The sequence below is a fragment of the Ovis aries genome, chromosome 8 (assembly GCF_016772045.2).
Source record: "Ovis aries strain OAR_USU_Benz2616 breed Rambouillet chromosome 8, ARS-UI_Ramb_v3.0, whole genome shotgun sequence".
Lineage (NCBI taxonomy): Eukaryota > Metazoa > Chordata > Mammalia > Artiodactyla > Bovidae > Ovis > Ovis aries.
In genome coordinates, this window is record NC_056061.1 from 54,318,664 (window position 1) to 55,446,928 (window position 1,128,265).

Sequence of the window (1,128,265 nt, forward strand, 5' to 3'; positions counted from 1 at the left end):
GAAACTTAAAAAAGTAAAAAGTAACAAATTGATCTCAGTTGTAGACCTATTTGCTTGACTTACATATTTAAAAGAGTAGATAGTATGGTTGAGATCTTGGATTATATATTCTCTTGTGGCTCAGCTGGTAAAGAATCCACCTGCAATGTGGGAGACCTAGGTTTGATCCCTGGGTTGGGAAGATCCCCTGACGAAGGGAAAGGCTACCCACTCCAGTTCTGGCTTGGAGAATTCCATGGACTATATAGTCCATGCAATTGCAAAGAGTTGGAGACGACTGAGTGGCTTTCACTTTCAGACCTTGGATTATAGAGATCAGAGGTAATTGTGTCTTATAGCACTACTGCTTCTCTTTCTCCTCCTCTTTTTGTATGGTGATAAAAGGACTTCCCCGATGGCTCAGATGGTAAAGAATCCACCTACAGTGTAGGAGAGGCAAAGTTGATCCCTAATGTGGGAAGATCCCCTGGAGAAGGAAATGGCAACCCACTCCAGTATTCTTGCCTGGGAAATCACATTGACAGAGGAGCCTGGCAGGCTACAATCCATGGGGTCTCAAAAAAGTCAGACACAACTTAGCAACTAAACAAGATATTTAATGGGTCAAATGATAAATCTTTGTAAATGTATTCTGGATGCACAACTAACTTATAATGTTACACGTAGCAGGATCTTCCTTGTTGCCTCTATTTTTTTTATAGTCTCTGTGGTTTTCATTCTTCATCAGGGACGTCATATTGATTTCAGCTATAGAAAGAAAGCTAAAAGCTGCCACAAACTGCCTTACAAGGCAGTTTAATCTCAACAACCAGCTAGCTGAATGGATATCATTCAGGGGCAAAGACACCACCACACAAATTCAAGAGCATTCAAACCCAATTTATTTTTAATCTCTCCCCTGTTGACAATAGGCAAATCTTGGTACTGGGTACTAAAATCTGTAAAGCAAAAGAGAATGATTTTCATGGCTTTTGAACAAAGTCACTGGAGTCACTTTGCCAGTTGTTTCTTTTTGTCTTGAACTGGCTTATTGTTTCAGGCGATGTCCCTCACTCAGAGGTTTTCTTTTGCATATTCTATTGAAGAATTTGAAGCGTGTTTCCTTGGAAACTTGGCCTGTCTGGAACAGTTTTTTACATAAGCAATGTTTTCATCAAAGATAATGTTTCCAAAGGAAGAGGAATATTAATAGTTTACCCCGGATAAAGTAAAACTACAATATTTTTATGCTCTTTCATGATGATTGTCAAAAATTGATTACTTTCATCATCAACATGAAATAATTTAAACAAAACTTTTCAAAGAATGTATGAGGTTACATGTTCTATATGTTGTATAACAGTGTCCCTCAATTCAAGGCTGGTAGTAGAAAGCTGACTGAAATAGTTGTTTTAAGTTGAATATAATAGAAAAAATATATAGATACGTATTTCAACATTCTACTTTAATTGTAAAAGCCAGTTTATATTTATTTGATAACCTGCTGATAGAGATCCAAAACTTTTACTTTGATGGATTGGCTGAGAGAAGTTTTGCTTTTCCCTTCTTATATGAACAGATCGATAATGCACTCTAATTTCTGATTTTGGTTTCCTTAAACTTAGAATGAGAACCCATGCCCTTGCAAAAAATATTGAGTGCAAATTCCTTCTAGATTTGTCTCCTGTCAACTTTTAACAGTTTTCTCATCTATACTTCATACAGCAGAAAATATGTTAGTGACTCACAATTATGAAATCTTTCACAGCATTTAACTTAGTTTACATAGCAAGCCCATCATCAGACACATTTCATCACTTTGCATAAAATTTAATTTAATTACATAATTGTAGTAACAAGTTCAACTGGCATAAACAGTTAGGGAATTCAACTGAATCTTGGTAAGCATACAGTTCTACCAGTGGAAGCATATTCACTTAAAAAAAGATTCAGACTCGGTGAGGAAAACTTGTTTCTGTCCTCTTAAGTTCTGTAGCTGGGCTTGAGAATTAAACAGACATAGATTAGCAGGGAAAAAAACACACATATTTCATTTAATATTTTTACATGTACATGAGACTTTTTAAAAGAAAAATGAAGATTCAAACAAGCCATTAGGTCTAAAAATGTATCTTTTAAAATCTTTTAAAATAAAGAATAATAAATTGTGGGGATAGGACAAGACACAGGGTTTAGGGCTAGGGGCAAGGAGGACAGTGGTGCAGTGATTAAAATGGAAGAAGAGGTTATTTTAGCAGATTTGTTTGTGTAGATCGATTTTGCTGTTGATTCCTAGTCTCTGATGTGATAAGAATGTTTTTCTCTCATCTTTCTCATGGGTAATTTTATGACTTGCTTTTAGGTAGAAAGGTGGAGGTTAGAGAACCCTTCCTCGTATCTGCTGTTTCCCAAGTGCTTTCAGCTCAAAATAATCAATGTGTTAAGGTGGTATGTTCTGAACTCCTTCAGTATTTTAGTGTACCAGGCTCTGTGCTTTGTTCTGGTGGTATGAGAGTGAGTGAAACAGATGAGAATTCCTGCCAGTGTGAAAAGGTAGATTAGAAAATAAGTACATGAATACTTATTAGTAAATAACTATAGTTTCTCTACAAATCAGGAATGTTCTCTACATGAACTCTTCCCGACATTCACAGCACATGCATGGTCCTTTCTCTGTCCCTGACATTCAAGTTAGAAGCTATTACTGCAGACTTTCCCACATTCAGTGCATTCAGAGGATTTTTCACTAGTGTTAATTCTCAGAGGTTGGAAAAGATATGTGATCTGGCTATCTACGTGACTAGCATTTTCACCCACCTGGCCTTTTCATCCACCCACCATGGAGCAAAGCATACTTTGCTGAAGATTTTCTCTAGCATGAGCTCTTTCAGCTGAAGGGTAAGGGCACTTGGGTAATAGTTAGCAGCATTCATGATTCAGTATCTTTATAGTAGAAGTGGAGCTTAGTCTGTTGAGTCAGTCAAGTAGACTGAAAATTCATATATATTTGTTATTACATCATGATTTGGGGCCATAACAATACAGTTAGGTATGTTATTTTTTTCTGATTAGCATGCTAAAAATGTTTTCTTCTGGAAAATACAAATGCTTCTGTTTTTATTGTATTTTGACATGTTAGTTCAATTCAGTTCAGTCATGTCTGACTCTTTGCGACCCCGTGGATGACAGCACACCAGGCTTCCCTGACCATCACCAAATCCTGGAGCTTGCTCAAGCTCATGTCCATTGAGTTGGTGATGCTATCCAACCATCTCATCCTCTGTCATCCCCTTTTACTCCTGCCTTCAATCTTTCCCAACATCAAGGTCTTTTCCAATGAGTTAGTTCCTCGTATCAGGTGGCCAAAGTATTGGAGTTGCAGCTTCAGCATCAGTCCTTCCAATGACTGTTCAGGACTGATTTCCTTTAGGATGGACTGGTTAGCTCTCCTTGCAGTCCCAGGGACTCTCTAGAGTTCTCCAATACCACAGTTCAAAAGCATCAATTCTTTAGCACTCAGCTTTCTTTATAGTCCAACTCTCACATCCATACATGACTACTGGAAAAACCATCACTTTGATTAGATGGACCTTTGTTGGCAAAGTAATGTCTCTGCTTTTTAACATACTGTCTAGGTTGGTCATAGCTTTTCTTCCAAAGAGCAAGCATCTTTTCATTTCATTGCTGCAGTCAGTAACTGCAGTGATTTTGGAGCCAAGAAAATAAAGCCTGTCACCATTTCCATTGTTTCCTCAATCTATTTGATATGTCAGTAATTTGTAATTACTTTATCTAAAAAGTAACATTTGAATGATGAGAAATATGCTTATTAATAACTATTTTTAGTACCACAAACTAACATTCCAAATCTTTTTCTTTTCAATGACTTTCTTATTAAATCTATTCAGTTCTTTTCTCTTATACCATATTATGTCATGTTAGTATTTCAGCAGTGTCATAAGGAAATTTATGTCAGAGGAAAGAGAAGACTACAGTTCTTTTTAAGTAAACATGCTAAATATATATAATGTGATAATGTGTCCATTAGAAATTCCTACTGTGTGGCAAATAGATGGGGAAACAGTGGAAACCGTGGCTGACTTTATTTTTTGGGGCTCCAAAATCACTGCAGATGGTGATTGCAGCCAGGAAATTAAAAGACGCTTACTCCTTGGAAGGAGAGTTATGACCAACCTAGATAGCATGTTGAAAAGCAGAGACATTACTTTGCTAACAAAAGTCCGTCTAGTCAAGGCTATGGTTTTTCCAGTGGTCATGTATGGATGTGAGAGTTGCACTGTGAAGAAAGCTGAGTGCTGAAGAATTGATGCATTTGAACTGTGGTGTTGGAGAAGACTCTTGAGAGTCCCTTGGACTGCAAGGAGATCCAACCAGTCCATCCTCAAGGAGATAGTCCTGGGTGTTCCTTGGAAGGAATGATGCTACAGTTGAAACTCCAGTACTTTGGCCACCTCATGCGAAGAGTTGACTCATTGGAAACGACTGTGATGCTGGGAGGGATTGAGGGCAGGAGGAGAAGGGGACGACAGAGGTTGAGATGGCTGGATGGCATCATCGACTTGATGGACATGAGTTTGGGTGAACTCTGGGAGTTGGTGATGGACAGGGAGGCCTGGCGTGCTGCAATTCATGGGGTCACAAAGAGTCAGACACGACTGAGCGACTGAACTGAACTGAACTGTGTTAAAAAACAAAATACTATTTTTTTCAACTTTGCCTCCTTCTTATTTCTTTACCAAAACAAACTCAATTGTAATTCTCTTTTTGTTGCTATTGTGATTTCTCATGTAACAGTTCTACACAAAGCAGAATCACTTGTATATATGGGAATTAAGTGGTGAAATAAGTTTGGAATCCAAAAGAAATAGTTATCCACCTCCTGTGTGATGTCTTTTGAGTTTTTGGGTGGAGGACGATAGATAATATAGAACAGTTTACAATTTTCTTCTTTTTTGGAAATTAGTTTTGATAATGTTTCTCAGTTGAAGCTGAAAATTTTATTCATTCATTAATGAGGTGTTTACTATAAACACCAAGTGGCTAGAATGAGTCTAAGCATTTGAAATGTATCAGTGAATAAAATAGCCAAGGTTATTACCCTTTCAGAGCTCACACTCTAACAAGAAGAAAAACGCCCAATGGAAAAGGAAGCAGAGGAGGGTAGGCAGATTGGGAGTGTTAAATGCATGGAGTCAGGGTAAGCCCCATTGGGAAGGTGCTCTTGGCAAAAACCTGAAAGAGAAAGAGAGTAAGTTTTGTTGATATGGTGAAGAGGGGAACTACAAGAATCTTTGAAACGACTGTGCCTGTGGTGATGGAGATAGCAGGGGCAGGGGCGGGGGGCAGGAGGCAGGAGTGGCTGAATGACTGAAGTAAATATTAGAAAGCCAAGTGAGAGCGGTAGAGTCATGTGATCCCAAGGCTCACTCTTGTTGCTGTGCTGAGAGGAAAGTATATTTGACCAAAGGACACAGTGGAAAAACTAGTTAGAAGACTGTTAAAACAGACAAGAAATGATGGTGATCCAGACTCTAGAATTTGCATGGTAGGATTCTGGATATATTTTGAAGACAGAGCTTTAAACACACTGTGTTTTTTAAAAAAGTACTCTCTTTTCATGGGCTGGAAATACATATTAGAAAGATTCTATTATTGCTTTGTAACATTTCTAGACATATTTTATTATTTTTCTTTGCCATGAAAAAATTTTGAAAGCTTTTCTTCCTATACTCACACACAAAACCATCATGTTTTTAGTGGGGGTGATAGATGATTGCAGATATATTTCACAGATGGTGCATCAATTGGTTTTTAAAGTGAGCTTGCCTATGTCGTGTCATTTCTCAGTGCCCTGAACATAAACATACCTACTAATTATAGAAATACTGCAATTCATTCTAAATTTTAAATTTAAAATTTATTTTCAAATAGGCACCATAATTTAGAAAAATGTTATATGCATACATATGTCACACATGTATTTTGTCATTTTAAATTGGCCTTCTTCAACTGATAATTACTTTCTTTTCTTTTATAGCCAACTTATTTGAAATGAAGAGACTGACAGTCTGAAATGTTTGCAGATGTATCTCACATTTTATTCCTTTTCTCTAAATGCCAGTTCTGGTCAGAAATTGAAAAACAAATCAAGTATCACCAACCTATTTAACATTGTTGTCAAAATCATTCAACTTCACATATAGCTGCTCTCTAGATCTTTGACTCTCAATTATAAGAAGGTATCTAGTATTTTCTTTTTCAGCATTTTACCCTAATCTCTATTATAACAGCTTATTTTCTTTTCAAACAATTTAAAATTATGTCGTAAGTAGTTTATTGCCTTCTACTGACATGAAGATATATTGAAAATTTTTAGATTGTAAGAAGTGATATGTAATGAAAAAGACAGATGGAAATGATTAAAATGAATACAGAATAGAGGGTGAATGCACCGTGGTGGTAAAATCCAGTCATCTTCCTGGATAGAAATTTGAATGTTCTGTACATCTTTTACATTAGCTTGAGCCTGGGCCTTACTGATGGTTGAAAAATACATGTTGAAAGTTTCAAATTTTCTTCCCTATGAGTACTGATAAAGTCATTTCTTCTGGCAAAACCATTCTTTTTATTGGAATTGAGGCAGTTATCTCAGCTCTATGGACAACATGGCCTTAAAATAATGAAAATGAAAAAAAAACTCACAAAAATATTCTACATTTTCAATTTTATTCCATGCATTTAGGGGTTCTTCATGTTTTATTTCTGTCAATTTCAGTGGTAAAATACCACTCACAAATTTCTCTCTCCAACCAGATCATTCCCTTGAATATCAGACTCTGTATCTACCTGCTTAAAATAAAAAAAAAATAATAAATTAATGAATCCCAAACTAAATTCCAAACTGGCTCCCTCTCCACTACCTGTTCTTTCCAAATTTCATAAAAGTCATCCACATCTTGATTGGTATCACTAAATTGTTTCAATTGTTCTGACCCCCAATTTTGAATTCATTCTTGACTACTCTCTTTTTTCCTTATCCCACATTCTGTCATCCAGAAATCTTGTTTGCAGTAAATTCAAAGTATACATAGCATCTAACTGCTACTCTGTCACCACAGGGAGACAATTTCACTGGACTTCTTCCTACCTCTTGTTTCTTTAAAATTTATTCCCATTATAGGAACCGCGTGATCCATTAAAACACAATTTTCATGTCACTTCTTTGCTGAAAAGCTGCATTGATTCCACATTTTAATGAATGGAAAACCCAAAGTTCATACAATGACGTGTACGTTCCTACATGATATGGCCTGCTGTTAGCTCTCTTACACAAGAATAGTGTTCAAGATCCACCAGGGAAGGAGGCACTAGTAAATATACCTGTATCTTAGCTGAAAACATTGAGGGACTCACCGTAGGAATGAATAAAAATCAGAGGAGTCTTAATAAAACTGTAATCAGACTCTACTTGTCTTAGTCGCTGATTTGATTAAGATGATAGCTACTCCATTCAACTCTATTTTCTAGGCTGAAATAATTAAAAAAAAAAAACTCTTTAGAGGACATCAATGTTATGTGGAGTTACAATTTTTTTTAACACAAAATTTGTGCCATTTCATTAACACTGGGCACATTATGAGATAGAATCATAGGATCAGAATTTAAAGAGAACAAAATTTAAAAAAAGAAGCAGATTCACAGGTAATCTAGTAACCAGAGTTAGCAGATAGGAATATTAACATAACTGTAATTCATATGTTCAAGGAAAATATGTAAAAAGATGAAAAGTAAGAGAGTGTTACTAAAGAATCAGAAATTGAAAAAGAAAAAAAAACCACCTTTATTTTAGGCCAAAAGTAGGAATTCTTTGAAAGATTAGAAACAACAGAGGACTGGATTCAATGGAAAATATCTAGTTTGAATCTGTGAAAGCGAAAGAACATCAGAGGTGCAAAGAAACATGTATATTATCCAGAGTTCTAGAAGGAGAGAGAAAATGTGGCAGAAGCAATATTTGAATAAATAATGGCCAAGAATTACTAAAAGGGATGAAAGATGCAGTAGAATAACTAGAAGTGTGTATGCTACTGTGCTGGAAAACCTTTAGCAGAATATATACAAAAAATTCATACCTGGGTTTATCATAGCAAAACTTTGAGAACCAAAGTCAGATAGGAAACTTTAACAAAAGTGAAAAAAGACACTTCATCTTCATTTCCTGACAGCTAATTACTCAGTGGAAAGATAGAAGTCAGAAATCAATAGAATGATATCTTTAAAAATATTAGAGGAAAAATATGCCTACATTAATTTTATATCAAACAAAATATCCTCCAAAAATGTAGACAAAATAATTATATTTTCAGACAAAAATAGTGAGTAGTAAGCACCTGCAGATCTGAATGAACAGAAATATTTAGGGAATTCTTCAGGCAGGATGACTTCCCTGGTGGCTCAGACAGTAAAAGCATCTGCCTACAATGCAGGAGACCTGGGTTTGATCCCTGGGTTGGGAAGATCCCCTTGAGAAGGAAATGGCAACCCATTCCAGTACGCTTACCTGGAAAATCCCATGGACAGAGGAGCCTGGTAGGCTACAGTGTGAGGGGTCGCAAAGAGTCAGACATGACTGAGCAACTTCACTTTCTTTATTTTCAGGCAGAAGTGAAGTAATTTCATATAGAAATATGGAAATTCAGGAGGTCAAGTGAACATGTGAATAAGGTCAAACTTAGATTGTTCATAAAAACAACACTAATAAGTAATGACTTATTGCCGGGGTCCAGCCCCTGTGGATCCAGGGTGATTCGAAGGTGGGGACGGAGTCGGCGTCCTGGAAAAAGCTTATTTAATTACAGATATAGAGGGAGATTAGAAACAGATAGTGTAGTAGGAGATTAGTGGAGAAAAGAGGCTGAACAACTGGTTTACATGGAATACCAATCACCACCTACATAGGCCACAGGTGTCTTTCCATTCTCCCAAAGGAGAGGAGGCACTGAGGCCTCCCCGGTCTGATCTCAGAAGCCCAGGCAGAATTAGCAGGCTTGGTGAGTACCACATTTCAGATGGTAATTCAGCCAGGAAAGCAGAGAGCAAGAAAGAAACGACACGAGGGAATTAGTCTTTCCAGAAACTGATCCGATTTCTTTATTTTTCAGGTTTGTTTATATACCCTTTTGTTATACATAGGGATGAATACAGAGTCACGCAGGGGTCAGCAGACCTGACCCTTGTCACAATCAGGTGCTTCATATAAAATTATACAAAGGTCTTATGAGTGTCATCATCTTTTAGCCATGAGGTCTGCTGACATTTTATGGCTCTTTCTGATACCGGTCAGTTAACCAGAAAACTTATTTTTCCAGGGGTGATTTTTTCTTAAATCAATCTGGCGCCACCCTCCAAATAAAGTTGCATTCCTATAGGGTGAGGGTGTAGTGAGTTACAATCAAGAAAGGAATTTACTTAACCTAAGGTTTAACATGATTAATCTTAAAGGTTAATACTTATTTCTCCTATATGCTAGTTATATTCATTATAAGGGCAGGAATATGGAGATTTAGCAGCAAATATTGGCTCAACAAATGTAAACCTTTCACCAGTGTTCCCCTTAAGATCTATTTTGTTTTAAGATAGTGATAAAGTTACATTTTTGCATAGCAAGGACACAGTGATTTATAGTGATTTATAACAAAGTACAGTGATCTATAACAAAAGAGAAGATTCATTAACTCAAAAGTCTAGTATTGCTAACATCAAAAAACTACTATATTTCCTTTTCTATATTCCAAATACATTGATTAATATCTTCCCAGGTGCCTAAGGATATGGAGGCCTGATGGCAATCATTGACTCATCAATGAAAAAAGCCCTATGCTAATACTCCAAACTCTCTGTGCTGTTTATGGTTGAGAGGTTGTCACACAAGCTAGTCTGTCAGCAGAGAGGTTTGACCTGAGACATCCTTGTCACACCCAGGGCAGGGAATTAGCAGTAATTACTGGCAGGACAAATGAAAAAACCCTTCACCAATATAATTCCTAATTATCCTACTAACACTATACTAATGATCTTCTAACTTCTCAAAAGAGTCTGTTTTTAGAAAGTTTTAAAACGTCCCATGCCTCTCACAGTTGGGAGGTTGTAAACAATCTCATGCGGCCGGATGAGCCTGATCAGGCAGGCCAGAGAAACTTCAGAGTTCGTAAGTTGAAACACTCTTATCACGCCCAGGAATTTTTATTAACTGGAGCTGCAAGTTAACTCCTTCTCTGAGAGAAATGGTTATGGGGGAGAGCTCCCGTAAAGTACTCTGGTTTTGGGGTAGATGCTCGGGAACAGGGGGTTTCCTAAGGCTTGATCACGCCTTTGCGTATGCCAAGCTTCCTCCTTATGACCTTTGCCATGGGCGGAGTTCCTCACGCTGGCTCCCAACAACTTATGGTGCTTTAAGCTATGTGAAGATTTAAAGTACATGAAAATGCAAAATATGGAGGGGGTAATAACTAATTTTAAGGGCTGATAACCAATCTTAAGGGAGATCAACCCTCAATATTCACTGAAGGACTGATGCTGAAGTTGAAGCCTCAGTATTTTGGTCATCTGATGCCAACAGATGACTCATTGGAAAAGTCCCTCATGCTGGGAAAGATTGAGGGCAGAAGAAGAGGGCATCAGAGGATGAGATGGCTGGATGGCATCACCGATGCAATGAACATGAACTTGTTCAAACTCTGGGAGATGATAAGGGCCAGGGAGGCCTGATGTGCTGCAGTCCATGGGGTTGTAAAGAGTCAGGCATGACTGGGTGACTGAATAACAGCAATAATAACCAATTATTAACATTCCAACTTTTCTAGGCTCTTTTCCTAGAGCTAAATGCTGGGTAAGTTTCAACCTGTTGATGTTTATAGTTTTACCAGATGTTTTACCATGGATAATATCCATGTTTTCCATTTTTAATATCTGTTTCTTTACTGTCCATTGCCTAATCACTAAGCCGATGCTACATTGCAAAATATTTCGTAAAGGAAGTGTCCCATGTCAAATTACTTATGTCTTTATTAATTAAAATAATACTGAATGCTATAAAATTAACAAATAGCACAAAACAAAATTTTGATTTAGGTGACTGAAGATTGTATTTTGCCAAGTAACACCCAATACAACTATTTTTTGATAATTTGCCTCACTGTAAGTAGTTCAGGATCTTGGGTTCCTTCTGTCTTCTGTTTTCACCATCCTTAGGACCCCCACAGTCCCTGCATTTAGTTGGTAAATAAAAAAAGAGAGTGTAAACAAAGTGGGGCTGTTTCTCAGTCTGAGGTGACATCACTTTGACTCACATTATATTGATGTTGCTGCCTAATGGTGGCAGTTAGAGGTTGGATAGGGAGGCTTCCCACAGAAACTCTCATATCAGTGAAGAGAGGTCAGATTTTTTTTTTTGTACTGTTAATCAGTACTGTCACAGAAACTTTTCTGAATGAATAAACTCAGTTCAGTTCAGTTCAGTCACTCGGTTTTGTCTAACTCTTTGCAACCCCAGGGACTGCAGCACACCAGGCTTTCCTGTCCATCACCAACTCCCAGAGCTTGCTCAAAATCATGTTTATTGAGTGAGTGAGGCCATCCAGCCATCTCATCCTCTGTTGTCCCCTTCTCCTCCTGCCTTCAATCTTTCCAGCATCAAGGTATTTTCCAAGAAGTAGTTCTTCGCATCAGGTGGTCAAAGTATCGGAGTTTCAGCTTCAGCATCAGTCCTTCCAGTGAATATTCAGGTATGATTTTGTTTAGGATGGATTGGTTGGATCTCCTTGCAGTCAAAGGGACTCTCAAAGATCTTGTCTTCTCCAACACCACAGTTCAAAAGCATCAATTCTTCAGTGCTCAGCTTTCTTTATAGTTCAACTCTCACATCAATACATGACTACTGGAAAAGCCATAGCTTTGACTAGATGGATCTTTGTTGGCAAAGTGATGTCTCTGCTTTTTAATATGCTGTCAAGGTTGTTCATAGCTTTCCTTCCAAGGAGTAAGTGTCTTTTAATTTCATGGCTGCAATCACTATCTTTAGTGATTTTGGAGCCCCCAAATAAAGTCTGACACTGTTTCCACTGTTTCCCCATCTATTTGCCATGAAGTGATGGGACCAGATGCCATGATCTTAGTTTTCTGAATGTTGAGCTTTAAGCCAACTTTTTCACTCTCCCCTTTCACATTCCTCAAGAGGCTCTTTAGTTCTTCTTCACTTTCTGCCATAAGGATGGTGTCATCTGCAAATCTAAGGTTATTGATATTTCTCCTGGCAATCTTGATTCCAGCTTGTGCTTCCCAAGAAAAAGAAATGCAAAAAAAGCAAAATGGCTTTATGAGGAGGCCTTACAAATAGCTGTGAAAAGAAGAGAACCGAAAAGCAAAGGAGAAAAGGAAAGATATACCCATTTGAATGTAGAGTTCCGAAGAATAGCAAGGAGAGATAAGAAAGCCTTCCTCAGTGATCAATGCAAAGAAATAGAGGAAAACAATAGAATGGAAAAGACTAGAGATCTCTTCAAGAAAATTACAGATACAAAGAGAACATTTTATCAAAGATGGCCTCAATAAAGGGCAGAAATGGTATGGACCTAACAGAAGCAGAAGATATTAAGAAGAGGTGGCAAGAATACACAGAAGAACTGTACAAAAAAGATCTTCACGACCCATATAATCACAATGGTGTGATCACTCACACTCACCTAGAGCAAGACATCCTGGAATGTGAAGTCAAGTGGGCCTTAGAAAGCATCACTACAAACAAAGCTAGTGGAGGTGATGGAATTCCAGTGGAGCTATTTCAAATCCTGAAAGGTGATGCTGTGAAAGTGCTACACTCAATATGCTAGCAAATTTGGAAAACTCAGCAGTGGCCACAGGACTGGAAAAGGTCAGTTTTCATTCCAATCCCAAAGAAAGCAATGCCAAAGAATGCTCAAACTACTGCACAATTGCACTCATCTCACACGCTCGCAAAGTAATGCTCAAAATTCTCCAAGCCAGGCTTCAGCAGTATGTGAACTGAGAACTTCCAGATGTTCAAGTTGGTTTTAGAAAAGGCAGAGAAACCAGAGATCAAACTGGCAACATCCGGTTGATCATCAAAAAAGCAAGAGATTTCCGGAAAAACATCTATTTCTGCTTTATTGACTATGCCAAAGCCTTTGACTGTGTGGATCACAATCAACTGTGGAAAATTCTAACAGAGATGGGAATACCAGAGCACCTGACCTGCCTCTTGAGAAACCTCTATGAAGGTTAGGAAGCAACAGTTAGAACTGGACATGGAACAACAGGCTGGTTCCAAATAGGAAAAGGAGTACGTCAAGGCTGTATATTGTCACCCTGCTTATTTAACTTATATGCAGAGTACATCATGAGAAACGCGGGGCTGGAAGAAGCACAAGTTGGAATCAAGATTGCCCGGAGAATAACTTTATACCCACATTCAAATTTAAATAGACTTGATGAGGTATCCATTGTGTAAAAACTTTCAATTAAATCACTTATCTAGGAATATGTATCATTGTTATACACAAAAGTTGAAAACAATCATGCAAGCACTCTATTATATGATACATATGTTGAAACAATACATTTTACTTGAGAGTAATATTTGTTAATTGTAACCAGTTTACAGTAACTTTAGTTACATTAGTTAAAGACACTAAAAATAAAAAGAAGGTGTTGATGAGAATATTTTATATGTGAATCTTGTATAAATCTTCATTTAATTCTTCCTGCAATAGGTTTAATGTCCTAAAGTCATACAAGCTTTCAAGATTTAGATTAGTCTTTCAAAACTAGCTCCTCTTAAACATGGGAGAGTATAAAACAAATAGAAATGTGCATAATTAAAGATATTGTGCTGATGTGCTTGATTTCTCAAAATAACTCATACTTTTATAGTGGAAAGAATGAATTATAATTATGGTCTTCTCATTTGTGACCATAGACCATACCTCCAGAGAAGAGAGATGACTTACTTTGACAATGTAAATTCAGACTCACAGGCTGTTTGCATATATTTGATACACACTGCAGTATTAAGTCCGATCAATTGAAGAACATATTTTGTGAGATGCAGTAACAATATAATATGTAAAAATGTCATATAATATTAAATCTAAATTAAATTTCTGCTCTTTATTATTTATACCACTCATTTAATATGGAAGCACTACTTTTCAGATTTTAATTTACAAATAACAACATTTAAAACAATTACTTTCATCCATGGATATATTTATTTGCATCTCCGAATCAAGTGAGATGGTTATTTAGAAACTTCTCTATCTTATATAGTGAGCTTATACCTCCTGTAGTTCGCAGAATCCATTTAGGTTTAATGAAAACCTCTCACTGGTTATCTACTTTCAATATCCTTTTTAAATTAGTCCTGAAATATTGTGTCTATAAAGCACTGAGTTCTTCCACTGTAGTTGAATTCCAGTTCAAAAGGCACCTTCCGGTATGACACAATAAAGACACTATTAAAAAGTTTTAAACATATTAAATGCTAATTAGATCTGATCAAATACATATTAAATTTTTATTGTAGTTCATTTTGCCCTTGATTTATATTGAGTAAGGTAGTTGCATTTTTTAAAAACTTTGGAGAAGGCAATGGGAACCCACTCCAGTACTCTTGCCTGGGAAATCCCATGGACGGAGGAGCCTGGTGGGCTACAGTCCATGGGGTCATGAAGAGTCGGACATGACTGAGTGACTTCACTTTCACTTTTCACTTTCATGCATTGGAGAAGGAAATGGCAACCCACTCCAGTGTTCTTGCCTGGAGAATCCCAGGGACAGCGGAGCCTGGTGGGCTGCCGTCTATGGGGTCACACAGAGTCGGACACGACTGACGTTGACTTAGCAGTAGCAGCAGCAGCATTCATTTGGTAGCAAATGAATTGATTTCAACTTTATGATAATCATTGACTGCAACCAACCTGTTGATTTTTTTTCTTGTATGATATAGTTTTTTTGTTGTTGTTTCACAGTTCTTTTTTTAAACAGTTTTTATTTCTTATTGAAGTATATTTGATTTACAATGTTGTAATATATACTCTTTTTCATTTTCTTTTCCATTATGGAGTATTTCAAGATGTTGAATATAATTCCTTGACCTACATAGTATGGCCTTGTTGTTTATCTTTTTTATATTACAGTAGTTTCTATCTACTGATCCCAGACTCGTAATTTACCCTTTGCCCACCCCCTTTTCCAGTTCAGTAAGTGTAAGCTTGTTTTCTTTGTCTGTGAGACTGTTTATGTTTCATATGTAAGTTCATTTGTGTAAGTGACAACATATGGTATTTGTTTTTTTCTTCCTGACTTACTTTACTTAATATGATCATCTCTAGGTCCACAATGGAGCTTTTTAAATAGACAAAGTAGATAAAGACCTACCTGTAGGGAATTTATTTTGCCTTTGGGGCCAATATTGGAAAAATTAATATGTATGTTTCATTGCTAAAATCAGGGAAATTTTGGTCTTCTGTGAATATTATAAATTACTTGAGGGCAACAACTTTGTTTTAGATATGCAGCTAAGTAGTTTTATAGCCTGCAGCTCCACTGAAGGAAGTGAGGGAAGGAGCAGGGAGAGGGAAACAGAATCTCATTCCTCACCAGGACTGGAGAGATGAATGAGAAAGGCCTTGTGGCAGGCAGCCTCTCACAAAATCAGTCTCCTCCATGAACAGAGAATATCCCTCTGTTCGTTTTAATTTCTCTCAAACAACTTTTGTAGTTTTAAGTGTATGGGACAGGTATGTCTTATACTGTAAATTTCTCTCCAAATATTTTGTGTTCTTTTAATGCTTAAACTGTACTTTTCTTTTGAACTTTTTATTTTGAAGTATAGTCGATTAACAATGTTGTGATAGTTTCAGGAGAACAGCGGGAGGGACTCAGTCATACATATACATGTATGCATTCTCCCCCAAACACCTCTCTGCTCTAGGCTGCCACATAACATTAAGGAGAGTTCCATGTGCTGTACTATAGGTCCTTGTTGGTTATCCATGTTAAACATAGCAGTTTAAAAGGTATTTTTTAAAGATTCCCTTCACAGTAGTTTCTTGCTAATACAGAGAAAACTAATTTTTTAAAAATACTGACCTTGTATTCTATGACCTTGCTGAACTCATTTATTCATTCTAGTCATTTGTTTTTATAGATTAGTTAAGTCTACATACAATGATACAATGTGTGAATAAACACAGCTTTACCTCTACCTTTCATATTGTTATTATTTTTTCAAAATAAATGTCTTTTTCTTGCCTTATCGTTCCTCTGAAGACTGCAGTGAAATTTTGGGTAAAAGTGTTGAGAGTGGGCATCTTTGTCTTTTTTAATATATATATGTATATGAAGGGAAAGCGTTTGATGCTTTACTTAAGTACTTATAGATTTATAAGTACTTAATTTGACTGATGATATCTTCTATTTCCAGTAGGTATGGATTTCTATCATGAGTGTTAAGTTTTGTCAAATATTTTTTTCTGCATCTACTGAAATGATTATGTAATTAATTTTGTTAATATGATGGATTACACTGACAGATATTCTGATATTAAACCAACTTTGCATTTCTGTGTTAAACTCCATTCAGTCAAGATATATTGTTTTTATATATTCCTGGATTCAGTTCAGTTCAGTTCAGTCACTCAGTCGTGTTCGACCCTTTGCAAAACCATGAATCGCAGCACGCCAGGCCTCCCTGTCCATCACTAACTCCCGGACTTCACTCAGACTCACGTCCATTGAGTCGGTGATGCCATCCAGCCATCCCATCCTCGGTTGTCCTCTTCTCCTCCTGCCCCCAATCCCTCCCAGCATCAGAGTCTTTTCCAATGAGTCCACTCTTCGCATGAGGTGGCCAAAGTACTGGAGCTTCAGCTTTAGCATCATTCCTTCCAAAAGAAATCCCAGGGCTGATTTCCTTCAGAATGGACTGGTTGGATCTCCTTGTAGTCCAAGGGACTCTCAAGAGTCTTCTCCAACACCACAGTTCAAAAGCATCAATTCTTCGGCGCTCAGCTTTCTTCACAGTCCAGCTCTCGCATCCATACATGACCACTGGAAAAACCATAGCCTTGACTAGACAGACCTTTGTTGGCAAAGTAATATCTCTGCTTTTCAATATTAGGTTTACTTATATTCATGGTAGATATTGTTCTGTAAGTTTTTTCTTTTAATGCCTTTGTCAGGTATGACTCTAAGGATTTATTTCCAGAGGGACTCTGGAAGCCTTGCCCCTCAGAAGGCATAACATTGCACTTTGTTTCATACTCTTCTTTTGTTGTCACTGTTCACCAAAATTCAGGGAGTTTGGGGAGAAAATATGAGGCACATTGATTTGTTTTTTACATCTGGGGCTCTTCCAGATTTTAATTCTCTCTGCCAGTGTGAAAGTTTAAAAAGCTAGGCTGGTTTCTCCTCATTTCTGCAAACCCTTTCTATGACAAGCCCATTTACTGCCCACTTGTACCCAGAAAAGACAAGTGCCCCAGGCATGGAAGCTGTCTTGACTCACTACTTTTCTGTGCGTGGTTTATTTCTTGCTGGATTTAGCTTCTAAAGTTTCCATGAATCCATCAACCTTTGATATTCCCAGAGAATTTCCATAGACTTTGTTAATTGTCATTGTTTCCTGTGGCTACCATGAGAAATATTTATTTTTGCATTTTTCTACATTCTACTCAGAAGCAGAAGCTTTTTCCACTGTCTTATATTGTTCCTTCTGTTCTTAGATATACAGAATTATCCCTATTGTGTGTGTTTGCTGTCAGATCAGTTTTTTCCCTTACTGAACCTTTTAACCTGCATGGGTACAAAGTATAGTTCTGTCCAAGATCTTGTCTCTTACTTCTGTCTGGATCTTAAAATACAAGCCTTTAGTTCAATGGCACCCCACTCCAGTACTCTTGCCTGGAAAATCCCGTGGACGGAGGAGCCTGGTGGGCTGCAGTCCATGGAGTCGCTAAGAGTCAGACACAACTGAGCGACTTCACTTTCACTTTTCACTTTCATGCATTGGAGAAGGAAATGGCAACCCACTCCAGTGTTCTTGCCTGGAGAATCCCAGGGACGGGGGAGCCTGGTGGGCTGCGGTCTATGGGGTCACACAGAGTCGGACACGACTGAAGCGACTTAGCAGCAGTTTATGAAAATCAATAAATGTTTCATGAAGAATCATCCTGAAGTTTTAGCATACTATGCAAGTTGTTATTGCTTTCTCTTTTCTTTCTTCTTTCATTCATTCTTTCAGCAACGATTGGGAATTTCCTCATCCTCAGATGAGATAAAATATGCTTATAAAAGCTTGTTTTCTATATTTTACCTAGCATTTCTAGGTGCTCTGTGGCTGGACAATAACTAGTATGTTATATGACAGGAAACATAAGCCATTTCTAAGGCCTCAAACAATCTGGAAACACTTTTTTTTCCCCTGAAATCTTCCAGTACTTTTCAGTTCTCTGTTTATATATCTATAACATGTTCTCTGCTGTTACTAATCTGCATGCTTGTTCTTGCTGTACTACAAGAGTATAAGTTCACTAAAGAAAGGAATTTTTTACATTCTTTATATCACAGTGCATGCTTGGTGCAATTCATTGTACAATCTATACATTCAATGGAGGAGTTGATATTTGAAGAGTGTAACACTGTGGATGAATTTTGAAAAAGCAAAAGCAAAAATATTTCTGTGAGCAACCTAAATTTTGCAGATTTCCCCCACCCCACCCCGCCCCCCGCCCCGCTCTTTATTTGTAGCTGCAAATAAGAATAAATCCAATGGTGAGAGGAGAATGGACAGTGATCCTTTACTCAAACTACTTACCCAAAGTTGTGTCACCTTCATACTGTGGGTTCTCAACTTACTAAACAATAGCAACAATGACAGTAATGATGGTGATAATAATAATAATCATCCAGTTAAATTTGAATTTTAAATAAATAAGGAATTATTTTAAAACAAAAGTATATTCCAAATTGTAATATTTGCTCAAATTTACCTAGAGGTTTTGTATTGTATCTGGTAACCCTATTCATACTGCAACTAGGATGATTGCCCAGATCCCCACTGTTGAAGATTTTCCAAGTTTAGCTTCATTGCACTGTATCCTATACCCAAGACTTTCTCTCTGAATTCTAGTTCTCTCATGAGGATAATTTCCTCAGCATTCTTCCTTTTTTTCATGATGACAGTTAGCAAATTGACAAAACTTAGCTGTGATGTGTGTGAATAATAATGGGTTAACTCTCCAGTTTTTAATTCACATAACGTGCACAAGGTAATAGTGGTCTTTTGACATGAGTTTCATAATCCAAGAGAAGTGATTCTATTAATGGAAATTTCAAACCAGAAACAAACATATTTCTAAGAAGCAAGAAAGGAGTTTGTTGTCTTCAAAACAGCCCATTAATTTGGCTACTGATGCCACGTGTGTTACAAGGAACACTTCCAGCTTGTTAGGATCATCAGCGTACAGATTTCATGATTATTTAACTATAATTGGTGGTCTTAACAATGACTGAAAATCTTTTTTTGGTGTTGTTACTTAAAGAGCCTGTTGATGAGCGTGAAAAAGGAGAGTGAAAAAGCTGACTTAAAATTCAACATTCAAAAAAACAAAAATCGTGGCATCTAGTCCCATCACTTCATGGCAAATAGATGGGGAAAAAGTGGAAACAGTGACAGATTTTATTTTCTTGGGCTCCAAAATCACTGCAGTGACTGCTGCCATGAAATTAAAAGACACTTGCTTCTTAGAAGAATAGCTATGGTAGACCTCGACAGTGTGTTAAGAAGCAGAGATACCACTTTGCTGACAAAAGTCCATATAGTCAAAGCTATGGTTTTTCCAGTAGTCTTGTATGGATGTGAGAGTTGGACCATAAAGAAGGCTGAGCAACAAAGAATTGATGCTTTTGAATTCTGGTGCTGGAAAAGACTCTTGAGAGTTCCTGGGAGAGCAAGGAGATCAAACCAATCAATCCTAAAGGAGATCAACCCTGAATATTCATTGGAAGGAGTGATGCTTAAGCTCCTATACTTTGGCCACCTAATGTGAAGAGCTGACTCATTGGAAAAGACCCTGATGCTGGGAAAGATTGAGGGCAAGGGAAAAAGGAGGTGACAGAGGATGAGATGGTTGTTGGCGTCACCTACTCAGTTGACGTGAGTTTAAGCAAACTCAGGGAGATAGTGAAAGACAGAGAAGGCTTGCATGCTGCAGGCCATGAGATTTCAGAGTCAGACACAACCTAGTCACTGAACGACAACAACTTAAAAATACTTTAAAGAATGATTTTTTAATTTGAAAAATTTCAAATGATCACTTATGTACTTGGTTTCTAAAAAAATTGGTGAAAAAATCATAAAAATATAAAAAACATATTAAATGCACAAAATTACTCACATCACTGGTATTTTTCCTCTCCAGATCATATATATTTATTGAATATCACAACTTTCCCACTATTAAATTAAGCAGAAAATCAGGAAATAAAATACAATGTAATTGGAATTAAAAAGGAGTTAATTGCTACCTAAGGTATTCATTTAATCAAAAAATGTTTTACATTTAGAACTAATGGAAGCTTTTAAATTTATAATTTACATTTAAGGTTGATTCTCCAGAGAATATTATTATTAGAAGAGAAGATGGAAAAAAGAACTATGAAATGATTTCAAATAAAATAAGAGGATTTTTTTTAGTATTTTAAGTACGTATTTTGTTTCTATGGGATAATAGAAAATTTAAATTATAGCAGAACAGTGGTTACATTGAATATAAGGAAATACGTGTACTTGGAGTGTGTAAACCAGGAAGATAGCCACCAACTTTGGACAATTTTTAAAGGAACCCTTATAATCATCCCTCTAGGATAAGTATCCTGATAATTTTGTACATTCTAAAGACTTACTTGTGGTTTATTTCTGTATAACAAATGAGGTTTTAGAGTTAAAAAGAATTATTTCCCTGTGGTCCTCAACCATTTTTCTCCCTACTCAACACATGATGGAAACAGCCAGCTCCTACACATAACACCTGGAAAGGGTGAAGTTCAGCATCTTGATGAGGAACTGAGAAGCTACAGAAAGACATGGATAGTTTGATAAAATCCTACAAATAATTCTGATATCCTTTCCCTTCCTTTAAAAACTTGTATCTAGTACGTTATTTAACATAGCAACTGAAAGTCAGTTTTGTCCAACACCATCCATAAGAGTATGTGAGGACTTGGAACCCATATCGCCCATTCTTTTTAATCCTTTGTGTTTTACTACATTCCTCGTAAACTCATCTTAGTGTCAGTAATGATTTATCAATTTAATTCACAAATGCACATGGATTCTTTGACATTGATTTTTTTAAAACTGATTTCCCTTAAATATTGTAAAGCAGAGGTTTTGTCAGAGAAATATTCATATATGAATTGCCTGAGTTAGTCTTAGTTTGATGCTTCCTAATAAACTAAAAGCTATCAACACAATTTTACCAGTATTTAAGCAGATTTTGTCTTATTATTTTAGGCTTTAGAACATACTGTTAGAATCTTTAATCTAGGATAAAAAATGTCAGAGCTCTTGACCTAGTGACTAATTTTGATTAACTCATCCAAACCAATCTGGTTTGCATTTCCATACTGTTGTTTCACTAATTTCATAAGTTCAGACAGTACTACAACTAGGAGAATAAAATTAGAGGACAGCAGACAGTGATGGTGAATATTCCTTTTCTGGTGCTAGGGAGAAGTGGGTGAAAAGAGGCATCGTTACACAGCTGGGATCTGTCAGCCCCTGCTTAAGTTACCTGCTTCTTGGGTGACTCTTCAGGAGCATAAATTCAGAAACAGACTAGTCAGATAAAAATAATTCATTGTGTTTTATTCACATACTCACTGTATAAATTCATCATGTCCTTCCACTTAATGTTTGAGCTTTGAAAGATACTCTTATTTTCTGTTGCATCTTGGGCTTTCTTTTTCTCTTAAATACATAGGTGTAAAAACTCTTATCTGGAGTATATTCTTTTAGTAAAGATTCATTCATTTATTTAAAAAGTTCATTAAGTGCCTACTATGTTTCAGACCTTATCCTAGGTCTGATAAGTGCCTTATTATGGGCACAGAGCAATCAATAAAATAAAGTCTTTGCTCTCATGGAATTTATAATCTTGGATCTTACAGTTTTATAGTTTGCTTGGTTAAGTTTTTGTGTATATATATGTACATGTCTCTACATACATACTTACACACATGTATACATACATATGCATGTGTATATATGTGTGTTTGATGAGCATGCTAATATGAGAAATAAAGAAAGGGACAGAGAAATTCAAAGGGGTGCTGTTTTAGCTAGTCAGAAAATGCCTCTCTGATGTAGTAACACTTCAGTTATAGACACAGATTAAGTGGAAGAGTGAGACAGGGCAATATTTGAGGAAAGAACATTTCAGGCTGAGGGAGGAGCTTGCTTTGCATGTTTGTGGAATTGCATAGAATGATGCAGCTGTAACACTGTCAGGAGACCAGTCATGAAGGGCTTGGTGGGCCTTAATAAGGATTTTGGAATTTTTTCTCTATAAAATGGACATACACTAGAGGGTTTAGTTGAGGAAGGGGATAATCTGGTGTGTGTTTTTTAAAAAACATGCTATGTGTGTGGTGTAAAAATAGACTATAGTGGAACTAATGTAGAAGAAGGCAGGGACAGTGGGAGCTATTAGAATAAAACAGGTGAGAAATGGTGATCTTTGGACTGATGCAGGATCTGTAAAAGGGTGAAATTCTCACTTCATTTCAGAAGTAGAACCATCAGACTTTGCTGATGTTTGGATATGGTATGTGAGAAGAAGAAAAGCTAAGATGACTCCATGATTTGGGGAAAATAGACATTACTATTTTTATTGAGAGGGAGGAATAATATTAGATATATAGTGATTTCCAAAGTCTTTCCTAGGACTGTAACAGTTCTCACAAGATATAAGTAAAAATTCCTCAGAAAGACTGAATTGGTCCAGTACCTCTTCATGTTACTTTGTGAGCATTTTTCTCTCTTGCTAATGAAATCTCAGGTTGGCAGCAGAGATAAAAATGATTGGTGGAGCTATTAGGGAAATATTCACAGAGGCTAACAACTATCTTGCTTGACAGGCAGAAACAATGACTGCTTAAGTGGCTTTAGGGACTGGGAGTGGCCTACAAAATCCGCTAGTGTAAAGAAATGTCAATCTTACCATAGAGTCCCTGACTTCACCATCTTTTTGCTGGTGTGAAAGAAATAGAGAAGTTTCCCTGCTATGGTTGGATTTTAAATCAGTACTAAATGTTTAAATGCTAAAAATGAAATAGATTTCATTCTCCTTTATAATTAGCAGGAAAAGATTTGCCTTTTTTTTTTTTTTTTGATCATGAGAGTAGAAAGGAGAACTCTAGGACTGTTTAGTATATTGATACTTTGAAAGTATGATTAGAAAAAAGATACTTAGTAGAAAATTTTTAAGCAGTATATAAAAATAATCCTTCAAATTTGTATAATGGACTGATTTTTTCTTGGTATATGCCTTTTGATATTTGTGTTTATGTTTCATAAAATCCAGTATAACTTATTGCTAGAGGAAACTTTTTTTTTTTAGTTTTCTGAATGTTGAGGTTTTTTTAAAAAAATTCTTTTATTATTATTATTTTACTTTACAATATTGTATTGGTTTTGCCACACATCAACATGACTCCACCACGGGTATACACATGTTCCCAATCCCGAACCCCCCTCCCACCTCCCCCCAACACCATCCCTCCGGGTCATCCCAGTGCACCAGCCCCCAGCATCCTGAACCTGCATCGAACCTAGACTGGCGATTCGTTTTTTATATGACATTATACATGTTTCAATGCCATTCTCCCAAATCATCCCACCCTTTCCCTCTCCCAGAGTCCAAAAGACTATTCTATACATCTGTGTCTCTTTTGCTGTCTTGCATACAGAGTTATCATTACCGTCTTTCTAAATTCCATATATATGCGTTAGTATACTGTATTGGTGGTTTTCTTTCTGGCTTATTTCACTGTGTACAATCGGCTCCAGTTTCATCCACCTCATTAGAACTGATTCAAATGTATTCTTTTTAATGGCTGAGTAATACTCCATTGTGTATATGTACTATGGCTTTCTTATCTATTCATCTGCTGATGGACATCTAGGTTACTTCCATGTCCTGGCTATTATAAACAGTGCTGCGATGAACATTGGGGTACATGTGTCTCTTTCAATTCTGCTTTTAGAGGAAACTATTTTTAAGAAAAAGGTGACAATTTAAAAGTACAATAAAAATATGTATCAGAATGCAAACATTCTCTGATAATGACACATATTTTGTATATTATTTTTAATATACTGCCTTCTGGGATTCTATAAGAAAGTAAGAACCAAAACAAAACTTGCCAGGTTACAAAAAGTGGGAATGTTTCCAGTTTTTTTTAATCTTTATTTTATTTTTTATTTACTTTTTTGGCTGTATGATGTGCCTTGGGGGAATCTTAGTTTTCCAGGGCTATAGTCTCTTCTGGAGACTTAAGGTGAAATTCCGTTTCTTGGCCTTTTCTACCTACTTGCAATTCATGAACCCCATCTTCCATCTTCAAAACTAACAATGGTGGCTGAGTCCTTCTGACATCCCATCATGCTGACCTCTCCTTCCCTTTCTCTCTTCCATTTTTAAGGAACCTTGGGATTATATTGGACTCATTGGAATAATTCAGGGTAATCATCTCAATATCCTTAACTTAATCATATTTGAAAAATCTTTTGCCATCTTAGGTATCATATGCATAGGTTCTGGGGATTATAATGTAGAAAACACTGGTGGGCCGTTACCTGCCTACCCCACCCCTCTGCTGCTGCTAAGTCACTTCAGTCGTATCCAACTCTGTGTGACCCCATAGACGCCAGCCCACCAGGCTCCCCCGTCCCTGGGATTCTCCAGGCAAGAACACTGGAGTGGGTTGCCATTTCCTTCTCCAATGCATGAAAGTGAAAAGTGAAAGTGAAGTCGCTCAGTTGTGTCTGACTCTTCGCGACCCCATGGACTGCAGCCTACCAGGCTCCTCTGTCCATGGGATTTTCCAGGCAAGAGTACTGGAGTGGGGTGCCATCACCTTCTCTGACCCCACCCCTCAAGTACCCTTATTGCCAGTGGACTCATTGCTGGTTATTACTCAGCATCCTTCAGAGTGCCAGTTGCAAAGTCTGAGCAGGGAAGAGACAGCTCATTTACCAAAAAATTGCAAAAACTTTCCCATATATGTTGCAGATGCCTGAGGAACAGATGGAGTGTTTTTTAAGAGTATTAGACCAAGGAGGACTGAATATAGCACTCAGTTCAGTTCAGTTCAGTTCAGTCGCTCAGTCATGTCCGACTCTTTGTGATCCCATGAACTGCAGCACGTCAGGCCTCCCTATCCATTACCAACTTCTGGAGTTTACCCAAACTCATGTCCGTTAAGTCAGTGATGCCATCCAACTATCAACTGAATCAATTTTTGAAATGAGTAAACTTATTAAATATTCTAGATTTTATATATTAACTTGAACAGCTAGAAGTAGCTTTAATAATTTGTTTTGTTGTTGATTGAAACTTAAACTGAAAGAGGTTGGTATTTGGAACTTCTCTGGCCTAATGTAAAGGAAGGGATCTAAAAGTCTGAGGAAGTATGAGTGTTGAAATATTTATCATGTATGATCTGTGCCTTGCTGCTGCTGCTGCTAAGTTGCTTCAGTCGTGTCTGACTCTCTGCGACCCCAGAGACAACAGCCCACCAGGCTCCCCCGTCCCTGGGGTTCTCCAGGCAAGAACACTGGAGTGGGTTGCATTACCTCATCATATATTCTAAAGAGACCCAAAAGATCCTGACTTACATAAGGCATCAACCACCGTGTCCTTAGAAAGCCTAGTAGTGACTGTCTTCTAGTCACTCATTACTGATGACCACAGGAGATGCTGCCAGTGAGATATATTAGGGGTGATGGGGTCCAGAATGGCAGGAGCTAAGTGTCAGTGCTTAAATAGGTTCAGAGACGGTGTAAGTACATTTACAGTAATGGGTAGCAGGAATGAGGTGGTAATTTGATTGTTTTAACCAAAAGGAATCTTCAGAGAAGACTGTTTTTAAAGAATGATATATATGGAAAATGTGTTTAACTCATTATTAATGGAATCAACAAAATGGTAAAGCTGATTTAAAAAAACCTATAAGGTAGATATAAGTATTTATAGCCATGGAAAAAAAAGAATGCTAGATTAAGATTTATAAATTACATATAAAAATTTCAGTGTCCTATAGAATATGTAAGGTTTTCTATGGCATGAAAATAATTTGCCTCTCTATAGGACAAAATTTATCTGCATTGCTACAGAAACAGAATCATCTGCTTCACTGTCTGTCAGTTTTATGCTCACCAACACCTACCCTTATAGAATTGCAAAATACTATAATCAAACGTACATGCCCCTAGGGGTTAGATAATCCTTATTAGACAAATCTGTTACAAAAGGATCTACCAAACACTGAAAGGACAAGCAATCATATAATTGCTTGTTTCGAAGTTTTGGGTTTTTTCCCTTATCAATGCCTCCCTTTAAACACAAATTCTCTTCTCCCTTGGCCAGAGGCAATCACTGATACTTTCTGTCATTATAAATAAGATTTGTCCTGCATAGAGTCATATACAATGTACTGTTTGTGTCTGAATCTTTTGTTAGTATGAAATTATCTAGCTAAATATTTTTTAGTGTCTATCCATGGTTCACTGTTTTGTTGAGATGTATTTGCATTATATGGATATACCAAAATTTGTTTACGTGTTTATCTACTGGTGGACTTCTTGTATTCTTCCTGCTTTTAACTATTTTGAATGAAGTTGCTAAGAATCTTCACATTCAAGTTTTTAATTGAACATATGATATTTCAATTTCAACTGGGTAATTAGCTATGAATGGAATTAATAAGTTGAATGTAATGTGTATAAGGAGGCCTGGCATGCTGCAGTCCATGGGGTTGCAAAGAATTGGACACGACTGAGTGACTGAACTGAACTGGATGTGTATACCATTATAAAAAAGTTGCCACAAAGCTTTGCAAAGTGATGAAATTATTTTACATTCCTACCAGTAATGTATCAGGGTTCCAGGGGCTCCCCATTTTTACAGCACTTAGTATTGCTAGTCTTTTTATTGTAGCCATAATAATGGGAGCATAGAAGGCAATGGCACCCCACTCCAGTACTCTTGCCTGGAAAATCCCATGGACAGAGGAGCCTGGTAGGCTGCAGTCCATGGGGTCGCTAAGGGTAGGACACGACTGAGCGACTTCCCTTTCACTTTTCACTTTCATGCATTGGAGAAGAAAATGGCAACCCACTCCAGTGTTCTTGCCTGGAGAATCCCAGGGACGGGGGAGCCTGGTGGGCTGCCATCTATGGGGTTGCACAGAGTCAGACACGACTGAAGTGACCTAGTAGTAATAGTAGTAGTAGTAGTAGTAGTAGTAGTAGTAGTAGTGTGCCTTAGTTCAAGCTACTGTAACAAAAATACTATAGACTGAGTAAACAACAGACATGTACTTCTCATAGCTCTAGAGGATAGGAAGTCCAAGATCGAAATGCTGAAAGATTTAATGTCTGGTTAGAGCCTGCTTCCTGGTTCACAGATGACTGTGTTCTTGCTGAATGTAACAGAAAGAGAAAAAGAGAACTCTCCTGGGTCTCTTTAATAAGGGAACAAATCTAACTCATGAAGACTTTACTTTCATGACCAATCATTTCCCAAATTCCCCATCTGCATATAACATCTCAGAATTATGTTTCAACATAAGAAATTTCAGTTCAGTTCAGTTCAGTTCAGTCGCTTAGTCGTGTCTGACTCTATGCTACCCCATGGACAGCAACACGCCAGGCTTCCCTGTCTATCAACTCCCGGAGCTTGCTCAAACTCATGTCCATTGAGTTGGTGATGCTATCCAACCGTGTCATCCTCTGTCATCCCCTACTCCATCCACCTTCAGTCTTTCCTAGCATTAGGGGATTTCCCAAGTGTCAGTTCTTCGCATCAGGTGGCCAAAGTATTGGAACTTCAGCTTCACCATCAGTCTTTCCAATGAATATTCAGGACTGATTTGATCTCCTTGCAGTCTAAGGGACTCTCAAGAGTCTTGTCCAAAACCACAGTTCAAAAGTATCAATTCTTCAGCACTCAGATTTCTTTATAGTCCAACTCTCACATCAATACATGACTACTGGAAAAACCATAGCTTTGACTAGAAGGTCTTTTGTTGGCAAAGTAATGTCTCTGCTTTTCAATATGGTGTCTAGGTTGGTCATAGCTTTTCTTCCAAGGAGCAAGTGACTTTTAGTTTCATGGCTGCAGTCGCCATCTTCAGTGATTTGGGAGCCCAAAAAAATAGTCTCTCACTGTTTCCATGGTTTCCCTATCTATTTGCCATGAAGTAATGGGACTAGATGACATAATCTTAGTTTTCTGAATGTTGAGTTTTAAGCAGCTTTTTCACTCTCCTCTTTTATTTTCATCAAGAGACTCTTTCATTTCTCTTTACTTTCTGCCATAAGGGTGCTGTCGTCTGCATATCTGTGGTTATTGATATTTCTCCCAGCAATCTTGATTCCAGCTTGTGCTTCATCCAGCCCGGCATTTCACATGATGTACTCTGCATATAAGGGTTAAATAAACAGGATGACAGTATACAGCCTTGACATATTCCTTTCCCAATTTGGTACCAGTCCATTGTTCCAAGTGTGGTTCTAACTGTTGCTTCTTGACCTGAATGCAGATTTCTCAGGAGGCGGGTAAGGTGGTCTTGAAGAATTTACCACAGTTTGTTTTGATTCACACAGTCAAAGGCTTTGGCATAGTGAATAAAAGAAAAGTAGATGTTTTTCTCAGAGAAGGTGATGTCACCCCACTCCAGTACTCTTGCCTGGAAAATCCCATGTGTGGAGGAGCCTGGTAGGCTGCAGTCCATGGGGCCGGGAAGAGTCGGACACAAATGAGCGACTTCACTTTCACTTTTCACTTTCATTCATTGGAGAAGGAAATGGCAACCCACTCCAGTGTTCTTGCCTGGAGAATCCCAGGGATGGGGGAGCCTGGTGGGCTGCTGTCTGTGGGGTCACACAGAGTCAGACACGACTGAAGCGACTTAGTAGCAGCAGCAAGAGCAGACGTTTTTCTACTTGATAGAATGTGATGCACTGGAGAAGGGAATGGCAAACCACTTCAGTTTTTTTGCCATGAGAACCTCGTGAACAGTAAAGACAAAATGATATGACACTGAAAGAGGAACTCCCCAGGTCAGTAGATGCTCATTATGCTACTGAAGATGAGCTGAGAAATAACTTGAGGAAGAATGAAGAGATGGAGCCAAAGCAAAGAACAATGCCCAGTTGTGGTTGTGACTGGTGATGGAAGTAAAGTTCAATGCTGTAAAGAACAATATCGCCTAGGAAACTGGAATGTAGACCCATGAATAAAGGTAAATAAGAAGTAGTCAAACAGGAGATGACAAGAGAGACCATCAACATTTTAGGAATCAGTGAACTAAAATTGACCAGAATGGGTGAATTTAATTCAAATGACCATTATATCTACTACTGTGGGCAAGAACTCCTTAGAAGAAATGGAGTAGCCCTCATAGTCAACAGAGGAGCCTGAAATGCAGTACTTGGGTGCAGTCTCAAAAATGTCAGAATGATCTTTGTTTCCAAGCAAACCATTCAATATCACAGTAATCTAAGTCTATGCGCCAACCACTAATGCTGAAGAAGATGAAGTTGAACTGTCTATGAGGACCCACAAGGCCTTCTAGAACTAGCACCAAAAGAAGATGTCCTTTTCGTCATAGGGGACTGGAGTGCAAAAGTAGGAAGTCAAGAGATACATGGAGTAACAGGCAAGTTTGGCCTTGGAGTACAAAATGAAGCAGAGCAAAGGCTAACAGAATTTTGCCAAGAGAATGCACTGGTCGTAGCAAACACCCTCTTCCAACAATACAAGAGACAACTCTACACATGGACATCATCAGATGGTCAGTACCAAAATCAGATTGATTTTATTCTTTGTAGCCAAAGACGGGATTTTCCAGGCAAGAATACTGGAGTGGGTTGCCATTTCCTTCTCCAAGAGATCTTCCTGACCCAGGGATTGAACCCAGGTCTCCTGCATTGTAGACAGACGCTTTACCATCTGAGCTGCCAGGAAAGTTCAAAGATGAAGAAGCTCTATGTAGTCAGCAAGAACAAGATTGGGAGCTGACTGTGGCTCAGATCATGAACTTCTTATTGCCAAATTCAGACTTAAATTGAATAAAGAAGGGAAAACCACTAGACCATTCAGGTATGGCCTAAATCAAATCCCTTATGATTATACAGTAGAAGTGACAAATAAATTCAAGGGATTAGATCTGATAGAGTACCTGAAGAACAATGGGCAGAGGTGTGTAACATTGTACAGGAGGCAGTGATCAAGACCATACCCTAGAAAAAAAGATGCAAAAAGGCAAAATGCTTCTCTGAGGAGGCCTTACAAATAACTGAGAAAAGAAGACAAGTGAAAAACAAAGGAAAAAAGGAAAGACACACCCATCTGAATGCAGAGTTCCAAAGAATAGCAACGAGACATAAGAAAGCCTTCCTCAGTGATCAATGCAAACAAATAGAGGAAAACAATAGAATGGGAAAGACTAGAGATCTCTTCAAGAAAATTAGAGATACCAAGGGAACATTCCATGCAAACATGGGCTCAATAAAGGACAGAAATAGTATGGACCTAACAGAAGCAAAAGATATTAAGAGGTGGCAAGAATACACGGAAGAACCATACAAAAAGATCTTCACGACCCAGATAATCACATTGGTGTGATCACTCACCTAGAGCCAGACATCCGGGAATGCGAAGGTAAGTGGCCTTAGGAAGCATCGCCATGAAGAAAGCTAGTGGAGGTGATAGAATTCCAGTTGAGCTATTTCAAATCCTAAAAGATGATGCTGTGAAAGTGCTGCACTCAGTTCAGTTCAGTTCAGTCGCTCGGTAGTGTCCAACTCTTTGTGACCCCGTGAATCACAGCACACCAGGCCTCCCTGTCCATCATATCTCCCAGAGTTCACTCAAACTCACGTCCATTGAGTCGGTGATACCATCCACCCATCTCATCCTATGTCGTCCCCTCTTCCTCCTGCCCCCAATCCCTCCCAGCATCAGAGTCTTTTCCAATGAGTCAACTCTTTGCATGAGGTGGCCACAGTACTGGAGTTTCAGCTTTAGCATCAGTCCTTCCAAAAGAACACCCAGGGCTGATCTCCTTCAGAATGGACTGGTTGGATCTCCTTGCAGTCCAAGGGACTCTCAAGAGTCTTCTACAACACTACCGTTCAAAACCAGCAATTCTTCAGCACTCAGCTTTCTTCACAGTCCAACTCTCACATCCATACATGACCACTGGAAAAACCATAGCCTTGACTAGACGGACTTTTGTTGGCAAAGTAATGTCTCTGCTTTTCAATATGCTGTCTAGGTTGGTCATAATTTTTCTTCCAAGGAGTAAGCGTCTTTTAGTTTCATGGATGCAGTCACCATCTGCAGTGATTTTGGAGCCCCCAAAAATAAAGGCTGACACTGTTTCCACTGTTTCCCCATCTATTTTCCATGAAGTGATGGGACCAGATGCCATGATCTTCGTGTTCTGAATGTTGAGCTTTAAGCCAACTTTTTCACTCTCTTCTTTTACTTTCTTCAAGGGGTTTTTAGTTCCTCTTCACTTTCTGCCATAAAGGTGGTGTCATCTGCATATCTGAGGTTATTGATATTTCTCCCGGCAATCTTGATTCCAGCTTGAGCTTCTTCCAGCCCAGCATTTCTCATGATGTACTCTGCATATAAGTTAAGTAAGCAGGGTGACAATATACAGCTTTGACATGCTCCTTTTCCTATTTGGAACCAGTCTGTTGTTCCATGTCCAGTTCTAACTGTTGTTTCCTGACCTGCATATAGGTTTCTCAAGAGGCAGGTCCGGTGGTCTGGTATTCCCATCTCTTTCAGAATTTTCCACAGTTTATTGTGATCCATACAGTCAAAGGCTTTGGCATAATCAATAATGCAAAAGTAGGAAGTCAAGAAACACCTGGAGTAACAGGAAAATTTGGCCTTGGAATTCGGAATGAAGCAGAACAAAGGCTAATAGAGCTTTGCCAAGAGAACACATTGGTCATAGCAAACACCCTCTTCCAACAACACAAGAGAAGATTCTACACATGGACATCACCAGATGGTCAACACTGAAATCAGATTGATAATATTCTTTGTAGCCAAAGATGGAGAAGCTCTATACAGTCAGCAAAAACAAAACTGGGAGCTGACTGTGGCTCAGAAGTGGCTCAGATCATGATCTTATTGACAAATTCAGACTGAAATTGAAAAAAGTAGGAAAACCACTAGACCATTCAGATATGACCTAAATCAAATCCCTTATGATTATACAGTGGAAGTGAGACAAAAATTTAAGGGACTAGATCTGATAGAGTGCCTGATGATCTATGGACTGAGGTTCATGACATTGTACAGGAGACAGGGATCAAGACCATCCCCATGGAAAAGAAATGCAAAAAGGCAAATGGCCATCTGGGAAGGTCTTAAAAATAGCTGTGAAAAGAAGAGAACCGAAAAGCAAAGGAGAAAAGGAAAGAGATAAGCATCTGAATGCAGAGTTCCAAAGAATAGCAAGAAGAGATAAGAAAGCCTTCCTCAGTGATTAATGCAAAGAAATAGAGGAAAACAGCAGAATCGGAAAGACTAGAGATCTCTTCAAGAAGATTAGAGATACCAAGGGAACATTTCATGCTGCACTCAATATGCCAGCAAATTTGGAAAACTTATCAGTGGCCACAGGAGTGGAAAAGGTCAGTTTTCATTCCAATCCCAAATAAAGGCAATGACAAAGAATGCTCAAACTACTGCAAAATTGCACTCATCTCACACGATAGCAAAGTAATGCTTAAAATTCTCCAAGCCAGGCTTCAACAGGATGTGAACCAAGAACTTCCAGATGTTCAAGATGGATTTAGAAAAGGCAGAACCTGAGGTCAAATTGCTGACATCCATTGGATCATGGAAAAAGCAAGAGAGTTCCAGAAAAACATCTATTTCTTCTTTGTTGACTATGCCAAAGCCTTTGACTCTGTGGATCACAACAAACCATCAAAAATTCTTCAAGAGATGGGAATGCCAGACAACCTAACCTGCCTCCTGAAAATCTGTATGCAGGTCAAGAAGCAGCAGTTAGAACTGAATATGGAACAATGGACTAGGTCCAAATGGGGAGTATGTCCAGGCTCTATATTGTCATCCTGTTTATTTAACTTATATGGAGAGTATGTTGCGCAAAATGCCACACTGGATGAAGCACAAGCTGGAATCAAGATTGCTGGGCAAGATGGAATCAAGATTGCTGATAGCAATATCAATAACCTCAGATATGCAGATGGCACAATATTATAGCAGAAAGCATAGAGGAAGTAAAGAGCCTCTTAATGAAAGTGAAAGAGGAGAGTGAAAAAGCTAGCTTAAACTCAACATTCAGAAAACAAAGATCATGGCATCCAGTCCCATCACTTCATGCAAATAGATGGGGAAACAATGGAAACAGTGAGAGACTTTATTTTCTTGGGCCAAAATCTCTGTGGATGGTGACTGAAGCCATAAAATTAAAAGACACTTGCTCTTTGGAAGAAAAGCTATGAACAGCCTAGAGAGCTTATTAAAAAGCAGAGACATTACTTTGCTGACAAAGGTCCATCTAGTCAAAGCTTGTGTAGTCATGTATGGATGTGATAATTGGACCATAAGGAAGTTAAGCACCAAAGAATTGATGCTTTTGAACTGTGATTTAGGAGAATACTCTTGAGAGTACATTGGACTGCAAGGAGATCAAACCAATGAATCCCCTCCCCCCTTTTTAAATTTATTTATTTTGATTGAAGGCTAATTACTTTACAATATTGTAGTAGGTTTTGCCATCATGAATATGAATCAGCCACGGGCGCACATGTGTTCCCTATGCAGAAACCCCCTCCCACCTCCCACCCCATCCCATCTCCCAGGGTCATCCCAGTGCACAAGCCCTGAGCACCATGTTTCATGCATTGAACCTGGACTGGCAATCCACTTCACATATGAAAATATACATGTTTCAGCGCTATCCTCTCAAATCATCCCACCCTCACCTTCTCCCACAGAGTCCAAAAGACTGTTTTATACATCTGTGTCTCTTTTGCTGTCTCGCATATAGGGTCATCGTTACCATCTTTCTAAATTCCGTATATATGCATTAATATACTCTACTGTTGTTCCTCTTTCTGACTTACTTCACTCTGTATAATAGACTTCAGTTTCACCCACCTCATTAGAACTGATTCAAATGCATTCTTTTTAATGGCTGAGTAATACTCCATTGTGTATATATACCAAAACTTTCTTATCCATTCATCTGCCAATGGCCTCTAGGTTGCTTGCATGTCCTGGCTATTGTAAACATTGCTGCAATGAACATTGGGGTTCACATGTCTCTTTCAATTCTGGTTTCCTTGGTGTGTATGCCCAGCAGAGGGATTGTTGGGTTGTATGGCAGTTCTATTTCCAGGTTTTTAAAGAATTTCCACACTGTTCTCCATACTGGCTGTACTAGCTTGCATTCCCACCAACAGTGTAAGAAGATTCCTTTTTCTCTGTACCCTCTTCAGCATTTATTGCTTATATATTTTTTGATAGCAGCCATTCTGACTGGTGTGAAATGGTACCTCATTGTGGTTTTGATTTGCATTTATCTGATAATGAGTCATGTTGAGCATCTTTTCATGTGTTTGTTAGCTATCTGTATGTCTTCTTTGGAGAAATGTCTGTTTAGTTCTTTGGCCCATTTTTTGGATTGGGTTGTTTATTTCTCTGGAATTGAGCTGCAGGAGTTTCTTGTATATTTTTGAGATTAATTCTTTGTCCGTTGCTTTGTTTGCTCTTATTTTCTCCCATTCTGAAGGCTGTCTTTTCACCTTGCTTATAGTTTCCTTTGTTGTGCAAAAGCTTTTAAGATTAATTAGATCCCATTTGTTTATTTTTGCTTTTGTTTCCATTACTCTGGGAGGTGGGTCATAGAGGATTCTGCTGTGATTTCTGTCAGAGAGTGTTTTGCCTATGTTTTCCTCCAGGAGTTTTATAGTTTCTGGTCTTATGTTTAGATCTTTAATCTATTTTGTGTTTATTTTTGTATATAGTGCTAGAAAGTGATTTAGTTTCATTCTTTTATGAATGAATGACCACCTGGTTGACCAGTTTTTCCAGCACCACTTGTTAAAGAGATTGTCTTTTCTCCATTGTATATTCTTGCCTCCTTTGTCAAAATAAGGTGTCCATTGGAGCATGGATTTATCTCTGGGCTTTCTATTTTGTTCCATTGATGTATATTTCTGTCTCTGTTCCAGTACCATGCTGTCTTGATGACTGTAGCTTTGCAGTATAGTCTGAAGTCGGGCAGGTTGATTCCTCCAGTTCCATTCTTCTTTCTCAAGATTGCTTTGGTTATTTGAGGTTTTTTGTATTTCTATACAAATTGTGAAATGATTTGTTCTAGTTTTTTGAAAAATACCATTGGTGGCTTCATAGGGATTGCATTGAATCTATAGATTGCTCTGGGTAGTATACTCATATTCACTATATTAATTCTTCTGATCCATGAACATGGAATATTTCTTCATGTATTTGTGTGATCTTTGATTTCTTTCTTCAGTGTTTTATAGTTTTCTATATATAGGCCTTTTGTTTCTTTAGGTAGATATATTCCTCAGTATTTTATTATTTTCGTTGCAGTGGTAAATGGAATTTTTTCCTTAATTTTTCCTTCTGTTTTCTCATTTTTAGTATATAGAAATGCAAGGGATTTCTGTGTGTTAATTTTATATCCTACAACTTTACTATATTCATTGCTTAGCTCTAGTAATTTTCTGATAGGTCTTTAGGGTTTTCTATGTAGAGGATCATGTCATCTGCAAACAGTGAGAGTTTTACTTCATTTCCAGTCTGGATTCTTTTTATTTCTTTTTCTTCTCTGATTGCTGTAGCTAAAACTTCTAAAACTATATTGAATAGTAGTGTTGAGAGTGGGCACCCTTGTCTTGTTCCTGACTTTAGGGGAAATGCTTTCAGTTTTTCACCACTGAAGATAATGTTTGCTGTGGGTTTATCATATTTGGCTTTTATTATGTTGAGGTATGTTCCTTCTATTCCTGCTTTCTGGAGGGTTTTTATTATAAATGGATGTTGAATTTTGTCAAAGGCTTTCTCTGCATCTATTGAGATAATCATATGGGTTTGATCTTTCAATTTGTTAATGTGGTGTATTACATTGATTGATCTGTGGATATTAAGGAATCCTTGCATCCCTGGGATAAAGCCCACTTGGTCATGATGTATGATCTTTTTAGTATGTTGTTGGATTCTGTTTGCTAGAATTTTGTTAAGGATTTTTACATCTATGTTCATCAATGATATTGGCCTGTAGTTTTCTTTTTATGTGGCATCTTTGTCTGGTTGTTGTATTAGGGTGATGGTGGCCTCTTAGAATGAGTTTGGAAGTTTACCTTCCTTTGCAATTTTCTGGAAGAGTTTGAGTAGGATAGGCATTAGCTCTTCTCTAAATTTTTGGTAGAATTCAGCTGTGAAGCTGTCTGGTCCTGGGCTTTTATATGCTGGAAGACTTCTGATTATAGTTTTGATTTCTGTGCTTGTGATGAGTCTGTTAAGATTTTATATTTCTTCCTGGTTCAGTTTTAGAAAGTTATACTTTTCTAAGAATTTGTCCATTTCTTCCAAGTTGTCCTTTTTATTGGCATATAGTTGCTGATAGTAGTTTCTTATGATCCCTTGTATTTCTGTGTTGCCTGTTGTAATTTCTCCATTTTCATTTCTAATTTTGTTGTCGACCCCTTCTGCTCCTGCCCCCAATCCCTCCCAGCATCAGAGTCTTTTCCAATGAGTCAACTCTTCGCATGAGGTGGCCAAAGTACTGGAGTTTCAGCTTTAGCATCATTCCTTCCAAAGAAATCCCAGGCCTGATCTCCTTCAGAATGGACTGGTTGGATCTCCTTGCAGTCCAAGGGCCTCTCAAGAGTCTTCTCCAACACCACAGTTCAAAAGCATCAATTCTTCAGTGCTCAGCTTTCGTCACAGTCCAACTCTCACATCCATACATGACCACTGGAAAACCATAGCCTTGACTAGACCTTAGCACTGCTTTTACTGAGTCCCATAGGTTTTTGGTTGTTGTATTTTCATTTTCATTCATTTCTATGCATATTTTTATTTACTTTTTGATTTCTTCTGTGATTTGTTGGTTATTCAGCAGTGTGTTATTTAGCCTCCATATATTGGAATTTTTAATAGTATTTCTTCTGTGGTTGACATCTAATCTTACTGCATTGTGATCAGAAAAGATGCTTGGAATGATTTCCATTTTTTTTAAAAAAATTTCCCAAGGCTAAATTTATGGCCCCAGAATGTGATCTATCCTGGAGAAGATTGATTACATGTGCACTTGAGAAAAAGGTGAAATTCATTGTATTGGGGTGAAATGTCCTATAGATATCAATTAGGTCTAACTGGTCTATTTTATCATTTAAAGTTTGTATTTCCTTGCTAATTTTTTGTTTACTTGATCTATCCATAGGTGTGAGTGGGATATTAAAGTCTCCCACTATTATTGTGTTATTGTTAATTTCCCCTTTCATACTTGTTAGCATTTGCCTTACATATTGTGGTGCTCCTATGTTCAGTGCATATATATTTATAATTGTTATATCTTCTTCTTGGATTGACCCTTTAATCATTGTGTGCTGTCCTTCTTTGTCTCTTTCTACAGCCTTTATTTCAAAGTCTGTTTTATCTGATATGATTATTGCTACTCCTGCTTTCTTTTCATCTCCATTTGCATGAAATATCTTTTTCCATCCCTTCAATTTCAGTCTGTATGTGTCCCTTGTTTTCAGGTGGTTCTCTTGTAGGCAGCAAATATAGGGGTCTTGTTTTTGTACATTCAGCCAGTCTTTGCCTTTTGGTTCGAGCATTAAACTTATTTATATTTAAGGTAATTGTTGATAAGAATGATCCCATTGCCTCTTACTTTGTTGTTTGGGGTTTGAGTTTATAGACCTTTTCTGTGTTTCCTGTCTAGAGAAGATCCTTTAGGATTTGTTGAATAGCTAATTTGGTGGTGCTGAATTCTCTCAGCTTTTGCTTATCTCTAAAGCTTTTGATTTCTCCTTCATATTTGAGTGAGATCCTTGCTGGAAACAGTAATCTGGGTTGTAGGTTTTTCTCTTTAATCACTTTACGTATGCTCAGCCATTCCCTCCTGGCCTGAAGAGTTTCTATTGAAAGATCAGCTGTTATCCTTATGGGAATACCCTAGTGTGTTATTTGTTGTTTTTCCCTTGCTGCTTTTAATATTTGTTCTTTGTGTTTGATCTTTGTTAATTTGATTAATATGTGTCTTGGGGTGTTTCGCCTTGGGTTTATACTATTTGGAACTCTCTGGGTTTCTTGGGCTTGGATGGCTATTTCCTTCCCCATTTTAGGCAAGTTTTCAACTATTATCTCCTCAAGTATTTTCTCATGGCCTTTCTTTTTGTCTTCTTCTTCTGGGACTCCTATGATTCAAATGTTGGGGCATTTGAGATTGTCCCAGAGGTCTCTGAGGTTGTCCTCATTTCTTTTAGTTTTTTTTTTTCTTTTTACCTCTCTGATTCATTTATTTCCACCATTCTATCTTCCACCTCACTTATCCTGTCTTCTGCCTCTGCTATTCTACTGTTGGTTCCCTCCAGAGTGGTTTTGATCTCAGTTATTGCATTATTCATTATTGATTGGCTCTTTTTCATTTCTTCTAGGTCCTTGTTAAACATTTCTTACATCTTCTGAATCCTTGTCTCCAGACTATTTATTTGCAGCTCCATTTGTTTTCAAGATTTTGGATCAATTTTACTATCATTATTCTGAATTCTTTTTCAGGTAGACTCCCTATCTCCTCCTCTTTGGTTTGGTTTGGTGGGCATTTATCTTGTTCCTTTACCTACTGAGTATTTCTCTGCCTTTTAATCTTGTTTAGATTGCTGTGTTTGGGGTGGTCTTTCTGTATGCTGGAAGTTTGTGGTTCATTTTTATTGTGGAGGCTCCTCCCTGTGGGTGGGGTTGGACAAGTTGCTTGTCAAGGTTTCCTGGTCAGGGAAGCTTGCATCAGTGTTTTGGTGGGTGGAGCTGGATCTCTCCTCTCTGGAGTGCAATGAAATGTCCAATAGTGAGTTTTGAGGTGTCTATGGGTTTGGTATAACTTTGGGCAGCCTGTATATTAATGCTCAGTGCTATGTTCCTCTGTTGCTGGAGAATTAGTGTGGTATGTCTTGCTCTGGAACTTGTTGGCTCTTGGGTGGAGCTTGGTTTCAGTGTTGGTATGGAGGCTTTTGGATGAGCTCTTGTCCATTAATGTTCCTTGGAGTTAGGAGTTTTCTGGTGTTCTCAAGTTTTGGATTTAAGCCTCCTGCCTCTCATTTTTAGTCTTATTCTTCCAGTAGCATCAAGACTTCTCTATCCATACTGCACCAATGATAAAACATCTAGGTTAATGGAGAAAAGATTCTCCACAGTGAGGGACACCCAGAGAGGTTCATGGAGTTACATGGAAAAGAGAAGAGGGAAGAGGTAGATAGAGGTGACCAGAAGGAGAAGAGGGGGAATCAAAAGCAGAGAGAGCAATCTAGCCAGTAATCAATTCCCTATATGCTCTCCATAGGCTGAAACACCCAGACAGGTTGACAGAGTTACATAGAGAAGAGAAGAGGGAGGAAGGAGATAGAGGTAACCAGGAGGAGAAGTGAAGTGAAAGTGAAGTCATTCAGTCATGTCTGACTCTTTGCGACCCTGTGGACTGTAGCCGACCAGGCTCCTCTATCCATGGGATTATCCAGGCAAGGATACTGGAGTGGGTTGCCATTTCCTTCTCCAGGGAGAACAGGGGGAATCAAAAGGAGAGAGACAGATCTAACCAGTAATCAGTTCCCTAAGTGTTCTCCACAGCCCAGAATACCCAAAGAGATTCACAGTGTTGGGCAGAGAAGAGACGGGGGAGGGAGGAGATAGAGGTGACCAGGGGGAGAAAAAGGAGAGTCAAAAGGGGGAGTGGGCAATCAAGCCAGTAATCACACTCCTAAGTAAAAATGGGTACTGAAGATTGGATCCTTAAAGGTACAAAGTTGATAACAAATACCAAAAAGCAAAGATTAAAAATCTACTGTAGAGGTTAGTCTCTCAAAAATAAAATATTAAAAAAAAACAATATCATAAAATTATAAAAAATATGTATGAAATTTGCTTTAAAAAGAGTCTTTTTTTTTCAAGGTAATAGTAGGTTATAAAAATGAGAATTAAAAGAGTAATAAAGGGCTTAAAAATTTAAAAAAATTAAAAAATGATAACAGTAAAATATATCTAGGAATTTCTCTGGAGCTGTTGCGGTCAGTGTGTGGTCAGTTCAGTTTCAGATAGTTCCTTGTTCCAGAACTTCTTATACTTCTTCTCGAGGTCTATAGGCCCTTTCAATGTAGTCGGTGCTAACTACAGGGTTTTAATCTGTTGCACCTGTCACTTCCCAAACGGTTCCCTCTGTTTATTTTGGCTTCTTCTGTTTGCAAGTCTCTTCAGTGTCTAATTTCGGCCCTGACACAAGGGGGCAGAGGTGGTCACTTATTTAGGCTCACTTGTTCAGTTGTGCTGTGGGGAGGGAGGAACACTGCAAACAAATATCACTGGCATGTGTGGGGAGTGCTCGTAGTGTCTGGGCCACACCGGGTTTGCCCCTGCTCATGGCGTGTTGCTTTCCTAGTCTACATTGCTCAAGCTCCAGGTTGCTCTGCAGGGGAACTGTTTAAATCGGGCCCTGGGTTTCGTGCACTTCCCAGGTCTAAGCCGCTCAGGTTCAGGTTCTTGGGTACTCCACAAGGGCACCGACTCAGTTGGGCCTGTGTTTTGTGCCCTTCCCAGGTCTGAGCAGCTCAGGCCACCAGGTGCTTGGCAAGTGCACTCTCCCCAGGTGGGGCAGTGCGTCTTGTCACCTCCCTGGTCCCAGCTGCTCGGTTTCCTGGGTGCACAGTGGGAACACCGTCTCAGGTGTGCCATGTGTCTCCTCTGGGGAGCTGATCTCTGACTGTGACCCTCCTGGTGGATGTAAACTGTCTACGATCCCAGGAAGACTTGGTTAGCAACAGGGAGCCTGCTCACAGTTTGGTAGAGGATGCCATCTCTGGGGCCAAGATTGCCCCTCGCTGGCTCTGGCTGCCACCTGCATGCCTCTCTGCCTCTGGATTGGGATGGGCCAGTCCACAGCCGGCTAGCTGTCCTCTGGTATTCGCTCAGTCCTTTGTTCTGTGAGTGGCTCAGCAGTGCCTTAGGTTAGAGCTTTTGGCAGGAAAGTTCTCTCTCTCTCTTTCTCTCTTTTTTGTTTTTCTCTCTTGCTATCCTATAGTTTGGGTTGCTATCTCATGTTAGCTCCCTCAGATTGTCCTCAGGGTATTCAGGCCCGGTCCTTACCCCGAGCAATGCAGCTCGTGTGTCTCCCTGTTCAGCCCCTGCTTGCTGGTGGCGGACGTGAGCATCTGGCCTACTTCTCTGCTGGGAGTTGTGGTTAGGCGCTGTAATCTGTGGGTTTTATTTATTTATTTTTTCCTCCCAGTTATGTTGCCCTTTGAGATTCCAAAACTTCCCACAGACCCGATGGTGAGAGGGTCTCCTGGTGTTTGGAAACTTCTCCTCTTCATGACTCCCTTCCTGGACAGGTCTCCATCCCTAACTCTTTTGCCTCTCTTTTTATCTTTTATATTTTGTCCTACCTCCTTTCGAAGACAATGGGCTGTCTTTCTAGTGCCTGGTGTCCTCCGCCAGCTTTCAGAAGTTGTTTTGTGGCATTTGCTCAGTATTCAAATGATCTTTTGAGATATTTTGGGGGGAGAAAGTGGTCTCCCTGTCCTATTCCTCAGCCATCTTAGAAACCAGTGAATCCTAAAGGAAGTCAGTCATGAATATTCATTGGAAGGACTAATGCTGAAGCTCCAATACTTGGGTCACCTGATGTGAAGAAGTGACTCATTAGAAAAGACCCTGATACTGGGAAAGATTGAAGGCTGGGAGGGGATGACAGAGGATGAGATGGTTGGATGGCTCATCAACTTGATGGACATGAGTTTGAACAAGCTCCAGGAGCTGGTGATGGACAGGGAAGTCTGGTGTGCTGCAGTCCCTGGGATTGCAAACAGTCAGATATGACTGAGCAACTGAACTGAACTGAGATGTTTTTCTAGAAATCTCTTGGTTTTTCTATGATCCAATGGATGTTTGCAATTTGTTCTCTGGTTCCTCTGCCTTTTCTAAATCCACCTTGAGCCTCTGGAAGTTCTTGGTTCATGTACTGTTGAAGCTTCACATGGAGAATTTTGAACATGATTTTGCTAGTGTGTGAGATAAGTGCAATTGTGTGGTAGTTTGAACATTCTTTGAAGGAAATGGCAACCCACTCCAGTATTCTTGCCTGGAAAATCCCATGGACAGCGGAGCCTGGTGGGCTACAGTCCATGGGGTCTCAAAGAGTCATACACAACTGAGTGACTATCACACTCTTTGGGATTGGAATGAAAACTGACCTTTTCCAGGCTGTGGCTGCTGCTGAGTTTTCTAATTTTGCTGGCATATTTGTGCAGTGCTTCCCTTGTGGCTCAGCTGGTAAAGAATCCACCTGCAATGTGGAAGACCTGGGTTTGATCCCTGGGTTGGGAAGATCCCCTGGAGAAGGGAAAGGCTACCTACTCCAGTATTCTGGCCTGGAGAATTCACTGGACTGTATAGTCCATGGGGTTGCAAAGAGTCAGACACGACTGAGCAACTTTCACTTTCACTTCACTTTCCATTTCACAGTATCATCTTTTAGGATTTGAAATAGCTCAGCTGGAATTCCATCACCTCCACTAGCTTTCTTTGTAGTGATGCTACTAAGGCTTACTTGACTTTGCACTCTGGGATGTCTGATCAGTAATCACATTGAATACTTTTCATGTAGTAGTTGGTCATGAGTATGTCTTTTAAGATAGTTAATTAAGTCCTTTTCCTATTTTGGTAGGGAGGTGCTTTTGTCTTCTAAATATTTAGTTGTAAAAGTTCTTTATATGTTGATGATAGAATTGGGTTTTTAGATATATATATTGAGGACATTTTTTCTCAGTCTCTGGATTGTTTTTTTTTTTTTTCTGTTTTCTTAAATGTGTCATTTATAGAGCAGAAGTTTTGAATTTTAATGAAATCCAAAATACTGATTTTTCTAAGATGAATGATGCTTCCCCCCTTATCTTTGCCTAGTCCAGAATCACAAACATTTTTTCCTATGCTTTTTAATAGTTGTCTTATATTTTTAGGTCCGATGGTTATATATATAATCCTCTTTGAGCTCAATTTTTTGTGTGCTCTAGGTTTATGTTTTTCCATATTTATATCTAGTTGTTCTAGCACCATTTATTGAAAAATTTACATTTTTCCCATTAAAATACCTTTGTCTGTATAGAGATCAAGGCATGGATCAAATAACAAAATATACCTACACATGTATGGTTAACTGATTTTTGACAAATTGTCTTGATTTCTTCAGCTTTATTATATGTCTTGCAGTCAAGTAATACATGTTCTTCAACTTTGTTCTTTTTAATAAACTATGGTCATTTGTATTTCTATATACTTTTAGAGTTAACTTACTAGTTATTGCAAAAAGCCTGCTTGTTTGTTGGAATTGTATTAAAACTTTATTTCATTTATGTAGAATTATCTCAACAATTTGAAATCTTCAGAAACATCATCTTATCTTTCCATTTCTTTAGATGTTTTAGTACTTTGTCCAACAGTGTTTCAAAGTCCTTAATATATAAAATAGTCACATACTCAGCCAAATAATTAAATGTATCACTATACTTCTGGAGCTCTTTTTCTGTATAGCACCCTCATCTATAGACTTCACTTTCATGCATTGGAGAAGGAAATGGCAACCCACTCCAGTGTTCTTGCCTGGAGAATCCCAGGGACGGGGGAGCCTGGTGGGCTGCCGTCTATGGGGTCGCACAGAGTCGGACACGACTGAAGCGACTTAGCAGCAGCAGCAGCAGCAGCAGCTATAGACTATTACTTTGTAATTTCCAGCCACCTAAACTTCCCTCAGTCCAGCTTTGCCCTCTTTAACTCAGTGAAATAATTGTTTTCTTTGGAATCTTCTCCATGAACTTAGATGTGGACTGTGCTTCCAGACAGAAATCCAGGGCAATGTAGGTCTCACTGATTTGTTTCCTGTCTCTCAACTGTTTAATGTATTTTTGTCCAATTTTCTCACTGTTGATTTTGAAAGAGCTAGTTGTTTGTTACTCTACCTTGGTCTGAAGCAGAACTCCTAAAAATCACTGTATGTTATGGAATAAGAAAATGATTTAATTTCTTTACTCCTGATTAGTAAGTGAGTTCTCAATGCATTGTTTAAAATCTTTTATTCACTGATTTGAAGTATCAACTTTATCATAAATTACTTCTTAATTATACTTCTATCTCTATCTGGCTGTGCTATTATCTGTCATTCATATGTTTGTTTATACTTAAAAATATATCTAATAGTTTAATAATATGAAGTTTAAAATATATTTTAGTATAGTACGGTACCTTCTAATGATCTTTCATTTCCTGTAATTGATTATGTGTCACATGCTATGGTGAAAATAGGAATATAAGATTTTGTATATTTGTCATTAATCTATAGAATTTTTTTCTTTTATTAAAAATATAATTTAACCTTATTTTCTGGAGAAGGAAATGGCAACTCCCTACCGGATTCTTGCCTGAGGAATCCCATGGATAGAGGAATGTGGTGGGCTACAGTCCCTGGGCTTGCAAAGTCAGACACGACTGAGTGACTGGGCATGAACACATGAACCTTATTTTTGTAAATTATATATTTTCTGAATTTAGTTGTTTAGTATATTTTATGAAGGACAAGAAAATATTGGTCTGAAGAAACTATTCCTTGTTAAAACAGTTTTATTTTCTATATGCTATGTTGTAGATGGATGGATGAACTATATCTGAGCGATTAGTTAAAAAAACTTTTACAAATTCAAAGTAATGTTAATAATTTAAACTTATAAGTGTTAAATGTAATATAAGGATTTAAGAAGAGCAGTCTGCATAAGGAGTTGAGAAGTTGATTTGTTCAGTCTTGTAGCAATAAAAGTATACTTTTGAAGACTGAAAGATACTGAACTGAACTAAGTAAACAAAATTCCAATAGAGTATGAACTTTTAAAAATGAATATTTAGAGATATAAGAAATTCACATGTGAAAGCTACAGTTGAACTTAAGTTTTCAGAAAGAAGCATAAATATTAAAAACCTTATGTCAATGTAGAAGATGTGAAAGAAAAAAATTGTTCATTTGACTCAAGAAAGATTTAACTTTGATCATTCATTAATTTATTCAATCTACAAATATTTATTAAGCTTAGTTAGCATCTGCAGTATAATGTATTGCTATTTGAGAGAATAAAGTGATGTAAGAGTTTCTCTGACTTCAGTGAAGTCGCATGTTCATAAAGATCAATTTAATTTTTATGCAGATGTTAAAAGTGATAATATATATTCTCTTAATGAATATATATATGATTTATTTTATAACATTAATGAAAACCATGCTGATATTAGGAATTATGTTAGCCTCATATCGGTATTTTCCAGCTTTAAAAATATTGCTTGATTTTAGTTGCATATTTTATACCAACAAACAACCTAGCAATCTTAACAACTGAAAAAAATTGTCACAAATGTTGCCACAATTTTGATCAATGAGAAAGAAGATCTATAGTTTGTTACTCTGAATTTGCTTTTTTCCCTTGGGTTTCCCTTCAACCTGAGAAGACAAAAACTTTACTGAGTTCAGTGATTGAGAGAAAGCATTTCCTGGGGGAGCAAGAGATCATGAAAAAGAGACTAATGATAGTTAAACACAAGATTGTATTCTGAAACTATGCCTCTTGTGTGTTTACCTCAAGAGTTCAAAATAGCATTATTATTTTTTATACATTTTTATTGCAGTGTGGTTGACATATAGTATTATAGGTTTCAGGTGTACAATATAGTGATTCACAGATTATATTCCATTTTTAGTTATAAAATATTGTCTATATTTCCTGTGCTATACAATATATCATTGTGGCCTATTTATTTTATACACAGTAGTTTACAAGTATATTTTATTACATCAAAATTAGTTATCTAGGTATTCATGACTACAATGTAGTTTGGGAGGTGTACACTTTAGCTTCCCATTTAGTGCTTAATAATAAATAATGAAAGATGTCATTGACAAAATTTGGGAATAAGTGATATTTCTTTAGGAAGATCTATAGAATATCTAGGACTAAGAATTAATCTTATCTTTGATTTCCTTGGTGGCTCAGATGGTAAAGCGTCTGCCTATAATGCAGGAGACCCAGGTTCGATCCCTGGGTTGGGAAGATCCTCTGGAGAAGGAAATGGCAACCCACTCCAGTATTCTTGCCTGGAAAATCCCATGGATGGAGGAGCGTGGTAGGCTACAGTCCATGGGGTTGCAAAGATTTGGACACAGCTGAGCGACTTCACTTTCACTTTTTCTTTTGTTAATAACAGGATTAATTCCCATAAGGAAAGAAGAAAAAAAAAAGAAAAAGGATTATGACTAAGAGATATCGTAATAGTTAAAAATATGCAGAGATGAAATGTTAACCTCACAACAATCAATAAAATACAAATTAAAAGTCTGAGATACTGTCAAACTGGTACTGTTGCTCACATGACCTCTTTATGGTCTCTTTACCTTTATCTTGTCCTAATCATTCACTTCCCCCTTTATGTTCATATTATTTGTATTTCCTCCTCACTTGAAGTGAGACTTAGGTGTGCCATTCCAGAACCCTTGAGAACACAAAAGCACTGTGCCCCGGTTCTGCACTGCACTCCTTAAAGGTAACTATGAGAAATTCTGACTAATTTTCTGTGACAAATTCTAATTGAGGGTTGCGTGCAACAGAGATCACATTTACAAATTTACACATCCATTCAAGTCTTCACTACAGTACATTTTATGCTTTTCATGAACTCATAAGCGTTGGCAGAAAAAACCAAGCAGGTATCTGTCCTTCTGTCCTAAATTCAGTTCAGTTGAGTTCAGTTGCTCAGTCGTGTCCGACTCTTTGCGACCCCATGAATCGCAGCACGCGATCACCATCCTGTCCATCACCATCTCCCAGAGTTCACCCAAACTCATGTCCATCGAGTCGGTGATGCCATCCAGCCATCTCATCCTCTGTCGTACCCTTCTCCTCCTGCCCCCAATACCTCCCAGCATCAGAATCTTTTCCAATGAGTCAACTCTTCGCATAGGGTGGCCAAAGTACTGGAGTTCCAGCTTTAGCATCAGTCCTTCCAAAGAACACCCAGGGTTGATCTCCTTCAGAATGGACTGGTTGGATCTCCTTGCAGTCCAAGGGACTCTCAAGAGTCTTCTACAACACCACAGTTCAAATGCATCAATTCTTCGGCGCTCAGCTTTTTTCACAGTCCAGCTCTCACATCCATACATGACCACTGGAAAAACCAAAGCCTTGACTAGACAGACCTTTGTTGGCAAAGTAATGTCTCTGCTTTTCAATATGGTATCTCGTTTGGTCATAACTTTCCTTCCAAGGAGTAAGCGTTTTTTAATTTCATGGCTGCAGTCACCATCTGCAGTGATTTTGGAGCCCCCAAAATAAAGTCTGACACTGTTTCCACTGTTTCCCCATCTATTTGCCATGAAGTGATGGGACCAGATGCCATGATCTTCGTTTTCTGAATGTTGAGCTTTAAGCCAACTTTTTCGCTCACCTCTTTCGCTTTTATCAAGAGGCTTTTTAGTTCCTCTTCACTTTCTGCCATAAGGGTGGTGTCATCTGCATATCTGAGGTTATTGATATTTCTCCCGGCAATCTTGATTCCAGCTTGTGCTTCTGTCCTAAATTAGATAGTCACTAATAGCTTGGTACACTGGTTATAAAATTTTAACTTAATCTCATATTTAAATGTGTCACTCTGAAGGAATTTTACTCTCTTCTCTCTCCCAAAGCCCAGCAGTACTACCTTTGTCTTCTGGGATATGGATATCGTGACCCTTCCCTACGTTCTTTCTGGTGCTGAGAGAACTCATTCCAGTCCCATTGATCTTGGAACACTCTCTTTGATCAAATCACAGAATCTTTGTCTCTGAAACAAACAAGTGAATAAATAATTAAACCTCTAAAGCTAGCTTCCTGGAATTTTACCTCTTAATAGTTTTCTATGTCCTGACATATGTATTCTTTATGTGAAAGACATTGTAAAGGCACAGTACTGGTGCCATGTATAAAATTTCTCCACTTTCAAATTTTAGCAATTTAATAAATGGAAGTTGACTCTCAAGAGATAATGAGACTGGTTTTTATGGAATGAATTTTTATACCTTGAGCGGCATGTCCTACAGCAAAACCATAGAATATCCTGTGAAATGATTTATGAAAACACAAAGGTTTTATGGTCTAATACATGGACAATAATAAATATAAACTATTTCTCATCTTATAGATTCAGTAAATATAAACACAATAGTTTCTCTCATTAGTTCTCTCATATGTTCTATTGAAGAAATCTACTTGGCAGTCATTCCCAGATTTATTTGAAAGATGGCTTAGTGCATTGGTTATGAGCTCAAAGAGCATATTCTGACTCTGCCATTTGCCACCTGTGTGGACCAATAATTGGACCAATTATTTGATCTGTTTGTTTATCAGTTTCATCATCTACAGCGTGGTGTTAATAATAATAATAACTGCTTCAAAAGTTTCTTGTGAAGATTGAATCAGTTAATATACGTCAAGTGCTTTGAATCGTGTTGATATAAGTGCTCTCAAAAGATCTATTTTTATAATTTAACTTTGGTATCCATTTAAAAAAAATAGCACATACTAGTAGCTTGTTACTAACAATCTACTTATCATTCACTGACTAATTCACAAATACTGGTCATGTGTGGATTTTTGTCTTAATTGGGGTTGCTCTAACAAAATACTGCAGACTGAATGGCTTAAACGAAAACATTTATTTCTCAAAGTTATGAATCACGGGACTGGCAGATCCCATGTCGGTGAGGGCCCACTTACTGGCTTGTAGATGGCCATATTCTTGTATTTTTACATGGTGCAGAGCAAAGAGTGATGAGGCAAGATTCCAGTTCTCTTTTTATAAGGGCACTAACTGCATTCTTGAGGACTCGACTCTCATGAATTAAATACTCCTCAAAGGTGTATCTCAACATCATCACATTGAGTGTTAGAATTTTAACATAGAACTTTAGGGGAAACACAAACAAATACTCACATGGCAAAATATATCAGGCCTATATTTTTAGTTAAGAGGCACCCATAGGGTAAACTTTGGTTTGTCTGACTCCAAAGCCTATGCCAGCAATGGATGGGCTTAACAGTCTTATTTTATTTATTGCAAATACTTGAACATAACCATTTACTACCAAGAATTCAATTGCAGAGGAATCTATTATGTTCTTGGAACATTTAAGAGTACTGTCTAAAAGGTTTTTCTGTGGCTGATTGCATCAGGGGTAAATTTCTGACCAAAGGATGAATGATCAGTTGCCTGATGAGTTCTGCCAAACAGGGGTAATAGGTCATTAAATTAACAATTCCAGACTTTCTCTTACAGCATTTGAATATCAGGCATACTGAGAGAGTCTTTAATCTCATGAATACTGAATGGAGATCCAGAATGCTACTGACTCATCATAATGGTTAAGTCTTGGGCTCAAAATACTCACTTCTGATAAAACCATATGAGCCAAGTTTGCTAATAATTTTCTACCAGATCTATTACTACTGTATTTAATGTCTGGGAGATCTGGCTTGTTGCTGTTCACATTTTCCCTTTTTCCCATGTATCCTTTTGGTACAGGAAGCTTTTTACTAGCTAAGATGGTACAAAGATGATGCTGACACTTTTCTCTAATGCTACTCACCACAAATATCAGTCCGTATCTGTGAAGTATCTTCCTTCCCTAATTAGAAAAAGAGGGAAGAGTTTTAGTTAGGGTACAGACAGATTTTTGAAGAGCAAGAGGCTAGAGAAACTGGTTATTTAACTTTTGAGCCCATTACCCTTGAAAGGAGAATTAAACTCAACAACGGGGGTTGTAAAGAGATTTAATTTCCTTCATTCCTTGAAGAACCTGTGGTATTCAGACAAGAGATGATAACTGAATTTGACAGAACTATTTGTGTAGATAATGTGCCCCCAGGGGCTCTGGAGAGCAGGGTTTATTCTCACAGGGATTTCTACATCTACAGCATCTTTCTAGTCCTTTAGAGTCCAGCAGCAAGGGGCCTTGGAGTTTTCGTGACTAGAAGCAGGGACTCTTTTCCAAGAACTTCTGTAGTCAGAGAGTATGAACTCACATAAACCCAAAAGGAGGAGCTAAAGAGGAGTATAAACGTGACATGGTGACTGCAGCTGACAGACTGGTTTTTAAGCACAATCAAAACATTTCTTTGAGCACCTCCAGAAAAAAAAAATCTTGGAGAAGTTGAGGAGAACTTATTTCCTGCTTAGACAGGTAGGAGAGAGGTTGATGACTCATAATTAAATATCTCTCCATTAAAAAATTCACAGTCTGTTAAGTCTCAGTAATACTGGTTATAATGAAAATAAATCCCTATCAACTGAAACATCAGCATATCCTAAAATACTTCTTCCAATTTGAAAAAGCTTACCTATCACAATTGTACGGTATGCTGCCTATGAGAAGTGAGTATAGACACTGGCTTTTGGAGGTTTTTTTCCTACTAAATTAAGGTTGGAGAAGACTGACTTATTTTGCTACTTTAATTTTTTTTTCCATTTCAACCACAAAGAGATGCCATCAAAGAAATAAGCAACAAACTAAGAATCACATGGAGGAATTTCTTAGTAATAAATAGTTGAATTAATTTGTACGATTTAACAAATTGTTAGCAATTACTCTTAAAAGTACATGTGTTCCTTTTAATTCAACTTTTCATTTATTTCACTAGAAGTTGTGAAAATAATACAGAGGGAGTCCATGTAATCACCCTCCAGCTTCTGTCAGTAGTGGCATCTTACAAAGTACATTATCCAAACCAGGATATAGGTATTGGCAAATGAGAGTTAACTAGACCCAGTCATCAAATACTGCCAGTCACCAAAACTCAAGATGAAATAGATAATCTGAATTCTTTGGTAAATATTAGAAAAATCAATATTTTATTTGAAAGCTTCTACAAAACACACTCCCCAGTGGTTTCTCTGGAGAATTCCACCAAGTATTTAAAGAATAATTAAGATCAGTTTTACATAATTTCTTCCAGAGAACAAAAGAGAAGGAAACACTTACCAATACTTTGTTTTTGAGGCTGGCATGACCCGATAGATAGATAGATAGATAGATAGATAGATAGATAGATAGATAGGTAGATAGCTGGCTGGCTGTTGGTGCAAACAGGACATAAATGTGAGGAAATTTACCTTAAAGACCACTAACTTTTGGAGGGGAAGACTTTTATATACCAAGGGATACCTGTTTTCAACATCAAAGGACTTAAAAACCTACCTAGTGGTGGTGGTGGTTTAATTGCTAAGCCATGTCCGACTCTTGCAACCCCATGGACTGGAGCCCACCAGGTTCCTTTTTCCTTGGGATTCTCCAGGCAAGAATACTGGAGGGGGTTGCCATTTCCTTCTACAGGGGATCTTCCAGACCCAGGGATGGAAGCTGTGTTTCTTGCATCTCCTGCATTGGCAGGCAGGTTCTTTACCAGGTGAGCCACCAGGGAAGCCTACAAACAGGCCTGTTCCTCCCCAAAGGACAGAAGAAATGTTATAAGGAGAGTCCTGGCATGACTCATCTGTTAGTATTTGCTGTCTGTGGCACAAAATGTTAGACAAATATATTTTAAAGTAGGTATGGAAAGGAAAAGGAATAGAATAGAATAGTCCAAGCAGTTTTGAATAAAGAATAAAGCTAGAGGAATCACACTGCCTAATTTTAATACATTGCAATGTATATATTTTATATGTCTCTACTTTTTAATTGGGTTTCCCAGGTGGCTCAGTGGTAAAGATCCTCCTGCCAATACAGGAGATGTGGGTTCAGTTCCTGGGTTGGGAAGATATCCTGTAGTAGAAAATGGCAACCTGCTCCAGTATTCTTGCCTGGAAAATTCCAATCCATGAGGTTTCAAAGAGTAGGACATGACTGAACACAGCACAGCAACTTTTTAATTAATTAATTTTTCCAGTTTTATTGAGATATAATGGACATACAAAAATTAAATGACTGTCACAATAAGCTTAGTGAATATCCATTATCTCATATAGAAAATTTAAAGACCAAAAAAACTGTGTGATAAGAACTCAGGATTTATTATCTTAACAACTTTTGTATACAACTTACAGAAATGTTAATTATATTTATCATGTTATACATCACAATCCTTAGTACTTATTCATCTTGTAACTGGTAGTTTGTAGTACTTTTTGACTGCCTTCATCCAATGCCCCTTATTGCATCCCTGGAGTCTGGTAACCACAAATCTGACCTTTCCTCTAGTTTCCGAGTTTGTTTGAATGTTGGAAGTATAATTGACTTACAACACTTTGTTAGTTCTTTTTTGAACAACATAGAAAAGGGAATGGCTACTTACTCCAGTATTCTTGCCTGAAGAATCCCATGAAGAGAGTAGCCTGATGGGCTACAGTCTATGGGGTTGCAAGGAGTTGGATATGACTGAACAATCAACATTAACACTTTGAACAGCATAGTGATTTTTCCCATACATTTCAAAATGATCACCGTGATAAGTCTAGTTATGATATGTGACCAAAAATATTATTTAGTTACTGTGTTCTCCACACTGTACATTTCATACCTGTGACTTCTCTATTTTGCAACTGGAAGTTTGTATCTCTTAATCTCCATCTCCTATTTCTTCTCTTCCCCCAATCCCTCTTTGTAACCACCTGTTTGTTCTCTGTATCTATAACTCTGTTTTTGTTTTATTGGGTTTGTTCATTTGTTTGGTTTTTCTAAGATTCCACATAGGTGAAAACATACAGTATTTGTCTTTCTCTAACTTATGTTTCTTAGCATAATGCCCTCTAGGTCATCCATTTGCTGCACATGGCAACATTTCACTCCTTTTTGTGGCTGAGTAATATTCCAGTGTGTGTATATATGTGTTTATATATAACCACATCTTGGTTATTCATTCATCAATTGATGAGTACTTGGGTTGCTCCTATACTTTGGTTATTGTAAATAATGCTGCTATGAACATAGAGGTGCATACATCTTTCTAATTAGTGTTTTTGTTTTCTTTGGATAAATACCCAGGAGTGTAATGGTTGCATCATATGGTAGTTGAATCTTTTTAATTTTTTGAGTAATCTCAATATTGTTTTCCATAGTGCCTGCAACAACTTACATTCCCACCAACAGTGCATGTTAGTTCTCTTTTTGCCACATCCTGGCTGCTGCTGCTAAGTCGCTTCAGTCGCGTCCGACTCTGTGCGACCCCATAGACGGCCTCCCACCAGGCTCCCTGGTCCCTGGGATTCTCCAGGCAAGAACAATGGAGTGGGTTGCCATTTCCTTCTCCAATATATGAAAGTGAAAAGTGAAAGTGAAGCCGCTCAGTCGTGTCTGACTCTTAGCGACCTCATGGACTGCAGCCTACCAGGCTCCTCCATCCATGGAATTCTCCAGGCAAGAATGCTGGAGTGGGTTGCCGTTTCCTTCTCCAACATCCTGGCTAACACGTATTATTTGTGGTCTTTTGGATAATAGCCTTTCTGACAGGTGTGAAATGATATCTCGTTGTGGTTTTGATTTGCATTTCCCAGGTGATTAATGACTTTTAGCATCTTTCTACATGCCTGCTGGTTATCTGCATGTGTTCTTCGGAAAAATTTCTATTCAGATCCTCTGCCCATTTTAAAATCAGTTTGTTTGCTTTTTTCACATTGAATTATATGAGTTCTTTGTATATTTTGGATATTAACTTTTTGTTAGTTATATTTTTTGCAAACATCTTCTCCCGTTCAGTACGTGGTATTTTTGTTTTGGTGATAGTTTCCTTCACTATGCCAAAAGAAGCTTTCTGTTTAATATAGTCCTGTTTATTTTTGCTTTTATTTCTCTTGCCTGAGGAGACTTATCCAAAAAAATATTACTAACACCAATGTCAAAGAGAGTATGGCCTATGTTTGCTTCTAGAAGTTTTATGCTTTCACGTCTTACATGTATGTGTCTTTAATCCATTTTGAATTTATTTTTGTGTATGGTGTGAGAGAGTAGTTCAGTTGCATTCTTTTGTATATGGCTGTTCAGTTTTCCCCACACTATTGTAAAGGTTGTCTTTTCCCCATTGTATTTTCTTGCCTCCTTTATTAATTGCCCGTGTAAGTGTAGGTTCATTGTGCTCTATTCTGTTCCCCTGATCTGTGTGTTTGTTTTTGTGCGAGTACCATACTGCTTTTATTAATGTAGTCTAGTTTGATCAGGTAACATGATACCTCAAGCTTTGTTCTTCTTTCTCAAAGTTGTTTTGATTATATTAAGGGTCTTTTGTGTTTTCAAACAAATTTTAGAATTATTTTTTTCTAGTTCTGTGAAAAATGCCCTTGGTATTTTGATAGGGATTGCATTGAATACATAGATTGCCTTGGGATGTATGGTCGTTTGAACAATATTTAATTCTTCTAGTATGTGAACATGGTATGTCTTTCCATTTGTATTATCTTCAATTTCCTTCATCAGTGTCTTAAATTTTTCTGACTATAGGTCTTTTACTTCCTTAAGCAGGTTTATTTATAAGTATTTTATTCTTTTTGATGTGATGGTGAATGGGATGTTTCCTGAATTTCTTTTTCTGATAGTTCATTGTTATTATACAGAAATGCAATATATTTCTGCATATTTATTTGTATCCTTCAGTTTTACCAAATTCATTGATAAGCTCTAGTAGTTTTTTGAAAGTATCTTTTTTTCTGTATATAGTATCATGTCATCTGCAAATTAACCATTGTACTTTTTTCTTTCCAATTAAGATTCCTTTTATTCATTTTTCTAGTCTGATTGCTCTGGCTTGGACTTCCAGTACTATGTTCAAAAAAATGGTGAGAGTGTGGGCATCCTTGTTTTGTTTCTGATCTTAGAGGAAATGCTTTCAGCTTTTCACTGTTGAGTATGTTAGCTATGGGCTTATCAGATATGGCCTTTATTGTGTTGAAGTACTTTCCCTCTATACCCACTTTGTTGAGAGTTTTTGTTTTTGTTTTTACTGAAAATGGATGCTGAATTGTGTCAAAAGCTTTTTCTTTATCTGTTGAGATGGTCATAGGATTTTTATTCTTCAGTGTGTAAATGTGGTATATAACAATGATTGATTTCCGGATATTAAACTGTCCTTGCATCTCTGGGATAAATTCCACTTGATCATGATGTATGATCTCTCTTTTTTTATGCCTCTACTTAACATGTTCAATTTTTCTAGCTTTTGAATATATAAAAATAATTATAATGATGAACATGTTTTCATGTTCTGTCTGCTCATCCTAACATCTGTTCCAGTTGTGGGTCTCTGGGTCAGTTACAGTTGATTGATTGATTTTTCTAACATAATTGCCTGCTTTTTTAGGGGTGCTTATTGCTATTTTTATAATCAAATGACAAAGAATAGAAATTTTACTTCTTTGGTGCTATACATTTTTGTATTTCTAGAAATATTCTTGATCTTTATTCTCAATGCAAATAAGTTGTTAATATTTGGAAATAGTTTGATTCATTCTGGTCCTGTTTTTAAAATTTGATTTTCAAGACAAGTGCACCATTTAATTTAAGCCTAATTTTACGCCATTACTGACCATTCTGAATACACAGTGCACCTTGAAATATGAAGTTTTTCTAGCCATAATCTGGCTAGTGGGAGCAAACACTGTTTCTGGTTTGGGTGAGCACTAGATAACTTTTCCCTTTATTTACTCACATTAATGCACCAGTGAGTACTGTCTACATCCTAGAGGGGAACCCTCCTTATTTCTCTGGAGTTCAGTCTCTGTGAAGCTCTATTTTAAGTGATAAGCTTTCCTTTGACTCCTTTTACCTTGCTTTTTCTGGATTTGCGGCTCTGTTTTCTCTGCCCAGAGACTCTGTTAGCTTCCTCCATTGTAACTACCCCTCCTGCAGTACAATGCAGGAAATTGTTTTAAGGCATAAGCTTGGATGGCTCAGTTCAGTCACTCAGTCATATCCGATAGTAGTAGATCTAACTCACCTCTTTGAACTTCATATCTCAGGAATTACTGTCTTTCATGTAATATGCTGGAAATGCTGTTTCATATATTTCTTTTCCATTCTTTAGTTGCTTCAAGTAGGAAGGTAAATTCAGTCCCCGCTACACCTTCTTGGCCAGAAGGAGTAGCGCCATTCTATTTTACCTAGTCATCTTTAATGTTTTCTATATCTCTCCCTTCCTTTGCTTTCACTCTCTTCTAATAAATTCCTTTTGCTGTAACCAAAGTAATTCTTCTAAAACACTTAGTTGATTAAGAACTTGGCTAAAACACTTCATGACTTCTCATAGCATTTAGCGTGAAAAATAAAATCTAGTAAAAGCTTAATATTATTTAGAGGCCTTTTGTCTAAATCTGACCCAAACAATTTCAATCCAATATCTTCCATTTCTTCTTTTTATACTCTACACTGCAGCCACACTTTACTCAGAATTCTTCACATGTATGAGATAGTCTTACGTCTTTAGATGTTCACACCTCCTTATACACTTCTCCTAGCTATACTCTGGTCATCCTCTATTTCTTCATTTGAAGTACACTTTCTCCAGGTTTAACTCAAGTACCTAGCACCTAACAGGCACATAATAAATATTTCCTTCAGCATGTTGTTTTTTGAGTTTGCTGTAGGGAGGATATGTTGAAAATAGAGATAAATCCTATACGTCTGTGACATTTTGGTTTTCAAATTAAATTAATTCTAAAAAAATTAAGTTACTAATATTTATGTTCTCAAGATCTTTCCATTTCTACTGAATAGTTATGAGTTTGGCTGTTTTCAACACTTGAGTTTGCAATGGAGTTTATCCACCTGCTCTCTTTCTCATCTTTCCTACTAAGTTGTCTGGCCTTTAACGAGGACTTTCTGCTTAGTGCCCTATTTCACCCAATTCTAGGTTGGCATAATCATTGAATTTTATTCCAGGAAAGGCTCTTCTACTTCTCCTTCAGGCCAGCTGGCATCTTCTTAAATCGTTTGCAATTTTCGTGGCCTATCTCATGTTCCAGTTTCTTCTCGCCTTGGCTTTTTCTCATAACACACCAGATTCTCTAATGAGGCAAAGGCTATTTGTCTTGACTGCTGGTGGGCAGAATTCCTAGTTTTATAACAAACCATCAAGCAGAAGTTATTTGACTAGAAAGAGAAGATGCCATTTAAAATTTTAAAATAATAAAGGGTGAAAATAAAGGGAAAATTTCTGTTTTTCTACTTTAGATAAAGATCTTCCAGATAATATTCTCATAAAAATATATTGTCAATTATTGTCATATACTTTGGAATGTGTTTCAAGGTCTTTTTTCATGTAAGTGATTTTAAAGTGTGTTTACAATGATTTTTTTGGAAAATATTTTTCCCTTTTAATTTTGAGGCCTTCTTGAATATAGACTGGGTTAATATTTGAATCACATTCCATTTGTTATAAAATATTTATTAAGTAGAGCTATGTGCGGAGCGCTGTGCTTGATTTTGGGGGCACATAAGGATCAACAACAGACATGTGGTCTCTGCCCTTATGTACCTATATGTGAATAGATCAGTGGAAGGCAAATTATTGATTCAGAGATGAACTACAAAATTTTAGAACATCTGTAATGCTCAGCTATACTACATATCCATGATGTTTTCTGTACTTTGTAGAAACTTATGTATTGATTAACATTTGTCCTCCTTTGTATCCTAGTGTTTCTGAGGTATTCCAGGAGCATAGACTTAGACTAATATTTGTCTTTATTATACCATTCTTTCTCTTCAGTAGCTCTTGCATATCTTATTTGTTTTCTTATATTAGTGTAGATTAAGAGAAGCAGTGTTACTGATACTAATTAACCTAACAGTCAGTTCAGGAAATAAAACATCTAATGATGTGTTTTTTACAATTTCTGCCCCCAACCTGAGTCTCACCACCTACTAGTTGCTGTTATCTTGGATCATATATGGATATTATGTTGCTTTTAAAGCTATGTCACTGCTAAGATATAAAGAAAGCTGAGCACCGAAGAATTGATGCTTTTGAACAGTTGTGTTGGAGAAGACTCTTGAGAGTCTCTTGGACTGCAAGGAGATCCAACCAGTCCATCCTAAAGGAAATCAGTCCTGAATTTTCATTGGAAGGACTGATGCTGAAGCTGAAACTCCAATTCTTTGGTCACCTGATGCAAAGAACTGACTCATTTGTAAAGACCCTGATGCTGGGGAAGATTGAAGGCAGGAGGAAAAGGGGATGACAGAGGATGAGATGGTTAGATGGCATCACCGACTCGATGGACATGAGTTTGAGCAAGTTCTGGGAGTTGGTGATGGACAGGGAAGCCTGGTGTGCTGCAGTCCATGAGGTCGCAAAGATTCAGACATGACTGAGCGACTGAACTGAATTGGAGACATAGTCAACAGGTAGGTTGTTTTGTTTTCATTTTTTAATTTTATAAAAATGAATTATGCCACATTTTAACTTCTTGAACTTATTTTTCCCACTTATATTTAAATTGTTTATGTTCATTAATGTTGTTGCATGTAACATTTATACATTATTTGACATCATTGCATTTTGTGAATATACAGTAATTTAGTCATCAATTTGATTGTTTACAAATTTGCTATTACAAACACTGTATATATGTAGGGAAAACCACTAGACCATTCAGGTATGACCTAAATCAAATCCCTTATGATTATATAGTGGAAGTGAGAAATAGATTTAAGGGACTAGATCTGATAGATAGAGTGCCTGATGAACTATGGAATGAGGTTCGTGACATTGTACAGGAGACAGGGATCAAGACCATCCCCATGGAAAAGAAATGCAAAAAAGCAAAATGGCTGTCTGGGGAGACCTTACAAATAGCTGTGAAAAGAAGAGAGGCAAAAAGCAAACGAGAAAAGGAAAGATATAAGCATCTGAATGCAGAGTTCCAAAGAATAGCAAGAAGAGATAAGAAAGCCTTCCTCAGCGATCAGTGCAAAGAAATAGAGGAAAAGAACAGAATGGGAAAGACTAGAGATTTCTTCAAGAAAAGTAGAGATACCAAGGGAACATTTCATGCAAAGATGGGCTCGATAAAGGACAGAAATAGTATGGATCTAACAGAAGCAGAAGATATTAGGAAGAGGTGGCAAGAATACATGGAAGAACTGTACAAAAAAGATCTTCACGACCCAGATAATCATGATGATGTGATCACTAATCTAGAGCCAGACATCTTGAATGTGAAGTGAAGTGGGCCTTAGAAAGCATCACTACGAACAAAGCTGGTGGAGCTGATGGAATTCCAGTGGAGCTGTTTCAAATCCTGAAAGATGATGCTGTGAAAGTGCTGCACTCAATATGCCAGCAAATTTGGAAAACTCAACAGTGGCCACAGGACTGGAAAAGGTCAGTTTTCATTCCAATTCCAAAGAAAGGCAATGCCAAAGAATGCTCAAACTATCGCACAATTGCACTCATCTCACATGCTAGTAAAGTAATGCTCAAAATTCTCCAAGCCAGGCTTCAGCAATATGTGAACCGTGAACTCCCTGATGTTCAAGCTGGTTTTAGAAAAGGCAGAGGAACCAGAGATCAAATTGCCAACATCCGCTGGATCATCGAAAATGCAAGAGAGTTCCAGAAAAACATCTATTACTGCTTTATTGACTATGCCAAAGCCTTTGACTGTGTGGATCACAATAAAGTGTGGAAAATTCTGAAAGAGATGGGAATACCAGACCACCTAACCTGCCTCTTGAGAAATATGTATGCAGGTCAGGAAGCAACTGTTAGAACTGGACATGGAACAACAGACTGGTTCCAAATAGGAAAAGGAGTACATCAAGGCTATATATTGTCACCCTGCTTATTTAACTTCTGTGCAGAGTACATCATGAGAAACGCTGGGCTGGAAGAAACACAAGCTGGAATCAAGATTGCCGGGAGAAATATCAATACCCTCAGATATGCAGATGACACCACCCTTATGGCAGAAAGTGAAGAGGAACTAAAAAGCCTCTTGATGAAAGTGTAAGAGGAGAGCGAAAAAGTTGGCTTAAAGCTCAGCATTCAGAACACGAAGATCATGGCATCTGGTCCCATCACTTCATGGAAAATAGATGGGGAAACAATAGAAACAGTATCAGACTTCATTTTTTTGGGCTCCAAAATCACTGCAGATGGTGATTGCAGCCACGAAATTAAAAGATGCTTATTCCTTGGAAGAAAAATTATGACCAACCTAGATAGTATATTCAAAAGCAGAGACATTACTTTGCCAACAAAGGTCTGTCTAGTCAAGGCTATGGTTTTTCCTGTGGTCATGTATGGATGTGAGAGTTCGACTGTGAAGAAGACTGAGCACCGAAGAATTGATGCTTTTGAACTGTGGTGTTGTAGAAGACTCTTGAGAGTCCCTTGGACTGCAAGGAGATCCAACCAGTCCGTTCTGAAGGAGATCAACCCTGGGATTTCTTTGGGAGGAATGATGCTAAAGCTGAAGCTCCAGTACTTTGGCCACCTCATGCGAAGGGTTGACTCATTGGAAAAGACGTTGATGCTGGAAGGGATTGGGGGCAGGAAGAGAAGGGCATGCCCGAGGATGAGTTGGCTGGATGGCATCACGGACTCGATGGACTTGAGTCTGAGTGAACTCTGGGAGATGGTGGTGGACAGGGAGGCCTGGCGTGCCGCGATTCATGCGGTTTCAAAGAGTCGGGTACGACTGAGCGACTTAACTGAACTGAAACACTGTATGCTAAGTCACTTCAGTCTTGTCCAACTCTTTGTGACCCTATGGACTGTAGCCCTCCAGGCTTCTCTGTCTGTGCCATTCTCCAGGCAAGAACACTGACATGAATTGCCATGCCCTTGTCCAGGGGATTTTCCTGACCCAGAGGTCAAACCCTTGTCTCAGGCATATCCTGTATTGGCAAGTGGGTTCTTTACCACTAGGAGACCTGGGAGGCCCCTATTACAAACAAGGACATGCAACGCACCCCAATATTCTTGCCTGGAGAATCCCATGGACAGAGGAGCCTCGTGGGCTATGGTCCATAGGATCGCAGAGAGTTGGACACAACTGAGGCGATTTAGCATGCATGTACACACTGATATAAATATTCTGTATATTGCTTAGTTTACCTTTGCATGAGATTCTTTTTAATATGCAGTTATCTGAGTTAACCACAAGTCTCTTAGGAATTATCAGGAGAAATAGAAATGCTTTAGGCTATATTTTTCTATTATATAAATTTACATATCCCAGACAAATTTTTTTTCATTATGATATCCATATATGTAGAAATGCAATATAATACTTTTGTAGAAAGTTAATTTTTCAGAAATCTCAAACTTGCTGTCTAACTGTAAATATTTTTCTTTGTTGTCTTATTTTCAAAAGTAAATACAGTGCTCTTTTGCTTTTTTATTTTTCAAAGGTAAAAACTATTATATCTCACTTGGTATATCAGTTGATGTGAAGAAAACATCCATTTCTGTCTAGGACAAGACATTCTTGTGTTCAGCTAAAAGAAAAAAAAGTAGGTAAGACTTGTGACTGCTGGTGCTGCTGCTGCTAAGCCGCTCCAGTCGTGTCCGACTCTGTGTGTCCCCGTAGACCCCATAGGGAGCCCACCAGGCTCCCCCGTCCCTAGGATTTTCCAGGCAAGAACAATGGAGTGGGTTGCCATTTCCTTCTCCAATGCATGAAAGTGAAAAGTGAAAGTGAAGTCGCTCAGTCGTGTCCTACTGTTAGCGACCACATGGACTGCAGCCTACCAGGCTCCTCCGTCCATGGGATTTTCCAGGCAAGAGTACTGGAGTGGGGTGCCATTGTGACTATATTTGACAAATTGAAAAACCTAGAAAGCATTGTCCAAACACTATTATTTCTCATATGACAGAACACAGAAGCTTGAATAAGCAGACTGTAGTAAATGAATCCACTGATACTGTTCAGTGTTGATATTATTCAACATTATTTTAAATGGCCTTCTTACAAACTTAATTTGAGATAATCTTTTTGTCTTTTCTTATTCAAATCATTTATCTTGTGTTTCTTTTTCAAAAAACAAAACTTACACTAAACCTTCATTCCCCACACCCCATTTGCCAGATAACACATTGGCTTGTGCTTTCTGAAAGTGCAAAACAGATGACTCACAGTTGCTTCTTTTACATCTGGCTTTATGTTCTGGAATTTTTAAGACTGCATTTGTAACTCATTACTTGACCACAAGGGTGCACTAAGAAGCCCTCATAAACACAAGAATCAGCTATTTAATTTGCTGTAACTCATTTATCCAGAGCAGTAAAATATTTCTATTGGAGTCAAGTGAAAGTGTTCCTATTCAAAGAACCTTCCTACAGTATTAGAGATTCTGTGCATAGAAGCAAAAACTGAATTCCCCTTACAAATAAAATGCAACAGACAAGAATTTATTTGTAAGAAATAACTATTAAGTTTTTAAAATTGTTTTGTAGATTGTTTCAGGCATGAAAGTGAATTTATTCAGGGTTTTTTAAAATTTCTTTGACACTGAAAAAATAGTTTTACTCTCTAAAATGAATTTTAAATTATTTTGGAGAAATAGTGATGGGGTTTTAGCATATATTCTAATTATGAACTTTAAAACTTTAATACATTTTGTTAGATTATATCAATTTTTCTTCATTACTTAGATTAAATAAAACTGTATATTGGGTTTTTGTGATTCTTACATAAATCAAGAAACACTTTATATGCCACTTAACCAACTTGAATTGTTGGAAATGAGTTTTGTTTCATTTCACAAAACAAAGAAAAGATTCACACTGACTATAGTGCTTCAAGCCTATTTGTGTCTGTATCTCCCCTGGTGGCTCAGAGGTAAAGAATCTACCTGTAATGTGGGAGACCTGGGTTCGATCCCTGGGTTGGGAAGACCCTGTGAAGTAGGAAATGGCTGCTGCTGCTGCTGCTGCTGCTGCTGCTAAGTCGCTTCAGTTGTGTCCGACTCTGTGCGACCCCATAGACGGCAGCCCACCAGGCTCCCCCGTCCCTGGGATTCTCCAGGCAAGAACACTGGAGTGGGTTGCCATTTCCTTCTCCAATGCATGAAGGTGAAAAGTCAAAGTGAAGTTGCTCAGTCATGCCCGACTCTTAGCGACCCCATGGACTGCAGCCTACCAGGCTCCTTTGTCCATGGGATTTTCCAAGCAAGAGTACTGGAGTGGGTTGCCATTGGCTACCCACTTCAATATTCTTGCCTGGAGAATTACATGGATAGAGGAGTCTGAAGGGCCATAGTCCGTGGGATTGCAAAGAGTTAAACACGACTGAGCACACACACATGCCTTAGAAATATATCACATCACCTCTTTCATCTTATTGACAAAAAGTGACAATCATTTTGCTTCCAGATGAAGCTTTGCAGTTGTTGACAAGTAGACCTGCCACATCCTTTACTCTCCAGTGCGCATTTATTAACTACCAGTTAGAATAATATAGCAGGTACTGTGATAGATCTGGGGTAATTAAGGTTAACTGATTCCCAAACTAAATCAAGGTTGACAATATCAGATACAAAGGCTCTTTTAAAACATTCATTGTCTATTAGGGTAGCAGAGGAGATGGAGTTATTAAAAAGGTGTGTGAGAAAGCTTTCTTCAGTATTCATTGGAAAGTTTATATTAGCTGCAATCAGGATGAATTTTTTTGAAAGGGACATTATCTTATGTTTTAGAGTTTGTAGTGGAAGAAGTACTGGGTTGGGAGGCAAAAGTTCTGGGTTTTAGTCTTAGCTCAGTCTATTATATTTTGGGAACTTCAAAAGATCCTCTTTCCTTATTTGTAAAATACAAGAGTTAGAGTAAATGATCTTTTGATTAACTTTAAGTTTTAAAATGCTATAATTCTACTTATGTGGTTGTATAATTAAGAGATTTATTCAATGAAGATGCAAAAGAAACTGGATTACAAACTGAACATTTTGTAAATAGGACAATAAATATATTGTGGTCTCTTGATTTTGAATATAAAGACGTTATTCTTTTTATAGTTTAGTTCAGCATTCGGCATCTTGCCAATGTGATAGGCACAAAACGGCCCCTTACATACAAAATAATACTTTGAATAGCATAACATTCCAATCCACTGCTATTCATCACTGTTAAATTTCTTGGTAGGCTAATTGGCTTGGTGATGGAAAAATATGGAATATCATTCCAAGAAATTATATTTTGTAATGAAGATTCAATACTGTGGTGGTTACTGAGGACTTCCTTATTTTCTTGTCTATGAAAATAAGAGAAAGTGTTAGTTGCTTAGTGATGTCTGACTCTTTGCTACCCCATGGACTGCAGCCCACCAAGCTCCTCTGTCCATGGAATTCTCCAGGCAAGAATTCTGGAGTGGGAATCCATTCCCTCTTCTAGGGGATCTTCCCAATCCAGGGAACGAACCCAGACAGATTCTTTACCATCTGAGCCATACAGGGAAGCCCAATTTACTTCAAAAATGTTTATTATGGAAAATGCGAAACATAAATAATGAGAGTGATATAATAAATTTCCACATATGCATCATACAGTTTTAACAATTATCAATCTACAACCAGTCTTCATTACTCTATGCTGTCTACTCCTGATTAATTTCAAGGAAATTCCAGTATCGTATTATGTCATCCATAAATACAATGGCAAAGCAATCCCAATCATTTAAAACAAGCTCAGGCTGTTTCCCGGAGAAGGCAATGGCACCCCACTCCAGTACTCTTGCCTGGAAAGTCCCATGGGTGGAGGAGCCTGGTAGGCTGCAGTCCATGGGGTCGCGAAGAGTCAGACACGACTGAGTGACTTCACTTTCACTTTTCACTTTCATGCGCTGGAGAGGGAAATGGCAACCCACTCCAGTGTTCCTGCCTGGAGAATCCCAGAGACGGGAGCCTAGAGGGCTACTGTCTATGGGGTCACACAGAGTCGGACACTACTAACGTGACTTAGCAGCAGCAGCAGCAGGCTGTTTCCCGTTATTTCATTTGTTTGTATCGTATCTTCCTCCTCTCATATGACCATCAGTGTGAGTTGGGGGAGCAGTGCTAGTCCAAGTATGGCGGGGAATACAGGATTATGGGATGCCTGCTCTAGTGTCTTATTAATGTGCTTTAGGTTTGTTTGAGTTAGAGCCCAGATGTACCACTTCCATGCTACTATGATGGCTGCTGGATCTGTCTGACTTCATGATGAAATGGACCTAATACCAATAGAATACAGCTCATGGTAGGAGGTTCCTTAGGTATACCCATTTGGTGTTCTATTGTCAAGTGTTTCATCTTTACCAGGGTCAATAGTCCACCACGAACTGTTTTACAAAAAGTATGTAATTTTTCACTGTAGATGGCCTGACTTTGTTCCATCGTCCCAACTGCTTGCATTGTGATTCACCTGCTGGGACTTTCACTGAGACTTCTACTTTAATGTAGGGTCTACTAATTTGTAAAGCCTAAGCAGTAGGCTCATTACACCATGCCTGAACCCATCTCATATCCCCCATCTGCTCCAGCTCTAGTCAAAGTTAGCAGCATGTCATGGTATCCAGTATATGAACCATATCAGTATTCCTCAGTGAGAAATGTGTTGCCTCAGTTTGTTTTCTATCCTCAGTTCAGTTCAGTCACTCAGTCATGTCTGACTCTTTGCAGCCCCATGGATCACAGCAAGCCAGGCCTCCCTGTCCATCACCAACTCTTGGAGTTCACTCAGACTCACATCCACCGAGTAGGTGATGCCATCCAGCCATCTCATCCTCTGTCATCCCCTTCTCTTCCTGCCCCCAATCCCTCCCAGCATCAGAGTCTTTTCTATCCTAGGGAGGCAGAAAATTTCCTCTACTCTTCTAGGTTCCTCTGGCTGGTCTAAGAATTAAATTGGCGTAATATAAATTAATAGGAAAAAAAAACAAACAAAATTTTATTAACATGTATAAATGGTAGAGACCAGGAAAACTGAATAACTCACCAAAAAGGACAAAATCCTCATCCCAAATGCCATTCTCAATTGAAGACAAAGATTTTGGAGGTAGTGGTTTGGGGCTACAGAGGAGAGACGACACTTCTATGGAGATGGAAAAGCAAATATTCCTGGGCCATTCAGAGACACGGGGACTCTAGGCCCTGCTGAGTTTCCCCCTTGACACTATGAGTATTAATGAATTTAGTGTATTTGTTTCATAGGGTAACAAACTGCCACAAATTTGTTTCTACTGTAACAAATTACCACAAACTTAGTGGTTTAAAACAGTAAAATTTTATTGTCTCACCGTTCTGGAGGCCAGAAGTCCAAACTCAAATTGTGAGAAGGGCCAAATCCCCTCCAGAGACTTCTAGGGAAGATTTCATTCTTTGCTTTTTCAAGCTTCTGGTGGTGGTTAGCAATCCTTGGCATCACATCAATGCTGCATCACAACTTGCTGTATCACACCAGTGTCTGCATCTATGGCCACATTACTTCCTTGCTCTGTATATTCTCCTCTGTCTGTGTAGGGCACACTTGGATAATCCAAGACGATCTCATCTCAGTCAGTCAGTTCAGTCGCTCAGTCGTGTCTGACTCTTTGCGACCCCATGAATCACAGCACACTAGGCCTCCCTGTCCATCACCAACTCCTGGAGTTCACCCAAACTCATGTGCGTCAAGTCAGTGATGCCATCCAGCCATCTCATCCTCTGTCGTCCCCTTCTCCTCCTGCCCCCAATCCCTCCCAGCATCAGAGTCTTTTCCAAGGAGTCAACTCTTCACATGAGGTGACCAGAGTGTTACAGTTTCAGCTTCAGCATCAGTCCTTCCAATGAATACCCAGGACTGATCTCCTTTAGAATGGACTGGTTGGATCTCCTTGCAGTCCAAGGGACTCTCAAGAGTCTTCTCCAACACCACAGCTCAAAAGCATCAATTCTTCGGTGCTCAGCTTTCTTCACAGACCAACTCTCACAGCCTTACATGACTACTGGAAAAACCATAGCCTTGACTAGACGGACCTTTGTTGGCAAAGTAATATCTCTGCTTTTGAATATGCTGTCTAGGTTGGTCATAACTTTCCTTCCAAGGAGTAAGCGTCTTTTAATTTCATGGCTGCAATCACCATCTTCAGTGATTTTGGAGCCCCCCAAAATAAAGTCTGACACTGTTTCCACTGTTTCCCCATCTATTTCCCATGAAGTGATGGGGCCAGATGCCATGTTGAGCTTTAAGCCAACTTTTTCATTCTCCTCTTTCATTTTCATCAAGAGGCTTTTTAGTTCCTCTTCAGTTTCTGCCATAAGGGTGATGTCATCTGCATATCTGAGGTTATTGATATTTCTCCCGGCAATCTTGATTCCAGCTTGTGCTTCTTCCATCCCAGTGTGTCTCATGATGTACTCTGCAGATAAGTTAAATAAGCAGGGTGACAATATATAGCCTTGATGTACTCCTTTTCCTATTTGGAACCAGTCTGTTGTTCCATGTCCAGTTCTAACTGTTGCTTCCTGACCTGCATATAGATTTCTCGAAAGGCAGGTCCGGTGGTCTGGTATTCCCAGCTCTTTCAGAATTTTCCACAGTTTCTTGTGATCCACACAGTCAAAGGCTTTGGCATAGTCAATAAAGCAGAAATAGATGTTTTTCTGGAACTCTCTTCCTTTTTTGATGATCCAGTGAATGTTGGCAATTTGATCTCTGCCTTTTCTAAAACCAGCTTGAACATCTGAAAGTTCACGGTTCACATATTGCTGAAGCCTGGCTTGGAGAATGATCCTCAATTACATCTGCAAAGATTCTTTTTCTCAGTAGGGTAAAACTTATGGGTTCCAGGGATTTGACATGGAAATCTTTTGGATGCCATTTTTTCATGTTTAAAAAACATTTTATTATGAAATGTGATCTATCACCCAATCATTAATATTTTGCTAAACTTGCTCCATCTATCCTCCAGTTATTTATACTAAAGTATTTCAATCCAAATCGTAGAATTCATGTCATTTCAACCTCTAAGTACATCAGTGTGCATCTCCAAAAAGGGGAGGCATTTTCTTACATAACCAAAGTGCCATTATCACATCTTACGTACTTATAATTTTTATTATGACCTAATTCCCTGGTGACTCAGAATCTGCTTGCAATGCAGGAGACCGGGTTTGACCTCTGGGTTGGGAAGATCCCCTAGAGGAGGGCATGGCAATCCGCTCCAGTATTGTTGCCTGGAGAATCCTCATGGACATAGGAGCCTGGCAAGCTGCAGTCCATGCGGTCGCTAAGAGTTGGACACGGCTGAGCGACTAAGTATAGCACAGCACTATCCTGTTCATAGGGCGTCCATGGTAACTCAGTTGGTAAAGAATCCACCTGCAATTCAGGAGACCCTGGTTTGATTCCTGAGTTGGGAAGTTCCCCTGGAGAAGGGATAGGCTACCCACTCCAGTATTCTTTTGCTTTCCTGGTTGCTCAGATGGTGAAGAATCTGCCTGCAATGTGCGAGACCTGGATTTGATCCCTGGGTTGGGAACATCCCCTGGAGAAGGGCATGGTAACCTGCTGGCGACGGAATGAAACACCAACACCGCAGAGTGGTTTTAATCTTTGTATTTTAACACTTGCTTCTTACAACTGCTTTATTTTATATCCCTTGCACAACAACCTACAGGGCAAGTTGCCAAGCACTATGATTCAGAGACTATACAGTGCGCAGGCGCAGGGCGAGATAACCTTTACCTTGACTTATTTACTGCTGCTAAAACTTTGTTTGGGGGAACTTCCTTATCAACTTAGAATCCGTTTTGTCCCTGGGTCTGTTCCTTTTGCGGAATCAGAGAAACATCTTTGTGTGCAAGAAATGTTCCTTTCCCAAGGGAACAAACAGAGGATTCTTAGCTGAACGTCTCATTTGCAAGAATGTTCAGCCCTGGTTGAGAGTCTCGTTTGCAAGCACTTCTCAACCTTCCTTATACCTAGTTCCCTACACTGGGCAGAACATCTCGTTTGCAAGAATGTTCAGCCCTGGTTGAGAGTCTCGTTTGCAAGCACTTCTCAACCTTCCTTATACCTAGTTCCCTACACTGGGCAGAACATCTCGTTTGCAAGAATGTTCAGCCCTGGTTGAGAGTCTCGTTTGCAAGCACTTCTCAACCTTCCTTATACCTAGTTCCCTACACTGGGCAGAACATCTCGGTTGCAAGAATGTTCAGCCCTGGTTGAGAGTCTCGTTTGCAAGCACTTCTCAACCTTCCTTTTACCTAGTTCCCTACAGTAACCAACTCCAGTATCCTTGCCTGGAGAATTCCCATGGACAGCAGAGCCTGGCAGGGTACAATCCATGGGGTCGCAAAGAATTGGACATGACTGAGCGATGAAGCACACACATGCATCCTTTTCATATTCAAATGTTCCCAAATTCAAAAAAACATCTCTTTGCAGTTGAGTTTGAGTTAGGATAGGATCCAAGCAAGGAATACTCACTATGTTTGCTTATTATGTTTTTTAGATTATTTCTAATGGGGAAATCCCATGGACAGAGGAGCCTGGTGGGCTACAGTCCATGAGGTCTCAATAGAGTCCGACACAATTTTGTGACTAAACAACAATGTTGAATGGTTCTTCTATATAGTTTTTCACGATGTTGACTTGTTGAAAAACCTGAGTCAAGTGTCCTGAGGAATTCTGAATTTGTTACGTTTCTTCCTGTGGTATCATGTAATTTGCTTCTCTATCTGCACTACTACCTTTAGACTCGAATTTATATGCAGAAGCTTAGAAGTAGGTTCAAATTATTTTGAGGTGCCATCTGTTGGACTACCTCATTTAGTATCAGTTTTTACTCCCTAATCCAGTATAAAATAATTATAATGTATCTATACTTTTAGAGGATATAGTTATTTTGACTATACTATTTTCTTTATAACCATCATTTAGTCTTAGTTCTTCAGATAAATATATCCTTACAACTTCTTCCAGAACATCTTGCTGATGGCTCCCAATTTACTTAGGTTGCCTGAAACTTTTATTTTAATTGATTCCTTCAGAATGCTCATGGAAGTAATTCTCTAGGTTCCTGATGCTCCTAATAGTTGGATGCTTTTCAGCTTGACTTGTATGTATGTATGGCAATTTGCCTGAATATAAAAATTACTGGCTTACATTTCCTTTCATCGTGTTTTTCAAATCGGTCTCTTCAGTTATCTTCCGGCATAAAGTACTGTTGTCAGAAAGTCTAACAGCAATCTAATTTTATTTGCCTTTTAGATATCTTGATGTTTTTGCCTAAATGTTCAAACTACCGCCCCCCGCACCTCAGTTTTTCCATTTTCTTCAAAATTCCTTTGTTTTCCCAATTGTGACTGAATATATGCTATTCTAGGTCATTTATCCAAATATACAATATGCCTTGCAATATGTATTTTCAGCTTTTCTTTTTTACAAAAAGTATTTTTGAATTGTGGTTTTAGTATTCTGTTTTATTGCCATAGTTTCCATGTTGGATCTTGCCTATCTTCCAGTGATCTTTATCATTTTCTTTTGAGTTCCCTTTTATTTCTATTTTATTTTTCTGTTTAAACATTAACTCCTCTATATGTTTTCTTTCTCTTAAGCCATTATTCATGCTCGTGTGTGTGTGTGTGTCCCCTCTAGTTTAGTCATCATTTTGGGAGTGATTTTTTTCTTTTATTTAGAACTCTTTCTAAGTTTTTTCATCTATCAAATCATAATTTTTTCTATTCACCACATTTATGAGTTTGTGTAATTCTTAATTAAGCTATTAATATATAATTTGTAACAATTTCTTAACTTTTTTGGACTAATTTTTATTGATTAGGTAACTTTTGTGGGACTCTCTTGTGCACCTTCATTGTCTGTGGAGACATAAACTTTCCTTCAAGTTTTGCTACAATAAGTTTATCTATGATTTGACTGCAGTTCTTTTCACTGTGAATGCTTGAGGTTAGTTTTCTTAGGAGAGATAAGTGGATAAGATTGTACTTCCTAGCTTCATGGTTCTAGACCTCCTTCTTCTGTTAGTGTAGTGGAGTGTTGGAAAAATGTCTTCCTATTCTCTTGAGATTTTATGTCGATTTCCCCTCTCCAAGGTGAGATGACCTTTTTCTTTCTTTGCCCCTGCCCTATTTTCTATTCTACTCTCTAGCAGATTTTGGAAGGAGCTTCGATTATTTTGTTTGTTTTTTAGGGTTCAGAGGATTCAGGCTACTCCAATACCATAATGATCTTACCATGTTTTCCTACATTGTACACCCAAATTGGAACCTGCCAAATCCTTTCCCAAATCAGTTAATGTCCCCGTATTTCCTTCCCAAGCTTTTCAGAACTTGACAATTTGTGGGTTGTCTAGGTCTTATGACTCTAAAAAAATCCATGTGCCTTTCCTCTCCTTCCTCCTGCACAGTCAGGGGACAAGACTATCTGGGTCTTGTTCTCAGGGTATCATTACTTAGTAGCATTTCAAGCTTTGTGGGGATAACTTGTTACTTAGTATTGATGTAGAGATTTTCCTCAGTGTTTGATTTTGTAACTCTGAGTGTTTTCTCTGCTTTTATGGGAACATTAAAGATTCAGAAATGACATATATAAGTTTGCTAAAATGTCCTAACAAAGTGCTACAGGCTGGGTGGCTTAAACAATGGAATGTATTGTCTTATAGTTCTAGAGGCTAAAAGCCCTAGAAATGAGCCCCACAGCCTAGAAAGGAATGTTCATGGCTGTCCAAATTGTCCTGAGAAGATTTAGGAATTACCGTAGACCTCAAGAAGTACTTCGGAAATAATTGAGTCGGGACAATGTGAACAACTTTTGGTGACCTTGATATTCAGGTGGGGGATCTAAACTACCTTAGAAAAAATAATGGAAGCTTGATCAAGGTTTTGAGGCATATTGTGTATTAAAACAAATTTAAAGAGATTAGTCTATTTGCAATATGCTTGATGGATTCAAAACAAAATTAAAATTACTAGATTAATTTACAGTTTACAAAATATGTTTATATCATTTTCTCAGTGCCAGTGGAGGATAGGAAATAAAGGCTTATTTAGACTTGATAATTTCCCAGAAGACTTGCACAACTGTTATCTCATTTACTCCCTGCAAAAACACTTTGATACAGGTGTTAATGTTCATATATTACAAATGATAAACTTAAGGCCAGGGAGTTGAAGTAACTTTTTCAAAAACATGTATTTTATGGGTTGTTAATGTTAATATTTGAATCTAAGTCTTCTGCTTTCAAAGATTACGTTCTTAATACCATAACACTCAGCCTCACATAAACTTGCTCCTCATATTTTAGAGGTATTATAAAATGTGTACTAGAGATTCCACAGTGAGAATAGAGAGGCAGGGATAGACATGATATTTGGGGAAGGGGGATGAGTTATTGAATGAAATGTATTTTATGAGGTAAAGGATTACACGTAGCTCATTTTTGCATCTCTTGTACTCAACATAATGTGGCAACATATTAATCTCATGAAAAATTTTTATGGGAATACAATGCTGAACCTCATTCTTGGTATTATGGCAGTCAAAATAGCATTCTGTAATTTTGTGTTTCCCCTAAATGGTGTAAAGTTAACAGTGTGAATTAATCATTTACAGATTTAATTGTCCTATACACTAAAGGGAAACATTTCTTTGGTCATTTTTCTTGAGTTTGTGGTCAGTTTTTGGTCCTGTGTATTGTGGGTCTAAGATGTCTATTTAATAGTTGAAAGTACCAATAGAAAATTGAGGGAAGGAAAAGGAGTCCAGTAGTCCAGTTAAGTCTCTCTTTGGGGGGAATAGAATTTAGCTTAATAGCAGCTCTTTTCACCTTTACCTTCTCCCAAGGCTGATTTCTGGTCTTTTATGTCTCTGCATGCAGAATGATTTTTGGACCTCTCTTTACACCCAATTATAGCGAATGTAAGGAGGTTACTGTGTTGTCTGTACAAAACAGGCAAAGAAAACTGGCGATGCTAATGAAAATAAACACATGGACAGACTGAGGAGTTTCTTGCATATAATATTTTAAGTTATGCTTTATATGATGTTAAGTTAAACTGTAATATTTTAAGTTATGCTTTATATGATGTTAAGTTAAACTGTTATATTAAAATTATGGAATTATGTTGAAAAATGTATATATATTTGAACACTAATAGTTTCTTGTTATTAGATATGCTTTTTGCTTATATTATAAAATTTAAAACTTCATAAAATTAAACTTTAAACATTAAATATGAATGAATTTATTATTATAATAAATAAAAATTAATATATAGAAATCATGAAAGGGCTTGCACTATGGAAATGTTTTTTAACCAGTAGAACACTGATTAGAGTTTGCATTGTTGTGAGTAATGTTTATCAGACTTTTCCTCCTGTTGATAACTGTTGTAACTCTGGATTTTAAAACAAGTGTTAATGCTATTAAGACCAAAATAACTTTGGACCTAGAGAGCATGCTCAAAAAAAGTGTTTATGAATATCACAATGACCCTGACTGTTGTTCTCTTCCAGAAGAACTCTATGCCATTTCTCTTGGTTAGTCTGGCTTCTAATTTGAGACACAGAGTTACAGTTCTATGACTTTAACATTTCAAAAAAGAAAAAAGTCAAGAAATCATATTACAAAGAAATTCTATAAAAATTTGTGAAATCAACCTTTCTTTTGGCTTAGCATTTATAGACTTCTGTCTAGGTGATGGCTGAAACTAGTCTCTTCTAGTCTTATGATTTATCTTAAATGAAAATGAAAATTAGTCTATTTACTGATTTGCTAACATAGAAGACAAATTCCCTGGGCTCATTTCCAAGACCAACAACTGACTTACTTGTATAAAAAGTACACAATTTTATTTGCAGGCCAGCTTCTCCCTCTTTAAAGTAGCAAACAACTAGTTTCTTCATGATTCTTTAATATGGTTTTTGAGAGGATTGACATCCCTGAAATATTTTAAAATAAAAAATTAGGAAAGTGTTCAGGTTACATTGCAGAAATAAATGCACCAGCAATACTTGGCTGGGTAAAGGAGAGGATATGAAATTATATTTATATCATGTAAAGGATACTATATTTGATATTCAAAGTAAATAAATGAAGTGAAGTTGCTTCAAAGTTAAAATGAAATTTAAAACTAGTGTGCAATGAAGACAACCACATGATAGCGACAAGTCAGATTGATTTGCCCAAGTTTTACTGGTGAAAATTACAAATGGATCTGGAATGCAAATTAGTACTTCAAATTGTTACTTAGTCTAATAATTGAAGAATTTAACCAGGACAGCTGCATTTTGACTGGCACAAGATGGTTCTAATACTAAATGTTCGATAGTTTAGATTAAATACAATAGGAGCAATTGTGAGAAACTAGAAGGTATAGTGAGATGTCTAAACAATGAGAGGATGCTTTTTGAGAAGGAGATAAAGACTCATCTGAGACCTTGGAAAGTAAAAAGGGTATGAAGTTTCAATATGAATTTTTTGAACTTATGTTCATTAATTTTCTGGATATATATTTCTTCTCATATTATTTTCATGTAGCTTCATAAAAATCTTAATATTTGATAGAACTGATTTTTATCAACCTGTACCCATTTTTCTTTTAAAAAATTCCATGGATATTGGGACAATGTACAGTAATGGAAATAATTTAATACTAGAGAGGAAATTATATCCAGACAAATCAATGGATATAAAGTCCATGAAAAGGATTTTCTTTTAATGATAAATGTGGTTGGTGAAATTAGTGATGGGAAAATGGTGTCAATAAAATTAAACATCTTGATAATTATTTGAAAAAAAAATTTGGAATTTCTATTTTATTCCTTGCCCAAAATAGGTTAAATTAGCAAAAAAATTTAAAGATTAAATTGTTAAGGTTTATAAGATAGATGAAATAAGTGTGTGGTTAAAAAGGACTTGCAGAGAAGACCACAAAACTCAAAAGCCATAAATGAAAAGTATTAAAAAATTTGAAAATACTGCATGAATATTTAAACATCTCTGTGTCATAATTCAAAGTTAAAAGACAAAATCGTGAAAAAAATTGCAAAAAAGAAAGTAAAAGAGATATTAGACAGAAAGTGCTTAGTTTTAGTTAAGGAATTATGTCATAATCATGTACCAGAATACAAAAAATAGTAAACATATATTGCAATATAAATGTAGTAAATTGATGAGAAAGAATAGAAAATGACATCAGTTGTGTTGCTCCAGAAAAATAATGCCCTGCAATATATGTATTTTGCATAATACATTTGTCCCTGACCTGTGTGAGAGAAAAGATGGGAACAGAAGCTACTTTAATCTTCCCCACAGAACATTGTTGACTCGGGAGCTGAAGTGACAGCTTAAGTTACAGAAAACTGATGGACACAGAACTCGCTAAATGCAAGTTACTTTTTTCTTCAAAAGTTAAGAGTGTATAAGAAACCGAAGTTTCCAAAGCTTAAAGATCCAAACCTTAGAAGAGAGGTAAACAGAAACTGTTTACTTACAGTGAAAAGTAAAAAAGATACAGAATGAACATGTTTTAGGATTAGTGAAGTTCTGTGTTCTCTCTCAGCCGTTTCCCAGTTTCCAGAGAAAGAGGACAGATGTGTTAGACAGTGGGCAAAACAATGCAAAAGTAAAAACCAAACACCAACTACTCCCCTCTGGACAAAAATTCAACGTACTTATGAAGAACACTTGAGAAGGAGGGCAGAATTGAAGTTAATCAATCAATAAAAAGAAATCATTTATCAAATGGTTTATGATATATGTAATCCTTGAAGTATTTCCAGAGGAAATGTGTCCTTTCCACATATCTTTGATATGTGAAAAGTTCGATTTATTAAACGTGATTCCACCAACATTGACTGATGGCCACGCTCGCTTGGATGTTGAAGAGCAAAACTGTGTTCTGGGTGCTTTGCTAGGCACCAGAGACCATTAGGTAACAGTCCTGGTACTTGCTATTAAACTGCTTATAATATAATGAGAAAGAGACATGGAAACAAAAAAGTACATTGCCATGTAGTTCGGAGAGGTGTGCTTGGTATATACATGAAGTATTGATGAAAAAGCTCTAATCTCTCAAATTCTCAGAATAGATGCTCAATTTGTAAGAGCAGAGAGACCTTACCTGTTTTGTTTGACACTATATTTCCAGTTTCTGGAAGACTGGCATAAACTAGTACTCAGAACTTTTAAAAAAAATTTAAAAATTAAATCTGCCTTGGGGAGTTAGGGTTAATTTTGTGATAGAGGTAATGATACTTTAGAGAAGACAGGCAAACAACGTACCAATATCCCCAGTGGTACACAAGCACCTTGATTGTCTTGATAGTCGACACTCAGTAGTGGCTTCCAATCTTGTAAGAGGAGATGAAGTCTCTACAGTTTGAAGAGCCTGGAATGGTAGACAGCAGTCATCACATTAGATGGATCAGAGTGTGGAGGATTTGGTACAGGTATTTACTGAGATAATGGAAGCAAAATGAAGATGGAGCAAAATGGAGATAATGGATGAAAAACAAATTTCTTCCCTGAAGGAAATAAGCTTCAACACTTTGTTAAGTCTGCTTTAGACAGGGTCTGGATGGTACCTCAATCATGGCAGAGAGACTTCTGAGGCTTGGAGGTGCCAGCAGAGTTTTGAGAGAAGAACATGCAGAGGCAGGCCAGGGTAAACTCCTCCCAGGGCTTGGACTACTCTGTATTGCAGTATATATGTTATTTATTGTTCAGGAATTCTCTTCTATTATCACTTAGTCTTTAGGGAGAGTCATGTCCAAAATTACAACCTGGTCTTGGTTGACTGTGCAATATTGAGACAATACTTAGGGATGCCATCAGGGATGTCTGGAGGATAATATAATAAAACTATTGATACTCAATTTGGTTGTAGTTTAATAAGACAATTAGCACATTGTTTGGGCATAGAAGCCATGCATAAATATTGGTTGCTTTTGTCTCCTCTGCCCTATATCACAGATTACCTCCATCATCTCAAGTATTTGTTTGCCTCTCACTGCTCTGTACCAGTGAACCTCTCATTTAGTGTTTGATCTTTCTCTTTTGTATAGACAATTTTTATTTCTCTTTTCCCTGTGCCCTAAAATGTTTACCCACATTCTCTCCAATAACCATGTTAATCAACTCCATTAGAAATTTGAGGATTATCTTTATTAGGAGGGGCTTCCCTGGTGGCTCAGAGGTTAAAGCGTCTGCCTCCAATGCAGGAGACCCGGGTTCGATCCCTGAGTCAGGAAGATCCCCTGGAGAAGGAAATGGTAACCCACTCCAGTATTCTTGCCTGGAGAATCCCATGGACAGAAGAGCCTGGCAGGCTACAGTCCGTGGGGTCGCAAAAGAGTCAGACACGACTGAGCTACTTCCCTTTCCCTTTATTAGGATACCTAACATTAACCTAACCCTCGATCAGGGCAGATATATGTTTATTTCCAGTGCCTGGAATTGTTCTCCCTTTAGTTTTGCAACATGATGGCCAACACTTAAGTCCCATTACAGACCCTACCTAGTCCATGAAGATAACCCCAGCCCTACTGAGTTTATTTGGATTCAGGCTACTATTTCCTTTAGACAAGTACCACTCATTAGACCTTGATGATTTTTTGTATCTTAGCTACAGCATCAGAAATAGATTGTAAACTCCTTGCTGGTCAAGCCCTGTTGTGTATTTGAATCCCACATAGTGCAAACTCCAAGGTAAGAACATAGCCGATGTTCATTAAGTGCTTGTGCTTACTGACTTAAAAAGAGGCTTCATATGGGTGGAGGAAAGATTCTTGAGTCTCTGGACAATACAAACTGGAATCTTTCCTAATAGGGAATGGTTAGTAGATTATCCAGTGTTCGGAAGCACCTCTTCCACTCCTCTGCCCTGTCAGACATCTTTATGAACTTCCTTTTGTCATTCCACTATTTTCCTTCTGCCATCAAGGATTTTCTCAGCTCTGCATCTCTGGGATCTTTATGATTATAAAATGACATGAGGTAAGCATGGAAAAAATTTGTTGCATATCACTGAAAAAGAGATATTGCACATCACGAGGTAAGGTGATATGGCAGTCCCCTAATCACTGGAATGTTCTGGGTGTATTATTAAACACAACAAAAATGGAAGAGTTACACCATGCACACATGACTTAACAAATTTATTCTCAGAATTGGTGAAGCAATAACCATAAATAGCTGTTGTATTTTGCTCTGTTATGTATAAATGAAAACTAAGTATAGACATCTCCAGTGTCTCTGGGTTTGTTAACTGGTTATCAGATACCCATGGATTTTGCTGTTAAATTAATACAAGATGAAATAGTGTTTGGTTGAACATTTCTTGTATGCTCTACAAAGATAAAAAAATAAACAAGAATGTGGGGACACTTATGAAAAATATAAATATTGCACAAAAAATCAGTATAATAAATTTAGCCTGTATAAAATTGTTATCCTTCTCAATAGCCTTATTACAGAGCTTTCTGAACAATAAATTTCTAAGGTATTCTAAATAGCAAGTGAGAATCATATATACAGTTAATTGGCAATTTGATTAACTGAATTATGGTAGTATTTTCCTAAGGAGTAACTGAGAAAATTAGGAAAGGCAAGAGGATGTATTTTCTGCGTTTGTTGTTCAGACAGAGTTGTGTTTTCACTTTTACTGATCATAAGAGAAGTTTTCTCCCTGAGTTGTGACAGGGAAGGAAAGACAGTCTTTTTTTTTTTTTTTTTCTCTAAGAATATCTGTGATTGTTATTCCCAAGAGAAGTTGCCTAAGGGTCCTCTTCTCCAGTTATAAGCTTTCTCAAAGAGGAAAAAACAGTCTCTCAAAAACCATGGAGACCTGTGAGCAAATGAAACCTTTCCCATGGGCATTGCCACTGTGCTTCAGGTCTAAATGTCTCAGCTCTGCTACCTCAGTACCTTTCAACTGATTCTTATCTTGAAATTGAAGAGGGTTAGAAATTAATACTAGAAAGACCACTTGGAAATACTTGGTGAGATCAATTTAAGAGTGACCAATGTGCAGTTATACGCTTCTTAAGTGCTATTTAAAGTTGATTAAATATGATAAAGTGAAGCAGAACTCTAAAAGGAAAAAGATTGAATAAGATTGACAGATATTGTGGGTTTTTTTTTTTTTCATTTTTAAAATATTTATTTATTTATTTGGCTACATCGAGTCTTTAAGGGCTTCCCTGGTGGCTCAGATGGTAAAGTCTGCCTGCAATGTGGGAGACCTGGGTTCAGTCCCGGGGTTGGGAAGATTCCCTGGAGAATGGCATGGCAACCCACTCCAGTATTCCTGCCTGGAGAATCCCGATGGACAGAGGAGCCTGGCAGGCTACAGTGCATGGGGTTTGCAAAGAGTCAGACATGACTGAGCAACTAAGCACATCAAGTCTTTGTTGTGGCATGTGGAAAATTTTATTGAGGCAACAGGGACTCTCTAGTTGTGCTGTTCAGATTTAGTTGCTCAGGGACATGTGGTTCTCCAACCAGGGATCTAACCCGCATCCCCTGCATTGCAAGGTGGATTCCAAACCACTGGACCACCAGGGAAGTCCCTATAGTACTGGTTTTGATTGTTGTTTTTTTGCAATGACAAGCATGATAGTGTGAAGTTTTGCTATTGTTTTGCTATTGTTTTAGTTGCTAAGTCGTGTCCAACTCTTTTGCAACCCCATGACTTGTAACACTTCAGGATTCTCTATCCATGGGACTTCCCAGGCAAGAATACTGGAGCAGGCTGCCATTTTCCTTCTTCAAGGAATAGTCCAGACCTAGGGATTGAACCCACATCTCCTGCATTGGCAGGTGTGTTCTTTACCATTGGGTCACCAGGGAAGCACAAATATGAAGCTTACGTCTAGATTTTTTTGTGTAGCACTTGCATGTGCTACACTTAACTCTTTAATAGTTTGGATTGATCCTTCTTGTTAATGTACAATCACATCATCTTTCCAATAGCTGTTCAGTTCAGTTTAGTTGTTCAGTCGTGTCCAACTCTTCACGACCCCATGGACCACAGCACGCCAGGCCTCCCTGTCCATCACCAAGTCCTGGAGTCTATTCAAACTCATTTCCATAGAGTCAGTAATGCCATCTAACCATCTCATCCTCTCTTGTCCCCTTCTCCTCCTGCCTTCAATCTTTCCCAGCGTCAGGGTCTTTTCAAATGACACAGCTTTTCGCATCAGGTAGCCAAAATATTGGAGTTTCAGCTTCAACATCAGTCCTTCCAATCAATATTCAGGACTGATTTCCTTTAGGATGGACTAGTTGGATCTCCTTGCAGTCCAAGGGACTCTCAAGAATCTTCTCCAACACCACAGTTGAAAAGCATCAATCCTTTGGCGCTCAGCTTTCTCCACAGTCCAACTCTCACATCCATACGTGACCACTGGAAAAACCATAGCCTTGACGAGATGGACCTTTATTGGCAAAGTAATGTCTCTGCTTTTTAATATGTTGTCTAGGTTGGTCATAACTTCCCTTCCAAGGAGTAAGTGTCTTTTAATTTCATGGCTGCAGTCAACATCTGCAGTGATTTTGGAGCCCCCCAAAATAAGTCAGCCACTGTTTCCACTGTTTCCCCGTCTATTTGCCATGAAGCGATGGGACCATATGCCATGATCTTAATTTTTTTAATGTTGAGCTTTAAGCCAACTTTTTCACTCTCCTCTTTCACTTGTGCTTTAGTTCTTCTTCATCGTCTGCCATAAGGGTGGTGTTATCTGCATATCTGAGGTTATTGATATTTCTCCCAGCAATAGCTGACTTCCTGCTTATGGATTCAAAGAGGCCAGTAAAGAGACTTTTTGAAAGAAAGATCACAGCCTGTGAGAAATACATTGGTGCTGAGAATTTGTTGTTACTTTCTTTGTGTTTCTTCGTCTGTCCTCAGAAATTGTATACTAGCCTCCAGGACAAGCTAAGTCTAGAGCAAGAGTAACAGAGACATCAGTCTGTAAGTCCTCACCTAACATTGTCAGAGAGGCCCTGGCACTCTGCTGGCTCATTTACTTATGTTTTCAGTTTCCCATTCTCTGAAAGCCCTTGTAATATTTTACTGTGGTGATTGTTTCCACTACCATTAAAAAGCTCCTGCAGGACTATTACAAGGAGTCGCCGTTAGATCTCCTTGCTCCGTCTTTATCTTATAGCTTCCTCCTCTTTTCATAAATGCCAGATTTTCATTATTGTGATCTCAAGTCTTTCTCTGCAAGATTCTACCTCATCCAGCTTTGTCTTTTATAGGTATTATAGTTCAGCAAAGCCCTTTATTTCAGAGATGACTTCCCAGGGCACTCAATTGACAGAATATTTTAACTGGTTTGTTTAATGCTTAGAAAATTCGCCATGATTTATAATCTAATTTCCCTTTTACTCTCTTAAGTTCCGCATGAAGCAGAGCTTAAGGCAAGAACTAACGTCCAAGTAGCTTGTTTTGTTAAATCATTCTAGGGAACAAGGATGGGGCAATGGACAGAGTGAAACAGATAATCCAAGGAGAGTTAAGATGATCACTGTAAGCTACTAGGTCTAAGTCCCATTAAAGGAAGAGGCTGTAGAATTGTCTCCTGAAGGAATGGAAAAGAGGGTAACTTTCAACAACCCCAGTCTCTCACTAGTCAAGGAATGCCCTTGGGGTATTAACTCTCTCCCACTGTCAGGTTTGCCTGTGTCTCAGAATGGCTGAATGGATTCTTACCGACAACCCAACTAAGGGACAGCAGAGTATCATCCTCTTAACAGTCCGTGAGAGAGACGAGGACCCGCTGAAGTAAGATGCAAGAGTGAACCTCTGCACAACTGGTGGCTGCAACAACAGCTACAGTAAAAAGGTGGGGCTAGTGGATGCGTGATGTGGAAGGAGGTACCCTCTGTATCTCTCTAAGAACTTAATTTCCCATCAAGTTAGATTCAGTTTCTTTCATCTTAAGGGGTTCTGCCAATTTTTCAATTTTAGGCATTAGTTTATTAAAAAATTCTAAAATCCTCAAAATTACAATTGGTGATGTAATAGAACCCCATGGATCCAGCTTTAAAAACCACCAATATACTGCTACTCCTATTCAGCAATACCTTCTTTTTTCTTTGTGTCTTTTAAAGCAATGCCAAGGTAACATATAATTTTCATCCACTGTAGTTTCACTATATATATATGAGATAAGAATTTTTAAACCTGATCACAATATCATTGTTATACTTAGTAAAATAAACTCAATCTAATACCCTGTCCATGTTCATTTTTACCTGACAGTTTCCTGCATTTTATAATTGATTTATTTGAATTACAATCTTAACTTTACATTTGTTTGAATGTCCCTTAAGCTTAAAAATATCTGTAATATTTGTTTTTTTTTAAATTAAAACCAGAAGTAACTGAATCATATAACCTGTGGAATTTCCCACATTTTGCCTTTGATTGATGATAACTTCATAGTATTGTATACTATTCCTCCACTGTAGAGTTTTTGACCTGTGGGTCCCACCCAGATCCATAAAATTCAAGTATTCTGTGACATGGGTTAAGAAAAAAGATGTCTTCTTCTGGAATTCCTATGATTCAAATGTTGGGGCATTTAACATTGTCCTAGAAGTCTCTGAGATTGTCCTCATTTCTTTTAATTCATTTTTCTTTTTTCCTCTCTGATTCATGTATTTCTACCATTCTATCTTCTACTTCACTAATCCTATCTTCTGCCTTTGTTATTCTACTACTTGTTGTCTCCAGAGTGTTTCTGATCTCATTTATTGCATTATTCATTATACACTGACTCTTTTTTTTATTTCTTCTAGGTCCTTGTTAAACCTTTCTTGCATCTTCTCAATCCTTGTCTCCAGGCTCTTTATCTCTGATTTCATTTTGATTTCAAGATTTTGGATCATTTTTACTATCATTATTCAGAATTCTTTATCAGGTAGATTCCTTATCTCTTCCTCTTTTGTTTGGTTTGGTGGGCATTTCTCCTGTTCCTTTACCTGCTGGGTATTCCTCTGTCTCTTCATCTTGTTTATATTGCTGAGTTTGGGGTGGCCTTTCTGTATTCTGGCAATTGGTGGCTCCTCCTTATTGTGGAGGTTCCTCGCTATGGGTGGAGTTGTACGGGTGGCTTGTCAAGGTTTCCTGTCTAGGGAAGCTTGTGTCAGTGTTCTGGTGGGTGGAGCTGGATTTCTTCTCTCTGGAGTGCAATGAAGTGTCCAGTAATGAGTTATAAGGTGTCAGTGGGTTTGGAGTGACTTTGGGCAGCCTGTATATTGAAGCTCAGGGCTGTGTTCCTGTGTTTCTGGAGAATTTTCATGGTATGTCTTGCTCTGGAACTTGTTGGCCCTTGGGTGGTGCTTGGTTTCAGTGTAGATATGGAGGCATTTGGTCAGCTCCTGTTGATTAATGTCAGGAGTTCCCTGGAGTCAGGAATTCTCTGGTGTTCTCAGGATTTGGACTTAAGCCTCCTACTTCTGGTTTTCAGTCTTATTTTTACAGTAACCTCAAGACTTCTCCGTCTATACAGCACCATTGATAAAGCATCTAGGTTAAAGATGAAAAGTTTCTCCACAGTGAGGGACACCCAGAGAGGTTCACAGAGTTACATGGAGAAGAGAAGAGGGAGGAGGGAGTTAGAGGTGACCCGGATGAGATGGGGTGGAATCAAAAGAGGAGAGAGCAAGCTAGCCAGTAATCAATTCTCTATGTGTGCTCCACGGTCTGGACTGCTTAGAGATGTTCACGGAGTTATACAGAGAAGAGAAGAGGGAGGAAGGAGACAGAAGTGGCCAGGAGGATAAAAGGGGGAAATCAAAAGGAGAGAGACAGATCCAGCCAGTAATCAGCTCTCAAAGTGTTCTCCACAGTCCAGAACACACAAAAAGATTCACAGAGTTGGGTAGAGAAGAGAAGGGGGAGGGAGAAGATAGAGGCAACCTGGTGGAGAAAAAGGAGAGCCCAAAGGGGGAGAGAGCAGTCAAGCCAGTAATCTTGCTCCCAAGTAAAAATGGGTACTGAAGATTAGGTTCTTAAAGGTACAAAATTGATAATACCAAAAAGCAAAGATTAAAAATCTAGAGTAGAGGTTGGATTTTCAAAAATAAATAAGTAATTTTAAAAATTAAAGAAAAGAGAAAAAAACAAAGTCACAAAATTATAAAATATATATATATATGAAGTTTGCTTTAAAAAATAGTGTCTCTTTTTTTTGCAGAGTAATAATAGGTTATAAAAATGAAAATTAAAGGAGTAATAGAGGACTTATATGCAGAGTACATCATGAGACACACTGGGATGGAAGAAGCACAAGCTAGAATCAAGATTTCTGGGAGAAATATCAATAACTTCAGATTTGCAGATGACACCACTGTTGTGGCAGAAAGTGAAGAGGAACTAAAAAGCCTCTTGATGAAAGTGAAAGTGGAGAGTGAAAAAGTTGGCTTAAAGCTCAACATTCAGAAAACTAAGATCAATGGCATCTGGTCCCATCACTTCATGGAAAATAGATGGAGAAACAGTGGAAACAGTGTCAGACTTTATTTTTGAGGGCTCCAAAAATCACTGCAGGTGGTGAGTGCAGCCATGAAATTGAAAGACGCTTACTCCTTGGAAGAAAAGTTATGACTGACCTAGATAGCATATTCAAAAGCAGAAAGATTACTTTGCCAACAAAGGTCCCTCTAGTCAAGGCAATGGTTTTTCCAGTGGTCATGTATGGATGTGAGAGTTGGACTGTGAAGAAAGCTGAGAGCTGAAGAATTGATGCTTTCAAACTGTGGTGTTGGAGAAGACTCTTGAGAGTCCCTTGGACTGCAAGGAAATCCAACCAGTCCATTCTAAAGGAGATCAGTCCTGGGATTTCTTTGCAAGGAATGATGCTAAAGCTGAAACTCCAGTATTTTGGCCACCTTATGCGAAGAATTGTCTCATTGGAAAAGACCCTGATGCTGGGAGGGATTGCGGGTGGGAGGAGAAGGGGACGACTGAGGATGAGATGGCTGGATGGCATCACTGACTCGATGGACATGATTGGGGGTGAACTCCGGGAGTTGGTGGTAGACAGGGAGGCCTGGCGTGCTGCGATTCATGGGGTCGCAAAGAGTCAGACATGACTGAGTGACTGAACTGAACTGAACTGAGAGGACTTAAAAATTAAAGAAAAATTAAGAAAAAAAGAATGATAGTAAAAATAGTAAAAATATATCTAGGACTTTCTCTTGTGTTTTTGTGGGCAGTGTGGGGTCAGTTCATTTTCGGATAGTTCCTTGGTCCGACTTATATTTCTCAAGATCTATAGGCCCCTTCCTATGTAGTTGGTACTAGCTACAGGGTTTTAATCTATTGCACATGTCACTTCCAAGGCAGTTCCCTCTGTTTTAGCTTCTTCTCTTTGCTGGTCTCTTCAGTGTCTGATTTCCGCCCTGACACAAGGGGGCGGTGGTGGACACTTTTTTGGGCTCACTTGTTCAGTAGTGCTGTGGGGGGTGAGGGATGCTGCAAACGAATAACACTGGCATGTGCTCGCAGTGTCTCAGCCACACTGGGCCTGCCCCCACTCACGGCATGTGTGCCCTCCCTGCCCACACTGCTCAGGCTCTAGGTTACTCCGCTAGGAACCATCTGAGGCTGGCCCTGGGCTGCATGCAACTCCCAGGTCTAAGCCGCTCAGGTTCAGGCACTCGGGTAGTCCTCAGAGGTGCACACTGAGGAAACCAGAATTGAAAGAGACACGTGTATCCCAATGTTCATCGCAGCACTGTTTATAATAGCCAGGACATGGAAGCAACCTAGATGTCCATTAGCAGATGAATGGATAAGAAAGCTGTGGTACCCATACACAATGGAGTATTACTCAGCCATTAAAAAGAATACATTTGAATCAGTTCTAATGAGGTGGATGAAACTGGAGCCTATTATACAGAGTGAAGTAAGCCAGAAAGAAAAACACCAATAGGGTATACTAGCGCATATATATGGAATTTAGAAAGATGGTAATAATAACTCTGTATGCGAGACAGCAAAAGAGACACAGATGTCTAGAACAGACATTTGGAGTCTGTGGGAGAGGGAGAGGGTGGGATGATGTGGGAGAATGGCATCAAAATATGTATAATATCATATGTGGAACAAATCGCCAGTCCAGGTTCAATGCATGATACAGGATGCTTGGGGCTGGTGCACTGGGATGACCCAGAGGAAGAGTACAGGGAGGGAGGTGGGAGGGGGGTTCAGGATGGGGAACACATGTACACCTGTGGCAGATTCATGTTGATGTATGGCAAAACCAATACAATATTGTAAAGTAACTAGTCTCCAATTAAAATAAATAAATTTATATTAAAAAAGAAAAAAGATGTGTTTATATTCCCTAATGTTTAACAGAATATAGCATTTCAGTTCAGTTCAGTCGCTCAGTCATGTCTGACTCCTTGCGACCCCATGAATTGCAGCACACCAGGCCTCCCTGTCCACCACCAACTCCCGGAGTTTACCCAAACTCATGTTCATCGAGTTGGTGATGCCATCCAGCCATCTCATCCTCTGTCGTCCCCTTCTCCTCCTGCCCTCAGTACCTCCCAGAATCAGAGTCTTTTCCAATGAGTCAACTCTTCGCGTGACGTGGCCAAAGTACTGGAGTTTCAGCTTTAGCATCAGTCCCTCCAAAGAACACCCAGGACTAATCTCCTTTAGAATGGACTGGTTGGATTTCCTTGCAGTCCAAGGGACTCTCAAGAGTCTTCTCCAACACCACAGTTCAAAAGCATCAATTCTTCGGTTCTCAGCTTTCTTCATAGTCCAACTCTCACATCCATACATGACTAGTGGAAAATAAATAGCCTTGACTAGAGGGACCTTGTTGGCAAAGTAATGTCTCTGCTTTTGAATATGCTATCTAGGTTGGTCATAACTTTCCTTCCACGGAGTAAGCGTCTTTTAATTTCATGGCTGCAGTCACCATCTGCAGTGATTTTGGGAGCCCCAGAAAGGAAAGTCAGCCTCTGTTTCCACTGTTTCTCCATCTATTTTCCATGAAGTGATGGGACCAGATGCCATGATCTTCGTTTTCTGAATGTTGATCTTTAAGCCAAGTTTTCAGTCTCCTCTCTTACTTTTATCAAGAGGCTTTTTTAGTTCCTCTTCACAATCTGGTGAAGAGTAAAGGATGGTGTCATCTGCATATCTGAGGTTATTGATATTTCTCCCAGCATCTTGATTCTAGCTTGTGCTTCTTCCAGCCCAGTGTTTCCTGTAATGTATTCTGCATAGAAGTTAAATAAGCAGGGTGACATTATACAGCCTTGATGTACTCCTTTTCCTATTTGGAAGGAGTCTGTTGTTCCATGTCCAGTTCTAACTGTTGTTTCCTGACCTGCATATAGGTTTCTCAAGAGGCAGGTCAGGTGCTCTGGTATTCCCATCTCTGTCAGAATTTTCCAAAGTTTATTGTGATCCACACAGTCAAAGGCTTTGGCATAGTCAATAAAGCAGAAATAGATGTTTTTCTGGAACTCTGTTGCTTTTTCCATGATTCAGCAGATGTTGGCAGTTTGATCTCTGGTTCCTCTGCCTTTTCTAAAGCCAGCTTGAACATATGGAAGTTCATGGTTCACGTATTGCTGAAGCCTGGCTTGGAGAATTTTGAACATTACTTTACTAGTGTGTGAGATGAGTGCAATTGTGCGGTAGTTTGAGCATTCTTTGGCGTTGCCTTTCTTTGGGATTGGAATGAAAACTAACCTTTTCCAGTCCTGTGGCCACTGCTGAGTTTTCCAAATTTGCTAGCATATTGAATGCAGCACTTTCATATCATTATCTTTCAGAATTTGAAATAGCTCAACAGGAGTTCCAGTACCTCCACTAGCTTTATTCATAGTGATGCTTTCTAAGGCCCACTTGACTTCACATTCCAGGACTTCTGGCTCCAGGTGAGTGATCACACCATCATGATTATCTTGGTCATGAAGGTTCTTTTTATACAGTTCTTCTGTGTATTTTTGCCACCTCTTCTTAATATCTTCTGCTTCTGTTAGGTCCATATCATTTCTGTCCTTTATCGAGCCCATCTTTGCATGAAATATTCCCGTGGTATCTCTAATTTTCTTGAAGAGATCTCTAGTCTTTCCCATTCTGTTGTTTTCCTCTATTTCTTTGCATTAATCAGTGAGGAAGGCTTTCTTATCTCTTCTTGCTATTCTTTGGAACTCTGCATTCAGATGCTTATATCTATCCTTTTCTCCTTTGCTTTTCACTTCTCTTCTTCTCATAGCTATTTGTAAGGCCTCCCCAGACAGCCATTTTGCTTTTTCGCATTTCTTTTCCATGGGGATGGTCTTGATCCCTGTCTCCTGTACAATGTCACAAACCTCCATCCATAGTTCATCATGCACTCTATCCACTCACTTCCACTTCTCACTGTCTCACTTCCACTGTATAATCATAAGGAATTTGATTTAGGTCATACCTGAATGGTCTAGTGGTTTTCCCTACTTTCTTCAATTTCAATCTGAATTTGGCAATAAGAAGTTCATGATCTGAGCCACAGTCAGATCCCGGTCTTGTTTTTGCTGACTGTATAGATCTTCTCCATCTTTGGCTGCCTAGAATATAATCAATCTGATTTTGGTGTTGACCATCTGGTGATATCCATGTGTACAGTCTTCTCTTGTGTTGTTGGAAGAAGGTGTTTGCTATGACCAGTGCATTCTCTTGGCAAAACTCTATTAGCCTTTGCCCTGCTTCATTCCATATTTCAAGGCCAAATTTGCCTGTTACCCCAGGTGTTTGTTGACTTCCTTTTTGCATTCCAGTTCTCTATAATGAAAAGGACATCTTTTTTGGGTGTTAGTTCTTAAAGGCCTTTAGGTCTTCAAAGAACCATTCAACTTCAGCTCCTTCAGTGTTACTGGTTGGGGCATAGACTTGGATTACTATGATATTGAATGGTTTGTCTTGGAAATGAACAGAGATCATTCTGTCATTTTTGACATACATCCAAGTAGAGCCTTTTGGACTCTTTTGTTGATCATGATGGCTACTCCATTTCTTCTAAGGGCTTCCTGCCCGTAGTAGTAGATATAATGGTCATCTGAGTTAAATTCACCCTTTCCAGTCCATCTTAGTTTGCTGATTCCTAGAATGTCGACATTCACTCTTGCCATCTCCTGTTTGACCACTTCCAATTTGCCTTGATTCATGGACCTAACACTCCAGGTTCCAATGCAATATTGCTCTTTATAACATCAGACCTTGCTTCTATCTCCAGACACATCCATAACTGGGTATTGTTTTTGCTTTGGCTCCATCCCTTCATTCTTTCTGGAGTTATTTCTCCACTGGTCTCCAGTAGCATATTGGGCACCTACCAACCCAGGGAGTTCCCCTTTCAGTATCCTATCATTTTGCCTTTTCATACTGTTCATGGGGTTCTCAAGGCAAGAATACTGAAGTGGTTTGCCATTCCCTTCTCCAGTGGACCTCAGTCTGTCAGACCTCTCCACCATGACCCGCCCATCTTGGGTGGCCCCACAGGGCATGGCTTAGTTTCATTGAGTTAGACAAGGCTGTGGTCCTAGTGTGATTAGATTGACTAGTTTTCTTTGAGTATGGTTTCAGTGTGTCTGCCCTCTGATGCCTCTTGCAACACCTACTGTCTTACTTGGGTTTCTCTTACCTTGGACGTGGGGTATCTCTTCATGGCTGCTCCAGCAAAGCGCAGCTGCTGCTCCTTACCTTGGACGAGGGGTATCTCCTCACAGCCACCCCTCCTGACCTTAACGTGGAATAGCTCCTCTCAGTCCTCCTGCACCCACACAGCCATGGCTCCTTGGAGCATTTCATTCACATTGAGTATAAGTATCAAGTCACAAAAGTATTAGCTCTACTGTATAGATTTTTATTTCTACTTGTCATAAATAGAAATTTTAATATTCATATTACCTTGCAGTTGTTAAAGGGACTTTGGAATATTATTTTCCTTCATCATTACTTTAAAATTTTACTTTAGTTACCAAATACTCCACTATACTCCAAGTAATCACAGTCTTCTTGTTCACAAGCCTGGCTGGTTAACTAAGGGTCAAACCTGGGCTAGTAATTACGCAGTGAAAACAGTGACCTTAACAAGCCACATGAAAATTCTCAATTTTCACTTTATGTTACAAAAATACAGTACCCTTTTGTAACATAAATGAATAAAAATGCTATAATTTAAGAGCAAACAAGTTTAAAACATTTTACCATTGAGGTAAATATGATATTTGCTACTTAATGTAATTTATTAGGACTATAAGCAGATTAGATAGTGGATTTTTCACTGGCTCTAAGTTCTGTGAGTAAGAGAATTTTCTTCCTCAGCTCCTTTTAAACACTAGATTATGAAATGAAAACATTCTTAGTCTGAAAAATGAATAGTGATACTTCATTACAGGGAGGCTGTTTACATATGTGGAAGATTCTTAGAAGCGTTCATGTGGAAGTGGATTTAATGTACTTCTTTTGACAAATCTAAGTTAGTTAAAAATCATTGCTCCTAATTTCTGTCATTTTGAGGTGAAGAAAATAAAGAATAGTGAAAAAAAAAAAAACCTTTGTTACAGGTAATTCCTTTATACTACTACATTTGAAGATTCATAAAAGTTCTTAATTTGTTGAAAACCATCCATCAAATTATAGGTGACATGAAAACATTAGGGACTCATTTTTAAAATTAATTAATTAATTTTAATTGGAGGATAATTGCTTTGCAATATTGTGATAGTTGTTTAAATCTCTCCTTTCATGTAATTGTTAAGTGAGTAATATTGGATGAACTAGGACTAGTACTAATGTTAACAAATGCTACTAATGGTCCACTGTATAAGTACGATGTATTACCTTGTGTATTTTTTGAAAGATCATCAAAAATATTTTAAATGTTACTTCAAATTTAGATGTTTAAGAACTTATAATTTATTAATATATTGTCAATATTTAATATTAATGGGTAGTTATTTACAAGATTTGGAATTCAAATAATTAATAAAACACTTTCCATTTTAATAAGCATCAATTGTTATTAAAATAATATGTAGAAGAAATAATTCAATTTGTTTATAAGGAATGCTTTCTCTCCACACACATTTTCAAAATCCATTTGTTGTTGAGACACTTGGATTTACGTGGTGACAAGCAGTGGTTCTTAAACTTTAGTCTACATCAGAATCACTTGAAGGCTTTTAAAACTCAGATAGCAGGGTCCCAGGAGTTTCTGATTCAGTAAGTCTAGAGTTAGATTCAGGATTATGCCTTTCTAAGAAGTTCTTAGGTGACATTAAAGCTGATGGCCCAGGGACCACACTTTAGGAACTACTTCTGTGAAATATAATATGAATTTATTGTTATCAATTCAACCATTCTATAAACATTTGAGTACTTACTATATGGTAAAATCTGGGAATAGAAAGTGGAGAAGTTACATTTTCTTTACTGGAGGGAATTATCCTGAGTGTCCACAGTTTACTTTATGTTGCAAAGTAAATATCAGTGTTTAATTTTACTTGCAGTTTCATGTATCCACATGGTTTTTCCTTCACTTAAATTTTTTTCATAGGGAATAAAACAGTATTTTCTTTAACAACTTAAGATAATTGATTTAAGATAAAATTTGACTGATCTTACCTAAGCCACCTCAGTGAATCTGAAAAGCCAGGTAGCCTTGAAAATCTTATCGTAGTGGACTAAGACACTAATTTCCTGAGGGCTACCATAACCTAATACCAGAGCTTTAACACCAGAAAATTGTTTCTCACAGTTCTGGAGGCTAGAAGTCCAAGATTAAGGTGTTGCCAAGGTTGGTTGTTTTGTGGGACCTCTCCTCTTGGCTTGCAGATGGCCTCCCTGTCACTGTGTCTTCACATGGCCTTTTCTCAGTACCTGAGCATTCCTGGTATTTTTCTCTTCTTATAAAGACATTGATCATGTTGGATAACGGAGAAGGCGATAGCATCCCACTCCAGTGCTCTTGCCTGGAAAATCCCATGGACAGAGGAGCCTGGTAGGCTGCAGTCCATGGGGTCACTAAGAGTCGGACACAACTGAGCAACTTCACTTTCACTTTTCACTTTCATGCTTCGGAGAAGGAAATGGCAACCCATTCCAGTGTTCTTGCCTGGAGAATCCCAGGGACGGGGGAGCCTGGTGGGCTGCCGTCTATGGGGTCACACAGAGTTGGACACGACTGAAGTGACTTAGCAGCAGCAGCATGTTGGATAAGGGTACCACCCTGTCAACCTCATTTCAATGAAACCACTTTTTTGAATGCCTGTCACCTACTATGGTTACATTCTGAGGTACTAGGGATTGGGAATTCAAAATATAAATTTTAAGTGGACATATTTCATTTCATAAAAGATGCTTACAGTTGTTACAAGAAAACATACCTTTGACAATACAACTTTAAAATTGTATCTAAGACATCATCTTTTGTTTTCCCCACAACCAGTCCCCCTAAAATGAAATATTAAGAGGCTGTGTTTCCAGGACTATGGTAGAAGCAAAAGGAATAAAGAAAGCTTATTTGTCTTCAATTTCAAAGGTTGTTTCTACATGTTTAGTTGTAAATTTGTCTCTTTGCAAATTGTTATGCATAGTCTTTAAGAAACAATTATTTTGGCTGAGGATAAATTTCCTAGAAGAACTCAAAAAGTCTATTTAATCTATAATGAAGTTAAACTACTGTATAATTCAAACATAAACTATCTAATTCTAATTTGTACTAAATGTAATTCAGATTTTCTTCATGCAAGTGGTAAAATCAGGATAGTTTTAATCACAGAAGCAAATGTTTTATTTCTTGATCTTTTAGTTGAAACTTCCATCCATTCTTCAACAAACATTTACTGGACTTTGTGCTCAGGTATTTTCTGAGAGCTTAAAATGTAGCATTGAATAAGGACAGATACGCACCTCAGTGGATTTGTGGTCTAGGAGGCCATTGAAAAGTTAAAGTCCAACAGCAGAAGGAAATCAAGCTATCCATAGCAATATTTGAGGAGAACTGTTTTGGTAACCAAATGGTCGTATCAGGAAACAGTTTCACCCCAAATGACTAAAAATGAGGTTTACCTAAAAAGTTCTACTTAGCCATATGTGGGCTAGGTTGAAGAAACAAACAAGTTATATTAAGATTATCAGAGCCTAACCATTACCATCCCTAGATCTGAAGGGTGCAAGTAAGGAATTCCTGGTACTGGAGCCCAGCTGGAAGAGAAATCATGAAGGAAGGGACAAGAGGGACAAGTGGGGACAAGAGGGACAAGTGGGGACAAGAGGGAGAGAAAGCTACTGACAGAAACAGGGCCCAAAGTAAGGAGGTATAGAAGTGGTTAGATTGCTGCTGTTGCTGCTAAGTCACTTCAGTCGTGTCTGACTCTGTGCGACCCCATAGATGACAGCCCACCAGGCTCCCCTGTCCCTGACATTCTCCAGGAAAGAACACTGGAGTGGGTTGCCATTTCCTTCTCCAAAGCATGAATGTGAAAATTGAAAGTGAAGTCGCTCAGTCGTATCCAACTCTTAGCAACCCCATGGAGTGCAGCCTACCAGGCTCCTCTGTCCATGGGATTTTCCAGGCAAGAGTACTGGAGTGGGGTGCCATTGCCTTCTCCAGAGAATTGGTTAGAATAAAATGTCTTAATTTATCTCCTGCTGTCTATTTTGATGGTGCTTTCCTTTGTCCAAATGCTACAAGAAGTCAAGCAGTGAGGGAACTTGAGTGATGTAGTCTACTGTGTTTAGCAGAGAAAGAGAAAAAAAGATAGGAAGAGAAGAGGTCCAAGGGAAAGAGCAAATCACCATCACAGAGGCTTCAGAAGGCCTAAGATTATGGTTAGTAGAGTCATTCTGACACATTATCTACAAGCAAGAATATTTGTATGTCAAGCACTGTTGTTATGAATAGAGTTTATATTTTGCGTTTAAAATCAAATTATGGAGAAGACTAAGGAACATATACAAAAAATCAGAGAGCTATAAATAATAGTGAACAATCATGAGCTAAGTAATTTATTGAAAGTGGAGGCTCGGGCAGAGAGAGAGATCACTGGATGTCACAAACTTACATTTTATAAAAAAATCAATTTTTATCAATTGGCCAGTTCACTTAATTAGGGCCTAGTTATTTTTTCTAAGCTTGTATTCAGTCGTGTTAATTCCATAGCTGATGTATGATATTTTTTCAATCCGTGCAGCAGATATGCCCTATTGAAATATATTTATTTGAGAAGGCTTTGAAGGTTAGGTCTTGGCAGTATCCCTAGGATGACAAAATCTTTCTATCTTTGGAAATAGTTGTACAGTTTCAGAAACTGCTAAGGTGACTGGGTGGTAGTTGGACTCAGCATAATTGGATAGTATTTTTAGGACAGTATGTGAGCATGAAATGTATTAAGTGATAAGGTAGATGAATCTGTGAATCTTGATAGAATGATAGGAAATCACCAAGTGTTTATGAACATAAAACAGCAAAAACTATAAATAGTTTTAAAAATATTAATCATTTATCAAATCACATCATTTATCAAAATAATTGGAACACTTATAAATAATAAATCTTTTATCTGATTACTTTATTCCCATCTCTGCATAGATTTTTGGCTTTCTATAATGCAGTAAATTATGATTAACAAGAAAATTCATACCTTAAATAGTTTCTAAAATCTTATCCCCTCAGACAAATATTTCTAACTTCTCTGTGAACATACAAACCTTGTAACTCTTTATTTCTTTGTGTGTCATTTGCACAAAATGCATCACTATTGAAAATAATCATCTTTAAAAATTTTTAGATTTAATTCTGTTCTTTAATTGCCTATCATGTGTCTCATATATTTTTAGTAATTAAAAATTATTTTACTTTATTTTTTTCTTTATATATATATATATAATTGAAGTATAGTTGACATAATTTTTCAGGTACAAGGCAAGATGATTCAGTTATACACAATACACATGTATTATTTTTGAGATTATCTTCCATTATAGGTAATTACAAGATATTGACTATAGTTCACTGTGCTATACAGTAAACCTTTGTTGCTTGTTGAATATCTATTTTTTAAAATTAGAAATCAAGCATTCTATTCATACTAAGTCAAACAAGTGGAATAAAAATGTCATAAATGTTTAGTTAGGTAGAAATTCATGTTTTCTAAAATATATATATATATATTATACATGGTATTAATATTGTTGTTCAGTCACTCAGTGGTGTTCGACTCTTTGTGACCCTATGGACCACAGCACACTGGGCTACCTGTCCTTTACCATCTCCCAGAGTTTGCTCAAACTCATGTCCATTGAGTCGGTGATGCCATCCAACTATCTCATCCTCTGTTGTTCCCCTCTCTTCCTGCCTTCAATCTTTCCCTGCATCAGGGTCTTTTCTAATGAGTCAGCTCTTTGCATCAGGTGGCCAAAGTATTGGAGCTTCAGCTTCAGCACAGTCCTTCCAATGAATATTTAGGATTGATTTCCTTTAGGATTGACTGGTTTGATCTCCTTGCTGTTCAAGGGACTCTCAAGAGTATTCTCCAACACCACAGTTCAAAAGCATCAATTCTTCAGTGCTCAGCCTTCTTTATGGTCCAACTCTCACATCTATACATGACTTCTGGAAAAACCATAGTTTTGACTGTATGGACCTTTGCTGGCAAAGTAATGTCTCTGCTTTTTAATATGCCATCTAGGTTGGTCATAGCTTTTCTTCCAAGGAGCAAGTGTCATTTAATTTCATGGCTGCAGTCACCATCTGTAGTGATTTTGGAGCCCAAGGAAATAAAGTCTGTCATTGTTTCCATTGTTACCCATTTTTGCCATGAAGTGATGGGACCAGATGCCATCATCACATCATCATCATCACAGATGATCTTTGTTTTTTGAATGTTGAGTTTTAAGCCAGCTTTTTCAGTCTCTTCTTTTACTTTCATCAAGAGGCTCTTTAGTTCTCTTCGCTTTCTGCCATAAAAGTGGTCTACATATCTGAGGTTATTGATATTTCTCCTGGAGTCTTGATTCCAGCTTGTGCTTCATCCAGCCTGGTGTTTCACATCATGTACTATGCATATATGTTAAATATATGTGTTTATATGTATGTATACAAAAGCTTTTCTACTCTGCTTGATAAAGGCTATAGAAAGAACATTAGGAAAAAATGAAGTGATGGAGAAGTTGGAAAACATAAACTCAATGAAATGGGAACACTGAATATGAAATAGAAAAAGTGAAACAAACTAGATAAAAGTAAAAGATCATTGTTCAGTCATTTTTAAACATGGCTGCTTATTAGAAACATGTCTGGAGCTTTGGGGAAAGAAAAGGAATTCTTGGGCATTTGTATTTTTCAAAAAAATTCCAAGATAATTCTGATGTGTATCTGGATTTTAAAAAGTGATTATAGCTTTTTCTAGTAAATAGTTTTGGTGATATAGAATTATATTATTTTTCTGTTGACCAGTCATGATACAATGGTATTAAGTGAGTAATAGTTGCATAATAACAATAGTGAAAGATGTTTATCAGTTATCACAATCAATAGCCAGGCAAAAAATAAATGATAATTACAGTTGCAGGCCATAATGGGAACATGATTAACCTACAATATAAAATAATTACATAAAATTTGGGGGGTCAAGCAGAGAAAGTGGAAGTGTATACATGCACATGTTTTCCTCCACCCAGCCAGTCTGTGTCTTTTGGTTGGTACATTTAATCCATTTACATTCAAGGTAATTATTGATATGTATGATCCTATTACCATCTTCTTGTTTTGGGTTTATTTTCTGTAGGTCTTTTCCTTCTCTTGTGTTTTCCGCCTAGAGAAGTTTCTTTAGCATTTGTTGTAAAGCTGGTTTGGTGGTGCTGAATTCTCTTAACTTTTGCTTGTCTGGAAAGTTTTATTTCTCCATCAAACTGAATGAGAGTCTTTCTGGGTAGAGAATTTTTGGTTGTAAGTTCTTCCTTTTCATCACTTTAAATATATCATGCCAGTCCCTTCTGATTTGTAGAGTTTCTGTTGAGAAATCAGCTGATAGCCTGATAGGAGTTCCTTCTTATGTTATTTGTTGTTTTCCCTGTTGCTTTTTATATTTCATCTTTATCTTTAATTTTTGTCCGTTTTATTACTATGTGTCTTGTTGTGTTCCTCCTTGGGTTTATCTCACCTAGGAATTTATGTGCTTTCTAGACTTGGTTGACTATTTCCTTTACCATATTAGGGAAGTTTTCAGGTATTATCTCTTCAAATATTTTTCAGATCCTTTCTCTCTTTCTTCTCTGGGACCCCTATAATGCAAATGTTGGTGCATTTAATGTCTGCTGTCCCAGAGGTCTCTTAGGCTCTCTTCATTTTTTTTTTTTCATTCTTTTTTCTATATCCTGTTCTGTGGCAGTGATAGCCAGCATCCTGTTCCCTAGGTCATTTATCTATTCTGTTTTTCTGCCTCAGTTATTCTGCTATGGATTCCTTCTAGTGTGCTATTTATCTCTGTTTATTCTTTAGTTCTTCTAGGTTTTTGGTAACCACTTCTTGTATCTTCTCCATTGTTTTCCCAAGAATCTGGATCATCTTCACTATCATTATTCTGGATTCTTTTTCTGGATGGTTGCCTATCTCCACTTCATTTAGTTGTTTTATTGGTGTTTTATCTTGTCCATTCATCTGGGATATAACTTTCTGGTTTTTCATCCTGATGAACTTTCTGTAATGTAGTTTTGGCTCTAGCCACTGTGGGACTGTGGTTCTTCTTGCTTCTTCTGTCTGCCCGCTGATGGAAAAGGCTAAGAGGCTTGTGTAAGCTTCCCAATAGGTGGTGGGAAAAACTGGGTCTTGTTCTTGTGGGCAGGGCCTTGCTCAGTAAAGTTCTAATCCATCTATCTGCTGATGAGTGGGATTATGTTCCCTTCCTGCTAACTGTTTAATCTGACAGCATCCAGCCCCGGGGTTTACCAGGCTCTATGATAGGGTTAATGGCAAACTCCAAGAGTGCTTATGTCAAGGGGGACCTTCTGGGACTGTTGCTGCCAGTGCCTCCATCCCTCTGGTGAGCCCCTGGCAACCCACGCCTCCACAGGCGACTTTCCAACACTAGCAAGTAGTATTGGTTCAGTATGCTGTGGGGTCACTGCTCCTTTCCTCTGTGTCTTGGTACATGCAAGATTTTGTTTGTGCCCTCAAGACTGGAGTCTCTGTTTCCCTCAGTCCTGTGAAAGTCCTGTAATCAAATCCTGCTGGCCTTCAAGGTCATATTCCTACTGTATTGCTGCAGCTTCTTCTTTGTCTTTGGGATATCTTTCTTGGTGGGTTCCATCATTCCTCTGTCAGTGGTTGTTCAACAGCTAGTTGTGATTTTGGTGCTCTTGCAGGAGATGAGCCCATGTCCTTCTACTCTGCAGTCTTGAACTGGAAGCCTCTTATTTTGCTAAATTTTAAATTGAAAAAGTTCTGATATACTGGGGAGAAATATGTGGTGATTAATCCCATAGTCTTGAAGTTGGGATCCATGGATTTGAGCCTTGGGTCTCTATTTGCTAGCCATTTAACTTAACCAAGTTATTCAACTTTTATAACCCTTAGCTTCTTAATTTGTAAACAAGGAATAATAACCTCTAAGAATTATTAGAAGGAATACATGAGACTGCATTCCTGATTAATCACCTATTTAAAAATTTAAGTTATTATTGTTTTTATTCTTTTTAAGCTTTGTTTATGTTTTTATTACTTATGGTTTGGTATTAATGAAACTATTTTATTATTATTGTTTTTAGTCAAAATAGTTCAAATTATAAACATTTAAAATATCTAAATGTTATAAGATTTAAGTGTATATAAGTATCAAACCTCCTGATTTTTATATAATGTAATATTATTCATCATGATACAACATTCTCATACTTTAAAATATGACATGTTTACCTAATTTAATGTATGATCTTTCTAAGGATGAGAGTAAATTAAATATTTTAAAAATTTGATATTTATCTCTTGTAATTACTGATCTCTTAAAATAGTTATTCAATAATAATGTTTTAATATTAAGAAGTTCATCTTTTTATCAAAGGACACAGTAAGTTAGTAATTTGGGTGAGATTTTGGAGGAAAAAATACTTAGGGGTTGCCTCTAATCAAATTCTGAAAGTTTTTAACATATTAACATCTCCATCTGCTCTTTTCATCATTAGTCAAACAGGTGGTACATGTAATCTCTAAGGTAAAGGAAAACTCGTGTGAGCTTTCAACAGCTCTAATGTAAATTTAAAAGAAATTATTACTATTTCCATTTGCAGAAATATTTAAAAAGTGGAAATAAGTAGGTAAGGTAATTGATACTTTATCTTTTATCTATAAAAATGGCAGAAGTTTGTACCTAATGCCATATTTTAAAAGTATAACCTCCAGGGAAAGAAATCTCTAGAGCTCAGCAATTCATTTTCATAGCTAATGTATATCTTGTCTTCTCTGTACTATGCTGTGTGTGTGTGTGTGTGTGTGTGTGTGTGTGTGTGTGTTAGCTGCTCAGTCATGTCTGACTCTATATGACCCCATGGACTGTAGCTCCCCAGGCTTCTTCTCTGTCCATGGAATTCTTCAGGCAAGAATACTACAGTGGGTAGCCATTCCCTTCTCCAGGAGATCTTCTTGACCCAGGAATCAAACCCAGGTCTCCTACGTATACAATAATGTATTTTTATCTTTCCTATAACAACAACAACAAAATAAACCCAGTGAATGTGACATAAATATTAAAGAGGATACATTGGCTTTCATAAATATATAAATCTGGAAACATGCTGAGTTTATTTTGATTCAGCAACTTACAGATACGTTTAAAGACCTCAATTTTTTTCCATTTTTACTTGCATTGTCAAGTTTGTGTTTGAGGTTTCCTCATATTAATAACATAGCTCCAATGCTTCCAATCTTTGTAAACATCTGTTCTCCAGAAATAGAAATGTTTCTTTGATAGGGTTCTAAGCCAGAGTCCTAAAATTTGCTTTTAAAAATTTAGTTTCTAGTTGGATTGACTAAGGTCACATAGAGCTGAACCAGTCATTGTGCAAGAGAACAGAAATCTGCTGATTGCCTTAGATAAATCAAATGCCCCTGTGAAATTTAACTTTCCCCAGAACACATGAGCTGCATGGTGAAATGGTAGATACCCAAACCAAAATTAATAACACTTTTAGGAAGGATAAAAGAGCCAATAGAAGCTGACTAGGTAACCAGCAAGGGGCTTCCTGGGTGGCTCAGACGTTAAAGAATCAGCCTGCAATGCAGAATACAAATGTTCAGTCCCTGGGTCAGGAAGATTCCCTGGAAAAGGGAATAGCAACCCACTCCAGTATTCTTGCCTGGAGAATTCCATGGACAGAGGAGCCTGGCAGGCTATAGTCCATAGGGTCTCAAAGAGTCAGACACACCCGAGAGACTAACACATAACAGTTCAGTTCAGTTCCAGTCACTCAGTTGTGTCTGACTCTGCAACTCCATTGACTGGAGCATGCCAGCCCTCCCTGTCCATCACCAACTCCCGGAGTTTACTCAAACTCAGGTCCATTGAATCAGTGATGCCATCCAACCATCTCATCCTCTGTCATCCTCTTCTCTTCCCGCCTTCAATCTTTCCCAGTGTCAGGGTCTTTTCAAATAAGTCAGCTCTTTGCATCAGGTGACCAAAGTATTGCAGTTCACCTTCAACATCAGTCCTTCCAATCAATATTCAGAACTGATTTCCTTTTGGGTGGACTGGTTGGATCTTCTTTCAATCCAAGAGATTCTCAAGAGTCTTCTCCAACACCACAGTTCAAAACATCACTTCTTCGGCGCTCAGCTTTCTTTCTAGTCTAACTCTCACATCCATACATGACTACAGGGAAAACCATAGCTTTGACTAGATGGACCGTTGTTTGCAAAGTAATGCTCTGCTTTTTAATATGCTGTCTAGGTTAGTCATAACTTTCCTTCCAAGGAGTAAGCGTCTTTTAATTTCATGGCTTTTTAATTTCAGTCACCATCTGCAGTGATTTTGGAGTCCAAAAAGTTAAGTCCGTCAGTGTTTCCACTGTTTCCCCCTCTATTTGCTGTGAAGTGATGGGACTGGATGCCATGATTTTAGTTTTCTGAATGTTGAGCTTTAAGCCAACTTTTTCACCCTTCTCTTTCACTTTCATCAAGAGGCTCTTTAGTTCTTCAATTTTTGTCATAAGGGTGGTGTCATCTCCATATATGAGGTTATTGATATTTCTCCCAGCAATCCTGATTCCAGCTTGTGGTTCATCCAGCCCAGTGTTTCTCATGATGTACTCTACATATAAGTTAAATAAACAGGATGACAATATACAGCCTTGACGTACTTCTTTCCCTATTTGGAACTAGTCTGTATTTCCATGTCCAGTTCTAACTGTTACTTCCTGACCTGCATACAGATTTCTCAAGAAGCAGGTCAGATGGTCTGGTATTCCCATCTCTTTCAGAATTTTCCATAGTTTATTGTGATCCATACAGTCAAAGGCTCTGGCATAGTCAATAAAGCAGAAGTAGATGTTTTCCTGGAACTCCCTTGGTTTTTTTGATAATCCAACAGATGTTGGCAATTTGATCGCCGGTTCCCTTGCCTTTTCTAAAACCAGCTTGAACATCTGGAATTTCTCAGTTCATGGACTGTTGAAGCCTGGCTTGGAGAATTTTGAGCATTACTTTACTAGTGTGAGAGATGAATGCAGTTGTGCCATAGTTTGAGCCTTCTTTGGCATTGCCTTTCTTTGGTATTGGAATGAAAACTGACCTTTTCCAGTCCTGTGCATACTGCTGAGTTTTCCAAATCTGCTAGCATATTGAGTGCAGCACTTTCACAACATCCTCTTTTAGGATTTGAAATAGCTCAACTAGAATTCCATCACCTCCACTAGCTTTGTTTATAGTGATGCTTCCTAAAAAGCACATATAAAGAAACTATCTACAGATATTACAGTAGTTCCTTAATTTTTTTCTTAAATAGAACCTCTATTTCTCAAAATTTTATTTATTCTTCTATGTGGATTTTGTTAAAGTTTATGTATCTGGAGATTCCAAGAGCCTCATCTGGGCCTTTGAGTACTGGAGAATGGTCCCCGCCAAGAGCATTGTCAATTATGAGAATTGTACTCTTGTTTTGAAAATACACCTCCTGGTAACTTAGTGGCATCTGGAAAATACTTGTTATGTGGTTTCATCATGTGAAGCTCAGATACTTTTTCATGTGGAAACATGAGAAATATTGCATTTATTTGTTGTTGTTCAGTCATAGTCATTCAGTCGTATCCTGCTCTGCAACTGATGTGGACTGCAGCACATCAGGCATCCCTGTCCTTCACTATGTCCTGGAGTTTGCTCAAACTCATGTCCATTGAGTCAATGATGTCATCCAGCCATCTCATCCTTTGCCCCCTGTTTATCCTCCATAAATCTGGTTAAATAATGAATGATTTAAAAATGCTAGAGCATAGTACACACCAAAGTTGCAGATGATTTTCTCTCTGCCATTTCTCTGATGCCAACAATAACCACACTGCCTTATTTAAAATTGACCTCCAGAATTGACAACTGTGTCTGAAAATGGAAAAAAAAGGGTTAATGTTCTTTTTTATCTTTTTGGTTTTACCAAATTACTCTGGGTGAGCTGAGGCAAAGCTACAGTTAGAACAAGCTTGAGAACACTAGGTAAATATTGAAGTACAAGTTCAGTGTGGTTTCTGTTAAACGTTGACAGATATTTTAAGTTCTCTAGGGACTGAAAAGGCAATTCTGTTTATACTTGAAGTGAATAAGATATAAGGATTTTCTCCAGACCTTTTAATGTTTTAGAGTCAAAATTCATCATTTTTAAAAAATACATTCTAAACCACATATAACAACTACACAGAACAAATAAACATAGGTTTGTATATGACTGTCTTGGAGAAAAGAATTAGAAGGATTAGGGATATATGAAACACTGTTTAGCAGGGAAAAGATTTCCAGGAAGGCCAGCTCCATAGTGTACTTATCTTCACGCCAAAGCATACTTAAGATTTTCCAGAAAATTATGGTTCTAATATTTCTTAAACTCCTTCACAAAATCAGGCCCAACCAACAATAACCCAGTAGTCAAGATACTGTGTGCTGCTGCTGCTAAGTCGCTTCAGTAGTGTCTGACTCTGTGCGATCCTGTAGACGGCAGCCCACCAGGCTCCCCCGTCCCTGGGATTCTCCAGGCAAGGACACTGGAGTAGGTTGCCATTTCCTTCTCCAATGCATGAAAGAAAAAGTAAAAGTGAAGTTTCTCAGTTGTATCTGACTCTTAGCAACCCCATGGAGTGCAGCCTACCAGGCTCCTCCATCCATGGAATTTTCCAGGCAAGAGTACTGGAGTGAGTTGCCATTTCCCTTCTCCAATGCATGAAAGTGAAAAGTGAAAGTCAAGTACTGTGTACCATATATTAATAGGGTTACTGCTCAGTCAGGACATTCATGAGTTTATTTACATGAAGGAAAAAGGACTTGGTGGTGGTTTGTACTTGGTTGGGGTGGAAGTGTGAAGCAGTGCAGAGATAGACCTGTGGACTCTTCCTGAAACATTCCCTGAACCAAGGGAGGCTCTGGAAAGCATTCTAGTATTTTGGTTTAAAATGTGTCAAAAGAGGCACATTCTACTTGTTCATTTTTTTTTTTTCAGAGCAACACAGTATGAAGCAGACAAAGTGAAGATGAAAGTTAATGAAGTATCATTCTGTTCTCTAGTGGCTTTGTAGCTTTGTAAGCAACAAGATAAGCTACACTTATCCTGAAATAATGTTTTTCATGAAGAGCAGACAGCAGAAGCAAAGTGAAGGCAACCACTCAGAGAGCCTTGGTAGATAGCAAACTTCAGAGAAATGTTGGACTAACCTGAAAATTATTTGTGAGTATATATTTCAGATGACATAAGAGGTTGGCAACTAGTGAGACTGTTGAGTGTTATTCATAGATAAAAGGAATCATAATCCAGTGATATTTAAAAGTATTTCTACTGCTGTTAAGATTATTTCATGCTAGTAAGGGGTGAATAGTAATTGTAGCCCATTTCTTAGCTCTGTGATCTTAGGAAACTAAACAATCAAATGAACAAAGAAAGATGATTAATAAATCTCAAGGCAAAGAATGGCACATTGTATTTACAGTATGTATTTCAAGAGTTGTTTCCATCCCACTTTGTTTTCATTGTAGCTACTTCCAACTTTAGTTGTAATGATGATAGTCAGTTACTTATGTTATGTTTAGAGATTAGTTTGGTCACTTGAAGTATGAAGAATTTGGTCCATAAAAGAATACTCAGAGGTCTTTTTTATAATGTGGGAAGCTAGCATTACATTTGGAAACCTTGAGAAAATAATTCCTCAGATTGCTTAAAGTCAATAGATTGCAGAAGTGTTTATTTATGAGAAAGACATGGAATGTCTTTGATGGGTTGGCATAAATGACTTTTCTACCATTGTCACTGTTCTAATGTTTTTGGATGATTTTAAGTAGAATACTTATGTTATATTTTAAAATGGATTTTTATTGGTGTATAGTTGATTTACAACGTTGTAGTAATTTCTTCTGTACAGCAAAGTGAATCAATTATGCATATAAATATATTCACTCTTTTTTAGATTCTATTCCCATATAGGCCATTATAATGTATTGACTAGAGTTCTGTGTGCAATACAGGAGGTTCTTATTAAGTGTTATCTATTTTATATATAGTGTGTGTATATGTCAATCCTAGTCTCTCAACTTATGCCTCCCTTGCTTTCCCCCTTGGAAACCATGTTTGCATTTACTCCTTATTGCAAAATTCAGACTTAAATTGGAGAAAGTAGGGAAAACCATTAGACCATTCAGGTATGACCTAAATCAAATCCCTAATGATTATATATGGAAGTGACAAATACATTCAAGGGATTAGATCTGATGCACAAAGTGCCTGAAGAACTATGGATGGAAGTTTGTGACATTGTACAGGAGGCAGGGATCAAGACCATCCTCTAGAAAAAGAAATGCAAAAAGGCAAAATGGTTGTCTGAGGAGGCCTTACAAAGAGCTGTGCATAGAAGAGAAGCCAAAAGCAAAGGAGAAAAGGAAAGATACAGCCATTTGAATGCAGAGTTCCAAAGAATAGCAAAGAGAGATAAGAAAGCCTTGCTCAGTGATCAATGCAAAGAAATAGAGGAAAATAATAGAATGGGAAAGACTAGAGATCTCTTCAAGAAAATTAGAGATACCACGGAAACATTTCATGAAAAGATGGGCACAATAAAGGACTGAAATGGTGTGGACCTAACAGAAGCAGAAGATAATAAGAAGAGGTGGCAAGAATAAACAGAACTATACTAAAAAGATCTGCATAATGCAGATAACCATGATGGTGTGATCACTCACCTAAAGCCAGACATCATGGAATGCAAAGTCAAGTGGGCCTTAGGAAGCATCACTACGAACAAAGCTAGTGCAGGCGATGGAATCCCAGTTGATCTATTTCAAATTCTAAAAGATGATGCTTTTTAAAGTGTTGCACTCAACATGTCAGCAAATTTGGAAAACTCAGCAGTGGCTACAGGACTGGAAAATGTCAGTTTTCATTCCAACCCCAAAGAAAGGCAATGCCAAAGATGCTCAAACAACCACACAATTGCACTCATCTCACACGCTAGTAAAGTACTGCTCAAAATTTTCCAAGCCAGGTTTCAACAGTATGTGAACCAAGAACTTCCAGATGTTCAAGCTTGTTTTAGAAAAGGCAAAGATCAAATTGCCAATGTCCATTGGATCATGGAAAAAGCAAGAGAGTTCCAGAAAACATCTATTTCTGCTTTATTAATTCTGCCAAATCCTTTGACTGTGTGGATCACAACAAACTGTGGAAGATTCTCAAACAGATGCGAATACAGACCACCTGACCTACCTCTTGAGAAATCTGTATGCAGATTAAGAAGTAACAGTTAGAACTGGACATGGAACAACAGACTGGTTCCAAATAGGAAAAGGAGTACGTCAAGGCTATATATTGTCACTGTGCTTATTTAACTTATATGCAATGTACATCATGTGAAATGCCAGGCTGGATGAAGCACAATCTGAAATCAAGATTTCTGGGAGAAACATCAATAACCTCAGATATGTGTATGACACCACCCTTATGGCATAAAGCTAAGAACGAAAGAGCTTCTTGATGAAAGTGAAAGAAGAGAGTGAAAATGTTGGCTTAAAACTCAACATTCAGAAAACTAAGATCATAGCCTCCAGTCCCATCACTTCATGGAAAATATATGGGGAAACAATGGAAAAAGTGACAGATTTTATTTCCTTGGCTCCAAAATCACTGCAGTTGGTGACTCCAGCCATGAAATTAAAAGATGCTTGCTCCGTAGAAGAAAAGCTATGACCAACCTAGACAGCATATTAAAAAGAGACATCACTTTGCCGACAAAGTTCTGTCTAGTCAAAGCTATGGTTTTTCCAGTAGTCATGTATGGATGTGAGAGTTGTACTTTAAAGAAAGCTGAGCTCTGAAGAATTGATGCTTTTGAACTGTGGTGTTGGAGAAGACTCTTGAGAGTCCCTTGGACTGAAAGAAGATCCAAACAGTCCATTCTTAAGGAAATCAGTCCTCAATATTCATTGGAAGGACTGATGCTGATGCTGAAGCTCCCATACTCTGGCCACTCATTAGAAAAGACCCTGATGCTAAGAAAGTTTGAAGGCAGGAGAAGAAGTGGACGACAGAGGATGAGATGGCTGGATGGCATCACCTACTCAATGGACATGAGTTTGAGCAACTCCGAGAATTGGTGTTGGACAGGGAAGCCTGTCATGCTGCAGCAGTCCATGGGGTTGCAAAGAGTCAGAGAGGACTCAGCGATTGAACTGAACTGAACTGAGCCATGTTTGTTTTCTACATCTGTTACTCATTTCTGTTTTGTAAATATGTTCATTTGTACCATTTTTTAAGACTCCACATGTAAGCAATATCATATGTTTGTCTTTGTCTGACTTACTTGACTCAGTATGACAGTTTCTATGGCCATCCATGTCAGTGCCGATGGCATATTTCATGCCTTTTAATTCTATTGTGGGGCTCCCCATGTGCTCAGAGGTATGCTTGATAATGCAGGAGACCTTGGGTTGGGAAGATCCCCTGGAGAAGAAAACGGCAACCCAATCCAGTATTCTTTCTGGAGAATCCCATGGACAGAGGAGTCTGGTGGGCTACAGACCATGGGGTTGGATAAGAGCTGAAGATGATTTAGTGACTACAAAAACAACAGCAAATATTCCATTGTATATATGTACTGTATTTTCTTAGGAGAAAAAATTTCATAGTATAAATTTCAAGTATGTAAAAGGCTATGCAATAGCCTCCAATATATTCTTTGTTTTTCTTATAATGTTAATTTCAGGCATTGAACCAAGAACTTGTCTGGAACAACAGACATTGAAGTAAATTGGATCCTGTTTTCTATGTAACTGCTAAAAGGCACATATATCTTTAATGATGTTATTAGAGTATTAAACTAGATGTCAGGATTGGACTGATCTACAGGCTCTGCAATTTTTCTTCTCTCACAGTAAGTACCTCCTTGAACTTAGTTCTAGAACTGGTTTAAGTATAAGGGGAGTAAAAGTAATGATCACTCATTCAGTAGATTGAAACTCAGCATCATCTCCATGACCACCAATCTCTCTCTCACCTTTTCATTTCTGAATTCTGGGATTCTGATTGCCACTGTTAGTAGGATGCATGGATTAATTTAAATAACTCACTGTTTTTATATGGGTGCAACATATTTTTTCAAATTCAGTATCTCAGTAACACCTCTGACATGGATATCCATGTAAGAAAATTTGGAATTGTTCTTAACTCTACCCTCTACTTCATATCTTTAATTTAGTTGTTCCTTAAGTTTATATCCTTTTTATCTCAAAAGTTGGTCTCAGCTATTCATCTGCACTCTTTTTCTTCTAGTCAAAGAATTGCATCATCTTTTGTCTGTTCCTTTCATATTGCCTCTTTAGAGATCCATTGCTGTTGGGCTTCCACTTGTAATTTATCTTTCAAACCATTCCCAGAAAAATTGAAGTTAATATGTGAAGTGGCAAAGATTCTTGACCCAGCTGTCAGACCACTTGAGATAAAATTCTAGTTCTACCTTTGCAGCCTGACCTTGGATAAGTTACTTATCCACTCTGTGCCTGTTTCTTATTCTATCAATTGGGGGAGGAAAGAGGAGGGAGGCGAAGGGAGAATAAGAATAAGAACAAAAATAAGAAAAAGGTGAAAATTGAAATGGAGATGAATGTTGAGAGTTCATGTTAGATGCTCTTTCTTGTTTTAATAAACTATAAGAGGAAATTAACTGTTGAGATAAAGGGACAAGAAAATTTCAAGCTTGAGTGGAATGGAAAAGAGGCTTGGAAAACCAGGTAAGACTAGTGGATAGATAACCAATGATAAGTCAAAGTATTAGCATTCTTCAATTAATAACAATTAAACCTCTAATGTTTCATATCCTATATTGAGCAGGATTGAGACCACTATATATGATAAATAACAAAAATCAATAAACTTATATCAGTCTTTTGATTCTAACCTTTTGATTAAGTTACCTCAAAATATGTGTAAATACTATCTACCTAAAATATAAAAATACTCATAAGCAAAGAAAATACTACATTGAAAAATTGTTGTGAAAGTGTTGCTTTTTACAATATAGTTATTATTAATGTCAGAATGTATTGTTTTGCTATTTAGTTGTCCAGTAAAGAGAAAAGTACCTCTGGCAATATCACTTTCTTTATTGTCTCTGCTGATGTTATCCAGAAAGCAGAATATTGAGTCATTGTCCTAAAGTAGAAAAAAATGTCTGCTGAGGTCTGCTCAGAGGTTTACAATATATTCTAAAGTAAAGTCTAATTTTGTAACTAGGGACTTCTGACCCAATTTCACAATCCTAAGAAATTTTAGGCCCATGGCAAAGTCTTAATCTAATGAGTTGGGTTTTAAATTCAATCACAATCTTATATTCTTCTTCTTTCATATGACATTTCTTTATCTTTTTATCAATTTTCTCCAAAAACTAAGCAATATCATATGTCAAAATTACTATATATTTTTGGACCTTGTGAGAAGTTAATTATGCAGTTTTAAACAGTGTCCATAACAGGTAAGAGCGTGAATTTAGCATTAGATAGACCTGAAATGGAATTTTTTTCCTGTTACTTATTAGCTGTGACTTCAGAGAAGCTATTTAAACTCATTGTACTTTAATTTCCTCTCCAAAATGGAGTAATGTAAGAACAAAATAAACATGTAGAAAGTTCATAACAGCATATGGCGATGATAATAACTTGTTAAATGTTAACAATTTATATTGAATGTTTGCCTTTCTGCTTGTTTGTCTATCATACAATCTTCCTGTGCATAGTGAATTACCCATGTAAAAACCCTTGGGAAGAGAGACAGTCTACTGTCTTATATGGCAAGTATTTATGATGCTTGCATGTCTAGCCTCCTTTGTACTTAGGCTTGGAAACCAAATGCATGTAGCCAGTATTTTCAATTATGAGATAACGATGCAAAGAAACGTACACAGAAGTGAATCATTCTGTAGAAGACCAAGGCAACTGGAGCAGCAACACCCCTTGTCCAGGGCAGTGGCAGGGGCCTGACAATGACCCCAAGAATTGCCAGTGGTGTGTTCTCTGTGGCTTTGAATGTTCAGCAGTGACAATAGCACCACAAGAAGTGGTCAGTTTCTAGGGTACGATTTGGCTGCTTCTCTGGATCTGTGGCCTCTGAAGCTGGCTCTCCAGCCCCCTCGGCGTTTCTTTCAAAACATTCTTTTATCTTGAATCAGCCAGTGTCAATGTTTGCTGCTTTCAGTGAAGATCCCTGACTAATACAAAATTAGGACCAGAAATGTTTGCAGTCAACAAGCTTAAGGGAAAATAGGGGATGGGGTGGGAAAAGAGCTCCTGAGCGTATGTATGTTGACAAGTTTGAGATTTGTTACCTGGCCTAAAGGCAGAAAAATTTTAGCAAATATTAAAGGGTAGAACTCTGATAGCCAATGGCATATGATACCTGAGCCACTAATTAAATTATCCCCTGGGGTCATCTGCTATAACTCAAAGCAAAGCTGTGAGGGACCAGTGGCTGTTATAGTCAAGTATGAAGGGCAATTCAGTGAGTATGAGAGGTTTTTTTTTCCTAAATGCATGGACATCTCAAAAAAAAAAAAAAAGAGAGAGAGAGAGAGAAAGAGAGTATGGTTTGCTCAGTTTCAAAATTCTTGACTTAAGGCATAGACTATAAATAAGAGAATCTTTAGGTCTGCATTAAAAGAAAAAAGAAACTCTATCATCTTTTGTTATTGTTCATTGTTCAGTCACCAAGTCCTGTCTGACTCTTTGTGACCCAAAGAACTGTACCACACCATGCTTCCCTGTCCTTCACTATCTCCCAAAGTTTGCTCACGCTAATGCCTTTGAGTTGGTGATGCCAGCCAACCATCTCAAGCTCTGTTGTCCCCTTCTCCTCCTGCCCTAAATCTTTCCTAGCATCAGGGTCTTTTCCAGTGAGTCAACTCTTCACATCAGGTGGCCAAACTATTGCAACTTCAGCATCAGTCTTCTAATGAATATTCAGGGTTGATTTCCTTCAGGACTGACTAGTTTGATCTCCTTGCTGTCCAAAGGACTCTCAAGAGTCCTCTACAGCACTACCGTTCATAAGCATCAATTCTTAAGCACTCAGCTTTCTCTGTGGTCCAGTTCTCACATCTTTGCAGAGGCAAACAGGGCTGGTTACCATAAAAGGCAGTGGAACTAAGAAATCAGATTGGTCATAAACACAGGTGTTGTGGTGGTGCTTTTGTTGTTGTTTTGAGGTAGCCAATTGACCATGGAATTTCTAGCACTGAAAAAGATGAACAGTTCTTTAAAGCCCTACTTGATTTACTTATACCAACAACTCTGGGTCTGAAGAACAGAGGCCTGATTTGAACTCATAAGACCTAAGTCTATTTACAGTTTCTCAGTCCCTGGATTAAGGGAGGTGAGATCTGCAGAAGGAGGACCTCTTAGTAATAGCACAGTACACAGGATACCATTAATCAGGATAACCGTGCCCTATGGAAAGAGAAATTCCCACAGGAATCAGGATTGGATGATAGCCTGAATGAACACTGGTTTTAGGGGACTAAGTATGCTGATGAGCCACTGGGAAGAGTTAAGACTTAAGGAAGTTAATTGATAAATAAGAGTTCTGACCCATGCATACCTCCCATTAGGCTGAGATAAATCCGTCTGTATTCATTAAGATTATGTACACCTGCAGATAATAGAAAATCCAACTAGTGTGGTTTAAATAATCAAGCATTCATGTTGCAGTTATCCTAGGAGGTGTGGAGGTGACAGATGTCAGTGAGTGGGACAATTCTGTGATATCAGAGGCTATAGCTCTGTTTCCCTTTGACATTCCCTCATGTCAAAGGACAACCCCTGCAATTCCTGCCTCTGCATTTATGTTCAAGGCAAGGTCAAAGTAAGGAAAAAAAAGGCTAATCTTATGCCTATTGCCCTTTTAGGAAACAAACAATTTTCTAAGAAATAACATCAATCTAACACACTCTGTTAAGAGGTGATTTCTAGGATTGTGTTGTATGTGTCCACCCTGACAATAAGAAAGTATAGGAAAAACAGGGAAGGTTTGTTGTGCTGCATTCAGTTGGGCTGAGCACCTTGCTCCCCTGAGTTAGAGTTAGAGTGAGGCTGTTAACAAGGATGATGTGGGGAATGATGTTACCAACCAATAAACTCTGCCTCATCACCCCATGTTTATTTTACCACATCTTGAGTGTATGATTGGAATACACATATTTCATAACTAGTAACAGCTTCTATTTACCCACCTGAACCATGAAATATAAGTTACTATGGTAGGGAGGAGAGTCAAATGAAATGCCCTGGAGCTTTCCTTTCCTAGCAAGATATTAACTTGAAATCAATATCTTCTCCCTGGTGGGTATCAGTACCATTATCAAAGACTTAAAAGAACCACAGAAAGCCCATCAAGTACCATGCTTCGTTTTTAATGTTGGGAGGTCTAAGATACAATGATTTGTCCTGTCCTTTTAAAAGGATCTACCTGCATGTCCCCCAAATTTCACTAATATAGTAGAACCCTGAATTTTTATAGTTTCTTCTCCATTTTGGGAGCTCATTTGTGTTATCAAGACTTCTGATATAGCTGCCTCCTATTGTTTATGTGGCCCTTTTAGGATGATGTCATTGATATATAGGAAAATAATATGCTGTTATTATAGTCCAGATGTTCCAGGTCCCCTCTAGCTATATTGTGATAGAATGTGTGTGAGAGAATGAACACGGACTGGGGACAAGATTGCAAATGTTTATGCCAAGAGTAAGATCTGTATCCTTAAATTTTCTTTAAATTCGATAGCTTGGCTAATCACAGTCCCCATGTGTGTCTGTCTGCTGTGCTTAGTTGCTCAGTCATGTTCTACTCTTTGCAACTGCATGGACTCTAGCCCACCAGGCTCCTCTGTCCTTGGGGATTCTCTAAGCAAGAATACTGGAGTGGGTTGCCATGGCCTCCTCCAGGGAATCTTCCCAACCCAGGGATCGAACCCAGGTCTCCCACACTGCAGGCCGATTCTTTACCATCTGAGCCACCAGGGAAGCCCATGTGGGGTGTGTGTGTGTGTGTGTGTGTGTGTGTGTGTGTGTGTGTGTGTGTGTGTATGATGTACACAAAGACAACCCCAATATATAAGCTGGTTATTTGGACCTTGGATTATTCCTAAATAAATGCATATTTTATTCTTAATCAAGTTGGTTACTAGGTCAGCCCACAAAAGGTAATTTAGTCCTATTAGACTGTAGAGTATATATAGTATGATAGTATGATAGTATGATGTAGATTTTAGATCCCATGAAAAGATAGCCATGAAATGCAGTAGAAGAAAGAAGAGATTCCCCCTTTCATTAGGTCTGAAAACAAAACCAAGACAAAGCAAAATTTCCCATCTTTATTATTGATCCTTTTGTACTTCTACTTCCTTGCCTGAACTTAGGTTGTTAACTTAGTTATTAAAATGTAGCTCTGACCCAACCTTAATACATGATCTAAAGGGATCCATGTTTCAAAACTCAATTTTTAAAAATTAATTTATATTGATATTTATGCCACTGTATTGGCATGCAAAAGTGGGAAAGCATTCAATTCAGGTTGATGAACACCATGTTGGTAGGCTGCTCCATCTGTATGTCTGCTCCCAAGGTTGGTCCTGCAAAGCTGTTCTGCTTTGTATAGGTCCTTCTTTTCTCCATTTCTAAATACATAGATCCCTTAAAATTTTTTTTAAAGTCCTTCTGGAGATTCCTTTTGTGGCACAAGATTGGCTTCTGAGTCTGCAGACAGTGAGTAAAGGTAAGTGGTTACAGTTTGAGATTATTTGTAAATTGAGCTCTAGTAAAACCAAGACCTTAAAATAAACATTATCTTCTCATTAGGCATATATCATCATTAGAGAGTTGTTAGTTTTATTCAGGAATGGATGATGCCCTAGATGTCCAAAAGAGGGGGGAAAAGGGACAAAAATAGAGAACTGTTGAAGGGGCAGGGCTCCAAATCTCTTCCTTCTTCCCTTCAATGGTAACTCCTTCTGCCCAACTCCCTCTGCCCAACTCCCGATTGTGTTCAGGTACTTTGATCTGGTTTTACACATTAGTTAACTTCACTGGTTCTCAGGGTTTGATTTTCATTTCATACTTTATTTAAAGAAAGGATTCCATTGCACAGAGATTTTTGGGAAGCACTAGATAAGATGATGTTTCATGTCTATTCCAAATCTGAAATTCAGTGGTTTGATACTTAAAATCTCATCACTTATAACATCCTACAATATTTGAAATATATGAAGTATTTTGTTTGTATTTTCTGATGGATTTGAGAGAAATTATATAAGATGTTTTTCAAGTTTGATTATAAAAACAAAATTTAAATGTTAATAGTAATACATTAAATTTTAGAGCAAACAAGTTTTTTTATTTCTTGCAAGGTTTGATATTTTAAAACAGCCTTGAAATTCTATTCTATCATTTCCTAGCACTGTGAACTGGATAATTGTCTTGAACTTTTTATTCTTCAATTTCCTTATCTATAAAATCTCCTTAGTAGTTAAGACAAAATGGTAAGACATTTAAAAACTTTAGGAGGCTTACTGGAATATAGTATGACCACAATATAAATTAGTAGTTATTACTGCTTATGTTGAAAATCAACTCTGTGTTACTTGTTTGATCACTGAAAATTTGAGTAACTAATTTATTAAACTATTAAAAAAGAAAGGAGTGAAAGAAAGGAAAATTAGGACGTCTAGAATAGTTTGAAGTAGAAACGCAAAAAAGGAGAACAGATGGGCAATATCCAGAAAGAAAATTTTGCTCTGTACTGCCCATCTGCTGCTCTTTGCCTGCATGCTTTGCAAGTAATATAAATTTTCAAACAGCCAAGCAATATAATCCTCAATCTAGTTTAATTTGTGTTTGCACCTCATTGGCTGCTGGCAAAGGAATGGTTAGATTCAGATTTGATGATAAAGCCACATAGTCCTCATGTTTATCCCATGAGAGGCAAAGCTGTAAAAAGATTAAAATTAGTAGGAAGCAATTATTCTCCTTATTAATCAATTCTAGACACATTTGGCAGCTTTTCTCTGGCAGCAGAGATACCATTCAAATAAAGGTGGTAGAAACCGTTTTAACAGTGTTATTTTAATTGAAAGTTTCAAGCTCTCTTTAGTAGCATAACCTTCTTTGCCCAAGAAAGTGTTAAGATTAGTGTTTCTCATTTGAAAATTACATAATTTTCTAAAAGCACCATTATCATTCATTCTTTTATTAATTTAAACTATGCTTATTCGTAGTAAGAATAAATAGATGTTTGTTTGATTCAGAAATTAGAGAATAATGCAATTTCCTCCTAATGGGAGAAAGTTGGTATTATTTTGTCTTCTTTTCACTCCAGGTCAGTTTTCAGATGACAATATTTTTAAAGGTAGTACTAAAATAAATTTCTGTATTTAGTAAGAAGTTACAAGTTTTTATAGAAATAAAGATGGTAAGGGATTAAGTCTATAGTCTAGACAAAATGACCATTTTAGTCTAGACCAAATGATCATTTTTTCATATAATCAGTCAAGCACTTAAAGATGAATTTTAAAAAGAGTGATTTTTATTTATTTTTAATACAGAAGAGGAAAGTATACTGAAGGCCTTTTTCCTCCCTTCTCTTGGATGATTCTTGGTACCTATAGGGATAGGTATAGTCTAATGCAGTCAACAACAATTCCAAACTTTCAGGGTCTTACAACAGTAAATATTGATGTCTTATACTGCATGTCACTCTAAAACCCAGGCTGATGTTCCTAGCTTACTTGGAGCATTGCTAGTCCTCATGACAGAGTGGAGGAGAAGCATAATGAAGCACAGAATGACAAATATCACATTTTCCCACTTCACCGGCCAAAACAAGTCACACGGCAAGCCTGAGTTCAACACAGTGGGGAGGTGTAATCTCACTGATAGGGTCAATATATTTTTCAGTACTTGTCACAAATAAGCAAAAAGAGTTATTGACAAATTTCTTGTAGACCTTTAAGGCAGGTTAAAAATGTGTAAGAAGAGGAAAATTTTAATTTTGAGTTGGTCATTTCTCTAGAGTGGAAGGGGTGAAAGTGAGTGAAGTCGCTCAGTCATGTCCGACTCTTTGCGACCCCATGGATAGTAGCCTACGAGGCTCCACGGTCCATGGTATTTTCCAGGCAAGAGTACTGGAGTAGGGTGCCAAATGAGAAGTGAGAAAGTTAAAATTGATCTTTTATTGTGAATATCTCTTCTAGCCTTTCCCAAATTACTCTTGAGTGTTTTGAGACTATGTGTCCTGAGAAGAACAGAGTGTTAGAATTTTGTAAGGGCATTTTGCTCAGTGATTTAAAATTAAGAGAGTCTGTCAAATCATTTTCTTTCTGAATACCTCTTTTGATGTGTTCTTTTAGTGGAAAATTTCTGTAGTACTACACTAGTTATAATGAATCTACGAGTACTTTGTTATTCTTCATATGTTCCTTTTTATAATTTTTGCCTTCATGTAGATCATGGAAATATTTTGTTCTCAGTTAAACTATGATACAATGTGGGGCAAATAGGTTGGTAAGACATTGATCCTAAAGAACATTATTAGACATTAACATATAAATTTAAAGCCTATTTTTTCTCCTCAGAGGAGTGCTGATTCAAGGATCATTCTGTATTAAAACTCTGTAAGTCAAGGTTAATGATGCATTTTATATTTCATATAAGATTTTCAAGTTTATCTGCTAGAGAAGTTACATTAAAAGATCTGAAAGGAACAAATTTCCTCTAAAATAGTAGAAACTTTTATAGTATGCTTTATAATTTATATTCATAACTGTGAGTTAATTATTCTTTGAAATATTTCATCTCTTCTCTTAAGAAGAGAGATGGTAATTACACATTTAAATCTCTGCATTTTCTCCTAGTCTCTGTGAGAAGGCGTGGGCCTTCCTTTTACTTGCCTTCTTCTCCAGTGAGAGATGTGGTTTGACATTCCTGTTCTCTGTCTCCTCATTCTCTCTTCTCCATGGGAGGTGGAGTGAACTATCTGGTTGATAAATTGGTGAGTGGGATTCAAGCATGTGAAGCTTAGGCCTTCTGCTCTTGATGTTTACCTGCTCAGGTTCTCAGCCCCATAACAAAGTTTTATTTGGGTGGGCTCCATGGGGGTGCTTGTAATTCCCCAGAGCTGACTGTCAGTAGGTACATAAGTATCTAACTGCCTCTGAGTGGGGGCTTGAGAATTTGCAGCTACACAATTAAGCTACATTCTCCAACAGTACTGTTGTGTTATGTTATACTGATTTCCCACTACTCCTCTGCCTGACTTCCTTGTATAACTTTGAATTGATTCTGAGTTTAGGCAAGGAAAAGCTTGCTGTTCTTCAAACCCTAACCATCTATGCCTCTTTTAACCACTCCACACCTTGCTCACTTCTGTGGATTAGTGGCTCTACAATACCATGTTATACTATCCAACTTTTCTGTTCCTCTTTGCCAGATTGAACTGGAAGATCTGAGGATGGAGTTGGCACCTACATTTTCAGAAAAACACATGTTTTTTATGTGCTCCTAATTTAAGGAGATATTGACTTATGTCAGCTGTATCTGTTGTATATATTTTAAAGTTTGTGCTTATATTCTCATTTTATTTATGATTTTGAGATAAACATGAAATTTACTAAGGTTAGTTGTCCTTTTTCATCTTTTGTTCATTTCTATCCTTTTCTCTCCTAAGAGCTAAGAATTTTCTTGTAGACTTCTAGTATTTGAATTTAAAGTAGGTTATTTAAGATCACTACAAAATTATCCACGAATATATGCATTTTGTTTTTAACAAGCTTTAAATCATATAGAAACATATTTACTAAAACTTGAAAATTCCCCACTAATAAAATTTTCATCCTTACATATAACCATTGAGAATAATCTGGTACTAGTAGATACAGTTTTATATTCCTGATTTTTCATGTTTAGGAATGCATGTAAGAATTAAAGATTTTAAAATTAAAAAAAAATAAAAAATAAAAAAGAAATAAATTAAAAAAAATACATATTGCTTAGAGACATTGTAAACAATGTATCTTGGTGAAATTTCCATGCCTCATTTTGATAATGATATGGGATTCTATAGAAAAGACAGATCATAATTTATCTAACCATTCCCAAATGGAAAGACTAGGGTTCCAATCATGTACCATTGCAATCACTCCTGCTCACTTGTGCAAGAATATGCTTTCTTCTTAATGCTATGTATGAGAACCTAAAAAACCACATGTTCTTCAAAATAGTGCAATTAAAATACCAGAACATAACATAGAGTTGTGGCAGACTATTCAGTACCTCTGCATGTTTGAAACTAGAGCACCACAAAACCAAATTGATACTTAGGGAGATCATGTGGATGGTCTGGGCAAGAGAGCTTTTTGTGCCTGGTGGTTGCACAGTGGAGATTAAAAATGTGCAAAATCACTAAATAATAATATCGATAAGTGTAGGGCTGGTTGTGCTGAAAGCATACAGATTAAGTGGAGCTGTAAACTGGGTGTATGCCACAAAGGCAGCAATACAAATTGCCAAAGATGAAAGCGACAGGAGGCTGAGGGTAAGCCATCATGGGGGAGGCCTGGGCTCAAGCACTTACTTTACTTTCTAAAATAAAGCTGATTGGAGTCCTGAGACTACTGCATCAACCCAGCTAAGGGCTTTTCCCTTTTCTGCTTAAGGTTTTATTTTTCTCTTGCTTTCTCTGCTTCCTTTGCCTGGAAAAATAATGTGTAAATCTACACAGCTTCTGCGTTTCGCATCTTCTCCCTTATGAATCAAATAGGAGTAATTCACATTAGAGAAACAAGGGCTGAGGTTAAACAGACTGTGTTTGTGAAACATACATTTCTGCAAGTGGAATAATTGGGCCAAAGGCAATGTATGTTTCACATGTGTGGATCCTGTCAAACTGTTCCTCAAAAGAATAATAAGATTCATGAACACAGAATATGAGAAAGTCTGTTTTGCTAGGATTATTTTTACCAGCACTAAGTTGAATTAACCTTTAAATTTTGTGATCAATTTATTTCACTTTAAAGTGGAAAAATATTTTACTGTTTACATTTAGATTTCTGAGATAACTGGTTGAACAATTTTTATATTTTTAAAAAACTGAACCTTCTTATGAGTTATTTGTTGATGTTCTTTGCCTACTTTTATATTGGATTGTTTACTTTCTTGTCAGTGGTTCATAGAAACTTAAAAAAAAATGTACATAAACCAAGTACTCACGAATGGTTTGAAAACAATTTCTCACAGTCTTTGAAGAAGAAGCATGTGGCTTCTTACATTTTTATGAGTTCAAGTAATTTTTCTCTTGTGGTTCTGAGCTTTGTGATTTGTTTAGAAAGAACTTTCAAGCCCCATATTATCTACATAATCTCTGATATTTTTGTTTATACTTTTTAAGTGATTTTGTTTTGTTGTAATTTGAATTCATATGGTATTTATTTTTATGTAAGCTATGCAATCATAATCTAATTTAATTTTTTTCTCAACTGATAATCAGTTCTGGGTGCTATCCTTTCTTTGTCTGTTCATGTACATTTATAAATCTAAAAATAAACTTAAATTGACCTGTTTCCCTATTGCTAAAATGTCCCGTGGTTCTTTTTTTCCTCCAGTTTCCAAAAGTTTTATTGGTAAACTAGCTTTAGAGAAGAATGGTCAATCCTAATGCATCTAAGTAAGAAGAGCTGTATCCAGGGACACATTAAGTGGTGCCCAAGGAGGCTGCTGCTTTGTCCACCTCTTTTTCATGGATCCAGTCATAAGCACAAGACATGTCATCAACCAGTTCTTCCAGCTGAAACCATAGGCTGGTTTCTTTTTCAGGACTTTCTACTGAATTACTACCACAAATGATGTTCCTGCCAACTTGAGTGCAGAGGTCCTGAGAATGGTGCCCAACTTAGAGTCTGCTGGGTTGTCTCCCCAAATATCAGCCTTCCCTGACTTAACCATATCCAGGCCCTTCCAGACCGTGGCCACAACTGATCTTGAGTCCATGCACTTCTCTAGCCCTGGGAAGAACGAGCAGTCTTTCAAGGCAACATATTGCTGCTCAAAGTGTTCATTAGAGACCTGAAGGAACATCATGGCCACAATATAGAATCCTTCTTGCTCAAAGACCTTGATGATCTTGCCCATAAGGCCTCAGTGCATACCATCTGATGGCAATGAAGGTGCTCTGGATGTCAGCTAAGGTCCAAGAAGCTAGTGGAATGTGGATGACTCCTGTTCTGCTGTGCCAGAGCTGAACCTGGAGACTATCTTTAAATTAAAATTTTGTTTTGACTAATTGTAAACATTTCTTTTTTCCCCTAAAAGAACTTCAGAGTGACAAAGACACTCTCCTTGACCAAACTGTAGTCAGGTGTTTCTGAGGTCTTTTCTGGACTGTGCCTCAACCTTGGGCTTTAGTCACCATCCTTGTAGAGTCATGTTTAAGCAAGAATCTTCCTGAGTCAGTTTAGAAACATTTCCCCTACACATGCTATCTGATCACCCATGATATATGATCAAAATTCTCATCCCCCATCACTCCCCACCCTCCATATCTCATCACTCTGACTTACCTTCTGCAAAATTAAATGGATATATAGAAAATGTAAATGAATAAATTTTCAAATGAGTTTTTTTGGGTAAGTTTGTAAAGTTTATGCATCAAAGTTTATCAAAGTTATCAAAGTTTAAAGCAGCACCAAGATATTTGGGACGTGTTATCTATTGATTGAATACAATTTGTACAAGATGTCATTCAATATAAATTCTTTAAAGAAAAAGGACATTTCATTGTAAATGAAGGGGAAAGGTTTTATTGGTATTTTATCTTGAAAATAATTAAAAATTAAAGAATAAACATTTTTCTTAATTTTATCAAAATAAGGGATATAATTTTTTGGATCATTAATTTTATTTCATTTTTTAAATTAATTTATTTTTTAATTGAAGGATAATCAATTTACAGAATTTTGTTGTTTTCTATCAAACCGCAAAATGAATAAGCCATAGGTATACAAATATCCCCTCCCTTTTGAAGCTCCCTCCCAACTCCTTCCCCATTCCACCCCTCTAGAATGATACAGAGCCCCTGTTTGAGTTTCCTAAGCTATACAGAAAATTTCCATTGGCTATCTATTTTACATATAGTAATGTAAGTTTCCATGTTACTCTTTCCATACATCTCACCCTCTCCTCCCCTCTCCCCATAAGTCTATAAGTCTATTCTCTATGTCTGTTTCACCATTGCTGCCCTGTAAATAAATTCTTCAGTACCATTTTTCTAGATTCTATATATGTGTTAGAATACAATATTTATCTTTCTCTTTCTGACTTACTTCACTCTTTATAATAGGCTCTAGATTCATCCACCTCATTAGAACTGACTCAAATGTGTTCCTTTTTATGGCTGAGTAATATTCCATTGTGTATATGTACCACAACTTCTTTATCCATTCATTTGTCATTGGAGATCTAGGTTGCTCCCATGTTCTAGCTATTGTAAATAGTGCTGCAGTGAACAATGGGATACATGTGTCTTTTTCAATTTGGTTTCCTCAGGGTATATGCCTAGGAGTGGAATTGCTGGGTCATATGGTGGTTTTATGCCTAGTTTTTTTTTAACAACTCTACATACCATCTTCCATAATGGCTGTATCAATTTACATTCCCACCAATGGTGCAAGAGTATTGCCTTTTCTCCACATCCTCTCCAGCATTTATTGTTTATAGACTTTTTGATGATGACCATTCTGACTGGTGTGAGGAGATATTTCATTGTAGTTTTGATTAGCATTTCTCTAATAATGAGTGATGTTGAGCATCTTTTCATGTGTTTGATAGCCATCTGTATATCTTCTTTGGAGAAATGTCTGTTTAAGTCTTTTTCCTGCTTTTTGATTGGGTTGTTTGTTTTTCTGCTATTGAGTTGTATGAGCTGCTTGTGTATTTTGGAAATGAATCCTTTGTCACTTGTTTCACTTGCTATTATTTTCTCCTATTCTGAGCGTTGTCTTTTCATCTTATAGTTTCCTGTGCTGTGCAAAAGCTTTTAAGTTTAATCAGGTCCCACTTGTTTACTTGTTTTTATTTCCATTACTCTAGGAGGTGGGTCATTGAGGATCCTGCTTTGATTTATGTCATTGAGTATTCTGCCTATGTTTTCCTCTAAGAATTTTATACTTTCTGGTCTTACATTTTGGTCTTTAACCCATTTTCAGTTTACATTTGGGAATGGTGTTAGGGAGTATTCTAATTTCATTCTTTTGCATGTAGCTGTCCAGTTTTTTCAGAACCATTTATTGAAGAAGCTATCTTTGCCCCATTGTATATTCTTGCCTCCTTTGTCAAAAATAAGGTATCCACAAGTGCATGGATTTATTTCTGGGCTTTCTATCTTGTTTAATTCGTCTATATTTCTGTTTTGGTGCCAGTACCATACTGTCTTGATGACGGTAGCTTTGTAGTATAATCTGAAGTCAGGAAGGTTGATTCCTCCAGGTCCATTCTTCTTTATCATGACTGCTTTGGCTATTCAGGATCTTTTGTCTTTCCATATGAACTGTGAAACTTTTTGTTATAGTTCTTTGAAAAATGTCACTGATAATTTGATAGGGATTGCATTGAATCTGTGGATTACATTTGTTAGTCTAGTCATTTTCACGATATTGATTCTTCCTACACAGGAACATGGAATATCTCTCCATCTGTTTATGTCATCTTTGATTTCTTTCATCAGTGTCTTGTAATTTTCTGTACAGTTCTGTACAGTTCTTTACAGTTCTTTTGTCTCCTTCAGTTCAGTTCAGTCGCTCAGTCGTGTCTGACTCTTTGCGACCCCATGAATCACAGCATGCCAGACCTCCCTGTCCATCACCAACTCCTGGAGTTCACTCAAACTCATGTCCATCGAGTCAGTGATGCCATCCAGCCATCTCATCCTCTGGACTGATCTTCCTTAGAATGGACTAGTTGGATCTCCTTGCAGTCCAAAGGACTCTCAAGAGTCTTCTCCAACACCACAGTTCAAAAGCATCAGTTCTTTGGTGCTCAGCTTTCTTCACAGTCCAACTCTCACATCCATACATGACCACTGGAAAAACCATAGCCTTGACTAGACAGACCTTTGTTGGCAAAGTAATGTCTCTGCTTTTGAATATACTATCTAGGTTGGTCATAACTTTCCTTCCAAGGAGTAAGTGTCTGTTAATTTCATGGCTGCAGTCACCATCTGCAGTGATTTTGGAGCCCCCCAAAAATAAAGTCTGACACTGTTTCCACTGTTTCCCTATCTATTTCCCATAAGTGATGGGACCAGATGCCATGATCTTCATTTTCTGAATGTTGAGCTTTAAGCCAACTTTTTCGCTCTCCTCTTTCACTTTCATCAAGAGGCTTTTGAGCTCCTCTTCACTTTCTGCCATAAAGGTGGTGTCATCTGCATATCTGAGGTTATTGATATTTCCAACAGCAATCTTGATTCCAGCTTGTGCTTCTTGCAGCCCAGCGTTTCTCATGATGTACTCTGTATATAAGTTAAATAAGCAGGGTGACAATATACTCCTTTTCCTATTTGGAACCAGTCTGTTCCACATCTAATTCTAACTGTTGCTTCCTGACTGCATATAGGTTTCTTAAGAGGCAGGTCAGGTGGTCTGGTATTCCCATCTCTCTCAGAATTCCCTGCAGTATATTGTGATCCACACAGTCAAAGGCTTTGGCATAGTCAATAAAGCAGAAATAGATGTTTTTCTGGAACTTTCTCACTTTTTCGATGATCCATCAGATGTTGGCAATTTGATCTCTGGTTCCTCTGCCTTTTCTAAAACCAGCTAGAACAATTGGAAGTTCATGGTTCATGTACTGCTGAAGCCTGGATTGGAGAATTTTGAGCATTATTTTACTAGCATGTGAGATGAGTGCAATTGTGTGGTAGTTTGAGCATTCTTTGGCATTGCCTTTCTTTGGAATTGGAATGAAAACTGACCTTTTCCAGTCCCTAGGTAAGTTTATTCTGAGATATTTAATTCTTTTTGTTGCAATGGTGAATGGGATTGATTGCTTCATTTTTTTTTTTCTGATTTTTCATTGTTAGTATATAGAAATGTAAGTGATTTCTGTGTATTGATATTGTATCTTGAAGTTTTGGTAAATTCACTGATTAGCTCTAGTAATTTTCTGATACTATCTTTGGGCTTTTCTATGTACAGTATCATGTCATCTGCAAACGGTGAGAGTTTTACTTATTTTCCAATCTGGATTCCTTTTATTTCTTTTTCTTCTCTGACTGCTGTAGCTAGTACTTCCAGGACTGTGTTGAATAATAGTGGGAAAAGTGGGCACCTTTGTCTTATTCCTGATCTTAGGGGGAATGCTTTTAGTTTTTCACCATTGAGAATAATGTTTGCTGTAGGCTTGTCCTATACGGCCTTTACTATGTTGAAGTAAGTTCATTCTATGCCCATTTTTTGAAGAGTTTTATTCATAAATGTGTGCTGAATTTTGTCAAAGGCTTTTTCTGCATCTATTGAGATTATCATATGGATTTTATCTTTCAACTTATTAATATGGTGTATCACATTGATAGATTTGCGAATATTGAAGAATCCTTGCATCCCTGGAAGAAACCCAACTTGATCATGGTGTATGAGCTTTTTGATGAGTTGCTGAATTCTGTTTGCTAAAATTTTGTTGAGGATTTTTGCATCTATGTTCATCAGTAACAACTGGCCTGTAGTTTTCTTTTTTTGTGTTGTCTTTGTCTGGTTTGGGTATCAGGGTGATGGTGGCCTCATAGAATGAATTTGGAAGTGTTCCTTCCTCTGCAAATTTTTGAAAAAGTTTTAGAAGGATAGGAATTAGCTCTTCTCTAAATGCTTGATAGAATTCTATGAAGCCATCTGGTCCTGGGCTTTTGTTTTTTGAGAGATTTTTGATCACGGCTTCAATTTCAGTGCTTGTAATATAGTTATTCATAATTTCTATTTCTTCCTGGTTCAGTCTTGGAAGATTGACTTTTCTAAGAATCTGTCCATTTCTTTCATGTTATCCATGTTATTGCCATTAGTTGCTCATAATAGACTCTTTTAATCCTTTGTATTTCTGCATTGTCTGTTGTAACCTCTCCTTTTTCATTTCTAATTTTGTTGACTTGATTCTTCTTTTTTTCTTGGTGAGTCTGGCTAAAGGTTTGTCAAATTATCTTCTCAAAGAACCAGCTTTTAGTTTTATTAATCTTTACTACTGTTTATTTCATTTCTTTTTCATTTATTTCTGCTCTGATCTTTATGATTTCTTTCTTTCTACTAATCTTGGGGTGTTTTTGTTCTTCTCTTTCCAGTTGTTTTAGCTGTAAAGTTAGGTTGTTCAATGTTTTTCTTGCTTCTTGAGGTAGGGTTGTATTGCTATAAACTCCCCTCTTAGAACTGCTTTTGCTGCATCCCATAGGTTTTGAGTTGTTGTGTTTTCATTGCCATTTGTTTCTAGAAATTTTTTAATTTCCCTTTTGATTTCTTCAGTAACCTGTTGTTTATTTAGAAACGTATTGTTTAATCTCCATGTGTTTGTGTTTTACATTTTTTTCTTGTAATTGATATCTAGTCTCATAGCTTTGTGGTCGGAGAAGATGCTTGATACGATTTCAATTTTCTTAAATTTACTGAGGTTTGTTTTGTGACCCAAGATGGGGTCTATCCTGGAGAACTTTCCATGTGCACTTGAGAAGAATGTGTATTCTCCTGCATGTGGATGGAATGTCCTGAAGATATCAATGAGATCTCATCTAATGTATCATTTAAGACTTGTGTTTCCTTATTAATTTTCTCTTTTGATGATCTGTCCATTAGTGTGAGTGGGGTGTTAAAGTCTTCTACTATTATTGTGTTACTGTTAATTTCTCCTTTTATGTCTATTACTTTTTGTCTTATGTATTGAGGTGTTCCTATGTTGGGTGCCAAGATATTTACAATTGTTGTGTCTTCTTCTTGGATAATTATGTAGTGTCCTTTCTTATCTCTTGTAATATTCTTTAATTTTGTCTGATATGAGGATTGCCACTCCAGCTTTCTCTTGCTTCCCATTTGCACGGAATATATTTTTCCATCCTCTCACTTTCAGTGTATATGTTTCTTTAGGTCTGAAGTGGGTTTCTTGTAGACAGCATGTATATGGGTCTTGTTTTTGGATCTATTCAGTCAGTGTCTTTCAGTTGGAGCATTTAATCCATTTACAGTTAAAGAATTTATTGATATATATGTTCCTATTGCCATTTTCTTAATTGTTTGGGGTTGATTTTGTAGATCTTTTTTTCTTCTCTTGTATTTCTTGACTATATAAGTCCCTTTAACATTTGTTGTATACCTGGTTTGATGGTACTGAATCCGCTTAACTTTTGCTTGTCTGAAAAGCTTTCTATTTCTCCATCAATTTTGAATGAGATCCTTTCTGAGTACAATAATCTTGGTTGTAGATTTTTCCCTTTCAGTACTTTAAATATATCTTGCCTTTCCTTTCTGTCCTTCAGAGTTTCTGCTGAAAGATCAGCTGTTAAACGAATGGGGTTTCCCTTGTATGTTACTTGTTGCTTTTCCCTTGCTGCTTATAATATTTTTTTCTTTGTGTTTAGTCTTTGCCAGTTTGATTAGTATGTGTCTTGGTGTGTTTCTCCTTAGGTTTATCCTGTATAGGACTCTTTGTGCCTCTTGGACCTGATTGACTATTTCCTTTTCCATGTTGGGGAAAGTTTCAACTATAATCTCTTCTAGAATTATCTCATATCCTTTCTTTTTCTCTTCTTCTTCTGGGACCCCTATAATTTGAATGTTGGTACATTTGATATGGTTCCAGAGGTCTCTGAGACAGTCCTCAGTTCTTTTCATTCTTTTTACTTTATTCTACTCTTCAGAAGTTATTTCCACCATTTTATCTTTCAGCTCACTGATTCATTCTTCTGTTTCAGATATCCACTATCGATTCCTTCTAGAGTATTTTAATTTCAGTAATTGTGTTGTTTATCTCTGTATGTTTATTCTTTAATTCTTCTAGGTCTTTGTTAATTGATTATTGTATTTTCTCCCTTTTGTTTTCAAGGTTTTTGATCATCTTTACTATCATTATTCTGAATTATTTTTCAGGTAGTTTGCCTATTTCCTCCTCATTTATTTGGACTTCTGTGTTTCTAGTTTGTTCCTTCATTTGTGTAGTATTTCTCTGCCTTTTCATTTCTTAAAAAAGACTTATTGTGTTTGAGGTCTTCTTTTCCCAGGCTTCAAGGCTGAATTCTCTCTTTCTTTTGGTTTCTGCTCTCGTAAGGTTGGTCCAGTGGTTTGTGTAAGCTTCATATAGGGTGAGATTTGAGCTGAGTTGTTTTTTTCCCCCTCTGATGGACAAGGCTGAGTGAGTTGGTAATCCTGCTGATTTTTGAGTTTGTATTTTCGTTTTGTTTGTTGTTTAAATGAGGCATCCTGCACAGGGTGCTACTGGTGGTTGGGTGGTGCCAGGTCTTATATTCAAGTGGTTTCCTTTGTGTGAGTTCTCACTATTTGATACTCCCTATGGTTAGTTCTCTGGTAGTCTATGGTCTTGGAGTCAGTGCTCCCACTCCAAAGGCTCAGGGCTTGATCTCTTCATCTAGGACTGATGAGATGAAAACAACCTTTTTATTTTGCAGACCTCCTGTTGTAGTTATTTCCAAAATCTGGTCGACTACATCTTCAGTTTCTCTGCATCCAGCATGCCTCAGGAGCCACGGTTCCTCTATATTGGCAGGGATATCACTTTAATTGCTTTATTTCTTGGCCTTCCCAAAGTATGAATCTAGAGTGTTTTGCTGTAATTTTTTTCTGACAAAATTATATAAAAACACAATATGAAGTAATTTGCTTCATGTCTGACTTTTGCAACAGGGTTCTAAAGCAGGGAGTTTTTGTTAAAATATGCAAGCTCTGTTTGCTAAACGTTTTGATTTTAAAACAATATTGTTTAAAGCATTTTTCTTGTTCCCTTGCTTCATTTTCTTTTCTTTAATTGTTAATTGGACTGATCAAATGGTCTGCTCTGTGACTTGTGTAGTTCCCAGAGTCACTTTTATTGATTTCATGGCATTCTATATTTTTTATGACTTTCATTTTTACATTATAATTAACTTGCACTGTATTTTTATTGTATTATTTGAAGTAATACCTGATAATAAGAGACTGACAAATAATGCAGTATGACATGTAGGAATATATAATTCACTTAGGCTTAGGAACTAATAGTTAAGCTATTCAAATAGGCCACTTTAATACCATAATTAATAATTACTTTATTTTTCCCTATCTAACCTCACAACTGTGTGGACTCAGAACATTTCTACTCAGATAGTCATCACATCCTATTATCATGCGAATGTTGTGTGTTTTTTGGAAATTTCCTTTTTTGGGTAAGTTATATATTGGATATTTTTCCATGTCAGGACCTATGGATATACTTTATTCTTTTACCTGGTATGTATGCTTCAGAGGTTTATCTAGTCTTCTGTTGGTAAAAATTTGTGAAACTTATTTTTCAATAATATAATGAGTATCTTGTATACCCTTTTTAGTGATATGAGAATATTTCTCTAGAATAGCTATTCAGTAGACTTGCTGGGTTGAGATGATAGGTATTTTACATTTTAATGTATTTTATAAGTATGTGCTTTTCAATGCATTGGCCAATTATATACTTCCCTGTACAGCATATGAACACCCCATTATCATGTTTGTCCAATCTGTGAATGTTTCAACGTTTCTTTTTTTTCAACCTGATGGATAAAAACTGACATTTCATGTTTTATTTTGTTTGTTTTTTTTTCCCCTGCTAACCAACAAGGTTGAGTGCTTTTTTGTATATATATTGCTATTGTTTCAATTTTTGTGAATAGTCTTCATGTATATTTTGCCCACTTTTCTGTTGAATTGTTTGCCTTTTTCCTGTAGAATTTATAAGGCTATTTAATATATTCTAAGCACTAAACTCTAATATCTTATATATTACACATATTTTCTACTTGACTTTTGCTTGTCTGTTCATTTTATTTATTTTAATGTTGATCTGTTTATGAATTTTGAATTTTAAAAAGTTATCTTCCCTATTTTTGGCTGTATTTCCTTCTAATGCTTTTTTAAATTTTAGTTTTAACAGTTTTAAAAGCTAGCTTCTTAATCTACTGGAAATTTGAGTTTTTGAGAAGTGTGAAGCAAGGAAATCCTGTGGGCTCTACATTTAAAATATACCCAAACCTGTCACTGCTTTCTACCAAGCTACTCCTCTGGTTCAAAACACCATCACAAGTTCTGGATTTCTGCTTCCCTGATTGTCTTATGTATACTTGCTTCTGAGAGGCTATTTTCAACACAACCAGCAGAGACATCTTTTCAAACAGCAGGATAGCAATAGCTGCCCTTTTTACTAAGAGTGAAACCAGTGTTCTTAAGGTTAAAATGATCTGGCCTTATCTCCTCCTATGTGTCAATGAGGGTAGACCTCTTTGTCTACCCCTGCTTCTGCCCCTCACCATCTTTCACTGTGCCTTGGATTCAGTTTATACACCACCTCAGGCCTGCTCACCTGCCCTGCTTTCAACTTACAGTAGTGACTTGCTGTGTCTCACTGGCCTAGAGCCAGGTTGCTGCTGTGGCAGCTGCTTCTGCTTTAGGCTGACACTCCTACTGTGCCTACTGCCCCTGATACCCCTTTAATACCTGGCTGCAACTTCCTCTTACTTCCTGTTTCTATGTTCCACGTTGCCACTGATTTTCAAGATATGGATTGTAGCTCTCCATTTCACTAAGCACCACACATGTGCAGCTTGGAAGTGTAAGGGGCTAATTCATAAAAGATGGAACTTTGACTGAAGGGGGATGGGAGTGAGTGGATAAATTCTCTCTTCTCCCTCCTTTTAAAGGCAGAATAGCTTTATGTGATCTTTCTAAAGATGTCTTACATGACCCAGGCATCAGTTTACATAAAGCTGTATCCCAATCCATAACACTGTGCCTTATTTTGTCCTATCTCATCGCCTACTAGGGCTTCACTGGTGGTTTAGATGGTAAAGAATCTGCCTCCAGTGTGGGAGACCCGGGTTTGATCCCTGAGTTAGGAAGATCCCCTGGAGAAGGGCATCTTTTGGAGAAGGGCAACCTGCTCCAGTATTCTTGCCTAGATAAACCCCATGGACAGAGGTGCCTGGTGGGTTATAGTCCATGGGGTTGCAGAGTCAGAGACAACTGAGTGACTAACACACACACACACACACACGCGCGCGCGCACACACACACACACACACACATCTCTATTCCATTTTCCCAGTGTTCATGCTTCCCTAGGATTGTATTTCCCAATAAAATGTTAGGAAAAATTTGTTTCCTTCAGAGCCTGCTTTCTAGTGGAACACTTAGTGTAAATATTTATTCTGAATTATTTTGTATGCTTATATTTGTTTCTAGGCTAGCTAGGTCTTCTAGTTATTCCCTTCATACCCTTTCCTCAACGTCATAGAGAAATCTGTTCCCTTGAATATGTGAACTGTTCATGGGAGGACTGTGAAATATGATAAAAGAACTAAAAATAACCAACTGGGCATCTCCAATAGCAGTTACCTCAACAGTTCTAACTCACATCTGACAGTATTTCCTATCTTAGTATTAACACTGCCAGATAGCCAGTTGCTTCAACCTGAAACTTTAGAATAATCCTTAAATCCCCATATCCGGTTTGTTAACAAGTTTTTTTAATGCACTTGCTCAAACATCTCCAAAATATTTTCTCTTCTCCCTAATGACCTTGCATTCATTAGAGTTCTGTGCTCTGTCAGATGTCAGCTTAAGTGTCACCTACTCAGAGCGGCTCTCCTGACACCCTATTTAAAGAGCCTTCACTTTGTAGTTGTGTTGTACCCTGTTTAATTCCTTCACAGTGTTATAGCAAATCGTTAATAACTCATTTAAACCTTTTTAACTAATTTATCATTTGTTTCTTCATTGGAATGTAAGTGCTATGTTTCCTGTAGTAGCCACAGTGTCTATTCTAGTCATAGCAGAGTCTCTATAAAGAGTGGATAACTGAAGAATACAATAGTTTCTTATTAGGGTCATTTGCTTCCACTTTCCTTACTCAGCTGTTCTAATCAACCCTCTACACTAATAGAATTGTTTATCTAAAACAGAGATCTGATCATGTTACTTCCCAATTTAAAATCTTTATTTTCATAAGTACAAGATAGACATCAATTTCTTCAGCCTATAAAAAGAAGCAAAAGTGGATTAAAGACCTAAATGCAAGATTGGATACTATAAAACAGGGGAAAACATAACACAGAATACTCTTTGACATATATCACAGCAGTTTGTTTGGATCCGTCTCCTAGAATAATGGAAATAAAACCAAAAAATAATCAAATGGGATTTAATTAGATTTAAAAGCTTTTGTACAGCACAGGAAACCATCAGCAATACAAAAAGACAACATACTAAATGGGAGAAAATATCTACAAATGCCATGACCAATCAGGTATTAATATCTAACATATATAAACAGCTTGTAAAACTCAAAATCAAAAAGAAAAAAAAAACCTGATTAAAAAATAGAAGAACTGACATTTTTTTCCAAAGAGGAAATGCTGGTGACCAACAGGCATGGGAAATAAAGAAGATGCTCAACAGCACTAATCATCAGGGAGATGCAAATGAAAATCAAAATGAGATATTACCACACACCTATAAGGATGGCTATCATCAAAAAGACCACAAATTGCAAATATTTACAAGTATCCTTGGAAGAAAATTTATGACCAACCGCATATTGAAAAGCAGAGATATTACTTTGCCAACAAAGGTCTGTCTAGTCAAGGCTATGGTTTTTCCAGTGGTCTTGTATGAATGTGAGAGTTGGCCTATGAAGAAGGCTGAGCACCGAAGAATTGATGTTTTTGAACAGTGGTGTTGGAGAAGACTCTTGAGAGTCCTTTGGACTACAAGGAGATCCAACCAGTCCATTCTAAAAGAGATCAGTCCTGGGTGTTCTTTGGAAGGAATGATGCTAAAGCTGAAACTCCAGTACTTTGGCCACCTCATGCAAAGAGTTGACTTATTGGAAAAGACTCTGATGCTGGGAGGGATTGGGGGCAGGAGGAAGGGGAGACGACAGGATGAGATGGCTGGATGGCATCACCGACTCGATGGACCTGAGTTTGAGTGAACCCCGGAAGTTGGTGATGGACAGGGAGGCCTGGCATGCTGTGATTCATGGGGTCACAAAGAATTGGACATGACTGAGCAACTGAACTGAAGTGAACTGATATGTGTGTGAAGAGAAGGGAACCCTTGTATGTTGTTGCAGGGAATGTAAATTGGTACAACCATTGTGGAAAACAGTATGGAGGCTTCTCAAAAAACTGAAACTATATTTTTAAAAAATTTTATTTCTTTATTTTGGCTGTGCAGGGTCTTCACGGCTACACAGGCTTTTCTCTAGTTGCAGCAAGCTGGCACTACTCTTCATTGCAGTGAGTGGGGTTCTCATTGTGGCGGCTTCTCTTGTTGTGGTGCACAGGTTCTAGAGTGTGGGCTTCAGTAGTTGCATCCTGTGGGCTCAGTAGTTGCAGTTCCTCGGCTCAAGGGCACAGGCTCAGTAGTTGTGGTACTTGGGCTTTTGCTCCAAAGCATGTAGGATCTTCCTGGACCAAGGGTCAAACCCATGTCTCTTGCATTGGCAGGCAGATTGTTTACCTCTGAACCACCAGGGAAGCCCTAGAACTACTTTCAATCTACTTTAAATGAGGTTTTAAGTAGAATTGAATGTACAGTACTAGGTCAAAATATTATAATTCATATTTGGTCTCAAATTATTCATTGAAAAAACCTGATCCTCCATAGTTTTGGAATTTAAAAAGCCCATGAGTTTGTCTAGATTATATTTATCCTTTCTCCATAGATGTTTTTGACAAGCTTTTCATAGATTTAAAAAAATTTTTTTCTATTTTTAATGTTTCTTTTATTTGCTATTTTTAAATTTCAATTTTTTTCATATTTCAGAATCTTAACAATTAAACAGTATCATTTTCTAGATAGAGCTATAGAAATTACACACAAAAAATTGTATTTTGTGATTAGTCTGTGGGGTTAATTTCTCTTATGCCATTCTTTCTTCTGCAGATTACATGTTTATGTGTTGCAATTACTAAAAATTTACATTTTAATATATTTTTCTTCAAAAATAATTTTAAAAGCATACATAATTGACATTAAGCTTTTGTATTGGCCATGTAACTGACTTAGTTTTCTGTATTGTATTGGTCCTATAATATTTCAGAAACTTTTTTATTACTGCATTTATTTCCATGCAGGTTTAGAAAATTAATTTTATTTATTTATTCTTGGCTGTGTGGGGTCCTTGCTGCTGCACAGGCTTTTCTCCAGTTGCAGAGAGTGGTGGCCACTCTCTGGTTGTGGTGTGTAGGCTTCTTATTACAGTGGCCTTCTCAATGCTGAGTACTTGTGACTCCCAGGCATAATTGTGCACATGGGCCCAGTTGTGCCAAGGTAAGTGGGATCTCTAGGATCAGGGATTGAACCCGGTGTCTCCTGTGTTGGCAGGTAGACTCATTACCACTGAGTCACCAGGGAAGCCCCTATTTCCATCCAGTTTAATGGCATGATTTAATTAATTCCTCCTAAGTAAAATATAAAATAGTATTTCTAAGTTTTTCTGTTTTCAGAGTGTTTTAACAATTTTGTCTTGAATTATACTTTGTTCCTTTCAGATCTATGCTGTTCTAACATACATTTTTCTTTTTAAGTTAGTCTTTTAAATTACATTGACCTTTGAACAATGTGGGAGTGAGGGCTTCAACCCTCTCTATTCAGTTTTAAAAATCCATGCATACCTTATAACTAACCCTCCATGCTGATGTTTTCTTTACATACATGTTTTCTCAATATCAGCAGTCTGCATTCTCAGATTCAACCAGCCATGGGTCGTGCAGCACCAGAATATTTAGTATTTTTAAAAATCCATGTACAATTGGACCCACACCTGGGTCAGACTTGTATTGTTCAAGGATCATCTGTATATAGATAAAACACACTTTTTCAAAAAAAAGTTTCCTACCTTGTAAATCAACTCTTTAATTTTCTGACCTTTAATACTACTTTGTAGGATAAAATGTTCCCACATTCATTGCCAATAACATATTTAGTGATTAATGATTTAGAGAATACATTTTGAAAGTCTGTAGCTTATTAATAAGTAGTGCTATGACTTCCCCATTATTTATAAAATGGATAAATTCAATAAATAATCTGACATAATTTTATAGATTTGTAAGAAATGTTAACTTTCTTAGCTGAAATTACTTTCCCAATTATTTTCTTGATCTTCTCCTGTTTTCTTAAAGTAGAGTTTGTGAGAAACTATTAATTATAGTTTGAAAAAATTTTAAATGCTGTGAGCCAATTCAAAGATAATATTATCAAATACGAAGAAGTAATAGACTAGGCTGAGGCTGTGATCCTCAAAATTGTTCTGCTCATTGCATTTCTTAAGTTATTGGGATGGATTATGATTACTTGTATTGAATATCTAGTCTTTTTTTAAAAAAATTTAAAAACTGTAACTTTGAGACATTTACTCCTAGACATGAGGAACTAATAGGTGCTGAATTTCCTATATATAAACAACTAGGGAAAAATATGAACAACTGGGGAAAATGGAAACATGCTATTTTAAGACACTAATGTCTTAAGAAAGAAGAAACACACTAGTTGGTGCCAGTGATTGAACCAGCTTTCTGCTGGAGACAGTTTATGAACTGTAGGTCAGGCAGAGAAAACCCTAGCAAAGCACAGCAGTCCACTGAGTTGCAAGATAAATATCAGTTGGGGAGGCAACTTAAATTTGCAAAGCAGAGTACTGGCGAAGAATGATTTTGAGGTATAAACCCCCAGGAATCTATTTCTGGGTCCATTTTTATTTTTGACTGAATATCAAGTTTCTCCAGGAAATTTGAAATTCTATGAAACCACATGAAGAGTTACATGGAAGAATTCTGATATGGAGGAACCGTGTATGTAAATTTGAAGTTGAACGTACAAGATTGGAAGACTGTCAATCTGCTGGCTGTAACTGTCATTTCCAGCCAGTTACAGTGAAGAGGTATTACAGTTCTGTAATCCTACACCTACCTTAGAGGAGTCATGCATTAATAGGAGAGCTAAACTAGACCTACAGTGAAGGCTACTGTATTTAAACCCTTAAAAAAAAATCTTAACAACTAACACTGAAAGGATTATGGTGATCCACAAAACACCTAATCTTAGCCAAAAGGCCAAGAAGTGATTAATATACAAAACAAAAAACATAATATTTGAAACGAAGAAATCAAAGTCCAGACACTCAACAACATAAAATTTATAATACTTCATCATTTTAGCAATCAGTCATTAATTAATGGACACACAAAGAAGTAGAAACATGATATATGGTAGTAAAAAAAAAAAGTCCAATAATAGAAACAGAACCAGAAACAGCAGCGATGTTTGAATAAGCAGATAAACTTCAAAATCTGCACTGTAAACATTTTCAAAGCATTAGAAATTAAATTGGAGAAGGAAATGGCAACCCACTCCAGCGTTCTTGCCTGGAGAATCCCATGGACGGCAGAGCCTGATGGACTGCCGTCTACCGGGTCGCACAGACTCGGACACGACTGAAGCGGCTTAGCAGCAGCAGCAGCAGCAGCAGCAGAAATTGTATATAAATACAAGAACAATAGAAAAGGAAATCATAAAATTAAAACTTATACAATCTAACTAAAAAAATGCAAATGCAATATAAAACATAAAAAATGTACTGTAAAGGGGCTTGAAAACAGATGTTACAAAGAAAAGATAACACATAGTGCTATAGACTGAATGTTTATGTCCTTCCTAAAATAATATGATGGAAAACCTAATTTCTAATGTGATGGAATTTGGAGGTGGTGCCTTTGGGAGGTGACTAAGTCATGAGAATAGAGACCTCACGGGTGAAATTAGTGCTTTTCTAAGAGAGACCCTGGAGAGCTCAATTACACATCTGTCATATGGTCTATGAACCAAGAAGTCAACTCTCACACAGAATCAGCCAACCTCTTGATCTTGGACTTTCTAGCCTCTAGAACTCTGAGAAATTAATTTCTATTGTTTATAAGGCACTAAATATATGATAACTTGTTATAGCAGCCCAAACAAAGACACATAGATACAACAATAGACAATAACCAAAATGAGGCACAAAGAGAAAAAATAATTTTACTTTTTAATTTTTTTACTTTACAATATTGTATTGGTTTTGCCATATATTGCCACGGGTGTACATGTGTTCCCCAACCTGAATTCCCTGCCACCACCCTCCCCATCCCATCCCTCTGGGTCATCCCAGTGCACCAGCCCCAAGCACCCTGTATCATGCATTGAACCTGGACTGGCGATTCATTTCACATATGCTGATACACATGTTTCAATGCCATTCTTCCAAATCATCCCATCCTTGCCATCTCCCACAGAGTCCAAAAGAATATTCTATACATCTGTGTCTCTTTTGCTGTCTCGCATACAGGATATCATTACCATCTTTCTAAATTCCATATATATGCGTTATTATACTGTATTTGGTGTTATTCTTTCTGGCTAACTTCACTCTGTAAAATAAGCTCCAATTTCATCCACCTCATTAGAACTGATTCAAATGTATTCTTTTTAATGGCTGAGTAATATTCCATTGTGTATAGGTACCACAGCTTTCTTATCCATTCATTTGCCAACGGACATCTAGGTTGCTTCCTTGTTCTGGCTATTATAAACAGTGCTGCAATGAACATTGGGGTACACGTGTGTCTTTCAACTCTGGTTTCCTTGGTGTGTATGCCCAGGAGTGGGATTGGTGGGTCATATGGCAGTTCTATTTCCAGATTTTTAAGGAATCTCCACACTGTTCTCCATAGTGGCTGTACTAGTTTGCATTCCCACCAACAGTGTAAGAGGGTTCCCATTTCTCCACACCCTCTCCAGCATTTATTGCTTGTAGACTTTTGGATAGCAGCCATTCTGACTGGCGTGAAATGGTACCTGACTGTGGTTTTGATTTGCGTTTTTCTGATAATCAGTGATGTTGAGCATCTTTTCATGTGTTTGTTAGCCATCTGTATGTCTTCTTTGGAGAAATGTCTGTTTAGTTCTTTGGCCCATTTTTTGACTGGGTAGTTTATTTTTGTGGAATTGAGCTGCAAGAGTTGCTTGTATATTTTTGAGATTAATTCTTTGGCAGTTGCTTTATATGCTATTATTATCACCCATTCTGAAGGCTGTCTTTCACTTTGCTTATAGTTTCCTTTGTTGTGCAGTTCAGTTCAGTCACTCAGTTGTGTCCTACTCTTTGTAACTCCATGAATCACAGCACGCCAGGCCTCCCTGTCCATCACCAACTCCAAGAGTTCACTCAGACTTACATCCATTGAGTCAGTGATGCCATCTAGCCATCTCATCCTCTGTCATCCTCTTCTCCTCCTGCCCCCAATCCCTCCCAGCATCAGTCTTTTCCATTGAGTCAACTCTTCACATGAGGTGGCCAAAGTACTGGAGTTTCAGCTTTAGCATCATTCTTTCCAAAAAAATTCCCAGGACTGATCTTTAGAATGGACTGGTTGAATCTCCGTGCAGTCCAAGGGACTCTCAAGAGTCTTCTCCAACACCACAGTTCAAAAGCATCAATTCTTCGGTGCTCAGCTTTCATCACAAACCAACTCTCACATCCATACATGACAACTGGACAAACCATAGCCTTGACTAGATGGACCTTTGTTGGCAAAGTAATGTCTCTGCTTTTGAATATGCTATCTAGGTTGCTCATAACTTTTCTTCCAAGGAGTAAGCATCTTTTAATTTCATGGCTGCAATCACCATCTGCAGTGAATTTGGAACTGAAAAAAATAAAGTCTGACACTGTTTCCACTGTTTCCCATCTATTTATCATAAAGTGATGGGACCAGATGCCTTATCTTCATTTTTCTGAATGTTAAGCTTTAAGCCAACTTTTTCACTCTCCACTTTCACTTTCTAAAGAGGCTTTTTAGCTCCTCTTCACTTTCTGCCATAAGGGTGATGTCATCTGCATATCTGAGGTCATTGATATTTCTCCAGGCAATCCTGAGTCCAGCTTGTGCTTCTTCCAGCCCAGTGTTTCTCATGATGTACTCTGCATATAAGTGAAATAAGCAGGGTGACAATATACAGCCTTGACATACTCCTTTTCCTATTTGGAACCAGTCTGTTGTTCCATGTCTAGTTCTAACTGTTGTTTCCTGACCTGCATATAGGTTTCTCAAGAGGCAGGTCAAGTGGTATGGTATTCCCACCCTTCTCAGAATTTTCCACAGTTTACTGTGATCCACACAGTCAAAGGCTTTGGCATAGTCAATAAAGCAGTAATAGATGTTTTTCTGGAACTCTCTTGCTTTTTCCATGATCCAGCGGATGGTGGCAATTTGATCTCTGGTTCCTCTGCCTTTTCTAAAACCAGCTTGAACATCTGCAAGTTCACGTATTGCTGAAGCCTGGCTTGGAGAATTTTGAGTATTACTTTACTAGCACATGAGATGAGTGCGGTAGTTTGAGCATTCTTTGGCATTGCCTTTCTTTGGGATTGGAATGAAAACTGACATTTTCCAGTCCTGTGGCCACTGCTGAGTTTTCCAAATTTGCTGGCATATTGAGTGCAGCACTTTCACAGCATCATCTTTCAGGATTTGAAATAGCTCAACTGGAATTCCATCACCTCCGCTAGCTTTGTTTGTAGTGATGCTTTCTAAGGCCCACTTGACTTCACATTCCAGGATGTCTGGCTCTAACTAGGATGCTTTTGAACTGTGGTGTTGAAGACTCTTGAGAGTCCCTTGGACTGCAAGGAGAGCTAACCAGTCCATCCTAAAGAAATCAGTCCTGAATATTCTTTGGAAGGACTGATGCCAAAGCTGAAACTCCATTACTTTGGCCACCTGATGTGAAGAAGTGACTCATTAGAAAAGACCCTGATGCTGGGAAAGATTGAAGGCAGAAGGAGAAGGGGATGAGAGAGGATGAGATTGTTGGATGGCATCACCGACTCAATGGACATGAGTTTGAGTAAACTTCAGGGGTTGGTGATGGACAGGGAGGCCTGGCATGCCGCAGTCCATGGGGTTGCAAAGACACAACTGAGCGACTGATCTGAACTGATATGAACAATAGGAAAATGGATTATAGAAGAAAAATATCACTAGAGATAGAGGCATTTCATGGTAATAAAATATTAGATTTTGAAGAAAACATAATATTAATATGTATACACTGATAATAGTGCTTCATATACAAAGCAGAATCTTATAGGATTTTGGTCATTTTAAAACATACCCACAATTTTTTTATATTCTTCCTTCAAAATGTGGAGGTTAATTCTTTATTCCTTGAGTGTGATCTATACTTACTTATCCTGCTGCTAATGATTAAAATTCCACAAAAGAGATGGTATGTGACTTCTGGAACTAGATAATAAATAATATTGTAGATTCCTCCTTCCTTTCCCCCTCTCAGATCACGTGCTTGAGGGGAAGTAGTTTACATCACATGAGGCAAAAGCTAAAGCCTCCTGCCAAAAACCACTTTAGAAGTGGATCCTTCAGTCCCATTATAGCCTGCTGGTGACTATCCATGCATGCATGCTCAGTGGCTCAGTTGCAATTCCCTGGACTGTAGCCCTCCAGGTTCCTTTTGTCCATGGAATTTTCCCGACAAGAATACTTGAGCAATTTGCTGTTTCCTCCTCCAGGGGATCTTCCCAACCCAGGGATCGAGCCATGTCTCCTGCATTGGCAGGAGGATTCTTTACCACTGAGCCTATAGCCCTGATTAATGTCTTGACTGCAGTCCTATAAGAGACCTACCCAAGTGAAGAAAACACCCAAATAATGGGTTCTGAATTCCTCATCCACAAAAACTTTGAGATAATAAATGTTTATTTTGTATGCTTCTAAATGTGGGGGTAATTTGTTATGAAACAATAAATAACTAATTTTAGACTGGAAAGGTTAAATAGAAATACCATTAATTACAATGGAGATTTAAATATTTATCTCTTAATAATTGATAGATCAAATAAACAACAAATGAATATGCATAAAAACCACTCTATCAACTAATTTGATTTAATTAACCTTTATAGAACTTTCCAACTCAGAGCAGCAGAACACCATTTTCTTCAACTGAATATGGAACATTCACTTAGACAGTGTGCTAGAATAAAGAACAAGTCCTAATAAATTTTAAAGTATTTAAATAAAATATCTAAAAAGACCTCAAAAAATTGGATATTAACAACTGTCTTAATCCATTTCTAGCTGCTATAGCAAAATATCAGACTGGGTAGCTTATAAAGAATGGACATTTATCTCTCTGTTTTGGAGACTGAAAAGCACAAGATTAAGTAAGATGTCAGAAAATTTGGTATGTGGTGAGGACCTGTGTACAAGTCTATTTGTTGTGTCCTCGTATGGTGGAAGGGAACAAGGAAACTTTCAAGTCTATTTTATAAGAGTACTAACCCTATTCATGAATCACCAGCCTCATGGCCACATCATGTCCCAAGGGCCTCACCACCTAATACCATCATTGTAGGCTTTAGAATGTCAACGTATAACACATATGTCTGTATTTGGGGAGATATAGACATTGAGACCACAGCAACAACACGTTTAAAAATAACACATATATCAAAGAAAAAAATCAGAAGAAATTTTTAATAAGATTTTGAATTTAATTTTTCAATGAAAAAAAAGATTTAGAACTAAAAATTTTTTAAATTCCAAATTTGTTAGTTGTAGCTCAGGCTCTGCTTAGAAAATATGCTGAACTTTAAAGTCTTTTAATAAAAATTAACGTAAGGTTATAATAGTGATTCATTATATAAGAAGAGGAGGAGGGCATGGCAACCCACTCCAGTATTCTTGCCTGGAGAATCCCATGGACAGAGGAGCCTGGTTGGCTACAGTCCATAGGGTTGCAAAGAGCTGGACACACTGAAGTGACTTAGGACATATGCACACATTTAAGAGGGCTTCCCAGGTGGTGCCAGTGGTAAAGAATCCACCTGCCAATGCAGGAGGTGCAAGAGATGCAGGTTCAATCCCTGGGTCAGGAAGATCCCTTGGAGTAGGAAATAACAACTTACTCCAGTATTCTTGCCTGGAAAATTGCATGGACAGAGGATCCTAGTGGGCTACAGTCCCTGGGATTGGAGAGTCAGACATGATTGAGCATGCACACACACATATAAGAAATGTCTATAATCAGTGATCTAAGCTTCTACCAAAAGATGCTAAAAAGAACAGTGAAGTAAACTAAAATAAGTAGAAGGAAGGAAAATTTAAAGATACAATGGGAAAGCAATGAAACAGAAAATTGAAAATAAATAAATAAATGAAGCCAAAAGTTGATTCTCTGAAAAAATGAATGAAATTAACAATGCTCTAAAAAAGGCTGATTTTTTTTAATAGAGGATATCAAATTACCAATATTGGGGAAAAATATCATTTACTACAGATGCTGTAGACATGAAAGGATAATAAAAATATTGATAATAACTTTATACCAATAATCTTGACAACTCAGCCAAAAAGATACTTTCCTTGAAAGTTACAAATTATCAAAACTGATACAAGAAAGAAATTTGAGTCATACAAGAAAATTTGAATCATTCTATATCTACTTAAAACAAAAAAATGTGTAACAAAAATATTCCAAAAATATCCCTGAAATGTGGGCCCAGATGATTTTACTAGTATGCTCAATAAAACACTAAGGGAAGAAATTGTATAAATTCTATACAAACACATTCAGGAAGGAGCATAATCCAACTAATTATATAAGGCCAGCATTATTCTGATACCAAAACTAGATATAAATTCTACAAGAAAAATACAATAAAATAATAGCCCTCATGAACATAGACATAAAAATACTTATTGAAATATTTAGTAAATTAAAATCAGCAACATAAAATAGGGATAATCTATAATTAGGGATAATGGAGATAATCTACCATGGCAAATTGAGATTTAATGCCAGTACTGTGAGTTTGATTAACACTGAAAACTCAGTTACTCTAATTCACCAAATAGATAATAACCAAATAGACAAAATGTATATTTATTTAAATAGATGAAGAAAAAGCATTGCCCCAGTTTGATACACTTTTGTCACAAAAACTTCCAGCAGAAGAGTTGAACTTCCTCAACTTTAGAACAAGCACCTGTTGAAAACCAATAGAAAGTGAAAGTGAAAGTCACTCAGTCTTGTCCAACTCTTTACGACCCAATGGACTGTATAGTCCATGGAATTCTCCAGGCCAGAACACTGGAGTCGGTAGCCTTTCATTTCTCCAGGGAATCTTCCCAACCCAGGGACTGAAACTGGATCTCCCACATTGCAGTTGGATTCTTTACCAGTTGAGCCACAAGGGAAGCCCTAAAAACCAGTTCAGTTCAGTTCAGTTGCTCAGTCGTTTCCGACTCTGCGACCCCATGAATCACAGCACGCCAGGCCTCCCTGTCCATCACCAACTCCCGGAGTTCACTCAGACTCATGTCCATCGAGTCCATGATGCCATCCAGCCATCTCATCCTCTGTCATCCCCTTCTCCTCCTGCCCTCAATCCCTCCCAGCATCAGAGTCTTTTCCAATGAGTCAACTCTTCTCATGAGGTGGCCAAAGTACTGGAGTTTCAGCTTTAGCATCATTCCTTCCAAAGAAATCCCAGGGCTGATCTTCAGAATGGACTGGTTGGATCTCCTTGCAGTCCAAGGGACTCTCAAGAGTCTTCTCCAACACCACAGTTCAAAAGCATCAATTGTTCGGCGCTCAGCCTTTTTCACAGTCCAACTCTCACATCCATACATGACAACTGGATAAACCATAGCCTTGACTAGATGGATTGGAAAAGTGCAAAAGCTCAGTAAGTGGGTGTCTCGTGACCTGACCAAAAAAAAAGAAAAAAAAAAAACCCACATCATTTTGAAGTATTCTCTTGTTCTATACAACAACAATGAATCATTTCTTGATTGGACTGTGATATACGATGAAAAGTGGATTTTACACAACTACTGGCAATGACCAGTTCAGTGATTGGACTGAGAAGCTCCAAAGCAGTTCCCAAACTTGTGCCAAGAAAGGTCATGATCACTGTTTGGTGATCTGCTGCTGATCTGATCCACTATGGCTTTCTGAATCCTGGCAAAATCATTACATCTGAGAAGTATGCTTAGCGAATTGATGAGAAGCACCAAAACCTGCAACACCTCCAGCAAGCATTGGTCAACAGAAAGGACCCAATTCTTCTCCACAATAACCAACTGCACACTGTTGTACAACCAGTGTTTCAGAAGTTGATTGAATTGGGCTACAAAGTTTTGTCTCATCCACCATATTCACCTGACCTCTCGCCAACCAACTGCCACTTCTTCAAGCATCTCAACAACTTTTTGCAGTGAAAATGCTTCCAGAACCAGCAGGAGGCAGAAAACGCTTTCCATGAGTTCACTGAATACCAAGGCATGGATTTTTATGCTACAGAAATAAACTTATTTCTCGTTGGCAAAAATGTATTGATTGCAATGGTTCCTACTTTGATTAATAAATATGTGTTTCAGCCTAGTGATAGTGATTTAAAATGCAGAGTCCAAAGCCACAATTCCATTTGCACCAACCCAATAATTGTATGGAAATGCAAAGGACCTAGAAGAGAAAAAAGAGTTTTGTCTGTAAAACAAAATTGTAGGATTCACATTACTTAACTTTGAGGTTACTATAAATCTATAGTAATACAGACTATGATATTGGCAAATTATCAAATTTATTTATATACATATATATGTATATATATTTGGATACATGAAAACAGAGTCCAAAAGTAGACCTACATATTTTCAACTGACTTCTGGAAAAAGGGCCAAGGTAATCAGATGAGAAGATAATAATTCTCTCAACAAATGGTACTAAAATGAATGGAGGTTGGGAACGTGGAGCCGATGGAGTCTATTAAACGGGGTTCCGGACCGGGCTATGGAGCAGGTAAATGAGCTCAAAGAGAAGGGCAACAAGGCCCTGAGTGCTGGCAACATTGACGATGCGCTCCAGTGCTACTCCAAAGCCATTAAATTAGACCCCCAGAACCACGTGCTCTTCAGCAATCGCTCCGCGGCCTATGCCAAGAAAGGAGACTACCGGAAGGCTTACGAGGACAGCTGCAAAACCGTTGACCTGAAGCCTGACTGGGGCAAGGGCTATTCCCGAAAAGCAGCGGCTCTTGAATTCTTAAACCGATTTGAAGAAGCCAAGCAAAACTATGAGGAGGGTTTAAAACATGAAGCAAACAATCCTCAGCTCAAAGAAGGTTTCCAGAATATGGAGGCCCGGTTGGCAGAAAGGAAATTCATGAACCCTTTCAACATGCCTAATCTGTACCAGAAGTTGGAGAGTGATCCCAGGACCAAGACTCTGCTCGCAGATCCTGCCTACCGGGAACTGATTGAGCAGCTGCGGAACAAGCCGTCCGACCTGGGCACGAAACTGCAAGATCCCCAGATCATGACTATTCTTAGCGTCCTGCTCGGAGTTGATCTGGGCAGTATGGATGAAGAGGAGGAGGTTGCAACACCTCCGCCACCACCTCCTCCCAAAAAGGAGACAAAACCAGAGCCAATGGAAGATCTTCCGGAGAATAAGAAGCTGGGGAATGAAGCCTATAAGAAGAAGGACTTTGACACAGCCTTGAAGCACTACGACAGAGCCAAGGACCTGGATCCCACCAACATGACGCACATAACCAACCAAGCAGCCGTGTACTTCGAAACGGGTGACTACGCTCAGTGCCGGGAGCTCTGTGAGAAGGCCATTGAAGGGCGAGAAAACCGAGAAGACTACCGGCAGATTGCCAAAGCTTACGCACGAATTGGAAACTTATTTCAAAGAAGAAAAGTACAAGGATGCCATCCATTTCTACAACAAGTCTCTGGCAGAGCACCGAACCCCAGATGTGCTCAAGAGATGCCAACAGGCGGAGAAAATCTAGAAGGAGCAAGAGCGGCTGGCCTACCTGGCCTTGGAGGAGAAGAACAAAGGCAATGAGTGTTTCCAGAAAGGGGATTACCCCCAGGCCATGAAGCACTACACAGAAGCCATTAAACAGAACCCCAAGATGCCAAGCTGTACAGCAACCGAGCTGCCTGCTACACCAAGCTCCTGGAGTTCCAGCTGGCGCTCAAGGACTGTGAGGAGTGCATCCAGCTGGAGCCGACCTTCATCAAGGGTTATACCCGGAAGGCAGCCGCCCTGGAGACGATGAAGGACTACACAAAAGCCATGGATATCTACCAGAAAGCACTCGACCTGGACTCCAGCTGCAAGGAGGCCGCAGATGGTTACCAGCGCTGCATGATGGCCCAGTACAACCGACATGACAGCCCCGAGGATGTGAAGCGGCGGGCCATGGCCGGCCCAGAGATGCAGCAAATAATGAGTGACCCGGCCATGCGGCTCATCCTGGAGCAGATGCAGAAGGACCTGCAGGCGCTCAGCGAACACTTAAGGAATCCTGTGATAGCACAGAAGATCCAGAAGCTGATGGATGTGGGTCTGATAGCGATCCGGTGATGACTTGCTCATCATCCCCTTCCCTTCGCCTTCCCTTCGCTGGGACCGCGGCACGCAGCATGGAGCAGAGGGAAGAGAAGGGGAGACAAGCGAACAGCATATCTATATATTTATACAGACCTACATGGAAGATTCAGAGACTTATACTCGCGTATTCGTGCAGCTGCTGCCTCTGGGCCCTCCCAGCACACGCATGGTCCTTCCCCTGCCCCCAGTCGCTGTCTCAGCTGCTCTCCCATAGTTGATTATTTTTTATGTGGGGCAGTGGGCTTGTATGGGGAGGGGAGGGTGTTCTTCCCAACCTCAGGTCCCAACTGTCTTCATTCACATTGTCAACTCCACGTCCTCTTCTCCAATAAAACAAGCCAGTCAGGCGTGGTTATACATTGAAAAAAAAAAAGAATGGATATCTGCATTAACGAAAACAGAAAAAAGCCCTTACCTAAGGCCTTTACAGCAAACACCAGTAAATCATAAAACCAAGGTTATAAAATTTCTAGGGAAAAACAGAAGAATATTCACAAATTTGGGGTAAGCAAACATTTCTAAAATGGGATTAAAAAAACAATAAAGCATAAAAGAAAAGGCTTAATAAATGAAATTTAGAATTAAGCATTGCTTCTAAGCAGTTATAGCATTACAAACTTGTCTCAGTACATGGTAACACCCACTCAATCAAGTGGTTGTTTACATTTTTAAACATACCAAGTGGATGTATTTATTTTGTGTAAATTGTATCTCATTAGGTTTATCTGAAAAATACATAGCTCTGATAATACTTTTTTATCTTAATTTTGGTTAAATCATTTTGTATTTCTTTTATCCCTGTGTTGACAAGTTGAAAGATGAGATCAGTCTTATTCTCAAGGTTTAGGCCATTTTCCATTTTGCTTCTACAAAAGAAAAAATGATTTAAAATTTTCCTAGTACTAATATTAGTGAAACTTGGAAACATAGGTAACATTGAAGGATATCCATTCACTTCGGCACCATTTGGCCAGTGTGTGCATAGTCGCTTTAGTCATGTCCAGCTCTGTGTGACATGATGGACTATAGCCTTCCAGGTTCCTCTTCCATGGGATTCTCCAGGCAGGAAACTAGAGTGGGCCGTCATGCCCTCCTTCAGGGAGTCTTCCCAACCCAGGGATCAAATCTGTGTCTCTTATGTCTCCTGCATTGGCAGGCTGGTTCTTTACCTCTAGGACCACCTGGGAAGCATATTTGGCCAAGGGGGTCTCAATCAATCCTATTAGGAACAATATCTCCTTTATTTTATTGACAGGAAATCCAGAGATATTATCACTTAACGTCATAATATTAAATATATATATATATACAAAATCAAGTATAAAATAAAGAGGAAAAAGTTATCTGTATAAAACAACATGTAGTTCAATGTGTAAATGCTTGGGTAAAACTAGCAGGCAAAATGAAACAGAAGCCTGAACCTACTTGGAGTCAATGTCAGTGTGACAGATGGGGTGTAAATATTGTACTGGTATCAATACCACCAGCCGAGGTGTTTTCAGTTATGAGATTTTTCTGGAATAAACAAATCTTGATAAGGTTAGAAAACACAGATATATTCTTTCCTCAATTTATATAGTAGATACATCCGGGGGGAAAAATGATGCAAAAACTTTTGCTTCTGTGCAAAACAGATTTAACTTTGGCTTCAAATATAATGCGAGGGTTTTTATCTAAATGAATGTCCAGTGGCCCTTACAGACCTGCGTTGGGGGGCAATTTAAGGTGTGGGACTGACTCACCCATAGCACTCTAACCTCACTGTGTACTGATGCCAGTAGTCCCCCTCCTCACTGGCTCCACCAAAAAACACCCTGGATGTCTCATAAAAACCCAGTAAGGAGCTGTTCCAAATCTTATGAGAGTCGCAGACCATAAAACACACACACACACACACACACACACACACACACACAAACTAGTAAAGAACTGTCATCTGAACACGGGGTGGCAGAAAACCTTGCAGAAATTCTGCTGAGTTACAGGGAAGAAATGGGGACTGGAAGCAAGACATTTTGAATCTGAAGGGAAACGAAAAGGCTTTTTATCCACTTTGAATGCATGTTACCTGACTGAATGGAAAACCTTAATTTTTACCTTCACATTCGTCATAAACATCGCAGTGGATAAAGGGGGCTTGTTTTGTTTTGCGATCCCCTCCCCCCACCCCCCTTTGCTGCCTAGCCAGCGGTAAATCTCCTGGCCTGACTGCCTCATCCGGTTCACCCTCTGCCTCCTAGTAACCTGGCACGCATCTGGACCTTTGGGACAGTCTTGTCCCCAGCGTGCATCACCTGGATACGCAGTGCTCTCGCACAGCTTTGCCAGGCCTTTCTCAGGAGGTCCATCTTCTTAGCTTCGCTAAAGATCCTAGCTGTGCTGATTTCCCAAAAAATTTAATGCTTTCCACGTGGAGGGATTTTACAGATCACAGAGTGGTCTCTTATCAATGACTTCCTTTAACTTGAAGTTCAGCTAACAGATGAAGCCAGTCTTTTCTCGCAGTGAAGGACCTAGGCTATAGGAAAAGGCCTCTTTCACCGAGGACCCTTTAAGGGCCTGGGCCGGGACGTCTGTGGGGCGAGGGCCAGGGAAAGGGGCGGGTGGGGGAGTGTCTTCTTTCTCCCCCCACCTCCGGCTGCGACCGAGCCTGGGTGGGTGGGGGCTGGCTCCTTCCTTTAGCCCGCAGCTGCTGCACATTCAGCTTATTAGCCGGGGCCAGGAGACCGGGCGGCAGCGACTCCAGCTCCCTAAAAGTGAATCCGCTCAGGGGGCTACCGCAATGCCCCGAGCCTTCGGGGTGCTCCTGGTCCTGCTGCTCAGCGGAGGCCTCGGGGGCGGCCAGGCGCAGCGCCCGGAGCGGCAGCAGCAGCAGCATCGGCGGCAGCCACCCGCGCATCAGCAAAGAGGTACAGTCGAGGCACGGGCTCCAGGTCACAGGCTCTGCTGGGGCCCGCGGACCTTCTCTGGTCCCTTCGTCCTACGCTTGCTGGAGAGGGACCGCTTTCTTGCTTTGCCTTTGGGGAGCGCGCTTTGGGGCGAGAGGGTCTAAGTTTGATGCAAGTTCACTTTTAGCTCCCTGAGTTCACCCACCGTCTGCCTACCTCCCCCTAAAGAAAACGGAGCGTTTTCATCTTCCATGCGTTTCTGAGTCGACTTGCTATCACTGAACATCCTACAAATTAATTTCCTAAGTTTTTCTAAGAGGCAAACTTTCAACCAATTGAAAAACTTTAAAAAGTTTCCCCAAATCCGTTTCCATCCCGGCAGAGAAAGATTTCCCAAGCTGTGGCTTGTCTTGGAGCTTTATGGAGGGCAGCTGATACATCTTTATTTTTAGAGACTTTGTTTCTAACTGTTTGAACAGGGCGTGTAAAGGCGTTTTTGTTGTTCAGTCGGTAAGTCGTTAAGTATGTGGATTTTCTTCTTTCTTGACAGTGGTGCCCCAGAATCATCTTTTTATTTACCGACATCCTATTTTGCGTATGCTATTTTATTATAGTGAAATACCTCCCCTTGCTAAAACACGGATGAAACCTCTATGTCATTTGTGTTTTAATTAAGACCACAGTGCCCAGATAACACTCTTCGCCCGACTTTGGAAAACAGTTATACTTAATGTAACACAAATTACTCTCCTCAGAGTACCTTAATGTTTATATGCATATGATTTCTGAAACTCTGGGGAGACTTTGCAGGGTTAGTTTATGGTCATGAATTTTAAAAGAAGTGCACGTGCAGCATTTAACACAATAATTTATAATACAACATTTGAGCAGACTTTTCTGTAAGTTGGAAAACATGTATCAAAGTAAAAAAAGGTTTAAGAAATATTTAAGGTTTGGTTTCAAACATCAAAATGTTACCCTAAGAGTACAAAATCTGGAGATTAGTAGCTTTTGAAAGTTTTGATGAGACCGAATCTGCCAGAATTTTAAAGAATACTTATCCCTCTTTTAGTTAACTGGAATAAGCTATGTCAACAGTTCTGATAGTTTTTCTGCTTGCAATCTAGCATTTCTAGCATTGCTACTTTATTTTAAAGGGAGAAAAAAAAAATGTACTCTAAGCTCCTAGCTATAATAATAACCCCCTGATTAAAATTCCTAGAATAAAAATGACCTTACATTCACTATTTAATATTTTTTTTCCTTCTATTTTGGCTTTTGCTTTTCTGAGAAGTCAAATGGGATCAATGTGGCTTAATTAATAGACTTTATGAGAATGATTTTGAGAATATCTTTGGCAGCTGATTTAAAAAATACTACTTTTAAATATTAACTTTACTCAGTTATGTGATGTTTTAACAAAACATAATACTTTAATACTCATAGGCAGCTGGGAGTAAAGATACCAAGATCACCAACCGTCTGTTCACTTGAAGCTCAAAGCATGCAGAGTAGGGATCAAGTGGGTTCCTGACAGTTTTCCATGGCATGCCCCCCCTTTTTTCTCTTATTCTCTCTCCTGTCTCCTCCATCTCCCAAGTTTTATTTGAGGCAAAATTAACTCTGATTTCTATGGTCCAGGCACAAGATGAAATGAATTCAGAATAGAGAAATTATACTGCCATTCTGTTGAGACATCTTTTGAGCATTATGCACAATAAGGAATTCTGTGCAAAAGAACTATAACATAGAGTCCACTATACACTGCTATATTTTGCATTCTAGCATCAATTAGTGTGTATTTTATGGATTATTTGCAATATATTTAGAGACTGGCTCATGGATAAATGGTTAAAGCTTGTTAATATTAAAGTCTACATAAAATATATTTCATAATGCCTTAAATTTGTATAGTGCTTTATATTTTAAAAACACCTTATATATGTGAGATTATTTTACCTTCAGTCATTATTTATTGTTGGACAAAGTTAAAACTTGAGGCTTGGAGTAGCTGTGACTTAAGTTCATGCAACTGATAATAACTTAATTCTTAACAACTAAGAGCACTTCTAGTACTGTTTTATGCTCAAGTTCCCATTTTATAGTACAAAAGTTTTTTTTTTTTTCATTTAATTTTTTGAGGCCATGTTTCCTTTTCAATACTGCTCTGTTAAAGCAAGGTCTCAGTGAAGATTATTGGATATGAGTTTGATTGAAGAGGTGTTGTCTTGGCTATCATCAGTTTTCTCTTTTCAATTATACTAGCACTGACCTTCCTGGCCAAGAATTAATTTAGAATGAGTTCTGTTTTCCCTTATAGTATGGTACCAGTTTACTAAGAAAGTTGACATGAAGAAACATTTTTAGATATTGTAACTAAGTTAGAAACTTAATCAGATTTTTTTTCCTTTGAAATCTTGTGTAGTTTCTAGAACACAGTGAATTGTGGTATCAATAGTATTGACTCAGCAGGAAAGATAGTCCAAGGAAATTCCTTAACTAAATTTAAGATTGACAGAATAGGAAAATGATACAAAGTGGATCTGTATTTCAGCAAGGCAGTAAATAAGATCTTATCCTGATATTTGCGTAAATAATGTGTGGAAATGGAAATGTAATAGTAGGTAAATTGCAACAGAGTGAAAATAATTTCTAAAGACTATTGCAGAGTAGATCAAGATCGATCCAGGAAGAAGTCTTTAGGGCTGTGACAGAGGTTTCCTTATGTTCATTTGTCTTGGTAATGGCTTGATGGAAAATATAACATCCACGTTTATGACAACTGCCGGTATTCCAAAATTGATTCAGATGGCTAAGCTGGTGACTATCAGATTCAGGAATCTATAAAGGTCTCTATAGGCTGATCCATGAACAGAACCTACATGAACTTGGTCTTGTTATTTGTATCCATATGTTAAGTAATTTCATGTTTCCCTCTTCTGGACATTTGTTGTGTACTTTACAGGAATGAGTACAAAGACAGGATGAGAAAGGCAGTCTGAACTGCATCCCATTCAATATGAACATATAGTGCGATATGGTGACAGAATAGTTAACTCATAAAAAACTTAGAAGCAGGTTGGTTGGTTGGTTTAGTACACATTTGAGTGCAGCATTGACAAATGGATGCAAATCGAGAGGAGGAAGAGCAGAAAGGTTAGAAGTCTGAAAAGATTTTTAAAGAAGATTATTCCAAGTAAAGACTGTTAATTTGGAGAATGAAAGACTTAAGAAATCATAAGAGATATCTTTGAATTTTTGGAAGGGTTGTTATTGGAAGAGAGACTAAAATATTCTTTCTAAAGCCTGAATTTGAATGCATAGAAGAGTGTGACAAAGAGGAAGGTTTAAGTTAAATAAAATGGGAGGAAACCTCTCCTCCCTCCTCTCTCTTCCGTGTTCTGAGCTGTTCAGAAATAACTGGGTTGTGCTGAAACACCCAGCTTCTGGAAATGTCCATGCAGTGATCAAATGTACGACATGTCAGAGATGATTTAGGATGGAATGCCTCTGCAGAAAGGAAGTTAAGACTCAAGTCTCCAGTCCTTAACCAAGTCCAAGATTCTAGTATTACATTCTGTTGTTTTGAGAATGCATACTTGTATTTGAACTTCTGAATTCTTAAATAGTGTCAAGAAAATATTCAATGAATATAAATGTGTTTTAGATGTCTTCTGAAATTTAAAATAAAAACATGTTTGAGATGATTGTCACTCATGTTTGGCAAGAATACTTAAAAATTTAATATGTAATTTCCACATCACCATAAATTGCACAGTTCTAAAACATCCTGTGCTATAAAATGTGAGAACACTTTATAAATTACCTGAAAACTTTTCAGGGGATTTATTGTGGCTGTAAAGCTGTAATTGATTTTTTTTATGGTATTTCCTTTTGTTACATTTGTAACTTGTTGGCTTGTTCACTACATATTGGCCTACTAGTTTGGTAAAAATGATTTATAACATATAAAGTGTATGAGTAAGAATATGAACATATTCACCATTGAGTGTTATATATAATAGAATTGAATAGAATAGAATTATTAAATGTTAGAATTTATTTAAATAACATACTTTATATATTCTTAAAATCTCACTTATCGGTGTATGTAAATTTCTGATATATCTTATTCCTAAATATTTTTTATTCTAAGATTTCCTGCAAAGTAATGAACTGGATCTGTATCAAGAGTTTTTTGGAATTATGAACACCTTGCACATGCTTTGCTAATTCTCTTTTTAAATTTTTATATTTAACATTTTATTATGTAAACAAGATCTTATTCTAGGTACACTAGGTAATATGCACATAAGAAAGATATAGGACCTTTCTTGCAAAAGTTTGAATAAGTTTTGGTTATCATTCTAGTTAATATTTATTAATACACATCATACTCTTTTTATGATATATTAGCTGGGTTGCTTATTTTTTATTTTAATTTTTTATTTGGAGTATTATTGCTTTACAGTGTTGTGTCAATTTTTGCTGTCCAGTCAAGTGACTCAGCTACATGTAGACATACATGCTCCCTCCCTTGAACATCCCTCTCACCCTCCACATCCCACTCCTCTAGGTCATCTCAGAGCACCGAGCTACGCTCCCTGTGCTAGACAGCAGCTTCTTACTAGCTATCTCTTTTACACATGGTAGTGTCTGTATCTCAGTCATACTCTCCTTGTTCGTCTCACCTTCTTCCCCTTCCCACCTGTGTCCACATATTTGTTCCCTATGTCTGGGTCTCTATTCCTGGCTTGTAAACAGGCTTATCTATACCATTTTTCTATATTCCATGCATACGAGTTAATATACAATGTTTGTTTTTCTCTTTTTGACTTATTTAACTCAGTTTAACAGACTCTAGGAGAAAGCATTGGCACCCCACTCCAGTACTCTTGCCTGGAAAATCCCGTGGACGGAGGAGCCTGGTAGGCTGCAGTCCATGGGGTCGCTAAGAGTCGGACACTTTGACTTTTCACTTTCATGCATTGGAGAAAGAAATGACAACCCACTCCAGTGTTCTTGCCTGGAGAATCCCAGGGATGGGGGAGCCTTGTGGGCTGCCGTCTATGGGGTCTCACAGAGTTGGACACGACTGAAGCAACTTAGCAGCAGCAGGTCCATCCACATCACTATACCTGACCCAGTTTCCTTCCTTTTCATGGCTAAATAATATATTTCATTGTATATATGTTTCACATCTTCTTTATCTGTTCATCTGTTGATGGACATTTATGTTGCTTTTATGTCCTGGCTTTTGTAAATAGTGCTGCAGTGAACATTGGGGTACGTGTGTCTTTTTGAATTATGGTTTTCTCAGAGTATATACCCAGTAGTGGGGATTGCTGGCTCATATGGTAGTTTTATTTTTAGTGATTTAAGGACACTCCATACTGTTCTTAATAATATTTGTATCAAATAGATGGGGAAACAGTGGAAACAGTGTTAGACTTTATTTTTGGGGGGGCTCCAAAATCACTGTAGATGGTGATTGCGGCCATGAAATTAAAAGATGCTTACTCCTTGGAAGAAAAGTTATGACCAACCTAGATAGCATATTGAAAAGCAGAGACATTACTTTGCCAACAAAGGTCCGTCTAGTCAAGGCTATGGTTTTTCCAGTAGTCATGTATGGATGTGAGAGTTGGACTGTGAAGAAAGCTGAGCACCAACGAATTGATGCTTTTAAACTGTGGTGTTGGAAAAGACTGTTGAGAGTCCCTTGGACTGCAAGGAGATCCAACCAGTTCATCCTAAAGGAGATCAGTCCTGGGTGTTCATTGGAAGGACTGTTGCTAAAGCTGAAACTCCAATACTTTGGCCACCTCATGCGAAGAGTTGACTCATTGGAAAAGACCCTAATGCTGGGAGGGATTGGGGGCAGGAGGAGAAGGGGACGACCAAGGATGAGATGGCTTGATGACATCACCGACTCGATGCATATGAATTTGGGTAAACTCTGAGGGTTGGTGATGAATGGAGAGGCCCCGCGTGCTGCGATTCATGGAGTCACAAAGAGTCAGACATGACTGAGCAACTGAACTGACTGACATTCCCACTAACAGTGCAGGAGGGTTTCCCTTTTTCCACGTCCTGTTCAGCATCTATAGTTTGTAGATGTTTTGATGATGACCAATCTGGCTGATATGAGGTAACACCTCATTGTAGTTTTGATTTGCATTTCTCTAACAATAGTGATGTTGAACATTTTTTCATGGATTTGTTGGCCATCTATATGTCTTCTTTGGAGAAATGTCTATTTAGGTCTTCCACTCATTTTTGGATTGTGGTTTTTTTTGGATATTTAGCTGTTTGTATATTTGGAGATTAATCCTTTGTCAGATGCTTGGTTTGCAAATATTTTCTCCCATTCTGAGGATTGTCTTTTTGTCTTATTTATGGTTTCCCTTTGCTGTGCAAAAGCTTTTAAGTTTAATTAGGTTGTTTGTTTATTTTGTCCAATTGTTTTTTAATTCACTTCAGTTACTCTAGCTCCTGAAAGATAAGATGTCACCTCACTGTATTGACTACACTTTTCACCTTCTTTAGATGTAATTATTTAACAACTCAAAAAGATACCTGAAGAGTTCTACCCAGATATGATTGCTTTAAGAAAAACATGGATTCCCTCCCCCCTCCATGGGTGGGTTTTAGTTACATAAGAAGGATTTCTGAAGTAGTAGAATTTGGATTTTTTACACCTTTCAGTTATACTATAATAGCTGCTACTCAAAAAAGTTTCCTTTTTTGGTAGATTTCCCAGTATTTTCTCCAGCTCCATTTATCTAAAGTAGATCATTGCCACTCTTTTTCTATTCATATATTTAATAAATACTGATTATTCATGGAAATGACTAATGTGCTAGACTTTTCAATGTGGACCTCTGAGAATGAATCATTGTTCTTTCTTCTAGTCCAAATAGATTTAGCAGTGACCTATAAAAAGAAATTCATTTAAGCTTTATATGGGGTCTGACATCTCCTTTCATAATCTACTTTAGAATTTTGGAACTACAATGGTAGGCCACAATGGAAGAGGAGGAATCAAGGCCTAGTGGGTCCAGAAGAGGGAATACTAATTTCAGTTTAACCTGTGCATAACAAGATTAGTGGAGTGGTTTTCTGTCCTTATAGAGTCCAAAGGATTTATCAAACGCACACCTGAGTCCAGCCAGCATTAGCTGTCCAGTAGAATTTTATCCTGTGGGTAGAACATGTCTGGAAGAGTTTCCAAGAGAGTACTTAAGTAAAATAGGTGACTACAGGTCATCTGTCCAGTTTGCTTTATGTCCTTATTTAGCATCTGGAGACCCTGTGGAAAAGATGAGGAAAACGTTGTCAGTGGCCAAATTGTCTAGTTTCTAATCTGGAAGACTGGAGTTTAGGAGTCTTAGTCACAACTTTGAAATGGGTAGCTATGCAGAAACTAAGGCAGAAGCCAACTGAGGTGAATGGGAAAAGAAGGTGGGGTTAGAGAAGGACAGCGTTAGATAGGCGCATGATTCTTCAAGACTCATGCCAGGCTCAGTGTATACTGGGCAGCCAGAAAGAAGGTGGATTCTGGGCTGAACCCATGAGTAAAACTGAATTCCAAGGCCAGAATTTGTGCAAGAAATTGGTGGGTTGGGCCTATATGTATTGGAATGTGGTTAAAAAATGATTGTATTCAGTGAGCAAAAGAGCTCCCCACCGCCCCCCCCCCAACAACAACAACAAACTCAACATATCCCCGCTATTATGGAGTTTATATTCTAGTTGAGTCAAATATGATGAATATATAATGAATAAATAATATCATGAATACCTATATTGTGAAGCATGTAGCCAGTGATGGATTTCTGGACAAATACAACAAAGAGGAGTCAGGAGTTCTAAGAATGAAGGATGGTTTCTATTTTTAAATAGTGATAAAGGGATAAAGGTTGACCTCACTGAGAAGGTCATCCTTGAGTGAACACTTGCTGGGGTTGTGGGAATGATTAATACAGATATCAGCTGGAAGAGTACTCTGAGCACAGGGAACAGGCTTACAAAGGTCTAAAGCACAATTTGTAGGGCTAGAGAAGTAATGGGGGCTTGATCACTGTAAAGATTTTGCTTTTTAGTCTAACTCAGGTGGGTGATACTGAAGAGTTTTGAGCAGAATAAAATGAATGAATTGAATAAAATTTTTTTTCATCTCAAGCAAGCTCTAATCCATTGGGCTAGACACATAGGATAAATGTAGGATTATTTTAAATTCATCTCCTGCCCCTAACCTTTCATTTGTAGGGCATGTTTAAGAGAATCCATTCCAGAGTATTACACTTCAACAATCTTACCATCAGGAGGCTCAGAGGCATCTTTGTAAAACATTTTTTTTTTTTCCCCTTTTGGCATCTCACTTCCATTCTACTATTAAAGAATATGAATAGCTCAAAACTACTCAAGTTCAGGGAACTTCTACATATCCTTTTATTTTGTCCCAGTGTTCCTAGAAATATGCCTTAGTTTTCTTGGAGCATTTTGAGCTAATATACTTGTTAAAACAAAAATTATCTATAATCCCACATGGATATGTATGTACCTTGGAGTTCTCTTTTTTTTATCATTCATTTCAGTATCAGAGCTAAGGTTTAGGTACTATTATTAAAAATGACACAGTGATGTATTGATCTGATGACTTCTTTTATGAAAGGAACTTTGAAATGTTATCAATTTTTTTTTACAGTTAGAAGCACTCGATGCTCTACTTCGATTTTTATAACTTCTTTAAGGATCTCTGTAAGTCTTGCAGTAATCTTTGGAATAAAGTAATTCAATTTTGGCCTGACCTAATTTTATCATTTAAAACAAACCATCTTTGTCTTCGTTCTTCCCTCCTCCCTCCCTTCCTTCCCTTTCTCCCTACCTCTGCTTCTTTCCTTCCCTCATCCCCTTCCTCCCTCGTTTCCTTTTTCCTTTAATATCCTGATTCTGAATACAATATGGTTTTCAAAGAGATGATTCTAACAAATTTAACTTTTTAGAAAGTATGAAAGGATAGACTTCACCTATGTGTTTCTTCTTATTAAAATCACAGATAATTATCATCTAAAGATAGTTTTGAGACATAATCTAAAATTAAATTGAGAGTTAAAGCTAGGGGATTGCCTGCTAAAGATGTTTAATATGAATAAAAATATAGTATTTTTGCAGTCATCTTGAATGTGGATTTTAATATGGGAGCTTTATCTGTTTGGCACATGACATTTAGAAGAAGATTGTAGAGGCTAGTCTATTAGTGGTTTATTACTCATAATGCTGGCTTTCTGGAGCAGGCCTAATCTAGTACAAATAGCAAGTTAATCTGTGTAAATTCTGAATGATGAACACCTGAGCAGCTATTTCGTGTCTGGCTCTTGGGAGAGGCACCTTGTAGGAAGTTAACGACATCTCTCCTCTTACGGTCCTGTCAATTGACTACTGGGTTGTGTGATTTCCCAAGGCTGTTTGTTCAACTAGATCTGAGTGCCAGATGCTTTAGATTGGTTTAATAGTATCTAGTGCATTGTGAGTGTTAACACATTAATTTACACAGCAAAAGTTTCCAACAGGTTAATATAATTATCCTCATTTTAGAGAAGGAGAGATTTGTCAAGGACAAACACATGTTCCACTGTTAGTTTTAGACATTAGAATATGTTCCTTTTTTTGGTTTTGTGGACCCTAAGTTGTCATCTCTTTTGGAGCTTTAGGTCCTTTCTGATCTTTTATAAAACACCTTAAAAATCATAATAGCATTTCTGAATTAAGTTAGTAGTCTAGTTTTAAACTGAAGATTCACTAGGTCTTATGGAAGAACAAGAAAAATAGAACATATAGTCTTCAAAACTCATTTTCATTTAAACACACACTACTTAAAACCATGCAGAAATACATAAATTTCAAAGTATCCATCAAATTTTAGTCTTTAAATTTTTAGGATTTGGATTATTGGGTGCTAGACTATAACAAAGAATTAAGTGATTATTTCTGTAAGTCACTTTACAGAAATTACTTCAGTAGGCTAGAAGCAATTGTCTTTATAACAGATTCCTTTAAAAATAGTTACTGTATATGTCTGTGAATGAAAAGAGCAAGAATCAAACGATATGCATAAGAATAAGAGCAGAGTTAATCTCAAAATTCCTTCTGAAAAGTGCATAACCCTGGCATCTTCATAAAAAGATTTAAAGAGTTCTGTTTGAAGCTGAACCTCTCCAGTTAAGATAGAAAATTGTGCAAACATCCTAGATTTTGAGAGGATTTGTATGTGTATCTATGTACCCTGTACAGTTTAATGCTCTCACAGTACTTAATATATTTAATGTATTATTTGATTGTTTAATCCATAGATTTTCAGTTTTAAAAGCAAAAATATAGAATAAAGGAATCTAAAAATTTCCAGGATTCTGAATTTTCCAAAAAAACCTAGTTGCCTTGATAAATGCTTATAGACCACAGAATAAGCTGTAAATGGGATCATTTATAGTTTTCAGTCTGGTAGCTATACTGTTTAAAACTCTAAAGTGTAATTCTTTTTAAGTTGGTTGTAACATATAAGGTCCTATTCTAAAGAGGAAATAAGGTTAGTTGAGTTTGCCACATCAAATATATTTTTTCAAAAGCCTGTAGTAGCTACCCCAGTTTTCTGGCTTATTGCCTGCTATGCCTTTGTCAATTACCGAATGAGGCTGAAAGTGTGAAGAAGAACACAAAGTAGTGCAATTGTCATTTCAGGTAGCTACTTCATCTCATTGGTTTATTGTGAGGAGTATGTAAAACAATGAATATAAAGCATGGTGCACCTATTAGGGACTCAGTAAATGTGAATGTTCAAAGGGCCTCAAGAGAAATGAATTAAGTCTAAAAGTTGTCTTGGTGTCTCTGGCTTGAAGCAGCATTTTTTTCCTCCAGCCCCATGGTGTACCAAATTCAGCTGAGGCTGTTTATGAAAGTATTTGCTCATGTACTTGAAAACACAAATGTATGAATTCAATTTTAATTGGAATTTATGTTATAGTATTTTACTATTGTGAACTTCATACCTTAAGTTATAAAAAAAGGCTCTTATTAACATATACTTTTTTTTTTTAAAGGTATAGTTAATTTACAATGTTGGGTTAATTTCTGCTGTACAGCAAAGTGGTTCAGTTATATACACAGGCATACATTCTTTTTATATTCTTTTCCATTATGGTTTCTCACAGGCTATTGAATATAGCTCCCTGTGTTACATACTAGGACCTTGTTGTTTATCCATTCTGTGTATACTAGTTTGCATCTGCTAATCCCAAACTGCCACTACATCCCTCTCGAACCCTTCTGCCCCTTGGCAACCACAAGTCTGTTCTTTACAACATATATTTCTTTATGTCTTCAATTTTCATATATATTCCTCTGCTTTGGAGATAACTTGGATTAGCAGAAAAAGTATAGACTTGGGAGATGGAAAGAATTGGATTCATAGCCATGTTGCCATTTTTCTTACGGAGACCAAAAACCTGAGTCAACAGAGTTTAAATTTTCCATTTGTAAAACAGAATTATGTTAGATAATATTTGTGAAAATTGTTGTTGTTGTTCAGTCACTAATTCATGTCCATCTCTTTGTGACCCCATGGACTGCAGCATACAAGTCCTCCCTGTCCCTTACCCACTCCTGGAATTCACCCAAGTTTATGTCCACTGAATCAGTGATGCCATCCAACCATCTCATCCTCATTTGTGAAAATACTTGGCAGTTAATCAGTAAATGTTAGCTGGTTTCTTCTTTCTTTTATTACCTGATCACAAAGCTCAAAGTAATATTTTCAGTGCATATAACACCCATTTTGCTTTGTGAAAGTCACTCAGTCATGTCCAACTCTTTGCAACCCTATGGACTATAGCCTGCCAGGCTCCTCTGTCCATGGAATTCTCCAGGCGAGACTACTGGAGTGGGTAGCCATTCCCTTCTCTAGGGAATCTTCCCAACCCAAGGATCGAACCCAGTTCTCCCTCACTGCAGATGGATTCTTTACCATCTGGATTCTTCACCATCTGAGCCACCAGGCAAGCCCCAAGAAACACACCTTGGCTGACCAGTGACTGGTGTTGGGGCCACAGTGGTGAAAGGACCGAATCACAGCCACTAGACCACCAGGACCTTTTGCTATAGAACAGCAAAATATTCTACGAGTAGACCCTAAGAGATTATAGATGACAAACTATTTATGTCACTGCAGAGCAACTGAAGAATTCTATTAAGGTCACCAAGTCAATAATAGAGATAGGAAGGAACACAAAGTCCTATAATTAGCTAATGATTATGCTAGTAGCCCAATATGAGAACTTATTTAAGCAGGGAACAGAATGGAAATTTTAGCAGTACTTTGTGGCTATTTATATTTCAATTATGATATAATAAACTTTTAAAGGAATTTCTCCTTTTTTGACTTGAATTTATTAAGGATTGATAAACTACTTATTAAAGAACTCAATGTATGGCACGTGACAAGTGCTTCATAAAGATTAGTTATTATTTTCAACCTATGAAGCATTTGTCTTCATTAACATCTTCTTGAGTAGAGGTGACAATTCAGCATGTTTGACACACAATGGAAATTAATTTTAGGATGGTCTTCAATGAAAAGTCTAATTGGATTGTTAAAAGTTCTCAATATAGACTCTTGATTTGGACTCTATTTACTAAGGTGAAAAAGCAGTCTGAATAGGGAGGAGTTTTAGTTTGTCTATCTGTGCAGTAAGTCTAACGGTAAATTTCTGAAACAAACAAAAACTACCTCAGGAAATCGTGCAACCCAAACAGATCTCTAGGAAAACCTGCTTTTTTTTAACTTGAGGACATCAGATTTTGAAGAAAGAAAAAAAATCAGAAAGAACACTTCCTAGGACTCGGCCGTAAAGAACCCGCCTGCAATGCAAGAGACCCGGGTTGGATCCCTGGGTCAGGAAGATCCCTTGGAGAAAGAAATGGTAACCTGTTCTGGTATTTTTGCCTGGGAAATCCCACGTACAGAGGAGCCTGGCAGTCTATGATTCAGGGGGCTGTGAAGAGTCAGACACAACTTAGCGACTAAACAACAGACTTGCTATATATAGTCTCCTTCCCTGTTTAAAAAGTTTCAATCATGTTTAACATGTAATGTACAACTAGTTAATTTTTCACTGTGGTAAATTGGAAGAAAAATAACTGGATTTGTAATTGGAACTCCAGAATACGAGTTTTGCCTCTAGTCCTTGCTAAAACTGTGGCCTGAAACAATAGCTTAGATTCATTTAACTATTCTGAAATTCAGTTGCTATCTATTAATAAAAAAAATTGAGAACATAATGCTCAACTCTATTTCATGGGGTTGTTGTAAGGGTTAAATAAAATATGCCATTTAAATAGTATTGTTAATAATACTATGTATTATGATAAATGATAGGTTTGGTCAAAGGCATCGTTGCCATATAAAGTTTTTCTTCACCCTTTCCTTGATTTTTTTCCCCTAGTGATTCTTAATACATTTAATTCTTCTGTATTGAAAACCTTGGCACATCCTCGTTTTATTTTTATTTACTTATTTATTTTTTGCCACGTACCTCCCAGTAGCACAGAAAAAGTAAATTGGTGTGGAAAGGAAAATATTTAAAATGCATATCCTATCTTCATTGGTTTTGCAAATAGTTACAGATACACTCTGTATGTAGACATGATATGTTGAAAAATTCTTCAAAATACTGTTTATTTCTCTTTATGATCTTTCTCAAGTTTATACAAAATATTTTCTAGTCAACTTTCAAGGGCAGATTTTATCCATAGGCTTCCTAGTATGTGTTACCTAAAATGTTCTGAGAAAGCAAAACTGTCCTAAGTTTCCATATTCATCCAGGAGTCCGTAGATTAAGGTCAAAGCGGGCTCCTGTATATAATGAGTCTAACCTGTTTATGATTTTCATTTACGTAATAAGTTGAAAGACAGATCCAATCTTGTACAAACTTCAAGAGCTATTGTTATTTCAGAAAGCTAGAAGGGCGCATAATTAACTAGTTGCTCTTTTAAGATCTTCAGCTGTGTAATGGTTAGAAATTAATATGGTAAGTTTCATAATAATAGGACTTTTAAAATTTACTGCTCTATTCTTTGTCTTTAGACTGGGATATGGTAGGCACACAATAAAAATTGTAAAATGAAGCTACTCTTTTTGGGCAGACTAAAAGAATTGCCTTTAAAAATTCCTGTACATGTACTATATTTCCTAATCTTTTTATCGTTAGAATGAGTATTTTTATAAGATATACCTTTCAAAAAATACTGAAAGCACAGTATGTGCAATTGTGAGGTGTTGTTATCGATGCCACTAATGTATAAATAAAATATTTTAGAATGCTTTTTATACTTTTGAGGCATACTTTCTTTCTTAGGATAGTCCAGTAAGAGCTGAGCAATTTTTAAGCTTTGGATGAGGAATGCATATTTCTTTGTTTAGACAGAACTTTTCTGTGTGTCAGATCTTTTTTGGATGAGGATTATAATACATAAGATTAAAATGTTTGCCAGCTATCATTTAAAATATATATTAGACACTAATATTTCAGATTCTCCACCAGTTTTATCCCTAACCCATCAACATTTTCTAAGCTCATCATTTGGAAAGGATTTTCTTTTCTACCTTTTGCAAATTAATCTGTTTTCACCCATTTTATCCCCAAACGGTAATCCTCACACTCTATGCCTTTACTGAGCTCTTTGAGCCATCAAGAAATCTTTCCTTTTCTTCAGCATGCCCTACTTTTGAACATGCTTCTTTCTCTTGTATTTTTAAGATGGAGTTAAAAGCTCATTTCCTCCAGGTCCTCAGGTGTGAATACACTTCTGATCACTTCTGTAACATTAGCCCCACTTATCGTTATGTACAGTGTAAAAATATTCATCCTATTATATGTGTAAAATTTTCTTAGATTTCTTCATTGATTTCTGTGTTTATGAGCTGAGAGGGTGGGAGGGAGGAGTAGGAACTTCTGTTGCAATTAGCTATGTTTTCTTCATTTTAATACCTGATGGAGCCCTAGTCTACGAGAACTCATCAGGCCATGGCAATATTTTCATTGAGAATTTACTTAAAGGAGATAGAAGACTGACATGCTACTCCAATCTTTATTCTCTTGGTGTGTATTATTCATAGATGAAGAAACAGTAAAGTGATTGAAATGACAATATAAATAAAATAAAAATACTCTTCACTCAACTATTTTTTTTTCAACACTATAGAATTATTAGCATACAGGCAAATTTCTTTCAAGTTAAATATTGCACTATAACTGGGAATGAATATTAAACACTTTTAAAATTTCTGTTCAGCAATTAGTATAAATTTAACAGTTCAGTTCAGTTCAGTCGCTCAGTCGTGTCCAACTATTTGCAACCCCATGAATCGCAGCACACCAGGCCTCCCTGTCCATCACCAACTCCCAGAGTTCACCCAGACTCATGTCCATCGAGTCAGTGATGCCATCCAGCCATCTCATCCTCTGTCGTCCCCTTCTCCTCCTGTCCCCAATCCCTCCCAGCATCACAATCTTTTCCAATGAGTCAACACTTCCATGAGATGGCCAAAGTACTGGAGTTTCAGCTTTAGCATCATTCCTTCCAAAGAAATCCCAGGGTTGATCTCCTTCAGAATGGACTGGTTGGATCGCCTTGCAGTCCAAGGAACTCTCAAGGGTCTTCTCCAACACCACAGTTCAAAAGCATCAATTTTTCAGTGCTCAGCTTTCTTCACAGTCCAACGCTCACATCCATACAAAAAAAAAAAAAAAACCACTGGAAAAACCATAGCCTTGACTAGATGGACCTTTGTTGGCAAAGCTATGTCTCTGCTTTTCAATATGCTATCTAGGTTGGTCATAACTTTTCTTCCAAGGAGTAAGCGTCTTTTAATTTCATGGCTGCAGTCACCATCTGCAGTGATTTTAGAGCCCCAAAAAATAAGCCTGACACTCTTTCCACTCTTTGCCCATCTATTTCCCATGAAGTGATGGGACCAGATGCCATGATCTTCATTTTCTGAATGTTGAGCTTTAAGCCAACTTTTTCACTCTCCTCTTTCACTTTCATCAAGAGGCTTTTTAGTTCCTCTTCACTTCCTGCCGTAAGGGTGGTGTCATCTGCATATCTGAGATTATTGATATTTCTCCTGGCAATCTTGATTTCAGCTTGTGCTTCTTCCATCCCAGCATTTCTCATGATGTACTCTGCATAGAGCAGATCCTAAAAAGTAAATTTAAGTAAGCACATAACATGGTTATCATGATTTCTATAGAGAGGTACAGGTGAGCCGTGGACTGCCACAGGGGCATGGGCTCTGGGTGCAGCAGACCTGGGTATAGCATAAACCCTCTTGAAGGAGGTCTCCATTAACCCTACCATAGAGCTGCCAGAACTTACACAGGACTGGGAAACAAACTCTTGGCGGGCACAAACAGAACCTTGTGCGCACCAGGACCCAGGAGAAAGGAGCAGTGATCCCACAAGAGACTGACCCAGCCTTGCTCGTGAGTGTCCAGGAGTCTCTGGCGGAGGCATGGGTAGGTGGTGGCCAGCTGCAGGGTTGGGGGCACTGAGTGCAGCAGTGCATGCTTGGGGCCTTTTGCAAGAGGTCGCCATTATCTTCATTACCTCCACCATAGTTTGGCTTTGCCAAGAGAACGCACTGGTCATAGCAAACACCCTCTTCCAACAACATGAGAGAAGACTCTGCACTTGCACATCACCAGATGGTCAACACTGAAATCAGATTGATTGTACTCTTTGCAGCCAAAGATGGAGAAGCCCTATACAGTCAGCAAAAACAAGACCTGGAGCTGACTGTGGCTCAGATCATGAACTCCTAATTGGCAATTTCAGACTTAAACTGAAGAAAGTAGGGAAAACCACTAGACCATACAGGTATGACCTAAATCAAATCCCTTTTGATTATACAGTAGAAATGAGAAATAGATTTAAGGGATTTGAACTATGGATGGAGATTTGTGACACTGTACAGGAGACAGGGATCAAGACCATCCCCATGGAAAAGAAATGCAAAAAAGCAAAATGGCTGTCTGGGGAGGCCTTACAAATCGTTGTGAAAAGAAGAGAAGTTAAACGCAAACGAGGAAAGGAAAGATATAAGCATCTGAATGCAGAGTTCCAGAGAATAGCAAGGAGAGATGAGCCTTCTTCAGCGATCAATGCAAAGAAGTAGAGGAAAACAACAGAATGGAAAAGACTAGAGATCTCTTCAAGAAAATTAGAGATACCAAGGGAACATTTCATGCAAAGATGGGCTCGATAAAGGACAGATATGGTATGGACCTAACAGAAGCAGAAGATATTAAGAAGAGGTGACAAGAATACACAGAAGAACTGTACAAAAAAGATTTTCACAATCCAGATAATCACGATGGTGTGAAGACTCACTTAGAGCCAGACATCCTGGAATGTGAAGTCAAGTGGGCCTTAGAAAGCATCACTATGAACAAAGCTAGTAGAGGTGATGGAATTCCAGTAGAGCTGTTTCAAATCCTAAAAGATGATGCTGTGAAAGTGCTGCACTCAATATGTCAGCAAATTTGGAAAACTCAGCAGTGGCCACAGGACTGGAAAAGGTCAGTTTTCATTCCAATCCCAAAGAAAGGTAATGCCAAAGAATGTACAAACTACTGCACAATTGCACTCATCTCACACACTAGCAAAGTAATGCTCAAAATTCTCCAAGCCAGGCTTCAGCAATACATGAACTGTGTACTTCCAGATGTTCAAGCTGGTTTTACAAAAGGCAGAGGAACCAGAGATCAAATTGCCAACATCCACTGGATCATGGAAAAAGCAAGAGAGTTCCAGAAATACATCTATTTCTGCTTTATTGACTATGCCAAAGCCTTTGACTGTGTGGATCACAAAAATCTGTGGGAAATTCTGAAAGAGATGGGAATACAGACCACCTGACCTGCCTCTTGAGAAATCTATATGCAGGTCAGGAAGCAACAGTTAGAACTGGACATGGAACAACAGACTGGTTCCTAATAGGAAAAGGAGTACATCAAGGCTGTATATTGTCACTCTGCTTCTTTAACTCATACTCAGAGAAACGTATACATCGTGAGAAACGCTGGTCTGGAAGAAGCACAAGCTGGAATCAAGATTGCTGTGAGAAATATCAATAACCTCAGATATGCAGATGACACCACCCTGATGGCAGAAATAAAGAAGAACTAAGGAGCCTCTTGATGAAAGTGAAAGAAGAGAGTGAAGAATGTGGCTTACAACTCAACATTCAGAAAACTGAGATCATGGCATCTGATTCCATCACTTCCTGGCAAATAAATGGGAAAACAGAGGAAACTCTGACAGACTTTATTTTGGGGGGCTCCAAAATCACTGCAGATGGTGACTGCAGCCAGGAAATTCAAAGATGCCTGCTCCTTGGAAGAAAAGTTATGACCAACCTAGACAGCATATTAAAAAGTAGAGACATTACTCTGCCAACAAAGATCAGTCTAGTCAAGGCTATGGTTTTTCCAGTAATCATGTATGGATGTGAAAGTTGGAGTATAAAGAAATCTGAGTGCCAAAGAATTGATGATTGTGAACTGTGGTGTTGGAGAAAACTCTTGAGAGTGATGTAGTTTGCAAGGAGATCCAACCAGTCCATCCTAAAGGAAATCAGTCCTGAATATTCATTGGAAGGACTGATGCTGAAGCTATAACTCCAATACTTTGGCCACTTGATGTGAAGAACTCATTCGAAGAGACCCTGATGCTGGGTAAGATTGAAGGCATGAGGAAAAGGGGACGACAGAGCATGATGAGATGGTTGGATGGCATCACCTACTCAATGGACATGAGTTTGAGTCAACTTCGGGAGTTGGCGATGGACATGGAGGCCTGGCGTGCTGTAGTACATGGGGTCACAAAGTGTCAGACACAGCTGAGCAACTGAACTGAACTGACTAATAGAGAAAATCAAATTCTTTCTGATGGACTTAATTACAGCTTCTTGTTCCACCGTGCTGCTCTCTTATGCTTTACATTTGTAAAGCTGTAGCATCTGGTATCTAGGATGTATTATTTTTTCACCACCATGTCTGTGCCTCCACACAAAACTTTCGAGTCTTGTTTGTAGCAGTGTATTCCTAGATTTGGAGTAACATGTGTGTCAGTACTTAAAATGAATGACTTAACTTGATAAAAGTAAGAATGAATAGAAATAGAATCCCAGACTTTCTAAATTCCAGACATGCATTTCAGTTTTATATAAATCTTCTCTCTAATATGGAAAGTAGCAATTTTAGATGAAGAAAGCTAACATAAAGACTGAAGCTTTGTAACAGTTTATGGAGGGTAGGTTTAAACACTGACTCTATAGATCATCTATAAAAAGATTTTTTGATTCAGTCAAAAAAAAATGATGGTTTCTTATGTTTTTCAGAGAGAAACACTCATCAGTTTTTCTGTGTGTTTAAGATAATTTTTACTTCTTCTTTCACTTAATTGTATTGTTTAATTGATTTTTTTAACATTCTATTTGTAAATATGTTCAGATACAGCTTAGGATATATGTGTCAAATTGTTTCATATTAATATACATGCTTTTTTATCTTCCCAGTAGCCTTGTGTATAGTTTCATATATTAAGGAATTATAAACTGAATTTATTATACTTCACTGAGCAAAATACTGATTTTAAAATCTAATGTTATTTTGAATATCCCCATTGAGAGACATTGGAGACTTATAGTGAAGTCATCATTTCACTAAGATCTCTTTCGAATCAGACAGTCACATTACTGGAATTATATTTTATGCATTGCATTCCATTGACATAATTTTAAATTTCCATTCTACTTCATTATAAAGGGAATTTCATTATATGTGACTCCACAATAAGTGGGTTACAGTATCGTTGACATTTAGTAGGATTACAGATCTTCGTGTCTTTGTACACTCTGCATTAAAATGCATTATGTGTGTTTTCAGTTCTGTTTCAAAGAAACTACTCTTGATTTACATAGTTGTTGTATAGAAGAATTCTGTTAAACTCCATTGCTTAATTTCATGGGTTTTTTTTTTTTTTCCTTTCTAAAACCGATTGAAATATTTCTTAGGGTATTTTGCAACTATCAGGTAAAAATGAGATAAAACTTATGGATTATAAATATATTTGTGGGAGTTTTTCTCTAACAGTAGGTCTTTGTAAAGTCTTTGTGGATCTTGAGCTGTAATTGTAGCTTTCTCTTGTTACCTGTCTTTTATTCTATATTTTATTATGAAAGTTCTTGTAGAAAATGAAGTATTTTACATAGTGCTGAGAAAGCCTTTCTTGTCTAAAACATGAAATTAAAATATTTCTTTTGTTTCAAGCTCAGGGGAGAGAGCTTCCTTAGAATAGACTCTTTTATCTGGAGATCTGTTTCAGGGATTTGAAAGCAGAGCTACTGCTGTGGAGGCAGAAGAATGGGTGGGCTAAGGTGACAAAGAAGGTGACAAAGACAATGGACTTTGGCTCTAAGAGGCCTGGTGTTGAGACCTCCTTGTCTGATACCATAGATGATAATCTCAGATGCAGGTATCCAGTTGCAGATAACCCTCCCCAACCCCTTGCCTTCCCTTCAGGAGTGTTAGACTCAAAGGGGAAATTGCCCTTAGAACAGTCTAAAAGCCATTAATTCTAGAACCATTTCCTCAAGGATGTGGGACCCAGGGATGACCAAGGCCTGGGACACATCAACTCAGTCCAGTTTGAGGGGAGGAACATTTTAAATTCAACCAGGTCAAGAACATTTAAAATTCAACTAGGACTCCCTGGTAACTCAGCTGGTAATGAATCGCCTGCAATGCAGGAGGGACTAGTTTGATTCCTTGATTGGGAAGATCCCCTGGAGAAGGGATAGGCTACCCGCCCCAGTATTCTTGGGTTTCCCTGGTGGCTCACACAGTAAAGAATCTGCCTGCAATGCAGGAGACCTGGGTTCGATCTCTGGGTTGGGAAGATCCCCTGGAGGAGGGCATGAAAACCCACTCCAGTATTCTTGCCTGGAGAATCCCCATGGAAGAGGAGCCTGGCAGGCTACAGTTCCATGCGGTCGTAGAGTTGGACATGACTAAACGACTAAGCACATAGGTCAAGATCACCTGCTACAGCTATTTTTAAACTTTCCCACACCTCTTCTTTATACTTTCTCTGTGGGGAGTGTTAGTAACTACCTTGGAAGAGAGCTTTATATTTAATCATTATGCCACCCATAGTCTTAGTTTTCCAGCTTGGTTTGGATGCCTCTGGTTTGTAACTTAAGGTAACAGATTTGGAATAGAGATGCCCATGTTCTTGTTTAGTCACTAACTCATGTCTGACCCTTTGCTACCCCATGGACTGCAATACACCAGGCTTCCCTGTCCTTCCAGAGTTTGCTCGAACTCATGTCCATTGAGTCAGAGATGCCATCCAACCATCTCATCCTCTGCACCCGCATTGCCTCGTTCCCTTAATCTTTCCCAGAATCAGAGTTTTTTCCAATGGGTAGACTCTTCACATCAGGTGGCCAGATTATTGGAGCTTCAGCATCCATTCTTCAAAAGAATATTCAAGGTTGATTTCCTTTAGGATTGACTGGTTTGATCTCCTTGCAGTCCAAGGGACTCTCAAGTGTCTTATCCAGCACCACAGTTCAAAAGCATCAATTCTTTGGTGCTCAGCCTTCTTTATGGTTCAATTCTCACATCTGCACATGACTACTGGAAAAACCACCTCTCTAACTATGCAGACCTTTGTCAGCAAAGTGATGTTTCTGCTTTGAATGCACTGTCTATGTTTGTCATATCTTTCTTTCCAAGGAGCAGGTGTCTTAATTTCATGGCTGCAGTCGCTGTCTGCAGTGATTTTGGAGCTCTGGAAAATAAAATCTGTTCACTTTTCCCATTTTTTTCTCCCACTACTTCCACTTTTTCCCCTTCTATTTGACATGAAGTCATGGGACCAGATGCCATGATCTTATTGTTTTGAATGTTGAGTTTTAAGCCAGCTTTTTTACTCTCCTCTTTCACCCTCATCAGGAGGCAAGATAGTTCCTCTTCACTTTCTCCCATTAGAGTAGTATCATCTCTATATCTGAGGTTGTTGATATTTCCCCTGGCAAACTTGATTCCAGCTTGTGATTCATCTAGCCTGGCATTTCACATGATGTACTCTGCATGGTGGTGGTTTTAGTCACTGAGTTGTGTCCAACTCTTGCGACCTCATGGACTGTAGCCTGCCAGGTTCCTCTGTCCATAGGATTCTTCAGGAAAGAATGGAGTGGGTTGCCATTTCCTTCTCCAGGGGATCTTCCCAACCCAGGAATTGAACCTGTGTCTCCTGTATTGCAGGCAGATTCTTTACCACCTGAACTAGGAGGGAAGCCCCATATAAGTTAAATAAGCAGAGTGACAATGCACAGCCTTGTCATACTGCTTTCCCAATTTTGAACCAGTCTGTTGTTCATGTCTGGTTCTAATTGTTGTCTCTTGATCTGCATACAGGTCTTAAGAGACAGGAAAGGTAGTCTGGTATTCCCATCTCTTTAAGAATTTTCCAGTTTGTGGTGATCCAGACATTCAAAGCTTTAGCATAGTCAATGAAAGAGAAGTAGATGTTTTCTGTAATCCCTTTGCTTTCTCTGTGATCCAGCAAATGTTGACAATTTGATCTCTGGTTCCTCTGCCTTATCTAAATCCAGCTTGCACAACTGGAATTTCTTAGTTCATGTACTGCTGAAACCTGGCTTGAAGGATTTTGGACATATCCTTGCCAGCATGTGAAATGAGTGCAACTGTACAGTATTTTGAACATTCTTTGGCATTGCCCTTCTTTAGGAGTGGAATGAAAATTGTTTTCCAATCCTGTAGTCACTGCTGAGTTTTCCAAATTTGCTAACATATTGAGTGCAACACTTTTAACAGCATCATCTTTTAGGGTTTTAATAGCTCAGCTGGAATTCCACCACCTCCACTAGCTTTGACCATATTAATGCTTTCTAATGCCCACTTGACTTTACACTCCAGGATGTCTGGTTCTAGGTGAGTGACCACACCATCATGGTTATCTGGTTCATTAAGACCTTTTTGTACCGTTATTCTGTGTATTCTTGCCACCTCTTCTTAATTTCTTCTGCTTTTGTTAGGTCCTTCTGATTTCTGTCCTTTGTCATGCCCCTCCTTGCATGAAATGTTCCCTGATGTCTCCAACTTTCTTGAAGCAATTTCTAATCTTTCTCATACCATTGTTTTCCTCTATTTCTTTGCACAGAAAGAGATGCCCTTGATAACATTTTAATGAGCACTTAAAATTTCACCATACAGTAATTCAGAGAATTGTATTCCTTTGTCTCTATCTGCCAAGATAAGAGTGTCTGAAGGCCAGAATTCTAGCTGAGTTCCTTAGCATTATTGCCAGGTCAGAGAGGAGGCCTGTTAACATGAAGCATGTTGTTCTGCATCTGGAAGCCAGAATATAATAAGCATTGTTAATTTAGTTAGGAAAAGACAGCTGTGTAAGTTTAGCCTTGTGTGTATGTGTGTGTGTGTGTGTGTGTGTGAGTTAACAGAATAACATCTCTTTCCCAAGATATGCATGTTTTTCTTTTGCTTATATGCAGATTTAAATGATTGAATTAATGAGCTAAATGAAATAATCAATTAATTGGAAGTTGATTGACAGGTGGTCATCAGAATGATGTTATATAGTTTTAGAAACCATATCACTTCCAGTGGTCATGTATTCTGGTCATGGCTTCCTACAATACAACTATTAAGCCAGATAAAGAGGCTCTATTTCTAGAACCAACCTTCATCATAACCATTATTTGGAAACCTGGCCTAAATTACATCTGTCAGTTAAAACATTGCTGTTTTCTGGTGATGTATTTTGATAATTATCTACATTAAACACATTTATGTAGATGTGTGTAGTGAGATTTCTTTGGAAAATATAGTTTGTATGTTGAGTTTAAACCTGTTTCCATTTAACTTTCATAAGCTTTAACTATTTTCCTGTTCTACAGAAGGGATAGTGCCAATTATATATCAGACATTTTATTCTCTTTGTTTCTACTGTTTCTGAGATCCCTGAGGACTGGTATTATGGTTACCATTCTAAGAGAATGAGGCTGAGAAAACGAAATTCATATGACTAAAATATTTACAGTATGATACAAAGTCACAACCTCTTTTTTTAACTTTTTTTTTGCAGTATAATTTACATAGAAAATAAAATTCACACATAACTATACCTTTTGGGTGACAACTGGCAAATGTACACAGCCTGTGTAACTACCATCCTAGTCAAGAAATAGAATATTCCACTTTCTCAGAAAGGTCCTGCTTGTTCTTTTGCATCTCCTCCCACTCCCCCAAACTCTTAGCTGCTTAGTTTCATCTGTTCTAGAATTTCCTTTATGTGAATCACCAACTATGTTCTTTTTCGTGTCTGCCTTCCTTTGTTCAGTCCAATGTCTGTAAAAGTTGTCCATATTTTTGTGTTCATCAGTATTTGATCCTTTTAATTCCTAAGCATTTACAGTGTATCAGTATATATATCAGTTTAAGATTTAAAACCTGTTGACAACTTTTAGATTTCAGTTTTTAGCTATTATGAATAAATTTGCTATATACACACGCCTGCATGCTCAGTCGCTTCAGGCATGTCTGACTCTTTGTGACCCTTTGGACTGTAGCCCACAAGGCTCCTCTGTCCATGGGATTCTCCAGGCAAGAATACTAAATTGGGTTGCCACGCCCTCCTCCTGGGGATCTTCCGAACCCAGGGATCCAACCTGTGTCTCTTATGTCTCCTGCATTGGCAGGAGAGTTCTTTATCACCAATACCACCTGGGAAGCCCCTGCTATATATGAGTCATGTACAAGTCTTTCTATAGACATATGTTTTCATTTCTCATATTTATCTAGGAGTAGAATTCCTGGGTTGCATGGTCAGTATACATTTAATCTTATAAGAAGTAGGAAAATTGTTTTCCAGAGTGATTGTATTGCTTTACTTTTCCAAAACAAAGACATGGTCTTATTCTAGTGATATTTACTTACATAAAGCAACATAACTGTTTGTTAAGCTAAATTTTGAGATAACGAATGACATGACAATTAATCATTTTTCTCTTTTTTTTTAAAAAAATAAGGATTAAAATCTTGCCTTATTTGGGGAGATCTTATTCTTTAAGTCTTTCTGATAAATTTAAGATTTAAAATTTTATAGGCAGATAAAGCATAATAAATATTCTTTGTTTGACTTTTAAGGTAGTTTATTGTTCATCTTATCTATTTTCCATGTACTATGATCAAGGGTAAAGCAATAATAATATTAATGGGAGAAGAAGAATCCCAATTTATTCATTGAACAAGAATCTATTGAACATGTACTGTAAGTTTCCTATCCTGTAAGATAAGAGAGACATAATCTTTTCCTCTAAGAATTGTCTAAGTAGAAAAAAAAAAAGTAAATGCATATATACAATGATATTAATACAAGCAGTATGTATGTGGAAAGGGATTTACTAAAACTGTTTAAAATGCTTAAAAATTCTTAGTGAAACAAAGATTTTCAGCTCTTAGGTGTAGAAACAGCTTCACAGAGAAGATGGAATTTGACTGAGCCTAACAGAAGAGAAGAATTTTAATGGGCAGATCAGGAAAAGAGCAGTTCAGGAGAGGGAAGGATAGGTCATGGGGGGTGACTGAGCAGAGAGGCAAGTAAGTTACAACATTGTGGAACAGAGAGAACACAGGATGAAGTTTAGACATCATCTTCTAAGGAAAGAGGTTAGTTTGTGAAGCGAGAAAGAGAAGCTCAAAGTGAAATTTTGAAAATGTACTCACTTGGAGAGATTATAAAATCGAACAGTGAGGTCTCCTTCTGTGTTATTGAAATGAAATGCAGAGATACCAGTTGTTGGCTTTGATAATATCTGGGAGGTGTGAGAAAGGTCATCACTATGTCAGCATTTCTAAGTGGCTGGAGACTTAAACTTTCAAATTTCACATTTTGAGTACCTTTTCAAATTTGATTACTCTAACCCACTCCAGTGTTCTTGCCTGGAGAATCCCAGGGATGGGGGACCCTGGTGGGCTGCCGTCTGTGGGGTCGCACGGAGTCGGACATGACTGAAGCGGCTTAGCAGCAGCAGCAACAGCCAAAGAAAAAGCCATGCCATCATTGATTTAACCACTTGTTACAATGGTTTATTTTACTGGCTGGTATACTTTTTCTTTAAATGACACATTCTTATGGAGAAAAAAAAAATCAGTTTTACTCTACTCAGGCTTCTTTTTACTCTGAATAAATAACCACAGGAACCTAAACTGTTTCTTTTATCCAAATTGTTTAGATGCCTTTAATATATGGTTTTTCACTTACTGCTATTAACTAGAGGTATTTTAATAGAAAATTCCTTTAAAAATTGTGTACTTGTAGTTTATTGCAGCATACAGTGTATTTTAAAGCTGCAGTAATAAAGCAATCAGAGTTAAGCTCTCACAGAAGATTAGACATGCTTATTAACAATAAAATATAGTCAGAATATACCAGGCATAAACATATTTTTATGTGGTGGAATTACCTCAGCACATAGTTAATCTAAATTAAATGAGTTTATAATTGAGATCTGTGTGCAGAAAAAGGGAAAATTTATCTGTTCTGTAGACTATATATGTTTTTAATATCACAGCCAAAGTTTTAGGTATCCTTTGAGAGTAAGTGTGGATGCTATTAAATGCAGCTGTGCTCTTTGGCTGTTGGTATGGATATATGGCAAACCTGGAACAAAACTAGAAAAATTAAAAAGGTACTGTGGGGAAATGGGAAACAAAATTAGAAGAGGAAAACTAGCTTTCTCATCCTTTCTTTTCTCAAGGTTACTAGCCCAAATAATTTCCAACCTTAGTTGGAAAAAATAATAATTTTTTAAAAAAATAATTTCCAACCTTAGTTATGGAAAAAATAGAAAAAAAAAACCTATTTTTATTTAGAAAATGGGTCTATATAGCTCGTTTTTTTTCAGTTGTTTAACTGTCACAGTTCCCAAAAGCCACATATTTGGGACACATTATGTTAGATACTTCAAACCAATGGTTTATGCTCATTGCCTTCCTGGTGTAAATAGGGAGATAAATGCTGTTTAAGGAGCCTTTAGGTGCTTTTGATTTTACACTTTAGAAACTATGTGTGTGTTTAAAATTAGAAAGGTAAATGTTGAACTTATCAAACGTGAAGTGAGTGACAAAGAAGTACTACTGATGATAAGAGCTGACCTTTTAAATTTAGCTGTGTAATCCTCCATGACATAAGTATGTAATGCTTGCTTCAGTTCACCATAGCTTCTGGGCCCTGTACATCCTAGTCTGGTCTCAAGTGTGTCTAATTTTGAAATAGCTATGCTCACTTCAAAAAGAAGAACTTGCTTTATTTTTATTTTATTTGTTTTAGCTTTAAAGATGTACCACCTAGCTAGATAACAAAGCCAGCTTTCATGGACACCTCTATTTAGAAGCATCTAGTTCAGTTGCTAAGTCATGTCCAACTCTTCATGACTCCTTGGAGTCATGATTGCAACCCCAAGCATGCCAGGCTTCCCTGTTCTTCACTATCTTCCTGAGTTTGCTCAAACTTGTGTCCATTGAATCGGTGATGCCATCCAACCATCTCATCCTCTGTTGCCCGCTTCTTATCTTGCCCTCAGCCTTTCCCAGCATCAGGGTTTTTTCCAATGAATTGGCTTTTTGCATCAGGTGTCCAAATATTGGAGCTTCAGCTTCAGCATCAGTCCTTCCAATGAATATTCAGGACTGATTTCATGAAGGATGGACTGGTTGGGTCTCCTTGCAGTTCAAGGGACTCTCAAGAGTCTTCTCTAACACCACAGTTCAGAAGCATCAATTCTTCTGCACTAAGCCTTCTTTATGGTCCAACTCTCACATCCATACATGACTACTGGAAAAAACCATAGCTTTGACTATATGGGCATTTGTCAGCAAAATGATTTCTCTGCTTTTTAATATGCTATCTAAGTTAGTTATAGCTTTCCTTCCAAGGAGCAAGCATCTTTTAATTCCATGGTCATAGTCACTGTCTGCAGTGATTTTGGAGCCCAAGAAGATGAAATCTGTCACTGTTCACACTTTTTTTCCTCTGTTAGCCATTAAGTGATGGGACTGGATGCCATAATCTTGGTATTTTGAATGCTGAGTTTTAAACCAGCTTTTTCTCTCTCCTCTTTCACCTTCATCAAAAGGCTGTTTAGTTCCTCTTCATTTTCTGCCGTTAAAGTGGTATCATCTGCATATCTGAGGTTGTTGATATTGCTCCCAGCAATCTTGATTCCAGCTTGTGATTCATCCAGGATGGCATTTTGCGTGATGTACTCTGCATATAAGTTAAATAAGCAGAGTGACAATATACAGCCTTGACATAGTCCTTTCCCAATTTGGAACCAGTCTGTTGTTCCATGTCTGGTTCTGACTGTTGCTTCTTGACCTGTTTTGCATCCAACTTTTTGGAACCCCATGGGCAGTAGCCCACCAGGATCCTTTGTCCATGAGAATTCTCCAGGCAAGAATACTGGAATGGATAGCCATTCCCTTCTCTAGGGGGTCTTCCTGACCCAGGGATTGAACCTGGGTCTCCTGCAATGCAGGCAGATTCTTTACCATCTGAGCCACCAGAGAAGCTGCAAAAGAGTCTTAAGAGAATTCCTTTACCCGAGCCTTAGCGTTAAGGTAGCATATTCTTGAAAACAGACTGATAGTGAACATGAGTTAGTCCTTCTTGAGTCCATTACTACTGAATCTAAGTAAGTTTTAATTTTTAGTATCTAAAATCTGTTCTTAAATTTGGTAGGATATTCTTATAGTTTAGTACTATACAAATTTCCAGATTCAACAAGATATTCGTAATATATGGTACTTTTGGATTTGTTTCTCTTCTACTAATAGTGATAAAAACTTCTGTTAACAGTGATAAAAACATTTCCCCCCAAATGTTTTTATACTTCATATACATTATTGATTTTGTATAATAGTAAAAATACTTAAGGGCTTCCCTGGTGGCTCAGTGGTAAAGAACTCACCTACCAATGCAAGAGATGTGGGTTTGATCCCTGGGTTGTGATGATCCCCCAGAGAAGGAATTGGCAACACACTCCAGTATTCTTGCCTGGGAAATCCCATGGACAGAGGAGCCTGGAGGGCTACGGTCCGCAGAGTCACAGATTTGGACATGACTTAGCAACTGGCATGCATACAAGAACACTTAAAACAAATGGCTAGATCCATTTGTGAATAGTTCTACTTGGAGCAGTTTGTTACTCAACCCTATTAGGTGATAGAGATAAGGTTGAGATGGGAAAAAGTTGATCTAATTCAAAATACTTTGTTTCACATGGAACTTTGCCTGAGTGCCATTGCTATATATTCAATATTTGGCCAACAGCTGAAAATCAATATTTATTTTCCTCTGTCAAAACATAAGCATTCTACTTAGACACTCACATGAAAAATGAAAGAAAGGATAATAGAAAAGTGTAGTTATTTTCTTAGGAAAATGATTACACATGCATACATACTTACATAAATAGTTTCCCCTTTTAATTGCTAATCTGTTTTTCAGAATAGTCTGTGATTGACTTTGAAGAGTTATGGGAGCACAGGGTAAAGAGCTAAGGAAGACATTTTACCGAAACCCTTTCTGTTCCCCTTAGTACTTTGTGGAACAGCATGAGAGATACTTTCCAATTGTGCAGGATAAGTACAGCCCACTGAATACTTCTTAACAGCAGTTTACCACAAGCCAGTTATAATGTCAAAAACATCAGAACCTTTTCTTTTCTTCTGTATTTAAATAACGATAAATGCCTTCATGCTGTGTGAGAACTATTGAAGTGTGTTTCTCAGCAGGTAAACTTGGCAGTGTCTTATATGACTCCACTCAATGGGAGTATTACTTAAACAGTGTGAAATACATTGTCTGACAAGAATTGTCTCTCAATTTGGAGTGATGTTTATGCAAACAGATAGTATGCCAGTTATTTGTAGTTTTAAAAACGAACCTCCGAGGCCACAATATAAAACCCAAGTCTTTATTTGTAGTGAAAACTGTAATTGTTCCTTGTGGGTAAATATTGTAAACTCAATCATTTAGCCATAGTCCATCAAGTACGTGTGATGAGAGAGAACTTCCCTGTTCTTTACTTCTAAAATAAGGTGTATAGTTTGCATTCCCACCAACAGTGTAGGAGGGTTCCCTTTTCTCCACACCCTCTCCAGCATTTATTGCTTGCAGATTTTTGGATCGCAGCCATTCTGACTGGTGTGAAGTGGTACCTCATTGTGGTTTTGATTTGCATTTCTCTAATAATGAGTGATGTTGAGCATCTTTTCATGTGTTTGTTAGCCATCCGTATGTCTTCTTTGGAGAAATGTCTATTTAGTTCTTTGGCCATTTTTTGATTGGGTCGTTTATTTTTCTGGAGTTGAGCTGCATAAGTTGCTTGTATATTTTTGAGATTAGTTGTTTGTCAGTTGCTTCATTTGCTATTATTTTCTCCCATTCAGATGGCTGTCTTTTCACCTTTCTTATATTTTCCTTTGTTGTGCAGAAGCTTTTAATTTTAATTAGATCCCATTTGTTTATTTTTGCTTTTATTTCCAGCATTCTGGGAGGTGGATCATAGAGGATCCTGCTGTGATTTATGTCTGAGAGTGTTTTGCCTATGTTCTCCTCTAGGAGTTTTATAGTTTCTGATCTTACATTTAGATCTTTAATCCATTTTGAGTTTATTTTTGTGTGCGGTGTTAGAAAGTGATCTAGTTTCATTCTTTTACAAGTGGTTGACCAGTTTTCCCAGCACCACTTGTTAAAGAGATTGTCTTTACTCCATTGTATATTCTTGCCTCCTTTGTCAAAGATAAGGTGTCCATATGTGTGTGGATTTATCTCTGGGCTTTCTATTTTGTTCCATTGATCTATATGTCTGTCTTTGTGCCAGTACCATACTGTCTTGATGACTGTGGCTTTGTAGTAGAGCCTGAAGTCAGGCAAGTTGATTCCTCCAGTTCCATTCTTCTTTCTCAAGATTGCTTTGGCTATTCGAGGTTTTTGTATTTCCATACAAAGCTTGAAATTATTTGTTCTAGTTCTGTGAAAAATGTGGCTGGTAGCTTGATAGGGATTGCATTGAATTTGTAAATTGCACTATGGAGAACAGTGTGGAGATTCCTTAAAAAATTGCAAATAGAACTACCTTATGACCCAGCAATCCCACTTCTGGGCATACACACTGAGGAAACCAGAATTGAAAGAGACACATGTACCCCAATGTTCATTGCAGCACTGTTTATAATAGCCAGGACATGGAAACAACCTAGATGTCCATCAGCAGATGAATGGATAAGAAAGCTGTGGTACATATACACAATGGAGTATTACTCAGCCGTTAAAAAGAATTCATTTGAATCAGTTCTGTTGAGATGGATGAAACTGGAGCCGATTATACAGAGTGAAGTAAGCCAGAAAGAAAAACACCAATACAGTATACTAACACATATATATGGAATTTAGGAAGATGGCAATGACGACCCTGTATGCAAGACAGGGAAAGAGACACAGCTGTGTATAATGGACTTTTGGACTCAGAGGGAGAGGGAGAGGGTGGGATGATTTGGGAGAATGACATTCTAACATGTATACTATCATGTGAATTGAATCGCCAGTCTATGTCTGACGCAGGATGCAGCATGCTTGGGGCTGGTGCATGGGGATGACCCAGAAAGATGTTCTGGGGAGGGAGGTGGGAGGGGGTTCATGTTTGGGAATGCATGTAAGAATTAAAGATTTTAAAATTTAAAAAATAAAAAACTAAAAATTAAAAAATAAATAAATAAATAAATAAGGTGTATAATATAATTAATAAGTCACTGTTTTTTTCAAGTGTCTAAATATAATTTTGATGAGATTGAAGCATTTAATTGCATGTGTACCTAATACCTGATTATCTACCTAATACCTGTTTATCTACCTAATACCTGATTATCTACCTTTTGCTTGCTGTTATTTGTGATCTAACTGCTGTGCCATTTTTTGCTGCTGGTTTGTCACCATCCATCTCCCTGGGTGATGATAGTTCTGCTGCTTATAGCAAATTTCAATAGTAATTTCATTGCCCTAGCTGGGCAGAATAATAGCCAGGTAACTAAAAAGTGTGTTTGGCTAGTTGAGATATGAGAATGGAGGCCAAAATTCTCAAAGTCCTTGGCAAATTTTTTGAAAGACTTGAATTCTGTTAATTCATGTTCTATTTATTGAGTCTGTAGGCACTCCAGAATAAATGTAATGATCAGAAAGAGTGCTAAGTGTTGATACCAATTTTAGCAACTGAAATAGTTGGTATCTGAGTCACTGTTTCTGATATATGAATAACTCACTAGTTACGTGACCACTTGTGAAATGGTGTATGCAATGCTTTTATAATTGGGCATGGCAATCGAGCAATATAATCTGAAAAGTCTCATCACTATGATCATGCCTCAGTAAAATAACTAGCACTTTAATTCTTCTTTCCTTGTGATTACTTTCTTTATTCAATGACTACTTTTTATGTTAGAATCTGGTTGCATACAGCTCCAAGATCCATCCCTTATAGGGTGGGGTTACTCCAATAGTGTGAACATTGAGAAGTTTAGGGGGCATCACACAACTCTGAGAAACTGTTGTGTCCTGTCAACAGAGGCTGTGAGGCTAGCCCATGACTTAGGGCTGGAGGTGATGCAAAGTCTTCCCACCCAACTTCTTTCCCATCTGATCGATCAAGTAAAATTGGAAACACGTTGGTTCTCAAGCTGGATATTTTCTCTGTTTTAAAAGAAATGATTTGAGTTAGTCACTGTGTTGGTGATAAGTGGATCTGAAGGGGTGGAGATTTGGGAAGTAGAAAGTTTGAAGCATTAGGTTTAAGACAGGTGAGGAGTGTTGACCACTCCTCCCCTTATCCCATTATCTTTACATTTATGCCTATTTTTCCCCCTTCTCTAGCTTAGCCCACTTCATTCTTGTTCTCTCTTTCATTCCTGTGTTGGATTTCTTTCCATTTCCTCTATATCTTGATATTTCATTGCCTCTCCTTGTGCTCCCCCTTCCACAATAGAACATGAAACTGAATCTCCCTCTTAAAAATAAAAACCTGGTAATAAAAGTAATGTATGATTATTACTTACTCACTACAGTTAGAAACTATAAGCAAAAAGAAAAATTTTCATCTTTCCAAACTAGAAATTAATCAAGCTTTGAAGCATTGTAATTTTATATAGAGAAGTATAATTTACCTTGTTTTCTTAGCTATTTAAAGTTTTATTCTATGTTCACAATTTAAAACTTTATTTTGTCTTTTATTTTGCTTTAATCTTCCTCCTTTTCCATGCTGCAAAAGCTAAATTAAATTTTATTTGCTTTATATAAGGCCTCAGTGGTAAAAAGAAACTCCTCTTGCTTGCTTCAGGATTTATGATTTTGTATTTAGTTTTGGAGGTGAGGAAAATAAAAGGTTGACATCAGCACTAGTTCTTACCCCTGGAATTTTAATTTCACTACAACCCATTTACTGAATGTGTACAATCATGAATTTATTTCATTTTCATACATCTATTTTTCTCTCTGTTTTAGACATCCTTAGATCTGTCTTCCTTTCATCTTAATATCCCTTATCTGTCCTCTTTATTCCCTTCCATTTAACCTCATTGTTATAGAGTGGTATGAGTCAACCTAGTGTGACAGAAAGCTGAGCTTTGTTATTTTCTAACGAATGAAAGGTTGGGAACAAAAGTAATTTCCCAAGATTGATGATGTTTACCAAACTAGCATCATTACTGTATATTTTCTCAAGTTATAATTGTTTAGTGAAGTAGGAATTCTGTACTTGGTTTTGGAAATATTGGAAACATTCACTTTAGGATCTAAATCAGCTTACTAGAATGAAGGTACATATATTTGCATTCCAATCTGATTGTGTTTGAAACTATAAAAATCTATGTAATGCTGAGTTATCTGAAGAGAGGTAGGAGTTAATGAAAAGAAACAGGAATGTTGGAAGTTGAATTTGCACATTGATCATCTTCTACTCTTCTTCCAGCTGTCCTCCACCAAGCACTAGAAAACCACTATCAGCCAAACTCTTGTCCAGCTGGAAACCTTGTAGTCTTCCTAATGTTCACTTTCTTCATCCCCTGCATTATACCCAGCTTTTCCTTGTAACAGGAATAATCTTCATAGTGTTGTGCAAAAAGTGTATGAATACATTTCATGTTTCTAGTATAGAATTTATTTGTAACTCTGAGCTTTCAGGGTGCTTAGGCTAAGCAATTTAATTTAGGTGTTTTTAGGTGATTTCAATCCAAGCTAGTACTTTTGGGGGAGGGGTCACTTTTCAGTTTAAAACTGAGTCTTTACAAGAGTCTGCCTTCTGATAGTTCTCCTGATACAAGATCTAGGTGACCATATATAGCATCCATGGTGTCAGAACAGGGAGGTGTGCATTTTGGATCCTGATTAAATGTATCAACATAGAGAGTATATTGTGGTTGCTTCAACTTGTGGAGACTGGGAATGCCTTCTCTTTTTTTTTTTTCAAATTTATTTACTTTTTAATTGAAGGATAATTGCTTTGGAGAATTTTATTGTTCTCTGTCAAACCTCAGCATGAACCAGGCATAGGTATACATATGTCCCCTCCCTCTTGAACCTCCCTCCTATCTCCTTCCCCATCACACCCTCTGGGTTGATGCAAAGCCCCTGTTTGAGTTCCCTGAGACATACATCAAATTCTCATTGGGTTATCTATTTTACATATGGTAATGTAAGTTTCCATGTTACTCTCCCCGGGTCCGTAAGTCTGTTCTCTATGCCTGTTTCTCCATTGCGGCTCTGCAAATTCTTCGGTGCCATCTTTCTAGATTCCGTACATATGTATTAGTGTATGACATAGATCTTTCTCTTTCTGACTGACTTCACTCTGTATAATAGGCTCTAGGTTCATCCACCTCATTAGAACTCATTCAAAGGTGTTCCTTTTTATGGCTGAGGAATAAGGAGTGCCTTCTCTTATAGTAACTTCACTATTTGCTTCAACCACACATCTCATCTGGCACATGGTTTTCTCCTAAGCTGGTCGCTTTGCACTGCACTCTGGTCGTCTCTAGCAAATGCACTGACTCCCCTCTGTTTCTTCAGTGATTGGCCCACGAGAATGTTAGGAGTTTTCTTCTCCTTCCTGCTTTGAGAACTGTGAAGCACTCGGGGATTGTTGTTTAGATTGGTTCCCTGCTTGTGCCTGTGTATGCGATCAACTGTTCTCCTATTATCTGGGTGTTGTCGGTATCATTGATCCTGATAATACTACTCATACTGCTACTATTACTATTGCAATCATCTAACAATAGTGCAGAGATTAAAATTTGCCATATACTGTTGAAAGTGCTGAAAGCATATTAACTCATTTAATTCTCAAGAGAGTGTAATGATGTAGATAGTATTCTTTTTATTTTGTAGAAGAGAAATTTGGGGCATAAGGTTAAATAACTTACTAAGTGACAGAAGGTAATCTGACAATAAAAGGGTTTGCCCTTTTAATTCCTAAATTTGATGCGGAACGCCCATATGTTTGACTTTTTTTCTCACCTCTGCCAATTATTTTATCCTCAGTGGTTTAGGGGCTGATCTAGCCCGAGGGATGGTGGTGATGGGTTGTGGAGGAACTTGTTCAGGGAAGAGAAAATGTCATTTGCTTTCAACACTACTCCACTAATTCTCACCTGAATTCTGACCTTTTCCATTCAGAAACCAGATTTGAGATCTTTATTTGTTCTTTTCCTCCTCTTACTGCTAGTCTCTGACTCCTCCCAGTAAAAGGATGCCCTTATAGTCTAAGATTCAGCCAGTATTGGTCACATGGGAGAAAACCCAGAAGGTATTAATGCTTCAAATTGTTAATTTGTCTAGCTCACACTCAGCAAAGAAGTCCAATCTATCTGATTTCCTGCAAATCTATTAGTTGAAACATATGAAACTGCCACTTTTGTACATTAAAAATGGTGAGTGGCAGCAATTTCATGTGCTTCAGCCTAATATTACTTCATCAGTTTCCTTACAGGACTCACAGTTATTACAGTGATTCAGGGCACCGTCACCTCATAACTAGATGTATCAGAGCAATCTTTTAATGCATCTTCCTGCTTCTCATTTTACTCTCTCCCATTTGTTTGCTATACTTCAGCTAGAGTAAGATTTATCAAATATATTGAATATTGAGCCACTTCTCTGTATAAAATTCTGTAATGGTGTCTGAAAATCCAAGCTCAGTTAATGTGGCTTATAAGTCATGTAGCCACACATCCCCAGTTAGTCTCTGACAGCCCTGGTTCATCCTCCTGCCCCAGCTTAATTATTACAGGTGCCCCTTTTAGTCTCACACATGGTCTGGTCTGGATGATGAATTATATGATCACCTTATTTATATGGTACCTTATGGCCTCTGCATCTCTTTCCAACCTCATCTCACACTACTTTTTAGATTATAATTTGAGCTGTGGCCATCCTGTACTGCACTGGATTTATAGAACAAGTCATGCCCTCTCTGTTCTGAATGTGGGCCCATGATGGTATTGCTGCCTACAATACCCCTCTGTTAGCCTAATTCGTGGCAATTTGTCACAACTGCATTTATATACTTAACACTAGAAGCACGTCCTGATCTCTAGACCTGCTTGAATTCCTTGGTTTTCTGTACTCATATTTGCTCTGTATACCCAAGTCAAATCTTCCCATTTAACCAGGTTTGTATCTGATTTCTGTGCTTCCTTTCAGAGTGTTAGTTCTGGCATGACAAAGCTCTCAGTTTATTCACTACTGTATCTCCCAGGTTTCAGTTCAGTTCAGTTGCTCAGTCGTGTCGGACTCTTTGCGACCCCATGAACTGCGGCACACCAGGCCTCCCTGTCCATCACCACCTCCCGGAGTCCACCCAAACCCATATCCATGGAGTCGATGATGCCATCCAACCATCTCATCCTCAGTCGTCCCCTTCTCCTCCTGCCCTCAATCTTTCCCAGCATCAAGGTCTTTTCCAGTGAGTCAGCTCTTTGCATCAGGGGGCCAAACTATTGGAGTTTCAGCTTCAACATCAGTCCTTCCCAGGTTGAATAGTGCTTATTATATCATGGTTGTGGTGTAGTGGTGGGTGGTAGATGCTACTAAAAGTATACTTATATATGCTTAATGAATTTATGAGACAAAAACAATTTTAGGGAGCCTTTGTACTTTGACATTTGCTCCTGACACTCTATGTTATGAGAGAGATTTGAGAGACCATACACTATAACAAGGCAGAATAAGAGAAAGGGAGGCCAGGAGAGGGACCAAGTCTTGAATATCAAGAGAAAAACAAATGAAAAAAACTGAGAGGCTTTGACATGACAATTTGGAGGGACACCTATATTCCATTTCTGATCATCTGATCCTGTCTTTGCCCTGCTGCTCCCACTTATCTTAGCAGGGGCACTTAAAAAGCCTGAAACCCATGATATTTTGCCTGCAGCGTGCAGACTTATTAGAGCATCATATATAGTAACATAATTTTCAGTAAGTGCAGAGAAGTAATTATGTTTGAATTTGAGGAAGTATGGAACTCTGATAATTTCTCCTCTTAAAAGTTGGTAACAGTTTATGTCAAACAAAAACAAAACAATTTCTGAAATGGTGACTACAAGTAAGAGCTGTTTAAATCCAATTTATAGCATTCACTTCTAGAAAATGAAAGTGGGAAGCTGTTTGTAAGCTATTGTTGAAAGCTATGGTTTGCAAGCTATTCTTGTGGGTTCAATTGTATCTTCCAAAAAGAAATGGTGAAGCTTTAACCCCCAGCCCCTGGGAATGTGACTGTATTTGGAATTAGGGGCTTTGCAGATGTAATAAACTGAGATAAGAATCATACCGGGTTAGGGTGAGCCCTAATCCTGTATGATTGGTGCCATTATCAGAGGAGGATGAGAGGTACTGAGATACCAGGAGAAGGCCATGTGAAGATGGAGATAGAGATTGGAGTTAGGCACCTACAAGACAACCAATGCCAAAGATTGTTAGCCACCACCCATAGCTAGGAAATAGGCATGGAGTAGATTCCTCTACCTTGATTTCAGATTTCTAGCCTCAAGGACCACAAGAGACACAATTTTTATTGTTTTAAGCCACCTAGTTTGTGGTAATTTGTTATGACAGCACTAGGAAACTAATACAGCTATTTTAAAAAGAAAAGTTTATCCAATATATTTGACATGGAAAAGATGGAGAGAGAAATGGTAGAATGATCAGGGGAATACTTTTTTAGGACTTAAATTATGTCCTATACTTTCTTATTGCTCTCAATCCCACTGCTAATTCTTCAAATAACCAGTTTCAGCATAGTAGTCTGATTAACGTCAGGCCATGCTATGGGAACAACGCCCAAATTGTAATAGCTGAACATGACGGAGGTTTAGTTCTCAGTCATGCAATGTCCAAGGCAGGTCCATCCAATGACTCAGGGCCCCTGTGCTCCTCCTCTTGTGACGTGTCTAACTCAGGCGATGGTTCAGAGGAGAGGATGGGGGACGGGGGAACAAGAACTCCAATTCTTCAGTGCTTCGGCTAAGAAGTCATACATATTTCTCTGGTCCACATTTTAAGAATTAGCAGTGGGATTGAGAGAAATAGTCATATGCTCTCATAACTGCAAGGGGCTGGAGAGTGTAGGGGTTACAAGGAATATTTGGTGAGAAAAACTATCTCTGTTTAATCATAATGGCAAAGGAAAATAGTTTTCAACATCTATGAATATCACACTATCTTCTCAAAGATTCCAGTTACTCCTTAACTTTGGTTTCTTTTTATCCTAGTAAGAATCTTTTAAAAGCTTCTTTTCACATACATACAACTATTACACATCCTTCCATTGCCATCAGTTTTATATTTGTCTATGTTAGGACTACTGACAACATTGATAAAAATTCTTTTCCGTCTAAAATCATTCCTCATTTAATATTCATTAATGTTCAGTTTTAATATGTTTGAAATGTTTTTGCTGGAGGAAGAGGTGGAAGGGAGGAGGAGGAGATGAGAAGTGAAAATAAAGAAGAAAAAGGAAAAGAAGTGAGGGGGAAGAGGAGGTATTCACTAAAAATTTTTAGGGTGAAAGAAACATCCTGATGTTTTACTTGTATTATTTTGTCTATCAACTGAATGATCAATTATCAGAATTTCAGGAAAAAATTCCCTTTATAACAAACTGAAACTTTACCCAGCACTCTTCTTAGACTCATACAAATTTTACATTCCACTGTTAGATTAATGTAAGAATTCAATGTACAGAAGTCTAGGGTTCCCTTAACTCCCCACTAGATTTGTAGGTGCAGTGTATTCCAATGGGTTATTATCCAACATGTAGATGCTTTATCTGACTTCACCACAAGCCAAACCACCCTTTCATATCAAGGTGGTTGCAATGGCTATTTACAGGATTACATCTGTTTTAGGGAAGAAACTCATTTAATGAGTAAACATTAAAAAGCCTTTTACAGAATATATATGCTTATGTCTCTCAGTAAAATTAAGATATGTGCTTGCAAAATTCAAATAGGAATATATTTTGCTTGTAAAAATTCAAATGTAACCTCACACACAGTAGAATGGCTATCTTAAAAAAGTGTTGGTGAGGATGTGGAGAAATTAGGACCTTTGTACACTGTTGATAGGACTATAAAATGGTGCAGCCAATTTGGGGAAAAAAGTATGGCAGTTTCTCAAAAAACTAAAAATAGAACAGTGAAATATTCCATATATAATCCTTTTTTGATTCTAGTATTGTCTTGATTAATAAAATATATTATAGATAATATTTCAAATATTTATGCTCCTTTTAAAAATTGATAATCTTTTTCTAAGTTTGGGAAATTTGACCTTTCTTCTGAACCTCTCACTCCTTTTGAAGTAGATAGAGACTACTTTGGCAGTTAGAAATATTTAGTATAGTAGTAAATTTCAGGGTCAATAAGGTGCTTTAGTATTCAACAGAAATAATGTAGTATTATTGGTGAGACTGTGAAACAAACCCCAGTACACTTAAGCTCTGCTAACAAAGATGAAATGGAGAATGAAGTATGTATATGCTGAATCTGATTAAGGTTGACATCCAGTTTGAATACATTCATTCTCTAAGGTATAGTTTTGGGTATAAATCATCAACCGAGCAGAAAATGGTGAAGTTGAAAGCTGCAGAACACAAAGGCCTGGTGGATTTTAAAAGACTGAGAATATTCTACGGCTGTTGAAGTGTTAGCCAGGGGTGATATTTTCCTGTAACTAATAAGCTGACCAAAGCATTTCCTGATTAACGTAGCGGTCCTTCTCCTTTCTCCTCACTCCAGTAGAGCAGTGGTTTTCAAACTCTTTTCTAGTAAAAACAAAACAAAGAAACATTTAAATTATGACCGGTTTTCTCTAACAGATGTACACATACACATGCATACACAATGAAAAGTTCGTAATGTGTCTTCAAGCAATACTTAGACTTATCAAAGTCAGTGCACTCTAGGATTTTAACTCTATGTTCTTTATTTTAATACTAGTTTTGGCCTACTAACTTGATTTAAATAATCCACTAACAGATCGTAAAGTCAATTTGAGAAATCTTCCCCAGAGTGTTTCATTGTATATATTTGACTTCACTATGAGAGTAATTGAATGTGTATTGACTGAGTAATGGATTGCTTCATATTTACCTGCACAGACAAGTAAAATATTGAGCTGGAGGCTGTGTTCAGGAAATTTGCTTAAAATTCTTTATAAAGGATTTACCTTGTTACTTCTCTACTAAAACCTTACATGCCTGTACATGCTAAGGAAAAGGAAAGGGAAGCCTAATTTTAAAAAGTGTAAAACTGTTACAGTGCCATCCAGAGGATTATCTTAAGTGTGTGCTTATTAATTATCCCAGTGGAGATTAGCAGCCTTCATTTTTATTTGCATGATGACCTTCTAGGAATGAGATATAAAAGCTGTAAGATTATATTAAAGAAAGACTCCTGAAGGATTTGAAATTCATAACTCTTACCAGTTTTATTACTTAAAATAGAAGTATATCTTCCTCCAGAACACCTACAAATTTTTCCTATCTGCATTATTATTTTTTTTATCATTGGTAGTTTATTCTCTCTGGGACTATGAAGTCAGTAAAATAAGATCAACATTCCCTATTGGCTCAAGAATGTAGTAAGGTCAGTCTAACAAAACAAAATTTATAGCCTCATCTGAGCCCATAGATTTAAACATTACACATTATTTCTATGTCATTGAATATAAAATCCTTATTTCCACATTTGAACTCTTTTTTGAACTTCAGTTCCTAATTTTCAACTGTCCTTTGGATATCCTTATTTACATATCCCTGGCAGGGCTTCTAACTTCATGGAGTCTAAACTTAATCACAAGCATCCTCTGTTTGAAGTTCCCCATCCTCTACACCACTCCCCAACCCTCAGATCAACTCTTCTTACTTCCTAATTTCTGCTAAGGACACCGTTAGTCTTCTAGGTTTAAGCCCTTAGAGTCATCTAGATCCCTTTCTTTCCTCCTATATCAGTTAGCAAGGCCTTGATTCTGGTTCTAATTTTACTTTTCTACTTCTTTCGATTCCCACTGCCTACATCCTTATTACCTTTTACCTCAGTTGTTGCAGTTGCCTCTTGATACAGTCACTGGTATTGTTCATGGATATTTCCCGTTCTCCTGGATTCATAGTAGGATTGTATTTGCCCATCCCCTGAAGGTAGGCATAGCCATATGCAATGTGAATTGAAGGGGCATGTGTTGCTCCTAGACTGAGTCCTTTAAAATCCAGTGCACAGTTCACCATACTATAGAGACAAATGATCTTACAAATTGATATGTGAGTGGAGAAGATATGGATAAATGCTACCCACCCCCAACTCCATGGGCCCCCACACATCACATGGAGCAGGAGTAAGGAATAAGTCTCTGTTAATTTAATCCACTGAAATTTGGGAATCTCTGGTTATACAATATCCTAACCTGTCCTGAGAGAGAGGATACCTTAACTGATTTTGCAGTCTCTTCCCCTTCCACTTATTCTCTATCACTGTCAAATTAATCTTTCTAAACTATGTCTAATTATGTAAATTCTTGCTAAAATCTTTCAGTATTTCTTGTTGTCTTCACATCACATATGTGTCTTAACTTCCTTTTAAACAACCCTGCTGCTCTTCTACAGGCCAACACACACTGAACACTTTCTACATCGTTTGCTTTTCTGTTTGTCTGATCCAGGATGCCATCCCCATCTAGTGCTGTCCAAGTGCTACCGATTCTTAAGTAACAATGCAAATGCCATTACTGCCGTGAGGGCTTTTCTGGACTCTTGCAGAAAAAGAACAAGCGATAACGCCCTTGTTTCCCAAAGGACTTTGAATCTCCATTATAGCTATGGCACTTTGTATTTAGTAGGTTTCTAGTTATTTTCAGGCTGGAAATGGTCTTCTATCACTTCCATATTATTGCAGATTCTCTTGCACGACACCAGTAAATATCTTAAAATTGAATATATGAATAAATAGATTAAAGTTAAATTTTAAAACTTCTACTTTGCTCTAAAGAAACTTTGTGGTATTACAAAAATGAGACAAGTGCTACAATGACTATTTCTTAAGTTAGAAAAATACAAATCTCATACTAGTCATTGCCTTTCAAATGATCTTCTTAAAAATTATTTTTTTCCTAAGATCTGCTTTGAAATTTACTCTTTTACCTGACTTATTTGACTTTTAAGCATTTTTTAATGACTCTGGTTTTTAAACAATTTGAGCATACCAGTTATTTCAGAGGACTGTTATTTTCAAGCTGTTACTCTCTAAATAGTGCACTTGGATGATTACTGTAAAATCTGTTCTTATTCATTTTAGATCCATTACTTTGTTTTGAAAAACAGCAGTTGCTCATTATTTATTTATTCTTAACCTGCTTTAAATACATCAACATTTTTTTCTGAGTACTATAATGACCTATGCCAGTGAACAGTCTTCTATTGATACATTGCCCTAATTGTAATTATTAAAAGATAAAAATATAAAAATTTTATTCTATAAAATCATCCTTAAATATGCCTCTGTATTAGACTGTAAAAGTAATCTTCACAGTAATAGACAAAAGAACAAGATTAAGTCATTCTTCATCACAAATTACAAGAGCTTTGCCTCTTCTCTATGAATTCTTTGGTGATGTTTTCACAAGTGGAGATCTGTATCATGGACTGCATATTTGTTAATGTGAATTATTTAGTATGAAAGACCAGGCCTTATGCAAATCTCTCTAGTTGTTTCTTCCAGAAGTGATGCCTTGGAGCCTGACAATCAATCACTCAACAAGTATTCACTGAGAGCTTACTGATACTCAGACCTTAAGCTATCAACAGAGAGAATACCAAGTATGGGATATAATCCCTGCCTTAAGGGCTTATGTTCAATACAAGATTCACATATATTACAGAGAAATGTAGAAGTAAATAATTAAATTCTAAATTGTACTGTACAGCCTATAAGTGGAAAGAACTGAGAAAAATGAGATATCAGTATGGAGCATGAATCATATATGAGAGAAATCCTTCGCAGAGGCCAGGTGTCTGTAGGTGAGCACTTGAGGAAAGCTTATGGGAACAAGCAAGAATCTCCTTAGAACCATGTGGGAACTTTAGAATCTCTTGGAGTTAATATTTCTGACTCCAAAGTATGTTCAAATGTTGGCTTCAGCATCTGCAAACTGTGTAAGATTAATCCAGTCACTAGAACTCTGTGCCTCAATTCCTTTACCTGTTAAAATGGGGATGATTGTAATAATAATAGTAATATGAATACCTATCTCACTAAGTTGTTATGGGAATCAAATGAACTAGTAGGAAGAAGGTAGCTGGAACAGCACACAATATATACTGTTCATTATTAATCCTTACAACTAATGCCTTATTAGCCCCTTACAGTGCTGGGCACTGTTTACATGGGTTATTTCACGTGCTCTCCACCACATTTATATGAAGAAAGTTTTGTTGTCCCATGTTTGTGTTGCAGAAACACTTGGGAAGTTTAGGTCAGTTAGCACATGGAGGAGCTGGCATGCAAACCTCAGGTTTTTTTGTCTAGCACAGGAATTTGAGCGCTTCACCACCTCATCTGCCTCCCCAGAGAAGTATGAGTTTAGTGCCTGAATTCCATGGAAATAAGAAAGGACTAAGGCACTGGGCATTAAAATTTACAACTCAAACTTGGCAGAATATATCATTTTCAGAAGTACTCCTCCTCCTATTTATTTGTGTTTTGTTTGCTTTTGTTGGTTTCTTTATTTGTAAACATCTGTTGGTGCCACGAGATACCACAAGGAGGTCCCTGGGAGTACCAACATTTGAGAGTGAGCAAGAAAGAGCCTGCACAGAGTCTAGAATTCTGTCAGCTTGGCTCCCAAAGCTTTCCATGTCTGGTGGTCTTGCTCTCAGTTAATGACCCCTGGTGCCTGATTCAGAAACCTCAGAAAGACCCTACTCTCTTCTCTCCATCTGCACAGCTTGTTACCTCTTTACAGCCCAGACTTCAGTATTTTCTCCTTGTGCTTTCACTACAGATTTTGAACTCATCTTGCTGCTGTTAGCCTTTTTTTTTTTTTTTTTTTGGAGCAATCCTCTACTCTACCCTAAGTCCACAGTTATTTATTTATTTTTTCTAAAAACCAAAGTTTCTGCAACTTTTAACTTCTCATTTCCCACTCAGATCTTTCACATGCCCATTACCCGGTCAAGAAAGGCCTTCCTCCACAATTATCTTTGGGAAACTCTTTCCTCTTTTATGACTCAACAAAAGTGTTGCTTTTTCATGAAAATGGACACTCTTTTATCCTTTTGATATTTAACAGTTTTCTTTTTTGTTCCTGTCTCTATAACAGCCCTCATCACAATGTGTTACAATATATCTTCCTTATGGCAGGAAAGAAGCCCAAATCAGGTACTGTCTTGTTTTACTTCTGTATCCATATGCTTGGTACATGGTAGCTATTCAATAAATAGGTGTTGAAAGCATGAATCTAATTATAATACCTTCTTCACTTGACTTTGAGTTTTATTAGATCTTGTTCTACTTCTGTATCCATATGCTTGGTACATGGTAGCTATTGAATAAATAGGTGTTGAGTGAAAGCATGACTCTAATTATAATACCTTCTTCACTTGACTTTGAGTTTTATAAGATTTGCAACTGGTTCTAATTCATCTAATTAGAAGAGTATCTGAGACAGTACAAAACTTAAACATATTGAATAAACAAAGGTTAAATCCCCAATTATTCTGGAGGGAGGCAGAAAAGATTTCCATATCCAGGAAGTCCACTCAGAGATGAAAGAGCAGATGGTTGTCATGGTTACCAGTAGGAAAGCAGAGTCCAAAGTGTAGTGTCGTAATCCAAAGGAGAGAGGAGCAGGAAGGTCAAAAGAAAGAAATGATCTATCTGTTTGAGTAGAGACTAAAATATGCACCCCTCCCTTATCTCAGTGACCAGCTCCTACTTCTCGTGAGATCATTAACTCAAGCACACCTCATCTGAGAAATAAGTGTCTCTCCTATGCAGTTGCAGCTGCCCTTCCTGGTTTTCTCTAAAGGCGCTGAGCAAGCCCCCATCATTGCCTTCTATAAAAAGATCCCCCATTCTTGCCGACTTCAGTCTGTTCTCTTCACAGTAGCCAGACTTGTTTGTCACTCCTATGTGTTAGACTTATAGTATCTACCCTTACTGCTGTAAGACACACCAGAAAAGTCTCCGCCATTCTTGCCATAGTGGGTTTTGACATTATTTTTCAAGTTATGCTTGTTCACACTAGACTCTTGACCTCTTAAATATGTTCTGTTCTCTCTGAGTTAGAAAGTCCTTATCTATGAGCCTTCGTACTGCTTCAGATGATCACTCTCACCTACCTTACTGATTTTTCAGACTTCCTTGGAAAGGTCTCTTTAGATTGCCTCCTTCCTCCCAACTAGATTATATTCCTTTATTAGGGGTGCTGTTTTTTTCTATGATTTTCCTTCTTTGCACTTTTCATAGATTTTAATTGTTGACTTTTTTCTTTTAAAATGTATTTATTTTTAATTGGAGGGTAATTGCTTTACAATATTGTGTTGGTTTCTGTCATACATCAACAGGAATCAGCCATGGGTATACACATGTCATTGTTCATCGTTTTGAATAAGTTTATCACTGTCCCTTCTTTCTCTACTAAGAGTTATAAGAGGGAAAGAACTATTTCTCTTTTCCTTACCATCTCTCTCTCTAGCGCTTAGCACATTGTTTGGCACTGGTAGTCACCCAGCAGATATTTGTTGGAATGAATCAACATTGAATGAGATAATAAACAGATAATGCATTCATGAATGCATAAAGAATGTATCACAATTTTGTGCTAAATAATTCACCTCCATGGCTACACCTAAAAGTATCCATATCCTGAAATATGACCTAGAAGCCATGGAAAACACTGGCAGTATCTTAGATATGCAGAATGTTATTTTAAATCTTAATGAGAGCTGTATAGTGTTTATCAAGATGCAGAACAATATATTCCATAAAGGAAGACGTCAAGAGCAGTGGCATGGAATTAAGACTGGGGCTTTTAAGATAAGTTGCCTGAAAGAAGGTTTTCTTTGGGGATGGTGAAGTAAAGCACGTAAGTGGAAAACTTTCAGTCAGGAAGAGAAATTTAGATGGAATGAATTTATCTTAAACTTTCCACAAATACTGACTTAATGTCTACTCATTTCCAGCCATTTAATATTAGATGCTAGCGAAACTGAGAAAAATAGAATGAGGTGGGAGAGATTTATTATAAGCTCTTGAAAAGTAAAGTACATAATCAAAATTTGTGTTAGGAGATTAATCTGAAAGCTTTTGAAAGACAGATCAGGAAGAGGGAGGAAGTTTGTTGAATGAATGAATCAGTAAATCAAATTAAGTAAATAAGTCATTCTTTTCATGAGTATTGTCTGCATCCTCATTTAGTTTAGTTCTCTTTAGTGTAAAATTAGGCTTTGTATTTCACTAATTCTTTGGGTCTCTCTGTTTTAAACAATTTTCAAAATATGGTTTATAAGATACAAAACAACAACAAGTAAATGACATTATGAACAAACAAATCAGCTCAGAACTAAAAGAAAAGTAATCAAATGATAAATATGTAAGTGAGAAACACGATAATGAATTTCATTATCAAGATATGCCATTAAACGTAAACATATTCTCATGTGGATAGTAGTCTTATGCTCTGTGCTCAGTATGCTCTAAACTACTGATGGTGATTTTTCAAATACAGCGTGTAGCTAGGGGTCATCACACAACCTATATATACCTCTGTCACTGAGCAATTTAGAGGTAGAAGATAAAGGGGGACATTCTTGGCCTCTGTTAATCTTAGCTTGAAAAGAGCATCCCTAGAGAATACTGCCCAAACTTAGCTGTGTTTAAAGTTCTCCACCGCAAAAGAGCAGAAAAAACAATCTCATTAAAACAAGCTCGGAAAACAACTCCAAGACGTGTGGTTGAGAGCAAGCCAAACAACTGAAACACAAGTAGTATGGCCTTCCCTTGACTTCTGCTTTCACAGCTCCACTTATTCAAGTTGCATTTTGGACATTAAGCTTTGTTCATAGCCAGAACTTCTGTAGTTATTCACCCATCCCATCTATTATGTTTCCCCTTTGATTTTTACAGAGTTCTTTGAGGAGAAACTTGAAAAAAAAATTTATCAACAAAGGTTTTCACTCAAGTGCTTTTAAAATAACATGTATCTACAGTATCATTTAAAAATGTCTATTCTATTGTCATTTAAGTTACTGCTTATTGAAACTTCTTGGAAGACTAAAGAAATCCTTTACTTTCAGCTCAGTTTAAAAGAAAAAAGTAATAAAAGATGAACAACAGCCAGAAACATTGAATAAATTATTCTCCTTTTTATTTAATTTTTAAAGCTATGCATTGATTCATTTAAATGGGTTCTAAAAGGTTTTTTTTTTTTCTGTATGTGTGTCTGAACACTGTTGTCATGGAGATTAAAATATTTATTTTTCAGTTGTATATACTGAGAATGGCAGACTTCTTCTATTTTTCCACCCAGTGATGGCAGTTTTCTTCTAGTTGATGCTTCTGTGGAATTAAAACAAAAAAAAATGGTGTCTGTAGAATTCTGCAGATTAAACCATCTAGTTGATCATTTATTGAATTTTTAAAAAGCTTGGGCTTCCCAGGTGGTGCAGTGGTAAAGATTCCACCTGCCAATGCGGGAAACATGGATTAGATGCTGGTTGGAAAGATCACCTGTAGTAGGAAATGGCTACCCACTCCTGTATTCTTACCTGGGAAATCCCATGGACAGAGGAGCCTGGCATACTACAGTCCATGGGGTCATCTTAGTTAATGGAGATATGTCAGTGGAATTGTTAACATGTAGTAGTATTTGGTGAAGAAGGCAATGGCAACCCACTCCAGTACTCTTGCCTGGAAAACCCCATGGATGCAGGAGCCTGTTAGGCTGCAGTCAATGGGATCGCACAGAGTTGGACATGACTGAAGCGACTTAGCAGCAGCAGTATTATTTGGAAATGATAACCTTGTATGAGAAACAGCAAAAGAGACACAGATGTATAGAACAGTCTTTTGGACTCTGTGGGAGAGGGAGAGGGTGGGATGATTTGGGAGAATGGCATTGAAACATGTATAATATCATATAAGAAATGAATTGCCAGTCTAGGTTCGATGCAGGATACAGGATGCTTGGGGCTGGTGCACTGGGATGACCCAGAGAGATGCTGTGGGGAGGAAGGTGGGAGGGGGGTTCAGGATGGGGAACACGTGTACACTCGTGGCAGATTCATGTTGATGTATGGCAAAACCAATACAATATTGTAATTAGCCTCCAATTAAAATAAATAAAAATCACGTTTTTATACTGTGTATTATGAAACATATTGAACAAATACCAGTTCCATTGGTAACTGCCTTGGTTGCACTTAAGCCCAAATATTTTTCATAGGGGACCCACTTGGGGTGGCAGGACTGACTGCAGGGTTAGCTGAAAGACTTAGAGACCTGTGGGCAATGTCCTTACTGGCTGGATTCTACACTTGATTAGGAAGAGTGCTATATGTGCAACTCCTTCGTTGGGCTCTCATTGTCCTGAATTTCTACATACTCTAGCATTTTTTTAAAACACAAACTATTTTTAAGACATCTAGTTTTCATTTCAGGGTAATCAGAGAATGTGTCTTGAGCAATTTCTACATCCTGGAAGTAACTATGGTTTTCAATGTGGGCTTGTACAAATTGTATTTTCCCTGGGACTAGGAAACAATGAGAGTTTCATTAAGTTTTTGTTTACTCACTTGCTTATTAGAGAAAAATTAGCGGAAATAACATTAAAAAGAAACCACCTAATACGTCTCATGAATAATGCAGAAGAAAACAGTTCTATGGTATAGATAAAGAAGAGGAGGAGAAACATACCTACCTTGTGAGAGTACCATATGTCAAATGAGAGCTGTTTGGGTAGGAGGCCCTTGTGAAGAAAGAGCCACAATTTAATAGAGATTTAGAGGGGCCACTTATAAAATATATTTATGTGACAAGTTCATTAAGTATGTATGTAATATGATGAAGTCAAGATCTCGGAAGATCATCAAAGGTTAGAGTGAGACATCTATTATGAGGCACTTCTGTAGTACTATGTCAAAGCCTCTGTGACTTGTCCCTCAAGCTGATAGTTTCATATTGCCTGGTAACTCATATTTACAATCTTAGGGGATTTAGTGAACAGGAAGTTCATTAGGTGTTAGTCCTCTAATAGGATGACACAGTAGCTAATGGAATCTTACATGATTTTAAGAGAGAAATTTTCTCAAATAGTGGCTTATGGCTCACCTGAGTCAAAATTGCCAGTGGTTTGAAGATGCACTTTCAAGGGACTCTACCCAGATTGGTGGGTCAAAGGTTAAAGCATCTGCCTGCAATGTGGGAGACCTGGATTCAATCCCTGGGTCGGGAAGATCCCCTGGGGAAGGAAATGGCAACCCACTCCAGTATTCTTGGCTGGAGAATCCCATGGACTGAGGAGCCTGGTGGGCTACAGTCCACCAGGTCGCAAAGAGTCAGACACGACTGAGCTACTTCACCCAGATTAAATAATCATCATCTCCAGTAATTTGCATGGTTACCAAAATTGTTACAGGTACCCCCATTTTGGTTTAAAATAAGGAACATAATAGCTCTGATCTATCTTTGTTTCCTGAGTAAAATCTGGAGGACATAAACTTCAGATACTATACCTCTTAGGAGGCATATAGATGTGGAAATGAAGGGTTGTTTGAGTAATGCTTGGGAAGATGGCCAATATTTAACATATATCAGACAAGGCTCAGGAAAGATAACTGCTGCTGCTGCTGCTGCTAAGTCGCCTCAGTCGTGTCCGACGCTGTGCAACCTCATAGACGGAAGCCCAGCAGGCTCCCCCGTCCCTGAGATTCTCCAGGCAAGAACACTGGAGTGGATTGCCATTTCCTTCTCCAATGCATGAAAGTGAAAGTGAAGTCACTGAGTCATGCCCGACTCTTAGCGACCCCCTGGACTGCAGCCTACCAGGCTCCTCCATCCATGGGATTTTCCAGGCAAGCGTACTGGAGTGTGGTGCCATTTCCTTCTCCGGGAAAGGTAACTAGTTGTCTTCAAACATTCAGGAGAATTGTAGGGGTTTTCCAGTGGATCAGATTGTAAGGAATCCACCTGCAGTGGTAAAGGATATCCTGGAAGAAGACATGACAACGCACTCAAGTATTCTTGCCTGGAGAGTCCCATGGACAGAGGAGCCTGGTGGGCTACAGTCCACGGAGTCTCAAAGAATCAGACAGGACTGAGTGATTGAGCACACATGCAGTAAGGAGAGTATATTCATAGTTCAGTCGCTCAGTCGTGTCCAACTCATTGTGACCCCATGAACTGCAATATGCCAGGCCTCCCTGTCCATCACCAACTCCCGGAGTCCACCCAAACCCATGTCCACTGAGTCAGTGATGCCATCCAACCATCTCATCCTCTGTCATTGCCTTCTCCTCCTGCCCTCAATCTTTCCCAGCATCAGGGTCTTTTCAAATGAGTCAGCTCTTTGCATCAGGTGGCCAAAGTATTGGAGTTTCAGCTTCAACATCAGTCTTTCCAATGAATACCCAAGACCGATCTCCTTTACGATGGACTGGTTGGATCTCCTTGAAGTTCAAGGGACTCTCAAGAGTCTTCTCCCACACCACAGTTCAAAAGCATCAATTCATTGGCACTCAGCTTTCTTTATGGTCCAACTCTCACATCCATACATGACTACAGGAAAAATCATAGTCTTGACTAGACAGACCTTTGTTGACAAAGTAATGTCTCAGCTTTTTAATATGCTGTCTAGGTTGGTCATAACTTTCCTTCCAAGGAGTAAGCATCTTTTAATTTCATGGCTGCAATCACCATCTGCAGTGATTATGGAGCCCCCAAAATAAAGTCAGCCACTGTTTCCCCATCTATTTGCCATGAAGTGACAGGACCGGATGCCATAATCTTAGTTTTCTGAATGTTGAGCTTTAAGCCAACTTTTTTGCTCTCCTCTTTCACTTTCATCAAGAGGCTCTTTAGTTCTTTTTCACTTTCTGCCATAAGGGTGGTGTCATCTGCATATCTGAGGTTATTGATATTTCTCCTGGCAATCTTGATTCCAGTTTGTGCTTCTTCCAGCCCAGTGTTTCTCATGATGTACCCTGCATATAAGTTAAATAAGCAGGGTGACAACATACAGCCTTGATGTACTCCTTTTCCTATTTAGAACCAGTCTATTGTTTCATATCCAGTTCTAACTGTTGCTTCCAGACCTGCATACAGGTTTCTCAAGAGGCAGATCAGGTAGTCTGGTATTCCCATCTCTTTCAGAATTTTCCACAGTTTTTTGTGATCCACAGTCAAAGGCTTTGGCCTAGTCAATAAAGCAGAAATAGATGTTTTTCTGGAACTCTTGCTTTTCCATGATCCAGCGGATGTTGGTATTTGATCTCTGCCTTTTCTAAAACCAGCTTGAACATCTGGAAGTTCATGGTTCACGTATTGCTGAAGTCTGGCTTGGAGAATTTTGAGCCTTACTTTACTAGCGTGTGAGATGAGTGCAATTGTGTGGTAGTTTGAGCATTCTTTGGCATTGCCTTTCTTTGGGATTTGAATGAAAACGGACCATTTCCAGTCCTGTGGCCACTGCTGAGTTTTACAAGTTTGCTGGCATATTGAGTGCAGGATTTTCACAGCATCATCTTTCAGGATTTGAAATAGCTCCACTGGAATTCCATCACCTCCACTAGCTTTGTTCGTAGTGATGCTTTCTAAGGCCCACTTGACTTCACATTCTGGGATGTCTGGCTCTAGATTAGTGATCACACCATTGTGATTATCTGGGTCATGAAAGTCTTTTTGTACAGTTCTTCTGTATATTCTTGACACCTCTTCTTATTATCTTCTGCTTCTGTTAGGTCCATGCCATATCTGTCCTTTATTGAGCCCATCTTTGCATGAAATGTTCCCTTGTATCTCTAATTTTCTTGAAGAGATCTCTAGTCTTTCCCATTCTATTGTTTTCCTCTATTTCTTTGCATTAATCAGTGAGGAAGGCTTTCTTATCTCATCTTGCTATTCTTTGGAACTCTGCATTCAAATGGGTATATCTTTCCTTTTCTCCTTTGCTTTTCACTTTTCTTCTTTTCACAGCTATTTGTAAGGACTCCTCAGACAGCCATTTTGCTTCTTTGCATTTCTTTTTCTTGAGGATGATCTTGATCCCTGTCTCCTGTACAGTGTCACAAAGCTCTGTCCATAGTTCATCAGGCACTCTGTCTATCAAATCTAGTCCCTTATATCTATTTCTCCCTTCCACTGTATAGTCATAAGGGATTTGATTTAGGTCATATCTGAATGGTCTATGGGTTTTCCTCACTTTCTTCAGTTGAAGTCTGAATTTGGCAATAAGAAGTTCATGATCTGAGCCACAGTCAGCTCCTGGTCTTGGTTTTGCTGACTGTATAGAACTTCCCCATCATTTGCTGCAAAGAATATAATCAATCTGATTTTGGTGTCGACCATCTGGTGATGTTCATGTGTTGTTGGAAGAGGGTGTTTGCTATGACCAGTACGTTCTCTTGGTAAAACTCTATTAGCTTCTGGCCTCCTTCATTCTCTACTCCAAGGCCAAATTTGCCTGTTCTCCAGGTGTTTCTTGACTTCCTACTTCTGCATTCCAGTCCCCTATAATGAAAAGGACATCTTTTTTGAGTGTTAGTTCTAAAAGGTCTTGTAGGTTTTCATAGAAACATTCAACTTCCACTTCTTCTGTGTTACTGGTCAGGTCATGGACTTGGGTTACTGCGATATTGAATGGTTTGCCTTGGAAATGAACAGAGATCATTCTGTCATTTTTGAGATTGCATCCAGTGGACCGCATTCTGTCAGACCTCTCTACCATGACCCAGCCATCTTTGGTGGACCCACATCACATGGCTTAGTTTCATTGAGTTAGATAAGGCTGTGGTCCATGTGATCAAACTAGCTAGTTTTCTGTGATTGTGGTTTCAGTCTGTCTGCCCTCTGATGCCCTCTTGCAACACCTACCATCTTACTTGGGTTTCTCTTATCTTGGACATGGGGTATCTCTTCATGGCTGCTCCAGCAAAGCACAGCCACCGCTCTTTACCTTGGATGTGGGGTATCTCCTCACAGCCGCAGCTCCTGACCTTGGACGTGGTGTAGCTCCTCTTGGCCACTCTGCTCCTGTGCCGTGCAGCTGCGCACAGCCACCTGTGCCTCATTTACTTAGAAATTTTTATTAACTGTGAGATGACTCAGAGCCTTAAAAAGTCCTTTTCAACCTGTATCTTTTCATTGAAAACTTTAGGGAGGAGGTATGACTTTATAATGTTTACTCACTATAATGTATTTGTGGTGAAGCTAGGAATGCTCTCAACAAACACTCATGGGATAAAAAAAAATTATTAAAAGTGCTTTTTAGTAGATTGTGCCTTTTCCTTCTAATGACCTGTTTGAATTTTATTTTTTTTATTTTTTTGTGTGTGTTTTTAGCATGCTCTTTTTTTTTTAGTTTTTTATTTTTTAAATTTTAGTATCTTTAATTCTTACATGTGTTCCCAAACATGAACCCCCCTCCCACCTCCCTCCCCATAACATCTCTCTGGGTCATCCCCATGCACCAGCCCCAAGCATGCTGCATCCTGCGTCAGACATAGACTGGCGATTCAATTCTTACATGATAGTATACATGTTAGAATGTCATTCTCCCAAATCATCCCACCCTCTCCCTCTCCCTCTGAGTCCAAAGGTCCGTTATACACGTCTGTGTCTCTTTCCCTGTCTTGCATACAGGGTTGTCATTGCCATCTTCCTAAATTCCATATATATGTGTTAGTATACTGTATTGGTGTTTTTCTTTCTGGCTTACTTCACTCTGTATAATCGGCTCCAGTTTCATCCATCTCATCAGAACTGATTCAAATGTATTCTTTTTAATGGCTGAGTAATACTCCATTGTGTATATGTACCACAGCTTTCTCATCCATTCATCTGCTGATGGGCGTCTAGGTTGTTTCCATGTCCTGGCTATTATAAACAGTGCTGCTATGAACATTGGAGTACACGTGTCTCTTTCAATTCTGGTTTCCTCGGTGTGTATGCCCAGCAGTGGGATTGCTGGGTCATAAGGCAGTTCTATTTGCAATTTTTTAAGGAATCTCCACACTGTTCTCCATAGTGGCTGTACTAGTTTGCATTCCCACCAACAGTGTAGGAGGGTTCCCTTTTCTCCACACCCTCTCCAGCATTTATTGCTTGCAGACTTTTGGATTGCAGCCATTCTGACTGGTGTGAAGTGGTACCTCATTGTGGTTTTGATTTGCATTTCTCTGATAATGAGTGATGTTGAGCATCTTTTCATGTGTTTGTTAGCCATCCGTATGTCTTCTTTGGAGAAATGTCTATTTAGTTCTTTGGCCATTTTTTGATTGGGTCGTTTATTTTTCTGGAATTGAGCTGCATAAGTTGCTTGTATATTTTTGAGATTAGTTGTTTGTCAGTTGCTTCATTTGCTATTATTTTCTCCCATTCAGAAGGCTGTCTTTTCACCTTGCTTATATTTTCCTTTGTTGTGCAGAAGCTTTTAATTTTAATTAGATCCCATTTGTTTATTTTTGCTTTTATTTCCAGAATTCTGGGAGGTGGATCATAGAGGATCCTGCTGTGATTTATGTTGGAGATATGAGAACACACTTTAATATTTAATGCCTCCTGAATTCTAACATAATTGACAACCTATATGATCCATTTCCCAACCTGTAAATATGCCTCTTATTAGGAAAAACACAACAGTTTGTCTGTAGTATATATGCTCGTGTGTATGAATGTGTATGTATATGGGGGTGTGTGTGTGTGAGTATATGTGATGCACTGTGTGTGTGAGGATCAGGGAGAAGAGGGAAAGAGAGCCTGATATTAGCTTATTGAGCTACTGTGATCGTTTTGTTGTATATTTCTTTGTTCTTTTCCAAACTGATAAAAAGACTATTTGGAGAGTGCTGTTTAAAGGAGAGAAATTTGTTCCCGCCCTTTTCTGAGGGCAGTTTTAAAAGAAGTTCATTTCTTAGATGTTTCTAGTCAAAATGACAAACCTACATTTTCATTATTTGGGGTCTATTTTTTTGGCAATATCCTTTAAATGTTGAATCCCAGCTGATTATTCTTGATCTTTAAAAAGTTCAGGGACCAAATTATATCTTGCATATTTTTTTGTTATTATTGTGCTAAATTCCATGTTTCATCCCTTCTGCTTTAGCTCTATGAAATGTTAGGTCAAGATACTTTGAAGGTAGATTTGACCCCTAAAGTTTGTCTGCTAGACAAGTGGATTATTTCCTAATTTCTTAAAATGTAGTCTGCATGTTAAAAAAGATGCTTATTTTGAGTATAAGTGTGTTGTCAGTTTTAGGAGCAGAACACATTTTTCAAAGAAGAAAATATGAACCTCATAATGATGACTTATAATATTACTCTTGAAGGTGGCTCTTATTTTAGCTGTTATAAACAGGAAGTAACATCATGGAACATTAAAATATAATATCTGTAGCCACATTAGCATATCATTAAATAAAGTGAAGACATGAATATTTAAGTTAGGCTATGTTGTTTTATACTATATTATTTCAGGAAGAAATTGCAAGCTCTGGAAATTCTTTGTGTCTGAGTGAAAGAAGATTCTGGTTTTTATAGCCCTTTTAAAGGACTATCTGTATCAGCAAAAGATTACTAACAGTCATCATATTTGATTTTAATATTTCTTAAACACATATAGTTATTTTTTTGAAAGGGGGGTTTGTTTTCATTTTAAATTACCAATTCCTTGATTTAATTTTTACTCTCAGTGCTGACCTGTCATATGAGATAAATCTACACAGCAAAGCTCTGTTGTTCTCAAGTACACTGCCAGATATAACACATTTGAATGAAGAAAATTATAAAATCATAGAAGGAGATCATTTAAGAGCTTTTTCAAACAATCCTTTGGTTTAAAGCAAAGAAGTATTCTACTATCAAACAGTAGACTGTATGAGATGAGTCTGTGTGTGTTCCAACTTAATTTTCTTTATCGTTCTAAGTACTCTCCACATTAATTTAAATTTCAGCAGTATTAATAAGCATTCTCCAGTGTGTCAGAAGAAGATTATGATTTATGAGCTAGATAAACCTGTAAGAAACAGATGGAAGCAAGGAAAGTACTAAAAGTAAGAATTTCTCTTCACAGGGAAATAGTAAATGATAAAGTTATTTAGTAAAACATAAATGAGGCATAATGCTAGTGGAAGGAAAATCCTAGCGGTTTTGGCAAACCCTGACAGCATATTAAGAAGCAAAGACATCACTTTGCCAACAAAGGTCCCTATAGTCAAAGCTATGGTTTATCCAGTAGTCATGTGCGAATGTGAGAGTTGGGCCATGTAAAAAGGCAGAGTGCCAAAGAATTGATGCTTTCAAATTGTGCTGGAGAAGATTCTTGAGAGTCCCCCTGGGCAGCAAGGAGATCAAACAAGTCAATCCTAAAGAAAATCAACTCTGTATTCGTTGGAAGACTGATGCTGGAGCTGAAGCTCCAATACTTTGGCCACCTAATATGAAGAGCCAACTCATTGGAAAAGACCGTGATGGCTGGGAAAGACTGAAGGCAAAAGGAGAAAAGGGCGACAGAGGAAAGGTAAAGAATCTGCCTGCAGTGTGGGAGATCTGGGTTCAGTCCCTTGGTTCAGAAGATCCCATGGAGGAGGGCATGGCAACCTATTCCAGTATTCTTGCCTGGAGAATTCCCATGGACGGAGGAGCCTGGAGGGATACAGTGCATGAGGTCACAAAGAGCGGACACGAATGAGTGACTAAGCACAGCACAGAGTCACATGCAGTTGTATGTAATAACATGTAGAGAGTCTACCCTAACCTGGTGTTCCACAAAGACAATTTTATAATAAAGAGAATGGCACCCAACTCCAGTATTCTTGCCTGGAGAATTCTGTGGACAGAGGAGCCTGGCTGGCTACAGTTCATGGGGTCACAAAGAGTTGTACACAACTGAGTGATTAATACACACAAGCACATATTATTTTAAAAAAATCAAATTGTATGTTTTAAATGAATGCCATTTTTATTTGTTGATTATACCTAATAGAGCTAAAACAATTCCAAATTGATAAAGTTGTTTGAGTGTATTTTGATGTTTTATTTATTCCAAGGTTGCATTATAAAAGCAATATACAAAGAAAAATTATTAAAAAGCTTCACACAATATGTTTTCCACACTTATAGGAACTACTGTCTTTAGAAAGATAAAAAGTTCAATCTGATTATTAATGCAATTATTCTAAGGTAGTGATAAATCTTGTGTTTACAGATGATTTATTAATTTTCTCACTAACTGTGATAAGAAATGTTATTCCTGTTACAGGTGAAGTCATAGAGATAGAGGTTAAACAACTGGGGTGAGGCCACACAGCTATTAAGTGGCAGATCCAGGATTTGGGCACATATAAAAAGGTGGTGTAATCTCAGTTACTTAATCACTAGACTGTTTGAACACAGTAACTGAATTAGAGAAATGACAAGTATTAGCTTTATCAGAGCTCAAAAAATAATGAAATATGTGAAAGCACTCAAAATTGGAAATACATTAACAATAGAGTAAAATGCATAGAAAAAGCCACCTTTAACAGTTTCATTCTTATGTTACTTTTGTTGTTCAGTCACTAAGGTGAGTTCAACTTTTTGTTTCCCCACGCACTGCAGCATGCCAGGCTTCTGTGTCCTCTATCATCTCCCAGAGTTTGCTCAAATTCATGTCCATTGAGTGCTACCTAAACATCTCATCCTCTGTTGCCCTCTTCTCCTTTTACCTTCAGGCTTTCCCAGCATCTGGGTCTTTTCCAATGAGTTAGCTCTTTGCATCAGGTAGCCAAAATATAGGAGCTTCAGCTTCAGCATCAATCCTTCCAATGAATATTCAGGGTTGATTTTCTTTAAGATTGACTAGTTCGATCTCCTTGCTGTCCAAGGGACTCTCAAGAGTCTTCTCTAGTACCGCAACTCAACAGCATTAATTCTTCACCGCTCAGCCTTCTTTATGGTCCAACTCATCAGTACATGACTACTGGAGAAAGCATGGCTTGACTAGACGGACCTTTGTTAGCAAAGTGATGTTTCCACTTCTTAATATGCTGTCTAGTTTTGTCGTAAGCTTTCCTTCCAAAGAGCAACTGTCTTAATTTCATGGGTGCAGTCACTGTTCACAGTGATTTTGGAGTATAAGAAAATAAAACGTCACTACTTCCACTATTTCTCCTTCTGTTTGCTATGAAGTGATGGGACCAGATGCCATGATCGTAGTTTTTTGAATGTTGAGTTTTAAGCGAGCTTTTTCACTCTCCTTTTTCACCTTCATCAGGAGGCTGTTTAGTCCCTCTTCACTTTCTGCCATTAGCATGGTATATTCTGCATATTTGAGGTTGTTATTTCTCCCCGAAATCTTGATTCCAGCTTATGATTTATCCATCTGGCATATATGACTTTTACCATTCCAATTATGAGCATTTGTATCCAGTTTGGATTTCTGTATTTGGTTTTTGTTAAATAAATATGTCATCTACTGATTTATCTCCTTTGGCAAGTTTTGTCTGAGGGGCAAAAATAGAGCTACCCATACAAAGTTTTAACATTAAATAGAGCCATTGATTAATCATTTCAGAAACATTTAAAATGCTTCTATTTCTCATATGAGAGTAGGTAGTGTGGTTGATTCAGTTCAGTTCAGTTGCTCAGTTGTGTCCGACTCTTTGCGACCCCATGAACCACAGCGCACCAGGCCTCTCTAAATAAACTCTAGTGTGTAAAAAATTCAATAAAAAATATTTGGGGCAAAAGGAAAAAATAAAACCTCCTCTGAATAAAATATATGAATTCATTTGAGTTAATAATTCTTATATTATCACAAATTTCACTATCACTTTTAGAGAAAAAAAATTCACACAGTTTGCAATGTGGAGAGGAATAAAAGATACCCATGACTCAGTGATATGCCTTGAGTTCATAAAGCCACAACAATAAGGTGGCACATCTTTTTGGGCCATCGATTTTTTTCAAGGGCAATTTTAAATAATATTTTTGTTTAAAGAAAACACATTATGTAAGAGTAGACCAGAGTTTATTTGAATTTTTGCAAGATCCAGACTCTTCCAAAAAATTTCAGAGTTGTTACTGTTAAATTGGGGCTAAGCCACCAGACCCCAGGGTATATCCAATTTATTTTTTACCTTGAGGGAAATTTTGAAAAAAAAGTTTGAGAAGCACTCAGATAATGCAGCTTTCCATAGTTATTCTGTTTATGGATTGCTAATAAATTTTTGATACTTATTATGAAGCTGAGAATGAAGGTGAAACACAGTGCTGAAAATTTTTATATACCTTGTATGGACTGATCTCTGTTATTCAAATAGGATGGATAGATGAAAAGTTTATTTAGTGAAAGAAAATAAAGAGAAACTCATATAGTAAACACAGATTAAAGTTTTATGATATTTTTATTATATAGAATTGAAAAGCATGTATGTCTGGTAATTTTTTTCACCTTATAATTACTGCTTTTTAAAATATCAATGCGTTTTTACTGTTTTTCTCTGTCTGTAAAGATATCATTTCATTTCATTTGCCATGTCATACAAATTCATGTTCACTTCTCAAATACCACTGTTTTGGAAGACCACAGATAGAACTTTTTTGAAAAGTAAGGGACACTGAAATTGAATGATGGTGTGAATGAATTTTATACATGACTGAGTGTTCGTGGAGTGAAGAGAAATTCAAACTAAAATGCTCTATAGGACACGCTGCATGGAAAGAGCAAAACAGTGCAATTCTTCCATAAATGAAAGGTTATACTTTCACTCAGAAGATAACCTTCTGATGGAGGCCTCTCTTCTGCTTTGACTGTGACACCAAAAGACTTTGCAGGAAGGGAAATGATTTGCCTTCACAGTGTCTGTCTCATCAAATTAGGAATGTTTTCCCAAACATTCATTCAAATTATTGAGTAATTATTAGTTTTTCATTTTATTTTTGGCCGCACTGGGTCTTCATTGCTTCATGGGCTCTCTCCAGTTGTGAAGATCCGGAGGCTAGTCTGTAGTTGCTCCTCGTTCGTGGTGGTTTCTCTTGTTGTGGAGCATGGGCGCCAGGTGCGGGGCTTTAGTATTTACTGCACTTGGCTCAGTAGTTGTCGTGCATGGGCTTAGATGTGGAATCTTCCTGGAAGAGGGATAGAACCTGTTTCCCCTAAATTGGCAGGTGAATTCTTATCCACTGGACAACTGGGGAAATCCAGTAAGTGTCTGTTATGGACAGTGCACCAGGCTAATTGCTGGTTAGATATAAAGGTATTTGTATCTAGTCCTGTTCTCGAGCACATATTTTTTTCTTTGTTGTCATAATATTTTTTTTAATTGAGGTATAATTGACAAGTAAAATTTTGTCAGTTTCAGATTTATGATATAAGGATTTGGTATTTGTATATATTATGAAATGATCAACCACAAATTATATCTAGTTAACATCTTTCATGTTATATAGTTATAAATTTTTTTTCTTGTGATAAGATCCTTAGATCTAGTCTCTTAGCAACTTTAACATATTCCATGCAGTATTGTCAACCCTAGTCACCGAGCTGTACATTACACCCCTAAGACTTATTTATTTTATAATTGGAAGCTTGTACTTTTTGACCTCTTCACCCATTTTTTGGCTTCCCAGGTGGTACTAGTGGTAAAGAACCCGCCTGCCAGTGAAGGAGACATAAGAGACATGGGTTCGATCCCTGGGTCAGGAAGATCCCCTGGAGAAGGAAATGCCAACCCACTCCAGTGTTCTTGCCTGGAAAATCCCATGGACAGAGGAGCCTGGTGGGCTATAGCCCATGATTTAGCTCTTAGCCCATCTATTTTTGATACCCACTCCACACATTGGCAACCATTTGAGGCAATTTTTAGTTAGTGTCAATTTATAAACCACCAAATCCTAGAGATTTGTACTTCGGTTCAGTTCAGTCACTCAGTCATGTCCAACTCTTTGCAACACCATGAATCACAGCACGCCAGGTCTCCCTGTCCATCACCATCTCCTGGAGTTCACTCAGACTCACGTCCATCGAGTCAGTGATGCCATCCAGCCATCTCATCCTTGTCGTCCCCTTTTCCTCCTGCTCCCAATCCACCTCAGCATCAGAATCTTTTCCAATAAGTCAACTCTTCACATGAGGTGGCCAAAGTACTGGAGTTTCAGCTTTAGCATCATTCCTTCCAAAGAATACCCAGGGCTGATCTCCTTTAGAATGGACTGGTTGGATCTCCTTGCAGTCCAAGGGACTCTCAAGAGTCTTCTCCAATACCACAGTTCAAAAGCATCAATTCTTCAGCTCTTAGCTTTCTTCACAGTTCAGCTCTCACATCCATACATGACCACTGGAAAAATCATAGCCTTGACTGACGGACCTTTGTTGGCAAAGTAATGCCTCTGCTTTTCAATATACTATCTAGGTTGTTCATAACTTTTCTTCCAAGGAGTAAGCGTCTTTTAATTTCATGGCTGCAGTCACCATCTGCAGTGATTTTGGAGCCCCCCAAAATAAAGTCTGACACTGTTTCTACTGTTTCCCATCTATTTGCCATGAAGTGATGGGACCAGATGCCATGATCTTCATTTTCTGAATGTTGAGCTATAAGCCAACTTTTTCACTCTCCTCTTTCACTTTCATCAAGAAGCTCTTTAGCTCCTCTTCACTTTCTGCCATAAGGGTGGTGTCATCTGTATATCTGAGGTTATTGATATTTGTCCTGGCTGTCTTGATTCCAGCTTGTGCTTCTTCCAGCCCAGAATTCCTTTTTTTTTTTTTCTTTAGTTTACCTGCCCCACAGTTTAAGGGGTTATTTCAAGTACACCTTGGAGACATGGTGGGTTCAGTTCCAGACCACTTCAATAAAGCAAACATCACAATAGAGCAAGTCACAGGGTTTTCTGTTTCTCGATGCATATAAAAGTTACATTTATACTGTAGTCTGCTAAGTGTGCAATAGCATTATGCCTAAAAAAATCAGCATAATTTAAAATGCTTTACTGCTAAAAAATCTTAGCCATCACCTGAGCCTTAAGTGAGTTGTTTTTTACACTAGTAGCATCAAGGATCCCTGATCACAGTCACCATAACACATAAAGTAAGTAATAATGAAAAAAGTTTGAAATATTATGAGAATTATGAAAATGTGGCACAAACATCAAGTGAACAAATGCTGTTGGAAAAGTGGCGCCAAGACTTACTTGCAGCAGAGTTGCTACAAACCTTCAATTTGTTTTTTTTTTTTTTTTTTTTTTTTAAAGCAAAACAACAAAAAACTATCTACAAAGTGAAAAAAAATTGAACATGCCTGTACACGGCTGGAGTTTGATACACTGTGTCTTTTGTATTTACATCATTGTTTTCTAAAATCTGTTCTGTAGCAACCCCTGGATTGTAATAATTGCTTTTGTCTTTTTTTCTGGGCCTTCCATTAGGTCAGTGTCCTCTCAAATTTGTGGTTACTTATAGATGTGTGTGGAAAAGGCAATGGCACCCCACTCCAGTACTCTTGCCTGGAAAATCCCATGGGTGGAGGAGCCTGGTAAGCTGCAGTCCATGGGGTTGTAAAGAGTCAAATAGGACTGAGCAACTTCACTTTCACTTTCATACCTTGGAGAAGGAAATGGCAACCACTCCAGTGTTCTTGCCTGGAGAATCCCAGGGATGACGGAGCCTGGTAGGCTGCCGTCTATGGTCTATGGGGTCGCACAGAGTTGGACGCAACTGAAGTGACTTAGCAGCAGCAGCAGTATAGATGTGTGAGGGGCACTTTTTGGGGCAACAAATGTAGAATAATAGTTTCCCTTTGGTTTGTAATATCCTTCTTGAGGATGCCCGGTGTTTCATTGATCTTATTGGCTGTCTCAGTGGCTTAGATGTGTTATCTTTGAGCGGCAGTTGACACTGTGTGCATGAGGTCCCTGAGAGCTCAGGGCTCAGCTTTTATTAAGTAGAGTTTGAAGTATTTTTTCTAGGGTGTACTATTTCATACCAATTTTCTGCCTATTTTATTGAGAGTTTTCCCTGAAATGTGTTTTTCTTTTTGTATTTGGCTATCAAGAAAAGCTGTGTCATCTGCAAATATAAGATTTCACTTGAAAATCCTCTTGGCTCATACAGATGATAACTCCGTTCATCTTGAGTTGGTTCTCTTTTTCCCTTTTCTGTTTACTATTGCTAATCTATTTATTGCTTATAAAAATTACCATGTTTTCCTTTTCCTAATGACAAAATATTGCATATTTACATTAAAATTTGGAAAATTCATAAAAGCAGAAATAAGTAATCCCACCAGTCAAAAATAATGTATCCTAGCCTTTAGCATATGTTGTAATATTTCTATTTACAAATATACATTTTGCACATTTGTTATCACCTGTACTTACCTTAAAGGCTTCCCTGGTATTTCAGCAGGTAAATAATCTACCTGCAATGCAGGAGATCCCAGTTTGATTCCTGGGTCAGGAAGATCCCCTGGAGAAGGGATAGGTTGCCCACTCTAGTATTCATAGGCTTCCCTGGGTGGCTCAGATGGTAAAGAATACTTCAATGCAGACCTGGGTTCGATCCCTGGGTTGGGAAGACCCCATGGGGGAGGTCATGGCAACCCACTCCAGTACTCTTGCCTGGAGAATCCCCATGGACAGAGGAGCCTGGAGGGCTACAGTCCATGGGGTCACAAAGAGCAGACATGACTGGGTGACTAAGATATTCCTGAATATCTGGCAACATGTCTGGTGCATGTAGGAATGAAAAGGATATTTGCTGAATGAATGATTTTCTGGTTTTCCACGTTGAAGCTGAGGACTTGCCAGTTTTCCCCATTCCGTATTTGTGATCATATTTTTCCTTCTATAAGTCTTAAGATTATTTATGGATCTCATTGTTCTGCAATTTGATGGTGATAGGTATGAATGTTTTGACACTGGAAACTCATACCTTTTATTCTTGGATTTTAATTTTTATTATTAATTATTTAATGATGTATTATCTATCTTATGGATCTCATAGTTGGATATTGGATTGGTCCTCTAAATTTCTATCTTTTCTCTAATATTTTTATTTCTTTTTACTTTTTTTTTTACTACTTGAGATACTTCCTCATCTTTCTCTTACAAGATTATTTTTTATAACTTTTATTTTTAATAAATCAATTGTACTTTGCCCTTTTAAAAGCGAATGTATCATCCTGTTCTTATTTCACGCACAAAATGTATTTTCCTAGACTGAGCAACTTCACTTTCACTTTGTACTTTCATGCATTGGAGAAGGAAATGGCAACCCACTCTAGTGTTCTTGCCTGGAGAATCCCAGGGGCGGGAGAGCCTGGTGGGCTGACGTCTATGGGGTCACACAGAGTTGGACACGACTGAAGTGACTTAGCAGCAGCAGCAGAGTTCTGATGGTACTGAAGAGTTTTTATAGTTTTTTTTCTTTTGCTTTGTTTTCTGAGTTCCTTTCCTCTTCTCTGTTTTGTTTCTTGTCTTTGGTAAATGTAAAATGTCTGGGGAACTGTGACTGTCCAAAAATATTTGAGACACAAAATTGTTAGATCTGTGGGCATCAGAAACTCTTGTTCACTCACTAAAGTATGATCAAGATGTAATTTAATTGGGAGGCTCCAAAATTCCTTGGGCTTCCCAGGTGGCCAAGTGGGTAAGGAATCTGCCTGCAGTGCAAGAGACACAGCTTTGATCCCTGGGTTGGGAGGGTCCCCTGGAGGAAGGTATGGAAACTCACTCTAGTATTTTTGCCTGGAGAGTCTCATGGACAGAAGAGCCTGGTGGGCTACAGTCCATAGGGTCGCAAGGAGTCAGACACCACTGAAGTGACTGAACACATAAACTTCATCTGAAGCCTCTTTTGTTTTGTACAATTTTTTCCCCCACTTTTCTCTGCTAGCATTCCTGTTGGGAATAGAGTAAGGACTAAGGGTAAGGATGATCACAGTCATACTATTCAGTGTGTTGATTCTTCCGTTTTTTTTTTTTTTTTAAATAATATACATTCTACCTTTATCCCTATCCTCCACTATGTGGGGAATTGAGACTTTCCTGTTTCAGTTTCTCTGGGGACTAAATCCCCTATATCCTGCTGGGTCAGTAATGGGGTGGTAGCTAGACTTTATGGGGTTGGTGAGAGCACCTGGTGGCCTGGCTAGTTTTTAAAGACATATTTGAAACCTCATTTCTTATTGTTATCTTATAAATTATTTGATGCTCCACATTTCAGAGATTTTCAAGGGATCAAGCTATCCTTCTTTCTGTCTCCCTGTCCTGGCAGACACATCCTCACCCCAGCTGTCTCTGCTCTGAGTTAGGACCATTCACTCAGTCCTCTCTATTTCATTCTCTATGAATTTCTCCTCTGCTGTTTTCTTCTGTCTGGTTATCTTAAAGTGGCTGTGTATCTTTTTATTATTATTATTACTTTACTTCTTAATTTAGAAGGTCTTGTAGAGTGTGTGTGTGTGTGTGTGTGTGTGTGTGTGTGTGTTAGTTGCTAAGCTGTGTCTGACTCTTTGCAACCCCATGGACTGTGTAGCCCACCAGGATCCTCTGTCCATAGGATTTCCCAGGCAAGAATACTGGAGTGGATTGCCATCCCCTTCTCCAGGGGATCTTCCTGACCCTGGGATCAAACCTGGGTCTCCTGCATTGCAGGCAGATTCCTTACTGTCTGAGCCACCAAGGAAGCCTCTTACTTTAAATCCTACATGTTTGTGACCATCTTTAACCAAACTCCCAGGTATGGGTTTTTAATGTGAAGCACAGATAGAATAATGCTTTAATAAAGACAGCCCTATTATCCCAGCTTATAAGCTAACTAGACTCATCCCTTTAGTCCTTTCATGTAAGCTTTTCCCATGGCCAAAATTCTGCAAATTACTAATAAACACTGGCAAGGAAAGAGGTTAAAAACAGAGAAACCATTTCATTTTAGCTGAGAAAATATTTATTGAAATGTTATCCATGTGAAGTACTGGGAAATTCATCATCTGAATGGTCTAAATCAAAGTTCCTGAAGAATGTAACCTACTTGGTGAGAAATTTGCCTTCAACATTCTCCTTCTAGGTTAATTTAAACCAACATATAGATGTTTTGTATGCTGCATGTGTGGTATCCCAGAAGGCTGTGGTTTTTCCCTTTGAGTTTTGAATATACTGATCACCTCTTACTAACAGTGCCATTCAATGCACTTAAAAACACAGTCTATCTTTTGATGTAAGTAGTGGGAAAGAACAATCATAGACTGGAGTGTAGAATTGTTGTTGACTGAAAGTGTATCAAGTGAGTCGAATGCCCTGTGTTTCTAAAACGGGAACGGTCTCTCCTGTTATTCAGAGAATCTGCATTTATGTGATACCCAACAAGGAAAAGGAAGCCTTGATGAGTAGCCAATGATGTGGAACTTGCCGTATTTTCCAACTGACTTGTTTTTCCTACGAAGGCGGCATTTTGTGAAATTGTGTTTGTTTTTCTTTCTGATAGGTTCTAATTGAAGTTTGAAGGTTCATTACACAGTGCCTGGGAATATGTTGTCAAATACAATTCAGCTCTTCCATAGTGGATGTTGGCATAACTTTATAGGACAAGGGACTGCAGAGTCTTCTGCTGTCATCATGTTTAGCTCCAATTTTCTTCATCATGGACAGAATTTCTACAGTGTTTAGAATATCTACTTTCAAATGTCAGTACACTGAAGCAAATATTAAAGAACAGATTTGAGTCTGAGTTGATGAACATTGGCATTCAAACAACACTTTGTAGGATAAATCTTATGTCTCTTTTAATTATGTTGAAAAAATACAACCTTGAGTCCCAGATGTATCACCTGAAATTCGAAAAACATGCTACTTCATCAAAGTCATCTTCATTTAAGTTTAATAAGAAAAATAAAAATTAAAATGTTTGCTCTTATCACACATACTTCTCATGTAGCAGAACATTTCTAATTTTATTTGGGAAATTGAATATTTGTTGAGTAGGCTTGGGTTGCTCGGTAAATGAATCTGCTTTAGTGTGAGCACTATTTTTATCAAGAGATTTTATAAACTGGCTTGGTGGTTTCCAGTTCTGTGGCAAGAACAATCTATCATAATAAACCCGTAACATAAATGTACAAGACACAGTCTTGTTTCAAGAGTCTATAAGAGGAAGTCCCCTCATGAACAATTTATATGAGAGGATCATAAAGTGAGGTTCAGCAACAGAACAAGTCAAGTGCATTGACTAGTGCATTGTTAAGGTCCTTTAAATCATGAAAAAATGCATATATACTTTCAAGGATTTATTAATCTTACTACAAGTATATACATTTATTTATATTTTGTAAGTAACAGTTGGAAAGAAGAGTTTATATACTTTCTTAGAAGTACTGAGTGGACCATATATTAGAAAAATAAAGCAGGCAAGGCAGTGATCTCTTGTTTTGAGTGAGATACTTTGCTGTGTTTGACATTTGGGTGTCATACAGCTGTGCCAGTATCATTTTATTTTTCTCTTGTGCAAGTTTGATAAAATTAGTTTATAATTTGGAAAACACAAACTCTGTTATATTTTGAGGAAAATTTGCCTCAAGATATGAATCAGATTTAATAATGTGGTCATCAACCAAACTATTCTATTTATTTAATTATTTGAAATATTAATTAAATAGATAATGCTGTGAAAGAAAGTTGGGATATGTCAAATTTTATTTTCCTCCTATCTTCATTCTTATTTATTTGAATCATCCATTTATTCTTTCAGCTCAGAGGGGCTAAAGGAAATGAGAAGTAATTTAAAGTATATAGGTTTCTGAGTATACATATTGCATACAAACAAACAGTAGCAATGGCATTATTACTTATGGCCAGGACTTCACATTGGGTTCAACCTGGTGTCTGAAATACAAATGTTTTGATTTGCTTTTTTGCTAAATAATGGTCATAGATTGTTCATAGACTTTAGAATGTGACTGTCATATTCTCTGTTAGTACAGTTGACCCTTGAATAACATGGACTTGAACTGCATAGATGCACTTGTACATAGATTTTGTTTTCAATAACTATAGTACTTATATTTTCATTGTACATATCTTTAATTGTAGTAAAATGTTTTCAATTAGAGATCACAATATGTGGAATCCAAACAACTGGAGTTTGAGTCATGGTTCTATTCAAATTGTTTCAGCTTCCTGCCTCTGGGAGTCATTTATCAATTCTTTTGTTTCTGAGGCAGAGACAGCAGTAGGCAGATATTTTACAGTGTAGGGGTCAGTGCCCCTTTGCGCTTTACCCCTGAATTATTCAAGGGCCAGTTGTGTAAGTTTAGACATTAGACACTTGTTTAAGAGCAGCTGATATCTGAGTTAAATTCTTTTTAGAAAATACAGGTCTCCTCTGTAATTTCTACCTTCCACAGACGACTTCTGGAAGTCTCTCCTGTTGTTCCTGGTTAGCACACAGGCCATTCAATTCAGATGCATAAAAACAATGCATGAGAACAAAGACTGAAAATAAAAGAAAACTAATTTGAACTCAAGGGATTTTCTTGGGCAAGGCCTCAGAGAATGTGCCAACTCTTTAAGAAAGGCATTGTATTTAAAGGCCACAGTTAGCTGAATAGATTGAAAAATCCTTATTATTTTGATTAATGGTTCAATTGTTGTCTCAATGGTAAATATTCAGAAAAAGTATCTATTCACTCACATTTTAAAAAGGAGATAAATTAAGGAAAAAGTAGGTCAATGTGCTGAGAAATGAGCTTTTCTTTATCAAATGGTTAATTCTGTGTTCTTTTAAAAGAGCAAAGATCAGTTCGGCAAATAAGGTACTTGGAATAATGAAAGTACTGTACACAGGGAAACTGTCCTTTTGTTTTGAATCTAGAACTGATTAATTAAATTTCATTGTAGAAGCATTGCATAAAACACATTTCACGCCAAAATTTTTCCTCATTACACAAGCTAGTGAAGATCCAAATTTCAATGACTAACTCAAGTGTAGGTGGGAAAATGTGCTCCCAAACTTTATGCAGATTGTTAGAGAAATCTACGTAAGGTCACTGGAAATAGGCACTAGGGATGTAGCTAGGAGTCAGCAGCCTCCATTCACTCTTGATGCTGCAGAGCTTTGAGGGTTAGGCTCTTTGCACTGAGATAGACAGCAGCGTGAGGAAAGCTTTCCTTACCATGTGTGCCCAGTGGGATTTTTGTGACTGTTAATGAGCATAGATTGAAGCTTTCTACCATTCCCCAGAACATACATGATCAAACAGTAATACAAAGGGAAATATTAATGAAATCAGTCTTAAAAGGAAAAGAAAAGAATTGTTTTTAAAGTTATCAAAGAACAACACAAACAATAGTCAATATCTATATTTTTATTCATTGATTGACCCAGATATCTGTATGAGCCAGATATCTGTATTAGAGTGACCTCCGGTGATGTACATGAATACCCACTTGCTATAAGTCAAACTTGGAGACATACTGCTGACTAGTTTTCATGGTACGTGTGACTCCTGTCTGATACTATACTGAGGAGATCAGAAGAATCTATACTGAACAATGCCTGATGAATGTATTTGCCAGGCATTTAAAAAACTCTCCCTCCTGCTCAAGAATGTAGGGGAATCCCTGCCAGTCAAGAGAACAAGGTTTGCAGAGGTTTCTAGGAAGAAGACTCGATTCTCTACCCAGGAAAGCAAACATATTACTGCTCAGTGGATGATGCAAATTTGAGTCTGAACTTTGCATCTCAGGTTGTTTCTAAGTTACTCAGTCTCCAAAGAGCATTAAGAGCCTCAGCCTCAGGTCTAGCATTGCTCAAGGATAAGATTGCAGAGCTTGTTTCTGCATTGTTTTCCTCCAGCCTAAATTGTGAAGATTAGTTTTGCTATTTAAGGATTTACATTAAAGAAATCATTCATTTTATTTTCTTTCTCCAGATGAAATGGGTTTATTAAAAAAAAAAAAAACTATTAAGGAAGGGCTTTTCCTTCAGTCTGGTGAGCAGCTGCCTTGCTGACTACCCTGGGAGGTCTTTACAATGACTGAAATGAAGCTATAGCAGCCCTAGTATCCAGGGCTTACCTGTCTACTCTGGGTGAATATGTATGAATGAACATATTGGGATATAAAGCATATTCATTCATTCCCTAGCTCATTCATTAATTGTTAGTAAATACTTTTGAGCTTATATGCCTGCCACTGTTTTAAGCAGTGAAAAAAGAGGAATGGACAAGTCTTTGGTTTTGTGATGTTTTCAGTTTTGAATGAATAGGGATCAGGGAACAAGTCAAAGAGCAAGGACACAAATCAGTCCACAAAATAATTTTGTAGTGATAAGGAGTGGGAAGAAAATAACACAGGTGTTGTGATAGTTCATGGGGTGGGAGTCAGTTTGGGTGGTCAAGAAAGGCTTTGCTAAAAGAGGCAATAGATTAACTGAAGCTCAATTAAAGGACTTCCCAGCTATGAGAAATCTAAGGTGCAGGTGGTTTTGCATGAACAGAAGATTCAGAGATCCTAAAATGTGAAAGAATGTCTCATGTGGGATGAACAGAAACAAAGCCTTAAAAGCTATAAGACTAAGAGTCAGGGCAAGGGTGGTTAAGAGGTAGAGTCATAAGACATGCAGGGGTCAGATCGATATTGTAGGGTTTTTTAAATGGTGGGGCTTTAAGTCTTGTTATAAGTACATGGGAAACCAATAGGTTTTGAAACTGTACTTGTTTAATACTGTATTACTTTGCCTGCTCTCTGGAAATCATGTTATAGGGAGACAAAAGAGTTAGAAGCAGGCAATGCTGCTGCTGCTGCTGCTGCTGCTAAGTCACGTCAGTTGTGTCCGACCCTGTGCAACCCCACAGACGGCAGCCCACCAGGCTCCTCTGTCCCTGGGATTCTCCAGGCAAGAATACTGGAGTGGGTTGCCATTTCCTTCTCCAGAGATCTTCCCGACTCAGGGATTGAACCCAGGTCTCCTGTATTGTAGTCAAACTCTTTACTGACTGAGCTACAAGGGAAACCTAGTTGAACAGGGTTAATGGAACTATAGGGAAAATGACAAAAGGAGATCTTTTATTTATTAAAAACAAAAGCAAAAAACTTTGTCTTTGGTCTCTACAATATGCAGTAACTTTTTAAAATAATCACACTTGTGCAATTTAACAGAACTTTTGAAATCTTAGTTTATCACTAATATTCCAGTTTCTAAAACCAGTTATTTGAGAATATATTTTAGTTATTACAGCATACTGTGTAGTTTTGAATACTTGGGTTATTATTTTTTATTGTAATGAAAATTAACATTCTGCTTACAGAAGCTGTTGCTACAATGTTATTATTTGCATAGACAAGGAAAATCACAAGTGCTCTGTAAGTGGAAGGTATCACATTGGTGTTGCCACAGAGCTGGGTTCAGGTCTAAAGCTGGATGAAGATCAACGCCAAATACAATTACAACTGGTATGCAGTTATTCTGAGGTCCAGAAAGAGATAATAAACGTTGAGAATCTGCGTAGAGAATTACTGGAAATAATTTTTATTTCAGAATTAAATACCTTGAATGAAATAAAGAATCTGGTATTTTGGGGAAAAGTATAATGCTATTTTCTTTAAAATGTGTAAGTTATAAGCTGCAAATCACTGGTATTATGATTGCAAATTACCAAGTTTAATTCTTAGGAAAATTGAAATAATCTTCTAGTCCCACATCATATTTTAGTCACAATTCTTTTTGTTTTGTTTAATAATCAGTTCTTGAAAGAATGCAAACTTATGGTAACTTTCATTATGCTATAAGTTATTTTTAAAAATTTCCTTCTGGATAGAATATTGAATTCAGGAAGTAAAGGTGGAAATTGAAGTGTGAAGAGCCTTCAAATATACTGTCACTTTAAATAGTTCTCTTCTATGTTGCATGACCGACCAGTGTTAAGAGTCTGTATGAGTTTTTGCAGCTGCATTTGATTTTACCAACCGCCTGTGGGTACAGTTAAGAAGATGGCTTATTTAGGGCTTATAACTGAAATTGGATAAGGTTCAAAGGTTCAATTGATATAAACACACTTTAATTAAGAAAAATAGTATATTAAAAATTATTCAAACAGCTTTTCTCTAAAATTCATTCCTGAACATTAACAAATAAACTTGCATTCATGATAGAAAATTCAGTTGTTAGAAATCATATTCTGTCTTATTCTGATAATTTATTTCTCTTTACTTGTTAGGATACTTGTTCTTAAAATATGATAGATGATTAATGATAATTGTCATCACTAAGTTGATCATTCCATGTGATTTTATCAATACTAACTAGCTATCTTTTGGTGAAATAAATTAAGTTGTAATTTAGAATGACAGTAGCTAGGTGGCTCAGTGGTAAAGAACTCACCTGCCAAAGCAGGAGACACAGGAGATTTGGGTCCAATTCCTTGGTCAGAAAGATCCCCTGAGGGAGGAAATGGCCATCCACTCATGTATTCTTTCCTGGGAAGTTCCATGGACAGAGGAACCTGGTAGACTACAGTCAGTGGGGTCACAAAGAGTCGGACATGACTGAGCACACACAGGCCTACAACTATGAAAACAGGTAGCTAAAGTGTCTCTTGTGAGAGGTGCTAGCTTTCTTTTGCATGTCACTTGAAGCAGGATTCATTTGCTGAAGGGCTGGTTTTATTAATGACTGTGTGGGAAGGTCTGAATAGGAATCCAAATTACTCCTGTCATTTCCTAGCAGTGGTATTCTGTCTTCTAGTCTTCCCATTGACTCAGGACAGTTTGGGTACCCAAGGGTTTTGCAATCAGGAGGAGCCCATTTCCTTTGCCTTCCTTTACCTGGTACTGGAAAAACATAGTGAAGACTAAAAGAAAAAAATACTTAACTTTCTTGTATGGAGAAAGCATTTTACAGCATTTTGTTTCCTGTATATAAGATTCAACATGATACTTTATTGTTAACCTAAAATTCAACACATTATATTTTAGCAGGCACTTATTAACATTTTATGTACTTAAAGTTGTTGTAGGTATAAATGAAGTAGGTTACCTACCCTTAAAGAAAGTGTACATTTGACTCTTGAATGACATGGATTTGAGCTGTATGGGTCCACTTATACTCCCATTTTTTTTTCCAATAAGTACCTGCTATTGTTGATCCTTGAACAATGAGTTGGTGGGGCTAGGGGTACAGATCTCCAAAACAGTTGAAAATCCACATATAACTTACAGTTAGCTCTCCTTATCTGAGGGTCCTCTGCATCATTGGATTCAGCCAACCCATGGACTGTGTAGTACTGTAGTAATTACTGCTGAAAAAGAAACTCCTTCTGTAAGTGGACCCTCACTGATCACACCCCTGTTTTCAAGGATCAGTCATATAGTAGTGCATGATCCTTGGCTGGTTGAATACACAGATGCAGCACTGAAGATAGTTAGGAACTGTGGCTATGGAGGGACAGCTGTAAAGTTATACATGGATTTTTGGTGCCCCTAACTGTGGTGCTGTTCAAAGGTCAGCTGCATAATTATATTATGGATAGGAAAATAATGAGTGTTCACAGGACACTCAGCCTCAGCTTGTCCCATGGTGTGATCTGGAGAGAGAATTGCATCAAGGAATGGGGTGTCAGTGTTCTATACTCATATCAGTCAGCCACTGGGTGCAAGCTAGGGGATGGGGTTAATGCAAGTGATGTACCTCTCTGGGTGTTGCAGGCCAGGTGACTCTAGCCCACAGAGGACAGGTCTCTGGAATGGGCACAGCCTCAAAACACTAGCAGCCAACCCTGGCTGCAGCTAGGAGAGGAGTTCTCAGGCCTGGCTAAGTGTTCTGGGCATGGCATCAATGGAATTTCCCATGCTGGGGAAATTCATGTTGGGAACCTAGAGTATTAGGTGTAAGAGATGAGTCCAGCCTGCTGGGCAGTATCCATTAGTGCAGGTTTGTCAAGGCTTCTAATTGATAATACTATAATACTATATTAAACATTAGTTACTGTACCTTTGTGCATTTTGAAGAAATGAGAGTTTAAAAAGATTTACTTTGTAAAAGATCCATATCATTCCCTTCCTTATAGATTGAATGGCTTATTGATTAAGAACATTTTGCTTAGACCCTGGCTTATCTCTGTATAAATAACATTCTGTATAATATTTATTGCTGTATAAATAACTTTAGGTGAGTCACTGAATTATGCTGAACCTCAGATTCCATCTGTAATGTGTGGGTTATTATGTCTGCCTCCAGTTTGTTGTATTAAAGCAGTAATCCATGTGAAGCATTCAAGAGAATGCCTGGTACATAGTAAATGTTCAATGAATGCCATTTATTACTTTAAGTGAATAAAAACTTTATTCTTTCAATAGTGGGTATTTGGAGCCACTATTGATTCTTTCTGGAGCTTTATTGGCAAAGACTGTGACCAAGGTGAGGCGGATGAGATGCCTTGGGCATCTGCCTTCTTAAATTTTGTGTCATAGGGTACTTCCCTCACCTCATCATTGAAAAGTAAATCTTTATGCTGAATTAGAAAAAATTACACTGACAAGGATGGTTTATTGATATGCTAGAGCGTCCATAAAATTCATTGCAAAGGTAAAAATATTAATAATGAGATGATTTTAGTGATACTTCGAGAATAGCTCTGATTCCAAATGATCTCTGTGCCTCTTGTCTCTCTGTGTCTTTTTTAATGATCTCTTTAGTATTAATATACTTTCATTGCTGAGATACAAAATTTCAACTGAGTACAAGAGTTGAGGATACATAGAAAAATAATGGATACAATGTAATCAACTAGCTTATTAATTTAAAGGTGGTTACTAGTAAGTTACTATATTGCAGTAGAAAAAAAAAATTAAGACTGGTGATTCAAAGATTGCTGCCCTAATAGCTGAAGTCATTTTTATGTGGGGCAATCCTAAATCAAAGTCCTCGTAAGACATTACAGATCTCTTAATAGTTTGGCTCATGTGCTAATGAGCCCAGGACATTAGAGCTCATTTGAGAGCAGGATTCATGATTTCTTTATTGTGCAGTGCTCCTACCTCTGGCTTTGGCTCAAAGACATAGCCGTACAGAGAAGGACAATGATAATAATAGAGCTTGACATTTTTATAATTTTTCTTCTCTCAGCAGCACTTTATAATTCTTGAGTCAAAAATAACAATGAAGTTACTTTAAAAAAATAGAATCCTAATTTGAAATACAGTATTTTGTGCCTTTTTCTTTCTTTCAGAACACCTTTAAAAACTATCCTGGTGACTACAAATATTGAAAGCACAACAGTACTTATGGCATGATTTTAAAATCCTCCATCTCACTATATGCTTCTCTAGCTAAATGATTTAATATTTGCTTAATTGTCTCTAGATAGTATTAATTGTAAGAGTTTGCTGGGTTGCTTCATGGGAATTAGAAGCTGAAGGAGGGAGACAGGAGGTTTGGATGAAGGAAGAATGGAAATGGCCTTTTTGACCCTTGAAAGAAGCTTCAAGTGGCAAGAGCTGAAAGGGTCTCTTAGACAAAGGACCCTTTAATTATAGGGTTGGGGCTTCCCAGGTGGCACTAGTGGGAAAGAACCCTGCCAATGCAAGAGATGTAAGAACTGTGAATTCTATCCCCGAGTGGGGAAGATCCCCTGGAGGAGGGCATGGCAACCCACTCCAGTATTCTTGCCTGGAGAATCCCATGACAGAAGAGCCTGGAGCTCTACCGTCCATAAGGTCGCAAAGAGTCAGACATGACTGAAGCGAATTAGCATGCATGCGTGTTATAAAAAATATATAAAAATTTTTATATTAAGCTATGTTCAAACATATTATGGTATATAATTCTACACTCATATGCAATTCTCAGATAACCCTCCAACTTAATAAATTTTCTGAGGTACTAATTCAGACTCTTCTGCCAATAGTGTTAATGCAGAAACGTTTGAGAAGGGTTGTGCTGAACATCATTGATTTTCAGAGAAATATTTGCAGAGTAAGTCAATTAGACCTGCTAGAAATGAAGCTATGGATTCACTGATTCACTTATTCATCCGTTGTCCATTCCATCCGTCCATCCATCTATCTGTTCATTCACACAGTATATATTTATCAAGTCACTCTATGGGCTAAATCTTTTTCTTATTAACTTAGAATATAAAAATTAATCAAATAGGAATTCTGTCTGCTCCATGATGCAATCTATTGAGAAACAATTTTTAAAGTAAACAGCATATGGTGAGCAAAGTACAGCCATAAATGAAACAAGATGTTGTAGAAACATATGACAGGAGAATAATATGTTTTTAGAAGAGTTAGAGAAGATTTCCCAGAGGAAGTACAACTAATCTGAGATTTTTAAGGGTGAACAGAATTTCAAGTAAGCAGAATTTGCAGTGAGGTTGGGGATGGGAGGATGGGGAAGAATGTTTCAGGCAGATCATTTAGCACTTTATCTTGTGAGGAGATCCCTTAGTGAGAAAGTGTATAACTTTTCCCAGAACAGAGAGTAGTTTGGAATGGGTGAAATTTAAGTGTGGGGACAATGATGGAGACAGAGGAGGAGCAGGGATCAGAGGGAAGAAGTGGAATTATATGAAACAATCTGATCATGAACTACTTTATAAACTCTTGATAAAGAGATTCAGGAAATCCCTCTAATGGTGGTGAGGAAAATGAGTCAGAGGGGTCAGGATGGGACAATCCATTAAGAGGTTATTGAGGTAACTGAAGGAATTGGTGATAGTGATCCAAATTATGATGGTGACGAAGGAGATGGGCAGGCATGGATGGACTGGCAGATTGTTTTTTAGTAGTTTGACTCAAAGAAACTTGGTAACTGATTAGATGTAGAATATGAGGAAGAAGGGGTTAGGCATGACACTCAGATGTCTAAGTTGGTAAAAACACACACACACACACACACACACACACAGAAAGATTTCAAGAGGAAACAAGAGTTTCCACTTGGGATTTCTTTCCTTTTTATTTCCAGTGCCTGATAGATACTCACAGGCAAGTATTTAAGTGTTGGTTGAACAGAGTCAAAGCTCAGGGGAGAACTCTAACTGGTGATAATGATTTGGGAAATTTCAACATATAGTCTTTGGAGCCCAGGGGAATGGGAGATGTTGCCCAGGACAAATTCGTAGGGTGAAAGACGTCGTGATAGGGGCACTGTGAAAGACATCAACATGGAAGAGGAAGATGCTTTCCTTGAGGATATAGTCTGCATCTTGATTTTTCCCTTTGAGAGAAGCATCATCACAAAATAAATTATTTTACTTCCATATTTCAGGCTATTTTACAGCAGTATCTCACTGATGAAGAATGTATAATGTGAATGCTGTTAGCATTCATGAGAAATGTGCTGTGGGGCCTTCAAATCTGTAAATGTCATTTTCGTAGACATGAATCCCAAGAAATTCTAGGTTTTAGGTTCATGGTTGTATTGCAAGATATTCTTCCAATATATAACTTATGAAACTTATCCATACAGTAGCCTGTGATCCAGTGCCAACATGTGGACATAAGTTATTATTTCTATAACCCCAAACTGGGATTCCCAGTATGATAGGTCAAAACTACTATGTGCTACAAAATAGAAGACATAATTTGGTTATTTCTCCTCTTTGGATTTGTTCAGAGATGTATTTTATTCTGGCAGTATCTGTGATGAATGCTGTTTTTTGGCCTATAACCCTTTCCTGTATGATCAGTTTTTGTGAAAAAACTTCACAAGTCTACAGGATCATGTTTCAGCCTCTCTTCTTATTTATTTTTTCATTTTTGAGAGAGAAAGATCCTCAAACTATGTGAACTAAATTTTATTAATACTTATAATAGTCAGTGAGTTATTGGCTTCAATATTACTTTCAGCTTCTGTTGCTTCAGAGGAGTGATTACGTATACTTTACATTTCACCTGATTTAGATTTCCATTGAGACAACCGTTTTCTGTGTCCTCACTTCTCACAATTAATTTATTTTCAACCTCTCTATAGTTTTACCATTATTTAGATAAGTAGTCTTATAGCAGAGGAAAACATATTGAAACAATTTCAAGACTTAAAAAAATTTTTCTTGTTTGCCTCAGATAATATGTTTTATTTACTCCCCCTCCAGACTGGAAATACTGTAAAATCAATGTTTTAATTTTGCATAAATCCCACATGTATCTAGTCTAGTTAAGAAGCTTTACCACTATAGTTGACTTTCTCCTAAGGGGAACTTCTCTTTTAAAAAGAACCCATTAAAATTATTTCCTATTTTACTCTGTAAGGGAAGATGAATATGGAGTAGCAAGTCTGCAATAGAAAAAGTGTCCTGGGTACCAGCAGCTTCACTGACTAGCTAATGAACTCACACATTAACCAAACAATTTTGAGATTCAGAGTAGGGCCTGAGAGGAACTGCCAGTGAATATTTGTAATAGATTATTGGAATTGCTTGTAGATAGTTGAAACTTCAAATAGGTCTGTGTATCCCAAGAATCCAAGTATTCTTTCAGCAGTTACTTTTCGGAGCACCTACTCTGTGTCTTAAGCACAGACATGGAACTAAAACCAGACCTCTTCTTTCTTTAAAGACCTTTGCAGCCTATGGGAGAAACAGGCTATACCCAAGCACTCAAGCTAACAGAAGTATAATTCAACATAAGGTATGATGAGAATTGGGGTTCTCCAGAGTGTGTCACCAAAGAATATGATCTTCAGGACAGGCAACAGAAATGAGTCACTTCTCTGAGAAAGTGACTTTTGAGTGTGAGTAGAAACTAGGGAAGCAAATTGGGACAGCGGGTTGGGGAAGAGACAGTGTTTAGAGAGAGATGTTTTAAAGATTACTTTAAGGATTTCTTTCATTATCCTAATTAAATAACATTGACCATTTAGGTCCGGGTAGACAATGGGGTCGTGAAGAGTCAGACACGACTGAGCGACTTCACTTTCACTTTTCACTTTCATGCACTGGAGAAGGAAATGGCAACCCTCTGCAGTGTTCTTGCCTGGAGAATCCCAGGGATGGGGGAGCCTGGTGGGCTGCCATCTATGGGGTTGCACAGAGTTGGACATGACTGAAGTGACTTAGCAGCAGCAGACAAGCTTACTTTGTGTAGGGTCAGATAATAAACATTGTTGCAGTTATTCAACTTTGTTCTTATAAGGGAAAAGCAGCCATAGACAACAGGTGTGTGAGTTGTGTGGCTGTGTTTCAATAAAACTTCAAGAGTAGTATCTTGCATACTCCCAAACTGGGTAAAGTTCCTGCCTTATTTCCAAGTTTCTCCACTGGAACTGGCCCAGGGATATTTGGGGGGACATTAATAGTGCATAGTCAGCAAGCATAAATGCACTTTATATGTGGAAAATTGGGTTAAGAAAAAAAAGTTGGACTCCTTTGATTTTCCTTTGAACTCATCTTGCAAGAAGAAAGTGACAACCTGATTCATCTGTCAAGAGAAAGAGCATAAGAGACAAAGTGAAATGCCAGAAACTGGATTACTAGAGGGAATGAATACTAAGAAAATGTTAAAAAGTTTTCCTGAAAAGCAAAAATCAGTTGGGAGGTGAACTTGTTCAAAGCATGCATTAACTTGCCTCTCACAAGAACAAACTGTTACCAGGCTGTGCTCCAGCTTGTCTGTTATACAGCACCTATGGTCTCCATAGATAGCAGACTCTGTACTTGAAAAGTATTGAGTTTAGTGCTCATGCTGTAGAGAATGATGTAGTGCTCAGATGAAGTCTGGTAAAACTAAAAAGACTTTTAAAAAGTGAGTTTGAGTTGCCCTTATAATTATAGTACTAATATTTTAGAGTAATTTCACAAAACTTTTTATGCTCAAGCGCCCAGTTCATAAAATGCTTGTCAAAATCACGTAGTATAGTAAAGATATTTTGGAGTTAGGACGCTGGGCACAATGTAGAGTAGACATTTAATACTCTGGATGGCCTAGGTTATGCTGCAAAAACAAACAACCCTAAAATCTCAGTGGCTGTAAGCAACCAAATTTTTTTTTTTGGCTCTCACAATATATGTTCATTGTAGTCAACACGGGGCTCTATTAATCTTAGTCACTCGTGGAGCTGTTACCATCTCAGTGTTGCAGGTGGCCACGGTGAAAGAGCTGACTCTGGAGCAATTAAATGCTTAGCCAGGAAGTGACTCATATTGCTTCTCACAATGCATTGGCCAGAACTAGTTAAATGGCCCCTACTTACCCATAGTGAACCAGGATATACAGCCTTACTATCCATATGCCCAAATAGTTTAAAGCTGGGAATATTTAGCAAACAAGACTCTAGGCCATGGCACAGTTTTATAGTTGCCTGTAGAACTGTTTTATTAATGCTTATCTCTTTAGCTTGATAGGGAATAACATAAGAATAGGGGCTGTAGTTGATTCTGCTCAGTTTTCTCCATGTGATATATTAAAACAGTGCCTGGCACAATAAGGGGCTCAAAAAATAGCCGTTAAGTGGATGAAACTATTTACCTAGTTTAGCCCTTTGATAATAGATCATGCAAGATAATGTGCCCTTTCTTGTCATCAAAGTCTTCAGAAATAGTTCTGTGTAATATTATCCTAAAGTAGATGTAAACTCACTATTGAAAACTATAGCCCTATAGTTTCTCTTCAAAACAGATGTTTTTTAGAAGGAATTGAGGTTAATTTTTAAAAATATCCACCTTTTTCCCATGATAACAAGGGAAACAGTTGAGATGGTGGCACATCATTTGACCTTAGGGGGTTTGCTCATGCTAATCAAGATTATTCTACTATAATAAGCAATCCCTCAATTTTAGTCGCTGAATACAGCAAGGGTTTTATCTCTGTCTCTCTCTCATTACTGGTCCAGCTTGGATTACTAGGGAGCTAGAAAGAGGAGCTCTGCCCAGTATGGCCACATTAGGACTGAAACTAATGGGTGCTCCACTGAATGGACAATTGCTGGACACCTTGACTGGTGTGGGGACACTTGGAGGGTCCCATGCATGTCCTCCTTTCTTGGCCAGGATGACAAGTATCACTTGTACCTGTAGGTCACTGGCCAGAATCCCATCACATGACCTCACCTAATCCAAGGTATTTGAGTGACATGGAAGAACAGATGAGATATTTGGAGAGCACCACTTTTTCTACCACACAGATAATCTCTACAGAGATAGTTGAAAGGTCTAAATATTAACATGTAGATATGTGGAGGATTCCCTTTGTAACTGAGGGGGTTTTATTTTGGATTTGGAATTCCCTAGAAAACAAACACATGTTCAGATCATAAGGGATAGCGTAGCTCAGTCATGGCTTGCAAAAACTTTCAATGTAACTGATATGATAATAAAATATAGGAAGACTTTCAAAGAGGAAATGAATTGGACTTTTAGAGTCATGGTGGGTCCTAATAAATACAGGCTGTTGCTGCTGTTACGGAACAAAACAGTGAAAGGTCTGTCTGCTATTAGGGAACACGTTTTATGAATTGATATCAAATAGTCATTTTTGATGTCATATATTAGAATAGTGCAAGGGAAAATGGTTATTTTTGTTTCCTAGATCGGTGTCATAGACAGTAACGTTTGTTGTACGTTTTAAAATGTTTTGTTGTTTGACCTGTAGATCCACAGACTTCTGCACTGTAGCCTACTTGAAATGACAACACTTCAAGTACATGAATAACACGCCAGGTTCTAGACTTTCATATTGATTAAAGAGGTCCTCTTTGGTATTTCATTTTCTTTGTACCCAAAAAAGTCCATTCACTTTTTTTTTGAGGGACATTTCTCATGGAAGAATGGGTCATATTAGGTTAAGTTTAGGAAATTTGTGTTTATCAAGCTCTCATATCTGTTAAAAGAATTTCACATCTATAAATAAGTAAGCTTATTTTTCCATGGTGCCAGAGAGATGATGGAACTTTTATATAAAAATATTTCTACCAGCTGAAATATCATGATTGTTATTCTGATATTTTCTCCACAAATAGTTAGTGAACTGTGTGTCTGTTTTAGAAAGTTGGAGTAGATATTTTTTTTTCTTGCTGCTTGAAGACTTTCAACAACAACAAAAGCAGATTTAATTTTAATGTGTATATCTTAAGATTTCTTTGGACCAGGACTAATAATGTGGAAACAAATCTGGGATACCAATCATTGAACAAACGTAGGATTGGATAAGAGATAGTATTCAGATAGTCTTAGTTCTTATTCTTCCAGTTTACAGTCGTGATCAACACTTTCCCCAAACCTCAAGCTACATACTTTTTCCCATATTCCATGTTGGTGAAGGAAATTTCATTCATTCAGATGCCTAAGCCAGAGTCTGGCGTCATCTTTTCTTTCTTTCTGCTCCATCCAGTCGCATGTAATTTAGTTCTGTAGTTTTCAGTTCCTAAATACTTCTTGATTCCTCTCCCTTTGCCCTGCTTTTTCTCTGCCAGTACAAGTCATGTTCGGTCTCCCTGCAGTGATCTTTCTATCTTCTACACCTAGTGTTATCATTCCTCTGATTAAATGGCTTTGGCTGCTCTTCATTTGTCAGGATACAGTTCAGATTCCTGACAGCTGGATGTATTTCCTTTCAGGATCTCATCCTTGTTTGTTTTTCTAGCCTCGACTCTCTTTACCTGTCTACACACTATCTGAACCTAAGACATTAAAAATGACTTCTGGTTCCTCTGAAATATCCTGTTCTTTCTTGCAGCCTTTCCTTTGTAAATGCTATTTGTACAGCCTTCAGTGCAGAAACACAACCCCCAGCTCCCAGTTCTTCAACTTCTATTCATCGTATATTTAAATTTATAATGATTCGTCTGGAAGCCATCCTGTAATTCTTGGTCAATTAGATAGCTACCTTCTCTGCTATCACAGCTCCGTCTAGCCCTCTAGCCTAGCATTAGTCACACACTTTCAGAATTGTGCTTTTCCTTGTGTTCTTCACTGCCTTGCTCTTTGAGGATATTAACTGTGTTTTCTTTGTTTATTCATTTTTTATACTGAGAAAATTTAATAGTACAGAAAAAAGAAATACGTTCTTCTTAGAAATAAGAAGTCTTGACGTGTCATGTTTCTTTTTTGCTTACAAAAGGATCAAAACACAAATAACCTCTATCTCTATTATAAATCTGACTCCTTTTCTGCCTCCCTTACAGGAAAGCCCCATCATGAGTTTGTGGAGATTTTCCATTGCACTAAAAATACCTTTACATATATATTATGTAAACATAGTAAATATTGTACATTTATATTTTTACAGTTTTTAAAATGATTTTGTACATTCCACAAGATACCATTTACAATTTTATTTCAATATTATGCACATATATCGTTGTTGTTCAGTCGCTCAGTCATGTCCCACTCTTTGCAACCCCATGGACTGTAGCACTCCAGGCTTCCCTGACCTTCACTATCTCCTGGAGCTTGCTCAGACTCATGGCCATTGAGTCAGTGATGCCATTTAACCATCTCAACCTCTGTCACCCCCTTCTCCTCCTGCCCTCAGTCTTTCCCAACATCAGAGTCGTTTCCAGTGAGTCAGTTCTTTGCATAAGGTGGACTGAATTACTGAAATTACTGAAGCTTCAGCTTCAGCATCAGTCCTTCCAATGAATATTCAGGGTTGATTTCCTTTAGGATTGATTGGATTGATCTTGCTGTCCATGGGACTCTCAAGAGTCTTTTCCAGCACTGCAGTTTGAAAGCATCAATTCTTCGGCGCTCAGCTTTGTGACCTTTATTTAGTATGTACCACTGACAGTTATTTTTCCTTCATTAAACTGAAAATTAGGGTAATCAGACCCTATTAAAGATTGTCCTCTGTTAATCATTTTATATCCAGGGCATAGAAAATGCAGTGCATTTTATATCCAGTGTATAGAAAAAGTATACAATGAAATAATATAATAGACACAGCACAACTACTTGCATTTTGTAAATTGTGGTTATCCTTGCAGGTTCCACCTTTTCCTTTCTTCTCAGTCCTTATTTCCCCATGCTCCAGATATGGGTCAACAAACACATGGTTCTGTTTTGCTTTCTTTCTTTCCTGCTGTGATGCTGGGACAAGTCAGAACTACTAGCAAATTCTCATACTTGGTCTGACATGATCTTTTTCTGTTCATCAGCTGCTCAGGCTCTTGCTGTGCTATAGTTATTATGTATCAGTATAAGCTGTTTGACTAATGCTTCCTCATTCCGGCCAGATGTTTAAAAATATTCATATGTGTTTAAACATGAAGATCATTATAAACAGGTGTCTGGATTTGAACTCTCTTCTGCTTTCCTTTTCTCCAAGCTTCTCATTTTCTCTGTTCAAAACATGGCCATCTTTCAACTTTCTGGATACCTCTAAAGGAAAAATGCTGTGCCTTACAAATTCTCCAGGATCAAATTACAAATTTCTCATGGTGAAAAGCATTTTTCTATGGAAGAAACAAAGTACCTTTGTAGAGATGAAAAAGTTAATGAGTTTTCGCAATAAGAAAGACATTTCTCATGAAACTTACTGGTTTCCCTCTGAATTTCCTGGTAATTTAATCTTGGTAGTCACTTTAGATGACAACAGACATGGCTTAGTTACATTTTATTCGATTCCTTAGTTTTCTGGGGGAGTGCCTGGGCTGTGTTTGTATTGCAAAACAACATAAATTGCCTATATACACCTTGGGCATCACTTGACTGCGTTGAATCGGGATGGAAAATAAAGATTCATGAATATTTCAGAACTTTACTAGAAACCATCATTTTCTTGCTCTTCTGTGTAGATCTTCTACAAATTAATTAGGTCTGAAATTCATGATTTTTATTATGCATTCAAAGACTGTATCACTTTTTATTCATTTGATGTAAATCATAATGTAGTATCTTGTAAGTACAGCTTTTAAAAAAACTCTTGTTCATAGCCTGCTTCATTCCTTTTAGATTTATATCCATGACGTGCATGGTCCTGAATGTGGAATGGGTCTCTCTGAGGAAAAGTGGGTCAGACAGTTGCTTGTGCAGATTGAAGAGAAACTGATAGCTTCCCAGGCTCTTTTGAAGGGCGCTGTTTTATAATATGGATTAGTCAAGGCTTATAGTGCAGTTACCAGCCTGAACACTTCAAACCACTGAGCAATTTTAAACTATTCCATGCTTATGGCAAAATTCTGGCCTTTTGATGTTGGGGAAGGGGTAGATGTTGTATTGGAAAATGAAGCGAAAATAAAGACAAAAACGCTGGGTGGTTTTGGGGAAGGGGATTGACTTTAATAAGAAATTTTGACTCTTAAGATCTTGAAATATCAACAAATGGCACACAAAAGCAAAGAAAAACTTTACTTTTTGCTTTTTGTATCCCACTTGTTGTAGCCCACTGGATAAGCTGATTTAATCCTCCAGTATTTAAAAAATGTTTTATCATGGAAAATTTCAAACATTAAAAATAATGAATGTATATACAGAGCTCCCCAAGTATACACTGTGTTAGTCACTTAGTCATGCCTGATTCTTAATGACCCCATGGCCTGTATCCCACCAGGCTCCTTTGTCCGTAGAATTCTCCACGAAGAAGACTGGAGTGGGTAGCCATTCCCTTCTCCAGGGAGACTTCCTGACCCAGGGATTGAACCCCAAATCTCCTGCATTGTAAGTCGATTCATATAAGTAAACATTCAGTTCAGTTCAGTTGCTCAGTCGTGTCCGACTCTTTACGACCCCGTGAATAGCAGCACGCCAGGCCTCCCTGTCCATCACCAACTCCTGGAGTTCACTCAGACTCGCATCCATCAAGTCAGTGATGCCATCCAGCCATCTCATCCTCGGTCGTCCCCTTCTCCTCCTGCCCCCAATCCCTCCCAGCATCAGAGTCTTTTCCAATGAGTCAACTCTTTACATGAGGTGGCCAAAGTACTAGAGTTTCAGCTTTAGCATCATTCCCTCCAGAGAAATCCCAGGGCTGATCTCCTTCAGAATGGACTGGTTGGATCTCCTTGCAGTCCAAGGAACTCTCAAGAGTCTTCTCCAACACCGCAGTTCAAACGCATCAATTCTTCAGCACTCTGCATTCTTCACAGTCCAACTCTCACATCCATACATGACCACAGGAAAATCCATAGCCTTGACTAAACGGACCTTAGTCAGCAAAGTAATGTCTCTGCTTTTGAATATACTATCTAGGTTGGTCATAACTTTTCTTCCAAGGAGTAAGCGTCTTTTAATTTCATGGCTGCATTCACCATCTGCAGTGATTTTGGAGCCCCCGAAAATAAAGTCAGCCACTGTTTCCCTATCTATTTGCCATGAAGTGATGGGACCGGATGCCATGATCTTCGTTTTCTGAATGTTGAGCTTTAAGCCAACTTTTTCACTCTCCTCTTTCTCTTTCATCTAGAGGCTTTTGAGTTCGTCTTCACTTTCTGCCATAAGGGTAGTATCATCTGCATATCTGAGGTTATTGATATTTCTCCTGGCAATCTTGCTTTCAGCTTGTGATTCTTCCAGTGCAGCGTTTCTCGTGATGTACTCTGCATATAAGTTAAATAAGCAGGGTGACAATATACAGCCTTGACGTACTCCTTTCCCCATTTGGAACCAGTCTGTTTTGTTCTATGTCCAGTTCTAACTGTTGCTTCCTGACCTGCATACAGATTTCTCAAGAGGCAGGTCAGGTGGTCTGGTATTCCCATCTCTTTCAGAATTTTCCACAGTTTATTGTGATCCACACAATCAAAGGCTTTGGCATAGTCAATAAAGCAGAAATAGATGTTTTTCTGGAACTCTCTTGCTTTTTCCATGATCCAGCAGATGTTGGCAATTTGATCTCTGGTTCCTCTGCCTTTTCTAAAACCAGCTTGAACATCAGGAAGTTCACAGATCACGTATTGCTGAAGCCTGGCTTGGAGAATTTTGAGCATTACTTCACTAGCATGTGAGATGAGTGCAATTGTGCAGTAGTTTGAGCATTCTTTGGCATTTCCTTTCTTTGGAATTGGAATGAACGCTGACCTTTTCCAGTCCTGTGGCCACTGCTGAGTTTTCCAAATTTGCTGGCATATTGAGTGCAGAACTTTTACAGCATCATCTTTCAGGATTTGAAACAGCTCCACTGGAATTCCATCACCTCCACTAGCTTTGTTCGTAGTGATGCTTTCTAAGGCCCACTTGACTTCACATTCCAGGATGTCTGGCTCTAGATTAGTGATCACACCATCATGATTATCTGGGTTGTGAAGATCTTTTTTGTACAGTTCTTCTGTGTTTTTCTTGCCACCTGTTCTTAATATCTTCTGCTTCTGTTAGGTCCAGACCATTTCTGTCCTTTATCAAGCCCATCTTTGCATGAAATGTTCCCTTGGTATCTCTAATTTTCTTGAAGAGATCTCTAGTCTTTCCCATTCTGTTCTTTTCCTCTATTTCTTTGCATTGATCGCTGAAGAAGGCTTTCTTATCTCTTCTTGCTGTTCTCTGGAACTCTGCATTCAGATGCTTATATCTTTCCTTTTCTCCTTTGCTTTTCGCCTCTCTTCTTTTCACAGCTATTAGTAAGGCCTCCCCAGAAAGCCATTTTGCTTTTTTGCATCTCTTTTCCATGGGGATGGTCTTGATCCCTGTCTCCTGTACAATGTTACGAACCTCGTTCCATAGTTCATCAGGCACTCTGTCTATCAGATCTAGTCCCTTAAATCTATTTCTCACTTCCACTGTATAATCATAAGGGATTTGATTTAAGTCATACCTGAATGGTCTAGCAGTTTTCCCTACTTTCTTTAATTTGAGTCTGAATTTGGTAAGAAGGAGTTCATGATCCACAGTCAGCTCCTGGTCTAGTTTATGTTGACTGTATAGAGCTTCTCCATCTTTGGCTGCAAAGAATAAAATCAATCTGATTTCAGTGTTGACCATCTGGTGATGCCCATGTGTAGAGTCTTCTCTTGTGTTGTTGGAAGAGGGTGTTTGCTATGACCAGTACATTTTCTTGGCAAAACTCTATCAGTCTTTGCTGTACTTCATTCCACATTCCAAGGCCAAATTTGTCTGTTACTCCAGGTGTTTCTTGAGTTCCTACTTTTGCATTCCAGTCCCCTATAATGAAAAGGACATCTTTTTTGGGTGTTAGTTCTAAAAGGTCTTGTAGGTCTTCATAAAACCGTTCAACTTCAGCTTCTTCAGCATTACTAGTTGGGGCATAGACTTGGATAACTGTGATATTGAATGGTTTGCCTTTGAGACGAACAGAGATCATTCTGGTTTTTTTGAGATTGCATCCAAGTACTGCATTTCAGACTCTTTTGTTGACCATGATGGCTACTCCATTTCTTCTGAGATATTCCTGCCTGCAGTAGTAGATATAATGGTCATCTGACTTAAATTCACCCATTCCAGTCCATTTTAGTTCACTGATTCCTAGAATGTCGATGTTTGCTCTTGCCATCTCTTGTTTGACCACTTCCAATTTGCCTTGATTCATAGACCTGACATTCCATGTTCCTATGCAATATTGCTCTTTATAGCATCGGACCTTGCTTCTATCACCAGTCACATCCACAGCTGGGTATTGTTTTTGCTTTGAATGTGGTCCACTGGAGAAGGGAATGGCAAACCACTTCAGTATTCTTGCTTTGAGAACCCCATGAACAGTATGAAAAGGCAAAATGATAGGATACTGAAAGAGAAACTCCCCAGGTCAGTAGGTACTCAATATGCTACTGGAGATCAGTGGAGAAATAACTCCAAAAAGAATGAAGGGATGGAGCCAAAGCAAAAACAATACCCAGCTGTGGATGTGACTGGTGGTAGAAGTAAATATTAGTCTCTTAAATAAGCACTACTCATCACCTAGTTTTTTTTTTTCAGTCTGAAACCTTACTGACTATCCTCTTTCCTTACTGGATTTTCTTGAAAGAAATCCTGAATAGCATATCATATATAATCTATAATCCGAAAATATGTAAGGATGTCTGTAATCTATAAATATGTAAGAATCCTAAGAAACAAGGGTTATTTTTAAAAATATAATCCCAATATCATTACACACTAAAAAGGAAACAGTGATTATTTTATATCATAAGTAGTCAGTGATCATCTAATGTTCCTTTTTAATGTATTTTGCTGGAATACTTATATTAAAGAAAAAACTTTTCATCAGTAACTATTTACTATACGGTTAGTAATAGTAAACCCTAACCCTAACTGTAATGCTAATAGTAAATAACCCAACCCTAACCCTAATAGTAAATAACCTAACCCTAATATTAACCCTTACTATTAACAGGTGGAGTTCACACAGGAAAACTGATTAAATATTTGATATTTTCTCTTTATTTTCCAAGTTTCTGGAAATATCAGTTAATTGGTTCATTAATAACCTTAAATGGTGGGCAGTTTGTGTTATGTATTTTTTGAAATTTTTTATTGGATCATAGTTGATTTACAGTGTTGTGTTATTTATAGTTTTAGATGTACAGCAAAGTGAATCAGTTATTTATATATATATATATACACACATATGTATTCTCTTTTTCTCATATAGACCATTACAGAGTACTAAGTGGACTTCCCTGTGCTATACATAGGTCCTTGCATGCATGTGTGCTAAGTCGCTTCAACTGTGTCTGGCTTTTCGCCACCCTATGGATGGTAACCCAATAGGCTCCTCTGTCCATGGGGTTCTCTAGGCAAGACTACTGGAGTGGGTTGCCATGCCCTCCTTCAGGGGATCTTCTCGACCCAGGGATTGAACGCATGTCTCTGATGTCTACCTGAATTGGCATATGGGTTCTTTACTACTAAGGCCAGCCTTACTGGCTATCTATTTTATGTTTGGTACTGTATATATGTCAATCCCCTGGTAACCATAAGTTTGTTTTCTGCATCTGTAACTCCATTTCTCTCTTGTAAATATGTTCATTTGTACCCCTGTTTTTAGATTCCACATATCTTTTTGAACTCATGGATTTTGAACATATTTGATGTCTTTCAGTTTATTGTAATTATCCTTTTCAATGTTTAAATTGCCCCTCCCTTGTCTAGTGGGACTTCCCTGGTGGCTCAGAGAGTAAAGCATCTGCCTACAATCCAGGAGACCCGGGTTCAATCCCTGGGTCAGGAAGATCTCCTGGAGAAGGAAATGGCAACCCACTCCAGTATTCTTGCCTGAAAAATCCCATGAATGGAGGAGCCTGGTAGGCAACAGTCCATGGGGTCGCAAAGAGTTGGACGTGACTGAGCGACTTCACTTCCTGTCTAGTGGGAGTGTCTTTGACTTAGCTTTTTAGTCTTTTAAGCTCAATTTCCTTTGCTATTTTCCATGCTTTCTGGCATCTGAAGATGTTGCAGAATTGTCTTACTGATTTCCTGCCCTACTCTTGGAAACAGTCATTTCACTGAGGAACTCTGGTCCTTAGGGAATGATGTTTAGAGGCCACAGCTAGGCCTATGGACCTCCCCACGTGGTGCAGTGGTAAAGAATCCACCTGCCAGGGCAGGAGACATAAAAGATGGGGATTTGAACCCTGGGTCAGGAAGATCCCCTGGAGTGGGAAGTGGCATCCACAACAGTATATTCTTGCCTGGAGAATTCCATGGACAGAAGAGCCTTGTGGGCTATAGTCCAAGGTGTTGCAAAGAGCTGGACACAACTGAGTGACTGGGCATGTGCACGCAGACACTCTGGGCCTGGAGGGCAATTCACTGTTAATATGTTGGTAGGTTTTAGGTCTTGTAGTGGACCATGTGGGAAATATGCAATACATCATGAGTTCATGCTGGTGTGTCCATTTAGGATTATGAGGCTGTATTTAACCTTTTATATTTTATATTGTATTTATTTTCTCATCTACTTAAAGTTTTCATTCCTAATGACTTATTTGCTCTGTCATGCTTTCTGTCTGTATATGTGGTTTCAGAATAATACTAATAATACTGAAATTATTATTTTCATTTCCTAGTCATTATTTTGTATTTTTCAAACATCTAACTAGGCATTTACAGTCAAAGCAAATTTTTTTAAAAAAGATTCACTTGAAAAAATTCTTTTATAGTTAAGCTACCAACTCTATAATCACAGCTTCATTTATTTTATGTAATTTTTTTTCATTAAGGCATTACAATTTTTAAAGTTTTATTTCATAAATATTTTAATAGTTCCAAAGTCAGAGAAATCTCGACTCCATCTCTCTCCATCCATCTTGTTTGTTCCCTCCCTGATGTGTAACCATTTTCTTTAGTTTTAGATTATTTTTCCAGTTTGGGGGGTTATCTCAAAATAGTTATGCAAAGAGTCCACTTAAGGGTATGTTTTCCAGTCTTTTGCTCCTACAAGCAGACTGCAAGCAATGTTTAGTGTATGTCTCGCTCATCTGTTTTTCAGTATCTGTTTAGGTAGATTCCTAAAAATGTGACTAGTCAAAGGATAAATGTGGATATAAATTAGATACTGTCAAATTCCTTTCTATGTGTGTAGGACCATTTTCCAAGGTCAAGATCAGTATGTGATAGTGTACTTTCTCCTGCAGATTATCTAACGAATCGTGTATCTAAACTCTATGTTCCAAAGATTCTCAGAGTATGTCTGATGGTGAGGGAAGAGGAAAAAGGGAAAACTCAAATTTGAAAGGAATAACTTCAAGTTAGAAGACCCAGGTTCAATTCCTGGCCAGTCAATTTTGTTTTCGACCTTAGACGGGTTATCTTTTTTCATTTGCCCCATAGATATGTGGTGAAGAGTGTGCTGACTGAAGAAAAAAAAAAAAGCACAATGTGAGAGCTGTGAGTTAAGTTTTATTTGGGACAAATTAGGACTGTAGCCCAGGGGGTAGCATTTCAGATAGCTCTGAGAAACTGCTCCAGAGAGGCAAGTGGGAAGGTCAGTATATACGTGCTTTTGGTGAATGGGAAGTACACACATTTTTGCAGAAAGTTGCTGTTAATCTCATGAAGACTACTGCTAGTCATAAGAAACAGATGTCACCATAAAGAATTTTAGTGCTTTTCTAGATATGAGGAGATACAAGCAAGAATTGGGCTTATATAATCTTCTCCTGAAAATATCTTGATTGTCTGAGGACTTGTTCTACCAGTTTTCCTCAGAGCACAGAGGGCCTCCTTCCTGACCTCCACCCTGAACTCCTTTCAGGGGGCTGTTTAAGGTCAACAGCTGCAGCAGCTCGTAATTTAATTCTTATAGAGGTAAATGGCAAGTGCCAATTTGTATGTGACAATTGAATGGGCAATATTATCAAATATATGATAGCATACCTTATCCTAGTAGATACTCAGCATGTAGCTTTTAAAATGTAAAGCAACTGAGACTTTTTTTTTTAACTATCTGGAATTTTCCAAAAGTCTTTTGATGAGAACAGGCAAGGTAATGTCTACTACTGACCAGTGATTTTAGAATCACCACTGTCCTGGATGTTATGATAATCTCTAGTGCTGCCTCAAAAGGCCAAAGTCCACGTTGAACAATAATTAAAGTAATTATTTTAAATAAATAAAGGTTAATTATTACTTGTGCATTTTAAAAGTAATACTTGTTTGATTAAAATAATCATAAATATGTGTTACTTGTAAAACTTACACGCCAAACACTTTTCCTGAATTAAAAATTATATAATTATAATTATCACAGAACTCCGTCATATAGAGGGTGTTATTAACCCCATTTGACAGATAGGTAAACTGGGATAAGAAAGGCTTAGTAATTTCACAGATTCATAAAACTACCATGGTTGAATCAGTTTTTGAAATTGACAGTCTGCAAATGTATGTACATGAGTGAGTGAGTGTGTGTGTGTGTGTGTGTGTGTGTGTGTGTGTGTGTGTGTGTGTGTGTGTGTGTTTGGATTTAGGGGAAGAAAAAAGTTCATTTCAACAAATCAAAACCAATTTAGTGCCTTATAAGTAGTATGACTGTTATGTCCTTGTTTGCCCAGGACCATGGCACCCCACTCCAGTACTTTTGCCTGGAAAATCCCATGGACGGAGGAGCCTGGTAGGCTGCAGTCCATGGGGTCGCTAGAGTCGGACACGACTGAGCGACTTCACGTTCACTTTTCACTTTCCTGCATTGGAGAAGGAAATGGCAACCACTCCAGTGTTCTTGCCTGGAGAATCCCAGGGACAGGGAAGTCTGCCGTCTGTGGGGTCGCACAGAGTCAGACACAACTGAAGCGACTTAGCAGCAGCAGCAGCAGCAGCAGCAGCATGCTTGTATAAGCTTGATAACCTATTATACCTGCTAGCAGCACCAGCTCTCATTCTTAGAAATGCCCCTACTTATGTGTGAAAAGAGACTATAACCCTGTAGACAGTTTGTGGTTTAATGTTATAGTTGTTCAAAGTGTTTAGTGGAAGAATCTTCTCTCCTAAATTAAAGGAAGACCTTTGGATACATCACCCTCCTGGTGGGTGGTCTGTTAACTTCTTTATGGTAGCTGGGGGTTAATTCAGCCTGCAACTGTGATAAACATCCCCTTAGAGTTTGGGTCCCTGGTGGGGCTGAGTCTGAAGGAGAGAAGAAACAAAGCAGGCTGCTCTGCATGCTGGTCAATGATTCCTCACATTTTAACAGTTTACATATTCCCAGGGCTTGGATTAGTGCTTGGCACAAACTGATCACTTAATGTTTTTTGAATGAATGAATGAGACTCTTAATTGGTCTCATGATGCTTTGATGGACATGGGCTTGGGTAAACTTCGGGAGTTGGTGATGGACAGGGAGGCCTGGCATGCTGCGGTTCATGGGGTCGCAAAGAGTTGGACACAACTGAGTGACTGAACTGAACTGAACTGCTGCTTGATGAAGATAAAAATTTACTTAACCAGAGTACACACTTAAGTTGAATACTCACCTAAATAGTTACATTCACATCAATTCACCCTCTTCTTTCAGAGAAAAATGTCACCATTTTTACATGTATGTATCAGTTTAGTTCAGTCACTCAGTCGTGTCCGACTCTTTGCGACCCCATGGACTGCAGCACGCCAAGCCTCCCTGTCTATCAACAACTTCCGGAGTTTCCTTAAACTTATGTCCATTGAGTCAGTGATGCCATCCAACCATCTCATCCTCTGTTGTCCCCTTCTCCTCCTGCCTTCAATCTTTCTCAGCAACAGGGTCTTTTCAAATGAGTCAGTTCTTCGCATCAGGTGGCCAAAGTATTGGAGTTTCAGCTCAACATCAGTCCTTCCAATGAATATTCAGGACTGATTGCCTTTAGGATCTACTGCTTGGATCTCCTTGCAGTCCAAGGGACTCTCAAGAGTCTTCTTCAACACCACAGTTCAAAAGCATCAATTCTTCAGTGCTTCAATTTCTTTATAGTCCAACTCTCACAATGATACATGATTCTCTATAGTCCAACTCTCACATCCATACATGACCACTGGAAAAACCATAGCCTTGACTAGATGCACCTTTGTTGACGAAGTAATGTCTCTGCTTTTTAATATGCTGTCTATATATATAACTGGATGCACACACACACAGACACACAAACATACTCTTTTTCATATTCTTTTCCATTCTGTTTTTTCACGGTCTGTTGAAAACAGTTCCCTGTGCTGTGACAGTAGGACCTTGCTGTTTAGTCATAGCTTCATCTTCTTTGTTACTTTTAATTTGTGCAAGTTCTGCTGAACATTTGATCTGGTAATTAACACTTGAAATGTTAGTTTGGAGAGTGCACCATGAAAAGACACATGAAGGAGTTTTAAGAGGGGCATGCCCAATGCAAATTTAGTGGGGAAAAAATAAAATGTTCACTTGTGTAACACCATAGGCTTGCTAATGCCAAACCCATGCATAGGCTATGAAAATGTGATCCTTGCCAAGTAACATTTTATTTTCCCCATCAGATGCATTTTTCAATAAAAAATAAAACACACGATGTAAAGATTACTGATGGACAAATGTTTTAGTTTTTGTTTTTTTAACGAAACCTGCTAGGCCAGCCTAAGACTAAGGCACTAGAATAGCATACATGACATCTGCTGCTGTGGGCACAAAAAGGGCTCAAGAGACCTGAATACCTAAGCGTTGAATACTGAGCCTAAGTCTGAATACTGCCTAAGCATTGCCTGGGCAACTGAGTAGGACTGGTATTTTCACAAGTTATCAGAATTTAAACTCAATTAGAAATTTTTCTTTAAATTTCTGAAATCACAAGACTAAGAGAAATTTGCTTCTCCACATTTATTTTTGATATTAATAGAGAATAAATTTCATCTGAGATGAGCCAAATAAATGAAAACTGAAGCATTTAATTTAGAAAACTCAGAGACTTCTTTAGGCTAAATTTGTCTAAATAATGGCTAAACATTTGTGGCTAAATAATGGCTAAAAGTGTCTAAATATTTGGCTAAGTAATGTCTGTTAGATTCAATTCAAATTATAGGATATAGAATTAAATTATCCTTTCCTAGACAATTAAATGGAAAAAATAAGATAAAATTATTTTATAAAGTAATACATATTTAGTTTCTAGAGCAGAAAGTATTGTCTTCACACACACAAAAGCATTTTATAAAGAATAGCAGTGGTAGTGATATACGGATGAGGCCTGCTGAAGAATAATGATTCTACAGAAGACATTGTGACTATGTTTGAGTCTGGCTTCTTGAATTCTGTAGTATTTAGTTAAACAGCTTTGTTGATACTTTATATTTGTTTTTATTTATTTTAATAGCTGAAATAGGGTCCATCAAAATTCTAACAATTGAATTGTTCAGTTCAGTTGCTCAGTCATGTCCGACTCTTTGTGAACCCATGGACTGCAGTATGCAAGGCTTCCCTGTCCATCAACAACTCCTGGAGCTTGCTCAAACTCATGTCCATTGAGTCAGTGATGCCATCCAACCATCTCATCCTCTGTTGTCCCCCTTTTCCTCCCACCCTCAATCTTTCCCAGCATCAGGGTGTTTTCAAATGAGTCAGTTCTTCGCATCAAGTGGCCAAAATATTGGAGTTTCAGCTTCAACATCAGTCTTTGCAATGAATATTCAGGACTGATTTCCTTCAGAATGGACTGGTTGGATCTCCTTGCAGTCCAAGGGACTCTCAAGAGTCTTCTCCAACACCACAGTTCAAAAGCATCAATTCTTCAACGGTCAGCTTTCTTTACAGTCCAACTCTCACATCCATACATGACTACTGGAAAAACCATAGCCTTGACTAGACGGACCTTTGTTGGCAAAGTAATGTCTCTGTTTTTTAATATGCTGTCTAGGTTGGTCATAACTTTTCTTCCAAGGAGCAGGCATCTTTTAGTTTAATGGCTGTAGTCACCACATGCAGTGACTTTTTAGCCTCCAAAAATAAAGTCTGCCACTTTGAAGTCTGTCTGTTTCCACTGTTTCCCCATCTATTTCCCATGAAGTGATGGGAATGGATGCCATGATCCATTTCTGAATGTTGAGTTTTAAGCCAACTTTTTCACCCTCCTCTTTCACTTTCATCGAGAGGCTCTTTAGTTCATCTTCACTTTCTACCATAGGGTGATCTGCATATCTTAGATAATTGATATTTCTCCCGGCAATCTTGATTCCACCTTGTGCTTCATCCAGCCTAGCATTTCTCATGATGTATTCTGCATATAAGTTAAATAAGCAGGGTGACAACATACAGCCTTGACATACTCCTTTCCTGATTTGGAACCAGTCTGTTGTTCCATGTCCAGTTCTAACTGTTGCTTCCTGACCTGCATACAGATTTCTCAAGAGGCAGGTCAGGTGGTCTGTATTCCCATCTCTTTCAGAACTTTGCACAGTTTGTTGTGATCCACACAGTTAAAGGCTTTGGCATAGTCAATAAAGCAGAAGTTAATGTTTTTCTGTAACTCTCTTGCTTTTTTGATGATCCAGCGGATATTGGCAATTTGATCTCTGGTTCCTCTGCCTTTTCTAAAACCAGCTTGAACATCTGGAAGTTCACGGTTCGCTTGTAGAATTTTGAGGATTACTTTGTCATCTGAGTTAAATTCACCCATTCCAGTCCATTTTAGTTTAGTCCAGTTAAATTGTAGTTAAGAATATACATGTGAAACATTTGTTCTTAATTTACGAATTGTAAAAATTAAATATAAATTATGAGAATGGAGTAATGCAGAGAAAGATCATGTGAATTTTTTTTTGAGTGAATGAAAATCATGTATGATGCTCATATATGCTCAGGTTATAAAATGGCAGTTTACAAAATAGCATTCAATTCGCCTGAATAGGTTATGTAGGCATAGACCTTTGAATTTGTGTTAAAATTTGTGATGTATCTTTCTTAGCTGGGCTACTAGAAAGCAATACACTTTCCTCTCATGCCTCAGGTTCTCTTTCTATGAAATCTCTGCCTCACAGTTCCATCCTAACGATTACAGATAATATATACAAGGACCTGGCACATAGTAAGGGCTTATACAGTATAACTTAACTATATTTCATTTGTTTCCCTTGTGGCTCAGCTGGTAAAGAATCTGCCTGCAATGTGGGAGACCTGGGTTCGATCCCTGGGTTGGGACAATCCCCTGGAGAAGGGAAAGGCTACCCACTCCAGTATTCTGACCTGGAGAATTCCATGGATTGTATAGTCCATGGGGTCATAAAGAGTCAGACATGACTGAGGGACTTTTATTTTATATATATATATATACACACACATATATATATATGTTTCATATATATAATATATTTATACTATAAATATATTATATTAACGTATATTTCATATATATATATATATGTTTCACCTCACATCAACTTCATTGATACTTATAAAGCCAACCTTCCTGATAGTTCACTGAATAGAACTCAAAGTTCTTATAAATATTTATTATTTTTAAATTCTTTCTATTTATTATGGTCCCTGCTAAAATATTACCAAGGTCAAAGTTGCAGCACCAGCCAGGATATCTTATATAACCATGTTTCTGAGGAGTTCTACAGTATAAAATATGTAGGTAGCTTTTTTTAGTTTTCAGCTCCTCCTCAGCCTGTGCTGTTTTGAAAGAAAAAAAAATTCTCTTTTGTATTTCCTATTGGTTCCCTGAAGGGTGCAATTATTGATTATTTATGGTTTAATGGGGGAACATTTTATTGTAACTCATAGGAATGAAACAACAACAAATGAGATGCATGTGAAACATCTCAGAAATGTGTATCCAACAATGAAAACATACATCTTCAAATATGAATATGCATTTAGAGCCTGGCTGGCTGCCCAAGCTCCTAAGTTGTTCTGTGCTTCAACTTCCTATTATAATAGATTCTGCTAATGGAAGCTTTGGGTCTACAGATTGAGGTAATAACACCCGCTAGAGCTTTGTGTTTGGGAATAAGTGGGCTTCTTTGTGGTGAGGTATTAAATATTTATCAGTTTGCCTTAAGCCAAGTACATGGAAAAAGACTAGTTTGTATTTGTGTTTTGTTTTCAAGCAGGCCACTTTCAATCTTATTTATCTTGCTTAATCAGAGAGTTCATTGTTGAACGCTTTAGTCTAAAATACTTTCATTGTGTTGTATGTTTGCTACCTAAAACAAATAGCTAAAAATAGTTTTTAATTGAGCTGTAAGTGAAGGCCTGTCAGTGCATAAACCACACAATATTGTATACTCCTGTATAAGCATAAAGAGGATATTTTAATTAGCATGTGTTCCAATATTTAAAGATGGAAAGAATTACTCTACAGAGCTAAGACTATAGGTGTTAAAAATGCTTTGTAATCATTATAAAAAGAACAATTTCAATATCGTTTCTTTATTATTGGGTAGAAGGTTGTGATTCAATCAGTTTAAACAAGTATAAATATAGAGATGATCATTTAGGTTGAATTTTGATTCACAGAGTAAATTCTTGACATCTGGACTATTGTACAATCTGTCCCATACAAGGGGAAAATCTTTTTTTTTTTTATGAGAGCAGCATCCTGCTGGGAAGCTTATTTTATTCTCCTAGGTTTGCTTCCTTCTGCTTTCCCCCCCTAATAATGATTACTGGTTTGCAAATAGAAATTTGTATAAATTGACACAATCCTTTTTCCTTCTGCTGTCCTCAGATGTGAAACAGTATTGCTATAGTACTCGCCAAAAAGTAAATGGATGAAAATGCTACAGTCTTTCATGGAAGCAAAAATATCTTCATATTTGCTGTACAATTTTTTCAAAGTCAAATACAGTCATGTTTGTATCATCACATAAAATTCATTTTAGAATTCTTCACAATAAATTGATGAAGATAAAGCAATCTGCTTCTTATATTAGTGAAGCAAAAGGCATGATTTTAAAAAACTCTTCTTGTGTGGTCAGGTACAAAAGTCTGTGACAGTTGCTGACTTCAGGAGGCCTTTCAGAAGAATCTTATGGTTGGCAATGAAATTTATTTTAGGACAAAATAAAATGATATTGGAATTACATTTCTAATTAAGTAGTGAAATATTTGAGCAAATTTACCATTTAAGCCTTAATTTTCATAAGTATTTTCTATGTACTCTTGATATTTGTACATGTGTTTAATTTCCAATGAATGCAAAATCCTGGAATTAGGCTTATTTGAGTATTAACTTGAGAAATTAATTCACAGTCTGTAATATTCTTTTATGTCCATATTATTTTAATCACAGCATAAATTTGCCACTGTGTTTTATGTCCAGAGGATATTTATTTGTGAATTATTTAACCCTGTTTATGTTATAGCTTATATTATAGAACAATCAACATAATCAACTTAAAAAGTTTTAATGCAGTGATAGAGCCTTGGCATTTATAGATTTATCCTTTACAGCTGTAAATCTTTTAGTTTCAGATATTTGTGAGAAATCACCATGGTATATAAAACAGTTAGAAATTTTCTAGGACAGTAATTTGTGCTCTGACTTCAGTCCAATGTTAGTGTGGTTGTGAAGTAATTGGCACCTTATATTAACTTTTAAAAAGTAATAAAAACTTTGTTTTATAGCAGGAAGTGATACTGAAAAAGTTCAACTATTAATGATTTAACGTTTTATGTGTTATGAGATTTGTGATCTCAAGATATACCCCTCAAGAATGTTACAGTTTTACTAAAGTTAGTGGTGGTGGTTTAGTTGCTAAGTTGCGTCTGAATCTGTCCATGGAATTCTCCAGGCAAGAATACTGGAGTGGTTGCCATTTCCTTCTCCAGGGTATCTTTCCCACCCAGGAACCGAACCCCAGTTTCCTGAATTGGAGGCAGATTCTTTATCCACTGAGCTACTGGAGTTAAAGACATTTATTATTCTGTGATCAGATTATTTTAGTAATCACATTTTGGAATGTGACAGTGAAAGTGAAGCTGCTCAGTCATGTCCGACTCTTTGTGACCCTGTGGACTGTAGCCCATCAGGCTCCTCCGTCCATGGGATTCTCCAGGCAAGAATACTGGAATAGGTTGCCATTTCCTTTTCCAGGGGATCTTCTTGACCCAGGGATCGAACCCATGTCTCCTGCCTTGCCGGCAGACGCTTAAACCTCTGAGCCACCAGGGAAGTTGAAATGTAGCTCTTCATTAAATTAGAAAACTTGAAAATTAGAAATAGTTTACAACTACAAAGCATTCAAGTACTTATCATCTGTGATAAAAATCTTAGGGTATCTGTATATGAGACCAGGAAATGGCATTTAAGCAGAACCACACACATGCATGGGGTTTCCCTGGTGGCTCAGTAGTAAAGAATCCACCTGAAATGCAGGAGATGCAGGTTTGTGCCCTGGGTTGGGAAGATGCCCTGGAGAATCAAATGGCAACCTAATCCAGTATTCTTGCCTTGGAAATCCCACAGACAGAGGAGCCTGGCAGGCTACAGTCCAGGGAGTCACAAAGAGTCAGACACGACTGAGCAGCTACATGACAACAACATATATGCGTATACACACACATCATGCTTTCACATTGAAATGTAAATAAAATGGCTATATTCTGCAGTATCTAATTACATTTATGTTTAGTGAAGAGAATGATGAGTATAATTCTTGCCTGGCTAGGTTAGGGTAGGAAGAAACCAACTGTATGTTTTGTACAGTAACATTTCAGTGTTTCCTCATGGCCTTTGTCCTTTTTGTCTTCACTTTTTATTGATGGTTTTGTTGTAGGTACTTCATGTACATTATCTCATTGAATCTACTGCTGTGAAGAAAAAGATATAACTAAAGTTGAGACAATGTCATAGTAAGGTCCAACTCTCAGTTATATATAGGGCTATCCAAAAGGAGAATGGATATTTCATTTAGGAGAGCATAATATTTTGTCTTAAGTAAAGATAGTTTGGGTTTCATATGCCAGATACATTGCTGGTACTATTTGATTTCTCTACCTTTCAATGAGAACCATCCCTGAGATAACATTGCAAAATCTTTCTGTGGATGAGATCCCTTAACCCCAGCAGTGAGTGCTGTGGGTTATTTATTTTAAATGACAACAGCCACATGCACATATATTGATCATGCCAAAAACATCTTGACTGGGAAACTGAAAAGAAAATGAAAAAGCACTCTCTTTTCCCTATGAAAACATTACTAGCAGCAGAAACTGAAAGACTATCCACCAAGAATTTAGATTTAATGTAGATAGTTCCTGACTTAACAATGAGTGAATAGTTAACTTCTCACGAATTTCAGTAACATTGTCTTGACAGTGGTTCTGGGTGCCTTCAATGTTCCTAGGCAACTCAAAAGGGGATGGGAAATTTACACTCAAATTTACGTATATATGTTAGATTTTATATATTATTGAGAATATATTACAATATATATTACAATATATATAAATGTACAGGCTAGCTGTACATTTCTATTCTCTTTCCTGTGAGTTTCTCAGGACTTGCATCCTGAGATGCACTCTGACTTGCATCCTTGCTCCCCTCTCTTTGTTTTTGAAAATTAATATAGGCCTAATATATACATTGTTATGGTTGAGTCTCCTGGCTACATGAAAGAAAATGTGTAGACTCTTTTGATGCAGAAAATAATTAAAAAAACATAAACTTTACAGTGTGTTTTTTTGTGTGTGTAATGTGTCTGTGTCTGTGCATACACGAGAGAGAGATTCTTAAACAAGAAATCTATGAAAGAAAGGAGTGGTCTCTTTTATTCCATGCGCTCTTTTCATTTAATTAATGTGATTTATAGATTCAGAAGAAAAATTAATAGAATGTTTAAATCCAGTGAGATATTAAAGGTCCAAATTGTGGATATTTGAATTAAATCCAAAACTAATCAACTTGGATTTTTTGAACAATATTCTTTGGCATTTAGTAAACTGATAGCATAATTTCTAGCAGGAATATTATGCTTGAGAAATACAGCAGTTTTGTGAATCAGATTTTAAGGGTTAATGCTATGTCAATGCTTCGAACTAGATAATTAGATATTTATAACAGTACAGCTTTAAGGGATGATGCATAATGGATTGTGATAGCTGAAACTGCTGAAAATTGATGGTCCCAATCAAAAAGATAGATTAGGAATCTTTGTGGTATGACTACATACCTATAACTCTGTGAGAAATACAAGTGAGAAAAGCAAGGAATATGAAAGATTTTTCTTTGAAGAACTCCCAGGATTTGGGATACTCGTTATTTTATTAGTTTAGTCAGTTTCCCACTAGTTGAATGGTCCGGATTTGTGAATGAAGATGTTTTTATTGTATCACACCAAGGTTATGGAACCATTCCAGGGCCTTAGGCCAGAGTTTGTAATATGAATGCTAAAGGAATACCAAAGGGTTGAATCTGAGCTATTTAGAGTCTGCTACACTTTGAGTTCCTTATGGATAGTTTGAAGCAGTGTTCAGTTGAGTAGTTTTTGTTTATTGATTTGTATTATTCCCATTTGATTGAACCTATGTAGTTTTATCTTTGAAACTGAAGATTAAATTGAATGTAGGTTCTACTGTATATTTTGCCAAGGTTACTTTTATTGATAACACTTATACAAATCCTGATAATGTATACAGTATAATCTTCTACCCTGTAGAAATTTAAAGATAGTTAAAAATTATCATTATAGGAATAGTTTTTTGGCAGAGGAAATGAGCATGTAAATGTTTATCACATTGAATCATATAGAGAGCAAATAGAAATTTGTGAGTGAAAATTCCCATAGATATCATATGTAAGATGACATGTATTTAACATACTTTTATTATACTTAGCATAATATTGTATTTATCTGCGTAGTTGAAGAAGACTTCTGTAGGATAAGTTTGAGAGGTGTTGTTAAGAACCCAGTATTTAATAAAGGAATCCCATGTTTCTTTAGATTTGTGAGTCATAAATGATATATTCAGTTACTTAACATTTGTGAATCTCAGCATTTCATGGAAATATGATTTAGCATATCTATCTTATTTAATAATTTAAATCTGATTCTCGTATAAGTGAATTTCTGATTTCTATTATATATTTTTCATACTTTTGATTTTAGTTTTTAAAAATTAAATTTAGATATCGCTTCCTTATTATATGCTATGAAACAATCCTCATTTGACTGATTTTTCTTTTTTATTAGTGAAATTTTATGTCCATTATAACCAGTTTTTGCATAAAACTACATTTATATGGCTTAATTTATTCTTTATAGTAACCAAAATAAAAGCGTAGTTAGTGGGTTTGGTGTGTATACTAATTTGGGGGGGTATTGATGGGTAAATAAATATTGAACTCTTTTAATTTTTAGTTTTTCTTTCTAAATCAGTTTTTACTTGTTCACTTATTTTTCTTCCAGTTGTATTGAGATTTAATTGATATAAAGCACTGTATAAGTTTAAGGTGTACAGCATAATAATTTGACTCACATACATCATGAAATGATTATAATAACAAGTTTAGTGAATATCCATGAGATAAAAAGTTAAATAAAAAAATTTGTATGTGAAGAGAACTAACAACTTTTACATTTAATATAGTGCCTTGTTAATTATATTTTTCATGTTGCTTACTTTCCTGGTACTTAGCTTATAACTGGAAGTTTTTATTACATTTTGATTGCCTTTATCCAATTTCCTCCCCCCTCCTTTTCTTTCTTTTCTTGTTTTTTTACTAGTTTTAGATTTTTGAGAGGTATATAATAAAACCTTACCCTCATCTTGGTGCTGCTGCTGCTAAGTCGCTTCAGTCGTGTCCAACTCTGTGCGACCCTATAGACAGCAGCCCACCAGGCTCTGCCATCCCTGGGATTCTCCAGGCAAGAGCACTGGAGTGGGGTGCCATTTCCTTCTCCAATGCATGGAAGGGAAAAGTGAAAATGAAGTTGCTCGGTCATGTCTGACTCTTTGCGGACCCCATGGACTACAGCCTACCAGGCTCCTCCATCCATGGGATTTTCCAGGCAAGAGTACTGGAGTGGGGCGCCATTGCCTTCTCCATACCCTCATCTTACTTCCCTTTTATTCATTCTGTTAATTGTATATGAATTTAATATCTGTTAATATGTAGTATTAAAGTGAACAAAATAAGGCCCTTGTCTTTATGGAATTTTTAAGTCAAGTGCAGGAGATAGCCAGTAAGTAATTAAACAATATAGCTATATACTCAGTATGTGCTATGAAGGAAATAAAACAGTGTAATAGAAAATCGTTGTGTCAAGTTATTTTTTATATGAAATGGTTAGAGAAGACTATGTGTAGAGGTGACATTGCAACTGACACAAAAAAGAGTGAGAAAGAGGCTAGCAATTCAAGAGTTAGGGAGATAAGCTCATAAGACAGAATGGTGAAAAAGTGGACAGGCATAATAGTAAGAAAGGGTTTGATGGGTTCCAGAAATGGCCAGTGTGGCTAGAGTAAAGTATTAATAAGTGAGGGGAAGAATAATATGGGCCGAGATTGGAACTGTAGACACAAGCTGGCTATTTGAGAGTCCATACCTATAAAAATATGTTCAGAATTTTCCATGAGTTTTAAGTAAATGAATGAAGTAGATTTCTTAGAAGAGAAATAGAAGTGGGGAGGTTTGTAATGCAGTGATTCTAATGATGGATCTTGGAATCGTTAAGCCACAGGAGGGATGATGACAGGAAGGAGGAGATGGAGAATAGAAAGGAAGGGCTTGTAATGGGGTAGAAGAGTGAGTGAGCGGAAAGGGTGAGGTGGAGTGGTGAATGCCAGGTCTAGGAAGGAGCCCTGAGAAATGGGTACCAGAGATGGATAACAGTAAAACTGTTCGAGGAAGTCAGGGACCTGAATACTGGGTGAGTCACATGTGTGGATTTTGCAGCAGAGGTGGGAAGGAAGGTGAACTGAAAGCTATATCTTTGAAATGCCTGAAAGGGTGGTTTTTTGAAAGCAGATGGGGGACATACTAGGTGGGATAGCTTGATTGTAGAAGATTCAAATAAAGTGAGATTTGTGGAGGGAACGAGAACATTGATTTCGTAGTAGCAGTAAAGAGGAACAAGATGGACATGTAAACTACTGCTAGGTCTTGAAATATCTTTTAGAAAAATCAGTTTCCAAACCAGGGGTATGATGATGATGGTCATTTTCAGTCAAATAAACTTGTGTCTCAGTACTCGCTGATTTATACCCATATGTATTTCTGAACAATTTAGCATGAGGCATTCTGTGAGAGCAGGGATCCTGTTTGTTTTGTGGACTGTTGAATTCTTAGGACCTGACATACTGTCTTTTTAGTAAATACAGTTTGACCTAAATTAATTGACTAAATTATAGACTGTTTCTTGTTTTTCTTATTTGATTTTAATTTGAAAATTAAGAACAATGTACTTTTGCTATTTCCTAGCTTTATTTCTAAATTTTTTGTATCCTATTACAGTATATGCTCATGTTTTGACACATTCTAATTATTGTCAAATTATAAATACTATTACTATCTTTGACAGTTCATAATCTATTATTTGAAATTTAACACATTTCCTACTAAATACATTTGGGGACATACTCATAATTAGTGCTATTGACATAATTTCATTGTGATTTCAGTTTATGTGATCCAAATTTTCAAGTAAAACCTTAAGGGATTATCAAATTCCTCAATAACATTAGAAACTTACATAAAATATCTGCTGAATTTTTAGAAATTTATTTTGGAAAGACAAAATATAATGGAAATAAAATTCTATTTAATGTGGTTTATTTTGGGTAAAAACTTCTGTAAATTATGTATTTATTGTTTTTGTGTGTGTGTGTGTACAAACACTAGAGTTTCTTTCCCAGAGTTTATTCACAGTGTTAATGTTGGCCATTGTGTTTATGTTGATTAGATTTGTATAATGCAGTGAGTTTAAATTCTCCTTCATTTTCCTCTCCCCATCCTTCTTTCTTTGTTTTCTTCCTTCTTCATTAATTTTTAAAGATATACATCTCACATATTTTCCTTGGCGGAGTGGATAGTGACTGCCTCATTCTTGAGTTAGTGAAGTTGCTCAGTCGTGTCCGACTCTGTGATCCCATGGACTGTAGCCTACCAGGCTCCTCTGTCTATGGAATTTTCCAGGCAAGAGTACTGGAGTGGATTGCCATTTCCTTCTCCAGGGGTTCCCGACCCAGGGTTCAAACCCAGGTCTCCCACATTGCAGGCAGATGCTAGGGAAGCCCTCATTCTTAGCCCACTCAAATAGCTCAGCCTTGAAATTAAAAAAAAAAAAATGATTTACTAACGCTATCTATTGTTTTTTTACATAATAACAATATAAAGAAAACTTGCTTTTTTCACATTTTAATACTGGTATTTTACCACATTTTGGGGTAACCGATACCTTGCTGATTTCTCATTACTTTAAAATATTTCCAGTAATAGTAACTATACAATTTTAATTCCAGCTTCTATGCTAAATACACAGAGACTAATAAATTGTTCTTGAAGGAACAGTTGCAATAGTTTCATTCTGGGTAATATTTCCAGTCATTCTAAAGTTTTATAGATTGACACAAAGATGCCTCAATGAAGGGAAAGAGTATATATAAACATATGTGTGTTCAGTCGCTCAGTTGTATTCTGGCTCTTTGCAACCCCCTGGACTATAGCCCACTAGGCTCCTCTGTCCATGGAATTTTCCAGGCAAGAATACTTGAGCTTGTTGCCATTTCCTACTCTACAGGATCTTCCCAACTCAGGAATCGAACTCATGTTTCTTGTCTCCTGCATTGGCAGGCAGATTCTTCACTACTGTGCCTCCTAGGTATTGTGATCTCTTATTTCTTCTTCGGTATTCCTGATGTAGGTGAATGGCCCCATTCACACATCATCCACACCACAAGCCACACCATGGAGCTGGTTTATACAGCTGCCATCCACTCAGCCACCAGATGCTGTGGGTATTGCCTCTAACGTCTTTCTAAAATCCATCTGCTGCTTTTCAGTCCTACAGTCAGTACCTTCATTCAGAATCTAAATATATTTCTTCCTTTGATTTCTGTACAGCCTAAGGTAGTTATCTGCCACCCTCTCTTCCTTCTCCCATTAAAATATCTCTCTTGCTTAGTATTCTTTGGGTATCATGATCTTCAATATAAAATTTACATTTGGACTTTTAATAAGACATGCATCCCCTTTATAATCTGGACCTTTGTTCATCAGCCCAAGCTGATCTTTGACACGCCTCCCATTGACACATTGAGCTCTCATCATGCTGAGCCCTTTGTAGTTATTGTACAGTCAACTTGTGTGTACTTTCTCAAAGGCTGCCCCTTCTGCCTCCCTTCTCCTAAATTTCCTCTTATTTACATTAGTAATGTGTCCTCACCCTTTAAGAATTTCCTGAAATTATCCCCTGACATCCTAATCCCTTACTAGTCATCACTCTGGGCTACAGTGATCTTTGTAGTTATGTCATTTATCCCATGATATTGCCACTGAAAGTTTATGTCTGTTTCCCATCATGGGCTTAAGTGGCTCTGCAGAGGGCTTAGGGGAAGTAATCTGGTGGAAGGATGCCAAGGAGACTTGTCTCTAAGATACATTAGCAGAGCAGTGTTTTATTTAGATCATATTTATTTGAGATGGTTTTAGTGAAGCTCAGAGAGAATACTGGGGAAAGGCAAAGTATGAGGATCCTAAGCAACTCTTGGTACCACTGCTGATGTTTCCTCTACTGTAGATGATTTCCTGGGAAACAGAGACTGTGCCTGTCATCTCTGTGTCCTCTGAGCATTGCATAGTGTTGGGCAAATAGATTGCATGCTTGGTACGTAGTAGGTTCCTAACTGTTAAGTGAATTGGGGATTCTAGATGCTATACATGAAACTTACTCAATTGCTTTCAAAATGTAATTTCCTTGTAGCATTGGAATCTATTGGAAATACATCCTTTTTCCTAATGAAATATCTGATCACCACTGTTTGATTAAGATATGTGGACTCAAACAGGGTTATCAAAGTGTTGCCATATATATGTAAATCACACATGAAAACTAGTACATTCTGTCCACTAATGGAGATTTAGTGAAAGGAATCTCTTTGGCCAGTGCTTTTCTGGTGGAGGAATACATTAAAAACATTAACAACCAGCTCTCTCCATTTTAGACTGCCATTTTTTTCCCTAAGAGCTGCTGCACATCAAGTATACCTAAACTGCCTTTCTGAAAAACGGGAACACGAGAGTATTGTCAGTAAAATGGTCTGTGTTGATTAGTTTGTCTTTGGGGTGCAGTTGATTCATCAGATGATGGAGATGCTGCTGGCATTTCATGCAACCTGCCATGGTGCGCTGGCTTTATTGGCTTCCCAGCAGCGTCGCTGACACAAATTGTCAGATTTTATGGGCAGTTTTAAACCTAATGAAATAGATCCTCTAGAAACTTCCCTTACTGTTTTAGTAGCTGTACTGTTTGAAAGAAAGGAACCAATGTATACACACAGGATAGTTCAGGACTGAAATCATGGAAGATAGTGACAACATGCTTATTTTGTTCATGCACATACTGTCATTAACTGCACGATGGGATGCTGATGTTGCCTTAGAGGCTGGTATTAATCTTTGTGGCAGAGCTTGCAGAAACCCTACATGCCTTCACTGACGTAAGTGTTGCTGTCCATCTTTTTGATCGTAAGATGACTCCTTTAGGATATAAGGTAATATAAGGCTGCCAACCTTTAAAAAAACATTCCAAGTTAGTAAAGGTACAAGACATTCGTTTTCTTCCAGTACTGAAAATTGAGTACAAAGTCATGTAAGAGTTGACATCCATCATCCAATTTCATCATAGCTTTGGGAGAATGGAAATAGTTAGTCCTATTATATCCATGAGAACTATAAGTTTTGCTTGTATTTGATCCTAGGTCTATAAGAATCCAAGATACTGCTTTAATTCATACTATAGGGAGTCTCCTAACAAAGCAGCTGTTTACTAAATTCTTGCTTTTTATTAAACCTAGATACAAAAAAAAAAAAAAGTTCTATTTCCACAAGTAAAGGAATGCTGACAAAACATTCAAAGATAGCTAATCTTTTCATTTTTTTTTTTCCTACCTTTAAAATGTTCCTTAAATAGTGATAGAGTCAAGGTCTGTATATTGCCGGGATCTTTGTCAGGGAATGATTACATTTTGGATAGAATCACATGTAGGAATTTTCCAAATGATTCACACAGAATCAACTTAATCTTCTGGAAAACATGGTAGGGACTACAAATACACATTGTACCCAGAATGTAGAGTGCTTACTGCAGTGTGGTCTGTGAGTTTTCTTTGGCATGCGTAACCCAAAGACTTAGACAGGAATGGCTGATTTTATCACTTCTACTGTAAAACAACTTCCTATAGGAGAATAACTTCATTCTTATTAAACATACCAGTATCTACCACCTACAATTAATTAAGGAAGACATGCCATTGAAATCTCACCTGGTGGTGTTGAGGAAACTATCTTCTCCCTTGGATGTCTTTGGAGAGTATAGATGTTAACTCTTTAGTAAAATAAACACTCATTTAGTATAAAAATTGCTTGTAAAATACTTGAGTCAGTGTAGAAATAAGTTAACTATCTTCCTACCCAGACCAAAATCTCTGAAGTATTAGGAATTCTCTTTTTGCTTCCAAGCACTTTGGAGATAGTGAAAGTTTTTAAACACTAAAAATGAAATTTATTTTTAAAATTAGGGTATAAAAGGATTCTTCACTTGTCAGAAGGATTCATCTTGAGGGTTTTTTTTTAATATTGACTTTTTCCCCCTAATGTGTTCAGAGCTTATAATTTTATTTTTCAAATTTCAGTTCACACAAATTTTTAAGGGTACCACAATTGCAGAAGGTAAAGCATGCTGGTGTTACTTCTGTGTCATAGATAGTAAAAACCGAGTCACCAAGTCTTGCTGAGAATCACAAAAAACTCAATAATAGAGTCCCCCAAATTTTGACTAATATTCCACAATCTCCTCTAATTGGGACAATTATTTTAAAAAGTCACAATGTACTTACTCCAGAAACCCAGGCTGGAGATAGACATTAAAATGAGTCTTCAGAAAAATGAAGAAATTTTTTGAAAAGCAGAGTCATTAATTAAATATTTGACCTTTTGTGGCTTCTCAAATGTCCATTTCAAAAAGGTAGAAGCAGTTAGAAGGAAAAGATATGAAAGTAGATTTGGGGCCAGAGGACAAAAATAGTTTAAATTGCCTTAATATATGTTCACAGATTGCAAATGAGCACTTCGTAAAATTTAAGCCATTGAATATGATATCTCAGGCACTGAGTTTTTTACATATACAATGTGATTCTTACTGCCTTCCAGCTGCATTCTGATTTCAGAAAATGACCTTCCCTCTAAGTTTTATATGTAACTCATAAAATGCATGGCTCTGGAGAACAATTATCAATGACAGGGAGTATGCTTTCTTGATTATACGGTGGGGTCCTGTTCCCTACCTCTGTTTTTAAAGGATATTAAGGTAAGATTAAAAATGCTCCAGTTGTTCTGCTTGCTTTAACAGTGAAGGAGACAAAATTGATTCTAGATTATGGCTCAGTGTTTCAGTGTTATTTGGCTGCACCTGTTGGCCAGCAGCTGTTGGAGATTATTGCAAGTTTCTTTGTAAGGAACAATGTGGCAACAATAATAAATCAGATTTAAACTGGTTACTGAATTGGTTTGTTTAAAAGGTTTAAACATCATTTTATAATTAAAGATGTTAATTCTAAATGGTGAACTCTAATGAACCTGCGTATATCTTGGGACCAAATTATATTTTCTAAATCTGGGTATACAAGTACTAAAGCCCGGACAGTTTTCTCCCAGAAATATAGCAACATTGAAAGTATCCCTATCAAACACTCCTGAAAAGATGGGAAAGGTACAATATTCCTTTAATTTTCTTTTTTTTCATTTTGGTTCAGGTGAAATGGAAGATACAGCTCTGATAATTAGAATTTTTGTATGGCAAATGCTCTCATACATAGTGGATTTGAGGAAATCAATTTTCAGTAATCTAGAAAATTCTCTCAAGAGAGAAGGGATTTAAAAACTTTCATGATCTATTTAAATTCAACATACCTTTCTCCTATTTCGAATAGGGAAATATGACTCTAAGGTCATAATGTGGAATTGACTTCTCCCTTCCTAGTATATTATGACATTTCACATTAAGGCAAAATAGAAGAAACATTCACGGGTGTAGATGGAGGAGACAAATGTTGTTTCTTTATTATTTTTCATGGTGATACAGATTTTATGCAATCCATCATTCCTGGTTCTCTAAATATGTGTCTTCCCTAAGGTAGAGTCTCAAAACTTTTGAAAGATGTTTTAGTAGTTCTGCCGGGAAGGTGAATGATCTAGAGCTGAAGCAAGTGTCATATGACTTTTTATTTAATGTATTTGTTTCCTAGTCTATGACTTTCTCTCTGCATACACGTACATCCATATGCCAAAAATTCGTGTTTTTTTGAATTAAAGATTTTAAAATTTAAAAAATAAAAAAAATAAAAAAATTAAAAAAAAAATATTCAAATTTTATTCGTGAGAAAAGCAGATTTATTCCTAATTCCATTTATCTGTGTGGACAATAGCCCTTACCTGTTTTACTTTGCAAAGCTACTCCCTTTTCTTCTTACCCCTCCTTCTCTTTCTTTTCATTCTTCACTAATAGACCCTTCAGCTTCTAAGGCCAGACATCCAGGACTACTTTCCCAGAAGTAACAAATTAAACACATACATCATTTTGGTGGCAAACTTGGCAGTCACCATTTGTTTATAAAATCAGGTCCCTGATCTTTTGGTAACTGGTGTTAAGAAATGCTTCACCAGCTCCTCCTGTGCAGAAAAAAAGATCTGCTGATTGTTCTGTTTGCAAGACTTAGCCCACCCCTACATCTCTGCACATTTATGAAATTACTGTGAGTTGTCTTTTCAGGTATTTATGCAATTAGGTTAGGCTCCACCTAACAGAGGGAAGTTGCTCTTATTCTCTGCCCAGGTGGTTCATCCATCTCTGTGTCTTTCTGAGCAAGCATCAAAGGTGGCAATAATGTGCCTGGTATCAAGACTGAGCAAAGAAAAGACCTTCATTAAGATATACTCCTGAAATCTGTCCTGAGAACACCTGTTTTTCCTACCATTGTTACTTCAGGACTTTCAGGGTTACGAGGAAAGCCTTTCAACAAATCTGGTTCATTTACAAAACTATTTTTGGTAGTTTTTTTTTTTTTTTAACATGTGCTTGATAATTCATTTTAAATGGTAAAGGGAGGGAGATAATGAGTAGATAGAATTCTAAATACACTGAGGCTCTTTTATCATTCTGGTTTTTTTTTCCTGTAAATTTTATCTAACATTCAAAAGTTGTAAAAGTGAGTAGGTTTAATGTTGAATACAGAAAATTTATTGAACAAGGGCAAGGCAGTACTAAGCTCCTAGACTATGGCTTATGTTTTCCTTTTACTTCCTCCAACCCGGGACCCAACTATAGACTTTCAAGGTTAATTTTAGTCATTTCATGCAATACCATACTGTACCTTGTCTTTCTGCAAAGCAAAGATAATATTGTAGTTCAAAACTCAGCCATCCACAACCCTTACATAATGTGGTTTTTTAATTTCTCAGTAGGTGACATTTAAAATTTCTTTACCTACATTTTGCTCCTATTTGAAATTCTCAAACACAGAATGTAGATGATAAACTTACTGATTTTTGTAACTCATTTACTATTAGTATAGTTATAGCTCTGATTTAAGTACAGTAGCATTATGCACTATTAATTTATTTAAAACTATCTCTCTCAGCAAATAACTCCAGTCTCCAGTACTATTGTCCCCCTTAAATTGTTTCCTTAAAACTGCTATAATTTGGAATTAAAATTATTGAAATTGTTATAATTATTTATGAAGAAAAGAATTTATCCATTTTCCTATTGATAAAATGTATACTTATTTTGGATATTAATAATATTTTGTTCATTTTTGGAATACTTCTTCTTAGCTGTTCACTGGAAATAGTCATCATTTTTACATGTCTCTCAAAATTATTTCAATTTCATTAATGATAATGGGTTTTTGTCTTAGTGAAAGATACTGTGAAAATGATGCATGTTCACTGAAGGACAAGAATAATACTGTATTTTTTTTTCCTGGTTCATCAAGGTGGTGGCTTATAAAGAATAAATAATGTTCCATTGACAATGTTAGTTATGTATTTTAGTTTATTAAATAAATTAAAGCACAATGGAAAGAAGATAATTTTCAAACCTGCTGTGCTTGGCTCAAAAACTAATTATGTTTTTGTCTTTGGGATATAGATTTTAAAGGCTTTATTTAGAGTCAGTGACAAATGCACCACTCATATGTAATAAAATATAAAATGTTTACCTTAAGTAGGAAGGTGCTGTTCTGTCCCCTTCTCCTTCAACATAATCATATTACAAATTTCCATCTCTTCTTGAAGTATTATCTATAGCTATCAGACTATGGTATGAAACTCACTTTTAAAAATGAAGCCAAGTATGTCCAAATATCACTAGTCTTTCAAGCTTTTTGTATGTTCTTAGTTTTATTAAGTTTTTAAATACGTAGACTAATAGGATAACAAATGACCAAATAGTTTTTAAGGTGATCAGGGAAGACCTAGTAAAATAATTACTAGGAAGGAGGAAGTAAAATAATCCATACTTGCAAATTATTGGAACCAGTAGAAAGCTGTTATGACCAGAGCATTGAAGGTATGGGTTAGAGAAATGGAATGTTCCTATTCTGGAAAGAAATGTCCAGAGAAGTCAAGGCTAGAGTACACAGGGCTTTGTAAGCCAGGAGAGACATTTGCACTTTATTCTAAATAGATTATAAGTAGAGATGTATATTATTTCTGACATATTTTAGAAATATTTCTATTGCTACCATATGGTGAACTTATTATTAGGACACAAAAGCTGAAGTAGGGAGACCAGCTAGGACACTGAAGGAGCCCAGATGTGAGGGTGGCTTATATAGGGTGGATTTCTTGGAAATGAGAAAAAACAGGTATGTATGGGATACTTTAGCAGGCAGAATAAACAGTAGTTACTGCTGAATTGGATGTAGGTGATAAGAGGACGGCTATTTAACTTATATGCAGAGTACATCATGAGAAACGCTAGGCTGGAAGAAGCACAAGCTGGAATCAAGATTGCTGGGAAAAATATCAATAACCTCAGATATGCAGATGACACCACCCTTATGGCAGAGAGTGAAGAGGAACTAAAAAGCCTCTTGATGAAAGTGAAAGTGGAGAGTGAAAAAGTTGACTTAAAGCTCAACATTCAGAAAACTAAGATCATGGCATCTGGTCCCATCACTTCATGGGAAATAGATGGGGAAACAGTAGAAACAATGTCAGACTTTATTTGGGGGGGGCTCCAAAAATCACTGCAGATGGTGACTGCAGCCATGAAATTAAAAGACGCTTACTCCTTGGAAGAAAAGTTATGACCAATCTAGACAGCATATTCAAAAGCAGAGATACTACTTTGCCAACAAAGGTCCATCTAGTCAAGGCTATGGTTTTTCCTGTGGTCATGTATGGATGTGAGAGTTGGACTGTGAAGAAGGCTGAGCGCCGAAGAATTGATGCTTTTGAACTGTGGTGTTGGAGAAGACTCTTGAGAGTCCCATGGACTGCAAGGAGATCCAACCAGTCTATCCTAAAGGAGATCAGTCCTGGGCGTTCATTGGAAGGACTGATGCTGAAGCTGAAAGTCCAATACTTTGGCCACCTCATGCGAAGAGTTGACTCATTGGAAAAGACCCTGATGCTGGGAGGGATTGGGGGCAGGAGGAGAAGGGGATGACAGAGGATGAGATGGCTGGATGGCATCACTGACTCGATGCACATGAGTCTGAGTGAACTCTGGGATTTGGTGATGGACAGGGAGGCCTGGCGTGCTGCAGTTCATGGGGTCACAAAGAGTCAGACAGGACTGAGCAACTGAACTGAACTGATAAGAGGAAAAGGATAAAGTTTAATTAAGGTAGTTAGGGAAGGAAAATCAAGGATAGATCCTGATTTTCATCTTGAGCAATTACACAGATAAGGATGCCATTGAAAGTGCTGGGATAGATTGGGAGGAGAGTAAGATTTTATGGAGGGAAGGCTGGGAAATAAAGAGTTGAATTTGAGGCATCTTTTAGACATCAGAATAGAGCAAGATTTCCTTGAGAAAGTGGGAGAGGCTGTAATACAGACTTTATAGACCACATGTGGAGAGGTTGGTCTTTGATAAGAAGAGTATTGTTTCCTCTGTAGCAACAGTGGTATAAACATGGGAGGACTGTTTCATTCCTCCTTATTTCTTGAAGGGATATGAGGCAAGACCAACACTGGAAACTAGGTCAGAGGAAAATGGAGTCTAGAGCACTTGAGGAGAAAGACGTATGGATCCCTCAGCTATGCCTTTTCTGGTCCTCTTACTTTGTAACCAGGGCTTTCCTTGTGGTTCAGCTGGTTAAGAGTCAACCTGGCATGCAGGAGACCTGGGTTTGATCCCTGGGTTGGGAAGATCCCCTGGAGAAGGGAAAGGCTATCCACTCCAGTATTCTGGCCTAGAGAACTCCATCAACTGTATAGTCCTTGGGGTCGCAAAGAGTCAGACACGACTGAACGATTTTCAGTTTCACTTCACTTTGTATCCTATGTACTTCTCACGTTTGTCTGCAGTACCTAGCAAAATCAGGAGCTAGGTGTGTCCGCTCTGCACTTTTACTACTTCAGTGGGCAGGTTTGGTTTTAGATTCTACATCTTTTGGTTCATTATTCATTCATGCACAAACGTGTATTGTTTCAACTTATTGAGTACCAGAAACCACATTTAATCATTCCAACTTCAAGTTTTTCATCATTACATCATCTAGATTTCAGCTGTATCAGAAGAATTCATATAAAATCTGCCTTCAGATGGCTCCTTAGTGTTACTAAGATTCCCTGAAGTTATGTTTTCTGAGTACAAAGCAGAAGAAATACACCATTCATCCTGTGCACACTTTCTCAATATTTGACTATGGCAGAATTATTTAACTTCCCATATTTGAAACAAGGAATATAAAATCTAGCTAATAAGCAGATAACATAAATATGAATGAGTAAGGGCATAGGGATACTATGAAATAATGTGTGTGTGTGTGCTGGGTTGTGTCTGACTCTTTGTGACTCCGTGAACTGTAGCCCACCAGGCTCCTTTGTTCATGGGATTCTCCAGGCAAGGATACTGGGGTGGGTTTCTCATTTCTTTCTCCAATATGAAATAATAAGCATTCAACATTGTCATTAGAGTCTAACCAATAATGAATATATCAGATATTATGTTCTGTCAGGAAGAATTATCAAGCCTTAATGGTTTGAAATGTAACTAAGGGAACTCTTCAAATGATCAATAGAATTTACTCCAAGGTAACTAATTAATGCTTTTGAAAATAGCTGAGAGCACTCTTGTCTGAGATTGAACTCAGTATAGATCATTTATCATTAAAAATGTAAACATAGTAACTAAATGATACCAATTTAGAGGTTAAAATGCATATAATCTTATTTGGAGACACAGGTCAAGTATAGATATTAAGGAGAAGTTATCTTAATTAAGCATATCAAATCTTCAGAGTTTCCCCCCTTTCCCTTAAAAACGTGTGTGTAAGTTTAGGCTGATCAGGATTGTCATTGTCTTTACTATGAGATCATGAATGTCATGTGTAAATGTATGAAGCATTGGTGACAAATGAGAGGCAGAAGGGAGGAGGCTTGTGAACCCCTAAAGAAAAGGAAACACGCAGCGTCTCAGCCACTTTTGCTGCTCCCTACAGTTTATCTTTATTACAGATTGTAAAGATACTTTTAAAAAAGTATTTTGTTTAGTGTAATATTGTTCACAAGTATTTCACCATGAAAAGTACTAAACATTTTAAATGTATAATATGAAATACACCATATTTGATAGTTATTTTTATTGACCATATTCTTGTCAACTCTAACTTTATTAAGAAATTTAATACCCTAACACTCAGAATTTTAAACTTGTTCTAGTTTCTAAAATTTTTGTATGACTAGGAAAGGAAGGTATTTCTTTAAATAAATATACTTCTCCTCATTGTTTCTAATCACTAGATATTTTTTATGTAGCCTGCACAAGAAAATGGAAATGATGCACAAAAATACAGCTTTTTATCTTGCATGTTATTTATGCATCTTGGGTTTGCTTATTTTTGCAATTGTATGCATCTTAAAAGTCACCATTTGTATTTTGTATTCTAGCTTTTGACTGTAGTGGAAATTTGGACTGAAGACAATGGGAACTAGATATACAATATATAAGCTTGCTTCCAACTGAGAAAAACCACCACTCTTGTCTGTACTTCAATCAGCAGGAGATTTTCTTTGTTTAGAAGAACCAGGTCCTGTCATCTGCATAGAATCCAATATTTGACAGGAAAACTTTCTTTTACCCTCTGTGGCTTAAATGCTGAATGCCACAGAAGCTTCTGTCTAGCTGAAGAATAGTTTAAACTATCATCTAAGATGATGGGTAACAATAAAACCAAGTAAAATTTTAAATTACTATGTATAATAGACCAAGAACCATTATCTGAATACCAAACAGAGCCAAAATTTCTCTAAGATTCAGATTAGACATAAAAACATTTTAAAAACAGGTAAGCAGCTATGTAGTATAAGCCATTTTGGAAAACTCACTGGCATTATTTACTGAAGGTAATAAATAATACTCTGTGAAGCTATAATTTAACTTGTAGGTAAGTAATCAAGAGAAATGTGTACTCCAAACATGCATTCTAAGATGCTTATAACAGCGCTATTAATAATGTCTAATGCTAGAGCTAACCAATGATGTAAATATTAGTGTGGGTAAATATTTTTGGCATAATTATCTAAGGAATGCTTCCCTCATGGCTCAGCTGGTAAAGAATCTGCCTGCAATGCGGGAGACCTGGGTTTGATTCCTGGGTTTATTTCCTGGGTTGGGAAGATCCCTTGGAGAAAGGAAAGGCTACTCAATCCAGTTATTCTGGCCTAGAAAATTCCATGGACTATATAGTCCATGGGGTGGCAAAGAGTCAGACATAATTGAGTGACTTTCACTCACACACATGTAAGGAATACAATTCAGTTGAGTTCAGTTGCTCAGGCATGTCTGACTCTTTGCGACCGGATGGACTTCAGCACGCCAGGTCTCCCTGTCCATCACCAACTCCCGGAGTTTACTCAAACTCATATATCTATTGAGTCAGTGATACCATCCAACCATCTCATCCTCTGTCGTCCCCTTCTCCTCCCACCTTCAATCTTTCCCAGCATAAGGGTCTTTTCAAATGAGTCTGTTCTTCATATCAGGTGGCTAAAGTATTGGAGTTTCAACTTCAGCATCTGTCCTTCCATGAATATGCAGGACTGATTTCGTTTAGGATGGACTGGTTGGATCTCCTTGCTGTCCAAGGACTCTCAAGAGTTCTCCAACACCACAGTTCAAAAGCATCAATTCTTCAGTGCTCAGCTTTCTTTATAGTCCAACTCTCACATCCATACAAGACTACTGGAAAAACCATAGCTTTGACTAGACAGGTCAGGTGGTCTGGTATTCCCATCTCTTTCAGAATTTTCCACAGTTTATTGTGATCCACACAGTCAAAGGCTTTGGCGTAGTCAATAAAGCAGAAATAAATGTTTTTCTGGAACTCTCTTGGTTTTTTGATAATCCAGTGGATGTTGGCAGTTTGATCTCTGGTTGCTCTGCCTTTTCTAAAACCAGCTTGAACATCTGGAAGTTCATAGTTCCCATATTGCTGAAGCCTGGCTTAGAGAATTTTGAGCATTACTTTGCTAGCGTGTGAGATGAGTGTAATTGTGCGGTAGTTTGAACATTCTTTGGCATTGTCTCTTTTTGGGATTGGAATGAAAACCGACCTTTTTCAGTCCTGTGGCCACTGCTGAGTTTTCCAAATTTGCTGGCATATTGAGTGCAGCACTTTCACAGCATGATCTTTTAGGATTTGAAATAGCTCATCTGGAATTCCATCCCCTCCACTAGCTTTGTTCGTAGTGATACTTCCTAAGGCCCACTTGACTTCATATTCCAGGATGTCTGGCTTTAAGTGATTGATCACACCATTGTGATTATCTGGGTCGTGAAGATCTTTTTTGTATAGTTCTTCTGTGTATTCTTGCCACCTGTTCTTAATATCTTCTGCTTATATTAGGTCCATACCATTTCTGCCCTTTATCTAGCCCATCTTGGCATGAAATGTTCCGTTGGTATCTCTAATTTTCTTGAAGAGATCTCTAGTCTTTCCTATTCTATTGTTTTCCTCTATTTCTTTGCATTGATCGCTGAGGAAGGCTTTCTTATCTCTCCTTGCTCTTCTTTGGAACTCTGTATTCAAATGGGTGTATCTTTCCTTTTCTCCTTTGCTTTTCACCTCTCTTCGTTTCACAGCTATTTGTAAGGCCTCCTCAGACAGCCATTTTGCTTTTTTGCATTTCTTTTTCTTGGGCATGGTCTTGATCCCTGTCTCCTGTACAATGTCATGAACCTCCATCCATAATTCATCAGGTTTCTCTTGAGAAACCTGTATGCAGGTCAGGAAGCAACAGTTAGAACTGGACATGGAACAACAGACTGGTTCCAAATAGGAAAAGGAATATATCAAGGCTGTATATTGTCACCCTGTTTATTTAACTTATATGCAGAGTACATCATGAGAAACACTGGGCTGGAGGAAGCATAAGCTGGAATCAAGATTGCCGGGACAAACATCAATAACCTCAGATATGCAGATGACACCACCCTTATGGCAGAAAGGGAAGAACTAAAGAGCCTCTTGATGAAAGTGAAAGAGGAGAGGAGAGTGAAAAAGTTGACTTAAAGCTTAACATTCGGAAAACTAAGATCATGGCATCTGGTCCCATCAGTTCATGGCAGATAGATGGGGAAACAGTGGAAATGGTGGCTGACTTTATTTTTGAGGTCTCCAAAATCACTGCAGATGGTGATTGCAGTGATTGCAATTTCATGGATTGATCTGTAAAATTAAAAGCTGCTTACTCCTTGGAAGGAAACTTATGACCAACCTAGATAGCATATTAAAAAGCATAGGCATTACTTTGCCAACAAAGGTCTGTCTAGTCAAGGCTATGGTTTTTCCAGTGGTCATGTATTGATGTGAGAGTTGGACTGTAAAGAAAGCTGAGCACAGAAGAATTGATGGTTTTGAACTGTGGTGTTGGAGAAGACTCTTGAGAGTCCCTTGGATAGCAAGGAGATTCAACCAGTCCATCCTAAAGGAAATCAGTCCTGGGTGTTTATTGGAAGGACTTATGTTGAAGCTGAAACTCCAATCCTTTGGCCGCCTGATGCGAAGAGCTGACTCATTTGAAAAGACCCTGCTGTTGGGACAGATTGAAGGCAGGAGGAGAAGGGGACAACAGTGGATGAGTTGGTTAGATGGCATCACTGACTCAATTGACATGAGTTTGTGTAAAGTCCAGGAGTTGGTGATGGACACGGAGTCCTGTCATGCTGTAGTTCATGGGGTCACAGAGTCTGACATGACTGAGCAACTGAACTGAACTGACTAGAGCTTTGTTAGCAAAGTAATATCTGTGCTTTTTAATATGCTATCTAGGTTGGTCATAACTTTCCTTGGAAGATATACTATAAAGCAGTAGAAATGAAACCATACGTGGCAGCAGGGGTGAATCCTTGAACATAATGTTGAGCAAAATAAATTAGACATAAAAGGGTATATACTGCATGATTCTACTTATGCGACATTTAAAAAACATACAACTGGGCTATCATGTTAGAAATCAGAAGAGTAGTTACATTTAAGGAGGGTGAATATAGGAATTGTGAGGGTAGACTTGTGGGAAATTGTCTTGGCCTGATTAATGGTTATTTAGGTTTTTACTTATGATAGTATATTGATAATATTAGTATGATAACACATTAAGATTTTGCATTTAGATTATGCAAAGATAACACATTTGTACATGTATAATGTTTATACATGTATAATGGGCTTCTCTGGTAGCTCAGACAAAGAATCTTCCTGCAATTCAGGGGATCCAGGTTGAATCCCTGGGTTGGGAAGTTGCCCTGGAGGAGACGGCTACCCACTCCAGTATTCTTGTCTGGAGAATTACATGGAAAGAGGAGCCTGGCGGGCTCTAGTCCATGGTGTTGCAAAGAGTCAGACATGACTGAGAATATATATAAAATGCATAGCGTTTATAATATATAATATGTTGTTGTTGTTGTTCAGTCATTAAGTCATGTCTGACTCTTTACAACCCCATGGATTGCAGCACACAAAAGTTCCCTATCCTTCACTATCTCTGGAGATTTCTCTAACTCAAGTCCATTGAATTGGTGATGCCATCCAATCATCTCATCCTCTATTGTTCCCTTTTCTTCCTATCCTCGATCTTTCCCAGCATCAGGGTCTTTTCCAATGAGTCGACTCTCATTGAAATGTTGTAATGTAGCATGTACCAATTTTAACAATGCTTTAAAAAGAAAAAAAAAATTCAGGATATAAGAAAAATTTCATTTTCTTTTCATTAGAGATAATTCAATTATGTACAAGTTGTGTATATAGTAGGTATATATAGTAGGTGTATATGTGTAAATAAGCAATTCAACAACCCCATTTAGATTTTCTGATGGATCACAAAATAGAACTTAGTTACATTTTTTAATCACTAAAAATTAAAGTAAAAACTGTTTTCTTCTTAAGTCTTCAAGTACTTTAAACAAATTTAACATGATTTAATATTAGTTTAAAAGTTTATAACTCAGAATCTGTTAAATTTATTCCAATTTTCATTAAGTTCAACAATTCACTAAATTTTAACTAAAACATTTTATTTTGCTCCTACTCTCTGTGAAGCACTATGGTTTTTATATAATAAATGTTCCTAGTGTGGCATTCCAGTTAGAAAATTTTGACATAAGAGTACTCTTGATTTCAGCAAGTGAGTATATATATACGTGAATCAATGAATTTGTCACCTACTGTTCAGAAAGTACACTATGAAAAGGAGAAGATCTGTGTAAATGTGCCTGGCATCTGGCAACTGAACTTGGTAACATAAAGTCTAAGAAAATTTTATTATTCAAATGTATAATGTATTACTAAACATACATTCATAATCCCTTGGGGTGCATTATGTAAGAGGATGATAAAGGTGGTCAGTTCAGTTCAGTCATTCAGTCGTGTCCGACTTTTTGTGACCCCATGAACTGCAGCACGCCAGGCCTCCCTGTCCATCACAAACTCCCAGACTTCACCCAAACCCATGTCCATCAAGTCGGTGATGCCATCCAACCATCTCATCCTCTGTCGTCCCCTTCTCCTCCTGCCCTCAATCTTTCCCAGCATCACAGTCTTTTCAAATGAGTCAGCTCTTTGCATGAGGTGGCCAGAGTATTGGAGTTTCAGCTTCAATATCAGTCCTTCCAATAAACACCCAGGACTGATCTCCTTTAGGATGACTGGTTGGGTTTCCTTGCAGTCCAAGGGACCCTCAAGAGTCTTCTCCAAGACCGCAGTTCAAAAGCATCAATTCTTCAGCACTCAGCTTTCTTCACAGTCCAACTCTCACATCCATACATGACCACTGGAAAAACCATAGCCTTGACTAGATGCACCTTTGTTGACAAAGTAATGTCTCTGCTTCTTAATATGCTATCTAGGTTGGTCATAACTTTCCTTCCAAGGAGTAAGTGTCTTTTAATTTCATGGCTGCAGTCACCATCTGCAGTGATTTTGGAGCCCAGAAAAATAGTCAGCCACCATTTCCACTGTTTCCCCATCTATCTGCCATGAACTGATGGGACCAGATGCCATGATCTTAGTTTTCCGAATGTTAAGCTTTAAGTCAACTTTTTCACTCTCCTCTCCTCTTTCACTTTCATCAAGAGGCTCTTTAGTTCTTCCCTTTCTGCCATAAGGGTGGTGTCATCTGCATATCTGAGGTTATTGATGTTTGTCCCGGCAATCTTGATTCCAGCTTATGCTTCCTCCAGCCCAGTGTTTCTCATGATGTACTCTGCATATAAGATAAAGTTGGTACTAAGCTGCTATTTTCTAGGCAGTCATGTGCCAGGAACTTAGTACTGTGGTTGATAATATACATGATACCTATACTTCCAGAGAGAGTTAATTTAAGCAAGGTTTTTTATTTTTTTTTCCTGCTTTCCAAATTTGTCAAGTGGTTTTCCTAAAACCATTATTTCCTTTATTGTTGAAAGAGAAAATTGACCATTTTTAAAGAAGAATGCCATCCTTGGATAGTTATCATCCCTGATCTTTAAAAATTCATTTAAAAAGTTAGCATTAAGGGAGGAGAAAAGCAAATGCAGTTATCTTACCTTAGATCTTATAGATCTAATACATGGACAGAAATACCTAATATCCTGAAACTAGTAGTTTTATTAACTGATAACATCTTTTTCCATTGCATGATTTGAAAATTTAAAGGGATGTTCCTGTCTACTTTGCATGGAAAAAAATAGATTGAGAATATTTCTTTGCCAAATCTATTTGCCTTGGAGCAAGAATGAATGAGTGTGTTGGATACCGTAAAGTGTTTTTGTTATTTCAAGTTAGAGTTGATTGTGAAATAATAGTGTCACACTGAATAACAGATTTTTCTTTTAAGAACCAATAATTATTTTAGAAAAGGACCTACTCAAAGAAAGCACATGATGATCTTTTATGTAGCTTTAAGAAGCATAATTGTTGTTATTATTGTTCAGTAGCTAAATCATGTCCTAATCTTAAAACTTTTCTATCATTTGTCCTGTATTTTTTATAAACTTTTATTCGTATTTTTCAATTTGTCAAGTTTATATCCTATCAATTGATATTCTGTTTTGATAAGTCACAACTTGGCTTTCTTACGGGCTGCCCTGGTACACACCATCTTTCTGGCCCATTTGTTGTTTAGTCACCAAGTTGTTGCTGATTCTGCGATCCCATGGACTGTAGCTAGCCAGGCTTCCTGTCCTTCACTATGTCCTGGTGGTGGTTTCATTGTTAAGTTGTGTCCAGCTCTTGTGACCCCATGGACTGTAGCCCTCCAGGGTCCTTTGTCCATGGAGTTCTGCAGGCAAGAATACTGGAGTAGGTTGTCATGTCCTTCTCCAGGGAATCTTTCTGACCCAGGGATCAAACTCAAGTCTCCTGCATTGCAGGCAGACTCTTTACCCACTGAGCTACAAGGGAAGCCCAGTATCTCCCGGAGTTGGCTCCAGTTCCTGTCCATTGAGTCAGTAATACTGTCTAACCATCTCATCCTCTGCTGCCCCCTTCTTTTGCCTTCAGTCTTTCTCAGCATCAGGGTCTTTTCTAGTGAGTCCTCTCTTCGCATCAGGTGGCCAAATTATTTGAGCTTCAGCTTCAGTCTTTCCAATGAATATTCAGAGTTGATTTCCTTTAAGACTGACTGGTTTGATCTCCTTGCTCTCCCAGGGACTGTCAAGAGTCTTCCCCAGCACCACAATTCAAAAGCATCAATTCTTCGGCACTCAGCCTTCTTTATGGTCCAACTCTCCCATCCATACATAGTTTTGGCTTGGTTGGCAAAGTGATGACTCTCTTTTTAATACACTATGTTTGTCATAGCTTTTCTCCCAAGGAGCAAGCATCTTTTAATTTCATGGCTGCAGTTACCATCCACAGTTACCTCATTATTTTATTTAATATCTTTTTATGACATATCTTAAATAGCTTTTATGATGTAATATGGTTCAGTTAAAAAATATCTATAATTCTGTTTACATGCCTGATCTTGAGAGTTATTTTTTGTTTGTTTGTGTTTCCTGGGTTTCTAATTCTTCTACTTCTTATACTATTTGCAGTTATATTGTTCCATCTCTCAAAAATATGTAATACATTAGTTTGCTTCTAAATATTCCTACTTTTCTTTAGATCTGCTTGCCCAGAGTCCTCTGTATTTTGCCTGAACTTGAATTCATTACTTCCTAGTGTACTGTAATGTTTTCCTATATTGAATCCACTTTGTCTAGGAATTCACACCTTCCTCTTTCTTGGTTTATTTTTTCATTTTGCTTCAAATAGTTTCTGAAGAAATGTTACATGAACACTAAACTTTCTGAGTCCTTCTAATAAATTTTAAATCATTGTATTATATAAAATTTCAAGTTAGAGTAATTTATCTGTTTTTTCTTAATAGAATTTCTTCCATCTAGTTTCTTCATTGTATCTTTTTGAAGTTCCTGTTCTTCAAACTTTACCTTTTTGTATTGATTTTCTATTTCATCTTTATCCTATTTTTTAATTTATTTATTTTAATTGGAGGTTAATTACTTTACAATATTGTATTGGTTTTGCCATATATCAACATGTATCTGCCACAGGTATACATGTTGTTCCCCATCCTGAACCTCCCTCCCTCCTCCCTCCCCATACCATCCCTCTGGGTTGTCCCAGTACACCAGCCCCAAGCATCCAGTATCATGCATCGAACCTGGACTGGCTATTTGTTTCATATATGATATTATACATTTTTCTTTTGTTTTTCTTTTATAGGCAGTGTATTCATATCTGTCTTCAAAAGTTGTATTGAAACTTTATTTTAGACATAATTATAATATTCCTTTTTCACCTTATTCTTTTTCTCCTCTCAAATCTCTCCAGGAATATTAATTAGATGTTTCTTTAAAAAAATAGTATTATCAGTCCTTTGTATAATCCATCTGTCTTCCAGGTTTTTTTCCTGCTTAATCTTGGTTCTTCTTTTCTATGAAGTACTCTTTACTAAAAATTTGCATATCTATATTCCTTATTAATATTTTGCTGAAAGATGATCTGCTTGAGGAGCTAATTGAGAGGGCTGCGGCCCTGGGCTATGAGGGTAGGACATCAGGGTGATTAAACAGGGTATCAGTTCTTCTGCAGGGGGCAGTGTCAAATGCAGGAATATGATTGTTTTCCTGTGGGATTGCATCATTTCCCCAGGAGGTAACCTTCATTCTTTTTCCTGGGGGCAAAGTAGCTACAGTTATTTGGAGCCACAGCTGTTCCTTGGCTGCAAGGAGAAGTGTTCACCTATAGAGAAATGTTTTCATTACATTTGTCCAATTACACCTCTTAATAGAATCAGATCTTATGAATAACTTTTATTTCACATAACTGATTCATCGAAAAACATTTCATAACTTGAATCCCCCAGTAACTCTTTGAAGTGTCTCCCTTTTGGATTCAAACTTCAGTGTGTAGTAGGCTTAAATCTTAGTGTTTGCAAAATATCCGAGTTTTTGAACTATAATCCACTTAATGATGTGGAGCCTTGGTTGCTAAATTATAGTATCTCATGCAGTGAACAAAATATTGAGTTGTGTAGCACATTATATCACTTATTCCAAAATATTTTATCTATAAGTTGACTACTCTTTTATGTTGACTTTTCTTCATACAAAAATTAACAAAGGCAAATTATTCTGAAACTGCTGAAATTGCATTTTCATTGATTTCAAGTAAATTATAAACTGAGAATTATATGCATGCTATATGTAACATAGCTTATTTCTTAAAATTATATGGTAATGCACATAATTCTGGAAATAAAAATGTTTAAGTACTACTTGGTATAAAGGGGTGAAATGGGAGTCCCACTGGAATACCAGCAGCTTTTAACATGGGACCTGTGTTTCCCAGCCTTCCTGTCACTGCTTATCTTTTGGCTAGCTTCCTGTGGTGTTTTCTGTTTCTTTCTTGAGTTTATAAACTGCTTATTAAAGTTATTATAATATACTTTCAGAAAAGCACACGTGTTATAAGTGTATCTTTTGCAAACTGAACACATCCATGGAGCTTGTACTTGGACGAAGAAATAGAATATATAGCAGGACGGCATGGCCCTGGCATCCCCTCAGAATCAATGTTCAAGTGCTAAGATACTCTCTCCTTTTATTTTGTCATTTTTCTTCCATTTGCTACACACACAGACACACACATACATATAGTATATTTAGTTCTGTAGCCATAAGAATTAGCAGCAGTTTGGGAGAGAAAAAGGTGAGAGAAAGAATGCCCTGAGCATCCTTTTGAATAGCTCAGGCAAGAACAGGTGTTATTATCCCAGGAGGAAGCTGGAAGTAACTTTTTTGTAATTGGAAGTGTGTCCTGCCCTGATAAGAACTTGTGGATCAGGAAACAAGAGGCTGGTAAATAGCCAAAGGGAATAAAGCCAGAAGAGCTTGCTGTGTTCCTCCACTTAAATATATGTCATTTCGTTAGAGACTGCAGGTTTTACAAAAAGATAGGGGCTAATTTGGGATGCTACTTACCTCTGTTTCCAAAAGAAAAAGACTCCTCTAAAATATGATTTTAAGTAGGCCATGGACCAAAAGTAGGCCATAAGGCTTGTCAGGCAGCTTTATGAACTTCAAGGTTCTAGGAAATTTCCTCCATTGGAGAGTTCCCTCAATGTTTTAAATAATATTAGAAAGAAAAGCAGAAGTGAAAACTCAGCCATGCGAGTAAAAACCTCTCCCGCAGGAAATTATGGGTGGTAGAATCAAAGTAGTCTCACTGCTGCTTTGTTGTTTAGTTGGTTAGATGGTTTGTTCTGGATATTTGCTTAATTCTTGGCTTGCTAATTTTCCATATTTAAATAAAACTTTGCAAAGCCACCTCTTCTTAATATCTTCTGCTTCTGTTAGGTCCCTACCATTTCTGTCCTTTATTGAGCTGACTTTATTTTTCTGGGCTCCAAGACTGCTGCAAATGGTAATTGTAGCCATGAAAATAAAAGATGGTTATTCTTTGGAAGGAAAGTTATGAACAGCCTAGACAGCATATTAAAAAGCAGAGACATTACTTTGTCAACAAAGGTGCGTCTGGTCAAGGCTATGGTTTTTCCAGTAGTCATGTGTGGGTGTGAGAGTTGGACTATAAAGAAAGCTGAGCACAGAATTGATGCTTTTGAACTGTGGTGTTGGAGAAGACTCTTGAGAGTCCCTTGGACTGCAAGGAAATCCAACCAATCCGTCCTAAAGGAGATCAGTCCTGGGTGTTCATTGGAAGGACTGATGTTGAAGCTGAAACTCCAGTACTTTGGCCACCTGATGCAAAGAGCTGACTCATTATAAGACCATGATCCTGGGAAAGATTGAGGGCAGGAGGAGAAGGGGACAATAGAGGATGAGATGGTTGGATGGCATCATTGACTCGATGGACATGGGTTTGGGTGGACTCTGGGAGCTGGTGATGGACAGGGAGGCCTGGCATGCTACTGTTCATGGGGTCGCAAAGAGTCGGACACAACTGAGCAACTAAACCGAACTTGCAAGGCCAGGAAGCTTTAAGATACCATACATTTTTGACGTTTTTAAGGCTGAGATCCTACTGATATTTTACTTTACCAAAAAAGCCTCTTGATGAAAGTGAAAGTGGAGAGTGAAACGGTTGGCTTAAAGCTCAAAATTCAGAAAACAAAGATCCTGGCATCTGGTCCCATCATTTCATGGGAAATAGATGGGGAAACAGTGGAAACAGTGTCAGACTTTATTTTGGGGGCTCCAAAATCACTGCAGATGGTGACTGCAGCCATGAAATTAAAAAACGCTTACTCCTTGGAAGGAAAGTTATGACCAAACGAGATACCATATTGAAAAGCAGAGACATTACTTTGCCAACAAGGTCCCTCTAGTCAAGGCTATGGTTTTTCCAGTGGTTATGTATGGATGTGAGAGTTGGACTGTGAAGAAGGTTGAGCGCCGAAGAATTGATGCGTTTGAACTGTGGTGTTGGAGAAGACTCTTGAGAGTCCCTTGGACTGCAAGGAGATCCAACCAGTCCATTCTGAAGGAGATCAGCCCTGGGATTTCTTTGGAAGGAATGATGCTAAAGCTGAAACTCCAGTACTTTGGACACCTCATGTGAAGAGTTGACTCATTGGAAAAGACTCTGATGCTGGGAAGGATTGGGGGCAGGAGAAGAAGGGGACGAGAGAGGATGAGATGGTTGGATGGCATCACTGACTCGATGGACGTGACTCTGAGTGAACTCCAGGAGTTGGTGATAGACAGGGAGGCCTGGTGTGCTGCGATTCATGGGGTTGCGAAGAGTCAGACACGACTGAGCGACTGAATTGAACTGAAAAGGAATGTTATAATGCTGCACATTTTCACTTATTCTACATTTTTGCCTATTCTTGAAACTCAGAAGAAATTCTGCCTATTGACAAATTTTCATTGTGTATTAGTCAGGACAAGAAACCTTCATTTATTCTCAAGTGTTCAGTGCTATGCATGTTATAAATTCACTCTCGGTGGCAAAATTTTCTTGGTACTTAAGATATTGTATTATTATCACTTTTAGCCAAAACATTTAGCAAAAATAGTACTTTGACATCAATGTCAGCATGTTCTTAGATTTTGATAAATGCAGACAAAAATTGATAGATGTAAGAAGAGTGTCCATAAAGAAGCATCATACTTCAGAAAACTTTTCCTAGGCTAACTCAACAGTTGTAGACTTTTCCCTTCAGTAATAACAAAAAGTGTTGATAACTAAAACAAACAAACAAACAAACAAAAACACTAACTTCAAAGTACTCTTGTACTTAAAAGTATTGTGAGTTTTAAAATTGTTTAGTGTTTCCAGTTTAGATATTTAGAAACACTATTTGCATCTACATGCCAACATTGAATAACACTTTGGGTTTGAATATTCTCCATAATCTGATCCCATTATTTTTTAAATTCTCTTTTAGTTATACTTTTGATATATTACTCTGTTTTTTTCTTTTCCTTCAACATTTTATTTGTTTAAATGTTTCCCTTTTAAAAGATAAAAAAATTATATGCTATCCCCTGCATCTGTCTCCATATTTGCTCTCCCGTATCCGTCCACTCTTTGACTGATGTAGTCTACATTCTTTCCATCTCTCTATGAAGCAGTTCTCATTAAACTCACCAGTAAGGGCATTGGTATATGAAGAGTGAAATTTTCAATTTTCCCTGAATTCTTTGTGGCATTTAACTTGTCTAAGCACTCCCTCTTTCTTGGAGAACTCGCTTTCATTGACTTCGGAGATGACAGTTTCTTTCACCTCTGTAGGGTCCTCTGTGTAATCCTTACTACAGCTGTTTTTCTGAATTCCATGGTGGTTTTTTGTTGTTGTTGTTGTTCAGTTCCACAGAATTTCTCTGTGTATCTGCAAACATTTTCTTGGCTTCCAGTGCAAGTGTATATTGGAGATTCTCAGGTCTGGACCTCAACCTTATCTGTCATTCTTTCATGGATGCCAGCAAAGAAACTTGGGGATCACCTTTAAGCCCCTTCTCCAGGGGAAGGAAAGGGAATCACTTCTCTTACACCCCTATTTAAGCAATTACCAATTTCATTCATGTTACTTTCTTAATATCTCCTCAATTGTTGGTTTTTTCCCTCAATGTACTATTGTCAGTATCCTTCAGACATGATTATATTCCACCTGCATTGCTAGAATCGCACTCCAGTTTGCTGTCTTGTCCCCAGTCTTGCCAACCCCATTCAGTCTATTGCTTTCATCTCGACCTCTTTTAAAATTTATCATATCACTTATCAATTTTTAGTATATATTTGATTTTACTTATTCACTTATAAGTCATGTTTTTTGTTAGCTTACTAGGTATCAATTTTATATCAATATTATTTTTGTCTTTGTCATTCATTCCATATCATAACACTTGCTATAAGTACTTAAAAATACATTTTTTGGTAAATAGTTAGGTGAATGGAGCTTCCCAGGTGACACAGTAGTAAAGAGTCTGCCTGCCAATGCAGGAATGCAGGAGACACAAGAGATGAGGGTTCGATCCTTGGGTCATGAAGATTTCATGAAGTAGAAAATGACAGCCTGCTCCAGCATTCTTCCCTGGAAAATCCCATGTACAGAGGAGCCTGGTGGGCTACAGTGCATGGGGTCAAAAGAGTCAGACACAACTGAGTGACTGAGCATACACACACACAGAGACAGTGAATAAATACAGTCTCACTGCTCCAAACCTAGTTGATAATGAACATGTAAGTAGTGAGGCATAGATAAGAGCTAGTCACTGAAATTGGAAACATCATTCAGTAGCTGTTTTAGCAAGAATCTGGGAGAAGTTCTTTATCTCTTCCTTGTATCTGTGAAAGTTGACTGTGTTAAAAGTAGGGTTATTCATTATTTAATATAGAACTTAAATATAATTCAATGCTGAATCTACTCAAGTATTTATTATATAGAAAGTATATAAATGAAATCATGTGAAAAAAATTAGGAAGTATGATTATTTTCTAATTTCTAGAATAGTATGCCCAAGGAAGGGGTTCAATCCAATTATTGTATAGATAAATATTTATGTAACTAAATTGACATTATATCATGATGTTAGTGGTATGTCCAAATATCTTTCCATTTCTTGATTAGGCAGAAGTGTGCTTAAAGTCAGTCAAAATAAAAGGTTAAGTGCCACAAGAAATAATTCCTTTTAACTTCAGAAAATTTAAAAATTAATTTAGTACTAAATATTTTGGGCATCACAGTGTAAATATTTTGCAGTGACAAAAATTACATGTAGTATGTTCATATCTGACTGGACCTATTAGTTTGAATCATTGGAAAAAGAGAATTGAGGTATTATAAAATGTAAAAAATTAGATGAAATGTATATATTTCTAATATTTTTGCATATTAGACTTTCTGGTGCCAATTAGGAACACCGCACTCCCCCCCACCCCGCCCCGTAGCTTGTCATCTTTAGCAAGTAAATTTCTGAGAAATGTGCAAATATTCATATACATTTTCTTTACATTTAAAAGAATATGTAGTCAGACAATGCTACCATTTAAAAACTTAAATGCTTAAATCATGAATTTTGTTTTATTAAAGTTTTTTTTAAAAAAATAGTGGTCTGACAATAGTTATTGTTCTTTTATAAAGGTAGAAATATCACATTTAGCTTTAATATAGCCACGGTTACTCTTTTCATCAGTAGCTTTGTTAGTAGGTCAAGGAGAAATCATACTTAAGGAGAAGGGTCCATGGAGTAAAGAGATGAACCATATCAGAATTAAAATTTAAATTGAAAAAATTTAAATCAAGGAAACCATTTTTGCTTCTTTCAAAATGATGTGCAAATTCATGTATTTTAAATGGGAAATGGGAAATTTCATAGCCACTGAGCAGCAGTGATGTTAGAATGTGAGAGAGGGTGCAGTGTACCTGTGGCAGCTTTTGCTCATTTAACAAAATTACATTTGAAACGTGTATGGAGTCACAAGAAACTTTACAGTGATTTCTTTTTAGTGGAACAAAGTACTTGCTCTTTTTAATCTCAGAATCATTTTCCAGTCTTGCTACTCTTAAAGGGGAGTGCAGATTCAGTCATAGATATATTTACTATACACATACCTGCACACACAGTCACGTGTCAAAGTTTACCAACTGTCTATATATTATTCGTGTGTGTCAAATTTAGCCATCAATTCAACCTTATGTTTTAGTTTGAATATTAATTTATCTCATCAGCAAAATGCTCTTCACTTTCTTTCTTTCTAGACTGTCTTATCTAAGATGTATTTGTGATTTTTATTTAATAAAATTTGGAATAGAATGGAAGGTTGTGGGAAATTAAAACCATGGTATCGATTATCTTTCTATCATGCAGAAGGAAATAAGTATTTTGACTAGATATAAAATGTACCTATGACAAATACATTCACACTATAGCAACTGAGTTTGTAGAATATTGATTTCTCTGCTAAGTTATATAACTTTTAACTGGGCTATTTGCAACTTGATAGTGCAAGTATGTCCAGTGGCAAAATTTGCATTAAGACAGCTGCATAAATGTGCACTAAAATTGAATCGAACAGCAAAAATGAGTACAGTGTTGACAAATTTAAAAGAAATCCAAAAATAAAGCTGTTGAGAAGCAATTAGTATATATGTATTTTGTGGTATGTAGTAATTCTTTCAGATGTAAAAATTCTGTTTCCCAAGTGACTCCATTCATGTAAGCGATATGCTTCATGTGAGACAGGTTTCAGCTTCCAGCTGTTTTCTGATATTGGAAAGTAAAGCACTAGGACTTGAAATGGTTCTGGGGACACAGCCTTTCCTGTCAGTGATTCTGGCAGATGCTGATATAATTTAATATTCGTGGAAGACAGAGCAAATATAGAATAGCATCAAATTGATTTTGCAGTTTTCAAGCCAGATGTCCCTTGGCATTTACATGGAAAACGTCTACAGTGTACCAAGTTGCATATTTTTGTGCGCAAGTTCTCACCCATGGTATGTAGCCACTGGTGTTTTGACAGCCATCTGCTCAGGCCCTACTTTCTCTATTCAGCCATAGCTAAAATTGAACATTTAGAAGTGGAAAATTCCAGGTAGTTTTCATTATAAGACAACATAAAACTAGTATTCAATATTAAAAAATAAAAGCAATATATATCTTTTGCCTGGCACTAACCCTTATATTAAGAAGAATGTCATAAATAGCTGTGAAAAATAAACAAGCTCTTTAACAGAGCACTTAACCTCTTATTGATTGAGTTTATTTTAATTGTGAGTAAGACAATATATATCTTTTGTTGACTCATTGGAAAAGACTTTGATGCTGGGAGGGATTGGGGGCAGGAAGAGACGGGATGACAGAGGATGAGATGGCTGGATGGCATCACTGACTCGATGGACGTGACTCTGAGTGAACTCTGGGAGTTGGTGATGGACAGGGAGGCCTGGGCGTGCTGCAGTTCATGAGGTTGCAAAGAGTCGGACACGACTGAGCGATTGAACTGAACCCTTATATTAAGGAGAATGTCATAAATAGCTGTGAAAAATAAACAAGCTCTTTAACAGAGCACTTATCTTCTTATTGATTGAGTTTGTTTTAATTGTGAGTAAGGCTCTACTGCTGCTGCTGCAGCTAAGTCGTTTCAGTCATGTCCGACTCTGTGCGACCCCATAGACGGCAGCCCACCAGGCTCCCCTGTCCCTGGGATTCTCCAGGCAAGAACACTGGAGTGGGTTGCCATTTCCTTCTCCAATGCATGAAAGTGAAAAGTGAAAGGGAAGTCTCTTAGTCATGTCCGACTCTTAGCGACCGCATGGACTATAGCCCACCAGGCTCCTCCGTCCATGGGATTTTCCAGGCAAGAGTACTGGAGTAGAATGCCATTGCCTTCTCTGGAGTAAGGCTTTAGAGAGAGAGTAAGTTTTACAAATGAATAATTCCACAATGATTTAGGCCATGGCCAACCTTGTCTTGTATACAAGACCTCCATAAATATTTGCTGAGTGAATGAATGAATGAACATGTTAGAAACCATATGTAATAACCAGTTTATTTGTAGAAACTCTTACCCAGTAACTTCCAGGTTTTAATATGTGGAGATATATGCCTGCACACTCATACCATGTATGTGTGTGATAAGTATGTTTGTATACTGTAGGTGAATGAGAGAGAATTTAATAAGAACTTTTGAGCACTGTACCTAGGCTAGACATTCTGGTGATTTAAAACAATTATGTAAAATTTTTTGTCTAATTTTATAAGTATATTTTTGTAAAAAGTATAAAATAAAGAACATTTATTTAAAATCATAAATTGTATGGTAAAGATTAATTGTTTCTTTTTTAATTCCAAAAGATTGAGAAAGGATGGATATATTGTTTCAATCAAGATTTTGAAGGAAATGTTAAATTTAGACCCATGGGAAATAAGTCATGTAGGGAAATTAATACAACCTAGGCAAGTAGGTAATGAGATAGTGTTTTCAGAGTAAGATACAGAAATTACTTAAGCATGAAATTTTCATTGAGAATAATAGAAAATTTTAGAAAAATTTGGTAGAGAAAGTGGATTAGAGTAAGATTATGGCAATAGCACCCCACTCCAGTACTCTTGCCTGGAAAATCCCATGGACAGAGGAGCCTGGAAGCCTGCAGTCCATGGGGTTGCTAGGAGTCGGACACGACTGAACGACTTCACTTTCACTTTTCACTTTCCTGCATTGGAGAAGGAAATGGCAACCCACTCCAGTGTTCTTGCCTGGAGAATCCCAGGGACAGCGGAGCCTGGTGGGCTGCCATCTATGAGGTCGCACAGAGTCAGACACGACTGAAGCAACTTAGCAGCAGCAGCAGCAGCAGCAGCAGCATGGAATACTTGACGCCTAGATGAAACAATTTATTTAATCTTAAGAGTCAAGTGAGAGTTATTAAGAGGATCCGAAGTTGAGCAAGAACTTGAATAAAGTGAACTTCTGTGAAGGTTATTTTAACAATAATGCACAGGAATCTGACACATTATTATAGTCTCTGCTTTTAACAAAAATTGGATTTAGGTTGTATCAGTGCAGATGGAGGATAATGTAAATTTTGCTTATATTTTGAAAAATAAGTATAAGACCTGATGATTTAAAGAAAAAGAAGACTTTGTCTTAGATCACTCTAAAACAATGTGAATACATATACACAGTTAAAATTAAATTGTAAACTTAATCTCTCAGATGTAAATTTATCTAATTCACATTGGAAACCAGCCTTTTAGGTTGAATTCATACATTACTTGATTTATTTATCGACTGTTTTTTTGAATATTTTCTTGGGTCCTGCATTACATTAAGCACTTATGTTATTAAACAAGTTTTCAGTTTAGTTCAGAAGGATGGAGGCAGTAAGCAACTATTATTATAAATGTCTAGAAATCTTAAATCCCTAAATCCATCTATCAGTTTCATGAACATGATTTACAAGCCTACTTCATTCCTCACAAGATTGATAAAGTATACATCTCTAAAGAATAACATTTTACCGGGCATGTTTGTTATAGCCAAGCAAATATATAGTATTCTGAAAGTGTTTTTAAATCTCTTGTTTCTACATGTTTAGGACCAGTTAATGTTTACAGTTTTGTGAGTGAATAAATCTATATACTGAAAACATTTCATTCAATAACTTAACCTTCTTGAGTTTTTAATAAATATTGAAGCTCTAAGTTTAATCTTTTTTATGTGTCTGCATTTAATCTCTTTGTATTGCTAACTCTTTATCATTAATATTTTAAGTAAAATAATTACCGTTTGAAATATTTTACTCTGACCAATAACTCCTGCCCATAAGCCAGTCTGGTGGCAATGATGAGATTCAGTATGAACAAGAAAAAATAACCAAAAATGACCAACCCTTGGCTGTCTTGACATGACTGAATCCCGTGATACATATACATACATATATATATATGTATGTATCACTTCTAAAATGATTCAAGACATATTATCTAGATATGGTTTTAGATGATGTATATTATTAATAGTGCAAAAATAGGTTAAAAATATTAAAGATACAAGGAGAGAAGTTAGAGAAATTGGCAGATAGAAATCATACGTTTCTTATATAAAACTGAAGAGCGATTTACTTTAGAAGCAAAAATCTCATGACACTAAAATAAGATGAGGGAGAAATTACTGTGTGTGCAAGTGTGGAGAAAAAAATAGCTTGTGATACCATAGTGATGTGAGAGCTCGTTATACATCAGCAATGAAGAGCTCTAACTACCATGCAATTAAAATACTAGAGAGTATAAATAAGAGTGCATCATGTGTGGTGGCATATAAAAATTCAGAAGTGGATGGAACTTTAGTAGAATGATACTCTTGAAAAGCAAGACTGATTAGGAATATTTAATTAGATAACAGTTACACAGACAACTTCTGTAATATCTTTCAAGCAAGAATGTCTCATTTGGGATATCATACTTATAGTAAGAATGATAAGCCAAAGATGCATCATCCCTGGATGGTGATAGCGATATTCTTGCTCACGGCCAGTAGTGTATATCCTAGACTCCATTAACATCTCTCGGTCACTTGACTGCCAAAGAAGATTGAGAACTGAGTAAGTTTCAACGTGGATAACCGGTAACTGCTGCAAATCATACAGAATCCTATTCCTCTCTTCTCTGTGACCCAAACTCATGGATTCTAGTGGCAATAAAACACTTTTCTAAGATCTTTGAAATACATATAATGGTATTTATTTGGGGGCAGGGGCAGACTCTAAAGAAAATTAAAACATTTAAAGGTGACTGAAGTGAAGTTATTAAAGAACATAAAGTTGGTGAGGATGATGTCTTAATGTCTACTAATAATTGAAGAAAAAAGACATGCTTCCACATAATTGTGAGAAAAACTGAGGAAAAGCCCCCACAAGACCAAAGGCAAGTTTTGAAAATGTTTATAACCTGCAAGACTAAGCTATTTTGGATCATATTTAAACAGTAGCTTTTCAGAAATTTTCAAATTTTGAAAAGGTAAGTGGATTTTTAGGAATGGGATGGTTACTTTTTCCTCAAATTTCTAGAGCAACTAACTGTAGAGCTTTTTTGCCTTTACCCATTGCAAAGGCTCCCTCTTGAGCAAAAAAATACAGTTTTTCCCTTTGAAAGTAGCTGACTCAGAATCAGATGGGCTTCTCTTAAGAGCCGTAGCTTTGATAGCTTCATCGCCAAACTCAGATTTCAAGTCCTTGCCACTTGTCTAAGGTGAAGGTTAACTGACTCTGGATTCTCTGGGCTTGTATCCACTTTTACCTTGGGACACTCTCTAGGCTTGACCTCTTGACCTCTGGCCAGACTTATCTTGAATATCTCTGAAATTCTCTCCTTCCTACCTGTTGTCACCCCCTTCTCCAGTCCTTCATTGATTGTTTCCAAGGTGAAAATTTTTCTAATATAACTTATACAAAAATTCTATTATATAATTCTCTTGTACTAGTCTGAAGCTCTGTGAAGGTGAGAGGGCTGCCTTGTAGTTCATTCTTAAATTAGCTGCCTCGTTGAGTGCCTGGACAGTTGGAGAAATTCAATGAATATGTTACATGTAGTCAAAGAGAAATCGGGATTGGATTTGAAAAATACAAGTTCTATATTTAGGAAATGGTCTATCATTACTGATGTTCTATTATTTTATCTGTATATTCAAGCAAATAATACCTATGCTATCTATTTTATAGTTTTGTTGTGAGAGTTAAGAGATAAAATATTTTGTAAAATTCAGTGCTACACTTTAAAAAAAATTATTTATTTTTGTTGTTTGTGGGAATGTAAATTGATATAGCCACTATGGAGAACAGTATGGAGATTTCTTCAAAACCTAGAAATAGAACTACCATATTACTCAACAATCTGCTACTGGACATATACCCTGAGAAAACCATAATTGAAAGAGACCCATGTACCCCAATGTCCATTGCAGTGCTACGCTTTTATTATGATCAATGAATTACATTACTCAGACAGACATTAACAGTACATACTATGCAACAAAGTTCATGGTTCTTAGTTTTGTTTTTGTTTTAGATCAAACTAGAACAAATATACTTCAAAATTTTAAAAAAGAAATTAGAACTGATATGATGAAATCAATTCACAAATGTCATTCATTAATGAGATTCATTAATATCTGAATCTTAACTGAGCATTTGTTTGATGTCATTTTCACCAGTTGTCTCTGAGAATAGAAAGTTTTGTGAATTATGATCTCGGCCCTCAAGGAACTTAGAGTTTAGTGGTCAAAGAATGCTGGTAAAAAGGCAAAAGCAAAATTGAAAAAAACTCATTATATTTGAGTTTATATGTGCTTGGTAAATGAAAAGTATTATTAGCAACACTATGCTAAATGACTATAAAATGCTGATTTTTTTCACTTCAAGTATTTACAAGAGCAAACAGAATATTTGTGAGTTTTCTTGCATATTTATGTGTGTGTTCAAACAGCTGCTGGAGAACAAAGTGTTTTGCTATAAACACTGTCAAATCTCACTTTGAAAAAAAATTGTCTATAAAACAAGTATTTCCATAGATATACTGAAACTGCATAGAATTTGCTTTTAAAGCATAAAACTGAATTAGATGCTTGAGTCAGCTGTGAAGTGTTTTTTTCATGCAACTCTCATTCTAAATCTTCACCCTATGGATCAGGCTAAGAGCCTGTACAATTTGGAAGGGAGGAGACAGGATAAAGTTCCAGCAAAGAGCATAACTTTGTACTTATTAGAACATTTATATTCTTGTAAAGGGTTTATTTTTGTAGGGAGACTTTTGGAGGAGGATGGACGTGGACTGGGATATTGGGAAATACATCATTCAATAAATCTAACTTCTGATTTATCAACCAAACCAATTGAATCCCAGACAGAATTCACAGTGTCTCACACAAAACACTAAATATAGTTTGTTTATTTTCCAAGACAGAAAATAAGAACCTACCCAGAACTTAGGGACATGGATTTATGAAGATAGTTAACGAATGTTATGAAAATAATGGTTTTAGCCCTGGATGCTAACATTGTTTATCTTTTGAAGTCATTAAAACATTAAAAGAGAGGTATGCATTTTTTGTATGTTGTTTTTGTTGTGTTTTGCTTTTTCCATGTTTTATTCTTATGCATTTTGACCAAAGGAAGTTCTCCACTTCTTCAGAATGTGATTATACCCTAAGTTCTAAGATGAGTCTCCTTCTAGAATATTTTTAGCACCTTTGTGTGTCCTGCCATGGCTGGGCTCAGAGAATATAGTGGCACAAAGTAAACAAAGGAACTTGTTTCTTCCATCATGGAACTTCAGTTCCAGCAAGGGAGATAGACCTTGGGTAAATAATCATTATGTAAAATTACACATGGGGAAAACATGGCATAATTAGGAATTATAATGGGGAGTTATTTAAAAACTGTTAGGAAAGATATCAGAAACTTTAAGGTATAAGGAAGAAAGATTTGTGAAAGGTAGGAAGGTATGAAGAGTGGAGGAAAATTAAGGCACAGGGATTTCTAGGCAAAATCCTGAGGAAAGAAAAAGCAGACCCTTGTTTTAGAAGCCGACTGAAGGCAATATTCTTTGAATATGATGAAAGAATATTATATAAAATAGGATAATTTAAAATTTCAACCTAAATGCCATGGTATTCCCATGAATTTAAGAGGAGTGACTTGATCAGATTTCCATTGTAGGAAAATCCATCTCATTGAAATGGATTGAAGAAAGGCGAAGGGTAATGAAGAGCTATTTAAGAAGCCATTTAAGAAACTATTGCAAAAGTCCAGATGTTACAAATGCCTGTGGCTTGGTATTGACACTAGGGAGAAACATGTGGATCTGAGATTAATTTTGGAGTTAGAATGGTGTTTGGTGATGGAATGCATCAACAATGACTCCTAGCTTCCTGTATGAGACACTGAATGAGTGAAATAAAATGTGTTGAGCTAGTGAGAACTCAGGAATAGCTAACTCAGGATGCTATTAGGGGAATGGTTGTGGTGCTTGGACCCTGGAAATCACAAGCTCTTCTTTGGGTGAATTAAGTTTGAGATGCTAGTGAGAGACGTCTAAGTGGAGGTGTCAAAATGGTATTTGGAAAATTAAACCTGGAACTTTAAAACTTATCTGGCCTGGTGATATAACTTCGGTATTATTGACTATGCACATGGTATGTAAATATCTTAGAAGTAGATGAGATTACTGGGGATGATTTGGAGATTATTTGAGGATGAGAATGAAGTAAGAACAGGATTTAAGATCAAGCCCTGAGGAATTCTAATATTTACTGATAAAAACAAATGAAAAAAGAGCAAAGTAAATGAATATGACTTTTTCTTTTGGCTAGATCTTCTAAGCCAAAGGAAGCCCAGTGTAGAACAATTTTTTTAAAAAACTGTTTCATCATTAGAAATAAGAAATTGTGCAGCAGTTCTTAAAGAGCTGGACCCATGGGGGACTGCATCTTTCCTACTGTAATTATGTGAATCAAACCTTACATGAGTCCCTTCTGATATTTTTGTTTGAGGGACATAAATACAAGCTCATGCTATTTGCATAGCAGTTAATTTAGATATTTGTTATACTTTTATACTTTGGATTGTCAACAGCAGACACAGAGGTTTTTAAATTTGTTTTCTATATTATAAACACTTCTGTTTAGGGGCAATTGCCAATTTAAGGCTCTAAATTTAATTTTCAATGACTTAAAAGTGTTTTTTGCATTTCCTCTCCTTTACCATTTTTACTTCTCATTTTGAATTTGCAGACAGGCCTGCCAAAGAGACATCTAGTTTATAGGCTTGGTTTTGGAAGCCAGGCAGGAGAGAAGAGAGGAGATAATGAACATATGCTCTGATGATATTGATGAAGTGAGGTTGGAGGAAGCAGGGAAACAGTCTATTTCTCCCCAGCTGCCACCTCCTCAGTGGCTATTTTGGGTACCCTTATGTTAGTATATACTAAATAAATGCCCTAGCTGTAATAATTATTTTTATCATGTGATTTTGAAAACCTCTAGGATGATTCCAGATTTTTCTACAAGTGGAACATAAAAAAAAAAAAAAATTAAAGCAGTTTGTGGATACTAATTTTAAATGGATAATGGGTGAGATTTCTATGCAGATTAAAAGGACAAGGAATTCTGTGACCAGGGCAGTGTCCACTAGGTCCTCAAAAAATAATTGAAATGCCAATAGTGAGGACCTGTATTTTGGGGATATAAATTTAAAGTTAGATAAAGAATCTATTCAATCTAGGCCTACAGATGATATTTTGCTGAACAAAGATCATCTAGTCAAAGCTATGGTTTTTCCAGCGGTCATGTATGGATGTGAGAGTTGGACTATAAAGAAAGCTGAGCACCGAAGAATTGATGCTTTTGAGCTATGGTGCTGGAGAAGACTCTTGAGAGCCCCTTGGATAGCAAGGAGACCCAACCAGTCCATCCTAAAGGAGATCAGTCCTGGGTGTTCATTGGAAAGACTGATGCTAAAGCTGGAAATCCAATATTTGGCCACCTGATGTGAAGAATGGACTCATTGGAAAAGACCCTGATGCTGGGAAAGAGTAAAGGCAGGAGAAGAAGGGGACGACAGAGGATGAGATGGGATGGCATCACTGACTCACTGGACATGCGTTTGGGTAAACTCAGGGAGTTGGTGATGGACAGGGAGGCCTGGCATGCTGCAGTACATGGGGTCGTAAAGAGTCGGACATGACTGCGCAACTGAACTGACTGAATGAATATATCCATTTCAAGAAGTCTTTATTGATCAGATGCAATGTGGTCAACTTCAATTTACTGTGTATTCAGTAGTTAGAGATTTGATTTGGAGGCGTTTGAGAAACTTTGAGTACAAATGCCATACTTTGAGTCAAGGTGGTAGAAATGTCATATCCTCCCTGATTTATCTGTTAGTGTACTTAACAGAAATCCATGTCATAGTGGCAGTTATTTTCTTATGTATATTGTTTTAGATTATTGAAAATTGATGATGTATTCCTACCTTAATAAGATCAATGATTATCCTTTGTCTGAAATTCAATAAAATCCTATAGCGCTTGGTTAAAAGGCTAAGATGGCACTTGAGTTCACTCTTGCTCATGGAGTCCTTATTTTAGCAAGTCCTTATTTTATCTGTACACAGAGTTGATATTCTAAAAGCAAAACTTGCTAAAGACCCATTGGAGTATGTGCATTTGCATCTGGTTTATTTTGTTTCCTGTGATATTCAAAATACTTAAATGTTCATCTCAATTTGCTTAGAATGAACAAAGTAAACAATTTTTAACATGAGCGAAGTAGAAAATGTACTTTTTTGATTAAAAAAGTAGAAAAGAGACTAAACCAACCCTTAAGCCCCCAAGAATATCCATTTATTTTTGGAGAACCAAGCTGAAAAGTGGAGAACTAAGCAACAGTATAAGATACATTTGAAAGGCTGGGTAGGACTAGAATAAATGCCCTTCTTTTCTTCTTCTTTTTTTTTTATTCTGAACAACTGGATTTAACATTCTTTTTTCCTCCAGCTTACAAACATTGTTTTGTCTAGATGGCTATTAATTCAAATTGGACTGATTTTCTAGTTCTATAAAACTCTTCATCTGCATCATGGATCAAGAGCATTAAGTTGCTTCCTGCGGTGCACAGCTGGAAACCATTCTCTTCAGCAACATTTTGTTTTGTCCCATTTTTGTTTTATACAAATCTGATCCTACACACCCACATAGCTCAGGATTTCTGTCAAGTATCTTCCTTTTTTCCTTGACAAGTCTTAGAACATTTTAAATTGGCAGGTTCTCTTTTGTCTTTCAAATGCTGAATTACTTGCAAACATCTCTGTTTGCCTGCATGAAATTTTTTAAAAATGCTCCACAGACCTAGAGACTGAAATGAAAAGTTAGAAACATTCAAACAGACAGTTTTCTCTTATTCTTTTGAAAGGAGAAAGATGCTTAGCATAAGCAAGCAAGAGAAATTTGTGAACCAAGACTAGGATGACAGAGGAGGAGAGAGAAGGAGAAATGTGTACTGTGTTGTTGTAAAAAATGTGATGATTTTTAAAAAGTTATTTATAAATTGAATATATTGGAGAGAATTCATTGATTGGATGACTTTCCCATAGGAAACCTTAGGTACTCTTTAATCAGTTACATTAATGATGGCTGTTGTGAGCTGAACTGTGGATGTTGACAAGAAACATTTGAAATTAAAATACAATATATAAATATGTTTATCAATATCTCTGAATGTTAATTAGAAAAATATTGTAATATGCTAGGCACAGGCAGTGAAGACAGCTACTCGACAATATTCATTTAGTTTAGACTGATGAAAACTAGAAAATGTGTTTAGGAATTCTTTTAGCCAAACTACATTAGGAAGATTTTAAGATATGAATTAGATCACTGTCATTTTAAAATGCTGGTTTACCAAACTTCACACAAAGGTAATCAAAATAAAGAGCATGTTGGAAACAAAACAACCTGGAAGGAAACTTTCACCAGGAAACATTTAAAGTGATGCTGTGGCCACTTTTGGAGATGATCATTAATCAGCCTTGGGTCTTTGTGTAAAAGTTAATTGTTTTCACTACTATTGTTTCACACTTTATCCTAAAGATGTTTAGATGAAGTAACTATATTTATGTATATATATTTATTCATACTGTTACTTTTAATAAAGTTATTTTCTCAATTTTCCTATCTTCACTGTATGTGTGTGTGTGTGTGTATGTGTGTGTGTGTGTGTGTGTGTGTGTGTGTGTAGACATCAGTTCAGTTCAGTTCAGTCGCTCAGTCATGTCTGACTCTTTGCAACCCCATGAATCGCAGCACGCCAGGCCTCCCTGTCTATCACCAGCTCCCGGAGTTCACTCAAACTCACATCCACCTAGTCGGTGATGCCATCCCACCATCTCATCCTCTGTCATCCCCTTCTCCTCTTGCCCCCAATCCCTCCCAGCATCAGAGTCTTTTCCAATGAGTCAACTGTTCACATGAGGTGGCCAAAGTGTTGGAGTTTCAGCTTTAGCATCATTCCTTCCAAAGAACACCCAGGACTGATCTCCTTTAGAATGGACTAGTTGGATCTCCTTACAGTCCTTGGGACTCTCAAGAGTTTTCTCCAACACCACAGTTTAAAAGCGTCAATTCTTCGGCACTCAGTTTCTTCACAGTCCAACTCTCACATCCATACATGACCACTGGAAAAACCATAGCCTTGACTAGATGGACCTTTGTTGGCAAAGTCCTGCTTGACAAATGTCTCTGCTTTTGAATATGCTATCGAGGTTGGTCATAACCTTCCTTCCAAGGTTTAAGCATCTTTTAATTTCATGGCTGCAATCACCATCTACAGTGATTTTGGAGCCCCAAAAAATAAAGTCTGACATTGTTTCTACTGTTTCCCCATCTATTTCCCATGAAGTGATGGGACCAGATGCCATGATCTTCATTTTCTGAGTGTTAAGCTTTAAGCCAACTTTTTTACTCTCCACTTTCACTTTCATCAAGAGGCTTTTAGTTCCTCTTCACTCTCTGCCCATAAGGATGGTGTCATCTGCATATCTCAGGTTATTGATATTTCTCCCGGCAATCTTGATTCCAGCTTGTGTTTCTTCCAGTCCAGTGTTTCTCATGATGTACTCTGCATAGAAGTTACATAAGCAGGGTTACAATATACAGCCTTGACGTACTCCTTTTCCTATTTGGAACCAGTCTGTTGTTCCATGTCCAGTTCTACCTGTTGCTTCCTGACCTGCAAGTAGGTTTCTCAAGAGGCAGGTCAGGTGGTCTGGCATTCCCATCTCTTTCAGAATTTTCCACAGTTTATTGTGATCCACACAGTCAAAGGCTTTGGCATAGTCAGTAAAACAGAAATAGATGTTTTTCTGGAACCCTCTTGCTTTTTTGATCATCTTGCAGATGTTGGCAATTTGATCTCTAATATATGAAATTTATATCCCTCTGACTTCATGATTACAAGCCACCGAAATCACTAAAACTGTTTAACTTAAGCAGAAGTGTATTTCATATCTATCATAGAACTGGCACAATTGCTGGAAGGATTTGAAAACCAGGCTTAGGAGATGATGAACCTCAGTGTGATTCCTATTTTTCACTGCTTGAAAAGTCTAGTCAGGGTCCCTTTGTAGACATTCCTGTCATCACTTTCTTTCCTACTCATGCTGGTTCTATTTTCTCTTGCACTATTATGATCTTATTTTCCTTTTCTCCCCAACTCTATGTGTCAGGTGCTCCAGAGTTGGAGCCCAAGGCCAAAATCATGTGCTCAATCTGCCCAAACTGCTAGAGGAAGGGGAAAAGAAAGATCCTTGACTTCCATATCTTGGCAAATGTAGGGTGCTTCATACCTTTTGTACTGAATACAATGCCTGTTAGCTAAGAACAGAAATGGAGGCTGGGTGTTGGACAAATAAGCAGTGATAGAGATCTACTGCATTTTTTTAAAATAGCTTGGGTTTCTTGAATTATTCAAAACAGAGTTCTATATTTTTACTAAATCAAGGATCTGATTAGTTCATTAGTTTTATTTGTCAAATTTCTCTCCAGAAAGATTGTACAAGTGTACAAGCTCATGAATTTATTCTCATTCAATAAATTTAAATTTGAGTGCTATTATATGCTACTAGTGCTATCCCTGTACTCAATAATGTTATAGACTAGAGATCCACTATAAAAGATATTAAAAGTTTCAGTGTGAAAAGGGTTATAATAAAATATAAACTAAGTACTATGTAGACACCAGTAAGGAAATAACAAATTCTGTGTTGGAAAGTTAGGAAACACTTTCACCGAAAAGTGGATATTTGAGCAGGGTCATGCAAGATGCTTTTGAACTGTGGTGTTGGAGGAGACTCTTGAGAGTCCCTTGGACTGCAAGGAGATCCAACTAGTCCATTCTGAAGGAGATCAGCCCTGGGATTTCTTTTGGAGGGAATGATGCTAAAGCTGAAACTCCAGTACTTTGGCCACCTCATGTGAAGAGTAGACTCATTGGAAAAGACTTTGATGCTGGGAGGGATTGGGGGCAGGAGGAGAAGGGGACAACAGAGGATGAGATGGCTAGATGGCATCACTGACTTGATGGACGTGAGTATGAGTGAACTCCAGGAGTTGGTGATGAACAGGGAGGCCTGGCGAGCTGCGATTCATGGGGTCGCAAAGAGTCAGACGTGACTGAGCGACTGAACTGAACTGATGCAAGATGAGCAGATGATCATGTATGCAAAAAAAGGAAAACATTCTATGTAGGATGGACAACATAATGTCATGACAAAGAATTTTCAAAACATCTGATGTATCTTTAAACAGTAAGATGTCAGTACTCTGGACATGTAGGAAGATATTAAAGAAGATGGAAACAGTTGAGTTTCCTAGAGTGGTAGATAGTGGCCTGATTACAAACATTCAGATTATCAAAAAATTTGGCTGCTTATCTTCTTAGGTAACCAGCAACTCACAGAGGTTTATACAAGAAAATGATGTGAGCAGACTTAATTTTAGGAACATAAATTCCCCAGCAGTTCGGTAGATGAATGGAAGTGGAGCATGAAGGAAGACTAGTGTGAGTGATGTTGCATTGGATGTATGGTGAGGTAGTATTAATGGTTATCTGAGAGTAGGGATAGATAGATAACATTAAGTTGCAGACAAAATAATTCATTGGAAGCAGAAATCTTAGAATTAAGATTAGCAGTAAGGCATATTTATCCTTAAACTACCATATTAATATTTTGTGATTTCTATGCAAAAACATTTTATTATGTTCACTTACTTAGTAAGAATGACAGATTTGGAGGACAAGGATTATTGTGAATCAGTTATCAGTGTTTTTGTTGATGGTCTTCATGAAGTCAGTTAACAGGGATGAGCATTTAGAAAAGTTGGATGATTTGACTTTTTAAAAAGTTTTGAGTGACAGTGAGAGGAACCAACTTATAAGCAGTGTTTAGAAGTCAGAAGGAGGCTGTTTTTCCTTTCCCAGTGATTTTAGGGATCCACCAGGGAGATCTATGGAAGTGTGCTTGTCAGAGGAAATCAAGACTTCAATTACAATAAGAAGGTTGAAGGAGTGCTTTCTTAAAATGGAAAATTTGAAATAGAATATGGACTTGTAAAACTGTGATGGAAGTTGGCTTGTGGTATGCATATAGAAGAGAAAAGGAGAACTAGATGATGCAAATCTCAGGAATGACACAGGAGAAAAGGATTTTCATTTAGATCAGGAAGGGGAATGAGACAGGGTGGATCTTTAATGCTGAAATTAGTTCTTATTTGGGTTTGCAATAATTGTGTTTGAAAATCAGCTGTGCGACTTAGTTTCTGGGAATTATTTTCCTCATTTGTAAAATTCACATTTGAAATAGACTTTTTTTTGCCTACTGAATAACTGCATTCTAGATCATCACCTAAAGAAACATTGCCTAAATCCTAAGGAATGAATGAGTCGTGCCACACGATAGGTCACTTACTGATATGTTTAATGCATTTCTCTCTGACTCACTTGTAGTTCTTCAAAAGACAACATGTACATATTAAATATGGTGCTAAGTCAAAGTTCTTCATTTTTATGAAATAAAAGGTGGAAGGACTGGAAAGCTGTATAAGGAAAATAAATTAACCTGCTAATTGCCAGTCAGTAAGTGTCTTGGAGCGACATTCTACTGTTTGGCTAATCCAGTGCTTTCTTTCGCTCAGTTTTTCTGATTCTGAGCAAAACTGAAAAGACTATTTTCCCTTTATACTGTCTAACCAGATTTTCCACATTTGATTTGAGAAGTGTCAAATTGAAATTTTATTGTTACTGGTATTGCTAACTTATAAAACCTAAATAATGACATAAATCATATATACAGAAATGTATATATATGTATATGTGTATATATGGTTATTCACAGATATACACTTATATGTGTGTGTATATATAATATTTTTATACAGTGACAAATTTTAAGAAAAATTTTCCCCGTGTAGAAAAGTTGTAAGAGTCATACAATAAATACCCATATATTTAGCCTCTAGATTCTAAAATTAGTATCTCTCTGTATATGCTTTATCATACTTTTGTCCATTCATATGTAAGTATCTATCTTTATACTTTGATCTGTTGGACACTTTGTGCCAAGCACTTCATCATGAATATCATAAATTAAGTTTAATATTGGTTTACTTTTTTATGGTAGAACTTACACCCAGTAAATGCATAAGTGAGTACAACATTCATTCATCGGTTTTAACACTGTTTTAAAAAATATATATATCTGTATAATACAAACTTAAGAATATTACCATAAGCCCAGAGATTTCTTTTATGCCTTTTCTCTCTCCCCTTAAAGTCAGCCATTTTAAAAATTCTGTTTTATTTTCGCAATATGTTTGCCTGTTCTAAAAGATCACATAAATGAATAACAACATATGAACTGTTTTGTAAACTGTTTTGTCTTTTACTTGGCATAATGCTTTTGGGATTCATCTTGTGGCATATATCAATAGTTTGATCCTTTTTAATGCTGAATAATATTCCATTGTATATCACAGTTTCTGTATGAATTCTCCCATGGATGGAAACCTGAGCTGTTTCTATATTTGGATATTATAATGAAAGCTTTTATGGACATTCTTGTGTAGGGCTTTTCATGGTCATATACCGTTATTTCTCCTGAGTATTTTCTTAGGAGTGGGATTTGGGGGTCATGCGGAAGATCTAGGTTTAGATTTACTTAAAAAGGCCTGTTTTCTAAAGTGGTTGTACTAATTTACACTCCTAACAACAATGGAGTGGAATTCCAGTTGAACCCCAAAACATTTAAACATTTGGTACTGTCAGTCATTTAAATACTGTACTGCTTAATGTAAAGCATAAGAGCCTTACTGATTTGCGTGTCCATTTATTGTGATCCCTCCACCCACCATTGCTTTGCTCTAATTGTCATGTCTTACATTGTACCTCCCATAGGTTCGCAAAGAGTGTAATACAACTGCACAACTGAGCGTGCACATATGCAACATTACAATTTTTCTTAACATTAATGTATGTTTAAACAACTTGGGAAAAATCTGTTAAATTATATTCAAGTTTAGTTATTTGATTCTGACTCTTTTGCTGATCTCATGTAATGATTTTTTATTCTAGATAATGCATTTTTTAGTTTTAGAATGTATATTTGATATTTTTGTAGTGTCTAGTGACTTTTATTTTTTATTATAAGAATTTGTGTGTGTATGTCTGTGATCATAGTTGTGAAAGCTGATTAAAATTGTTTGTATACTAATTTCAACATCTGGTTGATATCAGTGCTGTTTTCCATTCACTGCTTTTCTTCTAAGTATGGGTGGCATTTTGTTCATTGCATGTCTATCTAATATCTCGTTTGTACAGTTGCATTCTGAATGTTATAAACAGTCCATGGTAGAAAACTTGGGATTCTGTTATATTCTTTTGAAGAATAGTCATCAGTCTTTTAGTTTTGTGTTATATTAGTTACTTATCTGGACTCCAATTCCAAACTTTTGGCATGCCTATGGAATGCAGCAACTATGATCACTTGTTCTAATCATTTGTTCATTTATTCCCAACCAGTGAACTTGGAGCCTGCCTAAGGCATATATGTATATCTGGTATTGATAAGAGACTTGGGAAGAATTTATACGCATATTTTGAGGTTCTTGTGGCTTTCTTTTTTCTAGTATTTCTTCTTCACTTTATAGCAGCTGAAATTGTCCTTAGTTCTGTTTCTGGTTCTTTAAGACAGTAAAGTTTAAAAAGACAGTGAAATGTGGGTTTGAGTTTTAGTCACCTTGCATGTGCAGTCTGAGACATCCATTATCTTCCTTCTAAGCATATACATCCCTCCTGGTTTACTTATCTATTTTGCGTTGCTCTTCAGTGTCTTCAAGTATGAAATTTTAAAACACGTATTTTGTTTAGAATTCATAGCTGTTATCTGTGAACAGTTTAATAGTAGCTACTCCATGCTTGGGCTTTCCTGGTAGTTTAGCAGTAAAGAATCCGCCTGTAATGCAGGTGATGCAGGTTTCATCCCTGGGTGGGTCTAGAAGATCCCCTGGAGAAGGATATGGCAACCCACTCCAGAATTCTTGCCTGGAAAATCCCATGGACAGAGGAGCCTGGCAGGCCACTGTATGAGGGGCTGCAAAAGAGTCCGACAGTGAGTGACACAACAACTCCACATTAATAAAGTAGAATCTCCATGTGCAGGTTTTAAAGATGTCTCTGCCATTTGAAACCAAAATGTGGGATTTTAAGTCAGATCATCACGATCATACAAAATTCCATGAATATAGCATAATGTTTGAGCAAGCAAATATAGTCTAAAAACATTCAAATAAAAACAGTGAAAATTTGGCACATTTCTAACTGTTTACCATATGATAGCAGAATTTCTATTTTTCACATTACATAAACTTAGCCTTTTTCTAGATTATTTACTAAATGTATATATTCCAGAACAGAGTATGTTTTTTATTTTCTAGTGTACATATTCTAATCTCTAATGAAATATACAGTATGGTGAAAATAAATATTATTTGTTTTCTGTTTAAACTTGGTTTTTAAAGCTACAAATCCATCTAAATTTATTTAGTCTAGATACTATTCAGAAGAAAAATGTCAGTCATAATTACGTGGGTAATGATGACTGGCTTTTATGTCATTAACATTATATGACCTCAATTTGAATTGAGGTTGTAAGTCAATACTCTATAAAGGTTCACCATCCACTTGTAGTTCATTTACGCTTCAAATGTTTATATAATCTTTAAGTAACCCGTATTGCATATAGCAATAAATATTATTCTGCTGCTTTTGAGTGGAAATAAATAGGTACAGTCTAACAGATTTAACTTATAATGCAGTGGGCTGCATTCTATAATACAACCTGCTGAAGATTCAATAAAAGCTCAGATATTGACTGACTCTTCAAATTGATCATTAGCAACTAATTGGGGATGTTCCTTTACCAATTTTTAAAAATAAACAACAAAGTAGCTAATAAAATTTCAAAAGGCCAACTGTTCCTTGACCACAAAGCAAGGCAAGTAAATTATGAAGAGGTTAATTTCAAGCACATGATCAATAAGTGTAAAAGAAACAAATCAATGGAAAGAACTGAAAGATAGTAAATGTAAATTTTATTGACGTCTTTAGTTTATGATTGGAAAACTCTATGAAACAACAAAGGGGTGGAGGCTGGATAAGTTATTTCTTTTAAGAAGTATGTAAATTGATAAGCTCTGCTAAGAACCAGGTTTTGGCTCTTCTTTAAGTCCCAATGAGAATTAGCCTTCTGAGTTAAAGAGCTAAGTTCAAATCTTAGTTATTGGTCTTGCTAATTCATAACTTGGTGCATATTGTTTGTCTTCTTTGTGCTGCATTTTCTTCACTTATAAAGTGGGACTAATAAAAGTACACATGGGGTCAGTGGGGATTAAATCATATTATTTAATGAATATGAAATAGCTTCTTAATCAATGTTACCTTTATACCCATAATCCTTTCATAACCATGTAATTTTGCTCACATTTATATATTTAATATGTGAGAAATTTAGTATATAATTCAATTCTATATTTTGGAACATAACAATATATAGAAAAATAATTTTTACCAGTCATCTCCTTTTGGCTTCCTCCCATGATTCCTCAGATCTGAAAAACTCCAGGCCTAACCAACTCCAATTAAGCCCCACAGTTCAGTTCAGTCACTCAGTCGTGTCCGACTCTTTGTGACCTGATGGACTGCAGCACGCCAGGCCTCCCTGTCCATCACCAACTCCCAGAGTTTACTCAAACTCATGTCCATTGAGTCAGTGATGCCATCCAGCCATCTCATCGTCTGTCTTCCCCTTCACCTCCTGCCTTCAGTCTTTCCCAGCATTAGGGTCTTTTCAAATGAGTCAGTTCTTCGCATCAGGTGGCCAAGGTATTGGAGTTTCAGCTTCAGCATTAGTCCCACAGGGGTGCACCAAAGCAGGCCATGGAGAGTCTCACCCATACCTTCAAAATAGAATCCAAAGTCGAGGTCAAGGTCAGGACTAGTCAGAAGTGAGGGAGACAAATATCACAAAGTAAAGCTGACAGTATCCTGGGGCAATTTTAGAGGTATTGGCTCCTGCCTGAGATGAATTGTATATAAATAACATTGTTTTGTTTGTAGAAGCTTGCTGTTCAGTTGCTCAGGCATGTCAACTCTTTGCAACCCCATGGACTGCAACACACCAGACTTCCCTGTTCTTCAGTATCTCCTGGAGTTTGCTCAAACGCATGTGCATTGAGTTGGTGATGCCATCCAATCATCTTGTTGTCTGTCTTCCCCTTCTCTTCCTGCCTTCAATCTTTTCCAGCATCAGGGTCTTTTCCAATGACTCAGTTCTCTGCATCAGGTGGCCAAAGTATTGGAGCTTCAGTCTCAGCATAAGTCCCTCCAGTGAATATTCCAGTTTGATTTCCTTTAGGCTTGACTGGTTTGATCTCCTTACTGTCCACGTTACTGTCAAGAGTCTCCTCCAGCACCACAGTTTGAAAGCATCAGTTCTTTGGTACGCAGCCTTCTTTATGGTCCAGCTATCACATCCATACACATGACTTCTGGAAGAACCGTAGCTTTGACTATACAGATCTCTGTTGGCAAAATAATGTCTCTGCTTTTTAATATGCTATCTAGGTTTGTCATAACTTATATGTGTATCTATATCTATGTATGATCACATAATCTAATAGATTAGAATAGTTACAAACTCAGTCCTCTGTCAGTCACTCAGCATCCGCATAAGCTTTCAGAATAAAGTCCATACTCATATAATATTCCCTCTGCCTGGCATGTTTGGTTGTTTTCCCCTTCATCTTCTATACCAAATACATTTCTATTTTTTCGCCAAGATACAGTTCAGGATCACTTCCCACAGTAAGCCCATCTTAATGGTATTTTCATTCTCAAATCTTTTATGGGATCTGATGTAGTGTGTGCTCAACATATATTTTATAAAATAATAATTGTACAGCTAGATGCAAAACTGGAGTCGGAAATGGCAAGCCTCTCTAGTATTCTTGCCTAGGGAATCCCATGGACAGAGAAGCCTGGCAGGCTACAGTCCATGCAATCGCAAATGAGTCAGACACGACTGAGCTACTAAAGCAAACTCAACAGACGTAAAGTAGTGATGAAAGACAGAAGAGAAACCTTGTTTATTTAATCACATGTTATTTACTAGCATAGAGAACTTAGTGTATAAAGGTAGATCGAGTATGTTCTGGGATGAGCTAATTATTTTAAAAATTGTAACCTGACAAATTTCACGAAACAGCTGAAATGCAGGATGGAAATTTCAGTAAGACTTGTGCCGATAACATGAGCAGACTTTTTAAAAGTGTGTTTTAGAGACAGGACTTTCTAATTAAGTAGTAAAGGTTAAAAATTAAGAAGATAGTTTTAGAATTCATATTTAAGACCCAGAAAAAAATGCTAGTTTGATAACACATGCTATTTATGTAGTCTACTTAATTAAGTCAGATATTTAATTATCACTGATTATTCTATTTTCATTTAATGCTTTGGAAAGCATCCTATCTTAATTTCATTTTAAAATGCAATAAAATCATCCCACACACCTTCATTTGTTCATCTTTTTCAGGTTTATTCCCTGCTGTCCTGAATCTTGCTTCCAATGCCCTCATCACCACAAATGCAACATGTGGAGAGAAAGGACCCGAAATGTATTGCAAATTGGTAGAACATGTCCCTGGGCAGCCAGTGAGGAACCCTCAATGTCGGATCTGCAATCAAAACAGCAGCAATCCATACCGTATGTATTTAGGATAACTTGTATGGAACTGGGTGGAAGATATCACTGAGAATGTTGAGACCAAAGTGCATTAAAGTCAAAGGGCTTGTCTTCTCAATTTCTAGATCTTTTCTTCCACTGTGAGCTTTACAGCCCTTCTCTGTCTCTTGACAAACATTAGAATTCCCTACGTGTAGTGTTTATGGTGCTTGCGGAGAGTTTTCTAGCTGAAGACCTGTGGCAGTCATTGACTTTACTGCCTGCAGAAAAGTATCTGAGGGTGTGGTTATTAATAAAGGCTTTAGTAGGTTAGTAGTCACTATGTCCAGGTACTGTACTAGGGATAGCAGGAGTAAGATGTGGTCTCTGGCTCAGTTGAAGAAGTGGCAAGAAGCAGATTATTGCTGTAGAGTGTGTAGGCATTGAGGAAAGAATCAGCATAGGGGCTTCAGAGAGAAGGAGAAGAGTCACGGATTCAGTCCTGGTATAACTGGAGGCTTGCCAGAAGGGCATCTGAACTGAGATCCAAGGGCAAATATGAGCTGAGAATATTAAGAGGTGACAGAGGGAAGAGAAGGAACACCAGGAGGAGGGGCTCAGAATAAGATAGAAAACATACTTGCTGGGAGAACTACAAGTAGTTAGAAATGGTTGCAAATTAAAGTGTCAGAGGGCTGGAACAAGTCTGTATGCTTAAATACCACAGGAATAGTGTTTTAAGGAGAAGTGTCATACAAAGCTATCTTGGTTGGCCTCTAGAAACCGCAGTAATATCTCAGACTCATTCATGCATTTATTCAGCAAGCGTTTGAAGACAGGCTCCTGGTAATGCATTGTTCTGAAGCAGAGTGTTGAATCATACATAGCCCTTGACTTAAAGACTTAGGAACGGAAATAGGGGAGACAAAAAAGTAAATTGAGTGCTAAGGGAATACCTAGGGATTCCTGGGGAAAAAATGACCCATATGCTTAGAAAATAAGGGTTAGTAAGATGAAAATGGGAAAATTAATATATATATATATATAAGAGCATACAGAAATTTGAAGATAGGAAACATCATGATATATTCAGAGAACTATAAGAAATTAGTTTCACTAAGTAAAGAATTTATATGGATAAGGGGAAAATGGTGTGAGATAATTCTAGACATGGGAGTTGATTTGTAGACATACATTGAGAAATCATCAAATATTGGAGATATTAATGCAGTGAATACTTACTATCAGTGAGGCAAATTACAGTTATAATTTTACAATTATATTATTTAAAAATTAGTTTTTCCTCCCTTTTGGTTTAAAGTTGAGATGCTTATAAAGCGAAAAAGCTTTTTCTCAGAATTTATATTTTTTAACTTGAAAGAAAGCTGGGAGGTACCCTGCATTCTTTCTTGGAGCTGGTTAAAGGGAAGATTGCATAGTCCTGTCTCTATTATACAGTTTAGAGATGCTGAAAACTTTAATATTGTTATGTTTGAAGAACTGGGACTTTTGTGAATACAATTGCTGGTCTTATATATCGCAGAATGTTTTCAAAAAACAGTTAAGAAACCAAAGATGCCAAGCTTCAGAAACCTTTCTTACCTTTTAAATGACTCTCATTATTTTCTAAGATGTAGATTGTTATTGGTATAGGAGGGGGAATATTAGAACACATCCTATCTATTTGCTATTCTTATATAGAATAGTATGGGCCAAAGCTGAGGTCAGAGTAAGGGGAGACATCAGGACAAGAAAATTGAGGTAAAGGCTAGAAAATAAATGAATTGATGGACTATGAACTGTAGGTTCATTAGGGAAGAAGATGAAGCTTCATGGGAAGAAAATTGCCTTTGGTGCAAGAATCGGTGGCCTTGATTTCATTGAATGTGAGAAAGCCCAGAGACATGAAATGATTGGGAGGGGATTATAGGGGTGGTTGAGGGTGTTTTGAGGATGGGTCAGGCAGAGAGAGAGTTAAAGTTTGTAAAATCATATATATGTGTATTTGTGTGTGTGCATATATACATGCATGTGTATATATGTAGGACTATCTATACATGTATGTATATAAGTATATACATATATATACTTATATATATGTGTATATTATATATAAGTATTTATAGTTCCTGTAGAATGTTAGGATAAACAGCATTTGGGTATAAAGGGCAATTTAACAAATATTCAGGGGAGTAAACTCAGGTCTATACCTTAGGGTACATGTCATTAATGATATAGAATTTTGAAGAAAGAAAACATCAGTGGGACCTGCGGTAGCAAAAGAGTTCCAAGAAGGTTGTCAGACTCAGAAAGGGTTTAAAAACCTGAATTAGAGGGAAAGGCATTCCAGAAAAGGAGAAACTGAAGGAAATGTGTATACAGATACAGATGAAAGGAAGGTACAAAGATTTAGGTAGACCATAATTGAGTAGACATTTTGTTAGGAAAATGAGTGAGATGTATTCACCAAGTTAAGTCCTTGCGTGAATGTCACTCTGCTCTTCAGAGTTCCATATTCAGGGTCTCTTGTTTCTCAATGGACGACATCTATATTTTGGCAAGACAAAGAGTGAATAATTGTTTTAGCAAAGCAAGACAAATATGAGTTACATTTCCCATTTCCCATTTTATTTACTTGTGGTAAGTTTTTAAAACTTACTACTACTACTACTAAGTCACTTCAGTCGTGTCCGACTCTATGCGACCTCATAGACGGCAGCCCACCAGGCTCCCCCGTCCCCAAGATTCTCCAGGCAAGAACACTGGAGTGGGTTGCCATTTCCCTCTCCAATGCATGAAAGTGAAAAGTGAAAGTGAAGTTGCTCAGTCGTGTCTGACTCTTAGCGACCCCATGGACTGCAGCCCACCAGGCTCCTCCACCCATGGGATTTTCCAGGCAAGAGTACTGGAGTGGGGTGCCATTGCCTTCTCCGTTTTAAAACTTATCACATCCTAAATCTACTTCATGTGACTAATTTTGAATGAAGTGTAATGCTTCATTACATTTCAAAATAATGGTTTTGAAATCAGAAATTTAGAAAGAATCATACACCACAAGAATAAAAAAAAAATTAGCAGTAATCCACATGGATATAGTTTAGTAAAAGTTGGAGCAACAGATGATAAAATTCCACAAACTGACTGAACAGCTAGAATGAATCTGGAAGGTCTGTACTTAATTACCACACAAAGAAAGGGAAATTTGAACCTTCTGGCTATTAATGGATTGTGCTTTCCAATTAAAATAGCAGTTTGAAAGTTTTACTTCATCAACGATTCCCTTGCCAATTTTCAGTTGCAGTTAGCCTTTGGATTGACTTGAGAAACTATGAGAATGTTGTAAGTTTCTATCTCTGTTTAAATAAAGGAAATATGCCAACAATTAATCAGTACTTGCAAATTAATTATGATTAAGCTTTCATAATAGGGATTATGGTTAATTGTTGATTCATCTCCCAGTCTTCCTTTTCATGACTAATTTTCATATCAATTTAACCTGAGGTGGTAGATTTCAAAATTTCCAATTAGATAGCTCCTCTCACAATTACCTACAAGCCACAAGTGTGATTTGGAAATGTGATTGTGTGCATATTTTTCTATCACATGTTAAACCCACAATCTGGAAAGAAGGTTTTGGAGGATGTTTAAGGAACATATGCTGTGATATTTATTTTTCTTCAGAAGCAATGCAAGTAATATTTCATTTATGGTTCTGATTACTAACTGTGCCGATTTCAGCACCCACTCATACCACCAAGGGCATTTATTTGATATTTGGTTATCTTCAGGTATTTGTTGTTATTATAAAGACCTAACATTTTCCCTGTCTTCAGCAGAATAAGTTAACTAGTGCTAAATTATTAAATTTATTCAGCAATTTTGGTTTTCATTAATGAGATAAGCTCTCTCATCTCAGTGGACTGCTATTATAATAAGATGTGGTAGAAAACAAAGTCCATCAAGCTGTTCATTTGAATTAAATAATTTGCCAATATAAATAGATTATTTTTGTCTTGTTCTGTAAAGTCATATTACCATAAGTAAATCAAAGATAAAAACCTTTTATTTTCAGTTAAAGAAGTTATAGCAGACTATGTTAATAAAATTGATATATAAAAAATATGTTGACAGTCTGAAAATGGCAAATTTAATAAATATTCTGTTTTTTTTATAAATTTTTGAAAGATGGTTTTATTTTACCCTCAGATTTCTTTTGCATTGAGGCCTGATTGGTTTTCATTTTAAAAATTTTTATTAAATATAATTTATCCCCAGTAAAGATTCAGAATCCTGCATATTTTGAACAGATACATAATTCATTCTATGTATATGCTCCAGTATTTCTTGGAGAATTCAGTGTACAAAGGAGCCTGGTGGGCTACAGTCCTTGGGGTTGCAGAGAGTCAGATACAGCTAAGTAACTTTCACTTTTCACATATACATAATAATGGTTAGAATATTAATGACTATAATGTTTTTCTGGTGGCTCTGTGAGTTGACAGTTCCCATCCAAAATATTTTTACTGGTCCAGGGCAAAATGAGAAAATGAGAACAAAATTCCAATTTTTTAATGAAGATAAAATGAATACCTGTTGAAGAATTTTCTTTCATTTTAATATTATGATTTTTTTAAACTTTTGTTGTTTTTAAACATCCTCCATTTTATGAAACAAGTGATGATATCTTAAATAGCCGTAGCAGCAACACTAGTCTGGATGCTACTATTACTTGGGGGAAATAAAGAACTGTAACTCTGATTTGAGTTATACCACAAATTGTGATATAACTCCACAATTGGTATATATTTTGGAGTCATATCAATTCCACAAATCTCTTTCACATATATATTTTTTTAACTTTTTCTGAAAGTTAAGATTTTGGAAACTTGTACCATAAATAGAGTTTTATTATCCTCACTTCAATAATGACACAGAGTTTAAGTGACTTGTCCATGGGCAGTTAAATGCTAAATGGTGGATCCAGGTGGACTCTCCAGCTTCTCATTCTCCAGAGCTTCATGATTCAAATCTTACGTGGTTTCATCTCTAATATCTTTAAAACACCTGGGTATATTACTGCATTATGTCCACAGATTGAGAGTCCATGATTGTTACTCATAGTGATATGGTTTGTTTATTATTTGAAATAGTCCTTCAATTTGCAAAAAAGATTATGTTCTAATAAAAGAATATTCTTAAGCCATTCATTTGAAGCAGGCTTCCAAAGGATTAGTGTTATAAAAGTTCTCAGGACTGACACTCCAAATAATTAATCCATATTTACCAGAGAGTAACAGGGAAGCTAACCTCTTCCCGTTTACATTTCTGCACGCAAATAGGCTGACTTCCGAGTGGGATGTTAGGGAGTTAAGAACTCTTACTGCAGCCCTGGGAATAGAAATAGGAACATCCTCAACAGCCTTTCACTCCTGCCTCCTCACCCATTCCTGAGCTGGGTCGGATTAGGAGCAGAACTTGTATAACTTGGGAAATAAGTAGCACAGATAACAAACAAGAACGAATGACTGCAAACCAAAAAGGAACAAGAATTTTGGCATTCCAGAGGCAGTGGTTGCTGTTGTGAGATGCATGGAACTAAGTGGGAGAAGCAAGGAATCCGGGAGTTTTGAGGATTATAAGAAGGAAGGAACTGTAAGAACGGACTGTCAAGGGAGGTGGCAACAATTATCCACACCTCCCCTTTTCTGTCTCCAGTCTTGCTTTACTTCTCACAATAGGTCCTGTTCTCATCTGTTTGGAGTAAAGGCCAGGGAAGACCCATGCTTTATTGTGCTGTCCTATCCTTGTCTTTATTGTCCAGAACCCCACTGTTAATGATTATGGGGATGAATGGGTATCAACCTGAATGGAAGATTTGGAGTATCTTTCATTTTATTTTTAAATAATGGTTTACATACAAAGTTGGCAGATTGAGGACTGACTGCAAAAAGCCTCATAGGATGGATTTGACAGCATTTTATATTAAAACCAGATACATATTGAATTGCCCAAGCCTTGGTAATAATGTATGTGTCAGAAGGGCAAATCTTCAAGTACCTTTCAACCACAATTCAGGATTTTATGTTTCTATTCACAAAGTTGATGGCATACTAGAGCCACCTCAAACAGTAGAGTTTTTGCTTCTGTGAATGACTGACACATCAATTAGATTTCAATATTATTTTTTCACACTTAATTTCTGTAGTTATCTTTAAAGTTGCTCATTTTAGTTGATAGCCAGAGTGCTGAACAGCATCTTCTCATATAGTTTAAGTATTTAACCATTTCATACTACCTTGCAGAGTGCTGTGAAAAAGTCTACATTAAGCCAGTTGCTCTCTGTTTCTATTATTTTAATATTTGACATTCATATGGTGATGGTTTTAACTTAGTTTTGCTTTTTGCTTGTAAAAACAGCTATAAATTCTTTATATGATCTTTTCTTCTTTCATGTTGCTGCTGATTCAATAGAGAGGCACCCGATTACAAATGCTATTGATGGCAAGAACACTTGGTGGCAGAGTCCCAGTATTAAGAATGGAATTGAATACCATTATGTTACAATTACGCTGGATTTACAGCAGGTATAGTGCCTCTTTTTATTTATTGATTTTATTATTTTCTTCTTTGAAATTGTATTTGCATTTACTATTTTGTATACTTACTAGTTCTTGGGTGAAAGGATGCTCTTTTATTACCCTCCATTATTTTCTTGACACAGTGACAAAAGGACTTATTCACTTAGTATATTGTTATTTAAAAATATTTGGCATTTATTTCTAAAGCACAATTAAAATGAATTCACATGAGGAATTTAAAACTGAATTAGGAGCTGACTAATTAACCCTCTAACTAATTAGGATTAATGATAAGAATATTGATCAACAAAATTTCACAAAAAATATAATAGTACCGTTTAGATTTTATTTTTGTTGATCACACCACATGTCTTGTAGAATCTTAGTTCCCCAACCAGGGATGAAACCTGCACCTTCAGCAATGAAAGTGTGGAGTCCTAACCACTGGACCACCAGGGAATTCTCATATTTTAACTTTTAAACTAATAGAGTGCTACTACTCTGTTCATGGTGTATATACTAAAAGATTCTTGGATAACAAGGCTCTTGAGTAAATTGCCTCTCATTACTGAGAGTTAAACAAGCTGTGGCAGTTGATTCTTAAACTTGGGCCAGTAAATGATGTAACAAGCATTGTAGATGTATAAAAGTTGATGTTGGAGTTTGTGTGTTTGTGGCACACAGGTCTAGGTGCCTTCTATGCTTAATTTCTTTCTCCTTTCTGTTCACCATATTCAGCTCAGGTTGAAATGTTTAGTCAAGAATAACCATAAGCCCAAATTATCTAGGGTTGCAAATAGGATGGAAACTGAAAGAACGTTCCTGTATTTTACTGTTATTCCAAATACAAATTTTCTTTGATTGACTGAAGGCTGAGACTGGAAATATTGAGCCTAGAAGGCTTCTTTAAGTCAGCCTATTCCTCCCTCACTCTCTGCTGTCAGCACAAGAAAGACTCTCGCCAATCCTCCCTGACACTGTGGACGCAGAACAGCAGAGGAGTTTGGGGTTAGTGGAGAAGATGTAGTTAAAATAGCTAATGACAGACACTATACACTGTAGAGGTTGTGTTTTCACGTGTGGTCACAGTGGAGGAATGCACCAGCCAATGGGAGTTAGTTACATTCTCAGGAGGCCAGATGGGCCCCAGGCGTCTCCCTAATGGATGCTGTTTGTCATCAATGGGAGTACAAACTGTCCCCCTTAGGTTCAGGGCCCATTATGGCCAGGGTCCCCAGATCCAAGAATCACAAAGAGCTATTTGGTGGGCCTCAAGGCAGACAGTCTTTCCACCTATCTGGAACTCATTTTGACCTGAGCAGCAGGGTAGTAGCAGGGACTCAGTACTGTAGCAATTGCCCACAGGTGTGGATTTGTTTCTACTCATTGTGCTAAGTCGCTTCAGTTGTATCAGACTCTGCAACCCCATGGACTGTAGCCCGCCAGGCTTCTCTGTCCTTGGGATTCTCCAGGCAAGAATAAGGGAGTGGGTTGCCATGCCCTCCTCAAGGGGATCTTCTTGCATCACAGGTGGGTTCTTTACCTCTAGCGCCATCTGGGAAGCCCTTGCTCATTTTCTACTCATATGGGCAACTGAATAGCAGCTTCGAGTTAATAGTATTTGTCAGGAAGTCTCAGAGTACAATCAGGGGAAGGCAGGCAAACTACTACACTGATGAATTATGCTTTAGTGAAATCTTGTACATGAATTCCTTAAAATCCTAGGGTCAAAACGGACTTCATCCCTCTCTGGATAAAGACAGCTTCATCCTTTGCCAGTCACAGCAGTCGTCCCCTGTCATATGGTCACTAAAAGTTGCAGTCTAACTTTCCAGTCAGTAATGAGTCTGCTGTCTATTGTCTTGGTTCATCTCCTGGGATAGAGAATCGATAAATAGTGATGTTTCATTGCTCAGGTTTACTCTCCACCTATGCTTTTAGATCACACATGGAGCAAGACACTCAACTATTAATATAATTTGCTCAGGTCATGTATACTATACTTTGAGCTCAACCACAGTAGTGTTAACAGGCAGAGCTCATTTGATAGTGATTCATTTTATTGTGTTTTGCAGGTATTGCGTTTTTTTTTTTAATTGGAGGATTGTGACAACTCTGTGGCCAACAAGTCTCTTGGCACCATTTCCCCAACTGTCTCTGCTCACTTCATGTCTCTGTGTCATATTTTGGTAATTCTTACAGTATTTCAAACTTTTTCATTATTATTATATTTGATATGTGATCTGTGATCGGTGAGCTTTGATGTTGCTATTACAACTTTTTTTTTTTTTTTTGATGAGTAGAAAATGAGTAAGGGCTTCCCAGATGGCCCTAGTGGTAAAGAACCCACCTGCAGTGAGCTTGTTTAGATGAGGTGTCCTGCACAGGGTGGTTAGGTGCTGCCAGGTCTTTTATTCAAGTGGTTTCCTTTGTGTGAGTTCTCACTGTTTGATACTCCTTGGGGTTAGTTCTCTGGTAGTCTAGGGTCTTGGAGTCCACACTCCCACTCCAAAGGCTCAGGGCTTGATCTCACAAAGGATTTTTTCTCATTCTTGCAACATGATTGTAAGAGTCAGCTGTGGCTTTCCTCTGCATCATCTTCATTCTGTGACTCAGGTGGAGGAAGAAATACCCTTGCACCCCTGGCTTGTGCCAAGTTAAGACTGCCGCCCAGATGATGAGACTTCTCATTCAGTGTCCTTTTCTCCATTCCATTTCCCCAAATGTGGCTGCTTGTAAAGGTGTTTACAAGGTGGCTGGCACTCTGCCCGAGCCAGACGTGGAAGCCTAGCCTCTGGTACCCTAGGGCAGGGGATATGAAGGTGAAGGAAGCTGGCAGCCTTCCTTCCGTGGAACTCACCCTAGGTATGGTGGCAACAGAAGGAATGCTCGCTACCCTAGAGGCAGAGAATATGACAGAGCCTCTGACATGCTCATGACACAATGGTAAGAGGCCTTGTGTTCCAGGTGCCAAAGCCACAGCTCCCCAAAGATGCCAACCTGGTGCTGCAGGTAGTGGGGAGAAAGCTCTTCACCCAGACCCTGTGAGATGAGCTGGGTCAGGTGGGAGGGAGTGGACCAGCAAGGTCTATTACAACTTCCGGGGGTCCATGAACCATGGACCTATATAAGAAGATGAATTTAGTAACTGTTGCATGTGTTTTGACTGCTCACCAGTCGGTCATTTCCTCATCTCTCTTCCTCTCTTTGGGCCTTTTTATTGCCTGAGACATGCAACATTGAAATTACTAACCCTGCAGTTAATAACCTTGCAATAGCTTCTGAGTGTTCAAATGAAAGGAACAGTTGCATATCTCTCACTTTATAATCAAAAGCTAGAATTAAATAAGCTTAGTGAGAAAGGCATGTCAAAAGCCAAGATAGGCAGAAGGCTAGTCCTCTTGCAACAGTTGGTCAAGTTTTGAATGCAAAGGAAAAGTTCTTAAAGGAAACTAAAAGTGCCACTGCAATGAATACACAAATGATTAGGAAGCAAGGTAGCATTATTGCTGACCTGTGAACATTTTATTGATATTGACAGGAGATCAAACTAGCTATAGCCTTCCCTTAACCCAAAGCCTAATCCAGAGCTAGGCCCTCAGTTTAGTTCAGTTCAGTCACTCTGTCGTGTCTGACTCTTTGCAACCCCGTGAGTTGCACCACACCAGGCCTCCCTGTCCATCACCAACTCCCAGAGTTTACCCAAACTCATGTCCATCGAGTTGGTGATGCCATCCAGCCATCTCATCCTCTGTCGTCCCCTTCTCCTCCTGCCCCCAATCCCTCCCAGCATCAGGATCTTTTCCAATGAGTCAACTCTTAGCATCAAGTGGCCAAAGTATTGGAGTTTCAGCTTCAGCATCAGTCCTTCCAATGAACTCACAGGACTGATCTCCTTTAGGATGGACTGGTTGGAGTCTTCTTGCAGTCCAAGGGGCTCTCAAAGTCTTCTCCAACACCGCCCTAGCTCTGTTCAATTGTGCAGAGGTTGAGAGAGGTGAGGAAGCTGCAGAACAAAACTGTGAAGCCAGTAGAGAATGATTTATGAGGTTTAAAGAAAGAAGGCATCCCATAACATATAAGTGTCAAGTAAAGCAACAAGTGCTGATGTAGATGAGATGCAAGCGGCAGCAAGTTATGCAGAGGATAATCATGAAAATGGGGACAACAGATTTTCAATAATCTTCTATTGGAAGAAGATGCCATCTAGGACTTTAATAGCTAGAGACAAGAAGTCAATACATGGCTTTAAAATCTTTAAAGGACAGGCGACTTTCTCTTAGCCTGTAAGGGCTAATGTAGCCGGTGACTTGAAGGTAAGGCCAATGCCCATTTACCAATTCCAGAAATCCCAGGGCCCATGTGAATCATGCATCTGTTAATACTATACCTGTGCTCTATAAACTGAACAACACAGCCTAGATGATCACAAGCTGTTTTCAAGGTGGTTTACTGAATATTTTAAGCCTACTGTTGAGAACTATTGCTAAAAAAACTGTTGAGAACTATTGCTAAAAAAAAAAAAAAAGATTCTTTCATAATATTATTGCTCATTGACAACACATCTAGTCACCCAAGAGTTCTGACAGAGATGTACAGTAAGATTTATGTGGTTTTCATGCTCGCTAACACAGGATCCATTATGCAGTCCACGGATCAAGGAATCATTTCAACTCCTCTGTATTATTATTTAAGAAATATATTTTGTAAGACTACAGCTGTCATAGATAGTGATTCTTCTGATGGATCAGGGCAAAATAAATTGAGAATTTTTGGAAAGGATTCAACATGCTAGATGGCATTAAGAAATTAGTGATGCCTAGGAAGAGCTCAAAATATCAACATTGATAGGAATTTGGAAAAAGTTGATTTTAACCCTAGTGGATGACTTGGAGTAGTTCAAGACTTCAGTAGAGAAAGTACTACAGATGAGGTGGAAATAGCAAGAGAACTGGAATTAGAACTGGAGCTTGAGATATGACTGAATTCCTGCAACCTCATGATTAACAGATGGGGAGTTGCTTCTTATGGATGACCAAGGAAACTGGTTCTCTGACATGGAATCTACTCCTGGTGACAATGTCATAGGAGTGTTGACATGACAAAAGAAGGAATTAGAATATTACATATCTTAGTTGACAAAGTAGCAGCAGTATTTGAAAGGATTGACTCCAATTTTGAAAGCATTTGGGTGAAATGCTATCAAATAGCATTGCATGCTACAGAGAAATTGTTCATGAAAGGAAGAGTAAATCAATGCAGCAATGTTGTCTTATTTTAAGAAATTGCCACAACCACCCAACCTTTAGCAACCACTACCTTGATATTCAGCAGCCATTAATTCCAATCGAGACTCAATACCAGCAAAAAGATGGTGACTCACTGAAGAATCAGCTATATTTGGCATATTTTAGCAATAAAGTATTTTAAAATTGAGATATGATATTTTGTTTTTTTAAGACACAGTACTGTTGCTCCCTTAATAGGCTTCCGTATAATGTAAACTTTTATATGCACTGGGAAACCAAAAAAATTCACATGACTCACTTTATTGAGATATTCACATTGCAGTGGTCTGGAATTGAACCTGCAGCATCTCCAAAGTATGTCTGTATTTGTTATTAAAAATAGCAGCATTTTTCCTTCTAATTCATAACTGAATGATGCCATCATGAGTTTTTACTTAATCATTTTTATTCAACATACTGATCATTATTCTGCAGGTCAAAGTGTGCATCTGAAAACCCATTTTTTTCAGTAAAGTTATTGATATTTTCCCATTTTCTTTGCATCTCCCCTCATACATCCCCACATGGTATCTCAAGAGGTATTGTGGATGTGTTTTCCTGTTCTCTCATTTACCTCTTTCGTTTAATGGCCTTAAGTTGAGTGAATACTCAGACATCTTTTATGGTTCAGTCTTCAAAACAAGTGGCAGAAATAAGTTTATAAGATTGATTTAGCTGTCTGAAATACACCTAGTGGAAGTGGTATAGAGATGTGTCACCATATGGCCTCATAACCCAAGATGGCGCCCACCCATGTCCTTATTCACCTCAGCCCTTCTTACCGCCTGTAAATCCACTCATCATGTGTTCAAGAGAAGGGGAAAGCAATCTACAAAATGAAATAAATCCTTATTTCTGCTTGTTTCAAGGTTTTAATTTAGCCAGTGATTTAATGATATAAAAAGCTGAACAGGTTTTGTTACCAGATTTTGTACGGGCATTCCACAGACAGGCAAGGACTTTAGACCTCTTGTTTGGCTTCAGGCTTTGGAGTAACAAACTGAATAGGTTCTTAGGACCTGTTCACCTAAGGAGCAAAGCTGCAGAAAGGCATATTATAATGCATTGGCAACATAGAAAATGTGAACATCTTTTTTACTTCATTTATTTCTCACAATTAGCCTATAAGGTAGCTAGTATTATCCCTTTTAATAGTTGAAGAATGCTGAGACTTTAAAAAGTTAAGTGAATTCAAAAGTCCGCTCAGAGGGAGAGGGAGAGGGTGGGATGATTTGGGAGAATGACATTCTAACATGTATACTATCATGTGAATTGAATCGCCAGTCTATGTCTGACGCAGGATGCAGCATGCTTGGGGCTGGTGCATGGGGATGACCCAGAAAGATGTTATGGGGAGGGAGGTGGGAGGGGGGGTTCATGTTTGGGAATGCATGTAAGAATTAAAGATTTTAAAATTTAAAAAATAAAAAACTAAAAAAAAAAAATAAAAAAAATAAAAGCCATAATAGATAAATCTAAAAAAAAAAAAAAAAAAGTTAAGTGACTTGACCTTTTAATAAAGCCTGTTACAGGTAGGACTGGAATTTCATCCTGAGTTGTCTGAATTCAGACTCCAAACTATGCCAGTATTTACCAAATTGGTATCTGAAGACCTAATTTAGGGAAAATTTTTGGTATATAGTTTCAAGGGGTCCATACATTGTTTGGGTTCAAGAAATACCAGATTATCCTCTCACTTATATGGGAGAGTATGGCCAACATCTCTTTTGTCATAAAACAGATCTCATTTTCTACTACACTTCAGCATGTCTTCAAAATAGCATAACTTCAGTCTTTTTCACCTACAGCATGAAGGATTAAGAGGTTATTCATCATTATATGGCTATTATTCAGCTGGGAGACAAGGGCATCAGTTTTATAATGAATAGGTAAATATCACTAAATGTTTATTTGCCATTGATTTGGCAAGAGGTTTGACCATTTATTAGTTCTCCTTTTTATTTTGAAATGCATGAATTTCAACAAGTGCCAGTTTTAATTTTTTTGTCATCGATATATAGTTGGCTTCTCTGTGAAATACTTTTAATAAATTGCTATTTTAAATAGCAGTCACCATTACATTTCCTTGATTACATCATTACAGATTACACTGGGGAATTTCTCTGGTGTTTTAACATTCAAGGTAAGTACTAGAAAAATATAATACTTACTGAGAAGAAAGTAGGTACTTATTTTACAAATTGTTTTAAGTTTTTATTACTATGGAATTATTAATTTTTCCCAATTCTACTATTTACTCACATCATATATTGAGCAAATAATTTAATCATGCTGGTACCCTGATTTCTAGATTAGCAAAATAAATATTATAACATCATGGCAAGAAATTGAAATAAGGATAATAGCAATGTAACAACTAAATTCCATCTGACAATTACAGTTATTGTAAACAACCTAGTATCCGCATAAACTTGAAAAAAAAATCCCCAGTATAATGGCAAAGAAAAATATACATCAATTTAAATGATAATAATAGGGAAGTGAAGATTAATAAGATGTCTTATCTAACCAGATTTTCACTACAATATGTGTTAGAATATCTAATCTCATTTTGTGACTTTTTAAAATCTGGCCAGTTTCTTAGACCTGCCCTTTTGTGTTGATTGGCAAGTAGGTTAAAACACAGAGGGGCAGCTTTTTAAAAGACCTTTAAAAAACAGATTTATATTCATTCCTATATAATCCAGGTACGCCACAGAATTAGTTATGTGGGAATCTCCATTATTTCAATAAGTAATTCCCTTCTCTTCCTGGTTTATCCCCCAAAACTAAAAATGCATTTGTCAAGAAAGATTGTCTTCCAACTGCAGAGGTCAACTCTATATCTTATTGACCTGAATATTTTATTCATTGACTGTATAGAACCATATCTAGTGAGAGTGGTTAACAGTTTAAACAGACAGCTATGTTTTAGAGGAGATTGAATTAATATTTGTATACAAATATTACTGTAGTTTTGAAATCTGTGTGAATAGTATGTTGTTGTTTAGTCACTCAGTCATATCTGACTCTTTTGTGACCCCATGGACTGTGGCCTACCAGGCTTCACTCTTCGTGGGATTTCCCAGACAGTAATACTGGAGTGGGTTGCCATTTCCTTCTCCAGGTGATGTTCCTGACTCAGAGATTGGACCCATGTCTCCTGTGTTGGCATTCAGATTCCTTACCACAGAACCATCAGGGACTCTTGTGAATTACATAGAACCATTTTTTCTTGAACTGTTAATGTAATTAATCCCTTATGTAATAGTAAAGCATGAAAAGCATAGGATAGGTACAGTTAACAGGTAGAAAAGGGTTGTAAATTATATTCCTGCATTTAATATCCCATTATATAAATAAAAGGGCTTCTTAGATGGCTCAGTGGTAAAGAATCTTCCTACCAATGCAGGAGATGGAGGAGAAGTGTGTTCAATCCCTGGGCTGAGATCTCCTGAATTAGGAAATGGCAACCCACTCCAGTATTCTGGCCTGGAAAATTCCATGGTCAGAGGAACCTGGCAGGCTACAGTCCATGGGAGCTCAAAGAGGCAGGCGTGACTGAGCACACACGCGTCTATAAATAAGGAAGACACACACGTGATATATTAAAAAGTCAGGCAAAATTTACATAATCCTGTTTGAATATGATTCTCTTCAACAAAGTCTGTTTGATCTGTCTCTTGGAGACCTGCTAGATTGCACATTCTTGAAGACAGAGTTCACAGACTTTCTATCCCTCATGGCACTCAGCATCTGTCAGGAATTCAGCAGATGTGATGAAAGTATGGTTCATGATTGCTCTTCAAATCACTGAATTTTTTTATTGGTATTATTTGTGTCACTGCTAAATTGATGAATATATAACTATAGTGGAGATTATAATCTATACATTCAAAATGTCCTATATATGACATGTCTTATTCAGTATAGCAGAATATAATTAAATTCACAGTTCCTTACTTCAGTGTTTTTTTAAGATCATTGATTCATGTCACAAGTAGGATATGTGGTTAATTAGAAAGCATATTCTCTCTCTAAATGAATTTGTGCTGACCTTTTAATCACTGCTTTCCTGGGTAGCTCAGTTGGTAAAGCATCTCCCTGCAATGTGGGAGACCTGGGTTCAATTCCTGGGTTGGGAAGTCCCCTGGAAAGGGAATGGCAACCCACTCCAGTATTCTTGCCTGGAGAACCCCGTGGACAGAGGAGCCTGGCAGGCTATAGCTTATGGGATCGTAGGAGTCGGACACGACTTGGTGCTATATTTCCTTTCTTTCTTTTTAATCACTAATAAAGGTGGCTACCAGCTTTAGTGTCTGTATTGTGTAGAACATTAGTTCTGGTTGTCTCCCCTTCACTTTACTTTCAACACTGCACTCACATTGATCTTAGCACAAAATCAGATCAGATCTTACAAAATCAGATCAGATCACTCCTTCCACAAAAGCTTTAATGGCACTTGATCGAAAAAGCACAATTACCCACATGGATTTATAGGCTCTTTACCTTACCTGCTTTCATCTCTGGTCTCAATCTCCCCTTTTCAGTTACTCCACTGGCTACTTTACTGGCTCTTGAAATCTCTTGCACTTGCTGTTTCTTCTGTCTGGAATCATTTTCCTCTATTTTCATATAGTCTGTTTCCCTATTTCCTTTGGATTTTTACTCAAATATCCTGTTCTTTGCAGGAATTTCCTTGATTATCTTATTTAAACTTGCAAACCCCTCCCTACTTCCTAACGCATTTCCCTGCTTTATTTTTCTTCATAAAATTCATGGCTGTCTTGTTCATTTGCTCAGTCACGTCCAACTCTTTGTGACCCCAAGGACTGCAGCACGCCAGGCTTCCCTCTCCTTCACTATCTCCCAGAGTTTGCTCAAACTCATGTCCATTGAGTTGGTGATGCCATCCAACCATCTCATCCTCTGTTGCCCTCTTCTCCTCTTGCCCTCAATCTTTCCCCAGCATTAGGATCTTTTCCAGTTGGTCAGTTCTTCACCTCAAGTGGCCAAAGTATTGGAGCCTCAGCTTTCAGTGAATAGCCAGCATTGATTTCCTTTAGGATTGACTGGTTTGATCTCCTTGCTGTCCAAAGAACTCTCAAGAGTCTTCTCCAGCACCACAGTTTGTCAGCATCAATTCCTTGGTACTCAGCCTTCTTTGTGGTCTAACACTTAATCTGTACATGACTACTAGAAAACCATATCTTTGACTATATGTACCTTTGTTGGCAAGGTGCTGTCTCAGCTTTTTAATACACACTCTTGTTTTGTCATAGCTTTTTTTCCAAGGAGCAAGCATCTTTTATTTTACTGGCTGTAGTCACCATCCATAGTGATTTTGGAGCCGAGTAAAATAAAATAGGCCACTGTTTCTACTCACCACCCCCGCCCCCCGCCCATGTATTTGCTATGGAATGATGGCTGTCTAACTTACTAACGTGGCTGCCTAACTTACTGCATATTTTTTTTGCAGCTTTTCCTCAACTGCGATGAGATCACATTTCAATAAACCAATAACAAACTGAAAATATCATAGGCTGAAAATGTGTTTAACACACCTAACTTACCAAACATCATAGCTCAGCTGAGCGTGCCTTAGACATGCTCAGAACACACACTGAAAAAAATCACCTAACACAGGCATTCCTAATAATAAAGTGTTAAATATTTCACCAGTAATTTGTTGAATGCTGTACTGAAAGTGAAGAACAGAATGGTTGTGTGCATACAGAGTGTGGTTATAAGTGTGTCAGTTTCTTACTCTCCTGATCCCATGACTGACTTGTGACTTGCTGTTCCCGGCCCTGTTCAGCATCATAAGAGAGCATCATTCCACTTATCTCAAGGCTGGAAAAGTTCCAAATTCAAAGTCTGAAGTGAAGCATAGTAAGTCTAGGACCATCTGTATTTATGTTGAATGTTGTTTATCTCGCCTTTTAAAATTTTCATAAGAGTGAGATACTTTTCTGTTTTTGAATTGCCACATTCTAAACCCTTGGAGTAGTACTCAACATATGAGATATTCTATAGATTTATATTATATTTAATAGATTTATTTTAAATTAATAAATCATTGAATGAATAAATAGTTAAAACATCAGTTCATAGTATAAGAATTTTATTAAACCTGATACTTGAAGAAATATTCTTACCATGTTTCTTATGATAAAACATGCTATGCATTTTTAAATGTATGCTTTTTCCGTTAAGTCTCAGGTTAAATAGCATGAAGTAAGTTTTCTTACTAATCCTTTTACTAAACAGATTCTAAATTTCAGTCATATTTGTTGTAATCTGTGTGACTTTACCACATTTATAGCTTTATTGGGGTAAAGCATATTTTAATACATTTTAAGTCTTCCTTTGTAACATAGAAGTCTAGAACTGTAATTTTTTAATTGATACTTTAAAATTTTCTAGTGGAAAAATCTATATAAGGGGGAAAATGCCATCAGAGTGCTGTTTAAACAAGATTCTAGACAAAGGATATTTTGTGTTTTGATGTAAATAGCTAATAAACTAAACTCTTGCAACATCATGAAAATGTAAATTTTTTGGAGATGCAAGTCCTCTTTCAAATAGTGTCAAGATGACTGCCCTGGGAAATGATTCTTGAAACCAGGGAGTAACTTAGAGAATTGTTTATTTAGAAATAGAGATAATAATACATGATGAAAAGATCTGTTAAATATCTGTGGGAAACTATCTGTTAAAAATTTTAAATCATACTGATTCTGTTATGGAAAGTCTGAACAGGACTGTCTAAAATAGACTGAACGTGGGCAATATTTCACAACTGTCTGATGACTTCCACACATGAAAGACGACTGTTTCCTCCTGTTGGTGGAATATAGTGTATTCTCCCACTATATTCTTGGTGTCTAGTTTTCACTTACTATAATAATTATATATAGTTATACATTATATGCTGTGCTTAGTCATTCAGTCATGTCCAGCTCTGCGATCCCATGGACTGTAGCCCAGCAAGCTCCTCTGCCCATGGGAATTCTCCAGGCAGGAATACTGGAGTGGGTTGCCATGCCCTTCTACAGGGAATCTTCCCAAGCAACGGATAGAACCCAGGTCTCTGCATTGCAGGTGGATTCTTTGCTATCTGAGCCACCAGCGAAGCCTAGTTATACACCATCAGTCAGTCAGTTCAGTCACTCAGTCATGTCTGACTCTCTGCGACCCCATGAACTGCAGCACACCAGGCCTCCCTGTCCATCACCAACTCTCAGAGTCCACCCAAATCCATGTCCATTGAGTCGGTGATGCCATCCAACCATCTCATCCTCTGTCGTCCCCTTCTCCTGCCTTCAATTTTCCCAGCATCAGGGTTTTTTCCAATGAGTCAGCTCTTCGCATCAGGTGGCCACAGTATTGGAGTTTCAGCTTCAACATCAGTCCTTCCCATGAACACCCAGGACTGGTCTCCTTTAGGATGGATGGGTTGGATCTCCTTGCAGTCCAAGGGACTCTCAAGAGTCTTCTCCAACACCACAGTTCAAAAGCATCAATTCTTCTGTGCTCAGAAAAATTAAAAAAAATTTTTTTAAATCAATTTTATATTAAAAAAAAAGAAAAGAAAGCTGGTTTAACAGTTCAAAAACAGCTTGGGGTATTTGAAGGCTACCTGTAAATTTCACTTGGCATGCAACTTGAAGAAATTATGTCCCCTCCCTCTTGAACCTCCCTTTACCCCCACCCATTGCCATCCCTCTTGGTTGTCACAGTGCACTGGGTTGACCTCCTTGTGTTATACAGCAACTTCCCTGGATAAATAAACAATTCAACCACATACTACTCACAACATATATCCCTTCAATATAAAGACCACAGAATAAACCAAAAAAATTATATTATGTAAACACTAACAAAAAGGAAGCTAGTGAAGCTACAAAAGTGAATCTTCCATATGAGAGCATAGTATTGAAACATATACATTACCATATGGAAGGTTTGCTTTTGTAGCTTCACTGGCTTCCTTTGTTAGTGTTTACACAAACAATATAGATTTTTTGGTTTACTCTGGGGTCTTTATATTTAAGAAGTGTCTCTTGTAAGCAGTATGTAGTTGAATTGTTTATTTAACTAGCCAATCTAGTGGTCACTGCCTTTAAATTGGATATTTAATTATTTGCATTTAATATCAATCACTATTAATATTTGGGTTCAAAATGCCATATTCCCATTTGTTTTCTATTTGTCTTATTTTTGTTATATTTTTCCATCTGACTTTAGTTTTTTTTGGATATTGAAGATTTTTTCCCATTACTCTATTTCTCCTTTCATTAATATGTATCCAATGCAATCTTTTATTACTTGCATTAATTACCATAAATATTACAACATTCATTTTCGATTTCAGAACTTGCTATAAATTGGTATTTTTACCACTTCCCAGACAAGGCAAAAGACCTTATGACATTTTAACTCTATACTCTCCACTCACCCCCTCATTTTCCCTCACTCCAGTTAGATTGTGACCTATAGTTCTGGTGTGTTTAATCCTATGTATATATTAAGCTCCAGAAGTAGTCATTATTACTATTATAAACAGGCCATATTCATTTAATTTTAAGCACATGTTTAACTTTTTCTGTTGCTCTTTGTTAATTCTTTTGTTAGCATACTTTTGTATAAGGTCATTTTCCTCTTTTTACTTTTTAATGATTTGCTGGTGACAGATTCTCTCAATTTTTTTCCCAAAAGTGTTTATTTTCCCTTTAATTTTGATTTATATATTTCATTAGGAATAAAATTATAATTTAGAAGTTTTTGCCAACACTTTTACAATTTTATATCATTGTTGCCTGACTTTGATAATTTCTATGGTGAAGTCAGTAAGCATCTCATTGCTTCTTCTTTGAAAGGAAGGTGTCTTTTTTTTTACTTTGAAAGTTTTATTTCTTTGTCTTTGGTTGTCCAAGTTTTACTACAGTGTGTTTAGGGGTGATTTCATTTGTATAAACTGGTTGGGATTCAAAACCTTCTAGATTCTATGGTGGATGTATTTCTCTGGTTTGTTAATCTCCCAGCCAGTATTTCCTCAAATGGTGTTCCTGTCCACTTTTTCTCTTCTATTTCTGGGACTTTAGATACACATATGTTAAATTTTTCCTAATGTGCATTATATATCTTATAGTTGTCTCTATTTTCTTCTTTTCTCTCTCTCAGGCTTTCTTTATACATTTTTCTGGTGTCCTATTTTTTCAGTATATTAATGCTTTCTTTTGTTTGATCTCATCTTCTATTAAATGCATTTACTGAATTCTTAATTTCAATAAATCTATTTTCCAGTTCTAGAGTTTCCATTTAACACTTTAAAAATAGATTCCAGACTACTTTTTCATTTAGTCATCTGGAACACATTAATTGTAGTTATTTTTAATTACATTTCTGATTACTAACATTTGAAATATGTGTGAGTGTGTTTCTATTTTGTTTTTCTCCCTTCTTGGTTTACTGGTTCATGGAAAGCTTGGTAGTTTTTTTTTTTTTTTTTAATTTTAAGTAATATATATTGTATCTGAAAATTTCTAAAAATTGTCTTAAATGACTTTATTTTCATTCTGGCAAGAGTTAGAGTAGGATCAGATTGCCTTAATTGAATCAGCTATTTAGATTTTTGTGGCTTGATCAGGAATTCTGATGGCTATTTCTGATTTTCACTTATTTCTATGGGTAGAACTTCAGGGTTCATAATTGAAAGGTTTTTCTTTTTTTATTGGCAGACTCTGAGCTTTAACTTTTGTTTTCTCAGCTCTGTGAAACTCACCAAAGATCTGCTTAGCTTTTCACCTCTTGTGAGTTAGTTTTTGCATGGTGTTTATCTTCTGGCTCCTTTACCACTTAACCTGTCAAATCTCTTGAACACAAAAGCTGAGCAGAATGTAAGGTTTATTTCTCTATGGCTCATGTCTCTTCAAATGCTAGCTGACTTCATAACCTTGATCTTCAGGGTTCATCTTTTCATCCTCTGAGACTGAGGAAAGCCCTAGGTGTAACTTTGTAGAGCTTTGAAGATGTAGAGGAAAATGCCCAGCTCATCTTGATTTGTGTCTCTTTAATCAAGTCTGGCTGCTCTGTTTACTCTGTGATACCTTAAAACAGCTGTTTTTAGTATTTTATTCAGCTCTTACACAGAGAAGGCAATGGCACCCCACTCCAGTACTCTTGCCTGGAAAATCCCATGGATGGAGGAGCCTGGTAGGCTGCAGTCCATGGGGTCGCTAAGAGTCGGACATGACTGAGTGACTTCACTTTTCACTTTCATGCACTGGAGAAGGAAATGGCAACCCACTCCAGTGTTCTGGCCTGGAGAATCCCAGGGATGGGGGAGCCTGGTGGGCTTCCGTCTATGGGGTCGCACAGAGTCGGACACGACTGAAGTGACTTAGCAGCAGCAGCAGCAGCTGCAGCTCTTACAGTTTTTCTATTAGAAAGGAAATATGTGTTTGTTTTGTTTATAATTAAAAACCAGAGAATATTATCTGATAATAATTTTTCAGGGTTTTTGGGTGAATTTAGGGGGCAGTTTCAATTATTGCTTCAATATTTAAATATACTAATTATTTGAATATTGTAATGGATTATGAAAAAAGCAAGAAAGCATATTTAAAACAGGGATCATCCTGAAAAATCTTAGAGGCATAAAATTATCATCTGAAGCAATCCTAATCAAAGTAGGGGTATGATCATAGGTAGGAAGCACCATGCCCCCATGGTATCTGCCCTAAATAATACATAAAGAAAATAATTTAACAGTAATACACTTGAAAAATAGTTATTGAGTACTACATGATGGGCACTTTCTAAGCCTGAAAATCTGATTATGAAGGAGACAGAGATTCTTGTTTTCCAAGCTTTTATATTCCAGTTGTAGCAGTTGTTAGGAAGAGGGAAGGGACATGGAAAATTAAATAAATAGTTTACAGTAGTGAAAATGGCATGGAAAAAACAAAACAGGACAGTGTGATAGTAATACGAGTGGCTGATTTATTTGTATGGTCTATCTATGCATTATTTTAAAAAGTGATATTTGAGGTAAGAATTACATAACAGAAAGTGTCAATCATGAAAAATGCCAAGTAAAGTTTACACCATGAAGGGATAAACTTGATAGGCTGAGGAATGAAAAGAAAATCAGTGTGGCTAGAGCATGGTGATGAATAGCAGAAGTTATATGGAATGATATCTGGAAACTAACCAGGTCTACATAAGGTAGGAGAGAGTTGCCCATCATGATAAGGAGGTAGATTTAATTCTAAGTGTAATGAGAGAACCACAGTGGGATTTAAGAAAGAGGTACTATGATTTCATTGACTTTGTTAAAAATATTATTATGCATGCTAAATGGAGAATGTTTATAGTGAAATAGCAGTGAAAACTCAGTGACAGGTAGGAAACCATTGAAATGTTCTAGCCAAGAGGTAATGGTGACTTGGACTGTAGTGGTAGGATCACAAATGGATGGAAGTGGTAGGTTGGGATTTACTGTGGAGGATGATGGGACCAGATCTAATGGTGCAGTGGAGAAAGGAGTGGGGCAAAGATGTTGACTCCTAGGACATTAGCCTGAAGAAATATAACTTACTGAGATAGTTATAGACTCAAAGAGTAACAGGATAGGGATAGTAGGTAGTAAATAAGGGCTCTGTTTTAATGTGTTATGTTTGAAAAGTGTGTTAACCATCCAAGTGGAAACATTAAAGGCATGACTGAAATTATGAACACTGTATTTAACACTAAGGCCCTATTTAAGATTGCCTAAAAAGAAAGTACAGAGTTAAAAGGAGGGATTGGAAATGAATCCTAGGCACTTCAAAGTCAGTGGTGAGTGGAGTAGGGGGAGAGAAAGTCAGAGAAACCAAGATAAAGTCTATCAAGAAAGGCAATGGTCAACTGTGGCAATGTAGCTGCTAAGAGGGATGAGTCCAACCACTCACGTATTGGAAATATCAGAATATAGGGGGAAAAAGTCCCATATTAAATTTCTGTGAGTGACAGCATTTTTTTATTAGATTTAATAAAAGTTGAACGGCTCCAAACACCAAGATTTAATTTGAAAACTTTCACCACAGCTGCTGCTGCTGCTGCTAAGTCGCTTCAGTCACTCTGTGCAACCCCATAGACGGCAGCCCACCCGGCTCCCTGTCCCTGGGATTCTCCAGGCAAGAACACTGGAGTGGGTTGCCATTTCCTTTTCCAATGCGTGAAAGTGAAAAGTGAAAGTGAAGTCGCTCAGTCGTGTCCGACTCTTAGTGACGCCATGGACTGCAGCCCACCAGGCTCCTCACCACAGCAACACCTACCAATGTTCAGTTTATTTAAACACACGTGTTGATTGTCTCATTTTCAAATTAAGGTGATAGCTAATAAGACAGTACAGAAAAAATAGATTACAGCATCCTTTACTTATTAGCCAGCTTGTGTCTAAATATTAAAAGTAATATGTATCCTGTCAAAATACTTCAGTTTTCTTTGTTTTTACAAATATTTTAATGCGATATTTCAGCCAAGTTTGCTGTTAGAAGGTCATGGTAGATTAATCTCAAATTAGCTGAAACAATGAACTCAACTAAAAGAAAAATCAGTACCATAATGTAGTATAACCAAGGAAATCAGTCCCAAACCCTAATGAGCAGTTGCCTCTCTGCATTGGGTCATTATGATTATATTAATTTAACAAGCCAGGTGGGGAAGCACAGATGAATAATCTTCCAAATGCACAGTAAATACTTAATTTATTGCAATCTACCCTCATAGTGTTGACTGTTTCTATAATAAAATCTTGCATTTGAGAGATGGAATATGTCATCTTCTCAGTAATAATACATAGTTTCCATGTTTGCTTCATCATCATCGTCACTGCCACTTTCCTCAGTTAATTCATTTCAGATGATAAGCTTTTCCATCCATCAGTGTTAAGAATGATTTATTTAATGATTCTGGAAGTATAGCACTGTTTATAAAATAAATTAGGAAATGGAGTAAGACATTAAAAATATATTTTCCACTGCTTTTAGAATATACTCAGGAAACTTTGTACCCATTAAATAGTAACACTGCCAGTTCCAGCCCTGGCAACTACTCTTCTACTTTCTGTCTTTATAAATTTAACTATTCGTAATCAGCATATTGAAAAGCAGAGACATTACTTTGTCAACAAAGGTCCGTCTAGTTAAGACTATGGTTTTTCCAGTGGTCATGTATGGATGTGAGAGTTGGACTATAAAGAAAGCTGAGCACTGAAGAATTGATGCTTTTGAACTTTGGAGAAGACTCTTGAGAGTCCCTTGGACTGCAAGGAGATCCAACCAGCCCATCCTAAAGGAGATCAGTCCTGGAAGGTCTGATTGGAAGTCCTTCATTGGAAGGACTGATGTTGAAGCTAAAACTGCAATACTTTGGCTACCTGATGCGAAGAGCTGACTCATTGGAAAAGACCCCGATGCTGGGAAAGATTGAGGGCAGGAGGAGAAGGGGACGACAGAGGATGAGATGGTTGGATGACATCACTGACTCAATGAACATGGGTTTGGGTGAACTCCAGGAGTTGGTGATGGACAGGGAGGCCTGGCGTGCTGTTGTTCATGAGGTTGCAGAGTCCGACACAACTGAGCGACTGAACTGAACTGATTCATATAAGTGGAATTATATAGTATTTGTCTTTTGGGCTTTTTATTTCCTGGCAACCAGTGTTCTACTTTCTGTTCCAATGAATGTGACTATTCTAGGTACATCATATAAGGGGAAATATACAATATTTGCCTTTTGTACTGGTTTATTTCATATAGCATAATGTCCTCGAGGGCCATCCATGTTGTAGCATGTCAGAATTTTCATCCTTTTAAGGCTGGAAAAAGTCCATTGTATGTATAGACCACAATTTGCTTGTCTGTCCGTCCATCTACTCATAAAGACTTTGGTTGCTTCCTTCTTTGGCTATTGCTAATAAAACTGATATAACATAGATGTACAAAAATCTTTTTGAATCCATGCTTTTGTTTCTTTTTTGAGTATATACCCAGAAGTGGAATTACTAGATCATGTGCTAATTCTGTTTTTAACTTTTTGAGGAGCCATCCTAGTTTTCCATAGCAGCTACACCAATTTATATTCCCAACAGTATATGAAGTTTCTCATTTTGCATACCCTTGCCAACCCTTGTTATTTTCTGCATTTTTCTTGAGAGTTGCCGTCCCAATGATGTGAAGTGATAATGGTTCAGATTTTCTTTCACAGTTTTTAATCTTTCTTGTGATAATTCAGAGAGATTTTAGACCATATGCTGTTGGAAAGAATAGCTATAAAGAGTGCCCATGTAAAATTTGAGACTCTTGAAAAATGACAGATAAAAGAGTTTTGTTCATGTTGCTGAAATGTGTCATCAATAAGAGGCCTATGATAAATCTGAGTCAGTTAGGAAATCAACTGTTTTGCTTATCATAATTTATTTGTATAAATTATGCTTTTTATAATATAAATAATTTTATAATATAATATGTAGAGTACCTGTGTTTAGAAATACAGCGGAGGCATTTTTATCTAGGGAGTTACTACTGGTACTTTTTGCAAACCTGTTTGTCCAAGACATGTGGCAAAATGTTTTCCATGGGTCGTCTTCAACTTTATAAGACACTATTACAGATGAGAGATGTAGTAGCTTGATCAAAATTTCACAGTTGGCAAGAATAGAGCCAGAATCCAAACCCAGTTCTGCTTTCAGAGCCTGCCTTCTTTACTCCCAATAGACATTCATGTAACTTAATTCCTTACCTGAATCTTAGAGTAATTAAGAGCATAGAACTTCTCTGTATACCATATATATTTGCATGTAAAATGGCACGTGTATGGCAGTTATTGCATTATTAAATGCTATTCATTGCTCAATTTAAATATGTTTCATTTAAGGAATCATGCAAAGTTCATGGACCTCTATATGTTCATGGGGCAGTTAAAACTGTAATAGACTAAACGCTGTGCTAGAAGATTTGAAAAAGATTATCATTGATTCAGTTTGGTTAAAATGACTTCTAGAAGTTTAAATCCTTATTTCTTCATTTTTAGTGTTATTCATTGATTTTCCCAAGGAAGGGCTTTTAAACTTCTCTCCTGTAATCACAATGAAAGCCTGCCTGAATATTTGCATATCAGCACAGCTTTTAAAGTTCTTAGTGCTTACTTACACCAGGGCTTCCCTGGTGGCTCAGACAGTAAAATAATCTGCCTGCAATGCCTAGAAACTTGGGTTCAATCCCTAGGTTGGGAAGATCCCCTGGAGGAAGGCATGGCAACCCATTCCAGTATTCTTGCCTGGAAAATCCCCATGGACAGAGGTGCCTGGTGGACTTCAGTCCATGGGGTCACAAAGAGCTGAACACGACTAAGTGACTAAGGACATAGCACAGTACTTACGTTAAATAGAATTCCATACTCTGAATTTTACATAAGAAGTATCTCTGAAGGTACATAAAGTATAATTTTTTAAACAGAAAAAATGACATGCTTTGTTGTATCATTGTTAAATATAGAAAATGAAGGTTAATGTGCTAAAACAACTTGCTAGGAAACAATGATCTATTATAAAGGTTTTTGACCTGTATATAAAATAGTTGGGATTTTGAAAAGTCATGCATATCAATCAAAATATTTCTAAAAACATGGTGATACCTTTGACAAATCCCAACAATCTGTGGAAAATGCTTAAAGAGATGGTGTTTAATACCAGACCACCTTACCTGCCTCCTGTGACACCTGTGTGCAGGTCAAGAAGCAACACTTAGAACCAGACATGGAACAGACCAGTTCCAAATTGGGAAAGGAGTACCTCAAGGTTGTATATTGTCACTCTGCTTGTTTACTTATATGCAGAGTACATCATGAGAAGCCCTGGGCTGGATGAAACATAAGCTGGAATCAAGATTGCTAGGAGAAATATCAATAACTTCAGATATGCAGATGACACCACCCTTAGAAGGTGAAGAGAAACTAAAGAGCCTCTTGATGAAGGTGAAAGAGGAGAGTGAAAAAGCTGGCTTAAAATTCAACATTAAAAAAAATGAAGATCATGGCATCTGTTTCCTGTCACTTCATGGCAAATAGATGGGGAAACAATGGAAATAGTGACAGACTTTATTTTCTTGGGCTCCAAAATCACTGCAGGTGGTGACTGCACCCATGAAATTAAAAGATGCTTGCTCCTTGGTAGAAAAGCTATGACAAACGTAGAGAGTGTATTAAAAAGCAAAGACATTTCTTTGCCAACAGAGATCTGTCTAGTCAAAGCTATGGTTATTGCAGTAGTCATGTGTGGATGTGGGAGTTGGAGCATAAAGAAGGTTGAGTGCTGAAGAATTGATGCTTTTGAACTGTGGTGTTGGAGAAGACTCTTTGAGAGTCCCATGGACTGCAAGGAGATCCAACCAGTCCATCCTAAAGGAAATCAGTCCTGAATATTCATTGGAAGGACTGATGCTGAAGCTCCCATACTTTGGCCACCTGAAGCAAAGAGCTGACTCATTGAAAAAGACCCTCATGCTGGGGAAGATTGAGGGCAGGAGGAGAAGGGAGCGAGAGAGAATGAGATGGTTGGATGGCATTACGGATTCAATGGACATGAGTTTGAGCATGCCCTGGGAGTTGATGAAGGGCAAAGAAGCCTGGTGTGCTGCAGTCCATGGGGTTGCAAAGAATTGGATATGACTGAGTGAACAACAACAACCTTTGACAAGATAATATTTTATACTTGAAATAAAATGTATACTGAATGATTGGGTTAAAAGTCATAATTGCATATGATATATTTAAATATAGGAATATGTAAGAGTTTTTGGTAATTCCTTTACAAATTTTCATTACTCTCTAGGATCTGTGGATATTGGTGACTGACAATAATAGTTGCCTAGTAAATAGCTGATGAGTAAACTGATGGCTTTGTTGAATCCTTCGGTTTCTCTGATAACTCAGTTGCTAGGGAATCTGCCTGCAACGCAGAAGACCCCAGTTCGGTTTCTGGGTTGAGAAGTTCTGCTGGAGAAGGGATAGGCTATCCACTCCAGTATTCTCAGGCTTCCCTCGTGGCTCAGCTGGTAAAGAATCGCCTGCAATGCAGGAGACCTGGGTTCTATTTCTGGGTTGGGAAGATCCCCTGGAGAAGGGAAAGGCTACCAATCCAGTGTTCTGGCCTGGAGAATCCCATGGACTGTACAGTCCATGGTTTGCAAAGAGTTGGACATGACTGAGCAACTTTCACTTTCGGTCTCTGAGCTTTCTTCTTTGTGTTGCTATGTTATTACCTTCTATCACTCTTTTATAATAAGATTATATAAATTATTCCTTGCTCGGGAATAACAAATTGCTAAGCCAGCTTCTTAGACTTAACACTGGTTTTCAGTAATTTAAGTGTCTTAAATGCCCAATAAAGTTAGGATATCATGTGTGACTTCTGTAGTAGGTACCTACTCTCAAGTTTCCAAAAAAAGTTCGATTTCAACAAGAAATAATTAAACATTCGTATCTATTGATTATGTAATGTCAGAATTCTGTTTTGGGAACACAAAGTAGATAATATTTTAAATTGTAAAAAATAGGACTCATATACAATCCTTTCTAAATAAGTCTATTTTTAGTTTCCTAGGAATAGCTTTTTTTCTCTGAATACTGACTGTATTGACTATCTTTAATTCTTTTGATTTTCATTAAAACTCTGCACTCCAGATTAATTTGTAAACTACATGACAACATAAAAATATACTTCATCAAACATCTTTTTCTTTACCTCTTCAAAATCATTTCATTTTACTATTTCCAGTATGGTTTAAATGAACAATTTAAATTTTTATTCTTGAAACATTTTCTTTTTTCCATCTCTACTTTCCTGTTGATTGTTTCTCTTTTGTACATATTAGGATTTTTTACCTACGTTTCATAGCAAGCTTGGCTATACTTACAGATGTTTTTTCTCATGAACTAACTTCTTGATGTATATATTCTACTTTATTAATAAGAAAAGTTAATAGCAATAACAGTCAGTTTTATTTTCCTTCAGTTCTCTTCTACACACATGTACATACTCACACATATACCAACACATGTGCACATACAAGTACATATACATTTTAAATTGGTAGCCTGCTATAGATAAGTTTTATCTTCCTTTCAACTATGTGTTTTTTCAACTGGATATTACATTATGGGCATCTTCCTCAATTACATATTCTTGAAAATCTAGGCATTTAAAAATTAAATAGCAAATATATAGTCTCATAAACTACCTTTTTCCAAACTTCCCAGAAGTTGTGGACTCAGTGAAGTACAGGGGTAATATTAGTGTGACAGAACACCTAGCCAGATCACAGGAAAACCGTAGACTTTATGGCACCTGCAGTATCATGGGAGCGAACAATATGACCTTTCAAAACAGGTAATGAATCTCAATAGTAAATCAGTTTAAAGGTGTTCTCTACACATCTGTGTCTCTTTTGCTGTCTCGCATACAGGGTCATCATTATCATCTTTCTAAATTCCATATATATGTGTTAGTATAGAGCAGACTTTTGGACTCTGACGGAGAGGGAGAGGGTGGGATGATTTGGGAGAATGGCATTGAAACGTGTACTATCATGTAAGAAACGAATCGCCAGTCTATGTTCGATGCAGAATATAGGATGCTTGGGGCTGGTTCATGGGGATGATCCAGAGAGATGATATAGAGTGGGAGGTGGGAGGGGGGTTCATGTTTGGGAACTCATGTACACCCATGGTGGATTCATGTCAATGTATGGCAAAACCAATGCAGTATTGTAAAGTAAAATAAAGTAAAAATAAAAATTAAAAAAAAGTGTTCTCTACCTTTGCATTATTTATAATCTCTTTTCTTCATTTTTTATATCTTATAATAGTAAAACAAAAAGTGAAAATGTTAGTCACTCAGTTGTGTCTGACTCTTTGTGATCACATGGATTGTAGCCTGCCAGGCTCCTCTGTCCATGTAAGAATAACCGGAGTGGGTAGCCATTTCCTTCTCCAGGGGATCTTCCTGAACCAAGGATCAAACCTGGGTCTTCTGCATTGCAGGCAGATTCTTTACCATCTGAGCCACCAGGGAAGCCCCTGAATACATACATAGAATACATACATATTCTATGTTTTGGCTAGGAAATGGGTGAAAGTATGGCTACCTAATATTTAATGAGTATATACTATGGGCTGGAGACTGCTGTAAAACTTTATGTGTATTGGACTTTGTAATTTTCAAAATTTTGTGATGGAAATGTACTATTATTCCCACTGTCCATATTTTAAAAAATGAGGCACAAGAAGGATATGAAATTTTCCAGGTGGCAGTAACTCATTTAACACTACTCTGTCTTGCTCTCTCAACCAGTGATTCCACTTGAATCTCCTGTGGAACACCACATATTTTATAGTTCGATACAGAGATCTTGATAATTTACTTTCTCCAAACATATACCTTCTCAGGAATAGCACCCATTTTAATCCTGTTTTTTCAGGCAAATAAATAAATACAAACAAAAACCTTTGGAATTATTTTTGACTATCCCTTTTGCTTCATCCCGCTTATCCATGTTCTGGAAACTCAACCAGTATTGTTCACAATAATCAATATGTGCAAAATATTGCAAAATGTATCCTGAGTTCGGCCACTTCTTATCTGTACCACTACCGCCCTAACCTAAGACACCATAATCTCTCAGTTGGACTGCTAGATCAGTCCCCTAACTAGTCTGCCTGCTTTCCCATTCCCTATTTATAACCTCCTCACCAAGCAGCAGTCACAGTAACCTTTTAAAAATATATGTTGGATGTTATTGTCTCATTGCTCAAAATTCTATAATGATTTTCTGACATACAGAAAACAGAATCCACACTTCTTGCCACATCCTGTAGAACTTGCAAGACCAGGCTCTTGTGTGCTTCTCCAACATCATAGCTGACAAGAATCTGTTGCTGCTATTTTAATCTAGCCGCATTGGCCTTCTTGAGATAAATCAAGTTCATTTCTGCATCAGGCTCTTTATATGTGCTATTTCCTTTGCCTTATATGCTCTTTCCCTGGATCTTGATGTGGCTTCATCTGTCATGTCCCTGGTTTCTGCTCAATTCAAACCTTTTCTCTGATCATCATCTATTATAGAAATCCATACCTAAAATTGCATTATTAATTCATTTATCTTGTTTTTTTTGCAGTGGAGTCCTGGCAGATGTTGAACAGTAGATTCTCTGGGGGTGCAAAAAAGCCTTGATTTGTAGTGTTGGCCAATGTTCATGGTGTAAATATTCACATTGGGACTGATTTCAAGCTACCAACATGATTTCCCTAAACAAGGAATTAGGAAGAGATAAACACAAATGGCTTTTTAAAAATTGGAAGTATATTTGACAGACAATGTTGTGTAAATTTGATATGTACATGTTAATTTCATACGTGTATATTTAATGATATGAGTGACATGGCAATAATTAATATCTCTATCCTACTATATAATATTATTTATTTTGAGTGGTTGTAATAATTCTAGTTTCTTTGTAAGTTTGTTGACTATAATGCTCTATTGTCTGCATTCACCATATTGTATGTTCGATCTGTAGGACTTAATTTGCCACATGATGGAAGTTTGTACCTTAAACCACATCTGTCCTATTCCTTTACTCCCCATCCCCTGGTAACCACCATTTAACTTTCTGTTTTTACTAGTGTGGCTCTTTTAGATTCTATATATAAGTGATATCATATAGGACTTGTCTTTCTCTGTATGACTTTTCTAACTTAGCATAATATATGTACACAAGGTCATCCATGTTGTTGCAAATGGCAGGACGTCCTTCCTTCTCATGGAGAAATAACAGTCCATTGTGTGTTACGTGTATGTATGTGTATATATATAAAATCTTTATGTATTTATCCATCAGTGGACACTTAGGTTGTTTCCATATATTGATTGTTATGAATAATTCTGCAGTAAAGATAGGAGTACATATAGCTCTTCGTTACTCTGTTTTCAGTTCCTTTGGGTATATACTCAGACATGGAATTGCTGGATCATATGCTACATGTGTTTTTAATTTTTGAGGAATCTCCATGCTCTTTATCTGATTTATATTTCCTCCAACAGAGTACAAGAGTTCCCTTTTCTCCACATCTTTACCAAAATTAACTTTTGAAAGTCAGTGCAGGCTGGCTCCAGCAGACTACTGGTGTGTTGTCTGGTTTTCTGAGCCACCAGAGAATCCCCGTATAATCCCCATGAGAGAACAATTTTGCTATCCTCGTTGCTGTATTTCAATTCTTTGGGTGAGGGCTGGCACAATAAATAATGTTTGTCTTAATGATATTTGTAGAATAAATGAATCAGTGAACTAATTTATATATCATTATGTGAGCCTTCAAAATATGTATGGAAGTACAGAATCTTAGAATCCATAATAGGAATCTTGGAACAAAAAGGTGAGAGTAACACTAGCGCAAGTGAATTTGACTGCATTTATAACTGTCTTTCCCATCCTTCCTAATCAAGTCATCCCAGTTCTCGTTTGAATATATTCTTTTAAGCCTCTAAATAGATTACTGAGAATGTGGACATTGAAATGTATTCTGTTTATATTTAAATAATTTCATTTATGTTTAGTCTGCAAAAATTTACCTGAAGTTATTCCAGTATGTTGTGTTCTTTAAGCACTTGATGTATTTTTAAAGTGTTGTCCATGTCAATAATATATACAGGTCAAATCATGACCTTCTTTTGGTTCGTACTTTTATATTAAAGTGACCTAGACACACAAAGGATTAGACTAAATATTGTTAGTGCTCATACAGCTATTCTTCATTTCTTTCACTTCTTGATACTTGATAGTGTGCTATGCTGAAAAGGCAAACAATGGGAAAAGGTCTCCTTCACACACACAACATGGTAAAATCTGCTTTCAATAAGGAACTGTATTTACTTCCTGCTGTTCATGGTCACTATTTGTAATACCATATTTATACTCACTGTAGACATGAAGCCTGGAAAAGAAAAAAGTCCCTCAGTCTTCATACCTCTTATAATGCTTTGCGAATAGCTGCCGTTATTTTGCAGTAATCCACAGTAGAGTGTAATAGTTGCTCAGTCGTGTCGGACTCTGCGACCCCATGGACTGTAGCCTGCCAGTCTCCTCTGTCCATGGAATTCTCCAGAAAGGAGTACTGGAGTGGGTTGCCATGTCCTTCTCCAAATCCACAGTATGTTTAGGTTTAATGGCATCTTGGCTTAGTAATGAAGCACTTCATTAAAGTGTTGTTTATAGTGTCTCTATTCACAGTGTTTCTGTTCCATATATGCTTATGGTAGAATTGTATGGATGTTCTGCTCTCATCCATTCTCTGCTGTTTAGACAGATTCAGTTTATAGTGTCAGATTTTACTCTTGATGATTTTGTAGCTTTATCATTTGACGTTGAATAATTGCAGTCAGTCAAACTGTATAAGAAGCTGTATGGATTCTGTTTTATGCCTTGGGTATCATAAATGAGATAGAGTTTGATTCCATATTGATGAAATACTACTTCTGTTTCTCCAAGATATATTGTTCTTTACAATTTGTTTCTAGACATTGTGATTAAATGTTCTATTGGATAGCAATTTCAGTATCAGAGTACAATGACATTTTGTCGTGCTTTAAATGGAAATGTGTGTAGGCTTTTTCTAGTGAAGGCTTTTATATAAATTAATCATGTTCAGGGCTGATAGAATGTTCACAGCAGGACATGTAGTATTACAGAAAATGTCCAAAGCCATTTGCTCTTTTTCAGGACAACTATAACCATGACTTTTTTGTGACATTCATAATCTGCTTAATTGGATGAATTTCAGTGTCAGAAAATTGTTCTATGTCACTTTTTAAACTTTTTTACCTCCCTCCTGTGCTGAGTTGTAATTTGATTAGACTTGATTTTCCTCAAGGGGGTGAGAGTTTAAAAAAAAAAAAAAAAAACTTTCTACTTTGGTGCAACCAATTAATTAGTCCTGCATGGAGAGGTTTGGAAAAATCAATGAGCAGTCAAACTTGATGACAGAGTAAAACACACGTTCGTGAAGGCAGCATAGAGAAGACAGTGGAATTCCTGAAGTGTTAACTAGGCCCCATGGATTCTTTCTGAGCTTTGGAAATCCAGCTCAGCACTTCATAAATCATTTTTGCCTTGACACCAAAGTTCTATGATGACTTGGTGCATATCTAACTCACTGAAAATCAAGAGCTATCTAATCAAGATTGCGAGGAGAAATATCAATAACCTCAGATATGCAGATGACACCACCCTTATGGTAGAAAGTGAAGAGGAACTAAAAAGCCTCTTGATGAAAGTGAAAGAGGAGACTGAAAAAGTTAGCTTAAAGCTCAACATTCAGAAAACAAAGATCATGGCATCTGGTCCCATCACTTCATGGGAAATAGATGGGAAACAGTGGAAACAGTGTCAGACTTTATTTTGGAGGGCTTCAAAATAACTGCAGATGGTGATTGCAGCCATGAAATTAAAAGACACTTACTCCTTGGAAGGAAAGTTATGACCAACCTAGATAGCATATTGAAAAGCAGAGACACTACTTTGCCAACAAAGTCTAGTCAAGGCTATGTTTTTTCCTGTGGTCATGTATGGATGTGAGAGTTGGACTATGAAGAAAGCTGAGCGCCAAAGAATTGATGCTTTTGAACTGTGTGTTGGAGAAGACTCTTGCAAGTTCCTTGGACTGCAAGGAGGTCCAACCAGTCCATTCTAAAGGAGATCAGTCCTAGGTGTTCATTGGAAGGACTGATGCTGAAGCTGAAACTCCAATACTCAGGCCACCTCATGTGAAGTGTTGACTCATTGGAAAAGACCCTGATGCTGGGAGGGATTGGAGGCAGGAGGAGAAGGGGATGACAGAGGATGAGATAGCTTGATGGCATCACCGACTTGATGGACATGAGTTTGGGTGAACTCTGGGAGTTGGTGAGGGACAGAGAGGCCTGGCGTGCTGCAATTCATGGGGTCGCAAAGAGTCAGACATGACTGAGTGACTGAACTGAAATAAACCGAGGCAGGATAAAAAAAGCAAAGAATTTACAGAGTGGGTTTTGTAAGAACTTTGTCTATGTCCTCTTGGAATGGTACCCTTTCATATATATTTGTCATAACTGTTGGCTTTCAATCTTTAGAAAATGTCCATACAGTTAAATGAGTGGCATCTATCCTTATTTTAAAATCTTAGGCAAAAGGATACCAGGCTCTGCAGATCTCTCATTTTTCATTTCATTTACACTCTTCATACTTCACTGGCAAGTTAAGTCACTTTTTTAAAATCTGGGGTAAAGGCCGCTTGACAAACCTCAACAGAATTCTCTTTTTTGCAGATTTTCATTTCAGAGGGAAAATATGTGAGTTAGACATATATAAGATTGTTATCTTGGTAGCAGTTCCCAAGGAAATTGGGAATGATGAAGGATACTTATTGATATTGAATGGTGCTAGATAAGTTCACTCTTCAGGTGCTTATAGAAATCACTCTTGAGGTTCCTTAAATTATTTCAGAGGTGGCATTCCATTTTTGATCACCCATTCTGTTGAATTTTAAAAATAATTGATAATCTATTATGTGTAAGGCATTAAAAGACATGTGTAAAATATTCTACAGTTTCTACTGTTAGCAGCCTTAGTTTTGATGTTAAAACAAGGGCAAAATTAATTTTTTACAAAGCAAAATTAAGTTGTTATCAAAGATGTTAAGTTTTTAGAAATATAAAATGGGACATGAGAGTGTGGTTAGATTAGAAATTGATATATGGGAGGGGGTTTCAGGATGGGGAACACATGTACACCCATGGCGATTCATGTTGATGTATGGCAAAACCAATACAATATTGTAAAGTAATTAACCTCCAATTAAAATAAATAATTTTATATTAAAAAAGAAGTTAATATATGGGAAATATCTGTGTGAAGGAATTACTTGAAATAGTCATAAACATGGAATGTATTATTGTAGAAAAGCAAAATTTATTATTGTACAAAAACTAGATCTCTAAAATTCATCCATAATTTACTAGTCATGTGAAATGGAACAAGTTACCTAATGTACTGGTACTGGTTTTCCATTGCTGTCATAACCGATTGCACAGATTTAGTGGCTTAACACAAATTTATTATCTTACCTTATAATAGGTTAGAAGTCTGACATGAGCCTCACTGTCCTAAGGTCAGGTGTGGGCAAGGTCATATTCCCTTTTGAAGATTCTAGAAGGAAATTCATTTCCTTGATTTTTCCAACTTCTGAAGATTGCCTATATTCCTTGGCTTGTGTCCTCTTCCTTCATCTTCACCAGAAATGGGTTGGAGGTTTATCATGTTCCATCACTCTGCCCACCTCTTTCACTTCCCTCATTAAGGATCCTTGTGATTATTTTCGGAGAAGGCAATGGCACCCCACTCCAGTACTCTTGCCTGGAAAATCCCATGGATGGAGGAGCCTGGTAGGCTGCAGTCCATGGGGTCTCTGAGAGTCGGACATGACTGAGCGACTTCAATTTCCCTTTTCACTTTCATGCATTGGAGAAGGAAATGGCAACCCACTCCAGTACTCTTGCCTGGGGAATCCCAGGGACGGGGGAGCCTAGTGGGCTGCCGTCTATGGGGTCGCACAGAGTCGGACACGACTGAAGTGACTTAGCAGCAGCAGCAGCAAAAGTGATTATTTTGGGCTCACTCATACAATTCAGAATTATCATTACATCTCAAGGTCTTTAACTAAATCATATCTACAAAAGTCCCTTTGACATATAAAATAATGTATACAAAGGTTCCAAGGATTAAGATATAGACATTGTTGAGGGGTCATTATTCTTTGTACCACACAAATTAGCATTAACTCTCTCATTTCAATTTCTAATCAGTTCCTACCTGCCTGATAGAAATCTTGTTAGCAGAGACGAACTTCTGCAGGCTGAATTGCTTGGCAAAAATTAGGTACTAAATAAAATGCTACTTTCCCCAAGAAAAGATTATTAGGATATAGAATACTGGGATACAACAATAAACTCAAATGAAAATAACCCACAGCAGGCACACCCCCCACAGTGCTCTCTTCTGAATATTCATTTTGTCTTCTCTCTCTCCTCTCCTATTGTTTACTTTCCATTTTGGGAAAAATATCATCTTAGGAAAACAAGTTTTTTTTTTTTTTTAATGCCTGAATTACAAATAAATATCATTTTTCCAAAGATAAAGGGAATTTCAGATAGAGGAGAACAGTATAGTGATTTCAAAGAAGATGAGGATGGAGAAACAAAGCATGTATTTTCTGACCAGGTAACTCTTTTGAAAATAATTCAAGTAGGGTGGTGAGTGGTGCATGCGCGGTAGAGGGTTAAATAGAGAAGAGGTGCTAAGGTGATAAACAGTGGAGGTTACAGAGTACTCTTAAGAAAGTCCCTAGAGAAGGACAAGGAAGCTGGGCAGTATATAAGCATGAAAATAGCTGATGCTATTTCATTTGTAATAGCTAAAATTGAATAAGTGTTAAGTAACTCTGATCTGTTGAAAGAATTCATGAGCTAAGATCAGAAAGTTTCATCTGTCTTTGATTTGTTATTCTCTGCTGTTAACATTATATTTCCAACTCTTCTCATTACTACAAATCTTTGCTATTATTCCCCAAATGCTTTGAACTAGAGTGATTCATTCATGTCTGCAATGTCGTAAATTGAAAAATGCTAGGTTCTTCTTACCCTGGTAACTATAGAAGCACAAAAACAAAGGCAATGCTTGGTATTTCTCCAGGGTGAATAATTTTTAGAAGGGAGGCTTTTAACTGTCACATTTCTGATTGTCTGTGATTCACACCCATATTGAGTTCTGTGATGGCTTCACTGAAAGGACTGTCGTGTTCTATGGGGGACTCAGCCTACCTGCTCTTTTACCAGTGGCTGGTGTGAAAGCCATGCTGTGCCAATGACTTATTCACAGGAGGCAGGTCAATCTTTTGAAACCTTGGATTGTTTCAGATGAGAGAGAAATATGTGAGGAGAGAATAGATGTCAAGGGCAGTGCTGAAAAGAAGGAAAATGCTTGTCTGAGTTTTACCTGCCGCTGACATTGTTAAAAATGATAGCAACTTAATGAAGCACGGAGCACTAAATGCATTAATAAGCTGAGGGAGGACCTTGCTCATTGCAATTTGGATTCTATTTATTCGTGTTCCTAGTTTTCTAAGACAGGACTAAAATTTGGGGCTGGCAATGCCCTTTAGAGTTGATAATTAATTTAAAAGAATTAAGATACATTTCTTAAGCTCTGAATGCAATGTAGTTGTAGTATGAATCAGAATTAATCATTTATCAAGACAGTAAACACATTTTACTGTTACAAACAAATATTTGCTTTTTAAGAGCAAGCACTGAATTACCAATAGTGTAAAATCATTATGTAAGAGAGTCATTTATTTGTTAAAAAGAAATGTATTAGTAATCTTTTTAAAAGCTCTGATATGATAATTTCCCAACATACACAGAAGTATAGAGTAGAATACTCTAGACCCACATAACTGATACCCACCTGTAAAAATTAACTCATGGCCCTTTCTGTTTCAATTCTACATTTGTCCATACCCCATCCCACTCACCAGGTTAAGTGAATGAAGTTAAGTTGCTCACTCGTGTCCAACTCTTTGCGAACCCATGGACTCCTAACAGGCTCCTCTGTCCATGGGATTTTCCAGGCAAGAGTACTGGAGTGGGTTGCCATTTCCTTTTCCAGGGGATCTTCCCAACCCAGGGATCGAACCCAGGTCTCGCTCATTGTAGACAGTCTCTTTACCGTCTGAGCCACCTTATTTGGAAGCAAATCTCACACATATTACATCCTCTACATCCTCTATAATTCAGTATATATTACTGAACTTTACAGCTCTTTTGTAAACAGAATCACTGTCATACCTAAAAATACTATTATTCTTCTTTAATATTAACAGACATTCAGTCAGTATTAAAATACATCACATTTGCCTCCAACCTTTAAAAAGTTGATTGAATCAGGATGTACCTGAAGTCACATACTGCATTTATTTGATATCTCTCTTAAGGTCTCTTAATCTATAACCTCATTATTTTTTAATTGTCTTGCAGTTTATTTTTTGAAGAAGCCATACTTTTTGGGTAGTAAAGGTTCTCACATCCTGAATTTTGTTAATTGTATCCCTGTGGTGCTGTTTTCATGATCCTTAGATACCTTATTTCCTGTAAACTGATAGTTAAATGTAGAGACTCACTCTGATTTTGGGTTCACATTTTTGGCAAATTACTTTATAGATGGTGCTCTATCCTTCCATTACATTGCAGAAAATATCCAGGTGTCTCTCTTTTGGCAACGTTAGTGGCCATTTTGACCGTTAGTGTTCACCACAGATTCATCATTTCAAAAAAGGTCCTCTTAGTAAACCGTGGCATCCTGTATAATTGAGTTTTCTCCAGGTTGATTTTTTTTCATTTAATAGTATATTCCTGCATCCGTTGCTCTTTCTTCTCAGGTTCTCTTGACTATTCTTGCTTGTTAATGTTTTCAAATCAGCTTTTCAATAAACTTATCCAGTTCTAGGGACTAATAATAAAAATTGTATTGATTTAGATTTGTATATTAACTTAGAGCTGAAAAGTAACTCATGTTATTTTTCAGAATGGGAGGTTGAGATTTTCTTTATTACATAATGAAGTGGAACTGTCCTTCAAATATTTTCCCATGGATAGTTAGGCATTGATTAAAACTCTTCTCAAAAAACAAATTCAGCAAATGAACATTTTATCTTCAGAAGATTATCTTTAGTCATCCAGTTAGATTACTATTTCTTAGAAATTAGATAATGATAGAGTAATTCATTTTCAAATGTATAAACTTTATATGAGCTTAATGTGAGTATAAAAAATCTGTTTTAATTGACAGCAAAGTATTTCTGTTTCTCTGAAAACAGAGGAGCCACTTACCCTGAGGTGAAATGGCGCATTTGCTTACCTGCAACTCCTTAAATTCACACTCAGCAACTGTAGTGTACACTGAGGGGAGGGGAATAAATGCCCTGTACATTATAACTGAGTGACAATTACAAGTCATGTCAGTCTTTGAAATTATTGTCAGTAAATTTGTCTGAAGGGACAGGCAGACAAGGGGGTTATCCATATGGACTCCCCACCAATCCTAGGTTTATCAAAATAAACGTAAATTTGCAAGGGACATAAAACTCACCCAAAAAGTAATAAGAAGTCAATTGTAGGTTAATTGCTTTAAGTTTTAAATTTAAAGCATCCTTTAAAAGCTTCTATTGTTTAGTTCAGTTCATTCGTTCAGTTGTGTCCAGCTCTTTGCGACCCCATGAACTGCAGTACGCAAGGCCTCCCTGTCCATTACCAACTCCTGGAGTTTTACTCAAACTCATGTCCATCAAGTAGGTGATGCCATCCAACCATCTCATCCTTTGTAGTCCCCTTCTCCTCCTGCCTTCAATCTTTCCCAGCATCAGGGTCTTTTCCAATGAGCCAGTTCTTCACATCAGGTGGCTAAAGTATTGAAGTTTCAGCTTCAGCATTCCAATGAATATTCGGGACTGATTTCCTTTAGGATAGAATGGTTGGATCACCTTGCAGTCTAAGGGACTGTCAAGATTCTTCTCCAACACCATAGTTCAAAAGCATTGATTCTTTGGTGCTCAACTATCTTTATAGTCCAACTCTCACATCTGTTGTTTAACCTTGATCCAATAGGTCCAACAATAGTATTTTCAAAATGTGTATAGTGATCTCTTCAGGTAATTTTTAAGATTATAGTGAGCCACTTGTTTCCTGTGATTGCTTAAGAAATGTTTGCTGGGAAGTAAAAATTTGGTTAAGCTTCCCAGGTGGCACAAAGGTAGAGAATGTGCCCACCAATGCAAAATACATAGGAGACAGTGGTTCAATCCCTGGGTTGGGAAGATCCCTTGGAGTAGGAAATAGCAACTCTCTCCAATTTTCTTGCCTGGAAAATTTCATAGAAATAGGAGGCTGGTGGGGTCACAGAGAGTCAAACATGATTGAGCATGCATACACACACACACAAAATTGTTTAGGGCAAAATCCCATGGACAGAGAAACCTGGTAGGTTACAGTCCATGGGATCACAAAGAATCGGACACGACTAATCAACTTCACTTTCACTTTCCCTGGTTGCTCTGCCAATGCAGGGAAACACAGGTTTGATCCCTGGAAAAGGAAACAGCACCCTATTCCAGTATTCTTGCCTGGGAAACCCCATGGACAGAGGAGTTTGGCAGTCTACAGTCCATGGGGTTGCAAACAGTTGGACAGGACTTAGTGGCTAAACAACAACAAAAGAATTTGGTTACATGTTTTTTGGTAGGGTGGGTCTTTGAGTGAAGCCTCTATTAAACTCAGACTTAAGATGAATTTCCTGCATTCAGCCCCATTTCTCACCCCTGCTTCTGGTCAGACCTGCTTTTGTGAGTTTCTGCTGGTCTTGACCCAGGGCAACAGCCACTCTGAGTACTTTTGGCCATGACCTCTACTCTCCCTCTACAGCTGACTCCCATGGACCTTCCAGAAAAAATAATGAACCCACCTCATCCTCTTTGTTTGTTTGTTTGTTTTTTAATTTATTTATCCTTCTTTTAGGTCTCAGGTAAAAGATAAGCTAATTATATGAACTATCAACTCAAACACAGAGACGTGTGTGTGCATTTCTGTAAGGCTTTCCAGATTATTCTAGTGGGTACAAAGCTTGAAATTCTTGATTCCAGGGATCCTTTTTGGTTCTGACATTGTATAGTTCTCATTGCTTTCTGAACGTCAACATACCCATATAAATGAATGAGTATTTGACATACATAATGCTAGAACTAATAATACACAGAAGTGTCTAAAACAGAGATGGCATCGAAGTTTGTGGAAATGTTTAAATTCATAACATTGGCAAGAGCAGGCATTAGAATATTGCAGAGCCTCTTTCACAATTAAGCAGTTTTGTTATGTGGACAGCTATTTGCTATAGGGAGTTCACAGACAGCAATAAAGGGATAAAGGCAGAGCTTATCTGTGGCAGAAGTTAGACGGCCATGTGTTTTTCTCTTGACAAATTAGGAAACAGAAATGGAAGAGAGTAATTCAGGTTAAGTTCTGTGAGAAAGATGAAGTACCATCTTCCACAGAGAGTGAAAGTGAAAGTGAAAAAGTTGCTTAGTCGTGTCCGACTCTGTGCCAACATGGCCAACACAGTCCAGGGAATTCTCCAGGCCAGAATGGTGGAGTGGGTAGCCTTTCCCTTCTCCAGGGAATCTTCCCAACCAGGGATCACACACACACATACACACACACACACGAATGACATAAAGCTTGTTTTTCATGTTTAAAAAATGTGGCCATTTCATTCATCATGATGGACCATTTTACAGTTTTCCCTCTCCATGGCTGGTGATAGAAGTTGCAAATAGTGCTGGCCATATATATCCAGTTGTTTGATTATTTTTAGTTTCAGAGATGTGACCAACTCGCTGTCCCATGGACTGTAGCCTGCCAGGCTCCTTTGTCCGTGGGATTCTCCAGGCAAAAATACTGGACTGGCTTGCCATTTCCTCCTCCAGGGAGTGGTTTTCATTTCCTCACACAGAGTGGTTTTCATTAATACTTTTATGTCTTTCATGGGTGTTCAGCCTATAGGAAACTGAGGCCCTCTGTCCTTTGTACGTCTTTGAGGAGTCCTCCTGTGGCCTAGCTCTTTTAACTGTGTTCCAGTGACACTCAAAAGTATCAGTAAAATCTCCAAAACACAATACTATTTGGTAGCATTTTTCTAGATCCATGATTCTCCCGAGGACAAAGGAACTGGGATAAAGTAGGTTCCTGAGAGCCATAACAGAGAGGTTTTTTTTTTTTTTTTTTTTTTTAATGCAGACCCAGCAATGCATGTGCTAGAAATCGATCCTGGAGATCAGACTTACCCAAATGGGTTACGAATGAGCCAATATATATTCTGCCCTAGGACAGTGTGTAGAGTGGCCAACTCTCCTAGGCTGTTCATTCCAGGCTGTGAGGTCTCCTCCAATCATGTGAAAAAGATGGGAAAATCACCATATATGATGGTCATTGTAGGTTGCTTGTTATTTTGGGACTGAAGGATTCTTCAGAAAGACTATTTTCCATTTCCACCTTAAATGAGTTCAAGTTCTTAAACACTCTACTGCTGCTGCTGCTGCTAAGTCACTTCAGTTGTGTCTGATTCTGTGCGATCCCATAGATGGCAGCCCACCAGGCTCCCCCATCCCTGGGATTCTCCAGGCAAGAACACTGCAGTGGGTTGCCATTTCCTTCTCCAATGCATGAAAGTAAAAAGTGAAAGTGAAGTTGCTCAGTCATGTCCGACTCTTAGCGATCCCATGGACTGCAGCCTACCAGGCTCCTCCGTCCATGGAGTTTCCAGGCAAGAGTACTGGAGTGGGGTGCCATTGCCTTCTCTGCTTAAACACTCTAGGAACATCTACTTTAATGCTACATTAGTGACATATGATTGTGATTAATGATATTTTATTATGTGATGCACAAATGGAATGTGAAATAGAAAGTTCTCTATGTTACTGTAAACTGTCAAACATTTGGCCTTATTTCAAAAGTTATTTGGAATTTTTTAGCCACCAATATGTAAAAAGTACCCTCCTACAACAAAAAAAATTGGATGTAGTGTATTGAGATCTATGATTCATAGAAGCCTAGCCGTCTTAGTATTTTTGTGCTTATCATAAGGTATTTGCTTGCCTTGTTGCATCCCATACAGATTTTTTTTCCCACCTAGAAATAAGATTTTATAAGTAGTGATTTTGAAGAGTCTTTATGCTGAAAACACAAGGCAGAATTAATTAATAACATAGGTACACTAGAGAATTATTCTGTTGAAATCATTAAAAATTTGGCATACTTAGAAATTCAGTTAGAATTTTTAGTCTTTTTCTGACACCTTCAAAGAATACTTCTATTCATTGTGTTTTTCAATAATGCTGTCTACCTGCAACTTTACTATATTCATTGATGATCTCTAGTAATTTTCTGGTGGAGTCTTTAGGGTTTTCTATGTAGAGGATCATGTCATCTGCAAACAGTGAGAGTTTTACTTCTTCTTTTCCAATTTGAATTCCTTTTATTTCTTTTTCTGCTCTGATTGCTGTGGCCAAAACTTCCAGAACTATGTTGAATAGTAGCGGTGAAAGTGGACACCCTTGTCTTGTTCCTGACTTTAGGGGAAATGCTTTCAATTTTTCACCATTGAGGATAATGTTTGCTGTGGGTTTGTCATAGATAGCTTTTATTATGTTGAGGTATGTTCCTTCTATTCCTGCTTTCTGGAGAGTTTTTATCATAAATGGATGTTGAATTTTGTCAAAGGCCTTCTCTGCATCTATTGAGATAATCATATGGTTTTTATTTTTCAATTTGTTAATGTGGTGAATTACATTGATTGATTTGCGGATATTGAAGAATCCTTGCATCCCTGGGATAAAGCCCACTTGGTCATGGTGTATGATCTTTTTAATGTGTTGTTGGATTCTGATTGCTAGAATTTTGTTGAGGATTTTTGCATCTATGTTCATCAGAGATATTGGCCTGTAGTTTTCTTTTTTTGTGACATCTTTGTCAGGTTTTGGTATTAGGGTGATGGTGGCCTCATAGAATGAGTTTGGAAGTTTACCTTCCTCTGCAATTTTCTGGAAGAGTTTGAGTAGGATAGGTGTTAGCTCTTCTCGAAATTTTTGGTAGAATTCAGCTGTGAAGCCATCTGGACCTGGGCTTTTGTTTGCTGGAAGATTTCTGATTACAGTATCAATTTCCGTGCTTGTGATGGGTCTGTTAAGATTTTCTATTTCTTCCTGGTTCAGTTTTGGAAGATTGTACTTTTCTAAGAATTTGTCCATTTCTTCCACGTTGTCCATTTTATTGGCATACAACTGCTGATAGTAGTCTCTTATGATCCTTTGTATTTCTGTGTTGTCTGTTGTGATCTCTCCATTTTCATTTCTAATTTTATTGATTTGATTTTTCTCTCTTTGCTTCTTGATGAGTCTGGCTAATGGTTTGTCAATTTTATTTATCCTTTCAAAGAACCAGCTTTTGGCTTTGTTGATTTTTGCTATGGTCTCTTTTGTTTCTTTTGCATTTATTTCTGCCCTAATTTTTAAGATTTCTTTCCTTCTACTCACTCTGGGGTTCTCCAACTCTTCCTTTTCTAGTTGCTTTAGTTGTAGAGTTAGGTTATTTATTTGACTTTTTTCTTGTTTCTTGAGGTATGCCTGTATTGCTATGAACTTTCCTCTTAGCACTGCTTTTATAGTGTCCCACAGGTTTTGGGTTGTTGTGTTTTCATTTTCATTAGTTTCTATGCATATTTTGATTTCTTTTTTGATTTCTTCTGTGATTTGTTGGTTATTCAGAAGTGTGTTGTTCAACCTCCATATGTTGGAATTTTTAATAGTTTTTCTCCTGTAATTGAGATCTAATCTTAATGCATTATGGTCAGAAAAGATGCTTGGAATGATTTCAATTTTTTGAATTTATCAAGTTTAGATTTATGGCCCAGGATGTGATCTATCCTGGAGAAGGTTCCATGAGCACTTGAAAAAAAGGTGAAATTCGTTGTTTTGGGGTGAAATGTCCTATAGATATCAATTAGGTCTAACTGATCTAATGTATCATTTAAAGTTTGCGTTTCTTTGTTAATTTTCTGTTTAGTTGATCTGTCCATAGGTGTGAGTGGGGTATTAAAGTCTCCCACTATTATTGTGTTATTGTTGATTTCCCCTTTCATACTTGTTAGCATTTAAATCCCTTGCATTCCTATACACGAATAATGAGAAAGTAGAAAAAGAAATTAAGGAAACAATTCCATTCACCATTGCAACGAAAAGAATAAAATACTTAGGAATATATCTACCTAAAGAAACTAAAGACCTATATATAGAAAACTATAAAACACTGATGAAAGAAATCAAAGAGGACACTAATAGATGGAGAAATATACCATGTTCATGGATTGGAAGAATCAATATAGTGAAAATGAGTATACTACCAAAAGCAATTTACAAATTCAATGCAATCCCTATCAAGCTACCAGCCACATTTTTCACAGAACTAGAACAAATCATTTCAAGATTTGTATGGAAATACAAAAAACCTCGAATAGCCAAAGCAATCTTGAGAAAGAAGAATGGAACTGGAGGAATCAACTTGCCTGACTTCAGGCTCTACTACAAAGCCACAGTCATCAAGACAGTATGGTACTGGCACAAAGACAGACATATAGATCAATGGAACAAAATAGAAAGCCCAGAGATAAATCCACACACATATGGACACCTTATCTTTGACAAAGGAGGCAAGAATATACAATGGAGTAAAGACAATCTCTTTAACAAGTGGTGCTGGGAAAACTGGTCAACCACTTGTAAAAGAATGAAACTAGATCACTTTCTAACACCGCACACAAAAATAAACTCAAAATGGATTAAAGATCTAAATGTAAGATCAGAAACTATGAAACTCCTAGAGGAGAACATAGGCAAAACACTCTCCGACATAAATCACAGCAGGATACTCTATGATCCACCTCCCAGAATGCTGGAAATAAAAGCAAAAATAAACAAATGGGATCTAATTAAAATTAAAAGCTTCTGCACAACAAAGGAAAATATAAGCAAGGTGAAAAGACAGCCTTCTGAATGGGAGAAAATAATAGCAAATGAAGCAACTGACAAACAACTAATCTCAAAAATATACTAGCAACTTCTGCAGCTCAACTCCAGAAAAATAAACGACCCAATCAAAAAATGGGCCAAAGAACTAAATAGACATTTCTCCAAAGAAGACATACGGATGGCTAACAAACACATGAAAAGATGCTCAACATCACTCATTATTAGAGAAATGCAAATCAAAACCACAATGAGGTACCACTTCACACCAGTCAGAATGGCTGCGATCCAAAAATCTGCAAGCAATAAATGCTGGCGAGGGTGTGGAGAAAAGGGAACCCTCCTACACTGTTGGTGGGAATGCAAACTAGTACAGCCACTATGGAAAACAGTGTGGAGATTCCTTAAAAAATTGCAAATAGAACTACCTTATGACCCAGCAATCCCACTTATGGGCATACACACCGAGGAAACCAGAATTGAAAGAGACACATGTACCCCAATGTTCATCGCAGCACTGTTTATAATAGCCAGGACATGGAAACAACCTAGATGTCCATCAGCAGATGAATGGATAAGAAAGCTGTGGTACATATACACAATGGAGTATTACTCAGCCGTTAAAAAGAATTCATTTGAATCAGTTCTGATGAGATGGATAAAACTGGAGCCGATTATACAGAGTGAAGTAAGCCAGAAAGAAAAACACCAATACACTATACTAACACATATATATGGAATTTAGGAAGATGGCAATGACGACCCTGTATGCAAGACAGGGAAAGAGACACAGATGTGTATAACGGACTTTTGGACTCAGAGGGAGAGGGAGAGGGTGGGATGACTTGGGAGAATGACATTCTAACATGTATACTATCATGTGAATTGAATCGCCAGTCTATGTCTGACGCAGGATGCAGCATGCTTGGGGCTGGTGCATGGGGATGACCCAGAAAGATGTTATGGGGAGGGAGGTGGGAGGGGGGTTCATGTTTGGGAATGCATGTAAGAATTAAAGATTGTAAAATTTAAAAAATAAAAAACTAAAAAAAAAAAATAAAAAAAAAATTAAAAAAAAATAAAAAAAATAATAATGCTGTCTACCACATTTTAAAAAGTTTATTCAAAATAGTACATGCCAACTAATTTAATTAATTTTGCATGAAATGTGAAAGAATCCATAGAAAGTAAATGAAAGAAGGATATTATTTTGAAATGAGGTGACTTTAATATTCTTGAAGGCAATGACTGCTTTTCCATGTCACTTAATGCTGGCTGTTATATTGAATTATAGAAAGAGTCTGTGCAGTTTCTAGTACAACTTCTTTTTTAGAGCCAACACAGAAGCTCTGAAGTCATAAATCCATGTTGTAGCTCCAAGACAATTTGGCCTTCTATATTTGCTTGCTGAGTTGTTTCTAAACAAAGTTCTTTATCCATACATCAGTGTATCTTTATTTTTCTTATTTGTACCTGCGATCTGTAATTATGCTTTGATATTTCTCTTTTGGTTTTCCACTAAAAAAAAAAAGCTCTATGCACTTTTTCCTTTCTGGATGGAAATTTGCTAATTTAAAACATTTATAGAGATTTTTTTTTTACCAAAGAGCACATAGTACTTTATTATCTCTTCCATGGTTCTTACTTTGAAAAAGATACACTATGAAACAGAGGGTAAAAGAGTTTAAGAAATTTTCTCAACTCATAGAGCTATTAATTGAATGAGCATGCAAGAAATGTATGTCTTAGTTCCTGTAAGTGACAAAATATGCTGGTTGACTGGAATTCAAGTTCTAACAAACAGAAAGAATAGTATTAATCTAGTAAAAAGTCATATGGAAGCATGTACACTGGTTTTGATTACTCAATTAAAACTAATAAATGTTATATATACATTATTTCAAAAGAATTTTACTAAAGATTATAGCACCTCTGCCCTTCAGGAGCTCACGATTTAGTTATTTATATTCTTTACTAGTTTACAGATTTTTGTCATGAATAATTTAGAATTACCAGAAATTAGGAGCATTTAATTTAATTTACCAGAAATTAGTGTATCAGATTTTCATAGAAAAAAACTATCTTTCTGTGTTCTATCAGATTACTCAGTAGGGTTTGCCTTTTAGTGAATTCATTTTTAAAGAGGTTCCACGTGTATGTATTGAATACAGAGTGTCTAAGAGAAATAATCCATAATGAATAGCACCTAAAAATGCAGAAATAGCAATTACTCTAGATTATGTTTGGTTGGCTTCTGTACATCTTTTTTCTGCCAACATAACCTGTATTGGGGGCTTCCCACATGGTACAGTGGCGAAGAATCCACCTGCAATGCAGGAGATAGGAGTTCCATCCCTGGGTCTGGGTTGGGAAGATTCCCTGGATGAGGAAATGACACCCTGCTTCAGTATTCTTGCCTGGGAAATCCCATGGACAGAGGAGCCTGGTGGGTTACAGTCCATGAGGTTGCAAAGAGTCAGACATGGCTGAGTGACTGAGCATGCATGTGGGCACATGATTGATAGAGTATGTTGCATCTTACTCCCACTCTTGTCCTTTCTTTGATGTTTATTTTTAAAAATATTTCCTTATTTTAAAAATAATTTTATTAAAAACTGAGACATTTATGTTAATGCAATTAGTATAGCAGGATAGTAGAAGAATTTTAAAGCTCTTTTTCTCTCCTTGACTCCTTATCCCCAAACCCCATAGGTCACATCTTAAATATGTCCATGTCTGCCCTTCCCCAAAATGTCTAAGTGTATTCCAATAATTACAAATTCATATGTATATATACATGTCTGTCTACAGTTATCTGTATACCTCTGTAAACAAAAATTCATAATATTTCCCATATGGAGTGATAGTACATCAAATAGAATGGTCAAAGCCCAGACTAATCAGAGTAGGTGTCTTGGCTGTTCCTTGCAATCCCTAGGTTACCCAGATGTTCTCTGGAAAGAGAAGGCATTTGAGAGTCTTGGACAGCAGTTATTTACCAAGTACAGAAGTATTTCAGTATTTTAACCACCAGTATTTCCTTAACTGTGCATAAGAGGCAAATGGTATCCCTACTTTTGCTCATTAAATGGCTCATGATTTTCCCCTCAGTGCACACAGATAGAAATGCTCACGTTCCAGTAAGGGTCTCAAAAGACCAGCATCTGAGTCACCTCTTTCATCTTAAGTACAAACTTTTTATGTTTTTAAATTCAGTCCCTTAGAGTTTGTCATAGACAGTGTGCATGTATTCCTGAAAGTCTCATGTCAAAACTATGAAGCAGATAAGGTATATTTTCAGAACATTACTTTCAAGCTCCCCTCTAACAGACCCATTAATTATCTTTTAACAGGTTTTTCCTTCAATTGTGTCTTTTCAGTGACCCCAATCACCCAGAATTTAGGGTTGACAAACTCCCCGTGTCTCACTGAATGTACTAAAAAGACCACATACTATTGCTTTCTTACTAGCATACTTTTAATGTATCTCATTATTGCAATTTATTATCAACTCATAGCTGGTGGGACTATACCTTGAAAGAAAGTTGCTCAGTTGTGTCTGACTCTTTGCGATCCCATGGAATGTAGCCTGCCAGGCTCCTCTGTCCATGGAATTCTCCAGGCAAGAATACTAGAGTGAGTTGCCATTTCCTTCTCCAGGGAATCTTCCCGACCCACTAAAGACATATACTATTGCTTTTTTACTAGTGTACTTTTCATATATCTCATTATTGTAATATATTACTAACTCATAGATGGTGGGACTATATAAACTACCTTATATTTATCTTTCTACCAAGGACATGGCAAAAAATGTCACTCGGTAATGTTTATGCATTGTTCTTTTGGGCTTTTGGATTGGATTGGTGAAGATGCACATATGTACCATCACAAAACATCTAGAATATTTATTTTGTATGTGTTCAGATATTATGTAGATTTGAAAGCAGAGGATTGCCATATTCCCCTCAGTGGTCACTCTGTTGACTTGTAGTAACTTGATCCCTTTATTTTCCTTTTCTTTAACACATATTTACCTCTTATACAGAAGGTACAGAAACCCTTCGTTTACTATATTCCAGTTTCAAACAGCTGCTGAGTGTACTAAAATTTCATCTCCATTATTTTCTACTTGGGAATGTGGAGGAATTGACACTTACTGAGTATTTACAGCCAAGTCCTTTGCTAGGTACTTTGCATACATTATTTCATTTAGTCTAAACTGTCTCTCAGTTGTATGCTTAGTGTTCATATTATTGACCCTAATTAACAGAAATGGGAGTGAGAGTTGATGAAGTAAGTCACATGAATGTTGGCATCACAATTTAAATACAGGACTGTGCCTTCAAAGTGCTCTCTTTTGTTTTGTTTTTGTTTTTTTCCTGTACCACAGTAATGCCATCTAAATGGTACTTGTCTGAGGATTAGGTGATACAGGTAACTGTTTTCTAAACTATCAAGCACTATTCACACATGGAATTTCTAACTCATAATCTCCAACAGAGTAATGTGAGTAAATTGGTATGTACCAAATACTGTAAGTGATTGTGATTACAATGGAACTTCAAAAATTAGAGGAAATGATGTTAATGAGTTGTTGGAGAACTAAAATCCAATTTTAACCCATTTCTTTTAAAGTCATGGGTGTCAAAATGGAACATATCATTTTAGTAAAGAGGTATTAAATATAGACATGTAACTGCAAAAATATATTTAGAGGATACAATTTTGTTGTTGTTTAGTTTCTCAGTAGTTTCCGACTCTTTGCAACCTATGGACTGCAGCATGCCAGGCTCCCCTATCTATGGGACTTTCCAGGTAAGAATGCTGGAGGGGGGTGTCATTTCCTTCTCCAGGGAATCTTCCTGACCCAGGGATCAAACTATGTCTTCTGCATTGGCAGGTGGATTCGTTACCACTGAGCCACCTGGAAAGTCCAGAGACTATAATAGGAGCATGGAATAATATCCGAAGTAAAATTATTGTAGCCTTGGGCCTTATATTTGATATGTATTCCATGGGGTCGCAAAGAGTCAGACACAACTGAACAACTTCACTTTCACTTTTCACTTTCATGCACTGGAGAAGGAAATGACAAGCCACTCCAGTGTTCTTGCCTGGAGAATCCCAGGGACGGGGGAGCCTGGTGGGCTGCCGTCTATGGGGTCACACAGAGTTGGACACGACTGAAGCGACTTAGCAGCAGCAGCAACAGCAGTGAGAAACTTTGGAATTCAGAGTTACATGTTGTTGTTGTCACACTTCCCAGGTGTTCCAGATTGCATATGTGATTGTGAAAGCAGCTAACTCCCCTCGGCCTGGAAATTGGATTTTGGAACGCTCACTGGATGATGTTGACTACAAGCCCTGGCAGTATCATGCTGTGACGGACACGGAGTGCCTAACCCTCTACAATATTCATCCCCGTACTGGACCACCGTCATATGCCAAAGATGATGAGGTCATCTGCACTTCCTTTTATTCCAAGATACACCCCTTAGAAAATGGAGAGGTAAGATGAGAAAATTCACCCTCAATACATTTAAGATGGCAAAATAGGCCTGTCAGAAAGACTTGACTATATCAGTCACTGATGTCAGGGAGATTTTAAAATAGGATTTAGCAGAAGTACATTTAAAATAACTTATTAAATAAAAAGGAAAAACTGAAGGGTATTAGAATTTTAACTGCCTTCATCTAGTATGTATCTTGTGTGTCCAATAAAGATCAGAGAAGAGGAAATGGGCTTAAGTTGGAGAGTCAGTGATTAATTTTAAAGAAACTTTTCTGACAGGGAGTCTTGCTAATTATTGAAGGATTGAGACCTTAGAAGAAACCTTAAATCTGTGTGCTCTAGTCTGAAGATAGGGACAAAAGAGATAAATTCTGGAAAACATAATTCACATATGTGAACTCATAATTTATGTGTTTTTCTACTGTTGCTGCATAGGGCTGCAGTGGGCTTTCTTTCCTTTGTTCAAATTTTGCTTATTTTATGCTTAATTCAAATCTGTTCAACTTCTCCATAGCATCTTTTTTTTCTTGTAGTTAAGATTTTAAATTGATTCATTGTTTTTTCAGCCACAGATTCAAACCATGACTTCACCTTTACCAACTGTGTGATCTTGAATCAGTGTCTTAAGTTTCATGCCTCTGTTTCATCTCCCATAAACTAGAAACAATAACAGTAGTTCTTATTTCTTATGATTGTCAAGATTAAATGAAAATGTTTGAAACATTATAATAGTCACTTTGCAGGCATTAATTATTTTTGTTGCTGTTATAATAACAATAACCATTGAGGTCGGTGGTGGTTGTGGTGGTAGTAGCCCCCTCTCAGATACTCAAACCTAGACCTAGAGACCCTCAGATCTCTAGTTTTATTTCCCTAATCAGTCTCTCTTCAGTATATAAGGCCTAGGTCTTTTTGTTCTACTTTCTTATGTCCATTTCTGCATATACTCATGGCTAATATTCTCTCCTCACCAGTTCACATGCTTGAAGCTAGTATCATTTTTTACATTTGTATTTTCAAAAAATCCGTATTCATACACTATCATGCCCACCTCAACTATTCTGAGATTATTTCTTTAAACACTTCTGGGAGTACATTAGATTTTTGACATATATTGATCATACTCTTTTGGCACTATTATTCTATGAATGTCTCCCAGTGTCTCACTATATTTCAATTTCATGTTCAAAAATTTCAGTTTTCGGTGAAGAAAATTCTAAATGGTGCTCTCAGCAGAGATCTCAATCTGCCAAACAATGAGTCAAAAGCAGTGAGTCAAACAGCTGTTCAACCTGCTTGTGCCCAGAGGCATCCACGTCCTGGCCAGACTGGCCTGAGGATATGAGAGTAGGGAGGGAGGGCAAGGAGAATATATTTGAGTTGAATTTATAATTTTTTTCTTGGATCCAGTGTTTACCCAGGATTAATAATTATGTAATGTTTATAAAGCTATTCTTTATCTTTAAAAAATGAGCCAATTCAGAAATTTGTTTAACAATATAAAATGTACCCAGATATGTAACATACAAGTTGCATGCATACCCCAAAGCACGCTCACACTACATAGATGGTGCTTCTCCACTCTTTAGACTTTGTCAACTTACCAGCTTGGAACAGATATTCTATTTGTTTGTGTTTAACTGACTACACTGTTTTAGACACTCACTATAAACTAATCATTACTGTTGACTTTTAAGAACAACTTATTCAACTGTCTCTGTGACATGCTTTTTAAAGTCTATTTCTCTCTCATTGGAAAGTGAATGAGGTGAGGAATGGAAAGTAATTCAAAGTATTTGAAGTAGATTGATAGTATTTAAAAATATGAATGAAACCCAGACCTCTCCTGGAATATCCGTTTTATTTTATATCTTAGTCTGTGAAACATGGTACTTTTTGGAATGGACAGGTTCAGCGAAGGTAGGGGATGGTCTCCCAAGACTGCCAGATTAACTGATGACAAAGTTGAGATAAGAATACAGATCCCCTGAGTCCTACATTAGTGTTTCTTTCATACTCTAATAAAGACTGAAAGTTGATCTTTTTTAAAATCTTGGTAATTGCTAAACTCAGAAATGATTTAGAAGAGATATTGACCTGCTGGATCCATTAAAGTAGAAAGATTTCTGATCCTGAGATATGGTGATATAGAAGAATGGTATTAGAAGACTGGGTTCTGCTTCTGCTACTAGTTTTTATGGAACATTGAACAGGTCAGTTTTCTGAGTTTGAATTTCTTTAATATATGAATGTTTGATATGTAAATTATCCTAAGGCATCTTTCAGTTCTAAAGTAGTACAGTTTCAGATATCACCTACAATATTAACATTGGGAATATTTTACATTTTTTGGATGCTTGTCTCCAATATTTCCCAGACAAGTGATTGTGAAATAAATCTTAGTATCATTAATTTTTAGTTTTAAAAGCATTCACATTTAAGTACCATGTGAAATTTAATTATTAGGTGCTTATATTCAGAACTTCCCAGAGAAGTGCCATTCAAGTAAGAAAAACAAACATATAAACGAGTAAATGCTAAATGATAGTATAAATGCCACGACAGAATTGTTTACAGCAAGTGGTAAAGTTCTCCTGGATGAGTCAAAGGAACCCTGCTGAGAAGATGGAGTCTCAGAGTACAGAACAACATACAAAATTTCTTAGTATCTCCAAAGTTTTGAAGACAATTGCAAATTTATTGCCATTATGCTTTAGACATATAATAGAATTCACTCCATTATTGAAGGGTATTTTTATTTGGTTTGAATTGTAGGCTTGTTATTATTTTAAATGTACATAAATATAAGAGGACAGAGAATCCCTGTATCCCTTTTACCTAGCTCCCACTAAGGATAATATCTTTCATAATCTACATTCATTTGTCAAACTAAGAAATTATTATCATTATTTATAAAGAATAAATTACAAGTATTATTGATACTCTATTACCTAAACCACAGATTTATTCAGATTTTATTCAGATTATCATTAATGACTTTTTTTCTCTTCTGGGATCCAGTTTGGAATAGGACGTTGAGTTTATTGCATCATTGTGTCTCTTAGTCTCCTCTAATGCATGACAGTCTTAATCTTCTTTTGTTTCCCTGACCTTGATCACTTTTTAAAATTGCTCTTTGTTGTAATGTTTCTATTTATTTGACTGCACTATGTCTTCGCTGTAGCCTGTGGAATCTTGAGGTATGGCAGGTGAACTCTAAATCGTAGACTGTGGGGTCTAGTTCCCTGACTAGGGATTAAAACCAGGTCCCCTGCAGTGCGAGCATGGAGTAGCCACTGGACCACCGGAGAGTCCCAAGCCTAATCAGTTTTAAGAGTTCTGGTCAGAGTTTTTGGTAGCATATTACTCATTTTGAGTTTGCCTGCTGTTTTTTAATGATTAGACTGGGCTTCTGGGTTTGGGGGAAAAATACCACAGAGGTGAAACAACTTCCTCATTTCATCATTGCTATTTATTTTTATATCCACATCTCCTGTCTATTACCTTTTTATTGGTTTATTAGTCTTACTGTTTTCTAGATAGGATTTTATTTTAGACAATGCTATCTAGATATTTACCATGATTTGAAATGTATGTTCTTGACAAAGCATCAAATAATCATTTGCTTCCAGATCTTGAAAATACTCTTGAACTATGAATTTAAGTCAGAGAATAAGAGAAATAACAGCAGAGTATTTTTAAGACTTTGGAGACCTGGATTGGGAAGATCTCCTGGAAAAGGGAAAGGCTACCCACTCCAGTATTCTGGCCTGGAGAATTCCATGAACTGTATAGTCCTTGGGGTTGCAAAGAGTCAGACATGACTGAGCGACTTTCGCTTCACTTGACTTCACTTCATTTCACTTCACTTCACTGCGAATAAGGCATTAAGAAATAAACATACATCAGTTATAACACACTAAGCAATAATGTTTGTGTAATAGGTACAGAAAATTAATAGAAAATAGTCTTCTGTGACTAACATCAGATCTGTTGAGTCTAAGGTTTATTACATTGTCACTTGTCTGCAAAATTTTGGAGACATGTGCCAAAACATTTAGAACATTCCAGTATATCATGTTTCAGGTGAAAAGGGCATCATTTTAGAGCCAAACAATACTTTGGGTGAATTCCTTGTCAATATATTAAAGGATATCATAGCTTTGACTTCAGCATCTATATCCAAACTTCAATACTATCTTCTGTCCATATTATCACTGAAGGCTATTTAGTCTTTCCTTATGGCCTCTTGAGTCTTGGCAGCAGCTTATTTCTTCAGTATTGTTTGTTGCTCCAGCCACCCCCACTCTTCTGCCCCCACCCTCTAGCTTGGTCCGTTCTCTGCCCTCTACCTCACATTGCCTGCAAGAGATCAACAAATGTTGATCATGTGGATTCACTGGAAAGGTAGTACAGGGCACATAGTCAGCCTTCTGGACGACTCAGTTCACCTGCATCCAAGAAGAGCGTAGCCCTCCAGGTACCATCCTGGGCTTGCACCCAAAGGGAGAAAAGGAATTCACTGAGTTGTGAGATCATCACATCTCAGGGCTGGCAGAAAAAAAATAATACAAGGCAATGAATTCAATGGTAGACCCAGTATGTTGTTTTCCGGGCTATAAACTGAAAGAGACTTTGAGCAAAAGCCTTTTGAGAGCTTCATTTCAGAAAGGCAGTTTGGTGTCTATCAGTACCGAGAGGGCTCAGCAGGAACCCTGCTTGCCTTGCTTTGTGGGAATGGTCCTGAGCTCCAGAGTAGGAGTTGTGTGGTGTAAAGTAACAGATGGCAGCGGGCCTCCATCACTTTGAGGCCAGCCAAAGGGAAAAACTGTGGTGGGTACAGCTGCATGGACAGGCATCACCAGCAGTGCCATAGGGTGTCAGCTCCATCCAGAGCTGCTATCTGCCTAAGTGCTGCTTCTGCTGAAAGCACTTGCCCCTGCCCCTGGGTGCTATTAAGAACTGTTAACAAGAACTGCTACTTGAAGGCACCACTGTGTCAAATATGATAGCACCCCTCCGTGTGTGCTAAGTTGCTTTAGCCATGTCTGTCTGTTTGCTACCCTATGGACTGTAGCCCACCTGGCTCCTCTGTCCATGGAATTCTCCAGGCAAGAATGCTGCTGCTGCTGCTGCTGCTGCTGTGGCTGCTAAGTTGCTTCAGTCATGTCTGACGCCCTGCGACCCCATAGATGGCAGCCCATCAGGCTCCTCCGTCCCTGGGATTCTCCAGGCAAGAATACTGGGGTGGGTTGCCATTTCCTTCTCCAATGCATACATGAATGCTAAGTCGCTTCAGTTGTATCCAACTCTGTGTGACCCAATGGACAGCAGCCCACCAGGCTCCTCTGTCCACAGGATTCTCTAGGCAAGAATACTGGAGTGGGTTGCCATTTCCTTCTCCACCAGGCAAGAATACTGGAGTGGATTGCTATGCCCTCCTCTAGGGGATCTCCCAGACCCAGGGATAGAACCTGTGACTCTGATGCATCCTGAATCATTGGGGCCATTTCCAAGAGCTATTTCTGGGACCAGGGTTTTTCATTCAGTAGTTTGGGAAAGGCTCAGGAAGCTCTATGTATATGTTAAATAAGTACTCCTGGAGACATTGATCTTCCTTGCCTTAGCTCATTGTTCAGATATTTCTAACTTTCCTGAATCCTGGAGATAATAAATCGTTAATTATTTAGAGAAATAGTATCAGACATGCTGCTGCTGCTGTTGCTAAGTTGCTTCAGTCGTGTCCTACTCTGTGCAACCCCACAGACAGCAGCCCACCAGGCTCCCCCATCCCTGGGGTTCTCAAGGCAAGAACATTGGAATGGGTTGCCATTTCCTTCTCCAATGCATGAAAGTGAAAAGTGAAAGTGAAGTCGCTCAGTGGTATCCGACTCTTTGCGACCCCATGGACCATAGCCCATTAGGCTCCTCCATCCATGGGATTTTCCAGACAAGAGTACTGGAGTGGAGTGCCATTGCCTTCTCCAGACATGCTATCTCCTCCTAACTGAGAAAAAAGACTGATATTTTCCAGCAGGAAACATCATTGGCTTTGGTGGACTGAATCCATGGGTGGGTTTGTGTTGAATAAATCAGCATTGAGCTGTCCCTAAGTTATAGATGATTGAAGGAGCATCTGGGAGAGGATAATCGCATTGATAATACTGACAAGAATGGGTCTGAAGAGATGGGACTACTTTAGGGTTCCTAAAATTAAAATTGTAGTGAATGTGTTTCTGTTATATGAGGCTCCTTTTTCTGTGACTGGGATTATTACTTTTAATTTATTTGGATTGTCACTAGACTGATAACTAAATATTCATGGTTACCATAGTAATTTTTGCTTCGGCTTCCTCATACAGACACCTTTAAGTTATTTACATGTGATTTCCTCTCATTTTTACCACAATCCTTCCCAGCTCTTAGGACTGCAACTCAATTGGAACTTAGATTCGCTTTGATTCTGCTTTTGAAAGATGGCAGGCTTGTATAGAAATTCCCTAGAGAAACCATCATTAATTCTTGAAGATACCTTTTTTCCCTATAAACTGTGTGTAGAGCTTTGATATTATTTTGATTTCATATGTGTCAGAGTTTTATGTATATAGACAGAATATTTTTTCCCCTGTTTTCATTACCTGACATTATGGAGATCCTTAGAATTGCAAATACTGGAGAATGAAGAAACAAACCCAACACTGTGTAAAGAAACTTTTTGTGAGATTCTTTGATGTGATATTGTTCAGGGTATGGCATGATTGCATGGGTGAGTTTTTGTGGAACTGTAGGAATGGAAATGAAGAATCAACTTTTCTCAATTACCTTTGGAGTTGCTTCCTTACGGAGAAGCAGCAGGGTGTTACTAATTTATATTGGTTATGAATAGGGATTGGGGAAATAATAATTGGGGGTTTCAGACTTCCTTCCTCTAAATATAGTTCTTGCATTAACCAACATGGAGTCAATTAGCACCTGGAGCAGCAATGTGAAAGTGCCTCATTACAATGAGTTTACATGGCTTCCTTCAAAACCCCGCTGCATATATACAGAGCACTTGAAATGTTTTGGTATCACAAACACAACTCATTTTAGGTAACTGTACTATATTTCAAAAACACACCTTTGACATTATGATGAAATTAAAAGATTGTATTCCTCCTTTCTATTAGTCAGTTTATAGACTCCTGCCAACAATTCGGTGCCTAGAAAATATCAGTAAATCATTGTTAAATTAATACAGTGTTGCTGAAAAATCAAATCCCAGAGAAATCAAACAAGAATGGTCTCTTGATGAGATAACACCAATTTTTTAAAAACTCTTTATTTTGTATTGGGATATATAGCCTATTAGCAATGTTGTTAGTTTCAGGTGAACAGTGAAGGGACTCAACCATGCATATACATTTATCCATTTATCCCCCAAATCTTGAGGAGATAACACCAATTTTTAAGACCTGATTATCTCAGTGTTGTAAAATAGGATCTTCCACGATTCACTAACATGGAACAGAATAGGCTCATGTTAGGCTGGGTAGGAAAATTCAGGGTTGTGGTGGAAGACACAAAGACACTCTCAGATATAGCTCTGCCACTGATTAACCAGGGGGCTTGGACCGATGAGTCAACAATCCGGTGTGTGCCCCAGCTAGTTCACATGACTATAAAGTGTTAGTTGCTCAGCTGTGTCTGACTCTTTGTGACTCCATGGACTGTAGCCCGCCAGGCTCCTCTGTCCATGGAATTCTCCAGGCAAGAATGCTGGAGTAGGTAGCCATTCCCTTCTTTAGGGGATCTTCCTGATCCAGGGATCAAACCTGAGTCTGCTTCGTTGCAGGCAGATACTGGAGTAGGTAGCCATTCCCTTCACCAGGGGATCTTCCTGACTCAGGGATCTAACCTAGATCTCCTGCATTGCAGGCAGATTCTTTACTATGTGAGCCACCAGGGAAGCCTTCATTATGACTATAGTGAAGATGGTAACACCTCCTTGTAATCTATATAATAGGATAGTAAATTTTACTCCTGCTCGGTAGCTAACGTTGGCTTAAGTCCCCCCTCCCCCAGTGGTGAGACTTCTGGTCAGTCAGTGCTAATATCACTGTTATATAAGGAAATCTGCAAAGGACAAAATAAATTTTAATTCCCTGATGGGTCAGGGCTTCCCCGATGGCTCAGTGGGTAAAGAATCTGCCTGCAATGCAGGAGACACAAGTTTGATCCCTGGGTCAAGAAGATCCTGTGGAGGAGGCAATGGCAACATGCTCCAGTATTCTTGCCTGGAAAACCCCAGGAACAGAGAAGCCTGGCAGGCTACAGTCCAAAGGGTTGCTAAGAGTTGGACATGACCAAGCACACTGGCACATTGATGCAGCTTATACATTTAATAATTTTCTTTCCCACATAAATATTGTAGACACATGTGTACAAGTTTTAAGTTTTGTGAGCACCTTGTAGAGGAATTTAAAGGAAGCTGGGTAACCCAAATTCCACTTGTTGTACTCAATGCAACCTGTAATAGTGAAACCTATGTTAAAGTTCTCTATACTGGAAATTTTATTGTTAGTATTTTGAATTCTAATTCTAAAGCACATTGAAATTATAAAATTATGAAACAGGAATTTGTTTTGTTGTGTACATAAAGAGGAAAAAGAGCTATTAAATGTACAGGACATTATAAGAAGCATCTGAAGCCACTGAACCTTATCTTGGGGCTTTTAAAATCAAGTCTGAAGTCCTGAGCAAACATTCCATAATAGAATGGCAGGTCATACTAGACTTAATGTTGTCATCATTTTTTTTTTTCACATTACCAAGGTAGGGAGTCTTTCAGTTAAAATGTAAATCCCATGGGAAGGAAGAGGATTTGTGGGCACTGTTGTTATTGTTATCAATAATGTTGGCAATGACCATTTGGGGTATGGTGCTTCATCAGTTACAAAGTGCTTGCCATACACTCTTCCGTCTGAACTCTACCAAAGCCTTGAAGACACTTGAAGTCAAAATATTTATCATTCTCTTTTTATTGATGGAAGTTAAATAACTTGTGTGGTCACATGATGATAAAAGTTCAACATTAATCTCTGATCTAGGTCTGGTTCAAATTTTCTGATGGCAAATCTCATAATCTTTCTACTTCATAAACTGAACGCTTTGGTCCCAATCAGCCATCTTCTAAATGTGTGTTTATTTACCCTTTGTCACTAGGGCTGTGTGACATTGTGTGGTATTTAAGTGCCATACCCCATCTCTACTGGGAAAAACCCGAAGACCCGAGTGGGTCAGTTAATTGGTTTCACATAGTAAAAATAATATACTGTTATTTTTATTGCAGAAGTATACTTGAAAATACAACAAAGGGTCTTGAAACTATTAGAATAAACTTCTGATCCTCAGGGAGACTATTTCAATACTAGAGCTATCATCAAAAGTCCTTGAGACAAGTAACCCAGGAATGGAATAGTTATGATAATACTTTACAAGCAAACTTAAAAAGATATCAGGAGCTGCTTTACCAGGTTCCCTGCTATGAAATGAAACTAGAGAAAAATCTAGTGCAAAGCATTTTAGCCTGAGGATGTGTACTGTTTTGCACTGTGATGGACTGATGGCAGTCCAATATTTTCATTGGAAATACCTAAATGAGTAACTGCTGAATTCTGCTACCTGTGAATCACATTAGACATACAATTTAAATTCTAATCATGTGTAGCAAAAATCTTATGATATTCATTTTGCAACAGAGAATGGCAACCCTGGCAAGATTACAAGTTAGAAAATTATATTCCTCTTGTGTAAATTTGTTCTTCAGGTTCATTCAATAATAATTATTTATTTTCATATTCAGCAGATAAGTGCCTTATAAAAGCAAGCTTACTTACAGGTTGAGCCATATGAAATTGCCAATATTTGACTGGTTTTAGCCAATAAATATGTAGTTTCATATGGTTTTAACTAATGTACACTAAAGCATGAATTGAAATGTTTGCAGAGATTTAAAGTGTCCTCAACATAACCTCAGTTGAACACAATATTTTAGCAAAAGCATTAAAAGTAAATCAAGCCCCTTCACCGAAACAATAATTTATAGCAACATATTAGTTATTTTGTGAAAATTTTTTTAAGTGTGTTAGTTATATGGTAAGTAGTAAGCTAAAATGAGCCATACTGCCTTTGTTTCTTGATTTTGAGTGAGGAGGAGAACCGTAGATAGCACTTTGACATGAATAATGAAGGTATCACATCAGGTACCATGGGGAACCATGTGGGAGCTGAAGATATATTGGTTACTAGGAATAGGTTTTTGAGCTGAGTAGTTTTGGCTCATAGAATGTAAAACATGGTTGTGTATATCTGTGTTTCTGCACAAACACATTCCAGTGCCCACATATGTGCAGCATAATCGTGCGAGTCGATGTTAGTTGTGTCAGGAGTGAGAGCTACCACCTTCTCAGAGGCAATTTCAGATATTTTTAAACCTGGCTTCTGTCTTACAGCAGTTACCCACTGTTCTCTTCAGAGCTTCCATGAAGGCTCAGTTGGTAAAGAATCTGCCTGCAGTGTAGCAGATAAGAGTTCAATCCTTGGGTCAGAAAGATACCTAAAGAAGGAAATGACAACCCACTCCAGTATTCTGGCCTGGGAAATCCCATGGACAGAGGAGCCTGGTGGGATAACAGTCCATGGGGTCACAGGAGTCGGACATCACTTTGCCCCTAAACCACTACTTTCCCTTCAGTATGAATTACCCTTATAAGATTATTGGTGACAGTTCTTAAAGATTATGTTGTGGGGGGCCGGGGCGGGGGGGGAGTCATAGCAATAATTCCATTTTACTTTCTTAACTACGTTTGCTCCTTTCTTCAGTGGATGAAAAAACATTTTGTTCTTCCTCCTTATGATTTGTTATGTTGCATCCATTTATCTCATAAAAATAAAATTTGGTATTGAATTAGCTGCAGTAGAGCAGGTTACGAATAAATCACTACAAAGCCAATGCATTACCAAAGATGATAGGACATGAAAAATATGGCCAGGATATAGTTTCAACCACCAAATGATTTGATATTATGAATAAATGCTGCAGGCATATATAGCTTGTGAAGTCCTTAACATTTAGCTTTTTTTTTTTTTTTCAATTAACAAATACTGATCACCAAATATGTTGCAAAAGTCTCTTAGGTTCCGGGGATAAAAGGTATATTTGAGGGGGTAAGATAAGAGATTCAGTAAATCAGGGTGGTAAAGGCATATGTAGCGCAGAAAAAAGTCTTCGTTACAGAGGGGCTGGGGGAAGAAGAATGAATGAGAATGAATGGCAGTGACCTGTCACTCTAGGGAATGAATGGTGCCACATAGAAAGTGTGGGAGGGAGTGATGAAGACAGGGTTATGCTCATAGCAATTGCTTTGACTCACCATGATTACTTCAGCTATGGAATATCTGAATAAATTGAGTAGAGAGACTGTCTATATTGAACTGTAAAACAGTTTCAGAATAAGAAAATTCAATTTTAAAGTTATACCCAGAAAAAAACCCAAACACCTGCCTTGCAGAAACATATCACAGAAACAGATTTTAGGGCAGCAGAATTCTTTCCTGTACAATAATTATGGCTAAGTGCTTGTTAAAAATAAAAAGAAAAGGATGTTTATCAGCCTAAGGAATGAAAGCATTTTACTTTTATAAAATGTATACTGCTTCGTAATTCTTTTCCAATAAGACTCATGTATTGTGGGGTTTACCCTTTAGCACAAGGGACCTTTTCCTCCAGTTGTGATGTCTGAGTCCATTTTTTCTGTGTTTTGATCAGCCTTTTCATCAGGAGGTAACATTTGTATAATTTCCCAAAACAAGTACAGAGTAATTAATCTCCAAGTTACTGCCAGAAATGAAGTAGTCCACTTGGTAAAATATCCATGTACCCCTTGTTAGCAGGGCTCTACACTAAGGAAAGCATCTACATTTTTCTTGAGATGATAGGTAACTGAAAGCATCAGAGAACTGAGAAAAATAGAACTAATACAACTGTAGGAAGAAAAGCCAAAATCAAAATACTACCTTTAGTGTTCCATATGCATGGGCTCCGACTATCCTGTGTCATTTTATAAGGGACTTTAGTATCTGCTAAGATGCTAAGATCATGGCATCCTGTCCCCCCATCACTCTATGGCAAATAGATGGAGAAACAGTGGAAACAGTGACAGACTTTATTTTCTTGGGCTCCAAAATCACTGAAGATGGTGATTTGCAGCCATGAAATTAAAAGACGCTTGCTCTTTGGAAGAAAAACTATGACCAGACTGCTACTGCTACTGCTAAGTCACTTCATTCTTGCCCGACTCTGTGACCCCATAGACGGCAGCCCACCAGGCTCCCCATCCCTGGGATTCTCCAGGCAAGAACACTGGAGTGGGTTGCCATTTCCTTCTCCAATGCATGAAAGTGAAAAGTGAAAGTGTGTCCCACTCAGTTGTGTCCCACTCTTCGCAACCCCATGGACTGCAGCCTACCAGGCTCCTCCACCCATGGGATTTTCCAGGCCAGAGTACTGGAGTGGGTTGCCATTGCCTTCTCCGACCAGCCTAGACAACATATTAAAGAGCAGAGACGTTACTTTGCTGACAAAGATCCGTCTAGTCAAAGCTATGGTTTTTCCAGTAGTCATGTATGGATGTGAGAGCTGGACTATAAAGAATCCTGAATGCCAAAGAATTGATGCCTTTGAATTGTGGTGTTGGAGAAGACTCTTGAGAGTCCCTTGGACTGCAAGGAGATCCAACCAGTTCATCCTAAGGGAAATCAGTCCTGAGTATTCAGTGGAAGGACTGATGCTGAAGCTGAAGTTCTAATATGTTGGCCCCCTGATGCGAAGAACTGACTCATTGAGAAAAATTCTGATACTGGGAACGATTGAAGGCGGGAGGAGAAGGGGACGACAGAGAATGAGATGGTTTGATGACATCACTGACTCGATGGACATGAGGTTGAGCAAGCTCCAGGAGTTGCTGATGAACAGGGAGGCCTGATGTGCTACAGTCCATGGGGTCACAGAGAGTTGAACATGACCGAGCATCTAAACTGAACTGACAGAGCATCTTCAGATTTTGGTAGGTAGTCCTGGAGCCAGTGCCTCGTAGATTTCAGGGATCATTGTTACCCGTTTGTCAGCACTTATATTGTGCTGTCTAGGTGCTGTGACAAAATTTCTTCTAGTTAGTTCCAGGCATCTGATGTGTACTGAACTACTAACACAGCTGGTGTTAAATACAGGCAAACAGACAAATAAAACCACCTCTCTGTGACCACCTAACGAATATCTAAACTTGGACTGAGGATCATGAACAGTGTTCTCAAGAAGCCAGATCATTAGGGCAGTGGCAAAATGAGGGGAAATGGTATCCAGGAAATGCAGTGCTTTATACCCATCTTCTTACCCACAGAGCCATTCTTCTGAAATTGGCCAAGGCTCACCAGTGTCTTCATGGTCCTGAGGGGAGGCGAGCCCAGGATACCAGGCACCCTTAGCCTGGCCCTGATTAAGGCTCTGCATTAGTACTGCGAGGAGAGATGGTTCAGGACATTTTATCTCTATCAGTGGAAAAACAGCACAGTTGGTGCCTCACTTTCATTTCTGAAAATAGCACAGGTGATTTTTCAGCCAAATGAATTTTTATCAAAAGAAGAAACAAAGGCAGAATGTGGAGAGATGCTGATATCAGCTTAAAATATACTAAGAGGTGTTTTAAAATAATAAGAGAAACAGTATCCCCAGGCACTTTAGAGTCTAAAATTGGAGGTAGATCAAATAATGACAAATAGGATATTCATCCTTTAAAAAGAGGAAATGCATAAAGCATAAGGTAAATGCAAATCAGTCAAAAAGATATAAATAATTGGTCAAGAGCAATCAGTAAAATGTATGCCAAACCAAACAATACTTTGATATTCTGGTCTGGAATGAGGACTTGGGGTTATTTTGAAAAATAACGTCACTATGACTCTGTCCAGAACTCAACAGCTGCAGAAACAGAAGTAAACAAGTCATCCTATTAGAAGACAGGAAGGTTAAAAAAACAACCGAAGACTCAAAGCTCAATGAAATTCTTCTTGGTGCTCAGTGATACGGTTACCACGTATTCAATTCCCTATAGGAAAACTGCAAAAGGATGTTTCTAGAGATAGGAATGCAAATACATTTGTTCATCTGTTTGTTTTTAAATCAGATAACAAGAATGAAGATGAGGTAAAAGATGTTTTCTGTATTTGCTTTTAAAAAGTATCTCCATATTTTATATTCCGTCATTTAACAAATTCTTTTCCCACTATCATAGGTCATTAAGTAAATAACGGATACTGCTGTTGTCCAAGCATTGCTAAAAGCTATTGAATTCCACAAGGGAGGGAAATATGACTCATTCCTTTTTGCATTTTCCCATTCCATAGTTTACATCATGTAGACATATGTATAAAGTCTTCCATGCAAACAGCCAAATTGATTTATTTGTGCCTGGGAGTAGAATGTGGAACTTGACTCATCTAGTTTGGCTATCTTGACCAATACACCCGATAACTTTCAAATGTGTAACAGGAAAGTAACACTTCAGAATTTTTTAGTATTTGCATGTTTCGTTCATTTATGTGCTAAAGTGACACTGAACTCCCAGGAAAATCAAGAACAAATTCTTAATTTGAATTTAAACATTCACATAGGAATATTAATATTGGTCACTCAGTCATGTCTGACTCTTTGTGATCTCATGGACTTAGCCTGCCAGGCTCCTCTGTCCATGGAGTTCTCCAGCAAGAATTCTGGATTGGGTAGCCATTCCCTTCTCCAGGGGATCTTCCCAACCTGGGGATCGAACCAAGGTCTTCCACATTGCAGGCGTATTCTTTACTGTATAAGCCACCAGAATAGATAAAATATATTTGTATAACAGTTTTTATTTTGTGTCTCATATCTCTTGCGGGTACCTATACTTTTTGCAGGTACCTATACCTATACTAAGAGACCTATACTTTTTCTATCTGAAAGTAACACATAAGCAAAACGCTACAGAGACCCCAGAATATTATCTTGAAGACTGTGCATTAATTACTCATTAGGAAACTTAATTTTGCAGCCCAATTCTATCATTTAAGAAAATAATTTCTAAAAAAAAAAAAAGAAAATAATTTCTAAAAAGCAGAGAAATACCCAGTCTCCTGTAACTTAGCAAAAAATAAAATTGGTCTCTTCACTTTGATTTCTCTTTTGAAATTAATTTCCACTTAGGTTTTCTTTTGCCTCTAGTGCTCTGGATGATAATTTTGTAGCATCTGGATAATTTTATGTTAACATCTGGAACTGAGAGGGGTTTTTTGGTTTTTTTTTTCACTTATATGCTGCATATAGAATACTTCCATAAGAAATGTTATTTTCCCAGCTTCTGTTTATTCATTTCAAAAGACATGGTTAAGTGACTGTAACAGCCTCTAAAATTCCTGAGGAAACACAAAGCATGTTTAATACAAAGTCCTGCCAGTTGACTGTCTCTCCTACCAGCTTTTCCCATGGCAGAAATGGTTGAGAACTGTAGAGGAGGAGAGTTTTGAAAGGTAACAGGTGGTGTCCTTGAACACATGGGCTTTGAAATCAGGCTTGGTTTGGAATTTTGGTTTGGTGGCCAAGAGCTCTTGTAACCTTGGGCAACTCTTTGAAGTTCAGTTTCCTTATCTCAAAATGGAGAAGTATAAATACATGTCTTCTAATGTTGGTCATATTAAATTAGGCAATTTATATAAATTATCTGGATCAAGGTGGGGACTTAATAGGCAGCAACTGTTGTTAATATTACCATTTAGTTGTGTGCATTATGGAGTGCAACTTAGAATTTCTTCTTTTTCTGACCTCCTAGGGCTTTTATGTGTCTAATCAGCAGTTTGGCAATTTGTACAGGTTTTTGAGAACTGTGATGGAATCTTTTCTTTTAAAAAAAATTGCTCTTTGAATGGAAAGAAAAGGAAGGAATCAAGCTAGGTAAAGGCCTTATTGAGGAAGTCAGAGAACACTTCTTTCTCAGCTTGTGTAGCACAGGCTATGATATGTGCTTGCAAAGGAACTTAAATTTTTAACCAATTATTTAGGATTCACATACCAAAATAAAATCTATTAATTTACTATCTATTGTACTGTGAGGTATAAAAGAGTTTTATATTCATAATCACGAGTGAAATGTTGTTTACAATGTTTTAGAACTCTTATTGGAGTCTATTATTTTATATTGACGACTTCATTATCCACTCTTCAATCTAAATGACATTTCTTCATTCCCCTACCCCTAAATATTCACTTTCAAAGATGGAATTTTGTAATCTTGACTTAGTTTAAAGAATGTACTGATAGTTCCGAACATAGCCCTGAGGAGTTAAAAAGTCTCTTGAGTGCTGTTGGGATATGTGTAGAACAAAGGCAATTAATGTAAAATCTTTCTCGTTCATTTCATTGTAAGATTTTTTGATCTCTTTGTTAAAAAATTAGCAGCTTCATTTTACATTCACAGAAGGCAGTTTTCAAAGGAGCATGAGTTAACAGAGGTTCAGAGAAATGATTTTAATAACATGGGTTTCACACATTGATCTGAAAAACCAATGCTTTTCTTTGATATTACCTTCCTTATGCTCCTATGCTATGGGTTTACAGACTTAATTTTTCATTCTTTCCCAGATACTTAGCAGGGTTGGTGCTCAATAATACTAGGTAATAAAGATGAGTGAATGAATGAAGAGATATGAAACAAATGAATATATTACCATTATTTTTAAAGCCATGTCCCTTTTAATACCTCCACTTATTTCCAAGAAAAGTTTGTTGTGTTATGGCGTACATAACACAACACCACTTTAAACTGATAAAAAGAGAAAATTTAATTGAACAACAAAAATTTCATTCATCCGGAATTTTACTATTTTAGTTTACTATTCATCTGGAATTAGTTATTGCAGCTGAACTCTTAATTTAGAATTTTCAGATAATTAGGGCAAAAAAAAAAAAGAGAAAAATGTTAAATTGTAGAGTTTCCTTGTCTGACAAAGGACAGCTTCCAAATTTTCAAGAACATTTTCTTGGCAATGAATTCTCAGAGAACATTTTAATTCAATCCTTATGTAAAGACTTCAGATAGCAGAAAGTGCAAGATCTTCAAGGATAACTAGTACTATTACTTTTTTGTTTCTTCCACATAAGAAAGGTAAGAATATAGTCTTAAACTTTTCACTCAATAATGATATATGTGTCTCTGAAGAATTAAATTAATATGATTCAATTTCATAGCTTTCTGACATGTGCTCTTGTGCTAAGTTGTGTCCTACTAATTGTGACCCCAAGGACTCTAATCCACCAGGCTCCTCTGACATTTCCCTGGAGTGGGTTGACATTTCCTTCTCCAGGGGATCCTCCCAACCCAGGAATCAAGCCCACATCACCTGTGTCTCCTCCACTGCAGGCAGATTCTTTGCCCGCTGAGCCATTGGTGAAGCCCTTATAACTTTCTGACCGTCTAACTTAACCCAGGAAGAAATTCTGGGGATGGATGGGCGCTGTGTTCATCTTGATGTCACTCTCAAATGTAAAATGCACAAGCAAAGCTTTAGGGTTGAATTACTTGACAGAGACTTAAGCATCCATGTTCTTAATGAATGTTGTTCTGGGCAGTCTTCTCCATGGTTAACATAAAGAAGGAACTCCTAGCCAAGTGGAGAGCCAGCCTCCTACTACCCAGAAGTGCATTGTCAGGTGGCCTGTGGTTAGAACCAATATATTTCCCCAAGGATTACATTTTGAATTAGAGTTGCTAATGTTTATTGATTACTTGGCACGTGCCAGATACCATTCTAAGTGCTTTGCATCTCTTGACTCATAACGCTTCCTTAGTAACCTCATGCCAATGCCATGGACGTTGTCATCACTCCCACTTTATGAATGAGGAAACTGATGGACAGCATCGCCTTGTTCAAGCTTATACTGCTAATGAAGGACAGAGCCAGGATTTGAACCCAGGATGATGTGACAGCCTGGGAGCTTAACCATAGTCATGAACTTAACCTAACTATCTGTGAATCTGTATTAGCATGTAGACTGGACAAAAGAGAGACTTTAGACTCTCATAATATAGAGTAAGGACATGATCAGTGACGGATAAAGGGAGAAATAGCTAAACTTTTCTTTCCTTAACCATGAAAGAACATCACTGTAACTCCTTGGCTAGTATCTGTTTATGAAGAGAATTGTATTATCAGCAGGTTGAGATGAAGAAAGCAAGAAATGTATCCTGAAATAGCCAAATGAATGGATTAACTTATTGCATGGCCTCAGGCTCAAAATAAGTGCTCATCTTATGAAAATGGTTGTGGTCTAATTAACAGTGCATTGGATTTGAAGTAGAAGCTAAATATAAACACTGTTTAATTTCCAGTTCTACCACTCATGGTCTCTTTAATCTCCTAGTCTTTACTTTTTCTGGGGCCTTTGATGTGCCTTCTTAAAAGCTCAATTTTCTTATCTGTAAATTGGATAAAGATTCCTGCTCTTTCTACTCTCAAACTTTGTTGCGACAAAACACTGTATATGCATACCTTTGTGGATTCTAAAGCAATCTACAAGTGCACAACATTCAAACATTCTTACAGTAGGTGAAAGGCATGCATCCAAGTAATCTACAAGCTGTACTAGAATGGCAACCCGTTCCAGTATTCTTGCTTGGAGAATTCATTGCCATGGACAGAGCAGCCTGACAAAGCTACAGTCCATGGGGTCACAAAGAGTCTGACACGACTGAACAACTAACACACACAAAGCAATCTAAAGTGTACAACATTCAAAATACTTATCATAGGTGAAAGGCATGCATCCAAGTAAGGTACAAGCTGTACCAAGTTATTTTAGTTCAGTTAAAAAGACAAGCAGCTTATCTATAGGCCAGTTTCATGGTATTTAAAGTTGGAATTTCATCATTGTAAATTTGTTCTTAACTACTCTGATTCTGTCTTTGAGGAAGCTTTAATGGACTGGAATATATGCTGAGAGAGTATAGAGTCAGAATCTCTCTAAGAATCAAAAGCTGATGAGAAACTTTGCAAAACTGTGGAAAGCATGTTATCATTTGAACTACTTCTCCCAAGAATGGAAGAGAAGCAGGACTAGGAGCCGCTGATATGCTCCTTATAGGTAATGCTTAGGCGTGAGGGATCCAGTCTAAAAATTCCTTTAAAGAGGCAAAAAGTTTTATAGCATGCATCAAGTTTTGTTTTAGTGCTTTTTAAATGCCAATTTAAAAAGCAACAGTACAAAATTATAGAACATAATTATGTGAGGAGAACTGCATTATGATCATTAGGCCAAGACGAGAGGGAGAGTCCTCCCTTCTCCCCCTGCTCTGTCCGCTATAACTGTTAACAGTTTGGTGTGTATCCTCCTAGATATCACTTGTAATGCATATATGGAAATGTATAGAAAATGTATTGCTGTGTTTAGTCTCTTGGTTGTGTCTGACTCTTTGTGACCCCATGGATTGTAGCCCACCAGGCTCCTCTGTCCATGGGATTCTCCAGGCAAGAATACTGGAGTTGGTTGCCATGCCCTCCTCCAGGGGACCTTCCCAACCCACGAACTGAACCCAGGTCTCCAACACTGCAGGCGAATTCTTTACTGTCTGAACCACATGTATTTTTTTTTCCACAAATGGAATTATCCTCTACATGTTATTTATGATTTACTTTTTCACTCATAATGCTATAGACAGTTTTTTTTTTTCATTTCAGCATTGGTAAATTTACATTGTTTATTTTAATTGTGATGCAGTACTTCATTGGAAAATAGGAGCCCTACAATTTATTTAATTATATCCTCATTAATGGTTCTTTATTTCCAACTTTTAATGATTATAAACAATGTGTTAATGGACATCTTGTACAAGTTTGGTTATATTTGTCCATAAATACTTCTCTAAATAAATCTGATAAGATGAATCACTAGACCAAGGATATACACATTTTTATTTTTTTATGCACTGGCTCAGAATTGAGTGAATAAACAATAAAAAGATATTTCTAGGGGAAAAAGAAGTTATAAATTATTATAAATTATCGCTTTTATTAGTTCTAATTATATCTATGATGCGATCAACTTAAACTTTGTGACATTAGTATACAAGTACTGGAAATTGTATTTTAAAGGTGTTCTATTTATAACCAGAGACTTCCAGATCCACAGGAAAATCAAATATGTCAAAAGCCTTTTTAAAGTTGTTGGAGCAGATTACAGGATGTACTAGCCTGAGTCCTTCAGATACATATTTTTGTACATTCAAAATAGTCAAAAGAATTTATTTAAATACCCAAAATTTCATTCTCTCCCTTTTCTCCTTTTTTCTCAAGAATCTCTTTATAAAGTGAGACATTATTGACATGGTAATGTAAAGCTCAAAATAAGTTTTAATGTTTTGGGATTTCTGAACCCAGTTAGCGAAAATCTATAAATGGGCTAGCATTCTTTAAGTTTTAAAAGTTTATTTTCCAAAAACTGAAGAAAAAGTCGAACTCAAATAAAACAATAGGCTTTGTTCTTCGAAACAGCATCACACATAAAAATTGATATTAGACTAATAAAATTTTGAACTGACAAGATTTTATGAGAATCATACTGACTAAAAGTGTGTAATTATTTTGTAAATAATAATTTTAATGATATTTCAGATTAAATCAAGAAAAGTGAAAGAGTTTATTAAAAGATAACGATTACTATACATGGATTTTAGATATGAGTTATATGACATTACAAATCAGACCTTTCTCCACAGATTTCTTTTGTCTCCTAGTGTTGTTTTGTTTAAAGACTTATTTATCCTCCATCAAGTGGTCTTCCTAAGGCTTTTCAGCATGTCTTTTCCAATTGATTGAGAAATCTTCTTCAAGTAAATTAGTATCCTCAGCAGTCTCCATTGTCTTTGGCTATTGTGTTTGCTGCGGCTTAGAACAAAGGCAGAATACAGGGAAATGTGGAAGTGACCACTCTAGAAGAATCCAAACGTACCTAATGTCTTCTCATGCTGCTGCCTTATTGCCTTTAATAAAAAAAAATAGCTTTTGAACTGCAAGGATATTTTTAAGCCCCATGAATCAGTATGCTCCTTTAGCTGGACTTTTCAAGGAGACTTTTAGAATGCTGAAATGATTAACAGTATCTGAAGTGAAATTGCGCAAACTGTGGTGTAGTAATAGTGGATAGGAATACATATGAGCCTAGAGGCCCCTGCTGAGCACAAGACGAAAACCTCCTTCCCCGTTGTCCCTCACCAATGGTGGGCCTGGGATTTCAGAAATAATTACTTACAGAGCACTTATAAAAACAAATGACTCAGCCTCTTCACGGTGCTTGTTCTGTTTGGGGAAGTTTGTCAACTAGGCGGTTAAATTGGGAGATTTACCAGTTTAATAAAAATATTTGGTATCTTTTTGAAGACCTCAGAGTCTCCTGCAAATACAATTTCAGTTTCTTATTACAAACCTCCTTGATACTATTGTTTTCCATATATTTTTACTTACTCTGGATATTTTAATTTAGCATGAGTCATTCCTATAATGACTTTTCATCCTAGCTCTGTCTAGCATTATCTTCTATGTGTTTTCAGCAGTGTGTCTACTATTCCAAAGTTCTTCCTAAACTTTTCATATTAGACCTGCAGAGCCTCATGACACCTGGAGTAAAAGCTGAAAACTCTGGAAGGAGGTGCTAGCAAATAACCTCAATTCTGGAAATAGTATGCTTTAGAAAAATGAAATCCTCTTGTTAGTGAAGTTCTTGATTAAACCTTCTAACAACCAGTGCAAATCAATTTTAAGAAAATTGTACCTGGAACCTCTAAAAACTATAGAAAAGGCTGTGGAGCAAAGAAATTATAAGGCAGTAGCAAATTGTAAATAATATATTTTGAAATTATAATTAAAATTTACTAGGGTTAATTTTCTGAGGCATTGAGCTATTAAAGATTTATAAGTTACCTAAATCTCAAATCTCTGAGGTAATCGCTTCAACTGAGATAAAGGGAAGTTATCTTATTTGCTGCTTCACTGCTTAAAGCAGTATGAAAAAAATCAAATTTATGATTATTACCAATTACTATGTTTATTTGAAAATTATGGTTAACTGTTAACATGAAAAAAAGATTACTAAATGTTATTTTAGTCTTTCATTAAAACTTAGAAACAGAACTTAATAAGTTTCCTATACCACTTAATCTCTACTTGAATATCCTGCTCAGTGTCCTATGAAAACTTTAGGTTTAACTCTATGTAATACTTTCATCGTATCAGATGAAAATTTTAAATAGTTAACAGAATATTGAAGGAAATGTATATTTTTCTTTTCATCACATTTATATAGTCACCATTTATAATACAATATTGAAAAAAATATTGTATCAGAATTGCTTCCCTATTTGTCAAATGTTCCTTCCTGAGATTGCACCGATACAGACAATGGAATTTCATTCTGGAGCACTTCACTAGGAAAATGTGCTCATTATTGGAAACATAGCCTTATTAATACTTGTGGCCCAAAGTGATAATTCAAAGAAATGGGGCTCAGAATGCCTTCGTGCTATTTTTTGCTTCATGCCTTTGGAAATCTTTGGGAGGCCTAGTAGCACTAGACAGAACGTTGGAAAGCAGGATGATATATGAAGTTCACAACCTGATTTTTGTAAATGATGCTTATGTGAACATTTTGCAACTTGTGTTTTTGTGGGGATTGAACAATGTATGGGTTTGTGGGACAGGAGTTGTGCAGAGGAGTCGTCTGTGGCAGGTACATTCCTCTTGGGTTGCCTGCCGCAGCTTACCTGCACAGCTCCACAACACAAACTCACAGCTGGACTGTCCTAATTCTGTCACTTCCAGCTTGTTTACTCTTGGGCAGGTTATTTAACCACTCAGCCTGTTTCCTCATCAGCAAAGATGAGGAACATAGGGAAAGTGAAAATGTTAGTTGATCAGTCGTGTCCAGCTCTTTGTGACCCCATGGACTGACTGTAGGCTGCCAGGATCCTCAGTCCATAGGATTCTCCAGGCAAGAATACTGGAGTGGATTGCCATTTCCTTCTCTGGGGGATCTTCCTCACCCATGGATCGAACCTGGGTCTTCCTCCTTGCAGGCAGATTCTTTACTGTCTGAGCCACAAGGGAAGCCCTCTGAGGTAAAATTAAATGATAAAATTAGTATATAAATACCCATTTTAAAATTGTTACCACTTAAAACCTCTTAATTTGTGTGATATTTTCTTGAAATAATTGTTATATTTTGGTTAATAGTGGAGATTCGAAGCTTACACCTAAATTCAGATGACACACTTTGATAAATTGGTTATAAATTTTGATACCAGAAGCATTGATCTTTGTTTGGGACTGTCTTTTCAAGACTATGTATAGAGTGAACATTCCTAGAAAATAGTAATAATTGTCCCCCTGTGACGTCAAGGGCAGATTTGCTTATAGCCATGGAAGATGTAAGTGGTATCTCCCTCCAGAGTAAAAGATTTGGGTTCCTTCTGCTCAGAATTCTTCACTGTAATAGAACCTGCTGGAGCTCCAGTATCAGCTGGTTCTCATTACATCTTTCTGTGTGGCAAAGTGAGGCTCAGGGACTGGCCTCAAATATGCTGATGCTCATGATAACCTCCTGTACTCAGAGTGATAAAGACCCTTTTCCCGTTGTTGGAGTCTGGTAGGTCCTGCCAGCATCCAGGAAGCTGTGTAAGCCTAACTTGTCATCTTACAGGTAAGGTAAAGTTGGAAAATCTTACCTTAACAGTTTATTTAGATATAATTCACATACCACAAAATTCAGAAATTGAAAGTGTACATGTCGATTATATTTAGTATCTTCACCAAATTGTGCCACCATCATCACAATCTATTTGTAGAACATTCTCCACACCTCAAAAAAAAAAAAAAAAAAAACCCAATACACTTCAACAGTCCTTCCCTTTTCCTGTGCTTCTCGCCCACTCCCTGGCTGTCTTGGGTTGGTTAGCACATAGGTGGGGAGGGTAGAAGCAGGAGAGCAGTTAAGAGACATTTGCAGTACTTCAGGGGTTAGTGATAGTGATTTAGAGCATGGTGGCAGGAGCAAAAGGTGCTAAGAATTGTCTGAATAGAAGATGTATTTTTAAAGTAGTGCCAATAGGATTTCCTGACCAACTGCATCTGCCAGGAGGATTTGCAGATGACTTTTCCATTAGGTGTGTGAGAATGAGATGAGTAAAGAATGAGTCTACAGTTTTTGGCTGGATTGACTGGAAGGATTGAGTTGCATTCAACTTCTTGGGGAGGACTGTGAGTATAGCAAATTTTGATGGGCAAGAACAGGAGTTCAGTTTTGGATATGTTAAACTTGAAATGTCTATTAGGCATTATGGTGAGGTCGAATAGGTGGCATATAGCATTCTAGAGTTCAACTGTAAGATTGCATGAGATCACCCAGGAAGTACATGAAAACCAAGAAGAGAAATAGCCCTAGGACTGAGCCCTGAGGCGTTTCCACCTTTAGAGGTCAAAGAGATGAAGTAGAACTAGCAAAATCAAAGCACAAACACACAGTTTTGGACAGAGAAATTCCTCACAAGAACATTGCAAGCATTACATATTCTGTTTGTTGCAGGATGTGAGAATAATCTTTTGGGAAATGTGCACTCAGACCTTGGTGTGATTTATATAATAAGCAATGGACTATTTGATAATTCCATTTGATTCCTAAGAAAACTAAAATGTTATTTGTTATTAAAAAAAATCAGGGGAAGGGGCTCCAGGCTCATAAACGAGAACTTGATTAGGGTTTTCCAGAAAGGTGTAGAAAGCCCAAATGTTATTATATATATTAAACAAAAGCAAACATATACTGATTTTATGTCCTTCAATCTCCACATTCCAAATTGTTATATCAAGTCTTTTATATCATATATTCAGAGCTGTATCACAATGGTACATTCTTGAAATAAGATCTAAAGGATGAACTCTGAATTTAGAGACTTGCTTTGAAAAACTGTTATGATATAAATAATTTAAGTAATTTTGATCTGGCTCTTGGCTGTATTGGTAAAACTTTGAAAGACATTTATTTTTAAGTGCAGTTTCATTTCTCTATCTTCAAAGCCTTGCCAGTCAAATTTTACACATGAAGAAAAAAATAAAGCACCCATCACATCATTCATATTAGTTTGTCCTCCACCATAAAGTGCCAGAATTTTAAAAAAAAAATTGGTAAAACTAAGTTGGAATCTTCTGTGATGCCTAACATCTGGGTGAAACAGAAAAATATAGTTAGTCATCAATGTTTATTACCATCTTGATATTTTGTGTCATGGAAATGATAAATCATAATTAGCATTTCAATTCGTCAAACAGGTGTTTATTGAAATACAAACACAACCTATTCCAGAAGCTGGAAGGACATTTTAGATGACCCATAATTGTTCTTCTGCTTCTCAAAGTTAAAGAGAAAAATAATATTGACATCATTCATCCAATAATTTGTAAAGATAGGGGAAATTATTTTATAAAATGAGACCATACAATAAAATGGTACTGTGTTGAAATTAGCTCATTGTGTTTTAATGACATTAATGACTGAAAACAGCAGAAAGAATTATATATTACATTTAAGATTCAAGCATAGTGTATATTTTTGTCAGGTTTTCTTCTTTTAACTCTGTTTTTAAATAAGTGACACTGACATAGGAAACCCCTTTCCATCATAAATGATTATTTGTTTTCAATGGGCTAACAAGTATTTGATCTGACAAGTGAAAAGATTTCTCAAGTAAATTCTCTTTGCTTGCCAGTTTCTTTCTTAAATGTTTAATATTTCCCAAAGGCTTTCTGTTGTTGATTCTTTAAGAATACTAAAACTGTAAGGAGTTCTGTAATTCTGGGTAGTGGAGGGGAAATGTAGGCAGGCTTTGCTAGCTGTATCTTTCTCTATTTCCAACTTGAATTTTTTATTTCTATCCTGACCTTTAATTTTTGTGATTCGGTTTTCTTTTCCCCAATAACCTTTGTTTTTGAAGTAGTCATCTTCCTACCACTTAAAGAAAAACTTCAGGAATAGAGAAAAATGCAAGGAGTGTTAAAATGATTAAGGAAGAGACACTATTGTTATAAATAGAATGCTGAAAATAATTATTTTGTAAGAGCAACATTCATTTGGGTATATAAACTCTGTAATGCTTTTTTTTAAAAAAGTTTTCACAAGTTTGTTGACCTACATACATACTGTATTTTTATTTAAAGGAGGAATGGCATTGCTGGTGGTATATGTGTACTTCTGTAGAGATTATAAACTAATGATTTATATAATTCATGATGGTGTTTATAAGAGAATGTTTTCTCTTTGTCAATGCCATTTTTCCTAAGTGGACTACAGGAAGGAAATAGGGATTTACAATTGTGAAGGAAGAGATTTTGGTAAATACAAGGTGGTAATTTAAAATTGAGGGTAATTTTTATTTAAAATATGACATACTTTTGAGTCCCAGTTAAAGGGACTTTAAAGAAGCTGAGGTATAGATGTGGCAGTTGAGAGGAAAGGCTACTTCTGTTTTAGTGAGTTACTGGAAGATGGAAAGGTCATGAGATAAACCAGTGAAACTGCTCAATTATGATAGAGAAGAAAAAGAAGGGGAGAGAAGGTGAATTGTTAGGAAAGAAGGAATGAATATTGATCAGATTTTCAGAAAAATCTATAAATAAACAACAGCCCGTACTAATGCCAGTCATAGGCCTGAGTTTTTTGAAAACTAGTTCTATTTCATTGTGACTAAAGCTGTTCTTTGAAGCATGGCCTTTGTGGTCTCTGGGCCTGGGCTATGGAGTGTGATGACTGGATAAGAGAAGTCTATATGTCACCTTTCCACATTAAGTAATCAGCCTAACAGGGATGCCTATAGATAAGATTTCAGAAATTCTTCTTTGTGTCTCTCAAAAGGCTGCCATAACTAGTCATGTAATACGGAATGACATCTCCTATTAATGAGTCTATGTTTTAATAGGCACCTCATCAGACTTAGAGATACTGAAGATGGCAGGGATGCTGATAGTGGTGGGACATGGAAAACCTAGAGAAAAGATAGAGAGAAGTCTGTGATGAGAGAGAAAAGGTAATTTTGGAATGGAGAGATTGGAAACATTGCATTCTGGTCTTGTGAATATTCACCAGACTTACAGTGTTCTTTTATTTCAAGGAACCAAATTCACAGCTGTTAGAACTACAAAAGCAGCATAATCATGTTACATATCATTAGGTATCTTAGGTATCATTAGGTATCATGTTAGATATCACTAGGTATCTTAGGTATCATAAACTATCTCAAAAAAAAGATTTAATGTTAACTTTTTATTTTGGAAATATATATAATAAGAGGAAAGAAGAAATAGTCTGGTTGCCATTTCTCATTGGAGCCAGTTTAGAAAGAAAACAAACCAAAAAAATTCTTAAGCCCAACAGTGACATTTATAACAATTTTCCTAATTTAACTCCTTTTCTCTTTTGCTAAGGAGGAACAGTTGTATTTTTGTCATTAATAGAAAAGGGAACAGTGCCTAAACAGCCTATTATAAATTCTTCTGGGAAAGCGTATTACAAATAATTGAAAACAAACCTGATTCTGTGAACTTGGCAGCAAATGTGTAACAGAAAGCAATTCAGCCCTGGCCCCTAGATGATTGATTAAATGTTTTATTCCCTGTACCTTTCATTCACGCTGTGTTTGTCAGAGGAAAGAGAAAAGGGAGTGTTGCAAATAAAATCCACTTTAAGGAAATAACTTAGGATAATGATCAATGACCTCCAATCAGCCGTTCATTTTTCTCAAGTTTTAATGTCTCTGAATATTCATTATGTGTGGGCTCCTGCAGAAACTGAGTCCCTGAATTTTAGCACCCTTCCCACCACCCCACCACTCCCCCCCCTACCCTCAGCTAATCAACAGCACAAGCTGTATTTGAGCTTCTTTGAGGGCAAGGCGCTGCAGCTTCCTGTGGTCAGTTATTAGTGTGAGTCCAGCAAAGGAACAAGAACACTGTGTACTCGGTAAATCTGCAGAAAACCTCCTCTTCCGGTTGTGTGGGAGGAGAGGTCCCTTGGTACATTCTGTTTCTTTGAAGGACTAGAGATCTGTTGGTGCTATGCAGATGTCAGGGGTGCTCAGAGCCAACATCTTAACAAACCTAGTAAATAAATGATTGTGATCCAGTTCTGTACAGAATAATGGTAAGAACCTGAACTTAAGCTACTGTTGACATGAATCATATTTGTTCAATAAAGAGTGTGAAATTAATACCAAACCTCTTCAATGAAACATTCCCTTAACACCTTGATATTTTCAAATGATATCTAGTCATCTGTGTATATCACAGTACTGGGTTGCAAACCTGGTGACTCCAGCAAAATTTTAAGTATGATGGCACACTTATACAGTCTCTTCTTGTATCAGATCCTCTTCCTTTTCATCCTGCTTTTCTCAAAAACTACTGCTCAGATGTTGGTAATTCTGCAGCCTCCTCTTCCAATAGCCTTTGTGTTGGCACTTGGTTACCTGCTCTGTCCTCAGCCCCCAAAGCTGTCACATTAGGGGATGGGAACAGCACTGAGCTGGAGGGAGTAGAACCTGCAAAGTCCTGTGATCATTGTTTCTCTTAATTGCTTATCTGAAATTGGTGATGAGCTAGGAGGCAAAACACAGGCAGAGGTCCTGCTCTTTCTTCTTGATGCATAGTTTCCCACTGAAGTTCAATATTCTCAGCACTTGCAGAACCACCTCTCCATTGTGAGTGGGAACTTTATCACTACTACCTCCTTCATCTGAGACTATTCCCAGGCGGCGCTAGTGGTAAAGAAAGCTTGCCAGTGCAGGAGACATAAGACATGCTGGTTCAATCCCTGAGTGGGGAAGATCCCCTGGAGGAGGGCATGGCAACCCACTCCAGTATTCCTGCTAGAAGAATCCATAGACAGAGGAGCCTTGTGGGCTACATACAGTCAATGGGTTTGCAAAGAGTTAGACATGATTGAAGCGACTTAGCCTGCATGCAGATTGCTGATAGGTAACTACTGCAAAGGGCGCAGCACATCCTGCTTAGCAGACACACAACCATTTGTATTATTTTCCGTACTCTTTTGAAAGTAACAACAACTAACTAATTTTTCCTGTGTGCCAGGCATTTTCCATTCAGGTTGCATGAATTATCTTCTTTAATCTAGCAAACAACATAATAAGTAGGTATTATTCTTACATGCCTTTTACAGAGGAAACTGAGGCAGAGAGCGATTAAGTCAATTGCCTAAATTCACATAAGTAGTAAGTGACAGAGCCAGACTTTGAACCTGGCAATCTACCTCAACATATATGATCATCAACTGTGATTAACTGAACAAACAGAACACATGTCCACAGATTCATTCATACAAAGCACCAGAAATGTTATTAGCCCAAATTAAAAAAGCATATATATATATATATATATATATATATATTTATATATACACAAAATCCTTGTAGTCTTACAGGCAGACTCAATGATACTCAGATTTACACTTCCACTGAAATAAAAATCCTTCTGTAATCTAAGTATAAAATTTTGCTCTGTAAGAAAAAACAACTGCTTCTGTTAATTATTTTACTCTTTGTGTAATGAAAAATCTTAGGATTGGAGAGGTGAAATCTGTAGTTTCTTCTCACAAATCTAAGGCTACAGACCATATTTAAAATAATAGAACATGTGACTTCACTTGAAAGCATAGAAACGTGCTCAACTGTAGAAGGACAGTTTCTCTGTAAAGATGAAATAAAATGAAGCAGAGCGAGAATAAGAAGCATGGAAGGTGAGCAGAGAATAAGCAAAGCTATTAAGAAGACATCAAAAAATTAATGATGTGAAGGCAAAAAAAGAAAAAAGAGAGAAAGGTGGCAAAAGAAAAGAATATTCAGAGAATGAGCCTATCTTTGCACTGGTGAGAGGGTGATGTGGGTAGGCAGTCACCCTGGAGTAGGAGGCTAATTTGCATACACAAAGGTTAGGGATGTTAGACATAGGGCTAACCTAGGAGGCGTGCTCAATCTTGAAGACCTTGTGCTATGTTCAGTCCCATCCCATCCCTAAGTATTTCTGTGTTTCTGTCCTTCAAAGTCTCTGACATCTTGTGGTTTAACATCGAAACTTTCTGAACATTAAATTAATTGAAATTGCCAGTGACCATCCCCACGTGCTCTTCTATGTAAGTGGAAAAAAAAAAGTAATGTATCTTTACATACTTCATTTATATACTTGCAACATACACACACACACTTCTTAGAGGAAACCTTGAGCCAGAGAAAGAATGAGAGGCTGCATTTCTTTTTCAAGTACACATCTAGGTTTTGTTCCAATCTGATGACGCAGGATCTGGCTTTGTATCTAGACCTCTTGCTCCAAGATTTTATTTTAATTTTAAGCAAGTGTTCCCACACAGGGACTGAAAACAAAACAGGAAAATGTTGCTTAAGTTTTCCTTTGTGCTGTTATTATATGTCTTTCAAGTGTACTGATTGTTCTGTCCCACTAATGTAGGTCATTGTACTCTCAGTTGCTTTTTTTTTAATATTTGGAACTGTCTCGAACAGTCCTCCACAGTAAGGAATAGCATGTTAGTTTCACAGATATTTAGTTTTGATATTAACATATTATTTTCCCTTTCTCTCTATAACTTGAGATTTTAGTACTCCTGCTGCTAAGTCACTTCAGTTGTGTCCGACTCTGTGCGACCCCATAGACGGCAGCCCACCAGGCTCCCCCGTCCCTGGGATTCTCCAGGCAAGAACACTGGAGTGGGTTGCCATTTCCTTCTCCAATGCATGAAAGTGAAAAGTGAAAGTGAAGTCATTCAGTCATATCCGACTCTCAGCGACCCCATGGACTGCAGCCTACCAGGCTCTTCCATCCATGGGATTTTCCAGGCAAGAGTACTGGAGTGGGGTGCCATTGCCTTCTCCTTAGTACTCCCTACATAGTAGAAATTGCCATGAAGTATAAATTAATTTCTTTTGCATACCAATAAGTGGTTTTTATTTACAAAGATGCTTATACTAAACCTGTCATAATCAATTTCATTTATTATGATGTTAATAAAACCTTAGGTGTTGGTTCTTTGAAGAACAATTAATACTTTAGCCTTCAATTCTTAACAGGCTTTGATTCTGGTTTTATTAATATAGAGCTTTGCTTACATTTACCAGAAGGTTCTCTACTGCTGTGGATCAATGCCAGGAGACCTGATCTGGACCCAGGTCTGGGACTGTCCCTCTGTTTAGTGATCCTCTGTGCTTTATTATACTTCATTCTTGCCGCTTTGCAGGAGCCTAGACATCATCTGACCTGGGAATGGGTCCTGAGTGGTGACCTGGGGCATGGTAAACCATTTACCCAAAGAACTCTAGAATGGATAAAACCAGTAGGATAAACCTGGTTTAACTTCATGAAAAAAAATGAAGTTTTTCACTAGGGAAATGAATTTTTCACTAGGGAAAGTGAACAAGCTAGATAATTCCAAAGGAGGAGGAGCAGGATAATAGAGAGAAAATGAAGTTAAAATCCTGGTGTCAGTCACAGACAGGTTTGGAATGGAAGTGAGACAAATAACTAATGGAGGGAGTGCATGGAGAAGATTGTGTCACCAGCGGTAAGCTTGATGTTGCTGCAAGTCTTCAAATAATGCCTGGATAACTAGCTGTTATTCATTCAACAAACGCTTATTAAACCCCTACTCTGTGAGACAGTGAAATGGTGAGCTGAGGAACTCAGCCGATGAGGTTGGACTAGAATCAGAACACATCTTGGCTATATGAGCTTAGCCGTGCTTGTTAACATTTCCATGTCAGTTTTCTCTTAAAAAAAGAGATCGTAATAACACCAATCTCATGGATTGTTGTAAGCATTAAGTGAGTTAATACTTTATGTGTTAGTACACACAGATCACCTGTGAGAGTCTCTGTGTGTTTAAACCACTTCAGTTGTATCCGACTCTTTGCAACCCCATGGACTGTACCCCACCTGGCTCCTCTGTCCATGGGATTCTCAAGGCAAGAATACTGGATTGGGTGGACATGCCCTCTTCCAGGGGATCTTCTGACCCAGGGATTGAGCCCATGTCTCTTTTATCTCCTCCACTGGCAGGCGGGTTCTTTACAGCTAGCACCATCTGGGAAACCCACTAGAGGGTCTGGTATCCAGTAAATACACAATATAACCACTATTGTTCTCATATCTAAGCTCCTGGATATTGCAGAGCAATTTCTTAAATAGCTATGAGCTGGGAATAGATGCCTAATGATTTATTCTCTCAGTCTATCTTTGGTTGAGGCACACCCAGAACAAAATTTGGAGCAATGCGAATGTTAGAGGAGAGTCAAAGAATTTTTCTTCTTGTGGTTTTCCCTTCATGCTCTTCTCTGAAGCTACTCCTCTTGGATTCTTTCCTTGCTGTGAATTTCAGATGATGTCTCTATCCCTGTATATTCTTAGTTTGACAGCACAAAGATTTAGTAATGACATCTGCACTTGATACAATTTAAATGAGATATTCCCAAAACAGACTAAGGAAATTCATTTCGGCAATTTTTCTTTTGTCCGTTCAAATATTATTTTGTCCATTCAAGTATACTTTAACGGAGAAAGAAAAACACAAATGATAAGTGAAAAGTTTGCAATTTGGAGTACTTATATAAGTTGTTATTTGAAAATATTTATTAATTTTAAAATAAAAGTAAAATGAGCTCATGTGAGTCAAGGTTCTTTTAGAGGAAAAAGGGGTGATATTTACATTTAGTAATTATTTCCTTTTTTTGAAAGCTTCAGGATCTTAAGTGTCATTGTTTCTTTTATACATCATGACCAATGGGATATTTTATTCAATTATGATGGATTACATGTCACCCATCTGGACATGTTCCAGATGTAACTAATCTAAGATCAAAGTACTTAGAATTAAATGCTTTGCTGGATTGTTTGACTTGAACAAAGCAAGAAGACCATCAGAAGCTTTTTGAAGGAAAGACTATACCAATTTTGAAACTTTGAGAAAATTGGAACTCCTAAACTAACTAATAATTTGCTTCTATTTTTGATCTTTCCAAACCATTTACCCTTCTACATGTTAATTCCATAGGAGTTGGAAACTAATACCACATGAAATCTGGTATTGGTATAAAAACAAATAACTCTAAATAACTCTTGATACAGAGAGAGATATAGAGATACATAGAGAGACAGAGAGGCTGAGAGACAGAGAGAGGTGCTTTTCTTTGACCAAGAGAGAAGCTATACAACCTTTAGAGCACAATGTTTTAACTAGCTTCACTAGGATAGGAGAAAAATAAAAACAAGATGATCAATACATTGAAGAAAACTAATTTTCTTAACCTACTGCAGTTTGTTAACAACCATTGCTTTGACAGTGATGAATCTGCGTAAATATTTCTTGGATGGAAAGGAAAAGCTTTCATCCAGAAATAACAATTTCAAGAATTGTAATTCCAAAGAAAAGAAGGAAAGCAATTTAAGTCTCAGGGGCAACTGGAACCAGTTCAGTTCAGTCACTCAGTCATGTCCAGCTCTTTGCAACCTCATGGACTGCAGCACGGCAGACTTACCTGTCCATCACCAACTCCCAGAGTTTGCTCAAACTCATGCCCATTGAGTCTGTGATGCCATCCAAAAACCATCTCATCCTCTGTTGTCCCCTTCTCTTCCCACCATCAGTTTTGCCCAGCATCAGGATCTTTTCAAATGAGTCAGTTCTTCAAATCAGATGGCCAAAGTATTGGAGTTTCAGCTTCCGCATCAGTCCTACCAATGAACACTCAGGACCGATCTCCTTTAGGGTGGACTGGTTGGATCTCCTTGCATTCCAAGGGACTCTCAAGAGTCTTCCCCAACACCACAGTTCAAAAGCATCAATTCTTCCACTCTCAACTTTCTTTGTATTCCAACTCTCACATCCATACCTAATTACTGGAAAAACCATAGCCTTGATTAAATGGACCTTTTTTGGCAAAGTAATGTCTCTGCTTTTGAATATGCTATCTAGGTTGGTCATAACTTTCCTTCCAAGGAATAAACATCTTTTAATTCCATGGCTGCAGTCACCATCTGTAGTGATTTTGGAGCCCCCAAAAATAAAGTCAGCCACTGTTTCCCCATCTATTTGCCATGAAGTGATGGGACCGGATGCCTTAGTTTTCTGAATTTTGAGCTTTAAGCCAAACTTTTCATTTTCCTCTTTCACCTTCATCAAGAGGATCTTTAGTTCTTTGCTTTCTATCATAAGGGTGGTGTCTTCTGCATATCTGAGGTTACTGATATTTCTCCTGGCTTCCAGCACAAGCTGAAATTGGAACAAAGTAGGTGTCAAAAGGCAAATATTTTATGGGAGAGTGAAAGACTGTTAAGACTTAGCTCAGGGTACGTTTGTCAATGATACAGTCATATTTCTTAAATAGTTCATCAAGCTGACATTTCCTTGTATTCTTGGAATAAGTTAGTTAAGGGAGTTAATATGCACAGTCCTCAATATTTCATATGTTAAACTATTACTTTTCCAACATCATAGTAGTTATCAACCTTGGAAGTGTATTTGTTTCTGTTGGGCTTATAAACTTCTAACGATAGTGTGATATTTATTAAGGACTTTTCAAAATAATTCAGTACATTGTGCATGAAAAGAAAATCTTTCCAATTCTGATAAGTAGGAATATTGAGGCACCTAAGCATATACAGGTATATTGCATTATTATACCTGATATATATATTATATAAAAATGTCTCTATTAGTGACTTAAATAATATTTTTGATGATTCATCCAAATGTTTGGGTGACAGGAATCCCTATATAATGTTTTTTAGGTACTTGAATTATTATACCCATAGTGAGATTTATCGAAGAATGGCAAATAAAATATGTACTAGAATTCTTGATGTAAACCCAATAAATCCAATTAAAAAGATCAGTGAATATATACAAAGTCAAAATTTAAATAATATACACAATGCAACATTTGTGAGTGTTTGAAGAGTTAATTCATTGGAAATTATATCACAATATGTAATATTTAGGCACTGATGATTACTCACTCAAATTATTGAATTTATTGTATACTATTCATTAGTTTAATCAGTAAAACTGTACTGTAAATAAGACAAAGTTCCTATTCTTGGCAGACAGAATAAAGTAAATGGGCAGTGATAATAGCAGAGCTTGGAGAATTCATAGGAAAAGTCCTAGACAGCCATGGAACTATGCATGGAAGAAAGAGAATTGACATCTTAGCTGAGACCAGAAGGATGTGTACAGTACATCTGTGCTAATGAGAACAGTAGGGAGACATAAAACATGTTTGACAAAGGCTCAGAAATGAGAGAGATTTCTGACACAGAAGGGAAAGTGAAAATAATTCAGTGACCTGAAATGTGTTAATAGTAAGCATCTAATAAATATTTCTGAATGAATGAGAGACTGACCGACTATATGAATGAGTGAGAAATATTGAAGTATGAAGAGGTAGACCAGAGATAAAGTTTTGTAAGCATGTGTGTTAGGCCTTCAGAGAATTTCATTTTCTGGATATACAAATGAATAGTATTTGAGTGAGTAAAAATAACCATAAAACATTAGTTGGAGGAAATAAAATAAGGGGAAAAGAGAATGAAAAAAGGACTTCAATAAACTGTGCCTAATAGAACTGGAAATAATGGCCTGAAAAATGGTTATAATACCCCATTTTCTCACTAAGATCCTAAAGATTCTCAAAATATTATTTACTTACTTTTGGCTGTCCTGGGTCTTTGTTGCTGCATGGGCTTTTTCTCTAGTTGTAGTGAACAGGGGCTACTCCCCAGCTGCAGTGTGCACACTTCTCACTGGGGTGGCTTCTCTTGTTGCAGAGCATAGGCTTTAAGGCTCTTGGGCTTCAGTAGTTGCAGCACGTAGGTTCAGTAATTGTGGTTTCTGGGCTCTAGAGCACAGGCTCAATAGCTGTGGTCCACAGCCTTTGTTGCTCCATAGCATGTAGGGATCTTCCTGGATGAGGGATCCAACCCATATCACTGATATTGGCAGGTGGATTCTTTACCACTGAGCCACCAGGGAAGCCCCAAGAACCTAATGATTCTTAATAGAGAAATCTCTAGTCTGAAATGTTTAAATATTTTATTAACTGGTTTTATACATGACATTTTGTAAATTGTATTATTTATCCAGTGTATTTTTATTACCCATGCATTAATTTTCATATATTCATATATTTTCATATTTTTAAGACTTTAAAAGTATTGCATTGATTTGGATGAGTTTTAAAAAGAAAGCGCACTGAAACTTCTCTGATGAGATAAGAAAGGTTATTTTTCAATAACTATTTAGTTGTATATAGTAAACATAATGATAACCTATAAAGATAATACATTTACTAATAAAATTTCCTTCTAGAGACAAGGTAGTATGTAACTGTTAATTAACTTTATTGATAGCTATTGCATGTTCATAGGGTTTAAAGAATCTATAGTTTAAATATACTGTTGTGTTTTCATGGACTCTAGTATAACTAAAAGCACATCAATTTATCGTTTGGACTATGAAATAGAATATCAATGGATAGATTTACTTTTCTTGTGCTAAAATTAAGTTGAATAATCCTTAAGTTGAAATACAATGTCTTATGACATGTGTGTCTTTCTTGGCTGAAAATAGCCTGTTGAAATAAAACTTTAAGTTAACTAATGTTTAACTAATATTAGCAAATATAGTAGACCTTGATGTAAGTAAATTACAGATCAAAGCTGTTAATTCCTAATTATCTCTAAATCAACTTAAAATTCTTTGACAGAAAATGATATAAAGGATTACTGACTTTAAATTCATACTATGGAAATACCATACTCAAAGATTTACTCATATGAAAACAGAAAAATTGATTATTCTATGAAATTGTTCTTCAAGTAGGATGCTAGTTAAATATTTAGAATTCATGTTTCTTTATCCAAATATTTTTACTTAGCAATTATTTTTTTTAGGTGCTGTACTGTTTTCTGGGGATATATCAGTTAACAAAGTAGATTAAAAATCTTGAAATGCTTGGGACTTGTGCTCTAGAGAGTGGAGAGAAATAATCAACAAAGAGGTAAATCATATTCATGGTATGTTAAGAGGAAACATACTGTGGAGAAAAATGAAGCAGGTAGAGGAAAATAGTGAGTGCCAGGATGAAGTTTGCATTGTAATTAGATAGTCTTGGAAGGACTCACTGAAAAGGCCTAATCTAAGCAACATTTGAAATGAGAAAGTGAGCATTGCAGTATCTGGGAGAATAACATTCCAGGCTAGGGACCCAAGTTTAAAAGCCCTGAGGTAAGATCCTACCTGGCGTGCCCAAACAAAATTGACAGCCTGGTGGGAGCAGTGTGGATAAGGGAGAAAGTAGGAAAAGAGCTCTAGAAAATCATTGTTTTCTTCTTTGGCAGTTTTAGTGGGTAGGGATGGGACGCTGACATTGCAGATAGTATAGGATCTCTCAGTTCATTGTAAAATTTTGGCTTTTATTGACGATAAAATAGAGAAGCACTGGAAAGTCTTACAGAAAAGCATGATATGACCAGGGTTATAGTTTATAAGGAATATTTAGAGAGCTCCCTGAAACAGATACTGACCTCAACACAATTTGAAAGCCCATTTTTGAGGCACCAAATGATGAGAGAATAAAAGCTTTTGTTCTCATTCAGGAAATAATGACTTTTGGGCAGTTTGATGGTGATGAATGTGGTTATGGCTTGAGCCTTGAGATGAGAAGGGGCCTCTTTTGCAATGGTTTACACCATTTTCATAAAGTTGATGACCAGCTTTTAGCTCTTGCATGAACCTATTGAAGAGGAATTTCTTTGCAGAAGTTATTGAAGATCATCTGGCAAACAGAAGGAAAGAAATCATAGACCAACTTGCAGTGTGAGTAAGAGCTGGCTTTGTTTGGTCTACAGTATTTTAAATTATTCATGCTAAACTTGTGGTTTTTGTTTTTAAGAAATACAGAGAATAAATTGATGGAAACATTTACCAAAAACTGAGGGGAAAAAAAATACAACAAAAGCAAACAAAAAAATGTCTGCTGTGTTGCCAAAAAACTCCTAAGGAGCTAAGAGCAGTAGCAGGGTGACCTGTTCAGATCATGATTGTAGTACACAAGTTCAAGATGATGAAAGCCTGGACCAAGGTGGCTTTAGGGGAGGTGGTGAGAAGTGTTTGAATGCTGGATATGTTTTGAAGGTAAAGTCAGCAAGATTTGCAGAAAAACTGGTTGTAGGAAGAAGGAAAACAAAAGCAGGCAAGCATGACTCCAAGTTGTGAGTCCTGGGTAGTTGTAAGGATAAAATTATTTAATGAGATTGGAAACACCGGGAGATGAAGACTAGAACTCAATTTGAGATACAAGTTTGAGGTACCTATTAGACAGTCACATAAAGGGATTAAGAAGGCAGCTGGATTCTGCATCTGGACCTCAAGAGGAGAGATCAAGCCTGGAGATGTTGAGCATGGGAGGCATCAGTATAGGTGACATTTAGATCTGCAAGCTTTGGTGAAATCACTATGTGGGTAAGTCTGGATTGAACAGAAGATAAGGCCAAGGACTGGGCGCTGTGGGATTCCAATTTTAGAAAGTGAGGGAGGAGAAAATGTAGTAAGTCTTGAGTGGGATTGAGAAGAGGTAGCTGAAGATGTAAGGGGAGAAAAAAGACAGCATAGTGTCCTGGAAATCAGTGGAACAATCAATTTCAAGTATGATGGAGGCTGAAAGCTGATCATTTGGGGATTTCTCTTGACCACCTAGAGCCCGAGTCAGAACCTTTGTTTGCTTGCTTTGTGCTGGAAACACAGTGACACACTGTCACCTTTTCTTAACCTTCATATCGCTCATTCCCTGTCTCCTAAGATATGCTTACTTTCTTTTTTCCCTCCCACTGGATAAAATACAAGTGATTAGGTTCATTTTTCAGAGTTTTTATTGTGATCTTATTCTCCTTCTCTGTACTAATATATTAATTATGATTAGATCTAAGAGGTTCCTCAAGTCTTAGCCACTCATTTACATACACATTCTTTGACCACACCTATAGATAGTTGATCTCATCCTACATATATGAAAATTATTGTTATATCTCCTGATGTCACCTTACTCTCAAACTGTTGTACCAGTTTCTTTGGCACACCTAGAAATTGATGAATCAAAGGGGATTTCAAAATATTCATCAAGTTGTCAGTTTCATCTACTTCCATTTCTCATTTCAAAGAGTCTTATCATTATTAATGATCCTTAAGTAGCCTTCATTCTTTCACCTATCCATTTACTCAACGAACTTGTATCATTGGGAGGGGTATTAGGAGTGCAGCTCTTCCAGTAATCTAAAGCAGATGTAGTAATATAATAGAAAAACATAATAATAATAATATGAACATAATTACCTAGACTAAAAATCAGATTACTTGCTTCATAAATCATTTTAGTTAAATTCTAATCAGTAAGGTAAAAATACCCATAGAGGCCCCCAAATCTTAGCCATCTGCAAGTAAATGTGATTAATATGGCATCTTTATACTAAAAAAAGATAATGGTTTCTATAGGTAGAGTATAATATTAATTTGGTCATTTGGTCATAAAAAGAGATTTTTTTTTTCTTTTTATCTACAAAAACTAATTTCAGAGAAGAGTAACTTTTAAATCTAAGAACCAATTGTTTAATCAGGTTGATATTTTCAGTTGGAATGAATTCCTTTGACAGCTTGAACATATATCCACTGACATGTCTGTAATGGAAATCATTTCAGAAGACGCTAGACTGACACAGACTTCCCATGGCCTCGCAGCAAGACAGTGGTAGTCTTGAGGAATGATACTTTTCATCTTTCTGAAGATAGACACTCTCCAGTTGTCACTCCACAGGAAATCAGGAAGCATGCTAAACTCCAGTGGACTTGGAATTACACAGCCAAGTGCCAGTGGAAATAGCCTATCCAATATTATGATTTATTTTGAAGGAGAGTTAAAAAAAAAAAAAAAAAACGGAAAAGGAAAAAAATGGAAGTAAGCTGCACGCAACATGGCCAAACAGCTGTCTGGTTTTCTGTCTCAGAAACAGCTTGGAACTAACTATTCTCACAAGATCTCTTGGCAGAGTAGCTTGATGAAAATACCAAAGCTGTGAGGAGAAGTGTTCTTTTGCTGAATCCTTTCTGTAGCTATCATATGGTGTATGATATGATTTAGGTGTTCAAATTTATGTGTTCACACCTAAAAAATGGTGCACAAATTTGAACATGTGCACCGTGTTTTTTTTAAAGTTCCTTTATGTTCAAATGAGGCACTTATTAATTCCGTGTACAGAACAAGTGCAGTTCACTGTAGCATTAACACCAAATAAACCTTAATAGTTTTTAGAAACGTTAATCCTAGACATGTTCTGATTTCCTTTTTTCAAATGGCTTTTTTAGAAGCAGTCAAGGAAGAGCTTGATAAGACACATCTAAGTGTGAATTCAAGGACACTGGTGATTTTGGGGGTGCCCAAACTAATCTCTAAGGGGAACTCGTTTTAGCTGCTGTATACATCTATTTATTCATTCTTTAATGGATACCGTCTTAAGTAATAGAGACAACTTGATTTTAAACACATTTCTGGCTCACCTGCTAGATGCCAGAACTGTGAAATATACAAGATCTATGTTACTCTTTAAATGTTCGGTGTCAGAGGGAGGACATTCAGCATTTCGAGATTCATTATTTTAGGAGACCTTGAATTTTATCATCCTCAAATGTTGATTAAGTGAATTTATTTTTTATTAAGTATTCAAAGTGGAGTCAATTAGCTAGGACATTTCATATTTTTATCTCGAGGCATTTTGAGTCTATCCTTTGTGACATCAGAATTAGTTTCTCATCTCAGAGCTTGCTGTGTTTATTCCTCTAGTGACTCAGTAGTTTATTGGCAGTCAGTCTGTAAAATGCTCTCGGGGATTATCTAAATGCAGAATGTTTGGAATGGAAACACATATTACTTCTCCTGTCAAAAAAATGTAATTAACACACATGATATATCATCTTGCAAAAGTGGATGAAAATTCCAGTGGGTGACCTCAAGTCACAGTTTCCAGTGCACTTACAGACTGTCATGTTTCTGAATAGCTCCCCGCCCAGGACTCCTTTCTTCTTATAATCCTGTCTCTTTAGCCTCCTGTATGTGCATACACACAGTATGTGCATGTGTTCAGCCCAAAACCCACCACTCAGTTTCAGTTTCTTTAACAGTTTTGATTTGATTTGGTTTATTGCATAGGTAAGAATGCATTAACAAAGTACAAAAAATTGAATGTACTTTTTCCTATCTGTATTTTGAGAGTTTCCTCATTGTTTTGTGTGGTACACATAATTCACTGTATAGATGTATAATTTATTTAACCCATCTCTTATTGATGAATATTAGGTTCTTTCCAGTCTTTTGCTATTTTCAAAAAATATTATAGAAATTCAGTGCATTTTTACATATCACTAATTACATGTTAATTGTATACACACACACACACATGTTAATAAAACATTTGTGTAGTGTAATTTCCCAGAAGTGGAATTTCTAAGTAAAAAATTCTGTGCATTTGTAATTTTGACAGGTATTGCTAAATTCACCTTTATAAAGATTTATACCATTTTACATTCAACCTGTAAATGTGTAACAATTGCTGTCCCCAGGGAGTATTATTAATATTTTAGGATTCGACAACTTGAAAAAATGGAGAAAGCTTTTAGAGTGGATTTAATTAAGAGTTCTGTTATAAATGAGGTTCACTATCTTATCAGAAGTTTAATAGCCATTTCTATTTCTGTTTTGTTAAATAGTTATATCTTTTGTCTATTTTTGTATGTCATTGGTGTTTTTTCTTATTGATTTATAGAAGTTCTTTAGGCATTATAAAAATAATTCCTTTATCTGTGATAGAAGTACTTCTTATTTTATACAATGGTTTACCTCCCCCCCCCACCCCCATTAGAATTTTCTGCTCTCAAAATCCCTGTGAGAGCATGTGGGCCTCAATTCACCTTTGAAGGATAATCATTTCTCTGATTTTTCATGGAAAATGGTATGGTTAGATTTGATTTCTTCTGGTGTCAATTTTGCAAAATTATTTTCCTAAAGAATATTCCATTCTACTCAAGTTTTAATATATTTTCAAAGGGCATATTTTTCATAGAATGTGTTATAGCCTTGATAAATTTTGCCTTCTTAAGCTATCACTTTCTAAAAAAGTAATAACAAAAGCCACCTTACTGAAATGTCTCACTGTGATTGGAGATGTGTGTAATTTTTCTGGTAATGTGTCGATTTTTACTCTCTTTATATATTTTAAGGCAATATAATTAGATACTTTCAAGCTCAGAATAAAAAGAAATTCGAGTTCCTGATGATTTCTTGTTTTTGTCTGATATTTTGTTTTCTGGTTTCCCACCAGAAAATATATGGCAATATATGCCAGAATCTTAAATAATTTTTGGCTGAAATAATTTTCAGAAAAAGAATGACTGATTTAAGAATTTTTGGAAATCCTAGGAAGTTCAAGTAGATGCACTGACTTGGAACATAGAAATATAATTAATTGCAGTATATAGAAAATGCCTGAAATAGAAACAAATAAATTGCAGGTACATGTACATTCATAATATTTCTCAATTACTTCACTGCATTCTAGTAAATATGAACCTGTATCTGCCTAACTGAGAGACGGGGAGCTTGACTATTTGTCTAAGAAAAGTTAAATAAAACCAGATATGTAAGTCTTGGTAACCTTAATTGTTAAATTATTTCCCAAATTGTGTAGATTCATATTTCTTTGATCAATGGGAGACCGAGTGCTGATGATCCTTCTCCTGAACTGCTGGAATTTACCTCTGCCCGTTATATTCGCCTGAGGTTTCAGAGGATCCGCACCTTGAATGCCGATTTGATGATGTTCGCTCACAAAGACCCAAGAGAAATTGACCCCATTGTCACGCGAAGAGTAAGTTATGAGGAATCATATTGGAATCTGTGAATAATATTGGGCCTGTTGTTTTAATTGTCTGTTAAATAGGTTTTTTTAATTTTGTAAATGATTTTATTCATTTATAGTTGTGCAGGGTCTTCATGCTGCGTGGGCTTTTCTCTAGTTGCCACGAGCAGGGGTTACTCTCTAGTAGCAGGGCGAAGACTTCTCACCACGGTGGCTCCTCTTGTTCCAGAGCACTGGCTCTGGTGCCCACAGACCTCAGTAGTTGCGGCTTCCAGGCTCTAGAGCACTGGCCCAGTGGCTGTGATGCATGAGCTCAGCTGCTCTGCCACGTGGGGTCTTCCCAGACTGGGGATTCTTTACCACTGAGCCGCCAGGAAAGCCATCAGGAGTAATTTAGATTCTAGTTTTGCATGCTTGTATCTGGTGAGAGAGGCCTGGGAGCTGAGAGTCCTCAGACACAGTCTTTGGCTCTGCCATCAGAAACTCTGGGGCCCTGGGGAGCGCCTGTTCCTCCCTCAGTCGTGTCTGACTCTTTGAACCCCGCGGACTGTAGCCCACCAGGCTCCTCTGTCCATGGGATTTCCAAGGCAATAATAATGGACTGGGGTGGCATTTCCTTCTCCATAATAGTCTTTTAAATAGTTTTAAAAAATAGTTTTCAGTGGGGGAATGAAAGACTTTAAAATTTCATGGACCTTCCTTTGTTTAAATCCAACCTCTGGGCCACTTATTAGATGTGTAACAAATATCAAACTTTGTAACATTTCTAAACTTTAGTTTCCTCTTGGTACAGTGGAGCTCATACTGCCTAGTTTATTCTCTTGATTTTGAGGACAAAGTTAGTTTTTTCCACACCTTGGGTTATCTGTAGTACTATTATAATTGGTCATGTGGGCTTGTAACCCACACTAAGAAATGCATTTTATATCATGACTCAGTACGTATACACACACAGGCAGACACTCACACCACATCACATCCTGATAAACTTTAATATGCATGGAATTAACTGGTGATGTTGTAGAAATGCAGATTTGAATTCAGTAGATCTAGGACAGAACTGAGAAACAGCAGTTCTAACAATTTTGCAGATGATATGGATGCCACTGGTCCATGGACCATTTTATCTAAATAAATAATTTAGTTTCATGCTTCTTTAATGAATCACAATGCACTTCTAGCTCAAAAGAATACAGATATTAGGGAAAAACTGATTGTATACACTTTTATTTTCCTTTATGAATTGAATATCAGGGAAAAAATGGTTATAGCATCCTTTCAACATATCAGTGGAAACAGAAGCTAGTAGAGGTGTTATTTTCAATCAGAAATTTGAGAGATTATGACATAGATGATCTGCCCAGGTTCAGGCAGTTCAGTTAAGTTGCCCAGTCTTGTCTGACTCTTTGCGACCCCATGACCTGCACCACTCCAGGCCTCCCTGTCCATCACCAACTCCCAGAGTCCACCCAAACTCATGTCCATTGAGTCTGTGATGTCATCCATCCATCTCATCCTCTGTCATCCCATTCTCCTCCTGCCCTCAATCTTTCCTAGTATCAGGGTCTTTTCCAGTGAGTCAACTCTTCGCATCAGGTGGCCAAAGTATTGGAGTTTCAGCTTTAGCATCAATCCTTCCAAAGAAATCCCAGGGCTGATTTCCTTTAGGATGGACTGGTTGGATCTCCTTGCAGTCCAAGGGACTCTCAAGAGTCTTCTCCAACACCACAGTTCAAAAGCATCAATTCTTCGGCGCTCAGCTTTCTTTATAGCTCAGGTTGCTATGAGTCATAACTATGATTCCTCCTATCCGTGTCCCGCCAGGTTCTCTGGTTTATGTCATCTCCCTTTTATGCATGTATACAACCAAGACAGTATTAGCTAGAGACTCAGTTCAGTAGTAAATCCATAAATCAGATACATGCAAACAGAATATCTACTGTGTGACTAGAAGCAAAGGAGAAAAGAGGATTGTAGGGAGAAACTGAGATTGTGAGGCAAAACATTGTTCCACAATGACCCTACTGGGGTTCAGCTGTTGCCACCAGTTAGCAAAGTGCTGACCCTACAGACTGAGTATTGAAGGGCAGTGCTTTTCACAAATATGTGAGGACTCCTCATACATTTTCTCATTGCTTAACTTCCTCACACCTAACTTCTCCATCATTACAAAATAACTTTTAAAGTCTTATGTCCTCATACAACACGTTGGATGTTTCAGTGCCCTTTCCAAACCTGAAATACTTTTGACTTGTGTTATATTTCAGTCTGTTGCAAATTGTCTTCTGCAAAAGTCATCATTATTTTATAGCAAAGTTTAGATTCTTCACTTATTAAAAAATCACTTTTAATTATAATTTTGCCATGACTTAAAAATACACACCAAGGAAGACTGAATAATTTTGAAGTGAAATTTAATCTTTCCTGACAGTATATCTATCAAAGAATAAAAATCAATGGAAGTAAACATGTTCCTTTTATCATCTTTTGCTGAAGGCACAGAGGGTGTTGGGGTGCACATCTATTATTTGTAACTTCACTGTATATGAACCTTTAAAATAGTGCAGTAAAGTTCAACATATAATTATATTTTTTGAAAGTACTCAAGTTCTGTAAACCCTACATATAAATTTAAATATATAAAAATAGGACATTGAATTTTAACTCTTCTTCATGACTTAGAAATGAAGCATTACACATTTATATTTAAAGCAAATGTTGCAGTTTTTAAAACATCTACAAAACTTCTGTATCAGCTTTCTGAGCAACTATGCCTGTTTGTATCTGTATTATTAGGTGATGACGTTAGTGAAAAGCAGAGTCTAACATCTAAATTAAATCTAAACTTCCTTGCAAGTTACAATAGTGTGAGGTATAAGTATATCAAGTAAGATAAAGTAACACAAAATATTATAAAAGATACTGTATATAAACAGCAAAAACAAAAAGAAAAAATGTTTAAAAAAGAAGTAAATTAGAAAAGAGAATTTGTAGTCAGGGAACTCAGATTTGTATCCATTTATTTATTCTCACTAAATATGTGTGTGTGTGTTTAGTATAAATAATTGGAATAATAGAACTATCTACCACTGTGATGGCTATTTGGATTCCATAAGATAATGTGAAGTACTTTCACAACTAACTATAACTTGTGATATACAAATTAGTTAAATTTTTTTAATTGTCCAGTTGTATAAATTATGAGTAACCTTTCAAAAATAGCTAGGTAGATGAAAATAATTTGAGGCAGTCCTATGTTAACCTAAACAGGAAGGTAATTGCATGGACATTTTAACATAATAATGAAGAAATAGTGTTCTGCACATCTAGTTTGCTCCTTGCATTATATTAAACCAGTCTTGTAGTTAATTACTTTTCATGTGCTTCTTGATATGCTTAAGAAATGTGTCCTCATGAGCACCATTTCCCTTACATTTGTTGATTCTTTTCAAATTCATTAAGTAGAACAGTCTGCATATGATTCATGAACACTGGCATTCCTAAAATGATTATAAAAGAGGTTTTCTGTCTTTCAGATTTTATGAAGAATTATTGTCCTTGTTTCCCCCACCCCATAACAGTTTGCTTTCGATAATAAATGCTCCAGTATGGAGTTTGCATACTGTGCAGCACTTTATGTTGTTGTGGGAAATAAATTTCTAAAATGCCCACCTAACGTAAACTATAGAAGCATTCTGCCTCTGGGCCATGGTTTCAATGTGAGGAGTTACTGGATACACTTGTGAGCCTTCAGTTGTTCTCTACAGCGTCCAACTAACGGTAGAAGCATAAAGCCAAGTTTTTAACTGAATGCTCCTTCCACCTTGCAGTAGTCTTAACAGGATTTCTCTCTGGATTGCTTTTTGCAGTACTACTACTCGGTCAAGGATATTTCAGTTGGAGGGATGTGCATCTGCTACGGTCATGCCAGGGCTTGTCCACTTGATCCAGTGACAAATGTATGTATATTTTTAGGCTGCTTAGGTAAAATGAAGCTCTGAACTGTAAAATGCTTCACGAGAAGCTTTGCTGACAGGGACGCTGTGAATGGGTGTCAGGTCCCCACTTAGACGGTGTAACAGAAAGCCATGCCAGGGTGAAATAGAGCTGGCAGTTAGGATGATAGACTTTAAAGGGAGCCATTACAGTATCAGAAAACAGATTAGTTTTTTCCCAAAAAGGCTCCAAACCAGTCTATCTATTTTGAAACCTCTCTAGCTATGACAGCCTGCTGTATGATTTAGCTTTAGAGAATGCCTTTCATCAATCAACCTGTTTCTTTTATGAATTTTCATCAAAAAATATTAATGCAAATGAATGAAAAATGTACCTGGAAGTAAATATAAATGACCATGGAACCAGAGACCGAGGTAAGATGGGGCAGTAAGGAGGAGAGTGAAAGAGAGTATTCAAGAGAGCTTGAAATCGCCAGGCCAGAGAATGCTGGAATGGTTTTGGGTTGCATTTTTCATTAATGACAATGTATTAAGTGAACACAACCTAAGCAAAGAAGATGAATGAGCATCTGTTTTTCTCAGGCATAAACAATCTGGTGAAATACAGAATCATCTACTTTATGTATGGTAGAAATATTTTGGATAGTGAGATCAGTGAATGTAGCTACCTAGGTAAACACTTTTTCCTACTACAACTGTAATACAAATGATATTTCTTTCAAAGCTAGTTTTCTGAGTAATGGATCATAGTATTACCTGCTGCTGCTGCTGCTGCTAAGTCGCTTCAGTCGTGTCTGACTCTGTGCGACCCCATAGATGGCAGCCCACCAGGCTCCCCCGTCCCTGGGATTCTCCAGGCAAGAACACTGGAGTGGGTTGCCATTTCCTTCTCCAGTGCATGGAAGTGAAAAGGGACAGTGAAGTCGCTCAGTCATGTCCGACCCTCAGTGACCCCATGGACTGCAGCCTACCAGGCTCCTCCATCCGTGTATTACCTGGGAAGATTCAAATCCCTGGCATAGTTTTCTTCACAAGGTTGTGGTCCTGCTTTCTGCAGGGTGTGGGCACTGTCTATCAGATGTACTGATGAGCAGTATTTCCCATGATTTGAGAACCTGCACAGCAGCCTTGGAAGGACGGTTCCATGCAGTGAAATAAGACTGTACTCAAAACACTTGCAGACAGGAGATTCAGGCTTGGAGTATTAGATTTCTGCTCTATCCCTGCCTCTCCATGCCTAGCCATCTACTCTCTCCCCTCTTCCTATGCTAAATGCTAATAGTTCACTTCAGTCGTTCAGTCATGCCCGAGTCTTTGCAACACCATGCACTGCAGCACATCAGGCTTCCCTGTCCATCAACAACTCCCAGAGCTTGCTCAAACTCATGTTCATTGAGTCGGTGATGCCATCCAACCATCTCGTCCTCTGTCACCCCCTTCTCCTCCTGCCCTGAATCTTTCCCAGCATCAGGGTCTTTTCCAGTGAGTCAGCTCTTCGGATCAGGTAGCCAAAGTATTGGAGCTTCCACTTCAGCATCAGTCCTTCCAATGTTAATAGTACTTTGATGGAAACCTTAAAATGGATACATCCAACCCAGAAAACCTGTGGATCTCAGCAATTAGAGAAGTGATTCTAGTCTTCAAGACCACTCCTGATTGGGCCTTCATTCTCTGCTCATCTGAGCCCAGTGATTCCAGTACCAGCCTGAACCTCCCTCCCAAGTCTGATGTTGATCAAATATATTCATCACTCCCGCTGCTGGAACCTCTTCCTTCCCAGACTGACAGGAGTTTTAGATTTTGGTACAGAGGCTCCATGTTTTCTCTTGTCTTCATTCTACCTTTCAGGAGAAACCCCTCATTTATGGTTCCAAAGAATGCTGAAAGTATGCTTCCCCACTGTGTCCCTTGCCTTTTTTTTTTTTTTTTTTTTAACTAGAAATCCCGCTGTGAATGCGAGCATAACACGTGTGGTGATAGCTGTGACCAGTGCTGTCCTGGATTCCATCAGAAACCTTGGAGAGCAGGCACTTTTCTGACCAAAACAGAATGTGAAGGTATGTTCTAGACAGTCCAACACCATGTGGAAGTCTTCCTTTCCTGGGGTACAGGTGGTGTAAAACACATGCTGATTTCAGGTGAACTCATGTGTCAAATTTGTATGCATTTTATCCAAGACAGTAGCTGGAAGCTCTTTTACTCTCCTGTTTTAGAGTTTTCAAGATTTTATTTTTTTGACAAATATTTGCAAAACACTTATGAATTTACCACTATGTGAGAATTATGAGAAGTAGATAAAAGCATAATATACACTTACTGTTATCAGGGGTGAATCTGAAGCTTATAGTGTAGTATATATGAACTTCTGAAAGTGTTACTCACTCAGTCATGTCCAACTCTTTTGTGGCCCTGTGAACTGTAGCCCACCAGACTCCTCTGTCCATGGGGTTTCCCAGGCAAGAATACTGGAGTGGGTTGCCATTTGCCTTTCCTGGTGATCTTTCTAATCCAGGGATTAAACCCATGGCTCCTGAATTGCAGGCGGATTCATTACTGTCTAAGCCACCAGGTAGGCCCCAATATGAACTTCTGCTGAACTATAAATCTAAACTACCCAAAAAGCCCAATTTAACTGAATTCAAATATTACCATTTTAGTGAATCACATTTTTTCAGTTCAAGAGGTATATATGGCCTCCAACACAGGCTTGGCAGACATTTAAAACTAATAGTAACAAATTATTACTATTTTAGTAATGGTACACACACACACACACACATAGAGAGAGGGAGAGAGAAATGTAAATAAACATACAATAAGACCTACTGGATATAGAGATTACCCTTCTAAATAGGTATGTTTATAAAATGGTTATCAAACCAGTATAGCTGCAGATTCTCTGCCTGTTCCCCTTTAAATAGTTCCTCCCCTAGTAAGTAGCTTTTGAATACCTGTCATCTAATAAATGGAGAAAACCAGAGGGGAGAGATCATACCCTAAAGCTTAGACTCATTTTATTATCTAGGAAGAAGAAGGCCCCTGACTGATTAGTTATACTTATTAAAGGGTAGGGTTTGGGGACAGTAGTTGTGAAGAATAGGAGAGAAGGTAACTGGGAGAGGGCAAGAAAACAAATGAGTGGAGAAAGAATATCTATTTTAGCAATCCATTAATATTTTCAATGTGTTGTTTCACAATAATAATATCAAATGCTAATATTAGAAATGGTGTCTGTGACAATCACAGAGTGCCTGATGAACTATGGACAGAGGTTCATGACATTGTACAGGAGACAGGGATCAAGACCATCCCCAAGAAAAAGGCATGCAAAAAAGTGAAATGGCTGTCTCAGGAGGCCTTACAAATAGCTGTGAAAAGAAGAGAAGCAAAAAGCAAAGGAGAAAAGGAAAGATAGAAGCATCTGAATGCAGAGTTCCAAAGAATAGCAAGGAAAGATAAGAAAGCCTTCCTCAGTGATCAATAGAAAGAGAGGAAAACAACAGAATGGGAAAGACTAGAGATCTCTTCAAGAAAATTAGAGATACCAAGGGAACATTTCAAGCAAAGATGGGCTCGATAAAGGACAGAAATGGTAGGGACCTAACAGAAGCAGAAAATATTAGGAAGAGGTGGCAAAATACACAGAAGAACTTTCCAAAAAAGATCTTCACAACCCAGATAATCAATGGTGTGTGATCACTCACCTAGAGCCAGACATCCTGGAATGTGAAGTCAAGTGGGCCTTAGAAAGCATCACTATGAACAAAGCTAGTAGAGGTGATGGAATCTCAGTTGAGCTATTTCAAATCCTGAAAGATGATGCTGTGAAAGTGCTGCACTCAATATGCCAGCAAATCTGGAAAACTCAGCAGTGGCCACAGGACTGGAAAAGGTCTGTTTTCATTCCAATCCCAAAGAAAGGCAACGCCAAAGAATGTTCAAACTACCTAAAATTGCACTCATCTCACATGCTAGTAAAGTCATGCTCAAAATTCTCCAAGCCAGGCTTCGGCAATACGTGAACCGTGAACTTCCAGATGTTCAAGCTGGTTTTAGAAAAGGTAGAGGAACCAGAGATCAAATTGCCAACATCTGATGGATCATCGAAAAAGTGAAAGAGTTTCAGAAAAACATCTATTTCTGCTTTATTGACTATGCCAAAGCCTTTGATTGTGTGGATCAGAATGAACTGTGGAAAATTCTGAAAGAGATGGGCATACCAGACCACCTGACCTGCCTCTTGAGAAACCTATATGCAGGTCAGGAAGCAACAGTTAGAACTGGGCATGGAACAACAGACTGGTTCCAGATAGGAAAAGGAGTACACCAAGGCTGTATATTGTCACTCTGCTTATTTAACTTATATGCAGAGTACATCACGAGAAACGCTGGGCTGGAAGAAACACAATCTGGAATCAAGACTGCCGGAGAAATATCAATAACCTCAGATATGCAGATGATACCACCCTTATGGCAGAAAGTGAAGAGGAGCTAAAAAGCCTCTTGATGAAAGTGAAAGTGGAGAGTGAAAAAGTTGGCGTAAAGCCCAACATTCAGAAAATGAAGATCATGGTATCTAGTCCCATCACTTCATGGGAAATAGATGGGGAAACAGTGGAAACAGTATAAGACTTTATTTTGGGGGGCTCCAAAATCACTGCAGATGGTGATTGCAGCCATGAAATTAAAAGACACTTACTCCTTGGAAGGAAAGTTATGACCAACCTAGATAGCATATTCAAAAGCAGAGACTGCCAACAAAGGTCCATCTAGTAAAGGCTATGGTTTTTCCAGTGGTCATATATGGATGTGAGAGTTGGACTGTGAGGAAAGCTGAGTGCCGAAGAATTGATGCTTTTGAACTGTGGTGTTGGAGAAGACTCTTGAGAGTCCCTTGAACTACAAGGAGATCCAAACAGTCCATTCTAAGGGAAATCACTCCTGGGTGTTTATTGGAATGAATGATGCTAAAGCTGAAACTCTAGTACTTTGCTCACCTCGTGTGAAGAGTTGACTCATTGGAAAAGACTTTGATGCTGGGAGGGAATGGGGGCAGGAGGAAAAGGGAACTGCAGAGGATGAGATGGCTGGATGGCATCACTGACTCGATGCACATGAGTTTAAGTGAACTCCTGGAGTTGGTGATGGACAGTGAGGACTGGCATGCTGCAATTCACGGGCTCACAAAGAGTCGGACACGACTGAGCAACTGAACTGATTTAGTAATTATTGGACGGTGACAACCAAGAAAGAGCCAGTAATGAGAAATCATAAAAACAACTGGCCATGAAAATACGTGCCAGTGAGCACTCATTTATACTTTAATATTGAGTGTTATCATTTTTGAAAACAACCCATATGTCCAGTTTTTCCTGAAGGGAAATACCCAAGAAACATAACAGATGACTTACATTGTCATCTGTAGCCTAGTATTGCCAACTGTCCCATAATGGTGACAGGCATGCTAAAGAAACCTTTGTTTCTGGAGATCTATTCAGGCCAAGATGAGACCTAAAAACAAAAACTTTTGCGGAACTATAAATCTCAACTAGCCAGAAAGCCCAATTCAATTGAATTCAAATAGTATTTTAGCAAATCAGTCCCAATCACATTTTTTCAGTTCCAGAGGTATCTATGGCCTCCAAAACAGGCTTGGCAGACATTTTAAACTGATGCCAACTGTATATATGAATTGAATAAAATGTATTTGTCATGTGTCATGTATCAGACATGATAGGTCCTTAAAGTTACTTTAATCGTAAAATATTTCCTAACTATACATTATCTTTCAATCCTAAGATTCTGCATGTACTATTAATGTCTTGAGTCTCTTAGTTTTCTGCACTTACCTCTTTTGCTTTTTGATTTGTGTCTGTGTGCTTGTGAAGATATTTTGGGTTAGAAATCAGTCATTGTTCTGAGAGGTATCTGGAGGAATAGGGCCCCACTATGCAGTGGTGTAAAGGGGTAAATCTTAACTGCATCAGGTGCCCAACCTTTTGTTTTTTTTTTTTCCTCTACTCCCAACTCCATTCCTGATGATCCCTCAGGATTTCCACAACTTCTCCCAACTGAGAGCAGATTTTCATTCCTAAGGCTGAGTTTAAGTTGAATGGCACTATGAATATGTCTTCTTAAATTTCCTTAAATTTAATAAATTTCTCTTCTGCTTCTGGAATATCAGCAGTTACAGGTGGGAGTATCATTTGAGGGTAGGGATTCCTCCTGTTGTCTCTGACTTTCTGTCACACAGTTATCATAATGCAATGTTAGGTGGATCTGCAAAACCCTTTACCACTCTCCACTAGTATGTATCTCTTTAAACAAACGGAAATGATGGATCCAACTTATTAGCCGTAGGGATAGATAAAGCAACACAAAAGGAAATTTCCACTTGCCACTCAATACATTTTTTAAAATACTGCTATCATAAAACAATTTAATCTTTCTTTGTGGGAGAGATGGGAGGTTGGATTTTCAAACTGAAAAAAATTTTTAAATCTACAAAATAATGATAGGGTTTTAACCATAAAACCTTGTATATATCGTGCTTTTGTTGATATATATATTCGTAAGAGTTTATATGAAAATTTTAGCTTCCAAGCTGAGTGGTGTTCCAGTCATCTCTGAAGATTTAGAAACATCTTTCTGCAGCGTGACAAATCTCTCTATAAAATGAATTGTTGTTGTTTAATCACAACCTACAATGATTGTATTAAGTTGTGTCTAACTCTATGTGACCCCATGGACTATAGCCTGCTAGGTTCTTCTAACCATGGGATTTTCCAGGCAAGAATACCGAAGTGGGTTACCATTTCCTTCTCCAGGGGATCTTCCCAATCCAAGGATTGAACCCATGTCTTCTGCATTGGGAGGCAAATTCTTTACCACTGAACCACCAGGGAAGCCCAACCTCCCATCTCTCCCAGAAAGAAAGATAAAATGAATAATTTCCTTCTAACTCACTTGACTTTAATTTGGATTTTATCAATCTAGCTTATTTGAGGCAGGGTGTATCTATAAAGTGCAAGGGGTATGTATTCCATTGCTAAGCCTGTACTAACAGTTTCTATCATGTGTCATGAACATTTGATGAAACAACAAACTGCTGATGGCAGAGTGTAAAATGGTTGTTTGTGAGTAGGTTCTCTCTGTGTCCTCTGAGGCTTTAGATGGAAGATATGCAGGTCCAGGACCTGTCAACAGCAGCCAGAGCTGTAGGCAGGGGGCCCTCATACGTGGAGTGTATGCTTCTCAAGCATCAGTCTTTACCTGCCTTAGCTCATGGTTATAAGTACAGTCAGCAATACGAGTTCTAAATAATGTGAGAATACATTTGTATTCCTCTGCATTTCTCTCTAGTTACACTGGTAGCAGAAATCTTGATGGTTTCTTGCAATATATTTTTACAGTAAGATTTTTAAGAATTCTTGTGCATTGTCCTAAAGATATAAAACTGCATATCATGCCTAGTGATTTATATTTGTGATTATATACTTCCCTAGAATAAAGTTTGGAAACTCTCCATTAATACAGCAACAGTGCTATATCCTAAATCAAAAGCCAACAAACTGAAGAAGCTATTTGCAACAAACCGGACAAGGGGGAAAATATCTTTACTGTATTAAGCGTCCATAGCAATAAGAAATTTTTTTTTAATTGTTAAAAATAAGCTAAGATTGAAACAGGCATTTCTCAGGAAAAAACTATGACATAATCATATAAAGAAATTGTCACATTTATGATTAAAGAAGTATCCATTAAAACAATAAAAGTACTTTTTTAAAACTTACCAAGATGTTCCTTCATTAACTCAACATATGTTTGAATGTTTACTATGTCTAGGAGCTGAATTAAAAATGTTGATAATACACAGTGTAGGCGAGGCTGTGGGGAATCAGTTTTAACGTGTCTCTTGGAGGAAAAGTAATCTGATCTAGCATTTTTAGAGAGAAAGTTTTCAAGTTAATTAAAGTTAAAATTCTAGCCCCTGACCAGAAATTGTACTTGCAGGAATTTAATCTGTAGATATACTCGATTTCTCTATAGGACCTCTTACAATCCTTCTCATTAGTTGTTTAGTCACTAAGTGCTGTCCGACTCTTTTGTGACCTGCTACTGACATTTATGGGCTTTCCAGGTGACACTAGTGGTAAAGAATCCATCTGCCAATGAAGCGGACATTAAGAGACATAGGTTTACTCTCTGGGTTGGGAAGATCTCCTGGAGGAGGACACGGCAACCTACTCCAGTATTCTCGCCTAAAGAATCCCATGGACAGGGGATTTGATCCATAGGGTCACAAAGAGTTGGACATGAATGTAAAGAGGATACCCAAATCCAAGACTGGCATACAATAGCATGATCTCATCACTGAACAATACAGCTCTCCTCTTGTCCTGATTACTTTGCACTAATTGTACATCTTTTCTCTCTTATTAGATAACTTGAAGGGATTGTGATAGAGATTGACCCTAAGACTCTGGAGCCTAACTTCAGAGTCTGGCTTACAATTCTGATTTGGTGACTTTTTACAAGTTATGGTTTAGTTGGTAAGTCGTGTCCGACTCTTGTGACCCCAAGGACTGTAGCCTGCCAGGCCTCTCTGTCCACTGGATTTTCCAGGCAAGAATACTGGAGAAGGTTGCTGTTTCCTTCTCTAGATGATCTGCCTGACATAGGGATTGAACTCAGGTCTCCTGCATTGCAGGCAGATTCTTTACTGACTGTACTATATCTAAGCCTGCTTTACAAGTTATAGGTGGGTTTTCTTCCCTAAATGCAGACAACAGAGCTGCAGTACTACTCAATCTTCAGTTGGTCGAATTGGGGGATGAGAAACCAAGGACAGGAAGGGCTGACTGCATAGTTATACTCCAGATTTAAATTGTGCAAAGGGTTGACACCCTTAATCCCTGTGATATTCAAAGATCAAATGTGTATATACTAAACATCCTTCTTTACCCATAGGATCTAATACAGAGATTCACATATAGTAATTATTCATCACAGATTACACAAATGTTAATCATTCAGTATCATACTTAAGTAATAATCTGTTTGTTGTAATAGGAAGCTATAGGTTGAATTATATGAAATATTGGTTTTATAAGATAAAATCAGTCAAATATTGGCAATTTCATACTATTCAGTTTAATTTATATGTTTTAATTTCCCTTAATATATATTTATTAATTTATCTAATAGATTCATGTACTTTCTAGGCATATTTGTATTGGCTTTGTATGTATATTCATATAATGTAATATAATTTGCCATATGGTATAGAAATCTCTTATGTAACAAAAATTATTTTTATATATATCTGAAAGTTTATGAATTTATTTTTCCCTAATGCAGCCTGCAATTGTCATGGGAAAGCTGAAGAATGCTATTATGATGAAAATGTTGCCAGAAGAAATCAGAGTTTAAATATACATGGAAAGTACATTGGAGGGGGTGTGTGCATTAATTGTACTCGAAACACTGCTGGTATAAACTGTGAGACATGCATTGATGGTTTCTTCAGACCCAAAGGGGTAAAGTATGCTTTTTCTTTCATGAAGTATGATTTTGGATTTTTCAGACTGAGATATATTACAGGGAAAAATAATTTTGATTGCTTCTTTAAATAGTTGGACTTCAAATCTCAAAGGTGACTAGAAATATTTCATAATAGAAGCTGATTTAAATCATTGAGGATGTGATATAAAATATTTCCATCTCTCTAGAAAGTCCCATGGTAACTCATTCCAGTCAATCCTTACCCCCCAGGCAAACTTTGTTCTGATTTTTAGAGTATAAATTAGTTTGCCTCTTAGTGAATTTTCTAAAAATGAAATCGTAAGTTCACAAAATTTTTGGTCTTCCTTTCACTCAATGTAACAGGTTTAAATTTACCCATGTTATACACACCAATAGTATTTCTTTTTTAAAAAATGCTCAGGAGTAGCCCTCTGCATGAATGTATCTCAATTTTAAATCCATTCTCCTATATATTTGGGTCATTTCCAGTTTTTGGTTAGTTCCTGCAAATCAATTTTATATGAGTCTTTTTGTGCTCATGTGTTATTAACCTTGTGTAAATGTCTAGGAGTATAATAGTTGTTTCATAGAATAGATATATGTTTGGCTTTGTAAGATACTGCCAATGTTTCATCAAGTTAATGATACTATTTTACATGTTCACCAGAAATATACGTGAGTTCTACTTCTTCCATCTCTCTCTAACATTTGGTCTTGACTCTTTTTGAAGTAGTCATCCTAGTGGATGTGGGTGTAATGGGTCTGGCAAGTCAGTACTAGGCAATCACTAAGTCCTATCAACGCTGAGTGCTACAGCACATCTTCTATTATGAATTTACAGCAGTTTTTTTGGATTAAATTTCTTTTAAGTGCCTGCTGGCTATTCTGTATCCTCTCTTGTGAAGTGTTCCTTCAAAATTTTTCTTTTAAATTCTAGAAAAGTCATAATTTTAAGTTTTAGGGCTGTAACCCATCTCAAGTAAATCTTTGTCTGGAGTGTGAAGTAATGATTGAGATCTACATTCACCTGTTGTTCCAGCACCATTTTTTGAAAAATACTTTTTTTCTCTTTCAAATTGTTTTGAGCCATTTTTTGAAGATAAGTTGATCATTTGGGTTAATATCTGGAGCCCCAGTTCTGTTCCATGGATTTATTTTTCCATCCTTGTGCTAACAGCACACTGTCTTCATGACTGGCTGGTTCCCATGATTTCAGAAATATGTAGTGTACATCATTATAATTTAATTAAAATAATTTTTTATTCACATTGTGATTTCTTCTCTATTGTTTAGTTTCTAAGTATTTGGGCTTTAATAAGTTATCCAGTGGTTAGTGTTAGTCACTCAGTTGTGTCCAACTCTTTGTGAGCCCATGGACTATATCCCTCCAGGCTCCTCTGTCCATGGAATTCTCCAGGCAAGCATACTGGAGTGGGTTGCCATTCCCTTCTCCAGGGGATCTTCCTGACAGGGATTAAAGCCAGGTCTCCCACATTGCAGGCAAATTCTTTACCATCTGAGCCACCAGGAAAGTCACATGTATGAATATTACTTATTATTAAAATGGAAAATTTATATTTTGTTTTCATTTTTATAGATGTAATCGCTAAGAAACACAGTGCAGCTAAATAAGTAGACAGAACTGGGAGGAAATTTGTTATAGCCCTGTACTCAATGTATTATGGTCTTTTTTGGATTTTGTTTATTCTTACGAGAGGGCAGCCATCATTTTTATTTTTGTTCTCCTGTATATAAGGTGTCTGTCTTCTCTGATTTCAAGATATACTCTTTATATTTATCTTTTAGCAAACAGACCATGTGTTGGTAAACTATGGACCCTAGATAAGATTTGACCCATGGCCTATACTTGTATGGCCTGCAAACAACAACAAAAAATTTTTCTGTATATTTGAAAAAACTTATTTTAAAAAGAGGGGGAGGAGGAGGAGGGGAGGAGGAAACGAAGGGAAAGGGAAAGGAGATGGAGCGAGAAGAAAAAGAACAACCCAATTAAGAAAAAGAGCAAGAATAAGATGGAACAAAAGCTAGGAGAAAGAGGAGGAGGTGAGGAAGGGGAGAAAAAGAAGAAACAGACCTTAGGTAACTTACAAAACCTACAATGATGCTATCTAATTTTACAGGAAAAGTTTTCCAATCTTGGTTAGACGATGTTTGTCTAAATGTGACTTTCTTTGTGCTTATATTCTTGGTTACTAAACTTCTTGTAGTTATAAATTGAGATTGCTGGAAATGGGAAATTTTAGGCCATTATTTCTTTACATATGTTTTTGAACTGTGCTCTCATCCTTTTGTGACTCCAGCTACATACAGTCCATGTTGCTGGACTAGGCCTATAGGTTACTGAGGCTGTGATAATTTTTTTTTCTTTCTTTGTGCTTCAGATTGGATAATTTCTATTTTTGTGTAATTAGCTACACTACTTTTCTGCATGCCATCAGTTATCTGTTGCTAAGCATACCAGTTAATTTTTCAGCTTTACAGCGTGCTTATTTTTTTTTATAGTTTCCTCCACTCTGCTGAAAAAAAATCCATGTATTCACTCATTATAAACCTTATTACCTTTATGCTCTTCAGCATATCTAGAGACCTATACAAGTCCTTGTCTGTTAATACCTGGGGCACCTCACTGTTTTTGCTGACCTGTTTTTTTCCTGAACAAGGACCATGCCTTAGTTTTTCTCCTCATGTCTAGTAATTCCTGATTAACACAGGAAATTTTGGTTGATACATTGTAGTGACAAAAGATTCTATTATCTTCTTCTGAAGATTTTTGGGTTTTGTTTCAGTTTATAGTCAGCTTACTGACTAATCACTAAGAAACTGGAGGCTTGCTTTTATACTTCTCTAGAGCAGATTAACAGAAAACTAAAAGTATGTAGCTAACCTTTCTTGGTTGATAAACTAATTTCTATTTAGGTTATATCATGTGGACTAGAAAGTCTATTCAGGTCATTCAACTTTCCTGCTGTTGCTTCCAGTGGGCCCCTTGGAGTCCCCAGAATTAATGTGCAATTAAGGAATCAGTTAAGAATGGAGGGATATCAATACATAGATTTCATTGTTACCCTTATATGAACATGAATCTTATCTAGTGTGTTTTTTCTTTCAAATCTCAAATCCTTCTAATTTCTGCATGCTTTTGATTATTCTCCCAAGCCCTCAAATATTTGATTTTTATATTTGTCCAGAATTCATCATTGTCATTTTAGGATGTGTTGGACCTATTAAAGACACTCTGCCATTACTAAAACTGGAAGCTTGATCAAGTTTTTAATATATTTTGTGCTAAAACTTCAACTATTTCAAGTGTTTAGTATTTGGGTGAAAATTCCTTATGTTTTAATGAAGATATAGTAATAAAATTTTTGTACACTATAAATTTTATATCTTAAAAACATATATCTGCATTATTAAAAATTATTGCCCTAAAATCTAATTTTAGGTATATCTACTAAGTACATATATTTAAAAATTAAAACATACATGTATATATATATATATACTTATGGCCATGTTTAGAGAATTAATAATCTTATTATTTTAGTAAAATTAAAGTATAAAATAGATATATTTATAGACTATCTTATGTTAGAGGGTTTCCTTTGTATCATTTCTTTTTAGATTCCACATATAAGGAATGTCATACAATGTTTCTTATTCTTCTGTCAGACTTGCTTCACTCAGTATGACACTCTCTGGGTCCATCCATGTTGCTGCAAATGGCATTATTTCAATCTTTTTAAGGACTGAGTAATATTCCATTGGATATATATACCACATTTTCTTTGTCCATTCTTCTGTTGATGGAAATTTAGGTTGATTCCATGTCTTGGCTCTTGTTAGTGATCCTGCAATAAACATTTGGGTGCATGTATCCTTTCGGATCATGTTTTTCTCTGGATGTATGCCCAGGAGTGGGATTTCAGGGTCATCTGGTAGCTCTAAATTTAGTCTTTTAAGGAACCTCCATACTGTTCTCCATAGTAGCTATACCAATTTACATCCCCACCAACAGTGTAGGAGGGTTCACTGGAAGTTCTCCTGATCAGCAATCTGATTCAAGCAGATTTTCCCAATTACTATAAGGAAGGATAATAAATTAGGAGGCTTTGATTTACTCAAACTCATCATTGGAATCATAAATCATACTCATAAAAGCTAAGAATTTATCCTAAAGAAATTTATTGCTATATATGCCCAAAGGGGTGTTGTTTTTGTTTTTTGTTTTTTCTTTTGGTGTTGCAGTTTTCTCTTAGTTAGAAAGTCCTTCTCCCAATTCTTCCCTCAAATTGCAACTCACTTTAACCTCTAGTCACTTTTTTGTCACTAATTGTCACTTTTTCTGTGAAACGTTACTTGTATTCATTGTGTTCTTCAGTTCAGTTCAGTTCAGTCCCTCAGTCATGTTCGACTCTTTGCGACCCCATGAATCGCAGCACACCAGGCCTCCCTGTCCATCACCAACTCCCATAGTTCACTCAGACTCATGTCCATCGAGTCAGTGATGCCATCCAGCCATCTCATCCTCTGTCGTCCCCTTCTCCTCCTGCCCCCAATCCCTCCCAGCATCACAGTCTTTTCCAATGAGTCACCTCTTCACATGAGGTGGCCAAAGTACTGGAGTTTCAGCCTTAGCATCATTCCTTCCAATGAACACCCAGGACTGATCTCCCTTAGAATGGACTGGTTGGATCTCCTTGCAGTCTCAGGGACTCTCAAGAGTCTTCTCCAACACTACAGTTCAGAAGCATCAATTCTTCGGCACTCAGCTTTCTTCACAGTCCAACTCCCACATCCACACATGACCACTGGAAAAACCATAGCCTTGACTAGACGGACCTTTGTTGGCAAAGTAATGTCTCTGCTTTTGAATATGCTATCTAGGTTGGTCATAACCTTCCTTCCAAGGAGTAAGCGTCTTTTAATTTCATGGCTGCAATCACCATCTGCAGTGATTCTGTAGCCCCCCAAAATAAAGTCTTATACTGTTTCCACTGTTTCCCCATCTATTTCCCATGAAGTGATGGGACCAGATGCCATGAACTTAGTTTTCTGAATGTTGAGCTTTAAGCCAACTTTTTCACTCTCCTCTTTCACTTTCATCAAGAGGCTTTTTAGTTCCTCTTCACTTTCTGCCGTAAAGGTGGTGTCATCTGCATATCTGAGGTTATTGATATTTTTCCGGTAATCTTGATTCCAGCTTGTGCTTCTTGCAGCCCAGCGTTTCTCATGATGTACTCTGCATAGAAGTTACATAGGCAGGGTAACAATATACAGCCTTGATGTACTCCTTTTTGTATTTGGACCCAGTCTGTTGTTCCATGTCCAGTTCTAACTGTTGCTTCCTGACCTGCATCTAGGTTTCTCAAGAGTCAGGTCAGGTGGTCTGTATTCCCATCTCTTTCAGAATTTTCCACAGTTGATTGTGATCCACACAGTCAAAGGTTTTGGCATAGTCAATAAAGCAGAAAGAGATGTTTTTCTGGAACTCTTTTACTTTTTTGATGATCCAGCTTACTCCCTCCTCTTTTGCTCCAGAATTCTCTTCTCTGTGTCTGTTTTATCACTTGGCACATTCTATTTAATCAATATCTTTCAAGTCTGCTTTTCCAGTAAGCTTCTTTAATGCAGAAAGCAGGCCTTACCTATCTGGGCTTTGCACGATCCTTTCTTCACAATAGAAAGTAAATGAATGGGTATTAAATAATGATTTTGAAACTGATCTATGGACTTAGAAGATCGAATTCCATCAGACATGTAAATATTTTTCTGCTTATGATTATTTGACTTGTTAACAATCAAGTTTTCATTATAAATTAAATATATACATATACATATATATATATATATATATATACACATATATATATATGTTAACTATATTTGGGGACTTCCCTGATGGTTCAGTGGTTAAGACTTTGCCGCCTGGCCCTGCAGGGGTTGCAAGTTCAATCCCTGATCAGGGAGCTAGGATTCCACATGATTTCTGGCCAAAAAACCAAAACACAAAACAGAAGTAATGCTATAACAAATTTTAAAAAGACTTTAAAGACGGTCCACATCAAAAAAAAAAGCAATATTTTATAGGAAATACCTTATATACATAATTATATGTATATTCAGCAGTATTTTAGTATTTCCTAGGCAAAGAATTTAGTTGCTTTTTTATTTTTATCCTATTACGTCTAGAAAATAAATGTTTGATGTATGGTACATTGGCACAGTTTCAGTTCAATTCAGTTCAGTCACTCAGTCGTGTCCGACTCTTTGCGACCCCATGAATCGCAGCACGCCAGGCCTCCCTGTCCATCACCAACTCCCGGAGTTCACTCAGATTCACGTTCATTGAGTCAGTGATGCTATCCAGCCATCTCATCCTCTGTCGTTCCCTTCTCCTCCTGCCCCAAATCCCTCCCAGCATCAGTCTTTTCCAATGAGTCAACTCTTTGCAAAGTACTGGAGTTTCAGCTTTAGCATCATTCCTTCCAAAGAAATCCCAGGGCTGATCTCCTTCAGAATGGACTGGTTGGATCTCCTTGCAGTCCAAGGGACTCTCAAGAGTCTTCTCCAACACCATAGTTCAAAATCATCAATTCTTCGGCACTCAGCTTTCTTCACAGTCCAACTCTCACATCCATATATGCCACTGGAAAAACTATAGCCTTGACTAGATGGACCTTTCTTGGCAAAGTAATATCTCAGTTTAGGTTTATTTAATTAAAATATTCTAATGTTAAAAGCTACTTGTTGTATTGAGTATTTGATATATGTGAGAAATCTTAGATGGTTTCTGTTATTCCTCTTAATTTTCATTTAATTACATCACTATGATTGCTATTATTAATCTCATATTACCAGAAAGTAAGGTGCAGGAGACTGCATAGCCAGTAAGTGGGCACAATGGAATGTGAGCTCAAGGCTTCCTAATTATAGAACCTACATTCCTCACCCCAGATTATGCTCACTCCTGAGAAAATCAAAATTTTAATGTAAATATTTAAGATTACCTTTTCTCAAGCACCAAATTTAATTAGTTGTATTGTGATCAATGTGAAAAAGGTTTTGAAAATTAAAAATTTAGGGGAAAATTACTAATTTGAACTACGTTGTAATAAAACAAAACAGTAAGGAAGATTTATCATGGAATGTGTCTTTCTCTTACATTTTCTATATAAGCAAACATTGATATTTTGTTTCTTATGATGGTAATTGTGATTATAAAAGGAAGAGGTACATTCTAAAATATGTAGAGATTAAAAAATGGTTTGGGATTTTCTTTAAAAACTTTAGCAAAGAATAAAGCACAATGAAAGTTATATGGTAAAATCCTGGTAATCATTGAATCTAGGTAACAGTTACATAGGAGTTTATTATATTATTCTGTTTACTTCTGTATATCCTCTTTGAAGAAATGAATTCTAGCAATTTTGAAAATATAGTAAAGAAATTTTCTTATGTTATTATTTTTTCAATATAGTTTCTTATTGCATATCATTAATTTGTAAAAATAAAGAATTTTCTTCTATTATTTTCTTAATATAATGTCTAACTAACTATATGTCGTTAAAATGATCTCTAAGGCTTACTGGATCAAAAAATATTAGTGTTTTTTATTACAGTTGACTTAAAGCAATTTAATATTTTTGTTAGGTATCTCCAAATTATCCAAGACCATGCCAGCCATGCCATTGTGATCCAGTTGGTTCCTTAAATGAAGTCTGTGTCAAGGATGAAAAACATGCTCGACGAGGTAAGAATTTGGTAGAGGGCCATTGTTCTGATTAAAAGTGAAAAAGTGCTAGTTGCTCAGTCATATCCAACTCTTACATCTCAATAATTACGTTTATGTTTAATTATACTTTAAAAGCAAGACGAGTTGAATTTTTTTACATTAGTTATACATGTATGCTGCTATTGCTGCTAAGTCACTTCAGTCATGTCCGACTTTGTGTGACCCCACAGACGGCAGCCCACCAGGCTCCCCTGTCCCTGGGATTCTCCAGGCAAGAATACTGGAGTGGGTTGCCATTTCCTTCTCCAATGCATGAAAGTGAAATGTGAAACTAAAGTCGTTCAGTCGCGTCCGACTCCTAGTGACCCCGTGGACTGCCGCCTACCAGGCTCCTCCGTCCATGGGATTTTCCAGGCAAGAGTACTGGAGTGGGTTGCCATTGCCTTCTCCGATGTATATGCATATATATTTACACATCTGTGTGTATTTATATATATATATACATACACCTTCTAGTCAATTATACATCTGTGGTGTATATACCTTTTGATGTTTTGTTATTTATTAGATTACTTTGTAGCTGGTATGGTTTCTGGGGTGAAATGACAGTGCTCCTTGAGGGATGTGTGTGCTACAAAGGAAGAGTGAATAGATGAGATCACAGACTGAGATGTAGTTAATAATACAGAAAACAAGAAGTGTGCATAAAGGACTATGAAAGGCAGTAGGAATGAGTTAATGAAGGAAAAGAGGCTGACATTAATTTAAGCTAATACCTGCTTTGACGATTGAAATTCATGGTGAACTTCAAACATTAAGGAATCAAATGCCAGAATAACTCCTGGATGTAAAAATGTTTACAAGCTACTTCCAGGAAAATTGCTTGCCAAGGTTAAGTAGAAAATTCATAGAATATATCTGGAACTGTTTCTTTATATGTTGAAGACTGGATTCTTCTCTCCTGTGCGAAGGCTAAAATAAATCATGGCTATTGTATAGGCTTTTCCCCCAAAGACTTTTGAGTTAAAAGGCTGGCAACATTTCTTTGGCAGTTTAACTTACCTGCTTTCTTTACAAAGCTATATGATTATGTATTTAGGCCTTAGAGTCTTAAATCTTAAAAGATTAAAAAATAATTATTTAAAAACTCTAATGGTGAATTATTGGTATCATTTTTTATTTTATGGTTCCTTATCTTTTTATAATAATAACTAAATCACATTAAGGTAATTTAATTTTATTCCCTGAGTTTAAACAGTAAGTATTTTGCTGTTGAAAAAGTGATTTAAAAAAAGTAGAAAAGTAGAAAAATGGGTATTCAATGCAGTGGTAACTCAAATACTATTATTAACATTTATGTGTTAACTTTAGATGGTGACTTTTTCCCCATATCTGTTCATATTTCTCTGATATTTGGTTTTAGCTCCTAAATAACAGTCCTCAACTCTGAAAGATATTAAGATTGTTTCCAAACTTTGTAAATTTTAACCAATCTGTAATGAAGCTATTTGTATATAAAATATTTTTCAATTATTTTTCCCTCTGAGATCCAAATTCTTTTTTTTTCAAATTGTGGTATAGTTGATGTACAATATTATATATGTTACAGTTGTACAGTACAGTGATTTTTCAGTTACTAGGAAAACAACACATGGTCAGCTAAAATTTTAACAGTAGGAACAGAATAAAGTAGATAGCAAATACTGTCCTCTTTAACCTATTTAACCCTAGTCTCATTTCCAAATGTAATTATGATTTAAAATTTTTTATATAGTAATGTACCAAAATTCAGAAAACTCACTTTAGCTATAATAATGATATTATGTTAAAATCACTATACATATTAATTTTTTATTGAATTTCTTATGTGCCTTTATAATTTTTGAATTCTTATCTACTCCAAGATAAGCAAATTATTTATTTCTTTAGCTCTTATTTCTTTTGATTCTTCCAGTTTTATTGCAATATAATTGACATACAGCACTGTGTAAGCTTGGGCTTCCCTTATGGCTCAGCTGGTTTGGGAATGCATGTAAGAATTAAAGATTTTAAAATTTAAAAAAAAAAAAAAAAAAAAGAATCAACCTGCAATGGGAGACCTGGGTTTTATTCCTGGGTTGGGAAGTTCCCCTGGAGAAGGGAAAGGCTACCCACTCCAGTATTCTGTCCTGAAGAATTCCATGGACTGTATAGTCCATGAGGTCACAAAGAATTGGACACACTGAGCGACTTTCACTTTCACTGTGTAAATTTAAAGTATTCAACATGATGATTTGACTTTCATACTTCATGAAATTATTACCACAACAAGTGTAGTGAACATCCATCATCTCAAGGATTACTTGAGCACTGCAATACCTTGACAGTCAATCTGAGAAACAAGATGGCTTTCTAAGTGATCAGTGGGGTGGGATCTACTGGAAAAAGCGATGGCTCATGTCCTGGGCAGAGTGGGATGATGCAAGAATTCATCACTTACTCAGAATACAAAAATAAGGAATTGTTTCTTTTTTTTTTTTTAATTTTAAAATCTTTAATTCTTACATGCTTTCCAATTTTCCATTTGATATTTTTCAACTGGGGTTGACCACAGGTTAACTGAAACCATGAAAAGTGAAACCACAGATAAGAGAGGAAAGATGTATGTTTATCTTATAATTTGTGTATGTTAGTAGTGCTCTCTGCTATCTGTTTGATTCTGTAGTTTGATTTTTTTGGTAAGTGTTTATCTGGGCCTTATTTTCTTGTGCTTTTCCTAACTGTGTGTGTGTGTGTGTGTGTGTGTGTGTGCACATACATGTGTATTTCCTAGTTTAACCTTTCAGGAGTCTTGAGTTTATATGTAAAGTTCTCTGATATGTCATCCTACCTTGAGTAGTACCTAGAGTTTGTCTTTTGTTCAATAAAACCATGATCCACACTCTAGACTACTTAATCAGAATTAATTGACTTCAGGAAAGACACTTGGAGAAGGCAATTGCAACCCAACCAGTACTCTTGCCTGGAAAATCCCATGGGGAGAGGAAGCTGGTAGGCTGCAGTCCATGGGGTTGCTAAGAGTCCGACACAACTGAGCGACTTCACTTTCACTTTTCACTTTCATGCATTGGAGAAGGAAATGGCAACCCACTCCAGTGTTCTTGCCTGGAGAATCCTAGGGATGGGGAGCCTGGCGGGCTGCCATCTATGGGGTTGCACAGTCAGACACGACTGAAGCAACTTAGCAGCAGAAGCAGCAGGAAAGACACTGGTTTAAGAAATGGCTTACTACTCTAGAAAATAATTATAGTTTCTGATCTCCAAGGGATTTCTCTGCTTCATAACAGCACAATCATTATATATATATATATATCTGTCTGCTAGTTTCAACCTGCACAGTCAAGTGTTCTGACAAGACATTTAGTTTGTAGCACTTTCAGAAACAAACATTGAAATAGACATTTTTTATTACATAGAATATTTCTGTTTAGTCTTGAGGTCTGGATATTTTAATATCAGAAATAAATATTAATTGAGGGGAGTGTTTCTGTGGCCTTTATTGAAGTGAACAGATTTCTTTTTCATTTGACTTCTACATAGGATTAAGAAAATAAATTTATTAATGTTCAACAATACAGACATAACTCAGAGATATTACAAGTTCAGTTCCAGACCACTGTAATAAAGCAAGTTCCAATAATTTTTGGTTACCCAGTGCATATTAAAGTTATGTTTACATTATACTGTAATCTATTAAATGTGTAATAGCATTATGTCTAAAAATACAATACCTTAATTCAAAAAGACTTTCTTGCTAAAAAATGCTAACCGTTATCTGATCCTGTAGTGAGTTGCAACTTTTTGCTGATGGAGGAGCTTGCCTTTAGGTCAATGGCTACAGGGTGGTGGTTGCTGAAAGTTGGGATGGCTGTGGCAATTTCTTACTATAACTAAACAATGATGTTTGCTACATTGACTGACTCTTCCTTTCAAAAACAATTTCTCTGTAGCATGTAATACTTTTTGATAGCATTTTATCCACAACAAGACATCTTTCAAAATTGGAGTCAGTCTTCTCAAACCCTGAGGCTGCTTTATCAGCTCAATTCAGTCAGTTCAGTCGCTCAGTTGCGTCCAACTCTTTGTGACCCCATGGACTGCAGCACGCCAGGCCTCCCTGTCCATCACCAACTCCCGGAGTTTACTTAAACTCATGTCCATTGAGTCAGTGATGCCATCCAACCATCTCATCCTCTGTCGTCCCCTTCTCCTCCTGCCCTCAATCTTTCCCAGCATCAGGGTATTTTCAAATGAGTCAGTTCTTCACATCAGGTGGCCAAAGAATTGGAGTTTCAGCTTCAGCATCAGTCCTTCCAATGAACATTCAGGACTGATTTCCTTTAGGATGGACTGATTGGATCTCCTTGCAGTCCAAGGGACTCTCAAGAATCTTCTCCAACAACACAGTTCAAAAGCATCACTTCTTCGGCACTCAGCTTTCTTTATAATCCAAATCTCACATCCATACACGACTACTGGAAACCCCATAGCCTTGAGTAGATGGACTTTTGTTGGCAAAGTAAAGTCTCTGCTTTTTAATATGCTGTCTAGGTTGGTCATAACTTTTCTTGCAAGGAGTAAGCATCTTTTTATTTCATGGCTGCAGTCACCATCTGCAGTGATTTTGGAGCCCCCAAAAATAAAATCTGGCACTGTTTCCCCATCTGTTTGCCATGTAGTGATGGGACCGAATGCCATGATCTTTGTTTTCTGAAAGTTTAGCTTTAAGCCAGCTTTTTCTCTCTCCTCTTTCACTTTCATTAAGAGGCTCTTTAGTTCTTCTTCAGTTTCTGCCATAAGGGTGGTGTCATCTGCATATCTGAGGTTTTTGATATTTCTCCTGGCAATCTTGATTCCAGCTTGGGCTTCATCCAGCTCAGCGTTTCTCATGATGTACTCTGCATAGAAGTTAAATAAGCAGGGTGACAATATACAGCCTTGATGTACTCCTTTTCCTATTTGGAACCAGTCTGTTGTTCCATGTCCAGTTCTAACTGTTACTTCCTGACTACATACAGATTTCTCAAGAGGCAGGTCAGATGGTCTGGTATTCCCATCTCTTTCAGAATTTTCCACAGTTGATTGTGATCCACACAGTCAAAGGCTTTGGCATAGTCAATAAAGAAGAAATAGATGCTTTTCTGGAACTCTCTTGCTTTTTTGATGATCCAGCGGATGTTGGCAATTTGATCTCTGGTTCCTCTGCCATTTGTAAAACCAGCTTGAACATCTGGAAGTTCACATTTCATGTATTTCTGAAGCCTGGCTTGGAGAATTTTAAGCATTACTTTGCTAGTGTGTGAGATGAGTGCAATTGTGTATTAGTTTGAGCATTCTTTGGCATTGCCTTTCTTTGGAATTGTAATGAAAACTAAGCTTTTCCAGTCCTGTGGCCACTGCTGAGTTTTCCAAATTTGCTGACATATTGAGTGCACCACTGTTTCACAGCATCATCTTTTAGGATTTGAAATAGCTCAACTGAAATCCCATCACCTCCACTAGCTTTGTTCATAGTGATGCTTCCTAAGGCCCACTTGACTTCACATTCCAGGATGTCTGGCTCTAAGTCAGTGATCACATCTTTGTGGTTATCTGGGTCATGAAGATCTTTTTTGTACAGTTCTGTGCATTCTTGCCATCTCTTCTTAATATCAACTGAGTTTATTAACATAGTTTACATAATATTTATTGTCAGTTCAATAGTCTTCACTGCATCTTCAGCAGGAGTAGAATCTATTCCAAGGAATCACTTTCTTTCCTTATCCAGGAGAAGCAACTCTGCATTTGTTAAAATTTATCATCATATTGTGGCAATTAAGTCCTATTTTCAGGCTCTAATTCTTTTGCTGTTTCCACCACATCTGCAGTGACTTTGTGCACAGAAGTTGAATCCTGCATAGTTATCCATAAAGGCTGGAATCAACTTCTTCTCAACTTCTGTTAATGTTGATACTTTGACCTCTTCCCATTGTCGGGGGAGTTTGTAGTTTCCTCAGTCTGTCTCATTGCAATAAAAATGTGAAGCAATGGACAGACCAGCATTACAGCCCTCTGATAGATCAGTGTTACAGCTCTTGGATGGAGCACTGTTGTAGCTCCAAGTTACAGCTCAGTTTTATTTAGAAAGTAAAGGAAAATACATCCTTGAGGTGTGAGGGCATTCTGACCCAAAAGACATGAAGAGAAGAGAGGCCCCCAGACCAATTTTGGCTCCTCTTTTTATGTTTTTTCTCCTCCCCCTGGGCCTGCCCTGTAAATTGGGCTAGCCAGGAGTGCTGTTTGTTTTACCTGCTGTTTGTTTCACTCCAGTCCTCGGACCTTCCTCTGTTCTAATTTTGTGGGCTTGGGGTCGCAAAGAGTCGGACACGACTGAGCAACTTCACCTTCACTTCCCTTACTTTTTAGCCACCAGCATTCTGGACTCCTTTTACCTAACACCATTAACCTGTAATGTTCTTAATTGCATTTAGAATGGTGACTCCTTTCTAGAAGATTTTCAATTGACTTTGCCCCAATCCATCAGTGGAATCACTATCTAAGGCAGCTGTAGCTTTAGAATATATATCTATATCTATATCTATCTATCTATATATATAAAAATAATCGGACATGAAAATCAGAATTACTTCTTGATCCATGGGCTGCAGAATAGATGTGTTAACAGGCTTGGAAACAATGTGAATCTCGCTATACATCTCCATTGGAGCTCTTGGATGACCAGGTTCATCATCAAAATGTTCAGTAATATTTTGAAACTTTTTTTTTCTGAACAGTAGATCTCAACACTGGGCTTAAAATATTCAGTAAACTGTGTTTTAAGGAGATGTATTATCATCCAGACAGAATTGATTTAGTAGAGGGCCCTGGGATTTCTGGAATGGTAAATGAGCATCGGCTTCAACTTTCAAGTCATCAGCTGCATTAACTCCTGGGAAATTCCATGGATAGAGGAGCTATAGTTCATGGGATTGCAAAAGAGTCAGCCATGTTTATTTTGAGTTATCTTTGTTAGATTTTGATGTCATCTATTCGTGAGCTTCATAAACTGAATTACATTCCTGTCTGTTTTTTGTATGTTACATACGAGTTTCAAACATTGAGAATACTGTAAAAATTAATCAGTACTGAAATATTTTGTGGGAATTCTTTCATCATTTGTTTTCCTTTGATATCCTTAATTAGCCTTGTCTAAATTTCCTTTTTTATTTGCTTCCTTTTCATTTCTTTTTGTTTATGTTTCAAATATCCCTTGCTTCCTATGGTATTCATTTTGTTTTACATTTTTTGTAATTACATGAATTAAGTTTTAATTTGTTCACATTTTTTAATAATGGAAGTATTTAAGCCTAAAAGTTTGGCTTCAGTTTTTTCCACATCCCATTGAATATAGCTCTCTGTGCTGTACAGTAGGACCTTGTTGTTTATCCATTCTCTGTATAAATAGTTTGCATCTGCTAATTCCAAACTCCCAGTTCATCCTTCCCACAATCCTCTTGTCTTTGGCAATCACAAATCCTTTCTCTGTGTCTGTGAGTCTGTTTCTGCTTGGTAGCTAAGTTCATTTGTGTCATATTTTAGAATCTACATGTAAGTGATACCTTATGGTATCTGTCTCTTTCTGACTTATTACTTTACTTAGTATGATAATCTCTAGATCCATCCATGTTGCTGCAAATGGCATTATTTTACTCTTTGTTATGGCTGAGTATTATTCCATTGTGTATATATACCATTGTGTATATCTTCTTTATCCATTCATTTGTTGATGGACATTTAGTTTGAATACCTTTAGTCTTTTTCTTTGTCTTACTTAGATGATTCTTATTAGGTTTTTATTTTAAAGTAGTATATTTTTACCCCCAAACCACTTTTCCACCTTGTGATAGTCTCAGAAGGTTTATGAGTTAATTTGAAGATACTGATATGTGTTTCATCTTTTATTAGGTCTGGCACCTGGGTCCTGTCATTGTAAGCCTGGCTTCAGAGGGGTGAGCTGTGATCGCTGTGCCAGAGGTTACACTGGCTACCCAGACTGCAAACCCTGTAATTGCAGTGGTCCAGGGAGCACAAATGAGGACCCTTGTTTTGGACCCTGTAACTGCAAGGTACGTTGTTTACTCAAACAATGTCCCATTGTTTAGAGCAAAGGTTATTTTCCTTAGTTTCTCTCTTATGTTTGTGCACATCAAGTGATTGGAGCTTCCGTAAATATCCAGTCTGTATTCTATCATAGCACTCCTGTAAGTGTCTTTAGAATCAGGTCTGGTTCAGCACACATGCCTTTTGTCTAAAAACTTACAAATACAGAAGAGAAGTCATCTTAAGAATGTGTTATTTTACAACAGAAACACATTTGCCCCCTTACCTATCTAGTCTGTTAATTTTAAAATATACAACACTAAAGCTAGCAACCCTTTAAAACTACTATACACTCAAATCTACTTTAACTTCATAACTTATCTAATTCTGAAAAGAATTCTCTCAAAGGTTTCATTCTAGATTTTTAAATAATCTTCTGAAGTTTGAACCCACATAGGTCTGAAAATACCATGTTCAAATTCTTCTATTTAATTACCAAAAAATGTGAGAAACCCTAGTAGAATTGATTACATGCTCAGTAATTCCTCCCAAGAGTACTTTCAGAGATGCAACTTTGTTTATTGTACACACTCAGATAATAGGACATCATGCTATCACCAAGGGACACACTGTACCTGCAGCTTACACATAGAGGAAACATAGAAGCAAGTACAACTTTGAAATTATAAAACTGGTTTGCATGCATTCATGCATTGCTTCAGTCATATCCAACTCTGTGTGACTCCATGGACAGCAGCCCACCAGGCTCCCCTCTCCACAGGATTCTCCAGGCAGGAATACTGAGTGGGTTGCCATTTTCTTCTCCATAAAACTGGTTTACTTTACAGGAATCAGTTCCAAAACATTCAGACCAGACAATGTTAGCTATGTTAGCTGAGAGAATAAACATTCCACTGAAAAAGTCAGAATCCCATACAAATATAAAAATAAATGTTACTTTTTTAAAGAAAAAGCATAGATGAAACTTTATTAAGAATATTTCCTTTATTAATTTATTATTCTTATCTGCTGCTGCTGTTTAGTCACTTCACTGGTGTCTGACTCTTTGTGACGCCATAGACTCTAGCCCACCAGGCTCCTCTGTCCATGGGGATTCTCCAGACAAGAATACTGGAGTGGGTTGCCTTGCCCTCCTCCAGGCTCCAGGGGAATCTTCCCAACCCGGGGATCAAACCCAGGTCTCTTGCATTGCAGGCGGATTCTTTACCATCTGAGCCTCTAGTGAAGCAGTCTTATCTAGACAACTATAAATTATATACTGATAGTTGTTGTTTAAGTGTGCATATGTATACAAACATGAAACCTTAAAATAAGTAAACATTAGTATCCATGTTGAGAATACATTTGTTGGGACAAGAAGCTAAATATTGTAGTGAGTGAAGTTGCTCAGTCGGGTCTGACTCTTTGTGACCCCATGGACTGTAGTCTACCAGGCTCCTCAGTCCATGGAATTTTCCAGGCAAGAGTACTGGAGTGGGTTGCCATTTCCTTCTCCAGGGGATCATCCCAACCCAGGGATCGAACCCAGGTCTCCCGCATTCCAGGCAGATGCTTTACCATCTGAGCCACCAGAAAAGCCTGATGGCTAAAAATTGTATTAGTTATATAATTAAATATATGTTATATCCAGGGCTATTTAGATACCTATCTTGGAACACTGAAACAATAAAAGTCCTGTATACATAAACATGCAGAAAGTCTACAGTCTGTAGTAAAGAGTTGCCATGTGTTGAAAAATAGTAAATTAACTACATCTAGTATCTTTTAGTCTAATATCATCTGAGATGAAGACTTACTTGTAGATCAATACCAGAGTGGTCTGTGAGTGATCACTTGCTAACAGACACCACCTCTCTTGTGGTGTATATCTTTTGGCGTAATCCTAGAAGCATCTCTAGTATTTACGAAATATATTTCCTGTATGTGCTTTATTCCTTTCCCAAAACTCCACAGAAATCTCTTAGCTTTATCACTTGCTCAAATAAAGGACAGGCACAGCTGAACTTAAAATGAAAGAGAAACCTTCTGAGTCTCTGGAGTATAGGAAATAAAACTGGAAAAAAAGGGAATGTTGTCATACACATACTATTCATAGAGGGAAGATGCCTGGTATTTGCAAAGAAAGAGTAACAAATGAATGAAGGAGGCAGGCCCCATTCATTTTCTTTGATAAATATATCAGAAAGGCTAGAACAGGAGAGCTGTCATCATTAGCAGAGCTCCAAGGGAGAATTGCTCAAGCCACTGGCTGGTCTCTGCCTGCCTAAGGGAGTGATTCCAATCCTAATAAGAAAAATGCCTCTTACAAAGTCACTTGAAGCTCTACATAGACAATTAGAATACAACAATAAACAGTCATTAAGAAATCATAAGAGAGAATGAAAAATTAAGTAAGTAGCATTATTAAACGAGTTCCCTTCAACTATGTGATATTTTAAATAGATGACTATAAACTCTTATAAACTAGAATGCTTTATAGGATAAAAACGTGCAGAAAGCAAATCTCATAAGATACCTAAATAATTTTAGAAGTGTTGAATTTTATGCATGTTTCACAAAAACATCATTTGACATAGGATTGTCAGCTGATTACTCAAAACAACATGGATCAGAATGCTGTTTAATGCATGAAATGTTATTTAGAAGCTAAGTAGAGACTTAAATTCAAATAAGATGATACCTATAAAAGCATTCATCTCCAAAATGTGTATTAACCAGTAAACATTTGCACATTTATTCTTTTTCACTGTAATATATATTAGTTTTCAAAATTTTTATTAAAAAAATACAATAAAATTTGTGGACATTTTAAGAAATCACCTTGTTGTAAAGTCTTGGGCCTAAATTTATTTCTAGTGTAAATTGTAAATGACTAACATTCTATTTAAGTGCAGTAGTGACGAAAGTGGACACCTTATTCCCATTTCTTCCATTTCACATACAGGTGTTCTGGATAAAATGGGGCAAAGAAATTTGCAATCATGTAGATTCAGGAAAGAAAGGGAATTTCCTAGGTATTAGATCAAAGGAGGAAATCTGAGTTAAGCATGGTGCTGTTTAGTCGCTAAGTTGTGTTTGATTCTTTGTGACCCCAAGCACCGTAGACCATCAGCCTCCTCTGTCAGTGGGATTTCCCATGGCAAATACTGGAGCATATTGCCATTTCCTTCACTTAAGCACGTGAAGTGAAGAGAAAGCGTTAGTCACTCAGCGGTGTTTGACTCTTCGTGACTATAGCACCCAGGCTCCTCTGTCCATGGGGAATTCTCCAGGCAAGAATACTGAAGTGGGTAGCCGTTTCCTTATCCAGGGGATCTTCCTTACCCAGCCATTGCACCCAGGTCTCTTGCATTTCAGGCAGATTCTTTACCATCTGAGCCACCAGGGAAGCCCATAAACGCAAACAAAACTATGCAGCTAAGGTCATGCCATTGGAAATAGGAGGCTGGTTTTAATGCTGAGATAGGGGTTCAGGTTTAGAGTTTTAATGGCTTCTTTAAACCTTGACACTAAGACTTGGACCTGCTGAGGGAAACAGGAACTGAATTCATTTAAACTTGGACTCTAGAAATGCTCTCTAGCAGTCAACAAGCACGCACTAGAAAATTACACCCAGAGGCTAGGCATGTCAACCAGAAAACATTCTCTTTCCTTTGGGGCTCTAGATAGGTAAAAATTAGTGCACTGTCAAAACCCCAAATCTGTGTGCCACATGGGAATGGGGTCGATTTTAATCTCCCTTTATGTGCTAGAATTCTTCAACATGTCTAGCAAATGGTATTTCCACAGGAAGAAAGTATAGCCTTAACTGACAGTGAACTCACCATAAAGTAGTATGCTGCACAATAGGAAAATAACTGCAAGAGGAAATTGGAAGTCAGAAAGGTCAGAATATTCATAAACTAAAAACAAGAAAGAATCAGATAACCTGAAAAAATTGTACACACATAAAAATATTTTTTTAATTTAATAATGTAAGTCACAGAAATAAAATATGTAGAAAATGAATAGTCATAAAAATATGCATAGAAGATAAAAGCGCGAAGAAAGAAAAATAAGGGAAAAAAAAAAACAAAAAAAATAGGGTGCTACATTAAAAGAATAAGCAGGTTTGGAGAAAGTCAATGTAATTTATTTCTAGAAATGAATGAAAAAATTATATGTAGTCATTGAAATTTAAAATTCAGTGAATGGTTTGAACAAGAGGTTAGAAACTGTTGGATAGAGGATCAAAAATACAGAATGGAGTAAAGTACTTATACATTGTCATAGGGAGGTAAAGAAATAAAAACATGAGATGCCAAGTGGCATGGTTGGTAGAATGATAAAATTCAACCTAAGTTTAGCAGAAGTGGCCAAAGAAGATATTAGATGAAACTGGGGAGAAACAGTATTCAAGAAATACTGGAGTAAAGAATTACAAAGAATTAAAGAAGATTATATATGCTCAGTTTGAAGAAGATAAAAAAAAGTCCACCACCAGGGTTTATAGTAGAATGCTTGCCCACCAGTCAAGGAAAAATATTAAAACCAGAGGCAAATAATCAGTTTATTGTGAATGACCACCACCAGCACTTCAGTTCAGTCACTCAATCATGTCCAACTCTTTGTGACCCCATGAATTGCAGCACACCAGGCCTCCCTGTCCATCACCAACTCCCGGAGTTCACCCAAACTCCTGTCCATTGAGTCGGTGATGCCATCCAGCCATCTCATCCTCTGTTGTCCCCTTTCCTCCTGCCCCCAATCCCTCCCAGCATCAGAGTTTTTTCCAATGAGTCAATTCTTCACATGAGGTGGCCAAAGTACTGGAGTTTCAGCTTTAGCATCAGTCCTTCCAAAGAAATCCCAAGGCTGATCTCCTTCAGAATGGACTGGTTGGATCTCCTTGCAGTCCAAGGGACTCTCAACAGTCTTCTCCAACACCACAGTTCAAAAGCATCAGTTCTCTGGCGCTCAATCTTCTTCACAGTCCAACTCTCACATCCATACATGACCACTGGAAAAACGATAGGCTTTACTAGATGGACCTTTGTTGGCAAAGTAATGCCTCTGCTTTTGAATATGCTGAGGTTATTGATATTTCTCCCGGCAATCTTGACTCCAGCTTGTGCTTCTTCCAGCCCAGCGTTTTTCATGATGTACTCTGCATAGAAGTTAAATAAGCAGGGTGACAATATACAGCCTTGACATACTCCTTTTCCTATTTGGAACCAGTCTGTTGTTCCATGTCCAGTTCTTACTGTTGCTTCCTGACCTGCATAAGATTTCTCAAGAGGCAGATCAGGTGGTCTGGTATTCCCATCTCTTTCAAAATTTTCCAGTTTATTGTGATCCACACAGTCAAAGGCTTTGGCATAGTCAATGAAGCAGAAATACATGTTTTACTGGAACTCTCTTGCTTTTTCAATGATCCAACAGATGCTGACAATTTGATCTCTGGTTCCTCTGCCATTTGTAAAACCAGCTTGAACATCTGGAAGTTCATGGTTCACATATTGCTGAAGCCTGGCTTGGAGGATTTTGAGCATTACTTGACTAGCGTGTGAGATCAGTGCAATTGTGCGGTAGTTCAAGCGTTCTTTGGCATTTCCTTTTTTGGGGATTGTAATGAAAACTAAGCTTTTCCAGTCCTGTGGCCAATGCTGAGTTTTTCAGATTTGCTGGCATATTGAGTGCAGAACTTTCACAGCATCATCTTTCAGGATTTGAAATAGCTCAACTGGAGTTCCATCACCTCCACTAGCTTTGTTTGTAGTGATGCTTCCTAAGGCCCACTTGACTTCACATTCCAGGATGTCTGGCTCTAGGTGATTGATCACACCATCATGATTGTCTGGGTCATGAATATCTTTTTTGTACAGTTCTTCTGTGTATTCTTGCCACCTCTTCTTAGTATCTTCTGCTTCTGTTAGGTCCCTACCTTTCTGTCCTTTATTGTACCCATGTTTGCATGAAATGTTCCCTTGGTATCTCTAATTTTCTTGAAGAGATCTAGTTTTTCCCATTCTATTGTTTTCCTCTATTTCTTTACATTGATTGCTAAGGAAGGCTTTCTTATCTCTCCTAGCTATTCTTCAGAACTCTGCATTCAGATCCTTATATCTTTCCTTTTCTCCTTTGCTTTTCGCTTCTCTTCTCTTCACAGGTATTTGTAAGGCCTCCTGAGACAGCCATTTTGCATTTTTGCATTTCTTTTCCATGGGAATGGTCTTGATCTCTGTCTCCTGTACAATGTCACGAACCTCTGTTCATAGTTCCTCAGGCACTATCAGATCTAGTCTTTTAAATCTATTTCTCACTTCCACTGTATAATCATAAGGAATTTGATTTAGGTCATACCTGAATGGTCTAGTGGTTTTCCCCACTTTCTTCAATTTAAGTCTCAATTTAGCAATAAGGAGTTCATGATCACAGTCAGCTCCTGTTCTTGTTTTTGCTGACTTTATAGAGCTTCTCCATCTTTGGCTGCAAAGAATATAATCAATCTGATTTCGGTGTTGACCATCTGGTGATGTCCATGTGTAGAGTCTTCTCTTGTGTTATTGGAAGAGGGTGTTTGCTATGACTAGTGTGTTCTTGCAGGGGGTGGTCCGCTGAAAGAGAGAGGCAGTGGAACTTCCCTCAGCAGAGCTGAGGGGTCCCAAGGGAAAGTGAGCCTGCTGTCCACCAACCCAGCCCTTTGGCGAGTGAGAGACAATCAGACGCAACAGGGGTTCTGTCTAAGCAGTTCCACTTTATTGTCGTAAACTTTTTATATAGGCAAGCCGGGGGGGGGATGTTTTGCAAGGGACTTTCCATAGTTCTACCAATCAAGTTAAAGGTCAGATTACCACGTGCTTACATCATGACAGGGGTCTATGGTGATCAGGCGTTGTCCACGTGCACGGAAATCAAGAGAGCCAATCAAAAATTTTGACCAACAACTTAAACCATGCCCTCATCTCTTCCGCCAGGCGCCATCTTAGCTCTAAACTGCAAAGCTAGCCCTTCTTTTTAAGGTTTCCCATTTAGGGCCCCACATCTCCCCCTTTTTTATTTTATTTAAGCCTTCAAGACATTTGTATTGATGTTCTGTAGAGCAAGGCGTAAAGCTGTGGGCTGCCAACCTCCAGCCTCGCCAGCCCCTCTCGCGGCTGTGCCTGTCTTAGGTTGCCTTCCTCTGAGGGTCTTACCCATCATTGGCTATCCAGCCACCTCTTGGGGGCTAGGCGGAATCTCTCTAGATGATGGGCATCTAGAACTCTATTTATTTATATGTCTCAGTTAATCTCTTGAAGGGCTAAATTAATCCAGGGGTTTTGTGGGTGCCCAATGTAGGGCTCTTCCTCCATGACTTGGGCAAGCATAACTATTTTTTGTTGTAAGCGTCTATTGCAGTCTCTGAGGTTTTTTACCTTTAACACTACAACAAGCAAAACAACAAAGACAATCAGATATAAGGTATTTTTAAACCAGGTAAATAGACTTTGTATCCAGTCCCATAAATCTGTTGCTCCCCATTTTACTTGTTCCCAAAATATCTGGGGTACAATTTGATTTATTTTAGACACATTTAGATTAAGATGATGTTTGTTAACACATCTTGATTATTCCAAAATGTTAAATCCCATGTTTTCATATTGTTTGAAAGATTTTGTGCCTTTTTTAACGATTCACTAAGAACTGGAAAAGCCGTAAGACAGAAATTATGATATCTAACATCACAATTTAACCTTGTTAAGACAGTCAAAGTATTTCGTGCTCTTGCGTAAAAGTCCAACTGTTGTTGAAGTCTCATTATAGCTGATCGAAGGTGTTCAAATTGTGTTGATGTTGTCTGGCACCCTTGAGAGGATATGGAAGATATGTTGTTCACAACTTCTATCGTTTGTGCTTGTTGAATCCCCAGTACGGATCTCGTCACAGTAGTACCTATAAGGGAGAGAAGGGACACTATCCCGACAATAATTAATCCAGCTGCTTGAGGCTTTCTATGAAATTCTGAAATAATATCAGTGGGCCCTTTACAGATTACTTCACTAGTTTGATTGACTGGGACCCATATATATGGAGGAAGACCAAGAACTACTACTTTTGTTGTGTTGTAATCTATACATTTAGTAACATTAATTGTTGCATTGGTGATTTCGCTAGGATTGAAAAGTCCAAAATAAGTGCCAGCCGGGAAACAGGCCCTTCCCTCCCATGATTGCGAGGTCGTACTATTATACACATGCCATTGGTCTGTCGGGCTTTCTATGGCCCCTCTTGTGCAATTAGGCTTGGGATTGGGAAAGGCCTGAGTATCATTGGTTGTCTTATTTGTTTTCATCGCCAGAAAAATAGGTCTCCAATCTGTTGGTCGAGGCCCCAGGATAATAGGGGTGTCACCCTCTGCTGCTGAGGCACAAAGGTCCCACCCAGACCGGTTGTTTGTTGACTCCCAGTATTGATCAGCATATCCAAACCATGTCAAGGGAGCCCCTTCCGGGTAGCTCATGTTGGATATAATGTTTGGATAGGTTAGAGGACATGGCCTTTCACCCCTACGAAAAAGAAACTTAGAAGCCACTTCTTAGATTACCCCTTGCAGAGCTGTTTCATGGGAGGTCTGACTCCAGCTCAAGAGTTTCAATGACCATAGGCAGCACAAATCTGATACTGCTCCATAGCTTTGGACAATTTTTAACATCACCTCTTGACCAGCACACCTGTGTGGAGGATATTTATAAGGTTTACCCCTATCTGAGATGCCTCGACAGTTTTACTCTCAGGCTCAGGGCATGGTCTCCCTCCTTGATAAAGATTGTTAGGACAGTGGAAGGCTTGTGTTATGGTGTCCCAGCCCAGGGGGCCAACCGTGTAACGGTCTCCCAGACCTTAGTAGCCTGATTATCTGAAACTTCAAGTCCCCTACTCTTGAGCATATATCTCAGCACCTTTAGCACAGACTCATCAGACTTACCAGTGTTATTTCCCATGTTGCCAAGGAAGAATAGAAAGAAAAGTCACTGAGGACAACCACCAAAATTCCTACCGGAGCGGTGGCGGCCAGGAAGTTGCGTTTGTGGTATGCTTTTGGAACTATTTATGTGCCTACACTGTTGCACGGAAGTTTTCTTGCTAGGGGCAGGCACCCTAAGGGTCTCTAGCCCATCCTGTGACCCCCTTATCCTGTCACGGGAGTCTTTAAGGGGCAGGCACCCTAATGGCCTTTAAGTGCCTGACCCGTGCCCACAGGGAAGATTCTAGGCCAAGTCCTCAGTTCAGAATGTTTAAAGGAGAGTTTCACCCAGTCAGGCTCTAGTTACTGAGGCTCACTTGTTGCAGGGCCTTCAGAGTCTGCCAGAGTGTAGCCCTAGCCAGGACTTGTCAGTTGCCTCTGCAACCGTTCACCCGTTCACTGAAACTCTCGTGGAAATCAGGAGAATGAAAGTAAAGGAGGAACAACAGCAAAGGAAGGAAAGCGTGTCAAGAATTGAGACAAAGTCACTTCCCCCGTTCAAGGAGGGGGAGCTCACCTTGTCTGGCCGCTTGTCCTCCGGCGATACTCCTCTGAAGGGGAGTGCCGTGCTGCGACCAGCCTAGGGTCCCTCGTCACTCCTTCTTTCAGAGCCGCACCATGTCACCACCTCTGTCCGCTTCGGGCCCCACGTTGGGCGCCAGTTTCTGCAGGGGGTGCTCCGCAGAAAGAGAGAGGCAGTGGAACTTCCCTCAGCAGAGCTGAGGGGTCCCGAGGAAAAGCGAGCCTGCTGTCCGCCAACCCAGCCCCTTGGCAAGTGAGAGACAATCAGACGCGACAGGGGTTCTGTCTAAGCAGTTCTGCTTTATTGTTGTCAGCTCCTGGTTTATATAGGCAAGCTGGGGGTGGGGGGGGGGGGGAGTTGCAAGGGACTTTCATAGTTCTACCAATCAAGTTAAAGGTCAGATTACCACGTGCTTACATCATGACAGGGGTCTATGGTGATCACACGTTGTCCACATGCATGGAAATCAAGAGAGTCAATCAAAAATTTTGACAAACAACTTAAGCCACACCCGCATCTCTTCCGCCAGGCACCATCTTAGCTCTAAACCACAAAGCTAGCCCTTTTTAAGGTTTCCCATTTAGGGCCCCACACGTTCTCTTGGCAAAACTCTATTAACCTTTGCCCTGTTTCATTCCGTATTCCATGGCCAAATTTGCCTGTTACTCCAGGTGTTTCTTGACTTCCTACTTTTGCATTCCAGTCCCCTATATTGAAAAGGACATCTTTTTTGGGGTGTTAGTTCTAAAAGGTCTTGTAGGTCTTGATAGAACCATTCAACTTCAGCTTCTTCAGCGTTACTGGTTGAAGCATGAAGTGAAGTGAAGTCGCTCAGTCGTGTCCGACTCTTTGCGACCCCGTGGACTGTAACCTACCAGGCTCCTCCGTCCGTGGGATTTTCCATGCAAGAATACTGGAGTAGGTTGCCATTTCCTTCTCCAGGGGATCTTCCCAACCCAGGGATTGAACCCAGGTCTCCCGCCTTGCAGGCAAACGCTTTAATCTCTGAGCCACCAGGGAAGCATAGACTTGGATTATTGTGATATTGAATGGTTTGCCTTGGAAACGAACAGAGATCATTCTGTCGTTTTTGAGATTGCATCCAAGTACTGCATTTCAGACTCTCTTGTTGACTGTGATGGCTACTCCATTTCTTTTAAGGGATTCCTGCCCAAAGTAGTAGATATAATGGTCATCTGACTTAAATTCACCCATTCCAGTCCATTTTAGTTTGCTGATTCCTAGAATGTCTACGGTCACTCTTGCCATCTCCTGTTTGACCACTTCCAATTTGCCTTGATTCATGGACCTAACATTCCAGGTTCCTATGCAGTATTGCTCTTTACAACATCGGACCTTGCTCCCATCACCAGGTACATCCACAACTGGGTATTGTTTATGCTTTTACTCCATCCCTTCATTCTTTCTGGAGTTATTTCTCCACTGATCTCCAGTATCATATTGGGCACCTACTGACCTGGGGAATTCCTCTTTCAGTATCCTATCATTTTGCCTTTTCATACTGTTCATGGGATTCTCAAGGCAAGAATACTGAGGTGGTTTGCCATTCCCTTCTCCAGTGGACCACATTCTGTCAGACCTCTCCACCATGACCCACCCGTTTTGGGTGGCCCCACAGGGAATTGCTTAGTTTCATTGAGTTAGACAAGGCTGTGGTCCATGTGATTAGCTTGACTAGCTTTCTGTGATTATGGTTTCAGTGTGTCTGCCCTCTGATGCCCTTCACAACACCTACCAGCTTACTTGGGTTTCTCTTACCTTGGACGTGGGGTATCTCTTCACGGCTGCTCCTTACCTTGGTCGAGGGGTGTCTCCTCACAGCCTCCCTGCCTGACCTTGAACGTGGAGTAGCTCCTCTAGGCCCTCTTATGCCTGCGCAGGCACTGCTCCTGGACGTGTAGTTGCTCTTGGATGTGGGCTTGTTATTATACAAGCAGGAGTGTGCTGAACATCTTTCATATGCTTCTGTGTACATGTAGCATAAGATTCTTTAGGGTAAAAGTCTAGATACGGAGTTGCTGGCTGACAGGTTTTAAATACTTTTAATGATAATACTAGATAATGCCATATTGGCCTAAGTTTTGCTCCAAGAGACAAATATCAGTTTATTGTGAATGTTCACCACCAGCAGTTCAACTTCACTGAAAAAGCTTCTCAGTGACATATGTACTTTAGGCAAAGAATATTGAACCCAGAAGAGTTTCAGTGGGTTGAAGACTGTAAGAATCAGTCTATGGAAAGCAGTAGCATTTCTGTACACCAGCGATAGCCAATTAGGAAATGTAATAATATTTAGAATGGCAACAAAACAGTGTGGTACTTAGGAATAAATGTTCTCAAGTAGAGGTATTTTTAAAAAGATTATTGAAGATCATATAGTAATATTTAAAATGGGGAGATAGCTGCTAATTTTAAGTGCTGGTAAAAATCTGGGGAAATGAAAGTGTTTACCACTGTTCTTATTAGAATGAATTAGGGACTTCCTGGTGGCCCATTGGCTAAGACTCCACACTCCCAATGCAGGGGGCCCAGATTTATTCTGTGAGGAGGGCATGGCAACCCATTCAGGTATTCTTGTCTGGACAATCCATAAGAGCAGAGGAGCCTTGCAGCCAGGAATGCATGCGGTCACAAAGAGTCAGACACCACTGAGCAACTGAGCGTAGCACAGCAAGGAACTAGGTCCCACATGCTGCAGTGATGATGATGAAGATCCCACATGGCACAAGTTAGACCGAGTACAGCCAAATAAATAAATAAATATTTTTAAAAATTAGGATGAAGTAGTATCAAAACTTAGGCCAATCTGGCATTATCTAGTATTATCATTAAAGGTATTTAAAACCTGTCAGCCCACAACTCAGTATCTAGACATTTACCCTAAAGAATCTTATGCTGCATATACAAAGAAGCACATGAAAGATGTTCAGCACACTCCTGCTTGTTATTATGTAAATCAGGAAAAATCTAAATATCCATAGATAAGGAAAATAAATTGTGATATATTCATATAATCTGATACAAGAAATGAGTGAAATAGGTCTTACATGTGGAAACATTGATAAATTTCAGGTGAAGTGAAGAAAATAAATGCTGTTATCATTTATGTAAAGATGTAAAACATAAAAAAAATCTATGAATACACAAATAGAAATTTTAAAATTTTAAATACACTGATATGACATGTGCTAATTTCAGCAAGACAAGGCTCAAAGCTTTCCCTTCTGGCCTCTTACTACATCCTCCTCCTTTCCTAGTGTCTTCCCCCCCCAAAATCTGCTTCATCTCTCATATCCTAGCCTGCCCCTTGTTCTTTCAGAAGTATATTACTTAACTTGGGATCTTGGATTTTACTTGATGTTTTGTTGACTATATTTGCATCCACATTCCTCAGAGAAAGTGGTCTGCAATTTTCTTTTTTAGTGGTATCTTTGTCTGGTTTTGATGTCAGGGTGATGGTGGCTTCATAGAATAAATTTGGAAGTGTTTACTCCTCTTCAACTTTTTGGAACAGTTTGAGAAGGATAAATTCTTTATTGTAAATTTGGTAGGATTTCTCAATGAGGCTGTCCAATTCTGAACTCTTGTTTGGAGAGAGGGTTTTTGTTTTTTTGTTTTTTTTTTTTTTTTGTCTTTTTTTAAATACAGATTCTATTCTTCTAGTGATGATCTGTTCAAGTTAACTATTTCTTCTTGACTCAGTTTTGACAAGCTGTATGTTTCAAAAACTTGTCCATTTCTGCAATTTTTTAGTATAAAACTGTTCAAACTGGAAAAGGAAGTGACAACCCACTCCAGTATTCTTGCCTGGAGAATTCCATAGACACAGTAACCTGGTGGGCTACAGTCCATGGAGCTGCAAACAGTCAGACATGACTGAGTGACTAACAGTTTCACAACTGTTCATAGTATTCTCTTATGACTTTTTGTTGAGCATTTTTTGTATCTGTGTTCATCAGTGATATTTGCCTGTAACTTTCTTTTTGTGGTATCTTTACCTGGTTTTGGTATTGGGGTGATTGTGGGGCTGGGGTGGGGGAATTGTAACTGCAGGAAATGAGGTAGCCATGCCGCTGCGTAGGATCTGGGCTGCCTCTGTGGTAGACTTCTTCTGGGACCTGTCCACTCCAGATCTAGTGCTAAGCTGTGGTGTGGAGTGAGCAGAGCTCATGCATTCTTGCTGGAAAACCAGTCACTGAATACTCCTGCCCAGAGCCTCTCTGCCCAGATTTAGCACTCGGCCACTGTGTGTTCCTGTGGCACTAGCTGGTGCATGCATTGACAACGGTCATCTCAGCTCTGCCCAGATCACACCCCAGGTGCCCTGGTCTGGCTCCGCACAAGTAGACTGAATTGTTGCCTTGTTCTTGCATCAGGCTGTAGTGTGGAATTGAGTGGAGCTGGGGCATTCACCCCTTCAGATTGGGAAGTGCAGCAAAGTGGCAGCCACCATTGCAAACCTCTCTCTGCACTAACTGTTAGCAAGCCAATGCTCCTCACCAGTAGAGTCAAGGTTTCCACAGCTCATCTATGTTAGCAGATTTTCCAGCAGGCAAGGGGGCTTCTATCCTCCATGCAGGACCCCAGAACTGAGATGCACAGAGTGAATCAATCTGCTTTGTCCCACAAAGTAGGACACTTGAGAGCCACAAGTGTGGCCCTTCTCTTTCTTCCAGATCTCTCCAAGGGATCAGGTTCTGACCTGATGTCTTTTTTTCCCCACTCTATCTGATCATATGGAGGTCTTTCTTACAGTTTTGGTTGTATAAGAGATCTTCTGCTGATTTCCCATTAGTTTTCTTGTGAGACTTGTTCTGCATGTAGATATATTTTTGATGAGTTTGTGGTGAGCTCCATGTCTACCTGCTCCACCACTTTGATCCCATTTCAGATATTTAACTTATCAGTTTTTTGGGGGTGGATGGGGCATTCATGTATACTTTTTTTTTTTCTATTGTCTGATTTTCTAGTTTTCAACTATTCTAGAGTTCCTAGAATAAATAGTAGCTGATCTTATGCTAGGAAAAAACAAAAAACTTGCTCTCTTTAACTTAATAGTCATTAAGCTTTTAGGGGTACATACAGTCTTGCCTGGAATCTCATGGACAGAGGAGCCTGGGAGGCTGTAGTCCATGGGCTCACAAAGAGTTGGACACTACTGAGTGACTGAACATAGCTGAAACACATAAGGGAAAATATTCGTATTTTTAACTTCTAGGTTGTGGGTAATGGATAGTTATCATATGGACTTTTCTAATGCTTTGAAGTAATTCTAGATTTAAAGTTTCTCTAATTGAAGGGAAAAAAGAATTTCCTAATTTAAAAAGATATAAAAGCAATTTTTAGCTTAATACAATATCAGCTACTGTAATGTCTACACATAAGATTTTCTGTTATATCCTTGTCTAGATAATGATATTACTGAACACCATCCTAATTATATTTAAAAATATGAAAGCAATGCAACTCAAGACACAAAAATATTTACTAATTTTATGTATTATTAAAATGTTTAAAATGTCTCTCCTGGTAAATTACAAGAGACAAGCTAATTTCAGATATATGACAAGTCAATTAAATTTAAATGCTCTTCTGACTCTTGGCATTTATTTTAAGTACTACATGCTAAAATTTGACTCTTTTGAAGTTTAGTATCATATTTTCTATTCAAAGTGAATTGAGTTGCAGGCTCTGATAAATAATGTAATGGACCTTGATCTAGGTAGAAACGTGCTTTTATTTTTATCAAAGTCATAATAGACAAACAGTGAAGTAAAAGACTGGAAATTAAAATCTATATTTTTATCTTGTTTTGCTTTTTTTTTTTGACTGCACTTTTCGTTACTAGCACAAAAAGTGATGTGATCTGGCCTTGATTTACCTCTCCAGAATATTCTTGAGCTTCAGCCTCTGTCTTCTAGCCTTGCTTAAATTTCTTGAGTCACCAAGCTCTTTTTAACTCTGGAATTTTACAGATTCTATTCAGACTGCTTGGAAAACCTCACTCTGACCTTTTCCCTTTGCTTACCTAGGCAGTTTTCAAGGCTCAGTTCCATTTCTCATTAAACTATCCATTATCCCCCAGTGAAAATTATTCTTCAGCCATAGTCGCTTGTCATCTTTTTCCTTGATTATCTTTTCACAATTTGCAATCCATTTAACATCTATTATACCTCTGCAATGACATAAATTCTATGTATTTCTTCATCATTAAAATATAAGATAACACAGTGGCTCATACATGAAAAAGAAGGAAAGGAGAAAACTAAAAAGAGGTGTGAAGCTTTGACAGTTGCTTAAACTGATTCATATTTCTTAATCCATAAAGTGATATTGAGTCTTTCTTGCCTAATTCTCTATAGTTGTAATTGTAACATTGAAACCCTGTACAAAATACAAAGTATAAAGATAAATGCCTGCTGGTTTATCTCTTGTTTATATATTTTTATAAGTCGAGATAAGTTTCCATTCTTTTCCCCAATGGGATTTTTAAAGTGTATGCTAGTATTTTTCTTGGTCTGGATTTCCCACCTCTTTTCCATGTACAGGAATGTTCTTGTTAGGTTCAAACCCAGGGCATTTTTACAAAAGGCATTCAATTTATATATTTGATCCCAAATCTAAATTAGAAATGTAAAATTTTTAGCATAAAAAGTCTATGCCATAATTTGTCTTCTGTGACAATTACAGTTCAAAACTATTATGTTAATTGTTTTTTTATATTGAAAGTTAAGGTTGTAAAAAATTGAGAACTAATTTTCATTGATTTTTGTCTCTTTGTCTAACCCACCAAGTATTATTTAGCCTTAGAACAGTGTATTTAAAGAGTAAACACTCAACAAATACTGCTAATTATCTTATTATCCTTCTTTTGTTAACTTATTTTAATACTAGGATGCATTAGAATGAAGGCCATAACAGAGGGAAAGCTTTAATTGACTACAAACACCCCAACCAACAGTCATGGCTACAAATTTTTCTGAAGAAATTATCACAAAAAAATAACTTCAATGTCACTGGAGATATTCCTGGTGACTTCGTCAGTAGAATTCCCAGTTGGCTAACAATCACAGATAAACATGTACTGTTGAAGTTGTCCCTAATTTGTAAGAAGGTAACTTCATGAGAAAGAATACAGAGAAACTATTATGACTCTATTTCTCTAGAGAGAAACTGTGCTGAGGAAACTATAGCAAAAAGAAAACTGATGTCAACCCAACAGTCTCTAACTCAAGAAAAAAGGATCTAGTTGTATTTTTCTAATTCAACTTTATTTTTATGGAAAAAAGAGTACTAAATAAAAAGGGACAGTTATTACATACTTTTTGTAGGGTAGGTCACAAAATATCTAATTAGATACTCAGCTAAATATGTTCAACAGAAATATGTATGTAAAGCACATATTTCTCCCTAAGGAGATGAAAATTTATTCTTGAAGGGCAAAAATATATCCATTTTATGTATAAGGCAAACATATTCATGCAGTGCATTAACACATACAGTATATCTGTAGAATTAAAATTTCATTGGTGATGATTAGAATAAAATGACTAAGAGGTTCCTTAGGGACAAGGTAATGAAAACTAGATTGAGAATCATGGGTCTGAAGTGAGAGTTTTTATTATCAAAATATGTAAGAGAATTAAAATATATGCTATGTGGATTAATTTTTGACAGTGAAAAAATTGACTATTATTAGTTCCTGTTTAATTTTTGTTAATATAACCAACTAAAATAATGCTTTAGAAATGAAAAAGCTAGAATATTTGCTTTTAGGAAAATAAGATGATATGAGGAAATGTTAGTTTCTAGAGTGAAAGTCTGGAGCACTCTGAAAATTAAGTGTGGAGCATTTTGGAAATTACCTAGTTCATAGGCCTATGTGTAAAAAAAATCACCATTAAACTTGGAAATGAGAAAGAATACTATTGAACTCTAAATAAATAAAATATTAAAATTACTGGATTGATGAGAGCTGTACATTTGAAATGCCAAGAGACTAGATTTGACCCCATTTTGTTTAGATAAACGGTTAAAAAGACTTTTAACATTTTAATTAAATTATATGCTAATAACTCTTTTTAAAGTTGATCAGTATAGAGAGCTAAAAGAGAGAAATCTCATAATGACTCAATTAGTATTTGGGCTAAAAGTCATAGACTCTTACCATCATTATCATGTATTTAGGATCAGTTATTTTCACATCCATGCTTTAGAGACTGAGTTAGATGGTGACACATAAGAAGATAAGGTATTTGTCCTTGAATATCTCAATCATATAAGTGGCAAAAAAAGAACATAAATGATGGTTTTATTGTTTGGACTGATTGACTTAAAAAAAAAAAAACCTATGTAGATATTCTTACATCTGTAAACATTCTGATTAAAGAGAACAATGCTGCAGTGGCCCATTTTAATCTGATGATACAAATCTTAGGATATATTACATTTTTTTCTTTCAAGCTTGTGGCTTTTCTGTCTTATTTTTCCTTCAGTAGGTTGGAAAACTTTGGTCATAAATCTAGTGTCAGATGCAGAGCATGTACTCAATACCCCTCTTAAGACAGTGATTCCCTTGTGCTTTGTATTGTACTTACTGGTCCATGTTCTTACTTCCTTTGCTGTAATTCTCTTGAGGACATTTTTTATATTCTCTTTGGCATTTCATATAATGCCTTGTATGTAGTGTGTCAGCTATGATTTGATGAATGAGTGAGTAATAACAGAGAATAAAGGAACAGTGAGAAGTGATATACAGATCATTTATTAATAATTTAATATTGATAGCAAAGGAAATTAAAATGCTCAAAGAACCTACCCATAAAGCAGATAGTTCATTCTCAAGTTGAAAATGAATTAGGAATACAGTCAGGGGTTGCTTCATGGATGATAGTTTTTGATTACTCCTAAAGAAATTTTGAAAAAGCAATTATGTACCTGGGAACACATAACAAGAATTGAGATCCAAGCTTCGAAGATCACGTGTATTAGAAAACTACTAAGAAGTGGATAACCTCTGCCTCTGTGAGGTGTAATAAAAGTCCTGGAGCACTATGCTTCTGTGTTTGAATTGTGCCACTCTAAAGTATATTAAATATCAAACTGTAATGTTCTATAGTAAGCACTGTTTTAAAACTATGTTTAAAACTATCTTTTTAAAGAAAATTCTGGAGTCTTTCAATAAGAAATTACTTAGATATGCAGTCTCTTAAGGGAGATTAGAAAGCTAAAAAGGAAGTAGAATCTGATGTAATAACTAAGTCTATACATATCAGAAAGCAGAGTGCTAGTAAGGAGCTAAAGAGATGTTCTCCCTGATTCATCATTTTCTTAGCAGCATCAAGAGGCTCTTTAACCAGTCCATAAGAACACACATATAAGAATTATTATATCCACCAATGGATCAAATTGCCAACATCCATTGGATCATAGAAAAAGCAAGAGATTTCCAGAAAAGCATTTACCTCTGCTTTATTGACTATGCCTAAGCCTTGACTGTGTGGATCACAACAAACTGTGAAAAATTCTGAAAGAGATGGGAATACCAGACCACCTAACGTGCCTCCTGAGCAATCTATATGCAGGTCAAGAAGCAACAGTTAGAACCAGACATGGAACCACGGACTGGTTCCAAATTGGGAAAGGAGTACGGCAAGGCTGTATATTGTCACCCTGTTTATTTAACTTATATGCATAGTACATCATGCGAAATGCTGGCCTGGATGAAGCACAAGCTGGAATCAAGATTGCCGGGAGAAATATCAATAACCTCAGATATGCAGATGACACCACCCTTATGGCAGAAAGTGAAGAGGAGCTGAAAACCTCTTGATGAAAGTGAAAGAGGAGAGTGAAAAAGTTGGCTTAAAGCTCAACATTCAGAAAACTAGGATCATGGCGTCCGGTCCTACCACTTCATGGCAAATAGATGGGGAAACAAAGGCAACAGTGAAAGATTTTATTTTCTTGGGCTCCAAAATCACTGCAGATGGTGACTGCAGCCATGAAATTAAAAGATGCTTGCTCCTTGAAAGAAAAGCAATGACCAGCCTAGACAGCAATATTAAAAAGCAGAGACATTAGTTTGCTGACAAAAGTCCTTCTAGTCAAAGCTATGGTTTTTTCCAGTAGTCATGTATGGATGTGAAAGTTGGACCATAAAGAAGGCTGAATGCTGAAGAATTGATGCTTTTGAACTGTAGTGTTGGACAAGATTTTTGAGAGTCCCTTCTAATGCAAGGAGATCCAACCAGTCCATCCTAAAGGAAATCAGTCCTGAGTATTCATTGGAAGTACTGATGCTGAAGCTGAAACTCCAGTACTTTGGCCATGTGATGCAGAGAACTGACTCACTGGAAAAGATCCTGATGCTGGGAAAGACTGAAGGCACGAGGATAAGGGGACGACAGAGAATGAGATGTTTGGATAGCATCACGGAGTCAGTGGACATGATTTTGAACAAGCTCTGGGAGTTGGTAAAGGACAGGGAAACCTGGCGTGCTGCAGTCCATGGGGTCGCAAAGAGTCTGACATCACTGAGCAACTCAACTGAACTGATAATTACCATATTTAGTATTGACAATATTCAACAGTAGTAGAGGTTGAGAAAAATCAGAACCAAGGACTTTTCTGTTGAGTGATTCTAACTCAATCGATTAGGAACTACACTCAATAAAGAAAAAGTATGGTATAGACTCAGGACTAAAAATGAAGAAGTCTAGAAACTTAAAGTTGTGGTTTCAAGCTGGGGTACTATGCAATAATATATAAGATACATGCAGACTTAGATCTGATAGTTGTTTTCAAGTGAGTTGAAATGAATTGAGTGTAGGATTCAGTGAAGTGAATTAGTGTACAGATTTATAAACTGTAGCAGGATCTAAAGTATTTTGCCTCAAGGTTTGTCACAATAAACAAAGTAAAACTAGCAGTTGGTTAACCTGTTTTTATAGGTATAGATATCCTACTATACTTACCATGTTGTGTTGGTAAAGACCACACTCATTTTGAATGATTCACTAGAAAGATTCGTAACTTTGAAAAGCTGTATAGTCATGGTTTATTAAAGTAAAAAAGGGGATTAGTGGTCCAGTGGTTAAGACTCCACACTTTCAATTCAGAGGGCACAGGTTCAATCCCTGGTTGGGAAACTAAGATCCCAGCTGTGCACAGTGCAGACAGAAAAATTAAAAAGATAAAGTGAGAAGGATACAGGTCAAAATCCTGTGTCCTTTTGTATGCAACAACAGGTGCATAGAAAATCAAGGAGAGACCAAGCACAAACTTCCAGTTATCCTTTCCCAGTAGAATCATACAGAGAGTGGTTAATTCTAACACTGTTTTACAATACGAATGAATTATTATCAACCAGGAAAACTCATTGAAGTCTTAGTGTTCAAGGTTTGTATTGGAGGTCAAATTAAGTAGATATGGAGTACTCATATGACTGACTTCGTCTACTCAGTCTCAACTACCCCTAGGTCAAACTGACAATGGCAAGGACCCCACATGAACAAAACTAGGCATTTACCATAAATCACATCATTAGCATAAAATATCTCATATGACTCCTGGTTTCAGTTATACAAAGACATTCTTATCAGGCAAGATATTCTAAGGGTTTAGTGGTTATGTCCCAGGAGCTGGTCTCAATTTAGAATGTGCAAGGTTTGAATACTCTAAGATCATTAAATTAATCCTTTACTGCGCCTCATGATATTGAAAAGTTTCTTTGTTCTAGTGTCTCATGTTATGGATACTTTACTTACTATTGCCAGGTTAAACACCTCAAGTAGAGTTGTGTTGATTTATCTCCTACTAGAATACTTTTAATGACTTTTCATCAATTCCTATGGGATAAGATCCGATCTTTTAAAGGTTTATTACATGAAGTTAGGGGCCCTGGAACCCAAGCACCAAATTAAGATCCTAGCATAAGGGAAATATTCATTATAGTTTTTTAAAGATTAAATACTGAATGAAACTTCTAAGCTTTGAATTATTTCTTATTCCTATTATTTTTGCTAATGAGGTCTCTCTTCTATCCCCTCCATCGGGATGAATTTTTAAGCCATGCTTGAAGGCTTAGGTCAAATTCCACTCTTGTCATAAAGCCTCCTCAAGCCTTCATAGCAGAAACCAGCCCTTTATCCTCTGTGTTCTTATCATTTATTTCTGATATCTTCTTTTCATGTTCTACCTTGCATTATGTTGATTGTAAATGTACCTTTTTACTCAACTCTAGATGCTGGCTTTTAAAAACAGAGATCTTGACTCATTCATCTTTATAGTACCTAGTCAACCATAATGTGATGCTTTGGTTTATTAAATTGAATATTGCAGTTATTTAATCGTTACTTTTCAAGGTCATATTGCTAGGCTAAAATATAACTAACAAAAATGTAACTAACGTTTAAAAGTTTCTAATTGTTAGGCTCAGTATGAATCTCAGAAAAGTGGTATTACAAGCTTTCAAATTAGAGTAAATGAAAGTAAATTAGACCAAGCACATAAGAACACAGTGTACAGAACAGCTGTACTGTGTCCTTAACAGAATAAGCTAAATTATCATTATTGATATGTTTCATCTTTCCTGCCTTTGTCCTCTTCTGAAGATGCTCTCAGGTTCAGGATTTTGGGGATATATTTGCTATCTTAGGTCTGAAATTAGTTTGATTAGTTTTGTTGACATCTATCATCTCAAAATATCTGAAATTTACCTTAGAAATAGCAATAATACTAGCAGGAATATCAGTGCAAAAATTAAATTTGTGTGCATATTGGGAGGGTAAAGTCTGACATGTAAACCACGTCTAGAGACACTCTTTCATTTAGGCTCCTGGCAATGCAGAAATGGTTGGGATGGTAAGGAACACATAGAAATCAAGCCCAAAACTTAATTCAAATATGTTATTCTCTTGGATATCAGAATATCTTTTTGTTTATTTTTATAAATTTCTCTATTTTTCATGCTGTTGTTCTTCTTTTATCTTTCCCCCTATATTCTCACATTTTTATTGCCCTATCTTCAGCCCAATCTTTATTCAAACATGTTTTTATGAAACGTCTACTAGGTGCACAGCACTTCACCAAGAGATTTATTTAAACTTAATAAAGTTTTATTAAGCTAGTAGTCAGTGTTGTACCAGAAACACTTCCATTTTGGGGTATAACAAAGGCAGGTAAGACAGGGTTCTACGTTTGAAGAGATTATGGTATGGCTGGAGCGAATGATCTTAGAAGATATCGAAGTACTTTTCTGTGGTTATTATGGAAGAATGACAGAAGGCTATGGGAACACATTTGAGAAAGAAGTTAGTTTTCTAAGGAAAAGGAAAATTTCAGAATTGAAGTAGTAAGAGAATTCAAGGAAGAGGGAAAATGTGGGGCAAACTCATACATGGGGACTACTATGAATCTATCTCCTGAAAAGCAGGGAACTTTCATATAGAAGACATTAGTCAAGATTAACCATTCTTTAACTGAGAGATTATAGCCTTCCCAGTCTTTCGTCATGTAGTCAACTTTCTCCAGCTTGAGTTCCATGTATAAACAAATAATTTTTCAGTATCCTGGGTCTAGGATTAATGAAGCCAATCCAGAGAGTAGTCACCAAATGAGAATAATTTTTTCCCCATAGTGGTACTCTATGATTAACTGACTATACCGTGTTAAAGGAAACACTGTGAAAATTAACTAGGGAAAACTTTCTTTCCTACTGTATCTCATCATGGAAATAGTGTGACTGTTTGCCCAGTTTCTCTACCTGTCTCATTCTTAGGCTTGCTTCAAGGATTTGTATTTTTCATATGTGGTGTGAAAAATATTTTACCATCTGTATAATATCAATGTTCTATTCTACATCTATGTATCAGCTTAATATCTTTTATTTTATCATGTATCATGTGTTCTAAGGGGAAGCAGTTCAACAACATAGATGGTTAAACATTGAACCAAATGTCTAAGTTATTGCTGGATTTATCATGACAATTACTCCACTCTGGACAAAGGTGAAGATCAAATTGTAACTTGGTGAAGTAGATTAGAGTACTGTTTGATAATAAGCATTATTTCATATTTTAGTGTGGTTAGGACAGCATATAGTTAATAAGAAGTTTTTGAGATTTTAAAAAATATGATTATACATTAAATAAAGTTGACAGGTAACATGAAGAATATATAGCTTATATTTTTCTTAAGCAGCAATAGGGACAGTGTTCTATTTTGAAAGGCACCTGTGTTAATAACCTACTTCTCTGTTTATAGGAAAATGTTGAAGGAGGAGACTGTAGTCGCTGCAAATTTGGGTTCTTCAATTTGCAAGAGGATAATCACAAAGGTTGTGATGAGTGCTTCTGTTCAGGAGTTTCAAACAGATGTCAAAGCTCCTACTGGACCTATGGCAACGTAAGCAATAAATAGCCTTTGAATTCTGTGTGCTGCTCTACAGGGCTTCTTGCTATTGTCCTTCTGTAAGAAATTAACTTTTTTTTCTTGTAGTGTTTCTACTTAAACTTATCTTGGAGAAGTGATGGAATTTTCTTTCAAATACTAGCTGTGTCTCTTTGACCAAAGCCTTTAAGGTTTTGTACCAGTGTGTAAACTGGAACCTCTTGTAATAAGTCAACACTAGCCTTTTCAGTGTCCATGATTAGTATGTGAAGCAATGATGGAATTCATGCTACTTTTGCCTCAAGGGCAGACAGTTCAACAGAGAATACATCTGATTGTGATAGGAAGGATTATGAATTGCATTCACCAGTAGTTTTGGTATACACATTCAGAGAAACTGCTTTAACAGCTATGTACATAATACCTATTACCCACCATTCTTTAGTTGTGATTTGTTGTTACCATAGCTCTTTCTTTGTTAAAAGAAGAAACTAAATTTGAATAATATCTTCCTTCTTAATTGATTTGAAAAAGTTCAAGTTATTATATGTCTAGTGGTGGTGACAGTGGTTTAGTCCAACTTTTGTTACTCCATGGACTGTTGCCTGCCAGGGTCCTCTGTCCATGGGAAGAATGGTGGAGTGGGCTGCCATTTCATTCTCCAGAGGATCTTCCCAACCAGGGATTAAACTTAGGTCTCCTGCATTGCAGGCGGATTCTTTACCACTGAACCACCAGGGAAGCCCTGATATATTCTCCCTCTACCATAAACATAAACATGTTTCCCTCCTACCTCCTTTGCCTATCATACACTCATTGATTTTTCATCCCTTCACAGACAGCAGTTTGCCTTGTTATGAAACAGGACCTTCAGGGAATTTCAAATAGTGTGCGTGGCAGCACTTAGTAGTACAAAATACAAGGAAACAGGCTGGAGAAAGGAAGAGAAACCTACAGAGGGAATGAGAAACTAGATATACATGGTTGAGTTTACTAAGAAGTTGAGCTCTTATCCTTGGAGAGTAAGTAACTGAAGGATTGTAGCAGGGGGTGTTGTGATTAGAGTTAGACTTTACAAACATCATTCTTTTAATAAAACTGAATTCCAAACACTACTGCCTTTCAGCTTTAATCAGCTAACTAATCCTTTATACAGCTATGAAAATTTTCTCTACTTGTGTTGCTCTTAAGTCTGAAATATTATGAGTAGTTTCTGATTGTACTCTTCATACCTAAATGAACCTGTGCATACTTTATCAAGTGTTGCTTGTGGAACAGATTTTGTAGAACCAATGGGAAATGAACAGCTAGTCTAACTTCACCCTCCAGACTGTTCCATTAATGTACAAAAGTTTTATGATTAGCAGAGGCGCAGAAGTAGCATTCAGCCTTGTACTTCAGAAACTAGGTTCACTGATATTTGCATTTCAGGAGTTTTTCTGGAAAGAACTTTCTCTGAATCTCACTGGGCTGTCCTAGGAGGTCTGATGAATGATGTTGGAAAGGGAAGAGTAGTAGTATGTATCTTGCTGCTTTTCTGTCCAATAAACTTTCACTGAATCCCTCTCTTTGACAAAGTCAGTCCCAGCAGTTCCACAGCTTTAGAAGATACAGAATCAAATGACCTCTGCATGAAGAAATTTAAAAAATATTTCATCCATATGTGATCACCATTACCATTCTGCTACCCATTACGCACAACACCAAGCAGTTCACACATGACTAGTGGGTCCCTGGTAGCCGCAAACCTCTGTATCCAGTGTTATGTCCTGACTAGGTAGGATGGTTTAAATTTAGAATTGTAGCTGTGTGCCACACAGAGCTGGAGAATAAACATGTCAAAGCAAGTCATCTTTCCCTAATTCCTCCTTAAATGTTCCTTCCTTTTCTGGGCAAAGGAGCAAGACTAGGGGTTCTTATAGCACTTCTGACCCCATGGGAAGGAATACCAACAGTATTGCGAGCTGGTGTTTTCAACTATCCTGGAGCCTCAAGTTGAAATTAAATATATGAAAAGGAAGGAACTAGTAAATGAAAATCTACCTTTCATATCTTATGTCTTTTCCTCCTTTTCTTTTCAAATGTATATATAATACCTTTTGAAATAATTGTTTCCATAAGAAACAGGAAAGCACTAGTGGAGTGAAAAATTCGACATTCAAACTTCAACTATTTGATAATTTATACAAAATTATGTGTGATTTTAAATGACTTTTTAAGAAAGTAGTATTTAAAATCATAATTTTAAAAAATCACACTGGATTAATAAAAACAGATTACACTATAATATCATCCAAATTCCTAGAAACATCAAGAAAAAAAATAATGGTGAGAACGTATGAGACATTTAATGATATACACAGCTTTTATATTTTCCTAAATGTTCATAGTTTTTGTGTTTTTAATTTTCAAACTATGAACGCTACAGAAATAGGAAAGAGAAGTGTCTGGGTTCTTTTCCTAAGTGACGATGATTGTGTGTTTTCTTTAAGATAAAAGACATGAGTGGCTGGTATCTGACTGACATTTCCGGCCATATTCGAGTGAGCCCCCAGCTGGATGACTTAGACCCACCTCAGCAGATCAGTGTCAGCAGCGTGGAGGTCCGCCGAGCCCTGCCCCAGAGCTACTACTGGAGTGCACCAGCACCTTACCTGGGAAACAAGGTGAGGCCATACAGTGCTAGCTTCTTGCTACATTGCTTCAGCTGATCAATAAGGAGAATGGGTTTTATATAGTCTTTCTTTAAAGGAAGATGAGATCAAATATATACTGATTGGATTGCTGGAACCAACTAAATCAGATTAAGCTGGACTTTTCCACCCTGCCCCATGGGTGGTTGCATCCCCACATCACAGTTCTGTATAGTTGCTATCCTGTGTCAACATTTTGAAAGGACAAATAAAGCAATGAAGCCTTTAGACTTTTTGGTTTTGTTTTTTTGCAAAACAGATTGTAGATATTGGAAGAAATGGTGTCATGTTTACTTGAAATAGCTGTTTTTCTAGAATTGTCTGTGGTGGAATACTTCCTGAAGTCTTTCTCATCTGTTTCTATTTCATTTCAAAACTGGTATTCAAGAGAGCTACTTTCTCTACCTTGTCGGAATGTTAATTGGAAATGAAATTTATTACATAACTAATTTAATACTTGCCATGAAACTTATAATAAACACCATATTTCCTGGAGCTCAGGAAGAGAACTACCATAAAAGAGCCAGGTTGAAAGCACATGTTTGTTTTCAAGCCCACTGACACACATAAACACACATACACAGATAAACAAATATAGCACTTTCAGAGATGAAGGTGCTTCTTTCTCCCCCCCTGTTGTGAATTAACTCTAATTGCTTGGCTTTTATCATTTTATTTTATTTTGCTTAACAATTCATTGGAAACAAAATTTGATATTGAAATTCTAAATGAGAATACTTTGATCTGTGGAACGTAATACCTTTTCAGCTCATAATTAAATGACCTGATCACACCAGAAATTGTGACCGTCCCAGAAAAATCCTTTAGCAAATTGATGCTATTTAAGACTAGTTTTCATCTATAAGAATATAGCTTACTTTGGAAAAAATCTTCATGGGTAAATAAAAATATTTTAATAATTAGTGGTGTGTGAGCATTAAGACAGAAAATCTTGCTAGTTCATATGAATAGAAACTAGTGGTTTTATGTGATTGAAAACATTATAATTTTTGGCCTGTTTCTTATTTTTACAGGCCTCTAAATACCATTATGAAAAATGTGTAAATGAGTAAAACACATTTTTCAATGAATATGTATTTTTAAAGAGACTATGTTGCATAAAATTTTCCAGCTGTAATAAAAATCTAGTTAAACTGTTACTTCAAAGCCCTTTCCAACAAGAGGTCATTCTATCCTATTTTATTTAGGAATTCCTGAATACCTGACAAGAATAAAATAGCACATACAACTCGAATGTCTATAGCTTAAAATTGCCAAAATACAAAACAAACAAAAAAACCAGAAGCTGCCTTTTTTTTCCAACTGCTCTGAGGAATTTAGAGAAGAACCATGGATCAAAATTGGATGAGCTTCAGAGGTCTTACTTTCCTTACCAAAGTGAAGTTTACTTATAGGTAGTTTTTAAAAAATAGAATATTTGCCATATTTTCCATCATTTCTTCTCTGCCCATATGCTTTTTCTTTCTGTTGGCTGAAAATCAAACTGACGGAAGGCAAGCAAATGGGACATGAAATAGCATCAGAGCAAAGCATTTGGACATCCTGTTCGTAGTGTTGGTTCCCAAAGATAACTTTCCTTATCCTGTCTGGACTGTTCCTTGTAACCACCCACAATGAAGTGCTTCATATCCTGCACAGATCGTGTTCACATCAAAAAGCTGTGTTTGCCTGTGCTTCGGTTTCCACTCAGTGAACAAAGTACTGGTAACAGGGTGTGCAAATTGTTTGAATATGGAAGACATTTTTTAATGTAATGTGGAAGCCCATGGTGGTTTACTGTCAGACATCTCAGCATGAATGAAACAATTTGCTTTAATAACTGAACCATATAAATTTTTGATACTACAATAATACTGCAAGCTCTCACAAATTACCACAGTACATCCTAACTGTCATGTCAAATCACGTAAATTACAGTCATGATGACATGCTTAGCTTGGTTGATATAATATCTTGCTAAAGAAATGGAAATTTGTAGGGCCTTATTTGTAAATCTAGTAAAGTCACTTTTCTAAATAGTTGAGGCTAAATTCTTTCCCAGTAATTGCTGTTGGAATCAGAGCCATTGCCAAAATCTGACAGAAATAGTATGTCAAGAAACTAGTCTATCTGCTTAGATACTGAATTTGATTTGCATTCATGACCAGGAAGCTCTGGACATATAATCCTTCTTTTGCCTTTTTAGTATTAATTTCTAAGTTGAAAAAAGTATTTATGAGATGCTATTAGCTTTTCCTAAATATTTGTATAACTGATTTTCAAACATTTTCTAGGTTCCTCAGTGATAAATTCACTTATAACAGATGGGAGATGTGTTGTACGTATTTTATTTTAATGAGGGTGCCACATACCTGTCTTCCTGTGTTTTGGTAACCTAACCCCAAATAATAAAACTGCTCTCACTTGAGATACACTTTGCTAACATAGAAACCTGCCTGGTCATAATTAAATTGAAGAGCACTAGCCAGTTTAGCAAAGGAATACTTTTCATATTAAGAAACATTTTTGTTGACTACAGTCCCTCTTTGGAATAATGAGGAATACATAGGTGGATATAGTTGTGTATGTAGATAGTAGATGAGGCCTGGAAAAGTTAGCCTATTTTTATACTACTCATTTAAAAAATTTCCATAATCTTGTTGTCTATGGCAAGTTTGTGTGCTGAACCCACAGTGAGGCCAAACAAGTTGAAACATCGGAGTTTCGAGCTGAAAAGGGCCGAGCAAAGAGAGTGAGGCAGCCCACGATGCTCAAAAGACCCAAACTCCTCAAAGCACTTTTAGAGGCAAAGTGATGGGGGTGAGGGGGGGATATGTCACATGGTATGTGATCAGCTTGTGCACAGTTCCCTGATTGGTTGATGGTGAGATAACAGGGCAGTGTTACAGGGGTTAACATTATCAGCCCTCAGGTTTCAGTAGGGGGCTATGTGCTCATGGTCATCAAGTAGTTAGCTTCTTTGATTTGATGAAGGTTTTAGCATCTCTAAAACCGCTCAAGGAATGTGCATTAGTTTACTGTTCTCTGGGTGCTTTAGGGAGGAACTAAGTATTCTCTGGCTGTCATATGTAAGGTTTATTGTTTCAATTCTTACCAGTTCTCCTGGACCAACTGCTATTTTTGTCACTACATGTTCAATTCCTTCAAGCATTAATTTATTTGTTGTTGTTGTTGTTGTCCTGGACTTTATTATTAATTCTTGAGCCAGGCTTTTATGACTCAGGAGGCCTGGGAGACTACAGGTTTTCTAGGAATAAAAGACCAGCAGATGACATGGGGAATGACTCTGTCCTGAGAAGGTCCCATGGAGCTCCACTGGGTTACAACCTCAACTATGAGTTAATCCCTCAACAGCAACCTGGAAAATGTTTTTTTCCCATATATGTGTGAGCATTCAGCACAGTGTTCACAGTCGAGTGTTAATTCCCTGCCCCTTCCATTGTAGACGTTCAAAGAAAATTAAGTCAGGCTCCCCCAGGGCTCTACTTGGCAGCATCTTATTTTCTCCAAATACTTGACAGAGGTTAATGCTTGGTTTTAGGGCATTCATGTAAGCATGGAACCAGGCATGAATGTAAAGTGCTAGAGCACAGAGTCCTGCTGACTTGCTACAGGCCACAGCTATTGAGAAACAGTTTGGGTATTTCAGAGTTGGAATAATTTACTGCTTTAGTAAACTAAGTGCTATTGGAACATTGAAATAGTTATTTCTTTTCGGTTACCCTAGTAATCTGAAATAGATAGTGCAGCCTCCAAAACCAGTTCTCTTCCTATTTGTAAAGAGCCCTGAGAATCTGACTTGGCCTATTGACTGTTCCCCCATTACCAGTAAGGTTTGCAAATCTGTCTCTGAGTGCTATTAAATTAATCTTATGTGATTTGGTCTTTATAAAACAATGCTTATTTTCTACAACATGTATACTATCTTTTTCTGTTTCTAGTTTAGAGGAGCTTTTTAAATTGTTTCATTGTAGTTTCCAAGAATACCTATAGTTTAGCATAAGCTGCATCTTATGAACAGCTGACAAAAGAGCATCTCGTTTTAAAAGTAATCTCTGGTATTTCTTTGCTGTGCTTGCTTGACTTACAGTTCTACCTCTAACATCCCTAATTAAAGCTGTGGCTTTTAAGGAGATTGATATTTGAAATTTATATGACAGGGTAGTTCTTGTCAAATGAAAGGAACTTCACAAATATTTTGTGATCAATGCTATATTTTTAACAACAACAATAGAATAGTTTTGATTAGATTTCTCAGAAATGACTCGAGTTGAGATTTAAGTTAGAATTGAAAGATGATTTCCATAATAGTTAAAAAATTAAAACCTCACTAATAAGCATGAGTTGCTCTCCTTTTAGCAACATAATTTATATTTCTGACTTCTTTGCTCTATATTCCTCAGAATTATTCAAAGTATAGGTCAGACTCTCTCCCTCATCCTTAATGTCCTCCAAATTAAGTCTCAGATTAAGTGGATTAATTAAGAATGTATTATATATGTGGAGAATGGCATGGCTATAGAGGTAAATAAGATAAACAAACTGTGACTGAATTTTTATTCCATAAATCAGATCATATAAAAATGATTTGGCAATAGAATAATACCAGAAGAATATCTGTTGTCAAGAACAAACCAAATATATTGTTAGGGGCAAATATTTATAAAAAATAAACAAACAAAAATCATAAGAACTCATTTATTACATGTAGTTCTGATAATGTCTACTCTGCAAAGTTAACCCAACTATGAGGACTCACAGTAAAGTTTCTAGAATAGTAAAAATTCATAAAACTGACTGAGGGGGAAAATGTTAAAAATCATATGAACATTGAAACAATTGAATCAGTAGCCAAAAAATTATTCCTATAAGGAAAACAATGGTTTTATTTATTTCTGTTTAATTTGTTAAATCAAATTTTGAACCTTAAAAACTTTTTTCAATCTTACATAGCTTTACAGAGAACAAAATGAACTGCAGCATGCCAGGTTTCCCTGTTCACCATCTCTCTGAGTTAGCTCAAACTCATGTCCACCGAGTTGGTGATGCCATCCAGTCATCTCATCCTCTATTGCCCTGTTTTCCTCCTACCCTCAATCTTTCCCAGCCTCAGAGTCTTTTCCAATGAGTTGCCTCTTTGTATCAGGTGGCAAAATATTGGAGCTTCAGCTTTAGCATCAGTCCTTCCAATGAATATTCAGGGTTGATTTCCTTTAGAGTTGACTAGTTTGATTTCTTTGCAGTCCAAGGGACTCTTGAGTCTTCTCCAGCACCACAGTTCAAAAGCATCAATTCTTTGGCACTCAGCCTGATTTGTGGTCCAACTCTTACATCCATGCATGACTATTGGAAAACCATAGTTTTGACTCTACAGACATTTGTTGGCAAAGTGATGTCTCTGCTTTTCAACACACTGTCTAGGTTTGTCATAGCTTTTCTTCCAAGGAGCAAGCATCTTTTAATTTCATGGCTGCAGTCATCATCTGCAGTGATTTTGGAGCCCGAGAAAATAAAATCTGACACTGTTTCCACTTTTCCCCCAACTATTTGGCATGAAGTGATAGGACTGGATGCCACAATCTTCGTTTTTTAAATGTTGAATTTTAAGCCAGCTTTTCCACTCTCTTCTTTCACCTTCATCAAGAGGCTCTTTGGTCTCTCTTCACTTTCTGTCATTAGAGTGGAATCATTGGGATATCTGAGGTTGTTGACAAATCTTCCTGCAATCTTGATTCCAGCTTGTGATTCATCCAGCCTGGTATTTCACATGATGTAATTTGCACATAAATTAAGTAAGCAGGGTGACAATATACAGCCTTGTCTTACTCCTTTCACAATTTTGAACCAGTCCATTGTCCCATGTCCAATTCAAACTGTTGCTTCTTGACCTGCATACAGGTTTCTCAGAAGACAGGTAAGGTGATTTGGTATTCCCATCTCTTGAAGAATTTTCCACAGTTTGTTGTGATCCACACAGTCAAAGGCTTTAGCATTGTTAGTGAGGCAGAAGTTGATATTTTTCTGGAATTCTCTTGCATTTTCTATGATCCAGTGGGTGTTTGCAATTTGATCTCTGGTTCCTCTCCCTTTTCTAAATCCAGCTTGAACATCTGGAAGTTCTCAGTTCATGTACTGTTGAAGCCTAGCTTGAAGGATTTTGAACATTACCTTGCTAACATATGAAATGAGCACAATTGTGCAGTAGTTTGAACATTCTTTGCCATTTTTCTTCTTTGGGATTGGAATGAAAACTGATCTTTTCTAGTCCTTTGGTCACTGCTGAGTTTTCCAAATTTGCTGGCATATTGAATGCTACACTTTAACAGTGTCATATCTTTTAGGATTTGAAATAGTTCAGCTGGAATTCCATGACCTCCACTAGGTTTGTTCATAGTAATGTTTCCTATGGCCCACTTAACTTCACACTCCAGGATGTCTGGCTCTTGGTGAGTGACCACACCATTGTGGTTATCCAGGTCATTAAGACCTTTTTTGTGTAGTTCTCCTGTGTATTCTTGCCACCTCTTCTTAAACTGCTGTAGAAGGCCAGAGAGAGGGAGTCAGGCTATATACAACTTTGCAACAAAGAGGGCAGGCCGTCAGAACATCAAAGATTATTGTTAAATAAAGAAAACCAGGTATTAAGCTAAGAAACTTAGCATTCTTCTATGGGAATTTGCAAGCCTCTGGGCTCACTGAATTCTTTCCTTTCATATGTACTGCAGGTATCTGGGACCACTTGCTGTTTCTTGATTGTTTACATCCTTAATTCCTTGTTCACCGTGAGGCATGGCAGAGGATAGTTGCTTCTTGCATTCCTCTGAGCTCCTTTGCAATCATTGCAGGGGTGGCAGCATTTGCTGGGTCACAGGTATTGTATTCCCTTTTGGGAGCCCTCATTCACATTTGGAGGCCTCAAATCACTGATGGCTATGACATTTCTTGCCCACTGGTATGTCAGGAAATATTTCATTTTACAAGTCAACCTTGTTTATTTACATCAGCAAAAACCAATTAAAACAGCACTTTAAAAATAAGTCCTGGGCTTTCCTGGTAGTCCAGTGGTTAAGGATCCATCTCACAATGTAGGAGACACTGGTTTCATCCCCGGTCCAGGAAGATCCCACATTCTGCAGGGCAGCTAAGCCCCTGAATCACAACTATTGAGTCCACGTGCAGCGACTACTAAAGCTGGTTACCCTAGAGCCCAGTGCTACACAGCAAAACAAGCCACAACAGTGAGAAGCCTGAGCACCACAACCAGAAAGAAGCCCCTGCTTTCTGCAAGTGGAGAAGGCCCGCTCACAGTAAGGAAGACCCAGTGCAGCTAAAAATAAATAAAAATTTAAAGATAAGTCCTTTACAATAGCAACAAGTAACAAAATACTAAGGGTAGAATCTATATAGAAAAGCAAAGAGCTTTTCAAATAATAAAAGGAAATCCTAAAGAAAGAAAGAGATGGGGTTTTAATCAAAACTTACCTGATAAAAAGACTTAGGACTCATTTTTTAAAAAAGTAATAATGATTGAGACAAAGTGCTATTGGTGTGAAAAAAGATTAGAAATGATCAGTGGAGTTGAAAAAATAGCCCAGAAATATCCCATGCATGTATGGATACTTGATTATTAAGAAAATAGAAATTGCAGATCAAAGACAATAGAATGGACCATATAGTAAATGCTGTTGGTACCACTGAGTATCTAAAAAGAAAAAAAATGACCATACCTGCATCTCTACCTCATATTATACATAGAAGTAAACTCTAGTTGAAACAAAGGCTACAGGTTTCAAAAATCATACTATAAAGCGTGGAATTTTTACTTCTGGCCATGATTGAACAAATCTTTCTTAGACAACAAGATAATTTGAGAAAAAATGTGAAACAAGTTTTTAGACACTTTACAGCAGATATTGTAGAACTTTGATCCCTGAGAGAAAAAAAAAAGAACCAGATGAATTGAGGTTTAACAGCTGTTAAGGTTGTTGCCTGGGTGTTGTTTCAAGGTAAAGTGCATTGAGAAAGTGGAAAGTGAAAGTGAAGTAGCTCAGTCCTGTCTGACTCTTTGCAACCCCATGGACTGTAGCCTACCAGGCTCCTCCCCGCATGGGATTCTCCAGGCAAGAATACTGGAGTGGGTTGCCATTTCCTTCTCCAGGGGATCTTCCCAACCCAGGGATCACACCTGGGTCTTCCGCATTGCAGGCAGGCGCTTTAACCTCTGAGACTATCATAGCCAGAGAGTGTTTTATGTACTGAGTTTTCATATTTAATCCACTGTTTATATAGTGTTTGATTGTTGATGGTAGTGGGAGAAGCACAAGATGGTGGGAATGGATGGGACACAGATATGTATAAAGGAAGAGGGCCTTCTGTAAGCCAAGGAGAGAGGCCTGGAGCAGCTCCTTCTCTCATAGTCCTCTGAGAAGACCAGTCCTACTGACATCTTGATTATAGACTAACAAAGGAATATATTGGGCATCCCAGGTGGTGCTAGTGGTAAGAACCTGCCTGCCAATGCAGGAAACATAAGAACTTGGGTTCAATCCCAGAGTAGGGAAGATCAGCTGGAGGAGGGCATGGCAACCGACTCCAGTATTCTTGCCTGGAGAATTCCATGGACAGAGGAGCCTGGTGGGTTACAGTTCATAAAGTCACAAAGAGTTGGACATGACTGAAGCAACTTAGCATGCATGCAAAGGAATACTTTATTTCTTCCTTTAATTTTCTATGCATGTCTGTGTCCCATCCTTCCCCATCATTCTACTCTTGACTCAAAGCTATTATTTATGCAAGGGAAACTGGTCAGTTATTTCAGTGTTTTGATCCTTATGCTTTTCACAGATCTGATTCAAATGCTGCATCTCTTCCTTATTATTTCTGTAATCTTGAACACATCCCATTATTTAGTTGATACTTACTTTCAATATCTGCAAACTGAGAATTCTAGCACCTCCTCAGAGTTGTGCAAAGCCCTCAAAAATGCCTTTAGCACATAGAAGCTGTTCAATAAATGCCAGTTGCTTTGAGAACTTCTGTAGTTGTATGGTGCAGCAGTTTATATGAGAGGTAGATCTTTATATCAATAAAGCACATTTGTTAGAGAACACTTTGTCCCTTGCTTATTATTTCTATCTGATTGAACATCTGGTGGTGGTAAAGACAAGATAGCATTAAAAATAAAAAACGGACAATCACAGAGAGTTAACTTTAGAAAGTAAGTCAATTATGTGACTCTTAAACAGCAGTTTGTGAAAATGTGAAAAAATTAAGTCAGTTATCTAGCTTTTGGAGAAACCTGCAGAGTGTTTTGTACTTTACCTTGAAGATACCAGAATAAAGCAAATGAGCATCGTGTCACATCTTTCTAAGCAAATGATGTGATAAGTAACTATTTCTGCCTTGCTAAGTTGCTTCAGTCGTGTCCGACTCTGTGTGACCCCGTGCGTGCCTACCAGGCTCCTCCGTCCATGGGATTTTCCAGGCAAGAGTACTGGAGTGGAGTATTTAAAGGGATTTAAGATTTCTGCCCATCAATAACTGATTAGGGAAGTAAATTTTATCGTTATTAAAAGCAGCATCAATACCTTGCAGTTATAGTGTAGCAAGTTAAGGGCATTAAAGTAGACCCAACTCAATATGACTGTTGTTTAGTGTGCTAAGTCATATACTAGTCTTTTGCAGCCTCATGGACAGCTCCTCTGTCCATAGGATTTCCAGCTGGAATGGGTTGCAGTTTCTTTCTCCAGGGGATCTTCCTGACCCAGGGATCAAACCCATGTCCCCTGTATTGGCAAGCAGATTCTTTACCACTCAGTCACCAGGGAAGCCCCAATATAATTTATATCCTTATAAAAAAGGAAAACTTGGAGAGAGATACTCATACAAGGAGAATGCCATGTGAACATGAAGATAGCCATCTGCAAGCCAGAGAGAGAGATCTGAAACAGATCATTTTCCCACAGCCTTCAGGAGGAGCCAACTCTGCTCCTTTGGTTTTGGACTTGTATCCTTTAGAGCTGTGAGACAGTGAATTTCTGAGACATATAGGTTATGGTTTTGTTGTGATAGCCTTAGTAAACAAATCAAGTAAAATATCAATTATTTTAAAAATTCAAAGATTTTCATTTTGTTTTAATTTGTTGCAAACAAAAGCCTAATCTCATAGCTAAAGAAATTATAGAAGTTGATAACAAAGACCAACAGTTAAACAAAGAAATGGGCAACGCATATGAATGCACAGTTCATAGAAACGGAATACAAATAGCTCTTAGGTATAAAATACAATGTACAACCTGACTCATAATACAACTATACTGAGAAACTGTCATTTACCTTAGAAGAGGCAACAAAATGGTAAAATGGATAGCATGCTATTTTAAGAATTATTTATTTATTTTTGGCTGTGCTGGGTCCTCATTACTGCACAGGCTTCCTCTAGTTGGGGCAAGAGCAGCTACTCCCTAGTTGCAGTGTGCAGGCTCCTCATTGCCTTGGCTTCTCTTGTTGCAGCAAATAGACTCTAGGGCACGTGGGTTCAGTAGTTGAAATTCCCAGGCTCTAGAGCACAGGCTTAACAATTGAGGTGTGTGGGCTTAGCTGCTTCGTGAACCTGTGTGTCTCGTACACTGGCAGGCAGATTCTTGACTGTTAAGCCACCAGGAAAGCCTGGATAGTATGCTATTACTGAGATTTTAAAAGGACAAAGATCCTTATAATATTGGTAGTGGGGATATGTATTAATGCAATCTAAAAAAACTAACTTAGAAATTTTTACCAAAGTTACAAATGCAAATGTGTTCATATATTTCTCTTCTGCAAATTTTTCCTATAGGGAGATATAAAGTGTGAAATGCAAAGTTATTCATTCACAAATGTTTATGATAAACACAAAATTGTTACTGATAGGCTGATTAAATGCATTTTGGTACAAACACTATAATAATGTGCAATGATCTGAGGTATATGGTTAAGTAGTTAAACCTAGAAATAGAACAGTGTATATGACCACCATTTGTGTAAAAAAAAAAATAGTGGACAAAAAGAATCTGCATGTAATTATAAGGGCCTAGCTGTTTAAAGTCATAGCCAGCATTTGATTGGAGGTGAACTTGTCTCAGAGACTGTCTGTTGCCCCATTCAAAAACATAATATTGTTAAAGTCATAAAATAAGGTATTCTAAGTATATGAAGCAGTTATCCTCCACTTAAAAATAAGTTTTAAAAAGATATTTCATGTAGAACAATATTTTTGTTTTGCTCTATTATAAACTATTAATTTTCTTGTCTAGACTTCATTGTAAAGATTATTGTTTTGATGAGATCATTTAATATGTGCCTCAATTCTATAAACTAAAAGTTGGTTGTCATGCTTAATTAATCACAAGGATTCCAATAATACTCTTATCTTTCCAGATAGTTTCAGCAAATTCTGTTGATATCAGCAGGGCCTGTTGGGGAAGCATAAAGCTTACATTTCTAGGACTGCGGTCTTCCCATGACTTCCAACAGTAGTACTTGAGTGGACACCCTCTCACCTTATTTTTTCTGAAGTTCTCCCTCTATAACTCGGGTCTGAGATTCCAAGTAGTTAAAATTCAACATTTGCCACATGGAAAAAGGAGCTATGTGATAAGACCCCGATCTGAAATACGATGAATTATTAAACAGGTAGTTTGTTGGGTGATTGAAAATTACCTGGGAAAGAGTGCTTATCTCCTTGAGGCACGTCGAACACTGACGGAATTGAGCCAATTAGACTGACTGTCTCTTCAATGAGTTGTGACCTCTCGATGGTAATAGCTTATTATGATGATAAATGAACCCATCTCTTCAACTGAAGCCTGAGTACACACTTCAGCAGTTTCCCTGAATCATGAGGCCATTACCTCTCAACTTCAGATCGACAGCAGTGACAGCCCCGGGAGCAGACGGCATGCATGACTAGACACAGATGATTGTTTTATGCCTATGAATATATTTACAGCTATTTCCAAAGAAACGGGACCTCCTTGCGCATTGTGTGTTCACACCTGAAATAGTTACTATATGACGTCTCCTTTAACAGGAAGAAGGCGGCATCGTAACTTCAGATAACTAGGTGCTTTTTTGTTTTTAGCTTTTGTTTCTTGTTTTCATTGTTTAAATTGCCAGTCTTGGTCTCCTGATGGAGTAAAATTTCAGCATAAAAAATATATTTTTTACAATAAATATGTTTGTAGTATACAGACAAGTTTTAAAATTAATTAATTTAGTGTGATTAAATCTCACAATTTGTATTTGATGTGAATTGGGGAAACTACTCAGAGACTTCTTTTATTTGTAGAGAACTTTTGTAAAGATCTCTGTTTTTAAGAATTGCACAAGCATAAATACTTTAGTTTTTGTATTCCCACATCAAGGAAATGGCAGAAATTCTTTTTTTAAGTAGTTACTGAAATTTCATAATCAGTTTCCTTATTCTGCTATAGTAATATCTCTGGATTGAGAAGAATTAGAGGACAACAGGTTATTTGTTATGTTTATAAGAAAATACAGTCTTCTAATTCCTGTTAATTATTAGACAGATGTAAGTTGCCAACTTCTCAAATATAGACCTGAAAAAACCCTATTAATCAAGCAAAACTAAGTTAATGAAGTTACTGCAATAAGGGAAAACATCAACCACCTAGACGAAGTCCTAGTAGCATCTCAGAAGAAGAGAAAAGGTCAGAGGAGGACTATCATTGTTGTTCAGTTGCTAAGTCATGGCCAACTCTTTGTGACCCCATCCACTGTAGTACGCCAGGCTCCTCTGTCCTCTACTACCTCCCAGAGTTTGCTCAAACTCATGTCCATTGACTCAGTAATGCTATCCAGCTATGTCATCCTCTGTCACCCCCTTCTCCTGGTCTCAATCTTTCCCAGCATCAGGGTCTTATCCAATAAGTTGGCTCTTTGCATCAGGTGGCCAAAGTACTGGAGCTTCAGCTTCAGCATCAGTCTTTCCGGTGAATATTCAGGGTTGATTACCTTTGGGACTGACTGGGTAGATCTACTCACAATTCAGGGGAGGAGGATACTCATGGGTTTTAGGGGAAAGGTTGGATGATTTCAAAACAAAGCTTGCATTGCAGGTAATTGGGCAGAATTTGTACCATAGCTTTGGATTTGTCACAAGAGTCTTGAAGTGTTGAAGAGCTTTTTGATAGTGTATAAGTAAGCTAGTTGAGACAGGTAAGGTTTTTTCAGAGCTTGTTTGCAGAATTTTTAAAAATAAGAATAGGAAATTATACTCATGCCAAACCTTATCATAGTAATAGGGAATTATGTTGACTTTAGTTCTTACAGACAATAGCTATGGGATCACAGTAAAGTTACTTCGTTTTCTTGTGCCACTGTTTCCTCATGTTTAAAGTGGAGATAATACTAGTGCCCATTTCAACAGAATCATTTTGAGGATTTAATACATATACAGCACTTAAGATACTGCTTGATAAAAAAAATAAGCACTCAGTGTTAGCTATTATTTTTTAAATTTCTTTTTAATTGAAGAATGATTTCCTTACAATATTGTGTTGGTTTCTGCCATACATCAACATGAATCAGCCATAACTATTATTTTTAATTCCATCTGGGCCTATTTCGAGGTCAGACATAATTCTATTGAAATTTTAGAAAGGCTACCCATGAAGAAAGGGAAGGAAGGACGGAAAGAAAGAAGGGAAGAAGGAAGGAACAGAGCAGAAAAGGAGAATCTGTTCAAATGTATTTTATTTTTAGGATAATTTATAGGTTAGAAAATGACCATCTATGGGGACCTACTTCTTTTAGCCCAGCTCTATCAAGAAGTGATTTGATCTTTGAGGAAAATACGTTTTTGTTTTCCAGTTTTCTTCTGGGGCTGAGTTTGACATGATTATCAGCCTCAGTGTTCCTGAGATAAGTCCTTTATAATGAAATGGAACTGGAACTGAAAGAAACTTTGGCAGGCCATTGAAGGTCTCCAAGACTGTTTACTGCATTAAGCTTATTTTTACTTATCATCACAGGAGGAAAAAAGAGTAGAGGCATTGTTCTTATAGCAAACAGTTTAAAATTAAGATGTGATTTTTAAAATAAGAGTCAAAATGCTTTATTTTGCTTTTTCTTTCAAAACAAGTATAGAGATAAATTTTGATTATGTTAATGTCTAATCTTAATTCTGCTCTTGAGAAACTTGAAACTTTACGCAGGAAACAACACAGCAATTTAATGGATCTCACTGTCTAGTAAATTTTTGGAGGATGAAGGATAGAATGTGTTTGGAAGAAGAAATAACTTTTTATTGTGCCAAACACATGAACTTTGTGCTCGGTGAAAGATATTTAGACTAAAGAAAATATAAACTATGCTGGGAATGAACCCCATGACCACTTGATCCTGTAAGATTTAGCAGGGATTGGGTTTGTTTGCATGTCACTGACTTATGTGGTGCAATAATTTTACTTAAAAGAGACAAGCCAGGTTAAGCAGTTCAGCAAAACCATTTAGATCAGCCCTTTATTTATTTTTTTTATTTTCATTTTTTAATTTTTTTAAATTTTTATTTTTACTTTATTTTACTTTACAATACTGTATTGGTTTAAAATCTATTTAGATAGAGTTACAGCAGTCTCTCAAGTGTGGCACTCAGACCCACATCAGAGTCATCTGGAGTCTTTATTGAAAATGGATATTTTTGGCCTCTATCTTGGATTCACTCAGTCAGGAGATCTGGGGGAAATATGTGGAAATCTACATTTTTAAGCAACCTCCCCCAAGTGATTGTTTACTTGTAAAATTTTGAGTCACTCTTGTGTGATTATTTTTTTAAATTACCAATGATCAAATAGGTATCCTTAGATGGTTCCTGAGGCTAAAACTTTCCAAAGCTTAAAAAAATATTTAAAAATTAAAAATTCCCACAGCATGTTTTAATCTGAATTTCAAAGTTGACTTTTCTACCCGATAGTAATAGTCTTGCCTTTGCCAAGGAACCCTCAAATAATATGTTGTTAGCTACCACAAACTGTGTAAATCCAAATCTATATATCTATCTCATTACAAACAGATACACACACACACACACACACACACACACACTCACACACACACACACTCTCACACACACCCCATACACAAAAACACATATTCTCATGGGAAGAAAATGAATCTTAGAAAGAAGCTGTTTTTTTAATGGAAAGTCTAAAATGCACTGCCATTGCTATCTGGAATGATTAAATTCAGCAAGATGAGAATATAACTTGGGGATTAGGGACAGTTTCAGATTCTAGCAAAGTTTCTATCTCTTCCTTAATGTGTATGAACAGTTTTGCTATTTGAACTCACCGACTCAATGGACATGGGTTTGAGTAAACCTCAGGTGTTGGCGATGAACGGGGGGGCCTGGTGTGCTGCAGTCCATGGAGTTCCAAAGAGCTGGACACGACTGAGCGACTGAACTGGAACTCAAGCAAGATCCTCAACTTCATTGTGTTTAAAATTTATATTAGTGAAGTTCGGAGGCGATTATAGTTGTAGTAAAAGAACCTGTTTTACAAGCAAAATCTTTATTAGAACACACAAAATCAAGAAAAATCATTCAAGTGGGTGACAGGGCTGGTGCTGTTTACCAGGGGAGACAAGAATGGTGCTGGTTACGATGACTAGCAGGGTGGGTTCTGGTTATACTGGATGACAAGGACAGGAGCTCTGTGTGCTTTGTTTTTCATAGCCTTTGTAGTTTCCCCAAGAAACACCAAAGTTTTGGAAAAAACCTAGCATGAATACAAAGAGACCAAATGAATGAGGAAGTCTCTTACAGATTTAAAAATTTTATGATTTAACACCAAACAGAATCATACAATCAGCTGACTACTAACAATGAAATAATAACTGTGCAAAGTATGGTAAAGAGGCTACTTGATACCAATTGAAAAAATAAATGTTTCTCAGCCGAGCTATTGTCCATATCCAGATACCTTGATGATACATATGCCCAGTCATAGAAAACGTGGGACGTTATCACAGCAAAGCAACTAAAATGATTTAAGACACTGAATAGTCAGTGTTGAGCCCACATCATTTCTTACTTAAATTACAGGAAAAGTCATTTAATGTTCTGCCTCCAGCCTCTGCATTCTAATACTTTATTCACATACCTAATGAAAGAAGATCTTTATAAAACTCAAATTTTATTGCCTTGGCACCCCATTGAAAAACCCTGTCTTAAGAATATGAGAGTCTCTGAGACCATTCTGGACTTGTACTCAGGAAGGAACTCCGTGGACATTCAAATGTCCATATGTATTCCACGCTCCCTCAGACTTTCACGTCTCAGTTTCCTTTTGTCTGAGATTCTCTTGTACCAGTTTGCTGAGTGACTAACTTGTGTTCATCCTTCAAAATGCAGTTCAAGTATTGACTTCTATAGGAAACTTTTCTGACCCCATCTCCCAGAACAGGCTGAATTAGGCCTTCCTCTGTGCACTTCCCCTGAGACTTCCCACCACCCAGCATTCAGAAATCTCCTCCCCCTAAACTGTGAATTCCTGGGTGCAACTGGATTCTGTTCACCTCTGTACTTCTAGGACATTGCTTAAAGTTGTTTAGGAGCTTAATAATCCCCTGTCAAATAAATAAATAGATGCTCTGTGTGAATTATTATTTCTGTTTCTATAGAAGATGAGTGAGAGGAAATATATGTGGAATTGTCCTAAATAAAAAAAACTTTTTTTTTGAAACCATAGAAAAAAGAACTTGGTTGGAGCTTCTTTGGAAGTTCCTGCTGGATTTTATAAATATTTAAAAAAAAATAATTCTGGGATCATTTAAGGCCACATCCATTCAGAGCCAGGCAGATGACCTAAATCATCTGCCAAATTCTTTTCTAGCCCTCAGATTTTATGAGTCTGAGCAGCATTGTTTGAGTAAAAATCTTGTTCTCTGCGAATCAGGAGGAAGTTATAATGTTGTGAATGTTTACAGAGAAACAAAGAATTTCAGAACTGGAAATCATTTGAGCCATAGTCTGTCAATGGTTTTTGCACTGTGTTCTGTGTGGTCTTCCTCTGCTGGGACAGGAGGCAGGATGGAGCAGGCAGGGAGCCCCCTTCCCTCTTTTACCAGGGTGTCTTTATCTGTTTTGCATGCTGAGACTACATGGAATGGGATGGGGAAGACAAGACTGTGAGAGTTTAAGTCACTTGAACAAAGATATACAGCTTCTCCAGAGACCAGGCTGACATTAGAGTTTTGATTCCCTGACTTTCCCTGCAGATCTCTTTCCATTTTTCTATGCAGCACATGGTTAAATAAGAGCAGGTTATTTACTTTACGGTCAAGGTTAGTTAAAATCATGACATTGTTTCGAAACATCAGTTTAGAGTTCATGCCATCAAATTAAGTTTGTTAACTAAGTTTAATTTACTTTCACTTACAAAGCAGCTGTCTTTCAAGATAAAAAAAAATTAACAGATACAATAATATTTGGTCAGCTTTTAATTTATATGTTTGACTTGGTACTGTTTAGTCTGCTGGATTCCAGAACTTTTGGAGAGAGGTGTATACATTTAAAAGCATCTTAAATGTTTCTTATGATGTTCTAGGTCTGCCTGTCTTTCTTTTCACTTAAGCAGACTTGGCATTGCTTTGGAAGCACGTATTTTACAATACACATGTTATTTTCATAATCTATATATTTTTAGGAGAAAGTAGCAAATACGAAACAGGCCATTTCCTTCTTTATTGTCTCCGTAGTTTTCTCTTTCAGGGTGTTATGTAGTTGGAATCATAAGTATATAGTCTTTCCTGGTGGGTTTATTTCAGGTAATAGAATGCATTTAAGATTTATTCATGTCTTTTGATAAATTGGTGGTTCATTGCTTTTTAGCACTGAGAGATATTCTATTGGGGGCATATACTGCAGTTTAGTTATCCATTCACCTGTATCTTTGTTGTTTCTCTGCATGTTCAGTTGCTCAGTTGTGTCCAACTCTTTGCAACCCCATAGACTGTAGCCCACCAGCCTCCTCTGTCCATAGAGTTTTCCAGGCAAGAGTACTGGTGAAAGTAAAGTGAAGCTGCTCAGTCGTGTCCGACTCTTTGCGACCCCACGGACTGTAGCCTACCAGGCTCCTCTGTCCATGGGATTTTCCAGGCAATAGTACTGGAGTGGATTGCCATTTCCTTCTCCAGGGGATCCTCCCGACCCAGGAACTGAACCCAGGTCTCCCACATTGTTGCTATTTCCTACTCCATGGTTGGGCTCCCCTTGTAGCTCAGTCGGTAAAGAATCTGCCTGCAGTGCAGGAGACCCCGGTTCGATCCCTGGGTTGGGAAGATCCCCTGGAGAAGGAAATGGCAACCCACTCGAGTATCCTTGCCTGGAAAATCTCATGGACAGAGGAACCTGGTGGATTGCAGTCCATGGGGTCGCAAAGAGTCGGGCACGACTGAGCAACAAACACACAACACACTCCATGGTTGTTTCTGAGTTTAGGCAAAAATGAATAAAGCTGCTACAGACATTCATAGGTAGGTCTTCCTGTGGCTTAAGTTTTCAACCTCTTTAGGTTATGGTTAGAGAATGTTTAGTTGTATAAGTAACTGCCAGTGTCTTTTCAACGTAGTTGTATCATTTTGCATTCCCACCAACAATGAATGAGTGTTCCTGTTACTCGACATCGTTGCCAGTATTTGGTATTGTCAGGTTGTGCATGTTAGATATCCTAACAGATGTGGTGTTGTTTAGTTACTAAGTTGTGTCCAGTTCTTTGGAAACCCCATGGACTGTGGCCCACCAGGCTCTGCTGTCCATGGGATTTCTCAGACAAGAACACTGGAGTGGTAATAGGTGTATAGCGGCGTCTCACTTTTTAAAATTCATGATTCTCTAATGATGTATGATGCTGAGCATCATTTTGTTTCTTTGTGATCAGTATTAAATCTCTGGTGAGTCGTCTGTTTATTTTTGACCATTTTTAAAGCTGGATTGTTGATTTTTTTATTGTTAAGGTTTAAATAGTCTTTGTATGTTTTGTAGATAAGTTCTCTATTGGATTCATCTTTTGAAAATATTTTGTCTCAAACTGTGACTGTTCTCTCATTCTCTTGACAGTGTCTTTTGCAGAGCAGATCATTTTTCATTTTAGTAAGTCCAACTTATTAGTTTTTCTTCCATACTTTTGATACTATATCTAAAAACTCATTACCAAATTCAGATTATCTACAGTTTCTCATATGTTATCTTCCAGGAATTAAAGACGGAATAAAGCCCCAAGGGATTATTCAAATTAGAGATTTTTATTCCCAACAGAGTCATAAAGAATTGTGTACAGTATACTAGCTGCAAATATAACCCAATTTCAAAGCTTCTGATTTAGACCACTCCCTCATAACCATAAGTCTTTTTGTTTTCATCAGTAAGAAGTAACTGGAAATACTAGTAAGAAGTAATTGGAAGTACTGCTTTGCCATCCCATGCCACAATGCTGTATTTCTGGAGAATGCTAGGATACCCAGCTCGTATATACTTCTCAAGGCTATGTAGCATTGGATTGGCTAAAGAAGTTTGCTTGGGGTTTTTTCTGTAAGATGATATGGGAAAACCTGAACAAACTTTTTGAGCAACCCAATATAAAATCAAAAACAATGGAGGCAAACAGACATGATTTTGTTTTTTAAACTTAACATTCACTAGCTGCGAGATTTTGGAAAAAATTCTTTCACTTCATGTGCTTCATTACTTTAGTTATAAAATGGAGATTGCAAATGCCACCTCATCGAATTAAGATGATTTCATTTAAGAATGCATAAAACATCTGGTATGTAATAGGAACTGGATTATTATTTACCCCTTTGGTTTTCCTTGATAGTCCCATAAAAAATTACTTGATTCAATATGCAAACATATGATAGATTCTAGTTGAGTAACTGAATCTGCGGGAAGAAGTTTACCACTTATTTTTCTCTTTCCATTTTAAAAAGTATCTGTAGAAGAAATAGGATCAGTGACTACTAAGAAATTGCTTCCTACTGATTCAATATGAACAGGGACAGTACTGGTTGTCTGTGCCCTACTGTGCAGGCAAAAATGAGCTTACTAAATGACAAAAATCATGAGTTAGAAAGCAAATTCTGTTTTACAAATGATGGTTAGCTACAGATCAGCTAGGAAATGCAGTCTCTGGTTATACAACTATGGTAACCTATAGCTACAGTCTAGGAATTAACACCATTGTAGAATGGAAACTTTATTGTTTATATTTTATGAAAATGGTTCTTCTTTGTGAATTTGAGGATAGGAAAATATCCTTTAGGGCAATACATGCCTTTCATATTTTAGGGCTGCCTAGAGCATATTCTGGCACATTATATAAATATTAAGTAATTCCTATAGTTACAATGATGTTCCTTGAAATGAGGAGGGAGACACATGATTACCTAAATAGACTTGAGGTAGCTCTGCAATAAGTAGTCTTTTGCTTTTCTAGAATGTGTAATGAATAATGCTGTGTTACAAGTAGGTATTAATTGATGGCTGAAATACAAAAGACATTTTCTTGGGATTATATAATTATATTACCACGACAGGTATTTATCATGATAAATGCCGGTTAGTATTGAATCATGGAGGGATATGGGAGATCCATTTTCCTTCTTAATGGAAGTTATTATTATATTTTATTAATACAATATTAATAAAACTTAAAATTATTAAGCCTTATTGACTTAATAAATAATAAAATAACATTAATATAAAGTACCATTCTTAATATTATATTTATTATGCATGATTTTTGTTGCAAAATTATAAAAACTTTAAAGTTATTGAGAATACTTGAGATAAATTGTAATTATTGGAAACACATACTGTATCCTAAACATGGGTTAAGGCCTTTGTTTTGAAATTAGATTTTGGATCAGGAAAATCAGCTGTATAATTATGCTTAAAATGCAGATAAATACAAAAGGTGTGTTTTGAATACAAAATACATGTTTTTAGAATCTTAATAAGTTACTTCTTTTCATATATAAGTCCCAATATCTGGCTTTTGTACTCAGTTTATGTCTATTAGGCTTGTAATAATGTTAGTTATGTGAATGCATGTGAATATCAAATCATTGGATCAGTTTTAGAAATCTTTTCAGCAATCTAATCTTGGAATTTATTTCAGCCTTCCCTTTAAACTAGAGCAAAAAAACTACCTTCAAGACCACCATAGTAATATGGAGAAATATACCTTAGTTTACCTCAACAATTTTTCTCCTATAAATGTTTCCATTGGATTTTCCATGGAGTTCATCAGTTACTAACTTGTAAATAAATTCAAATCTTTCCTCTTTTAAAATACTTTGTTCATATTAAAACATGAAATGTTTCTTAAGAGTGTTAAAAGATCTGGTTGGCACCCTTTTGAATATTTTTCATAGAGAAAAAATAGAAGACAAGTTTAAACAAATGTCAGAATTTCTGAAAACTCCAGGATGTAATCTATTCTAGACTGTCATTCACAAAAACAGCTTCTTATTTATGGGCTTTGGGCAGTTCAGCCTCTATAACTTGAAGAATTAGTTCCAAGCTCAGATATAAAGAAATCTTGTCACATTTTGCAAAATGTTTCTAAAAGTCCCTTGAGAAAAATAAACTTGGACCAGTAACCAGTAGTTTGTGTTCCAGAAAATTCTGTGTAAACCTAATAAAGTCAAGAAGTGTCTTTCTCTCTTCTTAGAAATGTGCAGAGCAGAAGATAATTGTCACTTGTATGCCAATCACAATTCTAATGCCAAAAGCTCTTGGGTCACATCACCAAAATGCACCAAAATTCATAGTCTCCTCCCCCATATTAGAAACATCAAATTTTTTTTTGCCATAGAGTTCACAACATAGTTTCATGTAAGTGCAAAAACTATGAGTGATGAATCAAGGCTTAAACCACTGAAGTGTACAGTGTAAACTACATTAAGACAGATAATATCACCAAATTCATTACTGCAGATGACATTAAAAACAGTCTTGCTATTACCACAGATGGCATGGCAATGAACCTTTAATATATCAAAAATACAAGTGCACTCATATGATTAATAGTATGACATTCTAATTGAAATGTCTTACTGTATCATGAAAACATAGCATTTGTATGATGTTTTCCCTCCTCTCAGTTTTAAACTTCTTCAAGGGAGGAGCAGTATTTTATTCATCTTAAAGTGACTCTCTTCAGGCTGCCTTAAAGCTAAAGCCATGTGTGTGTGTTCAGTCTCCTCAGTCGTGTCCAGCTCTTTCCAACCCCATTGACTGTAGCGTGCCGGACTCCTCTTTCCATGGGGTTCTCCAGGCAAGAATGCTGGAATGGGTTACCATTTCCTGCCCCAATTCAGCACTGTTAACTGTATTCAATTGAACTGAATAAATCTGAGTTAAAGTTGCTTGATATATATTTAACATACTAGTGCAAATTTTAAAGCATTTCTTAGAAACTGGCTAAAGGATATTGAGTTGTTAAAATTCTAGGGGAAAAAAACTGATTAGATGTGAACTACCTTCACATTATAAAATAGGTTGCAAGTTAAAATAATGATTTTTCAATCTTTCAGTAACATTTATTAAATGCCTATTACAATTCTGTACTTTTTGAAAATTTATCATGATGAAGAGATCCTTGCCATTATAAAATTGTCATCTAGCCACAGATAAAATAAATGAGAGAATTACAGTGATTCAACTACAGAACCATTTAAATTGAAGAAAAGATGAATTTATACTTTTAAATATCTTAGTGTTCATTTTTGAATTTTATGTTGAATAAAATAATATGGAAATATAATGTTTTCATTTATAGATGCTTATTTAGATAATATTTAAAATTAATCATTTAAATTAAACAGCAGTGTCATTTATTATTAAATATTTATGTATAAGGCCCTAAACTGATATATATGTTAATAGTGACATAGTCATTAAAGTACTTGTGTATAGTAGAGATTTGTCAATTATTCCTTCAAGCATTTTTGGCAGTTTGCTAGTTTTCATGAATTAGGTTAAAAAGAATGCCCTAAATGTAATGGCTTAAAGCTTGTCAAAATATATGGGTGAAAAAGTCACTGTAAATCAGTAGCCTTCAAGAACTTAGGAGGTGTTCAATGAATAGATGTTTATGTAGGAGGAACATTAGGACTTATATATTCATATTTTATTTAATAATTAAGAAAAAATAAAGGCTTTTCTAACATTCAGTGTATGAATTGACACTAGCCCATATACTTGGCTGGGTACCCTGCTCAAGATGTTCTGAGAGAAAAATTAGCATTTAAGGTCAGAGGATTTATAGTGGTAAAGCAACTTGTTCATTAACTGACACATTGTTGTGCTGTGCTTATTCACTCAGTTGTGTCCACTCTGCACCCGCATGGACTGTAGCCCACCAGGCTCCCCTGTTGGGGATTCTCCAGGCGAGAATACTGGAGTGAATTGCCATGGCCTCCTCTACAGCATCCTCCTAGCCCAGGGATCAAACCCAGGTCTCACACAGTGCAGGCGGATTCTTTACCGTCTAAGCCAGAAGGGAAGCTCAAGAATACTGGAGTGGGTAGCCTATTCCTTCTCCAGGGAATATTCCTTATCCAGTAATTGAACCGGGGTCTCCTGCATTGCAGGCAGATTCTTTACCAGCTAAACTACCAGGGAAGCTCAACTGACATGAAATATTATACTTTAATTTTACTCAGCTAAGCTGTTTTACAAGTTATATTACCTAGCTTTTTAACTAATATAAACTCACCAAAAAAATGCATGAGTGTACTATATCCCTCAAAAGAGTTACAGAGAAGATAGTATTGACAATGCACACAGAAAAAGAAGAATAAGAAAATATTAATGTTTACAATTACTTTATGTAAGAGCTTTTCACAATCATTAAATAAAGTGGAAGTAAAGTGAAAGTGAAAGTGAAGTCGTGTCCAACTCTTTGCGACCCCATGGACTGTAGCCTACCAGCCTCCTCCCTCCATGGGATTCTCCAGGCAAGAGCACTGGAGTGGGTTGCCATTTCCTTCTCCAGGGGATCTTCCTGAACTCAGGAATCGAACCCGGCTCTCCTGCATTCCAGGCAGATGCTTTAACCTCTGAGCCACCGGGACCTAGGCTCAGGTAGAGTCAACATCAAACATGGAAAATAGTTGATCAATGAGTAAGAAATTGCTTTTTCAAAATCAGCTGCTGTTATAGAGAAACAATTTTGAAAACAGTTGTCCAGAAATTTTATCTTTTTCTGGTTCAAATTCATGATACCCTACAATGATAGCCTAAATATTTTAAAGTAGTATTTTTTTCTCATGCTTTTAAACCCTTACCTTTGTTCTTACATAAATATACAATATGCCATAGCATATTATTTAAAATATAAATAATATACGCAACGAGTATATAGATACATGTGAGCATGTATATACACATCTCTCTGTATATTTGTTGTTCAGTCACTAAGTCACGTCTGACTATTTGCGATCCCATGGGCTGCAGCATGCCAGGCTTCCATGTCCTTCACTGTCTCCCAGAGTTGGCTCAGATTCATGTCCATTGAGTCAGTGATGCCATCCAACCACCTCATCCACTATCATCCTGTTCTCCTTTTGCCTCAATCTTTCTCAGCATCAGGGTCTTTTCCATTGAGTCAGCTCTTCACATCAGGTGGCCAAACTATTGGAGCTTCACCTTCAGCATCAGTCCTTCCAATGAATATTCAGGGTTAATTTCCTTTAGGATTGACAGGTTCAGAAAACTGAACTCTTCTTTTTAATATGCTGTCTAGGTTTGTCATAGCTTTTCTTCCTAGGAGCAAATGTCTTTTAATTTCATGATTGTAGTCACCGTCAGCAGTGATTTTAGAGCCCATGAAAGTAAAATCTGTCACTGTTGACACTTTCCCCCCAGCTATTTGCCATGAAGTGATGGGACTATAACACTTCTTGGTGATGATCATTTCTTGCCATGATCTTGGTTTTTTGAATGTTGAGTTTTAATCCAGTTCTTTCATTCTCCTCTTTCTCCTTCATCAAGTGGTACTTTAGTTCCTCTTCGCTTTTTGCCATAAGAGTGGTGTCATCTGCATATCTGAGGTTATTGATGTTTCTCCTGACAATCTTGATTCCAACTTGTGCTTCATCCAGCCCAGCGTTTCTCATGATGTACTCTGCATATAAGTTAAATAAGCAAGGTGACATTATACTGTCTTGACGTACTCCTTTCCCATTTTGTAATCAGTCCATTGTCCTATGTCCAGTTTTAACTGTTGCTTCTTAACCTGCATACAGATTTCTCAGGTCAGGTCAGGTGGTCTGGTATTCCCATCTCTTGAAGAATATTCCACAGTTTGTTGTGATCCACACAAAGGCTTTAGTGTAGTCAGTGAAACAGAAGTAGATGTTTTTCCAGAATTCCTTGGTTTTCTATGATCCAACGGATATTGGCAGTTTGATCTCTATTCCTCTGCCTTTTCTAAATCTAGCATTTACATCCAAAATTTCTTAGTTCATGTACTATTGAAGCCTAGCTTGAAGGATTTTAGCATTAGCTTGCTAGCATGTGAAATGTGCTCAATTGTACAGTAGTTTGAATATTCTTTGGCATTGTCTTCCTTTGGGACTGGAATGAAAACTAACTTTTTCTAGTCCCATAACCATTGTTGAGTTTTCCAAATTTGCTGGTGTTTTGAGTGCAGCACTTTAACAGCATCAGCTGGAATTCCATCACCTCCACTAACTTTGTATTAATGCTTCCTATTTCACTTTCATGCATTGGAGAAGGAAATGGCAACCCACTCCAGTATTCTTGCCTGGAGAATCCCAGGGATGGGGGAGCCTGGTGGGCTGTTGTCTATGGGGTCACACAGAGTCGGACACGACTGAAGTGACTTAGCAGCAGCAGCAGCAAGGAAGGCCCACTTGACTTCACACTTGAGGATGTCTGGTTCTAGGTTAGTGACCACACCATTATCTGGGTCATTAAGACCTTTTTTGTATAGTTCTCCTATGTATACTTGCCACCTCTTCTTAATCTCCTCTGCTTCTGTTAGGTCCTTGCCCTTTTTGTCCTTTATTATGCCCATCTTTGCATGAAATGTTCCCTACATATCTCCAATTTTCTTAAAGAGATCTCTAATCTTTCCCATTCTGTTGTTTTCCTCTATTTCTTTGCATTGTTCACTTAAGAAGGTTTGCTTATCTCTCTTGCTATTCTCTGGAGCTCTGAATTCAGTTGGGTATATCGTTCCCTTTCTCCTTTGTTTTTCATGTTTCTTATTTTCTCAACTATTTGTAAGGCCTCCTCAGACAACCATTTTGCCTTCTTGCATTTCTTTTTCTTAATGAATGTGGTTTTTGTTCTGGAGGCTATGGACAAAAACCACAACCACAGAATGCTAACCAAAATGATCACATGGATCATAGCCTGTGTAACTCAGTGAAGCTATGGACCACATTTTGTCAGAACTCTCCACCATGACATGTCCATCTTGGGTGTCCCTGATCATCAGAGCTGTATGTATATGTGTACTCTCATATATATGTGTATGTGTGATGTGCTCAGTGGTGTCCAACTCTTTGAGACCCTATGGACTGTAGCCCACCATGCTCCTTTGTCCATGGAATTTTCCAGGCAAAAATATTGGAGTGAGTTTCCATGTCCTCTTCCAGAGAACTTTCCTATTCAAGTCCATGTCTCTTGAGTCTCCTGCATTGGCATGCAGATTCTTTACCACTATGCCTGGGAAGCCCATATATGTGTATATAAATGCTAAAAAAGCATTTTTGTTGATAAAACTGTAAAACCAGTTCTGGCAACTCCCTACTGTCGGTAACTGCATAATGCAGTAAATCCAGCCCTAAGAAAAATCTATGGACTAGATCAAGCATATCTTCCATGTACAATTAATACCCTTCCATCTGTGGCCTTCATTCTTCAGATGATTATCTTGGATTCTTCTATTCATCTTTCTGTTGATGGGTGGGGCTGTGTTCCCTCCCTTTTATTTGACCTGAGGCCGAACTATGGTGGAGGTAATGAAGATAATGGTGACCTCCTTCAAAAGGTCCCAGGCACAAACTTCTGCATTCAGTGCCCCCAACCCTGCAGCAGGCCACTGCCAAAAAAGACCCAGTCTCCCCCTCAGTCAGTCTCTCCCATCAGGAAGCTTCCATAAGCCTCTTATCCTTCTCCATCCGAAGGCAAACAGAATGAAAACCACAGTCACAGAAAACTAACCAATCTGATCACATGGACCACAGCCTTGTCTAACTCCATGAAACTATGAGCCATGCCCTGTAGGGCCAACCAAGATGAACAGGTCATGATAAAACATGATCCACTTGAGAAGGGAATGGCAGACGACTTCAGTATTCTTGCCTTGAGAACTCCATGAACAGTATGAAAAGGTAAAAAGATTAGGACACTGAAAGATGAACTCTTTAGGTCAGTAGGTGTCCAGTATGCTACTGGAGATCAGTGGAGAAATAACTCCAGAAAGAATGAAGATACGAAGCCAAAGCAATAGCAACACCCAGTAGTGGATGTGATATGATGGAAGTAAACTCCGATGCTGTAAAGAGCAGTATTGCATAGGAACCTGGAATGTTAGGTCCATGAATCAAGGCAAACTGGAAGTGGTCAAACAGGAGATGGCAAGAGTGAACATCGAGATTTTAGGAATCAGCAAACTAAAATAAACTAGAATGGGTGAATTTAACTCACATGACTATTATATCTACTACTGTGGGCAAGAATCCCTTAGAAGAAATGGAGTAGCGCTCATAGTCAACAAAAGAGTCTGAAATGCAGTACTCGGCTGCAATCTCTAAACAACACAATGATCTCTGTTCATTTCCAAGGCAAATCATTCAATATCACGATAATTTAAGTCTATGCCCTGACCAATAATGCTGAATAAGCTGAAAGTGTAAAGATCTAGGTGTTCAAAATAGACACTTAAGAGAATTATCATTGCAAATTACTATCTGATGACCAATGTATGTATTCCTTTATCAGGAACTTTCTAATCTCTCAGCAGTGAATACAACAGATAAAACTCTGCCATCCTATAGCTTGAAAATGAAAGTTGCTCAGTTGTGTCCAACTCTTTGCAACCCCATGCACCATACAGTCCATGGAATTCTCCAGGCCAGAATACTGGAGTGGGTAGCCTTTCCTTTCTCCAGGGGATCTTCCAAACCCAGGGATGGAACCCAGGTCTCCCACATTGCAGGCAGATTCTTTACTAGAAAGCCAACCCCCCCCCAAAAAAAAGACAAAATTGATTAAGTACATAAACAATATGTTAGGAAATTATAAATGTTGAAGAGAAAAATAGAGCGAGGAAGGGGTAGGAAGAGCAATGGTAGGTATAGATGGTGGTATAATTTTAGATAGAATATTTAGTCAAAGAACTGAAGATGATACAGGAGCAAGCTATGTGGATATCTTGGGAAAGACCAAAGATATCTTGGTCTTAGGAAAAGAGAAAAGCAATTGCAAATGCCCTAAAATATGACTAAGTCTAGAATGTTAAAACATATTCAGAATGGGGTGAGTAAGAGTGAATATAAAAGTAGATGGGGATAAGGATACTATTGCAGGGCTTTAGGTCATTATAATGTCTTTGAATTTTTCTCACAATGAAGTGGGAAGCCATTGGAGTGCTTTAAACACTAAAGTGTAATTGTCTGATGTATCTTTCAATGTGATTGTTGAAGGGTCAATGTGATTGTTACACTGAAAACAGAATGAAAAGGACAAGGACAGAAATAGGCTTTGCAATCAGTGTGTCAGTAGATATGATGGCCTGGACCAGAGTGGTAGCAATGGAGTAATGAAGAGTAATTTGATTCATTTGATTATGGATACCTTTTGAAGGTAAAGCCAAAAAGATATGCTGGCAGTTTATTTATGGAACATTTTAGAAAAAGGGAATTGAGAGTGACTTCAAAGTTATGAGTCTGAACAGTTGAAAGAATAAAGTTACCATTTATTTCAGTGAGGAAGATTACTAGCTCAGTCTAGTTTGTCCTTTTAAGTTAGAAAAGCATTTTAGATATCCAAGGAGAAATGTTAAGGTGATAATTGTCATACATATCAGAAGTTCAGTGTGCGTGTTTGTATGTAGGGAAGGGAGGGCATCTGGACTTAATTTTTAAAATGTTTTAATCTTCTGTATAGATGTTATTTAAGCCTGGAAACTAGATATGATAACAAAGAAGATGAGAAAAGAGAGGTAAGAGAAAAGGGCTGAGGACTGAGCCTTGGGCACTCCAAAACATAAATGTTAGTAAAGTGAAGTGAAGTGAAGTTTGACCCCATGGACTGGGGCTTGCCAGACTCTTCAGTCCACGGGATTCTCCAAGAAAAAATACTGGAGCCAGCTGTCATTTCATTCTCCAGGAGATCTTCCCAACCCAGGGATTGAACCCAGGGATTGAACCCAGGTCTCCTGCATTGTAGGCAGACTCTTTACCATCTGAGCCACCAGGGAAGCTCTAGTAAAGTGAGGAGAAACCAAAAAAAAATTTAAAAAGCCAATTGAGTTAATTAAGAGTGCACAACTCTATCAAATACTACTGATGGGTCAAATAAGGTACAGAATGAGAATTAACCATTGGATTTAGTAATGGGTGCTACTGGTGATCTTGGAAATGAACTTTATATAGAGTGAGAGGTATGAAAAATTGACTGGGATGGATTTATGAGACAATGAGGAGAAAGGATTTGGAGACAGCAAGCTTAGACTTCTCTTTCTGGGAAGAAAATAAAGACATATATATATGCTTGGATATGAATTGAAGTGGTTCTGGAAGGATTGAAGTTTTCTTCTGTTGGCCTTCATATTCTTAGAAAAATAGAAAATAGTTGATCATGAAGATATGGGAGGAGGAGTTTGGAGTTTTGAGAAGAAAGGAGAAAATATGAAATAGCAACCAAGGAAAAGGGACCAGACAGTACCAAAGAGTCAGATGAGTTTAGTGATCATAAATTTGAGGCACGTTCGGTCAACAAGGTGGTATGTGTTTCTTCGGATAAGTCCTGCTCAACAGTTGCAGATACAAAGAAGATGGAGAATTGGGTTTAACTAAGGTGGAATTAGCCAAGGGAATACAGTGAAACTAGAGAAGGGCAAGGGAGTTGAGATTGTATGCAATGGAGAGATTAAAATTTTTGACCATGGAGTTCAAGATGGTGATTGAAAAGTCTGAGGCCATACACTTTCTCATTTTCCCCTCCTAAAATATTATTGGTGTTTTAGGGAAGGCAAAACCAAAAAATAAATAAACCTTAGTTTTATGGGACTATATAGGGCAATATAAAATATTTAGTATCCTTGATCCCCCCAGACACTAAATATCAGTATCTCTTCACCAAAATCAAAGGAACAGTAAGTAAACAGTTTTCTAACCTCATTCACTTTTCTTTTTGGAAATGGATTTTTTTTTTCTACATGCCCCCTCAAAACAAAGCTACTTTGGAGTAAGTGAAAAGAAAGTGCCACTCACTCAGTTGTATCTGATTCTTTGTGACCCCACGAAGTGTAGCCCACCCAGGTTTCTCTATCCCTGGAATTCTCCAGGCAAGAATACTGGAGTGGGTAGCCATATGGAAGCCAAGCCAATCATCTGTTTGTTGTATCCAGTACAAAATATGGCATCAAGGAAAATACAGGTGAATGTTTGGAAATTATACACACAAGAATGTTTACCAACTATTAAGCAACCATCTTATTCAATACATATAATAGTAATAACTGGAATTTATTAAGTAGTCATATCTGAAATTCATTGTGTTCACATAGGTATATTGCATAGTGCCAGTTGTTTTACCTACATTATCTTATTTTATCCTCACATCATTCTCTGAAGTATCATTATTCTTATTATATAGCAAATGATTTTAAAATGTGCTTGTTACTTGGGGGGATGGGGATGGAGGAATGGTTTGCAAAGTTATGTACAGCTGCTCACTTTTCATTCACATATGTTGACACTGAATAATTTCAGGCTGATAAAGCAGCATTGGAGAGTACACTCTTTTTTCCAGGAATAAACACACTTTATCCTTTGTCTTTTTTTTCCCTCAGACTGCTCATGTACTTCCTTCCTCTTTCTTTTTTACATTGGTGGTTAAAATGGAGAGCTTAAACTTTTTTAACAAAAAGCCAGCCAATGGGAGCCTATGCCCTCCAGGGTGTTTAGAGCATCTTAAACATAAAATGATTCAACTACTTAAAGAAAATATTTGGCCACTGGAGTACATTCCATTAGATATTAGTGACATTTACTTGTAAATGAATACATGTGTTCTGCCTCACTGTAATTGCCATCACTGTATCAACAGTATATATATATAGACTTCCAAATACATTGCAGAAAAATGATATAAAAATAATAGTGGTCACTAAGGTGCCCTTGATTGAAACTGCATTCTACAATGTTCTTTCTTTTTAAGCTCAATAAGGTGAAAAATATAGCTGTCTATTTAAAAAAGACATATCCTCGTTTGGCAGAATATTGTCATCACACAGTTTATGTATAGTATGGTCCTAATTTGTGTCTATGTGTGCTAGACTTAGAAAAGTCACTTTAAGTTTTACTAAATTTATTTTGGAGTTTAAGTCTCACTTTTGACATGATTTATATTCGAAGGAGATCTTAGCTTATTCCAGCTTGAAACTCAGCAAAATGTCATTAGATACATAGGGAAAGTGTATGTATCTTATTATAGCTGTGTCTGCTAGGGCTGCTGTCCTATGTTAGAAACCTGTCAGAATTTTCAATGTAAGCCTTCCTTTTCTGGGTGTTATGATTTAATCTGTTAGCTCCTATTGCTCCCTGAAAATTGTGCAGCCATTCTGTATCTCAGAATGAAATCTATAATTGCAAGTTCCTTTTTCTTTCTCCATATCTCCCCTCCCCTATGTTTTATTTTTATTATTTCAATATTACAGTGCTTGATTCCAAATTGGAATTCTCAGTTTGTTTGCAGAGCTGGTGACCAGTGACCCCTCAGGAATTTCCTTATATTGAATGATATGTGTAATAGGCCAAAAATGACCCCGTCAAATACGTCCTCATTCTAATCCCCAGAACCTATGAGATGTACTTCACGTGGCAAGAAGTTCTTTGCAAATGTGATTAAATTTAAGGACTTAGAGATGCTGAGATTATCCTGAATTATCTAGGTGGGCCCAGTCTAATCACATGAGGTCTTAGAAGTAGAAGGCAAAAAAGGAGGTCAGATTGATGTGACAATAGAGGAAGAGGAAGGAGATATTCTAAGCATGAATGAGATCCTGTTCCTTATTGCTGGATTTGAAGAAGGATGGGTGCATGGGCCAAGGAAGGTAGATAATGTCTAGAAACAGAATGGGTTTTGTTAACCTCTAGTAAAGAAATGGGGACCTTAGTTCTATAACCACAAGAACTGAATACTGCCAGTACTGATGAGAAAGGATGTAGATTCTCCCCTAGAACCTCCAGAAATGAATACAGTCTGGCTGACACCATAATTTAGCCATTTTAGCTCGGTGAGGCCCATATTGGAATTCTCACCTTGAGAACTGTGAGATGATAATTTTGTGTTGCTTCCAGCTGCTAAGTTTGTTATGACAGCAATTGGAAACTAACATAAAATATAAGGTTGCTTGTATTTTTAGACAGAAGGGGGTGGAAGTAATTTTGTGCAAAAAAACAGGAAGAAATAATGGGATGGAAAAAATCAGTAGCAAAGATGTCACAGTTTTTGTCCCTTTTTCTCCTCTCACCTTCTTGGAGGGCCATGAGAAAATGGTGTTTGAATCCTCATTACAATAGAGAAAAAGCTGAAAATAAGGAAGATACTTTCTTGTGAAAAATGTTGTGATACAAATTGTGAAACAGAGCAGAGGAAAAGCCCATTTTATCCAAATCTGACCAAGAGCAGGTTTGATATCCAGAGAGTTAACAGCAGCTTTGCATGAATGTGGGTTTCTGCTATGGGCACCAGCAGCCACATAAAGAAGAAATGTCATAATGAGGGTCTAGAACAGATTTCCTTTGAAAAGAAAAGAGGCCTAAGAGGCCAATGTCAGTGAGACCTCATTTCTATTCATAGGTTCGTGAGGCCTGGGAATATGAAGGTTATATTAAAAAGGCTATCTTTATCATTAGAAAAGCCTGAAGTAATTAATGTCCAAATATTCAGCCATTTTAGATGATATATACACACATATAGGTGAAAACCCAAAAGATGAATCATTCATCATCATAATTCTACCAGTTTGTTTGTTTTTATGTAAAAGCTTCTCAGAGGGCACCTCTTGCTGACTTTTGTGTTTTCACTTGTATCACAGAGTAAGGACATTCAAAGTGTAGCAAAAATGGGAGATAAATTGAAAAAATAATGCAGTAATGGTATTTCTGCTCTGTACACATGTTGTATTGGAGCTATTTTTGTGATTAGAAATCCATTAACATGAATATAGTTTGAATTGAATAAGTATGTTTTATTATAGCAGCAAAATGTTTATTTGGGAGGGTATGTTTATGAACAGTTGAGAAATCAAAACTACATTTTTTAAAATTAAACCATATTGATGTGACGAAGTCAGTTAATCTGCTTATTATTAACTATGTATATACTTTCATGCTATATAGAAAATGCTGTATAGAAAATCAGTTACATGTTTTAAGCATTCAAGTGTTAAGTCACCTAGGCATTTACTAGGAGGCATAAAACTGATCATTGACTGTGTCTTTATGAAATTATATAAATAAAAGAAAAACCAGTCAATATACTCAAGTGAATTCACCTCTAAAGTTCAGTTCAGTTCAGTTGCTCAGTCGTGTCCGACTCTTTGTGACCCCATGAATTGCAGCACGCCAGGCCTCCCTGTCCATCGCCAACTTCCAGAATTCACTCAGACTCACATCCACCGAGTCAGTGATGCCATCCAGCCATCTCATCCTCTCTCGTCCCCTTCTCCTCCTGCCCCCAATCTCTCCCAGCATCAGAGTCTTTTCCAATGAGTCAACTCTTCGCATGAGGTGGCCAAAGTACTGGAGTTTCAGCTTTAGCATCATTCCTTCCAAAGAAATCCCAGGGCTGATCTCCTTCAGAATGAACTGGTTGGATCTCCTTGCAGTCCAAGGGCCTCTCAAGAGTCTTCTCCAACACCACAGTTCAAAAGCATCAATTCTTCAGCACTCAGCTTTCTTCACAGTCCAACTCTCACATCCATACATGACCACAAGAAAAACCATAGCCTTGACTAGACGGATCTTAGTTGGCAAAGTAATGTCTCTGTTTTTCAATATGCTATCTAGGTTGGTCATAACTTTTCTTCCAAGGAGTAAGCGTCTTTTAATTTCATGGCTGCAGTCACCATCTGCAGTGATTTTGGAGCCCCCAAAAATAAAGTCTGACACTGTTTCCACTGTTTCCCATCTATTTCCCATCAATTTATCTACTGCAAATTGTGTCCTGTGTGTTTGAGTGAATGAATGCAGTAAATTAAATTAATCTTAACTTGAAAAGTGAAAGTGAAGTCGCTCAGTTGTGTCCAACTCTTTGCGACCCTGTGGAAGGTGGCCTACCAGGCTCCGCCGTCCATGGGATTTTCCAGACAAGAATATGGAGTGCCATATGGCAGCCAAGAATGGGCTGCCATTTCCTTCTCCAGGGGATCTTCCCAACCGAGGGATCAAACCTGGGTCTCTTGCATTATAGACAGACGCTTACCGTCTGAGCCACCAGGGAAGCCCATCTTAACTTATTCTAGTTTATTTTAGATAAAATATATGATTTAAAAGCTGGAAGTAAAATTTTAAACACATCTCTGAAATGTTAAAAAATAAATTTCATAATTCCAGGCTTTACAAGAACGTACTGACTCAGTTGAATATGTTTTATATTCACAATTGAATGCTCACATTGACTTGATTGACAAGCAAGAAAATTCCATTGTCTGGGAAACAACCAATTGAACTGGAAGAATATAAGCATTAGGTATTTCAGTATACCTAATATAATGAACAGAGTTTGTGGACAAAAAAAATAAATAAAAAATGGATTCTTCTGAATTGTTATGCTCCTAGAGTATCCAGAGTTTGGGATTGTTTTGTTTTACTTTATTCAAGTCGTGGTGAGGAACCAATGAGCTTTAAGAGGATGACTGCCTTGGTGCTCTTCTGTTTTCCTTCATGTGCTGTGCATAATGAGCACCCCTCCTGATGAGCAAGCTTTGCTTCACTCTACCTTTTTCATCCTTGACAAAGCTATCAGGCTTTTCTATCCTCCTACCTTGATATTAGAAAAGATTCTCATTTTATAAATCTACTGAAATAGAAATACATGATTCTTTTTTGCTATATCCTTAGAGTTACACATACTTTTGCATAGGGCCAAGCCATATGTAAAAATAGATTTATTGAATTACCCAATAATAACTAAAATTGTAATGTAATTTTATTTACTTCAGAAAAATGATCAAATTTTCTTGAATGTCAGATGTATAAAATAAGATAGAAAAAGTTAATGAAATGATGAATGTGCTGTCCTGATGATTATGATACACATTAACATTTCTTCAGTTCTCGTTAACTAAATGTAATTCTAAAAATGTCTATTATGGCATTAATTTGTTTAAAAATTATTATGTAAAGTACCTTGCATAAGAAATGCTTTGCCTGGATATTCTTTTTCCTCTCATTTTTGAACTTAATATGTTTAAAGTATACTGTCAGATTTGATAACATTTTTAGAAATAGTGAAATTTCTTGTTTTATGTTTAATTATTTGATTTTTTAATTTGCAATTTTCAATAAATGGTTAGTATATTTTCTTATAATTATTTGGTAGTTAGAAATGCTCTAAATGTTGTCTTATAGATATGAAACCATACATACTATTAGTCTACCCCAGGCTTGCTTTGTTATAATTAAAACTATGCCAATAGTTTTAGGAATTTCTTCTTGTGTTTGAGGAAGACTCACCGTGTGCTCCTTGGTACTTTTTAATCGATATGTAAGCAGACAATTTAGTAATAATAAACTTTAATACATGACAATTTTTGAAAGATAAGGAGAGAAATGTAAACATTTAGCAAATTAGTCTTATTAAAGATTTAAAAGTAAGTGATAGTATCTCTGAACACCTGTGGAGACACAGAACTGAAACTAAAACCCAGCATCACTGCCATTATTTACACTTTAGTCTTGGGCAGATCACATATCTTCTCTGGCCCATTTTTATGATAAAATAAGTGTTTGAGGGCTAAAAGACATATCAAGTCTTTTTGTTGGTGAGGAATAAATGAGGTCAGTAAGATTTTCCATCAACTTCTTCATATGTGATTCCTTTCAGAAATACTGCTGCAGACTTAAGTGATGGGAGGTTCTTCGTGTTATCAAACTTCTGCTTACTCATAATTGGATAAATGAGTGCTGAAGATCAGACAGTGATGCATATAGCTTTTCTTTTTACCGACTTTTGGTAAATTTCTAAGAAACATATATTTTAAAATTAAATCTGTCCCTTTCAAGAATTCCATGAGTGGCCTAAATGATCTGATTTAGGAGAGAAAGGTCCGTATTTTTATGTCTCAGCAGTTCAGGGATAGATTAATTCAAAGAGGTGTTTTTCTTCTTCTCCCTCAGGGGGAATAGAACTTGCTGTTAAATGGACCGGAAAGCTTATGAAGTTTTGCTGTTGCCATTTACAAAGTATATGGGGTACTATACATTTAATTGGAAATGTTTTATATTAGTCATTAGTAGCTGGAGATAGCCTTCTGTTTTAACTGATAATACAAGTCCCATGCTTTTCTGCATACCATGATATAAATGGTAGTTCACTGAGAAAAACTGATGAGGAGCCTAAAAATTAATGAGACATAAAAGCTTTTGACTCTGACCTTGAGATGCAATTTGGTATTTATGATGTTAAATCACTTGCCTTCTTTAGAGTAGAGAAACAGCTGGTCCGTGTGGGAGGGATGTTCAGTTATGATTGAGAAGAAAGAACAGAGATGTTGAAACCTTTAGAAACAGTATATTTTTTTTAAAAAAGTAAGTATTACAAAATTCAATGCAGTGTGCTAAAGTTCAAAGACTGCATAAATGTTGCCCCTCACCCAAAAAAGTATACAGTTGCTGTGCTAAAGTGAATTTGTGTGAGGAAAATGAGTGTCCAAAGCTGCATAAATATTTGCACCCCTGTGAGAGTGTGAGAAAATGTGTGTTTCATGTTGTGATTGATGGGACTGCTTTTATGCCCCTCTTTGAACTCTGAGCAGAAATTTTGGAGTGTCCTGAGGGTCTGTCTGCCTTTGTATGGCAGGAACTCTGTTTTCTTAGAAAATAGTAAGGAACACTGTTTGTACTCCCTTTGTTATAAAAGGGTACCTACAGTTTATGGGAATTGGGGAACTTGTAGAAAAATCACAAACTTTCTTCTATATCTTACAAGGGATGCTAAGCTTTATTTTAAAATTTTGGCCATTGTGTTTCCCTGTCTTCTGGAGTTTTTTTGGTTTTGTTTTGAGTTAAGGAGTCCATAGTTTGACATACTTTCGATATATGTGTGATGAAATTTGTGGATTCAGGTGGAGGTAGTTTAATGATTTATCTATTAAAAACAAAAAGAAATGAGGGCAAGGCAGATCTAAAATATTGTGTGATTATATTTACTTGAATGCAATCATTTCTGCATATTAGAGGCTTTCACTATTGAAGCAAGAAGTCTGATATATCAGATTTCCGTGGTCATTTAAGTCAGAATTTTAGATCTAAAAGTATCAACTAATAAAAGTGTTACATATATGTAGTCTCCAAAGTATATTAATAACTATTGCTTCATAGAAATCTCAAAATAATACGGTAAAATAGGAAAACCATTAAAATTTGCACAGGAAAAATGATTCTAAAGCTCCTTCAGATAAATATTTGTGAAGTCATACTTCTGTGAAATACTCATGAGCCGACACATTATGTCAGCTCTTCTTGCTTCCATATTCAGAGTGTGGTTTTGTTCCTCACAAACAAATGTTTTTAAATTGTACATCTGGTTGGAGTGGGGCTAGCTAACACTGAAGTCTCCTGACTTCTTTTGTTTGTATTTTTTCAGTGTTACTCTTCCAGAAACCCCTCTAAATATATTTTCAAAGCAGTCTTAATAAAACACACTCTCTACTTGGGCACCACAGCCATTTTGCAGGTACTTAAATCACAAATATTTGACCTCTGTCAGGTATTCCAGCTAGTGATGATGATACTGTTAGTTATGTCATCTGATAAATTAAGAATAAATAGTATCAAAATAGCAACTACCATGTATTTTGGGGTAATACTTATCTTCCCTATTTCTACATTTCCTTTTATGTATATATGTAATAAATTCATAGATACATAATTTTTCTCATTTTATACAAGTGGTAGTATGACATACCTATTATAAAAGCAGATTATAGTTTTATTTAATATAATAAAGGGAAGGGAAGTTGCTCAGTCGTGTCCGACTCTTTGCGACACCATGGACTGTAGCCTACCAGGCTCCTCTGTCCATGGGATTTTCCAGGCAATAGTCCTGGAGTGGATTGCCATTTCCTTCTCCAAGGGATCTTCCCAACCCAGGGATCGAACCCTGGTCTCCTGCATTGTAGACAGATGCTTTACCGTCTGAGCCCCCAGAAGTCAATATAATAAAGATAATTCTATATTAATGAATAAAGATTTTTCTTCTCCATGTATAGAAATATATATGTACATATATATATATAAATTTTAGTTAGTTTTATTTTGTTGAACAGATGCATGCAAATTTGTTCAGCAATCATAAGAGGTTAAATTTTGACTCTAGTTCCAGATTGTGAGATTCAAATCCTGATTTTACCACCTACCAACTTTATAACCTTGAGGAATTTATGTAATCACTCAGTGCTTCGGTTTTCTCATCCTTAAAATAAATGTACCAATGATCACAATATGCCTATCTCATATGACAGTGCGAATATTATTTTGAGAATTAAACTAGTTAATATATATAAAGCCACATTGCAGAATATTTGCCATCTCCATTATCATTATTAGTATGTCTATGAATGATCACTATTGATGGACATGAGTCCATTTTCCATACTTTTTCTAGTACAAACATTGTTGCAATGAATAATCATATGCTTAGCTATATCTTACATGTGCAAGTATAACTGTTGGATTAATTTCCAGAGGTAAAATTGCTTATCAAGTTGTATATGCATTTGTACTTTTGCTATTACAAATTGATCCCAAGATTGTAGACATACACCACCAACGCATGAAAGTGCTTGTTTCCCTAAGCTCTTCACTAAAATGGAATATATTATTAAACATTTGGATATTCAATGAGTGAAAAATGCTATTTTAGAAAAAGTTTTGCTTTATTTTCTTCTCATTATTAATGAAAATAATATATGTTCATCTTTAAGAAAAAATAATCTTTTCTTTCATACACAAGCATTTAGACTCCAATTAACAAACTTATTTTAAACTTGCTTAACTTCCAGAATAATTATTAGAGAAAATGAGACTCTGTTTGAATAAATTCAATATGCCTGATATAGAATACTAAGAATAGGATTTACATAGTTTATTGCATGAATTCTTTATAAAAACCCTTCAAGGTAGGTAGTTTCATTCTCTTTGAGACATAACACTATGTATACTACAGAATTAATCTGTCCAAAGTCACACAGTAAATGTATGAACTAAGATTGGAGAACAGGTCAGTCTTATTCTGGAGCAAAAGATCTTTGTATTATATATACCATGCACACTGAGTGAGTGAGTGAGTGAGTGAGTGTGTGTGTGTGAGTGAGAGAGAGAGAGAGGTGGAAGAGGTAGAGTCTCGAATTGAAAAAGGTAAGCATAAATCAAGGCTGCATCTCAGTATCACTAAAGTATGACTTTGAATAGGTTAACCTCTAGGAGCCTTAATTTCCCACTGTATATCATATAATAACAACAATATACAGTATTTGTTTTTCTCTTTCTGACTTCACTCTGGGGGGGGGGGGGGGGGGAGAGAGTAGGATGAATGGAGAAAAACACTACCATGTGTAAAATAAATAGCCGGTGAGTAGTTGCTATATTACACAGGGAGCCCAGCCTGGTGCTCTGTGATGATGTGAAGGAAGGGGAGAAGGAGGAGGGAGGTTCAAGCAGGAGGTTATATATGTATAATTATGGTTGTATTGTTGTACAGGCTTCCCTGGTGGCTCAGAGGTTAAAGCGTCTGCCTTCAGTGCAGGAGACCCAGGTTCAATCCCTGGGTCGGGAAGATCCGCTGGAGAAGGAAATGGCAATCCACTCCAGTATTCTTGCCTGGAGAATCCCATGGACGGAGAAATCTAGTAGATTACAGTCCACGGGGTCGCAAAGACTGAGCGACTTCACCTTACCTTACTTTATGGTTGTATTGTTGTACAGCAGAAACCAATGCAATAATGTAAAGCTACTTTCCTCCAATTACAAAGTTATTTTAAGATGAGAGAAAACAACAACAATAATACAAGCTTTTTCAAGAGTAAACAAAATGATGCCAGAAGTGTTACTGAAATTCTAGTTTCATATGAATATTTGCTTGATTACATAAGGAAGACTTAGTAATTGAGTCCCTTAATTTTTAGACCTACCATAGTTTTATGTTCTATATGTCTTTCTCAGGGCTTCTGAGGTAGCTGAGTGGTAAAGAATTTACCTGCCAATACAGTAGACGTGGGTTCAGTCCCTGGGTCAGGAAGATCCTCTGGAGAAGGAAATGGCAGTCCGCTCCTGGATTCTTGCCTGGGAAATCCCATGGACAGAGGAGCCTAGCAAACTACAGTCCATGGGGTCGCAAAAGAGTAGTACATGACCTGGCGTCTAAACGGCAACATGGTATCTTGCTTAAAAGTGTGGTAAATGTTTGTTTTCAAACTTAAAAATATCCAGATCATACTGATTTGTTGCAGTGATGTGGTAATCAGAGAATGTTTCTCTCAGTTCAGTTCAGTTCAGTCTCTCAGTCGTGTCTGACACTTTGCAACACATGGACCACAGCATGCCAGGCCTCTCTGTCCATCACCAACTCCCAGAATCTACTCAAACTCATCTCCATTGAGTAGGTGATGCCATCCAACCATCTCATTCTCTGTTGTGCCCTTCTTCTCCTGCCTTCAAACTTTCCCAGCATCAGGGTCTCTTCAAATGAGTCAGCTCTTCGCATCAGGTGACCAAAATATTGGAGTTTCAGCTTCAGTATCAGTCCTTCCAATGAATATCCAGGACTGATCTCCTTTAGGATGGACTGGTTGGATCTCCTTGCAGTCCAAGGGACTCTCAAGAGCCTTCTCAAACACCACAGTTCAAAAGCATCAATTCTTCGGCACTCAGCTTTCTTTATAGTCCAGCTGTCACATCCGTACATGATTACAGGGAAAAACCATAGCCTTGACAAGATGGACCTTTGTTGGCAAAGTAATGCTCCTGCTTTTTAGTGTGCTCTCTAGGTTGGTCATACCTTTCCTTCCAAGGAGTAAGTATCTTTTAATTTCATAACTGCAGTCTCCATATGCAGTGATTTTGGAGTCCCCAAATATAAAGTCAGCAACTGTTTCCCCATCTATGAAGTGATGGGACCAGATGCCATGATAATAGTTTTCTGAATGTTGAGCTTTAAGCCACCTTCTTCACTCTCCTCTTTCACTTTCATCAAGAGGCTCTTTTGTTCTTCACTTTCTGCCATAAAGTTGGTGTCATCTGCATATCTGAGCTTATTGATATTTCTCCCGGCAATCTTGATTCCAGCTTGTGCTTCATCCAGCCCAGCGTTTCTCATGATGTACTCTGCATAGAAGTTAAATAAGTAGGATAACAATATACCTGCTTGATGCTCTCCTGTCCTGATTTGGAACCAGTCTGTTGTTCCATGTCCAGTTCTAACTGTTGCTTCCTGACCTGCATACAGATTTCTCAAGAGGCAGGTCAGGTGGTCTGGTTTCTATTTCTTTCAGAATTTTTCACAGTTTATTGTGATCCACACAGTCAAAGGCTTTGGCATAGTCAATAAAGCAGAAATAGATATTTTTCTGGAACTCTCTTGCTTTTTTTTTTGATCCAGTGGATGTTGCCAATTTGATCTCTGGTTCCTCTTCTTTTTCTAAAACCAGTTGAATATCTGGACGTTCACAGTTCGCGTACTATTGAAGCCTGGCTTGGAGAATTTTGAGCATTACTTTACTAGCGTGTGAGATGAGTACATTTTGTGGTAGTTTGTACATTCTTTGGCATTGCCTTGCTTTGGGATTGGAATGAAAATTGGCCTTTTCCAGTGTGTGGCCACTACTGGGTTTTCCAAATTTGCTGACATGTTGAGTGCAGCACTTTCACAGCATCATCTTTTAGGATTTGAAATAGCTCAACTGAAATTCCATCACCTCCACTAGTTTTGTTCATAGTGATGCTTCGTAAGGCCCACTTGACTTTACATTCCAGGATGTCTGACTTTAGCTGAGTGTTCACACCATCGTGATTATCTGGGTCATGAAGATCTTTTTTGTATAGTTCTTCTGTGTATTCTTGCCACCTCCTCTTAATATCTTCTGCTTCTGTTAGGTCCATACCATCTCTGTCCTTTACTGATCCTGTCTTTGCAGGAAATATTCCCTTGGTATCTCTAATTTTCTTAAAGAGATCTCTAGTCTTTCCCATTCTGTTGTTTCCCTCTATTTCTTTGCATTGATCACTGAGGAAGGCTTTCTTATCTCTCCTTGCTATTCTTTGGAACTCTGCGTTCAAGTGGGTATATCTTTCATTTTCCCTTTTGTGCTTTTCACTTCTCTTCTTTTCACGGCTATTAGTAAGGCCTCCTTAGACAGCCATTTTGCTTTTTTGCATTTCTTTTTCTTGGGGAATGTCTTGATCACTGCCTGCTTACAATGTCTCAAACCTCCATCCATAGTTCATCAGGCACTCTGTCTCTCAGATCTAGTCCCTTAAATCTATTTCTCACTTCCACTGTATAATTGTAAGGGATTTGATTTAGGTCATACCTGAATGGTCTAGTGGTTTTCCCCACTTTCTTCAATTTCAGTCTGAATTTGGCAATAAGGAGTTCATGATCTGAGCCACAGTCAGCTCCTGGTCCTGTTTTTGCTGACTATATAGAGCTTCTCCATCTTTGGCTGCAAAGAATATAATCAATCTGATTTTGATGTTGGCCATCTGGTGATCTCCATGTGTTGCTCTGGATGGTTACAAACTTTTGGGTATTGTTTACATAATAGCAACAAAAGCAAGAATATCAGCTAACCTTTATTCAACTTGTGAAATGTCATTTACTGTCCTGGACTGTTCAGTGGAATTCTTACACAACTCTGTGAGGCATTTACTATTTTATCATGTCCATGTTTCAGATGAAGATTTGAGACAGAGAGATTAAGTAGTTAACTCTAGTCATGCTCACTTAACTGGAGAAGGAAATGGCAACCCACTCCAGTATCTTGCCTGGAGAATCCAATGGACAGAGGAGCCTGGTGGACTATAGTCCATGGGGTCACAAGAGTCAGATATGATTTAGTGACCAAACCACCACCACCACCATCATACTCAGTTAATAAGTGGCAGGGCTATTTCTCCCCCAGAAGTCTAGCTCCAGATCATGTTCTTTTCCCCTACTGTTCCTTTCTGTCTCTCTGATACTATGTATACAGGCAGTTTTCTCTTAACAAAATGTGCTGCTCTCCTATTAATTCTGTATCTCTAAAATCACAGAGCACGAAGCAGATGTACATAAAGCTAGTAGTATTCTGGTGTTCTATAGTAGAAATTGCGAAGGCTTACTTACTCTGGTATTTAATCAACCCAGTTATTATTAATAATAAAGTAGCTGTAAAACAGCATGGTAGCATTGCAAGTTGCCTAGTGATTTCAGATCTAAGGTAACCTTTCAGAAGTGGAGGCATTTTTCCTCCATCTTCCCCAATGGATGGACCTCTATTCACATATCTTCAGGGCTATGAATACCCTGCAAGGTGGTTCATCCCATTTCACTAAGGTATTTCATTTCATTTTCTAGATATTATGTTAATTTTTACACATAACCAAGCAGTACTCCTTCCCCTCACTTCCCTATATAGGCTCAAGTTCCATGCTACAAACAGAACAAGTTTTTTACCTATTGTACACACTAGACCTTCAACCATTTGTGAAAACAATCATGTTTTCCCTAAGTATTTTCTTATAAGGTAAAACATTCCCATTACCTTCCTAAACCTTTTGCTCAACTTTTAGAGCCATCAACATCCCAGTCATTCCTCTTTGAATGAACTCTAATTTGTCAACTACTCTCTTAAACGGTGATGTCAAGAATGTGCTCTGACTGGCTATGATTGCAGTTGGATCATTACTTCCTTTAATCTGTATGCTAGGTATCTTCTTAATACGGAGAGTACATTGTTTGCCAATATATCAGAGCATATTGAAAATGTGTTTGTGGCTTATAAAATATGTATTTGTGGGCACTGGAAATTGTACTATTATCCTAGCATATAGAAGCTAATGAGAAGTAATGCATATAGTTGCCTCATGTGTATAAATGTCTAAATGACTTAAATATTGATTTTTCCCTTCAACTGTAGATCAAACTTCCCAATGCTAAAGGTTCCTTATTTTAAAACAAATGCACGTATAATTTGCCAGTCAGCAGTAGAGTAAGTTCCTGTGGTAAGCTCAGATCATTAGAAAGCTCAAACAGGCATATCTATCTGGTTTGTTTTTTAGGACTGATTGAGATAATAGACCACTAAAGACCTACTTTAATAACAACTGAAAGTTATCTCATGGGATAGTATAAATTTTCCAAGTTTTTTTATAACTTCTCCATCTATAAAACATTGAAATGATATATGACATAGAATTTGATTAAAATTCACAGATATTTATGCACCATCTACTGTCTGTGAGATACTTATGCAGAATGCTGGAGGGAAACATTAAAACGTGAATAAGACCTGAATCCTCAGATTTTAAAGTGCATGTAAAATAGTGAAATAAATATTATTAGGTTTTTTAGTATGAAGTGTATATATATTTAATTTTGGAAAGATATTAAAACAGTATAACATGTAACACTTATTAAAATATATTATGTGCTAAGTACTAGATGAGGAATTTAATGTGAATTTTCTCATTTCATCCTCAGAACAAAATTCGGAGGTAGGTGTAATTCAGCTCATTTAAGTGAAAATTAACTGAGACTCTGAAGGCATAAATAACTTTTCCAAAGGCCATACAGCAATTTAAAAGCAGAACCAGAATCCAAAATAAGATATGGAAAATCTTCAGGAATGGGTTTGATCTTTTGTGTGATTCAGAACTGACTCCTGTATTAATAGACATGTCAGATAACTAACACAGCCCTTTATCTGGTCTTTCTGGAAGAAGATACTTAAAGGTATTTTATTAGCCTGTTGATTCTCCTCTGGGGTGTGACTTAGTTTCCACTGCACATTTGGGAATCGTTTCTTCTAAAATTCATAATCAGCTTCTGCTGGTAATAAAGAATCACCTGCAGAGATCATGAATGAAAGAAAAAAGAAAAGGAGATAGTGGTAGATCAAAATAGTATTCCAATTGTGCATATGTACCACAGCTTTCTTATCCATTCGTCTGCTAATGGACATCTAGGTTGCTTCCATGTCCTGGCTATTATAAACAGTGCTGCGATGAACATTGCGGTACACATGTTTCTTTCAATTCTGGTTTCCTTGATGTGTATGCCCAGCAGTGGGATTGCTGGGTCATAAGGCAGTTCTATTTGCAGTTTTTTAAGGAATCTCCACGCTGTTCTCCATAGTGGCTGTCCTAATTTGCATTCCCAACAACAGTGTAAGAGGGTTCCCTTTTCTCCACACCCTCTCCAGCATTTATTGCTTGTAGACTTTTGGATCATAGCCATTCTGACTGGTGTGAAATGGTACCTCACTGTGGTTTTGATTTGCATTTCTCTCATAATGAGTGATGTTGAGCATCTTTTCATGTGTTTGTTAGCCATCCGTATGTCTTCTTTGGAGAAATGTCTATTTAGTTCTTTGGCCCATGTTTTGATTGGGTCATTTATTTTTCTGGAATTGAGCTGCATAAGTTGCTTGTATATTTTTGAGATTAATTCTTTGTCAGTTGCTTCATTTGCTATTATTTTCTCCCATTCTGAAGGCTGTCTTTTCACCTTGCTTATAGTTTCCTTTGTTGTGCAGAAGCTTTTAATTTTAATTAGATCCCATTTGTTTATTTTTGCTTTTATTTCCATACACAGTGGAGTATTACTCAGCCATTAAAAAGAATACATTTGAATCAGCTCTAATGAGGTGGATGAAACTGGAGCTGATTATACAGAGTGAAGTAAGCCAGAAAGAAAAACACCAACACAGTATACTATCACATATATATGGAATTTAGAAAGATGGTAATGATAACCCTGTATGCAAGGCAGCAAAAGAGACACAGATATATAGAACAGACTTTTGGAGAGGGTGGGATGATTTGGGAGAATGGCATTGAAACATGTATACTATCATGTAAGAAATGAATCGCCAGTCTAGGTTCGATACAGGATATAGGATGCTTGGGGCTGGTGCACTGGGATGACCCAGAGAGATGATATGGGGAGGGTTGTGGGAGGGGGGTTCAAGATTGGGAACTCATGTACACCCGTGGTGGATTTATGTCAATGAGAGTACATGATGAGAAATGCTAGACTGGAAGAAACACAAGCTGGAATCAAGATTGCTGGGAGAAATATCAATCACCTCAGATATGCAGATGACACCACCCTTATGACAGAAAGTGAAGAGGAACTCAAAAGCCTCTTGATGAAAGTGAAAGAGGAGAGTGAAAAAGTTGGCTTAAAGCTCAACATTCAGAAAACGAAGATCATGGCATCCGGTCCCATCACTTCATTGGAAATAGATGGGGAAACAGTGGAAACAGTGTCAGACTTTATCTTTTGGGGCTCCAAAATCACTGCAGATGGTGACTGCAGCCATGAAATTAAAAGATGCTTACTCCTTGGAAGAAAAGTTATGACCAACCTAGATAGCATTTTCAAAAGCAGAGACATTACTTTGCCAACTAAGGTCCATCTAGTCAAGGCTATGGTTTTTCCAGTAGTCATGTATGGATGTGAGAGTTGGACTGTGAAGAAGGCTGAGCACTGAAGAATTGATGCTTTTGAACTGTGGTGTTGGAGAAGACTCTTGAGAGTCTTCTTGGACTGCAAGGAGATCCAACCAGTCCGTTCTGAAGGAGATCAGCCCTGGGATTTCTTTGGAAGGACTGATGCTAAAGCTGAAACTCCAGTACTTTGGCCACCTCATGCGAAGAATTGACTCATTGGAAAAGACTTTGATGCTGGGAGGGATTGGGGGCAGGAGGAGAAGGGGACGACAGAGGATGAGATGGCTGGATAGCATCACTGACTTGATGGACGTGAATGTGAGTGAACTCCGGGAGCTGGTGATGGACAGGGAGGCCTGGTGTGCTGCGATTCATGGGGTCGCAAAGAGTCGGGCATGACTGAGCGACTGAACTGAACTGATGGCAAAACAAATACAGTATTGTAAAGTAAAATAATAATAATAATAATAAAATAAAGAGCGCCAAAAAAAATAGTATTCCAGGATGTGTTCTGGCTTCGCTTTTGGGGAAGTAAATTGATGACTATCTCAAAATAACCTCTTTTTAAATATTATAACCTAAAATTAATTGAACTTATTTAAACATACAGCACTTAAAACCATAATGTTGCTAAATATACAAACTGTTAGAATTGTCTATGAACAAAACGAAGGCTCTGTTAATTACAATTATTGCTATTTTTGCAATAAGGGAAAAGATTATACAATAGTCATATACTATCCAAAGTAATGAATATACTTATAAGGCAAAATACTTAAGCAGTAAGAGAAAGCTTAACTAAAATTCTCATTCACATAGGAAATAACAATGTTGATAACTCCTTTTTACAGTGTTTTCATAAATTTTCCACAAGGATTATATGTTTCGTTTTCATTCATTTGTCATTTATGTGAAAAGAGTAAGTATGTTTCTCTTTAACTTAATGGAACTTGGATTAAAATGGGTTCTGTTATTTTAATCACATCAATGTTGTATATTGTGAGGAAACAGTTTTCTATTTCCTTGGCAGAGAACTTTAAAGAAAAAAATTAAGCTGTAGTCAATAAGAAACTTATGTTTATATAAAACCATAATTTATGGTTTATTTGATTAGATCAATGTTTAATTATGTATTACATGTATTTTTTGTACTGAATATTTACTTATAAATTAATCCAACCCACAGCAGGAGTACTAATAGAAGCTTCCATCCAAATATAATAAGTAAACAGAAGACAAACAGCTGTTGCAAACATCCTATTTTTGAGTCTGGGCCTGATAACAAAAAATAGTTTGGAGAATTGGCTGCTACCATACACTCACATCTGTTGAGACTGTACTGTTTCAGCTCAATACTTGATCACTGCATGTCACAAGGTAGCAAGTAGTTCTCATAAGTCAGAGAACTTAGAGAAAACACTAAATGCTAATTTATGTTTGGATATTGTACTTCTAAGCTCTTCATCTTCTATGTAATGTTTAGTGAATTTATTCCTGAGATGTTTACATTTTTAAGTGTACTCAATGGATCTAGGTGTTTGTCAAAATATATTAAGTAGAAAAAATTTAACCCATTTAATTGTAGTATTTAGAAATTTGACCTGGGGGACTTCCCTGGTGATGCAGTAAAGACTCTACATTTCTGCTGCAGGCAGCACCGATTCTATCCCTGGTCAGAGAACTAAGATCCTGCATGCCACACAGTGCAGCCAAAAATAAATTTTTTTTAAATCCTTCAACTTTTGGTGTTCTTGTTCTAGGAAAACCACTAAGTGTCTACTTTTCAGTTGCAACCAGAAATATTCTTACCTGATCAAACTCTTATAATTCCTTTTGCTTTGAATCATAACTGAATATAGGGAAAATATAATTGGGCCTTGTTTTGTATACAGGAGACAAAGCTTATGCTGAAGATAGGTAGGCATTATTCAAGTGAATAAATAATTAAACAAAAGTTCATATGGGAATCTCATATTGACTTCTTAATTCCTCAGGATGTATCTCTCACAATTGCTTTGTCTTTCCTCTGCCAATGAGACCACTGTAAAGATTCTCTCTCGGCAGTATTAATGGGAAACACTGTATATGAATATTGGCTAGGAGGTAGGTTGTGAGAATTTGGAAAGCATGGTGAAAGTTAGGAAGAATAAATGAGTTTAGGTAGTACCATACAGAGTTGAAGGACTGTGCTGCAGGGACACTGATTGGTCAATTCGTGAGTGTTACACTGAGGGATGGGCTTCCTTGATGGCTCAGATGGTAAAGAATCTGCCTGCAATGTGGGAGACCTAGGTTCGATCCCTGAGTCAGGAACATCCCCTGGAGAAGGGATAGGCTACCCACTCCTGTATTCTTGCCTGTGAATCCTATGGGCAGAGGAGCCCAGCAGGCTGCAGTCCATGGGGTCATAAAGAGTTGGACATGACTGAGCGAATAAGCACGCATGCACACTGAGGGAGTGTCTCTTGTGGCTGCCACAAAACTCTGTCCTTGGCCCTGTCACATTCATGATTTCTGTCACTGCTTTGGATACATATGAACTTTATGTTCTATTTTATTTTTGAATTAATTTTTTTGGCATATAGTTGGTTTATAATGCTGTGCTAGTTTCTGCTGTACAGCAAAGTGAACCCATTATACATATACATATAGTTACTCTTTTTTAGATTCTATTCCCATATAGGTCATTACAGAGTGTTGAATAGAGCTCTCTGTGCTTATAGTAGGTTCTTATTATCTGTTTTATATGTAGTAGCATGTATATGTGGAGAAGGAAATGGCAGCCCACTCCAGTGTTCTTGCCTGGAGAATCCCAGGGACAAGGGAGCCTGGTAGGCTGCCGTCTATGGGGTCGCACAGAGTTGAACATGACTGAAGCGACTTAGCAGCAGCAGCACGTATATGTCAATCCCAATATCACAATTTACACCCCTCCTTACTCCCAGATAACCATAAGTTTATTTGCTACGTCTGTGACCCTATTTCTGTTTTGTAAGTAGGTCATTTGTACCGTTTTTCTTAGATTCCACATATAAGCAATATCACATGATGTTAATCTTTCTCAGTCTTACTTCATATATGAACTTTAGATGATACCAAGTACAAAGGAATGCAAAATTATCTTATCAGGTTGAAAGTGACGAAGTCTAAAAGGGAAAAAAAAATCAGAAGAAAGATGAGAGGGAGATGGGTAGGCGGAGATTATAAAATGAGAAAAGAGAGCAGGAAAAGCAAGCAGAGAGGGGAAAAGAAAAAAAGGGAGAAATAAGGCAGGCAGAAAGTAAAATTCCTCAAGAATTTTTTTTTCCTCTGTGTCTCCTGGAATACATAAAGATCTCCCCTTCCAAAGCAACATTTCTAGAATGCATTATCTCCATCTGACCCCCACCACTCCAAGTCCACTTTCTATGCATTAAAGATGATATAACTTTATGATCTCCTATGTAAATTCTATATGTTTTCTAATTTAGCATCCTCTTGCATCGGTTCTATTCTAATAATTATTGTACTTTGAAAGGAGAAAACGTGCTCTTATTGCTATGTTCTAAATGTATGGAAGAAGAGAACAAGTCCCGAAGTGGGACACTTCTGTTTTGAAAGAGATCTCCGTGAATGAATGAAGTAGTAACACTTAAACAGGAGGTCCCTTTTCCTACTTTAAAGTTCCGGGGCTTGGAATCTAGAAAGATAAATCACCTGCCCACTTTGTGATACTAAATTGAAATTGACAGGTATGTTTTGTTTATCTTGCTCAATATTACAAAGCCTTTCCCTCCTTTTATTTTAGTATATCCCTCCTGAAATATTTGCTCTGGTAAGAAAAGCAAATATTGGGTTTTACGCCCCACTTCATGAAGTAAGAATGATGATGTTCTAACATCAGACAACCAAATATTCCAGGCTTATTTTTCTGAGAAAAAATTTCCTTGCAGATAGATTGTCCTCCATAGATCATCCATTCTTCACCCCTCAATTCATTCCTATTTCTTGAATTGGGGGAAAAAGCGAACACACAAAATACAAAAATACTTTCATAAAGCTTAGCTTTATGAATTAACTTCAGCCTTTTCCACTCATGAGGGAAAACTTTCCTGCCTCATTAAATCTTTAATGCAATGTGCTGTCTGCACTCTACATTATTATGTGTGACATTAGGTTATATATTGCATAGTAACTATAATGATACTTGCAATAAAGCTGTTTCTTTCCCCTGAAGGTAGAATTAAGACAGGTACTCGTGGGAAACAGCTACTTGTGTTGCTCTATTCTTAATGGGGTGAAATTGAGGATCAGGAGTGTGAAGGGCTTAGCACTGAACCATCTCCAGGAAGGAATGGGTGCTGCTCCTTTGTCTTGCGGTGCCTTCACAACTTGATATCTGAATCTCCCCAAAGAGAATTTTACTTAATAAGTAAGTGAAAAAGTGAAAATGTTAGTTGCTCAGTCATGTCCAACACTCAGCAACCCCATGGACTGTGGTCCACCAGACTCCTCTCTCCACAGAATTTTCCAGGTAAGTATACTGAAGTGGGCAGCCATTCCCTTCTCCAGGGGATCTTCCCCACCTAGGGAGGGATTGAACTGGGTCTCCTGCATTGCAAGCATATTCTTTACCCTCTAAGCCACCAGAGAAGCATAATTAAGGGGAAAAGTAAAAGGCTAGGTCTTTGGGGACTCCTATGGAATGAAATATCTTCATTAAATTCACTTTCTCTTTGAATTGAAAAGGGATACACATTTCATCTCTGGTAAATATAGTCTAATCCAGTAAAGATAACAATTGCCCTAAAGCAAACTGGAATTGCACTTATTTCTACCTGTGGGAAAGCAAATATTTCAATAGCCAAAGGAAATGAAATCTTCTATTCTCTGTACATGGAGTGCTTCATAAAATTAGAGAAACCAACGTTGTCCCAAAGATGAACTAATATGAAAATGTCAAATATAAAACTGATAATTAAGTCTACAAAGTCCAAAACTGTGGAAAGAAGAAGTTATGCACAGTTCAGTTCAGTTCAGTCGCTCAGTTGTGTCCGACTCTTTGCAACCCCATGAGTCGCAGCACGCCAGGCCTCCCTGTCCATCACCAACTCCCAGAGTTCACTCAGACTCATGTCCATCGAGTCAGTGATGCCATCCAGCCATCTCATCCTCTGTCGTCCTCTTCTCCTCCTGCCCCCAACCCCTCCCAGTATCAGAGTCTTTTCCAATGAGTCACCTCTTCACATGAGGTGGCCAGAGTACTGGAGTTTCAGCTTTAGCATCATTCCTTCCAAAGAAATCCCAGGGCTGATCTCCTTCAGAATGGACTGGTTGGATCTCCTTGCAGTCCAAGGGCCTCTCAAGAGTCTTCTCCAACACCACAGTTCAAAAGCATCAATTCTTCGGGTCTCAGCATAACTTAACAATGTTGTGTGATGTATTGTTAGAATCCTTCATTGCTATGGGATGAGTTGGTCTATACAGTGTTCTGTTTTTGTTTTGTGTTTTAATCCTTTAGCTCTTTTACCAGTTGTGGTTGCTTCTGACTTCTCAGAAGATTTTAAGAACATCACTAAGAGAGCTTCGTTTTCCTAGTCTTCTGTCCAGTGGGGCATCATCCAGGCAAAGAAAGAAAAGCAGCATGTCAATGGTCAGAGAGCTTGTAAGAATGAGAATTTCAGCAGAAAAATTACCTTAAGCAAATATAAGTAGCAGAATGGATACAAGAAAAGGCTAGATTGGGAATTCCAAAACTTTTTCAACGTGTGGTTCTCTTCAGTTCAGTCACTCAGTTGTGTCTGACTCTTTGCCATGGACTGCAGCACGCTAGGCTTCCCTGTCCATCACCAACTCCCAGAGCTTACTCAAACTCATGTCCATTGAGTCAGGGATGCCATCCAAACATCTCATCCTCTGTCGTCTCCTTCTCCTCCTGCCCCCAATCCCTCCCAGCATCAAAGTCTTTTCCAGTGAGTCAATTCTTTGCATGAGGTGGCCAAAGTACTGGAGTTTCAGCTTTAGCATCATTCCTTCCAAAGAACACCCAGGACTAATCTCCTTTAGGATGGACTGGTTGGATCTTCTTGCAGTCCAAGGGACTCTAAAGAGTCTTCTCCAACACCATAGTTCAGAAGCATCAATTCTGTGCTCAGCTTTCTTCACAGTCCAACTCTCACATCCATACATGACTACTGGAAAAACCATAGCCTTGACTAGACGGACCTTTGTTGGCAAAGCAGTGTCTCTGCTTTTGAACATGCTATCTAGGTTGATCTTGACTTTCCTTGTCAGACTTTATTTTTTGGGGCTCCAAAATCACTGTAGATGGTGATTGCAGCCATGAAAGTAAAAGCATTATTTAAATTAAAGCTTACTCCTTGGAAGGAAAGTCATGACCAACCTAGATAGATCAACTGAAGTGTGCCACAGTAGTTAGAGCTGAACAACAAAAAAATATTTGTAATTTGGCAACTTAGCAATCATTAAAAATAATTCACATAAATTTAAACAGTATAATAATTTCTTTTCTTCATAAATTACTACACTTACTAATGGGATATTGCTTGATGAGTAATATTCAAATTCTCAAAACCTAGAGTCAGATAAGACCCTGCTGCCCTTATTTTCTGTTACACATTGATTTTTATACAACACTTGATTTTTAATCACAACATTCACTGAAAACTTTCCTTAACAAAGATATGACATGACTGAAAACGCAAGTAAACAAAAACATAGCTCAAAATTTTGAGAATATCCTCTAGAGGAATTTGGAATATTATCTGATAAAATTGTGAACTACCCAGAGCTAGTTGTTTGTGTGGAGTCCGATAGATACATAGTATTTCTTTGTTTCCTTCAAACATTTACAGCATCCCACTGTGCCTTTGTGAGTTTACTGCAGTGCTCTGGGGCATCTGTGCACAGAGCTAGTGAACAGAGAGCTTGATAGATCCTACAGTGTATTGAAACTGCACAGAAACTTGAATGATACTATAGATCTCAGGGCCACCTCAGGTTCTTCATTAAGGAAGTGCAACAGCAGAAGTAATTGTTGATAAAACTTTCTCCAACAAGAAAACTGAAGTCAGAGAATTGAATTCGAATGCTTGGTCAGTACTCACATACCTTGTGAGTATGATATAGCAATGGGAACAGAAAGACAAGAAGCATCTCAAGGAATAGGATTGAGGCAGTAATCTGATTCAAATAATAGAGTGAAAGCAATATTATGTAGTATCTATAGTTTCCACTTTACAACAGAGAAATGAAGCAATGGCTTGACTCATGTGACTCATGGAAGTTGGCAAAATAGTTGTTTGTTTCCTGGGAAGAGCCAGATAATAAACTTTGGGTATTCTGAGTGTTTGTTATTAAACAGTCATTCGGTACAGAAATGTTATAGGCTGAACTGTCCCCCTCAAATTCACATGTTGAAGTCCTAACTCCCAGAACCTCAAAATGAGACTGAATTTGAAGAAAGGATCCTTTATCCTGATGAAGCTAAAATGGGGCACTTAATGTGGTCCCTAATACACCATGACTTTTCCTTATAAGAATAGGAAATTAGGACATAAACAAACACAGAAGGAAGACCATGGGAAAACACAGGAAAAGGATGACCATCTACAAGCCAAGGTGAGGGGCCTAAGAAGAAACCAGCCTTGCTGACATCTTTTTTTTTTTTTGATAGGCAAGAAGTAGATTTATTAATATAGAATGCTAGTGATAGATGCAAGTGGGCAGGTGAGGGGGGTTCTCCCAGCTGACACCTTGATCTCGTGTTTCTGTTGTTTACCCAGTTTCTAGACCTTTGTTACAGCACCATGACCAAATTTATACAGGAACATGGGACATGATAGAAGATACAGATTGAGAAACCAGGGCTGAACACAGTTCAATCCACGAGAGAGAAATGGAAAGTCAGTAAGAAAGGATAACCAAAAAAGGGTAAGGATCTTAGAAATATCCATATACTGAGTATAGAATAAAAGAAAAATGTATTTATAATGGAGTCAGAGGTACCTCTGTCATACTGAAAGAAGTATCAGTAAAGTTTAATGCAGTAGAAACCAAGGAGTCAAGAATCTCAAGAATTATTAGATATCACATGGAACTGAACAAAAGCCCATTCGTGGTTGCTAGATAGAGCTGATAAGTGACCTTTCAAGACATACTGTTAGTGAAGTTCTAAGTATGGAAAGCAGGCTGAAGTAGATCAAATAAGTGAGGGTGGATGAGTAGAAGTACAGAAAATGAGGTGGTAATACCCCATACCTCAGAATTTGATAGCGAAACTAACAAATGTCCAGAGATAATATCTAGCGGAGACAATAAAGTCAACTGATGACTTGCAGCTCTGTGCACATTTGATTTGAAAGAGATAGTGAAGACTGGGACATTGAAGGAATTATTGGAGACCAGAGAAGCAAGCAGGTGAAGGAGCCAAGTCAATATAGCATTTGGAGTATGGAGCAGAATATAGATGGAGAAGAGACAGAGAAGCCTTCATCCAAAGTTGTATATGAAAGGACAACTTATATTCCAAGTATTTCCACAGCTTGTTCCCCAGAAAACAAATATTCCATAGAAAATAAGTTTCTATAGCTTTATTTTATTGGTGTCCAAAATCACTGCAGATGATGACTGCAGCCATGAAATTAAAAGACACTTGCTCCTTGGAAGAAAAACTGTGACAAACATAGATAGCCTATTAAAAAGCAGAGACATTTCTTTGCTAACAAAGATCCATCTAATCAAAGATATGGTTTTTTCAGTAGTTATGTATGAATGTGAGAGTTGGACCATAAGAAAGCTGAGCACCAAAGAACTGATGCTTTTGAATTATGGTGTTGGAGAAGACTCCTGAGAGTCCCAGGACTGCAAGGAGATCAAACCAGTCAATCCTAAAGGAAATCAGGCCTGAATATTCATTGGAGGAACTGATGCTAAGCCTGAAGCTCCAATACTTTGATCACCTGATGCGAAGAGCTGACTCATTGGAAAAGACCCTAATGCTGTGAAAGATTGAGGACAGGAGGAAAAGGGAACAACAGAGGATGAGATGGTTGGGTGGCAGCATGGACTCGATGGACATGAACTTGAGCAATACTCCAGGATATGGTGAAGGACAGGGAAGCCTTGTGTGCTGCAGTCCATGGGGTCACAAAGAGTCAGGCACAACTGAGTGACTGAACAACAAATAACTGACTTGTTACAAAGACTCTCTCCAGTGATATGTACCCTCTGGGGAAGACACATTAGCTGGAAACAATACCAAGAAATGCTTGGTTTCATTTCTTATAAAGATTATTTGATACAGTTGATAGATAAATAGAAACAAAGGAGTTTTATTGCTGTTCAGTCACTCAGTCACGGCCAACTGTTTGCAACCCAGGGACTGCAGCACACCAGCCTTCCCTGTCCTTCATCATCTCCCAGAGCTTGCTCAAACTCTTGTCCATTGAGTTAGTGCTGCCATCCAACCGTCTCATCCTCTGTCGTCCCCTTCTCCTCCTGCCTTCAGTCTTTCCCAGCACATCTTTCTTTGCTAATGAATCAGCTCTTCACATCAGGTGGCCAAAGTATTGGAGCTTCAGCTTCAGCAGAGAATAAATAATTAACCCTAGGAGGTGTGCTCAGTCATTCAATATGTCGGACTCTTTGCCACCCCTGTGGACTGCAGCCCGCCAGGCTTCTCTGTCCATGGGATTTTCCCAGCAAGAATACTGGAGTGGGTTGCCATTTTCTCCCGCATGGTATCTTCCTGACCCAGGGATCGACGCAAGTCTCCTGTATTGCAGGACAGTTCTTTGCCACTAAGCTATGCAGGAAGCCCTTATTCCTAGGAGATCCAGTTTCTCAATTAAAGGATGATATTAAAACAACCTTTTTAAAAAATTACTTAAATAAGTACTTGACTAAGTAATTATATAGAGATATATCATCAGTGTATACCTTACTGCTACTGCTGCTAAGTCGCTTCAGTCGTGTCCGACTCTGTGCGACCCCATAGACAGAAGCCCACTAGGCTACTCTGTCTCTGGGATTCTGCAGGCAAGAATACTGAAGTCGGGTGCCATTGCCTTCTCCAATGCATGAAAGTGAAGTCGCTCAGTCGTGCCGACTCTTAGCAACCCCATGGACTGCAGCCTACCAGGCTCCTCCGTCCATGGGACTTTCCAGGCAAGAGTACTGGGGTGGGGTGCCATTGCCTTCTCCGCAGTATATACCTTAGGGTGAACGAAATAGACAGTGATTTTAATATTATGGAAATGAACACTTATAGCTTGGGGAAAAAAACATCTGGTAACAGTATCATGCTTCTATTTAAAATTGCCTGTTATTTCACAACCTAGGTGGAAGCAAAAAGGATTCACTCATGAAAACTGTTATGATGCCTATGCATGAATATCAGGGGTGCATGAAAGAGTATAGAAAAAAGTTGTTTTATGAAATGTGAATGAGAAAGCAATTTCTCGTTAGTATTACTACTACTACAAGCCCTCAGGTGAACAGGTTGAATTCTGCTCCATTGTTTGTGTTGTATATTATTGACCTATAAAAGGCCCCTCTCTTTTTCTATGTAGTTATTAGTTGTTTTTCCCCCATTTCCACCCTCATTACTCTCTCTTATTATTATTACTTCATATATTATATGACTTTATTATAAGTAGGTATGGAAAATACTTTGACAAATCAAATATTGTAACAAATCCAACATTTTTCTTTTCATCTTGAGTCTCAACATCTGGGATATTCAAATTACATTTTGACTCTTTTCTTTGGCAAAATGGGAGTTACCTTTAATTCTAAGTTTCTTAAATTGATTAAAGGAAATTAAGAATTAATATAGTTTGGTCTTTTTCTTTTTTAAGGAAACCTGTTCTAGAAGGATGATAGCGTGTAATCTAAATTTTAATAATCAAAATACATTTAGAAGCTCAAAAGTTTGTGACATTATAGATCTGTGTCCCTATGTCCTTTCCAAACTCAGTCCCTACTTCCTATTAAATATTTTTATTAATTTAGGAAATTCTGAATAATTAAGTTCTCTTTGAAAATATATGAAACATTCTTTGCTGCTGCCTTTCTGGACTCCCATCATTAAGAAAATGTCTGGTTGATTTTTTTTTTTTAATTTTAAAATCTTTAATTCTTACATGTGTTCCCAAACATGAACCCCCCTCTCACCTCCCTCCCCATAACATCTCTCTGGGTCATCCCCATGCACCAGCCCCAAGCATGCTGTATCCTGCGTCAGACATAGACTGGCAATTCGATTCTTACATGATAGTATGCATGTTAGAATGCCATTCTCCAAAATCATCCCACCCTCTCCCTCTCCCTCTGAGTCCTAAAGTCCGTTATACACATCTGTGTCTTTTTTGCTGTCTTGCATACAGGGTCGTCATTGCCATCTTTCTAAATTCCATATATATGTGTTAGTATACTGTATTGGTGTTTTTCTTTCTGGCTTACTTCACTCTGTATAATCGGCTCCAGTTTCATCCATCTCATCAGAACTGATTCAAATGAATTCTTCTTAATGGCTGAGTAATACTCCATTGTGTATATGTACCACAGCTTTCTTATCCATTCATCTGCTGATGGACATCTAGGTTGTTTCCATGTCCTGGCTATTATAAACAGTGCTGCGATGAACACTGGGGTACATGTGTCTCTTTCAATTCTGGTTTCCTCGGTGTGTATGCCCAGCAGTGGGATTCCTGGGTCATACGGTAGTTCTATTTGCAATTTTTTAAGGAATCTCCACACTGTTCTCCATAGTGGCTGTACTAGTTTGCATTCCCACCAACAGTGTAGGAGGGTTCCCTTTCTCCACACCCTCTCCAGCAGTTATTGCTTGCAGATTTTTGGATTGCAGCCATTCTGACTGGTGTAAAGTGGTACCTCATTGTGGTTTTGATTTGCATTTCTCTAATAATGAGTGATGTTGAGCATCTTTTCATGTGTTTGTTAGCCATCCATATGTCTTCTTTGGAGAAATGTCTATTTAGTTCTTTGGCCCATTTTTTGATTGGGTCGTTTATTTTCTGGAATTGAGCTGCATAAGTTGCTTGTATATTTTTGAGATTAGTTGTTTGTCAGTTGCTTCATTTGCTATTATTTTCTCCCATTCAGAAGGCTATCTTTTCACCTTGCTTATATTTTCCTTTGTTGTGCAGAAGCTTTTAATTTTAATTAGATCCCACTTGTTTATTTTTGCTTTTATTTCCAGAATTCTGGGAGGTGGATCATAGAGGATCCTGCTGTGATTTATGTCTGAGAGTGTTTTGCCTATGTTCTCCTCTAGGAGTTTTATAGTTTCTGGTCTTACATTTAGATCTTTAATCCATTTTGAGTTTATTTTTGTGTGCGGTTGTTAGAAAGTGATCTAGTTTCATTCTTTTACAAGTGGTTAACCAGTTTTCCCAGCACCAATTGTTAAAGAGATTGTCTTTACTCCATTGTATATTCTTGCCTCCTTTGTCAAAGATAAGGTGTCCATATGTGTGTGGATTTATCTCTGGGCTTTCTATTTTGTTCCATTGATCTATATGTCTGTCTTTGTGCCAGTACCATACTGTTTTGATGACTGTGGCTTTGTAGTAGAGCCTGAAGTCAGGCAAGTTGATTCCTCCAGTTCCATTCTTCTTTCTCAAGATTGCTTTGGCAATTCGAGGTTTTTGTATTTCCATACAAATCTTGAAATTATTTGTTCCAGTTCTGTGAAAAATATGGCTGGTAGCTTAATAGGGATTGCATTGAATTTGTAAATTGCTTTGGGTAGTGTACTCATTTTCACTATATTGATTCTTCCGATCCATGAACATGGTATATTTCTCCATCTATTAGTGTCCTCTTTGATTTCTTTCATCAGTGTTTTATAGTTTTCTATATATAGGTCTTTAGTTTCTTTAGGTAGATGTATTCCTAAGTATTTTATTCTTTTCGTTGCAATGGTGAATGGAATTGTTTCCTTAATTTCTTTTTCTACTTTCTCATTATTAGTGTATAGGAATGCAAGGGATTTCTGTGTGTTGATTTTATATCCTGCAACTTTACTATATTCATTGATTACCTCTAGTAATTTTCTGGTGGAGTCTTTAGGGTTTTCTGTGTAGAGGATCATGTCATCTGCAAACAGTGAAAGTTTTACTTCTTCTTTTCCAATTTGGATTCCTTTTATTTCTTTTTCTGCTCTGATTGCTGTGGCCAAAACTTCCAGAACTATGTTGAATAGTAGCGGTGAAAGTGGGCACCCTTGTCTTGTTCCTGACTTTAGGGGAAATGCTTTCAATTTTTCACCATTGAGGGTGTTTGCTGTGGGTTTGTCATATATAGCTTTTATTATGTTGAGGTATGTTCCTTCTATTCCTGCTTTCTGGAGAGTTTTTATCATAAATGGATGTTGAATTTTGTCAAAGGCCTTCTCTGCATCTATTGAGATAATCATATGGTTTTTATTTTTCAATTTGTTAATGTGGTGAATTACATTGATTGATTTGCGGATATTGAAGAATCCTTGCATCCCTGGGATAAAGCCCACTTGGTCATGGTGTATGATCTTTTTAATGTGCTGTTGGATTCTGATTGCTAGAATTTTGTTGAGGATTTTTGCATCTATGTTCATCAGTGATATTGGCCTGTAGTTTTCTTTTTTTGTGACATCTTTGTCAGGTTTTGGTATTAGGGTGATGGTGGCCTCATAGAATGAGTTTGGAAGTTTACCTTCCTCTGCAATTTTCTGAAAGAGGTTGAGTAGGATAGGTGTTAGCTCTTCTCGAAATTTTTGGTAGAATTCAGCTGTGAAGCCGTCTGGACCTGGGCTTTTGTTTGCTGGAAGATTTCTGATTACAGTTTCAATTTCCGTGCTTGTGATGGGTCTGTGAAGATTTTCTATTTCTTCCTAGTTCAGTTTTGGAAAATTGTACTTTTCTAAGAATTTGTCCATTTCTTCCACGTTGTCCATTTTATTGGCATACAACTGCTATAGTAGTCTCTTATGATCCTTTGTATTTCTGTGTTGTCTGTTGTGATCTCTCCCTTTTCATTTCTAATTTTATTGATTTGATTTTTCTCTCTTTGCTTCTTGATGAGTCTGCCTAATGGTTTGTCAATTTTATTTATCCTTTCAAAGAACCAGCTTTTGGCTTTGTTGATTTTTGCTATGGTCTCTTTTGTTTCTTTTGCATTTATTTCTGCCCTAATTTTTAAGATTTCTTTCCGTCTACTAACTCTGGGGTTCTCCAATTCTTCCTTTTCTAGTTGCTTTAGTTGTAGAGTTAGGTTATTTATTTGACTTTTTTCTTGTTTCTTGAGGTATGCCTGTATTGCTATGAACTTTCCTCTTAGCACTGCTTTTATAGTGTCCCACAGGTTTTGGGTTGTTGTGTTTTCATTTTCATTAGTTTCTATGCATATTTTGATTTCTTTTTTGATTTCTTCTGTGATTTGTTAGTTGTTCAGAAGTGTGTTGTTCAACCTCCATATGTTGGAATTTTTAATAGTTTTTCTCCTGTAATTGAGATCTAATCTTAATGCATTATGGTCAGAAAAGATGCTTGGAATGATTTCGATTTTTTGAATTTATCAAGTTTAGATTTATGGCCCAGGATGTGGTCTATCCTGGAGAAGGTTCCATGAGCACTTGAAAAAAAGGTGAAATTCATTGTTTTGGGGTGAAATGTCCTATAGATATCAATTAGGTCTAACTGATCTAATGTATCATTTAAAGTTTGCATTTATTTGTTAATTTTCTGTTTAGTTGATCTGTCCATAGGTGTGAGTGGGGTATTAAAGTCTCCCACTATTATTGTGTTATTGTTGATTTCCCCTTTCATACTTGTTAGCATTTGTCTTACATATTGCAGTGCTCCTATATTGGGTGCATATATATTTATAATTGTTATATCTTCTTCTTGGATTGATCCTTTGATCATTATGTAGTGGCCTTCTTTGTCTCTTTTCACAGCCTTTGTTTTAAAGTCTATTTTATCGGATATGAGTACTGCCACTCCTGCTTTCTTTTGGTCTCTATTTGTGTGGTATATCTTTTTCCAGCCCTTCACTTTCAGTCTGTATGTGTCCCTTGTTTTGAGGTGGGTCTCTTGTAAGCAGCATATAGAGGGGTCTTGTTTTTGTATCCATTCGGCCAGTCTTTGTCTTTTGGTTGGGGCGTTCAACCCATTTACATTTAAGGTAATTATTGATAAGTATGATCCCGTTACCATTTACTTTATTGTTTTGGGTTCGGGTTTATACACTCTTTTTGTGTTTCCTGTCTAGAGAATATCCTTTAGAATTTGTTGGAGAGCTGGTTTGGTGGTGCTGAATTCTCTCAGCTTTTGCTTGTCTGTAAAGCTTTTGATTTCTCCTTCGTATTTGAATGAGATCCTTGCTGGGTACAGTAATCTGGGCTGTAGGTTACTGTCTTTCATCACTTTAAGTATGTCTTGCCATTCCCTCCTGGCCTGAAGAGTTTCTATTGAAAGATCAGCTGTTATCCTTATGGGAATCCCCTTGTGTGTTATTTGTTGTTTTTCCCTTGCTGCTTTTAATATTTGTTCTTTGTGTTTGATATTTGTTAATTTGATTAATATGTGTCTTGGGGTGTTTCACCTTGGGTTTATCCTGTTTGGAACTCTCTGCGTTTCTTGGACTTGGGTGATTATTTCCTTCCCCATTTTAGGGAAGTTTTCAACTATTATCTCCTCAAGGATTTTCTCATGATCTTTCTTTCTGTCTTCTTCTTCTGGGACTCCTATAATTCGAATGTTGGAGCGTTTCATATTGTCCTGGAGGTCTCTGAGATTGTCCTTATTTCTTTTAATTCATTTTTATTGTTTCCTCTATGATTCATTCATTTCTACTATTCTATCTTCTATTTCACTAATCCTATCTTCTGCCTCCGTTATTCTACTATTTGTTGCCTCCAGAGTGTTTCTGATCTCATTTATTGTGTTATTCATTATATTTTGACTCTTTTTTATTTCTTCTAGGTCCTTGTTAAACCTTTCTTGCATCTTCTCAATCCTTGTCTCTAGGCTATTTTTCTGTGATTCCATTTTGATTTCAAGATTTTGGATCATTTTCACTATCAATATTTGGAATTCCTTCTCAGGTAGATTCCCTACTTCTTCCTCTTTTGTTTGGTTTGGTGGGCAACTCTCCTGTTCCTTTACCTGCTGAGTATTCCTCTGTCTCTTCATCTTGGTTATATTGCTGCGTTTGGGGTGGCCTTTTTATATTCTGGTAATTTGTGGAGTTCTCTTTATTATGGAGCTTCCTCACTGTGGGTGGGGTTCTATCAGTGGCTTGTCAAGGTTTCCTGGTTAGGGAGGCTTGTGTTGGAGTTTTGGTGGGTGGAGCTGGGTTTCTTCTCTCTGGAGTGCAGTGGAGTGACCAGTAATGGGTTATGAGACATCAAAGGTTTTGGAATAATTTTGAGCTGCCTGTATATTGAAGCTCAGGGGAGTGTTCCTGTGTTGCTGGAGAATTTGCGTGGTATGTCTTGTTTTGGAACTTGTTGGCCCTTGGGTGGAGCTTGGTTTCGGTGTAGGTATAAAGGCATTTGATGAGCTCCTATTGCTTAATGTTCCCTGAATTCAAGAGTTCTCTAATGTTTTCAGGCTTTGGATTTAAGCCTCCTGCTTCTGGTTTTCAGTTTTATTTTTACAGTAGCCTCTAGACTTCTCCATCTATACAGCACCGATGATAAAACATCTAGGTTAAAGAGGAAAAGTTTCTCCACATTGAGGGACACTCAGAGAGGTTCACTGAGTTACAAGGAGAAAAGAAGATGGAGGGGGTAGTTAGAGGTAACTGGAATGAGATGCAGTGAGATCAAAAGAGGAGAGAGCAAGCTAGCCAGTAGTCACTTCCTTATGTGCGCTCTATAGTCTGGACCGCTCAGAGGTATTTACAGAGTTATGCGGGGAAGAGGAGAGGGAGGAAGTAGACAGAGGTGGCCAGGAGGATAAGAGAGAGGAATGAGAAGGAGAGAGACAAATCCTGCCAGTAACCAGTTCCTTAGGTGTTCTCCACTGTCTGGAACACACAAAGATTCAGAGTTGGATATAGAAGAGATGGGGGAGAAAAGAGACAGAGGCCACCTGGTAGAGAAAAAGGAGAGTCCAAAGGAGGAGAGAGTGGTCAAGCCAGTAATCTCGGTCTCAGGTAAACTTGGGTAGTGAAGTTTGGGTTTTTAAATGTACAAAATTGACACCAAAAACCTAAGAGCAAAGATTAAAAATCTAGAGTAGAGGTTGGATTTTCAAAAATACAATATTAAAGAAAAGAAGCAGAAGGAAAAAGGAAGAAAGAAAAAAAAAAGAGAGAAAAAAAAAAACAAGATTAAAAAAAAAAAAACACTAACAACCATCCAAAGACTATATATGGTGTTTGCCTTAAAAAAAAAAAAAAGTCTTTTTTTAAAAAATAGTAATAGTAGGTTATAGAAATAAAAATTAGAGGAGAAATAGAAGACTTAACAATTTAAAAAAAGTTAGAAAAAAAAAGGAATGATTTTCAAAATAGTAAAAATATTTCTGGCCCTTCTCTGATGTTGTGGGCCGTGTGGGATCACTTCCAAGGTGGTTCCCTCTGTTTAACTTCTTCTGTTTGCTGGTTTTTTAGGCTCACTAGTTCAGTCGCGCTGTGGGGAGGGGGGACGCTGCAAACAAATAGCACTGTCGTGTGTACACAGTGTCTCAGCCCCGTTTGACCTGTCCCTTCTCGCGGCGCACAAACCGCTCCGGCTCTATGATGCTCAGCCGGGAACCGTCTGGGGCCGGCCCTAGGCTGCGTGCCCTTCCCCGGTCCAAGCCGCTCAGGTTCGGCGCTCAGGCAGCCCTCAGAGGCACAGATTCGGCTGGGACTGCGCTTTGTGCCCTTCCCAGGTCCGAGTAGCTCAGGAGTTTGGCGAGCGCGATTGCCGCGACTTGTCACCTTTTCTGCCGCTGCTGCTCAGCTTTCTGGGTGGACCGCTGGCGCCCCCCGTGAGGCAGATAGTGACTGTCCAGCACCCCCAGAAGTCTTAGCAAAGAAGCCTGCTTGCAGTTAGGTAAGTAAAGTCTCTCCGGGTCTGCAATTGCCCCTTTCCAGTCCTTACGGCTCTGGCTGCCTGTCCCCGGCGGGGGATGGTCTGCAGCCAGCTTTTTCCGTTCCGTCCTTTGTTCTGTGCGCGGTCCTGGCGGTGTCTTATGTTCGAGCTTTTTGCGTGGTAGCTATCCCACAGTCTGGTTTGCTAGCCCAAGTTAGATCGTTCTGGTTGCGCGTGGGGCGTTCCTGCCCGATTCTTACAAAGCACTGCAGCCCGCGCCTCCCACGCTTGCCTGCCCTGCCCCCACTAGCTTGTGGCGGATGCAGGCGTCTGTGCTGCTTTTCCACTGGGGGAGTTACTGGTGGGCTTGTAATCTGTTGGTTTTAATTATTTATCTATTTTTCCCTTCCTGTTATGTTGCCCTCTGCATTTCCAAGGCTCGCCACAGACTTGGCAGGGAGAGTGTTTCCTGGTGTTTGGAAACCTCTCTTCTTAAAATTCCCTTCCCAGGACAGGCTTCCCTTCCCGGGACGGAGCTCCCTCCCCACCTCCTTTGTCTCCTTTTTCGTCTTTTATATTTTTTCCTACCTGTTTTTGAAGACAATGGTCTGCTTTACTGGTTGCCTGATGTCCTCTGCCAGCCTACAGAAGTTGTTTTGTGGAGTTTGCTCAGCGTTGAAATGTTCTTTTGAGGAATTTGTGAGGGAGAAAGTGGTCTTCCCATCCTATTCCTCTGCCATCTTTGTTCCAACTCCTCTGGTTGATTTTTGAACAAGCATGTTTTATGTAATTTGGGAAGCTTATCTTAATAGAACCAAAAAACTTTTACATAGATTCACCCCTCATTACTCACAGTAATGCCAAGTGCTATAGTCCAGGCAGATATTTATTATTTTAGATATAAAAAGACATTATAACAAGGCTATTTTTCAGTGTAGCTGAGGAATAAAAGTTTTCTGAATTTTAGTTCCTTATAAAGCTCCCTGTAATGAGCTCTTAGAAGACATTGAGAAGCTGTGATTTTAAAACTTTGTTTAATCAGCCATGGCGAGCTGTGTTTCATTCCCAATGGAACAACTCTGAAAGGAATCTGGGTTCCTCCTCCTCCACCCAGAGCATCACCAGGAGTTGCTTTGTGGTCAGGGTCTGCCATGAGAGGCCACAGAGAGCCCAGGGCTGCGAAGCTAGGTCTCTGCTCGTCAGTATGGAGGATACGGCAGAATACAAATCATCAGCTTTGTTTTATGAGTGTCTATTTACAATGCTGGGGTGGAACTTTTTAGAAAAGCACTGCAGCATTTGCGTCATCTGTCATTCAAGTTCCAGTGTTGATTCCTGTCCTGTAAATGATCTTGCTTTCCTATTTTTTTTTAATCCTTTGTACAAGGTTACTGTCAATGTCAGCAAATGTAAACCTCAAGCATACATTTTATGGGGTTCAGCACACATGATGGAAGGAAAGAATTTTGTTTAATGAAAAGGGATAGCAGCATTCATTCACGCTAAGTATATTTGATTGCCCGAGGGAAAGTGTATCTTTGGGAATTTTGTTTAAATTTTTTCATGATATAAAATTTGCTGCTTTATTTCTTTTTCTTTGACCAACAACATTCTCCAGCATAGCTTATAGTTTAGGTAAAGTACTTGTGAAATGAAATGATGTCTTTGCTGAAAGCATTCAGACCCACAGAAAGTGAGTGACCTTCGATGATGAGTAGAAATCTCCCAATTTTAACAAAGATCGTTCTCTGTTTGGGAATTGTAAAGCTCAAGCTACACACTAGGAAAAATGACAGGAGGGGCTGTGTTTGGTTCCCTGGAAATTAACCTATTTCAGCAAGCCTGCAACACCAGGAAAAAGAATACATGAATTTATATGATGTGTGTCAGGCTTACCATTGATAGGTAAGGTTCGTATAAAGGTTACTCCTAAAGAAATGTCCATCATTCGCAATCTGCATGCTCATGATTTCTGTTTCTTCCAAATCCTGCCCTCTAGAACAATAAAATAATTTAAAAATAATAAGCAAAGCACAGTTTAATAGCCTATCTCCTGTCCTGTAATGATGATGCATCTTCTCTCTTGTAGCTCACAGCAGCTGGAGGACAGTTGATGTTTACCGTATCATATGACCTTGAAGAAGCAAATGAAGATGCAGAACACACACTCCAGCTTATGGTTATCTTAGAGGTAGAGTATGGGAAGTGTCATTTATGTTTAAGTGCTTTACACTCATGTAATCTGAGGTTATAACTTACTAACTAGTTTAAATTCATTTATATACTACTAGAGAAAAATACTGTATCTTGGGAATTTTTTTCTGCCATTCACTCTGAGACATATCTAGAAGACTGCACATAGGTCTTGGGTTCCAGTGGTAAAGGGGATTTTTAGAGCAGACTTGAAATTTAAATTTAAAACCTAATGACCATGTCCCCCAGAATATAAGTACACTAAAAGTATTTGAGCAAATGGCTGAAATATATAGTTGTAGTTTTTCCATCTCTCCTTGATTCCAAGTAGATTTTATTGTTTATACTTTTGTTTATATTAGATAGAAGTCAATGGAAAAAGGGAAATTGATCTCTTTAGGTACAGTTGAATCTTGACTTCAAAACTCTCTTAATTTAACTAAGAAAAATATAGGAGAAACTACTTTGAGCATTTGGAGGGACACAGGCGGTTCCCAAAGGCTAGAAGCCTAAAGTTATCACATAAAAGCTGCTTTCCTTTCTCATATTCTTCCTTTCTTCTCCTCTGCTCTCACAAAGGCACACATTTCATGCATATTTATGGGTCCAAAGGGATCTATGTTGATTTACCATGGGGCTCTGTTGTTGTTTTGGTCTTGAAATGTTCATGCATGAGAATCAATTTTTAAAAAAGTCTTCCCCAGTATTAGGTGAAGTGATCTGAGTGATATATATCACTACATATGTGTGTGTTTATGAAAATAGAAGTATGTCATGGAATTCCTTTGAGATAAAAGGGTTCTCTAAATGTAAAATGTTGAGAAGCTATATATTATTAATATGAATGAACTAAGGTAAAAGGTTAACCCAAATGAGAATAATGCCATTATCCAATTGTACTCATGAAACTGTAGAATTTTTTCTTGTTTCTTTTTTCCCCAGATTGAAGAGTCCTTTAAAACAATAGCTTCATACTGTTTTAACTTTTCTTCCCCATTTTCCTATATAATCCACAATTACCATAAAATAGTATATCTGAAATATTCAGTTTTGCACACTTCTGTAAAATTGACGTATTTGTAATCATGTATATTTAGACTTACCAAGTATTAATTATTTTAGTTATTAGGGGAAGGAGAGTAACGCATAACCAAGAAGCTTATACTTTGTGGTACATCGAGTTAAGGCTAAATTTAAATTGTTTTCTCTCTGCCTTTTATACATATTAGAAATATTCTGACAGGGAAAGCTAACCTGAAATAAAAAACCTACTGAGGACAACCTACAAAGAGGAGAATCCCTTTTTTCACAGTTTTATCCTTTTATACTCTCTTTTCCCCTTTAGGGAAATAACTTGAGAATCAGCTCAGCCCAAGAGGAGGTATATCTGCAACCATCTGAAGAACATATTAATGTGTTGTCACTTAAAGAAGAATCATTTACGACACACGGCACAAATTTCCCAGTCAGTAGGAAGGAGTTTATGACAGTGCTTGTGAATTTGCAGAGAGTCCTCATACAAATCACATACAGCCTTGGGATGGATGCCATCTTCAGGTAAACTCAGGAATTGCATCTCCCAGCTCTTACACATTTGCCTTGGGGCGGACATGCAAGTGCTAAGTGACTGAAGATCCCTGCTGCTGCTAAGTCGCTTCAGACTCTGTGCGACTCCACAGACGGCAGCCCACCAGGCTCCCCCGTCCCTGGGATCCTCCAGCCTACTGGAGTGGGTTGCCATTTTCTTCTCCAGTGCATGAAAGTGAAAAGCGAAAGTGAAGTCGCTCAGTCGTATCTGACCCTCAGCGACCCCATGGACTGCAGCCCACCAGGCTCCTCTGTCCATGGGATTTTCCAGGCAAGAGCTCTGGAGTGGGGTGCCATTGCCTTCTCCTAAGGTTTGCCATCTTCAAATAATAGTTAATGATGGAGCACTGGTTTTCTGAAAAGTGTTTCTATTGATCTTTAAAAGTTTACCTACCCAGGATGAATCTTAGTCCTTTTTCAGTATTGATGAGTCTCAGTTCTGCCAGAACATGCAATAAAAATGATCCCTATACTGAGAAATGCTATACTGGAAAGCACAGTCTCCTTTATGATAACTCATAGTGGAAAAGTAAAGTGATATAATTCCAGGATACCCATATTCAGAAAGTGGTTTGTAAAATATTTTCTTCCGTTAATTCATTCAGTAGATTCTGACTTAATAGTATATTGTTGATAATGAGAGATATAAGCACCTTCATTTGAATAACCACAAGTTTTTTTGTGAAACACTGTAATACTATAATGGCTACATGATATCAAGGAAAGTAAGACTAAGAATTCAACTAGCTCTATTGCTTATTATATGTGTGACCTTTGGCAAGTGGTTGGTCCTTATGGAAACTGGATTTCTTCAAATGTGAAGTGGAGATAATAGCGCCTACCTTTCAGGGTCATTGTGAAAATTATATGTGATAATTATGTAAAGTGCTCATTACCTCGAACACTTTCAAGGAATTATTCCTTTCTACTCTCTGTTTTGTTTCCTTAAAGAGAGAACCCCCCAACTTGAGCTAAACATGTCCATAAGAGGCACCCTAAAGGCTGCTTTCCATTAAAAAAAATGACTTGCAAATTTCATGGCAATTTTTTCCTGCGTGTGTGCATTCTAAGTCGCTTCAGCTGTGTCTGACTCTGTGCAACCCTGTGGACTATAGCCCGCCAGTCTCCTGTGTCCAAGGGATTCTCAAGCAAGGATACTAGAGTGGGTTGCCATGCCCTCCCCCAGGGGATCTTCCAGACCCAGGGATCAAACCCAGCATCTCTTATGTTTCCTGCATTAGCAGGCAAGTTGTTTTTTTTTTTTTTTTTTTTTACCACTAGTGCCACCTGGCAAGCCCAATTTTCTCCTAAAGCAACTTAAATTAGATGATCAAATGTGACCCCAAACCGACAGCTTGGCATACCCATCAGCACAGCAATGTCTTCAATGCTGGTTTATCTACAAGAGGGTCTTTTAATTGCTGATGCTCCACCACCCCCCTTCATCTGCTTGTGCTGTCTAGTTTGTCTTTCACTTGTAGTATTTCAACTAAGTGTAATCATCATTACCATCTCCCTAAGGAGAGAATCGCAGATTCAGAAACAGAACCACTGCCAAACAATGTACCTCTTTTGCATAGTCAATGCTGCTAGAAGCTGGGTTAAAATGCCGTGAAGATGAGAAGCAGCACTTCGGAATTAATTATGTTTTTTCACATTTAGTAAATAGAGACTGTCATGATGTTTAAAGAGTACAAAGAGATGAGTCCTCTGGATTTCAAAATAAATGACAAGCAAATTGACAAAAAAGTGGCTGAGGGGTTTGTTTATTTTTCCCAGCCTTGCTTCTCAGACTAGTTAATCCAAAGCATTTCTCCCTAATTCATGTGAGATAATTTTAGTGTCTACTTATCTTAAAATCACTAGTTTCATTTGAGCCTTCTGAGCTTTTCCCATACGTGAGCAACATGTTCACAGAGCATGGCTATGGGACCTGACACAGGAACTAATCCATGTAGGTGATGCTCTCTGCAGCCTACATTACACAAGGCACTGTAGTTCGAGAAGTTAAGCCATGTTGTATGTGAAATTTCTACCCACTCCAGGTGAGCCACAAGCCAGCATGAATCTTGAGTCAGTAAGCTTGTTATATTTTATTTATCTCTGATCTATGAGTGGATTGAGTCCTATTTGTAAAACATCACTTGAATTGATTTCAACTTGTCTTGCACAGTAGGCTTCCAACTTGGTATATGGCTTATGTGTAAGCACAAGTAAATTGACGCTATCACAACAGAAATTCATGTTTAGAATTATTTAAGGAGGATTTACTTCCATGGTAGTTCTCTCAGCAAATGGGTTTATGTTCCTCCCGATACGGAGAAACTGGAATTGAATAGTGGAAGGAAAACGGGGCAGCAGGTTAGAATTTTGACTTCTGGTTTCAAGTTAGCTGTTTAATAGTTGTGAACAGAAGTGTTGTTTTAGATCTCTTTGGATTTCAGCCATCTCATCTGTAAAATGAGGAGGACAATTGCTTGCCAATGTCAAAAAGTCACTATGAGAATGGAATTAAAGCAAAAATGCTTTGCTCATGGCCAGTCAGCACACAAATCTGAAGTATTTCCATCTGACCTGCACATTCTAGGAAGCACCATTTTCTCCATTAAGTACCATTAACACTTGAAGATATCTAGAATGAAGAAGGGACTGGTGTTTCAAAATTGAGACCATTTTTGCTGTCAGTTTTTTCTACAGTGCTGAGGAGCGCATGTGATAAACTTAATTGATTTTCTTCTCATTGTACTCATTGATAAATGAAGATAAAAATGGAAAACTTTTCATTCTTTCTTTAAGAATATAAGAGAAATCAACTTAACTGTGAATCTTTCTCCTTTAAATCCTCCAAACCTTAGTTTCAATAGCAATCCTTGATATTTAACTTGATATTTTGCTTATCGCCTGTGAAAGTGAAAGTGTTAGTTGCTCAGTTGTGTCCGACTCTTTGCGACCCCATACTGTAAACCACCTGGTTCCTCTGTCCACGAAATTCTCCAATCAAGAATACTGCAGTGGGTAGCCATTTCCTTCTCCAGGAGATCTTCCCAACCCTGGGATTGAACCAGATCTCTTGCATTGCAGGAAGATTCTTTATCATCTGAGCCACCAGGGAAGACCTTATACCTTATAGTAGCCATTAGTACAGTTCATCAAATTTTAATCTCCTTCTTTTGAAATATTGCATTTCCTTTGAGGGTAGATGTTACCATAGGTCTTGGTTTGGCCAATGAAATGTGAGCTGAAGTGATGTATTGTTCCTGTTCTACTATGCCCTCTCCCAACCCTAGAAAAGCATTGAATTACCTGTAGGAGACTCTATGGAGCTTACACAGTTACCAGAACATAAAAACAGTCTGAAATGTTGACAGCACATGGAGGTTGGCTGCCCTGAAAGGTTACCCAGAACCAGAGATGATTTTCCTTGAGTTTTCTGACAAGCCACTGAGAATTCAGTTGTTTGTTAGCCCAGTGTAACTGAGCCCATTGTGACTTTATTGTGATACAACTCATATATCTTTGTTGTTTGAAAATAAATTTCTCCTAGGCTAGACATTTTCACATGACTTTTAAGAGTGTTTTTTTGTGTGTGTGGTATCAAAAACATTATACAGAATTTATCTAATAAATTATCCAATAAATAGTCTAGAAAAATCCATATAAACAAAGGAATATTTTGATGATAATAGAAATAGTTCTGATAGTAAACTTCTACCTTATGAAAGTAATAACCCAGGTAATCACATTTGAAGAAATTATTACAATGAGGGCTCTAACAAACTTAAAAAATTTCTATAACTAGCTCTTGGGAAGAGGTTCAACCAGGTTTTATACCAACATGTGTTTTTTTTCCCCCCATTGCCTTTCACTACCTCCCAAATCTATTCTGTAATATTGGATTTATTCAGTCTACCAGCATTTACTGAGTACCTTCCCTGTGTATTTGAATTGCAGCTTCCTCTTTTGTAAAATGGCAGAAACATACCTAACTTTCAAGATTGGGTGCTCAGTGAGAAAATGATGTATCTGAGACATCTGACCTTCTGTCTAGTGTACTGTGGGAGACAATGTCGGACAACAAGCTAGCCATTGGTTTTTTATTTCAGTCTGTGCTGCACAATATTTGCAGACAGTGTTATATAGACAAGGCACTTTACGTCTCTGAGCTTCGGGTTTTTCCTTTGTAAATGTGGGCAGAAACATGATTACTGCATTGGTTTCATAGATTTTTTAAAATATAACTTTACTTACGTATTTATCTTGGCTGTGCTGGGCCTTCGTTGCTGCTCTGGCTGTTGTCTGGTTGCAGAGAGCAGGCGCTACTCTCTCGTTGCGGTGCATGGGCTCCTCGTTGCGGTGGCTTCTCTTGTGGAGCATGGGCTCTAGGGAGCACTGACTTCAGTAGTCACGGCCTGTGAGCTCAGTAGTAGTGGTTCTTGGACTTTAGAGCCCAGGCTCAATTGTTGTGTCACACAGGCCTAGTTGCTCCACAGAATGTGGGATCTACCCAGATCAAGAGATCGTATCTGTGTCTCCTGTATTGACAGGCATATTCTTTACCACTAAGCTGTCAGGGAAGCCCAGTTTCATTAATACTTAAGGGAGATATGTCTCAAGTTCCCATTATAATGCGCAGAAGTTTAAATTATTATAATGCACACTTAGTACACAGTAATTATTATGATGTGGTAGTTCTAGGCTAAGAAAAGAGGAAACAAAGATGGATAAATGATCAGTGAATTCAAACAACGTATAGTCCATTATCCAAGTCAGAGGTATGTTTGTGGTGTATAATGAAGAGTGCAGTGGAAGTGAGCACAATGCATATTGGTAGGACTAAGGAAAAAGAAATATGAATTCTCATATTAGCATTTAGTATATTTTTGATGAATGGTTCGCAACAGTATTAGATTCTGTTCGTTATTTCCCTTAGTTAGCATAGGACTGACAATGTTTGGGGAAAATGTCTAGCTCATACCAAGATAGCTCACTCAGACACTGAGTTTGTAAATGATTCTATTGCCTTTTTAGGTATGAGACAAAAAATGATTAGACTTCATTAACTGAGTAGTACTTTGTGGAACTTTCACAAGACAGAGGCTAAAGGAAATTTTAGGTCATAATCTTGTGTTGCATCAAAAAATGAAATAGAACAAAGCCCCTGAACAATAATAAAATCTTTGTCTATGGTAACAAACCCAAAGTAACATTTATTTAGTAGAATTAAATGGAGGTCTTCTATATTTAAAAAAAAAGTGAATTTAAAAAATAATTATTTAAAAGAGTTTTAAGATCAAGTGTCCTATTGTTTAAAGAATAATTTGGATTTTCTTCCTTTTTTTGTGAAGCATGATATATCTAACTCTGGTTGAAAATATAGTAAAAAATATACAGAGCACTCTTTAAGTCAGTACCAGGGCAATGTTTCTTATATGATTCCAGTATTTTCAATAATAGCTTATATAATTATGCCTTGGCTCTTCATCCATCATCTTATCTGTATTTCCCTTTCATAATAATTAGAAAGAACCAGCTAGAACATTTGACAAATCTTTAACAGTTCATGAATCTCCAACAATATTTATTACTACCAGCATTATGTATTTTAATGAATACAGCCTGTATCGAGAAAAGAAAATGACCATATTGAAAGAGGAAAAAGAATAAACCACAGACTTCTTCAAGAGTAACACTAAAAACTGTTAAACACATTAAAATCCCATTTAACAAATATCAGAACCTAATGAACATTGGGACTGCTCGGTGAATACTAATGTGGAATATCGCTGGGAAAGATGTTTGAGTGCTGAAATTTCTCATAGCTCAAAATGGCTGCATAGATTAAGGAGAGGAACAGCTGTTGTTTCAAAGACAAATGAAAGTTGGTAGTTCACTGAAAATATTTTTGTTTTGTTCCATTTTAAATTGTTTCTTAATGTAGTCATTTACTTTCTTTCTATTTTAAAATGTTGCTATACTACAGTCCATGCTTAGTTGCTTCAACTGAAGTGTCCAGCTCTGCGACCCCATTTACTGTAGTCCGCCAGGCTTCTCTGTCCATGAGATTTCCCAGGCAAGAATACTGGCATGGATTGCCTTTTCCTTCTCCTTGGATACTACAGTCCATAGGATCGCAAAGAGTCGGACATGACTGAAGTAACTTCAGTTCAGTTCATTTCAGTCACTCAGTCGTGTCCGACTCTTTGCGATCCCATGGACTGCAGCATGCCAGGCTGACCTGTCCATCACCAACTCCCAGAGCTTACTCAGACTCATGTCCATTGAGTCAGTGATGCCATCCAACCACCTCATCCTCTGTCGTCCCCTTCTCCTCCCACATTCAGTCTTTCCCAGCATCAGGGTCTTTTCAAATGAATCAGTTCTTCACATCAGGTGATCAAAGAATCAGAGTTTCAGCTATAGCATCTGTCCTTCCACTGAATATTCAGGACTAATTTCCTTTCAGATGGACTGCTCGGATCTCCTTGCTCTCCAAGGGACTCTCAAGAGTCTTTTCCAAAACCACAGTTTGAAAGCATCAATTCTTTGGCACTCAGCTTTCTTTATAGTCCAACTCTCACACCCATACATGACTACTGGAAAAACCAATGCTTTGACCAGACGGTTTATTAATAAAGTGATGTCTCTGCTTCTTAATATGCTGCCTAGGTTGGTCATAACTTTTCTTGCAAGGAGCAAGTGTCTTTGAATTTCATGGCTGTAGTTACCATCTGCAGTGATTCTGGAGCCCCCAAAAATAAAGTCTGACACTGTTACCCACTATTTCCCCATCTATTTGCCATGAAGTGATGGGACCAGATGCCGTGATCTTAGTTTTCTGAATGCTGAGTTTTACACCAACATTTTCACTTTCCTCTTTCACCTTCATCAAGAGGCTCTTTAGTTCTTCTTCACTTTCTGCCATAAGTATATCATTTGCACATCTGAGGTTATTGATATTTCTCCTGGCAATCTTGATTCCAGCTTGTGCTTCTTCCAGCCAAGTGTTTCTCGTGATGAACTCTGCATATAAGTTAAATAAGCAGGGTGACAATATACAGCCTTGACATACTCCTTTCCTATTTGGAACCAGTCTGTTGTTCCATGTTCAGTTCTAACTGTTGCCCTGACCTGCATACAGGTTTCTCAAGAGGCAGGTCAAGTGGTCTGATATTCCTATCTCTTGAAAAATTTTCAAAATTTGTTGTGATCCACACAGTCAAAGGCTTTGGCATAGTTAATAAAGCAAAAGTAGGTGTTTTTCTGGAATTCTCTCATTTTTTCGGTGATCCAGTGGATCTTGGCAATTTTGATCTCTGGTTCCTCTACCTTTTCTAATCAAGCTTGAACATCTGGATGTTCACAGTTCACATACTGTTGAAGCCTGGCTTGGAGAATTTTGAGCATTACTTTGCTAGTGTGTGAGATGAGTGCAATTGTGCAGTATTTTGAGCATTCTTTGGCATTGCCTTTCTTTGGGGTTGAAATGAAAACTGACCTTTTCGAGTCCTCTGGCCACTCTTGAGTTTTCCAAATTTGCTGGCATATGCGGTGGCTGACTTTATTTTTCTGGGCTCCAAAATCACTGCAGATAGTGATTGAAGCAATGAAATTAAAAGACGCTTACTCCTTGGAAGGAAAGTGATGACCAACCTAGACAGCATATTAAAGCAGAGACATTACTTTGCCAACAAATGTCTGTCTATTCAAGGCTATGGTTTTTCCAGTGGTCATGAATGGATGTGAGAGTTGGACTACAAAGAAAGCTGAGCACCGAAGAATTGATGCTTTTGAACTGTGGTGTTGGAGAAGACTCTTGAGAGTCCCTTGGATTGCAAGGAGATCCAACCAGTCCATCCTAAAGGAAATCAGTCCTGGGTGTTCATTGGAAGGACTGATGCTGAAGCTGAAACTCCAATACTTTGGCCACCTCCTGAGAAGAGTTGACTCATTGGAAAATACCCTGATGCTGGGAAAAATTGAGGGCAGGAGAAGAAGGGGACGACAGAGGATGAGATGGTTGGATGGCATCACCAACTCTATGGACATGGGTTTGGGTGGACTCTGGCAGTTGGTGATGGACAGGGAAGCCTGGCATGCTGCGGTCCATGGAGTCACAAACAGTCAGACACAACCAAGCGACTGAACTGAACTGGGTGCAGCACTTTGACAGCATCGTCTTTTAGGATTCAAAATAGTTCAATTTAGTGTGCATGAATACTCTTTCTTAATTTTTTGTTTATTAATCTTATATTGATTGTCCTGGGACTATATCTATATACAGTTGATCAGGCTCCTGGTTAGTAAGCTGTGATAGTCTTTTATGTGATAATCAACTAGTATGCATGCATGCTAAGTCTCTTCCATTGTGTCTTCTTTGAGATCCCATGGACTGTAGCCCACCAGGCTCCTCTGTCCATGGGATTATCCAGGCAAGAATACTGGAGTGCTTTGGTAGGCCTTCCTCCAGGGGATCTTCTGTTTGTCTCTGGCATTGGCAGGCGGGTTCTTTGCACCACCTGGAAAGCCCAATCAACTAGTATTGTTGTTCAGCCACTAAGTCATGTCTGACTCTGCGACTCCATGAACTGCAGCATGCCAGGCTTCCCTGTCCTTTCACTAGCAACTAGTATCAGTCCGTCAGTCAGTCAGTTCAGTTGCTCAGTCGTGTCTGACTCTTTGTGACCCCATGAACTGCAGCACACCAGACCTCCCTGTCCATCACCAATTCCCAGAGTTCCCTCAAACTCATGTCCATCGAGTCGGTGATGCCATCCAGCCATCTCATCAACTAGTATAGTAATCATGAAATCATCTAATTCTGAAATTAAAGTGATCAGAAATACAAGTTTGTCATGTGACAGTCCATTAGTTGCAGGCAATTAGATGCCACAATAAATTCAGATGAGTTCTGGCCTTTGGCCTCAAGTCCTAATGCTAACAGTTTTCAATTTATCTTTTTTGTTAGATCAAATAAGTAATTTTTCTTTCATTTGTCTGATTTTATTCATCTAAATATGGATGTTAAACTTTAGTGTATTGTTTTGGAGTATGTTACTCACTACTCGTAATATAATTTCATTCCATTACCATTTATTTATTCATTTATCGTGTGTTTTTAGTCTTGTATCCATCCATTTATCCATCTATCTCTTTGTCAACCCACTATTCATCTATCCTTCTATCCATCCATAGATTCATCCATCCAATAAAAATGTGTTGAGTGTGTATTGAGGTGATCAGGCTAGGTTTAGAGATGACACATCAGAATCTCTTTTCTTAATAACTAGCTTATAAACTCATGTTAACATAAGCAAGCAGTATTTTAATTTTAGTAACTCTTGCAAACCTTATGTTATATTAAGAATTGCCACATTTAGAAATTCCACTCCTAGTTATATACCCCAAAGAATTAAAAATGGGTACTCAAAAAGACTTATACACAAATGTTTATAGCAGTATATTTACAATAGTCAAAGAGTAATAATAGCCAAACATCCATCAACAGATGAATGGATAAAGAAAACGTTGTATATTCATACCACAATAATAGAATATTGGGCTTCCCTTGTGGTTCAGACAGTAAAGTGTCTGCCTGCAATGTGGGAGACACAGGTTCAACCGCTGGGTTGGGAAGATCCCCTGGAGAAGGAAATGGCAACCCACCCTAGTACTCTTGCTAGAAGTCCCATGGACACAGGAGCCTGGTAGGCTATAGTCCATGGGGTCACAAAGAGTCTATATATATCTATATATATAGATATAGTCCCAGGACAATCAATATAAGATTAATAAACAAAAAAATCAAGAAAGAGTATGCATGCTAAAGACTGAGTGGCTTTAAAATATTGCTACCATAAAAATAAATGAAATATTGATATGTCCTACAACATAGATGAACTTTGAAAACTCTATGCTAACAGAAGTCAGACACAAAAAGTCGTATATTATATACGTCCATTTGTATGAAATATCTAGAATAGGTAAATCCATGGAGACAGAAGCAGCTTCATGGTTGACAGGAATTGAGGAAATGGTGGAATCGAGTGTGACTGCTTGATAGACACAGGGTTTTATTGTGGAGGAGGAAGGGGGAGCTAATGAAAATGTCTAGAACCAGAGATGGTGGTTGTACAACACTGTGAATGTATTAAATGACACCTGAAAGTGATAATGTTATGTGAAATTCATCTCGATCAAAAAATAGTGCCAGTGACACTTTATATACAAGTTTATTTGGAGGGAGAAAAATGACTGAAAATTTGTTTAAAACTCTATGTAACCCAAATGCTGTAAAACAGTGATTTTTAATGCTTGCCATTTAGAACCTTCTGCCAAGCTGTCTAAACTGTGCCCCCAGAGAAGAAAGCATCCAAAAAATGGTGTCAAATGAGTCAATCTGTAGGTGAATATAATTCACTTGTCTTTAGACAATGCCAACTAGCACCCAGCACCTACAGCATTCCCATCCAAATGTCTGTTTTCTACACTTTCAAGATGATTTTCCCTTTCTACTTCTCAATTATGGATGAACTTATACATGTTCCAAGGTATTATCAAGTCTGTTTGTTGTTGTTAGTGGCTCAGTCGTGTCCGACTCTTTATGACCCCATGGACTGTAGCCCACCAGGCTCCTCTGTCCATGGGATTCTCCAGGCAAGATACTGGAAGTGGGTCATCACTTCCTTTTCCAGGGGATCTTCCTGTAGTTTATTAATGTAGTCATTTGGATTCAATTTCAACAGTGAATGTATGTTAATAAAATGCCTAGCTTTTTATGACCACATACATCAGTTAGGTACTATATCAAGAACTTTGCATTCATTATTTAATCCTTTAATCAATTCATTATGTTTGGACTCTTGTATTATCTCTGTTACACAGATGACAGTATTGAGGCCTAGAGATATTAAGTCATTTCTTCCACAATATGGGACTGGTAAGATCTCCAGAGGGTCCCTTCTAGGGATCAAACCCAAGTCTCCCTCATTGCAGGCACATTCTTTACCACCTGAACCACCAGGGAAGCCCCTATCAAGCTTCTAGGATTAGGAAAATCAGGATGAAAACAGAGATTTTAGAAACTTGTTGCCAGAAAACTTATAGCTTAAAGATTGTCACTTTTGAAGATACATTCAATGAGCCTATTAACTTTGTTCTCTGGCTTGATTACAACATAGATTCTCAAACTGGCAAGGTCTTTGGTAATTGTGAATCATCAATCAATAAAAATCTACCACCACTCTTAAGGAAGCAACTAAAAATGCATGTCCTAGCAAGAGTCATTGTATCTTTTTTATAGTTAAATAATGGCATATTAGATGTTATGGAGATCTATCAATTATTTTATAAAGCAATAATTATCTATGAATCAAGAGCAGTCATTTAATTTTGTGCTCTTAGAGTTGATTTAAAATTTATTTTAATACATTAAAATGACAAAAATCTAGCTTAGGTCATAGAAATTTTATTCTTTTGTATTTTGATCCTATTTCAACAGTCAATGTACATTAATAAAGTACCTAGCATTTTATAACCACATGCATGAGTTAGGTACTACATCAACAACTTTGCATTCATTTTTTCATTTAATCCTTTAATCAATTCATTATGTATGGACTCTTGTATTATACAAGAGTATAATACTCTGATACATAGATGAAATATGTATATAATATACTCTGATACATAGATGAAAATTGAGGCCTAGAGATGTTAAGTCATTTCTCCCAGGCTATGGGACTGATAAATGTCAGAGACAGCATGTGAATCTTGATCTCTCTGGCTCTTGAGCTTGTGTCCTTAACAATGAAGATTTTGTATTTTCTTTTTTTTAAAAAAAGTGAAAAGCCAATAAGACATTGATGACATTTATTTAAATTATGAATGTATATTGGTTGTGTATTTTGGAAGAAATACATACACACAATGTACATATATACCATTTTATGTAATTGCAGTTTCAATTTGGCCAAATCAGCTCTTTCTCAAAACGAGTGATACCAAATCTCTCTGCTAAAATCACCAGATCTGTACAGAAGTACCAGTAAAATGAAACTCATAAATATAGAAAGCAGTGAATTTAATTTAGGCCTAAAACAATTTAGGAAAATAGATCTAACTAATCCTGAAAGATTAGATGCTGTGAAAGTGCTGCACTCAATATGCCAGCACTGGAAATCTGGAAAACTCATCAGTGGCCACAGGACTGGAAAAGATCAGTTTTCATTCCAATCCCAAAGAAAGGCAATGCCAAAGAATGCTAAAACTGCCGCACAGTTGCACTCATCTCACATGCTAGTAAAGTAATGCTCAAAATTCTCCAAGCCAGGCTTCAGCAATATGTGAACTGTGACTTCCAGATGTTCAAGCTGGTTTTAGAAAAGGCAGAGGAACCAGAGATCAAATTACCAACATCTGCTGGATCATGGAAAAAGGAAGAGAGTTCCAGAAAAATATATATTTCTGCTTTATTGACTATGCCAAAGCCTCTGACTGTGTGGATCACAATAAACTGTGGACAATTCTGACGGAGATGGGAATACCAGATCACCTGACCTGCCTCTTGAGAAACCTATATGCAGGTCAGGAAGCAACAGTTAGAACTGGACATGGAACAACAGACTGTCATCCTGCTTATTTAACTGATATGCAGAGTACATCATGAGAAACTCTGGGCTGGAAGAAACACAAGCTGGAATTGAGATTGCCGGGAGAAATATCAATACCCTCAGATATGTAGATGACACCACCCTATGACAGAAAGTGAAGAGGAACTAAAACTCTTGATGAAAGTGAAAGAGGAGAGTGAAAAAGTTGGCTTAAAGCTCAACATTCAGAAAACTAAGATCATGGCATCTGATGGGAAATAGATGGGGAAACAGTGGAAACTGTCAGATTTTATTTTGGGGGCTCCAAAATCACTGTAAATGGTGATTGCAGCCATGAAATTAAGATGCTTACTGCTTGGAAGGAAAGTTATGACCAACCTAGATAGCATATTAAAAAGCAGAGACATTACTTTGCCAACAAAGGTCCATCTAGTCAAGGCTATGGTTTTTCCTGTGGTCATGTATGGATGTGAGAGTTGGACTGTGAAGAAAGCTGAGCACCAAAGAATTGATGCTTTTGAACTGTGGTGTTGGAGAAGACTCTTGAGAGTCCCTTGGACTGCAAAGAGATCCAACCAGTCCATTCTGAAGGAGATCAGCCCTGGGATTTCTTTTGGAGGGAATGATGCTAAAGCTGAAACTCCAGTACTTTGGCCACCTCATGAGAAGAGTTGATTCATTGGAAAAGACTCTGATGCTGGGAGGGATTGGAGGCAGGAAGAGAAGGGGACGACCGAGGATGAGATGGCTGGATGGCAGCATGGACTCGATGGACTTGAGTCTGAGTGAGCTCCGGGAGATGGTGTTGGACAGGGAGGCCTGGCATGCTGCGATTCATGGGGTTGCAAAGAGTCGGACACGACTGAGCGACTGAACTGAACTGAACTGAATATAACAACATTTGATAAAGTTTCACTTTTACCTGTTAATATGCAGATTTATTTCTGAGAAAAGGCAACAAAAATAATTTACTTCTTTCTTTTCCTTTGCTTTCATTTTTGTTTGAATTTAAAAGATTGGACTGAATATTGTGTCCCTCTGCTTTTTTAGTTTAATTATTAAAAATAAGTCAGTCATATGAATATTTCCTGTTTTAAAAATTCCTTCAACTATGATTTTAAACTATCTCAAAAAAAAAAAAATAGGGAAAACATATAGCCAAAAACCAAGAAATGAGCAAGAATGGTCTTATATCTTTTCAGCATTTGATTGTGGTACTGTTTGTGAACACTTTTAACTAGGCTGATTTTGCCTAATATGATGAATGACCAGGACTTCAAGTTATATTCATTTGCCTTCTTTCTCATCATAAACAAGTGCTTATATTTACATCATTGTTCCTATCTGTTCCTCAAGAGATGTAACACCTAGGAGCTTTTTTACTTATTTACCATCTCTTTTTCCTTCTGCTCAGGCTGAGCTCTGTTGACCTTGAATCTGCAGTCCCCTATCCTACTGACAGAAGCTTTGCAACAGCTGTGGAAGTTTGTCAATGTCCACCAGGGTATTCTGGCTCCTCCTGTGAAGTAAGTTTGCAAGAATATAGCTTCGGTGCATTCTAAGTTTTTTCAGCATTAACTATTAAACTCTTTTAAAATGAATTTAGTTTTTTCATCAAGGATTGCACAAATGATAGTGTCTTACTACTTGAAGAACTTCAATGTCTGCCAGAAGTCATAACTGTCAAATAGAGTGTTACTCATATGATGTCATCTTGAAATCATATTTTTCCTTATGACATAATAGCTAAAAATCTAATGCTTTTGGAAGTTTTTGTTTTCTCTTTAATCTGTTGATGAAATGGGATGAATGATGGTTGAATACTATTTCAATATATTTCTCCTTCATTTCCACCTGAGTGCTTGAGAGGAATTTAGCACTGTTTCTTTTCTTTTTCACTTTCTCCATTTTTTTAATCCTATGTACCACATTCTTTCTCTACTTTATTCCTAAGAATACAACCAATTCACAATCATCTGAAGGACTCAATCTTTAAAATGTCAAGAACATAATATATGGAAGAAATACCTTGATTCGGAAAATTTTCTACAGGTCTTTGATTTGTTTAGCACCTAAAGTTTGAGATATTTATTGTTGTCTCAGTATTCTAGATTAATGTTCCTTCCTTAATATTGCAATGTGTCCTTCTAAGGTAATAATTTTTATTTACTCTTATGTATGTTGTAGGTGGTTTGAAAATTGATTTTACTTGAAATCTGCTCAAAAAATGTAAGCACCATTTCCCTGATAGAGGGCATGGCTTCGTATAAATAGGAGCTTAAATTCTTTAAAAATGGTGCCTTTAAGGAATCATCTGAGTGTACCAAGATGTTCCACTTCAGCACACTACCCCATTAAGCCATTTACAGAAATACCCTAGGCCTTGCCTTTCAGTTCTCTTATACTTTAAAATAATGCATGCTTCCAGAAGATACACAGGGCTTAGAGTCATATTCATGTCAGATGTGTTTTTTTTAACTGAGCTTGTATTCACCTATCTAAAAATAAAACTAAATGTAATTTGCCATCACTTTTTAAAAATTCATACAGAGAATACAGAAATAATAATGGAAATAAGTTAGCTCTGTCAACCCAAATTTGATTTCACATATAAAATATATGTTGTATTTGATGAAACTATTCTTTGATTAAGAGCCTAGTAGTTTTTATTTCAAACCAGAAAGCTCTCTTTGAACCTCTAAGTTCTTATTTCAACTGAAATAAACTACTCTTATTATATTCTTGCTTTCACACTTATTCCCACTTTGGTGATTCTCAATACTCTTCATCATCTTCTATGCAAATTTCAAATGCCCATTGAATCTGAAATTGTCTGTATTAGAATCATTTCATGGCTATGCATTTCATTTCTTCTTTTCTTTCGCCAAAACATTTATTGAGAATCTTTGGTAAATTCTGCCCTAGATGCTGAAGGGGATTATCAAGGTTACATCACAATCCTTGTTCTTACGGAGCTAACAGTCCATTAGTCAGACAGAACACATACTTATGATAAATAGGATCACGGCCCTATAGAATTAAGGCACCAATAAGTGGTACAGGACATGAGTGCAATAATCTTTCAAAGATGTGATCAGTTCCAGTGGAGAGAGATGTCACAGAAAATGTCCTGGGGTAGAAAAATCTCGACTTGGAAATGAAATAATGGTAACAATTAGGTAGGAAGAGAGAAGCAAGTGGGTGTGGAAGAGTCGAAACAAAGAAACAGAAGAAGGATAAGAAAAGCTTCCTGTGCTTCTCACACAATAATGGATAAATAAAGTTACCTTGGAATCCGTAAAAGAAATTAATCGAATCAGAAGACAAGGAACTCTGAAACTCTGGAGTTTCTCTCAGGCTTCTTCATTTCTTCTACTCTCTGATAATCCTTTCTTTTCTTTATTGAAGCTTCCTGTCCCTTAGCTCACTATTATCTATCCATCTTTTCCTAATTTCATTTGTTTTTTTACTGAGTTTGAAAGGGCAGACATTCTAGTTTTGTTACCACTGATATTCCCAAATCCTTTAAAAGCTGAATAAACTCCAAACACCATTGTTGTTGTTACTGTTCAGTCCCTGAGTTATGTCTGTCTCTTTGCGACCCCATGGACTGCAGCACACCAGGCTTTCCCTCTCTGTCTCCTGGAGTTTGCTGATTCATGTCCGTTGAGTCCGTGATGCCATCCAGCCATCTCAGCCTCTGTTGCCTCCTTCTCCTCTTGCCCTCAATTTTTCCCAGCATCAGGGTCTTTTCTAGTGAGTTGGCTCTGCACATCAGGTGGCCTAAGTATTAACATCTTAATTCTAGCTTGCCTAAAACAGATTATATGATTTCATGATAAATCATTCTTTTCTGTTTTCTTTGGAGCTATAAATGTTGATCCAGAATTTTTAAATCATTTCTACTTTTTATAAATCCCTACACATTTTATTTTTTTCAAATATTTCCATACTTTCCTAGAATTGTCATAGTTCATTTCACTTAACAAGTGGGACAGATGAGGAAGTAAAAGCAAAGTTACGTACTGAAAAAGTGTTTTAATTAAAATCTCAGTTTCCTCTTCTACATGATGGAAATATTAACTACTTCATGGAAGCATTCACACTTTCATTTTAGCTAACAGGTATTGATGACCATGCATTCTGAGATGATCAAAACTCTTGATGTGGATGGTAATGTGATGAACAATACACATACAGTCTATGACCTCAAGGACATTACATTTGATGGTAGACTAGACTATATGCCAGAAAGCAAATTTAAATAAATATGATAAATTCCATGAAGACAACAAGCAGGGGGCCTTGATAGAGGTTCTGAGAACAGGTGTAGGAAGATGAGATGGAAGGGACTATATTATGAGAGGTTGTTGGGAAGACTGTCTAAGGTGGTAGCATCTAAACTGAGCTCTAGGGTCTTCTTAGGTAAAGAGAACCAATGAGGAAGTGAAACAGTTTGGAATCTGCAAGGACCTGAAAGAAGGCACATATGGCTGGAGCTTAATAAGCAAGGGGAGCATAGCACAAGACACGCCTAGAGGAGCCAAAACACTCAGAGCTTTGCATGCATGGTTAAAAATTTGTAGTATTACTCTAAATGCAATGGAAAGAAAACACCTGTGATGGGGATGATAAAATCAACAATCCATTTTAGAAATATTAGGTTTGAAAGAGCTATGAAGTATATTGTCAATGTCCAGTTAGAATATGTAGGTCTTGACCTCAGAATATCTGTCTGGTCTAGAGGTATGTATTTGGAAGAAATCATCAACTAGACAGCTGAATAAAATTACCGGGGAGCAAGTGTGGAGGGAAAAAGAGAAAATGACTAAGCCCCCAAGAGCTCCTGACCATGAGAAGGGAGTTGAAGCAGAGGAGACAGCAAAGAGATGGGCAGAAACCTGGGCCTGTGGCATCACGAAAGCTGTGAGAAGAGGGCTTTTGAGGGAGATAGGAATCAACTAAACCATAGCTTGATGAGAGATCAAATAAAATGTTAATTGTAGAATCATTCATTTGATTTGGTTCCCTGGAATTCAGTGGCATGGACAAGAGCAGTTTTAACCCAGTGATTATGGCACAAGACAGATTAGGATGGAGTGAACCATTGAAGGGAAGTGAGAAAGAAAAGATATTTTAGAGCAGTCTTACCTAAAAGAAAAAAATAGGTAGGTAACTGAAAGTTATGGGATATTAAGAGAGTATTTTTGTCTTTTTTTTCTGTTAGCTAATTTTTTACAGAGATACAAGTCATATTTCCGAGCTGATAGTAATGATCTAAGAGAAAGGAAAGCTATTATTGATGCAGCACTGAGTGGGTATATTGGGAAAACAATTACAAGTGGGCTGATAATCCTTTGAGAGTATAAGGAATTCTGCATGCTTCATCCCCATTGTTCCAGAGGGAAATATGACTAATGGAAATATGGGCTTGTGCTTGCGTACTTGGTAGTGGAAAGATAGTTTCTACTGCCTTCAATATTCTTGTGACTAATCAGATGAAATCACTGGCTAAGAGAGAGGTGTAAAGAGTTGGGAAATTTAAAGAGGATGTAGGAAAAGTAATATATTTGCAGATATATATGTGTGTATATATATATGCCTTGTTTTATATATATATATATACACACACACCTTATATATTTTATATACCTGTAATAATATATATCTTATTAATGACAATTCTATGAATATTTTTCTTCAAAACAGTAAGTCGATTCTCTCCCTACTATCAACACCCTTAATATCTACTCCCTTCTGAATATATGGCTTCACCAGTTTTTAGAAATATATATTACATTACAAAATCTATTCTATAATGAGTCTAGGGTGATAATATTTTTAATGATAAAAAATTATTAGAAAGGGTTACAAAATTGACGCCTTCTTTTCTATACTGCCCAAATTAAGAAAGTTGCTTTTGTTTTCCTTTAGGATATAAAGTATCAGATCATCCTTTTTCTATATCTTTGCTATTGATGTTCAAATTTAAGAATCCTCATATCCTGAGGCAGAAGGAACATTTCCAACAATACACAGCACAATTCTATATTCTTTATTACCTCAGTGGTTTCTCTCCTGTTTCCACTCTCAGCTAGGAAAAAAAAGGCCTTTCCATGATATACTGTGTTGTAGTTAACCATCCAGAAATACAATACATAACCCACAAAATGCAGTTTTAACTTGAGGGAGATCATAAGCTCCTACAGGGCAGCAGTGTTTGCCCCCTTTATTTTGTGCTCTGTCCAGCTGATAGTGACCCCCACAGAAGGGATGCTTAAACATGACAGCGAACTGAAAGCCAGCACTGACACACAGATACTCTGTGACCCAAATATCCTTTTTCTAATCAGAATTCTGTTTTTGTATGAGAAAGTGTTTTACACTTTAAAAAGGAATGATGGATATAACTAGAGTTCTAGTAGAATAAAACCATAAAATAAAATATCTAAGGAATGTATGGTAAATAAGTCATAAACTATTTTGTGTAAATTTGAGGAAGTATAATAGGATGGAGGAAGTTGAGAATGAGAACTATAAATTATATATGTGCAGAAGTCAGCCATGTAGGTGATCAAATGCAAGATGAGTGCTACCTTTTTTCCAGCTGATAGCAAAGATTTTCTGAAAGTGACAGAGTTAAGGGCAGTTTGCATGTGAGAAAGAGAAGACATTCCAGAGAATCTACAATCCTTGGACAAGACATTAAATGCTCTAGTAGGCTAAGGTTCTGAAGAGTCCCTTTATGTTGGCTGCTTTTTTCCAATACTTTTTCTTCCGTTTTCTTGTCTGTGCTTTTTACTTTGAAACTGTCATGGTTCAGTTCTTTATATCTCTGCTTTATTTTGCTATTTCAGAAGAGTCATCAAGTTAATGCTTCCTCTAATCTCATACCTGCCAATAACACTAAGGTCAGTACGAAGCCTCTGTGTCAGGAGGAATAGCTCTGGTAGCCATATTTCCATAATGGCAACACTTTGACATGGACATTTGCTGGGTTTGCTACCTAAATATGTTTATCTGCTGAAGACAAAAGTAAGCTTTAAAAAAAAAATCCCTGAGACTAACTTGAGACCATATTTTCCTTTCAGTCTTGTTGGCCTAGGCACAGACGAGTTAATGGCACTATTTTGGGTGGCATCTGTGAACCCTGTCAGTGCTTTGGTCACGCGGAATCCTGTGATGATATCACCGGAGAATGCCTGGTAAGTGCTTTCTCCATTGTCGTTGCTGACTGACAGGGCTGAAATCAGCTCAATAAGCCCTGCAACTCAATTACTACCTTTGGGACCTTAAACACCTGAGTCAAGAAGGGATTTGACGTCTATCTTTATATTGAACTGAGTTGGAAGCTGAGAAGGTTCTTTCATATGTGGTCTTCCTGACTGATAAGCATTAGAAAGTGTTTACTCACATTAGTCTAAGGATTGAATTAAGATCAGATATATCATAATAAAATATAACTAATGACTGGGATACATATCTGCCACAAATATATATGGTTTCAACCCCTTATGTAATTCTACCCAAAAATTGACTGCATTTCTGTAACAGGAAATGATTTGTAACCCCATAATATGAAAAATATAAAATATAACCTTTGTAATAGGCATGATTACACTTTTTTATCACTTTGAAACTGAGGGCATACTACATTCTTTTTTATTGGAAAATTTCAGCATTTAACTAAATTCAAAACATTGTGTGTAAATTAAAAATAATAAATATGTGCAACACATATTCACCAGAGCTGCTTACTCCTCTACTATTAAGTCAATCAAGTAACCAGAAAAAAAGCTCTACAGAGGGTGAAGCACTTTCCATCCTGCTAAGAAGCTTTTGGATTGGAGATTACGCTGAATAGACCATTCTGATTAACTCAAGGGCATGTTAGTTTTATATTGTCTGATATGACATGAAGCTTGAAACAACACTTCTCATTTCATTAATCTTGCAGGAACACAATTTGAAATGGTGCCAATTTGGGAGGATATCATATTCTCATTTCCCTGTAGAATTTAAGGCAGCCTCTGTTATCTGTATTTCTTAATGTTCTCTCTTTCTCTTGCTCATTCTTCCCCCTCCCCTAGCCTTTTTCTTCCATTTAAAAGCTTCTGGGAAAAATCCAAAATGAAAATTCGGGCTTTTGTTTCAATGTGATTTGACATTTAGTTTTATTGATGCTCTTTCTGTTTTCTCTATAGAAGATTTTGTTTAATTGCATTGCAGGATAAAGCATGATAGCCTTAATTTGTGTATCAGTAGATTTTTCAAATGGCATTGTTATGAACAGAAAGACTAAGTGATTTTCATTTTAATTATACAATAAGTCTTTTAAAATGTACCTTGGGAAAAATATTGAGTTACTTTTAAACAAGTATTCAGCCCAAAACAGATATAGATTTGTTTTCAGTTCAGTTCAGTTCAGTTCAGTCGCTCAGTCATGTCCGAATCTTTGAGACCCCATGAAACGCAGCACGCCAGGCCTCCCTGTCCATGACCAACTCCTAGAGTTCACTCAAACTCATGTCCATCAAGTCAGTGATGCCATCCAGCCATCTCATCCTCTGTCGTCCCCTTCTCCTCCTGCCCCCAATCCCTCCCAGCATCAGAGTCTTTTCCAATGAGTCAACTCTTCGCATGAAGTGGCCAAAGTATCGGAGTTTCAGCTTTAGCATCATTCCTTCCAATGAACACCCAGGACTGATCTTCAGAACGGACTGGTTGGATCTCCTTGCAGTCCAAGGGACTCTCAAGAGTCTTCTCCAACACCACAGTTCAAACGCATCAATTCTTTGGCCCTTAGCTTTCTTCACAGTCCAACTGTCACATCCATACATGACCACAGGAAAAACCATAGCCTCGACTAGACAGACCTTTGTTGGCAAAGTAATGTCTTTGCTTTTCAATATGCTATCTAGGTTGGTCATAACTGTTTTACTTAAAACTAAAAGACAAAAATTAATATTTCATGATAACAGACTCATAATGCTTCCCACAGCAATATTTCATGCTGCATTCATTAAGATTAAGTCTAAAATCATGCTATTAGTCCATTTGGTTATAGGATATTTCAAAGAATCAAAGCCCATTGTTTTAGAGTAAGATAGTTTCATCCAGCATAATTTTGGAGGGAAGAAGTGAGGGGAATCAGTGTTTATCTGAGACCTTCTACTAATGAACTCTAGTTTATTGAATTTGTTTCATGGATAAGGAGATAGGAGGCTACTTCAAATAAGCAATGGATCTTAGGGAAGCAACAGAGACCTTAATGATTGACCTTAATGACCTTAATCTGGTGTGTTTTCTGAATTTTCCATTGTAGCTGATAAATAGATAATAATGTAAGATATTTTCTGGAGACTTCCAAATTCTCTATTTGAAATGATACTAATAACTAAATGCTGCTGTCCCATTTTGAGCATATTAATTCTAACATGATCCACAACGATAAAAATATTTAAGTGCTGCACATCAAAAGCAATCTGACCATTCAGTTGCTCTACATTTAGCTTCTTTTAAAAAAATTATTTATGCTTTCCCTCCTAGCATTACATTAAACAAAAAATTTTGAAACTTTCCCAGATAAGCTACATTTTAGTTAGTTTGGGCTTTGAAATCTAATTAGAAATAAATTGAAATATTTTTTGATATCAGACCAAAATCCAGACCTTTTTTATAGTGTGGACCTATATTGAAAGATCAGTTTGACTTGCAGTACTTCTGAAGTGACCTAAGCCTGGTGGGCTGATGTCTATGGGGTCAGACACGACTGAACTGACTTAGCAGCAAGAAACAGTCAAGTCACATGGGAAGATTGTATACTTGCTCCTTGTCATTGTTCTTGTGATAAGTGATGTGAGAAGACATTTGGAGAGCACTTTGGAGCAGGATACCTATAAAAATCACCAGCCCATCAGAGTGAACCTTTCATCTTTTTTTCAGTTTGAGTTTCCATTGTATTGTTGTCTATTACTGTTTTATGGTTTCAATTACAAAAACAGTTGAGTTTTAAGATTAATTTTATTATTTCCATTCAGTGACATATGACATTAGGAAATGTAAGAAATATGTTATTTTTCTTCCAAATTAGTAAAGCAAATCAGGGTCTCTGGGTTGTACAAGATTTTCAGTTGAGTTTTAGAAAAACCATTTTCAACATGGTTAAAACATAGTCAGTTTTATGATCTTGTTTTTTAAAGTCCCTAAATCTTTGAAGATATAATTTTGATTGTGTCAGTATAACAATATACAAAGAATATTGCAACAAACATACTATTTTTTTTAGTAAGAGCCAACTTTAGTTAAACTTGAAAACTGAGAGGAACTAATATGAAGATGAAATCAAAGAGGAAAGCCTTTCATCAGATTGATCCATGTTTGGCAACTTCCTACCAGATGTGCTGTTATTTAGACAAGTGTTGATAATAAAGTTAACATCTTTGCTACTTTGATAGAAGGTTGATAAAGAAATTTGAGAATTTTAAATACCTTAAGGAAAAACCTATTTTCAAGTATTAACAGATACTAAAGAATCACCGATTCACTTGTACTTCAAACTGTCATAGGATTTCAGAACTTGAAAGCTGCATATATTATGGGCGTCAGCTCTCACATTTTACAGAATGTAAGCAATTGATTCAGATTTAAATTATTGAATTCCATTTCATATCTTCTATTCAGTAATCTGTCCCTCTCCCCAAGGAATTTGACCAACTGTTTTCTGAAATCTTATTTATGTGGTTTTAAATTAAATATATTTATTAAATGTAATTAAAATAGAACTTAAAATATATTGGAATAACTCAGAACTTTCATTAAATCAAACTGGCTCTCCCATTGGTCATCAAGGTTAATAAATTTTTACTTTATGCTTAAAATGAATTTATATTTTGGCTGTTAGCTATTTCCTTTACATATTTCGTTATTGATGATAAAATTAAAAGTCTTATACTCCAAACTCTGATGAACTCTTTTGAAATGAGAAAAAATAGAATTTTATATGCTTGTAAGATTAAAAATATATTTGTCACAATAAATCTATGCTGTATGACATTTAATAGGCATTATATACATTTTATTGTATTACAGGAGTTTGAAAAAGTTATGTCTACACAATGCCAAAACATCATACAAATTGATCAAATTGTGCTATTGAAAACTATAGACAATTTCATTCATTAATTGGTTGTTCACCTTTACCAGTCTTGATGAATATTGTGAACACTAAGTTGATAAATCTACTTTAATTAACATGAAGAAATCAAGATATAAATTATTTTGATTTTCTGTATTTTTAAAAAGTACATGTTTCCAGAAAATACTAATTGATGGAAAATGCTGTTTTATTTTAAAAACCAGTGTCTGAGGGAAATTGTTACATGCCTTGTGGTTTTACTATTTATTAGTATACATTTAAAAATTTCTCAGTCTTCCCATCTTTTAATCATGAGTCAAGCAAGGCCCTCACGACTGTAATACATTAGTGCATTGTCCACATCGTCAGAGCATACTGAGGTCCAGATTAATCTCAGATGTAGGAAGGCTGTAGTCTCAGAGGATTTGTATGATTAGCCACAGTTCTCATTAAATCAGCAGTTTTAAGTTGAACAATTAATTTTTACCTAAATCAGGTACAATTTCCATCAAACATATGTCATTTAGTCTCTGTAGAGTCTAAATGTATGTTACTACACATACTCACACATATTTCTTTAAGAAAAAAATGAAGACCAAAAAAAAAGAAAATATGATTTACATAATGAAAAAACTTTATAGTGAATTTCAGTCATCTTTTTGTTAAGTATGCATATGCTGAAAGTAGCATGTAGTTTATAAGCTAGAAATTAAATTAACTTTCAATGCTATTTCACAGCTGTAAAATTGACCATTTTATGTGGGAAATTACTCTTCTTGGCGGGGAACAGACTAATGATTCTGTAGACCTATTTTTGGTAATGCATTGATGCTAGAGACTGGAATAATAAACTCTGATGTGCACTTCTTCCTCAGAATTGTAAGGATCACACTGATGGCCCATATTGCAATAAATGTCTTCCTGGTTTCTATGGTGATCCTACTAAAGGAACCTCTGACGACTGTCAGCCCTGTGCCTGTCCACTCAATAGCCCATCCAATAAGTGAGTAACAAACTTACCTCTTTCCAGAGTTGGGAATCTGGTTCTGCAAGTGTATTTTTGATATAGAATTTACCCTTTCTCTTGTCACACATAAATAAATAATAAAGATGTGCATAAATGTATCAGGAAGATAATATGAATTTTTCCAAACATAAAATATTTAAAGCTGTGGCTGATTATTCCATGAAATTTTTAATATTTTTAGCTCTAGTTTTGGGGATTTAGTATCTAAGAGATAGAACTCAAATATAATTTCTAAACCAACTCCAAAGAACAGACATATATTTTACAAACTTTGACACATACCCACAGATAGACACACACACACACACACACACACCCCTTCATACTGTATTAAAAAATACTACTAATAAAATGCTGCTTATTTGGGTCCCAGTCACACACTGTTTGTAAATCTTAGGCAAGTCATAAATCCTTCAAAAAGGTAAAATAAGAAATAAATCTAGCTGACCTTTAACCACAGTTTTATCCCTTGGTTGTTGCATGATTTATCATATTATCATATAATATCATATTGTATATATATTTTTATCTTATTGAAATAGTTTAATGGTATTACAAATTATAAAATATTGAAATATGGATGATAGCACTTTAGTTTGCATAAAACACATCATGAAAAGTTTAATGCAAACTTCATACAATTTTTCTTTTCATCCAGATATCTGTTTTTTAAAAAATTTTCTACTTGTTCATCTGAAATAATAACTTTGTGTAGCAGACTTTTTAAAGTATATATTTTGTCTGATCTTCCCTTTACCTTTTAGGGGAACACATTATTTCAGGTGCTGTAATTCACTTTCCCCTCAGGGGCAACCATCTCATAAGCAAATATGTAAGAAAGACCCTGAAACCAAAAATTTCTTTTTATTTTAAGTAATCATATTAATTATAATACTAATCAATACTTTTTATTAGTAAACATTGTAAGTAACTGTAGTTTTAAATCAAATTTTTAAAAATTTTCTTAAAGATAAGCTTAGTGCTTAATTCATATTTTTATATGTAATTTTCATCTATTTCTGAATGCTGTAGTAATCCTTGAAGAGCAAAAATTTTTCATGATGATTATATGTTACAGGTTACAAAGTTACAACTTTTTAATGTGAAGGTGTTACCAAGTTGGTCATATTTTGCGGTCTTATCTAAGATATGCCTAATAAAAATGGTCTTTTATTGCTAGAGTCCATGAATACTAGAAGTTAAAGATTTTGAGATTAATTCTGTCTTGAATTTAAAAGTTATCTTAGGAATTACGCTTCCTGCACTTCAGCCCACATGAAATCCTTTTACTCTTCCCTGACAACATCCCTCCATCAGAATTTCCATCTTAGTCACTGGAGAGGAAAAGAACTAAGATTTAATGGAAGCAGACTACTACATTCTAGGCATAGGGTCAGGCATTATACTTGGCATTATTTTACACCCACTTATTAAACTGTTTCTGAAGGTTCAGTTCAGTTCAGTTCAGTCACTCAGTCATGTCCGACTCTTTGTGACCCCATGAATCACAGCATGCCAGGCCTCCCTGTCCATCACCAACTCCCAGAGTTCACTCAGACTCACGTCCATCGAGTCCGTGATGCCATCCAGCCATCTCATCCTCTGTCATCCCCTTCTCCTCCTGCCCCCAATCCCTCCCAGCATCAGAGTCTTTTCCAGTGAGTCAACTCTTCTCATGAGGTGGCCAAAGTACTGCAGTTTCAGCTTTAGCATCATTCCCTCCAAAGAAATCCCAGGGCTGATCTCCTTCAGAATGGACTGGTTGGATCTCCTTGCAGTCCAAGGGACTCTCAAGAGTCTTCTCCAACACCACAGTTCAAAAGCATCAATTCTTCGGCGCTCAGCTTTCTTCACAGTCCAACTGTCACATCCATACATGACCACTGGAAAAACCATAGCCTTGACTAGATGGACCTTTGTTGGCAAAGTAATGTCTCTGCTTTTGAATATGCTATCTAGGTTAGTCATAACTTTTCTTCCAAGGAGTAAGCGTCTTTTTATTTCATGGCTGCAGTCACCATCTGCAGTGATTTTGGAGCCCCCCAAAATAAAGTCTGACACTGTTTCCACTGTTTCCCCATCTATTTCTGATAAAGTGATGGGATCGGATGCCATGATCTTCGTTTTCTCAATGTTGAGTTTTAAGCCAACTTTTTCACTCTCCACTTTCAGTTTCATCAAGAGGCTTTTTAGTTCCTCTTCACTTTCTGCCATAAGGGTGGTGTCATCTGCATATCTGAGGTTATTGATATTTCTGCCAGCAATCTTGTTTCCAGCTTGTGCTTCTTCCAGTCCAGCGTTTCTCATGATGTACTCTGCATATAAGTTAAATAAGCAGGGTGACAATATATAGCCTTGATGTACTCCTTTTCCTATTTGGAACCAGTGTGTTGTTCTATGTCCAGTTCGAACTGTTGCTTCCTGAACTGCATCTAGGTTTCTCAAGAGGCAGGTCAGGTGGTCTGGTATTCCCATCTCTTTCAGAATTTTCCACAGTTTATTGTGATCCACACAGTCAAAGGCTTTGGCATAGTCACTAAAGCAGAAATAGATGTTTTTCTGGAACTCTCTAATGCCAAATATAATACCTGACCTTATATCTAGAATGTAGTAGTCTGCTTTCATTAAATATTAAGAAAGGAGTTTTCAAGTGGGAAAAGAGCATTATAGTGCCAATCTCTAGAACTGGAATTCCTTGATTTAAATGCTGAATTTCATTCTTTCTAGCCGTATGACTCTGGGAAAGTAACTTACGTTCTCTGTGTCTCAATTCTCTTGTCATAATTAGGACCTTCTCAGAGGGTTGTTGTGAGAATCACATAAATTGAAATGCACCAAGCACCTAAAACCATGATTGAACATGGTGAGCCTAATACTGAGACTGATCATTTATTAAGTAATTTACTCAGTCATAAATTAAAGTATCAGAGTTGAAATTTTAAAGTTAAAGTCATGTGCTTTCCATTCCCCTACAGTCTTACATTAAGGGCTTCTTTAAGTAACACTGCATTTTAAGCGATAACATTAAGAGACTTAAATGGGAAATGGGGTAATATATATTAGTGATCAGAATATTTTCAGAATTTAGGGCATGTGCCTGGATGGTTACCAAACTGAAGATCTTTTGGCAACCAGGGATGTCAGAGAAGAGGAAGAAGGCTAAAAGGAAATCTGGAAAATAATGAATATGTCGGACATCCATGACACAAATCTTGCTCTCTGGTGTACTTGTGAAGGATTAGATCAAGCTATGGAGAGCTGACTCACTCGCTTCAGTGGAATTCTCCAGAACCATCCAATTTACACAAAACTTTAAGGATAACAAAGGGACGGCATCTAGTTACTCATCTGCATTGCACTCCTTTGCAACCAAAATATCAATGGCGTTAGCATAGCTGTCAGTCCAGCAGAGCTGGCCATTCATAGTATCACATGAATCCTGGCCTAAAAGATTTGCAGAATTATATAATCGAGTGAATATATAGACCTTATTAATTTATCCTCAAATTGTACTGGTATTATTATAAATATGGATGAGCCATTAAGGAGAGAACTTTGCTTGGGTAATTATAGGCATTCATGACCCATCCTTCTCTGTTCACTGTGCTTCTACTTTAAAATGGATTCTAATTGTGTTCCTGAAAGAAAAAAGTCAGCAAGCATTAAACACCATCCATCATCTGTCAGTGATAAAAAGAATTGAGGTTCTAGTATCCAGTGATAAAGTGTTCCTAAGTATGGTATTCCAGTTTGATATATTGTGCAGATCTTGACTCTTTAAGTAAAGTTCAATAATAACAGTAATGAAATATTTAAAGATCCTTTCATTTAAGGTATTGTTATTTACATTAAATAATTGTTAAATTATTAGGTTATAATTTTATCCTTACAAGTAGAATTGGCAGTAGAGTACCAAAACCTATTTTAAATGCCAGCTTTAAATGTAGCATTTTTAGAGGGAATTATACCCAAAACTTATAATAACCTAGAGTGGAATATAATCTACAAAAAACCTGAATCACTTTTCTGTACACCTGAAACTAACAATAAATATTGAAAATCAGCTATAATAGATAGGTGGCATTTTTGTTTTAGTAAAAAGAAGGAACAGTGACAAGTCACTTTGTTTAAAAATTTATGTTTAGAGGTATTAGGTTTTTTAAGTTTACCACAATTTTGAAAATTAACATAATTCAGCTACACAACTGTGACGAGACAAAATTTAATTTTAATCTAATAACCTGAATTTGTATTCACTAAATAATGGGATATCTAATGACTTAGGGAAACTCTCCTTTTAAAAATGTTTTTGAAAAGTCATTATTCTTATAATCTGAGTTAGAAACTCTGAGGAATAAATTGACTAGTCACATATTATCCAGGAGATATGATTTGAATGTTCACAGACTATTTAGGAAAAAAAAAAATTCAACTAAAGGTTGCTGCAACCTTCATCTAGAAGTGTAAGGCTTAGTGATAGTTTTGCCTTGTGATTTATCTGTTTAATCCCTGGTCATAAATCTTACAGATCACAAGCATTTTGGCTCCAAATTTCTTAGATAATATTGTAAAATAAATCAAATGTGTAGGGAGCTAGAGATAGATTGGTATAATTATTATGATGTATGGATACAGACAAGCATATAATATTTAAATTATACATATATATCACTTTATCAACTATTTACAGTGTCCACTGTTTGCTTAGCCATCTCATCTTGGTGATGTATATATTCCAGCTATAGATTGTAACTATGTAGTGAAATTTATCTCTAGAGAAGCAAATAAAACTGTAAACATTTCAAGTGTTTATATTCTTTTAAATCTGGCATCACATAACTTATAGATTAAATATGATAAGAGGCACATGACAGTCCTTGAACTCTTAGGATACGTGTGTTATATAATAAAATTAGAAATATTCTTGGCACAAAGCTGAACAGAGAGTAGGCTCTTGATAAGTTCTGTATACTTACCATTGTGAATACTACTTCTTTGTGTGCATCAGAAGTACTAAACTTTAAATTTTTGAAAGAATTGAGAACTTTTAGAGTGGACTTTGGAGCTCATCCTATACTTGTTAAGTTCAGTTCACTTCAGTCGCTTAGTCATGTCCGACTCTTTGCAACCCCATGAACCGCAGCACACCAGGCCTCCCTATAAATCACCAACTCCTGGAGTTTACCCAAACCCGCATCCAGTGAGTCAGCGACGCCATCCAACTATCTCATCCTCTGTTGTCCCCTTCTCCTCCTGCCCTCAATCTTTCCTAGCATCACGGTCTTTTTGAATGAGTCAGCTCTTCGCATCAGGTGGCCAAAGTATTGGAGTTTCAGCTTCAACATCAGTCCTTCCAATGAACACCCAGGACTGATCTCCTTTAGGATGGACTGGTTGGATCTCCTTGCAGTCCAAGGGACTCTCAAGAGTCTTCTCCAACACCACAGTTTAAACGCATCAATTCTGCAGTGCTCAACTTTCTTTTTAGTCCAACTCTCACATCCATACATGACTACTGGAAAACGATAGCCTTGACTAGAAGGACCTTTGTTAACAAAGTAATGTCTCTGCTTTCTAATATGCCATCTAGGTTGGTCATAACTTTCCTCCCAAGGAGTAAGCATCTTTTAATTTCATGGCTACAATCACTATCTGCAGTGATTTTGGAGCCCCAAAAAATAAAGTCTGACACTGTTTCCACTGTTTCCCCATCTATTTCCCATGAAGTGATGGGACCAGATACCATGTTCTTAGTTTTCCGAATGTTGAGCTTTAAGTCAACTTTTTCACTCTCCTCTTTCACTTTCATCAAGAGGCTCTTTAGTTCTTCTTCACTGTCTGCCATAAGGGTGGTGTCATCTGCATATCTGAGATTATTGATATTTCTCCCAGCAACCTTGATTCCAGCTTGTGCTTCTTCCAGCCCAGCATTTCTCATGATGTACTCTGCATAGAAGTTAAATAAGCAAGGTGACAATATACAGCCTTGACATACTCCTTTTCCTGTTTGGAACCAGTCTGTTGTTCCATGTCCAGTTCTAACTGTTGCTTCCTGACCTGCATACAGATTTCTCAAGAGGCAGGTCAGGTGGTCTGGTATGCCCATCTCTTTCAGAATTTTTCACAGTTGATTGTGATCCACACAGTCAAGGCTTTGGCATAGTCAACAAAGCAAAAATAGATTTTTTTTTCTGGAACTCCCTTGCTTTTTTGATGATCCAATGGATGTTGGCAATTTGATCTCTGGTTCCTCTGCCTTTTCTAACATGAGCTTGAACGTCTGGAAGTTCACTTGGAGAATTTTGAGCATAACTTTACTAGCGTGTGAGATCAGCGCAATTGTGCAGTAGTTTGAGCATTCTTTGGCATTGCCTTTCTTTGGGATTGGAATGAAAACTAACCTTTTCCAGTCCTGTGGCCACTGCTGAGTTTTCCAAATTTGCTGGCATATTGAGTGCAGCATGTTCACAACATCATCTTTTAGGATTTGAAATAGCTCAACTGGAATTCCATCATCTCCACCAGCTTTGTTCGTATTGATGCTTTCTAAGGCCCACTTGACTTCACATTCCAGGATGTCTGGCTCTAGGTGAGTGATCACACCATCGTGATTATCTGGGTCATGAAGATCTCTTTTGTACAGTTCTTCTGTGTGTTCCTGCCACCTCTTCTTAATATCTTCTGATTCTGTTAGGTTCTTACCATTTCTGTCCTTTATTGAGCCCATCTTTGCATGAAATGTTCCCTTGGTATCTCTAATTTTCTTGAAGAGCTCTCTAGTCTTTCCCATTCTATTGTTTTCCTCTATTTCTTTGCACTGATTGCTGAAGACGCCTTCTTATCTCTCCTTGCTTCTTTGGAACTCTGCATTCAGATCCTTATATCTTTCCTTTTCTCCTTTGCTTTTTGCTTCTCTTCTTTTCACAGCTATTTTTAAGGCCTCCTCAGACAGCCATTTTGCTTTTTTTCATTCCTTTTCTTGGGGATGGTCTTGATCCCTATCTCCTGTACAATGTCATGAACCTCCATCCATAGTTCATCAGGCACTCTATCTATCAAATCTAGTCCCTTAAATCTATTTCTCACTTCCACTGTATAATCAGAAGGGATTTGTTTTTGGTCATACCTCAATGGTCTAGTGGTTTTCCCCAATAGTTGTTAAAGTTAGTACTTATTCCAAGATGAAAGGAAAGTTAAGGAAATGTTCAATTCAGCAACATTATTCGGAAATTTAGAACGTTAGGCATTTTAGACAATTTGCCACATATTGTTTTGTGTCCACATATGAGATTATCATGTATCTTACTGGTCCCATCTATCAGAAGGAAAACAGTAAACTCCAGAGAAACTAAATGCCTTGATCGTGATCATAGCTTGCTTATGGCAGTACAAATATTATAATCCATATATTCTGATTCACCTCTCTGTGCTTCTTCCAGTGGGGCTATAGAAACAGAAACAATTATAGCGACATTGAAGAGAGGAAACAAATTTAATAGAACTTAATGTCAGTAAAACTGTGAATGTCCATTGTAAAAAATGACTGCTGTTTGGTGATAGCTATGCTAACTCAAACTTAAGAGACTGAAGCAGGATGAAAAGCTGCAGGTTTAATTATTAATACCTAATAAGTAGCTAGGGCTTCCTTTTTGGCTCAGACAGTAAAGAATCTGCCTACAATGCAGGAAACCTAGATTCTATCCCTCACTCAGAAAGATCCCCTGGAAAAGGGAATGGCAACCCACTCCAGTATTCTTGTCTGGAGAATTCCATAGACAGAGGAGCCTGGTGGTGTCCGTGGTGTCGCAAAGAGCTGGACACGACTGAGCAGCTAATACTTCCCACTGAAATGAGTAACTAAATGTCTTCAGCATTAGACAAACCAACATATATGTTGGCAAAATTTTTAAACTGTTCTTAAATTATAACTATAACTTATTGTTGCACTATGCTAAGTATTTGCTTTCATACTGTATCAGCATGCAGACTTTACTCAGATCATGTTCTGCTTTTGCTGAATGCAAAGCTTATGTTTAGAGAAACACAGAAAACATGCAATTCTAATTACAAAATCCAATTATGGATATTCCATCAGATTTTACACCCTTTGAACACAATTAAAGAAATATGTTTGCTTAATGAGTCTCATGAGAATAAGTAGAACAGAGGTCATTGAGCTGAAATAAGGAAAAGTCTATGGACAAATTTCAAAAATTCATGTGGCCCAAACCATAGTGTTGAAGTAAGATGAGTTTTCCCTTCATTTTTCTCATCTTCTTCTCAGTCTTCCACTCCTTCAGCAGTTATGCATGGACAGTCTTACCATCTTACCCTAGTTTCCTCATTCACTGACACATTGTAGCATCTTATCCCATTTTATCTTTCTTCCCCTGTGCAAGAGTTCCAGATAACAATTAGTTAAAAGGAGTACTGCTCCACTATTATACATGCAAGCACAGAACATGTCCTGATTGTCTAACCCTCAATGTTGAAAACTTTGTGCTAGTAGTGAAAGAATTCATTATTTCCTATCACATCACAGGAAACAATAGGTTTCTGGGTTCCCTCTTGCACTGGCTGTGAGAAAGTTCAAAGCCACATGTTGATCTGCCACTATGTAATGAACATATTGTACAATATATACATATACCCATAAAAATGCATTTTTATAATATGAATTCTGCACTCTAAATATACCCTTAATTTTTATGTTAATTTTTAGTTTTGTTCTCTTTTATTGCATCATTTTATCTTAATGTACATATTTTGATATTAGAATTAAATACTTTCTGGAACAAAGCAGATTGTATCTGTGTTTGTACCTTGATGTATGTAAATACACACATATGCTCACATACATATTAATTTATATGTACATATATACACTTACTTATAAATAGATCAACATAAATATAAAAATCTATATTCAGTCATTTAAAAAGACTGTTTCTTTGTGTAGATCCTTACTATTTATTCTGGCAGTAGCTTCTCTTGCTCCGTTTGTGAAAAATGCCTGCTATTCTTGGTCGCTTGTGTCTTCTGTGGAGTGACTAAGCCAGGAAGCAGAACAGTGCCTCTGCTGGTGTGAAGCTGGCCAATTACAGTTAGATGACATAATCTTGGAATCTCTTGAAGTTAGCAAAGATCTTCCAGTTCCCTCTTTCTTTCATAGAACAGTTAGCTTCAAGTATTTGCCAAAATCAGTGTCAAGTTGCTGCATTTGCCAATCCAAATTCTATAGACATTTCTTGACGTACATGTTTATTTCTTATTCTAATTTTATGTTTGTGGCTGAATACCATCTTCTCCATAGTTATAGCTACAGCAGCAAGGGAATGAACCCTGTTTACATTGTTTAAAGGGTATTGAAGCACAAATTCAAACATACTTTATGAGGAGCTTTTATTTAGACTCATGTGTCAAGTAGTTACACCACTAGAAGTTTGTGTGCTAAGTCACTCCAGTCAAAGTTTAAATTTACTTAATTCTGAATTAAGAAGGTGTGAAAGACAGAGACACCTGGCATGCTGCTGTCCATGGGGTTACAAAGAGTCAGACGGACACGGCCTTGTCACTAAACAGCAACAAATAGGGAAAAGAGAATATCAAGTTAGAAACAAAGTTTGGGATTCTGTGCTAAATTCTCCTGGAAATTAGCATATGACTTTGGACAAGAAAAATTATGCCCACCCAATCAGCTCGTAGGATTTTGTGAAAATTTGATAGAATTATTCATAAAAGCTCACTAAAAATGTAAAGAGCTAGTCAAATCTGATATATTGTTATTGTTTAATTTTTTCTGAAAAAGCATTGCTTTCTGTCAATGAGTGCATTTTACATTACTTCTGTCATTCTAACTGAGGCAGGGGTATATTTAAGAATTTGAAATCTATTTTATGAATAGTTTTAAAGTGTCAGAAGCTTTGTGGAGCACCTTTGACATGAATTATAGTAAACTAATTTAGGATTAAAAAATAATCGATGTGGTTTCCTTTCTTATTTATTTAATTAATTTATTTATTATAATTGGAGGCTAATTACTTTACAATATTGCGGTGGTTTTTAACATACATTGACGTGAATCAGCCACGGGTGTACATGTGTCCCCCATCCTGAAGCCCCTCCCACCTCACTTCCCATCCCATCCCTCTGGATTGTCCCAGTGCACCAACTTTGCATGCCCTGTTTCATGCATTGAACTTGGACTGCTCATCTATTTCACATATGATAAATACATGTTTCAATGCTATTCTCTCAAATCATCCCACCCTCACCTTCTCCCACAGAGTCCAAAATTCTGTTCTTTATATCTGTGTCTCTTTTGCTGTCTCGTACATAGGGTCATTGTTACTATCTTTCTAAATTCCATATATATGCCTTAATATACCGTATTGGTGTTTTTCTTTCTGACTTACTTCACTGTGTATAATAGGCTCCAGTTTCATCCACCTCATTAGAACTGATTCAAATGTGTTCTTTTTAATAGCTGAGTAATATTTCATTGTGTGTATGTACCACAGTTTTCTTACCCATTTATCTGTCAATGGACAGCTAAATTGCTTCCCTGTCCTAGCTATTGTAAACAGTGCTGCAACATACACGTGTCTCTGTCATTTCTGGTTTCCTCAGTGTGTATGCCCAGCAGTGGGATTGCTGGGTTGTATGGAAGTTCTGTTTCCAGTTTATTTAAGGAAAAAAAACTTACACTGTCTACACTGTTCACCATACTGGCTATACTAGTCTGCATTCCCACCAACAGTATAAAAGGGTTCCCTTTTCTCCACACACTCTCCAGCATTTATTGTTTCTAGACTTTTTGATAGTAGCCATTCTGATCCATGTGAGATGGTACCTCATTGTGGTTTTGATTTGCATTTCTCTGATAATGAGTCATGCTGAGCATCTTTTCATGTGTTTGTTAGCCATCTGTATGTCTTCTTTGGAGAAATGTCTGTTTAGTTCTTTGGCCCATTTTTTGATTGGGTCATTTATTTTTCTGGTATTGAGCTGCAGGAGCTGCTTGTATATTTTTGAGATATATTCTTTTAATTAAGCCCATTTGTTTGTTTTTGCTTTTATTTCCGTTACTCTGGGAGGTGGGTCATAGAGGATCATTCTGTGATTCATGTCAGAGAGTGTACTGCCAATGTTTTCCTCTAGGTATTTTATAGTTTCTGGTCTTATATTTAGATTTTTAATCCATTTTGAGTTTATTTTTGTGTATGGTGTTAGTGTTCTAGTTTCATTCTTTTACAGGTGGTTGACCATTTTCCCAGCATCACTTGTTAAAGAGATTGTCTTTTCTCCATTGTATATTTTTGCCTCCTTTATCAAAGATAAGGTGTCCATAGGTGTGTGGATTTATCTCCGGGCTTTCTATTTTGATCCATTGATCTGTATTTCTGTCTTTGTGCCAGTACCATACTGTCTTGATGACTGTAGCTTTTTAGTATAGTCTGAGGTCAGGCAGGTTGATTCCTCTAGTTCCATTTTTCTTTCTCAAGATTGCTTGGCTGTTCGAGGTTTTTTTGTATTTCCATACAAATTGTGAAATTATCTGTTCTAGTTCTGTGAAAAATACTGTTGGTAGCTTGATAGGGATTACATTGAATCTATAGATTGCTTTGGGTAGAATACTCATTTTCACTATATTGATTCTTCCAATCCATGAACATGATATATTTCTCCATCAATCTGTGTCATCTTTGATTTCTTTCATCAGTGTTTTATAGTTTCTATATATAGGACTCTTGTTTCTTTAGGTAGATTTATTCCTAAGTATTTTATTCTTTTCATCACAACGGTGAATGGGATTGTTTCCTTCATTTCTCTTTCTGTTTTCTCATTCTTAGTGTATAGAAATGCATGGGATTTCTGTGTATTAATTTTATATCCTGCAACTTTACTATATTCATTGATCAGCTCTAGTAATTTTCTGGTGTTGTCTTTAGGGTTTTCTATATAGAGGATCATGTCATCTGCAAACTGAGAGTTTTAATTCTTCTTTCCAACTTGGATTTCTTTTATTTCTTTATTTTCTCTGATTGCTGTGGCTAAAGCTTCCAAAACTATGTGAATAGTAGTAGTGAGAGTAGGCATCCTTGTCTTGTTCCTGACTTTAGGGGAAATGCTTTCAATTTTTTGCCATTGAGAATAATGCTTGCTGTGGGTTTATCATATATGGCTTTTAATATGTTAAAGTATGTTCCTTCTATGCCCGATTTATGGAGAGTTTTTATCATAATTTTGTCAAAGGCTTTCTCTGCATCTATTGAGATAATCATATGGCTTTTATTTTTTAATTTGTTAATGTGGTGTATCACATTGATTAATTTGCAAATATTGAAGAATCTTTGCATCCCTGGGATAAAGCCCACTTGATTGTGATGTATGTTCTTTTTAATATGTTGTTGGATTCTGTTTGCTAGAATTTTGTTGAGGATTTTTGCATCTATGTTCATTAGTGATATTGGCCTACAGTTTCCTTTTTTTGTGGCATCTTTGTCAGGTTTTAGCATTAGGGTGATGGTGGCCTCATAGAATGAGTTTGGGAGTTTACCTTCCTCTACAATTTTCTGGAAGAGTTTGAGTAGGATAGGTGTTAGCTCTTCTCTAAATTTTTGGTAGAATTCACCAGTGAAGCCATCTGGTCCTGGGCTTTGTTTTTTGGAAGATTTTTGATTACAGTTTTGATATCCATGCTTGTGATGGGTCTGTTAAAATTTTAAATTCTTCCTGGTTCCATTTTGGAAGACTGTACTTTTCTAAGAATTTGTCCATTTCTTCCAAGTTGTCCATTTTATTGGCATATAGTTGCTGATAGTAGTCTCTTATTTTCCTTTGTATTTCTGTGTTGTCTTTTGTGATTTCTCCATTTTCATTTGTAATTTTGTTGATTTGATTCTTCTCCCTTTATTTTGTGATGAGTCTGGCTAATGGTTTGTCTGTTTTATTTATCTTCTCAAAGAACCAGCTTTTAGTTTTGTTGATTCTTGCTATAGTCTCCTTTGTTTCCTTTTCATTTATTTCTGCTCTAATTTTCATTATTTCTTTCCTTGTACTAACCCTGAGTTTCTTTATTTTTTCTTTTTCTAGTTGTTTTAGGTGTAAAGTTAGGTAATTTATTTTCCCCTTGTTTCTTGAGGTAAGCTTGTATTGCTATGAACCTTCCTCTTAGCACTGCTTTTACTGAATCCCATAGTTTTGGGGTTGTTATGTTTTCATTTTAATTTATTTGTATGCGTATTTTTATTTACTTTTTTATTTCCTCCATGATTTGTTGGATATTCAGAAGCATGTTGCTTAGCCTCCATCTGTTTGTATTTTAATAGTTTTTATTTTCCTGTAGTTGACATCTAATCTTACTGCATTGTGATCAAAAAAATACTTGAAATGATTTCAACCTTTTTGAATTTACCAAGGCTAGATTTATGGTGCAGGATGTGATCTATCCTGGAGAATGTTCCGTGTGCACTTGAGGAAAAGGTAACATTTGTTGTTCTGGGATGAAATGTCCTATAGCTATCAATTAGGTCTAACTGGTCCATTGTATCATTTAAAGCTTGTGTACCCTTGCTGATTTTCTGTTTCATTGATCTATTCATAGGTATGAGTGGGCTACTAAAGTCTCCCACTATTATTGTGTTACTGTTAATTTCCCCTTTCATACTTTTTATCATTTGCCTTACATATTGAGATGCTCCTATGTTGGGTGCATATATATTTATCATTGTTATATCTTCTTCTTGGATTGATCCTTTGAGCATTATGTAATGTCCTTCTTTGTCTCTTTTCATGGTCTTTATTTCAAAGTCTATTTTATCTGATACAAGTATTGCTACTCCTGCTTTCTTTTGGTCTCCATGTGCATGAAACATCTTTTTCCAGCCCTTCACTTTCAGTCTGTATGTGTTCCTTGTTTTGAGGTGGGTCTCCTGTAGACGGCATATATAGGGGTCTTGTTTTTGTATCCATTCAGCCAGTCTTTGTCTTTTGGTTGGGGCATTCAACCCATTTACATTTAAGGTAATTATTGATAAGTATGATCACATTGCCATATGCTTTGTTGTTTTAGTTTCGAGTTTATAAACCTTTTCTGTGTTTCCTGTCTAGAGAAGATCTGTGTTGAAGAGCTGGTTTGGTGGTGCTGAATTCTCTCAACTTTTGCTTGTCTATAAAGCTTTTGATTTCTCCTTCATGTCTGAATGAGATCCTTACTAAGTACAGTAATCTGGGTTGTAGGTTTTTCTCTTTTATCACTTTAAGTATGTCCTGCCATTCCCTTCTGGCCTGAAGAGTTTCTATTGAAAGATCACTGTCATCCTTATGGGGATCCCCTTGTGTATAATTCGTTGCTTTTCCCTTGGTGCTTTTCATATTTGCTCTTTGTGTTTGATCTTTGTTAGTTTGATTAATATGTGTCTTGAGGTGTTTTGACTTGGGTTTACCCTGTTTGGGCCTCTCTGGGTTTCTTGGACTTGGGTGGCTATTTCCTTCCTCATTTTAGGGAAGTACTCAATTATTATCTCCTCAAGTATTTTCTCATGCCCTTTCTTTTTGTTTTCTTCTTCTGGGACTCTTATTATTTGAATGTTGGGGTGTTTAACATTGTCTCAGAGGTCTCTGAGGTTGTTTTCATTTCTTTTAATTATTTTTTTCTTTTTTCCCCTCTGCTTCATTTGTTTCTAACATTCTATCTTCCACGTCACTTATCCTCTCTTCTGCCTCAGTTATTCTACTGTTTATTCCCTCCAGGGTGCTTTTGATCTCGGTTATTACATTATTCATTATTGATCGACTCTTCTTTATTTCTTCTAGGTCCTTGTTAAACATTTCTTGTGTCTTCTCAATCCCTGTCTCTAGTCTATTTATCTGTAACTCCATTTTGTTTTCAAGATTTTAGATCATCTGTACTATCATTATTTTGAATTCTTTTTCAGGAAGACTCCTGTCTCCTCTTTTGTTTGGTTTACTGGGCATTTATCATGTTCCTTCACCTGCAGAATATGTCTCTGCCTTTTCCTTTTGTTTAGATTGCTGTGTTTGGGGTACCCTCTCTGTAGGCTGAAAGTTCTTGTTTCCTCTTTATTGTGGAGCTTGCTCCCTGTGGTTGGAGTTGGACTAGTGGTTGTCAAGGTTTCTTGGTTAGGGGAGCTTGTGTTTGTGTTCTGGTGGGTGGAGCTGGATCTCTTCTTTCAGGAGTGCAATGAAGTGTCCAGTAGTGAGTTTTGGAGTGTCTATGGGTTTGGCATGGCTTTAGAAAGCCTGTCTTTTAATGCTCAGGGTCGTGTTCCTGCTTTGCTGGAAAATTAGCATGGTGATCTTGCTCTGGATTTTGTTGATTCTTGGGTGGAGCTTGGTTTCAGTGTAGGTATGGAGGCCTTTGGTTGAGCTCTTGTCTATTCATGTTACCTGGAATCAGGAGTTCTCTGATGTTCTCAAGTTCTGGAGTTGAGCCTCCTGCCTTTGGCTTTCAGTCTTATTCTTACAGTAGCCTCAAGACTTCTCCATCCAAATAGCACAGATCACAAAACATCTAGGTTAATGGTGAAACAATTCTCCACAGCGAGGGACACACAGAGATGTTGACAGAATTACATGGAGAAGATAAGAGGGAAGAGGGAGACAGAGGTGACCAGGAGAAGAGGGGGAATCAAAAGGGGAGAGAGTGATCTAGCCAGTAATAGATTTCCTAAGGGCTTTCAACAGTCTGGAACACCCAGAGAGATTCACAGAGTTACATAGTAAAGAGAAGAGGGAGGAGGGAGACAGAGGTGACCAGGAGGAACAGAAAGGGAGTCAAAACTGGAGAGACTAATCTAGCCAGTAATCAGTTTCCTAAGTGTTCCCCACAGCCCAGAACACCCAGAGACATTCACAGAGTTAAGTAGAGAGGAGAAGGGGGAGGAAGGATATAGAGGTGACCTGGGAGAGAAACGGGAGGGTCAAAAGGGGAGAGAGCAATCAAGCCAGTAATCACACCCCTAAGTGAAAATGGATACTGAAGATTAGATTCTTAAAGGTACAAAATTGATAACAAATATCAAAAAAAAAGATTAAAAATCTAGAGTAGAGGTTAGACTCTCAAAAAATATATATATTAAAAATACAAAACAAAATCACAAAAATTATGAAATATATATATGAAATTTGCTTTAAAATAGGGTCTTTTGTGCAAGGTAATAGGTTATAAAAATAAAAATTAAAGGAGTGATAAAGAACTTAAATTATAAGAAAAATTTTAAAGTGATAATAGTAAAAATATATCTGGGAATTTCTCTGGAGCTTTTGTGGGCAGTGTGGGATCAGTTCAGTTTCAGATAGTTCCTTGTTCCAGCTTGTACGTACGTGTTCTCAAGGTCTGTAGGCCCCCTCCAATGCTTAGTCAGTGTTAACTACAGGGTGTTAATCTGTTGCACCTGTCACTTCCAGAGCGGTTCCCTCTTTGTTTATTTTGGCTTCCTCTGTTTCAGGTCTCTTCAGTGTCTAATTTCCACCCTGACACAAGGGGGCAAATGTGGTCACTTATTTAGGCTCACTTGTTCAGTTGTGTTGTGGCGAGCAAGGGACCCTGCAAATAAATATTGCTGGTATGTGTGGGGAGTGCTCGCATTATATAGACTACACTGGGTTAGCCCCCGCTCAGGGTGGTGTGTTCTTCCTGGGACTACACTGCTCAGGCTCCAGGATGCTCTGCAAGGAGCACTGTCCAAAGAGAACCCTGCATTTCCTACATTACCCAGGTCTCCTGGTCACCTGAGCTGCGTGGACCTGGGAAGGGCACAAAACACAGGCCCAGCTGAGTCTGTGCCCTTGCGGAGTACCTGAGAACCTGAGCGGCTTGAAAGTGAAAATGAAGTCGCTCAGTCATGCCAAAGAGTCGGACACGACTAAGCGACTTCACTTTCACTTTCACGTTCACTTTTCAAGCCGCTCAGGTTCTCAGGTACTCCGAAAGGGCACAGACTCAGCCAGGCCTGTATTTTGTGCCCTTCCCAGGTCCGAGCAGCTCAGGTGACCAGGTGCTTGGCGAGTGCACTGTCCCAGGTGGGCTGTGCATCTTAATCCCTGGTCCCAGCTGCTCGGTTTCCTAGGTGTGCCGTGTGTCTCCTCTGGGGAGTTGATCTCAGGCTGTGACCTTCCTGGGAAATGGCAACTGTCCAGGGTCCCAGGAAGACATGGTTAGCAACTGGGAGCCTGCTCACAGTTTGGTGGAGGAGGCGGGTCTCTGGCACCAAGATTGCCCCTGCCCCTTGCCTTCTGGCTCTGGCTGTCGCACACCTACCTCTCTGCCTCTGGGAGAGGCCTGTACACCGTTGGCTAGCTCTCCTTTGGTATTCACGCACTCCTTTGTTCTGTGAGCAGACCAGGCTGTACCTTAGAGCCTTTTGTGGGAAAGATCTCTTTTTTTTTTTCCTCTCTGGTGATCTCACAGTTTGGGTTGCTGTCTCACATTAGCTCCCTCAGATTGTCCTCAGGTCACTGAGACCCAGTCCTTACCCTAAGCATCGATTACACAGCCCACCCCTCCTTATCCAGCCCCCACTTGATGGTGGCAGATACGAGTGTCTGAGCTACTTTGCCGGCAGTTGTGGTTAGGAGCATGTTCTGTTTTGTTTTGTTTTGTTTTTTCTCTTGGTTATGTTGCCCTCTGAGACTCCGAAAACCGCCATCAGACCCTCCTGTGAGAGGGTTTCCTACTGTTTGGAAACTTCTCTTCCTTCATGACTCCCTCCCCAGCACGGGTCTCAGTCTGTAGCTCTTTTGTCTCTCTTTTTGTCTTTATATTTTGTCCTACATCTTTTCAAAGAGAATGGGCTTCCTTTCTGGGTGCTTGGTGTCCTCCGCCAGCATTCAGGAGTTGTTTGGTGGAAGTTGCTCAGCATTCAAATGATCATTTGATGAATTTGTGGGGGAGAAAGTGGTCTCCCTGTCCTATTCCTTCACCATCTTTGGACAGGAGAGCATGGTTTCCTTTCAATCATCATAGTCCCACATGGGTGGGAAACCTAGGGGTTTTTTCAGTTAAGAATTACTTTCTCTGTAGATGATAAGGCAATTAAATAATGCCAATTTTAAAAGAAGACATGCATTCTAGAGGTTTGTCAAAATCCAGTCCTCCTTTATGTCTGAAAACAATAGTAAATCGCAGAGTGAGGAGTTAAAAAAATGTTTCTTTCCATTTTAACATGTGCCTCTTCTCTTCAATGCAGTCATATTCTTGCCAAGAATATCCCCCTTGGCGTACTCCCCCTTGGCATGCTCTCCCTTGGTGTGCTCCCCCTTGGTGTGCTCCCACAGGCTGCACTCTGAAAGATGAGTCTCCTCTCAGAGATTGCAGACTGAGGATGGCTTGTTCTTCTGCTTGTAGCAGCCACCTTAATGTGACATCTTTAATTTGAGTAAGATTTGTATATTCAGGATGTATTGGACCAGATTTTTCCCCACTTACCTCAATAGATTCATGTAAAATGCTTCACTGAATTGAAAAAAATAATATTAATTTTTGTTGGGGTGTAGTTGATTTACACTGTTGTGTTAGTTTTGGTTGTACAGCAAAGTGAATCAGTTATGCATATTAATATATCCACTCTGTTTTTTAAGATTTCTTTCCCATGTAGGCCCTTACAGAGTACTGAATAGAATTCCCTGTGCTCTACAGTAGGTTCTTATTCCCAGGTGGCTCTAGTGCCACATGCAAGAGATATGGGTTCTATCCCTGATTCAGGAAGATCCTCTGGAGAAGAGCATGGCAATCCATTCCAGTAGTCTTGCCTGGAAAATTCCATGGACAGAGGAGTCTGGCAGGCTATAGTTCATGGGCCCACAAAGAGTCGGACACAGCTAAGTACACATAGATCCATGCTGTAGAATTTATATACAGTAGTATGTATATGTGACCCTAATCTTCCAATTTATCCCCCCCTTACACCCTGGTAACCAGCACTTTATTTTCTACATCTGTGACTATACATCTGTGGGGTTTTTTTGTAATGATAAAACTACTTGGTTCTAATAGCTTGCTACTATCAACAAATAAGAATTATTAAATCTTTAAAAATAACCCAATCAAAAAATGGGCAGGTCTAAATAGACATTTCTCTGAAGAAGACATACAGGTGACCAGTAGGCACCTGAAAAGATGTTCATTGCTAATTATTAGAGGAATGAAAAGCAAAACCACAGTGAGTTATTGCTTCACACTGGTCAGAATGACTATCATCAAAAAGTCTACAAATAATAAATGCTGGAGAAGGTTTAGAGAAAAGGGGGAATCTTCTTACACTGCTGGTGGGAATCTAAATTGGTACATCCACTACAGAAAATAGTATGGAGGTTCCTTTAAAAACTGAAAATAGAGCTGCTGTATGATCCAGCAATTCTACTCTTGGACATATATCCAGAAAAAAAACCAAAAACTCTTAATTTGAAAAGATACATGTACCCCAGTGTTATAGCAGCACTATGTGAAATAGCCAAGACATAGAAACGACCCAAGTGCACATCAGCAGACAATTGGTTTAAGAAGATGTGGGGGCTTCCCAGGTGGCTCAGTGGTAAAGAATCCGCCTGCCAGTGCAGGAGACGTGGGTTCAATCTCTGGGTTGGAAAGATCCCCTGGAGTAGGAAACAGCAACCCTTTCCAGTATTCTTGCCTGGAAAATTCCATAAACAGTGAAGCCTGACAGATTGCAGTCCTTAGGGTTGCAAAGAGTCAAACACAACTGAGCATGCATACTCACACACATGGTGCATGTGTGTGTGAATATGTATATATATATATATATATTTATATTTATATTTCTCAGCTACAAAAAGAATGAAATATTGCCATTTTCAGCACCATAGATAGACCTAGAGACTATCATACTAAATGAAGTAAATCAGACAGAGAAAGACAAGTATTATATCACTTACATGTGGAATCCAAAAAAATACTACAAGTGAATGTATATATAGAATAAAAACAGATGTAAAAAACAAATTTATAGTTACCAAAAGGGAAAGTGAGTAGATAAATTAAAGTGAGGGATAAGTTAGTAATATGGGATTAACAGACACAAACTACTATACATAAAATAGATAGGCAACAAGGACTTACTGTGTAACACAGGAAACTCTTCAATATCTTCTTATAATCTATAATAGAGAATAATCTGAAAGATATATACATATAACTGAGTCATTTTGCTGTATACCCAAAATTAAAACAATATTTTAAATCAAGTATAGTTCAATTAAAAATTAATTAATTAATTAATTAAATCTTTACAGGACTACCATGAGTTAAGCCACAGGGATAATATTTAAAAATAGTACCCGTGATCTGATCTGCACAAAAGTTAAAAAAGTATTTCAAAGTCATGAAACTGTCAAGAGTAAAGTGAATTCAAAACTTGCAGTTAAATTTGTTGTTCTTTCTTTAATTCATTTAACCATCAAGCAAGATTCCACTGAATTGTCCTGTCGTATATAATAGAAAATAAATCTACTTAGGGAAAGCATGATGGGAGAAAGATTAATTGGGGGCATATCCTTTTAAAATCATTAAGTAGCAGAACTCACAGAATTCAAAACACTTGATGGCTCTTCAGAGAGCCATTGTGTCACTCTTGAGATAAGGGTCTATGCGTGAAAGGTGTCTCTCACAAGACAAAGAAGTATGGCCAGAGTTGAGCATGTTGGTGAAGGCTAAAGCTAGCACATAATCACTCTGCTGATTCCTGACTTGGTATTCAACTCTGTTATTTCAGACCCCAGATAGAAATACATGCAGAGAGGCAAACTTTGGAACATAGCAGAAATATGAAATGGCAACATGGTTTTTGTTTGTTTGAATTTGTTAGAAATTTAGGCAGAATATGCTTGATCTTATCTGAAAGCTTTTCCAAGAGTTCCATCTGTGTAAACAGCTGACCCATGAGTACACATGGGCAGTGGCCTGAACACACACACACGCACGCACCCAGCCACCCATGACAGCAGTACTGGGCAGAGGAACCACCACCACTGCTTCCATGACCACATTCTGAGTTTTCCAAAATCTATAACAGATTCCTTTGGGTTGCTTCAAATTCGTCAGGATTTGGGTGGAGAGAAAACATGTAAGACTATGTTTTGCCAGGCCTGAGGAATCCCTCAAGAGCAGCTGTAGGATCCCATTTGTTCCTGATGTTTGGGGATGCAGAACAGTCAAATATTAATTACTAACATGTTTCAGGGACACTTTTCCACTGGACTGTATTCACATCTGCAGAAATAGGTATATCATTTCATCCTTGACTTCCCAGACCCTAATCTCCATCTGTGAGATGAGAATGACTACGCTGTACCCTTTTGTCACAGCGATATTGAAAGAAGAGAAATGAAAATATTCTACTAATGACTTTATGTATGTTTCTTCCTTTTCCTTGTTGTTCTCCAATGACATCAACATAGCTTTAGCCCAACATGCCATTTGGACCAAAGTCTTGGCTTGATCTGTGATGAATGCCCTGTTGGGTACTCAGGACAACGCTGTGAGAGGTAAGCACGTACTCAACTGTCTTTCACTGTGATTTCCACCTTGGGAGTTATAAAACCACAGGCATCATAATCTTTTGCACTGCCCCAGAAAAGCCACCACACTTGGTGAGTTGAAATAAAGTTTCTTACCACACTTGTCAAACAAATGCATTATATTCTTATAGTTTATTTATTCTCTAGAAATTGCTCCATAAATCTCCATTCACTCAGAGAATGTTTGATTAATGTTTTAATCTTAAAGGTTAAGCATTAACCTGCAATCTTTCTAGAAAGTATTGCTCAAGTGGAAAGTCATGCACTTTAAGATTTATCTTGCTGTCTACGTTGGCAACATTTATTTTTCATAATTAGCTTTTTGTCCTTAAAATGTAGTTTAAGTGTGTAGTTCATAGTTCAGCAAGTGGTCCATAATTCACCTTAAATATATTTGAAAATTGAAACCAAATGTAATATATTATCATGATTTATATGACCCATCTAATTGTTTCTAAGTCAATATTTTAATTCCTGTTAATTTTACTAGGTTGTTTTGCATTAGATCCAGGATATTATTTTATGTAACTTGAATGATTATTTTTTCTCCTAAAATCTTTCCAAGGAAAAGGTTCTTCCGTATTTCAGGTTCACTGAAAATGGAACAAAGTTCTCCCATGATATTGTTGACCAGCACAACTTTCTGGTTGTAGCATTGAAAACAGTCCCTTTTGCTGCCATTACTAGAGATTAGGCAAGGGTGGAAGTAGAGGGAGGGGTAGAGGAAATGACCTGCTTTCACCCAGCATCACCAAGGTAAACACCACAGAAGGCTGTTTCTGCCTATCCTTTCCTGTCCTCTTGGCAGCCATCAGGTCTGTTTCAACCAGATTGCATAAAGTTAATGAAGCAAGGGCCAATCACCCAGAGAGAATTCAGCCAGCAGCTAGCAGTCTGTGGACAAAGTGCCAATGGCTCTGAGCAGCAACAAGTACTGTTTGTGAGTATGGCAGCGTTTGTAAATTCGTAATGGAGGAACAGAGCTGAAATAAAGAGGATTCAGTTTTAATCGAGAAACTGGAAGTCTTTGATTGTGCTTATTTTTTTTTTAAAGGGGAGCACATGCGTATTACTTACTGTAACAGCAGAGCACACCATTGCCTGGACAGATTTACATCAAATGCCTAACCCCTCTGGCTCACTACAGGCAACCTTTTTTGTTTTTTGTTTTTTGTTGTTTTTTTTTTTAGCAACTGGAAAATGACAGCTGTGCTGTCACACAAGGCCATTTAACCCACTAATCTAGGTGAGCTTAGTCTCTGATGTATTTGTACTGCTCTGCTCCATAATATGTGTTTTCTACATGTTAGTGGTTTCTGAGCCACCTACAATTTAAACTCCTACATGTTATTTAATAAATATTTGTTTATCAGCTATTATGTGCTGAGCACAGGGCTAAACATAGGCTATAAGAAGATGTATCCTACCATCCTTGCCCTCAAGCAGCTCACATTTTTAATGTGAGTAAGAATAGTTGAATGTATTCTGGAGAACATTCTAGTCTGAATAATAAAATTCACCTAGGAAAGAGATGCTTGAAAGAAAGGATGATTTCCTTTCTAAAGTCTATTACTTTGATTCAAAAGAAGATAGAAACATGCATAGACAGCTTATCATATGGCATATCTTGCCTTTAACTCAAGTTTTTCAAATATAGTCTTAAACTATTATTATATGAAATATGTGAAATTTTTCTAGCCAAAATTTGGATTAAGGCTTTCCAGGAATGTTTAGTCTATCGTTCCTCTGTATGAGCCAAAAAGTATATTTGTGTGCATTGCATGCTCAGTCGTGTCCGACTCTTTCTGACCCATGGACTGTAGCCCACCAAGCTCCTCTGTCCATGGGATTTTTCTGGCAAGAATACTAGAGTGGGTTGCCAATTCCTACTCCAGGGGATCTTCCTGACCCAGAGGACTTAAAGATCAAACCTGTGTCTCCTGCTTCTCCTGTAGTGACAGGTGGATTCTTTAGCTCTGAGCCACCTGGAGGATCCAAAATATTAGAAACATTTTGGCAGATGTGCCAGCTGAAGTAGATGTGAGAGAGAATAAGGGTCAGGGAAGGAAAGAGATGTGGGTTGCACTGAAAATTTTGTAATCAAAACTATTCTGGGAGTGATTAGAGTAATCAGTTATGCACATCATTTACACGAAATCAGCGTTGAAAAACTGAAGCTGTGTTTCACAAGCTTCTTGTTCTTGGAATAGAGTTCTATGATCATGGAAGTCTGGGAAGCATCTATTAGCTTGTCAAAAGTTCTGACCAGTCCTGGAGTGAAAAACATCTCTTCAGTTTGTTTAACTCAGCATTTTCTAATCTTAGGTGACCATAAATCCCCTAGTTTTATTATATAGCTAGAATGCATCTCAGACTATAGCTCAGATAGATGGGAATTATAACTTTATATTTTTATCTCAGTTTAAGTTCTACTTTGAGATCAAATTCTTTATTAGTAAGAGCTGTGAGAGCTTGGACATATAATCTTAGTCAAGTATCCTTTAAACTTAAACCCAATGTTATGTGTCACTTATCTTCAAATGTTAAAAATTTGTTTTAACGTTTTTCTTCTCTTCTCTCCTACTTTCCACCTCTAGCTTTGGTTAGAACCAAAGTCTAACAAGCTTACTTAGTACCAAGAGGCTTGAATGCTTGAGTGTGTGTGTGTGTGTGTGTGTGTGTGTGTGTGTGTGTGTGTGTGTGTGTGTGTGAGCGAGAGAGAGAGACTGCATTTGGGGCAACGGACATATATTGGGGTCAATCTGTCCTGAGTAATTCATCTAAGCACATCTCTGCTGACCTCCTTCTGTTTACTGCCCACCTGACTGCCTCTCCCCCCAAGTCCAGTAACTCTCTCCACTACTTTCCTATCACCTGTGGGAGCACAGGACGCACACTACTGTGTACTTTCTACACTGGGACCCACCAACATTCCTGCTCTCATCATTTCTCCTCCATTCACCTTTCTAATCCATCCCTTTCCTGTTTGGGCCTACATTGCAGAAAAGAGTTGCCACATTCCTAGAAATGGTGACTTTAAAAGCCAAAGTCCAAAAGATTCCAATATTTCTGCTTTCCTTCCCGTCATATCCCTTTACTCAGTCATGCAGCCCAGGTGGCCTTGCTGCTTGAATTGAGGGAATGGAGAAAAATCGTGACCCAGAGGATGGCGAGACAAAATATGACAAAATGTGAACTGATAGTCTGTCGCATGTAAGACGCTGGTTACAGTTTTCAGAAACTTCTGCTTGGGGCCAGAGTACTCATACTTTGAGATATTACTGCCTTCCTCCACCTAGGCAATGTTTTAAACAAAAGTAAAAGAAGAGAACCAGGGGTGAAGGAACTGGGTATTCATCATGGCACTTTGCTGAGATTCTAGGCTTTTATTGTCTGGACAAGAGGAGGAAATACAGAAAATCAAGGAGACAGTGTTTTGACGGTCAAAAAAGGATGACTGTCAGAGCATCAAGAGGAATTAAAAAGAACATGGAGGGAAAAAAAAGTGAGCTAAATGCTGATGACACTGGCTCTACTTTTTAGTTTCTGTTGAAACATTTCTGTAAATCTCGTAAGAATACTATTCTATGTGTAAAAATGCACACACACACACACGCATGTAATAAAATCTGAATGCTCACTTTCAGTGAAGTGGCATATGAAATGATGTATCACGTATGTTCAGTAAGTCTCCTTACATGTCCTACAACAAAAAGACAGATGTTTCTTCAGTGATTCTGTTTAATTGTAGTTATTTTCTTGTGGATTGAGTTGGTTTTTAAAATTATTGGGAGAATTTCAGACTGATTAATTGGTGTCTGTTTAAAAAAATTTCCAGACCTTGTTATATAATGCCATCTCTCCTGCGGGCAGCAGGTCAAAAAAGTGAGCTGAAAATAATGGGGTTTTGTAGTCTGTGATAATGATCATTGTGTATTGCTATTCTAGTGGAGCAAAGTCACTCTCTTAATGGTAAACAAAATGAGATGTGAATATATGTGAATGTGATCATGAGCTCTGAATATCAAGTAAGGCAAGAATTGGGTTAAAATTTAAAAGGATTTTCTTGTTATCTTTACTGAATACCACTCCTTAAGGGATTGGAGGGGGGGTGGATTTTATGCACTGAAATATTAGTTCAATTTTACAATAAAGAATTAATAAGCAATTGTATTTGGAGGTGGCAGTATTCTTCCAAGCAATATTTATATCATGACTTTCACAATTCATAAAATATTTTGTTGAAACTAGTAATCTTATTAAAATGTATGATTAATGTTTAATTCTGCAAGCTTATGTCACCTGTAAATTTTCTAGAAAACTTTGGCTAATCAATGTATCTTACTTACAAAATTAATAACTTTCTCCCACAATCATATTATTAAAGTATCTTATATGATGTGCTAGATTTAAACCATTTCTGTTTCTATAGTAGAGAGGATTTTTCTCTACACAGTGACTTTTATATCTGTAAGTAAGTGAGCATAAACACAGTGTATTATTGAAATATATTCTCCCACGTTGTTTTTATTCCCCTTCAGTTTTGACCCTTGCTGTAAAGGACTTTCTGTTTTGCTAAGATGGCACAGATAACAGAGCTAGCTTGACCATAAAAGTTCAGAGGCACTGTTTCATGTCTCCTTTGGCAAGTAAAGCTTAATATGCAACATGAGTAAATGTAACTGAAAGAGAAGACAGAGTAGATTACAAATAAGTGCTTCCCATAAAGGTGTATCTGTGCATTTGTAACATTAAGTAACATTTTAAAACAGAACACATGGTTAAAGGGAAATCTGATACAAAATTTAAAACAATCTCTCCCTTGCCTCCTAAATAAATGAATTTTTATTTTTCCAATAAATATGTAAAGTAGTATTTAGTCCTTAAAAAAAAAAAGAACTAGAGTTTGCTAATGAGAGATGTGGGGACAATTAAGCCTCACGTTATGGCATTTTACCGTAATATGCAGCATGCCTGCTTCTCCTTGGTAAAGACTCTTCAATGGAAATCTGTTTCTATACGGATATGCAAATATATAAAAGCCTATGCAGAGATACGGCCCCCACACAAATAATGAGACTCTTTCGATTTTCTATTTAATACATTCTGAATTCTTACTACTGTACTTCCTTGTGAGCCTGTTTCCTCATAACAAACTCTTGCTGCAACAACAACAACAAAAAATGTGAACCTTACATATTTGTACAGAAAACAACCAATTGGAGTAGATACATACGATGTGTTGTACTACAAAGGCTTTCCAACGTGGACCTGGATCCCTCCGGAGTGCCAGCAGCAGATTTCTTATTATGCTTTGGTCTCATCTTCACTGCCAGTGACAAGGTGTTTTTTTTTTCCCCCCTCTGGCTGAAATCTAATTACTAGTGAAGCTGGCAGGATTTCATCTTGTAGCTACACTGCAGTAACAGAGAAAACATTCTTTTAATCACCTTGCATTTGAGAAAAGGAGCACTTAAAGGGAAAACATATCCTGGGAAAGAAATAGAATAAAATAAATACATAAACATTGCCCCCAGTGGGTTTCATGGGTTCCTCCCAAATACTCACTGATGAAATTTTTCACCTTAGGTGTGCGGAAGGCTATTTTGGACAACCTGCTGTACCTGGAGGATCGTGTCAGCCATGCCAATGCAATGACAACCTTGACTTCTCCATTCCTGGCAGCTGTGACAGCTTGTCTGGCTCCTGTCTGATATGTAAGCCAGGTACAACAGGCCGGTACTGTGAGCTCTGTGCTGATGGATATTTTGGAGACGCAGTTGATGCAAAGAACTGTCAGCGTAAGTCGTGAACTATTGATGCCCCTGACAGAATTGATGCATTGCTCCTCAAAGTAGCTGATGAGTTCTTGAGTGGGGATTGGCGAGTAGGAAATTACCTGTAATACATGTAAGATAGATACCCAGCCTATACACAGAATCTGAATATTCTAATACATTTCCTTTGTACCAATAGATTAAATCCTCTCAAAATTGCTGTGTTGTTCAAGTATCATTGTTTTTCAAATGACACACATATTTTTGTTTACACATGGATAAAGACTTAAGTAATTTTTTGTCTATGACAGGAAAGAAGAATTTGAAAATTAGGCCCTGTTTATCCTTATTGTTTATCTCAATTCTAATCATTTTCTTGAAATACATTGATCTGCCCATATTATTTCATTAGTATCTGTCAGTAGGTTTTAATCTGTTATGCTTTCATATGTAAACTTTACATTCTTGTGTTTCACAATAGGTGAAATATACTGCCAGTATTCTTACACACTAGCATTTGTAACTGTTGAGTGATTAACCATCAGCTGAAGACTACTCATAGAATGCCATTTCCATATTTTACTTCCACAAAATCAGCTATTGTAGGACTTTATTCATATTAGTACATTCTTACCCTTGTCTTGAATTTCTCAACTATTTTTTTTGGTATTGCATAAAATTTTAGTGGTAACATGCTAGAGAGATCTCATTGTGGAGAGTCAAATGGACGGAGCATCCTTGTTAGATAAACTTAGAGCTGGACACTGCCATAATCAACTTCACCTACTGTGATAATCCTCAGGAAGAGCAGGTTATGATACCAGCTTAACAATTCACTTCTGCTGACTTCATTATATAGGAAGGGATTCTTCTAGCCATTGAGTTGGGTCCCAGGACCTGAAGCTTTACAGAAGCCACTGGTAATATTGTGCCTGTTACATCTCTGCTATAAATACCAATGACCGGCTAGGGTCCCCCACTTCAAGAAGAAATGGGTCTTTCTCCTCACAGGTTTGGAAGATGAGGGCCAACGTTTTGTCATTTAAACACGACGGTTTGTTGAATCAAACACAAACCACTCTCTGGAATAATAAACAGCTATTAATATCACCTGTAAATTGTCAAGTTTTTTTCAGCAAAATTTCCAACAGGCTCAGAAGCACCTTTAAACACTGGGTTTATGGCATCTGTGTAAAATCATAAGGTGCTCAAGAAACTCTCCAGTTCAAGCATATCATCTAGGATCTATATTTTCTACCAGTGTGACTCTGGGCAAGACATTTGAGCTCACTGAGATTCAGTTTCCTCATTTACATAAAGCATTCTAGTTTTCTATGGGAATTAAAGGATCTAACACATGAAACTGTCTAGTGAGCTGCCTGGGGTATTCTCACCTGTTGGCTCCTTTGTAGAGATGCTGACAGTAGTTGTGACTATTTATGGCTCTCCAATTCTAGAGCTGTGTTATTCACTGAATGACCTCATTTTATATCTTCCAATAACCCCTTCTATAAAGCTGAAGAGACAGTTCCACTCTTTATTGTGGTGAATTCAGAATCTGCAGCATGAAGTTTTAAGAACACAGAGAAGAACATAGTATAAAATCATTTTTGAATCATCACCAATTTTTTTATTACTTGCTGTGAAGTATAGATATGATTATGTTTTTACTGCTCCTTAGCATATGGCACCCCACTCCAGTACTCTTGCCTGGAAAATCCCACGGACAGAGGAGCCTGGTAGGCTTCAGTCCATGGGGTTGTGAAGAGTCAGACACGACTGAGCGACTTCACATTTACTTTTCATTTTCATGCATTGGAGAAGGAAATGGCAACCCACTCAAGTATTCTTGCCTGGAGAATCCCAGGGATGGCGGAGCCTGGTGGACTGCCGTCTGTGGGGTCACACAGAGTCGGACACGACTGAAGTGACTTAGCAGAAGCAGCAGCAGCAGCAGCATATAAAAATATCAGCAACTTATTTATTATCTATTTCATGACTTTTCATAAAAATAATAGTTCCTCTATGCATAATTAGTAAACCTTACAAAAAGAAAATTCATAATAAACTATTATTTTAGTTGCCTCTGGATCTGTTCATAAAAAGTATACCTCTACAAATTTGCCCTTTAAATTTACATATATTGTTTGTGTCATACATTTTATTTAAAAATTACACTAAAATTCTCCATTGCCTTATTTTTTAAATTATTTTAATTGGAGGATAATTACTTTACAGTATTGGGGTGGTTTTTGCCACTCATCAGCATGAATTGGCCATAGGCATACTGTCCCCCTATTCTGAGCCCCCCCTCCCCACCCTATCCCTCTAGGTTGTCCCAGAACACCGGCTTTATTGCTTTATTTTTTAAATGACTTTATAGTAAATTTAATCATTAAGTGTTCTCCACTCTAATAAAAAAGTGACTTTTAAATTATAAGGTATTTTATTTTTAAAATTGATATGTGTGTACATATATATGTATATATGAAACATGTAAAAAAATTAGAAGTATATATAATAATTCTCAGGATTACCCTGGTAGCTCAGACAGTAAAGAGTCTGCCTGCAATGCAGGAGACCTGAGTTTGATCCCTGGGTTGGGAAGATCCCCTGGAGGAGGGCATGGCAACCCACTCCAGTATTCTTGCCTGGAGAATCGCCATGGACAGAGGAGCCTGGGGGGCTAGTCCATGGAGTCGCAGAGTTGGACACAACTGAGCAACTTCATCTTTCTTTCTTTCTATAATAATTGTAGTATTCAAATGAAATGGATATTTAAAGAAAGTATATCCTTCAGGCTCTTCTTACATGCCAGCTATACACCATGCTGTACTTAGTTACCCAGTCATGTCCAGTTCTTTAGGACCCCATGGACTGTAGCCCAACTGGCTCCTCTGCCCATGGGGTTTCTCCAGGCAAGAATACTGGAATGGGTTGCCATGCCCTCCCCCAGAGGATCTTCCAAGCCCAGGGATTGAACCAAGCTCTCCTGCATTTCAGGCCAATTCTGTACCATCTGAACCACCAGGAAAGCCCACAGACTATCTTTAGGCTACTACCTGAGGAAGATAACTGGCTGGGGACAGTTTTTTAATGACCACCCAACTAAATCAGGTTAGCAGACACTGAAGGCCAAGCTACTGGAAGAATAATCAAGCAATTTTTAAGAAAGCAATAAACTAAGTAGCACTGTAGTCAGAGGAATAGAAAAATAGCATAGGCTGATGGAGTAGCTATTTATAATGTATTTATAAGTTATACTGAAATTGAAGTATTCAGAGAGAAGAAATATTGTACGAAATTTACCAAAACTGTCTATGAATAATCTATATGTCTGTGTCATCTCCCACTCACATTTTTATTCTGGTATCAGTGCAATTATATGTACTGTTAAAAATACACTTGCAGAGTACAGAGTGAACCATTAATTGCCATTCTATTTGTGAAAAAGCCTCTTAATTTTTAGACTGATTTATTATATGTTCCAGAATAACATCAGACAACTTCATAACAGAAAATGATAAAAGATTACTGAAATAAAATACATTTATATTGTTGGAGTTAGTATATAAGTTATAAAACAAATGTGATTTTAAAAAATTATAATGCTATACTGCTAATACTTTTGAAAAAATTTTGTCTTATATACATTTTATTCAATATGTTTTTGTACATTTAAGGTGTACAACCTTTTTGATAAATTTATATATTGTAATGTAGTTGCCATTATAGCAATATTTACCCTGTTACATAATTATAGTAGAATATTTTTTCTATGTTCATTATAGCTGTGCATTAGATCACTATATCTTATTTACTACTTGTTGCAAGTTTGTACCCTTAACATCAATTTTACCCCTCCACCCCTCCCCATCCAATGGTAACCATCATTTCACGCTGTTTTTTTATGAGTTTGACTTATTTAGATTCCACATATAAGTGATATCATGTAATATTTATCTTTCTCTTTCTGATTTATCTCACTTAGACTAATTTGCTGAATGCTTTGTCATTCAGTCACATCTGACTCTTGTGACTCTTTGAACTATAGCCTGCCAGTCTCCTCTGTCCATGAGATTTTTTCTAGGCTAGACTACTAAAGTGGATTGCTGTTTCCTTCTCCAGGGGATCTTCCCGACTCAGGGACTGTACCTATGTCTCCTGTCTCTCCTTAATTGGCTGGTGCATTCTTTACCACTGAGCCACCTGGGAATCCCTCTATTGCCAGGAGCCAGCATGGGAGATCCCACCCATGACAAGGTCATGCGAAGGAGACCTGACAAGCAAGGCTTCAGGACTCGAGGGACTCCCTGGGCTGATCCCACCCATGACAAGGTCATGTGGAAGAGACCTGATGAGCAGGGTGAATCAGGACTCAAGGGACCCCTGGACCTGCTTGAGCATCTACCCCCAAACCAGAATCTGTCTGTCTTACTATTTTATGCCTTTCACCAACTCTTCTGACATTAACAGGGGGCTATCCCTGACCACCTTTCTCTGGAAAAAGTCAACTTAGGGCTCTAGCTAATAAGTCTCCTGGGCGTGGTAGGAGTGTTTCAATTCAAACCCCTCTGATGGCTTTCTAGTTTGCCTGACAGGTTTATCCAGACTCTTACAGCTACGCATGTGATTGTTCACAGCCTCCCAACCGTGAGAGGCATGGGAAGCCTAAAGCATTCTAAAAATATAGGGCCTTTAGAGGAATGAAAAATTATTAGAATAGTACTGGTAAAGGGCTTCATTATTGGGCCAATGCTTGCTGCCAAGTTCCCATATCCCTTATCCCTTGTGCACCTAGGAGTGCATTAGTTAACATAGTTGAAATGTAAGAAAAACAAGTAGTATCCTTGGAATTAACCACATCAGACCTTTGAGCTAGTAAGTTCTTTCTTTGTTGTAACCCACTGCACCTTTGCTCCATAAGAATGTAACTCTGTTTAGTACTTTCTGAGGGTGACGCAGATTAGAAATATAAAGAAAAAACCACTTCAAGGGAAAACACATTTTTTGGTTGATCAACATTTATCAAGAAAAGAGCCATAAAATGTTAACAGGCCTCCTGGCCCGAAAATAATGTACATAACATGAGACTCTTGTTTATGAAAAGGCATACAGAAAAAAATCCTGGTTTTGATAAGGGCAAAACTGCTGGAGTGTTTGGGTGGATTCTGCATGACCTTGCATCTTTCATTTTCCTCTATGTACAAGTCAGAGTATAAAAGCTCCTTTTGAAAATAAAGTTGCGGGCCTCACTCACCAAAGCTTGGTCACTCGGTGTCATTCTTTCTTTCCTTTCGCCAACGCCGTCCATCCTGAGGGTATCCCTGGACACTGCTGAGGCTGGCCCCAGGCACTCCACTGTGTATACACCACATCTTTTTATCCACTTATTTATTGATGAGCATTTAGGTTGTTTCCATACCTTGGCTATTGTGAATAATGTTGCAATAAGCATGAAACAGCATGTGTCTGTTCAAAATACTGTTTACATTTCCTTTATGTATATATCCTGAAATGAGATCACTGGAATGTGTACAGTAGTTCTATTTTTTAATTTTTTGAGAAACATCTGTATTGTTTTCCGTAGTGGTTGGACCCATTTACATTCCCACCAGTGGTGTATAAGGGCTCCCTTTTTCACCACATTCTCACCAACACTTACTGTCTCTTGCCTTCTTGATGGCAGCCATTTAAACAGATGTAAGGTAGCTCATTGTGGTTTTGATGTACAATTTCCTAATGATTAGTGATGTTGAGCATCTTTTCATGTCCTGTTTGTCACTTTGATGTCCTCTTTGGAAACATGTCTACTTACTTCTTCTGCCTTATATACTTTTGTAATCTTAAATATTTTTCAGATTTATATACTTATTTTATATTTCATCTAAAGCTCATTTTTTTTTGAAATTAACACAAAAACTGGCATATAGTAAATAATCATTTGGAAATAATAATGTTGCTTCATTAATGGTAGCATTAATATTATTCCATAGGTGCTATTAATTTTGATAATTTCTCAAAAGTATTTCAGCTCTAGAGTCAGTATTACTTATATGGAGATTATAGTATTTTCTGCATTACCCCAGTGCATCTATGAACAGGCAAAACAGCTGGAGGAGTGATGGAAAGAACATTTTACCTGAAATCTGCTAAATCACCTACTAATCATGTGGCCTTGTCTGACTTTGAATTTCAGTGTCTTCATTCTTATAACTGGAGTAATAATGGTGACAATAATATTTTTATAACATATGGCGTGCCAGGAATTGTGCTGTTGCTTTACGTAATTCATCTCTACAGCTTACAGAGTTGCTGTAAAGATCAGATGATATAATGCCTAACAGAACACTTAGCAATCAGAAAGCATTCTATTCGAAAACTTTGTGACCAGTGTTCCATTGTTTAATAAACCTCTGAAGACTATTAGAATACATTTCCCAACCACAGATCTCTCCTCTCTTTGCAGCTTGTCACTGTAATGCCAACGGCTCCTTCTCTGAGGTTTGCCATCCTCAGACAGGACAGTGTGAATGCAAACCTAACGTGCAGGGGCGTCGGTGTGACGAATGTAAGGTAAGAAGTCGGAGCTGACCAGTGAATTACCTCTTCCTTCAAACTTTTCATTGGCTTTCAGAAATGACCTATACCTGAGTATATTAAAAGACAAGTTTCAAGAATATCTCATTGTACATGTAAAATTACTGTGATCATTGAAATTAAAAAGAAAACAGAACATTTGCCATACACTAGCACTTGACCCTCAACCTATTGACACATTTCCTTGGTAGTGAATTTATGCAGTATTTAATTTAGATGTTTCTGAAGCCACATACCAATTTAATCCCTGTCTTTGGTGAGTCACATACTCTTTCCTTTGCCTTTATGTTTTTGGCAGGAGAAAAAAATGTCATACCCTTTGCTTATCAAGCACTGTGTTCTAGTTCCATCATTTAAAGTTCCAGCGAGCATTCTGCTCAACAAAAGTTTTCAGTATAGAAGCAAATCAAAGGATTTTTTTAGATACAATTTTGCTAAAATGAAACAAAAATCAAAATACGTTGCTCTCTTTTCCTGGATACATTACCTTGCCTTCAGTATGCCGAGCACTTTGAGATTCCTCCATGAGAGTACATGGATTTGCACTATTTCTTTCATATAAATAGGTAATTTATCATGATAAACACTGTTAAGCAGAACCAAGCACTTCTCAGATGCTAAATTGGCCATTCTGTAGGAGGTTTAAAAATATTATTTGTTTCTATCTCTTGAATAACATGTGTGCTCTCTTTTTGTTTTTATTTTTCCATTTGCTTTTAAAGCCCACTATGTGGTGGGACCCAAAGAAGCGATTCTGTGTGTCTTGTGGATGCAGTCCCATGGGCTCTGTGACACCGTGGTGTGATATTACAGGAAGATGTGTCTGTAAATCAGGCTTCGTAGGGAAACGATGCAGCCTCAGCAGGCAGGTGCACCGACAGGAGGAACAGCCACAGAGAGCGCAGTGGGTGCTGGGGTCTCCCCAGAGGTGGGGTGCCAGCAGCTCCAGCGGATGCCCTCGGGGAGCCTATCGGCCTGCGGCTCCGGTAATTTGAGCGGTGCTGCATGGCTTTTGCCTCAGCATGCTGTGTTCCGTGTGCTGCTGCTGACCTGTCCTGGTGCCATTTTACTAAATAATGGTTGCTAAGTGTGTGAATTGCAAATGCAAAAACTTGGCAATTCCTGATTGAAGTCTTAGCTTTAAAAAATAGCTACTGATACGTTTTTTTAAAGCTCGTTCAAGTTCATAGGTTCATGAAAGTTTCAAGTGATCATTGATATGCAGAAAACACAGAAAAATTTATCTGTAGCAAACTAACATCTTAAAAGGGGAAGGAACCCCAGGCATCATTTTAGAGCAAATGAAGGGAACAAATGAATGAATGAAGGGAAATCTGACAAAGAAAGTGACTTGCCTAAGAAAATCCAGCCCACTGATCTGACCTTTGACTAACCTTCCATCATAATTAGTGACTGTTACATTACCACATTATAATTTTGTCCATGTATACAACAAATACAAGGCACACATTTTCACACCCTGGCAATCTACAACATGCCCAAAAGAAAGTAGCATGCCTTCTGCTATAAACATCTGATCCTCCTTCTCACGGGGCAAGACAAAACAAATGGTGGAAGGAAGGAATTTGGGGAGGGAGAGAGAGAAAGAGAGGACCAGGGAGAGAGGAATAGGACCAAGGCCAAGATGCTGAGTACCAGGAGATGGGACTTGTCAGTGGGGAATCAGAGCTTAGAACTAAGGGTAGGGAATAGAAGAAGATGAAGAAGGAGTAGGAAAAGAAGAGGTAAAAGGAGGAAGGGGGATGGGAAAGGGAGGAAGATGAGGGAGGAAGGCAGAAGAACAAATTTATAGTTTTATTTCTTGCCTCTTTATTGACATTTGAAAAGAACTAGTTTTGATATCAGACTGCCTGAGGTCGAATCCCAGCTGCAACACTTCTGGTCCACCGTAGAACTGTTTCTTAGATCTTTTTGTAATTCAGCTTCTTCATCCATAGTAGGACCTACATCATAGAGTTTGTGTGTTGGCTCAGATCCTCCAAGGAGCAAATGCCAAGAGATTCACTGGAGGAGACTCCAGTGAAGGGGGATGGGGATGGAGCATCATGTGCAGGGAGACTTCTGCTGAAATGTTAGGTCTGTCCCTGTGGGAGGAGAGAGGGAAAAAAAATATGGATAGAAAAGACTCACTGAGTGCATTCTGCCCAAATCTCAAGTTCTTGGCCAGGCCAGTTGGGAGTACCCAAGCAACACTGGAGGAGTCTTGGATGGAGCAGGAAGATTCAAATACTTCAGTGTACCAGTAATTGACTAGGAGAAGTGAGCCTTGGTATGATTCACTCGATTCAAGAGAATGAAAATGGAAGCTGGGGCTTGTCAATTCGTGACACTCCCACCGCAGGCTCTCTTACAGGGAGGTCTGCCCAGGCACCTCTGTGGCTGTCTCCAGGTTGTTGTAAGAAGAGTGTATAAAACACACATCCGAAGAGGTTTTAGTAGTGATAGGTAGTGTTACTGTTATTATTACTATTGTTATTAAGTGGAGAAATCTTTAAAAGAGATTATGTTTTTCAGAAATAAATGCATACATTTAGAGTAAAAGAAAGGGACCATAACTGATCACTATGTCTCCAAAATGGGCTTTCCCGTATGGCTCAAGTGTTAAAGAATCCTCCTGCCAATGCAGGAGACTCAAGAGATGTGTGTTCAATCCCTGGGTCAGGAAGATTTCCTGGTGGAGGAACTCGCAATCGATTCCAACATTCTTGCCTGCAAAGCTCCATGGACAGAAGAGCCTAGTGGGCTGCAGTCCATGGGGTTGTAAAGAGTCAGACATGACTAGCATGAGCATGCAAAAATATCTCCAAAGCATAAATTCAGCAGAATTATTAACCCTTATTCACGCCCTCTTCCTACATATCCTACCTCACCGATGCATGGAGTGGTGTTTTATCCTGAGACCACTTTTCCTCTGAGACAGTGTATGTGACAACTAAGAGCACAGACTCTGAAGCCAGTCTGGCTGATTTGGAATCCCGACTCCACAACTGGCTAGCTGCTGACCAAATTACGTGATGCTTCTATGCCTCAGTTTCACCACTCTAAAAAGTTGATGATAATAACTATCTGTCAGGATTGTCTTGAGAATTTAAATGAGTTCATATTTTAAAGGGCTTCAGAAATGTTGCTTGGCACATGGCAAGAACAATATGTAAGTGCTAGTTTTTATTATTATCCCAAATGAGAATAAATTATATGAGCTCATCAAACTTCCCACTGAGAATAGGCAGGCACTCGCTTTTCTATATGTTTTACCTCATTAATCTCAATTACTGACTAAGAATGTTCTTTAAAACTTGTTTACTACAGCATTTTGCCTGGACTGTGAAATAAATTTTTGAACAATTTATTAAAATTTTATTTTTGGTAATATTTGTTTTGGTATAACTGTAGCTCAGCTGGTAAAGAATCCACCTGCAGTGCAGGAGAACCCAGTTTGATCCCTGGGTTGGGAAGATCCCCTGGAGAAGGGAACAGCTACCCACTCCAGTATCCTGGCCTGGAGAATTCCATGGGCTGTATAGTCCATGGGGTCACAAAGAGTCAGACACAACTGAGCCACTTTGACTTTCAGGTTTTAAAACTACACTAGGTAAATATTAGAAAAGTATAATAGAGACATTCAGTTCAGTTCAGTCACTCAGTCGTGTCCGACTCTTTGTGACCCCATGAATCACAGCACACCAGGCCTCCCTGTCCATCACCATCTCCCGGAGTTCACTCAAACTCACGTCCATCAAGTCAGTGATGCCATCCAGCCAACTCATCCTCCGTCGTCCCCTTCTCCTCCTGCCCCCAATCCCTCCCAGCATCAGAGTCTTTTCCAATGAGTCAACTCTTTGCATGAGGTGGCCAAAGTACTGGAGTTTCAGCTTTAGCATCATTCCTTCCAAAGAACACCCAGGACTGATCTCCTTTAGAAGGGACTGGTTGGATCTCCTTGCAGTCCAGGGGACTCTCAAGAGTCTTCTCCAACACCACAGTTCAAAGTCATCAGTTCTTCGGCACTCAGCTTTCTTCACAGTCCTACTCTCACATCCATACATGACCACTGGAAAAACCATAGCCTTGACTAGACGGACCTTTGTTGGCAAAGTAATATCTCTGCTTTTCAGTATGCTATCTAGATTACTTCTTATATATTTCTTGACATAATCAACTTTGGAATTTTTTAAATAAGTAATAATTTGAAAGTTTACTATTTTATTGGTCTATCCATTAAAGATATTTGTATAGATAGATATGCTAAGTAAAGCAAACTTAGGAGGTAAAGATAAAGGTAAAGTACTATCTCTACAATGCACATTCTAAGTCAAGAAAATTTAGGAAATAAAAACAAATGCAAAATATTACTTTTTTAAAAAAGTTTTACTATGTAATGCTCTAGTCTTTTTTTCTGTGTATATAAGTTTCTATTTGTTTGTGTCTGAGTGGTATGTGTGCCTTTGTGGGTATGTAATTAGAATCATAGTATATGTAATTTTGTATTCTGCTTTTTGAAATTTTACTTAATGCTATATTCTACCCATATTCATATCATTAAAACTGCTTCAAAACAGGATTTTAATGATTTTATATATTTTATAACATGAATGCCTCATAATTTACTTTATTCAGCTTTTTCTCTAACATTGAACATTTAAGTACCTCTACAGTTGCTGATTATTATGATAAATAATACTGTAATAAGCATGGATGCATTTTCTCAATTTCAGACTATTTCTCTTGGCCTGCTGTTTAGAATCGTACACTGAATTGCTTTTTATGAATAAAAATATTATATGTTTTCTTTTATCCTATAATTAATTTCAAAATCAAGTAAGGTCATTTGTTACAAGTGTCACACAATTTTTTTAATTATACAGTGAATCTGAATTAGAACTAAAAATAAAGTCAAGAACTAAAATAAAGAGCTATTTATTTTATTTATTTATTTTATAAAAACAAAGAACTAAAAATAAAGGCAAGAACAAATATAAAGATTAAAATGATTATCAACTATAATCAACCCATTTTAGATTTAAAAAGAAAGCTATTCTTAGCAACAGTCAATTTAGGAGACTAATTTTCAGTATGATTTTGTTTTATAGGACTTATTTTTAATATTGTTAACAGTAATGACAAAAATACATAATGAGGCTTAATCATTTCTCTTTGGGTGGCTCACATTAAATAGCAAGATTTATTTTTACCAAGAAGTAATTATTAAGTCTAATTTTCCAAAATAAGAATTAGTTTTACAAAGAAGTAATTACTGAGACTAATTTTCCAGATTAAAATATCATAATAATGTGACAAACTTCTGCGCAAAAGACAGCCCTGACATACTTTAAGTAGGATATGTGCTTTTCACTTTTCTAGTAGAAATTATTTCTAATCCATCAGCATTTTCTAATGTAGTCATTCTAGGTCTAATAACATGCATTTCCAGAAAGTCAGCCAAAGCTAGTAATGCTGGACCATGGAAGGTCATTTCTTACAAATAGATAAGAGATATGCATATGAATAACTCATCAGAGATGAAAGTTTCCCTTCATCTACCTAATTTGGTGCTTTGATATGTGTTCTCACAAATCAACTTTGATTGTTAGGATGAAACCCAAGAAACTAGATGTTAGTTACACCAATTATTTTGTCAGTATAGGCATAACCAAAGAGTTACATGTATAATGTGAGCCCCATAATGATGATTAGAACTATTCGTGGATATATGACAAAAATTAGACCCAATATAAGAGAAAAAAGATTTATTTTAACTTTAGGCTGCTGCCCAATAATATTGAAAGCATTTTTACCAAGTAAAAGGACTTAAAAATATCTGAAAATAATCAATTCTGATTATTAGAAATGAAACCAAAATTTTCTTTAAATAGAATTGCCATCCTCACTTATTTCCACATTGCCATTAGAATCTTGAGACATATAAGGAAAGGCTGGTGAAAATATCACAGACTGAATGATAGCACCCTAATTCCACCAATTGCACTTTTCTCTTGGACACCATAGAAAAAGTCCACTAGGTTAAATGACAGTCCAATGGTCATAACATCACTGAAGAACCATTATAACCCACAGGGTCCTCTTTTCCCACCTGATCTTACAGTGCATCTAGTGCCATTGTGAATTAATTGATTTAAATTGAATTTTTCTCATTCTGCTTCTATGCCAGCCTGAAACCTTTGGCCTCCAATCAGCAAGAGGGTGTATCCCCTGCAACTGCAATTCCTTTGGGTCCAAATCATTTGACTGTGAAGAGAGTGGTCAATGTTGGTGCCAGCCAGGAGTAACAGGAAAGAAATGTGATCGCTGTGCCCACGGCTATTTCAACTTCCAAGAAGGCGGATGCACAGGTCTGTAAATGAGACTAAGCCCAATGCATTCACTACCTGGTTTTGGTATTTAGGCTTCTGTAGCAGTTTGTTCTATAAGGTTCCCAGAGATTAAATGAAATACACCAGGACAACAGGCAAACATATAATACAAAAAAATACTTAACCTAATGCTTTACATATGTTTTTAATAAGTTAAAGGAAATACATTGTAATTTGAAACACTGCCCTATAAATAGCTGCGCCTGCAATAAAAATCCATCAGCAGATCCCAGTTCTGCTGTCTCCCTCCCTGTCTGTGACCTCTGTTCAGCCAGTCACTCGAAGGCTACTGCAGCTTGAAAGAGATGGTCAATTTTTCTGGTGCCAATGTTACCTTAGTTTAAATTTTACTCCCAAGCTAATATAGTTCAACTTTCCCTTTTCCTGTTGCAAAATTGGTACAATGATCAGGGAAGTTAATATCTTTTTCTGGTATGGTAAAAAAAAAAAAAAAAATGTTTTCATCCACTTTCAGATGCCTTGAAAACTGTGATGTTCTGAGAGAGAAATAGATTGGCTGTAGATGGTTTGTTAGTTCCAGAGAAAATGTAAGCCGGAGTTGCTAACCCTGGCTCCCTAGAGCAGGTTTCTCATGTGTCCAGCCACAGCCTTCCTACAGATCATGAATTAAGAAAATAGGAATTAACAGTACAGATGAAAGTAAAGTTTGAGCATTTGCCTTGATTTTATACTACTAAGTTGGAATCAACCTCTATTCCAACAATCACTTGGTTGAGTATTACTCTCGTTTACTAAACTCAGTAGTACAACATTGATGATACTCGTATGCTTTCAGAACATGATAAATATATGGCAAGATTTTAAGACATGATTATTGACTACTAAAGAAAATTATATTAGGGGTGGGAAGAATAATATTAAGAGCCAATACCCTTAAGATGTTCTCAAGCACTTCTGATGAACAGTTTTTATCATAAATTAAGCCATTATAAATTACTCTGAATATTATTATTGTAGATCTTCTAAGAATCTATGTATAATCTGTAAGACAATATGTGTATTTACTAAAAAGTGTATAAGGCTGCATTTTAAAATGTACTCTATTCTTTATAAATACAACTCTCACTAGCATTTTTACTTAATATTAATTGAATAAAAAGTGCTACAAATTCAAATATATCCACTACCAGAAATTATAAATATCAAAAACATTATTTTAAAATGATGAAATGATGATAACATTTTAGAAATGAAAACTTAGTAGCATTCTAAGCCAGAGAAGCACAACAGAAAAAAAAAATTTTAAGCATAAAACAGGCAGGGTAGCATTATGGTTGAAAACATGACTCTCACCAAAGAGCCTGGATTTGTTTAGTGGCTCTCCCACTTTAGAGATGTAGCTTCAATCCCTGGGTCAGGAAGATCCCCTGGAGGAGGGCATGGCAACCCACTCCTGTATTCTTGCTAGGAGAATCCCATGGACAGAAGAGTCTGGTGGGCTATGGTCCATAGGGTCTCAAAGAGTCAGACATGATGGAAGCAGCTTATCACTGCACACCACCAACAATTAGTAATATGACCTTGACTGAGTGATCTCACCTCACTGTACCCTGAAAATTTCATCTATTAAATTAGGAAAATAATAGTATCTGCCTCACTTGGATTTTGTAAGAATTAGGTGAGTTAATGGCCATCTACTACTGTGGGCAAGAGTCCCTTAGAAGAAATGGAGTAGCCCTCATAGTCAACAAAAGAGTCTGAAATGCAGTACTGGGGTGCAATCTCAAAAATGATAGAATGATCTCTGTTCGTTTCCAAGGCAAAGCATTCAATATCATGGTAAATCCAAGTCTATGCCCCAACCAGTAGTGCTGAAGAAACTGAAGCTGAACAGTTCTATGAAAACCTGCAAGACCTCCTAGAACTAACACCCAAAAAAGATGTCCTTTTCATTATAGGGGACTGGAATGAAAAAGTACGAAGTCAAGAGATACCTGGAGTAACAGGCAAATTTGGCCTTGGAATACAAAATGAATCAGGCAAAGGCTAACGGAGTTTTGCCAAGAGAACTCATTGGTCATAAAAACACCCTCTTCCAACAACAGAAGAGAAGACTCTACACATGGACATCACTTGATGGTCAATACTGAAATCAGATAGATTATATACTTTTCAGCTGAAGATGGAGAAGCTCTATACAGTCAGCAAAAACAAGACTGGGAGCTGACTGTGGCTCAGATCATGAACACCTTGTTGCCAAATTCAGACTTAAATTGAAGAAAGTAGGGAAAATCACTGGACCATTCAGGTATGACTAAAATCAAATCCCTTACAATTATACAGTAAAAGTGACAAATAGATTCAAGGAATTAGATTTGAGAGTAGCTGAAGAACTATGGATGGAAGTTCTTGACATTGTACATGAGGCAGGGATAAAGACCATCCCCAAGAAAAAGAAATGAAAAGAGGCAAAATGGTTGTCTGAGGAGGTCTTACAAATAGCTGAGAAAAAAAGAGAAGCTAAAGGCATAGGAGAAAATGAATGATATACCCATTTGAATGCAGGGCTCCAAATGATAGCGAGGAGAGAGAAGAAAGCCTTCCTCAGTGATCAACACAAAGAAATAGAGGAAAACAATAGAATGGGAAAGACTAGAGATTTCTTTAAGAAAATTAGAGATACCAAGGGAATATTTCATGCAAAGATGGGCACAATAAAGGACAGAAATGGTATGGACCTAACAGAAACAGAAGATATTAAGAAGAGGTGGCAAGAATATACAGAAAAACAATACAAAAAAGATCTTCACGACCAAGATAATCACGATGGTATGATCACTCACCTAGAGCCAGACATCCTGGAATGTGAAGTCAAGTGGGCCTTAGAAAGCATCACTATGAACAAAGCTAGTGGAGGTGATTGAATTCCAGTTGAGCTATTTTAAATCCTAAAAGATGATGCTGCGAAAAATGCTGCACTCAATATGTCAGCAAATTTGGAAAACTCAGCAGTGGCCATAGGACTGGAAAAGGTCAGTTTTCATTCCAACCCCAAAGAAAGGCAATGCCAAAGAATGCTCAAACTACCACATAGTTGTACTCATCTCACACGCTGGCAAAATAATGCCTAAAATTGTCCAAGTTGGGCTTCAACAGTGCTTGAACCATAAACTTCCAGATGTTCAAGCTGGTTTTAGAAAAGGCAGAGGAACCAGAGATCAAATTGCCAACATCTGCTGGGTCATCAAAAAAGCAAGAGAGTTCCAGAAAAACATCTACCTCTGCTTTATGACTACGTCAGAGCCTTTGACTGTGTGGATCACAACAAACTATGGAAAATTCTTAAAGAGATGGGAATGCCAGACCACCTGACCTGCTTCCTAAGAAATCTATATACAGGTCAGGAAGCAACAGTTAGAACTGGACATGGAACAACAGACTGATACCAAACTGGGCAAGGAGTATGTCAAGGCTGTATATTGTCACCCTTTACTTATTGAACATTTATACAGTGTACATCATGTGAAATGCTGGGCTGGATGAAGTACAAGCTGGAATCAAGAATGCCAGGAGAAATATCAATAACCTCAGATATGTAGATGACACCACCCTTATGGCAGAAAGCGAAGAAGAACTAAAGCGCCTCTTGATGAAAGTGAAAAGGAGAGTGAAAAAGTTGGCTGAAAACTGAACATTCAGAAAACTAAGATCATGGCATCCGGTCCCATCACTTTGTGGCAAATAGATGAGGAGAGAATGGAAACAGACAGACTTTGTTTTGGGGGCTCCAAAATCACTGCAGATGGTGACTGCAGCCATGAAATTTAAGACACTTGCTCTTTGGAAGAAAAGCTATGTCCAACCTAGAGAACATATTAAAAAGCAGAGACATTACATTGCCAACTAGGTCTGTCTGGTCAAAGCTATGAATTTTTTAGTAGTCACGTATGGATATGAGAGTTGGACTATAAAGAAAGCTGAATGCCAAAGAATTGATGCTTTTGAACTGTGGTGTTGGAGGAAACTCTTGAGAGTCTCTTAGATTGTAAGGAGATCCAACCAGTCCATCCTAAAGGAAATCAGTCCTGAGTATTCATTGGAAGGACTTATGCTGAAGCTGAAACTCCAATAGTTTTGCCACCTGATGGGAAGAACTGACTCATTTCAAAAGACCCTGATGCTGGGGAAGATTGAAGGTGGGAGGAGAAGGGGACGACAGAGGATGAGATGGTTGGATGGCATCACTGACTCAATGGACATGAGTCTGAGTAAGCTCTGGGAGTTGGTGACAGACAAGAAAGCTTGGCGTGCTGCAGTCCATGGGGTCACAAAAAGTCAAACGTGACTGAGAAACTGAACTGAACTGAATGGGCATAAAGTATCATTTTAAATATAGCGGTGTATACATGTCCATCTCAAACTCCCTAACTGAATGGTTAATTTCTATTTGCAAGTAATGATTCAAACTGTCCCAAAACATTGTTTAGCCCATAAATTTAAGCATTGTGAAACATTTTTTTCTTAGTAAGTGGTACATATAAAGTAAGTCCTTTGGCTTAAAATCAGCAACAACAACAATAATAATAATAAACAATGGCTAACATTTATGTCAAATGTTGTATTAAACATTTTCCACAGCTGGGGTAGGATCCTGTGAGCAATGATAAGTGTGATCCCTTGAAAAGTGAACTTAAATATCCTAAATGTATTTTAAAAAGATTTAATCATCATGTAACTAAAAGATTTCTTATAACATTAGTCTTCTATTTGAATCTGAGTATTTGATGGCATTTTTCTTTCTTTCACTTTGATTTGAAATGGTGCAGTAAAAAGTACTCAGCAGCTGAGTCAACTGTAGCTAATAAGTGGCATGCCTTCCTTGTCTTGGATGGCTTTGAAGATCTCAAATCTTTTTGTTTTTCTTCAGATCTTATGTTTGCATTCTTTAAGAACGTGTAATGGACAAGGATGTTTGCACTCTTCATAGGAAGGAAATATTAATCTATAGATCATGGAAAAATTAGTTATGAACTTGGTGGTGATTTAGTTGCTAAGTTGTATCTGACTCTTGCGACTCTATGGACTCCTCTGTCCATGGAATTCTCCAGGCCAAAATATTAGAGTGGGTTGCCATTTCCTTCTCCAGGAGATCTTCCTGACTCAGGAACTGAACCCTGATCTCCTGCATTGCAAGCAGATTCTTTACCAACTGAGCTATGAGGGAAGCCCATAGTTATGTTTAGTTATGAACTTAAATTTAAAAAAAAAATTAACCTTATAGTATTTAGATATAAGGGAATACAGTACACAGGAAATCTGATACATCAGTTCTTTTTATCCTTAATCAAAAAGCTAAAAATGTTTGACATTTTTAAACTATTAATGAAATTCAATATATATTTACTGAACAACTGCTCTGATGTATACTATGCTTGTGTGCATGTCTGCTCAGTCACTCAGTCATGTCTGACTCCTTGCAACCCTGTAGACCATAGCCCAGGGTCTTCTGTCCATGGGATTCTTCAGGCCAAAATACTGGAGTAGGTTGCCATGTCCTCCTCCTGGGGAATTATACTATACTATGATATGAAAAATGAATGAGGTGAGTTGTCATTTTCAAGGATCTTTAACTATAGTATGGAATATAAAACAGCATAAATCACAGAGAAACCCACAAACATAAAACTCAACACTTTATATCCTTTTTTTTTTTCTTTTTTAATCCTTTCACCTGTGAAGCTTGTGACTGTTCCCATCTGGGTAATAACTGTGACCCAAAGACTGGTCGATGCATTTGCCCACCCAATACCATTGGAGAGAAATGTTCTAAATGTGCACCTCGTAGCTGGGGCCACAGCATCACCACTGGTTGTAAGGTGAGTGAATTGTTTTATTTCATCTCATAATGTCATTTAAGGATTTCTATTTTGGTAGAAATCTATAGTCGGGCATTTTAAGAGTCAGGATTACAAAACGATACAGATCTACTGCTATAGCATGATTGCAGAATCGATCACTATCTTACGTTTTACTTATAGGAAAGATGATTAAAGTAAGTACACATTTATATAGCTTCATCCATGATACTTTCAAAAAAGGAAGACAAAGAACCAAAAATTCTAAAATAAAACTAGAAACATCTCTAACTTCATACCTGCACACAATGAAATGTTAATATATCTCCAAAGTACAACGAAATTAAGAATGAATTTTTTTTTAATCCACAAGAATTCCCCCCAAGTTTTACCTAGATATCAGTTTTCAGGAGCTAGTTGAGAGGATTCTGAAGTCATTTAAACAACCTTTAGCTTACAAAATTCCCCATTTTTTCCATGAGTGAACCATAGTAAATGATATGACCAGTCTCACATTTAGAGAAATCTATACAGCTTCAGGGCAGAAGGTTGCTTATAAGGCTTTTGCAAAAATGTTGGTGAGAGTTGATAGAAGCTTGTGTGTGTGTGTGCTAAGTCATTTCATTCATGTCCTACTCTTTGGGACCCCATGAACTGTATCTGTCCATGGGATTCCCCAGGTAAGAATATTAGAGTGGGTTGCCATGCCCTCCTCCAGGAGATCTTCCCAACCCAGGGATCAAACCTGTGTATCCTGTAGCTCCTGCACTGCAGGCAGATTCTTCACCACTGAGCTACCAGGGAAGCCCCATAGCAGCTTGGCCTCAATTATCCACTAGTGTTTAGAGGGCACGTTAAGTTACAACTCTTATGACTGAATAAGATATGGCTGAATTCATTTATTTAAGGAATAAGAAAGTGAAGGCTAAGGGATGACTGCCAGGTTTTGCTTTGCAACAGATGATGGATGAATGCAGACCAAGTAAGGTTTTTTTTAATAGTTTTATTTATTTATGTTATTTTAGCTATTTTTGGCTGTGCTGGGTCTTTGTTGCTGTGGGCGGGCTTTCTCTAGTTGCAGCAAGGGAGGGCTGCTCACTCATTGCGGAATGCAGGTTTCTCGTTGCATTCCACAAGTGGCTTCTCTTGCGGAACACGGGCTCTAGGGTGCACAGGCTTCAGCAGTTGCTCACCTGAGCTCAGTAGTTGCCACTCAAGAGCTGTAGAATGCAGGCTCAGTAGTTTTGGTGCATAGCCTAAGTCACTCCATGGCATGTGGGGATCTTCCTGGACCACGGAATCTAACCTGCTTCCCATGCATTGCAAAGTGGACTCTTAACCACTGGACTACCAGGAAAGACCCTAGGCCAAGTTTTTTTTTTTTTAATATTTATATGTTTTATATCATTACATTTACTGATCATTGAGTAAATACTATGTTGACTGAAGTTGATTCAAATTTTTTAATTACTTTGAACCACTGTTACAAATCTAAATTTCTGAATAGCTAGACACTTCATCATTATGAACAATTATAAACAATTTATATAGCCCTCACAATTATTTATGAGGATGTATTCTACTATTTAAAATCTTGTATGACTATAATCTAAATGAACAGTGATTTTTGAGATTTATAGCTTTCCTTGTGTCATGGATAATTTCTCTGTGCTGAGGTGTGAGCACACACATCATTTGAGCCTTTATTGAAGTAGAATATAAAGCCTGCCATCTTTCACTAGCAGGGGAACAGTGCATAAATCCTCTATTGCTAAACAAACATTACAGCTAATTATGATTTAAGTTTCATGTTGGCTACAGTGTCATCTAAACATATGGTTAATAGTCTCATTTATTCTCTACTATAACTTCCTGAATAAACTTCCCAATTTGAAAAGGTCCCAATTTTTTGACTGGTTTTTAAGAATTAATGCTTTCATTTTATGTAATAAATTGAGAGACATTTAATATTTTAAAGTCTAAAGAAAGTTATTTTAGTTAATAAAGTTTAATACATTTATTTTAGTTAAATATTTCACAAGACAATTTTAAAATTTATTAGATGATTATAGTTTCTATAACATATCTTAGATTCATATTTCTGATTATGGCCAATTTTGTTTAAATAAGTAAGGAAAAATTACTTAAGTGGATAAGTCAGTCATCCTTATTTTGAATTCTCATTCTACATCTGATGTTCTATAAGAAAAAGTTACTTGGCATGATGACAGTGCTTTGTTCTATCTTTTGAAACTATGGCAATGTTTGTAGTGTAATAAATAATCACTTTTAGTCCTATGAGTTTAACATAACTTTTAGCAGCATCCCATACTGCAGGCCTTTTTACTGGAGAACTGTGAAGACAGAAAAATACTGAATCATAAAGATAACAAAAATAAGGCCAGGTGATATTTTAACATCAGAATCTGAGAAGATATTTTACCAAACATTTGGACAGGAAAGAGATAATAGATGGGACGCTGGTGATTGTACATCACAACCTTGAAAGAGGTGTCCCATAACTCAGTTGTTGGCAGGAGCAGAAGCAGGAATTGCTTTAGTAGCAGTGGATGTAAGAATTGAGCTGAGCAATGAAAGTGTGAGAAATGCCAAGTGAGATCCAGCCAGACTTGGATCTGGAAATCTGGCAAGTTGCTATGTGTATGAGTCTTCCATAGAGCTGTAGTTCTGTGGAAGAAGATGAATAGGAAAGCACCAAAAAGAGTCAGGTCATAGACTAAGTACAAACCCTGATGGTAGTAAACTCAGACACAGAGAGAGGTGATACCCTCTAGGGAGACAGAAACCACACCAGGGAAACATAAACAGGGAAAGAAAGTGAAGTTGTTCAGTCATGGCCGACTCTTTGTGACCCCATGGGCCGTAGCTTACCAGGCTCCTCTGTCCATGGGATTTTCCAGGCAAGAGTACTGGAGTGGGTTGCCATTTCCTTCTCCAGGGGATCTTCCCAACCCAGGGATCAAACCCAGGTCTCCTGCATTGCAGGCAGACACTTTACCATCTGAGCCACCAGGGAAGTCCAATATAAACAGGGAAAGTAGAATATAAAGAATTGTTAACTGGTAAAAGTTAGTTACAGAAAGGATTGAAAAAATGGATATAAAAGATCCTGAAGTGGTAGGTCCAAAAGAGTAGCTACTACTTCCAGGGTGAGGGGAAAATGAAAGTGTTAGTCCCTCAGTTGTATCCTACTCTTTGTGACCCCTTGGACCCACCAGGATCCTCTGTCCCTGGGATTCTCCAGGCAAGAATACTGGAGTGAGTAGCCATTCCCTTCAGGGGAATCTTCTGACCTGAGGATCAAACCCAAGTCTCCTGCATGGCAAGCAGGTTGTTTATCTGAGCTATCAGGGAAGCCCCAAGGGTAAGCAGGGTGGACTGTAAAGGAAGCAAGATCTTCCCCCATTCCCCACTCCCAACAATACTTGGCTTCAGACCTCTTTGAAGAGAGCGTGGCAACCATAGGGATACACAGCCTGCTGGTGGTGCAATGACAGCAACAACAACAACGATAATAAATAACTTGCCAGAGTTTATGGGCAAGTGCTGGCCTATAGACACTGCCCATCATTACTGGAGAATGCAGACTTGCTGGAGCTACTGAGAAGCAGCCTGTCAGGGTTAGTGCTTGAGTGCAGACCTAAACAGAGGGGAGAGAGTGGCCTGATGGCACAGCTTGGAATTCTTTATGAGCCTCTGGGCTTCCATGCTAAATAAGTAAATAATAGTGATGATGATAGTAATGAAGAACCACAACCCAGAAGAGAAATGTCTTTCCATCACCATGGCCTTATTTGGGTCTCTCCTGGACCCTGTAAAGACTAATTTTAACATTCTGTTACTGGCCAGGGGGAAATGTCCATAGAGATCTAACTATAATGTCATAAAACAAGGCAAAGAGGAGTGAGTTTAGAGCTTAGAGACAGCAGAGAGATCCTTGGCACAGCTGATCTCTGAAAATGATGTATTCCAAGATCTTAAATAACATTTTAGTAATTCAGTTAAATTTTCATTTAAATTCAAGGAGCTTTGAGCTCTAAATCAGAAGCAGAAAGCCTTAAGGAATAGAAGACAAGACATGTGGATGAGCAGCAAATTGAAAATTGCTGCTGAGATGAAAGAAAAAAATTATTGAAAAGAAGCTAAAAATGCAATACTGTAATTAAAATAAGCATTGATGGTATATACATACAACAGAATTTTCACTGTGTAGGATAGCAAGGACAAAATGGAGAACAAATTTGAGAGGCAAATTGGGAGATGACAACAGAAGACATTAGTATGTTATAGATTTGACAGATAGAAGTTATATACTTTAAGAATTATAGGTGATCCTGAAGAAGAAAATTGATAAATTAGAACAGAAGTAAAAATCAAAAAAAAAGTTGAAGAAATAGTACTGAATTAAAAAACAATTGTATTCTCAAACTGAAAGAGCTCACCATATTCTAGTAAATTAATTTTTTAGAAGACTCAAACTTGTATAAATTCTAGCAAGATATCATATTACATAAATTAAGAGAAAATCTTGTATACATCTGGGAATAAAAAAAAAAGGTTACCAGCAAGACACCTCAAATTGGGCTTGTCTGCAAAACTTAACTCTCAAAAAAAAATCCTAGTATCATTTTTACTCTAAATTCTCCCTGGCTTCCCCACATCTGGTACTTTTTATATCCTCTCACAGAATTTTGCGCATCACCTATTATATCATGCTTATTCCATTGTGTTATATTTATATATTCTCTCCCGTGATTAAACTGTAATATATGTCTCTAAACAATAAATGCTGTAAAAATGAAATGATAAGGTAAAATGGCTTTGTCAGAAGTTCACTCTTTGAAACAAGCAGTGTTTGAAGAAAATCTATACCTAACTCCTCCTCACCACAGAGAGAAAATGCCGTTTCTTTCTTATTCAATAGCTTTATGGTTTCTGGACACTCATATATTTTAGTAAGTGCAGGAAGCGATTTTAGCATTATGTTCACCAATGTTTCCCAAGCGACTCAGCTAGAACAGTACAAAACATATAACAGACACATGATTAATATGTACTTAATGGAAGCATAGAAGCATTAGAATTAAAATTTAAAGATATTGCCTGTGAAGTGGTGTTAATTGTTGCTATTTTTATCTCCTCTATAGGCTTGTAACTGCAGCTCAGTAGGCTCCTTGGATTTCCAGTGCAATCTAAACACGGGCCAGTGCAAGTGTCATCCAAAATTCTCTGGTGCAAAATGTACAGAGTGCACTCGAGGTCACTGGAACTACCCTCACTGCAGTCCCTGTGACTGCTTCCTGCCAGGGACTGATGACTCAACCTGTGATTTAGAGACTAAAAAATGCTCCTGCATCGATCAGACTGGGCAGTGTACTTGTAAGGTATGTGCTGCTGAAATTCAGGAAGAAAAAAAAAAAAACAAACCTTACTCAGTTCTATGTCCATTGCTGTTTTAACTTCAGTTATTTATTTCTGCATCATTAAGCCGAAAAGAATGACATACAAAAATTCATTGCCAGATGCAGAGACTTTTCCTGATATACAGATAAGCACTGCTTTTTAAGAACTTCTTTTCAACCAGAACCCAATTATTTTTTCCCTAGCTCAAATGAATGATATATTTTCAAAAGTAAAGTTTAGTTTCTCTTTGCATATTCACTTTTCTTAAACAAGAATAATCTGGAAGGGAAAAAAAGTCAGTTCTCTTAAGCATCACTAGAGAAAACCACAGCTAAATGATAAAGTTTATTATTTTTTTAAATTACTCTTCAAATTAATCCGTAATCACTATACACTGAAAAATATATTTACTGCTGTGGAAGTTCAGTAAAATTTCATCAAGTATAAACACTGACATTACAAACAGTGACTATATGCAAATTTCAGCCCTCATTAATATTGTTAAATGATGTAGAAAAACAGTTGATTAAAAATGATAAGAAGGACTTTTCCCCCTAAGATATTTCTGGAAAATCAATCCCAGGATAAATGCAATAAAGACTGGGTCAGAAGCATTAGTATATTTTCAAGAAAAGTCTATGCAAAGAGGGTCCAAGGAAACAGGAAGGTGAAATCTGGAGGGGTTGTAAAGAGTGTTGAGAATTTAGGAAAATGGAAGCTTCTGCCATTAAAAGTCCTAGACAAAACAAAAAGTATGATGGTGTATTATTACATATTATGGCTATATATTACATTTAATACATGCTATATGTATGTATATTCAGTATTCCAAAATAACTATATGAATCTATTTTTTAAAATCCTTCTTGCTTTTCACAACTTTGCATCACATCACTGTCTGGGAATCAGTGGAATTTCATTTCGCTTTCAAAATTCTAATGACTCTTTCATAATCCTCACAGCGTTGCTTAAATGTAAATGTGCTGCTTAAATGTAAATGAAAATAATATACAATATTCTTAATAATGTATGTAGTTATAAATAAAGTGTTTTTTTAGACCAATGACATGCTAACAAAGAGATTACCTACTCTGCTATTTGAGATGTGAATCCAATATTCAGTGTTCTTTTATTTATTTATTTTTGTTTGTTTCATTTTCTTTAAAATGTTCTCCTGTTATTTATTCTTGAGTTTATTTCTCTCACAACTTCCCCATATGGACTCTGAAGAACTCTCCTCTTTCTTCAGGTGAATGTGGACGGGATCCACTGTGACAGGTGCCGGCCTGGCAAATTCGGACTTGAGGCCAAGAACCCACTTGGCTGCAGCAGCTGCTATTGCTTTGGTGCCACTACTCAGTGCTCTGAAGCAAAAGGACTGATCCGTACGTGGGTGAGTAAGGACCTGCTGAGCCATGTAATGGTATAACGTTAGTTCCTGCTGATGTCTTTTAGCCAGGCACCAAGGGGCAGGAGGAAATGGCAAAACATTTAAGTAACCTTTTCCCCCCTGCATATTTAGAACTGGTAGAGGGGCCATGTGCCATTAGATGTTTGGAGTAGATATCTCTTTTATTCTTTCTTTAAAAGTATTCATTTACTGTGGATAAGGAAATAGATGCCAAGTGAGCAAGGAAAACATTATAAGGGAAATGTTATGTCTGGGGATGGGAAGAAGCTGCCTTCTGCAGAGCGAGAGCATTAGAGCAAGAAAGTAGATGTGTGCTCATGTAGTAATGAAAATCTGAACTGGTTGCTCATTTATTCCAACCAGCCTTAGAGAATTGTCACTCTTTAGGGTGGAAAAATGTTCATTTTTAACCTTAATTTTCCTTTAACCCTTCCTACTTTTCAACTCTACTTTTTGTTAGTGTGAAAGACCAGTTTCACAGATGTTGTAGATTTCACTAGGCAAACAAGTCCAAAGGGTTTATCGCCTCTCCTGTCTTCATTGCCCATGAGTTATGTTTCTCATGAGAACATTTCATCATAAGGGGACAGGGCCACAGCGAGATACACAGTCCTTTTAGAGGAGGCCTCCAAAGACTTACACTTAACACCCTGCTGTGTTTTGATCCCACACAGGTGACGCTGAAGGCTGAGCAGACCATCCTGCCACTGGTGGATGAGGCCCTGCAGCACACAACTACAAAAGGCATCGTTTTTCAACATCCGGAGATTGTTGCACACATGGATCTGGTGAGACAAGAGCTCCATTTGGAACCTTTTTATTGGAAACTTCCAGAACAATTTGAAGGAAAGAAGGTAAGGACAAGAATGTTGAAGTCACATGAGAGCAAAATAAAACATGTTTTTAGAATGATGCTATTCGGAGATTTATCTGACTCATCATTTCTCATTTTATTTTGTCAGTTGATGGCCTATGGCGGTAAACTCAAGTACGCCATCTATTTTGAGGCTAGGGAAGAGACAGGTTTCTCTACATACAACCCGCAAGTTATCATTCGAGGTGGAACTCCTGCTCATGCAAGGATTATCATCAGGCATATGGCTGCTCCTCTGATTGGCCAATTGACAAGGCATGAAATTGAAATGACAGAGGTAAGGTGGTTAGGTGTTGGGTGCCATGTTGCCAATGGATTTGCACTGAGTTTCTTCACAGTGGTTTCTTTTCTTATTAACAGAAAGAATGGAAATATTATGGTGATGATCCTCGAATCAGCAGAACTGTAACCCGTGAAGACTTCCTGGATGTACTATATGATATCCATTATATTCTTATCAAGGCTACATATGGAAATATCATGAGACAAAGCAGGTAAACTATAATAAATATCCAAGTTAGTTTCTTCTTCTCAAGTCTATAAGAAAGATCAGTGAGACATCAGACAAGAAAGATTTAGAAGTTGGGTTGCTAGTGTGATGATAGAAGACTAGTCAAGAATGACGTCCAGGTCACCTGGTGTGAGTTATCACCACCATTTCCCCAACAAGAGAAACAGAACCAGAAGCAAGATTAAGGGGGTAAATATTGAACTGATCCTCAACATGGTGAATTTCAGATGCTAAGCAGAAATTCAGGAGAAGATGTCCTGCAAGGTAGAGAGAGTTTGCTCCTGGGCTATAAATACATTGTAAGATTGCTGAGAAAGTGTCCTCCTTCAACCCTCAGGGGAACTGGTCAGGGCCAAGTTGGTCCTGTCTCTTCCAACCATAGGCACTCACACCTGTTGACTCCAGTGTGTGATACGATATAGCCATCTTCCCTCTGCCTTATGATGTGAAAAGACTGGGAATCACATTGAATAAGAAAGTACACAGAAGAAAAGCAAAAATGACTGTCATGAAAGCCAAAGGATGAGAATACTATAAAGGTGGGGGTGTGGTTTTTTAATAACCCAAAGAGTACAATTAAAATGAGGCTATTTGAAAGTTAGAATCACCAGTAACAATTATAATACCAGTTTTAGTGAAGTTCTAGGGCAGAAAGAGCCTCAAAGTTTTGAGGAATGAATGGGACTCAATGAATCTAATATTATGAGTGGTATTTTTTTCTGTGAATAAAATTGTAAAAGGGAAGAAAGAGGTCATGTCAAAGGTCAAGGGAGGATTGTTTAGTCTGAGAGATAAGTAAGCATGTTTATATATCACAGGACCAGGGTGGGGGGAGAATTAGCAGCAAGATATACATAAAAATGATAGAATAAAGAGAAAATAAATAATAGAGAAGTTGTGGTACTTCAACATCGTGAGTACACATGTATACTTGAGGTCACGTGCCTCAAGTATAACGAAAACTTATCTCATGAGATACAATGAGGAACTGTACAGATGTAGCCAAATGTTTACTGTGGAGGCAGAAAGTTGAGTTTATACACATAGCCCCAGTTTCTCTGGCATGTTAGTGTCTCTATTATATCGGTAAGAATATGAAATCGATAGATGTTTAAAAATAATCTTATGTAACAAAATAGTAGATCAGTGCAGGAAAGCAAAAGAAAATTATGAACCCTCTCATTGACAAATCAATGAATTTAAAAATACCATGTTTCAAATGTTTCCATTATTAAGCATGTGGCAGAAAATCCTTTCTTTATTGCAGAAGATCCATATTGCTCTTCTGATTATACCAGAAGTAGAGACCAAATCAAGGACCAAAATTCACTTTCAAGTCTGTATTGCTTTGATTTCTTTTTCATATTTCTTATTTCTGACAGGAGGTTCTTTTTTTTTAATCGTAGGTCCTTGTTGATTATCTATTGATATTTTAAATATAAAAATATATATATGTCAATCCCAAGCAGGAGATTCTTTCCATGAAATAATTTTAAAAAGCATGAACCAAATATCCTGTCAATTATATTGTTAATTATTTTAGAATATCAAATATAAATTAGGTGACAGAAGCCAAACAGGTTCACATGTTGTAGAAGAAACCAAGTAACCTTGTGAGTGTGCAAATATCTTATTTTGAAAATTGTTCCCTGCTTTAGTAAAAAAGTTTGCTAGTACACAGAACATTTTGTTAGTAGATCTGATAGAAATGATGTTGTCCTGTATTTTTCATCATGCTTTCTTTACCTCTCACACTGATCCCACCTTTCTTCACCTTAAGGTTGCTTTTTCCCAGAAGTCCCTTTCTCTTATTACTTTATTTCATATACCTCACTAAATAATATCCTTTGGCTTAGGATTTCCTTTTTAAAAACACTAAAATAAGTAAATACTTCACTTTTTCTAGAGTCAATAAAAACTAGAGTGAACACCTAGTAACAATAAAAACAAAGAAACCAGTGGATCAGCACTTGATTTTGTAAGACAAGGAATTTGGACAAAGATCAGAAATATGTTTGAGTCTTCCTCTCAACATAGTTAAGACAGAACCCCACTTCTTTATTCAGTTACAGATTTAGACAGTGTCAGAAGCAAAGAGTTTTTTATACATGTGGTTTAAGATTCCAACTTTGTACATGTTAACACTGAAATTTCCTTTTTTCTTTGCTTTTGTACTCTCTTACAAAACTTTATTTGAAGATCTTAACAACTTTGCTTTTTAGTATTCATTTACATAGAAGTCTGAGTTTGGCTAAATTCCCGATTCAGGCAAAACAGTCAATCTCTCATTCCCCAGGGGAAAAAAAGATAATGTGTTGCAGAAATGTCTATTGCTAACATCATTCAGGTTCCATTTGATTTTTAAATACTCACTAGTCTGTTGTCTGTGTGTATGTGCCAGAGAAAGGAAGATGATGCTAGTAATTCCTCAGATTATAGAATACCATGAGATAACAGCAGAGATCATTTCTCAACAAACACCAGGTTACCTTCTTACTCCTTCAGAGAATGCAGAGTCCTTCTTAAAGGAGGGGAGTGGTTTATTTACATATCACAAATGCTATGCATCTACAAGAAGAGGAGAATCAAATCTGAATTTTAACTGAACATGTGTTTCATAAAGGCTGCCTGGTCTTCACATCGCAGATTATAATAGGAGCCAAATCAGAATGTGCATTCATAATTCAGTACCAATAAAACCTACCTATGCTTGTTATAAAGTTTATGATTCAAGCTCCTTAAGCTTTTAGAGGTGCCTTTTATTGAAGCAAAACTATTCATTGTCTCATTTAAAAGTTTATTTGCAGAACATTTCATGTTACCAGTTAGTCAGTCATGAAATAGTCTGAGTTTATGGACTGCATGTATTTTTAATGTATAATTTCAATTTACTGCAAAAGGTATCAGTATTTTCACTGTGAATAATTTTTTTCAATTACAAGGACCTTTCCACCAATAGGAAAGGTGGGTTAAGTTAGTTGAAGAAAAGACTAATTTGGGAGGTTCTTTATCTTCAGAAAGAGATCAATATTACTATATTATGCTCAAGCATTATTTGTAGGTGGTTTTCTAAAGTTCTTGAAAGAATAGTCAGAGATTCAAGAGCAAGAAATCGGGACCAGTTGCAAAGTAAAAGCAATTTCACTAGTAATGACAGGAGATTTGCCAACAGAGAATGACCTTGGGTTGTCTCTTTGAAAGAATGAAAATATCTAATTAATTGGCCATGTCTACCTGAAGCCACTCACATTTTTAGAAGCAGAGGGAAAACTCTTTATAATAACTTCTCAACAGAACATCAGACATCTAATTTCCTAAATACTTTATGATTTATGTGAATATTTTGCTAATGCGGAATCTCACCCTTCAAGGAAGCAAAAATGCAGGAGTAAGAAGTGGAACATGGAGAATTTAGCAGCTTCAAAACAATAGAGTGAGTTTGTGGTTGTTAACAAAACCTTGGGAAGACCCCTCTTGCAGGACTGAGTGTTCGCTAGGTGAGCTTAATTTACTGGTACTGCCATCTAAGTATTTGCTCACTGTTTCCAGGATTTCTGAAATCTCAATGGAGGTAGCTGAACAAGGACGCATCACAGCCGTGACTCCTCCAGCTCACTTGATAGAAAAATGTGATTGTCCCCCAGGCTATTCTGGCTTGTCCTGTGAGGTAAGCTGGCTCCAATTAACCTGCTTAAGCCCGACTTACTTAACCAGCTGAATGGAAATACTCCCAGGACCACCTTTAGTGGAATCAGTTTTACTTTCACGCATACCCTCAATGTATTTTATTTGATCTTCCACTCACAGTATGTGATTGCAGTAAGAAGAAGATGATGTTATTGTTCCCTAGAAGTAGGAATCGCAACTCAAGGGAAATATTTAATAAAAATTAAAAGATTTGTAAAAATATGAAACAGGAAATAATGTTTTCTTAAGGCCCATTTACTGCATCTGATCTGTTTCCTTGGCACTTTTTTATGAACAGTTAGAGACATTGAAACTTCAGTGATTATGAGATAAGATTATATTGGGATTTGAGAGAATTTGAGAGATTGTTTTTAAATACAGTATGTCAGAACTTAGGCAATAAATATCAGGCTGTTCCCTTTAATATAGGCTTCTCAGAAGGACATATCTTGTTCCAACAGTGCCACTCTCCTTCAGTCATTATATTTTTAAAACTGCATTTGTTACTTTCTGAGGTGTTCCTTTGACTATCTTGAGAACTGGTGAATTTTCTAGATCTTTACTTTGTGATGGTGGTTTAGCTACTAAGTCGTGTTCAACTCTAGCAATGGACTATAGCTCACCAGGCTCCTCTGTCCATGGGATTTCCCAGGCAAGAATACTGGAATGGGCTGCCAAGTCCTCTCCAGAGGATCTTCCTGACTCAGAGATAGAACCTGGCTCTCCTGCATTGCAGGCCAATTCTTTACCAACTGAACCAATTTAACTTTTACAAATATTAAATCTTAATAGTGCTATACTAAGTCACTTCCATGAAATTAAAAGTCTCTTGCTCCTTGGAAGAAAAGCTATGAGCAACCTAGACAGCATATTAAAAAGCAGAGACATTACTTTGCCAACAAAGGTCCATCTAGTCAAAGCTACAGTTTTTCCAGTAGTCATGTATGGATGTGAGAGTTGGACTACAAAGAAAGCTGAGTGCTGAAGAATTGCTGCTTTTGAACTGTGTTGTTGGAGAAGACTCTTGAGGGTCCCTTGGACTGCAAGGAGATCCAACCACTCAATCCTAAAGGAAATCAGTCCTGAATATTCATTGGAAGGACTGATGCTGAAGCTGAAACTCCAGTACTTTGGCCACCTGATGCGGAGAACTGACTCCTTGGAAAAGACTCTGATGCTGGGAAAGATTGAAGGCAGGAGCAGAAGGGGATAACAGAGGATGAGATAGTTGGATGGCATCACTGACTTGATGGATATAAGTTTGAGGAAGCTCCAGGAGTTGGTGATGGACAGAGAGGCCTGGCACACTGTGACTGAATTGAAGTCACTTCAGTCATCTCCAACTCTTTGCAACCATATAAACTGTAGCCTGCCAGGCTCCTCTGTTCATGGAATTCTCCAGGCAAGAACACTGTAGTGGGTTGCCATCTCCTTCTCCAGGGGGATCTTCCCGACCCAAGAATCAAACCCAGGTCTCCTGGGTACTCCTGCATTGCAGGCAGATTCAGGGTATGATCTAGGAAAGGTGGAATTGCTGACAACCTGGCCTGGGTTTGGATCTCTGCTTCATTATATACTAGGGCTGAGACCTTGTGCAGCTTATAAACCTGCTTTGGCTTCAGCTGGTAAATCCCCAAGACCTTGAGTAACTGCCAACACACCGGGTCCCTCTCCTTCAGACCCCTCAGTGCAGCAACTGGCTGGCCTGGGAGGGGCCTCCATGGCTTGCTCCAGCTCTACAGCAAATTCTTTCCTCTTAGATTGGTTGGTGGCCCCCCCACACACCAGTTAGATATTTTTAACACCTCTCCCATCTACTGCCCAAGAATCACAGAAAGACTAAATGAACTAGAACTTAAGCACTTATCACAGTGCCTGGTGGAGTCATTATTAGTTAATGTGGTTAATAGTATTATTCCTGGAATAAATAGTTATACATCTGTGTATTTATTTATAAATATAGTGGACCCTTGAACAACTTAGAACTGCCTGGATCCACTTATGTATGAATTTTTTTCAGTAAGCATACAATGGGCTCTCCACCAGTTTCCATTCCATGGATCCCACCAACTGCAGTCAAAAATTCCATCCGTGGTTGCTTGAATCCAGTAATGCTGAATCCATGGATATGAGAGAGCTGAGTCAGATTTCAGGATCAATGGAGACTCCAGGAACTAATCTCCTGGCAGATAATGAGGGAGGACTATAATTTTGTATAGCTTTTGTTAATAGGATTTGAGAAGTTCTATTAAGTATGGCTTGCAAGGCAGGTGAAATATAACTTTAAAACAATGAACATGACTCTCCTGAGAGGTGGCATGGTATGATGAAAATAGAAAGGCATTTGGTTTGGGTGAATCCTCCCTAACTCCTCCAGTTGAACAGGGCATTTGCTTTTTGTTACTGGACTTTGGGTTGTTTTTTTTTTTTTTTTGGTACAATCATCATGTGGATTAATGTAAATGAAAATATAAATATAAAATCTCCATTGTAAATTGAAATGTCATTCAACTTAGCTATCATCATATGAATTTCACATAGTCATAAAACCATTTCATAAGAATAACTGTAAATATCTGTGAAATATTTTTGGAATAAATTTTTAGCTCTGTGACTGCTCTGAACAATAATATTTATTTGAATGAACAAATAATCCATCTCCTTATTGTCATAACTCCTTCATACACATGTATACTTTTGCACATATACCAGTAACTGCATCCCTGGAATAGGAAATGGCAACATGCTCCAGTATTCTTACCTGGAAAATTCCATGGACAGAGGAGCCTGCTGGGCTACAGACCATAGGGTCACAAATAGTTAGACACAACTGAGTGACTCAGCACAATAAGTATGTATATTGTACTTAAAATCACAACCCAATATGTGTGAAATACACAGATGTACACACAGTGGAGATGTGAAAAAAAGAGTGAAAAAGGCACATACAGAATATGCTACCTTTACAATGAGCATGAAAAAAGATAACAATAGAATGAATTTGAGATTTTTCTAGATAAAAGGTGGAATTTTATTTGTCCCAAGGAATGTTGGCTGCACTGCTGTCTCACTGTGTGACCTTGGTCAATCCTTTAATTGCTATCAGCCTTAGTTATTATATAGTTATCCAATCTGTAAAATTACAGGTTGGGTTTTGTAGTTCCAACATTCTCTGGTTATACAATATTATTTTTCTATACAAGATATTGAGTAAGTAATCAAGATTGACCTTTAGATATCTTGAAAAGAAACTCACTACAGCTATATTTTCGGCATTTATTTAAAAGAATACTCTTCCCTTATAAAGAAAAATATTAGCAAAGAAGCAAATGATTTTAATGCAGTCTACTTTCACACATACACACACACACACACACACACACACACACACACACACCTTCCATTCCAGATTTTAAATGTTAAACTCATCTTATTATAATCAACAAGCTTTTAACTAGTATATTCTAAAATATACTTTCCTATTAATTTTAGTAAGTTTCCATCGTTATATGAAAAAATTAGCACAAATAAAGCAAATATTATGTGGAAAAAATCAAGAAAAACCAGACATACATACAAACTCTGATCTGCATTCTTGGCTTCACCTATGTCCTGTGAATTTCACTTAAACTCCTATGGACAGACAATAATTACAGTAATATCTTTAGTGGCAAGATTAGGCGATAAAGACCAATCTCTTATAATAAGGTACCTGAGGTTTTCTCCACAACCCATTGCCTCTAATCCATTATGCATCTTGTTTATAATTCATCTTGATTCTAAAGTGTAATTACTCAGGCATAAAATCTCATCATCAAGGCAAGAACTAAGGACAGGTTTAAAATAATACATCCCATTCTAGTAACATATGCTTTGGGTCATGAATACACAAAGCAATTCCTTTATAATATTTTCACCAAATGTAAGGTATTCTAAAGACATCTGCATTTACAAGTTATTCATTTCATGTTTTTATACAGAAATGTGGTTTCAAATAAACAAAATTAAGTGTTAGTTAACATAGTAAATACAGCCAGTTGTGAGGACCTAGCATTGTCTATTGGAGAAGGCAATGGCGACTCACTCCAGTACTCTTGCCTGGAAAATCCTGTGGACGGAGGAGCCTAGTGGGCTGTGCTCCATGGGGTCGCTAAAAGTCGGACTCAACTGAGCCACTTCACTTTCACTTTTCACTTTCATGCATTGGAGAAGGAAATGACAACCCACTCCAGTGTTCTTGCCTGGAGAATCCCAGGGATGGGGAAGCCTGGTGGGCTGCCGTCTATGGGGTTGCACAGAGTTGGACACGACTGAAGCGACTTAGCAGCAGCAGCAGCAGCATTGTCTATCACCTATAGGATTATAATACTATAGCCTTGTTCATTGAAAATGTCAGTTCTAGAAATGATTACTTTTTATAATTTATCGTTAGAAGTAGAGACTGGGTTACCTTTAGATAGATATCAAATAAAAACCACAATTTCCTCATCATATTTGCTGTTGTGGGAGCCATTTAGATTACCATACTTTACCTAAGCTGCTCCTCACTATTACCTCAGTTAACATTGTTTTCTCAACTGACCTAATCTTAGGTTAGGGTGTATGCAGAAACTGAAACTATTCATCATTGAATATGTGGTTCTCTGCAATAAGATCATGGAAATGAGATATTCACAGATAATCTCTTCGTGATGTTTTGTTCATTTCATCATCTTTCCCCTTCCATCATGTTTTAATAGTGCTTCTGACTCATGGTTGAATGGTTAGTATATACTGGATCATCTCTCACAAACTGTCAGGTGGCTGCCCAAAATAAGTTTCTTAAATACTCAGTGTATACCTATTACCAGCTCATAAAACTCTAAAGACAAAATAGTAAGACTAGACTTTTTTCTTATACATGCATACTTCTGGGAATGTCCTTTACCACTTTCATTGTACATGGAAGACCCAAAGACTCTTTTCACATTCATTAAATATTAAGGAACATGGTATGGGTAAGTGGCGTACATTGTAAGTGTGTTTCTCAATGCAGTAAAGAACAATCACCATTGCCTTTTTTTTTTTTAGTATATTCTTGATGACTATCTAAAAGTTTTCTGGAATAGAAACAACTCATATTGATTTATTAAATTTCAAGCACTGCACACACACATCATCTCATTTAATCCTCACAGCAACCCTGTTAAAAAACACACACACAACTGACCATTTACTGAGTGCTTACTGTATCCTTCACAATGTTACGTGCATTCCCTAATATACTTACCCCAACATTGAGTGTATTATGATATTATCATTTTATGGGTGAGGAAATGAAAGCCTAGGCAGGTTAGGAAACTTGCCCTTTATCACACAGTTAGAAGACAGAGCTATTTGAACCTGGCTTAAAAAACCTTGATACATGAATGTGTGCGTGCATGCTAAGTCACTTCAGTCATGTCCAACTTTTTGTGACCTTATGGACTATAGCCTGCCAGGCTTCTCTGTCCATTGGATTCTCCAGACAAGAATACTGGAGTAGGTTGTCATGTCCTTCTCCAGGGGATCTTCCCAACCCACGGACTGAACCCACATCTCTTATGTCTCCTGCATTGGCAGGTGGGTTCTTTACCACTAGCGCCACTTGGGAAGCCCCAGATACATTAATAGTCAGCCACTAAGTTCTGCAACATGCTTTTATTCCAGGTGAGGAAACTTCAGTCCATAGCATTTAAAATCTGTTCAAGTCATCTATAGTAAGTAGTAGAACAAGAAGTAAACCCAGGATTGTCTGATTGTAAAACCCATGTAAAGATACAAGACAGTGTTTTTTACTAGCAACAGCACAAGTATCTATTTTTACTATTAAACTCTGAGGAGGAGAGAGGGGTGTTGTGTGACCTCACACCTGGAGCATGTTGTCTTTCTACTCGGTCTCACATTCCCTTTTCTCCTCCCTCCCACATTTTTGTACAGTTCAGTTCTAACAGTTTGATGGGATACCATATTATGAAGACAAACATGGAAGACGAGCAGAAGAAAATTGAGCTCTGAATAATTTCTGCACAAGAGAAGAAGAGAACTTGGGAAAAGTTTGAGTTAGGAAAAAAAGGGATAAGATTAGGACCATGTTTATTTACTTGCCTTTCAATAATTTTTTATTTTGTTCCAGAATGGATTTTTAAACAGGACTTTAAAAAGTAGCTATTATCTTTCCTCTTTTGTTCCCAACTCAAACATAATGATTCTCATGAATTTTGCCCTAGTTGACTGAGAAGAAAAACATCTGATTTTAAAAAGCATCCTCAGCAATGTGAAAAACAGAAAAAATAAATACAAATAAGATCCACAAGAGTAGGAGATTAAAGAGGAATAAATGCATTTACATTCCTTTACAAAGTGTTTTAAGTTTCTCTTGTATTGTGGAGTAGGTTTGTTTGTTTGTTTGTTTTTGCTAACTCAGAAATTTGATCTATAAAGACACACAATTAATCTGTAGAAACTTCAGAAAACAACTGAGTTAATACGTATGCTCATTTGTGGGATGAGGAAACCACATCTCAATGACACCAAGTGATTTGCCTGTATCCCTCTGGCAAAACAAACTTGGAAAATCAAGGCTTCTATATTCGTTGATGTCACAGTGCCAGAGTCTGTATGCCCTTCAAAGACACACATTTCCAGCAGAGAGTGAGGAGCATGCCAGTAATTCTCAATCCTGGCTGCTTATTAGACCCTCCTGTGAGTTTTACAACTAACACTGGCCCAGCTTTCCACCAATTATATGAGAATCTCTGGGGGCAGAGCCAGGTATCAGTATTTAAAGCTCCTCAGACAATTCTGTGTGCAGCCAGGGTTCAGAATCACAGAGACAGGCCTAGAAGCTTCCACATAGAGCTTGAGTTGAAGCCTAGACTTGTACTCCCCCTGGGGTGCTTTTCTACTTTGTCTTGCTCTTTCCAGAGAAAAGCCATAGCAATAAGAGAAATTGGGTATATTACAGTAAATTTCACCTGCCAGGGCTCCTTTACTTTCAGTCGATAACATTGAATTGCATATGATTCCTCAATGAAAATGACCATCTCTTAATGTTATTCTTCTTGTAAGACTTGTTTTAAACTTCTATTTGATTTAAAAGATAGAGCTAGAAACTCTCAATTTGTGTGATCTTTAAAGACACCCCCCCCAAGAAAATATACCAGTAAAATAACAATAAGTATATAGGTATCCAAGGATGAAATCTATACCAAAAAAAAATCCAATTTTATTCTACAGTCAGCATGCACCAGAGTTGGAACAACCTACACTGTGTAACATTTTAAAATATACCTTAGATTGATGCCTCAATTATGCTTAAATGAATTCCTGAACCATAATTTCCAGACCTTACTTGGTAATAATAGGAAAAATGAACCTTGATTTTGAATAATATGAATAAACTTATTCAAGTATCTGATTCTTCCACTGTAAGATAAATAGGACTCCAAATATTTTGAATACTATTCCTGGTTTTATCAGCTTGCTCAAATCCAGGACATTATTATATCTCATTAGAATTTCCTACAGGCCAAGATAAAAGCAGAGAGAATCTTAAGTGCTTAATTGAAGTACTCTCACATTATCCAAATCAAAATAAACAAGAGAGTGCAGATTATTGGTTGTTTTCTTTTTCCAAGGAAACTCTACCTACTCCACCCTGCTTTGGTTCTTTTGGTTCAGAACCAAAAGAATGCAAAGGCATTAAGAAGTTCTTAATTTAATCTTTTCCCCTGCTTATTCAGCAGTCACTTCTCTCATCAGTGGGAGCAAGATATCCTATGGAAAAAAGTTGACATGGATAACATCTCTTCATAATCTTTAGTGGAATCTGAAAAACTAGCTCCTACCTCTTACTCATAAATCAACAATGGCTGATAAATGCAGCAGCTTTGCATACTAAGAGATCTGAGCCCAGAACACAGGACGGTTCTCATTTCCTCTTCAGAAAAATGGGCTTTCTTCCAAAGAGCCAGTGATGTTTCTTGATAAATTTACATAATACACCCAAATGAAGATGGAAGCCTTGATTTTGCGTCTGTCAGCTTTGTTAGCAGTTTCCTGTTTGCCCTCGGATTTTTATTGCAAGATGAGAAAAACTACATCAAGAAAAGATACATTTTATTGGTGGCCTAATATTCCCAAGACATGTAAAGCTCTTATTATTTTGAATTTCTAACTTTTATAGTCTTTAAATTATACCTATATAAATAATGCAACCACAGTATTTTTATTTAATTTTTTGCTGAGTCTCACTTGACGTTTTCTAGCTTCCCATCAAACACAGTGGAGACAGCTTTTAGGTTGTCAAGGACACTGGGATTCTCTTAGTCCATATGACAATTTTATTTAAAAACAAACTTCTTCCTCAAGAAAAAAGGCTATGTGAAGTTTGTTCAGGCTGAGTGGTATTTGCAAATGACAACTTTCCTTTGCTAACATCTGATAACACAGATGCTGCCTGTATACTTGATGGACCAGGCAGAAATACACATTAGAAATCAAAAATGACATTCACTGTTTGTAAGTGGTGTTGCCTTTCCCACTGATGGGATGAAAAATATCTTTCTTTTTAACTACTGAAGAACCCAAGTTTTGCTAAAGAAAGCTTTCCAAGTTGGCTCTCCTAATTGGCTCCGTTTTCTTTCAGACATGCATGCCGGGATTTTATCGACTGCATTCTGAGCCAGGTGGCCGTACCCCTGGACCAACCCTGGGAACCTGTGTTCCTTGTCAGTGTCATGGACATAGCAACCTGTGTGACCCTGAAACCTCCGTATGCCAGGTATTCACCTGAGCCTTTCTTGAATAAAGCCCATGTTCTTGTTTCTCTTTACACATATTCATAAACTGAGTGCAAAGATCAGCTAACCTGCAGGGAACTTAATTGTATACATATGTGTGTGAGTGTGTGTGTGTAAGAAACATTTGAAAAGACATCATACTACGCATTTTTAAAAATAATTTAAAAATTATAACTGGAAAAATCACTGCTCATATCAAGAAATAATATATTAATACCAACAGCATCTTAGACAAGTACCAGAATCACAAGGGTTTTTTTCTGATTATAATTAAAAATAAACTCTTTGTAAGAAATTCATAAATTATAGAAAAGTATTAAAGAAAAAATTCATCAAAAATTCAAGATAGACATTTAATATTTTATGTGTTTCCCACCAAGTTTATGTATTTGCTTATAAAGATTTATATGATACCATAGGTGTAATTTTATGTCCTGCATTTTTAAAAAATGTACATATCACGAGCATATTATTAGTCTTAACAATCTTTACACTTTTTGATTTGATATCCCATAATTTAACTTTTTAAAGAATTTTTAATTGCTCCTTTTTTTTAATTGTTGTGAGATTCCTGCTAAAATCCCATTTTCTCATCCCTGGAACAATCAGGACTGTGGAGAAATTCAAGTTTTCCATGCCACCACTTGGGGCCCCCAAAATCTAATCCCCACACAGTTCTGGGTGTCTCTGCTGAACTCCTTCACCACCTCTCCTAGTCTTCTGAAACCAAACCCCCGTGGAGCCTTGTGGAACTCATGACCGGAAATCAGCAGAATCCCTACATAATCTCTCTCTTTCCTTGATTTCCTTTTCATTTGCTCAATGTCAAACGTGGTTTCCCAATACATTGCTCCCCAAGCCGTGCTCTCAAGTGAAAGCCACTGTTTTTTCTCACACTCTTCATTCCCGTCACCCTGAAGGTGGGGCCACTTTCATATCACCCTTTTCTCCTCTGTAACAACCCCCAGCTTTGAATCTCATGTCTCCATTCATTTGCCCACTATACCTGCTTGTTGAAACTGTCTTCTAACTCTCAGGTCACCTACCACCACATTCCTGGAAGATTTTTCATTTGCATCATTGCCATTCACTGTACCACCACTTCTGTCATGATTCCTACTGATTCTGATGCCCATAAAATGAACTCCTCCACACCCTTAACCTTAGTGTCTTGTCCTCACTCCACGAGCCTTTCCGAGAGTTTGTCATTATCAGGAACTGAGAGCTTCTATAGTCTCAAGGTAAACCATCCCCTCCTTTGACTGGGAATGACTACCCGCTCCATTATTCTGCCCTGGAGAATTCCATGGACTATATAGTCCATGGAGTCGCAAAGAGTTGAACACGACTGAGCAACTTCACTTTTCATTTGTTAATTCTTCAGTGTCAATATTTTTAGACTCATCATTGACATGCACATCCTCTATCATTTCTTGTGTCTCCCATGCCCTCACTTTCTAACCAGCTTAATATCCATGACCCTTTATTATCGCTGCTTTGTAATGTTCATTTCTCTTATTACTACTCATTTACTAGCATTTACTCGGTGAATCCTAACTCTGGCTAAATCCGACTCCTCGAATACCTGTGCCTTCTAAGCTGAATGTGGCTGTTGGAGAACACATGATTATGCTGACTAGTCTCACCATACATTCACTATCACTTACTGCAAATGGAACCTGTCTGCTGCAATTCCATCATGCCACATCTCTCCAGTCCAGCATCTTGATCACTTTCCTGGATGATAATTTCATACTTTGTCTTCCCTCTTCAAGCTTCAAACCCTTCCAGACCCATTTCCATTTTTACTTTCAGCTGATGGCCTTGCTTCTTCTTATTTCACTGGAAATTAGAAGCAATCAGAAGAGAACTAACCCAAGCTCCCACTAACACATACACCTATTTTTCTGCATCTGTAGGCAATTACTCTCATTCTTCCATGAGTTTGGATGAACTGTCTTGTTTATAGAAAAAAAGAAGTGTGCCACTTATGCCCTCTCCCCGACTCAGGAGCATCACTCTGCCCACCATTACTCTCCTCTCCCTTCTGAATCACATTTTGACTCTTCTCTCTAGAAAAGAAATAAATAAATACATCTCTCTTGACTCCACTTTCCCTCTTGACTTCTACTACTTCATTCATCTCCTGTAATATAGAAAAGAGTTTATACTCCATCTACAATCTCTCTCCTACCATTCTCCCTTAAACTACTAAAATCAGGCTTTCCCTCTACCACTATACACATACCAACAGTTAGTGTTCAGGTCTTCATTGTATTTGATTTATCAGCAGCGTTTGCTACTCTGAATCACCCATTCCTCTTGAAGCTTTTATTCAGTTTAATTTTCTGGACATGGTATTCTCGGGATTTTCTTGATAAAGTCTGCTCTTTGATAGTTTTCTTTTCTGTTTTCTCCTCATTACCTGAAATCAATATATTGATATTCCTAGGACTGAATCCTTGAAGCAATTTGCTTCTCTAACAATATTCATTCTCATGGTGATCTCCCTCAGGCAATGACTTTCAATATCTATACCGAGATTGCATAGTATTTACCATTATTTCTATGATTACATTTTAGATCCAACTTTTTAATCTTTCCAGAGTTTATTATAATGTGGGGAGATAATTTTTCTTCAAATATGTTACTTTAAAGAAATATTTACTTAATAATATTTCCTTTTCTCCTTGACACATCATGGTGTCTGAATATATACTTATTTCTTTTGCTCGTGTTAAGATATGTTTTAATGAGCATCTATTCTTTACTCCTTACATTTTAGTTCCTATTATAATGCCCTGATTACCTTCATTTTATGGTAAATTATAAATTCTAGTAAAGCAAGGCCCTTTGCTACACTTCTTTTTCTAATTTTCTTAGCTTATTGTACTTATATATTCTTTCAAATGACATTTTGATCACTATTTCCTCTCTTCCCAAAAAAATAGCTTTAGAACTTTTATTTGAATTGTATTAAGCTATTCATAAACAATCATCATCTTTACACTATTGAATTATCCTCCCTAAACCTTAAGAATATGATACTCTTCACTTTCAAACATTTTATGTCTCATAGTTTTTTTAGTATTACCTATATGGGCTATGCATTTCTTTTTTTTTTTTTTTTTTAATTTTATTTTTTTTAGTTTTTTAGTTTTTAAATTTTAAAATTTTTAATTCTTACATGCATTCCCAATCATGAACCCCCCTCCCACCTCCCTCCCCATAACATCTTTCTGGGTCATCCCCATGCACCAGCCCCAAGCATGCTGCATCCTGCGTCAGACATAGACTGGCGATTCAATTCACATGATAGTATACATGTTAGAATGTCATTCTCCCAAATCATCCCACCCTCTCCCTCTCCCTCTGAGTCCAAAAGTCCGTTAAAGACATCTGTGTCTCTTTCCCTGTCTTGCATACAGGGTCATCATTGCCATCTTCCTAAATTCCATATATATGTGTTAGTATACTGTATTGGTGTTTTTCTTTCTGGCTTACTTCACTCTGTATAATCGGCTCCAGTTTCATCCATCTCATCAGAACTGATTCAAATGAATTCTTTTTAACCGCTGAGTAATACTCCATTGTGTATATGTACCACAGCTTTCTTATCCATTCATCTGCTGCATTTCTTAAAGTTATTGCCACGTATCTTACATTTTCCTCTTAAAGGTAAGCATTATATTTTTTTGTTTCAATGTATTTATTAACTGGTCATTACTGGTAAATATTGACAAAATAGATTTTTTTACATGTTTTTTAATATCCAACCACTTTCTTTTTAGCTCTAGACATTTCTTAGTTGATTCAGTTATTTTTATATTTACAATATTTTCAAAAATCTATATATGTGTCTTCCTTGCCAGAGCTATCTCTCATATAATACTTTCATAGTTTTGCTTTAAGTCTCAAAAAATGTTATATAGGAGGGTGGTCAGCTTCCTATCTTATTAATGATTTTAATAAGAATGACTCAGATCTTTTATCACAAAGTACAATTCTGGTGATTAGTTTAAGGTAAATATTTTTCATCCTATTAAGACAACTTTTTATTCCTGACTTCTTAAATGCTATCTTCTTTCAGTCAAGACAGAATATAGAAATTAATAATATGCTTGTTTGTGAGGACTGGAGTGGAGGTGAAGATACTAACCATCCTTGAGTTCTTGAAATAATTGTCATTTGGTTTAAGGGTAATGTTTTTTTTCCAACCCTCTGGCTTGTAAAATTCAATAGATAATTTCAGAGGTTGTTAACATACATTCTTAAGTGAGAATTAAATGCATTTTTCTTTCTTATGCTATCTTCACTGGAAATTACAATAGTAATGTCAATCCATACAATGCTGGGAAAGATTGAGGGCAGGAGGGGAAGGTGGGCAACAGAGGATAAGATAGTTGGCTAACTTCACTGACTCAATGGACATGAGTTTGAGCAAATTCCAGAAGATGGTCAGGGACAAGGAAGCCTGATGTCCTGCAGTTCACAGGGTGGCAAAGAATCAGATACAACTTAGCAACTGAACAACAATGACTAATTTAGAAGTCCTCATAAAGATACAGTTTAATTTCATTTTTATTTCAGATAAAAGTTGTTGTATTTATACTGTCTGTACTCTTTAGACCAACTGGTTATTATAACTATTTTTGTGCCAACAATTCCTACTATAAGCTCTATTTTCTGATATCCCTATGTGAAATATAAATACATAGATGCATCAGACATACACAGCTGGTATAAATTATTGTGCTCTGAATTTTTATATTTTCCTTCAGGGAGCTTACAACTTTTGAGTTTAGGCAACTTTGTTCATCTTTGAAACGCTTCATGAGGCAAATAGGAAATAACTATGATTACTCCAATGGTATATCTGAAGCAACTGAAGCATGCTAATTTCTTTGTTATTTTTACTGTGTTTCCCAGTTAAATATCATATCTACTACATAGTGCAATGCCCTGTATGTTGACATGGTGGTTATAAACATGACTCTGTGGTCAGACTGCCTTGACTCAAATTCTGGCTTCATCCATTATGGGCTGTGTAAGCTTAGTCAACTTATTTCACGTCAATGGTGTCTTATATTCCTCATTTATAAAATGAAGATAAGAACAGTACTGAATCATAGAATTTTTCTGTGAATTCAATGAAATGCTAGATAAAAGGCTTAGAACATTATTTGGCACATGATAAGCTCTATAGTAGAAGTAATAGCTATGGTGATTAATGATAATAAAGACGATTATTACCATGCATATTATCCACCATTTATAGTCTAAGAACCAATCAGATGATGATTAACCAAAAATTATTGTAAAAAGCATTGCTATATATAGTGCTATGCTAGATTTTCTCTTAACTTGTTTTTTCTTTTCCTTTATTCCTTTCTTCAAAAATAAAGAGTAGAAAAAAAACTATAGAAAATTTCACAAGCTAAACATTTCAGCTGTAAAATAAAACTCACATCACTTTGTAACTACCCTCTTAATAATTCCTAATGACACTTACAAGAGAGCTGTTGCTTCTTCATAGATGCTAATAAATCCTACACATAGGCATGTTATTACCAATATCTAAGTTACCATTGCCTCTTAAGGAAAATTTTCTTCAAAATGAAATAGTAAAACCTACAAGATATTGAACCTCATGCTAGAAGAGGAGAAGAGGTAGGTGAATTAGTACTAATCCATACATACACACACAAACACACACAATCATAAAAATAGATAAGATAGAGTTTTAAGAGTTTATATAACACATCTATAGCTTTGTCTTTTTATACACATATATATTCTCATTTAATTTTCACTACACCTATAGTCAATATTGGGCTTGCCAGGTGCCACTAGTGGTAAAGAACCCACCTACCTGTTCAGGAAACATAAGAAACACTGGTTCGATCCCTGGGTTGGAAAGATCCCCTGGAGGAGGAAATGACAACCCATTCCAGTATTCTTACCTGGGAAATCCGACAGAGAGCCTGGCAGGCTATAGTCCATAGGGTCACAAAGAGTAAGACATGACTGAGTGACTTACATAGTCAATATTATTTCTCCAATATTTTACATGGGAATAGTGAAATCTCAGGTGGCACAAATAACTTTCTCAAGACTAAACAAGTTGTGAAAATATTATTTTTACTCTATCACAATTCTTATTTTAAGAATTGTAAAAGGATAAAATAAATCTCTATCATTGATCTGCCCTGTTGTCTGTAACACTGTCAGTCTCCATGGTTAAGCAATGAGCTCCATCTTCAGTAAACTCATAACTAGAATCTACTATGTTAAGGTCTTTTTAAAAAAAACCTTATCTTATTTAATCTATCTTACCAAGATAGGAATTATTAGTATTTTATTATAACTCTGAAAATTAATCCTAAAAAATATTAAGTAACTTACAGAGCCTTGGGTAAAATGTATTAGAATCAGGTTTCAAAGTACCAAATAATACTTGCTGATTATGGGTGACAGTAATCATACTTTTAGCTGATGGAATGAGTGTGATTTTGAAGGTCCAGGTGAATTTTACCCCAGTGTATTAATAGAATCTGCAATGTGAAAATAGAATCTGCATATATGAAAACAATTGAAAAATCATGAAAATATGAAATTTGTCATAGGATGGAAAACAATAAAGTGTCATACCAGGTTTTAAAAAGGAAAATAGAATGTAAGAGACAGATTGGGTTTGATCTCCAGTGAAACATAAATAATGTTTATTAGCAATCAGAATAGGTTCCCTTAAAATAAGATGTATCAGGCTAATTGCTTAAGTTACAATGTATATAACATCTGAGACCATAGTTCCATGATTCTCAGTATAATTTCAAATTAATCGGAGAATATAATAAATCATGTGTCAAATTTAGCAAAAAAGATTAACAGCTACTATGTGTCCAACCTTATGTATGTACCAGAACCAGGGCTTGCCATTGTAGGTAATCTTTTCTCACTTATTCTTACAGTAAATTGATGAGAAAGGATTATTCCTTCTAATACAGCTGATAAAATGATGCTGAGAGAAATTGAGTAATTTGCTTAAGTCATAAGCCTGAGAGTCAGATCTATGGTTCAAACTCTGGTTTGTTCAGATAGGCATTTGATAGAACATTTCATTATATGCTCACAAACAGGGCTGAAAATATAGGCCAAATAGTAATCAGTTAATGGGTTCAGTGGATATGCTGCTGCTAAGTCGCTTCAGTCGTGTCCGACTCTGTGTGACCCCATAGACATAGACGGCAGCCCACCAGGCTCTCCCATCCCTGGGATTCTCCAGGCAAGAACACTGGAGTGGTTGCCATTTCCTTCTCCAATGCATGAAAGTGAAAAGTGAAAGTGAAGTCGCTCAGTCGTGTCCGACTCCTAGCGACCCCATGGACTGCAGCCTACCAGGCTCCTCCATCCATGGGATTTTCCAGGCAAGAGTACTGGAGTGGGGTGCCATTGGGTATAGAAACTGCTAAACAGCATAACCTAGAGTAAGCTCTAGAGATGTCTCCATTGATGAGGCAGAGGATTTGTGTTTGACCCCGTCATGTTCAAAATCTTTATTAGTGATTTGGATGAAATCTATCAAATATTCAGATGATACAAAGCTGGAAGGGTTACCTACAGTGTTGGATGCTGTCAGGAATCAAAAAGAGCCTAGCAGGTAGAATTATGAGCCACAATTAACAAGGTTAAATTAAGAGAGTAGGTTTTGAACTTAGGCTCACTTATTTATTCATTCTTGAGGCATTTTTTAATAAGTATTACCATGTTCAGGCATAGTGGTGGGTTCTGAGAATATAAAATGAGGAATGTGTGGGTATTGCCCTCTAGGAATTTATATACTAGTATTTAAGGGGAAAAACAGAGGGAATGACACATAATAGCAATTTCTCTGAAATAGGGGTTCTTACTTTACTATACAGATACACTTGTATAAGATCAAGATCAAGGATGGAAGTATGTTAAATATGTTTGTGAGATTTATAATCTCTATTTTAAGAGAAATTCTGACTAATCAGGGTTGTTAACTGTTTAGCTTGAAAAAAAAAGATTTAGGAAGTAACAATGTTCTTAAGATATTTGAAGACTTTCCCTGGGAAATGGAAATTAGACTTAATCTGGATAGCTTCAGGAGACAGAGCTTGGGTCACTAATTGAAATTAGAGTGAACTGTTTTCAATCAGCATAAGGAAAAGCTTTGTGAAAGTAAAAGTGTTAGTCGCTCAGTCCTATCCGACTCTGTGACCCTGTGGACTGTAACCCATCAGGCTCCTCTGTCCATGGAATTCTTCAGGCAAGAGTACTGGAATGGATAGCCATTCCCTTCTCCAGGAAATCTTCCCAACCCATGGATCAAACCCAGGTCTCTTCCACTGCAGGCACTCTTTACCTTCTGAGCCACCAGGGAGGATTTAATCTGCATAGCTTCGGAAGGCAGAACTTGGGTTATTAACTGAAAATTAGAATGAAACAAGTTTTCATTCGGCATACGGAAAATCTATGTAGCTTATGGTTATACAAGATGAAAAGGGCTGCCTTTTGAGAATCCATGCATTTAATAATATGTCAAGGAGTGTGAAGAGGCATCCCTATAAAGAAAATGAGTAACTTCTCACCTTAGTTCAAAGACACCAAATATTAATATAATATTCATTTGATTTAGTGGAAGGAATGAATACCCCCAGTTTTCCTATGTACAAAAAACAAAAACGAATGCTATATATTGTAATCTACCATTGAAATGATACTGGCATATATTAATCTCCAGATTATTAAACTTATCTTTAGGTATCTAACACATAAAATTTTTGTCTAAAAATTAATTTCTGTACAAGAGACATATTATGTCCTCTATTTCAAAGCAAACAGGAAAGTCGTATGAAAGATTGATGTCAAAAGTTTCAGAAATAGCATCATGATTTGTGTGCTGTGTTTGTGGGGCTGAGACATTTAATTCAGTTAACCAAGTTTAGTATGTCAGCAACCCTGTGAAAGATTGACTGTCCAGAGAAAGTTCAAATATTTGCTTTCTCTGTGTAGAAATTATAGAGTTGTAGGTATAAAAGAAGCAAACCATATTTTTTAATATCTGTATTTTTATTAATAATCAGCATTATTTTTTGTGTTGACTCACTTATCAGTGTTACAGTAGGCTACATAAATAATTTATTATGCAGGGTTTTGTTTTATTTTTACAAAGACAAATGTTAACAATTATTGTTTAAGATCCCATGTATTTTGGGGCATCTGCTCATTTCTATAACTATAAAGTATGTTCTTAAAGCACTCCCCAGTTAACACTCTTTCATCATTTGGCAACTTGCTGAATGATTTTAGACTGGAATTCAGAGATAATTATTTGATCTTGGAACCATTATCTCTCACCATGCTACTGTTAAATATGAAATGGCTATTTTCTTCCTAAAATACAGTGGCTTCTTTGGATGATTGAAAAAGAGAGGATTATGTTACTTAAATCAGTATCTAAATATGACAAATCCTCTTTCCCTGCTGGCCACCTTACTGTAAATTCTTTAGACCTGAAACTTGACTTTTTTCATCTTAAGAAGCCTAACCAGTTTTCATGTATAATACCTAGAAAGTACCTTCATTTATACAGTCATTCAAAATAGTCATTGAATGTCAACATATTTCAGTCACTGTGTTGAGCAAGAAGGAGAATTTAGCCCAGACTTCAGGCATCAGGGAATGTTTATCAGAGAAAGTGACAGTGAAAATGAGAGCTGAATGAATATGTGTTAGCTAAGTCAGAGGAGGAAAAACATCCCAGAACAAGATATTTGCATATGGAAACTCCCAGAGGTAAGAGGAAGCACTGCATAATTTGAGAATTTCAGATAGTCCCATATAGCTTTAGCATATAGTGTGAAGGTTACAGTGGCTAGACGGAAGACTGGGGGAGTAAGCAGAGGCTGAATGCCAGAGAGATGATAGTGACCCCAAATTAAATGGGAAATACAGGAGTATTAGGAGATTTTGAAAGAGATGAGTTTAATTTTTGAGGTTTCTCATTCAAATACTTTTGTGTTATACAAGAAGATCTATCTAAGAAGCAATTAGAAACTTAAGTATGGAACTCATTAGAGACCGATATTAGGCAGAATATATAAAATTTAGAGTTTGGGACAGATAGATGATAGCTGCTATGCTATGCTACATGCTGTCACATCAGTTGCGTCCGACTCTTTGTGACCCCATGGACTGTAGCCCACCAGGCTCCTCTGTCCATGAGATTCTCCAGCAAGAGTACTGGAGCAGGTTGCCATTTCCTCTTCCAGCAGATCTTCCTGACTCAGGGATTGAACTTGCTTCTTTTATGTCTCTTGAATTGGCAGGTGGGTTCTTTACCACTGGTACCACCTGGGAAGCTCTGATAGCTGAAGTTCTAGTAATGGTTGAAATGGCCAAGGTAGAAAATGTAGGAAAGAGAAAGAAAATAAATGAGAGCCAAAGTTAGAAAGGACCAATCTTACTCAACAAAAAGAAAAAAAAAAATCTATGAAGGAAGATAAAAAAGAGTAGCCATAGAGGGAGGAAATCAATCAGTACACTGTACTATTAGAGAAACCATTTTATTGTTCCGTCACTAAGTCATGTCCAGATCTGTGATCCCATGCACTGAAGCACACCAGGCTTCCTGTCCTTCACTATTTCCCAGAGTGTGCTCAAACTCGTGTCCATTGAGTCGGTGATGCCATCCAACCATCTCATCCTCTAATCATCCCTTTTTCCTCTGGCCCTTAATCTTTCCCAGCATTAGAGCCTTTTCCAACGAGTGAGCTCTTCACATCAAATGGCCAGAGTATTGGACATTTAAATCAGTCCTTCCAATGAATATTCAGGGTTGATTTCCTTTAGGATTGACTGGTTTGATCTCTTTGCAGTCCAGGGGATTCTCAAGAGTCCTCTCCAAAACCACAGTTCAAAAGTATCAATTCTTTGGCATTCAGGCTTCTTTATGGTTCACCTCTCACAGCTATACATGACTACTAGAAAAACCATAGTGTTGACAGTGTGGACCTTTGTCAGCAAAGTGATATTCTACTTTTTTAATATGACGTCGAGATTTGTCATAGCTTTTTTCCCAGGAGCAAGCATCTTTTCATTTCATTGCTGCAGTCACTATTCACAGTGATTTTGGAGCCCAAGAAAATAAAGTCTGTCACTATCTTCACTTTTTTCCCCCATCTATTTGCCATGAGGTGATGGGACTGGATGCCATGATCTTAGTTTTTTGAATGTTGAGTTTTAAGCCAGCTTTCTCATTCTCCCCCTTCATCAAGAGGCTCTTTAGTTCCTCTTCACTGGTTCCTCTGCCTCTTCTAAATCCAGCTTGTTCATTTGGAAGTTCTTGGTTCATGTACTGTTGCAGAAAGAGAAAATTTCAACCTAATGATGGCCAGAAATATCAGCTGCTGCAGATGGTTCATATATCATGAAGACAGATTATTGTCAGTAAATTTTGATTTAGCAAGAAAGATCATATTTATGATCCTGGACGTATGTTACAGTGGTGAAATCAGAAGCCTGTTTGGGGTCAGAGGGGAAGTAAATTAGGAATTTAGGGTTAATATATACATGCTGCTGCTGCTGCTAAGTCGCTTCAGTCGTGTCCGACTGTGCAACCCCATAGACGGCAGCCCACCAGGCTCCCCTACCCCTGGGATTCTCCAGGCAAGAACACTGGAATGGGTTGCCATTTCCTTCTCCAATGCATGAAAGTGAAAAGTCAAAGTGAAGTCGCTTAGTCATATCCGACTCTTAGCGACCCCATGGACTGCAGCCCACCAGGCTACTCTGTCCACAGGATTTTCTAGGCAAGAGTACTGGAGTGGGGTGCCATTGCCTTCTCCAATCTATACATGCTACTATATATAAAATAAAATAAATAACATGGGCCTACTATATAGCACAGGAAACTATACTCAATATCTTGTAATATCCTATAATGGAAAAGAATCTGAAAAAAAATTGTGTGTGTGTGTGTGTGTATGTGTGCTTAAAACCTGTTTAAAGAATGAAGAGGTGAAAAAAAGATGAAGATGTAGAGACCAGCAATGTGAATAGTGTTTTTAATAAACCTATCAAAGATAAGATGGAAGTTGTCCAGAAACATGAGATCCCAGAGATTTTTTTTTTTTTTAATATGAAAGGCTTAACCAGTCTCAACTGTCTGTGGAAGTAAGCCATCAAAGAAGGAGAAAATGCAGATGTTGGAAGTAATAGGAGACAAAGAAGGCCTTTTTTCTAAATGAGAGTTTAGGAGGAGAGCAGCTTTAGACAAAGAACAATGTACCACTTCTTGTGGACACAACTAAACATTGAAAGGAAGGAGAGTGAGGCAGAAAAGATGGTCTGTTGTTTGGCAGGAAGATGAGGAACACCAAATGAGAACTTCCTTTTCCCTGAAAATAAGAAGCTAACATCTGCTGAGAGAGAGCTGGAGGATTAGAAGATTTGATGTTTGTATCCTATTAGAAAAGTAGATCAATTTAACAGTGAATCATAAAATCTTATTTATAACATAATGTATTTTCAACATAACACCAAAAATGAAACAACAGACAGGATTCCAAAATTCATTGTGATAATGCCATGGTTTCACCCCAGAGAATAGCATAAACTCTGAAAAAGAGTCAGAGGAAGTGACTTAGGTTATTGTTTGTGGTGAAACAATATTCTAAAACTGTTCACATTTTCTTTTGGAAATGTCTTAGAACATATTACCCAAATACCTCTTATTATGCAAACGTAAAAAGAAAATACTGACTTGAGATCCCTGGTTTCAGAATGGATCCTCTCTGTCTATAGAGAACAAGCAACACTTGGCAAGAATTAGATGAATAATATTCTTAATCTGGAAACAAGGCTGACTTTTCTTTCTTTCTTTCTTTCTTTTTTTTTTTGATAATTGTTTTCTCTTAAGATATTTATGCTTTCCACCTTGGTTTGGTTTCAAAAAGCCTACTGATGGTCAGGCACCAAGACCTTAGGACTTTTAGCACTTTTTTAACACCTTGTAGAGAAGAAACATAAATAGCCAGATGATACAGTAAATTTTAGAAATGTGTGAATTCTATTCCCCAGATTAGAATAAGAGGGAAATTAATTCAGAGAGACTGATGTAACAAAAAGAGAACAGAAACTCTTGCTATTATTGCTACAGCAACGTAGTATTAACTCCTCAAATGAAAGAGCTTCTTTAAAAATATGTACATATGCACAGTGAAATATTACTCAGCCATAAAATGGAACGTATTTGAGTCAGTTCTAATGAGGTAGATGAACCTAGAGCCTATTATACAGAGTGAAGTAAGTCAGAGTGAGAAAGACAAATATCGTATACTAACACATATATGTGGAATCTAGAAAAATGGTTCTGATTAATTTGTTTGCAAGGCAGCAATGGACAAACAGACATACAGAACAGATTTATGGACATAGGGAGAGGGGAAGGGAGGGTGAGATAAATAGAGAGAGTAACATGGAAACTTACATTTCCGTATGTAAAATAGATAGCCAATGGGAATTTGCTGTATGTCCCAGGGAATGCAAACGGGGCTCTGTAACAAACTAGAGGGGAAGGAGATGGGAGGGAGGTTCAAGAGGGAGGGGGCATATATACACCTATGACTGACTCATGTTGAGCTTTGATGGAAAACAACAGAATTCTGTAAAGCAATTATCCTACAATTAAAAAATAAATAAATTTTAAAATATATGTAGGGTTAATAACTGAGTTCTGTCAATGGGGTATGTATGTGTGTGTGTGTGTGTGTGTGTTCACAGGAGCGCACAAACTCATAGGTGGGAAGCGCTATGATAAATTACATTCTATCATTACTTTAAAAACAAACTCCTCTTCCTTTACAGAATTGTCAACATCACACTGCTGGTGACTTTTGTGAACGATGTGCTCTTGGTTATTATGGCATTGTCAAGGGATTGCCAAATGACTGTCAGCAATGTGCTTGTCCTCTAATTTCTTCCAGCAACAAGTAAGACTGAGAAAGATTACCATATTTCCCAATCAGTAACACCATCTGTGTAGCACATGGACTTTTCTGTGATTTAGCTATTTTTTTCATGTAGATAAAAATCTCAATTTAAGATAGATTTTTTAAACAATATAAAAACATAACAAAAGTGAGCACTTAATACTCTATGGTTCCTTTTTCCTTTAAAACCCTGTCCCAGGTAAATAGTGCTTATTAATTAAAATGTAAATAACCAATGTTAACATATATTTATGAAATAAATGATTTATGTACAAATGTGTATAATCTCATAAGTTTTTAGAAAGACCTAGTGTTTTCATATAATTCTGCAATGAGTTCAGCTATGAGGGATTGTTTGATGCATATTATATAAATTTTGTAGCTGTTTCCATTCATTTTCTGTGTTTAATTCATGACTGATAAGAATTATCAGGCAGATGATTGAAAAATAATTCAGTTACAGCAAGATGACTTATTGTTATGCTCCAAAATAAGTCAGTATCTCCCAGAATCACAGCCCCCTTTCTGTTAAGATAATCCAAGCTTGGTACCATGGAAACACAGCCATAAGGGGAAACAAATGCAGGCATATTTCAGTGCTGTCAGAACATTCTGCATTGGTTTATGTATTGATGAAAACCCCTAGGTGTTTTCACTTACCTTTTTGCTAAGACAGTCTGCACTTTCTTCTAAATGATTTATAGAATTCAATCCCTACATGGTAGGCTAATTTTTTCTCTAAGAATTTGCTTTTGAAGGAATGTAGGGCACTTTGTTCAGAATTAGAATCCTAGACACCATATCTTTAGTATATAAGAACCATAAAGCAACTCAGATGAAGAGATAGTTCTACCTATTCCAAGTTGTGTTTTTTTTTTCCATCTTTGGCTTTGTTTACATTTTGAAAACATTTTCATATAATTATCTCCCTTTCCTCTGCAAGCATCCCTTTTTGGTTGAACAGAGCATAAGTCTTGCATAGGATATCAAATGTGAATTTTTAGACAAATGGGATATTGATGAGGATAAAATACATGATCTTATAATTCATTGAGCAAAAGTGGTTGGTGTGTGAGATATATTATTTTCATCCTCCTTTCTCTAATCTACCTCTGATGAACAGATCTGTACAAGAGAAAGGTATTTATTTTATGGGTTATTAAAATGGGAATTAATAATTAATTGGTAATTTACTGTACGGTGAACTATAACAAAAGCTACAGGATATAAAAAAAAGAAGCAAAACATCTCTTGAAGAGGCTCACAGTTAAATGGGTGTCTCGAGAGAGGTCAACTTAGATTTAAAGGAAATTTGAAGGCACAAAGTACCACACTTGATTTTGGAAACTTAAAGAATATATTAAAAATTAATAATATTAATAATAAATTTTTGGCTTCCTAGGTGGCTCAGTGATAAAGAATCCACCTGCCAATGAAGGAGCCACAGGAGACACAGGTTCTATCCCTGGGTAGGGAAGATTCCCTGGAGGAGGAAATGGCAACCCACTCCAGTATTCTTGCCTGGAGAATCCCATGGACAGAAGAACCTGGCAGGCTACAGTTCATGAGGTCACAAAAAGTTACAACTGAGCACACATAATAAATTTTAAATTTATTTAAATTATTAATTTACAACAGATTGAAGAGTTTTTACTGGCAGAGATAGTAGAAAATTTACAGAGTAAAAGCTTAGAAGCAGGAAACACAAATCATGTTTAAGAACCAGTAAGAGTTTGGAGCATGGGTTCAAATAGAATTTTATAATTACAGATGAATGAATAAAAGAATGGAGGCCATACTGTAGAAATGCTTGAATACCAGTCTAAGAAACTGCTATTTAATTTTCTATGTAATGAGGAAACACTACAAATTTTTATTTAAAATAAAAGATTAATGTGATCAGAGCCACAGTTTAGGAAGACTGTTATGATGGAATTGAGTATAATGAACTGAAACAGGAAAATAAGAAAAGCAAAGAGACTAATTAAAAAGCTATTGCACTAGCTTAGGCAAAAGATAATTAGAACCTTAAAAAGGTAATAGCAACAAAAACAGAGACAAAGGGATGGATGTGAGGAAAACACAAGATAGATTGTTGAATGTGACTCTATAGAACTGATAACTAATTAGATATGACAGGTTTAGGCAAGGCAGGAGTTGAAGCCAGGGCTCTGTAGCCAAATTGAGCTCCAATGGTAGTCATTAACAGAAATACGAAAACCAGAAATTGTTAGAAATTGTTAGAAAATCTTACTAATTGTCATGCAGAAAGATTTCCTGTCTTATTTCCTTATACTAGATCACATTATTTTGTATTTAAAGTAAAATGTAGTTTGAAATCCATATGTAAATTACAAAAGACAGTCTTTATTTTAAGTGAAACATCTATTCACACTTAATGCATTGAAATGCCAATGGCAGTTTGAGATAAGTTATAAAAAAAAATTAAATTGCTTTTGTGTCCCCATTTTTTTTAACCTGAAAGATATTCAATAATACTTATTCTACTATCTGACAAATATGCAGGAATTCTCATCATGTTTTTATTTTAATTCATGAAAAATAGCACCCTTTTTCTGGATGTCTGATATTTTCATGACTGTCGTATAATTATTAAAACTTCACAGTTTTAACATGGTCAGCCTCATGCATTGTTAATTCATCAAGAAACAACCATCTGTATTTGGTAACTATTATTAGTAATATTTAGTTGTGATATCCTACCCTTGAATGTTGTTCAATCATTAAGTCATGTCTGACTCATTGCAACCCCATTGACTATAGCCTGCCAAGCCTCTCTGTTCAAGGGATTTTTCCAGACAAGAATACTGGAGTTGAATTCCCATTTCCTTCTCTAAAGTATCTTCCTGACCCAGGGATCAAACTCGCATCTTTTTGCAGGCAGAATCTTTACCACAGAGGCACCAGGGAAGCCCATTACCCTTGGATAGGAACTTATAGTTAAAATATGACGTTTGTAACCATCAAAAAACAGTTCCAGTCATCTAGATATTAGATAGAATTGCTTAAATTTATAAAAATAAATAAGTCAAATGATTTTTTCAATCTTTTTTTTTTTTTCTGATTCAGTTTCAGCCCATCTTGTATCATGGAAGGCCTGGATGGTTACCGCTGCACAGCTTGCCCACGGGGATATGAAGGAAAGTACTGTGAAAGGTATGAACAGTTATGAGACAGAGAGAGCAATGATGCATAGAGACCATATAACAAAGGATCATAGTAGAAAACTATTCATTATTTTATAATGTCATTTTTCATGTTCTCTCATAGTTTATAAGCTTTCAAAAGTAGTTTTCTATCTTTAGAGTTTATCCAAAGAAAGTTTATATTTTAGCATATATATATATATATATATATATATACATACACACCATAATATAGGTTGGAAGGGAGAAAAAGAGCATTTGACAAGAACAAATAAATCAATTTCAAAATGTTATGTGTAGTTAATGATAACAAAAGGCTGGTGATACATAATTCTAATTTTAGTTCATTGGGAAATATTGGTGGGCACTTACTGCATGCACGTTACTATTCTGAGAACTCTGGCACTACATCAGCCAGTATATACATAATTCAGAATATAAATTGTATCAAGCATTCTTAATTAGCACAGTCCAAATATTAAAGTGTTAATTGGTTCTCCTTTTCAACATACATACAAAAAATATTATTTAAAGGCTTCCTCTCACCATATTTTTTACAAATTCTAATAATGCATGTATTTAGTTATCAGTTGAGCTATTTCACATCCTAAAGATTGATGCTGTGAAAGTGCTGCATTCAATATGCCAGCAAATGTGGAAAACTCAGCAGTGGCAACAAGACTGGAAAAAGTCAGTTTTCATTCCAATCGCAAAGAAAGGCAATGCCAAAGAATGCTCAAATTATCACACTATTAAACTCATCTCACACACTAGCAAAGTAATATTCAAAATTATCCAAGCCAGGCTTCAACAAAACATGAACTGTGAACTTCCAGATGTCCAAGCTGATTTTAGAAAAGGCAGAGGAACAAGAGATTAAATTGCCAACATCCACTGGATCACTGAAAACACAAGAGAGTTCCTGAAAAACATCTGTTTCTGCTTTATTGACTATGCCAAAGCCTTTGACTGTGTGGATCACAATAAACTGTGGAAAATTCTGAAAGAGATGGGAATGCCAGACCACCTAACCTGCCTCTTGAGAAATCTATATGCAGGTCAGGAAGCAACAGATAGAACTGGACATGGAACAACAGACTGGTTCCAAATAGGAAAAGGAGTACGTCAAGGCTGTATATTGTCACCCTGCTTATTTAACTTATACACAGAGTACATCATGAGAAACGCTGGGCTGGAAGAAACACAAGCTGGAATCAAGATTGCTGGAAGAAATATCAATAACCTCAGATATGCAGATGACACCTACTTATGGCAGAAAGTGAAGAAGAACTAAAGAGCCTCTTGATGAAAGTGAAAGAGGAGAGTGGAAAACTTTGCTTAAAGCACAACATTCAGAAAACAAAGATCATAGGCACTGATCCCATCACTTCATGTAAAATAGATAGGGAAACAGTGGAAACACTGGCAGACTTTATATTTTTTGGCTCCAAATCACTCCGGATGATGATTGCAGCCATGAAATTAAAAGATGCTTACTCCTTGGAAGAAAAGTTATGATCAACCTAGACAGCATATTAAAAAGCAGAGACATTATTTTGCTAACAAAGGTCCATCTAGTCAAAGCTGTGGTTTTTCCAGTAGTCATGTATGGATGTGAGAGTTGGACTATAAACAAAACTGAGCACCAAAGAATTAATTCTTTTGAACTGTGTTGTTGGAGTAGACCTTTGGGAGTCCTTTTCACTGCAGATGGTGACTGCAGCCATGAAATTAAAACACGCTTACTCCTTGGAAGAAAAGTTATGACCAACCTAGATAGCATATTCAAAAGCAGAGCCATTACTTTGCCGACTAAGGTCCATCTAGTCAAGGCTATGGTTTTTCCTATGGTCATGTATGGATGTGAGGGTTGGACTGTGAAGAAGGCTGAGCACCGCAATATTGATGCTTTTGAACTGTGGTGTTGGAGAAGACTCTTGAGAGTCCCTTGGACTGCAAAGAGATCCAACCAGTCCATTCTGAAGGAGATAAGCCCTGGGATTTCTTTGGAAGGAATGATGCTAAAGCTGAAACTCCAGTACTTTGGCCACCTCATGAGAAGAGTTGACTCATTGGAAAAGACTTTGATGCTGGGAGGGATTGGGGGCAGGAGGAGAAGGGGATGACAGAGGATGAGATGGCTGGATGGCATCACTGACTCAATGGACATGAGTCTGAGTGAACTCTGGGAGTTGGTGATGGATAGGGAGGCCTGGCATGCTGCAATTCATGGGGTCGCAAAGAGTCGGACATGACTGAGTGACGGAACTGAACTGAACTGGACTGCAAGGAGATCCAATCAGTCAGTCCTAAAGGAGATCAGTCCTGAGTGTTCATTGGAAGGACTGATGTTGAAGCTGAAACTCCAATACTTCGGCCACATGATGCAAAGATCTGACTCATTGGAAAAGACCCCAATGCTGGGAAAGATTGAAGGCAGTAGGAGAAGGGGACAACAGAGGATGAGATGGCTGGATGGCATCACTGACTCAGTGGACATGAATCTGAGTAAATTCCGGGAGTCAGTGATGGACAGGGAGGCCTGGCATGCTGCAATCCATGGGAAAGAGTTGGCCATGACCGAGTGACTGAACTGAAATGAACTGTAATTACTAAATGGAGTGCTAAGAGAAATATCAATAACCTCAGATATGCAGATTACACCACCCTTATGGCAGAAAGTGAAGAGGAACTAAAAAGCCTCTTGATGAAAGTGAAAGTGGAGAGTGAAAAAGTTGGCTTAAAGCTCAACATTCAGAAAACGAAGATCATGGCATCTGATCCCATCACTTCATGCAAATAGATGGGGAAACAGTGGAAACAGTGTCAGACTTTATTTTTGAGGCTCCAAAATCACTGCAGATGGTGACTGCACCCATGAAATTAAAAGACGCTTACACCTTGGAAGAAATTCAAAAGCAGAGACATTACTTTGCCAACTAAGGTCCGTCTAGTCAAGGCTATGGTTTTTCCTATGGTCATGTACAGATGTGAGAGTTGGACTGTGAAGAAGGCTGAGTGCCGAAGAATTGATGCTTTTGAACTGTGGTGTTGGAGAAGACTCTTGTGAGTCCCTTGGACTGCAAGGAGATCCAACCAGTCCATCCTAAAAGAGATCAACCCTGGGATTTCTTTGGAAGGAATGATGCTAAAGCTGAAACTCCAGTACTTTGGCCAGGTCATGCGAAGAGTTGAGTCATTGGAAAAGACTCTGATGCTGGGAAGGATTGGGGGCAGGAGGAGAAGGGGATGACAGAGGATGAGATGGCTGGATGGCATCACGGACTCAATGGATGTGAGTCTGAGTGAACTCTGGGAGTTGGTGATGGACAGGGAGGCCTGGCGTGCTGTGATTCATGGGATTGCAAAGAGTCAGACACAACTGAGCAACTGAACTGAACTGAACTGTAATACAAATGGCAAGTTAAGAAACACAGTTCTACATCAAAGAACTCCTGATTCCAGGGAAAATTAATAGAAAAGAGCTCACCCAAAAATCTCGATACCTACACTGAAACCGAGCTCCACCCAAGATCCAACAAGTTCCAGGGCAAGACATAATGACAATAATTCTCCAGCAAAGCAGGAACACAGCCCTGAGCATTAAAAGACAAGCTTCCCAAAGCCATGCCAAACCCATAGACACCCAACTCACTACTGGACACTTCATTGCACTCCAGAGAGAAGGGTTCCACCCACCAGAACAAAGACTTAAGATCCCCTGACCAAAAAACCTTGACAAGCCCCTAGTTCAAACCCACCCACAGGGATCAGGTTCTACAATAAAGAGGAACCACAAACTTCCAGGCTACAAAAGGGCACCCCAAACACAGCAATCTGAACAAAATGAAAAGGTAGAGAAATATTCAGCAGGTAAAGGACTATGATAAATGCCCACCAAACCAAACAAAAGAAGGGGATATAAAGAGTCTTCCTGAAAAAGAATTCAGAATAATGAAAGTACAGATGATCGAAAATATTGAAAACAAAATGGAGTTATAGATAAATAGACTAGAGACAAGGATTGAGAAGATGCAAGAAATGTTTAGCAAGGACCTAGAAGAAATAAAGAAGAGTCAATCAATAATGAATAATATAATAACTGATATCAAAAGCACTCTGGAGGGAACCAACAGTAGAATAAATGAGGCAGAAAAAAGGATAAGTGAGGTGAAAGACAGAAAGATGGAAATAAATGAAGCAGAGACAGAAAAAGAAAACATTAAAAGAAATGAAAACAACCTCAGAGACCTCTGGGTCAATGTTAAACACCCCAACAAATGAATCATAGGTGTCCCAGAAGAAGACAAAAAGAAAGAGCATGAGAAAATACTTGAGGAGATAATAGTTGAAACCTTCCCTAAAATGGGGCAGGAAATAGCCAGGCAAGTCCAAGAAACCAGAGTCCCAAACAAGATAAACCCAAGGCAAAACACTCCAAGACACATCTTAATCAAACTAACAAATATCAACCACAAAGAGTAAATATTAAAAGCAGCATGGGAAAAGCAACATATTATACACAAGGGGATCCCCATAAGGATAACAGCTGCTCTTTCAAAAGAAATTCTTCAGGCCAGAAGGGAATGGCAGGACATACTTTAAGTGATAAAAGAGAAAAACCTACAACCCAGATTACTATACTTAGTAAGGATCTCATTCAGATATGAAGGAGAAATCAAAAGCTTTATAGACAAGCAAAAGCTGAGAGAATTCAGCATCACCAAACCAGCTCTTCAACACATGCTAAAGGATCTTCTCTAGACAGGAAGCACAGAAAAGATTTATAAACTCGAACCCAAAACAACAAAGTAAATGGCAATGGAATCATACTTACCAATAATTACCTTAAATGTAAATGGGTTGAATGCCCCAACCAAAAGACAAAGACTGGCTTAATGGATACAAAAACAAGACCCCTATACAATAGACCACGTCAAACCAAGGGACACATACAGACTGAAAGTGAAGGGCTGAAAATTGATATTTCATGCAAATAGAGACCAAAAGAAAGCAGGAGTAGAAATACTCATTTCAGATAAAATAGACTTTGAAATAAAGGCCGTGAAAAGAGACAAAGGACACTACATAATGATCAAAGAATCGATCCAAGAAGAAGATATAAAAATTATAAATATATATGCACCCAACATAGGAGTCAATACGTAAGGCAAATGTTAACAAATGTGAAAGGGGAAATTAACAGTAACACAATTATGGTAGCAAACTTTAATACCCCACTCACACCTATGGATAGATCAACCAAACAGAAAATTAGTAAGGAAACACAAGCTTCAAATGATACCAGTTAGCCATAATTAATATCTATAGGACATTTCATCCGAAAACAAAGAATTTCACCTTTTTCTCAATGCACACAGAACACTCTCCAGGATAAATCACATCCTGGGACATAAATCCAGCCTTGGTAAATTCAAAAAAATTGAAATCATTTCAAGTATCATTTCTGATTACAATGCAGTAAGATTAGATGTCAACTACAGGAAAAAATACTATTAAAAATACAAACAGATGGAGGCTAAACAACACACTTCTCAATAACTCACAGATCACCAAAAGAAATCAAAATATGCATAGAAACGAATGAAAATGAAAACATGACAACCCCAAACATGTGGAATTCAGTAAAAGCAGTGCTAAGAGGAAGGTTCATAGCAATACAAGCTTACCCCAATAAGCAAGGGGAAAATCAAATAAATAACCTAACTTTACACCTAAAGCAACTAGAAAAGGAGAAATGAAGAAACCCAGGGTTAGTAGAAGGAAAGAAATCTAAAAAATCACAGCAGAAATATATGAAAAAGAAACAAAGGAAACTATAGCAAGAATCAAGAAAACTAAAAGCTGGTTCTTTCAGAAGATATATAAAATAGACAAACCATTAACCAGATTTATCAAGAAGAAAAGGAAGAAGAATCAAATCAACAAAATTAGGAATGAATATGGAGAAATCACAGAAGACAACATAGAAATACAAAGGATCTTGAGACTACTATCAGCAATGATGTGCCAATAAGATGGACAACTTGGAAGAAATGGATGAATTCTTAGAAAAGTATAACCTTCCAAAACTGAACCAGGAAGAAATAGAAAATCTTAACAGACTCATCATAAGCATGGAAATTGAAACTGTAATCAAAAACCTTCCAACAAACAAAAGCCCAGGACCAGATGACTTCACAGTTGAATTCTACCAAAAATTTAGAGAAGAGCTAACATCAATCCTACTCAAACTCTTTCTGAAAATTGCAGAGGAGGGTAAACTCCCAAACTCATTTTATGAGGCCATCATCACCCTAATACCAAAACCAGACAGATGTGCCACAGAAAAAGAAAACTACAGGCCAATATCACTGATGAACATAGATGCAAAAATCCTCAACAAAATTCTAGCAAAAAGAATCCGACAGCATATTAAAAAGATCATACATCATGACCAAGTGGGCTTAATCCCAGAGATGCAAGGATTCTTCTTTGCAAATCAATCAATGTATATACCACATTAACAAATTGAAAGATAAAAACCTATATGATTACCTCAATAGATGCATAGAAAGCCTTTGACAAAATTCAACCCCCATTTATGATTAAAAAAGAAAAACTCTTCAGAAAGCAAGCATAGAAGGAACATCAGTTCAGTTCAGTTCAGTCGCTCAGTCATGTCCAACTCTTTGTGACCCCATGAATCGCAGCACGCCAGGCCTCCCTGTCCATCACCAACTCCCAGAGTTCAGTTAGAGTCACATCCATTGAGTCAGTGAGGCCATCCAGCCGTCTCATCTTCCGTCGTCCCCTTCTTCTCCTGCCCCCAATCCCTCCCAGCATCAGAATCTTTTCCAATGAGTCAACTCTTTGCATGAGGTGGCCAAAGTACTGGAGTTTCAGCTTGAGCATCATTCCTTCCAAAGAAATCCCAGGGCTGATCTCCTTCAGAACGGACTGGTTGGATCTCCTTGCAGTCCAAGGGACTCTCAAGAGTCTTCTCCAACACCACAGTTCAAAAGCATCAATTCTTCCTCGCTCAGCTTTCTTCACAGTCCTACTCTCACATCCATACATGACCACAGGAAAAACCATTGCCTTGACTAGACGGACCTTTGTTGGCAAAGTAATGTCTCTGCTTTTCAATATGCTATCTAGGTTAGTCATAATTTTTCTTCCAAGGAGTAAGTGTCTTTTAATTTCATGGCTGCAGTCACCATCTGCAGTGATTTTGGAGCCTCAAAAAATAAAGTCTGACACTGTTTCCACTGTTTCCCCATCTATTTCCCATGAAGTGATAGGACTAGATGCCATGATCTTCATTTTCTGAATGTTGAGCTTTAAGCCAACTTTTTCACTCTCCTCTTTCACTTTCATCAAGAGGCTTTTCAACACAATAAAAGCCATACATGATAAACACACAGCAAACATTATCCTTAATGGCAAAAAATTGAAAACATTTCCCCTAAAGTCAGGAACAGAAAAGGATGCCCACTTTCACCACTGCTATTCAACATAGCTTTAGAAGTTTTAGACACAGCAATCAGAGCAGAAAAAGAAATAAAAGGAATCCAGATTGGAAAAGAAGTAAAACTCTCACTGTTTGCAGATGACTTGATCCTCTACATATAAAACCCTAAATACACCACTAGAAAATTACTAGAGTTAATCAATGAATATAGTAAACTTGCAGGATATAAAATAAATACACAGAAGTCCCATACATTCCTATACACTAACAACGAGAAAGCAGAAAGAGAATTTAAGGAAACAATCTCATTCACCATTGTGACAAAAAGAATAAAATACTTAGGAATAAATCTACCTAAAGAAACAAAAGACCCATATATAGAAAACTATAAAACACTGATGAAAGAAATCAAGGATGACACAAATTGATGGAGAAATATACCATGTTCATGGATCAGAATAACTGATATAGTGAAAATGAGCATACTACCCAAAGCAGTCTGTAGATTCAGTGGAATCCCTATCAAGCTACCAATGGTATTTTTCATAGAACTAGAACAAATATTTTCACAATCTTTATGGAAATACAAAAAAAAACTCAAATCGCCAAAGCAATCTTGAGAAAGAAGAATGGAACTATAGGAATCAACCTGCCTCACTTCAGACTACACTACAAAGCTGCAGCCCTCCAAACAGTATGGTACTGGCACAAAGACAGAAATATAGGCCAATGTAACAAAATAGAAAGCCCAGAGATAAATTCACACACCTATGGACACCTTGTCTTTGACAAAGGAGGCAAAAATATACAATGGAGAAAAGACAATCCCTTTAACATGTAGTGCTGGGAAAACTGGTCAACCACCTGTAAACAAATGAAACTAGAACACTTTATGACACTGCACACAAAAATAAACTCAAAATGGATTAAAAATCTAAATGTAAGACTAGAAACTGTAAAACTCCTAGGGGGGAACATAGGCAGAACACTCTCTGACATAAATTTCAGCAAGATCCTCTATGACCCACCTTCCAGAGTAATGGAAATAAAAGCAAAAATAAACAAACAGGGCCTAATAAGGCCCCTTAAAAACTTTTGCACAGTGAAAAAAACTATAAGCAAGGTGAAAAGACAGCTTTTAGAATGGGAGAAAATAATAGCAAATGAAGCAACTGACAAAGAATTAATCTCAAAAATATACAAGCAGCTCATGAAGCTCAATACCAGAAAAATAAATGACCCAATCAAAAACTCAGCCAAAGGACTGAAGAGACATTTCTCCAAAGAAGACATACAGTTGGCTAACAAACACATGAAAAGATGCTCAACATCACTCATTGTCAGAGAAATGCAAATCAAAACCACAGTGAGGTACCATCCCACACCAGTCAGAGTGGCTGCTATCCAAAAGTCTACAAGCAATAAATGCTAGAGTGGGTGTGGAGAAAAGGGAACCCTCTTATACTGTTGGTGGGAATGTAAACTAGGACAGCCAGTATGAAGAACAATGTGGAGATTCCTTAAAAAACTGGAAATAGAACTGCCATATGACCCAGCAGTCAGACTGCTGGGCATACACATTGAGGAAACCAGAATTGAAAGACACACATGTACCCCATTGTTCATCGCAGCCCTGTTTACAATAGCTAGGACATGGAAGCAACCTAGATGTCCATCTGCAGACGAATTGATAAGAAAGTTGTGATACATATAGACAATGTAATGTTACTCAGCTATTAGAAAGAACTCATTTGAGTCAGTTCTAATGAGGTGGATGAAACTGGAGCCTGTTATACACAGTGAAGTAAATCATAAAGAAAAACACCAATACAGGATATTAACACATTTATATGGAATTTAGAGAGATGGTAACGACGACCCTATATATGAGGCAGCAGAAAAGACACAGATATAAAGAACAGACTTTTGGACTCTGGGGGAGGTGTAGATGGGATGATTTGAGAGAATAGCATTGAAACATGTATATTACCATATGTGAAATCGATCACTAGTCCAAGTGTGATGCACGAAACAGGGCACGCAAAGTCAGTGCACTGGGACAACCCAGAGGGATGGGATGGGGAGGGAGGAAGGAGGGAGGTTCGGGACTTGGGGATACATGTATACCTGTGGCTGATTAATGTCAACGTATGGTGAAAAAACACCGCAATATTATAAAGTAATTAACCTCCATTTAAAATAAGTTAATTTTTAAAAAAGAAAAGAAATAAAGGTTAAGTGGGGAAAAGAAACCTTTCTAGACTGTCTAGGAAGAGTGTAATTTATATTTTCTGGATTCATTATTTTGTATAAGGTCAGCACTATCTTGGATACTCAAACTTATCACCACCATTTTAGTAGGCTTTATTATTCATAAAGTAACAGAGAGCAACTAATATTAGCTATTAACTTTAAACACATGGCAATTGTAGCATAAATGATAGCAATATAAAGTTTTATAAAGAATTGTGGACATAACTGAGCTCCACAGACTTTTCTGGGTCCCACTTTTGTCATGTATAATATCAGAATAGTTCTTTTCTTTTTTTTTTCATGTTGTACCTACTTTACAATGACATTGTGAAGATCAGGTATGTAGAGGATACTCTATCTGAGAACCTATGTAGTCTCCTCTCCCATAAGAGAGGCAAAAAGGCCTGAGATTTACCCCAACTCCTTTCTCTAGTGGTCCAGTAACTCACTAGTGTGTGAGTACAAAAGTCCAGCTCCTTTCCCCCAAAGCTGAAAAAATCTTGCGATGTTATTTATGCTCCAGAGCTTTCCCTGGATTGGGCTAAGACTGGAACTTACCTGGAATCCTTTCTTCTCCATTTCTTGCTTTACCCACTCCTTGGCTGAATTCTTCTATGAGCTTTCTTAAATTATGAATTTCTTTGCAAATATAAGCCAATATTAATTTTATCATCACCCATTTAAGAATCTTCTTTTACTATAACCAGCAATGATATGTTAATAATGGAAATAAATGTGCTTAGTAGCTCAGTTGTGTCTGACTCTTTAAAACCCCATGAACTGTAGCCCGCCAGCCTCCTCTCATGGGAATTCTCCAGGCAAGAATACTGGAGAGGGTTGCTGTGCCCTCCTTCAGGGGGTCTTCCCAACCCAGGGATCGAATCCAGGTCTCCCACATTGAAGGTGGTTTCTTTACTATCTGAGCCACCAGGGAAGCCCAAGAATACTGGAGTGTGTAGCCTATCCCTTCTCTAGGGGAACTTCCCAACCCAGGAATCAAAGCGGGGTCTCATGCATTGCAGGAGAATTCTTTACCAGCTGAGCTACCTGAGAAGCCCATGGAAATAAATAGATAGCTAAATAGTTAAACATATGTTCATAAAGTCCAGTGCAGTTTCTATAAGTTTGCAAAATATATTTCTCAATAATTCTGTAACTCTAAACACAAAAATATTCACTACTTGCATATATATATAGTATATATATATATATATATATATATACTATATATAAAACATTCACAATTTTCATGCCAACAGAAATTAGTAGCAACAAAATAACTAAAGCAGGCAAAATCCAAAATATTGCTATTTGTTGTGGAGATATATCCATCATTTGAATATATACATATTTTTTTTCATGTCCACCAATGTGCTGTAGTATTCATGCTTAGCCTAATACCCATTTCATGCCCCTGTAAACACCAGTAGGAGGACAACTAAAAGCATCCCTGGACACCAAGAGGATTATCTGGAATAATTTATGAAAAAAGTTTGATACTATAGCTACATTTATAAATTGGAGTTTCCACTATCTATAAAAGCACGTTATATAGAAGAGATTGGAAGAGTACGCTGAAATGACAATTATTGTCCTGAGCTAGAGTGATTATAGAAAACTTATATGTTTATTATCCATAAATGTTTAATCAATGAGAGTTAACAGTTTGTATAGCATAGAGATGAGCAGGGTTATATGCTATCAAATGGGAATGGCTTGAATAGTTTTTGCAGTTCTCAAATGTTGTTATAGCTCCACATTCATCATTTCTAACATATAAATGATCAGGCTATATTTCCCTGAAAAATTACTTTTATTCAGCTAAATTAAACTAAAGGTCTTGCTTAAATTTTTATTGTAACCTTCCAAATAAATTTGTTTCACTTCTGAGAGCATCTTAAATGATTTAAAGCACGTTATGACCTGCCCAAACTCATCAGGTCTAAAGCTGCTTAAATGTCTTGAGTGTCCCTATATCACAGAAACCGCTACCCATGCTTTATCTCTGTTACTCTTATAATAAACTCCTTGAACATTTAATCAATCTGAACCTGTTTGGAATTGAATTCTTTCACCAGCAAATGTTAAGAAACAATTTAAGTGGACTTATTTAATGATACTTTATTGAGCATTTGTAATAGTACATTGGAAATAATATATTAAAATGATAAATGTATAAAAACCTAATGTTACAGATAATTTTCTTCTCACTTTGCTTTTTCTAACCAGCACAGGAAGAATTAACATTCACAGTCAGCTGTGCAAATTTCTACAGTCCTAGGCCACTAAAGATGGTCCAGGATTATTTGGCTAGTGTTTACAACTTTTGGATTAAATCTCCTACTGTCTCTCATCTTCCTTCTCTGTTTGCCTCTTGAACAAACATCCTTTAGTTCAGTTGAGTCACTCAGTTGTGTCTGACTCTTTGTAACCCCATGGACTGCAGCAAGCCAGGCTTCCCTGTCCAATACCAACTCCCAGAGTTTACACAAACTCATGCCCATTTAGTCAGTGATGCCATCCAGCCATCTCATCCTCTGTTGTCCCCTTCTCCTCTCGCCTTCAATCTTTCCCAGCATCAGGGTCTTTTCCAATGAGTCAGATCTTTGCATCGGGTGGCCAAAGTATTGGAGTTTCAGCTGCAGCATCAGTCCTTCCAGTAAATATTCAGGACAAATTTCCTTTAGGATGAACTAGTTGGATCTCCTTGCAGTCTAAGGGACTCTCGAGAGTCCTTTCTGACACCACAGTTCAAAAGCATGAACTCTTCAGCACTCAGCTTTCTTTATAGGCCAACTCTCACATCCATACATGACTACTGGAAAAACCATAGCTTTGACTAGACATACATTTGTTGGTAAAGCAATGTCTCTGCTTTTTAATATGCTGTCTAGGTTGGTCATAACTTTTCTTCCAAGGAGCAAGCGTCTTTTAATTTCATGGCTGCAGTCACCATCTGCAGTGATTTTGGAGCCAAAAAAATTAAAGTCTGTCATCGTTTCTACTATTTCCTCTTCTATTTTCTGTGAAGTGATGGGACCAGATGCCATGATCTAAACTTTCTGAATGTTGAGTTTTCAGTCAACTTTTTCACTCTCCTCTTTCACTTTCATCAAGAGGCTCTTTAGTTCTTCTTCACTTTCTGCCATAAGGAAGGTGTCATCTGCATATCTGAGGTTATGACATTTCTCCCAGCAATCCTGATTCCAGCTTGTGATTCATCCAGTCCAGCATTTCCCATGATGTACTCTTCATATAAGTTAAATAAGCAGGGTAACAATATATAGCCTTGACATACTCCCTTCCCGATTTGGAACCAGTCTGTTGTTCCATGTCCAGTTCTAACTGTTGCTTCTTGACCAGCATACAGATTTCTCAGGAGGCAGGTCAGGTGGTCTGGTATTCCCATCTCTTGAAGAATTTTTCAGTTTTTTGTGATCCACATAGTCAAAGACCTTGGCATAATCAATAAAGCAGAAGTAGATGTGTTTTTCTGCAACTCTCTTGCTTTTTCGATGATCCAACAGATGACAATTTGATCTCTGGTTCCTCTGCCTTTTCTAAACTCAGCTTGAACATCTGGAAGTTCACAGTTCATGCACTGTTGAAGCCTGGCTTGGAGAATTTTGAGTATTACTTTGCTAGCTGTTGATTATACTTAGGCTGAACTACATATACATAATTTATTGTGCTATCCAGGAAACTGACTCTGTGTTTTTAACACTTAAGCCAGAACAACAGGCAATCTGGGACCATCCTTGGTAATTCAGAGCATATAGTCTTGTTAGCATCTCTTAAAAGTTACCCAGCTTACTTGGGCTTCCCAGGTGGTGCTAGTGGTAAAGACCCTGCCTGCCAGTGCAGGAGCCTTAAGAGATGTGGGTTTGATCGCTGGGTCAGGAAGATCCCCTGGAGACAGGCATGGCAACCCACTCCAGTATTCTTGCCTGGAGAATCCCACTGGCGGAGGAATCTGGTGGGCTACAGTCCCTGGGGTCTCAAACAGTTGGACACAACTGAAGCAACTTAGCACACAAACTTACAGTAACATAACCATCATATACTTAAGTGAATTGTTTCACTGAAGGGTAGAAGATTGACGAACAGTTGGCATTTGGGGTTCATTCAGTTGGATTTCCTTTAGAATTTCTGAAGTTAGTGTTACATATTTTATTTATATCAAATAATCCACTTCCAGAGAGACACAATAAAAAATCTGTCTTGAGAAATATGTGATCAAAAGGAAAGAATTAAATAGAAAATGTAGCCATTTATTGCCACTTGCTTCCTTTTTCTCATTAGTAAAATTAATAAGTTGAATTATTTGGTCATTTTGATCCCTAAAATGAATGCATCTAGGTAAGCCCAGAAATCAATGTAAATTTTTATTCATTTCTAATTTAAAAATGAAGACTTCAAAAAAATTTTTTGTAATCTAAAGCAGTAGTGGGCCCATTGCCTATTTCTGTATGGCACCCAAGCTGTGAATGCTTGTTAGAGGTAGACTTATCTAACAGAGAATACTAAATATTTAGCTACAGTTATGTAAATTTGTGGAAGAGAAAACAAAAACCCACTCCAGTATTCTTGCCTAAAGAATTCTATGGACAGAGGAGCCTGGTGGTCTACAGTCCATGGGGTCACACAGAGTTGGACATCACTGAAGTGACTTTGTACCCATGCATGTAAATTTGATACCTTGACAAGAATCCCATTCTTCTCATTATTATATCAGTTTTCCATTAGTATATTATTATAAAACAATTTATACTTGATTAATATTCTGATTTGAATTCCTTCAGCCAAAAATGTTTGAAAATTTCTCTCTCTTTCACTGCATGAGTTTGATTTTGCCTCTTGACCTACAAAGCCTGCAATGTTTACTGTCTAGCTCTTTGCAGGAAAAATTTGTTAACCCCTGATCTATTGACTTTTGCTATCAATTTTGTTTCATTCACAACAACACACACACAACAACAACAATTTCGAGACATGACTTATTATTAATCTCCTTTGCATTGTCATTGTTTAAATTCAGGTGTGCCCCTGGCTATACCGGCAGCCCAAGCAGCCCTGGAGGCTCCTGCCAAGAATGTGAGTGTGACCCCCATGGCTCACTGCCTGTCCCCTGTGACCCCGTCACGGGGATCTGCACGTGCCGACCCGGAGCCACAGGGCGGAAGTGTGACGGCTGTGAACAGGGGCATGCGCGCGAGGGCATGGAGTGTGTTTGTACGTATACTAACTTGATTATTGGCTTTGGGGGGCTTGGTTCCATTTCTGTCTCATTTCCAGTAAGAAAGACTGATTTTTTTTTTCCTTATTTTTCAATAGCTCGTGTTTCCCTTGTTTCTCAATAGTTACTGCTACTGTTCGTTCTCCCTGACACTGTCTGTCCACCTTCTGCTGTTTGCCTGCTGTTTTGTCTCCATCCTGCTGAGCCAAGAATAGCTGAGAAAATCCTCAGCATGCTTTAGTCAGTTCATTGAAGACCTACAGCAAAGTTCCCAGAGGCAGATTCTATTTTATTTTCCCCATCTAAGAGTTTGCAGTTTTACCTAAAGCTGACATTGCCTTTGTGACAGATTAAAGGTCTGGGTTTGTTAAATTTTTTAAGAATCCTCTTGAATTTGTAATCAAATGGACAGGCACTGTAACCCTTGAAATACAACTGGCTTTTCTGAGTTTACAGAAATCCATGGGCATCCTTCTTCTTAACTTTCTCTTGTACTACAGAACCTGGAAGCAGTGACAATGAACTCAAGGGTTTCTACTCGCATGTTTTCCTTTGTTTTAACTGCTTCAGGATTCAGTAATGCCATCCTGAGTGTACATTGACTATCAGTATTAAATATAATTCTTAGATCTTATATAATCTAAAAAGGTTATTTATAAATATAGGGAGGACCATTATACTGTGGTATATTCTTTTCCTTGAGGAAATTTACAATATTGGTCTTAATTCTTTCTAACAAATATAAGTAGAAATTATTTAAGTGCTTTTTTTTCAATATTTACATATTTTAGTGTATTTACATATGCTTGTATTTCTGGTTTTAACATCTGTGTGTGTCTGAAGCTTGATAACATTTTCACTAGAATTTTTGTTTGTGCTCTAATTTTATGAGTTACCTCAAAAGCTAACCCTGGCTTTTTAGATCTGCCAAAAGGTAAAGATTGGGTATATTTGGGAATATAATTTTTAAACTTCTTCTTTTCTGTATATTTCATATTGCATTTAAAATAAAGATAAATGTCAAGTTTGATGGGAGGAGATAAAGTGTAGTATGTAATATACATTTACATTATCATATTCAGTTATTGGTATATATAGATTCACTCTTCTGAAGTAAAATGGCACATTTTAATGATAATTGCATGGACTTCCAGTATAATACAACCAGTTTTAATATTGTTATTAAAGTTAACTATTAACATGGAAATATTCAACTATATAATATATATTCATAACCTAAATGCTAATCTAACAGACCATGAATTTTAAATTAATTAATTTTCTAGGGGTGAGATCAGAAAAATCTGATCTCTTTTTCTATGAGATCATGGTTTGTTTGCTTTCTATCTTGTTGCATTGATTTATATGTATGTTTTTGTACCAGTATCATATTCTTTTGATAAATGTAGCTCTGTAGTATAGTCTAAAGTCAAGGAGCATGATCCCTCCAGCTCTGTTCTTTCACAAAATTGTATTGGCCCTTTGGAGTCTTTTGTTTTTCCAAGTATGCTCATTCAAGCAATATTTATCCTTCCAATCCATAAGCACAGTCTATCTTTCCATTTTTTGTTCTGTCTTCAATTTTTTGTAATCAATGTCATATAGTTTTACCAGTAGAAGCCTTTTATCTCTTTAGATGTATTCTTTTTGATGCATTTGTAAATTGGATTGTTTTCTTAATTTCTCTTCTCATAGTTTGTCTTTAGGGTACAGAAACACAACAGATTTTTGGATATTAATTTTGTATCCTGCCACTTTACTGAATTCATTAATGAGTTCAAATAGTTTTTTGGCAGTTTCTTTAGGATTTTCTATATAAAGCATCATGTCATCTGCAAATAGTGATAATTTTACTTCCTCCTTTCCTTCTTTCTAAATCCTTAAGCTAACTTAGAGCAAGAAACCAAAGAATGAATTCACCTAGTACATTGATCTGCTGGTCCTGTTTTGTCACATATGAATATAGTAGAATTTGATAATGCCCATGAGTGAGAGTGGATGAAGTAGCTTGATTCTGGCAAGAGAATATTTATGTAGTAAGGAAAAGTGTCCTCTGATACAAATAAAACCTTCTTCAGAGCCTGGAGACCATGTTACTTCAATAAAGAAAAGAGATAAAATAGTGCTGTTATCTGTGCTGACTATAAAAATAAGATGTTTGTCACATTTGATAGAAATAAAACTCAAATCATTAGTAGCATGTATCATACCATTAGTTCTTCTCTCTTTGGCTGATTCTTTAGAAAATACAGTTTAATTTGGCCCACATCATGGATGTGTATACTTTTTTAAAAAATGCACCAGGAAATGATCATTGCAGTATCTCAGGTGAGCTGCATATTGGTAGAAAGAATTTATGTACTCCCTATAGAGTTTATGCTCTTCAGTCAGTCAGTGAGTTCAATTGCTTAATCATGTCCAACTCTGTGTCCCCATCGACTGCAGCATGCCAGGATTCCCTGTCCTTCACCAACTCCAAGAGCTTCCTGAAACTCATGTCCATTGAGTCAGTGATACCATCAAGCCATCTCATCCTATGTCATCCCCTTCTCCTCCCACCTTCAGTCTTTCCCAGCATCAGGATCTTTTCCAGTGAGTCAGATCTTCACATGAGGTGACCAAAGTATTGGAGTTTCAGCTTCAGCATCAGTCCTTCCAATGAATATTCAGGACTGATTTCCCTTAAGATTGAGTGGTTGGATCTTCTTGCAGCCCAAGGGACTCTCAGGAGTCTTCTCCAACACCAGAGTTGAGAAGCATCAATTCTTTGGTGCTCAGCTTTCTTTATGATCCAACTCTCACATCCATACATGACTACTGGAAAAACCACAGCTTTGACTAGACAGACCTTTGCCAGCATAGTGATGTCTCTGCTTTTGAATGTGCTGTCTAGGTTTGTCATAGCTTTGCTTCCAAGGAGTAAGCATCTTTTAATTTCATGGCTGCAGTCACCATCTGCAGTGATTTTGGAGCCCAAGAAAAGAAAGTCTGTCACTATTTCCATTGTTTCCCCATCTATTTGCCATGAAGTGATGGAATCAGATGTCATAATCTTAGTTTTTTGATGTTGAGTTTTAAACCAACTTTTTCACCATCCTCCTTCACTTTCATCAAGAGACTCTTTAGTTCTTTGCTTTCTGTCATAAGGGTGGTATCATATGCATATCTGAGGTTATTGACATTTCTCGCAGCAATCTTGATTTCAGCTTGTTCTTCATCCAGCCTGGCAGTTCACCTGATGTACTCTGCATGTAAGTTAAATTTTAGCAGGGTGACAACATACAGCCTTGATGTACTCCTTTCTCAGTTTGGAATAAGTCTGTTGTTCCATGTCTGGTTCTAACTATTGCTTATGCTCTTAATTTATTTAGCAAATAAATTACCTAAGCATGATCTGCGCATGATCATTGTAGTATCTCAGATGAATTGCATATTGTTGGAAAGAATTTATATATTCCCTGTATAGTTTATGCTCTTTATTTAGTGAATAATTTTAAATTATGCTGTAAAGAAGACAGGGAAAATGTAGAAATCATGAAAGAGCTTTCCTTGACCACCTTCTCTTCAAAAAAAAAAAAAAACTAGTAGCTGGCACAGATAATTGCCAGTGAGCAAGCTAGGGTTTCAGAATTTTCTGATGACTCAGTGGTAAAGAATCCACCTGCCAATGTAGAAGTTACAGGTTCGATTCCTGGGTCAGAAAGAGTCCCTGGAGAAGGAAATGGCAATCCACTCCAGTATTCCTGCCTGGGAAATCCAACAGAGGAGCCTGGCAGGCTACAGTCCATGAGGTCGCAAATGAGTCAGACATGACTTACCAACTAAACAACTACAAGAAAGGTAGGGTTTTATTGGATCCAAAATATAGTAGTGAATTTCTTGCAGGACACAGGTTTTTTATATAGGGATATTCCATTACTATCATGAATTTACACAAATAATATGTTAATCTTATTAGGAGATACCAGAATTTCTCATAATTATCCAGATTCAACCTACCAACATTATCAACCCCACCAAGCCAACTAATACTCAGGCATACCTAACCATTGTGTCTGTCTTCAATCTCAAGCATCCCCTAAAGACCCTTTCACCCCACATGGTTCACTTCTTTAGCAATTCACCCATATTGAGAGACTACCATTTGTCAGAAGTGACGGTAAGCACTTAATTCTTACAACATCCCCACATGTTATTATATCCACAGTGTGATTTTTTAAAACCTGAATTTAGATGATTTAAGTCACCTTTCCAAGGTTCACCCTGACTTTTCAACAGAGTTGTGGTTTGAACGTAGGTCTGTCTTGCAAATACTTTCTTAACCTCTCCATTGACTGTTAATCCGAGACGCAAAGGGCAAACGTGGTTTTCCCAATATAGTCAACATTAGTTAATTCAGTTCATTATTCATCTACTTCTTCTGGGCTTAAAGCCCATGTTCCCTCAAGAAAGAATAAAGATAAGATGGGCTAAAAAAAAATTAATATATGTAAAGTCAATAGGTACATACATTTTTTTTCCTCTGCTAACCATTGAGACTCTCCAAGATTTAAAACATTGTGGTAGTTATGGTAGATTCTTATTAATCAGAGATTGCCAGGTGAAGTCCTTGCAGTCCCTCCATGCAGGTGAAAAGACACATTAACTGGCACTCAGATTTCTTCAAGGCCTTTGTATTTTTTTCCTAATGAGACGGACTGGAGAAAGCTCTGCAATGTCTTCTTCCTTTTAGATGCTGATGAGTTCTGAATAGGTCTTATTGGACTTCCCAAATGAGAGCCTCTCCTTAGTGAGTTAGGTTAATACAAATCCAACCTCTTTTTTCAGCCTCATTCATAATGTACATGTCATTTTATAAAATGAGACCAACCACCTGCCTTTCTGAAACTTGAGACTGAGCAAGAAAACCATTGTTTATTTAATAGTAAAGTTTTATATTGGGAAACACAAAATTTGGATCTGTTTATGTCCTATTTGGGGCTCCCCTGGTGGCTCAGGTGGTAAAGAATCTGCAATGTAGAAGACCCAGGTTCAATCCCTGGGATGGGAAGATCCCCTGGAGAAGGGAATGGCAACCCACTCCAAGATTCTTGCCTAGGGAATTCCATGGACAGAGAAGCCTGGTGGACTACAGTCCATGGGGTCACAAGAGTCTAGTTCAGTAGTTCAGTAGTTAACACTGAACAACTCATGTGATGTTCAAAATAGAGCTGTTGGCAAGATGTCATTCCATAAAGAGTGCCTAAAATATTTTATAAATATCAAATTGGTGCTTTCTATTTATATTCAATATGTATGAAATATTAGGAATGTATCAGCACTTATTTATAGTCACAAATTATCTAAAATATAAAATTTAAGATGATGCTTTGCTTGCTAACATTGCAAAAGCAATCATGAACTATGTTTTTACCTCATAAAGTAAGCCTAGCTAAATATTTTACCACACTAAGTCTGTAAAATACGCACTTTCCAGACACTCGGTAAAACCCAAGGTTTGAAGTCTTTTCCTACCTTAGTCTTGTTGTTGTTCAGTCATTCAGCTGTGTCAGACTCTTTGCAATCCCATGGACAGCAGCACAGCAGACTTCCCTGTCCTTCACCAACTCTCAGAGCTTGCTCAGCTCCTGTCTGTTGAGTTGGTGATGCCATCCAGCCATCTGGTCATCTGTCTTCCCTCTCTCCTCCTGCCTTCAATCTTGACCAACATCAGGGTCTTTTCCAATGAATCGGCTCTTTGCATCAGGTGGCCAAAGTACTGGAACTTCAGCTTCAGCATCAGTACTTCCAAAGAATATTCAGGGTTGATTTCCTTTAAGACTGACTGGTTTGATCTCCTTGCAGTCCAAGGGACTCTCAAGAGTCTTCTCCAACATCACAGTTTGAAAGCATCAGTTCTTTGACACTCAGTCTTCTTTATGGTCCAGCTCTCACATCTATACATGACTACTGGAAAAACCATAGCTTTGACTAGACAGACCTTTGTTGGCAAAGTGATGTCTTTATATAGATTATTGTCTTTATTTTATTTACTTTATTGAAGAGTTGTTGATTTACAATGTAAAGTTAGTTTCAGGTGTAGAGCACAGTGCTTCAGTTTATTGTTGTTGTTTAGACACTAAGTCATGTCCAGCTCTTTTGAGACCCCATAGACTGTAGTCCACCAGGCTCCTCTGTCCATGGTATTTCCCAGGCAACAATACTAGAGAGGGTTGCCATTTCCTTCTCCAGGGGATCTTCCCAATCCAGGGATTAAACCTGCATCTCCTGCTTTGCAGGCAGATTCTTTACTACTGAGCCACCATGGAAGCCCGTGATTCAGTTTATATATATATATACACACACATACATATGTATAAAATACATCTGAGTTAAATGGTCATCTGAGTTAAATTCACCCATTCCAGTCCATTTTAGTTTGCTGATTCCTAGAATGACAACGGTCACTCTTGCCATCTCCTGTTTGACCACTTCCAATTTGCCTTGATTCATGGGCCTGACATTCCAGGTTCCTATTCAATATTGCTCTTTACAGCATCGAACCTTGCTTCTATCACCAGTCATATCCACAACTGGGTATTGTTTTTGCTTTGGCTCCATCCCTTCATTCTTTCTGGAGTTATTTCTCCACTGATCTCCAGTAGCATATTGGGCACCTACTGACCTGGGAGTTCCTCTTTCAGTATCCTATCATTTTACCTTTTCATACTGTTCATGGGTTCTCAAGGCAAGAATACTGAAGTGGTTTGCCATTCCCTTCTCCAGTGGACCACATTCTGTCAGACCTCTGAACAATGACATGCCCATCTTGGGTGGCCCCACAGGCATGGCTTAGTTTCATTGAGTTAGACAAGGCTGTGGTCCTAGTGTGATTAGATTGAGTAGTTTTCTTTGAGTATGGTTTCAGTGTGTCTGCCCTCTGATGCCCTCTTGCAACACCTGCTGTCTTACTTGGGTTTCTCTTACCTTGGATGTGGGGTATCTCTTCAAAGCGCAGCCACTGCTCCTTACCTTTGATGAGGGGTATCTCCTCACCGCCGCCCCTTCTGACCTTGAATGTGGAATAGCTCCTCTAGGCCTTCCTGTACCCACGCGCCACCACTCCTTGGACATGGGGTTGTTTCTCCCAGCCACCGCCCCTGACCTCAGACATGGGGTTGCTCCTCCTGGTCACCGCATCTGGCCTGGGACATGGGGTAGCTCCTTTCGGCTGCTCCTGCACTGTCGCAGTGTGGCACTCTCGGCCACTACCCCTGACCTTGGACACGGGGTACCTCCTCTCAGCTGCCACCCCTGACCTCAGATGTGGGGTAGCTCCTCTTGGCCGTTCCTGCGCCGTCGCAGCCTGGCATTCTCGGCCACTGCCCCTTACCTCGGGTGTGGGGTAACTCCTCTTGGCTGCTGCCCCGAGGGCATGGGGTCCTCCCGGCTTCTGCCCCTGACCTCAGACATGGGGTAGCTCCTCTCGGCTGCTCTATGTGTGCTGTCGGAGCTGCCCATAGGTGGGCTGGAATGGGTGAATTTAACTCAGATGACCATTATATCTACTACTGCCTGCAGGAATCCCTTAGGAGAAATGGAGTAGCCACCATGGTCAACAAAAGAGTCCGAAATGCAGTACTTGGATGCAACCTCAAAAATGACAGAATGATCTCTGTTCGTTTCCAAGGCAAACCATTCAATATCACAGTTATCCAAGTCTATGCCCCAACCAGTAACACTGAAGAAACTGAAGTTGAATGGTTTTATGAAGACCTACAAGATCTTTTAGAACTAACACCCAAAAAAGATGTCCTTTTCATGATAAGGGACTGAAATGCAAAAGTAGGAAGTCAAGAATCACCTGGAGTAACAGGAAAATTTGGACTTGGAATGAGGAATGAAGCAGGGCAAAGACTAATAGAGTTTTGCCAAGAAAATGCACTGGTCATATCAAACAACCTCTTCCAACAACACAAGAGAAGACTCTACACATGGACATCACCAGATGGTCAACACTGAAATCAGATTGATTATATTCTTTGCAGCAAAAGATAGAGGAGCTCTATACAGTCAACAAAAACAAGACCAGGAGCTGACTGTGCCTCAGATCATGAACTCCTTATTGCCAAATTCAGACTGAAATTGAAGAGTAGGGAAAACCACTAGACCACTCAGGTATGACCTAAATCAAATCCCTTATGATTATACAGTAGAAGTGAGAAATAGCTTTAAGGGCCTAAATCTGATAGATAGAGTGCCTGATGAACTATGGACTGAGATTTGTGACATTGTATAGGAGACAGGGATCAAGACTATCCCCATGGAAAAGAAATGCAAAAAAGCAAAATGGCTATCTAAGGAGGCCTTTCAAATAGCTGTGAAAAGAAGAGAGGTGAAAAGCAAAGGAGAAAAGGAAAGATATAAGCATTTGAATGCAGAGTTCCAAAGAATAGCAAGGAGAGATAAGAAAGCCTTCCTCAGTGATCAATGAAAAGAAATAGAGGGAAACAACAGAATGGGAAAGACTAGAGATCTCTTCAAGAAAATTAGAGATACCAAGGGAACATTTCATGCAAAGATGAGCACGATAAAGGACAGAAATAGTATGGACCTAACAGAAGCAGAAGATATTAAGAAGAGGTGGCAAGAATACACAGAAGAACTGTACGAAAAAGATCTTCATGACCAAGATAATCACGATGGTGTGATCACTCACCTAGAGCCAGATATCCTGGAATGTGAAGTCAAGTGGGCCTTAGAAAGCATCACTATGAACAAAGCTAGTGGAGGTGATGGCATTCCAGCTGAGCTATTTCAAATCCTGAAAGATAATGCTGTGAAAGTGCTGCACTCAATATGCCAGCAAATTTGGAAAACTCAGCAGTGGCCACAGGACTGGAAAAGGTCAGTTTTCATTCCAGTCCCAAAGAAAGGCAATGCCAAAGAATGCTCAAACTACCGCACAATTGCACTCATCTCACACGCTAGTAAAGTAATGCTCAAAATTCTCCAAGCCAGACTTCAGCAATATGTGAACCGTGAACTTCCAGATGCTCAAGCTTGTTTTAGAAAAGGCAGAGGAACCAGGGATCAAATTGCCAACACCCGCTGGATCATCGAAAAAGCAAGGGAGTTCCAAAAAAACATCTATTTCTGCTTTATTGACTATGCCAAAGCCTTTGACTGTGTGGATCACAATAAACTGTGGAAAATTCTGAAAGAGATGGGAATACCAGACCACCTGACCTGCCTCTTGAGAAACCTATATACAGGTCAGGAAACAACAGTTAGAACTGGACATGGAACAACAGACTGGTTCCAAATAGGAAAAAGAGTATGTCAAGGCTGTATATTGTTTCCCTGCTTATTTAACTTCTATGCAGAGTACATCATGAGAAATGCTGGGCTAGAAGTGCAAGCTGAAATTAAGATTGCCGGGAGAAATATCAATCACCTCAGATATGCAGATGACACCACCCTTATGGCAGAAAGTGAAGAGGAACTAAAAAGCCTCTTGATGAAAGTGAAGGAAGACAGTGAAAAAGTTGGTTTAAAGCTCAACATTCAGAAAACAAAGATCATGACATCTTGGTCCCATCACTTCATGGGAAATAGATGGGGAAACAGTGTCAGACTTTACTTTTTTGGGCTCCAAAATCACTGCAGATGATGACTGCAGCCATGAAATTAAAAGATGCTTACTCCTTGGAAGAAAAGTTATGACCAACCTAGATAGCATATTCAAAAGCAGAGACATTACTTTGCCAACTAAGGTCTGTCTAGTCAAGGCTATGGTTTTTCCAGTAGTCATGTATGGATGTGAGAGTTGGACTGTAAAGAAAGCTGAGCACTGAAGAATTGATGTTTTGAACTGTGGTGTTGGAGAAGATTCTTGAGAGTTCCTTGGACTGTAAGGAGATCCAACCAGTCCTTTCTGAAGGAGATCAGCCCTGGGATTTCTTTGTAAGGAATGATGCTGAAGCTGAAACTCCAGTACTTTGGCCACCTCATGAGAAGAGTTGACTCGTTGGCAAAGACTCTGTTGCTGGGAGGGACTGGGGGCAGGAGAAGGTGACAACAGAGGATGAGATGGCAGAATGGCATCACTGACTCGATGGACATGAGTCTGAGTGAACTCAGGGTGTTGGTGATGGACAGGGAGGCCTGGCGTGCTGTGGTTCATGCGGTCGCAAAGAGTCGGACATGACTGAGCGACTGAACTGAACTGATAAAATACATATAATATATGAATGTTTTTTATTATTTTCCCTTACAGGTTATTATTGAGTATATTTCCCTGTGCTATACAGTAGGTCTTTGTGTTAGCTATTTTATTTAGACTATTACTTTCAATAGCCAGTTGTTAGCAAGAATCTATCACAATAATGCAGTGGCCTTCATATATTATCACTAGAGCACTGCAGTATTCTTATACTCAAAGTAGATTAGTAATACCAGTTAGTATATATGTTCCCTATATATAAGAGCAGGGACAAAATAGTGGAAGTGGTTGATCACTGAAGCAAATGAGACTTTCCATAATGAAAGATGATGAAAAACCATCATTTGGCCTTCATTGCTATTTAATGAATGAGGTTTTGTTTGTTAGACTTGTGATCACCCTCCATCCTAGCCTTTTAAATGCCATCCTCCATCTGTCTCTATTTAATCCCCAAGTCCTAATTCCTATTCAAAGGCCAGTATGGCACAGTGGCAAAGAATCTGCCTGCCAATGCAGGAAACACAAGAGACATGGGTTTGATCCCTGGGTTGGGAGGGTCCCCTAGAGTAGGAAATGGCAACCCACTTCATTATTCTTGTCTAGGAAATTCCATGGATGGAAGAGCCTGGTGGGCTACAGTCCATGGGGTTGCAAAGAGTGGAACATGACTGATCACACACATACACGTCTACTAGAGTTTTCTGTAATTCTAAACCAGGGCATGTAATTCAAATCCAGGCATCAGAGTAGCTATAAAAGTAATTTCTGTTCACCCACCTTTCACCTTTTTCACACCTGTTTTGTTTGAGAAACATGTTTTGAGTTTCTTGTTGCCAGGGTCCTTGACCTACATTCAGGCTAAAAATGTAGAACAGCAACTATCACTGAGTCCAGATGATTTTCTTACTGGCTATCAAGTCTCAATGGTTTGTGTATCATGTTGAAAAAGCCATTCCATTAATAGATTAAGGAGTTGTGTTGTTGAACTGTCATACAGAAGAGGTGGATCACTATTTAATTTTCAGTCAGGCTTTGTGAGTAAATGCTATTTGATTACAGCGTTCACTCTGCAAGATCCAGGAAGTTGATTAACCTTGAAGAAAAATTGATCACATTACCTAAAGTTAGAAGTCTTATAAATGAGATAGTCTAGTCATCTGGTTTATCATGTCTCTGAAACAGACCATCTCCTAAAGCAAGGAAACATGCTATTATGAAGTTTTATAGAAGCTTTGAATTCTGGCTGGCCACATTTGATTTGTTAACTTTTCCAAGTCTCATTTCACTATCCATAAAATCCTTGTGCATTAGATGACAAGTCTAAGCATAATAGATGTTCAGTAAATTCTAGCTGTTCTTATCATCATGGTTATCATTTGACCATTTTTTTCAAAAGCATGATGTTTTGTGCAGCGCCTCCATTTCTGATGAGATATGCTAAATTCTGGGTTTTTAAGTAATTCTAGGCTCTTCAAGTCACAGAAAACCCCTTTTATAATCACCTTATATTTTCTCTTCTCTTTAAGTCCTTCAAATATATTATTTATGGATTTGTAAACACTGACTGTAGCTATTTTTCTCATCTTTAAAATTAGGGCATTAAGAGTACTCATTTCATAGAATTTCTCTGAAGATTGGATAAGATAATGAAGTCAAGATACAACATATTGTCTGCCACATAATGGATGCTGTGTAGATAAAAGATATTGTCCCATTATTACGTGTAGTAGTTTCAAAGCTTCCCTTTGTTTTTTGAAGAGATGCACCATACTTGAACCATATCGAAAGTGAAAGTCACTCAGTCATGTCTGACTCTTTGCGACCCCATGAACTATACAGACCATGGAATTCTCCAAGCCAGAATACTGGAGTGGGTAGCTGTTCCCTTCTCCAGGGGATCTTCCCAACCCAGGGATTGAACCCAGGTCTCCTGCATTGCAGGTGGATTTTTTTTACCAGCTGAGCCACAGGAGAAGCCCAAGAATACTGGAGTGGGCAGCCTCGCCCTTCTCCAGAAGATCTTACCAACCCAGAAATTGAACTGGGGTCTCCTGCATTGCAGGGAGATTCTTTGCCAACTGAACTATGAGGGAAGCCCAAGAACCATATTGAACTTATTTTAAATATATTTTTATGTACATAATTTTATTTAATATTTATATACCTCACAACTTGTCACATGAATAAATTATCAGCCTCATCCAAAATCTACGGAAAACCTTTCCCTCTATTCAAAGAACTAACAGGCAAAATAAAAAGCCTTTTTAATGGATTTGAAGCCACATTTTTATTTTAGAAGATATTTATCTATAAATAATATAGAATAACTGATTTCATTTAACAAGTCTTAAATAAATGCTGATCTAAAACTTTCTTCTTGAAGAGGAAAGAGAGAAACATAAAATCCATACCGAGAAACTTTCCTGATGGTCCAGTGTCTAAGACTCCTTATTCCCAAGTCAGGGGGCCTGAGTTCAGTCCCTGGTCAGGGAACTAGCTCCATGTGCACAAAGCTACATACTGCAACCGAAAGATCCCCTGTGCTGCAACTAAGACCCAGCGCAGCCAAGTAAATAAATTAAAAAAATTTTAATCCATATACAAGAGACAAGCAATGGCCTTAATGTAGAAGAATTAAATTAAAACACACATTAACACACAGCTTTTTTCTTTTGTTAGAAATGTGTATTTACTCATTTTATCCCTATTTGCTTAGAGTGGACAGTTTGTGTATCTTTACCTAAAATTGGTTAATAGGTTTGGCCTTTTTAAAAATATGCAGTGCTCTCATTTCAGCTTCAGATTATTTGGTTTGGATGTGGTGGGTAAATTTTTTGTGACAGTAAGCCAGTGCTTATTATGCATGGGGGACTCTAGTAGAAATGCAGTATTTTGTACTAATTGCTAACGGAATGATCTGTAATTTCAGCTGCATGATTTGCTCCTTACATGTGCCCAGCTATAACAATCTGAAGTTAGTACTGCATTTGTTAATATTAGACACAAATTTATCCTGACACTTTCATAGGAAAGGCCTCAGAAACATTTAGTCATGTAAAATATAATCATAGTCTTAAAATATTTGCTTTTTGCTCCCATGCATTTCAGGCAGAATCTCATTTTATAACTTATCTCTATTGCTTAACAGGAGAATGGTTTGGAGAGGTTCCTTGGGGATCTTGATTATATGATAGGTGTTATGAGTAGTTACTGCACCCTTATCAAAGAACAATGTTTATGTAATGTGAATATTCCTTGTCTCTATACACACTTCAGATCTTTCCTATCGTACTGAATTAAATGTGGTTTTAATTTGCATCCCATTCCCAGTGTTTGTTGCCAGACATTTCAGACTTTTTGAGGACAAATGAAAGTAGCTTGTGGTGTAAGTTAAATATTTTGTGTCAGGATAAAATTAGCAAACCATTATGTAAAGGGCACATTTCCCCATGTGTTTATCTTATAACTGCATGAACTAGACTTGTACAGAAGCTTTGAAAAAACCCCATAGCTGTCATATTCATAAGTCTTTCTGACCCATTTTGGATATGTGTTAGTATATTACTTGGAGCATACTATAAAACTTAGCCTTCACTTATGGAAATGTGCTTGTACTTTGTTCCCCCAAAAGCAAATACAGAGCATAAGACATAGTATAATAATAGACCTTTGGACGCAGAGACATAAAATGGAATTATGAGTCCTTGAAAGAGCAATTAAATACATTTTCATTTCAACAACTGAAGATGAGAAACCAAAACAGATGGACAGGGGGTAGAATAAATGAGAGAAAAATCCGTATTCATCATGCCTCTTGGCATTCTAGCTCACCAATTTACTCTGCAGTGTTTTACAGTAAATCAGACCTAGTTCTGCATTCCAGCCCCTGATTTATGCTTGTATGAAGTAAAAACTGAAATTACTAAGAAAACTTTTCCCTGGAAGTTTCTGGAATCATCAGTGAGGAGCCTCAAGCCATACCATTATCAATGAGCTGACTCAATTCCTCTTAGAAATGGGTAGGTTATAAATCCTAAATAAGTTAGAGGAAGAACTAGCAATGTATTCTGAAGAACACCCTACCCTAAAAAGCATAGTGAAATGTCATATTATCAAGTATCTTTCAAGATCTTGAAAGTGAAAAACAGCACACTGCTTGCTTCTATCCTGAGAACATCTGCCCAAAATACATGTTCACTAGAGGTTGAATGGAACTTTTAAAATGGTAATAACTCTGTGATCTTCTCCAAAATATTTTTTGCTCTCCTTTCACAAAGATAATAGTAAACAAATATTTGTTGATTGCCTACTATGCGCAAGACACTTTCTTAGACACTGTTACCAAAGCTGATTAAGGTCCCTTCTCTGGTGATAAAGAAACAATATAAAAATCTTAAAATGAAAAGATAGCTTATACATGCATGAGTGTTAAGATAACAAGACAAAGGGAATACAATAGTGATGTGTGAGGACAGTAATTTCAGAGTCATCAGGGCTGACTCCTCCAAGAAAGTAACACTTGAGCCCTGGCCCTGATTCTCCAGGAGTCACATAGGTGAAGATGAAGAAAGAAGTGTTCTCGACAGAGGAGACAGCAATTAAAATGCCTCTTTCTTCCAAACCCCATCTCCCTTTAGGATAGAGAATCTGTAAAGTTTGTCATCTGGCCCAGTGGTTCTAAACTGTGCTATATGATAGAATTATCTGGTATCTTTTAAATGTACTGATGCCTGGGCCTTACCACAAACCCATCAAATCAGAGTGTCTGGAGGTGGCTAGGGGAAACACTAGACAACTGTATTTTTGTAAATGGCCATGATTCGAATCTGCAGCAAGATGCAGAGCCGCTGACCCACAGCAGTGCATCTCAAATATTAACATGCAGAGATCACAGGGGAATCTTTCTGAAATGCAGATTCTGATTCACTGGATCTGGGATGGGGCCCAAGATCCTAATAAGCTCCCAGGTGATGTGATTGCTGCTGATACAGTAGATATCCAAAGTGTGGTGCCCAGGAACAAAGAATTAATATTCACCTGGAAGCTTGCTACAAAAGCACATGCTTAGTCAGAGAATCAGAAACCCGACCATTCAATCACCTCTCAAATCAGAAATGCTAGGGGTATGGCCCAGCCTTCTGTGATTTAAGAAAGCCCTTCAGATGACTCTGAAACCCATTCAAGTTTGAGGACTAAACTGTGTCTTGGTGTTTAGACAGAGTCAATTTGGTACCTAATTGTGTTCCAGCTTGTGTGTTCCATGATTGGTTCATGTTTACAGGTCTGTTGAAACTTCTCAAGCACTTAACCTTGAGCTGAAGGTTTGAGGCCACAGTCTTCTCTTCCTTTTACTTAGTTTTCATTTAAAGCAAATCCTCTCTCATTCTGGATAGAAGAGAAAGAGATCCAGCTCTAGTTTGTCAGACCTCACTTCTTGCTTCCAAAGCCTCTTTATTCATTCAGCTTGCAAGCCACCAGGAGCTTAGAGCACCCCTGCAGGTGGCGCTCCACACTCACCGGTGTCACCTGCAAATGGGCAGGAATCCCTCAGAAGAAAGGAGTAGCCATCATGGTCAACAAAAGAGTCCTAAATGCAGTACTTGGATGCAATCTCAAAAATGACAGAATGATCTCTGTTCATCTCCAAGGCAAACCATTCAATATCACAGTTATCCAAGTCTATGCCCCAACCGGTAACACTGAAGAAATTGAAGCTGAACGGTTTTATGAAGACCTATAAGATCTTTTAGAACTAACACCCAAAAAAGATGTCCTTTTCATTATAGGGGACTGAAATGCAAAAGTAGGAAGTCAAGAAACACCTGGAGTAACAGGCAAATTTGGCCTTGGAATGAGGAATGAAGCAGGGCAAAGACTAATAGAGTTTTGCCAAGAAAATGCACTGGTCATAGCAAACACCATGTTCCAACAACACAAGAGAAGACTCTACACATGGACATCACCAGATGGTCAACACCGAAATCAGATTGATTATATTCTTTGCAGCAAAAGAAGGAGAAGCTCTATACAGTCAACAAAAACAAGACCAGGAGCTGACTGTGCCTCAGATCATGAACTCCTTATTACCAAATTCAGACTCAAATTGAAGAAAGTAGGGAAAACTGCTAGATCATTCAGGTATGACCTCAATTAAATCCCTTATGATTATACAGTGGAAGTGAGAAATAGATTTAAGGGCCTAGATCTGACAGATAGAGTGCCTGATGAACTATGGAATGAGGTTCATGGCATTGTACAGGAGACAGGGATCAAGACCATCCCCATGGAAAAGAAATGCAAAAAAGCAAAATGGCTGTCTGGGGAGGCCTTACAAATAGCAGTGAAAAGAAGAGAGGCGAAAAGCAAAGGATAAAAGGAAAGATATAAGCATCTGAATGCAGAGTTCCAAAAAATAGCAAGAAGAGATAAGAAAGCCTTCTTCAGCGATCAATGCAAAGAAATAGAGGGAAACAACAGAATGGGAAAGACTAGAGATCTCTTCAAGAAAATTAGAGATTCTAAGGGAACATTTCATGCAAAGATGGTCTCGATAAAGGACAGAAATGGTATGGACCTAACAGAAGCAGAAGATATTAAGAAGAGGTGGCAAGAATACACGGAAGAACTGTATAGAAAAGATCTTCACGACCCAGATAATCATGATGATGTGATTACTAATCTAGAGCCAGACATCTTAGAAAGTGAAGTCAAGTGGACCTTAGAAAGCATCACTATGAACAAAGCTAGTGGAGGTGATAGAATTCCAGTTGAGCTATTTTAAATCCTGAAAGATAATGCTGTGAAAGTGCTGCACTCAATATGCCAGCAAATTTGGAAAACTCAGCAGTGGCCACAGGACTGGAAAAGGTCAGTTTTCATTCCAATCCCAAAGAAAGGCAATGCAAAAGAATGCTCAAACTACCACACAATTGCACTCATCTCACCTGCTAGTAAAGTAATGCTCAAAATTCTCCAAGCCAGGCTTCAGCAATACGTGAACCGTGAACTCCCTGATGTTCAAGCTGGTTTTACAAAAGGCAGAGGAACCAGAGATCAAATTGCCAACATCTGCTGGATCATGGAAAAAGCAAGAAAGTTCCAGAAAAACATCTATTTCTGCTTTATTGACTATGCCAAAGCCTTTGACTGTGTGGATCGCAATAAACTGTGGAAAATTCTGACAGAGATGGGAATACCAGACCACCTGACCTGCCTCTTGAGAAATCTATATGCAGGTCAGGAAGCAACAGTTAGAACTGGACATGGAACAAATAGGAAAAGGAGTACGTCAAGGCTGTGTATTGTCACCCTGCTTATTTAACTTCTATGCAGAGTACATCATGAGAAACGCTGGACTGAAAGAAACACAAGCTGAAATCAAGAATTCTGGGAGAAATATCAATCACCTCAGCTATGCAGATGACACCACCCTTATGGCAGAAAGTGAAGAGGAGCTAAAAGCCTCTTGATGAAAGTGAAAGAGGAGAGTGAAAAAGTTGGCTTAAAGCTCAACATTCAGAAAACAAAGATCATGGCATCCAGTCCCATCACTTCATGGGAAATAGATGGGGAAATTGTAGAAACAGTGTCAGACTTTATTTTTTGGGGCTCCAAAATCACTGCATATGGTGACTGCAGCCATGAAATTAAGACGCTTACTCCTTGGAAGAAAAGTTATGACCAACCTAGATAGCATGTTGAAAAGCAGAGACATTACTTTGCCAACTAAGGTCCATCTAGTCAAGGGTATGGTTTTTCCTGTGGTCATGTATGGATGTGAGAGTTGGACTGTGAAGAAGGCTGAGCACCAAAGAATTGATGCTTTTGAACTGTGGTGTTGGAGAAGACTCTTGAGAGTCCCTTGGACTGCAAGGAGATCCAACCAGTCCATTCTGAAGGAGATCAACCCTGGGATTTCTTTGGAAGGAATGATGCTAAAGCTAAAGCTCCAGTACTTTGGCCACCTCCTGCGAAGAGTTGACTCATTGGAAAAGATTCTGATGCTGGGAGGGATTGGAGGCAGGAGGAGAAGGGGACGACTGAGACTGAGATGGCTGGATGGCATCACGGACTTGATGGACTTGAGTCTGAGTGAACTCCGGGAATTGGTGATGGACAGGGAGGCCTGGCATGCTGTGATTCAGGGGGTCGCAAAGAGTCGGACACGACTGAGCTACTGAACTGAACTGAGGGAAGTTTAGCCCCTGTGAAGGGATATTGTGACTCATGTCTAACTGCCATCCTATCAAAAAATCACTCTCTGTACTACTTCTTTGTTTACAAGCATCAGTTAATGGTTTTCTCTCCATTGGGCAGCACAAGGGAGTTTAGTTTAGAGAACTAATTGAATCCTTGCCAATTTGGAGCATGAGGCAAAGCAGCTCCAGATCTCAGTATTTTTCATGGTATGTATTTTCCTCTCTTTTAACATGTGTGTAGTTTTGATACCTCCATATGCAGAATGTAAGCTAGAAATTGTATCTATATGCTGATTGCTTATGGTGAACAATGTCAGATTCATGATCTCCAAAGAAGATTTAGCTTTAGGATCAGGGACCAGGTTTGATCACTCAAGATCTTTTGTGTAGACAGAGTTTTATTAAAGTATAAAAAGGGACAGAGAAAGCTTCTGACATAGACATCAGAAGGGATACGGAGAATGCCCCACTTGCTAGTCTTAGCAAGAGAGCTATATACTTTTTCAGTTGGTTATTTCAGTAAATCAAAAGAAGGTCTCAGGATTGTAAGGGTCTTACCAGACCCACTCCAACAATATACATTTTAAGATAACAAGATTAGAACTAACAATAGAAAGATCTTCCCAGACCCATTCCCACAATTTACATTTTAAAATGACAGGATTAGTCAGAAGGTTCTCAAGAAGGAAAAACATATCCTCAAGCAGGCTACATTGTTGTTATATAATCACTGGTACAAAGTTTAAGGAAAAACATATCCTTGAGCAAGATGAGTTATTTTGTTGTATAATCATCAGCTCTGGGCTTAAAGAAAAAAATATTTGTCATTTTCTCCTCCTCAAGATCCCCAGACCCCTTTCTCCTCAGGGACCCTGGACTTCTTATCAACCTACCTAAGAACTGACTCTCTCAATACATGGATGCATATCATAAATATGGTAGCACATGCTTCTTGGCACGGAGAAGCTATACCTCATTCTCCAATGGGCAAAGAGTGAAAAAAAAAAATTGAACTAAAAACCCAAACTGAATAGGTATATTTTATAAAGTCTCCAAAAGAATCAACATATTCTAATTTTAGAAATTGTACTATTTATGAGTTAGTGTGATAGTGGTGAAGAAACCTTTTTTTTCTCTCTACTACCATCCAGGCCCCTTCCATCCCTACCAACTTTGAATAGTCCCTCTTTCTAATTATTGAAAAAATATATAGGTAGAACACTAGCACTCTTTGCTACTTCAAGAATAAAGTTTTCCTGACATTCGGCAGTTATTTATCCACAAGACGGGGTTAGGTTAATCATCAAAGGAGAAATCTGTGGGACTGCATCTAATAGTGAGCGATAATGCACTGAGTGACTGAAGAGGAATAGTTGGCAAATATGTAAGTAAGGAAGTGAATAAGCAAGTAAATAAATAGATTTCATCAGGAAGGGGAAAAAAAACCCCACAAACTGTAAAGAGAAGAGTTCTTTTGACTTGTAAAAAAAAAACCTCCTTATCATTAGAAGTTAAGCTAAAGAGTCATACAGGTTTTGCATATTTAATACAGGAAGCATGCGGAGACCCAATTGCTACAGATTCTCCACAGCTCTATCTCAGGGACCAATGTATACATTTTTAGATTCCAAAGCATATTTTATTGCCAGTTATGGATTTTCTGTACACTGATCAGGTGGCATTTCTGGGGTATTTATAAATGCTGTATTCTGGGTCTTACATCTTCTTTAGTTCTTAGGCAATGCACTCATTTCCTCTCAAAATCCATTGGCCCCTCTTCTCTGGCTCCTCAGTTTATCTCATCATCCACGTCTCAGGTTCTGGGGGACACGCATGTCTGCTCTTTTGTTGTTGTTTTCATCTTTTAAAAGTGTTAATTATTTGAGATGAGAAACATCGTCTTTCTCAGAAGGATACTTAGCCCATAAAATATTTCGTAGCTGAAATCTTTGCACATCTGTCTGGGATGCTTAGCAGAAGTCAATATTCTTTGCCATTTCCCTTTCACAGTTTGTGGAGATGAATGCACCGGCCTTCTTCTCGGTGACTTGGCTCGCCTGGAGCAGATGGCCACAAGCATCAACCTCACTGGCCCGCTGCCCGCTCCATATAAAATTCTGTATGGTCTTGAAAATATGACTCAGGAACTCAAGGTAGGTTGGAGCGGTAAGAGCGAAAGTTGGGATACAAGATGACGGAAGCTTCCCCAGGGGGAATTGCCCTAATTGGCAATTGCACTTCCCATTGTCCCAAATTAAGGCGGGCCGCTATTAGGGAAATTCAGACGCTTTCTAAGCCAGTTTTTCAGACTTGAAACTACAATTTACTGATTGCTCTTAAGGGAAAAGAGGCTCATGTACCCCCAGTGTTTGGCCTAAATCAATTTTATTATGTATGTTAAATATATGCAAACATAAAGTCAGATATGAACTCCTTATACTTAATAGCTCTATAAAAGCAAAACAAATTAATTCTTTCAAAAGTCTTAAAAACCAATAAAATTCAAATTAAAAACATTAATATAAAGTAACATGATTTTTGCTGAATGCAAATTGCTACTTGCAACAAGAGAATGATGCTGACTACTTCCACACAGGTTCTTTCATCAGCACGTGACATGTGGTAACTCAATTCTACCTTTCCACAATTTGAATTAGAGAACTCCTTGTGAGAGGACCTGAAATGCCATTTGGCATCATTTGACAAGTTTGCATGATTTATATGCGCAGTCTGCCCTGTGATCAAACAGGCATGCCAATGTAGGCACTGAGAGCAGGTGGTCGTGTGAATCTCTCAGGTTCCCAGCCTAGGTTCCAGAAATGCTTGTATTAACATGTAAGTTTACTATCAAAATGAAAACACAAGGTGAAAATTTTGTACTGGAGAATGAGGAGACATTTGAAAGTACTTCAACAGGAACTATTTTTGTTGCAGGGGAAACCCCATTCTAAGACACTGTTATAGCTTTCAGTAGTTGATGGGATACGGCAGAAATGTTAAGGAAATTGAGGTTGTTTCATCTGATTTAAAAAAAAAAGAGAGAGATGAAAAGTGACAACTTATATACTATCAGTCAATTACCAAATATTTATTGAGAAAGTCTGGAATGCCCAGTACTGTACTTGGTTCTCTGAGGGTTTCAGAACCCCTAATGCATGCAGTCACTATCTTTAGGAAGGTTAGGGTCTATATGGTTTAAAAAAGTAATTAAACAATTAGCAAAACTATTACCGCGAGCTTTATAGGCATTTGACATACAGTAGTGTTCAAGATCAGAGAAATAGATAAGATCCAGAGTAAGCAGGAAAAATATATCATTAATGAAAGTGTAATTTGTGTTAAACTTGAAAGATAGAAACAATTTCAACAGGCAGAGAATTATTGGTAGGACTGGAGGAGAATGTCTAAGATTTATTCATTAGGCACTGGCAGATAGTCTTCTAGGAAATACATTCTTTAATTCAGACCACAGCTTTTAAAGTAAGTATTATTATCACTATTTACTAGAAGAAGAAACTGGTCATGATGATAGCAAGAATAGGTAGCATGTATTGATGAGTGTATCTGTGCTGGACAATTGACAAGTATCACACATAGACTGCCAAAAATCCAAGAAGCAGGAAAGAAGTAATGTATTGTCTACATTTTTCTCACATAGTCAGGCAGGGACACTGAGTCACAGAGAAGTTTCAGGTGCAACAAAAGGTCACATGGCTGCTAGGTACAGAGCTGAGATTTGAAAAAAGTCAGTGTGACTGTAAGGCCTGAGATAATGACACCACCTTCACACAGCTCAGAGGGCAAACAGCTCAGGCCACTGTTGGTGAGATCTCTTTGACCCCTAGCCCATCCATGCATACTCTTGCCACTGAATCCACGAGAGCCATGTGCACAGAGGCAGAAGTATGAATGAGCAAGACCTGTCTTGGAGATATTAGAAGTCAGGTCTGCTAGTGAAAGATAAGACTGGAGGCTTTAGTGGGGCTGGGTGGTATGAAGGACAACCTTGAATGCCAGGCAGAGGAATCTGAGTTTACATTAGAAGCCTAGCATTCAGGAATGCAAAAAGTTCTAATAAAATGCTGACCAGTTATTATATATGGGAAGAACACAAAGACAAAAAATTGAGCTAGAGAAGCAAATGCTTCAGTGGGACATAAAAAAATTTAAAGTAATAACTTATGCAATGAATGAATTTCTGAAGGGCCCTCTGGAAGACATTCCAATCTGTGGACCTCAACCAAGCCAGAGGGTTCAATTACCTGTTTCCTTATGGCTGGGTGTTGGTTAGAATGATTTTATTTTCCTTAAATTCCAATCTTTCTTGATTCTGTTTGTGTTCCTCTTCCATTGTTTAATATCTGGAATCCCATTTTAATATTATAAACCATTAAGCAAGTTAGATATACCCTTTGTTCGGTCCCTTTAACTGTGTCAGTGCTCCCTGGGTTCCAGTCACAGATGACCTGGAACACACATGACCTGGATTCACTAACTTGATGCCACAAAGGACACTGCCCAGCATGTGGGATTTGGGTGTGCCTCAGTAACAGGGCATTAAAAATCACTCAGAGTATTGGGGTTTATGCTAAGGAAATGGGGAGCAGTTTCAAGGAAACAGAGGTTTGTATTGGATTGGGTGCTCATAGGAAGTGGAAATAATTCTGTAATTAAGTATTCTAATGAATCTTATCTAGAAGCAAGGAAGAAAAAGAGAAGTTAAAGCTACAGTTAGTGAGGAAGCAGTGGTCACTCATATTAGCCAGAAAATGGGATTCAGGGTATTTTTGTGGTCTGCACAGAGACCGTGTTTTTATCTGCGTTTAGACAAGATTATGGAGTGGTCTCATTTTTTGTTTCATTCATCACTGTCACAGAGTGATCCCATCTACTGTTAGTGTTGTAAGACTGATAATGCTTAATAAGAGAGGAAAATGTACCAGCTGTGAGTACCAGGCCAGCTCCTACAACGCTGACAGCATGCAGTTAGTTAGCGCCCAGCCAGGTCCCTCTGTCAGGGCTCCCGTCCTCAAAGAAAGAAGTGATAAACCTATAAACTATCTCTGGTGACTAATGTAGAGGCCTTAAAGATTCAGACATGGTTCATCTTGCCTCTACTTCTTACTGGCTATGCTTTTGGGTCTCTTCAAGCCACAGTTTTCTACCTACAAAATGAAGTAACATTTTTATCTCATAGAGCTGTTGTAAAAACTAAATGAGACAACGCAAAACCAAAAGACCTGGCACGTAGTAATGTCTTAATAAGCTGCAGCAGTTTGTGTTATTTGCCAGGTTATTCTGCACAGTGCTTTGTGTGGAAGTGCCCAGTTGAAATAGTTGCTCTCTTCTTTGAAGGTGAGAAAGCTAAGTTCTTTGTATATAAAGGAAAAATATGTACTGTTAAATGTTCAACCTATGATCGCTGCAAGACCATTTACTCAAAATCATATGGAATGAAATCTCTTTTCAGCATTTGCTGTCACCTCAGCAGGCCCCAGAGAGACTCATTCAGTTGGCAGAAGGCAGTCTGAACACACTGGTGACAGAAATGAATGAACTTCTGACCAGGGTAAGTTGGCAAAATCGTGCTGCTTCTTAAAGCAGACAGATTATATATAATTAAGGAAAATTACTTCAAATTTCTGAAATGCAAATCTTGTTCTTCCTAAATCCAAATTTGGTGCATGCAATTGATGTATTTTTGACTTGCTACTTCTGCCTCAGATAAAATCTGAGAACCCAGTACTACAAGAAAAGATTGGGATAGAGACTTGGGAAGTATCAAGGCCAATGTTTAGAAATACCAGAATGACAGTATATTTACTCTATCCACTAGCTTCCATAGATTCTGGATTCCCAAATCCCTGTCTCTGACTACACAAGGAAAAAGATAAGCAAATGAAAATACTTGTAGTCTCTTTGATTTTATCATGGGATATTTGCATTTGTATATTAATAGAAATACAGTCTAAATCTGTATTACCCCACAAAAGAGGAAATCTTCTTTATCAAGAAAATCCAAAGCACTTAGACACTTTTTAGAGTCAGAGTGCAAATCCATGTTGTGTTTATCAGACTTTTTAAGATATTGGGAGTTTTAAATTTTCAAAACTGCAGGAGGTTAAGGTTCTTTTCCCTCGCAGAGAATAAGAAAACAGCATAAAGTTCGCCATCTTGTGGCCAGAAAAATTCATGAACTGGAAAACTGGCCTGGAATTCAAGGGTCCGTTTTGGTTCTCAAAGAACTTTAAATGACAAAAAATACTGGAGCTAGAAGGTTCTTGCAGATTATCTAGTCCGCTTTTTAAAGAAGAAATCCCTCAGGCCATAATACCGAAATGACTTAGGAATGGCTGTATTCAAGGACATCAGGAGGACTTAGTTTACGGATTCCCATGGTTGCAATACTATTTCCACCTAACCTGCTGCTGGCGTATTAGAATTTCCACAGGGAAATCAAATGGAATTCCCAGCACATGATGCTGCACAATGTCCCTCAGGTTACAAATAGCCTACTAAACACTTTTTCGGGATGTCTTCCCAGTGATGTGGAATGTACAAATACAAAATTTCTTGCCAAAGGTAGTTAGATATTAGATTAGTGAGTCCATTTATCTCATATCAATTTAATATTTTGCAATTTTATGTTTGTTCTGTGAATACACTAAATAAGAACTTTTAAGCGGATCATGCGAAAGTAATCTCAGTTCAACAGGCACACACAAATGTTCCCCACATACAAAGCCCAAGCTAAGTGTTGGCAGGTGGCAGATAAAAACGAGGCCCAGTCTGTCTTCAAGGAGCTTGTAGTCTCCTGTGTGTGGGTGTGTGTGTGTACATAGGCATTTAAGTGTGTGGAGACAAGTGCAAGTAAATATGTAATACAGCATGAAATAAAAGAATGTAACTGAGAAGTACACATAAATGGATTAATTTAATCTTGTTAAGGGTGATTAGGGAAAAATTCCATGGAACGGTGGCATTTCATTCACTGATTCATTTAATTAATCCTTCCTAAGGATTGAATATGTCCTAGATACTATAACAGAATGACAGACACGGGGGAAAGAGGTATAAGCAAAACTGACACTGTTGTTGCTGTCATTGAGCTGATTACAGCCAAATGGTCTGAGCCTTTACTGTTACTATTACTTTCCTATTTCTTGACCTACATCCTTTCATCTTCCCAGAAGCCTCTCCCGTACTAAATTTCTTAAAATGGACTTAGTATTTCTGAGTCGTGTAAAGCAAAATTGACTGGAAAATACTGAGATTTTTCCATATGCTCCCCGACCCAAGACACAAATAGCCTCCCACATTATCAACTTCCCCCCACAGAGTGATACATTTGTTACAACAGGTAAATCTACACTGACAAATCATTATCACTCAAAATCATAGCTTACTTTAGGGTTCACTCTTGGTGTTGTACAATCTATAGATTTTGACAAATGTTTAATGACATGTCTCCACCTTTATAGTGTCATTTAGAGTAATTTTACAGCTCTAAAAGTCCCCCATGCTCTGCCTTTTCACCTCTCCCTCCTCCTTAACCCCTGGCAACCACTGCTCTTTTTACTGTCTCTGTATACAATATGTATAGTTAGAATTATACAATATGTAACCTTTCCAAATTGCCTTCTTTCACTTAGTAATATACACTAAAGATTGATTCATGTCTTTTGGTGTCTTGATAGCTCATTTCTTTTTAGTGGTGAGTACTGTTCCATTTCGGAGAAGGCAATGGCACCCCGCTCCAGTACTCTTGCCTGGAAAATCCCATGGGCGGAGGAGCCTGGTAGGCTGCAGTCCATGGGGTCGCTAAGAGTCGGACATGACTGAGCAATTTCACTTTCTCTTTTCACTTTCATGCATTGGAGAAGGAAATGGCAACCACTCCAGTGTTCTTGCCTGGAGAATCCCAGGGACGGGGGAGCCTTGTGGGCTGCCGTCTATGGGGTCGTACAGAGTTGGACACGACTGAAGTGACTTAGCAGTAGCAGCAGTGTTCCATTTTCTGGATGTACCAAGTTTATTTATCCATTCACCTACTGAAGGACACCTTGGTTGCTTCTAAGCTTTGGTGATATTCGAGTAAAGCTGCTGCTGCTGCTGCTAAGTCGCTTCAATCGTGTCCGACACTGTTTCCACTGTTTCCCCATCTATTTGCCATGAAGTGATGGGACCAGATGCCATGATCTTCGTTTTCTGAATGTTGAGCTTTAGGCAACTTTTTCACTCTCCTCTTTTACTTTCGCCAAGAGGCTCTTTAGTTCCTCTTCACTTTCTGCCATAAGGGTGGTGTTATCTGCATATCTGAGGTTATTGATATTTCTCCCGGCAATCTTGATTCTAACTTGTGCTTCTTCCAGCCCAGCATTTCTCATGATGTACTCTGCATAGAAGTTAAATAAACAGGGTAACAATATACAGCCTTGACGTAGTCCTTTTCCTATTTGGAACCAGTCTGTTGTTCCATGTTGAGTTCTAACTGTTGCTTCCTGACCTGCATATAGGTTTCTCAACAGGCAGGTCAGGTGGTCTGGTATTCCCATCTCTTTCAGAATTTTTCACAGTTCATTCTGATCCACACAGTCAAAGGTTTTGGCAAAGTCAATAAAGCAGAAATAGATGTTTTCCTGGAACTCTCTTGGTTTCTCGGTGATCCAGTGGATGTTGGCAATTTGATCTTTGGTTCCTCTGCCTTTTCTAAAACCAGCTTGAACGTCAGGAAGTTCACAGTTCACGTATTGCTGAAGCCTTGCTTGGAGAATTTTGTGCATTACTTTACTAGCCTGTGAGATAAGTGCAATTGTGCAGTAGTTTGAGCATTCTTTGGCATTGCCTTTCTTTGGGATTGGAATGAAAACTGACCTTTTCCAGTCCTGTGGCCACTGCTGAGTTTTCCAAATTTGCTGGCATATTGAGTGCAGCACTTTCACAGCATCATCTTTCAGGATTTGAAATAGCTCAACTGAAATTCCATCACCTCCACTAGCTTTGTTCATAGTGATGCTTTCTAAGGCCCACTTGACTTCACATGTCTGGCTCTAGGTGAGTGATCACACCATCATGATTATCGGGGTCATGAAGACCTTTTTTGTACAGTTCTGTGTATTCTTGCCGCCTCTTCTTAATATCTTCTCTTAGGTCCATATCATTTCTGTCCTTTATCGTGCCCATCTTTGCATGAAATGTTCCCTTGGTAGCTCTAATTTTCTTGAAGAGATCTCGAGTCTTTCCCATTCTGTTGTTTTCCTCTATTTCTTTGCATTGATCGCTGAGGAAGGCTTTCTATCTCTCCTTGCTATTCTTTGGAACTCTGCATTCAGATACTTATATCTTTCCTTTTCTCCTTTGCTTTTCACTTCTCTTCTTTTCACAGCTATTTGTAAGTCCTCCTCAGACAGCCATTTTGCTTTTTTGCATTTCTTTTCCATGGGGATGGTCTTGATCCCTGTCTCCTGTACAGTGTCACGAACCTCCATCCGTAGTTCTTCAGGCACTCTGTCTATCAGATCTAGTCCCTTAAATCTATTTCTCACTTCCACTGTGTAATCATAAGGGATTTGATTTAGGTCATACCTGAGTGGTCTAGTGGTTTTCCCCACTTTCTTCAATTTGAGTCTGAATTTGGCAATAAGGAGTTCATGATCTGAGCCACAGTCAGCCCCCGGTCTTGTTTTTGCTGACTGTATAGAGCGTCTCCATCTTTGGCTGCAATTAGTCCCATATAAAAGGGGCCCCAAAAGAGATCCTTTGCCCTGTCCTAACCATGTAAGCACAAAGTGAAAAGACACTACCTATGAGATGTTATTTTGTACTTCTTGATCTCTAGAACTGTGAGAAAAAACTTCTGTCATTTACAAGCCACCTAATGTGAGGTATTTTGTTATAGTAGCAGACTCTACCATCTGGGTCTCCCTGGTGGTTGAGTTGGTAAATAGTCTGCTTGCAATGTGGGAAACCCAGGTTCGATCCCTGGGTTGGAAAAATCCCCTAGAGAAGGGAATAGATAACCCCTCCTGTATTCCTGCCTCGAGAATTCCATGGACAGGGCAGCCTGGTGGGCTACAGTCCATGGAGTCGCAAAGAGTTGGACACGACTAAGTGACTAACAGTTCACTTAAATGACTAAGACAAGATTTTTCTAATTTTTTAATCAAAGTTTGCTATCACTGTTAAGTGTTCTTTGTGTATTTTGGACAACAGTCTTTTATAAGATAACAGTCTGTGACTTGCCTTCTCCTTCTCTAGACAATATTCATCACAGTGAAAATTTTTAATTTTAATGAAGCCCAGGTTATCAGTTATTTCTTTGACTGATTGCTTTGGTAATATCTAAAATGTCATCACCATACCTAAAGCTATCTAAATTTTATACTATGTTATCTGGGAGTTTTATAATTTGCATTTTATATTTAGATCTATTATGCAATTTGAGTTAATTCTAATACTATTTTAACAAACTTTTTATTTTAAAATAGTTTTAGATTTACAGAATAGTTATTGCAAAGATAGTACAGAGATTTCCCATATACTCCATACCCAGTTTCCTCTACTGTTAATATATTAGTATGATGTATCTTTCACAACCAATGAACTAATATTGATTGACTATTATTATTAAGTGAAGACTCTGCTTTATTCAGATTTCTTCACTTTTACTTAATGTCTTTGTATATTTCAGGATCCTATCCAGGACACTACATTACATTTAATCATCATGTCATCTTAGATTGTGTTCTCTAGACTCTGACAGCTTCTTAGACTTTTCTGGTTTGTTGATAATTTTGACAGTTTTGACAAGTTCATGTATTTTGTATGATGTCCCTCGATTGGGGTTTGCCTAATGTTTTTCTCGTGATTAGAATAGAGATATGGGTCTGTGTGGGAAAGACCACAGAGATAATGTATCATTTTATCATGTCATATTAAGAACCCATGTAATCAGTATGTCTTATTACTATTGGTGTTTATCTTGATCACCTGGCTGAGGTCGTGTTTGCCAGATTTCTCCACTGGAAAGTATTCTTTTTCCCCATTTCCACACTTCAATACCATTTTTATCCATCCATTCTTCACATTTTGTAACTTGAAAAGCCTAGAAATAAGATTTCTGTAACTAAATATCTCCATGATGAAGTGAGGATGGGGAAGAAATAAAAACGAAATCCTCACTTATTAATTAACCTTGTCTCCACCAGAAAGTCATGGAGACCTTCAATATTCAAGTCAAAATGATCAATTCTTTCTTTTCCTGTGGTCAAGCTGCATGATAATTAGAAGTTGTATTGATACCCATGGAATCATGACTAGAAGACTAAATGAGGTAAATGTCCAATGTGTATGCCTGTGTCGTGCTTAACTGCTTAGTTGTGTCCAACTCTTTGTGACCCTGTGGACTGTAGCCCACCAGGGCTCCTCTACAGGGCCCACTGTAGCTCCTCTATCCATGGGGATTCTCCAGGCAAAAATACTGGAGGGGGTTGCCATGCCCTACTAAAGGGGATCTTCCCAACAGCTGAATCTACCAATACCTTTATCTCATAGCCATGAATGGTTCAGCAGATGCGATCAGAATATGAGTACAGGGGCCATGACTTCCTAGTATCTGCGGCTGTGTTAGAGGAGACAGTGCCTTAAACTAGAACTGCACCTTGGAAATACCTGATGCCAGTCTCACCCCCAAATGTGAGGTAATCAGTCTGATGCACAATATAAAGGTGGCTCAGCAGTAAAAGGATCCATCTGCCAAGCAGGAGATGCATGTTCGATTCCTGGGTTGGGAAGATCCCCTGGAGAAGGAAAGGGCAGCCCACTCTAGTATTCTTGCCTGGGAAATCCCATAGACAGAGGAGCCTGGTGGGTTACTGTCCATGTGATTTCAAAGAGTCAGATATGACTTAGTGACTAAACGACAACAGGGACTTTCATGAGCTTCCAGATGATTCTGATGCCAGTCAAGATTGAAAACTATGTCTGCCTAGAGTTATGCGGTGCTTACAGCTCCCTGTCCTATGGAAAGTGCTTTCACTGGTATAGTCAATCTTTTTGACAATCCTTCTCTCTGCTTTGTTATCTGACCAGTCGCTTTATGATTAATACACTTTAATTGTTAAAATATCTGGTGAGTCTGATCCTGCATAGCTAGTATAAGCTGCCATCTCTCCCTCAGGTGCTTATATATTTTGTGCTTATCTTTTTCATGATGCAATTAAGTTCTCTAATGGCAGGTGGGCGTTTAGTCACTAAGTCATGTCCAACTCTTGCGACCTCCCATGGACTGTAGCCTGCCCGGTTCCTCTGTCTATGGGATTCTTCAGGTAAGAATACTGGAGTGGGTTGCCATTTCCTTCTCCAGGGGGTCTTCCTGACCCAGGAATTGAACTCAGGTCTCCTGCCTTTCAGGCAGATTCTTTACCCACTGAGCTACGAGGGAAGCCATTGCTAAAAAAACAATGTTCCTCCCCAAAATTAATATGTTGAACACTTATTATATATAATATGCAAATATTATATAAGCAAATATTGCATAATTATATATCTTTTAAATGTATTTTAATTTATTATCATTTTATTTCCCACTTGGAATGTAAGTTGCTTGAGTATGGGAATCATATGTAACATATTCGTAACATCAGGCACTGTGATCAGTATGGAATACTGAGATGCTTTTTGATGATAACTCTGTATGCACCTCTATTGCTACTGTCCTGACCTCCATCTTTCATTTCACAGCCAAGTTTTTTGAAAAACTTGGAGACAGCTCTGCTTTATCTCACTTCCTGTAGTCTAGAGTTCCACTCCCAGCTTGCTCCCAAAACTGTTTTGACAAGGTAATCAATGGCAAGCTGGTCACTAAATCCAGTGGAAGCTTTATTTTACTTGAACTTCCTACTGCAGTTGCCACTTTTGACACTATATTCCTTCTTAACACACTCTCCTCTCTCTGCCTGTATCTTAATTCTCAGACATTTCATTCCACCACAGAGCTTTTCTGCACGGGTTTTCTTTTGTTGTTGTTTAGTCTTTAAGTCATGTCCCACTCTGAGACCCCATGGACTGTAGCCTGCCAGGTTCCTCTGTCCGTGCAATTTCCCAGGCAAGAATATTTGGAGTGGGTTGCCTTTTCCTTCTCCAGAGGATCTACCCAACCCAGGAATCGAACCTGCTTCTCCTACTTTGGCAGGCACGGTCTTTACCTCTAAGCCACCAGGGAAGCTGTGTTTTCTTTAACCTTGAACTAAACCTCAGCTCATCAAAGTCTACAGTAAGCCTTCTGTGATATTCCAGGCGTGATGGGATTCCTCTTATAATTGTGTTATACCACTGTGCTTTTTCTTCAGTTCGTGATTATAAATTTATTTTCATGATCATTAAACAAATAACTCTCTACCCCACCAGCTCCAAAAGGTTTAAGTTGCCAACATTTTTTCATTTCTACTATTATATTTAAAAGAGAGAGAGAGATAATGTATAACAAATCATACTTATTTGGAACTTTCAAAACTGACACCTGAAATATTTAAGGAGAAATTTCACATAGAACTGACTTATTTTTCCCCAGGGTCAGTTGACTGTCTCCGTCCTTGGGCACTGTCTGTCCTAGCAGCTTGTCCTAGCACTTCACTGACCCTTGGATATACAGAACCAGTAGTATCTGAAGATGACCCTTGAGAATATCATGTAAATGATTAGATCTGAAATGTAATTTCAGCAGGAAACTGTAAGTCTGCAAATGCACAGGAGGATGGCAGATAAGCAATGTTGTCTATTTAGTAGTTAGATTTGCTCCATTAGATTCTAGTTTTAACATAAAGAAGGCAGAAAATGAAAGACACTAGTAATATCCAACCAAGAAAATTATGTGCAGGTTTCAAGAGGCACAGTAAGAACTGCTTGAGCTAAAGCAAGAAAGTAACAGCTACATTGTTCAGAAGTAAATGAATGTGTGTCTAATGGTAATGTGTGCTGCCTTGATATAAATATTCTAAAAAAAAAAAAACACGAAACAACCACAAAGAAAATAGAAGAAAAATAAAAGGAAAAAATACCTAGTTGAGTGAACTTGAATGTAAAAAGATAATCAAAGGAAAGAGAAATACTTGCAAAGTAGTGTATAAGGCATCATTTACAAAGGAACACTGGAAAAAATGTAGAACAGAGGTAAGAGAATGTAAAAATAAGAAAGTCTAATGTAGAAAATGAAAGGAAGATTGTACATATTAGGGTAAATGAGAAGACATTTGTTAGATACTCAGGAACAAGATAATAGTGAGTAAGGAGGAAGCTGACTAAGGGATGGGGATGATAATTTAATAAAACGCAAGAAGAGCCAAACGGAATCAGACAGATAGCTCCTATCATGTGGTAGTTAGCATTCATCTGTCACATTATCAATGGCCTGTCCTGGGTGAAACTGATTTTTGTGAATTTCACTTTTACAGTCTAGCACCACTACCCATAGATGGGAATATATTTGCCATTGGCTCCCTTTATGGAGTCTCTCCTGGGTGGGTTTTAACAAGGTGACTCTTCAACTTAATTACTGGGTAATGACACATGATTTTTAAAAGTGTATCTACATAGTGTTCTGATATGGATTTTTCAAATATGTTAATTTACTAAAGCCTAAAGCTTCCCAGGTGGCACTAGTAGTAAAGAACACGCCAGCCAGTGCAGGAGACGTAAGAGACACGGGTTCCATTCTTGGGTCGGGAAGATCCCCTGGAGTAGGAAATTGCAACTCACTCCAGTACTCTTGTCTAGAGAATCCCATGGACAGAGGAGCCTGGTGGGCTCCAGTCCGTGGGGTTGCAGAGTCGGACACAACTGAGTGACTAAACAGACACAAAGCTTATGCACTTAAAGTATTGCAAAAGCTGGAGCCATGTCACTCCTCCCACCCAGAATACTTAACTGCTTCGTGTGTCTTCTCTGTCCTCCGGAATGTTAGCCAAACAGAAGTTAATGTTTGATACTGACAGAATTCACGGCTATGAGACAGAAAATGTATGTCTCATCCCCAGTTCCCTGTGTATGTGTGAATTCGGATAAGTCACTTAACCTCACCCCACTCCAGTACTCTTGCCTGGAAAATCCCATGGACAGAGGAGCCTGGTAGGCTGCAGTCCATGGGGTCGCTAAGAGTCGGACACAACAGAGTGACTTTACTTTCACTTTTCACTTTCATGCATTGGAGAAAGAAATGGCAACCCACTCCAGTGTTCTTGCCTAGAGAATCCCAGGGATGGGGGAGCCTGGTGGGCTGCCGTCTCTGGGGTCGCACAGAGTCGGACACGACTGAAGCGACTTAGCAGCAGCAACCTTCCTCCTCACCAGTGTGAAAATAGGGATCATGCCCTCTAGTGGGAGGCTTCCCAGGCGGCACTAATGGTAAAGAACCTGCCTGCCAATGCAGGAGACATAAGAGATGTGAATTCGATCCCTGGGTCAGGAAGATCCCCTGAAGGAGGGCATGGCAACCCACTCCACTATTCTTGCCTAGAGAATCCTATGGACAGAGGAGCCTGGTGGGCTGTAGTCCATAGGGTCTCACAGAGTCAGATATGACTAAAGCGACCTAGCATGTACGCCCTCTGCTGCTGCTGCTGCTAAGTCGCTTCAGTCGTGTCCGACTCTGTGTGACCCCATAGATGGTAGCCACCAGGCTCCCCCATCCCTGGAATTCTCCAGGCAAAAACACTGGAATGGGTTGCCATTTCAAGGCAGGAAGAGTAAACGACATGCAAGAGAGTACTGTCAGCTCTTCTGAACATGCCTATCAACATGGGGTACAGCTGAACCTGGCTGTGGAACCCACTTCTTAGATACCATAAGTCAGTGCCTTTTGGTGCCAGGAATCTCAAATCCCCTCCTCTCCTGGAATACAGCCAAGAGGGAAGCCTGTCTTCTTCCTTATAAATACTGTGCTGGCCATAAAGATTTCTGCCCACCTCCAAGCTTTACCTTCACTAGCATGGTATTTGGTGTGCAGTCACCTAATTTCAGTAGTTTTGAATTACCAGCAGGCCAGTGACTAGAATGTAGTGTCGTTGTGACCACAGGCTCTCAGGCTTGGCTCTCCTCCTAAGTACTCAGCAGTAGCTCTTCAGCAGCAGCATCCTATGAAGCTCTGAAAAATGTCCAGAAAAAAGCACCCAGCCATCCATATTCGCTGGCAAGCACGACACCAGGCATATGGCCAGTTTGAATGGTATCGGGAAGGCATATGGAAAGATTTTTTTTTTCCTCCAACAGGCTTTAGAACTTCCAAGGGATCATTTGTTTGATTATCATTACATCAGTCAATCACCCAACTTTGATCCCCTACAATTTGCCAGGCACTGTGCCTGGCTCTCAGAGGAATAAAAGGAAATAAGACATAGCCCTTATCTCCAAGGATTGAAATTCAACAGATATGACAAAATACCTCACAAAATAATTAACCCGCAGCAGTCATGAATAGTGGTAATGATGGCTGTTTTTGAAAATCTAAGAAAGGAGAGTATGGGTCAAAATCATCAAAGATGTCTTCACAGGGAAGATGAAGTTGGAACAGAATCGTCTTGGGGTCTGGATTTATTTTGAGATGGGAATTAGGGAGCAATTGTATGAACAATGCCTTTTCTGGGAATGTTCATAGAAAAGTAGGCAATACGAATGGCAATAATATTGGTAAGATTGGTTAGGAAATCACTGCTTAGTCATATATTTGACAGCATTCATTTATATTTGCTATCAGTGAGGCATCATACTAGAAGACTGATATCAAGCAATGAACAAACAGACCAAGTTTTTGTCCCCTTAAAGCTTACCCTTTAGAGAGGAAGCCAATGCATAGAGATGTCAATGCATAAACAGTAATTCTAAAATGCATGGTGCTATGAAGGCAATATTCTTCTATAGGAAGTTGAGGAACCTAACCTAGGTGCCCTGGGGATGACCACAACAAGAAGAGATACTTATTAAACTGAAAGCTGATGGATGACAAGGATCCAGCCACTAAAAGTGTTGAGCAGAAGTTCATTCCAAGTAAAGACAGTAGAATACAAGAAGGCCAGGAGAAGGCAAGAGTATGGCGTATTACACGTAAGAGGAAGCCAGTGAAGCTGATTGCATGGTCTTAGTAATAACATTTTTGACTGACTTCTGATCATGGGTTATGTAGAATTCTTGACATCTTAATATTGGAATGTTCATGTAATTGGTAATTAGTTTGTCAGCGATGATTCTTACATATTTTTATAAGAAGTCAAGGCAATGAATACTGTCTTGATCATCCAAAATTTTAAAAAGAGTGTTATCAGTATACATTTATTTTCAAAAAATTAGATGCTTTGCACATAGAAGAGTTGGAAAACTTGATGGTATCAATATTTATGGGAATTTGGGTAATATAAATAAGATATTGATGAAGCAAAAAATAAGTTTTAGTTCAAATTATAATGTACACTTTCCGTGTAATAAGAGAGATGAGTGCTAGTAATATATTCATTCTTAAGATACTGAAAAATGATCATAATGTAGATCAATCTGTTATTATAATAGTGTTCAGTGATCTGTGAAAATAGTAGTGACATTACAGAATACAGTAAAATCCAGACTAGGCAAACATCTAAAGCAATTTAGATGGCCAACATCTTAAGCAGCTGACCTCAGGAATGCAAAAGCAACATTTTAAAAATTGTGTGAGTGTACATTTGTGTGGTGTGTATATGTAAAGAGTTTCTTGACTCAACCTCAGATCTAAAAGTTAAAATAATGTCAATATTAATGTTTTGGAAGAATTAATCCAGAGCATTCTAATATATTAACACCCTCCAAATCATTTTGTATATATACTAAAGCTATTAATATAAAGAGGACTTTTTAAAACTTTCATTGGATTCTTACCCTTTCATTCTTTTATTTGTGATGATAATACTTGGAAGTTAAGAAATTAGATGACAAGAGTTGGACTTTATAGTCTACCTTTTATTTAAAATGTTGAAAACTTTCATGAATTAAACCTCTTACTGCCCTGGGAAATCATAAAATGCACTCTAATTCCTGCAGCGCCTTCTGCCACATTCTATGCTGGCCAGACATTTAGTTCTATTTTAAGTCCTATTTAAAATCCATTTATGTATAAAACAATTTAGATTCTCTGGGCATGTCTAAAATGCAAGCACTCTGGTACAAGATTGTGGAGTATTAATACCCTGCCAACTTGGGTCTTATTCAAATTATATTGAATTAGTTTGTGATTCTTTGATTTATTATCTATAGTTAGATTATCCCTATTTTTTTAAATAGGAAGTCACACTTATTAGCATATGCATGCACATAGAAAAATGAAGTCTAAAACTATGACAAGGTGCTCTAAACCTTGTAGCATCTGAAACTTTTAATGTTATACTTGCCCTTTTTATTTGACTCCATATGGTTTATCTTAACCATGAACACATTAAATGGATTCCATTGTGTCAAATGGTATTTTCAGTGGGGATAAGGGTGGAACTGTATGAGGACATTCTTTGTAGGGTTCTGTTTTATTTTGTTGACAGTAATATATGGTCCTGTGATTACCAGAATCTTTTTTGGTGATGTCATATGGGAAAGTTAGCATTTATTCTTCTTTAACATTTTACTAGATCTTTAGAGTGTTATAAAACGAGCATTCACTACTTAGTAGTTAAGCATTCCCTCTCTTTGTTTAATTAACGTATTGATCGGAACCAAATCTATAGGATCAAGCTTATTGAGACAGACTATCTGTGCCTCTTTCAAGAGATCATTGCTACGCTCCACACTTTTCAGTAAATAAAATATGGACAAAACTGCAACATGTAGAGACTGAAGCATCCATTAAAGACTTTTGGCAATAGTACCTTAAATATATTTCAAAAATAATTCCGCTTTATTACTTCTTCTGTGCCATTGCGTGTAACGAGGATTTTAAAAAGACCAAATACAGCTTTCTGATTTCCATTTAATGGAAGAAGTAATAAAGTTTAATTGTATACTTGAGCACGGGGCGTCATTTCCAGTACATCTGATCAATAATTCATCGATTGCCTTTGGCTCAAAGTAATATTTGAAAGAAAATGCAGCCAGTGGGAGCTTATCTAGCTGTAGCTTCATCATCTCTATTAATTATGCTTTTCCCGAATTTGATCATTAGGCTACCAAAGTGACAGCAGATGGCGAGCAAACTGGACAGGACGCTGAGAGGACCAACATGAGAGCAGACTCCTTAGGAGAACTCATTAAGGACCTGGCCCGGGATGCAGAAGGTATTAGAAGAGTCATAATTTAATCATTGTTTCTCCCAATAGGAAAATAGAAAAAGAGGGATCAATGAAGACTGGAATTTCTCTAGTAAGAGCTGGCCTTCGTAAATTTGAGGGTCGGGTTTTTTAAAAGTGTTTTAATCAAGATATTCTAGGGCATTATCAGTTGAGAATCTATGGCTTTCAGTGTTCAGTGTGTAACAACAGTCAGTGAATTACGAATTATGAGTGCAAACCAGCAATATATTAAATGCATTCCTTTGGAAACGCTCTGATTCTCGAGAAATATTGTGATCAAATATGATTAAATCAGTTAATGGGTAACTTCTCCTCTGCTATGGTGTTGTTTTTGTATTTAAAAATATTTAAAAGATTCTTGATTTAAAAAAAAAATTAATCATTCTGCTCAGTACCTTACAGCAGTACTTTAATTTCTCAAAATGACTTTTAAATACTTGGTTCTGGTTTTTAATGAACATCTGTTGCTTGGGATTTGGATGTGCTGCCTTACCAGAAGCTGTACTGCATTTAGTCCACAATTCTCTAGGAGTTAGCTGTTGGCATCCACCAATCTGATTTGAGAATCAAAGTAGAAGCCATTTGGGGGCAAAAACCCAAATTAAGAAACTCAAAGAAAAGAGATATTACAACAACAACAAAAAAAAACTCAAAAAAAACCAAAACAACAGTAGTTCTTAAATATCTATTAATACATCGTAAATGAGCATACATGTTGAGAAAAATAGGAAAAAAAATGTTTTTTTCTTTAAGAAATAAAACTATGTAATTCCTCCAGCAGGAACTTCCAGTGATCCCCCACAGCAAGAAACTGCAGAGTTTTAATCTGAGGCGCCATCTCAGGACAAACATGTCAGGATCTGGGACAGAAATTACTCCTACCAAAACGAGTTAACTCGTTAAGGTGCTTTCTCCTCAGCTAGATGAAGTTGTTGTGGTTTCCTTGATTTCATTTTTCCATTAACGTTGTTTTTATTTGCATGTGCCCCCCACCCCCACCCCCCGTCAAAAAAAAAAAAAAAAATCCCATTGCAGACAGAGCGGGTTCACTCTATCTGAATACCCGAAGGTGTTAGTACTATAGGAGCTTTCCTTTTGCTTCCATCGTATCTCAGACATTAAGCAGCCTATTCTGGGATCTCATCTTCATTGTTTCAATCAAACACTGCTACGTAAGAATAAATCCTAATAATACATGTTTTCGATAGACTCCAGTATCAGCACTGCCTACCTCTCTGGGCTGCGCCCTCTATTTCCCAGTTTGTGCATACCACAGATACACCAGCAGGGGGCAGAGTGGAGACAATATATATAACCCTAGCTTGGATCACCATCCAATTGATCAAAGAAAAGGGTTATGTATCATGGAAAATGTCTCCCACTCCCTAAATTTGTCTATCAGTCAGGTGATCTTATTGTGTCTGTCCAAATGGGACACCTTTTCCTAGTTCCTGTAACATACCATGTGGATGGCTGTGATCCTGTACCTGAGGACAGTGTGACCGTTACTCTCTTCTTCCAGCACAAAAATGATAATCACAGCTCTATATATAACATAATCCAGCTGTTAAAATTTCATGAAAATTCAAATTTGTGTATGTCAGAGTTAAGCTAAGTCATTTCTGTTATATATATATATATTTATATATATCTGTTTTATATATGTATATATATAACAGGCTTGGACACTTAGGGGATTTAAAAAAGAAAACTCACTAAAGGCTTTAAGTGTGTTATATACAACATACCTATACGTTTTTTTCCCTCTAGAAACCATAATAACAGTAGATAATCATCAGTGTTTTTAGTTTTTATTAGTGGTAATAAATTGCTGTGGGAAAAGTGAATACTTCAGCCTGGCATTTGTCTGTTTCAGTTTTCTTTTTAGATAGATGAAATACTTTACTCATCCTATATTCCATTATAAGTCTATATAGAAATCGACTTCTATTAATCTAAGGCATTCTTATCTCACTACAATTTTATAAAGTCTACTTTGTGCTGACTTCTGACTCAATCAATAAAATGAATAAACTACATTTTATTCCATGCACTATTAGAATTAATGAGCAAAGGCATATAAAACCAGTAGCATATGTTCTGACATATAATAGGACTTAAGAAATGCTGGACAGCTTTCTTTCCTGTTCCTCAGGTCACAATAGTATTATCCATTCATGATAAATCTACCTGTTACAGGTTATTTTTCTCAGGTTCAGCATGAAAAATAGCTTTGTTTCTCCTGAGGAACTAACTTATTTGGCTTGTATGTTACAGGTACTGTATGCCTCTTAAATACTCCTTTTGATCCTGATGATTGGCTACTAAGATGCTTAACACCAGCTTTAGGATCCACTGCACTGGACATTACAGCTTGCCTCTCTGTCTAGTCACTCTTTGCCTGAAATGCATTAACATTTATATCTTTGCCCTATCTCCTTTTATCTTTATCTTGTTTTAAAGATATTTTAACCTAAATTCCCTGTGTAATAAGGTAGAAAAGATAATGAAATTAAAAGATGTGTTTATATTGCAAGTATTTTTAATACCGTTGGAAATATACTGAAGTGATAGTGAATATCTTGGAATAATAGACACTACATAACACATTTATCTTAAACATAAAAGCACTCGTGAAATTTCCAAATTCCATATATAGGAGTAATGGAGCAATGAGACATCTATAAAACTAATACTTGCTTTCTTAATATAGCATCATTTTGCTAAAGCAGTATTTGTGTGCCCTAATGATTTCTTCTGGTTGCTTGCGCATTGCTTTAATTTAAAAGAAATTATATATCCATATTTTCCTTTTCTCCATCATTCTTTTTGCACCACATTCCTCTCTGGAGAAATTTAACTTTGAGATTACAAGAGAAATCATGTGATTGCATCTCCCATTCTGTGCTTCCTTGATAACACCTAGGATCAGGACCTAAATTCAATCAAATTTCCAAAAACATCTTTAAGCAAAACTCATTTATATGTTCATTTAATAATGAAAAAAACATACAGCCTTATCAGATTTAGAAAGGGGGAATTATCCATTTCACTTAAGGAAATAATGTGAATGCAAAGGATGTCAGTGGTTACTTACATGCTACAAGTGATTAAAATCAATTGTACATATAGGTGTGCACTCAGACCACATGATGGGGCTGTATTATTGGTAGAGTGACGTCTATTACCATCTTTCCTAAAATCTAAAAATAGGAACCTTCTTACATTTAATCACCCAACATTTTGGCATGACTCCCACACAGTCTGTTGGACCAAGGTGCATTCTAATCAACAGTCCGTGGGCGCCATGATTCCTTAAAAATTACATGTCCACGGTGATGTCTTACTAATCAGAGTGGTAGAATCTTGAGAAGGTTCTTTGTCATACATCAAGGGATGACTATGAAGCAGACAGCCAGAAAGAGGCACCCTCATTAACTTCTAGGAGTAGATGTAATTTCTACCACAGGGCTAAGACTGGCCGTATTTGTTCTTTAAAACACCTGATTCAGATAGTTCTATAGATTTTAAACTATGACTATCAGAAATAACAGGTTGATTGCAGCAACTTTTTAACCAAAGACATTTATCATTAAAAAAGAATTAGAAAGTTGCATTTTGGAAAGGGTAGAAGTAGAGACTGAAACTCAGTTTCTTCCACTAACCCAAGATACTCAAACTCTAGGTGCATCAAAAATTCCTGGAGTGCTTATTAAAACACAAATTGTTGGACCACACCCTAGAATTTTTGACCCAATAGATCAGTGATGGGACCTGAGAATCTGCATTTCTAATGATCCCAGATGATGGGTCTGATGTTGTTCATTTGAGGACCACATTTCAGAACCACAGCACTAACCCCCCATGTCACACTCCTGCCGCTGGTCTGCTTGGCCTAACTTTGTGCACTTGTTTCAGAAGGTCAGTTCATACCATCTTTGAACAACTCTGACCAGTGTTAATCAGAAAAGCTTCTCCAAGACTAGAAAAGAGATTTGAAAATTCTTTAGATCTTAAAGAGGTCTTAGGATACAGTCTTGAATGATAGAAAATGGTCTCTTGGTCAGCCCATAGCCTTTATTCTGGAGATTGTCTTTGGGACTATTATAGGCATAAGGGCTCAGCAGACCAAAGAGTTGGAAAAAAAAAAAAAAACCTGTCTTCAATTTGCTAAATTAATGCTCCACAGAACACACTTAGAACACACTTCAGGAAAAGTTGGTCTAAAACTAAGGTAGTACTGTGTACATGTTTCAATGCACCAATTTTTCAAACCTTTATTTGACAGAAAATTCTTTTTTCAAATGAAATCTTGCCCAGAACATCAACCTATAAAAGAGATTTTTGGCAGAATAGACATTATTTGTAGAATACCTGAAGTGCCTGGAGAATCCTAAGATTCCAAACAGCACAGTTTGAAACCCCATTTAGTGCATAATAAACACAGTTTCACAGGATGGCTGTTATTGCTGAAAGGTATCTTTGAGCCCTAATGTATAATACCTGTCCCTAGGCTGGGGCTCCTTTCCTCATTCCTTTGCACGAATCAACACAGAACTGTGTGGAAGTACGAGGGCAGTTTCATTTTCAGAGATCTCATCACAGATAGTGTTTCTCTACTCAGGGGTTTAAAATTGCAACTGATTGTGCCTCATCAGCAATGCAGACTTTGTATTTCCAGTTTCCAAGTATTAATGCTACATGTCTCATTTTTTACTGTCTTACCTGAAAAGAGTTTGAGCCACTTAAAAAGTAGAAACACTGTGTTTTAATTACTGTGTCCCCCTAAAAGCAACATAATATGGAGAAATATGCCACATTTGCTTGTTTCTTATGGATTGGTGTAGCAACTGCCTCTCTTTCTCAGCAGGAAAACCCGTGACAAACAGCGTTTCTCTTGGAGATGGTTGAGAAGAGCAGATGCTGGCTGCCACTTTGACATGCAGCATTTTGTTTGCTAATTTGCAAAATTTGTTTTACCCCCTGCAGCTGTAAATGAAAAAGCTGTAAAACTAAATGAAACTCTAGGAACTGAAGACAAGCCTTTTGAGAAAAATTTGCAAGAGCTTCAGAATGAGATTGATCAGATGATGACAGAACTGAGGAGGAAAAATCTAGACACACAAAAGGAAGTTGCTGAAGATGAGTTGGTGTGAGTAGAAGCTCTATTATTTTTTCATTTGATACACTGAACTTTCCAAATTATTGGTTTGAGTTTTCTAAAGTTTTCCATCTCACGTATCAGTAAGAGATACTTTTTATGCTCTTTATTTTTCATCTACTTAGTTATAATTTATCTTGCTCTAAAATGGATCAAAGGTGTGTTTATTCCTATATATAAATAGTCAAGTAAATTATCTTTTTTTTTGGTGCTGTCCCTTCTGCAATTGGGCTTTCCAGGTGGCATTAGTGGTAAAGAACCCGCCTGCCAATGCAGGAGACATAAAAAATGTAGGTTTGATCCCTATGATGAAAAGGTCCACTGGAGAAGGAAATGGCAACACACTCCAGTATTTTACCTGGAGATCCCATGAACATGTAGTCTGGTGGGCTACAGTAGCCCATAGGGTCACAGAATTAGACACCACTTCAGTGAATTAGTATGCACACTTCAATTAGGCTAGTGGGCTTACTTTATTAATTTCCTGTATTAGGGGCTTTAAAATTGTTGATTTTGTTTTAATGAAAATATTTTTGGATAAATAAAGTTATGAATTTAGCAAGTCATCCTGTACATTTTGTCATCTTGGGAAATATTGAATAGAAGAACTGTCAAATAATACATACTAATACTATGAAATAAAGGTTGAGGATTTGAGGTTATGAATAATGATAGTGATTTTACTAATGCCAATGCCAATGGTTGTATACTCAATTAAAGGACATTTTTTTTACATTTACAGTCAACTACAAAGTGATGGTGTTGTTAATAATCAAATAGAATCTACTAAACTAGCAACATTAGCAACACCTGAAAACTTGTTAGAAAAGCAAATTATCCAACCCCATCCTAGACCTACTCAATTAGAAACTTTTGGGATGGGACCAAGCAATCTGTTTAACAAGTGCTTCAGGGGATTATCATGCCTGCTAGTTTGAGAACCACCTTTTTTCAAGTATTTAGCCTTTCTTAAAGGGCTCAAACAGTATCACTTTAGAAAAACCATTAAGTTGAATCCAGGAAACTTCTAGAACTCAGTTCAAAGGAAAAGAAAAGTAGATCAAAATTATACTAGCATGTCAACAGCATGGCTTTATATTGTTTCTAGCCAAACATATCAATATTCACATCTTGTATTCAAAGTAACAGAAAAAATATCTCATGGTTAATCATATTTTATTTTTGGTATATAATATACATGATAAAACTGATTTCATCAGCCAGATTTTGAGAATAGCCTGAGTTCCTTTCCAAATGATAATGTTATGTTATTAATAAATGTATAATGTGTGATTTTTTTGTGCTTTAATTTTTAATGTTCTTGCCACTTTTCAGCTATCAGTTTTCAACTTGATTTAGCACACAGTCTGCTTTAAATATTGTCATGTTTTTCCATACTTCTAATGTTAGTATCTCTTTGTAACACTGTTTAATACCAATCAACTCTGAGGCAGTGACAGGGGCTTATTGTCTCTTGTTGGGGTGGGGTGTTTATAGAGCTGCAGAAGGCCTTCTGAAGAAAGTGAAGAAGTTGTTTGGAGAGTCCCGGGGGAAAAACGAAGAGCTGGAGAAGGATCTCCGGGAGAAATTGGCAAACTATAAAAGCAAGGTTGATGATGCTTGGGACCTACTGAGAGAAGCCACAGATAAAATCAGAGAAGCTAATCTCTTATCTGCAGAAAACCAGAAAAATATGACTGCTTTGGAGGTGAGTCCTAGAGTTCTTTCATCTGACTCTGGGAGCATGATGGTGTAGGGGTTTGACTATGGCCAGGTAAGTCAAGTGGATGCAAGTTGATGCATGTTTATGAGATCAAGTTTGACAACTCTGAAAGAGGACTTCTAAGAAGCAGGACAGAGAATGATCCTTCCTTTGTTTTTTAAATTAATCATCACTGCCCATATAATCAAGTAAAATTTAGATAACTTAAACTATTTAAACATTTTAAGAACAGTGTGATACAGTGGAATGAGATCTTTGTTGGAAGTCAGAGGTCCTTGGTCTTAATGATAACTGTGCCACTAGCTAGAATACAAGCCTGAGCAAGTCAAAGTCCCAAAACACCAGTCTGTCAACCAGACAGTGAGTGCATTATACTAGAGTATATTCTTCAAATACTACTACCTTGATTTTACAGTCTACCCGACGTAACCCATGAGCCATGGTTTAGACATGGGCTGCCATAAGTCACAACAGTGTCAAGAATTTTCTAATGGAAAGTGTAGTGAAAGTAAAAGTGTTAGTCACTCACAACCCCCATGGACTGTAGCCCACCAGGCTCCTCTGACCAAGGAATTCTCCAGGCAAGAATACTGGAGTGGGTAGCTATTCCTTTCTCCAGGGGATCTTCCTGACCCAGAGATCAAACCCAGGTCTCCTACATTGCAGGAACATTCTTTGTCATCTGAGCCACAAGGAAGTCTGAGCATAAAAGAGACAGCTAAGAGACCAGAACTCGGGAACATTTAGGTTCTCTTCTTCTTTGCAACACGGTCTATGAAAATGATACTTGACAATCAGTTCAAGTCTGAGTTCTCTGCTCTCCTTTTCCTCAGCCAAGAGATAGTTCTTTCCTCGTGTCGATGTATGGCAAGAATCATCACAATATTGTCCAATTAAAATAAACTAATTTTAAAAAAAGAAATGATAGGCAGTTTCCACCTTTTTTAGAGCGCTAATGAAGCTGGAACTGAAACGGATCCTTCCAGTCATTCCTTCCTCTCTCCCTCCCTCCCTTCCTTTTTTCCTCCCTTCCTTTTTTCCTCCCTTCCCTCTCTCCCCCCCTTCTCTCCTCCCTTCCCTCTCTCCCCCTCCCTTCCTCTCTCCCTCCCTTCCTTTTTTCCTCCCTTCCCTCTCTCTTCCCTTCCTTCCTTCTCTCATTCCTCTCTCTCTTTCTCTCTCATTTATTTCTTAATATTTAACACAAACTGATCACTTCCCAGGAGTGAATTCAGTACTTATGCTGGCACAAACCTGTGTGTGTGTGTGTGTGTGTGTGTGTGTGTGTGTGTGCACGCACGTGAAGTCACTTCAGTTGTGTCCTACTCTGTGTGATCCTGTGGACTGTAGCCTCCCAGGCTCCTCTGTCCATGGGATTCTCCAGGTAAGAATACTGGAGTGGGTTCCCATTTCCTATTCCAGGGGATCTTCCTGACCCAGGGATCATACCCACGTCTCTTATGTCGCCTGCATTGGCAGGAGGGTTCTTACCACTAGCACCATCTGGAAAGCACAGACCTGTACTTGGCATTTAAAAAAATAACTTCCTCGCCAGAAACAAACTTACCATTGTTCTTTTCAAAATATTTGACCCCAATAGATCTGAAGATAGTGCAGACCTTCTTCTCTTCTAACATAAAATTATACCTTCAGCTCTGAGTACTCTGTGGCATTTTTTATGCTCTCGAAACTGTTTGTGAAATGACAGTTGAATAAAGAAAAAAGTCTGCATTTTTTATCTATTCATTTTTCTTCATTTTCCTTTGGATTAAGAAGTAACAGGATGAATTAATTTTTAAAAGAATTTTTTTTTTCTGGGTCCCTCTCCTGGGACTTAGCCTTGTCATTTTGATGGAGGATTGAGAAGACTCACTGATGTATCTAATCTTAACCAATTTGGAGTCTACTGACATCCTGGCAGTATTAAAGAAAAAGCACCGTCTTGTTAGGCAGGCTGCTGGGCCGCCTTTCTATCACAGGCTCCTGCATGATTCATCTTCCTCGGTGACACACCAGTGATGTAACTTACCCGGAGGTACACCACTCCGTTTTATGGCAACAGTTTAAGAAATTAAAATTACCTATGTGGAAAGTATAATAAGCATTTGGGAAGTATTTCAAGAAGAGTTATAGTGGCACAGTAAATGGTGCTTTTAGCTATTCCTTCATTTTAGTGATGTTTAAAACCAAGAGCCATCATTCTTGGGTACCTCTGGAGATGCCTGGAGCTTATGTAGTCAGTATTTAAGTGTAAGTCGCCCTTTTTGTGTTTTCATTTTATATGCATGCTTAACTAAAGGCATGGTTAAAACTTATTAGAGTAAATAGATAAAGTGACTAAATTAATATGAGTAAGACACAGCTTATTTAAAGCTGCTTGCCAAGGCTGATTAAGATTGATTGGCAAGGTTGATGCTAGACTGGCCAATAAAGAATCACCTGGATATTTTACGAAAGAGATGGGTGCCCTAAGCATCCACCCAGAAGCTGAGTTACCTGGTCTGGGGTATGGTCCAGAATCCATATTCTAGAACATTCCCTGTGTTAGTGCAATTTGCAATAGGTTTAAGAAGAGTTGATAGGTTGTATCCATTAGATTGTATAATTAGTTATAATTTAAATAAATGACTTCATTAAGTCTATGCCCACAAAAAGGTGATGCAATTAAGACCCAAGGTATTTTTTAATTATAAGAAAATAACCATTTAATTTTTGCTATGTAAAAACATTTATCAAGCTCCTACTAAGTTCAAGGAACGTAGTAAACAAAAACTGAGTATATCAAACACTGATATGCTCATGGTGTGGTCCCTGGAACAGCAGCATTAGCATCACCTAGGCACTTGTTAAGAATATAGGTCCTCAGGTTCCCCCCAAATCTATCAACTCAGAAACTGGGAGTTGGAGCCCAGCACCTGTGTTTTTTAAATCCTACCAATGATACAGATACAGCAAAATGGCTGTCTGGGGAGGCCTTACAAATAGCTGTGAAAAGAAGAGAGGCGAAAAGCCAAGGAGAAAAGGAAAGATATAAGCATCTGAATGCAGAGTTCCAAAGAATAGCAAGGAGAGATAAGAAAGTCTTCTTCAGCGACCAATGCAAAGAAATAGAGGAAAACAACAGAATGGGAAAGACTGGAGATCTCTTCAAGAAAATTAGAGCTACCAAGGGAACATTTCATTCAAAGATGGGCTCGATAAAGCACAGAAATGGTCTGGACCTAACAGAAGCAGAAGATATTAAGAAGAGGTGGCAAGAATACACGGAAGAACTGTACAAAAAAGGTCTTCACGACCCAGATAATCATGATGATGTGATCACTCATCTAGAGCCAGACATCTTGGAAAGTGAAGTCAAGTGGGCCTTAGAAAGCATCACTATGAACAAAGTTATTGGGGGTGATGGAATTCCAGTTGAGCTGTTTCAAATCCTGAAAGATAATGCTGTGAAAGTGCAGCACTCAATATGCCAGCAAATTTGGAAAACTCAGCAGTGGCCACAGGACTGGAAAAGGTCCGTTTTCATTCCAATCCCAAAGAAAGGCAATGCCAAAGAATGCTCAAACTACCGCACAGTTGCACTCATCTCACATGCTAGTAAAGTAATGCTCAAAATTCTCCAAGCCAGGCTTCAGCAATACGTGAACCATGAACTCCCTGATGTTCAAGCTTGTTTTAGAAAAGGCAGAGGAACCAGAGATCAAATTGCCAACATCCGCTGGATCATGGAAAAAGCAAGAGAGTTCCAGAAAAACATCTATTTCTGCTTTATTGACTATGCCAAAGCCTTTGACTGTGTGGATCACAATAAACTGTGGAAAATTCTGAAGGAGATGGGAATACCAGACCACCTAACCTGCCTCTTGAGAAATCTGTATGCAGGTCAGGAAGCAACAGTTAGAACTGAACATGGAACAACAGACTGGTTCCAAATAGGAGAAGGATTACGTGAAGGCTGTATATTGTCACCTGCTTATTTAACTTCTATGCAGAGTACATCATGAGAAATGCTGGACTGGAAGAAACACAAGCTGGAATCAAGATTTCCAGGAGAAATATCAGTAACCTCAGATATGCAGATAACACCACCCTTATGGCAGAAAGTGAAGAAGAACTTAAAAGCCTCTTGATGAAAGTGAAAGAGGAGAGCAAAAAAGTTGGCTCAACATTCAGAAAACAAAGATCATGGCATCCGTTCCCATCACTTCATGGGAAATAGATGGGGAAACAGTAGAAACAGTGTCAGACTTTATTTTTTGGGGGCTCCAAAATCACTGCAGATGGTGATTGTAGCCATGAAATTGAAAGATGCTTATTCCTTGGAAGAAAAGTTATGACCAACCTAGATAGCATATTCAAAAGCAGAGACATTACTTTGCCGACTAAGGTCTGTTTAGTCAAGGCTATGGTTTTTCCTGTGGTCATGTATGGATGTGAGAGTTGGACTGTGAAGAAGGCTGAGCGCTGAGGAATTGATGCCTTTGAACTGTGGTGTTGGAGAAGACTCTTGAGAGTCCCTTGGACTGCAAGGAGATCCAACCAGTCCATTCTGAAGGAGATCAACCCTGGGATTTCTTTGGAAGGAATGATGCTAAAGCTGAAACTCCAATACTTTGGCCACCTCATGCAAAGAGTTGACTCATTGGAAAAGACTGTGATGCTGGGAGGGATTGGGGGCAGGGGGAGAAGGGGATGACCGAGGATGAGATGGCTGGATGGCATCACGGACTCGATGGACGTGAGTCTGAGTGAACTCCGGGAGATGGTGATGGACAGGGAGGCCTGTTGTGCTGCGATTCATGGGGTCGCAAAGAGTTGGACACGACTGAGCGACTGAATTGAACTGAACTGAACTGAATGATGAATGATACAGATGCAGCCTTAAGCTTGAAAGTCACTGATGTTTATATGATGAATAAAACACCATCTCTGATGACTTCCAGTGACTTGTACTTAGTACAGGATCCACCCAATTTAACTAGTCTGTGCCCTACAGAAGTTCTATTGGAAGTTTGTGAAGGAAGGGCATCAAAATCACACCTGGATTTAGGAAGGGCTTCATGGACCAGATACATGTGCTAAGTCATGAAGCATAAGTCTAATTGGTCAAAGTAGAAGAGGAAGAACATTGCAGAAATAGGAAAATAAATGCAAACACACAGAGGGGGAAAAGGGAAGACACTTGGAGAAATGTCAGTGATGTGATAGGACTAGAAAGACTGCCTGTGAACTAGTGAGTGGACAGAAAGCCCACAAAGACAGGGGGTCCAGAGCTTGAGTTATAAGAGAACTGCATTCTGAGACTGAGCTAAGGAATTTGGTTTTGTCCTGAAAGCCATCAGAAGCAATTGAAATATTGGAGTCATGAGTTAAAATTTTATTTTGGGGACTTTCTGAGTGGTTCATGTAAACTCAAATATTGATTTTGTATTGAAAATATTATGATATAAGACTAGGAAAGCAGGCAGGAATAATATACAACTGTCTGTTGGATGCCTACCATTATCAAGGTGCTGTTGGTAACCAGGGTGTTTGAGACTAAATAGAAATGATTCCTGGCCTCAGAGAACTTACAAATTCCTAAAATTCAGGCATTCTAACCTTTCATTGAGCTTCCCTGGTAGCTCAGATGGTAAAGAATCTGCTGCAATGCCAGTGACTTGGGTTCAATCCCTGGGTCAGGAAGACCTACTGGAGAAGGGAATGGCAACCTACTCCAGTATTATTGCCTGGAGAATCCCATGGACAGTGGAACCTGGGTTACAGTCCATGCGGTCTCAAAGAGTCAGACATGACACACTGTGATTAGTACGAGCTGAGAGAATCAAACACTAAAATGAGGGCATCATAGAAGTTGATAGAAATGATGGTACAGGATGAGCAGAAACACAGAACTCCCAAAGTGTGATCTTAGGAAATGTCAAATAGAACAATAACAGTCATTTGTAAGCTTCATAAAAGTCTGTAGCAGAAGATGCCTCTGGAAATGGCCCAGTTCATAGAAGACTTTGAATGCAACCTTCTAGAACAGCACAGGGCTAGAAGGCCATTTCCAGTGATGGAAAAAAGGTGGAGGAGACTGTGAGCTGAGGGGCAAAAAGATGATCAGTTCAATTCAGCAGAGTAACATGTATTGAGCAGTTTGTCCCCAAAGGTACCATTATAACCTGGAACAGGAAGGATTTTGCGGGAAGTAAAGAATGAGTTGCTAGATAAAAAGAGACAAGGAGATATCTTTTGTAGCTTCTTAATCCACCCCTCAAAAAACCCCAGCAAAAACAAAGAGTTTTAAACTTACAAAGCTCTGGAATGAATTAAGATCTAATTAGAAGTTAAAAGTAGAAATATAACAACTTTGTTGTCTAATGAGAATCACTTAACAATATGCTTGTGGTATATACTGGGAGAATTTGCTAATGAAGTTGCTCTGCCGTGTCCAACTCTTTGCAACCCCATAGACTGTAGACTGCCAGGCTCCTCCATCCATGGGATTCTCTAGGCAAGAATTCTGGAGTGGGTTGCCATTTCCTTCTCCAGGGGATCTTCCTGACCCAGGGAGATCGAACCCAGGTCTCCCACTCTGCAGGCAGACTCTACCATCTGAGCCACCAGGGAAGTCTGGGAGAAAGTTCTCTGTAATCACAAGCCCTGTTTTTGCTCCTCAAATGCTCAAAGCTTCCTATCTTAAGTATTTTATATCCTACATTCTTTTCTATCTATTCCCTCTCTTTATTTATTTTTATAGCACTCATCATTAAAAATATATTATACATTAATTTATTCATTTTTACCCTCCAGCCAAGCCATGAGCAACGTGTTTTCTGGCCTGCTATATCTCCAGGGCTGAGAACAGTGTTGGGCACAAAGACAGAATAGAAATGTTCTCTCTCAATGAATAAAGTATCATAAAGCAAACACAAATAAATGTTATATCAATACTTTAATCAATATTTATGAGCTCCAGATAGATCATCTTTCCTTGATACAAAACTAGATTTCATTAGTGACTAATCTGAAATTAGCCACCACTGAAATTGCCTTAATCCCTAGATCATTCCTGCTTCAGTGTGATTAAAAACACATTGTGATCTTTGCGGAACAATGGGTTCCCTAAAGTAACTCAAATAGAGCTTTTATAATGGATTCTTTACCAGCTGAGCTACCAGGGAAGCCCAGAAAGATTCTAACTCACTGCTTAATTGAAAACAAGATGAATGGAGCTCTTCACCTCACATATGGGTGGAAATATTCTCCCTTCTATTGATAGAGCATTTTAAGTTACCTTGATTCACAAATACAAACAAACCATGCTGAAGAAAGATTCCTGAGTGTCTACCCATGGTCAGCTTTAAATCAGTTTATATAAAAGCTAAGGGCTAGCATTCATAGTTGTGGAAAAGAATGTCAGAACTTGAAAAATAAGATATGACTTATAACCAGGAGCATCAGCACTACCTCTCTATTTGTTGTTCATGAAGGGAGATTGAAATTTCTCTGATTTAGTTGGGGTGGGGAGTAGTTAAATGAAACAGAAGTCATAAGTGCAAACAGAACTATTTATTGAGGAAACTCTTCTAGGTACTGGAGATAGAGAGATACAAAGATTGTTTAAAGAAATTTATATTATAGTAAGAAAGTCACTAAACCAATAAATAAGTATATAATATGATCATAAACTGGAGCATGCATAATAAGTAACATGTTCTCATCATATTGCTTGATGAATTCAATGTTACCCTTCATCCACTAGGTATGAGAGAGACTAGGCCACTAGGCTCAAGAGACTATACATTCATCCCATACTTATGCATGCATGTTGTGATGAATTGGTATTAATGACGGTCATTAAATAACTTGGGCTTTTAGCAACTCTTAGAAGAAGCAATCAAGATGATTCAAGCTATATAACAAATAAAATATGATTATTTATGTTTCTATCATTTATGGCCACTCTATAAATATAATTCAGATAAATGAGTGCTAGGAAAAAGAAAATAAGGTAGTTATAATAGTTAACAATTCTGTAGTGTTTACTGTGTGCTAGGTTGTATTCCAAGCCAATTTCTCTCAAATTTTATTGTGTATATCAGTCACCTGGGGTTCTTGTTAAATACAGATTCCAAGTTGGTAGTTCGCAAAAAGGCACTAAGATTGTACATTTCTAAGAAGCTTCCAGGTGATGCTGATTCTGCTGGTTAGTGGGCCATATTTTGAGTACTGAGGGAATATACATTTTACATGAGGCTAAATGAAGGAGGTTTCCTCCCAGGCAGAGAACTGGGGAAGGGCAAATGGTGAAGGAAAGGCTCAGAGGCAGAAATAAGATGTGTGTACCAGCAGCAAATTGAAGTGATTGGTGAAGAGGTAGAGAAAGCAGGGTGTGAAATTAGCACTGTCCCAGCGCAAATAAATGTGGTTTCCACAATTGGAAAGTCAGTGCTGTCACAGCTGAAGACCCAGACTCTGTCCTTAGGTAGCTGTGGGTGTTGTTTAGTTGCTACATCCTGTCTGACTCCTTTGCCACCCCATGGACTGTAGCCTGCCAGGTCCCTCTGTCCATTTCCCAGGCAAGAATACTGGAGTAGACCATTTCCTACTCCAGGGCATCTTACCCACCAGGGATCGAACCCATGTCTCCTGAGTTGGCAGGCAGATTCGTTACCACTGAGGCACCGGGGAAGCCCATCCTTAGGTAGACTGGGATTCATGTCTTAACTATACTATGTGACCTTGGTAAATCACTTCACTTGTAGAATTTTCTATTCAGTTAAAAGATGATAAACAGAGGACCTATAGAGCTAATGTAGAATTAAGTGAGAAAAGCTTATAAACTACCTGGCGCATACTGAAATTTAAATGAATATATAAACTAGCATTATTATTTATCTCAAAAGGCATAAATGGCAAGGCTTAAATTTATAATTGATGCAGTTAAATCCACAGGTAGAAAAAGGTGATTGAAAGAATGAGTCATAAACAAAGAAAAAGAAGGCAAAATTATACTCCGAATGGAGAAATAGCACCATTTCTTTCCCATTGATTTTACTCTTTGAGACTAGGAATGAGTTTCATGCGGTTTCAAGACAAGCTATCAGTTTCAAAGAAAAATTAGAGTCTGCTCTCTTTTTATGGAACAGTCCATTAAGTTTATTCTTCCATGTGAGAATTTCTTTTTTTTTTTTTTTGAAAAGTACATCCCCTCAGTTCTTTTTAAAATCCCACTTCTTCCAGTTTTTATAGAACTCCCATAGAATAAATCTGCTCACATTTATGCTCACAAAATATTCATTTGGACAGAGATTCTGGAATTTAATGTCTAGTTCCAATGTAATTCAGCATACTTCCACATGCTCGGTAATGCATATTCAGCACTTACATTTCAGTTAAAATGGATGTCCATCTTGCTTTAAAAACCTTTTTTCATTCCTCAGCTACTATCACATCAGCCACCATTCTCTTGTATGACTTTCTCACAATAGGAGAAAGAAAGCACCTGTACAGATATTTAAAATAAAGTAAGGCTTGAAGGGTTGGCTGGGTAGTTTTTATCATTCTCATGTAATCTCATAGTCAACATGACATATCTTGATTGCAAAGCCTTGATCAGACAGCTCAGTAAAGCCAGGTATACAGGGCTAGATACGGTTTTCCCATAAGGACATTTTGATGTTTGGTTTATACTGTCTTACAGAAAAAGAAGGAGGCTATAGAAAGTGGCAAACGACAAACTGAGAACACTTTAAAAGAAGGCAATGACATACTTGATGAAGCCAGTCGTCTTGTAGATGAAATCAACTCAGTTATAGTCGTGAGTATTTTATGAAACCCAAAGTTAAACGTTGATAATGATGTAAGTGGTCTTGAATCGGAACCAGTGAGAAATTCAGTAGTATAAGCAAATATTGTTACTTTCTTTTGACTGTAAAGTTGTTTTTGTCTCATTCTATTGTGACCATGCACACCCATTGGTAACAATTAGAACTTCACGTTATTCTCTCAATAATGAGGGTACTCGCACATTCACACCAACCTGTATTTTTTTTCACAATGATGAAGGGCATTTGTTATTCCTAGTACAGAACTTACAATCTGCTTTAGTATTCATATAACATTAGTTAAACAAGAAATGTAAAGCTACAAACAGACTTTCAACATGCTGTCTCACTCAGTAGATGCTAATATATGATGATATGTGTAATAGAAGTGCAAATAGTCTAAAAGATCCTAATGACTATCATTTATGCGTTTAGACCTATGAAGTGGCATTTTTTTAAAAACAAGATTGTTAGGTTCTTCTTGGTATAAATTCCCTTCACATATTTTCTAATCTCTTTCATTGAATAATAGCTTTTATTCTCTATTATTCTTTTTTTTTTTTTTTGCTAGGTTACTAAATTTTAAGTGTTCTAAAACCTAAGCATGTGTAATTATATCTCCAAGAGACGTTAATAAATTAGAGGAAGCTGGATTCACTTATTTAAAGTGCCTTCTTTTCTCTACATATCAGTACGTTGAAGACATTCAAACTAAATTGCCACCCATGTCCAAGGATCTGAAAGATAAAATAGATAACCTCTCCCAAGAAATAAAGGACAGGAAGCTGGCTGAGAAGGTGTCCCAAGCTGAGAGCCATGCAGCTCAGTTAAATGATTCGTCTGCTGTCCTTGATGGGTATGTCATTTGTGGTTGGAAATGTCTATGTTATCTTGACACTTGTCCAAAAGTTTTGACTAGCAGAAATGGTTGAGAGTTGCTTTCAAATCTTGATTTTTGTAATTATTAACATACAAACTGCATGGCCTTTCTGTGGAAAAGCCTAATTAGGAGGGTGTGGACAAAGCTCTACTGGAGCAACATCAAAAGTCTGAGTTAAAAGTGAATTCAAACATTGCATGGTGGGGAGCGAACATTGCCTTAGGCTACACTTAGAAAAAATATTTTGTTCTTTATTAGAGAGCACAGCAGTTGCCTTATTAGCATTTTAAATAGTTATATATAAACACACATTCTGCTCCAAATTTCGGTTTTATAATTTTAATGAAATCAAAACTATTTATTGTTAAAGGGCTGGCTTTTGAAAATGTGGTTGCATTGGTTCAGTTCAGTTCAGTTGCTCAGTCTTGTCCAACTCTGTGATCTCATGGACTGCAACACGCCACACCTCCCTGTCCATTACCAACTCTGAAGTTTACTCAAATTCCTGTCCATCGAGTCAGTGATGCCATCCAACCATCTCATCCTCTGTCATACCTGTCTCCTCCCTCCTTCAATCTTTCCCAGAATCAGGGTCTTTTCAAATGAGTCAGTTCTTCACATCAGGTAGCCAAAATATTGGAGTTTCACATTCAGCATCAGTCCTTCCAATGAATATTCAGGATTGATTTCCTTTAGGATGGACTGGTTGGATCTCCATGCAGTCCAAGGGACTCTCAAGAGTCTTCTCCAACACTACCAATTCAAAAGCATCAATTCTTCAGTGCTCAGCCTTCTTTATACTCCAGCTCTCACATCCATACATGACTACTGGAAAAACCATAGATGGACGTTTGTCGGCAAAGTAATGTCTCTGCTTTTTAATATGCTGTCTAGGTTGGTCATAGCTTTTCTTCCAAGGAGCAAGCATCTTTTAATTTCATGGCTGCGGTCACCATCTGCATTGATTTTGAAGCCCCTCAAATTAAAGTCTCTCACTGTTTCCACTGTTTCCCCATCTATTTGCCATGAAGTAATGGGACCAAATGCCATGACCTTAGTTTTCTGAATGTTGAGTTTTAAGCCAAGTTTTTTACTCTCTTTTTCTCTTTCATCAAGAGACTCTTTAGTTCTTCGCTTTCTGCCATAAGTGTGGGGTCATCTGCATATCTGAGGTTATTGATATTTCTCCCGGCAATCTTGATTCCAGCTTGCGCTTCATCCAGCCCAGCATTTCTCACAATGTACCCTGCATATAAGTTAAATAAGCAGGGTAACAATATACAGCCTTGACATAATCCCTTCCCAGTTTGGAACCAGTCTGTTGTTCCATGTCCAGTTCTAACTGTTGCTTCTTGATCTGCATACAAATTTCTCAGGAGGCAGGTCAGGTGGTCTGGTTTCCCATCTCTTTCAAGAATTTTCCACAGTTTGTTGTGATCCACACAGTCAAAGGCTTTGGCATAGTCAATAAAGCAGAAGTAGATGTTTTTCTGGAATTCTCTTGCTTTTTCCATGATCCAGTGGATGTTGGCAATTTGATCTCTGGTTCCTCTGCCTTTTCCAAACCCAGCTTGAACATCTGGAAGTTCACAGTTCACATACTGTTGAAGCCTGGCTTGGAGAATTTGAGCATTACTTTGCTAGTGTGTGAGATGAGTGCAGTTGTGCAGTAGTTTGAACATTCTTTGGCATTGCCTTCTTTTGGATTGGAATGAAAACTGGTGATTCCATACATAGCCTTTAAGTCTTTTTTTTCCCCTTTCAAACTCTATGAAGGCACTACTATTTCAGTACTGCCCTGTGAAATAATGGCTTATTATAACTGGTATTCTCACATGGGTTCATGGGGGATGGGCCACTAGTGAGGTGTGTTTGACTAGTAAACAGCCTTCTCAATATAACTGGTTTGCTTCCCCTACAATTTGGGGATTGTTATAATAAAATGGGTGTATTAACCCCAAGAATAATTTTCATAAATAAATCTGGATTTAATATATTCCATGTGAAAAGTTCTGTTTCAAAACTTAATATTCTTGATACAAAGGAAAATATTAATGTTTGAAGACCCTGGAAAAAATTCATATATAATTCATTTTATTATAACAGTTCTAGCTTGGTTATTTAGGAATATGAGTTTAAACTGAAAGCTACAATATAATACAATTAGGAGATACCTCACTATGATTTGGGATTATCATTATTATATTGGCCATGACCATTTGGAAGCCTTATTTGTTACAAGTAAGTTCTTCAAATATTCTTCATTTGAGTACCAACTACTCTGATATTCTCTTTTTGGGTAATCCCTACAGAATCCTTGATGAGGCTAAAAACATCTCCTTCAATGCCACTGCAGCCTTCAACGCTTATAGCAACATTAAGGACTATATTGACGAAGCTGAGAAAATTGCCCAAGAAGCCAAAGTTCTTGCACATGAAGCCACAGAACTGGTAAGTAACAAATAGTGCTATGTACTGAGGTGAACCTTTTCAAATGAGTTTCTAAACTAAAGTTCTCAAATTTAAACAAGCTCCAGAAAATCCTGGCAAATTAGAATATTAGTTTTAAATTATTTTCAAAGGCTCCTTTTAAATTTTATCCAAAATAAATTCTCAGTGTGCTGTAATCATAGCAGAATTCTTCTCAGTTACATACTACCTTCCACCACTAATAAGAGTTGTATTATTATCCCAGATGACAAATAGGTTTGTGCCACCAACTCATACAGGAAAATGGCCAAACATAAGACTCTGAAGAGGAAAATTTATCACAATTATTCCATATGTCTTCAATAAGAAAGTGCTTTGAATATTAACACCATTGCTTATAGTTACATATATAAGTTAATTCTATATAAAGTTTAATAATAAGGTGCACATTTTACAAAACATGCCAAATCATATACTTCTAAACTATTATACTATTTTTATCAGTTGAAATATTTGCCTTCAAAGCTACTTTTGGCTTCTGTCATTGTTCAAAATAAATTTTCAATTAGTATTTTAGAGTTTGGGGGTTCTAGGTATAGCACATTATCTGAGTATCTTCAACAGTGACAAATTTTTTTCCTTTACATGTAGAGCAACATTTTATAAACAGGTTATGTTTGGTAAACCTTGGCAATACTTTTTAGGTCAACTTTCATTTCATAGGAATCACACAGTTAGTTTAAATGTTCAGAACCATCACTTATTCCTTTGGCTTGACACAAAATCCTCCAAATACATTAGAATTTCGGGAGAAAAAAACCTTGCCTGGACATTTGACTGTGAATGACATATGCAGAAATAATGGATGTTGAAGAAACAGATCAGTATTTGCTTTGGTATTTAGCACAAATGCTTTCTTGGATTTCAGAGATAGTAGAGGTATTTGCCACATAGTTAGATGGTTTATTTTATGGTCATAGTGAAAACATCATATTCCATCAGCAGTTACTACTGTTTGGTTTCTCTGGGATGACTTTACTAATACCATGTGTTCTGTTTATTTCTTATTCAAAGTCATGATATAATTATTACAAAAACTTACCTATGTTCAGTTATCCTTTCAAAATGAACCATTTTTCATATCTATTTTGAAGATCCTAATCTTCAATTTCACCGTTTTCATCTGACCTAAGTCTTATTGGATGGCCATTTTCAGCATCTAGGACAGTGCCTGACAAATCATTGGCCTGTGTGAGTGAATGCACGTCATTCTAATTGACATTTTTCATGCCTGTTTACAACATTTTGTACAAATAAAGATCTCAATATTATCATTGCTTTATTTTTATAAACCGTGCATTTTATGGTAAAGAGCTGTTTATTTTCACCCAAATTTACTACCATCACTTCTGATAGCTTATGGCAAAAGGTGTCAGAGTCTTGATCTCTGAAGAAGATTTAGCTTCCAGGGACCAGAGACCAGGCTTGATCACTCAAGAGCTTATGTGTAGCAGAGTTTTATTAAAGTGAAAAAGGGACAGAGAAAGCTTATGACATAGACATCAGAAGGGGGACAGAGAGTGCCCCCCTCACTAGTGTTAGCAAGGGAGTTCTATAACTTTTTAATTAGTTATTACAGTAAATCAAAAGAATGCCTCAAGTTGTAACAATTTTATCAGACCCACTCCCACCATTTACCTTTTAGGATAGCAGGATTAGAACTTAACAATAGAAAGACCCTACCAGACCTGCTCCCATAATATACATTCTAAAGATATCAGGATTAGTCAGAAGGTTTTCAGGAAGGAGAAACTGTCCTCAAGGAGGATACATTGTTGTTATGTAATCCTTAGTACAGAGTTTAAACTGAGCTGTTTGTTGTGTAATCATCAGTTCTGAGGTTAAAGAAAAAACTTTATGTGACTAAGACTAAGGAATGTAGAGGGAAAAAAAGGTGTTTGTCCTTTCCTCCTCCTTGAGAATTCCAGACCCCTATCTCTGCTTCCAGAGCCCCAGACCCCTTCCTCCTCCTCAGGCATCCCGGACTTCTTAGCAACCTGCCTAGGAATTGACTCTCTCATTCCCCCCTTTTCTTTTAGGAAAATTATGTTGCCAAGGGAAAGGGGCATTGTTTTCAATTCCATAATCACTTCCTGCTGTTGAGGGGTGTGGACCCTAAATTGTTGAGGCAACATATTCTCCCCACCCTCATACTGAGGGTCTCTTATCCAAGGGCCCCAGGTAATAGTTGGGGGAGGTGGCGCTCCTAGGAGCCTGGACAACCATTTGTAATTTAAAAGCTTTCAAATGGTTAGAAACAAATCCAGTTACATAGTTACAGATGAAGGGAGCAAACAGTAAAAACAGAACAATTAGAATTAATGTGATTAAGATAAGTTTTCCACCATGGGAAGCTAGTTAACATTTCCCAAAGTGAGGTGACTGAGGCTTCAGGGGAATCCATAGCCTGAATCATCTTGTTCATGTGTTTAGCAAAGTGAATAACATTAGTACTCATATCTGGTATATATGTACAACACTGGGTATGAATAATGGCACAAGTTCCTCCTTGTGCAGCTGTTAGAATATCTAAGGCCAATCTGTCTTGTAAAACCACCTTTCTAATTTGTATTTGTTCAGCATTAATGGCTGAAAGTTAGTCAGAGCATCAACTCATAGAATAACATCTAATCTTTTGTTTCCAGAGAGGGAACGAGTATTGTAGCCAGACAATCACACCAGTGAAATACAGATCTTACCCAATGAGTTTTAAGGTGTGGCAGATTAGGCTTCTCTGGAAGCTCTGAAAATATGAAGCCATGAGTAAAAGTTAGACCTAGAGTGTGTCTTCCTATCCAGCCAGGGGGAAGCCACGCCCATAAGTATTAGCCACATATCTAGTAGGTCCCATTTGGAGTAAATCAGCATGACTGAGGGACCCAGTCCCAATCAGTTCCTGGCCAGGCAAAAGGAGGACTTAACTGGGATTGGAAAGCACAGGAATGACTGTATTTTGTTTCTTGAGGCAAAAATCCCAGTTGTTTCCAATCATTATAACTAAGTTGTTGGCTAACTTCTGGGGATGGCTCTATTTTTTCCCAGCATATGGGAGCATTAGATAGTAGGCATCCCTTTTTAGGAGTTAGCCATATGACCTCATCTCATATTTGATAAACATCAGGGAGAAAACCACCAGATCTAGACCCATTTACCTTCTTATGTGCAGCAAAATAGTCATTAAACCAAGTTAAAACATAATCAAAATTAAAAGTTATATTCAGTCCATAGTTACATCACTCCATCTTTAGATTGTTAGATGTCATCAGATCAAGAGGTGTCAAATATGATTATTGTTGGTGAAAGTATTCTCAGAGTTGAAGAAAGTCCTTTCCAAGAAGTGGAGAAACTCACCGTGGGATGTCTTCAATTGATGAGGAGGGGAGTGCTCTGCAGACCCAGCAATTAGACCAATTGTGGAATGTGGCATAGGAATGAGTCCAGGACAGGAAGGTGCTGTCTTGAGGGTCAAATGGTCAAACTCAGGACCTGGAGTCAACAGAAGCAAGCCCACGTAGATTCTCAGTCCCATCTTGGTTCCTGGCTCAAACAATGGCTGCTGCTGCTGCTAAGTCGCTTCAGTTGTGTCCGACTCTGTGCGACCCCATAGACGGCCTCCTACAAGGCTCCTCTGTCCCTGGGATTCTCCAGGCAAGAACACTGGAGTGGGTTGCCATTTCCTTCTCCAATCCATGAAAGGGAAAAGTGAAAGTGAAGTCGCTCAGTTGTGTCTGACTCAGCAACCCCATGGACTGCAGCCTACCAGGCTCCTCCGTCCATGGGATTTTCCAGGCAAGAGTACTGGAGTGGGGTGCCATCACCTTCTCAGCAAACAGTGGCTAGTTTGACTCAAAGTCTGGGTCAGGAGTTAACTTCCTAGTAATGTCTGTTGGAAAGCAAGAAGCTGAATCACCTAGTTAATTTTAAGGCTCTATGGCAGTATCTGTGTACAAAAACAGTCTATCATAGAGACAGTCCCTTCTTCTTAGGGGCAGTTTGAGCCCTCATTAAAGCTATGGGTAGAACTTTAAACCAGCTGTCTTGTATTTCCTGAGTTAGCTTACACAGGTGTCTTTTAATAATGTCATTAGCCTTTTCAACTTTTTCTGAAGATTGAGGTCTCAAAGAGGAGTGTAAGTGATACTCTGTTCCTAGAGCTTTTGACACCCCTTGAGTTACAGCAGCTTTAAAGACGGAGCATTGTTGCTCTGAACTTTAGAGTTTAAGATCCCACTCACATCATGAGAAGTCAGTACAGTAAGATTTTGTCCATTCATTAACCTCGGGCTTTAGTTAATACTGCTTTTGATATGAAAATAGGTGAGGTCATTGAGCTTGATAACAACAGGAACAGCATTTTGTGCTCGACCCAGTTTTTCCATCAGCCCACACTCTAGGATTTACATTTTGTTCCATTAAAAAGAGCTGGTTCCATATTCATGAAAACAGAGGCCTGGACCTCAGTATATCCTTCCCCAGAAGGGGTGAGGGAGACTCTGGCACAATTAGGAACTCATGAGAAAACAGCACAGAGTCCCAGTTTCCACTTAAAGGATGACTTCCCTGGTGGCTCAGACAGTAAAGCATCTGCCTACAATGCGGGAGATCCAGGTTCAATCTTTGGGTTGGGAAGATCTCCTGGAGAAGGAAATGGCAACCCACTCCAGTATTCTTGCCTGGAAAATCCCATGGATGGAGGAACCTGGTAGGCTACAGTCCATGGGTCGCAAAGAATCGGACACAACTGAGCGACTTCACTCACTCATCCAGAAAGTCCCATTATGGTAGTGGATAGGGAGGAAAGTGGGCCAGGGGCTTCAGTGAGCACAGAGAAAGTTGCCCCAGTGTCCAAAAGAAATTGACTGGTTGGCCCTCCACAGTTATTAATACCCAAGTTTCCTCAGATGTAATTAGGGTGGGAGCTTGTGTGGGGACCCCTGGACACCTTCAGTCCATATTGTCTTAAGAGTCCAACCCTGGGGCCTACACCTTGGAGGGCACTCTCTTCTCCATCATGGTCCTTTGGAGACTGGACATGGAGCCGGGGACAGCTTAGAAGTCTGAGAGCAATCCCGCTTGAGAGGCCCTTCCTTTCCACAGTAACAGCAAGCCCATCCCTTTTTACCTAGGTCCCTCTGGGCATTTTTCTCAAGCTGTTTCAGAGCAGGTCTAACAGCCATTGTTGGGGCATCAGTCTTGCCTGGTTCTTTTTTTGCCTCTTATTTTCCACCTCATATTCTCTGCCATAATATACCATCTGAGCCAGCTGCAACAGTTTTTTAAAGACTGATTTGGTCCAAACACCTGTTTTCATAACTTATAGCAGATATCTGGAGCTGACTGAGTGAGAAATCTATCTTTTAAGATCATTTCTCCCTCTGTAATTTTAAGATCAACGTCGGTAAACTTGTGGAGAGCCTCCCAAAATCTAACTACGAATTTATCAGGAATTTCCTTCTCTCCCTATTCTATGTCAGCCAACTTAGCATAGTTTAAAGTCTTAGTTTGTTCTTGCTTAAGTCCTTCAAGAATACATCTGGCAAAGTGGCTCTGTTATAGAAACCATTTGGCTCCCAGTAGGAAGGAGGGCTATTTCGTGTTCCCTCTTTCCCCTTGTCTCACGTTCAAGCCATTCATCTCCAAAAGTAGAGGCTTCCCCCAAAACTCAAGCTCTCAAGTCAGGAGTTAGTTTCTGTCCCAAGACATGTGTTACATCTCTCCAAGTAAGGTCATAATGTTAGTCTCGTAAAGGAGTCTGTGTACCTTTCGGATCCTCTAGATAGTCTCAACTGCAATTACTGCTTGAATTTCTACTGACACTGAGCCAGCCCCTCCTGGAAGGGTGCCCTAACTCAGCCTGTTCAGTTGGGAGCCCCAGATAAAGGGATAAAGGGGCGAAATAAGAGAACAGGAGGCAGCTGAAGCTTTCATACACAAATCTGCACCCTTAGGACATAAGTCTGGCATGTCTCGCGGAGAGATAACACATAAGGCACGTCTACCCATTTCCCTTATTTTCTATGAAATCGATCTAGTTGTAAAACAGTATCATAATTGAGAGACCCTTTAACAGGCCAGTGTTTCCCATCTTCCAAAGAATACTGTGGCCGTTAAGTATCACAGAAGAAGATCAGGCATGTCTTTTTAAATTCTGGGGATCAAACTTGTCCCAGCTTTTTTTTTAAATACATTTTAAAGAAGTGGTTCTGGAACTGATAGCTCCCATCTGTAAGAGAGAAATAAGCGGCATCCACAGCCTTAGTTTTTTTCCATCAGAAGCGCCCTTCCCTGCTTTAGATGGGGGTGTAGCAGAATCTCCACCAAAGCTTTCTTTCCCTGGTCAGACTTAGTCTGTCCCTTACCGACGCAGGCGTCTTACTCGTCCCTCCCAGTTCTACCACTGAGGCGGGGTGGAGATGCACCAGGGGTAGACCTGATGGTATCCCAGATTGATTTAATTCCACACCACCGAGACCTTTGTTTGATTTGCCAGAGTAATTTCCCAGAGTGTTTCCCAAGCTAGGACTACCACGGGAAGCATGTCTTACGTGTGCCTGTGCACACTCCTGACTATAGTCGTGACTGCATTAGAATGGGTGCGTCTTAAAGAGACAAATAACAACCAAGATGTCCCTCCTGTCGCCACACCAGTGTATGTGATAGCAAAAGAGGTGGTGGAGGGTTGGCCAGCGAGGAAAAGGTGATCTTTGTTCTCGAGCTATTAGGGTCAATCCTTCCAGCTCGTTGCTACAGATTCCACAAAAGGAATATCTAGAGTTGAGACAGAAGCCATCAGAGAGCCTCTTCCGGTCCACTAAGAGCTAGCGCTACTGAAGGAAGAGGCCCATTGCATTTCCAGTCTGGCCAGATTCCACAATTCCTGATCTATGTCCTCAGAAACCTCATGGCCACCGGCAGTGCTTCTGTCCGTATAGATAGGAGGCACAGCCATGACAAAGACTCCCTTTCAGGTTGCAGGCCCCTGAGACAGGCGGCCAAGAGAGTAACTTCTGGCCTGAGAGATGTTCCTAGGGTTCCACCTCACTCCATACGTGCTTCTAGTAACTTTCGGCTCCTAGCAAGGCTAGGCGCTTCCTTACTTGGGGTCTAGGCAACAGTACATAGTAACAGCATGGATCACTAGTTCCTTGAAAGTCTGTGATCCAAAAGATTGGGTTCAGTTCAGTTCAGTTGCTCAGTCATGTCCGACTCTTTGCGACCCCATGAATCGCAGCACGCCAGGCCTCCCTGTCCATTGCCAACTCCCGGAGTTCACTCAGACTCAAATCCATCAAGTCAGTGATGCCATCCAGCCATCTCATCCTCTGTCGTCCCCTTCTCCCCCTGCCCCCAATCCCTCCCATCATCAAAGTCTTTTCCAACGAGTCAACTCTTCTCATGAGGTGGCCAAAGTACTGGAGTTTCAGCTTTAGCATCATTCCTTCCAAAGAAATCCCAGGGTTGATCTCCTTCAGAATGGACTGGCTGGATATCCTTGCAGTCCAAGGGACTCTCAAGAGTCTTCTCCAACACCACAGTTCAAAGGCATCAATTCTTCAGCGCTCAGCCTTCTTCACAGTCCAACTCTCACATCCATACATGACCGCAGGAAAAACCATAGCCTTGACTAGACAGATCTTAGCCGGCAAAGTAATGTCTCTGCTTTTGAATATGCTATCTAGGTTGGTCATAACTTGGGTTAGTAGTTCTAATTTCCCATGCAATTATGAAATGGTCAAAGAGACCAGGAAAATCTGACAAAGGAAGGAAAGTTTGGTCCACGCACTTTGCCCATTTCTGGTCGCACCCCTCACAGGGACCTTGAGGGTCTCTTGGCATTGGCAGAGACAAGGCTCCCCTTTCGAGGGCTGCCTTCAGTCATCATGAGGCACTGCAAAACCACACAGCAGGGCTCAATGCTTGCATCGCACAGGACATGTCATTCATTCACACAGCACACCGTAGAGTTAGTAAAGTAAAGCAGAAAATGTGTGTACTGAAAAAGCAGAGAGGCTAGAGCTCTGAGTGTTCTTACCTTGTCCTGAAGATCCCAGAAAGCCCCCAAGATGATAGTTTATAGTGAACAGTGTCCAATTCTTGATCTCTGAAGAAGATTTAGCTTCCGGACCAGGGACAAGTCTTGATCACTCAAGAGCTTTTATGTAGCAGAGTTTTATTAAAGAAAAGAGACAGAGAAAGCTTCTGACATAGACATCAGAAGGGGGACAGAGAGTGCCCCCCCTCACTAGTGTTAGCAAGGGAGTTATATACTTTTTAAATTAGTTATTACAATAAATCAGAAGAATGTCTCAAGGTTGTAAAGATTTTACCAGACCCACTCACAATTTAAATTTTAGGATAACAGGATTTGAAGAAGGAAATGGCAACCCACCACAGTATTCTTGCCTGGAAAATACCATGGACAGAGGAGCCTAGTAGGCTACGGTCCATGGGGTCACAAAGAGTCGGATACAACTGAGACTGAGCGACTTCACTTTTCTTTCAGGAAGGAGAAACTGTCCTCAAGGAGGATACATTGTTGTTATATAATCCTTAGTACAGAGTTTAAACTGAGTTGTTTGTTGCGGAGTCATCAGTTCCAGGCTTAAAGAAAAAAACGTTTTATGTGACTAAGACTAAGGAATGTAGAGGGGAAAAAAAGGTGTTTGTCCTTTCCTCCTCCTTGAGAATTCCAGACCTCTATCTCCAATCTGAGAGCCCCAGACCGCTTTTGCCACCTCAGGGACCCCAGCCTTCTTATCAACCTGCCTAGGAATTGATTCTCTCACTTCACACTTAGGAGACTCATTTTCTTGCCAACATGAAATATTCACTTTTCCTCAGCACTGATGCTTATACCTGATAGGCTAGCCAAACTCAAATATAGACCTAGGAGATGTTTTAATGCATACGGCATGTCCACTTGTTCTTGTTATTCCGTCCCCATAAGCTGTGTAAAAATAATTAAGTGTCTGAAAAATTTCTAAGTAAAGGCTAAAGAGGATCATTGATTTATTAAATGGCTATCAGAAAACATGCAGAAGACTGATTTGGTCAGAAAGATTGTTAGACTGTGTTTTGGGAACAGAATAAATAAAGTTTTAATGTTAATAATTCATTATAATGTAGTTCCTATTGTACTAGAAAAGAAATATATTTGCCATTAAATTGAGCAATTACCTAGATAGAACTAGCATTTCATAAATGTAAGAGCTGGTATTATTGCTACAGCTGTAGATAAACATAGAAGAGTAAGATTAAGTTTATTATTTATGTATGAAAGAGTCATTTGAATCTAGGCCTGCAAAGAAGGAAGAATGTCTTTAATGAATTTGAAACAAAGAAGCAAGGAGGAATTTATACAAGGAGAAAAAAAGACCTGTTAGACAAGCCATAAAACAACCAATTATTACTGTGGAGAAAATGGATGTGAGATAATATGAGAAGGGAAAAAAGCATTGAAAATAACATTGGGAGAAAAATCCCTAAGTGAATGGTGGAATAATCTTAAAGCATAATTGACAACATTTTTAAAGCCTCTTCACTTTTAAACATCTGCTTAAGTCTACCTATTTGTAATACACACATAATCAACAATGTAATTGAAAGGAAAATATGAGTAAGAAGAAAGTTGATCCTTTATTTTAATTAAATAGTGAGCAGGTGGAGTCTATAAACAACTAAATATTGTAGTATAGTTGCTGTGTAAACAGCAACAACCTCTTATCTTGCATATTTAATTTACTTAAATCTCAAAATGAAATGTTATTTTAAGAACTTGTTCAGTCGCCCAGTTATGTCTGACTCTTTGCAACCCCATGGACTGCAGGATGCCAGGCCTCCCTGTCCCTCACCATCTCCCGAATTTTGCCCAAGTTCATGTTCATTACATTGGTGTTGCCATCCAGCCATCTCATTCTCTGATGTCCTCTTCTTCTGCTTTCAATCTTTCCCAGCATCAGGAACTTTCCTAGTGAGTCAGGTGTTCACATCAGGTGACCAAAATACTGGAACTTCAGCTTTGGCATTTATCCTTTCAATGAGTATTCCCTTAAGGTTGACTGGTTGATCTCCTGGCTGTCCAGGGACCTCTCAGGAGTCCTCCAGCACCACAGTTTGAAGGCATCAATTCTTTGACACTCTGCCTTCTTTACAGTCCACCTCTCACAACCATACTGGGAAGACCATAGCCTTGACTACACAGACCTTTTAGGCAGAGTGATGTCTCTGCTTTCAACACTGTCTAGCTTGGTCATAGGAACATAAACTTTATGAAAAAATAAACACTACTGCTTTTCTAACGGGCGTCCCTTATGACTCAGATGGTAAAGAATCTGCCTACAGTCAAGAGACCCAGATCCATCCCTGGGACAGGAAGATCCCCTGGAGAAGGGAATGGCAACCCACAGTATTCTTGCCTGGAGAATTCCATGAACAGAGGAGCCTGATTGGCTACAGTCTATGGGATCACAGAGTCAGACACAACTGAGTGAATAAAACTTTCACACTTCCAATTTTCTATTAGTGTTGGGTGGGAAAATTACTATTATTGTATTATTGTTATAAAATTATTGTTTTCCCTATACACAGTCTCAAAGATAACATCTCATTTTGTACTTCTCATTGGTGGGCACAGGAAAAAGAGAAGGGAAATATATCACTCTTTCAAAAACAGAATATGAAGATCCAGTAATTTCTTTCTAATCTCAATTGCTTTGATGCTATAAAAAGTCCTCAGACTCTAAAACAACAGAGAATTAAATCTTTGAAAACATTTCCGGATCATAGGTGAACTTAAAACCTGTGTTATCAACCAGATCCGATTTTAAAAGTAGATGAAGAAGAGATTTTATATGCTTTTAGGAGCCTTGGGATGACAATAGTAATGGTTTCAGTGGCCCTGGGAGATGAGACCCTCTGCCCTTTTCCACTGGGAAGTTCTTAGAGGATGTACACTTGAATCTGGTATATCCAAACAGCAAGCAACGATGACAAAACAGAAGGCTAATGTAGAATGGATTCTATTGTTCTTGTTCATTAAGATCATGAAGAGTCATCACATAATAACCACACAATCTCCATCAACCCTGAAATGTTGCCCTCCTTCCTTTCTTAATTTCCTTCCTCCCGTTCTCTTTTTCTCAGAGTGAATGGAATGTGTTCTGTGATATACACTTCAGTGTAGAAAACGTAGGCAGTCCACACCTTCCCTAGGTATCTTGCATAAAAAGAATCACTTTTTCATGTCCCATGGCAACTGAAGATTTCTTTTTCTTCATCTGTACCCTCTTCTTTACACTACAATCACTGTTATCATCTAAAGTTCTCTCCCTCTCTCTCACATGCACATTCTCTAAGCCAAAATCTTCTTTCTCAGTTATTAATAGTCTCAGTCTCTGGGTTTCAGCATTAGAAATTGAGAATTTATACTGGCTTTCAACTCCAGTGGACAATGTGGTCTTCCTCTTTATTCTCCAAATCCATGTTCTGTCAGTCAATGCAATTATGCATCATTCCTGGGAGCCGTGAGTCTAAATATCTGCAGCATATTTCCCAAACATATCTAGGAGAAAATAACGTAAAATACAGAAAAAGGTGGGGGTAATTTGTAAGTAATTCTTTTTCTCGTAAAAAAATAGTAGTGAGACAGTAAAGAACCAACTGGTGACTGCAGCCATGAAATTAAAAGACACTTACTGAATCGAATCGCCAGTCTATCTCTGACGCAGGGTACAGCATGCTTGGGGCTGGTGCACGGTGATGACCCAGAGAGATGTTATGGGGAGGGAGGTGGGAGGGAGGTTCATGTTTGGGAACGCGTGTACACCCATGGTGGATTCATGTCAATGTATGGCAAAACCAATACAGTACTGTAAAGTAAAATAAAGTAAAAATAAAAATTAAAAAAAATTTAAAAATAAATAAATAAATAAAAAGTACCATGAAAAAAAATAATAATAAAATAAAATAAAAGACACTTACTCCTTGGAAGAAAAGTTATGACCCACCTAGATAGCATATTGAAAAGCAAAGACATTACTTTGTCAACAAAGGTCCCTCTAGTCAAGGCTACGGTTTTTCCAGTGGTCATGTATGGATGTAAGAGTTGGACTATAAAGAAAGCTGAGTGCCAAAGAATTGATGCTTTTGAACTGTGATGTTGAAGACTCTTGAGAGTCCCTTGGATTGCAAGGAGATCCATCCAGTGCATCCTAAAGGAAATCAGTCCTGAATATTCATTGGAAGGACTGATGCTGAAGTTGAAACTCCAATACTTTGGCCACCTGATGCGAAGAACTGACTCATTTGAAAAGACCCTGATGCTAGGAAAGATTGAGAGCAGAAAGAGAAGGGGACAACAGAGGGTGAGATGGTTAGATGGCATTACCAACTCAATGGACATGGGTTTGGGTCAACTCTGGGAGTTGATGATGGACAGGGAGGCCTGGCGTGCTGCAGTTCATGGGGTCACAAAGAGTCGGACATGACTGAGCGACTGAACTGAACTACTAAAGAACAGTGCTGTTTAAGTGTTATGTAGACTTTACAGGAATTAAAGAGCGGGGCAGGGGGGCTGGGGTGGGGGGTGGAGCGGATCTGGAAAAATTATCCAAGAGAAAAATATACCTAAAATTAAGTAGGTTTAAAACCTTAAACACCTGTTCCAAATAAATATGCAAACTGCTGTTGTAAAGTGACCTCCCACTGTTAATTCCTTAAGATAAGAAGAGTAAAAATCCATAGAAACTTCACAAGGAGTTTTTTCTTGCCTTTGGGTCGAGTCTAGAGAATAAATTGGATTTTTTAAAATTTACTCTTACGTAGCATGTCAATGGAGAGAAAAACCCTGTTAGAAAATAAGGATACTAGAAAGGAATGTCAGGGAGCTCTGATAAGGTAGCAGCCTGAGTTAATTCAGATCCCTCCTCATGTGAGAAATTCACAGAAATGTTAGATAAACTCTAACTCCCAAAATTTAACACACACACAAAATTTAACACATTTTGGGAAGAGGAAACAAAAGGGTAATCTGAAAATAAAAACAAGAGAAACACAATAACATATCCTAAAGCTGGCACCTTAGTGACTCAATGAATTTGGAACATAAATATAGATCATGTGTCTGGAGACTGGATTTTAAAAGCCCAAGCAGGGAGAGAAAACATCACAAACATCCTAAACCTATAAACAAAGTAGTCTTTTTTGACTAATTGAAAGTATGCAAAATTGTGAGACTTCCAAACAATTGCCTCATCAGTGAATACTCCCTCTAGACCAGAACGTGCCAAGGAATCTTGTTTCTTTTCATGCTCCTATTGTGAAAAATGTCTCTCGTAAGCTATTAAAACCACAAGCCTACGGGTTGAAGTCCAAATTATACCATATACTTTTACATATGGACTGAAGTTCGCATGGTACAAGACTTTCCAAGCTAAAATTTTAACAGAGGAGGGGAGAGGAATTGGTTCTTGCAATCCTTACAATATCTAGAAGGACACAGAGGAATGGTCTGTTTAGGTACACTGTGAATAATCAACTAGGAAAGAGGGTAGGCAGGCAAAGTATGTAACATGATCCTGAAGTTATTTAAAAATCTGAAAGAGGATATACAATAAAAGTGTTTAAGATTATTGCAATGTTCAAAAAGAATAGAAAACAGTGATAAGAAAAACTACAGAAGATTATGGAAATGTATAATAGAAGCAAATAAAATTTATAAAGATAAAAATATACAGTAAGTATAACTAAAAATTGAATGGGAAAGCTAAACAAAGGAGAAAGAGAATGAATTAATTGAAAGAGTTGAATACATTACCCAGAATGCAACAAGCAAGGTAAGATATAAAAGAAGTGTAAGAGACAAGAAATACGCCTTGTAAAAATTCAGTGTAAATCTACTAGGGGTTCAGAAATTGATAAGAGTGAGAAGAGGGAAGTAGTAATAGTAAAAGAGATACTGAAAATTTTCAAGGCCTGGTGAAAGATAATTTCTCAAAGGAAGCCCTTCATGATGAATGAGCTTCCCTGGTGACTCAGACAGTAAAGAATCTGCCTGCAATGCCGGAGACCTGGGTTTGATCCCTGGGTTGGGAAGATCCTCTGGAAGAGAGCATGGCAACCCACTCCAATATTCTTGCCTGGAGAATCCGCATGGACAGAGGATCCTGGTGGGCTACAGACAGACTATGGGGTCACAAAGAGTCAGACATGATTGAGTGACTAAGCACACATACTTCACGATAAATAAAATTAAATATATACCTGGAAAGATCGTTGTTAGACTATGGAAGTCAAAGAGAAAGAGAAAACAATATCTTAAAGTAATCTAGGGAAAAAAGACTTTGGGTCAGACACTGAGTGCACAGCTGCAGCGTCAGGAGATTTAAAAGATGCTGAATCTCTGCTTGCTTTCTGCTCTGTGCCTTCAGTTCTTGGTGACCATGGTGTTCTGTTTAACTCCTACTTCCTTTTCCCAGAGAAGAATGTCTCCAGAATTAAGAGTTAAGCTAAAAATAGCCCTCATGAGGACAGAAACACTAATAACGCTAAGAGAATTTCACTTTCACTAGATTCTGTGATTTTCATATAGGTAATACTTGGTATTCAGTAGCTGATCGCTAAATGTCAGTTGCTCCGTCCCATCTCCAAACACTGATGTTAGGCATCTAGAAAGGTTAGGATGCTCCAGATTTTCAGAATAGATGAGATATTTATACTGCCACAAGGAACAGGAAAGTTGAATAGAGAAGAAAATTTCAAAGGAAATATAAAATGTATTTCCCTACTTAGATTGAAATCATCTATGAATGTTTATTTGAATGTAGTTATCTTGTAAGATTGTTTTTTTTTTTTTAGTGATTAGAATTAAGTTCAAGGGGTGTGCTGAAGTTTCCTAATCAGGATGTGGGAAGAAGATAGAAGGTCAGAATTTGAGGATTAGAAGATCTATCTCCAAGTTGAATGCATATTGTCCATGTACTGAGTTGTGTCAGCTAAAGTATAGCTTTTTAAGAAACTGCACATTTTCTTCTGATCTCTCTCTTGGCTTAATGCCAATAGTTAATAATCCCCAAAACTTAAAATTTATTTTTTATTTTATGGTTTAATATTAAGTCTCCAATTATCCTTCTTTGATGCAACTGTGGTGCTTGTAATACGTAACTTCTGAACTGTTTATTAACTTGAGATATTAAGCATGTCCACATTTTCAATTTTTTCTTTGTTTTTAAACCTTTTTTTAAGCCACATATTTATTGTACTTAATATATAGAGGCATTATGAAACGCATAGGAATAAAGATAAATAGAATTCTGGCCTGTCCTTAAGTTTTTATTATTTGTCATGTTAGTAAAAATAATACTTTCCAACTTTTACTACATTATTTATTCTTTTCCTTTACTATATTTTTTATTTTCTTTTTATTAGTCTTTCTTTTAATATTAATAGTATTATTCCTAATAATCTCTTCTTTTTTATTAGTTTTTGAATCTGTATGTAGCTAGATTCTTTTGATACCACTGCTACTGGTCAATAAGTCATATAATCAAATACTGTGAATTTTTCCATAGTATGATTAAACATTAAGGTATATCTAATGAGTATTTGTTTAGAAATGTGGTCATATCTTCTCTTCAGTCTGTCTTATTTAATATTTGCTTTGTGTAATTGGATGAACCAAAATACATAAAGAATAGTTGCATGGTCATTTTTGAGTTTTTATTTCCTACATAAAGAACTGCAAATATTAGCAGGATACACATTGCAATCAAAAGGCCCAATAATATAGTGTCAGTCACGTTTTAAACTTTAACTCACATATACCTTGTATTTTATTCTGTCAGCCATTACTTAGAAGTTATTCAAACAGTAATTTTGACTTCTTATTAATATCTATAATCATTGGAATTTAAATTCTATACCAGTGTAGTGTTAATGGAAACAATAGTGTAATCCATAATAAGTTTGAAAACTGAATCTGTCAGTAAAGCTGGTGAGCATTTTTTCTCCATCAGCAATTCAGCAACTTATCTAAGAACTGACTGATTTGTGCAAGAGCAAATATGAAAAAGTCAGTGAGGGTCTAAGTTACACAGAAAAATATTGAATCTGTGTGTGAAAATGGTATTCCTTAAGCCAGCTAACATGATATACTCATCTGAGTAAATAACTGTAAAAAATCTATTGGAAGCAGAGAAACAAGCTTCTGTTTTATTACCCAGAATTTGACATATTTGAAAATTCAGGGCATAAATTGTTAGAAATGAAATCAAAGAGTTTGATTAGTCAGCAACACAGAAGTTCTTTGGGGTGATGCTATAATGCAATGTAAATTTAAACTAATTTTATTCAAGACAACATTGGTCTCAGACCTGCTACTTGAGATTTCCACCAACAGGAATAAATACAAGAATAAGTTTAGGACAAATCAAGAATGAAATTGCCATGTTGAGTCTGATTCTGGACATTAAATGGAGAGAAAGGCATAAGCCCTCTAAGGATGTTCTCTAAATCAGTAGACACTTCTCCATTGTCTTTACCTCAGAATCAAGACTCCTTGTGGTGCCCACCAATGTTACCCTCAGTAGCTTGTCTAGACCCTACCTCATGGCAACATGTCAGTGGCACCCAGAGGTGCTGGAGCAATGGTTCTCATGCTGTGATTGGTGAAAACCTGTTTTTACTTAGTTATTATACATGTTGTTTTTCAGTCTCTAGGTCATGTCTGACTCTTGGCAACCCCATGAACTGCAGTATGCCAGGCTTCCCTGTTCTTCACTGTTCCCCAGAATTTGCTCAAACTCATGTCCATTGAATTGGTGATGCCATCCAGCCATCTCATCCTCTGTCACCCCCTTCTCCTCCTGCCCTGAATCTTTCCCAGTATCAGGGTCTTTTCCATTGAGTTGGCTCTTTGCATCAGCTGGCAAAAGTATTGGAGCTTCAGCTTCAGCATTAGTCCTTCCAGTGAATATTCAAGGTTGAATTCCTTTAGGATTGACTGGTTTGAACTCCTTGCAGTCCAAGGGACTCTCAAGAGTCTTCTCCAACCTGCATGTGGGATCTTCCCAGACAAGGGATCTGACTCGTGTCTCCTGCATTGGCAGGTAGATTCTTAACCACTAGATGACCAGAGAAGCCTGAATATACTTTTAAATCCTCTCTTGATTGTCTTTCTTGGTGTTATCCAGCTGCAAATTTGCAGTCATGAACTCTAAATTCTTATGAGTAAGTTTTGGAGATATTCTATTCCACCGTTTGGTCTCCTTTCTCAGTTGCTTTCAATCCTCCAGAGGCTCATCTAACCCCTGTGATGCCAGAATCTACAGCCTTTCACCAGATTTCTGACCAGAGTCATTCCTTTGGGTTGTTTCTGAACTCATTTTTGATTTAGTGTGTCATTTTAGTATCCTAGAGATTTTTGATATATAGGTTATTTTAAAACACATTTAAAATCAATATACAGTGATTTTCTTATTTTAAAATTAAAAGTGACCTTTTATGACAAAAGCAGTTCATATCCATTATACAAAAATAGGAAATACAGACAAGCAAAAGGAAGAAAATCTAAAATGTGTATAATCTCACTAACCACAAATAATCACTTTTATAATATTGTTTAATCTGTCCATATTATTTCCTGTACAAATGGTTTTTGTACAAATGGATAACTTTTGCATAACTGTTTTATAGCTTAATGTATCTAATTAACATCATACATTTTTTTCAATATTCTCAAAAGTTATATCTTTTAAAATGTATACAGGACTAGACCACCACTTTTTCTAAGAACTTATTTTATTATAATAAGAAATTTCTCCCCAATTTTTAGCAATAGTCTAACACGCCCAAATATAAATTTCTTGACATATATTTTACATAAACACATTGTGGCTAATTACCGGTCCTTACATATACCTCTGCACATTTTGCACAGCTTTCTTTATTAAAAAGATTTTAAGTTTATAATCATCTAAGTCACATATTATCTTGACAAATTATCCGCTTTGGAAACGTGCAAGACTTGTCTTCTAAAATAAATTATTTCATAACAAAATAAGTTGTAAACCATGCGGATGAATTTTCAGCTGGTACTTTCTTTAGAAAACAAAAACAAACAACAATTATGCATCTCTCCTTAGTGCCAAATTTTTCAATGAATTCAGAAAATTTGTCTCTAATGAAGTTATTTGAAGGCCACTTAGAAAAATAATAATATAGAAAGAAATATAAACAATAACTTTCAAATTTGCTGATTTAAATAATAAATCAATCACATGTGGGTTTACCATTCTGATAACTGCAGGTCTCACCTTCATATCTTCTTCCCCTAAGTGCGCCTCCTCTGACAACAAACACCTAGATATTTCCATGCACCATTGTGGCAATAATCATTTTCTGTATAAGGAATTTTTCCACTGTACTGCACCACTCCACTGCACTTTTGTTAGAGAAGGCAGAGTCATTCCATCTTTGAATATCAGAGATTACTCCAGTGCTTAAACGAGCTGCTGCTGCTGCTGCTGCTAAGTCGCTTCAGTCATATCTGACTTTGTGCGATCCCGTAGACAGCAGCCCACCAGGCTCCTCTGTCCCTGGGATTCTCCAGGCAAGAATACTGAAGTGAGTTGCCATTTCCTTCTCCAGTGCATGAAAGTGAAAAGTGAAAGTGAAGTCATTCAGTTGTCCAACTCTTTGCGACCCCATGGACTGTAGCCTACCAGGCTCCTCCATCCATGAGATTTTCCAGGCAAGAGTACTGGAGTGGGTTGTCATTTCCTTCTCCTTGAACGAGCTATAAATTTTATTGGGTAAATCAATCGATTCATTCATCTATTAATCAATGACATGGTGCCTTAACAAGTCACTATGCATATTTAACAAATAGTAGAAAGAAGAAAACTAACATGTATTCAGTTCAGTTCAGTTCAGTCACTCAGTCGTGTCCGACTCTTTACGACCCCATGAATCTATAAAAGCCAATTAATTAAATACCAAGCCTCTGTTAAATCTTTGTAGACTTTATCATTTCATTTTTTCTTGTATTTTTCCTTCTCTAATGATTTAAATTATCTCACATTTTCCATGAATGATTTATTACCTAACAAAACATGTAGCAACCTACATATACCACTGAATCCTATTTTGTGTGATATAATAAAAGATTTTAGATAATTTATATATACATATATGTATATATACGCAGACAGAGAAGAACTTATTTATAAAAATGCAATCTCTAAAAAGCAAGAAACAAACTATCTTGCAGCTCTAAGAACCTCATTTATATTTCACATATGCTGTAGACAACGGCTCAGAAACTCAGATGTGGTGCTTATAAATATGTATGAAGTATAATTAGCTTGGAAAATGCTGCTTCATCAACAGTCCTGATATTGTTGATGTGCTTCAGTGACTTACTAAGCAGTGTTGGAGAAGGAACTCTCCAGATTCCAACAAATTGAAGCAGTTCTCTCCATCCATACCATGTTAGTGTCTTCCATTCTGTCATCATATGACAGACCTGTCTTTTAAACCTGAACTGTGAGTATGTGGCTGTATGCCATCAGCTCTTTACTGTTTTGGAGTGCTTCTTTGCCTTATACTTATTAAAGAATTAAATTTGTGTTTTAGAACCCTTACATACATGTGCAGATGCACGTGTGCAAAACACCACACAAAAACACCACACACAGTTCAGTTCCAAATGATTTCACTGGTGAATCTACCAAACATTTAAGAAAGTAGTAAATTCTTCAGGGAATTGAAGAGGAGGAAATATGTCCCAGTCATTCCATGATGCCAGTATTACTATGATACAAACCAAAAACATTATGAAAAAAGAGAAAATTATAGATCAATATCCCTCATAAACCTAGATGGAAAAATTCTGACAATGTTAAAACATAGAATCCAACCATTCATTAAGATAATCTACAAATTAGAAGAATGTATTTGCAAATTACATGTCTGATGAAGGATTTGTATCCATATTATACATAAATATCTTTCAAAACTCACTAAGAACAAATAACCCAATACAAACTTGTACAAAAAATTTTAACAGACACAGCCAAAGAAGATGGTGAAAAGCACATGAAAAAACACTCAGCATAATTAGTTGCAAGGAAAATGCAAATTAAAATCCAACTATTATACACAGCATTAGAATGTCTAAAATCTTAAAAAACCGACTATATCAAGTAGTGACAAGGATATAGTTACATTTGTAACTCTCACCCACTGCTAGTTAGAATTTAAAATAGTACAAGTAATTTGGAAAACATGTTGATTGTTTCTTAAAAGCGTAAACATATATCCACCAGATATTCTAGCCACGCCACTTAGAGGTCTTTCATTCCAAGAGAAATCATCATATGTTCGTACAAAGATTTGTATACAAATGTTAATAGCGACTCTATTTAGAATAGCCAAAGCTGATATAATCCAAATGTCCATCAAGAAGTGAATGAATAAATAGATTGGGGGCATATCCATGTGGGACTTCCCAGATGGCACAGTGGTCAAGAATCTGCCTGCCAATGTGGGAAATGCAAGATATTCGAGCTTGAACCCTGGGTCGGGAAGAACCCTTAGAGTGCAAGATGGCAACCCACTCCAGTATTCTTGCCTGGAAAAAATTCCATGGACAAAGGAGCCTGGCAGGCTATAGTCCATGGGGTCACAAAGAATTGGACATGACTGAGCAACTGAACACACACACCTATCTATGTAAATAGAAAAGAGATCACATTTTGATACACACACAACATGGATAAATGTAAAAATAATTACACTGAATGAAAGAAACGAAACAAGAAAAAAGAGTTCTACATATTGGATGATTCTATTATATAAATGTCCATAAAATACAGACTAAAAGTGTTGGAAACCAGAGCAGTGCTTATGTGGAGATAAGGAGGGACAAGAAGTAGAAGGGAGGGTATGAAAAGAAATGATGGGTATGTTCTCTACCTCAATTGTCTGACCGTTTCATGGGTGTATAAATATCAAAGCTTATCAAATTATAAAATTTAAATATGGTAAGTTTATTTATACCTCACTAAAACTGTTAAAAAGTGTAAGAAAGTAGAAAAAAATGAATATTGCCCATCACTCTTCCTAGTCCCTCCGAATTTCCACAGCTCAGACTTTAGCCTTTTTCCATGTGGTCTGGCCCTTCTTTTCTCTCTCACCTTGTTTCATTAATTTTCTTATGCCCAGCAAGTCAACTCTCTTTCCTTCCTTCACCTCCTTGCCTCTTTTGCATATCCAAGATCAGCTGTAAAATGTTGGTTGTTAGATTCTCACCAGACCATGTTCCTGTAGAAAGGAATTCATACCTTAAGACTCTGGGGGAAGCTTGCTCCCTTGCTTGCTTGCTTTGTCTAGCTGGATCTAGTATTATGAATGAGCCATGTTATCTTGATGGCTCAGGATCATCACTGTCAATATTGGCATCTACTGAAGCCTGTTTCATCCTTATCCAAATAGATTTGGATTGCTGAGATTTAAAAATTCTCCAAGTTGGTTTTCTTTCCTCATTGTCAGTTTGTCAGCTGTCACTTTGGCTGCTATCATGTGCTTATTTAGAGAATCTTCATTCTTCTTTCTTTGTAATTTCCTTTCTCTAATCTGTTTTGATTCAGGAAACCTGTAACCAGGGAATAAGAAAGGCATATAAATTTGGAACAAATATAGAAGCTGAGTGGGTAATGGAGCCTTATATTTTTGAGTAAGGTACATTGGATTTGTGCCGTTGATATTGACACTGTTACTTTTTCTTCAAAATAAATGACACTTAAATGACGTTACTGTATCTAATTCCCCACAGACACCATAGGACCAAGCATTTCTGTATTCTCAATTGAAGAAAGTGTCCATTTCCCACAGCATAATTTGTCAGAGTTGTCAGGCAGCTCTTTTTGCAAAGGCTAGATATAAATGCACAGATTCTTTTTATTTATGTAGATGTTTCCAATATATCCTTTTGTAGATATCATAGTATTATTTAATCAATCTGTTTTATAAGCAATAGATTATGTAAGTGAAAGCTGTTGGAATAACACCTTAAAATAAATTTTACCACAACAGTAGCAATCTGTAATCTCTCCTAGTTTAATGTTTGAATAGTATGATAAAAAATGCTATTAAAGCACTGGAAATGTAGTTGAATAGTATTATGTCTAGGCTAACCTGAGTTCAGATTTATAACTTCAACAGTAAGTATTTAGCATTCTCTAGCTTTTCTTACACTCAGAAATACTCTTCCAATTTAGAATTTACAAGATCTAAATTTGTAAGATCCTATTTGATTTATCTTTTGGTATGTAATGATTCTTGAAGTGCAAACATTGTTAAAATGGATAACTAAACATTTATTTTAAGCAATCCTTTTCCTATATCACTCTATTATCTTTGCGTCAGCTCTCTTAGTTCAAGCCTCAACAAATCCATCTTTGCTAGGAGATGATTGTGGCTCAGAGACTGTCATTTAGAAGGTTTTATTTTGCCCTAAGACTTGGAGATGCCTTCAGAAAAGGAACACTATTCTTCCTCATTTCAGTACCTAGGGGACAGGAAATGCTTCCTCCACTTACCCCATAGCTTGAATGCAATGTGCTTAGGGATAAAGTCAAGGATGTGCTTAGTTCTTAATTTGCTTGACCATTTGACAGCACTTGATAGTACTGACCAGTTACAAGTTGCAACACTGCCAGTCATCACACTCTGAGCCACTTCTGTAAGTCTTGATTTCCAAGATATCGTGCTCTCCTGGGTTCTCTTTGTCCTTTCTGGAATCTCAATCACCCTGCTAGCCCCACTTTCTGTACCTGCCTTTAAATAAATATTGGGATTCCCAAGGGTTCTCTTCTAGACTTTCTTCTCATCTCCTCACTTTAATCACAAATACGTGCTGATAATGTATTATTCTGCATACGTAGTTCAGAATGGTTTCCTAAAGGTAAATGGTGTACCAACTGCCTGCAAGATAGCTCTACTTCTTCGTTTTTTGGTTTTAGAAATGTGACACTTCTTTTTCTGCCCACAGGCAACAGGTCCTCAGGGTTCATTAAAGGAAGGTGCCAAAGGTTCTCTTCAGAAAAGCTTTGGGATTCTTAATGAAGCCAAGAAGTTAGCAAACGATGTAAAAGGTTAGTGTGATCTCTTTCTATTATTATTTTCAGTGTAATTGTAGTTGTAATTGGTAGGATATTCTATCAGATTATTGGAAAATGTAATTGTTGCACCATGGTTGTTATGATTATTTTTACTATCTAGATTTACTATAAGTAAACGATCTTATCAGTTTTACTATATTTTGCCTTCACATGTCATTTTGTACTGAGCATTACTTCAGAATTTTTAAACCTAATTTCTGCAACACCATTTCATCTGTATTTTAAGTATGCTGCTGCTAAGTCGCTTCAGTCGTGTCCGACTCTGTGCAACCCTGTAGACGGCAGCCCACCAGGCTCCCTGGTCCCTGGGATTCTCCAGGCAAGAACACTGGAGTGGGTTGCCATTTCCTTCTCCAATGCATAAAAGTGAAAAGTGAAAGTGAAGTCGCTCAGTTATGTCTGACTCTTCGTGACCCCATGGACTGCATCCTACCAGGCTCCTCCATCCACGGGATTTTCCAGGCAAGAGTACTGGAGTGGGGTGCCATTGCCTTCTCCGATATTAAGTATAAGAACTTTTAATTTTTAAGGTATATTAAATTTTAAAGACCATCAAATGCCACCTTTTTTGACTTTAGAAATTATGCTCACAAATGAATAAGGCAGATACAGCTTTCAATTTAGTGAGGCACATGGTGGCTCAGACAGTAAAGCACCTGTCTACAAATGCTAGAGACCCAGGTTCGATCCCTGGGTCAGGAAGATCCCCTGGAGAAGGAAATGGCAATCCACTCCAGTACTATTGCCTGGAAAATCCCATGGACAGAGGAGCCTGGTAGGCTACAGTAGTCCATGGGGTCGCAAAGAGTCAGACACGACTGATCGACTTCACTTTCATATCTCAAAAAGTTTTTGCCTCTTAAATACATTTTTGTGTATTTTATTCCTAATTCAAAGATCAAAGTGCATGAAATATCTGCCTTGATTATCATATGGATTTTGCATTAAAAATTCAATACAGCCCACATTCTAGATAAGTTATTATATTTATTATTTCATTCAAATATCTCCTGTTCTCATGTAATTGCCTCCTGTTTCTGTCTTCAGTCTCATTCTTTCCCCTTTTCTGGCTTGCATCCAGCTCCCCAACCTTACTGAGATATTCATGTTCTCTGAAAAGTTGCTGCCATTTCAAACCTCCAAGTTCTGCAGTGTTCATTCTTCTCTTTGGAACTCCTCACCATCCCTTTTTTCCAACCAGCTACCTTCTATCAGACCCTCAAGATTTAGTCCAAATGTTATCATCTCCAGGAGGCCTGGCACCCCATCTGAATTACATGTCTCCTCTCTGTGCACCCCTTTCTCATAGACTCGTCAAATCATCACAGCCATAGACTTAGCATCCATTTTCTAGAGGACGGTAGCAGGATCTTCTTTTTAGCTTTGTATTTTGGTGTATAGTATCACAGTGACTATCTCAATTCAGGAAATAAGCATATTTTTTAAATAAAGGAATAATGTTGGTCTTTACTAACATTAGAAAGAAAAGAGATTTTTATCATTTATATTTGCCAGTGCTCTCAATGAATAGTCTTTTATTTCCAAAATAGGCTGGTATGGAATTACATGTTTTGTCTCCCTTATAGATAGCACTCTGACAGTAAATGCTTTGGATTGTGTATCATAGGTAAAATATGACCCCTTATATGTATAATCCGATGCAGGAAATTCTATTTATTACAACCTTAAAAATAGCTGTAGAGTGAATCCTGTTTTCCTAATTTGGCAAGTTGGGTTATATCATTACTTGGTCATCATGCCTTTCCCTCCAATGCTCTTGCCCAGAGCTGAGATCAGGGTGAGGTGAGACAGGTTCAGCCACGCAAGTGCAGAGTTAGGTTCTGTTTCTATTTAAAATTTTTAATATTTTGCTCATATTGATCTTTTTTGAATTAAATGTGATTAAAAAAATACTGCATAAAAATGTTTTATCTTGAACACTGAGTTTTGGGGGGCCCTTTTGAATTTCACACCTGAGGTGAATGCCTGAAAAAGAAATCTAAGGACAGGTATGGTAGCCAGGGTTAGGTGACAGAAAGGTTCATTAGTTTAGATGCCCTTTTTTGTACTTCAGGTAGTACATTATTTAAAGTAATGAAAACCCACAAACTACTCAAGTAATAATTCCTCCAGAAATCCAAGCCAAGGCTCTGACGGAGATGGGAATGTTTTCCTGCTACATTATGACATTCCCCTGATTTGTGGCCAATTACACAAGGTATAAAACGGCTCTTAATCAGGGAAATGCCATATATTACCACCAGGAACTGCTGAAATAGGCCGTACAGAGCAAAATACTTGACAGCAGCTATTAAAATAGAGATTTAGTCATTTCTCTCTCTATGGTGCCTGGAGTTAGAAGGAATAAAAATGGTAAGGCAGTATACCCTCCATATTTCTAATGTGTTACTTGGTTCTAGTCAGTACAATACAGTTAGTCCATGAGCTTTAGTCATGAATAACTTGGAGCTGCTCCCTGCCATCATTATGCTGTTCTTGCCTTCAGAGAACCTGAACTTGCCAGGAGCAGTTTGTTTAGCCTTTAAGTTTTGAGTATACATTTATTAAAAGTAAATTTGCCCTTGTGCACATTTGCCATTTGAGACCAGTCTGTATCAAATTGATTGAATGTCCATGGAGATAAAAATTGTTTTGTTGATGGATATGGGGCTTGATACAAATTGATGACCAAAAAAGCTAGAAGATAAATTGATGCCACTGGGTGAATTAATACTACTTTGCAGATTGACAAAGGATTTCGTCCACAAAAAAAAAAAAAATAGCCAAGTGAGGCTCTCATGGAATGTGTACAGAGCAAGGATTGAAGTTGAGGATGATATATTAGAAGTATGAAAATACTAAAATTCTATAATTATATACCTTATCTTATATAGAGTAACTTTCTAATTTTATTTGCCTCTTCATTTAACCCTACTTTTCAACTTTGCTCAAAATAAGTGAAATTATTTAATTACTTAGGAACAAATAGATAACATCTCTGTAAAATGAATGACATGCACATTGAATAAAAAGATCTATGCTCAAGCCCAAGGATATGGAATCAATGAACTGTATGACATATGATGTTGTCCAAAACACAGAACAATGCCAGAATTACCCGCAAAATTAATTTTAATCAAATTAATCCATATTTTCCTTCTGTACCATGAGCCTCCAGACGCTGAGTCATTAAGACCAGACAAGTGTATCAAAATGGTTTTGCGATCATGAATATAACACACTTGCAATTACTAACCTGTTAAGAGTCTGTGTTATTATTTCAAATTAGATACAAACAGAATAAACAGGAATATTATAGTGACATTAAACTGAAGTATGATTTAGGAATTAAAATTTGCAGGACACTAATCTTCTCAGTCTGCTGGCCTTCTGAATAAAGTAGCTATTCCTCTCTTCCAATAATAAATAAATAAAAGTATTTTTGTATTATTAAAAACAGACTCCTGTTGGGAATTCCCTGGCAGTCCAGTGGTAAGGACTCCATGCTTTCACTGCCAAGAGTAGGGATTCAATACCTGGTCAGGCAACCAAATCCCACAAGCTGCATAGCACAGCCAAAATATCATACCTATACATATGTATGTAAATATATATAGTGGTTTAGTCACTAAGTCGTATACAACTCTGGCAACCCACGGACTGTAGCCCACCAGGCTCTTCTGACCATGAGATTCTCCAGGCAAGAATACTAGATTGGACTGCCATTTCCTTCTCCAAGGGATCTTCCCAGCCTAGGGATCGAACCAGGGTCTCCTGCACTGCAGACAGATTCTTTACCGACTGAGCTACCAGAGAAGTACCAGTATGTATGTGTGTGTGTATATATATGTATATATAATATATATAATATATATTTGGAGAAGGAAATGGCAACCCACTCCAGTAGTCTTGCCTGGAGAATCCCATGGACAAAGGAGCCTGGCGGGCTATATATAGTCCATGGGGTCACAAAGAGTCAGACATGACTGAGCAACTAACACACACACACACATAATATATATTATGATATTTATATTATATTGTGTATATATATATTTGCATAATTTGCATACTGCCATTTGCCAGAATCCCAAAAGTATGCAAGTGAAAGACAAACAAACCATTCCATTGACAAAGAAATAATTTTGGCTTAAATGGATAAAGCCACCCCTGGATCCCCTAGCCTATTGTAGTCTGAGAACAAGCTAATCTTTTCCTTTATGAATTGCTAATTCCTCATGCAGAGTTTTAGTTCCTCCTTCAGTGTGTGAATAGAGAAAATTGAGAAATTAAAATAGAGTTGAACTCGGTTTCAGAGTTTAAATGAGAAGTGGCAAAATAAGGGCCAAACACGGAAGGACAGAAACTATTAGAACCAGAGAGTACTTGTCTTACTTAAAGGTATTTAAATTACATTTGTTTTAGAATACCTTGCTGGTCAAAACAAAAGGAACCTGCAAACCCATACTCAGGCTTTGGAGCTTGTCCTAGAGGAACCACATGGAGTGTTTAATGTCTGGTTATTTTGGTTTCTCATTCAACTAGCTGAAGAGAGGACTGTCCTCTATCTGATATCTTAAGACTTTGGAGATGATAGTGAAAGTGAAGTCACTCAGTGGTGTCCGACTCTGCAACCCCATGGACTGTAGCCTACCAGGCTCCTCCATCCATGGGATTTTTGAGGCAAGAGTACTGGAGTGGGCTGCCATTTCCTTCTCCAGGGGATCTTCCCAACCCAGGGATTGAACCTAGGTCTTCCACATTTCAGGCAGACACTTTAACATCTGAGCCACCAGGGAAGCCCAGCAGACATGCCACCAGACAAATCCCCCTTCTCTCCTCTCCTCAGGCTTCAGCTATAATCTGGTATTGGGAGGAAGAACATGTTCAGTTGCAAGCAAATGGCTATTGAGGGCCTAGCGAGCACTGTGCCCAAGGCAAACAAGAACGGGTTTGGCACTTTTTTAATCAGGACAAAGTTTCCCGGGAACATGCCTTCCTATAAACACAGGCCCTATTTACTGATCTTAGAGGTTCCCTTGCATGGTACATGTAAGGGATATGTCAGGGCAAAAGAGGAAATCAGAGATAGGACACATCCCAAACTTGTAACAGCTACTGGGAAAAGGTAAGAATAGGAAAAAGGTAATGGAAGAGGGCTAGGTGTGCCCCAGCGTGAAAAGACTGGGTGGAGCAACCTCATCAAATCAGTTGAAAGGAGGCCAGTGACAAGAATGAGATTCTGGATTTCACCCAGCTTTCTTCCTTACTCAGCTGTTCTTCCTTCAGTACGAGTGTTGGGATCCTGCACTCAGTGGTGGGGTTGACTTGGGGGCAGATTCATGTACCTGGATGAAAAATTACAGTCAAGTGACTTGAGATAAATTTTACCTCTTATGTTCTTAAAACATTCAAAGTTAAAAAGATAATATAATATAATAAAATTAATAAATTGTATAGAGAAATCAAGGGCTTCCCAGGTGGCTCAGTGGTAAAGACTTCAAATGCCAATGCAGGAGACATAGGAGATGCAGGTTTGATCCCTGGGTCAAGAAGGAAATGGCAACCCACTCCAGTATTCTTGCCTGGGAAATTCTATGAACAGAGGATTCTGGTGGGCTACAAGTCCATGCGTTCACAAAGTGCTGAACATGACTAAGCGACTGAGTTCGCATGCATAGAGTAATCACATATTATAAAATGTAGTAAATTAACCATTTTTGTGTGTAATTGAAAGTGTTAGTTGCTCAGTCATGTCCACTCTTTGCAACTCCATGGACTGTACCCCACCATGGGATTATCTAGACAAGAATACTGGAGTGGGTAGCCATTCCCTTCTCCAGGGGAATCTTCTTGACCCAGATATCGAACCCAGGTCTCCTGCATTGCAGGCAGATTCTTTACCGTCTGAGCCACCAGGGAAGCTGCAACAGAATCATTTAAGTCAAAGAAATTCTATTTGAATATACTGCATACATATAGTAGAGCCAACACTTTAACTAGCCCAAGTTAATGTGGTTCCAGAGATGATGTTTTTAAGCACTGCTGGATAAAAACGCTGGCCTTTTGCCGTGGTGTAGAGGTGACACATTAACATTCATGCCCCTAATAAAGGTTTGATAAATGAGTGAATGGATGAGCATTGCAGGAATCTCTCATTACCAGAAAGGTCAAAATCAAGGTTTTCACCTCATACAGATCCCTTACCTCTTCCAAACGCTCTGCTTCAGAGCTGTGGATAAAGCACTGCAGAAGTTAACCTGCTCTCTAATTCAGAAGGAATGAGTTATAAACTGGAATCAAGATAGGCAGGAGAAACATCAACAACTTCAGATATGCAGATACCACTCTAATGGCAGAAAGCAAAGAGGAACTAAAGAGTCTCTCGATGAGGGTGAAGGAGGAGAGTGAAAGAGCCAGCTAAAAACTAAATATTAAAAAAATAAAAATCATGACATCTGGCCGCATTCAGTTCAGTTCAGTTCAGTCGCTCAGTCATGTTCGACTCTTTGCGACCCCATGAGTTGCAGCACACCAGGCCTCCCTGTCCATCACCAACTCCCAGAGTTCACTCAGACTCACATCCATTGAGTCAGTGATGCCATCCAGCCTTCTCATCCTCTATTGTCCCCTTTTCCTCCTGCCCCCATTCTCTCCCAGCACCAGAGTCTTTTCCAATGAGTCAACTCTTTGCATGAGGTGGCCAAAGTACTGGAGTTTCAGCTTTATCATCATTCCTTCCTAAGAAATCCCAGGGCTGATCTCCTTCAGAATGGACTGGTTGGATCTCCTTCCAACCCAAGAGACTCTCAAGAGTCTTCTCCAACACCACATTTCAAAAGCATCAATTCTTCGGCGCTCAGCTTTCTTCACAGTCCAACTCTCACATCCATACATGACCACTACTACATGGCAAATAGAGGGGGAAAAGATGGAAGTAGTGACAAATTTCCTCTTCTTGGGCTCTAAAATCACTGTGGATGGTGACTGCAACCATGAAATCAAAAGACATTTGCTTCTTGGCAGGAAAGTTATGACAAACCTAGACAGTGTGTTGAAAAGCAGAGACATTACTCTGCCTACAAAGGTCCATATAGTCAAGATTATGGTCTTCCTAGTGGTCACTTACTGTCGTGAGAGCTGTACCATAAAGAAGGCAGAGTGCCAAAGAACTGATGCCTTCGAATTGTGGTGCTGGAGAAGATTCCTGAGAGTCCCTTGTACAGCAAGGAGATCAAATCAGTCAATCTTAAGGGTAATCAACCCTTAATAATCATTGGAAGAACTGATGCTGAAGTTGAAACTCCAGTATTTTGGTCATCTGATGTGAACAGCTGACTCATTGGAAAAATCTCTGACACTGGGAAAGATTGAAGGCTGAAGGAGAAGAGGACATCAGAGGATAAGATAGCTGCATGGCATCACCAACGCAATGGACGTGAATTTGGACAAACTGCAGGAGATGGTAAGGGACAGAGAGGCCTGGTGTGCTGCAGTCCATGGAGTTTCAAAGCGTCAGACAAAACTGGGTGACTAAACAGCAACAATTCAGAAGGAGCCTCTACAACAAAAGATGAAACATGATGGTTACTTTGTAAAATATTTGTATAAAAAAATCTTAAAAGAGAAGTCATTCCTCCATTTTTTGATTAAGAAGCAAATCAAAAGTGATACTGAGTTTAAGTAGTAGCTCATAAGACAAATTTCATGATAATGAAAATTTTATTTGCAAAATGTTATCTATACGGTAATTTGCAGTAGTTCCATTTAACTCGACCCCTTCAATATTAAAAGCAATTCTACAAACTTCACCCTTATGAATGAGAGATTCTCTCTCAAGGTATTTATTTGTGCTTTGTTAGCCACTCTAGTATTCTGGCCTGGAGAATTCCATGGACTGTATAGTCCATGGGGTCACAAAGAGTCAGAAACAACTGAATGACTTTCACTTTTATGTGAGAAAAAAGTTAAAAATTGCATTTGAGGAACTTAATTAGATATGTTTGAATAGTCAAAATAGAACATTCCCATTAAAATATATAAAATCATTCTTATATTTAGTTGATAATGGGGGCTATATATTAAGAACTATAAAAGGAAACTAAAAACTTTAGATTCTAGATGATCCACTGTAAACACAGAAGAACGTGAAGTTGCTCAGTCGTGTCCAACTCTTTGCGACTCCATGGACTGTAGCCTACCAGGCTCCTCTGTTCATGGGATTTTCCAGGCAATGGTACTGGAGTGGATTGCCATTTCCTTCTCCAAGGTATCTTCCCAACCCAGGGATCACAGAAGAAAGTAAATCATAAATAACATTACTGAAAACCTGCAAAAATACCAAAGCAGTTCTCAACGCAATGTGAATTACCAAACCAATGTGAATTATTTTGTTACCTTTTAATAACTACATAAAATATCCAATACTTTCTCATACATCCTTCAACTGATTTCTCCTATCAGTCATATGAAGTTATCTTAATTTTACACATGTAAAAATGGATAGAAATGACATTTGAACCCACATCTTCCAACTCTAAGTCCTATAATTATTTCATTGCACTATACGACTTTCTGTAATGCCTAGAATATATAAAAGAATGCATCATCAGTGATCAAAGAAATACTTGTAATAGCTTTATTTTGAACTATTACATAGTTCAGTATTACCAGTTCCAAGTAAGCTAAACGCTGATATGTTTAACACAGTAACAGGAACATGGTCAACATGAGTAAATTAGTACTATTATTAATGGAAGTGACTAGCAAATGTGTCTAGTGACTTTCATTCTGAATACATCTACCTCACTCAGGGTTACACAATGAAGGGAACTGATATTGTCAGGCGTGTTCACAGTCCAGCCTGGCTGCTCTGCTTCTTTTCCCTCAGTTTATGAGCTCTGTCTCTGCCAAATTCATTCCTGGACATTTGTCTTCTAATGTGTGGGGAGTGCATGAGAAAGGGAGAGCTAAAATTAGAGCATGTAACTGTTTATAATAGCCAGGACATGGAAACAACCTAGATGTCCATTAGCAGATGAATGGATAAGAAAGCTGTGGTACATATACACAATGGAGTATTACTCAGCTGTTAAAAAGAATTCATTTGAATCAGTTCTGATGAGATGGATGAAACTGGAGCCAATTATACAGAGTGAAGTAAGCCAGAAAGAAAAACACCAATACAGTATACTAACACATATATATGGAATTTAGGAAGATGGCAATGACGACCCTGTATGCAAGACAGGAAAAAAGACACAGATGTGTATAATGGACTTTTGGACTCAGAGGGAGAGGGAGAGGGTGGGATGATTTGGGAGAATGGGAATTCTAACGTGTAAACTATCATGTAAGAATTGAATCGCCAGTCCATGTCTGACATAGGGTGCAGCATGCTTGGGGTTGGTGCATGGGGATGACCCAGAGAGTTGTTGTGGGGAGGGAGGTGGGAGGGGGGGTCATGTTTGGGAACGCATGTAAGAATTAAAGATTTTAAAATTAAAAAAAATATATATAGTACAACTTTAAAAAATAATAATAATAAACAGAATAATACATGCAAAAAAATTAAAATAAAATTAGAGCATGTATATGTAGCCTTTGAGGTTCAGTGGGTGTGGTATCTGGAGAGAGCATAGGTGACTTAGCTATAGCTAATGGGTATGAAAAGTGAGGAAATAAGGAGAGAAAGGTGTGCAAGGTAGCACTGTGGATTACAATTTGGCTCCTTTTCTTGTTTATCAAAAATTATGAGTTGGATTGGATTTATCTTAACTACCAATAATTTTCTGTTTGTCCATGTTACCATTCAAACTGAACCACATGGGTTCTTTCCTTCATTTTAATTATAGAAACCTCTGCCTCGGGTATCTCCATTTAAAGGCAGCCTTGGATCATTTATTTTCCTAGGTTTGCATGGCTAACATTTTATAAGTCTTCCATTTTAAAATCTGCAATTGTTTTCTGCACACAACTTCTGTTTTTCTGAAGAATTAGACTGACAAAGTGATAAAGTGTTTAGACTTGGTTTGAGAAATTCCAAAAGGTACTTCAGAGAAAAATGATCAGGGTATAAGAAAGGATAAATTAAGAAGAGAATAGAGTCAAATCCTGAAACAAAGAAATCAGAATAGGCTCAGAATATTCCCATTTTGACTTTCTAGTACAGAAAGCAGAGGAACAAAATTAGTGCTTTGAAACTTGAGGAATGGCAGTAACAATGTTCCTCAAATCAGTCTTTGTTCTGAATAATTGGCCTGATTGTTCAGCCAGTATTTGTTATCAGAATTCATAAAATAGTATAAACCAAGTGATGCCCTTTAAATTAATGGTTTTCTCAGTTATACATGAATATCTTGCTTGCCAGCACATTTTAAATGTTTCATTGTTTAAAAAGTCAAATCCAATCAAGAAACTAAGAAATGAAATTTGTACCGTTCCATTTCCTTAATTGATGAAGACTTCTAAATTAATATCAAAAGAAAAGCTTTTAACTATTCTCAGGGAATTTGTATAGATATCACAGTCATAGTGAGATTGTCTTTATTTCAAAAAGTATTCTTTCCATAACCTATTCAAAGATTTTATTTTAGTACAGTGAAAATAACAGAAGTATTAAAAGAAAGATAAATTGTGATTGACAGAGGAGAAAATCTAATTACTTGGAAAGTATATTTTGAAGGACTAGCATTGAAAATAATATCTTAGTGACTGAAATGAACATGTTGATGTTTTAGAGCCATGTTTTTCTGGAATATTTTATGCTTTATTTTTCTATGATGTTAGGTCTTTGGCTTGGAACCTAAAAGCAGATGCCTCCAACAATATTATGTGCTTATATTACTGTGGTATAACAGTGGTGTAATTCGTTTGCCTATAAAACCCCAATATGAAATGGAATGGATCATTAATTAATATGTTCAGTACTCTTTATCACATCCAGAACACTGATAGTTAAGAATCTTCCATCTATCTTCCCTTCCCTTTGCTAGTCTTCCCAGATGAAACCAATAAAAACAAAGATTGTTCCCTAAGCTGCCAGTGGCTTGTTTCGTTCTTCCAAGAAGCCAGATGCACTACCTCTGCAATGGGTAGACACACAATCCAATCAAAACTGCTCTGCTCTGTTCAGTGAGAAGTAGTCTCTCCTGGTCTGCCCACTCTGGGTACCAGGAAAGTGATGAGAGCGACAGTCGGTGTTGGTAGATAATGGTCTTCAGCATTTCAAGTTACTTTTTTTCTTTAACTTCTTTAAATGAAAAAACAAAAATATTTTCACAGAGAAAACAAACTACCCAGCACAACCAGGTATAAAATGCAAGTACATTATTTAGTACATCATTCTTCACACCATCGTTATCTTTCTTGTGTCACTCCTGGTTTTTATCTGCTATAAAATACAATATTATATACAAACTAACAACATTTGAACATGTTAAAAAATTAGTGGAGAGAAGCTGGACAATTTATACTAGTAATATTACATTGTCTGACATCCCCTGTGTATGAGATGGTAAAGACTATGCCTGCAGTGGACGAGACCCAAGTTCGATCCCTGGGTCAGGAAGATACCCTGGAAAAGAGAATGGCAACTCACTCCAGTATTCTTGCTGGAGAATTCCATGGACAGAGAAGTCTGGCAGGCTACAGTCCATCAGGTTGCAAAGAGTCAGACACAACTAAGTGATTGACACTTCCACTTCCACAGTAAATGATATATTTTAATGTTAAAGAAAGCATGCTAAAGTAGCAAGAAAAAACCTATATAAAGCCTACTTAAAGTAATTTGTAAAATTTTATTTTCTCTATTAAAAAAAAAAACAAAAATGTGCCAGAGGCTATTTTTTCATTCCTTTGATTTTTATTTTTTTCAAATATTACTAAGTGATGTTTAGTAAAGCTGGGAGATTCTGCTTGATAGACATATCTATTTGAGATTTTTAAAAGCTAATTCAGTGTCCATTTCGATAATAAAGTTTTAAAAATAATGATATTAATTTGAGTGATATCAAGAGGGTATCATTATAAATGCAATAAAAGACCAAATCTTTCAAAGTTTTTCTCCATAGAAAACCATCAAATTAAGTCAAATAAAGATTAGATACCAGAGAAAACATAATTGTTGAATATATTTGTGTGTCACATGGACATATAAATATATATTTTATAATCTGATCTGAAATATATTTGTATACAGATGCCAATAAATTAAATCAATTTTCTTATTATTAAATAATTTTATATTAAAATAACCTGAAATACAGGATGCTTACGGCTGGTGCACGGGGATGATCCAGAGAGATGATATGGGGTGGGAGGTGGGAAGGGGGTTCAGGATTGAGAACTCATGTAGTAAAGAAAAAAAAAAGTTAAAAAAAAAAACCAACAATAAAATAACCTGGAATTGTATAGTATTGCTTTTATGTGAAATCTAGAAAAATGATGCACTCATTTTGATGAATGCATGAAATGAACTCATTTGCAAGGCAAAAATAGAGACCCAGACAAGAATAACAGATGTATGGATACCAAGAGAGGAAGCAGGAGTGGGATGAATTGGGAGACATATATACACTGCTATGTATAAATTAGATAATTAGTGAGAATCTACTGTATAGCACAATGAACTCTACTCAGCACTCTGCAGTGATCTAAATGGGAAAGAAATCCAAAAAATAGGGGATATATATGAACATATAACTGATTCACTTTGCCGTACTACAGAAACTAATACAACATTGTAAAGAAACTATGCTCCAATAAAAATTAATTTTATAAAATAAAAGCACCTGAAATTTTATATCCATCTGTAAGTTCACAGATGATTAAAATTGTTTTATCCTTTTTTGTTTTCTGTTCACAGAAAATGATGACCAACTGAATGGCTTGACAGCCAGATTAGACAATGCCAATATCAGGAACAGGGATCTCCTGAGAGCTTTGAATGACACTTTGGAAAAGCTAGCAGCTGTTCCAAATGGTAAGAATTCCAGACACTGCAAACTATCCTAATGGAAATAAACTTTTAAAAAATGTTCCAACTTCTACCTGTATTTCCTAGCACTATATTTGTACCATTGTCAGGCTATTAGATAATGGTTTTCATACTAATGAATTCTTTGTAAGAATGAGAAACTAAGAAACAGTTTTCACCATAATGTTTATCATTTGTTAACTGACATTTATAGGAATAAATTACAAAAAAGAAAATAATAGACATCTTGTTATTATATTGTTCTTCCACATTTCAGCCCAGGAAATCTTACATTGGTGGGAAAGAATAAAATCACACAGACACTATCCTCTAAAATGTTGATTTACTACCACAAAATTGCAGTTTATTACAGTATCTACAGGGCTTCCCAGGTGGCCTTGTGGTAAAGAACCCACCTGCCAATGCAGGAGAGATAAAAAATTCAGATTTGGCCCCTGGGTCAGGAAGATCCCCTGGAGGAGGGCATGGCAACCCACTCCAGTATTCTTGCCTGGAGAATCCCACGGACAGAGGAGCCTGACGGGCTAGAGTCCATGGGGTCACAAAGAGCTGGGCACAACTGAAATGATTTAGCACATACACAGTACCTACAGTAATAGGTGAGAACCAGCTGCCTTTCCGCACAGTTTTCTTGGCAAAAACATTAAGATGTTAAAATTGAACCATGTCTAGAATATCTTTTTATGCATTACCTGTTACTTGGAGTTAATGTTTGTTATTAGTTACTGAAAGCACTATTTTGGGGGGGATACTATTTTTATATTTTAATAGCATGATACAACAGTAGCAAGAGTTGCTAACATTTATTAAGCAAGGCTTATTCAGCATGTTTATATTAAGTGTATGTTACCCTCATACTAATCCAACAAGGTGAACAGCATTATTATCTCCAATTTACAACAGACAAACTTAGATGGGACACTGAGGACCATTGTTAAAAGAGACATAAGATTCCAACCTCACAGTTTAACTTCAGGGGCTGTGATCCTAACCCCTAATCTACAACATATTAGTAGGCACATAAATATATGTACAATGTACATTTTTTATAAAAATTATGGTGAAGGAAACACATCTATACCAAACAGGAGCTATTAAAACCTTAATGATTTTTTTCACTTTTTAACATTAAAAAGCCCAAGTGACTTTACTGATTTTCATGTCACTTCTTCAGTGGTAAATATGTTCATAGAAAATATCCAATGCTGATAACAAATATAAATTGTTTACACAAACACATGGTCTAATATATCTGAAAAAGTCTCTCTCTATCAAAATTGAAATACATTCGTTCCCTCCCCCCAACCCTAGAAGTGCAGATTAAATGTTAAAACTACTTTCGATGAAGCTATATGATTCAGATGGATAAACTTCTCGCTTTAATATGTTCAGCAGCAAATCACAATATCGCCTTCCACAATGAACTTTTAGAATAATCACATTGCTATTTTAAGGGCTAATCAGGTATTCATAACGAAGGTCCCTGAGAAAATTCAATTTCACTGAAAATGTACTTCATTTGCTGTGGCTGAATGAGACAAAGTTCAGCCTTTCCCTCATGCCTGAGTCCCTGAGGTCAGCCAGGCGCAGCCTCTTTGACAAGCATGGATTAAGCCACTAACTCCAGACCCTTTGTTTTGTTTCTCATACTGTCTTCTGCTTACAGACACAGCTGCTAAACTGCAAGCCGTTAAAGACAAAGCAAGGCAAGCCAACGACACAGCTAAAGATGTACTGGCGCAGATTAAAGATCTTCACCAGAACCTTGATGGCCTGAAGAAAAATTACAATCAACTAGCAGACAGCGTAGCCAAAACAAATGCTGTGGTAAAAGATCCTTCCAAAAACAGTAAGATCTCCTTTCCCACTTTGATTATTGCGTTTATTTCTTCACACTCTAAAGGTATCCTGGACTCATAGCTGCTAGAGCAGGAAGGGGCCCTCATAGTGATGCAGTCTGCCCTCCTCCCTTCGTAGACTGGCCCCGGGAATTGAATGCCTAAGGCTCTAGAACTGGAATACAAGACTCCCAGCTCCTCACTCGAGCTTATCTTATTCAAATTTCATCCGTTAAGAGGAAATTAAGAATTCTCAAAGCCTGCATGGTATTTGGCATAGGGATGCCAAGTACTTTTTAATCCTTTAGTATAATTGAAAATGCAGTTATACTTGGGAAATTATATCCTCATAGTTGTTGAAATTCCATGGAACCTAGAGGTCAAGGAGCCCTCTAATTAGCAGGCCTGTTAGAAGAGAATACTAAATGGGATCAACTTGAATGCGTTCAAATTGGGGAAATACTGGTCTTTTATTACTTAAGATTCTAGTTAGTTAAATATTACCAGAAAATTAAAATATGTATCTAGTTTATCAAGAATATTTCTTCATGTCTTTTGTAGATTGTCTTAAACTATATTGAGTTAAATATGGATTTACTTAGAAAATGTGGGAGAACTAAATATCGTACTTTAAATTATTAAGTAATAAGCATTATAATTTTTAATATTGTTTTACTCTTTCAGGTGATAAAATGCGATCTTCATATGTGCTTGTACCAAAGGAGATGCTTGATTCTTTGTACTTTACAGTCTCAAGTGATTAGCCTTCTTTATATAGAAACAGTGTATTTATTGGGAATTAAAACATTTGTAGAGTGTAATAACAAAAACACAGTTATTGACGTTATACAATGTATAATCCAGATTACAAGCGCTGTTTGCCTGGGGAGTGGAGCCTGATTTTTCAGCATCTTTGCCTCAAATCAAAGGCTAATGATACTTTGAAATCATAGATACTACTAACCTAACTCTTTCCTGAGCAAGGAGGAGTGCAAACATACCTAAATGCACTTCAGAGTTAGGGAAAAGGATTTCACTCTCATTATTTCTTCAGGAAAGGAAAAAAGAAGACATATAGTTTTTCAGTTTTTATTGAGTAAACCCAGAGTTAGGTTCCCCCTAACTCTGAGTTCAGATTCCATCTGAATAACTGGTTCACAGGCATGCCAAATCACAATATCCAACCCCCCTCCCCCGAAAAAAAAAAAAAGAAAAGAAGTTTTAAAGTAAATATCACTTTTATGTTATCATTTATTCATTTTCAGACTGATTCTCAAATGAAAGTGGCCTTGTATAATATTTATCTCCCTTTTGTGATTCTATCATCTATGAAAAGAAATAGTTAATATCTATAAACACTAATTACACGGGGTCTGTTTCTATCTTATTAGAACATGATAATAAAACTCCTTTTAATATGAACAGTGGCCTGCTAAGTGACATGCTTTGTGGATTTTTATTTGATAACTCTTGTTTGATTTAAAATGGAGTGAATTTGTAATTAGCACCTGTTGTGAAAAGTACTATTTTTCTTGAAAGTCACTACTTTAAAATATCTATGAAAAATATTTTCTCATGAATTTTCTATTTCTTCTCTTTTACTTCCATATGAAATTACCTGCAGAAATCAGTATGTATATATTTACTTGCATACCTTTTAGTAATTTTTATGCTTGATTGCTTATTGCAAAAAGCTTCAGCTTTGCATGTTTCCATGTTTTAGTATAGCTTTAAACATTGGATAGCTCTTCTTTCCAATGTCACAGTAAAAATGCTAGATATAGAAAAGGAATTAGTGTGTGAGTGAGTGTTTGATAAATTAGTGAAATATATTATCCATATTAAAGTAGAACATTGAATTATTTCATAGATTTAACTGAATTATGATGCTTCTGATAATACAAATGCAGTCACTGGAGTCCAAATGACTTCTTTCTAGCAGAATTAAAGTAGATCAAATCTACACTGTTGTTGTTGCTTGTCCCCTGAAGTTCATTCTCCACTCCTTACAGCAATTATTCTCAACTTCAAGAGAATTATACTTGGAGAAGCATAAAATAGAATTAATAAAATTAGTTCTTACCAAATGAGCAATCACTGAGATATAAAAATTTTCTGCCTTAAACACCTCATAGTTTAAATTCCAAGTCATAAATAAAACTACAGATTAGAAAATAATAAAAATAAAACTGAACATATCTAAACCTGAGAAATATGACCAAGTCTATCCTCAGTGGAAAATGAGTGCAATTATATTACTAAAAAGCTTTGAAATAAACAAGTTAGGCAATCAAATCTAAGGGTCAGACAGAATAACTAAAATAAAAACAATGAAAAAGAGTTAATAAATTAGAAGACAGAAAATAATAGATGTGATACATTCAAGAGATATATCTTTAGAAATATAAAGATGAAATATTTTAGATGCTTGACCTGCTTAAATGAAGGAAAATTAAGAACAAATAGGCAAAGTTTTGCAGGAGATATAACTAGATAAGGGAAGAAATTTAGCACATAAGAGAGGACTTTGCAAAACTCTAGGCTAATAAATTTTAAACTCTAAAATAGATAGCTTTCTAATAAAACATTATTATCAAAATCTATCTTCAGAAATAATTTTAAAATCTACACAAATAATCATAGGAAAAAGTGAGGAGTTTCCAAATACTACAGCATAAGAGAATACTAGACTCAAAATCACAGGTGATTTATTTTTAAAAACCTTCAAGAAGATAATTTCTATATTACTTTGACTGTTCCAGAAGACAGAGGGGCAAAAATATCAAGGGATAAGGGGACTTCCAGGTACCATTCTGAAAAATTTGGTAAAAACTTCCGGGAGCTTTAAAAGAAAGGGATCTATTACTTGTCTAAGCCTAAGTAAACCCTCCATAACCATTTTTTCATTTCCATAAATCTAAGTCTAAATCCATTTTTCTCACTTCTAGAGTGATTTGAAGAAAATCAGAGTAATATTGGGGAATTAAAGGAAGGGGGGAAATGGACAAATGGTTTATTTAAAGTGTAAAACTGAAGGGGTAACTATCTTTATGCTAACTCCCTATACAATTATGTAACAAGAGCTTTGAACTCAATAACCCTCATTTCAAGAGAAAATAGTTCTTGATCTAGCAACTCTATTAGTTAAGGTTGAAACTCCAGTACTTTGGCCAACTCTTGCGAAGAGTTGACTCATTGGAAAAGACTCCGATGCTGGGAGGGATTGGGGGCAGGAGGAGAAGGGGGCGACAGAGGATGAGATGGCTGGATGGCATCACTGACTCAATGGATGTGAGTCTGAGTGAACTCCGGGAGTTGGTGATGGACAGGGAGGCCTGGCGTGCTGCGATTCATGGGGTCGCAAAGATTCGGACACGACTGAGCGACTGAACTGAACTGACTGAATAATAGACCTATGTTCTTTTTAAACATCATTAACAATATAACGGCTGTCTGGGGAGGCCTTACAAATAGCTGTGAAAAGAAGAGAGGTGAAAAGCAAAGGAGAAAAGGAAAGATATAAGCATCTGAATGCAGAGTTCCAAAAAATAGCAAGAAGAGATATGAAAGCCTTCTTCAGCGATCAATGCAAAGAAATAGAGGAAAACAACAGAATGGGAAAGACTAGAGATCTCTTCAAGAAAATTAGAGCTACCAAGGGAACATTTCATGCAAAGATGGGCTCGATAAAGGACAGAAATGGTCTGGACCTAACAGAAGCAGAAGATATAAAGAAGAGGTGGCAAGAATACACAGAAGAACTGTACAAAAAAGATCTTCATGACCCAGATAGTCATGATGATGTGATCACTAATCTAGAGCCAGACATCTTGGAATGTGAAGTCAAGTGGGCCTTAGAAAGCATCACTACAAACAAAGCTAGTGGAGGTGATAGAATTCCAATTGAGCTGTTTCAAATCCTGAAAGATGATGCTGTGAAAGTGCTGCACTCAATATGCCAGCAAATTTGGAAAACTCAGCAGTGGCCACAGGAATGGAAAAGGTCAGTTTTCATTCCAATTCCAAAGAAAGGCAATGCCAAAGAATGCTCAAACTACTGCACAATTGCACTCATCTCACATGCTAGTAAAGTAATGCTCAAAATTCTCCAAGCCAGGCTTCAGCAATACGTAAACCGTGAACTCGCTGATGTTCAAGCTTGTTTTAGAAAAGGCAGAGGAACCAGAGATCAAATTGCCAACATCCGCTGGATCATGGAAAAAGCCAGAGAGTGCCAGAAAAACATCTATTTCTGCTTTATTGACTATGCCAAAGCCTTTGACTGTGTGGATCACAATAAACTGTGGAAAATTCTGAGAGAGATGGGAATACAGACCACCTGACCTGCCTCTTGAGAAATCCGTATGCAGGTCAGGAAGCAAGAGTTAGAACTGGACCTGGAACAACAGACTGGTTCCAAATAGGAAAAGGAGTACGTCAAGGCTGTATATTGTCACCCTGCTTATTTAACTTCTCTGCAGAGTACATCATGAAAAACTCTGGACTGGAAGAAACACAAGCTGGAATCAAGATTGCCAGGAGAAATATCAGTAACCTCAGATATGCAGATGACACCACCCTTATGGCAGAAAGTGAAGAGGAGCTAAAAAGCCTCTTGATGAAAGTGAAAGAGGAGAGCAGAAAAGTTGGCTTAAAGCTCAACATTCAGAAAATGAAGATCATGGCATCCAGTCCCATCACTTCATGGGAAATAGATAGGGAAACAGTAGAAACAGTGTCAGACTATTTTTGGGGGGCTCCAAAATCACTGCAGATGGTGATTGCAGCCATGAAATTAAAAGATGCTTACTTCTTGGAAGAAAACTTATGACCAACCTAGATAGTATATTCAAAAGCAGAGACATTACTTTGCTGACTAAGGTCCATCTAGTCAAGGCTATGGTTTTTCCTGTGATCATGTATGGATGTGAGAGTCAGACTGTGAAGAAGGCTGAGTGCTGAAGAATTGATGCTTTTGAACTGTGGTGTTGGAGAAGACTCTTGAGAGTCCCTTGGACTGCAAGGAGATCCAACCAGTCCATTCTGAAGATCAGCCCTGGGATTTCTTTGGAAGGAATGATGCTGAAGCTGAAACTCCAGTACTTTGGCCACCTCATGTGAAGAGTTGACTCATTGGAAAAGACTCTGATGCTGGGAGGGATTGGGGGCAGGGGGAGAAGGGGACGACAGAGGATGAGATGGCTGGATGGCATCACGGACTCAATGGATGTGAGTCTGAGTGAACTCCGGGAGATGGTGATGGACAGGGAGGCCTGGCGTGCTGTGATTCATGGGGTCGCAAAGATTCGGACACGACTGAGCGACTGAACTGAACTGAACAATATAACTCATATTTGTGAGCATGAGTTCAAAATATTACTTACTTCCTTTTGCCCTCATTTGATTTATTCCTAAAGATTCCAGCAGGGCTTCCCCGGTGGCTCAGAGGTTAAAGCGTCTGCCTGCAATGCGGGAGACCTGGATTCGATCCGTTGGTCGGGAAGATCCCCTGGAGAAGAAAATAGCAACCCACTCCAGTACTCTTGCCTGGAGAATCCCATGGACGGAGGAGCCTGGTGGGCTACAGTCCATGGGGTCACAAAGAGTCAAACACGACTGAACGACTTAACTTTAACCAACTTTGCACTTATTTGATTTATTCCTAAAGATTCAGTCTCAGACCACTTCTCGTTCATCAGGGCCAATAACCTTGGACCTTAAGCAGTTTCACTTTTTCATCAGAGTCACAATGACAGAAAACAGAACAGTACATGCTTGGTCAGATAATAAATGACGTAGTTTGGATAAGACTGCCAGCATGCTAGGGACAGAATAATTGATTTTCCATATGTCATGTACCCCCCCTATGAAAAGTACAAGCTGGAAGTCTAAGGATCAGTAATAACCTTCAATTGTTTTAGGGTTAAACCCCTTTCTAATTTATCAATATTCAACCTCCTTTAAATTTTAGCTACAAAAGTGACAGATTAATGTGATTCAACCTAATGTAGAGAACAGGAGAATCAACTATTTTTCAAAACAAAAATGAACTGCAGTATGAAAAATTTAATGTATAATGTAGGCCTTCAGTCTGACGGTTGCTCAACATTGAAATGTTTTTCAGAAGACATTTTAATAGCTTTTCTCTTTAAGATGTACAAAGAAAGACAGTGAGAAAAAGAAAAAGAAATAACTAATTTTGGGTGAAAATCCTGATTTAAGTACAGTTCTGGCTTGGACAGATTCGGTGACATTTTAAAGATGCTTCCAATTCCTTGATTCTTTGACTAAATTTCTGTGCTATAAAGGTTAGTTTGGGGACTGAAGCTAAAAATTAGCATTGAATTAAGCTAATCATATTCTCCATCTTTAATGCTGACTTGCATATTAATTCCAAAGCCGAAGGTGTCAGCCTTCTTTTTCTAACATCATCTCCTCTAGCCTGCTTGGGTCCCAACTTAAATATTTGCATTTGCTACCACAAACTGCTCCAACTTCCATGGCCTTGCCTTTGCCTTGTGGATAAGATGAAATCCTTTCAATTATTTAGTTAAGCATATTGCTGTGTTCATTTCTGTGTGAGTGTGTCTGTGTGTGCAGCATGTGTGTGTGTGTACATATGCATGTGTCTGGGTGTGTGCATGTGTGTGTGCCTGGGTGTGTATATACATGCGTTTGTGCGTGTGTCTGGGTGTGTGTGTACATGTGCATGTGTCTGGGTGTGTGCGTGTGTGTGTGCCTGGGTGTGTATATACATGTGTTTGTGTGTGTGTCTGGGTGTGTGTGTACGTGTGTGCGTGTGTACATGTGTGCGTGAGGTGTGCACTCTTATTGTTCTGTGCAGTTGCAGATGCAGATGCCACTGTGAAAAATCTAGAACAAGAAGCTGATCGACTGATAGACAAACTTAAACCCATCAAGGAGCTTGAGGATAACCTGAAGAAAAATATCTCTGAGATAAAAGAACTGATAAACCAAGCCAGAAAACAAGCTAATTCCGTAAGTTCCTTCTGTTTTCAGTATTAATAAATGATTGTAATGTTTGTATTATTCCCAGAAAGAATACTTTCCCCAGTATATCTTGTTGAATGAGCTTTGGCCCTTTTCCTTTAATTTGAAGCTCTTTGTGGGGGAGGTGGGGAATGGAAGATTAGATTTTTTCCCATATATTTCAAAAGACATTTCTCGAGAAGAATAATCACCATTTACTCTTTTGGAAATGAACGTTCTGATATATTTTATTATAATTTGAATAGGGTTAATACAGATTACAAGAATGGAAGCCTTATTTTTGTATACTAAAAAGGCATGGATTAGAACTCCTTACTCTTGATGAAAGCAAAAAAGGTCAACCAATGGGGTTGAAGAAAAAAAATGGACAGACAAGGTTATAAGGAATAATAGCAAAGATGAACCATTGTTTTCTATATATTTTTTTGGTTTGAGTCCAAGCAACCAAAAATTAATTTGGTTACAACTTCTATACTTTTGTGGAATAAGAATAGGAGGCACTTTGCTTGTCTCAAAATTTTGCTCTTTATTAACCCAGTTATAAGACTATAAGGATAGAGGCAAAACTTTCTGGAAGATAACAGCTTAATGAGCCAGACAGAATTGTAAATGCCAATCTGAAACTTTAATGAAGTCATCTTATGATTCTTCTAGAAATAGAATGAATATCAGTTTTCATGTTATCATGCTTAAACTGAAATCTGAAATCTTTGTAGATAACCAAACCTTCCATCTCCAAATTAAACTTCCTCTAGGATTAGTTTGATCTCCTTTCAGTCCAAGATACTCTCGAGTCTTCTCCATCACTGCAGTTCAAAAACATCAATTCTTCAGGTGCTGAGTCTTCTTTATGCAACTTTATGCAATTTTACATCCACATGTGACTACTGGAAAAGCCATAGCTTTGACTATATGGATCTTTATCGGCAAAGTGATGTCTGTTTTTTAATATTCTGTCTAAGTTTGTCATAGCTTTCCTTCCAAGGAGCAAGAGTCTTTTAATTTTATGGCTGCAGTCACTGTCCACAGTGATTTTGGAGCCCAAAAAAGTAAACTATGTCACTGCTTCCACTTTTTCCCCTTCTATTTGCCATGAAGTAGTGGGACTAGATGCCATAATCTAATGTTTACATGTTGAGTTTTAAGTCAGTTTTTAAACTCTCCTCTTTCACCCTTATCAGGAAGCTATTTCATTCTTATTCACTTACTTCCATAAGAGTGGTATTATCTGCATATCTGAGGTTGTTGGTATTTCTCCAGACAATCTTGATTCCAGCTTGTGAATCACATTTTTAGCCACAGTTTTTTATTTAGTTGTCAAGTAGAAAGATATGGACATTTTTATTATTTCTTCATTGTAAAGGAATTTTTAAATATGCCCATATATTCATCAATTATGTGTGCTTCCTCATTCCATCCCCACCCACTGGGAGGAAGATAAAATTCTGACATATAAATATATAAAACCTGTCCCAAAATACAAAATTACTTCACTTAGTATGATATCTCCAGGTCCATCCATATTGCTTCAAATGACATTATTTCATTCTTTTTAATGGCTGAGTGATATTCCATTGTATATGTGTACCACTTCTTCCTTATCCGTTCCCGTGTCAATGGACATTTAGGTTGCTTCCATGTCTTGGCTGTTGTAAATAATGCTGCAGTGAACTTTGGGTGCATGTGTCCTTTTTAACCATTTTTTCTCTGGATATATGCCCAAGAGTGAGATTGCTGGATCACATGGTAGTTCTATTTTTAGGTTTTTTTAAATTAATTGGAGGATAATTGCTTTCCAGTATTGTGTTAGTTTCTGCCATACATCTACATGAATCACTCATGGGCATACCTATGTCCCCTCCCTCTTGAACCTCTCTCCATCCTTCCACCCCTTTAGATTGTCCATCCCACCCCTCCATAGTCACAGAGCACCAGATTTGGGCTCCCTGCATCATTAATGGAATATCACTCAGCCATAAAAAAGACCACATTTGAGTTTGTTCTAATGAAGGAGATGAACCTATTTTTAGTTTTTTAAGGAATCTCTCTACTGTTCCCCAAAGTGGCAGTACCAATTTACATTCCCAACAGTGTAGGAGGAGTCCCTTTCTCCACACCCTTTACAGCATTAAAAAAGTGAAAGAAAGGTATAAAAGTAATGCTTGAGAAAAATCCATTTTCCATGCCTTTTAAGGAAACTTTCAACTACTTTTTGAAGCTGAAGTTAACAACAAAGAGCCTTATTTTTTTAAGATGTTAGAAATTTGTAAGCAACCAAATTTTTTTCCAGTGGGTTTTGTACTCACTGAAGATTACACTTTCCTAGTTTAGAAATATATTTGTAATCTGTCATGAGTGTCTGGATGTGGCCCTAACACATACTCAGTATGACCAAGAAATTGAAGATATTTATTTTTAAGTAGATTTCTTTTGATTTGTTGGCTCTGAAACTGAGCAACTGACATTCTTTTTAAATGAATGGCCTAGTTAACTGGATGAAAGAATGCAGTGAAAATCCAATAGATATAATAATGGAATTCTCAATAATGTTTAATTGAGTTCATGATGATGAATTGGTAAACAATGTTGTGAGAAATGCCTTAGAGATACCTAATTCTTACTGATTTTTGTTTAGAAGTCTTATTAAGGGTCAACTTTAGAAATAATAATTGATACAGGACTTTCTGGCAGTCCAATGGTTAAGACTGCACTTCCAATACAGGGTACTTGGGTTCAATCCCTGGTCAGGAAACTTAGATCCTATATGCTCCCTGATGCAGCCAGAAAAAAAAAAAATTAAGAAATAATAATTGATAGAAAAAACTAACTTGAGTATATTTGTGTTTCAAAAGTCTCTCCCCTCTTATGAGAGGGATTATATGTCAGAGATTTCTTCTAAAGAAACGAATAGATACTGCCCTTTGATTTACTTGTTTTAAGATAAATAAAAGAAACATTTATAATTGGTAAACAAAACACAAGGTATTTAAATGGAGAAATCAGTAGCTATCAATGGGTTACCAACATTTTTGAGCAGATACTGAGGGTATATCCAGAATTGTAAGCCGGAGAACAGAAAGTCTAGAGAGTTTCTGTAAAACTGTGTAAGTGTTGAGCAATAAATAACTTTACAAGATTAATTCCTGGTGTATTGGGTATGCTGCTGCTGCTGCTAAGTAGCTTCAGTCGTGTCCGACTCTATGCAACCCCATACACAGCAGCCCACCAGGCTCCCCCGTCCCTGGGATTCTCCAGGCAAGAACGCTGGAGTGGGTTGCCATTTCCTTCTCCAGTGCGTGAAAGTGAAAAGTGAAAGTGAAGTCGTTCAGTCGTGTCTGACTCTTAGCGACCCCATGGACTGCATCCTACCAGGCTCCTCCATCCACGAGATTTTCCAGGCAAGAGTACTGGAGTGGGGTGCCATTGACTTCTCTGGTATTGGGTATAAAAACACCATTTTGTTCAGAGAACCATAAAGTTTCGATAAGTAAAGTTGCCATGAAGCAGATGAATTGTAACTCCTAGAGACGTTAAACACCCTTAGCTCTAAAATGGCTGGTCCCTCAGACTTTCAATCCTCAGACGAAATTTCATCAGTTGAATTAGGCTTCTGTACTGGGCTCTGTCTAATACACTTTGAGAACCCCCTTTCCAACATTCTAGTCATGTAATACCCCTGTCATTTTTACCAAGTATACCCAAGCGAGGACAGAAACTCATCGCAAGCAGTCATGCATTTCACCCGTATCTAGTCATTTCTTCTCTAAATAGTAACTGAGGGATTTTACTATCAATATGTTGTGTTCTTTATAACACATATGCATGCATGCTTGTGTGCCCAGTCCCTCAGTCGTGTCCAACTCTTCACAACCCTGTGGACTGCCAGGCTCCTCTGTCCATGGGATTTTTCAGGCAAGAATACTGGAGTGGGTTGCCATTTCCTCCTTCATGGGATCTTCCTGACCCAGGGATTGAACCTGCATCTATGTATCCTGCATTGCAGGCAGATTCTCTACCTGCTGAGCCACTGGGGAAGCCCTATAACACATATTAGTTATTTGAAATAACCAAAATAACTTTAATCCAAATAACAAAAGTGAGTTATTTGTGATTATACTAGCCATAGTATACCTCTACTGTCATTGTTTAGTCACTAAGTCATATCCGCCTTAGCTTTTGTGACCCCATGGACTTAACCCTATGGGGTTTCTGGGAGTGGGTTGGATACTCCAAGAATACTGGAGTGGGTCATCATTTCCTTCTCCAGGGGATCTTCCCAACCCAGGGATCGAACCTGCCTGCATCTCCTGCATTGCAGGTGGATTCTTTATCACTGAACCACCAGGGAAGCCCTGTATAAGCTCTATGGCCAACCCTGTAAGTCATTATGAAATAAAAATAAAACAAATTACACACATAGTTATTGTTGATACCTAATTCAGCCCCATCAGGAATTTGGATATGATTTCCTGCCGGAGATAGTTCAATCTGTTACTCAGTTTGACTCATGAGTTCCCGTCAGACCTTGATTTCTTCCCTTTGTTCTTTTTATGATGTCAGTGGCACTTACAGCCCTCTTCAGATATTGAATTTGCTCAGTGACAAGACCTTCTCTGCTGATGGTTTTGGTTCAGTTGCTGCAAATTCCTAAAAACTCAACCTCTTTCTGAACATCAAAAACATCTGAGAACCGCATTTTCCCTACCTGCCCTTCACTCGATTACCTTTCTCTTGCTTCACGTTATCCTTTTTTTAGTCTCTAAGCCCCTGGATAACCCTTTGTGTAGCTGCTACTTATCATGCAACACCCTTTGCCAACCTCTACTGCACATCTGCCTTATAGTATTAACTTCAGAGTAAAAGTTATCCATTTTCTGGTTCTATTTTTCTGTAACTTATCTTGATTCATGTACTCTTAGCATTTTATGTAGAAGGGAAATCCTGTCATTTGTGAAACAAAGAACTAACCTCCTAACTGAAAACCATATAAGCAGGAAGACAAAATCTCCAGCACTTTAAGGCAAATACTCTGGTGACCAGAGTAGACCTCAGTACTGGGCTCCTCAGTTAGCAGTCTGGGTCCCATCCTTAGAGGAAAGGTAAGGGCAGGCAGAGCCATCTAAGCAGCAGGCTTCTAGATGATTCCAGCCCAGGCCTCACACAGAGCTCCGCTAGGGTGAGCCCCTGTTTCTTCTCAGCACACTCTTTCCTTTACTTGGGGGTACAGTTTAGAGAGCCGATTAGGTGAAGAAACAGTACAAATATATGACTTACACTGGATCTGTAGGAGAGTCAAGAGATCTGCTATATCCCCAAGAGTTCTCATATTTTGGGGAACCAAAAATCTCTCCTTAGCCTTGTCTTTTGGATCGAACCAATTCTGAATCCAGCACATCCTCTGTGTGGTCTGCACCACCCTTGGCAGGGGTCCTGGTGCTGTCTTACACGATCCGTTCTTAGACTCTTCAAGACACCTCCTTGTCTCACCAGAAGAAGGAGACTGGTTTGGTGTCCCAGGCTATCTCCCTTGGAGTCTGCACAGCCCTTTTATGGAGGTAACAGTGATACATACCCCTTGGCTTCTCCCAAGTGTGAAAGTACTATAAAGAATGAAAAAATGAAAATTCACCCCCAGTGAGGACTAAGAGGCTTCTGGAAGCCAAGAATTTAAATCAGTGGTGTAGAGATGTATTATATGTGTCTCTGCCTCCTACTTTGAGCACTGACACTAACAAAGTAACAGAATCTCTGAGTCCAAGCAACTACATTGCTGTCCTAAAAGCACCCCTTTGATGGTACACAGAAATGAAAGAAAATTAAATGGAATAATCACCTAGTGTTATTTGTGATTGAAGAAAGGCTCCCTAAATGTAAGTAAAAACTGGTATGAACAGTGGCAGCTCTATTCATATAGAAATTTCTTTCTTAGTAATTTATAGTAATTTTTGAAGTACCAGTCAAAGAAAAAGGAGCTGTTAAATACATTAGTGATGATAGCCACTGGAAATTGTTTCCATCCCATTTCCTGGAAGCTTAATAAAAAGGTATAATTTATTCTGAAATATGTTCAGAGTGAAATGATTAGATTCTTCTTATTGTTGGAACATCTAGAACAAAATCTAGTTGGCCTCTTTCAACTGTAAGAATATGAGAAGGTCGGTAATTTCCTCTCAAAAATTAAAAGAAAAATGATTTCCTATTTTAAGTGATACCACAGTCACTGAAATTTGAATTGTAAAATTTCATTAAACAACCTGAATGAAGACCTGTACCATTAGCTTCATGTAAAATCATCTTTTGAGAATGTTCTGCTCTTCATAAAGGAATAAGGTATGAAGGTAAGAATTTGTTAGCTGTATGCTTCCAAAAATAGTGATGTGTTAGCAAGCCATGGGACTGTGAACAGCTCATTGTCAAGATGCTGGTGGAAAGGTGCTTTTCTGGGCCCTCGTTAATGAGTATAATGGTGTCTGCATATGGGCATTTAGTGATACTATTCAATGATGGAAAATAACTTCAAAGAAGAGATGATGACGGCTCTGTGGTTGTTTGGAACTACTTCAGACTTTCTGAGAGATTTAGTCTTGGTTCTTTGTCCATCGTTTTTCTTGAAGATCAAAGTATCCGTGTCTTCGGGAGGTGACTGCATTCGAACATACAAGCCGGAAATCAAGAAAGGAAGCTACAATAATATCATTGTCAATGTAAAGACGGCTGTTGCAGACAACCTCCTTTTCTATCTTGGAAGTGCCAAATTTGTAAGTCTGACATTCAACTTTTCTTTGGCCTGCTGTGTATGTGTACAGCCAGGTTAATTCTGGTAGTGTGGAAAATGTATAGAATCTAATGACATTGTCCCCAAATTAAATTAAATTAAATAGCCTTTCAGGTTTGAAAACCTCAGCATCTTACCTCACAAAGTTCTGACATGTCAAGTTAGAAAGCAGTTGAAATGAAAACTCTTTACAGTGCTTAGGCACATGTGCTTTCATGGGTAAGTACACCAACATTTATTTTTGAACTATATTTTCAGATCCAACTATTCAAGAAGAAAGATTAATAGGGATAAAGTTTTTTAAAAAAACTTTTCTCTAAGAAATTACAATGAACATTCATGTGAAATGAAATGGAAAATTGTGTACTAATTTCTTATCAGTGAAAACTCTTCTGATTGGTGTTGAATTTATGACTCAAATTGAAATAACAGAAATTGTATCTAGACAAGCTCACCCCCCCAAACTTCTAGTTCCTTTCAGTTGACCCATGTGACTTTATATGCATGGAGTCCTTCCAAAATGAATGGCTTTTCAACAGAGCACTTACCGCATAAATCAATACTTGGAATTTAGGTGAGAAATTCTGGATCACTTTGGGTGAAAAATCATATCTGGCCCCTCAAAAATGTCCGCACCTGTGGTGAAAATGATGAATTCTGAACCCAGGTATTTGCTTTTATCTCCAGGATCAGTGTGAGAAAAGGCATTTGTCTCAATGTTAGACCTAACTGGAATTGGTTGAATTAACACATTTGCCTCAGCACTGTATCATACGTGTGTATGGACATTGCATTATTAAGATACAGTAATAAAGTTATTTATTGTTTAATAAATAATAGTAAACCATATTATTTGGGGATTTTTATTATGCTTCTAATTATTTCACAGATCTGTAAATGGCACCCATTGAAAAGACTCTGCTGGCCTCCTTTTTCATTGTTCCTTGTATCTGATGTCTATTGTTTTGTTTCTGTGCACTAGATTGACTTTCTGGCTATAGAAATGCGTAAAGGCAAAGTAAGCTTCCTCTGGGATGTTGGATCTGGAGTTGGGCGTGTCGAGTACCCAGATTTAACTATTGATGACTCATACTGGTACCGTATTGAGGCATCAAGGTAACTATCTCAGTAGAAATTAAGATCACTGACAGAATTTTGAAGTAGCTTCCTAGATTATATGAAAATTTTTATTTCTGTTTCAAGAGGGTAGTTGTGTAGGTATGTAACAGATATTTTACATTGTATACAGATATTTTATATTGTATACATGTGTAAGTGTGTGATGATATCTTTGTAGAACGTGTTAGGAGCTAACAAACCTTCAAGATACTGAACAGAGTGACCCATCTTTTCTGGCCCCCTCATTCGATTGTTCTGTAGAAACATTCAGGTTAAGTTGTTTTCTGTCACCTGAAGAAGTACTGAGACTTGCCCTCATTCAATACAATCCAGAGCATAAAAGCTGCCTTTTTTTTATTTTGAGCTGTATGGGCTATTTGTATACTTGGAAGAGTAATCCCTTGTCTGATGTTTTAACATATATACTCTATATATAAAATAGGTAATTAATGAGAACCTACTGGACAGCACAGGAAACCCTACTCAGTGCTTGGTGATGACCTAAATGGGAAGGAAATCTAAGAAAGAGGGGATATATGTATATGCATAACTGATTTACTTTGCTGTACAGCAGAAACTAGTACAACATTGTAAAGCAACTGTACTCTAATAAAAATGTTTTATAAGATAAAAAGAGGAGCTACTATTGGTGCCTGTCTTTGGTGCAAAGCTCCTCTTCTAGTCTACATAGCAGCCTTGGCTTACGGAGTAGTTATCTAAATACTGGCATGAATATGTAATATCAGGTCCACACTATTTAAAATGGAAGGAATAGGAAATTGATTAATTGTATATTTGATGCTTTAATTAACTTCTAATAGTGTGCAGATTACTTGTAGAATCCATTCTTGTCCTTGATACTTGCTCTTCATTTCTCATCTTCTTTTTCTAATTTTCAACTGCCTACTAAATACAAAACAGCTGAGAAGTTTTGTTAAACGCCGAGGGAAGTTGATCAGAGTTGGGTAAAGAGGACTTAAAGATCAGTGATTGTTGAATCTAGGTTATGGATACATAAATTTCATTCTATGTGTGTATATGTTTGATTTTTCACAATTAAAAGTTTCTTAAAGAAACTTAATAAGAAATATCTTTAATTCCTTTTAAGATCTTAAATAAAACTGTGTGTGAGAGAGAGAGACAAAGAAAAGGAGGAGAGAGCAATAGATAAAATGTTTGCATTTGTGGGGAGGGCGGGATTAAGTACTTTACAGGACTTAAGAATGCTTATATTTGCAAAGTACAGTTCTTCTATTAGAAGATATGTATTCTGTTAAACAAGAACTATTTTTGATAAATTCATTCTATTTTTCCATGTATTTCAGTTAATGCTGCACCCTCAAAGATAAAAAGCTTACCAAAATGAGACGGCAGGGAGAGAAAAATGACAGTTTTGTTACAACTGTTTATCTCAGAAAAGAGTTCAGATTTTCATGTTTAACAACACATGGGAACCAAACAGTTTTAAAAAAGAATGAAATATAATAATAATAGCTTCTGATTCTGTTAATTGAATCTAAATGTGAAGTTCTTCTATGCAATTTGTATCTACAACTCTGAAGCCTGGATGTTACAGTGTGCACATTAAGATGGTTTGCCAAACAGTAAATGATGCACAATTCCAGGAACCACTACAGCAAATTTGAATCCAAGATGTAGTCAGGGATTTTTAGGAGAAATTATGCAGCTTATAATGCAGAAGGGTGGCTTATTCAGAGTTCACTTGCTGAATTAAATTAGGCAAAATGCTAAATGAAGTAATACAGCATTATTAAAACAGTCCATGTAGGTAAATGGCACATTGTTTTGTAAAGCAAAAGGGAAAAGACTCTCCATGTAACCAACAGCCATTCCATTGGCTAGCTGCTACTATGTCATTTCCTATCAATGGACACAGTCAGAATCAAGGTATATTGCTCAGTGGTCCTGGTTGAATTTGAGGGTAAACATACAGCAGAGATCAGACTCTGGATTTTGATTTGCAGTTTAATGAATCTGGAATATTTGAAGCTAAATTCCAAAACAAGTCTCTACATTTTATATGTTTTAAATCTGAAGAGATCAGGAATGTGATACATACTTCATTTTTCTCTATTTTCTTTCATTGCATTCCAACACGCACCCTGGAAGAACTGGGAGAAATGGAACTATTTCCGTGAGAGCTCTGGATGGACCCAAAGCCAGCATTATGCCCAGTACATACCATTCGGCATCACCTCCCGGGTACACTATTCTAGATGTGGATGCAAATGCAATGCTGTTTGTTGGTGGCTTGACTGGGAAACTGAAGGTAATGTGTTTCTCCCCATCCATCTCTGTAGACAATTCCTGGCATGATGACTTTGGGCAAAGACAGGACACAAAACTGCAAAAACTTGACAGCTTTTTACCTAATTTGTTTTTATGAAAACATGGATATATTTTGAGTAAGAATTTTCTTCCTGAAATATCCAATCTGAAAACATAATCTTTTTAAACCTATGTGTATTTACTTACACAGTTATTGTTTTGCCCTAATCTGTGGCATCAATTTTTTGATATTATTTTAGCTACCTCAAGAGCAAAGTGTTTTTTAATGATACCTCATTTTCTGAATCAATTTATGATTTATTGATATGAAGTGCTATAAAGTTCAAACTCACATCTAATTAAAAGATTTATGAATACCTTGGGAAATATCACAGGAGCCATAAGCCTTCAAATCATGATCTGATTTTTAAAATTTTCAAGTTGCTCTTCTCATTCTTATCAAGTAATGCACTTAATATTCATAATTGCTTCATGACAGGTCCTTGTGCATTTCAAATTGTAAAGTGCCTGCATTTTAAAGAAGCTCATGTTGATTAGATGGAATTAGGTATTGGAAAAACGACCTGTGGGTGAGATGTAGGAGCACAACCAAATATAATGGGTAATCCTGGGCTTGTCAGAATCATCCTGGGATAAGATTAGTCAGAAAATGTGAAAAGCCAGGATGACCCCAAATTTATGAGAAGTCAACCTTCATATAGAGTGAGGTTGTTTTGTTTGCTTTGTGTATGAGATGTGATTCTAAAGTATTGGAATGGATTCCGTAACTACACACTAAAATCACCCTCTTTTCTTAGAGCTGCATATCAATGTATATGGTACATAGTAATATACAGTCATATTGCCAATTTCTTTCCTCCTCAGAGAGATAAATACAGGGGTAGCACAGAGTTATATTCACCTGCAATGTAGGAGACACAGGAGATATTCATTCCTTCCCTGGGTTGGAAAGATCCCCTGAAGGAGGAAATGGCAACCCACTCCAGTATTCTTGCCAGGAAAAGCCCATGATAGAGGAGCCTGGTGGGCTACAGTCCATGGGGTGGCAAGGAGTCAGACACAACTTAGCAACTGAGCATGCTCACACACACACACACACACACACACACACACACACACACACACACAAAACAGAAAGAAAAAAAGAAAGAAATTTTGAAATTAAATCCAGGCTGAATTCCCTGCTCTATCACGTGCTAAAATATGACCTTAGGCAAGTCACTTAACCCCCTGGGCTTCAATTTCCTCAACTAGAAAAGTAAGATAAAAATATCTACGCTGCTTGCATACTGTAGGATAATATGTAGTAATAAACTCATAACATTTATATAATCCTTATATGTGCTAAGTAATGTTCTAAGTAATTTTACATGAATTAACAATTTTCATAACAACCCCAAAATGTAGATGGAAGCCTCATTTTATACTTAAGAAATCTATATAAGAAATAAATTAAATGATTCACCCAAGATCTCATGGCAGTGAGTGGTGGAACTGGGATCTGATAAAAATCTCTATTCTTAACCACCATCCCTTACTACCACAATGAATAGTGAGATGATATGCATAAAATTTATAACGAATGCCTGAGATATGGTGCTATGCGCTGTCGCTTTAGTCATGTCTGACTCTTTGCAACCCTATGGGCTGTAGCCCACCAGACTTCTCTGTCCATGAGATTCTCCAAGCAAGAATACTGGAGTGGGTTGCCATGCCCTCCTCCAGAGGATCTTCTCAACCCAGGGATCAAACTCAGGTGTCCCATATTTTAGGAGGATTCTTTACCATCTGGTTTAGTTCAGTTCAGTTGCTCAGTCATGTCCGACTCTTTGCAACCCCATGAATCCCAGTACGCCAGGCCTCCCTGTCCATCACCAACTCCCAGAGTTCACTCAAACTCACATCCATCAAGTTGGTGATGCCATCCAGCCATCTCATCCCCGGTCGTCCCCTTCTCCTCCTGCCCCCAATCCCTCCCAGCACCAGAGTCTTTTCCAATGAGTCATCTCTTTGCATGAGGTGGCCAAAGTACTGAAGTTTCAGCTTTAGCATCATTCCTTCCAAAGAACACCCAGGACTGATCTCCTTTAGGATGGACTTGTTGGATCTTCTTGCAGTCCAAGGGACTCTCAAGAGTCTTCTCCAACACCACAGTTCAAAAGCATCAATTCTTCAGCGCTCAGCCTTCTTCACAGTCCAACTCTCACATCCATACATGACTACTGGAAAAACCATAGCCTTGACTAGATGGACCTTTGTTGGCAAAGTAATGTCTCTGCTTTTGAATATGCTGTCAAGGTTTGTCATAACTTTCCTTCCAAGGAGTAAGTGTCTTTTAATTTCATGGCTGCAATCACCATCTGCAGTGATTTTGGAGCCACATCTTAAATTGTACCTTAAATAATAATTATTATTCAGATGTCGCTAGGCATAAAGAAACTGATTTATGCCAGTATGAGGGGCAAAAAGTAAAGGCAAATGTAATCTATAGAAAATCTTAATCATTTTGGCCAGGAGTTTCAAAGTTCCTGCCATACCATTACATGAAGCAAAAACTGAAACAAGTAACTATATTGTCATGTTAACGAAAATTCACAAGAGCAGGAAAATATCCCAGTTATAATTTTTATTGTGCAAGAGGAAAAACAAAAAGCAAGTAGAATTCACAAGTAGGATAATCAGCCTTTGGAAAATTAAGGGAAGCTTCCACAGATAACAGAGAATCCCAAGGACTGTTCTTGACTTGTAAATGTCAGTGTCTGACCAACATTTCTTCTCCATGGCAATGCCCCACTCGATCATAGCAGTAGCAAGATGTACATGTTCATGACTTGAACCTAAATTATAACTACAACTGTTTAACTACTCCATGACTATCGTCTTATATTTGTTCTAAAACCCAAACATGTCAATTCACTTTTTCCTTTCAGGTTACTCAGATAAATGTGAATTCACTTTGGCAGAGTGTTGTAGACTTGTAACATTATCAGTGCCAAAATGAACAGTTGTTTAAATTACAGCAAGTTTCTCTAGAGAGAATTGGATCATTCTCCTCCTTCTTGACTGTTATATACCAAGAATTGACATGTACACACTGCTGTATTTAAAGCAGATAACCAACAAGGACCTACTGTGTAGCACAGGGAACTCAGCTGAATATTCTGCAATAACCTAAATGGGAAAAGAATTTGAAAAGGAATAGATGTATATATATATATATAACTGAATCACCTTGTTGTACATCTGAAACTAACACAACATGGTTAGTCAACTATAGTGGATGTGCTCAGTCATGTCTGGCTCTTTGTGATCCATGGACTGTAGTCTGCCAGGCCCCTCTCTCCATGAAATTCTCCAAGCAATAATACTGGAGTGGGTTGCTATTCCCTTCTCCAGAGGATGTTCCCAACCCAGCAATCGAACCCACGTCTCTTACTTCTCCTGCATTGGCAGACGGGTATGCTCCAATATAAAATAAACAGTAAAAAAAAACACCTTTCCCTGTAAGAATGACACTAAGGTTGTCATTCAACAAATATTTATTCTTCCCTTATTAGATGTCAGGCTCTGTGCTGTGTATGCCCCCAAGCAACAACCGCAGGGTCCCTTTGCTTACAGAAACCTACTTGAATGTAAAAGGAAATGAAAAACTGGGGACAGCAATATCATAGGGTAATCTATATGCAAGCGTTTGTTTCCCATTGTCAGTATCTACCATTTCTCATATGGAGAAGGAAGGGGCAACCCACTCCAGCATGCTTGCCTAAGAAATCCCATGGACGAAAGAGTCAGACACAAGTTAACAACTCAACAACAACAACCCTTTCTCGTAATCTCTGGAAAGAAATCATCTTAGTGGTGTAGGAGCACTAGCATTTATTAAACACCATCTCTGTGCCAGGCATTGAATGTGGAACCATAAATAAATTCTCTTATATAATTGTCCTAATAATCCTATGTTACAGACCAAGAAGAAAACAGAATCTCAAACAGAATAAGCAGTTCATTTAAAGTCAAAAGCATGGAGTGTTTATTTACTAATGGTGATAAACTGGTATAGCATAGAATAACCAGGATCTGAGGATATATTATTATACGGTTAAACAATGAATATGTACACAACCAAGATTTTTACAAAGAGTGGATAATAACTACTCAAGATTCTTCTGCTCAGATAACAACTCTCATGAGTACTGTAGGACTTCCATGGTAGCTCAGTGGAAGAGTCCGCCTGCCAACGCAAGAGATGCAAATTCAATTCCTGCGTTGAGAATATCCCCTGGAGAAGAAAATGGCCACCCACTCCAGTATTCTTGCCTGGGAAATCTCATAGAGGAGCTTGGTAGGCTACAGCCCATGGGATTTCAAAGAGTTTCATGCAACTAAATGACTAAACCCCAGGTTCAATCCTTGAGTCGGAAAGGTCCCCTGGAGAAGGGTCCTCCAGTATTCTTGCCTGGAGGATCCCATGAACAGAGGAGCCTGGCAGACTACAGTCCATGGGGTTGCAAAGGGTTGGACACAACTGAGCGACTAATACTTGCCTACTTACTTAAGCAACTAAGCAACACCGGCATGGATTCTCTAAGGTTTTTTTTTGTGTGTGTGAAATTCTAACAAATATGTTTCTCTCTGCAGAAGGCTGATGCTGTACGTGTTATCACATTCACTGGCTGTATGGGAGAAGCATACTTTGACAGCAAACCTATAGGACTGTGGAATTTCCGAGAAATAGAAGGCGACTGCAAAGGATGTACCGTCAGGTTAGTTAAGAGGAGGGCTCTCCTAACGTCTGTCTGGCCTGTGCATCGCAAAAGCTTTAGTTTTCTTGTGCAGTGTTGCAGTATCGTGTGGATGAAAAGCAAGAAGTTTGAAGTGACTGTGTTCAAAGGTAGATTTACCAGGAAGTGAAGTAACCTCAAGTCCTCTCCCCAGTTTGCATAGGTACTTTCCAAGGCCTTGGGAAGTACCCTAGTACTTTGACATGGTCATACGTTTTTGTAAAATTTGCAAAGGTGAGATATTTCAGGGCTTCCCAGGTGGCTCAGTGGTAAAGAATCCACCTGCCAAGCATGAGATGAGGATTCGATCCCTGGGTTGGGAAGATTCCCTGGAAAAGGAAATGGCAACCCATACTATTATTCATGTGTGGGAAATCCCATGGACAGGGGGAGCCTGGCAGGCTACAGTTCATGAAGCCGCAGAGTTAGATGTGACTTAGTGACTAAATAACAATAGCAAGGTATTTTAGCCTCAATCAGTTAAGACTGCTATCTCTTTCTACTCCAACTTACCTTTGTGTTCAGGAAGTGTTGGGTCTCTGTGGCTCTTTTTTAGTCATATTTCAGTTTTACTTAAAGAAAGCTCTCCCTGATTAAACTGCAGGCCCCTCAGAGCCTGGATTCACTCTGTGTATGTTTACAAGACAATAGAGAACCATACTGCAGGTTTTGTCTCCTACAGTATTTATGAAATGACACGTAGCATCCTGTAAGTGTTTCAAGTGGAAACCCATCGGACTTGAAGATTTTAAGTGGGAAAGGAAAAACAGAGGTCAAGATAGGCCAGGAGAAAGTTTCATAATAACCATCATTAATTATAAGATAGAGGTTAGAATGTTGAAATTCAAAAATATTTATCAAGCATACAAAGCATATATAAATATTCTTATATAAACCTGAATAGAGTATGTAAAAAATTAAGTGGAAGTAGAGGATTTCTCTCCATGGACAGAGGAGCCTGGTAGGCTGCAGTCCATGGGGTCACGAAGAGTCAGACACGACTGAGCGACTTCACTTTCACTTTTCACTTTCATGCATTGGAGAAGGAAATGGCAACCCACTCCAGTGTTCTTGCCTGGAGAATCCCAGGGACAGGAGAGCCTTGTGGGCTGCCGTCTGTGGGGTCGCAAAGAGTCGGACCTGGAAGCTTAATCAACACACATAGTAACTCTAAAATAATTAGGTGCTAAGGAGCTTATATTTTTTATTTCTAATATAAGGAGAACATGTACATTGCTAGGACCTAAATTCTCCATTAATGTAGCAGAGAGTACTTCACATTTTCTTCTCAATGTCTCTGTAGTTTTATAGAAGAAAGTAGCCTCAAAATATTCTCTCCCCAAAAGTTTTAACTTTCATCTTTCTATTTGTTTTTTGCTTTTGTTTTTTGTTTTTTTGTCATCATGCACTTTTCAACCTGACACTGAAGACAGTTTGAAAGTCTGATCCATTCATGGTTTATAGTAGTTTTGTTCATAATCTTTGATAAAAGCTAATATAGAATGTTGCTTGTATAATGATTTCAATACAAGGACAATGAGGTCTATATTATCATTCTGCTGCTCACAAATCAACACCAACTTTTCCCTAAACATTTCTTCAGTAAATTTATAAGTAGAATTTTCAAAAGTTTATTGTCAACCAAACATCTAAGGCATTTAAATGTCCTTTCAACCATGCATATTATATAAGACTATAGCATCGCTAATTATCAATTCTGCAAAGATCTCAGGCCTTCATGTCCTCCTTTCCCAATTTTGAACCAGTCTTGTTCCATGTCCAGTTCTAACTATTGCTTCTTGACCTGCATACAGGTTTCTCAAGAAGTAGGTAAGGTAGTCTGGTATTCCTATCTCTTTAAGAATTTTCTACAGTTTGTTGTAATCCATACAGTCAAAGGCTTTGGCATAGTCATTAAAGCAGAATGAGATGTTTTTCTGGAATTCTCTTGCTTCTTGTATGATCCAACAGATTTGATCTCTGGTTCATCTGCCCTTTCTAAATCTAGCTGAACATCTGGAAGTTCTCAGTTCAAGTCCTGTTGAAGCCTAGCTTGAAGAGTTTTGAGAATTACGTTACTAGCATGTGAAATCAGTGCAACTGTGTGATAGTTTGAACATTCTTTGGTGCTGCCTTTTTTGGGGTTGGAAGGAAAACTGACCTTTTCCAATCCTATGGCCACCGCTGAGTTTTCCAATTTGCTGACATACTGAGTGCAGCACTTTAACAGCATCATTTTTAGGATTTTAAGTGGCTCAGCTGGGATTATATCACTTCTAGTAGCTTTGTTCATAGTAATTCTTCCTATGGCCCACTTGACTTCACACTCCAGGATGTCTGGTTCTAGGTGAGTGATCACACCATCATGGTTATCTGATTCATGAAGACCTTTTCTGTAGAGTTCTTCTGTGTATTCTAGCCACCTCTTCTTAATATCTTATGCTTCTGTTAATTCCACACCATTTCTGTCCTTTACTGTGCCCATCTTTGTATGAAATGCTCCCTTGCTATCTCTTGAAGAGATCTTATCTTTACCATTCTATTGTTTTCCTGTTTCTTTGCATTGCTCACTGAGGAAGGCTTTCTTATCTCTCCTTGCTATTCTTGGAACTCTGAATTCAAATGAGTATATCTTTCCTTTTCTCCTTTGCCTATAGCTTCTTTTCTTTCCTCAGCTGGTTGTAAGGCCTCCTCAGACAACAATTTCACCTTTTTGCATTTCTTTTTCTTGGGGTAGGTCTTGATCCCTGCTTCCTATACAATGTTACAAACCTCTGTGCATTGTTCTTCAAGCACTCTGTCTACCAAATCGAATCCCTTGAATCTATTGTCACTTCCGTTGTATAATCATAAGGAATTTGACTTAGGTCATACATGAATGACTTAAGGATTTTCCCTACTTTCTTCAGTTTAAGCCTGAATTTTGCCATAACGAGCTGATGATCTGAGCCACAGTCAGCTCTAGGCCTTTTTACTGACTGTATAGAGCTTTTCCATCTTTGGCTGCAAAAAATATAATCAGTCTGATTTTGGTATTGACTACCTGGGGATGTCCATGTATAGAGTCATCTCTTGTGTTGTTGGAAGAGGGTATTTGCTATGACCAGTGTGTTCTTTTGGCAAAACTCTGTTAGCCTGTGCCCTGTGTCATTTTGTAATCCTAGGCCAAACTTTCCTGTTACTCCAGGTATTTCTTGACTTCCTACCTTTGCATTCCAATCCCCTGTGATGAATAGGACGTTTTTTTCTCTCTCTCTCTCTCTTTTTTTTTTTTTTTTTTGGTGTTAGTTCTAGAAGGTCTTATAGATCTTCATAGAACCACCCAACTTCAACTTCTTTGACATTAGTGGTTGGGGCTTAGACTTGGATTACTGTGATTTTGAACGGTTTTCCTTGGAAGTGAACTGAGATCATTCTGTCGTATTTAATATTGTACCTGAGTACTGTATTTCCAACTCTTCTGTTGACTATGAGGGCTACTCCATTACTTCTAAGGGATTCTTGCCAACAGTAGTAAACTGAAATAAATTCTCCCATTCCTGTCCATTTTAGTTCACTGATACCTAAAATGCCAGTGTTCACTCTTGCCATCTGCTGTTTGACCACTTCCAGTTTACCTTGATTCATGGACCTAACATTCCAGGTTCCTATGCAATATTGTTCTTTACAACATTGGACCCTACTTTCACCACCAGATACATCCACAGCTGGACATTGTTTCTGCTTTGGCTCAGCCTCTTCATTCATCCTAAAGCTATTTCTCTGCTCTTCCCCAGTAGCATATTGGATACCTACCAACCCAGGAGGGTCATCATCTTCCAGTTTCATATCTCTTTGCCTTTTCATACTGTTCATGGAGTTCTCAAGGCAAAAATACTGAAGTGATTTGCCATTCCCATCTCTAGTAAACCATGTTTTTCAGAACTCTCCACCATGACCTGTCCATTTTGGGTGGCCCTGCACAGCATGCCTGGAGAAGGCAATGGCACCCCACTCCAGTACTCTTGCCTGGAAAATCCCATGGACGGAGAAGCCTGGTGGGCTGCAGTCCATGAGATCACTAAGAGTTGGACACGACTGAACAACTTCACTTTCACTTTTCACTTTCATGCATTGGAGAAGGAAATGGCAACCCACTCCAGTGTTCTTGCCTAGAGAATCCCAGGGACGGGGGAGCCTGGTGGGCTGCCCTCTATGGGGTCGTACAGAGTCGGACACGACTGAAGCAACTTAGCAGCAGCAGCAGCAGCACAGCATGGCTCCTAGCTTCACTGAGTTGTACAAGGCTGTGATCCATGTGATCATTTTGGTTAGTTTTCTGTGGTTGTGGTTTTCTTTCTGGAGGCTGTGAGGTTATCATTTATTAATTATAAGAGAATAGTCACTCTTCCTAGTAAATATATTGAAAATGAATAGGAAAACTCTACTATAATATTAGCTGTTGAAATTTTGTGGACTCTGATTGGAAAGATTCATTTTTCCCCAACCTCAAAGTCATCAATTTGAAGCCAGGGTTACCTGGTTTTTGGTTAATAAATTAAACAAAATAGCCTGATCTACAACTGTATGTTTTGTTGCTCTTATACAAAACTCCTGCTTGCAGATTTGCCTGTTGCTTGAACAGAAGAATCTCTTACAGGGTTGAAGTGGGAATAGGCTTTAGAACTCGGTCACTGATCTAAACCTCTCATCTCAGAGTGGAAACACTGAGACCTGAGGTGGTGTTACGGTGACTTCTGAGATTCCACATCAGACTCCAGACTACCTGCCATCTACTCTGCTGTTTTTTCCATTATGTGTAGAGGAAATTAATAGATTAAGGCCATAATAACATCATTATACAAATGTGACATGTTTTTTATTCCAGTGCTTATTCTGACATCATGTAGTGAAGTTTTATGTTTTTTTCTTTTTGAGTTGTAAGTAACAATGCTTTGAGCCAAAGCATTTGGGAAACTGTCAGTGGTGATCCCCACACCCTTTCTGGAGTTTTTGTTGATAGCATGGTGGTACATAACGCAAAATCCAAGTATTTGAGACCCTCACGGACCTTCTACTTAGTAGAGTCTACATTATATTTTCTTACCTCTAACATCATGATATTCCGGATTTTAATGGATTTTTAATAATGATGAAAGAAGACCAAACTCATCATTTATTCACTAAATTTATTCACTATAAATTATATTGTTAATAAGATGATTTAGTCCTGCAAACCTTTCAGTTAACACTTTCCATGAATATTGAAAAAGCATCTTTTAAGCTTTAACCTACAGTATACAAAAATATATCAATCTGATTTTATACCTGTTTAGATATAACTTACAATTACATGATTATGACAAACACAGATAAGACTCTTCCCTTCCTTTTGTCTTCAGAGTTTTATATTTCTCTCTTTTCCAGAAACAGAGAGGAAGCCAACTTGTCTAAAATGCAAAACAGTTATTCTTCCACAAGCCCATTAATGTTTGTACACTATTATTTTTCTCATTATCCAAGATCTCATACAAATAATAGTCTCAGTTATTGTTATTTTACATTATTGTATTTCTCAATAGCTCTTCTCTACTCTCAAGTTAATACAACAGTCCAGTTTCACAGATTCAAATATAAACTAAGATGCAGATATTTAAAGTTTAAAAATGTCTCCAGTCAAAACTTATGCTGTTAACATCAGTTAGGTAAGATAGATAGATGATAACTTTTTTTTTTGAAAAAGAAATCTTTTTAAACATTATATTTACAAGACATATCTTAGATATTTATTAATTATTCAACCAGTACTGATTGAACATGTATTCTCTGTGAGGCAATTTGATTTACCAATATCCCCCTCATTCCACAGATATTTACAGCTTCTACTATGAGCCAAGTGTTGCACTGGATGCTGAGCTTGTGCCTGAAATGGAGCCTGACCCATAAGCACTACTCAGCTTCATAGAGCTTACATACTGGGGAAGAGGACAGATCAACAAATACACACAGTTAGAGGAGCCCTTCATTGTCTGAATCTAATATGTCCAAGAAAATCCAACTGAATAGCCAGAGCTCAGAGAATAGGAGTCTATATTCCATCATGGCTTTTCCGCTTACAACTTTTAAGTTGGCACCTTTCGACCACCTTCACCCTTTTCATCCAACCCCTATTCCCTGTTATGTTATGTATTTGGTAAATGTAATAATGCATTCTCAGCGTGTTCCAAAATCCCACTAGTTCACACTACTAAGATACACTTAAACACCAACATAACTATCCATTAGGCACCTCAGCAAAAGGATTTAAAACATCATTGACCTAGTTATTGAACACCTAATGAAGTCCAGGTGAGAGATGGTGGTTACCTGGCCTGATGGTGGCACTGGAGAGAAGGGGAAGGATGGAAGATGTATCTGGGATTGTTCCTGCCCTACAACAGCCTACAACCCAGACTCACAAGATATAGAGTGTGATGTATTGAAAATGGATGGAGCATGTAGACATCGTCTGATTCATGTGAAATGTCTCTGTTCAGTCCACAGGTGGAAGATAGTGAGGGGACCATTCAGTTTGATGGAGAAGGCTATGCATTGGTCAGTCGCCCCATTCGTTGGTACCCCAACATCTCCACTGTCATGTTCAAGTTCAGGACATTTTCTTCAAGTGCTCTCCTGATGTACCTTGCCACACGAGACCTGGTAAAGATTTGCACAGTTGATCTTTCACAACTGAGGATATGGTTTGCTTCTTTTTTTGTAGGGTTCCAGTGCAGTTATCAGTTATTGTTCAGAGGAGTCTGGGATGAGTGTGCATAGCCAAGAGTGGTGCATAGTATTTATGTATTTCCATCAATAACTTTCATTACATATATAATTTAATTTTAATTTATTTTCAGAATAACTGCCTTATAATTCTTTAAAAGAAACACCCAGTAAAGATTCCCTCTGTATAGAAACATGTAGCAGAAAAACACACTTCCTTAGCCTTCTTCTAAAGACCTTAGTGAAAAGGTGGTTCTAAATATCCTTATTATTTTTTCCAGGTCAGTGTTTCTTAGTAACTTCTTTCTGGGAATATCCTATTTAGTTTGCTGAATACATTTTCAAAGGAACCCACTTTTTACTCCTATCATAAAAGGATACATCCTAGTAATTCGGCTTTAACCATTTACACCATAACATCACACCCACAAACATTCATAAAATACTAACACCGATTCTATTTCCAAAAATGCATTTCTCTTACAGATCAACGCATCCAGTAATTTAACCATAAAGCCCTATTACAAACCCCACAAAGTGAATACCCAAATATTTCTCTGTGTATCTAATCACTGGTGTATTTTTCCTCTATTAATAGAAGGATTTCATGAGTGTAGAGCTCACTGATGGGCACATAAAAGTCAGCTATGATCTGGGTTCAGGAATGGCTTCCGTTGTCAGCAATCAAAACCATAATGACGGGAAATGGAAATCATTCACCTTGTCAAGAATTCAAAAACAAGGTGAGTTTTTATAGTAATAATGCACTCTGAGCCTTAATCATGCTATCCAAAGCTCCCACGTATCTAATCATGAAGAAGACCCTGTCTGTCACTTTAGGTACTCACAAATTCTGTGAAAAAGTGATACAGTCATTTCTTTGGCTTAGATTACAGGTGGTTTGGGTTAGACATGACTGATTGAAGAGCCAAATGGCTCTCTGTCATTTTCTTTTGAAAGTGAGAGCTTAATTTGAGAGGATAAAACTACCTTACAACTTGTAAAATTATATCCTGTAGTAGATTTGAAAAACTTGTATGCTTTCCTTTTCTTCCCATTTTGCCAAGATGTTTCCTTTAGAATGGGCCACAGATAGAATTCGTACAGGCAACAGAGCACAGCTACCAATTCTTAGCTTTTTGAAAGTGCCAAAAATGTGTATGTGGACAAGCTAATAATTGATTAATAATGATGTAACATTTTTATGGTTCTAGGACATTTTCAAAACACTTCCCAAACATTATTTCATTTGTTCATGTATTTTGTTCTGGTTTAGAGAAAAGAAAATGTAGACTCAAGCTTATATGTGGTCCCAGACATTTATACATAAAATCTTACAACCAAGACAGAAATCCAAGACTAGTAGGTATCAGTGTGCTGCTATTGTTATCTTAGTATAATTCTCCTAATTCTGGGTACTATGGCATTGCTTGTATCTGCAAATTAAACTTTGATTCTTCTGTTTATATTATTAGACTTAATTCATTTTGAATATGCCAGTGTGACATTTCACAAAAATTTAGATATAACCTTGCACCATCTTTCATTCCTATATTTAACATATATCTGCCAAACACCTAGTTAAGTACTGTGCTGTGCTTACTATCAGGCTACTCTGTCCATAAGGATTCTCCAGGCAAGAATACTGTAATGGATAGCCATTCCCTTCTCTAGGGGATCTTCCCAACCCTGGTCACCCTCATTACAGGCAGATTCTTTCCCATCTGAGCCACCAGGGAAGACCAAGCATATTGGAGTCGGTAGCCTATTCCCTTCTCCAGGGGAACTTCCCAACCCAGGAATCGAACCAGGGTCTCCTTCATTGCAGGTGGGATTCTTTACCAGCTGAGCTACTAGGGAAGCCCAGTAGTTATTAGGCAAGAACAAAGTGAAGTCTGTGATAAGCCCCTGTCTTTAAGGAACTTGCAATCTAAAGGGGAAAGTAGACAAGTCAATCAGCAGTTAGAGAGTAGAAAGCTAATTACTCCCAGAGTTCACTCAGATTCACGTCCATCGAGTCAGTGATGCCATCCAGCCATCTCATCCTCTGTCGTCCCCTTCTCCTCCTGCCCACAATCCCTCCCAGCATCAAAGTCTTTTCCAATGAGTCAACTCTTCGCATGAGGTGGCCAAAGTACTGGAGCCTCAGCTTTAGCATCATTCCTTCCAAAGAAATCCCAGGGTTGATCTCCTTCAGAATGGACTGGTTGGATCTCCTTGCAGTCCAAAGGACTCTCAAGAGTCTTATCCAACACCACAGTTCAAAAGCATCAATTCTTCAGCGCTCAGCTTTCTTCACAGTCCAACTTTCACATCCATACATGACTACTGGAAAAACCATAGCCTTGACTAGACGGACCTTAGTCGGCAAAGTAATGTCTCTGCTTTTGAATATGCTATCTAGGTTGGTCATAACTTTCCTTCCAAGGAGTAAGCATCTTTTAATTTCATGGCTGCAGTCACCATCTGCAGTGGTTTTGGAGCCCCCCAAAATAAAATCTGACACTGTTTCCACTGTTTCCCCATCTATTTCCCATGAAGTGATGGGACCAGATGCCATGATCTTCGTTTTCTGAATGTTGAACTTTAAGCCAACTTTTTCACTCTCCTCTTTCACTTTCATCAAGAGGCTTTTAGTTCCTCTTCACTTTCTGCCATAAGGGTGGTGTCATCTGCATATCTGAGGTTATGGATATTTCTCCCGGCAATCTTGATTCCAGCTTGTGTTTCTTCCAGTCCAGCGTTTCTCATGATGTACTCTGCATAGAAGTTAAATAAGCAGGGTGACAATATACAGCCTTGACATACTCCTTTATTACTGCCCTGTAAATAAGTTATTTAGTACCATTCTTCTAGATTCCGTCTGTATGTGTTAGAATTCAATATTTCTCTTTCTCTTTCTGACTCACTTCACTCTGTGTAATAGGTTCTAGGTTCATCCACCTCATCTGAACTGACTCAAATGTGTTCCCTTTTACTGCTGAGTATTCCACTGTGTATATGTACCACAACTTCTTTACCCATTCATCTGTTGATGGACATCTAGGTTGCTTCCATGTTCTAGCTATTGTAAATAGTGCTACAGTGAACAATGGGATACATGTGTTTTTTCCAATTTTGGTCTCCTCAGCATATATGCCTAGGAGTGGGATTGCTGGGTCATATGCTAGTTTTATTCTGTTTTTTAAGGAATCGCCATACCATTTTCCATAGTGGCTGTATCAGTTTACATTCCTACCAACAGTGCAAGAGTGTTCCCTTTTCTCCACACCCTCTCCAGCATTTATTGTTTGTAGACTTTTTGATGATGGCCACAGTAGCTGACTTTATTTTGGGGGGCTCCAAAATCACTGCAGGTGATGATTGCAGCCATGAAATTAAAAGACACTTACTCCTTGGAAGGAAAGTATGACCAACCTAAATAGCATATTCAAAAGCAGAGACGTTATTTTGCCAACAAAGGTCTGTCTAGTCAAGGCTATGGTTTTTCCAGTAGTCGTGTATGGATGTGAGAGTTGGACTATAAGGAAAGCTGAGCACCGAAGATTGTTGCTTTTGAACTGTGGTGTTGGATAAGACTCTTGAGAATCCCTTGGACGGCAATAGTCCATCCTAAAGGAGATCAGTCCTGGGTGTTCATTGGAAGGACTGATTTTGAAGCTGAAACTCCAATACTTTGACCACCTGATGCAAAGAACTGACTGATTTGAAAAGACCCTGATGAAAGACTGAGGGAAGGAGAAGGGCATGACAGAGGATGAGATGGTAGTATGGCATCACTGACTCAATGGACATGGTTTTGGGTAGACTCCGGCAGTTGGTGATGGACAAGGAGACCTGATGTGCTGCGGTTCATGGGGTCGCAAAGAGTCGGACATGACTGAGTGACTGAACTGAACTGATTCTGACCGGTGTGAGGTGATATCTCATTCTAGTTTTGATTTGCATTTCTCCAGTAATGAGGGATGTTGAGCATCTTTTCATGTGTCTGTCAGCCATCTGTATGTCTTCTTTGGAGAAATATCTATTTAGGTCTTTTTCCCACTTTTTGATTGGGTTGTTTGTTTTTCTGGTATTGAGTTGTATGAGCTGCTTATATATTTTGGAAATGAATCCTTTGTCAGTTGTTTCACTTACTATTATTTTCTCCCATTCTGAAGGCTGTCTTTTCACCTTGCTTATAATTTCCTTTGCTGTGCAAAGCTTTTAAGTTTAATCAGGTCCTACTTGTTTACTTTTGTTTTTATTTCCATTACTCTAGGAGGTGGGTCATAGAGGATATTGCTTTGATTTATGTCATTGAGTGTTCTGCCTGTGTTTTCCTCTAAGAGTTTTATAGTTTCTGGTCTTACATTTAGGTCTTTAATCCATTTTGAGTTTATCTTTGTGTGTGGTGTTATGAACTGTTCTAATTTCATTCTTTTATATGTAGCTGTCTAGTTTTCCCAGCACCATTTATTGAAGAGGTATCTTTGCCCCATTGTATATTCTTGCCTCCTTTGTCTAAAATAAGGTACCCATAGGTGCTTGGGTTTATTTCTGGACTTTCTATCTTGTTCTACTGGTCTATATTTCTGTTTTTGTGCCAGTACCGTACTGTCTTGATGACTGTAGCTTTGTAGTGTAATCTGAAGTCAGGAAGGTTAATTTCTCCAGCTCCATTCTTCTTTCTCAAGATTGCTTTGGCTCTTTTGGGTCTTTTGTGTTTCCATATGAATTGTGAAGTCTTTGTTCTAGTTCTGTGCAAAATGCCATTGGTAATTTGATAGGCGATTGCACTGAACCTGCAGCTTGCATTTGGTAGTATAGTCATTTTCACAATATTGATTCTTCCTACCCAGGAACATGGAATATCTCACCATCTGTTTATGTCATCTTTGATTTCTTTCACTAGTGTCTTATAATTTTCTGTGTACAGTTCTTTTGTCTTCTTAGGTAAGTTTATTCCTAGATATTTAATTCTTTTTGTTGCAGTGGTGAATGGTATTGATTCCTTAATTTTTCTTTCTGATTTTTCATTGTTTGTATATAGAAATGCAAGTGATATCTGTAATTGATACTGTATCCTGCAACTTTGCTAAATTCACTGATTAGCTTTAGTAATTTTCTGGTACTATCTTTAGGGTTTTCTATGTACACTATCATGTTATCTGCAAACAGTGAGAGCTTTATCTCTTTTCTGATCTGGATTCTTTTACTTCTTTTTCTTCTTTGATTGCTGTAGCTAGGCCTTCCAAAACTATGTTGAATAATAGTGGTGAAAGTGGACATCCTGGTCTTGTTCCTGATCTTAGGGGGAATGCTATCAGTTTTCACCATTGAGAATAATATTTGCTATAGGCTTATCATATATGGCCTTTACTATGTTGAGGTAGGTTCCTTCTATGCCCATTGTTTTGAAGAGTTTTAATCATAAATGGGTGCCGAATTTTGTTAAAGGCTTTTCTACATCTATTGAGATGATCATATGATTTTTATCTTTCAATTTGTTAACATGGTGTATCACATTGATTGATTTGCATATATTGAAGAATCCTTGCATTCCTGGAATAAACAACTTGATCATAGTGAATGAGCTTTTTGATGTGTTGCTGAATTCTGTTTGCTGAAATTTTGTTGAGGCTTTTTGCATCTATGTTCATCAGTGATATTGGCCTCTAGTTTTCCTTTTTTCTGTTCTCTTTGCTTGGTTTTGGTATCAGGGTGATGGTGGCCTTGTAGAATGAGTTTGGAAATGTTCCTTCCTCTGCGATTTTTTTAGGCATTAGCTCTTCTCTAAATGTTTGATAGAATTCTCCTATGAAGCCATCTGGTCCTGGGCTCATGTTTTTTGGGAGATTTTTGATCGCAGCTTCACTTTCAGTGCTTGTAATTGGGTTGTTCATAATTTCTATTTCTTCCTGGTTCAGTCTTGGAAGATTGAACTTTTCTAGAATCTGTCCATTTCTTCCAGGTTATCCATTTTATTGCCTTATAGTTGTTCATAACAGTCTCTTACAACCCTTTGCATTTCTGCATTGTCTGTTGTAACCTCTCCTTTTTCATTTCTAATTTTGTTGATTTGATTCTTCTCTCTTTTTTTTTTTTCTTGATGACTCTGGCTAAAGGTTTGTCAGTTTGTTTATCTTCTCAAGGAACCAGCTTTTAGTTTTATTAATCTTTACTATTGTTTCTTTAATTTCTTTTTCATTTCTGCTCAGATATTTATGATTTCTTTCCAGTAATTTTGGGGTGTTTTTGTTCTTCTTTTTTTGTTTTGTTCTTCTTTTTCCAGTTGTTTTAGGTGTGAAAGTAGGTTGTCTATGTGATGTTTTTCTTGTTTCTTGAGGTAGGATTGTATTGCTATAAACTTCCTTCTTAGAACTGCTTTTGCTGCATCCCATAGGTTTTGAGTTGTCATGTTTTCATTGTCATTTGTTTCTAGAAGTTTTTTGATTTCTCTTTTGATTTCTTCAGTAACCTGTTGGTTATCTAGAAACGTGTTGTTTAATCTCCATGTATTTGTGTTTCTTACAGGTTTTTTTTCTTGTAATTGATATCTAATCTCATAGTGTTGTGGTTAGAGAATATGCTTGATATGAATTCAATTTTCTTAAATTTACTGAGGTTTGATTTGTGACCTGAGATGTGGTCTATCCTGGAGAACGTTCCATGTGCACTTGAGAAGAAGGTGTATTCTTCTGCATTTGGATGGAATGTCCTGAAGATATCAATGAGACCCATCTCATCTAATGGATCATTTAAGACTTGTGTTTCCTCATTAATTTTCTGTTTTGATGATCTGTCCATTGGTGTGAGTGGGGTGTTAAAGTCTCCTACCATTGTTGTGTTCCTATCAGTTTCTCCTTTTCTGTCTGTTAGTGTTTGTCTTATGTATTGAAATGCTCCTATGTTGGGTGCATAGATATTTACAATTGTTATGTCTTCCTCTTTGATTGATCCCTTGATCATTATGTAGTGTCTTTCCTTTTCTTTTGTGATTACAAGTGATATTTTATTTTATTTTAAGGTCTATTTTGATATGAGAATGCTACTCCAGCTTTATTTTGCTTCCCATTTGCATGGAATATATTTTTCCATCCTCTCACTTTCAGTCCATATGTGTCTTTAGGTCTGAAGTGGGTTCCTTACAGAAAGCATATATATGGGTCTTGTTTTTTTATCCATTCAGCCAGTCTGTGTCTTTTGGTTGGAGCATTTAATCCATTTATATGTGAAGTAATTATTCATATGTATGTTTCTATTGCCATTTTCCTTATTGTTTTGGGTTGATTTTGTAGATCTTTTTTATTCTCTTGTATGTCTTGACAATATAAGTCCCTCTAACATTTGTTGTAAAGCCAGTTTGGTGGTACTGAATTCTCTTGACTGTTGCTTTTCTGAATAGCTTTTTATTTTTCCATAAATTTTGAATGAGATCCTTGCTGGGTACAATAATATTGGTTGTAGATTTTTCCCTTTCAGTATTTTAAATATATACTGCCATTCACTTCTTGCCTGCAGAGTTTCTGCTGAAAGATCAGCTGTTAAGCATATGGGGTTTCCCTTGTATATTACTTGTTTCTTCTCCCTTGCTGCTTTTAATATTCTTTCTTTGTGTTTAATCTTTGTTAGTTTGATTAGTATGTGTATTGGTGTGTTTCTCCTTGGGTTTATCCTGTTTGGGAGTTTTTGTGCCTCTTGGACTTGATTGACTATTTCCTTTTCCATGTTGGGGAAATTTTCAACTATAATCTCTTCAAAAATTTTCTCATATCCTTTCTTTTTCTCTTCTTCTTCTGGGACCCCTGTAATCCCAATGTTGGTGCATTTGATATTTTCCCAGAGGTCTCTGAGATTATCCTCAGTTCTTTTCATTCTTTTTACTTTATTCTGCGCATCAGAAGTTATTTCCACCACTTTATCTTTCAGCTTACAGATTCATTCTTCTGCTTCAGATATTCTTCTATTGATTCCTTCTAGACTATTTTTAATTTCAGTAATTATATTGTTTGTCTCTCTATATTAATTCTTTAAATCTTCTAGGTCTTTGTTAATTGATTCTTACATTTTCTCCATTTTGTTTTCAAGGTTTTTGATCATCTTTACTATTATTATTCTGAATTCTTTTTCAGGTAGTTTGCCTATTTCCTCTTCATTTATTTGGACTTCTGTGTTTCTAGTTTGTTTCTTCATTTGTGTAGTATCTATCTGCCTTTTCATTACTTTTTTTTAACTTATTGTGTTTGAGGTCTCCTTTTCCCAGACTTCAGGGTTGAATTCTTTCTTCCTTTTGGTTTCTGCCCTCCTAAGGTTGGTCCACTGGTTTGTGTAAGCTTTGTATAGGGTGAGATTTGTGCTGAGTTTGTGTTTGTTTTTCCTCGGATGGGCAAGGCTGAGTGAGTTGGTAATCCTGTCTGCTGATGATTGGGTTTTTATTTTTGTTTTGTTTGTTGTTTAGATGAGGCATCCTTCACAGCGTGCTATTGGTGGTTGGGTGATGCCAGGTCTTGTATTCAGGTGGTTTCCTTTGTGTGATTTCTCACAATTTGACACTCCCTAGGATTAGTTCTCTAGTAGTCTAGGGTCTTGGAGTCAGTGCTCCCACTCCAGAGGCTCAGGGCTTGATCTCAAGTTTTGCATGGTTCAATATATTCTTTTCCCCTGGTCAGGTACTCTTGTCCACTCAGCTGGTGTTCTTCATGCACTTTTGTGTCTGAAGATGTATTCCTGGTGTATCCTTGGAGAGAGATGTACTCCATGTCCACCTACTCCTCCGCCATCTTGTTCTCTCCACTCTATTATTCTTGCCTGAGGAATCCCATGGACCGAGACAGCTGGCGTATTATGGTCCATAGCGTCGCAAACAGCAGGACATGCCTGAAGTGACCTGGCACTGGCCTGAGCTGAACTATAGTAATTCTCCTACATACGAACAAGTTCTCTTCCAAGAGCACATTTGTAAGTCCAATTTGTTTGTAAGAACAAAAAAGTTAGCCTAGATACCCAGCCAACACAGTCGGCTATGTTGTGCTGTACTGTAACTAGTTTATGTTACTTTTCACACAAATAGTACATAAAACACACACACACACACAAATAAAATATTTTTAATCTTACAGTACAGAACCTTGAAAAGTACACTGGTACAGTACAACAGCTGGCATACAGGGGCTGGCATCAAGTGAATAGGCACGAAGATTTACTGACTGGAGAGAAAAGAGGTGGGAGGTGGTAGAGCTGAAGTGCTGTCAACAATCGGAGACAGAGGAGAGGGCAAGCTGCAGTTTCATTCACACCTGGCACTGATGGCACATGTTCAGAGCTTTGAAATAAAGATATTGTACTACTGTACTCTATACAGTACTGTACAGTAAAGTACACAAGACCGCAACTACTTGTAGTGAATGCACACTCATGACAATGTACACTGTACACATGAATTAACTTGCATGATTGGACACGTAAACACACGCTTGCATCTTTGAAAGTTCACAACTTGAAGGTTTGTATGTAGGGCACTTACTGTAAGGAGTTTCAACTCTTCCTGAAAGCTATAGGGAAAGAACTACTAAGAGTTTTAATCAAGAGTGTGATACTACCAGATTTGTGTTTTAGTGAAGTTTCTTTAGCAGCAACTTGAAGGGTAGATTGGTGACGATTTCAGATCCTATTGCAATCTGTAGGAAAACCAGTGGAAGAGCAAGGAGAATGAAACTATGAGAGTGAATAGGAAAGAATGGAGTTGAAAGATATTAAACATTTTTAAATTGGGAAGCTTTATGAAATACTCAATGTGGAGAGTAAGGTTTTTTTTTTTTTTAATAATTCCTTTATTTTTCTTAAAATAACAACAAAAAAAATCAGTGCCATTTATCAAGCAATTGGATGCAAGAAGAAACATAGATTTTAGAAAAGAACTTTAGAAAAGCTTTATTAGAGCTTTATTAGCTTTTTTAAAGCTAAGAAAACCTTTATTTTAGACATGTTATATTAAAGGAACTCTTAGTATCTTTAGCAACCTAAGGAAGCCATGTAATTGACAGGCAATTCATTATGCGTATCTGAGGATTAACAGAGTTCTAGGGGAAAGATGGATGGCTGCGAAGCATTACGTTTTAAATAGTTGTAGCTTAATGGAGATGAGAAAAACCAGTCATATCTAGAATAAGATTATCCAAAGCCCTGGAGCAAACAGCAATATTGAAGCAGTATAGTAAAGGGAGGCCCCACAAAGGGAGCTATAAGGAAATAACCAGAGAGAGGAGAAATAAGAAAAGTAAAATTTCAGATTAAACTGGAGGCAGAGTGACCAATTAAGAACAATAATAGTTCAGGCAAGAGATAAATGATGGCTTGAAATGAGTTTCAGTGGGATTTGACAGCAGAGAAATGCAAAATGAATCCACAGTGTGATACCACTATACGCTTACTAGAATGTCTATAATTAAAAAGACTGAACATACCCAGGGCTGGCAAGGATGTCAAGCAAGTGGAATTCTTATGCACTGCTGACAAGGATGTAAAAATGGTACAGCCACATTGGAAAACAGGTTGGCACTTTCTTAAAAGGTTTAATATAGATGTGTCATATGAAACAACCATTCCACTCCTAAATATTCACCCAAGATTTGTGGAAGTATATATCCATAGAGAGACTTGTACCAGGAAATTTATAGCACCTTTATTTGTGATACTCAATAAAACAAAAAACAGTGCAAACATTCATCAGCAGTTGAATGGATATACAAATTGTTGTATATCCATACAATGGAATATTGTTTAGTGATAGAAGAAATTAATGAACTAAAAATATGCACACAAAATAGAGTAATAGCAAAATAATTTTTATGAGTAAAAGAAGTCAGACCAAAAAGTACATTTATGTAAAAATTATATAGAAAACACAGACTAACATATAGTCACAGTAAGTAGCTAGAGGTTATTTGTGGATAGGGTTTCATAGGGAGGGACAGTGGAAGGAAGGATGACAAAGAGACTTAAGGAAACTACTGGAGTGACTGACATGCTCAGTTTTTTGACTGTGATCATTTCATGGATGGAGAAGGCAATGGCAACCCACTCCAGTATTCTTGCCTGGAAAATCCCACGGACAGAGGAGCCTGGTAGGCTGCAGTTAAGGAGTTCGCAAAGAGTCGAACATGACTAAGCAACTTCACTTTCACTTTTCACTTTCATGCATTGGAGAAGGAAATGGCAACCCACTCTAGTGTTCTTGCCTGGAGAATCCCAGGGACGGGGGAGCCTGGTGGGCTGCCGTCTATGGGGTCGCACAGAGTCGGACACGACTGAAGCGACTTAGCAGCAGCAGCAGCATTTTATGGATGTATAGAGATCTCAAAACTTGTCAAATTGTACATTTTAAACATGGACAAATTATACCATGTCAGTTTTACGTTGATAAAAGTGTTTTAAAATAGGACAGAGTGAGTTCCCTGGGGGCCTAATTGTTAGGATTCCAGGCTTTCCCTGCTATGGCTGGGTCCAGTCCCACGTCAGGGAACTGAGTTCCTATAGGCACGCGTGCATGTGTGTGCAGTCACTCAGTCGTGTTTGACTTTCTACCACCCCCAGACTATAGCCCCCAGGCTCCTCTGTCCTTTGGATCTTCTAGGCAAGAATAGTAGAGTGAGTTTCCATTTCCTTCTCCAGAGGGTCTTCCTGGCCCAGGCATCGAATCATCTCCTGCTTCTCCTTCAGTGGCAGGTGGATTCTTTACCACTGAGCCACCAGGGACGCTCATAGAGCCACGCAACACATTGAAAAATAAAACAAATAATTGTTTAAAGAGAACAGATAATAAAGTTATTTAGATGAAATTCACAGGGCTGTTGATTGGTAAGTATAGAATAGTGAGGAGAAAAGGTGACTGTCTAATTAGGAGATTGGGTAGGGGTCTTAGTGCTACCAGATAAAATAAATAATACAGATCTGGGAGTAAAAAGATAACCATTTTAATTCAGAATATCAGCTGGGGAGGTATATAATGAATCACCTGCTGAATGTGGATTTTTAGGCAAAAATCAGGTCCAGGTATGTATATTTCTGAGTGGTCAACATATAGTAAGTAGATATAAACTTGAGGCTACCCAGATAGCTGAAACCTGACAAGCAGCCAAATGAAAGCCCTCTGGTGACCGTCAACATTTCAGAAGTGTTCAGAAAAATAGGGTCCCAGGGAAGGAGACTGAGAATGAGGTTGGAAAGGCAAGAGAAGCTGGAGAAGTTGGTATTATGGAAGTCAAAGGAGGAAAATTCTAGAAGGATGGAAATATTAACCTCACATACTGCACAGATTTGGATTAAGGTAGGGACCAAAGGACCCCATAGGATTTGGATGTAGGGAGGACACTGTGGGTTTTAGCAAGGTCAGAATTCATGGAGTAGTGAGATAGGAAGGCTATTGATCCTTTTCAGGTACCTGATTGTTTTACACAAGTTATTCTCAGCTAGTTTGTAAAACTACTGTCCCTTGAAGTTCAAACTGACTTTTTCAGGAAGCACTCCCACCTTCTGAGTCAGTTAGTAGAACCACAGTCACTAATAGAGGTGCCCTATGTCCCCCCAAGTGCATTGATATGGACGCAAAATTGATCATTTAGATTTTCAGTGGACTAAATGAAGAAAAGAACAGCCAAAGTGAAAACAACTCCTTTATAACAACTCAGTATTGATTATAAAATACTTGTTAAGTTCCTACTCTGTGTCTAGTATTGAATAAAACCCTTAATTCCCTGTTTATCCATAAATGATAAACTCATTGACTCTTAAAATTTTATGGTAATTGCTATTCTGTAAGTGAAAGAAATAGGGCAAGGAATAAAAGCAAGTGTTAGCATTCCATAGCGGAACCCACTTCATAGCTGTCACTCATGAAAGACAGAGTAGAACCCTTCTTTAAATCAGTAAAAATATGCCACCCTACGTCTCAATACTGAAGCTAATACTTCAGTGGGCCAGTGAGTTTCATTTCAATTGTGTTTCTGCTTTTTAATCAGTTTTTCTTAGCATGAGTTCTAAAAATGTATATATTCACTCAGGGATAAGGAGGAAAACTACCTCCAGTCACTGGTTTGCCTGTGATAGACAGACAACATCTCATTTTCACAGACATTATTAAAATGTATACCAGGTCTATAGAAAAGAGGCTATTTTCACATTCCAGTCAACAGCCCTATGTGCAAACTTCTTTGCTGATCTGGATTTTAAAAAAAAAAAGAATATGTATGAAAAAGTTTTGAAAACATTTTTATAAATCTTTTTTATTTTAGCCACCAGTCTGGTCAAAAAGATATGTGAGTATGAAGTTGATATGTGCTAGAAAATAATTAACTTTTTAAATCTTAACTTGCTTAATTACTTTTAATTAGGCACTTATTTTTGAAGTAATTTTTTTGTTTATCTTTATAAAATTATTCGAGGATCTGAGGTGTTAATAGGTTTGGGTATTTTATTTTGGATATTTTTTAAGGTAGTTATGTTTGGTTTTACTGAGGATACTTCCTTTTGAAATGGAAGGGCTACAGATTACAATGGAATTTTGGAGTTTGATATTTCTCTTTATTTTTGAAAGAACACTCTTCTAAAAAATGGTGAGTTGGGAGAAAATAATAATATTTCAAGGTCAAACAAACTTGAGAAATACTTGTTCTGTGTCCCTTTTTTGGAGCATTATTTTTCATACTAGTGTGTTGCAAGATCTGAGCAGCCATAAAATTAAGATCTGTGTTTAAATTTGTTTAACCTAGTGTTTGCCATATTTATTTGATCCAGCAATATCCAAGAAACTAATGCTCCAAAGAATAAATACTTCGAAATGCCCTTAAAACCCATTGGTTCAAGTGGCGATTTTTAGACCCTTGCTAATTCAGATGTTATATCGGGCAAAGATTTAGAGGCCAGATTTGTCTTGTTAATGAACCGATGCCTCAATATGCATCAAGGATCCAAAATATATGAAGCAGTTAAGGTTGGGCCTAGGCAAATATTATGGTGAGATAGCACATAATTCAGAGAGAACCTAGCCTGACTCTAAAGAATAAAGAGGGTAAAAATCAGTGAGATAAAGTGTTCACATCTGCTCTCTGAACAAAGCAGTTTAAACAGAGAGGAGTCTCTCTTTTTTCCTTTTTCCTTTCTATTTCTAAATTCTTATCCTCATCATACTGGAAGTACATTTAGAGACCTGAGAGAAAAGCAATAAGCAATGAAAACTGTACCTCTCTTGAAACACTCAGCATCCTCCATCTAAAATGTAGTTTACAATGGATGTGGATCCTATCATCTTGCAAAATCAAACATTCCCATCTCTCTACTTCCAGGCACAACCACCTCATCCTCATTCCTCTAGGGATGATCCTCAGTCCCAGTACTTCTATGGATACTGAAATGTACAGACAGAATCACAAATTGTGTTTATTTCTAATTCATAGTCTGATTTCTAGTTAGATATTTATCTGATCATTAATTACTTATTAATTTTATTTTCTAACTACTTGTATTATGGAAAACTGTGTCAATGAGTTCTCTGTTGTCCCTCTAAACATTTTTATTTTATCTTGACTGGTTTGTGTTCAGGCTACTATTTTCATGCTTTCTTTGTGGATCGTATAACAATGTATTTTATTGATATAGTTTCTGCAATTATTAAATAGCTGTATATAGTTACAGCTTTAATTTGAGAATTAAAGTAAAAGTATCTTGAAGAAACAGAAATAATATAGATGTGGTTGGTATTGCTCAAATAAAATGTGAAACTTTCTCCTTCCTTTGCAGCCAACATATCAATTGTAGATATTGATACTAACCAGGAGGAGAACATAGCAACTTCATCTCCTGGGAACAACTTCGGTCTTGACTTGAAAGCAGATGACAAAATATATTTTGGTGGTCTGCCAACACTGAGAAACTTGAGGTAATTTGATATATATTTAGGGCTAAGGATTACATTTTAATTAAATGGTCACTATGCTCACTAGAGTTCTGAAGTTTAACTATAACAGGAATATCATATAACCTTTAGTTGCAGAAAATGCCAAATCTAAAAAATTGTGCTACATGTTAAAATAATACCAGGATTTAAAAACCAGAGATTAATTTGATATCTTTATTGAAGAGGTGGATGGGAATCACTGTTACCTTTAGAGTCAGTCACGAGATAAAAAGAATTATAAAAGTTATTAAAGGTGGAAACTGGAGTTGAATGTAATTACCTTTCTGCTATACATTCACCAGAGATAATGGTGCACTGACTTTGCTGAGTGTTCTGAAAATTAGTCAGTGTTCCAGGATACTGTGAGTGTAACCTACTTGATGGCTAAGCACGAGCATGATAATAGTGTAATGGAACTTTCCCGTGTACTTGATGCTAAAGCAGTATTAGTTGTTCTTGCCCATGTCAATATTTTTCAAAACTTCGCATATATTTTTTAGATAGCAGGATGGGGAGGTGTATTTAGTTTAATAGTTTAATTAATTCCAAAATAAATAGAAGTAATTAAAAACTGTCAGAAAATATTTCATGTGATATTTCATTAATCTCCTGCTTGTTACAAAACAGCCTATAAGAAATAAAAGTTATAGAGTACTTGGTGCTCAATAAAAGTTAATTGAATCTAATTTGGATGGGATGAATTGACTTGGCCAAACCATAAGAATTTACTGTAAATATAGATCACCATATTTTTACATTTTATTTTGTTTAGTTTGCTAGTTTTTTTATGATTACAAAAGTCCTGCCTAGGTGTTTCTACCCTAAAAAGACACATTACAATTGGAATGGTCTCAGAATAAGTGAAAAGTATGATGGTCAGTTATTTTCATATTTCTCAAACGAGCAGTAGAACTTCAGTCTCATTTATGATATTGAGCACACAAACTGAGGTTTGTGTTTCTTTCTGCATCTAAATTCATAAACCAGACACCTGTTCAGTTTATCAAGGGTATAATTTGATAAGCTTAATGCAGATAAACTGGCTCTGCATTCATCCACATGATATTTTATTTGTGTTAAGAATATAGATTTTAAATGTCTGGTCAGAAAAATTATTGCAGATTCAATGTATTTGAATAGTGGCATAGTTATTACTCCAAAATCCGTTTATTCATTCAACAGGTGTTTGATAAGCATCTACTATGTTCCAGATACTATTTAAATACTGGGGATCTAGTAGATTGTTCAAGTCTAAGATTTACTTTGCCAGATTACTAACTAAATTCTCTATGAGTGAGTTAAATGTAGCCAAAATCAGGCTATCCAAAGATGGCTTCATCTATTCTGGTGGTAATGTAGTTTTAATTATCGTAAAGTGACTTTTAGGAATTATCCACAAAAGTGTATATGTTAATTTAACTGAGATGGGTTTATGTATTATTAAATAGTTTGCAGACTGCATACCTAGTGAGTCTTTATTGCCACAATGTTTTTTTTAACTTCCACAGTTTAGCATTTCATAATTACAATATTTCTATGGTATGACACATTATTTCAAAACAATCTTTAGACATTTATTTGTGAGACATATATTTGTGGCTATTCAAGGAGCCATGCATTCATAGCTATAATTTGCCCAAAGGTAAGATCTTCCTATAATAAAGTGCAAAAGATGTGATGGACATGAATTATTTTATATATATTAAGTTCAAGCTAAGTTCAAAAAGGCAATAAGCTATTCATGAATATTACAGCACAGGAACATTTGTTCACTTTCCATTAATAAAAATGATAAAAATGAGTGCTTTAAATTCATTTCCAAAGTAAAAATTTTCTAAGAGAATAGTGTGGGAGATGGTCACCATTGCATTCTATTTTCGTTACAGTCAAGGGTATATGCCTGGTTTCCTTTCTCGTGGTATTTTACTTTCCTTTGTCGATCTCTGTGAAATGCTGTTTTAAAAGATTTATGATTATAGTTTATTTTACTAAATGAAAATGGAATTATAAATAAATCATTTTTTTTTCTCTTCCCTTTGACCTAGTATGAAAGCAAGGTAAAATTTAAATTTATGCATGCTTTCTTCAAGTGCATGGGTTGGGTCAATGTGGCTTCTTAGATAAAGTGGTGATGCAGAAGCAGTGACACCTATCCAGCTTTATTCATAGTACATTTCACCAGCAAGTAATGCATTCTGAGATGATTCTCATGCTGCCCTTTGCTTACAAAAATGCTGCTGCTTACCCACCATCACAGAGCTGCAGTTTGACTTGTTCCCCCAGCGGTGATGATAAATTTGCTCTGCTTATTTGTTCAACAGCCCACGCACAGTGCCCTCTAGTGCACACTTGCAGCAGCACAGGGCAAGGGCAGCTGGTCAGGTTTATGGGCACAAATCTAGTTCTGGGGAACAAAGTGATCTTCTGGGTTGAACCTCAGAGTCTGGTCTCCCAGGTACTGTACTCTCCGCTGAACAAACAACTGTGCTCCCAAATGCTTACTACTGCCTGATTGCTTTTTGCAAGCCTGCAAAGATGCACATGTTTACATAGCCCTTGCACCTCTTGGCAAAGCTGCTTCTTTATTGCCTTGTTTATTTAGAATTTAGGTATGGAGTCAGATAAAAGGAGCCTCTAGAAATACTGTATGTAAAACAAGTGTTTGCATTAACGATGAGAAAGTTTGCAGACAGTCATCCTAGCTTCTCAGGAGCATTTCAATTCCGATTTGCAGGCGGGCACTATTAGCCTGGAAGTTTTAAGCATCAGGCTCTTGTACGTGGCTGATCAAACCCCAGAGATGTGTGCAAGGCTGGCACCGTCTGGCTAGAGTTACAGCTGAGTGTTTTGGTATTTCAAAACCTAACAGTGCCAAATTTCACAAAAGGACATAATGAAGCTGAGCTGATCGAAGAAATTTTTAAAGCAAAGGCTAGATTTGTAATACCAGAAACTAAACTATATAGAACTGAAAGTGTAGAAAAAAATAATCTAAGTTGTTTCGTCATGGACCAGTCAAGTGCTATTTGCTGAGATGGCTAAAAGGCAAAGGGTGGCTTTCAATGAAAGTATATGCTAATAAGGCTCTGGAATGACACTGTGTAGCTTTGTAATTTTGCCTCTGAGGCAAACAGAAGAAACAGAGGCCTGTGGTTACCATTAGGAGTCTGACCACCATATGTGATTACTTATCCCCTGTGATTTTCATAATGTTGAGCTTGCTGAATCATTGTGTTTTGAAATGGTTCTTTGTATTTCCCTGAAACAATGAAGTGTGTAACTTGTAGGAGTGATTTATTTTATTGATGAGACCTCTGAGAAACTCGTGATAAATCAGACCTCCTCTCAACAAACATGGAAGCAAATGAATGCTGAGAATGAAGTTCACTGGCTTCCTTCACTTTATATAGGAAGTATATAAGCAAGATTCTCAGTGTCCAGCTGGCATGTTTTTGTAATAACCAGCTGACCGAACAGAAAGGGAAGACCTTGGGAACAAGTGGAAATGATCAAAGAAAATAAAACAGTCCCAGAGAGAAAGAAACAGAACAAATACCCAGCATGAGATAAATCACTGGATACACACTGCCAGGGGTCTGATTTGCTGGCCTCCCTGTTTGTCCTCATGTCATATGTTTTTTATTAAGGCAAAAAAGGAATCCTGCCACCATGGGACAGTGAGGAGAGAGTTAATCATTATCCTACTAAGTATAATATCTTGGTATTGATTGGACACTTTTTAGAGTTGCTTGCTTGCATGTATGCTAAGTCACTTCAGTCATATCCAAGTCTTTGTGGCCTTATGGACTATAGTCCACCAGGCTTCTTGTCCATGGGATTCTCCAGGCAAGAATTCTGGAGTAGGGTGCCATGCCCTCTTCCAGGAGGTCTTTCCTACCCAGGGATCAAACCTGCGTCTCCTGCAGCTTCTGCACTGCAGGTCGATTCTTTACCACTGAGCCACCGGGGAAACCCCTAGAGTTGCTTATTAACATTTTAAAAAAGTGTTCCTTTTTCTATTTCTGTTGACCTGCACCATTCAGTATGGTAGCCACTAGCCACAGTGGCTATTTAGCTTTAAGTTAAAGAAAAAAAAATTTTTTAATGGTATTTCTCTGGTTGTTCAGTGTTTAAGATTATGCATTCCCACTTCAGGGGGCATGAGTTTGATCCCCAGTTGGGGAACTAAGATCCTATATGCCATGCAGTGTCTCCAAAAAAAGAAAAATAAAGAAAATTAAATAGCAATAAAACTCCAGGTTCTCATTGGCATGACCTACTTTTCAAGTGTCAGCAGACATATATGGCTATTCATTACTGATTTGGACAGTGCAGGAAAGAATATTTCTATCATCACAGAAAGTTCTACTGGACGGTGCTGCTATAGATGAAAAAAGTGTCACCGTTAACATCCTGTTAGCTTGTGTTTATCAAGCACTTACTGCATGCTAGCATGTTTATCCTTTTTTAAGAAGTAGTAAGCAAAAAGTAAATATTCAAGTGTCTTTTGGGTGTTGAAGCCATTTTCAACTTTATTGGAAAAATTAAATGTATGTTTTGTCCTTTGGTTGCTTTATTTTGTTACTGCTCCAATACAGAATAAGTACTTTAGGGTCAATTTGTAAACTTAAAGTATCTTTTTTGAAACTGTAATCCAAAAGAATGTTTCTCAGGTTTTATTTGACTTAAAATTTTTAAAGAGAAATATGACATTATCTTATTCTCAGCTAAACCCTCAAAAAAAAGTCTCAATGGCAGAAATATTATCTTTTCAAAATAAATGTTTCCAGATTTTTAAATTTTGAGCAAGATTTTATTTAATGTTTTTCATTATATAGTATGATTATGCTGTCCTGTACAAGTATCTGCTCTTGGGTGGAAAAAAAACAAACACATTTCATTATGCATATGAGGCACTTCAAAAGAAGTCAGTTAATTTCTATACCTTGTATTTAAATGCAGTAGTTGAGATTATTTTTTAAAAGGAAAAATAATAAGGAAAAATAAGGAAGAAGAGCTACATAAAGACTCCTTGTGCAAGTTGGTGCTAATATCCACTTATCCAACCAGTAGCTAATGGAAGCATAGCTTTCTGGGTCCATGTGTGCACCTGTGCACAGTCTGAGAGACATACGCCTGCCTATGCATCAGTTTGCTCCATATGGCTTGCATCCAGTAGTCACAGACACTATACTGCCATTGTCCTAATGATATTGCTTTTATTTTCCATTTACCTTTTCAACAGGCCAGAAGTAAATGTGAAGAAATATTCTGGTTGCCTCAAAGATATCGAAATTTCAAGAACTCCGTACAATATACTTAGCAGCCCTGATTATGTTGGTGTTACCAAAGGATGTTCACTGGAGGTTGGTCTCTTCTTAATGGCTTCCTAAATACCTTCATATCAGATTTCACTTACTTAGTTTGGGTCTATTACAGGGACCAGTCCTTGTTTATCTGTTTTAAATTCCTACTGACCCTAGTCTTGCTGTTCTTTAGTCGGTAAGTCGTGTCCAACTCTTTTGCGACCCCTTGAACAGTGGCACAACAGGGTCCTCTGTCCATGGAATTTCCCAGGCAAGAATACTGGAGTGGGCTGCCATTTCTTACTCCAGGGGATCTTCCTGACCCAAGAATTGAACCCATATCTCCTGCATTGACAGACAGATTCTTTTTTTTTTAATTTATTTATTTTAATTGGAAGCTAATTACTTTACAATATTGTGGTGGTTTTTTGCCATACATTGACATGAATCAGCCATGGATGTACATGTTTTCCCAATCCTGAACCCCTCTTCCACCTCCCTCCCCATCCCATCCCTCAGGGTCATCCCAGTGCACCAGCCCTGAGCACCCTGTCTCATGCATCGAACCTGGGCTGGCGATCTATTTCACATATGATAATATACATGTTTCAATGCATTTCTCTCAAATCATCCCACCCTTGCCTTCTCCTACAGAGTCCAAAAGTCTGTTCTTTACATCTCTGTCTCTTTTGCTGTCTCACATATAGGGTCATCATTACCATCTTTCTTAATTCCATATATATGCATTAATATACTGTATTGGTGGAGAAGGCAATGGCAACCCACTCCAGTACTCTTGCCTGGAAAATCCCATGGATGGAGGAGCCTTGGTAGGCTGCAGTCCATGGGGTTGCGAAGAGTCAGACACGACTGAGTGACTTCACTTTCACTTTTCGCTTTCATGCATTGGAGAAGGAAATGGCAACCCACTCCAGTGTTCTTGCCTGGAGAATCCCAGGGATGGGGGAGCCTGGTGGGCTGCCGTCTATGGAATCACACAGAGTCAGACACGATTGAAGAGACTTAGCAGCAGCGTAGTGTATTAGTGTTTTTCTTTCTGATTTACTTCACTCTGTATAATAGGCTCCAGTTTCATCCACCTCATTAGAACTGATTCAAATGCATTCTTTTTAATAGCTGAGTAATATTCCATTGTGTATATGTACCACAGCTTTCTTATCCATTCATCTACTGATGGACATCTAAGTTCCTTCCATGTCCTGGCTATTGTAAACAGTGCTGGCAGGCAGATTACTTACCACTGAGCCACCAGGAAGCCCCAACCCTAGCCTTAGCTCTGCATAAATGATAAAGCAAGATTGAAGTACTTCTAAAATTTATCACGATCAACTAAACTTTTATAAAAGATTCCAAATTACCTTTCCACATGTACAGCACTTCATAGTATGTACTTTTTAATATTAATCTCTTTTCTGGTTCTTTCTTCTTTCCAACACTACTTTTGTCTTTTCCTCATTATCATGTCATCTGTATTAGATTTAGTTTACCTTCATATCTTTTATATAGCTTTATTATCAACCTTAATTTTTTTCTGGAATACGTTAGGAGTTTACTCAAATAACAAGTAATAGTTTATACCATGATCGTTAGTATTTAACATCTTGTCCACAGCTTAGAAGTCAAGCCTCCTTTTCTTTGAAAATGGCACATAGTGGGAACCATCTGCAAAGACTTGGCTTTGATGGGACTGCAAAGTCCCCTGTTATCAATTATCTTCAGTATCTTTTCTTTACGGCTGCAGCATCCTAGCAGCCCCTGATTCCACCTGACTATTCTCCACCGACTCTTCAATAGGCACTAACCCATAAGAGAGAGAAATGTAAGTCACAGCTCTTCTCTCTTATATTGATTGGCCAGAAATTTTGTTTAGGTTTTTCCATAAAATGTTACAAAAAAACCTGAGCAAACTTATTGATCAACCCAATAAAATCTGATAATAATCATCATCGAATATTAGTAAATTTTTCAATTCAGTTCAGTCACTCAGTCATGTCTGACTCTTTGCAACCCCATGGACTGCAGCACACCAGGTTTCCCTGTCCATCACCAACTCCCGGAGCTTGCTCAAACTCATGTCCATCGAGTTGGTGATGCCATCCAACCATCTCATCATCTGTCGTCCCCTTCTCCTCCTGCCTTCAATCTTTCCCAGCACCAGGGTCTTTTCAAATAAGTCAGTTCTTTGCATCAGATGGTCAAAGTGTTAGAGTTTCAGCTTCAGCATCAGTTCTTACAATGAATATTCAGGGCTGATCTCCTTTAGGATGGATGGGTTGGATCTCCTTGCAGTCCAAGGGACTCTCAAGAGTCTTCCCCAACACCACAGTTCAAAAGCATCAATTCTTCTGCACTCAGCTTTTTTTATAGTCCAACTCTCACATCCCTACATGACTACTGGAAAAACCATAGCTTTGACTAGATGGACCTTTGTTGGCAAAGTAATGTCTCTGCTTCTTAATATGCTGTGTAGGTTGGTCATAGTTTTTCTTCCAAGGAGCAAGCATCTTTTAATTTCATCACTGCAGTCACCATCTGGAATTCTAAAAGTAATGGGTTTGTTTTTAAAAAGAAAATGCCAGACTTCCAGAGTGGTCCAGTGGTTAAGAATCTGCCTGCCAGTGCAGGGGACACAGGTTCCATCCCTGGTCCAGGAAGGTCCCACACGCTTCCGAGCATAAGCCCATGCCCCACAACTACTGAACCTGTGCCCTAGAACCCATGCTCCACAAGAGAAGCCACTACAGTGAGAAGCCCACACAACTCAAGAGTACCCAGCTCACTGCAACTGGAGAAAGTGTGCAGCAACAAAGACCCGGAGCAGCCAAAAATGAATAAATCAATAAAAAGTAGTTTTTTAAACATAAATAAAAATAAAATGGTAGATATATCATAGGTAAGGTAAGGTGAAGTCGCTCAGTCATGTCCGACTCTTTGCGACCCCCATGGACTATAGCCTACCAGGCTCTTCCATCCATGGGATTTTCCAGGCAAGAGTACTGGAGTGGGTTGCCATTGCCTTCTCCAGAGGATCTTCCCAACCCAGGGATCGAACCCAGGTCTCCCACATTGTAGGCAGACACTTTGCCGTCTGAGCCACCAGGGAAGTCACACTTACAAATTTTTAATTATCCTGATACGACCAAACTTTTCATTTTAGCTGCTTCCTCCAGTTAAAATTATTTTAAAGCATTGTGATGGGAGATGAAGGGATTTGGGAAAAGAGAGAAAATCACCGCTGAGCTATGAGGTTTAAAGACTGGAACAGAACTTTTGGGGTCTTCTTTGTGCCTGGTTACAGTCCCTGACTTGCGAGTAGCCATAGATACCCACCCTGAGAAGCTTGGGAATAGGAAAAAGGAAAGTATAGACAGAATTTAATCTCTAAGAATCCATACTGACCTCTTTTTGCTCAGAGTTCTTCCAAAGCCTGACTCTCATCCACATGCAAAAGATATATACATAAGAATGGAAAACTGTCCAGAAAATGAATAGCCTGTATACGTGGAAATGATGGTTCTGTAAAGGTACTTTTCAGGAACCAGGAATTATTTGCTGCTAAAATATGAAGCAGAAATTGAAATATTTGATAAATATTAAAAAGTCTGCACAGTAGTTTTATTTGAACTATCCAAGACTCTGTGATTTGAAAATTGGAATTGAAAACAGATTATACATTTTACAACATTTATGTCACTTAACTTAGCCTGGAACACTGTGGGGGAAAATATCCTGCATTAAAAGATTCCTTGTTTTCACTCCAGCAAAATCCAGGACTTTTCAAATGAACATTTTAAGCACTATAAATGCCCAGCTACAGGGGGTTGCTTAAATAAATCCTTGCACATTCCTACAATGGGATGACCTGCTACTAAAAGTGAGATTGGAATCTAAATTGACTGACAGAGATACCCCCCACATATAAAGTGAGAAAAAGGAGTTACAAATGAACGCACCTGTCATGATTCAGTATGAATATAGAGAGGAGGAGAGCGGAAAGGGGCAAGGCTGTGAAAGATAAAACAAGTGAATGGCTGCATGAATCCATGAATGAATGGATTTTATCGAAAGAAAGTTATATGCTTCTACACAGCTTTGGGATGGGAGTGATTTTTACACTCTTACTTTTTGTACTTTGTTACTGTCTACAATGTTACTGTTTCAATTTTATCAGCAAAGGCTGATACTGTTTTCATTTTAAGAAAATTAAACTATGAAATATTTGATTTATTTTTTAAATTTAAATTGTATCTGATTTTTAAAAAATTCCTCCAGAGTGTCTTTATACATTTAGTAGCAATGAACATCTTTACCCTCAACTCATCACTGAGAAAGAATGCAGACAGAGACCATGGTCAGACTTAGCTATAAAACATAAGCAATTAGTTGGTAAAAGGATTCAAGGGATCAATGAGAGTGTTTTCAAGGAAGATTTAGCAAGATAGATTTAAATCAGAAGAAAATGTTACCTATTAGTGCTAATCAGTAATCGTCTTTTATATTTCAAATCAAAAGTTCTAGAATAAAAGCAGAACCCCAAAAGTTTTATTTTAACTTAAACTGTTCAGAAAATTAAATGTTGCAGTTTGGAATAATATTTCTTCAGTTGCTCTTAAGTGTAACTGAGTTTTCACGCATTCTGAGTTGTCATGCATGACAGTATGTTTCACAGTAACTTTGAGTGCATTGAGAAGGGTGAGTGAGATGGAGAAACTAAGTGTTCATTCATTTCTAATGCTTTCTTCCCATCTTTGCTTTTACCCGAAGAATGTTTACACGGTTAGCTTCCCCAAGCCTGGTTTTGTAGAGCTGTCTCCTGTGCCTATTGATGTTGGAACAGAAATCAATCTGTCCTTCAGCACCAAGAATGAGTCTGGGATCATTCTCTTGGGAAGTGGAGGGACACCCATTCCACCTAGGAGAAAACGACGGCAAACTGGACAGGTAATTACAACACCTAATAAATACAATAAAAATAAAATAATAGTTAATAAAAAAATATAATACCTAATTAATAATGCATTTCCCCTAATGCTTATATAAAACAATTATTTTACAAAGAGACCCAGGAGAGGCATTTAGGATTTATAAATTGTCTTTGTATTTTTTAAATTTGTATTATTTATTCCTATTATCATCTTCTTAGAACAATTATCTCCCCAAGGATTTTTCTGTTGGTCAGTTCTAGGTGTAGGTGCACTTGTATTTACATCCATATATCATATGAGTTTGAACATATAAAGAGAGAACGCTTAAAATATATTCAAATTGTGTTAGTATTCTCTTCTAAGTCCCATTTTCTACCAACTCTGTAGATATCCAGATGGGGGACCCTTAAATTTAAATTCCTTTTAGATCAGTTTCACTAGCTAACATGATGCAGTCTGTTGGCGCCTAACTGCTCCACCTTCCCTGGACACCAAGAAAGCAAAGAATGGACCTGGATAGGAGAAGACAAAAAAAAAAAAAACACAACCAACGCAGTGTCACAAGAGTGACATCAAAATAAAGCCTACACAGAGTCTGCTTTGTGAACTTTTTTCCTACCCTCTAGCCATTCAATTCTGTTAAAAGCTAGCTCTTAGTTGTCCACATCTAAGCACCATAAGTCTTTACTGCATGGATATTCCTCCAGTACTTTCAACCATACTTTTAAAGATAACACATTTTTTCCTTTTAATCTAGTTTTTCTCAGTGAAAGCGTTCTTAGGAATTACCTAGTCTGCCATGGCCAAAGCATAGAGCACTTTATAAACATGTCCTTTATAAATATGCATGCATCCCTGTGAATCAGGTTGTATTGTTTGTGATTATAGGATTATTAAAATCACTTTTATCATTTAAAGTTTAATAAGTTAAACCACTATTTAATAATAGTATGTAATAATATTCTTTTCTCCCCACCACCAAAAAAAGAAAATAACAAAATACAGTTGACCCTTGAAAATATGAGTTTGATCACACAGGTCCCCTTTTATGTGAATTTTTTCTTCAGTGGTAAATACAACAATATTACATGGTCCAAGGTTGACTGAAACTGAGGATGCAGAATATCTGATATGGAGGAACTGAGTAAAGGGAGGGCCAACTATAAGTTATGCTCTGATTTTTGACTGTGTGGAGGGTCAGTACCTCATGTCATTCACCTGTACTGACAAATAAAATCCAAAAACGTACAACCATGAGTAACTTGCATTATCTACAGAACACAAAGGTGGTTTGATATTAGAAAGTCTGAAAATCATATAATCATCTTGCTAGACATAGAGAACACTTGTAGCTAAACACCCATTCGTGATCAAAAATAACAATAACAAAAGACAGTAAATTAAAAAGAGAATGATAGGAAAACATAAAAATTTCCTATAAAATCAAGCCCAAGAAATGATAAGTATTATTGCTATACTGGTTTTAGCCAATGCAATAAGAAAAGAATTAATAAATATAGTACAAGAAAAAAATATATAATTTAACAAGAAATAAAACAAACATAAGACCTATACTGGAAAAATAAAATTTATTGAAAATGTATAACAGACTACTTAATGAAATCATTATGTTAATGGAAAGAGTATTAAAAATATTTCAATTCTCCATAAAATCATATGTAGGTTTGCCTTCAATGAAAATATCACCTTATCTTTTTGTAAATCAGAACAAATTCTAAAATTAATATCAAAAGTCCAAGAAAGTTATGAAATAGAATAAGTTGGAGGACTGTTCTAGCAGTTTTGAATCATGGTTGTGTAGTATTAATACATGGATAACTCTGTGTCAGTGGAACATAAGAGAGAGCCAAATATAGATGGAAATGACATTTGGGAGTAGGTGGCATTGCACATCATCAGGGAAAAAAGTGAACCTTTCAGGGAATGATTCTGGGGCAATTCGTTATCCATTTAGAAAAAAAAATGAAGTAATTTCTATTTCATGTTAAACAGAAAATTAATTCCCAATTAATTAAAGTCTTAAATATGAAAGGAAAAAACTTTGAAATGTTTAGAAGAAAATGTAAAAGGATAATCTATGACCTTAAGGAAGAAACTAATTTGTTTGGGAAGGCAAAAAAAAAAAAAAAACATTTTTTTGAAAATTAGAGGGAGAAGAAGTAATGTTTTATCTCATTTTATATTGTGCATAACCAGTATGAAATAAGTATAATAAAAATATTCTCCTAAAGTCTTTGTCTTTTAATCCAAAAACCAAAAAATTTACTATAATAAATGTAAATAATAAGCCAGTTATTATAATGAAAGGACCAGATCAAACCTTCTGAGATAGATTTTCACTAAAGTATATCTGTGCCCTAGATCACAGTCAAGTAACTAAATACCACCTCTCAGTTTCAGATTTCTCCTCATCAGAACCAAATAAATAGGCTTGAATCATCAGTTGTCAGAATAGTTCTTAAAATAAAACTTTTTCATTAAAACAATTAAAATGAGAAGATATTAAGTGCTATAGTACAAATTAGAAATAACATGTTAATGCTTCAACATTTTAATGAATGCCTGTTTTAAAATCTCACTGTTATTGCTGTCCGAAAGAGGAAACAGCATTAAATAACTCATTTCTGTTATAGAATCAAACTGGTTAAATGACATACTCTATTTTTCAAAGCTACCAGTTTTGATACTCACAATCACATTTGTGATTATGTTCTGCTAACGGGGTTTCAGACCTCAATCAGCTAAAAAAAAAAAAAAACTTTAATTGAGTGCTTAGATGGCAGTTGCCCCTTTCTGATGGATGGTGACACTAATCCAGGTCCTCTGGCCATTTTGCATGGAACATGCAGCAACACAGCCGATTTTGCAAACTGTTGGAGACATTGTGACGTTTGACTGAAACCATCTCCACCGCCTTGTGGTGACTCACGGAGGACCGACTGATCGTGTGTGGCAGGGGGGCCCGTGCTCCACTAGAAAAGGAGCATACGGTGGTGTCAGCTTTGGGGATGAGGACTGCATTCAGTTTGCTCCCTGGGGTTCACAAACTGATCTCAAAAACCACACTGTTGCTATAGTAACAGTGACAAGAAGAAAGCAGTGGTGTTTGTGGATGAAAAATTGTCTGCCTTCTTTCTAAATGTGGGAGACAAGTTAGGTGTTGGTGATAGCAATCCATTCCACCAGCCTGGAGAAGGCATTGAAATCTAAACACTCAAAATGCCCTGAAGTGGGAATGAGACCTGATTTCCAGAAGCTAGCTGTCCATCTGTGAATGCAAGGGAGAGGGGTTTTATTAACCCCCTTTGTTTCCTGATGGGTTTCATGAATTAGAAGCCCAATGCGAGCACAGCTGTTCCTTTCAGCATGGCAAATCTGCTTTGCAGAGATGGCTCCCTTACTATCTCCCATTCCACATCACCTAACAAGCAAAAATGGTAAGTGATTGTAAAGCTATTTCCAGCTGCTTTAAATACTCTGTAAGAAAATATTGAGTCTTAACTTCTCAGGTAAGCTCTCAGAGCAGATGAATCTGCCGTTCTTTCAGGTAACTAAGCTAAGTCCTAGATGAGACTCCTTTCGTCTTCAATAACCATTTGCTGTTGCAGGTCTATTATGCGATCTTCCTGAACAAGGGACGTCTGGAAGTGCATCTCTCCACAGGGGCGCGCACAATGAGGAAAATTGTCGTCAAACCAGAGCCGAGTCTGTTTCACGACGGGAGAGAGCATTCTGTTCATGTAGAGAGAACTAGAGGGTAACAATAGTTCTGGCGACTGACTGTACTGTCGTAACTAACACGAACGTTTTTGCTCGCCTTAGTCCTTAACTGGACCTTTGTGTGTATGGACAGATGACACATTGCTGAATTGTCAAGTAGCTTAATTTTGTCTTCTTTATATTTCATACTTTGGGAACTTCATTTACCTTGACCCTTAGGAGTTTTATTCTTAACGTTTTTTCTGCTGAGCAGCTCTACTCTCCACCTCTGGAAAACCAAATGCATCTTCTGAAGCCATAGCTAAGAAAAATCTCTCCCTCTGCGCCTCTCAAATACTCTCTTCTCAAATAAAGCATATGTGGGTGGTGAAACGGCATAGAGCAGCTCAGCTGGGGCCCACAGCCTTTGGCAGCTGCCATTTCATTCGGGTTCCAAGGCAGTTATGGCAGCTGCTTAGAAATCTGTCACAAATACAGAGCAGGGCAGCAGCTGCAGGACCTGTGGGGCCCTGTTCTGTGTGAGCCTCATGCCTGGCCCCTGCCAAGGTATGCGGGGTCCCTGTGCCACAGCTCTGTGAGGGACCAGAGTTGAGAGAGGGCAGAGGCTGCTGTCTTGCCATCAGTGCACAGAGGCTGCCTCTCTGCTGAACCACCAGAACACTTGCTTCCCAGCCCTGAGTCAGGGAATTGGCTGTTAGTGTTAGGAGCTGATGTCTAATTTTTTCAGACTGCTGAAGTACTTTATGCTTACTTTATTGAGGAAGTCATTTGTTATTTGATTTTTCTTTTTTTCCATCAAAGTGTATGACAGCTCAGGTAAGGGGCTTCCCTGATGGTTCAGCAGGTAAAGAATCCACCTGCGATGCAGGCAGGAGACACAGGAGATGCACATTCTATCCCTGGGTGAGTAAGGTCCCCTGGAGAAGGAAATGGCAGCCCACTCCAGTATTCTTGCCTGAGAAATCCCATGGACAGAGGAGCCCGGTGGGCTGCAGTTCATGGGTCACAAAGAGTCAGACACGACTGAGCAACTAAGCACACAAGCACGGTGAGTTTAGAAAGACAATTAGAGAAAAACAGAAGCCCAGACTTCAGACCTCCAAGCCAACAATCCATTTAGACTGAAAACAGAAAAGAACTGGAAATCAAACTTGATGAAACCTCAAAACATAGAGAATACTTTTAAATATTACAGTATGAAGGTGTAGCAAAAGTTCAAGCAAGCAGATGTTATTCTGTACTTAAAGACCACCATTTTTTAATCATCCTCTTGTGTGGACTATAGTTTAAATAAGTAATAACAATGTCTTGTAAGTAAAGAAACTTTCCTTGCTTTGCATTTTTCTGTTATATAGAGCATTATCTTTTGGGCTGAATTAATGCTCAGTCAATTACGGAGTATCTACTAACTGAAATGTTTAGAAACCATGATTAAGACAAATGAGGGATCAATATTTGGACAAACTAAGAACATTTACTAATCTTCTAGGCACATATTGCAGTCAGGGTCTCTGAAGAGAAATGCAAACTGAATATTCTCATTTGAACCTTAAGGAATGCTCTAGAATACTGATTTTGCAAGTCTTCTAGGCTTTACTTCAGGTCCTTTGCCAAATGTTAGTCCTTCTTATTGAAGGAAAAACTTTTTTAAGGTTTTTAAATAATTTCAAGAAGCAAATGCAGATCTGAGAAAGGTTGGCCAAAAAATCATCCAAAATATGTTATTTTGTAGAGAAAGGATTCTGACATTCCCAAGTGCATTTCGATGTTATGCTAAGGTGTCCTTTTAACAGGTGTCTCTTCAAGAAGGGTATTTTAGCATGCCAGCTTCACAGCTGTTGGCCATCAATCCAACCTTTATTTGATTAATCTCGGTATAGTACATCCCTGAAAACTGGTCATTCAGTTAATTGGCCATATAAACAAACTGTTGTGCCATTCTCTATTAATTAAAGGATAATGTATTAGACATATTAGTGTGTTGTCACTACACTCTGTGGCAAAGCACGAGCTCATTTGCCACCATAATGTCTCATTCAGCACTCTGAGGTCAAAAGACAATTATCACCTATCCTTTAAACAAGTGCTTCAATTAACTGATTAACCAGAGATCACTAATGACCCTAAGAACATCACCTAGAAATATATTTTAATGCTTCATATCAGTTTTATGGCATGCCTTGTGTCAAATACTACAAAAATTATGTCCTTTAGTTATTCTAAATATATATGAGATATGTATTCATATCCTTTCACTGTAGATGAGGAAATATTAACTAATTTACCCCCAAATCACATAGCTAGTAAATAACAGGCAGGATTTAAACCCAGATATACTTGACTTTGGAGAAAGCAATGGCAACCCACTCCAGTACTCTTGCCTGGAAAATCCCATGGATGGAGGAGCCTGGTAGGCTACAGTCCATGGGGTCACTAAGAGTCGGGCACAACTGAGCAACTTCAGTTTCACTTTTCACTTTCATGCATTGGAGAAGGAAATGGCAACCCACTCCAGTATTCTTGCCTGGAGAATCCCAGGGACAGAGGAGCCTAGTGGGCTGCCGTCTATGGGGTCGCACAGAGTCAGACACGACTGAAGCGACTTAGCAGCAGCAGCAGCAGCATACTTGACTTTAACACCTCCATCTGTGCTTGCTAGGTATTTATTCTTACCTCTGTGACCTCAGAGGTTTGTATTACTTGATGTTGATGATGATACTCTTGTTAACTTGGAAATACTTGCTTTCTTCCAACACTATTTAGAGATGTCAATTGTTTCCTTTCTTCAAACAATACCACCTCATAAAATTAGTAGATTTTTATCAAATTAAGAGGCAAGCTTTTCAGTATTTACTCTCTTTATTCTTCCTTTCTCATTTTCTTTCCTTCTCTACTCCTCCCTCTGCAAAAATTTCACTTCCTGTACTCTGGTGTCTAATTCCCTAGTACTCCAGTGATCCTCTGCCTTTTATAACTGCTTGGCCCTCTGATCTTCCTCCTGAGGTCCACCTAAATGGCCAGTAGTTCTAAGTGGATAAAAACAGTAAACCCTAAGAGCCTGGAGTAGAAGCTTAGGCACATAGCTATTCTCCATGAAAGCATTCTTCACACAGGTACAGAATTAGGCTAAAGACCACAAAGTTGGAGCAAATATTTCAGGAGTAATTTGAGGTTTCCAGAATGGGACCAAGATTTGAATACTGCAACCCAATTATTTCTTTCTAGCCATCCAAAATATGTTCAATTTAAAAATTTCAGGTTTTGCTTCTCATGTAAATTGTAAATTTCAGGGCACTTCTCTTAATATCTTTTACCATGTACACAGTTCATTTGATAGTGATTTGAAAAAAAATCTTAGATCAATATTTCACACAAATAACTTGAATATAAGTGATAAAATATTATAAAACTTCAAGATTCAACTATTGAAATTTTAAGGAAATACAGCTGACATATTACAATGTTAATAGTATTGTAATGATTCTTATAATGCTTTTTGGGCATAGTAGGTCCACAGTAAAGAATTTTTGAATAAATGCTTTTTAAAAAACACACCAGAATCATAAAGAACATGCAATATCCCTGTTTACAAAGTGCTAGATAAATGACCTAGATTTGATGCTCTTAGGTTGTAAAATACAAACTGGATTCAACTATAGTCTTTTAACAGTGTCCTTATTAAGTAATACAACCTCAGTGCAATGCCTTAGTTAATGGTTTCTGTGGTTCAGAGTAGGGGTTCTTATCCTCCTTTTATAACAGAATCAAATGGGACTGAGCAAGATTTAATAACTAACCCAAGGTCACACAGCTAGTAAGCTTTCACGAATGCTAAGTCACTTCAGTTGTGTCCGACTCTGACTCTACGGACTGTAGCCTGCCAGGCTCCTCTGTTCATGAGGATTCTCTAGGCAAGAATACTGGAGTGGGTTGCCATTTCCTCCTCCAGGAGATCTGCACAGGGATGGAACCTGTGTCTCTTATGTCTCCTGCACTGGCAGGTAGTTCATACTAGTGCTTAAGTCCAGTCTGTTCTTCTGAAAGTTCATGGAGATCTGAAAGATCTCCACCCTGTGATCCAGTAAGGGCCATTGTTGTGGTCTTTAGGGGCAGAACCAGACTAGAGAGAGTCCGCATAAGAAAGAGGAGAGCCTCTGGATCTTTAAAAATTCTAATCAAAAGCAGAGATTTGCTCTCCTCAGACAGTATTTAATAGTGGCTTAAACCCTTCATTCAAACCCTGAGGAACACTGGCATATAGGAGATTACCTTTAGCAAATGGAAAAAAAAAAAAAAAAGAGGGAGTATGAGGGGTACTTCTCAATGAGTCACACATATCCAGGAGTGGTTTTCTAAAAGTCTCATAAAACCACCCACATTCTTAACAATAAGGTTGAACTCTTGAATTTTGCCAACACAGTCTTCCGAAGTCTGGCAAAACATCAATATATCATTCCCCCTATTTTGCCTTTGAAACTAAATCCAATCTGCTGCCTCCATACCACCTGAGCAATAAAGAGACATAAAAAATGCTTCATAGAATGGAAGGAAGTAAGTATATCCTTGATTAGAGCACAGGTCCAGAGTCAGACTGCCTGGGTTCAAATCCCAGCACATCTGTATGAATTGGCAAAGCTACTTAGCCAATCTGTTCCCCTCAGTAAACTCATCTGTACAGTGAGTATAACAAACATTTAAAAGATGTTTGTTAAAAAGATGTTTCTGACATTTTAAGCCACAACAATATCTGGTTTTTGTTCTGTTCTCTTACATTTGAATTGTCCCAATGTGGGCCAGTTGTTCACTCCCATTTCAGAGCATCTTTGCCTGATTTATTGTTTCTAACTCTATGTGTGGTTTTTCTTTATAAAATCAAGTAACATAACATTTTAGAACTGAGTTTGCAGCCTAAATATTTCAGATTTTCTCTCCAAATATGAGTTAGTTTGTAGTAATCCCCATTCATGATCCTCAGGCTATTGACTAACACTTATGACTAAGGGCCCCATGCTGACTATTGGGACTGAAGTTTAAAAACCTGCTTCTAGAACAAAAGAGAAAATGCTTTTGGTCATTTTCATCAGCAGAATTCTTTGCCTCCTGATTCTCTTCCCCAGGATCCACAGAGTGAATAAGTAGCATGAGGTTCTCAATTAGTAATGTGTAAGTTATCTCTCATAGGCAAATTAAGGATGTTAATGAAACAGCCACTAAAGAAAATCATTGCAGTGAACAATTAGCCTGGTGTTCTAGCCTGCCTCTTCCATTCAAAAGCCAGCAGCTACTTTCTTTATAAAACATCCAGTAAGCGTTTGCTGTTGATTCCTACAATCTGAGCTCTCAGGAGTACAGTTTGTCCCCTAGCAAGAAGATAATAGCTGGCACAAAGCAAGAAATAAAGAGCCAAACAAAACATGACCCCATGCTGTGCTAAACCGACTGAGCCTCATACGATTAAACATTACAACCCCACACAGAAGCCTCCACTCCACCGGCTCATGTGTAGGACCACTGTTGTCAACACTACCAGAGGCTAATGCTGTAGCTGCACCACTGCCTTGTTTCAAGAAACTCTCTAGGAGAGCTAACAAGGGAGGCAGAGGGGCAAGATCCTGAGAAACAATATCGTTTGCTAAGTGACAAGTTCCAAATCATCAGATTTGGCTCTCTTAAAAGCTACTGGAAGAAGGGGTGCAGGGTGTCAGGAGAGAGTTTAATTTCTAGTTGTACAGGACACTGTGTGTTTTACACTTGTTTACTTTCAATATTTTATCAGCATATTTACTGTTCAAGTGGATGAAGACAGAAAGCATATGCAAAATCTGACAGTGGAACAGGCAATAGAAGTTAAAAAGCTTTTCGTTGGGGGCGCTCCACCTGAATTTCAACCTTCCCCACTCAGAAATATTCCTCCCTTTGAAGGCTGTATATGGAACCTTGTTATAAACTCTGTGTAAGTGAATCTCCTTGTTACTCTTTTCCCCCCCCCCCCCCCATAGGACGATCGCTATTGCATCCGTGTTATCCAAAACCATGAGGTGGGGGAGAGGGGAAACAATGAAGATCTTCAGGTCACATTTTTGTTTAATTGCACTGATGACCTTTAAAAGGGGAAGGGGGAAATGTGATGTAACGGTAGGGAAGCAGGACAATGAAAATTAAGAGAAAATATTGAATTTTCATTATGTTCCCTTAGCCCTATGGACTTTGCACAGCCTGTATCCTTCAAAAACGCAGACATTGGTCGCTGTGCCCATCAGAAACGCCCTGAGGAGGAAGATGGAGCAGTTACAGCTGAAACAGTTATCCAGCCAGAGCCAGTTCCTACCCCAGCGGTTCCTGCACCCACCCCATTTCTGACACACGTAGGTGTTTACGTCCCATTGCTTTCTCATTTTACCCCTGTGTTTGTAGTCACTTTCTGAAAGAAGTTACTCAGGATATCTAGTATCTTCTACTGCTAGAATTAGAGGAAGGGTCACCTGTCTATGAAAACCTATTCTCCTTATGCCTTCCTTGAATTACTTTCATTTATATTTATTGTCTCCCTTAATCTTCTTGTTTATAAAGTGGCACATGTTTTCAGTTGAAAAGTTAGCACAGAAATGTCTGCAGAATCAAGAATAAAATCCACCTATACTAGCACCACCCAGAGGTAATCATATCAATTTTCAGCCCCTTTTATTTGCATTTTACATAGTAGATCTCATATCATATATATAACTTGGTATTCTGTTTTTATTTTTTATTTTATTTTTTTTTGGTATTCTGTTTTTAAAAACCAGTTGCCAATGTGTGTTTTAAAAACATCTTGCCAATGTGTGTGTCTAATATAATGTATATGTATATGTATGTTTGTGTGAGAGAGACATAAAAAAATGCTTCATAGAATGGAAGGGAGTAGGTATATCCTTGATTAGAGCACAGGTCCAGAGTCAGACTGCCTGGGTTCAAATCCCAGCACATCTGTATGAATTGGCAAAGCTACTTAGCCAATCTGTTCCCCTCGGTTAACTCATCTGTACAGTGAGTATAGAATTTTTTAAAAGATGTTTGTTAAACACCTAGCATTATATTCAACATTTAATAAATGGCATAATTACCATATAGTAATGATCATAGTGACAGCTTTTAAACAATTTCTATTCAATATTATAAGTAATTTTCCTAACAGCTGTCTAAAATATATACATATACATCATCACCCCATTTTTAACTGAGTTAATTAAGAATTAGTTAGCCTAAATAATAAACCCAAACACAGTCAGTAAGTGGCAGGATAGGAATTTTAATCCAGTGGGTCTGATTATACAATCTGATTCCTTATCACGGCAACACTTTGTCTTTACAGGTGGTTCTGTCTTGCTCATTGAGCAGTTACCATTTAGAGCATTTCTAGTTTTTCACTACTAGAAACTGTATTCTAATCATTTCTGTACATCAGACTTTCTCATTGTTTCTAATAATGTTCTTAAAACAGATTCTTCAATGGGTAATTATGAGGCCAAGTGAAGAATATAGCCAAGATTCTCAACACATATACAGGAATTGCTTTTTCCAAAGGTTATACAAATTTTCATTCTCACCACCAAAGGTCTCACCCTGCTCTTGACAACATATGCACCGTACTTATAATATTTGCCAGTTGACAGATGGAACATGTTACTTTGAGTGCAGATTTTGAAACTCCCCAACATTTTGTTCTTTTTATTCGTTTTCATGATGAAATTAGTTGTTCTGTAGAGTGGTGTGCTCATTGTCACTAGAAATATTTATTAAATGAGAAGCCAAACTGGCCATTTATTCCAGTCATCATTTCCTCCTCTGTAAAATGTGGGCATTATACCTACATTGCCTAATGATGGGATTATTATAAGAATCAAATGAGATAGTATATGTGGAAGTTCTTTGAAAAGTAGAAAAGGTGTGCACGCATAGATACCGTAGGAAGATTCTTTCTTGCGGGCTTTTCTCTAGCTGCAGTGAAAGGGGGCTACTCCCTAGTTGCAGTACATGAGTTTCTTATTGCGGTGCCTTCTCTAATTGTGGAGCTTGGGCTCCAGAGCGTTCGGGCTTCAGTTGTTGCAGCACGTGGGCTCCGTAGTTGTGATTCCTGGCCTCTAGAGCACAGGCTCAGTACTTGTGACTCAAGGGCTTCATTGTCCTGCAGCATGTGGGATCTTACCAGACCAGGGATTGAGCCCTTGTCTCCTGCATTGACAGGTGGATCCTTTACCCCTGGAGCCACCAGGGAAGCCCCAGATACTGTGAGAATTTTCTGCATTTACTCAGTAACTAGTATGTGTCCAGTACTCTGCCAGGCATAGTATATCCATTATTTCATTTGATTTCCACAAGTTGTTTATTTATTTATTTATATTGTTGGAAGTATTATTAGCCCCATTTCACAGAAGAAAATACCTCTGATCTCACAGCACAGCTAGCAAGTGAAAGGCTATCAGTAATTTGGGGATTAGTTCAAGGAGTTGCTTTTCTCCTAAGACATACTGAGATCTGCCACATGGATTTTAGAATGTTTCCTTAGTGCTTCCATAATATAGCTTTATGCTAGACTTCTCCCAGCAAAGGGAAGGTGAATGATCCCCACCCCTTTTCCCTCATACACCACTCTCTGAACTGTTATCCTTCATATCTGTTCCTTGGTCTCAAGTCAATTAAAGAATTAAAAATGCTGTGGGTAAAATAAGCTTTTTAGACATTGGATGCAAATATCCATTTGGATCCTATAGGAAAGTGGATCCTAAATTCTGAACAACTAACTTAGAATTATAAAAAGCAGAAGCCCTCGAGACCAGCTGGTCCACTTGCCATCTTAATACATGAATCTTTTTGTATACTTGATGTAGACTTAAAGACTTTGCTTGAACATTCCATTGACAAGGCTCTTCCAGTGTAATAGGGCAGGCTGTAGTTGTAGGAAAGCCATTGGTTATAATGAAGTCAAACCGCATCCCTATAACCTCCATGTAATGATTGTGTTTCTGTAGCCAAACACATTAAGTTTTTATCTTCTCTAACGTCCCTTCAAGCATTTGAAAACAGCTGTGCTCTCCTTTCCCAGGCTAAATATTCCATTATCTCAAGCATTTTTCTTACTTGCTAATATTGTTATTCCCACCAATAATATTCTTATATTTGAAATATCTCTTTCAAAATATGGCACCTAGAATAGATCATACTACTCAAAATGGAGTACACGGTTCAGAGGAAAGCAGAGTTCCTCCTTCCACTGGTCTGTCGCCATATCCCACTAATACACCTGAGAATGTTTTAATGTTTTAAGCAGACGTGTCATGCCATCAGCTCCTCATTAGGTACCGTATTTGGTCAACCAAAACCTTGAGGGCCTTTGAAATTCTCTTGAGTCGGGTCCTTCAGCCAGTAAACACTGAATCGATCTGGTTTATTGGTGAATAACTCTGCTGGACCTACCAGTCACCCTTCTTTTTCTCTTTTTAGTGATCACCTTTCTTAGTTGTGTTTCTAAAACACAACCTTTTAGGAGATCTCAAGCATATGCTTGTGTGGCTTCTAGAGATCATATATGCCTCCTTTTTCTGAAAACAAAGATCCTTTCACATCTGGACTGGAGATTTTAACTCATTTAAGTTTTCTTATAACCTTCTGTTCTAATTCCAGTTTTCTCTCAGCAGTGTGTTTAACTTCTACAAAAAAGAGCGGTCCACTTAATAGAGAAAACAAAAGCGAAAGAGAGGTTGAGTAACAGTCCTGTGGGTTGGTGTGGAAAGACTCACAGAACATCAGACTGGCACATTCTCATACTTATGACAATGTGGTCAAATTTGTGTATTTTAGAATCTTTCATCGCTGTTGGGTTGTACCATATTTTCAGAGTTTTAGATCATGGAACCATATATATTTCCTCTTTTTAATTTGATTTCTTTCATTTTCTTTCATTATTTGTGTGTGTGTGGAGAGAAGTGTCTACTTTTTAAAGGCTATGTTTTATGACAGATATTTACTAAGAGCCTACAAAATGCAAAGATGAGTAAGATATCATCATTTATTTTATGGCATTTATTTCAAATATGTATTAAGAGCCTAATAGAGAAACAAAAACTGAGAGACATATTTGAGAAAGTAGACATTACCACAAATAGCACAGTAACCAAATATGCGAGGAGGCCAGTCAGGATAGGTGCCAAGGATGGACTGCAAACACAACTGGCTAGCTTCCAAGATGGAAAATTAGAAGCTTGGCAGGGGACACCGTTAACCTCCACCCAGGTTAGTGGTACCTAGAAGTGTGAAAACAGATCCATAAAATGCAAGTTTTAATATGTCACCATACTCTTGTACTTAAAATCTTTCCATCGAAACAATATAAAATGACATACTTATGACATTATGTTAAGTGGGGAAAACAGGATATAAGACTCTGTATTCTGCATCATCATATCTACATCAATAGTTAGAAAAACACATAAGAAAAACCTTTTCAAAAAATGCATCAGATGCTAACAGCAGATGATAGATATGGTCCAGAGATGATTTTTCAGCATTTCAAAGAATATTCTTAAATGTGTTTTGCTTTCATAAATGTTTTAAAAGGTAAATTGGAAAGCTTTTTCAGCATTTATTTCTCCACAGCCACCAGTTATACAGCTGATTTCCTCAGTGGGGAAGAGAAACATGCTGCACGAGCCCCTCTCAGCTCAACCACATTGAGAGTCACTGAGGAAACAAACTAGGTCTTCAGTCCAAGTGATCCATGACAGAGGTCTGCCTTCCCATCTGCTGTAGCCCACCTGCCTTTACTCAGTGAACTCAGGGGGCTCACTGAATAACTGCCTTGTCTTCTCTAAATGGAGGAAATCCTACTGAAAAAGAGGATAATGTTTACTCTGAGGATTGTCGTTATTGTTGTTCAGTTGCCAAGTTGTGTCCGACTCTTCATGACCCCATGTACTGCAGCGCACCAGCTTTCCCTATCTGTCACCGTCTCCCGGAGTTTGCCCAAGTTCATGTCCATTGAATCGGTGATGCCATCCAACCAGCTCATCCTCTGTTGCCTGCTTCTCCTTCTGTCTTCAGTCTTTCCCAGCATCAGGGCATTTTCCAATGAGTCTTTGCATCAAGTGGCCAAAGTATTGGAGCTTCAGCTTCAGTATCAGCCCTTCCAATGAGTATTCAGGGTTGATTTCCTTTAAGATTGACTGATTGGATCTCCTTGCAGTCCAGGAGACTCTCAAGAGTCTTCTCCAACTCCACAGTTCAAAAGCATCAGTCTTCAGCGCTCAGCTTTCCTTATGGTCCAACTCTCACATCCATACATGACTACTGGAAAAACCATAGCTTTGACTGGACAGACCTTTGTCAGTAATGTCTCTGCTTTTTAATATGCTGTCTAGGTTTGTCATAACTTTTCTTCCAAGAAGCAAATGTCATTTGATTTCATGGCTGCAGTCACCATCTGCAGTGATTTTAGAGCCCAAGAAGAAATCTGTCACTGTTTCCAACTTCTATTTGCCACGATCTTAGTTTCTTTAATATTTAGTTTTAGTCCGGATTTTTCACTCTCCTTCAACCTCGTCAAGAGGTTCTTTAGTTCCTCTTCAGTTTCTGCCATTAGAGTGATATCATCCACATATCTGAGGTTTTTGATATTTCTCCACTCAATCTTGATGCCAGTTTGTAGCTCATCCAACCCTGCATTTCTCATGACATGCTCTGCATATAAGTTAAAGAAATCAGTGACAATAAACAGCCATACAAGGTTCTAACCATTGCTTCTTGATCGGCATACAGGTTTCTCAGGAGACAAGTAATATGGTCTGATATTCCATCTCTTTAAGAGTTTTCCGCAGTTTGTTGATCCACAAGGTCAAAAGCTTTAGCGTAATGTAGTCAGTGAATCAGAGGTCGATTTTTTCCTGGAATTCCCTTGCTTTCTCTATGATCAAGCAAATGTTGGCAATTTGATCTCTGGTTCCTCTACCTTTTCTAAACCCAGATTAGACATATGGAAGTTCTTGGTTCATATAATACTGAAGCCTAGCATGCAGGATTTTGAGCATAACCTTGCTGGCATGGGAGATGAGTGTAATTGTCCAGTAGTTTGAATATTCTTTAGTACTGCCCTTCTTGGGAACTGGGGTAAGGATTAGCCTTTTCCAGTCCTGTGGCCACTGCTGGATTTTCCAAATTTGCTGATATAATTGACATAAGTGCAGCACTTTGATAGCATCACCTTTTAGGATTTTAAATAGTTCTGCTGGAATTCCATCACTTCCACTGGTTTTATTGACAGCAGTGCTTCCTAAGGCCCACTTGCCTTCACACTCCAGAATTCCTGGCTTAGGGTGAGTGACCACACCATCGTGGTTATCCGGGTCATTAAGATTCTTTTGTTCAGTTCTTCTGTATATTCTTTCCATCTCTCTTGATCTCTTCTACTTCTGTTAGGCTTTTACCGTTTCTGTCCTTTATTGTGCCCATCTTGGGATGAAAGTTTCCGTTGATAGTTCTAATTTTCTTGAGATCTCTAATCTTTCCCCCTTCTGTTTTCCTCTGTATCTTTGCATTGTTCATACAGGAAGGCCTTCTTGTCTTTCCTTGCTGTCCTCTGGAGCTCTGTGTGTAGTTGCATGTACCTTTCCCTTTCTCCTTTGCTTTTTGCTTCTCTTCTTTCTTAAGCTACTTGTGAAACCTCCTCAGACAACCACTTTGCCTTCTTGCTTTTCTTTTTCTTAGGGATGGTTTTGCTCACTGCCTCCTGTACAATATTACAGACCCCTGTCCATAGTTCTTCAGGCACTCTGTTTACTAGATGTAATCCCTTGAATCTATTCATCAACTCCACTGTGTATCCATAGGGATGTTAATCATACCTGGCTGGCCTAGTGGTTTTCCCCCACTTTCTTTAATATAAGCCTGAATTTTGCTATAAGAAGCTGATGGTCTGACCCACATTCAGCTTCTGGTCTTGTTTTTACTGACTGTATACAGCTTCTCTAACTTCAGCTACAAAGAATGTAATCAATCTGATTTCAATATTGACCGTTTGATGATTGATGTCCAAAAGACTGCTATGACACTTGGCATTTTTCTTGGCATAACAAGGATCATTATGGCCTAGATTATACACTGTATGCAAAGTACCTGCTCACAGTAACACTCCACCCTTCTTCTAAGAGAACTAGTTACTTTAACCTTTCACACTTCTAAGGTGAGAGCAAGGGTTAGGGAAAGGGGGTGAGCATTCCATTTTTAAACAAACTCCAACACGATATGGTTATTATCTCTCAAGTCTCCTGTCAGTTTCAATTCTCACCATTTTCTCTCTTAAAATCAAAATTCAGAATTTTAGGAATTTATTTAAGAATTAAGACTTACACGTTAATTCCAGAAGTGGCAACTACCCATCTACGTCTCCCTTATGTGTTCCAGCACAGTTGAAAGCATCCTCTCCTATTCTGTTTCCTTCATTTCCTTCTTCACAACGTCATACCTGTCCCTACCAGCAACTTACAGCACAAGGCCAATGATCACTCTCCTCCAGGGCAATTTAAGAGTATTTTGAGAAAGCGCTGCCCTGTGAAATGGATTATGTCAATCCTGTTATTAATACATGCCAGACCATCATAGATCAGAGTGCATGTTTTCCGCATATTATCTCATTCGATAGTGTGGTAGCTGTCTTCTCTTTGTACTGCTCTCTTATTCTTTAGCCTGTTTAGTGCTGGATAAAAAAAAAAATATCTGTATCTATTTGTGGATATTTCTCATGGAGGACAGCAGGGATAAGAGTAGATAAGAGTGTGGACTTCTAGTACTACAGAAAATTATCAAAATGTGACAAGTTCTCTGCAGGTAAATATGCCGTTTATACCAAGTCTTTCCAACTAATGTGGCCTGTGTGGGTTTATATACAATGCACTGGCTGCGTGGTTGTTCTTTTTTGTTTGTTTAAACTTCAAGTTTATTGGAATGTTGAACTTTGAATTTCAAAGTCTAAAATGCGAATACTAAGAGGAGTGGATAAATAGCCATGAGAAGTCCTGCAGTTCAGGGCTCTTGGGGGAGTTGTGAAAAAGAAGTAGAAAAGAATAGAGCAAAAGAAAGCTATTCCTCCTGAAGATTTAATGCTATGACTTTAAAAGCTAAGTACAGTCCTGGCCAATAAATCGAGTGGATACTGATATGTATTTAAAGGAGAAACATACATTTTCCATACCGCAAAGAATTACTCTTCAGACATTAGTGTGTAAATGGAACTGCAAATGCCTACTGTTTACCAAAAGAGCTTATATTCAAAGAGTTAACATAACTCAGTTTCTCAGTAAACAACTTGAACAGGGGGTTTGTATTTCAGAATATTAAAATTTTTACCATATTTTTACCATATTTCAGTATGGTAAGTCTGTACCATAAAAATTATCTTCTGCTTAGTATTCATGCCAAAAGAACAGCATCACAAAGACGCATCCCATTTTGAAGAAGTCATTTTAGCCCTCATTTGTTTGGAATTTTTGACTCATGAAAGAAAATGATGCTATTTTGAATTATTTTTTATTAAAGTATATATAGTTGATTTATAGTATTACATCATTTTCAGGTACACAGCATAGTGAATCAGTATTTTGCAGATTATACTTCAATTATGCAATTTTTATACCATTCATCATTTGGTGCTTTGAAGAACAGAGATGCCAGTTGTGGTCAATACAACTAAGTCTCTACTCTGCACCAATCTAAAGTCAAGCAACGCTTATCCACCAATCATTTGTCATTCTGAATCCAATAACACATTTCTAAATGTCACCCAACAGTCAGCAGTTGGAAGTGACCCCTGCTTTATTCTGATCTGAAATTAATTGAGTAACAGGATGAAGGTGAAAATGTTAAGCTCCATTGCCAATCCGAGGCTCTATCCACTTGCCTAAACATGGCCACGGGAAGCACAGCTTCCTTCCGAATCCTCTCCAACCACATGGCTGCTCCCACCAGGCGCATGGCCATGTTTAGACTCCCTACCCAAGTCCTGTCTGCCTACAGCTTGTCACCTGCCAAGCAGAGATGTACTTGGAGCAAGCACACCCTATCCCTTCATATTTTCCCCATATGTACTTTAAAGAGTCACCACAAGGTGGCAGGATTGTAACATGCTGAGATTGATGATCCCCTGATATTTGCATTATTGTTTTAACACATTTCAGAGCTCAGTGTTTCCGAAATAACACAAGTCACGTCCATAAAGATGATGCCTCCCCTCGAGTTCACACTGGCTTGAAGGAAGACAATTCATCTTGCAACAATTATTCTTTAAAGGTTACTTAAAATTATCTCACTAGAAGACCCTTAGCTTAAATTTCTTTGGGAAGCGCAGTTGAAAATGTCTTTAATGACAAAATCATTTTAGTCTTGTGCAAACCTCGGGGCACTTTCTATCCCATCTCATGTGGTCCCTCTTCAAAATGTGATTAGAAGGAAAAGAGCCTCTTGAGTGGCCAGGTGAGCACTCTACTCTCCAAGGGGTTGAGGGAGGGGGAAGAGGAGACACGACAGGTAACTTTCTGGGAATGTCAGGCCTGGGTTCAGATCTGCCCGCAGGAAAGCAGTTTAGACACAGTCCATCCCACCTCCCTTTAACCAAGTGAGAGGAGGCATTGAGGCTTGCAGCAGAAACATTCCCAGACTAGAGACTGTTGGAGAATTGTCTTCTTGTTTAAATCCTAAAGCAGATACACAGAAAATTCTCTTACACTGGTACTTCTCTGTCCTCTTTCAACTGCCAATTTTATAAAAGAAGGTGATACTAGAGTGGGTAGCCTATCCCTTCTCTAAGGGATCTTCCCGACCCAGGGATTGAACCAGGGTCTCCTGCATTGCAAGCAGATTCTTTACCAACTGAGCTATGAGGGAAGCCCTTAGGGGTACGCATTATAGTTCCCTAATTCCTCCACATAAAGTGACCTTTTCAAGACCTCAGTTTTCAGAGCTGAGGGTTTAGAGATGCTTTAGCTAAATTCTGCCCCTTGATGGACTCCCAGCAGGTCAGATTCTCTTCAAGATTTCTGAGGAGGAGTGCAGGCTACTTACGTACGTTGTGATAGTCGTCTCTACAGAAAATATTGAGAGGCTGATAAATGATCCAGTTCTATTAAGAGCATCATTGAAGGCTGAGACATTAAGCTACCAAGATCTTTCCATATGGGCTCTTTTTTGCAGGCAGTGTAATAAGAAAGGTGCCATGTGTTGGTTCCAAGAGAGGCCCAGTCAGCTGCATGAATAGATAGCATTTTTCTGTTCTGCCCGCTGAGTTTTTGCATATCTGTGTGAATTTTAGCCACAGTCTGTTCTTTGTAACTGACCATCTCCTGGGAAGCTAGGTCGGGGAAATACTTCCATAAAGGCCAATTTTACAGCATTTCAAAACACTTAAAGCCTTTTACCTGCTGTAGCAGAGTGCTCCATTTGACTAAGCTCAAGAGAAAAAAGAGGGCAAGGCTTTTCCTCATCAAGGAAAAATTTCCTGTGCACTGATGACTCATCTCCACGGTACAGTCTCTGGGAAGAGCTTTCTGTATCCAGAGCCCACCTTGGGCTGCTTGAGACTCTCTGCTGACTCAGCATGCACTGGGGCAGTGGCCCGTCCAGTGCTGTTAAGTATAGATCTTCAAAAACAAATGTGCTCTTGAGAGCATGCGGGTTATTTATTTTCTTGTGTACTTCATGTTCTAAAAGACTTCTTAAGCAGCTTGTACTTGGAATTATTTTGTGAAAATAGAGACCAGGGAAAGATGGCTTTGGTAACTTGAGAAGCCTTGATTATCTATTGAGCTGAGGGTTACTGTAGCCAAGTAAGGTCCACCCAGCCAGGTCCAGCTATATAATTGACAGAGCCCAGAGCCAGATGAAAATGCTAGGCACCTTGTTCAAAAATTATTAAGAATTTCAAGATGGTGACAGCAGGGCATTAAGCCCAGTGACTGCACAGGTAGCCTGCCTCTGAAGCTAGCCCTGCAGCGAGATCTCCCTTGTAAGCACCATAGGAAGCTGATCTTTGAACAGTGGCAGTTGAAATGGTATATGGTGGGTTACATTAAAAACTGTGCTGGGTTGCCTAGCAACAGCCTAAGGGACTGAATGGCTGACTTGCAAGTTGAGAAACACCAACTTGAAAAGTCTAAATTCACAGAAATCTTCTAGCACTGATAATTTTCAAGAAAAAGTAAGACAGTGGGAGACAGAAACGGGGAGGGGAAGAAAGAACATATTTTCCCACTCATAACCTGACAGCGGCTAGCTTGTCACTTTCCCTGTTCAATCTTCTAAGCAGACAACTCTTCATAAGTGAAGTAGAAGTGAGAAGGGAATTCCAGTTTTCTCAGAAGTATAAATAATAGTTTTCCTTAAAGGAGAAAGAAATGGCAGCCCACTCTGATATTCTTGCCTGGATAATTCCGTGAATTGCATGAACAGAGCAGCCTGGCAGGCTACAATCCATGGGGTCACAAAGAGTTGGACACAACTGAGCGACTAACACTTTAAAGGATGGTGGAAACATGAATTAATCAATGCATATTTTTGAGCACATGCCTTTGGCAACTCAAGGGTACAGTATAAGAAAATGGATTCACATTTATGGAACATTTAATAGTAAGTACCTCCTATGCAGTAGATTACAGAGATGAATCAGAGACCGCTTTTATTTCTCAAAACTTAAGCGAGATTATGTGAGAACATGAAGCTGAAATATAAGAAACCATTAGACAGCAGCATTACATACATTTTAAAGAGTGGAGTCTGTAATCTGCTTCTTCTCTCCTTGGTATTTTACAGGGTCCTTGTGCAGCAGAATCAGAACCAGCTCTCCTGATAGGGAGCAAACAGTTTGGGCTTTCAAGAAATAGTCACATTGCAATTGCATTCGATGACACCAAAGTTAAAAACCGGTACGATTTATTCTGAGATATTAGATAAGAACTGATAAATGGAAGTACTAAGCATTTGTTTACTCAAGTTTAATTAACTAGATTTATTAATATATGAGGTGAGATTTTTTAATTCACTGAGTACAGTAAAGAATAGAAATCTATTTATCTGAGCCCGAGAAGCCCAGTTTAGAAACTCAGCAGACCTGGAAATCCTCACCTCTCAAAAGGTTTTGCTATGTTTTATGAAATGGCTTCCCTGGTGGCTCAGCTGGTAAAGAATCTGCCTGCAATGCAGGAGACCAGAGTTTGATCCCTGAATTGGAAAAATCCCCTGGAGAAGGGAATGGCTACCCACTCCAGTATTCTTGCCTGGAGAATTCCATAGATAGAGGAGCCTGGTGGACTACAGTCCATGGAGTTGCAAAGAGTTGGATAGGACTGAGTGACTAAATATGTGTGCATCCCTTATGAAAAGGCACCATGATCCGATGCCACCCTATGCTAGAGTAACAACACTCTTATTCCCATTTTATTTTGCAAACTTTTATTTCACAGTCTCACCATTGAATTCGAAGTGCGAACTGAAGCTGAATCAGGCTTGCTCTTCTACATGGCCCGGATCAACCATGCTGATTTTGCTACAGTTCAGCTGAAAAATGGATTGCCCTACTTCAGTTATGACTTGGGAAGTGGTGACACCAGCACTATGATCCCCACCAAAATCAATGATGGCCAGTGGCACAAGGTAATAGTCCCTGGATGTCAGCAGTGCCCTACAACGGGGTTACTAGGGGGCAACCATCAGAATTCCCCTGGTCCCAATACTGTTTCGCCAGTGCAGACACTGACTCTGGGGGTACTGAAATGTGGCAGGGGCTAAAAATAAAGCAAGCGCCATATACAACTGCCCAATCTAGGAAAATGGGGTCAGACCTGGATAGGTTTATAGTTGAACACTTGCATGCCCCATCATGGTACCACAAGATTCCATCATTGCTATACAGCTGTGGTTCCCAAGCATCTAGCCACACACTAGGGCCAGGCAATTGAAGACATTCCCAAGATGCTAAGTATTAACACTTAGAGAAGGAAATGGCAACCCAATCCAGTATTCTTGCCTGGAAAATTCCATGGACAGAGGAGCCTGGTGGGCTATAGTCCATGGGGTCACAAAGAGTCAGACAGAACTGAGCAGGCATGCATGCAAGTATTATTATGGGACAATGGAATGTGTTGATCATGAAGCTCTATGTATTCAATTAAAGCAATAATATTTATTCTGAAATTCTATTTTTCCATTTTTAAGGGGCTAAAATGGCCTCTCTTTTATGAAATAATATTTGACCAAGTCAAAAGCTGGCAACACTAAAATGGGCCTTAAAGCTCCCTTCTCCCACTCTCCCACCCCCTACAGGTCTGAGCACGCTGAGTCTGAGAATCTGCTACACCGTGTTTAAAGTCCTCTAGGGTATCATTTCCACCAACAGTCATTTGGAACAACTTTTTAAATGTTGGCCTTACACCCAGAAGCTGGTACTGTTATGGGCACAGAAGGCTCATTTGCCAGCTTACTGTCCTCTTTGGCATGACTGCAAGTAGATAATATACTGCCTGATTAAAACGAAACTCACTCAGAATTTGTCTCTGCACCTGTTGTAGCCTATTAAGTAAAGCTTCCCTAGGTCGACCAATTAAATTTTTAGAGTAAGATATTATTAGCTATTGGAATTTATATATTAACATACTTGAACTTGTCATATCATATAGAAGGCTAAGGAACCTGGAAAAAAATGATATAAACTCAAAGTCAACTAATTTGTTATCTAGAAATAAGACATTTTCTAGGGAGCTTATGACTAGCAAATGTTTTATGCAGGAGCTTTATTACAGTTTATTCTAATCTCCAGCTAATAGAATAATAAATATGATACTTGAGAAAGAGACATATTGTCAGGCCACAATGAGGCTGGGATTAAGAAAGATAGTTTAAATACTCTAAGTAGCCAAATGAAGGAGGGGTTTTATCCTTGAGGGTTTTTAAAAAATCATTTCCAAAGCCAGCATAGATAAGTGTAAAATAAGGTCTCCAATTACTCTAATCCTGATGTAGATTTGTTTTTAAACCATTGTTGTCCTCCAGCATTTCACAAAGTTACCTACTCCTTTTCCTAAATTCAGACTCAGGGATTTTATGCTCAAGCTAGTCTTCACACCATTTGCTTCACTCTGCCCCAAAAGATAAGTCACTCCACTGCTATAATTTCAGCCCCAGTCAGCTTTCCATCTTTCTCCTGACTTTGTGCTAATCAGCTGCTGCAGAAACATCAGTGCAACTTGGACACACTGCCCTTCCTCCAATTCTGCATGAGAAGTGCCTATTAAGCAGAGGGAAGTAGCGTATCTGAAATTGTGCTGGGGAGACCAGTTTGCTCAATCAAACTAATGCACTTTTGAAATTGGACATGAATTTTGCAGCCCACTTAATTCTTGACAGGGCTCTCCACTGGCAGGTTTCCTTACAACAAGCATACCTCTTGATGCCTATGTTCACCCAGCAACTGTGGAAGAGTCTCCAATCTAAAACTCACCCAGAAAGACCGTGTACTCTTTTGGAGATGGTACTAATGGAAAACACAGACTTTGAGATATTCTTAATTTCACTTATTATTATGGGTTTAGCACATATTAGGCATTCAGTAAATTACTTCATTTTTTCCTAAGGAATATCCTGAAGGTTTTTATGTCTTATACTCTGCATATCTGAAATTATCTGTGATTGAAATGAATGACTCCTCTTCTTTTGGTAGATTAAGATTATGCGAGTTAAGCAAGAGGGAACTATTTATGTAGATGATGCCTCCAACAGAACTGTCAGTCCTAAGAAAGCTGATATTCTGGATGTTGTGGGAATGCTGTATGTTGGTGGGCTACCCATTAACTACACTACTCGAAGAATCGGTCCAGTAAGTGTCAAATTTGTTTCCTTTGTTGCCTAAATAGATGCCTGAGTCATGAATGTATTCTGAATTATTAGGTCACATTGACCCAATTATAGATGAATAGAAAGTCATCTTTCCTGAGAAGTGACAATTTTTCTAGATAGATCTATCAGAGACAATATTAAAAAACAGTGTGGACCCTGGAGCCAGACTCGCTCAGTTTGATTATGTGCTTAACTGGGTGCTCTTGAGCAAGTTGCTTAATTTTTCTTTGACAAAGTCCCCTTTTATGTAAAATAGTATTATAATAATACCAAACAAACAAGGTCGCTGGAAGGATTAAATGAGGTAGTATATTAAAAGTGCTCAGAAGAATACCAAGTATCTAGAAGGTACTAAGACAACAAAAAAGACGATAATGATAATATTGATGGTACTCTTTCAGGAATAGAGATTTAGCAAATACTGAGAGATGCTGTATCTATCTTGTTCAATACTGGGTTCAGAATTTAAAGTTCTCAGTTTTGTAAATCAATATTCACAATAATTTTTTGTCAGACCATGTATCCTGGTTTGCTTTGGAAAGCATTCTTTTCTTTAAAAAAGGGATTAGTATTTTTTTTAAAATGCACTACGCACATGTGTGGTTCATTTCTTTGCTTAGATTAGAACATGTGATGACGTGTGGTTGTTCTTCATCAAAGACAGTTGTTCATAATGGTTACAGTTCTCAGTGTTTAACCCCCCTTGTGGATGATCAGTATTCCTTTCCTTTCAAAGCTACTGGCTATGATACCCAGGCTAATCAAAATGAGATTTTCTGAACACTCTTCGGAATGAGAGTGGCAAGAGTGGTTAACTTGCCTCCCTTAACCCAGATGAACTATAATGAAGCAAAGTATGACTGATTTATTTCTAGAGTCCCTAAACTTTGAACGTTTCATGCAAACTTTCAAGTTTCATGTATATGTGCATTTTCTTACGAAAGTGTAGACTGCTTTCATTAGATTTTCATAAGGAAGAAGCACTGATCCAAACCTAATTATATTTTCAAGTAGAATTTGAACACAGACTATGGAAAAAAAATGTATATATACTAAGGTTAATAAACTGTCACTTGAAACATGAAATAGAAAGATACTAATTACGAGTTACAGTATCCAGAGGGGGCCCAGACCCTTATCAAACCAGGGGTCCCACTAGGGATATAGTGTGCAGTATTTTAGAATATCAAAACAGTCATATCCCCCAGCTAGACACAGCTTAGTTGAGAAGCAGGATGCGGGATTCTCTGCAGTCATGCCCTGAAGCCTTGGGTGACAGGCCTGATCCGGGGAGTCTGGAGGATGCCTCAGGTCAATCAGCTGATGATTTCTAACACAGAGCACCCTACCAGTGATTATATTCCGCATAAAGGCAAACTTCTGCTAAAACCTGGTATGTGTTTCTTCTGACCTGAACGTTTAGGTGACCTATAGCATTGATGGCTGCGTTAGAAATCTTCACATGGCGGAAGCGCCTGCCGATCTTGAACAGCCAGCCTCCAGCTACCGAGTTGGAACATGTTTTGCAAATGCTCAGAAAGGGACATATTTTGATGGAACAGGTTTTGCCAAAGCAGGTGAGGTGCTTCCATCTCCTTCCTGTTGAATATTAACTAGGTGCAAATATTGACTTCTGATTTGTGTGGGAAGATAAAAGTCCCTGGGTTCCTAAACTAGCATCCTTTATTTAAACCAGAAATAAAAACTTGTAGGAGTAATTTTTTAAAATGCCTCTTAAAGATTAATGCATCTGATTCTAACAAAAACTAACAGAAGAAATAAAGTAAAAGGCTATTTGGAGAGTTTATTCTATTTCCTTCCCTGGAGATAATAGTAAAAAAAAAGGGGGGGGGTGGAATTTTACAAGAAGGGTCATACATTTCTATTGTGTAACGTATTTACTTTTCAGTTTTCCCCATCTGCCTTTCTTTCTGGAGATGAGATAGTATTTTTCTTTCTTTCTCTCTTCAATTCCTTGCATGGTTCCATTTCTTTTTCTCCCCTTACACACAGGGAAAGAAACCTTTCCCTTTTTTTAGTATCTCCCTCTTTCCAGTGAACATTTCTAGTCCAGATTTGGGTCACTGTCAGTGAATATACAATTTGGAAAGAAAAATATGAAATAACTTGTACATAATAACCCAAAAATCTGATATTAACATACTTTGAGATACATTCAGTCCTATAGTTACCATAGGAACATGCATTTGTTCGTTAGGAAAAAAAGAGTACATAATATGCAGCAGTTAACATGGGAACAGAAGTAATTAAGAAGTCATTTCTTCTTTCAAGAATATATGATTAAGATTCTTCATGCTCGGAAATCCTAAGAAAACAATTAAAAACAAAACAAAATAACTAGAAACTGTAGAAGACATATAAGCAAGGTTCTGGGGATATTTTTAAAAAATTATTTAGTTGGGTTGGGAAAATCAGGAAAGGTTTTATGGAGGAATTGACATTTGAGGTTGGGTTTAAAAGATGAACTGAATATACATGCAAAGGTTGGAGATAGAAGAGCAGAGCTCTCCAATAAGTGGGAAACTTCCCCTCTGCAGAGCAGAAAACAGAGAAACGCAGGATGAGTTAAATATTGAAATGTTGGAGGTTATGCTAAACCCCAAGTTCCATGTTCTGTGAAAGCTCAAAGCTTTTCTCAAGTTTTCTGCCAATTCAGATATCCGGTGTTAGCTTGGTCAGATTAGATTCAGCTTCAGACTCTGCTGTTAACATCCACAGATTGACTTGCCATCTTGTGTGGGCTCTTTGGGTTCCAGATCAGACTGGACTGGAAAATTTGCCACATTCCTAGTTTCTAATAACTCCTGCCATCACCTCAACACATAGTGTAATACAAGCTGTATAAGACTTGGGTGGTCAGAGGAGGTTACGTCACTGGAAAACATACAAGTTCAATTTAAACCCTTGACGACATTGTCCTTAAAAGCTCTCCAGTTGCCAATATCTGGGGGTTCATGGCTTCTTCACTCCCCCTGTCCTCTGCTGAACTGCTTCAAGTCACTCTTCTCTTTTCCTTATTTCTTCTTTTCTAGAACAGAAACAAAATTACTCTGTTTTTCAGGACAATTCAGCTTCTTCTACCTTTTATTCTCAAAATCTCTTCTTAATCCACTTTCATTCATACAAATCCATCAAGTTTCTCAGTAGGAAAAAGAAAAGTATTTCGTATAACAGGTGCCTCCCTTCATTGAAGGTAGCTGTGGTTACACATAGCCTTTATTTTTTGCTTAATAAACATGAGACCTGGAAAAAAATTTCATGAGTTTTCCCCTAATATTTCATGCAGGTGATATAGTCTAGCCTGATCTTAATGAATCACCTTGTTTCTAAGAAGCATGTCTTAAATACTTGCTAAAAGATGAAATAAACCAATGAATCAAATATGGAAAATTATAGAGAAATGGCTTAAGTTGATAAACTAGAAAAGCCTATTTATGTCCCAGAATCTTCTCCTTCAAAATTGCAATTGCTTTCTTTATAAATAAAATGTTTGGGGATATTTGAGCCTTTTCAGATCATTGTGGAACCATTTAGAGTGCTGTAGTAAAACTTTAGTGAAAAACCATTGAAATGCTTGATTTCATCCAATAGCAAGACTTCTATCAGTCACACCTGGCTCTGAGATTTTCTGAGTCAATCTGAGTGCATATTCATTCACTGATTAAACAAATGCATATTAAACCTCCACTCTGTGCCAGATACTTTAAGCATAGGAATAAAACAGTGAACATTATAGACAAAGTCCTTGCCTTCACAGAATTTATAGTCTAGGAAGGAAGGCAGCCAAGAAAACAAGGGTGAGGTGTCGGCCATGTGGAAGTCTAGAACTTATAGTTGTCTAACACATGAATGGAAAGCTAGTAAGACCAATGCACTATACAAATTTGAATTAACAATTCCTAAACTCGAATACACAACATTTTTTTAAAATCTTCATTTTACAGTTGATGGATTCAAAGTGGGATTGGACCTTCTTGTAGAATTTGAATTCCGCACCACTAGAACCACTGGAGTTCTTCTGGGAATCAGCAGCCAAAAAATGGATGGAATGGGTATTGAAATGATTGATGAAAAGGTGAGCATCACATCTGCATATCTCTGCCTCTTCATGGTATTGTTGTTTACAAGTAGAAAGCTTTGTTTTGAAGCATTGCTCTGTTCTTTGTTGAGAGAAGGCTAATTTTATTCTTTTCATCCTTCTGGATTATCTCAAGTGTTCTATGTTTTCAACATACTTATTCTGTGTTGTGGTTGTTCAGTCCCAAAGTTGTGTCTTCACGATCCCGTGGACTGCAACACACCCGGATTCCCCGTCCCTCACAATCTCTCAGATTTGCTCAAGTTCATGTCCATTGCATTGGTGATGCTGTCACAACCATCTCATCCTCTGTCACCCTGCTCTCCTTCCGCCTGTAGTCTTTCCCAGCATCAGGGTCTTTTCCTGAGCTACTTGCATCAGGTGGCCAAAGTATTGGAGCTTCAGCATCAGTCCTTCCAATGAATATTCAGAGTTGATTTCCTATAAGATTGACCGATTTGATCTCCTTCCTGTCCAAGGGACTCTCAGGAGTCTTCTCCAACACCACAATTCAAAAGCATCAGTTCTTTGGTGCTCTGCCTTCTTTATGGTCCAGCTCTCACCTTCATACATGACTACTGGAAAGACCATAGCCTTGACTATACAGACCTTTGTCAGCAAAGTGATGTCTTGGCTTTTTAACACACTATCTAGGTTTGTCATAGCTTTCCTGCCAAGAAGAGGAAATCTGTCACTGCCTCCACCTTTTCCCCTTTTATTTGCCATGAAGTGATGGGACCAGATGCCATGATCTTAGTTGATTTTTTTTTAATACTTAGTTTTAAGCCAGCTTTTCCACTCTTCTTCACCATCAAGAGGCTCTTTAATTCCTCTTTCCTTTCTGCCATTAGCATGGTATCATCTGCATATCTGGGGTTGTTGAAATTTCTCCTGGCAATCTTGATTCCAGCGTGTAACTCACCCAGCCTGGCATTTCTCATGATGTGTTCTGCGTATAAGTTAAGTAAGGTGACAATAAACAGCCTTGTCATCCTCCTTTCTTAATCTAGAACCAGTCAGTTGTTCCATACAAGTTTCTAACTGATTCTTGACCTGCATACAGGTTTCTCTGGAGACAGGTAAGATGGTCTGGTATTCCCATCTCTTTAACAGTTTTCCATAATTTCTTATGATCCACATAGTCAAAGGTTTTAGCTTAGTCAGTGAAACACTCAGGAGGCAGGTAAGATGGTATAGTATTCCTGTCTTTTAGGAGTTTTCCACAGTTTGTGTCAGTTTGCTCACCATGGATAATCTAATTCCAAATACCTTTTCTTTCCCTGCCTGCCTATGACCAGCAACCTGCAGTGATATGACAAGTTTACATGTACTTTGTGCTATAGTGCTTAGGTGAAAAGAGGAAGGCAAAGTGAGAAATTTCACAAGTTTCCTATTTGATTCCTCAACAGGAATCATACTTCATCTATATTCACATTTCCACTCGTAGGGTGCTATCACTTCCCAAGAAGAAAAAACACATCTTTATCTGAAATATGCTTTCCTTTGCCTCTTCCCTCCTTCCTCTCAGTCTTCAAACCATCCTCAAAGGCAGTAAAGCAGAAAGATGCAGGAGCACAGAGACAAAACTGGGGGAAAATAACCAACACGTAATAGTTTTGCCAGATTTTCAAAACACAGTTTCACTGCATCTTGTTGGAGTAAGTCTTACTTCTTCACCTGCTTATCATAGAACCATGGTTCCCTTCAGCTCGTCAGGGTATCAGGTTCCATCATAATCCATGTGGATTTCTCACCAAGCTCTTTTTGTATGCAGAATTCCATTACTACACATTCCACTGAATATAGTAAAATCTTAACTGATATCTACATCACTGTATAGTTGACAAACTTTTTATTTACTTGCACTTTTAATCTTGTTTTTAAAGCCCTTGTTCTTTTTCTTTTACCTTGTCAAATGTTTTGCCAAATTGACTGTTTTTAATGTTTCAGTTATGTTTCTTTTCTACATCAGCTTCAAAAGAATTCTGTCCTCTCAAGTTTCAGGGACCATTCCATGTTACTAAAAACAGATTTTTCTCATTTAGACAAGAACTCCAGTCTAAGTTCTTAATTGTTAGGAATTTAACTGGCCTTCTGGCTCAAAGTCTTTGGTACCTACAACATGGATCTTGCTCCAAAATGTAATTTATGTAACTCTCAATCCTGTATATAAAATAGATTCTGTGAAGGAAAAAATATACAATTAAAATATGAAAATCTTTTTTTAAAATCCTTTCAAATTAATTTATAAATCATCTTCCTAAGAACACCCACCCTCTAAAGAGATCTGTAGTAGGATTTTCCCTTATGTATACCATGTCTTGTTACCTGGCCTCAAATTGTATTTCACATTTTCAGAAAGCTGAGTTATTATCTGCTTCACACATCTTGTCTATTGCTCCCAACAATATCCACAAGCAAACAGCATAATTTGTGACTCCTGGTCATTAAATTTGTATTTTAATTTGTCAGGTTTTTTTTTAAATATGCCTGAGTTACATTGATGTCAAACTATTGCAGCTAATGACTTTCCTAGAGATCATTTTTTACTTTGTGAATCACCATGATACCCTTCTAATGACACCATCTGTGACTGTTCAATGTCCTACTTTCTAGCTCATGTTTCATGTGGACAATGGCGCCGGTCGATTCACAGCCATCTATGATGCTGGGATCCCAGGGCATTTGTGTGATGGACAGTGGCATAAAGTCACGGCCAACAAGATCAAACACCGCATCGAGCTGACAGTCGATGGGAACCAGGTGGAAGCCCAGAGCCCAAATCAAGCATCTACATCTGCTGATACAAATGACCCTGTGTTTGTTGGCGGGTTCCCCAGTAAGTGTTGCCTACCCTAGCAAGAATTTCTTTGCTCTATTTCATTTTGAACACATTTATATTCTATAAGTATGTCCAAGAATGTGTACTTAGGTTGCATCCCAACTTTAGAATCTGCTCCAATAAATAACACCTTATCTGACATTTCGAGCATGTAAAATAAGCATTTTCCTTATATAAACCACATGGGACTGGACTTCTCATGATAGCCTCCAAACTTTCATTTGTGGGAAGTGGAGGCTAGAGGAAATGAATTTGGCTTATGAACAGTATGAGACATTTAACAGCAATCAGGGGGCCAGAAACAGTGTTCTGATTTTTTAAAAATTAATATACCAGAGGAATCATAAAATGTTATGGAACTTATTTCCTTAAGTTCTGGAAATCATTGGGTTAAACATAGCTAATTTCCCCCTTAGGCTATTATAGAGTTTATATTACAAAGAAACCCAAGCAATAAATCTGCATTCGAAACTACCTCTCCAGCACATTAAATATAACATTTGAACCAGAGTTACCTAAAGTGCCCATAAACAAGAGTGCTCAACTGGATGAGAAATAAGCCAAGAGCCTCTTAATAAAATACTGTAATAACACAGACTCCTGGAATGGTCTTTCAGTATTTTGGCAAGAGGAAACTTTGTCCCTTTATATAGAGCTCCTCTCCTTAACAAACCAGCCAAAATATATATTCAGCAGCAGTTGATGAAGGGAAAGATATAGAAGTCACGGGGACCAATTCTGAGCTCCTCTTTCCAAAGTTGCTCCTGGCTTTTTGAAGATATCACCTTCTGGGACTGCTCTGGCAGTTCAGTGGTTAGGACTCCATACTTGCATTACAGAGGGCACCAGTTTGATCCCTGCCCACTTGGTGAACTAAGATCCCATATGTTGTGTGGTGCCACCAAAAATTATAATAATTTATTTTTTGAAGGGGAAGAAAGGAAATATCTCCTTCTGATTCAGTAAAGATAAACTCCACAGTATTATGAAAGAGATAATATACTTCATTTACAGTGTATGGGATTTTAGTTAGCACCTAGAAGACCTGCTAAAAGGGACTGTCTCCTTAATAAGAAAAAAGATTTTGTGTGCACTCATAACCCAACTTAACCTTTGGGGATTTATTTTTATAATAGAAATAATAAAGTCACTATTAAAAGTCCACATCCTAATTCAGTATTTAAACTCTTTCATCAGTTACTTTAATTCATTAAATAAAATTTAATAATTTTAAGTCACTCCTGTAAACTTGTTCCTTCAAAATCAAGTTTTTTGTTTGATGTCTTCAAATGCATCATTAATTGTAGATGTTCCCATATTTCAAGGGCCTCCCAGGTGGCGCTAGTGGTCAAGAACCCTCCTGCCATGAGTTCTATCCCTAGATTGGGAATATCCCCTGGAGGAGGAAACAGCAACCCACTCTAGTGTTCTGGAAAAATTCCACAGACAGAGGAGCCTGAAGGGCTACAGTCCATGGGATCTCAAAGAGTTGGACAAGACTGAGCAAACACACTGTATTTCATAATACATAGCTATAAAAAAAGTTAATGTTTCTCTGCCAGTTTAACTGTTAGCAAAGCTAAGAACAAAACCACATAACATTCTCATTGCACCTTAAGCTAACAGCTGACTTATATATGCTCTTAATATGTGCTAAGTCACTTTAGTTATGTCCTACTCTTTGTGACCCCATGGACTGTAGCCCACCAGGCTCCTCTGTCCATGGACTTCTCCAGATAAATACTGGAGTGGGTTGTCAGGCCCTCTTCCAGGGGATCTTCCTGACCCAGGGATTGAACCCAAGTCTTTTATGTCTCCTGCATTGGCAGGCAGGTTCTTACCACTAGTGCCACCTGGGAAACTCCACTCTTCTCATAGTAGCTGCATTTCAAAACTGAGTTCTCTCTGCTTCATTTTCAGATGGCCTCAACCAGTTTGGCCTGACAACAAACATTCCTTTCCGAGGTTGTATCCGATCCCTGAAGCTTACCAAAGGCACAGGAAAGCCACTGGAGGTGAATTTTGCCAAGGCCCTGGAACTAAGGGGCGTTCAACCTGTATCATGCCCAGCCAACTAATACAGATAAGTTCAACTCCAAGAAGGGTCCTCTGAAACAACCATTATCAAGTAAAGCAAATACATTTTACTTACGTATGCTATCAAAACTAATTTGTGCATGCATGTTGAATGCTTTCTATATTCCAGTGGTGCTAATTCAGATCCCAGACTGAATTTTAATTCAAGTTCTTTCTGTTAAGTTCATAACCATTAAACCATTTATTGCATTCTAAATAATTGCTTGTTTTGTGTGATTTTGAGGATAAAAGGCAACTGATCATAACTTGCTGTATTTGCAACATGCCCTGGAGTCATCTCAAGAAGATCTCCGATGTAATTTGTGAAGACAATGATTTTTTTAAATTCTATTTTGAATGTCCCTGGTGGCTCAGTGGTAAAGAATCCACCTGCCAATGCAGGAGACCTGGGTTCAATCCTTATGCAGGGAAGATACCCTGGAGAAAGAAATGGCAACCCACTCCAGTATTCTTGTCTGGGAAATCCATGGACAGAGGAGCCTGGTGGGCTACAGTCCATGGGGTTACAAAGAGCTGGACACAACATAGCAACTGAACAACAACAACAAATTAATACCTTTATCATCCTTTTCCCACATATGTCAGCTTTAGCTTTCTGTAAAAGTCACTAAAAACAGCAGTGGATTTGGCATGTGTGATTGGGAGGGGATCAGCTCCCTACTACCTATGTTTGTAAAAGCATTAGCAAATAATTTCCCTGATCCAGGTTCATTATTAGAGAGTTTTACTAGCCATATGAATGAATACCATTTTATGCTGAAGGTAGAGAGTATAGATCAGATTCAGGCCAGAGAGCTTAATTACTTGATTTTTTTGTTTGATGATGATTTATAGGCTTTGGGGAGACACCAGAACCAAGCTCCAGAATGACAATTAAGCACACATTTGATCCTACAGTATTGAGGCTCTCAGCTCTTTAGGTTTCCAGTGATTATCACCATCTATACAATTACAGAGGAATAATGGGAAATGCATTTTACTTATGAGGAAACAATAAACCAGACACTTAAGGCATACATCATTGAGTCTTTTTTGAGTTGCAATTTAACCTCACAAATTAATTTCCTACAAAAATTTCTGTGTACTGTTTTTTACTATTTCAATCATCTTCAAAGGGATCTATGAGAAGACAGGCCTAGATTTTACTCCCCAACTTACGGAAATGTTTCATTTGCCATCTTCAATAGAAACAGAGATGAAATTGCTCAGTCGTGTCTGACTCTTTGCAACCCTATGGACTGTAGCCTGCCAGGCTCCTCTGTCCATGGGATTTTCCAGGCAAGAATACTGGAGTGGGTTGCTATTTCCTTCTCCAGGGGATCTTCCTGACCCAGGGATTGGACTCAGGTCTCCGGCATTGTAGGTAGACTCTTTACCCTCTGAGCCACCAATGAAAATAGTTGTAGTCTAATAAAGCTGAACATTTAAAAGAATAGGTTTTCCACACAGTGGTAATTTTAGCAAAGGAGCAATAATCCTCTTTGACAATGTTATCCACTGGGGAAAGGGAGGTGCTGTTTCTAATCAAGAAAATGACTAACACACTCTTAGCATTTCATCATTCGCTGGCTGCTTGACAGTTTGTCCACACAACTTCATTCTAGAGCAATTCTCAGCCCTAGCTCTATTTTGGAATTACCAGTCAAGCTCTCAGAGAATTGGTACCTTGTCTAGCGATTCTGATAGCCTTGAGCCATGAGGATTTTTCAGAAGCTTCTCAGGCAATTCTGAAGTGCCATCAGGATTGAAAACCACTGTTCTAAAGAGAAAAGTTATCAACTATGCCAACAAAAGTGAAGAGGAACTAAAAAGCCTCTTGATGAAAGTGAAAGTGGAGAGTGAAAAAGTTGGCTTAAAGCTCAACATTCAGAAAACGAAGATCATGGTATCCAGTCCCATCACTTCATGGGAAATAGATGGGGAAACAGTGGAAACCGTGTCAGACTTTATTTTGGGGGGCTCCAAAATCACTGCAGATGGTGATTGCAGCCATGAAATTAAAAGATGCTTACTCCTTGGAAGAAAAGTTATGACCAACCTAGATAGTATATTCAAAAGCAGAGACATTACTTTGCCAACTAAGGTCTGTCTAGTCAAAGCTATGGTTTTTCCTGTGGTCATGTATGGATGTGAAAGTTGGACTGTGAAGAAGGCTGAGTGCCAACGAATTGATGCTTTTGAACTGTGGTGTTGGATAAGACTCTTGAGAGTCCTTTGGACTGCAAGGAGATCCAACCAGTCCATTCTGAAGATCAGCCCTGGGATTTCTTTGGAAGGAATGATGCTAAAGCTGAAACTCCAGTATTTTGGCCACCTCATGCGAAAAGCTGACTCATTGGAAAAGACTCTGATGCTGGGAGGGATTGGGGGCAGGAGGAGAAGGGGATGACCGAGGATGAGATGGCTGGATGGCATCACGGACTCGATGGACGTGAGTCTGAGTGAACTCCGGGAGTTGGTGATAGACAGGGAGGCCTGGTGTGCTGAGATTCATGGGGTTGCACAGAGTTGGACATGACTGGGCAACTGAACTGAACTGATGCCAACAAAGAGTTGTGGAGTCATTTGAGAAACCTGCTATTAAGTTTGTGTTGGCCATTTTCATACACACATAAAAATATATAATACTGAATGTAGAGACTGCTCTGGTAGTCCAAAGGTTGAGAATCCACCTGCCAATTCAGGGGAGATGGGTTTGATCCCTGGTTCAGAAAGTAAGATCCCACATGCCCCAGGGCAACCAAGCCTGAGCATCTAGAGCCCATGCTCTGCAACAGGAAAAGCCACCACAATGAGAAGCCTGCGCACCACAACTAGAGAATAGTCCCCTCTGCTGCAAGTAGGGAAAGCCTGCACATGGCAACGAAGAACCTATACACCACATCAAAGGCCCAGCACAGCCATGAATAAACAATTTTTAAAAACACCAACTCTAGGTAATGCCTTTGATCAACCTCTAAGCAATAAAATTATTTGAAAACCAATGTGCTTTGAAAGTGAAGATATTACTTCTTTACTGAACACTGACATGATTTTAGGCTGATTCTGGATTATCAGTGGATAAGCAGGAATAAAGGTGCTAGGCTACTATATTAACAGCTAATGCCTTTCTTGAATCTTGAAACAAAAAATACATAAATTTGAAAGCAAAGGTACTTAATTATCAGTTCTACTGGAGTCAAGCCCGGCTGGAGTCAACTTGTAGGTAAGTAGCTTAGAAATAGGAGTTGGAAGGATCCTTTGAGATCAATAAATACAGCAATTCTTAACTCTAGCTATAAACATTAAAACTGCAATGGGTACTTGAAAAGAACTTCCTTGATGGTACAGTGGATAAGAATCTGCCTGCCCATGCAGGGGACACAGGTTCTATTCCTAGTACTGGAAGATTCCACATGCCATGGAGCAACTAAGCTTGAGCACAACTATTGAGCCCACAATGCTGCAACTACTAAAACCCATGTGCTCTGCACAAAAGAAGCCACTGCAACGAGAAGCCTGCTCATTGCAACAAAGAGTAGCCCCCACTCGCCGCAACTAGAAAAAACCCACTCACAGCAATGAAGACCCAGTGCAACCAAAAAAATAAATTGGAAAAAAAAAATCTTTAAAACAAACCTTACATTTGAGTATTACCTAGATCTTAAATGATAATCTCTGGGTAAGACCCTAGCACTGGCAGTTTCGTAACATCTCCACTTGTTTCTAATGTGATTCTAAGGCTGAGAACTCCTGGGCTTCTACTGCCTCCATATTTTGTGGGGAGGGACTGGAAGGAACCCTGGGAGACTTAATGGTGTGCTCAGAATCCCACATTAGTTAAGTTTCCCAAAGTAGTCCCAAGAAAATCCATCAGGACCCAAAGAACTTACACTGAATCAAGTGAAAAAGTGAAAGTGTTAAGTCACTCAGTTCTGTTCTGCTCTTTGTGACCCCATGGACTGTAGGCCTCTAGGCTCTTCTGTCCATGGAATTCTTCAGGCAAGAATACTGAAGTGGGTAGCCACTCCCTTCTCCAGGGAATCTTCCCCACCCAGGGATCGAACCTGGGTCTCCTGCAATGCCGGGGATCAGATATTGGATAAATTTGTCCACACAAATCCACATTCCAAAGTGGCTCATGAATTGGTATGTACAAAGCTAGTCCAGATACTAAGATGAGAAATAAGGAAATGTTATGAAAGGAACAAGTTTCTCTACCATATTTTAAACTAATTTTCTACCTAAAAATACAAATTTTATTACAAAACAAGGTAAAGTATATTTTTCACCCAACTTTATACCCTTAAAAATTTCCTCACCTCCTGCCACCTACAGCAATCATGAAGAAAGCAGAATACTTTTTTCATTTGATTTCTTTTCCAAACACCCATTCCTACCAGGTTGTCAGCCTTCTTTAGAAAGGTGCTTTGCACTTTAGAAGAAAAACATTTGTGAGGGAAGTTTTATTGAAGTTGCCATGGTGAACACCACTGACAAAGGAAAGCAAGGAACAGAGCAGATTTCAGTCCCAAATCACCAGAACACTGGAAGACACTTAAAGCTTCAATTAGTGGTTTTAAAAATCATAACTATTTTCTTTTTTGATTTAGCCTATTGTCTCCAACTGCAGAACTCTTCTAGATTTTCCACTTAACAACAGAAAAAGGCTACGTTCACAAACTGAAAAGTCTCTTGATTTTATGTGCATTGTTTACTGAATTATTTTGTATAGAAAATTGGTATCTACAATTAATGTGAAAACAAAACACAATAGTCAATCTTAACAAGTACGGAGTGCTGTCTTCTTTTCCACTACCACTTACAAAGGACAGGACTGGTTACTGAAGCAACTTTTTTTTTTATCAGATTTTTAGTCTTTTCATCTGTGTTGAGTCAAGAGAGAAAGATACAAACCCAAGTACCATACTCATTTGCTGGACTGGCATTGGTAGATGCCTCAGACCCAAAGGCACATGAAGGTAAGGGGTGCCCCAGGCTGGGCTCTGAATTCCATTACTTTGGAATTTTTGACACACAGGTGGTGACTCAGATCACTGTTTGGCACTCATGCCCGTTTTCTAAGTGAGCATGACATTTGTGCCCATTACTGAAGTGAAAGTGGCAAGAATGATCTCCCTTCAAAATTCATGTGTTGAAGTTCTAACCCCCAGCACCTCCGAATATGACTGTATTTGGAAATAGGTTCTTTTAAGAGGGAATTAAGGTAAAATGAAGTCAGATGGGTGGGCCATGATCTAACATGAGTGACATCCTTAAGAATAAGTAGGACCCAGATGGGAATAGAGGGAAGACCCTGCGAAGACACAGAGAGAAGAGGGCCATCTACAAGCCAAGGGGAGAGACCTCTAGGGAGCAAACAGCTTTGCTGACATCTTCAACTCAGACTTCTAGGTTCTAGGATTGAGAGAAAATTAATATCTGTTGTTTAAGCCACCCAGTCTGTGGTACTTTGCTATGGCAGTCCTAGCAAGCTGTCACAGAGCCTTTCTATATACGCACATGTATACATACACAGCTAAAGCATCAGTACATTTCAGGTTCCCGGAAGAATGACATGTGCATCAGAAAAACCAATTATTTTGAACAGTGACTATTACCACTTATGTAAGTACACAGAAAAAAATTAAGACTGAAAAAAATAAAAGAATATTCACAGATTTCTCTGATGGTACAGTGGATAAGAATTTGCCTGCCAATGCAGGGGACACGGGTTTGACCCCTGGTCCTGGAAGATTCCACGTGCCACAGAGCAGCTAAGCCCGTGCACCACAATTACTGACGCCTGCACACTCTAGGGCCCATGAGCTACAACTAATGGCCCCTGCACCACAGCTACTGAAGCCCATGCACCTAGGGCGTGTGCTCCACAACAAAAAAGGCCATTGCAATGAGAAGCCTGTGCCACAAGCAGAAAGGAGCCTCTGCTCGCCACAGCTAGAGAAAGCATAGCAACGAACCCAGCACAACCAAAAATAAATTTTGAAAACTCGTATCTAAAAAACAAAATATCCACAACATACTTCAATAGAGGAAGTCGGGTTATGCATTCTTGGGGAATATTAGGATTCGCTACATAGTAATTATATAGCTATGTAGCTAATTTATAATTATATAAATCAAAGAAATAATGTTCTACTCAATAATTACTGAACTTTTCAGGAGAATAGGTTTTCTGGATAGCCAGTTTGTCTATTCAGATTTAGAGAACTATTCCTTTACCCTTGAACAAATCAAAGCTCTGCTTTACTTGGGACAGTTATCTCCCTAAAGCTCACTCCTTCTGCGCTGACGTACGCAATGATGAAAGAGGTGGTGGCAGTGGAGATGATAAGAAGTAGATTCTGATATATGGAAGTCATCAAAATGTTTATATAATTTATAACTGCAAGACGGACTAAAATCACTAAGGGAGTAAGTACAGAGGATTATGGACAGTACAACATTAAAAATATGAATATATGTCAGAAAAATTATTCAGAACTTGAAAATAGGCAAAAGACACTGTAAAGTGTTCTTTCAGTGCAAAACGGGTTGGTTTTCTTTTGACTGGGCTGTTTCACAGCTTTACTGGATCAGAGATTTCTTGTAGATTTTCGTCTAGTAGAGATGTAAATAATTTCTTTTGGTGGGATAGATAACCCCAAAGGTAACAATTTTGTATCTAACTGAAAAATCTTATCTTTATATTGCTTTGTGTGTGTGGGTGTTTGTAGATTCTCAAATGTTCTGTAGACCAGTTTTAGTATCTTACTGGTGTCTTCATTAATTAATGAGTTAAATGAAATCTTTGACATGGGTTCACATTATATTTGCCTGAGGGTCATAAACATCTAACCTTTTGAAAACTATACTGTAACAGGGGAGAATGAGGAACCAGCTAAACTGCCCAGCTTAATTAAAAAATAAAATCCAGGTTACACAATTTGTTCATGTATGATTGAATTTTCTTAATTCTGTAACCCTGTTTCCATTGCTACATTTCTTGTGAAGTAACAAATGGTGGCAAGGATGTGGAGAAAAGGAGGCCCTCGCACACTGTTTGTAGGGGTAGAGCAGCCAATGTGGGAAACAGCATGGAATTTTCTCAAAAAAACAAAAACAGATCATATGACCCAGTAATTCCCCTCCTGGGTATATATGTGAAAAAAAAAAAAAACCCACTAATTCAAAAAGATACAAACACCCCAACATTCATAGCAGCTTTATTTACAGTTGCCAAGATATGGAAGCAACCTAAATGTCCATCAATAGGTGAATGGATAAAGAAGATGTAGTGCCTGTGTGTCCACATACATACGATGGAATACTGCTCACAGAAAAGAATGAAGTTTTGTCATTTGTAACAATATGCATGAACTTGGGTGGTATTTTGCTAAGTGAAATGAGTCAGACAGAGAAAGACAAATACTATATGACATATATGTAGGTGCTAAAAAATATATAACCCGGTGAACAGAAAATAAATATATAAGTCACAGAAAATCTGTTAAGTACCTTCTGTTTGGTCTCTGTATGCAGAATGTACACTAATACTTTGAGATTTTAGTAATGTGGTATATATAGCATCAAAAATGGGTCAAAACTGTGATCTGATTTCTGCAGTTCTTATATTTTTGTGGTTTAAAATACCACTTGGTTCAGTTTGATATTTTTTATTATTTCTCAATGACAATTCAAAAGAGGAATTTTTACACTACTACACATAGGCACTTCTCAAAAATAACTCATTGCTTCTGTAAATAGGTTAATCCCAGTAAATAAAAAGTAAATGATATAATTTAACAATTTATTTTCACTTATAAATTGGTTTCTAATGTATTAGAGATAACTGTATCATATAAAAATTTTGTATCAGATGAATATAAATTATACATCTCATGCAGATTTGCAGTAATTAATTGCATAACAGTCAAAACATCAAGGTACTCAGAATTGCTCTGTTGGGTAGTAAACCCAGCTGAACAGCTGAATCATGATAATATTTGTCTGGTTTTTATTTACTGTCATGTACTGTCACTTGATGTGCTCCAGTGGGCTTTCAACTATGTAGTTAAGGAAAATGTTTTAATTATCATTTTATTTTGTATAATGTCCTTTTAAGTGGAAACAGAAATATTTGCTATTTTGCTTTAGCAAAGACAAAACTCTTGAGTTCAATCATAAAACCCTGGGGCTAAAAAACTCCTAGTGTGGAAGTACCACTTTAGCAATAATTTTCAAGTTATATTATTGAGACACATCAGTGGATTATGAGGTCAAATTACAGGATTATAAAGGAGCAATTTACATAATAAAGTTGAATGGAATAGAACAAAACAGAACTGACAACATCTAGTTGAATTGTACAGGTAAGTGTAAAACTTGTTTTATATATGTGTGTATGTATATATGCTGGGTCATAATGTAAAGTATATTGTATTGTGCTTAGTCACTCAGTCGTGTCCAACTATTTGTGACCCCATGAACTGTATAGCCCACCAGGCTCCTCTGTCCATGGGGATTCTCCAGGCAAGAATACTGGAGTGGGTTGCCATGCCCTCCTCCAGGGGATCTTCCTGACCTAGGGATGGAACCCAGGTCTCCCATTTTGCAGGTGGATTCTTTACCATCTGAGCCACCAGGGAAGCCCGCATATGGTATTAACATATGTAAAATGTAGCTATTTCTGTAAGTTATAAGTTTTAAAGTTTTAAGTAGTGATTATTGGAAATAATAAAATGAGAGAATAAAATGGGGAAAGAAGAATGGGGATAATTAAGGAATTGTTTTCAGGAAGATTAGAATAACAAATTTGTAAAAATTGCTAATCTAAAAATACTGGTTTAAGCCAATGTAATGTACTATTAAACTGAATTCTGAAACTGCATTAGAACATATTTAAAAGTGAGGCTTAATAAATAGCTTCCCAGATGTGATTCTCTGCTTCTACCAGATGCCAAGAGGCTCAATTGTATCCATAAGCTCATCTCTGAAAAGATGTGGTAACAAAAAGTAAGGTTCATGGGAGAACAAAGCTCTTGAAGAAATAATTGAATAGGAAAATTTTACAGGGACCAAAGACATTAGGATCCATTACATTAAGATGAAGAGTTATTTTTTTGAATTAAAACATTGCAAAAGTCCCATTTCCTTAGAAGATCTGAAAAGTAAAAACCTATTGAAATTTTTTTTAAAAGGCCAAATAATAAATTGTTCAGATTAACCTTCAATTAAGAATATTTCTTAGTATCCCTTTCTAAAAAACCACATTGCGGTACAAACTAATGAAAGTTATACAACTGTGAGAGCTCATATATAATAAAATATTGGGGAAGATAATATAGTCTATTGTATAGGCTTTTTAAATTCTTCTGAAGGTACAATTGCTGAATTTATTGGGTTGAAGAAGACATCTGTATCAAATCTATCCCCTTCACTTCTGGGGACCTATCCTTCCCACAATCCCTACTGAAGAAATGGGTGCTGATTTGGGGCAATTCATCAGTTAATCCCATCCCATTCTCCTCCCTATGTTGACTGGGGTAATAAGGAAATCCAGTGAGAATGAGTTGGCCCATTTGAAAATATACACCTCTCTCCTGAGCTGAGGCATAAGGCTGTGACAGCTGGGACTCTTGCATCCAATTTGCTACCACGTAGGGAGAACCCAGATCTGCTGAGAGACCACAGGGCAGAATTTAAGGATGAGGCTGATATTGCAAAAAGCAGAATGGAGACCATATTATCAGTGAGTAAAACCTCATCTGCAGGCTATCATAACTCTGGTCTTTTCAACTGCATATAGCAGGATACTTTTCTGTTGTTTAGCCAACTATCAGAGTTTTCTCTCACTTGCAACATATCAGTTCTAACAGACATGCCAACTATGTGCTGGGCACAACACAGTCTCCAAATTAATTTTCTCAGCAGCCCCTCATGGCAGTGCTGTCATCAACCCCATTTTAGGTATTAAAAAAAAAAAAAAAGAGGCTTAAAATAATTAAGTGACTTGTCTGAAGTCACCCAGCCAGGAAGTCTTGGAGCTATCAATTTTAAATTGAAAATATTCACATTAGGTTTAATACTTTTTGAAAGCAAAGTCCTAGATTATTATTTTTCTTATATTACTTTTAAAAAAATAGAACTTGCAGGATTAAATTTGAGTTGAAATGTAGTTATTGTGAGCCTGGGGGTGTTCTCACTGAGAAGAGAGAATAAAAGCTATCATTCCTGATCTTGCCACAAATATTTTCAACTCCTAAAATATGCAGGCACTGTTGAGATGAGAAGCATATATCTTATCCAAGTGTCTTCAGTGCATAAGTATATCCATCAGACCCACCAAATCAACACAAGGGTGTATGTTGTCAGAATATAAGTGGGTTTCATTGAACCCAGGAAAGGAACAGAAATCTGACCCCTCGTAAGTATGTGCAATCAAGGACTAAAAACCCTCAGGTTCCTCATCAGCTATTCTGCCCTCATCTCTACTCCCCACTATGTGGTTGCTTCATTCTTACCCCTCTCCAGATGGGATGCCTTGCAGTGCCTGCCTATAAACAGACAACTGCTGATTACAGAAGTCATTTTTAAGGACTCCCACAGGAAGGACTAGCTGCTCTAGATCCAAATTTCAAATTTCCTAAACAGAAAGTATGATTGGCTGAGCATGAATCCAGTGTTGAATACTTAGGATCAAATCAGTGTTGTTGTGGGAAGAATCAGATAGAACAAATATATCTGTATAACCCTCCCCAGCAGCAAAGAGGTGGGGGTGGTCCCAGAGAAAAGGAATGTTGACTCATAGAAACTCAAAAGACTGGCTAGAGCATAGCAGCAAGACAAAACAAGCCAAAGTCAGTGCTAACTTTAGAGTACATTGAAATTCAGGGGAGAAGGGGTGCTGTGGGCTACTATGAGAGGTTTTGAGACCCTGATGAAATTCTGACTCTGATCCGATTTCTGATCACCACCTCAGCACCCAATTCCTGGGTGTGGGGTTTTCCCCCATATCACCAGCTGGGTATCCTACAACTGAATCAATTCTAACACTATCTACCTGGAGATAATGTCAGATCCCACAGGTTAAAGGCTCAGCCATATAGGACTACTCCTACCCCCTTAAAATGCCAGTCACAAGTCCAGGGCCTAACCTATGACTCAGAGGTTCCAACCACCTCCTCCTTGGGTTCAATTAATTTGCTAGAGCAACTCACAGAACTCAGACAAATATTTTACTTACTAGATTATCAGTTTCTTATAAGAGGATATAATTCAAGGACAGATGGAAGAGATGCATAGGACAATGGATGGGATAAGAGTTATGAAGCCTCTATGCTCTCTGAACATGCCACACTCCCCAAATCTCCTAGGCTTCACTGACTTGGAAGCTCTGAATCCCCATGAACCCCATCATTTTACATTTTTAATAGAGGCTTCATTACATAGTCATGATTGATTAAATTGCTGGCCATTGGCTACTGACTCAGTCTCAGGCAAGGATGGTGGATATGAGACTGAAGTTTTATCTATGGTCATACCACCCTGAACATGCCCTATCTCGTCTGATCTCAGAGGCTAAGCAGGGTTGGACGGTTAGTACTTAGATGGAGACTGGAGTTTCTTCAGGCAACCTGCCCCAATCTCTATCCCAAACTGCTCCCACCCTCAACCCCCTCCAAAGTCATCTCATTAACAAAAGACCCTTTTTTTATTGCTCTCACAACTGAGAGATTCCAAGGGATTTAGGAGCTCTGTGCCAGAAATGGACAAAGACCAAATATGTACTATATTTCTTACCATAAATCACTGTATCACAGACTTGAATTTGGCCTTAGGGACTTCCAGAAAAGAAAAGGTAATCCAAACAGGGAGATCTGAAACCTGGACTCCTGTAGAAAGTGATCTGATGAATGACAGTATCATATTTTGATCAAGTATGTAACAACAGACATTGAAAAAAAAATGAATCAGCATGTTGAAACTACAGCATTTTTGATATTCCCAAAGAGAATTTTACAATGTCTCTTAGAATCCATCAAAAAGTCAGATGATAAATGAATTTCTAAACCAAGTACTTGCTTTGAAAGTTTTATCGCCACAACCAAAAACTATTTAGTCATTGATTAAATGTTTTTAAAATTCTTTTTCTCCCTGCCTTTAAAGAACTTCACCTGCCTAATAAATCTAAATGACTCTGTAATTTAAAGGTTTACTCAAAATGTTTGGTTTATGTTTATTGCCGTCTACATAGTGCAAATATGAAAAAAATCTAATTATCTTAATGGAAGATCTATAATTGATTCAATCTAATGTATTTCTGAAAGATTAATAAAGTACTTTTCTCATGGCAATAAGTTCAGTGTCTGACTCTTTGTGACCCCATGGACAGCAGCACACCAGGCTTCCCTGTCCATCACCAGCTCCCAGAGCATAAAACAGATATTAAAAACCTGTCTCAAGGGTAAATAGTAATCCCGTGACCTCTTTCTCATTATGAGCAAATGCTTGATGAACACATACAAGTGGATATGGTCACTGGACCCAGAGCCATCTCTACTGAATTAAAGTAGATTGTTTTCCCAGTCAAATGGAATAAAAATGGTCAAACTTGTATATTGACCTTCATTTATGATTTCTAGATCAAACATTCTAAAAATGAGGTAGTTAAATTCATAGTTGACAAACTATTAAATGGCTCTTCCACCCTTTCCCTTTTCTCTTACTCTGATTGCTTTCCGTTTCCCTGCCTTTCCACTATGTCACCATTTTTTTTAAAAAAATCTAATCTTGATGAATGACAGTTTAAGATCAATAGACATAACTATTAAAAATAAGAAAAAGAAAAGCTTATCACTCCTCTTATCCAGAACCTGTTACTGAGTGCCTCCTCTGTGGAACACATTGGCTAGGTGCCAGAGACCCTTTGTTGAATAAAATGGATGGAATCCCCCATCTCTTCCAATCTTTCTGTAAACCTGAAGTTGCTCTAAAAATTGTCCATTAAAATAAAATTTGGGTTCTGCCAGTAAGAAATATGAGACAGAGACATATAAGTGGCTAATAGTATCTTTAATTAGTGAGGGACATAACTATGTTCCTTTTTGAACAAACTGAGTTTGAGATACGAAACGGCACATGAATATGTCAGGTTGGCAGTTAGAGGTGTGAATCTGACACTAAAAAAAAAGTAAAATCTCCTAAGGAGAGAGGAGAGAAAGAAAGAGAAACAGAGAGACTCAGGCCCAGGCTTGAACCACCACATTTATAGGTTGGACATGGAGGAGGTGATGTCAGCAAAGCAGAATGAGAAGGAGCAGAAAAAGATTTCAGGAAAATGTGATGTCAGAGGAAACTCCCCGGCAGTCCAGTGGTTAGGATACCATGCTCTCACTGCCGAGGGCCTGGGTTCAACTCCAGGTTGGGGAACTAAAATTCCACAAGCTGCATGGAGGAGCCCAAAAAAAATTTTTTTAAGTTAAAAAAATGTGATGTCAAAAAAGACAAGAGAATGTTTCAAGATGCAGCTACTGTTGAATGTGTTTTTTGAAAGACAGAAGATAGTCTAGGTAGACAACATGGGCTTCCCTGGTGGCTCAGATAGTAAAGAGTCTGCCTGTAGTGCGGGAGACCCAGGGTTCAATCCCTGGGTGGGGAAGATCCCCTGGAGAAGGAAATGGCAACCCACTCCAGTACCCTTGCCTGGAGAATCCCATGGACGGAGGAGCCTGGCAGGCTACTACAGTTCATGGGGTTACAAAGAGTTGGGCATGACAGAGCAACTTCACTTTGACTTTTAGACAATGTGATTACCTCAACAAGAGCTGTTTCTGTAAACTGGTGAAGGAAGAAGTGGTTTGAACAGTGAATGGAAAACAAGAGTTAAAGAGAGCTTTTATGGACATTAAATATTTCTTATTTTTCTGTAAAGTGATTATTTTGTGTCACCCAACTCAATATGCCAGCAAATTTGGAAAACTCAGCAGTGCCCACAGGACTGGAAAAGGTCAGTTTTCATTCCAATCCCAAAGAAAGGCAATGCCAAAGAATGCTCAAACTACTGCACAATTGCACTCATCTCACACGCTAGTAAAGTCATGCTCAAAATTCTCCAAGCCAGGCTTCAGCAATACGTGAACTGTGAACTTCCAGATGTTCAAGCTGGTTTCAGAAAAGGCAGAGGAACCAGAGATCAAATTGCCAACATCCGCTGGATCATCAAAAAAGCAAGAGAGTTCCAGAAGAACATCTATTTCTGCTTTATTGACTATGCCAAAGCCTTTGACTGTGTAGATCACAATAAACTGTGGAAAATTCTGAAAGAGATAGGAATACCAGACCACCTGACCTGCCTCTTGAGAAATCTGTATGCAGGTCAGGAAGCAACAGTTAGAACTGGACATGGAAAAACTGACTGGTTCCAAATTGGGAAAGGAGAACATCGAGGCTGTATATTGTCACCCTGCTTATTTAACTTATCAGAATACATCATGAGAAACGCTGGGCTGGAAGAAGCACAAGCTGGAATCAAGATTGCCAGGAGAAACATCAATAACCTCAGATATGCAGATGACACCACCCTTATGACAGAAAGTGAAGAGGACCTAAAAAGCCTCTTGATGAAAGTGAAAGAGGAGAGTGAAAAAGTTGGCTTAAAACTCAACATTCAGAAAACGAAGATCATGGCATCTGGTCCCATCACTTCATGGGAGATAGATGGGAAACAGTGGAAACAGTGTCAGACTTTATTTTGGGGGGGCTCCAAAATCACTGCAGATGGTGACTGCAGCCATGAAATTTAAAAACGTTTACTGCTTGGAAGGAAGTAAGATAGACCTAGATAGATATTGAAAAGCAGAGACATTACTTTGCCAACAAAGGTCCACCTAGTCAAGGCTATGGTTTTTCCAGTGGTCATGTATGGATGTGAGAGTTGGACTGTGAAGAAAGCTGAGTGCTGAAGAATTGATGCTTTTGAACTGTGGTGTTGGAGAAGACTCTTGAGAGTCCCTTGAACTGCAAGGAGATCCACCCAGTCCATCCTAAAGGAGATCAGTCCTGGGTGTTCTTTGGAAGGACTGATGCTAAAGCTGAAACTCCAATACTTTGGCCACCTCATGCGAAGAGTTGACCCATTGGAAAAGACTCTGATGCTGGGAGGGATTGGGGGCAGGAGGAGAAGGGGATGACAGAGGATGAGATGGCTGGATGGCATCACCAACTCAATGGACATGAATTTGGGTGAACTCCGGGAGTTAGTGATGGACAGGGAGGCCTGGCATGATGCAATTCATGGGGTTGCAAAGAGTCGGACACGACTGAGCAACTGAAGTGAATTGACTGAATGATTTGCATATAATTTTGCCTCACACCAAAGAAGTGAAAGAACATTAAATTATTTGAACACATGTGTACCAACACAATTCTGATAAAAGATACCAGTTCATTAAACAAGCTTTTATGACTCCAAAAAAGGCACTGTACCTCAGAGAAATGGGCTTCCCAGGTGGCATAGTGTTAAAGAATCTGCCTGTCAATGCAGAAGACTCAGATACAACCCCTGGGTTGGGAAGATCCCCTGGAGAAGGAAATGGTAAACCCACTCCAGTACTTTTGCTTGGAAAATCCTATGGACAGAGGAGTCTGGTGGGCTACAGTCCACGGAATTGCAAATAGTCAGACACAACTCAGCACGCACGCACAGAATGCTTCCAAGTTTCTAGAGCTTAACTAATTCAGTTCAATCACTCTCCAGCTACTCTCTTATATATGTAACTGAGTAGAATAAAAGCAAACAAGATAAAACATCAAAATACAAGATAAAAATGTAGGTAATGTAATAGAATCTAGCAGACAGAAGGATTCAGTTGAATAAACTGCAAACGCAGCTAACCACAACCTCCTTGCCATCTCTCCCCTCTCCCCCACACACCACACACACAAAGTTGAGCAGGGCCATTTAAGATAAGGCTGCTGTAAAAAGCAGAAAGGCCACTGACACCATTTTGCAAGCTGAGCTTCTACAGCAAAGAACATTTGGCAGTTAACTTCTAAACTCCAATAGGATCACAAAATCCAACAATAATTTCTTTGGATAAATCCAGAAACCATAAATAAAATGGACTTTATAAGTGAAGGCCTTACCGGACATCATTTTAATTCCTTCTTTTTTCACTTCAATAGTACGGTAATTTCCTAAGGTCAGGAGATGAGAGTGGATGCAGGGGGCAGGTTAGGATACAGGGACAATTGGCAAAGTTCCTGCTTCGTGGGCAGCATTCAGAAGGTTGTGTCAACCAAAACCAGCAAGTGTGAGATGAGATGACAGAGTGGAAAGGAAATATTTGATGGCAACATTTACTCTGAGGGCTATTTTAGAAGTATTCAAATATAACTAATATGTATCGGATATTACAGACTCAAAAGTAAAAGAGAGACATTAAAACTTAGTAGAACCATAATCTACCCAAAAGGCAGAAGATGAGAGTTTAGTTTCTACCTCTCAGGTGTCTGATTTTAGATAAATCACTTAAACCTCATTTGTCTCAATTGTAAATAAAAATAATAATACTTATCAGACCCTCAAGCTTTGGCTTTGTGTCTCTCCCTCCTTTTGTCCTGCATTATGTTGAATAAATAATTCTCTTATTTCCTCCTGGTTATGCAGTTATGCTTTTTAATTTATCTTAACTTTTAAAATGTAGGGTTAATTCTTTAACCTTAAAATATTCAACTCAAAGTCTAAAGTTGATTTGGAAAAAAGAATAGTCTGGAAGAACTTGGAATGTTCCATCTTCATCCTTTCCACTTTTTCAGTTACTTTTGTATAGCATTTTAATTCCACCTTGCTTTTAAAATCACCAAAATAGGTTGCTGCTGTTTTTCTGCTGTCGTTTCTGGTTTGTTTTCTTAAATAGATACTTCAGTTTAAAAACTTTTCTTTGTTTACACTTCGTCATGGCTTTCACCTCTTCCTTCTGAATTCTTTTGTCTGGTTTTCTTACTGAGGAATATTATGTAAGTACTTCAGTGAAAGTAGACTTCTTAATTTTTTAATATCTGGAAATGTTTTTGTCTCTTAATATTGAATGACAGTTTGGGGTATAGAATTCTATGTTAACATTTTCCCTCAGCACTTTAAGGATACAATTTCATTGTCCTCCTTTATCAGTTATCACTGATGGGAAGTCTTTTTATTCTTTCTGACATCTTTCTAAGTTTTCTGTTTTCTCTAATCGTTTTAAAGATATTCTGTAGTTTCACTGTAATGTACTTACGTGAAGATTCGGTTTCTTTGTGCTGTTCAGAACTTAATGTACTTTTTAATCTAAAACTAGTTTTCTTGCAATTCAAGCAAATTCTCTAATATATCTCTTTAAATACTGCCTATTCCAAATTCTCCTATTCTCTCCACTTGAATCCTACTTAAATTGGAATTTCTCTTTTTATCTTCCACAGCTCAACCCATCTTTCATGCTTCCAGGTTTTGGGAACCTGCAATTTGCACAATCTGGGAGTCTTTAAGAAAAAAAAATACAAAGTATGAATAGAAAATGAAACACAAATTGAATATTTATAATGAAAAAAACCCACAAATTCTAAATCTAAACAAATACTACAAACCCAATAAGCTCTAGAAAAATATAATTCGTATGTGAACTGCTAGAATATCTCTGTAATAATTATCCTTTATTTTTGGTTGTACATTCTTTCATGACAATAATTATGTACTATCTTTTTCAGGTGAAGGAATAGAAGGATATTTTGGTTTGTTGTTATCCAGTTTGTTTCTTACTTGTTTTTAAAAAGGTTCCTTTTTTGGAAGGACTGATGCTGAAGTGGAAATATATAAATTAAAAAAAATAAAAATAAAAAAAATAAAAAGGTTCCTTTTAGGGCCACAACTCATCATTAGTAATATCTGTGTTTAGGATTGTTGTCATGTATGGGAAACACAGCTAGCACTTTCCTTCATATGTAAACTGGAAGACCACCTCCTGACTCTACATATAGCAAGTCTGTTTCTTCTTCATCATCCTTACTGTTTCAATGCCATGGGCTAGAGGATATTTTTCTATCATAAAATCATCTCTGGTTCTGTTTTTCAGCGACACGATGCGCGATATTTTGTCACCTTGGTGGTAGAAGTAATCCTGGAATGAGGGATGCCTGCAGTAACTCAGCTCCAAAGAGAGGTTACTGCAAACTACACAAGTGTATCCCATCAAACACAAACCAAATGTTCCCAAGTCAACTTACCCAAAAATGTACGTAACTACCCAATATGAGGAAAGTGTGACAGAGGTCTGATTGGAATGGAAAGACATAGCAGTAGTAACCAACTGCAGTTTAAAATCATACTTTTTTGGATTTTCCCAGTGATACAGTGGATAAGAATCTGCCTGCCAATGCAAGGGACATGGGTTTGATCCCTGGTCCAGGACAATTCCACATGCTATGGAGCAACTAAGTCTGTGCACCACATCTACTGAGCCACCACGCCTCAGCTACAGAAGCCTGAGCCCCAAGAGCCTATGCTCTGTAACAAGACAATCCACCCCAATGAGAAGCCCCCACACTGCAACGAAGAGCAGCCCCCACTCACCACACTAGAGAAAGACACTGGGCAGCAACGAAGACCCAGCACAACCTAAATTTTTTTTTTTTTCCAAATCTCACTTTTTCAAATTTTACTGAAACATAAAATGAATGTATTACTGAGAAGAGGCATATTGCTGGAAGGGGCGAGAGAAGGGCCTAGACATAAGTATCATTATTTCATTTACAATGAATTTTCATTTCATTGTAAATCCAGTAAATCTGTCTCTATACCTTCCCTATTTCTTTATCTCTTTCCCACCATATTCTGGTTCCTTCAGGTTCTAGTTTGCATTTCATGAATTTCCTTTTCAGTGAGGTTAGTCTACCATGTCTCCCATCTGCTCATTTTTCATTTCAATGACTTAATTCTAAAATTTTTGTTGTTCATTTCACCTTCCTGTAATTAAAAAATAATATCCAATTCTGGTCTTATGTATTTGACTTCTGCTTCTCAATCTGTAAGCATGTTAAAGATACTCATATTTTTATTCTAAATATATATAATTCCTTGAGAGGAACACTCCCAATTTATATTCCAGGGAGCGTTGGGAATGCTCCCAATTTATGATTAATGCTCCCAATAATCTCAGGGTGGTAGAGTGCCTTGTGTGTTTTTTAGTTTCTGATTGCTTGCTTATCATGATGAGAGTCTTAGGTGCCCTGGCTTAGGAGGTCATCCCTATGGGGCAGTTTCCCGTTTACCTTTATGACTAGAGCCCATATGGCACTCTGCCGTGTAGGAGGCCTACAACCTCAACACCGTATCTGCTCCTGGTATTAAAACCCCATCCCATTGTTGCAAAAAGATGTGGGTCAATTTGCTCATTCAGCAAATGGCAGATTTGGGAGGTAAATGCTATCTTCCTGTAGCTTGAAATAGGCAGCAGCTGATACCACACAAACATACATATGCCACACAGGTATAACCTCAATAACAGACGGTGTATCACAAAGCAAGCAAGTCATGAGCCAAATGCTGCTCACCAGCCTCTTGAAAAAGAGAAGGCACACATTTATCAGCACCAAGTACATAAATAATTACATGCTGTGGTCTTTGCCTTACAGCACCTTGCATGAGAACCTTGCTCCAGTACAAAAATACTATTCTCATGGAAGAACTACCTAGACTTATAGTCAGTTCAGGTGTGGATCCCCCATGAACTGGAGGAACATAGGGCCAGTGATGCTATAGACCTCAAGTACTACAGTAACTGTAGCAGTCTTCTGAGATACCTGGATTTTTACACCTTGATCTTATACAATGTTTCTAACCAAACATCTATTTGAACATGACTCATTTTACCAAGAAATGGTTCTAATGTCCCTTAAACTAATAACAATCTCTCTGATGAAGATTTTGAGAATAATTGAAATGCTAAGCAACCAGCTTTAACAATGTGGATTCCTGGTGAATGTACTTCGAAGAGTAACTGTATCTATCTCTGTATTTATCAGCTTCAATCTTTCATGTTGCAGAAAACTATATTTATAAACTGGAAAGATAGCTACCAGCAGCTCCCAGGATCACATCCCAACAAATTTCTAACTGATTTCAGTTTGAGAATTCCAGTGTACAATGCCCCTCTTAAATATGATTTTCAGAACCAAATAACCTAATGTAAATCAAACATCATCGGGGAAAACATGACTCCAACCACTTTCCAAGTGGCATTAGTGGTAAAAAAAAAAAAAAAATCAGGTTGCCAAAGGAGAAGAAAGACACAGGTTCGATTCCTGACTGGTTTGATCTCCTTTCAGTCCAAGGAACTCTCAAGAGTCTTCTCCAGCACCACATTTCAAAAGCATCAATTCTTCAGCGCTCAGTCTTTTTTATGGCCCAACTCTCACATCTGTACATTACTACTGGCAAAAACATAGCTTTGTTGGTGAAGTGATGTCTTTGCTTTTTAATATGCTTTGCACGTTTTCATAGCTTCCTTCCAAGGAGAATTTTCCAGGCGAGACTACTAGAGTGAGTAGCCATTCCCTTCTCTGTGGGATCTTCCCCACCCAAGGATCAAACACAGGTCTCCTGCATGGTAGGTAGGCAGACTCTTCACTATCTGAGTCACCACAGAAGCTCTGTGTGTGTGTGTGTGTGCATGTGTGTGTGTGTGTGTGTGTGTGTGTGTGTGTGTGTCCCTTTTTACATTTAATCTTACAACTTTCCCTCCACAATGTCCAAGGTTTTTTTTAGACTATTTATTCTGCCATCTGGGTGAACAGATGGATGGATGGATAAAAGATCCAACATTACTCCACTCAGTAGACCATATTTTACAGTCAGCAAACTATGCTGTCCTAAAACTATTTCAAGCTCTGGATCCTGCTTCTATTATTTCCCTATCATTGCCCCACTTTCTCTCTTTTTTGGATACTGCAAGCAGTCACCACTAGCAGCCCCGGAAATTGCAACCAAAAGAAAAGCTTACCATGAAGAAATAGTAATTTATGAAGTAGTACCCTGGTGGCTTGAATTATTACAGGTTCCCAATGAGTCTAACTCCCTTTGGGGGAGCAGTTTATGCAGTAGTGGAAGCTGATTCAACACATTTCTGATTCCGCCTCCTCTCCTGGTACTGAGCATGCTATAACCAACTCTGCTAAGTGATCAAGTTTCATGGCACATGTAACGATAGCCCAGCAGGACTCTAGCAAAACAACAAAAATTAGAGGTAGCTAGGGAAAGCAAACAATTACGGAAAAGTTAAGGATCAGAGAGACGCACTTCCTAAGGCAGAAAATTCTTCCTGTTTCAGGCTGGAGTCTAGGGGAACAAAACATGATGGTCTATTGTACAAATGTCCTTTTTTGTTTGTTTTTTATTATAAAGTTATTTGTTTAACTTTTTATTTTGTATTACAGTATAGTCAACTAACAAGGTTGTGATCAGTTGTGTAATAGCAATGGGCTTTGGTCAATATCAGCCTGGGAATGTTGTACCAGGCAACTAATTAGTTATTAATCTTTAAGCAGTCCTGTCATTCTCTGCCAAACGATCATAGCAATAATAATAATTATTATAAAATTCTTATAGCAATGAGCTTTTAAATATCAGTACACTTTAATTCCTATGAAAATAATACACGATAAGAGATATAATAACAGATTACTTATCTCTCAAAAGTTCTTGAAAGACACTGTTATCCAGTTGGATATCTAAGATGATAGTATCTATTAAATGAATTATCTCCCTAGAGATGAGTTTAATGGATGCTTAAGACTTGATTCTTTCATTCAACTTTTTTCTTCAAATGATACACACAGGTTTCCTTAAATTCTAGAATTTGTTATATTCCCCTTTATATAATTGCTCCAAATCAAAAATGGATATAAAACCTACCAGACTTCTGATTGTCTTCACTCTTGTTTATGTCCCTTCAATGTCTCCAAAACCTGTCATTCCAAACTTTCATTTTATTTTCATTTTATATTGATTTATTCGTATAAGGAAGATCTGTTTCTTAGTTTCCTGGTGGTGTTTAATCCATACTTTCTCTTAATAAAGTGAATATTTAGAATAAAAAATCATTGCAGAGTAAAAAATGCTGACAAGACCACAAATATCACAAAGTCCAGAAAAATTACCATTATGAACTGCCTGGAAATCATCACGATCCTTTTTTCTTTTTTTAGCTGCCTACATTTTGATTTCTTTCCTGGTAAAATATATATAGCATCTAATTTACCATGTTGTTAGATGCCAAAGACTACAATTTGTCCAATGCCATGCACTGATCACTTTGAATAGCTCCCTCATGGGTCCAATTTCATGTTTGAAAGGTGCTAGCCAAATGGCTCACTAAACAAAGAAGAAAGTTCTTCTTCTGCTTTCATTGTGGATTATCTTCTTCATGACTCTCTAGGAGTCATGAAAGTAAGGAGAGTGGACAAGTAAATCATTGCGGGTAGATCAGAGAATCCCAGTTCATGTAGAACTACCCTCTCCAGCGCCGAGTGCCTCCTTGTTATCCTTTCTGAGCACTGAACTATGCATTCTGCTTGTGCAAATGTTTTATTGGGGTAGTTACTACTTGGGGCTTCCCTGATAGCTCAGTGGGAAAAGAATCTGCCTGCAATGCAGGAGAGCCCAATTCGATTCCTGGACTGGGAAGACCCACTGGAGAAGGGATAGGCTCTAGCTGCACTGCTTTGGGAGCACATGAGTATGTTGGAGCAGGGTGCATAGAGGGGGAACCTTTAGCTCAGAAAATGACAAGCCAGCAAATCCACTCAAATCTGCTGGTTGTAATCTCTTCCCCAAGTAGGTGAAGAAGTATACGTTTTGATTTGATTTCAATTGCTGAGAATCCTATTTGAAAGACTAGATTTCAGCTTTTCTGTGTTAAGACAAAGTGCCTTTTCTTTTGTGTTAAGAAATATACACAGAAAATAAATACAAAAAGTATGTTGACCTAAATAACTTATTTGCCTGTGGTCTATAGATGTGATTTGAAGGAGCTGATAAAGAAACTAGAGCTCCTTAGAGACTTCCATGTAATTACAAAGGAAACACTCCAGAAAACTAAAATGGCAAATATATTTAAGGTAATTCCCTGTAAATAGACTTTGGCCGCCACCATCCATTTTATTATTGCTTTTCTAAATTGCTTTCTTGCTGTTCTCTACCAGAGCCTCAGATCAATCTCTAGGTATTGTTGTGAAGGCTTGTCCAAAGTAATGACACCTGGCACAGAGCTGGAATTGTTTTATGTGCAAGGCATGTTATGCTGTGTATTAAGTCTTTTTCTTCATTGAGAGACTTTGAATCTCATACTATAGGCTTTAAGCACAAAAGAGGGCACCTTGAAGCAGATGTTTTAGTTTAAATAGAATTCCCCCAGAAAGCGAAGAGCATAGGGTCACCCTCATTCAGGGAATGAGAGGTGGTGGGGAGACATCTAGAGTGAGGTATATTATCGATTTATTACCTCTTGGCTCCAAATTCACTTTTCTTTCCACTCTGCAAAAGTGGAGCTGAATTCTATGCACCCCTCTCCACTGATAGCTGTCCCAGTGTTCAACGCCATCAGTGGAGGGATGCTGGAGGAAGAAGAGGTTTCTCAGCCTGGTCCACTATGTTCAGCTTTGTTAAGCTCCTGCAGAGTAAGTGAATTTTTTTCAGCAAGGCCTAGCAGCCAGAAGCATGTGGCCTCTATCTACAGCAGCCTCCCCAGCATACTCTGTCCAGGAGATATCACAGCCGAGGATCCAAGATGGCACATCTCAGCCATCATCTCAGAGACTGGCTTCTCAGCACACTAAGCCCTGACCTCCAGGAGTTTCCTAGGCTCTCCTAGGGGAGAGCCACTATCCAGCACCTTTCTGTGAACTGTTGGTGGGCCTGGCACCTCCCTTTAACAGCATCCCCAGCCCCTTTCAACCTGCAGAGTTCTGAGGCCCTGCATCTTCTGAGGAGACCCATCTCAGCACCTGGGCTGACAGCTTCTCTTATATTCAGTATTCTTGAGTTTGTTAGCATTCTCGTGGCTTGAGTTAGCCAATGGCTCATTCCCAAAATGGCTCATTCCTGGTAATTCTTTATATTGCTAAGTCACTTCAGTTGTGTCCGACTCTGTGCGACCCCAGAGACGGCAGCCCACCAGGCTCCCCTGTCCCTGGGATCCTCCAGGCAAGAACACTGGAGTGGGTTGCCATTTCCTTCTCCAATGCATGAAAGCGAAAAGTGAAAGTGAAGTTACTCAGTCGTGTCCACTTAGTGACCCCATGGACTGCAGCCTACCAGCTCCTCCATCCATAGGATTTTCCAAGCAAGAGTATTGGAGTGAGTTGCCATTGCCTTCTCTGAACTCCTTATGTTAAGCTTCCTCAAGTTTTTGCTGTGCTTTCTGTCTCCTGTTGGATGAACCCCTGACACAGCTTCTCAGTGGGAAGAAAGAGAAAGCGTTTGTCAGTGCTGCACATACGGAAGAGTTGCTTCATCCCTGACTTTTCTCCCTTCTTCCTAACAACATCCTCGCCCCCACTGGCTGCTCTCTGCCTATGGTGATATTGGCTTAAATCTACCAATCTAGCCACTCTAAAGGCTCCCCCTCCCTCACTCCCAGAGTTTCCCCAAATCTCTGCCCATCTTAGACACCTCTAAGGGATGTGAATAAGAAGAATCACTTTAATTTCTACACAAATTATACTATGGTAATAGACATAAACTGACCTTTAAAAAAAAATTCACAAGTTGATATTTTGCAGCAAATAGTTGAATAAAACTCTGACTTGATCAATACTGCAAACTGCCAAGTTAGTGAAAGTCTTGGAAAGTCATGATGAGAAACAGCAGGAATTTGTTCATCATGTGAAGGTCAATCAGGAATTTCTGAATGCACTGGACAGTATCACAACCACAGTGTCTTGATTTTGACACTATAATCCATCTCCACTATGGCACACAGAAAATCAGTGTTCATTAAATAATTTTCCAGTGCATGACCAGAGCAGTGACAAATTGACTTCCCATGATGACTGTAAATAAAAGAAATGTACTCTAAGACTGTAGTCTAGTATACTGTAGTGGTCTACAGGCGAGTTAGACGTTAAAGTTAGAGGGTCTGAAATAAGCACTAGCTATTTCTTTGATCTGATTTTCCTACTGACCTTTAATCTCTTGGCCCCAATAGACACAGGCTCCAAGTATTCCTCTAGTTGTAGGTTACTTTAATCTCAGCAAGTGATTCATCTGAAAAATTAAAATCTGAGCATAAAATATGAAAAAAATTATGGATTAATGGCCAGATTCTATTCCACAAGTATTCTGCAAAAGGTGCAAAGTCACATTTTTATATTTGAGATGCTTTCACTTCATAAGAGGATGGCAGAAAATCCAGTTCCTGAAGTCAGTACTGACATTATACTGAGGTTCAGTTTTGATAGTGCACAGGCCCAAAGTACAGGGTCCAACCTGACATAATTGCAAAATACACCATTTACAGAGGACACACACAAGAGCCTGTGGAGCTGCAGAAGCACCATGACAGTCTCACAGAGGGGATAATGGTGCCTGAAGCGAAAGGCACAGGCCAGGACTGAGAGGGAGCAGGCGCTGTGGCCTGAAACAGGGGCACAGAACAGGAGGAAGCAGCTGCAGCTGAGCAAGCCCAGGATAGAGGAGGTCCTGCCTTGGTTCCTCATGCCAATTCACTTAAACAATGAAGACTGGTTATTCCCCAATTTTTGGGCCCTCTGAATAATCTCATTCATGCTCAGATTTCCAGTGGATGGGTATATGGCCCTCCTCCCATGAATCATTCAGTTTTCTATCCCCAAGACTCCATTTCCACAAGAGCCTCTGGACCGATTTGTTCAGTTAGCTTGTCTAATCCCACCCACTTCCTGGGAGAGTTGCACAAAGCAGCCACTCAAGGTCCTCTCAACAAATGACCTTTCTCCAGCATGGAAAATGGAATGTGGTAGGAACAGATATAGCAGCTCACCAGAATCACAGCCTCTGATCAAAGAGGCACTTCTTCCTGAGGTCTGGTTGATTCTTGCCCTGTCTTCTCAAAAATCTACTCTCCTATCACAACTTCACAGTCTTTGGTTCAGCTAACCTAATATTTGTTTCCAATGAATAATAATTCCCCATTTCCCCCTTTTCCTGAGCCCCTGGCAATCCCCACTCTACTTTCTGATCATACTGTATTTCCCAGTCCATTCACTCTCTAATCCCCTGAATGACTTTTTTATACCTACTCTCCTCTTAAATCCCTAGTACATCCTCATTCTCAACTGATAATCTTGATTTCTGCTTTCCACTGGGAAGATGGAAGCATCCAAGAAAGAACTTCTCAGGGTCCTCCCGCCACCACCTACACTTGCCAGTGCCACCACTCAACATCCTTTGAGGTCTCTCCTAGTACTACAAAGGAACCCCATATGCACAGCCATATACCTCTCAAAAGCCAGTCCCTTGTTTTGTGAACGACACCCTTTTCCTTCTTTGAAAAGAAAAGAGAAACAACCTTCCCTTGACCCCACATCTCCTATCAACCATTAACCCATGTCTTTGCTCTTCTTTATAAGCAAAACTTTCTGAAAGTGTTTTCATATTATTTTTCCCAATTCTCTTCCCCATCTCTCTTAAACCTTCTTCAACCCTACTTTTTCCCTGCCATTCTATCAAATCCACTTTCTCAAATCACCAAGGATAGCTATGTTGCTAAATTCAATGATCAACTGTCAGTTGTCCTCTTCCTTGTTAACATTTGCTAGGTTCCATCTGAAACTCAACATTCAAAAAACGAAGACCACAGCATCTGGTCCTATCACTCCATGGCAAATAGATGAGGAAAACGTGGAAACAGTGTCACATTTCATTTTCTTGGGTTCCAAAACCAATATAGATGGTGACTTTAGCCATGAAATTAAAAGACACTTGCTCTTTGGAAGAATACCTATGACAAACCTACACAGTGTATTAAAAAGCAGAGACATCACTTTGCTAGCAAAGGTTTATATAGTCAAAAGTATGGTTTTTCCAGTAGTCATGCATGGATGTAAGAGTTAGACCATAAAGAAGGCTGAGTGCTGAAGAATTGATGCTTTTGAACTGTGGTGCTGGAGAAGACTCTTGAGAGTCCCTTGGACTGCAAGGAGATCCAACCAGTCAATCCTAAAGGAAATCTACCCTGAATATTCATTGGAAGGGATGGTGCTGAAGCCGAAGCTCCCATACTTTGGCCACCTATGCAAAGAGCTGACTCATTGGAAAAGATCCTGACCCTGGGAAAAATTGAGGGCAAGAGGAAGAGTGGGCAACAAATGTCAAGAGTGTTGGATGGCATCACTGACTCAATGGACATGAGTTTGAGCAAACTGAAGGAGAGAGTGAAGGACAGGGAAGCCCGGTGTGCTGCAGTTCATGGGGTTGTAAATAGTTGGACATGACTTAGCAACTGAACAACAATAAAATCTGATACAGTGATATAACTGGTTATTCCCTCCTATCTGATACAATTTTTTCACTTAGCTGATTTTTTTTTTTTCACTTCGCTTTTAGATGCCACACTCTCTGGGTTTCCCTGCTATTTCTTGGCTCCATTTTCCTTGACTTCTTAAAAGCTGAAGTGCACTGGCTGTGTTTCTGGCTCTCATTTTTTCTAAATATGAATTTTATGCTCATACTTTATATGACCGCATGCAGTCTCCTGCCTCTAAAGTTGGTGATGACTCTCAAGTTTACCCTCCAACCCAGACCTCTCTCCTGAACTTCAGATGCACTTTTCTTAACTGCCTAACTAATATCTCCTCTTGGAAGCCAATAGATATCCCAAATGTAACATAACCCAGAGTAAAACATACGATATCTACTACTCTATTCCCAGTCTTCTCTTCCTGAAGTCTTCCCCATCTTAAATGATGGCAAACATATCCTTCTGCATTCTCAAGCCAAAACCTTTAGAACCATCAGTGAATCTTGTAATTCCCTCATACTTCACAGCCAACCCATCAGAAAATCCTATTTGTTCTACCTGCAAAATAAACTCAGAGTAGCATTTTGTCTGTGAATTTCTGCTACTGTGTATGTGACAGCTGCGATGCTTGCCTAGAGCTTCCTCCTGACAGTTTCTCTCCTTCAACCTTGCTATTTTCAAAATAATAGAAAAATAGAGAGAGCTAATGAGTAAAAGGGCATGGTGTGGGTGTGAAACTGTAATTGCTTTTTAGAAAGTCTTTGTTTTCAAGGAAGTCATGCTTAGAAACACAAACACTTGAGAAGAGAAATTAGAAACAAAGATCTCATATAAAGGTTGAACATTATGTTCTGAACATGATCTATCACGTTCAGTGCTTAATGAAGGCTCATTGACACAAATACCACTGTCTTATAATACTAAAATAGTAATACTACTATTTACTCTTTACAACAATCCTATCATTCAATCCATCTTGACGTCCTTGTAGGCGGAGCCTGCTCTGCATCTCCAAAGGCTAGCACACACTGCTTGCCCAGGAGATGTATGTTGAACTGGTTGACTCACTGACATAGGCTTATTATCCTCATTTTATAGATAACAAAAGTAACACTCAATGATTTTGTCAATATTGTCAAATCAATAATTGGGAGTAGGCTGTTTTCTAATGTCTAAGTTAGTGTTCTCCCAAATATTAGATCTCAGGCTTAAGATTAGGTTTCTTGTTTCTTACAATAGAACAATCTTTTATGGAAATTTTGATTGCTACTGTTAGGTAGTTAGAATAGGAAACAGGAGTCCAGAATGGCAGTGGCTAAAAGACAAGGAAGGGAAAAGCCCACGAAAATAGAGCAAAGGAAGGTCAAAGGAAGGTCCGAGGACTGGAGTGAGGGCCTCAGGGAGAACAAGCAGCACTCCTGGCTAGCCCAGTTTACTCAGGGCAGGCCCAGGGGGGAGGAAAAAACATGTAAAAACAGGAGCCAAAGGGCCAGGGCTCTCTCATCTCTCCGCATCTTTGGGTTGGCATGCCCTCACGCCTCGAGGATATATTTTCCTGCTATTTTCTAAATAAAACTTAGCTGTAACACGCAGCTGCAACACTGATCTGTCTAAGAGCTATAACATGGTCTGTTTGAGACCCGAGAGCTATAACATGGTCTGTCCAAGAGCTGTGACACGCCAAGGGCTTTAATGTCCATCACTTCAAATTTTTGTTGCGACAAGACAGAACCAAGGAGATTACACTCGCCTGACACTACCATTATCTTCTTCCACTGTCTTTCAACTTAACCTAAGAAACATTAGTTTTCCATTATTTTCAGTTGGAGATCAACCTAGGAAATACAGGAAAATAGGTGTAGACTTCTTGGTGACTGTAAGTGCCATGAAATGCCCACTTCATTATTTTAGGAATAGTCTACTTTAAGCAGAATACGTATTAGCTTGCTATTGAGTCTGTGTCTTCTCTGTAACATGAAGCTCATATTATCAGCCTCATCGGGTTATTGCATTGAATCAATGAGAATACACATAAAGTACTGTGCGAAGCATATGAACTGTGCTGGCTACTGGCACTGTAACTCTGAATTGGATTTTAACTATCCAGTGCTAACACAAAATTACGAAAATGCTTCTTAAAAGGAAATAAGGTTTCGATTACATCTAACACAAGGGGTTTAAAAACCAATAAAACATTGACATAAACATTGACATAATTACACTGGGACAGGACCTGGCCTCTGCACTGTCAGATTAGGTAAAGAAAACATCTCTGTAAATACCTCCTGGTAAAGGAAGTAAGAGATGACCATGAGCTCAGAGAGAACTTGGATCTCAGATTTCAGTAATAGTGAAACAAGGAGAAACAAGATCACCGCTGGGAATTCTGGCTGCCAAAGACTAAATATTAATGAAAATGAACAATGTTGAGGGTTCTCAGAAATGCTTTCATTGTGCCACCAAGCAATGAGTTTTAATAGCATTGTATATAGAAGCACAGACTTAGGCAAGACTAGTGGGTTCAAGTCCTGGCTCTGTCACTTACTAGGTTTACAGTTGGGAAAGTTATTTTAACTCTGAGTCTAGGCCACTCTTTCTGAAAGTCAAAATAATTATAGAAATATCTCACACATGAGTCTTAAGAATTTAATGAGAAAAGGTTTACAAAGTGTTAACACAGTTCATGGCACAAATTAAGTACCCAAACGTTTGTTATTGTTATTGTTAATTGTTGTAGCCTTTTTTTCTCTTATGTGTTTATCCGTCCAATATCTTTCAAGGAATTGCAAATAGCACCCTCAAAGAGGAGGGAAACAGGAAAGAGGCCAGCAAGGAAAGAGCACAGGGAATGTGAGGGTCAATACCAAGTCATTTTTACCAACGACATATTCGCCTATGACTCAAGCAAGGATTGACCTGGGTGAGCAATGAGTGGGCCAAGAGCAGGACCAGGAAGAAGTAGGCAGGAGTCAAAGGGAGAGAGGATGACAGTATTAGTGCGCCAGGAGGAGCTCATCTGGAATGCCAGGCTCACTGTCAGCAGGAATAAATGAGAACACTACTCTCTGGGCTGCAGCTGCCCTCTAAGCAAAAACACAGGCACATTAACCCTCTTTACACGAAAGGTGGTAAAAAGCTGTTTGCAGCCTTCTCCAGGAGGCATTGTCAGAGTATGGAGAAAACCACTTAAAAATAACAAGACTGCTCTTGTCAATAAATACAACTCTGAAGACAATCTCAGATAGTACCAAGATAGCCCATGTTGCTGAGCCCTCCAGTGGATTTGGATGGCCAGAGTTTGTAGGTTGCATATGAGCAAGAAAAAAAATAGAAAGATAATACAGTTTTCCAAAAGCCAAAGGGTAAGCTCGGATCCAGGATAGGCAAATGAAGAGGTTGGGGGTGGCACTGAAAGTTCCCAATCACTAATTACTTCAATCACCATTGCTTCCCCTGGCAACCAGCCCCATCCCTTGCTGAATTCCAAATCACCTCATTAACATAACAAAAGATACATTTATTGCTCTCATTATTAGGGAATTTCAAGGTTTTTAGGAGCTCTGTGCTAGAAATGGAAATGAAGACAAAATTCATATTTTCTCACCATAAATCACAATATCACAACTATATTGCTGAGTTAACAGTTGACAGAGCAATTAAGCCTCATGCATATTGTCACAGAAAGGCAAGTAGTCATGAGAGATCACTTGCTTGTGAGCAACAGGGCCTGCAGGTACTAAGCACGACAGGCTTTGCATGGCCGCCTGCTGACCCCACTCAGGGCCATCTCATGAGATCTCCTTTAAGATACCACCAACCAGAAGCATTTAGGAAAGGTCAAAGGGAGACACCACGTGTCTGACCACCTCCTAGGATCCTTCTTGCTGGCATCCATCTTGGCTGAGCAACGCGTGCACCACCAGGAAGGACCTCAAGTCAGAATGATTGGCCAGACAACTGGAAACTATTCCCATCACCATAAAACCCACAGCTGTGAGCCACAAGACAGAGTAGTTCTCCTGGTTTCCCTTACCCAGCTGCTCTCCGCCCAGGCGCCCTTTCCAATGAAGTCTCTTGCTTTGCCAGCACATGTCTCCTCGGACAATTCTTTTCGGACTATTAGACAAGAGCCCACTCTTGGGGCCCTGGAAGGGGTCCTCCTTCCTACAACATTCTTGCCTGGAGAATCCCATGGACAGAGGGGCCTGGCAGGCTACAGTCCACAAGGTCACAAAGAGTTGGACATGACTGAAGCAACATGGCATGCACACACGCTAGGCCACCAGAAGGGGGAGCTCTCACACCTGAGGACAATAGCAGAGCCCAGCAAGACTTCCTTTTCTTGATTGCAAGAGCTCAGCTAATGAGAAACTGTCAAAATGTAGCAAAAAAAAAAAAAAAAAAAAAGCCACTATACTTCCAAATCTCAGTTCCTCAATGGACTCTTTGCTGTAACCCTCTGAACTTATTCTTTCCCCTCTTTAAAAGAGTTCTTCTCTCCATTTTCACAGGGAACTCGTTTGGGGTTCACCAGGATTGAAAATCCTGAATTACATTTTTTAAAAATATTCATTTATTTATTTGGCTATGACCGGCTTTAGATACCTTACGTGGAATCTTTGATTTTTTATCTTTGTTGCAGCACACAGGAGCTTTAGTTGAGGCATATGGGATCTGAATTACAATGCTTTGTTGATCCCAAATAAAACCCATTTTTGCTGGAGAAACAACTGGCAGTCTACTGGGTTTTTTTAGGTCAACAATAACCAACATTCAATGGGCACCTACCATATGTGAATTACAATATTAAACATTGCAGATACCCGATGAAAAAAGACTCTATTCTCAATGTACAGACAATCTCATTCTTAGACACATTGCCTACTGGAACAGTTCGATACTCACTCCATGTTCAGATCTGTGACTTATGATTTCACTTCTCAGTCTTCATATTCACATTGAAGAATCATAATCTTTTCCAGCTGACAGCATCCCACAGGCCATCATGGCAAGTCTTACTCTGGACTTGCTCTGGTTCCATTAAAAGAGCATTATCACCACTGCCATCATCATAACTAATGTTCATGAAATGATGGGTACACCTTAAAGAGTTTATTCACATAACTTACCTCGCTTACTTGTATGCACACTTCTCATGCGGGTTGTTTACAAACGCTCCACAGGGTGTTGTCTCTTTAGTATCTCTTTCCATAAGTCTAAATGCTTAGTACCTTTTCAGTCACAACAGGTCACAGGGCCTTTTTCTCCACTGAACAACCTACAAAACATCTAACCAAGGTTCTAATATAGGTTCATCTTAGTAATATATCTTATGTCTTAAATTTGAATTTAATGCTTCCTTCAAATTCATTTGACTTTGTACTTATCATCCTTTAAAAGTACCTGCTACCTTTGCACCCATTCAGAGATTTATAAGTCTGTCTTACAGTCTGAGGTCAGATGCCAAAAGATCCTAGGCTGAGTATATGTTTTCCTGGGACTGAAAGGTGCTTTTTTTTTTTCCTTTAATTTTTATTCACCAACCACAAGATCTCTGGAATCTTAGTCACTGAATTCCTCTACCTATATAGGTTTGTTTTTCTTACTCTTTATTATTGCCTTCACATGTGGTTTTCTAGCCAAATGACTAACAATTACATCAAAATTACACTTACAAGAATCTTGTACTTACATACATTTGGTATAAAAGTTTGAGAAACCACTTTTACCTCTCAAATACATATATAAGTTTACCTCTACCCAAATGCCTCTTCATCTTAACTTTGACAATACGTGCAACAAAAGTTTTAAATATTCTTACACTATTTGAGTCAGTAATAATTTTTCTGACATACTTCTTAGAAACTGACAAAATGAATTACCAAAACAGTTGGGTGGCAAATTCATATACAAGTCAGATTGTTTCAAATTGTTTGCTTTCAATAAAAGTAAAGAAGGACCTATTAGTTGGTAGATCATTACAAATAATCTGTTAATAGACCACTATGATTTTTGGCATGAGATACCCCTGGGAAAGGGAGTGGCTACCCACTCCAGTATTCTTGCCTAGAGAATTCCATGGACAGAGGAACCTGCAGGGCTACAGTCTATAGTGTCGCAAAGAGGGACTAAGCGACTAACACTTTTCAACAAGCTTTTAAAGGAGTTAAAAAACTATCACTATTATAACTAATTTTTTAAATTCAAATTTATATTTGTATGTAAATAAGCTTCTCAGTGCATATATATAAATATATATATATTTGAAAAATAGATGTTAAATTTATTAGGGATAAGCAATATCTATACATAGATAATTAAGCTGAGAAAAAGCTAAAACTCCATTTCTCATTAAGAGCCCCACTTTCAATAAAACTTTGTATTTACTATCAAATTTATGATATATTTTTGTTGTTAGATCAGCTGTAACTTCAGTATATATAATTTTTTTGTTGCAGAGAAATGGATTAATCTGTATCATTGACTAGATTACTTTAGGATAAACTTGTAAGGAGAAAGTATAATGGAAATAGAGGTTCACAGAAAAAACAAAACACTTTAAAGTATCTTACCATTAATATAGACATTTTAAGCAGTACTTAAAACAGATAACAGGGTATCAAGTCACTATGGTACCAAAATTCCTCTTGAAATATTTTAAAGTATTATAAAGTCCTTTGCAAGTATTTATACTTATGAAAGATTTTGCATTTTAATATGCAAGATATTTTAAATTTCATAGTATTTCAAACAAATACACAGTTTATAAAAATTATTTTAGAATGTGTGTGAATAAAAAAATTTGGAGAATTATAAGCACTTCAGTACATGCTGTTTACCTCTCCATAATCAGAATTTAGAAACAAATCTTATAACACTTGTCCTAAATCTTGCCTTACATAGCATCGTATTTTCCACTTTATCTAATATGTATTCCTCAGCCTTTGCTAGAAACATTATAGTGGGGAGAGCAATGACTCTTATTATACATGGCAATGCAGGAAGGCAGGAAGAGACTCTGAACAAAGGGTATTTTTGACAGCGCTGCTAATGCAGAACAAGCTTTACTGTATCAGTGTTATCAGCCTCTTTAACACGAGATTCCACACACACTTAATTTAACACCATTTTATTTTAAACTTGGGAAAGAATCTTAAATTTAAAAATCATCAAAATTAAACAAAATTAATAATCTCTCTCAAGGACTTGCAAAGTCCTTGGGGAATTTTTCATCATTCAGTTTTTTTTCTTTTTATTTATTTAACTTTTTTACTATATAGTGTTTTAAAGTTTTAAACTACTAATTCTATTCATCTGTAGTATTTCTTTTCCTTTTTAAAATTTTTTTATTGAAGAGTAATTGCTTTACAGGATTTTGTTTTCTGTCAAACCTCAACATGAACAGGTACACATATATCCCTTCCCTCTTGAACCTCCCTTGCATTTCCTGCCCCATCCCACCCCTCTAGATTGACAGAACCCATTTGAGTTTCCTGAGCCATATAGAAAATTCCCATTGGCTACCTATTTTACATATGGTAATGTAAGTTTCCATGTTACTCTTTCCATACATCTCACCCCCTCCTCCCCTCTCCCCATGTCCATAATTCTATTCTCTATGTCTGTTTCTCCATTGCTGCCCTGTAAAGAAGTTCATCAGTACCATTCTTCTAGATTCCATACGTGTGTGTTAGAATACAATATTTATCTTTCTCTTCCTGACTCACTTAACTCTATATAATAGGTTCTAGGTTCATCCACCATATCAGAACTGACTCAATATGTTCCATTTTATGGCTCCATATGGAATTTTATGGAGTAGTATTCCACTGTGTATGTGTATCACCACTTCCTTATCCATTCATCTGTCGATGGACATCTAGGTTGCTTCCATGTTCTAGCTATTGCAAATAGTGCTGCAGTGAACAATGGGATACATGTGTCTTTTTCAATTTTGGTTTCCTCAGGGTATATGCCTAGGAGTGGGATTGCTTGGTCATATGGTGGTTTTATTCCTCATTTTTTAAGGAATCTCCATACCATCTTCCATAGTGGCTGTATCAATTTACATTCCCACCCAACACTGCAAGAGCATTCCCTTTTCTCCACACCCTCTCCAGCATTTATTGTTTGTAGACTTTTTGATGATGGCCATTCTGACCAGTGTGAGGTGATATATATCATTATAGTTTTGATTTGCATTTCTCTAATAATGAGTGATGTTGAGCATCCTTTCATGTGTTTGTTAGCCATCTGTATATCTTTGGAGAAATGTCTCTTTAGGTCATTTTCCCCACTTTTTGATTGGGTTGTTTTTCTGGCATTGAGTCGTATGAGCTGCTTGTATATTTTGGAAATGAATCCTTTATCAGTTGTTCCGCTTGCTATTATTTCCTCCCATTCTGAGGGCTGTCTTTTCACCTTGCTTAGTGTCCTTTGCTGTGCAAAAGCTTTTAAGTTTAATCATGTCCCACTTGTTTGCTTTTATTTCCATTACTCTAGGAGGTGGGTCGTAGAGGATCTTTCTTTGGTTTATGTCATCAACTGTTCTATGTTTTCCTTTAAGAGTTTTATAGTTTCTGGTCCTTCATTTAGGTCTTTAATCCATTTTGAGTTTATCTTGGTATGTGGTGTTAGGAACTGTTCTAATTTCATTCTTTTACATGTAGCTGTCCAGTTTTCCCAGCACCATTTATTGAAGAGGTTGTCTTTGCCCCATTGTATGTTTTTGCCTCCTTTGTCAAAAATAAAGTACCCATAGGTGCATGGGTTTATTTCTGGACTTTCTATCTTGTTCCACTGGTCCATATTTCTATTTTTGTGTCAGTACCACACTGTCTTGATGACTGTAGCTTTGTAGTATAATCTGAAGTCAGGAAGGTTGATTCCTCCAGCTCCATTCTTCTCAAGACTGGTTTGGCTATTTGGGGTCTTTTGTGTTTCCATATGAATTGTGAAATTTTTGTTCTAGTTCTGTGAAAAATACCATTGGTAATTTGATAGGGGTCACATTGAATCTGTAAACTGAATTTGGTAGTATAGTCATTTTCACAATGTTGATTCTTCCTACCTAGGAATATGGAATATCTCACCATCTGTTTATGCCATCTTTGATTTCTTTCATCAGTGTAATTTTCTGTGTACAGTTCTTTAGTTTTGTTCAGTTCAGTTCAGTCGCTCAGTCATGTCCAACTCTTTGCGACCCCATGAGCTCACAGCACACCAGGCCTCCCTGTCCATTACCAACTCCCAGAGTCCACTCAAACCCATGTCCATTGAATCGGTGATGCCACCCAACCATCTCATCCTCTGTCGTCCCCTTCTCCTCCTGCCTTCAATCTTTCCCAGCATCACGGTCTTTTCAAATGAGTCAGCTCTTCACATCAGGTGGCCAAAGTATTGGAGTTTCAGCTTCAACATCAGTCCTTCCAATGAACGCCCAGGATTGATCTCCTTTAGGATGGACTGGTTGGATCTGCTTGCAGTCCAAAGGACTCTCAAGAGTCTTCTCCAACACCACAGTTCAAAAGCATCAATTCTTTGGTGCTCAGCTTTCTTTATAGTCCAACTCTCACATCCATACATAAACACTGAAAAAACCATAGCCTTGACTAGATGGACCTTTGTTGACTAAGCAATGTCTCTGCTTTTTAATATACTGTCAAGGTTGGCCATAACTTTCCACCCAAGGAGTAAGCATCTTTTAATTTCATGGCTGCAGTCACCATCTGCAGTGATTTTGGAGCCCAGAAAAATAAAGTCAGCCACTGTTTCCCCATCTATTTGCCATGAAGTGATGGGACTGGATACCATGATCTTCGTTTTCTGAATGCTGAGCTTTAAGCCAATGTTTTTACTCTCTTTCATTTAGTCTCGTTCAGTTTTCTTCAAAAATCATTCAATTATTTTTGAGTAATATTTTGGATAACAAGGATCAAGAAGCTCTTGAACTAAGTATAGAAATATAGATAATATCAGATATTAGAAAATTTTATGTGAAAACTATTTTATGATCAAGTTTTCTCTGTAAAATATGAAAGAAAAAGAAAACTTTGATAAAATGTCTTCCTTTTCCCCCTTGCCTCAACTGTCCCAACTAAATTCAGCAGCTTCCAAGTGCTGGTAGTAGTGGTTATTTATTTGTTATGTCTGACTCTTGTGACCCCAAAGACTGTAGCCTGCCAGGCTCCTCTGTCCATGGGATTCCCCAGGCAAGAACACTGGAGTAGGTTGCCATTTCCTTCTCCTCAGGATCTTTCTTGACCCATTGATCGAACTGGTGTCTCCTGCATTGCAGGTGGATTCTTTACTGACTGAGCCATCAGGGAAGCCAGCTTCCAAGTCCTATTTACATCCAATTTTGGTCTCAGTGTTTCCCTAGGGGCTCAGCGGTAAAGAATCTACCACCTGCAATGTGGGAGGTGCCATCCATTTCTGCCTCCCTCAAATCAGAGTCGTTTTCTGAGACTACCTCCCCTAACACCAGCTTGTATTAATGCTACCCACAAATCTAATCTCCTGTGGCAATGCATCATACCCTATGATTAATTTTTACATCACCACAATAAAAACCATGGTACGGTAAGAGCAAGCGCTAAAATGCTTGGAAAGCAAAGAAGAAGAGTAACAAATAGTTATATTTCCTTACGAAGCTTTCAAGTATTCCTTATCATAATATCTTCTTTGAATTCATAGTATGCTTTAAGGCATTATCTACTAATGTCTAATAATTTCTTAATGATGAAGGAGGTGAATTCCTTCCCTCTCAATATGAAGACAAGAATGAGGATGAATGAAGCATGTTCGTAGAATGTGTCTCAAGATTCCTGGACAAAAGTGATACACAATCTCTCAATAGTTAATTCTTCTCTTTCTCAGTAGAGTTCTTAGAAGAATTCCTGAATACAAACAAGCAATCAAAGGCAAGAAACACCGTGACTTCTCCCACAGAAATGAGCATTTTAAAGCCACAAATCATGATGAAATCACTTCCCTTAAAAAAAAAAAAAAGTAACAAGGCTACTGTCAGGTGAAAAAGAGAACATTTTAACTGATTGTTCAGAATTGTGTCATTCTTCATAACTCTCCTTACAAAATTCCCTTCCTGGGAAATTCCTTGTTCACTTTGGCCCTGGCTGGAGGGGATCTTGACTTAGGCAGAGATGACATGAAAACTGTCATTTTGTAAAGGAGATGCAACAGAAGACAGAACTGAGCTGCCTCAGGGCAATGAGGGGTGAACATCAAGAGGAGTAAGGACAGCAGAGTGGGACTGCTTGTTCTGAAAGCTTGCCTGAGCTCCTTTGGTTAGGAAATCAAGACTTGAAATCTTAAGGTAAAAAGCTAGCTTGTGACAAAGCCAGAGTATCTTGGCTTTAGCGGGAAAGACCATAGAAGCAGCTTTTCTTGCAACCAACCTGGTTCTCTTACACAGTATGCAGGTATGTGTATAAAAGCCAATGGAACCTCTCAAAGACGTCTTAAGTCTTAAGGAGTTTTAAAAAGTAATTACATGGAGGGAAGTGGGTTCTAGTGTTTCACATGAAACACTTTCTAGAAGGTCCACGTTATCCCATGCAATACTTTAGGCCAGAAGTGGAGAAAAACAGAAAAATAAAATATAAGCAACAACACCACACCCCCCACACACACACACAAAAAAAAACCTAAATGCCAAATCCAGATTTTAAGATATGAGACTAACTGGAATGGGAAGAAAATTCTTATTGCTATACTTATTAACTATGAAATTTGAGAAATCACAGACTCAGAAAAGTAAAGACAATGTAGTGGGACCTCTGTCTGCTAGACCAGTGATTGCCAACTGAAGATGCCCATGACCATCCCAGAAGTGAAAAAGGAACCAAGTATGGAAAATAAATAAGAGTTTGCTCTCTTCCTGGGCCTCCTGGCCTGAGATGCAGGGAGAGAACTCTGTCCCTTATGTCAGTTTGCTTTTGAAGTTAAGCTGACCTCACTTGAAGTAAGCAAAAGATGTTCTGGAATTATTTCTGTGCTCTTTACAGTGCTCCATATGCCCTGAGGACGAGTTACTGCTACTGATTTTTTTTTTTTTTCCACACCACACCACTTGCGAAGATCTTAGTTCCCAGACCAGAGATTGAAAGCACTGAGTCCTGTGCTTAGTTGCTCAGTCGTGTCCAACTGTTTGTGAGCCCCTGGACTGTAGCCTGCCAGGCTCCCGTCTCCATGGGGATTCTACAGGCAAGAATACTGGAGTGGGTTGCCATGCCCTCCTCCAGGGCATCTTCCCAACCCAGGAAGACCAACCACTAGGAACTCCCTAACCACGGAGAACCATCAGGGAATTTCCTCCTGCTCTCTTTTCCGTTTTCAGTTCAGAGCTCAGTCAGGTCTGACTCTTTGCAACCCCATGGACTGCAGCACGCCAGGCTTCCCTGTCCATCACCAACTTCCAGAACTTACTCTAACTCATGTCCATCGAGTCAATGATGTCATCCAACCATCTCATCCTCTGTCGTCCCCTTCTTTTCCCACCTTCAATCTTTCCCAGCATCAGGGTCTTTTCAAATGAGTCAGCTCTTCGCATCAGGTAGCCAAAGTATTGGAGTTTCAGCTTCAGCGTAAGTCCTTCCAAAGAATATTCAAGACTGATTTCCTTTAGGATGGACTGGTTGGATTTCCTTGCAGTCCAAGACATTCTCAAGAGTCTTCTCCAACACCCCAGTTCAAAAGCATCAATTCTTCAATGCTCAGCTTTCTTTATAGTCCAACTCTCAATCGTACATGATTACTGGAAAAACCATCGCTTTGACTAGATGGACTTTGTTGGCAAAGTTGTCTCTGCTTTTTAATATGTTGTCTAGGTGGGTCATCACTTTTCTTCCAAGAAGCAAGTGTCTTTTAATTTCATGGCTGCAGTCACCATCTGCAGTGATTTTGGAGCCCCCCAAAATAAAGTCTCTCACTGTTTCCATTGTTTCCCCATCTATTTGCCATGAAATGATGGGGCCAGAGGCCATGATCTTAGTTTTCGGAATGTTGAGCTTTAAGCCAACTTTTTCACTCTCCTCTTTCATCAAGAGGCTCTTTAGTTCTTTTTCACTTTCTGCCATAGGGGAGGTGTCATCTGCATATCTGAGATTATTGGTATTTCTCCCGGCAATCTTGATTCCAGCTTGTGCTTCATCCAGCCTGGCATTTCACATGATGTATTCTGCATATAAGTTAAATAAGCAGGGCGAAAATACACAGCCTTGACATACTCCTTTCCTGATTTGGAACCAGTCTGTTGCTTCCTGGCCTGCAAACAGATTTCTCAGGAGGCAGGTCAGGTGGTCTGGTATTCCCATCTTTTCAGAATTTTCCACAGTTTGTTGTGATCCACATAGTCAAAGGCTTTGGCATAGTCAATAAAGCATAAGTAGATGTTTTTCTGGAACTCTCTTACTTTTTCAATGATCCAGCGGATGTTGGCAATTTGATCTCTGGTTCCTCTGCCTTTTCTAGATCCAGCTTGAACATCTGGAATTTCATGCTTCATGTACTGTTGAAGGCTGGCTTGGAGAATTTTGAGCATTACTTAGCTAGTGTGTGAGATGAGTGCAATTGTGTGCTACTTTGAACATCCTTTGTCATTGCCTTTCTTTGGGATTGGAATGAAAACTGACCTTTTCCAGTCCTGTGGCCACTGCTGGCATATGGAATGCAGCACTTTCACAGCATCATCTTTTAGGATTTGAAATAGCTCAACTGGAATCCCATCACCTCCACTAGCTTTTGCCATCTCCTATTTGACCACTTCCTATTTGTCTTGATTCATGGACATAACATTCCATGTTCCAATGCAATGTTGTTCTTCATAGCATCAGACTTTACTTCCATCACCAGTCACATCCACAACTAGGTGGTGTTTTTGCCTTGGCTCAGTTTCCTCATTCTTTCTGGAGTTATTTCTCTACTGATCTCCAGTAGCATATTGGACCTACTGACCTGGGGAGTTCATCTTTCAGTGTCCTATCTTTTCGTCTTTTCATACTGTTCATGGGGTTCTCAAGGCAAGAATACTGAAGTGGCTTGCTATTCCCTTCTCTAGTGGACCACATTTTGTCACAACTCTCCACCATGACCTGTCCGTCTTGGGTGGCCCTACACAGTATGGCTCATAGTATCATTTAGACAAGGCTGTGGTCCATGTGATCAGGCACGTCCTAATCTCTTGATAATTCAATGGTTCCTTCTTTTCAGTATTTTTCCTGGTTCCTTCTCCTTTTTCTCACCTCTAATGCTGGGTAGCTCCAAGGCTCACCTCTTGGTGAATTTTTTCTACTACATGCACACGCATTCCCTGGGCAATCTCATGCAAGTTTGTGGTTCAATCCCATTTACAAGCCAGTACCTCTAACCCAGACCTCTGTCCTGAACTCCAGCACAAATAACTGCCTACTTGACATTGCCACTTGGATGTCCAAAAGTCACCTCACATTCAACACATCCACAATGGACTGCTGAATCCTTCCTCCCTCGAAATGCCTGACTTCACCTTCACTATTGATGATGTTGGAAACCGCATTCTTCCTACTGTTCACATCAAAAATCTTGTGCTTATTTTTTATTGAAAATGCACTCTCTCTCATACTAGAAACCCTTTAGGCTATACCTTCACAAATATATGCAGAAGCAGATCACTTCTCCTCATTCCACAGCTACTGCCCTCACCAACAGTACCCTGATTCACTCTCAAAAATGTTTTGATTTGAATGAATTACGGTCACCCTAATATAAGGCCCTCCAAGGTCTCACTTCCCAGCCTACCCCATTGCTCCCTCCATTACTTTCAGGGGCTCTCATTACATTCCAGCCATGATGGCATCCTTGCTAATCTTTGGTGAATTAGGCACATTTCTGCCTTTGGACCTTTGTCCTGGTTATTCCATCTGGAATGCTTTCTTCCAGATATCCGTGTGGCAAGTTGCTCAGTTTTTAAACGTTCAGCGAGACCCCGTTTACTATTGGAATGAGCCTATTCTTGCATTAACTGTCATATTTACCCTGTTCTTCATTTTTCTGTCTCTATTGTACTTACAACCTTTCAACATACTATATAATTTTATTTATAATCACCCCTTTGATCAGCAGAGGACAGGTTCCAGGACTCTGGAAGATAGCAAAATTCATAAATGCTCAAGTATTATACATTATATACAACAGTACAGTATTTGCATATAACCTATGTATAGTCTCCCATATATTGAGTTATCTCTACAACACATAATACCGTTTACAATGTAAATGCTATGTAAATATCAATAGCTGCCAAAGCCTGGCAAATTTTCAAGTTTTGCTTTTCGAAACTTTCTGGGTTCTTTTTTCCCCAAATATTTTTGACCCACAGAACCTCTGGATTTGGAGGGCTGACTGTATTTATTAATTCATTTGTCTCCTTTCATTAGAATGGAAGCACCTCGAGAGCAGACAGACCTCTTCTCCTCACTGTTGCACCTCAAGGGTAGACCCTGCCTGGCACATACATGTAGGTACTCAGTAAATATCTGAGTATTGTTGAATGAAGAAACAAACACGTATATAAAGACAGAGGTCATTATGTCTCTCTTTAGAATTTCCCGGTTCATTGTCTTTCTCTTAACTATGATCTTTCCGCTTGAAACAGACATTGACAAAACATTTAACTGTGGCTCAGAAACCACCCCGCCCCTCCACTCAACAAGAATAAAAGCAGACTAACAGACTGGACATAAAAACCCTGGCACTAATTGCTATTTACACTTTTCACAGTGATCCAAGAGGCCCATGCTGTTCTTACCTGTCTTGCAGATATGTGGCCCTGAGTCTTAACCTCTTACCATGAACTCAGGTTCACTTTCAAAACATCCCATAGTGGAGCTGCAAAGGAATTTCTGACCAAGAGTGCCACCTACTGATCAATAGGTGAGAAATCAGGACAATGAGGTAAAAAGTACAATCCAGTCTAACTTGAAAAGTAGGAAAAGATAGGAATGAAAAATTCCATCAAGTCAGTAAAATAAATTTCTTTTCCTAAAGAGTGCTAGCCAGGAGTTTGGTCTGAATTCTACAGCAGGAGTAAGTAAATATTGTTCAATTGTAAAGAATCATAATAACCCTCTTCAGAGAGGAGGAAACATCTCCAAAATATTAACAGGGCAACTAGTTTTCTACAAATAACAGCAAATTTTCACCAGTAACTTAAGAGTTATGATATTTGAGATGCAAAGTAAATACATCTGTTGTTTTAATTTCCCCTCACATACAAATAAAAGTTAACCTAAGGAATTTTCTGTGGTGCAGTAGTTAGAGTCTGACTTCTTATGCAGGGGGTGTGGGTTCAATCCCTGGTTGGGCAGCTAAGATCCCACATGCCTTGGGGCCAAAAAACCAACACATAAAACAGAAGAAATATTGTAACAAATTCAAGAAAGACTTAAAAAAAACACACACAACATAATCTAACTTGAGATTTAAAATTCACTAGAAAAAAAAATTACAGAAAAAGCATTTGAGATAATGCCAGAGCAGTTATATTTGAGGCTATACACTATACTTATTTTTTGGAGAGGGGAGGTCTTAGTTCCCTGGCTAGGGATTGAAACTGTGACCTCTGCACTGGAAGTGCAAAATCTTAACCACTAGACCACAAGGGAAGTCCCTGAGGCTATACATTATAAAGTTTCTCCTCTTTAGAAGTGTAGAGACATTTTCTTGGTTATTTAAATACAGTATTGTTCAGTGTCAGTGAACACAGGTCATGAATTCTAAGAAGGATTCAAAAGATAAAATGGCATTTTTCACATCTCTTTGCCAGTAGCTGGCACTTCTTCATTATCAAAAGCCTCTTCTGTCTCCTGGTTTCCTGCCATGAGTAGTATTTGTGATGACGATTGGCTGACATAAGCTCTAGGAAGCCATTTATTTAAATCATTTATTCACTCCTATACTGGACATGGAACAACAGACTGGTTCCAAATAGGAAAAGGAATACATCAAGGCTGTATATTGTCACCCTGCTTATTTAACTTATATGCAGAGTACATCATGAGAAACGGGGGGCTGGAAGAAGCACAAGCTGGAGTCAAGATTGCCGGGAGAAATATCAATAATCTCAGATATGCAGATGACACCACCCTTACGGCAGAAAGTAAAGAGGAACTGAAAAGCCTCTTGATGAAAGTGAAAGAGGAGAGTGAAAAAGTTGCTCTTGGTCCCATCACTTCATGGGAAGTAGATGGGGAAACAGTGGAAACAGTGTCAGACTTTATTTTGGGGGGCTCCAAAATCACTGCAGATGGTGATTGCAGCCATAAAATTAAAAGACGCTTACTCCTTGGAAGGAAAGTTATAACCAACCTAGACAGCATATTGAAAAGCAGACACATTACTTTGCCAACAAAGGTCCATCTAGTCAAGGCTATGGTTTTCCAGTAGTCATGTATAGATGTGAGTGTTGGACTGTGAAGAAAGCTGAGTGCCGAAGAATTGATGCTTTTGAACTGTGGTGTTGGAGAAGACTCTTGAGAGTCCCTTGGACGGCAAGGAGATCCAACCAGTCCATTCTGAAGGAGATCAGCCCTGGGTGTTCAATGGAAGGATTGATGCTAAAGCTGAAACTCCAATACTTTGGCCACCTCATGCGAAGAGTTGACTCATTGGAAAAGACTCTGATGCTGGGAGGGATTGGGGGCAGGAGGAGAAGGGGATGACAGAGGATGAGATGGCTGGATGGCATCACCGACTTGATGGACCGAGTTTCAGTGAACTCCGGGAGTTGGTGATGGACAGGGAGGCCTGGCGTGCTGCAATTCATGAGGCTGCAAAGAGTCGGACACGACTGAGTGACTGAACTGAACTGAATTCACTCCTACCTTACATTCTAACCACTTGATTTTGCTTTTATATTGTCTTCATTAAACAAAAATGTTAATAAACATTTGACTGAGAAATTAATATTTGTTGTTGGTGGTGTTCAGTTGTAAGTCATATCTGACTCTTTTGCAGCCTCACGGACTACATCATACCAGGCTCCACTCCCTTGTCATCCACCATCTCCTGGAGTTTGCTCAAATTCATGTCCACTGGGTCAGTGAATCTATCTAACTATCTCATTCTCTGCCACTCACTTCTCCTTTTGCCTTCAATCTTTCTCAGCATCAGCGTCTTTTCCAATGAATCAGCTCTTGGCATCAAGTAGCCAAAGTGTTGGAGCTTCAGCTTCTGAATCAGTCCTTCCAATCAATATTCAGGGTTGATTTCCTCCAGGACTGATTGGTTTGATCTTGCAGTCCAATGGACTCTCAAGAGTCTCCTTCAGCACCACAGCTCAAGAGCATCAATTCTTTGACACTCAGTCTTCTTATGGACCAACTCCCACATCCATACCTGATTACTGGAAAAACCATAGCTTTGACTATAAGAATCTTTGTCAACAAAGTGATGTCTTTGCTTTTTAATACACTGTATAGGTTAACATTGTCAAAAATCAGAAAGAGTATAATACAATGTGTTTTGAAAAACCCTAAAGAATAGAAATTTCATAAGGAAAAACCTAAGGAAGGAAACAAGTTTATACCTCCCATGTGTCTTCACTTTAAAAATAACACAGGAGCAGTAAATAGGAGAAATAAAAGAGTAGAAATGGCTTTTAACAAAAACAAGAATAGCCCATTCTTATACTCATGAACAGATCAGGTTAAATGTAATAAATTCCAAGAGAAGATAATTTAGAAAAATGCATTTAATTATAAAAATTTTTTTAAATAAAAAAGCAATGGCACAAATCATCACAAAGGTATTTAAATGATCATATCCACAGGCTGCTCTTAATTAAAAATTTCTGACTGTTCTCATTAGCAGCGTTTTCCCCTCCTAATTAGAGTGACATCAAGAGCTTCTGAGAATATGCAATGTTTCCTACCCTAAAGTCCTACTGAAAAGTATCATAAACACAGTTTGTGCAACATCCATGTACATCACTTTTATTCACTACACTCTAAACTCATACAATATGGAACATTTCTCTCTCACTTCATTCCTCTTATTTACAGCATGGAGGCTCATCTCTTATTATATATAATATGGTTTGTGCATTAAAATCTCTAGGAATGGTCTTTCCACAGCATTTTAATAAATTTGCTCTGATTAAAATAAGTACACAGACAAAAGCTTGTTCATATGATGGTGTCATACTCAGAAGAATAATTCTTCCTGTGACTCATTTATAAGTAAAAAAAAAAAAAAAAAAGATCCCTCTTTCAGCAGAATCCATTCTCAACAACGACTGGATCCCACTACTGCACATATTTGTACTGCTAATACAACAATAGGTAAAGCCAGCTATATGACTTTTTAAATTTCATTTAGGAAATTACAGCATACATGAAGTGCTCTTCCACTCTCTCATTATCCATAATCCAGTTATTCCACATGGATATATTTTATTTATTCTGAGTACGTAAGTCTTAAACAGTGCAGTAATAATTGGCAGTTTCTGACAGTTCTGTTTTCTTGATATTGGATACAGTTCTGAGAACATATGTGAGCTGAACTGAAAAAAAATGCAAGTCTCTTCGTGTGATACAGCAGTAAGAAGTGGGATGCCACTGTCTGAACAAATGACTCAAAGAGATGAATATTAATGTACGACAGAGACAGAAATATTGCTGAACTCAGTCTGTTTCCAGAGGTACTATCTTCACATCTTGCCATAGGTTACCTGGTTACCTGTCCGGTTGAAAAACAAACCCACCTGGGGGAAGGCAGGTGTCAGGAGGAGAGAACGGTGAAAATGCACATTATTACTGTATATATCATTTTAGAACAGAAAAAGAGGGGGAAGAGAGTATATTTTCATATTAAAAAGGGATGTCGCATCTGGACACATTCCACGGAGTGGATGAAAATAGCCTACAAGCTAATTAAGCTCCCTTCTTCTCACTCCAGAGATGTTTTCTTATATGAATAATAATAATTAACATAATCTGGCAGCAGCACAAATCTAGAACTTTTTAAGGCTCAGTCTGTCACTATTCAAGAGTAGGGTATATGTGAATAATAAGAGTCCCACCATTTATTTTATTTACACTCTTGACCCAGCAAGTATGATTAAGGGAGTCCTTATGGCTGGCTATCTTCAGCATAAATCTTCTATGACGGCTTTGACTTTATAACCCACTCAGCATTGGGGTTGAGTTGATATAAGTCCTTCATGTAAGTGTCGTCATCAAGGCAACGTTCCCCTAGGAAAGAGACGTTACATCAGTTTAATTCAGTGAGTGGGGAGATAGAGAGGCAATTTTAAATTCAAGCCTCGTGGTTTAACTCTGGAGTCTTACACTTTGAAATAGTTATCATTTTTTCCCACCTCCCATAATATTATAAGGCTTGGGCCAATAATGGAAAAGTTAATTGAGTAGTCCTTCTCCAAACGCACAGGTTTCAAATGAAGTTAGGAAATTGAAAATACTGTCTGTGATGGGTTTTTAAATGGTTCCTTAAAAGTTTATTCACCTTTACTAAGTAAGAAACCATGCTTAATTCCCAATATCTAATAGCAAAATGCACAATCAAATATACTAATACTTGATTAACAGAGTTAACAATCCAGATTTCTAGTGGAATTGTGATTTAAATTTTTGAAGGAAACTTCATTTTCTTATATTCAAGTTTCAATATTTACTAAAATTTTCTAAGTCCTAGAAAAGAATTCTACGAAACATATCTTAAGGTATTTTCAATGACTATTTTGAATTTATCTGTTGACAATTTTACTCTTACTATTTTAAGGATCAAAAAAAGAAGGAAGGTTTACTTTAAATTTTAATAAGAAGATGAGTACAACCCATTGATAGTTATAAGTGGGAAAAAAAAATGAGACATGGTCAAAACTAATCCATTTATCCTATTTCTATTTTAAAGGTACCAATGTGTGTATGTATACATATGTGTATTATGTAGCAGGCAATCAATAATGGCAAAATAACTTCTGCTTTCACTAAAAAATACCCAATGCTATACCATAATAAAAGTATCAACTTGGTCTTAAATAAGCCCACTCCCTTTATTAAGATGTGCTATCAGCATATAAAAGGGCTTCCCTCATAGCTCAGTTGGTAAAGAACCTGCCTGCAATGCAAGAGACTTGGGTTCGATTCCTGCATCAGGAAGATCCCCTGGAGAAGGAAATGGCAACCCACTCCAGTATTTTTGCTTGGAGAATCCCATGGAGAGAGTAGCCTGGCGGCTACAGTCCATGGGGTCACAAGAGTTGGACACGACTGAGTGACTTTCACTACTACTACCTATCAGCATATAAAAAAGAAAGAGGCTTTGAAAAAATTCATTAACCATTTTAGAAGTTATTTCTATTTTAGAGAACTTGCCTTTGGCTCAGGGTCCACATAGAAGGAGCTCTAAAAGAGCCAGAACAGAAAGGGCAGACCATCAAAAAAAAATCTCATCAACTATAATACTCATCAACTGTCTACAGGGTATTATATTTTACTTCAAATTTCCTTTTCTCTCCCAAAATTATAAAAAACAACCACTGGCAATGTCAAGTAAGCATATGGAATAAAAGATTTTTTAAAAATGTGCTTACCAATATTTCCTCCAATTTCATACAAAAAAACTTCCCCATTCTTGAGAGTCTGGGCAACTCCACTAGCAGGGACAAAACAAACTGATTAGTTGCATCATCAGACAGCTTGCAAGTAAATCACTTTAATGTGCTTGGGGAATTCTAGCTTGTATAGAAAATTCATAACTTAGACATACTGTAATTATCTACATGTTTGTATTTTCCCATCTGTTAAATGTGTGGAACAGTAATAAAAATGTCACACCTGTAAATTAAAATAAACAAATGGAATCGTACATCCAAAGGTGAAATAATAAATCAGTACCTAAATCTGTAAAGTTAAAAAGAAAAGTAACATTTTAGCTGTCCATAAAATTATTAATATGGTCATCTATTTTGCATAGGGGCCAAAAAGGTCCTCATGAAACTCTAAGAAGAAATGTTTGCACATTGCATTTATTCAATAGTATTTCTCACAGCTTTGCTGTGCTGACCACTCTAATAGTGTACAAGATGAATATAAAGAATACAGCACCGTTCATAAGCCTCCTTGTGCTAATTGTCCCAATATGGGAAGTAAATGCTCTCAAAATAGAACCAAATAGTCATTACGATGACTTTACAAGTAGAATGCATCTTTAGGCTTACACTCTTCAAAGAGTAAAGTCTCCAGAACATTAGGTTTAAACAGTGGCAAAATTAAGTGCTTTACAAAAATCTCTATTATCTGGAAAACTTACCAAAAATCAAATTCAGAGCTCTAGAAAATCTGATTTAATATGCCTAGATCAAGCCCTAGAATCTGGTTTTTAAACAGTCTCTGGTAGACGCTGATGCGCAGAAGGGTTTGTGAACCACTGACGGAGACCCTGAGGACAAACTCCCCAGAACTGACAAGAGAAAACCAGGGCTGACTTTTACCCAAACCATTAGAAAGATGTGATACAGTAGAAGCTTTCCTAACCAACCATTCAGTGGCTCCTCTAGTTACCCAGCTCCGTCTACTCTGCTGTCCACAGCACCCTGACCACTCAGGGCTATGGGAGTTCTCACGCTTTCGATCCTCCCTGTTGAGCCATATCCTGACCAAGAGACAACTCACTTTGCTTCCAAACTGGTGTATGCTTATTTTTGAAATTAAATAATTCAATAATTACATTTTCATTTTTAATACAGCATATACCTGATAAACTATAATAAGAGTCAGTATTTTTACGAAAACCAAATGGAATGTTTGGGGAGACGGAAAAAAATCTAGTCAGGTTATTGTTCTCAGATTGCTTCTCCAATATTATATTCTTATTTCACTTTAAAGAAACCTAACTAGATTTTCTGATAACATTAGCTTTCACTTAATACTAATCAACAAATCCATAATTAAAGAAAAGGCAACAGCTATTACCAAAGACTGGTGAATGAATGTATAATTTATCACACATTTATTTTATGCCATTTGTGTGTTCTTGGCTTCAGTAGAGAAAGCAGGGGAGGGAAAGGATGGAGGGAAGTGGGGTTTCCCACTGTCCCTATATAAGTGGAAGGCAAATAAGGAGGGCAAAGTCATGGAAGAAAAGATACATATAACTATTTATTGAAAACATCACTCATTAGATGGCCCAGACGAATAATTCTATGTACTTCATGGTCATTTTCCTATTTAATTATCACATGGCTATAACATAGGTCCACTTTTACAATGAGGAGCCGGAGACTTAAAGAGATGATAAAAACTAGCCTGACATAAAACAGGAAAATCTGGTATTTGGATCCATATTATCTGGTTCCAGCATCCCCAAGCATAAAAGAAAGGGCTGAGCACTGGGCGGAGAAAAGGCAAACGGACCAAAAAGTTTGCTAGACTTCCCTTTGGGTGGAGCCGGATGGGGAGAGGAGAGGATGTAGAAGGATTCTGCTTTAGTGAGTAGCAAGTTTGCTTAATAAAAGCACCACTAGCAGTAAATCCAAATAGACAAAGGGCAATTGTCACAAAACTGGTACTTTCTTATAAGAATATGTCTACCATTATCCGACCCCAACCTAACTATAAAAGTCACAGTGGGGTGTATCACACAACTTCAGAGTCACACCTTGTATTACCTACAAGCAGAGGAGCACAACTGCAGACTAAATTGAGCATCTGGGTCCTGCAAGCAAACTCTGCATAAATTAAACTATGTCTAGCCTGGAAGAGCTGCTTATATCTGAAGTCTGGCCAGATCTTCAGGTACACACTTCGGGAGAGGATGGGAAGCCATTCCTGGTGGGAAGATGGCATCTACTTGGTCAGCTCAGGGAACAGAGGAAGTGGATTGATCTCCTTGAGGCAGAGAGACCTTTTAGGGAGCAAAGACATCCAAGAAACTCCAACTGCTCCCAGAACCTAATCCTCGCCCCCCAATTCCAACTAGTCCAGGAATTAATCCCCTCAAAGTTCATCTACTCCCAGACTCTACATCAGCGGTCCCCAGATCCATGATAACCTCTTGGTCCCCGAGCCAGTAAAGAGAGGGGTTAAAGGACTTCCTCTGGAGACAAACCCCAGATTTAGAATTCAGCTCCACCACCCAGGTGACATATGACCTTGAAAGTCTCAAGTTTCCTTATCAGTAAAATGGAGATAATGATAGTACTTCCCTCAGAGTGCGGTTGAGAGGGAAGTTTAAGCCCAGAATTACCAATAAGCCTCTCTTTTATTTCATCACCATCTGTTAACTACACAGGCTCATGTCTTCTTCCAATTTACAAACCGCAAGGGAAGACACTTTAAGATATTTTTTATACCCTTTTCAACATCTAGCAAAGGGCCATAGACAGAGCAGAGACATTAAATACATGCAGTTCTGTATTAAAACTGGAGAAATTTTGACAGAAAACTTGAATGAAGGAAGAGGTTGAATTCTGTGGGAGATGAAATCAGTATAAGAAGCTAAATAGTTAATGCTTCTGAGGTCTCTGTCTTTAAAAAAAAAGCTAGATTTATTTATTTCAGTAAGTGGAAATGAGAAAGGAAAGCATTAAAATATAATTTTAGCTAAAAATAAGAATTTGAACACTGAAATATCCATACCCTGTTCAAACCTTCAAAATTCAAGAAAAGATATCTCAAACATGTCTCAAAAAGTGTGTATCAGGAAGGTGTGAGGGAGGTTCAAGAGGGAGGGGACATATGTATACTTACGGCCGATTCACATTGTTTGTTGTATGGTAGAAACCAATACAACATTGTAAAGCAATTATTCTCCAGCTTAAAAGGGATGCCAATCAATGGCTTTCAAAAGACTCCTCCTGCCTCATCAGCCCCATAACAGAGGGGAAGACCTGGTGGTCTCTGCTGAGGAGGGTGTGCTTTGTCCTGTGACTTCAGAACTCCTCAGGCCAGCTGTCCCCTCTGAATTCTTTATACCTTCTGTCTTAAAATTTAAGAATTTATTTGTATTCATTATATTTCATTGAAAAAGTTGTATCTTTTGTTTTAATCCCACTGTATCCTAATTAGTGATTTTCCTAATAGACTACACATAGTAATTAACCTCCAATCACCATATTCTGGAAAGAATACTGAGTAGTGTCATGTGCCAAGTCTACTGCAGACAGAGTGAAGGAATGCTCAGACCTCCTGCCTGCAACAGGCTCAACCTGAACACAAACTACACGCAATGAACTCGACTCATTCCAACAGTATTATTTTTTAAGTCTACTTTTCTCTTCTGCTAACATTTTAAGTCATTCACACCAGTCATCATTTAAACAAAAAAAAAAAAAAAGGAAGAAAAAAAAGAGAAAAAGAGGGGAGGGAGAGAGAGCAAGTGAGTGATACCATGGACTAATTAAAACAAAACAGGCCTCTACCTTTCTTGGCTGAGAAATCTGGCAAGTACATCACTGGCTTTGAGTTCTTCAGTTAGCTGTATTGCCATGGAAACTTTCGAAAGATGGGGAGCTTGTACTCGAATCACTCCCTGAGGAACGTCAGCCTGAAAAGCAATAATGACACTGGAACAAAGCTGGCAGCAGCTGGAACGTGTAACTCTGTACAATGCATTATACGGTAAGTGTGCTTAACTACTATGCATTTTACTTCACTACATAAAAACCTTAACTACTGTATAATGTAATTTACTAAATTACATCAAACCTCAAATATCCTCTTAATGGTGATAGGGGAACTTTATAATGCCTGTGCAGTAATGCTTAATTATTTTTAAAGATGTAAAGAATGACAGCAATAACCATTACTGCCATATTAAGTGCTGATTTCTGAGTATTATCTACTGGAGGGTGCTTCTTCATGTAACAATTTATGAAATTGAATCAGAATGAAGTTACTTTGCGGGCTATTGCAATGTATGCATTAAAAAAAAAAAATCTTCCTGCACATTCACAAAACTTCCCCAAAATTTTGAACCTGAGAGTATTAAAATAAATGAAACATACTTTTCCAATACATTTGTATTGTGTCAGCTCCTCACTAGGTTGATAAGCACACACTGTGACTGCACACTTTGAACCTGAGATGACTCATTCTAAATCCTGTGCCCACAGATGTTAAGAACATTTTATGTATTTGGGAGGCTATCAAAGAAAGATTTTGAGGATTATAATATCAAAACATCAACTATGGCACTCAAAATATTAGACTTAATTAAGTCCTAATGGTTCTGCTAAAATAAATACTAACTTATTATTTATAACCATATGTTCTTGAACAGACCTTAGACCAAACAGCATGCACAAATTATGTTTAAACATAATGCTTTAAACACTACAAATACCCTGTTTAATTCAACCAGAATTTACTAAGCATCTACTGAGTACTGCATTGTGCTACTGATGTTTAGCAAATTTATTTACTTGGCCAGTAAACAAATAAGACACAAGTCCTTTGGTGTACAATAATTTTTGTGCTCACAGCATCATTTTTTAATGTATATGGTCTTGACTTTTTTTTAACAAAGTATAAATATACCATACATGGAATTAATGTGATGCTTTTCAACATGTAACAAAAATAAGATGATTTTTAGATCAGGTTGCATAAAAACTTAGGTGTCCTCAAAAGATATAAGATTGCTTCTCAGTAACATCTGAAATGTAGTATGGGAATAACAAAGAAAAGTGATACTGCACAGGACTATCAAAGGAGCAAAGGATTGTGTATGACGACAATGGTATTGTTCCTCCAAACGAATCCCAAACACCGCTTCACCTATAGAGACAGCCTGCGCCCTCATCTGACCACTCAGTGAAGCCCTACAGGGTTGCATGCCCCTCCAAGCCACACAAAGACAAATCACATGGGGCTGCCCACTGGCCATCCAGCTGGGGATGGACTGCATTCCTAGCACCCTGGCCTGAGTCCTCTCCCTGGGGATACTGTGCTCAATCCACCCCTGATCCTACCCTGTGCCCTGACCCCTCAACTCCTGCTCAATTTCTCCCATCCAGCCTGGACCCTTGCCTTGGTTTGTTGACTTCCAGCTTCTGGGGCTTGTAGTTTAGCCTGATACCTGACCTCCACCTCACCTCTAATTTACAAGGCTAATTTGCCATTTTCCTTGATTCTAAGACACATTTTCATCTGTAATATTTTGGAAAATGAGCAGGTTCTTACAATGACTGGGGCATTCCATGTGATACTGTTGTCATCCTTTTCCAAAGCAGTTAATCAATGAAGCATCTTATAACTCAAGGATTATGCTATATGCACTTCTCCCTTGGGGTTCATCTCTAGCTTCTATCCTGCTATGGTGATTTTGCCTGCTGGCCTGGCCTCAACTATTTCCTCATAGGAGGTGAAAAACAATAAGCTAGGCCTGATAACTTGAATGTTGGAGTGATAATTGTAATAGCAATGGTGGAAGTACTGAGTCTATGTTCATAAAATCCAATCTACCTTGTCTACTCAGTGAAAAAAATGTTGGTAGTTTGGTTTCTGTTAGTCTATTATTACCATTCTATAGGAGGGTCCTAAATAGCAGGTTAGGGTTTGCAGATCAGCATCTAGTTTACCCTGATTTAAAAGTTGGGAAATTCTGCTAAAGTCATAGTGCCAACTATCCTGACAAAGAGGGTTTCTCTGGTGAAAGTCATAGTCATAGAAATTATTTCCATAATTACATCTTCTACAATCCTAGCCTATCAAAAAGGGCAGGAAAACCTATACTGACATTTAAAGTGAAGTAAGATGATATGATTAAGTTTTTAAATATAGAAGGTCCTACAATAAATGAGTTATAAAATCAAAATGACCCAGAAAAATAATAAATTTGCCATAGAGTTCAGGAATATAGCAACCTTCCTCTGCTCCCTGCCTCTCCCCACTATTCCGTGTGGCACATTCCATTCTTTGGATGACAAAATGACAATCAAAATTTGCTGAAAATACCCATGCATTCCTGTATTTATGTACATTTTCCTCCCCTTCTGAAATATTCCCTGGTATCCATCCATTTTTCAAGGCCAAGCTCACATACCTCAAGCCCCATGGAACACTCCATAGATGGTTTCTGACTTCACAGAATCAAAAGGAAATTCCTCTTTCCATTGAAATTCCCGCTGAATCTCTTTTATAATGGAGAGCCTAATTTATGACACTTGTATTCTAGTTACATGCCACATATCTGAGTCACACCTGTAGCCATCTATCAATGTTTATTGATTAAATGAATCACTCAAAAATATTTTTCACTAGGGACTTCCCTTGTGGCACCAGTGGTTAAAACTCTATGCTCCCAATTCAGAGCATGGGTTTGATCCCATGTCAGGGAATTAAGATCCTGCATGCACATAGTGTAGAAAAAGTCTCACTCAAAATCATATGCTAATAAAAGTAAAATTTCTCCAGAATAAAACTGTAGCAATGAGCACTTTCCTTCATAGCAAAAAATAGTCTCGGAAATATTGTCTAAAAGAAAAAACTTAAGTTGCCTCTGTCTACCATATGATACTACTATTCCCCTTGCTACTGAGAAAAGACAGGGAGGGAAAGAGAACAGAGGATGCAGGCACTTTCCCCTCAAGGCATCTCATGAACAGCTGAAGACCCCTAATAATAGGACCATGGCTACACTTCCCAAATGAGTTCAGGGATCATACTGTGAAGAGCATGGCCAAGCTTTCTTGCAAAACACAACAGTGAGATCAGGATGGTGTGAGGAGTTGTACCCGACAGACAGCACCACACCTCTCACGGGCATCCAGACTCTCTCTGATTGTTAGTTTAGAAGGAAGAGGCCCAGGTACCAGCATCTGAAGGCACTTGAGAGTTCTCAAGTGTATGTGAAAAGTCAGGGAATTGCTGTATTTTGGCTTTTGCCAGTATATGGGGGAGCAGCTTGTGTATAGGTTGCTTATAGCTATGAAATTAAACATTTCCTACACTTTCCCTGTGTGTGTATGTGTGTGGATATGTGTGTGTGTTCATGGGAGGGAGGAAGAGAGACGGAATTCTCAAAGAGTGTTTATTTCCATGGTAATACATCTCATCCAAATTCTCACTACACTACAATAAAAAGATTGTAAGCCTCAATTTGAATCTATCCTACTCTTTACTGCTGGAGGAGAAATGAGCTTAACTGATACACATAATAGTTAAAGATGAAGCATTTGAAAGTTGTTTCTGGAAAGTTTTCCCTAGTATCTTGACAAGGACAGAAAAATGGTATTTACTAAAGATGACAAACAGTAAATGACGTCAAAGTTCTCATTTAAATAGTGTACAACAATTACTATCAAGCTCCAGAATCATGGTGTATCAAATATTAATGATGTTAGTATACTAATTACACTGAGCTGCCAAGCTTTGAATACACACAACATGCCTGTTCATTAATGGCAACCCACTCCAGTATTCTTGCCTAGAGAATCCTGTGGGCAGAGGAGCCTGGTAGGCTGCAGTCCATGGGGTCGCAAAGAGTCAGACACGACTGAGCAACTTCACTTTCACTTTTCCCTTTCATGCATTGGAGGAAATGGCAACCCACTCCAGTATTCTTGCCTTGAGAATCCCAGGGACAGAGGAGCCTGGTGGGCTGCAGTCTCTGGGGCGTACAGAGTCGGACATGACTGAAGCAACTTAGCAGCAGCCTGATCATTAAGCCAAACCGTCTGTTCTTAGCTCGAGCCATAAGAAGAACTAAACCTATGAGCAGCAGAATCTTTGTATCCTTCCTAGTTCACATTTTGTTTGTCTTAGCAGCTGACTCTGTCTCTCACTTCTTAGAATTCTTTCCATGTGCTTGTGAGCTGAAGTTTTATAATGTACAAAAAGACTGGAAAAGAGCATTATCTGACTAACATGTGATTAAAAATTAGTCACAAAGGATTTCACAACTTACAAAATATTAGTTAATTTCTTAGGTATGCAAAGACTGTTAAAACAGAGAAAAGAATCTCATATGGTCCTCACATGTTCTACATATTGAAGTCAAGTATATTTTTAAAAACAGGATTTTATTTCTTACTATTTGATAAAATAAACAATGATTTTATCATTTTTTTCAAAAGGTGTACACAAATACTGTGTTGCTCATATTTTTATACCCTAGAGATTAGAAATGTAATGTCAGACCCTTAGAAGAAACATTGATTTCCTTTTTTAAATTAAAAGATAATTTAAATGTAAAGCTGACATCTTTTAATACTACCCCCCACAAAAAAAAAAAAAAAAAAAAACCTCTGTCTTCAAAAGGGCAAATTGGAAATACAACTTTCTCAAAAAAAGGCCAGATGTAATATGTATTTTGGAAAATTTAACAAGGACATTTTAGCAGGGTATCTTCAACTGAAATGGCATCTTCATCACTTTAATCTGATTGGAGGTGGAGATACAAAAATCATTCTCTGTTATCTTGAACTGTCTAATTTTGATTGGGCTTTTGTAACCCAAATGTTTAAACTTTTACCCACCTTACAGACACAGAAAATTTTAAAGGTCTGAAATAAGTTCTATCATTAATAAGCACTTAATTGACAATGAAATAAATTCTGATATTTTTCACTTTTAATATGGTATTTTTTAGGCACTATAAAAAATCAGAGAACATCTGGAAGAAATAAGATTTTATGCTTGATATTGTGATTTGATTTTCCATATCGGTCCCCAAGTAGAGCCAGACTCTATTTCTAGACCCAAGGCAGATGCTTGAAACAATACCTGTGACAATGCTCTGGGTCTGAGCTGTTATGTGAAACCACAGATGGGATTCTAAACAGAGTTGTGACTAGACACACAACCTCAGCCACAAATGACCCAGAGTCTACACCACACTGCTGCCAACTCCAGCATTCTTCTGAAATGGCAGAAGATGAGAGTAACAGATTCTTTTTCACGTCCAAAACCCCCAAAATGTCACAAGATCATTTTGGAACTTTTAGCAAGTCATGTAGACTCTCTAAAGCTCAAGTTCCTCAACTGTTAATTAAGGGTGTGACCAGATCATCCTGAGTTAACACTGAAATTCAACCTTAAGGAAGAAAATGTTTGTTTCCTCTATAATGATGGCAGATGGAATGAGCAGCTTGCCTTATTTCACAGAATCTCACAGAGCCCTGCTCTGTGCTCATGCTCTCTCATAAATGCAGAGTTTCCTTTTACTTTTAGAGGTATACTTGTCTGATAGAAGAATCACACAGATCTAAGTCCACAATGGACTTGAAGCCTGTGTGATTCAGCAGTTCATAACCAGATGCTCATCAAAGCTGCCCAAGATCCTTTCTAAACAGAGAGGCGAAATGAGGTAATTATAGGTGAAATGATGAAAGGTCTATGATTTCCCTAAAAATACTAAAAGGAAAAACAGTGTGGAAGACAAGATGGAACAAGATATAAGAATGTGTTTGATGGTTGGTGATAGGTTTATGGAAGTTCACATACTATTCTATTTTTGTGTACTTTAGAAAAATCCCATAATAAAATTAAATATATATGCACACAAACACATGTATACCAAATGGGGGAAAATTACCCTGACAGTTTTCAATATAAGACACATGTGCATGTCCTGTGCTGAGAGATTCTGATTCACAGGATCCAGGAAGTGGCCTAGTCATGATTTGCTGCTATTTACTCTTTAAAAAAATAATCCTACAGAGGCCCCTACTGCATACTTCTGGCTAAGCACCATTAAGCTGTTCTTACTCTCATTTCATAGACGAAATTGAGACCTAGAGAGAGAGAAAGTGATTTGCCATTAATATCTCATTAATGGCAAAGCTAGGGCTATTTCAAGCCATATGACTTCTGGTGTTTGATACAATGTGTTTATATATATATGTGCGTGCGTGCGTGCGTGCGTGTGTGTGTGTGTGTGTGATTTCAATCCTAACTCAAGTTGAAGGTAATCAGAAAATGGTTCAAGTGGCCGATAATTATGTTATTTTTCACCAACTGTTTCCTCCTGTTGTAATTAATAGATGTCTCATTAGTACTTGGAAATTTACATTTGTACCAAACAATTAATATACTGCAGCCATTATAAACATTGGTCTTGTTAAATAGATTGAGTGTGTCCCTTACAATCTGGTTTAAACTATTAATCCACCTAGCCCAGCATGTCTTAATAACAGGAATACCTTGTTATATATAGTTAGCATTCAGAGGGCCTAAAAAAAAATATTTCCTTGATGAATTCTCACTGGGGAAAAGTCACAACTAACCTTTCAAATGCAAAATGCAGAGGATCTCTCATCCAGCTTTACTCAACCTCTCTGTAGCATTTGGTACTATGACCAAACTCCATTACCCTACTCTTCTCCCCAGGGCAGCTACAACACAACCTTCAACTTTCTGTTATTTCCTATTACTTCCTGACCTCTTTTCCATGGCCCACTATTTAAATATTTGTATTTTTGCTTTTTTTTTCTTTTTCATTTCTTACCCCATGTACCCACTTGTGTAACAAGAATCACACTTGCGGCTTCAAATACAGTCTCTATGTTGGTCCCAAATGCATGTCTCCAGCTCTGTCCACCCCCTGAGCTTCAGGCCATATAAACAACTTTTCCATAGGCATGTCAACCCCAAATGCCAAAAATGGACTACCCCAAAGTCTGTTCCTCTTGCTGGATGTTTTATCTCGATGACAAAGTCTCCCAAGGTAAAATCAGCAAGTCATTCTAGAGTCCTCCTTCTACATTCCTCACATCCAATCAGTTTTACCATCTCACTGATAAGGGTCTTACAGGCTCACAGTCAACACTCTTTTCATTCCCAAAGCTGGGGCTTAGCTCAGCCCAAGCCTGTTTTTAAAGCTATATATTAAACATATGTAATAATGGCAGTAAAACATGTTCATTTTATTACTACACCTAAGCCTAGGATTGGGGAGATATATATATATATATATATATACACACATCCTTCTCAGAATTTTTCTGTGCTCTGTGGGTAAGAGAGGCTAACAGTAAAGAGACCTGGATTTAAAGTCCTATAAGACTTGGTTTCAAATTCCAGCTCCACAACTTCCTATCCAGATAACCTTAAGTAAATTATTTACGATTGCTAAGCCTCACTTTCCTGATCTGTAAAAAAAAAAAAAAAAAGAGAGAGAGAGAGAGAGACTATTTTAAGAGTAAACTCAACTAAACAGCAGCAGCAAACTGCAAAGAATACTAAACAAAATATGGGTAAAATGTTTAGCAGCATACCTGACCTCTGATAAGCATTCAAAATAATGGTAATTATTATACCTTACAAATATAGCAATAAACAATTCACTGATTTGTAATTTCTTCCTTCAACACATTACAAATATCTTCCAATGGCATATACACACTTTTCCACTTTCATGGTGTTTCATTAAATAGATATGTCATAATATATTTAACTGATCACCTCTCCTTTTGGATTATTTCTAATTTTGACCTATACAAAGAAAACGGCAATGAACTTAAGCATAATTATTTGCATGATTTTGAGGATTTTGCCACAGGCTCTCCAGAGAGATTTGACCAATTTATTTATATATACTCCAATTAACAATGAACTTAGCTAGCATCTCCTACCTAACCTTCTCTCACAATATCCTTCACCTGACAAGCATCACAACTGCTCTAAAATGCAAATACAATCATGTTACCTCCTGGGGGTGTCACAACTTTCAGCAGTTCCCCACCATATACACAATAGAAGCCTGGCTCCTCCTGGAGCCTCATTCCTGTCTTCTTTCTGTCCCTGCTCCTCCACGCACCTCACTGGCCAGGATGACTTAATTTCCCTCCAAACACCCTCAGTCATCCTCACTTAGATATCCAACACACACCTTCCACTCAACAGACCCTAAATGGAAATTGTGATCTCCCCTAAGTGTCAATCCCATTCTTAAATTTCTTGGGCCAAAAACTTCTGAATCATTCTGGACTTTTTTCTTCTTTTTACAACTCATCATTTCAGCATCAAGAGATCCCAGTGGCAGAACTCCCTGGCAGTCAGTGGTTAGGACTCTGCGCTAAGGTCCCGCACGATGTGTGGTGTGGCCAAAAAAAGAAAAAAAAAAAAAATTTAAATAAAAATCCCAATGGTCTAACTTCAAAAAATATCCAGAATTTTACCACCTCTCAACCTCCTGGTCTGTCACTCAGATTACAACACGAACCTCTTGCAAGGTCTCCCTATTCTATCTTCACTCTCCTAGAGTCTGTTTTCAAAACAACAGACCAAGGGATCATTTTAAAATATAGATTTTCAAGCCTTTCTTCAAAAGCCTGAAATGATCATGCTTCACCCAGGGCAAATCCAGATTCCTAACAATGGCCTACAAGGCCCTGCATAATCTGGTTCCACTATCCCACTGACTTCATTTCATACATTGTCCCCCTTGCTGGCTCCACTCCCATCACAATCACTTCTTGCCAGTCCTCAAGTGCCTTCAGGCATTCCTGCAGTCTATTCCCTCCGCCTGGAAAGTGCTGCCTAAAATACAGACCCAGCTTAGTCCTCCTGAACATCATCCCCTGAATGCACACTACCCAGACCACACAACTTAACACTGCAAGACACTCCCCCCTCCCGATTCCTCTTTTTCTGCCCTACTATTTTTATTATTATTTTAGGTGCATTTAACCACATACTAACATACTATATAATTAATTATATTTTAATTTTGAAATTAAAAGCAGCGAGCAGCGAGCTTTATCTGTTTTGTTCACAGAGTGTATTTTGAGTGCCTAGAACAGTGTCTGGCACATAACAGGCACACATCCAAGAATTGTTTAACAAATAAAACATCTCAGGCAGCTTCATTCAAATGATTTGGGTGGAGAGTCAAGACACACAAACCAACATGAAAAATATGGAGTGGGCAAGAGGGGATAGTTTATGGAAACACAGATGGCCTGTGTTCCTGGTGTCTCAGATGGTAAAGACTCCGCCTGCAATGCATAAGACCCAGGTTAGGTCCCTGGGTTGGGAAGACCCCCTGGAGAAGAGAACGGCTACTCACTCCAGTATTCTTGCCTGGAGAATTCCATGGACAGAGGAGCCTGACAGGCTACAGTCCATGGGGTTGTAAAGAGTCAAACATGACTGAGTGACCAACACACACATGTTCCACTCAAGTGAATAGCTGCTACTCAGATCCAGGCGACTGCTACTCTGCAGGAAACAGATTCCCCCTAGGGCAAGGAAACCTGAGGATACTCCCACTTCAATATGTCCAGTTAAGATGGACGTCCAGACTTTAAGGTTAAAATGTTTTAAAATGCTGGCAACTGGTGGGACTTAGGTAGAAAATTGACTAATTGGTGACTCACCACATAACCACAGTACTTGACATTATCTTGTACTTTGTTGTTCTGCAATTGTTTCTCAATATTTTTTCTCCTTAGCAATCCCACTGCTGGGCATACACACCAAGGAAACCAGAACTGAAAGAGACACGTGTACCCCAATGTTCATCGCAGCACTGTTTATAATAGCCAGGACATGGAAGCAACCTAGATGTCCATCAGTAGATGAATGGATAAGAAAGCTGTGGTACATATACACAATGGACTATTACTCAGCCATTAAAAAGAATACATTTGAATCAGTTCTAATGAGGTGGATGAAACTGGAGCCTATTATACAGAGTGAAGTAAGCCAGAAAGAAAAACACCAATACAGTATACTAACACATATATATGGAATTTAGAAAGATGGTAATGATAACCCAGTATGCGAGATAGCAAAAGAGACACAGATGTATAGAACAATCTTTTGGACTCTGTGGGAGAAGGAGAGGGTGGAATGATTTGGGAGAATGGCATCGAAACATGTATAATATGAGAAAGAATCGCCAGTCTAGGGTCGATGCAGGATACAGGATGCTTGGGGCTGGTGCACTGGGATGACCCAGAGAGACGGTATGGGGAGGGAGGTAGGAGGGGGGTTCAGGATTGGGAACACGTGTACACACACCCGTGGCAGATTCATGTTGATGTATAGCAAAACCAATTCAGTATTGTAAAGTAAAATAAAGTAAAAAGAAAATAAAAAAATAAAATGATATTAGCTTGAAAAAAAAAATTCTGGCAATTGATGAAATTGTTTCAACCAAAACAATAAGCTAAATGACTTCCACTGTGGGCCACGATCACCTATGGATGACCACTCTGCCTCTCTGATGTCCACTTCCTGCTTGTAGCCCAGAGTCCTCTGGTCAGGCTCCATCACACAGTTCTAGCATCTCTGAGCCCCACCCTCCTGCATCCTTCTCTTGCTCTCTGTGGGAGAGCACCAGCCCCATCTCCCCCTGAAGACCTAACAGGGAGTAGGGGCTTGGCACCAAAGAGGCATTTACTAGTATTTTGTCAGAAGAATTGCAGAATTTCTCAGAAGAGAAAATCAAAACTCAAAGATTAAGTGACAGCTAATGCATGATTTAACTGAGAGTTAAATCCAGGCTTAATCCCACACCTTAAATTGACAATATAGCTTTTAACTAGTACAGACACAATTCCCAGACCAGCTCTTATTTATTTAACCCAAAGGTGTTCCCTGGTGGCTCAGCCAGAAAAGAATCCACCTACAATGCAGGAGACCTAGGTTCAATCCCTGGGTTGGGAAGATCTCCTGGAGAAGGAATGGTTACCCACTCCAGTATTCTTGCCTGGAGAATTCCATGGACAGAGGAACCTGGCAGGCTATAATCCATGGGATCTCAAAGAGTTGGACATGACTGAGTGACTAACACTCACACTTCACACAACTAAAAGAAATCCAATGCTATTTTTCTATAAATGACCAAATCATTTAAACATTTCATCTCCAAAAAATTAACATTTTAATTTCTGTCTAAAAGACTTATTAAAAAGGTACAGCACCAAGTCTGTTTTCTTAAACTGTTCCTCAGAGTATGACATTTAACTATCTCATTAAATATTAGTAAGACAAGAGTATAAAGTCACCTAAATTAATGTGAATAAGCGGGACTACAAAAAAAAAAGTTCACGTATTCATGATGTCCTTAGAAGTAATAAAACATTCTAAGTTAAATAAGAATGATATCTTAAAAATCTTTTCTAACCTGTATCATTTCTCAAAAAATACCATACTATGTACAACTCTCATTTATTAAATTTTATATTTTTAAGATACTACAAATTGACCAAAAAAAGTTTAATGTCAATAAAATGCTATTTTTCAAGAATGAGAGCTATAAATCAATAAAGGAGAAAAAAACATTTTTTTGTGTGATTACTGTATCCCTAAGTAGGCCAAAGCAGGAAAATCAGACAAAGGCTTGTAAGTGCATTTCCATATTATTCCACAAGATGTCAGCATGTAACTGAGGAACCTCAATGGTGGGATGGTGGTGGAAGGGTGTCTTCACCATAAATAGAACAATAGAAACCCCTGCCTTTCATGTTCTTAAGTTAGAGCTTTCGTAACTCACTTCTAAATGTGTTTTCATGTACATTTCATTATTTTAGACCAGTTCTTAAGATATTCTTACAGAAGTTTATGATTACTAATATTTAGCTGCCGCTAAGTCGCTTCAGTCGTGTCCGACTCTGTGCGACCCCACAGGCGGCAGCCCACCAGGTTCCCTGTCCCTGGGATTCTCCAGGCAAGAACACTCGAGTGGGTTGCCATTTCCTTCTCCAATGAATGAAAGTGAAAAGTGAAGTTTCCCTTTACAAAATATTTTAATTTTCTGTGTTCCAACATAACTCTTTCCAAAGTCTTATGACCCCATTAAGACCCTTTGAAGCCTTACTGAAGTCCAGGGAGGATCTTAGGCACAACACCAATACTGACCTATTTGTTTCTCAGGGTTAGTTATTTTTCCCCATTTTACAAATGAGAAAAGTGAAGAAAAGATCAGTGGTTCACACAAGAGACTCTGTAGCCACTAAACATTACAACTGGTAGACAACTGCTATCTCCATGTCATCTGTGTGTGTACACGTGGGTGAGTGAGGGTGAGTGTGTGATGAGACATTCCTTTCTTGTTATCTTCCTTTGTTCTTTATCAACAAACTCACATGCTGAGTTACCAAGACCTGTGCAACTATCCCTACTTATTATTAGTACTAGTGAGCATAGTTACCCTTATTAATGCCTTTAACTTATAAACAGTACCAGAGCTTATCAAGTGTGTAGAAAGTCATACTATAAAACATTTAAAACTCTTTGTTGTATATATGATATTAAAACAGTACTGCAATCTGCATAAATAAATATATCTTCAAATTGTTTCTTACATCATTTGCACTCTTATCTTGCTTTTCATATTTTTCTCGATCATAAGCCATTTTCTTCAGCAATTTCTTCATGGCTTTTTTATCTTTTCTATGATTTTCAGTGTTTTGCTTCCTCACTTGGTTGACAATAAACTTGGGAATCTATGAAGAAATGAAATTAAGTTTGGGGAGGAAAAAGAAGTAGCAACATTTTCAACTATTGAAATAATTATCTTTATTTCTTATATTTGGAGAGAAGTAAAAGTTTTATCTATTTGATAAGACTATGCAATTCATTAAATCTATGGGGGAAAAAATGGACCGTATTACTCACCATGTGTTCAGAGCCTTCAGGTGATGCAAGTTACCACCCACTGCGTAAGGTTCAAAGAGAGGCTTGGTGAAGTTCAAGGACATAGTGGCCATTTCCTATGCCAAGACTGGAGACTGCCTGAGGTAACTGACCTCAACAGCTGGCCCCTTTGCGTGGGGGCTTCCCTGCTGGCTCAGATGGTAAAGAATCTATCTGCAATGCAGGAGACTGGGGTTCGGTCCCTGGGTTGGGGAGACCCCCTGGAGAAGGGAATGCCTGAGGTAACTGGCATTAGGGGTCACCACCTCAATGGTTGGCCCCTTTAGGGTCTATCTATCTATACTCTTGCCTCTTTAACCTATAGACCTCTTCTAAACGCTAACCAGCTAGCCTCTCCTGTCAGAAGAGAAAGAAAAACTCACCAAGAGCTGATGGATGCCTAATAATCCAGGAAAAAGTAATCCTCAGAAATTCCATTAGCAAAAATAATATATTTTAGAAGTTACCAAATTGAAACAATAAAATCATGTTGGCATTTTAAGAAATGAGAGTTAAAACATTAGTTTTTTTTTTAAACTGCATTTGAAATTACCTATATTGGTTACTTTTTTGCAGAGACTATAACAATATAAAAATAATAAAGACTTCAAGATCTAGATATTATCACATTAACAGAGCTTGAAAATGTATACTCACTGTCCACAGGAATTTCTGATACTTAATCAGTAAGTGCATGATATTAGCTATCCCGGCTGCCATTACGAATTCTCGCTGTTCACCGGCCTTCAAATCCAATGAGTGATACATGAAGAGGTTTGGGGCCATGACCATTGCTACGTTCATGACCGTCATCTTATTTTTCTCTTTATTGTCTACAACTCTTTGGAGAAATTCAACCAGGGCCTGAAACAAAAATGGCTCTTTGAGATCTGTTTCGTACATGAAGATAAGAGATTAAAGCACTGTAGCACATGAGATTTTCATATACTTAAAAAAAAAAACTTAAGTTGAACATAACCACAGTCAGCTGGCCACATCCAGTGGGCCTTGTCCTCAAAGCTGCTCCACTGGTTAACACACCCTGAGGTGGTGCTGTGTGTCTGCTAAGGACTATGGCCCCGGGGAATGATGCAAGAGACACACATCTGAGCTGCCGGTGGAGAGAGGAATGGAGAAGCATCAGACTGCATCCCTACCAAGCCATGGAGCACTGAAAAATAGTTAAAATATCAAACAAATATTCACTTTGCAGGAAGTGCTGTACTTTATCTCTAGGAATTAAAATTTTAAAAAAAGAAAAGAAAAACTTTAAAAGGATTCATTCAATCTCAGTTCCATTTGTTTTAAGGGATTCAGTAGCTGGCTGACATGAAATCCAAAAAGAATGGAGACTCTGATGGGGAGGAGGGGGAATAGCTAGAGACAAAAAGAAGAGAATTGAAAAAAAAAAAAAAATGAAAAGCAGCTTTTCACCAGACCAAGCTAGTTTATGCTCAGTTTGATGCCACGCACTTCCCATCTCTATCACCAATACTTAAGTCTCCTCCGAGCCCCTCCTCCACAACAACCACAGGCAGCTTAGACCACCCTTCTGCCAGGACAGAAAGCTTCCAGTTCTTCTGCGAATCAGTTTTGGTCTAAACCATTAACAACAATAACTGCACAGATAGTCAATGATATCTATGAGCAAGGCATTGTTTTAAGAACTTCATAGACATCATTTCACTTAATCCTGGTTGGAAATAGAAGTTGTACCGATTTCCATCATACAGATGAGAAAACAACATCTAAGAGAATGGATGTAACTTACCCGATGTCATAGAGTGAGCAAATGGAGAAGTAACTTAATTGCCTATATATCTGGCTTTGTTTCTGAACTCTTAACTATTAAAAGAAGCATGTTTTCACATTTAGCCTAAAATTCCTACGTAAAAGAGGCCAAATAAACTATGCCAAAATGGAAAAACAACAACAACAACAAAAAACTATTCTTCTCTCACAAAATTTTTAGGGGGGAAAAAATTCCTATAAGCTCAATCTTGAATCCAGTTTAGCTGTTATATAGACTCTCAAAGTTTGAAACAAACTAAAGGCATAGCCTTACTATCTAACAATGAGATTCATGTATCTAATTTTTGATCCAGTGCTCAGAAAGTTAAACTGTAATCCAAGAATAAGGTTATATAGAAACAATACCGTCTCAAATGAGAACAAAAGATTAATTGGTAAAGTTTGGAAAAAAATATTTAATTTTGTTCCAGAGACCAGAATAATTATTCAGGAAACAGTGTCTTTCTTTACAAGCATAAATTACAGAGTTTAGGTAATAAACCACTTAAACGTGGTGTGCATAATGCAATAGTTATCAAAATACTACTATCAGATATTAGAATGTTATGTGTATAGATATAAAACTAATAAAATGTTAGCCTAGGCTTTGCTGAAAGAACTTCATCTCTGGATGTATTGTCACTACATCTGATCTATAAAAGCTGCCTTTTCTTAAAAGTTTCTATCACCAGGACTTTCCTGGGTCCAGTGGTTAAGACTCCATGCTTCCAATGCAGGGGGTATAGGTTTGATTCCTAGTCAGAGAACTAAGATCCCACATGTGGCAGAGTACAGCCGAAAAAAAAAAAAAGTATCTATCACCAGTCTGGTGTTATATAAATGTCACTGGACCTACTCTCTGAAAACTCAGTTTGAGTCTCAGTACAGTTAGTTGACTTCCTGGTGGCTCAGACGGTAATGCGTCCGCCTGCAATGCGGGAGACCCGGGTTCGATCCCTGGGTTGGGAAGATCCCCTGGAGAAGGAAATGGCAATCCACTCCAGTACTATTGCCTGGAAAATCCCATGGACAGAGGAGCCTGGTAGGTTACAGTCCATGGGGTCGCAAAGAGTCAGACACGACTGAGCAACTTCACAGTTAGTTACTAATCAGCTCTGTGTGATCTTAGGGTAAACCTTTTGGAATCCCGTTCCTTAAAGTCTTCTTATTCATAAAATGTGAATACTAATTTCCTAGCCTGCCAAGATTAAGCAACAAAATATATACAATGAATTTGCTGAAACTACAAAAAAGATAAATGCTTGTCAATAATAACATTAACATGGATTCCCCACTGTTAACATTAGTCTTTGTTATTCCTCCAAGTCAAAGGTTGGTTTGATCACTAGTTCAAATGCACATAAATTTGTTAAAAAAAAAAAAATCCTGGTCAACAAGTTGCCTAAAGACATCTATTGCCTTAGATTTAAATTAGGACATAGGGTTTAATATGGTCCCTCCAAACCCTTAGATGTGCTGTAGAAATAGTCTATACAAGTCATGTATATGATCCTATCCCTCCAAATGGCAATAGAAAGAGTGGCATAATTGGAAAAATTGAGGAAGTTTGCACTAAGCTTCCTGAAATCATCTTGTGATGAATTTCCCTTCTCTTTCAGAGAAGTAAATTTAAATGGTTTATTCTCTTGTATGCATGCTATACTTGTTTCAGCATTTCTGTTATTAGACATGTTGTTGAAACCTTTATCAGATCTGGCTAATTAAACTACTAAAGCTTAAGTAAATTAATAAAATTGTTTAGCAATTTCCAATTTTTTACCCCAAGAAAGTATTTTCCACTTACTTACATAATTGTGCTCTAGTAACTTTATGTCCTAAAAGTAAAACTAAAATTAAAAAAATATATATACACTCTTAAACAGATTTGGTCTTAAAAGAATGTGCCTGGGGTTTAAAGGCAAAATCCAAGAACGAGTTCTGGGCCAACCTTGCCCAATAGTAACCATATTGGAATAAGTGTTTCCTCCACTACTAGTTGAACTCTTTTGAAAGTAGGCATATTTTAAGCAACTCATGTGTCTTTCGATTTCCATTTTATATTGGCCATTCACAGGGCCATCACACAGATAGGCACCTTTATGTGAATCAGAAAAAAGATGGACTAACTTCCTCTCTCTGGGTAGTTGATGAACTGTAACAAGGGCATGGCTGACAAGCAGAGAACAGACTGAAAATCAGTCCCCACCTCGTCCTGGGCCCTATTTTAGCCACAGTCTACCCACCCATATACAGCAGTCTTGGTCACATGATGCTTGAATACAACCCTTCCTGGAGCTGGCCTCTGTCTCCAAAACCAAACCAAACCTATTCTCATCTACTCACAAAGTTAATCAGTGACGTGAAAGATTATTTTCTGACTTAGTAAAGGGAACAACTCATTGGAAGTTCTCTTTCAGCAATGTAATGTTTCATTCCAGCAATCCTCATCAACTACTTCAAGGCAGAAAAGTTGAGTATTGACATTTACTCCAAGGGCATGGAATTTGCTCACCTGGTTTCAGTTCAAGGAGTCTTAATGAGGTACAGAAAAACATTTCCAAGGTTTACCAACTGGTGGTTTTGTTTTCTCAACAGGAAATTTTTTGACGTGATTCTTTTTCATTTTAAATATAAGGAACTATAGGGGGTAAATGGGCAAGGGTTGCACCCTTACTTGTATAAAAAAATTTTTACTTGTATATAAAACTTACTTTTTAAGGTAACAGTAAAACATAAGGTAGATGTGCTTTCTAAATTAAAAAATTTTTTTCTAAGAGTTTATAATTAAACCTTTTTTAACTCCCCTAAAATTTTTTGCCATTAAGGAAAACTAATCAATGTGGAACAATCCACTGATTATTATGAAAGCTTCTGATGATACATAATAAATGGTACTTAATCATATGACTATCAGACCAAATGACTGTGAAATGATGATATAGATCGGAAACTCAGGGTAAGCCCTTAGAGAAATGACTAGAATTTGAGTTGGTTTATCTTTTGACTAATCAAACATTTCAAGTTCATCATTATGACTTACTTCAAACTCTACTGCTTGGAACTACAAACACATGCAACATCTTTAGGCAGCAATGGGCTATATTTGGTGAGCTTTAGGAGTTCCTTTTTAAACATTCAATTTTTACCTTACTAGTACATGCTCACTAAATAAAACTGCAAAATAGAGGACTAATAGAAAGAAGAAAAAAATAAAATACATTCATGTTTTTTATTAACAAATGAACCTCAATCACCTGTAGAAGAAATGTTATAGTTGAAAAAAAGACCCAAAAAAAAAAAAAAAAAAAAGCTAATGATACTATTAACATGACTAACCTGGGTAATAAATTAATAGAGTTAACGACTTTCACCATCTCTCCTTAAAAACAGGTCTTCACTTTATAGACAACTACTAACATTTCCACAATACCATTATTTTGTTTTGCCACAAATAGTGAAAAATGACTCTTAGTTCTGAGGGATATTTAGCGTAAATGAAACCAGCTGACCTTGAGTGTGTCTCTGTTTGCTTCGGGCAGGAGGATGACAAGAAGGTTCAAAGCCTGCAGTTGTTGCTTCCTGGTTGGAAGATCTGCAGACAGATTAAATACATCTGAATGCTTGTCTTTACCAAAAACTTCTCTTTACTTTTTCTGTTTTGCAAGAAAAAAGTTATTTGGCATAAACATCACTGTGAAATGCGAGACACCATGAGTGAGCAGTAAGCCTTGTTGAGAGGGTGTGGGGGGGAGATCAGGAGAAGCAGCTGTTAAAGTAGAGCTTTCTCTTTCTCGGAATGCTCACTTCCAACTGTGAGTGTATGACGGTGGCCTTATGTTTGCAGACACACAACAGTGCTTTGGAAATAATTTTAACTTCTGCATGATAATTATTCCCCAACGAAAAAGCAGAGAGATTGGACCTTTTATAAAACAGTGTCAGAGTGCACCTGTAACAGTGAAGCTTCTTCTCATGGTGAGTGAACAAATTATGTGGTATCCATGGTTAAAAGCTAAAACAAAGCGTGGAACACAATAAATGTTCGATAAATATTTGTGGGATGAATAAGAAAACCAATCAGCAATGAGAGAGTTGAAGAGGTACATTATTATTATTGATATTTCCTATTTTCAGTACCCCCATCCCAATAAGTAAAACTCGTGGATATCTGGAATCATTCTTGCTTTAACTTCTCAGGGATAAATTTGGTCCTTCAATCCATATCTAAGGACTACATATGCAAAATAGCACAACCTAACCATTACAAAATATTTTAAATGACAATTTCAGTCATATTTCCCCCCAAATTCTAAATAAATGATATGATGATATCATTTAAAATATCCCTATCCTTAAATGAGATAAGCCATGGGAAACATCTCAATATGACATGCTTTAAGAATAGCTTGGAACATAATGGAATAATATTCAGTAAAAAAAAAAAAAAAAAAAAAATCTGGCCATTTTCAACAACATGGATGAACCTTGAGTGCATTATGCTAAGTGAAATAAGATGGAGAAAGACAAATATCTTATGATCTCACTTATATATAGAATCTAAAACAAAAACAAAACAGCTCACATATATACAGAGAACAGATTGGTGGAACAATCTGAACCACCATAGGTATTGGGGTCAGGCCAGGAAATGGCTAAAGGCAGACAAAAGGTACAAACTTCCAATTACAAAAGAAGTAAGTCTCTGGGAAATAATGCAAGCGTGGCAACCGCGGCTTTCCAGGTGGCTCAGTGGTAAAAGAATTCACCTGCCAATGCAGGAGCCGCAGGAGACACGGGTTTGTTCCCTTGGTCAGGAAGAGCCCCTGGAGGAGGGCATGGCAATCCATTCCTTGTATTCCCTGTATTCTTGCCTGGAGAATCCCTTGGACAGAGGAGTCTGGTGGACCACAGTCCATAGTGTAGCAAAAAGTAAGACACAACTGACTCTGCATCAGACTATGAGTGGCAACTATAGTTAATACTACTCTATTACATACTTTAAAGTTACTAAGAGTAGATCTTTAAAGTTCTCATTACAAGAAAACATTTTTCTATAATTATGAATGGTTACAGATGTTAAGTAGACATTATGATCACTTTTCAATGCATGCGAATAACAAATATTGTACATGTGAAACTACTATAATATTATGTGTCAGTATACTTTAATTAAAAAAAAGAATAGCCTGGAAAAGTTCGGGTTGACACTGCAGTTCAGCATAATCATTAACAGTGCTTCTCTTTCACTCTCAAAAGTGTGCCAATTTGGAAGTTAAAGTATGGCTTGGTCACTAGAATGTGGTGACAGCATTTTTCCTTTTTTGATGGTCTCTATGACTAAAAGGGATAATTATGCCAGTACATGAACCTCATCAGATCTCTCTGTTCACTGGAAAGGAATTGAGAACTATTCAAGACGTTAATTTGGAGCCTGCCCAAGACCACAAAATGGAAAGACATAAGAATCTGTTGCCCCTCTGACCAACGAAGCAGTCAAATGATTTGTTCCATGTTTCTGCATGACAATTTCAAAAGCTAATTTTTCAGGAAATAATCACAGACTCTGTCACATCTCCTTGTGCTTTTATGATAACTGTTAATCCACAGCTTCTCCGGTAAGTGTTGCTTTTAACACTTGGCAAGAAAAATGTATCAGAAAGCTTACGTGATTCATTCTATCAAAAAATAAATGTGACGTTTCCAGCTTTTAATATGAAAACACATACACTGTATTGCTTAAAGGGTACATAATTAATCCCCACCTGAAGAGATATGGATAGATCTATTATCTATTTACTCCTAGATGTATATTTATAAAGGAAAAGAAAACATCGAGTGGCATTTTATTACTCACTGACATCAATGAGTCAGTGTGTCTACCCAAATATATCTGGTTATATTCTTCACAAAGCAAAATGTCATTAAACCAATTAATATGGATGGCACTGACTCAAGGATTGCTTCAAAGAGGGGTGGCACTTACTCTGGACAGCCTGGAAAGCTTTGAGATATTCTACACTGAGCAGTGGCTGGGGCAGCTCCCGGATAAAGAGCTTCAGCAGGCTGGCGGCATCATGCTGCTTGACACTTTCCCAATTAAAAGTCCCTTCATAGAACTTTGCTTCTAGTTCTTGGCAAAGATTCTGAAAGGCAGAAGAGAGAAAGGGGGAAAAAAAAAAGCTACCAATAAGTTGATTTATTTTTCCTTGCTGAGACTGATATACTTCCCACTTCAGAAGAGATTCTACTCTTTTGTGGCTTTTTATTATTTGCTTTTTTAATATTTATTTATTAATTTGGTTGCATGAGGTCTTTCGTTGCAGTGTGGAGGCTCTGTAGTTGTGGCTGGCAAGCTTAGTTGCCCACAACATGGGGGAATCTTAGTTCCCCAACCTGTTTCCTTTGCGTTGCAAGGCTGGTTCTTAACCACCAGACCACCAGGGAAGTCCCAAGATGTTACTTTTTTGAAAAGACATCTGAAACTACTAAAGGCCAACACTTTTCTATTACTCAGAAAAATATTCCTTCTCCTACCCCAAGTGTAATTCATCAATGAAAATGATACCTAAGGTCTAGAATTCCAAAACTTTACACATTTTCCAGGATAGGCAACAAACCTTAAGCAGCAGAGGCTGAAATAAAAGAACAGTTAAAACAGACTTTACACTTGGGGGCTTTACTTAGATACTATAATTTTTCACCAACTTTTAAAAAATTATTTAAAGAAAAAGTCTGTGCTTTATTTAGAAGTAAATTATATAACAAAATACTTAATCAATCTATGGACCTAAAGCAAAAGGCCACCTCTGATTAGTCACCTCTGGGAAATGGAAAACCAAGTTCCATAGCAAATGAGGTACGAAAAATACATTAGTACACCCCGTCTTACACACATAGGGTGTCAGTGACCCAGCCATCCTGCTGCCAGCTGCAAAAAACAGCTGGAGTCCTTGTGGAACTAGAAGTACCTAATTCATTTACCTCAAGGACTCCACAAAATCTGCCAGACAAATTATTAATAATAAATCAGTTTTGTTTCATAATTACTATTTTCTATATGCTTTTCCACTGTGGCATAAATCCTATTATATTAGAAACCCTTCCAAGTTCCTGTCACTCCCTTCTAATATTTGAAACTGTTCTCCCAAGAAATGTTCTTTGTTTTTCCTGTAAGGTGAATTTATTACACTCTCTCTTCCCAACACAATTCCATCCTCTACCCTACTTATTTTTTGTAATCGGTGAAATACACAAAGGCAAACCTAGAAATGAGGGGAAAGAAAGGCGGGAGGAGAGAGGGATGAAAGAAGGGAGGGGGAAGCAGATGGGGAGGAAGGGACGGAAGGAAAGAAGGCCTGTGGAAGAGGGAGAAAGGGGGCGAGAGAACAAAGAAGAGGGAAAAGTGAGCAAAGAGAAAAGGAGGAGGAGGAGAGGATGGAAGGGGAGGGAGAGTCAAGAAATTTGGTGGGGAAGGAAGAATGACAACCCTAAATTTTTGCATGTCGTCTTTACATTATGTATAAAACAGAGACCAGCTGCCGTATCATTCAGTCTGTGATAACAGGCTGTGTTGAGCCAGTTGACCTTCTAAGAAGTTACATGTAGTTGAATTCACTCCTCTGCCAGTGATCTTGTCAAAATGTGAAATCCACATTACATCCATCCTTGTGTACTAAAGTAAACATGTTTATGATTCTCCTGAGTTGGCCATCACCTTTTGCTAACGCGGGACATGAACAGTGATGTGGGAACCAGTGTTCTTGCTAAGATGGGTAGAATGGAGTCATGTAACTGGGCTCTGAGAGACTCTCTGTTAGAGAATGTATTTCTCGACAGGACTCATCTCCCAATCACACACACTGTTCCTGATTGACTGGTGGTGAAACTGCCGCAGGTGTCAGCAAATGAAGTGAGACAGTGGCCACGTATCAAAATTACAAGAGCACCTGAACAGTTTTGGGGACCTCTGTGCATCAGACATCAGACCCAGGGGATGCAAGTTGAATGACTTTTGTGAGCAGGGTATATATATAACCAGTTCAGTTCAGTTCAGTCGCTCAATAGTGTCCAACTCTTTGCAACCCCATGGATTGCAGCATGCCAGGCCTCCCTGTCCATCACCAACTCCTGGAATTTATCCAAACTCATGCCCATTGAGTTGGTGATGCCATCCAATCATCTCATCCTCTGTCATCCCCTTCTTCTCCTTCAATCTTTCCCAGCATCAGGGTCTTTTCAAATGAGTCAGCTCTTCGCATCAGGTGGCCAAAGTATTGGAGTTTCAGTTTCAACATCAGTCCTTCCAATGAACACTCAGGACTGATCTCCTTTAGGATGAACTGGTTGGATCTGTTTGCAGTCCAAGGGACTCTCAAGAGTCTTCTCCAACACCACAGTTCAAAAGCGTCAATTCTTTGGCGCTCAGCTTTCTTTATAGTCCAACTCTTACATCCATACATGACTACTGGAAAAACCATTGCCTTGACTAGATGGACCTTTGTTGGCAAAGTAATGTCTCTACTTTTAAATATGCTGTCTAGGTTGGTCATAACTTTCCTTCCAAGGAATAAGCGCCTTTTAATTTCATGGCTGCAGTCACCATTGGCAGCGATTTTGGAGCCCCCCAAAATAAAGTCTGACATTGTTTCCACCGTTTCCCCATCTATTTCCCATGAAGTGATGGGACCAGATGCCATGATCTTAAGTTTTCTGAATGTTGAGCTTTAAGGCAATTTTTTCACTCTCCTCTTTCACTTTCATCGGGAGGCTCTTTAGTTCTTCTTCACTTTCTGCCATAAGGGTGGTGTCATCCATATCTGAGGTTATTGATATTTCTCCCGGTAATCTTGATTCCAGATTGTGCTTCATCCAGCCCAGCATTTCTCATGATTTATCAGGTTACTCAAATTCAATTAAACTGAGATCACAGTGTGGTAAGAGCCATGGAAGCTGAAACTAGTGCTTTAAACTGAAGAAGCTTAACAAAATCAGCAAGTGATGCAAACTGTGGAATCTTGGCACAGACCTGGCACTGCCATGGCCATGACTGGCCAGGAGAGTGTACACCCACCAAGAGTCTTTTCTTCCTGATCTAGCTCTAAAGAGCTCATACAGGATACATCTTGAGGAGATGAACAGGGAATATCTCTTCCCTTTATCCTATTTTTTCTTGGATTTACAAATTCAGGAAGACAAACTACTGGATGTGGCCAGTGACTTGTGTTATCTTTCTAGAGCTAGAGCTGAATTTGGAGGATAAGAGTTAAGGAGGTTGTTAATGACTGATAATCAAAAAAATTCCCTAGATAAGTTTTCCAGATAGAGCTACAATTCCAAGTATGAAATCCCCATAAAATGCAAATCCCTAGAGATGCACATTCCATCTACATCATCTGCAGGGTAATTCTACTTAGACCAAGCATTCATTGGATATTGGATTCCCCAGAGCAGGAGTCAGGAACAGAGAAAGGAGGAGGACACACAGTATCCTAGGAATGTGGGAAAGAAACGTCATCTTGAGAAAAAAGAAAGAAGGGGAGTGAGAAAGGGGGTTCCAACTAGAAAGCCTGGGAATCCCCTTGACTCATTCACAAGCCAGACTCAGGCTACCCTTGGATCCAGTGAGCCAAGGAACTGGGACAGCCAGGAGTGGTTAAGACAATCTCATTTTGCCAGCTCACTAAGACCGACAATGTACAGAGATTAATGTCAAGTCCCCTACTCTGCCCACCTGGTGGAGTTTACCATCCTGCCCTTTAAAACAGAAAAAGAAATAAATCTCACACTGTTACCCATGCAGACTGTCAGCAGTCCTCTCAGTATTTTGACTCATCATGTTCTCTCTCCATCAGCAGGACAGAACTGCTCTTGTCTTCTGCTTGTTTACTTTTGTTCCTATTTTATATTGCACAGTTGGAGAGTAATAAGAGAGCCTCTTTATTTATCACAGTATTGTTACTGGTAATAGGGTGATTTTGAAAAGAAAAGTCAAAATTTACAATCAGAAGAGGCTGTAGAAAAGCTAATAGAAACTGAATGTTAACATGTTTTTATGTTTTTTCATCTTCTAAAATGGGAAAAAGAGTGGGGAGGACAACTGAGCTTTGCAGATGCAAAAAAGTTTAATTAAACAAAGTTATTTACATGAGTAGAACCAAGAAATCACCTTGATTCGAACAGCAGCTCCAGGGATTCTTAAGAGACCTTCGGTTTCCAAACCTCCCTCTTCAATGCGAGAAATCAGCTGTGTATAAACAGAAGGACATTCTGATTTTGGCATTCTTAATAAGCACAGTCTCAAAGTTAACATCTCCTTCATACATACATACATACAAACTGAATACAGTGACATGTTAATGGGATTTCACTAAGTTTTGAATGCTATGGCACAATCACTACTCATCTTTAAGCCAATATATTCCAAAACTTTAGTTGTAATTTGGAAAAAGTTGGGTCCTTTGGAACAAAAGTATGTAACTTCACACAACACCTGCAATATCCCAGATAGACACTGACCCATGTTCAGTGTTTAAAAGTAACTAAGATGATCCATTTCTTCTGCTTTTTCAGAAACACACATTCTGCAATCAAATAAATCTTATGAAATTACAGAATTTGCATATTTACACCTCCTTTTCAGTGTGTTCAAAGAAAAAATTGTTTATGATAGAAGGAAAAAAAACCTGCTTGCAAATATTCATTTTTAGGCTTTAAGCTTTTGGTGGTAAACTTAGATAAAAAAAAAAAAAAACAGTTTTGGTATGGGGTTTCTAAATCATACCTGATGAATACACACAGATCTCTAAGTTTTTTTTGTTTGTTTTAATAAGGCAGAAACCCACAATAAGAAAATGGAGAAATTTCAATGACATAACACTGGAAGCTAGGAAGTGGTTAGTTTCTTGGCAGAGACTTTCAATCAGAATATGCATACCCTGGGCAGTACACAAATGGTTTTTAGGGGGTACTTGACTATTTTAGCTTCCCTTGTGGCTCAGCTGGTAAAGAATCCACCTGCAATGTGGGAGACCTAGGTTCAGTCCCTGGGTTGGGAAGATACCCTGGAGAAGGGAAAGGCTCCCCACTCCAGTATTCTGGCCTGGAGAATTCCATGGACTGTATGGTCCATGGGGTCGCAAAGAGTCGGACACAACTGAGCAACTTTCACTTGACTATTTTAAGGGCTTCCCTGGTGGCTCAGATGGTAAAAAATCCGCCTGCAATGTGGGAGACCTGGGTTTGATCCCTGGATTGGGAAGATCCCCTGGAAAAGGGACTGGCAACCCACTCCAGTATTCTTGCCTGGAAGATTCCATGGACCAAGGAGCCTGGCGGACTACAGTCCATGGGGTTGCATTATTGAGCGACTTTCACTTTTCACTGACTATTTCAAAAAATCAATTTCCTTGTTCTCAATTTAAATATAAGGAATTGCTAGCATCATATAGGCTTTCCTTACCATCCATTCCCCTCCTTTCACAATAGCCTTCTTCTAAAAGACAAACCTACTTTTCTCTCAGCCCCAAACTTACTATAATACCCTCTGCATACCCCGAGGCACAACATCTTCCAGAGTGCCAAAACATTATAAAATTTTAATTTTTTTTTTCAGAGAAACCTCCTTAATGATTTACCAAGGCTTTATAAATAACATGCTGCTGCTGCTGCTAAGTCGCTTCAGTCGTGTCCGACTCTGTGCGACCCCATAGACAGCAGCCCACCAGGCTCCCCTGTCCCTGGGATTCTCCAGGCAAGAACACTGGAGTGGGTTACCATTTCCTTCTCCAATGCATGAAAGGGAAAAGTGAAAGTGAAGTCGCTCAGTCGTGTCAGACTCTTAGCAACCCCATGGACTGCAGCCCACCAGGCTCCTCCGTCCATGGGACTTTCCAGGCAAGAGTACTGGAGTGGGGTGCCACTGCCCTCACCATATAAATAACATAAAGCTTACTATTGTTCCCATCCTTATGAAAATGTCTAGTAGGAGCAAAGCATGGCATCATGAATGAAGTCTTTTGACCTTTATCTGCTGCTGCTAAGTCACGTCATGACCTTTATCTAGATGTTCTGAAATACGATTTATTGTAGCACACAGACACTGGAAGAGGGCACAATTGTTCCTCCATGACCCCACCTCTTATATTCCTGGATTATGGCCAAAGTCTGTACTAATTTTGAGTTAGTCAGGTAAGAACAAAGCAAACAGTAGTCTCCCAAGAAGTTATTACTGATTGAAAATAGAAGCACTGAATTTCAAAAATTCAACTGGAATGATTTTCGAGACATTTTTCAAGTTACACTGGATAAAAACTCATCGGGAAAAAAAATCTTTAAATGAATCATTTTAGATTAGATGAACATTATTCAATAAAGTATTTAAAACTAAATATATCAAATAATACCCATGTGACATTTATTCAACATACTAGCAATTTATTTCATCTTATAAAATGTTTAAAATATTCTATTAACAAAAAATAAAATTGCATGCCAGTAGCTGGATCAAATTAGTTCTTAGCAGTAAGACAAATTTTGCTTTTATTAAATACACAGGCAAAACTGATGATTTCTAAATAACTGAACAAGAATAATTTTTACATTTTTATATTTTACTGTTTTTTTATTATTCTCTAATGCTGAATATTAGCATTCAACAGAGAATGTATATAGACACTGTCATTTTTCTCATTATTTCTCACTTTGAGAATAACATATTTTAGCTACATTCTACTGTCATTGTTAAAATACAAATAATACTTTATTATGAAAATATGATTTACTAATTTGCCAGAATTTTGCCATAGATAAAAGTTAAGAATATTTCTATTTCTCCAGTGCTTTTGGGAATATGGTTTAAACAGTGTGTTTCTAAGGTGTGGGGTGGGGGGGGGGGTGGAGTGGCATGGGGAACCAGATACAATTTATAGATATTAGATAAGCTTTGTTAAAGCCTCTTTGAGGTATATTTCTCAATATCTGATAAAATATAATCTGTTAAGACTGAGAATAAAAATTTTTGCAAATCAGTGGCTTTCAGTTCTTTCCTTTCAATAAAATTAAGGAAGTACCTAATTGCACTGTCAGATGATAAATTAAAAAATACTTTTCAGGATAGATCACAGTGATTTTTTTTTTTTTTTTTTGCTTATCATCCAGAGGGGATACTAACAGATGAGTGTTATCTAATAGAAAGCTCTTTATATTCTTTTATTTTTTATATGAACCCAAAATCTTTAAGGCTCTTATCCAAAGATTTCAAACTGGTAGGTAGTCTGAGTCTCTAAGAAGTCTGAAGAGACCAAAAATGTAAACTGACTAAATATGAAAACAATGTCAAGAGAAAATGATAGGGGACTGGATGCAATCCTGAGTCTGACCAGGAGGCAACACTGACTTCTGTTGGGACCAATGCTTGCTCTTCGCTGACGTGATGCTGAATCTGATGTGTCAACTGGGCTGGGCTACAGTACCCAGCTATTTAGTCAAATACCAGTCTAGATGTTGCTGTAAAGGCGTTTTTCAGATGCGATTAACATTTAACCTGTAGACTTTGAGTGAAGCACTACTTTCCATAATGCGAGTGGGCCTCATCCAGTCAGATGAAGGCTGTAAGAACCCGGACTGAGGTTCCCCAAAGCAGCACAATTCTGCCTCAAGATGCAACACAGAAACTCCACAGGAGTTTCCAGCTGCAGAGTTTAGACTCGACCCTGAAATGTTAACCCTTGCCTGTGTTTCCAGCTTGCTGTACATAATTCAGACTTGACAGGCCCCACAATTGCAGAAGCTAATTCTTTAACATATAATAAATCTCTCTCTCCCCACCCCTGACCCCGAGAGAGAGACAGATGCTCAATAAATATTATTGAATAAGTGAACGAAGGAAAGCACGTGTGTGTGTGTGTGTGTGTGTGTGTGGCTGCATGTATCTCTCTCTCCCCCTCCCCAACACACACTCATTCCTTCATTTACTTAATTAGATTTATTGAGCATCTCTCTCCGAGAGAGAGAGAAAGAGAAATCTTCTACCAATGCGGTTTCTCTGAATAGCCCCAATACACTGGAAAAGGGTCTGCTGAGATCCATGCTTTGTCCATCTGCATAAGTAACTCACACCATTTACTGCCATTAAAAGAACTTGAATCTACGGTCTCCATTTATAAGCATCTCTCTGGTTATCACAGACACCATGAATAACTATCCACACAGACACAGGTTCTGCAGGTAATGACTAGAGGAAGCTGGTGAGTAGAACAAGCTGTCTACAACAAAGTCCATCAGGAGAAACACTGAGACACAGGTTTGGATGTAATGGTGATTATGAGGAATGAAGAAATCAGAGCTTAGTATTAATAGGTAAGATAGTAAATGACTGGCTTAGAATAATGGAAGAATTGGTGCCAAGTAGATTAAGCTTAAGTATTAAATGGCTTTGTTGAGCCAAACAACTGAGAACATTACTACTGCCATTCTTGCTACCCATGAATTTTCAGAAACTGAGATGCTTGAGATGTTGTAAAATCTGTCTTGGGTAGCCTACAACTGATGTGACTAGCCTTCCTCAGGGGTATTCCCTGTCTTTTATCCAATGTAATCTGTGTTTCTGAACAATGATGGCTCAGAGGTTAGACTGAAACTTTTATATTGTCATAGATAATCCCCTTATGAATAATTGAGTGTTGGCTACACAAGTGACTTTATAGTTTAGCAATCATTTTCTAATTCTACTTTATGGTTTCTTTGCCTACTTTGGAAGAAGGCACTAGTAAATTAAATTGGACATCCTCACTGTAAATAGGAAAGCTTGGAAAATACATACAGGCATAAAATATTCATGAGGATTCAATTCCCTAGAAATTTACCAGCAGTCCCCACTCCTATGTATTATAGAATTGAAATCTCAATTATACAAAGCCAGCTAATATAAGACAGGAAAATGATGCCAGGTAATCACAGTTACAAGAAATAATACTGAAAGCATCACCATGAAATAAAAATTATGAGCCCTTGAAACAAATCTGTTTTCTGAACAGAAAAACCAAAGCATAAAATAAAAGAGCATATCAATTGGAAAACTATATTATAATAGTGTGTATGCAAAAACAAAAACAAAACACCATTATCTCAAGTATGCTGTCTCTATGCTGACCCATTTGGGCCTACTTACTTTTTGAAATATCAAAGGTATTCGAGTTCCTGGTACTTTCTTCTGATCTTGTTCTAACAATACTGTCAATGGGACACAAAAAAGGCCAGAATCTGCAAAAACAACAACAAAATCTCTTCACTTTCATCAACCTATGAAATATTAATGCAAAAATGTTAAGGTACCAGATTCCTGATATTGTCATTCAATCATACAACTATATCGAGCATCTAAGTGAGTGACACTGTCTACCAATTAGGTAAACACAACTTAGTTGGAAAATTCTTGCTCCACGTTATAGAGCAATCTAGCAAGCAAAGACAACTAAACTAATGATTATAGATCATCACCAAAATAATTAGAAAAGTATAAACTGTTACAAAAAAGAAATAGAGTGCTGTGGGAATAGGCAAAACATGCAAATAATTGACTAAATGTAATCAAATTAAAAGTTCTCGCTTAAAGCAAATATCACTCATCTCTTCCATACTTAACTGACATTCAATATTCTATAATACAGCAAAGTATAAATATTTGCTTTTTGGAAAATCAGCCAAGATTATGAGCTTGCTCTACAAATGTTCTTCTTCAGAGAACACAGTAGATACTTGGTCTTTGTGAATTTAAATTTGTTTTTTTATATACTTGGGAATAACTCCAGAAGACATGACAGGTAATAATTTATAATTTTTCTAAATTAAAATTATATGCTTTCAGTCTGATGTAAGCATAGCTTCTACCCAGCACCTCCTACCCCACACCCATCACTGAGTGAACAGTTATAGCAAAAAAGTGTAACACACATCACCAGGGAGATATAAATCATTTGTGAACAAGAAAAGGGGGATTATCCTGTGATATAAAAACAGACATTGGAAACTGACATTCAGAGCAATTTCAGTAACCTAGTAAATAACTTTTAGTTTAGGAATTAAGAAAAGCACAATCTTTGAAACAGGAACAGGAACAGGAATGTCGCTCAGTCGTGTCCGACTCTTTGCGACCCCATGGACTGTAGCCAACCAGGCTCCTCTGTCCATGGGATTTTCCAGGCAATAGTACTGGAGTGGATTGCCATTTCCTTCTTCAGCGGATCTTCCTGACCCAGGGATCGAACCCGGGTCTCCCGCATTGTAGACAGACACTTTACCATCTGAGCCGCCAGGGAAGTCCTTATTTTTTAATGTCAAATTCTAGTTTATAACACAAATATCTTAGATAAGATACAAAAATATAAAAAAGATGGAAACAAAATCTATTAATAGTGGTACTTTTAATGAGGATGGCTTAATATTTCTCTGTCTGGTAGGAGGCAATTCTGAGATAAAATTTAAAAGGCCTCTCTAAGTCACTCTGAAAGTCTTGAACACTGAGTCACAACTATTTTTTTTTCACAATTATTTAAATTAAATTTTTATTTTGTATCTGGAGAAGACTTTGTGATAAGCTTTTGAAAAAGCATCTGAAGTCTTTATCCATAATGGACTTGTGGAAAACCAGAACTGTTTGACTCAGAAATTCACCATCACAAGCCTTAAGCTAAAATACTCACTCAAAGGAACTAAACACAGAATGGGGTCTTCTGGGGCCCAGCATGGCAGAGAAGACTTGAGGGAAGGTACACTTCAGACCTACAGAGAAACTGCCTCTAAAACTTACATCAGATGAATACTTGTCTTTGCTAACGTTACCATAGCAACTCAATAATCCCCATTCTTGGTTTTTCTTTAAGAGATATCTTTAAAGTTAAATAAGATGTCAGAGATTCCTAAATAGTAAAGCTTTATCAACAGAAAATTATCTGGATTTTCAGATGAATAAAATCTTGGAAAAAAACAAGAACTGAGGAGGTGTTTGTTTTCTACCATATTATTAAAAAAAAAAAAAGCGCCTATTTATATAATGGGGAAAGCAAGCTGATTACAAAGAAAAAAAAAACTGTATATGCAAGAGATGCACAATTTAGGGATATTATATGCCAAAATCACATTACTGTCTTCAAAGAGGGAAGAATATTTTTTGCAAAAGAGTTAAAAGTAGATTGTAAATGAACAAAGAGACATACTACTAACTGCCTGTGCATTTGTTATCAAATAAATAAAGCAAAAATAATTGATGAGGATTAACCATATTAAAGTCAGTTGTCAAGATCCAGTCTTAGAAATAAGTATATGTACCAAACATTGTTTTTAAATACAGCTTTCAAAGGAGAGAGCAGAATCCTTGAAGAGAATTTCCTTTTTTTTCATGGTAATTAAATATTTGATTATGCCTTTATTTTCTATAATCTAGGAGACAGATTTATCAAATTACAAAAATTTTGGAATCCTAACTTTAGATGTATTCATGTGCGGATTATAGGCAATTTGTTATTTGCATTTCCCGCACCCCAGAAAGGATACTCCTAAAAAGCCAAGCTCATTCTTACTAGCTCAGGAGTAAATTCAACTGGTTTTTGTTTCAAAATTACCTTTTGTTTTGATTTTCACAGCTTTCTGTTGTTTCAGTTCAATACCCAAGACATCATAGAGGGCAGTCAGCTCAATTAGGGCTAAATGGCAAACTTTCTTCATGTCCTGGGGCGCTAGGTCACCAATCCTGGTGGTGCCTGTTTTGTCTTTTCGCACTCTGTAGGTCTAAAATAAACATCATTAATACAGTAAAGGTTTACAAGACCTAACCTCTTTTTAATGAAAGATGACAAAATTATAACTATGAAAAGAATTCATTCTCAGAGTGCTGACGATGCAAGCCATGGAGGAATTTCTCCAGCCAGAATGAAGAGCAATCCTGTCTTAATGATGATCCCAAACCTGCAGGGAGTCAATGTGTGAAGTATGACTGACAGCAGAACCAGACCATGGACTAGGAGTGTGAATATCAGTGGCCAAGAGGACAAAAGAGACAGTAAAACAAAAGGAGAAAACAAACAAACAAGTTAACTGACCTTTAAGAACCAAGAAAAATTACAAGTCAAGACAAACTGTGAGGAAGAAGACATAGGAGGTGAAAGAAGAGTAGGAGAAACCACTGGTGCATGCCAGGAACCATTTATCTACACTATTATTAATTGTCATATATATATATAGTATGGCATTGTATTGATATAGATAATATTATATATTCAGATATATGATACCCAAATAAGGCAGGTACAAAAGGACTGTGCAGCACTGGGGAGAAGGGGAGAGCAGAGGGGAAACCAAAAGCAGGGACTTTAGAGCCACCATCTATCAGTCATCTAACTGCTATCTCGCTGTGTGTGACTTCTGGCAATTCTCTAACCGACCCTTTTTGTAAAATGGACATACAAAAGCCATATCCTAAAGTAGCAGTTCTCAAAGTGTGGTCCAGGGAGCCATATAGGTACCCAATACTCTTTTCAAGGAATCTAAAGAGGTTAACTTCCACTTCCAGATGTTCAAGCTGGATTTAGAAAGGGCAGAGGAACCAGAGATCAAATTGCCAATATCCGTTGGATCATTGAAAAAGCAACAGAATACTAGAAAAATATCTACTTTTGCTTCATTGATTATGCCAAAGCCTTTGTCTGTGTAGATCACAACAAACTGTGGAAAATTCTTCAAGAGATAGGAATACCAGACCACCTGACCTGCCTCCTGAGAAATCTATATGCAGGTCAAGAAACAACAGTTAGAACCAGACATGGAACAACAGACTGGTTCCAAATCGGGAAAGGATTAGATCAAGGCTGTATACTGTCACCCTGCTTATTTAACTTATATGCAGAGTACATCATGGGAAATGCAGGGCTGGATGAAGCCAAGCTGGAATCAAGATTGCCGGGAGAAATACCAATAACCTCAGATATGTAGATGACAGTACCCTATGGCAGAAAGCAATGGAGAACTAAAGAACCTCTTGATGAAAGTGGAAGAGGAGCGTGAAAAAGTTAACTATGGGAAGGGAGGTGGGAGGGGGGTTCATGTTTGGGAACGCATGTACACCCGTGGTAGATTCATGTCAATGTATGGCAAAACCAATACAGTATTGTAAAGTAAAATAAAGTAAAAATAAAAATTTAAATTAAAAAAAATAAAAATAAAGTGGATAACCAACAAGAAAAAAACAAAAAAAAAACCCTCAACATTTAGAAAACAAAGATCATGGCATCCAGTCCCATCCCTTCATGGCAAATAGATGCGGAAACAATGGAAACAGTGAGAGACTTTGTTTTCTTGGGCTCCAAAATCACTGCAGATGGTGACTGCAGCTATGAAATTAAAAGACGCTTGGTCCTTGGAAGAAAAGCTATGACCAACCTAGATAGCATATGAAAAAGCAGAGACATTACTTTGCCAACAAAGGTCCATCTAGTCAAAGTTATGGTTTTTCCAGTAGTCATGTATAGATGTGAGAGTTGGACTATAAAAAAAGCTGAGCGCCGAAGAATTGATGCTTTTGAACTGTGGTGTTGGAGAAGACTCTTGAGAGTCCCTTGGACTGCAAGCAGATCAAATCGGTCAGTCCTAAAGGAAATCAGCCCTTAATATTCACTGGAAGGACTGATGCTGAAGCTGAAACTCGAATACTTTGGCTACCTGATGTGAAGAACTGACTCACTGGAAAAGTCCCTGATGCTGGGAAAGACTGAAGGAGGGAGGAGAAGGGGATGACAGAGGATGAGATGGTTGGATGGCATCACCAACTCGATGGACTTGTGTTTGAGTAAATTCCAGGCGTTGGTGACAGACAGGGAGGCCTGGTGTGCTGCAGTCCATGGGGTTGCAGAGCTGGACACAACTGAGCAACTGAACTGACTGAAGAGGTCAATACTATTTTAATAACACTAAGACATTATCTGTCTTTTTCACTCTTATTCTCTTATGGTGTACAGTGGAGTTTTTCAGAGTTTTTATAAGAAATGTGGTATTGCCAACAGACTGAACACAGAAGCAAATATGAGAATCCAAATGACATAAACTCAAGCCAGACATTAGAGAGTTGCTAAAATGTAAAACACCAATACAGGATATTAATGCATATATATGGAATTTAGAAAGACGGTAATGATGACCCTATATGCGAGATAGCAGAGCGACACAGATATAAAGAACAGACTTTTGGACTCTGGGAGAAGTGAGGGTGAGACGATTTGAGAGAACAGCACTGAAACGTGTATATTGCCATATGTGAAACAGATCTCTAGTCCAAGTTCGAGGCGTGAAACAGGGAGCTCAAAGCCAGTGCACTGGGACAACTCTGAGGGATGGGATGGGGAGGAAGTTGAGAGGGGGGTTCAGGATGAGGGACACATGTACGCCCATGGCTGGTTCATGTCAGTGCATGGCAAAACCCACTACAATATGGTAATTAGCCTCCAATTAAAAGAAATAAATTAATTAAAAACAAACAAACAAAAATCTGTTTTGGAAAAATGACTATTTTAAATGAAGATATTATTTATGTTCCCCATAATATTGTATTTTAAATGGATTAATAGTTTAAATGTTTTTCAATTTTCATTTATAATATGGGCTTCCTTGGTGGCTCAGATGGTAAAGAATCTGACTGCAGTTTGTTTTAGAAAATACAACTTTTTCATAAAAATGTTATTTATGTTTACCATAATAATAAATTTTAATGGATTAATAGTTTAAATTTTTCTATTTTAATTTATATCATGGTAAATATCCATAGGTATAACTGACATAAAGAAAAGCACCCCGGGCTCCTCCCCACGACACAGACAGTACTTTTAATTAATCATCAAGAGAAACTATTCCCTAGACTACTTATTTATATTTCAGAGCTTAAGAGCACAGTCAGTGACCAACTTCCACAGAACTCAATCCAAAGAAATTCTTTACATTCCAAAATCACTTTGTACCAGCCTTCTTCATCTCCTCAGAGTCTTCCAAGGAATCATAGCTTCTGTAGAAATCTGTTTATGCCTTCTTTCTTAGGCCAGCCAGAGCAAACACAGAGAGCTGCAACCTACAGGGAGACAGTGAATGCTCCAACAATAGGAATCACAGGTTCCCGGCCAGAAGGCCATGCATCTGAGCGCTCACCAAAGCACTGCAAGGTGAGGCAGTTATTCTCAATACCAACATCCATCCTGACTGATTAGACAAAAGCTTTTTGAAGTCCTCAATAATTTTTTTAAGAGTCTGTAGGGGGTTACAGGACCAAAATGTTTGAGAGTTACCATCCTAGAACATTTCCTAAAACCTACAACTTTTGGCAATTTAGCAGCGAATTCCTTTCAAGCAAACTCAACTACAAGAGAGAATCTTCTATAGTTTGTTGTAGAACCTTTGACAGAATCTTCTTTAGAATCTGCTATATTCTCAAGAGAGTCCACTATAGGAGAAAAGAGATAATTCTTCTATTTTTGTGATACAGTTTCCCCATAAAAACATTAAAAGAACAACAGTAGATATTATTCATATTCAGCCTTAGTGAATTTTCAGCGTAATTTCCAAGGTCAATAGTATAGTGCATAGGAGTTGAGAACATGCAGACAGGTATCAAGGTTTTTAACTATTACTGCAAGGTAAGACAAAAATGGTAAAATACTCATTCTGATAAATAGTGTTTCATTTTATCCTGCAAAAGTTCCAATAAGACAAGTATTATTACAGCATATTCTACGTGGGTAAACTGAGGCTCATTAAGAGACTAAAGTGAAGTGAAAGTGTTAGTTGCTTAGTTGTTCCGACTCTTTGAAACCCCATAGACTGCAGCCCTCCAGGCTCCTCTGTCCATGGGATTTCCCAGGCAAGAATACTGGAGTGGGTTACTATTCCCTTCTCCAGGAGATCTTCCTGAGCCAGGGATCAAACCCAGGTCTCCAGCATTGCAGGCAGATTCTTTACTGTCTGAGCCAATGTCCACATAGCCAGTGACATAAAGAGGCAAGTTCAGATCTTTTAAATCCTAAATTCAGTAGTCATTCTGTTCTGCTCCACTTTCCTCATGCCCTGCAATAGGCAGGGAGGAATCTAGGTTGATCAATATTGATGTAGGACATGAAGCCCTCAAGGACAGAAACCATGTCTTAATCACCTCTGTATGCCCACTGTCCCACAGCCCTGACACACTGCAAGTGTTGTTTCTGTGTATATAATGAAGACACACACCCAACAGGGAGAAAAGCGCAGAATCAAGCTCAGTGAGGGGTGGGGTCACCGGCTTGATGCTCCCCCAATTTCCTGTGATTTGTACTGAGCTTCATTTTCAAATCACACAAAACTCTCCCCATTTTCTTCTCACCTGGTCCAGAGTTCTGCTAATTGCTTTGTTTTCTGAAGGACTGAACCAATTCTATTTACCAACCATTTATTTTAAAAAAGAAAAAAAAAAAAAAAGTCTTACATGCTTCATTAAAATCAGTTGCATCTGGTCTAATAAGCCAAATACATGTAATATAATTATTTAAAGCATTACCCAAGGTAAATGTTTAAATAAACCTGAAATATTATTCGTTCAAACATTTGATTTACCAAGCAATATGTCATGAGCTTTATTTATTTATTTATTTAACAATGTACTTAATGAAAGGAGTTAGTTCTTTATCCCAATGTTTAATTCATAGCAGGAGTTTTAAATATTTATGAAGTTTCATGTCATTTTTGTTTAGTTAATAGACTGGATGGTTCAGTTCGTTGGCTAAGAGAAGGCAGTGCAATTTCAGCAAAAGGAAAGCTCTTTACCTTTTGAAAAATGTGCTTTTAAAAGGGGAGTGAAATAAAATTTTTCAAAACATATAAGGTCATTGGCTCCCATGTGTCACCATAAATTAATCAGGCAGCTCTTCCTGGGTGCATCCCTCTTCTGTAAGCTTTGAAATATGAGGGGCCTGTTAGAAACCTTACCAGTAATGACATACTTGACTTTTTCACTCATCAAGTCACTCTAGCCTCAACTCGGAAAGCAAGAGAACCTACTCTTACTTGGTCAATTTCCACAGATCAGATGACTTATCAACTGCTAGGAAATTCATTTCTTACCTAAGATTTTTTCATGTGTAAAATGTGATTTTATTAAAGTATTTCACTCACTGTCAACCTAGAGAACCCAGAACTTTTCTAGATAAATGAAATTTTAGGAAACTTTCAAATTTACAGTTTTTAAAAAGAATTTTTAATAGCAAGGAATAATCATAATTTAAACTTTTCTTGACAATTCAGGATCATGATCCTACAGCTATCTCACACATTTGTACACAAATGTGTGTCTGTCTTAGGTTCTCATTCTCCTTACTCTATCCCAAACTAACATTTCTTTTACTGTCCTTCTGCTTCCTCCAGAGACATTTCATTTTCTAGCAAACTCCCAGCTTGGGCCTCCACGCAAGCCTGTGGCCTTCAGTATGCATAAAGCTTTGTTACAAGACAAGCAAAGTTGCCATAAAACATGAATTTACTTGAATCAAACATAATTCAGTCAGAATCCAAAATACACTGAATAAAGACAAGAACTAATACAGGCTTCACCATAGTTATCCTTTCAATACTATGATCTTTAAAATTCCTAAATAAACTCTTATTGTTTTTAGTCTGTCAAGATAGGATAAAGGAGTGCTATTTCTCCTTTACTTATGTCTACTCTATAGATGGACTCGACATACCAGAATCTTATTCATGTAACCTCCCAAGCTATCCTGAAGTTGTCAGAAGCATCAAAACAAGGACACGTCTAAGTTAAATGAACAGGGACCTTTAGGGCACATGTCATCAGGATCTTCCAGAAAAAATTCCAGCTTCAAAAGATTAGGCAGTGAAGCCAAGACTTCCCATGTACCTCCTAATCTTTCTAACTATGAAAGGAGAATCATAGTATCTATCTCATAGAGATCACTTGATAAATGAGCAAAGTAATTACACAGCATACTTTCTAAGATATTACGGGTACACGAAACACAATAGGTAATAGCTAAATTTTCATCCTAACACACATTAAAGTTATAAAACCTGATCTCCAAATTTAAGAGGAGAAATTTGAATCTGCTGAGAGATCATAAAGAATTAACGAAGACTGCTCAATGCTGTAAAAAAAAAAAAAAAGAAATACAAAATGAGGTCAACAAAGAGCAATGTATTACATAAAACCCATTGCTTATTCACGGAAAGCAGAAGACCATGCAGTAGAAATGGAAATTAAGGTTTTATCTGCTTAGATCTCACCTCAGAGTGAGGGATATAAGTATTTACCTCACCAACCATGTTTATGACTTGTAGAAAGCTTACAGTATGCACATGCTTTCCAGAAGATATACAAATAAGTAAATGGTTGTACAGATAAACTGATGCATATATACGTAAATAAATTCATGGATACATTGACAATAATTATCAAAAGCATGGCATCTTAACAGTTTAAAAAACGATTTTATACATTAATGTAAGTTTGAAAACGGGAAAGTGCTAACAGGAAAGCTAGATATTGAGCTAGACCCCAAAGGATGGGTTAAAGATGATAAACAGAGAACAACAGAGGGGTAGAAATGGGAAGGTCACTTTAAGCTTGAGGCAACACATGAATAAAATCTAGAAAGCAGGTGAGCAAAAATCAGTTTGTTAGGCAGAGAATAAAGTGAGAGAGGAAGTTTTGTCTTTAAGTTTCTGAAGTAGAAATGAATTCCCTTTATATTCCACTGTTTGAATCAACAACATAAAAGTCAACAGTGTCTTCACCTTGTTTAATTAGACTACTTTCACTTAAACTGCCTTCCATCTGTTGAGATATAGAAGACCATCCCTGTCATTTACTTACCTGTCACACAGTGTGGCATGTGGGATCTTAGTGCCCAGATCAGTGACCAAACCCACGCCCCCTGCAATGGAGAAGACTATTACTTGTAAAAGATACTTTTGCTAAGGATGGTCTGGGAGCCTGATTTATCTCTTTAGGCCACATGACGCATACTTTACTTTGCCCGCTAAGCATGAAAATAGATCCTTAAACATTTTTGATAAAGCCTGGAAACAACCTAGAAGCCCATCGTCAGATGACTGGTTGAGTAAATTGTGATAGAGTTTCATAACCTGGCACAACATATAAATAAAAAAGAGTGAAAGATATTTCTCTATCCTACTATGGAGTGATCTCTAGGACGTACTGCCACATCTAAGCAAATAATCAAGAGTATATCTATCTACGAATGGAAGGATAAACCATAAAATTAAAATAAAAAGAAATTGACCTGTACGGTAAATTAACCTGTAAAGGGGAGGGAGAGAAGAGGGTGATGGCTCAAGAATGGAAGTGAGACTTCTAATACACCTTGGTTTTAATTATGACCTTTGGACCACTTAGATAATTCACATGTTTACAAAACAAAATTAAGTTTCAACAAAGCAATCCCTAAACATTCAATATAAAATGAAATTAACCAACTGGGTATGTAGTGAGTGGCATAACCATATGGAGAATAACTATCCTAAACAACCTGAAGCAGACTAATTTGATTATTACAGTCCTTCTGGGATAAAACCCTAAGGATACAACCAACTGAGGAAAAGAAAACAAGTTTAAACTATTTTTTGGTTATCATATTGTTGATAGCAGTGTTAGTATTTCTATTCTGAGAATGCTGTGCAGTAATAAAGGATAAAACACACAAGTAATTATGTGATATGCTAATTATATTATCTGCTGTATCCTCAGAATCACTATTCTCAGCATGGAAGAAAGAAGATACAGATGTACTTCTGTCTTCTGTAAAGGCTTTAAGCAATAACCAACTCAGAGAAGGGAACGTTCCTAGTGTCCTGAACACAGTAACAAAAGTATATTTCTACTAAGTAGAATCAGTGTTTCTTGAGGAAATAGATAATTCTAGGTCTGGATCTATGAAGTGATGGGACTAGATGCCATGATCTTAGTTTTCTGAATGCTGAGTTTCAAGCAAGCTTTTTCTCTCTCCTCTTTTCACCCCTCCATCAAGAGGCTCGTTAGTTCCTCTTCACTTTCTGCTATTAGAGTGGTATCACCTGCATATCTGAGGTTGTTGATCTTCCTCCCAGCAATCTTGATGCTACCTTTTGATTCATCCAGCCTGGCATTTCGCATGCTGAACTCTGCATAGATGCTAAATAAGCAGGATGACAATATACAGCCTTGTCATCTTCTTTTCCCAATTGGGAACCAGCCAGTTGTTCCCTGTTCAATTCTAATTGTTGCCTCTTGACCTGCATACAGGTTTTTCAGGAGACAGGTAAGGTGTTCTGGTATTCCCATCTCTTAGTCAATGAAACAGAAGTAGATGCTTTTCTAGAATTTTCTTGCTTTTTCTATGATCCAACAATTTGGAAATTTGATCTCTGATTCCTCTGCCTGTTCAAAACCCAGCTTGTATATCTGAGAGTTCTTAGTTCACATGCTGCTAAAGCCAAGCTAGAAGGAATTTGAGCATTACTTTGCTAGCATGTGAAATGAGTGCAATTGTATGATAGTCAGAACATTCTTTGGCACTGCCCTTCTTTGGGATTGGAATGAAAACTGCCTTTTTCCAGTACTGTGTCCACTTGTGACACATGTTAACATATTGAGTACAGCACTTTAACAGCATCATCTTTTAAAATTTTACATAGCTCAGCTGGAATTCTGTCACCTCCACTAATTCTGTCCATAATAATGCTTCCTAAGGCCCACCTGACTTCAACTCTAGGATGTCTGGCTCTAGGTAAGTGATGGCATCATCATGGTTATCTAGGTCATTAAGACCTTTCTTATATAGTTCCTCTGTGTACTCTTCTGCTAGGTCCTTATCATTCCTGTTCTTTATCATGCCCATCCTTGCATGAAATGTTCCCTTTATATCTGCAATTTTCTTGAAGAGATCTCTAGTCTTGTCCATTCTACTGTTTTCCTCTATTTCTTTGCACTCTTCATTTAAGAAGGCCTTCTTATTTCTCCTTGCTATTCTCTGGAACTCTGCATTCAGTTGGGTAGATCTTTCCCTTTATCCTGTGCCTTTCACTTGTTTTCTTTCCTCAGGTATTTGTTAAGCCTCCTCAAACAACCACATTAAAAACAAAACAAAACTAAGATCATGGCATCCAGTCCCACCACTTCATGCCAAAATAGATAGGGAAAAAGTGGCAGCAATAACAGATTTTCTTTTCTTGGCTCCAAAATCACTGTGGACAGTGACTGCAGCCATGAAATTAAAAGGCACTTGCTCCTTAGAAGGAAAGCTAGGAAAAGCCCTACATAGCACATTAAAAAGCAGAGATTACACTTTGCCAACAAAGACCCATATAGTCAAAGCTATGGTTTTTACAGCAGTCATGTACGGATGTGAGAGTTGGACTATAAAGAAGGCTGAGCACTGAAGAGTTGGTGCTTTCAAACTGTGGTGCTAGAGAAGATTCCTGAGTTCCTTGGACTGCAAGGAGTTCAAACCAGTCAGTCCTAAAAGAAATCAACCCTGAATATTCATTGGAAGGACTGATGCTGAAGCTTCAATACTTTGACCACCAGATGTGAACAGCTGACTCACTGAAGACCCTGACATGCCAGTAAAGATTGAAGACGAAAGAAGGGGCAGCAGAGGAGATGGTTAGATGGTATCACCGACTCAGTGCACATGAATTTGAGCTAACCGCGGAGGACAGAGGAGCCTGGTGTGCTACAGTCCATGAGGTCACAAAGAGCTGGACACAATTTTTCGATTGAACAACAAGAACAACAACATGTCTGGAGCAAAAAATATGCCGAAACACATGAGGAATTATCTCTAGCGCCATGTCATACATGAGTTAAGATACTATTTTTACAAGAAAATTAAAACAACACTAGTTGGTCATTAATGAAAGGTACTAGGGAATCTAAGAAAAGAAGAAAAAAAGAAAACGAGTAAATGAAAGTAAGAAGTAACCCTTGAGAAAGTTAAGTTTTTCTTAAGAGAGATATTCAAATAAATAAATGAATTTATTAGAACATGATTTTATAACCATTAATAAATGGATATAAGTACTAATCAGCAGCCGCTGCTAATTTCACAAACAAGAAAGGCAGATATTTTCTATCTCTTGCTACATGATCACAAGAAGTAATCCTGACCAAAAAAAAAAAAGCACGAATCTGATAAATCTAGAGTCAAGCAATCTACAAAAAAGAGAAGGACATGGCAACAGAATTATAGACTTAATAAGCAGGACTCTTCAACAAACAAATTCTGAGAGAAGGAGAATGGAAGGAAAGAAGTAAAAAAGGATAGGGGAAAAGATCTTAATGAAGAGAAAGAGGCAGGCAGAGACAGAGACACACTGACAGGAGGAAGGAAGGAAGGGAGGGATTAAAAGCTGCTTGAAAAGCACTTTCAACCAGCTCAACCAACTACAATGCATGAACCTTATTTGGATTCTGATTCAAACAAACTGTAAAAAAAAGTTATGAAATTTGCAATACAATATGAAATTTAATAGATATTTGAAATTAAGAATTGTTAGCATTTTAAATAGGTACAATAACAGCAATATGAATTTCAAAATAACCTTTTATCTTGTAGGGAACTGCTTGGGGGTGTGCATAGGACAAAACTAGTCATGGGTTAGTGAATGTTGGGGCTTGGTGGGGGGTTCATTATACTACGCCTATTAGCTTTTATGTATGTGAAATCCTACAAAATAAGTAAATGTATTTTTAAAAAATTTAAGACATTTGGTGTCAATGAGAACACTCAGTACACAGAGGTTGGTTTCTAAATACAATATGCTTCTGAAAAAACAAGGGTTCCTTGAAGAAATAGATTCTTCCTAATCTGAGGGGAGAAAAGTACAAGGTGAGCCTAGAACATCTTGTACCAGAAAGCAAAGGAGTAAAACAAGGAGTACATGTTAAAACGGCATAGGAGCCAGCTTGAAGGGCTGCCTTTTGTCAAACTTGGGTAAACTTAAACGTCAAAGAAAAACAGTAACGATTTATAAAACATTGAATGAAAAATGGAAGCTTCTGCACAGTGACATTCAAAAATAAAAAGAGAAAAAGGAGGAAAAGCAACTATCACAGAAGACTGCCAGCCAGTCAATATAGAAGGAATAATAAAGTGGGAAAAATCACCATTTCTCTAACACTAGCCTATTTTTTCAGGTAAGGATTACAAATGCATGATAATGCCACGGGATGATAGGTTATTACTGGCAGATAGGCTATTCATTTGGTTTCAAGGATCACAAATTAGCATTAGTTACCAATAGGAAAAGGTATTTTTACAATGACGATAGAAGGTGATACTTCCATTCCCAATAGGAGGGCTATCTGACATCATACACCTCTTCTAATGATGTGATGGAAGGAATAAACAACCTAGGCATCTAGGTCTGCCAAAACTGTTCAACTTGAATTAAGTCATCAAAAACAGAAAGAAAATCAGAAATTTGATTTGGACTCTTTAAAATATACAGAAAAATCAGAGGAGCTAATCTAAATTTAAGAAACCAAAAAGATATAACATCAAATGCAATGCATAACCCTTGTTTGAATCCCAGGTAGAGTGAGGAAGAAGCCATTAGGACAATATTATGACAACTGGGAAATTTCTAATATGGTCATATATTAAAATATAATTGTTTTAATGTTCAAGTTCTTAAGCATTACAACTGTTTTGTTTAGTATGGCCTGCTGCTGCTGCTAAGTTGCTTCAGTCGTGTCCGACTCTGTGCAACCCCATGGGAGGCAGCCCACCAGGCTCCCCTGTCCCTGGGATTCTCCAGGCAAGAACACTGGAGTGGGTTGCCATTTCCTTCTCCAATGCATGAAAGTGAAATGTGAAAGTAAAGTCACTCAGTCATGTCCGACTCTTAGCGACCTTATGGACCGCAGCCTATCAGGCTCCTCCGTCCATGGGATTTTCCAGGCAAGAGTACTGGAGTGGGGTGCCATTGCCCTCTCCGAGTATGGCCTAGTTAGGCTTAAAAAAAAAAGTGAGTGCATATGGTGCAACCTATACACAGATAGATACAGAGAGTAGTGAAAAGTGAAAGTGGTAGTTGCTCAGCTGTGTGTGACTCTTTGCAATCCCATGGACTGTAGCCTGCCAGGCTCCTCTGTCCATGGAATTCTCCAGGCAAGAATACTGGAGTGGGTTGCCATCCCCTTCTCCAGGGGATCTTCCTGACCCAGGGATAGAACCCAGGTCTTCCACATTGCAGGCAGATTCTTTACAGTTTAAGCTACCCAGGAAGCCCAAGAAAGAGTACAAATTATACAATGTTATAACAACTGGTGAATGGGATCTACAGGGAGGCTGTAGGGATGTATTCTATACTATTCATTTAACTTTTCTAGGGACTTAAAATTTTTCAAAATAAACAGCTGATGAAAAATGTAATCTGACAGTGACATCTGAATAGTGTACTACGTACCAGTAATGCAGCATCGTCACCTTTGCTCCTCTGGATCTTCTCTCTGGAGCTCTCTTTCTGACTGACAGCTTGCTCTGCAAATGATACCTCCAGGTTGATGTCTGTTTCAGAGGCAGGTGCCTCCTCAGGCACCAGTGGGGTCAGCTCCTTTCCACCAATATCTAGGTGAGATGCCTGGTCTGAGAACAAAATAGAAGACTTAATTCCTATGCTTTAGTTACTTCTTTAAAAAAAAAAAAATCCTTCTAATACATCAACTATATAAACCTTTAGGAAAAGTACTACTTACTGTAAGCAATAAGTAACCCTTCTTTTCATTGTAAAATGTATACTCAAGGAATCATAACAATGGCACAAGGGAGACAGAGGAGGCAAGGTGGTAACCAGAAAGCCAGAGCTGCACTGTGGAATCTTTCTCTGAGGTCACAGTTCTTAGATTGAATCCAATTCTAAAACATTCCTGGATGATCTCAAGCTCTGAATGAAAAACTCATAACAACTTACTAAACTTAACTGTTGTTTTATATTATACTGGGAGATTAAAATTTAGTTCGGTTTAGGTGCTCAGTTGTGTGGGACTCTCTGCAACCGCATGAATTGCAGCACGCCAGACCTCCCTGTCCATCACCAACTCCCGGAGTTCACTGAAACTCACCTCCATTGAGTCAGTGATGCCATCCAGCCATCTCATCCTCTGTCATCCCCTTCTCCTCCTGGCCGCAATCCCTCCCAGCATCAGAGTCTTTTCCAATGAGTCAACTTTTCGAATGAGGTGGCCAAAGTACTGCAGTTTCAGCTTTAGCATCACTCCTTCCAATGAACACCCAGGACTGATCTTTAGAATGGACTGGTTGGATCTCCTTGCAGTCCAAGGGACTCTCAAGAGTCTTCTCCAACACCATAGTTCAAAAGCATCAATTCTTTGGTGCTCAGCTTTCTTCACAGTCCAACTCGCACATCCATACATGACTACTGGAAAAACCATAGCCTTGACTAGACGGACCTTTGATGGCAAAGTAATGTCTCTGCTTTTGAATATGCTATCTAGCTTGGTCATTAACTTTCCTTCCAAGGAGCAAGCATTCCTTAATTTCATGGCTGCAGTCACCATCTGCAGTGATTTTGGAGCCCCCAAAAAATAAAGTCTGACACTGTTTCCACTGTTTCCCAGTCTATTTCCCATGAAGTGATGGGACCAGATGCCATGATCTTTGTTTTCTGAATGTTGAGCTTTAAGCCAACTTTTTCACTCTCCTCTTTCACTTTCATCAAGAGGCCTTTTAGTTCCTGTTCACTTTCTGCCATAAGGGTAGTGTCATCTGCATATCTGAGGTTATTGATATTTCTCCCAGCAATCTTGATTCCAGCTTGTGCTTCTTCCAGCCCAGCGTTTCTTATGACGTACTCTGCATAGAAGTTAAATAAGCAGGGTGACAATATACAGCCTTGACGTAGTCCTTTTCCTATTTGGAACCAGTCTGTTGTTCCACGTCTAGTTCTAACTGTTGCTTCCTGACCTGCATACAGATTTCTCAAGAGGCAGGTCAAGTGGTCTGGCATTCCCATCTCTTTCAGAATTTTCCACAGTTTATTGTGATCCACACAGGCTTTGGCATAGTCAATAAAGCAGAAATAGATGTTTTTCTGGAACTCTCTTGCTTTTTCCATGATCCAGCGGATGTTGGCAATTTGATCTCTGGTTCCTCTGCCTTTTCTAAATCCAGCTTGAACATTTGGAAGTTCACGGCTCATGTATTGCTGAAGCCTGGCTTGAAGAATTTTGAGCATTACTTTACTAGTATGTGAGATGAGTGCAATTGTGTAGTAGTTTGAGCATTCTTTGGCATTGCCTTTCTTTGGAATTGGAATGAAAACTGACCTTTTCCAGTTCTGTGGCCACTGCTGAGTTTTCCAAATTTGCTGGCATATTCAGTGCAGCACTTTCACAGCATCATCTTTCAGGATTTGAAATAGCTCCACTGGAATTCCATCACCTCCACTAGCTTTGTTCATAGTGATGCTTTCTAAGGCCCACTTGACTTCACATTCCAGGATGTCTGGCTCTAGGTGAGTGATCACACCATCATGATTATCTGGGTCATGAAGATCTTTTTTGTACAGTTCTTTTGTGTATTCTTGCCACCTCTTCTTCATATCTTCTGCTTCTGTTAGGTCCAGACCATTTCTGTCCTTTATCAAGCCCATCTTTGCATGAAATGTTCCCTTGGTATCTCTAATTTTCTTGAAGAGATCTCTAGTCTTTCCCATTCTGTTGTTTTCCTCTATTTCTTTGTATTGATCTCTGAGGAAGGCTTTCTTATCTCTTCTTGCTATTCTTTGGAACTCTGCACTCAGATGCTTATATCTTTCCTTTTCGCTTCTCTTCTTTTCACAGCTACTTGTAAGGCCTCCCCAGATAGCCATTTTGCTTTTTTGCATTTCTTTTCCATGGGGATGGTTTTGATCCCTGTCTCCTATACAATGTCATGAACCTCTGTCCATAGTTTATCAGGCACTCTATCTATCTGATTTAGTCCCTTAAATCTATGTCTCACTTCCACTGTATAATCATAAGGGATTTGATTTAGGTCAAACCTGAATGGTCTAGTGGATTTCCCTACTTTCTTCAATTTCAGTCTGAATTAGGCAATAAGGAGTTCATGATCTGAGCCACAGTCAGCTCCTGGTCTTTTTTTGCTGACTGTATAGAGCTTCTCCATCTTTGGCTGCAAAGAATATAATCAATCTGATTTCAGTGTTGACCATCTGGTGATGTACACGTGTAGAGTCTTCTCTTGTGTTGTTAGAAGAGGGTGTTTGCTATGACCAGTGTGTTCTCTTAGCAAAATTCTATTAGCCTTTGCCCTGCTTCATTCTATATTCCAAGGCCAAATTTGCCTGTTACTCCGGGTGTTTCTTGACTTCCTACTTTTGCATTCCAGTCCCTTATAAGGGCTTTCGTGGTAGTTCAGATGGTAAAGCATCTGCCTACAATGCAGGAGACCTGGGTTTGATCCCTGGGTCAGAAAGATCCCCTGGAGAAGGAAATGGCAACCCACTCCAGCATTCTTGCCTGGAAAATCCCATGGACCGAGGAGCTTGGTAGACTACAGTCCATGGGGCCGCAAAGAGTCAGACACGACTAAGCGACTTCACTTTCACTTTTCAGTTTCCCCTATAATGAAAAGGACATCTTTTTTGGGTGTTAGTTCTAAAAGATCTTGTAGGTCTTCATAGAACCGTTCAACTTCAGCTTCTTCAGTGTTACTGGTTGGGGCAGAGACTTGGATCACTGATATTGAATGGTTTGCCTTGGAAATGAACAGAGATCATTCTGTCATTTTTGAGATTGCATCCAAGTACTGCATTTTGGACTCTCTTGTTGACTATGATGGCTACTCCATTTCTTCTAAGGGATTCCTGTCCCCAGTAGTAGATACAATGGTCATCTGAGTTAAATTCACCCATTCCAGTCCATTTTAGTTCGCTGATTCCTAGAATGTCGACGGTCACTCTTGCCATCTCCTGTTTGACCACTTCCAATTTGCCTTGATTCATGGACCTGACATTCCAGGTTTCTAAGCAATATTGCTCTTTACAGCATTGGACCTTGCTTCTATCACCAGTCACATCCACAACTGGGTATTGTTTTTGCTTTGGCTCCATCCCTTCATTTTTTCTGGAGTTATTTCTCCACCGATCTCCAGTAGCATATTGGGCACCTACCGACCTGGGGAGTTCCTCTTTCAGTATCCTATCATTTTGCCTTTTCATACTGTTCATGGGGTTCTCAAGGCAAGAATACTGAAGTGGTTTGCCATTCCCTTCTCCAGTGGACCACATTCTGTCAGACCTCTCGGCCACAGTACACTTAATGATTGTTTTACTTTATACTCAGAAATGAGAAGAGAAGGAGGTTAGTTTTACTCTCTTAAAACCCTGGTGGCTCAGATGCTAAAGAATCTACCTGGCAATGCAGGAGACCTAAGTTCAAGTCCTAGGTTGGGAAGATCCCCTGTGGAAGGGGATGGCAACCCACTCTAGTATTCTTGCCTGGAGAATCCCATGGACAGAGGAGCCTGGCAGGGTAGAGTCCACAGGGTCACACAGAGTTGGACATGACTGAACAAAGGTTTTTAAAACTCTGATATACCATTTAATTTCCTCACAGTGGAACAGATTCCTGAATAAGATTTCTTTCATGCCCTGCGTGTCCTTTCTGGAATGCTATCTACCAATCAAAGCAAAAATTCCAGCACCAAGAATGTTCACCGTGGGAGTCAGTTCTGGAGGTATCTGGTTCAGGAATCAGATTATTACAGGGATTATAACAGTTCTTACAACTATAAATCCAGTCAAATGAGTTCCAGGTATTTACACCAACAGTTTATAATAAATTTAACATTTTTTTCTTGCTTTATTTGCTGTTAATCCTCTGGGGAGGAGCGGGGGGGAATTAACACTTGAAAACTTCTTTGCTGAAAACATCAGGTTTAAGCTTGGAAGAAAATACTTCTAAATTTGGCTATTTGATAAGTTTTTGGTTTTAACACAACTCACAGTAGAAAAACACCTGGCATCAATGACAGGATTATTGTCATTTTCTCACTGTGACCTTTAATTCATGGTGAGCAGCTCTTGATTACATCAGTAAGCTTATGCGCTACAATCAAATGCATATATACTAATACAACAAGGTGATGGAAGGTAAGTTTTTCAATTTAATAAATATGTTATATATACACATTTACTATTAAAAGTCTGATGCCTTCAGAAAACATATTTGTATTATCTTCTATATATTTTCTATATTTATAGTCATTTAAATAAAAAACAAACACACAAAATATTTTACTCAAAAGAAAAAAAGAATAAATCTAAATCTAGCCTTTTTCACTCCCACTCAATAAGCAGGGCGGGTTCATGGGTGTAGGACTTTCGAAGTGCTTGGTACGGGCCCCACGCTGGGTTTAATGCTCTGCTGTTGCCTCTTGAAATTTGAATGAGAAGCTCTACATTTTCAGTTTGCACTGAGCCTCGCAAATTATATAGCTGGCCCTGGTCACATCTCACAGTTAAGAAAGGAAGAAAGAACTGACCTATGTCAAGTCCAAAAATAAAAGTAAATTTGGATCTCTGATTGTATTTATCTGTTCCTAACTATGCTACATTATGCTTTTTCAACAGCCTGTGACAATTTTGTTTAAAACTAAGGATAACTAGACCTCTGATTAATTTTTAAAGTATTAACTTAAATATCAAAGCACAATTTGAGTTTTATTTTCCCACTGGTTTACACTAGTTTATGTTTTACTGTGAATATGTATGTTGGTTTCCTAGGAAACCATTCTGAAAGGAAAAAACTGATTAGCCATTTTCTTAAATTAGAAGCTACCTTTCCAAAACCTTGAGTGTTTACGAACAAGCATGTTAAATGGACTCCCTGTTCTTAACAGCCCCACATCAGAGCTACAATAAACACTAGCTCCCCCACCACACACAAATAAATGTTCTGTGCTGAACTCAAAACTGAGGAGAAAAATTATAATTAAGTTAGAATATATTTAAAACATATGAATTTCCTCCGAATATTAGCAAAAACAAAAAGCACAATATAGAGAAGGATTAAATGATAACTCCAGTTAAGGCAGATAGCAGGAAAAAGAGTTTCAGGATGATCTAAGAAATGGATGGTTAATTCACTAATACAAGTATTTATGAATTAATCATTTACTCTCCCTGGTGGCTCAGAGGGTAAACCATCTGTTTGCAGTGTGGGGGACCTGGGTTCGATCCCTGGGTCAGGAAGATCCCCTAGAGAAGGAAATGGCAACCCACTCCAGTATTCTTGTCTGGAGAATCCCATGGATGGAGGAGCCTGGTAAGCTACAGTTCACGGGGTTGCAAAGAGTCGGACATGACTGAGTGACTTCACTTTCACTTTCTCAAGGAGAAACATTAATAGAGAATGCTGAGATAAACCTTTTGGCTCTTTAAGCCCTGAAGTGTAAATAATACAATTTTAATCTATTTTCCCCTTTGGTTTTTAAAGTGGACAATAGCACCAAGTTACAAATATTTTAAAAAACTCAAAGTTTTTCAGTTGTCCAAAATAATCCATGACTTTATTTAAAAAAATAATTTCACTTCCTCCATGGAACTCAAAATAAGAAAATATATATTACATGAAAGTTTTAAAAATTATTTGGGCATTATTAACACTTCTAAATGTATGTATTGAACATTGGTCTTTCAAATACATAATGTTGTACAATTTGGTGAGACGATTGATACTTAGCAGTAGATTAATGAATTTGAAATGCAACAACCCTGGCAACATTAAAATGTTATAATTTTCATTTAGAATGAGTAACTTTCATAGAACATGCATAAACGCCCAAGTGTAGAGAAAACATTTAAAATAGACTATGTAGCTTAGGCTTTCATATTTCAAGTGGAAAGCGCTCCACGTTTGAACTCCAGACAATATTTTCCGTGCATTTCATTCAGAACCTTTCAACGTTTGCATAACACTGGGGAATTCACTGGCTAGCAAAAGAGCACGGTATTGCCCAGAACAGGTGCAGTAGTAAATCCTCAGTGACTTGGATGGCGTCATACACATTATCTTATTATTCTCACTGGAGGCTCTCTGCCCACTTCATAGTATTCCAGCAAAAGCAGATGTAAATCAGGCAGCAAGCTTGTCACATTCCACTTGGCTGCCGCAAGCTAGGCTGGAAAAAGCTGCTACAATGAGCTTGCCTTCCAGATCTTCTGTTTATATAGGCTATATCACCATCTCTAGCAAAGGAGGAAAACACCAAGAAAGGACAATGTTTTCCTCAGTATTCATTTGGCAATTGCCAGTCGCTCTTCTCCAAAGCCCAAAACATATTGACACTGGCACAAAAGGTTCACCTGTCTCTCTTGACAACACAGTTCTCTACCCAGCCATCAAGGGCTATTCCAGCCCGCCTGCCATTCCAGTGTCAGCAGGCACACAGCCCTGGGGAAATACCCAATCATTTTAATCTGATATACTAATGTAACTGAAGAAATTTCCACAGAATAGTAAAAGGCAGGTGCTTTTATGAATACAAATATATAGACTCATGTGTCTATACACACACATGCACACACATATATACATATGAATATATATATATATACACACACCACACATATTATGTGTGTGCATCTATTTGAAGGCAGGGGTACAGGAGAGAAGTTCTGAGATAAAAGCATGGAAGGAAAGATAAAGATATTAGATGCTCCAAGACTCCAAAATGTCCCAAAGTGACAAATTTTCTTTTCTTGGCCTCCAAAGTCACTGCAAATGGTGACTTTGTAGCCATGAAATTAAAAGATGTTTGCTCTTTGGAAGGAGAGCTATGACAAACCTAGCAGTGTATTAAAAAGCGGAGACATCACTTTGCCAACAAAGGTCCATCTAGTCAAAGCTATGGTTTTTCCGGTAGTCATGTGCACATGTGAGAGTTGGATCATAAAGAAGGCTGCATGCCAAAGAACTGATGCTTTCGAACTGTGGTGCTGAAGAAGACTCTTGAGAGTCCCTTGGACTGCCAAGGAGATCAAACCAGTCAATCCTACAGAAAATCAACCCTGAATATTCTTTGGAAGGACTGATGCTGAAGCTCCAATACTCTGGCCACCTGATGTAAAGAGCCAATTTGTTGGAAAAGACCCTGAGGCTGGGAAAGATTGAAGGCAGGAGGAGGAGGCGGCAATAGAGGACAAGATGATTAGATAGCATCACGGACTCAACGGGTAAAAATTTGAGCTAACTCTGGGAGATAATGGACAGAGAAGCCTGGGGTGCTGCAGTCCATGGGGCCACAAAGAGTTGGACATGACTTAGCAAATGAACAACAACAGTAATTTTGGACAAAACTCTGATTTTTGTAGAAAGGCTGGGAACACTTCCCAGGCCTCCGCAGTCTACCTGACACTCTTCCTTCACTACTTCCAATCCAAGTACGACACTAATAATGCCATGAACACCCCAGGTACTGGGTATTAAGAACATAAACAAAAGCAAAGTCCCAATTGGGATGCAGGCAGCCACTGACCATCTTTGTTATATTATTTAAGTAGCAACACATTAAGGATTAACCTATGACCTTTTTGTAAACCTTTTAGAACATTTTTCCTTTTTGTAAATCCATGAAATAGCTTTAAATTCTTTCTTGGTAAGTACTAATAAATCCTTACTATTTATTTTCATCCATGCTTTGAATTTCTAATTCATTTCTGAAATAACAGATACAGAAAAAGGAATGAAATGGAGAATTATAATCAACTTTCGCCCCCACCCCCAGATCTTAATTTAAAACGTCTTTTTAAACTTTCTTAAAAGCAATCCAATTATGAGCTAAGAACTTAAGATTTGAAAACAAAGTTCCAAATTCACTGGTTCCCCTTACTAGCTGTATGGCCTTGGGGAAGTGATTTTATATCTCAAAACCTTACTTCTCTCATCTATTGAATGGGTTAAGAATAATATTTATCACAGAGCATTCGTGAGTATATTAAATTAGGTAAATGTCTCTGCATAGCACCTGGCACATGGTAAGCATTCAAGAAAACTATGTATAGAGATGTTAGAATAGATACAGACAAGTAATTTTAAAAACTCAAAACCCAACTATATGCTCCGCTGCTGCTGCTGCTGCTAAGTCGCTTGTCAGTCCGCCCCCATAGATGGCAGCCCACCAGGCTCCCCCGTCCCTGGGATTCTCCAGGCAAGAACACTGGAGTGGGTTGCCATTTTCTTCTCCAATGCATGAAAATGAAAAGTGAAAGTGAAGTCACTCAGTCGTGTCCGACTCTTTGCAACCCCATGGACTGCAGCCTACCAGGTTCCTCCTATATGCTCAGACTTATGCAATTATCTAGTTGGGTACCTGGTATGAGTATTTTAATTGAATTTGCTCTTGAAGATGAATGTTTTAAATGGTCTTATCTATTTGTTATACTAATAATGAGAAAATACAAGAGAACGGGTCCAACTTACCATCTTTTCCTTGGTATTTGTTTTCATCTGTTCCAACTGATTGTGATTCTGTGCCATCTGGAGCCTAAAGATAGAAAATGGGCCATTTAGTCATTTCCCACTCACAACCAGAGAAATGGTATTGTAAATAACTCTATTACTAACCTGTAGAGCACAAGAAATGTACTCAGACTTACACCACAGAAATAAAAGGACTACGGTTATAATTAACAAGCAACCAGCCAACAAATACGTGATCACCCACAACATACAAGACATACTACTAAGCTCTGTGGAAATGCAGGCAATATCAAGTGTCCCTACCATCAGGAACACCATTAAGACAATATCTCAAAAAGTTAATATCCATTAACAAATGAGTAGATAAATAAAATGTGAGCCATCCACACAATGGAATGTTATTTGACGATAAAAAGAAACAAAAGTAAAGAAACTACAGATACATGGGACAACATGGATGAACCTCGTAAACATGATATGAAGTGAAAGTCATAAGGACCACATACTGTGTGATTCCACTTCTACGAAATCTTCAGAACAGGCAAGTCACAGAAAGAAAGTTTAGTGGTTGCCTAAAGGGAAGGAGGGGAAGACAGGCAATGACTGCTATGGGCATGGGGTTTCTTTTGGAGATGATGAAAATGTGCTAAAATGACTGTGGTGGTGGTTGCATATATATGACTACACTAAAAATCTCTGTATTGTAAACTTTAAATGGGTGAACTGGATGGTATGTGAATTCTTTCTCAATGACATGGTTATAAAATAAAATTGTACACTGACATATAGGTAAAAAATAGAATACTTCTATTTTAAAAAGCTAGTAATAAATGTGAGAGAAATTAAAACTAATTTACCAAGCAGGTAATAAGAGCTTAGACAGTCACAGGAACTCCTCTTTCAAGGGGTTGGGACAGTGACAGCCAAGGAAATGAAGCCCTTCAAGGGTTTACGGACACAGTAAAATGCAGCTGGCTCCTCTCACCAGTAAGTGTGTCCAGCCAGTACTCCCTCCTTTCCAAGTAAGGCTCCAGAAGGAATCAGGAAGGGGAGCCTTGGTCAATCATACACAGAGGTCTATCTGAATGAATTGTTTTTAAAGTACTCATTCTAGTGGACTTTCATTTCAATACAAAAGAAGGGAGCCTCTGTAGTCCCCTCCCCACACGTCGTGGCTCAAGTGTTAGCAGAGAAGGACTCCCCTCTCCACCTGCAATCTAAGAAGAGGGGGGAAAAGCACCAGGGCAGGCAGGTAGAGGTGCTCTCCTTAGATTATGCAAGATAGTACACAGTGAGTACCAATCACAAAGGGACACTACTTCAATCCCCCTCAGGCAGAGCAATACCACCTTCCTCCCTCCACCCCAAGCCTGCAGAAGGCTGGCCCTCCATGGCACCGTGAACACAGTGAGTAACTCTAATCTTACATATGAACACATATTTTGGAGCATGTGGTTGAAATTGTTTTCCTAAGCAATTGAAGATGACAGTGCAGATGGTATTCATTTCTGTATTTTATTTCCCAGTGTCAGCAAGGGCTTCGTGAGGAAGCATTAAACATGGAAGAGCTGAATATGGACAGTCGTCGCTCAGTATCTGTGGGAGATTGGTTAAAGGACACCCCCACCCCCATGAATACCAACACTGGAGGATGCTCCGGTCCCTTATAAAGAATGGCAGAGCACAGTCAGCCCTCCCTATCCACAGGTACAGAAGCCAGGGATATGGAGGGCATACTGCATTTACTTGAGAATAGAAGAAATGCAAGTAAAGATGGCTGCTGTTGCTGCTAAGTCGGGCCCCTGTTTACTTGAGGGTTGGAAGACATATTTCTAATGGGTGGTCATATTTCAATTAAAGGCAGAAAGTGTAAGTTAACATTATTTTAATTCACTTGTGCTGTTTCTCGCTTATTGACTCCATCAGCCGATAGAACCCACCAATTCCCTTGAATTCAAACCATGCGATTCAGACACTAGCAAGGATTCGCTGAAAAATGTTGCTTCTAGCACTGAGAAGCAACATCCTCTTCAAGACTGGCAGGAATCCCACAGAATATGGTTTGCTGAGGCTCAGTTCTCTGTCCCCTCCCGCTTTTGGCTTCCTCTTAACTCCCTCGGGGAGGGCTCTTTAATTGGGAAGGAAATGCCAATAATACTGGATTTCCTTATTATTCATTTTTTCACTGCTGTAAAAAAGCAGTCTAGTCCTTCCAAATAACGAACGGGTGGCATGCAAGTATGTAACTGCCTCACAGCAGCAACAGATCTGTCTGGAGCAATCCTGTGACCCCAAAACTCCCATAAAATGGACTGGATTTTATCTACAGTTGACCATACAGAGAAGCAATCTGCAACTATGCAGGATTTCTTAGAAGAATGAAATGTTTACAAAAAGCCAAAAAACCTCTATATGACAGAAAGATACCTTAAATATATCTTCTGATTCCCAAATTTTAAAAAAAAATTTTTGTTACCCTTTATTTATAGTGTAAATACAATCTCATGTATTTACTGGAATTACTTAATATCACAATTATATATGTAAACCCAAATGTAGTAGGATATATAGTGGCTAAAAGCACATCTTTAGAGTCTGACAAATTTGGGTTTTACTATCTATGGGACCATCGAGCAAGTTACTTAAAGTCTATGAGCCTCGGCGGTAGAATAGAAATGATGAAACCTCACGCATAGGACAGCTCTAAGGATGAAATGAAATAAGGCATGGAAAGTAGTCAGCACAGTTAAGTGTTCAGTGGTGGTGGCTACTGCTATAATAATTGCTATTATCATCACTACAATCCTCATTTAAGACCTCTTCTGTTTGCTCTTACTTCATCTACCCACATGGGTCTTCTAGACCAGAGCTATGCTAACCGTCATCTGAGAAAAGTTCAATGTGTAAACCAACTTTGACCCTAAGAACACCATTAAGTTCAGCTGACCTTTTTGTCTGTTTGTAGCATGCTTCTTGCTGGGGCAGATATTAATTTTCATTTTGGGCAAGCTCTTAAGGTCCTCATGGGCACTCCATAAACAGCCTACCAAATGGCTAACCTGAGTAGCACTGTTCTAGGCCATTCAGGTCTCTGACTGGTACCATGCTTTCTTAGATAGCCATCAGCCTCAGAGTCTCCACCAGACTCCAACAGCTTCCACTAATAAATTCATCATCATGGCAAATATCTATTCCAATCCTCTACACGCTAGGCACTAGACACAAAAGGGAAGTTATTTCATGTTCAGGGTTCCTGTTTTATAATTCAGCTGCAATTAGGTTCCTTGCATTCCATTTCCATTCATCCCCACGTGAGTCTTAAAAAAAGCAAATTTTCCTACAAGAGTAAATGTGGAAAAAAGAACCTCCTGCCTCTGACTGCTAAGTAACAACTAGTAGTCACATTGTCCAGGGGGTTGGGGCACTCCCAAAGCTCCAAGGACACACTGCAGGTACTGTCATGGAGAATTTTAACTTGTTTCCTTTTCTGCCCCATCAGCAGGTAACTTCTAGAAGGACAGGGATCGAACCCTTCTTGATCACGGCCAGCATGGAGCTTTGGTGCCTTACATATGAAAAGTGAAAGTTGCTCAGTCATGTCCAACTCTCTGCGACCTCCATCGACTATATAGTCCAAGGAATTCTCTGGGCCAGAATACTGGCGTGGGTAGCCTTTCCCTTCTCCAGGGAATCTTCCCAACCCAGAGATCAAACCCAGGTCTCCAGCATTGAAGGCAGATTCTTTACCAGCTGAGTCACCAGGGAAGCCCAAGAATACTATAGTGGGTATTCTATCCTTTCTCCAGAGGATCTTCCCAACCCAGGAATTAAACCAGGGTCTCCTGCATTGCAAGAGGATTCTTTACCAACTAAGCTATGGTGGCCTTACATATACATGCCCATTAAGTTTTTAATGATATGAATTTAACTGGATGGGTTCGACTGAGTCTAAGCCATAATTCCTCTACGTTACTGGAAAAGAAAACCTACCTCCTTTTCTTTTGACCCTGTCTGTTGAGCAAATATGTCTCTGACGTCAGGAACCTGGTACTGTTTGTTTTTTTTCCTCAAGGTCTGGGAGACAGTCTCTACTCGTTTCTGAACAGCTGCCGCCTGCGTCCGGGTCAGCGTTGATAAAAACACCATGCTCTCTTGGGGATCTCCAGCAGTCTCTCCAAAGAGATTGGACAAACCAGCCTCCTTAAGCCACTCTTCTTCCAATTCTCCCTCTGAGACAGTAGAGAAAAAATGGTATTTAAATCACAAAATATGAGAACTTCTACATTTTTTAAAACTGTTTTAAAAACCCTTACTAAAACTCTTGTACCATAACCCAGCCACAGTGCTAAGAATCATTATCTGAAACTTGGAGCACTGCCATAAACTCCAGCCATAAAGATATCAAATTTTAGATCCATTTCATATATACTCAATTAAAATTTTTAAATGACTTCACATGTGATTAACCTCTCTAACTTCCCTGCAGATTAACTAGGGGAAGATAATACTGTTCCCTTTCCAGAGATGAGCAAGCAATGAAAAGATAACTTACTTCCATCAAGTTACAGAAGGAAGTCGATGCTGGGGATGGCCATTAAAGCTCTATTTCTTGGCTTACATTCAGCACTATCCCAGAGTCCGACCCTAACTGATGGAAAGGCTTATTTTCTCTGCTCTCTGTAGCTGACAGTGTGGCAAAGAAGTAAAAAGCATCTGGACATCGGGAACTAATCAATTTCAAATTAATTTTTTAACCCCCCAGTCAGCATACCAGAGTCCTGTTTTTCTTTCTTTACAATTTTTTTTAAAGCAAACTATTTTCAGAAAAAAAAAAAAGTAGATTATAGGAAACTAATTAAACAACTGAATCAATTCAAAACAAACAGTAAAGCAAATATTATGTAAGATCTGTTGACAATTCAAGACTTTCCCGATGGTCTAGGCTCCTACTGCAGAGGGTGAGGGTTCGGTCCCTGGTCAGGGAACTAAGATCCCACTTGCTGTGAGGCATGGCCCCCAAAAATTTATTGATGATTGTAGAAAAACTGAATGACAACTAGAATAGATTTACTCCAAGCTCCACATTTATAGAGGACATCAAAAACCCAAGGACTTGGGACACAAAAGATCTGTCCATACTCCATTCGTGCACCTTGATGGCCACGTCATTTTGGTCAAGTCACTTAGCCTCAAGCTAACTCTGTTTTCTCATCTGTAAACTAAAGCACAGCTGCCCTGGTTGCCTCATAACCAAATGTGAGCATGTCACATGCAAAGAACTTTGCAGAGGTCCATTACAGCCCGCAGCACAAGACGGAGCACTGACCAGTGTGCTTGTCTATAGCCTCTCTACTATCTAGACTCCATGAGGGCAGAAATGAAGTATCAATAACCTTGACTTCAAGAAACATAAGGCAGTGCAGGGCATTCTGCCTGCCAGGCAACAAAAACTGTTCACTGACATAAAAAACTCACCATGATTATTAAAGATATTAAAGTAGAACTCAAAAAAAGGTCAGAAAAAGCTGATACTGCCATAAGGGAAGTAAACAAGATTACAATACAGAGCAGCTTGTTCCATTAAAAAGTAGAGGTAAAATTCAAACTATTTAAAGTCAAAGAAAAGGCACGGGTGTGTAGAAACACTCCCGATTCTTGTTAATCAAATCATGAACAACATTTTATGAATCCATTTCAGCCTTGGAGAGTTATGACATAGCTGACACATGGCTATGTATCAGGCTTGAGTGCTTCTTTCCGCAGAATGCTTACTGACCGTGGCTCTTTTTTGGAATCTGTATCAGCCTGTACACCAAAGATATACTTACAAACTTATGGTCAGCACAAGGCATGGAAGGCAACCTAATATAATAGATACCAAAGTTAGACATGAGAAACCTAGTGTCTTCTTGAATTTAACGCTGATTTTTTTTTTTTTAAAGCACGAAATTTAAGAGGAGGGAAAAAAGTAAATTTTTCCACGCTTCTTCCAGAATGTCAAGTACAATAATGGGGACTGTGGGAAACGCAGATAGAGATGACAGCAATTATGAACCAAATATGAGAAGTAAACAGGGAGGCTAAAAATGCTAATACCATCTTCCACTTTCGCTGTCAAAATCTCCACCCTAAGCTTAGCTGGCTGAACTGTGTCACTGTTGCCAGTCTAGAAGACAACAGTCTGAAAGATAAGATGACCAAGATGAGGATAGGTCTGCAATCCACCACCAAGGACTGATTTATGTGAATCTTTCTCCTTCTAGAAAAAAGTTATTTGTCTAGTAACAAGATAACTATCCTCAATCATTTGAAAAGCTGTCATGCAAACAACAGAGCAGATCTGTTCTGCTCTTCCAGAAAGTAGATTGACAATAAGTGAGTCAAAGGTAGTGTGGAACAGATTGCAAATTAATAAAATAAAGAACATCAAAACAGCTCAAGCTGACTGAACAATGGAAAAACATCAACAGCAGCAGCAGCTGTACTCACTTGAGGCCAAACAACCATGGGGCTAGGATACCACAGATGGAATTTAAAGAGACGTTAGATGATTTCAAAGATCAAGTCCAGCCCTGAGTCTAAGGTACAGCTTAGCCAATAAGAGTCTCTAGCCATATCCAAAACTCAGTGAATTTACTTATATCATTTATATTTGGCAGCTGCATCTATAATTCGCCACAATTAAGTCATTTTTAAGTTGAAAGGCAACTACTGTTTTTTTTTCTGGTTCTCCTCATTTTAATTTCTTTCTTCCTATGTATTCATTTCCCATCAATACATACAAAATAAACTAAGAAAAAGTTTTATTAATTTCATCATTACCATCAGGCTCTTTGACAACCACCACCTCTTGATCATCTTGCCTGTTTTCATGAGATTTCTTGATATTTTCTAGTTCAGTCCAATAAGCTTCCATAGATAGTTCATCCAAAGAATCCTGGGAACTTGATCGATCAAATGGAGGTCTTTCTGTAACTTTGGTGACTTCCTGGTTCATAGTATACTGGCCATATCTTCTACTGTAAAGTCAAAAGAAAACATGGTTCATTTAGTACATGAGGAAGTAGTACTATTTCTACAATATCATAATACTAAGCTGGAGAACTTCAAAACTCAAGTTCTCCTTAACAAAACCAAAGAGATATTTGGTTTGAAACTGTTTACCGTGAGAGGCTACTGATTATAACACGTTTGTAGAATGAAAAGGTTTATCCTCTACAGAAAACTTTGGCAATGAACAAACAGCCATGTGATAAATATTTTTACATTTCCATTTCACTTAAATTATTTTAAGTCTCCTTTAAACCTGAAAATTTGTTCTTAGAAAGCAACTGATTAAAGGTTAATAAAATTGGGATTGAATTTTACACAGTATTTCATATTTATCATTGATAATTATAAATTAAACTCAGTCAACCCTTACACAGCAAATATCTGCAAACAATGAATGAGGTACCGCTTGAATTTTCCTTTTTTGGAACCAAAACATAAATAGAAGGAAAGTATATTAAGTTTACTGTTATACCCTATTTTAGAAAGCAACATTTAATCTTTACACTTATAAATGTACCTATTATTTACATATATTTTAAAACGTGGTAAAATGCATTTATTGGCAATTCTGAATACATTGAGAATTACCTCTTAAACATTTAGCTTATAAAAAATTTTATTAAAAAAGGATACATGAATAGGGTGGGTTTTTTAATAACTTCAACTATATTTTTTCTTTATAAATCATATCCTACCTACTCCCAAAATTGAACTGAAAGGCCTAATAATAAAAACCCATATAGAAGAGAAATACTGAATTGTTTCATGATTGTTTATATTGAGATAGAAGAGGAAAAGCCTTATTACTTGAAGGAGGAAATTTTTCAGCTATGTTTTTCCCCTTTATAGTCAATAATTTTTTAGAAATATAATTTGAGTAGAGATAATAATTGGTGAACGAGTATTTTGTTATTCTAATTTCAAATCGCTTTTTTAATCTCCCAAGAGGACATTAGGAAGTGATACACTCTTGCTAGACTGGTTTTACTTATTGCACATAGAGAAAATAAAAAGAAATGCAATAAAACAGAATTCTTTAATTGTCTGTGAACATTTTCACATTGAAACTGGCCTCTCCCATAATTATTTAAAATAGTAGGATTTAATATGGCATAAGGAAGAAGGTCACTAAACTCTGGTGGAATCTACCCAGTAGTTTAATTCCAACTGACTTCTCAGAAAAAGTCAAAGCAGTTAATTACCTACTGCTGCAAATAAATGCAATATAACTGACTTAACTGTAATATGCTAATTGGCCAGTTTTATCCCTGTAAAAATGGTTCTGTCTTGATTACACATTTTATTAATGCAACAATTCCTATCATCTCATTCCAGTAGCAGTCCTGGGGTGGTGATGGGGGGGTCAGTGTTAGATGAGGGCCAACAGGAGGAAGTCTAGACGTGTTTGTGTGAATCTCTTTCCTTTAGTCTCCATTGTACAGTCTGCCTCCCCATCCCTCCCTCCCTGCCCCAACTCCTGTTTACATCCTTATATCCCACTCTGATCCCTTCTCTCACCCAGTGGCCATGATACCATCAGTGTCCTCCATTTAGGGTTTACACTTCTGACTCTTAAATTAAAATGCAAATGAAAATGCTCTCTTTCTCTTAGAAATGAAAAGTAAACTATATTTTTTATTTCTGTGATCACCAGCTCAACTGATCTTTGGTTCATAATCCTTAATCCTGCTTTATCAGGACTAGCTCAAACTAATTTTATAGAGTATCTGCCAAATTCACTTTTGATTTCATGTCCGATATATGGATACCCTTCCTTGCTTTTGTTTTACCTCTCATTTTAAGATTGTCTACTATATTCCTATTTTCTACAACCTTAGCCCCATGATGAGAACTGCAGAATGTGTGAAGTATAATGACTAATGTCAAATAATGTGTTTTATCTGCTCATAGGAAAGAGGTGCCGTTGAACGAAAAGTACATTAAGCCTTTCGCTCCTGAAGGAATGTGTTTATTCTGGCAAGAATTTTCCAGTAAATTTCCATTAAGATAGCATGTGCAGAAAAATGCAAGGGCATTGAGCAATAGCACTGTTACGTAAATAAACCTTCTATATCAAGGCCTGCTTTCAAAACATGTATAAAGCAAAAATCTAATCATTTAGTGCTGATGAACCGACTCAATATTTTGACTCTATTAAGATTCAAAAGCTGAAAAGGTTTGTTGTAATAACCTGAAGATACTGAGTCATGGAAAGGGAAGATTTTATTTCATTTTGGATCACTGGCAAATTTTGCAAGAAAACAATTTCTTTTTTAAATATTAGGGGATGGAGTATAGGAAGGAGGCAACCATCCAGTGAAAGTTCCCATTAGCTGCTGAATATTTTACATTTTTTCTAAAAATGTGACTGAACATTCTTTATTTACAGTTTACATCAATAAACATGTCATGTCACTGGTTTTCTTCTTAGATTATTCTCACTTTTGTAGTTCAGACAGGCCACAGCTAAAAGCCTGTCCCTTCTTAAAACTGTCCTGGTAACAGGCCAGTTAACTGGTTTCCTCTCTTCTGTTTTTAGGAGTATGCTTTTACGACACCATGTTCATTCTGCAAATTGAACTCAAACACATAAAAGCAACATCTGCTAGACATAATGAAGTACGGAGCAGAGATATTCTGTATTTCCAAAAGATCCCAGCCAACACATGGTGCTCAAATCAGAGAAACATGCAGTTTGCCCCACCACACGCAACTACCAATTACCCCCACCTGACTCACTGCCAATGCTAACTCTCTTTTCATCCTTCCTCACTCCCACCCAGAATCCTGTGTCCTAAATATCCCATGAACACTCTTTCCCAGCTCCCCCACTTCTCACCTTTTTACAACTAGAACTACAGAACTAGACACTCTAAAAGAAGCTGCTTCTTAGTCTGCTGGACAAGGCATTACATCACAATATTATCACTTGGGCTCTTTTTCCCTGGGCACTAACATAACAGCAAATACTCAACTTTACAGGCCCCCACTGTCCCCCGGGCCTTCATGGTGTGTTATCTTCTGGCAGCATGTCCTCATGCTGTGTTGATAAAAATTGGGGATCTGTTTCCTTGTATTTTCCCCAGGTGTATTTTTTCCCATTTTTCTGTAATTTCACTGATGGGGAAACATACAGGACTGGGAATCCTAAGCACCAAATGATTCCAGCTTTACTTAACTTTCTTTCATGATCCTGGAGGACATCACTCCTCTGATTCTAACTTGCTGCTATCTATAAAATGGAAAGAATGCCAATAGCCTTGATGACTTTGTTGTAAGTCATCCAATAAGAGCGCCCCTGGTGGCTCAGCAGTAAAGAATCCGTGGGTTCGCTTCCTGGATGGGAAAGATCCCCTGGAGAAGGAAATGGCAACCCACTCCAGCCTTCTTGCCTGGAAAATCCCATGGACAGAGGAGCCTGGCAGGCTACAGTCCATGGGATCACAAATGCGGTGGATATGACCTAGCAACTAAACAAAACAACATCAAATAAGAATTCCTACTGAGGGAACGACCTTAGAGGTAACCAAGGAGAAGGCACTCAAGTTAGTATCATTGCTAACATTTGTGTAACTGCTAACTACAGATAACTGCCTCTCCCATAGTTTAATAAAGTCACCTTTGCCCTCTTCTAAGGTTCAGAGAAATTGCTTATCCTGTAAGGATGGTCATTCTTTAACCTCTGGTCTCAGGACTCTTCTACACACTTCCTAATTTTCAAGGGCTTCCAAAGAGTTTTTGAGGTAGATTATATTCATTGATATGTACACTATTAGATCTTAAAATTAAAAAAAAAAACTTTAAATACTAATTCATTTAATAAGAAATAATATTTAAGATGTTATTTAAGAAAACATCATAAATAACATTGGGGGAGAGGTGGGGAGAAGCCGTATATTTTTTTAAAAAACATAGATAAGTAGCACTGTTTTACATTTTGAAATTTTTAATGTTTAGTTTAATAGAAGACATATGGATTCTCTCATCTCCCTCTGCATTTACTCTTTTGCGATATTCTAAGTCATGTAATTTCTGGGAAACACCACTGTATCCTCAGGATAGCATCAGAATGAACAAGGCCAGTTAACAGCTTGGGTTACGATGAAAACAGTTCTGATCTCCTAGACCCTTTGAAGGGTCTCGAGAGCCTCAGGGGTTCCATGGCCACACTTTGAAAACCGCTGCTCCAGGATTTCTCAAAAACACCTAATGGATCTGAGAAAGCACTTTTCAATTCTGTGGGCAATGTTCCAGAAAGCCTTACTGAAAAAAATAGACATGCTTTCCTAGTGACTCTTGACCTACTTCTTTGTTTATTTTAGTTTAGTTTTACGGCCTTTCATCAAAACTGGGACTTACTCCAATGATATATCCATATTTAATTCATACTACAATGACAAAGAATAAAAGCATATTAAAAAACCCCTGCCTCGCCAATGTCTTCCATCATCCACTTTCATCCATCATGCACAATGGGCAGAAATTCTAAGCTTCCCCTTTTGGCCAGTGTATTTGAAAATGGGTATTTCCTTTAATGCTCCTTTACCATCTGTACCTCTTCCTATAATCATCTCAAGGCATTTATTTAGAACTAGGACACTTCTTTGCACTCATATTTAACTACATGATCCAATCTCTACTTGGTGCACTCCACCCCATCAACAGCTATACTGCTAAACTTCACATCCAGTCTGTCTCTCAGTCCTGCTCCTTCTAGAAGCATTTTTTATGGCTCAAAGTCTGCTTTCTTGAAGTCCTCTGATGCTAGGATTTGGTTTCATATTCTCACAAGATCCTTTCTAAAAGAAGTATACTCTCTTTCATGCTTCTTATTCTACTTTCACTTCCAACACAGGAAAAGAAGGGACTGGGTTCAGAGATATGAGGATAAGGCTATTTTTGTTTTTGTTCTGTTTTTAAGGTGCCAAAAATAAAAGTTCTTATTGAGATCACGACTTATCAACCATAATGACCAAGTATATTTTAGATAAAGCCAAATTTATTGAAGTGTAAGCTTTAGAATGTTATTGGACCTTAGAGATTTAAACCTATCCCATCATTTTCTAAATGAGGTAATGAGTTGCCAGGGCTAAATCTTCTTCAAAATCTCAGCAAAGTGATGGTGGAACCAAAATTGGTGTCCTCATGTCTTCTGCAGTCATTATACCAAATAGAATGGAAAGGGTAGAATTTACTTTTTTTCACATCCAACGTTCCAGTCTTTGTGAGTTTGTACTGCACATAGCAAAACCAAAAGTGATCTTGTTGACACAGCCTATAACTAATGTTTTTAAATGACCACTACACTTATCTAGAGAAAAATACATTTAACAATCAAATCATACCTCTTTGAAATGCATGAGAAACCTTTCCCAATGCATTTTCTAAAATGTGATTTATGTCATGCTAGGGTACGACTTCAAATATACTTTTTGGTTTTTTTTTTTTTTTTTCAAAGAAACCTTGTTTCAAAGATGTTTAAACATTCACTCTGGATCTACATTACCTCTAGGCTGGGGGGAGGGGGGAAGTGCTTCTGATGTGTAGATTTTTCTTTTTCATTTTATCAGTGATATTAAAGAAGTAATCACTGCCATCTGAGATGGTAAAGCTATTAATACTCCGTAATGGCCTGGTCCATCAGACTACATTGAATTTGAGTGACTGGGAAGAACTGCAGCCTATGAATGACCCATGTCGTTTCTTTTTCCCTGTGAACTGAATGCCTACTATTGTTTAGTTGAAAGCAGTAATTATTAGAAGTGGCTCTGACACCAGGAAGAAAGAACACTGACAATGCCTTAAGGCAGGAAGAAGTTGATTAGGAAGCAACCCCTCTTTGGCCTTTCTCTCCCCACTCCCAGGCAGCCTTCAGAGCGCAGGAGAAAAGTTCCTCACATCTTTCCAATCCAACTGCTACAGTTCTAGAAACACACTAATTCTCACTATCCAAGTAAGCTTACTTTTTCTATCCTTTGCACATTTTAACCCTTTCATCTGGGGGAGTGGGGTGGAGGAAGCAGTAGTAGTTGTGTTAATCCCAGTGTTAATCACTCAGTTTCCAACTCTGCGACCCCAGGGACTGTAGCACCCACTCTGTCCATGGGGTTCTCCAGGCAAGAATACTGGAGTGGGTTGCCATTCCCTTTTCCAGGGGATCTTCCTGACCCAGGGATTGAATCCAGGTCTTTTGCATTGCAGGCAGATTTTAACCATCAGGGAAGCCCATGGCATGGAGGGGTAGAAATAAAAGTTACTCAGTATTTCTTTCAGCTTTTTCTTTAAAAATAAAAATCACTTAACATCTGCATAGCACACTGCTATGGTCATCACAGAGCGTCCACCCAACTTTGACACACAGCAAAACAATGAACAAGTGAACTGATGATGCACCATTTACCCAACACTGCCCAAATCAAGCTGGGAAGAGAAGCACATTAGTAAGGTTGCTGCGGGAAAGCTTTGAAAACTTGGCTTTATCACTTTTACGAAAACACTGTGGTAGAACCAACCCATATGTGAATATCACTAACAGAATAAAGGCTATAGAAGGCAGCCACAACCACCAGGTGTGCACTGGTGTGCACCTAGTAGAAAGGAAGGAGAAAAGGTACGAGATAGAAAGGCATGTGGAAGCATCATGAGGCAACCAGAGTAGGCTGGAAAAACTTCCTTCCCTTTTAAGTAGAGACACAGGTTATGTAAAAGGGAAATCATGGGATAACATCAACCACCAGGCAGAGGACTTTCCTATTTTCTCTTCTCTTCTCAGTAGATGTGAGTCCTCTTTGTTCTGAGCTCCTCCAATCTCTCTCAAGAGGCAGTTTTTCCTTCCTCAACTGGAGACATGACTCAACAAGTAGACAAATGAGAGCCAGGGATCTCAACGTCAAAGTCATTTTCTAAGACGAGGCTAGAGAGATCTGAAGTGGAACTTTAACGTGAAATGTCAAGATCTTGGAAGACTGGTTCGAAGCACGCGGGACTGAGTTTGCGTATGCACTCCACCCAACCTCAATTCTCCATCACCAGGACGTGTCTCTAGCAGACACTGGGATGCTCCTGACACAGCTCGAATCCAGAACCCTGGCCTTTCCTTGTTCTGATTAGTTGTGAAACATCTGGAGGTGCAACACGAGCAGCCACTCGGCATTTGGTGGCTCTCCAGTTGGATCTGTTTTACAGCTGTCATATCTTGGCACCTTTCTCCAGCGGGGGTGGAATAAAGACATCTCCTTGCTCCTTCAGTCTCCCCCCAGCCCTGACCACAACTTGGACTGTGTTACCCACACTTGTATTTCTACCACTACACTGTGTGTTCCTTGGGGCAAGTATCTACAAAGTTCTTTCTGGGTTTTTATTTTTTTGCTGCTGTTGTTTTTTCATCTGGGTATCCCTGGGTTTCGCCATCCATTTACCATAGCAGATGCTTGGGAATTGATCATTAATTACTGAATTATCATTGCCTCTGAAACAACATCCTCCTTTTAACTTCTAAGGTGTTTCTTATTTAATTGCACAAAACTACAAAGGAATAAAACAGGTACATGAAAAGTAGACAATAAAAAAATTAGTCATCAGGAAACCCTAAAATGTAATTAATAAGTAATTGTTCTACAGCTCTATAACTCTTGAGTGTTCAATTTGAAAGTAGGCTTCCTTATATGAAACATACAAGACAGCCATTTCCCTATCAGACTGTACCTAATATTAAGTCACAAACAAGCACTGGCATACAGTTTTTTAAGCACACATTCCCTGGTTCCATCCTGTCAACTTAATTGCTAAAACAAATAAAATATTTGTTGAATCCCTGCAGTGTGTTGGGCACCTTATCAGAGATGTCTGTTCAACCAGCCTACTCAAGTCTGCATTGTCAGAGAGATTAGAAATGATACTGACACTGGGCAAAGGTGGAATTTTCCAGTTCCTCACCAAACCAGCAGCCCAGACAGCTTTCAAAAAGGGCCTCTGGTTCATGACCTCTGCTTTAGTATTGTCCCTAACATGCTTCAGGCCCTGCTGTGGTTCACCTTTCCTTCCTCAGAATTTCACTTCCTCTCTAACTGCCACTGTCCACTCACCTCCACTTCAACCTCTGCCCAATAACCATTTCCGCAAATTCAGATCAATCATCTGGGCTACCTCCACAGCCCATCCTGGGACCCCTCCCTCTCCCCAGCACTGTTTACCACAGTCCTCCTAGATTTGCCTGAAGCCCACTCACACGGGTCCCTAGGTGCCACAGGCTACTCTTTCCTGAGCCAGAGTCTGGTTTTCTCACAACTGTCTAATGCCGAATTCTTTTCTCACAAAAGTTGTGAGGCTTCAAAGGTAGCTATTAGCACCCAAAACTGTCATCAAGCTTATACCTACTTATTTTTTATTGCTCTTGAAAAATCAAATTTTTTGCCTTTTGGGTTTCAAAGCTGTGCTTTTTTCTTTCTGAGGAGTCTATCAAGTTCTCAACATGTTTTCAGAGGTAAAAGACCAAAAGTCTTCCCATCTTCTCTAATATGCTTGAACTCCTCATTCAAAAGTCCCCTATCATGCCCTCCATTAGCTTAGAATCCCAACATTACAGTTAACCACATGTCTTAAAAATACATTAATGCAAATGGGCAAATCTTCACCAATGTGCAACTCTCTCACATACAAAACCTGACAATATACTTCAAGATCTAGGATACAGGATAGATGTCTAACTGTTGGCCAGGACGCTCATTCTGGGCATTGACTGACTACAGACTGACAAGCTACAATTTTCTGATATCTCTCTCCAATTCATAAAGTAAGCTGCTATTGATTCGTAAAGCCTACCATCATACATTGTTGCTGTTTTAGTCACCTAGTTATGTCTGACTCTTTTGTGACCCCATCGACTACAGCCCGCCAGGCTCTTCTGCCCATGGTATTTTCCAAGAATACTGGAGTGGGTTGCTATTTCCTTCTTCAGGGGGTCTTCCTGACCCTGGGATCAAACCTGCATCTCCTTCACTGGCAGGTGGATTCTTTACCATGAGCCACCTGGGAAGCCCGCACCATCACACAGGTATTAACAAAATATTCGTTGATGTAACACAAAACTATGAACACTAATATTTTAGAATACTGTTGGACAATGGTTTCACTTATTTCTATGGGCCACTCTCTTGCCTTTCTATAAGACTTTATATACATATTAACATCAATTTTCCTATGCCAATAAAAACATGGACACAAGGCAAGACTGGATTAAAAAAATAAAACCCTTTTTATAATAACTGAAGCTAAATGCATGGGCATATACTGTGGAAAAGATGGGGGCACTATTAACTCTTTTCAGTCCTTTGTGATTGTTTGCTACAATAAAGTTGGGAAATCATTTATCTCAGTGGGGCCATAGTGGCATAAAACCAAGCTTCCATCAGTCAGCATAAGGACTGCTATAGACAAACACTGAAAAAAATGTTCAGAGTGGAAGGATGTCTGTGTTTATGTTTCACAATAAAAAGGGAGAAGACACATATTTCTACATCATTTCAAAGTAACGCTGGTGAGTAGTAATAGCAGAACAATTTAAAACAGCAGTAACTGTGCTGCAAATACCTGGGTAGGAAAAAGAAAGCTGCTTCACTTAGCCTGCAAAGTGTAATTTTATGGATAGCTCCAAATGACCTTCAAAGAGTATAATGTTCCACCAGTAAGTTCTGAAGGCCAGGATGTATTTTCATAAGCCAGGTACTAAAAGTCAGCTGTACCGAGGAGATGGAAGGGGGTGGTGAAGAAATAATTTCCAGCTCTTGAAATAATTTAGCCAAGCTTAGAAAAAATTCATCTGTAACATTTTCCACTATATGTTTTCAGAAGTCAGTTACAATGTAGACTATTTGAATATTACAGGATATCTTTTTTTCCTTTTTCAATGAGATTACCTGAGACCACTTTTTTCTTAGTATGCTTCAGAATCTGAGCTGATTCGACATAAGACAGATATGAACGCAAGTAGCCTCAAAAAGACATGAAATATAAAATAAAACATGGAAACTAAAGGCAATTTCTAATAGTAAAATGTTGCCTGGGGGTGGGGGCTTTAAACCTAATTTTTGAAGGAAAAAACAGAACAAACCAAAACTCTCACAAAAACAAATGTTTTTAGTCAAAGTCGCTGAGCTCTGTTTAGAGGACAGGAACAAGGTCCAAAAGACAGAGAGACCTAAGGTGACCCTGAGGAAAGGCAAGGGCTTTACGGGAAAAATTAAGGGAACCTGCAGAAGGGAAAGAAAAAATACAAATAAGAAAACATAACTAGGACTTCCCTGGTGGTCTAGTGGTTCAGAATCCACCTGCTAATGCAGAGGACGCGGATTCGACCCCTGATCAGGGAGACTCCACATGGCGCTGGGTAACGAAGCCCATGTACCACAACTTCTGAGCCCACGCCCTAGAGCCTGGGTCTGCAACAAGAGAAACCACAGCACGAGGCCCATGCACCACAAGGAGAGAGCAGGCCCTGCTCACTGCAACTAGGGGACACCCACGCGCAGCAACAAAGACCCAGCACAGCCAGAAATAAACGAATAAATTAAAAGAAGAAAAAGAAAACCTAACTAATGCAATTCCCATATCATCCAGCACAGTTACGGGCACACAGAGCTCTGGTAAATCAAATTCTGGGAAGACCAAATCAAATCAAATTCTACCACATCAAATTCTGGGAGGATTAAATCCTCCAACTGGATTTAAGTTTATGTACCTGTCCTGGCTGAACTCCTCTCCTGTTCCTCTTAGGAAGTCTGAGAGTCTCCAGCTCATCATCAGGCTTATGCCAGTCTACTGTCAACCTGTTACTTACATGGGGCAGCAATATTCCCACTTCACCAAAAGTAATACGGCATCTGGTTCCAAAATGCCATTCCTTGCGGGAATTTGAAACAAGCTAAGAAGTTCACAAGAGTTCCCTCCCTAGCTATGGCCAAGGCTGTTGGTATTCTATAAAAAGCTGATGATAAATCAAGGTCCAACTCAAGGACTCCAGTCTCCCACTACCATTCCTCTTGCTCTCTACTGCTGACCCCACTACTCCATCCATGGGTTCTCCTTTCTGCCCAGTCCCTACAAAGAAACAGTCCAGACTGAGTGATATCTCTTTCCCAAAGGTCATCTGCTGAGTTGCCTTCTTGAATGAATCCCATATTCTGCACAGGCCAAGGCTCCCGGGAATTCACATCCTAGCCAGGTGTGCCACCCACGCCCCTTCTTGCCAGGAAACAGAGGTGGAAGAAAGAACTGTCATTTCAGGAAGCTAACACTGCAGAAGAGATTAGCAAGAGGGTGACTGACTATAGAGAATAAGCCTCTTGAGACAGAACAGAATCTGAGTAAGTTCTACAAGGAAAAGATCAAAGGATGTCATGCCAAGGCAGAAGGTGGTATTTATGCAGGGCACCAAGGGCATGGTAGCAAGGGATCAAAGATAAACTTCCTTTACTATCTTGTCAGAGTAAGTTAGAAAAATCTAGGCCACCAGACACTGCACAGTAAACATCCAAGACTCAGAATTTTTCTAGTTCTTTTTCAACTAGATGTTTGAGGCCCAACTATTAAGTGTCCTCACTTCATAAAGGACTTCAGTTATTTGCTGAAGATGGTTCTATAAATACACAGCTCCTACTAGAAATACTTGTGAAACTCTAAGCATATGCCAACCAATCTAATACAGGAATGTAAATTTCTTAATCCAACAGCTTTGTGAATAGAAAACTTCACTGAAGAATGCTTACATTCAATCTTTGGTCTTCATTATGCTATTGCCTGCCTGCTAAGTTACTTTAGCTGGGTCCAACTCCATGCAACCCCATGAATTAATTGTAGCCTGCCATGCTCCTCTATCCATGGAATTTTCCAGGCAGGAATACTGGAGTGGGTTGCCATTTCCTCCTCCAGGGGATCTTCCCCACCCAGGGATCGAACCCGAGTTTTTAATGTCTCCTATATTGGCAGGTGGGTTCTTTAACACTGCGGCACCAGAGAAGCCTACTTAATCTACATAATTAACTCTATTTTCCATTCAGGTAACGAAATGGACACTGGAAAGAACAGTGGAATTGGAATTAGGTTAACACTTCAATGTTTTGGCGGAATGATGCTGTAGAACTTGAGTTCTCACTTGATACCAACAAATAACCAACTTGTGATTTATACATTCATTCAACAAATACTGGCTCCTCATTAGCTGCAAGATACTATACAAGTTGAGGGTTTCCCAGGTGGTGCTAGTGGTAAAGAACCCACCTACCAATGTAGGAGACATAAGAGACATGGGCTCAACCCCTGGGTTGGGACGATCCCCTGGAGGAGGTCATGGCAACCCATTCCAGGATTCTTGCACAGAGAACCCCACGAGAACCCCTCCTCCACTGAGGAGCCTGGGGGGCTATAGTCCATAGGGTCACAAAGAGTTGGACACGACTGAAGCGATTTGGCATGCACATATACAAGATGAAGTCCAAAGCAGTACAGGGCCTCACCTCTGATCCCTAAGAGTTTACATGGTATTAGAATAGATAAAACACATAGGAAAATAATAGTCCAGGGAACACTGACTCCATGCAAATGAGCAGTGCAGACAGCAGGTGCTGCAGAGCTCAGTCCAGTTAGAGGCAGACACAGATGCAGGGAAGTATACAAAATGCTTGTATCACAACAAGAGGCAATAAGAAGGGAGATTCCAGGCTCTTGTTCTACCTCATTCTAATTTTATAAAGCTCTCCCCAGAGCCAACAGTGTCTTCCTGTTATTTGATTCAACTTTACTTCCCTCCAATTTAAGCCCATTTCCTCCAAGCAAAGAAAGAATTAATCAGTGTCCTCTTTATACTAACCCCTTTGCTGGGAATAGTTTTAAGTCAGTCTTTTACTATACCTTGAATTGTCCAGTGAATAATGTTCATTTACCTTTTCCTCCCATATTTTAAAAAGCAATCTCTTAGATACCACATTTTTAGTGGTTATCTGAATCATGATACAGGTACCAGCATATAACCTTTGTACCCGCATATAACCTTTGGGCCTTTTCCCGATTGATTCTTGATCTGCAAGTGAAACCTCCAAGGTGTTGCTGATTTTAGAAATAAGTACCAAAAAAGGCCCAGTTGGGTGGTCCTTGGCACAGATACCAAAGTAAAGAAATGTAGTCATAAATGTTTCTCTTTCCTAACTGAGGACATTAAACACTGCTTTCAATTGCTTTCCATGGATGGTTCTGCTTTCCTTCTTAAAAAAGCCTTTGCTAATGATTTGCATTAATATTATGCTAATAAAAGTAAGGGGATGCTAACTAATTCAGTCTCTTCAGTAGTAACTCAAGATCAGAAAAAGATGTAATTTGCATATCTTCATGAATTGGTATTTAAATACTTGTCGCCATTTCTGAAGAAAAATAATAATGTTGGGCCAGCCCGGGCAGAAGTAATTCCTCCAGTAGAACCATCTCAAACCCAAGCATTTCAAGAGATGCTTGGCTTGAATCTCAGATGACATGGATGCGCATTCAAACACAGGGCAACCATCTGCATATAAATACATTTCAGTTCCTCTCTGCAGAAGGAACTCATTTACTGTTGAAGGCCATTCACTTCCACTTCTGAGTGCTTATTCCTCAAAAAGCTTCCAAGTGTTGTGGGAACAATGATTAAAAGAGGATCTTTCCATCTGTGCATTAGGCTGCAAGACAGCTCCTGCTGCAGAAATAGCTTTTGCATAATTCATTGTGCCATTTTCAACCCTAATCAGTGAATTGCAAGAAGCTATGGAGTGAGTACAGAGGGAAGAGAGACTGACATTTTACTGACTACCGCCTAAGCGGTAACCCCATCCTCACTTTGGGCTACTATTCTATGAGTCATGGTATAAATGTCCTCGCTTTATCTCCAACAGCTTACTACCCCACCCTCCCATCTCAAGTGCTGTCATCATCGTTTGTCCATACTAATGTCCCAGCAAAGAGTATTTTTTAGGCTATTATTACAGGAAAGCGTATGGGGAAAAAAGATTCTACTGGAAGTCAGAAGAAATCAGCCTTTCTCCAGCCCTACCGTTCACTGGGTAAGCATGCATGACATAAAATTCACCCTACAAGAATACCTCAATTCTATCCTTCAATTAACAATAAATAAATTTTTAAAAAAAGAAAAATAAAGAGTACCTCGTCTTTTCTAAATCTAAAAATTATATAAGTCTAATCTGTTCACATTGATGTTCTCATGTATAACGTCTGAACCAGTCACTTTGCCTTAGAGTTCCTCCCCCGACCCTGCAACCCATCTACCCACACTGAGCAATTTGTGAGATCTCAATTCCCTGACCAGAGATTGAACCTAAGTGAAAGCACCAAATCCTAACCACTAGGCCACCAGGGAACTCCCAGAGTTGCATTTTTTAAGGAAGGAGAAAATAAGGTGATGGAAATGAACCTCTCTGTGTTCCCCAATTATCCCTCCCCCTCAACTACAGAAACTTTGATAAATAAATTACCTGGCAATCCATTTAAGAATGTACTGGAAAAGGATCCTATGGCTATACAAAATTAGAAAAATGAGTGCTTTAGACATCTCAAGGTAAAAAGAAAAAAATCTTTTATAGAATCCTTAAACTTTAAACACTGAATAGCGAAGCAGATTTTTATGATGGTAAGAAAAGTATGTGATTTTAAACCAGCAAAATAGGTTAAAGATGTGGATTTTACAGCACAAATTTTATAGTAAACTTTCGAATTTTCTATTTCTTACTACTCCATATATCATGGTAAATAAAGAAATAAACATTCTGAGTTTTTATTGATAGCTGACATAAAGTTACTGAGATTTAGTTTGGTAGTTCATTAAGAATTGAAAGAATCATCTCAAAAGACACTACAAATTGGAGAACTGAATTCAGTGGTAGTATTTTCATATAAATGATTTTATTTTTTTTAATCAACAACTCATAATTGAAAACGTAACCGTAAACATTAAATACTTTACGGAATATTAAAAAGCATAATTAGAGGGAGGGAGTGGCAGGAAACCATTCTGAGTTGTTCTGAATGTGAAAATAAATTGTTATTTTATAGTAGCACTGTCTAATTGAAATAAAAGGCAAGCCACAGTAGTAATTTAAAATTTTTTGGCGGTCACATTAAAAAACAAAAAACAAATAGATAAAATTAATTTTGATGGTGTACTTTAGCCCAATATACCCAAAGTATTATTGCAATGTGTAATTAACATAAACATTGTTAATGAAATCTTTTGCTTTTTTTCCCATTTTGAATCTTCAAAATCCTGTAACTTATGCCTGTATCCCAGCACAGTTTGGACCAACCACATATCAAGTGCTCAGTCACCACAGATAGCTGGTGGCTACTGTATGGACAGCGCAGCTGCAGAAAGGATGAGGCGGTGGGCAGGTTTTCCTCATGCACCCGAATATATACAAGTGAAATAATTCTCTCCTACTCCTAACACGCAAAATTTCATGTCTGTCTGACTACAGGATATTTGCTTTTTCAGTGACTCAGCAAACACTTAGGGAAAACCTGCTGTATTCCACACTATGCTAAATGATGGGATGTAGGTGTATTTCAGACAAGGCAAGCCTAGAATTTGGTAGGCAACAAAGACCCATGCAATGAACTCCAAAACAATAGTGCAAGTGGTGACTGCCATGGGCGCAAAGATCAGAAGTCACAAGCTTTAAGGAAGAGACTTGGTCAAGGAGTTCAGAGAAGAGCGATATGAGCTGGAGTGTGCAGCCTGAGCAATATTCTGCTAGGTAGAACGTGATGAGAAAGGCATTCAAGGCAGTGGCCACCATGGAAGCAAGAACACACTGTGAGCTTGGGGAACTGTGACTGGATTGACATGGACAGACTACACTGGCATCCAGGGAAGTGAAACCAGTTGGGAGGTGAGGGGATGGTGTTAAGCATTGCGGGGAAGAAAGGGCCACAGCCAAACTGTACTGAACCTTGACTGTCATACTGAGACACTTGGAATGTGACAGGGGAAGGTCTTTAAACAAGCAAATGTCAGTCCAAATTAATGTTTAAGAAACATACTTTTAAGAAAAATAAATAGTGAGGCAGCCTGGAGCTGTGATGCTCTGGAATAAGGGGATTTCTGAGAGATAAGGATCTGAACCTAGAGGGCACTGCTAGAAACAAAAGTGAAAGGACAAATTCAGGAAGCTTCTTTCAGGTAGACTCAAATGACCTTGGAAACCAGTTAGATGAACAGGATGGAGGACACAGAAGAAAGCAAAATGATTCCAGTGTTCCTGGCCAGGCAAGCAGATAACATCATTAACTGGGAGCGAGAATGTAGAACACAGAACAGGTCAGACAGAGAATGGGATGGGTTCATGTTGGACCTGCTAAGTTTGAGTTAGAGACCCTTGGGTGACATCATATACCTACAGCTCATACCCATCTTATCCAAGATCCATTTGTCTTTACCTCTGAGCCTTAATTAATGACCCTTTGGGTATGAAGTGTGTTTCCACGACTAGCAGCACCAGCAACAAGTTTGTCGGAAAAGCACAATCTCAAACCATACCCCAGTGTGAACCCCAATGTGCATTTTACCAAGATTCCCAGGTGCCTTTTACAGACATTCAAATTAGAAAAGAATTGCTGCAAGGGTTTGAAAATCTAGATTAGGAGCTCCTAAAAGAGGTACTGACTGAAGGCAGGATAATTTTAGAAGTCATCAGCATATAGATGAGAGTTAAAACTACAGAAGTGCAAGAGTGCTTATTCCCTGAAAACAAAGAACTTTAAACAGGATAGACAAGTCCATGTGGTGAGGAGGGTGCTGTATGTTTCTAACTAAAGAATCAGCATGAAGGTACACAGTGGTTCTCTCTTGCTAAGTACATTAAATAAAAACTGAACAAGGAGAAAGAGGAAGAAGAGAAAATGGAAACAAAACCTTTAAAACAGTGAAAGAACCACAAAGGTGAATCTGCATTAAAGCTTTAAAGAACTTGTATTTATGATTAAGATACACACACGTTAATGTTCCTTAATATTCAGGGATATTTGTTGAGCAATTCACTGAAACCTTTGGGGCCACTTCTTGCTGAAGAAGGACCGAGAGCCTGGGGCAGAATCAGAAGGCCTGGATGCTAGGTTGGCTTCACCTCAGGCTGGCATCTGCCCTCTACACACCACTCGGCTATGTAATGCGGGGGCTTGAGAAGAAGATACGCTCTTCCAAGATTTCCAGCTGCAACTGGCTATGTGGGGAGGTGAGGTTCATCTGTTGCCTCCAAAGACTCCCTGACAACAGTATGAAGAATGTTCTGTTTCCCACCCTCGGCCCATCCCCGCCACCTCATCCCATCAGCTCACCCAGCAAACAACTTTGCTGAAGTTTCGTTCAGAATCAAACAGCTGTTTAGAGCTGGTTTCAAGTCCACCAAGCGAATCTTCTGTGTACTCTGTTTCCCAGGCAACGCTGACGTCGCTGCCCGCTGTTGCCACAGACAGGATCAGCACACCCAGGCCTGCAACCAGGACAGAGCCCCGTGCAGACTGCTGCTCCCGGAGGCAGAAGACCCTCTGAAGGCATCTTGCTAGATGCCAAGCCACTGAAAATCAGTGTGCATAATGACCATTCCGTGTAAAAGCCTTACCATATATACTTTTTAAATTGGGTTTTACTGCAGGTCATAGAAGCAAAGCTGAGAATACAAGCTGGGCTTTTATGTGGGGGACTGTGCATCTGAATACAAATATGGCAGAAGATGAAAGTGCAGAAGATAAGGGCTGGATGCTCTTTCAGTAGCCAGTGCAGCCCAGTATGAAGGGCCATCAGGGCATGATGCCTGCTTCTTGGCTCCTTGAACAAATACTCAGTGTGAACCCGCACTCTCCTTTTAAAGTGGAGGTAATTTGTCTATTGTATCCTCCTGCCTTAATTAGACTCCAGTATGGATCTGGAGAGACATCTCTGTTCTCCCAGTGCAGAGGCCCTTCACAGTAGCCCATGAAAGCTACTGAAACATCATCTTCTGTAATAAACTCTTCCCTTCACTGCAAAGTGGCATCAGATGATCTTTGAGATGGATACCAAATCCACATGTGCAAGTGGTCTTTCCGTTTCACTGTGTAAGGGGTTCCAGGCATGTCTACCCAGCCACATGTCCAAAAGTTAGCTGTTCTGTTAACATCGGGTCCTACAGTTCATACCCATCTCACAAGATTCATCTGTCTTTACCTCTGTGCTGTAATCAGCTGGTATGAATCAAACACTGAGAATTCACACCCACACTGTCCCTCACATCAAGGTTCAAATAACCTTGCCAGTTTTTAATTCCAACAGATCTCAGTTCCTACCAAGAAATTTAAAAGTCCTAAATCTGCTGGGAAAGGGGGGAAATTCACATGCTGTGTTTCAAATGTAAATGTTAATAAAATTTGATTTTCATTATCTATGCCACATGGTTGCTACACAACAAGAATAAAAGGGAAAAAAAAGAAGAATAGAAGTATTTAATAATTTGCCAGAACAATGATCCCAACAGCAAGACTATGAGATAGTCGCCATTATTATCCCCATTTTAAGGATGAGGAAACTGAGGATTGAAGAAATAAATCAAAATGAGAAGGAAAGCCAGCATGCAATCTATGCCATGTGGCTCCAGAATCCATACTCTACATGGCAGAAGCCTTTGAAACCTGTCCTCAGAAATAGTCATTCAAGTCACGATGGAGGCTGGAGAAGAAATGACCCTACAGATCATTAAGCAAATCATTCTCAACCTGCCTCAGCTTCCCAGCTGTCACGTGAGAGGGACCGCAGCAAATCCCCAGCTATTATCAACATGCTTAAAGATGTAAGTGATAAACACAAACCATCCAAGTCTTCTCTGCCTCTCTTCTCTCTGACAACACTGGTTTTTTGTCGTCACTGTTGGTTTGTTTTAGAGCCAAAGATGAAGAGCTGGGTTTAAGTCCTGCATGAAATCCTTAGAATTCTTTGTTTCCCTAGGCTTTATAAATCCGGCCCTTGTTTATTCAAACATGAATACAGCAGAGTAGAAAACCAGGTGATCTGCCCAGTGACACAGAGATACAGTAACTACCGGTACACAGTCCTGCCAAATCGCCAAGATTTCCTGATTCTCAGTCAGTAAACAGCATAACCAAGTACTTTGCATGAGGACAGATGGTATTATGACAGAGAAAACACATTACTCTTCAACTTTATCAGCAGGGTAATAAAGATGGGCAATAAATACTCCTTTTATTGATCATTATTTTCCCTCTGTGAACTTTGACAGCCCAACCCACTGATCCTTGGGCTAGTCTAAATAACAATTAACCACAGTGACACCACTTTGCATATTCTCCTACACAGCCCCACTTACTGAAACTTACTCCTTTGGAAAGAAAAGAGCTATTAACACTAAAACTTTAGCAGTCACAAACTGGAAGCCTGCAGGCAAGATCTGGCTGACAGAAATGTTTCCTTTGGCCAGCAGGGTATTTCAAACTGTTTGATTGGTTTACCACCTTTTTCTCTCCTAACATGTTTCTCTGGGCAGGCAGTTTGCCAGAGTCCCTGGCAGCTTGACTGTTACGCTATCTGCTGGTCCCTGTGGGCATCTGGTTTGCAGTCTCTGCTTTACTGCATTAATATTATGGTATTAAAATAGTAAGACCCACTATTTCACACCCATCACCTATGACCGATACCTGAATGCTGCATCAAAATTAGGCTCACTTTATAAAGAAAAAGGGAATGCAGAAGGGTACAGAGGATGGAACTAGGAGATTGGGTATCCTGATTCCGGTCCTTTCTCCATCAGTAAATAGTGGAATTACTTTGATCGTGTCACCTATTCTCAATGGATCACAGTCATTTCCTCATTTGTGAAACAGGGAAGTTGGCTGGCTACTTAAGATTTTTTGCTAACTAAAAAAACCTGTGCACTGTCTCTTTCCTCAATCACATACAAATACAGGAATCTTCCCAGATTGGTAAAAGTCTTTAGCAAAGGAGGGATTTTAGGAGTCACATAGACTAGAATTTATATGTGGTTCCATCAATTTCTGTGAAATTTTAGGCCAGTTATATAAAACTCTGAGAGCCTCAGTGTGAGTACTTTCTATGTACTTACACTCTCAGGTACCTTCTAAATTCTGAAGATCCACGAGTTACCAAAACAAAGACCTTGTTCTTATGAAGCCGACATTCTAATGGTGAAGAGAGAGAAAATAAAAATTTGTGTAATCTGTCAGGTGATAAGAAGGGCTATGGAAATAAATTAAGCGGGTTAGGAGGATGAGGGAGGAGAGGTCAAATGATTAGATATGGGAGGAGAAGATCTGACAAGACACTTGAACAGTGACCTGAAAGAAGCGGGGAATAGGGATGGTTTAGCCATGTAGACCCCTGGGTATATATAGGTTGCTCCAGGCAGGATACCCAGGAGTCATAAAATTTAAATGATGTGACAAGCAGAGCTCCTGACAGAATCGTTGTGATAAGCTGCTTTCCTCCCTGCCGTCTCCCTCACCATGTCCCTCCTAAAAAAAACTTGTGCATAGTCTTCAGGATCTCCTGTCTGCCTGGATATCAGTCCCAAATATCTCAAAGCAAAGCAGACCAGGGGTAAGAAAAACCTTACCTCTAACCAGCATTCTAACCAATGACAACCCGTATCTGTCAAATCCTATTTTTGATACTCAGGTAAGACAGGCAAACCCTTCCTCAACTGTGCTTTGAGGAAAATCTTTTCTTAACAAAGTACTCCAAAATATATTGTTGTTTTTGTTCAGTCGCTAAGTCGTGTCCGACTCACTGTGACCCCATGGACTGCAGCACACCAGGCCTCTCTGTCCTTCACTAACTCCCGAAGTTTGCTTCAACTCATGTCCATAGAGTCGGTGATGCCATCCAACCATCTGTACAGGAAGTTAATGGTAATCTACATTCCTCAGAGGGTGGGAGCCAGAGCACAGAAGTTAAGACCACAGTCTCTGTGTAGGAAAGCCTGGATCACACTCCAGCTCTCTGCTTATTGCCCCTGTGATTTTCGTCAAGTTACTTAGCCTCTCTGAATCTCAAGTTTTTCAGCTGTAATTGTGGACCAACATTATCTCCATCCTGAGTTGTGTGAGACCCAAATGTCCATAAAACACCTCAAATTCTCTTGGCACAAAGAAAGGTGCCTGATGATATGTGTGTATTTCTATCAGGGCTTCCAATAGCAAATTATACATCAGCTCTGACTACACAGAAGAGAATGTTATTAAACGTCACCCAGTGGGTGGCTCCCGAAGTGTCTGACAGCCAAGTGTAATGCCCCAAGTCGTGCTGCGGAGTGGCCCAGGGACACTGCGCAAGAATGGACCAGACAGCTCACAGCACCGAGCCCTGCAGCTCTAGGCACTGCCCTACTGTTCAGTGAGAGGAGGACTGTGCCCCCAGCAAAGCTCAGACAGGCGCTCAGATGCCAGCAGCTGAAAGAGTGACACGTGTTTCACTACAGCCCCACTATCACTACAGCAGGGGTTAGGGGCGCCGAGCCTCCGACCCTGTGCAACAAGAGGTCTGCATCTAACTTACAGCCAGCCCTCCACATCTATGGTTCCTCTGTATCCATGGTTCTGTTTCTTCAGATTCAACCAGCTGCAGACCGGGCAGTATTTACCATTGAATTAAACGTATAAGGGGACCCAATTCAAACCCATGTTGTTCGAGGGTTGCCTGTACAAATATCCTTTGGAGCATCTACCCATTTGCTCTTGCTTCTTCCCTCCTGGAGGCTCCTGCCCTGGGAAACCTTCTCCCCAACTCCAAAGCCTGCTTCCTCCCTTCTCCCGCTAATTCTCTTACAAGGCACCTCATTACAAGTTGATTTACACACCCTAACTATACATACTCATATGCAAACAGACACAAATCCTTTGGAGCATACACATGCTAGAGATTAAAAAACAAATGCATATATGGTTATAAATAACCCTGCTTGCTTCACTAATCATTTTATGTGTATATATCTCAATCCACAAATGAGGTTATAATTCCTTCTTGACAGGGAGCACCATCCTTTTCTCTCCTGTTAGAAGCCTGTTTCCTGTTCTATGCCAATGCTTAATACCTCTTCCTTTAAAGCTGGGATGATGCATAGTTTTTATATTGGGGGTCAAATATCTAATTCATCTACAAATATGCCTTTCTTACGAAAAACAAATACAGACTCTCATATAAAACGGGGACAGTTACCAGTGTCAACAAATTTCACAAAATATTGACACACATACAAATTATTTTATAAAATCATTTTTACTCATTTTCAGATTAAAAAAGAAACACTATCCTCCTACTTCAAAAATTGGGGAATCCCACACTGCCCCAATTTTACCAAAAAAAAAAGTAGGTTCCCACCCCCCACCTTTGAATAACATCCCCATCTTAAAGGCACAATTGTTCAATGTTGTCAAAAACCATGGTGACATTTTTAGAACTGTGATATCTCTTAATACTTCTCTGGGTAGACAGACTTGAACTACAACTCCTATACAGCCCATTAGCCAAAAGTCTTAATATGTCTTTAATAAATGCTTTCTATACAGAGTATTTGTAAATTTAAACTAATTATAAACCTACAATATTGAGTCAGGAATCTACCAAATCTACAGAAAAAGAAATAAATAAATATATATATATATATAATCTGGAGAAGGAAATGGCAACCCACTCTAGTATTCTTGCCCAAAGAATCCCATGGACAGGTAAGCCTCGTGGGCTACAGTCCATGGGGTCACAAAGAGTCAGACATGACTGAAAGACATATATATATATATATATATATCAGGCATATAATACATATATTAGATATCTAAAGAGGAAGTTCTCCCATGAAGAGTTCTCTTCTCCCAATGAGTAATGAACTCCTTCAGGAAACATTTACTGAGATCCAAAGTGTCTATGCTACAGGCTATTATCCCCTAGTCAGAAACTGCCAAGCCAGAAGGCAATACATATGTGAAGGGCAAAGAGAAACTGACAAGAACCTCAGTGCTTCCCAGCAGGCTCCTGGCGAAGCGGGGCAGCTGATAATGCTACCTGGGCTCTAGGCCAAGAGGAGGAAGGTTGACAGGCAGTCAGAAAAGTGCATGTGTGGAAGAGTTGGAAACAAGAAGGGAGAGGAGCGTGGTCAACAATGGAACAATGGAAAAGTCAGAGGAGGAAACATTGGAGGTATCTTTTTCATCAAGAAAAAGGAAGGGCATGTACATGTATCAGAAAGAAGTGAAAAACAGAATATGAGAAAAGAGGCTCAAAATAGTGCCCATCTCGCTTCTCCAATGTGCTTCAAACACACCCTGGGTATTCAAGCAAGTCCGCAACTTGCAGATGCCACAGATATTTAAAGTTCCCTCCTCACTACCTTCCTTCCTTATGGAATCGTCATCATGTGACAAGCTTATTTGGTCTTGCTTCTATTCATTTTCCCACATTCAGAGTCTTTTCCTAGAAACAGAGAGAATCATGCTTCCCAAGCCAGGACATGATGTCAAGCCCACTGTTTTCAGTGCTCATTTATTTCAGAATCACCTTTTCTGTTGAAGAAGGTTATCACTGCAATGCAGATCATGTGTGCAGTGTAAATGTAGCATCATCTTTAAATGCTAGTTCCCAACCATCAGTTTATCCAAATACTCCCCAATAAATATGCAAAATGCTGTGTGAATCCAGCCAGTTTCAGCATCTCCAAATTCTCTGGTACATCTCTTTGTAAACCATAAAGTCAGTCAGTACCAGAGTGGCCTGGTTCATTAGGTCCCCTAGACCTTCAGTTTGCCATTCAAGACACTTGGAGCTTGGCCCCAGCTACTTTCCCCATCAGGCATCAAGTCCATTTCCTTCAGGCCCACTTCTGTCATCAAGGACCCAACCTATGCAAACAGTACTGACTTGCCAAGCCCAGCTCTACCCAGGTCCCTTTCCTGCCCCAAGAACCTCTTCTGCATAGTCCTCCCCAACTTTACGCCCTCCCAACCCTCCCCAGTGCCCACCAGCAAATGATGCAATCCTTGCTTCCGATGGGATCCCTGTCCTGAGAGTCCAGAGCTTCAGGGACAAAGGAAGGCTTTGGAGTCTAAACCCTGCCACTCATTGTACATGGAGCCTTAGCCAAACCACCTAACCTCTTTGAACATCCCTTTCCATATCTGTAAAATGAAATAACAACACCTACCTTGCAGGGCTATTATGAGGACTGGAAACAATTTACAGAAAGGGCCAAATACTATTAATCCATAGTAGATATTCAAGAAAGGAGGATTATGAGTCCATCAAGAACAACAAGAACAACACTGTGAATGTCTCAAGTCCAGAGAAATAAAGCACTCACACACAGGGCTGTAGTATCAGCTGTTGGCTCCCGGAGAGCAGGGCCCAGTCCTTCCCTCTCCAGATATTCAGTGCTCCATCCACTCATCTTTATGTTTAACGGGCATTTTACAAACAGCAACAGGGGGAAAACAACTAAAATAATATGTACCCAATGTTAACGTAACTATCTTCAGGCACTGGTTTTATAGGAGATTTATGAGGCTTTTTAATGTGTGCCTTTTGATATTAACTATCTTTTCTAGAGGCAACAGATATTATAAAAGTCTTGCCAAATGTATTCAACATCTCATCAAAATTTTAGGGTCTCAAGTCTCATTATGAACTCCAAATAGATGTTACATTAACAACTTGATTTTCACTTGGTTTAACCTCTATCTTTCAAACCTGTCTAATTTTTCTCCTGAAGCAATAATCAAGTGTGGAAGTCACTCAGTCATGTCTGACTCTTTGTGACCCCGTGGACTGCAGCCTGCCAGGCTCCTCTGCCAGCGGAATTTTCTAGGCAAGAATACTGGAATGGGTTTCCATTTCCTTCTCCAAGGGATCTTCCCGACCCAGGGATAGAACCTGGTTCTCCTGCATTGGCAGGCAGATTCTTTACCATCTGAGCCACCAGGGAAGCTCAAGCAATAATGCCTCCAATAAAGCACTATATTCTAGACCGAAACAAAGTTTCGGTCCAAAATACGCTCTCAGAATTTCACTTATGATTACAGTAAGCATTAATATTGGAGGTCAAGTTCAAACTTTTTCTGGTCTAAAAACCAACTTAACAACAACAAAACAGGAAGTAAGCCTAAAAATGGAGAAGGAAATGGCAACCCACTCCAGTATTCTTGTCTGGGAAATTCCATGGACAGAGGAACCTGGCAGGTTACATTCCATCGGGTCTCAAAGAGTCAGACATACTTAGCAACTAAACTACCACCACCACCACATCTAACAAATCTCATATTCTATTTTAAAAGGATGTCGTATTATTTGACATTCACACTTTTTCATACGGCAGGTGGCTGTAATCACTTCAGTTTTCATATTTTCCATATGCTTTAATATATTAGATAAGCTAACAAGTAGAAGATAGAACTACTCTCCAATTGGAAACTGAAGGGGCAACAGTGTGCCTATTGAAATAAAAAGAAAGGTCACATATCATGGGCCACTTTTTTCTTGTACTCTGAGAGAGGACTTTCACACAAATGATGGGTGATGGCACTGTGTCATAATTTAAAAACAAAATGAGCTTCCAGAAGAGAGGGACACACTGGTGGGTAGCTAAATCGTTTGAAAAGCCTCTGCTACCACCTACTTTCCATCAAAAAGAGGATCATCCAGATGCAGCTGCAAAAAAAACAGTGGTAATTGCCCCTGCCCTCTTCACAGCTGCCTCCTCTGCGGACTGCAGGGACAGCACACCCTCCCATCTGCCTGCATCCATACTCCCTGGCAAGGACCCATCATGGGCCTTTCCCTCAGGGAGATTTCAGCTTCTCAGGCTTCCATGCAATTCACAAGAAGTGGCTGATTTCCACGATTTCCAGCCTGATGCTGTCAGTTTTTAACACTTCCCACTACAGAAAACCTACCTCTTCAAGTGGAGCTGTAGTATTTTAGAGATGTTAGGAGTGAAAAACCTGGGGAATCATTTAGGGAAGCGGTTCTTGACCTTAACAGACTTGCCCTTAACATAATATTTTATCATCTCCACCGTTAATTATCCTGAAGTGAAATTTTGATCATTTATCTCTACACCATTTTAAGATACGTGCATCTGCCTATGACCTTTATCATAATATTGAGGAACTAAGGAAAATAATTTTCAAAATTATGCATTTCAATGAGCGGATTAATGCTCAGGCACTGTAAGACACAAGGAAGTGGTCAACTGCTTACTTCTACTTATTACTTCTAATGAGTGACTTTAGATTTGGAGAAAAACAAGATCAGAAAACATGCCCCATAAGAAAAACAGAAAACAAGAGAACAAAGGGGACAGGTGGTACCTGGAATTAAAAGCTTGAGTTAAGATAAGCAGAGATGAGACGTTTATATGACATCCTTCAGGAATGCCCACTGGGTCATTCTAAAGACATGAAGGACACCAGGTAATTCTTTGTTTGGCAGGACTGTCCTAAAACTGCAGGATGTCTGGCACAACTGGAACCTACCTGGCAAACAATGAAATAACATAAAACACTCCCACGAGTTTCCAAAACGCCCTCTGGAGAGCAATACTGCCCCTGCTGAGAAGTACTGACACAGTTCCACTGTTCCCCTCATTCGGGCTTTGAGAACACAGAGGCCCTGCGAGGGCAACTGATTACACTCCCAGCAGGTTACTGACAATGACACAGCCGGTTTCAGAATGAGACTGATAATCCACACACACACACCCCCATCCCTACTCCTAAATCAGATTTTCACTCCCGCCCTCTGCAATCATCATCCCCCTTAAAATCGAAACACCTGTGTCACGCTGACCCCACACCTCCTGTATTCTTCCCTAATCCTGTATGCTGACTTGTTCCCATCGCACATCAAGCCCCATTAGCGTGGTCACAGTCCGAGCCTTATTAACTCACATCACAAGAAACACGCTTTGTGTCACCAACATCCTGACTGTTTTTGGGACCTTCCAGTTCCCAACCAGCCCATTACATCAGTCCCTCCCTCCCTACACCTCATTCTCTCAGCATCCAGAATGCTTCCCACACTGCTCCCTTGGCACTGCCCATCATACGTCTGCTAAATCTTGGTTTACTGCCCCACTGTCAGCTTTTTCCTTAATCCTTGCTGCACAGAAGTGTAGGTGTGTTAAGTTTCGTATCTAAGCAGACCCTGTGTTATTTCATATTCATCACCTACAATATAATTCTATTCAACGTAGTTTCTTCCAGCTACTTAAGAAGTTCTTTCAATGACTGTTCCAAATCTGCTGAGTCAATCCCTGATTCAATCCACATATTCTGCTTTTATAATGATTGGGCAATAAATTATGAGGATGCCCCCTTCCAATGACATCTCTGTTTACGTTATAGGTCCAAGCAGACTGTCCTCCTTTTGAAAAAGTAATTTTTATCCTTCCTCCAAAATCTGGCCCCTGTTAAAATCCTCAATAAAGCTTTCAAGCTCCTGGCCCATATTGATCTCTGAATTCTCAAATGATTAAACAGAAATGAAAGCAATTTTTAGATGACCTAGCCAAATCATTTGACTTTACACATGAAGGAACTGAGATTCAGAGAAGCAAAGAAATAGTCTCTGGGCATATAACTGGTTACAAACAAGGCTACAACTCAGGTCTCCCCCTTCCTGCCCTGTGAGTTAATTTGCTAATATTTACAAATGTTTCAAAAAAATCTATTAAAAAAAAAAAAAAACAGAAAGAAAGAAAAGAAAAAATGAAAAAACCTCCTCTTAAAAAACACACTTTTGTATATTTGTTAGGATAATTCTACTATCCTTTGTATTGTCATTCATTCAGTACGTAAAAACGGAAATGTTTTAATTGCAATGTATTTTCACACTAAATGGAAATTTAATGCAAATATTCAGTTCCTATTTTGCTTGTTCATTTCAGGTTTATTTCAGTTAATAACCATCTCCAGTTTGCTTTCTAGGCAACACAATCTTGCCAAAAATTCCTAAATGGGGCCACAAAAAAATCATCTCAAATGAAGCTTTTTAACTTTTATAGCCTATTTCCGTTTCAAACCAGGTTTACTTCACAAGTGGTTTTCATTTTTATTTTATGACTATATAAAAGGACAAAGTAAAATTACAATATTCAGTCTGAAATCATTTCCTAAACTTCTAAAGAGTGCCTTGCATGCCTCAACTATTGTTAATTAGTCAGCAATGATTCACACACTCTTTAAGCTCATGCTGTCTTCTTGCAATTTCTCAGTCCTCAATCATTTAGGTGGTGAATCCACTGTGAGGTGACTAATGTGTTAAATCACCAGATTAGACTATTTCTATTCTTTTCATAAGCTTATTTTCACCACCGGCTTCTTTTACATTAATATACCATCAGTTGACTCTTTTTAATGGTATCTGAAGAGACCAAAGTCAATATCCAAAAAACCACCTCCTTTCACACCCGCAGGTACACGTTACTGTACCGAATGCACTTCACCAGCCTTGAAAATCTGATGTTTCTATCCTTTGAAGAAACTCTCTCCTTTGAAGTTATTTTATGCTCTATTTTAAACACAATCAAAATGTGGGAAAGAAAAGTGGATGTTCTCCCAAAGCCACTCAAAAATACTGGCTCATATTTCATTTTCTTACTCTCTAGACCCATAGAGTAACTATACACACACACACCCACACACACACTCACTCACTCTCTCTCTCTCTCTCTCTCTCTCTCTCTCTCTCTCTCTCTCTCTCCACCCCCACTTCCTCTTTGAGAAAGCTGTTAGTCATCAATCTGTTTTAGCTAGTTCCCAACTCTGCCTCAAGCTTTTAATCTGGCCTTCATCATTAAGGAGATATACCTTAAGTATTTTATAAACTATCTAAAAATTTCAATTAGCTATTTTTATCTCCATGAAAATTGTTCAGTAAAGTTCTCATTAATACAACCATTCAATACTGAAGGAAACAAATGTAAGATGTTAGCTAGGTAGCTGACACACAAGAAGATCTGTAACACATGTCTATAACTTAAAAGAGAGACGGCAGAGACTGCCTGCCTGCCTGCATAATTAACTATCTAATCTTGAAGATGGCACTTTTCTATCTCTGGCCTACTTTCTTCTGCGTGAATCTGGGAGTAAAGAATGCAAACACAGTATCTGTTAAAGTTTTTACTATTTATGATCCTAGGAAATTACAAAAAATATATTGACATCTTTCTATAACATGACTAAATGAAGAAAATATGCTTCCTTAAACATATGTATTTATCCTGTTTATTTAATTTAGAAGCAGAATATGTCATGTGAAATGCCAGGCTGGATGAAGCACAAGCTGGAATCAAGATAGTCCAGAGAAACAGCAACAACCTCAGATATGCAGATGATACCACCCTAAAGGCAGAAAGTGAAGAGGAACTAAAGAGCCTCTTGATGAGGGTGAAAGAGGAGAGTGAAAAAGTTGGCTTAAAACTCAACATTCAAAAACAAAGATCATGGCATCCAGTCCCAACACATCATGGCAAGTGGAGGGGAAAAAGTGGAAGCAGTGACAGATTTTATTTTCTTGGGCTCCAAAATCACTGCAGGCAGTGACTCAGCCATGAAATTAAAAGACACCTGCTCCTTGGAGGGAAGGCTATGATAAACCTAGACGGAGTATTAAAAAGCAAAGACACCACTTTGCCAACAAAGGTCTGTATAGCTAAAGCCATGGTTTTTCAGTGGTCATGTATGGATGTGAGAGTTGGACCATAAAGAAGGCTTAATGCCAAAGAATCGATGCTTTTGAACTGTGGTGCTGGAAAAGGCTCTTGAGAGTCCCTTGGATAGCAAGGAGATCAAACCAGTAAATCCTAAGAGAAATCAACCCCAAATATTCACTGAGAGAACTGATGCTGAAGCTCCAATACTTGACCACTTAATGCAAATAGCTGACTCATTGGAAAAGACCCTGATGCTAGGAAAGATTGAAGGAAAAAAGAGAAGAAAGAGGGCAGCAGAGGATGAGATGGTTGGATGGCATCATCAACACCATAGACAAGAATTTGAGCAAACTCTGGGAGATAATGAAGGACACAGGAGCCTGGTGTGCTGCAGTCAGTGGGGTTGCAAAGAGTCGGACACGACTTAGTGACTGAACAACAACAACAATATATATATTGCCTAAGAGCCAATGGCAACCCACTCCAGTATTCTTGCCTGGAAAATCCCATGGACGGAGGAACCTGATAGGCTACAGTCCATGGAGTCGCAAAGAGTCAGACAAGACTGAGCGACTTCACTACGAGCCAAACTATGGATTTCTTTTGTTTATAACATCAGCTCACTATCACATATTGTTTGGCCAACTGAATCTATAAATAATTTATATTTTATTTTCATAAGGTGTTGCTTCTACCTTTCATTTTAAAAGTGTTGACAAAATGCTAGTAAAAGAGTAAAGAAAGAATAACAATCACAATGATACCAGTAGCTTGTACTCACTGAGCCATCACCATCAGTCAGGAACTCATTTAACACACTTGCACAGGTGCTTTTGCATTTACTCCTCATAACAACTTTATCTACTGATTCGTCAGTTGAGAAACAGAGGGACAGAGTTGTTAAGTAACTTGACAAGGTTACATCATAGGTTGGAGAGCTGGATCTGGATGTTGGACAAGGCAACTTCTAATTGGGTAGTTAACGCCTTCACTTTACTGCCTCTTGATAAGAGGCTGGGTGACAAGATGAAGGTTAGTTCAGTTCAACACTAACCAGATACATTCCGCTGGAACTCACTTTCCATATCTATTAATACTATGAGAATACTATTCATAGTATGAGATTTGCCATTCCCATATCTGGTGCTAGGGTCTCCCTTGTGGCTCAGCTGGTAAAGAATCTGCCTGCAATGCGGGACACCTGGGTTTGATCCCTGGGTTGGGAAGATCCCCTGGAGAAGGGACTGGCTACCCACTCCAGTATTCTGGCCTGGAGAATTCCACAGGGTCACAAAGACTCGGACATGACTGAGGGACTGTCACAATCTGGTACTATAATCTAGAATATCCATATAAGTATTTACACAGACATCTAAAAAGACTGGTATTTCTCTCTGGAGCATCTCTTACAGCATAGCCACCTGCCTTCTGCCCTACTTCTCAGAAATGAATCTATGACCAAGCAAATAGCCTTGGTTCCCAGCCGTAAGAGATATGAGAAGGTATTTCAGAAAGAAAAGAATAGAGGCTTAATTGCTCTTCCCCACCCCTTGCTCCTTGGACGAGGTGTGTCGTCAAGTCTCCTCCCTCTGTCCCTTGCCTACCTGTGCTGCCAATCAAACAGCCCTCAATTCCAGACCAACACCCACTCCAACTTCAACCAAGAGCCACCTCACCCCGCCCTACTCCACCCTACTCTGACAAGTGAAGGCACAACTGTATCCTGTGGAAGGACTGACTAATGAGTGGCCAGGGATCATTTTAAATGCCAGCTGTTATTTCTGCAGGAAGTGTAAAGCCAATGCACTGAAAAAACCCTGCTTAGAGTCACTGGGTTTGGGCTCTTGACCTAGCACATCAAGTGCTCGACTCTGATTCTTGTCTGGCTATCTTCTAGAAGAGGCTGCAGATGGGTGAGAAAAGTGGGAGAGAATGGGGAGAGCAGGTGTGGCCAAGCTTCTTCACATCTGATGCAGTTGGTCAGTGTTCCGGGTTAAAAGGGAACTCACCCTGAGGGCCGCCTTCAAACTGGGTTTTTTTCCAAACTGTGTCCCACTGAAGCCCAGGGACCCAAACAGGTAAACCCCTTTGGATCTCTGAGCAATGTGTACACAAATCACATAATGAAATTTTACTTTACATCTCTGCACATATTTGAACCTAAATATACCATTGATTAGGAAGGTGTAGTTCTCCATTAATCTTTTCATAAATCCAGGGTGACACATTTTTGTTCAAGTAAAGCCATACAGATAAAGACATCGGTCAGTCATATCCAACACACCTTGTCCCACCAAACGCAGGAGCCATGTATTAAGTTCATGCAACCTACAAATATTTCTCAATGACCTACTCAGCCCAGCCTCTCTTCTAGACACTGGGGATACAGTAAACAGAGCAGGCAAAAATCCCTGTCCTTGCAGAGACATTACAACCAAATAAATACATAGTTTAGAAACAAAACAGATATAAAAGGTAGCCAGGGAAACTCTGTGAAAACCTTAATATGGATCATATACTAGACTATAATTATCTTTGGTGTGATAATAGTATATTACAGTGGTTTTCAAACTTGTCTGCACATTGGAATCACCTGGGAACTTAAAAAAAAAAAAACACACAGATGCCTATGACCCATCCAGGAATTGAGATTTAATTAGTTTGGTGTGTAGTCTGAGCTTTGGAATTTTACACTTTTTTTAAATTAAAACTTTGAATCCAGATGTAAGATTTATGTGTATCCATTATCCATTTTAAAACAGTCCTAAGAACTTAACTTTTTTTGTATAAAAGCTGAGGAAACAAAATCAATCATCTGGTTCACTTGATTATCTTGGGATGTTGTCCTAGGTATGAAATTCAACAATTTACAAGCAGAAAACTACTTTCAGATGATGGGCAATGTTTCAGAATTCACCAGGTGAATTTTTAATTTCAGCTTGATATAATTGTTTTACTACAAACTTTTTGTTTCAATGTTTATTTTTCAATGTTTTAAAACCATCCCATCTTTAAAAGAGCAGCGCCTCACTGACAATGTTTTGAATATTCATTGCTTCTAAAGAATGCTACAGGCATAGGATACATTAGGGTTTTATCTATATTCATCCTAAAAAACATGAAGTACATTTTAAAAATAAATCCTTAATATACACTTGATTTGTCCCAATTTGCCTCTCTTTCCTAAAGATGTAACACATTTCAATTAATATTATACAGTCTATTCCAGTGTCATCTGTCATCTGGACAGTTATTATTCATAAGGGAAACTATAGTTACTATTCATTATTTGTATCTTCCCAACTTGGGATTTTGGGGTTTTTTTTTCACCTAACAAGAATACACACACATACACAAACAGAGAGATAATATGAAAGAAAGAAGGCAGGAGGTGGGGTGGGGGCAGTGGATATAGCTGGAAGAGAAGACTGGAGCCCTAATTAGAAAGATACTCATACTTAACCATGTACTCATCTGGAAAATATTTACTAAGAACCTACTATGTGCCAAGCAATGTGGAAACAATTATAAACAAGCCAAACAGAATTCCAAATTGATAGTCACATTGGGACTATGGACGAGCAAACATAACACAATTAGAGCACTGCTTTTGCAGAGTTAATCTGATGAGGATTAAAACCAACTAGACCAGGTTTGCATTCAAAGTGTATATGTTATACCTAAGTAATAAAAAGGGATTCTTTCTAAACACCAAATCTGATGGCATGCTCCTGACCAAGTTGCTTTCTACTTGTATTTCTTCTCTTTCACATGGTTGCTAATTACTACAAACTTGGTGGCTTAAAGTAACAGCAATTTACTCTCTCATAATTCTGCAGACTAGACACTCAAAATCAGGATGGCTGGGGTCAAGGTGTCAATGGAGACAAACTCCCACCAGAGCCTCTGGGGGATCCATTCCCTGCTCTTCCAGCTTGGGACAAGCTTTTTTTGCTCATGACCTCATTGACTCCAATCTCTGCCTCCATTTTCACTTTGGGGGTGTGGGGGAGGGGTGTGTGATCGCCCTCTTTCATAAGGGCCATTATGATTGCATTTGGGGCCCAACTCAATAATCTGGGATAAACTCCCACCCCAAGATCCTTCACTTAACTGCATCTCAGTTCAGTTGCTCAGTCGTGTCAGACTCTCTGTGACCCCATGAATCGCAGCACACCAGGCCTCCCTGTTCATCGCCATCTCCCGGAGTTCACTCAGACTCATGTCCATCAAGTCCGTGATGCCATCCAGTCATCTCATCCTCAGTTGTCCCCTTCTCCTAATCCCTCCCAGCATCAGAGTCTTTTCCAATGAGTCAACTCCTCGCATGAGGTGGCCAAAGTACTGGAGTTTCAGCTTTAGCATCATTCCTTCCAAAGAAATCCCAGGGCTGATCTTCAGAATGGACTGGTTGGATCTCCTTGCAGTCCAAGGGACTCTCAAGAGTCTTCTCCAACACCACACTTCAAAAGCATCAATTCTTCGGCACTCAGCCTTCTTCACAGTCCAACTCTCACATCCATACATGACCACAGGAAAAATCATTGCCTTGACTAGACGGACCTTAGTCGGTAAAGTAATGTCTCTGCTTTTGAATATACTATCTAGGTTGGTCATACCTTTTCTTCCAAGGAGTAAGCGTCTTTTAATTTCATGGCTGCAGTCACCATCTGCACTGATTTTGGAGCCCAAAAAAATAAAGTCTGACACTTTCCACTGTTTCCCCATCTATTTCCCATGAAGTGATGGGACCAGATGCCATGATCTTAGTTTTCTGAATGTTGAGCTTTCAGCCAACTTTTTCACTCTCCTCTTTCACTTTCATCAAGAGGCTTTTTAGCTCCTCTTCACTTTCTGCCATAAGGGTGCTATCATCTGCATATCTGAGGTTATTGCATCTCCAAACTGCATCTCCAAAGACGCTTTTTCTAAACAGTATTCACATATTAAGATTCACAGATTCCAGCGATTAAGACTTAAACCTTTGGAAGCCATCACCAAAGTACCACACCTACCAAGAAACCCGAAGAGTAGCAACGTACAACAAGGAAAACTCAACTAAAGCCGAGCATTTACAGATCTGCTCCAAACACTTCTGTCTGACAAACTGACCTGCTTCTGTACAGATTCCTAAGTGCACAGTGCTTCACTCCTCAGCTACACTTTTGTGTTTATGGTGAGAATTTAATTAAATGAGATTAGAAAGCACCATGCAGATTGAAAGTAACATTAGCTTTTCCCCTCTCTCTTCTGCCTCCTCAGCTATAACCTCGAATACCCTTACAAAACAACTCCTGTAATTTTCACTTACCCATTTTGGAACCCTGACTTGACTTCTCGATAGATTGAATCTGCAAAGAAAAAGCTCAAAAGAGCAGAAGTGGAAGAAAGTTCCAGTGGGCTGAGGTAGCGACGGGAGCAGCCGGGTGGCGGGAGAAGCCGTTACAGGAACTGGAGCTGCAGATTAAGCTTGATCGAGATGACGACCTCCCAAAAGCACCAAGACTTCGTGGCAGAGCCCATGGGGGAGAAGCCAGTGGGAAGCCTGGCCGGGATTGGCGAAGTCCTGGGCAAGAAACTGGAGGAAAGGGGCTTTGATAAGGCCTATGTGGTCCTCGGCCAGTTTCTGGTCCTAAAGAAAGATGAAGACCTCTTCCGGGAATGGCTGAAGGACACGTGTGGTGCCAACACCAAGCAGTCCTGGGAGAGTGCCTGCGAGAGTGGTGTGACGCCTTCTTGTGATGCTCTCTGGGGAGCCCCCGATCCCAAGCCCCAGCATTGAGTCTCCAGAGTTTGCAGCCTAGTGAGGACTCCTCCTCCATCCTCTACAAAAGAAGAGACTGCTGTTGTTGTGCACACCTCCCATGCACTCCGGGGCCTTTGGGGAGTTCGCCCCCCTCACCATTTCAACTTTTTTGGAATTCTCACCCTTGCATGCATCTTCCTTTTCCCTGCCAGTTCCATGACCATAATTACCAGCTTTTCTGAGTGGATTCCTGGCCCCGCCCCTCACTCCCACCCCCACCTGTGGTCTCTTTTATGCCATTTGGTAGTCTTTTGGGCAGAACAGCCACTGTCCTTGTAAGTTTTTTAAATCAATAAAGCCAGTGGCTGTCAAAAAAAAAAAAAGAAAGAGTTCAAAAAAGTTCAGTAAGCCAGGCCAACATGGCACCAGTTCTCAGGAGTCCTCAGGACCAGGGGCAAACCTGGACAAAGCTAAAGGCTGGTCTGGTGGAACTCTGGAGCTGGAAACTCTGAGCGCTAGAACGGGAAAAGTGACATGACATTTACCCTGGGGTCACTCTGCGTGCGTGAGTACATGCAGGCTCAGTCATTCAGTTGTGTTTGACTCTTTGTGACCCCATGGACTGTAGCCTGCCAGACTCCTCTGTCCATGGGATTTCCCAGGCAAGAACACTGCAGTGGGTTGCCCTTTCCTTCTGCATGGAATCTTCCCAATCTGCAAATGAACCCGTGTCTTCTGCTTGGCAGGCAGATTCTTAACCACTGAGACATCAGCGCGGCCCTGGGGTCAGGTCACTCTACTCACTCACTCTTCCCTAATTACACAAGTAAGACTTGATTAGAGAAGCTAAGAAACCTAAGACCAAAACTGCATGGATAAGAAGGATGGTACAGAGAAACTGAAGATTTCCAGTCAAATAACTGAGGAGCCATTCTGCCTTCTGAGCTTCAGCAATTGCTACAACTGAGGCTCAGCCAAGTCACTGCTTTCCTGACCAAGCTATTTGAGTAGAACCAAAATCCTGACTTGTCTCATTCTCTAGTGACCCTGATATGCAGAATGTCTACTTTTCCATAATCCACTAACCAGTGATCCTTAGCTAAGATTCTTACTCGGAAGTATTCTTTTCATGTATTTTGTTTTGTTTTCTTTGGGTTGTTTTCTTCAGATGTATTTCTTAATACTGTTAATATATACGGATAACCTCTAAAAATGAAAACATCCTAATGTAGAAAATTTAAATAAACCAACAACTGCTTATATACAAGCTCCATCTACTTTATTCTCACTCCAGACCTGAAACTAGTGTATAAATACAATCCTTAGCCTCTCAAGGAAGAATGAAAATAGCACCTCATATGCTATGATGCCATTACAAATATATTTCCATTTTATTTGAGCTATTAATATTGTTTGCTTTTATACACAGAATAAATAAAACAATTCAGGATTTCCCTGGCAGCTCAATGGTAAAGAATCCCCCTGCCAATGTAGGAGACACAGGTTAGATCCCTGATTTAAGAACATCCCACACGCCACAGAGCAACTAAGCCTGTGCCCCACAACTATTGAGCCTGTGCCCCAGAGCCTGGGGGCCACAATTATGGAGACCATGTGCTGTAATTACTGAAGCCCTCTTCCCCTAGAGCTCATGCTCTGCAACAAGAGAAGCCCCACACGCTACAGCCACAGAGTGGTCCCCGCTCGACCCAACTAGAGAAATGCCCACAAACCAACAAAGACCCAGCATAGCCAAATATAAATAAAACTATTTAAAAATATATAATGAATATACATATAATAAAACAATTCATTTCATTACCACATTGGCTTAAAATACAACATGAAAGCAAATGTCAAATGAATAACAAACTAAAAGCTACAGGATATTAGTCAAAAGCTGTCTGATGCACGGCAAGCACTGTGGCACAATCCAAAGACACAAAACACTGAATTTCACCTTGTTTTCCAAAAGCATGGTAAGTAAGCCCACAGGAAGGCAATCTATTATCTCCTCTTCCTCATTCAAGGCTTGCCCTTGGTATTACATATTCCAGATAACTATATAATACACTTATTATTTCTTCTCCACTGTCTTACCATTCAATCTCCATCCACTTTAGTGAAAAAGTTGTATTCTCCTGTAGAAATTATTTTAACCTATTCAATGTATAATCCGACAATTGCACCAATAAAATGCAACATAATTATACAATCATAGAATATTTTAAAGATTCGGTATTTGAAAGCAGACACTGCCTCAGCCCCATCATACTTTCTGAACAAAAGTCCTATCACCCTCTCCCTCAGTTCAATTCAGTCACTCAGTCGCGTCTGACTCTTTGTGACCCCATGGACTGCAGCATGACAGGCTTCCCTGTCCATCTCCAGGAGCCTACTCAAACTTACGTCCATCAATTCAGTAATGCCATCCAAACCCTCTCATCCCATGTCGTCCCCTTGTCCTCCCGCCTTCAATCTTTCCCAGCATCAGGATTTTTTCCAGTGAGGCAGTTCTTTGCATCAGGTGGCCAAAGTATTGGAGTTTTCAGTTTCAGCATCAGTCCTTCCAAAGAGTATTCAGGACTGATTTCCTTTAGGATGGACTGGTTGGATCTCCCTGCAGTCCAAGGGACTCTCAAGAGTCTTCTCCAACACCACAGTTCAAAAGCATCAATTCTTCAGCACTCAGCTGTCTCAATAGTCCACCTCTCACATCCATACATGACTACTGGAAAAAACATAGCTTTGACTAGATGGACTTCTGTTGGCCAAGTAACATCTCTACTTTTTAATATGCTGCCTAGGTTGGTCATAACTTTTCTTCCAAGGAGCAAGCATCTTTCAATTTCATGGCTGCAGTCACCATCTGCAGTGATTTTGGAGTACAAAAAAATAGTCTGTCACTGTTTCCATTGTTTCTCATCTATTTGCCATAAAGTGATGGGACCAGATGCCATGACCTTAGTTTTTTGAATGTTGATTTTAAGCCAACTTTTTCACTCTCTTTCGATTTCACCAAGAGGTTCTTTAGTTCTTCTTTGCTTTCTGCCATAAGGGTGGTGTCATCTGCATATCTGAGGTTATTGATATTTCTCTTGGCAATCTTGATTCCAGCTTATGCTTCATGCAGCCCAGCATTTCGCATGATGTACTCGGCATTTAAGTTAAATAAGCAGGGTGACAATATACAGACTTGACGTACTCCTTTCCCTATTTGGAACCAGTCTGTTGTTCCATGTCCAGTTCTAACTGTTGCTTTTTAACCTGCAAACAGATTTCTCAGGAGGCAGGTCAGGTGGTCTCTAAGAATTTTCCACAGCTTGTAGTGCTCCACACAGTCAAAGGCTTTGGCATAGTCAATAAAGCAGAAGTAGATATTTTCTGGAACTCTCTTGCTTTTTCGATGATCCAGGGGAATGTTGGCAATTTGATCTCCGGTTCCTCTGCCTTTTCTAAATCCAGCTTGAAAATCTGGAAGTTCACGGTTCATGTACTTTTGAAGCCTGGCTTGGAGAATTTTGAGCATTACTTTGCTAGTGTGTGCTGCTGCTGCTAAGTCACTTCAGTCATGTCTGACTCTGTGCGACCCTACAGATGGCAGCCCACCAGGCTTCCCCGTCCCTGGGATTCTCCAGGCAAGAACACTGGAGTGGGTTGCCATTTCCTTCTCCAATGCATGAAAGCGAAAAGTGAAAGTGAAGTCGCTCAGTCGGGTCCTACTCCTAGTAACCCCATGGACTGCAGCCCACCAGGCTTCTCTGTCCACGGGATTTTCCAGGCAAGAGTACCGGAGTGGGGTGCCATGCTAGTGTGTACAATTGTGTGGTAGTTTGAACATTCTTTGGCATTGCCTTTGTTTGAAACTGGAACGAAAACTGACCCTTTCCAGTCCTGTGGCCACTGCTGAGTTTTCCAAATTTTCTGGCCTATTGAGTGCAGCACTTGCACAGTATCATCTTTCAGGATTTGAAACAGCTCAGAGGGAATTCCATCACCTCCACTAGCTTTGTTCATAGTGATGCTTTCTAAGGCCCACTTGACTTTGTATTCCAGGATGTCTGGCTCTAGGTGAGTGATCACACTATCATGATTATCTGGGTCATGAAGATCTTTTTTGTATAGTTCTTCTTTGTAGTCCTGCCACCTCTTCTTAATATCTTCTGCTTCTATTAGGTCCATACCATTTCTGTCCTTTCTTGTGCCCACCTTGTTATGAAATGTTCCCTTGGTATCTCTAATTTTCTTGAAGACATCTCTCTACAACCCAAAGTTTGGCTGAAGCAAGTAAAGGACAAGATTAGTGTCTGTGAGTATGAAGTCATACTAGGACAGAGAAGAGATAGCTCCACCTTCAGAATATAAGGGCTTCCCTTGTGGCTCAGATGGTAAAGAATCTGCCTGCAATGCAGGAGACCGGGTTTGATCCGTAGGTTGGGAACATACCCTGGAGAAGCAAATGGCAACCCAACTCCACTATTCTTGCCTGGGAAATCAAATGCACAGAGGAGCCTGGCAGGCTACAATCCATGGGGTCACAATGAGTTGGGCATGACTGAGCGACTAACACACACACTGGAATATAAAAACACCCATACAAGCTCTCTTTGCCAGGCCAGCATACTGACGTGGCCACTGAAGCACATGTCATGTAGTTTCAGGCTAGCTCTATTTTTAGCTCAGTCCCCAAAGCAAAAGAAGAGGTCTTTAAAGCCAAGTATCAGCACAAGAGGAATCTATTCAGTGCTGTCACCAACATGGGTTGCAAATGAAACATCCTCGTGAACGACTGGATACCATTTTCTATAGTTGTTGAAACATGGATTTCTGATACTGGTGTTACAGAGTCAAATTCTTCATTCTGTTGGGTAAAAATAAACTAAAACCCTAGAAATATAAAAAAGACCATCCTGTTCCTAAACACTGTCATATAATCAGTAATCATTTGTTAACTATGCAGAGCATGCCAGGCACTAACTAGATACTGAGATTCAAGGATAAAGAAAATAACAGGCTCAATGCTTTCACGTTTATTATTCTAAGACGGATACAACACCATAGAATATTATGGTTAATATTTTTCTCATCTGTAGCTAAGAAGAAGGGACTACACAATAAAACACAAATAGAAAGTATTTTTTCCCTAAATTAGCACACATTTTTATCGAAGAAAAACATACTCATAATAATGCACTCTTATCAAAGGACGCAGCTTGCTAATACTACTATCTCTTACTGGCTGTCCTATTCTTTATCTCTCCTCCTCCTGCTACTTCTCTTTTTCACTGCTACAACTTTAAGTAGTTATTCCCAGATTTACATATTAGGGAAAAAAAATTTTTTTTTAATTCGGGGTGGAGAGTATCAATACAGAGTTGCAACTTTTTATCAGCCAACTAACAGCAATTTTTTAAAAATAGAAACTACATCTACTTGCACTAACTTTATTTCATTAAAGACATTTGATCACATAAAACATTTTGCGATCCTTTCAGATCCTTTCACATCTGACTGGCAGTGTGAACTCCAAATAACAAAGAGGAGGAAAGAAGAACCCTTGTGGTTAAAAGTATATAATGGAGGGTAGAGGATGGAAATGGCAAAGACTTTGCTTACTTCACAATTTTCACTAGGGCTAGTCCAGCTCACCTTGAACAATGCAATAAGAAAGGACGAAGATGTGTCTTTGCCTGGCATGAAGTGGATGAGGTGATAGAGGATGCATGGAGACCCTGAAACCAATGTAGAGATAACCAGAAAGTAATAGAGAGGTGGTATCACCATGGGGGGAGACGTGCTAAGATTAGGATGCTGAGAAAACACATAAGAGAAATTACTTTTTAAAGTGTGGATTGAACACAGAAGAAGCTCAAGGCCCAGAAACAGACACTGGACAGCGGTGGTGGTGAGGGGGACAGCAGTCGAAAAAGTACAGATCTGAGAAATTTCAAGGAGAAGAAAAATAACCAAGCTCAGTAACAGGCTCCGTGAGGAAGCCTGGGGACAGCGCTGTCAGCGATGACTCAGATGTCACGAGTGGAGAGCAGACAGGCCAGTAGTAGCACTGCCAGTGACACCGAGGAAGTAAGACAGGAAATGATGCATGAGATAGCTAAGAAACACTATAAATAGTTACACAGCTGTGGTCTCTCCAGCAAAAAATGCATGTGCAAAATATCCTGTGTTCCACACCTTGGTTAAATTTTAACTCAGAGAATAACAACACATTAATGACCACTATTGCTGTAAGAGAGCATGTCTAGGAATGTGTGCGTAAGGAAAAAAAAAAAAAAGAGGGAAAGTAGATTTCAATAGTGGCTGGCTTTGGAATAGTAGCAGATGTGACCTTTATTTCCTTCTTTGCACTATTATTTTTTCAAATTTCCTCTAAGGAGAATGCTATTTTGTTGGTAAAATTTGGGGGATTTCATAATTGAGCATGTTAGCATGTTGTGGTAGTTTGCAGGCTTCATTAACCCACAGGCAACACACACAAAACGTCCACCTACTTTAAGAATTATGGAGACTTTAGCACACCAAGGGGAACTCCAAATCAGGGTTCACATACCCACTGAAGTCAACATGCATCGTGCTGGTCTGCCATCTGGGGACTATTCACATTTAACATGTATCAGAAGTACATAGATTGGTCTCACTCCAGCAAAAGTTAATCATGAAAGCCAAGAAATGTCACCCCAATATTCAACCTAAAGCCTCCCAATGCCAGGAACTACTATTGCACGGAATTTTTCACTAAGGTCTGTAAAAAGTACTTCTTAGAAGTGCAGAGGATATATGCATGAAGATTTTCTAGTATTAAATAAGGTGCTTTATTGTCTTAGAGAAATGGAATGGCTACTTTCAAAGTAAACTGGGCAAATCCAATGTGCAAGGAACTAGAGAACAGTCTCCATTCCTGCCTCTAGCTCAGGATGTAGACAGTGGACATAGGGCAGCTACTAAGGGAACAAACTCTGGAAACCAGGCTGCCAGGATTTTGAACCCAGCTCTGTTCTAGTGCCTTCCTAGCATGTCATCTTGAGCATGTTTCTGAGCCTCGGTTTCTTCCATCATATAACAGAGAGAAAATTATACCTATCCTCACAGTATTGTGAAGTATAGAGGAGTTAAAATTCACATACAGGATATTGTAAAGCAGCAGAACAGCAGTAGGCAAATACAGGGTACTATTATTTTTTTATTTATAATAAACACTGTTGAAAAAGCTCAGCCTTCTCAAACACCATACTTGAACGTGACCATAAACTGTGCTAATCATGCTGGTGATCATTTGATATCGTTCTACCATATTCAAAAACACAAAGTTGCTTTTTTCCTTCTCACTTCCTCTTATTCCCTCCTGACCTACATTCAAAGATTAGCAGAGCAGATACTAGAGTTCCTCAAAAATAATAACACCCCAAAATTGAGAAGCCTGGATGTCTTCCTTCTGTGTCATGCTCTGCCCTGCTCAATCCCTCTCCTAGGAAACCAAGGAAACATCTTTACTCAATAATCCAGTGTGTTGGCAACAACTTTCAAAATCAAGAAACAAGCTGGCTCACTGTTAAAAAAAAAAAAAAAGTCTGTGCTAAAGAAAAATTATGTAAATATATTTTTGCAAAAAGCTCTAATAACTAACTCTCCTGTGGAGCAATGCAGCCTCTGAGAATGCAACTCAGTACTTCTTTAAGTCACCTCTTGAGATAATGAATCTTCCCCAGCAGGACTGTCCATTTGTCTAGTAAGTGCAAGCACAAACTGAAATACTAACTCCCACTAGAGCCAACCCCACTACTAGTGGTTGGCTCTGTCATTTACACTTGCCCTCTGCAGGCTGGCTTGTTCATGTCCTAATGAGCTTATATCTTCTCAGCCATTCACATGAGGCTTCCTGAGCACTCCATGTATGATTATTAGGGAGCCCTAGAAAGTCCACCCCATCTCCAAATCTGGCCAATGACAGCAGCTTCTCTGCCAATAAGTTGCCAGGCCAAAGGTTCCCTGTTAGGTAAGTTGACAAGTGCCAAAGCTTACCCAGAGTTCCCTTGGCTCCTCACAGGGAGCTAAGTGTCTTCCAAGCTGAGTCTCTTTCCTAGGATATTAAGAAAACCAAACACCTGGAAACGGGCTGAGAGTTTCCACAATCCTCAGAATTGCAACCACAGAAGTATTTATACAGACTTGTGGTTTTCTCCAGATTTACATTTCTCTCAGAAGTCAAGGCAGTCACCATGTCAACTTTCACTAAGTTGTCTTCCTAAAAAACTATTCTTTATAAGCACAGAGACTCATCACTTCAGGACTATCAGCTGCAGGCACTGGGCAGGTATTCCCTGCTTTGTCAGAGCCTGGCTTCTACACATTGTATCTTTAGGACTCGTCATTCCGGTTCATGGGTCTCAGAGCTGTAAACAACCACAGTTTCCAACTGTCCAAGTTACTGCAAACGATAGACAATACAAATGTTAGTTCTGAAAATACTAGGAGTCTGAAGACCCACTGACAGAGCTTGTTGCTGTTGTTTAGTCACACGACTTAATGTTCTTAAGTCATGTCCGACTCTTTGTGACCCCATGGACTGTAGCCCACCAGGTTCCTCTGACCAGGAGATTTCGCAGGCAAGAATACTGGACTGGGTAGCCATTTCCAACTCCAAGAGATCTTTCCAACCCAAGAATCAAACCTGTGTCTCCTGCATTGTAGGTGAATTATTTACCGCTGAGTCACCGGAGAAGATAAGTAGCTGAACCTTATCCCACAAAGTGGTTTTTGACTGCCTGGGGCTGATAAGCAGTTACTCCCTTCCTCTCCTCAGGGACCAAGTAGGACTTACAGGGACACTCAAGCTCAGGCTCAAAGCCTACCAAAGCAGCTGGAGTCTGAGACTGTTTCTTTCCTTCTCTTTTCTGAATATGGGAAAGAGATCGGCAAGAACCTTTGTTCAAGGAAGTCAGACTTCACTATAGGAAATAAACCTACAGGTTATTACTCATATTTCATGCAAAAGCCCATACTTTCCTCTTCCCTACAACTTACCTCTGTTGACCATCTCCCTATCTCTTCATTGCACTTTGTCTATCTCTGGATTCATTCACGGGCCTCCCTCATGGCCCAGTGGTAAAGAATCCGCCTGCAATGTGGGAGACCTGGGTTTGATCCCTGGGTTGGGAAGATCCCCTGGAGGAGGGCATGGCAACCCACTCCAGTGTTCTTGCCTGGAGAATCCCTTGGACAGAGGAGCCTGGCGGGCTACAGTCCATGGGGTCACAACGAGTCAAAGCTAAGCTCCTAATGGGACAGAAAGGGAAGGAGACAGTCTAAGATGGCATAAGAGGTTCAGTAGCAGCCAAACTTTTTTTTTTTCCGGTTATTTGCAATGCTCCTGTCTGCTTTACGTGGTTTACCACATTTAATCCTCATACCACCACTGAAACACAGAAAGGTTCAGTAACTTGCCCAAGGTCACATAACTAGTAAGCCTTGGGTCCAACGTATGAAACCATGCTGTCTCCTAAGCCAGAGTTCCCTCTTCTCCCCACAGCACTATTCCATCACCCCAGTCCCAAATCAGGGACCCAAGGGTCTATGATGGAGCTGTCAGCTATCCTGAAAAGGGGGCAGATTACATGCAGCTGAAAGAACTCCCAACTCCTCAGTCAAGGCTGACCTTTCAAGCTTGCCACAGAGTGGCCTCAACCTCCCCTTCTTGCCTTTCCTTCCGCCTCTCCTCAAGTGGCCTGTCCTCTAAAGAAATGAGAATCCTCATAGAATCAACCCCCATCTGAACCTCCCTCTCCTCAAAATACATTTCCCTTCTTCCCCTAAAGCCAAATCCTACCCAATCACTCCAACAAGATGAAACCTTGTTAGGGAAGTTGACAAGTGCCAGAGGCTTACCCAGAGTTCCCTTGGCTCCTCGCATGGAGTGAGCAGAGTGCTCTCCTCACTAAGCACTTTGACTAAGAAGTGCTCTCCCATCCTTAGTCAAAAAGAGGATGTCCTTCCTCTGCAGACATACGGAGCAGGGTTATGGTTATTGGTGCATTTGTTTGTTTTAACCTATAGTTAAAGCGATTGTAACTTTCTCTAGTGATTGCAACACGGGACACAGCTCAGTGTCCTCAGCAGAAGCTTGAAAACCTCTTACAAGGGTTTATCTCGGAATAGTACAGTGTACCCAGCAGAGGAGAGAATACAGTTTCTGTTCAACAAACTTTACAGCAGAGTTAACATAGTACAGTTTTTTTGGTGTTTGTTTTTAAAGATGTCTCAACACTGGCAGCTGCTACACTGGGTAGTGAAAACAAATTGAGCTGCTACTAGTGACAATAATTCCGGAGATTCAGTAAACTGATTCTAAGTATGCTCCATCTGAGTACTGTCTAATATAAAAATCTCGATTTTCTTCCTATCTCTTAAGGATCTCAATGCCACAAGGTCAAGAAGAGGAAGATTCTAAGTTAATTCTTCAACATCCAAAGATGTTTTTGCTGTTACTCTTCTTTGTCTGGAATTTATTGAACAAACACAACCAAGGGGGCTAATTTTAAATTTCTAGAGGAATTAATAGTTTGTTATCACTAATGATGGCTCTGAGGACTCATCAGCAGCTCAAGAACAAATTTATCAATCTCTAGCACGAAAGACTAGGAGCAAACTGACAGTGAAAGGCAATAATTCTCCTTTCAGATGTAGATGGAAATTCCCCACCCCATCCCACCTCCGGCCCCCTCCCTCCCACCCCCCCAGGAAGGACAGAGGTGCAGCTATTGTTTTTGCATTTGAAAACATCACCAGAGTACTTTCCATGAAGGACAGAGGAATGATAACCCACTTACATATTATTTTGTATTAAGATGTCCTTTTGGATTAACTTCAAAAATCATTGCAAGTGTGAATGTACATAAATCTTTCTCTATTTCTCTTTCTCATCGCTTGGAAAAAGCATACATTTTTCTATTCGCTTTTCATGAGGACCTGAGAAAACAGCATTGCTGGAAAAACAAGTATTTCTCTACCTTTCTCACTCCTGTCATCCCAGCCTTCAAATTTTCATTCTGAATTCTGAAACTACACAGGTTTGACCATTTAAGTCAAGTTGCCATTCAATTTTAAAAGGGAGCTAGTTAATTTGTTTTTAAAAGAATTAGATAAATTTAAATTATTACTCTAATGCTAATAACAAGCAAACATACCAGATTGCTTTGGCTAAAGAGTTAAGTTAATAACATTTTATTAATGTCAAAACCAACACAAATTTCCTGCCCATGTAAACCCATACGTGTATATGGAATTATTTATATGGACATTTTAAGTAAAAATTAACCAAATGGCTAATTCATATAGTACTAATATTACTTTCCTATACATGCAATTCGGAGAAGGCAATGGCAACCCACTCCAGTACTCTTGCCTGAAAAATCCCATGGACGGAGGAGCCTGGTAGGCTGCGGTCCATGGGTCGCTGAGGGTCGGACACGACTGAGCGACTTCACTTTCGCTTTTCATTTTCATGCATTGGAGAAGGAAATGGCAACCCACTCCAGTGTTCTTGCCTGGAGAATCCCAGGGATAGGGGAGCCTGGTGGGCTGCCGTCTATGGGGTCACACAGAGTCGGACACGACTGAAGCGACTTAGCAGCAGCAGCAGCATACATGCAATGTAAAAGTGCATAAAATCACAGCTGAACTGAATACCTGTGTATCAGATATATTACTATAAACGCTATACTTAAAATGGAAAACTCTTCAATATATGACATGGATTTAGCAAAAGTGATAGATTTTAACCTCAGCTCAAATCATCTGTCATTACATACAACATATAAAATTGTCTGAGTATAAAAATATTTGTGTTCTAAATATAATGACAATTCCATATAATAAGATGTTTACATTACTCACAAGTATAATTGTGGAATTTGTAGTTCATCATTTTTGCAATATGAACTACCTGAGTGATTAAAAAAGATGCTAGCGGTACACGAAAACACAGTGCAACAGTGCATTATATCTTGGTCATTTATAGATGGGGGCTCAATTTAAGCTGTTCTTTGATGAGCAACATAGGGCATTTTATAGCAGTGCACAAAATCCTCCCAATTTAACAGGTTGTTCGATTCTTAATTTAGTTCATTAATAACAATGAGACGGGGGAAGAAGCAGCAGGTCTGTGAGGCAGGGACGGAGTGACTAACCCCGAAATGGTTACCTGGAACACAAATACACCAAAACTTTCCCTAACTCAGTCCTCAATAAAGGATGCCACAGTCCTCCACCACACCTTTTCAACATGGGGCCCTTAGAACCCTGAGGAACTCCTCTTGAAGAGCAAGATGACAAGGATGGGGTGGGGAGAGGGAGGAGAAGATACTGAGTCGGCAAACCGTTTGCTTCAGCCATCTCCATGGAAAGATCGATCTAACCTGCAATGAATTTTGTCCACTTGCACATTTTGCTTAGGAAGCTAGTTCTTCCTAATGAAATCCACTCTCCCGAGCATGTCTTCAAAATACTTGGATTATCAGCATTTCAGGTGGAAATCTAAAGGCCAATTCTCCCCCAAGCTTTAAAATTCACTGGCCAAGGTTTCACAGAACACACGTTTATTAGAGATATTTTAAAATTTCAGTACTATTAGTTAAAAAACAAAAGGTATGCCTTAAGAGGTGCTTCCCTGGCCACCTCCCCAGGAAGCATAACTGAGGGGATGTGAACTACCCCATCACAACGGTGCAAGGAGATGGTCTCTGGTTCCCAAAAGGCTGCTGAGAGACTGCATACACACCTCCCCATGTCCAAGAGCGCTAGTGACCGTGCTCCACTCCTGGTCAGCCCACACTGCCTTCTGGGCTCTTGACTCCTTGGAAAAGACCCTGATGCTGGGGAAAATTGAGGGCAAGAGGAAAAGGGGGTGACAAAGGATGAAATGGTTGGATGGCATCACTGGCTCAATAGACATGAGTTTGAGCAAACTCTGGGAGATAGTGAAGGACAGCGAAGCCTGGTGTGCTGCAGTTCATGGGGTCACAAAGAGTCAGACCTGACTTAGCAACTGAACAACAATAGGCCACCTTGCCTCCCCAGGCTGCCTCCGTACTGACATTGCCAACACCTCTGTAAGGTGACTGGAGCAACCGTCCAATTGTCCCTTACTTCCATCACTGCTCTCCTCCTCCTCCAGGCCCAGGCCTATTTTTCTGTTCTTGATCCTGAAGCCCAGGGACCACATTGTTCCCTTGACTGAGATCTCTGGAACTGCTGGCCTGAGACGACAACTGGGCAGCCTGGGCTTTCTTTGTTAAACGTTTACATTGTGAAACGTTTAATTTTTTGCAAAACATGTCCTCCCATCCTTCCTTCTCCCCAAAGAGGCAGACTGTCCATGCAGCTAAGCCTGCCTGAACAGGTTCCTTTATCAAGACCATCCCGTTACCCGTGGGTAACCTGGCAGCACAGGGTTCATATTTTCCTTCCCCACTCCTTGTCCTTCCTGCACTGGGACTGCAGACTTGGCTGCTTGGGAAGATCGCTCCATGCAAACCATGTGCCTGGGTCCAGAGAAAGGATATCAAGTCAAGTAGCTTAAAAAGGCAGAGAATCTTGGGAGACAAGTAGATTTCTCTGGGTGATGTCTACACGCCTTCCTGTGTGGCAAAGCAGCAACGGGATGGCATCCTAGGAAAAGCAGGACAGCTCTGGGCAGACAGAGAATTCTATTTTGGTCAAGATTAGCAGTTTGTGGCAGCAGGACATTTATGGGAACATGTCATACAGGGACAGCTTGGCCTGCAATTCAACTATTTATAAGACAGGTCTAGGTTGAGGACCAAGAATAAGGTAATCCCCAATGTCTGGCTTTCGGACCAGTTTCAAATTACTTTGCCTAAAAGTGAGGAAGCTCCAGAAAGAGCTGTGGTGGAGTTGATCACTTGGTAAGTAGTTATAAACTAAGAAAATCTATTGATATTCGCTGTGAAAAATCTCCACGGCTAGAAGACAATTCTAAGTATATGCTGTTCAGTCAGCCCATCCTCACTCACCACCTTCTTAAATATTTTCAGTAATTTAATCAAAAGCGCTTTTGACACACCAAATAGGTCATTTTATTTTGAGACTTTTGGGTCTGTGTGGTAGGCCAAGATTTTAATGGCTCTGCATCCCTGTGACGTGTTTGGATGACTTTTTAATAAGTGAAAGGAGATGCTCAGTAGCAACTGCGACATGCCCACACTTTCACGGCTGAAGAGAATAGCTCATTTGGGTTTCAGAGGAAAGTTCTCAGGCAACAGAAAGGGTATTGAGACCACCTAGATGGCTGGGGAAGACAGAGACGATATAGCTTCACAGTTGTCTTACTGTCCTATTTTGCTAGGACTAGGGAAAATCTGATTATCAAAGCTTTATTGAAAAGTACAACCACTTAATGGCAAGGACAGTGGTGATGATGGCAGTATTTTAAATACATATTGTATTAGAGTATCATGCTGGTTAGGGGAGATTTTCAATGCCTTGAAGACAGTTTCCAGTTTACAAAGACCTACCCAGCCTGGGGCTTTCTCCTCTACTTTACCTATAGGAACCTCTACTTCACCACGGCTTTCACAGCCCCCACCACAGCATGGTACACTCAGACCGCTGCTCTGAAAGATCCAGATCTGGTTCTGCCACAGAAGACATCTTGCCCTTTGAATTGAGTCTCCAGTGTCATTCAGACACATGTGCTTGGAAGAGAAAAAAACAATAATGACCCTTATTCTACATCAGTTAGTAGAATGAAAATGACCAAGGTTCCAATCAGAACTGATCTATATACAAGGAAGGTGCACGATCTCAAACCAGTTATATCATGTATTTATGTGAACTCTCTCTGTCTTAGGATGTGTATGGTTATTCTCACTTTATGAAGATTAAACAAAGTCCATTTTAAAGGGCTCTGAACACAGAGTGTACTCAATAAATATTTGTTTTTCTTTTCCTCTGTGATACAATTTGTCCCAGTTACGTGAAGAGCTGACCACAAGAGGCCAGGAGACACCTCAAGGAAGGCCACACAAAATTACTTGCTTAAATGGTAGAATTTACTAAAGCTATTTACTACTTCATTGCAGTAAATGGTATCACGGGGTTTTGAAAGTAGCTCAGGTTATCTTCCAAAGTGCCTATTTTACTACCAAGTGAATTGCCGAGAATTCAGATTCACATAAGCTTCTCTTAACTCCAAAGAGAACAAGAGTTTTATTATAAACACACACACCACCAGACAACCAAGCATTCTGTTGTAATTTAACATACTTTGCATATCCTTCCAGAAGCCATATTTGGTTTACAAAAGTTGGAAACTAATCATTTCTATGAACAGCATGGTGAAGACCCTGACAGCAGATTGCTTGGGTTCAAATCCTAGTCCTGCCAAACTTGGATCTAGGCCCTCAAGTGAGGTTTGTTGCTCCCCGCCTCTATTTCTCCTTGTGTAAATTAGGAGTGATATCACCTGCGTGCTTGGTTGCTAACCTCTCTAAAGTAGCGGCAGCAATCTTTACCTTAAAAAAAAAACACTAACATTGTCCTCTTCTTTCAAATAGAGAAAATGTGTAACACATCTACCCCAGACCCTCAATCCACACACAGCAAAATTCCCATACGTAACTAACAGACTATCATGGTGAATGTAAAATGCTGTTTACTGAAGACCAAACCATTAGTGAGACCAAGTGCTGTTTCTAGTTGGTCACATGGCATATGACCTCTTGGCTGACAACGAGTGTGGTTTTCGAGATATCCATGTCATACTAAAAATGTAACTCGAGCTATTTCTCCCACATTTGGGTTTAATATGTCATTATTGGGTTTGGAGGCATACATATAAATTTTCCCTATAAAAACATGAGCTAAAAATACTGTATTAAAAGATGTGCATGCTATAAAGCTTGAATATTAAAAAAGCAATAAACATTCTTACTGTGGAAATATGTTCACCAAGAGGAGCTTTAAAAGGGCATACTTTTATTGCTAAAACAGTGCCCACAGAAGGGTAATTTTTAAAAATCCATTATATTACTACTAATACCAGTACTACCACCACAACAAATAAAGCCCAAAATATGTTCCTAACTCTAAACTATACAATTTTTCAACATGTTTCCACTTATAAAGAAACAATAATATTTGGAGATTTTACAAATTGTGTTCCCTGGAACATTGGTAACAAGCAGCTTTTTTTTTTTTTTTTTTTTGAAGTGTCCTTGGTGCAATAAATTTAGAACATGATTTTTGATACCAGGTTTTTTGTTTTTAGAAATTCACAATACTAACTAAAATATATGCTATAAGGCATCTTGCATAAATTTGACTTACACCTAAGTATCAGACCACAGAATGCTTTCTTCTTTCTTAACAGAACACCTATTGATAATATTCCACACAATTTGGGAAAAAGAAATCTATCACTTTGACTTATTTTATTGAAGGAATTTTGTTTTAAGCAAATTAACAAAGTAATGGTTTTTCCTGAAATGTGTAAAAAACCTATTAGAATAAGCCTTTCATTTTAAGGACACATAGCCTGGCCGTGGCTTCCAAGATTCAGGCGACCAACTAAGCTCAAATTTCTTTGCCTGCAAAACAGAGATGATATGATTCCAATCGATAGTATACATGCGTGCTCAGCCACTAAGTCATATCTGATTCTTTGCAACCCCATCGACTGTAGCCTGAGGACTCCTGACTAGCCAGGCTCCTCTGTCTATGGGATTTCCCAGGCAAGATTACTGGAGTGGGTTGCCATTTCCATCTCCAGGTACTGGGACAGGAAAAAATGATGTATTTCTCCAATGACCCTAAAATCTTAGGAACTACATGAGCTGATAAGACAGTACCATCATTGCTATAGACAAATAACTAAAATTTATGCAGCAAGTTCTCACAAAACAGTGGCAGCTCTAAGCTGAGGATACAAAGTATTTTTAAAGAAATGCTTCCTTGGTGGCTCAGACAGTAAAGAATCTGCCTGCAATGCAGGAGACTCAGGTTCAATCCCTTGCCTAGAGAATTTCATGGACAGAGGAGCCTGGTGGCTATAGTCCACAGGGTCGCAACGAGTCGGACATGACTAAGCGACTAACACACTGAAGGAAGTGTGGTGAGAAGCAAATACGGTATAATAATTGGTATAGTAAAGCAACGTTTCTGAACAAGAAAGAAAGGAAATTCTACAGTGATGCTATTTAGGTATTCTGACAAGCAGTGATAAGAATTACTGGACAACTGCTAAATTTAACTAATGTTCTGGGAAGAGAAAAAGCAAGCAACTCAAATACTGGCAATTAATTTTTATACAGCTTCTGGGATGTTTTCCATATGTACTATGTGATCTCAAAAATATTATGTACTCCAAAATACTACATCTGTATCCAATAGTCCCTTAGAGTAAATATCACTGGATATAAACAAACAAGAGCCTTTGGCAACTCTGCTGCTATCAAATAGAGGGAACATGTTCTTCACAAGGAAGAAGATCTCATCTCTTAGGATTATTCTTTCCAAATTCAAATCCACTTGTACCTAAAATCAAATTTAGAACCTTTTGTGAAAAACGTTTTTGAGAATCTTTTTTTTTTTTTTTTTTTGGCGGAAAGGAGAAAAGTCTCTATATTAAATTTTTTGCAAACATAATACTCAGTCTTTCCAAAATATAAAATATCAGTCGATGCACAAATACAGTTAAATTCCTAGGATATACCGGGTACTGAATCCATCTAGTGCTTAGGATAAAGAAAAATTAGGCCTAAGCTTAAGGCATTTATGCTCTTGATGAGGAGAAAAAATTTTCCAACATAAATTTATCTAATAAAGCAAGACCAGAACGATAAGTGTACAGAGGATGTACACGTACTAGTGGAAAATGTTGAAGTCAAGCTCCAGGGAACAGAGGTTTCTGTCTATAAGAGCAGTTGGCCTAAGGCCAGAAAAGGCAGGTATGAGATGCAGAGAGACTGGAATGATAACTGAGTAGCTTATTGCCAAAGATGACCTTGTTACCCAGCTGAGTAAGCCTCTCCTTCACTGAGAGGAGGTGAAGCCTGTTCCTCCATGCTCTTAAATTCGAGATGGGCTATGATTCATTGACGTGAAGTGAAGTCACTCAGTCGTGTCCGACTCTTCATGACCCCGTGGACTGTAGCCTACCAGGCTCCTCTGTCCATGGGATTTTCCAGGCAATAGTCCTGGAGTGGATTGCCATTTCCTTCTTCAGGGGATCTTCCCAACCCAGGGATCGAACCCGGGTCTCCCGCATTGTAGACAGACGCTTTACTGTCTGAGCCAGGATTCATTAGCCCACAGAATATGGGCAAGCGGCATTGAGTAACTTCTGAGGCTAGGCCCTAAGAAGCCTGGTAGGTTCTACCCAAGACATCTTAGAATGCTCATTCTGGGGTAAGCCAACAAGAGTGTGGGAAGTCTGACTGCTCTGATTCTGCCATGCTGTGAGGAAACCCAAGCCAGCCATTCAGAGAAGCTGCGAAAGGAGAAAGGTGACCCAGCAGCACAGGTCAAAGCTGTGCACAAAGAAGCCTCTGATGACCCCCATGCCTCAGCCTACCCTGCTTGATAGATCCCAAGAAAGAACTTGATTGTGATCCTCCAGAATCAAGAGAGAAAACTGATAAGTCACTAAGTTTTGGGTAGTATGTTACATAGCAACAGACAGCTGAAACCACCACCTTGACCTTCAGGATAGGGGTCACGTACAGTGGTACCTGGGTGTAAGATCCAAACTGCAGATCAGATTATGAGGGGGCTTACTCAGTATTTTTAAAATTGTAGCTAACATTTTCTAATTAAACATACATTTTTCTGCCTGCGTTTTCTAATCATCTGCTTCACTTATTATATAATCTGCCAGGCCACTATTGATTCTTAAGTATATAAACCTTTTTCTAAAAAATGGGGAGCAAAGGATTAATAGGGCTTCCCTGATGGTTCAGACAGTAAATAATCTGCCTGCAACGCAGGAGACCCAGGTTCCATCCCTGGGTCAGGAAAGATCCCCTGGGTAAGGGAATGGCTGGCTACCCATTCCTGCCTGGAAAATTCCATGGACAGAGGAGCCTGTCAGGCTACAGTCTATGAGGTCGCAAAGAGTCAGACATGACTGAGCAACTAACAGTGAAGGATTAATACACTTATACATTTACCTAAATATATCCAGTCTGATGACATTATGTAAGTACACTATATTCCGGAATGATTCAAAAATGGTATAATTTAAAACATTTTAGCCTGGAGATATTAAAGCATATATATCCCCATTTTAACAATCAATGATTTACTTAAAACAAAAAAAGACACCATACCAACTTACTTCTACTCTGATCTAAATAACTTCTATCAGATGATGGACCATAGCTTTGACAGCATTATTTGGACCAGAAAGAAATGAAAAGACACTCACTTAGTAACTCTAGTCTAAACATTAATTATAGAATAAGTTGATCGAGTTACATGTTTCTATACCACCTATAAATAGACAAAGTTCCTTTCAACTTTCAGTTCCCAACTCACCTTTTCCTACTCAAACCAAATCTTAATTACTCAATAACAAATTTTTTTGTGAAGTTTTATACCTCAAAAAAGAGAACCACACCATGGCTTTCTAAATATGATACTAAAAACGTTGTTTCAGAATCCGTCCAGAGTATATTGCAAGCTCCCTCAGAGTAGGAATTCTTACATTCATTTTATTCTAGGCTTATATATACTCAGCAAAGATCTTCACAACTGTTTATTAAAATACATATTAAGATTTTTTTTAATAATTAAAATTTTAAGACATTCTACAGTTATATATTTTAATGCCTTTCTGAATTATCCAAATCTTGTTCTAGGTAGGATTTCAATTTTATGCTGCTCATCAACAATAAATAATTCTTACTATTTTTTTCCAAATATATAGATGATATCTGAGAGACATTAGCATTCAGAGATAAACCAGATCTCTACAGCCAAACCACCCAAACCTGAAAAATTCTTGCTAGTATGGATTCCATTAATTTTCTACACAGCTTCACTTTTACAGCAGCATGCTATTAAAGCATTTCCCATTTTAAGTTAATTACATTTTACAGTTCTAATCTGATTCAACTAGAGACACAACATATATCAATTTCCACATTTCTAAATCTTCCAAAGGAATGACCAATTTCGGCTAGTGCCTGCTCCCTAATGTAGGACAGGCATGTGTTCAGGACCTGTGGAAAGACACATCAGGGTATGCAGCGCTCCCGTGTGCCTTGAGAAGTGCACTGTACTAGAGAAAGACAAAACTAAAGGCAGCAGAAAAAACATCTCTTTCACGTCTCAGCTAACAGAGATCCTAAAAGGCACCAAAGAACATCATCCCCAGCTTATTCAAAGATTTTACTTCGGTTTGAAACATGTTATTGGGAACTCAGGACACATTCTCCCATAGCAACAATGCCACAAATATATGGTGCTTAGAGTTTTCCAACTGGCGAAAAGAACCTATTAATCCAGAAAATGGCACAACTGGAGCTCTAGGGATTTGATTACCATCTGTGATGCTACTTTTCTGCCTATGGAAAATGGCTTCTGCATAACTCAGTGGATTACACCTCCCTCCCCTCTCCTGCTCACCATTTCTTTCCTTCCTCCAGGTTCCCCCATCCCACCACTAAAGTCCCCAGTCTCTTAGAGGAGGAGGCAGAACAGCCTACTCTGTGAGCCACTCATAAGCAGGAACTACCAAGTTAATAGCAACTTGAAAGGCAGGTATGAGAGGGATTTGAGAAGAACTGGCTAAGGGGACAGAAGTTTCCTAGGCGAGGCCCAGTGCACAGTAAGCATTTAAAGTAATGTATTATGTATGATACAGAGGATGAGAAAAATCAATAGACAGTTTTTGAATGTGTGCACTAAATGGGAAACGGGATGCAACTCAGGGGCAACTGTGTGAGGATCTGGGCTGCAGATATCACACCTTCAGTTTAGCTCTGCTCCATGAAATATCACTGCTTGGTTATAAGATCAATAGTTATTCAGAAAGTACACAGGTACATTTTAAGGGGGAAAAGTGTAAACATTATCCTGTCTTCAAATATTACCTACAAGTATTCAAATAAGCCAAAGTCAGTTTGGTCTTTGAAGAATATTAACAAATAACTGTTCCTTGCTCTACATGAGATGATTTTCCACATTATTAAGAGTAACAAATGACTTAGAAATTTATATCCACCCAAACTACAAAAAGTTGTTTAAAACAGTCACCTGGGCCTAACAAGGGTTCAGTACCCTTTAAGCCCTTTTTTAAGATGGGTATTCTTTGTATTTCTTAAAATAAATATAACCTGAGATATCTTTATTAATATCTTAAACTTATTCCAAAATACTATTTCTCAAATTAAGAAATTGTACTGCACATGTATTAAAGCAAACATTCTTTTCCCAACCCACTTACAACTCAGCTTCAAAGATGCTTTCTAGCAGAATTTCCAGATTAATTCACCAACATCTGCGACTGAAAATAAAAGTGTTAGTCCCTCAGTCATGTCCAACTCTTTGCGACCCCAAGGACTGTAGCTGCCAGGCTCCTCTGTCCCCTGTATCATCATAAACGGTCACTGTGCTTTAGAACAAACATTCTTAAGAATGTTACATGTACTAACACATTCAAACCTCATAATTCTTGAATTATGTATTAATATGCCCAGTTTGCTGGAGAAGGCAATGGCAACCTACTCCAGTACTCTTGCCTGGAAAATCCCATGGACGGAGGAGCCTGGTAGGCTGCAGTCCATAGAGTTGCGCAGAGTCGAACACGACTGAGAGACTTCAATTTCACTTTCCTGCATTGGAGAAGGAAATGGCAACCCACTCCAGTGTTCTTGCCTGGAGGATCCCAGGGACAGGGGAGCCTGGTGGGCTGCCGTCTATGGGGTCACACAGAGTCGGACATGACTGAAGCAACTTAGCAGCAGCAGCATGCCCAGTTTGCAGAAGGAAAAGAAAAAACTGAGGCTCTATGACATTAAATAAATTGCCCAAGATCACACAGCTATTAAATGACAGAACCAGGACTCTGACCGAGACAGTCTAGTTTCAAAGTCTATGCATGTAATCACTACACCCTACTCCCTCTTATACTCATTCAAATTTTTATTACATGCCTAGAGTAGATCAAGCCCTTTGCTAAACCCAAGTTAAGAGACAAAATGAGGTAAGACCTCCATAATCAAGGAACTTACATTTTAATTTAATACACAGCAAAAAAGGAAAGTGCAAATTAAAGCAAAAAGTTCAGTATGACAATTCTGGTTAAGTGAACTGTCCTGGGAAAAGTTAGAGTATTGAAAATAATTCAGCAATAATATTCCTGATGTGTACATTTTTTTTAATGCTTTCAAAAGCTACACAGTTGATCTTTATAATTAACCTTGTGAAACAGAATTTTATCACACTCATTTCATAGATGAGGAATCAAATCAAATTCTAAACAGCTTACCAAAGATGCCAAGATACCTCTGGAGGGAAGCTGCCCCATTGACAGAATCTGCTTCTCTAAAAAGACCCCAGGTGGTCAAATCATAGGCTTCCCAGGACAGCTCAAAAAAATTAACTGAGCAAAACTGGTTTTGAATGATTCCCGTTCAAACATTTGAAATTAGCTCATATGCTATGAGATGTAAGATTTTAGAGGGCTACATAAGTGGGGCATCCATTAAGAGACAAGCTCAAGCTCAAAATATGATTATAAAGCCACTGGACAGAAAAGAATAGAGTCTCCAAAAGAGAGCAACTTATCATGTGACCAGCCCTGAGGGAAGAAGACATGGTCTTTTCCTTATGACCCAGATGCTTGCAATAAACCTCATTTTCCCTAGAGACACAAGCGTTCTTTGCAAAAGTGACTACCGAAAGAGCATGTGTCAAAGGGATGACATGTCACCATTTTTTTTTAAACACAAAAATTCAGATGTTTGGTGGACTTGAGTAACGACTCCAGATGTAGTAACTGACCATGTAGATCTCCATGGTTTCTGCTTACTTCTTTCAAAAAAGGGGATAAACTTGGCCAGTTCCTAGCAACAAATGCAGAAGTCAAAAGAATGTGTCTTCAGAATTATCCACACATCATCTCATCTGCTCCCTCTGCCCTAATCCACCCAACACTTTGACTTGTCCCTATCCATGCTTTGTGCTCAGTCGCCTCGGACTCTCTTGTGACCCCATGGACTATAGCCTGCTAGGCTCCTCTACTTATGGGATTTTTCAAGCAAGAAGAGAGTGAGTTGCCATTTCCTCCTCCAGGGCATCTTCCTCCCTCCCCCAGGGATCTTACTATTGTCATCTGCATCTCCTGCACTGAGGGTGGATTCTTCACTGAATAGACCCGGGAAGCCCCGTCTCCTCCTGTAAGGAAACTTCTTACTTTCTATCTCCTCTTATCAAAAGTAAAATAAAGTCATCAAATATCAGTACTGACTAAAACTTTGACAACAAGCCATTTTATCTTGGAATATTTGCATGAAATGAAAGGTTTAGGTCAGGAAAGAAATCACCTAGAGGGGAGAGCTCAGGAAGGGACTGGCATCACACCTGGTCTAGGACACCTTCTTCCCCAAATCAAGCTTGGAGGCCACGCTGCTAACCCTTCCCATGCCCACCCTCCACCGCACCACCACCGAACCAACAGCCTGGAGGCCTCAAGTTTCTGCTGTTGCAAGCTTTCTCACAGGGCCACCACTGGGTAACAAGCAGAGAGGCTTCTCTGGACTTCTGGGTAGCATTCAAACAAGATGCAAGAGAGAGCAGAGGCTGCCAAAGAGTGTGAGACCTTACAGATCCACAACCACGGGACACAGGGAACTTCTGCTTGGCACAAGTGTAGCCTTGGCCTCTAGGATGCCGGGTCCTTTTTCTAACCTGTAAATGATACTCAGGTGTACAGATAATGAGGAATTTTATTTTTATTTTTCAGATAATGAGGAATTTTAAAACAAGAGAAAAAAGTAATTCATTTTGGTGGGCCAATTAGTAAAAACTCTTTAGGTCTAATTGCCAGGCAATCCGGAAGCCATCACGAGCAGTGTTACATGCATCAGTCTTTGTGAGCTCGTTCTGCTGCAACACTCTCTCAAAAATATGACAAATACTAAGAACGCAAAAGAGCAACCATAAACCTTGAAAAGCACTAGCCTCACTCAGAAGAGAGATGAGGGTAAACGGTGAAAAACATAAGTGTGCCACTGAAGTCGAGGAAAGCTTTCAGCACGTTCCTTTAGTTTTGCCTTTTTTTTTTTTAAAGGTGGAGTTCTTGAGATTTATAAATCCTTATCCTTGAAAGACATACACCTAATATAAGTCCCATGAAGATACTTTAAAGAGGCCCACAAAAATCAGAGACCTCACAGATGAGGATAGTTAGAAGGAAAATACCACACTATTCTAAATGAAGGTAAGACCTGTCTAGTTAGAATACTGGGTGTGTCTTTTAACAACTCAAGGGAAAATTACTAGTAGGACTTTTAAATGACACAGTAAAGAAAATCAGTTTTTAGAAAGCACTCTTACACCAGGAAATGAGGACTAGATTGATCTAGAAAACAATTATCCATATGGGCAGGTTAAAAATGCATTTGGTCACTAACTCCTGCAAAATCAGAATGACAAATCACCCTTAAACTCCAAGGTCAAGGAAAATAGTCCACATATTACATAATTTCATTATAAAAACTCTTCACCATTCCTTCTGTCACCAAAAATATATAATTTCAAATAATGCATAAATTCAAAAGGAAAGAACTCTATCTGTGGTATCTTACTTTTTTTTTTTTAATGTTATAAATTCAACTTGAAAGACAAGGTGGCAGCCCTTCTTAAATTAAAGAGCCCTTGACTCTTTAATTTGGCACACCGGAAGCAGTAATTCTTAAAGGAGGAGGACAGAAGCATGGAGGCAGCAATTAGTCCAGCTGCCAAAAGAGGACCCACATTCCAGCCTGCCATAAAAGCCAATGTTTGCAGACCTCAGCACGGCCCATCAATGCCCCAAGGCAGGCCTGTTATAAGTGGCTGTCACTAGTTCAAATTGTAAATGTCGCTTTGGATCAAAAGGACATCTCGAAGGTCTTTTAAACTTCCAAGGCCTGAACTTTTACATCATTAACTGCTGGTTATGTCATTTTTAGTTAAGCATATGGATCACAGCCATGTTTCTTAACACGTGACAAAATATTATTATTTGTAAAAATACTTCTGAAATGAAAAAGAATATATTGTATACCACAAAGCTCAATAAGTTCTTCTTCTGTATCTACTGTGAAAAAAAGCAGAGGCTAGCCATAAACTCTTCCCTGTTCTATGGGCTTTACACGGATCTTCCCACTTAATCCTCCCTGTGAAGTTAGTACTACCATGAAGTTCAATTTACAAGACAGTTAAATAATCTTTCTAAGGCCAAGCTGCTAATGACTGGCAGAATTGGGATTCAACCCCATGCAGCCTGGCTCCTACACCCAGAGTTTCAGGGTTTATGTCACTGTGACCTAGTGCCTCTTGGTTCTGCCTGCCCAACACCAATGGCAAATGGCTTCAACAAAACAAAATCTTTCATGAGGAACACCATACACATACTCATGGAAGACATAAAAATATCTCATATGATAACTAGAGTCAGAGGTTCAGTAAGAAGAAAAATACTATTGATGTTGCTGCTGCTACTGCTGCTAAGTCACTTCAGTCGTGTCCGACTCCGTGTGACCCCACAGACGGCACTACTGATGTTAGTATTTATCAAATATCAGCAAAAACTGATAGGAAGCAAACAAAACAAACAGCTCTTCTTAAAATGACAGGCAAGTCAAGGCAGAATAGTAAGGATAGCCAAAATGCAGTATTTTTTGAAAAACTGCTTTGCAAAAGTAAACATTAAAAAACCTACTTGAAAATTAACAAGTAAATAAAGTCTTATAAATATAGCTACTCATAAAAAGTGGTTTCCTCTGGAAACATTTGACTATGTACAATTCAGTCAGAACTAGTATTAGCATATTTCTTCAAATCCTAATGTTTTCAAGAAGATACATAACAAAAAAAAATTGAAAGCAGGATTCTGTAACTATTTGAAAGACTCTAACCAGGACTGGGCTTCTCAGGTGGCGCAGTGGTAAAGAATCACCTGCCAAAGCAGGAGACACGAGATGCGGGTTCGATCTCTAGGTCGGGAAGATCCTCTGGAGTAGGAAATGGAAACCCACTCCAGTATTCTTGTCTGGAAAATTCCAAGGACAGAGGAGCCTGGTGGACTACAGCCCATGGGGTCGCAAAGAGTCAGACACGACTGAGCACACACACAGCAAAAACAAGTGTAGCAAGAATTCCTTAATCAAATAAACAATGACTATGTCCTGATAAACAGCGATAATGGAATGGAATGGAGGGAATTTTAGACTAACAGATAACTTACAAAATTAGCTCCTTACTATCTCAGCTTTCCCAAAGACCAAAAGAACAATTAAAAAAAAAAAAAAGGATTTGTTAACTTAGGTCTAAAACTCACTTTCTGTAAATATCCTAAATCGTATATATAATCCTTTATACCTGTCAAACGGCATATAATGAGTTCATCTAATTGAACTTTTGAATAAGTAGTTCATCAAAGTGCATATTATTTAGAAGAGACAAAGTCTTACAAAAAGCCAAATTAGACTTCTGTGCTGCCTTCAACAAATGTTAAATAGGTGGACACAGAGTCTAACTTCTGCCTCTTTTTAAGAGGTTTTATTTTGGTTTGGTTTTTGAAGTGCTTTTTAAAATAGGCATCTACCTTGCACCTTGGGGCAGCTTGCCAATGCTTAAAGTACAAGCTGAGCACCCCAGCCAGAGCCAAAGCCCTGTGTACTGCCTCTCCCTCATCATCATCTTTAAGGGATCACTCCTGATGCCATTCCTCCTTCAAATCCCTCCTCCCTCCACCTACCCCAACTGCAATATCTCAACCCTTCCAAATCAAGAAGGTGCCTCCCAAAGAAACACTGAGCTTATCTAATAAATTAGTTCATGTGTTTAAGGGTAAAAGCAAAAAGGACTATCCCTTTTCTCGCCTTTCCTCCCAGCCCTAAAACAAAGGCTCCCATCTTCTCCAGCAGAGGACTCTGATTCAGTGGTGGGAACTGGCACCAGTATGGGCAAGCAATATGGCAGCCAGTGGTGGGGAGGGGGGGCCTGAAAAACATCTGGTGCTGCCATCCCATGGAGAGCACTCACTCTGAGCAGCTGCCCACCCTGCAGCCTCTTGACTTTGCTCTAACCTAAGCTGAAAATGGTGGGTTTCCTGGTGGCTGAGTGGTAAAGAATCCACCTACCAAAGCAGGAGCTGCAGGTTACATCCTTGGGTCGGGAAGATCCCCTGGAGAAGGAAATGGCAACCCACTCCAGTATTTTTACCTGGAGAATCCCATGGACAGAGGAGCCTGGCAGGCTACAGTCCATGGGGTCTCAGAATTCGGACACAACTGAGTGACAACAAGGCTGAGAATGACCCATCCGTTCCTCTCCTTTGTCCCCACAACCCACTCAAGTATCGGTCACCCACAAGAGGCCGCTAAGCTCCAAACACAGGGTAAAGTCTCCGTATCTCAATACGCAAAGCCCTAGAAAAGACCTTGCAAAAAAGCCTAATTCCTAAGGTTTGAGTCAAGGTAGAAGTGAGAGGTCAGGCCTCAATGTCCCTAAGGTTCTTTTCACTCAAGATCCAACATTCAGCTCACATCCTCAGGCCATTCCAGAGTAAAGCCTCTGGAGAATGTGCTAAGTCGGCACAATTCTGGCAATTTGGACTGTCAAGTGGAGTCCAAGTTATGGACAATAAGGGGCTGGCATTGCTGTCTGCTTACTGCTGAAAGGTTACTATCCCCTTAGTGCACTACGAAAAAAAAAAGAGGTTGAAAACACATTATGAGGTCTCAGACAAAATACTTAAAAAGACAGAAAATAAAATAACACACCCAAAGCACAAGCAGCAAATCCCTTTTATCTTTGGAAATGAATTAATTCAACAGAATACATATGGTAGTTGCTATGTAAGGAAAAATTCTAGTCAGCCTGGGAATCTAAGGCAAAATATTACAGCCATTTCTTTGATTTTTATTCTCCTCCCCCATATCTGGGGATTTTAAAACAAATGAAAGAAGGCATTATTCCAGCTTAAGACCTAAGCATAAGTCACAAAAGAACAAAGGTTTTATTATCACATTAAACATCAAGGAGGAAATGTGCTTACTGATAATTAGTGTCCTACCCTATTAGGTTAGCATTTGCTGTTTGTAAGCTTCTGGTCCAATATTTACAATTTATATCTAATATGGAGGTAAAAAATGTTCAGCTAGTGAGAAGGTCATTAAGGAAAGGTAAGGGGGAAAAAAAAACTTGAAAAAACAGAACAAAGTACACAGAGAGAAAGGTACTCTTTGCACCTCAGTGATCTATAGAATATTTGCCCCCTCTACCTATAAAGTGAGTTAACATTAACCACAGGTCACTCTGGTAGCAGAGTACTACTTCCTGACAAAACCTTTCTGAAAGCTCCCCCAATAACAACAACAACAAAATCTACATACACCAAAGAATGTGAAACATACTGCCACAGGCCAGTGTCTTGGGCTTTCTGCCTAAGAAGTTTGCTTTCAGCCAGAAGAGGGGGAAAAAAACATACTGTAACAACAACAGATTGTACAATGAACAGCCCTCCTGCTTGTTGGCACTGTTCCCAAGCAGCAGTTTCAGTGGCTGGGCCTTGGGCCCATTCAAGAATTCCATCTCACAGGAAGTGTTTCAAATATAGTTATTTGATCTTTTAGTATTTGCAAATGCACCTGCTGAGCGAGGAGCCTGACAGCCATCGCCCCAGTTCCTTCCTATCCATCTTCACCAGTCATCGTAGAGGCGGTTTCGGACTCAAACTAGGTGAGATGTAAAGTACAGAAAGCCCCAGTCAAACATTTCTGCTGCTGCACGAGGTTGGGCGCGACCTGCGGCTGTCGCTTACTTTCTACCCACACCAACTTCCCTGTCACTTTCTTCCCGGAGGAGCAGGTAAGAGCGTTTTGTTTTGTTCTCTGGCTTTCGAGTGCCCAGGCTTACCTCGAGGCGGCTTCCTCCCCGCCCTTGACATGGCTCCCCCCCAGGGCCTGGTCCTTGCCGCTGGGGTGGTAGGCAGTGAGCACAACTGCCTGGGAATTGGAGAGCCAGCTCATGGTGAGAGAAGGGGCATAATTTCTGCGATCCTGACACAGAGAAGGGAATGAAGTTCTTGGCTCACCCGGCAACTCGGCTCATTAGCATCCACCGGCTCCGCCCACCGAGGCCAGCGATTCACATGGGAGGGGCGGGGCCTCTCGGCGCCCGGCCGCGCCTCTCCAATGGGAAGACCGGTGACTCAGAGCCATGGTCTCAGCCCCGGACCAGCGCAGTCCAACAGGCCGCAAGTTAAAGGGTGGGGGTGTAGGGGTTACTGGTTGCCCCCTCCCCCAAGTTATTCTGATCTGATTAAAACTGCCAGGTTGTAGCCGCCTCTCATTCTTGTAAGCACAAGTTTTCTTGGTTAGGAAACAATGAATTGCCACAGAGCCTTTTTTTTTTTTTCTTTCTTAATTCCTGTTTCCATCTGATAATTTCTGCTACTTCCATGTAACACGAGTAAGAGCTTTTCTTAACCCCTTCACGTCAGCGTTAAAATTAACCATAGCAAAACCCAATGAACCTGCCTAGCAGACAAGAGAGGCTACCTCTTGTGTCCGGTTAAAAATGTCTTCATTAAAAAGATGTGCACCTGGAATGTCACCTTCTTTCACATAAAAGCCAATGCCAAGTTTACCTTTTGCTTTTAATAAAACACCCTTCAGTACCAAAAAGAGATGCATCTACCAAAAGTGTTAAATGGCATTGTTGAGAATTTTAAAAAAGCACTATTTGTTGAGCACCTACTATATGCAAGGCTCTCTCTGTGACAGGTGTTGTACATGTATTATCTCATTCAATTCAGTTAAATTCTCTCTCTCCTCCCCCTCTTTCTCTCACACACATAAACATCTTATAACACCAGTATCCTGCAGGAAAGTGAGGCTGAAGGGCTGATTAAGTACCTTCTCTCTCCACTAGTTGGCCCCTGCTTCCCTGGTGGCTCAGTGGTAAAGAATCTGCCTGCCAATGCAGGAGACACAAGTAGAATCACTGGGTCAGGAAGATCTCGCAGAGAAGGAAATGGCACCCACCCCAGTATTCTTGCCTGGGAAATCCCATGGACAGAGAGGAGCCTGGGGTCCATGGGGCCGCAAAGAGTTGGACAGGACTGAGCGAGCATACAACAACTAAGATAACAATTGATCTATGCCAGAGCTAGATTTGCACAGAATTCTAGGCTAAAATCCATTCTTTTTAACCACTATCCTGTTTTTTGTCCTGTAGATAAGGAAACAAATGCAAAAGTTATTTAAAATTTAAGATTTTTCTGTCCTTTCTCCTCTAAAAAAAAATTCTATTCTCTTCTATATATCTAGTAGCCTGAATTGAAGTAGCGTTTGTTGTTCATTTTCATGTCTATTAGTATTTGTATTCAAACTTTCTTATAAATAAGTTGTCAGCTTCATCATTCCATAAAAATACTGCTTATACTTTTTATTATTTAAAATGATCATGAGAAATAAGTACTTTATTCATATTTACACAACTTAAAAGTACCAAGAAAAATTTTATTATTTTTTAAATCCTCTTTGGTAACTACAGTGAACTCCCATTTATAAGTCTTCCAAAAAAAGTTTATTATAGCTTTCTCCCTCCCCTCTGTCCATAACTAGTTGGTCAATCTTTGCACAAATGCCTCGACCAGGCTCTACCTATTGTCTTGCTTCCTCCTCAGAATTATCTGGCACATCATTATCACAACCAAGCACAAGCCCTAACGATGTTGCTCCACACTTAAAAACTTCCACTGGCTCCCCGTCGGAACCACTGTTTCCCAGAACCAGTTCCAAACTTTCGAGAAGAGTGCTGTACGTTCTTTCTTGCTCCCTAACTCACACAAGTCTTGCCATGGCTTCTGCCAGACACCCCTCTCACTGGTCCCACTGTCATTCCTTTCTGTCCCTTCTATATCTAACTTAATCCTTCCATATAGTGGGTCTTTAGTGACTGCTTTAGTGACTGCTAAAGACCCACTATGTGGAAGGATTAAGTTAGATATAGAAGGGACAGAAAGAAATGACAGTGAGAGTGGTGTGGACCAGAGAGAGTGGTGTCTGGCAGAGGCCATGGCAAGACTTGTGGAGAAGGCGATGGCACCCCACTCCAGCACTCTTGCCTGGAAAATCCCATGGGCGGAGGAGCCTGGTAGGCTGCAGTCCATAGAGTCGCTAAGAGTCGGACACGACTGAGCGACTTCACTTTCACTTTTCACTTTCATGCATTGGAGAAGGCAATGGCAACCCACTCCAGTGTTCTTGCCTAGAGAATCCCAGGGACAGGGGATCCTGGTGGGCTGCCGTCTATGGGGTCACACAGAGTCGGACACAACTGAAGCGACTTAGCAACAGCAGCAAAAGCAGTGACTGCTGACCAGTAAAGAACTGAATGAATTTAGTATGCCCATAGAAAGTACACTAGTTTTTGTTGTTGTTGTTAAAATTGGTAAATTAGACAAACGATCCTCATGCTTATAGTGGTATGAACCTATAATAAGATGTTTACTAGTTCAGGCAAGAAAAATACAGGAAGGCAAAAGGGAAATTGATTGTATGAGCTCCTTTTAATTCTTTATGTGGAAAAATGAGTAATGTTTCCACATTCACCCTTCTTTCCTATGTAGCTGCTCTGAGATGCAAGAAAAGTCCAGGAATCCCTACCTTCTGCATTATTGGTAGGCCATACATTCTAGAGGGCTTCCCAGATGGTACTAGTGGTAAAGAGCCCTCCTGCCAATGCAGGAGACATAAGAGATATGGGTTCAATCCCTGGGTCTAGAAGATCCCCTGGAGGAGGACACAGCAACCCACTCCAGTATTCCTGCCTGGAGAATCCCATGAACAGAGGAGCCCGGTGGACTACAGAACATAGGGTCTCAAAGAGTTGGACAGGACTGAAGAGACTTAGCACGCATGCATTCTTGTTGTTGTTCAGTCTCTTAGTCATGTTCGACTCTTTGTAACCCCAGCATGGACTGAGGCACACTAGGCTTGCCTGTCCTTCACTATCTCCCAGAGTTTGCTCAAACTCGTGTCCATTAAGTCAGTGATGCCATCCAACCATTTCATCTTCTGTTGCCCACTCCTCCTCCCACCTTCAATCTTTCCCAGCATCAAGGTCTTTTCCGATGAGCTGGCTCTTGCCATCAGGTGACCAGAGTATTGGAGCTTCAGCATCAGTCCTTCTAATGAATACTCACAGTTGATTTCCTTTAGGATTGACTGGTTTGATTCCTTGCTCTTCAACGGTCTCTCAAGAGTCTTCTCCAGTACCACAGTTTGGAAGTTTGCTTCCCTATTTTTCTCTCCATTACCCCATCCTTTCTTTCCCATCCTTCCCTGGACTTTTTTTTTTAACATATTTTTCTATTTTTCCTTCTTCTTTCAGTTTCCTCAGTCAGTCAGTGCCCATTGAGAGCCCTGAACACTACCAAACTCTCATGAGACCATTTATGATAGAGGGACCTTTCGTCTGGTTTTAACCAAAATGATGATTAAGTTATATCTTTACCTAATTATAGGCTCTCCATCTGTTTAATAACAAGCAAATCACAATGTGTAAATCAAAACATAACTACTAGCTCAAAATAATACTTGGGTTCATAGGCTATGTGTGTGCTCAGTCATCCAGTCCAGTCTGACTCTTTGTGACCCCATGGACTATAGCCCACCAGCCTCCTCTGTCCATAGGATTTTCCAGGCAAGGGTGCTGGAGTGGGTTGCCATTTCCTCATCCAGGCAATCTTTCCAACTCACAGATCGAACTCTCATCTCCTGTATCTCCTGCTTGGAGACAGATTCTTCTTTGCCACTGAGCAAGCCAAAATAACATTTGGGTTCACAGTAGCCAAGTTTCTTAACTTTTGTGAGGCATAAAATAAATCGTGGTACAAACTGATTTACGTACTTTGGGTACATAAAATTTGAATCCTCTTAAGTTAACTTTCAGGTACATGGAAATCTTCTGGACTCCTCCTGTTTTCCTCCTAATAAGCCCTGTTGTTACTGATCTGAGAATGTTTCCTGTAACAGGGAGACAGCTTGTGCCCTGGTGTGTTTAACTTCAAATAAGGCTCAAATAGATGAAGAAAAGTTTTCAGAATTTTCTTATGACCATCACAGAAGCAAATCTTACTACCAAGATGCTCTCTTGAAAGGCTTTTTGTTTAACACCTAAAAGCCTACCAAGAATTAGCTAGTCTGTCTCTCATACTCTTCCTCATAGAGACACATTTTATGGGGGAAAAAAAAAAGTATTATTTTACTCTCTTCTTTAACTACTTTTAAATAAATGCTAAGAACCTAACATCCTTGAAGATGTTACTATTCCAAGCTATTGATTGCATGCCAAAGTCTTTCCTGTTATGAAACATCTCACAAAGTAATTAACAACGTTAAGATGGTTGAAACATTCATTTCATTCATTTCCTTCAAATGGGATGTACTAGATGACTTAGGGAGGAAAAAGGAAGCTGTAATTTACGTACCCTAATCAGTTGTGAAAAATAGGGTGGAGATAGTACTGCAGCCTGAGATAATTTGACAGTCATATTCAAAAATAATGAATAAAATTCTTAGCTTCATTGCTAGCAGTATCAAGGAATTTATTAACAAGTTTTCATATTCTGATTTAGGAGCCTCGTTAGTAGTATGGAGTTTTATTTGCAGGGTACCAAAACTGCAACAGATCAACATATTTATATAATTTTTCCTAAATTGGTTTCTGTCATTTTAAATGGAATTAACTAAGGAGAATGTTTATATTCAAACAAACACTGTAAGATAATTGGAAGCCTTCTTTATGGTCCAACTCTCATATTCATACATGCTTATCAGAAAAACCATAGCTTTGACTATACGGACCTTTGTTAGCAAAGTGATGTCTCTGCTTTTTAATACACTGTCTAGGTTTGTCATGGGTCTTCTTCTAAGGAGCAAGCATCTTTTAATTTCATGGCTGCCGTCACCATCTACAGTGATTTTGAAGCCCCCCCAAATAGAGTTTACTACCAATAAGTAACAATAAATAACACAGGGTGATGTGAAAACTGAACTTTCAATAGGTAAAGCTAAACTCAGTTTCCAATAATATAACAAGAACTTGGATAACTTAATCATCAACTGAAGTTAAAGTTTTACATAGGTGATAAAACCTAGATTCCTACAACAGAATTAACTAATGAAGAGGGAGTGTTCAAATACCTCCCACATTTTGTCTTATCAAGCTTTTGTATGAATAATTCTGTGAGCTTGCAAGTGAGCCAGTTCTCACTGAGGAGCTGTGACTGAAAATTATTCCATACACAGAATCAAAACCTACTCCCTTGAAAACTGCCTTTATTATTACTAATTCTGTTGCTGGAGTAACAAGGAAAAAGCCTTTTCTCTCTGGACAGCTCTAAAAAGTTCCCATTATTCTCAAAGGTATTTTCTTAAGGATTCCTCCAGGGAAAAAATACTAGTCATGCCTGGGATGATTTCTAACTGCTTTTGCCAGAGGCTACTTTAGGTTCCCTGATAAACACCTGGAAAAAAAATCCTACAGCTAAAAGCTTACTACCAATAAATCATGTTGTTGTTCAGTCTCTAAGTCATATCTGACTCTCTGCAACCCTGTGGACTGCAGCGCACCAGGCCTTCCCTGTCCTTCACCAGAGTTTGCTCAAATTCATGTCCATTGAGTCAGTGATGCCATTCAGCCATTTCATCCTCTGTCGCCTCCTCCTTCTCCTGCCCTCAGTCTCTCCTAGCATCAGGGTCTTTTCCAATGAGTCAGTTCTTCACATTGGGTGGTCAGAGTATTGGAGTTTCAGCATCAGTCCTTCCAATGAATATTCAGGGTTGGTTTCCTTTAGGATTGACTGGCTTGATCTCCTTGCAGTCCAAGAGACTCTTGAGTCTTCTCCAGCACCACAGTTGAAAAGCATCAATTCTTTGGCTCTCAGCCTTCTTTATGGTCCAACTCGCACATCCGTACATGACTACTGGAAAAACCATAGCTTTGACTATACAGACCTTTGTTAGCAAAGTGATGTCTCTGCTTTTTAACACACCATCTAGGTTTGTCATAGCTTTTCTTCCAAGGAGCAAGCGTCTTTCAATTTCACAGCTGCAGTCACCATCCCCAGTGATTTTGGAGACCCAGAAGATAGAGTTTACTACCAATAAATAACAATACCTCATGTTTGAGCACTTGCTTTTTGCTAGACATGGTACACACAGTCTCTCATTTAATTGGCACAAGTCTGAGAAATCAACATTAGATTCTTCCCACTTTGAGAAGAAGAATGTGAGGTCACTCCATTAGTAGGTGGCAGAACCAGGACATGTAAGACTGAGTTTATAGAACCATCGAACCTGAGCTCTTAAACATTATAAAGGTCACAGCTGTTCTGCAACTATTTTGTTTATGAAAGAGTCTACATGGATAATTAATGAGGTAAAATAATCTATAGCACATCTAAAGTGTTAAACCAAATGGAACACTGATGTAAAGGAAGTGCTATGGAGAGGAACATTTAGTTAACCTTAAACACATTAGTTTTGTTTCCTGTTTTGTTTCTTTCCTGGAATTTCTTTTTTTTATGTCAGATTACTAGGGGAGTGTGGCACAGTGTACATCCTACTATACAAGGTCATCATTATTATGTCATCATATCTAAAATTGTTTCTGCTCCTAGAACTGAAGGGAGAGTCCTCTGGCCATTATGATTATAAACATCCTTTTCTTTTAATTAAAAAAAAAGTTTTTTAAAACACCAAGCAAAGACAGATCTAGGTTTTTGGACCCTAAGTTCACTTCAGTTGCTCAGTCATGTCCGACTCTTTGCAACCCCATGGACTGCAGCATGCCGGGCCTCCCTGTCCATCGCCAACCCCCGGAGCTTACTCAAACTCATGTCCATTGAGTCAGTGATGCCATCCAACCATCTCATCCTCTGTTGTCCCTTTCTCCTCCTGCCTTCAATCTTTCCTAGCATCAGGGTCTTTTCCAATGAGTCAGTTCTTCGCATCAGGTGGCCAAAGTACTGGACTTTCAGCTTCAGCATGAGTCCTTCCAATGAATATTTAGGACCGATTTCCTTTAGGATGGACTGGTTGGATCTCCTTGCAGTCCAAGAGACTCTAAAGCATATAGAATTTCTTAGATATGGGGCTTTGGAAGGGGCTTAGCAAGAGCAAGACTGGTGGGTTAACTTCATTTAGTTTCATGGTAAATCCACCTCCAGGGCTTCCCAGGTAGCTCAATGGTAAAGAATCCTCCTGCCAATGTAGGAGATGTGGGTTCAATCCCTGATTTGGGAAGAGTCCCTGAAGAAGGAAATGGCAACCCACACTAGCATCCTTGCCTGGGAAACTGCATGGACAGAGGAGCCTGGGAGGCTACAGTCCATGAGATGTAAAGAGTTGGACAGAATTTAGCAACAAAGAAACAAACTCCACCTCCTGCCGAAACTAGTCTAAACTGGAAATTACCTGCTATAAGTAAAAGCACTGATCTTAAACTCTCCTTTGGTTTTCTCTTCATTGCTAAATACATTGGAGCCTATGTTGCAAAACACTTCCATTTAAAAGCACCAAGTCAGGGAGACTGAAGTATATTTTGGAGGTAGGTACATTCTGGAAAGGTAGTATTTTGCTTATGAACAAAGATTCAACTTGAAATATCTAAAGTATAGCAGTACTTAGGTTTGCCCTAGTACAAAAGCCTCGTTCTGAAGTAGACTGCAAAGAATGCTTATCTGCTTGTCTAGTAAAAGAAGTCATGGTGATTGGGAAAGATTTGGGAAGCTGAATATTGAAGGAAAGCGCTATATTTCTATTAAAGGTTAGTTTTTATTTTAAATAAAATAACTAAGTTTTCATTTTATTTATCAAAGTTTTAGTGAGGTCCTAGAGTAGTAATACTATTTTTAATGACCAAAATACTTGCTAAAACTGTGAAGATACTATCATCAAAGAAGAATTTCTATTTTATATGCACTTTGGGAAATCTCTAAGGTTAGAAATGTCTCCAAAGAGAAGGGAACCTCCTGCAGTGTTGGTGGGAATGTAAATTGGTGCAACCACTATGGAGAACAGTACAGAGGTTCCTTACAAAACTAAAAATAGAGCTACCATCTGACCCTGCGATCCCATTCCTGGGCATATATCTGGAGAAAAAACATGATCCAAAAGGATACAGATACCCCCGTGTTCATTGAAACACTGTTTACAGTAGCCCAGACATGGGAACAACCTAAATATCCATCAACAGAGGAATGGATAAAGGAGATGCAGTATATTTATACAATGGAATATTACACAGCCATTCAAAAGAAAGAAATAAGGCCATCTGCAGTAACACAGATGGATCTACAGATTGTCATACTGAGTGAAGTAAATCAGACAGATAAGGAGAAATATTGTATGGCATCCCTTTTATGTGGAATCTAAAAAGAAATTACACAAATGAACTTACTTACAAAATAGAGACTCACAGACTTAGAAACTGAACTAAGCGGGGAAGGGATATTTAGGGAGTTGGGGATGGTCATGTACACACTGCTGTATTTATGCTGTTCCATACCACATGGAACTCTGCTCCATGTTATGTGGCAGCCTGGGTGAGAGGAGGGTTTGGGGATATGTATATGTATGGCTGAGTCCCTTCAATATTCACCTGAAACTATAACATTGTTAACTGGCTATATCACAGTACAAAATAAAAAGTTCAAAAAAAAAAAGAAGAAGAAAGAAATGTCTCCAAAATGGTATAAAATAATTTTACTGGGGGAAAATAAGTCTTATTAATCAGCTTATAGAAGGAGCACCTAGAATGTAGGGCAATACTTCTGGTTTTGCTTCCTGGTAGGAAGAAATTAGACTCATATGTAATCATGGATCAGTGCTCTCTACACATACAAACACTGGCAGCAAAAACTATTCTAGAACCATGCAAATTGTCAACATCATCAGACCATGGACTCTGACCACTAACTTTTCAAAAGGGCGGTGTCAATAAATATTAGAAAAATATTAGCTTCGCTTTGATACACAGGACTTCACTAGTTTTCTAAAGAATGTCTAGCTATGTTTTGACTATTTCATGGAGAATATGTTTTTTGTTTTGTTTTGTTTTCTATTTTTAAAGAGAAAAGGGAAACCTTCAAGATAATCTCACAGAGGAATTTAATCAGGAAGTTTGGCTCATTTAAAAGAAATTATTTCTGGTCAGATGAATGAGTAGATCTTTTCATTTTCAACTTGTAGAACAAGCAGAGTTGCTTTGGCCCAGCAGCCATCATGTTCACAGAGGTCAGAAACTAGACAAATTTCTGAATGCCATAATTGATCGCTAATATAGAGAAAGATAACTACCTCTCAATTTCTCAGCAAACCAACATCTCAGGAGAACTCTTTTTCAAGTTTGCTTCTACTCAGATGAATGAGAGAGTAACAGTTCTTGACTTCCTAACAGGACTTCAGCTGAGGGTCTCCTAGGATTCTTGATGGGCCAGTCTTGCCATAAGCCTGTGTAGCAGAGCAAGTCATATGAATTTAAATTTTCTACACTTCTACTACATGGTTTTGAGAACTAGTGTTTTTGGGAATTGTTATCAAAATAAAATCAAAGGAATTATATATAAAAAATATATATGCATTACTTGGTAAAATTTGTTTGGGGAAGAATTTGCTTTGTTTCTTGTTTGACCAACTGGGATTTTGTTTTTGCCTTTAGGGAATAATTTTTTTTTTTTTCAAATAAGTGAGCCATATTTCTTGATTTAAAAAAAGTTTATACCATATTCCCTCAATTTTAAGAAACAGATTTTAACATTTTTAAAGCTACCTTAAAGTAAGTTTTTTATGGTGACAATATTTTTATTTAAAGAAAAACACTACTAACTTGATTTGTTTTACATTAACTATAATCTATAATAATTGAAATATTCTCTTTGCAAAATTATGGTATAATATACAGGCTTCATTGGACATTATGAATTTTCTTCATTTGTTATAATTTACTGATTTCATTGGAAATTTATTTCACTGTGAAAGAATACATGTCCAATGAAATAAAAAATTTTAAAAAATTGTAGCATAATTGTTTATAATAATTTTGTTTTGAACCAACACCCATATGCTTTTAGAATTCTCAATAAGTTTCCAAAAAGGATGAAGAACCATTGCTCTACACATTACTAAAAAGGATTTCCACCCAAATGTTAATTGAAAAAGTTATCCTCACATAATATCCTAGCCCTAAAATTGTCTGTGCTCCTGAAATATTGCTCTGAAAATATCTTAAAAAGCTATTTGCCTTCATTCTATTTAATAATTTGGCAAGCTGGCTTGTTACAAAGGCTCAAAGAACATAGCTATAATCAGGAGGATTTTGGCTTTCCGAAATTTTAAAGCAGATGCAAAATGAGTCTGTTTTGAGGTTGGCCAAAGGTTAACTATACCTACTCCAAACTACTTCCGTTACAGAAGCAGCTACTAAGGAATAAAAGGCTAAACAAAAGTTGGCAGGCAGATAGTTACAGAGTCAGGACTCGTAACAGTTGAGGAAAACACCATATCCTGCCCCCAGAATATGTACTTCCTGACAGTGTAAGCTGGTCAGGCTCAAGGATTGCCTCAATACACAATTCCTGGGTCAATCAAAATGTCAATTGTAAGAACGGACATCTGGTTCTTGTGAATCACTCCTAAACAATGTCTTTAAAATTTCTATTCCCCCTCCATACCCTCCCCAAAATCCATAAGGTTCTCTACAATTCAAAGGGTCAAAGAATTTGAATTACACGACATAAAGGAAAAAATACATTATTTTCCTTTATCAACCTATCTTCCTGCTAACTATATTTCAGTTTTGCATTTTTCTTTAAAAGTCTGTACAGTATATATTTTTTCTTTCCCAATAATGAAATTATGTGTTTAATATTAGATATGTCACATTCCTGCAGGTAAAGATTAATAAGTGACAATAAATATAATAAAATTTCTTCCAGTCATCATCCTTCCAAGCATGTCACAATATATTTTACATATACATCCAATATTCACAAACACTGTAAACTAGATATATTCATAAAGAACAGCTTTTATCACAAAGTGGCATGACAAAAGAAAAGCAGGAATGACAGAAAAAAAGCAGAAAGAGAGTATGACAAAGGTAGATTATTCTTTTGGTTTCCAAACACACTTTATATCACATTGCCTCTTCCTCTTAATTTTTTTTTTTTTCCAGAAAGTGAATATAACCTTCAAAGTCTTGAATTTAAATCACACTCTGTGATGTTCTGGGAAATTTATACCACTGTAGTTATCAGGTATTCAAATCAAGGCAGCAGAGCCACATTTTTTATAACAAAACTGAAAATTGTATCAGAATTCTCCTTCCTGCCAGTCTGCCCCTCTCAAAAGTAATACTTGCATCGATCATCAAAATAAAGCTGTGATGAACAAGTAAATACATCACTTAGAGAAAACAAAGTGAAAAGCCCCTCTAGGGCTTTTCTTTCGAGAGAGACAGCCACACAGTCTATTATAAGCATTCAGATATTAGAAGGTAATCAAAAGAAACCAGACAAAGGCATCATCAAACACGTTAAAAGACTGTTTTCAAAGGTGTCAGTCCAGAGCAGATGTTCTACCACCTCCACGTGAACTAGAGGCACAAAACGAGCCCAACAGAGACTCCTCAAACGTCCCAAGAACAGTTACTACACACCAGCAATGGCCTACTAGAGCACTTTGAGGAAAACTAGCAGGGCTGCCTCTAAAAGAAATATAGTTCTCCAACAGCCCATGGTTTCACCACTAAAGTCACATGCAGGGTTATATTGCATAGCCACTGGCCCCCGTCAGATAGATAAGCTAAGGGAGTCAGACCCAACCCAGTTCCAGTTCACTTTTAGGTAGGGCGGACAAATGTGTATATATTTACAATATCAAGCATTATACAGTAGATAAAAAAATAAACAAAAGCATACCCAAATGCTAAGAGAACAACTCATAGGAGGTAAGTAATTCCACGATCTATTAGGGTTGCGAGGAAGAAGGCACCATTGCTGTGCACGTGCACTTTCCCCCCAAGCTTTCTGCCTTAAACATTGATTATTTTACAATCAAAGAAAATGCTATTAACATGCATCAAGTCATAACAGCCCATAAGGGCTCCAATTAGGGTGGGCAAAGCATGGCTTTTTACAAGGAAACAGAGCAAAACAGGCAAAGGCATAGGTTCTGGATGACTGCTTATACAAAGTCAAGGCGTGTTCACAGCCAAATCACTGTAAAGAATGCAAACGGGAGAGGGAGACAGGAGAGGAAGATTAAATATAGAAGTATGTAAATGCTTACCAGATGTTTAGGGACTTCCAGTACCTTGCAAATAGTCCACATTCCATAGGCAATGGGGAATAATCAAAGGTTATTGAAAGAATGACATAATCACCTCTACTAGAAGGACATTATGATAGCTGTAAATAGCATGGATGAGAGGAAAAAGATGGAAAGAGATCCAGCGGGTCATTACAGTAGAGCTTATCAGTTAGGAGAGTGCAGTAGTATTACAACAGGTCTGTCCTTCACGTTCGTTCTCAATCCATGCCACCTACAGCAGTGGCAATGCACAGACGGCAGCAGTAGACTCTTTTAGGAACCGGTAAATATTTGGAAATGGGAACAGACAAGAAAGGGGTTCTAAGCTAGATGAACGGAGATCAGATTTTAGACACAAATGGTTAAACGCAAAGTTGTTTGAGAGGACCGCTGACATTTCCCCACAGCAGGAAGGCCTCAGGTAACACACGGTTATGAAACACGGGTGGTGGGGGGGGGGCCGGGAGGGGGGGGGGGCCGGGAGGGGGCGGGGGGACAGCTAGCAGGTGAGGAAAAGCTTTGGGTCTCAACCCAGCTCTCCCACAAGAGAACTGGTCACCCAAAGGGTTTATTCTTGTGCCTGCCTCATTGGTGAGGAGGAGCATTTACCCATTTCTTAAAGATGCCTCATTTCTACACTGGAAGTCCACTTAGATCTGTTAAACTTCAAAACTATTTCAGACAATGAGAGTTTTTCATTTTTATTTATTTTAGGGTGCAACAGGTCTTTGTTGCTGCATGTGGGCTTTCTCATTGTGGTGGCTTCTCTTGTAGAGTATGGGCTCCAGGTGCATGGACTGCAGTAGTGGTGCACAGGCTTTGCCCCACGGCATGTGGAATCTTCCTGAAACAGGGATCAAACCAGTGTTCCCTGCATTGGCAGGCAGATTCTTATCCACTGGGCCACCAAAGAGGTCCCCAGACAATGAAAGTTTTCAATCAAGAGTGAGGGATTAAAAACGGAATAGAATAGGACTTCCCTGGTGGTCCAATACAGGAGACTCAGGTTTGATCCCTAGTCAGGGAACTAAGATCCCACATGCCCTGCAGGGCAGCAAAAAAAATAAGATGAATTTTTTTAAAAAAGAGTCTTGCTTGCATTGCAGCCTAACTTAAAAAAAGAAGACGAGAGATGGGAAAGGTGAATTTTCTGAGCAACTATCAAGTTTCAGGTACTGGCTAGGCCCTTTCAGATTATTTTTTCTCTTAATCTGCCATCATAGGGGCACTAGAGCTTTAACGTGCATCAGAGCTTTGTCCCTAATCACAGAGCTAGCCCTTGCTGAAGTGGGTAGGCTCACTCAGAAACCTGACTGCCACTTCAAAGGAAAAGCACATCATTTGCATTTAATTTTGGTAAAGCTTTATTATTAAACCAAGTCAATTTCCTTGTTATTTGATTCATTTGCAGCTTAATTTTAAAAATGTGATTACCAAATAGAAAAAAATGCTGAGGCTAAATTAAAAAAAAAAAAAAACCACTTATAATTGAAAATTTTCAGGCCAAAGTGAGAAAACATAAAAGCAATTTCCACAGCATCTACCAGTGATTCCACCCTGGATCTTTAAGGCCTGAAGGTCTAATATCCATTGGCTATTCGTCTATTGGTCTATCATAGTAGAATCCTGACAAGTTGTTTTGGGTTTTGCACTAAGCCCCAAGGTCCTAGTGCTGATCTTTAATGTTAGTCTCACCTCATAGGTTTGCTCTATCCAAATAAAAGAATAGTGTGAATTGATTTATGAATCACAGTATTTTTGAACATGTGGTTTATACCATCTTGAACCAATTTTCTGGTGAACAATGAGATGAGGAAAACATCTGGCTCAGAAATTGCTAGGCCAGGTGATACAATATCCTTTTCCTTCTTCCTTTTCCTCCTCTTTAAATAGAGGCCCATCCTTGTTTACAGGATGAGGGCAAGAGCTAAAATCCTTTACAGAAAGGATATAGTGTATGATATTGTTATTAAGGTATTGTGTAAAATTGTTACCCAGGCTGCCTAAGGAAACTTATCAACAAAAAACTAGCTAAGCTCTCACCAAAGCCGACAGTTACCTATGAGAAGTTGAATGGAGCACTGGGGGATGGGAAAATCAAAACTCCAGGGAGGTCTCTCTCTCAACTCACCTGTGCTGCTAAGCCTGTCTCTCTGAACCAGTAAAATGAAGTTACATGTTCCTACCTGACAGGGCTGGTCTAAAGCACATGTAAGCTGGTGAAGGAGGCTGAGAGAAAAAAGGAGGAATTTGCTGAATTTGCTCATTAAATTATTCATTATTAATAAATTTTAAAATGAGAAAAATTAATCTTATTTATTATTAATTTAAATGTATTAATAAATTTAAATTAATAAAAATAATTTATTTTGCTCATTAAATTATCTATTTAGGACAGATCCCTAATATGAATGCTTTATTCCCATCACATAGATAAGAGCACTGTGGCTCAAAGACTAATGACAGGGCAAGCTCTCTGCTCAGATTTTCAGAAAAAGGCAGAACCAGGATTCACAATAAAATCCTTTTGATATAAAATCTGTGCTCTTTCTATTATTCCATTAGTCCATCCTATGCACATGGCAGCACATGCATTATCAAGGCGAGTTTATATATTATTTTTATAGCTTACCGAATCTAAGAAACATATCCCGTTTTAGACTTGCCATTCATTATTTGCAAACCATTAGTAAAGAAAAATACTGCCGATATTATGAAAAGCACCAACTGTAAGCTGCATCAGAGTTTCAGTGATATTCAAATGTGAAACAAATACGCATCTTAGAGAAAATATAGAAATAGAATGACCAAGTAGAACCAATTTTTAAATTTCACCAAAAAGTCAGAAATTTGATTCTTGTAAGATTTGCCAAGTATTTCAAAACTTCAATACATGATTGCTGTTTAATCACTAAGTCATGTCCGACTCCATTTGTGACCCCCATGGACTATATAGCCCTTCAGGCTCCTGTGTCTGTGGGATTTCCCAGGCAAGAATACTGGAGTGGGCTGCCATTTCCTTCTCCAGGGGATCTTCCTGATCCAGGGACCGAACCCTTGTCTCCTGCAGTGGTAGACGGATTCTTTACCCCTGAGCCACCAGGGCAGCCCTCAATATATGATACTGATACATTTATTCAGTCAATAAATTACACATTCATTTAATTACTGTGTATTTAGCACTGCTTCAACCCTCAAGACCATATTATCAAAAAACAAGAATCAAGTTGCCAAACATGTTACTAGAAAACAACAATGTTAACAACAACAATATCAATAAAGTGCGCACTCTGGGCATGACAGAAGACTGCAGAGAGGGCACAGAGCACTACCAGTCAGTTCTTCCCGTAATTACCTCTCTCTCTTAGAAATGACTGGCTTCAAATGCAAAGCTCCCGTCTGTAAGATGAAAATCCCTATTCTAGATTTCTTCTTTTGGTTATCTGTTTATCCTTCTTCACCTTTAAAAAGAAGGCTGTGGCCTTTCAGAGTAGCACAGAAGTCCTTACAAGCGGGCACAGTTTAACTGGAACCTGCCCCCGCCTGGCCTAGAGTCGTCCAGACTTTGCATGTCACCTCCTGGTGACATGTCACCCATCACATTCCCAGCTTGGTTTCTGAGCTCCTGGAATCCTCTCTCGGTTGACCCACACACCCCAGCACTGTCATGAGCCAGTCCTGTTGGAATGAGATTCCATGTTCTCCAGGAGTACACATGAGCATACACTTCCTACCAAGTCCTAGAAACCACCTGATGTGCCCTGGGTAACTTGGCAAAGACATAGGCTTATTCTTTTTTTTTTTTTTTTGGTCACATCATGCAGCTTGCAAATCTTAGTTCCCAGACCAGGGATTGAACCTGGGCCACCAAAGTAAAAGCACTGAGTCCTAACCACTGGCTGGACCACCTGTGAACTCCTGGACATGGCTTACTTCCTTTCAGATTTCTGTTCTTTGTACCAACCAGTGAACAATGATAGATTTCAGGCAGAAATACAGTCATTCCTTTCTTAACATCAAAACAAATTACCTGTTCTAGTAATTGATAGAGTAAGCTTTAAGTTAATTAATATAAGAAAATTCCTAGCTCCCTTTTTTTAACTGAAGTATAGCTGACTTACAACATTATATTAGTTTCAGGCATATAACATAGTGATCCAACATTTTGATAAATTACACAAAATTATGATAAAATATTGGCTATTTTTCCTATGCTGTAGTCTTATGATTCGCTTATTTTATAACTAGCAGTTTTTTCCTCTTAATCCCCTTTGCCTATTTTACCCTTCCCTCCACCCTCACTCTCCTCTGGCCCCACTATTTTTTTTTTTTTTTTTCCAGGTGTTCAAGCTGGTTTTATTTTTTTTTTTTTTTTATTTTTTTTTAAATTTTAAAATCTTTAATTCTTACATGCATTCCCAAACATGAACCCCCCTCCCACCTCCCTCCCCATAACATCTTTCTGGGTCATCCCCATGCACCAGCCCCAAGCATGCTGCATCCTGCGTCAGACATAGACTGGCGATTCAATTCACATGATAGTATACATGTTAGAATGTCATTCTCCCAAATCATCCCACCCTCTCCCTCTCCCTCTGAGTCCAAAAGTCCGTTATACACATCTGTGTCTCTTTCCCTGTCTTGCATACAGGGTCGTCATTGCCATCTTCCTAAATTCCATATATATGTGTTAGTATACTGTATTGGTGTTTTTCTTTCTGGCTTACTTCACTCTGTATAATCGGCTCCAGTTTCATCCATCTCATCAGAACTGATTCAAATGAATTCTTTTTAACGGCTGAGTAATACTCCATTGTGTATATGTACCACAGCTTTCTTATCCATTCATCTGCTGATGGACATCTAGGTTGTTTCCATGTCCTGGCTATTATAAACAGTGCTGCGATGAACATTGGGGTACATGTGTCTCTTTCAATTCTGGTTTCCTCGGTGTGTATGCCCAGAAGTGGGATTGCTGGGTCATAAGGTAGTTCTATTTGCAATTTTTTAAGGAATCTCACCCCAAAACAACGAATTTCACCTTTTTTTCAAGTGCTCATGGAACCTTCTCCAGGATAGATCACATCCTGGGCCATAAATCTAAACTTGATAAATTCAAAAAAATCGAAATCATTCCAAGCATCTTTTCTGACCATAATGCATTAAGATTAGATCTCAATTACAGGAGAAAAACTATTAAAAATTCCAACATATGGAGGTTGAACAACACACTTCTGAATAACCAACAAATCACAGAAGAAATCAAAAAAGAAATCAAAATATGCATAGAAACTAATGAAAATGAAAACACAACAACCCAAAACCTGTGGGACACTATAAAAGCAGTGCTAAGAGGAAAGTTCATAGCAATACAGGCATACCTCAAGAAACAAGAAAAAAGTCAAATAAATAACCTAACTCTACAACTAAAGCAACTAGAAAAGGAAGAGTTGGAGAACCCCAGAGTGAGTAGAAGGAAAGAAATCTTAAAAATTAGGGCAGAAATAAATGCAAAAGAAACAAAAGAGACCATAGCAAAAATCAACAAAGCCAAAAGCTGGTTCTTTGAAAGGATAAATAAAATTGACAAACCATTAGCCAGACTCATCAAGAAGCAAAGAGAGAAAAATCAAATCAATAAAATTAGAAATGAAAATGGAGAGATCACAACAGACAACACAGAAATACAAAGGATCATAAGAGACTACTATCAGCAGTTGTATGCCAATAAAATGGACAACATGGAAGAAATGGACAAATTCTTAGAAAAGTACAATTTTCCAAAACTGAACCAGGAAGAAATCGAAAATCTTAACAGACCCATCACAAGCACGGAAATTGATACTGTAATCAGAAATCTTCCAGCAAACAAAAGCCCAGGTCCAGATGGCTTCACAGCTGAATTCTACCAAAAATTTCGAGAAGAGCTAACACCTATCCTACTCAAACTCTTCCAGAAAATTGCAGAGGAAGGTAAACTTCCAAACTCATTCTATGAGGCCACCATCACCCTAATACCAAAACCTGACAAAGATGTCACAAAAAAAGAAAACTACAGGCCAATATCTCTGATGAACATAGATGCAAAAATCCTCAACAAAATTCTAGCAATCAGAATCCAACAACACATTAAAAAGATCATACACCATGACCAAGTGGGCTTTATCCCAGGGATGCAAGGATTCTTCAATATCCGCAAATCAATCAATGTAATTCACCACATTAACAAATTGAAAATAAAAACCATATGATTATCTCAATAGATGCAGAGAAGGCCTTTGACAAAATTCAACATCCATTTATGATAAAAACTCTGCAGAAAGCAGGAATAGAAGGAACATATCTCAACATAATAAAAGCTATCTATGACAAACCCACAGCAAACATTATCCTCAATGGTGAAAAATTGAAAGCATTTCCCCTAAAGTCAGGAACAAGACAAGGGTGTCCACTTTCACCGCTACTATTCAACATAGTTCTGGAAGTTTTGGCCACAGCAATCAGAGCAGAAAAAGAAATAAAAGGAATCCAGATTGGAAAAGAAGAAGTAAAACTCTCACTGTTTGCAGATGACATGATCCTCTACATGGAAAACCCTAAAGACTCCACCAGAAAATTACTAGAGCTAATCAATGAATATAGTAAAGTTGCAGGATATAAAATCAACACACAGAAATCCCTTGCATTCCTATACACGAATAATGAGAAAGTAGAAAAAGACATTAAGGAAACAATTCCATTCACCATTGCAACGAAAAGAATAAAATACTTAGGAATATATCTACCTAAAGAAACTAAAGACCTATATATAGAAAACTATAAAACACTGATGAAAGAAATCAAAGAGGACACTAATAGATGGAGAAATATACCATGTTCATGGATTGGAAGAATCAATATAGTGAAAATGAGTATACTACCCAAAGCAATTTACAAATTCAATGCAATCCCTATCAAGCTACCAGGCACATTTTCACAGAACTAGAACAAATAATTTCAAGATTTGTATGGAAATACAAAAACCTCGAATAGCCAAAGCAATCTTGAGAAAGAAGAATGGAACTGGAGGAATCAACTTGCCTGACTTCAGGCTCTACTACAAAGCCACAGTCATCAAGACAGTATGGTACTGGCACAAAGACAGACATATAGATCAATGGAACAAAATAGAAAGCCCAGAGATAAATCCACACACATATGGACACCTTATCTTTGACAAAGGAGGCAAGAATATACAATGGAGTAAAGACAATCTCTTTAACAAGTGGTGCTGGGAAAACTGGTCAACCACTTGTAAAAGAATGAAACTAGATCACTTTCTAACACCGCACACAAAAATAAACTCAAAATGGATTAAAGATCTAAATGTAAGATCAGAAACTATAAAACTCCTAGAGGAGAACATAGGCAAAACACTCTCAGACATAAATCACAGCAGGATCCTCTATGATCCACCTTCCAGAATGCTGGAAATAAAAGCAAAAATAAACAAATGGGATCTAATTAAAATTAAAAGCTTCTGCACAACAAAGGAAAATATAAGCAAGGTGAAAAGACAGCCTTCTGAATGGGAGAAAATAATAGCAAATGAAGCAACTGACAAACAACTAATCTCAAAAATATACAAGCAACTTCTGCAGCTCAACTCCAGAAAAATAAACGACCCAATCAAAAAATGGGCCAAAGAACTAAATAGACATTTCTCCAAAGAAGACATACGGATGGCTAACAAACACATGAAAAGATGCTCAACATCACTCATTATTAGAGAAATGCAAATCAAAACCACAATGAGGTACCACTTCACACCAGTCAGAATGGCTGCGATCCAAAAATCTGCAAGCAATAAATGCTGGAGAGGGTGTGGAGAAAAGGGAACCCTCCTACACTGTTGGTGGGAATGCAAACTAGTATGGCCCCACTATTTTGTTCTCTGTATCTGTAGCCTATTTCTGTTTCACTGTATTTAGCTTTTTTTAGATTTCACATATAAATGATAACACACAGTATTTGTCTTTTTCTGTCTGACTTATTTCACTAAGCATAATACTTTCCAGGTCCATCCATGCTGTTGCAAATGGCAAGATTTGTTTTCTTTCTAATCTAACTAAATATCTTTTGGTAGTTGTGGAATTCTTAACTATTTATTTCCTGAATTAATGTGAAGGTCACTAGATTGACCTGAAAATATCATTCATGGCATAATTATTGTGAGTTCATTGGTTTATTTTTCTATGAGAATACATTCCTTGGCCATTCATCAATTTATTCATTTGGCAAACACTTTTGCCTTGCACTTACTAGTGCCAGGCACTATATTAGCTGATGGTAATAAATTGATATATAAGAATGAAATAAAGAACTTACTAAAAGCTGTTGGGCCCAAATTCTTAGATTCCCCCCATTAAAAATAAGTGAATTTAGTAGATGCCAATTACATGCTACTCTGTGCTATTTTACTTCTTCTCAATCAATCCTCATTTCTTTGTCTCTATCTGACAAATGAGGGAACTGAAAGATTAGTTAGAAAGAGTAAGCAATTTACAATAAAGAGGACCACCAGGGCTCACATTTGAACTCACATCTCCTGACTTTAAATAAATCATACAGTCTTTTTACTGGCATATTGCTTATGCCATTTGCCAAAAGAAATACTATGGTGCAGTTAGAAGTTGCAATCTCAAGCAGATTTGTGTTCAGTTTGAGCTCTGTTGTGTCCTTAATGGAAACTTGGAGCAAAAATTACTAGCAGCTGAGCACTGTACCAGAGCTCTAATCCTCTGAATACTATTATGTTTTATGACTAAATATACAATTTCACGTTTATTTTCATTTGACAGAGAAATACCATGTTCCTATAAATTAAGCATACAAATGCTCTGCACAATTCTGTAGTGAGCATGTCTTATTCTTTCAAGAGAAAAGGTAAGCTACTAATATTTCTCAGCCTTTGTATGTGTTCAAGTTATAACACACTCACTGGAATCTCATTATAACAAATTCTAGGTCCATAAAGGATGGGAGAAGGAAATGGCAACCCACTCCAGTGTTCTTGCCTGGAGAATCTCAGAGATGGGGGAGCCTGATGGGCTGCCATCCATGGGGTTGCACAGTCGGACATGACTGAAGCAACTTAGCAGCAGCAGGTTCATAAAGGACTGTTCCAAAGGTGACTTAATCTTCCACCAAGATAATACTTGGTGCCAACAAGTAAATCCCCCTTGACCACAGTCAGCTGTGTAGCAAAGCATATGCCAAACTTTCTCACTTTCCTTCTCTCTATATATCCTGCCCCATGATAAAGAGGGATTTGAGGCTGTTTCCCTCCCCACGCCCCAGGCATTTTAGCTAAAAGTGTACTGCTAAGACATGTACTTTGCCTAGCATTTTAAAGAGTGAGAGCCTTTATGTCTCACAATGATATTCTAGGCATTAACTTAGATCTCCCTTGGACATTCATTCTTAAGAAAGGCTGAATTACTGAAGTATGAACAACATGCCAACGTGTGATCACTCCACCACCATGTTCCCATAGTATATGAAAAAGTGGAAAATGAAAGTGTTAGTTGCTCAGTTGTATCTGACTCTTTGTGACCCCATGGACTATAGCCCACCAGGCTCCTCTGTCCATGGGGATTCTCCAGGCAAGCATACTGGACTGGGTTGCCATGGCCTCCTCCAGGAGATTTTCCCAACCCAGGAATCGAACCCAGGTCTACTGCATTGCAGGTGTATTCTTTACCATCTGACCCATCAGGAAAGCCCAGGCCTGGTGTTCTATTCTATGTCTCAACTTGTTATACTGAAGTTATTTCTGATAACTCAACCCCCAGCCCCCAACACACATACACACACACACACGAGGATTCTGTAGGATTATATGGTCCTTAAGGTCTCTATACTCTGAATATAATGTCTGGACATAGTCACTCTTCAGTATTTATTGACTGAATATGCTGAAATATTCATGTTAAAGCCACTGGGTCTGGCCAAGGACACAAGCGAAAGCTTCAAGAATCCTTCCCCACAGGTTGAGGGTGGGTAGGTCAGTGAACACCCTAAGAACAGCTTAATCAAAAAATGCAGTAGATTTGAATCTCTGCTAGAATAGTTTCTTGGCTGATAAAATCAACATTGTGGTAAGAATAAGCTACTCTACTGAATCAGTCATTGGTAATACAGCCTTATATCACTTGAGAAGCAATGTCAGCTATGCATTCTGAAATAGGAAGGAAAAATATCGTTTTCACTCTATTCTTTTACCTCCCCTTTCCTAAAGAAACCAGAATCACTATTACACTAGAATTGACCAATTTTTCAACCTGACTTTATTTTATAGAGCATCAGGATATGCATGAGAAAAATGCTCCAAGAGAAGAACACAAAGTCTGTAATTCTCCCCACAGCACAGCATTAAACTACCACTGGCATCACTAATCAACAACTATAATTAAGCCTAATTATAAATTACAAGTATCTAATTTTAGAAGACCTTTGCTTTATAAAGCCTAGACATTAGAGATGTTATTAACTTAGCTACTTCAAATTATTCCAGAGCCAGAAACATCCTTTATTCATTGGTGCCTCATGAATCTGGCCTGAAAATATTCCAATGGTCAGGATCCTTTCCTCAGGTCAATAAGGACCAGGGGCAGCAGTCCACTTGCTATTGTAAGTTGAGCATCTCTGAAAAGGCAGCTGCATGCTACTCAAATCTCTCTTCTACTTACACCTGTAACATCCCTGCAGGTTTCCGATTTTCTTTTACTTGCTCCCCTGTGGTCCTGTTGTGATTTTTGATGTGAATAGTCTCAGGACAATTTAACAAAGACTTGAATGAGGGAGAGCCCTGAAATGGGAAAACTGTCTGAAAAGGAAGAAATAAGTCCATCATAGGATACATAAAAATCCAGGTGGTGCTGGTGGTAAAGAACCTGCCTGACAAAGCAGGAGACATAAGGGAATGTAGGTTCGATCCCTGGGTTGGGAAGATCCCCTGGACGAGGAAATGGCAACCTATTCCAATTTTCTTTTTTTGTTGTTGTTTTTTCTTTTGTATTGGGGTATAGCCAATTTACAACATTGTTGATAGTTTCAGGTGAATAGTGAAGGGATTCAGCCATACATATACATGTACCCACTTCAGTATTCTTGCCTGGAGAATTCCATGGACTGGGGAGCCTGGCGGGCTACAGTCCATAGGGTCGCAAAGAGTTGGATGCAACTGAGTAACTTAACACTTTCACTTTTCATAGAATACATACTAGCTTATGGCAAAGTACTTAAGTCCCTTGCCTTAAAGCACCATCATTTCAGTTTTGGTTGGGCTTTGAACATTTCCAAGTAGAATTCAGATGACCAAAGTATTATCTTTGCCAGGTATAAGGACTGGCACAAAACAAAGCCATTGCAGTCATGAGAGATGCCAGGCCCATTGAAGTTCTGCTGGGTTTTCTGATTTGTAAAATGATGGGCTGCACAGCGCATGGGAACTTGTGCTCCCTCTCACCGCCACGTGATCTGTCTATGGCACATCACGTTGTGAACCTCCCTGACAGTGTGATGGACCACACTTCCCACATTGGCAGGTTATATGGATATGATGGTAACAGCTCCCACCTGATCCAAGGCCCAGTGTCCCCAAATCCCTGACCTCTAGAGATACTAGAGGTCTAAGAGTGGCAAGCAGCAAGCCAAATAAGGGCGGGGGATGTTTGCCCCTCTGTCTAGCACTTCAAAGGCCTTTCATAGGAAACTGAAGACCATTAAGGGGAGCCACAGAGCAGCAGCTTTAGCCATGAGGGTTGCGAATTCTTTCTCTTGGAACACAGCTGGCGGTGGTGACACTGAGCCATTCCTGACAATCCCAGGATGCTGAACATGGATCAAGGACAATGGCCAGTAGGTCTGGTCTTCCTGTTGAGAGAAAGGGGACACCGCAGGAACTTGGTTTGGAAAGGGAAGCTGGTAATAGGGGTTTATCTTACTGTTTAGACTTTATCTCAAAGAATATCAGAGGCATGCATCACGTGACAGTGCTTTGATCTTGACCTGCCTCTTAAAGACAGTTCTCAGTCCATCTGCCTTGCTGACAGTCCTGAGAAAAAAAATAGCTGTCCCTTAGCATGGACAGCCGTGCTCTACAGCATACATGTCCAGGTGGAGCGAGCTAATGACTCACCCCAGTATTGGTGTTAGAAAAGAACCATGGCTTTGGGAGATCTGGTTTCCAGAACAGATGTTGACGCTTAATTAACTGTGCCTCTGTGCACAGCACCTTTTCTATAGCTCAGTTTCCTCACCGTATAAAGAAATGCAGGAGACCCAGGTTCAATCCCTGGGTCTGGAAGATCCCTTAGAGAAGGAAATGACAACTCACTTCAGTATTCTTTCCTGAAAAATGCCATGGACACAGAAGCCTGGCGGACTATAGTCCATGGGCTCACAAAGAGTCTGGCACAACTGAGTGACTAAACCACAACCACCACCAAAGGAAAGGTTAGTTAAATCACAGGGACCCTCAGATCTCCTACTTTTAGTGATTCTGTGATAATGATACAAATCATCTACATAATTTTTTTTTTTTTTTTTTTGGCCATGTGGCTTACAGGATCTTAGTTCCCTGACCAAGAATCAAACCAGGGCCCCTAAGTCCTAACCACTGAACTGCCAAGGAATGCCTGATAGTAAGGTGCATGGCATAATAAATGGTACTAAGTGTTTTTCCTATATCCTCTACTTTAATTCTTCCAACAATATGTGATGACAATTTTACTCCCATTTTATAGGTAAAACAAAAAAACTAAGGTGCAAAGACATGATTTACCAACGATTCTATCCTGCTTATACCTTTTTATGTCTTTTTAGTCAAAAGTTGTGCTTTGTTTAAAAATATATATATATATCACACAAATTCGCAATGGGCAAACCTCCAAAATTCACATAAAACCAGATTAAAAATAAAATGCAATAGAATTTTTACAGCTGTTCTATTTTATAATTGATGGCTTTGCTTTATACTCTGTTTTTTAAACTGCCAAACCAAGTGAATAGATTCATTATTTTCAACACAATATTGCATAAATCTGAATGATTTCTCTGACAAGTCTCTGGGAAGATGGATGACCATCGTCCTTTGGTACTCAAATCAAAAGAAGCCTTAAGAAAAAGGTTCTTCTAGGTCTGAGGCCTCGTGTTAAAAATGCCTTCACTAGGAGTGACTCCAGAGCCAAATGTTTTCCATCCACAAGTCACTTCCATCAAGCATTAATACGGAGAGGCAATATTCTTACCCGTTGTCAAAATGAGGTGAACTTTTAGCTTTAATTTGGTTGCCACCTGCTGGCTAAAAAGACAAAAATCTTCTCTCTGCAGCAAAGGCAGCCTGGGACCCCAGGACAAATGGAAACAAATGAATTCTCTATTATGAGTAAAGCAAGTTTGGGTGAGATCAGATTATCTCCTAAACCAGAAGAGAGTGAGTATGTAATGTCCCTGTTGTTTTCCAGGTACTGTGTTGGGTCTTCAGATACACTATTACATGTAATCAGCTCCAAATGACTGACTGGCCTAAGTATGAATAACACCATTTTAAGTGGCTTCAGGCTCCACAACCAAAAAGCAGCCGTGAATTCAAAGCCAGTGCTCACCCAGATATCAGCTTTTCTTCAGCAATGTACATTCTTTTCATTAGCCATGATTCTTCTCAACCGTGTCTGAATAATCTTTATTTGTGCTAAGTTGCTTCAGTAATGTCCGACTCGTTAAAATAAGAAAATAGGTATTTTAATTTAACGGCTCTCCTGTTTTGTTTCATCTTCCTGTTGCTGCTCAGTTGCTCTCAGTGTATCCAACTCTTTGTGACCCCATGGAATGTAGCCTGCCAGGCTCCATTATGGGATTCTTCAGACAAGAATACTGGAGTGGGTTGCCATTTCCTTCTCCAGGGGATCTTCCCGACACAGGAATCAAGCTCTCTCATGTCTCCTGCATTGGCAGGTGGGTTCTTTCCCGTTAACACCATCTGGGAAGCTCTCAATCTTTATTGATTTATTTTTGGTTACTCTGGGTCTCCACTGCTGCACACGGGCTTTCTCTAATTGCGGCAAGTGGGGGCTACTCTTCATCGTGGTGCCCAGGCTTCTCATTGTGGCAGCCTCTCTCATCGCAGAGCACAAGCTCAGTGGTTGTGGTGCACAGGCTTAGTTGCTCTGCAGCATGTGGAACCTTCCCTGACCAGGGATTACCCCTGTCCCCTGCATTTGCAGGTAGAGTCTTACCGACTGTTCTACCAGGGAAGTACTTTCCAAGTAATCTTACCCTGCAGAGAAGAGGCTTAGGAACAGAGCTACAACTCACCACGGGGAGTCATAAAGCTTTCATGACAGTTCATAAGTTAAGCAGAGACAAGTCACATAAATACTTCATAAATTTGGCAGGAAGGGCACCAATGATTAGCAAGAATGAGAATACTGCAAGAGTCATCAATAAAAGCAATTTCAGGTGATCAGAAAAAATAATGCATTTTACAGTAAAATGTCAGGGCCTCTCTGGTGGCTCAGTGGCAAAGAATCCACCTGCCAATGTAGGAGACATGGGTTCAGTCCCTGATCGTGGAAGATCCCACATGCCACAGAACAACTAAGCCTGTACGCCACAACTACTGAGCCTGTGCTCTAGAGCCACAGCTACTGAAGCCCATGCTCCCTGGGGTCCCTGCTCTGCAACAAGAGGAGCCAACATGAGAGGCCTATGCACCACAAGGAAGAGTAGCCCCTGCTCACAGCAACTAGAGAAAGCCCACTCGCAGCAACAAAGATCCAGCACAACCGAATTTCAGTCCTTTAGGAAACACTCACCAGCACACCATCTCCTCATGGTGTACTGCATGCCCAGGGGGCACAGACACAGCCCAGATCCTGGTATCAAGAAGCTCACAATCTAGTTGGCCAGACACCAACATAAAAGCAAGCTTCAACACTCAGAGCCCCTTTCTCTGGTCTCTAAGAGGCACTACCATTGAAAAGAACAATGGCTGGTGTTTGAGTTATAACTGTGTACCAGACACTGTTCTAAGTTAGTTAATATATGTAAAGTGCTTAATCTTCATAGAATGGTATGAGCTAACTAGGATCTCTAAATCACCCTGTTTTCCATCACACAAGGGTAAACAATTTGCCTAAAACCACACTGATCTCATAAGTGACTGAACTGGTGGTGTTCAAATCCACAGACTTGGCTCCACAGCTCAGATGCAGAAAGACCAGGCTATACAGCCTGTAAGAGAGGAAGCATCACTGACTCAATGGACATGATTATGGGCAAACTCTAGGAGATAGTAAAGGCCAGGGAAGCCTCACAGGCTACAGTCCACCGGGTTGCAAAGAGTCAGACATGACTGAGTGACTGAACAAGAGAAGTATGAGTGCCCTGGTGTCAAAGTAGAGGAACAGAAAGGTCAGGTAACTTATCAGCTGTTGCACAGTCAAGTAGCCAGAAGTGGAACCTGTCCTCTAACCATTAGTACAGTTCTCAACTACCACCATCATGTTGCTTCTGAAAATAACAAAAAATGATACAACAAGCATGAAAAATTCCATCTATATAACTTAAGGAAGTGGAAGTTCAGGTTACTGGGAACAGAACCTTTAGCAGAGATAACTACAGAGTAGGCTTGTTCCAAGTGAGGCTGCTCGGAGGCTCTGAGTTACTTCCAGACCCATCCACCTGTGAACCACCTCCTTTTTCACCTTGGATGCTCAGTTTCCAAAAGAGGCCTGGCACAAAACACCAGTTCCGCAGGCGAGGAGAGTGACTAACTCGACATCTCAGCCCCTATACCCTGAGGAGCCATGTGAACTTCCACCTATAGGAGGCACACGGTTCATCAGGTTAGAATGATCATCAGTTTCTGAGGCAAATTCAAAGGGCACTTTTACATTCTGTAGCCAATTGGAAAGAAATGACAATTAGAATCCACTCTGTACACCCTGTGGAATTAACACCGACACAAAATCATTATCCTCAGATGAAGTTTTACCTAGAAGTTTTTGGAGGAATCACCATTATTATTACCACATCTCACATTCATCTAAAACAGCTATAATTGGAAGATACAACTACTATTTACCACAAATCAAACAAAATATTGACACTAAGTTATGTGTGAGTAATGAGATAAACAGACCTGGAAATCAGCCTATCTAGAATGAGAAAGACACAAAATCATGACTAATAGTCACCCATGAGTAGATCTAAAAATTTGACAGAATTTTTCTTTGATTCTTTTAATGCCATTTATCAGGACATTAATGCCTATATAGCTCAATGCTTTTTTTTTTTTTAACCATAGAATGATGTGTCTGTTTTCCTTTATGAGGGCTTTGAAAAGAAGAAAAAGAAAAATGTAAGTGGAGAAAGGAAAAGCATACACTGTGAAATGTAGGTGAATCCACAGAGAATTTTACAAGTGAGTTATAATTTTCATTGTCCTAAAATACTTTATAATCATTGCTAGTAGCTTAAAAGATAGATACATCATGCTGTGTCCCTGAGCTAAATAAACTATTTGTTTTAAGCTCTAATAGCACATTTCAAGAAAAATGTGCATCTAGAGAGATTCAGGATGGTATGAAACTCTGAAAATATATCATATGAGAAAAAAATAGAAGGAAATAAGGATGCTTGTCCTCAGAAGCACAAAAACATTCAGAAATAATAATAGCAGTTATTATGCTGTAACCTTAAGTTTACACAATGCTATATGTCAATTTCATCCCAATAAAACTAAAAAATGATAATGGCATGTACTGAATCTGTATTATACACCAGGCATTGTGCTAAATAATTTATGTGCATTATCTCACTTAATCTTTACCCACCACCATACAAGGTAAGTAATACCTTTTATAGACTAAGAAACAAAGATTGGAAATACTCCCCAAAGATCATTAGTTGACAAATGGGGTAGGTAAAACCATTCTGAAGGTCTGCCTTGCATCCAAAGCCTAAGATCTTACTCAATCTGCTCCAATGGCCCCCACTTAAGAGACAGCAAGCAGCGCAGCCTCTACTGTACAGGCTAGGGTTCTGATACCAACTGCTGCCACCACCTGGGAATATGACTTTAGGTAAAATGTCATCTGAGTGCATCATTCTTCGGTCACGTACAAAAAGAGTTGGGAGGACCACTAAATATGCTGATAGCTCAAACTACAGAATTTCAAATATTTGAAAGTTTATTTAACAGAGAATGAATTTTGCATTGCTGTAGATGACAGAACTCGGAGAAGGCAATGGCACCCCACTCCAGTACTCTTGCCTGGCAAATCCCATGGATGGAGGAGCCTGGTAGCCTGCAGTCCATGGGGTCGCTAAGAATCGGACACGACTGAGCGACTTCACTTTCACTTTTCACTTTCATGCATTGGAGAAGGAAATGGCAACCACTCCAGTGTTCTTGCCTGGAGAATCCCAGGAACGGGGGAGCCTGGTGGGCTGCCGTCTATGGGGTCGCCGAGAGACAGACATGACTGAAGTGACTTAGCAGCAGCAGCAGCAGATGACAGAACTAGAATGAATGTGATTACTCAGAGACTGATTGTCTATAATACATGGATTATTTTGGCACTGCTCAAGAATAAGATGGAGATTTGAAGAAAAAGAGAATATGTGAATGAAAATATAGATCTCAAAATTATGGTCTATAATACATGAATTTTTCTGGCATTGCTCAAGACTAAAATGGAGATTTGCAGAGGAAAAGAATATATGAATGAAAATATAGATCTCAAACTCACTCATTCAATGTTGAATACATATACATTTTAGCAGTATTTTGATATAATCCTAATGGTGGAATAGGGCCAAAAGTAGACTCAGAATTTAACTTTTATAATCAAATTCTAAAATTATACTGTGTACCTTTCGTTATTTTCCCACCTATATTCAGGGCTGCTGCTGCTGCTGCTAAGTTGCTTCAGTTGTGTCCGACTCTGTGCGACCCCATAGATGGCAGCCCACCAGGCTCCACCGCCCCTGGGATTCTGCAGGCAAGAACACTGGAGTGGGTTGCTATTCAGGGCAGTGTCTTTCAAAAGAAAACTAGTCAAATTCTGAGTCCTCTAAACACTAACATAATTTTAGTGATGTGAAATGGTTTAGACTACAATTTGACAGTGCTAATGAACAGTGGTCACGTATGGATGTGAGAGTTGGGCTGTGAAGAAAGCTGAGCACCGAGGAATTGATGCTTTTCAACTGTGGTGTTGGAGAAGACCCTCGAGAGTCCCTTGGACTACAAGGAGATCCAACCAGTCCATTCTAAAGGAGATCAGGCCTGGGTGTTCTTTGGAAGGACTGATGCTGAAGACGAAACTCCAATATTTTGGCCACCACATGCGAAGAGTTGACTCATTGGAAAAGACTCTGATGCTGGGAGGGATTGGGGGCAGGAGGAGAAGGGGACGACAGAGGCTGAGATAGTTGGATGGCATCATCAACTCGATGGACGTGAGTTTGAGTGGACTCCGGGAGTTGGTGATGGACAGGGAGGCCTGGCGTGCTGCAATTCATGGGGTCACAAAGGGTCAAACACGACTGAGTGACTGAACTGAACTGAATGAACAGTGTTTTGAAATACCTGCAGCTAACAAAAATTTTCATGGTAACATTGTCAGAACAAGTTTTAGATGGCAATTTTAATTATTTTTCTACAAAACTAAGATTATGATTTTACAAAGTTATAGACATTGAGAGAAAACCCATGTTGCAGCCATTCTACTCTAAAAACTAAATCATCACATCTATAGAGATGATGTGCAGTCTTGATTTCTAGTCTCAGTTTCTCTCCATTTTTAATATGCTAGCCTTGCCTTTCTGGCTACCTGTTGGATATCTATCTTTATTGGGCATTCCTTCAACATCTTAACTCCATGCGCCCATGCTGTTAGTCTGTGGAGATTACAGAAAAGTGCCTCAAAGGACTTTTTAAAATGACAGCAACAAGCAGTCTTCAGTCTGCTGATCCACATGAACCAAAAGGGCAGATCAGCTCTCAAGACAGCAGGACCCTGCCAGTGGGACAAGTTTATAATCCTATTAACATATCTAAAGAATCAAAGGAGGGAGGGAAGAGAGGCTGGAACAGAGCATGTGCAGACAGATGCATAGGAAATGGCAGTTTCTATCCAAATGATATTCAGGAGGCCAAGAGCCTTACCCTGTGGGGTCATGGAGGCTGGCTAGTCCTTTTCCATGCAAGAGACATACCAAACCTAATGCATCTTCAGCACCCCTTGTTTTTGTTGACAAGCCTTTTGGCCTAGTTTGTCATGCTGGCCTGCCCAGGAGATATTGTGTTAATCAGACAAACTTTTAAGAACTTCCTATTTCTGTGTCACTGGCCCCGAAAAATGTGCCAGTAAAACAGTTTCAGTTGACTTTACAAAGTATGAATTGATCATATCTACTAAATACTCCAGTTCCTGTGACAAGTCAAATACAACACACACAAAGAAAAATATACAAAACAAAACTCCATACCTCTATGATTTAGGGCTTCCCAGGGTCCTGGGTAAAGCTGGTAAAGAATCCGCCTGCAATGCATGAGGCCCCAGTTTGATCCCTGGTTTGGAAAGATCCCTTGGAGGAAGGGATGGCAACCCACTCCAGTATTCTTGCCTGGAGAATCCCCTCGGACAGAAGAGCCTGGTGGGCTACAATCCATAGGGTCGCAAAGAGTCAGACATGACTGAGTGACTGAGCATGGCACAGGTGGTGCTAGTGATAAGGAACCCGCCTGCCAATGCAGGAGACATAAGGGACTCAGGTTCGATCTCTGGGTAAGGAAGATCCCCTGGAGAAGGAGATGGCAACCCACTCCAGTATTCTTGCCTGAGGACTCTCACGGACAGAGAAGCCTGGCAGTCTACAGTTCATGCAGTCACAAAGAATCAGACATGACTGAAGTTACTTAGCATGCACATGATTTATCACAAGGCAAACATTCAAGTAAGCAGTTAAGAAGCAGGACGCTGCCAGCGCTCAGAAATCCTGCACCTTTTCCTTCTCAATCACCAATCCCTACTTCTTGAATCTATATGATGACAATTCATTGCTTTTTTGGGTAGAATGGCCACCTAAATACACATTCTTAAAACCGTGGCTCAGCTTTACCTTATTTCTGAATTTTATGGGAATATAAATTCACATAATACATACTCTACTGCCTAGCATTCTTTCCTTATAATTTATGCTCACAAGTTTCATCCACGTTCTTCAGATAAGTGTAATTTATTCATTTTCATTGATAGGTAGCGTTCCATTTTATGGAGAAACATAAATTATCCACTCTACTATAAATAAAAGTTAGGGCTGTTTTTAATTTTTATCCATACAAATAAGGCCTACAAGTATTCTTGTATGTCTCCTGTTTCACTTGTGAACACATTTCGATTGAGTATATACCCAACAGTGGAAGGCTGACTAGGACCTAAACTTTGTGCCCTTGTACCTCTTTGTCTGATAAAATCTCTGGACATTGTATTAGGATAACATTTTTAAATATACATAAAATAAACAGGATAACAAACGAAATCAACCTCTTCAAAATATAGTTATCAAAATGTTACAAACAATTGTGATGTTTTAACAATTGTTTCTTTACCAGTACATTCAATAGCAATATCTAATTATGGTTCCTACAATCTCCATAATTCAAAAGCAACGATAAGCACAAAGATATTTCTGAAGTATTTTCAACAATGGTTATATAATATGAAAATATCTTCCATATCTATTGGTGACAAAGTAACAGGTTCTAAGACTACTGTAATTTATTGCCTACATCCTTAATTAAAAGAATCATTCAATTTCAGTGAGACATTAATGAAAATAAGTTTGTCACTTTTTTCTGCCCATGTTCAAAAACACACTAAACTCCACCCATTAAAGTATTCACATTTCTGGACCATATACTAAGAACCTCTGCTTCAGGAGAAAGTGCTAGGATGCTGTTCTCACTTCCTTACTCACTTACTATCTCCTGTTTACTTATGTTTTCTTCTCCCCTTCTTGTTACTTTTGCTCTTTCTCATTCTGTTGTTGTTGTTACTGTTTAGTTACTAAGTTGTGTCCAACTCTTTGTGACCCCACGGACTGTAGCCCACCAGGCTCCTGTGTCCATAGGATTTCGCAGGCAAGAACACTGGAGTGGGTTGCCATTTTTTCCTCCATGAAATCTTCCAACCCAGGGATTCAACCTACACTTCTTGCATTGGCAGGCAGATTCTTTACCATTGGGCCATGAAGGAAGTCCCTTTCTCACTCTATTTCATAACAAATTAATAATCATCTTGCTATTCCCCCAAGCACTTTCACCGAACTTTACTGTCTTAGTAAATGATATAACCCTTTTGTTAAGAAATATGACTGTTTCCTTCTCTAAATCCTTAATGGAATATATTTCTCTTATGGTATTCATCATGCCTTTTACATTATGGATGTTTGGTATACTAGCCTTATCTACATTACTATACATAAACTTGTATAAAACTTTCATGCAATATGAAAATAATTTCTCAAAAAATTTGTTGAGATTATATAATTCACTTTGTATCTGAAAAACTTTATCCTCTAAAATTATATTCATCCTTGAGAAATCAGCAAAGTGAATGAGAAAAGTTTTGCCTCTGATATTTCCTTTTTATTACCTTACTCTGTCTTGAATAATCTAAACCTAGGTGATACCTTTCATTTTATTTATATCAGCCAAAACCTGGAAACCATCAAATGCCCATTTACAGAAAAATGGACAAAGTGTGGTATTTCCATAATCAACAGTTTAAAAAAAAAAAGAAAAATTAGCTTTTGATACATGAACCAACACAGGTGAATCTCAAAAGAAACACATTATGAAAAAAATCACATACAAAAAATCAGCCAGATACAAAAGCATACATGTATTTCATTTTAAACAGACAAAAATAATGTATGGTAATAGAAGTCAGAATATTGGGACTATGGCAGCAGGATCTAAAAAGAGCACAGAAGAACTTTCTGGGATGATGGGTATATAATTTATCTTAATCCAGATTGATGGGTACACAGGTGAATACATGAGTATACATTCAAACAGTGAACTTAACAAGTTCACATTTTGCCATAGGCCAATTATGCCTCAAAAAGTTAAAGGAAAAAAAAGCAGCACTTAGTTAACAGTCTACTGCCATGTACTGAAGATACAGCAGTAAATGAAACACTGAGATAAAGAGCAAAGTGAATAACACTGCAATTGCAATCTCCTTTTGACTAGAGTGAAATATATGGCTAAGTGACACAATCTGAATGGCAACCTTACAGAAACACTGCTGCTGCTGCTAAGTCACTTCAGTCATGTCCAACTCTGTGTGACCCCATAGACAGCAGCCCACCAGGCTCCCCCGTCCGTGGTATCCTCCAGGCAAGAACACTGGAGTGGGTTGCCATTTCCTTCTCCAATGCATGAAAGGGAAAAGTGAAAGTGAAGTTGCTCAGTCGTGTCTGACTCCTAGCGACCCCATGGACTGCAGCCTACCAGGCTCCTCCATCCATGGGATTTGCCGGGCAAGAGTACTGGAGTGGGGTGCCATCGCCTTCTCCGACAGAAACACTACTTGTTGACTTTCAGTTTTTATTACCTAGTTTCATGTGTAGTAGCGCTAGTGGTAAAGAACCTGCTTGCCAATGCAGGGGACTAAGAGACACGGGTTTGATCCCTGAGACAGGAAGATCCACTGGAGTAGGAAATGGCAACCCACCCAGGTATTCTCGCCTGGGAAATCCCATGGACAGAAGAACCTGGCGAGTTCCATCAGACACAACTGAAGTGACTTAGCAGATGTCTTTATTAATACACATGCAATAAGTGTTCATTGTAGAAGACAGAAACTCCAATAAGCACAAAAATAATTATCTATAATCCAACCACAGAGAATATTTTCTTTTTATATTGGCCAAATAAATTATTTGTTCTATTATTGAGCTGTGTCCAATTTTAACAAGGAGTTTCTAAACAGAAATTGCAGGATCCCTTTAACATTGAAAATATTCCATTCTAATCAATTCATCTTTCATTCGAAAAACAAAATGAACAAAACAAGAAACTCAACTGAGATACGTTTTATTGATGGTTCAATAAATAAAAGGAATATGGATCTATGCAATAATTATAAAATATATTCAATCACATTTAAAAATATAACCAAGTCTTATGGTGGGGGGGGGCTCTTTAGCCTTGAGGATCCCTTATTTTGTTACTCATTGAGTCTTGTCCGACTCTTTGTGACCCAATGAACTGCAGCACACCAGCCTTCTCTGTCCTTTACTATCTCCCAGAGTTTGCGCAAACTCATGTCTACTGAGTCAGTGATGTCATCCAACCATTTCATCCTCAGTTGCAACCTTCTTCTCCTGCCCTCAATCTTTCCCAGCATCACGGTTTTTCCAATGAGTCAGCTCTTCATATCAGATGGCCAAAGTATTGAAGCTTCAGCTTCAGCACCAGTCCCTGATTTTAGTCTAGTTTTGGAAATGGTTACACATAAAGGATCCATAGATTTACAGAGAAAGTGAGGTGGAAACAGATTCAGTTTAAATAACAAAGTATTCTAATGGGTTGCTATGGATTATAGCAACATTTCCCACTGAAGGGTGGGGGAGAGGTCAGTTGTTCTATCAGTATATGTAGGAAACTATGAACAAAGCTAGTGGAGGTGATGGAATTACAGTTGAGCTATTTCAAAACCTGGAAGATGACGCTATGAAAATGCTGCACTCAATATGCCAGCAAATTTGGAAAACTCAGCAGTGGCCACAGGACTGGAAAAGGTCAGTTTTCATTCCAATCCCAAAGAAAGGCAATGCCAAAGAATGCTCAAACTACCGCACAATTGCACTCATCTCACATGCTAGGAAAGTAATGCTCTAAATTCTCCAAGCCAGGCTTCAGCAATTTGTGAACCATGAACTTCTAGATGTTCAAGCTGGTTTTAAAAAGGCAGAGGAACCAGAGATCAAATTGTCAACATCCACTGGACCATGGAAAAAGCAAGAGAGTTCCAGAAACACATCTATTTCTGCTTTATTGACTATGCCAAAGCCTTTGACTGTGTGGAAATAAACTGTGGAAAATTCTGAAAGAGATGGTAATACCTGACCACTTGACCTGCCTCTTGAGAAACCTATATGCAGGTCAGGAAGCAACAGTTAGAACTGGACATGGAACAACAGACTGGTTCCAAATAGGAAAAGGAGTACGTCAAGGCTGTATATTGTCACCCTGCTTATTTAACTTCTATGCAGAGTACATCATGAGACACACTGGGCTGCATGAAGCACAAGCTGGAATCAAAGTGGCCAGGAGAAATATCAATAACCTCAAATACACAGATGACACCACCCTTATGGCAGAAAGCGAAGAACTAGAGAGACTCTTGATGAAAGTGAAAGAGGAGAGTGAAAAAGTTGGCTTAAAGCTCAACATTCAGAAAACTAAGATCATGGCATCTGGTCCCATCACTTCATGGGAAATAGATGGGGAAACAGTGGAAACAGTGGCTGACTTTATTTTGGGGGGCTCCAAAATCACTGCAGATGATGATTGTAGCCATGAAATTAAAAGACGCTTACTCCTTGGAAGGAAAGCTATGACCAACCTAGACAGCATATTAAAAAGCTGAGACATTACTTTGCCAACAGAGGTCCGTCTAGTTAAGGTTATGGTTTTTCCAGTGGTCACGTATGGATGTGAGAGTTGGACTGTGAAGATAGCTGAGCACCGAAGAATTGATGCTTTTGAACTGTGGTGTTGGAGAAGACTCTTGAGAGTCCCTTGGACTACAAGGAGATCCAACCATCCTAAAGGAGATCAGTCCTGGGTGTTCATTGGTGGGACTGATGTTGAAGCTGAAACTCCAATACTTTGACCACCTGATGAGAAGACCTGACTCATTTGAGAAGACCTTGATGCTGGGAAAGATTGAAGGCAGAAGGAGAAGGGGACAACAGAGGATAAGGTGGTTGGATGGCATCGCCAACTCAATGCAGGAAACAGGCCATGCCATTTCTTACCCTAGGAAAATAAGAATTTGCTCAGTAAAGTAACTCTCTCAGAAGTCCTACCACAGAAAACACAAAACCTTGTTTTTTACTGAACATTTCCCTTTCCTCCCACTCTCTGCTCAAGGAACAACTACGAAAAACTGAAACTAAGACCAGTCTTTGGAAACACCAGCAGATAGCTGACCAGGGCCCTTCAGGAGGGTCTCCATCAGCACTATAACCTCACCTCTATGTTCTTCCACAGACACACCTATCTGCCACCACAGCAAGCGCACCGCCATCCCCACAGACACCTGGTGGCTCACATGCTCCACATTGGAACATGCCGTCTCCTCAGCATAAATACCCCACTGTCCTTTGGCCTCCCTACTTATCCTTTACGTGGTCAGTGCCTACTTTTCCTTTACACTGAGTAAAACATGCTCTGCTGGAGAAACTTGGGGAAACCTGCCTCCAGGGCTTCCATTTACATTCCAATCTTCTTCATTCTAGACATTTCCTCAGTATATTATAATTGTCTTCTTCTGTGGCTCCCTACACACAGGTCTAAGTGAGCTCTCTAGAGGGTTTTTCCTTTGGGTCTTTTACAAAGGTAGACTGGCAGATGGGAGTCTTAACAAATAATGATTAAATGAATGAATAAGGTGGCTTAATGGTAAAGAAACTGCCTGCAATGCAGGAGACCTGGGTTCAGTCCCTTGGTGGGCAAGATCCCTTGGAGAAGGGAATGGCACCCCTATCCAGTATTCTTACCTGAGAAATCCCATGGTCAGAGGAGCCTGTTGGGCTACGGTTCACAGGGTCACACAGAGTGGGATGCTACTGAGCGACTCAACAACAACAGGAAGATGAACCAAAAGAGAAGAGCCATTAAATTAAGATACCCATTTTCTTATTTTATCCACAAATTTGTGGTGTTAGAATTCTTACTAAAAGTGTATTTCTGAATGACTCCAGATTTCTCCATTTGTTGCCAGGTGAAAAAGCAAACAGACTTAATGTCCCTGAATTGTATACTTAAAAATGACTAAAATGATAAATTTTACAGACCATGGGGTTGCAAAAAGTTGGACATGACTAAGCGGTTGAACTGATGTATATTTTGCCACAATTTAAAAAAGCAAATGGAAACAAATATTTAGAAGGCTTTTTCTTTCTTTTCTGGGGGGTTGGGGGGCATAGTGGAATAATATAATGCCTATAATCTTTTTTAACCAATTTCCTTGAATAAACCAGTAATTTTAAAATGTGCTGAGCTGAAACTGAAAAGAACACTGACGGTAAAAAAAAAAAAAAAAAAGTAAACAAGTGAAAAAAGTTATAAAAGACACATGTTTTTACTATGAAATTAAAGCACAAGGCACCCCTTAATTAGAGAAAACAGAGAAGAATTGCTGCAAATGACACCCCCATTATTACCACTTAAATTGCAAGGGACAGCTTACAGCTCACAAGTGACTATAAAGTTAGTTAACTGGTTTTACAATAAAACATTCAAATACCACATAAGAACTGTCTGTGAGAAAGATTTTTATGTGGCTCATAAGCCTATTCCAAAAGATATCCCAGTAGAGGGGTTCCTGGAGGACTTTGATCCATGAGAGATGCTTGTAATAACAGATCCCTAAGGCGTTTACTCCCCATAAATTTTCTTCAAAGGGGACAACATCTCTGGTTTGTTTTAGAATAATCTGTAGTTGTAACTTTATAGGCAAGCTGCTTCTTTTTTTCTAGATTCTCAATCAAAAGCTCTAGTATTTATAAGATATGCAGAAAAATCAACTACATTTAAACTTGATCCATCATTCACATGGCTTAAAATACACAGACCAGTACATTCTGGTACTTTTATTTTGTTACCCTTTAAAAAAAAAAAAAAGCATTTTTTAAATGGACTTAACTAAGGTTTTCCAGGTTTCCTTTATAAGTGAAATGACATGTAACTAGGATGAAAAATAATCAGTGAAGAAGATATTGACATCTAAAACAGAAAAGGGCTTCCCTGGTGGCTCAAACAGTAAAGAATCTGCCTGCAGTGTGGGAGATCCCGGATTGATCCCTGGGTATGGATGATCCCCTGGAGAAGGGAATGGCAACCCACTCCAGTATTCTTGCCTGGAGAATTCTATGGACAGAGGAGCCTGGCAGGCTACAGTCCACAGGGTTGCAAAGTGTTGGACATGATCGAACAACTAACACTTTCACTTAAAGTAGAAAAGATACTTTTCTAGAAACAGTTACAGCATAGCAGGTAAGCAGCATTAATAACTTTCTAAAACAAACACAAAATACCATCCTATCTTTTTCTCTGTTCATATCTAATAGCTGCTGTTTTTGTTAGTAAAATGTGAAAATATAAAGTAAAAAGTATTATCCATTTACTGGCAAGAGTCAATAAATTTAGTACTTTCTATCACTTTGCTTTTATTGAAACTAAGGCCAGGAATTTTTATACTTTTAATCTTTACACCACAATCTGTTATAGGTTGCGTCAAGTCAATGGATCTATTTTTTTTTTCTGTACTTTTTGTAGATGGTTAATCCAGGATCATAAATTACAAGAAACCAGTTCATCTAGAGTGAGTGAGCAGAGCCAGGCAGCCATCAGCTGCTGCTTCTTCACCCCACTGAGCAATTACTAAACAGCTGAGCTGCACAGACATTAACTGAACATCAAGACACCTCTCACTTCCGTTTCTTGCTTCCTACTCCTTTAAAGATTTGAACCAAATAGATAAATTTTGCTGGTAACTAAATGACTAAGGACAGGAGTACAAAGTAAAATCTATTTAAACAATTCTGCATGACTTGCCATGCCCTGTCATAGATTATGAAGGCATAATTTCCCCCAAATGAATAAAGCACAAAATGTCATTCTTTCACTGCAACCTGATCTACTACTAATGTTGAGCGTTTAAATTCTGACACATGGACTCATTAAAATGATCTTCCAGCCTTCTCACTGGGCAGTTTTCTCTGCTTGGGCCCATGACTACCTTCTACAGGATATTAAACTCGAACTTCTGACTCACTGCTCTGTTGATTTCTTGGAATTGACAGTGTTTCAGCTTCTTCCCCGGAGAAGGCAATGGCACCCTACTCCAGTACTCTTGCCTGGAAAATCCCATGGACAGAGGAATCTGGTGGGCTGCAGTCCATGGGGTCGCTAAGAGTCGGACACGACTGATCGATTTCACTTTCACTTCTCACTTTCATGCTTTGGAGAAGGAAATGGCAACCCACTCCAGTGTTCTTGCCTGGAGAATCCCAGGAACAGGGGAGCCTGGTGGGCTACCATCTATGGGGTCGCACAGAGTCGGACACGACTGAAGCGACTTAGCAGCAGCAGCTTCTTCCCAGCCCAATTCCTCCAAACTTGACTTCTGACATGCCAGATTTAGATACCAACCAGTCTACCTTCTAGCTGACCTAAATTTGGACACTGACCCCCGAAGCCTGCCATTCTGATTGTAATTTCTAGACTGGATAATCCACAAAATATAAAGGGTACTCTACAGTAATGCTTGAGGGTAATTTGGGAGGTAGGAGAAGAGATCCATTTGCAACATCCAAAGACACAGACTAGATCATAAGGACTCTGATTCAGAAAGTGACGTATACCAAAGGAAAGATTGGATCTTGTTAGCAAATTATGAAACACGCAAGAGATTAAACAGAGCTATAATATATGATCCATTGAATAAAGTTTATCATCAAAACATAGGTGAGGAGAAATTGGTTCCTGATATCAGATTATTATGTTATTTAAAGAACACTGTATATTATTTAAAGTATGCAAAGTAAGTGTGTTTGGTTGTTCTCAACAAACCTTGCTCATATAATCACAAATTTAAAACAATCTCTGGATAATATCACAGGGGTGAGAGTGATGGTGGGAGACACAACAGCATGTATAGTCTCTATAATTTCAGCAAAAATCAAACTTGCTGGGAGAATAGTTCTCCCAGCCCTGCATATAATCCACTGGTAAAAACAGAGTGTTTGAAACCTGTAGGCTTCTGTCTGGGCTATGGGAGCTCTTCTCTCACCATTTGAATTATATATGTTTACTAAGAATTAGGAAGCTATTCAGGCTAATTGGTTCTATTATCTTCATTAAGTAATTTAATTACATATCATTCAAACTAATAAAATACGAGTTCAAAAAGAATTGTGTCTATGAAAATTAAATGGAATGCCTTGGGAAATTTTTATAAATGCAACCTTCCAAGAAAAATGCTGTTGAACTGGGTGCAAGTAGGAAATGTATAAACATCTAGCATTTTATGCTTATCTCCAAAGAGGTTTCTAGCTCTAGGATTACAAGATTTTTATCTTTTATAAAAGAATACACCTCAAAATACTTTATGCCCATGTTTTTATATGATTATATAAGCACAAAGACAGACATGGAAAGGTGCACAGGTTATAAATATGGGTTTCCTGTTTTCATACCATTTTGTTTCGAAAGCAGTTATGGCCTGGGGGAGAGGTGAGGGAAGAAATGACTGTACATGAGTAAAAAAGTTACATAGCAAATAACATCATGGATAAAAAGAATCATGAAAGGATGCTCATTGAAAAAACAGTGGTGGTTATTTTGAAGCAATTTTAGTTTTCATACATTTCTTTTACATTTGAGTATTTTACAGTGAGCAGGATTTTACATAACCACAAGAAAAATGCAACTTTTTGTTTCATTTTGGATTTACTATTAAAAAAAGACCATGGGACTAATTTTAAGGAAAAATCAATGACTAGACATTGTAGGAAAATGACTTCTGATCCTTGATGATCTGGTCTTAACCAGAGAGGAGAGACTGCAATGAACCACCCATGTCCCACCCAATTTCTATAATCAAAAGTTTTATTCTTCAAGGAGCCAAATGATCTGCTGATTTCAAACCTCTTAAACTATCAGTTGGCAATACTTGACCTTCACTCTACATTTTCTTCATATTTGTTTGCATTATTTTAATAGAAAGTTAGAATTACTTTTTATATATCAATGCCCCATAGGCCTACTTATAATTCCAAGTCAGTCTGCCTACTGGAGGACTTTCAATACTTATCTCTGGGCCAGTGCTTCATTCAAGCAGTGTTTGTCACAGGTTATAGTTTATTTGTATGTGCAATGAATTAGCCTTTGGCTTCGCAATAGATAGGGAGCATCAGATCAGAAGATGTTAATTGCAAGGGTTAGGAGACTTTAAATTCCAATGTTATAGTCTCTGTACAAGGGAAAAAATCCTAAGGAAATCTTAATTGTTTTTTTTTTTTTTAAAGACTGCTTAAAAGGAAGAACTTCATGGGGAACAAATTCTTTAAAAAGAAATGATGACTCTGCTATATTGCAAACAATACTTCAACACGATCTGGAACCCGAGACTTCCCTGATGGCTCAGTTGGCAAAGAATCTGCCTGCAATGCAGGAGACACAGGAGACTCAGGTTTGATCCCTGAGTTGGGATGATCCCCTGGAGGAGAAAATGGCAACCCATTCCAGTATTCTTGCCTGGAAAATCCCATGGACAGAGGAGCCTGGCAGGTTGCAGCCAAAGGGGTCACAGAGTCAGACACAACTAAGTGACTAAATATGAAACCAGAGAAGAGGACGGAATAACAGATCACCTTACCTGCCTCCTAGGAAACCTGTATGCAGGTCAAGGAGCAACAGTTAAACCCAGACATGGAACAACAAACTGGTTTCAAATTGGGAAAGGAGTATGTTAAGGCTTTATATTGTCAGTTTCAGTTCAGTTGCTCAGTCGTGTTTGACTCTTTGCGACCCCATGGACTTCAGCACACCAGGCCTTCCTGTCCATCACCAACTCCCGGAGTTTACTCAAACTCATGTCCATCGAGTTGGTGATGCCATCCAACCATCTTATCCTCTGAGCCCCCTTCTCCTCCTACCTTCAATCTTTCCCAGGATCAGAATCTTTTCAAATGAGTCAGTTCTTTGCATCAACTGGCCAAAGTATTGGAGTTTCAGCTTCAGCATCAGTCCTTCCAATGAATATTCAGGACTGATTTCCCTTAGGATGGACCAGTTGAGACCATTCCTTTAGGATGGTCTCAAAAGTCTTCTCCAACACCACAGTTCAAAAGCATCAGTTCTTCAGTGCTCAACTTTCTTTTTAGTCCAACTCTCACATCGCTACTTGACTACTGGAAAAACCATAGCTTTGATAAGACAGACTTCTGTTGGCCAAGTAATGTCTCTGCTTCTTAATATGCTGTCTAAGTTGGTCATAACTTTTCTTCCGAGGAGCAAGTGTCATTTAATTTCATGGCTGCAGTCACCATCTGTAGGAATTTTGGAGCCCCAAAAAATAAAGTCCAAAATCCCCCCAAAATAAAGTATGTCAGTGTTGCCACTGTTTCCCCACTATTTGCCATGAAGTGATGGAACCAGATGTCATTATCTTAGTTTTCTGAATGTTGAGCTTTAAGCCAACTTTTTCACTCTGCTCTTTGACTTTCATCAAGAGGCTCTTTAGTTCTTCTTCAGTTTCTGCCATAAGTGTGGTGTCATCTTCATATCTGAGGTTATTGATACTTCTCCCAGCCATCATGATTCCACTTTGTGCTTCATCTAGCTCAGTATTTCGCATGATGTACTCTGCATATAAGTTAAATAAGCAGGGTGACAATATACAGCCTTGATGTACTCCTTTCCCGAGATAGAACCAGTCTGTTGTTCCATGTCTAGTTCTAACTTTTGCTTCTTGGCCCACATACAGATTTCTCAGGAGGCAGGTCTGGTATTCTCATCTCTTTTAAGAATTTCCATAGTTTGTTGTGATTCACACCAAGGTTTTGGCATAGTCAATAAAGCAGAAGTAGATGTTTTTCTGGAACTCTCATGCTTTTTTGATGATCCAACGGATATTGGCAATTTGATCTCTGGTTCCTCTGCCTTTTCTAAATCCACCTTGAACATCTGGAATTTAATGGTTCATGTACTGTTGAAGCCTGGCCTGGAGAATTTGGGATATTACTTTGCTAGCGTGGGAGGTGAGTGCAATTGTGCTATACTTTGAACATTCTTTGGCATTGCCTTTCTTTGTGATTGGAATGAAAACTGACCTTTTCCAGTCCCGTGGCCACTGCTGAGTTTTCCAAATTTGCTGGCATGTTGAGTGCAGCACTTTCACAGCATCATCTTTCAGGATTTAAAATAGCTCAACTGGAATTCCATCACCTCCACTAGCTGTGTTCATAGTGATCCTTCCTAAGGCCCATTTGACTTCACACTCCAGGATGTCTGGCTCTAGGTGAGTGATCACACAATCGTGATTATCTGGGTTGTGAAGATCTTTTTTGTATGGTTTTCTGTGTATTCTTGCCACCTTTTCTTTATATCTTCTGCTTCTGTTAGGTCCATACCACTTCTGTCCTTTATCGAGCCCATCTTTGCATGAAATGTTCCCTTGGTATCTCTAATTTTCTTGAAGAGATATCTAGTTTTCCCATTCTAATGTTTTCCTCTATTTCTTTCGATTGATCACTGAGGATAGCTTTCTTATCTCTACTTGCTATTCTTTGGAACTCTGCATTCAGATGCTTATATCTTTCCTTTTCTCCTTTGCCTTTCACTTTTCTTCTTTCCACAGCTATTTGTAAGGTCTCCTCAGACAACTGTTTTGCCTTTATGCATTTCTTTTTCTTGGGGATGATCTTGATCCTTGCCTCCCGTACAATGTCACAAACCTTCATCCATAGTTCTTCGGGCACTCTATTAGATTTAATTCTTTGAATCTATTTCTCACTTCCACTATATAATCATGAGGAATTTGATTTAGGTTATGTCTGAATGATCTAGTGGTTTTCCTACTTTCTTCAATTTAAGCCTGAACTTGGCAATAAGGAGCTCATGGTCTGTGCCAGGCAGCTCCTGGTCTTGTTTTTGCTGACTGTATAGAGCTTCTTCATCTTTGGCTGCAAAGAATATAATCAATCTGATTTCGGTATTGACCATCTGGTGATGTCCATGTGTAGAATCTTCTCTTATGTTGTTGGAAGAGGGTTTTTGCTATGACAAGTGTGTTTACTTGGCAAAATTCTGTTAGCCTTTGCCCTGCTTCATTCTGTACTCCAAGGCCAAATTTGTCTGTTACTCCAAGTGTTTCTTGACTTCCAATTTTGCATTACAATCCCCTATGATGAAAAGGACATCTTTTTTTAGTGTTAGTTCTAGAACATCTTTTAGGTCTTCATAGAACCATTCAACTTCAGCTTCTTCAGCATTACTGGTCAGAGCATACACTTGGATTACTGTGATATTGAATGGCTTGCCTTGGAAACAAACAGATCATTCTGTCATTTTTGAGATTGCATCCAAGTACTGCATTTCGGACTCTTTTGTTGACTCTGAGGGCTACTACATTTCTTCTAAGGGACTCATACCCACAGTGGTAGATATAATGGTTATCTGAGTTAAATTTTCCCATTCCAGTCCATTTTAGTTTGCTGATTCCTAAAATGTCGACGTTCACTCTTGCTATCTCCTGTTTAACCACTTTCAATTTGCCTTGATTCATAGACCTAACATTCCAGGTTCCTATGCAATATTGCTCTTTACAGCATCAGACTTTACTTCCCTCACCAGTCACATCCACAACTGGGTATTGTTTTTGCTTTGGCTCAATCCCTTCATTCTTTCTGGAGTTATTTCTCCACTGATCTCCAGTACCATATTGGGCACCTACTCACCTGGGGAGTTCATCTTTCAGTGTCCTATCTTTTTGCCTTTTCATGCTGTTCATGGAGTTCTCAAGGCAAGAATACTGAAGTGGTTTGCCATTTCCTTCTCCAGTGTATACTGTCACCTGCTTATTTAACTTTTATGTAGAGTACATCATGCAAAATGCTGGGCTGGATTGAAGCACAAGCTGGAATCAAGATTGTTGGGAGAAACTCCAATAACCTCAGATATGCAGATGACACCACCCTTACGGCAGAAAGTGAAGAGCCTCTTGATGAAGGTGAATATGAGAGTGAAAAAAACTGGATTAAAACTCAACATTCAAAAAACGAAGATCATGGCATCTGGTCCAATCACTTCATGGCAAATAGACAGGGAAACAATGGAAACATTGATAGACTTTATTTTCTTGGGCTCCAAAATCACTGCAGATGGTGATTGCAGCTATGAAATTAAAAGACACTTGCTCCTTGGAAGAAAAGCTATGCCAAACCTAGACAGCATATTAAAAAGCAGAGACGTTACTTTGCATCTAGTCAAAGCTACGGTTTTTCTAGTAGTCATGTATGGCTGTGAGAGTTGGACCATAAAGAAAGCTGAGCACTGAAGAGTTGATGCTTTTGAACTGTGGTGTTGGAGAAGACTCTTGAGAGTCCCTTGGACTGCAAGGAGATCCAACCAGTCCATCCTAAAGGAAATGAACCCTGAATATTCATTGGAAAAGCTGGTGCTGAGCTCCAATAATTTGGACACCTGATGCTAAGAGCTGACTCATGGGAAATGGCCCTGATGTTGGGAAAGATTGAAGGCAGGAGGAGGAGGGGACGACAGAGGATGAGATGGTTGGATGGCATCACTGACTCAGTGTACTTGAGCAAGCTTTGCGAGATGGTGAAGGACAGAGAAGCCTGGTATGCTGCAGTCTATGGGGTCACAAAGTGTCGGACAAGGCTGAACGACTGAAGAACAAGTGAAGAACCCAGCTCTTCTTACTATGTTCTAGCAAATTCTCTAAAGATCTTGAGAAGTGAACAGTTACATATTCTTGAAAACTTTTTTCTAGCATTTTCCCTTTTCCAATAAATCTCATTCCTTAGATTCCAGTACTGCTAAAAAAAAAAAAAGAAAAGAAAAGAAAAGAAAAGAAAAAAGGCCACCCTCTACACAGTCTATTCTTTCCTCCTACTAATTCAATTATTTATTAGATGGGCTTACATTTATGGTATACCTCAAGTACTTTACCTAATATCTAACTCATGTGTGTGTTAATCATTCAATCATGTCTTACTCTTTGTCACCCCATGGACTGTGGCCCACCAGGCTCCTCTGTCCATGAAATTCTTCAGGCAAGAATACTGGAGTGGGTTGCAAGTACCTGCTCCAAGGGAGGAGCAATTCAGGCCTAAAGAAGTTACTGAACTCCTGAACTCCTCTGTGTTTCTATATGGAGAATAAGTGGTAAAACTGGAATTCAGACACATCTAAAAAGCCCCCTGGATTCCAGGTGAGAGCAAGTACAACATGTCCAAGACAACATGAATTTTCCAATCTTCCATTTTTGCTAATAGCTCAGTTAATGAAAATCTACCTTTAGAGTAGATTCCATAAAATTAGATGTACCTTGCAGTGGTTCCATCACCTTGGTTGGGATCTAGAACAGTCTGTCTATTAATGTCCCCAGAATGATTTGAGAAATAAAAACAGAGCATTCTTACGCTATTGCAGACTGACACCAACTTACAAGTCCACTGCAAAAACTCATTCCATCTACTCAAGTTATAAGAATGATGAGCTAGAAGAACTCTTCCTCATGAAGTCATAGAGTTCATACCAGACTATAATGAAGCCACTTCCCATTTTATTTAAAGTCACCTGGAGTTAGAAATGGGGAGTGCCTCTCAGCACTGCTGCCTTTGGCTTATGCAAGAGTCCTGACATTGATCCGGCCTGGCTTACGTCATGGCTGTCCTCATCCTGTCTTAATTATTCACTTGGTTTTACTTTCACTTATACACAAACATACATACACCACACAAATACATCACTAGAAGTTATTACTATATTTAATATTAATGTTAAGATCACGTATTCTAAATCCAACCAAAAACACAATTATTTTTCACAAGGAAGAAAATATGGTTAATTCTATACATCTTTTCTCTTAAAAGCAATAATTAGATTATTCAGATGCTATACACGCTGTAATGCACTAAACCAGATCTTTAAATCTCATGGTTTTGAAAGCAGTAATGAAACATGATATAATTTAATTTGCAAATGATCTGCTTTCCAATTTTCTTCTCTATATCTAGTTACTGCAAAGACAGACACCATGGTGTGGAAGTGGACTTATCAACTTGTGTGTCAGGAATCCTAGGTTCTTGTTCTGGCTCTAACAGTAACCTGTCATGTGACCATAAACAAATGCCTAACTTCTCTGGTTTTAGTCTCTTTATACATAAAAAGAAATAAGAATGAACAAATAACTTCTAAGGCCTCTTCCAGTTTAACCCTTCTCATTCCAGTTTCCAGTTTGGACCCACTGACCCAGTCTATGACAATGCCTCTCTAAACTTTTATCGGCACTAAGAAGTTGGTCATTGTCCAGCACCATTCCATTCTGTTGTCATTGTCCAACACCATTCCATTAGAAAGAGAAGATCACATTGTTATAAGACTGAGCAAACATCTGTGCTAATTCTTCCCCAATTTTATTGAGATGGAACTGACATATGTTATACTAGAGGAATACAACAATTATTTGAGAGAGAGATATATACACACATATACACACACACACAGTAAATGATCACCACAATTAGTTAAGAATAGCATCCACTGCCTCACATTATTATAGTTTTTTAAATTTTTTATTAACATGAGAACCTTTAAGACCTACTCTGTTGGCAACTTTAAGATATACAATACAGTATTAAGTATCAGGCTGCACACTACAGCTGTAGGACTTTTTAATCTTATAGCCAGAAATTTGTACCTTTTGACCCCCCTCACCCATTTCCCTTGCCTCTAGCAACCACCAATATGGTCTGTTTCTATGAGTTCCATCTTTTTTAGATTCCACATAACAGTGAGATCATACAGACGCAATAAATAAAGAATTGAGGAAGTAGGAGAGATGGAGTACTACCAAATTCTCTGTGAAATGAAATTTGTGGTTATTTGACACTGTTGACAAAGGATGTTATTAGACTGTTCAGAATTACAAATGAGGTTAGAAGGACTGTTAGATATTAAGCAGATTCTATTTCACAATAATTAACAAGGATAGAAGACCACGCAAGCTAAATCACATCAGAAATTTCCTTCGGCTCTTTTTGGCATGCCAGGAAGAATTTGAGTCACTTTTATTGCTTATCCTATTCCTGTGCCCCTGAAGGGCGAAGAAGAGCGGTTAGTCATCTGCAATTAATTACTCATTGAATTTGTTAAGCTATGATCGTCTTTCCTTTTGAGCTTTCATCTAAGGATCTCTAAGAACTTTTGAATATTAATTATAACAACACTGTCCTGAAATAATTTTTGGCTTTGATTAAAATTGCATGCCCTACTTTTGATTACTCTCTTCAGGTGTGGAGCCTAAAAAAAAAAAATTCTAGACAGTTAAAGCTTAGCAAGATATTAAGCACATCAGACCCCCCACCTCACCTCTTACAGATGAGGTTCTGAGACTACAGAGGTTAAGAGACTTGCTTGATTTCACCTAGCTCATCCCAAAGCAGATTTAGCATACAATGAACCACATCCTGTTCTCTGAGGCTCTTTTGAGCTGTGTCAAAATAACATATTTCATTATAATATTCCACTCATTCAGCCCCTAAATTACTAAAACACTTTAATTTTATGGATAACTTTCTTAGACACAAGTCTAGCATGTTGGTGACATGCCTCTGCTGCCATATCATGGGTGATTTGGGAGCCTAAGCAAAATATATTTTCCTTCCTGATATTTTTTATATTTCTGTCAGCCTCTCAAAATTAATCAAGATTAAGTTAATCGCCAATACATGAGAGTTACATACAACTGTGGAGCTGAATAAAATGAACTGTGTTCAAATCTAAGAAAGCAGCCCCTAAATATATTTTTTTTAAAAAATTGTTTTTCACACTATCTGGCTTAGTAACAGTAGAATCTGAATTCAAGCATCATGTTACCTGCAAGGGATCACAATCACTGGTGAAACAGCTTTTTTTTTTTTTTTTTCAAAAGTAACCTATGGCTTCCCTAGTGGCTCAGATGGTAAAGAATCTGCCTGCAATGCTGGAGACCTGGGTTCAATTCCTGGGTCAGGAAGATTCCCTGGAGAGGGGACTAGCAACCCACTCCACTGTTCTTGCCTGGAAAGTTCCATGGACAGAGGAGCCTGGCAGGCTACAGTCCATGAGATGGCAAAGAGTCAGACACCACTGAGTGACTTACACTTTCACTTCACTTTCATGACTTACCGGCGGTGCGAGTGGTAAAGCCCCTGCTGGCCAATGCAGAAGACGCAAGAGACTCAGGTTCGATCCCTGGGTCAGAAAGATCCCCTGGAGGAGGGCACGGCAACCCACTCCAGTATTCTTGCTGGGAGAATCCCATGGACAGAGGAACCTGGTGGGCTGCAGCCCATAGGGTTGCAAAGAGCTGAACACGACTGAAGCGACTTAGCACACACATGGGACTTCAGCTTCTCTGGGAAAGAGATGGGAGGTGAGGAAGAGCGGCAAGCAGGTGAGGACCCTGGAGTATGACTGAGAAAGAAGAGAACACTGAGAAGATATCTAAAGAATATTTCAATTAATTCACCATATGGCATAGGTCTGGCTTTCATGCCACACGTTTCTCAAGGGAAGACCATACTCACCCAGTTCAAAGAATTAGACCAGGCTCCTCCCACCAGTAGTCACAAGACCCTAAGCTTATTACTCCCTTAAGTCTCAGTTTTTTCATCCATAAAATGAGGGTAATAAATGGTCCTTTTTCCTGACAAAACTGTTGGGAAAATTAAAAGAGATAACACAAACAAGCGAATGCTGAGCACACCGTAAGCACACAATAAACTCTTTGACTTGTTTCAAAACAAGTGACCTGTCTTTACATCAACTGGTTAGCTCCGAATAGTTTATATAGTTGTGAAGAGCAAAGACACTCATGAGGCATTTCCTTAAGAATGCTATTTATCTTCTCTCCTGAAAAGCTGTTTTTTAAAATTAACATAGGCTAGTGTGGCCCTTTTACTTTTGGTTTTAATTTGAAAGTACAGGGTTTAAACTAATCTACCCACCATTATTTTTTATTTTACAGAAACATTCAGAAAATGATATTAAATTACATTGACCTGGGTTGCATTAGAGCTTCTCATCTGAATACTTCATCCTTTATCTCCACCCTCGTAATTTCTTTCCTTTGTTTTCTACCTTTTGCTTTACTCTGTCTCACTAGGCTCTGTAATTCCTCAAAGCACAGATGATCAAAAAAGAAATGAAAAAAAAAAAAAACTGAAGTAATAGTTGAAGATACAGACAAACAGAGTTAACAGAGCCCAAAACTATGGAAGCTGCATGACCTAAAGACAAATACTTCTAGAGAATAAATGTGCACCTTTTTTGGCTATTTGTTTTTGTGCGTTGAATAATGTCACAAACATACTTCCTGATAACACATATTGCAATGTCCAAGAAAGCACAGAAATTCATTTTATATAGCTCCTAGGAATATTCCATGGCTGTATCATCTCTTTCAGATATTCAGTTTAATTTTGCTGTGGTAGGACCAGAATTACTTTATAGAAATGATGCCAGGACATCTGTTTGGTTAATGTTCTGCTGAAAATAAAGAATTGGCTTTGGGCTTAGATTTATCCCGGTTCTACTCCAAATTGGAGACAAGGTAGAGTTTTATATCGGCAGAATATCAAGTCCGATGTTCCTTAGGTTAGGTATCGGTTGCCTGAAATCTATTTGATTCACTTCAGAAAATAGTCTATTCTAATTCAAAGGGTTGCATGCATCCTATAAATGGCTCCCAACTCTTTTGTTCTCATGCGCCATCTAGTGTTACTTTAGGGAATATTTAGCTAAATTCGCATCCTGGCTGGAAAGATAAAAAGGCTTATTGGGGAAAGAGATCATCCAGCCCAAAGGCCTGGCCTCATTTTTCAAATAAGGCAGAATCACTGCTTTCTGCAGGTAAAGTACAGATAATTAATGTATTTCCTTATATATGGGATTATATATTATTCTGGAATAGTGGGGGGGACATTCTCCATAATACCCTGTTGACTTTATTTACTGCTCATGTGTGTGTGTGAAAGTTGCTTAGTTGTGTTCAACTCTTTGCAACCCCATGGACTATACAGCTCATGAAATTCTCCAGGCCAGAATACTGGAGTGGGTGGTCTTTCCCTTCTCCAGGGGATCTTCCCAACCCAGGGATCGAGCCCCAGTCTCCCACACTGCAGGAGAATTCTTTACTAGCTGAGCCACAAGGGAAGCCCCTTACTGCTTATAATCATCATCATTTACTAACATAGATGATGTTAGGGCATAGAACTAAGGTATACACAATATTCATTACAGAAACTTAAGTATACAATGGCTTTAGAGTCAGACAAATAGCTGTGATTTGGAGAAAGTTACATATTTCACTTGGGGCTTCCCCAGTGGCTCAGATGGTAAAGCATCTGCCCACAAGGTGGGAGACCTGGGTTCAATTCCTGGGTCAGGAAGATCCCCTGGAGAAGGAAATGGTAATCCACTCGAGTACTTTTGCCTGGAAAATTCCATGGATGGAGGAGCATGGTGGGCTACAGTCCATGGGGTCGCAAAGAGTTGGACGCGACTGAGCGACTTCACTTTCCTTCTTTCTACATACTTCACTCAGACTCTGTTCCATCACCTATAAGATGGGCATCAAAATATGTATCACCATCACTGTATCTCAGATGGATGTTATGTTTTGTTTTTAAGAAAAGAAATATGTAAGTCCCTATTATTAGAGTTTACGATCCATGTAAGCAGTCAATTAATGGCAGCCAGTTTTAATACTGTGTCAAACAGTCCTATACAATGGAATTCTCAGGAGCCAATATTTGGTTGACTGCAAGGAGATCCTACCAGTCCATCCTAAAGGAAATCAGTCCTGAATATTCATTGGAAGGACTGATGCCGAAACTGCAGCTCCAATACTTTGGCCACCTGATGTGAAGAGCTGATTCATTGGAAAAGACCCTGATACTGGATTTACCCTAGATTTACCAACAAGATTCATGAAGTGAAAATATTTAAGTTCTAGAGTTTTCAGTATTTTAGACCACTTGATCTGATCACTCTCTTTTTTTAACTTTTTATTTTGTATTGGAGTATAGCCAGTCAACAATGTTATGATAGTTTCAGGTAGACAAAAAAAGGACTCAGACATACACATCATTGGAAAAGATCCTGATGCTGGGAAAGATGAAGGCAGGAGGAGACGGGGGAAACAGAGGATGGGATGGTTGGATGGCATCACCGACTCAATGCATGTGAATTTGAGCGAACTCCAGGAGATGGTGAAGGGCAGGGAAGCCTGGAATGCTGCAGCCCATGGGGTCACCTAGAGTCAGACACAACTTAGCTACTGAAAAATAATTCTTAGTTGGATCAGCACCTATTTGTGCCAAACAAATACAGATATGTACAGTAACTGGAGTACTCTTGCTTTCTACTTACTAGCAACTGTCCTGTGATGCGTGTCCCATGTGAAGGGTGAGAGTAGTGACCCCAGTCCCAGTAGGTGGGGCTCAAACCCCAGCTTCTCCACACAGAGCCCAGGGACCTCAGACTTCCCACTGTGGTGAAGTTTCAACATCTGTCATACAGGGGTCATGATAATATCTATCTCACTGGGTTTTTTCTTTTGTGGGGATTAAATGTGTTGATATATGTACTTGGCACATAGCAAGTACTATAAAATTTATCTGTTTAAATATTAGCTGTAGTTTAAAGCAAAATAAAAGTCATCTATTTGATCTAAGTACTAATAACACTTATAGAACTGCTAATTGATATTTAAATAAACCTAAATTTTCAAGAAAGATTGCCTCAATATAACAGTTGATTTTCTTACTCAGAAAGAACTAGGAAAGCATCTATATTTTAAGTGTTTCTAATACATATTGTTTTAAAATGCCAACTTTTGGAAAGATCCTTTTCCATAGAAGTATTTTAGTTTAGACAATAAACACAATTCCACCTCATTTCTTTCCCTATGCTCCATACATTATAAAACTCACTTGTTTAATTCTACACATTCTTCTCTGAGCTTATTATAATGAAATATTTAACATTAAAAATGTCATCACTTTAGCCATTTACTCATTAGCCAGGCTTGATTTCTATATTTCAGTAAATATAAAATAAGGGGGAAATCTGCCAAAAGTCAACCTAAGTATTAGCAGACAAAAAACATCACCTGCTCAGTATTTTGTTTTTATCTCCCTTAAGCCAGCCAGACATATTTATTAGGAAAACAAAGACAATAACGTTAGTTTAACCTCTCACTGTTAGCATTCAATTAACACATCCAACAACTGGAAAGGAGCTACTTGCTATTATAGTACTGACATAATAGCACTAATGTCAGTCTAAATGCTCCAAAATCGTCCTGGACAACCAACCTGTTTAATGACCTGGCCAAGAAGGCGAATTCCACCTTGGTTCCTAAAGCTAAGGGAACTGAGTCCTTGCCAAGTTACACATTAGTGTAGCAACTACGTTTGGTATGGAAGGAAGAGGAGTTCACATCCCTGCTCACCCACTGTGAGGTCCATAACCTTTCACACACACTATCACGTCCTCTTCACGGCACTCATAACTCTGACGTGTTTAGCAAAGGTCTCTCTTACCCCAACAGAATTCAGGTTCCATGACATCAAGAATTAACCCTTTTTGCCACCTCTGTAGCCTAGTGCCTGACATAGTATCTGACACATAATAGATGCTGGATCAGTGCAAAGAAATAGAGGAAAACAACAGAATGGGAAAGACTAGAGATCTCTTCAAGAAAATTAGAGGTACCAGGGGAACATTTCATGCAAAGATGGGCTCGATATAGGTATTGAGGTCCATACCATTTTTGGACAGAAGCAGAAGATACTAAGAAGAGGTGGGAAGAATACACAGAACAGTACAAAAAAGGTCTTCACAACCAAGATAATCACGATGGTGTGATCACTCACCTAGAGCCAGACATCCTGGAATGTGAAGTCAAGTAGGCCTTAGAAAGCATCACTACGAACAAAGCTAGTGGAGGTGATGGAATCCCAGTTGAGCTATTTCACATCCTAAAAGATGATGCTGTGAAAGTGTTGCTCTCAATATGCCAGCAAATTTGGAAAATGCAGCAGTGGCCACAGGACTGGAAAACGTCAGTTTTCATTCCAATCCCAAAGAAAGGCAATGCCAAAGAATGCTCAAACTACCACACAATTGCACTCCTCACACACTAGGAAAGTAATGTTCAAAATTCTTCAAGTCAGGCTTCAGCAATACGTGAACCATGAACTTCCAGATGTTCAAGGTGGATTTAGAAAAGGCAGAAGAATGAGAGACCAAATTGCCAACATCCACTGGATCATGCAAAAAGGAAGAGAGTTCCAGAAAAACATCTATTTGTGCTTTATTGACTATGCCAAAGCCTTTGACTGTGTAGATCACAATGAACTGTGGAAACTTCTAAAATAAACAGGAATACCAGACCACCTAACCTGCCTTTTGAGAAACCTGTATGCAGGTCAGGAAGCAACAGTTAGAACTGGACATGGAACAACAGACTGGTTCCAAATAGGAAAAGGACTACGTCAAGGCTGTATATTGTCACCCTGCTTATTTAACTTATATGCAGAGTACATCATGAGACACGCTGGGCTGCATGAAGCACAAGCTGGAATCAAGATGGCCAGGAGAAATATCAATAACCTCAGATATGCAGATGACACCACCCTTATGGCAGAAAGCGAAGAACTAAAGAGCCTCTTGACGAAAGTGAAAGAGGAGAGTGAAAAAGTTGGCTCAAAGCTCAACATTCAGAAAACGAAGATCATGGCATCCAGTCCCATCTCTTCATGGCAAATAGATGGGGAAACAGTGGCTGGCTTTATTTTTTTGGGCTCCAAAATCACTGCAGATGGTGACTGCAGCCATGAAATTAAAAGACGCTTACTCCTTGGAAGGAAAATTATGACCAACCTTGACAGCATATTGAAGCTGAGACATTACTTTGTCAACAAAGGTCTGTCTAGTCAAGGCTATGGTTTTTCCAGTAGTCATGTACGGATGTGAGAGTTGGACTGTAAAGAAAGTTAAGCGCCGAAGAATTGATGTTTTTGAACTGTGGTGTTGGAGAAGACTCTTGAGAGTCCTTTGGACTGCAAGCAGATCCAACCAGTCCATCCTAAAGGAGATCAGTCCTGAATATTCTTTGGAAGGACTGATGTTTAAGCTGAAACTCCAATACTTTGGTCACCTGATGCGAAGAGCTGACTCATTTGAAAAGACCCTGATGCTGGGAAAGATTGAGGGCAGGAGGAGAAGGGGATGACAGAGGATGAGATGGTTGGATGGCATCACCGACTCAGTGGACATGGGTTTGGGTAGACTCCAGCAGTTGGTGATGGACAAGGAGGCCTGGCGTGCTACAGTTCCTGGGGTTGCAAAAAGTCGGACACAACTTAGTGACTGAACTGAACTGATGTAATAAAAATAAATCATGCAGGTAGTTGAAAAATTACTTTCTATTTCTGGATAATTTTTATCCCTTATTGTTAGTTGTTGTCTCATTTATCTCTCCGCCCACTACTTAGAAGCAGATCTCAACTTTCCAGCAGGCTGTAGCAGGCTGGTGCTTTATGCTACACCATGATTTGTAATGCCAACCTTCACCTCATGCTTTGGGAGCATAAACCTCATAGACTCTCATACTCCTTCCAATGGGTGTAGAAGTGATGGGACAAATGGTAGCTCCATAGCTATCACACAGGATCATCTTGGGCTTGGGAGTGTTGCTCTAATTCTTGGCCTGGTTATACCCCACTGTCCTCTAAATTATACTTGATGTCCTTGAAACAGGTCTTTTTCTTGACAGTCTTGACAAGCCAGAAACCCACATCCACAGTTGGATTCAGAGCTACAGGCCTTGCCTTGCAGAGCTCCCTGAGAGAAGATCACAGTCCCTGTCATGTACGAGAGGACCTGAAGAGTTTTTTAAAAGCATAGATTCCTGGCCTTTATTCTCAGGGAATTTTGATCCAGGAAGATGAAGAGAATCTGTGTTCATTAAAAGTTTAAAGAATTTTATTCACTGCCACTTCTACCCACCACTCAACCACCCACCTCACCATATCTGTAGTAGATTCACTTTGGGAACCCATTCATCTAAGCCATATTCCTATCAGCAATGCAGGAAGCAACAAAAACAACTTTGTTTTGTTCTCGGAATAAAGGGGGCACTCATTCATTCATTCACTCATCTGTGCGTCCAGCACAATGCTGAAAATTTGCAGGGAAACAAAAGATGAATAAGATACTATTCCTGTTGCCAGGACTGACTGTGTTAGTTATGGGATCCAGTGCAAAATAAAAACATGGGCCCCTTTGTTCAGAAAATATTTATTAAGTGCTTCAAGACAGTGACGGCAGAGCATTAAACCAGCACAAGGCCCATCTGAGCGTGGGCAAAGCATGTTCATTTTGGAAACCCACTGACCTAAACAACATTCCTATGAGCAAGACAAAAAGCAACAAGAAGTACTTTGTTTTGCTCTCAAAACAAGGAGAGCCCTCAGCAATGCTCACAACACTGGCCCTGCTTATGTATAAAAGAGAAATCTAGAACATTCCCACTTGAGAAATGAAATTCAAAAAGTTAAGAAAGAGTCTCTATTTCAGTGAATTTTTCTAGTTGAATAACTAGCTCTGACTCTTCTAATGATTGTGCTCAAGTAAAAACAACAGAGAGTAATGAATTAACATCTTTTACTACTTTGGGTTTTTCCTGGATGCTACTGTTGCCTTCTAGAAGCTGTAACTATGAGTCCTTACAAATAAAAGCCCCCTTTGTAGAGCTGACTTAGGCGTAACCAAGTGACTTTCATGGCTTCATGAAAAGGAAAGAATAAAAGTTCTTCATTTCTATGTAACTCACAATAGCTCCTAAGTACTTCCTCACCTCCTAATGAAATGCAAACAAAAAAAAAAAGTGAGAATTTTCACTCAAGACAGCCGACTTCAAACTTGAATTAATTCAAACTCCTTTAACAAATGAGTTCTTCCATACGGTAGTGCATGATTTTTATAAAGCTATTTGTCAAACTCATATTCTGACACTTCATGTTAGTAATCATCATGATTCCATATGCAGAATTATGTAGTTGAAGTTGATGGCTATTTTGTTGTATGGATTTGGGGATCCATAAACTCAAATCTTTGTATTTATTCCTACAAGGTCAAAGAAATTTTTAACTGCAGACCAAAAACATGACCTTCCATGTTCACCCTTCCTAAACACAGGGCTTAGGAGTTCTTTGTGTGGCTCCCGATTGTGGAGGCAACTACGTTAGCAGCCAAAGAGCCAAATAATTGTTTCTTAGACATTTACTATTTCATGGTTGTTTTGCCTTATTTGTATTCTGACATAATACTCAGCCTCAGAACACTACAAATAGCAATCAACGAAATTAAAATGAATACAGCGATATAGTATGCGGAAACGGCAGTAGAGGGGAAACAAAATCTCTGAACAAAAGCATGTACAGAGCAACAGGATTTTATTTCGTTTAAAAAAATACCTACCCAGATGGTAAGGGATGCTTTCTCTCTGAAAATAGAGGAGGAAAAGCCAGAAAGAAGACCTCTTGGGCTATTTCTAGCCATTTTTAGAAGGCACTTGAACATTTAAACCTGCTACAGTGAAACCATGGAAGGATGGCAGAATGTGAGCTGTTCATGACCCCCCCCCCCACCCAGTATTGAAATATAGCTAATTTACAATGTTGTATTACTTTCAGGTGTACAGCAAAGTGATTCAGATAGACAGATAGATAGTAGCTATACTCTTTCAGACTCTTTTCCCTTATAGGTTATTACAAAATACTGAGAACAGTTCCCTATGCTACATAGTAGGTCCTTGTTGGTTACCCTCACTCACTTTAAGGGAAATTCTCAAGTATAGAATCGCAACTAATTTTACACAGTGAAAAAACAAAATTTACAGATACTTCCCAAAGCTAGTAAGAAAAAAAGGAACTCTGATGAATTGAGTGCACTTTTTAGACTATAATTTTTCTGCAGTCCACTGACAAATGTAATATACATATAATATTCCAGATTAGTTTTACTTAAAACTAAGGAACGATATCTGGATGTAATTTTTTAGAACTTACTGTAAACAAAGTTTGTTGTCATCAAAACAGCTCATGTACACCTTAACCAGCAAAGCCCCCATGATAGTTCCAAAAACAAGATGATTATTCTTCAGAATTACTCTTTTTAAAATACAGACAAACTCTGGGGATTGATTTGTAAGTTTGGGGTGAGGCCAATTATGTTTTATTTTTAAAATAAAACATTTAAATTCTCTAGATGGTTCTGAGATGCAACTGAGGCTCAGAATCACAGCTCTGAACTAATGGTTCTGAAAGTGTGGTCCCCAGATCAGCAGCATCCAGGAACCTCTGTCAATGCAACTTCTGGAGCATTATCTAAGGCTACTGAATTAGGAGTTTACTCAAGGGAGGGAAAACACTTTGCAGTCGAACAAGCCCTCCAGGTGATTCTGATTCATGTTAAAGTTTTAAAATTGGCTTGGGTCAAAAGCATCTGTCTTGTGATTAGTAAAACAAAGCTACCAGATCTTTCACCAGATTTGTTTTTATAGTTTCTACCTGCAACATTAATCAAAATAAATCTCAGAAACATATTACTCTATATAAGGATCTAACATGATCCCATCATGTCATGGCAAATAGATGGAGAAACAGTGGAAACAGTGGCAGACTTTATTTTTCTGGGCTCCAAAATCACTGCAGATGGTGACTGCAGCCATGAAATTAAAAGACGCTTACTCCTTGGGAGAAAAGTTATGACCGACTTCGACAGCATATTAAAAAGCAGAGATGTTACTTTGCCAACAAAGGTCCATCTAGTCAAGGCTATGGTTTTTCCAATAGTCATGTATGGATGTGAGAGTTGGACTGTAAAGAAAGTTAAGCGCCGAAGAATTGATGTTTTTGAACTGTGGTGTTGGAGAAGACTCTTGAGAGTCCCTTGGACTGAAAGCAGATCCAACCAGTCCATCCTAAAGGAGATCAGTCCTGAATATTCATTGGAAGGACTGATGTTTAAGCTGAAACTCCAATACTTTGATCACCTGATGTGAAGAGCTGACTCGTTTGAAAAGACCCTGATGCTGGGAAAGATGGAGGGGAGGAGGAGAAGGGGATGACAGAAGATGAGATGGTTGGATGGCATCACCAACTCAATGGACATGAGTTTGAGTGAACTCTGGGAGTTGGTGATGGACAGGGAGGCCTGGCGTGCTGCAGTCCATGGGTCACAAAAAGAGTCAGACATGACTGAGCAACTGAACTGAACGGATCTAACAGCTGATACTTTGCAAAAGTCCCCTCAAGCAATCACTTCTGCCACTCTGATCTCAGACTCTAGCTTCTTCCCCACTTAGAGCAGGGGTCAGAAATCTTTTGCTGTGAAGGCTAAGCAATTATTTAGCACAAGTGGTCATATGGTCTCTCTCTCACTCAAGTCTGCCAGTCACGTTACAGAAACGAATGGGCATGGCTATGTACCATTAAAACTTTATTTATGAAAATGAGTATAGGGCAGATTTGGCTCAAGAGCTGTACTTTCCTGACCCCTGGGCGTAAGAAGTGATGGCAGGCTAATAAAGAAAAAGCAAAATAAAATGCACACTCTCCCATATGCACAAACTTATCCAGTCTGGAAGCTGCTTCCAGGTGAAGGACAGACTACAAGAAAAAGAAAAATTACATATCTCATATATTCACCTATGACTTATTCACACAACAACCATTAATTAGGTACATACTATAAATGCGCCTGGAACCAAATAAAGCTTTGACCCCCTAAAGATCCAAGTCCAACAGAAGAAAAAAACAAAAATAACTAGAAAGAATGCACTGTGGTATAGCCACAGACAATGGAATATTCTTCTTCACTAAAAAGAATGAGCTAGTAGGTCATGAAAAGACAATGGGAAAATAAATGCATATTACTAAATGAAGCCAGTCTGAATAGACTAGCGTGATTCCAACTATATAACATTCTGCAAAAGGCAAAACTCTGCAAACAATAAAAACATCAGTGGTTCCCAGGGGTTGGGGGTAGGGGAGGGAAGAAAGGGATGAATAAGTAGAGCACAGAGTGCTCTTAGGGCAGTGAAAATACTCTGTATGATATCGATGATAGATACGTGCCATCGTGTGTTGTGTGCGCTCAGCCGCTAAGTCACGTCCAACTCTGTGACCCCATGGATTGTGGCCCACCAGGCTCCTCTGTCCACGGAATTCTCCAGGCAAGACTACTTCAGTGAGTTGTCATTTCCTTCTCCAGGGGAGCTTCTCGACTTAGGGATCGAACCGTGTCTCCTGAATTGACAGGCAGATTCTTTACCTCCGAGCCACCTGGGAAGCCTGTGTGGTATCATACATTTATCCAAACCCATAGAAAGTATAACACCAAGAGTGAACTTTGTTGTAAAGAATGAACTCTGGGTGATTATGAGGTATCACTGTAGGTTCATCAGTTGCAACAAATGTTATCATTCTGGTGGAAGCTATTGATAATGGGGAAGGCTAGGTATGTAATAAATGGTTGTATCATCATCTCAATTTTGCTATGAACCTAATAGTACTCTAAAAGAAAGTCTATCTAAAACAAATAAAATAAAAATATATGCAGGGAATGAGAAAAGAGATCTCTGTTAGGACTATTGGTTAGCAACCTTAAAAAGTAAAAATGCCAGTTAGACATCTGATACTTTATTTTTGTTCCAATCATGATGGTTCTATTCCAATAAGTCACACTCTCTGGCCCTTTAATTCACAGACCTAGGCCCACAGTTTCAGAATTAAGTAGACTAGTTGCCTAAGTGGACCCACAGGGCTGAAGAAAGAAGCCTAGTCTAAAGAAGGACCAAATTCTGTAATAACAATAGTAATAATGACCCCAAACAGCATCCTGCTTTGACCCTGTGGAGTCTCTCACTTTGGAGGTGTCTTGCCACTAGACATTCATGGAGAGAGCAAATCCGCATATTTTCATTCCTGTATCTTCAGGAACTAAATGCAGTATCTGGCAAGCAAAAGACACACAATCAATATTAAGTATTAACATGAAGTGAATAAACTACCAATGATTTTAGTGACTACAGAAAAAAAGAAAAATTGAAACTGTTAGTCGCTCAGTCATGTCTGACTCTTTGCAACCCCATGGACTATAGCCCACCAGGGAAGCAACCGCTTTAATATTAATCAAGTTGTTTCAGGAGAAGCTAAGAAACAGACAAATTAGGTCTGGATCTCCAGGAATGAATAAAATACACCATTTGGAGAAGATGAAGAAAGATATTACGGTAGAAGACACAGGAGATACAGGTGCAAGATTAATACATTAAAGAAACAAAAGATCAACACAGGTAGATCATGGGGGTAAAACAGTGAGAAAAGGAAGGAGATAAATTTAGAAAGTCAAGGCAAATTGAGATGTACCTTGTACTTCTGAGAAATTCACAGATGACCTGGATGTGTGGCATTGTATCATGTAATCTGGAAACCATCATGATCAGGCACCTGAATTTTTTGAAAGCCCAAATAGATACTCTGGCTGTAGCGCAAACAGAAGACCAAAGAGCAGTGTGCTACAGAATGCTCAACAGAGCCAGTGAAAGATGGAAGGAGCTGCTGCTGCTAAGTTGTTTCAGTCATGTCCAACTCTGTGTGACCCCATAGATGGCAGCCCACCAGGCTCCCCCGTCCCTGGGATTCTCCAGACAAGAACACTGGAGTGGGTTGCCATTTCCTTCTCCAAAGCATGAAAGTGAAAAGTGAAAGTGAAGTCGCTCAGCCGTGTCTGACTCTTCGCAACCCCATGGGCTACAGCCTACCAGGTTCCTCCGTCCATGGGATTTTCCAGGCAAGAGTACTGGAGTGGGGTGCCATTGCCTTCTCCAGAAGGAGCTGACTGAACCAAACTAGTAACCAGCAGAATGGATGGGAGGGAAAGATCTGAGAGGCTTTTCCAAACTTGTGTAGACATTATTTCCTATCAGGTGGAGAAGAAAGAGCTCAAAGAGATTCTCCCCTTTCCTACCAACCAGATAGTGTCAGGAGTGACAGCCAGAGAAGCTTGGAGCACAAAGATGAAGCTCAGTCTCCTGGGCCTATGTTGGCTTTCAGGCATTTGGGGAAAGATAGGGAAGTATAGGTCTCAAATGTTTATTTAAGAGAGCCACCTACATGAAAACACTCAGTGTAAAAATACAATGCAAACAAGTACTAATATTTTTAATAAGTTTATGATGAGCTTGAGGAAGTGATTAAGATTGTGCATTTTCTTGTCACCATGCCCTGCCATCATCACTGCCCGTTTGTGTGATAAATGGTAGTTGAAGCAGAGAATGGGCATTTAGTGTGGACTCTTTTTTTGAATGCTTTTACCAGGAGACTTCTTAGAATTGAAGGTTTCTAAGAGATTCATCAGGTTAACTCTGCAATGGCTTACAACTCTTTTAAAATTGATATAAGCAAGATATTCAGACATAATAATATAAGCAACTTTAAAAATATAGAAGGAGGTGGGTTTCCCTGGTGGTCCAATGATTAAGAATCTGCCTTGCAATGTAAGGGACACCAGTTCAGACCCTGGTCAGGGAAGATTCCACATGCAGAGCAACTAAGCTTCACACCACAACTACTGAAGCCCACATGCCCTAAAGCCACAGCAAGAGAGGCCACTGTAATAAGAAGCCCGTGCACCCCAACTAGACAAAGCCTGCACACAAGAAAGACACAGCACAGCCAAAAATAAAATTTTTAAATAGTTTTTTAAAAAAGATGTAGAAGGAGGGAATGAAAAATTGATGATTTGTTCCAAGAAATGCAGATATTCAGATGCCAACTAGGCTTGAACCTTCCAGAAGACATCAGCATGACCTCCACCTCCCCATTCCCTACTCCCCACCTCCCCTACCCACGTTGCTGAACTATTCCACAGAAAAGAATGTCACAGAGAAACAATACTATCCTAAAGCCTTAGGATGTATCTATATTCCTAGGTGGAATTTCTAGAAATGACAAGGTGAAAATTGCTGGCTGGGCTAAAAACTATGCCCTTGAAGATGACAGACTCCCTGGGTTTTTTGGACACAAATATATCAACCCTAGAACTAGTTTGATATTGCTGGCTTCTTGCCCAAGCTCCAGTTAATGTTTGAGTATTTCTAGTTCTATATAGGTACAATGTTCCTTTCCTTAAGTTGCTAAAACCAAAGCTAAGAGTCAGCCTAATTAAAGGAAAATTCATTTATTAAATCAAAAGCAACCAGGGACAAGGATGAACATCTTTCAGGCTATACAAGATAGTTGATTAGCTCTTTTCAGACTGCTATCAAAAAAAAAAATCTGATGAGGGATAGATGAAAATGTTCTATATTATATTATTAAAATACATGTAGTCCCTCTATAATAAAAAAATACTTGGGGGTATATACTGATCTAGGTTTTAAGAATGAACAAAATAACAGCTTTGTGCATGCTCAGTTGTGTCCGACTCTGAGACTACCGACATAGCCTGCCAGAGTCGTCTGTCCGTGGATTTCCCCAGGCAAGAATACTGGAGTGGGTTATCATTTCCTCCTCCAGTGCATCTTCCCGACCCAGGGATCAAACTCCCATCTCCTGTGGCTCCTGCACTGGCAGCATTCTTTACTATTGAGCCACTTGGGAAACACTAACGATAGCTGACTCGAATCCTAAACAGTAGTTGCTGCCGCTGCTATTTAGTCATGGAGTTGTGTCTAACATTTTGCGACCCTATGGACTGTAGCCCACCAGGCTCCTCTGTCCATTGGATCTCCCAGGCAAGAATACTGGACTGGGGCCATTTCCTTCTCTGGGGGATCTTCCCGATGCAGGAATTGAACCCAAGTCTCCTGCTTGGCAGGCAGATTCTTTACCACTGAGCTACCTGGGAAGCCCCAAACACTAGTTGCTGCTGCTGCTAAGTCACTTCAGTCGTGTCTGACTCTGCGACGCCATAGACGGCAGCCCACCAGGCTGCGTCTACCTCAGAATTCATGGTAGAAATAAAGGGGCAGATATAAGGTCTTCCTCAATAAAGGAAAAGACAAGGAAAACATACACACTGGGACTGAAGTTCTAGTACTATTCAATGTTAAAAGGGCAATGAAATTTATATTTCAAGCATTGTCTTTAACCACTGTAAGGCAGTCCAAAAATTATACTTTCTTTTTTCTATCTCACATGGAAGAGACACCAGCAAGGCTGGGACAGGACAGCAACAGAGGCCACAGCACTGTCCTCACTTTGCACCTGATTGGACAAGAGGAGAAAGAAGCAGAGAAACAGAACTGTCTCTTTCTCAAAACCCAAATGATGGAATGACTTTTTCCCCCTTGTTTTCTTCAGATTAATCAATCGTTAAGGTATCATTCTAGGCAACTGCTGATTGGAGTTCTTAGCATTAGAACAAACTTAATACCTAACTAGAACCAGAATGATCATTGCTGATAATGGGGGGGGTTTGGGGAACCTCCCAGAAACTATTCCACTGATAGAGACCAAGAACAGAGGCAGGCCTTAGGAGACAGTTTTTCCTCAGTAAAACCATAGGTCCTTGGGAGCTATAAAAAATGATGCTTAAGTTAATTCCACTGAGGGTCTCCTGGGCTGGGAATCTGCAAACTCAGCTGATGGGAATAGCTAAAGATAAGAGATCAGACTATTACCATTAGTGTTCCCAGGTAGCTTTTGTCTTGGTACAGGTCAGCTGAGATTTCACAACTTGGGGTGCTAAAAATACATGGAGTTGGGATATTCACACCGAAACAGGAGGAAGGAATGGATTTTTCTCAGCTCCCAGACTAATGAGACTTAAAAGAACTCTGTTCCTTCTGTAGAATCAAGTCTTTTGAGTGAATGGAGCTGGCTTCCAATCCCCCCAGAATAAGATAGAAATAAACATTTAGGGCTTCCCAGGTGGAGCTGGGGGAATGAATCCACCTTTCAAAGAAGGAGATGTAAGAGATGAGGGTTTGATCCCTGGCTCAGGAATACCTGGAGTAGGAAGTGGCAACCCACTCCAGCATGCTTGCTTGGAAAATTCCATGGACAAAGGAGCCTGGTGGGAGTCCATGGGGGCAGCAAAGAGTTAGACATAACTGAACACAACAACATTTTAGTTCTGCACAAGCTTGAATCCTCACCCTTTCTTCCTAGACTCTGTTTACTTGTTCATAGTTCAGTGGGTCCACAAGAGAATGCATCACAAACACTGAAATATATTTAAAAAGACTTTATAAGCAACAACCTACCCAGATTTTTTTTTTCAGTCAAGCACTTACTACTCAATATCAAGCATTTACTTGTCTTTTCCTCTTTATCACTGCAAGATTTGTAATCTGAGGGTTTTAGTTTTGATAAGAAAAAGACATCAAAGGATATCTCAGAGAAACAGCACATAGTTACCATTTTAAATGAACCATTATCAATAAGGATTATTAAAAAGGATAAGATTAGGCAGGAAACAAATCTGATATTAGACTATAAAGAAAACATTTTTCTTGGAGTAGGAAATGGCAACCCACTCCAGTATTCTTGCCTGGAAAATACCATGGACAGTGGAGCCTGGTGGGCTACAGTCCATGGGGTCACAAAGAGTCAGATACAACTGAAGTGACTTAGTATGCATGCATACATGACTGTATATAAATTGTCTCAATACAGTAAAACCAAAATAAAAAATAAATAGAATAAATGGAATGTTAGTATAAGAATGTAGTTCCCTTAACCTTGATTTCAGACTTTTGTGTTTATCAGAAGAGGCTCATTTTTCCTCATTGGTTGCTTTTGTGATACATAAATGTAATGATTTTTAACTTGGAAAATAAATTCATATTAATAAACTAAAAAAAAAAACATTTTTCTATCCCATTTGATTATAATTGCTAAGTGTTAAGCAATACTTGTAGACCTACTACTCACTTATTAATTTGGGATTTACTTGGAAAAGTGATGCTTTCTTGCAAAACCTCCAACCAATTAATAGTAACTGAAACTGTAGTTAATATTACATAGCATGTTGGTTTTTCTTTGGTAGCACAGACAAATAGTTATTTGAAAGCTCTTGGTTTATATTTGAAAACCTCTATTTTTTTCTTTATACGAAGAGTCAGCTAAAGATGTTGACTCCACAGTTTTCATCAACAATGTTAATTTACAACCACAAAACTACACTTTGACAGTGTTTCTTTAGTTCTGAACTGACAATGCTGTGGAGACGCTCTCTTGATCAACACCCAAAGGACAGAAGGAATGCTAATTTTTTGTTTTTCTTTAAATCTGTGGGCCCCTATTTCTCAAGAGTAACCCCTACCACTTGTTTTTGTTTTCACAAATAACCAGATAACTGCATCCAGTATGCACATGTCCTCTAGGCAACTTAAGTTCAATGCTGCTCAAAACTGATGTTCAACTTTAGTATTATTAATTATCCTTTCTTAGCTGTAATTGAAATCATAATCATCCTGAAAAGACTACCAATTAAAATATCCCTTTGCCTATATGGAAAGTAGCTCCCCTAGAATACCCCAGAAACCTTTAAAAAGGAAAAAAAAAAAAGTTCCTTAATCTCATCTTGCAAACAGAGGCTGAAATTTTACCAAGCAGGTCAGGGACAGGGTCAAGAAAAACAGAGGTCAAGAAAGAACACTAAAGCTTACTTTTAACCTCAACCCGAAAGGATTTTTTAAATCACACAAAATCTCTTTTTTCTCAGTCTTCGTTAAAAAACAAACTTCAGCAGGTAAAAGACCTTTCCCAGTGTGGGCTTCGGAGCCACCACATGCACAGAACAGAGAAAAGCACGCAAAGCCGCTCTCCTTACCTGAGATGAAAGCAGTGCACCAGCTTTGTTACTATTATAACCATCTTTCCCAGGTCAAGGGCGCGGAACGCCCGGGTGACAAGAAGTGAAGAGCCGGCGCCGAGGCTGAGCCGCCGCGGCGAGAACCTTCTCAGGGCGCTGCTTCCGCGACACAGCTCCTCTCTCGGGCTCGGAAGAGCAGCGGCTCGCGCTCTCCTGTCACCGGGAAGCGCGGCTTGTCATTTCCGCTGGATCACCCAGCAGCTGCTACGAGCCTCGGGCTGAAGCGCGGGCGCGTGGACCAGGAGCGCGAGAGTGCGCTGCGGCGCCGGCAGAGCGGCTGCAGCTGAGGCTCCGGCAGCCGCACGTTACTGGGCAGGGAAGGTCAGCTTTCCAGGAGCCAGGATCAGCTGCCGCACGAGCCTCTCGCCACTCCGAGCTCCGCGTGAGCCAAAGCCGGCTGTGAGGGCGGAGCGGCCCCAGCTATGGAGCGTGCTCGCCTCCGACGAGGGTCTTGCACGCGATGACCTTTTGCCTGATCTGAGAACCAAGAGGTGAGCCAAGGGTGAGATTTAGTGGAGGTAATTTTTCTCGAATAGGGAGATGAACTTCTCCCTATCCGCCTTTGAAAGAAAGAAAGAGGGGAGGAAGGGAGGGAGGCCTCCTAAGATGTTCTTTGCCGAGATAAGCCAAATTGAGGGTGGGAGGGAAAGTGGGTGGGAGGTGGGGGGCGGCGGGGGGTCCTAAGATGTTCTTTGCCAAAATGAGCCAAATCCAGAGAGGGGGAGGGAGGTTGGTCGGGGGTATGGGAGGTAGGAGCGAGGGGTTTGGGGGTAGGCAGACGAACACATTGCATTGCGCTTAGCACATATTTCTGATCGGTAGGTTGATGGAGATGTTTGGATGCTATCAGTGATGTTTAGTCTTTAACACTCTTCCTGCACCATCAGGTTGCCTCTGGGGTCAAGTACGTGGTCTAGGGAGTGAAGGGGTTTTAATCCTAGCAAATCACTGATTATCTCAAGGATTAGGTGTGGAATTGCCTATGTTTGAAAAATCTAGACAGCTGTGCTATGAATTAATTGATCTCTACACAAGTGAAGTCTGCCTACAGATAATTACTTTAAAAAACAAGCGTTTTATAAATGTGCAATTTTAAAATTTAAATGTTAACACGTATTATAACATTTTGAAGTTTCAGTCTTTCAGATGGCAAGCTCAGTGAAAGCAGGGAATGTTGCTGATTCGTGAATCCTTTTACCTGGGCTTGGTGAATGGCAAACGCTCATAAATGCATGTGTGTGACAGTGAACTGTGGGTTTGGTAGTTAATCTGTAAATGACACTTTCAGGAAGGCTGAAGTTCTTGAATTTGGTGTGAATTTTATTCTAACTCGACCTCAGTTTGCCTTTTTAGCCCAATGACACTAATTTTTGTCATAAGTGTCCAAATGCATAAGCAAACTGGCTTTTAACTAGGATTTTCCTTTTGTGTTGCTGGGTGTTCTGTTTTCCTCTCTTTCAGGCCAAGAGGAGTCAAATCCAGAGCATATTCTCTCTGCTACTGTTGATATCAGGGACATTGACTGTCCATGTTTGCAGATCACACCATTATTTAATTTTGAAAAATTACTAGCTAATCAGTTCTGGCTAGTAGACTAGCCAGTGGAGGGTGGAGGGTGAATCCAAGAGGATTTCATGGCTGAAGTGGAGCTAAAACCTGAAAGCTGGACCTGTGGGAGTCTGGACAGGAAATAGGCCTGAGCTGGGAGTCAGATGTTTCTTGAATCCTTGGTGCAGCCTTGACCTATTGATCCAGTCCCTAGGTCAGGAAAATTCTACCTCCCCACCCCATATCTGTCTCTCTTCTCCATCTCTCTCTCTCCTTCTCTTCCTCTCTTTTCCTAGCCCTCCATTCTCTGACTACTTTCCACACTCCCTTTAAGACTCAAGTGCTGTTGGACTCTAGAGCCCTAACCCCTTGCCCCTTCAACCCCCTCACCCCAAACCTCCAACTCCCTCACCCCTCCAACCCCCTGACCCCCCACTCAGCCCCCTCATGCCCCACCCTCGACTTCCCCCATTCCCACCTCTCCAAAGCATATTTTTATCTCACAGTTTCTGGATTGTTTTTAACTAAATCAGGCCCTACCTACCAACAGCTGTGAATTCCTTAAGATTAGGGACAATACTGGCTGTTTCCATCTATACAATTGTAAACATCTCCACAATTACTGTTTTCAGTTGTTTTAATCACTTGTTTTCAGTTTAGATTAAGTCACAGGTGGGAGTCCTAACTCTGGTGACCAATTAGAAAATTGGTGGAGTTAATTTAGGGACATTTTCTAGAAGTGATTCTAGTTGGATAAATTAAAATTTCAGTGTAACCAAATCAAATATTTCATAACTGGGAGGGAAGACACAGAACTTTTTGTGCAGACCAGATAGATACAAATAATCAGGGTAGTGCTGTTTATTTAATCTCTGCTTTGGCCACCTGATGCAGAGTCAACTCACTGGAAAAGACCCTGATGCTGGGAAAGATTGAGGGCAGGAGGAGAGGCGGCAACAGAGGATGAGATGGCTGGATGGCATCACGGACTCAGTGGACATAAGTTTGAGCAAACTCCAGGAGATGGTGAAGGACAGGTGAGCCTGGTGTGCTGCAGTCCATGGGGTTGCAAAGAGTTGGACACGACTGAGCACCTGAACAACAGCAAATCCCTGCTTCTTGATCCCAAATTGAAACAGAAGAGGAAGCAATTATTCTCTTACCTTGGGCCCTCTGGACCCACTCATTTTATTTCATAGCAAAGATTCCTTATACCATCATCCTCATTCATCTCCTACAAATTTTTGCTATTCATTAACTTCAGTAAAGCTGGTTCTCAAAGGTTACCCGGGGTATCCAAATCATCTGAGCCAAGAATTTGTTTTGGTGACATAGCCATCATTTCTTTGGCACTTTATGCTCTTCCAGGCACAGCTAAATTCTTTACAAAGATCACATTGCATTGTCACACAAAGCATCTTTTAATAGTACTTACCACAATTTTATATTTTGAACTTACAGTGTATAACTATATGTTTGCTGAGGAACAAAAGAAAACAGTCACAATCATTGGTCATGGATATGGATAGACTATTATCATCTCTGATGATGAAACCAAGGCTTTGAGAGCTCAAGAAATAGAACTATAGGTGGAAAAAGGTTTGAAGTCCATGTTGTCAAGTGTCAGAGTTCATCAGAGCGTCACCAGTGGAGACTGCAACCACTCTTTCAGAATCCTGAGCCTTGCTGAGATAGAGGAGCCCAAAAGGAAGCAGAAAGATTCCACCTGGAGAAGCTCAGAGTTGTCAAGAGTCCACACTGTACCAAATGAAGAGTGCAGATGGAAACCGTGGGTCTTTAGTGAGTATCACTGAACTGACCTATTTACCCAATGCCTACCTTTACCTCACCTATTGGAATGTGAGCTAAAGAAATATGTTTAAAGTCACTTTATTGTTTTTGATTATTTAATAAAATTAGTTTTAGTTTTTTTCTACAATATTGTTTTTTGCCACATGTGGCATGTGAGATCTTAGCTCCCCAACCAGGAATTGAACCTTCCTCCTGCAGTGGAAGTGCCGTGTCTTAGCTGCTGGACACCAGAGAAGTCCCTAAAGTCACTTTAAATTGGGTTTCCTTCTGGTCAAAAGCCTCCTGAAATAAGCTTGTTTCAATTTCTTATTCAAATGTTAAAATGATTAAGAATTAACTCAGTGTCTTAGCATAGCATGTGAGTACTTTCTGTCACACTCAGCCATGCATTTTATATTCTGGCTGAGCTGGACTGCTTGCTCTGACCATATCCTTTGCTGTCCCGCAGTCCACTCTGCCTTCCTCCTGTACTTTCTCCTTAGTTCTGTTTGCCACATACTTGTGCTGTGGTTAGTCGCTCAGTTGTGTCCGACTCTTTGCCACTCCATGGGGTTCTCCAGGGAAGAATACTGGAGTAGGTTGCTATGCCCTCTTCCAGGGGATCTTCCCAACCTAGGGATCAAACCCAGGTCTCCTGCATTGTAGGTGTATCCTTTACTGTCCGAGCCACCAGGGATGCCCATGTCATACACAAAAGTCTCTTCCTTACTGAATGATAAACTCCTTAACGGCAGGAATTGGCTTCATCTTTGTGTTTCACTGTGTATTTCTTGTTGTAGAGTCCATGTGGAGATTATGTTACTGAGCTGAATTCTACAATGTGTGACCTCAAACTTCTGTGTTAGTAACTCCTTACCCAGGTAGCTAAGGCTTCCCCAGTGTCATGATGGTAAAGAATCCACCTGCCAATGCAGGAGATGTGGGTTTGATCCCTGGGTTGGGGTCAAGAAGATCCCTTGGATATGGAAATGCCGGGGAAATCCCATGGACAGGGGAGCCTGATGGGCTACAGTCCATGTGGTCACAAAAGAGACACGACTTAGCAACTAAACAATAAAGTCCTTATAAAATAATAAGGATAATGTCCTCCTCAATTCCATGAGAACTTGCTCTTGGAAGATGTAATATGCTATTCTGTGATTCATATTTTTTTAAATTTTTAATAATTTTAAAAAGAATTAACTTAGCCTTACTCCTGTGGGCCTGTGTGTTTCCACACAGAAGTTCTATTCTAAACTTCAGAGTCCCGTGTCAGGCGATAAAGTGGAGCATTGGTTGTTTAACACTCCCTTTTCCTCAAACTTAAGCCCCACAGACAATGGATTATCAAACTTTTGAGTTAAATTTATAATGTACTTCAATTCTTGACTGCGAAAATAATTTTCTCTTGCTTGATACAGGATTTCTTCAACATTCATTTTTAGGTGAGATGTGTTGACCTAAAACAAACAGACTGCCAGATATTTCTCCAGGAAAGATGGAATTTATTCAGTATCAGCAAGAATTGTTATGTATTATTGTTAATTTAGAGTCAATAATTATGGGTAAGATATAATAATAGTGTTTGTAAGTTAGAGCCTGACAAGGAGATGGAAACCCCAGAGTAACTTGTAAAGGGAAAGCTTAATATGAAGAATTATTCACTGTTTTCAGAGAAAACTAGTGAAAAGGGATCAAAAGAGTTCTAAAGAATACCCCGAGGATGAAGAAGTATCCAAGGAAGGAGACTCTTCCCAAGACTGTGACTCATTTCTCTGTGAGGTAGTTGCTGCCCAATGGATAATGGAGAGGTTTCCTGAGTGCCCAGGCCAGCACTGGTCCATCCTCAGCAAGCCGAGGTCATGAACAGTGGGGGCTGGAACTCCCAAGCTAGAAGGCTTCTGCAGTGATGCTAGTAGGCTGAGGCTAGCTGGTAGGACACTGCCTGCTGGGAGGCTACCTGGGGAAGCTGCTGTTGAACTGGCTGGGCAGCTAGTTGGATACTGGCTTGACTTACCAGAAAATTGCCGGGAAGTCACCAGCAAGAGGTATTGAACTCTCTGGGCACCCACAGAACCCAGCTAAATCCAGCCGTGAGGCTGTAAAATGAACTTGCAGATGTGTAGGTAGCTGGAAAGACTATAGAACACTCCAGAAGCTGCTGCCTGGAGATGATGAGATGCCAGTAAACTCAGCTTGGATGACTCCAGAACTCACCTACAAACTGCTTTGGGAGGTACTGCTGCAGTTACTGCTGGAAATGCTATTGGGGCTGAAAAGACTTCTACAGGAGTGCTGCTGAAAGTCACTGAAGGTGAGCTCCACTGGATGTCCTGCATGTTAGCCCAACATTTCAGGAGAAAGAAGGCACATAGAAGGCACACATTGTGCCATACACACAGAAGGCACAACATCTCAGGAGAAAGAAGACGCATAGGAACCAGGAAGAGGCAGCCCCACCTCCTGCAGTGTCCCTCCAGCGCCCTCTATTGACCAACGTTAATATCATGCCATCTGGAAGGAAATATTTCAGTATCACAAGCAGGCAAAGAACAATGGTTTTGGAGTTGAGAATCAATACATTAATAACTGACTTGCACTGTGCTTTGTCAAAATCACTATATTAAGATTATCTCTTTACTCATTTGTCTCTCCCACTAGCAGATGATATGCAAGGGTTTCAAAGGTAAGGAAAATCTTTATGCACGGCATAGACTTTGGCGCATGTTATATATTTAGTAAACATTTATCAAAATGTGGTACTACATTACATAAATATTGCATCCTGCACTGAAAGGCTCACTTGGTTTGACAAGCCCTAGGTATGCCCAAGTTTATTTGACATGAAGGGAGTTATTTCTTTTATCGTCATCATTTACACAAAGAAGGAAAATTACCTTAGTGGCAGTTGACACATTGGATATCTGTAGAGTCACTATTTTCTGAAAATGAGCTTATTTTAGTTCCTTGAATGTTTGCTTGAGGTTGACTGACAAAATCCTCCATGAATCACTAGGATTAAAAAAAAAATCCCCCTTCTTTTGAGAGGAAGAATATTCTACTCAGAAATATATTGAGGGAAAAGAGCAAATAGACTAGTAAGCTGAAAGATGCCCGTTTCACAGATTTTAGTAAAATAGAAAAAATAAGAACAACTCATATATAACAGAAGTTGTGTGCTTCAGTATGCGTTAACAAGATCCACTTCTGTGACATTCTGACTTAAAGACTGAATTTCATCTCATGTCGAAGATATCTGCACTGAGTGAGTTTGGGAGTTGAATAAAGAGATGAATTTATTTAGTCGATATCAAGTATCAAGTCAATGCTTTGTGTAGGATAGAAATCAAAGTATAGTTAAAATATAGAGCTACTACAACAATGAAACCCTCCCAAAGATAGAAATCAATTTCTTCCTCATGCTACACCTGTAAGGTGGGCTCTGCTTCATAAAGTCCTTTGGGAAGGAGCTCAGGTTTCTGCTTTCTTGTTGGTTGGCCATTACTTGGGATGTCATCTTGCCTCGCAGTAGAAGACAGCTCACTGGCAAAAATTTAGCCCAAATTCTTCTGTAGCATTGGTTAGGGACAAGAGGATGAAACAGCAGTTTTGGCCATGAGTTTGTCCAAAGGTATGAATCATCTGTCCAAAGTGACTGTTTTTATCAAATCCAGTGGCAAAGCAAGGATATCTTTATTTTCCTGGAGCAGCCATGTTTTAAAACTTCGGTAAAGACACTCTATGCTAGTTTTGCCTTGGGCAGCACCTCCCAGTTCCAGCCCACAGAGAAGAGAGTGAAAGCAGAGGGTAATTCCCTTGAAGGAAATGATATTGAGGTTGTGCTTGCGCTGAGACCTACTGACTGGAACATAGTCATGTAGTCACAATTTTCTGCAAGGTAAAGTGGGAAATGTAGCCGCTAACAAGAAGGGGTTTTTACTATCAAAAACAAGGAAGAATAGATACTGAAAGTTAGCAGTCTCTGCTACACTAAGATACTCTATTCTGAGATAATTAAAATGTTTACTCAGTTTTAAATACCTTTTATTTAGGAATATGTTGAATGTGCTGTAATAATAACATTGATTAATATTAGCTATAAAATAGTGTTAACTATTCTGAATATGTTAAGTGCTTAGATATAGGATCAATGTCAGCCCTCATAGTTTCAGTTACTTTGTTTTATTAAATTGATATATAGGCTGCTAAAAAGATGATCATTCACCTTTAATAAACAAATTGGTAGCTAATGTGCCAAGAAACAAGAAAATACATGAAAAAATGGGGAGCGGAAAATGAAGTAACAGAAATTTCTAAAGAAATATATGGAGTAGGAGCAGAGGTACAAAACTTAATTGAAAAGGCAAAAATTATTAAACAACAGCAAAAAGAATACCAATAGCCTTGGAGGAAGGACAGTAACATCATTAATGTTTGAAAATGTCATCTGGGATAAACCAGAGATATGAAGAGCAGGAGTTGAGATGCAAGTTGAAATCACACTGTGATACACTCACTGAAGAGTATGGTAATGACAGGAATAACCACAATTGAAAAATAAGCTATTATATGACAATATTTTACAACAGTACATATCATGGATTTGATCTCTGGATCAGGAAACTTCCCTGGAGGAGGAAATGGCAACCCACTCCAGTATTGTTGCCTGGAAAATTCTGTGGATATAGGAGCCTGGTGGGCTACAAGTCCATGGTGTTGCAAAGAGCCGGACACAACTGAGCATGCATGCATGTACGTTTTACAGTACTATGCAAACAAATTTGAAAAACTGAGTAAAATAGATGATCTTACAGATATTTAAAAATAATTGACCCCAGAAGAGATATAAAACCTAAACAGATGAGCAGCCTCATAAGAAACACAGGAAGCAATCAGAGAAACCTCAAATAAAAAGTTGTTTTGTGGATGACTTTTTTCAAATGTTTCTAGTACGGAGAATGTCAATGTAATAGAAATTGTTTCAGAGACAGAGAAGGAAGGCATCTGTATCCAGAGAAACAGAACCAACAGGATGTGTACATTAGTCAGCTCAAGCTGCCATACCAAAATATAGACAGAATGGCCTAACCAACCGGAGGCTGGAAGGCAGAGACCAGGCTGCCAATGGGATCAGGTTTTGGTGAGGGCTCTCATCCTAGTTTGCAGATAGCCCCTTTCTCACTGTATTCTCACATCATAAAGGGAGCAAGTTCTCTGGTGTCTCGTCTTATAAAGGGCACTAATCTCATCATGAGGGCTCCACCCTCATGACCTTGTCTAAACCTAATTACTTCCAAAGGCCTCATCTTCAAATACCATCATATTGAGAGTTGGTGCTTAAACATATGAATTTTGGGGGTGCAATTTCAATCCATAGCAATTTGTGTGTGCATATTGAGAGAGAAAATATTAATGAAAAAATCCTAAAGAAAATATTAACATGTTGAATTTAACAGAGGTCAATAGGAAATATGTTTAATTCCAAGAGTAGATTGAAGGACGAAAAAATAAACATGATTGTCATGGTAGAGCCTGGTAGAACCATCTTTTCTGGTGAAAGTAACTGAGAGAAGAGGACCTTTACCTGAGAACATGGGAGAAATCCCTGAACTGAGGGGTCTGGAGAAGAGGACTCCTAAATTATATGTGTGACCTGACGCAAATCAAGCTTACACCTGACCTGTGCATGTACAGAACAGACTAAAAGAAGCACAGCAGAGGTTTTGGGAACTGAATTGTGACATAAAACAGTACCCAGTTCCCAGACTGGCACACAAAGGGTGCATGTGCAGGGCAGACACACACAGCATAGCAAAGCTTTGAAAACTGAACTGCCAATGGAACCACAGCCTACAGATTGCAAGGTAGAACTTTCAGTCTGAATGTTGACTGATTGCTAACATCATCAACATTCTCCACGGGATTTTAACAGGATCCAGAGTCTCACAACATGATATTCAAAATGCCTATGGTACATTTGAATTTACAAAAAATTACCAGAAAAATATGACCACAACTTAAAGGAAAAGCTAATCAACAGATGCCAACCCTGAATCAACCAGATGTTGGAATTATCAAAACTAGGGAATCAAAGACTGGAATAGTGATGTATGCAACAATGTGGATGAGTCTCAGTTTTATATGTTACATATAAAATAGGGTACGTTCTTTGTGATTCCATTTATATGGCAGTCTGGAAAACTACCGAGATGGTGAACAGAGCAGAGGTTGCCGGTGGTTAGGAGTGTGGGAAAGGACTGATTATAAAGGAGGGGCAGGATGGAAACTGCCACCTTGATGGCAGTTTGACTCCATGTGTTTGTCAGTAAGTAGAATGAACTTCTTGTGTAAATTTAAAGTAAATGTTAAAAATACTCTAAAAACTTATTCTTTCCTCCTTCTGGGTAATGCTAATATTACCCAGTATTTTCATATCACCTTGGTTTTATAGCTATGAATTGGTCATCATATTTCTTATTCTTTTTTATATTCAACTTTTTTAAGATTTACCAATATGTAAAATGGTATTTTCCTTCTTGCCTCTCCTTCCTTTCTGCAATTACTCTTCTCCCTGAAATAGCGACACTTCGCTTAATAGTTCATTCAGCAACATTTAACTAAATTTACTCATTATTAACCCTTTAAATTGGTCTCATATTTGAATGATAGCTTATCTGGATATAATATCTAGATTCTCAGTTATTTTCTTATCAATATTATAACTATATTATTTCATTGTCTTCTTGTAGCTATTGATGCTATTTATGGTGAGAGTTGGACCATAAAGAAGGCTGAGCACTGAAGAATTGATGCTTTTGAACTGTGGTGATGGAGAAGACTCTCAAAAGTCCCTTGGACTGCAAGGAGATCAAACCAATCAATCCTAAAGGAAATCAACCCTGAATATTCATTGGAAGCTTCAATACTTTGGCCACCTGATGTGAAGAGCCAACTCATTGGAAAAGACCCACTGCTAGGAAAGACTGAGGGCAGGAGGAGAAGGGGGCGACAGAGGATGAGATGCTTGGATGGTATCACCAACTCAATGGACATGAATTTGAGCAAAATCCCAGAGATGGTGAAGTACGGGGAAATCTGGCGTGCTGCAGTCCATGGGGTCTCAGAGTTGGACATAACTGAGTGCCTGAACAGCAGCAACAAATGTTACTTATCAGTCTGTATTTTTTTGTGCCTCATTGCTTAATATCTCCTTTCTATTTCTGAGATTCAGTAGTTTAAGCATGTAGCTTTGCTATCCTCCAGACTTACTTGTTTAGACTTTGAATCTTAGATTCCTAACTTTATTAAATTCTGGAGAGTTCTGTGTTTATGCATGCATGCTCAGTTGCTTCAGTCATGTCCAACTCTTTGTGACCCCATGGACTGTAGCACACCAGGATCTTCTGTCCATGGTATTCTGCAGGCAAAAATACTGAAGTTTCCATTGCCTTCTCCAGGGGATCTTCCTGATCTAGGGATCTAACCCACGTCTTATGTGGCTCTTGCATTGGAATGCAGGTTCCTTACCACTAGCGTCACCTGGGACGCCCTCTTCTATGTTTGTTTCATTTACAAAATTTGCCTCTCTTCTAATCTCGTTAGTGTCTTCTCATGGTGTACCAGTTACACATATGTTGAACCTTCTCAATCTATCCTGCATGTCTGTTCATTTCTTTTTCACGCTATTTATTTATTTTATCATATTGTCCATAGTTTTCTTAGTAAAATCTACCAATGCACTAACACTCTTTCTATATTCATATAATCTTGAGTTTAACATATTCAACAATTGTTAAATTCTAGTGACTATATTTGGAGAAGGCGATGGCACCCCACTCCAGTACTCTTACCTGGAAAATCCCATGGATGGTGGAACCTGGTAGGGTGCAGTCCATGGGGTCGCGAAGAGTCAGACACGGCTGAGCGACTTCACTTTCACTTTTCCCTTTCATGCATTGGAGAAGGAAATGGCAACCCACTCCAGTGTTCTTGCCTGGAGAATCCCAGGGACGGGGGAGCCTGATGGGCTGCCGTCTATGGGATCGCACAGAGTCAGACACAACTAAAACGACTTAGCAGCAGCAGCAGCAGCAGTGACTATATTTCTTTTGGAGAAGGAAATGGCAACCTACTCCAGTATTCTTGCCTGGAGAATTCCCATGGATAGGAGAGCCTAGCGGGCTACACTCCATGGGGTCACAAAAAGTAAAACACAACTTAGCAACTAAACCACCAACCACCATATTCAGTAACTTAAATTCTAGTGGATATATTTTTTTCTACAAATTTATTTTTTCTTTTTAAAATTGCTTGGCTATTTTCATAGTAACATATCTTTCTCATGTCCTTGTTTGTTTAGTTTATATACTTTATTTAACATGTTTCTTTTATTGTTGTGTCTGATAATCTTGTTCTTGGAGGTGGGATCCAATCATACCTTTTTTTCTCTGCTGATCTTTTTCAGGGTAGATTTTTTTCCATGTATGTCTTAGAGTTTTAGAATGTGAGCTTATCTTCCCAGGATTTATGTGTGGTAATCCTATGTAATTTGATTTAAGGTATCCTAGGATTGTAACTAGTCTAGGTTCATATTTATGTTAATTTATTGGTATGTAGTTCCCAGACTTACAATGATAATGTCAATTCAAACCTCAAAATTGTGTGATCAGGTCTATGATCATAAATTTACAACGTTATTAACTTTTTTCAACAAAAGCCTTGGCTGAGACCAAAAGTTTTCCTTCTCACCTTCCTATGTTAGGGACAGATAACTTTTAGTTTACCTTTTCCATATGTGTAAATAATTTCTAACTGCCTATCTTTTTGTAGGCTCAATTCCCTACATGGCATTTCAGCATGGATTTATGCTCAGTTAATTTCCAAGCCTCTGGTTCATCAGGATTCACAAACCCCTCTTTGAAAGACTTTTTTTTTCATTCAGTTTCCTTTCTTTCCTTTGTGTCCTCTGGAGACTTCCCCCACTTTCTTGTGAGTGTAGCTGTGTATGTTAAAATAATGTTTGCTGTCTTTCATTTATAATTTCTGTAATTTTGCATTGAAAAGCTTTTCATTTACTGTCCTATTTTCAGAAAACCTTTTCTTTTTTAAGATGGTATTAAACCACATTAATTTGTCCACAGCTTTACAATCTCTTTCAAAATATTTTGGTATTAATTTTGAAGGCATTTTAATAGCTTCAAATCAGGACAAAATTATACAACATGGCCAATAAATGGTTCATGTGAAAAGACTAAAACCCTAGATTAATAAACAATGTAGCAATCTAGGATTTTTGCAACCGGTTTCTTTGAAAACTGAATACAGAAATGGTCAGAGTAATATGATTGGGTAAATAACTTGAATTCTTCTCAGGCAAAATCCTTCATTACAAGATCTTAATTCTAACAAGATAACTGGCATAGAAATTTGAAGGTCTAGTGTGCAAATCAGTGGTTCTGGATGTTTGCTGTTCATCAGTTCTTAGAGACATAAAAATGATTTACCTCAATGCTGGCAGGGCTGCAAGGAAAAGGGTAAATGCTTTTATGGCTGATGGTAATATAAATGGGTGCCATTTTTCTAACCATCAAGAAGGTAATATGTAACAAGATCTTAAAAATACATTTATATCATCTGGCAAAAGAATGCTACTCCTGACTATACATCTTTCTCCTATTTTCTTAGAAGTGTTCAGTGGTGTCTATGTGTAAAAATCAGTAGAACCTAATTATTTTTATTAATAAAATTGATGTAATTTTTAAATGAGTAAAACATATCAATTTTATTAATAAAAATAATTAGGTTCTACTGAATTTTGTTTTTAATGCATTTATTATACATTGCTGATTTTTACACACAGATACCACTGAACACTTCTATGAACATAAAGATATATAATTCAGGTGTAGGATTCTTTGGCCAGATGATATAAATGTATTTTTAAGATCTTATATTACCATCAGTCATAAAGGCATTTATTACTAAAATTGGTGTAACTTTTAAATGAGTAGAACTTAAAAACATGACAATTGAAGCTAAAGTGAAAAAGGAAGATAGTTTACCAGCCCTCATTATCATGACCTGGCCTTTTCCCTTTCTTAAGAAAATATGTAATCTGATTTCTATGATTTTTGTTTAGCTGAAATGATAAGTATTATAACTGATTTATTGAACACTTACAAGATTAGCACATATCTCTATTCATTAACAGATGTTTAAATAAACTTCTCTAAAGTAGGAGAAATGAGATAACTATTAAGGCATCATGTGCTAAACAGTAAACAAGGCACTAGATAGTCATGATAAAGTAATAGAGTATAATAGCAACTGATATTTTATTGTTATGATTCCGAAGACAAACTGTCCTCAAACTGAGGTGACCTGTGGTCCTATGTCAAGAACTGCCCTGCACCCACAGGTGAGAGTTTTCTGGTACCTCAGAGTGTCCTTCAAGTTACAATTTCTTCCCATCTAAATTCACGTGTAACAACAGGGAAGGAGAAAGGATTTCACAAAGATATTTGTGGCACATTTTCTTCAGGCCCTTGAGAACTATTACCTGAATATGACTTGCAAATAAAGCACAGAAACACTGGCTTGAGATGACTCTGAGTTTCTAGTAGTAGTTAAGAGAATTCCCATCCAAAAGAAAACACAGTTGTAGCACTTTCTTTTCCCATACACATTTTATCGATGCTACCTTTTTAGGTGTGAATCCTTGTATGGAGCAGTAGGGTACATATTATGATTACTATTAACACAACTGAACACACACACATATGATTACTATCACTATTACTATTACTATGTGCTGTGCTGTGCTAAGTTGCTTCAGTTGTGTCCAGCTCTGTGTGATCCTATGAACTGTAGACCTCCAGGCTCCTCTGTCCATGGGATTCTCCAGGCAACAATACTGGAGTGGGTTGCCATACCCTCTTCCAGGGGATCTTCCCGACCCTGGGATCCAACCCACATCTCTTACCTCTTCTGCATTGGCAGGCAAGTTCTTTACCACTAGTGCCGCCTAGAAAGCCCTACTATACTACTACTACTGTTATTGTTATTGTTAGTTATTGAGGTGTGCACTGAAATCCAAACTGACTAATCTTTCCCTGTCTGGGGTTTGAATCTGCAGTGGAGCTGTAACACATAGGAAAGGAAGCCCCATGAGTCATTTCAGATACAGATGTCTCTGAGTTCTCACTAAAATGCATTATTAGTATCTGTTTCCAGGAGCACGTATCTTCCTTCATAAATACTTTCCAGATGTGTTCCTTTTGTTTGTAATATAAAAATACACTTATTAAAAAAAAACTACCAATAGTGTAACATTTTAACTAAAAATGATCTAGTACTACAATTTATTAAAAACTCAAAATGTAAAACCAGCTATAGACACAATCTGTAACTATCACACACCTCTGCAAATTAGATGTATAACCCTTTTTGCAGCAGAATGCAAATACTTAACCCATTCTGCATCTTGAGTTTCAACACATTCTCTCTCCCCATCTAACAAACTTGCCATGCATCCTGTAATTTTGTCCCTGTGTTTCTCAATCAGTTTCATCTCTCCTGACTCAGAAGTTTGGCACACCTTTATATTTTTGTGTCATAACCTTGTATTGAATTATTATGTTCTCCTTAGGGTTACTCCTCCAAGTTCAGGCTAGCCCTCTATGTTTCTCTAAACACAGGTGGCATTTGTTCATTCAGTAAACTGAAGGACTAGTTTAACATCTATGTAAGAAGTCATCAAATGCACTGCTACATTCCACATAGCTGGGCAACTGTTTCTTACCCACACAGGATAAGATAGCAGGCTTGTTCCCATACCCAGGCATGGAAGTCTGGAAGAAGGTGTGACCTCTGAAAAATGGGCCAGTTAGAAGATGTAAGCAGACTAGGTACTGAATTTTAGATTGCAGATTTTATTCTCCATTCCTAGGATTCTGAAAGCCATTTTTCAAAACCAATGAAGATCATTTAGTATAAAACCTGGGAACTTTACTTAAAAGGTAGAGCTTGCAATCACTTGAACAGGACAGAATAAAAACAGGTGCCCCCACCCCCATCCTCATCTTTCATGGCACAAGCAAAACTGGATGGAGCCTAGTCTCCCAACCTCCAGATCAGCACTCTTGTAAGCCATGCCAGCCCCATCTTGGGTTCACCCGAGTCAGGGATTCTGACCCACCCCAGCCTTAAAAGGAGCACCTCCAGGCCCACGTGGAATTTAGCAGTGGTCCAGTCCCAGCCCTGGCTCAACTTCTTTTCTCGATTTCCTTTCTTCCTAAAGCAGGAAAGTGGAATGGTTTTCTTTAGGAAATTTCTGAGGCCCAGGGAAAGTCCTAGAAATACCAACATCAGAGGTTCCACAATTAAGTGGCCCAGTTAGATCACCTGGTGATGAATCTCACAGTTAACACACCTCACTCATGGACCCAGAGCTTCCAATCACCCCTCCCTCTACAGTATACACAGACAAGTAGGTATTAAGATGTTAACAGGCATCTCAGAAGGCCCTCTAATATAAAAGATATAGATCCAAAAAAAAAAAGAAAAACAGAAAGAAGCCACTTAGGAGAAAAATATACTAAATAGGAAGAAAGAAAAAAAGTCTATCATTAATATCTTCAACAGTGAATAGTTTTATATAGTTTAATAATGTATAGCATTGAATGCCAATCCAACATATCAAGCCAAAATTATGATACAACTTTATTGGGAAAAGGGTGGTTGACACACACACACACATATAGAGAGAGAGAGAAGGAAAGGGAGTTAAGTCCTCACCTTTCCTAGTGGAAAGTCAATAGAAAATGCTTAAAATTGAAAAATATAATAATACAGCTTATTATTTATTAGCTAAATACCTGGGCTTCCCTGGTGGTTCAGTGGTAAAGAATCTGCCTGCCAATGCAGGTGATGCAGGTTCAATCCCTGGGTCAGGAAGACCCCCTGGAGGACCTGGCAGTTAGAAGATGTAAGCAGACTAGGTACTGAAGCTTGCAGATTTTGAAATGGCAACTCACTCTAGTATTGGAGAATCCCCAGGGACAGAAAGCCTCATAGACTACAGTCCGTGGGGTTCCAAAGAGTCAGACACAACTTAGCATCTGAGCACAAGCACCTAAATTATCAGCTAAAATTGCTGATGATTGCTCCCTCTAGGGAAATGAAGGAAGGATGAGTAGGAGACCAGTGTTGTTTTTCTTAACAAATTTTGTGAAATGTTTTGCTACTTCATATACATGTGTGGCCTCAAAATTTTTTTTTTAATTTAAAAAGAAGAGATAAAAAGAAGCCAACAATGGCATATCATTTAGAAAACTTTTTTGAAGTCTATGCAAAAATGATGTCTTGAATTAGGATCATGGTAGAGGAAATTAAAAGAACTAGACAGATGGAACTATTTAATTGATTTCTGGCATTGTGATCAGAAAAGATGCTTTGATATGATTTCAACAGATTAAACTATGAAGTCACAGGATCTGAAAATAACTTAGATGTAGATGTCCAGTTGGAGAGCATGAGGCATCCAGAATGACCACTAGGTATTTAGCTCAAGCTAGTGGATAGATGGTGGTGCCACTTGCTGAAGGAGAGAATTAAGGGGGCGAAGCAAGTTTTAGGGGAGAAAATACTGAGTTCACTTTATTTATTGGTCATGCCACAAGGCATGTGGGATCTTAGTTTCCCAACCGGGTGTCCAGCCCATGTCCCCTGTATTGGAAGCATGAAGTCTTGACTGCTGGACTGCCAAGGGAGTCCTGAGTTCACTTCTAGAACTCTTTCATTTAATGTGTTTATGTGCATGCTTAGTCACTCAGTCATGTCTAACTCTTTATGACCCTTTGGACTGTAGCTCACCAGGCTTCTGCATCCATGGGATCCTCCAGGCAAGAATACTGGAGTGGGTTACTATTCTCTTCTCCAGGGGATCTTCCCAATCCAGGGATCAAACCCAGGTCTCCTGTACCGCAGGTGGATTCTTTACCGTCTAAGCCACCAGGGAAGCCCCTATACATTTCCCCAAAAGAAGTAGGGCTGAAAAGTTATTTATATGATCTTCTAGAGCTCAAGACCCATAGTTAAGTTAGAAATTATAGACAGAAAATTGACCAAAAGTGATAAAGAAGGCCATGGATATGTATTCTGTTTTCTTGCCCAATAACTCTTCCTCCCCCCTCAGAGTTCTTGTGAGGACTCGCGTGTGTATTGGTTGGCACTCAATCTGTTTTACTCCTACTGCAAGGCTAGGACCCAGACTGGCCCTCTAAGTAGCCTTTCCCTATGGCCACAGGGCTTTGGTTCAGGAAGAGCATGTAAACTGAGCTGAGTTTATCAGAACCCTTTTAGCAAAAGTGGAAATGGATATAAATGAATATTAATTTCTTTCCTTCTAGAATTCTGAGCCAGGAAAGTCTGGAGCTGCCTGTGGCTCTCTTGTCTATTCAGGGAGTCTGGCTGTGGATGAAGACAACATTGTGTAAATCAGGACAGATTCTTATTATGATTAGTCACCTTCTTAGACCGAGCCAAGTTTCATTCTCTGAATTCCCCACTTATGTGAGCCAGTAGTTTCCCTTCCTAAGATGGTCTGGGTTGCCCTGACAGTGTCCTGTCTTGTGAGTGGACATGGATAAGGTTGTCATGTGAGAGTGTGAGGGGTTAATAGAGTAAGTATCTGGATCTTATAAGCCTTAAAAGTCTATGAGTAGATGAGGAGCTGGCAGGAGAGACAAAGAAGAAACTGTTGAGTAGATAGTGGGGGGGTGGGGGGGGGGAAGGAAAGGAAAAGCCACGGCAGTCATAAGACAGTGTTTCCAGAAGCAAAAAGGAGTCAACAATATTAACGTTGCCCAAGGTCAATCAACACCTTGAAAAACTGGCTGACCTTGAAAATGTTGGTGAGAGCAGTTTTGGGGAAGTGAAACTTTGTGGAAATGGCTTGGGGGAATGTGTGGGAGTTGGAGAAATTGAATTAATAAATGGTGACAACTCATTCAAAAGTAGAATTTGTTGAAGGAGAGAGATCACATAGAAATTACCAGGGGACGGGTCTAGGGAACATTTCTTTTTCCTTTTTCAGGTTTTTGTTCTAAGAAAAGAGAGGCATGAGTATAATTAAATACTGATGAAAAGGACCTAGTGGAAAGAGAGAAACTGAAGTAGCAAAGTCTAATAATTTATCATAGGGAATCTACAAGACGTTGGGGGAAATGTAGTCAGGAGCAGAGTAGGAGGATAAACTTAGGAAGAGAGAAGGTGGTGATGTTGATGGGTAAGATGAAATCGACTTTTATAGGCTTGGATGAGAGAGTTCCTATCACATGAATTTATTTTCACTGTGAAATAAGCACTGCTGCTGCCGCTGCTAATTTGCTTCAGTCGTGTCCGACTCTGGGCAACCCCATAGATAGCAGCCCACCAGGCTCCCCTGTTCCTGGGATTCTCCTGGCAAGAACACTGGAGTGGGTTACCATTTCCTTCTCCAATGCATGAAAGGGAAAAGTGAAAGTGAAGTTGTTCAGTCGTGTTCGACTCTTCGCGACCCCATGGACTGCAGCCTACCAGGCTCCTCCGTCCATGGGATTTTCCAGGCAAGAGTACTGGAGTGGGGTGCCATCGCCTTCTCTGAGTAAGAAGCACAGTTATCTAAGAATGAGGAGATGTGGAAGGTTTGACTGAGGTAGGTAAGATCTGAAATAGTCACTGGGCCAACACGTGAGATAATACTGGATTGCTGGGTAGAGTTGAGGGCCTAGATCGGGTTGTGTCCAGGAATTTAAAGAGGCACAATCTGCAGAACCGAAGGAGTTTGTCAAACAGTGAGGGGGCAATGTGGATGCAAGCAGGGAGGGAAAGCTGGGTTTGTCTAGGATTTACATAGAATGGCAGTTCAGTCACTGTTTCCTATAGAGTTTGGGAGAAACAGTGATTTTGGGGGGCATAAAATTTCTTTCTTTAGAGAACAACCCATCTGTTTTTCTTACCCGAGGGTGTTTCAGGGAGAGTTGATGGAGCCTATTAATTGAACAGTGGGGTGGAGAGTGGAGGGATACATTTTATATCGGGAATAATAAAAATAGGTATTTATCAGGCAGGCTCATTGGTAAAGAACCCGCCTGCCAGTGCAGGAAACACAGGAGATGCGGGTTCAATCTCTGGGTTGGGAAGATCTCCGGAGTAGGAAATGGCAACCCACTCCAGTATTCTTGCCTGGAAAATCCCACGGACAGAGGAGCCTGGTGGGCTACAGTCCATGGGGCCCTAAACCACTTAGTGACTGAAAAACGGCAAAAAAAAAAAAAAAAAAAAAAAAATCAGGCAACGGGTAATTGATTATTCATCAACTAATCTTCATAAAACTCTAAGATGTAGTTTTACTGAACCCATTTTATAGCTGAAGAAGCAAGACTTGGAGGATTACTAACTTGTCTGAGGTCTCTCAGCAGGAAATGCAGACAGACTGCTATTGTAATAGAACAAGCAAGATTTCTGCTGTGTCAGAGACACACAAAAACCCAGCCAAGCTCTTCTCACTATGGAAGAGCTACACATGTCATCATCTCTGGTCCTAAACACTCTGTGTGATGAGTGGCGTATCTCTGGGGACAGCAGCCCTCGGGGCAGTGATGGCAGGGTCCAGACATCCATCTAGAACTTGGGCCAGAAAGGCCCCTGTCCTGTGCCTGGCCCTTCAGAGGGCCACAAGTATCACAAACTTCTGTGAACGGGCATGTAGTTACTTCTATCAGCTTGCCACCTGTGTGGTGCTTGGTGCTGACATGGCAGAACCCACAATCCTAAACATCTGCTCTTGGAAGTAACACTTTTCATCCTCGGAGAAACGCTGCGCATTTCTCTTCCTGTCTCCTCTAGACGAATGCTGGCCGCCACTGAATGCTGTCAGGGTTTGGGGGTTGTGTCGCTGACACTGCTTCTGAGTGCAGGGAGGATTCTCGGTGTGGAAGTAGGTGGAAAACAGAAAAAGCAAATTAACCTGTTGTCAAATCCTTCCTCTCAAATAAGATGATCGCATTAGACTCTGGCAGAATGAAATTGTTTTTGCAGTGGTATCAAGCCTCCGCGTTCCCACTCTCTTCGTCTTCTACACTCACTATTGTATGTGGCACCCAGGGAGCATTTTGTAGTATTAAACAGTCAGTATCACCCTCATATTGTTTTGTTTACATGTCTATATCTCCATATACATAAATCTAGACAGAATATGAGTAAAGAATAATCTAAATTTTGTAATGACTAGATGAACGTTAAAATCTGCAATTGCAAATAGTTCAGTTTTTGTGAAAGTATTTAATGAGGTTTTATTAACTTGCCCCCAAGTAAATAATTTCAGGCTAGTTTAAATAATTTTATGTTAAAATTTTAATCAATCATTATAATTTTTATTGTATTTTACTTTATATACCATTTTGAATATTTTAAAACATAACATTTTTGAAAATATGTAGATAAAATTTTAATTTCCACTTTTAATGAAAAAGGTCAAACTGAGTTTAATTTGAATATAATGACATTTTAGTTCTTAGTCCTTTAGGTTAGTGAGAATGAATTCATATTTCTAGTATGCTGGAAATAGAAAATAGAAAAGTAGCGCTTATGGAGAAAAAGGTGAAAAGCATCAAGAAATAGGAAAGGTTCAAAGAGGCAACTTGCTTACATTTTTAAAAACTCAAAACAATAAAAGTGAGATTTTATTGGCCATAACCCACATAAAATTTACAAACAGGATATTATATAAATACTTTATTAAATAAGGATTTAATTACTGACCAAAACACTGAAAATGAAATGAAATTATTTTATTAGATTCACTTTAAACAAATCAAATCCCAGCAATAAATTAAGATTTAATGAAAACATTACTATAAGAGATGGTAAATATTATTGCATAAGTACATGATGAAAATAAAATATCTCATTAAATTTTCTTTGCTGCTGCTGCTGTAGTCGCTTCAGTCATGTCCAACTCTGTGCGACCCCATAGACAGCAGCCCACCAGGCTCCCCCGTCCCTGAGATTCTCCAGGTAAGAACACTGGAGTGGGTTGCCATTTCCTTCTCCAATGCATGAAAGTGAAAAGTGAAAGTGAAATCGTTCAGTCCTGTCCGACTCTTCACAACCCCATGGACTGCAGTCTACCAGGCTCCCCCCGTCCCTGGGATTCTCCAGGCAAGAATACTGGAGTGGGTTGCCATTTCCTTCTCCAATGCATGGAAGTGAAAAGTGAAAGTGAAGTCGCTCAGTGGTGTCCAACTCTTCGTGACCCCATGGACTGTAGCCTACCAGGCTCCTCCGTCCATGGGATTTTCCAGGCAAGAGTGGGGTGCCATCGCCTTCTCTGAAAATTTTCTTTAATAATGTTTAAATTTTGTAATATTTTTGTTTCATTCCCAAGTATGTGTATTGCAAATTTTATTAATTGTTTTGCTATTTTTTCAGCTGGGTAGTTTCTCCAAATTTACATTAATTAAATGTAGTTTAGGACCTACAGTGACTCAGTTTGACATTACTGTTAATAGAACACAAATTATAAGAAAATCCTGATTTTAACAACCTAGTTGACATTTTGCTTCCTGAAATAAAACCATGAGAAATAAATTGTATGGAATTAATTATGGAGCATCTCCACTGTATTACTTACTCAAACATCATCACCTCAATCAACAAAGCACCCGAACTTGTACAATAATAATACCATCACATTTTCTTGAAATCTTGTTCTCTTCAGGTACATAAAAGCTTGTTTTACACAGTGTGTACAAGTTTTATTGTTAGTACGATATCTTTGTCAGGATGGGGGTAAACATTTTATTTAACAGTTTGATAGATTTTACTATTTAAATGTTGGCTTATGTGGTATGTGGGTCTCCATTTGTATTCTTCCCACAGACCATTTAGTAATTAACCATGGACTTGAGACTAGTCAAAACTTGTTAAATCAGAACCCATTAACTTAACCACCTGTGGGCTGCCATCTATGGGGTCGCACAGAGTCAGACACAATGCAACCAAATTAACCTAAGAGATTCAGCCGTGGTAGAAGAAATCAGAAAGGAAGGGCACTTGTAAGTACAATGATCTCTAAGTCACTGGCTCACACCAAAACCTTCATGAAACATTGTATAGAACTGGCAGTGATAGTTAAAAATTCCACCTGGAAAGGTTTCGGCAAATTATTTTTGATTATATGAAAATCTAGAGTGATGATGAGTTGCTTATTTATTTTTGTTATTATTTTTCCTAAAAAATGATGATGGTGCTAGTGTATGGAAGCAATTGAATAAAGGATGCTCTATGTGACTTACCTGCATCATTTTCTCATTGAAAAATACCTCAGTCTCATCCTATCTGTAATGGAAATAGACTATTTCTTTAGTGCATATAATGGAAAAAATTACAGCTGTCAGAAATGATAGCCTAGATTACTCTTATAAAGCATTTCCTTAAAACTGTAAATCACTGGTGTTAGTACAATCTCAAATTTTCTTCTCATTCTTTTTCTGTTCTTCCTGTTTACATTTCTACCCTCATTTATTTCTTTATATTATTCTCCTTATAAGTGTTTATCCATGCTGTCATTTTGAGTAATGCTTCTCATTAAAATTTTTCTCTTATTTTTCACATTTTGAACATATTAAGCCTCAAAAATCTGCATCTTTGTACAGTGACTTCTGTTTAGATGTCCAGCATGTTAGAGAAAAGGATGCTTTAAGTTTGGACATTTGAGAAAGTTTTTGCTTGTATGAAAACATATATGATAATACCTCATAGGATTTTTATTTTAACACGAACAAATATAAGCAAGAAAGTGAAAATAGTGACAATGGTTGAGAGCACTGGTTTAGGTCACATAGACCTCAAATCAGTCTGAGCTTTCCCTTTATTAGCTGTCTGACATTGAAGAATTTTCTTAATCTGCATTAGCCTGGATTTCTTCATCTGCCAAGTGGGTATAATAATAGTTTCTATCTCATAGAGGTGTGAGAATAAAATGATCTATGTACTGTGCTTATAATTGTGTGAAGTACATAAGCAAGTTTGTAAACATTATTACTGATTCCACTGTTATTCTCATTTATTGTTATTAATTGCTTCTGACCTTCTTTTATTGAAGAAGGAAACGGCAACCACTCCAGTACTCTTGCCTGGAGAATCCCATAGACAGGGAGGCTGGTGGGCTACAGTCTGTGGGGTCCCAAAGAATCAGACACGACTGAGCACACAGAGGGCCTTCTTTTATAAAATAAAGTAAGACAAACTCACAATAGAAAATTTAGATGGTGGAGAAGCATAAATTGAAGAGCCTTCTTTTCTTGTGTCTGTTATTCCCTACCCTCGACCTCTATTAATGGTTTTTCTTGTGTTCTGCCCCCAAATTAGGTAGGGAGCCAGCATATATATGGTCCTTTCTGAAACAACAGGCAGATCAGACTTTGCACCCCATTTTGCTCTTCCGTCATTTAATTTATCTTGTGTGCCTTTCTCTATGCACACCTATCTATCACCCTCAGTCTTTATAATAACTGTGTCATGTCTCATCATATAAATGTACTATGAGTCATAAAACTAATCTTCTTTTGCAGTTTTTTATCTTACTATTATATCTGTAATAGTAAGTAGAATAACAGCAGAATTTCTCAATTGAAGCATGCAGGTGTTTTCTACTTTGATACATTTTGCCAAAATTACCCTCCCAAAAGTTTACACTAATTTACTTTAGTGGTATGGATGCATTTGGATATGGCCCTGAAAACATATATATATATATATATGTTATTTGATATATAGATTTTTTAAAATTAAATTAATTAGAGATGTGGCTTATGTTATAGCAGGCCCCATGACTTTCTTTGATCATTTTTGAAAGATGTAGACTTTCATGTTTCTAACAATTTACAATCCAGAAGACGCATGTGTGCATATTCGTTTAGAGGAAGTGCACCTATGATAGGCTGGACAATGCCCGCCCCTCAAAGATGTCCAGTGAGACTCATCTCAGACTTCTCACCTCCAGAACCAAGATAGTGAATTTGTGTTGTTTTCAACAACTAAGTATGTGGTGATCTGTTATAGCAGTAAGAGAAAACTAATACATCAACCATATGTCCCAAGTGAAGATTCAGCTGTTCGGGCCGATGCGCTGTATTGGAATATATGAGAGCACAGCTTTAGAAAGCCAAAAATCCTTTGGTACACAAAGCAGAAAAAAGTGGAGCTATCCAGGACCCACCCTGTCCTCCCACTGTCATAATCCTGAAAGCATCTTTGTGGAACCGTCAGCATTCCAAGAAGTAAACTGAAAACTACTATTTTAGAAAGTTAAATAAGCTTTCCTCTGTGATTTGAGAATGTGTTCATAAATTGGATCTTTTAAAAATGTATTTTTCAATTAATAAGTAATTATCGGTATCTGTTTAAGGTCACTACTCTACTAGACTCCAGGACACAGAAATAAACTAGGCAGACTTATTCCTACCCTCACAGGCTACAGTATAGAAAGGAAAATAGCCAGTTCCAATAGAATGTGACAAATGCTTTGATGGGAAAAGACTAGGGAGCTGTGTGGATGCACAGAAGGGATACTGTCAGTGGTCTGATAAAGGCATAATAGAAATCTTCCTGAGGGAACGCCAAGCTGAGATTAAGCAGAATAAAAATGAGCCTGCGAAGCTGCCTAAGAAGGGGTGGGGTAAAGATAAGAGGTGTGGCATGTTGAGAGTCACTCTGGTAGAAAGAATATGATTTCTAAAGACCTAGTAGAGATAGATGAGGGTACAGTTAGGAAACTAACATGGATAAATCACAAAATACAATGAAAAAATGGAAGGAAATGAGGCTGAAGTTCTTAAGGGGTCTTGGTCTTCCTGCAAGGCATTTCCTCTTTATTCTGCTGTCCAGGCAGAGACACCCCAGTAGGTCTGGAATGGAGCCCCACTCACATTTAGAACAATTGCTCTGTACAGAAAGTGGAGGACTAATGAGAAGAAGTTACGCTGGAGGCTACTGCAGAAATCAAAGCTAGAGCTGTAACAGTATGGAATGGCCTGACAAGATCTTTAGGTCCCATGCTTGACAGGGCTGGTGATGAGCGGATCTGTGGAGTGGGGGCTGGCAAGAAGAGAGAGGAATCCGGAATACACCTGGATTCCTGCCTTGATGAGGAATACAGGAGACTTTCATCCTGCAAGTGTTGAGTTTGAGCACTTGTAGGGCGTTCTTTTTTGTGCTTAGTCTCTCAGTTGCTTCCAACTCTGTGACCCCATGGACAGAGGAGCCTGCCAGCCTGCCAGGGTCCTCTGTCCATGGGAATTTTTCCAGGCAAGAATACTGCAGTCGGTTGCCATTTCTTCTTTCAGGGGATCTTCCTAACCCAGGAATTGAACCTGTATGTCCTGCATCTCCTGCTAGGTAGGCGGATTCTTCATTGGTGAGCCACTGGGAAGCCCATGGAGAGGTCTAAAAAATAGGTGCATAAATACTTTTATGGAGCCCCAGAAAGTAATCTGGAATAGAGACAGAGATTTATGAGCTATTAGCTTATCAGTCAGTTCAGTCACTCACTCGGGTCTGACTATTTGTGACCCCATGGACTGCAGGACACTAGGCTTCCCTGTCCATCACCAGCTCCCAGAGCTTGTTCAAACTCATGTCCATCAGGTCGGTGATGTTATCCATCCATCTTATCCTCTGTCATCCCCTTCACCTCCTGCCCTCAATCTTTCCCAGCATCAGGGTCTTCTCCAATGAGTCAGTTCTTTGCATCAGGTGGCCAAAGTATTGGAGTTTCAGCTTCAGCATCAGTCCTTCCAATGAATATTTAGAACTGATCTCCTTTAGGATGGACTGGTTTTATTTCCTTGAAGTCCAAGGGACTCGTAAGAGTCTTCTCCAACACCGCAGTTCCAAAGCATCAATTCTTCAGTGCTCAGCTTTCTTTATAGTCCAACTCTTACATCCATACATGACTACTGGAAAAACCAGAGCTTTGACTAGATGGACCTTTGTTGGCAAAGTAATGTCTCTGCTTTTTAATATGCTGTCTAGGTTGGACATAGCTTTTCTTTCAAGGAGGAAGCCTCTTTCAATTTCATGGCTGCAGTCACCACCTGCTGTGATTTTGGAGACCAAGAAAATAAAGTCTCTCTCTGTTTCCATTGTTTCCCCATCTATTTGCCATGAAGTGATGGGACCAGATGCCATGATCTTAGTTTTCTGAATGTTGAGTTTTAAGCCAACTTTTTCACTCTCCTCTTTCACTCTCATCAAAAGGCTCTTTAGTTCTTCTTCACTTTCTGCCATAAGGGTGGTGTCATCTGCATATCTGAGGTTATTGATATTTCTCCGAGCAATGTTGATTCCAGCTTATGCTTCATCCAGCCTACCATTTCACATGATGTACTCTGCATATAAGTTAAATAAGCAGGGTGACCATATACAGCCTTCACGTTCTCTTTTCCCCAATTGGAAACAGTCTGTTGTTCCATGTCCACTTCTAACTGTTGCATCTTGACCTACATACAGATTTCTCATGAGGCAGGTCAGATGGTCTGGTAGTCCTATATCTTTAAGAATTTTCCACAGCCTGTTGTGATCCACACAGTCAAAGGCTTTGGCATAGCCAATAAAGGAGAAATAGATGTTTTTCTGGAACCCTCTTGCTTTTTTGATGATCCAACGGGTGTTGGCAATTTGATCTCTGGTTCCTCTGCCTTTTAGAAATCCACCTTGAACATCTGGAAGTTCACGGTTCATGTACTGTTGAAGCCTGGCTAGGAGAATTTTGAGCATTACTTTTCTGGCGTGGGAGGTAAGTGCATTTGTGCTGTACTTTGAACATTCTTTGGCATTGTCTTTCTTTGGGATTGGAATGAAAACCAACCTTTTCCTGTCCTGTGGACACTGCTAAGTTTCCCAAATTTTCTGGCCTATTGAGTGCAGCAGTTGCACAGCATCATCTTTTAGGATTTGAAACAGCTGAACTGAAATTCCATTACTTCCATGAGCTTTGTATATAGTGATGCTTCCTAAGGCCCACTTGACTTTGCATTCCAGGATGTCTGGCTCTAGGTGGTTGATAAGCTAATAACCATCGTGGTTATTAGCTTATACTTAGGTATAAAGCAGTGAAGTGTGTGAATAAAATTCCCCAGGCAGAGAATGTAGAGTGGGGTGAGCATTTAGGGCAGGACCACAAGGAAGTCAGTACTTATTCAAGGAATAACAGAAGGGGTGCCCACCATGACACTGATGAGGAACTGCTGGGGAAGGAACAGGCAAGGCTGCCAAGTATAAGGGAGTGGTTGGTAGGGCCCCTGCCAGGCCATGCCCTGTGAAGGGTGAAATAAAATCATTGCTAAAAATGTCTCTTGAGTATTCCACTGAAGGAGGGCTCAAGTTTCTCTAGGATAGTTTCAAGAGTGTGATGGGGGCAGAAATGTGACCTGAATAGGGTGAAAAGTAACTGGGAACTGAGTCCCAGGGAGAAGGAGTAAAATTCAGAGCATAAGTGGAAGAATGAACTGCAGAGGTGGGAAAGAAAACTTGCTCCATTGCAACAGAAGGAAAGGAGAAAGGATGGGTGCACTTAAGTTTTCATAAAGAAAATTTAGTCTCATCTTCAGCTATTAGAGAATGATTTTCTGATATCTAAATTATAAGAAAGAGAGGAAGCAGGAAAGATGGCGGAGGAATAGGACGGGAAGATCACGTTCTCCCTCACAAATTCCTCAAAAGAACATTTCAACGCCGAGCAAACTCCACAAAACAACTTCTGTAGGCTGGCAGAGGACATCAGGCAACCAGAAAAGCAGACCATTGTCTTCAAAAACAGGTAGGAAAAAATATAAAAGACGAAAAAGGAGACAAAGGAGGTGGGGAGGGAGCTCCGTCCCGGGAAGGGAAGCCCGTCCCGGGAAGGGAATTTTAAGAAGAGAGGTTTCCAAACACCAGGAAACACTCTCCCTGCCGAGTCTGTGGCGAGCCTTGGAAACACAGAGGGCAACATAACAGGAAGGAAAAATAGATAAATAATTAAAACCAAGAGATTACAAGCCCACCAATAACTCCCCCAGCGGAAAAGCAGCACAGCCGCCTGCATCCGCCATTGGGAAGTGGGGGCAGGGCAGGGACGCGCGGGAGGCGCGGGCTGCAGTGCTTTGTAAGAATCGGGCAGGAACGCCCCACGCGCAACCAGAACGATCTAACTTGGGCTAGCAAACCAGACTGTGGGATAGCTACCACGCGAAAAGCTCGAACATAAGACACCGCCAGGACTGAGCACAGAACAAAGGACGGAGCGGAAAAAGTCGGCTGCAGACCATTCCCCGCCGGGGACAGGCAGCCAGAGCCGTAAGGTCTGGAAAGGGGCAATTGCAGACCCGGAGAGACTTTACTTACATAACTGCAAGCAGGCTCCTTTGCTAAGACTTCTGGGGTTGCTGGACAGTCACAGTCTGCCTCACGGGGTGCGCCAGCGGTCCACCCAGAGAGCTGAGCGGCAGCGGCGGAAAAGGTGACAAGCCCCGGCGATCGCGCTCGCCAAACTCCTGAGCTACTCGGACCTGGGAAGGGCACAAAGCGCAGTCCCAGCCGCATTTGTGCCTCTGAGGGCTGCCTGAGGGCCGAACCTGAGTGGCTTGGACCGGGGAAGTGCACGCAGCCTAGGGCCGGCCCCAGACGGCTCCCGGCTGAGCATCGTAGAGCCGGAGTGGTTTGTGCGCTGCGAGAAAGGACAGGTCAAGCGGGGCAGAGATACTGTGTACACACGACAGTGCTATTTGTTTGCAGCATCCCCCCTCCCCACAGCGCGACTGAACTAGTGAGCCTAAAAACCAGCAAACAGAAGAAGTTAAACAGAGGGAACCACCTTGGAAATGAGCCCACACGGCCCATAACATCAGAGAAGAGTCAGATATATTTTTAATTTTTTAATATTTTTTAAAATCATTCTTTTTTTTTTTTTTTTGCCTTTTGCTTTTTTTTTTCTTTTTTTTTCCGAGCTTTTTTTTAATTGTTAAGTCTTCTATTTCTCCTCTAATTTTTATTTCTATAACCTACTATTACTATTTTTTAAAAAAAAAAGATTTTTTTTTTTTTTTTTTTTTAAGGCAAACACCATATATACTCTTTGGATGGTTGTTGGTGTTTTGCTTTGTTTTTTTTTGTTTGTTTGTTTGTTTTTAATAATTCTTTTTTTCCTTTCTTCCTTTTTCCTTCTGCTTTTCTTTAATATTGTATCTTTGAAAATCCAACCTCTACTCCAGATTTTTAATCTTTGTTGTCAATTTTGTACATTTAAAAACCCAAACTTCACTACCCAAGTTTACCTGAGAGCGAGATTACTGGCTTGTCCACTCTCTCCTCCTCTGGCCTCTCCTTTTTCTCCACCAGGTGGCCTCTGTCTCTTTTCTCCCCCATCTCTTCTCTATCCAACTCTGTGAATCTCTGTGTGTTCCAGACGGTAGAGAACACCTAAGGAACTGGTTACTGGCAGGATTTGTCTCTCTCCTTCTCATTCCTCTCTCTTATCCTCCTGGTCACCTCTGTCTACTTCCTCCCTCTCCTCTTCCCCGAATAACTCTGTAAATACCTCTGAGCAGTCCAGACTATAGAGCGCACATAAGGAAGTGACTACTGGCTAGCTTGCTCTCTCCTCTCTTGATCTCACCGCATCTCATTCCAGTTACCTCTAACTACCCCTCCATCTTCTCTTCTCCTTGTAACTCAGTGAACCTCTCTGAGTGTCCCTCAAGGTGGAGAAACTTTTCATCGTTAACCTAGATGTTTTATCATCGGTGCTATATAGATGGAGAAGTCTAGAGGCTACTGTGAAAATAAAACTGAAAACCAGAAGCAGGAAGCTTAAACCCAAAGCCTGAAAACATTAGAGAACTCTTGAATTCAGGGAACATTAAGCAATAGGAGCTCATCAAATGCCTTCATACCTACACTGAAACCAAGCTCCACCCAAGGGCCAACAAGTTCCAAAACAAGACATACCACGCAAATTCTCCAGCAACACAGGAACACTCCCCTGAGCCTCAATATACAGGCAGCTCAAAATTATCCCAAAACCTTTGATGTCTCATAACCCATTACGGGTCACTCCACTGCACTCCAGAGAGAAGAAACCCAGCTCCACCCACCAAAACTCCAACACAAGCCTCCCTAACCAGGAAACCTTGACAAGCCACTGATAGAACCCCACCCAAAGTGAGGAAGCTCCATAATAAAGAGAACTCCACAAATTATCAGAATATAAAAGGCCACCCCAAACACAGCAATATAACCAAGATGAAGAGACAGAGGAATACTCAGCAGGTAAAGGAACAGGAGAGTTGCCCACCAAACCAAACAAAAGAGGAAGAAGTAGGGAATCTACCGGAGAAGGAATTCCGAATATTGATAGTGAAAATGATCCAAAATCTTGAAATCAAAATGGAAACACAGATAAATAGCCTAGAGACAAGGATTGAGAAGATGCAAGAAAGGTTTAACAAGGACCTAGAAGAAATAAAAAGAGTCAAAATATAATGAATAACACAATAAATGAGATCAGAAACACTCTGGAGGCAACGAATAGTAGAATAACGGAGGCAGAAGATAGGATTAGTGAAATAGAAGATAGAATGGTAGAAATAAATGAATCAGAGAGGAGACAAGAAAAACGAATTAAAAGAAACGAGGACAATCTCAGAGACCTCCAGGACAATATGAAACGCTCCAACATTCGAATTATAGGAGTCCCAGAAGAAGAAGACAGAAAGAAAGATCATGAGAAAATCCTTGAGGAGATAATAGTTGAAAACTTCCCTAAAATGGGGAAGGAAATAATCACCCAAGTCCAAGAAACACAGAGAGTCCCAAATAGGATAAACCCAAGGCGAAACACCCCAAGACACATATTAATCAAATTAACAAAGATCAAACACAAAGAACAAATATTAAAAGCAGCAAGGGAAAAACAACAAATAACACACAAGGGGATTCCCATAAGGATAACAGCTGATCTGTCAATAGAAACTCTTCAGGCCAGGAGGGAATGGCAAGACATACTTAAAGTGATGAAAGACAATAACCTACAGCCCAGATTACTGTACCCAGCAAGGATCTCATTCAAATACGAAGGAGAAATCAAAAGCTTTACAGACAAGCAAAAGCTGAGAGAATTCAGCACCACCAAACCAGCTCTCCAACAAATTCTAAAGGATATCCTCTAGACAGGAAACACGAAAGGGTGTATAAACCCGAACCCAAAACAATAAAGTAAATGGCAACGGGATCATACTTATCAATAATTACCTTAAACGTAAATGGGTTGAACGCCCCAACCAAAAAGACAAAGACTGGCCGAATGGATACAAAAACAAGACCCCTCTATATGCTGCTTACAAGAGACCCACCTCAAAACAAGGGACACATACAGACTGAAAGTGAAGGGCTGGAAAAAGATATACCACGCGAATAGAGACCAAAAGAAAGCAGGAGTGGCAATACTCATATCCGATAAAATAGACTTTAAAACAAAGGCTGTGAAAAGAGACAAAGAAGGCCACCACATAATGATCAAAGGAACAATCCAAGAAGAAGATATAACAATTATAAATATATATGCACCCAATATAGGAGCACCACAATATGTAAGACAAATGCTAACAAGTATGAAAGGGGAAATCAACAATAACACAATAATAGTGGGAGACTTTAATACCCCACTCACACCTATGGACAGATCAACTAAACAGAAAATTAACAAAGAAACGCAAACTTTAAATGATACATTAGATCAGTTAGACCTAATTGATATCTATAGGACATTTCACCCCAAAACAACGAATTTCACCTTTTTTCAAGTGCTCATGGAACCTTCTCCAGGATAGATCACATCCTGGGCCATAAATCTAAACTTGATAAATTCAAAAAATCGAAATCATTCCAAGCATCTTTTCTGACCATAATGCATTAAGATTAGATCTCAATTACAGGAGAAAAACTATTAAAAATTCTAACATATGGAGGTTGAACAACACACTTCTGAATAACCAACAAATCACAGAAGAAATCAAAAAGAAATCAAAATATGCATAGAAACTAATGAAAATGAAAACACAACAACCCAAAACCTGTGGGACACTATAAAAGCAGTGCTAAGAGGAAAGTTCATAGCAATACAGGCATACCTCAAGAAACAAGAAAAAGTCAAATAAATAACCTAACTCTACAACTAAAGCAACTAGAAAAGGAAGAGTTGGAGAACCCCAGAGTTAGTAGAAGGAAAGAAATCTTAAAAATTAGGGCAGAAATAAATGCAAAAGAAACAAAAGAGACCATAGCAAAAATCAACAAAGCCAAAAGCTGGTTCTTTGAAAGGATAAATAAAATTGACAAACCATTAGCCAGACTCATCAAGAAGCAAAGAGAGAAAAATCAAATCAATAAAATTAGAAATGAAAATGGAGAGATCACAACAGACAACACAGAAATACAAAGGATCATAAGAGACTACTATCAGCAGTTGTATGCCAATAAAATGGACAACGTGGAAGAAATGGACAAATTCTTAGAAAAGTACAATTTTCCAAAACTGAACCAGGAAGAAATAGAAAATCTTAACAGACCCATCACAAGCACGGAAATTGATAATGTAATCAGAAATCTTCCAGCAAACAAAAGCCCAGGTCCAGATGGCTTCACAGCTGAATTCTACCAAAAATTTCGAGAAGAGCTAACACCTATCCTCCTCAAACTCTTCCAGAAAATTGCAGAGGAAGGTAAACTCCCAAACTCATTCTATGAGGCCACCATCACCCTAATACCAAAACCTGACAAAGATGTCACAAAAAAGAAAACTACAGGCCAATATCTCTGATGAACATAGATGCAAAAATCCTCAACAAAATTCTAGCAATCAGAATCCAACAACACATAAAAAGATCATACACCATGACCAAGTGGGCTTTATCCCAGGGATGCAAGGATTCTTCAATATCCGCAAATCAATCAATGTAATTCACCACATTAACAAATTGAAAAATAAAAACCATATGATTATCTCAACAGATGCAGAGAAGGCCTTTGACAAAATTCAACATCCATTTATGATAAAAACTCTCCAGAAAGCAGGAATAGAAGGAACATACCTCAACATAATAAAAGCTATCTATGACAAACCCACAGCGAACATTATCCTCAATGGTGAAAAATTGAAAGCATTTCCCCTAAAGTCAGGAACAAGACAAGGGTGCCCACTTTCACCGCTACTATTCAACATAGTTCTGGAAGTTTTGGCCACAGCAATCAGAGCAGAAAAAGAAATAAAAGGAATCCAAATTGGAAAAGAAGAAGTAAAACTCTCACTGTTTGCAGATGACATGATCCTCTACATGGAAAACCCTAAAGACTCCACCAGAAAATTACTAGAGCTCATCAATGAATATAGTAAAGTTGCAGGATATAAAATCAACACACAGAAATCCCTTGCATTCCTATACACGAATAATGAGAAAGTAGAAAAGAAATTAAGGAAACAATTCCATTCACCATTGCAACGAAAAGAATAAAATACTTAGGAATATATCTACCTAAAGAAACTAAAGACCTATATATAGAAAACTATAAAACACTGATGAAAGAAATCAAAGAGGACACTAATAGATGGAGAAATATACCATGTTCATGGATTGGAAGAATCAATATAGTGAAAATGAGTATACTACCCAAAGCAATTTACAAATTCAATGCAATCCCTATCAAGCTACCAGCCACATTTTTCACAGAACTAGAACAAATAATTTCAAGCTTTGTATGGAAATACAAAAACCTCGAATAGCCAAAGCAATCTTGAGAAAGAAGAATGGAACTGGAGGAATCAACTTGCCTGACTTCAGACTCTACTACAAAGCCACAGTCATCAAGACAGTATGGTACTGGCACAAAGACAGACATATAGATCAATGGAACAAAATAGAAAGCCCAGAGATAAATCCACACACATATGGACACCTTATCTTTGACAAAGGAGGCAAGAATATACAATGGAGTAAAGACAATCTCTTTAACAAGTGGTGCTGGGAAAACTGGTCAACCACTTGTAAAAGAATGAAACTAGATCACTTTCTAACACCGCACACAAAAATAAACTCAAAATGGATTAAAGATCTAAATGTAAGATCAGAAACTATAAAACTCCTAGAGGAGAACATAGGCAAAACACTCTCAGACATAAATCATAGCAGGATCCTCTATGATCCACCTCCCAGAATGCTGGAAATAAAAGCAAAAATAAACAAATGGGATCTAATTAAAATTAAAAGCTTCTGCACAACAAAGGAAAATATAAGCAAGGTGAAAAGACAGCCATCTGAATGGGAGAAAATAATAGCAAATGAAGCAACTGACAAACAACTAATCTCAAAAATATACAAGCAACTTCTGCAGCTCAACTCCAGAAAATAAACGACCCAATCAAAAAATGGGCCAAAGAACTAAATAGACATTTCTCCAAAGAAGACATACGGATGGCTAACAAACACATGAAAAGATGCTCAACATCACTCATTATTAGAGAAATGCAAATCAAAACCACAATGAGGTACCACTTCACACCAGTCAGAATGGCTGCGATCCAAAAATCTGCAAGCAATAAATGCTGGAGAGGGTGTGGAGAAAAGGGAACCCTCCTACACTGTTGGTGGGAATGCAAACTAGTACAGCCACTATGGAGCACAGTGTGGAGATTCCTTAAAAAATTGCAAATAGAACTACCTTATGACCCAGCAATCCCACTTCTGGGCATACACACCGAGGAAACCAGAATTGAAAGAGACACATGTACCCCAATGTTCATCGCAGCACTGTTTATAATAGCCAGGACATGGAAACAACCTAGATGTCCATCAGCAGATGAATGGATAAGAAAGCTGTGGTACATATACACAATGGAGTATTACTCAGCCGTTAAAAAGAATTCATTTGAATCAGTTCTGATGAGATGGATGAAACTGGAGCCGATTATACAGAGTGAAGTAAGCCAGAAAGAAAAACACCAATACAGTATACTAACACATATATATGGAATTTAGGAAGATGGCAATGACGACCCTGTATGCAAGACAGGGAAAGAGACACAGATGTGTATAACGGACTTTTGGACACAGAGGGAGAGGGAGAGGGTGGGATGATTTGGGAGAATGACATTCTAACATGTATACTATCATGTGAATTGAATCGCCAGTCTATGTCTGACGCAGGATGCAGCATGCTTGGGGCTGGTGCATGGGGATGACCCAGAGGGATGTTGTGGGGAGGGAGGTGGGAGGGGGTTCATGTTTGGGAATGCATGTAAGAATTAAAGATTTTAAAATTAAAAAAATATAAAAAAAATAAAATTAAAAAAATAAATAAATAAATAAATTATAAGAAAGAGCAATTAGAAATCTTGAGTTGTCTTAATGTCAGAAACAGGACCAATGAGGAAACTAGAGAAAGATCCAAGTTTGGCTTGACCTCAGGAAGAACTTGTTAATGATGACAGTTCCCAGAATGGAGTACTCTTGTTAGTAAACTGTGAGTTCCCTGCCGTGGGTTTGATTGAAATGAACACAGTCACGATTGCAAGGAAGAGTAAAAAAAAGTAACGGAGAGGGGATGGAGGAGAAAAGGATTGACTACATGTTTTTGAAAATCCCCTCCAGTTTCTCACATTCAATTCTGTAAACCACAGCAAGCCTGTTATGTATTGAGTACTGTCTCTCAATTCCTTTTGATTGGACTCTGCCCAATTACTGGTGGTAAAAATTTCATCCTCTAGACACTCAGCTTTGAGATTCAGAGACAGTTACAAGTATAGTATATCAGACCCAGAAACTGCATCACCTCCAGAATGGGGACTGGAATTAGTCTTTTGACCTATGTCTAGTTTCCAGGGTGTCTGAGTTGAGATCCACAGGTCCTTAAAGGCCTGTGATGCTAATCACCACAACTGTTCATTATAACTGAACATCTTGTTTATTGCTAAACACTTACTGTGTTCCAGGAACTAGTCGAGGTGATAAGTAGGTGAGGTTGAAAGTACATTTAATAAGGATGCAGATATTTGTCTGAAAACAGTTCACTGATGTATTATTCCTACACCTAAAGCAATGCCTGGCACAGTGCGGGTCTCAATAAATTTTTGTCCAGTGAATGACACAAACTCTGCCTATAAGTTGCTTGAATCTAGTGCTCATGACAAGCATCTTCATTGCCTCCTGTGATACAATGTGACAAGTACAGTTATAAGAAATTACTCAGAAGGCACAGAAGGGAGACACCTTCCCCAGCCTAGGGTTCTTGATTTGTATTCCAGTTCCCAAATAGCATGGGGGCCTAGCCTGAACTGCTTGTCAACCTGTCAGTCTTTGCTATTCCTCTAGACCTAAAAATGAACCATGCCATTCTACCCCAAACCATTTTCTGGGACTCCTCTTTAATCAAGCCACAGACATCATGATGACCATGAGTGGCTATTGCTCCTGATCAGAGGTGGGAACTTACATCTAGCAGATCAGAGTTCTTAGAGAGAGAAGCCTGACAGTCCTAACTGTTCCTTGTAAGTCACTCAGTCATGTCTGACTCTTTGCAGTTCCATGGACTGTAGCCCACCATGCTCCTCTGTTCACAGAATTCTCCAGGCAACTTTCTCCAGGAGATCTTCTGGACCCAGGGGTTGAACCCTGGTCTCCTACGCTGTAGGCGGATTCTTTACCATCTGAGCCACCAGGGAAACCCATTGTTCTTAATAGACATCATACCTTGGACAGCTCAACATGTTCTTAGAGGCCAAGGCATGCTGCCAAGACAGTGTCTCTAGTGCAGGCCACTCTGCTGGCTCCTGTGCTGGTTACCTTAGAATCCCAGTATGACTCATACAAGTGTTCAAGCAGATTCTCTAGGAATCACTGCCTCTGCTAATGTGCTGCTGCTGCTGCTGCTGCCAAGTCGCTTCAGTCGTGCCTGACTCTGTGTGACCCCATAGACGGCAGCCCACCAGGCTCCCCCATCCCTGGGATTCTCCAGGCAAGAACACTGGAGTGGGTTACCATTTCCTTCTCCAATGCATGAAAGTGAAAAGTGAAAGTGAAGCCACTCATTCGTGTCCGACTCTTAGCGAATGCAAAATGCAGTCACAGGGAGAGGGCCGTGTGGTGAAAACAGCAGGAGTTTGAGCCTTAGACAACTTCTTTGCCTCTTTCATATGACTTTGGAAAAGTCGCTTAAATCCTCTGATTCTTCATCTCTCTCTCTCTATTTTTAAATAACTTTTCTCTATTTTGACATATCAGACTTATAGAAAAACGGCTGGTTGTGGGTCTCTATGTCTCCAGAGCTGGTACCCACCCACTGTTGGGTGAAGCTGGGTCCTGGGCCTAGTGTCAGCCTGCAGGTGAGGGGATCTGAGTCCTGTGGTCTCTGGCTGTAAGCTCTGGAATTCCAGGAGCTGGCTTCAGCCTGACTGCGGCTAGGGCTGGATCCCAAGCACTGGCAGCAGGATCCCGGGGCTAATGCCAGCCCACAAGTAGGTGGGACTGAGTCCTGGGCCCTGTGGTGGGTGGGGCTATGTCCTGGGATGGTTGGTGGCTCAGGAAATAATAGGGCAGCTGGTCTGCTGATAGGTGGGCTGTGTCCCTGTCCAGCTGGCTGCTTGGCCTGGCATATTCCCAAACTGTTGCTGACTGGCTGGTGGACAGGGCCAGAACCTGGTGCTAATAAGCTAGAAGGAGGATTCCAGAATTACACTTACCAGCATCAGTGTTCTTGTGGAAGAACAAGCTCCCCCAAATGGCTGCCACCATTGTTTCTGTCCCCAGGGTGAGCTCCAGTTGCCTCTTGGCTCTCCAAGAAGGTCTCCAATATCAACAAGTGGGTCTAACCCAGCCTCCTCCTAAATTATCGCATCTGCCCTAGGTCTTAGAATGTGTGAGACGATTGTGTGAGTCCTTTAAAAGTGGAGTCTCCATTTCTTACATCCCTCTGGTTCTCCTGAAAGTAAGTCCCACTGGCCTTCAGAGCCAAATGCTCTGGGGGGTTCACCTTTCCAGCGCAGGACTCCCGGGGTGGAGAACTTGACGTGAGGCTAAGACTCCTTGTTCCTTGGGGAGAAACTCTGCGATCGTAATTATCCTTCCATTTCGGGTCAGCCATCTGGGGATGCGGGTCTTGACTTTATATACATCTCTGCCCCTCATACCCATGTCATTGCAGTCCTTCTTTATATCTTTAGCTATGGAAGATGGTCTCTGCTAGTCTTCAGGTTGTTCTCATCAATAGTCGCTCTGTGAATAGTTAGTTTTGGTGTGCCGGGGAGGAGGAGGTGAGCTCAGGGTCTCCCTACTCGGCCATCACGGCCACGCCTTTATCTTCTTTGCTGCTAATGCAGATGGGGTTTTCTATACCATTGTGTTCTCTGTTATCATTTTGTAAGTAACTGCCACTGATTCCTATGTTAGTTTTATGGCCTGCTACAATAGTAACTTCTCTGATTGTTCAAGTTTTATCGTTGGTTCTCTAGGGTTTTCCAGTTATAAGATCATAACATCTGCACATTGAGATAATTTTATGTGTTCTTTTCCACTGGTTATGCCTCTAGTTTCTTCTGTTTAATTGCTTGGTTGACATTGCCAGTACAGTGTTGATGGTAATGGAAATGATGGTCGACTTTGCTTTAGTGCCTTGCCATTAAGTAAGATATTGGCTTTAGAACTAAGGAATGTATATTTTGTCTTATTAAGAAAGTACCAGTTATTATAATCTTAAGTGTTTTTGTTAGGAAGGGATGCTGATCTTTTTCAAGGACATTTTCCAGCATTTATGGAGATAATCGTGTATACAGTTTTTCTTCTTACAGTTTTTAACATGACATAATATAGTAATGAGGGCTTCCCAGGCAGCACAGTGGTAACGAATCTGCCTGCCAATGCAGGAGATGAAAGAGACATGGGTTTGATCCCTGGGTCAGAAAGATCCCCCAGAGTAGGAAATGGCAACCCACTCCAGTATTCTTGCCTGGGATATCCTATAGGCAGAGGAGCCTGGTGGGCTACAGTCGATGGCGTGGCAAAGGAGCTGAATTTTTCTATTTTTGAAATAACCTTGTATTTGGAAATAAATCTTACTTGGTCATACTGTATTTTATAAAAAGTGGAATAGATTGCTTTTGCTAATATTTACAACTTTGTATCTGTACTCATAAGTGACATTGAGTTGTAATTTTCTCTTTTTGTACTGTCTTTATAAAGACTATTGTTATGCTTGCTTCATAAACTATTACAATATTTTCCTTCATTTTCAGTGCTCTGTAACATGTTAACAGTGGAGCATTGGGGATGTGCAATATCTGGAGCTTAGATAGTGATTTTCAGCTCTCTAGCATAAAATGAAATAGTTATAATAATATGTCCTTCCCAAGAAGTTGTGCAATCAATTGAGTTGATGGATTTGAAAATGTTTTACAAACAGCACATCATCTGCTAATTATTACAATTTAGATAAGAACAAGGGCTTCCCTTGTAGCTCAGCTGGTAAAGAAAGGAACCCGGTTTGGTTCCTGGGTCAGGAAGATCCTCTGGAGAAGGGATAGGCTACCCACTCCAGGATTCATGGGCTTCCCTGGTGGCTCTGACAGTAAAGAATCCACCTGCAATGGGGGAGATCTGGGTTCAGTCCCTGGATTGGGAAGATCCCCTAGAGGAGGGCATGGCAACCCTCTCCAGTAGTCTTGCCTGGAGAAAACCATGGACAGAGGAGCCTGGCGGGCTACAGATCATGGGATTGCAAAGACTTGGACAGGACTGAGTGACTAAGCACAGCACACAGGTAAGAACAAAATGTGAGGCAGAATGGGTAAATAAATCAGCCTGTATTGGGAAAAGGATAGATACATAAGAAGGTTTCATTTAAATTATTCTTTAGTTTCAAATAAGGAATAGGATTTTACTGAAAATGTACTGAAGTAAATATTCCAGATAAAGGAAAGAGCATAAGTTAAGATTTAAAGCTTATGATTTTAAAATTTACTAATTTTGTGATATACATTCATGACACACAGTTGATACTTTTACTTGTTAATTTGATTTTTTGGGGGGAAATATAGATGGGTGTTATATCATCTTAAGGTCAGGGAGGGCAGTGACTTCATAAGAAGTGTGAGTCCAGCATAGGACCTGGAACAATTGCTAAACAGTTGGGGAATTTTCTGATGATACAAAGCCACAATAAATTTTTGTTTCTTTTGCACTTTCTCTGTTCCTCTATTATTTTTGTGTATTATATAATTAAACAATTATTACCAACATATAGTGTTGTTTTATATACCATACTGTCCATTCACTATGTCATTTATGTTTTCTTTATCTGTACAAATGGTGGCTCCTTTTAATAGGCAGAGTACACATTTGCAGTCTTGATTTCATTCTTGTGTTCTGCTTCCTTCCAGTAGCTTGTGAGTTTCAAGAGAAGCTGACACTCTCTTCCCACCCTCCTACCCTCTAGACAGGAAGTGCTCAGATTGTCTTAAGCCAATCAGTGCATCCCATTGCCCTGGCCACAGTGACTGGCTCAGGACCCAGAATGAGCTAATAAGATTGGAGGCTTCTGGGAAAGAAACATCCTTGCTTTTTCCCACTGGATCTAACAAGGAATATGAGCAATCAAATAAGAAACACCTAAGGTGAAACCTGCCAAGAATGAACTTAAACAAGGAGACAGATTGGAAAATAGAAAGAAACAAACAAAATCTTGAGCTGTCATTTCATACCTCACTTGAAGTCACGTTATCTTGGATTTCTCAAACACATAAATCAATAAATATCTTTATTCTTAAGATCAGTTTCTGTCATTTTCAATCGAAGGTTCTCACTGATATAATTTGTATAGTGCTTTATATAGCTGATGTACTTCATTGGTAGTAAAGAGGTAGGCTAAAAATCATTAACTGAACTTTTGTGAAAACTATAATCATAGTGTATCCATTAATTTATTCATTCGGTACTCACTGAGTATCTACAATGCCACTGATACTCAGTTATTCATACAGAAATATTATAGAATTGAATTACTATTAATATGGTCTTGGATTTATTTTTCTAGTAGTTTACTACAAGTGACCATTCATATACTCAATTCAAAAAATTGTTTTTGAGTATCCATTATGTGTTAGTCCATTATTTCTCAGAGACATTTCCCTTGTGACTAGCAGGACTCATTTGTAGGAAACACATGTTAATAAAGGTAAAACTATGGCTGATTCATGTTGATGTTTGGTAGAAAACAACACAATACTGTAAAGCAATTATCTTTCAATTAAAAATCAATAACTTTTTAAAAATAACTATGAAATGAATTCACATTACCAGTCCAAATGACAAAATCAAAACTTTGCACCACTTTCTCAGTAAAAATGAACATAGTGAGTTCAACTTCCATATAATTACCAAATCAGATTGTTTGGATTTTATAAGTAGTATGAAAAACAGCTGAGTTTAAAAATTATTACAACTCCTTATTATACAAAAATGTCCTATAAAAATTGGAAGTGTGTTTGAGACTGACTTCATAGAAAAAACTACATCGGTCAACAGCTCATTAATCTTCACAGCAATAAAGAATTGTGTGATGATGATCACATTTCAGAAAATAAATCTCAGCTATGTTTATTTTAAACTATATTATATATAATTTACCTTATTTATAATTTACCTATGTTTATTTTAAACTATATTATATATAATTTACCTTATTTTCTACATTGGGAACTGAAAAACCTAAGAATTATAATCTTTAATGACTTGATAACTTTTTTAAGTTTTCACATTATAGACATCTGCAAATTGTCTTTTTATTATGATAGTTTGATCAGTCATTAACTTTAGCTTCACAAACATGTTAGCCGATATCCAAAGGGATATTTCCACTTGAAGATCCTGCCTTTAGCTCAAAATCAACATACTGAACACTTAAACTGATCTTTCTCTTTGTATTCTGCTTCTAGACACTATAACCATATGTTCAGGCAATTGGTATCAAGAATTTGATATGAATCACAGCACCATTCCTGCCATATATATATGCACCCATACATAATATGCAGCAATATTTATGCGCACATTAAAAATCTACACAAGAAAATCAACATGTACTTTTATTATTTTCACAAACATTTTTGAGATCTGTCATGTTCATTTATTAAATTCTTATTAGTTTCTTTAAAGAGCTACATAGTATTTTACCTAATAATAATTTTTTAAAAATCAATGCTCATTGATGGACATTTATGTTTCTTCAATTTACTTTATTATAAGCAATGTTGTAGTTCACATTTTGTCCTCATGCAGGAGTTTCTCTAGGGTACCCATGTGCAAGTTGACATGTGGGGCTCCTGTATCTTCCACAGGCATACGTCATAGATACTTCCAAAGAGGTTGTACCTACTGAGTTCCTATCAGCAGTGTTTGAACAATCTCTTTTCTCTTCTTCCTTGACAACATTTAGTATTGTCATATGCACTTTCAACTGGAAATTTTCTAATTTCAAAGCACCTTTGACAAGTCCCCAAAATGTAGTATCTTCAATACAGTCTGTCATGCCACTAGTTGCCTCAGTGTTCATCTATTAGCTTATTTGTTGTTTGTTAGTCGCTCAGTTGCGTCAGACTCTTTGTGATACCACCATCTGTAGCACACCAGTCTCCTCTGTCCATGGGATTTCCCAGGCAAGAATACTGAAGTGGGTTGCATTCCCTTCTCCAGACACCAACACATTGTACAAGTGAAAGTGAAAGTCGCTCAGTTGTGTCCGACTCTTTGTGACCCCATGGATTATACAGTCCATGGAATTCTCCAGGCCAAAATACTGGAGTAGGTAGCCTTTCCCTTCTCCAGGGGATCTTTCCAACCTAGGAATCGAACCCGGATCTTCCCCATTGCAGGTGGATTCTTTACCAGCTGAGCCACAAGGGAAGCCCCACATTGTATGTTACTAGACAATGTACACACAGTCTTTATGCATCATAGCTGGCATGACAATCTCTGGGTTTTCTATGCACTTTTCCCTTTCCTTAAAGATGGATCTTTTTGCCCTAAGTAACTCAGCCTCAAACTCAGCCTGATGGGTTGAGTTAAAACACCTGCAGGTGAAACTATTTTTTCCTTCATAAACGAGGAGATGCTCCCATCTTGTCTAATACAGTAGCCACTAGTTTTAAATTTAAACTAATTAAAATTAAATTAAAATTCAGTTCCTCAGTCATGGTATCTACCTTTCAAGAGTCCAGCAGGCATATGTAGCTAGTGGCTACTGTACAGGACAGTACAGATAAATGGAACACTTCCAGCACTGCAGAAAGTTCTGTTGGACAGAGATACTCCAGAACACACAGAAAAGTATTTCCATTTCATTAGCAAAATTTGGCCCTGAGAAGAGACTAGATTTCTTTTGGTGGGGTAAATATTTTGGAAAGTCATTTGTGATAGGTTAAGGTGATACCCTGAAGTGACATAATTGGAAAACAAAGAATAGTTTTCCTTCAGGCAATGATTACTATTTTTAAATAGTTTTTCAAAAGATTTTTTTTATATGGACCATTTTTAAAGGCTGTATTGAATTTGCTACAATACTGGTTCTATTTTATGTTTTGCTTTTTTAGCCCTGAGGCATGTGGGATCTCAGCTCCCCGACCAGGGATCGAACCTGCACCCCATCCATTGGAAGGCAAAGTCTTAACCACTGGATCATCAGGGAAGTCCCAGTGATAAGAATTTTGTTTATATTACTAGTATATATTAGCTGCAGTCAGAATCTGATTTGCTGGGAACATACAGTGTTTTTAGAGGTTGTGTAGAGACAAAGTGTGGAGAAGGCAATGGCACCCCACTCCAGTACTCTTGCCTGGAAAATCCCATGGACGGAGGAGCCTGGTAGGCTACAGTCCATGGGGTCGCGAAGAGTCGGACACGACTGAGCGACTTCACTTTCACTTTTCACTTTCATGCATTGGAGAAGGAAATGGCAACCCACTGCAGTGTTCTTGCCTGGAGAATCCCAGGGATGGGGGAGTCTGGTGGGCTGCCATCTATGGGGTCGCACAGAGTCGGACATGACTGAAGCGACTTAGCAGCGGCAGCAGCAGCAGCAGCAGCAGCAGAGACAAAGTGAGGAAGGGAACAGGGACCTGGCCATCGACAGCAGCTACAGAAGGAAGCCAGGATGTCTAGTGAGGAGACAAGTGAGTGTGCTGTGGTGAGTGCAATGCAACCCTCTTCTCATCTCCTCCAAAAAGTTTGTATAAAGTATGCATTACTCACAGAGCTTTAAGAGGTAAACATGTTTTTTTTCTTTTTTTTTCTGAGTCCACTCTCAACACGAGTACAATGAAGGTACAGTTTGTCCACTTATATTTAGTTTAACATTTTACTCTCTTGTTACTGGGCACCTTCTTTGTTCAGAGAGCAATCTATGCTTCTCTTTTCCTTTTGACTGGATCAGTAAAACAATCAATCCCTTCCCAGGTGTGCCAGGGGAGTTTTCCAATGTGTAACTAATTTGAAGGATTGTAGCCAACAGCTCTGAAGCAAGAAAAAAATGTATTTGCTTTCCCTCCCCATTTAATTGTACCTCTGATATGTATGACACAACCCAGACACTATTCTAGGGAACTGGTTATATAGCATTGAACAAAACCATATACCTGCCTTCAAATAGCTTAAAGTTCTCCTCTAATGCCCTACCATCTACCCAACAAAGCTGGTTAAAGATCAACAACTACTAGGTATGATGCTTTACCTATGTGATACTTGAACATCCCTATTGCCTAGGAGTTGATATGCATCGTAAAATTATCACTTTATTAGATGCATGTTAATAGTGTAAAAATGACAGTTCTTAATGTGAGAGGGGTATGGTAAAATTGGTACTTATACTTTTGTTGGGGGAACACATTGGTTCAAACATTGTAAATAGCAATTTGGAAATATTTTTCAATAATTAAAAGATATTCATTGCCATATGGTCTAATAATTTCACTTCTGGTGATCCATTTTATCTGAGAATTCTAGGAGCTGTCTAATGTCTATCTACTTAACATGAGAAAAAACTATACAAAACAAGCATCAGTAAAAAGGAAATGGCTAAATAAGTTGTACTGTATTTGTATTATAGAGATATATACAGCCATTAAGAACACAGTTAAATATATTATTGTGATGATCAAATATGATACCCACTTCATGAATACGGGCTAGATTAATAAGCTGATATTTTGTGCAGCTGTCATTTAAGTTATTGGACAATATTTTCAGTTCCTTCCTGTTTGAAGTATTGAGCATATGCGGCAGGGTGAATATTTCTCACCAAGAAGAAAGTCAGATGGTAATTAACTCTGTTTTTAAAGATAATTTGGTTAGAGGTCATTTTACTAAACCATCGGGAAAATTTAGATAGAATAAAGGCAAATTGAAAAGGAAGAACTAAGGTAAGTGAGGCATAATACTTGGAAATACTTTATTGTCCTCTATTTAAAACGTGGAATACTCCCAAATTTTTACATATTTTATGAGACCTTTTCTGCAGTAGAAATCTATATAACATATTATCTTCATATGAACCAAGTTGCATTTCCTCCTTTTCCTGACAATTTTTACTAAAAGGATCTATGTATGCTTTTGTTTTATATTATTTTACCTGGCGATTGAGGTATACAAAGTTTATAAAGCAACAACTTTAGGAAATGCATTTATTTTTTCCTTAAGATTTGCTATAAAATCCTCTGTCACAAAGTATATGTCTTCTCACTTCTATAGGGTAATCTCTGCAGCTTTAGAGGGATACCAAACAAATTTTGAATTTATCAATTCAGCTAGTAAGGTAAAAAATTTGACCAAAACCTATAACATTTTAGATAGAAGTTTAATTTTTAGACTACAAATGTGAAAATAGTCCTCATATATATTTTAGGATCACAATCAATACAAGTAAAGATAGGTTTATTCACTTAATTCTTTTAAGTAAAATGTTATTTTAAAATGTGAGAATTAATTTGTAAGATAACACTGTGGAGTATAATAACTTCAAAGCATATTTAGGAAATGGTTATACATAATACAAAAATATTATCATTCTTTAAACTATGAAAATAGTATCAACCTTGCCTGAAAAATATGCATCAAAATATAGCATAGGATCCTACCAACTTATGATTCTATATGGAATACTGGAAAAGTAAATTAAATGGGCATGACTCTTGACCTTTGAGAAAAAAGTATATATATAAAATTAAATTATATATATATATACAGGAATAAAAACCAAAGTGAATATATAGTTGATATGTCAGATGTGTAGTATTTTTAAATTAAAATATGCATCCTAATTGTATTTTAAATTTTTGTGTATTAGGTGGTGTCATCTAATAGACAATAATAATTATTTTAATGAGTAAAAGAGGAAAACCAAAAAAAGAAGAAACTTGTGATCAGGAGAAAAGAAAGAGAAAGATTAACATAATGGTAATTACCTGAGCAGATGGGTTCCTAATCCTAGAAATAAACATGCTAATTAAGCTATACTACAGAATGACAAGATTTTAAGGTCCTCTGAGTCTAGAGAGATTCTTATTCTAATTTACTAGTTTAACAATTCTCATTATATTAAAAAGTGCTTAATCAACCAAATTTTTTTTAATTATCAAATTTACTTAGGCAGCTTTAATGTTTCTGTAAATTTCTTCCAAGTGTGAGTTAATATAGGGGCAGTCTTTTTCATCAGTGTATTATGGTTTGTTCGATATTTGCATTTTTCACAAAGCAAGATTCAGTTTTATGTATCACTGACAATACAGTTTTCTTTGTGCTGTCAGTGGGGTTTTAACCAAGGAATCAAAGATCATAATGCTTACCCTTTCCTAGCTACCGTATCCTTCCTTCCTTTAAAGATGAAATTTACAGCCCCTTGACTGATTTAAATGAGTTACAGATTTTGATACTTCTATAACCAAACATTTTGAAGGAAATTAACAGGAAGAATGGGAATAATGGACAGAAAACAAAAATTTGTGTGAGTCAGTAGATATGAGACAGAAGAAAGGGAGACAGTATCATTATTTTCATACTTACATGGGCACAAGAAGCTTAAATTATTTAACAAATAACTGATTAACACAAAGTAGTTTTTGGAAGGTTATCTGGAATATATACAATTAGCATGACGTTTCTTAGAGGTTGAATGCATGTCTTTAAGGAAGAAATAGACTTTTAGGATAAAAAGATCCATTTTGGAAACAA

At 38.1% G+C, this 1,128,265-nt stretch overlaps 3 protein-coding genes, 2 long non-coding RNA genes, 2 other non-coding genes and 2 pseudogenes across 16 annotated transcripts; 7 read left to right on the forward strand and 2 right to left on the reverse strand.

The window, feature by feature from the left end:
- Positions 1 to 46,675: 46,675 nt before the first annotated feature.
- On the forward strand, positions 46,676 to 46,747 carry TRNAY-AUA (transfer RNA tyrosine (anticodon AUA)). The gene has a single exon. It is a non-coding gene; the product is annotated as a tRNA-Tyr (tRNA).
- A 31,062-nt stretch (positions 46,748 to 77,809) lies between these two features.
- Positions 77,810 to 77,882, forward strand: TRNAW-CCA (transfer RNA tryptophan (anticodon CCA)). The gene has a single exon. It is a non-coding gene; the product is annotated as a tRNA-Trp (tRNA).
- Positions 77,883 to 120,113: 42,231 nt separating this feature from the next.
- On the reverse strand, positions 120,114 to 120,830 carry LOC101117168 (nucleoside diphosphate kinase B-like; annotated as a pseudogene).
- A 23,695-nt stretch (positions 120,831 to 144,525) lies between these two features.
- LOC101118534 (stress-induced-phosphoprotein 1-like) lies at positions 144,526 to 146,181 on the forward strand. The gene is given in 3 exon segments (XM_042253448.2): positions 144,526 to 145,442; positions 145,444 to 145,676; positions 145,679 to 146,181. Coding segments are annotated over 3 exon segments (1,587 nt in total). The 5' UTR covers positions 144,526 to 144,546; the 3' UTR covers positions 146,137 to 146,181.
- Positions 146,182 to 148,865: 2,684 nt separating this feature from the next.
- LAMA2 (laminin subunit alpha 2) lies at positions 148,866 to 833,152 on the forward strand. 3 transcript variants are annotated; one of them, XM_060419598.1, is made up of 65 exons: positions 148,866 to 149,072; positions 304,363 to 304,533; positions 310,963 to 311,075; positions 357,388 to 357,630; positions 400,597 to 400,776; positions 404,637 to 404,726; positions 406,663 to 406,780; positions 414,084 to 414,262; positions 421,920 to 422,019; positions 429,985 to 430,145; positions 453,936 to 454,076; positions 456,554 to 456,727; positions 524,095 to 524,196; positions 525,544 to 525,755; positions 539,808 to 539,919; positions 545,485 to 545,598; positions 550,406 to 550,533; positions 571,996 to 572,082; positions 577,705 to 577,916; positions 584,362 to 584,468; positions 585,215 to 585,478; positions 590,683 to 590,863; positions 596,585 to 596,721; positions 601,869 to 602,105; positions 603,374 to 603,517; positions 604,210 to 604,389; positions 604,498 to 604,686; positions 604,770 to 604,903; positions 608,470 to 608,587; positions 617,276 to 617,410; positions 631,323 to 631,447; positions 634,538 to 634,624; positions 649,380 to 649,573; positions 669,990 to 670,132; positions 673,450 to 673,548; positions 687,148 to 687,259; positions 692,264 to 692,426; positions 693,933 to 694,143; positions 703,847 to 703,963; positions 704,663 to 704,826; positions 707,163 to 707,301; positions 730,388 to 730,490; positions 743,383 to 743,499; positions 745,181 to 745,363; positions 752,197 to 752,351; positions 758,978 to 759,121; positions 760,121 to 760,254; positions 762,388 to 762,547; positions 767,206 to 767,330; positions 773,864 to 774,026; positions 774,688 to 774,832; positions 788,865 to 789,003; positions 791,067 to 791,078; positions 794,267 to 794,387; positions 799,113 to 799,289; positions 802,903 to 803,051; positions 808,791 to 808,967; positions 809,211 to 809,379; positions 820,841 to 820,953; positions 821,491 to 821,680; positions 823,743 to 823,898; positions 825,342 to 825,495; positions 827,884 to 828,014; positions 830,634 to 830,856; positions 832,780 to 833,152. In XM_060419598.1, the coding sequence occupies exons 1-65, from the start codon at positions 148,946 to 148,948 to the stop codon at positions 832,935 to 832,937; spliced, it is 9,642 nt and encodes a 3,213-aa protein (XP_060275581.1). In that variant the 5' UTR covers positions 148,866 to 148,945; the 3' UTR covers positions 832,938 to 833,152. The 3 variants fall into 3 exon arrangements, with proteins under 3 accessions (XP_060275581.1, XP_060275582.1, XP_060275583.1); XM_060419599.1 differs by lacking the exon at positions 585,215 to 585,478; XM_060419600.1 differs by lacking the exons at positions 585,215 to 585,478; positions 791,067 to 791,078.
- Positions 833,153 to 879,195: 46,043 nt separating this feature from the next.
- On the reverse strand, positions 879,196 to 1,080,889 carry ARHGAP18 (Rho GTPase activating protein 18). Of its 8 annotated transcripts, none has more exons than XM_042253451.2 (15): positions 1,080,546 to 1,080,889; positions 947,202 to 947,398; positions 944,370 to 944,608; positions 940,380 to 940,443; positions 931,343 to 931,521; positions 918,475 to 918,640; positions 916,026 to 916,117; positions 911,025 to 911,102; positions 906,843 to 907,002; positions 904,369 to 904,451; positions 899,726 to 899,932; positions 898,738 to 898,878; positions 885,904 to 886,028; positions 882,076 to 882,137; positions 879,196 to 880,714 (listed from the first exon to the last, which is right to left on the reverse strand). In XM_042253451.2, the coding sequence occupies exons 1-15, from the start codon at positions 1,080,587 to 1,080,589 to the stop codon at positions 880,623 to 880,625; spliced, it is 1,929 nt and encodes a 642-aa protein (XP_042109385.1). In that variant the 5' UTR covers positions 1,080,590 to 1,080,889; the 3' UTR covers positions 879,196 to 880,622. The 8 variants fall into 8 exon arrangements, with proteins under 8 accessions (XP_042109385.1, XP_004011359.1, XP_060275589.1 ...); XM_004011310.5 differs by lacking the exon at positions 1,080,546 to 1,080,889 and adding an exon at positions 1,012,077 to 1,012,272; XM_060419606.1 differs by lacking the exon at positions 1,080,546 to 1,080,889 and adding an exon at positions 1,004,395 to 1,004,429.
- On the forward strand, positions 982,585 to 983,021 carry LOC106991314 (barrier-to-autointegration factor-like; annotated as a pseudogene).
- LOC132660246 (uncharacterized) lies at positions 1,011,853 to 1,063,965 on the forward strand. The gene is made up of 6 exons (XR_009601637.1): positions 1,011,853 to 1,012,028; positions 1,025,650 to 1,025,715; positions 1,037,918 to 1,038,020; positions 1,038,378 to 1,038,541; positions 1,040,922 to 1,041,011; positions 1,054,928 to 1,063,965. It is a non-coding gene; the product is annotated as an uncharacterized LOC132660246 (long non-coding RNA).
- Positions 1,080,890 to 1,080,955: 66 nt separating the features above from the next.
- On the forward strand, positions 1,080,956 to 1,094,520 carry LOC121820179 (uncharacterized). Its single transcript, XR_006060623.2, has 4 exons — positions 1,080,956 to 1,081,078; positions 1,083,030 to 1,083,172; positions 1,083,597 to 1,083,935; positions 1,090,676 to 1,094,520. It is a non-coding gene; the product is annotated as an uncharacterized LOC121820179 (long non-coding RNA).
- The last annotated feature ends 33,745 nt before the right edge of the window (positions 1,094,521 to 1,128,265 follow it).

Excerpts from the sequence above, each read along its gene's own strand:
- LAMA2 (XM_060419598.1), top strand. The coding sequence starts at position 148,946 with ATGCCCCGAGCCTTCGGGGTGCTCCTGGTCCTGCTGCTCAGCGGAGGC. Across the intron at positions 596,722-601,868 it reads GCATCACCACTGGTTGTAAG|GCTTGTAACTGCAGCTCAGT; the intron begins GTGAGTGAATTG and ends TCTCCTCTATAG. Across the intron at positions 774,833-788,864 it reads GTCAAGAATTCAAAAACAAG|CCAACATATCAATTGTAGAT; the intron begins GTGAGTTTTTAT and ends CTTCCTTTGCAG.
- ARHGAP18 (XM_060419601.1), bottom strand. The coding sequence starts at position 1,012,189 with ATGAGCTGGCTCTCCAATTCCCAGGCAGTTGTGCTCACTGCCTACCAC. Across the intron at positions 918,641-931,342 it reads GTGACGATGCTGCATTACTG|ACCTACAGAGTGCGAAAAGA; the intron begins GTACGTAGTACA and ends TGTTTATTTTAG. Across the intron at positions 907,003-911,024 it reads GAGCTGCTGTTCGAATCAAG|AATCTTTGCCAAGAACTAGA; the intron begins GTGATTTCTTGG and ends TCTGCCTTTCAG.